The sequence below is a fragment of the Phyllobates terribilis genome, unplaced genomic scaffold (genome assembly GCF_046119375.1).
Source record: "Phyllobates terribilis strain yellow unplaced genomic scaffold, ASM4611937v1 Scaffold_3__8_contigs__length_932513732, whole genome shotgun sequence".
Lineage (NCBI taxonomy): Eukaryota > Metazoa > Chordata > Amphibia > Anura > Dendrobatidae > Phyllobates > Phyllobates terribilis.
Genome location: NW_027362763.1, coordinates 923,957,968 through 925,111,400, shown reverse-complemented (window position 1 = coordinate 925,111,400; position 1,153,433 = coordinate 923,957,968). Strand labels below are relative to the sequence as shown.

At 44.3% G+C, this 1,153,433-nt stretch overlaps 2 protein-coding genes across 2 annotated transcripts in view; both read left to right on the top strand.

Annotated features, from left to right (window-relative positions):
* Window positions 1-86,236, top strand: part of GALNT2 (polypeptide N-acetylgalactosaminyltransferase 2) — a 184,807-nt gene extending 98,571 nt beyond the window's left edge. Inside the window, exons 9-16 of the mRNA XM_073672816.1 lie at window positions 14,764-14,851; window positions 30,125-30,228; window positions 34,549-34,675; window positions 41,494-41,586; window positions 54,337-54,420; window positions 56,204-56,330; window positions 68,064-68,183; window positions 83,385-86,236. Of these exons, the coding sequence (XP_073528917.1) occupies window positions 14,764-14,851; window positions 30,125-30,228; window positions 34,549-34,675; window positions 41,494-41,586; window positions 54,337-54,420; window positions 56,204-56,330; window positions 68,064-68,183; window positions 83,385-83,540 (899 nt within the window). The 3' untranslated portion in view covers window positions 83,541-86,236. The remainder of the gene's footprint in view (window positions 1-14,763; window positions 14,852-30,124; window positions 30,229-34,548; window positions 34,676-41,493; window positions 41,587-54,336; window positions 54,421-56,203; window positions 56,331-68,063; window positions 68,184-83,384) is intronic.
* Window positions 86,237-208,271: 122,035 nt separating this feature from the next.
* SMOC2 (SPARC related modular calcium binding 2) lies at window positions 208,272-956,548 on the top strand. Its single transcript, XM_073672815.1, has 13 exons — window positions 208,272-208,891; window positions 309,345-309,513; window positions 329,039-329,145; window positions 365,403-365,502; window positions 451,110-451,157; window positions 475,443-475,493; window positions 481,262-481,336; window positions 606,166-606,352; window positions 680,827-680,909; window positions 842,999-843,101; window positions 886,255-886,502; window positions 915,716-915,762; window positions 954,551-956,548. The coding sequence occupies exons 1-13, from the start codon at window positions 208,811-208,813 to the stop codon at window positions 954,569-954,571; spliced, it is 1,320 nt and encodes a 439-aa protein (XP_073528916.1). The 5' UTR covers window positions 208,272-208,810; the 3' UTR covers window positions 954,572-956,548.
* The last annotated feature ends 196,885 nt before the right edge of the window (window positions 956,549-1,153,433 follow it).

Genomic DNA, 1,153,433 nt, shown 5'->3' with positions numbered 1-1,153,433 from the left:
CAATAAATGACATCACACTTTCCCCTGTACCGGCAACCCGCTGCCTCGGAGTAACCCTTGACTCTGCCCTGTCCTTCAAACCCCACATCCAAGCTCTCGCCACCTCCTGTCGCCTCCAGCTCAAAAATATTTCCAGAATCCGTGCTTTCCTCAACCCTCAATCTACCAAACTGCTTGTGCATGCCCTCATCTCCCGCCTCGACTACTGCAACATCCTCCTCTGTGGCCTACCTGCTGACACTCTTGCACTCCTCCAGTCCATCCTTAACTCTGCTGCACAAATGGTCCATCTCTCGCCTCGCTACACCTCTGCTATCCCCCTTTGCAAATCCCTTCACTGGCTCCCATTTGACCAGCGTATCCAGTTCAAACTACTAACACTGACCTAAAAAGCCATCCATAACCTCTCTCCTCCGTACATCTCTGAACTAATCTCCCGATACATTACCTTACGTAATATCCGGTACTCCCAAGACCTCCTTCTCTCCTCCACACTTATTCGTTCCTCGCCCAATCGCCTCCAAGATTTCTCCCAAATATCCCCCATCCTATGGAATTCTGTGCCTCAACACATCCGATTATCCGCCACACTTGGATCCGTCCGAAGGAACCTGAAAACCCATCTCTTAAAACAAGCTTACAGCCTGCCAAGTCCTTGCTTGCTACCACCTCAACAACACCAGAGCTACAGCAACCCCCCCAACCTACTGTCTTGTTCCTGTAGAATGCAAGCCTGCAAGGGCTGGGTCCTCTTCCCTCTGTACCAATCTATCATTGTTAGTGTGATTACTGTAAGTAATATCTGTATTTTGTATGTAACCCATCCTCATGTACAGCACCATGGAATCAATGGCGCTATATAAATAAATAATAATAATTTCATGTGTCAGATATTGAGAAAAACAAGCATATATGTCTTTTTATATAAAGTATGTAAACTTCTGGTTTCAACTGTATGAGGGTTGTGAAATGGTCCTATTAATCAGCTGTGAGTGCCGACTTAAATGTGAAAGTTGCTTGTTTGAATTTGTTCGTCATCTTGTGAATGTTTTCTTCCAACGCTGCTTAGCCACCCTGGACACTTGCCAAAGCTTTTTAGTGAGTTACAGGTCTATGTGTGAGAGGTTTCTGTGGGGGTGTGCTAGTTGCTGGACATGGGGGGGGGGGCAGAAAAGAAAGACTGAGATGAGAAATGGAGTAGATGGTGGTTAGATAGGGAGCATAGGCGGATAAAGGTCTAATGTATGTCCATCTGTAAGGTTGGCTGTGGACGACCACTGATAAAGACCAAAAGATGAAGTGAGTGACAGGAGTTTGAAGGCTGCCAACTGGTGGGTGTAAGTGGGGATGTTGAAGTCACCCATGATGATGGTGGGAATGTCAGCAGAAAGAAAATGTAGAAGCCAGGTGGAGAACTGGTCAATAAAGGCAGTGACCGAGCCCGGGGGTCGGTATATGATGGCCACTCGGAGGGAGTCCAAATACGGACAGAGCACACGTCAAAATAAGGGAGGGTGGAGGTGAAATTTGGCTGAAGGTGCAGTTGTTAGAAAGGAGAAGACCCACTCCTCCACCATGTCTATTGCCAGGGAGGGAGGAGTGTGGGTGAAGTGAAGGCCAACTTAGCACAGCAGAGGAGGCTGTGTCAAGGGGTGTTGGACATGTTTCGGTGAGGCCCAGGAAGGATTGGTTGCAAAACATAGAGGTCGTGGAGCTTATTGAGATGGAATGGCTTTCCAAAGTGATGGGTTTTATGTTGGAGAGATTGCGGTAGTTTCTAGCAAGTGCAGAGTGATAGGAGTCATGGGGGGTTATCAGCTGTGGGGGTCAAGGATTGGGAGATCTATCACCAGCTGTGAGGAGAACCAAAACGAGAGCAAACAGTACGAGAAAATGAGGTCTGCTGGGTAGGTAAAATGGAAGTTGAGATAATTATTTGTTTGGAGAGTGCTGGAGTTTATGTGATGGCAAAGGCCCGTAAGGATTAGTGGAGCATAAACTGTAAGGGCATATGTAAGCATGGTGAAAGTATTTGTGTCAAAATGAAGAGATGGGGTCACTCCGTAAAACGTAGCTCTTACCTTCTGGTACATCTCTTGTCTATTTATAATTTGCACTTAATAGCTGCACGCAAAGACCAGAGTTGGCAAAGGTCTAAGCCTCCAAATTTATACACCTTTAACCCCTTCATGACCTTTGACGTATCCATACGTCCAGGTTGCCTGGTACTAACCGACCTTGGACTTATGGATACGTCATGGTGATTGCCCACTCACAGGAGCTGTGCGCTTTCGATCGCCACCAGGTGGCAGCTGACAACTGACACCCGGTACTCAGTGCTAGGAGCAGTGCCGCACCTCTCCCGGCACTTTAACCCCTAAATGCTACGATCCAAATCGATCGCAGCATTTAGCCAGCCAGCAGGCAGAGGGAGGAAGCCCCTTCTGCCCTTTGATCGGCGCCCCCGTCGTCATAGTCCCCCACGTCATCGCGGGGGCTCGATCGTTGCTATTGCGACCCGATGACGACATCCAGGTCACCAGAGCTAGCAAAGTTGCTTGATCATGCTCAGTGCATGATGTAGCAAGTTCGCTTGTCAGTGCAGCGCTGGCAGTTTGTACAGCATAGGAATACTCTTGCATCCCTATGCTATACAAGCGATCAACCTGTAATAAGTGAAAGTCCCAAAGTGGGACAAAGTTTAAAAAAAAAAAAAAAAAAAGGTGAAAAAAAATGTAGAAGTATTTAAAAAATATATCTAAAACATATATATATATATATATATATATATATATATCTCGTACCCATAAATATTTTTATGAATAAAATATATATAAAAAGTACACATATTTGGTATCTCTATGTCCCAATTGACCTGACCTATAAAACTGTCCCTCTAGTTAACCTCTCTAGTGAATATGGTAAAAAAATAAATAAATAAAATGATGCTTTATCATACCACCTATAAATTAATTTTTATTGCATAAAAGCACCAAAACATAAAAAAGATATAAATATGGTAGCGCTGTAATCGTACTGAACCAAAGAATAAAGCTGCCTCATCAATTTTACCACACACGGAACGTCTTTAAAAAAAAAACTATTTCTGAATTTCTGTTCTTTGTTCTTTGGAATAGAAAGTGATCAATAAATGTCATGTGCCCGAAAATGGTACTAATATAAAAACGTCAACTCGTCCCGCAAAAAAAAGCCCTCTCATGACTCTTCCGAAGTATGGAAAATTATAGCTCTCAAAATATGCTCTCAAATAGCTCTCAAAACTAGTTTTTGCAACAACAAAAAAGCATCTTTTAGTGTGTGACCGCTTCCAAACATAAAAACCCTTAAAAATCTGGTATCGCTGTTATTGCACTGACCCGAAGAATAAAGTCGTCTAATCACTTATACAGCATGAGGAACGGCGTAAAAAAATAAATAAAACAAATTCTTCACCTGCTGCTATTTTTTTTTTACTTCTGCCTCTCAAAGATCGCAGTAAGGCTCGGCGCATATTTATCCTGTGCTCTGTGCTGAGCGCTTACATCGGGGTTTCCGTGTAAATCTCTGAAATACATGATTCAGACAGAACCCCCGGGAAAAGATTCCCTATAATGAGGCAGATGGAGTTACTGTGGATGCTGTCTGACTTGTGATCCCATGGTGTCAGTCTTTTCAGGCGTGCATAAAAGCGCCGTTGGCCACACCGCTGAACAGAGGCCATATGGAGTTCAGAGTAACTCTGCTGCCTCATTATAGTGATTGGATCCAACGGGGGTTTCCTCATTTCATTCGGCGATTTAGATGGAAAGGCCAATGTAAGAGCTCAGCGTAGAGTGCCGTGTATATGTGATCCAAAATGTTATGTAAAATGTTCATAACAAAAGCTTCAACTCAATCCATAGAAAAAGACCCCACTCAGGTCCGTCATCTGTTCTCGGTAATATAGGGGTCTTCCATGTTATTGGTAGCATAAAGGCACTGGAAAAGCGAAATGGCTCCTCGCCTCCTAAAAGAAATTCTGCGCTCAAAAATCCAAATGCCCCCTTCCTTCTGAGCCCTAATGTGTCTAAACCACATTTAGTGTCCACATGTTTGGCATCTCTGTAGTGATGAGAGCCCGCCTAATCTATGGGTGCGTGTCTCCAGAAGCATGTGCTGGGCACAACGTACTGAGCAATACAGCGTACTGGTCACTGCAACGTACTAGTCACTGCAACAGCATGTGTAATGTGTCACACATTACACCACTTCTCCCAAAGAAGTGGATGGAGCGAGGTCACCCATTACACTACTGCTCCCATAGAAGTGGACGGAGCGGTGTCACACATTACACCACGGCTCCCTTAGAAATATGTGACCCTGCTCCATCCACTTCTATATAAGCAGTGGTTAAGCAGTGCGCATTGTCACACATTAAACCACTGTTTATATAGAAGTGGATGGAGCAGTGGTGTAATGTGTGACCATGCTCCGTCCACTTCTATAGCTGCTATAGGAGCAGTGGTGTAATGTATGACCCCGATTTGTCTACTTTTATGGGAGCAGTAATATAGTGGACAGAGCAGGGTCATGCATTACACCACTGCTCCTATAGAAGTGGACGGAGCAGGGTCACACATTATACCACTGCTCCCACAGAAATATGTAACTCTGCTCTGTCCACTTCTATGGGAGAAATTGTGTAATAGAATAAAAACGTCCTGTAGATATATAATTTCATAACCCCTACATATAATAAAGTTGCACCCTTTAGTGCCTTTCATGTGGCACTAAAGTGTGTTTACCCTAATAAGTGAAAAAAAACACGTATGGTTCCCCACTATTTTTGGTAGCCAGGCAAGGTAAAGCAGACAGCTGCCGGCTTATATTATCAGGCTGGGAAGGTCCCTGGTTTTTGGGCCCTTTCCAGCATAAAAATACCAGCCCACAGCCACCCCAGAATTGGCACATCACATTAGATGCGTCAATTCTGGCGCTTTGTCTCTTCCCGATTGCTTTTGTGCTGTGGCAATCGGGGTAATGGTAGTTGGGGTTGATGACAGCTGTGAATTGTCAAAAATCACATCTGGCATCAAGCCCTGTGGTTAGTAATGGAGAGGGGTCTATCAGACACCCCCATTACTAACCTACTAACGGGGAAAAAAATACACAGACAGAAAAATACATTGTATTTGAATAAATACTCCCAGACACTTTCCCTGGTTCACCAATTTATTTTTGAAAAAAAACAAACAAAAAAACCCCATGCAGGTCCACCATAGTCCATGGTGTTCCCACGGCGATTCCCGAATCCGATGTCCAAAGGCTATGGAGCATTGTTCAGAGGATGATGCTTCATAGGCTGTAGCAGCAGCCATTCCGGATGCCACTGCGCTCCATGAGCCAAGGCGGGTCTGATGAGCAGTGACGTAACTACAACGCTCATCAGAGTCGCCGAACCCTCAGTCTAATGGCCCGTGGAGTGCCCCACCCTCAGTCTAATGGCCCCGTGCAGTGCCCCACCCTCAATCTAATGGCCCCGTGCAGTGCCCCACCCTCAATCTAATGGCCCCGTGGAGTGCCCCACCCTCAGTCTAATGGCCCCGTGGAGTGCCCCACAGTCTAATGGCCCCACGACGTGCCCCATGGAGTGCCCCACAGCCTAATGGCCCCATGGAGTGCCCCACAGTCTAAAGGCCCCAATCCTGGTATATGCTGCCCTGCATCCTGGTATATATGGCCCCCATATATTCACTGCAAAAAACAAAGAAGCAATAACGCCTCTACTTACATTCCACATGCTCCCACAAAGAGCTGTGTCTTCTGTGAGCGGTGATCACAGCTGACAGGCTGAGATCACCATTCCCAGCCCCAGATACTCACCCCGGACCTCCACTCCTGGCGCCTTGTCTTCCCGGCAGCTCCTGTCATGGCACGCACTGACTGAGCAGTGCGTACGATGACAGGGGAATGTGCAGCTCGCAGCTTAAAATGCAAGCTCCACAAACGATTTCCTCCGACTGCTGTGACCTAGACAGCCTCAGGGGGCATGCCCAGGTCGCAGCTAAGAGGCAGGAGGAACGGGCTCAATGTTACAGATGCGGTCAGACGGCGACCTTAGTCTCTTATGCCCAGGACTTCCATAAGTGAGGTGTGTAACTGTCTTGCTCGGACATTTACACACCCCCAAATGAAAATGGCAGCCCCCAGTGGCTAATGTAAAAATTAATCAATAAAAAACTAGTGGTACATTTAATTTTGTATTAAAAGTAATTGATTATATAATCAATAATTTATAATACAAAATTAAAAATCGTAGCAACTTCCCTTTAACTACTTTACCCCCAAAGGTGGTTTGTACGTTAATGACCAGGCCAATTTTTACAATTCTGACCACTGTCATTTTATGAGGTAATAACTCTGGAATGCTTCAACGGATCCCTCTGATTCTGAGATTGTTTTTTCGTGACATAGTACATCATGGTAGTAGTAAAATTTCTTCGATATGACTTGCGTTACTTTGTGAAAAAATCGGAAATTTGGTGAAAATTTTGAAAATTTTTGCAATTTTCAAGCTTTGAATTTTCATGCTCTTAAATCAGAGAGAGATGTCACATAAATTATTAATAAATAACATTTCCCACATGTCTACTTTAAGTCAGCACAATTTTGGAACAAAAACTTTTTTTCTCTAATAACCCCCCACGACAGCACACAGGAGGATGTAACCCCACCCTAATAGGGACAGGAAATACGAAGAGGTTTAAATAGCCCTTCCCACATCCTCCCTCCAGTGTTATTTCCTGTCCCTATCAGGGATGAAGAGATCATCCCCAGTGTGCTGGGCTGGCTACAGGCACTGGGGGAAAGCTACTAGCTGTGCAGCAGAGGATCGAGCGGTCTTTACCTCTCCTCCTCAGGCCGCTGCTCCTCTCTCCTCCGGATTCGGGACCCCTTCCTGCAGTCCGCGCTCTCGGGTAAGGTCTGCAGGATCTCTCTGAGCTCTCCGGTCCATCTCCTCCCCCTCTGGATGCGCGGGCGATGCCGTCTCCCGGATGTGGAGCGCACGCCACGGCGCCGGAAGTAACGTCGGATGCTGGGCAGTGGATGATGACGTCACTTCCGGCAGTTGCGTTCCACTGCGAACCGCATCAAAAAACTATGGGGGAAGAAGAGCGGAATACCGCCGTTGATAAGAAATCTTCACCTGGACACCGGGGGAGGAGCCATCTAAACAGAGGGAGGCGCTGGTCCTGTTGCCCATAAAAGGAGCCCTGGACAGGAAGACATCTACAGGTAGGACAAAACCATGTCTGTTGAAGCTTCTCGCTCTGTATCTGTAGAGCCCAGCGCCGATCCGGTCCCAGGAAGTATGGCATTGGTAGTCCATCTCCCAGATGCAGGAAATAGTGATTATAGCTCCCCTCCCCTTTTCCCCTCTCTTGTAGGGGGACAAGGAACCTGCATCTGGAGAAAAAGTTAAACCGTCACGCAGATGTCCCATCTGTACAAAAAACTATCGTCCTCCCATAGAAAGCCCCTATGCAAGGACTGTACGGAGAAGATTATCAGGCAGGAACAACCTTCCTTAATGGAGGAGATAAAGGGGATTGTACGCCAGGCGATCAAATTCTCCTTAGCCTCGGTCACTCTCCCTACGCCCTCACTTAGTCAGGGTTCTACATCTACTCCCTCAGCAGCCAAAAAAGAGGAAGATTGGCCCGCCAGAGGGAGGGGAGGAAGACTCTCAAGAGGAGATATATATCTCGGAAGATCTTCCAGAGAAAGGTGAACTAAGTCCAACTCCTGATAACTCCCAATGAGAGAGAGATTATTTTCCATCAGATAGTTTGGAGGAACTCCTCATGGCAGTAAGGAGAACTATGGAGGTCGAGGAAGAAAAAGTGCCCCAAACAGCACAGGATCAGATGTCTCGGGGGGCACGTTCCAGGAAAAAATTGGTGTTCCCTATACACCAGAGTATTAGGGACTTAGTCTTAGAGGAGTGGGAATCTCCAGAAAAGAGATTAAATACCCCTACAGAGTTAAGGGATAGATTTCCTGTAGACCATGAGACGGCAGAATGCTGGTCTGAAGTCCCAAGAGTGGATATCCAAATTGCACGAGTAGCAAAGAAAACCACACTGCCCTTTGAAGATTCCTCTCCATTAAAAGACCCCTTGGATTGCAAAATGGAGGGACTACTCAGGAAATCCTGGGAGACCTCGGCAACACTTTTAAGCACCAACGCAGTCTCTACTGGCATAGCTCGATCAATGGCTCGTTTGCTAGATCAACTGGAGGAACACCTAGTTTCCGGCACCCCCAGAGAAGACATCTTGGCATCCCTACCACTTCTACAGAAGGCTACGGGGTTTTTAGCCGACGCCTCTGCAGAATCCGTGAGAGTGGCGGCAAGAGCATCTGGGCTATCAAACTCTGTAACAAGGGCCCTATGGTTGAAATCCTGGAATGGCGACGTGGCATCAAAAATGAAGTTGTGTTCCATCCCCTTTAAGGGGAAATACATGTGCGGGCCAGCCCTAGATGATCTTCTAGAGAAGGCCTCAGACAAGAAGGCGGCCCTCCCGGAACATAGGAATGTGAGGAAGAGGCCTTTTTTTTTCCCTCCCAAGAACAGACCCCTCAATATAGGGGTAAAGGCAAAGCAGGACAATGGAGCTACCCAAAAGGTGGAGGAGGCAAAAATCCTTTTTCTCTCCCAAAACCAACGTCAGAACAGTCCTTGACGTCAGGACAGTCGGGGGCCGCATCTCGAATTTTCTCCCTCTGTGGAAAGAAATCTGCTCAGACCCATGGGTCCTGAGGGTTGTCGAGTTCAGAGTATAAATACATTTCTCCTCCTATCCTCCAGAGAGGATAAGGTTAACACCGCTCTCCTCTGAGTCGTCAGGCCACCCTGATATCCAGTCTTACAGACCTATTGTGCTCAGGGGTGATATCCCTGGTTCCTACAAGAGAGTTAGGCACAGGACATTATTCCAGGCTCTTCCTAATAAAAAAAAAACAAATGGCTCACACAGAGTTATCAATCTAAGGCCACTGAATCAGTATATCCACTACCAACGATTCAAGATGGAATCCATCAGGTCGACGGTCCCTCTGATAGGACAGGACCATGTCATGGCCACAATCGACCTCCAGGATGCATATTACAACATCCCCATACATCCACTTCACAGGAGGTTCCTAAGATTCGCAGTGGCTCAAGGGGTTCAAATAGTCTTCTATCAATTCAATGTTCTCCCATTTGGAATTTCATCAGCCCCGCAAATATTTACAAAAGTCATGGCTTATATCAGGGGTCAGAATATTTCAATAGTACCATACCTCGACGACCTGTTATTAATCGGGCCCTCAGTGCCAGTACTCCGAGAACGTCTACAGTTGACAACTCAGATCCTATCATCTCTGGGCTGGTTAGTGAACCAGGGAAAATCAGAGATGGTTCCCTCCATGACAAAAACATTTCTAGGAGTACTATTGGATTCCCACAGCCAGATGTCATTCCTGCCCAAACAAAAACAGGTCATGATAAAAGCAAAAATCAATGTCCTGAGGAGCAGAAGATCAGTATCATTAAGAAACGCCATGTCGGTCCTCGGGTCTATAACTTCCTGTATTCAGATGGTGGCCTGGGCTCAGGCGCACACTCGAACAATACAGACCCACATCCTTACAAATTGGGACGGATCTCCACGGTCTCTGAACAGGAGAATCCCTATACCACCATGAGTAAGGATTTCTCTATTCTGGTGGCTGAACGGAAAAAATCTGAACAGAGGAGTACCATGGATCCATAATCCGCTGGTAACCATAAAGGTGGATGCCAGCGAAAAGGGATGGGGAGCCATGGTCTCCCAAGAGCTATTCCAGGGTATATGGACCAAAGAGGTGAGCCAATGCTCATCGAATTTCAGAGAACTAAAGGCCGTAGAGGAAGTCCTCAGAGCAGCAGAGCCTCTGGTCCAGAAATCTCACATTCAGATATTTTCAGACAATATCACCACGGTAGCCCACCTTTGTCATCAAGGGGGCACAAGATACGAAAGCTTAAAAGCAATCTCGGCAAGAATATTCTCCTGGGCTGAAGAACATCTTCTATCCTTGTTGGCTCTTCATATCAAAGGTTCAGTCAATATCCAGGCCGTCTTCTTAAGCAGAACAAAGATTCATTCAGGAGAGTGGAGTCTAAACCCAAACGTCTTCCAGATGTTAGTCGAGAGATGGGGCTATCCAGAGGTAGATCTCTTCGCCGGACACCAGAACGCAAAAGTACCTCAATATTTCTCCCTGGATCCAAACGGCCCTTGCCTGGACGTGGACGCATTCACTTACAAATGGGAGTTTAAACTAGCATATGCCTTTCCCCCACTACCTATCCTTTCAAAAACCTTACAGAAGATAAGGACCGAAGGGACCAGAGTAATCCTAGTGGCCCCTCGCTGGCCAAAAAGCAGTTGGTTTGGAACGTTAACCAGTCTGAGTGTGGAGAGCCCTCTAATCCTTCCTCCCATCAAGGATCTCCTTCTCCAGGGACCGATTCACCATCCGGATCCCGAGAGACTACACCTAACTGCCTGGCTTCTGAATTCCTGATATTAAAGACAAGAGGCCTCTCAGAGAAAGTCATCAAAACTCTCCAGAAGAGCAGGAAACCTGTAACGAACACCATTTACCATAAGATCTGGAAAACCTTCTTAAGGTGGTGTGCACCCACTCGCCCTGACCCTCATAGGGCTGATGTGGCTCAGATTCTAGACTTTTTAAAAGAAGGCCTGGACAAAGGTCTCAGACCTAGTACTCTTAAGGTCCAGGTAGCGGCGTTAAGTTCTTCGATCAAAGACTAGCGAAACATCAGTGGGTGAGAAGATTTATGACAGAAGCCACCCGCATCCACCCTAGAGTAACAGACCTGGTTCCCCCCTGGGACCTTAACATTGTTCTGAAAGGGTTAACCCTTCCACCCTTTGAGCGCATATCAACCATAAGACTGGACAGGCTGACCTGCAAAACGGCATTCCTGGTGGCAATAACTACAGCCAGAAGAGTGTGTGAACTACAGGCCCTTTCGATCAATGAACCCTACCTGAGAATCCTGGAAGATCATCTAATTTTCCAACTTGACTCTTCATTTCTATCTAAGGTTGTCTCAAATTTCCACAGATCTCAGGAGATAATCCTTCCATCTTTTTGTGACAACCCAAAAGGCAAAAAAGAGATGGAATTCCACACTCTGGACGTTCGGAAAATAGTACTGCACTATCTTCAGGAAACAGAAGAAGGAAGGAAAGACAAGAACCTATTTGTCCATATACAAGGTCCATACAGAGGAAAAAAAGCAGCAAAATCCACAATAGCCAACTGGATTAAGAGGGTGATTACGGAGGTTTACCAGATCCAGGGTCTACCTCCTCCAGCAAAGCTCAAGGCCCATTCTACAAGGGCGATATCGGTCTCCTGGGCTGAAAAAAACAGCGCATCCATCGAACAGATTTGCAGAGCTGCCACATGGTCCTCAATTCATACTTTCTCCAAACACTTCAGACTAAACCTAATGTCTGTTGGAGATTTAGCCTTCGGAAGGAAGGTCCTTCAGGCTATTGTCCCTCCCTAGTATATCTTTGGTATACCTCCTTTGTATACCTCCTAGTATACCTTTGGTATATATTAGAGAAAATAGAATTAGACTTAACGGTAATTAGGTTTCTAATAACCCACCACGACAGCACACGTAATTCCCTGCCCCTCGCTTATTGTTTCTACGACAGCTTGATCAGTAGAAATAAAAATTAATTTGAAGCATCTATACTCTTGTGGTCCTTTGTAATAACACTGGAGGGAGGATGTGGGAGGGGCTATTTAAACCTCTTCGTATTTCCTGTCCCTATTAGGGTGGGGTTACATCCTCCAGTCTGCTGTCGTGGTGGTTTATTAGAAACCGATTTACCGGTAAGTCTAATTCTATTTTTTATTAGAGTTAAAAGTTGACCAGCGATTTTTCATTTTTCCAACAAAATTTACAAAACCATTTTTTTTTTTAGGGACCACATCACATTTGAAGTGACTTTGAGGGGCCTTTATGACAGAAAATACCCAAAAGTGACACCATTCCAAAAACTGAACCCCTCTAGGTGCTCAAATCCACATTCAAAAAGTTTTATTAACCTTTCAGGTGCTTCACAGGAATTTTTGGAATGTGGAAGCAAACAATGAACATTTAACTTTTTTTCACGAAAATTTTATTTTAGCCCCAAATTTTTTTTTTATTTTTGCAGGGGTAACAGGAAAAAATGGACCCGAAAATTTGTTGGGCAGTTCTCCTGAGCACGTCGATACCTCATATGTGGGGGTAAACCACTGTTTGGGCTCTCAGAAGGGAAGGAGCGCATTTTGGCTTTTTGAATGTAAAATTTGCTTGAATAATTAGTGGATGCCATGTCGCGTTTGGAGAGCCCCTGATGTGCCTAAACAGTGGAAACCGCCCACCACTGACCCCATTTTGAAAACTAGACCCCTCAAGGAACTTCTCTAGATGTATGGTGAGCACCCTGAACCCCCAGGTGCTTCACAGGAGTTTATAACGTAGAGCTGTGAAAATAAAAAAAATCAAACTTTTTCCACAAAAATGATCTTTTAGCTCCAAATTTTTCATTTTTTATAAGGGTAAGAGGAGAAATGGACCCCAAAAACTGTTGTGTAATTTCTCTCGAGTACGCCAGTACCCCATATGTGGGGAAAACACACTGTTTGGGTGCACGGCAGTGTTCAGAAGGGAAGGAGCACTATGTGACTTTTTGAACACAAAATTGGCTGTAATCGAGAGCGAAAGCCATGTCGCGTTTGGAGAGTCCCTGATGCGCCTAAACAGTGGAAACCCCCCACAAGTGACTCCATTTTGGAAAGTAAACCACTCACGGATTTTATAAAGGGGTATGACCCTGGCACAGCCCCCTAACCCTGGCCCAACCCCTAACCTTAGAGTGTATTTTTTACACTGTTCCTCGTGCGGTATAAGTGATTAGACTATTTTATTCTTCGGGTCGATGCGATTACAGCGATACCAGATTCATATCGGGTTTTTATGTTTGACAGCTTTCACACAATAAAACTTTTTTTTTTTTTTGCAAAGACTAGTTTTTGCATCGCCGTATTTTGAGAGCTATACTTTTTCCATATTTCTGCAGACAGAGTCATGTGATGGCTTGTTTTTTTGCGGGACAAGTTGACTTTTTTATTGGTACCATTTTCGGGCAAGTGACATTTTTTGATGGCTTTCTATTCCAATTTTTGAGAGGCAGAATGAACAAAAAACAACAATTCAGGAATTGCTTTTTTTTTTTTTTTTAATGCCATTCCGCGTGTGGTAAAATTGATATGGCAGTGTTATTTTTCGGGTCAGTACGTTTGCGACGGTACCACATTTATATTTTTTTTTATGTTTTGGCGCATTTACGCAATAAATACTATTTTCTAGAAAAATTTTTTTTTTTTTTTGCATCGCTTAATTCTGAGAGCTATAACTTTTTTTCATTTTTCGGCTAATGGAGCTGTATGGAGGCTTGTTTTTGCAGGACAAGATGACGTTTTCAGCGGTACCCTTTTTATTTACATTTGTATTTTTGATCGCTTTTTATTCTATTTTTTGTTTGGCTGTATGATCATAAAGCATCGTTTTTTTGCTTCTTTTTTTTTTTTTTTTTTTTAGGGGGGTTGGGGTGGGACTATTTTTACATTTTTTTTACATTTATCTGATGTTTTTACACTTTGTCCCACTATGGGACTTTCATTTTTTGCAGGCTGATCGCTTGCATAGCATAGAGATGCAGCAGCATCTCTATGTTATGCAGGCTGTCAGCCTGCAGACACTAGTAATTGTGATCAAAGTAACTTCCTGGTGACCCGGATGTTGTCATGACGACATCGGGTCAGCATGGCAACGATCGGGACCTCGCGCACACAGCGCGGGGTCCCGATTCAAGGTAAGAGGGTCTCTCTTACCTCTCCTTGCTCCCGGAATGCTGCAATCGACTTAGATCGCAGCATTTCGGGGGTAATGTTCCGGGAGCGGTGCGGGACCGCTCCTGGCACATATCACTGGGTGTCAGCTGTGAAAATCAGCCAACACCCGGCGGCGATGGCTCCGCACAGCTTCTGTGCGGGCGCGATGGCATTATGCATAATAATAGGTACCTGGTCCATAGGGCACAGGGACGTACTATTACTGACAGTATCAGTAAGGGGTTAAAGACTGTATTTTCACATGTAGGTTAAAACAATCATTATCACTTGTTCGGTATAATTTGTAACTCGTACACCTGATTGTAATTCTGCGAACTCTGTGACTTTGTGCAAGTGTACCTAGAAGAATTAAATTTGTTTTGATGCTGTTTTGGATGCAGAGTGGTCACACCAAATACTGGTTTGATTTACATCTCTTTTTGTTCATTCACTTTGCATTTTGGTAATTAATAAAAATAAACTATTAACGTTTCTATTTTTAAAAGCATTCTTACTCTATAATTTTTTCCACCCCTGCCTAAAATTTTTACACAGTATTGTGTGCATTCCATGTGGAGATTTATGAATTCAGAAGTTATGATCTGTAGGGTTCTTTGAAAAAAGAAGTTAACACAAAGTTTGCAGTTATTGCTAAGCTCATTTTACATTTTATTAAGATTTTAGCAAATGCATGATGTAATTGCAAAGCAAAAAGTAAAGTACTTCTTAATACAGTGTTTTTTTTTCTTTCTTCATTTCTAGGTTTTGATTGGAACTTAGTTTTTAAATGGGACTATATGACACCAGAGCAAAGGCGGGCACGTCAAGGAAACCCAGTAGCACCAATTAAGTTGGTATTTCTTTTGACCTAATCTCTTAACTGATACATTTGGAAGCAACATTTTAAAGAAAATTCTATTAATTTCTTTAAAGAGAACCTGTCATTGGGGTTATGCTTATTAAACGAAAGGTATGGCCATAATGGCGCTGTTACACTGATTTAATACAGACATTCAGTGAAGAGGTCCGCAGCCCAGTTGTTCTAAAATCATCATTAGAAGTTTTGGTCTTCGTGCATTTTGGCAGGAATGTGGGCAGGGTCTTCGGCTCAGCCCCGGCCCCTCTGCTACCTCTGGTATCTTTATCCTCTTCCTTGTTTAAATATTTTGCTTGCGTTGTCCTAGCCACGGGGGGGCGCTTGCGCAGATTGATCTGACTATATGAGTTTCAGTGAAATGGCACTGGTAGCGGCGCATGTACAAATTAACCTTTGGCGGTCTTCAGTAAAATGGTGGCAGCGCATGCGCAGATCGCAATTTTGTTTAGTCATTGAGCCGAGATCAGGCACTGGTGCCTTTTTCCTGAGGACTGCAGGAGATCAATCTGTCGTTGCGTCGCTCAGCGCGTCATTTTACTGAACCAATCGTAAGATTAATCTGCGCAAGCGCTGCCTGCGCCTAGGACGGTGCAGGCACAACATTTTATTAAGAATGCGGATAAAGACACCAGAGGCAGTAGAGGGGGCCGTAGCAGAGCCGGAGACCCTCCCCACATTCCCGCCCCAATGCACGAAGATCAAAACTAATGATTGCAAAACAACCGGGCTGCGAATTTCTTCACTGAATGTCTGTATTAAATAAGTATAACAGCTCCATTATGGCCATACCTTTAGGTTAGTATTCATAATCCTGAAGACAGGTTCTCTTTAAATTGATTTAAGGGGCCTATATATTAGATTCCTCATTTTAATAAATTTGTTAACCCTTTTGCCTGTTTCAAAGAATTAAAAGGAACCTGTTCACCATGTTTTCACAATATAAACTAAAGTCACCACTTATAACTGGTTTATTACTGCAATGCATCAACCTATATAAAGCCGCCTTTTATGGTTTGGTCCGGTGGGCATTGGTGGTCTGGAGTCTGCTCATCTTCTGTCAGCAGAATCATTATCCTCCTGTCTTGACTGAAGTGGATGACTCGTCCTACGTCATCCACAGGTCCCTGTGAGTTTTGCACATGCTCAGTTGAAGTTCTGGCACACTTTGCTTTGTCTTTTAAGTTCATGTATGTGGTTCACATCCTTGTGGTCACATGTCGACTAGTCTTATTCATCCTTTCTCAATTCTATTCAGAGAAGCTGGGTGAATCGGAAGGATGTGAATCTCGTACATGCAATCACATGGCTGCACACCCACACATGTGAATGGCTTACTCACCACAGTCATATATTTATAGAGGCTGTCTCATCTTGCAAACATTGTAAAATAGGTTGAAGAAAGACACAGATCCATCAAGTTCAACCTTTCTCCACCTGTTATATATTCTCTACCGCTCGATTATATATAACCCATAATGCCATTTGTTGTGAGAACAGCACCCAGCTCTTTTTTTTAAATACTGTTATATTGTCTGCCATTACCAGCTCTTGTGGTCGGGCATCCCACAGTCTGAATGCTCTAACTGTAAAGATCCCTTTCCTATTTAGCTGTTGGAATCTCCTTTTTTTCATATGTAATGAATGCCTCCTGCTCCTTTTGTAAGGTCCTTAGATGTAATAAGTCATGTGCCAGTCCTTGGAATTGACCACACATGTTTTTATACATGTAAATGAGATGTCCTCTAAAGTGTCTTCTTTTTTTCTAATCTAAACTAGCCAATTTTTCTAATCTCTCATTATAAGAAAGGCCTTCCATCCCATGTAATAATCTAGTTGCCCGCCTTGGAACTGACTCTAAGTTCCCCATATCCTTTTTAAATTCTGGAGCCCAAAACTGGATCCCATATTCTACGTGTGGCATTAAAAGTGATTTTGAGGGGTAATATATTTGGGTCATGGGATTTTATCTCTTTTTTTTACACCTTAAAATCTTGTTTGCTTTTGCGGCTGCTGCTTGACATTGAGTACTGCTGCTCAGCTTATTTGTAACAAGAATACCCAAGTACTTCTCCTGTTCTGAGTACACTCCCATTTAATGTACACTGTTCAAAAAAATAAAGGGAACATTAGAATATGACATCCTAGATATCTCTGAAGGAAATACTCCAGTTGCAAATCTTTATTTATTACATAGTGTAATTCGCTGAGAGCAAGCCTCAAGATAAGGAAATGATTGTGCGTGTGTCCTCCATGTTCCTGTATGACCTCCCTACAATGCCTGGGCATGCTCCTGATGAGATGGCGCATGTTCTCCTGAGGGATCTCCTCCCAGACATGGATTAAAGCATCAGTCAACTGGACAGTCTGTGGTGCAACCTGGCGTTGGTGAACGGAACAAGACCTGATGTTTTCGATTTTATTCAGGTCTTGGGAACGGGCTGGCCAGTCCAAAGCATCAATGCCTTCATCATGCAGGAACTGCTAACACACTTCAGCCACATGATGCCTAGCATTGTCATGCATCAGAAGGAACCCAGGACCCATTGCACCTGCATATGGTCTCACAATAAAGGCAGTCCGGGTGCCTCTGGCTAGCACAGGGAGGGCTGTGCGGCCCTCCAAAGGAATGCCTCCCCACACCATTACTAACCCACTGCCAAACCGGTCATGCTGGAGGATGTTGCAGGCAGCAGAACGTTCTCCACGACGTCTCAAGACTCTGTCACGTCTGTCACATGTGCTCAGTGTAAACGTACTCTCATCCATGAAGAGTATAGGGCGCCAACATCGAATCTACTAATCTTTATGTTCTCTAGCTAATGCCAATCGCCTGCAAGATGTTGGGCTGTAAGCGCAACACCCACTTGTGGATGTTGGGCTATCATACCACCCTCATAGAGTCTGTTTCTGACAGTTTGAGCAGACACATGGATGTTAGTGGCGTGCTGGAGGTCATTTTGCAGGGCTCTGGCACTGCTCCTCCTGTTCCTCCTTGCACAAACGAGGATGTAGCGGTCCTGCTGCTGGGTTGTTGCCCTCCCACGGTCTTCTCCACGTCTCCTGGTGTACTGGCCTGTCTCCTGGTATCTGCTCCATGCTCTGGACACTGTGCTGACAGACACAGCTACCCTTCTTGCCACAGCTCACATTAATGTGCCATCCTGGATGAGCTGCACTACCTGAGCAACTTCTGTGGGTAGTACTGTAGACACCGCCCCATGCTACGGTACCTCTAGGGGTCAGAGCAATGACAAAATGCAAAAGTAACCAAAGCAACAGCCAGAAAGGATGAGAACAGAGAAATGGTCTGTGGTCACCACTTACAGAACTAATCCTTTATAGGGGGTATCTTGGTAATTGCTGATCATTTCTACCAGTTGTCTGTTCCATTTGCAAAACAGCAGGAGAAATTGATTCACAATCAGTGTTGCTTCATATCTGGACAGGTAGATTTCACAGAAGTGTGATTAACTTGAAGTTACATTGTGTTGTTTGTGTTCCCTTTATATTTTTTTTGAGCAGTGTATATGCAGCAGTAGGATTACTCCATCCTAGGTGCATTGCTGTACACTTATCTACATTATACTCCATCCCCAAGTGTTTGCCCATTTTAGACATCTTATCCAGATCATTTTGTAATATTATGCTGTCAAGCTCACTTTGTTTTTTATTATCCAACATAGTTTTGTGTAATCAGCAAAGAATGCCACTTTGCTCTCAATTCCATCCGCAGTCATTAACCTCTTCTTGACAAAGCCATTTTCCATTTTTAGTTTTCGTTTATGCCTCCTCTTCCAAGAGCCATAACTTAATTATATTTTTCTGTCCTCATAACCATTTGAGGGCTTTTTTTTTTTGCAGGACAAATTGTACTTTTGGATGACACCATTCATTTTATCAAGTGATGCACGGAAAAGCGGGAAAAAATCCAAGTGCAATTCCACAATTTTTTTTTTTACCATGTTCACTATACAGTAAAAATGACCTGGCAGTATGATTCTCCAGATCTGTACAATTGCGCAGGTACCAAACATGTATAGTTATTGTGGGGGGGTTTTGTAAATTTTTTTTTTTTGTTATTTTTTAAGTGGTGAAAAAAAAACGGAAATTTGTAAAAAAACAAAACAAAAAAAAAACCCTGCTTTTGTCACCATTTTGCGAGATCCGTAACATTTTCAATTTTTGGGATATGGGGCTGTGCCAATGGCTTATTTCTGTGCACGCCAAGCTGACGTTTTTTCCAATCTCATTTTGGGGTAGATACGATATTTTGATCACCACTTATTGCATTTTATTGCAATGTTGCGGCGGCCCAAAATAAACCCCCGGTAATTGTTTAAATTTTATTTGTTATGCCGTTTACCGATCTGATTTATTTATTTTAACTTTTTATAGATCTGATTGCAGCAATAACAAATGTGTATTTATTTTTTGTTTTTTTTAATGGGGCAAAAGGGGGGTATTTGAACGTTTGTATTTTTTTCAATTGTTACTGTATTTATTGCACCCACCCCGTACCTTAAGGGACCTGAAGCTACAATAGCGATCACAGGCTTTACAAGGATAGGAGAGGGTTCCCTCTCCCACCCAATCGGCACCTCCGCAATGTGATCTTGGGCTGCCGATGGTAGTCATGGCAACCAGAGTCAAGAAATAAACTTCCAAGGTTTCCGTGTAAATCTCTGAAATACGTGACTCACGTGAAATCCCCAACAGAACATTCCCTATAATGAGGCAAATGGAGTCATTTTGAACTCTGTATGGCCTATGTCCGTCAGTGTCCATATTTTTATGCATTTTTTTTTTTACCATGTAAAAAAACGTGATCAATTACTGTTTTGTGCATTTCTGAAACGACCGACATCGCTGAACAGAGGCCAGATGGAGTTCAGAGTAAATCTGCTGCCTCATTATAGTGATTGGATCCCTGAATCATGTCACTCAGAGATTTAGATGGAAACCTCGAAATCAGTGCTCAGCGTAGAGCGCCGGATAAATGTGAACTGATCCACAATGTTCTGTAACTCAAAATGCCACCAATAAAAGCTCTACTCAACCCACAAAAACAAGCCCCCATTCAAGTCCCTCATCTGTTAACAGAAATATAGGGGGTGTGCCAATTACTGGTTGCACAAAGGCTTTGGAAAAGTGACATGGCTCCCTCCAGAAAAAAATCCTGTGATATGTGTTTCCAAATCCCTCTCACTTCAGAGCCCCATTGTGTGACTAAACAGCAGTTAGCATTCACATGTTTGGCATTTCTGTAGCGAGGAGAGCCCACCTAATTTATGGGTATGTTGTTCCAGAAGCACAAGCTGGGCACAATGTATGGGGCATTGGGGCACTACAATGGCATATTGCATTTTCACTATGAAGCTTCCACTGTGTGTTTGTTTCTGGAAATCACCATCAAAGTCAAAATTGTCACTCCACGCATAGATGGATTCCCAGAGGGGTCTAAATTCCAAAAATTGGTCACTTGAGGGTATTTCTGCTGTTCTAGCACTTAAGGGCTCTGTATATGGAGTCCGCAAACTATTCTAGGAAAATCTGGTTTGCAAAAGTCAAATAGCGCTCCTTCCTCTCGAGCCTCGCCATGTGGCCAAACAGTACTGTGTAGTCACATATGGGATATTGTCACATTCAGGAGAAAATGTAACAAATTATAGGGCCTTTTTTTTTTTTACCTATTTCCCCTTGTGAAAATGAAAACTCTGGGGCTAAAATAACAGTATTAAAAATGTAATTATGATTTTGTCATCACCCAATGTTATAATATTCTGTGACACACCTGTGCTGTCAATATGCTCTCTGCATCACTAGATGTATTCACTGAGGGAAGCAGTTTGTAAAATGTGGTCACTTATGGGGGTTCTGCTGTTGTGGCATCTCAGGGGCTCTGCCAATGTGACATGGCACCTGCAAACCATTCCTGCAAAATCTGTATTTTAATATGGCGCTCCTTCCCTTCTGAGCTTTGCACTGGGCATGAAAACTAGTTTCCGACCACAAATAGAGGGTATTAGCGAACTCAGGAAAAATTTTGTATCAAAGTATGTGGTCCATTTTCTCCTAATAGCCCTTTTGAAAATTAGAAAACTGGAGGCTAAAACATTTTAGTTGAACATTTTTTTTCATTTCCACAGCCCAATGTTATACTATTCTGTGAAACAGATGTGAGTTTAAAATGCTCAATACACTCCTAAAAGGGGTCTCTTGTGGTGGGTTTCTGCTTTGTCATTTCAGCAGCTCTTCAAATAAGATATGGTGCCCACCTGATAAATCTATGCTCAAAAAGTTAATTTGCGATCCTTCTCTACTGAGCCCTGCCATGCGCTCAAACAGTAGTTTTCCCCCACATATGGGGCATCGGCATACTCAGGAGAACTTGAACAACAAATCGGGTGGTCCATTTTATCCTGTTAACATTTTGCAAATTAAATCTTTAAGGCTAAAGCAACATTTTTGTGGAAAATTTTTTTTAATTTTTATTTTCCAATGTTTTCAAATTCCATGAAGCACCTGTGGGTTCAAAATGTTCACCATACCCTTAGATAAATTCTTTGAGGGGTATAGTTTCTAAAATGGCCTCATTTGTGGGGGGGTTGGCACCTTGGGGATTCTTCAAATGTGACATAGCATCCAAAGCCTATTCAGGCCAAATCTTCACTATAAAAGTCATATGGCACTCCTTTCCTTCTGAGCCCTGCCGTGTTCCCAAACTATAAATTCTGACCACATGTGGGATATCTGCATACTCAGGGAAAATTACACAACAAATTGGGTGATCCATTTTCTCCTGATACCCTTGTGAAAATGAAAACTTTGGGGCAAAAACAGTGTTTTTCTGGGGGGAGGTGGGGTCATAATATTTTTTATTTTTACAGTCCAACCATTAAAACTTTGTGAAGCACCTGTTGGGTAAATAGGCTTACAAAGCCCTTAGATCCCTTTTGGGGTGTAGTTTCCAAAATTGGGTTACTTTTGGGGGTTTTCGGCTGTTTTGGCACCAGAGCGGCTCTTTAAGTGCAACATGGCATCCATAATCTGTTCCAACCAAATCTGCGCTCTAGAATTCAGATAGTGCTCCTTCATTTTACGTTTGCCCAAACAGTAGTTTTCACCTACATATGGTGTTTGAAAAAATTAAAAATGTCTGCAAATTTTTTAACCCTTTTAACTTTAAAAAAAAAAAAATTGATGCTGACCTAAAGTAGACGTGGAACTCAAAAAAGTTAAAAAATTGCGAACTTTTCAACATTTTTGTCCTATTTTTGAGATTTCCAGAAAAAAAAAACAATCATATCACTAAATTTTACCACTATCATGAAGTACAGTGTGTCACGAACAAACAGTCTCAGAATCAGCGGGTTTTTGCAGGAAGTCTAACATTTGTATTGGTTTGGGGGTTTGTGGTACATAATACTTTTGACCTCTTCCTGAAATACAAAAAAACCTCATATAATTGTGTAAAGAAAATTTAAGGAGAAAAATTTAAACATATGGCTCTAAGAACGTGGATATAAATAAATAAAATAATAAGCTACAACACAATGGCTAATGGGAATTACGTTTTTATACAAACCTCCAAAAATGCACAGTCACATTTAGAGTATTCCCAAACCTACAATTATTACATTCACAATATGTATAATACAATAATATGTATTAGTTACATAATCAGCATAAAACATTTACTATCAAGAGTTAACAGAAGATATTCTCATATTCCCCACAAAAGATGTTGCAGGAAATGCGCAGTACAAGGTATTACAATTCATATACAGTTGTGCTCAAAAGTTTACATACCCCGGCAGAATTTTTCCTTTCTTGGCCTTGTTTCAGAGAATATGAATGATGATAAAAAAAAAACTACTGTGTTTTCTCTTTTTAAATCTGAATGACGACCAAAAACATCCAAATGACCCTGATCAAAAGTTCACATACCCCAGTTCTTAATACAGTTTATTGCCCCCTCTAACATCAATGACAGCTTGAAGTCTTTTGTGGTAGTTGTGGATGAGGTTCTTTATTTTCTCAGATGGTAAAGCTGCCCATTCTTCTTGGCAAAAAGCCTCCAGTTCCTGTAAATTCCTGGGCTATCGAGCATGAACTGCGCGCTTGAGATCTCCCCAGAGTGGCTCAATGATATTGGCCTTGTGTTTTGGATCGTCATGTTAGAACGTCCAAATACGTCCCATGCGCACCTTCCGGGCTGATGAGTGCAAATTTGCCTCCAGTATGTGTGTGTGTGTAGATATATATACACCGCATGCAGAATTATTAGGCAAATGAGTATTTTGATCACATGATACTTTTTATACATGTTGTCCTACTCCAAGCTGCATAGGCTTGAGAACCAACTACCAATTAAGTAAATCTGGTGATGTGCATCTCTGTAATGAGGAGGGGTGTTGACTAATGACATCAACACCCTATATAAGGTGTGCTTAATTATTAGGCAACTTCCTTTCCTTTGGCAAAATGGGTCAGAAGAGAGATTTGACGGGTTCTGAAAAGTCCAAAATTGTGAGATGTCTTGCAGAGGGATGCAGCAGCCTTGAAATTTCCAAACTTTTGAAGCGTGATCACCGAACAATCAAGTGTTTCATTGCAAATAGACAACAGGGTCGCAAGAAGCGTGTTGGCCAAAAAAGGCTCAAAGTAACTGCCCATGAATTGAGGAAAATCAAGCGTGAAGATGCCATTCGCCACCAGTTTTGCCATATTTCAGAGCTGCAACGTTACTGGAGTATCAAAAAGCACAAGGTGTGCGATACTCAGGGACATGTCCAAGGTAAGGAAGGCTGAAAAACGACCACCTTTGAATAAGAAACATAAGATAAAACGTCAAGAATGGGACAAGAAATATCTTAAGACTGATTTTTCAAAGGTTTTATGGACTGATGAAATGAGAGTGACTCTTGATGGGCCAGATGGATGGGCCAGAGGCTGGATCAGTAAAGGGCAGAGAGCTCCACTCCGACTCAGACGCCAGCAAGGTGGAGGTGGGGTACTGGTATGGGCTGGTATCATCAAAGATGAACTTGTGGGACCTTTTCGGGTTGAGGATGGAGTGAAGCTCAACTCCCAGACCTACTGCCAGCTTCTGGAAGACAACTTCTTCAAGCAGTGGTACAGGAAGAAGTCGGTATCGTTCAAGAAAAACATGATTTTCATGCAGGACAATGCTCCTTCACATGCATCCAACTACTCCACAGCGTGGCTGGCCAGTAAAGGTCTAAAAGAAGAAAAAATAATGACATGGCCCCCTTGTTCACCTGATCTGAACCCCATAGAGAACCTGTGGTCCATCATAAAATGTGAGATCTACAGGGAGGGAAAACAGTACACCTCTCGGAACAGTGTCTGGGAGGCTGTGGTGGCTGCTGCACGCAATGTTGATTGAAAATAGATCAAGCAACTGACAGAATCTATAGATGGAAGGCTGTTGAGTGTCATCATAAAGAAAGGTGGCTATATTGATCACTAATTTTTTTGTTTTTGCATGTCAGAAATGTTTATTTCTAAATTTTGTGCACTGATATTGGTTTACCTGGTGAAAATAAACAAGTGAGATGGGATTATATTTGGTTTTTATTAAGTTGCCTAATAATTCTGCACAGTAATAGTTACCTGCACAAACAGATATCCTCCTAAGATAGCCAAATCGAAAAAAAGCCCACTCCAACTTCCAAAAATATTAAGCTTGGATATTTATGAGTCTTTTGGGTTGATTGAGAACATAGTTGTTGATCAATAATAAAAATAATCCTCTAAAATACAACTTGCCTAATAATTCTGCACACAGTGTGTATATGTGTGTGTGTGTGTGTGTGTGTATATATAGATATATATATCTATATATATATCTATCGTGCTGCATTCATCTTTCCTTCAACTTTTACCAAGTTTCCTGTGCCTTTGTAACTCACACATCCCCAAAACATCAGCAATCCACATCTGTGCTTTACTGTAGGAATGGTGTTCCTTTCATCATAGACCTTGTTGACCTCTCTCCAAATGTAACGTTTATGGTTGTGGCCAAAAAGTTCAATTTTGGTCTCATCACTCCAAATTACCTTGCTCCAGAAGTTTTAAGGCTTGTTTCTGTGCTGTTTGGCGCATTGTAGGCTATATACTTTGTGGCATTTGCGCAGTAATGGCTTTCTTCTGGCAACTCGACCATGCAGCCCATTTTTCTTCAAGTGCCTCCTTATTGTGCATCTTGAAACACCCACACCGCTAGTTTTCAGAGAGTCCTGAATTTCAGCTGATGTTATTTGTGGGTTTTTCTTTGCAATTTTCCTGGCAGTTGTGGCCAAAATTTTTGTTGACCGTGGTTTTGTTTTTACAGAGCCACTGATTTTCTATTTGTTAATCACAATTTGAATGCTGCTGACTGGCATTACCAATTCCTTGGATATTTTTTTGTATCCCTTTCCTGTGTTATACAGTTCAACTAACTTTTCCCGTAGATCCATTGACAATTCTTTTGCTTTCCCCATGACTCACAATCCAGAAATGTCAGTGGCTGGATGAAAAATGCAAGAGTCTGTCTAGATCCCAGAAACTCACTCAGCTTTTATGCACACACACTGATTACAAGCAAACAGGTCACAGGTGAGGATGTTACCTTTAGCAGTCATTCAAACCCATTTGTGTCAAATTCTCTGCATGTTATCAGGCCAAAATCACCAGGGTATGTGAACTTTTGATCAGGGTCATTTGGATGTTTTTGGTTGTCATTAAGATTTAAAAAGCGAAAACACAGTAGTTTGACAATAAATGGCTTCACCCAACTAATAACCACGAGTGGAGAAAAAGGTTTTTTGTTATCATTCATATTCTCTGAAACCAGGCCAAGAAAGCAAAAATTCTGCCTGGGTATGTAAACTTTTGAGCACAACTGTATCAACATATTCTACCTAGAGCAGTCTCGGTAGAAAAATGCTAATAAAGTGCTGGAGTAAGACAGATCTAAGTATACAGTGAGAAGACAAAGGTACTTAAAGACACACTCCTCTCATTAAAGTTTTCATTCTCTTAATATATTGCAATCATCATATTATATAGCACTGTGTACTTAAAATTGCTCATTTTGCCTTTCTACCCAGCTAAATCTTCTTTTCCATTAGGTCTATAACATAGTTACATAGTTTATAAGGCCGAAAAAAGACAAGCGTCCATCCAGTTCAGCCTATTTCTTGAGCGCTGCAGCTATTCCGCAGCGTTGATCCAGGGGAAGGCAAAAAAAAAACAAAAAAACATGCGGTATAGGCCAATTTACATCATTGAGGAAAAATTCACTTCCCGACGCCAATCTGGCAGTCAGATTAAATCCCTGGATTAATTAACTAAGCATAAGATGTAATTTTATTGTTCTCTCTTGAACTCATTAAGTGAGTTGGACATCACCACTTCCTCTCCCAGAGAGTTCCAGAGTCTCACGGCTCTGACCGTAAAGAATCCCCTTCTATGCTGGTGCAGGAACCTCCTTTCCTCCAGACGCATAGTGTGCCCCCTCGTCTTTGTCACCATCCTTGGTATAAACAGGTCATGGGAGAGATCTCTGTACTGCCCCCTGATGTATTTATACATGTTTATGAGGTCTCCCCTAAGCCTTCTCTTTTCCAACGTAAATAGGCCTAATTTTGACAACCTCTCTGGGTATTCTAGTCCCTCCATTCCCTTTATTACCTTAGTCGCCCTCCTTTGTACCCTCTCTAGCTCCAATATGTCTTTCCTGAGCACCGGAGCCCAGAACTGTGCACAATATTCTAAGTGCGGCCTTACCAGCGCTTTATACAGAGGAAGAACAATGTTCTCATCTTATGCCCCTATTCCTCTTCTGATGCATGCCATGACTCTATTTGCCTTCGCAGCTGCTGCCTGACACTGGGCACTCCAATTTAATTTGCTATTAACCAAGACGCCCAGGTCCTTCTCCATGTCAGATTTCCCCAACGGTTTCCCATTTAATATGTATGGGTGACTGCTGTTTTTCTTTCCCATGTGCATGACCTTACATTTATCGGCATTGAACCCCATTTGCCATTTTTTGGCCCAACTCCCCAATTTATCTAAATCCTCCTGTAGCTGTGCCCTATCCTCATCTGTATTAACTACTTTACAAAGTTTAGTATCATCTGCAAATATTGCTATTTTACTATGCATCCCTTCCACTAGATCATTAATAAATATATTAAATAATATAGGGCCCAAGACAGACCCTTGAGGCAGCCCGCTAGTAACCCTGACACACCCTGCGCTTACTCCATTGATAACCACCCTCTGCTTTCTATCCCTCAGCCAGCTATTTACCCACTTGCACACATTATCCCCCAGACCAAGCATTCTCATTTTATATACCAACCTTTTGTGTGGCACGGTATCAAACGCTTTGGAGAATTCCAGGTATACAACATCCACTGACTAACCCCTTCACGCCGCGACCCTTCTCTGTTTTTGCGCTTTCGTTTTTTGCTTCTCTTCTTCCTGGATCCATAACTCTATTTTTTCTGAACAATATGGCCATGTGGGACTTGTTTTTTTATGGGAAGAGTTGTGCTTTTGAACGACACCATTGGTTTTACCGTATCATGTACTGGAAAACGGGAAAAAAATTCCAAGTGCGGTGAAATTACAAAAAAAGTGCAATTCCACAGTGGAATTTTTTGGGGGTTTTTACCATGTTCACTAAATGCTAAAACTGACCTGCCATTATGATTCTCCAGGTCATTACGAGTTCATAGATGCCAAACGTGTAAAAAAAAATATATAGTTAAGAAAAATGTCGCCATTTTCCAAGACCCGCAGGAGTCTCCATTTTTCGGGATCTGGGGCTGGAAGAGGCTTATTTTTTTGTGCTCAGAGCTGACCTTTTTATTACCATTTTTGGGGTAGATAAGATGTTTTAATCACCCGTTATTACATTTTAGTGCAATGTTGTGGGGACGAAAATATGTGTGTGTGATTTTTTATTTTTTTTGTTTTATTTTGAATAGGGCAATAGGGGGGTGATTTGAACTTTTATATTTATAAAACTTTTTTTTTTTTTTTTACTATTTTCACATTCTTCAAAAGTCTGAATGGGAGACTAGAAGCTGTGATTCTCTGATCGCCACTGCTACACATAGGTGTGTGTAGCAGAATTGCTCACTTGCTATGAGCGCCGACCGCTGGGCGACGCTCGTAGCATCCTGGCAATGACAACCTCAGGGGTCTCCTGCACACCCCAGGTTGTCATGCCAACCCATTGGCGACCTGCGGTCATGTGGCAGGGTCGCCGATGGGTGGGCTTAGTGACGCGCTTCCGGTGCGGCCATGCTACATGCACCTGTCGGATATTGACAGCAGCATTTAACATGTTAACAGCAGCGGGCGGATCGCTGTTAGGGGCACATTACGGCTGATCATGTACGGCGCATGTCGTGAAAGGGTTAAAAAACTGACTAGGTGCATCCTTCTACCTCTATGTAGAAACAGGAGGTTAATTTCCCATGTAGGAGTCATGAGTCACTGCAAAAGTCCTTGGCTGAGGGAGGAGGAGCAGCCTGTCAGGAGTTGAAGATGGGAATTAGTCATACAGGGACAAGAAACTTTCTGTTAATACATAGAGCAGAGAAAAGAGAAGAATTAGCTGGGTAGAAGGGCAAAATGAGCAACTGTAAGTACACAGTGCTGTATGCAATATATTAAGAGGCTATAAACTTTGATGGGAGGAGTGCTTCTTTAATTATCCAGAAGGACAGTAAATAAGATATTAGCTCTTACCATAATAAAGTCATAATAGCTGAACTTGAGCTTTGTAATCATTGAAACTAATTGTGAGGTGTCAGTTGTACACTCGTATAATAAATGTCAAAGGATATAAAGTTCTTAAAGGGAATCTGTCAACCGTCCTAAGCCGTCTATATGGGCACGCAGGTCATAGAAAGTTAAATAAAATGATACCTTCATATTTGCAATCCGATGTCTTATTCCAGAAAATCCACATTTTTCTTTTATATATAAATGTTAAGTTAAAACACAAGCTAAATGTTGTTGGACTATATTACATTTATTTATTTTGTTAACCCCTCCGTCATTATGGTGAAGCCTTCTCCATACAGAGTAAGTGCTGGCTGTGTTATATGGTAAAATATGAAATGATGATGGATGTTTGGGGAGGGGACAATTTAGGTGGTAGTTACCGTATTCTTTGGACAATAAGACGAACTTTTTTTCCCACAAATTTGGGAGGAAAATGGGGAGTGCGTCTTATGGTCCAAACGTAGCTGACCGGGGAGTTGTGGTGGTGGTGGAGCGGGATCACAGGAAGCAGGGCCCCACCGTTCCCTCACTCAGGAACCCGGCAGCAGAAGTGGTGAGATGCTGCGGGGCCGGTGTCGGCGGTGAAGTAGAGTGGCGTGCGTTGCTTCTCCAGTGACCGCGGCCATCTTCCTAAAACCCGGATTTACAGGGAAATGGTTGTCCAAGCTGGCGCATGTGCAGACTGGGATTTCGGCAACCATTTCCCTAAGGCCCACGGCTTCAGGAAGATGGGCGCCGAGATCCAAGTCTGCATATGCGCTGGCTCGGACGGCCATTTCCCTGCTGAAATAATAAATGAATGATAATGGATAATAGGATAATGATCCTAAACACACGTCAAAATCCACAATAGACTACCTCAAAAGGTGCAAGCTAAAGATTTTACAATGGCCCTCCTAGAGGCCCTCCTACAGTCTCCTAATCTGAACATCATTGAAAATCTGTGGCTAGACCTCAAAATATCAGTGCATGCAAGACGACCCAGGGAACTCACAGAACTGAAAGAGTTTTCCAAGGAAGAATGGATGTAAATCCATCCAACAAAAATTGAAAGACCCTTGGCTGGCTACAAAAAGCGTTTACAAGATGTGATACTTTTCTTTAAAAAAAAAAATTAGCATCCGCCCATTTTCCTTTTTGTATTTTTTAAAATGTAAAAGGTGAAAATGTATTTATTGTTTTGCCTAATATAGAAAGGAATATGTCATCTTTAACTTTAGGTCTTTTAGAGATCATTTCATCTTCTACTTGCTTAACTGTTCACAATAACAGTAATTTTGACAAGGGTTGCTCAAACTTTTACATGCCACTATATGTCACTTTTTAGCAGTCGTCTCATTATTATGGGTATATTGTTTTGGTTTATATTATTATGGTACTTCTGTACAGTAATTAGTGGGTTTTTATAAAACTTTCTATTGTCCATTGTAGAACGCCAATGATTGCTGGAGGGCTCTTTGTGATGGACAAATCCTACTTTGAAGAATTGGGAAAATACGATATGATGATGGATGTTTGGGGAGGAGAAAATTTAGGTAGGTATAAGTAGTGGACTTGCTCTAAAAACATGAACGCTATTTTATTTTCTGTTTAATGTTCTAAAATGTCAGATATCTTAAATATGATGCATCAACTGTAATCTTACACATGTATGAGGAAGACAGATTCCTGATACTGCATTTACACAACTTCTCACGTATTGCAATCATTCTGGTGATAAAACTTTTAGAAAATTAATTTTGTGAACTGCTATAATTCAGAGTGAAAGTATATAGATTTTCTTAAAAAAAAAAAAAAAAAAGCTATAACATACATTTTAAGGTAATCTTAAATCAAAGTTTCTGATGTATGGAAATGGACACACTAAGGCTGTGCTTCCCCAAAAAAATTGTCTTTACCGAAAACTACTTATCAGGAAGTGCATTTTATCCCTGATGAAGAGCCTTGTCTTCATCTGGTCGCTCAAGGTATTGTAGAACTTATATCCCTATATCATCTTCAAGTTACCATTGCTAATTGATTCTCATCTCAACCCCTTCATGATCATATAATATAAATTTGCATAATAAATAATGAGCTTGAAAAATCTATCAAAATACTAAATATAAGTCATACTTTGAATACTAAAAAAGAAAAAACAATGAGATGCCAGTGTGAAGAAATGGCACCAGAGAGACCCCCCACATCCCCACTATTACGTCAGACGGATCACGTGGTACGAATCTGCCCTTGGCACCAACGTGATATTCCGCACCCCCTCAAGGACGCGTAAGGTCAGATTGGTGCAGTTCTACACAGACACCCCCTGTCCACACGGGTACAGGAAGGCAGCAGGGAGTAAGATGATGTGGCCCACTCAGTCACTGACGTGGCACCGCACTCGCTTACATCCCTGACAGGCTCAGAGGCTCCTTCACTAGCTCCAGGGAAGCAGAGCCTGGTCGGCCTGGGAGAGATGCCACCAGTTTCTATTAGATATAACGGATTGATATCGGGCTAGAATCCAGCTTGGTAGCATGTTCTTTGAACCGAACAATGGACGTGAAAGTTCGTGGATCGAGATAAAGAGCAGCCCAAGGTTAAATTATTTATTTAATCACCGTAGGGACGCACTAGACTTCACACTATATACATAAGGATTATACATACACAATGGTCAGAGTTGCAAGCACAATGGTAGGGGTACAAAAGATATAAAGCGGTTATTACTAGTTAGTTACCGATCAGATGGACGACCTGGCTTTCAGGGAAGGGCTGCCACATGGGAGGCTTGCGGGACCTGTCTTTGTTGTTGCCGGACTTTTCCCCCCATGACGTGACGTCACAACCTCCCAAGAAAAAAGACACTGGGCTCTGGCAGCAGGGTCTGTTAAACTCTCTGGGTCACTCCCACTACTGCGTCCTGGTTGAGCCCAAGTCTCCACCCCTGGTCTAAACTCCCAAAAAGTACAATGGGCTATACCTCCTTACTGTACCCTTCCATTGAGCCGATTCTGGTGTCATCGGACCTAGCCGGGCCCCTGCTACGCGTGGATACCATGCACCAGGGTCCTAGGGGCCCCGCAAGGCTGTACCGGGTATCTCCCTTTCCGTACGCGCTGGACTGTGTGGAAATCTAGGGTGACATTCCCCTTTCTCTTAGTTTTCCAAAGATCTAGTTGGTTTGTTACCGGGATGGATCGTATTCCCATAACTCGATGTTGAATTATGGTATCTTACAGAAAAGAGCATATGGCCTGGGGGAAGGGTCGTGCTGTGAGGGGATGTTACTCCCTGCTTCTCAGCCCCCTCCCTTCTGCTTGTTGCAAAAGGTGTCGAATTACACTGTGCATTAGAGTTCTCTATAAAACCCGCCAGACAGTGCACAGTGATTGTCAGGGGATTATCTTGAATATTCTTCACAGCCAGAATTGCTGTTTTTCAGTCATCACACTTCTCCCAAGAAGGGCAAATAAAAAGCAAACAAAACATCATGCACCCTAAAATGGTACCAATAAAAATATTAGATCGGTATGCTAAAAACAAACCCTTATACAAGTCTGTCAATGGAAAAATAAAAAAAAGTTGCAGGTCACAAGCATATGGCAATGCCAGTTATTTTTTAAACAAAGTTCTCAATTTTTTTATTGACTAAAGTATAAAAAAAGCCGTTTAAATTTGGTATAGCCACACTGACCTGAAGAATCATATTGCTGGGTCATTTTTATACCAAGATGAATCCCTTAAAGACAAATCCCAAAAATAAGTGGTGGAGTTGTTTTTTCACCGTTTTTATCAGTCATATTTTAAAGTGAAAGGTGTAATTCAAAACTCCAGTTCGGCCCTTAAAAACAAGCCCTCGTACAGACATGTCCCCGAAAAAATAAAAAATGTATTATTCTTGGAAAAGGGGGAGGAAAACAACAAAAGCGTAAAAATAGGAAATTACCTAGTCAAAAAGGGTTAATAAAATATAAAATACTTTGAAAAGCTTTTTCGACTAGGTTTTAGTACACATGGTAATCTTTACATCATATACATCTGTGTTGTGATTAACTTGTTATTAACCAATCTGTCATTAATAGTGGTGCGCAAACGTGCTCAGATAAGGTGTTATCAGAGCACGCTCGAGTCCTAACCTAGTATCTTCGGCGTGCTCACAAAATATGTTCGCAACGCCACGGCTGCATGTCTCGCGGCTGTTAGACAGCCACAACACATTGTTTGGGAGGCAATCCCTGCATGTCTCGCGGAAGTCCAACATCTGCGGTGACGCGAACATATGGGGTTATCTGTGCACGTTCGCGCATCACTAGTCATTAACCAAAGTAAAATATTTTGTTCAATTTTGGGTTATTTAGTCAGGGTTTGGATGTGCTTCCCTAAAGGAGTTATACCTCCAAGCTATTTCTTTTAAGAATATACTGGATTTTAACACAGCTGTAGATATGTCCCATACTGCAAATAATACAGATAATTATCAGATTGCCTCAAGGCTACACAATCCTCTTTGTTCTGGATGCCTTTCTCTTGCTCTCTGCATCCTTGCCTTTAGACGTGCTTGCAAGGGTCAGATCTTCAAATATTTGCTACCTATGAGGCTTCAATGTATAGTGGGATGTAGGCAGCAATGCTTCTGATGAATTGGATCTTGAGCACTAAACTAAAAATGTTGGGACAAAAAGGAAAAGAGAAACTGCTTATCTTTGTTTTAATGTTGCACATATAATTAAAAAATTTTAGTAAATGCACATCACAAATTGGAGAACATTTCATGGAAACCAATGAAACGCAACCAGTTTCGCCTTCCCAGCTTTGTCTGGAGTTACCATTCTAGGTTCCTTTCCTTAAGTAACAAATGTCAAAACAGAAGCAGATGTGATAAAATAACAAAATGAACTATGCACTTCTTTTTTTTTTTCTTCCCCGTTGACCTAGAGCAGAGGGCCAAACTCTCACAGTGGCTGCAATTTCATGTTAACGAAGACTGGGAACAATCAGTGGCCCCTAACTAGCATAGTCAAGCCATTGGCTGCGAACTTAAAGCAACAGCACTCAGCAAACATTTAACACATTAATTGCTGTATTTATAAACTCCTAAAACTTCCACTGCTAAGAATTACAGGCAGAAACATATCCATTATTGAATACCATCAAGAAGCCATTTATTCTGCAGCAGGACAGAATATTGAATATTTATTTTGCAGCAGGACAACAATCCCAACCATACACCCAATGTCATTAAAGGGAATCTGTTCGCAGGTCTTTGCTACCTCATCTGAGAGCAGTGTAATGTAGTAAAGCATTATGGGCCACAACAGAAAACAAAGATTAAAAACCAGTAGGAAAGTGACCATGGGTCCTATGATGTGATCATGATAAAGTCTGGATGTCCTCACCAAGATACCCTATGTCAATTACTACCTTGCCGCTGAGGTTGGCACTGTAAAAATTTGACTATAAATGGCGCCCCGCTCAGCGGTGGCTGTCCCTGAAAGAACCTAGTCATCCCATATAGCATAATTGTCCAGGTGGGTCCAATGGTATACTGTCACTACAGAGAGCAAGAGACAGAACAGGTAAAAAAGCCTATACTGTAGGTAGCAATGCAATAATTCCTCCATTAATTCAAAACCGAATAGATCATGGTTTACTTATCATTTCACCAGTATGTCGCAATGCTTTTCCCCATTAAGGTTCATCAGGAGTCTAATTGATAGATGGGGGAACAGATGAAATGTCCAGCAATCAAATATAGAACACAATATGTTAAGGAATTACGAAAACAAAAGTATTTTCTTCATCTCTTTATGCACCAGGTATTACTGTATTAGTCTGTCTTCTAATTTATAGTTTGTTTTTTATCTCATTGTTAGAAATTTCATTCCGTGTGTGGCAATGTGGTGGAAGTCTGGAAATCATTCCCTGCAGTAGAGTAGGCCATGTGTTTCGTAAACAGCATCCATACACATTTCCCGGTGGAAGTGGAACCGTTTTTGCGAGGTAAGAAGACCTGTTGATAAATAGATTTAAGTTTCAGGTTACTAAAACATAGATTTCTACTGGAAAGTTTATAGTCTTGGGGTATGTGTACTCAATGCTTTTATTCCTCCAGCGGAGCTGCAAATTTCTTCCTTGAAAAAACACTCCTGGAAAATGCTGGTGTCTTTTTCCTGAAGCAGCTTTTCTGGCAGATTTTTGCGTCTGCTCTGCCGACAGCAACTTCTCTCGGTTTTACACTATTGTGGCAGGTAGCTTCGCCCAAAGAATGAGCATGTTGCTTGGTTTATCTGCTTCATGGTTTCTGAACTTTGAAATGATTAAAAGAAGTAGAAAAATGACAGAACATATGGACAGCAATGTCATTTTTACATTTCCGTGCACTATGTTGGTATTTAATAGCAGTTTTGCTGCGCTGTTTAAGGCGTCTTCAAGGTGAAATCCGCCTGAATAAGTTGTGTGTGCACACACCCCAAGTGGGAAATTTAAAGCTCAATTTTAACAGTTGGGACACAAACTTAAAAAGGTATTCTCAATTTGTCTCATGAGCAGCTCAGGGCTGTGCCGTCTCCTAACTTCATGGTTTCTAGTGGTGCCCAGCACCATTTTACACATGCTGCTAACACAGTGAGTGGACTGATGGAATCTGGTGTTGCTGTGCTGGCTTCCCCATCATTTCCTGCTGTAATCTGATCACATGGTGTAGCACAGCCAATCGGGGGCTGACGCAGGCTGTATAAAGCATAGAGGCTGGCCAAATAATGCAGATTTATGCCCGTTTTGTGTAGGGATAGGCGCGCTCAGAGCACAGAGGACAGGGAAAGAAAAAGGCCTAATGTGATTGTAGAGGACTACTTCAGTGCCGATGTACCAGACTGGAAACGTGAGCTGATTTTTTTGTCTATTTTTACACAGTGGCAGCAAGCATGGGTAGTATCAATCCACACATTGTTGATTGTGAAGTGTGCACGTTGTTTAAACTAATTTGTTGAGTCCTCTTCACACATGTACACACGCCACATAAGTCCAGCAGCCAGTTGCTTGTGCTTACTTGTTCTTCAATACAAAAAGTGAAACTCATATATTATATAGCGTCATTACAAACAGAGTGATCTATTTCAAGTGTTTATTTCTGTTAATATTGATGATTATGGCTTACAGCCAATCATCGACATTAACAGAAATAAACACGTGAAACATTTATACATATATATATATATATATATATATATATATATATATATATATATATTATGAGTTTCACGTTTTGCATTGAAGAACTGAAATAAATTTAACTTTTTGATGATATTCTAATTTAGTGAGATACACCTGTATCTTTCTGTCAGCCAAGCCGCACCCTTAGGAAGCATTGTGATCCAACTCTACTACCTGTCACATACTAAGTACACCTACTCCTCCATCAAAATGACAAAAATCGATCAACGAAGGTGTGGTGAGGAAACAAGCCTATTCTCCCAGTCATCCATTGGTTTGCTAACTAAAGTGTTTTATGAAGTTGCTGGCAGTGCACTGCCTTACCAGCTTGTAGATTCTGCTGCCTTTTGAGAAATGATTGGCATGCTCTTAGCCTTGCTAGAAGATACAAAGCTGCCATTTTTTCTCGCCGAAAGAGATGCCCGCTCTCTGTTTTCACGTGCAGGAGAACATACTTCACTCTCTCGACTTGGCTTTGAGCTTCAAAGTGCAGTGCATTATAGATACCTGGAGCAGCCACTATGGCCAGGGACATGACATGAGTTTCACAGCACTGGGTGAAAGTTTTCAGCAGCAGCAATAAATCACCACATCTGGGTCAGGTAGTGAGACCTATGCAGCTGGGAGCGAAGTCTGTTTCCATCGCTAGGTGGCATTTATCATCCTTGTTATACATCTCCTCTGGATCCTGCTTAAATGACGTGACCTCACCCCCAACAAGAATAATGCACATAGTTAATTCCATGCAGCACTCTCATTCTTTGTGCTCATGCAAGGCAAAACGCTGACAAGCATTTATACAGCTTGAAAGCTTAGGGGGGAAAAGCCACACGGCGAAAGAGTTGCTGCAGTGCATCAAGAGACAACTCACCCGCTGGCTAGCTCCCTGTGAACTGCAATTTGAAATTTTCATTAGCGACAATTCCTGGAAGGTTCTGGCTGCCTTCGGACAGACAAAATAACCCATGTCCTGTGAATGGCCCTCTTCCTGAATTTAATAGTGCAAGATTTATTTTGCAAATATACACCCTTGAGAAAGGTGGTGGCTATGTTCAGAAAAATTGTCAACCTATTTCAATAACTATTATGTGACAAAGCATGCCTTCCTGGCTTTGCAAAAAATGAAAACTGGCTTCCAAAGCACCACCAGGTTTGCAACATCTCACACCACTAAAATTCAACTCTGTATATGTTGCAGTTTTTGTACTGTGTAAACCGGTGACTGACTACATCATGCGGAAGTCAAACTGGAGCATAGGTTACTTTGAGACTTGAAATTGGCAGCTAATGGGCAGTTCATGTCGCCCACTGAAACCCTTTGAATGGTTGACAAAAATTTATCATGGACATATATGGATCCCAAGCTTTGAACATCTCACAGAGCACTGGTCAATCTATCATCCAAAAATGGAAGGGGTATGGCACAACTGCAAACCTACCAAGACATGGCTGTCCACCTAAACTAACATCCCAAGCAAGGAGAGCACTAGTTAGAGAAGCAACCAAGGTTCCCATGGTCACTCTGGAGGACCTGCAGAGATCCACAGCTTGGGTGAGAGAATCTATCCAAAGAACAACTATTAGTTGTATGTGCCACAAATCTGGCTTTCATAGAAGAGTGGCAAGATGAAAGCCATTTTTGAAAGCAAAGCCATAAGAAGTTCGCCGTTAGCAAAAAATAAAATAAAATAATGAAGGGGACACTGACAACATGTGTAAAAAGGTTTTCTGGGCAGATGAGACCAAAGTAGAACTTTTTGAGCTCAATGCAAAATGCTCTGCTTAGTGGAAAACGAACACTGCACATCACCCTGAAAACATCCTCCCTGGAGTCAAACGTGGCGGCAGCAATCATGCTGTGGGAATGCTTTTTTTTCCAGCAGGAGCAGAGAAGCTGACCATGGTTGATGAGAAGATGGATGGAGCTAAATACAGGGAGATTCTGGAGGAAAACCTGTTCGAGGTTGCAAAAGACGTGAGAGAGGAGCGTAGATTTACCTTACAGCAGAACAATGACACTAAACTTACTGCCAGACCTACAATGGAATGATTTGGAGCACAGCATAATCATGTGTGTGAATGGCCCAGTCACAGTCCAGACTTAAATCCCATTGAGAACCTGTGGCTGAACAGGAAAATTGCTGTTCAGACATTCTCCATCCAATCTCACTGAGCTAGAGTTAGTTTGCAAAGAAGAATGGGCAAAAATGTAAGTCTCTAGATGTATAAAACTGGTAGAAACATGCGTCAAAAGATTTCCAACAGTAATTGCCGCCAAAGAGGGTCCTACAAAGTATTGACTCACGGGGGCTGAATACAAATGCACATCAGCATTTTCATACTTTTATATTTTTAAAATAAATAGAAAACCATGTATCATTTCCTTTACACTTCACCAATACTTGCTACTTTGTGTTGGTATGTCACATAAAATCCCAATAAAATCATTTGTGTATATGGGTGTAACATGAAGAAATGTGGAAATGTTCACGGTGTATGGCATTGTAATCCCGCTGAGATTTATTCTGGAAAAAAAAAAAAAAACACGATGCATGCAATTCCACCATGATTTTTGGGGTTTTATTTTTTGTAGTTAAAATTGCCCTGAAATATGATTCTACATGTCGTTAAGATTATTGCAACACTGAATTTGAATAGATTTTTTTTTTATTTAAAGGGGTTTTCCCACAAACGAAAGTTCATTTTAATCAATAGATCCTCGAATAATAATAACTTCCACAATTGGATGTGTTTAAATAAAATGTTCCTGTGCTGAGATAATCTTATAAATGTGCCCCTGCTGTGTACTGTGTAATGGCTGTGTCTGACCGTACAGGGACCTGGTCTGATCATTCCATAGCTCCTGGGCAGGAGAGGAAACGGACAATCCAGACATTCACAGCTGATTCTTTTTGTGAATCAAAGAATCCGTGTTTTACTACAAAGAATGAATCCTCTGTGATCTCCTGCTGTAATGTCTGTATACTCTTTTCCTTCCTCCCCTGCCCAGGAGATGTGGTATGTTCCATATACAGTCCGACACAGCCATCTATTAAAATGAACTTTTGTTTGTGGGAAAACCCCTTTAAGTAGAGATGAAAAAAAATACAGAAGTTTGTAAAAGAAATAAAAATCTGGTTTGTGTCACCATTTTCCAAAACCCGTAACATTTTTATTTTTCCAATGCTTGATGCCTGTAAGTGCTTGTTGTTTGCACGATGAAATGATGGTTTTATTGATAATAATTAAGGGTACATACCACATTTTGATCAGTTTTTGTGTTTTTCTAGTGAGGAGTTTTAGCTGCAATTCTGAAATTTTACATTTTTGTTTTCTTATAGTGGTTACCGATTTCCTTTTTTTTTAATTTTTATATTTACATTACTGTTCAAAAGTTTAAGGCACACTTTAAAGGGGTATTCTCATCTCTAAGGTCCTATCCCAATATGTAGCAGGTGTAGTAATAATAATAATAATATTAGCAAATACCTACTATTAGAAATGTAGTATAGTATTTGTGATTCATGATGTCTCTTTCCTCATGTGCAGGACCTTAGGTATCCATGGTTACGACCATTAGCAGCTAGCTAACTATCTGACACTTTATCAGTGGCCGTAACCATAGATACCTAAGGTCCTGTATTGCCTGCATATGAGGAAAGAGACATAGCGAATCAAAAATACTATACTACATTTCTAATTGGAGGTATTTGCTAATATTATTATTACACCGACTACATATTGGGATAGGATCTTGGAGATGGGAATACCCTTTAAGGTAAAAATGCTGCAAAGTAGGAATGTTTTCAAAAATAGCAGTGCTAATAGTTTGTATTTTGTTAAGTGATAAAAGTAAAGCGCATGAAAATAGGAGAAATCGAAAACAAATCAGTTCTCGGTGTGACCATCATCCATCAAAGCATGAGTTCTTCCAGGTATTTTAAGCAACTCTGCACTGCGGTTCTTCCTCACATCTTGGAGAATTAACCACATCTAACCACAGAACTTGCCACATCCGTGTTAAAGGTGTGGCTTTTGGTTAAAATTATTCCATGAAGATAACTTCTAGCCAGAAAAAAGTCAGGTGCAGCCGGATCCCACTGGTTGCTGTCAGTTCTGAGCTGATGGCACTGCTGGACGTCTCCCGATTTCTAAGGGAATTCAGCATGATGTGTCTATCATATGCTTCACTAAGTTTCCTTGGCTGACCACTTTGTCTACAGTACTCAAGGTCCTTTGCTTGGTGCCCTCATTGGTAAGAATAAAGTCATATTTACCCATCCTATAGTACCGTCAAGGAGGCATCTGATTGGCTCCCAATTTCTTCTGCCGCAGTACAACAGCCCCAAACATACAGCCATTGTCATTAAGAACTATTTTCAGTGTAAAGAACATGGAGTCCTGGAAGTATTGATATGGCCCACAAACAGCCTTGATCTTAACTTCATTGAGTCTGTCTTAGATTATATGGGGAGACAGAAGGATTTTCCCAATCCTGTAACCAAAGAAAATCTGTGGTTAGTTCTCTTCCAAGCTCCTTGTAACTATAAGAACTGATGCTTTAAATGCAAAGGGTAGTCACACCAAATAATGATTTCATTTAGATTTCTCTTTTGTTCATTCACTTAGTTGTTTTTTAAATCAGTTAAGAAAATACAATTAACACTTCTTGCTTTGCAGCACTTTTTTTCTTCATCTGCCTAAACATTTTGCACAGCACTGTTTATTTTATTTTTATTTTTCTATATTTTTAAAATATATTTTTTTAGTCCCCTTGGGACCGTGAACCTGAGACCATTGTCACTTATACCTTGAGCTACAATAGCATAGCATTGCAGAATATAGTGTAAATATTAGCCTCCTATGGGTGAGCTGCAAAGGAGTACCAAGATTGTAGTTACAGGGGTCTTCAACATCGCATTCCATCAGTGTCCTGCAATCGTCTCACTGAGTGCCAGTGGGAGCCTGTCCTTGCGAGCTGGTGAGCTTTTCATCTAAGTGGTTAATAACAATCATAGATCGGCTCTGGCCGTGGCTGCTAGAAACTGATGGCGGCTATGTAATCTACCTTTCTCCACATACAGACACCCCTGCAATCGTGTACATAATTTTTTTGTTAAGGGATAACCACATGGACAACTATATGGTCAATCATGCTGAGCCAAGTGGGGGAAAGTCAGGGAGCTGCTGTGCTGAGGACTGTTAACCACGTTTCTACCTTGTTTTTAAAGTGTGTTTTCTATGATACCTCACTACGTTTAACCCTTTTTGCTGTGAGGATTTCTCGACATCTTGGGACAATTTTAACACTTTTGATGTGTACATATAATACCGAAGTTACTAAATAATAAATTGATTTTAACCCCTAATACTTGTATATTTTCTGAAAGTTGACACCTGCGCAATGCCCCTCAGCACTTTATAAATGCAGATACCTTTATGCAAATTTGAGTCGAAATTTTTTTTAAATGGACAGAAGTGGTGGTCAGCTTGTGGCTAAAGTTGCACTAACTAGGGAAGGTGGCAAATCCATTTAACATGTGATTTATCATGGATATGTATGCATTCTTTTATTTCTTAATTTTTTGCTTTCTATCCTCATAAAGAAACACTAGAAGAGCTGCGGAGGTGTGGATGGATGAATACAAAAATTTCTATTATGCAGCTGTGCCTTCAGCCAGAAATGTACCATATGGAAAGTAAGTCATTTTGTAAATCCCATCTTACTTAAAGTTTACTGATTTCATATTTTAAGCTTGTACTTTTACTTTACATCAGCACAATTTGTGAAACAATTTTTTTTTTTGTTCGGAGGTTATAAGGGTTAAACTTTGACCAGTGATTTCTCGTTTTTCCAACAAAATTTACAAAACCATTTTTTTTAGGTACCTCATCACATTTGAAGTGACTCTGAGGGGGTCTATATGACAGAAAATACTCAAAAGTGACACCATTCTAAAAACTGCACCCCACAAGGTGCTCAAAACCAAATTCAAGAAGCTTATTAACCCTTCAAGTGCTTCACAGGAATTAATGGAATGTGAAAGGAAAAAAATAACCTTTAACTTTCATTCACAAAAATTTTACTTTAGACCACAATTTTTTTTATTTTCACACTGGTAACAGGAAAAAGTGGTCCCTAAAATTTGTAGTGCAATTTCTCCTGAACATGCCGATACCCCATATATGGGGGAAAACCACTGTTTAGGCGCAGGGAAGGAACGCCATTTAACTTTCTGAATGCAAAATTTGCTGGAATATTTAGCCGACTCCATGTTGCATTTGGAGATGTGCCTAAACGTCCACAAGTGACCCCATTTTGGAAACTAGACCCCTTGAGGAACTTATCTAGACATATGGTGAGCACCTTGAACCCCCAGGTGCTTCACAGAAGTTTGTAAAGTAGAGCCTTGAAAATAAAAAATCACTTTTTTTCCACAAAAATGATCTTTTAGCTCCAAATTTTTCCTTTTCACAATGGTAACAGGAGAAATTGTACCCGAAAAGTTGTTGTGCAATTTCTCTAGAGTACGCTGATACCTCATATATGGGGGAAAACCACTGTTTGGGCGCACGGCAGGGAAGGCGCACCGTTTGACTTTTTGAGCCCAAAATTGGCTGGAATTGAAAGCAGACACTGTCGCATTTAATTCACAAACAAGACTCTCAAAAATAAGAGAGCTTATACGACCAGAGTTTTTCAGAAAAAATAATACTTTATTTAGACATTACATATTAAAATATTATGGTGCTGCAAAAAGAGGGTACAGCTAACTCACATATTATTCAACAGGAGTATATGTCAGAGATATAATAGTCCAGCGTCATTGAAGTGCATACGAAGTATATCAAAAGTGAGTGTTGGGCTATGGATAATATATGTCCTTCAACCATAATATAGAATCCAATCAATATTGTAATATAGCAGGTTAAAGTGAACAGTGCATAGTGCATAATAAGTCATGTAAACATTCACAACCTTGTTGGACTCATAGATAGCCCGTCGATTTATAACAGCACATTCATGTGCCTATAGATCTTTTAATCACTCTGACATTAGGACTATGCCTGGCATTCAGACCCTAATATAAGGTTCCACCTCTGTCAAAAATTCATCTGGCTAATAGCCATACCTCCACATATTAATCAAGAGTACCTACCTGTGGAGGTGAATGAGTGTCGCTCGTGCCCTCGCGCCCCTACGCACGTTTCGCCCTCGCTTCGTCGGGGGGCGGGTATCTTAGATATGAGTTCATATTGCCTTAAATAGCAGCTTGTGGTGTCGCGGTTTGATGTGGAAGATTATTTCCGGGTAGTCTCCCTGATGACTGCGCATGCGCCGCCGCGTGTCACTTCCTGTAGGGCACTTCCGCCGGCCGACAGTGAGACGCAAGCGTGCCACCGCTGCTAAGCAGCGGCGCCCACGCTCACGTATCTGGTGTCAGCAAGCGGAAGGCCCGAAGCGGCCGTGGCGCGCATGCGCACCAGGGATGATAGCGGAGATCAAGTGGTCATAGATAAGTATAAGATCTATTTAGCGTTATAGAAGTATAGCTATATGAATATACTTTAATCCATGCATATTTGTGAAACAGAAATGAAGACACAAATTCCTATATCCCATTGATTCCTCTCACATATCCCCACAATCCACCCAGTAATTGGAAAGGGGGTTTAATGGTATACTGAGTATATTAAGTTTTTTTGCATATGAGGTTACCGTTCAGTTTTAAAGACCCCTTATGCATCTATAAATCTTATATTAGCTATACCCGAGATCACAAGCTCCAACTATCATATACTGAGCTTGATCTACAGCGGAAAAAATATCCATGGGGGAGAAAAAACGCAGGGAAAAAGGGGAATTGACATTCCATTCCATTTATCATTATCGCCGTTTCGGAATACATAATTCTCCCCTGTAATAAGCCTCGAATGGAAAATCTAATATCATTGTAACCCAAAAGCAATATGCTCAGGAATAATCCGAAGGCTAATCTAAGGAAAGGGGAGGAGAGAGAATTGGTAAAGAGGGGGATTAAATATTTTTATCTAGTGGCCTTGTTATAATTTCAAGGTAGATTTAGTGGATGATATTCACCAATACATGCATACATATCCTATCCCCCCCAGCGAAAAACAGTGGAACATCACCCTTATATATTGATAATAATTCAATGGCTTCCCCAATCTTATATATATCAAACATTGATCCATCCATAACATTGCAAATCAAAAGAGTGTAATTTCTCTATATATTCAGAATAAAGTCCATTGCAGACCATTCTCGTAAGGTTCTGACAAGTCACTCGTGGCTTCACTTGTTTTCCGAATCACACAGGAAACTGAATCTTGAGCGAACACACAAGTTCAACATCGAATGATCTAAAACTAAAAGAAAATTAATTAAAATCAAAAGATTAAAAGAATCAACACCCATATCCCAAACACCAGGGAACTCCAAGGAAATCAAAAAGAGGAAAAGGGGAAAAAGATGAAAAAAGTGAAGAAAAAATGATGGAGAAGGAGTAGGAAGGGGAGGAAAAATGATGGAGGAGTAGAAAGGGGAGGAAAAGGATGGCAAGGGGGAAGAGGGAGAGAAGGATATATAGGGATACCGAGCAAAAGAGGGGCTAAAAGAGAAAGGGAGGAGGGCTCATAGGGTACAGAGGGGATAGGTCCCTTGTCGTTTCAGAGGAAGGAGCTAAATCCAAAGTTCTCATTGAGTCCCGATGGAGTTACAGTTTTTAATCTGTAGATCCACCGGCTCTCTACCTGGGATAAGATCTTAAATATGTCTCCTCCCCTTGGGCCCAGGACTACCTGGTCGATTGCTCTTATCCTTAGACATCTTGCATCGCTATTATGCATGGCTTTGAAGTGCCTGGGTAAGGTTTTTAATTCACTTATATCTTCGATATTTTTAGATTTTTCAATATCCCTTATGTGCTCTCGCACTCTGATTTGAGTTCCCGGGTAGTCATGCCAACATATAGTTTTGCACATGGACATTCTGCCAGATAAATCACACCTTTCGAAGAGCATGTCAAGTAGGTGTCAATTTTGAATTCTCTATTTTTTGCAGAATTGGAGAAAGTTTTACTTTTCATTAAGTTGGAACATGCCTTACAGTGTCCGCACTGGAAGAAACCTTTGATGTAATTTCTATAGGAGTTTTTATGTATTCGTTCCCTGGAATAATGACTCCGGACCAAGAGGTCCTTTAGATTTTTGGATCTCTTGGCCGTAATACTAGGCTTTTCCCCGATTTACTCGTGACAGAATCGGATCCGTTTTCAAAACTCTCCAATGTTTGTGGATAATTTTATTGAATTCTTTCCATTGCCTATTGAAAGGTGTGATTAATCTAGCCTGATCAGAAGATTCTCCCTCCTTTACTGGGTTATTGTACAGTAATCTGTCCCTAGGGGTATCCTTAGCTCTCTTGTATCCACGCTTGATGGTTCGATGTACGTATCCTCTCTCCCTAAATCTCAGATAGAGATCAGCAGCCTGATTTTCAAATTTTTCTTCTGTAGAGCAAATTATTTTTGCTCTAAGGTACTGACTGGTTGGAATACTCCTGATAGTGGAGGGAAGGTGCGAGGAGCCGGCATGCAGGATGGAGTTGGTTGAAGTCGGTTTTCGATAAATATCGGTAATAATCATTCCATCAGTGGATACTCGTAAATCCACATCAAGGAAATTAACATGTAGACCGCTGTTATACGTTAATCTGATATTAATGTCATTTTTATTCAACTCCACCATGAATGCGTCCAGCTCCTCGCACGTTCCCCCCCAGACAAACAGTATATCGTCTATATATCTCATCCAGTTGAGGACCTTGTTTGACCCCTCAACTGGATTACATTGTAAAACCTCCCTTTCCCAGGCCCCCATGAATAAATTTGCATACGAGGGGGCACATGCTGCCCCCATAGCTGTTCCTTGTGTCTGAACATAGATCTGCTCATTAAATATAAAGCAGTTATGCTCCAGCACAAATTCTAGCAGGGTCATAATAAGCTCTATCAGCAGTCTGTCCAGATTACTGTTTTCAAGAAACCAATGTATCGCCTTTAACCCATCCCGATGTTTTATCGCTGTATACAGGGCTTCAACATCGGCCACGACTAGGATCATTCCATCTTCCAAATGTATTTGATCCAGTCGTCTTAAGGCCGATGTTGTATCCTGTATATAGGATGGTAATGTTGAGACGATTGGCTTTAGATAGTAATCTATCATTCTACAGACCGCTTCGCATAGGTCATCGTTACCCGAGACTATGGGGCGTCCAGGGGGGTCCATCATGTTTTTGTGCAACTTTGGGATCAAGTAAAATGTTGGAAGTCTTGGTTTCATTTTATCTATCATGTCCAGAAATTTTTTGGGAATGACGCTGTCTTCAAAGGCCTAAAATTTGTAGTGCAATTTCTCCTGAACATGCCGATACCCCATATATGGGGGAAAACCACTGTTTAGGCGCAGGGAAGGAACGCCATTTGACTTTCTGAATGCAAAATTTGCTGGAATATTTAGCCGACTCCATGTTGCATTTGGAGATGTGCCTAAACGTCCACAAGTGACCCCATTTTGGAAACTAGACCCCTTGAGGAACTTATCTAGACATATGGTGAGCACCTTGAACCCCCAGGTGCTTCACAGAAGTTTGTAAAGTAGAGCCTTGAAAATAAAAAATCACTTTTTTTCCACAAAAATGATCTTTTAGCTCCAAATTTTTCCTTTTCACAATGGTAACAGGAGAAATTGTACCCGAAAAGTTGTTGTGCAATTTCTCTAGAGTACGCTGATACCTCATATATGGGGGAAAACCACTGTTTGGGCGCACGGCAGGGAAGGCGCACCGTTTGACTTTTTGAGCCCAAAATTGGCTGGAATGGAGAGCAGACACTATGTCGCATTTGCAGACACCCTGATATGCCTAAACAGTGGAAACCTCCTACAAGTGGCCCCTATATTGGAATTGATCTAGTGTGTCTTTAAGTGTGAATTGTATAATGTAGTGGCATACGTAAATTGTCTAGAGGGCATCTGGTTGGCATACGGGAGTTGTGTAGTTTACATCAGGTTGGCATAAGTCAGTTGTGTAGTGTAAGTCAGAAATGAATTTAGTCCATTGATGTGGGGTACAGTCTGAAGCATTCTTTTATTTATTGGCCAGGTACTCTCACATAGTTTGTAGAGCTTAATTCTTTACCTGTTCCTCTTACTGGGCAGGTACTGTCAGAATTTGAGCCTCCCCTTGAAATGGATTAGGGACTTATCCAAACAGATGTCCCTTTAGGGCACCTACACTTCAGCAAATTTGTTGCTGAAGTGCTCTAGTGACCGGCCAAACTTTGAAAAGATGGTCAAAGCTGGGTATCTTAGGGAGGACATTGTGCATTATCGTTATAATGCAAGAATTTGTGGATGGCCTCAAAACGTTTACGGGTCATGGCCATTCGGAGCACAGGAGTGTTATACAAAACGTCAACACTCCAATATTGCTGAAGCTCTGGCTTCTTCACTAGCCCCATGTAAGGGACCAGGTCCTAAAAGGTCATCATTTCTACTGGGTCTACAAGGGTCCAGTTAGAAAATGATGAAGAACGGTTTTGTGACAAAAATTGTTGGGTGTACAGATTTGTCTGAGCCACCATGAGGTTTACAAAATCCTCAGAGAAAAAGACGTTGAAAAAGTAAATTTCTGTGAGGTCGGTGTTGTCAAATTTGATTCCTGATTGCACCACAAAATCAGGAGTCAGTGTCTCATAATCCACAGGGGGCGAGGTACATACAGGGTCCGTAAAGGTGGGCGCTGGTTCAGTTTCTGTTCTGGGGCGTCTGCGTGGCAGTCTGGTATCACTTGAGGAAGAGGAGGAAGATGAAAAATAAAGGAAGGTGGGATCCTTGCCGTCAGTGTCGGAGGCAAGGAAAGCGTATACCTCCTCCGCTGAATACCAGGTTTGGGACGAGTGGGGCGACATTTTTCACGTATGCGGTGTGTACCAAACTTTATTCTGGTGTTTGGTGTAAACTAACTCAATTCAGTAAAAACTTCTGTAGTAGATGACAATTACTACAGTGTGTTTTTACTGTCCCTAATCTAATCCAATCCAATCAATTAATTTAAAACATTTTTTTATTCATTTTTCACAGAAAAAAAAAAAACAGGTTGATCGCTGATGTACGTGAGTAATCAGCTCTCGACGGCTGTACTATGGACACACGGATGTGATTTTTTTTCAGCGCTATCTGACACTAGCATTAACTCAATTAAGTAAAAAATACCGTAGTAAATGACCGTTACGAAGATATATTTTTACTCTAAACTAACTAATCAATTTAGTAAAAAAAATACTGTAATCAATGATGATTACTATGGCATATTTTTACTGTCCCTAATCTAGTCCTATCAACTAATCTAAATGATTTTTTACTTTATTCTTTTTTGACAAAAAAAACAGCAACCGGAGGCTTGTCAGTGACATTAGTCACCGACTAGAGCTTAATGGCTGTAGGACACACCGAGGTTGTGCAAAAATGGAAGAAAAAAGAGTCCTTGCCAAAAGCAAGCGCTCGGTGGCTGCCGGAAACGCACACGGAGTGGTGCAAAGGACCGGGGGGGGGGGGAATAAACAGCGAGCACGAGTGCGGATCAGTGATTTGCATCACTGATCAGCGCTCGGCGGCTGCAGGACACACAAAAAAGAAAAAACCTGCCAAAAATAGAGCGATCAAGTACTGGTCAGCACTTGGCGGCAGATGGAGGGGAATGGGTGGGAATGGGTGGGAAAGGAGGGGGATAAGGTGTTCGGGTGGATTAGGAGGGATCAAGGACTTTTCTTTCTTCACCAGCAGCAGCAACACTACCAGTAGTGGCACATGCTTTAAAAAGTCTGTGGCACAGCATGAAGCAGCACAGAGGTGTCTCTAAGTGACTGCTCTCCTCACATCTGGAACCTGGAATGAGAAAGCACAGAGCAGTCACTGAGAGTTCAGACTGCGTCTGTGTGTTCTGATTGGTGCGATCGATGTTATCGTCAATCGCACCAATCAGAGCTGGCCTGGTGACTCTGGCGTTTGTAGGCACCAGACTATGATCAGTGCTCTTACAGCTGGACATCAGTGTTTCAGGCAATCTGATTGCCTGAAACACTGTGATTGACTGTTGAGAATTGAACAGCCAATCACAGCGATCGTAGTCGGGTTGGGGGAGGGGGAGTGGGAGCAGTGCCACCCACCCGGAATGACAATTCCCGGGTCCCTGCTGCAAGATGACACCGAAATTTTAATGCAATCACCGTGACTGTAGTTGGCGACTTACCAACCTGGACATATACGTATAACCATGGATATGTCTAAGGTCATGAAGGGGTTAAGAATGAATGAAGTGGAGCTCCGCATCATCGACCACCACTCTATTAACATTGGGATGTGTAAATTAAAAAAAAAAAAAAAAGTGTGTGTATATATATATATATTTACATACTGTTATTTATCTTTAGTTAATAAAATTGGATTAACTTTAAATCTGGAGTCTTCATACAGTACCAGTCAAAAGTTTGCACTCGCTTGTTTATGCAATGTTTTTTTTTTATTTATTGCAATGTGCACTTTGTAGTTTCAGTCTGAAGAAAACAAAACCTCGCATATGGAAACAAGGAGTAAAGAAACAAACCAGAATGTGCTTTAAACCTTACATTCCTCAGTTACGCCTCTCTCTTTTTACTCTGACGGCAACTTTACACCAGGGCTGTGGAGTCAGTCGTGGAGTCGGAGCTCATTATGGTGGAGTTGGAGTCGGTATAAAACGGACCGACTCCTAAAATATATAATAAATTGGGTACAGTAGTTCAATCTAGTTTGTAGGGAATATTTTTTCATAAGAATTTGGGAAAGTTATGAAATGTCCTATAAATGTCTGTCCTATTCCTGATCTATGCGTATAGACTTTTATCTGAGATTAATCTGTGCTACAGTAAATTTATCACTTAAACATGAGCCATGTATGAGGGAGTCGGACTCTTGGAGTTGGAGTCGGTGTCATGGAAATTGAGGAGTCTGAGTTGAAGGTTTGGCTTACCCACTTCCACAGCCCTGCTTTACACCCCATTGGCATTCTCTCATGCAGTTTCATCACGTTGTCTCCAGGAATGGCTTTCCAACAGTCTTGAAGGCATTCCCAGAGGTGCTGAGCACTTTTTGGCTGCTTTGCCTTCACCCTGTTGTTAACTCATCCCAAACCATCTCAATGGGTTGAGGTCACGTGATTGTGGAAGCCATGTCTTCTGACACAGCACTCCATCCCTCTCCTTCCTGGTTTCAAGTCCTTACATAGACTGGAGGTGTGTTTTAGGTCGTTGACCTTTTGCAACAAGATTGATGGTTCCACTGGTTGCAAACAGATAGAATTTCTTGTTGTTGCAGAATGTTATAGTCGTCCTGTTTGGATAACTGTGCCTTGAATTTTAAATAAATCATCATTTATGTCACCAGCAAAGCGCCTTCACACCTCCTCATCCATGCTTCATGATTTACACTACACATGTTTAAACCGTCTGCTCACCTTTTCTACATCTCAAAGACATGGCAGTTAGAATAAAAAAAACTTATTTTAACTCATTTGACCACAGAAGAGATTTCCACTGATCTAATGTTCATTCGTTGTGTTGCTTGAACCAAACAAGTCTCTTCTTGCCTTCCTTAGTAATTCTCTTCACAGCAGTTTGACCATAAAGGCTTTCATTCCGTAGTCTCCCCTGGGCAACAGATGTTGAGATGAGTCTACTACAACCCCTGGCAAAAATTATGGAATCACCGGGCTCGGAGGATGTTCATTCAGTCGTTTAATGTTGTTGTAAAAAAGCAGATCACAGACATGGCACAAAACTAAAGTCATTTCAAATGGCAACTTTATGGCTTTAAGAAATACTAAAAGAAATCAAGAAAAAAATGTAGTACTCAGTAAGGGTAATTTTTTTTCAGACCAAGCAGAGGGAAAGAAATATGGAATCACTCAATTCTGAGGAATCAATTATGGAATCATGAAAAACAAACACACAAAAGAACACTCCAATACATCACTAGTATTTTGTTGCACCACCTCTGGCTTTAATAACAGCTTGCAGTCTCTGAGGCATGGACTTAATGAGTGACAATCAGTACTCTTAATCAATCTGGCTCCAACTTTCTCTGATTGCTGTTGCCAGATCAGCTTTGCAGGTTGGAGCCTTGTCATGGACCATTTTCTTCAACTTCCACCAAAGATTTTCAATTGGATTGAGATCCGGACTATTGGCAGGCCATGACATTGACCTTATGTGTCTTCTTTCAAGGAATGTTTTCACAGTTTTTGCTCTATGGCAGGATGCATTATCATCTTGAAAAATGATGTCATCATCCCCAAACATGCTTTCAATTGATGGGATAAGAAAACTGTCCAAAATATCAATGTAAACTTGGGCATTTATTGAAGATGTAATGACAGCCATCTCCCCAGTGCCTTTACCTCACATGCAGCCCCATATCATCAATGACTGTAGAAATTTGCATGTTCTCTTCATGCAGTCCTCTTTATAAAACTAATTGGAACGGCACCAAACAAAAGTTCCAGCATCATCACCTTGCCCAATGCAGATTCGCGATTCATCACTGAATATGACTTTCATCCAGTCATCCACAGTCCACGATTGCTTTTCCTTAGCCCATTATAACCTTGTTTTTTTCTGTTTAGGTGTTAATGATGTCTTTTATATTTAGCTTTTCTGTATGTAAATGCCATTTCCTTTAGGCGGTTTCTTACAGTTTGGTCACAGACGTTGACTCCAGTTTCCTCCCATTCGTTCCTCATTTGTTTTGTTGTGCATTTCCTGTTTTGGAGACATATTGCTTTAAGTTTCCGGTCTTGACACTTTGATGTCTTCCTTGGTCTACCAGTATGTTTGCCTTTAACAACCTTCTCATGTTGTTTGTATTTGGTCCAGATTTTAGATACAGCTGACTGTGAACAACCAACATCTTTTGCAACATTGCATGATGATTTACCTTCTTTTAAGAGTTTGATATTCCTCTCCTTTGTTTCAATTGACATCTCTCCTGTTGGAGCCATGATTCTTGTCAGTCCACTTGGTGCAACAGCTCTCCAAGGTGTGATCACTCCTTTTTAGATGCAGACTAATGAGCAGATCTAATTTGATGCAGGTGTTAGTTTTGGAAATGAAAATTTACAGGGTGATTCCATCATTTTTTCCTCAGAATTGAGTGATTCCATCATTTTTTCCCTCTGCTTGGTCTGAAAAAAATTACCCTTACTGAGTACCACATTTTTAATCTTGATTTCTTTTAGTGTTTCTTAAAGCCCTAAAGTTGCCATTTGAAATTACTTTAGTTTTGTGCCATGTCTGTGATCTGCTTTTTTTCAACAACATTAAACAACTGAATGAACATCCTCCCAGCCCGGTGATTCCATAAGGTTGTAGTTGATAGCTGTAGATCTTTTTGGAGATGCAGCCTTTTTTTGATGCTGCTAAATCTGATGAACTTATTCTCTTCAACAGAGGTTGTTCTTGGTCTTCACTTCCCTGAGGCAGTCCTCATTAGAGCCAATTTCATCACAGTGGTTGAAGGTTTTCATGACTGCATTTAAAGATACCTTCAATGTTCCAGGATTTTTTCGGATTGACTGACCTTGATGTCTGAAAGTTTTGGTGGGCTGTTGTTTCTCTTCACATAGTCGAGTGGTTCTTGTCATATTCTGGCTTAAAACAGTTTTTGGTTAGGGTTCAGTTCTGTATGGAATTGAGTAAAAACCTCCTCTGCAAAACACACCTGATCATCGTGAACACTTTATGAAGGTCTATGATTCCACAAATGAACTTTTGACAATGCATGTCTAGTCATTGGAAGCCAAACCAGATGAAGCTGCTTGAGAGAATGCCAAGGGTGTGTAAACTGTCATCAGAATAAAAGGAGATATGCATTGAGGAATTTAAGGTTTAACTCGTATTTTGGTTTGTTTCTTTACTGCTTTTTTTCTCATCTGTCTTCATAATCTCATATGTCAGCATATTTTCTGTACTTATTTCCTCTTTTTGTGCTTTCCTCTTTTTCTATAGCCTGGTTTCTCTTCTCACTCTGAGCCTGTATGTACAAACCCACTCCCTACTTCTGCTATCTATAACACTGTAGGAAGCTGTAGGGAGTGGGAGAGCAGAGAGCGCTGTTAGAGCTTTAACTTAGATTAAAGCCTTACTAACACTAAGCAGTATTTATTTTGTATTTTTTCCATAAACTAATAGTGCACATGAAAACATGAAACTTTGTAATATGTTCTGCTTCTTTCTCCTCCTGGACTGATCTTTTATTCTCAATTCACAGGCAAAATCTGTCTTCAGTGAATATAGAATACTGAGATAAGAGATAGCAGTTGGTGCTCAAACGGTTCTATGGAGGGGGGAGGAACTAGAGGCTGATATAGACAAACCGCTGCAAGTTCACCTGAATCGACAGTTAGGCTATGTTCACATAGCAGCAAAACCTGATCACTTGGCAGTAAAAAAAAAAAGCTTTGTCAAAAACACAGGTTTTGCTGCTTTTTTTCAGAATCCCAAAGTTCAGCTTGGCTTCCAACACAGAAACGTGAACACGGGTCACCAATGCTAGACATTTGAAGCCATATTAACTAGAATTACAAATGTAACAGTGGGGGTAGGCGAATTGTTCAGGAATAGTTTTCCTAAGACATTGGCAGTTCACTGAGTTTGTAGGACATTATTTTCACACTATGATCTGCCATTGAGTTGCTCAGAGTTTGTTAAATTTCACACCTCCGTGGGCCACAGGTATTGTTCAATCTCACACCTAGGTCAGCCAATGTTTAAATTTTACACATAACTAATTTAATTAAACTGTTCTAATCCAAACTGCCATCTCAGGTGACCAAGACAAGATGGTAAAATCACAAAAATAAATGAGTTTCACATACTGCTGTACTTTTTTTCACTAAAAACACAGCACAACCTGATAACTATGTTCACACTAGGCAGTTTTTCACCACCCATTACTTTCAATGGGTGAAAAACTCAGAAAAACTGCTGAAAGTGACATGCTCTATTGTGCAAAAAAGCATGCAAAGCACAAAATACGGATGACACAAAAATCAAAGTGTGCAAATAGGTGGCGCTATAGAGTACAAGTCCTCTTTTTCTTTGAAGAGGCAATTTGCACATGAGATTTCTGAAATCTCAAAGACTTTGCTGGTACTGTAAAACGCAGCTGAAAATTTCCATTAAAAAACTGAGAAAAAAAACGCCTAGTGTGAACATAGCCTAACTGTATTGTATATCTCCTGTTTGAAAATAAAACTTCTGATTTTTAATAAAAAGACTGTGATGGTTTAGTTTTTTTTCACTTAACATCTTTCTTTTTCTTGTCTCCAGTATTCAGAGCCGTACAGAGTTAAAGAAAAAACTGGGCTGCAAACCTTTTAAGTGGTATTTGGAAAATGTTTATCCTGAGCTAAGGTGACGTTTTTAATGCTGGGTTTATAATAGCTTTCTTTAATTTTGTTAACTCAATGAAAGCAAGTAAAAGTAATGCAGATTATAAGAACAATAATGTTCAGATATTACCTTGCCTGTTTCATGGCATAAATAAGGTGGGGAATACATGTTCCACTTGGCCTATATAAAACTAACTTTAAGATCTTAAAAAAAAAAAAAAAAATTTAAGGCCTCATTCAAACATCCATGCCATTTAGTCCGAGCACTGACCGCTAATGCATGGACTGGTTGCAGCTCTCGCGAATCAAGCATGATAGTTTCATATATTTCTATGAAGCTGTCACGTCCTGGTCAGGAGCCCCGGTGGCCGGTCTTAGGCCTTGTTAAGACCCACAAGGTTGTTCCTGTTAGAAAGTGTTCACACACAGTTTCATTTTTGCTGAGTTTTCAAAACAGATATTCTCCAATCCAAACGCATGGTTTTGGAGCACTTATGCTTCAATAGCTCAGCCAAAAAGCTTGAATGTGAGCACACACACAGGGCACATCTGAGGGTCTAACACTTGCCTGTACATTGTACATGCACAAACAGTTATGCTCTGGAATACATGGCTATAATGCATTATAATAAAAAATAAATAAGGTCAACTTTGTGGTACCCAAAGAAGTGTTGAATAAAGTTTAAAGGGAACTTGCCCCCAGAACCACCAGCAGTTGTGTCTACTTAGCTAAATACCCTGCCTAACAGTCCTTTTATTGCATTAAAGAGATAAACAGATCTTTAGCAAAAGTATTTCTAAAATCTGTTTATGATATGTAAATGAAGCCTTTGACTTGTCAATGGGGCGTTAGTGTCCCTAGTCTATTCGATCTACTTAGCATGTTATCACACCCCTGTGGGGCTTGATAACATGACTTACAAACACTGGCGCCATCGCCAACTCTATACTAACCTTGTGCATGTGCGACTTCTTTCCTGCACTACTTTGAGCCTCTGAAGCCTGGACGCGGCACACTGCTCATGATCAGAAGACTTCTGCACCTCCGATCATGCACAGTGCGCCTCTCTGAAGATGGGACGTATACACCCGGCTTCAGAGGCTCAATGTAATGCGGGAAAAAAGCCATGCGCGAGGTTTGTGTATATATACAATCTGATGTTATAATAGAGTACTTTTTACTACTAATGGAGTCTTAGCATTTTAATGTATGTCTGATTTATTATATTTATGTAGGGTATTGCATGTAATTTCCATTATACACCATTGCCTCGATTCATCATTGTTGTTTCTCCAGTTTTCTTAAGTTATTCCTTTTTAGTAGCTTTAGTTTTCCTGCATTCTGTACTTTTTAGGTGGTTCTTACCTCAAGTCTTTTTTTTTTTTATTATTATTATTTTTCTTCAACAACTTTGCTTATCGAGATATTATAGACAGATTCTTTTGATTGCAACTTTTACCAAGTATCATCACAGTTTTTGGTACATCACATTCGAGTCCACAAGTTTCTGAAGGAGTTTTCAATCTGGCACATTTTTATCACTCTTAAAAGGATTTGCAACTTTTGGCGCTAAAGTCACATAAACTGATTAAAGACAAAAAAAAGGAGCATTTTTGCATTTGCACCAAATTCATAAACCGCATGCCCTACTTTGAAGAATTTAGCGCCAAAAATGTAAAATGCAAATACCATAAGCCAAAAAAAGAAAAGTGACTTCAATAAATCACAAATGATGAATCGGGCCCCTGTGCTATCAATTATAATTTTAAAACTCTTTACAAAGTGTATTTTGTTTCTTTTCCAGAGTTCCTGACCATCAAGATATTGCATTTGGAGCTTTACAGCAAGGATCAAACTGCTTGGATACACTTGGTCATTTTGCGGATGGAGTCGTTGGTGTTTATGAATGCCATAACGCTGGAGGCAACCAGGTTGGTGGAAAAATGATCATTCAGGTGTGATTTTCAGTTGGGTAAATTCTCTTCTATACATTGAATGTATAAATTATGACTTTTATAATGTATTTAGTAAGTATACTTATTGTATGATTTTATGTGCACAAATATTAATATGCAAAAATCAATAAGCCCTAAATGAGTGTAATGGAGAAATCGGTCACAATAGCAAATACTTTTTAACCCCTTTCTGACGTGTGACCTATTAGTACGTCATGGTGACATGGGCCGATTGGACCAATGACGTACTATTAGGTCATATGGTGATCGCGTCCGCACACAAGCGGTGCGGGGCGATCGCCGCCGGGTGTCAGCTGATAGTACCGGGTGTCATCTGTGACTGTGCAGGGAGCGGTCCTGCACCGCTTTCTGCACATCAACCCCCTCAATGCTGCGATCGAAGTCGATTGCAGCATTCCGGGGGCAAGGGGAGGTGATCTCAATACTCATCTCCTCTCCCGGCCTCCAGCACTGTCTGCCACGGCTTCCCGGATGTTGCCATGACGACCCGATGTCATCATGACAACATACGGGTCACCAGACAGCAGGAAGATACTTTGGTCATGTGCAGTGCATGACCAAAGTATATTCTGCATCTGCAGCGCTGACAGCCTATATAGCACAGGGATGGTGCTCCATCCCTATGCTATACAAGCGATCAGAATGTAAAAAGTGAAAGTCCCATAGTGGGACAAAGTATAAAAGTCCAAAAAGTGTTAAAAAATGAAAAAAAAAATAATATAAATATATATATATATAAAAAATAATCCACCAGAAATAAAAATATAATTTACCCATCAATAAATATTATTATGAAAAAAAAAAAAACAATAAAAGTACACATATTTGGTACCGCTGCGTCCGGAACGACCTGACCTATAAAACTGTCCCACCAGTTAACCCCTTTAGTGAACACGGTAAAAAAAAAAAAAAAACTAAGCAAAAAGCAATGCTTTATCATCATACTGCCAAACAAAAAATGGAATAACACGCGATCAAAAAGACGAATATAAATAAAAATGGTACCGCTGAAAACGTACTCTTGTCCCGCAAAAAACAAGCCGCCATACAGCTCCATCAGCTGAAAAATAAAGTTATAGCTCTCAGAATAAAGCGATGCAAAAAATATTTTTTCTATAAAATGGCTTTTATTGTGTAAAAGCGCCAAAACATAGAAAAACGATATAAATGTGGTACCGCTGTAAACGTACTGACCCAAAAAATAAAGTTACCTTATCAGTTTTACCACACGCGGAACAGCATAAAAAAAAACCTCCATAAAAACAATTCCGGAATTGCTGGTTTTTGTCTATTCTGCCTCCCAAAAATCGGAATAGAAAGCGATCAAAAAATGTCACGTGCATGAAAATGGTACCAATAAAAACATCAACTCATCCCGCAAAAAACAAGCCGTCACATGACTCTGTCAGCCAAAATATGGAAAAATTATAGCTCTCAAAATATGGCGATGCTGAAACTAGATTTTACAAAAAAAATGCTTCTTTTAGTGTGAGACAGCTGTCAATCATAAAAACCCGATATCATTCTGGTATTGCTGTAATCACACCGACCCGAAGAATAAAGTCGTCTAATCACTTATTCCGCACGAGGAACGGCTTAAAAAATAAACTGTGGGGTGGGGTTGGGGTTGGAGGTGGGGTTGGGCTAGGGTTGGGGTTAGGCTAGGGTTGGGGTTGGGCTAGGGTTAGGGTTAGGGTTGGGCTAGGGTTAGGGTTGGGCTAGGGATAGGGTTGGGGTTAGGGTTGGGCTAGGGTAGGGTTGGGGTTAGGGTTGGGGTAGGGTTGGGGTTAGGGTTAGGGTTGGGGTTGGGGTTAGCAGCAGCTGAAGTGTGTATTATGAGGCTCTGCAGCACCTGGGGGATGTGTATTATGAGGTTCTGCAGCAGCTGAGGTGTGTATTATGAGGTTATTATGAGTTATATATGTAGATATACACATACACACACATATACTTACACTCTTGCACACACACATCACTATAGACTTCACTTCACAGTACTCATATGTCAGGGGTGATGTGGAGACGTGAAGCTCTATCACCCCTGTGGATGTGCTGTGGAGTGCAGTGATTTCTGCTTTCTCTAGATGAGGACACAGGACACTGCCCTGTTATTTCCAGTTCTGGAGTGATGCTGCTGGGGCAGATACTGACAGCCAATGAGTGTGCAGTGGGCTGGCAGAGGGTGGTGCTGGACACTGAGGCAGAGGGCAGTGTCCGCTCTGGTTGCGACGTTAGATAGTACAGCACGATTTTCTGTCAAGTTTGGTAGAGCCGCAGGGAATGAAATGAAATTCAGGAGGAACGAAAGGCAGAAACAAAAATTTTTTTATAGGGGTGTTGTATATTAAAATACAGCACAGATTACCTTAAAAAAAATTGTGATTTTTGTGGTCGGACAACTTCTTTAACTTGTTTTTAGTCTACAGCAATGCGCTCTGAGAATTGATCAGTCACAGAAATTACCGCCTCTCTTGTGGTAGAGTTCTGTTGAATGAATGAATATTTTATTGTGTGCAGTATGTCATTATATATTATTCAGGTTTTTTTATACTCCCTCATATCATTCCTTGTGTTTTTCTTCAACTTATACATTCATTGACATATATGAAGTTTAAAGATGTATATTATATTTTACAGTTAATTTATGGCTTTTAATTCTGAATTTTCTATCATTCTTTGCTCCGTGGGTACAAATAATTGGGGGAATCTTTAGTCCAATCTTACATTGGCACTGTACAGAAATGTTATGTAGGGGAAGCAATCCATTTACATTACTAGAGCTTAGCCGATAGTGATGTTTGACCTCAAGTGTGCCAAATGTTAGCAGTGATGAGCGAAGATGTAATTGATTTATGCAAGATACGTAGATTAAGATTACAGAAATCATTTTACATTGCATTAGATTCATAGTGACTAAATGTGAGGTGTAAGTTCACCTCATACACATTGGCTATACACAAGTGTTCAAATATAATGGACAAATACATAAAGTGTATACAAAGACTAAATATTTACAGTATTAAAAACGGAAATCATGAATAAGGGAATAGTGCCCTCCAGAGTCCGAAAATCTCTTGGGTCTCAGCTATGCCCGGTAGAAACACGATCAGGGCCCTTTTTTCCAGTCACCGATCATGTGATCACCGTTATTCAATAAGTAACGGCGATCACGTAAAAGAAAAGGTGTGCTCACTATTTAAAATCGTTTCTTTCTCTTCTGACATGATATACAGTACAGACCAAAAGTTTGGACACACCTTCTCATTTAAAGATTTTTCTGTATTTTCAAAACTATGAAAATTATACATTCACACTGAAGGCATCAAAACTATGAATTAACACATGTGGAATTATATACTTAACAAAAAAGTGTGAAACAACTGAAAATATGTCTTATATTCTAGGTTCTTCAAAGTAGCCACCTTTTGCTTTGGTCTGTACTGTACATGTCAAAGGAGAGAGAAATGTTGTCCCCAAGCCCCTCTCTGTACGTCCTCCATTCCCCAGGCCCTACTGCTCTGTTCCCTGGCCCTCTGCTTCCTCTTCCTGGAAAAAAAAAGGCATGCGCAACGCGCTCCCGGTGAGATCTACCGGCGAGCACCCGGCAACAGCAGGGAATTTCCCTATTGGTTCCTGACTTTTGATCACTGTGATAGGGTTCACAGTGATCAAAAGCTCAATAATTAGTAAATCATCCTCTTTGTTAGATACGTTTTTTTTATTTTATAATTTTTCATTTCTTCCTGTGATTGCCATTGGGTTTGGGCTAAGGGTTGAGTGTCGGCCTTGGGGCCGAGCATCGGGGTTAGGGTTTAGGTTGGTGTTACAGTTTTTTCAAAAGTTAAAAAAAAAAAATGATGGTGATATGATGACTAGTGTTGAGCACAAGTGCTCGCTACTCGTTTTTTTCATCGTGTGCTCCTTTTTGCTGTTTTCTTTTGAGAGCAATGATTCCCCAAATGTATTCAAAAAGTTCTGTTTGGGCAAATGGCAGGACTCGAAACGGAAGGAGCACCATTTGAATTTTCGAACACAACTTGGCTGAAATAGATTGCGGGCAATATGTCTCATTTGTAGGGACACAAAGGTACAACACAGAATTAGGTCATTATGTTGAATTTGTCATTGTTGAGTAGTTAGCACTTGTGCTTGACACTGAGTTTGCATCGAGTACTCTACTTTGTATCAGGTGCTCGGGTATGCACAGAGTATCGCGGGTACTCCAGTAAAATTCTCAAGTCCCCTACTCACATCTTTCGTGGCTGTTAGACAGCCAAAGAAAATATGCAGGGCGGGCACTCAGGCACCCATGATACTCTGTGCGTACCCGAGCACCCGATACAAGCTCGAGTAGCGATGATGACATATTCAATATGACGACCTAATGTTATCAAATTCTGTGTTGTACCTTTGGATTCAAAATCCTCACTATAACCCTGGATAAAATCCTTTGGTGTAGTTTCCAAAATGAGGACACTTGTGGGGGGTGCTTCTGCTCCTTAGGCACCTTTGGGGCCCTGCAAATGAGACATGTCTCCAGCAATATATTTCAGCCAAGTTGTGTTCCAGTATTCACATGGTGCTCCTTCTGCTCCGAGCTCTGCCGTTTGTCCAAACAGACCTTTTTGGATACATGTGGGTAACTGTGCAGTCCACGTTTTGGTGTTACCGCTTGCAAAAGTGAAAAAATTGGAGCTTAAGCAACGTTTTAGAGGTAAAAATTTTTTTTTAAAAAAGTCATTACACTTTGCATTAATTCCCGTGTAGCACTTGAAGGGTTAAAAAAAATCCTAAGTTTTGAAGTATTTGAGGGGATGCGGTTTTTAAAGTGGTATCACCTTTGGGGAGTTTCCAATACATAGGCCCCTCAAGGTTCATTTAACTCTGAATAGGTTCCTTAGAAAACAGGTTTTGTAAATTTGTTAAAAAAATGTAGAAATTGCTACTAAATTTTAATCTTTCTAACATCCTAGCAAAATAATATGACTTTTTAAAAATGATGCAGATGTAAAGTAGACATATGGAAAATATTATTTATTAATTCTTTTGTACAGCGTGACTAACTGGTTTAAGGATATAATGATTGACATTTTGAAAATTAAAACTAAAAGCATAAGTCAACTCTCATCAGACCTATATTCACAGATGTACACCACCGAAAAAAACATAGCAAAATGTGGGGAAGGGGAAAGAAAGAAGGTGTGAATATATAAAAAAATAATCTTTATTAGAAAAAACGATTAAAATTGATATAGTAAAATTTATTCTCATGCATCTACAGATGCATACAAGGTCATACATGGTATTTAGACAGTAACCCACAAATATTCCCGGTTACGTAGTGTGCTGAGATTGTTTGTTTGTTTTGATTTATTGGGAATCCCTAAACCAGTCCCTTGAATGAATGGGTTATGGCTGTATATTATACACAATATTGCCCAGTTGGTAGATAGGGAGGGCTATCCTTTTTATTATTATTGCATATCAAAAATTAATATATTTGCTTGTGGGTGTCATGGGACAACAAAATGTACCATGTATATCCCAAAATATGGCAGACCTAAATTTCAATAATGAATTGTCATCAAAATAATTCCCAATTAGCACTTATATGATCAATGTGCCCTGGCTGGGGACTGACCAATATGAATAGTGACTTTAGTTAGTCAACTATTATAAGTATTATATTTGTGGGTATTATTTTGACGATGGACAATTCATTATTGCCATTTATGTCTGCCATATTTTGAGATATACATGGTACGTTTTGTTGTCCTACCCACAAGCAAATATATTAAATTTTGATATGCAATAATTATAATAGGGATAGCCCTCACTATCTACCACCTAGGCAATATTGTATATAATATATAGCCATAACCCATTTATTCAAGGGACTGGGTTAGGCATTACCAATAAATCAAAACAATCTCAACACATTGCGTAACTGGGAATATTTGTGGGTTGCTGTCTAAATAGCATTAAAATTTTGAAAATTGCAATTTGTTTTTCAAAATTTTTCGCCAAAAGTCCAATATTTTCACAAATAAGCTCAAGTCATATCAAACAAATTTTACCACTATCATGAAGTACAATGTGTCACAAAAAAACAATCTCAGAATCACTAGGATCCATTGAAGCGTTCCACACTTGCTACCACATAAAGTGACACTGGTCATATTTAAAAAATTTGGCCTTGTCATGAAGGTCAACATTAGCTCGGTTAGTAAGCTGTTAATTAAGGCTTGGAGTTTATCACAATTTTGGTGTTTTTGTTTGTCTACCCACTTTTGGAGGATTGAGCAAAAGTGCTTTGTACACCGAGCCACTTAGTTATCCCTCTTGCCTTGTAACGAGGCGCACCATCATGTTGGAAAAAACATGGTTTTTCACCAAAATGCTCCTGTATCATTGGAAGAAGTTGTTCTTGGAGGATGTTTAACTCCTTTCCGACATGTGCCGTACATTTGTACGGCAGATGTCATTTCTCTCCCTTCAGCGCAGTCTATAGTGCTGAGCCTGCAGCTTTCCGGGGACATGACAGCTGATCTGATCAGCTGTCATGTGCCCCTAACAATCGTGGGTGGTCATAAGTCTCACACATCGGCGCCCGTGTGACATGACCGTGGGTCGCCGATGGGTTGGCATGACAACCTGGGGTCTGCAGGAGATCCCTGTGGTTATCATTGCCAGGATGCTATGAGCGCCACCCAGCAGTCGGCACTCATAGCAAGTACGCAATCCTGCTACACACAGGCAATCAGAACATCACAGCTTCCAATCTCCCATAGAGACTATTGAAGCATCTAAAAAGTAAAAAAATTACGTTTTTTAAAAAATATAAAAGTTTAAATTACCCCTTTTTCGTCCCCCTTCAAAATTAAAATAATAAATAATAATAATAACTTTTTATAGCGCCAACATATTCCGCAGCACTTTACAAATTTTAAGGGGGACTTATACGGACAATACAGAATAAGCATATCTCATCGAAAGGAGTGAGGGCCCTGCTCGCAAGCTTACAGTCTGAGGAAATGAGGGAGACACAAGGTAGAATGTACATATATTGTATAATGCAGCCTTGATATACTAAATAGGATAAATAATAATACATGGACTGGTCGCCTGCCAATATGTGCACTGTCCTGACCGAGGCTATTAAGTGCATGGTTGGTATGAACCTGAAATTGAAGAAGATTTTAATATGGGGGAAAACTGGGATGGACAGATAGTGTGTGGAGGTGATACGCCAGTTTAAAGAAATGGGTTTTTAGGGTCCGCTTGAAACTGTGGGTATTGAGAATTAATCGAACTGTCCTGGGTAGTGCATTCCAAAGAATTGGCGCAGCACGCGAGAAATCTTGGAGACGGGAGTGGGAAGTTCGGATTATGGAGGATTTTAGTTTTGTCATTGGCAGAACGGAGGGCACGTGTAGGGTGGTAGACTGAGACAAGGGAGGAGATGTAGGGGGGTACTGACGCATGGAGCGCTTTGTGGGTAAGCATGATAAGTTTAAATTGAACTCTATATTGGATGGGCAACCAATGCAATGACTGGCATCGGTGTAGCGGTTAACGAATAATAAAAAAATCAAACACACATTCCGTTTTTTTGGTCGCCACAACATTGTAAAAATATGCAATAATGGGCAATAAAACATTGTTTCTACCCCAAAAAGGGTCTTAATAAAAACTTCAGCTCGGCACGCAAAAAATAAGCCCTCACCCGGCCCCAGATCCTGAAAAATGGAGACGCTACGGGTCTCGGAAAATGGCAACTTTTTTTTTTTTTTTTTTTTTTTTTACAAACTTTGGATTTTTTTTTCACCACTTAAATAAAAAAGAGCCTACACATGTTTGGTGTCTAGAAACTCATAATGACCTGGAAAATCATAATGGCAGGTCATTTTTAGCATTTAGTGAGTTTGGTAAAAAGAAAAACAAATGTGGAATTGCACTTTTTTTGCAATTTCACCGTAGTTGGAATTTTTTTTCCCGTTTACTAGTACACGTCCTCGTAAAACCAATGGAGTCTTTTAAAAGTGCAACTTGTCCCACAAAACATAAGCCCTCACATGACCATATTGACGGAAATATTAAAAAGTTGTGGCTCTGGGAAGAAGGGGAGCAAAAAAACAAAAACGGAAAATGGCCCGAGGGTGAAGATGTTAAAGCGTAAACTTTGTTTTAATTTTCATGTCATAGATCATTAGTACACATGAAAATAAGCAACTTTATAATATCTTATCACATATATTTGCTTCTTTCTCTGCCAAAATTGATCAGTCATTATCAAAATTCTCAATTCTGAGGTAAAATCTATATTCAGTGAAGACAGACTTTCCCATTATTGAGATAGGAGATGGCAGCTGCTACTGATAAGATTCTATTTAGATGAAAGGGGGAGGAGGAGGGTGGAGCTCGGTCTCTAGCTCCTGCCACCTCCCATCTACACAGTAGCAGCTGCCATCTCCTATCTCAGTAACGGGGAAGTCGGTCTTCACTGAATACAGATTTTTACCTCAGAATTGAGAATTTTGATAATGACTGATCTAAGGGGTAAGGTTTCTCCTTGTGGAGAGTGGCAAGCCAGTATGAGGAGACTTAAATGCCTTGCATTTATGCAAATTGTCTCTTCAGAGAGGAAGAGGACTAAAAACTCTATCAATCAATTTTGGCAGAAATAGAAGCCGATTTCTATTATAAAGTTGCTTATTTTCATGTTTACTTTTGATTTATGAAATAAAAATTTAAACAACGGGTACTCTTCAGCTTTCATTCTTTGTTATTATTCATGGCAGTGTTTTAGACAAAACTGTGAGTGAGCTTACTCTCTTGGATTAAAAGCAACCCCACATTTGAATGATCTCAGGATGCGTTACTGTTTGCATGACACCGGACTCATAATAGTGTTCACATTATCTGCTCTGGACAACAATTATTCCGGATGTCACAAACCATCTGAAGGGGGCTTCATCAGAAAAAAATAACTTTGCAGGATTGTACTGCAGATGACTGTAGTAAAGTTATTAGTTCTAGAATTCCCTCCTAGAGCACATCAGTCTCCCTTCCATTAAGGTGCAGTTAATCTTAATACTTATTGTACTCTAAAGAAAAGTCAGTTCTCTAAGAGCAACAATCTTACTGCTCTGCACGAAGACTTCGAGAGCCTGTCAGCTGCATTTTACTAAGTAAAGTACAGACAGGGCCATATAGGCGCTGTCATACTGCTTAAAGTGATACATCATGTGCAGAAATCCATTTTGTAGATTTTTTTTAATCTGTGTTTTGAAGTTTCCTTGTGTTCATATCTATGTGCATCGGGGTGGGATTGTGGGTACGGTCTTTAGCATTGTTCTTTCACCTCTGCTGTGTCTGGGTGTATTTTCTTCTAATTTATTTAAAAATTCGTGCCAACGCCATCTGAGCTGCGGGCGACTATTGAAATCTTGGAGGTCTTCAGGAAAATGGCACCGGCGGCTGTGCATGCATTGATTGCTCAGTGCCACAGGAGACATTTTACTGAAGCCACCATTAGATCAATCTGCGCAAGCGTTGCCTGCGGCTAGAACTAATGGTGGGCTTCAGTAAAATGCTCAATGCTACCGGTGCCAATCTACACATGTGCAGCCTCTGATGTAACTTTCCTGAAAACTTCCAAGAGCTCAATCTGGGCAAGCGTAGCCCGTGGATCGGCCGGGGCCGTCGCAGAATTTTAAATAAATTAGATGAAAATAAACCCAGACACAACGGACGGGACGAAACAAAGCTGAAGACCCTAGCCACAGTTTTGCCCAGATGCACAAAGATATGAATACAAGGAAACTTCAAAGATTAAAGAAAATCACAAAACTGATTTCTGCACCTGAGGTATCATTTTAATCAGTATGACAGCGCCTATATGGCCTTGTTACTTAGTAAAATTCTGCTGACAGGTTCTCTTTAAGCCATGCAATTAACACCATAAGTTCCAGCAGTCTCTCCTGTGCCATAGGCAGTATTCTAGAGAATACTAGCTTGGAGGTATTTCCCTTCAGCTTGCAGCCTAATTCTTTAAAATTATTCTTAAGGATCCACCATGTGCCACTTATTCTGTCATTGGTTCCCATGTGGATCGCAATTGGATCATCACCAGACAGTGAGTTCTTTTCTCAAAGTCATCACTTCCTCTTTAGAATACTTTTCTCCCTTCTTACTACAATTCGCATCCTTCCTTCTGCTGGGCTGCAAGCCAGCAGGGAGCACAGACCTCTTAACTCCACCCAAAGCCCTCCCTCTTCTCCACCAGCGTCACTCACAGCCTGAGCATAACGTCCTGTCCAGAATACGGTTACAGGGAATAGAAGCAGTGCATAAAGCACCTGCCCTGCCAATAAAGATGATCCCTACTCCTCTGGATGGATGAAAAGATAACGGATAGAAAGATGGATAACTGATATAGAGATGAATAATGGATAAAGAGATGGATAGAGATATAATTAATAGATACATTGATAGAATGAATGCAGATAGATTGGGAACTGATGGAGATTTTGACGTGACATCACAGGAAGCCAGGAGATTCTCGGCCAGAGATCATGTGACCAGAAGAGCATTTTAGCCTATAGAAGGGTTTGCAAAAGGAAACTATTTAGTAAAGTGCTTATCTATGGCAGTTCGTTCACATGAAAGGGATATGGTCATCCCCTTTAAGTACCTATAGGCCTTGAACTCCTTTCAACTACAGTTTAACTCTTCGTTCCAAAGCCATTTATTGTTCAAGACTCAGAATGAGCAAACCAAGACCAACTGACTCAACTATGAATGAAAACACAAAAACTGGGGTGCAGAAAAACGGCAGCTGGGTGCGCTAGACTGGTGAGTCAAAATTTGAAATTTTGGCTACAACAGAAGGCAGTTTGTTCACCAATGGGCTAAAAATTATATTTTGTTTTATTTCATCCTTTGTTGTTTTCATCCCTAGCTGCACCAATTTGACTTTTAATTATCTGGTTGTCTCCCAAATCATTATAGTTTAAAACTGTTTGTCTAAAACATGATTACAAGACGCCTTTAGAGCTGGTAAAGGATTTTAAAAAATAAAAGTCCCTCCAAATTTAGCAGATTTTGGATGAAAGAGGGATCATGCATGTTAGATTTCAACATGGCTGATCCTTAGTTCCTGCAGTAGTGAGTTCTGGCAACTGCATGTTTTCCTAAAGGAAATATACTTGCATGCTGTGCCAAATCAGAAGATATAGCTGTGGAAAATCAGACCATTGGCCTACAATTGCTTTTACATGTGTTGTCAGCCTAACGTTTTCTCTTTTTCATGGCTTTAGACTTTCTAAACATACTGCATAGGCAGGAACCACCTTTACATAACACTATTCAAGGCTCATTAGTGTGGATATGGAGGCATGTTAACGACAGCAGATGTTGAGATTAAGCAGGTAGCTACGTTATTGACTGATAGAAGAACCTGGCATAGTAAAAGTCAATGATCTCCCTCTTCCTACAGAATATACGTGCACTATACAAATGGTTATGTGACTGATTTAAAGTTACTCAAATTTTTATGTAGACTAAACTGTAAATGACTCTGAAAGTCACACTTTTGCATAGAAAATTTAATAAAATTAAATAGAAAAGTATTATGGAAAATATTTTTTTTCTTACATTGTCGTTTCATTTCCCCTCTAATTTTAGGAATGGGCTTTAACGAAGGACAAATCAGTCAAGCATATGGATCTTTGTCTTACTGTTGTGGATAGAGCACCAGGTTCCCTTTTAAAACTTCAGGGCTGCAGGGAAAATGACACTAGACAAGTAAGATTATTTTTCTACCACAGAAAATGTTAATGTCTATTGAATGTTTCAAAATGCAAGTGAGGTATAGATCTTTTTTGTATTTTAGTGGCATTTTGCATATATTGTGCACCTTACATAGTGAGATGCTTGACATTTAATCCCTTTTACGATGTGACATAACATTACGTCACACATGGAGTGCCAGTGTGTGGAGTGGGCTCAGAAACTGAACTTGCACCATTCCTAGGTGATGCCGGCTGTGATGCACAGTCAGTATCTTCCTGTAACAGCAGTAATAGGATCGGTGCTGTTTAACCGTTTAAATGTGGTGCTGAATAACTGTCATGGCAGCTGGGGGCCTGCTGTAGGCCACCTAAGGCTGCCATCCATATTGGACCCCCTGTGAAGCCCAGCCTGCTACTGGGTTCCGCAAAAGAATGTCATTTTTACTATGTACTGTAATACAGCAGTATATAAAGGAAGTGATCAAAGGGACAAAAAAATTAATAAAAGTATAAATTGAAATCATGTATGTACTGACTTTAAAAGGTGGTCCAAAGGCAAAGCATTTTTCTCTTAACTCGCAATCTATTTAGTACCATGATCAAAGCTATTTTCTAATATACGCTCTTTTTAAATTCCCTACCGTTCCCTAACTGCCCTGTCTAGCGGCTTTTGTATTTTTTCCCTACTTCCTGTCTGATGATTCTGTGTTTGAGAATCTCAGTGCATGCTGGGATAGTCATTGACACAAAGCATTATCGGTGAGGGGTGAGGGGGACTGCAGTCACTGTCACAGCCTTTGCCCCCTCCCTGAAATGAAGCCTCATCAGGGACACTCATTTCAGGGGCTAGGCTAGTCCCTGCTGTGTCCCCGAGTGTCTCCCTTGCCCCCGAGTGTCTCCCTTGCCCCCGAGTGTCTCCCTTGCCCCCGAGTGTCTCCCTTGCCCCCGAGTGTCTCCCTTTCCCCTTGTGCAGTGTCTTCCCCAGTCCCCTGTGCAATGAGTGCAGCGTCCGTTCTGTGGTCTGTATAGATGAATAGTAATAAGCCGGCAGCAGAGCAGTGTCAAAAGCAGTTAGTGTAGTTAGGGAATAGTAGCACATTTTTAAAGCAAGTATATTAGAAAGTAGCTTATATTATGGGAGTAAATAGATAAGGAGTTAGGAGAAAAATGCTGTGCCTTTGGACCACCCCTTTAAGTCAGTGCATTTGGAACTGGCTGCTCCTGTGTTTGCTACATGTCTTGGAGTGTTGATCTTATATTGGAGGCAAACAAGGGTTAAGGACATTGCATATGGCAAAATATGAAATTACTATTAAAATTGTAACTAAATTAAATAAATTGCATACAGTAAAGTTTTTTTTTTTTTTACACATTTATGCTGTTAGGTGTGCCTTTTTTAAATTTTGCTACTTTTTATGGATACAAAGAATCCATATGTGCCCTCATATCCTTGACTACATTGAATTACCTTTCAAAAAGCTTGGTTTTAAACATATTGTTTTTGGTTGCTGCCCTTCTCTGAAAAAAATGCAATAAAAAAGGGTCAAAACTTCGTATGTTGCCCAAAAGGGTATGAATAAAAAACGTTCGCTTCCCACACAAAAACCCAGTCATCACACAAGTCTAATGACGGGGAAAAAAAAGTTATGGGTCTAGCAAAATGGTAACACAAACCAAATTTTTTTTTAGTTTTTTATTTTTATCTTTTTCAAAACATAAAGGGGTTGTCCCTTTAAAAAAAAAAATAAATAAATTTTCCAGTTTATTGTAAAAAAAAAATAAATAATTTAAGGCTATGTGCACACAAAGCGTTTTTACTGAGTTTCCGTGGCGGTTTTTGTGTCGCGAAAACGCTTGTTAATAGGTCTGCCAGCTATAGCAATGGCAATCCTGATGTGCTGTGCACATGATGCGTAAATTTCCGCTCAGGATTACCATTGCGGTAAAAACCGCAGTGTGACCATTGTGTGGGCGTTTCCACCACAAATTCGCACCCATTGACTTGAATTGAACCGTAGCAAATCCGCAGGTATAGTATTTATACCGGCGGATTTGCTGCTTTTCAATTAAAGCCAATAGCCACGAATTTGCTGCGGAAACGAGGTGCTCCCTCTGATAATAGCGAGAGTGGGTCGGCTGGGGGGGGGCAGTAGTCTGCTCTGCCAAGCTGGCTACCACGCGCTGTAAAAAAAAAAAAAAAAAAACACTGGTCCCCAGCGATGTTCTCCTCCCGGCAGTGCAGTGCGAGGAGCGCGCTAGCTCGCGCTATCAGCTGATTGCTCACATATCCTCACCATGGGAACTTTTGAAGAATGTTCCCATGGTGGTGAGCTCACCAGGGCTGATCAGCTGATCTTCAGCTGATGAACCCCAGTGGCCTCCTGCAGCGGCAATGTATACTGACAGGAGTGATTTTACACCCATGTCAGTGTACATGCTGTCTTCTAGAGAAGTGACTCGGATCGCTGAGGGACAATCGTTGGCGTAATCGTGGACAAAAATTGTTGACAAAAAGCGGCGACCACTTTACTACGCAGTTAGTATTGGGGGCGTTTTATAGACTCTCTCCATTACTAACCTGGGCTTCACGTCAGCCGCCAATACAAGGCTGACGTGAGCCCCAACCCCATTACCCCACTCGCTACTGCTACAGGGCAGTGGGAAAAGCAGAGGACAAGCACCAGATTTGGCGCATCTTATGGATGCACTATTTTCTGGCACAGCTGAGGGGTGGTATTAATAGCCGCGGAGGGGGCACGTATTCATGGCCCCTTCTCTGGCTATTAATATCAGCCCGCAGCTGTCTGTTTAGCCTTTTCTGGTTATATTTTATAGGGGGACCCCACATCAATTTTTTTCTGGGGTCCCCCTGTAATCTAGCCAGTAAAGGCTAAACAAACAGCTGCTGGCTGATTTTAATGGCCAGGGAACATTGTTGGCTAATGGCGCCTTCCCCGTCTACTAATATCAGCCCCCAGCGGTTGACTTTCCCTCTGCTGGTTTTGGACGCATATTTTTTGCTGTCTCCAAAACGTTGCATTCTATTGAACGCAGGTAAATCCACATGTGATCTCTGAACCATGCAGATTTAGCGCATTCAATACATTCTAGTGGTCAAGTTTATGTTGCGAATACTGCCTGTCTACAAGATAGAAAACTTGCTTATCGATGAAGACCCAATTTTCAGCACTGCTGGAGAAATGCAGCATTTCCTTTTGCCAAAGAAGTTAGTATTAGTATGCATGGCGCCCCTCATCCTGGTATGCATGGCGCCCCTCATCCTTGTGTGCATGGCACCTCCATCCCCATCACGCTGCACACAAAAAATGGATTCTACTCTCCTTCCTTCCCTCTTCTCCAGTGCTGCGTCCTGTCCTGCTGCCAGCAGCTGATCTCACCACGTTCCATGCATGACATCACTGCCATGCATCCTCACACAATGAGATGAACTGCCGGAGGATTCACTGCTCTCCACGCCGAGACTATGGGCGTTGGGAGTAGTGACTTTATTCTCCTTAATAGCGGGCGCACACTGTAGCCGCAGCTGCGGCTCCTGCAGCGGCTGAGTGATCGCATGTGCCCGCTATTAAAGAGCATGAATAGTCACTCCTCCCCGTGCCCATGGGAGTGGGGAGTAGTGAATATTCATGCTCTTTAATAGCGGACACACATGACCGTCGACTGCAGGAGCCGTGGCTGCTGCTACAGTGTGCACCTGCTATTGCTGAGAATGAATTTTCAGTGCTGCACATGCCCATGGGCGTAGGGAGCAGTGAATATTAATTTTATTTAGCACCGGGCACGGTGTGGGCTGCAGCAGGCAGCTCCTGCCTACTGTGCCCTGCTCTGCCGCTGCTGCAGCTCCCCCTCATCCACAGCAACAGTGCAGCAATAGTACACCCCCCCCCCACACTTTCCTCCAAAATTGGAGGGAAAAAGTGCGTCTTATATTCCGAAAAATACACTATATATGTAGCCTCTCTACACGTTTCCCCCACCATGAGGAGAGATCATCAGGAGAGTATGACAATTATAGGGGTACACAAAATGCAGAATATCAATAAAACTGCAGTGTCACAGAGCTGAGTGTTGGGTCTGACAAGTTGTGTCAGTACCCATATGAGAATAGTGGTCTATTAGTGCACCCTGTTCAGTGCCAATTTATGGCTGAATGTGCTCTCTCCATGTAGCCGGCGTCCTACGTCATTTCTGGTCACTGGAACGCAGAACCCTGACAATAAAACTTTCACAGTCCTTATCTATGAACTGCTAAAATATTTACAGCCAGAAATTTATCTCTCTCCCATAGTAATAGCTCTGCTTTTCATCACCTGTCTCATCTGTTGCATTATTTCTGTGCCCTATTGTATATAAATATGTGACTCTTCAGATTTTGGGTTATACTAGCCTGATGAAGAGACCTGAGTAGTCTCGAAAGCTTGCAATCTGTTACCATCTTTTCAATTAGCCACTAAAAGGTATCAACCACTGAGGACTCTCAAATCTAAATATTTTTCTATCTACTGGCTAACACGGTACAAAAATATACAAAACCGTTCAAAAGTTTGGGGTCACCCAGACAATTTTGTGTTTTCCATGAAAACTCATACTTTTATTTATCAAATGAGTTGCAAAATGATTAGAAAATGTAGTCCAGACATTGACAAGGTTAGAAATAATGATTTTTATTAGAAAGAATAATTTTCTCCTTCAAACTTTGCTTTCGTCAAAGAATGCTCCCTTTGCAGCAATTACAGCATTGCAGACCTTTGGCATTCTAGTTGTTAATTTGCTGAGGTAATCTTGAGAAACTTCACCCCATGCTTCCTGAAGCCCCTCCACAAGTTGGATTGGCTTGATGGGCACTTTTTGCGTACCATACGGTCAAGCTGCTCCCACAACAGCTCAATGGGGTTGAGATCTGGTGACTGCGCTGGCCACTCCATTACAGATAGAATACCAGCTGCCTGCTTCTTCCCTAAATAGTTCATGCATAATTTGGAGCTGTGCTTTGGGTCATTGTCCTGTTGTAGGATGAAATTGGCTCCAATCATGCGCTGTCTACAGGGTATGGCATGGCATTGCAAAATGGAGTGGTCGCCTTCCTTAATCAAAATCCCATTTACCTTGTACAAATCTCCCACTTTACCAGCACCAAAGCTACCCCAGACCATCAGATTACCTCCACCATGCTTGACAGATAGCATCAGGCACTCTTCCTGCATCTTTTCAGTTGTTCTGCGTCTCACAAATGTTCTTCTGTGTGATCCAAACACCTGGATCTTGGATTTTACGCCTAAATACCAAGCATCCCTCAGATATGAACTTTAAGAAATACCTTTTTATATTTATTAATTTAAAAATGATTTATTCTGTACATATTCATGTTTTACAGTATTTTGTTTTTCTTTCCCTCATCCAGGTCTGTCATATTTTGACAATTGTTATATTATTTGTTTTTTCTTCATTTCTTGTCTTATTATATATTCATACACAGAGGGACTTATCCTAGGTGATTTTTCATCTCGCCTTGTGACCTTCAAAATTTATATTTCATATCTTATTTTTCATTTCTCCTTTTAATAACATACACTTTATTCAGACATATCTGATCCTGTGGACACATGGGGCTAGCCCAATTCAAATTCATTTTCTTACAATATGTGTTCCCTGTGATTTTATGGATACAAACCAATTTTTGTTACCAGTATATTACTGGTTTCATGTTAAATCTATGACTTTCTACGTTCATGTTAGTAGATGGGAATTACATTGTCATAGTTTTCTTTTGCAACATGATTTTCCATGCACGTCTCCTTTAATGCAACTATATGGTATTGCTCCATGCTCAATGTTCCTGGTTTGATTTTTATTTATGTAATGATTATATTTGGCATTACCAATGTATGCAATTTTGTAATTATTGATGTGTACTTCATTGCACTTCTAATTGTACTCTGCGTTGCATACCGTATATACTCGAGTATAAGCCGACTTTTTCAGCTCATTTTTTAGGCTGAAAAAGCCCCCCTCGGCTTATACTCTTGTATATACTCGAGTATATACATAGTCTGGTGGTAGAGGGGGGTTGTGGAGGCGGAGGAGCGGGGCACACGCAGTAGCTGGCTGTTGCAGCTACCATGTGTGCCCGCTGCTAAAGGGAAATGAATATTCACCCTTCTCCACACCCATGGGAGTGGAGAGGGGTGAATATTCATTTCTTTAATAGCGTGCGCACAGTGTCAACAGCACCGCAGCTACCGCTGCGGCTCAGTGATCCTCTGTGCCCACTACTAAAGAGGGCGTGGAGAAGGGTGAATATGCATTCTCTTTCGTAGCAGGCACACAAGACAGGCGCTGCTGACACTGTGCGCATGCCATTAAAGAACAGGGATATTCACTCTTCTCCATGCACACAGTCTTGGCGGGGAGAGGAGTGAATATCTCCGCAGCTCACCTCGGCGTCTGAGAGCGCATGGCAGTGACGTCATGCGCTGCTCAGATGCGGAGGTGAGCTGGTGCTAGCAGAACTGGAGCAGAGGGGGGAAAGTAAGTATTAGTGTTTATTTTTTTTAATGTGTGCAGTGATGGGGGGGCGATGCATATCAGGATTGAGTCTGAGGGGGCCATGCATATCAGGATTGGGGATTAGGGGGCCATGCATACCAGGATTGGAGATGAGGGGTGCCATACATAACCGGATTGGGGATGATGGGGGCCATGCATAGCAGGATTGGAGATGAGAGGTGCCATGCATAGCAGGATTGGGGATGAGGGGTGCTATGCATAGCAGGATTGGGGATGAAGGGTGCCATGCATAGCAAGATTGGGGATGATGGGGCCATGCATACCAGGATTGGGTATGAGGGGTGCCATGCATACCAGTATTGGAGATGATTAGGTCATGCATACCAGCATTTGGGATGAGGGGTGCCATGCATAGCAGGATTGGGGATGATGGGGCCATGCATACCAGGATTGGGGATGAGGGGTGCCATGCATACCAGTATTGGAGATGATTAGGTCATGCATACCGGGATAGGGATGAGGGTTGCCATGCATACCAGCATTTGGGATGAGGGGTGCCATGCATAGCAGGATTGGGGATGATGGGGCCATGCATACCAGGATTGGGGATGAGGGGTGCCATGCATACCAGTATTGGAGATGATTAGGTCATGCATACCGGGATAGGGATGAGGGTTGCCATGCATACCAGCATTTGGGATGAGGGGTGCCATGCATAGCAGGATTGGGGATGATGGGGCCATGCATACCAGGATTGGGGATGAGGGGTGCCATGCATACCGGAATAGGGGTGGGGGGTGCCATGCATACCGGAATAGGGGTGGGGGGTGCCATGCATACCAGCATTTGGGATGAGGGGTGCCATGCATACCAGCATTTGGGATGAGGGGTGCCATGCATACCAGCATTTGGGATGAGGGGTGCCAAGCATACCAGCATTTGGGATGAGGGGTGCCATGCATACCAGCATTTGGGATGAGGGGTGCCATGCATACCAGCATTTGGGATGAGGGGTGCCATGCATACCAGCATTTGGGATGAGGGGTGCCATGCATACCAGGATTGGGAATGATGGGGCCATGCATACCAGGATTGGGGATGATGGGGCCAGAGTAATGTCCTTAATACTGTCAACAACAAAAAAGTCAGTAATAGGTATAAACTTAAGTCCTTTGCCGAGTACCGACATCTCTATCTCACTAAGAGGCCTCTTAGATTTACCACTTGAAGTTCTAATCCCTGTTGAAGGGGTTGCTGCTCCGTAGGGGGTGTGCCCGTTCTAAATAAAACAGACCTAGATGATGAGAGGATATAACTGTCTCCCCTGGTATAGCCCCTGTTTCTACCTCTTTGTCACCCTATAGATGTTTTTTGTTGGGTATCTGTGTCATACTGTTCAGTCTCAGTAGATGATAGGTCTGTTTCCCTCTCACCTTGCTTAGAGTGATCTCCCAAAAAACAAAATACCAAACCAGATATACCCTGTGGCACCCTGCATTCCATTGACCGGAAACCACATTATTAGAGGTCGGTGCGTACCGCCTGAATGCAGCAACCGCGGTCAGGTGCTCCATCCATGGACCGGAAGTGACGCGGCACTATGATGCATGCGTTCCACCGTCGGGGTTCTGCGGTCCTGTGACAGGAAATGATGCAGGACGCCGGCTACACGGTGTCACGCCAGGAGCGAGTGCAGCACAGAGGGGAAAGGGATCCCAGACACTAGGGAAAGTGGGAAGAGGTGACCTACTAATCTGGACTAGCGTCACCCTGTCTCCCCCTAACGTCCCTATACAGTCTCCGCAGCTGTTGCGGATCACGTGCCTCACCCTACTATCCCTGGCATAAGGCTATAGCTGGGGGTGGAAGGAGATGAGCACTAGTCAACCTCCGCTAGCACTCTAAAGACAAAAGGGGAAAAAAACACAGGGGAACAACAACTCAGCTTTAGAAGTACTCCAACAGGGCACACGGCCTCAAGACTCCAGAGAGGACGTGATGCTTTTTCAGCCAAGTTCTAAGTAGAAATGAGTATAACCGGCGACGACCACCTAGACACACCAGGTATATATAACACCCAGACTAAAGGAAGGTAGTCGCTGAGTCCTAAACACAGCCTCCTATCTAGGCAGCTGTCTGCATTGCCAAATGTGGAGATCTCCTGCAAACCACTTCTGGGCGGCTGTCAGTCACCTCTGACACACCCGTGACAGTACCCCCCCCTCCTCGAGTGGCCTCCGGACACTCAGGACCGGGTTTCTCAGGAAAAGAGGTGTGAGAAGAGCGAACCAATCTGGGAGCATTCAACTCTGACGCTGAAACCCACGTCCTTTCCTCTGGACCATAGCCTTTCCAGTGCACCAGGTATTGTAGAGTACGACGTTGGAGACAAGAATCTACAATCCTCAAAATCTCGAACTCTAGGTTACCATCAACCATTACTGGGGGCGGTGATAGAGGTGAGGGCTCAAGAGGCTCTACGTACTTTTTGAGTAAGGACCTGTGGAACACATTATGGACCTTAAGGGCCCGAGGAAGTTCAAGACGAAATGCTGCTGGGTTAATGATGGCGGTTATAGGGACCAATAAACCTAGGTCCCAGCTACCAAGAAGGAACTTTCAATCTTATATTCTTGGTAGATAACCACACAAAGTCATTCACATTCAGGTCCGGACCTGGCAAGCGTTTTCTGTCAGCCATGCGTTTATACCTGTCACCCATGGTCTTTAAATTACACAGAACACCCTGCCATACCAAGGAGAGCAACGAACCAAACCGTTCCTCCTCAAGAACTCCTGAAGCACCACCCCCACTGAAGGTACCAAACTGTGGATGATAACCATATGCACCAAAGAATGGTGACCTGCCAGTGGTTTCTTGACGATGATTATTGATGGCAAATTCTGCCAGCGGTAAGTAGGATGCCCAATCCTCCTGATTTTCAGAGACGAAACACCTGAGGTATGTCTCCAAGTTCTGATTGACACGCTCGGTCTGACCATTTGACTGAGGGTGGAAGGCAGAGGAAATTGACAGCTGCACCCCGAGTCGAGAACAGAATGTCTTCCAGAGCTTGGAAACAATCTGGGCCCCCCGAAAAGACACCACATCGGAGGGAACCCCATGAAGCTTCACAATCTCACTTATGAACACCTGGGCAAGTGTCTTAGCATTCGGAAGTGCAGGTAAAGCGACGAAGTGAACCATTTTACTGAACCTATCTACTATTACCAAAACCACCGTTTTGCCTGCAGAAATCGGTAGGTCAGTAATAAAATCCATGGACAAGTGTGTTCATGGCCTGCTAGGGACAGGTAGCGGAAGAAGAGTACCCGACGGACGGGTGTGCGAAACCTTAGAACGTGTGCAAATACTACAAGCAGCTATGTGTTCAATTACATCCCGATGTAACCCCGTCCACCAAAAACGACGAGAGAGGATGTCCGCGGTTGCCTTACCACCTGGATGCCCAGCAAGCACAGAGTTATGATGTTCCCTGATTACTTTACGGCGCAGATCAGGTGATACAAATAACTTTCCTGAAAGGCAAGAGGCAGGGGCGTCCCCCTGAGCCTTCAGCACCTCACCCTCCAGTTCAGGAAAAAGCGCCAAAATAACTACCCCTTTCTGTAATATCGGGGCAGGGTTCTCATAGTCATCACCACCAGGGAAGCTCCGGGACAAAGCATCAGCCTTGACGTTTTTGACCCCTGGACGAAAAGTGACAACAAAATTGAACCTAGTAAAAAACAGGGACCATCTGGCTTGCCTAGGGTTGAGATGTTTAGCTGACTGGAAATATGACAGGTTCTTATGGTCAGTAATAACAGTAATAGGATGGACTGCCCCCTCCAACCAGAGTTGCCATTCCTCGAACGCCAATTTGATCGCCAAAAGTTCCCTATTACCCACGTCATAATTTCTCTCAGCCGAAGACCATTTTTTAGAAAAGAAGGCGCATGGACGCCATTTACCAGAGGACGGACCCTAAGACAAAACAGCCCCAACCCCGACCTCTGAAGCATCGTCTTCCACAATAAAGGGTTGATAAACATCGGTTTGACTGAGTATAGGTGCAGTGGCAAAGTGATTCTTTAAGGAAGAAAAAGCCTGGAGGGAAGCCTCTGACCATTTGGAAAAATCAGACCCCTTCTTAGTCATGTCAATAAGGGGTTTCACTACCACTGAGTAATTTTGGATGAATTTACTGTAAAAATTAGTAAAGCCCAGAAAACGTTGTAGGGCCTTCGGGTTCTCGGGACGTTCCCAGTCAAGGACTGCACGGATCTTCTCCGGATCCATCCGGAAACCTGAAGATGACAACAATTACCCCAAAAACTGCACCTCCTGAACAGCGAAAACACATTTCTCTAGTTTGGTATGAAGTTTGTTTTCCCTTAATATCTGGAGCACCGGCTTAACATGCCCCCGATGGGTGTCAAAATCAGGTGAATAAACCAAAATATCATCCATATAGACCACCACAAACCTCCCCACCAAATGATGAAAAATATCATTTATGAAATACTGGAATACCGCAGGTGCATTGGTCAAGCCAAAAGGCATACCCAGACTCTCGAAATGATCTTCCGGGGTATTGAACGCTGTCTTCCATTCGTCCCCTTCTCTGATTCTATCCAGATTGTAGGCTCACCTTAAATCCAACTTGGAGAATACCTTAGCTCCCACAACCTGGCTGAACAAATCATGAATCAGAGGAATAGGGCATGGATCACGGATGGTAATTTGATTTAATTCCTGTAAATCTAAACAGGGACGTAGACCGCCATCTTTTTTCTTCACAAAGAAGAACCCTGTCACCACGGGCGAAGATGAGGGTCTGATATGTCCCTTCTCCAGACTTTCCGCAATGAAATCCTTCATGGCTTGTCTCTCAGGGACAGAAAGATTATACAGTCTGGTCTTGGGTAGTTTAGCCCCGGGGGTCAGGTTAATAGGACAGTCATAAGCACGATGAGGAGGCAAATCCTGACACCCCTTCTCTGAAAAAAACTTCCTCAAAACCAGACAGAAAAGCAGGGAGTATCTCTGCAGAGACAGCAGCAATGGAAACATTCAAACACTTCTCGTGGCAGTAATCTCCCCATTCAGTAATCCCCGGCTTGCCAATCCACCAATGGATTATGTTTAACAACCCAGAGAATGCCTAAAACAATCGGAGTATGGAGATTCTCCAAAACATAGCGAGGAATGATTTCACAATGAACTGACCCCACCCTCCGTTTCACATTATGTACAATCTGAGTAAATGCTTTCTGTGCAAGTGGCGCCGAGTCAGTGGCAAAGATGGAAATAGGTTCAGCTAAAGCACAGCAAGCAAGACCATGAGTTTTCACAAACTCTGCGTCAACCATGCCGACCCCTGCTCCACTGTCAAAAAACAGACATTTTTTCGATTTTGCTCTCCAGCACCACCTCTGCAGTTTGGCCTCAAATGCAACCTTGTTTATCCAACTCCAGACTACCGAGAGTTAATAGTCTCTTTTTGTTTAGGAGTTGAAGGACCGGTCCCAACAAAGTGTCCCTTTTCCCCACAAAATAAACATACGCTTTTTTTCTTGCAAATCTCCGGGGAGATGTATGATGTAGAGACACACCCTAACTGCATAGGTTCCTCCACCGCCCCCAGTACTGGTTCACCCCCAGACCGCTCCCTTGGCAAAGGTACACAACCCCGACAAGAAGACCCCGGAGAAGGAGGTCGCACCAGTTTATCCCGAAGGCACCTATCCAGACATATGGCCAAAGACATGGTAGCCTCCAAGGACTGAGGGGTGTCATATACAGCCAAGGCATCTTTCAACCTTTCCGTTAGCTCCTCACAAAATTGACTTTTAAGGGCTGAGTCATTCCATTTGGAATGCGTTGCACATCTAAGGAATTCTCATCTAAGGAATTCCGAACTGTATGTTTCCACTGACCGAATCCCCTGCTGAAGGCGAAGTAGCTTAGACTCAGTCAAGGCGACTCGGTCAGGGTCATCATAGATGAGGGCAAGAGCTCCATAAAACCCCTCCACAGATTGGAGACAAACCGAATCCTGCTGTAACGAAAACGCCCAACGACTGAGGATCTCCCTGCAGTAGAGAGATTGCAATGCCAACCCGTTGCTCCTCATTACCGGAGGAGTAGGGACGAAGCTTGAAATACAATTTGCGTGCCTCTTTAAAACACAAAAAACCTGTCCCTACCTCCTGAAAACCTGTCCGGGAGGGCAACCTTGAGTTCAGGCTGCAGAGACCCCCACATTGGCAGCCTGTAACCGCTGATACTGCTGCTGAACCTCCCAGCGGAGGTCATTCACCTCCAGAGATAGACAGCGGAACTGCTCTGCAACTGATCCCATACTAAAGGGAGTAAGGCAAAACAAAAAAGGTGCACGCCCAAAAACACAGAGAAAAAAAAGTCAATCTTGTGTCGTGTTTTTTTTTTTTTTTTCTTTCCCAAAGCGTGCTCGGCCAGTTATGTCGTGCCAGGTGTGAGTGCAACACCGAAGGGAAAGGGAGCCCATACACTAGGGAAAGGGGGAAGAGGTGACCTCCTAATCTGGACTAGCGTCACCCTGTCTCCCCCTAACGTCCCTATACAGCCTCCGCAGCTGTCGCCGATCACGTGCCTCGCCCTACTATATCTGGCGTAAGGCTATAGCTGAGGGTGGAAGGAGATGAGCACTAGTCAACCTCCGCTAGCACTCTAAAGACAAAAGGGGAAAACAACACAGGAACAACAACTCCGCATTAGAAGAGCTCCAACAGGGCACACGGCCTCAATACTCCAGAGAGGGCGTGATGCTGCTTCAGCCAAGTTCCAAGTAGAAATGAGTATAACCGGCAACGCCCACCTAGACTAAAGGGAGGTAGTCGCTGGGTCCTTAACACAGCCTCCTATCTAGGCAGCTGTCTGCATTGTCAAATGTGGAGATCTCCTGAAAACCACTGCAGGGCGACTGTCTGTCACCTCTGACACACCCGTGACACACGGAGATTGAGCACATTCAGCCATAAATTGACACTGAACAGGGTGCACTAATAGACCACTATTCTCATATGCCACTGCAGGAGCTTTATTTATAGTCTGTATTTTGTGTACTCCTATAATTTTCATACTCCACCGATTATCTCTCCACATGGAGGGGAAATGCGTAGGGAGGCTACATATATTTTTATGGGTTACTAATATTAGGCCACACTTGGGGACTACCTTGTGAGGGCGGTAGCAATACAGGGGCATGACAGGCTATTGTAAAAAGAAATCCCCCCTTATATCATATATTTCCTTTGCTCCTGCCTGATAAACCTGAGAATGAGAGAGTGAACCTGAAAAAATTGGTGAGACCAAACCGTTTTTACCTTGAGCACTTTTTAAACTGAGCACTTGCACTTTATATGGTTGTCATTAGTTGTTTTGTCAATTGGCCTCATGTCCTAGGTCTGTTTTAAAAAATATTATTAAAAGTTCTACTTTAATTTAGAGTTTACCTTCTCCCTGCTGTATTCTACTGGACAACCTCTTAACCCTTTCCCGACATATGACGTACCGTTACATAACATCTTGGGACCCTGACTTGATGCGGGCTCGCGAGACAAGCCTGCATCTTTCTGAACAGATGATGGCTATTTTATTCAGTCATCATCTGCCTCTAACAGCTGTTAACATATTAAATGCCGTTGTCAATCTCTGACTGACATTTAACACGCGCCGGCAAGGGGCACATCATTTCACATGCGGGGCACCTGTTGCAATGACAGCTGGGGATCTGCTGAAGACCTTTTGTGTTTGTCATGACCTTTCTCCTATGAAAGCCAGTGTTTATCTGGCGTTCATAGGAGACCGTGATTTTTGCTATACATAGCAGTATTGATGCACTGCTATATATAGTACATGCAATCAAACGTTCGCCGGTACAAGTCCCCTAAGGGGACAAATAGAGTAAAAGTTGAAAAAACTGTTTTAAAAAATATTTAAAAAAATACAAAAGTTCAATTCACCCCTCTTATACCACTTTAAAAATAAAGCAGTTAAAAAAAATACACACATTCGATATCGCTTCACTTGTAAAAGTCTGATCTATCAAAATATAAAATAATTATTCTGATCGGTAAACCGTGTAATGAAAAATGTAGTTGAAACGTCAGAATTATGCTGCAGCATTCCAATGAAATGCAATAAGAGGTTATTAAAATATTGTATCTACCCCAATACGGTATCAGCAAAAATGTCCTCTTGGGGTGAAAAAAAGAAGCCCTCACACAACTACATGTTTGGTATCTGCGTAATCATACTAACCTGGAGAATCATATTGCCAGGTCAGCTTTCCTTATAGTGAACATAATAAAAAAAAAAAGTGGAATTGCACTTTTTTTTGCAATTTCAATATACTTGGAATTTTTTTCTCGCTTTCCAGTGCATTATATGATAAAATAAATGGTGTCATTCAAAAGTACAACTTGTCCCACAAAAAACAAGCCCTCAACAATTATGTGAACTGAAAAATTGAAAAGTTATGGCTCTTGGAAGAAGGGGAAGAAAAAACGCAAAATATCCAAGGTGGATTTAAAAAAAACCTACCATAAACACAGCGTGCAGAATAGTGTGTAGTGATAATTGGATGCTTGTTACTTGTCATATTTTCTAACGTCTTCATGTTTTTTTTTCTTATTTTAGAAATGGGAGCAAATTGAAAACAACTCCAAATTAAGACATGTTGGAAGTAACTTTTGCTTAGACAGTCGAAATGCCAAAACCGGCGGTCTAACAGTTGAAGCTTGCAGCCCTTCGTTATCACAGCAATGGAAATTTTCACTCAATTTACAACAGTAGAAGTCTTAAGTATTGGGATAAAGGGTGGGGGGAATGACCGTCATTTCATGGACATCACTTATGAATGCATTGCAGATGTATATGTTAAACATTCTGCGGATTTATATACCTCAGTATTCCATCTTGACTTGGATTTTAGAAATACAATGGGTCATGGGAGATAGTTGGGCCAGAGAGAAAACAAATCAAAGGCCTTCTACAATTCTTTGTTTTTAAAAAATGATTTAAGTTGCACAGAGGCGAAGGCCCTCGAAGAGTATGAACTGCAAGACTTTCTACTTCCGAATGTGCAGGAATGGAGGTATACACTTGAAAAGATAATGGAATGGAACATCATATCTAGCCATGTGTGTAAGAAATAACTTCCCATGAAGACAAGTTGTTTGGTTTCTCTTGCTTGTATTCCCTCATTTCTGTATTTTAATGCAAAAACTGTAAAAATGTATGTGCAATGTTAATTCTCTTAATGTGTGTATCCCTTGATATGAGTGGAGTACCTAGACACAAACAAGAACCATTACGAGACTAAAACAATGCAATAGTTGAGCTGTAAGGAAAACTTGGGTTGGCGATCTGAACATTTAAGAATTTTTTTACATTATGTAAGTGGTAGACTCATTTTATTGAAATAAGATCTAAACAATGGTTTTGTGTTGCTGCCAGAAGATGTTTTATTCAGTTGAGGTTTGAATGTACGTGCATTCATTTCTGCTAACAAGTTTATTTCTTTTAGTTTTATTTTTCTTAATTTGCATTAACCATATAACTTTTGAAAAAAAACGTATTTTTTTTTTAACTAGTGTAAAGAACAAAACAACCAGTCTGTTGAATGGTAAAATTCCGTTCTGTGAATGAGACCTTTTCTTATTCCCCCCTCCCTCTCCTCTTCTAATCAGAAAATAATTTAGAAGGCTATTTTCTGTAATAATATATAAGAATGAGTCAGTAATTTATTGGGGGTGCTGTGGCGTGGATTGCCAGTCATGAGTGCAGCCATTTTTCTTCTGTACATATCGTGCTCTTTTGTACTCATTTGCCATATTCATTGTTTGTTACTAGTGTCATACTTTCTAACTAGGTCAACACAAAGTAAGAGTTTGCGGTTTATACAGGCCAGCTAGAAACATGAAGTGTAACAGGAGACGATTTTTCACACTTTCTTACATGGTGCCTGTTTTAAGCACTTTACATGAACATCGCTGGTGTTTCAGGTGGGAGAATGGAGGGGGCAGAATTTTTTTTTATTATTGGAAAAAAGCAACAGACACTTGCTGAGCCTTGCTTCTAATTGAGTTTCAAGTCTTCATCTCAGAATCTGGAGAAATCCGTTACATCTCCTAAGGTTACACCTCTTAAATTGGTCAAAGTTCATTCACAGACTATTGGTGAATGAACTATGGTTGTCATTTCTTGCGTCTACCTGCCAGCGCTGTTAAGGTGTGCATAAACATCATATCGCTGTGCTTGCTCATTATTTTGAAAGCTGGCTCTTCAAACTTTCATTTAAATATGCATGCTCAGAAAAGCCTAGCATGCATGTTTCCTGCCACATAGATGGGGAATAAGCCACTGCTAGAAACCTGCCATTTTTCTTTACAGAAGATATAAAGAATGGGCGTTTTTGAAATCCAACATGCTGAATCCTTTGTTTCCCTTAGTGGCAAATGTCGGGAACAGGCAAGCTGTTGATTCCATCAACGTTCAAGCAACGTTAATGTCCAGCTTTCACTAGTTCATCCACAGATTAGCTGTAAATCCTTGATCTATATGCTCCCGACAGTATTTTGTGGTGCGACATTAGCCACATTTTATCAACTATACCTTGATGATGACGCATATTTGATATGACGAGTAAATTATGCCCAAACCTATAATTTTGTAATAATCTCTAGTGAATGTGATTTACAAGGCCAGTGTGTAATTTTGTTCAGCCATTCTGTTTGAGGCGGAAAAAAAAACAGTCAGTTTATCATAGGCAGCCCCAAAACTTCCATTTATACATAGAGCTATGTTGTCTGCCTCAGACACACTACATTTTCTGATTTTGATATACTAATGCAGCTGAATAACATGTTCTAAGGTTTAGTATTTGTACTTTCAGCATACTGTTTTTAATACACATGGTTCTCTTGATCTACCTGTGGGTGGCAATAACCTTTATGAATGAACTCTAATCTTCAGGAGCCTACAACTAGTAGGCAGTTTACGGGCTGATGGCACGCCACAGTATTTTACTGTATCCGCCTAAATCCTGAAACCTCTATCAGAAAGTTTGAATGTTCCATCTTTCAAAAGCATTCAATTGTATGAAGTCTGTATCATTAATATACACTATTAGAGATGATTTTTTTTGATGTCTCGGTATGTTTACATGATATCATGTGCCAAAGTCATTTTCTTGTGCGTTTCTAGTCCCAGTCCAATAAGGAAACGGCAAACCAGACCCCCACTGCCAAGGGCAGATTCTTCGAATGTCTGTTGTAATGCATTCTCATTACCATGGACATAACAATAATGTAATAACATGTTTTTGTTTTTTACACAAAGCTATAGTTTGGTAACTGTTCTTTTAAATGGCTATAGTGATACAACGGTGTCTGTTGTACAGGGCCTGTGTGTGCTCATTTTATAAATTCAAAGCATCATTGAAAATTGTTTAACTTAAAAGAAAATAAATACTTTATAGATAACAAAAATATTGTGTTCACTTTTTTACTAATCTGCTGAGATTATATTCTTGTGATTTTTCTAAATATTAAACCTGTGTAAAACTGATTGCCCACCCCTAAGGTATTGGACTTTATTAACCCCCTTGGTGTCCGAGGCAAATTTTTCTAATCATCATTTCACTTTACATGGTAATAACTGGAATGTTTCAACATATCCCAGAGATTGTGTTGTTGTTTTTTTCATAACACGTTGTACTTTGTACTTTAGTGGTAAATTTAGGTCAGTATGATTTTTGCTGATTTATGAAAATATTGTAAATTTGACAAATTTAAAAATACATACCTTAAATGCTTATACCCTTAAATCAGATAGTTCTACTACACAGATAATTAATAAATAACATTTACCATGTGTTTACTTTATGTCAGCGTCATTTTTCACAAGTCCTTATATTTTGTTAGGATGTTAGAAGGTGTAAAAGTTTAGCAGCTATTTTTTTTTTTGTTTGTTTGTTTTTAAGGAAATTTACTAGTTACATTTTTTCAAGACCTATTCAGATTTGAAGTTACTTGGAGGCGCTTACATAGTCATGGTCGAAAGTGTTGGCACCCTTGAAATTGTTCCAGAAAATTATTGCAATTACACATGTATTGTTATACACATGTTTATTTCCTTTGTGTATATTGGAACAATACAAAAATCAGAGAGAAAACAGACAAATAGGACATAAGTTAATACAAAACCCCACAAATGGACCGGACAAAATTGTTGGTACCCTCAACTTAATATTTGGTTGCACACCATTTGGAATAAATAACTGCAATCAATCACTTCCTGTAACCATCAATAAGCTTTTTACACCTCGCAACTGGAATTTTGGAGCACTCTTCTTTTGCAAACTCCAGGTCTCTCATATTTGAAGGATGTCTTCTACCAACAGCAATTTTAAGTTCTCTCCATAGGTGTTCAATGGGATTTAAATCCTGACTCATTGCTGGCCACTAAAGAACTCTCTAGCGCTTTGTATCCTTACATTTCTGGGTTCTTCTTGAAGTATAGAAACGTATCATGATCCACAAAAAAATCTCAATCTCTTCATTCAACAGTAATATAGAACCTACAGAGTAAGAGAAGAAACAATGGGATCCTAAATCTCAAAAAAGTATTCAAGTTTATTTAAATGCAAAATCCATAAATACGATAAAAATAGTGAACCTATGAGGGCCACCACAAAATATGCAGAAAAATAATAATGTACGGAGATACAAAAGCTCAAGAAAAAACTATGCATCCTAGAATGGATGTTCAAGGATGGAAGATCACTAAAACATATAGAGGTCATATAAGAAATACCTGTTTGGTCCACACAGTATATTGTGTAATGTGTAATATGAATCAACAGGTTAATTAACCATATAGGAAACGCCTGTGTGTTCAAAACAGTATATATCATATAGACCAAACAGACATATAAATGTAGGAACTGTTATACAAGAGAATATATAGATACAGAGGTAGGAAATGATTTTAACTATAAGTCTTCAAAACCTATATATACTTTTTCAAACCCATGGATATATCACAGATATCTTTGCAAGACGCTCCATACTAGTAAATTATAGCATTAGAATGTCTGTTAGAAAAGGGCACAATATTACAGCCACATATGATGGCAACCCATATCAGAAGCATATAGCTAAAATTACCAAGATCTATCATATTGTTCAGCCCCTGGACTTATACATATAGACCAATCATCACTATATAACTACAAAAGGAGGAGCTCAAGAGCAAAAAAGACGATCTATAGGTCATTTGTAATATATAAAATTATAAATCTTTATTTAAGCAGGATAATTGAAGCGAGGTGAAAAAACAGACGTGTATATTTAAAAACAACACAAAATCGCGTGCCACATGTGTATGGACCACATATTATATAAATCCGGTTCTCACATAAATAGAGAGCAGGGTAACTGGCACACCAAAGGAAGAGGAATCAGTGTTACCAATTCCACGGTATATATCAGTATATAAGCACATAATGTGTTACCAAATCAAAAAGGTGGCCCCAATAGGGTCCTGCACATGGGCGTCCCGACGCGCGTTTCGGTGCTAGCCTTTTTCAAGGGATACGTCGGGACGCCCATGTGCAGGACCCTATTGGGGCCACCTTTTTGATTTGGTAGCACATTATATGCTTATATACTGATATATACCATGGAATTGGTAACACTGATTCCTCTATATAATATGTGGTCCATACACATGTGGCACGCGATTTGGTGTTGTTTTTAAATATACACGTCTGTTTTTTCACCTCTCTTCAATTATCCTGCTCAAATAAAGATTTATAATTTTATATATTACAAATGACCTATAGATCGTCTTTTTTGCTCTTGAGCTCCTTTTGTAGTAAATTATAGATAGTGATTACATGCGACCATGGTTTGAGGAGAGGACTTCTGCACACCTCGACCCACGTTTCACTGCCTACCTGCAGTTTCATCAGGTCGAAATCGAGATGTGAAGCAGTCCTCTCCTCCAACCATGGGCACAAGTAATCACTATCTATAATTTACTAGTATGGCGTGGCATGCACATACAGTGCTGCTCAGCATTATTTGCACCCTTTCATTTGTTTCATAGCCTGTACAATATCTTCAGAAATAAACTGAAATGTACCAACGTTATATTCTCTGGATTTTTTAATTAGTGGTCCAAAGTAATACAACAATAAAACCTTGTTTTGCAACTTCCATGTTGTAATTTCAAAGAAGAAACTGAGTAAACCGCATGTGCAGTAATAAAGGCACCCTTAAATGATACTTGGTTGCACACCCTTTGGCATTGATGACAGCCTCCAAACCTTTCTTGTAGCCATCTATAAGCTTCCTGCACTTCTCAGCTTGAATTTTCTCCCACTCTTCCTTTGCAGTTGTTCAAGCTCTTTTTGCAGGGTTCTTTTTCACAATGGCTGACTTCAGCTCACCCTAAAGATTTTCAATGGGATTGAGGTCAGGACTCATTATTGGCCATTTTAAACCAGTCCATTTTTTCTTTTTTGAAACATTCCTGTGTACTTTTGGATATGTGCTTTGGGTTATTGTCTTGATGGAGGACCCATGATCTTGAACTCAAACCAAGTTTTCTTACACTGGGTAGGACATTTAGCTCTAAAATCTCTTGATAATTCTCTACTTTCCGTATTCCTGTGAGATGGTCAAGGCCTCCAGTACCAGACCCAGCAAAGCAACCCCACAGCATTATGGATTCTCTACCATGCTTAACTGTTAAGGTGTTCTTTTCCTTATAAGCTTCATTGCACCGTTTGTAAACAAACTGTTGCTTTGCATTGCCAAAAAGCTCTATTTTTGTGTTATCTGTCCACAGAAAATTTTCCCAGAAGTATTGTGGTTTGTCAAGGTACTCTTTGGCAAAGATCAGTCGTTCCTGTTTGTTTTTTCTGCAGCAATGGTTTCTTCCTTGATCTTCGCCCATAAAGCTCTGCTTGGTTTAGTGTGTGGCGTATGGTACTTGTTGAAACTATGACCCCAGACTGTTCCAGGTTGGCCTTCAGGTCTTTGGATGTTTGACGTGGTGTTTTTTCCACCATTCGCACCAACCTTTGAATCTTGTCAATTTTCCTTTTTCCCCACGTCAAGCGAGGTTCTCGATGGTTCCATGTTTGGCAAACTTAATGACATTGTGCACTGTTGAAACCGGGGTACCAAGCTCTTTGGGGATGGCCTTATACCCTTTGGAAGTCTTTTGTTTGCTATTAATAGCAGTTATGATGTCCTCAGACAGCTAGTTTGTCATCACCATTATGACATAGGATCAGGGCCTACGATGTGGCTTTTTAAAACAGTGAAGTAATCATTCATTGGCTAATTCATGTAACATGGGCACCGACAATCACAGATGAATCTCTTTTGTGATTTACCGCAGGCAAGCCAAAATGTGTTTCCATACTAAATTAATGTATGGGTGCCAATACCAGTGTCACAGCAAGCTTTAGGTTTTTCTATTTTTCCCTCCCATTGTTTGATTTTAAATTATTGTTTATCATTTTCTCTTTTGTATTTAACACGAGTGCTATATGCAAAAATCCTGTTTCACTTGATTCATTTTTTTCAGGAGATATTCCACATGGACCGTGAGGCAGTGAGGGGAATTATATGCGAGGGACGATATGTATCCTATAGGATGTGCATAGAAGCATATTGAACCCGCTGGAGTGCATTGCAGTGCAGCTGTGGTTGCAGTGCAAAATAAGAGTAAGTTTGAACTTGGTCAAACTATTTGACCAAGGTAGATTTAAGAAAACCCGGCATGGGCTTTTATTTTTGGAGTGAATTACAGAATGGAAATGGGGAGGTTCACTCCCTCCAGCCGTGGTTCATGTCCACAGTTACATTTAAAAGCCTGCAGCATAGGTTTTGGGTGTGTCAGTGTTATGTTTGCTAGTAGCAGAGCAGGAAGCTCTGCATGGCAAGCCTGTGTGAAGGCAACATAACTGATGCACCTTAAGTGACATGGCGGTGCAATCGCCCACTGCAAGTGGGTTGTGTTATATATATTGTATTGGAGGTTCTGGCTGCTATCCGGACCATAAAGCTGCTTTTACTGTGTGAGTTTTTTGGACAATAAAAACTTTAAGTTGGACATTCTTGGGTCTCTGCCTGTTAAATCTCACTGTGTGAACACTGCCGCACTACAATACTTAAACTTCATGGGTGCCAATAACGATGAGCAGAACTGTACATTATCTGTGATATATCCATAGGTTTGAGGGAGTATACTTAGGTTTTGTAGACTATTATAATTAAAATCATCTCCTACCTCTGTATCTATATGTTCTCTTATCTAACAGTTCCTACATTTATATGGCCGTTTGATCTATATGATATATACTGTTTTGAACACACAGGTGTTTTCTATAGGGTTAATTAACTTGTTGATTTATATTACACAATATTCTGTGTGAACTAAACGGGTATTTCTTATATGGCCTCTATATATATTTTAGTGAACTTACATCCTTGAACATCCATTCTAGAATGCACAGTTTTTTCTTGTGCTTCTGTATCTCTAAACATTATTATTTTTCTGTACATTTTGTGGTGGCACTGAGGTTTACTATTTTTATCATATTGATGTATTTTGCTTCTTGAAGTATGGTTGAGTTCATTGTCCTGTTGTAAGACCCATGACCTAGGACGCAAACCCAGCTTTCTGACACTGGGCAATACTTTGCAACCAAAAATCCATTGGTAATATTCAGATTTCATGATGCCTAGCACACAGTCAAGGCACCCAGAGGCAGCAAAACAACTCCAAAACATCTTTTAAACCTCCACCATATTTGACTGTAGGTACTGTGTTCTTCTCTTTGTAAGCCTCATTCTGGTCTTTAGTAGAATGATGTGCTTTGCCAAAAAGTTCTATCATGCTCTCATCTGCCCACAAGACCCTTTCCCAAAAGCATTTTCGCTTGCTCACGTACATTTTGGCAAACTGAAATCTAGATTGTTTTTATGTCTGTTAAAAAAAAACAAATTCACTATTGATATGCCACTATCCAACACCGATGCAGCAGGGTGTCCGGTATAGTATACAGCTGGCACCAGCTGATTTTTCACTTGTATATGGGATGTTATTCTCCTATTGCTCAGGCTAGTAAGAACTCATATTGGTGGTCATTAATTAACCAAAGTAGTCTGTCAAAATCTGTTTTCCTAATGCCAAGTTGTCCCTGATATTGTGGTTTTCCTCTCAAGACAGCACGACAGAAGGTTGCCCTCTTAACTTTTGCTGGAACAGGAGCACAGAGTATAAATAACTCCTTCCACCACTACCCTTGTATTCTTACAGTCCCTACAGGAGTCAGTTGTAGAGAGGTATAGTTTTAGATTTTTATTAAAGGTTTTTTTCCTTTTTTATGTGGATTTGACCCCTATCTGTTTTTTAGCCTGAGCATGTTTGGGGGTGAGTGAGGAGATTAAGGTGGGAGGATTTAATACCTCTCCTGCCTCCCTGATGGTCATGCTAGCACCTTCCATGGTAGGAGGTCCACTGGCGCACTCTGCCCCAACGTACCAGTGCCTATTTTTACCATCGGTGTCAGTGTGTTTCATGCATGGTTAAAAATCTAAATAAGTAACAAAGCTTCTTCTATCCTTTACAATGTTGAATACGGACAGCTCATGAATGCCATCTGTATGCCGTATGCGTTTTTCTCGGATCCGTAGACTTGTATTGGCCCTTTTTATCTGTGATACTGGAGAAAAACCATGGATTATAATGAGTAACTGTTTTACCTATGGAAAAAACTGTCAGAACACATACATGCAACATGGACGTCGGATTGAGGCCTAAGCATTAATAGAATGTTCGTGGCAGTGACAGGTTCGACCAAGTTGCTGTCCTTACACTTCAGCTCTATTCATTCCCTCCATACTCCCTGCCCAACATAGTGTGATCTAGCTGTTTGGCAGAAAATCTCCTTAGCAGCTCTAGTTCAGATTCATCATTTGCAGTTTTTTTTATTTTTAACTTGTCAATGAATATCACAAGTCATTTTTTTGCACCAAAGTCTTCTAAGTGGTGCACATGGTTGATAAATTTAGCGTAAAATTAAAAAGGCCTTTTATGTTTTTAACCCCTTCACGACATGCGCCATTTATGTACAGCGCTGCGGCAAGTGCATTTCTGCAAAGCGAAGAACATATACGGCGCCACTCTTTCTGGCCACCACGCTGCATCGCGCGGTGACCGAATTAAATGACTGCTGTCACTGACAACAGGCCATCCCTGCACGTCGCCCCGGGGCTTGTACTACCCCCCGCATCGAGGATCACTGTGATTGGTTGATCAATTCTGAATAAGGTTTAAGAAAAAAATAAATCCATCTGACATGTCTGAGACCGCACCAATCACAGCAGGCACAATGGATGGGGTGATCGCGACGTCACCTCGGCTGATTAACCCTTTTGGCGCTGATTGGCTGAGCAATAGTTGACGTGCAGAGCAGTTGTATATCCCCTCTGTGTACCTGAGAGAGAAAACCATTGGTGGCCAGTGCGATCCTCATGCGATCTGCCTTCTGTGATCACAGCAGCAGTTCCTATATCCTTGTTCCAGCCCCCCCATCACTCCACCCCCCAATTTTTGGCACACTTTTGTGCCTTTTCTGTGTGTGCGTCATTCATGCCCTTCCTGTGGCTGCAGCACTCTGATCAGTATCACTGCTGGTCAGAGTCTACACCAAGGGACTTTTTCATTTTTTAGATATAGTTAGAGTGGCGGATGTTGCAGTGTGAGTAATGTCCGATTTTTAATTTTTTTTTTAAGAAGAGAAAAAAATACTAGTTTGTACAGAGTAGCTTTATAGGTAGGGAGGTAGCGTTTTTCTTTTGCAAAAAAAATCCTGATTATTTTGGAGGAAAGCAATATAATACACAATGCTTACTGCTCCATTTGCTTGTTAGCAGCATACAGACAGATTTGGTTGATTTTAATAGTGCCGTATTGTGGTAGCAGATAAACTTGTCCATCATCTCAGGTGGTCAAATATTACTGCAGTAATAATCCTGACATTTATTGGAACGTGAAAAATATTCTACTCCATGTAAATTCTGCCAGTTGTGTGTTTAAATCGATTCACACTTGGTCGTTGACCAATAGCATATGTATTAGGCCACTACCTAAAACCATGGTCATCAGACGTGATCCTATATTACTGTGGTAATAATCCTGACATTTTTGGGATTGTGACAAATATTCTACTTCATTTAAAATGGGCAAGGCGCGTGGCAAGGGACAAGGAAGTGGACGTGATGGTGATGGTGCATGCAGAGACCGAGGCCATGGGCAAGCTGAAATTGTGCCTGCTGAGGGAGCACAACAAGCACCCACATCATGTCTCCCTACCTTCCTGTCCCACTTTCTAGGGGGTTGCAGAACACCACTCTTGAAGCCAGAGCAGTGTTGGTTGGATAGCAGATAATGGTTCCAGTCACTTAGCCACCACCACCCTGTCTTCCACACGGTCCAGGCTCCGTAGCCGTGACTCTGGACCACATATTCCCCACCCTGATCCTCCCACCATGCTGAGTGCCCGGAGACAAGTGATCCCACACTTGGACACTCCGAAGAGCTGTTCACATTTCCATTTATAAATTCTGGCCTCTCGCTCGGTCCGCTTCAAGCTGGGCAAGAGGAGATTGCATGTGGCGATGCCAAAAGATTTTAGCAACCGCGATCACACGAAGGCGATGGTTGGAAAGTGCAATTACTGTTGCAAGAGGTGGATGATGATGATGAGACACAATTGCACCAAGTCAGGAGGAGACCCAGGGTGCGTACGTGAAAGACGAGGTGGTGGATGATGAAGTCACTGATCCAACCTGGCAAGGTGACATGCATAGCGAGGACAGAAGCACAGAGGGAGACGGAGGCATAGCATCACAACAGGCGGGAATAAGCAGTGGGGTGGCCACAGACACAAGGCGAGCAACTGTGCCCCAGAGCACTAACACGAGGGAAGTTGCCAGTCCAACTGTTATGTCTTCCCGAGTGTGGCTGTTTTTTAAAGACTGACCAGTTAACCCCAAAAAGGCCATTTGCTACATCTGCCATGCCAGCATCAGCAGGAGCAGCAAAATTACCAGCCTGACCACCACCAGCATGCTCAGGTACATGACAGTAAACACCCGACTAGTTGGGCCGAACGCCAGGATCCAGAAACAGTATCCGCAGGTGACACCACTGCCTGTTCCGTTGTTGTGTGTGCACGCCAATCACCTGTCCATGGCACAAACGAAGATGTCTCCCACCCTGCACCTATCATTGCAAAATTGCAACCACCACCATCAGCGTCCACGTCCTTGTCACAGCACAGCGTTTGGCCCTACCCCAGTCCTTTAAACGCAAGCGCAAATACACAACCAACCACCCACAGTCCACAATACTAAACTGCCACATTTCTCCACTGCTTGTACTGGAAATGTTGCCTTTTGGGCTCTTGGAGACGGAAGCTCTCTGCAACCTCATCGCGGCGGCCATTCCTCGGTTTTAGGTCCTCAGCCACCACTTTTTCTCCCAGTGTGTTGTCCCCGCCTTACACAAGCACGTGTCCCAGAACATTAGCCGTGCCCTCACCAACGCAGTTACTCGGAAGGTCCACTTAACCACAGACATGTGGACAAGTGCTTGTGGCCAGGGATGGTACATCTCACTGACAGCATTTTGGGTTAATATTGTGGAAGCTGGAACCCAGTCGGACCCTGGGATGGAACACATCCTCCCGATGCCGAGGATTGCGGGCCCTGAGTCAATGAGGCCTCCACATTCTACACCTCGTCCTCCTCCTCTTTAGCCTCCATCTCCGAAATTACCACATCAGTTGGAAGCTGGAAGCACTGCCTCGGCAAAGCGGCAACAGGCTGTTCTGAAGCTAATATGCTTAGGTGACAAACCGCACACTGCTGCAGAGTTGTTCAAAGCTGTAACAGAGCAGGCAGATCTGTAGCTGTCAATGCTGAGCCTACAGCCAGGCACGGTCGTGTGTGACAATGGCCAGAACCTGGTGGCGGCTCTGAAGCTTGGCAACCTTGCACACGTACCATGCCTGATACATGTGCTCAACCTTGTGATTCAGCGGTTTCTCAAAACCTACCCGAATCTGCCTGAACTGCTTGTGAAAGTAGGCCACATGTGTGCCCATTTCAGAAAGTCAGCTACAGCTTCCGCCACCCTCATTGTGCTTCAGCTGCGTTTGCAGCTTTTAGCTCACCGACTGGTGTGTGTAACATCCCTGGCGGCGTGCTTGCATAGTGCACCACCTCCCACCATGCAAGACCGCAATCTTACCCATCAGTCCAGCCTGCAAACCTTGCTCCAGTTCATGCTGTGTGCATGTCTCTTGTCTGACTGCTTAGGGTGGCGGCTCAGTTACTTCCTGATTCTTATATCTGGTGGGCGCACCCCTAATGTGTCTCCAGCCTATTGCTGTGAGTCACTGGATATTTAAACCCCCTCCACCCAGAAGGAGGTGCCTGAGCAACACTAACTATCAGTGTGCTCCTTGCCTCTGATTTGCCAGGTCTTGTCCTGTATCTTGTCTGTTTCTGCCACCCTGGGGGCTGCATACCCAGGCCTGTTATCTCTGACTTCTAGTCTGTTTCTGCCACCCTGGGGGCTGCATACCCAGGCCTGTTATCTGTGACTTCTAGTCCATTTCCGCCACCCTGGGGGCTGTATACCCAGGCTCCTTCCTGTATCTCGTTGCAGTATCAGTTCCTGTCTGAACTGTCTCCTAGCCTGTTACCTGTTTGTCTCTATGTCCGTGCCCTCCCTTTTCCTGCAGTGTCTGAACCTGCACTTAACTCCAACTCGTCTCTGTACTTCTGTTTGTGAGTTTTGTGTCCACTCGCTACTTCATTGTAAGTACCTTGTGTGTATCTGGTTCTGTTTGTCCCTTTTCTCTTCCTCCCTATCTACCTCCTGTGTTCTAGCCGTCTTCCTGTATTTTCCTATCTGTTCCATGTGAACAGAGCCCTGTCCTCTCTGCCTGCACTGTCAGCCCTGTTCTGCTCTGCTTGCTCACCGCTCCGGTGGTTTCTCTCTGCTCTGCCTTGTCCACCGCTCCGGCAGTTTCGCTCTGCTCTGCCTTGTCCACCGCACCTGCGGTTTCGTTCTGCTCTGCTTGCTCACCGCGCCAGCGGTTTCTCTCTGCTCTGCCTTGCCCACCGCTCCGGCGGTTCCTCTCTGCTCTGCCTTGTCCACCGCTCCGGCGGTTTCGCTCTGCTCTGCCTTGTCCACCGCACCTGCGGTTCCGCTCTGCTCTGCCTTGTCCTCCGCTCCGGCGGTTTCGCTTTACTCTGCTTGTCTATCGCATCTGCAGCTGTGTTCCTGTCTCCCAGTCTGTACTGGTCCCTATCCAGCCTGCGCTCCAACCTGCAAGTACCTACCTGTCTGCACTCCAGCCGTGCTTGCCAGTATCTCCCTGTCTGCACTCCAGCCGTGCTTGTAAGTACCCACCTGTCTGCATACCAGCCGTTCTTGTCAGTACCCACCTGTCTGCATACCAGCCGTGCTTGCCAGTACCCACCTGTCTTCATACCAGCCGTGCCTGCCAATACCCACCTGTCAGTATGCCAGTCTAACCTGCCAGTATGCCAGTCTAACCTGCCTGTTCCTGCATTCCACGGTGTGGATCAACAGCTGTGACCGGGGTCTGACCAGGAGTAGCACCTGGTCCCTCTGCTCGGTTCCTCCTTGGTTCACGGAGTCGACTGAGCCGCCGTGCGACCTTGATCATATCGAGTTGATACTTAGTTACGCCCCTCCAGGCACTCCTCGGTTCATGGTACAGTGGGATCACTAATCACGCTCATGCCAGTCAGTCCGGGCGCGAGCGTAACAGTGTGCGATGTCTCCACGCATTGGAACTCAATGTTGCATATGTTGCGAAGGATTTGTGAGCAGCAGAGGGCAGTTGTTGAGGAGCAGCTTCAACACGCCCATTGGTATTCAGGTCAGCCTCCATTCATAAGAGCTGATGAGTAGGCATGGATGTCTGACATCTGTGCCGTCCTCCACAACTTTGAGGACTCCACCAAGATGGTGAGCGGCTATGATGCCATAATTAGCGTCACCATCCCGCTTCTCTGTCTACTGAAAGGCACACTGTTCACAATTAAAGAGGAGGCATTGCAAGCGACGCACGACTAGATGGAGTAAGGAACTATACAGGGTGATGCTACAAAGCCCAGCCTCATCTCAATGCAGATTGGGTGATAAAGAGGAGGAGGAACATGAGCTGGTTTCCTGCACTAAAGACGGTACTACCCACACAACATTCATACCGTCTGTTCAGCGTGGATGGCCTGAGGAGAACCAGGAGGAGGAGAGTGTGGACAATCGTCCTCTTGGTCAGGACAGGGAAGTCTTGGCTGTTGGCAGTCTGGCACACATGGCTGACTTTATGTTCCGCTGCCTTTCCCGTGACCCTCGTACGCATTTTGGCCAACATTAATTACTGGTTGGTCACACTTCTAAATCCATGCTACAAAGAGAACTTTCTATCTCTCCTTTCCATGGCGCAGAGGTGTAATAAAATGTTGCAGTACCAGAAGGCCCTCGTTAAAGAATTATTAAAAAGATTCACATATGAAAACGCTGCCAGCAGAGGTCACAGTTTGTTGGACAACCAAGGAGTACAGACGAGGGAGACTCAAATACACTACAGCAGAGGCAAGGGAACACTGTAAAAGGTGTGGGACAGTTTTCTCAGACCCTCCTAGCGCCCAGGCCCTGATGCATGGGGTACTCTGACAAGGAGGGAAAATTTTTGGAAGATGCTGTAGGAGTACCTTGCCGACCATACCAGCGTCCTCCGTGATTCATCTGTGCCTTATAACTATTGGGGATGCAAGCTAGACACGTGGCATGAACTGGCGCTCTACATCCTGGAGGTCCTGGCCCCTAGCGTTTTGACAGAGATGGTTTTTAGTGCCACTGGGGGTATTATAACATATACGCAATAACAGTATAGGAGAGCCACTCCTTAATAATGGGAAGGCCATTTCAAATTGATTCAATATTCTACAATGTTACCTCTCATCTGAAATTCATTTACAGGTGAGCTATCACAATATGGATAGTGTATTACACCAATCCAGCGAGGTATTATTGCCTTATACTGCGTACTGTCGCTGCTGCAAAAAAAAATGTTTAAATCTATTATTTTCCCTGTTGATACCGCTGTTACCTTACACCTGTCCCTATTATAAATGCAGCTATCATCAGCTGGAGATGTGTTGTTCATTGTCGTCGAATACATCTCTTCCAAAGTGCATTACTTGATATTTTCCATGCACTCGTTGACAGATTCATATTTTTTAACGGTGATCTGAAATTAGAAATAGATGAAAGCAGAGAGGGTTGCTTGTGTTCCTTCACAGTTTGGTGGTGCAACGTACCAAAAAAAACCTCTTTCGAGACGGTCAAATTTTATTTTCTATTGTACTCTCTCATCTGAGATTCGTGTACAGGTGACCTATAGCAGTTGGGATAGCATCTTATAGGCATCTAGTCTGGGATTATTGTATTATAATCCGTGCTGAAAAAAAAAATCTATTCCCTATTGATAACGCTGTTAGATGCTTTAAAATTGGGACAGGTGCTAGATGGTATTATCAGCTGGAAATGAGTGTTCATTCTGGATGTGTCTGATCGTGTCTAACACACCACATGGCCAGATAAGGTAGTAAAATGTTAAGATTACATTTACTGGTGAATGTATTTTTCACCATTGAAAAAAATGCAAAAGTGCAAAAACGCATCAAAAACGCTACGTGTGAACATAGTCCAAGGTGTGGAGGAGCATTTTTGGTTATTTATTTTGCCTTATATACTGTATGTCATTACCATGGAAGGAATCTTTCTTAAAAAATTTTCCAGGTAAATCCATTTTTGCTTCATTTTTGTATGGCGTAATACTCTGACAACATTGTTCACAGCAGTGACCTGGGAGTCAGAGATGCTTCCAGGGGTCTTCCCATTCTGTTCCCATGTCATTTGAGCACTGTTTCCATCAATTTAACCAATTTTTAGGGGGGGAGCCGGAAAATGCTTGAGTTTCCCATTGTCTTACATTGGGCTTGTTACTCGGGTTGAGCCCCCGAGCATTATGATTTGCTTGACCTGAGCAATGAGCACCAGAGCATTTAATGGTCGCTCATCATTACAGGAGTACTGATATTCTCTACAGCACACAGGTATTCCGTATGGCCATGACAAGGACACGATTTGAAGAGACCCAAAAATGTTTGCATTATAGTGATAATGTGGTGTTCTCCCCGAGACAATCCTAATTTTGATTGTCTATAAAATTCGGCCAGTAGTTGAACATTTAAACAGAAAATTTGCTGAGGTGTACAACCCCCAAAGGGACATCTTATAGATGAATCTCTGGTTCATTTCAAAGGGGAGGCTAAAATACTGACAATAACTGCCCAGTAAGAGGGCAAGGTACAGAATTAAACTGTACATGCTGTGCGAGAGTACATCAGGGTACACCCACAGGTTTAGGGTCTGTGAAGGGAAGGACACCCAGATTGACCCCCTGAATGCCCTCTGTCCTGGGGGTGGGTGGGAAAATTGTATGGGAATTGTTTCACCCACTGCTGGATAAGGGTTATCACCTCTACTTAGATAACTTTTACACCAGCATCCCCATCTTCAAGACGTGCTCTCTCAGAGGTACAGTTGCATGCAGCACCATGTGAAAAAATCAGAGAGGCCTCCCTAAGCTGCTAATTGGACAACTGCTGAGAAAGGGTGACAGCAGTGCCCAATGCAGTGACAACATGCAGGTGGTCAAGCATAAGGACAAGAATAATGTCCTTATCTTGACCACAATACACCGTGACAACAGCTCCCTTGTCACTGTCTGAGGTACCACAAGTCCCAAAGCCAGATTGTATCCTGGATTATAATAAATTCATGGGGGATGTTGATCTCTCAGATTAGGTACTCAAACCATACAGTAGCATGCAAAAAGCTAAAGTATGGTACAAAATGTTGGCCATAAACATTGTACAGATGGCACTGTACAATACTTTTGTGCTGTTTCGATCTGCAGGCAATACGGGGACCTCCCTTCAGTTTCAGGAGGTAGTCATCAAGGCCCTAATGTTTGGCACTCAGGAAGGTGAGGGTCCCAGTACTTCTGAAACCGATGGTGCCCGTATCGTACCAGGTCAACGTTTTCCCGGGGAGGTTCCCCAAACATCAAAGATGGGAAGATCACAAAAAAAGGTGCAGAGTATGCTCCAAGAGGGGAATATGAAAACACACAATTTATCATTGTGAAACCTGCCCTGAGAAATCTGGCCTTTGCATTAAAGACTGCTTCAAAGCATACCACACGTCCATAAATTAATACAATTTGGTTTGCCCTGTTGACACAACACACTTTTATAATCTGATGTACTACACACAGCTTACACATACCACTACATTATAAATTCATACACCAGTAAAACCAAAAGCATTATAATCATTACTATAACTATGCCTCTAGATAAATTCCTTGAGGGGTGTAGTTTCCAAAATAGTGTCACTTGTGGGGGATTTCCACTTTTTAGGCACATCAGGGACTCTCCAAACAGGACATGGCACGCACAGACCATTCCATTAAAGTCTGCATTCCAAACTGTCACTCCTTCCCTTCCGATCCCTGCCGTGCACACAAACAGTAATTTTTCACCACATATGGGGTATTGGTGTAAAATTGGGGCTAAAAGAACGTTTTTGTGGAAAAAATGTGATTTTTTTTTTTTTTTTTTTTCACAGCTCAACGTTATAAATTTCTGTGAAGCACCTGGTGGTTCAAGGTGTTCACCACACATCTAGATAATTTCCTTGGGGCATCTAGTTTCACTTGTGGGGGATTTCCACTGTTTAGGCGCATCAGGGGCTTTCCAAAAGTGACATTGTGTCCGCTCTCAATTCCATCCAATTTTGCTTTCAAAAACTCAAACTGTGCTCCTTCCCTTCTGGGCCCTGCCGTGCTCCCAAACAGTAGCTTTCCCCTATATTTGGGACTTTGGTGTACTCAGGAGAAATTGCATAACATATTTTGGGGTCCACTTTCTCCTGTTACGGTTGTGAAAATAAAAAAAAATTGAGACTAAAGTAAAATTTTTGTGAAAAAAAGTAAAATGTTAATTTTTTCCTTCCACATTCCATTAATTGTTGTGAAGCACCTGAAGGGTTAATAAACTTCTTGAATGTGGTTTTGAGGACTTTGATGGGTGCAGTTTTTAGAATGGTGTCACTTTTGGGTATTTTCTACTAACTGCCTAACAAAAAAATTCTCCTTCAAAAATTCTGCTGATGTAAAGTAGACATGTGGGAAATGTTATTAGTTAACTATTTTGTGTGACATAACTCTCTGATTTAAGGGCATAAAAATGAAATATTGAAAATTACGAAATTTTCTCTAAATTTCCGATATTTTCACAAATAAACGCAAGTCGTATTGAACAAATTTTACCACTGTCATGAATTACAATATGTCATTAGAAAACAGCCTCAGAATTACTAGGATCCGTTGAAGCGTTCCAGAGTTATTACCTCATAAAGTGACACTGGTCAGAATTGAAAAAAATGACCTGGTCAGGAAGGTGAAAACAGGCTTTTGGGTAAAAGATTAACCTGTTTCGCAACTTTTTGGCAAAAAAATGCATGTTCCATCAAATTGTCACGAAACTTGCGTCAAAATATCTGTTGTGCAAAAAAATCACTCCAGTGTGGACTGGAGTATATTTGCGCGAAAAAGTGACTTTTTATTAAAAAAAAAAAAAAAAAAAGGTTCCTTTATTCGACCAATATCATTTAGAAACCTCACACTCATTGGCCAACATGAAAATAAAATGGACAAACACAGAATTTCTGTGAAATATATGAAAAAACATCAAAATGTAGACAAGGCACAAATGTAAAAATGATTCAGGCCCTTTAAAGTTCCTAGCAGAGTATGTGCAACAGCACTGACAACTACTGAAATAATGTATTAAAGTTCTCTCACTGTATTTGAGTTTGAGCTTTCCCTCTCACTGTATTTGAGTTTGAGCTTTCCCTATGCCTCATGTTTTTACAATCAGCTGCCTACCGCTAGTGCCTTACAGTCTGCTATTCTGCAGAAGCCTTGCTCTTTCTTTTCAGGACCATACCTCAAGTGGCAGCTCATATACAGTGGGTACAGAAAGTATTCAGACCTCTTTAAATTTTTCACCCTTTGTTTCATTGCACCCATTTGGTAAATTCTAAAAAGTTCATTTTTTTTCTTATTAAAGTACACTCTGCACCCCATCTTGACTGAAAAAAAACAGAAACAGACTCATGGCTGTACTAGCTCAAAAGGGTGCTTCTAGTCAATACTGAGCAAAGGGTCTGAATACTTATGACCATGTGATATTTCAGTTTTTCTTTTTTAATAAATTTGCAAAAATTTCTACATTTCTATTTTTTTCAGTCAAGATGGGGTGCAGAGTGTACTTTAATGAGAAAAAAATGAACTTTTTAGAATTTACCAAATGGCTGCAATGAAACAGAGTGAAAAATTTAAAGGGGTCTGAATACTTTCCGTACCCACTGTATATAAGCTGCCACTTGAGGTATGGTCCTGAAAAGAAAGAGCAAGGGTTCTGCAGAATAGCAGACTGGAAGGCACTATCGGTAGGTAGCTTTACCAAATAGCTGCAATGAAACAAATTTAAAGGGGTCTGAATACTTTCCGAACCCACTGTACGTAGAAAAGAGGTGAAATGAAAAGAAAGATATTTACTTAAATACTGACTTTCAAATCAGTCGGTATCTATCAAAAACAAGTAAACATATACAAATAAATAAGTTAAATATTAGCAGAAAGATAAATTTGGTGAAATTTGGTTTATCAGTTTTGTGGAAACGCTTTGCATTGGACTGCATTAAAAAAAAATCTGAATGTGTCACATGGTATCCAGCACTGAGACATTAGCAGCAGATTCTTTAAATTAGTGGTTCCCAATCTTTTTTTTACCTTGAGGGCTCATACTCATCTGCATGAAAAACAGACGAGTGCAGTCCGATAAAAAATCTGATTGCACTCTGACCAATATTAATCTATGAGTCTCTGCTCATCTGCGTTTTTTTTCTCAGCTGAAATCAGACTGAGAAGAAAATCGCAGCATGCTGCGATTGTCCTCGTATATCAGACAAGACTCTTCAATGCAATTCAATGGGTGAGATTAAAAAATCGGACAGCACTCGGACCAGGCGTGTGCCGTCCGATTGCAATGCGATTTTAACATGGGCTTTTACATAGTGGAATTCTCCATCATTTACACATAGTTGTCTAAGGAAATATTCTTCATCACATATATATCTATCTAGATAGATAGATTCAAAAAGTAAAGGTGCAGCACTAGCAAAGGTAATTTCAATTAGGTCCAAAAAACGCCTTTCAGGCTAAACCAAACCTCATAATATCCAAAAAGGAAAAAAGCAGCACTACATAGTCCAAAAAGTGAAACATTGCCCTGACATGATGGGTCAATAAATTGTCACTTTTTGGACTATGGAGTGCTGCCTTTTTCCTTTATGGATAAATAGATCGATAGATATAAATATGTGATTGAGTTATATAATCAGTGCTTTGCGCGTGTAGCTTACTGTACATGTATTTTAGTACAAAATAAATTATTTTCTGAAAAAAATGGCTTGGGATTCCCCTAAATTTTAACAACCTGCAGAGGGAAAGCGGACATCTGGGGGTTGATGTTTATAGCCTGGGAAGAGGGTAATACCCATGTTGCTTCCCAGGCTATTAATATCAGCTCACAGCTATATACTTGGCCTTTACTGGTTATTAAAATGGGGGTGTGACGAAACAGCTTCTTATCTTAATCAGCCGGACATCTAGATTTGTTAAGCCAAGAGAAATACACTGTTATGTTTGTGTTTTTCTTTGGCTGGTCAAGAAGGACAGTGACTCAGTATTTGGGAGCAATGGTGTTTGTTACTATGCTAATTGCATATTCTACTAAGCCAGCTAGTTTATTTACAAGTGTAGGGGGATTAGCTCAAACAATGAGACCTGAACACTACACCTTTTCCCCTCCGACCTGTGACTGATGACCCTAGCCACATATGTAAAAATAAAAAGAGTTTTCCATCTTGCTGCAAAGAGATTGAGATAGAGACTTTACAAGGAGAATCAAAGATCAGAGTGACTCGTCAGAACATCAGCTTGGTAGCATGTCTCAAGCTAGAGAGGTACAGATTTGGATTCTACATGATTCTGGCCTAAGGGTACACGGCCCTGACTGAAAGGATACAGATCTGCTCCATTGACCATCAGAGTCAATGTATCTCCCCATGGATACATTTGGGGAGACTAGGTTGAGATGATGAAATCACCTTGCCCCATGGATATGTTGTTTGGGGTTGCCAGGTAGGACCCTCCAGTTGCCTGGAACCCATGAAGACATTCGGAGAAGCCAGATTTGAACCAGCCAGTCATCTGACCCCATGGAAACTCACGGAGAGGCCAGGGGGGGGACCCTCGGGTCTCCTGGCCTTGTACCTCGATGGACCATCAGCTTCCTAAGCTTGCCGCTACCTTCTCTATGTGGGGGCCCGCCAAAAATGGGAGGCCGCTGGTTGAAGTAGTTGGCCCTGGAAGTCCCCAAGTCACAACTTTTCTATTCTCAGGTGGACCAGCGCAAGGGTGAGACTGTATAATGTTGTACTATCTTGTACCATAACGTTTGGTGGTTCAATAAAGTGTTGGCACACTGTTTTACCCTCACCCTGTGTTGTCTGAGTAGCATTACTCCCACGGAAGACCCCGGGTCTTCACAGGAGGACCCCCGAAAAAATGACTTGGAGCCCCCCTATAATTAATAACTAGCAAAGGCTAGGCAGACAGTCGGGGCTGATATTAGTAGCCAAAAGGAAGGGGCTATGGATATTGGCCCCCTCCCAGACTAAAAACATCAGCTCTCAGCCGCCCGAGAAAAGGCGCCTTTGCTCTTTTCACTTGCCCTGGTGCGGTGGCAAGTGGGGTAATATGGGTGGGGTTGATGTCAGCTTTTTATTGGCAGCTGACATCAAGTCCAGGGATTAGTAATGGAAAGGCTTCTATAAGACGCTCCCATTACTAACCGCATATTCAAATTGTTAAATAAAATACAAACACTCAGAATAAAGTCTTTTATTTGAAATAATGACACAGACTCCTTTTTTGAATCTACATTTACCAAAAAACCTTACACTCACGTTTACGCCCAATCCATTGAAGCCCATGTCACCTGTAAAATAAAATAATAAAGCAACATAATCCTCACCTGTCCCCGACGAGAAGATAATAATTCATTTGTCCGTAGACGACTCTAGCTCTGCTACATCTACTTGGCATCCTGAACACTGGCATCATGCGAGCATTCAGCATGTCAGGCAGCCAAGACACTGAGCTGATCTCCATCATGCAGCAGGGACAGGGAAAATGGTCTGAGTTGAGGGGAAGATGGATTGTGCAAAATACAGGAATATTCTTGAGCAAAACTTGTTTAAATTTGTCAGTGAGTTGAGACTGAGACGTAGGTTCACCTTACAACAATACAAAAGCATACTGCAAAAGCAAGACTTGAGTGGTTTAAGGGAAAACATGTAAATGTTTTGGAGTGGCCTGGTCAAAGCCCAGACCTTGATCCAATTGAAAATCTGTGGTCAGACTTGAAGATTGCTGTTCACCAGAGGAAACTATCTAACTTAAAGGAGCTGGAGCAGTTTTGCCTTGAGGAATGGGTAAAAATCCCAGTGGCAAGATGTGGAAAGCTCATAGAGACTTATCCAAAGTAACTTGCAGCTGTAATTGCAGCAAAATAAGGCTGTACAAAATACTGACTTTAAGGGGTGAATAGTAATGCACGCTGAAGTTTTCAGTAATTTTTGTTGTTTAATTCACAATAAAAAAAAAAAAAATGTTCACAGTTGTAGGCATGTTTTTTACATGAACTGCTACAAATCTTCAAAAAAAAAACTGTGAAATTCCAGGTTGCGAGGTAGCAAAAGACGAAAAATGCCAATGTTGTGAATACTTTCACAAGCCACTGTAATAAATGCATTTGAAATTTATATGAGACATGAGACTTTGAGAAACGCTATTTACCTGCAGATATAGTAAATAATGTTTAAATCCTGGAGAAACTGCTAAAGTGAGAAAGTAAATTGATATGCTCCCTGCAGTTGCTCACTTCCAGTTATTGGGCGGCACAGTTAGTTGTTACAGTCATCCCTCACGATACTAGCACATTGATTAAGATCATATGAAAAAATGCATGTATGTACGAACCCTCTCTAGTAACATCAAAATATCAACACAAAAACTGCAGTAAATTATTACACTTCATCTTTATTGAAAAAAATTAAAAACAACACACAGTTAAAAAAATGGGAGAAACCACCAAATGGCACCATGATCCACATAAGCATAAATACCCCATATTATCCCAGCAATAACTCACAATATAATAAAGCCCATTGAACTTGGGCCCTAATGCTACACATATGGGAGTATAACCTTGCCAAAATTACCATAGGCTTATTATATATGTGTATTGAACTTTTGAACTGTCCATGTGTATTCCAGGCATTTGTGGTTATTCCCGTATGTAGATTCAAATATGCTGTGTGAGTGGATGTGTTTAATAGCACATTGATTGACAGCCTACTCTGCAGCATACGTGTGCAGAGCAGGGCCGGTACAAGCAGGGCCGGCTCCAGTTTTTTCTGGTCCCCGGGCGAAAGAGTCTCACTGGGCCCCTTTAACAAATACCACGATTCATAATGCACAGATACCCCAGAGAAATATATATATAGTACAATGCCAAAGATTTCACTTCTTACATTACATGAGCGATATCTATTGTAAATTCTACAATAGCTCAGAAACCGGCGAATTCTCTCAACGCACAGTGCCGACCAGACAGTATAGTCCTCCATACAGTATTATGGGCCCCATATATTGCTCCATGCAGAATACTGGTCCCCATATAACGCTCCATACAGTATTATGGGCCCCATATATTGCTCCATGCAGAATACTGGTCCCCATATAACGCTCCATACAGGATACTGGTCCCCATATAACGCTCCATACAGGATACTGGTCCCCATATAACGCTCCATACAGGATACTGGTCCCCATATAATGCTCCATACAGGATACTGGCCCCCATATAATGCTCCATAGAGGATACTGGCCCCTTATAACGCTCCATACAGAATACTGGCCCCCACATAATGCCCCTTGCAGGATGTCACCCCCCCTTATAATGCCTCATGCAGGGTGTCACCCCTCCCCCCCATATAATGCCCCATGCAGGATGTCACCTCTCCCCCCATATAATGCCCCATGCAGGATGTCACCTCTCCCCCCCATATAATGCCCCATGCAGGATGTCACCTCTCCCCCATATAATGCCCCATGCAGAATGTCACCTCTCCCCCCCATATAATGCCCCATGCAGGATGTCACCTCCCCCCCATATAATGCCCCATGCAGGATGTCACCTCTCCCCCCCTTATAATGCCCCATGCAGGATGTCACCTCTCCCCCCATATGATGCCCTATGCAGGATGTCACCTCTCCCATATAATGCCCCCCATGCAGGATGTCACCTCTCCTCCCATATAATGCCCCATGCAGGATGTCACCTCCCCCCCATATAATGCCCCATGCAGGATGTCACCTCTCCCCCCCATATAATGCCCCATGCAGGATGTCATCTCCCCCCCATATAATGCCCCATGCAGGAGGTCACTTGTTTCCCCACCCATATAATGCCCCATGCAAGATGTCACTTGTTCCCCCCCATATAATGCCCCGTGCAGGATGTCACTTGTCCCCCCCCCCATATAATGCCCCATGCCTCCATACATATAAAAAAAAAATCAAATACCTCACTTCTCACCTGCTGCTGCTGCTCCGGACCCCTCACCCGCGCCGGCGTCTTCCCGCTCTGCACTGCCTGTGACGTTTCAGGAGAGTGCGTGGTGTAAAGACCTGAGATGTCAGTGCAACACCCGCGGAAGAGAGCAGAGCTGCTGCGGAGGCACGGGGAGAGGTAAGTATTGTGCCGGGGCCCTGAGCAAGCGGGAGGGGGGCGCTAGCACCGCTCACGGGTCCCATAGCGCGCCGGGGGTGCCCGACGGTGAGTGGGCCCCCCCGCCTGCTCGGGGCCCAGGCTCTTGCCCGGGTGCTGGCGCAGGTCCTGCGTACAAGATACACTGACGAGCAAAAGTGTAACAATGTTTTGAACTTTTGACTTTCACGCTCCATACAGTGGGGAAAATAAGCATTTGTTACACTGACAATTTTGCAAGTTTTAACACCAACAAAGAATGGAGAAGACTGTAATTTTTATGGTAGGTACACTTCAACTGTGAGAGACAGAATCAAAAAATAAAAAACAGAAGATCACATTGTATGATTTTTACATAATTAAATTGCATTTTATTGCATGAAATAAGTATTTGATCAGCTACCAACCTGCCAGAATTCTGGCTCACACAGACCTGTTTTTTTTTTTTTTTTAAGGAGCCCTCCTGCTTTGCAATCATTACCTGTATTAATTGCACCTGTTTGAACTCGTTACCTGTATAAAATACACCAGTCCACACACTCAATTAATCACACTCCAACTTTTCCACCATGGCCAAGACCAAAGAGCTGTCTAAAGACACTAGGAACAAAATTGTAAAAATTGTAGACCTGCACAAGGCTGGGATGGGCTACAGAACAATAGGCAAGCAGCTTGTTGAGAAGGCAATAACTGTTGGCACAATTATTAGAAAATGGAAGAAACACAAGATGACTGTCAATCTTCCTTGGTCTGGGACTTCATACAAGGTCTCGCCTCGTGGTGTAAGGATCATTCTGAGAAAGGTCAGGAATCAGCCCAGAACAACACAGGAGGACCTGGTCAATGACCTGAAGAGAACTGGGACCACAGTCTCAAACATTACCGTTAGTAACATGCTATGCCGTCATGGATTAAAATCATGCAGGGCACGCAATGTCTCCCTGCTCATGCCAGCACATCTCCATGCCCGTTTGAAGTTCACCAATGACCATCTAGATGATCCAGATGAGGCATGGGGGAAAGATCATGTGGTCAGATGAAACCAAAATAGAACTTTTTGGTATCAACTCCACTTGCCATGTTTGGAGGAAGAAGAAGGATGAGTACAACCCCAAGAACACCGTCCCAACCCGTGAAGCATGGTGGTGGAAATGTCATACTTTGGAGATGCCTTTCTGTAAAGGGGACAGGACGAATGCAACATATTGAAGGGAGGATGGATTGGGTCATGTATTGCAAGATTTTGGACAACAACCTCCTTCCCTTAGTAAGACTATTGAAGATGGGTCGTGGCTGAGTCTTCCAGCATGATAATGACCCAAAACACACAGCCAGGGCTACTAAGGAGTGTCTCCGTAAAAAGCATTTCAAGGTCCTGGAGTGGCCTAACCAGTCTCCAGACCTGAACCCAACAGAAAATCTTTGGAGGAAACTGAAACTCAGTGTTGCTAAGCGACAGCCCCAAAACCTGAAAGATATGGAGAAGATCTGTATGGAGGAGTGGACCAAAATTCCTGTAGCAGTATGTGCAAACTTGGTCAAGAATTATAGGAAATTTCTGACCTGTAATTGCAAACAAGGATTTCTGTACCAAATATTAAGTTCTGATTTTCTATTATATCAAATAATAAAATTTCATGCAATAAAATGGAATTTAATTATGTAAAAATCATACAATATGCTTTTTGGATTTTTTTAGACTGTCTCTCACAGTTTAAGTATACTTATGATAACAATTACAGACCTCTCCATTCTTTGTAGGTGGGATTACTTGCAAAATTGGCAGTGTATCAAATACTTATTTTCCCCACTGTATGTCACCATCCACTACTGCCTTAAATGTGAGACTACCATCATTTTATAGACATTCATCTTGGCTATATCATACATAAATTTGACTTGCAACTATTTTGCATATGATTAGTTATGCAGATTCTTGTCATGTCACAGCTTGCCTCTGCGGACTTCGTTCTTCTTCGGTGTTATGCAGCACATACCACCGACATGGCACCCTTAAAACATGAGTGTTATGCCCTCTGCATAAAAATATCTGCCCATACTATGCCTTAAATAAGCTTCCTATGATATATGGCCTCCACACTGTCTACACTTGTGAACTACACCCGCCACACTGTCCACCCTAATAAGCTATAACCTCCACACTGTCTGTCATTATCATTTACAACCACCACACTGTTCGCCCTTATGAATCACAGCTTATACCATGGCTGTCCCCTTTCCACTGTTTTCCCTTACACTCACTATATCACTACACTGTCTCCCCGCCATGCTAACATCTCTCAATACTGTGCCATTTCACGCTGCTCCTCACCATATCTATTCTGTACCCCCTCTTCACACTCTGCCTTCATGCTGCCAACACACTGCACTCTCCAAACTGTACTCCCGCTTCACACTGTCCCGCTACACAGTATTATAGTCACCACAGCCACCCATACAGTATGCTATCCACAACAGCCCCCCAATATGCAGTATGATGTCCACCACAGCCACCCAGACAGTATGGTGTCCATCACAGCCCCCCAATATTCAGCAAAATATCCACTACAGCCCACCAATATACAGTATGATTTCCATCACAGCCCCCTATACATATGGTCACCACAGCCCAGTATAATCTACCCATAGTACCTTATACAGTATGGTCACTACACCCCCCAATATAAGGTCCCCAACAACCCCAAATACAGTATGGCCACCACAGCCCCCAGTATAATGCCCCCCAGAGCACCCCAAACAGTTTGATGTCCCCACAGCCCTTTATGCGGTATAATATCTCCACAGCTTCCAGTATAACGTACCCCACAGCCCCCATCCAGTATGATGTCCCCACAGCCCTCCATATATTATGATGTCCCCACAGGCCCTCATATACTATGATGTTCCCACAGCCACCAGGATAATGTCCCATCAACATCCCATATAATATGATGTCCCCATAGCCACCAGTATAATGTCTCTTCAACATCCCATGCAATATGATGTTCCTACAGCCCCCCCATTCACTGGACAAATATTTTAAGAAACATTAAGAAAGGCTTATGCTCACCTAATTCCACCGGGGCCACCATGTCCTCTTCAATGTGATACAGTAGTGCGCGCTGCCCTGGCTGACGCCTCTTGCATGGTGCGTCCTCTAACGGGCCACAGGCCAGAGGTAACCTGCATCTTGATGGAGTTACTGGCCGAGCAGGGAGCTGATTAGAGCTCCTCTGCCCCTTTCCCCAGCGGCGCTCACATCAATTGTATTTGCATCTTAAGGACAAAAATACAATTGAGTGCAGAGAGGGAATGCCAGCCAGGCAGAAAGCGGTGAGTGGTGTTAGTGACTCACTGACACTGGTCTGCTGTGTACCTGCGTCCTGTCCGTCAGTGTGCTAAATGCCTATGGCCGGTGGAAGGTGCAGGAGTCCTGCAGGCACTTCATTGTCAGGTTTTTTTTTTTAAAACTGCGCCCCCCTCAGCGAGGCAAGAGGTAGCACCTTAGGTGGTTGCCTACCCCTCATTCAGGCTCTGGTGCAGAGCTTGCTATAAAGAAAGAAAGAGGATGGGCACCACAAATAGCAAGTGAATGAAGAGGTGCTTCAGACCATGCGGTAAGGTATTAAACCATGTGGTATATTTAATGAAGGAGAGGACAAAAACACATAGATCAAAACCTGCGCACACCCCAAATTTCAAAAATCCAAATATAATTATATTGAATAGTATATAACAATTTCAAAACATTTTAAAATTCCTAAAACCTCTCCCTGTAATAAAATAACTAAAATAACTAAATGAAATAGCTCTCTGTTGTAATACAAGTATGAAAATCACCATATAATGTTAAGTCAGTGCACAATATTCATAATATAAAATAGGGATTCGAAAAAAGCCAAGCAATATCACATTATGAATCAATAATAAGTGAACATATTCTTAAAGGGAACCTGTCATGTCCCATCTACTATGTAAACTGCCCCCATAGCGTTGTTAGTGATGCAATGTGCATCACTAACACTCTTTTTTCATCAAAATTGGTGCAAATATAATAAGTATATAACATTTTATATACTTATAATCCTACCTGCTCGTTCAGTCTTAGGAGTGTGATCCTCGTATTCAGTCATGGGCGGGCGCCACCCACGTATTTGAATTTTGTTCTCGGCGAGCGCTGATATTTGTGGGGTTCATGCGCTGTATGACACGGCCAGGCAGTAAAGCTTCCAGTGCTGGGAGCCATGCAGGCGCTATGAGGCTGTGTAGTTTCCATCTTGACTGCGCATGCGCTTTGACCAGCGGCCCCGGCTGCACACAGTGAGGCTGGGAACTTCATTGCCCATGCGCCGGGAGCCGCTCATCATAGCGTAAATTTAGATTGTGAGCCCCAATGAAGACATTGCCACTAATGTTTGTAAGTGTCTGTAAAGTGCTGTGAAATTAATGGCGGCAGAAGTTTTGTCATGGGAGGCAGCCAGCGTTCTCTCAGAACGTGTCTTCAGTGCTACTGGTGTCTTTATGGATAAGCGCATCTAGCTGTCCCCTGAAAGTGTAGACCACCTAACTTTCATTAAGATGAACAAGTCATGGATCTCCAATGACATTTACTCCCCAGTTGCAGACTGGGAAAACTAATCGATGGCATAGTTTTTAGTGTGCTGCATTGATCTTGCATTATTGCAGCTGTGATATTTTTGTCATTGCTTCTGTGCCTGTTGTTACTAAAAAATTTTCGAAATGTGGAGACTCCAAGTTTGGTCTCCATCTGGTGAATTGCCTGTAGTGGAAGGGGTATCAGAGCCTCATTATACTATTTTCACTATGGGAAAATTGATAATGTCTGTAAAGCATTGTAGGATTATTTGCACTATATAAGTGAGTAAAATAAATAGAAATTGATGCCACTTCAGTGGTATCTGCAGATAATTATTGGAAATGTTTGGTCTCCAAGTTGAGAATCCTTCATGTGTGTTGCCTGAATTTGGCAGAGCTCTCAGAGCACCAGGCCTACACCTATCACTCATCCACCTATTACTGATCAAAGTTTAAGCTAGAAATGCTGCTCCAAGCCCTGTCCAATGCTGAAATGTGGCATGGTTTCAGGACTACGCTATTTGCACAATAAATTTAGATTCTGAAATTTTGACTCCTGGCTGGAGCACAATACTAGCACAAAATAATTAAAAGCTGAAATGTGGCCTAGTTTCTGTAGCACGGTAGTAAGACAACAAACTTAGATTTTATAATGTGAATCCCTGTGTGGAGCAGAATATCAGCACCAAAGAATTAAAAGCTGAAATGTGGCATGGTTTCTGTAGTATATGTTGTCTTTATGTAGTAAGACGACAAATTTAGATTTTTTTCATGGGAACCCCTGTATGGAGAACAATATCAGCACCAAAGAATTTAAAGCTAAAATGTGGCCGCCTTTATGTAGCACAGTAATAAGACAACAAATTTAGATTTTGTTATGTGAACCTCTGTATGGAGAACAATATCAGGACCAAAAAATTTAAAGCTAAAATGTGGCCTGCTTTATGTAGCACGGTAGTAAGACAACAAATTTAGAATTTTTCATGTGAACGCCTGTATGGAGAACAATATCAGCACCAAAAAAATTTAAAGCTGAGATGTGGCCTGCTGTATGTATTACGTTAGTAACAGAAGAAATTAAGTTTTTTACTGCGGACGAGCTCTGGATACAGCTGAATTTCAATGCAGAAAAATTGCAAGCTGAGATGTGGCCTGCTGTATATATAACGTTAGTAACAGAAGAAATTCGATTTTTTACTGTGGATGAGCTCTGGATTCAGTATAATATATGCGCCTGTGAAGATCTGAGGTTGTAGGTTGTAAGTAATCACCTAGGCAGGTTAACGATGCAGCAATATTTTATCAATCACATCCATGATGATACAGCAATGGCCAAAATACAGTTCTCTCATTCCTTAAGTTTCCAACCTGGGATCAGTAGTTCCACTGGCTTTGTATCAGGCCATACTCACTGTCTCCCAACTCTTGGTTTGCCCACAGATTTCGTATCTCCAGCCAGTATAGTCTGTAGCCACAGTCCACGATCATCCAGAAGATAGATAAAACGATGAAAGCACAAGTATCCAGTAGCAATATTACTTTAAGAAAGTTTAAATCCAAATGATATATCCACAACTGTAGCACGTTTTTCAAGCTCAGTCGGTAACTGATCTCCAAAACTCTGTAAGCCATCCATCCATCGGTTCCACATCCACTGCCATAGATTCTATCCCTTCCGCGTTCTTCTCCCAACTCCTCACTAAAACATGTCACTTCTCTCTCTCTCGGGGCTCAGCCTCCTCAAAGGTCAGAAGTGATGACACCCTCCCCCTTAAGCATTTACTTTTTCTGAAACAATGAAGAATATTTCAGGAGCCTTCACCTGAGACTGCATGTAAGACGCCCTGTGGTGACGGCTCCACTGTGTCCACAATTAACTCTCACACAATGGGCTTAGACGCTGTTTGGACAATGATTCAATGCTCCTGAGATACTGATGAGATTATAGGAATTCTGGACAATTTACAAGTAAAATTAGTGTACATAAACTGATGAGCAAGCAGAGCATTAATAAAACACAGCCAACAAATCTCTAATAAAACACAATAATCATATCGACGGAACCGGTGCTCCGTGCTGGAAAAGTCTCTTAGTATTTAGTAAGTGGGCAGCTCCTCACAGTCCTCCCCCTCTTTTTCAGAACGGACACGAATGTAAGAGGTCTCACCTTTATGAGAACAAAACTTTGTATCATCCAGTTTCCTCAAAGTATATTCCATGTCGCCCTTACGAATATACTCCACAGTCCCCATTCCACCCTGGTATATATAAGTGTAATAGACATCTCCAGCTTCTCTCATATGATCTTTCAGATCCTGCCAACTCCTCAATGGGGGAAGCTCTGAGATGAGGACTCTGTATTTAGTTCGCTGGATCAGGGGTCTGTCCCTTCCGCGGGGTCCTCCATATCCTCCCTCTGATCCCCGGTTTGTCCTGGGAAACTCCACATGTATCCAATGAGAATCAAACATGTATCCATTGTGACTGGGCTGACAAGGGTGAAGGTAGAACCAGTGGTTGGAAATTCCTGGGCCTCCTCCCTGATGTAATTTACCTCCCCCAGGTCACATTCCTTCATGGTAGCAGTCATTGTAATTTGTGTATTACTCACCACAGGTGGGGGGTTAGTCTGCAGATAGCGCCGCTCCCTCTCGGCTGAAGCAGTGGGAACTGGTCCTTGGCTTTGGGCTACGACATTGGCCCAGTGGCGCACCAATCCTGCTCCTAGGTTGTGATGTGGACTAGAACGTTCCTGGCATTCCCTGGCAAAATGTCCCATGCATCCACACTTATGGCATTTTAGCCCTCCTCGCCCCAACACAGGCCATACTTGGGGGCTTGGGAAACCTACTCTTCTTTGTGAAATACAAAATCTCTTCAGTTCCTCCTCTGGCCAGTCCATGGGTCTCACTGGCCTTCCTGTAAGCTCCTGTTCCCGACTCGTTGGGGCTGTACTTCCATGTAGCCTTGGTTGATTAGCAGATGAATCATCAGCCAATCTTGCAGCCTCATCCAATCTAAGTGGTTTTCTATCCGCCACCCATTGTTTTAAGTCACCTGGGAGTTTGGACATAAATTGTTCCAGCATTAATATATCCACGACATTTTCTGCTTCCCGAGCCCTCAGTCTTTCTATCCACTGAGTGCATGCCATACATAGTGTCTTGGCGAACTCCCAATGCATGTGTGCAGCAGGCTTGTCAGTCTCCCGAAACTTCCAATGGTAGGTTTCAGGCGTGACTGCATAAATCTCTAGTAATACACTGCAAATGGTATAGTAACATCTCTGATTCCCAGAAGACAAGTTATTAACAGCTTCTCTTGCTTTTCCGGTCACGCCCACGCTCAAAAATCTAGGCCAGTCACTGACTGACACCTCATGCAGCATGCAGAGGTTCTGAAATAACCGGAGATATTCATCAATATCCGGGGTGTCCTCATTAAACTGTGGTATATCCCGGTACCTTAAAGATGTGGGCCCCTCTCTCCTGTTATCCACTGTCCTCTGCACTGGGGCGGTGGGGGTACCGCTACGTGCACACCCAGATATTTGCTTAACACTGCTGCCAGCTCTATATCCGTGGCCCGCTCTACTAGCACGTCCAGCATCCGCCTCAACTCAGTTGGTCGATCCTCCACCATCTGGATGACAGCCCTGGGCTGCTGTCCCTCATCCACGTCTGAATTGACCTCCTCATGTGGTTGTTCACAGTCCCAATCATCCAAGTGTTGCATTAGGGTAGCATGATTGTCCTCTGGCAACCACTCTAGTTCTCTCTTAGAGCAAAGGGCTCTCAGCTCCTCCTTCTTGAGCCTCTTGTAGATGGAGTCTGCCATCTCTTCTGTCAAGTCACCGCTCAGTAGCTTTCCCTGGTATGTTGTCCAGAGATAGGTGATCCCACTGTTGCCACCACTTGTGAAGATCCGAGGTTGTGGGTTGTAAGTAATCACCTAGGCAGATTAACGATGCAACAATATTTTATTAATCACATCCATGGTAATACAGCAATTCCAGGTAAATGGCCAAATTACAATTTGATTTTTTACTGTGGATGAGGCCTGGATACAGTAGAATATATGCGCCAAAAAATTACAAGCTGGATATGGCCTGCTGTATGCATCATGTTAGTAATGTATGTATCACGTTATAATAGAAGAAATTCGATTTTTTACTGTAGACGAGGCCTGTATTCAGCAGAATATATGTGCATAAAAAATTACAAGCTAACATGTGGTCTGCTGTATGTATCATGGTAATAACAGAAGAAATTAGATTTTTTTAGATTTTTTACTATGGACGAGGCCTGTATACAGCAAAATATATGCGCCAAAAAATTACAAGCTGACATGTGGCCTGCAGTATGTATCACGGTAATAACAGAAGAAATTCGATTTTTTACTTGGACGAGGCCTGTATACAGCAGAATATATGCGCCAAAAAATTACTCGCTGAGATGTGGCCTGCTGTATGTATCACAGTAGTAACAGAAAAAATTAGTTTCAAAGGTGTACTCCTGCATGGAGCACAATATCAGCAGTGCACAACAGAGTTCTATGCTGAAATGTGGCCTGCTGTCTGTCTGGACCACACTAATGGCAAAAACAATTGATCTGCTGGAAGGTCAAATTCCCAGTCACACAGGATCTTATCTATCTAAACTATCTGACTTAGAAGCAATCGCCTAGCTAACTATCTCAAATATCTCAGTATCCAGGACCAGCATCAGGAGCAGCCTCTCTGTGCTATTAGACTGACAAAATGGCACTAAAACAACATGTCTGCTATTTATATGGAGAGGGACATGTGACTTCAGCAGCCAATGACAGAAGCCCTTGTGTCTGGACATTGTGAATGGTTCCTGCGCCCTGATTGGCTTGCCAGAATCTGCGCACATTAAGTTAAGAGAAAAAAAATATGATTAACAGCTGCTACAATGGTCTCTCCTGAATCCCCACCCCCTCCCCTCATCAAACACGTCCCCCCTGCTCACTATACAGCACCACTACCTTAGCCAAAGTTTTAAAAAATACAGTAGTGGAAATGCAATCATTTCTCGCACTTTTGCCGAATTGGGTAGATTTTCAGCAAAAACGCTCAGTTGTCCGATCACGAATCTGAATGTGAATGTTTGTGCCGAATTTGAAAAAAACACATTTTTTCCGAACATGTTTGCTCATCTCTACATACGACCACATTAAGCCATACACTCTGTAGATGTGGTCTTTATGGAAGAGTGGCCAGAAAAAAGTCTTTACTTACACACAAAAAATTGTAAGGCTCGTTTTGAGTTTGCCAAAAGACATGTGGCATGTGGGAGACTCCTCAAATGAATAGATGAAGGTGCTGTGGTCAGATGAGACCAAAATTGAACTTTTTGGCCACCAAGGTAAATGCTATGTCTAATGCCAAACCAACACAGCTCATCACCCCAAGAACACCATCCCCATAGTGAAACATGGTGGTGGGCAGCTGGATGTTTTTCAGAAGCAGGGACAGGGAAAATGGTCCATGTTGAAGGGAAGATGGATGGTGCAAAATACAGGGATATTCTTGAGAAAAACCTGTTTCAGTCTGTCAGTGATTTGAGACTGGGACGGAGGTTCACCTTCCAACAAGACAATGACCAAAAGCACACTGCTAAAGCAACATTCAAGTGGTTTAAGGGGAAATGTTTAAATGTTTTGGAGTGGTCTAGTCAAAGTCCAGACCTTAATCCAATTGAGAATCTGTGGTCAGACTTGAAGATTGTTGTTCACCAGAGGAAACCATTTAACTTGAAGGAGCTGAAGCAGTTTTGCCTTGAGGAATGGGCAAAAATCCCAGTGGTCAGATGTGGAAAGCTCATAGAGACTTATCCAAAGCGACTTGCGGCTGTGATTGCCAGAAAATGAGGCTCTATGAAGTACTGACATTTGCTTCACAAAAAAAAGAAAACCAAATGTTCACAGGTGTAGGTATGTTCTTTTCATGAACTGATGCAAACTCTCAAAAAAATGAAATTCCAGGTTGTGAGGTAGCAAATCACAAAAAATGGCGAGGGGTTGAATACTTTCGCAAGTCATTGTATTTGTGTTGATCTCATAATAATGATCTTTTTGTTATGTATTGGGGGTGCAGCATTTCAATTTTCATCTCCGGCAGCAATAAAGCCGGAATCGGTCCTGGTCGAAATATAACTTATGCCAGTCCCGATGATCCATTGTGCATGGAAAATAAAAATAAAATACTTCAAAATTGTAGTTTGTAATTACCAAGAACTGTTTGGGCAAGCCACATGCATTCATTTATTCCGAATAATATCATTAATATTTTTTTAAATCATATGTTCGTATCAATCAATTTTAATTTAATTGGATTTCAATGTATGTAAGAGATCTGATGGAAAGAATATGATGAACAGAATAGAATGGAAATTAACTTAGCGTGTGCCTAGGGCAACTGTAATATAGGCTAGGTAATGTTCTAATTGTCAGATGGTAATTTATAATGGGTCAGTAAATTTGCAAATTTGTTGCAAGTTATCCACCTGTGTATAGGTCACTACTTTCTTTGTAGGGAATTGTACCTAAAAAAATGATGATTATTGTTGCAGTTCAGTGTATTTGCATTTGCACCATTGCACTGTACTGTTAAAACCTGCTACTACAATGGTTTGCTTTTGAAACGATTAATTATGAAAGCTGAACTTTTGATATTGTAACAGTAGTCAAAGATCATTGACTGGCGTTATACTGTGTACTAATGCATTGTAATATTAAATTGTCTCTCTAGATGGCTCCATAAGACAAAGAATATAAAATTTATATAAAATCAGAGATTGAAGCATACTTTTTGCTTTGTGCAAAAAGTTGTTTGTTTGCTATCCTACAAAATGTTTAATGTGCCTTTAAGTCTTTGCGACCATGTCCTCTTGCTATAGATGGTATGTCATAGCAGAGAAAGAGGCACAGATTGTGGGTTCATCCTATTTTAGAGCAACGTTGCCACCAATGCCTCTTCCATAACCTTTATACTGACCTACCTGGCCAATTTCCCTAACTTTTGTCACTTTGCAGACATTTCACCAGTTGTTGGAGGTCCTTCATCCGGGATTTTTGTTTGAGGCGACAAATATGCATCGCTGTATTTTCCCCAAGGAACTGAAGCTTCTATGGTGCTCCACACTTTCCTAACTATCTTTGCTAGGGTTGAGCGAGTATGTTCTGTCCGAGTATGCTCAGGCTGAGCTCCGAGTATTTATAACTGCTCGGTGATAAGGTTAAATCGCTCCCGTGTGCATGATTTGCAACTGTTTGACAGCTTTATTACATGTGAGGAATGTGTAAGAAATAGACATTCCTCACATGTAGTAAAACTGTCAAACAGTTGCAAATCATGCACACGGGAGCGATTCAACCATATCACCGAGCAGCTGTAAATACTCGGAGCTCGGCCCGAGCATACTCGGCGAAAGGGTTAATAGAACATACTCGCTCAACACTAATCTTTGCTCTTGATGGCAAACACATCAACATGAAGAAAACACAGAATGCAGGGTTCTAATACTACAATTATAAACAGTACTTTTCAGTAGTCCTATTGGATTTTTCAGCCTTGCTCTTCAGGCTCGCCCAACCCATTTGTAATAGTTGACAATGAAGCCTTTAGCCTATCTTAAAATTTGTTGTGTCCAATTACTAGATATGGCATGACTGATTACCAACATATTTTTAACTATCATCTGGCCAGAAGATATGTTGAATGTGCCTCTGGTATTCTCTGCTCAAAATGGCTGGTGTTTATGACATCATATGAGTTTATATGTAGGCACTGTAGCTTAGCTATCGGGGGATCAGAGGGGTCCCACCATTCTTAACTGTGTAAAGTTAAAGTCTGTGGTATGGTCTCCCTGCACTTTGGCTCTCTGATATATAGGCAGTAGGATGATTTAGGCCTGTGGCCTGCAGAATGGCAGGTTGACACACTGAATGAACAAGGTGATGATGAGCAGAGATTTGTGTGTGTTTTTTCATTTTCAGCAGATGTCCGCACCAAACTACACAATAACAATCTTCTCCCCCTTAGTTCCCCCTGCGTTTCTGGTGCAGATGTGAAGCTGCATTTTTAATGCGCTTTTTATAGTACAGAAAAGCTTTGTTTCTGCACTAAATAAAGTATCTGCATTTTTTTAGGTTCCACATAGAAGCATCTAGAGAAAAAAAAGCACCAAAATCGAACAGTTCAGCCACGTCCTTCGGCTCACAGCGGGCAGCTTTTTTGTTAAAGTAGTTTTTATTAAGGATTTTTTTACATAAATGGGGTAAAGAAAAAGGGGGGAGACATATTATAGATACACAGTAATATAGAAAAAGGGGGCAGACATATAAATACAGTAATATAGAAAAAGGGGGAAGGCATATATATACACAGTAATATAGAAAAAGGGGGAGACATATTATAAATATACAGTAATATAGAAAAAGGGAGGAGACATATTATAAATACACAGTAATATAGAAGAAGGGGGAGACATTTTATAAATGCACAGTAATATAGAAGAAGGGGGAGACATATTATAAATACACAGTAATATAGAAAAAGGGAGGAGACGTATTATAAATACACAGTGATATAGAAGAAGGGAGGAGACATATTATAAATACACAGTGATATAGAAGAAGGGAGGAGACATATTATAAATACACAGTAATATAGAAGAAGGGGAGACATATTATAAATACACAGTAATATAGAAGAAGGGGACACATATTATAAACACACAGTAATATTGAAGAAGGGGGAGGCATATTATAAAGACACAGTAATATAGGAGAAGGGGGAGACATATTATAAATACACAGTAATATAGAAGAAGGGGAGAGACATATTATAAATACACAGGAATATAGAAAAAGGGGGGAGACATTATAAATACACAGTAATATAGAAAAAGGGAGGAGACATATAAATACACAGTAATATAGAAGAAGGGGGAGACGTTATAAATACACAGTAATATAGAAGAAGGGGAGACATATTATAAATACACAGTAATATAGAAGAAGGGGGAGACATATTATAAATATACAATAATATAGAAGAAGGGGGAGACATTAAAAATACACAATAATATAGAAGAAGGGGGAGACATATTATAAATATACAGTAATATAGAAGAAGGGGGAGACATATTATAAATACACAGTAATATAGAAAAAGGGGGAGACATATTATAAATACACAATAATATAAAAGAAGGGGGGAGACATTAAAAATACACAATAATATAGAAGAAGGGGAAGACATATTATAAATATACAGTAATATAGAAAAGGGAGGAGACATTATAAATACACAGTAATATAGAAAAAGGGAGGAGACATAATAATACACAGTAATATACAAAAGGGAGGAGACATATTATGAATACACAGTAATATAGAAGAAGGGGAGACATATTATAAATACAGAGTAATATAGAAGAAGGGGACACATATTATAAACACACAGTAATATAGAAGAAGGGGGAGGCATATTATAAATACACAGTAATATAGAAGAAGGGGGAGACATATTATAAATGCACAGTAATATAGAAGAAGGGGAGAGACATATTATAAATACACAGGAATATAGAAAAAGGGGGGAGACATTATAAATACACAGTAATATAGAAAAAGGAAGGAGACATGTAAATACACAGTAATATAGAAGAAGGGGAGACATATTATAAATACACAGTAATATAGAAGAAGGGGGGAGACATTAAAAATACACAATAATATAGAAGAAGGGGGAGACATATTATAAATATACAGTAATATAGAAGAAGGGGGAGACATATTATAAATACACAGTAATATAGAAGAAGGGGGGAGACATATAAATACACAGTAATATAGAAAAAGGGGGAGACATATTATAAATACACAATAATATAGAAAAAGGGGGGAGACATTAAAAATACACAATAATATAGAAGAAGGCGGAGACATATTATAAATATACAGTAATATAGAAAAGGGGGGAGACATTATAAATACACAGTAATATAGAAAAAGGGAGGAGACATAAAAATACACAGTAATATAGAAAATGGGGGAGACATATTATAAATGCACAGTAATATAGAAAAAGGGGGTAGACATTATAAATACACAGTAATACAGAAGAAGGGGGGGACATATTATAAATACACAGTAATATAGAGAAAGGGGGGAGACATGTTATAAATATACAGTAATATAGAAGAAGGGGGAGACATATTATAAATACACAGTAATATAGAAGAAGGGGGGAGACATATTATAAATACACCGTAATATAGAGAAAGGGGGGAGACATGTTATAAATACACAGTAATATAGAAGAAGGGGAGACATATTATAAATACACAGTAATATAGAAGAAGGGGGAGACATATTATAAATACACAGTAATATAGAAAAAGGTAGGAGACATATTAAAAATACACAGTAATATAGAAGAAGGGGGGAGACATATTATAAATACACAGTAATATAGAAGAAGGGGGGAGACATATTATAAATACACAGTAATATAGAAAAAGGGGGGAGACATATTATAAATATATAGTAATATAGAAAAAGGGGGGAGACATTATAAATACACAGTAATATAGACACAAACAAGAACAAAATAACGGCAAAAAAGTGAAATTTAAACGGATGAAAGCTACAGTCAAAATAATGGGTGGAAGAAGTGGGAAGGAAAAATATGGTTTATTAAGGAAAATGGGAAAGGAAAAAATAAAAATTAAAGGGATAGAAGGAAAATGAAAAAAGATTGGTATGTACAGGATAGGCGAGGGAAAGGGGTTATGATACACATATAAGATACCTTATATATAAAACATTTAAGAGGTAGGAGGGGAAGAAAAGGAACAGGAAGGATATCTGTAAAAATAGCTGGAGAGACAAGAATATAGGTAAATACTAACTTCTAAATAATGTAAAATACTGTTTGCTCAATTCTAATAGCGGGCGCAGTTCTCATGAAATCACATCCACTTTGCGTCGACAATTAAACACAGCAGAATTTTTGTGCAAAAAAAGCATCAGAAAACACACAGCATTTACTCTTCATGTGAACACGGTCTAGATTTTCAAGCAAAGTGGATGTGATTCCATAAAATCTCTGAACCCTGTGGTCTGAAGATGCTGCTGAACTCTGCAGTTTTGGTGCACTTTTTCTCTATAGACTTCTGAAAAAAACGCATGAAGAAAAAAAACGCCACTGCATTTTTAAGTGCAAAATCAAAGCTTTTCTGTACTATTAAAAAGCATTAAAACCTCTGCCCCAAAATCGCATCAAATAAGCGGGAAAACGCATAAAATAAACACAGCAAACACCAGAGAAGATTGTTATTGTGGTGTTTAGTGCAGACACCTGCAGAAAAAAGCAGCAGTAAGAAAGCAACATTTACAGTACGTGAGAACATGGCCTCTTGGTTACTGTTTTATTAAATTTTTATGGGCTTAATAGAGCAAAAATATCAATCACGCCATGTTTTTTACGCCATTTATCGATCCCCGTAAATATTCTGATAGCTATGTTGTGTGGGTCGTTACGATTACAGGGACACCAAATATGTCCGTGTTATTTTTTGATTTGTGATGTTCATTATTTTTTACAAAATGCATTAAAAATTACAATATTTTTTTCATTATCAAATGTTTTTCATTATTATTTTTTCGCAATTTTATAGGCTGAAAAAATCTCTTATTCTCCATGTAGAATAAAAATCCATATATTGTACATAGCTGTGTATTTCTATCAGTACATTCAGCCTAGTGAGATCCTGCAGTACAGATCAAGTAGACAGAATTCTCCTACTGACATCACTAGAGCTTGTGGTTCTGCAGCTTAAGTGTCTGTGTCAATAATGATTTGTGGGTTCAAGACCAGGGACTTGCAGAAGAAAAAAAACATTTTTGTAATTGCTCATAAGTTTACTACTTTTATAGGACCAAAAAAATCATTTTTTTTCACCTCATTATACAGGCACCATAAAAATACATTGTTATACACAATGTATTTCTATGGACTTGTATGAGCTGCTTCTGCCTGCAATGTAGAGTCAAGATAACCAATTCTCCTATGCTTATCATTGAGAGCTGTAGCTCAGTGGTTTGAGCAACAGCCTCTGGACACTGAGATTCCAGTTGCTAGTAAATTTGAGTCCCGAGGAGATGCGATCACAGGAGAAAGAAGAGTTGAGTAATTTAATTTATTCACTGACCAGCGAGCGTCCCCACCCCCTGGGGAGGAGGAGCTACGGAGCGATGAAAACATCGGAGAGGTAAGTATAAATAGAACCCGGGAGAACAGCTGAGCCATGACAGGACAGTCCCGAATATGGGACGGCTGGGAGCTGTGGTCACAGTATGTCACACACCAGTCACATACTATCCTGTATAGTGAATGTAATATACTTGTATGCACAGATATCAGATGTTATATGCAGGATAATATGTGATGGTGTAATATCTGATGTCTGTACTCAGTATAGTATATAACAGTCATATATTATGCTGTACATGATATCGGGTGTCTATAGTCAGTATATTATATACCGGTCATGTATTATCCTATATAATTTACGTGCTGTACTATGCACAGATATCAGATGTTATATACATGATATATCACTGTTATGACCTATCTTATGACCTTTTTCCATTGTGGAGTTCGTGTACACTGGTGATTTGGTTGAGCAAGTATGTTTTTTTTTTTTTTTTTTAAAAAAGGTCTTTAGTGGTGCAGTAATTATGTAGTCCCCCCATAATTCTGTGTAAAAACCTCCACTCCAGGTACCATATTTTCCGCACTATAAGACGCAGTTTTTTCCCCCAAATTTAGGAGGAAAATGGTGGGTGCATCTCATAGTCTGAATGTAGCTTACAGGAGAGGGCGGCGGTGGTGGAGCAGAATCACAGGAGGCAGTGTCCCTTCCTCAGGAAGCCGGCGGCGGCATAAGTTGGGTGATGCTGTGGGCTCGGTGTCAGCAATGAGCAGAGCGGAGTGCATTGCTTTCCCGGCGGCCATTTTCCTGAAGCCGTGGACTCCCGGAGATCTCAATCTGCGCATTATATTATGCTTTAAAGAAGCAGATATGTTTTTCCCCCTAAAACTGTGTATTTGTATACTGTATATATTTATATATGTATGTAGTGTAGTGTCAGTATGATAGTATAATCATCTATCACTGTCTTCTCTGGTATCCAGCGCCGCTCCGCTCCTCTTTAGTCACGTGACGGCGATTCAGACCATCCATATCACACGGCGGCCTATGTGTGAGCCAGAAGCTTCTTTTACAATGTGAGGATATGGGGCCTCGTACTGACGTCGGGAACAACGGCACACTATGGGGCCTGTGGGTTGGGAGAGCTCGGTGCCAGCACCTGCGAATGGGCCCACCCACTTGCTCAGGGCCCCGGAATTTGCAATACTTAACTCTCCCTGGTCCTCCACAGCTCTGGCGTCTTTCGCGTCTTTTGACTCTGTGACGTCACTAAAGCGCTCCCTCTGTGCTGAGAAGTGCAGAGAGCCAGAAGACGCTGAGAAGTCCGGAGCAGCTGCCAGCGAGGAGAGGTGAGTATTTTATTTATTTATTTTAATGTATGGAGCAATATTAGGTTCCCATACTGTATGGGCACATACTGTATGGATCATTACTGTTTATGGGCCTATACTGTATGGGACATTATATGGGGCCCATACTGTATGGAGCAAAATATGGGGCCCATTATATATGGAGCATTATATGGGGCCCATACTGTATGGAGCATTTTATGGGGCCCATTATATATGGAGCATTATATGGGGGTCCATTATTCTGTATGGAGCATTATAAGGAGCCCATTCTGTATGGAGCATTATATGGAGCCCATTTTGTGTGAAGCATTATATGGGGCCCATTCTGTATGGAGCCCATACTGTATGGATCATTATATGGGGCCAATACTGTATGGAGCAATATATGGGGTCCATTCTGTATGGCACATTATATGGAGCCAATTTTGTATGGAGCATTATATGAGGCCATTCTGTATGGAGCATTATATGGGGCCCATTATTCTCTATGGAGCATTATATGGGGCCCATTATTCTGTGTGGAGCATTATATGGAGCCATTATTCTATATGGAGCATTATGTGGGGCCAATTATTCTGTATGGAGGATTATATGGGGCCCATTATTCTGTATGGAGCATTATATGGGGCCCATTATTCTGTATGAAGCAATATATGGGGCTCATTATTCTGAATGGAGCATTATATGGGGCACATTATTCTGTATGGAGCATTATATGGGGCACATTATTCTGTATGGAGCATTATATGGAGCCCATTATTCTGTATGGAGCATTATATGGAGCCCATTATACTGTATGGAGTATTATATAGGGTGCATTATTCTGTATGGAGTATTTCATGGGGCCCATTATTCTGTATGGAGCATTCTGTGGGCCCATTATTCTGTAGGGAGAATTATATGAGCCCCATTATTCTGTATGAAGCAATATATGGGGCTCATTATTCTGTATGGAGCACTATATGGTGCTCTTTATTCTGTATGGAGCATTATATGGGGCCTATTATTCTGTATGGAGCATGATATGGGGTCCATTATTCTGTATGAAGCATTATATGGAGTCCATTATTCTGTATGGAGCATTATATGGGGCCCAGTATTCTGTATGGAGCATTATATGGGACCCATTATTCTGTATGGAGCATTGTATGAGGCCCATTATTCTGCATGACGCAATATATGTGGCTCATTAGTCTGTATGAAGCAATATATGGGGCTTATTATACTGTATGGAGGACTATGTGGTTTCCATAATACTGTATGGAGTGCTATGTGATGTCCATAATACTGTATGGAGGACTATGTGATGCACTTAATACTGTATGGAGGACTGTGTGGTGTCCATAATACTGTATGGAGGACTATGTGATGCCCATAATACTGTATGGAGAACTATGTGGTGCCCGTAATACTTTATGGAGGACTATGTGGTGTCCATAATACTGTATGTAGGACTATGTGGTGCCCGTAATACTGTATGGAGGAATATACTGTCTGGTTTAAAATGAAAATTTTTGAATCCCCCCAGGTCAATGAGTGCGAGAAATTTACACAGATGAGTGCGAGCCCTGACACCACACTACATACACAGATTTAGGGAAAAAAATTAATGGGAGGATTCCTAAAGTGGACTGTTTTGTCTATTTTACAATGGATAATGAAATGGTATATAGGAATGAATTCTATGAGGACAACAAACCACAAACTTTTTTTTTCCCAAACTCTTCAAGTAATTTTGCAGTATTGTTGCTTCAGTTACAATACTAGGCCTCACTCACATGGGCGTATAACACAGCCGAGTGCTATCCAATGTTTTATGAGATAGCACTAGGCACAGTGTTACACTGTGGGGCAGTGGAGATCTGTGATTATTTTCTTATGCAGATTCAGCAGCATGCTGCGATTGGCAGCGAGACTTGGCTCACACACAACCATTCAAGTCTATGGGTGCGTGTGAAACATTAGACTGCACTCAGATATACTTATTATTTTCTCCAGCAGAGTTGGAGCCGAGTGTCATTAGCATATCGCATCTGATGCGATATGCTAGTGTAACTTCGGCCTTAGAGATCGTATAGTACTGTCCCGATTTAGGTACACCTTGTCACAGTAGGATGGCTTTTATGCTTGTTTGATCAAGAACAGTGTTTACTAAGTACCCAGTGTTATTTATATGCACTATTATGTTTTACTTACTTACAGCAGGGTATTTGCTCATTTTGTTTCTATCTTAGGTTTTGTCTGTTTAATGGCCTTCGTGAACATGCTCCTATACGTTGCATGCATAGGCGGATTATAATGAGGGCAATCTGGGCTACCGCCCAGGGCCCCGGGGCTCGGGGGGCCCGGGGCCCGGGGCTCCGGGGGGTCCATGGCCAGATTTTTTCAGAGCTAGATGCAGATAAAAATTATTTTGGTTTGTAGCAGTGTGTGGGACTTGTTCTATTAGTCCATCTATACTAACCTCCAGCAGGTTGCAAATTCAAAATAATTTTTTTCTGCGTCTAGCTCTGAAATTTTTTTTCGGCTTGTAGCAGTGTGTGAGACTTGTTCTATTAGTCCATCTATACTAACCTCCACCAGGTTGCAAATTCAATCTAATTTTTTTCTGCATCTAGCTCTGAAAAAATATTTCGGCTTGCAGCAGTGTGTGGGACTTGTTCTATTACTCCATCTATACTAACCTCCACCAGGTTGCAAATTCAATATAATTTTTATCTGCATCTAACCCAGCCAATACTTTTGGGCTAATACCACAGTTTGGACACTCAGCTCTGCTCGATTCCCATCCATTGTTTTTTGTGCAAACAACTCCAGAGTTGTGAATTAGTTAACCACCAAAATGAGTGGAAAAAGGCCTGCTGCTGGTGGAAAGGGGAATAGGCATGTTGGGAAGGGAAAAAAAGGTTGTGTCCGTGGGGTAGGTGTTAAAGCAACAGTAACATCTGCAGAAGAAAGACCATCTTCCAGCCAAACTAAGATGTCTACTTCTTTTTGCGGACAATGTGATAAGATCCCTTTCTTACGGCCACGCCAATCGCTACAAATTCCAGATGAGGCACAAAAACAGCTGGTGCTTCAATGGATATCAAGTGCACCTTTAAATGGGCTCTCCTCCACCTCAACTTCAACATCACAAATACTCCAGTCCTCAGAGGTGTCACCCCAATCGCACTTGCTTCCTCACAGCTCCCAAGTCTCCAGCTGCCCGTCTGAGTATGGGGTAGAACAGATGGTTGAGTCTGCAGAGCTGTTTACTCATACTATAGCCTGGGAATCAGAGATCGGCTCCAGAGCTTCTGTGAATCCAGACGAGGAAATGATCTGCACTGATGCCGAGAATCTTTATGAGTCGGATCCAGGACCAGACGCAGAAGGTTCTGACCATAATGTAGACCCTCATTGCCAAACTGTAACTCCTGTTGGTGGAGACAATGAGGAAGATGATGATGAGACTCAAATACCTGATTGGAGTGACAACTTTAGTTTTTTGTCAGGGCAGGAAGAGGTTGGCTCTGCGGACGACCGGTGTGATAACACACAGGGTGATGATGACGAGGTGGGAGATCCCACTTACTGTCAACCCACAGTCAGCCAAGAGATGAGGTCAGCAGAGGAGGTGTAAGAGGATGCTAGTGACGACGATGTCAGGTTGCGCCTTCCTGGACAGAGACGTAGTACTGGAAGCACGTCAACAACTGCATCCTCAAACACAACTCTGCCTCTGACCACAAGTCGTGGTGGCTCTTCAGGTCGCATGGGTGCTAAGCCTTGCATAGCCTGGGCATTTTTTCAGATCGATAAAGATGACCCAACTCGAGTTATCTGTAACATTTGTCAGCAAAAGCTAAGTAGAGGCCAAAAAATACATAGTTTGAGTACTTCATGCATGAACCGGCACATGGATATGAAGCATAAGTTGCAGTGGGAAACTCACTGTGCTATAATGCGGCCTAGCCGGCCGGGCCAACCACCGTCTACCACATCTTGTGCATCCGCGGCCTCTTCATCCTCTGTGACTGGGGGGACAGCAGTCACACCTGTTTTGGGACGCAGACCTGCCACCTCTTTACCCGCAACAGCCAGTGTGATTGGCAGGTCATCATTTTCTTTGGAGGTGGGTACACCAGCTGGTGTTCAGCGCTGTCCGACATCGATAGCACCACCTTTGGATCAAGGCAACCTAACATGTCAGCCTGCATCTTCCTCACAGACCGGCAGTTTGCCGGGGACACCCTTCTCAACCCCGTCTAAGCACAACAGCCAGCCCTCGGTCCCTCAGATGTGGACAAGTAAAAGACCATTTCCTTCTAGCCATAAGAAAGCTAAGAGGTTGAATTTCACCATCTGCAAGCTCTTGGCTACAGAAATGCTTCCTTTCCGCCTGGTGGACACAGAGGATTTTCGAGACCTTATGTCCATCGCAGTGCCCCAGTACCAGATGCCCAGTCGGCACTACTTCTCAAAGAAAGGTGTGCCTGCGCTCCACCAGCATGTCGCACACAACATCACCGCTTCTTTGAGAAATTCTGTGTGTGACAGGGTGCATTTCACCACAGACACTTGGACGAGTAGGCATGGACAGGGGCGTTACATGTCTCTGACTGGGCACAGGGTAACTATGGTGACAGCAGGACAAGGGGCTGCTGTCCAAGTCTTGCCGTCCCCACGAGTTGTGCGTCAATCCTCTTTATCTCAAAGTTCCTCCACTGCTTCTGCCTCCTCAACCTCCTCTCGGTCCTCCACCTGCACCCAAAGCCTGTCTGGTCATGCCACAAGCTTTCTAACTGCGCAGAAGGGATCCTGCACACCTCCTTACTATGCTGGCAGCAGGGCTCAACGTCATCAGGCGGTTTTTACTTTGAACTGTCTGGGAAATGTGAGTCACACAGCTGAGGAGTTGTGGTCAGCTCTGGAGAACCAGTTTCATGAATGGTTGTCTCCACTGGACCTGAAATAAAGGAAGGCCGTGTGCGACAATGCTGCAAACCTCGGTGAGGCCCTTCGCCGGGGCAATGTCACACACGTGCCTTGTATGGCTCACGTGTTGAACCTGGTTGTCCAGCAATTTTTAGCCCACTGTCCCGGACTAGATGGCCTTCTGCAGAGGGCACGGTCGCTGTGTGCTCACTTCCGCGGTTCGCATCCCGCAGCTCAGCGACTTACATCTCTAAAGAAGTCGTTGGGCCTGCCACTTCACCGGCTAAAATGCGATGTGCCTACCCGGTGGAATTCAACTCTGCACATGTTGCAGCGACTGTGGCAGCACCGACAAGCCCTGGTGCAATACGTTGTGACGTATAGCCTGGGCCAACGAGATCCAGAGGCTGGGCAAATCACGCTGGAGGAGTGGTCTCAGATCAGGGACCTATGCACCCTTCTGCACAGTTTTGAAATGGCGATGAAGATGTTTAGTGCTGACGATGCCATTATCAGCATGACTATTCCGGTGATTTACATGCTGGAGCACATGTTAAACAGAATTCGGAGTCAGGTGGTGGCACAAGAGGAGGTGGAGGAAGTAGAGGAGGAGGAGTTGTATGCGGAAGGGCTAACATCTGCAAGGTCCAGACGGTCGGCAGCACCAAGGCGGCAGGCATGTGAGGGTGGGGGAGATGGTTTTACCAGGGCGCATGGTAGCAGCCAAACTAGTGAGGAAGGTGCAGGAGCCCAGGAAGAAGTGGAGGACGAACTGATGGAAGACTCATCAGATGAAGGAGACCTTGATCACATTTCTGTTGTGCGAGGTTGGGGGGAGAGGGCAGAGGAAGGAAGCATGATTGTTACCTCGCCACCAACACAACAGGGACTTGGTGCTCCTGGATGCGCAAGACACATGAGTGCCTTCTTGCTGCACTACCTGCAACATGACCCTCGAATTGTGAGAATTAGAAATAATCCTGACTAAAGGGTTGCCACACTGTTAGATCCCCGGTACAAAAGTAAATTTGCAGAAATTATTCCTGCCATAGAAAGAGATGCACGCATGCAGGAGTATCAGCAGAGACTGTTGCAGAATCTTACATGTGCTTTTCCCCAAAACACTAGAGGTGCACGTAGTGAATCTCACAGTTCTAACTTGCCAACCGTGGGAGCGTCGAGTGTTCAGCACTCAAAACGTAACAGAAACACAGTATCTGCTGGTAACATCAATTTTGCGGAATCATTTCACCACTTTTTTAGCCCATCCTTTGCAAGGCCACAGGAGACAAGAAGTCTGACACATAGTTAACGCCTAGAGACGATGGTACAGGAGTGTCTCCAAGTAAACATTGAAGCCATGACTGTGTCACTGGACCCTTGCTCTTTTTGGGCTTCCAATCTGGATAAATGGCCGGAGCTCGCCACTTACGCCATGGAGATCTTGTCATGTCCCGCAGCCAGCGTTCTGTCTGAACGTGTGTTCAGCGCTGCTGGTGGTGTGCTGATAGATAAGCGCTCGCGGCTCTCCACTGATAATGTAGACAGACTCACGTTCATAAAGATGAACAAATCATGGATCCGAAACGACTTTTCTACCCCTGTGTCATCCTGGGGAGAGTAAAAGCTTGATGACTTGTTAAAATCACCTCACCAACCGTTTTAAGCTTTCAAATTACTAATCATGTTTATCTGTTTCTTGGCTGGAAAATGATTTGGGCCTTGTAGCAGTGTGCAGTGCTGATTCTATTAGGCCATCTATACTAAACTCCACCAGATTTAAAATTACTAATCATGTTTATCTGTATCTTGGCTGGAAAATAATTTGAGCCTTGTAGCAGTGTGCAGTACTGATTCTATTAGGCCATCTATACTAAACTCCACCAGATTTAAAATTACTAATCATGTTTATCTGTATCTTGGCTGGAAAATAATTTGGGCTTTGCAGCAGTTTACAGTACTGATTCTATTAGGCCATCTATACTAAGCTCCACCAGCTTTCAAATTAATAATAATTTTTAGCTGCATCTAGCCCGGAAAATAATTTTGGGGCTCCTAGATGCGCAAGACACATGAGTGCCTTCTTGCTGCACGACACATGAGTGCATTCTTGCTGCACTACCTGCAACATGACCCTCATATTGTCAGAATTCGAAGTAATCCTGACTACTGGGTTGGCACGCTCTTAGATCCCCCACACTCTTTGATCAACCTTTTCATTTTAATAAAGACCAAAAAAATTGTCATTTTTGAAATTATAAGCATTAGCAGGTTATTAGAAATTGAAATCAAACAGTTTTCAACTCAAAACTTTATTCTAGGTGATGTTACATTTTCACATAGGACCCCTTGTTCGAAAGGAGCTTCTGAACTCTCTCGTCCATTGAATTTGTCAGGTTTTGGATGGTTTCTGCTTCAATTGTTTTGCATGAGGACAGAATACCCTCCCAGAGCTGTTGCTTAGATGTGAACTGCCTCCCGCCATCATAGACACTCCTTTTGATGATGCTTCAGAGGTTCTGAATGGGGTTGAGGTCAGGGGAGCATGGGGGTCACACCATAAGTTTGTCCCCTTTTATGTCCATATCATCCAGAGATGCAGATGTGTTATGCGCAGCATGAGACGGTGCATTATCATGCATGAAAATGATCTTGCTGCGGAATACACGGTTCTTCTTCTTGAACCATGGCAGGAAGTGCTGTTTGAGAAACTCCACATACATTATGGAGTTCATCTTTACCCCTTCAGGGATCCTAAAGGGGCCGACAATCTCTCTCCCCATGATTCCAGCCCAAAACATTACTCCACCTCCTTCTTGTTGGCGCCGTAGCCGTGTTTGCATGGGGTGTCCATCAACCAGCCAACCTCCACTCCATCCATCCATCTGGACCATCGAGCGTTGCAGTGCACTCATCGGTGAACAAAACAGTTTTGAAGTCAGTCTTCATAAATTGTTTGGCCCACTGGAGCCGTTTCTGCTTGTGTGCAGTGGATAGAGGAGGTCGACAGGATGGCTTACGCACAGCTGCAAACCTCTGAAGGACTCTGCATCTTGTTGTTCAGGGGACGTTGGAGGCACCAGCAGCTTCAAAAACTTGTCTGCTGCTATGTCAAGGCTTTTTTGCCGCTGCTCTTTTAACCTGACGTAATTGCCTGTAGGAAAGAGTCCTCAATTTTCCCTTATCAGCACGCACACGTGTGTACTGTGAATCAGCTACATACTTCTTGATTGTGTTATGATCAGGATGAAGTGTCTTGGCAATGTTGATTGTAGTCATGCCTTGACCTAAACACTCCACAATTTGTTGCTTCTCAGCAGCCGACACATCCTTTCTCTTTCCCATTTTGGCAGAAAATGTAGGCTGCTTAATAATGTGGGACAGCTTTCTTAAGTAGTCTTGCCTTTCATTGGACACACCTGCCAAACTAATTAGCACAGGTGTCTGCAATTGCTTACAGTGATATAAAGAGCCCTGACACACATCACCATCAATGAGTTTAACTGACAAACAAAAAAATTCTTACCTTATCACTCCTAAACACTTTTTGCATAATAATTTGGAACACAGTGTACATGTGCTTTTCCACAAAACACCAGTGGTTCACGTAGTGAATCTTACAGTTCTAACTTGCCAACCGTGGTCTGTATGGAGTTGTTCAATAAAGGGCCCAAAATTAAGATAACATAGACGGGAGAGGTCTCTATGAATACGAATTCCTAAGTGTTTGATACCCTGTGAGGGCCAGGCAAAGGGAAAGTTGGACTGGATGGAATCCTGTATGGATTTGGGGAGGGAGACATCGAGGGCCTCAGACTTCGCTGCATTGATTTTAAAATTTGACCATGTAACAAAGTGATCTATTTCAGCCATAACAGCAGGGATGGATATATGTGATTGAGTGATATATACTAGGACATCATCAGCAAATGCAGAGCACTTGTACTCGGTGCCTCCCACCTCAATCCACCTAATATTGGGGTTATGGCGAATTGATGAGAGCAGGTGCTCCGTCACTAGGATGTATAAGAGAGGGGACAGAGGACATCCCTGCCTTGTCCCATTGGTGATTATGAAAGGTGATGAAAATGTTCCATTTATCTTCAGCCTAGGTGACGCATTGCGATACAGGGCCGTGATTTTGGCTATAAAAGGGTCCCCTAGACCCCTACCCCAAGCTTTTTAAGAGAATAATATATGGCGTGCCAGGATACTCTATGGAATGCTTTCTCAGCATCCAACGAGAGTATCTAATTACAAATTTTTAACAACATCTAGCCCAGGAAATACTTTGTGCCTAGTAGCAGTGTCTGCTAGTCAGCTGATTATCCCAGCTGTTAAGCAAGCTACACCACCTGTAGTTTGGACACTTAATTTTTTCAAAGGAAATGGTTCGGGCCCCCGGGACACTCAGTGAAGAGCATCGGGGAGGCACCCCAAGGCACGGGGGCTATGACTGGCGGTAGGACGCCTTGCGGTGGACCGCCGAGCTCGATCCTTATAAAAGCTTTTTAACTGCAGCAGCTTTAGCGGACGCTACTGGAGCTGGAATTACGCGGCTGCTGGCATGAGACTTGCCCTCCAATAGATCCTTGTAAAAGGATTTAAAGTGTACTCATTCAAATTAGAGTGACAATTTAAATTAAAAAGATTAGACCTGCCTCCACCGCAGGGGGGCTCGCTCGACCCACCAGCGGACAGGCACCAGTATTGGGAGAGGGGGGCTGGTCGTCAGGGTCCACTGCGGCTCTGGCACAAAGCCAGTGACATGGAGGTCGCACGGGCAGGAACGGACTGGCCGTGTCGGCTTCGCACTTTTTTGGTTTTAGAAGGGCATGACATGCCTATATCTGTGTCTCCCCCTCCTTTTACTCCTCCACCTCTTTTCTTTTCGCATGACTATATATACTTGTCACTTTTCCATGTGTTAGTTGTGTCTTCTGAGCAGTTTGTCAGCTTTTGGACACCTTTGAAGGTGTTTTCTATGTGTTTCTATGTGTTTTTGTTTGCCTGCCATTGGTTTTAACGGTGTTCGAAGGTGTTCTATGAACACTTCGACGAACAGTTCGGCGAACATATGGGTGTTCGATGAACCGAACCGAACTTGAAAACTATGGGGGTGGCTCAACACTAGTCATGAGTAAGGCCTCAAACAAACTGCTGTCAGCCAAGAGGTGCCACCAAGCTACTTGAAATGCGAGCATCTTGTCCCTGGCAGACACACTAATTTGCATGCAACTGGGAAAGCTTGTTTCCTGAGCTTCAAAAATGTAATATACCTGGCGGCGTTCTTGCATAGGGCACCATCTCCCACTATGCAAGATCGCAAACTTGATCATCAGTCTAGTCTGCTAGCCTGGCTTCTTTCCATGCTGTCTGCTTGCCTCTGTTCTGGCTGCTTAGGGCGGCAGCCCGATCACTTCCTGTTTCTTGTAGCTGCTGTGGGCAAACCCCTAATGCGTCCTCAGCCTATTGCTGTCAGTCACTGGATATTTAAACCAGCTTCAACTGGAAGCTGGGGCCTGAGTAACTTTTACATTCAGTGTGCTCCTTGACTCTGAATGTGCCAGGTCCTGTTCTGTTTTTCCCTGCCTGTCCGCCTTCCTGGAGGCTGTTTTCCCAGGCCTGTCTGAACACGCTCCTAGCCTGTTCGTTTCTGCCTCTGGGGGCCGTATACCCAGGCTCGTTCCTGTATTTCACTGCAGTAACAGTTCTTGTCTGAACCGTCTCCTAACCTGTGACTTGTTTTGTTTCTATGTCCGTTTCCTCCCTTTTGCTGCAGTGTCTGAACCAGCTCTTGGCTATACCTAGGCTCGTTCCTGTATTTCGTTGCAGTACAGTTCCTGTCTGAACTGTCTCCTAACCTGTTACTTGTTTTGTTTCTATGTCCGTTTCCTCCCTTTTGCTGCAGTGTCTGAAGCAGCTCTTGGCTATACCTAGGCTCGTTCCTGTATTTCATTGCAGTACAGTTCCTGTCTGATCTGTCTCCTAACCTGTTACCTGTTTTGTCTCTTTGTCTGTTTCCTCTCTTTTTCTGCAGAGTCTGAATCTGCACCTAACTCCTACTCGTTGTCGCTGTACTTCTGTTTGTGAGTTTGGAGTCCACTCGCTACTCCTTTGCAAGTACCTTGTGTGCATCTGGTTCTGCCTTTCTCTTCCAGTCTGTTCCGTGTGAGCAGAGCCCTGTCCCCTCTGCTCTGTCCTTGCTCACCGCTTTGGCGGTTTATCTCTGCTCTGCCTTACTTACCGCTCTGGCGGTTTCTGCCTGCTCTGCTCTGCTTTGTCTACCGCACTTACGGTTTCGCTCTGCTCAGCCTTGTCCACCGCATCTGCGGTTTCGCTCTGCTCAGCCTTGTCCATCGCACTTGCAGTTTCGCTCTGCTCTGCCCTGTCCACCGCACTTGCGATTTCGCTCTGCCCAGCCTAGTCCACCGCACCTGCGGTTTCGACCTGCTCAGCCTTGTCCACCGCACCTGCGGTTTCGCTTTACTCTGCTTGATTACCGTATCTGCGGCTCTGAACCCATCTCCTAGTCTGTACTGGACCCTACCCAGCCTGTGCTCTAACCTGCCTGTTCCTGTATTCCCCGGTGTGGGTCAACAGCCGTGTCCGGGGTCTGACCTGGAGTCGCACCTGGTCCCTTTGCTCGGTTCCTCCCTGGTGCACAGGCGTCGTTAGCTGTCATGCGACCTTGGTCGGATCGGGTAGATACTTAGTTAAGCCCCTCCAGGCACTCTCCAGTTCATGGTCCAGTGGGATCACTAAACACACACACGCCAGTCAGTCCGGGCGTGTGCATAACAAAAAAGAAATCTATAGACACTTCGACTCCGAAACAAAATATGAAATATTGTCAGTTCCACACGTCCAACAATAACGGGACCTATATTTTTAGTAGCAGAATCAGTCAAGTAACGTATACATAGTTTCTCATTGCTGCAAGCAAAATCAGGGAGCTGTAGCACAAAAACACCAGAATAGCAGACTGCAACTATGCGATGTGTGGTCTCTAAATGCAGGTAAAATCATAACGGAAAAAATGTCACCGTTTGCAAGCCTCTGCAATCAACGACCGATGACTTATCTCCTAGCCTGTTCGTTTCTGCCTCTGGAGCCGCATACTCAGGCTCATTCCTGTATTTCGCTGCAGTAACAGTTCCTGTCTGAACTGTCTCCTAACCTGTTACTTGTTTTGTTTCTATGTCCGCTTCCTCCCTTTTGCTGCAGTGTCTGAAGCAGCTCTTGGCTATACCTAGGCTCGTTCCTGTATTTCATTGCAGTACAGTTCCTGTCTGAACTGTCTCCTAACCTGTTACCTGTTTTGTCTCTTTGTCTGTTTCCTCTCTTTTTCTGCAGAGTCTGAATCTGCACCTAACTCCTACTCGTTGTCGCTGTACTTCTGTTTGTGAGTCTGGAGTCCACTCGCTACTTCTTTGCAAGTACCTTGTGTGTATCTGGTTCTGCCTTTCTCTTCCAGTCTGTTCCGTGTGAACAGAGCCCTGTCCCCTCTGCTCTGTCCTTGCTCACCGCTTTGGCGGTTTATCTCTGCTCTGCCTTACTTACCGCTCTGGCGGTTTCTGCCTGCTCTGCTCTGCTTTGTCTACCGCACTTGCGGTTTCGCTCTGTTCAGCCTTGTCCACCGTGCCTGCGGTTTCGCTCTGCTCAGCCTTGTCCACCGCACCTGTGGTTTCGCTCTGCTCAGCCTTGTCTACCGCATCTGCGGTTTTGCTCTGCTCTGCCCTGTCCACCGCATCTGCGGTTTCGCTCTGCTCAGCCTTGTCCACCGCACTTGCGATTTCGCTCTGCTCAGCCTTGTCCACCGCACCTGCGGTTTCGCTCTGCTCAGCCTTGTTCACCGCATCTGCGGTTTCGCTCTGCTCAGCCCTGTCCACCGCACCTGCGGTTTCGCTATGCTCAGCCTTGTCCACCGCACTTGCGGTTTCGCTCTGCTCAGCCTTGTCCACCGCACCTGCGGTTTCGCTCTGCTCTGCCTTGTCCACCGCATCTGCAGTTTCGCTCTGCTCAGAACTGTCCACCGCATCTGCGGTTTCGCTCTGCTCAGCCCTGTCCACCGCATCTGTGGTTTCGCTCTGCTCATGTTATGATCTGCTACAAGCATTAAGGAAAGAAAGGAGATCTGTCCCTACAATAGAACTAAGCTAGATCCCTACAATGTAACGGGGAACCTGATCCTGCGATCAGACCCGCTAAAGTCCTCGGCTAGTCTGTACGAAGACCTATAGATGCAAGGGAGGGATCCCTACAAGAACTAGGGACTGGGATAAAGTTGGGCACCTCCTAGCAGAAATTGTAGCAGTAAAAGACAAACACACAACATAGAACATAAAGGTCCGAAGACCAAGCTAAACAGACTGAGAAAGGTAACTAAGCACCAGGCTAACTTAAGAGTAGAAATTACAATGAAGTCCAGCAAGGCCAGGAGGGCGGAGCAGGATTAAATAGGCAAACAAGGTCATGTGACCAGCAAGATAGAAAAAACCTAACAGGAGAGTTCTAACAGTACCCCCTCTTCTATGAGGATCCTCCGGATCCCCGAGGCCCAGGCTTATCAGGAAACCTCTTGTGAAACGCTCTGACAAGTCTGGAAGCAGAAACATCATCCGCCCTCACCCATGAGTTATCCTCGGGTCCGAAACCTTTCCAAGCGACGAGATACTGCAAACTCCCTCTATACCGTCTAGAATTTAGGATGCGGGAAATTTCGTATTCCCCGTCCTCCACCACCGGAGGAACAGTGGCAGAGACGTCTCCATCCGACACACAAGCTCTTTTCAACAGAGAAACATGAAACACCGGATTAATCTTCCAGGAGGTAGGAACCTCCAACCTAACAGCAGATTGGTTAACTACCTGAAGCACCTTAAAGGGCCCTACAAACTTGGGACCCAATTTTTTAGAAGGAATCCTCAACCGCAGATTCTTAGAGGACAACCAAACCATGTCACCAATAGCAAACAAAACCTCTTGCCGTTTCCTATCAAAGTACCTCTTAGATTTTTTGTTAGCCTCCTGAAGATTACCACGCACATCCGTCCAAACTCTCTCCAAGTCACCGGAAAAACTCTCCTCCTCAGGCACAGCCGATACCAATTTGGAGAATGACCCAAAAGACGGATGTCTCCCAGAACAACAAAAAAAAGGCGAATACCCAGCAGAAGAGGATGTATGGTTGTTAAGAGCAAACTTAGCAAGTGGCAGAAACTCAGACCACCCCTCCTGATTGTCTGCCACAAAACAACGCAAGAACTGCTCAACATCCTGATTCTTCCTTTCTGTCTGGCCATTAGACTCAGGATGATATCCGGATGAAAACGACAAATGAACTCCCAACCTGTCACAAAAAGCACGCCAAAAACGAGCCACGAACTGAGGTCCCCTATCCGAAACAATGTCAGTAGGAACGCCATGTAGTCTGACAATTTCCTTGACAAAGGCCTTAGCGAGTGTCTTAGCGCAGGGCAGTTTGATGAAAGGAACCAAGTGACACATCTTGCTAAAACGGTCCACGACCACCCAGATGACTGTGAAACCCTCAGAGGGGGGAAGGTCAGTAATAAAGTCCATAGCCAGATGTGTCCAAGGTGCACTAGGAACCTCCAGAGGGCAAAGCAACCCCGCTGCAGGAGTATGTGAAGACTTAGATCTAGCACACACCGTACATTGACGCACCCACTTAATGACTTCCTTCTGCCATCCAGGCCACCAAAAACTGCGACCCACAAGTCTCTTGGTCTCAGAAATTCCTGGATGACCTGCCAACCGAGACTCATGACACTCAACAAACAAATCTCTCCTAAAGGTCCTAGGCACAAACAACCTCCCATGGGGAGTGTTAGATGGGGCATTCTCCTGTGCTTTAAGAATCTCATCTTCCAAATGCAGCAATCACAACACCTTCTTGTAAAATGCTCCCCTCCTCCTCAGCACCGACCATGGGAGAAAAGCTGTGAGACAAAGCATCAGCTTTAACATTCTTGGTACCCGGGATGTAAGTAACGGAAAAATTAAACCGCGAGAAAAAAAGTGCCCACCTAGCCTGACGGGCATTCAAGCGCTTGGCAGCATCAAGATAGATCAGATTTTTATGATCAGTGAAAACCTGAATGGGAAATTCAGCACCTTCCAAGAAATGACGCCAGTATTCAAATGCGAGTTTAATAGCCAGCAATTCCCGATTACCAATATCGTAATTAAGTTCAGTCTCAGAAAATTTTTTTGAAAAAAAGCACAGGGATGTACTCCATCCTTGTTTTTCTGAGACAACACCGCACCGACCCCCACCGAAGAAGCATCAACCTCAACCAAAAACGGCTTAGTCACATCAGGCTGCATAAGGATGGGAACAGAGCTGAACCTCTCCTTTAGAAACACAAAAGCTTCAATGGCCTCAGTAGTCCACAGAACCGCATTAGCACCTTTCCTGGTGAGATCGGTCAGTGGTTTGACAATAATAGAACATTTTTTAATGAATTTTCTGTAATAATTGGCGAAACCCAAAAACCTCTGTATCGATTTCAAACCAATAGGCCTAGGCCACTCCTGAACCGCCTGAACCTTCACAAGGTCCATCTCAAAGCCTTCGCTGGAGATAATGTAGACCAAAAAACTAATTCTCTGTACAGCAAACTCACATTTCTCCAGCTTAGCAAAAAGCGAATTGTCAATTAATAACTGTGATACCTCATGTACGCTCCACCAATGAGACTCCAGATCAGGCGAATAAATCAAAATGTCATCCAAATACACAACCACATTTTTGCCGATCAAAGGTCTAAGGATGTCATTAATAAGATTCTGAAAAAATGCTGGAGCATTGGTAAGACCAAAAGGCATAACCAGGTTCTCAAAATGACCCACAGGAGTGTTAAAAGCAGTCTTCCATTCATCACCCTCCTTCATGCGCAACAAATTGTATGCCCCCCGGAGATCAATTTTAGAGAACCACTTGGCCCCCACTAACTGGTTAAACAAATCAGGAATCAATGGCAGTGGGTAAGGATTGCGTACAGTAATTTTATTAATCTCACGAATATCCAGACAAGGACGTAAACCGCCGTCCTTTTTTTTAACAAAAAAAAATCCAACAGCCACAGGAGACTTGGAAGGCCTAATGTGGCCGGCGGCCAAGCTTGTCTGTATGTATTCCTCCAAAGCCTTTCTCTCAGGAATAGTAAGATTAAATAAACGACTTTTAGGAAGAATCGCTCCAGGGACAAATTCAATGGTACAATCATAATCTCTATGGGGAGGCAATATTTGTGACTCCTCCTCAGAAAAAACTCTCCAAAAATCCTGAATAGGTACAGGTAATTCCCCTTTTTCCACCGCAGCAATACGTCCGTTACAACACTTGTCATAACACTTAAGACTCCAGGACTTAATTTCATTGGTAGACCAATCCAGTACAGGATTGTGCAATTTTAACTAGGGTAACCCCAAAATTACTGGAGAAGGCAAATTATTTAATACCACCAAATCCAAATTTTCTTGGTGAACACCATTAATAGTGAGGGGAAATTCACAGACCTTGTGAGTAACACTCTTCAAGGGGGAGCCATCGACAGAAACCACGGCAGTAGGGGATGACAGAGGTTTGGGTTTTAATTTAAGTTTTTCCAAGAATCCCCCATCAATCACATTCAGAGTAGAACCACAATCCACAAATATCCGAAATTCAATTAATTCTTCCTGAGCAGCAGTAGTAGCAGAAAGAAATACCCCCTTAGAATTTAAACAGGCAATACGGGCGTAACTGACCTTTTTTTTTTCTTTGTTCATACGAAGTACACAGTTCTTAATAAAATGGTCAGATTTCCCGCAATAAAAGCACAAACCTTCAGAAGATCTGCGGTCTTTTTCCTGAGAGCGGGGTGCCATCGCCCCGATCTCCATTGGCTCTCCAATGTCAGTACAAACCCTCTCAAGACTCGGAGCTGACATGGCAGAGGATTTACTTTCATTAACCCTTGCACGCAGTCTCCTGTCCACCCGTATAGCTAATTGCATAGCCTCCTGCAAGTTTCCAGGTGTGGGATAAGCAATCAGCAAATCCTTAACCCTTTCACCTTGCCCCGCAAGAAACAAACTTTTCAAAGCTGAATCGATCCACCCCACCTGGGCAGACCACCGATGGAAGTGAGAACAATATTTTTCCACATTACCTGATCCCTGCCTCAAATGTCTTAATTCAGTCTCAGCTGATGAGACACGATCAGGATCATCAAACAACAAACCCAAAGCAGAAAAAAAACTATCCCCTCATCTAAAGCATTGATCACTAGGTTGGAAAGAAAAGGCCCATCCCTGAGGTTCTTTGCGCAAAAGTGACATTATGAACCCTATGCGCTGTGATTCATCACCAGAGGATCTGGGTCTCAAATGAAAATACAATAAACAAGCATTTTTAAAGGAAAAAAATTCCTGTTGATCACCAAAGAATAAATCAGGCAAACGTACCTTTGGCTCCACAAAATGTGCTCCAGAACAGCTACTCACGTGTTGATGGAGCTCGGCCACCTCCAGAGAGAGTCCCTGCAGGCGTTGAGCCAAATCCTGAACCAATACCATGATGAAAACTGGAAGTCTTTCCTTAGAGATATTTTTGGGCTGGACTTACTGTTATGATCTGCTACAAGCACTAAGGAAAGAAAGGAGATCTGTCCCTACAATAGAACTAAGCTAGATCGCTACGATGTCACGGGGACCCTGATCCTGCGATCAGACCCGCTAAAGTCTTCGGCTAGTCTGTACGAAGACCTATAGATGCAAGGGAGGGATCCGTACAAGAACTAGGGACTGGGATAAAGTTGGGCATCTCCTAGCAGAAATTGTAGCAGTAAAAGACAAACACGCAACATAGAACATAAAGGTCCGAAGACCAAGCTAAACAGACTGAGAAAGGTAACTAAGCACCAGGCTAACTTAAGAGTAGAAATTACAATGAAGTCCAGCAAGGCCAGGAGGGCAGAGCAGGATTAAATAGGCAAACAAGGTCATGTGACCAGCAAGATAGAAAAAACCTAACAGGAGAGTTCTAACAGCTCAGCCTTGTCCACCGCACTTGCGGTTTCGCTCTGCTCAGCCTTGTCCACCGCATCTGCGGTTTCGCTCTGCTCAGCCTTGTCCACCATATCTGCGGTTTCGCTCTGCTCAGCCTTGTCCACCGCATCTGCGGTTTCGCTCTGCTCAGCCTTGTCCACCGCACCTGCGGTTTCGCTCTGCTCAGCCCTGTCCACCGCACCTGCGGTTTCGCTCTGCTCAGCCCTGTCCACCGCACTTGCAGTTTTGCTCTGCTCAGCCCAGTCCACCGCACTTGCGGTTTCGCTCTGCCCAGCCTAGTCCACCGCACCTGCGGTTTCGCTCTGCTCAGCTCTGTCCACCGCACCTGCGGTTTCGCTTTACTCTGCTTGATTACCGCATCTGCGGCTCTGAACCCGTCTCCTAGTCTGTACTGGACCCTACCCAGCCTGTGCTCTAACCTGCCTGTTCCTGAATTCCCCGGTGTGGGTCAACAGCCGTGTCCGGGGTCTGACCTGGAGTCGCACCTGGTCCCTCTGCTCGGTTCCTCCCTGGTGCACAGGCGTCGTTAGCCGTCGTGCGACCTTGGTCGGATCGGGTAGATACTTAGTTACGCCCCTCCAGGCACTCTCCGGTTCATGGTCCAGTGGGATCACTAAACACGCACACGCCAGTCAGTCCGGGCGTGTGCATAACAAAAAAGAAATCTATAGACACTTCGACTCCGAAACGAAATATGAAATATTGTCAGTTCCACACGTCCAATAATAGCGGGACCTACAGTGCCTACAAGTAGTATTCAACCCCCTGCAGAGTTAGCTGGTTTGATAAGATGCAAATAAGTTAGAGCCTTCAAACTGCAAACGAGAGTAGGTTTTATGAACAGAAGCATAAATCTTACAAACCAAAAAGTTATGTTGCTCAGTTGAATTTTATTAAATTTTAAACATAAAAGTGTGGGTCAATTATTATACAACCCCTATGTTTAATATTTTGTGGAATAACCCTTGTTTGCAATTACAGCTAATAATCGTCTTTTATAAGACCTGATCAGGCCGGCACAGGTCTGTGGAGTTATCTTGGCCCACTCCTCCATGCAGATCTTCTCCAAGTTATCTAGGTTCTTTGGGTGTCTCATGTGGACTTTATTCTTGAGCTCCTTCCACAAGTTTTCAATTGGGTTAAGGTCAGGAGACTGACTAGGCCACTCCAACACCTTGACTTTTTCCCTATTGAACCAGGCCTTGGTTTTCTTGGCTGTGTGCTTTGGGTCGTTGTCTTGTTGGAAGATGAAATTACGACCCATCTTAAGATCCTTGATGGAGGAGCGGAGGTTCTTGGCCAAAATCTCCAGGTAGGCCGTGCTATCTATCTTCCCATGGATGCGGACCAGATGGCCAGGCCCCTTGGCAGAGAAACAGCCCCACAGCATGATACTGCCACCACCATGCTTGACTGTAGGGATGGTATTCTTGGGGTCGTATGCAGTGCCATCCAGTCTCCAAACGACACGTGTGTGGTTGGCACCAAAGATCTCGATCTTGGTCTCATCAAACCATAGAACCTTGAACCAGTCTGTCTCAGAGTCCTCCAAGTGATCATGAGCAAACTGTAGACGAGCCTTGACATGACGCTTTGAAAGTAAAGGTACCTTACGGGCTCATCTGGAACGGAGACCATTGCGGTGGAGTACGTTACTTATGGTATTGACTGAAACCAATGTCCCCACTGCCATGAGATCTTCCCGGAGCTCCTTCCTTGTTGTCCTTGGGTTAGCCTTGACTCTTCGGACAAGCCTGGCCTCGGCACGGGAGGACACTTTCAAAGTCTGTCCTGGCCGTGGAAGGCTAACAGTAGTTCCATAAGCCTTCCACTTACGGATGATGCTCCCAACAGTGGAGACAGGTAGGCCCAACTCCTTGGAAAGGGTTTTGTACCCCTTGCCAGCCTTGTGACCCTCCACGATCTTGTCTCTGATGGCCTTGGAATGCTCCTTTGTCTTTCCCATGTTGACCATGTCTGAGTGCTGTTCACAAGTTTGGGGAGGGTCTTAAATAGTCAGAAAAGGCTGGCAAAATAGATCTTTAATCCACACATGTGAAGCTCATTATTCTTGGTGCCTGAACTACTTCTTAATACTTTAGGGGGACCAAACAGAATTCTTGTGGTTTGAGGGGTTGAATAATAAATGACACTCTGAATTAACTTTTTACGTTTAAAAAAAAAAAAAAATTTGCTGCAGTGCATTTCCCACTTCCAAGGCTGATCTACAGTACAAATGTCACAATGCCAAGTTAATTCCGCATGTGTCAACCAGCTAAATCTGCAGGGGGTTGAATACTACTTGTAGGCACTGTATATTTTTAGTAGCAGAGTCAGTCAAGTAATGTATACATAGTTTCTCATTGCTGCAAGCAAAATCAGGGAGCTGTAGCACAAAAACACCAGAATAGCAGACTGCAACTATGCGATGTGTGGTCTCTAAATGCAGGTAAAATCATAACGGAAAAAATGTCACCGTTTGCAAGCCTCTGCAACCAACGACCGATGAGTTATCTCAGAAGTTAGCGTTTTTAATAAAAATGTGCAGGCTGGACAGATCTCCCCTTAGGTATAAGAGAACCCATGGAGAATACAGGAGAACTCATTTCCAGGGGGATATAAGTAGTGTTGAGCCACCCCCGTAGTGTTCGAGTTCGGTTCGGTTCGTCGAACACCCGTGTGTTCGCCGAACTGTTCGTCGAACTGTTCGTCGAACACCTTCGAACACCGTTAAAACCAATGGCAGGCAAACAAAAACACATAGAAACACATAGAAAACACCTTCAAAGGTGTCCAAAAGCTGACAAACTGCTCAGAAGACATAACTAACACATGGAAAAGTGACAAGTACATATAGTCATGCGAAAATAAAAGAGGTGGAGGAGTAAAAGGAGGGGGAGACACAGATATAGGCATGTCATGCCCTTCTAAAATCCAAAAAGTGAGAAGCCGACACGGCCAGTCCGCTCCTGCCCGTGCCACCTCCGTGTCGCCGGGTTTGTGCCAGAGCTGCGGTGAACCCTGACGGCCAGCCCCCCTCTCCCAATACTGGTGCCTGTCCGCTGGTGGGTCGAGCGAGCCCCCCTGTGGTGGAGGCAGCTCTAAGCTTTTTAATTTAAATTGTCTCTCTAATTTGAATGAATACACTTTAAATCCATTTACAAGGATCTATTGGAGGGCAAGTCTCATGCCAGCAGCCGCGGTAATTCCAGCTCCAGTAGCGTCCACTAAAGCTGCTGCAGTTAAAAAGCTTTTATAAGAATCGAGCTCGGCTGTCCACCGCAAGTCATCCTACTGCCAGTCCCAGCCCCTATGCCTTGGGGTGCCTCCTGATGCTCTTCACTAAGTATCCCATGGTCCCGAAGCATTTCCTTTGAAAAAATTAAGTGTCTAAACTACAGGTGGTGCAGCTTGCTTAACAGCCGGGATAATCCGCTCACTAGCAGACACTGCTACTAGGCACAAAGTATTTCCTGGGCTAGATGCAGTTAAAAATTTGTAATTAGATACTCTCGTTGGATGCTGAGAAAGCATTCCATAGTGTCTCCTGGCAGGCCATATATGATTCTCTTAAAAAGCTTGGGGTAGGGGTCTAGGGGACCCTTTTATAGCCAAAATCACGGCCCTGTATCGCAATACGTCACCTAGGCTGAAGATAAATGGAACTGTAGCACCCTGAGGGCTCGGTTGCTACAGACGTATTGCACCTCACCCAGAGGTGTGATATCTCACTCTCAGGTAAGGATGGAGTGTGGATCAGGACCCGACACCTGCATGCATTACACCACATTGCCGTGGGGCAGGGCGACCAATATGCCCCTGAGATGGGCACGACAGTCCCTGTCCCTGGCTGGAGTGGGGGGAGGGAACACTGAGGAAGGGGAACCCTGTAGTGCAGGAGCAGGGAGGAAGCAGTTCCTGGGTGCATTGAGAAGGGAGTATAAAAGGTGGGCACCATCTTAGTTCAGTGCAGAGAAGTCTGAGCAGAAGTGGCAGGGAGCAGGGGCTCTGCATGAGCTCTGCTCCGGAGGCGGGCCTAGTAACAGAGGCCCAGGCCTGGAAGAGGGAGAAGGAAGGAAGAGGAGCGGAGAAGGCTCCAGGAACGAGGAATGAAGGGATCCCAGGGGTGCGGACGGGCGAGTCGCCACCGCACGCCCGAATCCACCTGCGTGGAGGGGTCAGGCCAAAGGGGGAGACCGGTCCCCGAACTAGTGGAGGCAGGAAACGACCCTCAGCTAGAAACCGGAGGCTCTGACATTTTATGTGGCGCAGCCCCTCGCTACACCCGCTAGGAAGGCACCACATAGGGTCAGGGAAACTGGCGCCAAGTTTACCAAGAGGAGGCCCGAGGCAGCCGGACAGAAGTGTTGGTAAGAAAGGCCAGACAAAGGACACACAAAGGGGGTCCTGTGAAGTGCTCCAAAGTTATCTGGGAGTTGTCTGAGCCCCTCACCTGGTGAGCACAGTACGACGTGGGCAGCCGTTACCTGCAGATGTGGTCTGGATAATAAGAACTGTGAGTAAAGGCCCTGAACTGCATCACTGACTCCGTGTCGTTACTGCTGCTGCCCTGCACCATCACCCCCATCCTCCGCATACACTGCCCTGAGGCTATACTCCTCCCGTGGGGAGTTATGCTACGCTCTGCTGCACCCACAACACCAGCCTCAGTGGTCTGCCCTGTAGCGGCGGTTCACTCTGACCGCAATCCACGGGTGGCGTAGTCGGACATTTAAACATGAAAACCACATAAATAGTTCCGCCACTGGTTTGACCGCCCTGAGCCACGGAACTGGGTCGCCGCCAAGAAGACTACAACCACCAGCATCCACCAAAAAGGGTCCGGCTCCGGGTGTCCCAAGGCCCAGGGGGTGCGTCAGAACATTTTCATCACCTTTCACAATCACCAATGGGACAAGGCAGTGATGTCCTCTGTCCCCTCTCTTATACATCCTAGTGACGGAGCACCTGCTCTCATCAATTGGCCATAACCCCAATATTAGGTGGATTGAGGTGGGAGGCACCAAGTACAAGTGCTCTCTATTTGCTGATGATGTCCTAGTATATATCACTCAATCACATATATCCATCCATGCTGTTATGGCTGAAATAGATCACTTTGTTACATGGTAAAATTTTAAAATCAATGCAGCGAAGTCTGAGGCCCTCGATGTCTCCCTCCCCAAATCCATATAGGATTCCATCCAGTCCAACTTTCCCTTTGCCTGGCCCTCACAGGGTATCAAATACTTAGGAATTCCTATTCATAGAGACCTCTCCCATCTATGTTATCTTAATTTTGGGCCCTTTATTGAACAACTCCATACAGACCACGGTTGGCAAGTTAGAACTGTAAGATTCACTACGTGAACCACTGGTGTTTTGTGGAAAAGCACATGTACACTGCGTTCCAAATTATTATACAAAAAGTGTTTAGGAGTGATAAGGGAAGAATTTGTTTGTTTGTCAGTTAAACTCATTGATGGTGATGTGTGTCAGGGCTCTTTATATCACTGTAAGCAATTGCAGACACCTGTGCTAATTAGTTTGGCAGGTGTGTCCAATGAAAGGCAAGACTACTTAAGAAGGCTCTCTCACATTATTAAGCAGCCTACATTTTCTGCCAAAATGGGAAAGAAAAAGGATGTGTCGGCTGCTGAGAAGCAACAAATTGTGGAGTGTTTAGGTCAAGGCATGACTACAATCAACATTGTGCGATGATCAGGATGAAGTGTCTTGGTAATCAAGAAGTATGTAGCTGATTCACAGTACACACGTGTGCGTGCTGATAAGGGCAAATTGAGGACTCTTTCCTACAGGCAATTACGTCAGGTTGAAAGAGCAGCGGCAAAAAAGCCTTGTCATAGCAGCAGACAAGTTTTTGAAGCTGCTTGTGCCTCCAACATCCCCCGAACAACAAGATGCAGGGTCCTTCAGAGGTTTGCAGCTGTGCATGCGCCATCCTGTCGACCTCCTCTATCCACTTCACACAAGCAGAAACGGCTCCAGTGGGCCAAACATTACATGAAGACTGATTTCAAAACTGTTTTGTTCACGGATGAGTGCCGTGCAGCGCTCGATGGTCCAGATGGATGGAGTGGAGGATGGCTGGTTGATGGACACCCCACGCAAACACGGCTACAGCGCCAACAAGGAGGAGGTGGAGTAATGTTTTGGGCTGGAATCATGGGGAGAGAGATTGTCGGCCCCTTTAGGATCCCTGAAGGCGCTAAAGATGAACTCCATAATGTATGTGGATTTTCTCAAACAGCACTTCCTGCCATGGTTCAAGAAGAAGAACCGTGTATTTCACAGCAAGATCATTTTTCTGCATGATAATGCACCATCTCATGCTGCACATAAAACATCTGCATCTCTGGCTGATATGGGCATAAAAGGGGACAAACTTATGGTGTGACCCCCATGCTCCCCTGACCTCTACCCCATTCAGAACCTTTGGAGCATCATTAAAAGGAGTGTCTATGATGGCGGGAGGCAGTTCACATCTAAGCAACAGCTCTGGGAGGGTATTCTGTCCTCATGCAAAACAATTGAAGCAGAAACCATCCAAAACCTGACAAATTCAATGGACGAGAGAGTTCAGAAGCTCCTTTCGAACAAGGGGTCCTATGTGAAAATGTAACATCACCTAGAATAAAGTTTTGAGTTGAAAACTGTTTGATTTCAGTTTCTAACAACCTGCTAATGCTTATAATTTCAAAAATGACCATTTTTTTGGTCTTTATTAAAATGAAAAGGTTGATCGAAAAGTTTGGGGGATCTAAGAGTGTGGCAACCCAGTAGTCATGATTACTTCGAATTCTGACAATATGAGGGTCATGCTGCAGGTAGTGCAGCAAGAAGGCACTTATGTGCCTTGCGCATCTCGGAGCCCCAAAATTATTTTCCGGGCTAGATGCAGCTAAAAATTATTTTTAATTTTAAATCTGGTGAAGCTTTAGTATAGATGGCCTAATAGGATCAGTGCTGCACACTGCTACAAAGCCCAAATTATTTTCCAGTCAAGATACAGATAAACATGATTAGTAATTTGAAAGCTTAAAACGGTTGGTAGGGTGATTTTAACCAATCATCAAGCTTTTACTCTCCCCAGGATGACACAGGGGTAGAAAAGTCGTTTCGGATCCATGATTTGTTCATCTTTATGAACGTGAGTCTGTCTACATTATCAGTGGAGAGCCGCGTGCACTTATCTGTCAGCACACCACCAGCAGCGCTGAACACACGTTCAGACAGAACGCTGGCTGCGGGGCATGACAAGATCTCCAAGGCGTAAGTGGCTAGCTCCGGCCATTTATCCAGATTGGAAGCCCAAAAAGAGCAAGGGTCCAGTGACACAGTCGTGGCTTCAATGTTTACTTGGAGATACTCCTGTACCATCGTCTCTAGGCGTTGACTATGTGTCAGACTTCTTGTCTCCTGTGGCCTTGCAAAGGATGGGCTAAAAAAGTGGTGAAATGATTCCGCAAAATTGATGTTACCAGCAGATACTGTGGTTCTGTTACGGTTTGAGTGCTGAACACTTGACGGTCCCACGGTTGGCAAGTTGGAACTGTGAGATTCACTACGTGCACCACTGGTATTTTGTGGAAAAGCACATGTAAGATTCTGCAACAGTCTCTGCTGATACTCCTGCATGCGTGCATCCCTTTCTATGGCAGGAATAATTTCTGCAAATTTACTTTTGTACCGGGGATCTAACAGTGTGGCAACCCAGTAGTCAGGATTATTTCTAATTCTCACAATTCGAGGGTCATGTTGCAGGTAGTGCAGCAAGAAGGCACTCATGTGTGTTGCGCATCCAGGAGCACCAAGTCCCTGTTGTGTTGGTGGCGAGGTAACAATCATGCTTCCTTCCTCTGTCCTCTCCCCCCAACCTGGCACAACAGAAATGTGATCAAGGTCTCCCTCATCTGATGAGTCTTCCATCAGTTCGTCCTCCACTTCTTCCTGGGCTCCTGCACCTTCCTCACTAGTTTGGCTGCTACCATGCACCCTGGTAAAACCATCTCCCCCACCCTCACATGCCTGCCGCCTTGGTGCTGCCGACCGTCTGGACCTTGCAGATGTTAGCCCTTCCGCATACAACTCCTCCTCCTCTACTTCCTCCACCTCCTCTTGTGCCACCACCTGACTCCGAATTCTGTTTAACATGTGCTCCAGCATGTAAATCACCGGAATAGTCATGCTGATAATGGCATCGTCAGCACTAAACATCTTCGTCGCCATTTCAAAACTGTGCAGAAGGGTGCATAGGTCCCTGATCTGAGACCACTCCTCCAGCGTGATTTGCCCCACCTCTGGATCTCGTTGGCCCAGTCAGCGACATGTAACGCCCCTGTCCATGCCTACTCGTCCAAGTGTCTGTGGTGAAATGCACCCTGTCACACACAGAGTTTCTCAAAGAAGCGGTGATGTTGTGTGCGACATGCTGGTGGAGCGCAGGCACACCTTTCTTTGAGAAGTAGTGCCGACTGGGCATCTGGTACTGGGGCACTGCGACGGACATAAGGTCTCGAAAATCCTCTGTGTCCACCAGGCGGAAAGGCAGCATTTCTGTAGCCAAGAGCTTGCAGATGGTGAAATTCAACCTCTTAGCTTTCTCATGGCTAGGAGGAAATGGTCTTTTACTTGTCCACATCTGAGGGACCGAGGGCTGGCTATTGTGCTTAGACGGGGTTGATAAGGGTGTCCCCGGCAAACTGCCGGTCTGTGAGGAAGATGCAGGCGGACATCTTAGGTTGCCTTGATCCAAAGGTGGTGCTATCGATGTCGGACAGCGCTCAACACCAGCTGGTGTTACCACCTCCAAAGAAAATGATGACCTGCCAATCACGCTGGCTGTTGCGGGTAAAGAGGTGGCAGGTCTGCGCCCCAAAACAGGTGTGACTGCTGTCCCCCCAGTCACAGAGGATGAAGAGGCCGCGGATGCACAAGATATGGCAGACGGTGGTTGGCCCGGCTGGCTAGGCCGCATTGTAGCACACTGAGCTTCCCACTGCAACTTATGCTTCATGTCCATGTGCCGGTTCATGCATGAAGTACTCAAACTATGTATTTTTTGGCCTCTACTTAGCTTTTGCTGACAAATGTTACAGATAACACGAGTTGGGTCATCTTTATCGATCTGAAAAAATGCCCAGGCTATGCAAGGCTTAGCACCCATGCGACCTGAAGAGCCACCACGACTTGTGGTGAGAGGCAGAGTTGTGTTTGAGGATGCAGTTGTTGACGTGCTTCCAGTACTACGTCTCTGTCCAGGAAGGCGCAACCTGACCTCGTCGTCACTAGCATCTTCCTCCACCTCCTCTGCTGACCTCATCTCTTGGCTGACTGTGGGTTGACAGTAAGTGGGATCTCCAACCTCATCATCATCACCCTGTGCGTTATCACACCCGTCGTCCTCAGAGCCAACCTGTTCCTGCCCTGACAAAAAAGTTGTCGCTCCAATCAGGTATTTGAGTCTTATCATCGTCTTCCTCATTGTCTCCACCAACAGGAGCTACAGTTTGGGAATGAGGGTCTACATTATGGTCAGAACCTTCTGCGTCTGGTCCTGGATCCGACTCATAAAGATTCTGGGCATCAGTGCAGATCATTTCCTCGTCTGGATTCACAGAAGCGCTGGAGTCGACCTCTGATTCCCAGGCTATAGTATGAGTAAACAGCTCTGCAGACTCAACCATCTGTTCTACCTCATACTCAGACGGGCAGCTGGAGATTTGGGAGCTGTGAGGAAGCAAGTGCGATTGGGGTGACACCTTTGAGGACTGGAGTATTTGTGATGTTGAAGTTGATGTGGAGGAGAGCCCACTTAAAGGAGCACTTGATATCCGTTGAAGCACCTGCTGTTTTTGTGCCTCATCTGGAATTTGTAGCGATTGGCGTGGCCGTAAGAAAGGGATCTTATCACATTGTCCGCTAAAAGAAGTAGACATTTTAGTTTGGCTGGAAGATGGTCTTTCTTCTGCAGATGTTACTGTTGCTTTAACACCTACCCCACGGACACAACCTTTTTTCCCCTTCCCAACACGCCTATTCCCCTTTCCACCAGCAGCAGGCCTTTTTCCACTCATTTTGGTGGTTAACTAATTCACAACTCTGGAGTTGTTTGCACAAAAAAAACAATGGATGGGAACCGAGCAGAGCTGAGTGGCCAAACTGTGGTATTAGGCCAAAACTATTGGCTGGGTTAGATGCAGAAAAAAATTATATTCAATTTGCAACCTGATGGAGGTCAGTATAGATGGACTAATAGAACAAGTCCCACACACAGCTAGAAGCCCAAATATTTTTTCAGAGGTAGATGCAGAAATTTTTTTTATTCAGTTTGCAACCTGATGGAGGTCTGTATAGATGGATTAATAGAACAAGTCCCACAAACAGCTACAAGCCCAATATTTTTTCAGAGGTAGATGCAGAAAAAAAATATATTCAGTTTGCAACCTGATGGAGGTCAGTATAGATGGACTAATAGAGAAAGTCCCACACACTGCTAGAAGGCCAAATATTTTTTCAGAGCTAGATGCAGACAAAAAATTATTTTGAATTTGCAACCTGATGGAGGTCAGTATAGGTGGACTAATAGAACAAGTCCCACACACTGCTAGAAGGCCAAATATTTTTTCAGAGCTAGATGCAGAAAAAAATTATATTCAGTTTGCAACCTGATGGAGGTCTGTATAGATGGATTAATAGAACAAGTCCCACACACAGCTAGAAGCCCAAATATTTTTTCAAAGGTAGATGCAGATAAAAATTATTTTTAATTTGCAACCTGATGGAGGTCAGTATAGATGGACTAATAGAGAAAGTCCCACACACTGCTAGAAGGCCAAATATTTTTTCAGAGCTAGATGAAGATAAAAATTATTTTTAATTTGCAACCTGATGGAGGTCAATATAGATGGACTAATAGAGAAAGTCCCACACACTGCTAGAAGGCCAAATATTTTTTCAGAGTTAGATGCAGATAAAAATTATATTCAATTTGCAACCTGATGGAGGTCAGTATAGATGGACTAATAGAACAGTCCCACACACAGCTAGAAGCCCAAATATTTTTTCAGAGGTACTGTAAATGCAGATAAAAATTATTTTTAATTTGCAACCTGATGGAGGTCAGTATAGATGGACTAATACAACAAGTCCCACACACAGCTAGAAGCCCAAATATTTTTTCAGAGGTACTGTAGATGCAGATAAAAATTATTTTTAATTTGCAACCTGATGGAGGTCAGTATAGATGGACTAATAGAGAAAGTCCCACACACTGCTAGAAGGCCAAATATTTTTTCAGAGCTAGATGCAGATAAAAATTATATTCAATTTGCAACCTGATGGAGGTCAGTATAGATGGACTAATAGAACAAGTCCCACACACAGCTAGAAGCCCAAATATTTTTTCAGAGGTACTGTAGATGCAGATAAAAATTATTTTTAATTTGCAACCTGATGGAGGTCACTATAGATGGACTAATACAACAAGTCCCACACACAGCTAGAAGCCCAATATTTATTCAGAGGTAGATGCAGAAAAAAATATATTCAGTTTGCAACCTGATGGAGGTCTGTATAGATGGATTAATAGAACAAGTCCCACACACAGCTAGAAGCCCAATATTTTTTCAGAGGTAGATGCAGAAAAAAATATATTCAGTTTGCAACCTGATGGAGGTCAGTATAGATGGACTAATACAACAAGTCCCACACACAGCTAGAAGCCCAATATTTTTTCAGAGGTAGATGCAGAAAAAAATATATTCAGTTTGCAACCTGATGGAGGTCTGTATAGATGGATTAATAGAACAAGTCCCACACACAGCTAGAAGCCCAATATTTTTTCAGAGGTAGATGCAGAAAAAAATATATTCAGTTTGCAACCTGATGGAGGTCAGTATAGATGGACTAATACAACAAGTCCCACACACAGCTAGAAGCCCAATATTTTTTCAGAGGTTGATGCAGAAAAAAATATATTCAGTTTGCAACCTGATGGAGGTCTGTATAGATGGATTAATAGAACAAGTCCCACACACAGCTAGAAGCCCAATATTTTTTCAGAGGTAGATGCAGAAAAAAATATATTCAGTTTGCAACCTGATGGAGGTCAGTATAGATGGACTAATACAACAAGTCCCACACACAGCTAGAAGCCCAATATTTTTTCAGAGGTAGATGCAGAAAAAAATATATTCAGTTTGCAACCTGATGGAGGTCTGTATAGATGGATTAATAGAACAAGTTCCACACACAGCTAGAAGCCCAATATTTTTTGAGAGGTAGATGCAGAAAAAAATATATTCAGTTTGCAACCTGATGGAGGTCAGTATAGATGGACTAATACAACAAGTCCCACACACAGCTAGAAGCCCAATATTTTTTCAGAGGTAGATGCAGAAAAAAATATATTCAGTTTGCAACCTGATGGAGGTCTGTATAGATGGATTAATAGAACAAGTCCCACACACAGCTAGAAGCCCAATATTTTTTCAGAGGTAGATGCAGAAAAAAATCTATTCAGTTTGCAACCTGATGGAGGTCAGTATAGATGGACTAATACAACAAGTCCCACACACAGCTAAAAGCCCAATATTTTTTCAGAGCTAGATGCAGAAAAAAATTATATTCAATTTGCAACCTGATGGAGGTCAGTATAGATGGACTAATAGAATGATGCTATGCCCAAAAGATTTTACTTCACTAGGTGCAGTAAAAAAATTGGTATTCTATACACAGGTGGTATATCTTGCAACACAGATAGGCTACTCCACTGACTAACACACTCTGCAATAGGCCAAAAAGGATTAGCTTTGCTAGATTCAGCCAAATGCTGTGAAAAAAACTTGCACAGCACTGGCACAGACCTGCCTGGCAAAAACTGATAGGAACTGATGTAACCTAGTCCTGAAAAGGACTCCAATTACAATTAGTCTTTACTTCCACAATCTATCTATTTAAGAGCACAGACCTGCCTGATAAAAGTCGTAGGAAATGCTGTAACCTAGTCCTTAAAAGGACTGCAATCACAACTATTCCCTACTCCCAAGCTATCTGTAGATTTGTGCGAAAATTGGCTTGAAATTAACAAGGTATAGCGCACACAGCAACAGCGGTGCCGTCTAACACGCAGCTGCAGCAGTGAGAAAATGGTGGCGACGGGGAAAATGGCTTGGTCTTATAGGGCAAGGACATGTGACATACACTGCCAATGACACATGCCCTTGCTTGTGTGAAAAAAAGCACTTCGCTCCGTGTGTGCGCTGCTGATAGGCTGACAGATTGCACCTCCCCACTGTAAATGCGGGAAAGAGAAAAAAAAAATGGAGATCTTCATTGTTCCTGCAGAGATCCATCCCCTGCCCCTCCCCCCACCCCGCTGTACACTCAAACTGCGTATTAACATTAATTTTCATCATTACTGAGAAAAAATCCAGTTATGATTTTGGTGCACGAACAGTTATCGAACATAACCTCGAACAGCCGAATTTTCTCAAATTGTTCGTGTTCGCCGAACGGCTCGAACACCACCCAAACACAGCTCGAATTTGAGATTGGCGAACAGTTCGAGTAGAACAACGCTCATCTCTACTAAACACATTTTGAATTATAAGATCAGCAGATTTAGCAGATGGTAAACCAGTGCAGGGTACAAAATGTGCTGCTTTGGTGACTCCGTCCACCACCACTATGATTGAAATCTTTCGCTCTGAAACTGCTAGTTCCACAATAAAGTCCATATATAAAGAGCCCCAAGGACTAGATGGAATTTTCAGAGGCTTCAAAAATCCCATTGGTCATGTGCGGGGAGTTTTATACATGGCACAGGTGTTACAGGAAGATACATATTGTTTAACATCTTTTTGGCAATTGGGCCACCAAAAGAAACGAGACAGAAGTTCTTGTGTTTTTTTAATTCCTTTGTGTCCTGCTAAAGTGGAGTCATGGATTAGTTTTAATATTTAAGTCTTGCAGTTTCTGGAACATAGGTGCAATGATTATGAGTCCATACTTTATTTTGAAAGGTAAGAGATATATCATCTGGTGGATGCAGAAGATTTGGGTCTGTCTCATATGCTTCCCATACATCTTCCAGCAAGTCTTTGTTGTAGATCACCCCCAGGAAGTTGGACTCAGGCAGAATGGTTGTTGTTGTTGCTGCTGTAAAAGGATTTTTGGAGAAGATCCTAGTGAAAGCATCAGCCTTACCGTGAGCCAGATCTGTAAGATAACAAAGTTGAATCGGTTAAGAAAGAGACTCAATTGAGCCTGACGGGGAGACAAACATTTGGCAGACCTGATAAATTCAAGGTAACGATGGTCAGTTAGAACAACAATTTGTTGAGCTGTTCCTTCTAGATGATGTCTCCATTCCTTGAAAGCAGCAATGATAGCTAAGAGATCTTTGGTCCCCACATCATAATTCTTCTCTGACATGGTGAAACTTCTGGAGAAATAGACACAAGGATGTAGCAAATCTTTTGTTCCTGTTCTTTGTGATAGAATGGCCCCTACTGCACTGTCTGAAGCATCCACTTCCACAATAAAGGCATGTGCTGGATTGGGATGAATTGGCATAGGAGCTGTGGTGAACTTCATCTTCAGGCAAGAAAAAGCATCTCGTGCTTGAGGAGACCAAACAAACTACATGCCTTTCTTTGTTAATTCAGTTATTGGTGCAATTATACCTGAAAATTCTTAATGAAACATCTGTAAAAATTGGCAAACCCCACAAATTGTTGGACTTCTTTCATGTCTTTTGGCGTTGGCCACTCAGTGATAACGTGAATCTTGCTAGCGTCCATTTGCAATCCTTGAGTAGAGATTATATAGCCCAAGAACTGGATCTCTGTTTGATGAAACTCATATTTTTTCAGCTTAATATAAAGATGGTGGGTTCTTAGAAGCTCTAGCAAAGTTTTCACATGATTCTGCTGTTCTTCTGCAGAATTAGAAAAGATTAGTAGGTCATCCAGATAAATGACTACAAATTGATCAAGCAAGTCTCTGAAAATGTCATTAACAAAATGCTGAAACATTGCAGGAGCATTGCACAGTCCAAATGACATGACTAAGCACTTATAGTGTCCATAGCGTGATCTGAATACCGTTTTCCATTCATCACCTGGTCTAACACGAACCAAGTTGTATGCCCCTCGAAGATCCAGTTTTGTAAACAACTTTGCATGACAAACTCTGTCCAGCAATTCGGGGATCAGAAGCAGAGGGTATTGATTCTTTACAGCAATTTTGTTCAATTCTCCGCAATCAATGCAGGGTCTCAAGAAGCAGTCATCACCTGCTGGTGATGAAGATGGACGAATAAAGACTTTAGCTACATTTTTATCGATGTATTGCTTGAGTGTTTTTAATTTTTGCTCGGCCAGTGGGTAAATGCTTCCAAACGGTATCACTGCTCCAAGTAGTGGATCAATCGGACAATGGCCGATGAGGAGGGAGTTTGTCGGCAATTTTTCTTGTCACATACATCATCAAATTCCTTATATATATGATGGTAGTTTAGAAGATTGTTCAGGATCCTCTACAACCTCTTCATTTGCTGAAGCCTGTGGGGCGTGAACAATAGATGGAAAAGACACTTGTTTGGTTTCCCAATTGATTGTGGGATTTTGAGTCTGTAGCCATGGCAACCCCAGGATTATTGGAAAATGTGGAGATGAGATTAGTAAGAAGAATAAGACCTCATAGTAATTAGGTTCCATAACTATCTCTAGGGGTTCAGTCTCTAGATTCACTGGTCCCTAATTTAGTGGCGATCCGTCAACAGTTTCCATGATAATAGATGAAAGGCTGTTTTGAATTTGTACCCAGTGTTCTTTTGCGAAAGAGATGCCCAGAAAATTTCCATTTGCTCCTGAATCAATCATGGAAGATGTGGAAATCCATTGAGCATCAACTTGAAACTTGATAGAAAGGAATCAATGAGAGTCCTTGTTTTCCTTTTTAATGTTGGGTGCAATAGAAGAAATTGAATGGATGACAGCATTCACTGGAAACGCTGGTTCAGACAAGACTGATTCTTCGTCGGAAAAGTTAGGATCCGCTACCACTGCCACTATTTTACGTAGTCGAGAAGCACAATTAATGAGAAAGTGGTCAGTCTTGCCACAATAAAAACACTGATTTTCCTGAAGTCTCCGTTTTTTTCTCTCATGTCATGGGTGTGTCGCCACGAAGATCGTCGCGACTACACAGCCTGACTTCTCGCAGCTGAGTTTTTGGTGCTTTGTGTTTTTTGGTTGTGAGGGAGTTAATTCTCTCTCTCTGTGCTTGACGAGGCTTAGCCTCGCCCAGCTGCAGTTAATGCTGCAGTATTGGGATTCCTTCAAATACCTGCTGGTCTGATAGGGAAGTTGTCGGTGAAAGCATTTCTTGCAGACCTTCAGAGCGGATCGTTGTTTGGTGGAGTTCGGAGCGAGGAGTATGCGGTGTGGTTTCTTCCCTTCCTCCCTTTATCATTTATCTCCTAACCTGTTGTTGTTCCCTCTGTAATTGTGGTGTTAGTTTTTGTATGCAAGGTGGTTTTTGGTTTTCCCCTTGTACTGTCTCGTTTGTCTAGTACTGTGTTTTGGGCATTTTCTATCCTGTTCCCCATTGTTGTGATCGGGGTCCTTCTCAGGACTAGATTACTGAGGTTCAGGGATATTCAGGAGTTTAGGGTTACGCTGGCGGCCTGGACCTCTGTACCATTAACAGTACCTCCAGGTTGAGGGATTAGTCATGGCCCCCGCTTAGGGTCAGCTCAGGCCCCTGACCCCCTGTACGCTGAGACAGCGTGACATTTTCACCGACCGACAAAAAAAAATAAAAATTTTTTTTCCAACCACCATGGATCCAGTAGCCAGTCTAGCTCGGCAGTTGCAGAGTTTGTCCATGGAGTTGGCGGACGTTAAGTCCAAGGTTTTGTGTCCCCTGGAGCAAGCCGGATCAGAACCTAAAGTAGCTCTCCCTGACAGGTTCACTGGGGGGCGGGACAAGTTTTTTGTTTTCCGGGAGGCATGCAAGTTGTACTTTCAGCTGCGGCCTCGGTCATCGGGGAGTGAGGAGCAAAGGGTGGGAATTGTCATCTCGCTCCTACAAGGGGACCCACAATCTTGGGCGTTCTCTCTTCCCCCGGGCTCCCCAGCTCTCCAGTCAGTGGATAGGCTTTTCGCTGCTCTGGGACTCGTATATGATGACCCGGATCGGATCTCCCTTGCTGAATCTAAGTTACGTAGGATCCACCAGGGAGACCGTCCGGCGGAGGAATTCTGTTCGGAGTTCCGTAGGTGGGCCACGGACACCCAGTGGAATGACCCGGCTCTTAGGAGCCAGTTTTGTCAAGGGTTATCTGACAAATTAAAGGATGTGTTGGCACAGTATGACCCTCCCGCCTCATTGGAAGCCGCTATGGCCCTTGCTATTCGCACTGACAGACGGCTTCGGGAGAGGTGCGGGATAACTCTGCCCCCTGGGATGACTCCACCTCCTACAAGGTCCCCTCATATGGAGGTTCCCCTGGTCAGTCCAGAGGAGCCTATGCAGTTAGGAGGGACATCTTTCCGGGGGAGGGGACCGGCGGTGCACCACAAGACTGGAAGGGGCTTCTTCTGCGGGAGAAAGGGACATTTTATTGGGGGGTATCCATCCCGTCCTTTGCAGAGTAAAGAGTCGTCGGAAAACTATTGATCCCAGGTTGTGTGGTGGACGGCAATCTGGGAGTAGGTATTTCGTCCCTAGGTTCGTCTCAGTTTCTCGTACCGGCGGAGGTGGTGGTGGGTACGAGAACTGAGAGGATATCTGTTCTTCTAGATAGTGGGGCCGGGGCTAATCTGGTGGACGCTCGGTTTGCCCGGGTTCAAGGTATGCTATTGAATATGTTGGCTAAACCCATCCCCATATTTTCGATCGACGCCAGGCCTCTCGGTCAGGGAAGTTTTTTGCAAGTCGTGCATAACGTAAATCTTCAAGTGGGGGCGATACATAAAGAACTGTTGTCTTGCTACGTGTTGGAGGGTCTTCCCACTCCTATTGTGTTGGGCCTTCCTTGGTTAACTAAGCATAATCCGGTTATTAATTGGCAATCCAGGGAGATAAGCCAATGGAGTGAATTCTGTAATAAAAACTGCATGAATACGGTCATCAGTGCTGTCACTCCTAGGGTCTTACCTCCATTTCTGACGGACTTTGAGGATGTATTCTCGGAGAAAGGGTGTCAGGAACTACCTCCTCATCGCGTGTATGACTGTTCTGTAAAATTGCTCCCTGGGGCCAAGTTACCTAAATCTAGGTTGTATAACCTATCTGGTCCGGAGAGGCAGGCCATGAAGGATTATATTTCTGAGAGTCTGGCTAAGGGGCATATTAGACCTTCATCTTCCCCGGTGGCCGCGGGGTTCTTCTTTGTGAAGAAGAAAGATGGAGGCCTACGCCCTTGCCTGGATTTCCATGAACTTAATCGGATTACGGTCCGAGATCCGTATCCACTCCCACTTATCCCCGATCTCTTTAATCAGATCGTGGGCGCCAAATGGTTCTCTAAGTTGGATCTCAGGGGGACGTACAATCTGATTAGGATAAAGGAGGGGGATGAGTGGAAGACGGCGTTTTACACTCCGGAGGGGCATTATGAGAACCTTGTCATGCCATTCGGTCTGACTAATGCCCCGGCGGTGTTCCAACACTTTGTTAATGACATTTTTCGCCGCCTGGTGGGTCAGTTTGTGGTCATATATCTGGATGACATCTTAATTTACTCGCCTGATCTTGTGTCTCATCAGGAGCATGTTAGGCAGGTGTTACAGATTTTGCGGGATAATAAACTGTACGCCAAATGGGAGAAGTGTGTGCTCGCCGTACAGGAACTCCAGTTTTTAGGTTTCCTGGTGTCAGCGTCCGGTTTTCGTATGGACCCAGGGAAAGTGCGGGCAGTTCTTGAGTGGGATCTGCCAGAGAATCTTAAGGCACTACAACGTTTCCTGGGGTTTGCTAATTATTACCGGAAATTCATTCGTAATTTCTCATCCATGGTTAAACCTCTCACAGACATGACAAAAAAGGGTATGGATTTTTCTAGGTGATCTGACAAGGCTTGTCAAGCATTCTCCTCCTTGAAAAAATGCTTTGCCTCAGCACCCATACTCATTCAACCTGATGCGTCACAGCCGTTCATTGTAGAGGTAGACGCTTCTGAGGTAGGGGTGGGAGCAGTATTGTCACAAGGTTCGTCCCCTGGTAAGTGGCGTCCGTGCGCTTTTTTCTCCAAAAAATTGTCGTCCGCTGAGAGGAATTACGATATCGGCAATAGGGAACTCTTGGCTATTAAGTTAGCTTTTGAGGAGTGGTACCATTTTTTGGAGGGGGCAGTCCATCCGGTCACCGTCATCACCGATCACAAGAACCTGCTTTATCTGGAGTCCGCAAAACGTCTGAATCCCAGACAAGCCAGGTGGTCGTTGTTTTTTACCAGGTTTAATTTTGTCGTTACATATCGTCCTGGGTCAAAAAATGTGAAGGCGGATGCCTTATCTCGTAGTTTCCCTGGGGCCGGGAATACGAATGATCTGGTTCCTATCCTTCAAGAGGGGGTGGTGGTGTCGGCAGTATGCTCTGAGCTTGAGGAGGAGGTATTGGAGGCTCAGGGGGACGCCCCTGTTGGACCTCCAGGGAGACTGTTTGTTCCAGATCAGCTACGACAAAAGGTGATCGAGGCACACCATAACTCAGCTTTGGCAGGACACCCAGGGAGTAAAGCAACTGTGGATCTCCTCTCGCGTCGGTTTTGGTGGCCTAACTTACATAAGGAGGTGGTAACTTTTGTTGCGTCCTGTGGGGTTTGTGCGTGCTCTAAGACCCCACATACCCGTCCGTCTGGGGCCCTCTTACCTTTGAAGTTCCCGGAGCGTCCTTGGACTCATCTGTCTATGGACTTTATTACGGACCTCCCGCCGTCCTTGGGTAAAACGGTCATACTCGTTGTAGTAGACAGGTTCAGCAAGATGGCACATTTTATCGCTCTTCCTGCTCTTCCTAATGCTAAAACTCTTGCGTAGGTGTTCATTGGAGAGATTGTGAGGCTTCACGGGGTACCCTCCGATGTGGTGTCGGATCGGGGGTCTCAGTTTGTGTCCAAATTCTGGAAGGCTTTTTGTACTCGGCGGGGGATGCATTTATCGTTCTCATCGGCTTTTCATCCTCAGACCAATGGTCAGACGGAACGTCTGAACCAGAGTTTGGAGACATATCTCCGGTGTTTTATGTCAGAGAACCAGGAGGACTGGGCCTCTTTCTTACCTCTGGCGGAGTTTGCTCTTAATAATAGGCGGAGCGAATCCACTGGTAAGTCCCCGTTTTTTGGGGCATATGGTTTTCACCCCCAGTTTTGTACTTTCAGTAGAGGGGACTCTTCGGGGTTTCCTGAGGAGGAACGATTTTCGTCATCACTCGCTTCTGTATGGAGAGGGGTACTGAATAATCTGAGTACTATGGGGAACCGATACAAACGTATGGCTGATAGGAGGAGAGTGTCTGGTCCGGACCTAAGTGTGAACGATCGGGTATGGTTGTCTACCAAGAATATAAAACTCAAGGTTCCCTCCTGGAAACTGGGTCCCAGGTTCATCGGGCCGTACAGGATCAGTTCTATAATTAATCCGGTGCATTCCGTCTTGACCTCCCCCCTACGTTTAAAATTCATAACGTGTTCCACAGATCTTTGCTTAAGAGGTATGTGGCGCCAATGATACCGTCACCTTTACCTCCTCCTCCAGTGGTGGTCAATGGAAATTTGGAGTTTCAGGTATCGAAAGTCATCGATTCACGTTTTAGTCGCCAGTCCCTTCAGTACCTGGTTCATTGGAAAGGGTATGGTCCTGAGGAGAGAATGTGGGTTCCTGCGTCAGATATTAACGCAGACCGGTTAATTCGGGCCTTCCACATGACTCACCTAGATAAACCTGGCCCTGAGGGTCCGGAGGCCCCTCGTAGAAGGGGGGGTACTGTCATGGGTGTGTCGCCACGAAGATCGTCGCGACTACACAGCCTGACTTCTCGCAGCTGAGTTTTTGGTGCTTTGTGTTTTTTGGTTGTGAGGGAGTTAATTCTCTCTCTCTGTGCTTGACGAGGCTCAGCCTCGCCCAGCTGCAGTTAATGCTGCAGTATTGGGATTCCTTCAAATACCTGCTGGTCTGATAGGGAAGTTGTCGGTGAAAGCATTTCTTGCAGACCTTCAGAGCGGATCGTTGTTTGGTGGAGTTCGGAGCGAGGAGTATGCGGTGTGGTTTCTTCCCTTCCTCCCTTTATCATTTATCTCCTAACCTGTTGTTGTTCCCTCTGTAATTGTGGTGTTAGTTTTTGTATGCAAGGTGGTTTTTGGTTTTCCCCTTGTACTGTCTCGTTTGTCTAGTACTGTGTTTTGGGCATTTTCTATCCTGCTCCCCATTGTTGTGATCGGGGTCCTTCTCAGGACTAGATTACTGAGGTTCAGGGATATTCAGGAGTTTAGGGTTACGCTGGCGGCCTGGACCTCTGTACCATTAACAGTACCTCCAGGTTGAGGGATTAGTCAGGGCCCCCGTTTAGGGTCAGCTCAGGCCCCTGACCCCCTGTACGCTGAGACAGCGTGATATCTCAGCACTTTCACATTTTAACAGGCTGTCGACCAGCTTGGATTCAACTTCAGATATGTGAGCACTGTTTTCCTCAAAGTCTCTGGAACTGGTGGTTGAAGCAGGTGAACAACAATTACTGTTGCAGGACCAGTCTGAATTCCACTTTTCCAATCTTCCCTCTGATAATCGGTTGTCTATACAAATACAATGGTGAATGAAGCCATCAAAATTTGTGAGAGCATCAGCGCGAGCTAGTTCATCTTTGAATGTGCAGGAGAGTCCATTCTTAAAAAGAGATAATTTTGCACCATTATTCTATTTGGTATCAATCACCCACTGTCTGAATTCTGGGGTGTAGTCTGCAACAGAGCGTTTACCCTAACGTAGCGCCATCAGTGTAGCTGAAGCTGTTGCACAAAGATTAGGGTCATCAAACACCTGACTCATGGCTGCTAGGAAAGCCTCCAGATCATTAAGTTGATCATCATGAGTTTCAATGAGGGGGCTGGCCCAGGCCAATGCTTTATGTGTCAGTAGCATAATGATACACAATACTTTTGATCTGTCAGTATGAAAGTGAGCAGGGTGTGCACCAAAATTCAATCTTCACTGGTTGGTGAATCCACAAAATTTGTCATGGTCTCCACCAAACCTGAAAGGTGGCAGTGGAAGAGTGGGTGGAGGGGCCAAAGCTATAAGTTGATTTTGTAATTGAAGAATCTGCTCCGACTGCTGTGCAATCTTATTGCTTGCATCTTGCACAATATTCTGTAGATCCTGTGTAGCTTGTCCAAAAATTTGAATGTTATGAGTTGTCTGATTTTCAAATACCGTGTATTTTGTTTTTAGTGTTTGCATATCTGCATAGCTGTTGGTAAGCAAACAGTTCATCTTAGTTACGAGAACCTCCAATTTTCCTCCCTCTGCGGTGTCCATGATGAGGGCTTTAGTATCCTGTTATGATACTGGCGTAGTACTTCTGGAAACCAGTGGCCGAAGGAGTACGAGCAGGAACAGCAAGCGGTAGTAGAAGTTCTTGAAGTTAGCAACGAGTTGTAAGAAACAATCCGTAGATGAATTTAGAACAGTCTGCATAAGAATGTTCAGGAGCTGAGTTTTGAGACACAATACTCAAGCAATGAGTGAGAGGTCCATGTGGCTTTAATTAAGTCAAACAGAAAACAAGATGGATTCCATAGATTCAGAACTTGTCATCTTGTTAAAGGGCAATTGCTTAACATAACAGCAGCCTCCAGCGGTAAGGAGTGAAACAGCAGCACAATTATCAAAGTGAACAGTAGCGGCCACTAGTGGTCAAACTGTAGAAATCAACAGAAATCCTGACATACACCTCCAATCCGTGAGCGATATGGACAATGTTACGGGTCCGGGTGGTGGAACCTCTGTGTCGAGGTGCAAGGAGGGACCCAGAGGGGCATGACTAAGTATCAACCCGAACCGACCCTGGTCAGACGGCAGCAAACGACACCGTGACCAGGGAGGATCCGGGCTGAGGGACCAGGTGCTACTCTGGGGACGACCTTGTAAGAGAGCAGGTGGCTCCCACGGGTCAGATGGCTGGGACTGACCGGTTTGACGGATGGACACGGCAAGCAGGCAGAAGTCTCTGGTAGCTGACAGGTGGTCACGGTACGTGACAGCAGAGCAGGTAGTAGTCTCTAGGTTTACCAGGCAGGTGGTCACAGCAAGTGACGGCAGAGCCTCCAGGCAGGCTGGCAGGAAACAGGTGGGCGCTCCCAGGTGAGCGGGCAGACGGATAAGGCAGGTAACAGGCAGGTAACAGGTGGGCGCTCCCAGGTGAGCGGGCTGACGGACACAGCAGGTAACAGGCGGGTGCTCCCAGGTGAGCGGTATGACAGACACAGCAGGTAACAGGTGAGCGCTCCCAGGTGAGCGGGCTGACGGACTCTGCAGGTAACAGAAGGATGCTCCCAGGTGAGCGGACAGACAGACAGTGCAGGTAACAGGCGGATGCTCCCAGGTGAGCGGACTGGCAGACAGGGCAGGTAACAGGCAGGTAAGAGGCAGGTAACAGGGGAGCGATCCAGGTGAGCAGGCTGGCAGGCTCAGCAGGTAACGGCAGATAACAGGCTGGCAGGCAGGACGAGGAGTCAGGCTAGCAGCGGGACCTGAGGGTTGAAGCAGAGATCAGAAACTGTGCAACAACTTTGCTCGGGCACCTCCATTTTGGAGGAGGTGCCCTATATATGGGAGGACCCTCGGCTATTGGCCGGGGACTCCTTAGGACGGCGCGCGCGGCCCCTTTAAGAGGGGGGGAGCACGCGCGCGTCCTAAGCACAGTGCCCGGGGGACTGCGCGTGCAGACAGCAGGCTGAGAAGGAGAGCAGGGAGCGTGGTGAGAGGGACAGCGTCTCTGCCCGGCAGGAGGCAGAGACGCCGAAGCTACAGGGCTGCGCGTGCCGACAGCAGGCTGGGAAGAAGAGCGGGGAGCGAGGAGGTGAGAGGGACGGCGTCTCTGCCTGGAAGAAGGCAGAGACGCCGATGCTACAGACAAATTCCCCCTAACCTGTACAAGGAAGTAAAAGCCATGCTATCACACATGCTGAGTAGTGGAGAGGGCAGGAGAGTCAGAGTCAATAGGTCTCACCGATAGTGTTCATCCGAAAGAAGGACGGAAGCTTGAGATTCTATGTCGACTATCGCAAGGTGAATAGTGGAATAGAGTGGAAGAGTCCCTGATGGTGCTTCGACAGGCCAAATATTTCTTCACCTTAGATCTGGCAAGTGGCTACTGGCAGGTACCAGTGGCTGAAAGAAACAAGCTCAAGACAGCTTTCATTTCACCAATGGGCCTGTATGAGTTCAATAGAATACCTTTTGGACTCACCAATGCACCTGGGATGTTTCAGCGGTTAATGGAACACAGTTTTTGAGAGCTGAATTTTGAATCCATCTTGATCTACAGTACAGACCAAAGGTTTGGACACAACTTCTCATTTAAAGATTTTTCTGTATTTTCATGAATATGAAAATTGTACATTCACACTGAATGCATCAAAACTATGAATTAACACATGTGGAATTATATACTTAACAAAAAAGTGTGAAACAACTGAAAATATGTCTTATATTCTAGGTTCTTCAAAGTAGCCACCTTTTGCTGTGATGACTGCTTTGCACACTCTTGGCATTCTCTTGATGAGCTTCAAGAGGTAGTCACTGGAAATGGTCTTCCAACAATCTTGAAGGAGTTCCCAGAGATGCTTAGCACTTGTTGGCCCTTTTGCCTTCACTCTGCGGTCCAGCTCACCCCAAACCATCTCAATATGGTTCAGGTCTGGTGACTGTGGAGGCCAGGTCATCTGGCGTAGCACCCCATCACTCTCCTTCTTGGTCAAATAGCCCTTACACAGCCTGGAGGTGTGTTTGAGGTCATTGTCCTGTTGAAAAATAAATGATGGTCCAACTAAACGCAAACCGAATGGAATAGCATGCCGCTGCAAGATGCTGTGGTAGCCATGCTGGTTCAGTATGCCTTCAATTTTGAATAAGTCCCCAACAGAGTCACCAGCAAAGCACCCCCACACCATCACACCTCCTCCTCCATGCTTCATGGTGGGAACCAGGCATGTAGAGTCCATCCGTTCACCTTTTCTGCGTCTCACAAAGACATGGTGGTTGGAACCAAAGATCTCAAATTTGGACTCATCAGACCAAAGCACAGATTTCCACTGGTCTAATGTCCATTCCTTGTGTTCATTAGCCCAAAAGAGTCTCTTCTGCTTGTTGCCTGTCCTTATCAGTGGTTTCCTAGCAGCTATTTTACCATGAAGGCCTGCTGCACAAAGTCTCCTCTTAACAGTTGTTGTAGAGATGTGTCTGCTGCTAGAACTCTGTGTGGCATTGACCTGGTCTCTAATCTGAGCTGCTGTTAACCTGCAATTTCTGAGGCTGGTGACTCGGATAAACTTATCCTCAGATACAGAGGTGACTCTTGGTCTTCCTTTCCTGGGGCGGTCCTCATGTGAGCCAGTTTCTTTGTATCGCTTGATGTATTTTGCAACTGCACTTGGGGACACTTTCAAAGTTTCCCAATTTTTCGGACTGACTGACCTTCATTTCTTAAAGTAATGATGGCCACTCATTTTTCTTTACTTAGCTGCTTTTTACTTGCCATAATACAAATTCTAACAGTCTATTCAGTAGGACTATCAGCTGTGTATCTACCAGACTTCTGCACAACACAACTGATGGTCTCAACCCCATTTATAAGGCAAGAAATTCCACTTATTAAACCTGACAGGGCACACCTGTGAAGTGAAAACCATTTCCGGTGACTACCACTTGAAGCTCATCAAGAGAATGCCAAGAGCGTGCAAAGCAGTCATCAAAGCAAAAGGTGGCTACTTAGAAGAACCTAGAATATAAGACATATTTTCAGTTGTTTCACGCTTTTTTGTTAAGTATATAATTCCACATGTGTTAATTCATAGTTTTGATCCCTTCAGTGTGAATGTACAATTTTAATAGTCATGAAAATACAGAAAAATCTTTAAATGAGAAGGTGTATCCAAACTTTTGGTCTGTACTGTATCTAGATGACATCATTCATGCACCCACCTTCAAGCAACATCTACGAAGACTAAGACAAGTGCTGACCCATCTACAGGCCTACAATCTGAAGTTAAAGCCCCCGAAAGTGTAATTTGTTTCAGACAGAAATCGAATATCTAGGACACGTGGTGTCCCTGGGTGGAGTCAGCCCGGCTGGAAGCAAAGTGGAAGCTGTAAGGAACTGGCCTCTGCCATGGACTCTTCAAGAGCTGCGAGACTTCCTGGGACTAAAAGGATATTATCGACGTTTCATCTTGAACTTCGCTAAGATAGCCGAGCCTCTTGACAAGTTACTGAAGGGGACAACAAAAGACCGAAAGAATCGGCCCTTTGCCTGAAGACCCTTGCAACGACAAGCCCTGGATCAGCTGAAAGAAGCCTTGACCAATACCCTGATGTTGGCATACGCTCATTATGATTGTCCATTCATTCTTTATACGGATGGAAGTCTTCACAGATTGGAAGCGGTGCTGGCCCAGGAGCAGGTGGGCCAGGAATGAGTAATAGCGTACGGCAGTCAGTCTTTGAGAAACTACAAACAAAACCCAGTTAACTACAGTTCCTATAAGCTGGAGCTGTTGGCGCTTATCTGGGTCATGATCGAGAAGATCACCGAATACCTCACTGGAGCACAGGTCTTGGTCTGGACTGACAATAATCCATTGGCTCATCTACAAAGTGTGGAGCTCGGGGCCCTGGAACAGAGGTGGGTCACCTGAATGGCGAAGCTTAATTACTCCATCAAGTACCATTCTGGCAAACAGAATGCTAATGTTAACGCTTTGTCTCGAATCACCCTTCCTGTTCCCTCCAGAGAGATGGATGAAGAAGAGACGGAGATACTGGACTTAGGGGGAGTGAAATTCGTGGCCTCCGTAGCCAAGACTAATGGAGTTACAGCAAGCCAGGTGGTGTTGCTCAGCAGGATACCGACCTAATAGGCCCAGACCCAAGATGATGACCCTGTAATCCGGATGATCAAGCACTGGCTACTAGAAGGGAAATGGCTTTCAATGATAGCTCGGGCCGAATTTTCCTCAGGTGGCTGGAAGATTCTTTATCAGTGGGAAAGACTCCCTGTTAAAGATGGTGTAATGTACCGGACAGTGTATTTGCCATCAGAGAGAGAAAAGAAGTGGCAAGTCGTGATTCCTATCAGCCTAGTTCGGAGTGTGGCTGAGGAGGGCCATGAGAAAAGTACCCATTTCGGTCCAAAGAAAACTTACAAATGGATTCAACAATTTGTGTACTATCCTCAGCTGGAGCAGATCGTCAGAGAAGTCTGCCAGCAATGCAGAGCTTGCAAGCTGGCGAAGACACCGGAGCAGAGGGTGCTGACTCAAATCATCCAGTCAACTGCATCCCTGGAGATCTTGATGATCGATTATGTACTAGGCGGGCCTGCTGCAGGAGGGCTACAGTACTGTTTAGTAATGATGGATCACTTTAAAAAATTTGCAGTGGCCATACTGACCCGCGACCAAACTGCTGAGATGGCAATGTGTATATGTAGCACCCTGAGGACTCGGCTGCTACAGGGGTATTGCACCTCAAGCCAGAGGTGTGGTATTCCACTCCCGGGTAAGGATGGAGTGTGGAACTGAGCTCAGAAGGCTGCATGCACTACATACATCCCATTTCCGGGGGACAGAACTACGGTACTCCCACCAGTTTATGTGCAGGTACGACAGCGTCTGTCCCTGGCTGGAGTGGGAGGGGGGTGGAACATCCCAGTAGTGTAGGGGCAGATAGGGGGAGTAGTCTGGGTAAAGATAGGAGCTCATTGGGTGCTGGTCACCTGAGCTCACACATAGAGGGAGTATATAAGGTGGGCACCATCTTAGAACAGGGTCAGTCAGTGAGAGTCTTTAGCCTGAGGAGCAGAGCAGAGGAGCACAGCCAGGAGGGCTGACAGGGAGCTGTGGCTCCGGCTGGGCCCAGCTCCAGAGCAAGGCCTGCTGAGAGAGAGAGAGAGAGGAGTCAGAAGGACCCAGAGAGGAAAGAAGAAAGAACCCCAAGACCCCAGAATACAGACAGAAGGGTGAAGGGTTGGCGGACCAGGGTACCGGAACCCAAGCTGGCAGAGGCCAAAGCACACCTTAGCCAGGAACCGGAGGTCGTGGTCAGGATCTGCCACGACCCTCACCAAATCCACTAGAAAGGCACACCGAGCATAGGGTCAGGGAGCCCAGAGGAGGCTTGACCACCAAGAGACCCGAGGGAGCCGGCCAAAAGTGGATCCCTGGTGGGAACGGCCAGAGGAAGGGAGAGTCAGAAAGGAGCTCAGGACCACGCTTCAGAACTGCCTGGGGGTTAGCCGAGTCCAGGACCTGGTGGACGCAGCACGGCTCGGGTGGTCACTCAAGGCCAGAGTGACCAAAAGAACACCAGTAAGTAAAAGCCCTGAACTGCATCTCCTGACTCTGAGTCTCCTTGCTGCACCTTCACAACCACCATCCTCCACGTCTGACCCCCTGAGGCTATACCCCTCCCGTTGGGGGTTATACTACCACAGCTGCACACACACCACCAGCCTCAGCGGACCATCCTGCAGCGGCGGCCTTTTGACCGCAAATCAACGGGTGGCGTAGTCGACACTAATAACATCTGCAAGGACTGCCGCACACTGAGTTTGACACCCTGGGCACAGACCGGGTCACAGCCACTCGGAGACTACAACCCCCATCTGATCCGGCTCCGGGTATCCCTAACAACATGGCCCAGGGGGAGCGTCAACTTTGGCGTAGTCGGCAGGATCACGTGCCCGCAACAACCGGGTACTGCGTGCCTGAAGAAAAATTCTCATTTACCTCAAAACGAAGTCTCCCGCCAATTCCAGAGGGTCCCCGCCATCGGACGCCATCTCGGATCAGTTCCCGCCATTTGCCCATCATCTGCAGTCTTTTCCCGCCATCTGCAGTGTTTCCCGCCACTGGGAAGCGGTTCCCGCCATCTGAAAAGATTTCCCGCCTTGGCAGAGCGGACGCCATTATGGGCGTGCCAGAGGATGGCAAGAGGCCACCTCCCATCGTGGGCCAGGATCGGAAATGGCGCCAAAAGTGGAAACCGCCCCCACCAGCAGAGACTGTGATGATTGATATGTCCATCAGCGTGAGGGAACTGCCCCTGGAACTGGCAATCACAAAGTTGCCCCAGGACGACCCCCAATGTGGGCGGAGACAGAACAAAAGGAAGAAGATGGGAGCAGCTTGGGGAAGTCCAGAGAGAACGCACCCGGAGATGGAGGGAGAGTCAGGCAGCACCGACCCTGTGGTCAGGAGCCTGTTGCAAGCCGCCACTCCGGAGGGCCTGCTGGAGATCCTGGCGCAGCTCCCCGGAGATCGGGAGCGTGCACAGACCGCGCTGGAGGGCCTCGCACGAAGGATGGCCCGGGTGCAGCAGGAAACACTGGCGGAGTGGACCCGAGAGATGGCCCTGCAGGCTGGAGCCCGCCAGCGAAGCATGCCACCCGCAGCGAGGAGCAAGTCCACCTCTGAGGACGGCGAAGGAGGGACGACGGCCGGAGACGACGCTGCGGAGGGAGCCGAAGAGATGAAGGCAGGTAATGGGGACGACAATATCCCGTGCCCAGAAGCCGTAAACCTGCCCCAGCTCCCCGTCGCAGACCCCGAAGCCCCACTCACCGTTCCCGTAGCCGCTGCGTCATCGCTCCAAGCTAGGCCTCAAGCGGCCGGAGCCGCGGCCACGCCCCCTGTGACGTCACGCGCCTCGATCCAGAGCACGGCCAAGCAGGAGACGCCACCGGCCTGGTCGCAAGGCCGAGTGCCCCCGGGCGCCGCAGTGCCAACAGCGCCCTCTACCTCCACTGAGCCACCGGCCTGGTCACTGGGCCAAGTAACCCCGGGCGCCGCCGTCTTCACGGTGCCCTTTACATTCAGGGTGCCCCAGGCCTGGTCGCAAGGCCTGGTGAACCCGGGCGCCGCCACCACAACAGCGCCCTCAACGTCCACAGCGCCACACCTGGGTGAAGACCTATTTGCCCAGCACACATGCCCGGATGGGCAGCCCTTTGTGTGGCCACCGGAGTATCACCATCCCCGACTCCGGAAGGAAAGACCCCTGGATGAGCCCCTGATCCCGGCTCCGGCGCCCGCCAAGATCACCCCACTCTCGTTGGAGGAAGCGCAGTTTGCGTGGGACCCCACCGGAGAAGACCTCATCGGGTTCACCGAGGAGACCCGGGCAGCCGGAGCCCAGCGTGCGGAGTGCTGCCAGCAACAATTGGAGGTTTTTGCTAGAGAGCGACGAGAGAGGCGGGTCCGCGAGGAGCGGCTCCAAGTGAAGAGCGCCGAGCAGAAGAGCCGAGCCGGCAGAAACCCCCGTGCTGCCCACGGTCCCCGTGCCAGCGGGACTGTAATAAAATTCCAGTTGGAGCACGGGTGGGGTTTCATCCGGGACCACAAGACCCCCGGCGACGTCTTTGTCACCCGCAGAGACGTTGAAAGTCATCTGCCGGAGGGACACAGAGGTCGTGACCTATACCTGGGTGATGAGGTCACCTTCACCTGGCATCAGTGCGCCAAGGGCCCGTATGCCCTGCACGTGCATAGACTTACTGAGAAGGAGCTACGGGGTGAGGAGGATCAAGAGGACCCGGACGGGTCTAAAGATTACCCTCAGCCAAGAGCACGCCGCCACTGATGAACTGTAAATAGAATATGTAAATAGTTACCCGTGTGGGTACAAAAACTGTTGCTACCAAAGTGTAGTCCCCGTCGGGACCAGCAAGTGAATACCCGTGTGTCCCTATCCCTTAACAGGCTGAGGACTGTGAACAGCCATTCCTTTTCCCCACTGGCCGAGGACTGAGAGCGGCCATATTCCCCTTTGTATATAGTTGCGCTTTCTAAGGCGCCCCCTACCGGTTTTATAGGAAACTGTGTTTTTTTCTACAAGAGACTGTTGCACTTTACCCGGTCACAAGTAGCACCGTGGCCGGAGGAACAAGAATGTTTACTATGAAAAGTTTGATATGAAAAGTTTTATGATATATATAGTGTTTATTATGTTTATGATGTTTTTGGAAAAAAAAAAATTGTATGTTTGTGGATGTTTTTATTCTTTTACAGCCCGAGGACGTGCTGTGATTTACCAGGGGGGAATGTAGCACCCTGAGGACTCGGCTGCTACAGGGGTATTGCACCTCAAGCCAGAGGTGTGGTATTCCACTCCCGCGTAAGGATGGAGTGTGGAACTGAGCTCAGAAGGCTGCATGCACTACATACATCCCATTTCCGGGGGACAGAACTACGGTACTCCCACCAGTTTATGTGCAGGTACGACAGCGTCTGTCCCTGGCTGGAGTGGGAGGGGGGTGGAACATCCCAGTAGTGTAGGGGCAGATAGGGGGAGTAGTCTGGGTAAAGATAGGAGCTCATTGGGTGCTGGTCACCTGAGCTCACACATAGAGGGAGTATATAAGGTGGGCACCATCTTAGAACAGGGTCAGTCAGTGAGAGTCTTTAGCCTGAGGAGCAGAGCAGAGGAGCTCAGCCAGGAGGGCTGACAGGGAGCTGTGGCTCCAGCTGGGCCCAGCTCCAGAGCAAGGCCTGCTGAGAGAGAGAGAGGAGTCAGAAGGACCCAGAGAGGAAAGAAGAAAGAACCCCAAGACCCCAGAATACAGACAGAAGGGTGAAGGGTTGGCGGACCAGGGTACCGGAACCCAAGCTGGCAGAGGCCAAAGCACACCTTAGCCAGGAACCGGAGGTCGTGGTCAGGATCTGCCACGACCCTCACCAAATCCACTAGAAAGGCACACCGAGCATAGGGTCAGGGAGCCCAGAGGAGGCTTGACCACCAAGAGACCCGAGGGAGCCGGCCAAAAGTGGATCCCTGGTGGGAACGGCCAGAGGAAGGGAGAGTCAGAAAGGAGCTCAGGACCATGCTTCAGAACTGCCTGGGGGTTAGCCGAGTCCAGGACCTGGTGGACGCAGCACGGCTCGGGTGGTCACTCAAGGCCAGAGTGACCAAAAGAACACCAGTAAGTAAAAGCCCTGAACTGCATCTCCTGACTCTGAGTCTCCTTGCTGCACCTTCACAACCACCATCCTCCACGTCTGACCCCCTGAGGCTATACCCCTCCCGTTGGGGGTTATACTACCACAGCTGCACACACACCACCAGCCTCAGCGGACCATCCTGCAGCGGCGGCCTTTTGACCGCAAATCAACGGGTGGCGTAGTCAACACTAAGAACATCTGCAAGGACTGCCGCACACTGAGTTTGACACCCTGGGCATGGACCGGGTCACAGCCACTCGGAGACTACAACCCCCATCTGATCCGGCTCCGGGTATCCCTAACAACATGGCCCAGGGGGCGCGTCATATACGGATGTCTGAAGATGATTCACTCTGACCAGGGAGCATGCTTTCTAGGTAAAGTCATGGAAAATCTCTAGGAGGTCCTGAACTACACCCTATCACAAACAAGGAAATGGCACCTGTGAGCGATTTAATATAATACTGCTGCAGATGCTTCGAACCCTGGAGGGAGACAACAAACTGCGGTGTCCTGATTATTTGCCTGAACTGGTCTGGGCCTACAATAACCAAGTGCAAAGCACTACTGGTTACACTTCCTGCATGTCACTATTAGGACAGTCAGAAAGAAAAGTGTCCGAACTTAACTTGAGTACTCCAACTGTAAAAAAAACACTGCACTCCAGAGTCATGGGTTCAGGAGCAGCGAATTAGACAGAAAACTATTCACAAGTTGGTAGGAGGCAAGCAACAAAATCAGTTACCCTGAAACCGTGGTTCAGTCCAAACTGAACCGTTCACACCTGGGGACAGAGTGCTGGCCCGTGTAAAGACTACCATTGAAAAGTTGGATGTTCGCTGGGAGCCAGAGCCCTACAAGGTGTTGAAGCAGGTAATTCCGAATGGACCAGTGTACGATGTGAAGCGAGAAGATGGATCCGGTCTGGTACACCGACTACATCAGAACATGCTTTGCCCCTGTCATTCCATCGACCCCCCCAAGACAACCTCGGCCTGAGTACAGCAGGAACAACAGATCCCTAGTGGAAGATTACGATGATGACTAATTGTGGACTGTACCAGTCACGCCGAACTTAACAGACAGTACAGCTCTGGCACCCGAACCAGAGCCGCAACTACAGAGAAAGAGTGAAGCTGAGGGCCCTATAGAGTCCTTGGACCCTGCTGGCTTGCGTAGGTTGAAGCATCCCAAAGTGGGCGTCCCTCCACAAAGGTACCTCCAAAATGACTTAGAGTGGGACTAGATCTCGGCTTGTGCTGTTTTTTCCGAGACGTCAAAATGTTAGTGGGGTGGAATGTAAGGGTAAATCACAGTTTACTGTATTGTTGGAAATTTCTGATGTAACATATGATCTGACCAGTAGAGGGGAATAGAGAGGCCAGAGTTGCAGCGCGGGGGTTTGGCAGTTGGAGACAGTTTCTAGGGGAGTTGAAGGTGAAAGTGAAGCTGTGCATCGTTGGAAAAAGGACTGGATAGAGCGGTGCAATTCGGGTTCTGGTTTATGTGACTTTGGGACGCGTTGTTCAGCTTGACATGAGCCGACTCGGTGAGGACAACCAAGTACACAGCATCTTGGGCTAGGTAACCTGAGGCCTTATTTCTAAGGACTTACAGAAGCCCTGCATTGGAGAAATCGGCATTCTCTAAGAGATTCAAGTCAACGTTTCTGATTATTCGGGACTCAGCCCAACAAGGACCCTTCTGCTTCAGTCTCAGGACGTACCAGTACCATGTTACAACTGAATATATATGCGCATATATAAATAACTTTATAGAGGGCTAGTTAGTTTGGAGAAAAGGACTTTTCTGTAAGAAACACTTTAAAAAAAACTGCTCCAAGTAGGCGATTACTAAAGTGCTGGCACAACACTGTCGTTTTGTGGATTCATGCATTGAAAGGTTAATCGTGTGTATTTTTCTTGCATAGAACTGTTAAGTGTACCTGTGAATACTCTTACTACTCCTGTCATCCTTTGTTTTATAAACTAGTTAGTACATATTCATCTTATATTATCTAATCTTTGTGCATGTCTGCTGATTGTTGCTGTACCCCTCGTTCTGCAGCCGTCCCTCGTCCACGTTTCATGTGTGCATAGCGATGTCCATTATACATTCCTGTGCATTTTGTTCATTTTTTGTGGCTATTTTGCTGCTCTTTTTCAGGCGGAATTCATCTGAAAAAGATGTTGTACATCTACCCTAAGCTTGGTTTTGATACCATATCTGTGTAATAGGTTTGGGTCTTTCACTGCTTCTATGTAGCCCACTCAATGGTGAATTTCATACTGTAAACACAATAAGGAAGGGCCGCAGTTCATAGGCAACTGCTGTCTGCTTGCCCCCCCCAACCAAAATTTGCCAGCCAGCCTCTGTGCATCCCTGATGCTGCTGTTTACACTGCAGACATCACCCCCTATATAATTAACTTGTGTCTGCAGCCAGTCACTGGCCCACACATCATACTACTGCCATCATGGCTCCCTTCGCTGAGCAATGAAGCCAGTAGTTGATCACGTGACAACTCCGGGGACTGAATGACTGCAACGGTCAACGTGATGTAGGCATGTAAACAAAGACCTGTAGGACTGCTAGAGAATCAGAGCTGGATCATTGGGGACAAATAAAGCTGCTAATGTTGTAGAATCATAAATGCAATGCTACTGACCTATTTTTTTTTTACAAAGTCGTATTTCCCCTATAAAGGGAACTTGTCATCTGATTCATGCAGGCCAAACCACGGCAGTATGAAGCAGAATCCTGCTGAGTTATTACAGCCAAGTACACTGTAGCATTTCAGATAAAAATTATTTTGAAACCCCTACTAGGAAATATGCATCTCGGATGACCAGTCTAAGACAGGTCCCCACTGGCTTCTCCCCTCCCCCAATCCCCTTGACTGTTGGGTCTCTGCTTCACCTTCCTTTCACTAATATAGGGAGAAACCCATCTAAATGTTCTTAAACTCAAGTTCTAGAGTAAAAAAAACATTCATTTTTATTAAACTGGAGTCTCTCTGTTCCTGAAGTATGCAAAGATTCCCAAGTTCAGTGTTACTTAGGATTATATGGATGCATGGGAAAGTGTTTGGAAGATGTAATATCACACACGGATATATAAGAACCATGTATAATGGTGTCTGGGGGTGATGTAACAGACCTTGGCCCCAACGCCCCTTACAAATTCATCAAGACTGAGTAGTTAAGCCAGATAACCAATTTAAAGGTAACCTGTCATCTGTGTTATTAGCCATGTGTGTTTTAATCTGAAATACTATTGTGTTTTAGGGGAAATACACTTTGAAAACCTCAAGCAGCATGAATCAGAGCCTGACCGATTGCAGCTGAGTAGGTTTTACTCTGAAATGCTATGCTGTTTCAAGGAAAACATAGTTTTAAAGGCGGCTGGGCACTAAAGATGACACTTGTCAATCAACTGGAGCGGGGGAGAAGCCACATCGGACTAGTCAGGTCACTCCCTTTAGTCCCCTGCTGGCTATTCAAAATATGTTTTCTCTGAAGTACTGCAACGTTTTAGAGCAAAATACAGTGTTTTAAAGTTTGTGAACCTGTTATCATTTTCCATATTTTTGCATAAATTTGACTTAGCCCCTCATAGAGGTCATAGGTCACCTCCCTCTCTTTGATGAGGGCCCGCTTATTTTCAGGCACATGACAGCTGATTTAATCAGCTGTCATGTGCCTCTAACAGCCAAGGGTGGAATCGTGATCCACCCGTGGCTGTTGACATGTTAAATGCTGCTGTCAATCTTTGACAGCGGGATTTAAGTCACGTTTACCGGAAGCGCATCACAAACCCTGCCCATTGGTGCTCATCACATGATACCGGGGTGACGATAGGTTGGCATGAGAGCCGATTGTCTACACAAGACCCCCATGCCTGTCATTGCAGATCTCCTAAGGACGCCGGCCCGTGGCCAGCACTCATTGGAGATGATCATTTCTGCTATACATAGCAGGGCTACAGCGCACTCATTGGAGATGATCATTTCTGCTATACATAGCAGGGCTACAGCCCTGCTATATGTAGCACAAGCTATTGGATGGTTGCAACTTCAAGTCTCCTAAGGAGACTATTGAAGCCAGTAAAAAGTAGAATTTTGTATTTAAAAAAATATAAAAAAAATATAAAAGTTCAAATCACCCTCCTTTTACCCCATTCAAAATAAAACAATAATAAAAAAAATACACGTTTGGTATCACTGAGTTCAGAAACGCCCAATCTATCAAAATATAAAGTAAATTAATCTGAGTGGTAAATGGCGTAACAAGAAAAAAGATCAAAACGCCAGAATTACGTTTTTTGGTCTCCGCAACATTGCAATAAAATGCAATAACGGGTGATCAAAACATCATCTCTACCCCAAAATGGTATCAATACAAAAGCGTCATCTCGGAGCAAAAAAAATAAGCCCTTTCCCAGCCCCAGATCCCAAAAAATGGAGACGCTTCAGGTCTCGGAAAATGGTGCCATGTTTTTTGTTTTTTTTTTACAAACTTTGGAATTTTTTTCACCACTTAAATAAAAAAGAACCTATACATGTTTGGTATTTACGAACCACCCAAAAAACAATTGTGGAATTGCACTTTTTTTGCAATTTTACCACACTTGGAATTTTTTTCCCATTTTCCAGTACTGTGCTGTCCAGCTCCTTGTTTGAAAAGACTTTCAGCCATTTTGGGCATTACCTAATGTTATATGATTATTGTATTGTTGTACTTTGCTGCCATCTACTGGCCGTTGTTATAATGCTGTATGTTATAACATGTATTATTCCTGTGTTTTACCCACAACACCCTTCGGTCTGTAACTCCTCCTATCTCCTGCTCCTCACTTCCTTCTTCTTCATCACATCCATCTTGACTACACATGCTGCAGGACTGGAGAAAGGATTCTTTTGTTACCACTTTACCTGGCGCTTCTAATACCTACAATTCCTACCCTTTCCTCATCTTTCACCATCCCTCATCTCACCTCATCAAGAACTGTAAATAAATCTGTTGAATTCATCATCACTGCGTCATCATTCCGGATTACCATGTGCAGTTCATGAGGAACAGGAGCGCAGGTCAGTGAGTCGACGCTATATGCCATTGCTTATACAGAGATCCGTGTCACATCCCTCAGACACATCTCGCCCCACGTACATCGGTGGCAGAATACTAACAAGAGACCTAAGTCTTCAGTATCTGTGTGCATATGACTCTCCCCCTGGGCCGAGGGGCACCCGGAACCGGGCTTCTGTGGGTTGTAGTATCCGTGGCGGTGACCCGGTCCCATGGCTCAGGGTGGTCAGGCCAATGGCGGTATTTTGTGGGGGTTTTAGGTGAATTGTCCGACTACGCCACCCGTGGATTTGCGGTCATTAGGAACCGCCGCTGCAGGGCAGACCGCTGGGGCTGATGGTGGGTGCAGCTGAGGTGGTGTGACTCCCCACGGGAAGAGTGCAGCCCCAGGGCAGAGAATGTGGAAGATGGGAGTGATGGTGCGCGGGCGTCCCAGTACTAGTAGTGCTGATGCGGTGAGAAAGCACAGAGACAAGGTGTTGCAGTTCAAATGCTTTACTCACAGTTCTTTATGTTCCAAGTCATTCCGTGGGCAATGACTGCCCAAGCCGTGCTGCGTCCACCAGGTGCAAGGGCTCGGTCAACCCCCAGGCAATTCCAGAGTGTGTCACAGGACTCCCTTCTATTCCTTTCTCTGGCCGTGCCCCACCAGTGACACTACGTCTGTCCAGCTGCCTCGGGCCTTCTCTTGGGAGGGCTTCGTGCTCACTTCCCTGACCCTATGTGGTATGCCTTTCTAGTAGGTGTAGTGAGGGGTCGCACCAAGATGTGATCACGACCGCCGGTCCTTGGCTGAGGATTAGTCGCCTCCACCAACTTGGGATCCGGTACCCTGTTCTGCCAACCCGTCACCCGCAATCTCCTGGGCCTTTGGGGTTCCTTTTGCCTTAGTGTCTCTGGGCCTTTCTTGGTGTTCTGTTCCTTTCTTCCTTTTCTGTTCCCCTCTGTTTCTGTCCTCTCTGCTGGTTCTGGCCTCCTCTCCAGGCCTGCCTCGTGGAGCTGGGCCCAGACTGAGCCACAGCTCCCAGTCAGCCCTCCTGGCTGAACTCCTTCTTCCCTTTCAGTGCTGGCTGGGCCTCACAGGCTAGGCCCGCCTCCGGAGCAGAGCTCCACAGAGGCCCTGCTCTGTCACTTCCTCTCTCAGACTGAACTGAACACTGTTCTAAGATGGTGCCCACCTTTTATACCTCCCTCTCTGTGTATGAGCCCAGGTGACTTGCAACCAATGGGCTCCTACCTATGCCCAGAAACCCAACCCCTATCTGCTCCTACATCACTGGGTTTTCCTCCCCCCTCCCCACTCCAGCCAGGGACAGATGCTGTCATGCCTGCACTTCTGTCTAGTGGGAGCACCGTTGAGCTGTCCCTCGGAAATGGGGTGTGTGTGATGCATGCAGCCTACTGAGTCTTGGTCCACACTCCATCCTTACCCGGGAGTGGGATATCACACCTCTGGTTTGAGGTGCAATACCCCTGTAGTGGCCGAACCCTCGGGGCGCTACACATATGCATGTCTGCTAGCAAGTCTATGACCATTCACCATCTTAGCTAAAGCATGTCTACAAAGGGCACAGTGGATCCCTCTGTGGGAGAAGCACATCATGTTCCTGACACCACAGATGCTCCAGGAGCAGAGTCCACACTTACTGCAGAGCAGGATGTATGACCCAAACGTGTAACCAAGCCAACACAAAAGGTCAGAGAGAACCTGCAGACAACGAGAGATGACCTCCATGATAACATAGATCATTTATGGGGCAGAGTTGAGCACTATTTAGCAGCTCTTCCACGTGCTAACAATGACGCAGCAGATTTAACCGCCAAATTGAAGAGTTTATCTGCCGCCTATGATCGCTACCAGAGACTGTCTGTTAAGTACATTGCATTCCTGAGTAACTGTGATATGGATGATGCCCCAGCAGAGTTGCCTGAAAGGGAGACTCTTCTCCAAGAAAAGACCATATTAGTGCGAGATGCCCAGGATAAGGCAGAACTCCGCATCGTGCACCTCCAAGAGGTTAGGTCACATCGTACAACCTCGACCAAAATCACATCTCGGTCTTCCAGATCATCTCAGTCCAGGAAGTCAACAAGATACTGGAAATCCGTGCATCTGCAGAGGAAGCTAGAGTAAGAAGCTCATTTGCTAGGAAGGAGGCTGAAGTAGAAGCTCAAAGAAACAAGATGGAAGCCCAATTAAAAAAGCAGGAAGCTGAGATGGAAACTCAAAAATACACCAAGCAGAAAGGGAAGAAGCAGCAGCCCTTGCTAAACTGAAGGTCCTTGAACGAGCACTAGGTCAAGATGCTGATATGGACTGCTTTATTCCAGGAGAAATGGAGGACCCAGGTGATCGCACAACAGACTATGTGCTAAAACATTTACCATCTGTACCAGCGCCATCTCCAATCCACCACACGGACGCACCCGTAAGCCAAGAAATGTCGCCACCTACTGCTGACAAGGTAATTTCCAGCACTAACTCAGAATTTAGGCCGCAGCCAGCAGACCCTATAGAGACTAAACCACAACTTAACCCTCATGCCACAACATTCTGTCCTGATCCGTCTCAGTCATATAAACCAGAGAACTTACATTCCCCAGGGATACCAGAAGTTAATCCTGCAACTATGACCGGGAGGTTGGACATGTCTGAATTCGCCAGATATATGATTCGCAGGGAGTTAATAAACATCAGTCTCTCAAAGTTTGATGATTGTGCCGAAAATTATAGAGCCTGGAAATCGACCTTTCAAGCAGTAATCCAAGACCTTAATCTCACCGGCAAGGAACAACTAGATTTGCTTGTCAACTGGTTAGGTCCTGAATCAGCGGAGCGCATCAAGACAATAAGGGCAGTTCATGTGGACTATTCAGATGCAGGTCTTATTGCAGCATAGGAGAGACTGGAGCAAACCTACGGCAGCTCAGAAGCCATAGAGTCTGCCTTATTTAAGAAACTGCAAGCCTTCCCAAAAATAACTAACAAGGACAATCGAAAACTACAAGACCTGAGTGACCTACTAAAGGAAATAGAATTGGCAAAATTAGACCCACGTCTTTCAGGACTGAGCTACCTTGATACTGCTCATGGCGTGACTCCAGTAGTTCTCAAGTTGCCAAAAGGCATGCAGGATAAATGGGCAGACCACGGCTCACGGTATAAAGGACAGCATATTGTGTCTTTTCCTCCTTTTTCCTATTTTTCCAGGTTCGTCAGTGATCAAGCTCGGAAGAAGAATGATCCCAGCTTTGACTTCACTGAACCTACTCCACCAGCTTTATCATCATCATCATCTACAAGGTATGATAACAATATCACCAAACGTAGAGAGTTAAGGAGCACAGTATCCGTTAGAAAGCCTGACGTTCCACTTACTGCACCCTCTTTTAACAAAACAAACGCTGTTGCTCCTAAAGCTATGGACAGTAACCGTATGTGCCCTATTCACAAAAGACCTCACCCACTTAAGGAATGCCGTGGATTCAGGGCAAAGACTTTGCAGGAACGCAGAGATACTCTCAAGGAACTAGGAATATGTTACAAGTGTTGCGCCTCCTCAGACCACCTTGCTAAGGACTATAAGGCTGTCATTAAGTGCACCGAGTGCAGTAGTGACAAACACGTTACATCTATGCATCCCACACCAGCTCCACACAATTCACAACCTTCTGCAGCACCCAATCCTGCTCAAAAGCATGGCGGGGAGTCACAAGTTCCTGATCCAGCTGCAACTTCTGTTTCCTCCTCATGTATGGAAGTATGTGGAGAAGGGACTGGTCCTAAATGCTGCGCTAAAGTATGTCTGGTCAAGGTCTATCCAGAAGGACAACCCAACAAGGCCTCCAAAATGTATGCCATAATAGATGAGCAAAGTAACAGGTCTCTAGCAAAGCCAAAACTCTTTGAGATCTTCAATATAAAAGGATAAACGGCTCCGTACACCCTCAACACCTGTTCTGGTCGTATTGAGACTTCTGGTAGGAGAGCCTCTGGGTACATTATCTCTTCAATCAAGGGAAACGTGCATATACCCTTGCCAACTTTAATTGAATGTGACCAGATACCTGATAACAAGGAAGAAATTCCCAATCCGGAAGCCACGCTTCATCATCCCCACTTGAGGCACCTAACTAACGAAATTCCTCCTCTGGACACGAATGCTGATATTCTAATCCTACTGGGGAAAGACATTCTAAGGGTCCACAAGGTGCGCCGACAATGCAATGGCCCAGATGATGCTCCACATGCCCAAAGACTTGATCTAGGCTGGGTAATCGTGGGCAATGTATGTCTGGATAAGATTCACAAGGCATCCGAAGTCAACTCCTTTAAAACGTATGTACTTCAAAATGGTCGTACAACTCACTTCAAACCATGCTCTCATCACTACGAAGTGAAAGAAAGGTTCTCTGACTTCATCCAAGAGCCTGACATCATTCCCACTCCCTATGGTGATGACTTAGGGAGAACAGTGTTTCGCACAACACAAGATGACAACAAGGTCGCCTTATCCATAGAAGACAAGAATTTATTAAAATAATGGACAGTGGATTCTTCAAGAACGAATCTGACTGTTGGGTCGCTCCCTTACCCTTCAAGGGTACAAGGGCCATGCTTCCTAACAACTGAGAACAGGCCTTATCAAGGTTCACCTCACTGCAGAAAACATTGAGAAATAAGCCTGAAATGAAGGACCGTTTTGAAGCCTTTATGAGAAGATATTGCGCAGTGACCACGCAGAGTCAGCTCCACCCTTGCAAGCCAATGAAGAATGCTGGTATCTACCTTCCTTTGGAGTATATCATCCAAGAAAGCCTAAACAAATCAGAGTGGTGTTCGATTCAAGCGCCAAACATGATGGTGTATCTCTGAACGACGTTCTCCTCACTGGTCCCAACCTGACTAATAACCTGGTGGGAGTGCTCATGAGATTCAGAAAAGAGCCAGTCACCATTACTGATGACATTGAACAAATGTTCCATTGTTTCATCGTGCGACAAGATCACAGAAACTATCTCCGTTTTCTATGGCACCGAGACAACGACACTAACAAGGAAATGGTTGAATACCGCATTAAGGTGCACGTGTTCGGAAACAGCCCTTCTCCTGCAGTTGCTACATATGGCCTACATAGGACCGCCTCTGATGGTGAAGCAGAATTCGGGAAGGACGCCCAACAGTTCGTTGAAAAGGACTTCTACGTGGATGATGGTCTCAAATCCCTGCCCACAGCGGAAGAAGCCATAGATCTGCCCAAACGGACACAAGGTATGCTTTCTAAAGCTCATTTAAGATTGCATAAAATTGCCTCCTATAGTGCTGTTGTCATGAAGGCTTTTCACTCTAATGATCATGCTTCAGAATTCAGAGACTTGAATCTAGGTTCAGACAACCCACCAGTACAGAGAAGTCTGGGCTTGAGATGGAACTTGCTAAAGGCCTCCTTCAGCTTTCAGGTTAGTGGTACAGAAAAACAATTTACTAAGCGTGGGGTTCTGTCAGTGGTGAACAGTCTATACGATCCACTCGGGTTTGTTGCACCCCTGACTATACAAGGCAAGCCTCTGTTAAGGCAACTCTCAGAGTCTATTAAGGACTGGGATGCACCACTCCCTGCTGACAAACAACTAAAGTTGAAGTCATGGAGGGAATCTCTTTGTGCCTTAGATAAAATCCACATACCACGTTGTTACACTCCAGCATCTCTTGCTGCGAGTCAAAAGAAAGAGATCGATATATTCTCTGATGCCTCTATTGGAGCCACTGCAGCTGTTGCCCATTTGAAGGTTATAGACTCTAACAATGAAGCCCATGTTGGATTTCTATTTGGAAAGGCTAAATTGGCTCCTAAACCCGAGCACACCATACCCAGACTTGAGCTCTGTGGGGCTGTACTAGCCATCGAGATTGCAGACTTCATACAGAATGAACTAGCTATTCACGTGGATGACACAAGATTCTACACAGACAGCAAGGTTGTTCTGGGCTACATATACAATCAGACAAAACGCTTCTATGTCTATGTCAGTAACCGCATTCAAAGGATCAGGAAATCCTCTAAACCTGAGCAATGGCAGTATGTTCCATCACATCTTAACCCTGCTGACCTTGCTGCTAGGCCAGTGTCTGTTGGTGCCTTCGCAAACTCTTCTTGGTTAACAGGACCGGAGTTCCTTTGCGGCCAGTGTGAAGAGACTGCCGTTGAAGACAGCTTCAGTCTTCAGGATCCAGACGTTGACCCAGAGATCCATCCTGACGTCAGCACCCTCATCACCAATTCCAAGGAAAGGGATGGCTTGGACTGTCGGCGATTTGATCGCTTCTCCAGATGGACAAGGGTTGTTTGTGCTATTGCAAGGTTAGTCCACATCACACAATGCTACTGCAATAAGGACAGTAACGCTGAGTGTCGCGGTGGGCACATCTGTCATAAGTCTCTCTCTGCAGAAGACATTGCTCCGAGTGAACTGTTTGTGATACGTAATGTGCAGCAGAATGCTTTTCACAAGGAAATGGAATGTATACTTAAAAAACAAGATGTTCCTAAAAACAGCTCCATTGTCGACTTAAATCCAGTAATTGACAAGAAGGGTTTACTGAGAGTCGGTGGTCGTTTAAACAAGGCCAAGTTGGAGGAGGCAGAAAAGAATCCTCTAATCATTCCTGGCCATCACCACATCACCACTCTGCTAATACGACATTACCATGAAAAGGTCAAACATCAAGGCAGACACTTCACTGAAGGTGCCTTAAGAGTTGCAGGCCTCTGGATTGTGGGAGCAAAGAGACAAGTTTCCCATTTAATTCATCTTTGTGTTCAGTGTCGCAAGGCAAGAGGAAAACTGCAACAACAACAGATGTCTGATTTGCCTGCTGATAGGACAAGCACAGAGCCACCGTTTACCTATATTGGTTTGGACGTTTTTGGCCCGTGGGAAGTCACTGCACGTAGGACCGGAGGCGGACACGCACAAAGTAAACGTTGGGCAGTGTTGTTCACATGCATGAGTGTACGAGCAATACACAGAGAAGTAACAGAATCAATGGATTCCTCCAGTTTTATCAATGCCTTAAGACGATTCCTCGCCATACGAGGACCAGTCAAGCAAATAAGGTCTGATTGTGGAACAAACTTTGTAGGTGCCTGTCGAGAACTACAATTAGATTCAACAGCAGTCCAGGATTTCTTGGCAAACAATGGCTGTTCGTGGGTCTTCAATCCTCCTCACGCTTCCCATATGGGCAGATCAAGGGAAAGAATGATAGGCATCACTTGTCGGATACTGGAGTCTATGCTGATGGACTCAAACCTCTAGAGACTCACTCATGAGACCTTAACCACTTTCTTAGCAGAAGTATCTGCTATTGTAAACTCAAGACCACTTGTTCCCATATCTACGGATTCAGAATCTCCTGCTATTCTTACACCAGCAACTCTCCTCACTCAGAAACTTGGAACCGTTCCTAACCCACCTGAAGACTCTGTGTCCGGTAACAAATATCAGAGACTTTGGAAACACGTGCAACATCTGGCTAACTGTTTCTGGAGTAGATGGAAGAGGGATTACCTTAATCTTCTTCAAGGACGGAGAAAATGGCAACAAGTTAAACCTAGCTTACAAGTAGGAGACCTTGTTCTCATGAGAGACCAGAAAGCGGAAAAAAATGCATGGCTTATGGGACTTATATCGAAAACCTTTCCAAGTGAAGATGGCAAGGTGCACAAAGTGGAAGTAACAGTCACGAAGCAAGGTGACCCCAAATCTTTCATTAGGCCTATATCAGAGGTCATCTTACTTATGTCAGTTGAGAATTAAGGACTATCCATTCAACCACAAGGAACTTTCCAGGAACTGTAACCACTGGATTATAATTGGGTTGGAGGCAGTTTGACCTAGTGTGGCTTCTCCAATCCGAAGATGGGCATCCTTTGGATTGCTTCAGGAACTGTTATAGACATTCGTCTACCTCGTTTGTTATTGTTGCATTGCATGCATTGTTTGTCTTTCAGGTTGAGGTATCCCTCAGTACTTCAGGAAAACACCTCCACCTCAAGACTGTTAATATAGTGAAATCCAGGGATTTCAGACGGGGAGTGTGCTGTCCAGCTCTTTGTTTGAAAAGACTTTCAGCCATTTTGGGCATTATCTAATGTTATATGATTATTGTATTGTTGTACTTTGCTGCCATCTACTGGCCATTGTTATAATGCTGTATGTTATAACATGTATTATTCCTGTGTTTTACCCACAACACCATTCGGTCTGTAACTCCTCCTATCTCCTGCTCCTCACTTTCTTCTTCTTCATCACATCCATCTTGACTACACATGCTGCAGGAGTGAGAAAGGATTCTCTTGTTACCACTTTACCTGGCGCTTCTAATACCTACAATTCCTACCCTTTCCTCATCCTTCACCTTCCCTCATCTCGCCTCATCAAGAACTGTAAATAAATCTGTTGAATTCATCATCACTGCATCATTATTCCAGATTACCACGTGCAGTTCACGAGGAACAGGAGCACAGGTCAGTGAGTTGACGCTATATGCCATTGCTTATACAGAGATCCGTGTTACATCCCTCAGACATATCTCGCCCCACGTACATCGGTGGCAGAATAAGTACACTGTATGATAAAATCAATTGTGTCGATCAAAAGTACAACTTATCTGGCAAAAAACAAGCCCTCATATGACTATATTGACGGAAAAATAAAAAAGTTATGGCTCTGGGAAGAAGGGGAGAAAATAACGAAAGCGCAAAAATGGAAAATCCCAAGGTCATGAAGGGGTTAAAACTGCATCAGACTTTTGCACAAGTTCTAAAAGAAGATATAGAGAATCAAATCAAACAAATGAATCAAAAATATTAGGTTTTGTAATTTTTTATTGGTAAAAATGATCCAATATCACATGTCTGTGAGTGGTAAAAGTATGTGAACCTTTGCTTTTAGTATCTGGTGTTAACCCTTTGTGCATCTAAGCGTTTCCATACATTTTTGATTTATCCGGCACATCTAAGCAACTTTTGAGCACAACAGACATAAGTGTGAATCCTGACACAGCTCTGGACAGGCAGTGTGGGTGAAGGGTCAGTACAGCAGAGGTGACAGTGCTATGAGGGGAGAAGAGCTGATAGAGGGGTTTGTAATGTGACACAGCTAAACACAGCTATGTTGCCCCTCCCTTCACAGGGATCTTATATAAAGCTGAAGTCATCTTGTGCTTTACTCCCAGCCCTTTCTAATGCAGGAGGTTAGACCAGGGGATCAGAGCTGTATCACTACAGAGGCATATAAAAGTTTGGGTACCTCTGGTTAAAATTACTGTAATTGTGAACAGTTAAGCAAGTTGAAGATGAAATGATCTCTAAAAGACCTAAAGTTAAAGATGACAAATTCCTTTGTATTTTAGGCAAAGAAATATATACATGGTGGCTCAGTGGTTAGCACTGCAGCCTTGCAGTGCTGGGGTCCTGGGTTCAAATCCAGCCAAGGACAACATCTGCAAGGAGTTTGTATGTTCTCCCCATGCTTGCATGGGTTTCCTCCGGTTTCCTCCCACACTTCAAAGACATGCTGATAGGGAATTTAGATTGTGGGCCCCATTGAGGACAGTGCCAATGATGTCTGTAAAGTGCTCTGGAATTAATGGCACTTTATAAATGAGCAAAATAAATATATATTGTCATTTTTTACATTTAAAAATTGCTAAAAGGAAAATGGGCCGATGCAAAAGTTTGGGCACCCTTGGAGATTTGTGTGCTCAGATAACTTTGACCAAGGTTTCAGACCTTAATTAGCCTGTTATGATTATGGCTTGTTCACTATCATCATTAAGAAAGGCCAGATGATGCAAATATCCCAGCTTTATAAAAGTCCAGCCTCATCTATCCTTGTGCCAAAAATCAGCAGCCATGGGTTCTTCTAAGCAGCTGCCTATCACTCTGAAAATTAAAATGATGGAGGCCCACAAAGCAGGAGAAGGCTATAAGAAGATAGCAAAGCATTTTCAAGTTGTCCTTTCCTCAATTTGAAAAGTAATTAAATGGTAGTTAACAGGAACAGTGGAGGTCAAGGTGAGGTCTGGAATACCAAGCAAAATTTCAGTGAGAGCTGCTTGTAGGATTGCTAGAGAGGCAAACCCCAGCTTGACTGCAAAAGACCTTCAGAAAGATTTAGCAGACTCTGGAGTTATGGTACATTGTTCTACTGTTCAGAGACATCTGCACAAATATGGCCTTTATGAAAGAGAAATCAGAAGAAAACCTCTCCTGCATCCTCACCATAAAATTCAGCATCAGAAGTATGCAAAAGAACATCTAAACAAGCCTGATGCATTTTGGAAATGACGCGCCCCCTGGGCCGTGGGGAACTCGGTGCCAGGCTGATCGTTGCTGAGGGAGATGTCACAGTGGCGGTGACCCGGTCCGTGACCCGGTCCGTGACCCAGGGCGGTCAGTAAAAAGGGGATTTTATAGTTTTTATGTACAAAGTTCGTGACGCCACCTGTGGTATGCGGCTAAAGGAAGCCGCCGCTGCGGAGCAGGTCCTCTGGAGCTGATGTTACTGCAGCAGGGATGGTGTGGCTCTCCACAGGTAGAGCTTAGCTCCAGGGCAGTGTAGATGTTATAGGTAATGCTGGGCGTTGTAGTGCAGGGTTTGATGGCGCAGCAATAATCAGTCCACAACTTAATGGCGGTTTCCTCTTATCTTTACTGGCGGTGATTAGGCAAACCGGGACTAGGGTACTGGCTAGAAGTGGAAGCCCGGGCAGCCTGGAAGCAAGTAAGGAATCCACCTCACCAGGTGAAGTTGGAGGCCTTCCCTTTCCACTAATCTCTTTGGCCCTGCTGCTTGTAGCTGTGCGGTGGCCCTCGTCCCTGAGTGTAACGTCTTTGTGCTCACCCGTATGGCAGGCAGCTCGGGCCTTGGTGATGCGTCGCTCCCACGTGGCGGTGCTGGGCCCTGCAGTGCTGCTGAGCCTCCGGGCGTCTGCTGGGGCCAGGTGACCTGCAGTCTCCTACCCTCCGGTTTCTGCTGCTGGGCCTTCAGTGCCCCACATCCTCGAACTCCCGTGTCTAGTTCCTCTGTGTTGGTTCCTTCTGGGGTGAACTGCTGCACAGCTCCACTCCCCAGCTCCTCTCTCGTCGACGTCCTCACTTCAAATCCTCACGCTAAGTCTAACTAACCCCGCCTCCAGATCCCAGTTGCTAAGGGGACGAGCTCCCCTTGCTGGTCTGGAGCCAGGACAGTGTTGCATGCTTAGCAAAACCTGATTAGGGGACCCCTGCTTGCTTCCAGGCATGGCATCACCTCTTGTGAGGGAGGCAATGCCACTGTGGCAACCGGACTCCTGGGGTGCCACAGAAACAAGTCCTGTGGACCGATGAAGTTAAAACAGAACTCTTTGGCTACAATGATCAATGGTATGTGTGGAGAAAAAAAGTATCTAGGGGTAATATTTCTCCTTGCGGAGAGTGACGTGTTAAGCACGTCAGGTGAGGAGACTTTTAAAGCAGCAATGCTCCTCTGGGAAATATGCAAATTGTCTCTTCAGAGAGGAAGAGGACTGGAGCGCTAGTGCCACCTACAGGAAGTAGCAATCCTAGAAGTCAACAGTGACCCTTTAACGAGCCTTATCACGACTTAGGATAAAAAGCCAAGACAAAAAACTCTGGATGAGAGGCGTCAGACCGGTATCTAGGGGTAATATTTCTCCTTGCGGAGCCAAACTAGAACTCACACTTTGCACTAACGAGGGGCAGTACCCCGAAACATAGTGTCTGCAAATTGAGTTTCTGGTCTTGGCTTTTTATCCTAAGTAGTGTTGAGCCACCCCCGTAGTGTTCGAGTTCGGTTCGGTTCGTCGAACACCCGTGTGTTCGCCGAACTGTTCGTCGAACACCTTCGAACACCGTTAAAACCAATGGCAGACAAACAAAAACACATAGAAACACATAGAAAACACCTTCAAAGGTGTCCAAAAGCTGACAAACTGCTCAGAAGACACAACTAACACATGGAAAAGTGACAAGTACATATAGTCATGCGAAAAGAAAAGAGGTGGAGGAGTAAAAGGAGGGGGAGACACAGATATAGGCATGTCATGCCCTTCTAAAATCCAAAAAGTGAGAAGTCGACACGGCCAGTCCGTTCCTGCCTGTGCCACCTCTGTGTCGCCGGGTTTGTGCCAGAGCCGCGGTGGACCCTGACGGCCAGCCCCCCTATCCCAATACTGGTGCCTGTCCGCCGGTGGGTCGAGGCCCCCCACGGTGGGGGGGGGGAGTAACATCTGCAGAAGAAAGACCATCTTCCAGCCAAACTAAGATGTCGACTTCTTTTCGTGGACAATGTGATACGATCCCATTCTTACGGACACGCCCATCGCTACAAATTCTAGATGAGGCACAAAAACAGCAGGTGCTTCAACGGATATCAAGTGCTCCTTCAAGTGGGCTCTCCATCACCTCAATTTCAACATCACAAATACTCCAGTCCTCAGAGGTGTCACCCCAATCGCACTTGCTTCCTCACAGCTCCCAAGTCTCCAGCTGCCTGTCTGAGTATGGGGTAACACAGATGGCTGAGTCTGCCCTGCTGTTTACTCATACTATAGCCTGGGAAACGGAGGTCTGCTCCAGAGCTTCTGTTAATCCAGATGAGGAAATGATCTGATCCGATGCCCAGAATCTTTATAAGTTGGATCCAGGACCAGATGAAGAAGGTTCTGAGCATAATGTAGACCCTTGTTCCCAAACTGTAACTCCTGTTGGTGGAGACAATGATGAAGACGATGATGAGACTCAAATACCTGATTGGAGCGACAACTTGACTTTTCGGTCAGGGCAGGAAGAGGTTGGCTCTGAGGGCGACGGGTGTGATAACACACAGGGTGATGATGACGAGGTTGGAGATCCCACTTACTGTCAACCCACAGTCAGACAGTCGATGAGGTCAGCAGAGGAGGTGGAGGAGGATGTGACTAGCCCTGGGGATGGGGATGACTCGGTACCCGGGCATTTGCCTGACCTTGGGGATGTCGTGGTGGTCGGCTCCCTGGCCCGTACCCTGGGGTCTCTCTTTAAAAGGGTGGATAATTGTTAATTTTATAAGAGTTCATGACGCCACCTGTGGTATCTGGTGAAAAGCACCAGCGCTGCAGCAGTCCACTGAGGCCGGTGATAAGGCAGCTCGATGGTATAGCTCCCCACAGGTGGAGCTAGGTCTCAGGGCAGCGTATGCAGGGGGAATGCAGGACAGGCGAGACCCAGCTGGGTCAGAGCAAGAACGGGAACGGACACGGTAGTCACTTCAGTACCTTTTACTGGTGGAAATTCAGGCACATCCCGGAGCACTGTAGGGTGAAGGGTGCATATCAGGATCCTCCCCAATGAGCGGGTGTAGGGCCTCCTGTTTCTTGCCTCTGCGTAGTAAGTTTCTGACCTGCCTGGAGCTAGGCCTAACTTTGTCTCTGTCCTGCGCTGGCTGACCTTGTGGTAGGGCCTTCTCTTGGAGTTCATGCTCCCAGTATGCGGGGCCTAAGCGTCTCCTGGCTCTGTTACATATCAGCACCTTAGCGATCCTGGGACTTGTAGTTCTCCAGGGATTCCGGTTATGCCTTACTGGGTCATAGAGATACCGGTAAGCTCGGATCCTGTGTCCGGTAAATGCTTTGGGGTGAGCTGGTTAAGCTCCTCTGCCCCTTATGTACTAACTCGCCACTCGCCTTCGGCCTACTCGGGCCCTCACTAGGCTATACACACTAACGGCAGCTTGCCGCGCTTCACTGATCTTACGGCACCGGCACACCTTAAGCTCTATCTGGGCTCCCTGAATCTAGCAAGCAGGAGCCTCGTGCTCCACTGCTGAACTATTAACTGCGTTCTCTAGACTAGACTGAGCTCCACTGCAGACTGACCTCTCTTAGGCTTCTCTACTGCAGGAACTCTTCAGAGGAACTGAACTGCCTAGCTCCACCTTCCCTATTTATATCCCTAACGGGCTCCCTCTGCTGGTCTGAGGTGGAAGGTGGAGATGTGTGAATGTTTATGGGGGCCTCTTGTGGAGGATTCCGTCAATGCACTCTTGTAGGATCTGTGATACCAAGCGCAGCGGGGCATCACAGATGCTATTGATGACAAGGTTAGGTTGCGCCTTCCTGAACAGAGACGGAGTACTGGAAGCACGTCAACAACTGCATCCTCAACCACAACTCTGCCTCTCACCACAAGTCGTAGTGGCTCTTCAGGTCACATGGGCTCTAAGCCTTGCAAAGCCTGGGCATTTATTCAGATCGATAAGGATTACCCAACTCGTGTTATCTGTAATATTTGTCAGCAAAAGCTAAGAAGAGGCCAAAAAATACATAGTTTGAGTACTTCATGCATGTACCGTCACATGGATATGAAGCATAAGTTGCAGTGGGAAGCTCACTGTGCTACAATGCGGCCTAGCCGGCTGGGCCAACCACCGTCTGCCCCATCTTGTGCATCCGCAGCCTCTTCATCCTCTGTGACTGGGGGGACAGCAGTCACACATGTTTTTGGACGCAGACCTGCCACCTCTTTACCCGCAACAGCCAGTGTGATTGGCAGGTCGTCAGTTCATTGGGAAGTGGAAACACCTGCTAGTGTTGAGCGCTCTCCGACATCGAGAGCACCACCTTTGGATCAAGGCAACCTAACATGTCCGCCTGCATCTTCCTCACAGACCGGCAGTTGCCGGGGACACCCTACTCAACACCGTCTAAGCACAACAGCCAGCCCTCGGTCCCTCAGATGTGGAAAAGTAAAAGACAATTTCCTCCTAGCCATGAGAAAGCTAAGAGGTTGAATTTCACCATCTGCAAGCTGTTGGCTACAGAAATGCTGCCTTTCCACCTGGAGGACACAGAGGATTTTCAAGACCTTATGTCCGTCACAGTGCCCCAGTACCAGATGCCCAGTCGGCACTACTTCTCAAAGAAAGGTGTGCCTGCGCTCCACTAGCATGTCGCACACAACATCACCGCTTCTTTGAGAAACTCTGTGTGTGACAGGGTGCACTTCACCACAGACACTTGGACGAGAAGGCATGGACAGGGGCGTTACATGTCGCTGACTGGGCACTGGGTAACTATGGTGACAGCAGGACAAGGGGCTGCTGTCCAAGTCTTACCGTCCCCACGAGTTGTGTGTTAATCCTCCTTATCTCGAACTTCCTCCACTGCTTCTGCCTCCTCAACCTCCTCTCGGTCCTCCACCTGCACCCAAAGCCTGTCTGGTAATGCCACCTGCTTTCTAACTGCGCAGAAGGAATCCTGCACACCTCCTTACTATGCTGGCAGCAGGGCTCAACGCATCAGTGTTTACTTTGAAATGTCTGGGAAATGTGAGTCACACAGCTGAGGAGTTTTGGTCAGCTCTGGAGACCCAGCTTCATGAAAGGTTGTCTCCACTGGACCTGCAACCAGGGAAGGCCATGTGCGACAATGCTGCAAACCTGGGTGCGGCACTTCGCCGGGGCAATGTCACACACGTGCCTTGTATGGCTCACGTGTTGAACCTGGTTGTCCAGCAATTTTTAGCCCACTATCCCGGACTAGATGGCCTTCTGCAGAGTGCACGGTCGCTGTGTGCTCACTTCCGCCGTTCGCATCCCGCAGTTCAACGACTTACATCTCTACAGAAGTCGTTGGGCCTGCCAGTTCACCGGCTGAAATGCGATGTGCCGACTCGGTGGAATTCAACTCTGCACATGTTTCAGCGACTGTGGCAGCACCGACAAGCCCTGGTGCAATACGTTCTGACGTATAGCCTGGGCCAACGAGATCCAGAGGTGGGGCAAATCACGCTGGAGGAGTGGTCTCAGATCAGGGACCTATGCACCCTTCTGCACAGTCTTGAAATAGCGACGAAGATGTTTAGTGCTGACGATGCCATTATCAGCATGACTATTACGGTGATTTACATGCTGGAGCACATGTTAAACAGAATTCGGAGTCAGGTGGTGGGACAAGAGGAGGTGGAGGAAGTAGAGGAGGAGTCGTATGCGGAAGGGATAACATCTCCAAGGTCCAGACGGTTGGCAGCACCAAGGCGGCAGGCATGGGAGGGTGGGGGAGAGGGATTAACCGGGGCGCATGGTAGCAGCCAAACTGTTGAGGAAGGTGCAGGAGCCGAGGAAGAAGTGGAGGACGAACTGGCAATGGGCATGGAAGACTCATCAGATGAGGGAGACCTTGATCACATTTCTGTTGTGCGAGGTTGGAGGGAGAGGGCAGAGGAAGGAAGCATGATTCTTACCTCGCTACCAACACAACAAGGACTTGGTCCTTCTGGATGTGCAAGACACATGAGTGCCTTCTTGCTGCACTACCTGCAACATGACCCCCGGATTGTCAGAATTCGAAGTAATCCCGTCTACTGGGTTGCCACACTCTTAGATCCCCGGTACAAAAGTATATTTGCCGAAATAATTCCTGCCATAAAAAGGTATTGACGAATGCAGGAGTATCTGTTGCAGAATCTTACATGTGCTTTTCCACAAAACACCAGTGGTGCACGTAGTGAATCTCACAGTTCTAACTTGCCAACGGTGGGACTGTCGAGTCTTCATCACTCAAACAGTAACAGTAACACAGTATCTGCTGGTAACAGCAATTTTGTGGAATCGTTTCACCACTTTTTTAGACCATCCTTTGCAAGGCCACAGGAGACAAGAAGTCTGACACATAGTCAATGCCTAGAGAGGATGGTACAGGAGAATCTCCAAGTGAACATCGAAGCCATGACTGTGTCACTGGACCCTTGCTCATTTTGGTATTCCAATCTTGAAAAATCGCCGGAGCTCGCCACTCACGCCTTAGAGATCTTGTCATGCCATGCAGCCAGCGTTCTCTCTGAACGTGTGTTCAGCGCTGCTGGTGGTGTGCTGACAGATAAGCGCACGCGGCTGTCCACTGAGAATGTAGACAGACTCACGTTCATAAAGATGATCAAATCATGGATTCGCAAGGACATTTCTACCCCTGTGTCATCCTTGGGAGACTAAAAGCTTGGGGATTTGGTAAAATCACCTCACCAACCGTTTTAAGCAACAGTGGGGCAATTGATGCCACTTAACCCTAGAACGCATGACCATAAAAATCTACACTTTCACATACCTGGGGCCCTTTAGGCCCGTGTGCAAATAACATGGAATAACTCAAACTCAAATGACAAACAACTATATACATGAAGAATACCTAGAGTTTCAAAATTCTAACTAAAGCAATCTTGCAGAAAATAGAAAACAATTAACTGGGCGGGCCTGCAAGGCCACAGGTATGCGTTCTAGGGTTAAGTGGTGTCTGTGCCACAATTTTGGGAGTCCCCTTGCTGTGTCTTACGTGACGTTGGCATCGTCAATTCCAGGTGGGTTGGGTCGCACCCCCCCCCTTTTAACTGTAAGAAACTACATACACTATGGCTTGGGGTAACACAGATGGTTGAGTCTGAAGAGCTGTTTACTCAGAGGTCTGCTCCAAATCTTCAGTGTCTGCTAGTCAGTGTAGAATTTTTAACTGCATCTAGCCTAGGCAATACTTTGGGCGTAGTAGCCCAGCTGCGAAGCAAGCTGCACCGCCTGTGTATCTAATAAGAATTTTTAAATTAATCTAGCCTAGGCAGACAGTGGGGACCCCCAACCAAACCCAGATGCTCAGCCCCCCTACTGCCCCCCTTTCATGGACAACCCAATAATGTAACTCTTACAACTGGATGGGTGAGGATCGGTCACAGCTTTATTAACTCTTTATACTCATTCCATTAGAAAGGCATTTTATTTCTAAAATAATTCAGCTTGTTGCAGCATGCCCTGGGTCCCCACTCCGGCAAGTTGGCCAACAAGTGTAACTCTCCAACATGTCCTTTCTATTTCCAGGCCACGGAGGATCCAGCGTACTCGTATGCAGGACTCTGACCCCCACCCATCACTCTTAACGCTTGTTCCACTCCGTCCTGGAGTCCTGACAGGAATATGTCCAGTCCAATATCTATTAAGTGAACACCCTCGGGCCGTATGAGGCCTGCTTTATCTCCTTCCAGTTGTCGGTGTCGTATCACTACACCGCCTCTGTCTCTTCTAAATTTTGCCATCCGAATATTTATTACCCGCCTTGTCCATTCGATGGCCGTGATGTCTCGCGCACCTTGCCATACCGCTATCGGCACAATCTCTGACCTTACTATAGCTAATTTTGTGAAAAATTCTCTGAAGCGCTCAGTGTCTAGTTTCATTATTGCCATTAGTTATGCGCTCTTGTGATGACCTAGGTTGTTTCCCCCGGCCTGTATAACTAAGATGACCGGACCTCTTGCCTCTCTCCCTACCTTGATTACCTCCATTAGTACCTGTGGCCATAGCAGGCCTCTAATACCTCTCCAGTTGAAATATGTGTTATGAAACTCTAATTTCCTCCCGCCTGGGCGGACTTTCACCCTTTTTTGTGCCCAATATATATACGAGTGGCCTATCACTCACACTGTTGGCTTAGCGTCACCTGTAAAAGAAACAAACCACGTTAGGATAACAAGTCCGGTCTTATGTATCTCGCCAAACACGTGGATCGCCATCTCCCTATCCTCTGAACTTCCGTTTCTGACAGTCCTGCTCTTGCTGCTTCTGTGGCCGCACCTATGCGGAATGAGTGTGTCCCGTAATATTTGGGGTGGTTCCCTGCCGATGTTATGCATTTATTAAATATAGCTTGGAACAGGTATCTTGATAATGGAGTTCCATCAATGTGTGATACGAAGAAATTACTTTGTGATCTGATGGTTAGATATGTTTTTACTATTGTTACCCGACTCAGTGTACCGTTTGTGGGTTGTAGAAGTACCCAAGTACCCCTGCCCGCTGGAACCGTTTTCGATTGGTGTATGCGTACACGTATTGCATTATTGGCTATGACTACTTCCTGGTGTAATAAGCGTCCACTGGTGGTAATTTTGGATTGAGGGACTAATTCGCTTATACATAGCGCCCCGAAGAAGGCGATCACAAATGCAGTAGACATTAGTGTTGCTTCAAATTGTGAGTGTCATGTTAATGGTGTTAGGGATAAGATGTGAGAAATCAGTTTTAGTGACACGGGACGGGACGTCTACATTCCTGACTTGGCTGACCCCTTTTCCACCCTTTTATGGATTGTCTGATTATGAATCTTTGTCACATCTCCCCAATTCAGTAGTTGGAAGTGAAATGCTACTCCGGTCAGACACCGCTGCGCTGACACCCCTGATATGCCCCTCATCATTAGCTGGTGAAGAAATTCTATGGTGACTTGTGATCTGGCTTGTTCACATTGGTCAACCCGTCTGCCTGCTACTAGTCGTGTCCACTCTTCCCATGCCTCACCGTATGCTTGCCACGTTGACGGGGCAACTGACGCTCTGATTAATGGCATCAACTATTCGCCACTAGATCCCATAGGGAGGGTGGGCAACTGTTGCCCGATGGGTGGGCGTTGTGGAAGAGCTCTGTGAAAATCTGCCAATTGAATTGTTATAAAGCGTTTAGCAGCAGCTTTATACCCCTCAGCATAGTGGCTAGCGCGGACCCATACATTGTGTTTTAGGCACAGGAATACTAGCCTGCGTAGTAGGCCTAGCACTGGGAGAGACGATGATGCCATCTTATTAATGCAGTGCGCTAGGCTGGTGTTTTGTGTTATGAAGCGTATATTTTTGTTAGCCAGGCGCGCGCCCCATATTTCTATTGCTACCACTATTGGGAAAAATTATTTTCAGGGCTAGATGCAGCTAAAAATTATTATTAATTTCAAAGCTGGTGGAGCTTGGTATAGATGGCCTAATACAATGAGTCTCACACACTGCTAGAAGCCCAAATATTTTTTCAGAGGTAGATGCAGATAAAAATTATTTTTAATTTGCAACCTGATGGAGGTCAGTATAGATGGACTAATAGAGAAAGTCCCACACACTGCTAGAAGGCCAAATATTTTTTCAGAGCTAGATGCAGATAAAAATTATATTCAATTTGCAACCTGATGGAGGTCAGTATAGATGGACTAATAGAGAAAGTCCCACACACTGCTAGAAGCCCAAATATTTTTTCAGAGCTAGATGCAGATAAAAATTATATTCAATTTGCAACCTGATGGAGGTCAGTATAGATGGACTAATAGAACAAGTCCCACACACAGCTAGAAGCCCAAATATTTTTTCAGAGGTACTGTAGATGCAGATAAAAATTATTTTCAATTTGCAACCTGATGGAGGTCAGTATAGATGGACTAATACAACAAGTCCCACACACCGCTAGAAGCCCAACTATTTTTTCAGAGCTAGATGCAGAAAAAAATTATATTCAATTTGCAACCTGCTGGAGGTCAGTATAGAAGGACTAATAGAACAAGTCCCACACACTGCTAGAAGCCCAATATTTTTTCAGAGCTAGATGCAGACAAAAAATTATTTTGAATTTGCAACCTGATGGAGGTCAGTATAGATGGACTAATAGAGAAAGTCCCACACACTGCTAGAAGGCCCCATATTTTTTCAGAGGTAGATGCAGAAAAAAATATATTCAGTTTGCAACCTGATGGAGGTCAGTATAGATGGACTAATACAACAAGTCCCACACACAGCTAGAAGCCCAATATTTTTTCAGAGGTAGATGCAGAAAAAAATATATTCAGTTTGCAACCTGATGGAGGTCTGTATAGATGGATTAATAGAACAAGTCCCACACACAGCTAGAAGCCCAATATTTTTTCAGAGGTAGATGCAGAAAAAAATATATTCAGTTTGCAACCTGATGGAGGTCTGTATAGATGGATTAATAGAACAAGTCCCACACACAGCTAGAAGCCCAATATTTTTTCAGAGGTAGATGCAGAAAAAAATATATTCAGTTTGCAACCTGATGGAGGTCTGTATAGATGGATTAATAGAACAAGTCCCACACACAGCTAGAAGCCTAATATTTTTTCAGAGGTAGATGCAGAAAAAAATATATTCAGTTTGCAACCTGATGGAGGTCAGTATAGATGGACTAATACAACAAGTCACACACACAGCTAGAAGCCCAATATTTTTTCAGAGCTAGATGCAGACAAAAAATTATTTTGAATTTGCAACCTGATGGAGGTCAGTATAGATGGACTAATAGAGAAAGTCCCACACACTGCTAGAAGGCCACATATTTTTTCAGAGGTAGATGCAGAAAAAAATATATTCAGTTTGCAACCTGATGGAGGTCTGTATAGATGGATTAATAGAACAAGTCCCACACACAGCTAGAAGCCCAATATTTTTTCAGAGGTAGATGCAGAAAAAAATATATTCAGTTTGCAACCTGATGGAGGTCAGTATAGATGGACTAATACAACAAGTCCCACACACAGCTAGAAGCCCAATATTTTTTCAGAGGTAGATGCAGAAAAAAATATATTCAGTTTGCAACCTGATGGAGGTCTGTATAGATGGATTAATAGAACAAGTCCCACACACAGCTAGAAGCCCAATATTTTTTCAGAGGTAGATGCAGAAAAACATATATTCAGTTTGCAACCTGATGGAGGTCTGTATAGATGGATTAATAGAACAAGTCCCACACACAGCTAGAAGCCCAATATTTTTTCAGAGGTAGATGCAGATAAAAATTATTTTTAATTTGCAACCTGATGGAGGTCAGTATAGATGGACTAATAGAGAAAGTCCCACACACTGCTAGAAGGCCAAATATTTTTTCAGAGCTAAATGCAGATAAAAATTATATTCAATTTGCAACCTGATGGAGGTCAGTATAGATGGACTAATAGAACAAGTCCCACACACAGCTAGAAGCCCAAATATTTTTTCAGAGGTACTGTAGATGCAGATAAAAATTATTTTTAATTTGCAACCTGATGGAGGTCAGTATAGATGGACTAATACAACAAGTCCCACACACAGCTAGAAGCCCAATATTTTTTCAGAGCTAGATGCAGACAAAAAATTATTTTGAATTTGCAACCTGATGGAGGTCAGTATAGATGGACTAATAGAGAAAGTCCCATACACTGCTAGAAGGCCAAATATTTTTTCAGAGGTAGATGCAGAAAAAAATATATTCAGTTTGCAACCTGATGGAGGTCAGTATAGATGGACTAATACAACAAGTCCCACACACAGCTAGAAGCCCAATATTTTTTCAGAGGTAGATGCAGAAAAAAATATATTCAGTTTGCAACCTGATGGAGGTCTGTATAGATGGATTAATAGAACAAGTCCCACACACAGCTAGAAGCCCAAATATTTTTTCAGAGGTAGATGCAGATAAAAATTATTTTTAATTTGCAACCTGATGGAGGTCAGTATAGATGGACTAATAGAGAAAGTCCCACACACTGCTAGAAGGCCAAATATTTTTTCAGAGCTAGATGCAGATAAAAATTATATTCAATTTGCAACCTGATGGAGGTCAGTATAGATGGACTAATAGAACAAGTCCCACACACAGCTAGAAGCCCAAATATTTTTTCAGAGGTACTGTAGATGCAGATAAAAATTATTTTTAATTTGCAACCTGATGAAGGTCAGTATAGATGGACTAATACAACAAGTCCCACACACAACTAGAAGCCCAATATTTTTTCAGAGGTAGATGCAGAAAAAAATATATTCAGTTTGCAACCTGATGGAGGTCTGTATAGATGGATTAATAGAACAAATCCCACACACAGCTAGAAGCCCAATATTTTTTCAGAGGTAGATGCAGAAAAAAATATATTCAGTTTGCAACCTGATGGAGGTCAGTATAGATGGACTAATACAACAAGTCCCACACACAGCTAGAAGCCCAATATTTTTTCAGAGCTAGATGCAGAAAAAAATTATATTCAATTTGCAACCTGATGGAGGTCAGTATAGATGGACTAATAGAATGATGCTATGCCCAAAAGATTTTACTTCACTAGGTGCAGTAAAAAAATTGGTATTCTATACACAGGTGGTATATCTTGCAACACAGATAGGCTACTCCACTGACTAACACACTCTGCAATAGGCCAAAAAGGATTAGCTTTGCTAGATTCAGCCAAATGCTGTGAAAAAAACTTGCACAGCACTGGCACAGACCTGCCTGGCAAAAACTGATAGGAACTGATGTAACCTAGTCCTGAAAAGGACTCCAATTACAATTAGTCTTTACTCCCACAACCTATCTATTTAAGAGCACAGACCTGCCTGATAAAAGTCGTAGGAAATGCTGTAACCTAGTCCTTAAAAGGACTGCAATCACAACTATTCCCTACTCCCAAGCTATCTGTAGATTTGTGCGAAAATTGGCTTGAAATTAACAAGGTATAGCGCACACAGCAACAGCGGTGCCGTCTAACACGCAGCTGCAGCAGTGAGAAAATGGTGGCGACGGGGAAAATGGCTTGGTCTTATAGGGCAAGGACATGTGACATACACTGCCAATGACACATGCCCTTGCTTGTGTGAAAAAAAGCACTTCGCTCCGTGTGTGCGCTGCTGATAGGCTGACAGATTGCACCTCCCCACTGTAAATGCGGGAAAGAGAAAAAAAAAATGGAGATCTTCATTGTTCCTGCAGAGATCCATCCCCTGCCCCTCCCCCCACCCCGCTGTACATTCAAACTGCGTATTAACATTAATTTTCATCATTACTGAGAAAAAATCCAGTTATGATTTTGAACAGTTATCGAACATAACCTCGAACAGCCGAATTTTTCTCAAATTGTTCGTGTTCGCCGAACGGCTCGAACACCGCCCAAAACAGCTCGAATTTGAGATTAGCGAACAGTTCGAGTAGAACAACGCTCATCTCTAATCCTAAATCATGTGATAAGGCTCGTTAAAGGGTCACTATTGACTTTTAGGATTGCTACTTCATGTACGTGGCACTAGAGTTCTAGTCCTCTTCCTCTCTGAAAAGACAATTTGGAAAAAAAAGGGCACAGAATTTCAGGAAAAGAACATCTCGCCAACCATTAGCATTGGGGGTGGATCAATCATGCTTTGGGGTTGTGTTGTAGCCATTGGCACGTGAAACATTTCACGGGTAGAGGAAAGAATAAATTCAATGAAATTTCAACAAATTCTTGATGCAAACATAACACCATCTGTAAAAAAGCTGAAGTTGAAAAGAGGATGGCTTCTACAAATGAATAATGATCCTAAACACACATCAAAATCCACAATAGACTGCCTCAAATGGTGCAAGCTGAAGATTTTACAATGGCCCTCACAGTCCCTTGATCTGAACATCATTGAAAATCTGTGGCTAGACCTCAAAATAGCAGTGCATGCAAGACGACTCAGGAATCTCACAGAACTGGAAGAATTTTTCCAGGAAGAATGGATGAAAATCCCTCAAACAAGAATTTAAAGACTCTTAGCTGGCTGCAAAAAGCGTTTACAAGCTGTGGTACTTGCAAAAGGGTGTGCTACTAGGTGCCCAAACTTTTGCATTGGCAAATTTTTGAAATATTTTGTAATTTTTAAAATGCAAAAGATGAAAAATATATATTTGTTGTGCCTAAAATACAAAGGAAATGTGTCATCTTTAACTTTAGGCCTTTTAGCGATCATTTCATCTTCAACTTGTTTAACTGTTCACAATAACAGTATCTTTGATCAGGGGTGCTCAAACTTTTACATGCCACTGTACATCTCACACACTGAGAGAAACCTAAGCTATTGTGGGGACTTGTTGTTCTTCTACTGTGTTGTTTATGATTGGTTTGTATCATACAGGAAGAAGTATATGCCCCCAGTGAAAAATATCTGATAACACCCAGTTAGACTTAACAAAAGTTAAGTTATAAGATGCCAAACACTTTGATTGCTAATTAGTGATGAGCGAGTATGTTCTGTTAACCATTTCGGCGAGCATGCTCGGTTGCTTGCCGAGTATCTTCAGCGTGCTCGGTCGTTATGCTTGAGTCACGCAGTGCACATGATTTGCGACTGTTTGACAGCTTTAATACATGTGAGGAATGCCTAAGAAACAGGCATTCCTCACATGTATTAAAGCTGTCAAACAGTCGCAAATCATGTGCACGGCGTGACTCAAGCATAACGACCGAGCACGCTGAAGATACTTGGAAAACACCCGAGCATGCTCGCCGAAATGGTTAGCAGAACATACTTGCTCATCACTATTGCTAATATCTCCTCAAAGTCGAGACGAAATAAAAAAAAGAAGAATGTTTCATTCCGCTGTGCAGCGACTATTACATTGAAAGTTTCTCTACCCACTCCATTTGTTTTTTTTATTTTCAGCTTTGGAGTGGCACTTTAAATCTAAGCCTCTTGTCCCCTGGTCACATTCTAACCCCACAGTGTCTCATAGATTTTCAGTGCCGCACCTGTCCGGCGGTGCCATCTTGAGAGCGCAGCTTAAAACTGGCCTGAAGTCAGAAGCTACCTTTAACAAAAAAAAACAATGGAGTGGGTAGAGAAACTTTCAATGCAATAGTCGCTGCACAGCGAAATTCACTTTTTTTGGAGTGATATTTGTCCTATGCCATGTTATATGGTGGTGCTGCTTAACCAAGAATATATAAACTAATATATAAACCTTTATTATAAATTAGAATATGCATGAAAAGAAGTGATTGGCGCTTTATATCCTACAATTGAGCAATTTCAGCAAGAGGAACCCCTGTAATCTTTAGACATGGTGGGGACAATCCAGAATACCAGCTCCCTGGAGCTCATTTCCTTACATGCCTGGTTACAGTATGGTGCACACTTGTTAGACTGCAGAAGGAGCTCTTAGCACAGGATCTCCCAGATTCCCAGTGGTGGGGCAGTCTAACTGTGGTGATCTTTCCCTTTCTTATTTCTAGGTGTCAGGGGGTTAATTAATCAGCAGGTCTGGGAGGAGAAAGAATGAAGGCTGGACTCAGCAGCCTCAGGAGAACACAGGGGCTTTGCCATCATCTGGTCACTTTAAGTGACTTGGAGCAGCACCTTCCCTGAGAAGGAGGCAGCCCGCACCTCCTGCCGCAGCCCCTGCCGCACCTCTTGCCGCACCTCCAGCCACACAGGCGTTAGGTTGCTCTTAACTCTCCTTGGCAAGAAGCAATCCTAAGATGACAGATCTCCTGAAGGAGAGGGGGGAAACCGACATCGCTGAGAGAAGATAGCCAGGATCAGATAAGGAAGGAGGCTGCAGGAGGCTGAGCTCTGGAGTCCCGAGCTGCAGACGATCCATCTGTCACAAGGTAAAGGCTGACAAGTGACACTGCAGGCTCATCCCCGAGCTGCTCTGCAAAGTGACTGCACACCCACCCGGGCTGGGGAAGAGCTTCATCATCCTTATTACAGACACTTCTACATAATAACCTGAGGAGGAGGAGGAGGAGGAGGATGCTGCCTTCTAACTTCATTCTGCTGGCGATCGTCTTTGTGGGGCCGCTCAGCCGCGCGCAGAAGTTCTCAGCCCTCACGGTAAGATGGCATTTCTCTCCGATCGGACTTTTCTCTCCGATCGGACTTTTCTCTCCGATCTGACTTGTATTAGTTTGGTGGCATTGATGATATCACATGGCACAGGACTCGGCATTGCGATCTGCCCTCCCCCACAGCTTTGTGGAGCTGATCTGCTGTACACGACTCAGATTTCAGTGCAGATTCTGCCATTAACAATAGTGGAAACCTGCTGTACCTGTGTGAGCACAGCCCCTGGAAAACATGCAGCTATTGGGGGAATATGTGGTGCCTTAGGTTATGGCTGGGGGTCCCAGAGATACTGTAACTTATCCAGCTCCTTCATTGCCTCAAGTACCAATGTGCTTCACTTCTAGTCTAAATTCATTCCTGAAACACAACTGCCAAATAAATTGCACAACCCTATGTGTCCTATTGTTTCATTGTTCTCCTTCTTGGCAATAGCTCTTTTATTTTCCAACCAAAACCAGGAGAGATATTTCAATATATTTGGAAAAATAAATATACATTTCTACAGAAGAAAAGTATATTAATGGGAATAAAACACACATGATGTGCATTAATAGAAATAGAACACACAGCAAATGTATAGTAATAGAAATAACACACAGGATGTGCATTAATAGAGATAGAACACACAACAAATGTATAGTAATAGAAATAACACACAGGATGTGCAATAATAGAGATAGAACACACAACAAATGTATAGTAATAGAAATAACACACAGGATGTGCAATAATAGAGATAGAACACACAACAAATGTATAGCAATAGAAATAACACACAGGATGTGCAATAATAGAGATAGAGCACACAACAAATGTATAGTAATAGAAATAACACACAGGATGTGCAATAATAGAGATAGAACACACAACAAATGTATAGTAATAGAAATAACACAGGATGGGCAATAATAGAGATAGAATATACAACAAATATATAGTAATAGAAATAACACACAGGATGTGCAATAATAGAGATAGAACACACATCAAATGTATAGTAATAGAAATAACACACAGGATGTGCAATAATAGAAATAGAACACACAACAAATGTATAGTAATAGTAATAACACACAGGATGTGCATTAATCGAGACAGAACACACAACAAATGTATAGTAATAGAAATAACACACAGGATGTGCATCAATAGAAATAGAACACACAACAAATGTATAGTAATAGAAATAACACACAGGATGTGCATTAATCGAGACAGAGCACACAACAAATATATAGTAATAGAAATAACACACAGGATGTGCAATAATAGAGATAGAGCACACAACAAATGTATAGTAATAGAAATAACACACAGGATGTGCATTAATCGAGACAGAGCACACAACAAATGTATTGTAATAGAAATAACACACAGGATGTGCATTAATCGAGACAGAACACGCAACAAATGTATAGTAATAGAAATAACACACAGGATGTGCATTAATAGAGATAGAACACACAACAAATGTATAGTAATAGAAATAACACACAGGATGTGCAATAATAGAGATAGAACACACAACAAATGTATAGTAATAGAAATAACACACAGGATGTGCATTAATCGAGACAGAGCACACAACAAATGTATAGTAATAGAAATAACACACGATGTGCATTAATAAAGATCTCACTTGGTAATATAAACAGATGTTTCTTTATACATTAATACATAAAATCTAAAAATATTAATTGTCGCCTTTAAACTGTAAATAAAATGGGAGATCCATCAAAATGGTCTTGACTGCAGCAGAAGTTAGCAATCTGTATATTGTAATGGTTGGACAATTTCTATTCATCTGTCTATTCGTCTGTCTGACCTCTAGTTATCATATGCTGTGCCATAGTTCAGAATACACTGGTGAGAGTTTATAGAGAAACTGGAAGAGTCATAGAACGATATATTATCCATGGCAAATTTCCCATGAGCACAGGGAGCAGAGTATGAGAAATTCTTGGGTCTTTTATAATGTTAAGCAACGTCTCCTTTCTTATGAGTGCCTCCAATTTTATAATATGCAGAAATGCTGGAATGATCCTCCTTAATAGTTGCCTATGAAGGTTCCTGGCATGTCACAGCGTTGTGGTAGTTCATACTTTCCTCTGTACGGCACAGTTTAATATGAATGGAAAGAACATCCTAAGTGGCCATTATATTTATAAACTAGTACTATATGGTGATAGTTTAGTTCTTCCGTGGTTGGTTATAACTACGTAATCACTTAATATCGGATCATTTATTTCGTTTTCCTTTCAAAGTATTTGCAAATCCATAATTATTACAATACGTCATCTTAAAAACGTTGAACTGTAACTTGTACAAGTATTATTGAAATCGAACTGCCTCGTCGCTTCCCTACGTTGTAGTTTTCTCCTGTACACTAGAAAATCTTTTAACTATATTTCATATATTTGTGATCTACACGTGCAGTAGAAATAGTCTTCTTTCTCCCCACACCGTGATCAGACAAGCTTTGACGTCTTATAGCTCGCACAGAAAAGTGTTATAGTGCAGAAGCAGCTTGTGTCTAACCTTTTATAGGTCCTATTTATTCCCCCCCCCCAAAAAAAAGAATTCCATGCAAATTTCTTCCTGAAAAATTCAAATTCTTCCCAATTCCATGTGGTGAGAAAAGGTAGAGATGTCTCTATTCATACCTGGAATTCTTCTGATGGGGCGGGGTGTTCTGTTTTGCTTCATAGGCTGCTATCTCCATGTGGGATGTATGCGTCAAATTGCAATGTCAGCTCTTGTGGAAATATTTTAAGCCGCTACATTTATCTGTTTACCATAAATACCTCACAATTATTGTCAGCTCCATCACATTGACCTCAAAGGAAAAGAAAGTATGTGTGCTTTAAGTATTACAGTGCTGTGGAGCTGTGCTCTCCGTACCACCCTGGTCTTATGCCTAGGGCTGTATGGGTCATGAAGCCCCACTAGTTCTTAGAAAACTCTAAAAACTTTAAAAAAAAGTTTTCTGGCAGCTTTCTCTGCTGACTATGGTTCTCTATACTCCTAAGAGTTTATGAAACACAGTTCCAAGAAGCCTTGGCCACTGTTTTCTCCAGAATACTTTCTGATTGTGAAATTTTTGGCTGCAGAATCTTACAAATTGTCTTTATTTCAGTTCTGCATTTGTCAAAGGAAACATAGCATAGTCTGTGCTTTCATGCATCTATAGTGGATATAAAAAGTCTACACACCACTGATAAAATGCCAGTTTTTTTTGTAATGTAAAAAAATCATACCCAAGAAGAATCATTTTATAACATTTTCTCCTTTTAATGTCACACAAAAAAAGCGGGAAATTCTATTGAGAAACAAACTGAAATCATTTTGAGTGGGTAAATATAAAAGTAAAATAATGTGGTTGCATATGTTTGAACACCTGGAGATGTGGTTGTGCTCAGAATTAGCCAATCACTCTGTAAATCATGTTAAGTTAGTACACAGCTGCCATGATGTAAAATGATTCTGATTAACCCCATAAAAAGTTTAGCTGATGTTTTTTCCTGATATTTTCCTGACAGTTTGATTTTATAGCAAGAATCATGGTATGTAAGCAGCCTACAACACAGCAAAGGGATCTCATTGTTGAAAGTTATCAGCCAGGAGAAGAGTACAACATTTTTTCCAAGGCATTAGATATACCATGGAACGTTGTGAAGATGTTAATCAATGAGTGGCTTGAATTTGGCACATCAATGACATTATCTAGAACTGTATATCCCTCAAAAATTGATGAAAATACAAGAAACAAATTGGTTTAGGAGGCTCCCAAGAAGCCCACAGCAACATTAAAGGAGCTGCATGAATTTCTGACAAGAAATAGTTGTGTCCTGCATGTGACAACAGTCTCCCATGTTCTTCTTATGTTTGTCCTGTGGGGGGAGGGTGGCAAGACAGAAACCATTTTTCTTTTGCAAAGAAATACATCCGAGCCTGGCTATGTTTTGGCAAAACTTACATCAAGTGTGCCAAAAGCCTGTGGGAAAACATGTTATGGTCTGATGAGACCAAGGTTGAACTTGGTCTCATCGGAGGAAATGCAGAGTGATAAAGTAAACCCTCCGCTAAATATCACCCACCTAACCCAGGAGGAAGTTCAGAAACGCCTAAATAATATCAAAATAGACAAGTCACCAGGCCCAGATGACATACACCCCCGGGTACTAAAAGATTTAAGTAATGTGATAGACAGGCCACTGTATCTTATATTCAAGCACTCTTTATGGACAGGGACTGTCCCACTAGACTGGCGCCAAGCAAATGTGGTACCAATATTCAAAAAGGGGTCTAAAAGTGACCCTGGGAACTATAGACCAGTAAGCTTAACGTCTGTTGTGGGTAAATTGTTTGAAGGATTTCTTAGAGATGCTATTGTAGAATATCTTAATGATAATAACTGTCTAACTCCATATCAACATGGATTCATGAGGGATCGCTCCTGCCAAACAAACCTGATCGCCTTCTACGAGGAGGTGAGCTCACAGCTGGACCGGGGAGAGTCAGTGGATGTTGTATACCTTGACTTCTCCAAAGCGTTTGATACCGTGCCACACAAAAGGTTGGTATATAAAATGAGAATGCTTGGTCTGGGGGATAATGTGTGCAAGTGGGTAAATAGCTGGCTGAGTGATAGAAAGCAGAGGGTGGTTATCAATGGAGTAAGCTCAGGGTGTGTCAGGGTTACTAGCAGGGTGCCTCAAGGGTCTGTCTTGGGCCCTATATTATTTAATATATTTATTAATGATCTAGTGGAAGGGTTGCATAGTAAAATAGCAATATTTGCAGATGATACTAAACTTTGTAAAGTAGTTAATACAGATGAGGATAGGGCACAGCTACAGGAGGATTTAGATAAATTGGGGAGTTGGGCCAAGAAATGGCAAATGGGGTTCAATGCCGATAAATGTAAGGTCATGCACATGGGAAAGAAAAACAGCAGTCACCCATACATATTAAATGGGAAACCGTTGGGGAAATCTGACATGGAGAAGGACCTGGGCGTCTTGGTTAACAACAAATTAAATTGGAGTGCCCAGTGTCAGGCAGCTGCTGCGAAGGCAAATAGAGTCATGGCATGCATCAGAAGAGGAATAGGGGCATATGATGAGAACATTGTTCTTCCTCTGTATAAAGCGCTGGTAAGGCCGCACTTAGAATATTGTGCACAGTTCTGGGCTCCGGTGCTCAGGAAAGACATATTGGAGCTAGAGAGGGTACAAAGGAGGGCGACTAAGGTAATAAAGGGAATGGAGGGACTAGAATACCCAGAGAGGTTGTCAAAATTAGGCCTATTTACGTTGGAAAAGAGAAGGCTTAGGGGAGACCTCATAAACATGTATAAATACATCAGGGGGCAGTACAGAGATCTCTCCCATGACATGTTTATACCAAGGATGGTGACAAAGACGAGGGGGCACACTATGCGTCTGGAGGAAAGGAGGTTCCTGCACCAGCATAGAAGGGGATTCTTTACAGTCTGAGCCGTGAGTCTCTGGAACTCTGGGAGAGGAAGTGGTGATGTCCAACTCACTTAATGAGTTCAAGAGAGGCCTGGACGCCTTTCTTGAGAACAATAAAATTACATCTTATGCTTAGTGATAGTTAATTATTCCAGGGATTTAATCTGACTGCCAGATTGGAGTCGGGAAGTGAATTTTTCCTCAATGAAGTAAATTGGCCTATACCGCATGGGTTTTTTTTGCCTTCCCCTGGATCAACACTGCGGAATAGCAGCAGTGCACAAGAAATAGGCTGAACTGGATCGCTTGTCTTTTTTCGGCCTCATAAACTATGTAACTATGTAACTTTTTAATCAAAATAAATGTTTAGCAGAAAGCCAACACTGAACATCATCAAAAGGACACCATTTACACAGTGAAGCATGGTGGAGGCAACATTATGCTTTGGGGTTTTTCAGCAGCTGGAACAGGGGCTTTAGTAAAGCTGGAGGAAAATATGAAGAGCTCAAAATATCAGTCAATTTTGCATCAAAATTTCGGTCAATTTTGCATCAAAATTTAACCTTTTAGCAGAACAATGATCCTAAGCATACCTCCAAATCAACAAAAGAATGGCTTCGCCAGATGAAAATCCAGATTTTGGAGTGGCCCAGCTGGAGCCCACACCTGAATCCAATTAAAAGTCTGTGGTTTAACCTGTAGAAAGCTGTACACTGGAGATATTCTTGCAATCTGACAGAATTTGGAGCACTACTGCAAGGAAGAGTGGGTACAGATTGACAATTCTAGATGTGCTGATTGACTCCTACTCAAAAAGACTGAATGTTGTGATAAATTCAACGGATACTTCAACCAAGTATTAGTTTAAAGCTGTGTGTGTATTTATGCAACCACATTATTTTAGTTCTTTTTTTTTCTTTTTCCATCAAAAATATTTCAGTTTATTTTTCAATTGAATTATGGGTGACATTAAAGATGGAAGAAGTTCTGAAATGATTCTTCTTGGTATTTTTTCTAAAATATATAATGTATTTGAACTGAAGAAGAATCAGCTAACATATAGCCTCAAAAAGCAACAACATTTTATTAAAAATAATTAAAAGCGGACATAACAAATACCCAAGGTGGGAACATCCCCAGGACACTTATGGACCACCTAATACCTAAATAGGGTGATCAACAAGGTCCAGGCTTGGAATTATGCCTGTATCACTCCTGTTGACCAACTCCGTTTAGAGCCCTTTCTCCCTCTTACTTATATTGCACAAACTATCGTTTTAGGCAGAGTCCTATACATTCAAATATCTTTAGTGTCCTGAGCTAATAAAAGTGACAAATGTGCATAAAGTGATAAAAGTGCATACATAAAAACAAACCAGATAAGTATCCCACTAGTCTCTGTGATAAAGACTAGATATAGCATATATATAAATTGCTGAAAAAAATAAAGGGAACACTCAAATAACGCATCCTAGATCTGAATGAATGAAATATTCTGATTGAATACTTTGTTCTGTACAAAGTTGAATGTGCTGACAACAAAATCACACAGAAATCATCAATGGAAATCAAATTTATTAACCAATGGAGGCCTGGATTTGGAGTCACCCCCAAAATTAAAGTGGAAAAACACACTACAGGCTGATCCAACTTTGATGTAATGTTCTTAAAACAAGTCAAAATGAGGCTCAGTATTGTGTGTGGCCTCCACGTCCCTGTATGACATCCCTACAATGCCTGGGCATGCTCCTGATGAGGTTGCGGATGGTCTCCTGTGGGATCTCCTCCCAGACCTGTACTAAAGCATCCGCCAACTCCTGGACAGTCTGTGGTGCAACGTGACGTTGGTGAATGGAGCGAGACATGATGTCCCAGATGTGCTCAATCGGATTCAGGTCTGGGGAATGAGCGGGCCAGTCCATAGCTTCAGTGCCTTTATCTTTCAGGAACTGCTGACACACTCCAGCCACATGAGGTCTGGCATTGTCCTGCATTAGGAGGAACCCAGGGCAAACCGCACCAGCATATGGTCTCACAAGGGGTCTGAGGATCTAATCTCTGTACCTAATGGCAGTCAGGCTACCTCTGGCGAGCACATGGAGGGCTGTGCAGCCCTCCAAAAAAATGCCACCCCACACCATTACTGACCCACTGCCAAACCGGTCATACTGAAGGTTGTTGCAGGCAGCAGATCATTCTCCACGGCGTCTCCAGACTCTGTCACGTCTGTCACATGTGCTCAGTGTGAACCTGCTTTCATCTGTGAAGAGCACAGGGCGCCAGTGGCAATTTTGCCAATCCTGGTGTTCTGTGGCAAATGCCAAGCGTCCTGCACGGTGTTGGGCTGTGAGCACAATCCCTTTCTGTGGACGTCGGGCCCTCATACCACCCTCATGGAGTCGGTTTCTAACCATTTGTGCAGACAGATGCACAGTTGTGGCCTGCTGGAGGTCATTTTGCCAGGCTCTGGCAGTGCTCCTCCTGTTCCTCCTTCCACAAAGGCGGAGGTAGCGGTCCTGCTGCTGGGTTGTTGCCCTCTTACAGCCATCTCCACGTCTCCTGGTGTACTGGCCTGTCTCCTGGTAGCGCATCCATCTTCTGGACACTACACTGACAGACACCGCAAACCTTCTTGCCACAGCTCGCATTGATGTGCCATCCTGGATGAGCTGCACTACCTGAGCAACTTCTGTGCGTTGTAGAGTCCGTCTCATGCTACCATGAGTGTGAAAGCACAACCAACATTCAAAAGTGACCAAAACATCAGCCAGAAAGCATTGGTACTGAGATGTGGTCTGTGGTCCCCACCTGCAGAAACACTCCTTTATTGAGTGTGTCTTGATAATTGCCAATAATTTCCATCTATTGTCTATTCCATTTGCACAACAGCATGTGAAATTGATTGTCAATCAGTTTTGCTTCCTAAGTGGACAGTTTGATTTCACAGAAGTTTGATTTACTTGGAGTTATATTCTGCTGTTTAAGTGTTCCCTTTATTTTATATATATATATATATATATATATATATATATATATATACAGTGCCTACAAGTAGTATTCAACCCCCTGCAGATTTAGCTGGTTGACACATGCGGAATTAACTTGGCATTGTGACATTTGTACTGTAGATCAGCCTGGAAGTGGGAAATGCACTGCAGCAATTTTTTTTTTTTTTTTTTTAAACGTAAAAAGTTAATTCAGAGTGGCATTTATTATTCAACCCCTCAAACCACAAGAATTCTGTTTGGTCCCCCTAAAGTATTAAGAAGTAGTTCAGGCACCAAGAATAATGAGCTTCACATGTGTGGATTAAAGATCTCTTTTGCCAGCCTTTTCTGACTATTTAAGACCCTCCCCAAACTTGTGAACAGCACTCAGACATGGTCAACATGGGAAAGACAAAGGAGCATTCCAAGGCCATCAGAGACAAGATCATGGAGGGTCACAAGGCTGGCAAGGGGTACAAAACCCTTTCCAAGGAGTTGGGCCTACCTGTCTCCACTGTTGGGAGCATCATCCGTAAGTGGAAGGCTTATGGAACTACTGTTAGCCTTCCACGGCCAGGACAGCCTTTGAAAGTGTCCTCCCGTGCCGAGGCCAGGCTTGTCTGAAGAGTCAAGGCTAACCCAAGGACAACAAGGAAGGAGCTCCGGGAAGATCTCATGGCAGTGGGGACATTGGTTTCAGTCAATACCATAAGTAACGTACTCTACCGCAATGGTCTCCGTTCCAGACGAGCCCGTAAGGTACCTTTACTTTCAAAGCGTCATGTCAAGGCTCGTCTACAGTTTGCTCATGATCACTTGGAGGACTCTGAGACAGACTGGTTCAAGGTTCTATGGTCTGATGAGACCAAGATCGAGATCTTTGGTGCCAACCACACACGTGACGTTTGGAGACTGGATGGCACTGCATACGACCCCAAGAATACCATCCCTACAGTCAAGCATGGTGGTGGCAGCATCATGCTGTGGGGCTGTTTCTCTGCCAAGGGGCCTGGCCATCTGGTCCGCATCCATGGGAAGATGGATAGCACGGCCTACCTGGAGATTTTGGCCAAGAACCTCCGCTCCTCCATCAAGGATCTTAAGATGGGTCGTAATTTCATCTTCCAACAAGACAATGACCCAAAGCACACAGCCAAGAAAACCAAGGCATGGTTCAATAGGGAAAAAGTCAAGGTGTTGGAGTGGCCTAGTCAGTCTCCTGACCTTAACCCAATTGAAAACTTGTGGAAGGAGCTCAAGAATAAAGTCCACATGAGACACCCAAAGAACCTAGATAACTTGGAGAAGATCTGCATGGAGGAGTGGGCCAAGATAACTCCACAGACCTGTGCCGGCCTGATCAGGTCTTATAAAAGACGATTATTAGCTGTAATTGCAAACAAGGGTTATTCCACAAAATATTAAACATAGGGGTTGTATAATAATTGACCCACACTTTTATGTTTAAAATTTAATAAAATTCAACTGAGCAACATAACTTTTTGGTTTGTAAGATTTATGCTTCTGTTCATAAAACCTACTCTCGTTTGCAGTTTGAAGGCTCTAACTTATTTGCATCTTATCAAACCAGCTAAATCTGCAGGGGGTTGAATACTACTTGTAGGCACTGTATATATATATATATATATATATATATATATATATATATATATATATATATATAGACTATCCAGGGCCTGCATCAACAAGCCTATCCACTGATACCTGCCTAGCAGTTTGGCACCCTGGTTAAAGCTGGCGATATGGCGCCCCCACTCCATGGCGGCTATCCCTTGCTCGCCCTGGATCGCCCTACTACTATACAGTTTATTGCATAACAATCAAATGCAACCAATAACAAATACGCTTAATAAATATAACAATAATGTTGATATTGCATTCCCTGGAAGACTTATCTTAGAAAAACCAGATGATGGTAAGATAGATGCCCCATTTTTGCCTCAACGTATTTCCCCATTTTTGGTTCCTCGGGAGGCCAATATAGAAATGATGTTCCGACAGGAATATCTGTTCAGAACGGATAAATGAGCCCGCAATGATGTGTATCCAAATAGACAATGGAGACTAGGATGGATGACCTTTTAAAAAAATTTTTTTTTCCAATGACAAAAATCTGGCATTTTAACAGGAGTGTGTAGACTTTTTATATTCATTGCATACCTGGCCTCGTCATCCATGCTTTATGCAATCCTATATACAGGGTGGGCCATTTATATGGATACACCTAAATTAAATGGGAATGGTTGGTGATATCAACTTCCTGTTTATGGCACAATAGTATATGGGAGGGGGAAAACTTTTCCAGATGGGTGGTGAACATGGCGGCCATTTTGAAGTTGGCCATTTTGGATCCAAGTTTATTTTTTTCAATGGGAAGAGGGTCATGTGACAAATCAAACGTATTGAGAATTTCATAAGAAAAACAATGGCGTGCTTGGTTTTAACATAGCTTTATTCTTTCATGAGTTTTTTACAAGTTTATGACCACTTATAAAATGTGTTCATAGTGCTGCCCATTGTGTTGGATTGTTAATGCAACCCTCTTCTCCCACTCTTGACACACTGATAGCAACACCGCAGAAGAAATGCTAGCACAGGCTTCCAGTATCCGTTGTTTCAGATGCTGCACATCTCGTATCTTGATGGTATGGTGTGGTATATGGGATAGTGGGGGCATTCTTCATCAGTGGAAACCTCAATGCCACTGGATATCTGAAATTGCTACATGATGATGTGTTGCCCTCTTTATGCACTGAAGATGGCACGTTCCCTGAGTTTTTCCAACAAGATGGTGTACCACCACATTATGGGTGTCAGGTCCGAGCATTCCTACATGAACAGTTTCCTGGAAAGTGGATTGGTCATCATGGGCCAGTTGAATGGCCACCAAGGTCTCCTGATCTGACTCCCTTAGACTTTTATCTTTGGGGTCATCTGAAGGCAATTGTCTATGCTGTGAAGATACGAGATGTGCAGCATCTGAAACAACGGATACTGGAAGCCTGTGCTAGCATTTCTTCTGCAGTGTTGCTATCAGTGTGTCAAGAGTGGGAGAAGAGTGTTGCATTAACAATCCAAGACAATGGGCAGCACTTTGAACACGTTTTATAAGTGGTCATAAACTTTTAATAAACTCATGAAAGAATAAAGTTATATTAAAACCAAGCACACCATTGTTTTTCTTATGAAATTCTCAATAAGTCTGATGTGTCACATGACCCTCTTCCCATTGAAAAACATAAACTTGGATCCAAAATGTCCGACTTCAAAATGGCCACCATGATCACTACCCATCTGGAAAAGTTTTCCCCCTCCCATATACTAATGTGCCACAAACAGGAAGTTGATAACACCAACCATTCCCATTTAATTTAGGTGTATCCATATAAATGGCCCACCCAGTACATTATATAATATTTTCATTTAGATAGTAAAATAGTTCCATCTTGAATAATGACATCATTCTACATTGAAAAGAACCCTTTGTAACTCCGTATAATGTAGCTGACCTTCTTTTCTTATGGAAATACTTATTGCAATGTGCCTTTAATGGATACCTGTCATGAGATTAATGCTACCTAAACCACGGGCAGCATGAATCAGACACTGGCTGTGCAGTTGCAGCCAGGCATGCTTTATGGCTCTTTCAGATGTCAGTTTTTTGCGTATCAGTTCTATCCGTGTTTTCCCAGATAACACTCATACCTATTATAGTCTACTGGATTGTTCACATGTCCGCGCAGAAACAGAGACGTCTGATTTTGATCCCAGTCATGGATCAAACTCAATAATACAGGTCTATGGAACTATGAAAAAATTTGCTAGCACTACGATGTCACCTGTGTGGCATCTGATTTTCATTGTTTGTTTGCTAGGAGAAGCTTAAGAAAACTTTTAATATGCAAAAAACAAAATAATGACACTCTGATTGTAAAACCTGATACACAGGCAAAACAATGATGAAAATCTGATCTAAAACACTGATGAAAATTGGATCGTTTTTGGCATATGAGAAAAATCACTGACGCCAGAATGAGCCCTTAACACCTTCACGATGCGGCCAATTTCTGTTTTTGTGTTTTTTCCTCTTCTTCTTCTTCCCAGAGCCATAACTTTTTTATTTTTATGTTCATATAGACATGACGGCTCGTTTTTTGAATGACATCATTAATTTTACCATATAGTTTAGTGGAAAACAGCAAAAAAAATTCAAATCCGGAGAAAATGTAAAACCCCCCACAATTCTAACATTGTTTTTTGTGATAACCTTGCAAAATGATTCTGCTCATCATTATGGCTATGGCAATACCAAACATTTTTTTTTATTATTTTAGTGTTTAAAAAACTTTTTTTTTACTTTTGCCTCTTCTTAATAGTCCCCTTAGGGGACTTGAAGCTGAGATCGTCTGATCGCTTGTGCTGTTACCAGCAATGCCACAGCATTGTTATATATTGTAAAAATCATGGCCTCATTTGAAGCCCAGCCGCAGGCTGGGTTTTAAAGGAGCTACGTAATGACAAGCACGGAGATCTTCGGCTGTCATACCAACCCATCGAAGACCAGTGATCACATAAGTGGAGCGCCGAGGGGCGCATGGACTAACGCACCCTCTTGCTGGCTTGTGTAAAATGCCACTTTCAGGGTTTAACAGTGGCCTTTAACAGGTTAACAATCACATATGGAGCTACGCTCCATCCGAGATTCTTAGAGGCAGGTCCTGGCTGTAGCACTCAGCCATCACCTGCCTAGTATGGGGCAGGCTCACCTCATGAACCCGTTCCATACACCCGCTTCTGACTTGCACGGTACATGTATGGCGGATGTTGGGAAGGGTTTAATGCTGCAGTGTTTCAGAGGAAATATACTTTAAATGCCTTTTTGGTTGACATAGAGAGAGACTTACCAGTCAAATGGATGGGGGTGTGAAGTATTCATGCATTTAGTCTCTGATTCATGTTGTCTATGGTTCCAGTTGAGTGCAGACAGAGTGTATTTACATCAGTCGATTTTCGGGTAGCAGCGTTCCAACAGGTACAGGCTCACAGTCACACAAGAGAGTAAAATACTTTTTTGTAGGGTGACATTATTTTACATTTTTAGGCACGCTTAAAAATCATCATTCTTGGCAGCACATTGTTTTCAGCAGCACATTTCCTGTTTACAACAGTGACACACTATGCATAGAGAACAATCATCTTAACGATCGATCCGGGTGCATGAAAATCTAAATAGAATATTAAAATACCACTAGTGTTGAGCGAGCACTAAAATGCTCGGGTGCTCGAAGCTCGGGCCGAGCTCACCGTGATACTCGGGTGCTCGACCCGAGCAACGAGCCCAATGTTAGTCTATGGGAGACTCGAGCATTTTTGCGGCGGCTCCCCCGGCAGTCTTTTAAAAGCCTAACAAGTGCCCAAAACGATAGTGACAGTGCTCAAATGACATGGGGACAGCATGGGGATCGCCCCAGGAAGCATTTCTGACCCCCAGGTCACTGCTGTCAACAACGTGGTCAGAGGTATTAATACACTTTTACAGGCTCAAAATAAAACGTTCAAAAACGAAAGTGAAAGTGCTTTCCTGTGAAATATGTTAAGGATAGTGTTGAGCGATACCTTCCGATATCAGGAAATATCGTATCGGATTGGATCGGACCGTTACCCAAAAAGTATCGGATATCGCCGATTCCGATACAGGAAACCAATGCAAGTCAATGGGACACTAATATCGGAATGAAAATAAACCCTTTCTTTCCTTGTAGGTTAATTCTACATGAAGTAAAACAACTAAGAATAATGTAGAATGTATTACGCGAAAAGCCGGCAATTCATCAGCGGCATACACCGGTACCCGACAATTTACAACAGAAACACTAGAGCTTCACACATAGATTAGATAGATAGAAACATGTCAGTCACATATATATGAAGTACAGTGACAGTGTTGCTTACTGTACTTGTCATTTAGTGTAAAGGATTTATTTAAAAATATAATAGTGTTTTCATGCACCGTCTCTTTAAAAAAGCCGGCCGGCAATTCAGCATCTGTACCCGACAATTTAGAATAGAAGGAATAGAGAATCACACATAGATTATATAGATAGAAACATGTCAGTCACATATATATGAAGTACAGTGACAGTGTTGATTACTGTACTTGTCATTTAGTGTTAAAATAAAGGATTTATTTAAAAAAAAAATGGCATGGGGTTCCCCTTAATTTTAATCTCTAGCGGAGGTTAAGCAGATGGCTGGGGCAGATGTTTGAAGCCTGGGAAGGGGGTAATACCCACGGAGCTTCCCAGGCTACTAATATCAGCCCCCAGCTGAATACCTAGCCTTTACTAGCTATTAAAATGGGGGACCCCCCCCAAAAAAATGACGTGGGGCCCCCCCTAATTTAATAGCTAGCAAAGGCTAGGCAGACAGCTGGGGGCTGATATTAATAGCCCAGGAAGGGTACCATGAATATTGGCCCCCTCCCAGGCTAGAAACACCAGCCGTCAGCCGCCCCAGAAATGGCGCATCCATAGGATGCGCCAATTCTGGCACTTAGCCTCGCTCTTCCCACTGCCCTGTAGCGGTGGCAGTTGGGGTTGATGTCAGCTTATAATGCCAGCTGACATCAAGCCCAGGTTAGTAATGGAGAGGCGTCTATAAGACACCCCCATTACTAACCCCATAGTCAAAGTGAAAAAAAACAAACACAAACACCCAGAATAAAGTCCTTTAATTGAAATAAACACACAATTCTTTATTGTTCTAAATTAAACTATACTTACCATCACGCCCATTCCAGCTGAAGCCAACGATCTCCTGCAATAAAAGAAAAATAATAAAGCAACCTCATCCTTACCTTTCCATGGTTCCCAGGACAGCTCCAGCTCTGCTACATCGAGATGACAGGCTGGACCGCAGCAGAACGCTGCCATCCAGCCTGTCATCGCGCAGACACTGAGAAGCGCAGGCTTGCTTGCGCTCCTCAGTGTCTCTCTGTGACGGCATACAGATGAGCCGAGTTCATGTCCAATGAACTCGGCTCACCTCATGCACGTCACTGACAGCGTGGGAAAATTCTCCTGCACTCAGCGCTTCAGCGTGAGAATTTTCTCACGCTGTCAGTGACGTGCATGAGGTGAGCTGAGTTCATTGGACATGACCTCACCTCATTCACGTCACTGACAGCGTGGGAAAATTCTCACGCTGAAGCGCTGAGTGCAGGAGAATTTTCCCACGCTGTCAGTGACGTGCATGAGGTGAGCCGAGTTCATTGGACATGACCTCGGCTCATCTTTATGCCGTCACAGAGAGACACTGAGGAGCACAAGCAAGCCTGCGCTTCTCAGTGTCTGCGGGATGACAGGCTGGATGGCAGCGTTCTGCTGCGGTCCAGCCTGTCATCTCAATGTAGCAGAGCTGAAGCTGTCGTGGGAACCATGGAAAGGTAAGGATGAGGTTGCTTTATTATTTTTCTTTTATTGCAGGAGATCGTTGGCTTCAGCTGGAATGGGCGTGATGGTAAGTATAGTTTAATTTAGAACAATAAAGAATTGTGTGTTTATTTCAATTAAAGGACTTTTTTCTGGGTGTTGTGTTTTTTTTAAATACTTTACTAGAAATTCATGGTGGTCATGTCTAATATTGGCGTGACCCCATGAATTTCGGGCTTAGGGCCAGCTGATAATGCCAAGCTGGCCTTAACCCCTTTATTACCCAGTGAGCCACCGCACCAGGGCCCTGGATGAGTTGGGTACAGCGCCAGAAGATGGCGCTTCTATGAACGCGCCATTTTCCGGGGTGGCAGCGGACTGCAATTTGCAGCGGGTGGGGCCCAGAAAGCTTGGGCCTCCCTGCGCTGCGGATTCCAGCCCCCAGCTGCCTAGTTGTACCTGGCTGGACACAAAAATAGGGCGAAGCCCCACGTATTTTTTTTTTAAATAATTTCATGAAATTCATGAAATAATTAAGAAAAAAAGGCCATCCCTATATTGTTGTGTCCGGCCAGGTACAAATAGGCAGCTGGTGGTTGGGGGCAGCCCGTTCCTGCCTGCTGTACCTGGCTGGACACAAATATAGTGCGAAGCCCCACGTCAATTTTTTTTTAATTATTTCATGAAATAATTTTTTAAAAAAAGGGCTTCCCTATATTGTTGTGTTCGGCCAGGTACAAATAGGCAGCTGGTGGTTGGGCGCAGCCCGTTCCTGCCTGCTGTACCTGGCTGGACACAAATATAGGGTGAAGCCCCACATCAATTTTTTTTTAATTATTTCATGAATTTCCTGAAATAATTAAAATAAAATTGACTTGGGGCTTCGCACTATATTTGTGTCCAGCCAGGTACAGCAGGCAGGAACGGGCTGCCCCCAACCACCAGCTGCCTATTTGTACCTGGCCAGACACAACAATATAGGGAAGCCCTTTTTTTCTTTATTATTTCATGAATTTCATGAAATAATTTAAAAAAAAAATACGTGGGGCTTCTCCCTATTTGTGTGTCCAGCCAGGTACAACTAGGCAGCTGGGGGCTGGAATCTGCAGCGCAGGGAGGCCCAAGCTTTCTGCCCCCCCCCCCCCCGGTGCAAATTGCAGTCCGCCGCCACCCCGGAAAATGGCGCGTTCATAGAAGCTGGATGCTGTACCTGGCTGGCATACAAAAATATGGCAAAGCCCACGTCAAAATTTTTGGGAAAAATTTATTAAAAAATAAATAATAATTTAGGGACTGCATCTTTATTAACTCCTCAAATGTCATTTAGTGTTAAAATAAAGGATTTATTTAAAAAAAAATTGGCGTGGGGATCCCCCATAATTTTAGGCTCTAGCGGAGGTTAAGCAGACGGCTGGGGTAGATGTTTGAAGCCTGGGAAGTGGGTAATACCCACGGAGCTTCCCAGACTACTAATATGAGCCCCCAGCTGAATACCTAGCCTTTACTAGCTATTAAAATGGGGGACCCCCCCAAAAAAATGACGTGGGGTACCCCCTATTTAATAGCTAGCAAAGGCTAGGCAGACAGCTGGGGGCTGATATTAATAGCCCAGGAAGGGTGCCATGAATATTGGCCCCCTCCCAGGCTAGAAACACCAGCCGTCAGCCGCCCCAGAAATGGCGCATCCATAGGATGCGCCAACTCTGGCACTTAGCCTCGCTCTTCCACGCTGCCCTGGTGCGGTGGCAGGGGGTAATAGGGTTGGGGTTCATGTCAGCGCCAGCTGCTATGAAGCCCAGGTTAGTAATGATGGGCGTCTATAAGACACCCCCATTACTAACCTACAAAGTGTTAAAAAGAAAAAACACACACTACACCCAGAAAAAAATAATTTATTTGAAATAAAACACACAATTTTATTTAATTCTTAGTTTACTAAAAAAAAATAGTTACCTGTCCACGTTCCTGCGCTGATCTCGCATGCACAGCTGTCACATCTGGAGATGGTGACAGCTGTGCATGGCTGCTGTAAGCTCCCGCTGCCGGGAACACGTCCGTTCCCGGCAGCGGGAGCCACTGACTGAGGTCACCGGAGTGCATTCAGGCAGCGCAGCTCCGGATACCTCCTTTACGGCACTGCTGTACCGTGGGAATTTCTCACGATACAGCAGGGCCGTAAAGGAGCTAACCGGAGCAGCGCTGCCTGAACTCCGGCGAACCCTTACGGTCCCGTCATTCTAGCGGCGGCAGCGGTTCAGAGCGGTCACATTCTATGTGGCTGCTCTAAACTGGAGAACATCGTGGGACACTCGTGGACTACTACGGAGGGGTAAGGATAAGGTTGTGGTTTATTATTTTATATTTTATTACAGGAGATCGATGGCTTCGGGGAATTAGGTGTCTAGGTGAATATAGGTGTAGTTTTTTATTTTTTACTTTATTTTAGGTGGCGATCGGCGGGGACAGGTAATGTATGAACTAATTTATTGTAGGTAACCACTGGCCACCAATGACATGTATTTAAAATTTATTGGGGACACAGTAGGGCAATTTATATAGCAGGATCAGGCTGATGGGAACTACTGCTCCCATCGAGCTGATCCTGCTGGCACGAGTGGACCGGGGACAGACATAGGCCGATGGGAGTAGTAGTGTCACATCGGCCTATGTCTGCCTGCACGCACACACCCGCACACATCCCGCACACATCGCACAGACACCGCACACACTCGCAGACATCGCACAGACACCGCACACACTCGCAGACATCGCACAGACACCGCACACACTCGCAGACATCGCACAGACACCGCGCACACCCGCACACACCCGCAGACATCGCACACACTCGCAGACACACGCACAGACACCCACACACACCAATCATGACGGGCTGATCGTCTGGGAGGTGACGCTGTGCGGCCAGCCAATCACTGTAATGCCCACAAACAACATGGCTGCGGCATTACAGTGACTGGCTGGCAATCCCTGCATGTTCATTGGCTCTGTAAAGAGCACCAAATATGCAGGGCGGAGACCAGAGCTCCCGCCCGAGTAACCCGGAAATGCCCGGTGCTCGCCGAACATCCCGAGTAGCGTGATGCTCGGGCGAGTACCGAGCAGTGTCGAGCATGTTCGCTCAACACTACTGGCCACCAATGACATGTATTTAAAATTTATTGGGGACACACTAGGGCAATTTATATAGCAGGATCAGGCTGATGGGAACTACTGCTCCCATCGAGCTGATCCTGCTGGCACGAGTGGACCGGGGACAGACATAGGCCGATGGGAGTAGTAGTGTCACATCGGCCTATGTCTGCCTGCACGCACACACCCGCACACATCCCGCACACATCGCACAGACACCGCACACACTCGCAGACATCGCACAGACACCGCACACACTCGCTGACATCGCACAGACACCGCGCACACCCGCACACACCCGCAGACATCGCACACACTCGCAGACACACGCACAGACACCCACACACATCAATCATGATGGGCTGATCGTCTGGGAGGTGACGCTGTGCGGCCAGCCAATCATTGTAATGCCCACAAACAACATGGCTGCGGCATTACAGTGACTGGCTGGCAATCCCTGCATGTTCATTGGCTCTGTAAAGAGCACCAAACATGCAGGGCGAGACCCGAGCTCCCGCCCGAGTAACCCAGAAATGCTCGGTGCTCGCCGAACATCCCGAGTAGCGTGATGCTCGGGCGAGTACCGAGCAGTGTCGAGCATGTTTGCTCAACACTAAATACCACTGATCGACTTCCATGGAGCTGATCGGCGATCATTTAACAGTCATGATTGTTCAGTGAAAATGCTAACTTGGCTTACTTAATAGAGTTCCTAAATAATATTGCTGATCTAGTATCCAGTGCTTTGCAGTGTCTAAATATAGTCTCAATAGTTACATTATAATATCGTATATAGTGACTGCATGATACAAGGATTTATGCCAAAATGCCAGCCCTGCTTCTACTAAGGCAACCACACAGTGCATAAATAATAGCACCCAGAAGAAGCGAGGCGAAACTGCGTTGGGGTGGAAGGACACAGAACCTCCAAGAAGGCACATTTGCTACTCGTAATATATTATTTACAAATAACTTACATGTATGCTACCCTGAGGCAACACAACATATTTGGTCACTGCATGGTTAGCAAGTTAGGTGGGAGCAATTTACCCTACTTTAAAAGTACAGCACTGGCACTTTTAGGTATCCATACCCTTGGCTCTTCTATGTATATGGACCTTTCTATTGGTTTTTCTACTTTTATGGAAATCTCTGTGTCCATCTTTTGCAGTTTTTTTCTTTCCCTGTCATTTTATTTTGTATTTGTTTTTATGTATTTACTAGCGATGAGCGAGCATGCTCGCCACTATTCGTTACTCACCCGAGCATCACAGTGCTCGAGATGCTCAGTGCTCGGCGAGTAATTTTGAAATGCTCGGGTGGGAGCTCAAGTCCCCGCCCCCATGTATTTTAGGCAGCCAATTACTATGCAGGTATTGCGTGACAGTCACTGTAATGCCATAGCCATGTTGGTTGTGGCATTACAGTGATTGGCTGACCGCATAGCGTCATCAGGTCTATATAAGTCACAGTCTACCGGTCAAAGACACGTAGAGTTGCAGTTGAGCGAGGGACATAATTGGTGGTTATTTTAAAAAGGGTTTCCACACCACTATTAGAAATCTACTCTAACAGTCCTTCTAAGGACTAATTCTGAAATATTGGGCTAAAATATTAATCCTACTGATAGCACAAGTTAGGCAGAGTTTGTGGAGAGCTAGTATAGTAAAGAATAGGGTCCATTGCACATTCTTTCTGCTGCTAGAACTCCTATCAATAGCTCTAGATATCAGGGCTGATAATATTATTTTTGCTCTTAATCCTGCTAATTTTGGTGAAAAGAAATATAATACACCATTTTTACTGCTCCATTTGCTTGTTAGCAACATACAGCCAGATTTGGTTGATTTGACTAGCATTGCTGTATTGTGGAAGCAGAGAAATGTGTCCATCATCTCAGTTGTTCAAATATTACTGCAGTATTAGTCCTATTTTATTTTGCAATCTACAAAAGATTATACTCCATTTGAAGTCTGCTACTTGTGTGTCAAAAATATATTCACACTTGTTCACTGACCAATAGCATCGGTATACCCTAATTGGGCAAAAGAATTGGTCATCAGACATGATTAAATATTGCGGTATTAATCCGATTTTTTTTGCAAGCTGGAAAATATTATACTCCATTTAAAGACTGCTACTTGTGTGTCAAAAATATATTCACACTCGTTCGCTGACCAATAGCATCAGTATACCCTCGCTGGGCAAAATAATTGGTCATCAGACATGATCAAATAGTGTGGTATTAATCCTGATTTTTTTTTTGCAAGCTGCAAAAGATTATTCTCCATTTAAAATCTACTACTTGTGTCTTAAAAATATATTCACACTTGTTCGATGACCAATAGCATCGGTATACCCTCACTGGGCAAAAGAATTGGTCATCAGACTTGATCAAATACTGTGGTGTGAATCCTGATTTTTTTGCAAGCTGCAAAATATTATAGTCTATTTAAAGTCTGCTACTTGCATGTCAAAAATATATTAACACTTGTTCGCTGACCAATAGCATTGGTATACCCTCACTGGGCAAAAAAATTGGTAATCAGACGTGATAAAATACTGTGGTATTGATTTTTTTTGTAAGTTGCAAAATATTATAGTCCATTTAAAATGGGCTAGGCGCGTGGCAAGGGACGGAGAATTGGACTTGATGCTGATGGCGCACACAGAGGCTGAGGCCATGGACAAGATGAAACTGTGCCTGCTGAGGGAGCACAACATACACCCACATCATGTCGACCTACCTTCCTGTCCCAATTTCTAGGGGGCCACTGGAACACCACTCTTGAAGCCAGAGCAGTGTGAAAAGGTTATTGGATGGATAGCAAATAATGCTTCCAGTCAGTTTGCCACCACCACCACCCTGTTTCACCCCCTTGGCCCAGTCTCAGTAGCTGTGAGTCGGGACCACATATTCCTCACCCTGATCCTCCTTCCTCCCACCATGCCGAGCGCTTGGAGACAAGTGAACCCACACTTGGACACTCTGAAGACCTGTTCACATTTCCATTTATTGATTCTGGCCTCTCGGTTGGTCCGCTTCAAGCAGGGCAAGAGGAGATTGCATGTAGTGATGCCCAAATATTTGAGCAGCTACAGTCACACGAAGACGACGGTGGGAAAGTTCAACTACTGTTGCAAGAGGTGGATGATGATGATGCAACACAATTGCCAGGAAGTCAGGAGGAGGTCCAGGATGCGTACATGGAAGAAAAGGTGGTGGACGATGAAGTCATTGATCCAACTTGGCAAGGTGACATGCATAGCGAGGACAGCAGTGCAGAGGTTGGGGAGGCATAGCACCACAACAGGCAGGCAGGCAGGAACAAGCAGTTGGGTGGCCACAGACACAAGGCGGGCAACTGTTCTCCAAAACACCAATACCAGGGAAGTTGTCAGTCCAACTGTTAGGTCTTCCCGAGTCTGGATCTTTTTTAAAGACTGTCCAGTTAACCCAAGAAAGGCCATTTGCAACATCTGCCATGCCATCTTCAGAAGGGGCAGCAAAACTACCAGCCTGACCACCACCAGCATGCTCAGGCACATGACAGCAAAGCACCAAACTAGTTGGACTGAATGCCAGGGCCTAGAAACAGTGTCTGCGGGTGACATCACTGCCTCTTCCCGTGTTGTACATGCACGCCTCCCACCCTGCACCTGTCATTGCACACTTGCAACCATCACCATCAACAACCACGTCGACGTCCTTGTCCCAGCACAGCGTTCAGTTGTTCCTACCCAAGTCCTTGGAACGCAAGCGCAAATACTCAGCCAACCACCCACAGTTCACAACACTAAACTGCCACATTTCTCAACTGCTTGCACTGGAAATGTTGCCTTTTAGGCTCGTGAAGACGAAAGCTTTCTGCAACTTCATGGCAGCAGCTGTCCCTCGGTACTCGGTCCCCAGCCACCACTATTTCTCCCGGTGTGCCGTTCCCGCCTTACTCAAGCACGTGTCCCAGAACATTACCCGTGCCCTCAACAACGCAGTTACTAGGAAGGTCCACTTAACCACGGACAAGTGAACAAATGCTTGTGACCAGGAACGGTACATCTCAGTGACGGCACACTGGGTTAATATTGTGGAAGCCGGGACCCAGTCGGACCCTGGGACCGAACACGTCCGCCCGGCGCCGAGGATTGTGGGCCCTGGGTCAATCAGGATTGCCACCACATTATACTCCGTGCTGAAAAAAAAATTCCCTATTGATAATGCTGTTAGCTGCTTTTAAAATAGGGACAGGTGCTAGATTGTATTATCAGCTGGAAATGAGTGTTCATTCTGGATGTGTCTGATCATGTCTCACACACCACATGACCAGATAAGGTAGTAAAATGTTAAAATTACATTTACTGGTGAATGTATTTTTCACCGTTGAAAGCAATGCAAAAGTGCAAAAACGTATCAATAACGCTAGGTGTGAACATAGCCCAAGGTGTGGAGGAGCATTTTTGTTTTTGGTTATTTTTTTGCCTTATATACAAGTCATTACCCTGGAAAGAATGTTCCTTAACATTTTTTCTAGGAAAATCCATTTTGGCTTAGTTTTTGTATGTTTTATTGGCAGTCTGTAAAAGTGACCTAATACTCTGACAAGATTGTTAACAGCAGTGACCTGCTTCCAGGGGTCTTCCCCATGCTGTTTCCATGTCATTTGAGCACTGTTTCTATTTGACCAACTTTTAGGCCCCGTCCAGATCTCCGGGGGGGGGGGGGTGGAGGGGAGCCGCCAGAAAAATGCTTGAGTTTCCCATTGACTTGCATTGGGCTTATTACTCGGGTTGAGCACCCTAGCGAGCACCCGAACATTTTAGTGCTCGCTCATCACTAGTATTTACTCAATAAAAACATTTTTTACCCTTGCTGCTGGAATCTCTTCATACACCTAAAGTACATTTGTATTATCCCTTGGTGTTTTGGTGATATATTTATAATTATTTTATAATTGTTATTTTGGACTATTGTGATAAATAATAGCCATCAGACTGTACTAACATAAAAGTGCTGTACAGTCTCCAAAGAATAGAACCAATCATTTTCAGTGCACAAAGCCAGCATTAGCTATGCATGCTATAGCAATAACCATGTAGTAATGCCCAAGTGACTGTAATATTTATAGCCAAAGCACCCTTAAATATTACCAGCTATGGTGGCCCTGGGCAGCACGGTGGCTCGGTAGTTAGCACTGCAGCCTTGCAGCTCTGGGGTTCTATTATTCTTTAAAAGGAACCTGTCACCACTATTCTTTAAAGGGAACCTGTCACCAGAAGTAACTCTATTAACCTGCAGATATGCAGCTAATCTGTAAGTTAACAGCATCCACTGGCTCATACGTTTATTGTCGGGGTGTTGACTGGCATTCGAACGTTTTTAACTCTGAATAAAATAGACAGGTTGTGTGTACTATTGTTCCATTAATGTGAACTATAAAAAATAAAGTAGTAAAGAGTGGAGAAATAATAATTTGCATATTTAAATTCACTTATTTAGATAATTGTGCCATAGCTTCCTTTATGGTGCCATACTCCTGTTTGCGTATTTGCTAACTAGTCTGTAAAAAAATGATGAGTGACTCATACATTGAAATCCCCAGATTTTGTTATGCCAAGTTTACAGGTCAAACCTAATCTCCAAAAATCTCCCTTGACAGTCTATCCTTTACAACCACTGATAAATGTACTGCAGTGTCTCTCATCACCTCCTCTAATTCTGTATACAGTACAAGATGTCTCTTGTATTGTACCCTACAATTGGAATGTTGTACATCACCCCATTGCAATTCCATCTTGCCTTAGGGGTTTTGTACTAGCTTAAAAAAGGTGGTACTCTGCAAAAGTTTTAGGCAGGTGTGCGACAAATACTGAAAAGTGTGAATATTATAAAAAGTAGAAGTGTTAAGAGTGTATTTTTAAAATTAAAAAAAATGAAGAGCGAACAAAAAGAATATCTAAATCAAATCAATATTTGGTGTGCCTACCCTTTGAATCAGTTCTTCTGAGTACACTTAAACGTTTTTGAAGTAACTTAGCAGGGAGGTTGTTCCAAACATCTTGGAGAACAAACCACAGATCTTCTGTGATTAAAATAATAATAATCTGTTTATTTATATAGCACCAACATATTCTGCAGCGCTTTACAATTCAGACAATATTAAAGAGATTATTGACACTGTCCACATTGGGGCAATCTACATTTCCTATCAGTATGTCTTTGGAGTGTGGGAGGAAACAGGAGAACTCGGAGGAAACCCACGCAAACATACAAACTCCTTGGTGGGATTTGAACCTAGGATGCCAGTGCTGCAAGGCTGCAGTGCTAACCACTGAGCCACCATGCCGCCTATGTGATTGCATAGTAGTCTGCATTTCAGCAAATGGAATTGGGGATTTTGTTAGGATTAATGGTGTGCTGAATGCAGAGAATTACAGGTAGATGCAGATGGATACTTAAATGCAATACCATCAGGGAAATGTCTGCAATTGGTTATCCACACATAGGACTTAATGATATTGACTGTAAATTTGGGGTAGTTGTCGTAAACTATTAATGCTTCTACTTTTGAAAGTATTCTTATGTTGAAGCACCTTTTCCACTCCTGCCGTACATATATTTGTGTGTATATATATATGCAGTGGTGTGAAAAAGTGTTTGACCCCCTTCCTGATTTCTTATTATTTTGCATGTTTGTCACACTTAAATGTTTCAGATCATAAATCAAATTTAAATATTAGACACAGATAACACAAGTAAACACAAAATGCAGTTTTTAAATTTAAAAATGAAGGTCTTTATTATTAAGGGAATAAGAAATCCAAACCTACAGGTCCCTGTGTGAAAAAGTGATGGCACCCCTCCACCCCCTTAAAACATAAATTAACTGTGGTTTATCATATCTTTAGGAAGCTGAGTTCAATTTCCCTAGCCACACACAGGCCTGATTACTGCCACATCTGCTCTCAATCAAGAAATCACTTAAATATGACCAGCCTGACAAAGTGAAGTAGACCAAAAGATCCTCAAAAGCTAGACATCATGCTGCAATCAAAAGAAATTCAGGAACAAATGAGAAACAAAGTAATTGAGATCTATCAGTTTGGAAAAGGTTATAAAGCCATTTCTAAAGCTTTGGGACTCCAGCGAACCACAGTGAGAGCCATTATCCACAAATGGCAAAAACATGGAACACTGGTGAACCTTCCCAGGAGTGGTCGGTCGACCAAAATTACTCCAAGAGCGCAGCGACAACTCATTCAAGAGGTCACAAAAAAAACCTCAACAACATACAAAAAACTTCAGGCCTCAGTTAAGGTCAGTGTTCATTGTTCAGTGTTCAGAGTTCCAAGACGAAAACCACTGTTGAACAAAAATAACATAAAGGCTCATCTCAGTTTTGCCAGAAAACATCTTGATGATCGCCAAGACTTTTGGAAGAATACTCTGTGGACTGACGAGACAAAAGTTGAACTTTTTGGAAGGTTTATGTCCCATTACATCTGGCGTAGAAGTAACCCAGCATTTCAGAAAAGGAATATCATACCAACAGTAAAACATGGTGGTGGTAGTGTGATGGTCTGGCGCTGTTTTGCAGCTTCAAGACCTGGAAGACTTACTGGGGTAAATGTAACCATGAATGCTGCTGTCTACCAAAAAATCCTGAAGAAGAATGTCCGGCCATCTGTTTGTGTCCTCAAGCTGAAACACACTTGAGTTATGCAGCAGGACAATGATCCAAAACACACCAGCTCGTCCACCTCTGAATGGCGTAAGAAAAACAAAAATTAAGACTTTGGAGTGGCCTAGTCAAAGTTCTGACCTTAATCCGATTGAGATGCTGTGGCATGACCTTAAAAAGGCGGTTCATGCTCGGAAACCCTCCAATGTGGCTGAATTACAACAATTTGGCAAAAATTAGTGTCCCAAAATTCCTCCAGAGCGTTGTAAAAGACTTATTGCCAGTTATCGCAAACGCTTGAATGCAGTTGTTGCTGTTAAGGGTGGCCCAACCAGTTAATAGGTTTAGGGGGCAATCACTTTTTCACACAGGGCCCTGTAGGTTTGGATTTCTTTTTCCCTTAATAATAAGGACCTTCATTTAAAAACTGCATTTTGTGTTTACTTGTGCTACCTTTGTCTTATATTTAAATTTGTTTCATGATACATTTAAGTGTGACAAAGATGCAATAGAATAAGAAATCAGGAAGGGGGCAAACACTTCACACCACTGTATATATATATATATATATATATATATATATATATATATATATATATATACACACACACTACCGTTCAAAAGTTTGGGGTCACCCAGACAATTTTGTGTTTTCCATGAAAACTCATACTTTTATTTATCAAATGATTTATCAAGTTGCAAAATGATTAGAAAATATAGTCCAGACATTGACAAGGTTATAAAGAATAATTTTCTCCTTCAAACTTTGCTTTAGTCAAAGAATGCTCCCTTTGCAGCAATTACAGCATTGCATTCTAGCTGTTAATTTCCTGAGGTAATCTTGAGAAATTTCACCCCATGCTTCCTGAAGCCCCTCCCACAAGTTGGATTGGCTTGATGGGCACTTTTTGAGTACTATACGGTCAAGCTGCTCCAACAACAGCTCAATGGGGTTGAGATCTGGTGACTGCACTGGCCACTCCATTACAGATAGAATACCAGCTGCCTGCTTCTTCCCTAAATAGTTCATGCATAATTTGGAGGTGTGCTTTGGGTCATTGTCCTGTTGTAGGATGAAATTGGCTCCAATCAAGCGCTGTCCACAGGGTATGGCATGGCATTGCGAAATGGAGTGACACCATTCCTTATTCAAAATCCAATTTACCTTGTACAAATCTCCCACTTTACCAGCACCAAAGTAACCCCAGACCATCACATTACCTCCACCATGCTTGACAGATGGCGTCAGGCACTCTTCCAGCATCTTTTCAGTTCTGCGTCTCACAAATGTTCTTCTGTGTGATCCAAACACCTCAAACTTTGATTTGTCTGTCCATAAAACTTTTTTCCAATCTTCCTCTGTCCAATGTTTGTGTTCTTTTGCCCATATTAATCTTTTCCTTTTATTAGCCAGTCTCAGATATGGCTTTTTCTTTGCCACTTTGCCCTGAAGGCCAGCATCCCTGAGTCGCCTCTTCACTGTAGACGTTGACACTGGCGTTTTGCGGGGCCTCCCACTTCTCTTTCTACTCTGGTTAGAGCCAGTTTGTGCTCTCCTCTGAAGGGAGTAGTACACACCGTTGTAGGAAGTCTTCAGTTTCTTGGCAATTTCTCGCATGGAAAAGCCTTCATTTCTAAGAACAAGAATAGACTGTCGAGTTTCACATGAAAGTTCTCTTTTTCTGGCCATTTTGAGAGTTTCGTAGAACAAACAAATGTAATGCTCCAGATTCTCAACTAGCTCAAAGGAAGTCAGTTTTATAGCTTCTCAAATCAGCCAAACCGTTTTCCACTGGGCTAACATACTTATGCAAGTGTTTTCTAGGGTTTTCTAAACATCCATTAGCCTTTTTACACAGTTAGCAAACACAATGTACCATTAAAACACTGGAGTGGTGGTTGTTGGAAATGGGCCTCTATACACCTATATAGATATTGCAATGAAAACAAGATGTTTGCAGCTATAATAGTCATTTCCCACATTAACAATGTATAGTGTATTTCTGATTCATTCAATGTTAGAATCATTAAAAAAAAAGTGTTTTTCTTTCAAAAATAATGAAATTTCTAAATGACCCCAAACTTTTGAACGGCAGTATATATATAAATATATATATATATATATATATATATATATATATATATATATATACACACACACACAAACACGTACACATACAAGTGCTTCTCACTTAATTAGAATATCATCAAAAAGTAAATTTATTTCAGTTCTTCAGTTCAAAAAGTGAAACTTATATATTATATAGAGTCATTACAAACAGAGTGATCTATTTCAAGTGTTTATTTCTGTTAATGTTGATGATTATGGCTTACAGCCAATGAAAACACAAAAGTCATTATCTCAGTAAAGGCTTCAGAAGCGTTTAAAAAGGTCCCATAGTCTGTTTCAGTAGGCTCCACAATCATGGGGAAGAATGCTGACTTGACAGATGTCCAGAAGGCAGTTATTGACACACTCCACAAGGAGGGTAAGCCACACAAGGTCATTGCTAAAGAAGCTGGCTGTTCACAGAGTGCTGTATGCAAGCATATTAATGGAAAGTTGAGTGGAAGGAAAAAGAGTGGTAGAAAAAGGTGCACAAAGCAACCAGGATAACCACAGCCTTGAAAGGATTGTTAAGATAAGGCCATTCAAAAATTTGGGGGGGATTCACAAGGAGTGGACTGCTGCTGGAGTCATTGCTTCAAGAGCCACCACACACAGACGTATCCAGGACATGGGCTACAAGTGTCACATTCCTTGCGTCAAGCCACTCATGACCAATAGACAACACCCGAAGCGTCATACCTGGGCCAACAAGAAAAAGACCTGGACTGTTGCTCAGTGGTCCAAGGTGTTGTTTTCAGATTAAAGTAAATATTGCATTTTATTTGGAAATCAAGGTCCCAAAGTCTGGAGGAAGAGTGGAGAGGCACATAATCCAAGATGCTTGCGGTCTAGTGTGAAGTTTCCACAATCAGTGATGGTTTGGGGAGCCATGTCATCTGCTGGTGTAGGTCCACTGTGTTTTATCAAGACCAAAATCAGCGCAGCCGTCTACCAGGGAATTTTAGAGCACTTCATGCTTCCCTCTGCCGACAAGATTTTTGGAGATGGAAATTTCATTCTCCAGCAGGACTTGGCACCTGTCCACACTGCCAAAAGTACCGATACCTGGTTTAAAAACAACAGTATTACTGTGCTTGATTGGCCAGCAAACTCACCTGACCTTAATCCCATAGAGAATCTATGGAGTATTGACAAGAGGAAGATGAGAGACACCAGACCCAACAATGCAGACGAGCTGAAGGATGCTATCAAAGCAACCTGGGCTTCCATAGCACCTCAGCAGTGCCACAGGCTGATTGCCTCCATGCCACGTCGCATTGGTGGAGTAATTAATGCAAAAGGAGCCCCGACCAAGTATTGAGTGCATTTACTGAACATACATTTCAGTAGGCCAACATTTCAGATTTTAAAAAACATTTTTCAAGCTGTTGTTATAAAGTATTCTAATTTATTGAGATAATGACTTTTGTGTTTTCATTGGCTGTAAGCCATAATCATCAACATTAACAGAAATAAACACTTGAAATAGATCACTCTGTTTGTAATGACTCTATATAATATATGAGTTTCACGTTTTGTATTGAAGAACTGAAATAAATTAACTTTTTGATGATATTCCAATTTAGTGAGAAGCACCTGTATATACAGTAGAAACCAGAAGTTTACATACACTATATAAAAAGACACATATGCATGTTTTTCTCAATATCTGCCATGAAATCAGATTAAAACTTTCTCGTTTTAGGTCAATTTGGATTACCATAATTTTTAATATTTGCCAAATGCCAGAAAAATGAAAGAGAGAATGTTTTAAGGCATTTTTATTACTTACTGCAAAGTAAAAGGTTTACGTACACTAAGATTACTGTGCTTTTAAACAATTCTGGACTGCCCATATGGTTGGTATGTAAATACACCAACCAGACAAACAAGGAAGGACATACAGGGATGAAATAAAATACCAAACACACAAAATATGCACTCACAGACAACAGACGGAGACACCGAAAGTATGAGGAAGGTAAACAAAAATAGAAGAGGATGGCACTATGCACACAACAAAATCACCAAGCAACAGTCACAGGACAATTCTCCTTAAACACCTTTACAGAATACCGAATCCTCTACTCCTAACCAGGCAGTACAAGACTTAACACTGGCAATACAGATTGCCAGAGCAGAGACTATATAGGAGAGGGGAGTGGTTTATACTGCTCAGCAGAGAACTTCCAAGAAGGAAGCTACAGAGACTCAAGGCTGAGCAGATTAACCCCTGCATTGCTGAAAGAAACTAGCACCATTTAATAAGAGGGAGTAGTGCTTCTACTCTATGCAGGAGTACATAAACTCAGACGCTACAGTCTTCTGGTTACTCTTGTTCGTGGTAAACCCGTGACACCAAGACATTTGACACAATTGTATCTTTCCAACTTTGTGGGAACAGTCAGACAGTTCGGAAATTGCACTTTTCTATTCTAGCATGACTGTGCCCCAGTGCACAGAAAATTTCCATGAAGGCATGGTTGAGAGAATTTAATGTGGAAAAACTTGACTGTCTCACACAGAGCCATGAACTCAACCCCATTGAACACGTTTGTGATGAACTAGAGCAAAGATTGCAAACCTGGATCTCTCGTCGAATATCAGTGTGTGACCTCACAAATGGTCTTTATGGTGTGAGGGCAAAAATTCCCTTAGGCTAAGTGCCCACGAAGCAGAAATGCTCCGGATTTTTCTGCCTCTCCCTTGCAGGAAAAACGCATGATGATTTTACATGCGTTTTTCCTGCCAGGTAGAAGCATTTATCAAGCGTTTTTCACATGCATTTCCGCATACGGGTTATCAAGCGCTTTTCCAAGCGATTTTAGCATCACTTGGAAAAGTGCTTGACAACTTGTTCACACTATATAAATCCATGCAACCGGCATGGATTTATATAGTGTGACCAAGTTAATAGTTAAAAAAAGAATAAAAATGTTAAAAAAAACATTTTACTCACCTTCCGATGGCCCCCGGTCTCCTTCTCTGGTGCGTCCGGTGTCATGTCACATGACTAAATGACGTTATGGAAGGTCCTTTTACACCACCGCGAGCCGCCCAAGACACCGGACGCACCGTATAGGAGACAGGGGGCCATCAGAAGGTGAGTATAATGTTTTTTTTTTATTTTAATTATTTTTTAACTACAGGTACTATAGTACCCGGGTCTGGAGGAGAGTCTCCTCTTTTCCAGACCCGGGTACCATTCGCACATTGAATCGCTTAATATCCGTGTGTGCACATGTAATCATGAGGATATTGTGTGATTCAATGCAAGTCAATGGCGGCGATTATGCCGCTTTTCTGCAAAATTAATGGACATGCTGCGGATGTTTCCGGAATGATAATCCGCAGCGGAAATTTCCGCAGCATGTGCATAGCAATACGGATTATCATTGGGGACCATGGGGCACGTATTACCAAGCATTTTTTAAGAGTTTTCGCTGCGGAAATTCAGTGGCAAAAACGCTTGAAAAACGCATAGTGGGCACGCAGCCTTAGACACATTCCAAAATCTTATTAAAAGCTTTCTCAGAGAAGTGAAAGCTGTTATAGTTGTATAAGGGCCTAAACATCCCAGTTGGCATTTAGTGATTATTAATCTCCAAAGGATAGAAATGTATGATTGCTGTGGTCTGACCTTTAGGACCACCACTGATACCAAGAATGGAGTCCTAATGTCTCCTGTGTGAATGGAACAGTAGAGATCACGCCTGACCATCACTCTATTAACCTCTATGTGATTGACAGTGATAACAGTTCTGTTAGTTCCACAGTGGTCAAAGGCGCGCTACTGTTCCATCTGCACAGGGGGAAACTTTGTGACCAATATTCTTGAGATCATGAGATTCCAGAAGTCATAATATTATATATTTATAGATTTATTTCCTTTTTATTTGTTTTGTGTGAATAAGAACACTTCATTCAGAAAACACTGTATCTCTTCAAAGTCTTGTCTACAACATCGGGTACAAGTGTGTGACCTGAATTTTAGTATTTTATAATAGACTGGATGTATTCTTAACTTTTTATCACTAGGTAAAATGTCATGGAATGTTTTACTTTGCTTTAGGTCACTTTGCATCGTGACTGTACAGTAGACATACACATTTGTAGGCAATGGCGTGACTTTAGAACTAGATTAGCAAATCCCCTCCAGCTAAGAAAAGGATACACCTCATTTCCTAAGTAGTTGTTGCAGTTAATTACCTTATTGCTTAAAATAATCTCTCCTTTGTTTGTTAGTGCTTACATTCTTGAGGCATGTTTACACCCAGCAAGCTTTCAAAGATTTGACAGCTAATGTCAGGTTGTGGTATTAATCAAGAGATTAGGACAAATAATAGTGTAAACTTACCTCACATGGTTGTTTAATGTTTTAAGAAATCGTTTGTCTTTTCTGCATGGCGATGTATAATCACACTTGACTTTACCTCATTAAAAAAAATTACAACTGTTAATTGTGGGAAAACACATGTAATGGAAATAAGTAAATGGTAATTCTACATGGTGAATATTTCATGAATTTATCAAACAAGTTAAATAGTATGAAACTACTTGTGGCAAAAATAATTGGGCCCTTATATAGTAGCAAAACGGTAAGATAATGTATCAATAGACTTGAACTAAAATTCCATTATTAAAGGGGTTGCCCACTTAATTTTTAAAAAATGATGGGAATCATGATTTTGTGGCACTTACAAATATTTAAAGGTGAACCAAAGAAATGAGCTGGAACATATGTTGGTATAAGTGCAATGTGTAGGCGCATATTCACATTGTGGCCATATAACAGACAGAGCCTAGGATAAAAACAAAATGGGCAAATGCTCTACAGTAAATAAATAAATAGTAATAGTACATGTAAATAACATAGGGCACTTAATTGACACTGTTTTGATTTTGATTAAAAGAGTGTAAAAGCCATCCAAGGGTCACAAGGTGTACCCAATCAGAATGGACCCTAACCCTTGTAATTCACCTAGTTATTTGTCAGCAGAACTCAAACTAGATGGGGGGCAGAGCAGGACCCAAACTTAAATGTTTTGCCCCTGTCTGTGGAAAGCTATATAGACAAGATGCCCATCCCAAAGAGGGGGAGCCTTGTTCCTGTATGTACAAAGTACAAAAAAGTAATGCAAAACTAAATAAATGAGCTGTAACATATGTTGATAACATATGTTGATATAAGTGCAGTGTGTAAGTGTACATTCACACTGTGGTCATTTAACAGGAAAAAAAAAAAGATAAAAACAAAATGATCATATACCCTGCAGTAAGTAAATATATAGTAATAGTACATGCAAGTAGAAAAAATACACTGGCGCTTTACTTAGAGCTAATGTAGTGAAGCTGCTGGTATTGAGACAGGCTATGTGTGTTAGCCTGTTAGCAAGCGAATAATTGAAGATATTAGTGTATACTACCGCGCTAACACTTATATATAGTACAGATATTGCAGCCCAATACTTGATAGGTACTAGTGATGAGCGAGCATGCTCGTTACTCGAGATTTACAAGCATGCTCGTGTGTTTCCCGAGTATCTTCAGCGTGCTCGGGTGTTATGTTTGAGTCACACCGTGCACATGCTTTGCGACTGTTTGACAACTTTAATATATGTGAGGAATGCCTGTTTCTTAGGCATTCCTCACATGTATTATAGCTGTCAAACAGTCGCAAATCATGCACACAGCGTGAATAAAACATAACACCCGAGCACGCTGAACATACTCGGCGAGCACCCGAGCATGCTCGTCGAAAGGGTTAACAGAACATACTCGCTCATCACTAATAGGTACCTTCTCCAACAGTGAAAAGTGACTTGTGCCCACAATGTGATATAGTGGGAGTAATGCTGGATTCAGGGATTAATAGATCGATAGTCACAGAGTATCCCCTGATCCACCACAGGGAGACTAGCTGAGTTCAGTTGTACTAGCTATGTACAGCACCTTTAGTTCAAGTAGTCAGATGAATAAAACACTATTCAAGGAATTTTGTTAGCAGTCCTCCAGCTCCCATTCTATGGTAGTAACTATGGCTGGGTCCTCTGGCAAGGTGGAAACGTTGCGGGAGCATCCTCCCGAATCTGCCCCCGTCTTATGTCCTCATCTGGTAAACAGTGGAGCACTCCGGCTGGAAGCGCTGTAGCGGAGTCGCGGCACGAGCAGGGGGTGTGAACAATGTGATGTCACTAAGAGCAAAGCTGCGAGACCTAGATGCGGCCACAAAACCAACATGTTTCGAAGGAGACACAGTCCTTCTTCCTCAGAGTGTAGCACAGGTCACTGTTGGGGAAGGTACCTATTAACTATTGCAATATCTGTACTATATATAAGTGTTAGCGCGGTAGAATACACTGATATCATCTAGTAATAGTACATGTAAATAACATAGGGTGCTTAGTTGACAATATTTTGATCAAAAGAGAATAAAAGCCGTCCCACCGCGAATAGGTTTTACCCAATCAGAATGGCTTACCGTATAAATCAGGTTTCTATGCAAAAAGTTTTTTTTTTTATCATTCTCTCAATTTTGTATATCATTATTTATATGCAGTAAAGAAGCAGAAATCTTATACTTTTTCCAATGCCACTATGTGACTAATGCTAGCTTCATACTTCTTGTTCTATACACCTGAATTTTCAGCAGAAGCTAAATATTAAATGTCACAAGTTGTTGCTCTTAATGCCGGCAAGATACTTTCATGCATAAAAATGAGTATAGACTCAAAAAAGAGCCAGAAGAAATCTAAAATCCATGTGTGAGAATATTAGGGCTCTGCAATGTTACTGAAAATCCTAAAATACAAAACCTACCAAAAGTTATTGGGGACTGAGAAAGAGTTGGGAAAATTCCAGTTTGGAGTTTATAGTTCTTTGAGTAGATTTGAGATATATGATCCTGATACATTATCTTCATTAGGGCTTAATATTGATTTTAATTTGTAAGTTGTCCTTAAAGGGGTTGTACCAAGTTTAGAAGTTATCCCCTATAAACAGGTATTAACTTTCCGATCACCCAATCATAGTGTGAATGGAGCGGTGGTCAATCATGCGCACCTCCACTCCATTCATTCGATATGCGCCGCTGGAGAAAGCCGAGCAGTGGTGCGCATGATGGACAACTGCTCCATTCTGGGATCTTTAGCCCTCCAGTTCTCAGGATCACTGGGAGTTCCAGCAGTCGGACTCCCAGTGATTGGGTATGACCAAAAATTCTCTTTAAAATAACCAAAAATAATCTAACTTTAGCTTTAGATGCCCAAATTATCTGTATCAATGTATTGCCTTGTCAACATTAATATTGACACTATATTACATTTCTTTGTACAATGCTAAAAATATCCCCTGGCCAGATAGGGTAGGCTCTTACTGTCCAGCTATGTAGAAAGTTGTTTTCACACAAATAACTAGTTATCCAATAATTATGTCTTCAATTTTTTTTTGCTGCAAATTGCTCCCATCATGCATGAAAAAGAAAACCTTTTTTTGACAGCTATTAAATTGGTGTCAAATGAATTCCATGGTCAATTCTCCAAGGTAAATTGTGTAACCAGATCCACGAATAACAAGTGATTGGGCAGATGGATTTGAAAATGGAGCATTGTTGTCAAAAACATCAGAGAATTTGGGGTCAAAGTTCACTTTCAACAGATATTCAATGACAAGCAGGATGTGTTCCCAGGAAAATGGCCTTGAGCAGTGTCCTCTTAAAAGGAAAAGCAGGTGTGCATATGTGAGAGCCTGCCCTTTGTTGCTCAGGGTTTATAGCTGATTTATGTTTTAATCAGCTGTAAAAGTTCTTACTGGCCGTAAAGACACATTTTTGTAGCAAAGTTGTATAGCACATGCCTTCACTCAAATCTTTATTTTTGTTAACAGGGCTAATGTAAGTTTCCATGTTTCTTATGAGACTAGCTACTAGTCATAGTGTAATTGTATGGAAGTTTACAAATTTTCTCCTTAAGACTTTACTGAAGTCGTCAGATAATGAAGGATAATTTTATCTGCTATAGGTAGTCACTATTTCTCTGCTTTTATAGGGCGGCAGAAAGCCCTCTAGCGCCCTCTATTCACGGAATTGAGATCTACATCAACATATTTCTCCTCTTTGGTGGGCCAAAGGCACCAATTTTCTTGCGAAAAATCATCCTGTTATATCTTAACAATGTCACCTAAACATTAGTTCTAGGTTAAAATCAAGGTAAATAATCTTAACATACCATAACTTCATAGTGGTCTGGTGTTTATATAAATAACAGCTAGAGATGAGCAAATAAATTACTGTGAAATAAAATTCTACTCAAATTTTACAAACATGCACACTCGAAAAAAAATGCAGTTTTAGTAATTCACTTCTACGAGGATTCAGCAAAATGGCGGCCACCAGTTACCATTTTTGTGATCCTTAACTCCTTCGCAACCCTGGGATTTTTCGTTTTTGGATTTCTGTTTTTTGCTCCCCTTGTTCCCAGAGCCATAACGTTTTTATTTTTTGGTCAATATGGCCATGTGATGGCTTATTTTTTGCGGGATGAGTTGTACTTTTGAGCGACATTACTGGTTTTACCATATCGTGTACGGGAAAACGGGAAAAAAATTCCAAATGCGGTGAAATTGCAAAAGAAGTGCAATACCACAAATGTTTTTTTCTTATTTTTTTTACCACGTTCACTAAATGCTAAAAGTGACCTGCCATTCTTATTCTCCCGTAGACACCAAACATGTATAGGTTCTTTTTTATTTAAGTGCTGAAAAAAAATTCCAAAGTTTGCTAAAGAAAAAAAAAAAAAAGACGCAATTTTCCAAGATCCATAGCGTCTCCATTTTTTGGGATCTGGGGCCGGGTGAGGGCTTATTTTTTGCACGCCAGGCTGACGTTTTTATTGATACCATTTTGGGGTAGATCTGATGTTTTAATCGCTATTGCATTTTATTGCAATGTTGCGGCGACCAAAAAAGTAATTCTGGCGTTTTGAATTTTTTTCTCGTTAACGCCGTTTACCGATCGGATTAATTCTTTTTTTATATTGATAGATCGGGTGATTTTGAACGTGGCAACACCAAATATGTGCATGTGAGGTTTTTTTTTTTATTATTTTATTTTGAATGGTGCGTGATTTAAACTTTTATATTTTTTAAATTTTTTTCATATTTTTAAAAACTTTTTTTTTTCACTTTTTGCATGCTTCTATAGTCTCCATAGGAGACTAGAAGCAGCACTTGTCTGATCACCTCTGCCACATAGAGGTGATGAGCAGATCACCTCTATGTAGCAGAAATGGTCCTGTGCTATGAGCGCCGACCTCTAGGTGGCGCTCATAGCGATCAGCACATGACAACCACTGGGGTCTGCTGCAGACCCAGGGTTGTCATGCCCACGCATCGTTGACCCACAATCGCGATCGGGGTCACCGATGGGCGGGGTAAGTGACGCACTTCCGGCGCAGCGATGTTAAATGCCGCTGTCAGAGATTGACAGCGGCATTTAACATGTTAACAGCCGCTGGTGGATCGCAATTCCACCCGCGGCTGTTGCGGGCACATGTCAGCTCTAATAATCAGCTGACATCTGCCCGGATCAGTATGGGCTCAGCGCCGGAGCCCGCGCTGAACAGGGGGTGACAGCCTGGTGCGTACTAATATGCCACAGGCTGTAAAGGGGTTAAAGGTTCATTAAAAGGTTAAAAAAATCCTTACAGTCACTGCTCACATAAATTGAGCCTCTGTTCCTAACCTTAAACTGTCCAATTTTTGGTGCTGTCAGAATTCCTGTTGTCCTTCTACAGTTTGACCACTAGTGGCTGGTGTTGTTCACCTTAATAATTGTGCTGCAATCCCACTCCTTACCACGAGAGGCTGCTGTTGTGTTCTGCAATTGCCCTTTACTAAGATGGCAGATTCTGAACCTGCGGAATCCATCTTGTTTCCTGATTAGTATATATGTAGCTTACCACGGGCCTAGGTGGTCTGGAGTTGGGACCCGGTCCTATTTGTCTACCCTTTTATATGCATTACTTCAACTTTGATATACAGTAAGGTTTTTAATATAGGCAGTATAGGTACCGTCCCAATTTAGGGTCACCTTGCCGCTGGTGGGACGGCTTGTATACTTTTTTTGATCAAAAATAGTTCACTAAGTACCCTATATTTATTATGCAACTTTGCTTTACATTTATATATTATGATGGTAGGGTATGAGATATATTTTTGTCTTTTGTAGGTTTTGTTTCCTGTTTGGGCCTACTTAAACCACATAGACCTCTCACTCATTGCTTGAGTATTGTGTCTAGCTGTTAGCCTAGTTCCAGTCTCCGGCTTCTGAACTGTCTTACCCAGACTGTTCTCATTTATCTGCGGATTATTTTTCAACAACGTCTTTGCTTTATCCAAGAACATCTATAACCGCTTGCTGTTCCTGCTTGGTCTCCTTCGGCCACTGGTTTCCAGCAGTACTACGCCAGCATCATAACAGGATACTCAAGCCTTCATCATAGATGCCAGAGAGGGACATTTGGAAGTTAGTTTAAATAAGATGAACTGTTTGCTTACCAACAACTATGCAGATATGCAAACACTAAAAACAAAATACACAGTATTTGAAAATCAGACAACTCATAACGTTCAAATTTGAAACTCATACATCTCTTAACATTCACATTTTTGGACAAGCCAGACGGGATCTACAGAATATTGTGCAAGATCTAAGCAATAAGATTGCACTGCAGTCTGAACAGATCCTTCAATTATAAAATCAACATATTGCACCGGCCTCTTCACCTACCCTTCCACTGTCACCTCTCAGGTTTGGTGGAGACCGTGACAAATTTTGTGGATTCATCAACCAGTGCAGATTGTACTTTGGTGCGCACCCTGATCACTTCCATACTGACATATCAAAAGTATTGTGTATCATTATGCTACAGACACATAAAGCTTAAGCCTGGGCCAGCTCCCTTATTGAAACTCATGATGATCAACTTAATGATCTGGAGGCTTTCCTAGCAGCCATGAGTCAGGTGTTTGATGACCCTAATCTTTGTGCAACAGCTTCAGCTACACTGATTGCACTACTTCATGGTAAGCGCTCTGTTGCAGAGTACCCAACAGAATTCAGACGGTGGATGATTGATACCAAATGGAATAATGCTACAAAAATATTATTTTTTTAAGAACGGACTCTCCAGTGCACTCAAAGATGAACTAGCCATGGTTAATTCAGGAGCAAACGGAAATTTTATGGCCATCTGTTTCGCAAAGGAACATGGGGAAAAAAATTCAAAACAGACTTTCATCTATTATCATGGAAACTGTTGACGAATCTCCACTAAATTCGAGACCAGTGAATCAAAAGACTGAATCCCTAGAGATAGTTATGGAACCTAATCACCATGAGGTTTTCTCCTTCTTACTATTTTCATGTCCACATTTTGCAATAATCTTTGGGTTGCCATGGCTACAGAATTTAAATCCCACAATCAATTGGGAAACCAAAGAAGTGTCTTTTCCATCTTCTGTACAGTTCCTACAGGCTTCAACAAATGAAGAGGTTGTAGAGGATCCTGAACAATCTTCTAAATTACGATCTATGTATAAGGAATTTGATGATTCATGTGACAAGAAAAATTCCGACAAACTCCCTCCTCATAGGCCATGTGATAGTCCAATGTATCTATTGCCTGGAGCAGCAATACCCTTTGGAAGCATTTACCCACTGGCAGAGCAGGCATTAAAACACTCAAGGAATGCATAGATGAAAATTTAGCTAAAGGATTTATTCGTCCATCTTCATCACCAGCAAGTGCACCTATATTTTTTTGTTAAAAAGAAAGACTGTTCCTTGAGACCCTGCATTGATTACAGAGAATTTAATAAAATTACTGTAAAGAATTGTTACCCTCTGCCTTTGATCCCTGAATTGCTGGACAGAGTTTGTCATGCAAAGTTGTTCACAAAACAAGAGCTTCGAGGGGCATACAACTTGGTTCGTGTTAAACCAGGTGATGAATGGAAAATGGCATTCAGATCACGTTATGGACATTATGAGTACTTAGTCATGTTGTTTGGACTGTGCAATGCTCCTGCAACGTTTCAGCATTTCGTTAATGACAATTTCAGAGACTTGTTTGATCAATTTGTAGTCATTTATCTGGATGATATAGTAATCTTTTCTAATTCTGCAGAAGAGCATCAGAATCATGTGAAAACTGCTAGACCGTCAAAGAACCCACCATCTTTTTATTAAGCTGGAAAAATATGAGTTCCATCAAACAGAGATCCAGTTCTTGGGCTATATAATCTCTACTCAAGGATTGCAAATGGACTTTAGCAAGATTCAAGCTATCACTGAGTGTCCAACGCCAAAAAACATGAAAGAAGTCCAACAATTTGTGGGCTTTGCCTGTTTTTACAGACGTTTCATTAAGAATTTTTCAGGTATAATTGCCCCAATCACCAAATTAACAAAGAAAGGCATATAGTTTGTTTGGTCTACTCAAGCACAAGATGCTTTTTCTTGCCTGAAGAGGAAGTTCACCACAGCTCCTATACTGATTCATCCCAATCCTGAATATGCCTTTATTGTAGAAGTAGATGCTTCAGACGGTGCAGTAGGGGCCATTCTATTACAAAGAACAGGAACAAAAGATTTGCTACATCCTTGTGTCTTTTTCTCCAGAAGTTTGACTGTGTCAGAGAAGAAATATGATGTGGGGAACAAAGAGATCTTTGTGGAGAATAACTTCTGGACGAATCGAATTTCTTGGAAAAATAACGCGCAAACAGGCAAATTCGAATTTTGCCTAATCCACTAATCTCTAAAAACAGAGAATGTGCAGTGTTCAATAGCGAGAGACCTGTCAATCACATGTAGGGGTGCAGGGAGAAGCTGATCATGGGTGGAGCCAGTTTAGTCTTGTCCCCAGCTAGATCTTTAAAGTATATCTTCTCTGAAAGGCTGGAGCTTTTCAGAGAAAAATATACCATGCTGCAATCAAGCAGCTTTGATCTGATTCATGCTGCCCATGGTTTGGGCAGCATTAATCATGTGACAGTTTCCCTTTAAGCTAAGAGTGAGAGGGAGATAGGAGATTGGTTCAAACTACCTTAGACATCTTTTGCAGCTTGCACTGCTATTGAGAGAAGGTCATCATAGTGGCCACTTTCTTAGAGACACCCACAAGGAGTTTGTATGTTCTCCCTGTGTTTGCGTGGGTTTCCTCCGGGTTCTCTGGTTTCCTCCCACATTCCAAAGACATACTAATAGGGAATTTAGATGGTGAGCCCCAATGGGGACAGCAATGATAATGTATGTAAAGCGCTGCGGAATATGTTTGCGCTATATAAAAATAAAGATTATTATTATTAGTAGTGCATTTGACCTTCAGAACCAAAGCAAATTGTTGTGGTATAGGGTGTTAAAATTGTTCTGCAGGAATATTAGCCCATCCGTAAAGTATAGATTTTGCTTTTGCTTCAATTTAGATGGAAACACTGACATGCTCTGAGCAGCCTTTTATAACTTATCCCAGAGATGCTTAATAGGATTAAAATCTAGAGACTCTGATGGCCAAGGAAGCAAGAAACACTTGCTCTCATATTCCAGGAACAAATCAAGAAGATACGACTTTTGTAGGATAGTGCATGTGCTTCTGAACATGTCTGCCATTGGGTAAATAGTTGTCATGAGGGGATGATCTCGATTGACTACAATGATTAGATAAGCTAAAATGTCTAAACTTCCACCCAAAGGTATCAGAGGACCCATGGTGTGCCAAGAAAACACTTCCCATAACATTATTCAACCTGAACCACTATTATTGAACCGTTGACATCTGATAGGAAGGGTTCATCAATTCTTCTTGCACTATATTCTGACCCCCTCATCAGCATCATTCAATAAAAATCTGGATTCATCTGAATAGACTTGTTTTTTCCTTGATCCATTTTTTGCACTCTTTTGCACACTGAAGTCTTGTCGTTCTGTTCCCTTTGATAGCAATGGCACTCAAACTAATGTTTGTTAATACTACCTATTCTAGCAAGTACTGATTGTATACTGTATGTGAATAAAATCTCCCATATTCTTCAAATGTCTGGTCTGTGGGCTATGGTGTCAAGATGGAAGTCATTTTTGTTTTTTAATAAGAAAAAAGCATCTAAGCTCGGCTATGGTGTTCTAAAACTTATATCCAGTCTGCCAAAAGCATGTGGGTAAGCAAGCAAAAGGTGGTACTATTTCATCATAATTGTATTAAATATGTTTGGCAAAAAAGCCATCACTGAACATCACCAAAAGAATCCCATATCCACAGTAAAGCATGGTAGATGTAGCATTGTTTTGAGGCTGTTTTTCAACAACTGGAACTGGGGCTTTAGTCAAGTCAAATATCAGTAAATTTTGCATCAAAACAGCACAACTGCCTTATGCATACTTCCAAATTAACAAAAGAATGGCTTCGCCAGAAGAAGACCAAAGTTTTGGAATGGCCGAGCCAGAGCTCAGACCTGAATCCAATTGAAAATCTGTGGGTTGACCTGAAGAGGGCGCTGTACACAGGAGATGTCATTGCAATCTGACAGATCTGGAGATGTGTCATTCTGATAGACAGTTACCCAAAATGACTGAATGCTGTCATAATTTCAAAGGATACTAAAGTATCAGTTTAAAGGTGTGCATATTTATTCAACTGCATTAGTTTAGTTCTTTATTTTTCTTTTTCCAACTAAAAAGATTTCTGTATTTTAATTGAATTGTACAGATAATAGGTGACAATAAAAGTGGAAAAAGTTCTGAAATGATATTTTTTGATATTTTTTTTTAAAAAGTATGCATTGGGAATTTTTTCGTACTGGCTAATTTAATGATTGCTAGTGGATAACGGCTCTCGAGAAAAGCTGTACAATGGTACTTCATTAATGAAGTAATCTATTATATGGTTTAAGAGTTGTTTTACTGAATTTAAGTTTTTTTTATTTCCCTGCTGGCTCATCACCAATGACTATGTTTGAAGCAGTGCAGATGAATCGATTTTCTCATTCTTAAGTGAATGCACACTGAAACTGATCCATAGAAAATTCTCTCACTGTCCTGATTTTGTGCTGCACTTTGAGGTCACTGGTCTAATTACAGAAGTTCCATTCCTGAGAGGTCTGGTGTCTCTAATAAAGTGGTCATTCAATGTTAAATATGTCCTTCTGTAGTTAGTGCTTGGTCAGTTAAGTTGTTAATTTTGATTAGAAGGGTTATGAATACCATGGTTGTTTAGGTTACCAGTTTGAAAAAAAACATTCCTTATTAAATTATCTTTAAAACAGGATCTTGTGTGGATGTCAAAAATTTCCAGTTGTTCAGTTTTGCTTTTTTTCTTCCAGTCTTATTTTCTACTCGTAATAAAAGTTAGGTCTCGTCAGCTTGAAATCAACTCAACACTTTACATCTTTACTTTTTTCATTTTGCAATGTGTTTCTTATAAAGCATAAATCTAGTTCATCTGAAATATTTCTATCATAAAGCAAAATATGACAAGTCCATCTTTCATGAACTCATCATACCCAGAGGGCAGAATTTATAAAAGCATACATGGTTTGATAGTCAGTGCTTTACAGAACTTTCTCAGTTCAACATTCCCATGTCACTAGATATGCCATATGACTACCCTTAAACGATAAAAGCTTTGACATTTTTATGGAAATGAGCAAAAAAAATGACTTACTATACTGTGTGCAGAATTATTAGACACATGAGTATTTTGACCATATTATAATTTTTTATGAAGATCTTTCAACTCCAAGCTGTATAAACTCGAACTCTTATTGTATGAAGCAGATCAGGTGATGTGTATTTGTGTAGTGAGTGAGGGTGAGGTCTAAGGAGACAACACCCTTTATCAAGGTGTGCAGAATTATTAGGCAGCTTATTTCCTCAGGCAAAATGAGCCAAAAAATTGAATTTAATTGACTTTGAACAGTCAAAAATTGTTAAAAATTATTAAGGTTTTGGGGTGTCATCACAGAACCATCAAAAGATTTGTTGGAAATAGTCAACAGGGTTGTAACAAACGTGTTGAGAAAAAAAGATGCACATTAACTGCCAAAGATTTGAGAAGAATCAAACGTGAAGCTACCAAGAACCCATTATCCTCCAGTGCTGTCATATTCCAGAACTGCAACCTCCCTGGAGAGCCCAGAAGTACAAGGTGTTCAGTGCTCAGACACATGGCCAAGGTAGGGAAGGCTGAAACCTGACCACCACTGAACAAGACACAAAAGTAAAAAAGTCAAGACTGGGCCAAGAAATATCTAAAAACAGACTTTTCAAATGTTTTATGGACTGATGAGATGAGAGTTTTTCTTGACCAACTAGATGGATGGGCATGTGGCTGGATCAGTAAAGAGCACAGACCTTCACTTTGATACAGATGCCAGAAAGGTGGAGGTAGGGTACTGCTATGTGCTGGTATTATTAAAGATGAGCTGGTTGAACCTTTTCAGGTTGAATATGGATTCAAATTCTACTCTCAGATATACTGCCAGTTTTTAGAAGACATTTTCTTCAAGATATGGTACAAGGAAAGTCTGTATCTTTCAAGAAAACCATGATTTTTATGCTGGTAAATGCTCCATTGCATGCATCAAAGTGCTCCATTACTTGGCTAGCCAGTAAAGGTCTGAAATATGAAAGAATAATGACATATTCCCCTTCCTGACCTGATCTAAACCCCATTGAGGACGTATGGGTATTTTTTAAACGGGAGATTTATGGTAAAGGAAAACAGTACACTTCTCTGAACAGTGTCTGGGCAGCTGTGTTTGGTGATGCCTAAAAAGTTGATCATCAACAGATTAAGATGGAAGGCTTGTGACTGTTATTGATAAGAACGGAGGATATATTGGTCACTGATATGTTTTTGAAATGTCAGAAATGTATTTTTCTACATTGTGAGTTTGGTTATTATTCTCACTTTATCAGATGAAAATAAACAATTGAGATGGGAAAATTTACGTTTTTTCATTTAGTTGCATAATAATTCTGCACACTAATAGTTGCCCAATAATGATGCGCACACAGATATTTTCTTAAAAAAGGCAAAACCTCACTTTTACTTTAAATATTCAGGTTTATTAACCTTTTGGTTAATTATTAATAATTCTTTAATAATTTAATGATATTTAATTCTATTATAATGATAATTTAATGATATATATATATTATATATTTGTATATATATATATATATATAGATGCCACTTTCTGGTATTAATGTAATTACTTTGTAGTCCCTTTCACGCTCATGTTACTGTAGTTAGAAACACATATGTTTTTCATTTTATTTCTTTTGAGCAGCTGTTTCAGATAGATTTACATAGAATTACATCCAAATGTTCTCAAAAAATGTTACATTGGTGGTCCACAGCTGAAGGTATGAGATGACCCAGTAACGTGATGATTAACATGATTCAGTTACTGATTATAGTCCTGTCATTGTACATGTAGTACTAATAAGTGATTCACAGGTTATGTTACATATACGGAGCAAATAGCAGAAATCTATTGGAGAGTAGCATACGTAGCAAATCCTTAATATATTAGTGCTTGAAATCTTGAAATGCATGATTTAGCTGATAAATGTCCTTTTTTTTCATTTCATGATTGCTTTTCTAGTTTTGTTCTTAATACATCTTAATAGTGAGGAAACAATCCATTAGTCCAGGGTCTCAAACTCGAGTAAGTGGGCCGCACATAGAAATTTTTTGAATATGAAGGGCCACTTTCTTTGGAGGAGAAGATGACATTTTCCGTGATACTAGTGTTGAGCGAGTATGTTCTATTAACCCTTTCGGCGAGTACGCTCGGGCCGAGCTCCGAGTATTTACAGCTGCTCGGTGATATGGTTGAATCGCTCCCGTGTGCATGATTTGCGACTGTTTGACAGCTTTATTACATGGGAGGAATGTCTATTTCTTACATATTCCTAACATGTAATAAAGCTGTCAAACAGTTGCAAATCATGCACACGGGAGCGATTCAAACATATCACCGAGCAGCTATAAATACTCGGAGCTCGGCCCGAGCATACTCGGACAGAACATACTCGCTCAACCCTAATCATCACCTTTTTTTGGAGTGTTTTTTTGTTCTTTTTAATGGTATTTATCATATGGGTTATGGTACAGGTCTTCTCTTTTACTTAATTTTTCACATAAAACAGCATTTTTATTGGCAAAATATTATTGCATTATTTTTTCATTCTTTATTTCACATTTTTTTTAAATTTAATCCTTTTTTTGATCCCCAATTGGCCTCATACAGTAATATAGATTTACAATTAGCCCCATATAGTAATTCTGGCCCCCATCCTGTAATAATGTCTCCAATCCTGTTATAATGTCCCCTGTACTATAATAATGTCTCCAATCCGGTAATAATGTCCTTCAGGCTGTAATAGTGTCCCCTGTCCTGTAGTAAAGTCTCCATCCTGGTCCCATCTTATAGAAATGTCCCCATCCTTGTCCCCTTCTTGTATCAATGTTCCCCATTCTGCTGCTCTTTATATACACATAAAAAAAATTCTTCTCACCTCACCTCGCTCCCTCAGCGAACAGCGTCTTCTTCCTCCTCCACAGCCAGGGTGCTTAGCAATGACATCATGTGCGGCTGCGCTGGGATGCCGACCACAGCTGCTGGTCTCTGATTGGCTGGCGACTGCCATTGGTATTGCAGTGCAGAGAGCTGGTCTCTGCGCCACCTTTCATTTCAATTAAATGTGTGTTCGAGGATGTCGGCAGGCCCCTGGCTCACTGGACGTGATGGTCTCAGGGGCCCAAGGGCCGCACAATGGAGCCTCAGGGGCCGCCATTGCCATTTTACTCTGCAGCATAATAGAATTAGAGAGCTATGGCGTGAGAGCAATGGAATGCCTTTAAAGCGAATCTGTGAGCAGGATTTTGCTAAGTAAACTACAGGCAGTGTCATGTTGGGGTTGCTACTCTGATTAATATGATACCTGAAGTGAAAAAAGTCTTGTGGTTCTTGTGTAATCAGTGTTGGTAGTTTTGAGTTAATGATATGTTCGTGCTTCAAGGCGGGACTGTAGACAGTGTCTTTCCTTGGTGCTCTATGCCAGATCAGCAAGATAAGACCTGCCCACAGGCCGACCCGGAGCACAAGTATGTTACTCATCATAGAGACAGCCAGACTGAGAGACAGATAGGGACAGGCCTGTGGGCAGGTCTTTTCTTACTGATCTGGCCTACAGCACCTGTATAGGACCCAGCCTACAGTCCCGTCCCGAAGCACGGGCATCTTAGGGGTCTCTCCTCTATAAGGCTATTTATATATGTGCATATATATTCAGATGTAAGATGGTGTTGGTAAATCAGCAAGATAAGACCTGCCCACAGGCCGCCCCGAAGCACAAGTATGTTCCTCATCATAGAGACAGCCAGACAGAGAGACAGATAGGGGCAGGCCTGTGGGCAGGTCTTTTCTTACTGATCTGGCCTACAGCACCAGTATAAGACCCTGCCTACAGTCCTGCCCCGAAGCACGGGCATCTTAGGGGTCTATCCTCTATAAGGCTATTTATATATGTGTATATATATTCAGATGTAAGATGGTGCCAATACATCCTGAGACTGAAGTAGAAGGGGCCTTGCTAGGCTGAATCCCGAATAATCAGAAACGACGTCTTGAAGGTCTTAGGAAATGCCGACCTCTCCAACGCAGGGCCTCCCTACGTCTTTAGAGATGAGGCCTCACGTGGCCTAGCCCAAGATGCTGTGTACGTGGTTGTCTCCACCGAGTCAGCTCAGGTCAAGCGGAACCTTGTGTCCCACAGTCACCAACAACAGATCCCAAGTCACACCTCCAATTGCTTATGGTCTCTTCTTTGCCTCCCTGTTACCGCTCACCAACTGCCAAAAATCCCTGTGCTCTAACTCAGGCCTTGCGCCGCTGCCCTCTACTGGTCAGTTCATTAATTTCATCACAAATCTGTAACAATACAGTAAACTATGATTAACACTTACATTAATAATGATTATACTACTATGCTTCTAATAATAACTAAGTTGCTCCTTCCTTTCGGAGCCCTGCTGAGCGCCCAAAAATAGTTTTCACCACATATGGGGTATTGGTGTACTCAGGAGAAATTGCACAACAAATTATATGGTCCATTTTCTCCTGTTAACCCCTTTATAGCCTGTGCCGTATTTGTATGCACAAGGCTGTAACCCCCATTTTCTCCTGTTACCCTTGTGAAAATGAAAATTTGGGGTAATATCAACATTTTTGCAGGAAAAATGTATTTTTTCATTTTCATGGCTCAACGTTATAAAATTCTGTCAAGCATCTGTAGGTTCAAGGTACTCACCACACCTCTAGATAAGTTCCTTGAGGGGTGTAGTTTTCAAAATGGAGTCACTTGTGGGGGGTTTCCACTGTTTAGGCAGATCAAGGGCTCTTCAAACACAACATGGCGTCAGCTGTCTATTCCAGCCAATTTTGTTTTCCAAAAGTCAAATGTTGCTCCTTCCCTTCCGAGCCCTGCCGTGCCCCCAATCAGTAGTTTTCCACCACATATGGGGTATCAGCGTACTCAGGAGAAATTGCACAACAAATTATATGGTCCATTTTCTCCTGTTAACCCCTTTACAGCCTGTGCCGTAATTGTACGCACAAGCCTGTAACGCCAGGTTCAGTGAGGGCTCCGGCGCTGAGCCCGCACTGAACCGGGCACATGTCAACTGACTCTTACAGCTGACATGTGCCCGCAACAGCCGCAGGTGGAATTTAACATGTTAAATGCCGTTGTCAATCTCTGACAGCTGCATTTAACATCGCCGCGCCGGAAGTGCGTCACTTACCCCGACCATTGGTGACCCCGTCACGTGATCGTGGGTCACCGATGCGTGGGCATGACAACCCTGGGTCTGCAGCAGACTCCAGTGGTTGTCATGAGCTGATCGCTATGAACGCCACCTAGTGGTCAGCGCTCATAGCACAGGACCATTTCTGCTGCATAGAGGTGATCTGCTGATCATCTCTATGTAGCAGAGGCGATCAGACAAGTGCTGCTTCTAGTCTCTATGGAGACTATAGAAGCAAACAAACAGTGAAAAAAAGAATTAATCCGATCGGTAAATGGCGTAACGAGAAAAAATTCTAACCCCAGAATTACGTTTTTTGGTCGGTGCAACATTGCAATAAAATGCAATAACGGGCGATCAAAACATCGGATCCATTCCAAAATGGTATCAATAAAAACTTCAGCTCGGCACACAAAAAAATAAGCCCTCACCCAGCCCAAGATCCCGAAAAATGGAGACGCTACGGGTCTTGGAAAATGGCACCATTTTTTTTTTTTTTTTTTAGCAAACTTTGGATTTGTTTTTTCACCACTTAAATAAAAAATAACCTATACATGTTTGGTGTCTACGAACTCGTACTGACCGGGAGAATAATAATGGCAGGTCAGTTTTAGCATTCAGTGAACGTTGTAAAAAAATTAAAAAAAAACATCTGTGGTATTGCACTTTTTTTGCAATTTCACCGCACTTGGAATTTTTTTCCAGTTTTACCATACACGATATGGTAACACTAGTAATGGTTTTGAAAAGTACAACTCATCCCGCAAAAAATAAGCCCTCACATTGCCATATTGACCAAAAAATAAAAACGCTATGGCTCTGGGAACAACGGGAGCAAAAAACGAAAATGCTAAAACAGAAAATCCCAGGATTGCGAAAGGGTTAATCTTGTGAAAATGCAAAATTTGGGGTTACATCAACATTTTTGTGGGAAAAAGTTACATTTTCATTTTTTCCTTCCACGTTCCTTTAATACTTGTGTAGCACCTGAAGGGTTAATAAACTTCTTGAATGTGGTTTTGAGCACTTTGATGGGTGCAGTTTTTAGAATGGTGTCCCTTCTGGGTATTTTCTATCATATAGGCCCCTCAAAGTCACTTCAAATGTTATGTGGTCCCTAAAAATATTGGTTTTGTAAATTTTGTTGGAAAACTGAGAAATTGCTGATCAGCTTTTAACCCTTCTAACAAAAAAAAATATGTTTCAAAAATAATGCTGATGTAAAGTAGACATGTGGTAAATGTTATTTATTAACTATTTTATATGATATAACTATCTAGTTTAACCCCTTAAGCCCCGCGGTTGGTTTGCACGTTAATGACCGGGCCAATTTTTACAATTCTGACCACTGTCACTTTATGAGGTAATTACTCTGGAACGCTTCAACGGATCCCCCTGATTTTGAGATTGTTTTTTCGTGACATATTGTACTTCATGATTTTGGAAAAATTTCTTCGATATCACTTGCGTTTATTTGTGAAAAAAACAGAAATTTGGCGAAAATTTTGAAAATTTTGCAATTTTCAAAATTTGAATTTTTAAGCCCTGAAATCAGAGCGATATGTCACACAAAAGAGTTAATAAATAACATTTCCCACATGTCTACTTTACATCAGCACAATTTTGGAACCAAAATTTTTTTTTGTTAGGGAGCTATAAGGGTTAAAAGTTGACCAGCGATTTCTCATTTTTCCAACAAAATTTACAAAACCATTTTTTTAGGGACCACATCACATTTGAAGTCACTTGGAGAGGTCTTTTTGACAGAAAATACCCAAAAGTGACACCATTCTAAAAACTGCACCCCTCAAGGTGCTCAAAACCACATTCAAGAACTTTATTAACCCTTCAGGTGCTTCACAGGAATTTTTTGAATGTGGAAGAAAAAAATTAACATTTAACTTTTTTCACAAAAATGTTACTTTAGACCCAATTTTTTTTATTTTCACAGGGGTAACAAGAAAAAATGGACCCCAAAATTTGTTGTGCAATTTCCCCTGGGCACGCAGATACCCAATATTTGGGGAAAAAACACTGTTTGGGCGCACGGCAGGGCTCGGAAGGGAAAGAGCGCCATTTGACTTTTTGATTGTAAAATTTGCTTGAATAATTAGCGGACGCCATGTTGTGTTTGGAGAGCCCCTGTGTGCCCAAACTTTGGAGCTCCCCCACAAGTGACCCCATTTTGGAAACTAGACCCCCCAAGGCACCTTTATAGATGCATAGTGAGCACTTGGAACCCCCAGGTGCTTCATAAATTGATTTGTAAAAATGAAAAAGTGAAAAAAAAAAACACTTTTTCATTTTTACGAATCAATTTGTGAAGCACCTAGGGGTTCCAAGTGCTCACTATGCATCTAGATAGGTGCCTTGGGGGGTCTAGTTTCCAAAATGAGGTCACTTGTGGGGGAGCTCCAATGTTTGGGCACACAGGGACTCTCTAAATGCAACATGGTATCCGCTAACAAATTGAATGGAAAATCGGCTCAAATTGTTAGCGGACACCACATTGCGTTTGGAGAGCCCCTCTGTGCCCAAACTTTGGAGCTCCCCCACAAGTGACCCCATTTTGGAAACTAGACCCCCCAAGGCACCTTTCTAGATGCATAGTGAGCACTTGGAACCCCCAGGTGCTTCACAAATTGATTCGTAAAAATGAAAAAGTGAAAAAAAAAACACTTTTTCATTTTTATGAATCAATTTGTGAAACACCTGGGGTTCCAAGTGCTCACTATGCATCTAGATAGGTGCCTTGGGGGGTCTAGTTTCCAAAATGGGGTCACTTGTGGGGGAGCTCCAATGTTTGGGCACACAGGGACTCTCCAAATGCAACATGATATCCGCTAACAAATTGAGCCGACAAAATTTTGGAGGAAAGTAGGGGGTGTGTCTTATAGTCCGTATAACACATTCTGACTGTGGAGGGTGGTGGGGGGAAGGAGTGGCGGCGGAGGAGCGGGGCACAGGCTGTAGCCGTAGCCGGCTGCTGCAGCTATGACAGGTGCCCGCTACTAAAGAGAATTAATATTCACTCCTCTCCACGCCCATGTGGAGCACTGAATATTCATTCTCCTTAATAGCGCACACTGTCAGGTGCAGCCGCCGGCTCCTGCAGTGGCTCAGTGATCCTGTATGCCCGCTATTAGAGAATATGAATATTCACTCCTCCCCACTCCCATGGGCGTGGAGAGGAATAAATATTCATTCTCTTTAGTAGCGGGCACACATGATCGTCGAGCCACAGCAGGAAGCCACGGCGGGATTGACAGTGTGCGCTATTAAAGAAAATGAATATTCACTCCTCTCCACGCACATAGTCCCGGCATGGAAAGGAGTGAATATCCTGGCAGCTGATATCAGAGTGTGAAGGCTCATGGCAGTGACATCATGCGCTGCTCGCACGCTGAGATCAGCTGCTGGCAGAATAGGACGCAGCGCTAGAGCAAATGGAAGGAAGGTGAGTAGAATTGTTTATTTATTTTCATGTGTGCAGTGATGGGGTGCCTTTCATACCAGAATAGGGATGAGGGGCCATGAATACCAGGATTGGGGATGAGGGGGCCATGCATATAAGGATTGGTGATGAGGAGGCCATGCATACCAGGATAGGGATGGGTAGCCATGTATACCAGGGTGGGGGCCATTCTTAACAAGATGGGGATGAAGCGCCATGGATACCAGGATGGGGATGGGGGGGCAATGCATACCAGGATGGGGATAAGGGGTGCCATGCATAACAGGATGGTGATGGGGGGCCATGTATATCAGGATGGGGATGGGGGGGGCCATGTATACCAGGATGGGAAAGGGGGCCTTTCTTACCAGGATGAGGATGGGGGCCGTGGATACAAGTATGGGGATGGGGGGCCATGCATACCAGGATGGGGATGGGGTGCCATTCTTACCAGAATGGCAATAGGGGCCATGTATACCAGGATGGGGTTGGGGGCCATTCTTACCAGAATGGCAATGGGGGCCATGGCTACCAGGATGGGGATAGGGGGCCATGCATACCAGGATGGGGATGGGGGGCCATTCATACCAGGATGGGGATTAAGGGACCATGCATACCAGGATTAGAATGGGGGCCATATATACCAGGATGGGGACATATATATACCAGGATGGGGGGATATTAGTACAGAATTGGGGGACATTACCCCTATAATAGTGTCAGCAGCCGACCCCCGCCCCCATAACAATGCATCATTTTACTTTTTTTTCCCCCTATTTTCCTCCTCTAAAACCTAGGTGCGTCGTATGGTCCGGTGCGTCTTACACTGTGTTCCAAATTATTATGCAAATAATATTTTCTCAGATTTTCCCAAATTACCTATATGAATTGCAGTCATTGTAATTTTCCAGTCAAATAACTATTAGAGTACAACTGAAAGGTTTTTGTACAAACTGCCTATGATAACAGTATATTTTTTAAAAAAATAAAAATCTCAAACTGCACTCAAAATGCATGTTCCAAATTATTATGCACAGCAGAGTTTTCAACCTTTTCATTTTAATAAAGATCAAAAAAATGGTCATTTTTGAAATTATAAGCATTAGCAGGTTATTACAAGCTGAAATCAAACAGTTTTCAACTCAAAACTTTATTCTAGGTGATGTTACATTTGCACATAGGACCGCTTGTTCGAAAGGAGCTTCTGAACTCTCTCGTCCATTGAATTTGTCAGGTTTTGGATGGTTTCTGCTTCCAATTGTTTTGCATGAGGACAGAATACCCTCCCAGAGCTGTTGCTTAGATGTGAACTGCCTCCCGCCATCATAGACACTCCTTTTGATGATGCTCCAGAGGTTCTCAATGGGGTTGAGGTCAGGGGAGCATGGGTGCCACACCATAAGTTTGTCCCCTTTTATGCCCATAGCAGCCAGAGATGCAGATGTGTTATGTGCAGCATGAGACGGGGCATTATCATGCATGAAAATGATCTTGCTGCGGAATGCACGGTTCTTCTTTTTGAACCATGGAAGGAAGTGCTGTTTGAGAAACTCAACATACATTATGGAGTTCATCTTTACCCCTTCAGGGATCCTAAAAGGGCCGACAATCTCTCTCCCCATGATTCCAGCCCAAAACATTACTCCACCTCCCCCTTGTTAGCGCCGTAGCCGTGTTTGCATGGGGTGTCCATCAACCAGCCATCCTCCACTCCATGCATCTGGATCATTTCATGCATGATAATGCCCCATCTCATGCTGCACATAACACATCTGCATCTCTGGCTGCTATGGGCATAAAAGGGGACAAACTTATGGTGTGGCACCCATGCTCCCCTGACCTCAACCCCATTGAGAACCTCTGGAGCATCATCAAAAGGAGTGTCTATGATGGCGGGAGGCAGTTCACATCTAAGCAACAGCTCTAGGAGGGTATTCTGTCCTCATGCAAAACAATTAAAGCAGAAACCATCCAAAACCTGACAAATTCAATGAATGAGAAAGTTCAGAAGCTCCTTTCGAACAAGGGGTCCTATGTGCAAATGTAGCATCACCTAGAATAAAGTTTTGAGTTGAAAACTGTTTGATTTCAGTTTGTAATAACCTACTAATGCTTATAATTTCAAAAATGACCATTTTTTTGTTCTTTATTAAAATGAAAAGGTTGAAAACTCTGCTGTGCATAATAATTTGGAACATGCATTTTGAGTGCAGTTTGAGTTTTTTATTTTTTTTAAAAATATACTGTTATAATAGGCAGTTTGTACAAAAACCTTTCAATTGTACTCTAATAGTTATTTGACTGGAAAATTACAATGACTGCAATTCATATAGGTAATTTGGGAAAATCTGAGAAAATAATATTTGCATAATAATTTGGAACAGAGTGTATAGTCCGAAAAATACTGTAAGTGTTTTTAGATCTTTTAGTCAGATGCTTCTATGGTTACTGAAGTACAATTTAAAATCATTTTAGAATTTAAACTTTTATTGAGAAATGCATCAGGTTTATGCAAAGACTCAATAATTACGTGTTGTTGACTCTTTCTTTTCAAAACTTCTGCAATTCGCCCTGGCACCCTGGTTATCAGTTTCTGGTCCAAATCCTGATTCATGACAACCCATTCTTGCCTAATCAATGCTTGGAGTTTATCACAATTTTTGTGTTTTTGTTTGTCTGGATTTTCATAGCACTCTAAAAAGGGCTTTTTCAGAAAGAATACCTTTACCCCAGTACTCTGCAGTCCAATCTCTGTATTTCCTGCATATTTATTTTCTCTGATGAAGACCCCTTCAGACTGGGTCATCACTAAGAATGAGAGGGATAAGAAAATGTAAATGCTACCATGATTCCTATGTCATGCCATTCCGTAGTCTTGCTTTTAATATTAATGTAGGGACTCCCAAGTATGAGTATGAGTACCCTTGACGCGGGTTGCGAGATTGTATATTTTGGCCAAAATATCAACCAATATCTCATCTTTATTAAATAGATTTTTTTTTGATTGTTATATTTTTATTCAGGGTTCAGCCAAACTCATCAATATTGGCCTTGTAAACTAAGGTCTCTGTCCTGGTGGGGTGCACTTACAGTACAGACCAAAAGTTTGGACACACCTTCTCATTTAAATATTTTTCTGTATTTTCATAACTATGAAAATTGTACATTCACACTGAAGGCATCAAAACTATGAATTAACACATGTGGAATTATATACTTAACAAAAAAGTGTGAAACAACTGAAAATATGTCTTATATTCTAGGTTCTTCAAAGTAGCCACCTTCTGCTTTGATGACTGCTTTGCACACTGTTGGCATTCTCTTGATGAGCTTCAAGAGGTAGTCACCAGAAATGGTCTTCCAACAATCTTGAAGGAGTTCCCAGAGATGCTTAGCACTTGTTGGCCCTTTTGCCTTCACTCTGCGGTCCAGCTCACCCCAAACCATCTCAATTGGGTTCAGGTCTGGTGACTGTGGAGGCCAGGTCATCTGGCGTAGCACCCCATCACTCTTCCTCTTGGTCAAATAGCCCTTACACAGCCTGTAGGTGTGTTTGGGGTCATTGTCCTGTTGAAAAATAAATGATGGTCCAACTAAATGCAAACCGGATGGAATAGCATGCCGCTGCAAGATGCTGTGGTAGCCATGCTGGTGCAGTATGCCTTCAATTTTGAATAAATCCCCAACAGTGTCACCAGCAAAGCACCCCCACACCATCACACCTCCTCCTCCATGCTTCACGGTGGGAACCAGGCATGTAGAGTCCATCCGTTCACCTTTTCTGCATCGCACAAAGACACGGTGGTTGGAACCAAAGATCTCAAATTTGGACTCATCAGACCAAAGCACAGATTTCCACTGGTCTAATGTCCATTCCTTGTGTTCTTCAGCCCAAGCAAGTCTCTTCTGCTTGTTGCCTGTTCTTAGCAGTGGTTTCCTAGCAGCTATTTTACCATGAAGGCCTGCTGCACAAAGTCTCCTCTTAACAGTTGTTGAAGAGATGTGTCTGCTGCTAGAACTCTGTGTGGCATTGACCTGGTCTCTAATCTGAGCTGCTGTTAACCTGCGATTTCTGAGGCTGGTGACTCGGATAAACTTATCCTCAGAAGCAGAGGTGACTCTTGGTCTTCCTTTCCTGGGGCGGTCCTCATGTGAGCCAGTTTCTTTGTAGCGCTTGATGGTTCTTGCAACTGCACTTGGGGACACTTTCAAAGTTTGCCCAATTTTTCCCACTGACTGACCTTCATTTCTTAACGTAGTGATGGCCACTCGTTTTTCTTTACTTAGCTGCTTTTTTCTTGCCATAATACAAATTCTAACAGTCTATTCAGTAGGACTATCAGCTGTGTATCCACCAGACTTCTGCACAACACAACTGATGGTCCCAACCCCATTAATAAGGCAAGAAATCCCACTTATTAAACGTGACAGGGCACACCTGTGAAGTGAAAACCATTTCCGGTGACTACCTCTTGAAGCTCATCAGGAGAATGCCAAGAGTGTGCAAAGCAGTCATCAAAGCAAAAGCTGGCTACTTTGAAGAACCTAGAATATAAGACATATTTTCAGTTGTTTCACACTTTTTTGTTAAGTATATAATTCCACGTGTTAATTCATAGTTTTGATGCCTTCAGTGTGAATGTACAATTTTCATAGTCATGAAAATACAGAAAAATCTTTAAATGAGAAGGTGTGTCCAAACTTTTAGTCTGTACTGTATATAGTGCTTGGCAGCCTGCCTAATCAAATGGCAGGGGCATCACTAATAGGCTATAAGCCAGACACTGTGCGCTACCTGTGTGTGACCAGCACCCTATTTATGTGCAATTTTAATACTAAGCAATCGCCCCCTCCATGGATTGGTAGGTTGTGAATGGTTGTCTCATCAGTATTTTTCAGCTGTGTTGCCTCCATCTTTAATACATGGGTTTACTGCATCCTGATAATGCATTAGTTCTGTAACCAGGGCAGGTAAATACTGTTGCCCTTTTTTGCTGTGTTAATTCTCAGAAATGAGAACTCCCACATGCTAAATATGCAAGTCTGATACTGATAAGCTGTGTTGGGTGAAAAAAGTGATCAGATGAACGGAGACACTTTTAAAGTAGGATCTGGTGGGAGGGAGGGTAGTTGTTCAAAAAATGGGGTAGATGGAGTAAACAGAAAGTGGGAGACTGTAAGGGCCAATGAGAGTAGCAAGGGAGGTATGGAAGTGATTAGGAGTAATAAATGTGCTAATTGTATTAAGGGTCTGCAGTTCAGTGCAAGAAATCTTTCAAAAAAAAAGAATGAATTGGAGACTCTTATGGCAGCCACAGATTACAATGTGATGGGTATTATAGGAAATTGGCTAGATGAAAGCCAAAACTGGGTGACAAACATTGATGGTTACATCACAGAAAGGACAGGAAAGACAAAAAAGGATGAGGGGTTTGTATTTTGATAAAATTCAACTTAAGATCTGTGCTCAATGAAGACATTGGAGGGCGCTGCGACAATGTAGAGTCAGTGTGAGTAGATATACATGGGGATGGCAATAATGGAAAACCTCTAATTGGAGTTTGTTATAAGCCTCCTAATATAGCTGAACAGTTAGAGGATGAAATGCTGCAACAAATGGAAAAGGCAGCAGATAATTATATTGTCCTTATCATGGGGGATTTTAACTATCCAGATATCATTGTTCTGGATATTTTCAAAAGTTCTCAGGTTTAGTTATGAAATGAGCCATTTTGTAATGATTTTGACCTCCTGAATTCAAATCTGACAATGAAAATTTTAGTTGGCTCTTGTTTCTATGATATCAAAGAGTTTTCCTTTACTGCTACATATAATTAATGCACAAAAGTTTCAGTACTTTGAAACATTATTATTTTTGCAAATATAAAGACGCAGAATATTTTGTTATGCTAATTTTCTGATATTTATTTAGAGGAAATATAGCAACAATTCAAATAACTAAAACACATCTAAACTCTATTGCAAACTATAAACAGTTACAGAACTTGCACTACAAAATTTGGTCCTTATTCAGTGACAACTCTTTTTTGCTTGTGTCTTGTACTCAGGACTACCCAGGACAATTTGATTAATTCGAAATACTCATAGTTTTAAGCGTGCCCTAAAAACCCATTTCTTTAGACTGGCCTATCACCTCAACACACTTATCTAACTGTCCCAGTTTGGCCCATATTAAAATTTTCATCAAAAAAATGATCATACTGTCCACGCACTGATTAGCCTCTGTCTGTACTGTAGTGTTATGTACTTACCCTATTTAGTATATTAAGAGTGTACTATACAATATATGTACATTTTACCTTTTGTGTCCCCCCATTTCCTTATATGTTGTAGGCTTGCGAGCAGGGCCCACACTCCTATTAATATCTGAGTTATCCTTATTCTGTAACTTCTTTTTTGTCTGTTCAAGCCCCCCCTAAAATTGTAAAGTGCTGCAGAATATGTTGGCGCTATAAAAATAAAAAAAATATTATTATTATTACTCCTGCATCAGATCATCTCTTACAATTGTCCAACAGTAATCTGCAAGCATTGATGTATTCCATTTTCCTTAATATAATTTCTACATAGCTGCAATATCTTGGTGAAATCCCTCACTGTTCTTGTTGCTCACTGCTTCGCAGTTTGGTGGAAAAAGGTCTAGATGCGAATGTAAGAAATTAATTTTTAAGGACCACCAAGATTCTTGTATGATTTAAGATTTTCCACAAATCTCTTCATAGTTATCTGCTCTTGAGTTTCCCCCAAAAAATTGTTACCACTAATGTGAATGCTACCCATGCAGCCTTTTCCTAGCCCTGCAACAAACAGAGAAACACCTCATCTTGAAGAAGTTTGCGAATCTGAGGTCTAATAAAGACTCATTCCTTTAGCTTTGATCCTCTCAACCTTGGAATTTTATCAATGAGATACTTGAATGCTTTTGCACTTTTATCCAGTGCCTTTACAAAGTTCTTCATTAGGCCCAATTTGATATGCAATGGTGGTAACAAAATCGTATATGTGTGAACAAGTGCTGGATACAGGACATTTTTACTCCCTGGCTGAAGTGAATGTCAGAGAGCCCAGTCGCTTTTATTGTAGTGATATTCTCTTGCACGACTATCCCACTCTCACAGAAAGCAGCAGTACTTTTGTGTATCCACTCTGGAGACCAAGTAAGAGGACAACCACCTTTAACTCACCACAGAAGGGCCACAAATGTTGGTCATAGTTCAGGCACCTCAACAGCTGTGTCATGTGGTCATAGGTTTCTTTCCTGTGGACTGCATTAGTAATTGGAATTGAAGGTAGCACATTGCCATTATGCAGCAAGACGGCTTTTAAGCTTGTTTTGGACAAATCAATGAAGAGCCTCCATTCCTCTAGATTATGAATTATCTTCAGAGCTTCTATTAAACTGTTGATTTTGTTGCATGCCTCAAGATTGCCCTCCATGAGAAAGTATTTTCACAAGATCTTTATCAGGATTGCAGAACAAAGAAATCCAAACCTCATCCGCTAGAAGATTCCACTGCTGAAGCCTGGAACCTAAGAGCTCAGCCTTACTATTGGGCCGATCCAAATCTGATGCCAGATCATTCAGTTCACTTTGTGTTATAAGATGTGGTTCAGTTGAGGTTGCTGACAGAAAGTCTGGGTCATGAGAAGATGCGTCATGATACCAATTGCCCTCTTTTTCCTCACTTGACTCGACTGAAAATGTTTCTGGTGCTTTGGAAACTGGCAGTTCTTCTGTATGTGGTACTGGGAGTATTCCAGAGGGAATATTTGGATACGGTAAAGTACACTTCTTCCTTGAAACTCCTTTCCTAATGGGGGGTACCGTGCAGAAATAACAATTGGTAGTATGATCAGTTGGCTCTCTCCAGATTATTGGGACTGCAAAATGCATAGATTGCCTCCTCCCATGCAACCACTGGGTAAGATGTGATGCACATCTATTGCAGCATATGTGTGGAGCCCAACTCCTGTCCTGATCTCTTATTCTGCAGCCAGAATACAGGTTGCAGGCTTTCCCTATCATGGTAGTCAAGTTTCGCCTTTGTGATGCAAAAAGTGGCTTATCTGCAAATGTAGCAAAAGCTATCCGCTTTGTTAATACAGGAATGAGGCATATCTGAAAAAATATTAGAATCATGTCAATATGGTATGAAACTAAGCGAAGAAATCCTAAAACTGTATACCTTACACAGAGAGCATTTATAAAAGTAGGTGATGCAACTGTAATTAGGATTACGTCATTGGAGCTGAGTTGGCGTGTTTTGATTGGTCAACCTAAGATGATAGAATACTGAAGGTTCAATAGACTAAATACAATAGATGATGTAATAGATCTATGAAAGGTGTCATAAGTAATTACAACCTCCTCTGGATCTTTAAAATTAGAGCCAATCAGCAAATTTAAGCCTCATATTCGTTAAGTTCAACTGATTTAGTCTGAACCAATTTGTCTGTAGAACAGTGTATTCAGTGGGACCTAGAATTGCTGGTTGTTCTCCACAATTCAAGACAGCTATCTGTGAGTTGGTTGATGCTGCAACCCAAGTAGATAATTTGTTGGTGGATCTGCTCCTGTCAAATAGACCAGCTACAGTTTCAGATCTACTGGTCCGTGAGCACTTGGGCAGTGCAACCATAATATCGTAAGTTTCAGAGTAATTTTCAACAAAACATTACAAAAGGGAAATACAAAAACCTGAAACTTTAGGAAAGCTAAATTCACTTGATTAAGGGAAGAGCTTAGTCTTGTAGACTAGGGCCATGTCATGATAACTGGGAACACTGAACATAAATGGGGAATGTTTAAAGATATACTTCTAGAATCCTGTAAAGAGCTTATACCCTCTGGTAATAAATGATAAAGGAATAAAAAGAAACCATTATGTTTAAACTAGATGGAGGCCCGATGCTATCGCATCGGCAGGGCAGTAATGTCACGATGGGGCAGGCTTTGCAGCGTTGAGAATCTCCCCTCCATGTGCTCACCCACCTATGTACTCTCTCTTAACCCCATGTGCTGACTTCTCCCGTCTGTGCTCTCTTCTTTGATCTGTCTACCCCAAGTGCTATCCCCCCTGTCTTCTGTCTCTCTCCTTCCTGTGCTGTGTTCTCCCCTCATGTGTGCTCTGTCTCTCTCCCCCCTGTGCGCTTTCTCTCTCCCCATCTGCTGTCTTCTCCTCTCATGTGATCTCTTCTTTGACATGTGTACCCCATGTGCTCTCCCCCCTTGTCTGCTCTCTCTATTTACCCCTGTGCTGTCTTCTTCCTTCATGTGTTCTCTCATTTGAGCTGTCTCCCCCCTGTGTGTCCTCTGTTTCCTATGTGCACTCACCCCAGACCGCCGCCATCTTTGTGCAGGCAGAGAGCGGCGGTCACATTAAAACTGCACATGCGCGCCTCCTGTACAAAGATGACGGCGGTCAGTGAATCATTCGCTGATCCTGGCGGCAGCGTGTGCAGCGTGTTCGCGATGGGGTTCCGCTGGTGGTACCGCGCAAGAGGCTGGAACCGCCAGCAGTTTCCATATTGAGACACCCATCATTTGGGTGTCCCAATATGGCGGTCGACGAACTTTCGCCGCTTGGAATTCTGGGATCCAGACACATCTGGACGGAACAGGATGTGAAGACATTACAAGGCAAGTATATATTAAGATGGGTAGTATAAAGTACAATAAGACAAAAAAAGGGGTGGACATACAGTTAGGTCCATATATATTTGGACAGAGACAACATTTTTCTAATTTTGGTTATAGACATTACCACAATGAATTTTAAACAAAATAATTCAGATGCAGTTGAAGTACAGACTTTCAGCTTTCATTTGAGGGTATCCACATTAAAATTGGATGAAGGGTTTAGGAGTTTCAGCTCCTTAACATGTGCCACCCTGTTTTTAAAGGGACCAAAAGTAATTGGACAGATTAAATAATTGTAAATAAAATGTTCATTTCTAGTACTTGGTTGAAAACTCTTTGTTGGCAATGACTGCCTGAAGACTTGAACTCATGGACATCACCAGACGCTGTGTTTCCTCCTTTTTGATGCTCTGCCAGGCCTTCACTGCGGTGGTTTTCAGTTGCTGTTTGCTTGTGGGTCTTTCTGTCTAAAGTTTAGTCTTTAACAAGTGAAATGCATGCTCAATTGGGTTGAGATCAGGTGACTGACTTGGCCATTCAAGAATATTCCACTTCTTTGCTTTAATAAACTCCTGGGTTGCTTTGACTTTATGTTTTGGGTCATTGTCCATCTGTAGTACGAAACGATGACCAATCAGTTTGGCTGCATTTGGCTGGATCTGAGCACACAGTAGGGCTCTGAATACATCAGAATTCATTCGGCTGCTTCTGTCCTGTGTCACATCAGCAATAAACACTGGTGACCCAGTGCCACTGGCAGCCATGCATGCCCAAGCCATCACACTGCCTCCGCCGTGTTTTACAGATGATGTGGTATGCTTTGGATCATGAGCTGTACCACGCCTTCGCCACACTTTTCTCTTTCCATCATTCTGGTAGAGGTTAATCTTGGTTTCATCTGTCCAAAGAATGTTCTTCCAGAACTGTGCTGGCTTATTTAGATGTTTTTTAGCAAAGTCCAGTCTAGCCTTTTTATTCTTGATGCTTATGAGTGGCTTGCACCGTGCAGTGAACCCTCTGTATTTACTTTCATGCAGTCTTCTCTTTATGGTAAATTTGGATATTGATATGCCCACCTCCTGGAGAGTGTTGTTCACTTGGTTGGCTGTTGTGAAGGGGTTTCTCTTCACCATGGAGATTATTCTGCGATCATCCACCACTGTTGTCTTCCGTGGGCGCCCAGGTCTTTTTGCATTGATGAGTTCACCAGTGCTTTCTTTCTTTCTCAGGATGTACCAAACTGTAGATTTTGCCACTTCTAATATTGTAGCAATTTCTCGGATGGGTTTTTTCTGTTTTTGCAGCTTAAGGATGGCTTGTTTCACCTGCATGGAGAGCTCCTTTGACCGCATGTTTGCTTCACAGCAAAACCTTCCAAATGCAAGCACCACACCTCAAATCAACTCCAGGCCTTTTATCTGCTTAATTGAGAATGACGAAGGGATTGCCCACACCTGTCCATGAAATAGCCTTGGAGTCAATTGTCCAATTACTTTTGGTCCCTTTAAAAACAGGGTGGCACATGTTAAGGAGCGGAGACTCCTAAACCCTTCATCCAATTTTAATGTGGATACCCTCAAATGAAAGCTGAAAGTCTGAACTTCAACTGCATCTGAATTGTTTTGTTTAAAATTCATTGTGGTAATGTCTAGAACCCAAATTAGAAAAATGTTGTCTCTGTCCAAATACATATGGACCTAACTGTACCATTGGTACAGCAGGGGCCAGAGAGGTAAGAGGGCCCATTTCCACCCCCAAAGCTGCAAGTATCTTCTGATACAGAGACATAAATGGTTGCATTATGCTGAATTATTTGACTGCTTGAGGCCCATATAATGTCCTTGCACAGGACCCTCTTCTGTCTGTGTCTGCCCTTGGACAATAAGAAAGGGCCTTTAAAACCTTCAAAGCTGAGAAGAAAAAAACAGAAATAAACACTTGAAATAGATCACTCTGTTTGTAATGACTCTATATAATATACAAGTTTCACTTTTTGTATTGAAGAACTGAAATATATTAACTTTTTGATGATATTCTAATTTAGTGAGATGCACCTGAACATACTGCCTGATCCACAGGCATCATGTATCAGGCACTGATCTCAGCCAGGTATGTTTGACTCTGAAACGCTGTGGCGTTTCAGCGAGAAAAATACTTTAAAAGTCGGATGAGACCGAGCCGCGTTGGCAATTAGTAGGACAGGTGGGTCCCTGGTCTCTTCCTATACTCACAACTAAGGAGAAATCTGTCAATCCAGTGTAGCGGAGAGAAGCTGCCAGGGACACTGTTGTTCGGCTAGGCTCGGTACCAGCGGCTTTAACGGTACGCTTACACTGCCGTATAATACCGCAGAGTGCTATCTGATCTGTTATCAGATAGCACTTGGCCCAATATTATACTATAGGGCAGTGCAGACCTGCGATTATTTTCTCATGCTGATTTGGCGTGAGCAAACAACCTCAGCATATTGCGAGTGCCTCCGATATTCGGATCACGCACACCGATACAAATCTATGGGTGCGTGTGAAACATCGGACTGCACTCAGATGTCATCCAAGTAAAGTCTAATGTACACTTACAGAGACAATGGAGAAGATGGAGAAATTTAGTTATCCATCTTCTCCACACCGGTGGTGCGATTTTCTCATCTTAGCGAATAAGATCACACACAGATGACACTCGGATCAATCTCTGAAATAGTTGAAAACTAGTGTCATTAGCATAATCAGCCCGATTCTCTCGCATGAGACGATATACGCCAGTGTGAGCATAACCTTAAGGTATGCTTCTCTCTGAGAGGCCTCAGCATTTTCAAAATACGTTAAACACTGAAAACTTAAAAAAGCAAAACATTTTAATTTATTTTTTCTTCAAATTTCAGAATATTTTTCACTTTTAAAATATACAAAAACCTATACAAGTTTAGTATTAATATAATTGTACAGACCTGGAGAGTTATTATGCCAGGTCATTTTTATTGCACAATGAATGCTGTAAAAACAGAACCCGAAAAAATATAGTGGAATTACAGCTTTTTTTTCACAGTTTCACCCATTTTGAATTTTGTTACTCCTTTTCAGTATACAGTACAGACCAAAAGTTTGGACACACCTCATTTAAAGATTTTTCTGTATTTTCATGACTATGAAAATTGTACATTCACACTGAAGGCATCAAAACTATGAATTAACACATGTGAATTATATACTTAACAAAGAAGTGTGAAACAACTGAAAATATGTCTTATATTCTAGGTTCTTCAAAGTAGCCACCTTTTGCTTTGATGACTGCTTTGCACACTCTTGGCATTCTCTTGATGAGCTTCAAGAGGTAGTCACCGGAAATTGTCTTCCAACAATCTTGATGGAGTTCCCAGTGATGCTTAGCACTTGTTGTCCCTTTTGCCTTCACTCTGCGGTCCAGTTCACCCCAAACCATCTCAATTGGGTTCAGGTCTGGTGACTGTAGAGGCCAGGTCATCTGGCATAGCACCCCATCACTCTCCTTCTTGGTCAAATAGCTCTTACACAGCCTGGAGGTGTGTTTGGGGTCATTGTCCTGTTGAAAAATAAATGATGGTCCAACTAAACGCAAACCGGATGGAATAGCATGCCGCTGCTAGATGCTGTGGTAGCCATGCTTATTCAGTATGCCTTCAATTTTGAATAAATCCCCAACAGTGTCACCAGCAAAGCACCCCCACACCATCACACCTCCTCCTCCATGCTTCACGGTGGGAACCAGGCATGTAGAGTCCATCTGTTCACCTTTTCTGCGTCGCACAATGACATGGTGGTTGGAACCAAAGATCTCAAATTTGGACTCATCAGACCAAAGCACAGATTTCCACTCGTCTAATGTCCATTCCTTGTGTTCTTTAGCCCAAACAAGTCTCTTCTGCTTGTTGTCTGTCCTTAGCAGTGGTTTCCTAGCAGCTATTTTACCATGAAGGCCTGCAGCACAAAGTCTCCTCTTAACAGTTGTTGAAGAGATGTGTTTGCTGCTAGAACTCTGTGTGGCATTGACCTGGTCTCTAATCTGAGCTGCTGTTAACCTGCGATTTCTGAGGCTGGTGACTCGGATGAACTTATCCTCAGAAGCAGAGGTGACTCTTGGTCTTCCTTTCCTGGGGCGGTCCTCATGTGAGCCAGTTTCTTTGTAGCGCTTGATGGTTTTTGCACCCGCACTTGGGGACGCTTTCAAAGTTTGCCCAATTTTTTGGACAGACTGACCTTCATTTCTTAAAGTAATGATGGCCACTCGTTTTTCTTTACTTAGCTGCTTTTTTCTTGCCATAATACAAATTCTAACAGTCTATTCAGTAGGACTATCAGCTGTGTATCCACCAGACTTCTGCACAACACAACTGATGGTCCCAACCCCATTTATAAGGCAAAAAATCCCACTTATTAAACCTGACAGGGCACACTTGTGAAGTGAAAACCATTTCCGGTGACTACCTCTCATCAAGAGAATGCCAAGAGTGTGCAGAGCAGTCATCAAAGCAAAAGGTGGCTACTTTTAAGAACCTAGAATATAAGACATATTTTCAGTTGTTTCACACTTTTTTATTAAGTATATAATTCAACATGTGTTAATTCATAGTTGTGATGCCTTCAGTGTGAATGTACAATTTTCATAGTTATGAAAATACAGAAAAATCTTTAAATGAGAAGGTGTGTCCAAACTTTTGGTCTCTACTGTATGATCTGATAAAATTACAACTCATCTTGTAAAAAACAAGCCATTATATACTGTATATCAATATGTAGTTATAGCTTTCGAAAGAACATGAAACCACAAAAACACAGAAAAAAACCCCATCCGGTCCGGAAAAGGTTAATGTCATAAAAATGAAACCCAAAAAACAATGGTGTGCTGTTGTTGTTTTTTTTAACCATTTCACCTCATTTGCAATTTTCGTCTCTTATTTCAGTACAATATATAGTAAAGTGAATGGTGTCATTCAAAACTGCAACTGATCCAGTAAGATACAAACTATTATACAATAATGTTAATAGAATGGGGATTGAGAAATTATTATGGGCCAAGGGATTTATTTAGTCTTCATATGTCTTATATGTTGAAGAAAAACGAAAGGCAATAAAATGGATCTGATTCAAAATAAGAAAATCTAAGCAATTTGAGTCTTATACAGAAACCAGAGCTATGTAAAATTCTATGTACAAAAGGCAATACAACTTAATGTACACTGCTCAAAAAAATCCAGGATGGCACATCAATTCGAGCTGTGGCAAGAAGGTTTGCTGTGTCTGTCAGCGTAGTGTCCAGAGGCACTACCAGGAGACAGGCCAGTACACCAGGAGACGTGGAAGGGCCGTAGGAGTGCAACAACCCAGCAGCAGGACCGCTACCTCCGCCTTTGTGCAAGGAGGAACAGGAGGAGCACTGCCAGAGCCCTGCAAAATGACCTCCAGCAGGCCACAAATGTGCATGTGTCTGCACAAACGGTAAGAAAACGACTCCATGAGGGTGGCATGAGGGCCCGCCATCCACAGATGGGGGTTGTGCTCACAGCCCAATACCGTGCAGGACGCTTGGCATTTGCCACAGAACACCAGGATTGGCAAAGTCGCCACTGGCGCCCTGTGCTCTTCACATATGAAAGCAGGTTCACACTGAGCACATGTGACAGATGTGACAGAGTCTGGAGATGCCGTGGAGAGCGATCTGCTGCCTGCAACATCTTTCAGCATGACCGGTTTGGCAGTGGGTCAGTAATGGTGTGGGGTGGCATTTCATTGGATGGCCGCACAACCCTCCATGTGCTCACCACAGGTAGCTTGACTGCCATTAGGTACCGAGATGAGATCCTCAGACCCCTTGTGAGATCATATGCTGGTGCGGTTGGCCCCGGGTTCCACCTAATGCAGGACAATGCCAGACCTCATGTGGCTAGAGTGTGTCAGCAGTTCCTGCAAGATGAAGGCATTGAAGCTATGGACTGGACTGGTCTGCCCGTTTCCCAGACCTGAATCCGATTGAGCACATCTGGGACATCATGTCTCGCTCCATCCACCAACGTCACGTTGCACCACAGACTGTCCAGGAGTTGGCGGATGCTTTAGTCCAGGTCTGGGAGGAGATCCCACAGGAGACCATCCGCAACCACATCAGGAGCATGCCCAGGCGTTGTAGGGAGGTCATACAGGCACGTGGAGGCCACGCACAATACTGAGCCTCATTTTGACTTGTTTTAAGGACATTACATCAAAGTTGGATCAGCCTGTAGTGTGTTTTTCCACTTTAATTTTGGGAGTGACTCCAAATCCAGGCCTCCATTAGTTAATAAATTTCATTTCCATTGATGATTTTTGTGTGATTTTGTCAGCACATTCAAGTTTGTACAGAACAAAGTATTCAATGAGAATATTTTATTCATTCAGATCTATGATGTGTTATTTGAGTGTTCCCTTTATTTTTTTGAGCAGTATATTAACCTGCAGTGTGGATCCAGTGACAAAATAGTAACAACCCTGACAATTTTCTTCTAGTAGATAGTTCCTTACTCTAACTGCTAATTACATAATTACTTCTGGACTACCCATAGACTATAAACCTTCAGGTGGTCCACACTTTAGTCTGCACTGACATTCTAAAATATCAGTGCAGAGTAAGCAGCCTGCATGAAATTATATAGCATTGCGGGCAGTTAGTGGGCTTTCAGACACAGCCAAAGTCCCCACAGAAAAGGCAAACATTTCTTATTACCATGTCTGCCTTCTGGATCACTGTATATATAATGCTGACCCAGAACTTGTTAATACAGAATAGGAAGCAGTGCCAATGCTTCCTCTTCCAATGTCAATGATCACATGAGAACTAGTCAGATTTGCTGAGCAGGCACAAGGCTCAGTTTCCTCATTAACTATGGCTAATATACCAGCTCCAACTACATGGAGAAATAAGCAATAAAAGTAAAGAATTAATATGTTAATATGACCCCCAATGGTCTTTTAAGAATTTATGAGGTGGCAAAGTATGTGAAATGAATGAAGGAAAAAAAAAATAAAACAAAATAATCACTGGTCTGAATCGCGGTTTCTAGCTCTACCTCAGTCGAAAAAAATATGTCCATTATATAAAAATGATTTCTAGGGAAAGGTGAAAGCAGTAAATGTAAATGTTTTTAGCACTCCTCTGTAGTCATAAAAAGTTTAAAAAAAGTTAAATATATTTCTTTACAGTTCCCCCCAATATAAGCAAAAAAATGAATGTAAAAATGAAGCAAAAATTATATAATTTTTTTTTTTCAATTTAAAATAATTTTCCACCACTTAAATAATAAAAAAAAAAAACTTGACAAATTTAGTATCACTGTAATCCTGCTGACCAGGTAAATCATGGTGGCAGGTCATTTTTGCTACACAAACAATTTTGATAAAACAGTGTCAGAACTGCAGTTTCACCAGTTTTTTTCCCCATGCTCCAGTATAGTATGTGGTAAAATTAATTGTGTCACCATATGTTTACGTGGACCAGAAAAAAAAATGATGGCTTTTGGAAGAACGGGGCCAAATAACGAAGATGCAATAATGGAAATTGGACATGTCAGGAAGATATTACCGTATTTTCCGGACTATATGACACAGCTGACCACATTTTGGGGTGGACAATAGGAAAAAAACTATTTTTATAAGATGGGAGTTCATCTTATAGTCTGAATAGGTATCTTACCTGGTGGACGGTGGAACGGGGGTCACAGGAGGTATGGTCCCTCAGGAAGCTAGCGGTGGTAGAAGTAGGGCGGGAGAAGGGGTGCTTCAGCAGCGGGGGGTTGTGATGTTGGTTGAGCGGGATGGCAGGAAGCAGGGTTACTCCCTCAGGAACCCGGTGTGGGCAGAAGCGGTGAGATGCTGCGGGGTCAGCGTCAAGCAAAGCGGATTGCATTGCTTTTCTGGTGGCTGCAGCCATTGTACTGAAGCTGTGATCTATAGGGGAATGGCCACTTAAGCCGGCGCATACACAGCCTGTAATCTCGGTGGCCATCCTCCTGTAGCTGAGGGCCTCAAGGAAAAGGCCACCGAGAGCCCAGTCTGCACATGCGCTGGCTGGGGTGGCCATTTCCCTGTAGATCACAGCTTCAGTTAGATGGTCGCGGCCGCCGGAAAAATAATGCACTCCGCTCTGCCTGACCACTGACACCGCCCCCTCTGCATCTTACCGCCTCTGCCACCGCTGGGTTCCTGAGGAAGGGACCCAGCTTCCTGTGATCCCGCTCCACCACCATCGCAACTCTCCGGTAAGCTACATTCGGACCATAAGACGCACACACCATTTTCCTCCTAAATTTTGGGGAAAAAAGTGCATCTTATGGTCCGAAAAATATGGTAATCTTTTAAACCTCTACTCTTTCTACGATTTTGGGGCCAGTGGGTGGTACTGTTAGTGATTGCCAGCTACCTCTATATGGACACATATAAGAAGACAGGTGTCTGTCACTGATGGGATCGCTTAGTGAACCAAAAATCCCAGAAAGAGCAGAGGTTTAAAAGATTAAAACACAGGTTATACTGAATCTTTTCTCACAAAACTATATACAAATTTACTCAGTTTCCCCTGCTCTATAACATGGTGCCTGCAGATTGGTGACAGGTTTCCTTTATACTACAATTTTGCTAATATGTGTAATACAGCTCAACCAATCTGGTAATAAGTCTATTTTCTTCTGGTCTGATATGTCTTTCTTGTACATTGTTCATGTACACAATATCTTGTATGTTGTTATTTTGTATTGCGTTAGAACTAGAGATGAGTGGATCAGGCAAAATTCGATCTCGACTGTTAGCACGGATTTTTGGGGGAAATTCGATTCTCCATAAGTTTAATGTCCCTTATTATGTTCTGCTGTCTTTCTAGAACCCAGAGCATATTAAAGTGGTTGTCCACTACTTTAGAATTGATGACCTATCCCTAGGATAGGTCATCAATGTCTGATTGGTCGGGGTCCGACACCCAATACCCCCACCGATCAACTGCTAACAATGCGAGCGGCGGCAGCCGCCGGCAGGAAATAATTAAATGTGGAACTGGTCATCTTCTTATAGTATTGATTTGAATAGGAGGCGGATGTGTAGTACCCTGCCTCCGCCACTAACTGAAGATGACCAGCTCCGCAAGTATTTCCAGTCAGTGGCTACTGCCATCGATAACAGCTGAATGGCAGGGGTGCTGGGTGTCGGACCCCAACTGATCAGACATTGATGACCTATCCTAAGGACATCAATGCTAAAGTAGGGGACAACCTACTTTACAAAAAATAAATACTTTACCTCTCTGACCACTCCTGCTGTTCTCATCCCACTGTGGTTATACTGAATCTTTTCTCATAAAACTATATACAAATTTACTCAGTTTCCCCTGCTCTATAACATGGTGCCTGCAGATTGGTGACAGGTTTCCTTTATACTACAATTTTGCTAATATGTGTAATACAGCTCAACCAATCTGGTAATAAGTCTATTTTCTTCCGGTCTGATATGTCTTTCTTGTACATTGTTCATGTACACAATATCTTGCATGTTGTTATTTTGTATTGCGTTAGAACTAGAGATGAGTGGATCAGGCAAAATTCGATCTCGACTGTTAGCACGGATTTTTTTGGGAAATTCGATTCTCCACAAGTTTAATGTCCCTTATTATGTTCTGCTGTCTTTCTAGAACCCAGAGCATATTAAAGTGGTTGTCCACTACTTTAGAATTGATGACCTATCCCTAGGATAGGTCATCAATGTCTGATTGGTCGGGGTCCGACACCCAATACCCCCACCGATCATGCTTCCGTCGTATCTCCGGCCCAGTACTCACTCTAGGCTAAGGCCCTGGATTTAAAGGAGCATGCGCAGTGAACTCCAGATCCTTTTCTTGCTCAAAAGCCCCAGTCTAGAGTGAACACTGGGCTGGAGATGCAGTGCAAAAGAGGCACAGATGACCAGACAGCGAGCAGAGACTAATGGGAATGGCTGGAGAGGAAAGCGGATGGCAAAAGGTTAAAAAGAAAAGAAAAATTACCTCTCTGCTTATCTTTCCGCTTGTGCCCACTGCTCACTGCCTGCTGTTCAGTCCTCCGCGCCCATCACATCTCCTGCCCAGTCTTCACTCTAGGCCAAGGCCTCTGGCTGCAAGTAGGTCCCAGAGCATGCGCAGTGAACTCTAGGGGCCTGCTTGCAGCTGAAAGCCCTGGCCTAGAGTGAACTGAGGACCAGACAGCGGGCAGGAATCTTCAGGTGTGGCCGGGGAGGTGAGCAGTGAGGTAAGGTTTTTTTCTTTTTAACCTTTTGCCAGTTGTGTACTGCTCAGCAAGATTGTAGCCTCAGCCTGCCGCCATTTTTCTGAATTCGCGTAGAGTGAATTACAAAAAATTTGTACCGTTTGTTTTTGGATTATAAAACACCCCCCCCCCCCAAATTTGGGGGGAAATGGGGGGGGGTGTCTCATAATCCGAATGTAGCCTACCGGCTGCAGTAGAGCAGGCTTGCTACTGCAGGAAGCTTTTGGCGGCAGCAGAGTAGGGCGATGCTGCGGGTCCCAGGCTGGTAGGAAGGGGTGTTCGGTACTGTGGAGGCTTCGCTGACATTTTATGAAAGCCCAGAGCCCCCACATTTTCCATGCTTTTCAATGTGGTGGATTCCAGGAAAATGGCCGCTGGAGATGGAGCTTGCGCTGATTGAGATCTCAGCACAGAGATCTTGTCTCCCAAGATCTCAATTGTGCATGCGCCGCCTCCGGCAACCATTTTCCCAGAGTCTACCGCTTTGAAAAGCATGGAAGGTACGGGAGCTCTGGGCTTTCACAAAATTTCGGTCGAAACCCTGCACCATCGAACACCACCTCCCACCAGCCTAGGGCCCGCAGCATTGCCCCACACATACCTCCGCCGAACACCATCTCCTGCTAGCCTGGGGCCCGCAGCATGTCCTACCTCCAAGGATTGCTCCACTCCTTGCAAAAGCAGGATCTTGTGAACACCCCTTTAAAAGAAATGGTACCATGTGGCTTTGAATGCAGTGTACACAATTTCTATGAGAAAATTGCTGCAGAAATTAAAGCAATACTTTGGTTGCTGAGGGCAAGGCAATTTAATTTTTTTTTATTTTATAGACTTTTTAAATAAATTCTTTGGATATAGAAAGTTGAAAAACTTGGAGCGTGTTGAGTAATTACAGCTACTGCACAAAGCCAGCTGTTTTTGTTAAACTTACAGCAAATGATTTGGCATGCTGATTTTCTTGGCACATCTTATTCACAAGAAAAATATGCATGGACGAGATGAAGCAAAACCCAATAACATGCCATATTAATTCACAGTCTCTTTACCTTCACATTGAAGTTGAAAAATTACATTTAAATCTCATATACAGTATATGTGCAAAAGTTTTAGGCAGGTGTGGAAACAATTCTGTAAACTAAGAAAGAAGTGTTAACTGATCCCTGATAACAGTTATATGAGTCAGGGATGATAATGATAATCCAAGGCCGTAATGACCATGATTGCAAAGGTCGCAACCGGAACCAGGCTCGTGCGGGTGGCAGCCCGCCGACGCCAGCACAGTCTTCAACTGGATATGCGTCCTCGGACGCACATTCAGCTGAGGTGTATTGCGGCGTACAGACCCGTCGGGTCCTTGCGTGGCAATACATGCTGCTGGTCATTCAGAGACCAGCAGCTGACGTAGGCATGCATATGACTGGGGTCGCATGGCAGTGATGTCATGCGACCCCGTCACTTGCACGCTGAAGTCAGCTGCCGGCTGCAGGAGAGTACCCCACTCGGCAGGGGAGCGGAGGGAAAGTGAGTATAATGGGACATATATCAGGATGGAAGATGTATACCAGGATGGGGAGCATAAATACCAGGATGGGGGATATGTATACCAGTATGGGGGATAAATATATATAATACCAGGATGGGGGATATATATATAATACCAGGATGGGGGATATCAGGGCCGGCTCCAGGTTTTTGTGGGCCCTGGGCGAAAGAGTCTCAGTGGGCCCCTTTAACACATACATCGATTCATCATGCACAGATACCGCAGAGAAATATATATATATATTTATATATATATATATATATATACTACAATGTCGAAGATTTCACTTCTTACATTGCATGAGCGATATCTATTGTAAATTCTACAATAGCTCAGAAACCGGTGAATTCTCGCAGCGAACAGTGCAGACTGGACAGTTTGTCCTCCATACAGTATTATGGGCCCCATATATTGCTCCATGCAGAATACTGGTCTCCACATAACGCTTCATACAGGATACTGGTCCCCCATATAACGCTCCATACAGGATACTGGTCCCCATATAACGCTCCATACAGGATACTGGTCCCCATATAATGCTCCATACAGGATACTGGCCCCCATATAAGACTCCATAGAAGATATTGGCCCCCTTATAACGCTCCATACAGAATACTGGCCCCCACATAATGCCCCGTGCAGGATGTCACCCCCCCTTATAATGCCCCATGCAGGATGTCACCTCTCCCCCCCATATAATGCCCCATGCAGGATGTCACCTCTCCCCCCCATATAATGCCCCAAGCAGGATTTCAGCCCCCCCCATATAATGTCCCATGCAGGATGTCAGCCCACCTATATAATGCCCCACGTAGGATGTCACCCTCCCATATAATGCCCCATGCAGGATGTCACCTCCCCCCCATATAATGCCCCATGCAGGATGTCACTTGTTCCCCCCATATAATGCCTCAGGCCTCCATACATATATATAAAAAAAAAATCAAACACTCACCTCACCTGCTGCCTTTGCTTTGGACCTCTCACCTGCGTCGGCGTCTTCCCACTCTGCGCTGCATGTGACAGCTCAGGAGAGATCGCCCTCTGACCTGAGATGTCACAATGCAGCAGCCGCAGAAGAGAGGGGTAAGTATTGTGCTGGGGCACAGAGCAAGCTGGAGGGAGCGGGCGCTGACACCGGCACTGCACCGCTCACGGGTCTCATAGCGCGCAGGGGTGCACGATGGTGAGTGAGCCCCCCCGCCTGCCCGGGTGCACCGGGTGCTGATGCCGGCCCAGGGGGATATATATATACAGTACAGACCAAAAGTTTGGACACACCTCATTTAAAGATTTTTCTGTATTTTCATGACTATGGAAATTGTACATCCACATCAAAGGCATCAAAACTATGAATTAACACATGTGGAATTATATGCTTAACAAAAAAGTGTGAAACAACTGAAAATATGTCTTATATTCTAGGTTCTTCAAAGTAGCCACCTTTTGCTCTGATGACTGCTTTGCACACTCTTGGCATTCTCTTGATGAGTTTCAAGAGGTAGTCACCGGAAATGGTCTTCAACAATCTTGAAGGAGTTCCCAGAGATGCTTAGCACTTGTTGGCCCTTTTGCCTTCACTCTGCGGTCCAGCTCACCCCAAAATATCTCAATTGGGTTCAGGTCTGGTGACTGTGGAGGCCCGGTCATCTGGCGTAGCACCCCATCACTCTCCTTGGTCAAATAGCCCTTACACAGCCTGGAGGTGTGTTTGGGGTCATTGTCCTGTTGAAAAATAAATGATGGTCCAACTAAACGCAAACCAGATGGAATAGCATGCCGCTGCAAGATGCTGTGGTAGCCATGCTGGTTCAGTATGCCTTCAATTTTGAATAAATGACCAACAGTGTCACCAGCAAAGCACCCCCACACCATCACACCTCCTCCTCCATGCTTCACGGTGGGAACCAGGCATGTAGAGTCCATCCGTTCACCTTTTCTGCGTCACACAAAGACACGGTGGTTGGAACCAAAGATCTCAAATTTGGACTCATCAGACCAAAGCACAGATTTCCACTCGTCTAATGTTCATTCCTTGTGTTCTTTAGCCCAAACAAGTCTCTTCTGCTTGTTGTCTGTCCTTAGCAGTGGTTTCCTAGCAGCTATTTTACCATGAAGGCCTGCTGCACAAAGTCTCCTCTTACCAGTTATTGTAGAGATGTGTCTGCTGCTAGAACTCTGTGTGGCATTGACCTGGTCTCTAATCTGAGCTGCTGTGAACCTGCAATTTCTGAGGCTGGTGACTCAGATAAACTTATCCTCAGAAGCAGAGGTGACTCTTGTTCTTCCTTTCCTGGGTCGGTCCTCATGTGAGCCAGTTTCTTTGTAGCGCTTGATGGTTTTTGCAACTGCACTTGGGGACACTTTCAAACTTTGCCCAATTTTTCAGACTGACTGACCTTCATTTCTTAAAGTAATGATGGCCACTCTTTTTTCTTTACTTAGCTGCTTTTTTCTTGCCATAATACAAATTCTAACAGTCTATTCAGTAGGACTATCAGCTGTGTATCCACCTGACTTCTGCACAACACAACTGATGGTCCCAACCCCATTTATAAGGCAAGAAATCCCACTTATTAAACCTGACAGGGCACTCCTGTGAAGTGAAAACCATTTCCGGTGACTACCTCTTGAAGCTCATCAAGAGAATGCCAAGAGTGTGCAAAGCAGTCATCAAAGCAGAAGGTGGCTACTTTGAAGAACCTAGAATATAAGACATATTTTCAGTTGTTTCACACTTTTTTGTTAAGTATATAATTCCACATGTGTTAATTCATAGTTTTGATGCCTTCAGTGTGAATGTACAATTTTCATAGTCATGAAAATACAGAAAAATCTTCAAATGAGAAGGTGTGTCCAAACTTTTGGTCTGTACTGTATATAATACCAGGATGGGAGTTATATATAAAATACCAGGATTGGGGATATATATACCAGAATGGGGCCCAGTATAAGGGATATATATACCAGGAGGAGGATATATATCCCAGTATCAGGGGGATATATATATTTATATATATATATTGCCAGGGCATATATATATATGTTGAGGATTATGGCTTACAGCCAATGAAAACACAAAAGTCATTATCTCAGTAAATTAGAATACTTTATAACAACAGCTTGAAAAATGTTTTTAAAATCTGAAATGTTGGCCTACTGAAATGTATGTTCAGCAACTCCCACGATCTGTGCTAGCACCTATCACAAGCGTTTAACCCCTCTAATGCCGCTGCCAATATTGAAACCAAGAGAACTACCGAACATGAAGTCCAATAATAGATAAGACATAAATTAGTATAAAAATAAAAAACCTTTATTATAATACTGGTTACAGTGATACAACAAGCACGAAAGTGCCCGCATTCAAATAATTAAAACAGTGTTAGGTGGACCATATAAATGTGCATAAGAGCAATGTCAGTACAAAATATATGAAAATATATTTCGAAAATATGGATCAGATATGCTACAATCAGGAACCTCCAACCTATGTGAAAGCATGTAAATGATGTGTGAAAACCAATCACCACAGGAGGATTGGTAGTGCCAGATGATGGTGTGTAGCAAATAAGGTGTCAAATCATAGATTGGTATATCAAATGATGGATGTATATAAGTAGGTGTGTACAGCCCGTCAGTTACCCAAAATAATGTCAAATAATATTATACAATGATAGTACAGGTAGTAAGGTAACCAACGGTACTATTATACCAATTGGCACAGAGACAAAGAAGAGGAAGCAAACAACTGTAGGGCATACCTGAGAGCGGTCCAACGACTGAATGCGGAGCAACCCCGACGCGCGTTTCGGACACAAAGGTCCTTCGTCAGGGGGTAGAGATTCTAAGAACTGACAGGGTTTAAAAAGAATTATATGACCAATCAGGTGCAGGAACCGAGTGAGAAGTAATAGTGGATGGCTGACCGCCAAACGGAATGAACCGGAAGACCAACACAATGTGAACCGGAAGGGGCGGGTGCCTAAATTGATGGACGCATCACCAATATATGTTAACCAAAAAATGGTCGCTGGTGGACTGCGCATGTGCGGTCCAAGAAGATAGAAGCCACGGGCATCTGTATCATGTGACAGATGACATCAAGACCGGAAAAACAGTACTATATGGGCCAGAAAAAGGGCAAATGCCTAAGTAGATGAAAGTGTGTTAGCCATTATAAAGTGGACACTGATAGATCACACATGCGAAAGCCGGGAAAGCCGGACACAACAAGCATCTGCGTCATGTGATGGATGACGTCAGAGCTGGAAAATAAATGAAAAATAAATAATAGAAAATAAATAAGCAAATTAACGTTATATGGGCAAGAGAAAAGAATGTGTGATTAGAACACTAACGATGTGTGTAATTAACCAATGCGGATTGGTCGGGGCTGGAAGTCGCGCATGCGCCGTTAGGAGGGACCGGAGACCGCGGACATCCGCGTCATGTGACAGGCGACGTCGGGACAAAAACCCGAGTCACCTGACACATAAAGACACAGAGCCCGCGGTCACCCGGAGCACAGACGGCGCATGCGTCGATCCCCGACCAAGGTGCATGGATTTAAAAAATAAAACAACAGAACAAATTTTATGGCATGTTGTGATGAATAATGTAAGAAAGGACAATATCTCATGTGTAGTGCAACGAAGTACAAAAACCACATCCACAAAAAACAAATACTACAAGCTAACAATGAGATAGAAATGAAAAAAAGGATAATAAAACGTGCAAAAATATAGTCCACGTATATGATGCATACATTAATATTCAGAAAAGGAAGGGAAAGAGGAGAGGAAGGAAGGAAGAAAGAGGGGGAAGGGGAAAGGGAGAAAAAGAGAGAAGGGAAAAGGAGGTGTGAATGTGCCAGGATGATGTGATATGTATATGACTAATATATGGCTAAATAGCTAAATGGTGTAAGGGTGAAAAATATCTCGAATAAGTGATAAACAATATTTATATATATAAATATATAAAGTGAAACAAGAGACAAATCAGTGTGACAAACTCCAATGTATGTGACACAGTGATTATATAAATGTGTAAAAAACATACATAGCCCCCCCATAATAAAATGTATGATCAGATGTACATGCAAGTCTTAAACCACACTAAAAAATAATAAAATAATGGATGATGAATAATTAATAATAAGATTATTAATAAAATTATAATCATCAGTCCACATATAGAGGCAAGAAAACCCCTAATACAGTATAGGTGTTAAAGACAGTACGCCTCCAGTGACGAAAAAATGCAAAAAAATGCAAAAAGATGCAAAAGAGAAAAAGGAGGGCTTCAGGGACCGAAGGTTGAGAATTGTCCATGTCCACCGTAGCTGAGCATCAAAACAGCCATCCAGAAGTAGTCTCACATAGGGACAAACACCATCTTGAAAAATAGAATCAGGAAAAATACTAAAATTAAAATTATTAATAAAACCAAGTAAAACAAGATAAAAACAGTTCCAGAACTACCACTGGTTTACAAGAAGGGAACAAAGCTGAGATTTTCATTCAAACCTAGGGGACAGACTGTTTTAAGCGTCCAAATCCACCTTGATTCGATTCTTGCCAGCAATTTACTAATCTTGCCACCTCTGATGTTGGGTGGAATGTGGTCAATTCCAATAACCCGCAATAAAGAGGCATCGCAATCATGGTGTTGCTTAAAATGTCGTGGTAATGTTTTCAAAAGAGAAGCATCACTGACTTCCTTTGCCGCAATAATACCCAAAATGTGTTCACGTACCCTAACCTTGAGCTGGCGAGTAGTCAAACCCACATAAATCAATGAACATGGGCAAGTGGCATAATAGATCACTGCCGATGTTGTACAAGTGATTTGATGTTGAATGTGGAATGTCATATATCCGTCAGAGCTACAGAACATTTGAGCCCGTGCAATGTTAGGACACGCCACACACTTGTCACAGGGCTTACAACCAACAGTTTGCTTGGAATTGGAAAGAAAGGTGGTCAAATCATTGGTGTAATGACTACTTACCAAACTGTCAGGTAAATTACGAGACCTCCTGAACGTGATGTTAGATTTTGAGTCCAAATAGTTGGAAAGAATCGGATCGGATAGAAAAATTGGCCAAGATTTTTCCAAAAATTGTCTCATTAATTGCGTTTGGCCATGGTACTGTGTAATAAATCGCATACACTTATTGGAAGATGGTGTCCTATGGGAGTATAAGGCTACATGTCTGGAAGTATGTTTAGCCCTGTTATATGCTCTTTTTATGAAGCGATGACTATATCCCCTGGTAAAAAATCTGTTTTTGAGGTCGTCCGCTTGTTGTTCAAAATCACTGTCATTAGAACAAATCCGAAGTAACCTCAAAAATTGGCCTGTAGGTATGGATATTATCATTGCAGGAGGGTGTGAAGATGAAGCTAGCAAAAGGGAATTCACTGCTGTCGTGTTACGAAATAAATCAGTTTGAAGGCAGTTATGATTGTCCCTTTTGACTTTAACATCCAGGAAATCAATGGAGTCCCTGTCAAAATGGTAAGTCAGATGAATATTAAGGGAGTTTTGATTGAGGTTAGTCATGAAATTTTTAAGATCGATCTCAGAACCCTGCCAGATCAGGAATACATCGTTGATGTACCGTGCCCAAAAGAGGACACGGTCCATCGACGCGCACCGATCTGATAGGAAGAGGTCCCTCTCCCACAGCCCCAGGAATAGGTTGGCATAAGATGGCGTGAAAGATGCCCCCATGGCGGTTCCCTGGAGCTGTAGGTAGAAGGACCCCTTGAACAAAAAGAAATTATGGGATAACGTAAACTGTAATAATTGGATAACAAAATTACCAATTATGGGTGATGTGGGAGACGCAGATAGAAAGAATATATATACCAGGAGGAGGATATATATCCCAGTATCAGGCCCAGGATAGGGGGATATATATATTTATATATATATTTCAAGGGCATGTATATATATATATATATATGTATATATATATATATATATATATATATATATATACACACACCAGTATGGGGCCAGGATGGGTGAGATATATACGAGGATGGGGCCAGGAAGTGGATCATATATACCAGCATGGAGGACATACTGTATACAAGTGCTTCTCACTAAATTAGAATATCATCAAAAAGTTAATTTATTTCAGTTCTTCAATACAAAAAATAAAACTCATAGATTATATAGAGTCAATACAAACAGAGTGATCTATTTCAGGTGTTTATTTCTGTTAATGTTGATGATTATGGCTTACAGCCAATGAAAACACAAAAGTAATTATCTCAGTAAATTAGAATACTTTATAACAACAGCTTGAAAAATGTTTTTAAAATCTGAAATGTTGGCCTACTGAAATGTATGTTCAGCAATGCCCACGATCTGTGCTAGCACCTATCACAAGCGTTTAACCCCTCTAATGCCGCTGCCAATATTGGCGATATGCTGATGGTCTTCATGTTGACCCAAGGCTGAAAGATGGGTGTTGGGTCATCCAGGTATGGTGGCCTGTAAGTTCTTGCTCAGAGCAGAAGCTGACATTCCTCTTCCTTGTGTGCGATGCCCACTAGACTGGCGCCAAGCAAATGTGGTACCAATATTCAAAAAGGGGTCTAAAAGTGACCCTGGGAACTATAGACCAGTCAGCTTAACGTCTGTTGTGGGTAAATTGTTTGAAGGATTTCTTAGAGATGCTATTGTAGAATATCTTAATGATAATAACTATCTAACTCCATATCAACATGGATTCATGAATGATCGCTCCTGCCAAACAAACCTGATCGCCTTCTACGAGGAGGTGAGCTCACAGCTGGACCGGGGAGAGTCAGTGGATGTTGTATACCTTGACTTCTCCAAAGGGTTTGATACCGTGCCACACAAAAGGTTGGTATATAAAATGAGAATGCTTGGTCTGGGGGATAATGTGTGCAAGTGGGTAAATAGCTGGCTGAGTGATAGAAAGCAGAGGGTGGTTATCAATGGAGTAAGCTCAGGGTGTGTCAGGGTTACTAGCGGGCTGCCTCAAGGGTCTGTCTTGGGCCCTATATTATTTAATATATTTATTAATGATCTAGTGGAAGGGTTGCATAGTAAAATAGCAATATTTGCAGATGATACTAAACTTTGTAAAGTAGCTAATACAGATGAGGATAGGGCACAGCTACAGGAGGATTTAGATAAATTGGGGAGTTGGGCCAAAAAATGGCAAATGGGGTTCAATGCCGATAAATGTAAGGTCATGCACATGGGAAAGAAAAACAGCAGTCACCCATACATATTAAATGGGAAACCGTTGGGGAAATCTGACATGGAGAAGGACCTGGGCGTCTTGGTTAATAGCAAATTAAATTGGAGTGCCCAGTGTCAGGCAGCAGCTGCGAAGGCAAATAGAGTCATGGCATGCATCAGAAGAGGAATAGGGGCATATGATGAGAACATTGTTCTTCCTCTGTATAAAGCGCTGGTAAGGCCGCACTTAGAATATTGTGCACAGTTCTGGGCTCCGGTGCTCAGGAAAGACATATTGGAGCTAGAGAGGGTACAAAGGAGGGCGACTAAGGTAATAAAGGGAATGGAGGGACTAGAATACCCAGAGAGGTTGTCAAAATTAGGCCTATTTACGTTGGAAAAGAGAAGGCTTAGTGGTGACCTCATAAACATGTATAAATACATCAGGGGGCAGTACAGAGATCTCTCCCATGACCTGTTTATACCAAGGATGGTGACAAAGACGAGGGGCACACTATGCGTCTGGAGGAAAGGAGGTTCCTTCACCAGCATAGAAGGGGATTCTTTACGGTCAGAGCCGTGAGACTCTGGAACTCTCTGGGAGAGGAAGTGGTGATGTTCAACTCACTTAAAGAGTTCAAGAGAAGCCTGGACGCCTTTCTTGAGAACAATAAAATTACATCTTATGCTTAGTTAATTAATCCAGGGATTTAATCTGACTGCCAGATTGGTGTCGGGAAGTGAATTTTTCCTCAATGATGTAAATTGGCCTATACCGCATGGTTTTTGTTGCCTTCCCCTGGATCAACGCTGCGGAATAGCTGCAGTGCACAAGAAATAGGCTGAACTGGATGGACGCTTGTCTTTTTTCGGCCTTATAAACTATGTAACTATGTAACTATGATGCACAGATCTAATTCACTGCAATGCAAAAGCATTGCAGAGCATTAGATCAGCGATTAGGGTAGGGAAATTTGATGTCCCATTCTGGGACAAGGTAAAAAAGTAAAAAAAAAAATTTAAAAATTGTAAAAATATGAAAAATAAATCACAATTTAAAGAGCATTTTTTTTTAAAATATTGATCAAATAAATATACATATTTATTTAAAAACAAAAACAAACAAATAAAGCACACATATTTGGTATCGCCGCATCCAGAACAACACAACCTATAAAACGGCCATACTAGTAAACCCCTTCAGTGGCAAAAAACAAAGCTTTTTCATCATACTGCTGAGCAAAAAATGAAATAAAATGCTATCAAAAAGTGGAATGTAACTAAAAATGGTATCGCTAAAAGCATCATCTTGTCCCGCAAAAACAAGCCGCCACACAGCTCCATCAGCAGAAAAATAAAAGCTATATCTCTCAAAATATAGCGATGCAAAAACAATTCTTTTTTTTTTTTTTTTAAATAAAATTGTTTTTATTGTGTAAAAGTGCTAAAACATTAAAAAAATTATATAAATCTGGTATAGCCATCTACGGACAGCATGTATCAGCTGTAGGATCAAATTAGAATCAAATTTACTAAAATTTGTGGTTCTATGCGAAATTGAACAATCTGTGATTCAATTAACGAGGAAAGGTAAGAAAAAAAATCCTGGTGCCATTTCACACATGCTGCACACTCATTGAGCTTGCTAATGGTGTCAGGTGCGGCAGTGCGGGTCTCCCCATAATGCCCTAAAAAAATCCAATCACATGGTATAGCTCAGCCAATCAGGGGGGCAATCACAGACAATATTAAACATAGTTGCTGGCCAATAAGCACCATTTTATGTCTGTCCTGTGTAGGGATAGGAGCACTCAGAGCACACAACATAGTTATAGAAAAAGGCATAATGCAGTTGTAGTGGACTACTTCAGAGCCAATGTATCAGATTGAAAATAGGAGTGATAGTCTCAGTCTATGAAGAGTAATCCAACATTTAAGTGATATACAGAGAACTTTTGTAGCAGTCTCATCACCACCACCATTCAGTGTGTGACTGATTTATTACACCTGTGATATACTTCAGCAATGGCTCTTTAATAGCTTCTTTTTCTTTGTTTCAGCGTTCCAACAAGCAATGGTAGTATTAAACCATTAATTACAGATTTTGCAACTAAATCAAAATTCTGAATTCAAGACTTGTTTTTGCTTGTAAATGAAAGTGTGATCAATACATTTAGACATGAGCCATGTGTTTATAAAAAAAATAATTCTGAAACTTAAACAGAAGTATTTACCTACCAAAGTTTGGTCAGTTTAAAATAAAGTTTGAGCCTGCATCATTGCTCCAATAGTCTTATATTATACATGACGTACACACATCACCTGAATACAATGGCCAGTTGCACGTGCTTGCTATTGAGACATGATTCTATGTAGGTTCTCTGTTACTATCCCATTTTGAAAAAGCACATGGTGTTTTTTTGTAAGAGAAAATTACATATTCCTGAAATTGAAACAGAAGTGTTTACCTATTAAAGTGTGCTCACTGTTTTAAATAATTTTTGAGCCCTCATCATTCCTCCAATTAGTCAAATGTTAGAAGTACACAGTGGCCAGTTGCAGATGCTTGTTTGTGGGAAGTGATTCTACTTAAACATAGATAAGTCTACCTATATATAGTCATGGCCAAAAGTGTTGGCACCCTTGAAATTGTTCCAGAAAATGCAGTATTTCTCCTATAAATTTTTGTTTTGTTATACACGTTTATTTCCTTTGTGTGTATTATCACAACACAAAAAATCAGCGAAAAAAAGGAAAATTGGACATAATTTCACACAAGTCCCCAAAAATGGCCCAGAGAAAATTGTTGGCACCCTCAACTATATATTTGGTTGCACACCCTTTGAAATAAATAACTGCAATCAATCACTTCCTTTAACCATTAACAAGCTTCTTACAACTTTCAACTGGAATTTTGGACCACTCTTGTTTTGCAAACTGCTCCAGGTCTCTCATATTTGAAGGGTGCCTTCTCCCAATTGCAATTTTAAGATCTCTCCACAGGTGTTCAATGGGATTTAGATCCGGTGTAGGTGCTTCTTGAAGTATGTTTGAGGTCAATATCCTGCTGGAAGACCCATGACATAAGATGCAAACCCAACTTTCTAGCACTGGGCCCTACATTGCGACCCAAAATCATTTGTTAATTTGCACCCAACTGTGTGAGAACGGCACAGCTTCTTTTGTTTGCAACGCATATCTATAAATAACAGCAATGTATGCTTCTGTCCCCACTCTCCAGAAAGGATAATTTTTAGACCATTTATACAATATAGGTAGCCTAAAAAGTCTGATATTGTAGTGTTTTGTTAAGTATGCTAATGGTTTCCTCTGGTTACCATCCATTCTCCCATAGCGATATAGGTTGAAGTCATTTGGACATTAAAAAAACTGTGTTTTCATTACAGAGCTCAAATCATTTTCAATTGAGAAGAACTCATGGTGTTCTACAGTTAATCTCTAGACAATTATAGGCTTTTTAATTAATTATGCAATTCGTTTGAAATTTATTTGTTGCACATAACATTTTTTGGGAAAATTTGGCAAAGTTGGTGAATTTGGATTTCAAATGATCTGTTAATATCTAGTTGCTATAATAACCACAGAAAGTAACATACAAAGTTGATAGTGAAGAGAGTGACACACAAATGGATGGTTGCAATACCCTTGCCCTGAGTTCATGGTTTATATAATACATGGCCGGAACAACATACCAAGGCAGATGAATTATGCTGGTAGATCTCTGCACAGGAAATTACAAATGTTCTCCTGGATTTACCTGGCAGCAGCCCGAACACAAAAATAGGATCATTTTTAGACAATTTTTTATTATTAAAAAAGCATACAAAATTCTATCAGTGCAGTGACTGATAGAAGGGGAGAGTCGAAAAACAGTATTTTTGTTAAAATTGGTGGCATGATTACCCATAGCTATATATGTTGAGGAGACTCACTTTGACATTACTAAAAGTTTGTTTACATGAGTAGATAATTATTGTAACTTATGACCCACAATGTTAGAAAAGTGTTTATGTAGGACAGCAATTGTGAATGAAATGGTTGAATAGTGATTGTTGCATTGTAGCATTGAACATCGTGCATTGTGTTCATACTGACAGATAACACAGGTCTACAAAAAATTTTTTTTTCAAGTGCCAAGGTTTTTTGAATGGATTTAGGGTATTTTGAGGGTTGTGAATAAAAAAATCCCATTACTTTTGCTGGATTGGTTCTAGTTTTTGAGATAATTCATCCATGAAAATAATGCATTCCCCCAATTCAACTTGTATGTGATCTTAGGTAGTAACTTAGGTAATGAAATATCCCATATAATTATCTTGTATTTCTATTTGTAGGCTTACAATGCTATAAAGCGACTTTTGGAAGCCAGAATTCTACTGTAATTAATTAACTATTAAATATCTAAGAAACTAAAGCCAATCTGGTAAAACCAAAGTCGTATTCTTAATCAGTCCCATAAGCTTAATATAAAAACGTTTAGACATAACTTGGTTTTTATACCTTGAGAAAGGCGCCGGTCCGGCGCAGAATGCGTTGGTATTAATAGAAACCATTTTGGAATCCCAAGGCTCTTCATTCGCGCAGCACAGCCCACCTAAACGTGCCATCTTCCATTTTACCATAGATATCTATATAGGGCAGTTGGAGGTTTTGGATTACTCTAGAATTGCTGTGAATCAATTTTCCGTAAATCTAATTTTCTGGGAAAATTCAGCTATGCTGGCAAATTTGAATTTCAAAAGATTTGCTCGTTGCTAATTCACATATATTCAGCCAAATGAACAATACTCACACCACCTCAAAATTGAATGTACTGCTATTTGGAACAGGTCATTTTTATACCTCAAATAATACCTACATAGAAAATCTAGGAGTAAAAAACTGTGTATAATTTCAATCAATTTTATTAACCCCTTTACAGCCTGGGGCGTAATAATACGCACCAGGCTGTCACCCCCTGTTCAGTGCTTGCTCCAGCACTGAGCCCACACTGAACCGGGCACATGTCAGCTGATTATTACAGCTGACATGTGCCCGCAACAGCCGTTAAGGGTGTTGCGGGCACATGTTAAATGCCGCTGTCAATCTCTGGAATGGAAGCGCGTCACTTACCCCGCTCATGGGTAAACCCGTCACGTGATCATGGGTCACTGATGGGTGGGCATGACAACCCTGGGTCTGCAGCAGACTCCAGTGGTTGTCATGTACTGCTCGCTATGAGCGCCACCTAGTGGTCGGCGCTCATAGCACAGGAGCATTTCTGCTACATAGAGGTGATCTGTTCATCACTTCTATTTAGCAAAGGTGATCGGACAGCTGCTGCTTCTAGTCTCCTATGGAGACTATAGAAGCATGCAAAAAGTGTAAAAAAATGTTTTTAAAAATATTAAAAAAATTAAAACAATATAAAAGTTTAAATCACCCCCCTTTCACCCTATTCAAAATATAATAATAATAAAAAAAAACCCACATATACATATTTAGTATCGCCGCGTTCAGAATCGCCCGATCTATCAATCTAAAAAAATAATTAATCCGAACGGTAAACGGCGTAACGAGAAAAAAATTATAAATGCCAGAATTAAGTTTTTTGGTCGCCGCAACATTGCAATAAAATGCAATAACGGGCGATCAAAACATCGGATCTACCCCAAAATGGTATCAATAAAAACTTCAGCTCGGCGCGCAAAAAATAAGCCCTCATCCGGCCCCAGATCCTGAAAAATGGAGACGCTACGGGTCTTGGAAAATGGTGCCATTTTTTTTTTTTTTTTATCAAATTTTGGATTTTTTTTTCACCACATAAATAAAAAAGAACCTATACATGTTTGGTATCTGCGAACTTGTAATGACCTGGAGAATAAGAATGGCAGGTCAGTTTTAGCATTCAGTGAACGTGGTAAAAAAAATAAGAAAAAAACCTTTGTGGTATTGCACTTCTTTTGCAATTTCACCGTACTTGGAATTTATTTCCCATTTTACTGTACACGATATGGTAAACCAGTAATGTCGTTCAAAAGTACAACTTGTCCCACAAAAAATAAGCCCTCACACGGCCATATTGACCAAAAAATAAAAACACTCTGGCTCTGGGAACAAGGGGAGCAAAAAACAAAAATGTAAAAACGGAAAATCCCAGGGTCCTTAAGGGCTTAAATAAATAAACAACAAATCACATATGATATAAAAATGGGGGGCAAAATGGGGGGAGATGTTATAAAATAATACATTTGACCAAGAGTATAAGTGTCTAGATGGCAAAAAGATATATTCAAATTGATTCACCAAAATACAGTATATATTTAGATTTCATACCATCAACACATGAAAAAAAGTATACAATCAATGCTATGTATGTGCATATAATACGCAAAGAATATTTAAAAAAGGTTTCCACTGGGCAGGAAAAAGTATAAGAGACAAAGAAATAAGCATTTAGTCAGACACATATGTCAGTGTGGATAGAGCAATCATAACATTTTTTTTCAAATAGTAGAAGATTAAATCTAAATTATTACATCTATATGCTGTTCATCAAAAATACATATCAGAGCCCAGATTGGGTATCAGTATTCACATGTATGTTTTTCATGATCCTCCTCAAAGTATACAGAGATCAACCTCTAAATAGTTCCAGAGTAGCATATTTACCCAGGGTCTGGACTGGTATCAAAAGAACACCCCTAGCCCGCGTTTCGCGTCTGGCTTCTTTGGAGTAGTGACGTTAGGGTAAAGACATCGGCTATTTATATTTCCACTCACCAATAGTGACATGGTATGGCGCTCATGTCGTTCACCCAGCCACTGGAAACCCGGGGGTCAGCGTCAGATGTCATCCGGCCGCCCCTCACTTGTGACGGTTGTGTCAGATATAACAGACAGTCACTCTGGATCTGGCTGAAGAAGGTCACTGCATTTGGCATTGCAGACACCTTCTTAATACACTTTTGGACCCAGCAGCAACCCCCCTCTTGCTCTGATAGACACACCCTGGTCTGGGTGTTTATAAACTCTCAGTCTGCTTCAGGAAGTTGCCGGTGATATTTCACTTGTGAAGGCTTGGAGCAATAGCAATTGGCTAGCTTCCTCTCTGGTGCCCTTGGAGGACGTTGGGCATAAGACATATTTTCAGTTGTTTCACACTTTTTTGTTAAGTATATAATTCCATATGTGTTAATTCATAGTTGTGATGCCTTCAGTGTGAATGTACAATTTTCAAAGTCATGAAAATACAGAAAAATCTTTAAATGAGAAGGTGTGTCCAAACTTTTGGTCTGTACTGTATATAAAGCAATGTCACAAGCAATACATAAGACTATAGATGGACCAATTCTTTCCCCTATTGGTGTATGGGTATGGATAATATGTAATTATAATATTACAAAAAATTACATTTTTTTTATAAAAAATTAATTAACCCATTTCATTTGCATCACTACTTGGACCACTGCTTGGACCAATTTCGCATTACTCAACTCATAACTTGTAATTGACTCGCCCCCTGGGCCGTGGGGCACTCGGAGCCGGGCAATAGGGAGACAATGGGGGTAGTGGTGGCAACCCGGTTCCGTGGCTCAGGGTGGTCAGACCATTGGTAGTCTGCCATGCGCTGTTGGTAACGTCCGACTACGCCACCCGTGGATTGCGGTTATTAGGAACCGCCGCTGCAAGGCAGTCCCCTGAGGTTGATGGTATTCGCAGCTGAGATTGTATAACTCCCCACGGGAAGAGTGTAACCTCAGGGCAGTGCAGTGGATGGTGGGGGTGAAGGTGCAGGGAGTCCCAGTACCGTTAGTGCTGGAGGAGCGAAAGAGTACACAGACAACGTACTACAGTCCAATGCCTTTTACTCACAGTTCAGATTCTCCGGGTCACTTCTGTACAGGTAGTGACCACCCAAGCCGTGCGGTGTCCACCAGGTGAGGGGCTCGGTCAACCCCCAGGCAGTTCAGGAGCATGGCACAGGACCCCCTTCTATCCTTTCTCTGGCCTGCCTCACCAGTGACCCACTTTTGTCCAGCTGCCGCGAACTTGTGCGGGTAAACATGGATCCCGTTCCCCGCTGTTCTATATGGTGCCTTCCTAGCAGGTTTAATGAGGTGTGGCACCAATAAATGATCATGACCTCCGGTCTTTGGCTGAGGGTTGTTTCTCCACCACCAACTTGGGATCCGGTACCCTTAATCTGCCTGACCCTTCACCCTGTATTCTCGTGGGTTCTTAGGGTTCCTTCTGCCTTCTTGTTCCTGAGCCCTTCTGTTCTTCTCTCTCTCTTTCCCTGCTGTTCCTTGCTGTTTCTGTTCCTTTCTGTTCTTGTTCCTTTCTGTTCTTGTTCCTCTCTGTTCTTGTTCCTTTCTGTTCCTGGCCTTTTCTCTAGGCCTGCCTCTGAGCAGAGCTCCTACAGAGCCTCTGCTCCCTGTCCTCTCTCACTGAACAGAACGAACGAACGAACCTAGATCTAAGATGGTGCCCACCTTTTATACCTTCCCTTAGAACATGAGCCCAGGTGACCAGCAACCAATGGGCTCATACCTACGCTCAGGAACCGTCCCCTATCTGCTCATACATCACTGGGTATTCCTCCCCCCTCCCCACTCCAGCCAGGGACATGGTCTGTCGTGCCTGCATTTCTGTCTAATGGGAGCACCGTTGAACTGTCCCTCGGAAATGGGGTGAGTGTGCTGTATGCAGCTAACTGAGCCCTGGTCCATACTCCATCCTTACCTGGGAGTGGAATATCACACCTCTGGTCTGAGGTGCAATACCCCTGTAGCGGCCGAACCCTCGGGGCGCTACATAATACTATTGGCGTAGTTTACTACGCAACATGCCCATGTGAATTGATCTATATTGGACTGACATCAAGACAGCTGAAAGTCCAGAACATCTGCGAGACAGAAACAATGAATCTTTGACTGAAGACTTTTCACAATTAAAATCATTGCCAAAACATTTTAACCTACATCATAATTGTGATGGGAACCTCCTGAAAGCATTTCGTATTGACCAAGTTCGAATCAATCAACGAGGGGAAACTGAAAAAGAAATTTCACTCAACTAGAAGCAAGATGGATAATGAAAGTAGATAGTGTTCACCCCAAAGGTCTTAACGAAGTGATTCGTTTAGCCCCTTTCCTGTAAGATAGTTTTTTTTCGTTTAGGGTTTTAATCTGTATGTATATTGTTTTTATTGTGTTTTTAATCTATCTATTTTTTGTCCTCCCCTTTTTAGGCATCGCAAGGATATATATATATTTCTGATGAGGTTTTAAATGAAAACCTTTTTGTGTCTCCAGCGCTCCCAGTAGTGATGCGCATTAAATTGGTTATTTTTTTATAATTTTTTTTTTGAATTTTTTGTAATATTATAATTACATATTATCCATACCCATACACCAATAGGGGAAAGAATTGGTCCATCTATAGTCTTATGTATTGCTTGTGATATTGCTTTATATACTCTCTAATAAGAATTTTCCTTATGAGAACAATTATGGGAATAATTACTTACACATGCACCCCACCATATACCATATTTTTCGGACCATAAGACGCACTTTCCCCCCCAAATTTGGGAGGAGAATGAGGGGTGCGTGTTATGTCCGAACGTAAGCTTATCGGATAGTTGCAGTGGTGGTGGAGCAGGACTTCAGGGCCCTCCGTTCCCTCCCTCAAGAACCTGGCGGCGGCATAAGAGGTGAGTTGCTGTGGGGCCGATATCTGGCTGTCGGCGGTGAGGTAGAGCGGCGTGCGCTGCTTTCCGGTGGCCGCGGCCATCTTCCTGAAGCGAAATGTACAGGAAAATAGCCACTCAAGCCCGTGCATGCACAGACTGAGATCTCAGCGGCCATTTTCCTGTAGATCACAGCTTCAGGAAGATGGCCGCGGCCACCGAAAAGCAGCACATGTCACTCTGCCTCACAGCCAGACAGTCTGACAGCCAGCCAGACACTGGCCCTGCAGCATCTCACGTCTTCCGCTCCCAGGTTTCTGAGGGAGGTAATGGAGGGCCCTGTGATCCTCCTCCACCACCATCGCAACTCCCCGCTGCTGGAGCACCGACTTCTCGCACCCAGGGTCCGCAGAATTCCTCCACTTCCCTGGCTTCCTGAAGGACCCTGCCTCCTGTGCCCCCCTCTCCATCGCCCCCTAGGTAACATACAGTACCTATTCAGACTATAAGACGGACCTACATCTTATGAAAAATATTTTTTTTCCTATTTTCAACCCCAAAATTTAGGGTGCGTCTTATGGTCCGGTGTGTTATAGTCCGAAAAATACGGTATATCTTTATACATATATATTTTTTTCTCAAATAAATGTATTATTATTCTTTTCAATAAATTCTTTTATAATATTAAAAAGGAAATAATTTAATATACTTTTTTTCACACCTCTAAGTACTTGTACACATGTGCATGCATGTGCTTTATATATGTGTGCATATGTGTGTTTTATTATCATTCCTCTTTATCTTTAAGAGCGTGGGCGCGACTAATCAGCACAGTGGTTTTTACATTTGGCGCCAATATCGCTGATAGGTTGTGGCCAGCGGCCGTGACCAATCAGCACAGCGGTTTTTAAATTTGGCGCCAATATCGCTGATTGGTCGCGACCACTCAGCACAGCAGTTTTTAAATTTGGCGCCAACATCGCTGATTGGTCGTGGCCGGTGGCCGCGACCAATCAGCACAACGGTTTAAATTTGGCGCCAATATCGCTGATTGGTCGCGGACGGCGGCCGCAACCAATCAGCGAACCGTGTTACTGAGGGACGGAGAGCCTGTTTAAATTTGGCGCCAATATCGCTGATTGGTCGCGGCCGGCGGGCGCGACCAATCAGCACAGCGGTTTTTACATTTGGCGCCAATATCGCTGATTGGATGCTGTCGGCGGGTGCGACCAATCAGCACAGCGGTTTTTAAATTTGGCGCCAATATTGCTGATCGGTCGTGGACTGCGGCCGGGACCAATCAGCACAGCGGTTTTTAAATTTGGCGCCAATATCGCTGATCGGTCGTGGCCGGCGGCCGGGACCAATCAGCACAGTGGTTTTCAAATTTGGCGCCAATATCGCTGATTGGTCGTGGCCGGCGGCCGCAACCAATCAGCACAGCGGTTTTTAAATTTGGCGGCAATATCGCTGATTGGTCGTGGCCGGCGGGCACGACCAATCAGCAAAACAGTGTTTAAATTTGGCGCCAATATAGCTGACTGGTTGCGGCCGTCGGCAGCGACCAATCAGCGTCGTATTAGTGTGGGCCCGGGAGCGGCGCTGCTTGTGCGGGTACTTCTGCTGCGAGCAGCTGGGAGATGACCGGCTGCTCGCAGCAGAAGCATCCCGACAGGCGGCGCCGCTCCACGGTCCTCCCTTCACACATACCGTTGGGAGATTAGCGGTCCTAGCAGCTGATCTCCCGACGGTAGCCGCATGGAGGTCAGCGGCGCCGCCGGTCGGGGTCCTTCTGGTGCTAGCAGCCGGGAGATGAGCGGCTGGCGCCGGTCATCTGCTGGCTGCATCGCCGCTGACCTCCGTGCAGCAGATGAGCTGCTAACATCCGCCATCTTTTTTCTGAAATCCCGCGTCGCTGATTGGCCGCGGCCGGACCAATCAGCGACGCGGGATTTCCTGGACAGATAGACAGACAGACAGATGGGATAAGACAATTATATATACAGTTATATGAAAAAGTTTGGGCACCCCTATTAATCTTAAGCTTAATGTTTTATAAAAATTGCTGTTTTTGCAACAGCTATTTCAGTTTGATATATGCAATAACTGTTGGACACAGTAATGTTTCTGCCTTGAAATGAGGTTTATTGTACTAACAGAAAATGTGCAATCTGCATTCAAACAAAATTTGACAGGTGCATAAGTATGGGCACCCTTATCATTTTCTTGTTTAAAATACTCCTACCTACTATTTACTGACTTACTAAAGCACTTTGTTTGGTTTTGTAACCTCATTGAGCTTTGAACTTCATAGCCTGGTGTATGCAATCATGAGAAAATCTACTTAAAGTGGCCACTTGCAAGTTGTTCTCCTGTTTGAATCTCCTCTGAAGAGTGGCATCATGGGCTCCTCAAAACAACTGTCAAATGATCTGAAAACAAAGATTATTCAACATAGTTGTTCAGGGGAAGGATACAAAAAGCTGTCTCAGAGATTTAACCTGTCAGTTTCCACTGTGAGGAACATAGTAAGGAAATGGAAGAACACAGGGACAGTTCTTATTAAGGCCAGAAGTGGCAGGCCAAGAAAAACATCAGAAAAGCAGAGAAGAAGAATGGTGAGATCAGTCAAGGACAATCCTCAGACCACCTCCAGAGAGCTGCAGCATCAACTTGCTTCAGATGGTGTCACTGTGCATCGGTCAACTATACAATGCACTTTGCACAAGGAGAAGCTGTATGGGAGAGTGATGCGAAAGAAGCCGTTTCTGCAAGCACGCCACAAACAGAGTCGGCTGAGGTATGCAAAAGCACATTTGGAGAAGCCAATTTCTTTTTGGAAGAAGGTCCTGTGGACTGATGAAACCAAGATTGAGTTGTTTGGTCATACAAAAAGGCATTATGCATGGCAGCAAAAAAACACAACATTCCAAGAAAAACACTTGCTACCCACAGTAAAATTTGGTTGAGGTTCCATCATGCTTTGGGGCTGTGTGGCCAATGCCGGCACCGGGAATCTTGTTAAAGTTGAGGGACGCATGGATTCCACTCAGTATCAGCAGATTCTTGACAATAATGTTCAAGAATCAGTGACAAAGTTGAATTTATGCAGGGGATGGATCTTTCAGCAAGACAATGATCCAAAACACCGCTCCAAATCTACTCAGGCATTCATGCAGAGGAACAATTACAATGTTCTGGAATGGCCATCCCAGTCCCCAGACCTGAATATCATTGAACATCTGTGGGATCATTTGAAGAGGGCTGTCCATGCTCGGCGACCATCAAACTTAACTGAACTGGAATTGTTTTGTAAAGAGGAATGGTCAAAAATACCTTCATCCAGGATCCAGGAAATCATTAAAAGCTACAGGAAGCGACTAGAGGCTGTTATTTTTGCAAAAGGAGGATCTACTAAATATTAATGTCACTTTTCTGGTGAGGTGCCCATACTTATGCACCTGTCAAATTTTGTTTGAATGCAGATTGCACATTTTCTGTTAGTACAATAAACCTCATTTCAAGGCAGAAACATTACTGTGTCCAACAGTTATTACATATATCAAACTGAAATAGCTGTTGCAAAAACACCAATTTTTATAAAACATTAAGCTTAAGATTAATAGGGGTGCCCAAACTTTTTCATATAACTGTATTAGATTGTTAGGTCTCCTTCACATGTCCTGATATTTCCCCTGTTGGAATAAATAGTACTGGTGCTATCCGTGTGTACCTGTTTGTCATCCGTGTGGCATCTGTGTGCACCATCCGTTTTACATGTACTGGAATAGAATGCAGAATAGAAATGACAAATTTTTAGATGCTACATGTGCAGAGATAGAGATAGATAGGTATCCGTGAGCTATATAATCAGTGCTATGTGTATGTACTTTCCTGTACATATATTTAGCTAATAAATAAATTTAAAAAATAAAGTGGGGTCCCCCACCGCACCATTTTTCTTCAAATTATTTATTTATTTAATAGGTTAAATAAAACTAAACACCCTTTAATGCCACATGAAAGGCACTAAAGGGTGCTAGTTTATTATATGTAGGGGACTTGTAACATATATCTACAGGATATCTAGTCTATCTATTCTATTTATATTTACTGTATCTATTATCTAGCTATTATATATCTAATATCTATCTATATCTGTATATTTGTTTGTAAACTAGCTTTAAATTACATAGAGAATAACAGTATGTAAATGATGTTAAAAACGCATTGCATACGAATACTAGGTGAGAAAAATCACATTGTTCTAGCCTATTAGGGCTCGTGGACACGACCAGTTTTCTCGTATTTTTCACGGATAGCACTTGTACCTATGCTATTCTCTGGGGCTGTGCACATGTCCGATTTTTATCTGAGTGTCAGATCAAAATCTACATTGAAAGTCTATAGGTCCGTAATAAAAAATTGGACCACACTCTGGTGACATCTGTGTGCGGTTTGAGTTTCTCAGACTGATAGACTAGAGAAGGAGGAGAGCATTTTTTTTCTCCTCCGCGTCCGAGAAAAAACAATGCCACTCTGATCAAACTCTGATCACAGCATGATCAGAATAACCACACCGTTATTCTCAGATGTTGAGAAAATAGTCATGTGACCCTACCCTTACCTGAATTCAGATGTCCCTGTATCATAGTCCAGGCACAAACTGCAAAGCATGGGCTGGCCACCCTTAAGGATCCAGTGGGACTGTCCTGAAATTGGAGAGCTGTCTCACTGGAGGTTAAGGGTATGTCCTGACAGTTGTGTCTGTTGACGTGCCCAGGGGATGGGGACGACTCGGCGCCCGGGCCTTGTTGTTAGTTTTGGGGGGATGCTGCGGTGGCCGGCTCCCGGGCCCGTACCCTGGGGTCACTCTTAAAAGCAAGGGAATCATGGGGGAAAGGTGTATGGGATAGGAAAAGTTCGTGATGCCACCCGTGGTGTCTGGTGAGGATCACCAGCGCTGCTACAGTCCTCTGAGGCCGGTGGTCAGGCAGCTTAGTTGGTGCGGCTCCCCACAGGTGGAGCGGGGCCTCAGGGCAGCGTAGGAGAAGGGATGCAGGACAGAGGGGACCCAGCCGGGTCAGAAGAAGAATAGGCATACTCACAACAGTTCACTTCAGTACCTTTACTGGTGGTGTTTCAGGCACAATCCAGGGCACTGTAGGGTGAAGGGTGCATTTCAGGACTCTCCCCAGTGAGCGGGTGTGGGGCCTCCTGTTTCTTGCCTTTTCCTGATAAGTTTATGACCTGCCTGGAGCTAGGCCTAACTTGGTCTCTGTCTTGCACCGGCTGACCTGGTGGTAGGGCCTTCTGTTGGAGATCACACTTCCTGGTCTCTTGGGCCTCAGTGACTCCTGACCCTGGTATATCAGTCAGCTTTTGGTGGTCCTGGGACATATAGTTCGCCAGGGGTTCCGGTTGTTTCTGCTGGTCCTAGAGATCCTTGCAGACATGGACCCGGTGTCCGGTAAATGATCTTGGGGTGAGCTGGCTAAGCTCCTCTGACCCCTATGTAGCTCGCTTACTCCACTTGCCTTCAACCACGCTCGGGGCCCTCACTAGGCTTCACACTGGCAGTAGGCCTCGCTACTCTTTACCGCTCTTATGGCGTCGGCACGCCTTAGGCTCACTAACCTGAGCTCCCTGAGTCTGAGCTGGACTGACAACCTCTTTGGCTGCAGCAGACTGACTTTAGACTGTGTCTCCAGGCTGTAGATTCCAGGCTGACTGGACTCTATCCCAGACTGCTTACAGACTGCAGACTTCAGATCAGACTGACTGTAGATTCCAGACTGAACAGCCTAGCTCCACCTTCCCTATTTATATCCCTATCCGGGCTCCCTCTGGTGGTCTGAGGTGGAAGGTGGAGGTGTGTGTATGCTGTGAGGGCCTCTTGTGGTGGAATCCGTCCATGCACCCCTCTAGGATCTGTGGTACCAATGCACAGCAGGGCGCCACACTGTCTTCTCAGGTCACAGATACAGGTCACAGATACTGTTGAAAAATGGTGGAGCAGGGAACCATCAGATCCCCCTCCACCATTCAGCCTATGCAGTGGCTGGAGATCCGGCCAACACCCTGTGGTGCTTTGAGCCCAATATGAGAAAACTGCAGTACGAATGTTTTGTTGTTTGTTGTCACGTGACATTCTCAAATGATCTATAGGTCCTGGCAGGATATTTAGTCTCTACACAGACTGAACATCCAATGGCTAGTCAGCAAAGATGTGGATCAGGACACATGCAAGGTGCGTGTGTTGATGTAGCAGAGCTGTGTGTACACTGTGGAGACATCATACTGTATGTGGGGGTCATTGTGGAGACTATAAAAATGGTACCCTATGTGTGTAATCACTAACTGGCTTCACTAGGAGCAATATTTCAGTGTGGACGCATATAAAGGAGAGTGAGGTTAGGTTACTGACTTAGCGTAAAAAAATAAAAATAACCACGCCACACTAAGTGTCCCTCATTCTTATCTTTCATAGTTGGTAGGTTTACATATGCCTATGAAACTGTCGAGTATGGAAGACCCACAGTTACTCTGTGCATCACATCCGTGCTCAGACTGTAAAACACGGATGGCTGAATTCGGCCTTAAGCCTTATTCACACAGTGATATATCACGGTCTGAAACTGCGATTTAATCACTGACTGTGGGTCTCTTCTCCCAAACTTAACATTTTCATGAGGATGTTGAATTTTCTATCAGGCCGTTGAGTTCAGGCCAGGAGTCCAGTAGTCAGTCCGAAAAATCACGGATCACGGTCCGTGCTGGAACTGTGATATACGGATGTCTTAATTCAGCCTTAAAGGGAACATGTCCTGTGAGAAAAAGTTATTAAATTGCAGGTGAGGAGTTAATCTGCAAGTTAATAGCATTCTGACGCCGTGCGGTAGCTGCACTGAAATCGTTGCTGCTGAAAAAATTAACTTTTTCATAGATGCGTTGCCAGTGTGGCTTCAGTGACTGCTCAGTACACTGGCCCGGGCACTGACTGACAGCCGGTTTTGTACCGATGCACTGCAGAGCCGACAGTCAGTATTGGGACGTGGTTGAAGACGCCGCTCACTGTGTCCTGATCGGTGACTGAAGCTGCGCCTCTGAGACTGAAAGCCTGAGGCTGCTGGGAAGAATAAAGTTCATTTCTTCCCTGTAGCTGGGCTTTCAGTACGGCAGCCTCACGATGCCCGAATGCTTTTAACCTGCAGTTTAACCTAATATCTGCAGTTTATTAGCATCTTTTTTCACTCGACATGTTTTCTTAAAGGTACATTCAAACAAACGTATTTTAGGCTACGTACTGTGAAATGTCAGCCTATGTGCTCTGAAAAAAATTGCAGCATTCTGTAGTCTGGTCCGTTTTACGGGCCAGACTAGTTCATATAAATAGCAGAGAGGGCCAAGAACAGGGAGCTGCACACAGAGCCAGTCAATTTCTAAATTTAGGGCCGTGACTTGCATAAGTTTTACAATGGTTATATAAATATATCTTAAAAAGAATTGTAGATAGACTTGCCCTCTGACCCACAATAACTAGAATAACCCTCTAACGACCAGTGATAACCCTTTAATAACTAGCTAGAAATTAATGTTGTCAATTAACTTTATCTGCATTTATCTTTTAGTATCTTCATTTAAGTGTACCTATTCTGTAGGTGCTGATGAGTGATGGGAGAATTGCTTTGCAGCATTCAGGTCCATCGGCCAGGTCAGTTAACTGTCGGTGTGGACGGGAAGCTTAAAAACCTCCTTACCTGATGAATCAGAGTTCTGCAAATCAATTTTCCCATCTCTAGTGCTGATCATTCATTTTAACTTTTTCTTCTCTTTTTGTAGTTTCTAAGAGTGGATCAAGACAAAGACAAGGAATGTAATTTGGAATGTGCAGGCACTCCTAAACTTCTGTGTGCTTCTGATGGAAGAACATTCCTTTCAAGGTGCGAATTTCAACGAGCTAAGTGTAAAGATTCTCAGCTGGAGATTGCATATAGAGGAAACTGTAAAGGTAAAAATAATCTTTAAAATCAATAAATTTACGCCACTTTTACATACCAGTATTTCACTCATTAGTATACATTAATATTTACATATATTCAGTCAAGAATCCAGAAGAGGTGAGAATCCATTCTACTTTATCTGTGCATTTTCCATTCATGGTTTTAGTGAACAATGACATAAATTATGCCGTGTGAATACTGCCTAATTTTTTATGTTTTATTTGTACAAATTGTATATTTGGTTGAAATAAGGTTCTCATAGTTAGTTGTCTTATTGCTAATTACTACAGTCACAATAAAATTCCTTGCTAAATGTTAATTTAGAAATCCTCTGAATGTTAAAAAAATAAGTGAAATCTAATCTAATCCAGAAGCATAAGGTTTATGTAAGACTTCTGCTTCTGAACTAGACTAAGGTTTAATTTCTTTTTTTTTAACATTCAGAGGATTTCTTAATAACATTTAGCAAGGATTTCATTGTGAATGTACAGTAGTAATTAGTCACTTCGATACAGAAAACTGGACAAAGTCTGGTAGTCAGAAATTTGATAACTCATTTTTTATACTAATATTTGTCTGCTCTTTTAATTAAAGCTCCTCTTCCATTCATCATACACTTGGTCGGTTAGTGTAGTGTGACCGGTCAGAGTCAGGGCAGGAGGAGTTCTCTCACAACAGTGGATGGGCAGAAGGGCAGGGCAGCTGGTAGACAGCAGTTCTTTAAGAATAACATTGCTTGCTCCAAACAAATCTGATTTTAATTGTGTACCTTTCCCTCTTAAGTGCCTTGGTTTTATTTAAAAGGGTTTGCCCCTTTATACAGTGCTCAGCATAAATGAGTACACCCTCATTGAAAAGTAAGATTATAATCATTATCTCACTGAACAGAAGAACAATTTCCACATTTTGACAAGACCTAGTTTCATAGAACATTTTTTTAACCAATAACTTGAAAGTAAGGTTAATAATCTAACGTTCATTAAAATCTTCAACTTTACTAAAATTAGTTGATTCAGAAATTAATACACCCCACATAAAAAACTACTAAAGCTAGTACTTTGTATGACCACCATGATTTTTAAATGACAGCACCAAGTCTTCTAGGTATGGAATGAACAAGTTGGCAACATATTGCAACATCTTTTTCCATCCTTCAAGAATAACTTCTTTTAAAGCCTGAATGCTGGATGGAGAGTGATGTTTAACTTGTTTCTTCAAAACTCCCCATAGGTGTATTGGTTGGGTTCAGATCAGGAGACATACTTAGCTGCTGAATCGTTTTCAGCCTGTTCTTCTTCTTCACAAAAACAACATATATGAATCTTTATCATGTTGGAAAAGTCACCTCTATCAAAGCATGGGGTGATGGTAGCATCTTCTCTTTTAATATAAAGCAGTACATCTGTGAATTCATGATATCCTCAATAAGATGTAGCTCCATGACACCAGCAGCACTCATGCAGCCCCACATACAGTGCTGCTTACCATTATTGGCATCCCTTCATTTGTTTCATAGACTGTACAATATCTTCAGAAATAAATGGAAATGTACCAACGTTATATCCTCAGGATTTTGTAATTAGTGGTCTAAAGTAATAAAACAATAAAACATTGTTTTTCAACTTCTATGTTGCAATTTCAAAGAAGAAACATAATAAACAGCATGTGCAGCAATAAAGGCACCCCTAATTAATGCTTGGTTGCACACCCTTTGGCATTGCTGACAGCCTCCAAACGTTTCTTGTAGCCATCTATAAGCTTCTTGCACTTCTCAGGTGGAATTTTCTCCCACTATTCCTTTGCAGTTGGCTCAAGAAACTCTTGAATGTTTGCAGTGTTCTTTTTCCCAATGACAGATTTCAGCTCACCCAAAAGATTTTCAATGGGATTGAGGTCAGACTCATTGCTGGCCATTTTAAAACAGTCCATTTTTTCTTTTTCAACCATTCCTGTGTACTATTGGATGTGTGCTTTGAGTCATTATATTGCTGGAGGACCCACGATCTTTGACTCAAACCAAGTTTTCTTACACTGGGTAGGACATTTCGCTCTAAAATCTCTTGACAATTCTCTGATTTCATGATTCCTGTGATACAGTCAAGGCCTCCAGTACCAGACGCAGCAAAGCAGCCCCACAGCATTATGGATCCTCCACCATGCTTTACTGTTAGTAAGGTGTTATTTTCCTTATAAGCTTCCCTTTATTTTTTTGAGCAGTGTATATATCGACATACACACACCCTGCTGTATTCATATTACATACATACAGATACAAGGGAGTGCTGTGTCTACAGGAAGAGTTGTGTCTGTAGCAGCAACATGAACAGAAGCAGTGTGAGCTCTGCTGAATGGAGCCCCACCCACCCACAAAGCAAGCAGCGCCAACCCGTTTCCAGAGCCCATAACTAGGGCACATTTTAACATAGAATCACAGAAAGCTGCTCAGGTTAGAGATAGGTTTGTAAAAGAAAAGCATTTCGTAAAGTGCTTATCTATGGCAGTTCCCTCACTTGTAAAGTATGGGACATCCCACTTAAATGAGGAAGACGACTAGAACTGTAGTCCACCCATACTGGATGAGAGTACAGGGGCTCTTTCGCTTTGGATCTGTGCTGTGTTAAACAAGCAGTGTCAGCAGCGTTCCGAACGGTCACGCTTGCTCAGACACTTGTTTGAAAAAGAAAACTGCCGCCCTATGCACCTGTGACATCACTAGCTATGGGCTCTTTTCAAGGCAAAGAGATGAGTGCTGATTATCCAATGCTTTTCTGAGGCGCTGTCCTCCTACGTCCAAATGTTAATTGATAATTTTCTAAAAAGCAAACAGTTCTATTTTGCTATTAAGACCTGCTGGTCTCATTGTGTTTAATGTGAATATCCATTTAGCCCATAACAAAATCCCAAAAGTGACATGGAAGATCCGGAAAGTGTCAAAGACTGGAACCTCATGTGTCACAATTTTTCAAAACAAGAGGTTCACTTTATAATACATAGAAGACAGCAAACATTAAAGAGATAAAATAATGAGATTATTGAACATTTTGAAGCAATAAAAGACCACAAAAAACATCCACAAGTAAATGCATTATCCATCAACATGCAATAGCGGCTACATGAGAAAAAGGAAGAGATTAAGGAAAATAAGTTATCAAAATTCTCTAAAGACGAAATTCTCTATACTGTATAAATAAACCATCTCGGCTCCCGAGAGCTCAATCTGCGCATGCACCACCTCTGGCAGCCATTTTCCCGAAATCCACTGCAGTGAAAAGGATGGGAGGTGCGGGAACTCCTGACATATTCTAAAAGTTCGGAGCCCGCTGCAGCCTCGCACCGCGGAACACCCCGGAACACCCCCTCCTCTCAGCCCAGGGCCCACATCATTACCCTGCTCCTGCCACCGCCAGCTTCCTGCAACACCGACACTGCCTCCTGGGACCCCGCTCCATCGCAGCCTCCACCACCCCCTCCCCGGTAAGCTACCGTAAAGGCTGGCTATTAAGACGCACCATTTTGGTAAAAATAATTTTCATATTTTCCTCCCCAAAATTTGGAGTGCGTCTTATGATCCGGTGCGTCTTACAGTCCGCAAAATACGGTATGTTTATTGCTATCATTTTTCTTATTATTATTTTTTTAATATGGAAAAAAATCAATTGATTCAAATTTCTATTTCTACATTTTTAAAAGGCTTTTTTTAGTTTTTTTGCCCCGCTTAGGGAACTTGAACCCATGATCATCTGATCGCTTTTACTATAAACTGCAATACCATTATAGTATAGTAAAAATAGCAGTTTGTTATGAACATCAGCCACAAGGTGGTCTTCACAGGAGTACTGCAATGGCAGACACAGAAGTCTTCAACAGACAATTGTGTGACATAGCAAACCATTGGCAAGCAGTATGTGCCAGTAATGATGCAAGCTCAACTCCTGAGCTTGCATCACAGAAGAGAACCAGACATATGAGTTCAACATATCTTGGGAAAAGGTTATTACAATTAAATCTGGGTTCACATAAATCAGTTGCACGAGGCTCAATTTTTGACCAAAAAAATTATCACAGCTGATGCAAAAATATGTCAGTTATAAGCAGACTTTTTTTTGCCGGGCACCAGTTCAGGGGTGGATCACAACATTGCAATAAACTTTGTGATTCAGGACTGGAACAAGCATCTGGACTGTTTGGTACAACAATTGATGCGATGGATATTTGGGAACAACTGTTTGGCTAACAATGGCTTAAGTTTCTTTCCTGAGTTTTAGTTAAACGCTGGATGCAAACTAGAGTCCAACACTGGAGACAGTGGGGAGAATAAGTATTTGATACACTGCTGATTTTGCAAGTTATCCCACCTATAAAGAATGGAGAGGTCTGTAATTTTTATCGTAGGTACACTTCACTTGGGAGAGACAGACACTAAAAATAAAAAACAGAAAATCACATTGTATGATTTTTAAATAATTAAATTGCATTTTATTGCATGAAATAAGTATTTGATCACCTACCAACCAGCAAGAATTCTGTATCTCACAGACCTGTTAATTTTTCTTTAAGAAGCCCTCCTACTCTGCACTCATTACCTGTATTAATTGCACCTATTTGAACTCCTTATCTGTATAAAAGACACCTGTCATCACACTCAATCACACTCAAACCTTTCCACCATGGTCAAGACCAAAGAGCTGTCTAAGGGCACCAGGGACAAAATTTTAGACCCGCACAAGGCTAGGATGGGTTATAGGATAATAGGCAAGCAGCCTGGTGAGAAGGCAACAACTGTTGGCACAATTATTAGAAAATGGAAGAAACACAAGATAACTGTTAAACTTCCTCAGTCTGGGGCTCCATGCAAGATCTCATCTCATGGAGTAAGGATGATTCTAAGAAAGGTCAGGAATCAGCCAAGAACTACACAGGAGGACCTGGTCAATGACCTAAAGAGAGCTGGGACCACAGTCTCAAACATTACCGTTAGTAACACACAACGCCGTCATGGATTGAAATCCTGCTGGGCTTGTAAGGTCCCCGTGCTCATGACAGCACATGTACAGGCCAGTTTGAAGTTTGCCAATGACCATATGGATGATCTAGAGGAGGCATGGGACAAGATCATTTGGTCAGATGAGACCAAAATAGAACTTTTTGATATCAACTCCACTCGTCGTGTTTGAAGGAAGAAGAAGGATGAGTACTACCCCAAGAACACTATCCCAACCGTGAATTTGATGAGAGAAACATCATACTTTGGGAATGCTTTTCTGCAAAGGGTACAGGGCAGGGCAGGTGTCCCTGCACCATATTGAAGGGAGGATGGAAGGGGTCATGTTTATTGTGAGATTTTGGCAAATAACCTCCTTCCCTCAGTAAGAGCTTTGAAGATGGGTCGTGGCTGGGTCTTCCAGCATGACAATGACCCAAAACACACAGCCAGGGCAACTAAGGAGTGGCTCCGTAAGAGGCATTTCAAGGTCCTGGAGTGACCTAGCCAGTCTCCAGACCTGAATCCAATAGAAAATCTTTGAAGGGAGCTGAATCTCAATGTTGCCCAGCGACAGCCCTGGAACCTGAAAGATCTGGAGAAGATCTGTATGGAGGAGTGGGCCAAAATCCCTGCTGCAGTGTGTGAAAACTTGGTCAAGAACTAGAGGAAACGTCTGACCTCTGCAATTGCAAACAAAGGTTTCTGTACCAAATATTAAGTTCTGTTTTTCTATTGTATTAAATACTTATTTCATGCAACAAAATGCAAATTAATTAGCGTAGGCAAAAATCATACAATGTGATTTTCTGGATTTTATTTTTAGAGTCTGTCTCTCACAGGTGAAGTGTATCTACAACAAAAATTACAGACCTTTCCATTCTTTGTAGGTGGGGAAATTTGCAAAATTGGCAGTGTATCAAATACTTATTTTCCTCACTGTATATATACTGGGTGAATTAGCCCCTGCTTATTTCTGTGCAAGTTTTTATGTCTATCTCGTCCACACCTCAGTGCTATGGTTCAGATCTGAGTTAGGGTACGTGTACATGGTCAGGAATCTATGCGGATTGGACACAACACACTTGCGCTGGGTGCAATCTGCAGCTTCCAGATGTTACAGCATAGTGGATGGGATTTCAAGAAATCCCATGGTCACTATGCGTCTCCGTGCACCTGCGAATCACCCGTGAAGACGGACATACGGCACGTCTTTCCAGACCGCAGCATGTCAATATCTCTCTGCGGAGACGCTAGTCTCCACAAGAGAAATTCTATCAGTGCAATGTATAGGATGCGGTGAATCCGCAAGTGTTCAATGAACACATGCGAATTTACCTGCGTGCAGCGCTTTGGACGCAGCATTATTATGCTGTGCTCAAAACGCTGCCAGAAAGGATCGCGTGCACACACACTTACAATAAAAATAGAGGATTGTATTTCAATTAATGGAGCAAAAGGGACAGCAGTATTCCTTCTATAATGACATGAGTCATTGAAAGGAAAATTGCTGTACTGGTCTCTGCAATCTGGAACACTCTTAATTTTTTCTGCTGGATACTCAAGGTATTTGTTTCTCACACAATTATTATCAGTAGAGATGATCAAACCTTTCGAACTCACCAGGTTTGGCGCCTATTTCTTCAAAATTTGATTAGGTGCAAATTGCAAGTAGTCTAATTGTCCTGAAGTGATGTGGCTTACACTTTGAGGTTTCCTAGTAGTGGATGCTACTTACTTTAATGTGTTTAACAGGCCTCAGTAAATTGGGAGATGAGAGAGTGCGACCGTCCATACATGTAAAGCTGGTCAGGCAATTACACATGTGTGGAACGGATAAAGGGGAGAAAAATGGGGAACAACTGGAATTAAAATTATGGATTGGTAGGGAAATTATGTGGAGTAAATGATCAAAATCCCCAGATTATTTATTTTCATTGAATACATTACAATGTTTATTCCATTTAGGATTAGGGATCAGCGGACCCGTGGCAGTTCGGGTTCTGGTACCTGACCAAAGTTTAGTCCAAAGTTCTGTTCGGGGACCAGAACTGTACATTTCTCTCTCTCACTGAATATGTTGCAAACCTGTTGAACACAATGCTTACTTGGTGTCATTTGGTAACTACTGGGAAAACCATCACTAGCAAAGTCAACAAAGTCCATACTATGCTGAGTGTCATTTGAGAACAATGGGAAGTTTTTACACCTTGCTTTTGCAAGTGACAAATGAGATATTTCATAGAGGCTTCATTAGCTTATCGTATTCTGTTATTAATTTGCATTTCCAGAGTACATTGCAAATGTTAAAGTTAGACTTGCACTTCAATCAGTTAGAACCATTGAAAATGTTTTTTTTTCACAAGTAGTTTGTAATATATGATGATGTCTTAGGACGTTTTTTTCCAACAACATTACGACATTTTAAACCTTTTTAAGTATCATGTAGGAAATTGTCTTTCACTTTGCCTTATCAAAGCTGTATGTTTAATTATGGCATTCTTTTACTTAAAAAGATAGACATAACAATGATGATATCTTCAGTCTCAGGTTCACAGAGCAAAGACAAACATATGTACAAAACTATGCAAGCTATTTCACATAAAAGGCATTCTATATAAAACTTGACAGATTAATGTACATGATTGAAAGGTTGGGATTTAGGATAAGAATGCCAAAAAGTTCTTCACTGTCCATTTCCAGCATTAATATCCTATGTATCAAAACACTACCTACTACATGTCCAGTAGTAGATATAAAAATTACATTTTGGTCTCATCTGACCACAGCACCTTCCTTCATACATTTCGGGAGTCTCTCACTTGTCTTTTGGCAAACGCAAAATGAGTCTACCACTGTATGGTCCCCATATGGCCATAATATCTGTTACAGATACGGTTGGTGTAACCTCTGTGCTGAGATGCAGGGAGGGACCAGAGGGGCGTAACTAAATGCCTACCCAGACCAACCCTGGCCACACGGCAGCTTAGTCGACTCCGTAAAGCAAGGAGAGACCGGGAAGGTGAACCAGGTGCCACTCTGGGACCGACCTTGTGTGGGAGCAGGCGACTCCCACTGGTCAGATAGCTGAAGCTGACAGGTACAGGAGATGAGCACGGCAGGTGGTCTGACAGGTGATCCAGGTAGGCAAGCCGGCGGGCACGGCAGGTAGACAGGCTGGCGGGCATGGCTGATAGACAGGCAGGTGGGCACGGCTGATAGACAGGCTGGCGGGCACTGGAACCTGAGGGCTGAGGAGAGTGTTAGCACACAAACAACAACCTTGCACAGGCACCTCCATTTTGGAGGAGGTACTTTAAAACGGAGTGGTCCTTTAAGAGGGAGGGAGCACGCTCCCTAAGCACAGTGCCCAGGAAGCTGCGTACGGTGCGCGTACCCCGGGCAGCAGCAGGAGAGCTGGAGGACGCCAGACCGGGACCGCAGCGGTGAGGGGAACGGCGTCTCTGCCCGGCAGGAGGCAGAGACGCCGATGCTACAGTACTCCCCCTTTATGCCCCCTCTTCTTTAGGCCCGCAAGAAATTTTTCTAGAAGATGAGGGGCATGAATGTTCTCAATGGGCTCCCAAGACCTCTCCTCAGGACCAAACCCCTTCCAATACACAAGAAAGAAAGTCTTTCATTTTACCCTCCTGATGGCCAAAATGTTCTCTTCCTCAAAGACGTCCTCAGCGGAGACGGGAGCTGGAGTGGTACCTGGATCGTCAGAGAAAGAATTAAGGACAACCGGCTTGAGGAGGGACATGTGAAAGGAGCTGGGAATCCGTAAGGAGGCTGGGAGTTTCAGCTTGTATGCCACTGGATTTATTTGGTTCAGAATCTCGAACGGATCGATGAACTTGTATGATGGTATCTTGAGACGGACATATTTGGATTAAAACCAAACCTTATCTCCCGGACAGAATTGAGGCGGATCCAGATGTCTCTTATCAGCATGCTTCTTCATCCTCTCGGAGGACTGAAGGAGCGGAGATCTAGAGTCTTCTCAAATCGCAGAAAATTTACTGACGAAAGACTCCGTGGCAGGATTGTCCACTGAAGAGGAGACGGGAAATGGAATCCGGGGGTGTCGACCGTAAACCACAAAAAACGGAGACTTAGCAGAAGACTCACTCACATGGTTGTGTTATAGGAAAACTCAGCCCAGGGCAGGAGCTCTACCCAATCGCTATGGTCAGCGTTGAGAAAGTGCTGAATAAAACTGGTAAGGGTCTGATTGATACGTTCCACTTGACCATTAGACTAAGGATGATAGGCCGAAGAAAAATCCAAGGAGACATCCAGCAGCTTGCACGTGGCTCTCCAGAAGCGAGAAGTGAACTGAACTCCTCGGTCGGAGACAATGTGAAGGGGTAAGCCATGGAGATGGAACATGTGACGGATGAAGTCCTTAGCCAGCACAGGTGCAGACGAAAGACCAGGCAGAGGGATGAAGTGAACCATCTTGGAGAAGTGTTCAGCAACCACCCAAATGACAGTATAACCGGCCGATACAGGAAGATCTGTGATAAAATCCATTGCAATATGTTGCCACGGAGCGGAAGGCACGGGAAGAGGAAGAAGATAACCGGCTGGAAGGTGTCTAGGTATCTTGTTAAGGGCACAAGAGGAACAAGCTGCGACAAAATCCGCAACATCCTTGTGCAGGGTGGGCCACCAATAATGCCGGGCAAGGAGCAGAAGCATCTTCCTCTGGCCGGCATGGTCAGCCAGTTTGGACGAATGACCCCAGAGTAAGACCCTCTTCCGATCCTGAGCCGCTACGAAGGTCTTATCAGAAGGTAGACGAGACAGGTCGAACGGAGCAACAGTCATTATTCTGGAGGGGTCAATGATGTGTAGAGGCTCCTCCTCTTGGTCGGCAGACAGAAATGAGTGGGAAAGAGCGTTGGCCTTAATGTTCTTGTCTGCCGGGCGGTAATGAAGGGTGAAGCAGAATCGTACAAAGAACAAAGACCATCTGGCCTGACGTGGGTTTAGTCTTTGGGTGGTCTGCAAATAAGCGAGATTTTTATGGTCAGTGTACATGACCACTGAGTGCAGGGCCCCCTCAAGCAAGTAGCACCACTCCTCCAGCGCTAATTTGATGGCCAGCGGTTCTCGATCCCCTATGGAGTAATTGCGCTTGGACGGAGAGAAGAGTTTGGAGAAGAAACCGCAGGTCACCATTCGCCCGGACGAGGATTTCTGGGTGAGCAGTGCTGCGGCCCCGGAGGAAGAGGCATCAACCTCCAGGAAGAACTGTTTATTGCAATCTGGACAGTGTAGCACTGGAGCGGAGGAGAAGGCTTGCTTAAGAGAGACAAAAGCATTCTCCGCCTCGGAAGTCCACTCCCTGGGATTTGCTCCCTTACGGGTGAGATCAGAGATGGGAGCTGTCCGGGAGGAGAACTGAGGAATGAAGAGGCGGTAATAGTTAGCGAATCCCAGAAACCGCTGAATAGCCTTCAACCCCTCAGGTTGGGGCCACTTTAAGATGGCAGACACCTTCTCGGGATCCATCCGCAGTCCGGTTTCAGAGATGATATACCCCAGAAATGGTAGGGAGGTCTGCTCAAAGAGGCATTTCTCGTACTTGGCATACAGGTGATTCTTCCGGAGCCTCAGCAGGACCTGACGAACATCCCTCCAGTGAGAGGGCAGATCAGGGGAGAACACCAAGATATCGTCCGGGTACACCACCACACAGGAATATAGGAGATCTCGGAAGATGTCGTTCACTAACTCCTGGAAGACTGCTGGAGCATTACAGAGACCGAAGGGCATCACGCGGTATTCGTAGTGACCATCCAGAGTGTTGAATGCCGTCTTCCACTCGTCTCCCAGGCGAATCCGGACCAGATTGTACGCCCCACGAAGATCGAGCTTAGTGAAGATCTTTGCGCCTTTTAGGCGGTCAAACAGCTCCGAGATGAGAGGCAGGGGTACTTATTTTTGATGGTAATCTGGTTTAGGCTCCTGTAGTCGATACAAGGACAAAGAGAGCCGTCTTTCTTTCTGACGAAGAATCCTGCTCCAGCCGGAGAGGTGGATTTCTGGATAATTCCCCTAGCAAGATTTTCTTCAATGTATTCAGACATTCAGACAGGGTCTCGGCCAGTGACAAGGGGTATATTTGCCCGCGAGGAGGTGAAGCACCAGGTATTAGGTTGATGGGGCAATCATACGGCCTATGAGGTGGTAGTGTCTCTGCCTCCTTTTTATCAAAGACGTCTGCATAGGACCAGTAGGGTGCTGGCAGGCAAGGTAGGTTAGCTGGAGTAGACAGGGGTCGAGCAGGACAAACCGGAACCAGACAGGTCTTATGGCATTCCTGACCCCAACGGAGCACCTCACCCGAGCTCCAATTCAGGACGGGCTCATGTCTCTGTAACCAAGGTAGACCAAGCAAGAGGGGATGAGAGAGACCGGACAGTACATAAAAGGAGATCTTCTCTGAGTGCAGCATTCCCACCTGAAGAGTTACCGGCTCAGTGACCAACAAGATGGTTTCAGGGAGATGCTTTCCATCCACAGAGGAAACCGCTAAAGGATCCCCCAGACGTATGGTAGGAATCTGAAAACGCTCCACAACGGCCTGTTGAATGAGATTCCCAGCGGTTCCGGAATCCAGATGGGCAGTCTCGAAGAAGCGGGTCTCACCACTGGTAACAGAAACAGACAGAGTCAAGGGCGGAGAGGAAGAACTCTTGCCTAGTACGACCTCTCCAAGCGGTCCAAGACACTGGAGTTTCCCGGTCTCTCACCGGGCAGGAGCGGATCTAATGTTCTATATTGCCACAGTAGAAGCAACTCCCCTATATTGCCACGGCCCTGTCCTTTACACGCACCATCACCAGAACGTCCAGTTCCACGTCCCTTGCCACGCGCCTTGCCCATTGTAAATAAAGTAAAATAGGTTACACTCGCACTATCAATGGTAAAAGGGTAATAAAAAGGTGATTAGAACCGTTGAAGAGGAAAACCACAGTTTTATTTTTCTGGCCTACACCAGAATCTTTCAAACAGATATATTTGTGTCTGAACAATCAGGGAGACACTGTTACTGTGTTTCTTTACGGAAAAATACCAAAAGCTGGATGATACAGAGATTTGACCCGTGGAACTGCAAAACCACAGTTATATTTTTCTGGCCTACACCTGAATCTTTCAAACAGATATATTTGTGTCTGAACAGTCACGGAGACACTATTATTGTTTTTTTTACGGCAAAAAATGCCTCAAAAAGGATAATACAGAGATTTGACCTGTGGAACTGCAAAACCACAGTTATACTTTTCTGGCCTACACCAGAATCTTTCAAACAGATATATTTGTGTCTGAACATTCCTGAACAATCAGGGAGACACTATTACTGTTTTTTTTTACGGCAAAAAATGCCAAAAAAAAGGATAATACAGAGATTTGACCCGTGGAACTGCAAAACCACAGTTATATGTTTCTGGCCTACACCAGAATCTTTCAAACAGATATATTTGTGTGTGAACAATCAGGGAGACACTATTACTGTTTTTTTTACGGCAAAAAATGCCCAAAACAGGATAATACAGAGATTTAACTCGTGGAACTGCAAAACCACAGTTCTATTTTTCTGGCCTACACCAGACTCTTTTAAACAGATATATTGGTGTCTGAACAGTCACAGACACACTCAATTTTTTTTTTGGGGGGGGGAATACCAAAAGGTTAATAAGACGCGTATTTGGACAGTCTGACTGAGGAAAAAAAAATACAGGATTTAGATGAAAAAAAAAAGGATTTTTCCTGGCCCCTGAGACCGGGGAATAAGCCTAGCAATTTGACCAGCAGGAGCACACAGGACTGTAATGCAGCGCTTGCTGGTATAACCACTGCGTCTCCTATACAGCCTGCCTGCCTGATATCTGGGATGGATATTAGTCCTGAGAAGGACTGTTTGTTTGATTTGGCAGGCTTTAGAGACCCTACACTACCTATTTCGCAGTATAAATCTCTCCCTAGGTCAGCAGCGCTGACCCTACACTGTGATCCGGAGCGACTGTGTCCAAGATGGCAGCGCCCGGTGTTAAATACTCGAGGTGACCCTGTGCGGCCAGCCAATCACTGTAATTCCCACAAACAACATGGCTGCGGCATTACAGTGACTGGCTGGCAATCCCTGCATGTTCATTGGCTCTTTAAAGAGCGCCAAACGTGCAGGGCGGAGACCCGAGCTCCCGCCCGAGTAACCCGGAAATGCTCGGTGCTCGCCAAACATCCCGAGTACTGAAATGCTCGGGCGAGTACTGAGCAGTGTCGAGCATGCTCGCTCAACACTAAATATAAGCAAAGCAACAATTCTACCAATATTTTGTTTGCATTTTAAATTTTATACGCACTATTCACCATACTGAACAAATATAGTGCTAACTTTATCTGTGGGTCAGTACGAATATGGCAATACAAAATTTCTATAGTTTTATTTGTTTCGTTGTTTTGTACTGAGGGTTTTGTTTTGTGTGAGGACTTTCATCTTTAAGGCCAGTACTTGGAGCCAAAAAGTGGAGTACTTCAGTACATGCGATAGAGCATTGTCCTGCATAAAAATCATGGTTTTCTTGAGAGATGCAGACTGTTTCCTCTACCACTGCTTGAAGAAAGTTTCTTTTAAAAACTGGTAGTATGTTTGGCAGTTGATTTTGAGTTAATCTACAAGACGAAAAGGTTCAATTAGCTCATTTTTATTAATCCTGCCCATAGCAGTACCCATCTCCACCTTGATGGTGTCTGAGTCGAAGTGAAGGTCTTTGCCCATTACTTATCCAGCTATGGGCACATCCATCTGGTCACTCTTATCTCATCAGTCTATACAACTTTTTTGAAAAATTTGTCCTCAGAGATTTCTTGGTCCAATCTTGTCGTTTGAACTTCGATGTCTTGTTCACTGGTGGTCGGTTTCAGCCTCTCTTGGCCATGTCTCTGGGCACTGAACACCTTGTACTTCTGGGCTCTCCAGAGAGGTTTCAGTTCTGGAATATGACCGCACTGGAGGATAATGGGTTCCTGGTGCTTTACGTTTTATTCTTCTCAAATCATTGACATTTAATGTGCGTCTTTTTTTTCTCAGTACATTTTTTTGCGACTCTTAACTATTTTGCAACTAAACTTTTGATAGTTCTATGTTTCAAACATTCAAGTTTTTACAGCCTGGTGATGGAAAATATGCATAAAGATGATTATGTGCTCAAAATACTCACTTGCCTAATAATTTTGCACTCAGTGAGATTTATATGGGACTCTTTCCTTCATGAATCCTGGTACCTATGGGAGTAATGTAATTTGTCTAATACACATGTATCTTAAATTCCACCCTGTGGATTAACAAGTGTTACTAATTATTACCATATCTATATTGGATTTGCACGCGACTCTTGTTTGTATGAAACCTGCTATACATGGGAGTAATGTAATCTGTCTTATACATACCTCTTTAATTGTAACTTGTGGATTAACAAATGTTACTATACATCAACATGTCTAGGTTACTATATATTAAACACCTAAACAAAATATCCCATGAGGGGCCTAATAAATAGAGACAACCAGCAGACACATAGCCCCCCTAAAAAATACCTTTTATTAATTATCTCTAAAAAGGACTCGAAAGTCTATAAACAACCAACAATAATACTCCTAATGGTAGGACATAAAGAATCAGGTAATACACCGACCGGGAGGGAATACAAATTAAAGCTGTCCCTGTTCTGTCCCTAAATCCTCTCCCTTCCTGACAGCGGAGGTTGGCACCCTAATTTGTACTTCGTGGCGCCCCCACTCAACGTCGGTGTCCCTTACGTCCCTACAAGGACCCTTATCTTAAATTAAGCAAAACCACAATGGTGAGAAAGGGTAGAAAAAGTGAACGTACAAGTGAAGAAGCCGATAATGAATTAGTAGTAATAGATGGCCAAAATCATTTGGTAGGGTACATATAAATACTCTAGGGTAAAAGAGCACAATGTTCGTTTTGCCACAGCCAGATCAAATCGGATAGCAGCCAGAGCAGTCAATCAATATATGGACACATGCTCCACTTTGATAATCCAGCTATGAACCCCAAGGGGCTCCAAAAATCAAAATCCCACCCGGACAAATGTCTCCCCACACATCAGCTGGGATTCTGATACTGGTATCTGAAAAAGCATAACATCTATAGCATAGTATCAGGTCCAGATTTTATCAATTATTGATGTACAAAATAGTAGACAGAAAGAAAGACGCTTATCATTAATAGTCCCTATTCCTTTTCAAATGACTAGAAAATGGCAATCAGAATATAAATTTTCATTGGTAAGTAAAAAATAACACTTATCCTTAATGGTCTCTAGTCCCAGCAGTCAAAAGGACAAATTTTCATTAGTAAGTAAAAAATGACACTTATCTTAGTAGTCCCAACGCGTTTCCCCCTAATTTCCACCAGGGTTCATGCATGAAAATGATCTTGCTGCGGAATGCACGGTTCTTCTTCTTGAACCATGGAAGGAAGTACTGTTTGAGAAACTCAACATACATTATGGAGTTCATCTTTACCCCTTCAGGGATCTTAAAAGGGCCGACAATCTCTCTCCCCATGATTCCAGCCCAAAACATTACTCCACCTCCTCCTTGTTAGCGCCGTAGCTGTGTTTGCATGGGGTGTCCATCAACCAGCCATCCTCCACTCCATCCATCTGGACCATCGAGATCATTTCATGCATGATAATGCCCCGTCTCATGCTGCACATAACACACCTGCATCTCTGGCTGCTGTGGGCATAAAAGGGGACAAGCTTATGGTGTAGCACCCATGCTCCCCTGACCTCAACCCCATTGAGAACCTCTGGAGCATCATCAAAAGGAGTGTCTATGATGGCGGGAGGCAGTTCACATCTAAGCAACAGCTCTGAGAGGGTATTCTGTCCTCATGCAAAACAATTGAAGCAGAAACCATCCAAAACCTGACAAATTCAATGGACGAGAGAGTTCAGAAGCTCCTTTCGAACAAGCGGTCCTGGGAACCATCGAAAGGTAAGGATGATGTTGCTTTATTATTTTACTTTTATTGCAGGAGATCGTTGGCTTCAGCTGGAATGGGCGTGATGGTAAGTATGGTTTAATTTAGAACAATAAAGAATTGTGTCTTTATTTCAATTAAAGGACTTTATTCTGAATGTTTGTGTTTTTTTTTAACTTTGACTATGGGGTTAGTAATGGGGGTGTCTTATAGACGCCTCTCCATTGCTAACCTGGGCTTGATGTCAGCTGGCATTATAAGCTGACATCAACCCCAGCCCTATTACCCCACTGCCACTGCTACAGGGCAGTGGGAAGAGTGAGGCTAAGTGCCAGAATTGGCACATCCTATGGATGCGCCATTTCTGGGGTGGCTGACAGCTGGTGTTTCTAGCCTGGGAGGGGGCCAATATTTATGGCACCCTTCCTGGGCTATTAATATCAGCCCCCAGCTGTCTGCCTAGCCTTTGCTAGCTATTAAAATAGGGGGGACCACACGTCATTTTTTTGGGGGGGTCCCCCATTTTAATAGCTAGTAAAGGCTAGGTATTCAGCCGGGGGCTGATATTAGTAGCCTGGGAAGCTCCGTGGGTATTACCCTCTTCCCAGGCTTCAAACATCTGCCCCAGCTGTCTGCTTAACCTCCGCTAGAGACTAAAATTACAGGGAACCAGACACCAAATTTTTTTTTTTAATAAATCCTTTATTTTAACACTAAATGACAAGTACAGTAACCAACACTATCACTGTACTTATTATATATGTGACTGACTTGTTTCTATCTATCTAATTTATGTGTGATGCTCTATCTTTCTGTTATAAATTGTCGGGTACCGCTGCTGAATTGCCGGCCGGCTTTTTTAAAGAGACGGTGCATGAAAACACTAATATTTTTTTAAATAAATCCTTTACACTAAATGACAAGTACAGTAAGCAACACTATCACTGTACTTCATATATATGTGACTGACATGTTTCTATCTATCTAATCTATGTGTGAAGCTCTATTCTTTCTGTTCTAAATTGTCGGGTACCGGTGTATGCCGCTGCTGAATTGCCGGCTTTTCATGTTTCACTGTGAGCACTGTTCCCATCGATTTGGGCAACCACCTCCCCCAATACATTCTACATTATTGTTAGTTGTTTTCCTTCATGTAGAATTAACCTACAAGGAAAGAAAGGGTTTATTTTCATTCCGATATTTGTGTCCCATTGACTTGCATTGGTTTCCGGTATCAGAATCGGCGATATCCGATACTTTTTGGGTATAGGCCCGATCCAATCCGATCCGATATTTCCTGATATCGGAAGGTATCGCTCAACACTAGTCAAGAATCATCAGACGGGGGACTGTAAAGCAGCAAGAATGGCCATTTTGCTAAAATCACAATGAGCAAAATTCGAATACGGAAAAATCTGTATTCTCCAGTATACAGATTTTTGAAGAATTTGAGTAGGAATCAAATTCATCCACCTGAATGGGAGGCAGATGTGCAGTAACAAGCATCGGCCACTACAACTTGACGGCCAAGCACCGCAGGTAAGGATTTCCAGCCAGCTGCCGCTGCCTCCTGCACCGATAAAAGCTGATCGGTGGGGGTGCCACGTGTGGGACCCAGGCCGATCATACATTGATGCCTTATCCTATGGATAGGGTATCAATGTCAAAGTAGTGGACAACTTCTTTAAGGTGTATTTACATGAAAAGAATATCGTGAACAAGTGTTCCTATGAATGTTCTATTCACAATAATATTGTCAATAACCTGATGAATGAGCAAAACACCTCGTTCATCGAGTAAAATGATTTTTTAGTAGGCTTAAAGGAAATCTGTCAGTAGGATCAACCATCTATATGGGCATGTAGGGCATAGGAAGCTGAATAAATTGATACCTTGATATCTGCAACCTGATGTCTTATTCCAGAGAAATCCACGTTTTTCTAATATGTAAATGAGCTGTTCAGGACCATGGGCTAGACATAGATCTGCATGAGAATCTGAATCCAGAGCTTATTTTAAATGAAAGAAGGTGTTACCAGTGTGAGACATGTAACTAACACAGAAAAGTTAAACTGAACTATGTCTCATAACAAACACGTCAGAAGCTGCAGCTCTCACAGCTCTGCTATATTGCAACAATATTGTAACTCTGTCTTCCTGTGAGATGGAAACTGAAGCCGAGAGGATGTGTAGATGTGTCAGGTATAATCACACACAACTCTGCAGTGAGATCATTAGAGCAGAGAACGGCCATTAGATATTACACAATTTTGGGGGAAAATTGGCCAAAACCAGTAAATTTGAAAAGATCCGCTCATCCTTAGTATATAACAATTTTATGTTTTAAATGTACTGATTGTGACAAAGTCACTGGTAGTGTGTCGGAAGGGAGATATGTGTCGCTGAGACTCTTAGCCTCAGTGATGTGAAAACATGCAAGTTTCTCCTGCACATTAAGTGCCGAGAGAGTTAATAGGACCACATTTACAAGGGAATGTTTTCAGTGGATAACGAAGTGCAGGGAGGGACGTTATCCACCCTATCTCCAATCAGCGGAGTACTTTGGGCTTTAAATAGCCAGCCCTGACACTCAGGTGTGTTCAGTACCTGAGGAAATCTTGCACTAGAGAGGAGCTAGCACTGGCTGTGCTGAACCTGTGTGTGGCTAATTGTGAGTGACCAGACCTTGGCCAAGATGCTACAAGTTTTGTATTTCATTTTGTGTCTCTTTGGCCGAATGGGCTGTGTTTGTTTTTTTTTTCTTTATGGACTATCGGGTAGATTATGCCTGCTAAATAAACTAACCCGAAAATTTAAAGAGACAGTATCCCGTGTTTACCTCCGCATACAGCCGAGCTTGTCGCTTTACCACATGATATATACATTTACTTGACTCACATACCTAACATTGACATCATAAAATCTATTCATAACTTCATGCAATGGCCCAGAAGTCTAAGACCGGTACATTTTGTAGCAATGTTTAGTACTCATATCATTAGAGTAAATTAATGAATAACTTCTCGAAAATTAATCTATGTGTAAAATTTGAATAAGGTTAATTTTTGTCACTCTTGAATTCTACATTATGATGCTTGGGCACAATGTTAAATACTGCAGATCTTAGGATCATACTGGACCTCCAGAGAACCAGAGGGCTCAGGTTTTAAGAGACCTTACTGATAATATAGTATGGGCTTTTTCGAAAATGATAAGAAAGTTTACAATGGAAATATTAGGGTATAACTGTATATATTCCATATATTTGGAGGATGGACCTTCATAATCTTTTCCTCTAGTGTGCTCAGAGTATATTAATAGGAGGCTGCATGGGCTTTTTATACTTTATTTTCCCTCTATTATTTTTTGTGATGTATATAAAAATCATTTATACTATAGTTAAATAGTTACGTGTACAGGACAATCTCGTGGCTACGTTTGATGACTTAAGATGGTAAACCTTTAGAGATGAGGATTTTTGTATTCCATAATAAGGCTAACTTTCCCTATTATTTATTTTAAGATGTTTCCAGATGTGTTGCAGAGAGGAAATATACTCAAGAGCAAGCCCGCAAAGAATTTAAGCAAGTGTTTATCCCAGAGTGCAATGATGATGGCACATACAGTGAGGTTGGTCATTTTGATTTATTTTTCAAATGAATGTGTGCTCTTTTATAATTAGTCTACAATTGTTAAGAGTTGAGTCTTGCCATGATTCAAAATAAATACATTACAAATCACTCCTGCAGGCACTTTGAATTATTTGTAATCATAGTCTTGGTAGAGAGAGTAAATGTTTTAGCAATCTGAGCATTTAATAGCTAGACTAAATGCCTCTGAGCCTGGAACACATTCCCTAGATGCAAACGTTTTTCAGCACATTTTGCTAAAGATATGCTTCTGACTAGTGACTGGTATTCATTTGTTTTGGCTTCATAACTTTCTTTTGATATTATGAAATGAGGGAAAATGCTCACAAAAATAAAACTATATTTTCCCCACTGTTTTTGATGGGGGAAAATAAGTGTTTTAGCAATTAGAGCATTAAATTGGACAAATCGAAAGGCTCCTGAGGACGTTGCAGATTTCCATGCAACATTTTTCAGAAAACTGTATCTTACTTTTATACTTTTATGCTTTTTTTTTTTCTAAAATGTGACAATTTAGCCTTAGTCTTTATGGTGAAGTAAACATTTTAGAATGTGCCAAGTGAGATTAGCCTGCTCTCCTACTATGTTTATTTTGTAATAGGAACTTGCCATAAAAGCTTTCACAAGAAAATGCTCATATGTTAAAAAATATTGGAGAAACCCCCATATTCATAATTCTCCCTATATCAAATTTTTTGAGAAATGGATAAATGTTTTGGAAAAAATGGGCAGGCCTTAAAATATTCATGCCCAGCCCAACTCATTTCTGAAAGATAAGTTTTTCTTGTTTCAATATTACTTCAGATTAACCATTAAGTACCAGGTCCAATTTGGCCTTTTTAGGGGTTAATAAAATGAAAATTTCATGTATGACTTGCAGCTGTCATTCGATGACGAGCTGTTGAAGTCACTTGAATGCTGCAGCCCATCACAGGTCACAGCGATCCTGTTACTGGTGGAACAGTTATGTCTCCCTTCTTGTGTAGACACAGTCCCCGGAGCAGTCTGCGTGAATCTAGGTAGGTTCCAGTAGTTGAGTATAACTTAGGCTTGTGCTACATGGCGACATGTGTCGTGCGACACTGAAATCGCAGTTGTTATGATCTGCAACAAGAACTAAGGAAATATAGGGGAAAGCTGTCCCTACAGTAAGACTAAGCTGAATCCCTACGATGTAGCGGGCTGCCTGTTCCTTGTGAACAGACCCGCCTTCGTCCTCGGCTAGTCTGAATGAAGACCTATTGAATTAAGGGAGGGGTCCCTAAAAGAACTAAGGACTGGGACAAAAATGGGACACCTCCTAAACAGAAATTGTTGTAGAACACAAAAGACAAACTGACAAAAAGTACTAGAGGTCCAAGAGGACCAAGCAAACTGACAGAGATAGGCACCGAAGCACCTGGCTAGAGAAACAGTCAAACAACACTGAAGTCCAGCACAGCCAGAAGGGCAGAGCTGGAATATATAAGCAGATGGTCACGTGACCGCAAAACACAAGATAGCAAAAACTAACAGGAGGGTTCTAACAGCAGTGACACGTTGCAACATTGGATGTAATGATTTCCTATGGTGTACCCTGCGACATGCTGCAGTGACGACAGAGTCATAAATGTTTCCAGTTTTTTGACATTGTAAATTCAGCACTTTTCATTTGCCAAATAAATAAAGTTCATACTTTATTCTGTTGGTTCGCATGATACTAAATTTATGTAGTTTTATATCTGTTTTATTTCTTTTAGGGTTCGCTCACCTGGCCATATATTCTCTCATGTGAGAAAATCGGGCCGATTATGCTAATGACACTCGGCTCCAATTCTGTCAGAGTTTGAGCCGAGTGCCATCTTAGTGCGATCCGATTTGCAGCACAGGTGCGGAGAAGACGGAGAACTTTTTTTTGTAACACATTTGAATCATGTATGTGTGGGAGCAGGAGGGAAAGAGGGATTGTTAAATAATTCTTATTGCGAAATGAGGGGAACAGAAGGACTTTTTCCTCTAATGTAAAGCATTTTTCAACAACCTCATAGCAATTTGTGACTTCTTGTCAAACAGTGTAGGATTAGGTTAGCCTTGATTTACCTTCCCCAACTTTTCTGTTAAGATGACATATCTTGAGATGTATGGAGCGACATCTTAAATAAACAGGAAAAAAGAAAATGCACACAGCTGACGGATGCCGTCCATCAGCCATGGGCGCCTGTGTAAAAAAAAATGTACACATTAACAAATAATGTTTTTTACTGGATAACACAGGACTTAACACAATTCAAACACGTTATGGGAGTACACATCTGTATGTCAGATTTTCATAGTATGTGCACAAAAAGTCAAAGACAAATATAATCTCATTCGCATCAACCAATGGAGAGTTGGACACAGATACAGGCATTGTGAATCTAAGAATGAAAAAAGAAAATATGTCAGTAAGCTCATTTTACTTCTATGTCACCAGCAATACATTTGTTAGGTAGTATCTGGCTATTTAGCTGATTTGTCTTCCATATCACTAGATTTGTTGTACCTTTTAGGACTAGGGCCTTTTTTGCTGTCCCTTTCCCCTACTCTATTGGTTTTTCTTAATGCGTAATTGTTTTTCAATAAAGATAAAATATTTATTAACATATATTGGGCATATTGTTTGTTTTTATTTGTCATCAAATATAATGTATGAGATCAGCCAGCTATGAAAATAGAGGTTTTTTTAGCTTAAAAATATATCAGTTGCTTCATTTAAGATACAATGACACATTACTGTATATTATTAACCGGAATACCAAGTTAATTATACAGAGAGGAAATGACCAACTAAACTTAATGTTTTCAGTACAATACATATATACAGTACAGACCAAAAGTTTGGATACACCTTCTCATTTAAAGATTTTTCTGTATATTCATGACTATGAAACTTGTCCATTCACACTGAAGGCATCAAAGCTATGAATTAACACGTGTGGAATTATATACTTAACAAAAAGTGTGAAACAACCGAAAATATGTCTTATATTCTAGGTTCTTCAAAGTAGCCACCTTTTGCTTTGATGACTGCTTTGAACACTCTTGGCATTCTCTTGATGAGCTTCAAGAGGTAGTCACCGGAAATGGTCTTCCAACAATCTTGAAGGAGTTCCCAGAGATGCTTAGCACTTGTTGGCCCTGTTGCCTTCACTCTGCGGTCCAGCTCACCCCAATCCATCTCGATTGGGTTCAGGTCTGGTGACTGTGGAGGCCAGGTCATCTGGCGTAGCACCCCATCACTCTCTTTCTTGGTCAAATAGCCCTTGCACAGCCTGGAGGTGTGTTTGGGGTCATTGTCCTGTTGAAAAATAAATGATGGCCCAACTAAACGCAAACCGGATGGAATAGCATGCCACTGCAAGATGCTGTGGTAGCCATGCTGGTTCAGTATGCCTTCAATTTTGAATAAATCCCCAACAGTGTCACCAGCACAGCACCCCCACACCATCACACCTCATCCTCCATGCTTCACGGTGGGAACCAGGCATGTAGAGTCCATCCGTTCACCTTTTCTGCGTCGCACAAAGACACGGTGGTTGGAACCAAAGATCTCAAATTTGGACTCATCAGACCAAAGCACAGATTTCCACTGGTCTAATGTCCATTCCTTGTGTTCTTTAGCCCAAACAAGTCTCTTCTGCTTGTTGCCTGTCCTTAGCAGTGGTTTCCTAGCAGCTATTTTACCATGAAGGCCTGCTGCACAAAGTCTCCTCTTAACAGTAGAGATGAGCGTTGCTCGACTCGAACTGTTCGCCAATCTCAAATTCGAGCTGTTTTGGGCGGTGTTCGAGCCGTTCGGCGAACACGAACGATTTGAGAAAAATTCGGCTGTTCGAGCTTATGTTCGATAACTGTTCGTGCACCAAAATCATAACTGGATTTTTTCTCAGTAATGATGAAAATTAATGTTAATACGCAGTTTGAGTGTACAGCGGGGTGGGGGGAGGGGCAGGGGATGGATCTCTGCAATAATGAAGATCTCCATTTTTTTTTCTCTTTCCCGCATTTACAGTGGGGAGGTGCAATCTGTCAGCCTATCAGCAGCGCACACACGGAGCGAAGTAATTTTTTTCACACAAGCAAGGGCATGTGTCATTGGCAGTGTATGTCACATGTCCTTGCCCTATAAGACCAAGCCATTTTCCCCGTCGCCACCATTTTCTCACTGCTGCAGCTGCGTGTTAGACGGCACCGCTGTTGCTGTGTGCGCTATACCTTGTTAATTTCAAGCCAATTTTCGCAAAAATATACAGATAGCTTTGGAGTAGGGAATAGTTGTGATTGCAGTCCTTTTAAGGACTAGGTTACAGCATTTCCTATGACTTTTATCAGGCAGGTCTGTGCTCTTAAATAGATAGGTTGTGGGAGTAAAGACTAATTGTAATTGCAGTCCTTTTCAGGACTAGGTTACATCAGTTCCTATCAGTTTTTGCCAGGCAGGTCTGTGCCAGTGCTGTGCAAGTTTTTTTCACAGCATTTGGCTGAATCTAGCAAAGCTAATCCTTTTTGGCCTATTGCAGAGAGTGTTAGTCAGTGGAGTAGCCTAGCTATGTTGCAAGATATACCACCTGTGTATAGAATACCAATTTTTTTACTGCACCCAGTGAAGTAAAATCTTTTGGGCATAGCATCATCCTATTAGTCCATCTATGCTGACCTCCATCAGGTTGCAAATTAAATATAATTTTTTTCTGCATCTAGCTCTGAAAAAATATTTGGGCTTCTAGCAGTGTGTGGGACTTGTTCTATCAGTCCATCTATACTGACCTCCATCAGGTTGCAAACTGAATATAATTTTTTTCTGCATCTAGCTCTGAAAAAATATTTGGGCTTCTAGCTGTGTGTGGGACTTGTTCTATTAGTCCATCTATACTGACCTCCATCACGTTGCAAATTCAAAATAATTTTTTTCTGCATCTAGCTCTGAAAAAATATTTGGCCTTCTAGCAGTGTGTGGGACTTTCTCTATTAGTCCATCTATACTGACCTCCATCAGGATGCAAACTGAATATATTTTTTTTCTGCATCTACCTCTGAAAAAATATTTGGGCTTCTAGCTGTGTGTGGGACTTGTTCTATTAGTCCATCTATACTGACCTCCATCAGGTTGCAAACTGAATATAATTTTTTTCTGCATCTAGCTCTAAAGAAATATTTGGCCTTCTAGCAGTGTGTGGGACTTGTTCTATTAGTCCACCTATACTGACCTCCATCAGGTTGCAAATTCAAAATAATTTTTTGTCTGCATCTAGCTCTGAAAAAATATTTGGCCTTCTAGCAGTGTGTGGGACTTTCTCTATTAGTCCATCTATACTGACCTCCATCAGGTTGCAAATTGAATATAATTTTTTTCTGCATCTAGCTCTGAAAAAATATTTGGGCTTCTAGCAGTGTGTGGGACTTGTTCTATTAGTCCATCTATACTGACCTCCATCACGTTGCAAATTCAAAATAATTTTTTGTCTGCATCTAGCTCTGAAAAAATATTTGGCCTTCTAGCAGTGTGTGGGACTTTCTCTATTAGTCCATCTATACTGACCTCCATCAGGTTGCAAATTAAAAATAATTTTTATCTGCATCTAGCTCTGAAAAAATATTTGGGCTTCTAGCTGTGTGTGGGACTTGTTCTATTAGTCTATCTATACTGACCTCCATCAGGTTGCAAACTGAATATAATTTTTTTCTGCATCTAGCTCTGAAAAAATATTTGGCCTTCTAGCAGTGTGTGGGACTTTCTCTATTAGTCCATCTATACTGACCTCCATCAGGTTGCAAATTAAAAATAATTTTTATCTGCATCTAGCTCTGAAAAAATATTTGGCCTTCTAGCAGTGTGTGGGACTTTCTCTATTAGTCCATCTATACTGACCTCCATCAGGTTGCAAATTAAAAATAATTTTTATCTGCATCTACCTCTGAAAAAATATTTGGGCTTCTAGCTGTGTGTGGGACTTGTTCTATTAATCCATATATACTGACCTCCATCAGGTTGCAAACTGAATATATTTTTTTCTGCATCTACCTCTGAAAAAATATTTGGGCTTCTAGCTGTGTGTGGGACTTGTTCTATTAGTCCATCTATACTGACCTCCATCAGGTTGCAAATTGAATATAATTTTTTTCTGCATCTAACCCAGCCAATAGTTTTGGCCTAATACCACAGTTTGGCCACTCAGCTCTGCTCGGTTCCCATCCATTGTTTTTTTGTGCAAACAACTCCAGAGTTGTGAATTAGTTAACCACCAAAATGAGTGGAAAAAGGCCTGCTGCTGGTGGAAAGGGGAATAGGCGTGTTGGGAAGGGGAAAAAAGGTTGTGTCCGTGGGGTAGGTGTTAAAGCAACAGTAACATCTGCAGAAGAAAGACCATCTTCCAGCCAAACTAAAATGTCTACTTCTTTTAGCGAACAATGTGATAAGATCCCTTTCTTACGGCCACGCCAATCGCTACAAATTCCAGATGAGGCACAAAAACAGTAGGTGCTTCAACGGATATCAAGTGTTCCTTTAAGTGGGCTCTCCTCCACATCAACTTCAACATTACAAATACTCCAGTCCTCAAAGGTGTCACCCCAATCGCACTTGCTTCCTCACAGCTCCCAAATCTCCAGCTGCCCGTCTGAGTATGAGGTAGAACAGATGGTTGAGTCTGCAGAGCTGTTTACTCATACTATAGCCTGGGAATCAGAGGTCGACTCCAGCGCTTCTGTGAATCCAGACGAGGAAATGATCTGCACTGATGCCCAGAATCTTTATGAGTCGGATCCAGGACCAGACGCAGAAGGTTCTGACCATAATGTAGACCCTCATTCCCAAACTGTAACTCCTGTTGGTGGAGACAATGAGGAAGACGATGATGAGACTCAAATACCTGATAGGAGCGACAGCATTAGTTTTTTGTCAGGGCAGGAACAGGTTGGCTCTGAGGACGACGGGTGTGATAACGCACAGGGTGATGATGATGAGGTTGGAGATCCCACTTACTGTCAACCCACAGTCAGCCAAGAGATGAGGTCAGCAGAGGAGGTGTAGGAGGATGCTAGTGACGACGAGGTCAGGTTGCGCCTTCCTGGACAGAGACGTAGTACTGGAAGCACGTCAACAACTGCATCCTCAAACACAACTCTGCCTCTCACCACAAGTCGTGGTGGCTCTTCAGGTCGCATGGGTGCTAAGCCTTGCATAGCCTGGGCATTTTTTCAGATCGATAAAGATGACCCAACTCGTGTTATCTGTAACATTTGTCAGCAAAAGCTAAGTAGAGGCCAAAAAATACATAGTTTCAGTACTTCATGCATGAACCGGCACATGGACATGAAGCATAAGTTGCAGTGGGAAGCTCACTGTGCTACAATGTGGCCTAGCCGGTCGGGCCAACCACCGTCTGCCATATCTTGTGCATCCGCGGCCTCTTCATCCTCTGTGACTGGGGGGACAGCAGTCACACCTGTTTTGGGGCGCAGACCTGCCACCTCTTTACCTGCAACAGCCAGAGTGATTGGCAGGTCATCATTTTCTTTGGAGGTGGTAACACCAGCTGGTGTTGAGCGCTGTCCGACATCGATAGCACCACCTTTGGATCAAAGCAACCTAACATGTCCGCCTGCATCTTCCTCTCAGACCGGCAGTTTGCCGGGGACACCCTTATCAACCCCGTCTAAGCACAATAGCCAGCCCTCGGTCCTTCAGATGTGGACAAGTAAAAGACCATTTCCTCCTAGCCATGAGAAAGCTAAGAGGTTGAATTTCACCATCTGCAAGCTCTTGGCTACAGAAATGCTGCCTTTCTGCCTGGTGGACACAGAGGATTTTCGAGACCTTATGTCTGTCGCAGTGCCCCAGTACCAGATGCCCAGTCGGCACTACTTCTCAAAGAAAGGTGTGCCTGCACTCCACCAGCATGTCGCACACAACATCACCGCTTCTTTGAGAAACTCTGTGTGTGACAGGGTGCATTTCACGACAGACACTTGGACGAGTAGGCATGGACAGGGGCGTTACATGTCGCTGACTGGGCACTGGGTAACTATGGTGACAGCAGGACAAGGGGCTGCTGTCCAAGTCTTGCCGTCCCCACGAGTTGTGCGTGAATCCTCTTTATCTCAAAGTTCCTCCACTGCTTCTGCCTCCTCAACCTCCTCTCGGTCCTCCACCTGCACCCAAAGCCTGTCTGGTCATGCCACAAGCTTTCTAACTGCATAGAAGGGATCCTGCACACCTCCTTACTATGCTGGCAGTAGGGCTCAACGTCATCAGGCGGTTTTTACTTTGAAATGTCTGGGAAATGTGAGTCACACAGCTGAGGAGTTGTGGTCAGCTCTGGAGAACCAATTTCATGAATGGTTGGCTCCACTGGACCTGAAACCAGGGAAGGCCGTGTGCGACAATGCTGCAAACCTGGGTGCGGCCCTTAGCCGGGGCAATGTCACACACGTGCCTTGTATGGCTCACGTGTTGAACCTGGTTGTCCAGAAATTTTTAGCCCACTATCCCGGACTAGATGGCCGTCTGCAGAGGGCACAGTCGCTGTGTGCTCACTTCCGCCGTTCGCATCCCGCAGCTCAGCGACTTACTTCTCTACAGAAGTCGTTGGGCCTGCCACTTCACCGGCTAAAATGCGATGTGCCTACCCGGTGGAATTCAACTCTGCACATGTTGCAGTGACTGTGGCAGCACCGACAAGCCCTGGTGCAATACGTTCTAATGTATAGCCTGGGCCAACGAGATCCAGAGGTGGTTTACATGCTGGAGCACATGTTAAACAGAATTCGGAATCAGGTGGTGGCACAAGAGGAGGTGGAGGAAGTAGAGGAGGAGGAGTTGTATGCGGAAGGGCTAACATCTGCAAGGTCCAGACGGTCAGCAGCACCAAGGCGGCAGGCATGTGAGGGTGGGGGAGATGGTTTTACCAGGGCGCATGGTAGCAGCCAAACTAGTGAGGAAGGTGCAGGAGCCCAGGAAGAAGTGGAGGACGAACTGATGGAAGACTCATCAGATGAGGGAGACCTTGATCACATTTCTGTTGTGCGAGGTTGGGGGGAGAGGACAGAGGAAGGAAGCATGATTGTTACCTCGCCACCAACACAACAGGGACTTGGTGCTCCTGGATGCGCAACACACATGAGTGCCTTCTTGCTGCACTACCTGCAACATGACCCTCGAATTGTGAGAATTAGAAATAATCCTGACTACTGGGTTGCCACACTGTTAGATCCCCGGTACAAAAGTAAATTTGCAGAAATTATTCCTGCCATAGAAAGGGATGCACGCATGCAGGAGTATCAGCAGAGACTGTTGCAGAATCTTACATGTGCTTTTCCACAAGAACACCAGTGGTGCACGTAGTGAATCTCACAGTTCCAACTTGCCAACCGTGGGACCGTCGAGTGTTCAGCACTCAAACCGTAACAGAACCACAGTATCTGCTGGTAACATCAATTTTGCGGAATCATTTCACCACTTTTTTAGCCCATCCTTTGCAAGGCCACAGGAGACAAGAAGTCTGACACATAGTCAACGCCTAGAGACGATGGTACAGGAGTATCTCCAAGTAAACATTGAAGCCATGACTGTGTCACTGGACCCTTGCTCTTTTTGGGCTTCCAATCTGGATAAATGGCCGGAGCTAGCCACTTACGCCTTAGAGATCTTGTCATGCCCCGCAGCCAGCGTTCTGTCTGAACGTGTGTTCAGCGCTGCTGGTGGTGTGCTGACAGATAAGCGCACGCGGCTCTCCACTGATAATGTAGACAGACTCACGTTCATAAAGATGAACAAATCATGGATCCGAAACGACTTTTCTACCCCTGTGTCATCCTGGGGAGAGTAAAAGCTTGATGATTGGTTAAAATCACCTCAACAACCGTTTTAAGCTTTCAAATTACTAATCATGTTTGTCTGTATCTTGGCTGGAAAATAATTTGGGCTTTGTAGCAGTGTGCAGCACTGATTCTATTAGGCCATCTATAATAAGCTCCACCAGATTTAAAATTACTAATCATGTTTATCTGTATCTTGGCTGGAAAATAATTTGGGCTTTGTAGCAGTGTGCAGCACTGATTCTATTAGGCCATCTATACTAAGCTCCACCAGATTTAAAATTAATAATAATTTTTAGCTGCATCTAGCCCGGAAAATAATTTTGGGGCTCCAAGATGCGCAAGACACATAAGTGCCTTCTTGCTGCACTACCTGCAACATGACCCTCATATTGTCAGAATTCAAAGTAATCCTGACTACTGGGTTGCCACACTCTTAGATCCCCTAAACTTTTCGATCAACCTTTTCATTTTAATAAAGACCAAAAAAATGGTTATTTTTGAAATCATAAGCATTAGCAGGTTATTAGAAACTGAAATCAAACAGTTTTCAACTCAAAACTTTATTCTAGGTGATGTTACATTTTCACATAGGACCCCTTGTTCGAAAGGAGCTTCTGAACTCTCTCGTCCATTGAATTTGTCAGGTTTTGGATGGTTTCTGCTTCAATTGTTTTGCATGAGGACAGAATACCCTCCCAGAGCTGTTGCTTAGATGTGAACTGCCTCCCGCCATCATAGACACTCCTTTTGATGATGCTCCAGAGGTTCTGAATGGGGTAGAGGTCAGGGGAGCATGGGGGTCACACCATAAGTTTGTCCCCTTTTATGCCCATATCAGCCAGAGATGCAGATGTTTTATGTGCAGCATGAGATGGTGCATTATCATGCATAAAAATGATCTTGCTGTGGAATACACGGTTCTTCTTCTTGAACCATGGCAGGAAGTGCTGTTTGAGAAACTCCACATACATTATGGAGTTCATCTTTACCCCTTCAGGGATCCTAAAGGGGCCGACAATCTCTCTCCCCATGATTCCAGCCCAAAACATTACTCCACCTCCTCCTTGTTGGCGCTGTAGCCGTGTTTGCGTGGGGTGTCCATCAACCAGCCATCCTCCACTCCATCCATTTGGACCATCGAGCATTGCATGGCACTCATCCGTGAACAAAACAGTTTTGAAATCAGTCTTCATGTAATGTTTGGCCCACTGGAGCCGTTTCTGCTTGTGTGAAGTGGATAGAGGAGGTCGACAGGATGGCGTATGCAAAGCTGCAAACCTCTGAAGGACCCTGCATCTTGTTGTTCGGGGGATGTTGGAGGCACCAGTAGCTTCAAAAACTTGTCTGCTGCTATGACAAGGCTTTTTTGCCGCTGCTCTTTTAACCTGACGTAATTGCCTGTAGGAAAGAGTCCTCAATTTGCCCTTATCAGCACGCACACGTGTGTACTGTGAATCAGCTACATACTTCTTGATTGCCAAGACACTTCATCCTGATCATCGCACAATGTTGTTTGTAGTCATGCCTTGACCTAAACACTCCACAATTTGTTGCTTCTCAGCAGCCGACACATCCTTTTTCTTTCCCATTTTGGCAGAAAATGTAGGCTGCTTAATAATGTGGGACAGCCTTCTTAAGTAGTCTTGCCTTTCATTGGACACACCTGCCAAACTAATTAGCACAGGTGTCTGCAATTGCTTACAGTGATATAAAGAGCCCTGACACACATCACCATCAATGAGTTTAACTGACAAATAAACAAATTCTTCCCTTATCACTCCTAAACACTTTCTGCATAATAATTTGGAACACAGTGTACATGTGCTTTTCCACAAAACACCAGTGGTTCACAAAGTGAATCTTACAGTTCTAACTTGCCAACCGTGGTCTGTATGGAGTTGTTCAATAAAGGGCCCAAAATTAAGATAACATAGATGGGAGAGGTCTCTATGAATAGGAATTCCTAAGTATTTGATACCCTGTGAGGGCCAGGCAAAGGGAAAGTTGGACTGGATGGAATCCTGTATGGATTTGGGGAGGGAGACATCGAGGGCCTCAGACTTCGCTGCATTGATTTTAAAATTTGACCATGTAACAAAGTGATCTATTTCAGCCATAACAGCATGGATGGATATATGTGATTGAGTGATATATACTAGGACATCATCAGCAAATAGAGAGCACTTGTACTTGGTGCCTCCCACCTCAATCCACCTAATATTGGGGTTATGGCGAATTGATAAGAGCAGGTGCTCCGTCACTAGGATGTATAAGAGAGGGGACAGAGGACATCCCTGCCTTGTCCCATTGGTGATTGTGAAAGGTGATGAAAATGTTCTGATGCACCCCCTGGGCCTTGGGACTCCCGGAGCCGGACCCTTTTTGGTGGATGCTGGTGGTTGTAGTCTCCGTGGCAGCGACCCGGTTCCGTGGCTCAGGGCGGTCAAACCAGTGGCGGAACTATTTATGTGGTTTTGATGTTTAAATGTCCGACTACGCCACCCGTGGATTGCGGTCAGAGTGAACCGCCGCTGCAGGGCAGACCGCTGAGACTGTTGTGGGTGCAGCAGAGCGTAGCATAACTCCCCACGGGAGGAGTATAGCCTCAGGGCAGTGTATGCGGAGGATGGGGGTGATGGTGCAGGGCAGCAGCAGTAACGACACGGAGTCAGTGATGCAGTCCAGGGCCTTTACTCACAGTTCTTATTATCCAGACCACGTCTGCAGGTAACGGCTGCCCACGTCGTACTGTGCTCAACAGGTGAGGGGCTCAGACAACTCCCAGATAACTTTGGAGCGCTTCACAGGACCCCCTTTGTGTGTCCTTTGTCTGGCCTTTCTTACCAACCCTTCTGTCCGGCTGCCTCGGGCCTCCTCTTGGTAAACTTGGCGCTAGTTTCCCTGACCCTATGTGGTGCCTTCCTAGCGGGTGTAGCGAGGGGCTGCGCCACATAAAATGTCACAGCCTCCGGTTTCTAGCTGAGGGTCGTTTCCTGCCTCCACTAGTTTCGGGGACCGGTCTCCCCCTTTGGCCTGACCCCTCCACGCAGGTGGATTCGGGCGTGCGGTGGCAACTCGCCCGTCTGCACCCCTGGGATCCCTTCGTTCCTCGCTCCTGGAGCCTTCTCCGCTCCTCTTCCTTCCTTCTCCCTCTTCCAGGCCTGGGCCTCTGTTACTAGGCCCGCCTCCGGAGCAGAGCTCATGCAGAGCCCCTGCTCCCTGTCACTTCTGCTCAGACTTCTCTGCACTGAACTAAGATGGTGCCCACCTTTTATACTCCCTTCTCAATGCACCCAGGAACTGCTTCCTCCCTGCTCCTGCACTACAGGGTTCCCCTTCCTCAGTGTTCCCTCCAGCCAGGGACAGGGACTGTCGTGCCCATCTCAGGGGCATATTGGTCGCCCTGCCCCACCGCAATGTGGTGTAATGCATGCAGGTGTCGGGTCCTGATCCACACTCCATCCTTACCTGAGAGTGAGATATCACACCTCTGGGTGAGGTGCAATACCTCTGTAGCAACCGAGCCCTCAGGGTGCTACAGTTCCATTTATCTTCAGCCTAGGTGACGTATTGTGATACAGGGCCGTGATTTTGGCTATAAAAGGGTCCCCTAGACCCCTACCCCAAGCTTTTTAAGAGAATCATATATGGCGTGCCAGGAGACTCTATGGAATGCTTTCTCAGCATCCAACGAGAGTATCTAATTACAAATTTTTAACTGCATCTAGCCCAGGAAATACTTTGTGCCTAGTAGCAGTGTCTGCTAGTCAGCGGATTATCCCAGCTGTTAAGCAAGCTACACCACCTGTAGTTTGGACACTTAATTTTTTCAAAGGAAATGCTTCGGGACCACGGGATACTCAGTGAAGAGCATCAGGAGGCACCCCAAGGCATAGGGGCTGGGACTGGCAGTAGGATGCCTTGCGGTGGACAGCCGAGCTCGATCCTTATAAAAGCTTTTTAACTGCAGCAGCTTTAGTGGACGCTACTGGAGCTGGAATTACGCGGCTGCTGGCATGAGACTTGCCCTCCAATAGATCCTTGTAAATGGATTTAAAGTGTATTCATTCAAATTAGAGAGACAATTTAAATTAAAAAGCTTAGAGCTGCCTCCACCACAGGGGGGCTCGCTCGACCCACCAGCGGACAGGCACCAGTATTGGGAGAGGGAGGCTGGCCGTCAGGGTTCACTGCGGCTCTGGCACAAACCCGGCGACACGGAGGTGGCACGGGCAGGAGCGGACTGGCCGTGTCGGCTTCTCACTTTTTGGATTTTATAAGGGCATGACATGCCTATATCTGTGTCTCCCCCTCCTTTTACTCCTCCACCTCTTTTCTTTTCGCATGACTATATGTACTTGTCACTTTTCCATGTGTTAGTTGTGTCTTCTGAGCAGTTTGTCAGCTTTTGGACACCTTTGAAGGTGTTTTCTATGTGTTTCTATGTGTTTTTGTTTGCCTGCCATTGGTTTTAATGGTGTTCGAAGGTGTTCGACGAACAGTTCGACGAACAGTTCGGCGAACATACGGGTGTTCGACGAACCGAACCGAACTCGAACACTACGGGGGTGGCTCAACACTACTTAACAGTTGTTGTAGAGATGTGTCTGCTGCTAGAACTCTGTGTGGCATTGACCTGGTCTCTAATCTGAGCTGCTGTTAACCTGCGATTTCTGAGGCTGGTGACTCGGATAAACTTATCCTCAGAAGCAGAGGTGACTCTTGGTCTTCCTTTCCTGGGGCGGTCCTCATGTGAGCCTGTTTCTTTGTAGCGCTTGATGGTTTTTGCAACTGCACTGGGGGACACTTTCAAAGTTTTTCCAATTTTTTGGACTGACTGACCTTCACTTCTTAAAGTAATGATGGCCACTCGCTTTTCTTTACTTAGAATTTGTATTATGGCAGGAAAAAATCAGCTAACAGTCTATTCAGTAGGACTATCAGCTGTGTATCCACCAGACTTCTGCACAACACAACTGATGGTCCCAACCCCATTTATAAGGCAATAAATCCCACTTATTAAACCTGACAGGGCACACCTGTGAAGTGAAAACCATTTCTGGTGACTACCTCTTGAAGCTCATCAAGAGAATGCCAAGAGTGTGCAAAGCAGTCATCAAAGCAAAAGGTGGCTACTTTGAAGACCTTATAATATAAGACATATTTTCAGTTGTTTCACACTTTTCTGGTAAGTATATAATTCCACATGTGTTAATTCATAGTTTTGATGCCTTCAGTGTGAATGTACAATTTTCAAAGTCATGAAAATACAGAAAAATCTTTAAATGAGAAGGTGTGTCCAAACTTTTGGTCTGTACTGTTTGTTTATTATAATTTCTTTTGTATCACCATAATATTCTGCAGTGCTTTACAGACACTGTCATCCCTGGTGGGATTTTAACCTAGGGCCACATCCAGCTAGCAAATCATGTATATCTATGAAATATTTGTATCTATATACTCAATTAGAAATAATGAAAGAAGCACCCCCATTAAAGTTTTTATCTTCTTAATATATTGCAATAATCATATTATATAGCACAGTGTATTTACAATTACTCATTTTCCCTTTCTACCCAGCTAATTCTTCTCTTTTCCATTAAGTCTATGACATCACGTGATTAAAAACTGACTAACTGAATCCTTCTAAGCTATATGTAGAAACAGGAAGTCTTTTTTCTGTGCATGAGTCATCCGCGTCTTCAACTCCTGACCCAGCTGCTCAGTCCTTTCCCTGCCAGGAACTTTTGCAGTGATGACTCACTCAGAGAAAAGACTTCAGGAATCTCATTTACTTTGCTGGCACAAGGTAATACTTTTTTTGTGACAAACCTGTTCAGAAAAAAATTCAGCAGTTGTTTAACATGTGCATATACATTACATGTCAACCATAAACTGTGCAATTCAATAGAAACATAAACTGAAATATTTTTGAGTGGGAAAAAATAACAAATAACAAAATTCCCCTTGAGCGTTGTAAAAGACTCCTTGCCATTTATCGGAAACGCTTGATTGCAGTTGTTGCTGCTAAGGATGACCCAACCAGTTATTATGTTTAGGGGCAATCACTTTTTCACACAGGGCCCTATAGGTTTGGATTTCTTTTTCCCTTATAATAAAGACCTTCATTTAAAAAACTGCATTTGTGTTTACTTGTGTTATCTGTCTAATATTTACATTTGTTTTGTTATTTGAAACATTTAAGTGTGACAAACATGCAAAAGAATAAGAAATCAGGAAGGGGGTGTTAGGAGAGCGGTTGCAGACAACTTTAATTAAATGGAACGCAACCGACCCCGGGGTCCGCAATGCAGCCTAATGGACTGCTGCCGAACACTTTCCGGGTGGAAAGGAAAAGCGACAACTAAACAGATAACCCGTCCGTGTTAACAGCACACCGGACCGGGTAAAGCTCTATCTCCATTAACTGCACGGAGGAGAGAGCGACCGGCGACGCACCTAACAATTATCTTAACCCTTCGTGTTAAGGCACACAGAAGGGTAAGACGGTTCGCACAATCTCCAAGAACCGCAGGGAGACGTGCGACCGTGGGAACAGCAGTAGCCCTGTCTTTGATACAGGCGCTACTCTATGGGGATTGGCGCTAAAGCGGTTCACACAATCTCCAAGAACCGCGGGGAGACGTGTGACCGGACTAGGAGCAGTAGCCCTGTCTTCGGTACAGGCACTACGCTATAGCAGTCGGCGCTAGTATGTGGGTGTGATACCCGCCGGGTATTCGTGCACTCAGCCGGTGAGCTATCGGACTGAGCAGACCCGCTCTATATGGCTACCTGCCTGCATAAAGCTATGGCTCTTAGAGGAGCCCAAGAGTTTCAGCGTGCACACCACAAACTACCAGCTCAAATGATCTGAGCACATCGCCATCTTTATGGGCAGGCCTTTTAAAGACTAAGCCCTGCCCACCGACGCGCTATTGGTGACGTTACCCGTGAACCAATCAGGGGGTGCCAGTTCACCGGGTCAGGTGGGTGCCAACCCACCAATCATGAGCTGCCAGGTCACTGACATGCTCAGTGCGGCAAAACCTGGACTTAGATTCCACAAGCCCTGTCTCACTCTGCAACCCAGGCTTAACATTGCTAGGCACAACTACCTGGGAGACAAACAGGGCTCGCGGACCAGCTAGGCGTTGGGGCTGATGGTGATTCTGAGCAGCATCAGCCCTGGCTGGACTGGAATCGGAGATGACAGAAGGTCCGGGACCCATTTCGAATCCAGCACCAGACCGCCGCCTAACATTATCCCCCCCATTAACATCCCCCTCCACTTGACGCTTATTTTCCTCCATGAGCCGGGGGGGCAAGAATGTGGTCCACCGGGTCAGAGAAAGGATTCACGGAACTGTGACCCCTCCGGTGTACAGGGTACCCTTTTTTGGGGCGGGAAGCAGGATGGCAAGAAATGACAACTAGTTCTCCATGTGTGGGATCCCTCACGGGTGACAGAGGGACAGGACCCGCCGGTCTCTGGCAGAAAGATTTATCTCTCGCACAGACGGGACACGCGTTTACAAAGTCCTTGACGTCCTGGCGCCACCGGGGCCACCAATAGGATCGTTGAAAGGACTTAGTGGTACGTTTGATCCCCAGGTGAGCTCCGATCTCAGGGGCATGAGCCCAGGAGAGCACCATATTCTGTAGATTAGGTGAAACAAATGTCCCCCCCGACGGAACCGGGTTAGAGGACACTGCTGCCACCCTCTCTTCCTGAGAGTTCTTTACGACGCAATCTGACAAGACCCGGGTCCTGGGGACAGACAAAGAATCTGTACCGGATGCCACAACGGTAGGAGAATCAGAGACTACCCTCCGGGTGACTTTGACCATACACTGTGATGCACAATTCTCACTTCAGGGAGAAATTCTCCCCGTATTCCAGTCAATGTGTGGAGTATGACAACGTAGCCAGGGGAGACCCAATAACACCTCGTCTAAACCACCGGGAATAATAAGAAATGAGATGACCTCCCGGTGGCCCTGAGAGAATGACATGGTGAGGGGAATCGACTGGTGGGTGATTTGCGCGTCCAGGAGTGAACCATTGACAACACTAATGTTCATTGGTCTGGAGAGTAACTCAATAGGGATGGCGTGCCTCTGGGCAAATGTAGATGATAAAAAATTGCCCTCAGCACCAGAGTCCACCCACGCCTTGGCAGCAGATTTACCAAGGGACAATGTCACATTAAAGGATAATTTGGAGGAAGAAGTCCCGGACTTTAATACACCTCCTCCAACGGTGGTAAGACCTACTCGTTTTACCGACTGCCTGGAACCCTTATTTACGGGGTGCTCCAAGAGATGTGCGGGTCAGGAACAAGAGGAACTAGACTCAGTTCAGGATATATCCATAGCCTCAGGCTCCGGGTCGAGAGTCTTGGGTTAAAAGACACCTGGTGCCAACAGATGTTGAGGTCTGGCAACCTCCAGCTCTAACTTATGTTCCGCATGACGCAAGTCAATACGGTCAGCGAGAGATATTAACTCCTCCAGAGAGGTTGGAATCTCTCTGGTAGATAAGGCATCCTTAATATGCCCAGCCAGACCCCTCCAGAACACCGGAATAAGAGACCACTCTGACCAATCCAGTTCAGTTGCTAGGGTTCTGAACTGGACGGCATAGTGACTGGCGGTGGCCGAACCCTGGACCAACGCAAGGAGCTTGAGAGCCGTATCATGCCTGACCTGAGGACCCAGGAAAACACTTTTTAGGGTCTTAAGGAAAAGACCCGCGTTTACTTCCACCGGGTCGTTCCGCTCCCAGAGAGGAGTAGCCCACTCCAGAGCCCTGTGGGAAAGCAATGAGATGATATATCCCACTTTGGCTCTTTCGGAGGGGAACCGTGCCTCCATCATCTCCAAATGAATGGAGCATACGTTAATAAACCCCCTACAGAGTTTACTGTCCCCAGAAAATTTCTCCGGGAGAGCAAACCGGGGTAATGGGGCACTTGCAGTGGTTGCAGTATTCACCGCAGCCGAGTTTATAATGTTGGCTGCTAGAGTAGCCACCTGGAAAGCTACTACAGTGATATCAGCGACCGGAGCAGTTTGTTCCAGAGTTCTAAGTCTGGCCTCCAGTTGCTGAATATACCGCTGCAGTTGCTGGTTGTCGGTCATGTTCGGCAAGACCCTGGCGCTCAGATACTGTTAGGAGGGCGGTTGCAGACAACTTTAATTAAATGGAACGCAACCGACCCCGGTGTCTGCAATGCAGCCTAATGGACTGCTGCCGAACACTTTCCGGGTGGAAAGGAAAAGCGACAACTAAACAGATAACCCGTCCGTGTTAACAGCACGCCGGACCGGGTAAAGCGGTACGCTCTATCTCCATTAACTGCACGGAGGAGAGAGCGACCGGCGACGCACCTAACAATTATCTTAACCCTTCATGTTAAGGCACACGGAAGGGTAAGACGGTTCGCACAATCTCCAAGAACCGCAGGGAGACGTGCGACGTGTGACGTGAATCCAGCACCAGACTGACGCCTAACAGGGGGCAATCACTTTTTCACACCACTGCCAAAAAGTTTAAGCTTAGTCTCATCAAACCATATCATGTTTTCTTACATCTTTTTAGATTGATGTATATTTTGGAAAAACATAGCCAGGCCTGGATGATTTTCTTTGTAAGAAAAGTCTTCTCTCTTGCTCTCCTAACCCACAGGCCAGATATATGAAGAATATGAAAGATTGTTGTCACTTGCAATACACATCCAGTACTTACTAGAAATTTCTGCTGCTCCTATAATGTCGCTGTAGGCCTCTTGGCAGCCCCCCAGACAAATCTTGTCTTTTCATCAAGTTTTTAGGGATGTACAGGTCTAGGTAATGTCCTTTTTGTACCAAATTTAAATGACCATCTTCACAGTGATGCATTTCTTCTTTGGAAACTTTATTTTTAGTGTACACGTCTCATTATTGAGAACATTTGTCAAAAATCAGGAAAAGATAGCACTCACCACAGGGCATCAGTCTAAAGTCCTTTATCCAGGTCATGTGTACATATGAGCGGTGGCAGTAGCCCTTCTATGGGTCCAATGAAGCGCAACTTTCAGCCCAAAACAGCTGTGTCCTCCTTCATTCCCACTTAACCTAGTCCAGCCAATCAGAGACGCTATCATAAGCAGATAAAAGATAGGGGCTAGCCAAGAAATGCCATTTTATGCCTGTACTGTGTAGTGATAGGAGCTGAGAGCACACAGGATTGGGAAAGAAGAAGGCCTAATGCAGTTGTGATGTACTACCTTAGTTTTGATTAAGCAGATTGAACATGTGAGTAATAGTCTCAGTCTGTGAATATTAACCCAAAGATTCAAGTACTTCTACGGGTCCAATGAAGTGCAACTTTCAGCGCAAAACGGCTGTCGTACTCGTTCATTCCCGCACCCCCCGTGCCCACCGCTCACATGTACTCATGACCTGGAATAAAGGACTTTAGACCAATGCCCTGTGGGAGTGCTTTTCCTGATTTTTGACAAATGTCTATATTAGTGCTATTGTGGAAGCACCAACAAACACAGGTGCAGCATGGCTATTTCTCTGTAAAAGGACAAGTGTCGCTTGGCGAATATTGAGACTGGTGCCGCAGTAGCTTCATCTATATATTTTGGTCATTATTGAGAACCATGGCTTTTGCTGTATAATGCAACTAAAAAAAGTCAGGAAAATCCTACTATAACAGCTAAACTTTATATGAAGTTAATCAGAATCACTTAATTGATAGCAGCTGTGTTCTTACTACTATTTAACCCCTTAAGGACCCTGGGATTTTCCGTTTTTACATTTTTGTTTTTTGCTCCCCTTGTTCCCAAAGCCATAGCATTTTTATTTTTTGATCAATATGGCCGTGTGAAGGCATATTTTTTGCGGGACGAGTTGTACTTTTGAACGACATTACTGGTTTTACCATATCGTGTACTGGAAATCGGGAAAAAAATTCCAAGTGCGTTGAAATTGCAAAAAAAGTGCAATACCACAGATGTTTTTTTTTTTAGTTTTTTTTACCACATTCACTGAATGCTAAAACTGACCTTCTATTCTTATTCTCCACGTCATTATGAGTTCATAGACACCAAACATGTATAGGTTCTTTTTTATTTAAGTGATGAAAAAAAAATCCAAAGTTTGCTAAAAAATTTTTTTTTAAAAAAATGGCGCCATTTTCTAAGACCCCGTAGCATCTCCATTTTTCGGGATCTGGGGCCGGGTGAGGGCTTATTTTTTTGCACCGAGCTGAAGTTTTTATTGATACCATTTTGGGGTGGATCCGATGTTTTGATCACCCGTTATTGCATTTTATTTCAATGTTGCTGCAACCAAAAAACGTAATTCTGGCATTTAGAATTTTTTTCTCATTACGCCGTTTACCGTTCGGATTAATTCTTTTTTTATATTGATTGATCGGGCAATTCTGAATGCGGTGATACCAAATATGTGTATGTGTTTTTTTTTATTATTATTTTATTTTTATTTGGGGCGATTTAAACTTTTATATTGTTTTAATTTTTTTATATTTTTTAAAACATTTTTTTTTACACTTTTTTCTTGCTTCTATAGTCTCCATAGGAGACTAGAAGCATCAACTGTCCAATTGCCTCTGCTACATAGAGGTGATGAGCAGATCACCTCTATGTAGCAGAAATGCTCCTGTGCTATGAGCGCCGACCACTAGGTGGCGCTCATAGCGATCAGTACATGACAACCACTGGGGTCTGCTGCAGACCCAGGGTTGTCATTCCCACCCATCAGTGACCCGCGATCACATGACGGGGTCACTGCTGGGCGAGGTAAGTGACGTTCTTCCGGCGCGGCACTGTTAAATGCTGCTGTCAGAGATTGAGAGCGGCATTTAACATGTTAACAGCCGCGGGTGGATCATGATTCCACCCGCGGCTGTTGCGGGCACATGTCAGCTGTAAGAATCAGCTGATATGTGCCCGGTTCAGTGTGGGCTCAGCGTCGGAGCCCGCACTGAACAGGGGGTGACAGCCTGGTGCGTACTATTACGCCCCAGGCTTTAAAGGGGTTAACATTAGATTAAATGTAATTGGCTAATTATGAATATAACCATATCACAAATTACAAGAATTATATTAGTTTTGTCATTTTTGTTTTCCCCTCAAAATGATTACAGTTTGTTTCTCAGTATATTTGTACAGACTATGGGTGACATTGAAGGTGGAAAAAATTCTGAAATGATTCTGTGTATGATTTTTTACATGACAAAAACTTGACATTTTGACAGCGGTGTGTACACTTTTTATGTGTGTATTCTTTTTAGCATTTATTTCGTAATTTTTTTTAGGCGATTGTCAGACCCGCCATAAAAAGATGTCTTGTGCACATACCCTAAGGCCACGGTCACACGACCATAGATTCTCTCATCCGAGAGAATCGGGTCGATTATGCTAATGACACTCCGATCAAATACTGATCCAAGTTTGCTCAGAGTGTCAGCGTAGTGTGATCCGATTCTCTTGGATGAGAGAACTGTAGCACACCGTAGCACATTTTGTGAGTCCGTGGAAATCGGACTGCACTCAGATGTCATCCGAGTACAGTCCGATATTTTCCACGCACACATTGAATGCTTGAGTGTCTTCAGCTTTCAGAGTGGAATCACAGCATGCTGCAATTTTTTTCACAGACTGATTCTGTTAGTGAAAAAAAATTCATCATCAGCACTGCCCCATTGAACACCTTTGGTCCAAATGCTATCCGATAAAAAATTGTATAGCACATGACCGACTTATACAGTCGTGTGACCCTGGCCTAACAGCATTCAATTACAACTGCTAGCAGAGATATAGTTGAGGGAACTGAGTGCTGTCAGTTTTTGCAGTGTTCAATCAATTCTGTATATACCAAGGTTAATAGCAACTGCCAGATGTAGAGAGTGTGGGATCGCACCCTTTGTCACTCCATCGCTCCCCACAGCTTGATAATAGAGAGCCGAAGGTTGCTAAGGCAAACAGAGGCCTAACAATGGCTGTCTGGTCTGCCATCGCTCAAACTCTAATAGATAGTGCTATGAAGACAGTTTGTTAAATTGCCTGACATAACACAGACAGGCTTGAAAATGCTCTGGGTTACTTAAGTAGTGCAGGGTATCTTTGCAGAAAAATAACTTATCTTGCATCACTGTGTTCCTAACGATCAGTGCATTAAAAATGCCTAATTATTTATTCACCCTATAAAAGCCACAAAAAATAGATAATTGACATTTTTGTTCATTTATGCCTCACATAAGATCAAATTTAAAGTTATACCAAAATGGTACCAATAAAAAGCACAGCTCATTATGCAAAAAACAAAATCTCATAGTGATATGTACTCATCAAAATGAAAAGTTATAACTAGAGATGAGTGGATTGATCATCAGATAATCAAGTTTGAGTCAAATTTCCTGAAATTTGAAGTTCCACACAAATTCAAGCAATCTGCAATTTGCTTTGCAAGGCTCAGCAAAAAAAATGCCATTTCACACAGTGCTAAAGCCTCAGTGAGTGTGCCAGTGGTTTCTGGTGTGGCTGTGCGGGCTGCTCCATAATGTCTTGCAGCAGTGACATCACTTAACCTAGTCCAGCCTATCAGAGACGCTATCATAGCCAGATAAAAGATAGGGGCCAGCAAAGAAATGCCATTTTATGCCTGTAATGTGTAGTGATAGGAGCTCAGAGTACACAGGATAGGGAAAGAAGAAGGCCTAATGCGGTTGTGATGTACTACCCTAGTTCTGATTAAGTAGATTGAAAATGTGAGTCCTAGTCTCAGTCTGTGAAAACTAACCCAAAGATTAAAGTACTCTAGGGACCTGCTGTAGCTGTACAGTCAGTGTGACTGTGAATGGTTTGATCTGTGACTGCGGTAACAACACCTTAATAGCTGCATTTTTTTCACAGAGTGCAAGCAAGGAGGGTCAGTATTAAACCCCTCAGTGCTTATTTTGAAATTCACACCAAAATCTGAATTAAAAGTTTATTGTGTGTCACAGAAAGACTGATTCCTGTATTGTGAGACACACAAGACATATATATTTTTAAAAGAGTTATTTATTTATTCTACTCACTTACAGTTGAAACCAGAAGTTTACATACACTGTATAAAAAGACACATATGCATTTTTTCCTCAATATCTGACATGAAATCAGAATAAACCTTTTAGGTCAATTAGGATTACCATAATTTTTAATATTTGCCAAATGCCAGAATAATGAGAAAGAGAATGTTTTAAGGCATTTTTATTACTTACTGCAAAGTCAAAAGTTTGCATACATTTCATTAGTATTTGGTGCTATTGCCCTTAAACTGAATGACTTGAGTCAAACGTTTGGGATATCCTTCCACAAGCTTCTCACAATAGTTGGTCGGAATTTGTGCCCATTCCTCCTGATAAAACTGGTGTAACTGATCCAGGTTTGTAGGTCGCCTTGCTCGCACCTGCCTTTTCAGCTTTGCCCATAAATTTTCAATAGGATTGAGATCAGGGCTTTGTGATGGCCCCTCTAAAACATTGACTTTGTTATCCTTAAGTCACTTTGTTACCATTTTGGCATTATGCTTCAGGTCATTGTCCATTTGGAAGACCCATTTCTGCCCAAGCTTTAGCTTCCTAGCTGATGTCTTGACATGTTGCTTCAGTATTGCCACATAATCTTCTTTTCTCATGATGCCATCTATTTTGTGAAGTGTACCAGTCCCACCTGCAGCAAAACAACCCCACAACATGATGCTGCCAACCCAGTGTTTCACAGTTTGGATGGTGTTTTTAGGCTTCCAAGTTTCTCCCTTTTTCCTCCAAATGTAACGATTGTCATTATGCCCAAAAAGTTCAATTTTAGTTTCATCAGACCACAGGACATGTCTCCAAAAATTAAGGCCTTTGTTCCTGTGTGCATTTGCAAACATTAATTTGACTTTTTTATGTTTCTTTTGGATTAATGTCTTCTTCCTGGCAGAGTGGCCTTTCAACACAAGTTGATACACTACTGGTTTCAATGTGGACATTGACGCAATCTTACCAGCTTCCACCATCATCTTCACAAGGTCTTTTGCTTTTGTCCTTGGGTTGATATGCACATGTCAGACCAAAGCACGTTCATCTCTGGGACACAGAACCCATCTCCTTCCTGAGCGGTATGATGGCTGGACATTTCCATCTTGTTTGTACTTGCGTATAATTGTTTGTACAGATGAACGAGGCATCTTCAGGTATCTTGAAATTGTAGCCAAGGATGAGCCAGACTTGTGCAAGTCCACAATTCTCTTCCTGATATCTTGGCTGATTTCTTTAGACTTTCCCATGATGCTACACAAAGAAGCAGTGTGTTTCAGGTGTGCATTATAATACATCCACAGGTATGTCTCTAACTCAGATGTTGCCCAAAAAACTATCTGAAGTTTCCAAACACATGATATCATATAGGCAGTCCAGAATTATTTAAAGGCATAGTAACCTGTTTCAGGGGAGTTCTATATGCATTTTTCATTCACGGATTAATTGGCAACAGCACTTTATAATAGGGTTAGTGCAATATTGGATCTATGAATCAAAATGGATGGGCTAATTTTCATGTACTAATATAGCTATGTTGGAGGTTTGGTTGTTGTAATATTTGAAGGCACCTGTTTTTTATATAAAAAAATATATTTTAAAACTATTGAAATAAATTATATTGATTTTATATGTGTCTATTTATCTTCCTTTAAACTTGGCCTATACAGCTTGAGGTTTTTTTGTTTGTTTAAAATTACTCTGGGAGTGATAACCTTGATCTTGTTGAGCTATACTAATCTTAGTGTATGTAAACTTTCGACTTTGCAGTAAGTAATAAAAATGCCTTAAAACATTCTCTCTCTCTCTCATTATTCTGGCATTTGGCAAATATTATAAATTATGGTAATCCTAATTGACCTAAAACGGTAAAGGTTTATTCTGATTTCACGTCAGATATTGAGAAAAACATGCATATGAGTCTTTTTATATAGTTCATGTAAACTTCTGGTTTCAACTGTATATAGGGTCATTAATTCTACAGCACTTTCCAAACATCATCTTACAGAATTCTCTATAATCCTGAAAGTTAAACATTACTGTTTACCTACCAAAGTGTGTGCTGTGCATTAGTTAAAATATTTTTAAGCCTACTTCACTGATCTAAAAGCTGTAATATAATAATATTAAATGGCTACACAGGCTACCTGAATACTGTAGCTAATTACAGGTGCTTGCTGTTGGAATATGATTCTACCTAGATTTTCGGGTTCCACCCTATTTTGTAAAGGCTGACTGTGTTTTCCTAATTAATTTTTTGAATGCTAGTTTTAATTGTTTGCACCTCAAGAGCATACTGCCCGCTGTTGTCGCATGTTCGTTTCTGGTTGTGAACTTACGTGTAGCAACTTTGTAGCGTAGCATTTTTGGTTTCCTTAAATTACATTTCAGTTTGGTTGAAGGAGAGAGTATCATCAATATTTAAATAAATGCATTTTTAGACATATATATGTATACTAGCTATTGAACCCGTTCTACGCCCGGGTGGCGAGCATTTTTATTGGTATGTGCTGCCCCCATCCTGGTATTTGTGTTGCCCTGGTATCCTGGTATGCATAGCACCCCTCATCCCCAATCCTGGTACGCATGGCACCCCTCATCCCCAATCCTGGTACGCATGGCACCCCTCATTCCAAATCTGGTATACATGGCACCCCTCATCCCAATCCTGGTATGCATGGCACCCCATCCCTCATCCTGGTATGCATGGCCCCTCATCCGAATCCTGGTATGCATGCCCCCCCACATCCCAATCCTGGTTTACATGGCACCCTGATCCCAATCCTGGTATGCATGGTACCCAATCCCTCATCCTGGTATGCATGGCTTCCTCATCCCCCAATCTTGGTATGCATATCACCAAATCCCTTATCCTGGTATGCATGGCTTCCTCATCCCCCATCCTGGTATACATGGCACTCTTCATCCCCCAGTCCTGGTATGCATGGCACACCATCCCTCATCCTGGTATGTATGGTACCACTCATCCCTATCCTGGTAGGTATGGTTCCACTCATCCTGGTATGCATAGCACCCATCCCTCATCCTGGTATGCATGGAGCCCCGCATCCCTATTCTGGAATGTATGGTACTCCTCATCCCCCAGTCCTGGTATGTATGGCCTCCTCATCCCCAAATCCTGCTATGCATGGCACCCCATACCTCATCCTGGTATGCATGGTACCCCACATTCCTGTCCTGGTTTGCATGGTAGCCCTCATCCTTATTCTGGTATGCATGGTACCCCTCATCCTGGTATGCATGGCACCCCATCCCTCATCCTGTTATGTATGGTACCCCTCATCCCTATCCTGGTATGTATGGTACCCCTCATCCTGGTATGCATGGTACCCAGCATCCCCCAATCCTGGTATTTATGGCCTCCTCATCCACCAATCCTGGTATGCATGGCACTCCATCCCTCATCCTGGTATGCATGGTACCCCACATCCCTATTCTGGTATGTATGGTACCCCTCATCCTGGTATACATGGCACCCCTCATCCCAATTCTAGTATGTATGGCACCCCTCATCCCCCAATCCTGCTATGTATGGTCCCTTCACCCCCCAATCCTGGTATGCATGGTCCCCTCACCCCCAATTCTGGTATGTATGGCACCCCTCATCCCTATCACGCTGCACACATACAAAAAAATAAACACTTATACTCATCTTTCTTCCCTGTGCACCAGCGCCGTATCCCGTTCTGCCGGAGGCCGGGGGATTAGTGAAGCACCGGAGTACCCGCGTGCCCACACCGCGCTGTCCGGCGCCATTTTGCTGAAGACACACTGCAAATGTGTCTTCAGTAAAATGGCACCGGATAGCGCTATGCGTATGCACCGATTCCGGCGCCTCACTCCTGCCCCGGTCTCTGGCGAGAAGAGTGGCACCGCGGCAATGCTCCTCCCAGTCAGGTAAGTATGTAAATATGACGCCGGAGATTGCGGTATGCGTTCAATGTCTACGCATACCGTAAATCTCAGGCGCCATACACACTCCTCTTACCTGTAACGGCTCCATGCCTTCTTCTATCTGGAGCCAGACTGCGCAGGCATGTCGCGCTTGCGCAGTCTATAAAGGCTTCAGACAGAGGAAAGCATCTCTGGTTATATTATAGATACTGTAGGGGTTTTATTCACTTGGGTGCGTCGGGAGGAAAACAGAGAGCATGTTCCTTTAAGAGTCCATGTCGGTTTATTGCTTCCTAAACTAACAAGCAAGAAAAATAACAGCAAACAGCCTTTAGTTCAGGCAAACAAAGTAAAGTGTCCTTTAAGCAGGTCTCTGCTTAATCAGCGCTGTGGGCACACAGGCTACTTAACTTCCAGTATCCTGGCTCGGTCTGGAGCCAATCACACGCAGGAGGCCTTCTCCCTCCAAACACACAGACCATGTGCCAAACAATAGCCTCCATTTTATAGGCTGTTAACCACACCCAGAGGTGAGGTATGTGGGTAGCTAGACCCGCCCATCTCTCTAAACTACCCGTAACCCAGTCCCAGGTACACCAAACTATCCTCTTAGTGCTTACGTGCACTAGAGAAACACTCTAGGTTACATCACAGAGGACAGCCAGCTTTGTGACACATACTTCCCATCGACTATGCGACGATTAGCCACCTTATACACCTCCCCCCTCTGCCTAAACCTGTGGGGCTTGGCACTTTCTACTACCAGACCGGGGATTCTTGAGAGGGCATCGGCATTACCATGTAGCTTCCCTGCTCTATGCTCTACATGAAAGTTAAAATCTTGTAGGGCTAAGAGCCAGCGGGTGACCCTAGCATTCTTACCCTTTGTTTCCCTTATCCAGTTGAGTGGGGCATGGTCGGATACCAATCTAAACTTACGTCCTAATAGATTGTACCTTAACGTGTCCATCGCCCACTTCATGGCCAAGCACTCCTTCTCTATGACCGAATAATTCCTCCCACATGAGGACAGCTTCCTACTCAGGTAGAGAACAGGGTGCTCCTCTCCGTGAATCTCCTGGGAAAGGACTGCACCCAAACCGACATCTGAGGCGTCCGTTTGGAGTACAAATTCTTCCTTGAAGTTGGGGGCAACCAGATTCAGTTGCTTACACAGAGCCCCTTTCATTTTGTCCCATTAAGGAGGTCAGCCAGGGGTGAGGCCATCATGACGAAGTTTGGTATGAACCTCCTGTAGTATCCCACGGTCACTAGGAAGGCTCTACCTTGTTTTTTTTAAAGGGGTCTCGGCCAGGTTTGGATTGCCTCCACTTTACTGATTTGGGATTTGATCTCGCCTCTACCCACTACATATCCCAGGTATTTGGCTTCTTCTTTCCCCATTGCACATTTCTTTGGATTTATTGAAAACCCTGCCTTCCTTAGAGCATCAAACACTGCCTGGACCTTTTCCAGATGACTTTCCCAGCCTGGGTTGAAGATAATTTCATCCAGGAATGCCGTGGCGTATTTCTTTTGGGGTGCAAGGATTCGATCCATGGCTCTCTGGAAGGTTGCAGGGGCCCCCTGCAGTCCAAACGGCATCGGGACATACTGGAAGCATCGGTCCTGCTTAGAAAACAAAGTATTTTCCTTGGCTCTCTGTGCCATGGGGATCTGCCAATATCCCTTTGTCAAATCCAAGGTGGTTATGTGCCTTGCTGGCCCAAGCCTCTTGATCAGCTCATCGACGCGTGGCATGGGATATGCGTCGAATTTGGAGACCTCATTCAACTTCCGATAGTCGTTGCTGAATCTCCACTCACCATTGGGTTTTTGGCTCAAGACAATCGGGCTCAACTAAACCACTCTTGGATTCTTCAATGTCACTGAGCTTCAGCATATGAATCACCTCTTTGGAGATCAACTCTCGTCAGGCCTCAGGTATTCGATAGGGCTTCAAGTTCACCCGCACATGTGGCTCCATCAGAACTTCGTGTTCTATGATCCTTGTCCAGCCCGGTAATTCCAAGAACAGATCCTTGTTCTTCTGCAGCAACTCCCGACACTGTTGTTTTTGGGCCTTCGTTAGCATCTCCGCTATTGCGACTCCTCCAACCTCGCCTTCTGGTTTGACCAGCAATCATGGAACTTCCACAGTCTCTCTGTCTTGCCACGGCTTGAAGAGGTTGACGTGGTATATCTGGTATGGCTTACGTTGTCCTGGTTGATGAACCTTGTAGTTCACTTCACCAACTTTTTCCACCACCTCATACAGCCCTTGCCATTTGGCCAAGAACTTACTCTCCACCCTAGGAATTAGCTTGAGGACTCGGTCTCCCGGATTGAAATGCCTCACTCTGGCTGACCGGTGGTAGACCCTGGCCTGAGCTTCTTATGCCTTGAGAAGATGTCCTTTTATGATGGGCATCACTTTCGCAATCCTTTGCTGCATCAGTACTACATGCTCGATGACGCTTCTGTGGGGCGTGACTTGGCTTCCCAGGTTTCCTTTGCTATGTCAAGGAGACCCCGTGGATGTCGGCCATACAAATTTCAAATGGCGAGAATCCTGTAGAGGCCTGTGGAACCTCACGGATAGAGAACAGCAGATACAGTAGAAGACAGTCCCAGTATCTACCGTCCTTTTCTATTGCCTTCCTCAGCATACTCTTCAGTGTTTTATTAAACCTTTCCACAAGGCCCTCTGTCTGAGGATGGTACACTGAAGTCTTCAGTTGGGAGATTTGCATGACATTGCCTAACTTCCTCCTCACCTTACTCATAAAAGGTATTCCTTGGTCGGGCTATACTCTTTGCGGAGGAGTTTCTCAGGGGAATCACTTCAGGATAGCGTGTGGCATAGTCCAGAATAACCAATATATATTGATTCCCACGAGCAGATTTAACCAGGGGACCGACCAAGTCCATGGCAATTCTCTCGAATGGCACTTCAATAATGGGCAATGGCACGAAGGGACTTCGGAAGTGAGAGGTAAGGGCGGTTAACTGACACGTAGGGCAGGACCTGCAATACTTTAATATTTCCCAGTGACACCTGAACCAATAGAACCTCTGCATGATCCGTTCCTGTGTTTTTTCCACCCCCAGATGTCCCCTCAAGATATGTGAATGGGCAATGGCCAACCCCTTCCATCTATAGGGACCCGGTACTATTAACTGTTCCACCAGCTCCTCCCTCACTTTTGTGACCCAGTACAACAATTCCCCACTTATCATAAAATAGGGAAACCTTGTGTCAGCCCCCGGCTCCTGTGCAACCCCATTTATGGCTGTGACATTATTGAAGGACTCCTTCAGAGTTAGGTCCCTACTTTGGGCAGACCCAAAATTCTCGCTGGTCAGACTCAGGGGACACTACCTCCTCATTCCGCACAAGGACACAAAAGGGAAACCTGTCTAACTCTGGGTGTGGTGGTACCTCATCAGGGTTAACTGGTTTCCTATCTGAGCCAGCGAACCCGGAACCCGTCCCCCACATCTCCCAAAATAAACAAAAGTCCTGGCCTATAATAATAGGGTGCTGCAAGTCTTGAACGTGGGACTCCGTACCATGGGTGGTTTCAAGGTCCACTCTGGCCATGGGGTTTTAGCTGTAAAAATTTTAGCTGCAGTGAGGGGTCTAGTTCCTGAAATGGGGCTTGTTATGGAGGTTTCTGCTGCTTTTCATCTCAGGGGCTTTTTAAATGCAATATGGTGTCCATTATCTACTTGAGCCAAAATTATGCTCCAAAAGCCAAATACTGCTCCTTTCCTTCTGAGCCCTGTTGTGTGCCAAAACAGTTGCTTCTGGCTATATATAGGGTATTGGCATACTCAAGAGAAATTGTACAACAAATTTTGGAGTCCTTTATCCCGTTACTCTTGTGAGAATGAAAAACGTAATGTGAATGCAACATTTTAATGAAGAAAACATTATTTTTTATTTCTACAGCACATTGTTTTACAATTTTGTGAAGCACCTGTGGGTTGAATTCCTTGAGGATGTAGCTTTCAAATTTTTTTCATTGGTGTTGGGTGGAATTTCTGCTGTTTTGGCATATCTGGGGCATTGCAAATGCAACATGGTGTTCATAATCTATTTGAGCCAAAATTGTGCTCCAAATGTCAAATATTGCTCCTTTCCTTCTCAGCCCTGCTATATGTCAAAACACACCATTAATTCTTGCAAAAGCACTTGTGTGTCATGTTTATCTGTTTTAATGGCATAAAAATTTAAAGTTTGAATAGTGCTCATTTTTTCAAATTTTCAGAAATGAATGCATGTTTTATCAACCTAAATTTGCCGGTGAAATAAAGTACAATGTGTCATGAAAAAATAATCTTATAATCATTATGATATGTACAAGCATTTCAAAGTCATTAGCATATAAATTGACAAGTCAAATTTAAAAAAAATTGGTCTTGTCCTAAAGGTGAAAACTAGCTTTGTTTACAAGATATGAAAGCATTTCTGAAGATCAATATTAAAGAGTACACTGCCTCTGTTGGCCGGGAAGCTTTGTGCTCTAGAAGTTTGACATTTCGGACATGTGGCATGGATTTAGCCGTTATTCCAAACTGATGGGAAAGCTGGAAAACAATAGGTCAAAATAGGGTCTTACCTGCATAGAGTGTGGGAGAACAGTAGGTGCAGGGATATGCTCACCTGGCAGGTTTGTGGGACCACAACACCATAAAAAGCTCAGAAAACTGGCTACTGCAGATCCAAGGAAGCATTCAGAGAGAAGTATAAAATGGAGGATGGATCTTTTCTGCACTGCTGAAGACACCAATATTGGTTTCCAGAAATGATGAAGAAAGGAATCCAGGAGGCAATGTATAAAGAACTGCGGTTTTTAATCCTCCATTTTATCCTTCTGTATGAGTTATTCCAAACTGCACACGCTCCAATTCTTCTATCACAGACAGATTTGCCTCTAAAACATTGGAGATCATGGGGACACTGAATTTGGCCAAGTCCCATGATCCAGCCAGCTTCAGAGCAGCACTAGCTAGTGATGCCCTCCTTGCTTAATTGACTGAGTACATCTGATGGACTATAGAGGTGGCTGGTCGTAGGGATCAAGCAGTAATCTATACAATTAAAAATCTCTTTGTTCTTGAGAATGGAGTAGATTTTCAATAAGAAGTAAACTGCAATGTGGATTGTTTTGACAAGCAATTTGCAATTCTAAAGAAGTTGTCCAGGACTTTAAGATTGATTGTTTATCCTTAAGATAAGGTCATCAATATCCGATCGGTGGGGGTGTGACACCCGCCACCAGTGCTGATCAGCTGTGTCAGTAGCAAAGTAGCACAAGTTCACCAACTGTATAGTTGACTCAGCCGGGAACTTCATATCCCCTATTAGAATCAATAGGTGGCAGATTAGCACTACCCAGTTGCAGCCACTAATCCACTCAGGCAGGGCTGGCTCCAGGTTTTTATTGACCCCTGGCGAAAGAGTCTCATTGGTCCCCTTTAACACATACATTCATGATGCATAGATACGACAGAGAAATATAGGTATACAACACAGGGCAGACATACACACACACCATATGCAGACACACACACAGTACGCAGACATGCACACACAGTACGCAGACGTGCACACGCACATGGTACGCAGACATGCAGGCATGCATACACACATGCACATGATACATAGATATTCACACATGCAATACGCAGACCAGGGCCGGCTCCAGGTTTTTCTGGGCCCCGGGCGAAAGAGTCTCAGTGGGCATCTTTAACACATACCACGCAGAGATACGGCGGAGAAATATATATATATATATATATATATATATATATATAGTACAATGCAAAGATTTCACTTCTTACATTACATGAGTGATATCTATTGTAAATTCCACAATAGCTCAGAAACCGGTGAATCGCTCCACACAGAATACTGGCCCCCATATAAGACTCCATACGGAATAATGGCCCCCATATAAGGCTCCATACGGAATACTGGCCCCCATATAAGGCTCCATACGGAATATTGGCCCCCATATAAGGCCCCATACGGAATATTGGCCCCCATATAAGGCTCCATACGGAATACTGGCCCCCCATATAAGGCTCCATACGGAATACTGGCCCCCATATAAGGCTCCATATGGAATACTGGCCCCCATATAAGGCTCCATACGGAATACTGGCCCCCATATAAGGCTCCATACGGAATACTGGCCCCCATATAAGGCTCCATACGGAATACTGGCTCCCATATAAGGCCCCATACGGAATACTGGCCCCCATATAAGGCTCCATACGGAATACTGGCCTCCATATAAGGCTCCATACGGAATACTGGCCCCCATATAAGGCTCCATACAGAATACTGGCCCCCATATAACGCTCCATACAGGATACTGGTCCCCTTATAAAGCTCCATACAGGATACTGGCCCCCATATAACGCTCGATACAGGATACTGGTCCCTTTATAAAACTCCATACAGGATACCGGCCCCCATATAACGCTCCATACAGTATACCGGTCCCCTTATAACGCTCCATACAGGATACCGGTCCCCTTATAACGCTCCATACAGGATACTGGCCCCCATATAATGCTGCATGCAGGCTGTTACCCCCCACATAATGCCCCATACAGGCTGTCCCCCCCTTATAATGCTCCATGCAGGCTGTTACCCCCCACATAATGCCCTATACAGGCTGCCCCCCCCCTTATAATGCTCCATGCAGGCTGTTCCCCCCCCACATAATGCACTATGCAGGCTGCCCCCCCCCTTTATAATGCCCCATGCAGGCTGTTCCCCACCTTATAATGCCCCATGCAGGATGTCACCCCTCCCTCTTTATAATGCCCCATGCAGGATGTCACCCCCCCTCTTTATAATGCCCCATGCAGGATGTCCCCCCCTTCTCTTTATACTGTCCCATGCCTCCATACATTAAAAAAAAAAAAAATCAAATACTCACCTCCCTTCTCCTCACCTGCTGCCCGCTGCTCGCTGCTTGCTGTCCGGGTCCGGACTCCAGCGTTATCGGCGTCTTCCCGCTCAGCGCTCCCTGTGACGGCTCAGGGGAGGGCGCGGTGTTAAGGCGTCACCGCGCCCTCTGACCTGAGACGTCACAGGGAGCGCAGAGCAGGAAGACAGCTGATCTGCGGAGGCGCGGGGAGAGGTAAGTATCCAGCTGCCGGGGCCCTGAGCAAGCGGCGGAGAAGGGCGGGCGCTGACACCGCTCTCCTCCGCCCATAGCCCAGCGGGGTGCGCGACCGCCAGTGGGCCCCTCTGCATGCTCAGGGCCCCGGCATTTGCCCGGGTGCGCTGGGTGCTGACGCCGGCCCTGACGCAGACACGCACATACACAAACATATACACAAATACGTGAACATACACGCATACTTGCATATTTGAACACAAATTCTTAAAAACATATAAAACAGACATATTATATACGGTATATATATTATATATATATAAATACACATACAGTCATACACTTTGACATACACAGACATTCATATGATACATGCGCGCACACACACATACACACACACACTAGAAATATATTAATATGGGGATTGGGGAATCCGGCAACAAGCCTTGCTCACCTGCCCCCCGGCCTGTGTCCGGTCCAGCTCCTCAGGTATGTGGCAGTGCAGGGCCACCGGCGTGTGTGTCACAGACATGGCCCTGGACCGTCAGGGGGGCCCACTCAGCTCCCCCAGCATCTGTACAGGACCATTGGCGATGTTTGATTGGCGGAACTTCACCAAACATGGCCGCGCATAGTGCACTTTGCGGCTGTGTCGGCTAGTAATGACGCGGCAAGGGTGACACACAAGCACAATTAAAGATTCAGAGTCGCCGCTGCCGCGTCATTACTACCAGACACAGCCACCCGACGGCTAGTGGTCCCCCTGAAGGTCCAGGGAACCAGCACTTGCCCGGGTGCTGATGCCGGCCATCACTCAGGCCATCAATGTTAAAGTCCTGGACAACCCCTTTAGCCATATATCATGTTAAGAATAACCTTTTAAATAGTTTTGTTGTTTGAGGTAGTACATACAGTATTTTACCTTCTCATCAGTTTTCTTCTTAGTTGGGAAGTTTTAAAATTGTAGTATTGACTCATATAATGCAGTATATTGATAAAAATAATGGCGGAAGACCATTTTTCTATACATCTCTGTAAAACCCTTCTAATATTTCTGCTAATACTCCAGTATCTTCTACCAGTAAGCATTTGTAACATGTTTTTTGAAATATGGGCATAATAACATAAATATGCAAACATTTTAAAATATTTTGTTACAGTTATTTTATTTTAATAATCTTAGTTCACAGTCAGTAAATCATTTTTGCTTACATTTGTACTATAAAATGTAATAACCAATGTAATCATTTGACTTGTTTACAGATCCAGTGTCACAGTTACACAGGATACTGTTGGTGTGTATCTTCCAATGGACGACCTCTTAGCGGAACAGCAGTCGTACATAAAACTCCCCGGTGCCCAGGTAAGCTAATGCTATAAATATTAAGGTTATGTCAATTGGGAAAGCACCAAGCACCTGGGCCAGTGGTTTATACCATGAAAGATACAAAATTGTGCCTCCTGGAATCTGTCATGGCAGATCTTTCTTCCTCCTGACATCTACCATTGGAGAAACGACATACACTATGTGGCTCATTCAGAAATCCCAGGATCCTTCAGAAAGAAGAGTTCATTCTCTGTCTGTACATTGGCCGCGATATACTGGAACTGGCTTGGCTGATAAAATGAGCACTCAGCCCGCTCTATCACACACAGCACTGACAGTGTCCTATGTTGAGCACAGGCCCTAAAATAAAGCCACTATGGCCACGGCCCCACTATCAGTATTCGGTCAGTATTTTTTCTCAGGAGTGGGAGCCAAAACCAGGTGATGAACAATCAGAGAAAAGGTATAATAGAAACAAGTCACCAATTCTGCATTTATCACCACTCCTGGTTTTGGCTCCCACACCTGAGAAAAAATACTGACCGAATATTGACCAAATACTGATAGTGGGGCCCTGGCCTAAACCTGAATATCTGGAGATCGGGAAACCTGTGATAATAGAAGAATATTGGAAAGTTGTATGCTTGACTATTTTGTTTAGCTAGACAACCCTATTAAAGTAAAAAGAAAAAACATTTTTTTCTAACATGTAAGAACCTGTAGAACACACAACTGTGAGATCCAAAATTTAGAAGAGCTGCTTTACATTCAACACGCAGTAATTCTGCTACCTTACATTTTTCTCAACCCTTAAAGGGTTGTTCTCAAGTTTGGACATTTTTCCCTATGGATGGGATGAAAGATAACTTCCTGATTGCTGGGGTCTGACAGCTGAGTCCCCTACCAATCCTGAGAACAGTGGTAAATCATGCACACTACCACTCCATTCATTATTATGGCAGTGCTGAAGACCAGCTAAGCGCATCATTCAGCTATCTCAAGCAGTCCCATTACTAATGACTGAAGAAGTGTGTTAGACCACCACTTCATTAAAATGGGGGTCTCCAAATGCCTGGTTCAGTAGGTGGCCCAGAGGTCGACTTCCAGTGATCGGGACGATATCCCCTATTCAATGAATAGGGGATAACTTTCAAACCTGAGAATGCTCCTTTAAATACTTAAAATATCTCATGGTATTTTATTTGAACCATTAGGCTGTGAGCTGTTACCCACTAAGGTGATTAGATTTTGCATCAGTGTGAAGGTAAAAATGACAAAGCCAAAAAGGTAACATACAACAGGAATATATTTATTTGGGTGCTGCTTCCACATTTTTATTCTGTATAAAAAGAATTGACAGGTCTTAGAATTCAGTAGCTCTTAGTAACTAGTAAAAATTACAATAAATGGCAAGCTTTCCAGACTGCTTACATCTCCCTGATTGATATTAATCTTGAAAGCTTGCAATCTGTCATCGTCATTTAAGTTATCCTTTAAACAGTATCATCTACTAAAGACTTTCAGTTTTTCTTTGTCTTAACTTATATTTTTGTACTGTGGAAGAATCTTTTTAAGAAAAATGTTTATCATATCTTGATAATGTTCATCTCATTCTTCAGCATTACTGGTGTACAAATTAAATCATAGAAATTGGGTGAGAAAAACTTCTACTGCATAATAACATATTATTAATATGTTCAGGAGTTGAACCTGCTCTACCCAGGGTAGGTGCTGGCTGTGTTATACAGGCAGTTGCTGGCTCTAAGGCCACGGCCCCACTATCAGTATTTGGTCAGTATTCGGTCAGTATTGTAAAAGGCTCATTGCGATTTTATTGCAAATGCAAGATTGCTGTTAGTGCCAATGGTGGCCCAACCAGTTATTCAATCTAGGTATCACTTTTTCACAAATATATATATATAGAGAGAGAGAGAGAGAGAGAGAGAGAGATATACACTGCTCAAAAAAATAAAGGGAACACTTAAACAACAGATTATAAGTCCAAGTGAATCCAACTTCTGTGAAATCAAACTGTCCACTTAGGAAGCAACACTGATTGACAATCAATTTCACATGTTGTTGTGCAAATGGAATAGACAATAGATGGAAATTATTGGCAATTATCAAGACACCCTCAATATAGGAGTGGTTCTGCAGGTGGGGACCACAGACCACATCTCAGTACCAATGCTTTCTAGCTGATGTTTTGGTCACTTTTGAATGTTGGTTGTTCTTTCACGCTCGTGGTAGCATGAGACGGACTCTACAACCCACAGAAGTTGCTCAGGTAGAGCGGCTCATCCAGGATGGCACATCAATGCGTGCTGTGGCAAGAAGGTTTGCTGTGTCTGTCAGTGTAGTGTCCAGAGGCTGGAGGCGCTACCAGGAGACAGGCCAGTACACCAGAAGACATGGAGGGGGCCGTAGGAGGGCAACAACCCAGCAGATGGACCGCTACCTCCGCCTTTGTGCAAGGAGAAACAGGAGGAGCACTGCCAGAGCCCTGCAAAATGACCTCCAGCAGGCCACAAATGTGCATGTGTCTGCACAAACGGTTAGAAAACGACTCCATGAGAATGGTATGAGGGCCCGACGTCCACAGATGGGGGTTGTGCTCACAGCCCAACACCGTGCAGGACGCTTGGCATTTGCCACAGAACACCAGGATTGGCAAAGTCGCCACTGGCGCCCTGTGCTCTTCACAGATGAAAGCAGTTTCACACTGAGCACATGTGACAGACGTGACAAAGTCTGGAGATGCCGTGGAGAGCGATCTGCTGCCTGCAACATCCTTCAGCATGACCAGTTTGGCAGTGGGTCAGTAATGGTGTGGGGTGGCATTTCTTTGGAGGGCCGCACAGCCCTCTATGTGCTCGCCAGAGGTAGCCTAACTGCTATTAGGTACCGAGATGAGATCCTCAGACCCCTTGTGAGACCATATGCTGGTGCGGTTGGCCCTGGGTTCCTCCTAATGCAGGACAATTTTGTTGCCAGCACATTCAACTTTGTACAGAACAAAGTATTCAATGAGAATATTTCATTTATTCAGATCTAGGATGTGTTATTTGAGTGTTCCCTTTATTTTTTTGAGCAGTGTATATATATTGTAAGCTTGCAGCCGGACAGGTTGTCGATGGGAGATATGTGTCGGCGATGTGAAAACCCGAAAAAAATGTAGGCTCCAGCACAGTTAGTGATGAGTGGGTTTATAGGGCGTAGCAAGCATTCGGTTTTTTAGGAGCGGTCAGAAAGAGGTGAGCGAGTCTGTCTGCTCTCATATCTCCAATTAGAAATCAGAAGGCCCTATTTATATATGGCCCTGTAGCAGAAGGCCCTATATCAGAATTTCATTGCTGTCTGTGTGTGCATGGTGAAAAGACTTTGTGTGTGCTGCTCAGACCCTCCTAGAGTCTGAGAGTGGGAACATAACCTGGAAAGGCTGAACCGCTCTGTATGTTGTACTGCGGTATGAATTCTTTTTTGTTTTGTTTTACTTTGCTGGAGGCTTATAAACATTTAATAAACCTTCCTGTTGCAGGGTGCAACATCCAATAGAGAAAGCAGAAAAAGCCAGATGAAGTCCAAAAAAGTGCATTTTATTTTCCAAGGTATATGAAGCAAAGATTAAAATTGTGTGTTCACAAAAAAGAGAATACAGGCATCTTTTATGAACACACAATTTTAATCTTTGCTTCATGTACCTTGGAAAATAAAATGCACTTTTTTGGACTTCATCTGTGAGCTGGATTTTTCGGCGTGCTCCTATTATGCATACCATGTCTGCAGTAGTATTCCTCAACTTGGCAAGGGGCCTCAGGCATGCCAGGTAACTGTGAACAGTGTCAAGGTGTTGGGACTCCTATACTTAGGGAGTTTGGTGACCCTGATAACGGCCACATTTCCACATGTGCCAGTCCATGGAAAGTTAGAGGATGTAAGGTGTATCTATGGTGACACTAAGAAATATCCTCTGGCGTGGGTCAATTTATGCACAGACTGTGATACCGTGTCCCATGAAGTCGTAGTGGTCAAAGGCTTGTTGCATGATGTGATTGTCGGAAGTGACTTTCCATTATTTTGAGACTTGTGAGGAAGAGCTGTGGTGCTTGTCTGAAAACCAGGTTGTGGCTAAAACAACCATGGCACATGGTGCAGTTGATGAGTTTTCATTTTCTGTACTAGCTGGCAGTGGGGAGGAGGAAGCTTCCCTTGAGGCTAATGTCCTGACTTGGAGGTGTCCAAGGAAAACTTTGGAACCACCCAGCTCAGGAACTTATCTAGAATTGTGGTGAACACTAGTGATGAGCGAGCATGTTCGCCTCTGCTCGGTACTCGCCCGAGCATCTCAGTACTCGAGATGCTCGGAGCTCGCCGAGTACTTGCACGATGCTTGGGCGGGAGCTCAGATCTCCGTCCTGCATGTTTGGCACTATTTAGAGCACCAATCATGCAGGGATTGTCTGCCACTCACTGTAATGTCACAGCCATGGTGGTTGTGGCATTACAGTGATTGCCTAAATCGATGGGAACAGTGCTCACAGTGAAACATGAAAAGACGGCAATTCAGCAGCGGCATACACCAGTACCGACAATTTAGAACAGAAAGAATAGAGCATCACACATAGATTAGATAGATAGAAACATGTCAGTCATATATATAATAAGTACAGTGACAGTGTTGATTACTGTACTTGTTATTTAGTGTTAAAATAAAGGATTTATTAAAAAAATAGTAATAGTGTTTTCATGCATAGTAACATAGTAACATAGTAACATAGTTTGTAAAGCCGAATAAAGACTTGCGTCCATCAAGTTCGACCTGTTAGTTCTGTAATTGCTAAAGTTGATCCAGAGGAGGGCAAAAACCCCAAATGATTTAGCCAATCTTCACCTGAGGAAAAATTCCCTCCCGACTCTGAAACCAGCAGTCAGAATAAATCCCTGTATCAACCTACTATTTTATTTTATTTTTAAGTATATGCTGAAATCTGCCTTGTATCTAGAAATGCATCCAGTCCCCGCTTGAACTGGTGTAGTGAATCTGACATTACCGTCTCCTCACTCAGTGAATTCCGTATTCTCACTGCTCTTACCGTAAAGAACCCCTTCCTATGCTGGTGCTGAAACCTTTTCTCTTCCAGTCTTAGTGAATGCCCTCTTGTTACCGTAATATCCCTCCTTTTGAACAAATCCCAGGCAAGATCTCTATACTGTCCCCTAACATATTTGTACACATTTATTATGTCCCCCCCTCAACCTTCTCTTTTCCAGGCTGAATAATCCTAGTTTATGCACCCGTCTCTTTAAAAAAGCCGGCTGGCAATTCATCAGCGGCATACATCGGAACCCGACAATTTAGAACAGAAAGCATAGAACATCACACATAGATTAGATAGAAACATGTCAGTCACATATATAATAAGTAGAGTGACAGTGTTGGTTACTGTACTTGTCATTTAGTGTTAAAATAAAGGATTTATTTAAAAAAAAAATGGCGTAGAGTTCCCCGTAATTTTAGTCTCTAGCGGAGGTTAAGCAGACGGCTGGGGCAGATGTTTGAAGCCTGGGAAGGGGGTAATACCCACAGAGCTTCCCAGGCTACTAATATCAGCCCCCAGCTGAATACCTAGCCTTTACCAGCTATTAAAATGGGGGACCCCCCCAAAAAAATGACATGGGTCCCCCCCTATTTTCATAGCTAGCAAAGGCTAGGCAGACAGCTGGGGGCTGATATTAATAGCCCAGGAAGGGTGCCATGAATATTGACCCCCTCCCAGGCTAGAAACACCAGCCGTCAGCCGCCCCAGAAATGGCGCATCCATAGGATGCGCCAATTCTGGCACTTAGCCTCGCTCTTCCCACTGCCCTGTAGCGGTGGCAGTGGGGTAATAGGGTTGGGGTTGATGTCAGCTTATAATGCCAGCTGACATCAAGCCCAGGTTAGTAATGGAGAGGCATCTACAAGACACCCCCATTACTAACCCCATAGTCAAAGTTAAAAAAAACCACAAACACCCAGAATAAAGTCCTTTAATTGAAATAAACAATTTCCTGCGATCCAGCCTGTCATCTCAATGCCATCCCAGCGTGGGAAAATTCTCTCACGCTCACCGCATGCGCAGGAGAATTCTCCCACGCTGTCAGTGACGTGCATGAGGTGAGCTGAGTTCATTGGACATGAACTCGGCTCATCTGGATGCCGTCACAGCGAGACACTGAGGAGCGCAAGCATGCCTGCGCTTCTCAGTGTCTGGGTCATGGCAAGCTGGATGGCAGCTTTTGGCTGCGATCCAGCCTGTCATGTGAATATAGCAGAGCTGGAGCCGTCCTGGGAACCATGGGAAGGTAAGGATGAGGTTGGTTTATTTTTTTATTTTTATTGCAGGAGATCGTTGGCTTCAGCTGGAATGGGCGTGATGGTAAGTATGGTTTAATTTAGAACATTAAAGAATTGTGTGTTTATTTCAATTAAAGGACTTTATTCTGGGCGTTTGTGTTTTTTTTTTTAACTTTGACTATGGGGTTAGTAATGGGGGTGTCTTGTAGATGCCTCTCCATTACTAACCTGGGCTTGATGTCAGCTGGCATTATAAGCTGACATCAACCTCAACCCTATTACCCCACTGCCACCGCTACAGGGCAGTGGGAAGAGCGAGGCTAAGTGCCAGAATTGGCGCATCCTATGGATGCGCCATTTCTGGGGCTGCTGACGGCTGGTGTTTCTAGCCTGGGAGGGGGCCAATATTCATGGCACCCATCATGGGCTATTAATATCAGCCCCCAGCTGTCTGCCTAGCCTTTGCTAGCTATGAAAATAGGGGGGACCCCACGTCATTTTTTTTTGGGGGGGCCCCCATTTTAATAGCTGGTAAAGGCTAGGTATTCAGCTTGGGGCTGATATTAGTAGCCTGGGAAGCTCCGTGGGTATTATCCCCTTTCCAGGCTTCAAACATCTGCCCCAGCCGTCTGCTTAACCTCTGTTAGAGACTAAAATTACGGGGAACCCCACGCCAATTTTTTTTTTAATAAATCCTTTATTTTAACACTAAATGACAAGTACAGTAATCAACACTATCACTGTACTTATTATATATGTGACTGACATGTTTCTGTCTATCTAATCTATGTGTGATGCTCTATTCTTTCTGTTCTAAATTGTCTGGTACCGGTGTATGCTGCTGATGAATTGCCGGCCGGCTTTTTTAAAGAGACAAAAACACTATTATTTTTATTTAATAAATCCTTTATTTTAACACTAAATAACAAGTACAGTAACCAATGTGCTCGACCCGAGCTTCGAGCACCCAAGCATTTTAGTGCTCGCTCATCACTAGTGAGCACTAGTGTTGAGCGATACCTTCCGATATCGGGAAATATCGGATCGGATTGGATCGGACCGATACCGAAAAAGTATCGGATATCGCCGATTCCGATACCGGAAACCAATGCAAGTCAATGGGACATAAATATCGGAATTAAAATAAACCCTTTCTTTCCTTGTAGGTTATTTCTACATGAAGGAAAACAACTAAGAATAATGTAGAATGTATTGGGGGAGGTGGGGGAGACAATAAAGGCATAGAGGTTTAGCCCAGTCAAATGGAATAGCAGGAATTACTATTTTTTTATTATGTTCTGAGTTACGGAAATATTAACTATGTTAAGTATTTTTATATTTTGTCAGATATTTATGTTTCACTACTTCCATGCTCTTCACCTTCTTTTTTACTTCTCCCACACTTTCTCCTTCATCATCCTCAGCATCTTTTTCATCCACTTCTTCTTCACCTTCTTCGTATTATTCTTTTTTTTACATTCTTCATATTCTACTTCTTCATCTTCTTCATATTCTTCTTCTTCATCATATTCTTATTTGTGACAGGCATTCCTGTAGTTGTTATCTATAAAAGGTTGGACATTACACCTTTCGTTCTGCCCGTCACAAAAGATTTACAACAGGATTTGTCCGCGTTCAGTTTGGCCTGCAGCAGCAGGTCTTTTCCAGGGGCACCACGAGGAGGAACGGACTCACCCCCATACACTGCTTAGTCATCTTCTGCTTATAATTTAGATATTATCTTTTGCTCTGATTTTTAGTCTTATGCTTAATGTTCTTCCGCTTTTTGTTCTGCAGCTTCTTGTATTTCTGCTTCTTGGTTTTCTGTCTCTTGTTCTTCTGTATCTTGGTGCTTGTCTTCTCTTCTTTGTCTTCTTGGTCAACTTCTTCAGGGTCATCTTCTTGGTCTTCTTTGGGGTGGTCTTCAGGGTCGTCGTCTTCGGGGGTCCTCGTCTTCGGGGTCCTCGTCTTCTTCGGGTTGGTCTTCTGGGTCCTCGTCTTCGGGGTCCTCGTCTTCTTCGGGGTGGTCTTCAGGGTCCTCGTCTTCTTCGGGGTGGTCTTCAGGGTCCTCGTCTTCAGGGTCATTGTCTTCGGGGTCCTCGTCTTCTTAGGGTTGGTCTTCAGGGTCCTCGTCTTCAGGGTCCTCGTCAGGGAGATCCAGAGTGATTACCAAGAACCATTTCAAAAAGCTTGAACTTGGAAATGTAGCAGAAGGTACAAGAAAGCTGAGGAACTACCGAGGACCAGCTGACGGTACTGGAACCCGGATGGGTAGCAGAAGGTACAAGAGCCAATGGAACTACCGAGGACCAGCTGATGTTACTGGAACTCGGTTACTAAGCAGGAGGTACCTGTGCCAGAAAGCACTACCAAGGACCAGCAGACGTTGGTGGAACTTGGATACCGAGAAGGAGGCACCTAATCCAAAGGCACTGCCGAGAACCAGCTGACGGTACTGGAACCCGGATGGGTAGCAGAAGGTACCCATGTAAAAAAAAGTTCAAGGCCGCGAGCCGGCCGCAGTTACCAAAACCCACAGTCCTACAGGGGGTGCTTGTCCTATTGGCACTATGGAACCAGCCTTCATTGCCAGATCCCGCAGCCCACATAGGAGTCACCTAAACTGCAGGCACCATAGAGTCGGCTAACCCGACCGCAACACGACAGGACAACGCATTGGAGGCAAAGTGACGTTGACACTACCCGGAAACAGCTGGCGTGCTGGAACCAGGCTGGGCAGGAGGGAGTACCCGTGCCAAAGACACTGCCGAGAACCAGCTGACGGTACTGGAACCCGGATGGGTAGCAGAAGGTACAAGAGCCAATGGAACTACCGAGGACCAGCTGATGTTACTGGAACTCGGTTACTAAGCAGGAGGTACTTGTGCCAGAAAGCACTACCAAGGACCAGCAGACGTTGGTGGAACTTGGATACCGAGAAGGAGGCACCTAATCCAAAGGCACTGCCGAGAACCAGCTGACGGTACTGGAACCCGGATGGGTAGCAGAAGGTACCCATGTAAAAAAAAGTTCAAGGCCGCGAGCCGGCCGCAGTTACCAAAACCCACAGTCCTACAGGGGGTGCTTGTCCTATTGGCACTATGGAACCAGCCTTCATTGCCAGATCCCGCAGCCCACATAGGAGTCACCTAAACTGCAGGCACCATAGAGTCGGCTAACCCGACCGCAACACGACAGGACAACGCATTGGAGGCAAAGTGACGTTGACACTACCCGGAAACAGCTGGCGTGCTGGAACTAGGCTGGGCAGGAGGGAGTACCCATGCCAAAGACACTGCCGAGAACCAGCTGACGGTACTGGAACCCGGATGGGTAGCAGAAGATACAAGAGCAAATGGAACTACCGAGGACCAGCTGATGGTACTGGAACCCGGATGGGTAGCAGAAGGTACAAGAGCCAATGGAACTACCGAGGACCAGCTGATGTTACTGGAACTCGGTTACTAAGCAGGAGGTACCTGTGCCAGAAAGCACTACCAAGGACCAGCAGACGTTGGTGGAACTTGGATACCGAGAAGGAGGCACCTAATCCAAAGGCACTGCTGAGAACCAGCTGACGGTACTGGAACCCGGATGGGTAGCAGAAGGTACCCATGTAAAAAAAAGTTCAAGGCCGCGAGCCGGCCGCAGTTACCAAAACCCACAGTCCTACAGGGGGTGCTTGTCCTATTGGCACTATGGAACCAGCCTTCATTGCCAGATCCCGCAGCCCACATAGGAGTCACCTAAACTGCAGGCACCATAGAGTGGGCTAACCCGACCGCAACACGACAGGACAACGCATTGGAGGCAAAGTGACGTTGACACTACCCGGAAACAGCTGGCGTGCTGGAACCAGGCTGGGCAGGAGGGAGTACCCGTGCCAAAGACACTGCCGAGAACCAGCTGACGGTACTGGAACCCGGATGGGTAGCAGAAGATACAAGAGCAAATGGAACTACCGAGGACCAGCTGACGGTACTGGAACCCGGATGGGTAGCAGAAGGTACAAGAGCCAATGGAACTACCGAGGACCAGCTGATGTTACTGGAACTCGGTTACTAAGCAGGAGGTACCTGTGCCAGAAAGCACTACCAAGGACCAGCAGACGTTGGTGGAACTTGGATACCGAGAAGGAGGCACCTAATCCAAAGGCACTGCCGAGAACCAGCTGACGGTACTGGAACCCGGATGGGTAGCAGAAGGTACCCATGTAAAAAAAAGTTCAAGGCCGCGAGCCGGCCGCAGTTACCAAAACCCACAGTCCTACAGGGGGTGCTTGTCCTATTGGCACTATGGAACCAGCCTTCATTGCCAGATCCCGCAGCCCACATAGGAGTCACCTAAACTGCAGGCACCATAGAGTCGGCTAACCCGACCGCAACACGACAGGACAACGCATTGGAGGCAAAGTGACGTTGACACTACCCGGAAACAGCTGGCGTGCTGGAACCAGGCTGGGCAGGAGGGAGTACCCGTGCCAAAGACACTGCCGAGAACCAGCTGACGGTACTGGAACCCGGATGGGTAGCAGAAGGTACAAGAGCCAATGGAACTACCGAGGACCAGCTGATGTTACTGGAACTCGGTTACTAAGCAGGAGGTACCTGTGCCAGAAAGCACTACCAAGGACCAGCAGACGTTGGTGGAACTTGGATACCGAGAAGGAGGCACCTAATCCAAAGGCACTGCCGAGAACCAGCTGACGGTACTGGAACCCGGATGGGTAGCAGAAGGTACCCATGTAAAAAAAAGTTCAAGGCCGCGAGCCGGCCGCAGTTACCAAAACCCACAGTCCTACAGGGGGTGCTTGTCCTATTGGCACTATGGAACCAGCCTTCATTGCCAGATCCCGCAGCCCACATAGGAGTCACCTAAACTGCAGGCACCATAGAGTCGGCTAACCCGACCGCAACACGACAGGACAACGCATTGGAGGCAAAGTGACGTTGACACTACCCGGAAACAGCTGGCGTGCTGGAACTAGGCTGGGCAGGAGGGAGTACCCATGCCAAAGACACTGCCGAGAACCAGCTGACGGTACTGGAACCCGGATGGGTAGCAGAAGATACAAGAGCAAATGGAACTACCGAGGACCAGCTGATGGTACTGGAACCCGGATGGGTAGCAGAAGGTACAAGAGCCAATGGAACTACCGAGGACCAGCTGATGTTACTGGAACTCGGTTACTAAGCAGGAGGTACCTGTGCCAGAAAGCACTACCAAGGACCAGCAGACGTTGGTGGAACTTGGATACCGAGAAGGAGGCACCTAATCCAAAGGCACTGCTGAGAACCAGCTGACGGTACTGGAACCCGGATGGGTAGCAGAAGGTACCCATGTAAAAAAAAGTTCAAGGCCGCGAGCCGGCCGCAGTTACCAAAACCCACAGTCCTACAGGGGGTGCTTGTCCTATTGGCACTATGGAACCAGCCTTCATTGCCAGATCCCGCAGCCCACATAGGAGTCACCTAAACTGCAGGCACCATAGAGTGGGCTAACCCGACCGCAACACGACAGGACAACGCATTGGAGGCAAAGTGACGTTGACACTACCCGGAAACAGCTGGCGTGCTGGAACCAGGCTGGGCAGGAGGGAGTACCCATGCCAAAGACACTGCCGAGAACCAGCTGACGGTACTGGAACCCGGATGGGTAGCAGAAGATACAAGAGCAAATGGAACTACCGAGGACCAGCTGACGGTACTGGAACCCGGATGGGTAGCAGAAGGTACAAGAGCCAATGGAACTACCGAGGACCAGCTGATGTTACTGGAACTCGGTTACTAAGCAGGAGGTACCTGTGCCAGAAAGCACTACCAAGGACCAGCAGACGTTGGTGGAACTTGGATACCGAGAAGGAGGCACCTAATCCAAAGGCACTGCCGAGAACCAGCTGACGGTACTGGAACCTGGATGGGTAGCAGAAGGTACCCATGTAAAAAAAAGTTCAAGGCCGCGAGCCGGCCGCAGTTACCAAAACCCACAGTCCTACAGGGGGTGCTTGTCCTATTGGCACTATGGAACCAGCCTTCATTGCCAGATCCCGCAGCCCACATAGGAGTCACCTAAACTGCAGGCACCATAGAGTCGGCTAACCCGACCGCAACACGACAGGACAACGCATTGGAGGCAAAGTGACGTTGACACTACCCGGAAACAGCTGGCGTGCTGGAACCAGGCTGGGCAGGAGGGAGTACCCGTGCCAAAGACACTGCCGAGAACCAGCTGACGGTACTGGAACCCGGATGGGTAGCAGAAGATACAAGAGCAAATGGAACTACCGAGGACCAGCTGACGGTACTGGAACCCGGATGGGTAGCAGAAGGTACAAGAGCCAATGGAACTGCCGAGAACCAGCTGGCGGTGCTGGAGCCCAGGGTAAATACTAAAAACAGAGGAGCCAGAGGTGTATTTGGAGGAGGTTTTAAATCCGTAGTACAGTGGATGTGGACAAAGCAGGAGAATTTGCCGGACACACAGCTGGGGATCAGCTGACGTTACTGAACCCCAATAACACTGGAGCAAGCGTTGACTGTGCAGACGGCACTTCTGAGCAGCAACTAGCGGTATTGGAGCCCAGGGTAAATACTAAAAACGGAGGAGCCAGAGGTGTAATTGGAGCAAGTTTTAAATAAGTAGCACAGTGAATATGGACAGAGCAGGAGAAATTGCCGTGAACACAGCAGGGGAACAGCTGACGTTACCGAACCCCAATAACACCGCAGCAAGTGTTGACTGTGCAGACGGCACTTCCGAGCGCCAACTGGCGGTGCTGGAGCCCAGGGATAAGAATGAAAACAGAGGAGCCAGAGGTGTAATTGGAGCAACTTTAAAATGTGTAGTACAGTGGATGTGGACAAAGCAGGAGAAATTGCCGTCCGTACAGCAGGGGAACTGCTGACGTTACCGAACCCCAATAACACGGCAGCAAGTGTTGACTGTGCAGATGGCACTTCCGTGCGCCAACTGGCGGTGTTGGAGCTCAGGGATAATACTGAAAACAGAGGAGCCAGAGGTGTAATTGGAGCAACTTTAAAATCTGTAGTAGTGAGAATGTGGACAGAGCAGGAGAAATTGCCGTCCGCACAGCAGGGGAACAGCTGACGTTACTGAACCCCAATAACATGGTAGCAAGTGTTGACTGTGCAGACGGCACTTCCGAGCGCCAACTGGCGGTGTTGGAGCTCAGGGATAATACTGAAAACAGAGGAGCCAGAGGTGTATTTGGAGGAGGTTTTAAATCAGTAGTACAGTGGATGTGGACAGAGCAGGAGAAATTGCCGTCCGCACAGCAGGGGAACAGCTGACGTTACTGAACCCCAATAACACGGCAGCAAGTGTTGACTGTGCAGATGGCACTTCCGAGCGCCAACTGGCGGTGTTGGAGCTCAGGGATAATACTGAAAACAGAGGAGCCAGAGGTGTAATTGGAGCAACTTTAAAATCTGTAGTAGTGAGAATGTGGACAGAGCAGGAGAAATTGCCATCCGCACAGCAGGGGAACAGCTGACGTTACTGAACCCCAATAACATGGTAGCAAGTGTTGACTGTGCAGACGGCACTTCCGAGCGCCAACTGGCGGTGTTGGAGCTCAGGGATAATACTGAAAACAGAGGAGCCAGAGGTGTATTTGGAGGAGGTTTTAAATCAGTAGTACAGTGGATGTGGACAGAGCAGGAGAAATTGCCGTCCGCACAGCAGGGGAACAACTGACGTTACTGAACCCCAATAACACGGCAGCAAGTGTTGACTGTGCAGACGGCACTTCCGAGCGCCAACTGGCGGTGTTGGAGCTCAGGGATTACAGTTCAGGTGGTAGAAACATGAACAGAACAGGAGACCTGGATACTGTTGCCAACCAGTTATTTATTCTGGAAGAGGACTGGCAAATTCATGAGAGATCCAGGCCTTGTTCATTTTGAGAAAAGTAAGCCGGTCAACGTTATCGGAGGATAGTCGCATGCGACGGTCTGTTAGTACACCACCTGCGGCACTAAAGACGCGTTCCGATAATACACTAGCAGCAGGGCAAGCTAGCACCTCCAGTGCATACTGACTAAGCTCTGGCCATGTATCCAGCTTACAGACCCAAAACTTGAAGGGAGAAGAGCCGTCTGGGAGTACACTAAGAGGGCAAGACATGTAGTCTGTCACCATCTGACGGAAACGTTGCCTCCTGCTGACTGGAGCCGTCTGTGATGGTGTAGACATTTGTGGCGGCGGGGACACAAAACTTTGCCACATTTCGGCCATACTGGTCTTGCCTTGTGCTGAGGCGCTGCTTCTGCTCCCTCTTTGTGCAGAGCTTCCTCCACTGCCTCGACGCACTGAGCTGCTTTGTAAAGCACTAGCAGCACTGCTCTCGGTTGGAATGGAGAACATGATGGAATGCACCAGTGCGTCTTGGTACTCCCGCATTTTACGCTCCCGGTTCAACGGTGTTATGAGGCTTTGTAAGTTGTCCCGGTAGCGAGGATCTAGGAGGGTGGACACCCAATAATCAGCCGTGTTGAGAATGTGGGCGATGCGGCGGTCGTTTCTCAGGCACTGCAGCATGAAATCAACCATGTGCTGCAGACTGCCAACTGGCCAAGAAACGCTGTCCCCTGCTTGAGGCGTGATCTCTGCCTGCTCTGCATCACCCCACCCTCGCTCTAGATACTGACTACTAGAGCATTGTGTACCTCCCTCCTCTGGACAGATGTCTTCCTCATCCATTGACTCCTCCTCATCCTCCTCACAAAGTGTCCCCTGCCTAGGCCTTTGTGAGGAACCACGTTGCGCAGACTGTAGAGAAGCAGATGGCATTTGTGACTCCTCATCCTCCACCTCTTCCAAAACCTCGTCCCTTAGTGCTTGCAGTGTTTTTTCAAGCAGGCAGATAAGGGGGATAGTCATGCTGACTAGTGCATCATCTGCACTCGCCATCCGCGTGGAATAATCGAAGGCACGCAAAACGTGGCAAATGTCCTTCATAGAGGCCCACTCAGTGGTGGTGAAGTGTGAACGGCGCGCACTGCGACTTGTTTGCGCCTGCTGCAGCTGGTACTCCATTACTGCTGCCTGCTGCTCACACAACCTCTCCAACATATGTAACGTTGAATTCCACCTGGTGGGTAGGTCACATATGATGCGATGTTCCGGAAGACATAATCGGCGCTGCAGAGCTGCAATGCGTGATCTTGCATTGCTGGAACGCCGCAAGTGAGCGCACTCTATGCGGACCTTGTGAAGCAGTGCATCAAGATCCGGATAGTCCCTCAAAAAACTCTGCACGACCAAGTTGAGCACATGTGCCAGACATGGGATGTGAGTGAGGTTGCCTAGGCCCAGAGCTGCCACCAGATTTCGGCCATTGTCACACACTACCATGCCTGGCTGGAGATTCGCTGGCACAAACCACACGTCACTCTGCTGCTTGATGGCATTCCAGAGCTCCTGCGCTGTGTGGCTTCGATTCCCCAAAGAAATTAATTTTAATACGGCCTGTTGACGTTTGGCCACGGCTGTGCTCATATCGGTCATCATAACAGGTAACCAACCGTTCACGGGTCGATGTGGAGGTAGACCGTGACGGCTCCTGCAGCGCTGATTCAGAGGAACTGGAGTATGAGGAGGAGTCAATGTGTACAGACTGGATTCCTGCAATCCTTGGAGTTGGCAGAACACGTACAGCGCCACTCTCAAGATCTGTACCCGGCTCCACAACATTTACCCAATGGGCAGTGAGGGAAAGGTATCGTCCCTGTCCATGCTTACTGGTCCACGCATCAGTGGTCAGGTGGACCTTGCTACTGACGGCGTTTTGTAGCGCATGTTTAATTTTTCCCTCCACATGATGTTGCAGGGCAGGGACGGCTTGCCTGCTGAAATAAAAGCGGCTGGGCACGTTGTATTGTGGGACTGCCAATGCCATAAAGTTACGGAATGTGTCAGTCTCCACCAGCCTGAATGATAGCATTTCAAGGGCCAGTAGTTTAGCAATGCCAGCATTCAGAGCCTGTGCTCGGGGGTGGTTTGCCGAGTATGGGCGCCTTTTCTCCCATGCCTGTGCTAACGATGGCTGTAGACTGGCCTGGGAGTGTGAGGATGACTGGGAAAGTGGTGCTGTGGGTGGAATTACACTGTGTCTCTGTACAACAGTGCCAGAGATTCTTCCATGGCGATCCTGTGAGGAAGCCGAACCAGCTGTGTGTGAGCTGGAGGAAGAGGCTACAACACGAGCTGAAGAGGTGGTAGGTGGCGCTGTAGGTTGGCCTAGGTCTTCAGTGTGTTTGTGTAACTCCACCACGTGCTTGGTCCGCACATGTTTCCACATATTTGTGGTATTGAGGCTGCTGACACTTTTCCCTCTTTTCACCTTCTGATTACACAGCTTGCATTTGACAAAGCAAATGTCATCTGCAACTGTGTCAAAAAAGGACCAGGCACTGCAAGTCTTGGGAGCGCCCGCTTTGGATTTTGGAAGAGCCATGCTCCTAATGGGTGCCGAAGTGGAGGCTACAGGCAACCAAGTCTGCCCCCTCCCTCTCCCTCCTTTTTGGGCCGTTCGGGGAATCTCTTCCTCAGAGCTGCTCCCACCACCTTCCTGTCCCTCACGCCATGATGGGTCAAGGACCTCATCATCTACACCACCCTCTTCAAACAACTGCTTCTCCTGGGTAGTCTCGACAGCACAGTACGCACCAGAAAGTGGCACCTGAGTCTCATCATCAGATGCGTACTGAGGTGTGCTGCTGACCATAGGCACTGGCCCACCCGCCTCTTCAGATTCAGAGAGACAAAACGGTTGCGCATCACTGCATACTACCTCTTCTTCAAATTCTCGAATTCTGCTTGGCTGGCCCCCTCTTTCCAAGCCAAGAGATTCAGAGAACAGAAGTAGAGATGGCTCCTGTCCAGGGCTCTCTGACTGCCTGGGCAATTTGGCAGGTGGTGAAGAGACAGATGGGTGCTCTTCAGTGCTCAGGACCTGAGAGGATCTGGAACTAATTGAAGTCGATGCGTTAGCTGCCATCCATCCGACAACGGCTTCAATTTGGTCCTCGCGCAGCAGTGGGGTACGGCTAGCTCCTACAAAGCTGCGCATAAAGGACTGTTCCCTGGTAAAACTGGGGGATGCTGAGTCACTGGTGCCCGCAGCAGGCACAGAATCCCCACGTCCTCTCCCTGCAGGCACAGAATCCTCACGTCCTCTCCCTGCAGAAACTCCACGCCCACGCCCACGCCCACATGCCTTACTCCCTGCCTTCTTCATCTTGGTAGACTGATAAAGATAGGCAGAAAAGTACTAAGGGCTTAGTGTGCTTATTCCTGAACAGCTGCTAACAGGTATAAGAAACACTAATTTTATAAAGTGTGGACTAGACTTTAATATGAGCTAATGTGGCCTACACAACTGTAAAGTGGAGTGTTTGGTGAACTTTATTTAGGTTTTTTTTTGTCACAAAAAGACACTGGATGTGCCTAAAGATGTAATAACGATAGTATCACAAACTTTTTGTAGCTATTACAATGTAGGAAGGTAACCTACAATGCAATAGATGAGGCTGCAAAAAATAGGCTAATACTAATCTGGCTGGGGCTGCAGGGCCCAAGGCTGCAGAAAGGCTCCTCTATCTACTCCTATATAGTGTGTTTGGAATCAATTTAGCTGAATACGGATGGAACCACCACACTAATAGGAGATATCAGGAAAAATTATGAATTGGCAATAAAGGACAATGTATGAGGCAGTGACACACACTGAGTGCACTACAACCAGACGGGGTTGAAGCACACACTACAGGGTGAGCTGCACTCACACACCAGACCTTGCAGACAGCGGTGAACAGTACAGATGCAGAGCACTGTGCACTAGCGCTGCAAGACCAAAAAAATTTCTCTATCTACTCCTATATAGTGTGTTTGGAACCAATTTAGCTGAATACGGATGGAACCACCACACTAATAGGAGATATCAGGAAAAATTATGAATTGGCAAAAAAGGACAATGTATGAGGCAGTGACACACACTGAGTGCACTACAACCAGACGGGGTTGAAGCACACACTACAGGGTGAGCTGCACTCACACACCAGACCTTGCAGACAGCGGTGAACAGTACAGATGCAGAGCACTGTGCACTAGCGCTGCAAGACGGAAAAAAAATTCTCTATCTACTCCTATATAGTGTGTTTGGAACCAATTTAGCTGAATACAGATGGAACACCACACTATTAGGAGATATCAGGAAAAATTATGAATTGGCAAAAAACGACAATGTATGAGGCAGTGACACACACTGAGTGCACTACAACCAGACGGGGTTGAAGCACACACTACAGGGTGAGCTGCACTCACACACCAGACCTTGCAGACAGCGGTGAACAGTACAGATGCAGAGCACTGTGCACTAGCGCTGCAAGACCAAAAAAATTTCTCTATCTACTCCTATATAGTGTGTTTGGAACCAATTTAGCTGAATACGGATGGAACCACCACACTAATAGGAGATATCAGGAAAAATTATGAATTGGCAAAAAAGGACAATGTATGAGGCAGTGACACACACTGAGTGCACTACAACCAGACGGGGTTGAAGCACACACTACAGGGTGAGCTGCACTCACACACCAGACCTTGCAGACAGCGGTGAACAGTACAGATGCAGAGCACTGTGCACTAGTGCTGCAAGACGGAAAAAAATGTCTCTATCTACTCCTATATAGTGTGTTTGGAACCAATTTAGCTGAATACAGATGGAACCACCACACTAATAGGAGATATCAGGAAAAATTATGAATTGGCAAAAAAGGACAATGTATGAGGCAGTGACACACACTGAGTGCACTACAACCAGACTTGGCTGAAGCACACACTACAGGGTGAGCTGCACTCACACACACAGACCTTGCAGACAGCGGTGAACAGCACAGGGAACTGTGCACTAGCACTGCAAGGCACAGTGATTTAGAAAGTAGCTTGGGTAAAGCAGTATAGAGCAAATAGGTAGCTAAAACTGTCCCTCAGAACAACAGCGTCCTATCCCTAACTGAATTCACAGCAGAGTGAGCTCAAAATGGCGGCGGTGGCTTTTATAGTGCATCATGACATCATTTCAGCAGCCAATCACAGCCATGCCATTAGTTAAGATGCCTACATGCCTAACAGGATGTGCCCACACTTCTTAGGATCCTCATTGGCTGAATAAAATGAAAATGTCTCATTGCATTATGGGAACTTCCGATTCCGGTATACGATATTGCAAAAGTATCGGAATTAAGTATCGGAATTCCGATACCGCGAATATCGGCCGATACCCGATATTTCAGTATCGGAATGCTCAACACTAGTGAGCACCTTAAACCCCCAGGTGCTTCACAGAAGTTTATAACATTGAGCCGTAAAAATAAAATTTTTACATTTTTCCCACAAAAATGTTTTTCAGCCCCCAATTTAGCAATTTCATAAGGGTAACAGGAGAAATTGCACCATACCATTTGTGTTAAGGGGAGCGGTTGCAGACAACTTTATTTAATGGAACGCAACCGACCCCGGGGTCCGCGATGTAGCCTAGAGGACTGCTGCCGAACACTTTCCGGGTGGAAAGGCAAACGACAACTAAATGATAAACCCTTCCGTGTTAACTTCACACCGGACAGGGTATAGCGGTACGCTCTATCTCCGTTTACAGCATGGAGGAGAGAGCGACCGGCGATGCACCTAACAATTATCTTAGCCCTTCATGTTAACGCACACGGAAGGGTAAGACGGTTCGCACAATCTCCAAGAACTGCAGGGAGATGTGCGACCGTGGGAACACCAGTAGCCTTGTCTTTGATACAGGCGCTACGCTATGGGGATTGGCGCTAAAGCGGTTCACACAATCTCCAAGAAACGCAGGGAGGCGTGTGACCGGACTATGAGCAGTAGCCCTGTCTACGGTACAGGCGCTACGCTATAGGAGACGGCGCTAGCGTGCGGGTGTGATTCCCGCCGGGTATTCGAGCACTCAGCCGGCGTGCTACCGGACTGAGCAAACCCGCTCTAATTAGCTCACAGGAGGCTCGGGGTGTAAGGCGAACCCCCTAGTTAGAGCCAGTCAGCGAGGCGAAGCTACCTGCCTACTTTTTCTACCTGCTTAGCTAAAGCTATGGCTCTTCGAGGAGCCCAGAGTAAGCGTGCACACCACAAACAGCTAGCTCAAATGATCTGAGCGCGCTGCCATGTTTGTGAGCGGGCCTTTTAAAGATTAAGCCCTGCCCCACTGTCGCACCATTGGTGACGACACCCGTGACCAATCAGTCGGTGCCAGGTCACCGGGTCAGGTGGGTGCCAACCCACCAATCATGATCCGCCAGGTCACGGACATGCTCAGTGCGGCAAATCCTGGACTTAGATTCTGCAAGCCCTGTCTCCCTCTGCAACCCAGGCTTAACATTGCTAGGCACAACTAACTGGGAGACAAACAGTGCTCGCAGACCAGCTAGGCATTGGGGCTGATGGTGATGCTGAGCAGCATCTGCTCTGGCTGGACTGAAATGGGAGACCACAGAAAGTCCTGGACCCATATCAAATCCAGCACCAGACTGATGCCTAACACCATTTGTTGTGCAATTTTTCCTGAGTAAGCTGATACCCCATATGTGGGAGAAAACCACTGTTTGGGTGCACCGTAGGGTTTGGAAGGGAAGGAGCGCCATTTGACTTTTTAGAATGTAAAATTTGCTTGAATAATTAATGAACGCCATATTGCATTTGCAGAGCCACTGATTTGTCTAAACAGTGGAAACCCCCCACAAGTGACCCCATTTTTAAAAACTAGACCCTCAATGATTTTATCAAGGGGTATAGTGAACATTTTGAACCCAGAGGTACGACACAGAAATTGATAACATCAGGTCATCATATTGAATAAGTTGTCATTAGTCTTGAGCGCAAGTGCTCGCTACTTGAGTTTGCATCGGGTACTCTGGTATGCACCATGTATCGCGGGGGCTTGAGTGGCATGCTCAAGTCCCCACCCCACATGTTTCACGGTTGTTAGACACCCAAAAATAAACATGCAGGGATCGCTTGTGCATGGCAGGCAATCCCCACAAGTTTTTTTTGGCTGCAAAGCATGTGGGGCGGAGACTTGAGCATGTCACACTCAAGTAGCGAGCACTTGCGCTTAACACTAGTCATCATATCGTCATCATTTTTTTCTTTACTTTTGAAAAAATCCCAACCTTAACCCTAGCACAACCTTAACCTTAGCACAACCCTAACCCAACCCTAAACCTAGCACAATCCTAGCACAGCCCTAACCCTAGCACAGCCCTAACCCTAGCACAGCCCTAACCCTAGCACAGCCCTAACCCTAGCACAGCCCTAACCCTAGCACAACCCTAACCCTAGCACAACGCTAACCCTAGCTAGCACAACCCTAACCCTAGCACAGCCCTATCCCTAACCCTAGAGTTTATTTTTTACGCCTTTCCTCATGCGGTATAAGTGATTAGACAACTTTATTCTTCAGGTCTGTGCGATTACAGCGATGCCAGATTCATATTGGGTTTTTATGATTGACAGCTGGCACACACTAATAGATGCTTTTTTTTGCAAAGACTAGTTTTTGCATTGCTATATTTTGAGAGCTATAATTTTTTCATATTTCGGCAGACAGAGTTATGTGATGGTTTGTTTTTTTGCGGGACGAGTTGATGTTTTTATTGGTACCATTTTCAGGCATGTGACATTTTTTGATCGCTTTCTATTCCAATTTTTGGGAGGCAGAATAAACAAAAACAACAATTCATCAATTTATTTTTTTTATGCTATTCCGCGTGTGGTAAAATTGAAAAGACAGCTTTATTCTTCGGGTCAGTACGTTTACAGCAGTGCCACATTTATAATTTTTTTATGTTTTGGCGCTTTTACACAATAAAAACTATTCTATAGAAAAAATAATTTTTTTGCATCGCTTTATTCTGAGAGCTATAACTTTGTTACTTTTCGGCTGATGAAGCTGTATGGTGGTTTGTTTTTTGCGGGACAAGATGATGTTTTCAGTGGTTCCATTTTTATTAAACATTCGTCTTTTTGATCGCATTTTATCCCATTTTTTGTTTGGCGGTATGATGATAAAGCATCATTTTTTGCTTCGTTTTTTATTTATTGTTTTTACCGTGTTCACTAAAGGGGTTAACTAGTGAAACCGTTTTATAGATCAGGTCGTTCCGGACGCGGCAATACCAAATGTGTGTACTTTTATTGTTTTTTTTTTTTTCTGAATAATATTTATTCATGGGTACAATATATTTTTATTTTTTGGGGATTATTTTTTTTTCATTTATTTTTTTGTATTTTTACAATTTTTTTATTTTATTTTTTTCACTTTCTGGTTCTTTTTTAACTTTTATACTTTGTCCCACTATGGGACTTTCATTTTTTTCACCCAGATCGCCTGTATAGCATAGAAATGCTGCAGCAGCATCTTTATGCTATGCAGGCTGCCCCCATGCGCGCACAAGTTAGTTAGACAGCGCACTGAGCACGGTCTACCTAACTTCCTGCTGTGTAGTGACCCAGATGTCATCATGACAACATCGGGTCACCATGACAAGCATCGGGAGCCCGCACAGACAGCGCCGAACGAGGAGGTGAATACCGGCGTTTACTTCCCCTTTCTACCGGAATGCTGCGATTGACTTCGATCGCAGCATTTCTGGGGTCAATGTGCCGGGAGCGGTGCAGGACTGTTTCTGGCACATAGTACCGGGTGTCAGCTGTGACAATCAGCTGACACCCGGCGGCGATCGCCCCGCACCGCTTGTGTGCGGGCGTGATCACATTCTGCATAATATTACGTCCCTTGCCCAATAGGCCTAGGACACCGGGATGTACTATTATTGACCATGTCAGAAAGGGGTTAAATATGCCTGCAACTGACGCACCTCCTGGGCCGTGGGGTACTCGGCAGCCAGGCCTATGGATGCCGGTAAAGGGGATATCACGGTGGCTGGCCCGGTCCGTGACCCAGGGCGGTCAGTAAAAAGGGGAAGATTATATAGGGGATTTGTAAAGTTTGTGACGCCACCTGTGGAATGCGGCTAAGGGGTGCCGCCGCTGCGGAGCAGTCCTCTGGAGCTGGTGTTATGGCAGCAGGGATGGTATGGCTCTCCACAGGTAGAGCTAGATCCAGGGCAGCATGGGGTGTAATGGATGGTGGTGCAGGGGAGAGATGGCAGGACGGTCCCGGAGGAAAGACGGACACTCACACGGGGGTAAGCTTCAGTACCTTTACTGGTGATGTTACAGGCATGGTCCAGGGTACTCTGGGCGAAGGGCACACTTTTGGACTCTACCCAGTGAGCGGGTATAGGGCCTCCTGATCCGTGGCTTTACTCTCTAAGCTTCTGGCCTGCCTGGAATTAGGCCTAGCTTGGTTACTGTCTCTCCTTGCACCTGCTGACCTGGTGGTAGGGCCTTCTCTTTGGAGATCACTCTCCCTGGACGCTGGGGCCTCTGTGACTCCTAGCCCTGGTACTGCAATCAGTATTTGGTGAACCTGGGACCTGTAGTCCTCCAGGGGTTCCGGTGGTTCCTACTGGGCATTAAGGGTCCCTGTAGGTGCGGACCCGGTGTCCGATATATATATCGGCGTGAGCCTGGTATGCTCCTCTACCCCCTTGTTACTTCTTCCTTCTCCTCTCACCTTCGGCCACACTCGGGCTCTCATTAGGCCTTCACACGTGCTGTAGGCCTTGGCTCTCCTAAGCAAGCAGCCAGCGCGCTGCCTCTTCGCTGCTCTCTGAGCGTCAGCACGCTCCCTGCTCAACTCTGAGCTCTGTCCCTCTCTGTGTCTGAACACTAAACTTCTCACTGACTGAGCTGCCTGTCTCTACCCTCCCTATATATATCCCTAACGGGCTCCCTCCGCTGGTCTGAGGTGGTAGGGTGGAGGTGTGTGAATGTGCGAGGGCCTCTTGTGGAGAATTCCATCCGTGCATCCTTCTGGGTTCTGTGGCACCAATGCGCAGCAGGGCGCCACATTGCCCCCTAGTAAAACTCAGTACTCCTGGACTGAAGCATTTTTCTCAAAACAGGTTAACAATGACATTTCTTCCCTTTATGGGAGGCACTCTTCTTGAACGTTACAGGTAACATTATAATACAATAATTATAATAATATTAAAGTTACAGCAAGTCCCGTAACCTGGTGTCCATTTCACCGATAAAGGAACATGAGGGACCCACCTGAAAACCCTCAATGTAGGCCCTGGGCGTGGCTACAGGGCATAGGTGATCCAGGAGCTGGACCACGTCTTCGGCCACGCCAAACGGGTTTTTGTTCAGTGGTCACTTAAGGGGCACTCCAGGGAGTGCAACTATGTACATGAACAGTTTTTGGGCTGCTCACAGTCCTCAGCCTACGAGTCCTTGTACCCTAACAGGTAACTAAATAAACACATATATTTAATTTCAGTTTATACAATAAACATTATGCAATACCCTACTGAGTAACTATTTATACTGCAGGTATTTCTCTATTTACTCCCTATACCTGACAGGGGTCTGGCCTTTTGTGCTATGTGATGACCTACGTAGTACTGGAATGCATGTAGTGTGGATGTTTGCGCTATTTTCTGCTCTATGTGTTTGTGGACTGCAAGACTGCCTTAACCTCTCTACGGGACTGGCAAGTACACTGGTTACTGGGCCTATTGGCTCTGCTCCTACCGGTGATCCTTCTTCCGGGGATTCTTCCCGAGCAGGCTCTTCTGGGGCACTTACAGGTCTTACTTGCAGTGGAGAGTCTTCTGGCTGTTGGTAGAAGTGTAGCACAGGTATTATTACCGCTCCATCCAGTTGAGGCCAATCTGCCGGGAAATCTCCTAAGACAGTATGGAGTACTTCTTCTTTAGGCTCCTCTGGTACGGTGAAAGGCACTTCCTGCTGGGGCTTCAGCGGATTTGGGCTCAACTTCAGATGGTCTCTTGATACCGTTGCAGTTGTTCTTCCTCTGTCTTTGCTAATTAGACAGGTTTTCCTATTGTCGAATCTGGAATTCAACACAGTGTAAGGTTCCCTTTCCCACTGGTCGTCAAGCTTGTGGCTTCTTCTTTTTCGTTTCAGCACAACTTCTCCAGGTGTCAAGGGTTCAGCTGGTGCACTCTTGTTGTACTGTGCTTCCTGCTTATCTCTCACCCTATTTAGACTGTCTTCGACACAGGCCTGTACTCTCTTGTACTGTTCCTGTCGGGTCACATCCCAGTCTTCAGTGGACATATCTGTTTCTGGCTCTACCACTCCAAACTCCAGGTCCATGGGCAACTTTCCGGGTCTTGCTCTCATGAGGTACGCTGGAGTACAATTGGTGGAACTCACAGGTATGTGATTGTACAGATCTACCAGGTCAGGTAGTTTGTCTGGCCACTGGTTTCTTTCCTCTAGAGGTAAGGTCTTCAACAGGTCGATGACTATGTTATTCATCTTTTCACATAACCCATTGGTTTGGGTGTGGTACGGTGTAGTCCGGATCTTCTTACACCCGTACAGATGGCAAAACTCTTTGAACAGCTCGGCTTCAAAGGCAGGGCCTTGATCCGTCAGCACCTTATCCGGGTATCCATGGGGCCTGCAGAAGTAGGCTTGAAACGTCCTTGCTGCAGTCTCTGCCGTCAGATCCTTGACGGGGGCTACCACCAGGAACCGGGAGTAGTGATCCACCATGGTCAGGGCATACGAGTAGCCTGACCTGCTGGGTGACAGCTTGACGTGGTCTAGAGCGATGATCTCCAGGGGCTGTATTGTCTTGATGGACTGCAGGGGTGCCTTATGGCTGCTGTAGTCCTTTCTTCTGAGACTACAGGGTCCACAATCCCGACACCACCTCTCTGTGGAACTCCGCATTCCAACCCAATAAAACCGATTCTTCAGGAGGGTTTCCAGCTTCTTCCAGCCAAAGTGCCCTGCTTGATCGTGGTAGGCCTCCAATACCATCTGGATGTCTGTCCTGGGAACTACGATCTGCCATACCATCTCATGGGTCCTAGGGTTGAACAGCCGGCTTCTCTCACTCCACAGTTGCTTGGCTTGTGGAGAAGCGTCCTTCTCCAGGGAGGAACCTTCCTGGGTTATCAGTTCTTTGATACGGCTGACAACCGGGTCGCTGTCCTGCGTCTCCTTCCAACTGTGATGAGATAGCGGGTTTAGTGTCTTACCACGATACCTCCTGGAGGTGCGCTGCTCGTGGACCATCCCATTTCTATGGAAGGCAGGTAGCTCAATCTCCTCCAGGTCATCCACTTCTTCTTCCGTGTCTGACTGGTGAGGCATTCTGGATAGGGCATCGGCGTTGGTGTTCTTGTGGCCTGCCCGGTACTTGATGGTGAATTGATAGTTTGACAGCCGGGCCATCCAACGCTGTTCCATGGCTCCCTACTTGGCTGTCTCTAGATGTGTCAGGGGGTTGTTGTCAGTGTAAGCCATGAACTTACTGGAGGCCAGGTAGTGCTTGAATTGTTCAGTGATTGCCTTGGCCAAGGCCAGGAGCTCCAACTTGAAGGAGCTATAGTTTTCGGGATTCCTCTCGGTTGGATGAAGCTTCCTGCTAGCATAGGCGATCACCTTCTCTTTGCCATACTGCTTCTGACTCAACACAGCTCCTAATCCCTCATTGCTGGCATCAGTGTACAGCAGGAAAGGTTGGCTGTAGTCAGGGTAGGCCAGGATTTCTTCGCCAGTCAGGATCTCTTTCATCACTGCAAAGGACTCAGCCTGCTCTTTACCCCACTGGAAGGGGGGATTCTTGCCTCTGTTGGACTGTCTTACCAGGAGATCTTGCAAAGGCACTGCCTTCTTGGTGTAGTCCTTCACAAACCTCCGGTAATACCCAACCAGTCCCAGGAACTGACGTACCTCCTTGAGTTTCTTTGGCTCCAGCCATTTCTGGATGGCTGTGACCTTCTCCGTGTCTGGTGCTACTCCTTCTGGACTGATGATGTGCCCCAGGTACTGAACCTTCCGTTTGAGCAGGTGGCACTTGGAAGGCTTCAATTTCATCCCATACCGGGACAACGACTCAAATACCTCCGCCAGGTGCTTCAAATGGTCCTCATACATCTTGGAGTACACTATCACGTCATCCAGGTATAGCAGCACGGTCTCGAAGTTACAGTGTCCCAAACAGCACTCCATCAATCTCTGGAACGTTCCAGGGGCATTGCAGAGTCCGAACGGCATACTGTTGAATTCGCAGAGTCCCATCGGGGTAGTGAAGGCGTCTTCTCCCGGTCCTCCTCAGCAACTGCTACTTGCCAGTACCCACTAGTGAGGTCAAGGGTAGAGAAGTAATTTGCAGACTTTAATGCAGCCAGGGATTCCTCTATACGGGGCAAAGGGTATGCATCTTTATGTGTTATGCGATTTACCTATCTGTAATCTACACATATCCTCATGCTTCCATCCTTTTTCCTGACCAGGACCAGGGGAGCTGCCCAGGGGCTACAGCTATCTCTTATTACCCCTGCCTTCCTCATGTCATGCAACATTTCCTTCGCTTTCTGGTAGTGTGCTAGTGGTATGGGCCTTTAACGTTCTTTGATGGGTGGATGGTCACCTGTGGGTATATGGTGTTGTACCCCTTTAATCGTCCCGAAATCAAGTGGATGTTTGCTGAATACCTGTTCGTATTCCTGGACCACCCTGTATACACCTTGGAGTGGCGTCAGTCCCAACATGGAGCTGTTGACACCAATCCTCCAACTGAGCTTCGGACTCATTGTCCTCCACTGTATCTGGTGGGGTCAAGGATTCCACTGTGTGTATGGCGTTGTTATCCACAGTATATAACCTGGCAACAGTGGCGTATCTTGGTAATTTAACTTCATCCTCCCCACAGTTTAGGAGGCGTACGGGTACCCTCCCATTGCGTACATCAACCACCCCCCTGGCAGTTAAGAGTGTAGGTCTGTGCTCTCAGCTAATGGGCTCTACTACCGCCTGGTAGTTCTGTCCTCTTAGACCTATTGCTGCTCTACACCAAATCAACATTTCACTCATCCGGGGAATCACAATGGGTATCGGGTCTGACACCCGTACATTACCAATTTCACCACCTGATAGCTTTACCTGTTGCTGGTACATAAGGACTCGGATCTCTTTCTGGAGCACCCTCCTCTGCCCTGGCTTGGCAGTATCAAGTGCCCTGGTTGGTCTACTCCTGGGTGTCGGCCCTCGGCCCTAGGGTTTGCTCGTTAAAAGGACAGTTCCACGCTGTGTGGCCTGCCTTCTGGTAGCGGTAGCAGATGAATTCTCCAGGAGGGTGACATTGGTCGTTGGTCCTCCCACGGGGCGGCGTTGTCCTCCTTTTTCTCCTCATCCAGGGGACATCCTCAGGGCTGTCGGTGAGTAGGATCCTTCCTTCCAGCTCAGGCTCCGGCTGTAGCTGCAGGATGCTCAGGACAGTGGCCAGGGTTTTAATTAACTGGCGCACTTCAGAACACAGGCTGTCCAGCTCAATAGGAGGTACTGTTTGCATCTTTGTTTCAGCCGTTAATGAAGGAGCAGTGGGTGCTGCGGGCACTGGGGTGGCCCCACCCTGGTAACGTTGGATAGCAGTATCTGATGTTTCCAGGGGCTGCAGACCCTTTATGGCCATGTCCTTAAGGGTGTCAAAGGTGGCATCTGGATGGTCTAAGGCCCACCACCGTACAGTTCTGCTCTCCTCCTGGGACCTCAACCCCCGGATGAACTGTTCCATCAGCATTTTATTTTCATTTTGTATGCTGGCTGGACTAACCTGTTTCAGGGCCGGTAGGGCTTCCTGTAAGCGCCAGGTGTAGTCCAGGACACTGTCCTCAGGTTTCTGGACACAGTGGTAGAACCTCATCCGGAGATCCGTCTCAGTGCGGTTTTCAAACACAGTTTACAGTCTCTTAAAGATGATGGATACCGATTCCTGGTCTGCGGCTGGCCAGGTTTCAACTTCCCGCTCTGCGGCACCAGTCAATTGTCCCAGCACAACAGCAGCTCTCTGTTTACCGGTCATAGGACACACGTCTAGCATACCGCATATTTTTTTCTTGAATCCGGACAGGGTGTCCGCTTTGCCATTATACTGGGATATACGTCAGGGCCATGGGTATCAACGGAGTCATGACCCCTGCTGGTGGAGCGACTGCTCCGGCCTGTGCAGCGCCGGGCACAGGTTGGGCATCAGGAGCGTTAACCGATGCTCCGGCGGCTTGCTGGTCGTCGGCCATGGTTGCGCCCCCCTAGTGAACCGGAGCCTACCTTCTTTACTTTCTTTATCAGGTAGGCCGCAGCTCCGCGGGCGACGGTCTTCTTCCCGGACCTTGCGTTGCTCGCGTCTGACGTCAGAGCGCTATCTGGGTTCCTTCCAGGACCTGACGCTTCCTGGTTCGACGTCAGGGGCAGGGTGTGTGCTGGGCTTCGCGCGCTTCCAGCGGTTACACCTCTCTGATTCCCGCGGTTACGCCCCTCTTCTTCCCACGCGGCGACAGGAAGATGGCAGACAATGGCGGAAAATCTCGGGAATGGCGGTAAACCTTCACCACAGTGAGTATTACAGTCTTTTAAGGCGCACAGTACCCGGTGGCAACAGGCACGGAATCCTGTTCGTGACGCCAAGTTCTGACGCGCCCCCTGGGCCGTGGGGTACTCGGCAGCCGGCCCTATGGATGCCTGTATAGGGGATATCATGGTGGCTGGCCCGGTCCGTGACCCAGGGCGGTCAGTAAAAACGGAAAGATTATATAGGGGATTTGGGAAGTTTGTGACGCCACCTGTGGAATGAGGCTAAGGGGTGCCGCTGCTGCGGAGCCATCCTCTGGAGCTGGTGTTACGGCAGCAGGGATGGTGTGGCTCTCCACAGGTAGAGCTAGCTCCAGGGCAACATGGGGTGTAATGGATGGTGGTGCAGGGGAGAGATGGCAGGACGGTCCCGGAGGAAAGACGGACACTCACACGGGGGTAAGCTTCAGTACCTTTACTGGTGATGTTACAGGCACGTTCCAGGGTACTCCGGGCGAAGGGGCATACTTTTGGACTCTCCCCGGTGAGCGGGTATAGGGCCTCCTGATCCGTGGCTTTACTCTCTAAGCTTCTGGCCTGCCTGGAGCTAGGCCTAGCTTGGTTACTGTCTCTCCTTGCACATGCTGACCTGGTGGTAGGGCCTTCTCTTTGGAGATCACTCTCCCTGGACGCTGGGGCCTCCGTGACTCCTAGCCCTGGTACTGCAATCAGCATTTGGTGAACCTGGGACCTGTAGTCCTCCTGGGGTTCCGGTGGTTCCTACTGGGTATTAAGGGTCCCTGTAGGCGCGGACCCGGTGTCCGGTATATATATCGGGGTGAGCCTGGTATGCTCCTCTACCCCCTTGTTACTTCTTCCTTCTCCTCTCGCCTTCGGCCACACTCGGGCCCTCACTAGGCCTTCACACGTGCTGTAGGCCTTGGCTCTCCTAAGCACAGCAGCCAGCGCGCTGCCTCTTCGCTGCTATCTGAGCGTCAGCACGCTCCCTGCTCAACTCTGAGCTCTGTCCCTCTCTGTGTCTGAACACTAAACTTCTCACTGACTGAGCTGCCTGTCTCCACCCTCCCTATATATATCCCTAACGGGCTCCCTCTGCTGGTCTGAGGTGGTAGGGTGGAGGTGTGTGAATGTGTGAGGGCCTCTTGTGGAGAAGTCCATCCATGCACCCTTCTGCGTTCTGTGGCACCAATGCGCAGCAAGGTGCCACACAACCATAATGTTTGTCCTTACACTGTTAACTGCTTCCCATTGGCGCTTGCTGGGCTCTGTGCAGCGCCAATGTAGCACCCCGAGGACTCGGCTGCTACAGGGGTATTGCACCTCGATCCAGAGGTGTGGTATTCCACTCCCGGGTAAGGATGGAGTGTGGGACTGAGCTCAGCTAGCTGCATGCACTACACTCATCCCATTTCCGGGGGACAGAACAACGGTACTCCCACCAGATAGATGTGCAGGTACGACAGCGTCTGTCCCTGGCTGGAGTGGGGGGGGGAGGAACATCCCAGTAGTGTAGGGGCAGATAGGGGAGGGACTCTGGGCATAGAGGTAGGAGCCCATTGGGTGCTAGTCACCTGGGCTCACACATAGAGGGAGTATATATGGTGGGCACCATCTTGAGCAGGGAGAGAGAGAAAGAGAAGAAGAGGAGTCCCAGACAGAGACACAGTCTGGTCTGGAGTGGAGCAGATACAGGGAGAGCAAGATCAGGAGCTCTGTGGGAGCAGTGATAGAAGGGGTCAGAGACTGGAAGCTGTAGAGCTCGTCCTGACTGAAGAGATCTCACCGGACACGGACTTCGAGGCTGTGGGGACTGATCCATACCCAGCAGCAGAAACCGACCGGCAGGGGATTTCAGGTCCTCTGGCCAAGAAACCCGAAGGCACGGTCACACGCAAGGGACCAGCACCGCCGGCGTGGAGCGGAGGCTACCAGAAGGCCCCGAGTCACCGGCCATACGGGTGAGCACCAGACGGTACACTCAGGGACGTGGGCTACTTCTACCCGCTTCTAGCAAGGTAGCCAGGAAGAGTACAATAGTTGGGGAGGCCTACAACTCCGCCTGGCCAGGGGAGATCCTATCTGCTCACAGACTGACCAGGCCCCGATCGCTAGCCAGTACTCCCGGGAGGGTCTACCTTTGCCACCAGTAAAGACCCTGAATTACACCGCACCGTCTCTGAGTGGTTCCTGGTGCCCGCGTGCAATTCTGCTATCCCCATCATCCACGTCCGCTGCCCTGAGGCCATACCCCTCCCGTTGGGGGTTATACTATCCACGCTGCACAACCGTACCACCGGCCTCAGCGGTCTGCCCTGCAGCGGCGGTTTCATAACCGCATTCAACGGGTGGCGTAGTCGAACTCTATAACATCTTATTCTAAGTTCTGCCACTTGGTTTGACACCCTGGGCACGGACCGGGTCACCGCCACGAGGACTACTACCCCTATCAGATCCGGCTCCGGGTATTCCCCGCATGCTCAACGCTGCACAACATGGCCCAGGGGGCGCGTCACCAACATATATCAATGGTCGGCAGTCTCGCAGCGCCCAGGACCCCCTGCAAGCGCTGCGGTTCCAGTGCAGAGCGATAGCTTTGACAGATGACATCATCAGGACCTGATTGAATCTTCTAGATGCCATGATCCATAGCGATCGCGGCATTTAGAAGATAGTGAGAGGGGTCTTTAACTCACCTCTCTGACAACCCCTGTGATGACATATGATCACATTACGGGGAAATCCAAGCATTGTTATGTCAGCCGGAGGTCACATGATGACTTCTGGTCTACCAGCTACAATGGCCTGTAAGACTCTGCCAGAAGCTAAGTCTAACAGGAGATCTGCCAGTGTAAAACTGACAGGTCTCATGCAATGCAATACATGTTTAATACAATGCATGAGACCAGTGATCAGAAAGATATAAATTAAAATCCCATACAGGGACTAAGTAAAAAAGTAAAAAAAAAAGTTTAAAAATGTCTTCAAACAAAAATCACAAAATAAATAAATAATAATAATAAAAAAATATTAGATCAATAAATCTGTAGATTTATGTGAAAACAAAAAAAGTACACATATTTGGTATTGCCACGTTCGGAACAGCCCAATCTATAAAACTGTTACACTAGTTAACCCCTTCTGCGTACATGGTAAAAAAAATAAATTAAAAAAACGGAGCAAAAAACTATGCTTTTTCATCACACCGCTGAACAAAAAGTGGAATAAAACACGATCAAAAAGTCTTGATGGTGTGCAATGGTACGGATGAAAACGTCATTTTGTCACGCAAAAACCAAGCTCAGAGGAAAAATATAAAAATTATAGCTCTCAGGATAAAATGATGCAAAAACAATTCTTATTTCTATAGAATTGTTTTTATTGTGTAAAAGCGCCAAAACATAAAATAAATAATATAAATGTAATATCGCTGTAATCGTACTGACCTGGAGAATAAAGCTGCCTTATCAATTTTACCACATGCAGAATGGCATTAAATAAAACATCAAAGAACAAAGCCTGAATTGCTGAATCTCTGAAATCTCTGAAATACGTGATTTAGATGGAACCCCCAGCGGAAGATTCCCTATAATGAGGCAGATGGAGGCACTGTGGACGCTGTCTGGCCTGTGATCCAGCGGTGTCCGTCTTTTTAGGAGTGCATAAAAGTGCCATCGGCCACAGTTTTGTGCACCTCTGAAAAAAAATGACAACGCTGAACAGAGACCAAGTCAAGTCCAGAGTAAGTCTGCTGCCTCATTATAGTGAATGGATCATTCGGGGGTTTCATCTGAATCACATCACTGTGAGATTTAGATGGAAACCCCGATGTAAGTGCTTAGCGTAGAGCGGAGGATAAATGTGATCCAAAATGTTACCTAAAATGTTCCTAGCAAAGCTTCAAATCAATCAAAAAAAAAACCCCCACTCAGGCCCGTCATCTGTTATCAGAAATATAGGGGGCTTCCATGTTACTAGTAGTACATAGGCTCTAGAAAAGCGCAATGGCTCCTTGCCCCACAAAAGAAATCCAGCGAATACTGCACTTTCAAATTCAAATGCCCCCTCCCTTTCTAAGCCCCAGTGTGCCTAAACCGTAGTTAGCATCTACATGTTTGGCATTTCTGTAACGATAAGAGACTGCCTAATTTACAGATGCATGTCTCCAGAAGCACAAGCTGGGCACAACGTACTGGGCACTACAATTTACGAGCACTACAACGTCGGGCACAACAACGGCAGTTTGTAATTTTCACCCAGCAACATCCATTACTGCTTGATTCTGGAAAACACCCATGGAGTCCAAATTGTCACTACACCTGTAGATAAATTCCCAGAGGGGTGTAATTTTGAGGTGGGATTCTGCTCTTCTGGCACGTATGGGGCTCTGCATATGGAGTCTGCAAACTATTTTACAATAATTTGTTCTCCAGGAGTTAAATAGCGCTCCGTCCTTCCCGAGTCACCCTGTGTGGCTAAGCAGTATTGTACAGCCACATATGGGGTATTGCCACATTCAGAAGAAATTATGTGACACATTTTGGCACCATTTTTACCCATTTCCCCTTTTTTTGTGGTAAAAATGTAATTATTTTTTCTTCCTTGCCAAATGGTATAAAATTCTGTGACACATCTGTGGTGTCAATATGATCACTGCACCCCTAGATGAATTCATTGAGAGTTGTAGTTTGTAAAATGGGGTCACTTATAGGGGTTTCTGCTGTTCTGGGACCTCAGGGTCTCTGCCAATGTGTCAAACCATAACAGCAAAATCTGCAAGGTAATATGGAGCTCATTCCCTTCTTAGCTTTGCGCTGTGCGTCAAAAGTAGTTTTCAACCACTTATGAGGTATTTATGTATTCAGGAGAAATTGCATACAAATTGTACTGTTTGTTATCTCCTATTATCCCTTCGGAAAATTGCAAACTTGGGGTCAAAGCAACATTTTAGTGGAAAAAATATTTGATTTACTCAGCCCCAAGTTTGTGAATCGCCTGAGGGTTAAAAATATTCACTAATCCCCTACATAAATTCCTTGAGAGGTGTAGTTTACAAAATAGGGTCACTTGTGGGGGTTTCTGCTGTTTTGGCATGTCAGGGACTCTTCAATTGTGACATGGTGTCCGCAACCTATTCCAGCCAAAATAGCACTCCGTCCCTTCTGAGCCCTGCCGTGCACCCAATCAGTAGTTTTCTACCACATATGGGGTATGAGCTTACTCAAGAGAAATTGCACAACAAATTTTGGGGTCCATTTTTCCTGTTACCCGTGTGAAAAGGAAACAATTAGGGCTAAAATAATTATTTTGTGGAAAAATGTGTTTTTTAATTTTTACAGCTCATCATTATAAAATTCTGTAAAGCCCCTGAGGGTTTAAGGTGCTCACCACACATCTAGATAAATTTGAGGAGGGGTCTAGTTTTCAAAATGGGGTCACTAATGGAGGGTTTCCACTGTTTAGGCACCTCAGGGGCCCTCAAAACACGACATGGCCTGCGCTATCGATTCCTGCCAATTTTGCATTCCAAGACTCAAATGGTGCTTCTTCCCTTCCGAGCTCTGTCGTGTGCCCAAACAGTAGTTTTCCCACCACATATTGGGTATCGGCATATTCAGCAAAAATCGCACAACAAATATGGTGCATTTTTTCTTGTTACCCTTCTGAAAATTAAAAATTTGGGGTTAAAGTAACATTTTTGTGGGAAAAAGGAAAACTTTCATTTTTCCTTCCACATTTCATTAATTCCTGTGAAGCACCTGAGGGATTAATACACTTCTTGAATGTGGTTTTGAGCACCTTGAGGGGTGCAGTTTTTAGAATGGTGTCTCTTTTGGGTATTTTCTGTCATATAGACCCCTTAAGGTCACTTCAAATGTGATGTGGTCCCTAAAAAAATGGTTTTGTAAATTTTGTTGGAAAAATTAGAAATCGCTGGTCAACTTTTAACTCTTTTATCTTCCTCGCAAAAAAAAAATTATGCTTGAAAAATTGTGCTGATGTAAAGTAGACATGTGGGAAATGTTATTTATTAACTATTTTGTGTGATATATCTCTCTGATTTACGGGCATAAAAATTAAAAGTTTGAAAATTGCTAAATTTTCTAACTTTTTGCTAAGTTTATGATTTTTTCACAAATAAACGCAAGTCGTATCGAATAAATTTTAACACTATCATGAAGTACAATATGTCATGAAAAAACATTCTCAGAATCACTGGGATCCGTTGAAGCATTCCAGAGTTATTACCACATGAAGTGACACTGGTCAGAATTGAAAAAATTGGTCTGGTCACGAAGGGGAAAACAGGCTCTGGTGCGAAAAGGTTAATAGAAAATACCAATTCCCTCTGTTACTTGGCGGTAGCCACACTATTGATTCTTTCATTAACTGTGATTCGCATCATGTGGTATATTGTACTGAATGTGCTGTCTGTAACATGTGATATGTCAGATGCACTACTCCCAAGCTCAAAAGACACATTGTGGAGCATTTTGCTAATATTAATAACAAAAACTGTTCTTACTCAGACATTTCGTTACTGTACATAATACTGACACATCCCATTTATCTTTTTATGCATTGAGAAAGTAAGGTATCCAAAAGGAGGAAACAGCCCAAAACAACTAATGGTGCAGGAGGCTTTTTGGATTCTTACTTTGGACACTAAATTTCCAAATGGAATAAACTTTAAAAATTATTTATTTTATATTTATTAGTTTACATACAGGTGCATCTCACTAAATTAGAATTAAAGTTAATTTATTTAAGTTCTTCAATACAAAAAGTGAAACTCATATATTATATAGAGTCATTACTTAGTGATCTATTTCAAGCGTCTATTTCTGTTTATGTTGATGAAAACAGAAAAGTCATTATCTCAGTAAATTAGAATACTTTATAACAACAGCTTGAAAAATGTTTTTAAAATCTGAAATGTTGGCCTACTGAAATGTATGTTCAGTAAATGCACTCAATACTTGATCGGGGCTCCTTTTGCATCAGTTACTGTATCAATGCGGCGTGTCATGGAGGCGATCAGCCTGTGGCACTGCTGAGGTGTTATGGAAGTCCAGGTTGCTTTGAAAGCAGCCTTCAGCTCGTCTGCATTGTTGGGTCTGGTGTCTCTCATCTTCCTCTTGGTTAAGGTCAGACGGGTTTGCTGGCCATTGAAGAACAGTGATACTGTTTTTTTAAACCAGGTATTGGTACTTTTGGCAGTGTGGACAGGTGCCAAGTCCTGCTGAAGAATGAAATTTCCATCTCCAAAAAGCTTGTTGGCAGAGGGAAGCATGAAGTGCTCTAAAATGTCCTGGTAGACGGCTGCACTGACTTTGGTCTTGATAAAACACAGTGGACCTACACCAACAGATGTCATGGCTCCCCAACCATCATTTATTGTGTGAAACTTCACACTAGACCTCAAACAGCTTGGCTTGTGTGCCTCTGCACTCTTCCTCCAGACTCTGGGACCTTGATTTCCAAATGAAAATTGGAACTCTGGAATTCTGGGACCCTTTGGAGTGTGTCAATGACTGCCTTCTGGACATTTGTCAAGTGAGAAAAAGACCCAAGTTCATACTTCGAAAATTCTGCACAATAGGCAATCTCAGTCAAGAATATCTTCATGACACCAAATCAACAAAAGATCCATGATGATAGAGCTGGCCAAAAGAGACATCGAGAAAACACTATGATCTTGTCTAATTTAAAGGGGTTTTACCCATGTGGGCGATGTTTTGACTGCAAACACATCGCCATTAGGAAAAAAGACAATTAAAGAGATCATTAACTCTGAGGGGACAAAAATTTTCCCTAATAAGATCACATTATGTGTAATATCAAAGAGTTCCTATATGTATTAAAATGCCCTTGCCATAAGATTTACATAGGCATGAACAAAAGAATCCTTTAAGATGGAATTAGAGAGCATTTTTATAATATCTAAAATAGATTTATGTGAACATCTGCTGTCTTGTCACTTTCTGGAAAAACATAATAAAACTTTTAAAGGAGTGACCTTCACTAGATTGGAAAAAATTCAGCACGATGGAGGGGAGGAAATTAAATAGTGAAAATATCGCAAGCCAAATTCTAATGGATTTTTAATTTGAATATTTTTATACTGTGAGATCCCAATCATGATAAAAGCTTTTTTTTGCTTTTTAATGTCCAAAATAGAATAGTGTCTCGCAGTCACTATAATAGGACATCCTATTGAGTATGCATGTATTGTACCCTCGTATGAATGATGTACCACTGAAGATAGCTTCTAATATGTAACATCCAATTTTCTCTTTTTTATAATTCACTAATTAATTATGTGTTTATTATTCACTCTATTCCTATATGTTTTAATACAGTATTAGAAAAGTTTTTCTTTACCTATGATTAGAATCTTTAATACAGTAGCATGTAAAAGTTTGGGCACCCCTGGTCAAAATTACTGTTATTGTTAACAGAAAATGATTGCAATCATATAATATATGTTTTGTTATACACATGTTTATTTCCTTTGTGTGTATTGGAACAACACAAGGAAGCAGAGAAAAAAAAGGCTAGTTGGACATCATTTACGGAAAACCCCAAAAATGGTGCGGACAAAATTGTTGTCACCTTTCCAAAATTGTTTGCAAACAACTTTGTTTCAAGCATGTGATGCTCGTTCAAACTCACCTGTGGCAAGTAACAGGTGTGGACAATATGAAAATTATACCTGAAACCAAATAAAAAGGGGTGAAGTTGACTCAGTCTTTGCATTGGTTGTCTGTGCATGCCCATCTAAGCATGGAGACCAGAAATAGGAGAAGAGAACTGTCTGAGAACGAAAATTGTTGAATAATATGAACAATCTCAAGGTTGCAAGTCCATCTCCAGAGATCTTGATGTTCATTTGTCCACGATGAGCAACATAATCAAGAACTTTGCAACCTATGGTACTGTAGTTAATCTCCCTGGATGTGAACAGCAGAAAAAAATTGATGAAAGGTTGCAATGCAGCAAAGTCTGGATGTGGATAAGCAGCCCCAATCAAGTTCCAAAGAAAATCAAGCTATCCTGCAGGCTCAGGGTGCATCAGTGTCAACAAGTACTATTCATTGACATTTGAATGAAATGAAACGCTATGGCACGAGACCCCGGAGGACCCCACTTCTGACACAGAGATATAAAAAAGCTAGACTGTAGTTTGCCAAAATGTATGTGAGTAAGCCAAAATCCTTCTGGGAAAGCGTCCTTCTGGAAAATGAGGCCTACAAAGAAAAGAACAGTACCTACAGTCAAATATGGTGGAGGTTCAAAGATGTTCTGGGGCGGTTTTGCTGCCTCTGGCACTGGGTGCCTTGACTGTGTGCAAGGCATTATGAAATCTGAAGATTATCAATTAATTTGGGGTCTCAATATATTGCCTAGTGTCAGAAAGCTTGGTTTGCGTCTTAGGTCATGAGCCTTCCAGCGGGACAATGACCACAAACATTTTTCAACAAGCACCCAGAAATGAATGGAAACAAAGTGATGGAGTGTTCTTAAGTGGCTAGCAATAATTCCAGATCTATATCCCATATACAAATCCCAGATCTTAAAATTGCTGTTGGGAGAAGACACCCTTCAAATATCAGAGACCTGGAGCAGCTTGCAAAAGAGTGGTCCAAAATTGCAGGTGAGAAGTATAAGAAGCTTGTTGATGGTAATAAGAAGCAATTAATTACAGTTATTTATTCCAAATGGTGTGCAACCAAATATTAAGCTGAGGTTGCCAACAATTTTTTCTGGTCCATTTTTGGGGTTTTGTATGAAATGATGTCCAATTTGCCATTTTTCTCTGTTTTTTTTCTGTCGTCCCAATACACACAAAGGAAATAAACATGTGTATAACAACATGTATAATTGCAATAATTTTGTGGGAGAAATACTTCATTTTCTGTAACAATTTCAAGGGTGCCAACACTTTTGGCAATGACTGTATATACAGCTCTGGTAAAAATTAAGAGACCACTGCATAGTTTTCTAAAAATCATCATCTCTACATGTCTGACAGCCATTCCATTCCAGTGTCAGTTGAATTCCAACCAAAGTCCACCTCATTCTACTTAATGTGCTAGGTGATCACCTGAACCAAATCTTATGTAATGAGGGAAAGTGTAAAAAACACTGCTCTGGTCTTCACAATCCTCTTGCAATAGGACAAGCTGAATGACAGAACAAGTGCTAGGAATAGCCCAAAAGTAATTTCAATGAAAAACTAACTTTTAACCATGCCAAAGGAGTTGAAAAGAAAAGTCTCCAGTGAGGAAAAGAAGGGCTCAATTCTGGCTTTACTAGCAGAGGGATACAGTGAGCGTCATGTAGCCTCCATCCTTAAAATTTTGAAGACCGCAGTCCATTATAACAAGGTCAAGCAGCAGACATTGGGGACAACAAAGCTATAGACCGGCAGAGGGCGAAAGCGACTCTCCACTGACTGGGATGACCGTCATCTTATTCGAATGTCACTCAGCAACCGCAGGATGACATCAAGTGACCTACAAAAGGAATGGCAAATGGCAGCTGGGGTGAAGTGCACGGCAAGAAGAGATCGTAACAGGCTCCTAGATGCAGGCCTCTGTAACATACCTGGCGGCGTTCTTGCATAGGGCACCATCTCCCACTATGCAAGATTGCAAACTTGTTCATCAGTGCAGTCTGCTAGCCTGGCTTCTTTCCATGCTGTCTGTTTGTCTCTGTTCTGACTGCTTAGGGCGGCGGCCCGGTCACTTCCTGTTTCTTGTAGCTGCTGTGGGCACACCCCTAATGCGTCCTCAGCCTATTGCTGTCAGTCACTGGATATTTAAACCAGGTTCACCTGGTAGCTGATGCCTAAGCAACGCTTTCATTCTGTGTGCTGCCTTACTCTGAATGTGCCAGGTCCTGTTTCTGTTATTGTCTGTTTCCACCACTCTGGGGACTGTATTCCCAGACTGGCTCCTGTATCTCCTTCAGTAGCATTTCCTGTCTGAACTGTATCCTAGCCTGTTAGTCCCGCCTTCTAGGGGCCGCATACCTAGACCTGTTGTCTGTGTTTTCTTGCCTGTCTGTCCGCCTTCCTGGAGGCTGTATTTCCAGGCCAGTCTGAACACGCTCCTAGCCTGTTCATTCCGCCTTTTCTGGGGGCCGCATACCCAGACTCGCTCCTGTATCTCGCTGCAGTGTCAGTTTCTGTCTGAACACTCAGTTCCTGTCTGAATACTCTCCTAGCCTGTTTCCTGTTTTTCTCTATGTCCGTACCGTCCCTTTTTCTGCAGAGTCTGAACCTGCACCTAACTCCTACTCGTTGTCGCTGTACTTCCGTTTGTGAGTTTAGAGTCCACTCGCTACTTCATTGCAAGTATCTTGTGTGTATCTGGTTCTGCCTTTCCCTTCCAGTCTGTTCCGTGTGAACAGAGCCCTGTCCCCTCTGCTCTGCCTTGCTCACCGCTCCGGCGGTTCTTGCCTGCTCTGCCTTGCTCACCGCTCCGGCGGTTCTTGCCTGCTCTGCCTTTGCTCACCGCTCCAGGCGGCCTCGCTCTGCTCTGCCTTTGCTCACTGCTCCAGGTGGCCTCGCTCTGCTCTGCCTTTGCTCACCGCTCCAGGCGACCTCGCTCTGCTCTGCCTTTGCTCACCGCTCCAGGCGGCCTCGCTCTGCTCTGCCTTTGCTCACCGCTCCAGGCGGCCTCGCTCTGCTCTGCCTTAGCTCACCGCTCCAGGCGGCCTCGCTCTGCTCTGCCTTTGCTCATCGCTCCAGGCAGCCTCGCTCTGCTCTGCCTTTGCTCACCGCTCCAGGTGGCCTCGCTCTGCTCTGCCTTTGCTCACCGCTCCAGACGGTCTCGCTCTGCTTTGCCTTTGCTCACTGCTCCAGTTGGTCTCGCTCTGCTCTGCCTTTGCTCACCGCTCCAGGCAGTCTCGCTCTGCTCTGCCTTTGCTCACCGCTCCAGGCGGTCTCGCTCTGCCCTGCCTTTGTTCACCGCTCCAGGCGGTCTCGCTCTGCCCTGCCTTTGCTCACCGCTCCAGGCGGTCTCGCTCTGCTCTGCTTGTCTACTGCATCTGCAGTTCTGTTCCTGAGTCCCAGTCTGTACTGGACCTTATCCAGTCTGTGCTCCAACCTGCTAGTGCCTCCCTGTCGGCACTCCAGCCATGCCTGCCAGTACTCCCTGCCTGCATACCAGTCATGCTTACCAGTGCCCGCCTGTCTGCATACCTGCCGTGCCTGCCTATACCCACCAGTCAGTGTGCCAGCCTAACCTGCCTGTTCCTGTATTCTCCGGTGTGGGTCAACAGCCGTGTCCGGGGTCTGACCTGGTGTAGCACCTGGTCCCTCTGCTCGGTTCCTCCCTGGTGCACTGGCGTCGTTAGCCGTCGTGCGACCTTGGTCGGATCGGGTAGATACTTAGTTACGCCCCTCCAGGCACTCTCCGGTTCATGGTCCAGTGGGATCACTAAACACGCACACGCCAGTCAGTCCGGGCGTGTGCATAACAGCTTCAAGTCATGTAAAGCTAGAAAAAAGCCTTTCATCAATGAGAATCAAAGGAGAGCCAGGCTGAAGTTTGCCAAATACCATAAGGATTGGACCGTAGAGGACTGAAGTAAGGTAATCTTCTCTGATGAGTCTAATTTTCAGCTTTGCCCAACACCTGGTCGTCTAATGGTTAGACAGAAACCTGGAGAGGCATACAAGCCACAGTGTCTTGCACCCACTGTGAAATTTGGTGGAGGATTGGTGATGATCTGTGGATGCTTCAGCAAGGCTGGAATTGGGCAGGTTAATCTTTGCGAAGGACGTATGAATCAAGCCACATACAAGGTTATCCTTGAAAAACACTTGCTTCCTTCTGCTCAGGCAATGTTCCCCAACTCTGAGGACTGTTTTTTCCAGCAGGACAATGCCCCATGCCACACAGCTAGGTCAATCAATGAGTGGATGAAGGATCACCACATCAAGACCCTATCATGGCCAACCCAATCTCCAGACCTAGACACCATTGAAAACCTCTGGAATGTAATCAAGAGGAAGATGGATAGTTACAAGCCATCAAACAAAGAAGAACTGCTTAAATTTTGTGGCAGGAGTGGCAAAAGGTCACCCAAAAGCAGTGTGAAAGACTGGTGGAAAGCAGCCAAGACGCATGAAAGCTGTGATTAAAAATCATGGTTATTCCACCAAATATTGATTTCTGAACTCTTCCTGAGTTAAAACATGAGTATTGTTGTTTCTAAATGAGTAAGAACTTGCTTTCTTTGCATTATTTGAGGTCTGAAAGCACTGTTTCTTTTTTATTTTTTTGACGATTTCTACAAATAAATACAAAATTTTTAGCTTTGAATTTCGGAGACATGTTGTCAGCAGTTTATAGAATAAACCAACAACGTACATTTTACTCAAAAATATACCTATAAAGAAAAAAATCTGAGAAAATGAAAATTTTGCAGTTCTCTCTTAATTTTTGTCAGAGCTGTATATATATATATATACGGTTAGGTCCTTAAATATTTGGACAATGACTGAATCTTTGTGATTTGAACTCTGCATGTGTGGGAATGGCCCACTGTGCCACGGGCCGGGCTTACACTGGAGGGGCATGATTAAGCGACTACCTGGTTTTCGCTAGAGCTTTTGGTGGTGAGGATAGGCTTGGGTGCAATTAGGTGCCTGGTTTCACTCCAGTACAGATATGCAAAGTACAGGAGGATGAGACAGAAGTGTAGTCAGATGTTCCGAGGTCAGGGCAGGCAGCATAGGGTCAGAATACGCAGCCAGGGTCAGGAGCAGAGAGATCAGACAGATCAGGAAAACAAGCCAGGTCTGTAACAGGACAGAAAAATCAAACATGCACCAATACGGATACCTACAGACATACAGCAACTAGTAACCTAAGCCCAGGCAAATGTGAGGAAGGAGGAGCTGCCTAATATATCCCTTGCCTGGCAGGGGATAGGCTTGGAAAGGCAAACCCTGCAAGACATGACAGGGTTAAATTCCTGCAGGATCTGGCCACTCCTCTCTATAGCCAGGTGGAGACAGCATGGATATGCAGCTCAGTTGGAAGTGCTGCATGAGGACTCAGTGCAGCAGCCTGACACAAGGAGGAGTAGAGCCAATATGCTATGTGATAGTATGCTACTATTTTTATATAAAATGACAACAGAGAGAGAAAAATCTTGAAATTCAATTTGATAAGCATGTTCAAGTCTTTTCACAATAAGACTCAACTTAACACCTGGATTTATGACTCACTATATGGACACACTTCCCACCTCCACCAGACCAACTCCAGATCACTAAGCCATCACTCCTACCACCTCTTTATTTGTAACAAAAAAAAAAATGTATTTGATTTCCTTGGCTTATCTTTAGGAGGCATCACCCCATCCACTCCATGCACAAATGTCCTGTTGTAACATCTCTTAAATGTTGTTCTGTTGTCTCAGTAATTCATTTGTTAAGCCGCCTGAAGAAGGAGCCTCCGTGCTCTAAAATTGGCTAACCATAATTCTTCTGGTTAGCCAATAAAGGTATCACTCCTAGAATAATTTGTTATTTTTGGGCATAAAAGTATTTACAACCATTTTGCTACAAAGGCTCATTTTTCAATGGCTCAAAAGTAATTGGACAAACTAACTTTCTAACTTTACCGTAAATAAAATGTTCATTTTTAATATGTTGTAGAGAATCCTATGCAGGCAATGACTGCCGGAAGTCTGGAAGCAATGGACATCACCAAATGCTGGATTTGTCCCTTTGTGACGCTTTGGCAGGCATTTACTGCCGCTGACTTAAGTTGTTGCTTGTTTGTAGGTTTTTCTGCCTTAATTTTGTCTTAAGCATGTGAAATGCATACTCAAAGGGGTTGAGATTAGTGTTGAGCCACCCCCGTAGTGTTCGAGTTCGGTTCGGTTCGTCGAACACCCGTGTGTTTGCCGAACTGTTCGTCGAACTGTTCGTCGAGCAGCTTCGAACACCGTTAAAACCAATGGCAGGCAAACAAAAACACATAGAAACACATAGAAAACACCTTCAAAGGTGTCCAAAAGCTGACAAACTGCTCAGAAGACATAACTAACACATGGAAAAGTGACAAGTACATATAGTCATGCGAAAAGAAAAGAGGTGGAGGAGTAAAAGGAGGGGGAGACACAGATATAGGCATGTCATGCCCTTCTAAAATCCAAAAAGTGAGAAGCCGACACGGCCAGTTCGTTCCTGCCCGTGCCACCTCCGTGTCGCCGGGTTTGTGCCAGAGCCGCGGTGGACCCTGACGGCCAGCCCCCCCTCCCAATACTGGTGCCTGTCCGCTGGTGGGTCGAGCCCCCCCGCGGTGGGGGGTAACATCTGCAGAAGAAAGACCATCTTCCAGCCAAACTAAGATGTCGACTTCTTTTCGTGGACAATGTGATACGATCCCTTTCTTACGGACACGCCCATCGCTACAAATTCCAGATGAGGCACAAAAACAGCAGGTGCTTCAGCGGATATCAAGTGCTCCTTCAAGTGGGCTCTCCTCCACCTCAATTTCAACATCACAAATACTCCAGTCCTCAGAGGTGTCACCCCAATCGCACTTGCTTCCTCACAGCTCCCAAGTCTCCAGCTGCCCGTCTGAGTATGGGATAACACAGATGGTTGAGTCTGCAGAGCTGTTTACTCATACTATAGCCTGGGAAACGGAGGTCTGCTCCAGAGCTTCTGTTAATCCAGACGAGGAAATGATCTGCACTGATGCCCAGAATCTTTATAAGTCGGATCCAGGACCAGATGAAGAAGGTTCTGAGCATAATGTAGACCCTCGTTCCCAAACTGTCACTCCTGTTGGTGGAGACAATGATGAAAACGATGATGAGACTCAAGTACCTGATTGGAGTGACAACTTGACTTTTCGGTCAGGGCAGGAAGAGGTTGGCTTTGAGGACGACGGGTGTGATAACACACAGGGTGATGATGACGAGGTTGGAGATCCCACTTACTGTCAACCCACAGTCAGCCAGTCGATGAGGTCAACGGAGGAGGTGGAGGAGGATGTGACTAGCCCAGGGGATGGGGATGACTCGGTACCCGGGCATTTGCCTGGCCTTGGGGATGTCGCGGTGGTCGGCTCCCTGGCCCGTACCCTGGGGTCACTCTTTAAAAGAGTGGATAATTGTTAATTTTATAAGAGTTCGTGACGCCACCTGTGGTATCTGGTGAGAAGCACCAGCGCTGCAGCAGTCCACTGAGACCCGTGATAAGGCAGCTCGATAGTATAGCTCCCCACAGGTGGAGCTAGGTCTCAGGGCAGCGTATGCAGGGGGAATACAGGACAGGCGAGACCCAGCTGGGTCAGAGCAAGAACGGGAACGGACACGGTAGTCACTTCAGTACCTTTTACTGGAGGAAATTCAGGCACATCCCGGAGCACTGTAGGGTGAAGGGTGAATATCAGGATCCTCCCCAATGAGCGGGTGTAGGGCCTCCTGTTTCTTGCCTCTGTGTAGTAAGTTTCTGACCTGCCTGGAGCTAGGCCTAACTTTGTCTCTGTCCTGCGCTGGCTGACCTTGTGGTAGGGCCTTCTCTTGGAGTTTACGCTCCCACTATGCGGGGCCTAAGCGTCTCCTGGCTCTGTTACGTATCAGCACCTTAGCGATCCTGGGACTTGTAGTTCTCCAGGGATTCTGGTTATGCCTTACTGAATCTAGCTAGCAGGAGCCTCGTGCTCCACTGCTGAACTATTAACTGAGTTCTCTAGACTAGACTGAGCTCCACTGCAGACTGACCTCTCTTAGGCTTCTCTACTGCAGGAACTCTTCAGAGGAACTGAACTGCCTAGCTCCACCTTCCCTATTTAGATCCCTAACGGGCTCCCTCTGCTGGTCTGAGGTGGAAGGTGGAGATGTGTGAATGTTTATGGGGGCCTCTTGTGGAGGATTCCATCAATACACTCTTCTAGGATCTGTGATACCAAGCACAGCGGGGCGTCACAGATGCTATTGACGACGAGGTTAGGTTGCGCCTTCCTGGACAGAGACGGAGTACTGGAAGCACGTCAACAACTGCACCCTCAACCACAACTCTGCCTCTGAGCACAAGTCGTGGTGGCTCTTCAGGTCGCATGGCCTTGCATAGCCTGGGCATTTATTCAGAATGATAAGGATGACCCAACTCGTGTTTAGTGTTGAGCCACCCCCGTAGTGTTCGAGTTCGGTTCGGTTCGTCGAACACCCGTGTGTTCGCCGAACTGTTCGTCGAACTGTTCGTCGAACACCTTCGAACACCGTTAAAACCAATGGCAGGCAAACAAAAACACATAGAAACACATAGAAAACACCTTCAAAGGTGTCCAAAAGCTGACAAACTGCTCAGAAGACATAACTAACACATGGAAAAGTGACAAGTACATATAGTCATGCGAAAATAAAAGAGGTGGAGGAGTAAAAGGAGGGGGAGACACAGATATAGGCATGTCATGCCCTTCTAAAATCCAAAAAGTGAGAAGCCGACACGGCCAGTCCGCTCCTGCCCGTGCCACCTCCGTGTCGCCGGGTTTGTGCCAGAGCCGCGGTGAACCCTGACGGCCAGCCCCCCTCTCCCAATACTGGTGCCTGTCCGCTGGTGGGTCGAGCGAGCCCCCCTGTGGTGGAGGCAGCTCTAAGCTTTTTAATTTAAATTGTCTCTCTAATTTGAATGAATACACTTTAAATCCATTTACAAGGATCTATTGGAGGGCAAGTCTCATGCCAGCAGCCGCGGTAATTCCAGCTCCAGTAGCGTCCACTAAAGCTGCTGCAGTTAAAAAGCTTTTATAAGGATCGAGCTCGGCTGTCCACCGCAAGGCATCCTACTGCCAGTCCCAGCCCCTATGCCTTGGGGTGCCTCCTGATGCTCTTCACTAAGTATTCCATGGTCCCGAAGCATTTCCTTTGAAAAAATTAAGTGTCTAAACTACAGGTGGTGTAGCTTGCTTAACAGCCGGGATAATCCGCTGACTAGCAGACACTGCTACTAGGCACAAAGTATTTCCTGGGCTAGATGCAGTTAAAAATTTGTAATTAGATACTCTCGTTGGATGCTGAGAAAGCATTCCATAGAGTCTCCTGGCACGCCATATATGATTCTCTTAAAAAGCTTGTGGTAGGGGTCTAGGGTAGAGATGAGCGGTGTTCGACTAGAACTGTTCGCCAATCTCAAATTCGAGCTGTTTTGGGCGGTGTTCGAGTTGTTCGACGAACCCGAACGATTTGCAAAAAATTCGGCTGTTCGAGGTTATGTTCGATAACTGTTCGTGCACCAAAAGCGTGTCCTGCATGTCTGGCGCTATTTAGAGCACCAATCATGCAGGGATTGTCTGCCACTCACTGTAATGCCACAGCCATGGTGGTTGTGGCATTACAGTGATTGCCCAAATCGATGGGAACAGTGCCAACAGTGAAACATGAAAAGCCGGCAATTCAGCTGCGGCATACACCTGTACCCGACAATTTAGAACCGAAAGAATAGAGCTTCACACATAGATTAGATAGATATAAACATGTCAGCCACATATATACGAAGTACAGTGAAAGTGCTGCTTACTGTACTTGTCATTTAGCGTAAAGGATTTATCAAAAAAAATAATAGTGTTTTCATGCACCGTCTCTTTAAAAAAGCCGGCCGGCAATTCAGCAGCGGACATGAACTCGGCTCATCTGGATGTCGTCACAGAGAGACGCTGAGCAGCGCAAGCAAGCCTGCGCTTCTCAGTGTCTGCGGGATGAGAGGCTGGATGGCAGCGTTCTGCTGCGGTCCAGCCTGTCATCTCGATGTAGCAGAGCTGAAGCTGTCGTGGGAACCATGGAAAGGTAAGGATGAGGTTGCTTTATTATTTTTCTTTTATTGCAGGAGATCGTTGGCTTCAGCTGGAATGGGCGTGATGGTAAGTATGGTTTAATTTAGAACAATAAAGGATTGTGTCTTTATTTCAATTAAAGGACTTTATTCTGGGTGTTTGTGTTTTTTTTAACTTTGACTATGGGGTTAGTAATGGGGGTGTCTTATAGACGCCTCTCCATTACTAACCTGGGCTTGATGTCAGCTGGCATTATAAGCTGACATCAACCCCAACCCTATTACCCCCTGCCACCGCACCAGGGCAGCGTGGAAGAGCGAGGCTAAGTGCCAGAATTGGCGCATCCTATGAATGCGCCATTTCTGGGGCGGCTGACGGCTGGTGTTTCTAGCCTGGGAGGGGGCTAATATTCATGGCTCCCTTCCTGGGCTATTAATATCAGCCCCCAGCTGTCTGCCTAGCCTTTGCTAGCTATTAAATTAGGGGGGACCCCACGTCATTTTTTTGGGGGGGTCCCCCATTTTAATAGCTAGTAAAGGCTATGTATTCAGCTGGGGGCTGATATTAGTAGCCTGGGAAGCTCCGTGGGTATTACCCCCTTCCCAGGCTTCAAACATCTGCCCCAGCCGTCTGCTTAACCTCCGCTAGAGCCTAAAATTAAGGGGAACCCCACGCCAATTTTTTTAATAATAAATCCTTTATTTTAATACTAAATGACAAGTACAGTAACCAACACTATCACTGTACTTCATATATATGTGACTGACATGTTTCTATCTATCTAATCTATGTGTGATGCTCTATCTTTCTGTTCTAAATTGTCGGGTACCGCTGCTGAATTGCCGGCCGGCTTTTTTAAAGAGACAGTGTATGAAAACACTATTATTTTTTTAAATAAATCCTTTACACTAAATGACAAGTACAGTAAGCAACACTATCACTGTACTTATTATATATGTGACTGACATGTTTCTATCTATCTAATCTATGTGTGAAGCTCTATTCTTTCTGTTCTAAATTGTCGGGTACAGATGCTGAATTGCCGGCCGGCTTTTTTAAAGAGACGGTGCATGAAAACACTAATATTTTTTTTAATAAATCCTTTACACTAAATGACAAGTGCAGTAACCAACACTGTCACTGTGCTTCTTATATGTGTGACTGACATGTTTCTATCTATCTAATCTATGTGTGATGCTCTATTCCTTCTTGTCTAAATTGTCGGGTACCGGTGTATGCCGCTGCTGAATTTGCCGGCCGGCTTTTTTAAAGAGAGTGTCTTCTGAGCAGTTTGTCAGCTTTTGGACACCTTTGCAGGTGTTTTCTATGTGTTTCTATGTGTTTTTGTTTGCCTGCCATTGGTTTTAACGGTGTTCGACGGTGTTCTAAGGTGTTCGACGAACAGTTCGACGAACAGTTCCTCGAACATCCCGGTGTTCGACGAACCGAACCGAACCCGAACACTACGGGGGTGGCTCAACACTAGTCTAGGGGACCCTTTTATAGCCAAAATCACGGCCCTGTATCGCAATACGTCACCTAGGCTTAAGATAAATGGAACTGTAGCACCCTGAGGGCTCGGTTGCTACAGACGTATTGCACCTCACCCAGAGGTGTGATATCTCACTCTCAGGTAAGGATGGAGTGTGGATCAGGACCCGACACCTGCATGCATTACACCACATTGCCGTGGGGCAGGGCGACCAATATGCCCCTGAGATGGGCACGACAGTCCCTGTCCCTGGCTGGAGTGGGGGGAGGGAACACTGAGGAAGGGGAACCCTGTAGTGCAGGAGCAGGGAGGAAGCAGTTCCTGGGTGCATTGAGAAGGGAGTATAAAAGGTGGGCACCATCTTAGTTCAGTGCAGAGAAGTCTGAGCAGAAGTGGCAGGGAGCAGGGGCTCTGCATGAGCTCTGCTCCGGAGGCGGGCCTAGTAACAGAGACCCAGGCCTGGAAGAGGGAGAAGGAAGGAAGAGGAGCGGAGAAGGCTCCAGGAACGAGGAATGAAGGGATCCCAGGGGTGCGGACGGGCGAGTCGCCACCGCACGCCCGAATCCACCTGCGTGGAGGGGTCAGGCCAAAGGGGGAGACCGGTCCCCGAACTAGTGGAGGCAGGAAACGACCCTCAGCTAGAAACCAGAGGCTCTGACATTTTATGTGGCGCAACTCCTCGCTACACCCGCTAGGAAGGCACCACATAGGGTCAGGGAAACTGGCGCCAAGTTTACCAAGAGGAGGCCCGAGGCAGCCGGACAGAAGTGTTGGTAAGAAAGGCCAGACAAAGGACACACAAAGGGGGTCCTGTGAAGTGCTCCAAAGTTATCTGGGAGTTGTCTGAGCCCCTCACCTGGTGAGCACAGTACGACGTGGGCAGCCGTTACCTGCAGACGTGGTCTGGATAATAAGAACTGTGAGTAAAGGCCCTGGACTGCATCACTGACTCCGTGTCGTTACTGCTGCTGCCCTGCACCATCACCCCCATCCTCCGCATACACTGCCCTGAGGCTATACTCCTCCCGTGGGGAGTTATGCTACGCTCTGCTGCACCCACAACACCAGCCTCAGCGGTCTGCCCTGTAGCGGCGGTTCACTCTGACCGCAATCCACGGGTGGCGTAGTCGGACATTTAAACATCAAAACCACATAAATAGTTCCGCCACTGGTTTGACCGCCCTGAGCCACGGAACCGGGTCGCCGCCACGAAGACTACAACCACCAGCATCCACCAAAAAGGGTCCGGCTCCGGGTGTCCCAAGGCCCAGGGGGTGCGTCAGAACATTTTCATCACCTTTCACAATCACCAATGGGACAAGGCAGGGATGTCCTCTGTCCCCTCTCTTATACATCCTAGTGACGGAGCACCTGCTCTCATCAATTCGCCATAACCCCAATATTAGGTGGATTGAGGTGGGAGGCACCGAGTACAAGTGCTCTCTATTTGCTGATGATGTCCTAGTATATATCACTCAATCACATATATCCATCCCTGCTGTTATGGCTGAAATAGATCACTTTGTTACATGGTAAAATTTTAAAATCAATGCAGCGAAGTCTGAGGCCCTCGATGTCTCCCTCCCCAAATCCATATAGGATTCCATCCAGTCCAACTTTCCCTTTGCCTGGCCCTCACAGGGTATCAAATACTTAGGAATTCCTATTCATAGAGACCTCTCCCATCTATGTTATCTTAATTTTGGGCCCTTTATTGAACAATTCCATACAGACCACGGTTGGCAAGTTAGAACTGTAAGATTCACTACGTGAACCACTGGTGTTTTGTGGAAAAGCACATGTACACTGCGTTCCAAATTATTATGCAAAAAGTGTTTAGGAGTGATAAGGGAAGAATTTGTTTATTTGTCAGTTAAACTCATTGATGGTGATGTGTGTCAGGGCTCTTTATATCACTGTAAGCAATTGCAGACACCTGTGCTAATTAGTTTGGCAGGTGTGTCCAATGAAAGGCAAGACTACTTAAGAAGGCTCTCTCACATTATTAAGCAGCCTACATTTTCTGCCAAAATGGGAAAGAAAAAGGATGTGTCGGCTGCTGAGAAGCAACAAATTGTGGAGTGTTTAGGTCAAGGCATGACTACAATCAACATTGTGCGATGATCAGGATGAAGTGTCTTGGCAATCAAGAAGTATGTAGCTGATTCACAGTACACACGTGTGCGTGCTGATAAGGGCAAATTGAGGACTCTTTCCTACAGGCAATTACGTCAGGTTAAAAGAGCAGCGGCAAGAAAGCCTTGTCATAGCAGCAGACAAGTTTTTGAAGCTGCTGGTGCCTCCAACATCCCCCGAACAACAAGATGCAGGGTCCTTCAGAGGTTTGCAGCTGTGCATACGCCATCCTGTCGACCTCCTCTATCCACTTCACACAAGCAGAAACGGCTCCAGTGGGCCAAGCATTACATGAAGACTGATTTCAAAACTGTTTTGTTCACGGATGAGTGCCGTGCAGCGCTCGATGGTCCAGATGGATGGAGTGGAGGATGGCTGGTTGATGGACACCCCACGCAAACACGGCTACAGCGCCAACAAGGAGGAGGTGGAGTAATGTTTTGGGCTGGAATCATGGGGAGAGAGATTGTCGGCCCCTTTAGGATCCCTGAAGGCGCTAAAGATGAACTCCATAATGTATGTGGATTTTCTCAAACAGCACTTCCTGCCATGGTTCAAGAAGAAGAACCGTGTATTTCACAGCAAGATCATTTTTCTGCATGATAATGCACCATCTCATGCTGCACATAAAACATCTGCATCTCTGGCTGATATGGGCATAAAAGGGGACAAACTTATGGTGTGACCCCCATGCTCCCCTGACCTCTACCCCATTCAGAACCTTTGGAGCATCATTAAAAGGAGTGTCTATGATGGCGGGAGGCAGTTCACATCTAAGCAACAGCTCTGGGAGGGTATTCTGTCCTCATGCAAAACAATTGAAGCAGAAACCATCCAAAACCTGACAAATTCAATGGACGAGAGAGTTCAGAAGCTCCTTTCGAACAAGGGGTCCTATGTGAAAATGTAACATCACCTACAACAAAGTTTTGAGTTGAAAACTGTTTGATTTCAGTTTCTAACAACCTGCTAATGCTTATAATTTCAAAAATGACCATTTTTTTGGTCTTTATTAAAATGAAAAGGTTGATCGAAAAGTTTGGGGGATCTAAGAGTGTGGCAACCCAGTAGTCATGATTACTTCGAATTCTGACAATATGAGGGTCATGCTGCAGGTAGTGCAGCAAGAAGGCACTTATGTGTCTTGCGCATCTCGGAGCCCCAAAATTATTTTCCGGGCTAGATGCAGCTAAAAATTATTTTTAATTTTAAATCTGGTGGAGCTTATTATAGATGGCCTAATAGGATCAGTGCTGCACACTGCTACAAAGCCCAAATTATTTTCCAGTCAAGATACAGATAAACATGATTAGTAATTTGAAAGCTTAAAACGGTTGGTAGGGTGATTTTAACCAATCATCAAGCTTTTACTCTCCCCAGGATGACACACGGGTAGAAAAGTCGTTTCGGATCCATGATTTGTTCATCTTTATGAACGTGAGTCTGTCTACATTATCAGTGGAGAGCCGCGTGCGCTTATCTGTCAGCACACCACCAGCAGCGCTGAACACACGTTCAGACAGAACGCTGGCTGCGGGGCATGACAAGATCTCCAAGGCGTAAGTGGCTAGCTCCGGCCATTTATCCAGATTGGAAGCCCAAAAAGAGCAAGGGTCCAGTGACACAGTCGTGGCTTCAATGTTTACTTGGAGATACTCCTGTACCATCGTCTCTAGGCGTTGACTATGTGTCAGACTTCTTGTCTCCTGTGGCCTTGCAAAGGATGGGCTAAAAAAGTGGTGAAATGATTCCGCAAAATTGATGTTACCAGCAGATACTGTGGTTCTGTTACGGTTTGAGTGCTGAACACTTGACGGTCCCACGGTTGGCAAGTTGGAACTGTGAGATTCACTACGTGCACCACTGGTATTTTGTGGAAAAGCACATGTAAGATTCTGCAACAGTCTCTGCTGATACTCCTGCATGCGTGCATCCCTTTCTATGGCAGGAATAATTTCTGCAAATTTACTTTTGTACCCGGGATCTAACAGTGTGGCAACCCAGTAGTCAGGATTATTTCTAATTCTCACAATTCGAGGATCATGTTGCAGGTAGTGCAGCAAGAAGGCACTCATGTGTGTTGCGCATCCAGGAGCACCAAGTCCCTGTTGTGTTGGTGGCGAGGTAACAATCATGCTTCCTTCCTCTGTCCTCTCCCCCCAACCTCGCACAACAGAAATGTGATCAAGGTCTCCCTCATCTGATGAGTCTTCCATCAGTTCGTCCTCCACTTCTTCCTGGGCTCCTGCACCTTCCTCACTAGTTTGGCTGCTACCATGCGCCCTGGTAAAACCATCTCCCCCACCCTCACATGCCTGCCGCCTTGGTGCTGCCGACCGTCTGGACCTTGCAGATGTTAGCCCTTCCGCATACAACTCCTCCTCCTCTACTTCCTCCACCTCCTCTTGTGCCACCACCTGACTCCGAATTCTGTTTAACATGTGCTCCAGCATGTAAATCACCGGAATAGTCATGCTGATAATGGCATCGTCAGCACTAAACATCTTCGTCGCCATTTCAAAACTGTGCAGAAGGGTGCATAGGTCCTTGATCTGAGACCACTCCTCCAGCGTGATTTGCCCCACCTCTGAATCTCGTTGGCCCAGGCTATACGTCAGAACGTATTGCACCAGGGCTTGTCGGTGCTGCCACAGTCGCTGCAACATGTGCAGAGTTGAATTCCACCGGGTAGGCACATCGCATTTTAGCCGGTGAAGTGGCAGGCCCAACGACTTCTGTAGAGATGTAAGTCGCTGAGCTGCGGGATGCGAACGGCGGAAGTGAGCACACAGCGACCGTGCCCTCTGCAGAAGGCCATCTAGTCTGGGATAGTGGGCTAAAAATTGCTGGACAACCAGGTTCAACACGTGAGCCATACAAGGCACGTGTGTGACATTGCCCCGGCGAAGGGCCGCACCCAGGTTTGCAGCATTGTCGCACACGGCCTTCCCTGGTTTCAGGTCCAGTGGAGACAACCATTCATGAAATTGGTTCTCCAGAGCTGACCACAACTCCTCAGCTGTGTGACTCACATTTCCCAGACATTTCAAAGTAAAAACCGCCTGATGACGTTGAGCCCTACTGCCAGCATAGTAGGGAGGTGTGCAGGATCCCTTCTGCGCAGTTAGAAAGCTTGTGGCATGACCAGACAGGCTTTGTGTGCAGGTGGAAGACCGAGAGGAGGTTGAGGAGGCAGAAGCAGTGGAGGAACTTTGACATAAAGAGGATTGACGCACAACTCGTGGGGACGGCAAGACTTGGACAGCAGCCCCTTGTCCTGCTGTCACCATAGTTACCCAGTGCCCAGTCAGCGACATGTAACGCCCCTGTCCATGCCTACTCGTCCAAGTGTCTGTGGTGAAATGCACCCTGTCACACACAGAGTTTCTCAAAGAAGCGGTGATGTTGTGTGCGACATGCTGGTGGAGCGCAGGCACACCTTTCTTTGAGAAGTAGTGCCGACTGGGCATCTGGTACTGGGGCACTGCGACGGACATAAGGTCTCGAAAATCCTCTGTGTCCACCAGGCGGAAAGGCAGCATTTCTGTAGCCAAGAGCTTGCAGATGGTGAAATTCAACCTCTTAGCTTTCTCATGGCTAGGAGGAAATGGTCTTTTACTTGTCCACATCTGAGGGACCGAGGGCTGGCTATTGTGCTTAGACGGGGTTGATAAGGGTGTCCCCGGCAAACTGCCGGTCTGTGAGGAAGATGCAGGCGGACATGTTAGGTTGCCTTGATCCAAAGGTGGTGCTATCGATGTCGGACAGCGCTCAACACCAGCTGGTGTTACCACCTCCAAAGAAAATGATGACCTGCCAATCACGCTGGCTGTTGCGGGTAAAGAAGTGGCAGGTCTGCGCCCCAAAACAGGTGTGACTGCTGTCCCCCCAGTCACAGAGGATGAAGAGGCCGCGGATGCACAAGATATGGCAGACGGTGGTTGGCCCGGCCGGCTAGACCGCATTGTAGCACACTGAGCTTCCCACTGCAACTTATGCTTCATGTCCATGTGCCGGTTCATGCATGAAGTACTCAAACTATGTATTTTTTGGCCTCTACTTAGCTTTTGCTGACAAGTGTTACAGATAACACGAGTTGGGTCATCTTTATCGATCTGAAAAAATGCCCAGGCTATGCAAGGCTTAGCACCCATGCGACCTGAAGAGCCACCACGACTTGTGGTGAGAGGCAGAGTTGTGTTTGAGGATGCAGTTGTTGACGTGCTTCCAGTACTACGTCTCTGTCCAGGAAGGCGCAACCTGACCTCGTCGTCACTAGCATCTTCCTCCACCTCCTCTGCTGACCTCATCTCCTGGCTGACTGTGGGTTGACAGTAAGTGGGATCTCCAACCTCATCATCATCACCCTGTGTGTTATCACACCCGTCGTCCTCAGAGCCAACCTGTTCCTGCCCTGACAAAAAACTAAAGTTGTCGCTCCAATCAGGTATTTGAGTCTTATCATCGTCTTCCTCATTGTCTCCACCAACAGGAGTTACAGTTTGGGAATGAGGGTCTACATTATGGTCAGAACCTTCTGCGTCTGGTCCTGGATCCGACTCATAAAGATTCTGGGCATCAGTGCAGATCATTTCCTCGTCTGGATTCACAGAAGCGCTGGAGTCGACCTCTGATTCCCAGGCTATAGTATGAGTAAACAGCTCTGCAGACTCAACCATCTGTTCTACCTCATACTCAGACGGGCAGCTGGAGATTTGGGAGCTGTGAGGAAGCAAGTGCGATTTGGGTGACACCTTTGAGGACTGGAGTATTTGTGATGTTGAAGTTGATGTGGAGGAGAGCCCACTTAAAGGAGCACTTGATATCCGTTGAAGCACCTGCTGTTTTTGTGCCTCATCTGGAATTTGTAGCGATTGGCGTGGCCGTAAGAAAGGGATCTTATCACATTGTCCGCTAAGAGAAGTAGACATTTTAGTTTGGCTGGAAGATGGTCTTTCTTCTGCAGATGTTACTGTTGCTTTAACAATTACCCCACGGACACAACCTTTTTTCCCCTTCCCAACACGCCTATTCCCCTTTCCACCAGCAGCAGGCCTTTTTCCACTCATTTTGGTGGTTAACTAATTCACAACTCTGGAGTTGTTTGCACAAAAAAACAATGGATGGTAACCGAGCAGAGCTGAGTGGCCAAACTGTGGTATTAGGCCAAAACTATTGGCTGGGTTAGATGCAGAAAAAAATTATATTCAATTTGCAACCTGATGGAGGTCAGTATAGATGGACTAATACAACAAGTCCCACACACAGCTAGAAGGCCAAATATTTTTTCAGAGCTAGATGCAGAAAAAAATTATATTCAGTTTGCAACCTGATGGAGGTCTGTATAGATCGATTAATAGAACAAGACCCACACACAGCTAGAAGCCCAATATTTTTTCAGAGGTAGATGCAGAAAAAAATATATTCAGTTTGCAACCTGATGGAGGTCAGTATAGATGGACTAATACAACAAGTCCCACACACAGCTAGAAGCCCAAATATTTTTTCAGAGGTACTGTAGATGCAGATAAAAATTATTTTGAATTTGCAACCTGATGGAGGTCAGTATAGATGGACTAATAGAGAAAGTCCGACACACTGCTAGAAGGCCAAATATTTTTTCAGAGGTACTGTAGATGCAGATAAAAATTATTTTTAATTTGCAACCTGATGGAGGTCAGTATAGATGGACTAATAGAGAAAGTCCGACACACTACTAGAAGGCCAAATCTTTTTTCAGAGCTAGATGCAGAAAAAAATTATATTCAGTTTGCAACCTGATGGAGGTCAGTATAGATGGACTAATACAACAAGTCCCACACACAGCTAGAAGCCCAATATTTTTTCAGAGGTAGATGCAGAAAAAAATATATTCAGTTTGCAACCTGATGGAGGTCAGTATAGATGGACTAATACAACAAGTCCCACACACAGCTAGAAGCCCAATATTTTTTCAGAGGTAGATGCAGAAAAAAATATATTCAGTTTGCAACCTGATGGAGGTCAGTATAGATGGACTAATACAACAAGTCCCACACACAGCTAGAAGCCCAAATATTTTTTCAGAGGTACTGTAGATGCAGATAAAAATTATTTTGAATTTGCAACCTGATGGAGGTCAGTATAGATGGACTAATAGAGAAAGTCTGACACACTGCTAGAAGGCCAAATATTTTTTCAGAGGTACTGTAGATGCAGATAAAAATTATTTTTAATTTGCAACCTGATGGAGGTCAGTATAGATGGACTAATAGAGAAAGTCCGACACACTACTAGAAGGCCAAATCTTTTTCAGAGCTAGATGCAGAAAAAAATTATATTCAGTTTGCAACCTGATGGAGGTCAGTATAGATGGACTAATACAACAAGTCCCACACACAGCTAGAAGCCCAATATTTTTTCAGAGGTAGATGCAGAAAAAAATATATTCAGTTTGCAACCTGATGGAGGTCAGTATAGATGGACTAATACAACAAGTCCCACACACAGCTAGAAGCCCAATATTTTTTCAGAGGTAGATGCAGAAAAAAATTATATTCAGTTTGCAACCTGATGGAGGTCAGTATAGATGGACTAATACAACAAGTCCCACACACAGCTAGAAGCCCAATATTTTTTCAGAGGTAGATGCAGAAAAGAATATATTCAGTTTGCAACCTGATGGAGGTCAGTATAGATGGACTAATACAACAAGTCCCACACACAGCTAGAAGCCCAAATATTTTTTCAGAGGTACTGTAGATGCAGATAAAAATTATTTTGAATTTGCAACCTGATGGAGGTCAGTATAGATGGACTAATAGAGAAAGTCCGACACACTGCTAGAAGCCCAAATATTTTTTCAGAGCTAGATGCAGAAAAAAATTATATTCAGTTTGCAACCTGATGGAGGTCTGTATAGATGGATTAATAGAACAAGACCCACACACAGCTAGAAGCCCAATATTTTTTCAGAGGTAGATGCAGAAAAAAATATATTCAGTTTGCAATCTGATGGAGGTCAGTATAGATGGACTAATACAACAAGTCCCACACACAGCTAGAAGCCCAAATATTTTTTCAGAGGTACTGTAGATGCAGATAAAAATTATTTTGAATTTGCAACCTGATGGAGGTCAGTATAGATGGTCTAATAGAGAAAGTCCGACACACTGCTAGAAGGCCAAATATTTTTTCAGAGGTACTGTAGATGCAGATAAAAATTATTTTTAATTTGCAACCTGATGGAGGTCAGTATAGATGGACTAATAGAGAAAGTCCGACACACTACTAGAAGGCCAAATCTTTTTTCAGAGCTAGATGCAGAAAAAAATTACATTCAGTTTGCAACCTGATGGAGGTCAGTATAGATGGACTAATACAACAAGTCCCACACACAGCTAGAAGCCCAATATTTTTTCAGAGGTAGATGCAGAAAAAAATATATTCAGTTTGCAACCTGATGGAGGTCAGTATAGATGGACTAATACAACAAGTCCCACACACAGCTAGAAGCCCAATATTTTTTCAGAGGTAGATGCAGAAAAAAATATATTCAGTTTGCAACCTGATGGAGGTCAGTATAGATGGACTAATACAACAAGTCCCACACACAGCTAGAAGCCCAAATATTTTTTCAGAGGTACTGTAGATGCAGATAAAAATTATTTTGAATTTGCAACCTGATGGAGGTCAGTATAGATGGACTAATAGAGAAAGTCCGACACACTGCTAGAAGGCCAAATATTTTTTCAGAGCTAGATGCAGAAAAAAATTAGATTCAGTTTGCAACCTGATGGAGGTCAGTATAGATGGACGACTAGAATAATGCTATGCCCAAAAGATTTTACTTCACTAGGTGCGTAAAAAAATTGGTATTCTATACACAGGTGGTATATCTTGCAACACAGATAGGCTACTCCACTGACTAACACACTCTGCAATAGGCCAAAAAGGATTAGCTTTGCTAGATTCAGCCAAATGCTGTGAAAAAAACTTGCACAGCACTGGCACAGACCTGCCTGGCAAAAACTGATAGGAACTGATGTAACCTAGTCCTGAAAAGGACTCCAATTACAATTAGTCTTTACTCCCACAACCTATCTATTTAAGAGCACAGACCTGCCTGATAAAAGTCGTAGGAAATGCTGTAACCTAGTCCTTAAAAGGACTGCAATCACAACTATTCCCTACTCCCAAGCTATCTGTATATTTGTGCGAAAATTGGCTTGAAATTAACAAGGTATAGCGCACACAGCAACAGCGGTGCCGTCTAACACGCAGCTGCAGCAGTGAGAAAATGGTGGCGACGGGGAAAATGGCTTGGTCTTATAGGGCAAGGACATGTGACATACACTGCCAATGACACATGCCCTTGCTTGTGTGAAAAAAAGCACTTCGCTCCGTGTGTGCGCTGCTGATAGGCTGACAGATTGCACCTCCCCACTGTAAATGCGGGAAAGAGAAAAAAAAATGGAGATCTTCATTGTTCCTGCAGAGATCCATCCCCTGCCCCTCCCCCCACCCCGCTGTACACTCAAACTGCGTATTAACATTAATTTTCATCATTACTGAGAAAAAATCCAGTTATGATTTTGGTGCACGAACAGTTATCGAACATAACCTCGAACAGCCGAATTTTTCTCAAATTGTTCGTGTTCGCCGAACGGCTCGAACACCGCCCAAAACAGCTCGAATTTGAGATTGGCGAACAGTTCGAGTAGAACAACGCTCATCTCTACTCGTGTTATCTGTAATATTTGTCACCAAAGGCTAAGTAGAGGCCAAAAAATCCATAGTTTGAGTACTTCATGCATGTACCGTCACATGGATATGAAGCATAAATTGCAGTGGGAAGCTCACTGTGCTACAATGCGGCCTAGCAGGCTGGACCAACCACCGTCTGCCCCATCTTGTGCATCCGCGGCCTCTTCATCCTCTGTGACTGGGGGGACAGCAGTCACACATGTTTTTGGACGCAGACCTGCCACATCTTTACCTGCAACAGCCAGTGTGATTGGCAGGTCGTCAGTTCATTGGGAAGTGGAAACACCTGCTGGTGTTGAGCGCTCTCTGACATCGAGAGCACCACCTTTGGATCAAGGCAACCTAACATGTCCGCCTGCATCTTCCTCACAGACCGGCAGTTTGCCGGGGACACCCTACTCAACCCCGTCTAAGCACAACAGCCAGCCCTCGGTCCCTCAGATGTGGAAAAGTAAAAGACCATTTCCTCCTAGCCATGAGAAAGCTAAGAGGTTGAATCTCACCATCTGCAAGCTCTTGGCTACAGAAATGCTGTCTTTCCGCCTGGAGGACACAGTGGATTTTCGAGACCTTATGTCCGTCGCAGTGCCCCAGTACCAGATGCCCAGTCGGCACTGCTTCTCAAAGAAAGGTGTGCCTGCGCTCCACCAGCATGTCGCACAGAACATCACCGCTTCTGTGTGTGACAGGGTGCATTTCACCACAGACACTTGGACGAGTAGGCATGGACAGGGGCATTACATGTCGCTGACTGGGCACTGGGTAACTATGGTGCCAGCAGGACAAGGGGCTGCTGTCCAAGTCTTACCGTCCCCACGAGTTGTGCGTCAATCCTCTTTATCTCGAAGTTCCTCCACTGCTTCTGCCTCCTCAACCTCCTCTCGGTCCTCCACCTGCACCCAAAGCCTGTCTGGTAATGCCACCTGCTTTCTAACTGCGCAGAAGGAATCCTGCACACCTCCTTACTATGCTGGCAGCAGGGCTCAAGGCATCAGTGTTTACTTTGAAATGTCTGGGAAATGTGAGTCACACAGCTGAGGAGTTGTGGTCAGCTCTGGAGACCCAGTTTCATGAATGGTTGTCTCCACTGGACCTGCAACCAGGGAAGGCCGCGTGCGGCAATGCTGCAAACCTGGGTGCGGCCCTTCGCCGGGGCAATGTCACACACGTGCCTTGTATGGCTCACGTGTTGAACCTGGTTGTCCATAAATTGTTAGCCCACTATCCCGGACTAGATGGCCTTCTGCAGAGGGCACGGTCGCTGTGTGCTCACTTCCGCCGTTCGCATCCCGCAGCTCAACGACTTACATCTCTACAGAAGTCGTTGGGCCTGCCAGTTCACCGGCTGAAATGAGATGTGCCGACATGGTGGAATTCAACTCTGACCATGTTGCAGTGACTGTGGCAGCACCGACAAGCCCTGGTGCAATACGTTCTGACGTATAGCCTGGGCCAACGAGATCCAGAGGTGGGGCAAATCACGCTGCAGGAGTGGTCTCAGATCAGGGACCTATGAAGTTGACTCGCCCCCTGGGCCGTGGGGTACCCTGAGCCGGGCCGGTAGACACTGGGGGTTGTAGTCACTGTGGCGGTGACCCGGTCCGTGATCCAGGGCGGTCAATCCAAGGGTAATTTGTATATATGGGTTTTATAATGTCTGACTACGCCACCTCTGGAGTGGGGCAAAAGGGGCCGCCGCTGCAGAACAGTCCTCTGAAGCTGGTGGTTTTGCAGCAATGGTATTATTACTCACCACAGGAAGAGTGTAGCTTCAGGGCAGTGTGGGTGAATGATGGTAGTTGTAGTGCAGGGAGTCAGTAATGAACACAGAGTCCGTGTGATGCAGTCCCAAAATCTTTGCTCACAGTTGTTGAAGTCCAGATTACAGGTACCAGAGCAATCTCACCCGTCGTGCTGTACGTACTCAGTGAGGGGCTCAGTCCACCCCCAGATAGCTCCGGAATACTTAGCAGGACCCCCTTCTGTGTGTCCTTTCTCTGGCCTTCTCCCTGCACCTCACACCCAGTGATACTTCTATCCGGTATCCTCTGGCCTTGGCGGACGACTTGTGTTCCGTCCCCTGGGTCCTATGTGGCTACCTTCTTAGTGAGACTGGTGTGGACTTTTACCTGCAGTACATGAAATGCTGCAGCCTCCAGTTTCTAGTTGAGCCTTGCTGTTTCTCCGCTAGTTGAGGGACCGGTTCCCCTTATCTGGCCTGACCCCTCTACCTCCTGGTAGCAGCAGGAGTACGGGTGGCCTTCTGCACGGCCCATAGCCCTAGGGTCCCTTCGGTTCCTGAAGCCTTCCTGCTCCCACTCCTCTCTTCTCTCCTTCAGTCCTGGGCCTCCCAGGCTAGGCCCGCCTCTGGAGCAGAGCTCATGCCGAGCCTCTGCTCCTGTCACTTTTCCTCCTCTGACTGGCTTGCTCTTTCTAAGATGGCTTCATATTTATACTCTCCCTGTCATGTGCTCCGCTAAGCTGCTCCCCTAAGCACCCACTACATAGGACCCTCCCACCATCTAGGGACCTGGGACTGTGCTCTCCCTTAGGAGCAATCTCGCCCTACCCCCACTGCGGGTATGTGTTGGATGCAGGTGTTAGGGTCCCGAGCCATATGTATTCCTTACCTGAGAGTGAGATACCACACCTCTGGGTGAGATGCAGTAACTCTGCGGCGACTGAACCCTCAGGGGCGCCACACACCCTTCTGCACAGTTTTGAAATGGCGACGAAGATGTTTAGTGCTGACGACGATGCCATTATCAGCATGACTATTCCGGTGATTTACATGCTGGAGCACACATTAAACAGAATTCAGAGTCAGGTGGTGGGACAAGAGGAGGTGGAGGAAGTAGAGGAGGAGTCGTATGCGGAAGGGATAACATCTCCAAGGTCCAAACGGTTGGCAGCACCAAGGCGGCAGGCATGGGAGGGTGGGGGAGAGGGATTAACTAGGGCACATGGTAGCAGCCAAACTGTTGAGGAAGGTGCAGAAGCTGAGGAAGAAGTGGAGGACGAACTGTCGATGGGCATGGAAGACTCATCAGATGAGGGAGACCTTGATCACATTTCTGTTGTGCGAGGTTGGGGGGAGAGGGCAGAGGAAGGAAGCATGATTCTTACCTCGCTACCAACACAACAAGGACTTGGTCCTCCTGGATGCGCAAGACACATGAGTGCCTTCTTGCTGCACTACCTGCAACATGACCCTCAGATTGTCAGAATTCGAAGTAATCCCGACTACTGGGTTGCCACACTCTTAGATCCCCGGTACAAAAGTAAATTTGCCGAAATAATTCCTGCCATAAAAAGGGATTGACTCATGCAGGAGTATCTGCAGACTCTGTTGCAGAATCTTACATGTGCTTTTCCACAAAACACCAGTGGTGCACGTAGTGAATCTCACAGTTCTAACTTGCCAACCGTGGGACTGTCGAGTCTTCATCACTCAAACCGTAACAGTAACACAGTATCTGCTGGTAACAGCAATTTTGTGGAATCGTTTCACCACTTTTTTAGACCATCCTTTGCAAGGCCACAGGAGACAAGAAGTCTGACACATAGTCAATGCCTAGAGAGGATGGTGCAGGAGTATCTCCAAGTGAACATCGAAGCCATGACTGTGTCACTGGACCCTTGCTCATTTTGGTATTCCAATTTGGAAAAATGGCTGGAGCTCGCCACTCACGCCTTGGAGATCTTGTCATGCCCTGCAGCCAGTGTTCTCTCTGAACGTGTGTTCAGCGCTGCTGGTGGTGTGCTGACAGATAAGCGCACGCGTCTGTCCACTGAGAATGTACACAGACTAACGTTAATAAAGATGAACAAATCATGGATTCGCAAGGACTTTTCTACCCCTGTGTTATCCTTGGGAGACTAAAACCTTGAGGATTTCGTAAAATCACCTCACCAACCGTTTTAAGCAACTGTGGGGCAATTGATGCCACTTAACCCTAGAACGCATGACCATAAAAATCTACACTTTCATATACCTGGGGCCTTTTAGGCCCGTGTGCAAATAACATTGAATAACTCAAACTCAAATGACAAACAACTATATACATGAAGAATACCTAGAGCTTCAAAATTCTAACTAAAGTAATCTTGCAGAAAATAGAAAACAATTAACAGGGCGGGACTGCGGGGCCCCAGGTATGCGTTCTAGGGTTAAGTGGTGTCTGTGCCACAATTTTGGGAAAAAATGGAGACTCTTTTTGGAGTCCCCTTGCTGTGTCTTACGTGACGTTGGCATCGTCAATTCCAGGTGGGTTGGGTCGCTCCCCCCCCCCCTTTTAACTGTAAGAAACTACATACACTATGGCTTGGGGTAACACAGATGGTTGAGTCTGAAGAGCTGTTTACTCAGAGGTCTGCTCCAAATCTTCAGTGTCTGCTAGTCAGCGTAGAATTTTTAACTGCATCTAGCCTAGGCAATACTTTGGGCGTAGTAGCCCAGCTGCGAAGCAAGCTGCACCGCCTGTGTATCTAATAAGAATTTTTAAATGCATCTAGCCTAGGCAGGCTGTGGGGACCCCAACCAAACCCAGACGCTCAGCCCCCCTACCGCCCCCCTTTCCTTGACAATACAATAATGTAACTCTTACAACTGGATGGGTGAGGATCAGTCACAGCTTTATTAACTCTTTATACTCATTCCATTAGAAAGGCATTTTATTTCTAAAATAATTCAGCTTGTTGCAGCATGCCCTGGGTCTCCACTCCGGCAACTTGGCCAACAAGTGTAACTCTCCAACATGTCCTTTCTATTTCCAGGCCACGGAGGATCCTGCGTACTCGTATGCAGGACTCTGACCCCCACCCATCACTCTTAACGCTTGTTCCACTCCGTCCTGGAGTCGTGACAGGAATATGTCCAGTACAATATCCATTAAGTGAACAACGTCGGGCCGTATGAGGCCTGCTTTATCTCCTTCCAGTTGTCGGTGTCGTACCACTACACCGCCTCTGTCTCTTCTAAATTTTGCCATCCGAATATTTATTACCCACCTTGTCCGTTCGATGGCCGTGATGTCTCACGCACCTTGCCATACCGCTATCGACACAATCTCTGACCATACTATAGCTAGTTTTGTGAAAAAATCTCTGAAGCGCTCAGTGTCTAGTTTCATTATTGCCATTAGTTATGCGCTGTTGTGATGACCTAGGTTGTTTCCCCTGGCCTGTATAACTAAGATGACCGGACATCTTGCCTCTCTTCCTACCTTGATTACCTCCATTAGTACCTGTGGCCATAGCAGGCCTCTAATACCTCTCTAGTTGAAATATGTGTTATGAAACTCTAATTTCCTCCCGCCTGGGCAGACTTTCGCCCTTTTTTCTGCCCAATACATATACGAGTGGCCTATCACCCACACTGTTGGCTTAGCGTCACCTGTAAAAGAAACAAACCACGTTAGGATAACAAGTCCGGTCTTATGTATCTTGCCAAACACGTGGATTGCCATCTCCCTATCCTCTGAACTTCCGTTTCTGACAGTCCTGCTCTTGCTGCTTCCGTGGCCGCGTCTATGCGGAAAGAGTGTGTCCCGTAATCTTTGGGGTGGTTCCCTGCCGATGTTATGCATTTATTAAATATAGCTTGGAACTGGTATCTTGATAATGGCATTCCATCAATGTGTGATAGGAAGAAATTACTTTGTGATCTGATGGTTAGATATGTTTTTACTATTGTTACCCAACTCAGTGTACCGTTTGTGGGTTGTAGAAGTACCCAAGTGCCCCTGCCCACTGGAACCGTTTTCGATTTGTGTATGCGTAGACGTATTGCATTATTGGCTATGACTACGTCCTGGTGTAATAAGCCTCCACTGGTGGTAATTTTGGATTGAGGGACTAATTCGCTTATGCATAGCGCCCCGAAGAAGGCGATCACAAATGCAGTAGACAGTAGTGTTGCTTCAAATTGTGAGTGTCATGTTAATGGTGTTAGGGATATGATGTGAGAAATCAGTTTTAGTGACATGGGACGGGACTTCTACACTCCTGACTTGGCTGACCCCTTTTCCACCCTTTTATGGATTGTCTGATGATGACCCTCTGTCACATCTCCCCAATTCAGTAGTTGGAAGTGAAATGCTACTCCGGTCAGACACCGCTGCGCTGACGCCCCTGATATGCCCCTCATAATTAGCTGGTGGAGAAATTCTATGGTGACTTGTGATCTGGCTTGTTCACATTGGTCAACCCGTCTGCCTGCTACTAGTCATGTCCACTCTTCCCATGCCTTACCGTATGCTTGCCACGTCGACGGGGCAACTGACGCTCTGATTAATGGCATCAACTATTCGCCACTAGATCCCATAGGGAAGATGGGCAAGTGTTGCCCGATGGGTGGGAGTTGTGGAAGAGCTCTGTGAAAATCTGCCAATTGAATTGTTATAAAGCGTTAGCAGCAGCTTTAGACCCCTCAGCATAGTGGCTAGCGCGGACCCATACATTGTGTTTTAGGCACAGGAATGCTAGCCTGGGTAGCAGGCCTAGCACTGGGAGAGACGATGATGCCATCTTATTAATGCAGTGCGCTAGGCTGGTGTTTTTTGTTATGAAGCGTATATTTTTGTAAGCCAGGCGCGCTCCCCATATTTCTATTGCTACCACTATTGGGAAGAAAAATTATTTTCAGGGCTAGATGCAGCTAAAAATTATTATTAATTTAAAAGCTGGTGGAGCTTGGTATAGATGGCCTAATACAATGAGTCCCACACACTGCTAGAAGGCCAAATATTTTTTCAGAGCTAGATGCAGATAAAAATTATTTTTAATTTGCAACCTGATGGTGGTCAGTATAGATCGACTAATAGAGAAAGTCCCACACACTGCTAGAAGGCCAAATATTTTTTCAGAGCTAGATGCAGACAAAAAATTTTTTTTTATTTTGCAACCTGATGGAGGTCAGTATAGATGGACTAATAGAGAAAGTCCCACACACTGCTAGAAGGCCAAATATTTTTTCAGAGCTAGATGCAGATAAAAATTATTTTTCATTAGCAGCCTGATGGAGGTCAGTATAGATGGACTAATAGAGAAAGTCCCACACACTGCTAGAAGGCCAAATATTTTTTCAGAGCTAGATGCAGACAAAAAATTATTTTGAATTTGCAACCTGATGGAGGTCACTATAGATGGATTAATAGAGAAAGTCCCACACACTGCTAGAAGGCCAAATATTTTTTCAGAGCTAGATGCAGATAAAAATTATTTTTCATTTGCAACCTGATGGAGTTCAGTATAGATGGACTAATAGAGAAAGTCCCACACACTGCTAGAAGGCCAAATATTTTTTCAGAGCTAGACGCAGACAAAAAATTATTTTGAATTTGCAACCTGATGGAGGTCAGTATAGATGGACTAATAGAGAAAGTCCCACACACTGCTAGAAGGCCAAATATTTTTTCAGAGCTAGATGCAGATAAAAATTATTTTTCATTTGCAACCTGATGGAGGTCAGTATAGATGGACTAATAGAGAAAGTCCCACACACTGCTAGAAGGCCAAATATTTTTTCAGAGCTAGATGCAGACAAAAAATTATTTTGAATTTGCAACCTGATGGAGGTCAGTATAGATGGACTAATAGAGAAAGTCCCACACACTGCTAGAAGGCCAAATGTTTTTTCAGAGCTAGATGCAGATAAAAATTATTTTTCATTTGCAACTTGATGGAGGTCAGTATAGATGGACTAATAGAGAAAGTCCCACACACTGCTAGAAGGAAAAATATTTTTTCAGAGCTAGACGCAGACAAAAAATTATTTTGAATTTGCAACCTGATGGAGGTCAGTATAGATGGACTAATAGAGAAAGTCCCACACACTGCTAGAAGGCCAAATATTTTTTCAGAGCTAGATGCAGATAAAAATTATTTTTCATTTGCAGTCTGATGGAGGTCAGTATAGATGGACTAATAGAGAAAGTCCCACACACTGCTAGAAGGCCAAATATTTTTTCAGAGCTAGATGCAGACAAAAAATTATTTTGAATTTGCAACCTGATGGAGGTCAGTATAGATGGACTAATAGAGAAAGTCCACACACACTGCTAGAAGGCCAAATATTTTTTCAGAGCTAGATGCAGATAAAAATTATTTTTAATTTGCAACCTGATGGAGGTCAGTATAGATGGACTAATAGAGAAAGTCCCACACACTGCTAGAAGGCCAAATATTTTTTCTGAGCTAGATGCAGATAAAATTTATTTTTAATTTGCAACCTGATGGAGGTCAGTATAGATGGACTAATAGAACAAGTCCCACACACTGCCAGAAGGTCAAATATTTTTTCAGAGCTAGATGCAGATAAAAATTATTTTTAATTTGCAACCTGATGGAGGTCAGTATAGATGGACTAATAGATAAAGTCCCACACACTGCTAGAAGGCCAAATATTTTTTCAGAGCTAGATGCAGACAAAAAATTATTTTGAATTTGCAACCTGATGGAGGTCAGTATAGATGGACTAATAGAGAAAGTCCCACACACTGCTAGAAGGCCAAATATTTTTTCAGAGCTAGATGCGGATAAAAAATATTTTTCATTTGCAATCTGATGGAGGTAAGTATAGATGGACTAATAGAGAAAGTCCCACACACTGCTAGAAGGCCAAATATTTTTTCAGAGCTAGATGCAGACAAAAAATTATTTTGAATTTGCAACCTGATGGAGGTCAGTATAGATGGACTAATAGAGAAAGTCCCACACACTGCTAGAAGGCCAAATATTTTTTCAGAGCTAGATGCAGATAAATATTATTTTTAATTTGCAACCTGATGGAGGTCAGTATAGATGGACTAATAGAACAAGTCCCACACACTGCTAGAAGGCCAAATATTTTTTTAGAGCTAGATGCAGATAAAAATTATTTTTCATTTGCAACCTGATGGAGGTCAGTATAGATGGACTAATAGAGAAAGTCCCACACACTGCTAGAAGGCCAAATATTTTTTCAGAGCTAGATGCAGACAAAAAATTATTTTGAATTTGCAACCTGATGGAGGTCAGTATAGATGGACTAATAGAGAAAGTCCCACACACTGCTAGAAGGCCAAATATTTTTTCAGAGCTAGATGCAGATAAAAATTATTTTTAATTTGCAACCTGATGGAGGTCAGTATAGATGGACTAATAGAGAAAGTCCCACACACTGCTAGAAGGCCAAATATTTTTTCAGAGCTAGATGCAGAAAAAAATTATATTCAATTTGCAACGTGATGGAGGTCAGTATAGATGGACTAATAGAACAAGTCCCACACACAGCTAGAAGCCCAAATATTTTTTCAGAGGTAGATGCAGAAAAAAATTATATTCAGTTTGCAACCTGATGGAGGTCAGTATAGATGGACTAATAGAACAAGTCCCACACACTGCTAGAAGGCCAAATATTTTTTCAGAGCTAGATGCAGAAAAAAATTATATTCAATTTGCAACCTTATGGAGGTCAGTATAGATGGACTAATAGAATGATGCTATGCCCAAAAGGTTTTACTTCACTAGGTGCAGTAAAAAAATTGGTATTCTATACACAGGTAGTGTATCTTGCAACACAGATAGGCTACTCCACTGATTAACACACTCTGCAATAGGCCAAAAAGGATTAGCTTTGCTAGATTCAGCCAAATGCTGTGAAAAAAACTTGCACAGCACTGGCACAGACCTGCCTGGCAAAAAGTGATAGGAACTGATGTAACCTAGCCCTGAAAAGGACTGCAATTACAATTAGTTTTTACTCCCAACCTATCTATTTAAGAGCACAGTCCTGCCTGATAAAAGTCGTATGAAATGATGTAACCTAGTCCTTAAAAGGACTGCAATCACAACTATTCCCTACTCCCAAGCTATCTGTAGATTTGTGCGAAAATTGGCTTGAAATTAACAAGGTATAGCGCACACAGCAACAGCGGTGCTATCTAACACGCAGCTGCAGCAGTGAGAAAATGGTGGCGACGGGGAAAATGGCTGGGTCTTATAGGGCAAGGACATGTGACATACACTGCCAATGACACATGCCCTTGCTTGTGTGAAAAAAAGCACTTCGCTCCGTGTGTGCGCTGCTGATAGGCTGACAGATTGCACCTCCCCACTGTAAATGCGGGAAAGAGAAAAAAAATGGAGATCTTCATTATTCCTGCAGAGATCCATCCCCTGCCCCTCCCCCCGCCCCGCTGTACACTCAAACTGCGTATTAACATTAATTTTCATCATTACTGAGAAAAAATCCAGTTATGATTTTGGTGCACGAACAGTTATCGAACATAACCTCGAACAGCCGAATTTTTCTCAAATCGTTCGTGTTCGCTGAACGGCTCGAACACCGCCCAAAACAGCTCGAATTTGAGATTGGCGAACAGTTCGAGTCGAAGAATGCTCATCTCTAGTTGAGATCAGATAATTGACGCTGCTATTGCTAAATATTCCACTTCTTTGCCTTAACCCCTCGCATTTGCGAGCAGGCAAAAATCCCACGGGAGACAGCTGTTTATGATAAAAACCGATCAAAAAATGTTATATGCCCTACAATGGTGCCAAAAAAATCTTCAACTCGTCACGCAAAAAATAAACCCTAATACAGCTTTGATAGCCAAAAAATAAAAAGTTACAGCTCTCAGAATATGGTGATGAAAAAAATATTTTTTATAAAAAAGCATTTGTACTGTGTAGCAAAACTTAAAGAAAACCCTATATATATTTGGTATCTCTGTAATCGCACTGCTCTAAAGAATAAAGCCGTCTTAACACTTATACCGCACGGTGACTCATGCAAAAATAAAAATAAGAACTATTCTTGTGCTTCTGTCTATTTGTTCATTCTACCTCCCAAAAATCTGAATAAGGCTCTGTTCACATTTATCTTGCACTTTCTGCTGAGCTCTTACATTGGGGCTTCCGCGTAAATCCCAAAACCTGCGGTTCAGCCAAAACCCTCGATGGATCCAGTCACAATAATGAGGCAAATGGAGACATTTTGGACTTCATCTGGTCTCTGTTCTGGCAATGTCCCATCATTTTAGGCATCTTTTTAGCACATAAGTGTGGACGACCATAGATCTGTGCATGCCTAAAAAGATGGATACCACAGGAACAGATGCCAAACAGAGTCCAAAGTATCTCCATCTGCCTCATTATAATAAGTGGTTCCGTTGGGAGTTTCATCTGAATTTCATTTTTGTGGGATTGATACGGAACCCTGATGTAAATGCTCAGCAAAGAACACAAAAATGTGATCCCAGCCTTATACTGAAAGCGATCATAAAGCATTATGTACCCCAAAATGTTACCAATAAAAACCCTAACTTATCCCGCATAAAATCAGCCTCCGCTCAGGTCCGTCTTCTGTCACTGGAAATATAGGGGTTCCCACGTTACTGGTAGAATAAAATCTCTGGAAAAGCGACACGACTCCCACTCCCTCAAGTAAAATCCAGTGAAATTTGCACTCCCAAACCAAATATCCCCCTTATTGTGAGCCACACTGTGCCTAAACCTCAGTAAACAGCCACATGTTTGGTATAACTGTAACGGGACAGTCCAATTAATAACACAAGTCTGCAAAGGGTAAAATTGTTTGAAAAATAAGAGGTGATTTTTATATACTTTCGATAGCTGCACTCAGTGAAATATTGAAAAAATTTCATCATGTACAGTTTATTTACAAACAGTGACTCCATAGGTCTTTTCTTAATCCATTCTTTGACCCCTTTGTGTGACCTTTTGTGGATGATTTTGGTGTTATTAGATTGGTTAGAAAAGAATTGACGCTTTGCTGCTATTGGCTGCTGTGGGCCGAGAAGATTTTCTTAACCCAGCTTCCAAAGAGTGTGGTAGTGTCAAATAGCATCCAATCATTGCATATCTTTCATTTTACCTCAGCAGTAGGAAGAACTGAAAGCTGAGCTATAATTGGTTGCAATGAGGAGCAAAGGCATATTTTCTTTAAGACAGCGTTCATAAGAGTGTGGTGGTGTGCTTACCACAATTCCTTTCAGTGTTTAGTGGTATTAGTGGATTAAGATTCTGTTTCTAACAACGTGATAGAAATGGCTACAAAGGAGTGTTGTAATTCACCCGACAACTTTTGTTATATTTTCGGTTGTTTTGTACTGAAGTAAAAACAAAAGAACATTAAGGACTTCGTTGGAAAAGTATATTATGCATACTTTGTTGTAAAACTAGGTGATCAGGAAAAGTCGTGGGCTCCACATGTATTGTGTTGTTTGTGTAGAAGGACTACAATAGTGGTCTAAAAGGAAGAAAGAAAGCTTTCATTTTGGCGTGCCTATGATCTGGAGGGAACCGCAAAAGCATAGTGTTGACTGCTACTTTTGTACGGGCAACGTGAAGGGATCCAACGTTTAAAATAAGAAGGAAATTAAATATTCGGACCTCCCATCAGCGATTCACCCTGTGCCTCATGCTCCAGGAATACCTGACCCTTCACATCCGTAGAAACTTGAAGATAGACCTGATTAAGAAGATTTACAACATGAAGAGCAGGATTCTGACGAAGACTTTCACGCTAGTCCCAACGCGCCACGGCATTTTTCACAACTCAAATTAAATGATTTAGTCAGGGACTTGGACTTTCCTAAACATTATGCAGGACTTTTAGGCTCTAGACTAAAGGAAAAAAATCTGCTAGCTCCTGGTACCTGTTTTTCATGGTTCAGGAGCAGAGAAAAGGAATTCTTCCATATTTTTCTCAAGACGGTGCTTTAGTGTATTACTGTGATACTGAATCCTATCCCAGCTGTCCCATTCACACAAAAGTATGGGTATTTCATGTATCCTCCTTGCTGCCCAAATTATGGGGTCTGTGTTCTCCTATTACATATTGTGAAAATTACAAATTTGGGGCTAAAACAACATATTAGCAGAAAAAAATTTAATTTTCGTTTTCACATTCTGTGAAGCACCTTTGCTTCAACATGCTCAAAACACCCCTAGATGAATTCCTTGATGGGTCTAGTTTCCAAAATGGGGCTACTTGGGATTTCAGCTGTTTTGGTAGCTCTGGGATTCTGCAAATGAGACACTGCATCTGCAATCTATTCTAGACAAATTTATACTCCAAATACCAAATGTCACTTCATCCCTTTGGAGCCCTGCCATATGTCGAAGCAGAACTTTTTGACTACATATAGGGTATGGCAGCACTCTGAATAAACTGTGGGGTTCACTTTTACATGTTACCTCTTGCAAATGAAAAAAATATGTGGCTATAGCAACATTTTCATGAAAAAATTTTAAATTTTTCAATATGACAAGCTAATGTTATCAACTTCTGAATATTACCTATGGATTCAAAAAGGCTCACTATATCCCTGAATAAAATCCTTGAGTTTCCAAATTGGGGTCAGTTGTAGGGGGTTTCTGCTTTTTGGGCACCTCAGAAGCCCTGCATATGCAAGATGACATCTGCAATCTATTTCAGCTAAATTTGTGTTCCAAAATTCAAATGGAGCTCCTTCCCTTCCGAACCCTGCTATTTGTCCAAACAGATGTTTCTGACCGCATTTGGGATATCAATCCACTCAGCATTAACTGTGTGACCAATTATAGGGTCCATTTTCTTGTGCTATCCATACGGAGAAACTTGAAGATACTCCTGATTCAGAAGATTCAGAACATGAATAGTAGGATTCTGATGAAGACTTTCAGGCTAGTTCCAATGAGCCACAGCTTTTTTCACAGCTCAAATTAAATGATTTAGTCAGTGACTTGGACCTTTCTAAACATATGAGATAGGGAAAGGGGAAAGTTGGAAAAGTGTGGATATAGATCCAACTTTCCCCTTTCCCTATCTCATATGACTACTTTGGTGGTGTACACCTGTGGATATAGATCTGATGAGAATAGACTATTCTTTTGACCTTTCTAAACATTCTGCAGGACTTTTAGGCTCTAGACTAAAGGCAAAGTATCTGCTAGCTCCTGGTACCTGTTTTTCATGGTAAATAAGCAGAGAAAAGGAATTCCTTCCATACTTTTCTCAAGACGATGCTTTAGTATAGGCAGTGATATTCCTGGGCTGAAGGAAAAATCTAACATTGAGCACAATGAGAGAGAGTGGAGACTCTTTACTGATTCATTCAAAAAAAGTCTGAAAGCTGTGCTACTGCACAGTGAAAGGAAGTAAGCTTCAATGCCAGTAGGACATTATGCGCACTTCAAGGAAAGCTATGAGAATTTAGGCTTTATTCTCAAGAAACTTAACTACAAGGATCAAGGATGGTCAATATTTGGTGATCTGAAAGTTCTCTCTTTGAGTCTAGGGCAGCAAGTAGGATACCCAAATTAACCATTCTTTTTGTGTGAATGGGACAGCCAGGATAAGACTCATCACTGGAGCCAAAAAAGTTGGCCACCGGAAACATCTTTGCAACCTAGACTCATGAAAATACTTGCGGAAAGTTTAGTTGATCCCACTAAAGGTCTGTTGGGAAAAGGGCTTTGGATTCTTTTAAAGAAGTTGTGAAGAAATTTCTAAGTAACAACAGATATCCAAAATTTAAGTTCATCGTGGAGAACATGCTGAAATGTTTCAAAGCCTTGGGTTGTCTGATGTATTTGAAGTTACATTTTTTAAATTCGCATTTGGACTACTTTCCTTGGTGCTGTTAGCGAAGAGCAAGGAGAAAGATTTCATCAGGATATCAAAGAGTTGGAACAACAATACAAAGGTAGATAGAACGTGAACATGATGGAGGACTACTGCTGAATGCTTCACATAGAAGATCCGCAGGCCTTCTATAAGAGAAAAAGTATCATAAGAAGCTTTGAAGAGAAAAGGAAATGGTTCAAAAATTTATTTCCAATAAAGTTGCAGAATGAATGTTCAGTAATTTTTTATTTATAATATAAAATGATGGTAGTCTCACATTCAAAGCAGTAGTGAATGGTGAGATATGGAGCCAGAAAGTCAAAAGTTCAAAACATTGTTAACCTTTTGCTCATCGCTGTATCTTGCTTGAATGTAATTTCATGCACGTTTTGTGCAAAATTCACATGTGATGGTTAAAAATTAAAGTGTTTTTTTTACATCAAGGCATAAGAAAACAAAAGAATTAGTCATTGGATTTGAAACAATTTTCATAAACCCAAATTTTGCATACCTGTGTAATTAATAGGGTGCGTGTCTCCGGAAGTACAATGTATGGGTTTAAACTGGCATATTTGATATTCTCCAGAATAAAGCATGGCATGATGTTACAAAATAGTCACTGCAGCCGAAGATTAATTCATTGAGAGGTGCAATTTCTACAATGGTGTCACTTTTGCAGTTTTTCTGCTGTTCTGGCACCTTAGGAGCTTTGCAAATGGTGCCTGCAAACTATTCCAGCAAAATCTGTGCTCCAAAAGCCAAATAGCACTCCTTCCTTCTTTGCCTTGGTGTTTGGCAAACAGTATTTTCTGATGATATATAGGGCATCACTGCTTTTTGGAGAAATTGCACAATAATTTGTGTAACTGACAAATTTGCAAAAAAATACAATTTTTACCACATTCATTGCTATAAATTTCTGTGAGGCCCCAGTAGGTTCAAAATACTCACTACGGGGCATGGTTTGCCAAGCAACGAGAGCAGCTGCACTGGTAAGTGGACTTTTTTTTGGATTATAGTTTGGAGAAACCATCCAGGACCATACTTGAGAAGATTATTTGCGTCCCGAATTATGGACATTGCCAAGCAGCGCACTGCGAGGAGAATGAATGCTGCAGTAAGAAGCTCTGTGACTCCGGCACTGACACCATCTGATATGCAGGAACTTCCTCTCTGTTCTGCTAAACCTGCTCCTCTGTCAGTGAATGGTGCCCTGTCACAGGAGACAGGTTACAAAGACAAAGCAGCAGTGATTTCCCCGAGGTCCTTCCCAAGGATTACACTACAGCAAACACCGGAGCTTCGAGGGAGAAGCAAGGCTCCTTGCTTCTCAGCCGGGGCATCCCTCTCACTCGCTCCAGTCTAAAGGCCGGTGTCTGTGCAGCCCAGCAAACATCAATGGTGACAGCTTCAAGGAACAGGCACATTGGTCTGATAATTGGGAGGGGCATCCCTCCCAACAAAAACTTGAAGCCAGCAAGCAGAAGAATTTCTTCACAAGCATTAAAGAATAGTTCAGTCCCGTTAAAAGGCAAGGAGGAGCAGAAGACCTTGCCTAGAGACCCCAAACAACGATCTGAGTCCTTTACAGCGGAGCATAGGGGTAGTAGTTCTCTTCCCTACTCCGAATTGATTTCCCCCGCAGCAGCAATTTCCTCACCCCCCCAGCTGCCACTTTATGTCATCTAAGGGCAGCTGAAGTAAGCAACATGGATTGTCAGAGAGATACTGATTTTACCTCAGATGAGTCCTCCACAGTGGAACAAATAAGGGAAAATTATGTCCTTTGCTTTTTATATACCAACTCTACACCTGTCAGCATGGACCTGAGCAGGGAAAGCCTATGGTCCGGCGATGATCAGGATTTGCATGCTGTTGCTTCCGACAATATACAGTATGAATGTACGGGGAAGCAGTGCTCTCAAGGTTCCAGTTCATGACAAGAATCATTATCCTCACATTACCATACCAATGGGATTATAATTGGAAGTTCACTAGAGAAAATCCCAGCATCAGATGCTCCTACATTTGAAGAATACTGTATATGTGATCTATGTGATGCCTTTTTAAAATCATTTACCGTATTTTTTGGACTATAGGACACACCGGACCATAAGACGCAGCTAGGTTTTAGAGGAGGAAAATAAAAAAAAAATGTAAGCAAAAATTGTGGTCGTGATGCACTGTTACAGGGGAGGGGGTCTTCTGCTGACACTGTTATAGGGGTAATGTCCCCCAATTCTGTTAATATCCCCCATCTGCCGGTTGCATGGATTTACATAGTGTGACCACGTTGTCAAGCACTTTTCCAAGTGATGCTAAAATCGCTTGGAAAAGCGCTTGATAACCCGCATGCAGAAATGCATGCAAAAACGCTTGACAAACGCTTCTACCTGGCAGGAAAAACGCATGTAAAATCCACATGTGTTTTTCCTGCCAGGGAGAAGCGGAAAAAATATGCAGCATTTCTGCATCATGGGCACTTAGCCCAAGAGAAACAAACTGACACATCGGACGCATGACTGCTCAACTCATTCCTGATTAAACAAGGAGAAAACAATAATTAAAGTGTATAGAATGCATAAACCATATCATATCCAGGCTGAGACTCCAAGGGACATCATCACAACTTTTGAATCATTTCATGTAAGAAATAAGCTCCTAGCTTTGACACGGGACTCCAAAGCATTACCTGCTCCTTATGACGCAATCCATATGTTCAAGGACTTATCCAAAACCACTATGCAATCGAGGAAAAAGTTCCTCAACATGACAAGAGAATTAATGCAGGCAGGCCTCAAGTTTAAAAAAAGGCATATTCTGCAACACTTCAAGTCAATATAGGAGCCAAAACCTTCTCCATTTCATCACCAGAAGCAGGATTGAGACTGTTAAACTACCTCAATCAACTATTCTTTGTAAAGAGACAGAGCTTTTCACCTACTTAAACATCAAGAATGATTCAAATTTTTAACTGGATGGTTCATTATCATTATCACTAGACTTTTGGAATATAATATCTAACTTTCAACTCTATTATGGGTTTCCCTCTAAATCTGGTATTCAAAGAGTTACAACAATTTCAGAATTACCTGACGACATACGATTACAGTAACTTTCCAATCTGATTACAATTTAAGTTTTATACCATAGGACTAAAATGGTCCATGTCAAGTCTTCTCAACCGTTTGATTACTTGCATTGTATTCTCTGGGCAATACTACAATTATACAACAATCTTACTCGGTACTCTTTAAATCCTACTTTCGAGGAACTTTAATCTTCTGCTCTGAACCGAACTTTCTCTTCCACAAGGTCATGTATTTCAATCTGACCCCAGCAAGGATACAAACGCAGCAACTAATAAAGACTCTTATTGTACTTCTTTCCCTCACCTGTTCTTTTCTATTTCTCTATTTATCAAGCAGATAAAGTCTTGTAAAATTGTTCAAACTATGTTCTTACTGTGACATACAGCTGCATATAGAAAAAAAACAAGATCAAAAAATCCCAATCACAACATAAAAATATCATCTTTATTGAAAATAAAGTTAAAAATTACACGTAGTGTAAAAGAACTCGTGGCAACAACATATGCAAATAGAAGCAACACACAATGGACGTGCTACACAACCTAGGGTGCGGCAAGGGAGATACTTTAAACAATCTTGAACCCTCCCTCATAAAACTAATAGGTCGATAATTACTATATGACTACAAAAAACCCCAGTGGCCCAGAAGCTTACAGCAAAAATCAAGTGCAGTAATATTAACAGTAATATGTAAGATACCTACTGGGACACAACTGGAGATAGACACACACCGCAGGAGGTCGCACGTCCACCCCTATGTGCATTTCGGCGTACCTTTGTCAGGGGTCGGTGTTAGAGAAGGTTGTCCAGCTATTTACATAGTAATCCACCAATCAGCTTGGCATACAGCTGTATTTATACTGTATTGTTCTTTCACTTGTTAAAAAACGACTTGTAAAAATTTTTTTATTTTCACAAGGGTAACAGGAAAAAATGGACCCCAAAATTTGTTGTTCAATTTCTCCTGAGTAAGCCGATACCCCATATGGGAGGGAAAACCACTGTTTTTGCGCATGGCAGGGCTCAGAAGGGAAGGAGCACCATTTGACTTTTTGAATGTAAAATTTGCTTGAATAATTTGCGGACGCCATATCACATTTGGGGAGCCTCTGATGTGCCTAAACAGTGGAAACCCCAAACAAATGACACCATTTTGGAAACTAGACCAATTAAGGAACTTATCTAAATGTGTGTGAGTTTATAACGCAGAGCAGTGAAAATAAAAAATCACTTTTTTTCCACAAAAATGATCTTTTAGCCCCATTTTTTTTATTTTCACAAGGGTGACAGGAGAAATAGGACCCAAAGAGTTGTTGTGCAATTTCTCCTGAGTATGATGATGCCCCATATGTGGGGGAAAAACATTATTTGGGCGCACGGCAGGGCTCGGAAGGGAAGGAGCACCGTTTGACTTTTTCAACGCAAAACTCACTAGAATTGAGTAGTGTTGTGCCCCCTTTTTGGAAACTGGACCCCCCAATGAATTTATCTAGATGTGTGGTGAGCACCTTGAACCCCCAGGTGCTTCACAGAAAATTATAATGTTGACTTGTGAAAATTCAAAAATTTTTTCCACAAAAATGTTATTTTAGCCAAAAAAAAATTATTTTCACAAGGATAGCAGGTGAAAGTGGACCCCAAAATTTGTTGTGCAATTTCTCGTAAGCACGCAGATACCCCATATGTGGTCAAAAACTACTTTTGAGTCACAGTGCAAAGCTCTGAAGGGAAGAAGCGCCATTTTCGAGTTCATATTTTGCTGGGCTGCTTTGACGGTGCCATGTCACATTGGCAGAGCCCCTAAGGTGCCAGCACAGCAGAACTCCCCATAAGAGACCCCATTTTACAAACTACACCTCTCAATGAATTCAACTAGAGGTGCAGTGAGCATGTTGACACCACTTGTGCCTCACAGAATTTTACACCATTGGGTGGTGAAGAAAGAATAATTACATTTTTACCACCAAAGTTTTGTTTTAGCCCCAGATTTGACATTTTCACACTGGTAAATGGGCACAAATGGCACCAAAATTTGTCACCCAATTTTTGCTGAATGTACTAATATCCCTTATGTGGCTGTAGAGTACTGCTTAGCCACACAGCGAGACTCAGAAGGGACGGAGCGCTATTTGCTTCCGGGAGCGCAGATATTCCTAGAATAGTATGCAGACTCCATATACACAGCTTGTAAGTGCTAGACGAGGAGAATCCCCCATCTAGTGACCCAGTTTTGGAAATTATACCCCTTTTGGGATTGTGATGTGGTGAGGATTTTAACTACATGGGTGTTTTCCGGAGACAAGCAACAGTGGATGCTACTGAGTGAAAAATTGCAAACTGCTGTTGTAGTGACCAGTATGTTTATTCCCAGCTCATGCTGCTGGAGACATGCACCCGTAAATTAGGAGGGCTCTCATCGCTACAGAAATGTCAAACATGTGGACGATAACTGCAGTTTAGGCACACTGTGGGGCTCAGAAGGGAGGGGGCATTTATATTTGGGAGAACAGAATTTGCTGAATTTCTTTTGGGGGCAAGGGCCATTTTGCTTTTCCAGAGCCTTTGTGCTGCTAGTAACGTGGAAGCCCCTATATTTCCATTAACACATGACAGACCTGAGTGGGGACTTTTATTGTGATCCAAAATGTTATGTAAAATGTTCCCATTTATCCAGTGCTCTGCGCTGAGCACTGATATTGGGGTCTCCATTTAAATCTCCAAGTGACGTAGTTCAGATGAAACCCCTGAGGGATCTATTCACTACAATGAGGCAGTAAAGTTAGGCCTCTTTCATATGTCAGTGTATCCGGTACATGTGGTGAAGTTTCCACACGTACCGGACACACATACAAACGCAGACACATTCAAATGAATGGGTCTGTGGATATGTCAGTGTGTTTACACGGACAGTGTGTCTGTGGCCAAAACACGTTGACATGTTCGTTTTTTTTGCACTGCATGGGCCGCAAAACATCCCACACTGATGACACACGGCTGGCATCCATGTGTCATCAGTGGGACACGTAATGGTGCCTGGAATCAGTATACATTTAGCGCTGTTCCCAAGTGCCGGATTCTGAACGCTGCCCTCATCATTGTCCCCTGTTTGCGCTGTGATCAGTGCGAGCAAGGGACAATAATGAGAGTAGTATTCTGCTCCCGCTGTGACCTTGTGTAAAAATAAGAATAAAATAAAAAATACCTTATACTCACTTGTCCGAAGATGACTCCATCTGGCCTCTGTTTAGCGGTGTCCTTTTTTTCAGAGAACTTTTCCACTTTTATGCACGCCTAATAAAAATACTAACACTGTGGGATCACAGGCCAGATGGCGTCCACGGTGCCTCCATCTGCCTCATTACAGGGAATCTTCTGCTGGGGGTTCCTTCTGAATCACGTATTTCAGAGATTTACATGGAAATCCTGATGTAAGAATGAACAAATCAGCAGCAGGTGAAGAATTGGTTTTATTTATTTTTTACGCCGTTCCTCATGCGGTATAAGTGATTAGACAACTTTATTCTTCGGGTTGGTGCGATTACAGCAATACCAGATTTGTATTGGGTTTTTATATTTGGCAGCTGTCGCACACTAGTTTTTGCATCGCCATATTTTGAGAGCTATAATTTTTCCATATTTCGGCCGACAGAGTCATATGACGGCTTGTTTTTTTGCGGGACAAGTTGAAGTTTTTATTGGTACCATTTCTGGGCACTTAACATTTTTTGATCACTTTCTATTCCGATTTTTGGGAGGCAGAATAAACAAAACCAATTCAGGAATTGTTTCTTTGTTTTTTTTATGCCATTCTGCGTGTGGTAAAATTGATAAGGCAGTTTTATTCTTCTAGTCAGTACATTTACAGCGATACTACATTATTTTTTTTTATGTTTTGACACTTTGACACAATAAAAACTTTTATAGAAAAATATTTTTTTTGCATCGCTTTATTCTGAGAGCTATAAGTTTTTTAATTTTTGGCTGATGAAGTTGTATAGTGGCTTGTTTTTGTGGGACAAGATGACGTTTTCAGCTGTACCATTTTTATTTACATTCTTCTTTTTGATCACGTTTTATTCCACATGTCGTTCGGCGGTATGATGATAAAGCATCATTGTTTGCTATATTTTTATTTTTATTTTTTTTACCGTGTTCACTAAAGGGGTAAAGGGGTTAACTAGTGGGACAGTTTTATAGGTCAGGTCATCTCTGAAACCAAATATGTGTACTTTTATTGTTCATTCTTTTTTGTTCATAATAATATTTATTTATGGGTACTACACATATATCTATATATATAATTAAAATTATATTATTTTGTGATTTTTTTTTTTATATTTTTCAACTTTTTTTTTTACTTTTATTAACTTTTTTACTTAGTCCCACTATGGATTTCTCACTTTCTGCAGAATGTACCAAACTATTGATTTGGCAACTTCTAACATTTCTGCTCTCTGATGGATTTCTTTTTTTTTTCAGCCTAATGATGGTCTTTTTCTCTTCCATTGAGAGCTCCTTTGACTGCATGTTGTAGGTTCACAGCATCAGCTTCCAAATGCAAATGCCACACTTGGAGTCATTTCCAGACCTTTTACCTGCTTAAATGATGATGGATTAGCAAGGAAATAGCTCATGCAGCCCATTAAAGGGATTTTGACATAATTGTTCAATTATTTTTGGTCCCTTGAAAAAGGGGCAGCTACATATTATTAATGAGCTGTAATTCCTAAACCCTTACTCCAATTAGGATGTGAATACCCTCAAATTAAAGCTGAAAGTCTGCATTTTAAGTCCATATTGATTATACAACAGTATCTAAAATATGGTTTGGTAAACAACGAAAATGACAAAACTTGTGTCACTGTCCAAATATTATAATATTAGAGTATTTAAGACTGCAAGATAGCCGGTCTGAATCCATACCCTGATGAAGAAAACAATGAATTTCTTAAGCGCTTAAAGGGAATCTGGCAGCAGGTTTTTGCTATGTAATCTGAAGACAGCAGGAGATAAAGGCTGAAACACAGAATTCAGGGATGTGTCACTTGTCAAGTGCTGTTGTTTACTAAGTGTGAAGGATTTATCACTAAGAGATTAACATTACTGGACTAGTCCGGCAGCTAAACACATCACTGACTATGGACTTTATATACAGAGAGCCTGGTGCGGGCAGGGTTTCTTTCTCAGCTCTGCTTCATTCTAAATCTAAAAACTTTGTGTCAGAATGAATGCACCCTGTAATCTAAGTGATACATCGTTGGATTCAGTTTCTATTTACCTACATAATGCTGCTCAGATGTGGTAGCAAAAAACTTGCTGACAGATTTCCTTTAATTAAGACTTTTGGACAGGCTAGGCTTCCTTAGCTCAAGTTGTATGAAATAACATGCCAACTTTCAACCTCTGAAACGTGTATAACATGGACACAACTGGATGGAGTGCCCTGAGTTATTCCACAATTCACGTTCAAGTAAAGACCTCTGCCCTCTATCTGGATTAAAACAGACATCAAATCATCAGAACCTTGGACGTGCAAAAAGCAATGCATGTAGCTACTTTTTTTGGCTGTATCATTCTATGTGAGGAGGACTACATGCATGGGCAGATTGGAGGACATCTATCATCACTATGAGTTGTGCGTTGTTTTCTTAGTACACACCCCCATTTAGTATAGACATACCTCCATAATTGTCTTTTGTATAACCTCCGTCATATCATTTTGTTATCGTGAAATTTGTTTTATCTGAGTGATACCTGCTTGCGTAAGAACACATTATTCTCTTTGCCATGTGTTTGCAATGGACATCTCTTGAACTTTGCTTTTTTTATCCATAGTATATCTAATTATTCTATATTGTATTAATTATTTTTCCCTGTCCTGGAGCATGATAAAAATGTAATATTTATTAAAATATAAAATGATTTAATCTATAACTTAAAGGCCATAAATAGAAACAAGTGAAACACCAAAATTGCTTTTTGGTTGATACACCACACTTAAAAAATGCAACTAAAACTAGTAAAATATTTTATGCACCCCAAATTAGAACCATTAAAAACTGTAGCCCAACATGCAGAAAAAAACAAGCCTTTAAACATCTCCATCAACAGAACAAAAAAATAAAAACGTTACATGCTCAGAAAATGGCAACACAGACCAGGTTTTTTCTATTTTTCGATGCCAATAAATTAGTAAAAATCATTTGGCATCACTGTGATTGTACGGTCCTTAAATATCATGTTACAGGCCATGATTACAATGAATATCGTAAAAACAAAATCCATGAAACAGTGGCAGAATTTACGTTTTTCTTTCACTATTTTACCTGAATTGTCATTTTATCCCATTTTTCATGGTACATGGTGTCATTCAAAACATTAAAGTAATAAATTTAGGTAAATAATGTAAACTACATGTCTTGTAGAAAACAAGCCATCATTTGTTTATGATAAATGACAATTAAAAAAGTTATGGCTCTTACAAGAAGGGGAGAAAAATTAAATAGCATAAACACAAAAAATGCCAATGTTCTAAAATCTGTAATGTTCCTATTCTTATAGTGAAGAATCTACTAATTTCAAAGTGAGATGTTCTGCTGGAGGCACTGGCCATTACCTCTGCTTACTGTTCATGACATCTTCACTTTTTGCCTGTTTTGATTATGTAATGTGTAGAATCTATTTAAAATAGTATTGTCGGAAGCAGTTTTATAGTGGAATGAATATTGCAAACTGTCCTATTTTTTGTGTGGTATAACTGTTTGTTTTTTTAATCTCACTTCACTCAAGAAAATTCAGTTTTTTGTTAATATATGTTTAGCAAAGATGTATTACAGTTTGTCGAAATTGTAGTTTTAAATAAATCTATTAAAAAAAGAAAATGTTTCTTTTTTAGGATCAATAACAGAAAGGCTTCCCCAGAAAGAAGGAACAGGAAAATCAGGTATTGTGTTTATCTGAAAGACATTCAGCAGAGCTAGGGCATAAAGAAGTAAACTTTACCTTGTAATTCATTGTAAATGTGGAAGTTCCTCCTGGTTTCTAATACATTATTTTTACGTATGTAGTGAGTTTACTAGTCCTATAATGGGTTTGTATTTATTCAGACTGTAAGTATGCTTGTAATATGGACTCCTCATCTGTAAAAGACTATAAATGTGGTTGCCCATAAATAGAGATGAGCGAACCTGAACTGTAAAGTTTGGAGATTTGTACCGGATACTAGGTGTCCAGTGCTGAACGTTGAACTCGGACTTCTCCTGGAAGTCTGTTTTACAGTTTGGGAGTCTGGAGGAGAGAGAGATTTTCCAACTCCAAAGTTTGGGTCATCAATGATTTATATGGGATTCGAGTTCAGGTTCAAGATCAGGTAGAGTTCTGGTAGCCGAACTAGACTTTGGACTGAAGTTTGGTTGAACCCAAACTTCCATAGGTTCGCTCATCCATGCACATAAAGAGTTAGTTTCACTCTGTTTGCTGTACATGCCAAATCTATGCTGGCAAACATAACCCACACTGAGAAGGCAATGACTCCCCAATTTTCTCAAACTGTCCACACCTTGCTCTGCCTCCGTAGCAGGTCCTTCAGGCTAGAGATCCAATCATTCCATGCTTAATGCTTCTTCCTCTCTAACATTGATGTCTCTCGGTGGTGATATCACAGCACAACATTTTGCACCATCACATTTCCCCTAATGTCAGCATCAAACTCTTCATAGAACTGAGATAACATTGGAAAACTCATTTTGTAAGCTAGTCCTACTTGGCCATTTCTCCTGGTGACCAGTGATAGAGGGTAAGGAGGGTCTGGTGGTGCCACTTTGAATAGCGGCCCATGAGCTACTAATATGAAAAACTATGGTCAGCACACAGGAGTAACAGTAGGGACACTCAACATGGCATGAACAAATGTAAATGAGGGCACACACAAATACTGTACTTAGTGATATGAGTGTAACAAGCCCCATGCACAATGGACTATAGAAATAGTGATGATTAGAGATGATCGGTGTTCGACTTGAACTGTTCGCCAATCTCAAATTCGAGCTGTTTTGGGCGGTGTTCGAGCCGTTCGGCGAACACGAACGATTTGAAAAAAATTTGGCTGTTCGAGGTTATGTTTGATAACTGTTCATGCACCAAAATCATAACTGGATTTTTTCTCAGTAATGATGAAAATTAATGTTAATACGCAGTTTGAGTGTACAGCGGGGCGGGGGGAGGGGCAGGGGATGGATCTCTGCAGGAATAATGAAGATCTCCATTTTTTTTCTCTTTCCCGCATTTACAGTGGGGAGGTGCAATCTGTCAGCCTATCAGCAGCGCACACACGGAGCGAAGTGCTTTTTTTCACACAAGCAAGTGTATGTGTCATTGGCAGTGTCATTGCCCTATAAGACCCAGCCATTTTCCCCGTCGCCACCATTTTCTCACTGCTGCAGCTGCGTGTTAGACGGCACCGCTGTTGCTGTGTGCGCTATACCTTGTTAATTTCAAGCCAAATTTCGCACAAATCTACAGATAGTTAGGGAGTAGGGAATAGTTGTGATTGCAGTCCTTTTAAGGACTAGGTTACAGCATTTCCTACGACTTTTATCAGGCAGGTCTGTGCTCTTAAATAGATAGGTTGGGAGTAAAGACTAATTGTAATTGCAGTCCTTTTCAGGACTAAGTTAGATCATTTCCTATCAGTTTTTGCCAGGCAGGTCTGTGCCAGTGCTGTGCAAGTTTTTTTCACAGCATTTGGCTAAATCTAGCAAAGCTAATCCTTTTTGGCCTATTGCAGAGTGTGTTAGTCAGTGGAGTAGCCTATCTGTGTTGCAAGCTACACCACCTGTGTATAGAATACCAATTTTTTTACTGCACCTAGTGAAGTAAAACCTTTTGGGCATAGCATCATTCTATTAGTCCATCTATACTGACCTCCATCAGTTTGCAAATTGAATATAATTTTTTTCTGCATCTAGCTCTGAAAAAATATTTGGCCTTCTAGCAGTGTGTGGGACTTGTTCTATTAGTCCATCTATACTGACCTCCATCAGGTTGCAAATTCAAAATAATTTTTTGTCTGCATCTAGCTCTGAAAAAATATTTGGCCTTCTAGCAGTGTGTGGGACTTGTTCTATTAGTCCATCTATACTGACCTCCATCAGGTTGCAAATGAAAAATAATTTTTATCTGCATCTAGCTCTGAAAAAATATTTGGCCTTCTAGCAGTGTGTGGGACTTGTTCTATTAGTCCATCTTTACTGACCTCCATCAGGTTGCAAATTCAAAATAATTTTTATCTGCATCTAGCTCTGAAAAAATATTTGGGCTTCTAGCAGTGTGTGGGACTTGGTCTATTAGTCCATCTATACTGACCTCCATCAGGTTGCAAATTAAAAATAATTTTTATCTGCATCTAGCTCTGAAAAAATATTTGGCCTTCTAGCAGTGTGTGGGACTTGGTCTATTAGTCCATCTATACTGACCTCCATCAGGTTGCAAATTCAAAATAATTTTTTGTCTGCATCTAGCTCTGAAAAAATATTTGGCCTTCTAGCAGTGTGTGGGACTTGTTCTATTAGTCCATCTATACTGACCTCCATCAGGTTGCAAATTCAAAATAATTTTTTGTCTGCATCTAGCTCTGAAAAAATATTTGGCCTTCTAGCAGTGTGTGGGACTTGTTCTATTAGTCCATCTATACTGACCTCCATCAGGTTGCAAATTAAAAATAATTTTTATCTGCATCTAGCTCTGAAAAAATATTTGGCCTTCTAGCAGTGTGTGGGACTTGTTCTATTAGTCCATCTATACTGACCTCCATCAGGTTGCAAATTCAAAATATTTTTTTGTCTGCATCTAGCTCTGAAAAAATATTTGGCCTTCTAGCAGTGTGTGGGACTTGTTCTATTAGTCCATCTATACTGACCTCCATCAGGTTGCAAATTCAAAATAATTTTTATCTGCATCTAGCTCTGAAAAAATATTTGGCCTTCTAGCAGTGTGTGGGACTCATTGTATTAGGCCATCTATACCAAGCTCCACCAGCTTTTAAATTAAAAATAATTTTTAGCTGCATCTAGCCCTGAAAATAATTTTTCTTCCCAATAGTGGTAGCAATATAAATATGGGGCGCGCTCCTGGCTTACAAAAATATACGCTTCATAACAAAAAACACCAGCCTAGCGCACTGCATTAATAAGATGGCATCATCGTCTCTCCCAGTGCTAGGCCTACTACCCAGGCTAGCATTCCTGTGCCTAAAACACAATGTATGGGTCCGCGCTAGCCACTATGCTGAGGGGTCTAAAGCTGCTGCTAACGCTTTATAACAATTCAATTGGCAGATTTTCACAGAGCTCTTCCACAACGCCCACCCATCGGGCAACAGTTGCCCACCTTCCCTATGGGATCTAGTGGCGAATAGTTGATGCCATTAATCAGAGCGTCAGTTGCCCCGTCGACGTGGCAAGCATACGGTAAGGCATGGGAAGAGTGGACACGACTAGTAGCAGGCAGACGGGTTGACCAATGTGAACAAGCCAGATCACAAGTCACCATAGAATTTCTCCACCAGCTAATGATGAGGGGCATATCAGGGGCGTCAGCGCTGCGGTGTCTGACCGGAGTAGCATTTCACTTCCAACTACTGAATTGGGGAGATGTGACAAAGATTCATCATCAGACAATCCATAAAAGGGTGGAAAAGGGGTCAGTCAAGTCAGGAGTGTAGACGTCCCGTCCCGTGTCACTAAAACTGATTTCTCACATCATATCCCTAACACCATTAACATGACACTCACAATTTGAAGCAACACTACTGTCTACTGCATTTGTGATCGCCTTCTTCGGGGCGCTATGCATAAGCAAATTAGTCCCTCAATCCAAAATTACCACCAGTGGAGGCTTATTACACCAGGACGTAGTCATAGCCAATAATGCAATACGTCTACGCATACACAAATCGAAAACGGTTCCAGCGGGCAGGGGCACTTGGGTACTTCTACAACCTACAAATGGTACACTGAGTCTGGTAACAATAGTAAAAACATATCTAACCATCAGATCACAAAGTAATTTCTTCCTATCACACATTGATGGAACGCCATTATCAAGATACCAGTTCCAAGCTATATTTAATAAATGCATAACATCGGCAGGGAACCACCCCAAAGATTACGGGACACACTCATTCCGCATAGGCGCGGCCACGGAAGCAGCAAGAACAGGACTGTCAGAAACGGAAGTTCAGAGGATAGGGAGATGGCGATCCACGTGTTTGGCATGATACATAAGACCGGACTTGTTATCCTAACGTGGTTTGTTTCTTTTACAGGTGACGCTAAGCCAACAGTGTGGGTGATAGGCCACTCGTATATATATTGGGCAGATAAAAGGGCGAAAGTCCGCCCAAGCGGGAGGAAATTAGAGTTTCATAACACATATTTCAACTGCAGAGGTATTAGAGGCCTGCTATGTCCACAGGTACTAATGGAGGTAATCAAGGTAGGGAGAGAGGCAAGATGTCCGGTCATCTTAGTTATACAGGCCGGGGGAAACAACCTAGGTCATCACAAGAGCGCATAACTAATGGCAATAATGAAACTAGACACTGAGCGCTTCAGAGAATTTTTCACAAAACTAGCTATAGTATGGTCAGAGATTGTGCCGATAGCGGTATGGCAAGGTGCGCGAGACATCACGGCCATCGAACGGACAAGGCAGGTAATAAATATTCGGATGGCAAAATTTAGAAGAGACAGAGGCGGTGTAGTGGTACGACACCGACAACTGGAAGGAGATAAAGCAGGCCTCATACGGCCCGACAGTGTTCACTTAATGGATATTGGACTGGACATATTCCTGTCAGGACTCCAAGACGGAGTGGAACAAACGTTAAGAGTGATGGGTGGGGGTCAGAGTCCTGCATACGAGTACGCAGGATCCTCCGTGGCCTGGAAATAGAAAGAACATGTTGGAGAGTTACACTTGTTGGCCAAGTTGCCGGAGTGGAGACCCAGGGCATGCTGCAACAAGCTGAATTATTTTAGAAATAAAATGCCTTTCTAATGTAATGAGTATAAAGAATTAATAAAGCTGTGACCGATCCTCACCCATCCAGTTGTAAGAGTTACATTATTGTATTGTCAAGGAAAGGGGGGCGGTAGGGGGGCTGAGCGTCTGGGTTTGGTTGGGGTCCCCACAGCCTGCCTAGGCTAGATGCATTTAAAAATTCTTATTAGATACACAGGCGGTGCAGCTTGCTTCGCAGCTGGGCTACTACGCCCAAAGTATTGAATAAGCTAGATGCAGTTAAAAATTCTACGCTGACTAGCAGACATTGAAGATTTGGAGCAGACCTCTGAGTAAACAGCTCTTCAGACTCAACCATCTGTGTTACCCCAAGCCATAGTGTATGTAGTTTCTTACAGTTAAAAGGGGGGGGGGGAGCGACCCAACCCACCTGGAATTGACGATGCCAACGTCACGTAAGACACAGCAAGGGGACTCCAAAAAGAGTCTCCATTTTTTCCCAAAATTGTGGCACAGACACCACTTTACCCTAGAATGCATACCTGGGGCCTCACAGTCCCGCCCTGTTAATTGTTTTCTATTTTCTGCAAGATTACTTTAGTTAGAATTTTGAAACTCTAGGTATACTTCATGTATATAGTTGTTTGTCATTTGAGTTTGAGTTATTCCATGTTAATTGCACACGGGCCTAAAAGGCCCCAGGTATATGAAAGTGTAGATTTTTATGGTCATGCGTTCTAGGGTTAAGTGGCATCAATTGCCCCACAGTTGCTTAAAATGGTTGGTGAGGTGATATTACCAAATCCTCAAGCTTTTAGTCTCCCAAGGATAACACAGGGGTAGAAAAGTCCTTGCGAATCCATGATTTGTTCATCTTTATGAACGTGAGTCTGTCTACATTCTCAGTGGACAGCCGCGTGCACTTATCTGTCAGCACACCATCAGCAGCGCTGAACACACGTTCAGAGAGAACACTAGCTGCAGGGCGTGACAAGATCTCCAAGGCGTGAGTGGCGAGCTCCGGCCATTTTTCCAGATTGGAATACCAAAATGAGCAAGGGTCCAGTGACACAGTCATGGCTTCGATGTTCACTTGGAGATACTCCTGCACCATCCTCTCTAGGCATTGACTATGTGTCAGACTTCTTGTCTCCTGTGGCCTTGCAAAGGATGGTCTAAAAAAGTGGTGAAATGATTCCACAAAATTGCTGTTACCAGCAGATACTGTGTTACTGTTACGGTTTGAGTGATAAAGAGTCGACAGTCCCACGGTTGGCAAGTTAGAACTGTGAGATTCACTTCGTGCACCACTGGGGTTTTGTGGAAAAGCACATGTAAGATTCTGCAACAGCGTCTGCAGATACTCCAGCATGCGTCAATCCCTTTTTATGGCAGGAATTATTTCGGCAAATTTACTTTTGTACCGGGGATCTAAGAGTGTGGCAACCCAGTAGTCGGGATTACTTCGAATTCTGCAATCTGAGGGTCATGTTGCAGGTAGTGCAGCAAGAAGGCACTCATGTGTCTTGCGCATCCAGGAGCACCAAGTCCTTGTTGTGTTGGTAGCGAGGTAAGAATCATGCTTCCTTCCTCTGCCCTCTCCCCCCAACCTCGCACAACAGAAATGTGATCAAAGTCTCCCTCATCTGATGAGTCTTCCATGCCCATCGCCAGTTCATCCTCCACTTCTTACTCGGCTCCTGCACCTTCCTCAACAGTTTGGTGGCTACCATGCGCCCTGGTTAATCCCTCTCCCCCACCCTCCCATGCCTGCCGCCTTGGTGCTGCCAACCATCTGGACCTTGGAGATGTTATCCCTTCCGCATACGACTCCTCCTCTACTTCCTCCACCTCCTCTTGTCCCACCACCTGACTCTGAATTCTGTTTAATGTGTGCTCCAGCATGTAAATCACCGGAATAGTCATGCTGATAATGGCATCGTCGTCAGCACTAAACATCTTTGTCGCCATTTCAAAACTGTGCAGAAGGGTGTGTAGCGCCCCTGAGGGTTCAGTCGCCACAGAGTTACTGCATCTCACCCAGAGGTGTGGTATCTCACCCTCTGGTAATGAAGGAGTATGGCTCGGGACCCTAACACCTGCATCCAACACATACCCGCAGTCGGGGTAGGGCGAGATTGCTCCTAAGGGAGAGCACAGTCCCAGGTCCCTAGCTGGTGGGAGGGTCCTATGTAGTAGGTGCTTAGGGGAGCAGCTTAGGGAAGAACATGACAGGGAGAGTATAAATAGGAAGCCATCTTAGAAAGAGCAAGCCAGTCAGAGGAGGAAAAGTAACAGGAGCAGAGGCTCGGCATGAGCTCTGCTCCGGAGGCGGGCCTAGCCTGGGAGGCCCAGGACTGAAGGAGAGAAGAGAGGAGTGGGAGCAGGAAGGCTCCAGGAACTGAAGGGACCCTAGGGCTACGGGCCGTGCAGAAGGCCACCCGTACTCCCGCTGCTACCAGGAGGTAGAGGGGTCAGGCCAGATAAGGGGAACCGGTCCCTCAACTAGAGGAGAAACAGCAAGGCTCAGCTAGAAACCGGAGGCTGCAGCATTTCATGTACTGCAGGCAAAAGTCCACACCAGTCTCACTAAGAAGGTAGCCACATAGGACCCAGGGGACGGAACACAAGTCGTCCGCCAAGGCCCGAGGATACCGGATAGAAGTGTCACTGGGTGTGAGGTGCAGGGAGAAGGCCAGAGAAAGGACACACAGAAGGGGGTCCTGCTAAGTACTCCGGAGCTATCTGGGGGTGGACTGAGCCCCTCACTGAGTCCGCACAGCACGATGGGTGAGATTGCTCTGGTACCTGTAATCTGGACTGCAACAACTGTGAGTAAAGATCTTGGGACTGCATCACACGGACTCTGTGTTCATTACTGACTCCCTGCACTACAACCACCATCATCCACCCACACTGCCCTGAAGCTACACTCTTCCTGTGGTGAGTAATAATACCATTGCTGCAAAACCACCAGCTTCAGAGGACTGTTCCGCAGCGGCGGCCCCTTTGGCCGCACTCCACAGGTGGCGTAGTCGGACATGATAAAATCCATATATACAAATTACCGTTGGATTGACCGCCCTGGGTCACAGACCGGGTCACCGCCACAGTGACTACAACCCCCAGCGTCTACCGGCCCGGCTCAGGGTACCCCACGGCCCAGGGGGCTCGTCAACTTCATAGGTCCCTGATCTGAGACCACTCCTGCAGCGTGATTTGCCCCACCTCTGGATCTTGTTGGCCCAGGCTATATGTCAGAACGTATTGCACCAGGGCTTGTCGGTGCTGCCACAGTCGCTGCAACATGTGCAGAGTTGAATTCCACCGTGTCGGCACATCGCATTTCAGCCGGTGAAATGGCAGGCCCAACGACTTCTGTAGAGATGTAAGTCGTTGAGCTGCGGGATGCGAACGGCGGAAGTGAGCACACAGCGACCGTGCCCTCTGCAGAAGGCCATCTAGTCCGGGATAGTGGGCTAAAAATTTATGGACAACCAGGTTCAACACGTGAGCCATACAAGGCACGTGTGTGACATTGCCCCGGCGAAGGGCCGCACCCAGGTTTACAGCACTGTCGTACACGGCCTTTCCTGGTTGCAGGTCCAGTGGAGACAACCATTCATGAAACTGGGTCTCCAGAGCTGACCACAAGTCCTCAGCTGTGTGACTCACATTTCCCAGACATTTCAAAGTAAACACTGATGCCGTTGAGCCCTGCTGCCAGCATAGTAAGGAGGTGTGCAGGATTCCTTCTGCGCAGTTAGAAAGCAGGTGGCATTACCAGACAGGCTTTGGGTGCAGGTGGAGGTCCGAGAGGAGGTTGAGGAGGCAGAAGCAGTGGAGGAACTTCGAAATAAAGAGGATTGACGCAAAACTCGTGGGGACGGTAAGACTTGGACAGCAGCCCCTTGTCCTGCTGTCACCATAGTTACCCAGTGCCCAGTCAGCGACATGTAACGCCCCTGTCCATGCCTACTCGTCCAAGTCTCTGTGGTGAAATGCACCCTGTCACACACAGAGTTTCTCAAAGAAGCGGTGATGTTGTGTGCGACATGCTGGTGGAGCGCAGGCACACCTTTCTTTGAGAAGTAGTGCCGACTGGGCATCTGGTACTGGGGCACTGCAACGGACATAAGGTCTCGAAAATCCACTGTGTCCTCCAAGCGGAAAGGCAGCATTTCTGTAGCCAACAGCTTGCAGATGGTGAAATTCAACCTCTTAGCTTTCTCATGGCTAGGAGGAAATGGTCTTTTACTTTTCCACATCTGAGGGACAGAGGGCTGGCTGTTGTGCTTTGACGGGGTTGAGTAGGGTGTCCCTGGCAAACTGCCGGTCTGTGAGGAAGATGCAGGCGGACATGTTGGGTTGCCTTGATCCAAAGGTGGTGCTCTCGATGTCAGAGAGCGCTCAACACCAGCAGGTGTTTCCACTTCCCAATGAACTGACGACCTGCCAATCACACTGGCTGTTGCAGGTAAAGAGGTGGCAGGTCTGCGTCCAAAAACATGTGTGACTGCTCTCCCCCCAGTCACAGAGGATGAAGAGGCCGCGGATGCACAAGATGGGGCAGACGGTGGTTGGCCCAGCCTGCTAGGCCGCATTGTAGCACAGTGAGCTTCCCACTGCAACTTATGCTTCATATCCATGTGACGGTACATGCATGAAGTACTCAAACTATGGATTTTTTGGCCTCTACTTAGCTGTTGGTGACAAATATTACAGATAACACGAGTTAGTCATCCTTATCGATCTGAATAAATGCCCAGGCTATGCAAGGCTTAGAGCCCATGCGACCTGAAGAGCCACTACATCCAGTACTCCGTCTCTGTCCAGGAAGGCGCAACCTAACCTCGTTGGCAATAGCATCTGTGACGCCCCGCTGCGCTTGGTATCACAGATCCTAGAAGAGTGTATTGATGGAATCCTCCACAAGAGGCCCCCATAAACATTCACACATCTCCACCTTCCACCTCAGACCAGCAGAGGGAGCCCGTTAGGGATCTAAATAGGGAAGGTGGAGCTAGGCAGTTCAGTTCCTCTGAAGAGTTCCTGCAGTAGAGAAGCCTAAGAGAGGTCAGTCTGCAGTGGAGCTCAGTCTAGTCTAGAGAACTCAGTTAATAGTTCAGCAGTGGAGCACGAGGCTCCTGCTAGCTAGATTCAGGGAGCCCAGATAGAGCTTAAGGTGTGCCGGCGCCATAAGATCGGTGAAGCGCGGCAAGCTGCCGTTAGTGTGTATAGCCTAGTGAGGGCCCGAGTAGGCCGAAGGCGAGTGGCGAGTTAGTACATAAGGGGCAGAGGAGCTTAACCAGCTCACCCCGAAGCATTTACCAGACACCGGATCCGAGCTTACCGGGAACTCTATGACCCAGTAAGGCATAACCGGAATCCCTGGAGAACTACAAGTCCCAGGATCGCTAAGGTGCTGATACGTAACAGAGCCAGGAGACGCTTAGGCCCCGCATACTGGGAGCGTGAACTCCAAGAGAAGGCCCTACCACAAGGTCAGCCAGCGCAGGACAGAGACAAAGTTAGGCCTAGCTCCAGGCAGGTCAAAAACTTACTACACTGAGGCAAGAAACAGGAGGCCCTACACCCGCTCATTGGGGAGGATCCTGATATGCACCCTTCACCCTACAGTGCTCCGGGATGTGTCTGAATTTCCTCCAGTAAAAGGTACTGAAGTGACTACCGTGTCCGTTCCCGTTCTTGCTCTGACCCTGCTGGGTCTCGCCTGTCCTGCATTCCCCCTGCATACGCTGCCCTGAGACCTAGCTCCACCTGTGGGGAGCTATACCATCGAGCTGCCTTATCATGGGCCTCAGTGGACTGCTGCAGCGCTGGTGCTTCTCACCAGATACCACAGGTGGCGTCACGAACTCTTATAAAATTAACAATTATCCACCCTTTTTAAGAGTTACCCCAGGGTACGGGCCAGGGAGCCGACCACCGCGACATCCCCAAGGCCAGGCAAAGGCCCGGGTGACCTCATCGACTGGCTGACTGTGGGTTGACAGTAAGTGGGATCTCCAACCTTGTCATCATCACCCTGTGTGTTATCACACCCGTCGTCCTCAAAGCCAACCTCTTCCTGCCCTGATCGAAAAGTCAAGTTGTCTCTCCAATCAGGTATTTGAGTCTCATCATCGTCTTCATCATTGTCTCCATCAACAGGAGTTACAGTTTGGGAACGAGGGTCTACATTATGCTCAGAACCTTCTTCATCTGGTCCTGGATCCGACTTATAAAGATTCTGGGCATCAGTGCAGATCATTTCCTCATCTGGATTAACAGAAGCTCTGGAGCAGACCTCCGTTTCCCAGGCTATAGTATGAGTAAACAGCTCTGCAGACTCAACCATCTGTGTTACCCCATACTCAGACGGGCAGCTGGAGACTTGGGAGCTGTGAGGAAGCAAGTGCGATTGGGGTGACACCTCTGAGGACTGGAGTATTTGTGATGTTGAAGTTGAGGTGGAGGAGAGCCCACTTGAAGGAGCACTTGATATCCGCTGAAGCACCTGCTGTTTTTGTGCCTCATCTGGAATTTGTAGCGATGGGCGTGTCCGTAACAAAGGGATTGTATCACATTGTCCACGAAAAGAAGTCGACATGGGGAGGAGTCCTGAGGAGATAATTTGCATATTCCCACTGCATTTTGGGCTAAGTGAAGAGTCTCCGCGAGCTCAAAGAACACTGGATTTGGGCTGTTGGAGCTGAAAAGAGGACATCGGTAAACCAGGGGAGGAGTCCTGAGGAGATAATTTGCATATTCCCACTGCATTTTGGGGTAAGTGAAGAGTCTCCGCGAGCTCAAAGAACACTGGATTTTGGCTGTTGGAGCTGAAAAGAGGACATCGGCAAACCAGGGGAGGAGTCCTGAGGAGATAATTTGCATATTCCCACTGCATTTTGGGGTAAGTGAAGAGTCTCCGCGAGCTCAAAGAACACTGGATTTTGGCTGTTGGAGCTGAAAAGAGGACATCGGTAAACCAGGGGAGGAGTCCTGAGGAGATAATTTGCATATTCCCACTGCATTTTGGGGTAAGTGAAGAGTCTCCGCGAGCTCAAAGAACACTGGATTTTGGCTGTTGGAGCTGAAAAGAGGACATCGGTAAACCAGGGGAGGAGTCCTGAGGAGATAATTTGCATATTCCCACTGCATTTTGGGGTAAGTGAAGAGTCTCCGCGAGCTCAAAGAACACTGGATTTTGGCTGTTGGAGCTGAAAAGAGGACATCGGTAAACCAGGGGAGGAGTCCTGAGGAGATAATTTGCATATTCCCACTGCATTTTGGGGTAAGTGAAGAGTCTCTGCGAGCTCAAAGAACACTGGATTTTGGCTGTTGGAGCTGAAAAGAGGACATCGGTAAACCGCGCGCCTACCGGCACGCACATTTTGAAGCTTTTTTTTTAAGCTTTTTTTCACTGTTTTCAGAACATTAACAGTAAGAACATGGAAGAGTCCAGGAGCCATTTGGTGAGCTGCATATCCTGCTACATGTTCACAGACTTGCCAGTGGAAAAGCCAAACTTCACATGCCAGAAATGCAAGCTTGTGTCCATGTTGGAGGAAAAGTTGCGAAATCTAGAAGAGAGGTTAACTACCTTGAAAATCATTAAGGAAGGTGAAGAGTTCTTAGACAGAGCAGAATTATCTCTTCATGATTCAGAAAGAGAAGAAATTCGAACTGCACCTGACGAAACAGAGGAATGGAAGCATGTGACCCACAGAAGCAGGAGGATCGAGAGGCAGTCAGCACCCATACTGCTCAGGAACCAGTACCAGGCTCTCACGCAGGAGAACCATGAAGAAATACAGCAAAATAAGACTTTGCCAGCAATGAATAACCTTGTAAGCCCTCAGAATCCTCCTGGATGGAGAAAGAAGAATGTTGTGAAGAAAAAACGGAGAGTGGTGGTCATGGGGGATTCCCTGTTAAGAGGAACAGAGGCCGCTATCTGCAGACCAGACATAACCTCAAGAGAAATGTGCTGTCTTCCAGGAGCAAAAATTAAAGATGTGTCTGACAGGATATCAAGACTCTTCAGACCTACAGATCACTACCCATTCCTGCTAATACATGTGGGGACAAATGACACCGCAAGAAAGGACCTGGAAACCATCTGCAGTGACTTTGAAGACTTAGGCAAGAAAGTGAAAGAATTGGGAGCGCAGGTGGTCTTCTCATCCATCCTCCCAGTGGATGGCCATGGAACAATGAGGTGGAATAAGATTCTAAAGGTGAACAACTGGCTACGTCGATGGTGCCGTCAACAAGGATTTGGATTTCTGGATCACGGAATGAATTACCTATACGATGGACTACTTGCTAGAGATGGGGTGCACCTTACGAAGACTGGAAAACATGTATTTGGAAGTCGCCTTGCTACACTCATCAGAAGAGCTTTAAACTAGAACAATGTGGGAAGGGAAGCAAAAGGCCAGAAAAAGCCATACAGCTGACAAATACTATTGAGATCTCTGCTACTGGAAGTGGAAAGGAAGAACAAAGACAAAACAATTTAAATAATAAAAATATGGGAGGAAGAGAAACCAATCACAAACTAAAATGTTTTTATACAAATGCACAAAGCATGGGCAACAAACAAGGAGAATTGGAACTACTAATGCAGGAAAAGGAATATGATGTCATTGGAATCACTGAAACTTGGTGGGACGATACACATGATTGGAATAAAAGGCTAAAAGGATACAACTTATTTGCAAGAAACAGACTTGATAAACGAGGAGGAGGTGTTGCATTGTATGTTAGAAAAGCGTATATCTGCACAGAGATTGAAGCTTCAGAGACTGGGAGTTCTGTGGAAACTGTTTGGGTAAGAATACAAGGAGAGAACAACGGAAAGGACACCATTGTAGGCATTTACTACAGGCCACCTGGGCAAGCTGAAGATATGGATGAACTCTTTATGTATCAAATGACCAAGTTCTCAAAAAAATATGACGTAGTGGTCATGGGAGATTTCAACTATCCAGACATTTGTTGGGAATCTCTCTCAAGTAAAACTAACAGGTCAAGCAAATTCTTATCCTCTCTTGCTGACAACTTTATCTTCCAAAAGGTAGGGGAGAAAACAAGGGGATCTGCTACTTTGGATCTAATCCTTATAAACAGGGAGGAAATGGTTGAGGAGGTAAAGGTGGCTGGGACCCTAGGAGGCAGCGATCATGCTATTATAGAATTTTGGATAACTAGAGGAGGAAGACATGTGAAGACTCAGACTTCAAGGTTAGATTTTAGAAAGGCAGATTTTAAGAGACTCAGAAAGAGAATAGGAGGGATCCAATGGCTGGATGTCCTTAAGGACAAAAATGTCCAGGAAGGATGGGAAATTTTTAAAAATGAGATTCTCAAAGCACAATCGTTAACAATCCCGAAAAGTAAGAAGAATGGGAAGCATTTAAGGAAACCAGGATGGATGAACACAGAACTTAAACACATGCTAAAAAGAAAGAAAGAAATGTTTATTAAATGGAAAGAGGGAGGCATATCTAAAGAAGATTATAATGCAGTCTACAGATCCTGCAGGGCACGTATCAGGTTAGCTAAAGCTGACAATGAATTAAGGCTTGCAAGAGATGTCAAAAGCAATAAAAAAGGATTTTGGGGGTATGTCAAAAGTAAAAGAAAAGTCAAAGATGCTATAGGATTTTTACAGGATGAAAATGGAGAAATGGTAAGAGAGGATGTTGAGAAGGCCGAACTTTTTAATTCCTATTTTGCATCTGTTTTCTCTCAGAAAGAAAATGTAACATCAACTGATCTTCACTGTCCTTTTAAAGGAATAGAGGAATCCAAGTTATCTGTAAACAGAAAGATTGTGAGGGAATATTTAGCTAACATAAATGAGTTCAAGTCTCCAGGTCCAGATGAATTACACCCCAGAGTACTGAAGGAGATCGTAGAAGAAATTTTAGAACCACTCTCCATAATCTTTGAAAATTCTTGGAGAACAGGAGAAGTCCCAGAAGACTGGAGAAGAGCAAATGTTGTTCCTATCTTCAAAAAGGGGAAGAAGGTGGACCCAGGGAACTATAGGCCGGTGAGTCTGACTTCTATACCAGGAAAGATCTTTGAACAAATTATTAAACAACATGTATGTAAGTACATGGATAAGAATGAAGTGATTAACCAGAGTCAGCATGGGTTTGTAACTAACAAGTCATGTCAGACTAACTTAATTTCCTTCTATGACAGAATCACTGACTGGGTGGATCAGGGAAATGCTGTAGATATAGTATATCTTGACTTCAGCAAAGCATTTGACAAAGTATCTCACACCATCCTTATTGAAAAAATGACCAAGTATGCAATGGACCAGGCAACTGTTAGGTGGATTCATAACTGGCTTAGTGATCGGACTCAAAGGGTGGTTGTAAATGGCTTCACATCCAGCTGGATGAATGTCTCAAGTGGAGTACCACAGGGCTCCGTCCTGGGACCTGTATTGTTCAACATCTTTATCAATGATTTAGATGAAGGAATTGAGGGTAAACTGATTAAATTTGCTGATGACACAAAGCTAGGAGGGATAGCTAATACTAGAGAAGAGAAAGAGAGGATTCAAAAAGACCTAAATAAACTGGAGCAGTGGGCAGCAACCAACAGAATGGTTTTTAACAGGGAAAAATGCAAAGTACTACATCTGGGCAATAAAAATGAAAAAAGCATATACAGAATGGGAGGAATAGAGCTAAGCAACAGTACATGTGAAAAAGACTTAGGTATACTAATAGATCATAGACTGAACATGAGTCAACAGTGTGATGCAGCAGCAAAAAAGGCAAATACAATTCTGGGATGTATTAACAGAAGCATACAGTCTAGATCACGTGAAGTCATTATCGGTCTTTACTCCTCTTTGGTCAGACCTCATCTGGAATACTGTGTACAGTTTTGGGCACCACATTTTAAAAAAGACATAGACAAACTGGAGCAAGTTCAGAGAAGAGCGACCAGAATGGTGACTGGTCTGCAAACCATGTCCTATGAGGAACGGTTGCAGGATTTGGGAATGTTTAGCTTGCAAAAAAGAAGACTGAGAGGAGACTTAATAGCTGTCTACAAATATGTCAAGGGCTGTCACATTGTAGAAGGATCATCTTTATTCTCATTTGCACAAGGAAAGAATAGAAGCAATGGGATGAAACTAAATGGGAGAAGACACAGATTAGATATTAGAAAAAACTTTTTGACAGTTAGGGTGATTAATGAGTGGAACAGGCTGCCACGAGAGGTGGTTAGTTCCCCTTCAATGGACGTCTTCAAACAGAGGCTGGACAGACATCTGTCTGAGATGATCTAGTGAATCCTGCTTTGAGCAGGGGGTTGGACCAGATGACCCAGGAGGTCCCTTCCAACTCTACCATTCTATGATTCTATGATTCTATGATTCTATGTTAGTTTGGCTGGAAGATGGTCTTTCTTCTGCAGATGTTACTCCCCCCCCCCACCGCGGGGGGGCTCGACCCACCAGCGGACAGGCACCAGTATTGGGAGAGGGGGGCTGGCCGTCAGGGTCCACCGTGGCTCTGGCACAAACCCGGCGACACGGAGGTGGCACGGGCAGGAACGGACTGGCCGTGTCGGCTTCTCACTTTTTGGATTTTAGAAGGGCATGACATGCCTATATCTGTGTCTCCCCCTCCTTTTACTCCTTCACCTCTTTTCTTTTCGCATGACTATATGTACTTGTCACTTTTCCATGTGTTAGTTATGTCTTCTGAGCAGTTTGTCAGCTTTTGGACACATTTGAAGGTGTTTTCTATGTGTTTCTATGTGTTTTTGCTTGCCTGCCATTGGTTTTAACAGTGTTCGAAGGTGTTCGACGAACAGTTCGACGAACACAAGGGTGTTCGACGAACCGAACCGAACTCGAACACTACGGGGGTGGCTCAACACTAGTGATGATGGAATAATGCTGGGTTCTCTGGCGCAGCTGTGGTTTAATACAAGTCACTGAGATTATATTTCTCTTTCAGAGTTTTCATAAAGACACATACTGATAGTTGTCTTCACATATCCATAAAAAGCCGAGTCAGTGCCAGAAAAGCAAAAATGGATAGGAAAACTGGAAAGCTAATCATTAGCGCACTCATTTGCATATTATGCATACACATAAGCATTTGTCAATAAGTCAACAAATAGTGTGCTAGCAGTCATACTGCATTAAAAATATTCTTTACTGGAGACTGTAAATGTAAGTGAACATATATTCCCTTAAAACTATATTGTTTATTAAATATGATTAAAATTCCAACAACGAAAAGAAAAACCCATATGTGCAAAACAAATTTAAATAGCTAAACTGTTTCCGTTGTCTAATAAAAAAAGAAATCAATATGGACCTCAAGGTGTCCCTAGTCTGTACCTATTGCTGCTCCTGTTTGTCAGCGGAGGTTGGCACCCTTAATCACGAGAATGGCGCCCCCGCTCCTCAGTGGCTGTTCCTTTTGTCCTTGTTACAACTCTACTTCTGATATAAGAGATAGAGATGAAGTTAAGAATAGAATAAGTGTACCTCAAGTCTGAACCCCCGTTATAGATTGTAGATATATTTGTTGATCCCTTTTTTATCTTTTTTGATAGCTGCTTTATGCCATTCACTACGATTGTGGCAGTTTGTATGACAAAGCCAACTTTATATCGTTCTGTCATAGAAAATATTAAGAGTCTATCCCTTCCTCCAAACCCCTCTTTCCCCCTCTCCTATAGTATTTTTCAAAGGAGCAAGAGCTTATGCTCTACAGAGGTGGCTTCTAGGCAAATAGCAGGAGCCACCAAGTGTCCATGTTAATTAACATACGAATGTAGTTCCTAGTAGCATAGGCTTGTGATAAATAGACACCAGGCTAAAAGAGGAAACAGCTCCTTTATACTTCAAAGGAATGCTATCACACTCAACACAATAGCAGGGTCACCCTCATTTGCAAAGTCCCTTTACTCATCAGAAATCTGCAGTCTCGCTGGCACCGAAATGAAATATGGAATATCGGAGTTTCTATAACTCCGATTGTGATGGGACACATATTTTTAGTGGCGGGGTTAGACAAGGAATGATACACATATTTTTCCTTATCTGAGGGCCCTATGGGAGGGCTATAACACCAGAGGGCAGAAATAACAGAACGCAGCTATGCCATGTGTAGTCTCTAAAGAAAGGTAAATTCGAAATAAAAAATATGGTATCATTTGCAAGCTTCTACAATCAACCAGCGAGGAGTTATCGCAGAAGTTAGAATTTTTATAAAAAGGTACCATATTTTTCGGACTATAAGATGCACCTAGGTTTCAGAGGAGGAAAATAGAAAAAAATGTAAGCAAAAAATGTGTAAACGATGCCCTGTTAATGGGGAGGGGGTCTGCTGCTGACACTGGAATAGGGGTAATGTCCCCCAATTCTGATAATATCCCCCATCCTGGTAGATATGCCCCCCTTTCCTATTATACGTGGCTCCCATCCCCATCCTGATATGCATGGCACCCCTCCATTCTGATATGCATGGCACCCCTCATCCCTATCCTGATATGCATGGCACCCCTCATCCTTATCCTGGTATGCATGGCCCCGTCATCCCTATACTAGTATGCATGGCACCCCTCATCCCTATCCTGGTATGCATGGCACCCCTCATCCCTATCCTGGTATGCATGCCACGCCTCATCCATATCCTGGTATGCATGGCACCCCTCATCCCTATCCTGGTATGCATGGCACCCCTCATCCCTATCCTGGTATGCATGGCACCCCTCATCCTTATCCTGGTATGCATGGCACCCCTCATACCTATCCTGGTATGCATGGCACCCCTCATCCCTATCCTGGTATGCATGGCACCCCTTATCCCTATCCTGGTATGCATGGCACCCCTCATCCTTATCCTGGTATGCATGGCCCCCTCATCCTTATCCTGGTATGCATGGCACCCCTCATCCTTACCCTGGTATGTATGGCCCTCTCATCCTTATCCTAGTATGCATGGTCCCCCTAATCCCCATCAGGCTGCACATAAAAAAATAAACACTCCTACTCACCTTTCTTCTCTCTCCTCCAGCGCTGCATCCTGTCTGCCCGCACTGATCTCTACATGTGAGCCGCGCATGACGTCACTGCCATGCGCGACTCACAAGGAGAGATCATCTGCCGGAAGTCACTGCTCCCCACGCCAGGACTGTGTGCGCGGGGAGCAGTGACTTCATGCTCCTTAATAGCCGGCACACAGCATAGCCGCAGCGCAGCTCCTGCTGCTGCCGGGCGATCACGTGTGCCCGCTGTTAAAGTGCATGAATATTCACCCCCTCCCCATGCCCATGGGCGTGGATAGGGGGTGAATATTCATGCCCTTTAATTGCGGGCACACGCGATCGCTCGGCAGCAGCAGGAGCCGTGCTGCTGATACACTGTGTGCCGCTATTAAGGTGCATGAATATTCAGTGCTCCCCACGCCTATGGGCGTGGGGAGCAGTGAATATTCATTTTCTTTAGCAGCGGGGACAGTGTAGGCTGCAGCAGGTGGCTGCTGCCTCCTGTGCCCCGCTCCTCCGCCGTAACCGCTCCCCCCAGCGCAGTATATATATATACCCCCAGAAACATTCGGACTATAAGACGTACCCCCCATTTTCCTCCAAAATTTTGGAGGAAAAAAGTGCATCTTATAGTCCGAAAAATACCGTATATATTCTATAAGCATGGGTCCTGCTGGATAACGGCCAAATCAATTGGCGCTCCTCCCCTCCAGCTAAACTGAATCGTCTCTGCGATCTGTCTAGTAAGTTTTTTGTTAATGCCTTTTAATTTGTGTAACTGCATTCTCTGTATTGTATTGTCCCCCTTTGTAAAATCGTTGTATATTTTTATTAATAAACACTACCTTACTTTTGCATTAAATATAAAATTGAATAGTCCTGTTTCTTTTGCTCTGTAATCGTTCCTTCCCCGAAGCCATACGATACCAGAAAGCAGGCGTCTGATCAGGCCTGTATTATATCTTAAAACTGATTGGTGGTGGCAGCGAATAATCGTAATTGGGTTATCGTGAAGCTGGCACTGACCGTACGAGGGCATATACACATATTCCATGCATTGGAACTTGGCGGTGTGTATGCTATACGCTCACTGATCGCTTGCCAATAGCTACGTAGTGAGTAATCGGGATTGTGTGTGCGCGAATCTTTGACAATTCTGACGTTCCTGACACGTTCCTATTACCACTTCTCCCCCCATGCCCTTTCTTGATAGTATGAAAACAACAGGGTGTAAAGGTATATATGATAGATCAGTCAGTCCAGATAAAGGATGTTATCTACAGCATGGTGGTGACTCTATATATGTATATATATATACAGTACAGACCAAAAGTTTGGACACACCTTCTCATTTGAAGATTTTTCTGTATTTTCTTGACTATGAAAATTGTACATTCACACTGAAGGCATAAAAACTATGAATTAACACATGTGGAATTATTTACTTAACAGAAAAGTGTGAAACAACTGAAAATATGTCTTATATTCTAGGTTCTTCAAAGTAGCCACCTTTTGCTTTGATGACTGCTTTGCACACTCTTGGCATTCTCTTGATGAGCTTCAAGAGGTAGTCACCAGAAATGGTCTTCCAACAATCTTGAAGGAGTTCCCAGAGATGCTTAGCACTAGTTGGCCCTTTTGCCTTCACTCTGCGGTCCAGCTCACCCCAAACCATCTCGATTGGGTTCAGGTCTGGTGACTGTGGAGGCCAGGTCATCTGGCGTAGCACCCCATCACTCCCCTTCTTGATCAAATAGCCCTTACACAGCCTGGAAGTGTGTTTGGGGTCATTGTCCTGTTGAAAAATAAATGCTTGTCAAACTAAACGCAAACCGGATGGAATAGCATGCCGCTGCAAGATGCTGTGGTAGCCATGCTGGTTCAGTATGCCTTCAATTTTGAATAAATCCCCAACAGTGTCACCAGCAAGGCACCCTCACACCATCACACCTCCTCCACCATGCTTCACGGTGGGAACCAGGCATGTAGAGTCCATCCGTTCACCTTTTCTGCGTCGCACAAAGACACGGTGGTTGGAACCAAAGATCTCAAATTTGGACTCATCAGACCAAAGCACAGATTTCCACTGGTCTAATGTCCATTCCTTGTGTTCTTTAGCCCAAACAAGTCTCTTCTGCTTGTTGCCTGTCTTTAGCAGTGGTTTCCTAGCAGCTATTTTACCATGAAGGCCTGCTACACAAAGTCTCCTCTTAACAGTTGTTGAAGAGATGTGTCTGCTGCTAGAACTCTGTGTGGCATTGACCTGGTCTCTAATCTGAGCTGCTGTTAACCTGCGATTTCTGAGGCTGGTGACTCGGATAAACTTATCCTCAGAAGCAGAGTTGACTCTTGGTCTTCCTTTCCTGGTGCGGTCCTCATGTGAGCCAGTTTCTTTGTAGCGCTTGATGGTTTTTGCAACTGCACTGGGGGACACTTTCAAAGTTTTCCCAATTTTTCGCACTGACTGACCTTCATTTCTTAAAGTAATGATGGCCACTCGTTTTTCTTTACTTAGCTGCTTTTACAGTCTATTCAGTAGGACTATCAGCTGTGTATCCACCAGACTTCTGCACAACACAACTGATGGTCCCAACCCCATTTATAAGGCAAGAAATCCCACTTATTAAACCTGACAGGGCACACCTGTGAAGTGAAAACCATTTCCGGTGACTACCTCTTGAAGCTCATCAAGAGAATGCCAAGAGTGTGCAAAGCAGTCATCAAAGCAAAAGGTGGCTACTTTGAAGAACCTAGACTATAAGACATATTTTCAGTTGTTTCACACTTTTTTGTTAAGTATATAATTCCACATGTGTTAATTCATAGTTTTTATGCCTTTATACAGAAAAATCTTTAAATAAGAAGGTGTGTCCAAACTTTTGGTCTGTACTATATATATATATATATATATATATATATATACATATATATATATATATTCTTGAGAAGCAAATCTAGTTCAGAAATGTATGAGTGGTACAGACCAAAACATTATCAAATCACAAGGCTCCTATAGAATGAATATAACACTTATCGTGTTTCTGAAGTAGACTAACATATGGTGACTGAATAATTCCACCATATCATAATGAAATAACAGTGCCATAATAACTGAATGCCACCATACAATGCCTAAGTAACACTACTATACTGTGACTGTACAACAGCTTCATTCTGTCACTGAATAGCATGGCCATAGTATGTCTGAAGAACACCATACCATAACTAAACATCACAACACCACCATATAGTGACTGAAGAGCAGCAAAATTCAGTCACTGAATAACCCAACTGAAAAATATCTGAATAATATCATACAATAACTAAATAGCATCACTATACTGTAAGCGGATAACCTCAACATACTGGGACTGAATACTTCTGCCATACATAAATGGAAATGTACCATCATAATGCTGCTAAGCAATACAGCATAGGAAACACAATATTACCACATGGCACTCGGAAGAGTAACATCAAACTTGTTAAATGAAAATAGTAATGTTCAGAGTCATTCAATGGTCATGTAAACTCCAATCATATTCAATAACTCACAGGTGACATCTTTAATTGCAGTCATGTCCTCTACCAACAAATCTATCTGTCACCAGGTGTTTGCTCCCCCATCTGAGAGCAGCATGATGTAGGGGCAGAAACCCAGATTCCAGTGATGAATCACTTACTGGGCTGCCTACTGTCATTTTGATAAAATCAGTTTTATCTGCTGCAGACCTAGCAGTTCTCTGAATATTGAGCTCTCTATAACCCTGACCACACCACTGATTGTCAGTTTTTTGTGTCCAAGTAGAAAGCTACCAATCAGTGGTGGGGGTGGGGGTGGGGTTATACAGAGCTCATGAATGTGGAGGACTACCTGGCAGCAGGTTTACTAGTCCTCTAGTGATAATCTCCTGTTGATAAAATAGTGATTTCATCAAAACTACAGCAAGCATCTCAGTAAGTGACACATTGCTTGAATCAGGGTCTCTGCTCCTACATTATGCTGCTCTCAGATTAGGTAGAAAAAACATGATGACAGATTCCCTTTAGGCCATGCATGTCAAATTCCGGCCCGGGGGCCAAATCTGGCCCGCAAGGTGGTTATATTGGGCCTGCGACACCAGAACCTCCACCCCTATGTGGGGCCCATTATTCTGTATGGAGGACTAAGTGGGGCCTTTATTCTGTATGGAGGGCTATGTGGGGCCAATTATTCTGTACGGAGGACCGAATACTGACAAAATACTGATAGTGGGGCCGTGGCCGAAGACTAATTACCTTGCTGCCATGTAGTCCTCCATACTCATGTGCTTAGTATAACCCCACCCCTACTACTGATTAGCAGCTTTCTGCATATGAACGGAATTTACAGAAAGCTGACAATCAGTGGTGTGGGCGGGGTTATAGCTAAGTATTCAGAGAACTGCTAGATCTGCAGCAGGTAGAACTCTGAGCTTTTCAAAATTGCAGCAAGCAGCCCAGTAAGCCCAGAAGGGTTTATGCCCCTACATTATACTGTTTGCGGATGGGGTAACAAAAACCTGGTGACAAATTCCCTTTAAGATGTTGGTAAAGAACATTCCTGAACAAATCAGTAACAATACACTGCAGGAAAGAAAGATCATCAGCGGATATTAGCAGTGCTTATCTGAGTGCTGAAGTATTGTTCCCTTTTTAATCTGCATTAGGTTGTAAGCCCCAAGTAAATTTACCTTACGAAAGTAAGGGGTTCTCTTTATGCACTCCAGCAACTCAGCAGAAGTTGGTGCTGGTTCTTTACAAAGATATTTTCTAGCCAGCAGTAGTCAATACTAATTATCAAAGATCTGTTCTTCTTTTAATCTCCTAAATACTGACTGATATTACTATATTGTTAAGGGCATTGCAAATCAGAACCCCATAGATCTAATATTAATGGCCTGTGTTAAGGCTTGATACAATCAAGAAAACGGCTAAGACCTTGGTGGACCTATCTAGGCTTGAACAAGATCGATCTTCCTACAGAGCGTTCATCCATCAGATCGCCATGGCTCAAGATCGAGACGAAGGCCGTTAAATTATAATAATAATAATAATAGCTAAGGATAGACCATCAATTTAATAGAATTTATAAAAACCTCCTTTTGAACTGACTTCACAATATGTCTTTTTATTGTAGATGATGTTTCTGTTCCATCATTAGAAACACAACCTCAAGGGGATGAAGAAGGTAAAATATTACTTTATTTTTTGTATCACTCATTATTTTTTTTGCCTGTTTATGATGGATCATATCCTGTACATACACATTGTTGACTTTACTCAAGGAGGACTTGCTAGCTCAAAAATATCCCTCATTTAACATTTTCTTTTTAACCTTTAATGGGGTTGTCCCATGAACAAAAGTTGATTTTAATCAATAGATCTTGGAATAATAATAAGTTCCACAATTGGATGTGTTTAAATAAAATGTTCCTGTGATGAGATAATCTTATAAATGTGCCCCTGCTGTGTACTGTGTAATGGCTGTGTCTGACCGTGCAGGAACATGGTCTGATCATACCACATCTCCTGGGCAGGGGAGGAAGCAAAAGAGAGGATACAGATATTACAGCATTGAATTACAGCTGATTCTTTCTGTGAGGTAAAACATTTCACTGCCTGTTTTTAAACAATGTGTTACTTCAAAGAAAGAATAATTTGTGACCCCCCTGCTGTAATGTCTGTATACTTTCTTTTACTTCCGCCCCTGCCCAGGAGCTGTGGTATGATCAGACCTTGTTCCTGCACGGTCAGACACAACCATTACACAGTACACAGCAGGGGCACATTTATAAGATTATCTCAGAACAGGAACATTTTATTTAAACACATCCAATTGTGGAAATTATTATTATTCCAAAATCTATTGATTAAAATTAACTTTTGTTCGTAGGAAAACCCCCTTTAGGAGCATGCTGTCATATTCCTTTTTCATCATTTTGTGAAAGCCGTAACTTTTTCTTTTTTTCTTTGACGTAGCCATTTCAGGACTCGTTTTTGTGGCACAAGTTGTATTTTACATTAACCTCATTTTTGGGTATACCCACTTATTGATTACATTTTATTAACCCTATATGGGGGAAATTGAAGCAAAGCACTTTTGCCATGCAACATTTAAGTAAATAAGTAATGCCTTACCCTTAAACTGTGACTCATGGTGATATTATAATGATATATTTGTAGATATTTTTTTAATTTTCTTTTAATTTTGCACAGTAAATACATGTTCATTAAATAATAATTTGTTTTTCTATCACTATCGTCGAAGAGCCATACTAGTTTTTGGGTTTTTACAAATCTCTGTAAGGGCTTGTTTAGATTATCTTGGGGTACATATAGTTTTTTCCTTCATTTTGATGGAAAGAATCAACAAAAAGAAACATTTTATAGCTTTCATTAAGTGGCATAGGTTTGTCCAGTGAGAATATATTGATGACCTATTAATACTATACAGATAGGTCATCAGTGTGTAACACCCCTTTAAGCCACCACTGTGGGCAGGGTGTCCGATAGTTCTCACCTCAATATAATGCAGTGCCTCTACTCGAAACTTGCTAGGAGCTCTAGGGGAATGCTGAGGAGTCTTGTGCCAGAGGTCGAGTCGTGAAACCCCTGTACACACTGCATACACAATCACAAGAGATGATTGTCACAATTTAAAAGGTTTATTTACAGGGGGATAATAGCAAAACAAGGAACAGGAAAAAGAAATAATACCTCATTAAGAGAAAATGATATTCTGAGTTTAAGGTCTAGGATGTGCTTTTTAGCAGGCCTGGATGTTAAGGATGACACTTTGTCATTAAGTGACAGCAGACACATTCCTAGCTTTAACACTTAACCCACAAATGACTGAAGCAAGGCAAGAATTACAGTTCAACGTTGTGGCCTGGTTGCCGCGAATGTTGAAACGCTTACATGAACTGTTGCACTTAATAACCCAATGAGTAAAAATCCTCCTCATTGATGGCTCTAATGTAAACTCTTGGGAAAGTGGAACCACGAGTCCCAGCAATGCTCCCTTAACAAATAACGTATTTTTCGGACTATAAGACGCACCGGACCATAAGACGCACCCAGAGGTGGAAAATAGGGGAAAAAAACTTTTGAAGGAAATAATGTGGTAAAATATTTAACAACATAAACAACATAATACACGTGGCTGAAGTCATACAGCCAGCACCTAATGCATGATGCACGATCTACAGGCAGCGTGTATCAGATACTGGCTGTATGACTTCAGCCACGTACAGTATGTCCTTTTTAAGAGTCCATAGGTACCATTTATGTCAAGTGGTTGCCCTGAAAACTATAACTCCCAGCATGTCCTGCAGATTCCATGGCATGCTGGGAGTTATAGTTCACCACAGTGGTACAGTGTTTTACTGTATGTGCTGTAACTTAAACTGCAATATAATGCTTGCCTCACTGTTTGCCTCGACTAGGCAGGGAGCGGGGTCGCACAGCAGGGTGAAGGACGCCACTGCTGCACGTGATCTGGACCGGAGACCGCCCCCTTCCTCCTGTCTAACACGGCCATAGTGCATTAATGGGGTCGCCGCTGATCCCTGCTGTGTGATCCCTCGTCCTGCTGTGCGACTCCGCTACCTGCAGCGCGACCACGCTTCATCGCCTCCGCTTCCGCACCACACCACAGTAAGCACTAGAACAACTGTATTTGTGCTACATTCGGACCATAAGACGCACCCCTTTTTTCCCCCCAAATTTGGAGGAAAAAAAGTTGGTCTTATGGTCCGAAAAATACGGTAGTTCTATTATAAGTTCTTTAACAGTGGAACTGAAAGCCCCTGATGTGCCTAAACATTGAAACATCCACCACAAGTGACCCCATTTTGGTAACTAGACCCTTTAAGGAATGTATCTAGATGTGCTTCACAGAAGCTTATAAGCAGTGAAAATAAAAAAATCTAATTTTTCCCACTAAAATTTTATTTTTATTTTCACAAGGATAACAGGAGAATAAAGACCCCAAAAATCTGTTGTGCAATTTCTTCTGAGTACGCCGATACCTCATAGGTGGGTGAAAACTACTGCTTGGGAGCATGGCAGGGCAAAAATGAATGCAAAAATGGCTGGAAATGAACCTGCCCACATTGAACTGGGGTAACCTTCTTAAGGTCACCGCTAGCACCATGAGAATTTTTTCACGGTGCTAGTGGTGATCTCACTGAGATCACCCCATTTCATTGGCCCGCTCGCAGCAGCTCATTCTTCTCTGCTTTACAACATGAACAGTCGCATCATGCCACTGTTCATTTTCAAAAACACATGTCGCACAGATGGATTACGGCATAGGAAAATATGGGTTATCTTCATGTCGACATTTAACCCCTTACCGACATCCGCTGTTCATGCACAGTGCAAGTGAGTAGCTAATGTATGGAGTGGGCTCACGTGTGGCCGGGCTTCAAAGGAGAATTACTATATGCAACAATACTGTGATATTGCTCTACAAGCGATCAGACAATTTCTAGTCCCCTAATTGAATTAATAGATACAATGAAAAGTAAATAAAATAAAGTTTTAAAAAATATCAATAACATAAAACATAAGTTCAATTCACTTACCTTTTCCCCCATTAAAAATAAAGAGAACTGATTTTTTAAAATAAAAATATGTGATATTGCTGCGTCAACACTTCATAATATAAAAATAATTAACCAGATCTGTAAACAAAATGCCAAAATTGTGTGGTTTGGGGTCAGGTCATCAAAATATTGCAAAAAATGCTGTAACAATCAATAAAAATGTCATATTTATCCCAAAATGGTATTAAAAGGGTCAAGTGAGACGTGACTCAGCGCTCGGGTCCCCACAGTGGCTGCTGAGTTGTGGGCGGGGTTACCCTGTGCATCACACCCAGCATCCACCGCGCGCTTTCCCAATGAATGGGGAGAGGGAGAGCGTGCAGTGGATGCTGGGTGTGATGCGGGGGGTAACCCTGCCCACAACCAAGCAGCCACGGTGGAACGCAGAAGAGACCCCCGGCTGCATCCGTAACCATGACGTGACATCAGCGGATGTCAGAGCCGGCTGCAGCTGGCGGTCATGTGATGCCTGTGCGCTGCCAGTGATTGCGCCGCTCACAGGCAGAAACAGCAGCGGAAGGTAATTAGAAAGAAGCTTCTTTTCATCATAAAAACACAGTGGGCTATTTTGAATAGTATTGGACAACCCCTTTAATAAAACTGTTGCCTCACCCCACAAAAAATCGGCCCTTACATAGCTCCATCTACCGAAAGAAAGGTTACAGGCTTTGGAAAATGGCGACACAATTAAAAAAAAGTTTTTTTTTTCAAAATTCTGTTTTTTTTTTCACCACTAAAAAAATCAAAAAACTGTACAAATTTGGTATCACTGTAATCGTACTGATGAGGAGAATCACATTTGCAGGTAATTTTTACTACAAAATGTATTCCATAAAAACAATTCCCAAAATACAATTTCATAATTGCATTTTTTTGCAATTTCACACACTTCAATTGTTTCCCCATTTTCCAGTGCACTATGTGGCAAAATGAATGGTATCATTCAAAAGTACAATTGGAAGAATTTGAGGAGAAAACAAAAAAGAAAAAATGGAAATTGGCCACGGCAGGAAGGAGTTTGACAGAGTGAAGAGCTCCCTTCATTATCCGATCAATTACCGTCTCTCCAATTGTCAAATGCCAATACAATGCTAGGATAAATGGAAGCCCAATAAAAATATTAGGCTAAAAATACAAAAATCACTTTTTACATCAAAACATGCTTTATTATAAAAGAACATGGGCAAAAAATCAAATCATAACTGTTTTTGCTCCATCCATTATGACACAACCTATACAAATATAAATTTTGTATTAATGATCAATTAATTAACACAATAAAAACATTACCAAAATGGAGCAAATGAAAAGTATGTCTCTTCCCTCAAAAAAGCCTCTGTACAGTCTCAACAGCAGATAATAAACTATACCTTTCAGAAGATGACAAAACTAAAAAGTTTTATTAAGTTATTTCATGGTGTAAATATAAACAATTTGTAAATGAATTGTACTGATCCAAAGAATGAAAGGGGCTTTCCCAATGCGACATGGCTTCCGCTCTAAATTCCAGTCATTTTTGCGTTCAAAAAGTCAAATGGTGCTCCTTCTCTTCCAAGCCCTGCCATGCGCCTAAACAGTAGTTTTTAACCCACATATGGGGTGTCGGCTTACTCAAGAGAAAATGCACAACAAATTTTGGTGTTTATTTTCTCCTGTTACTCTTGTGAAAATAAAAAATTTGGGGCTTAAGTAACATTTTTGTGGAAAAAATGTAAATGTTAATTTTTCCTCCATATTCCATTAATTTCTGTGAAGCACCTGTAGGGCTAATAAATTTCTTGAATGTGGTTTTGAAGATCAACTTTTAACACTTGTAACTTCCTAACAAAAAAAATTATGGTTCAAAAATTGTGATGATGTAAAGTAGACATGTGGGAAATGTTATTTATTAACTATTTTGTGTGACATAACTCTCTGATTTAAGGGCATGAGAATTTAAATTTTGAATGTTGTGAAATTTTCAAAATCTTCGCCAAATTACCGATATTTTCACAAATAAATGCAAGTCATATCGAACAAATTTTACCACTATCATGAAATACAATATGTCACTAAAAACAATCTCAGAATCAGTGGGATCTCTTGAAGCGTTCCAGAGTTATTACCTCAAAAAGTGACACTGGTCACATTTAAAAAATGTGGCTTGGTCATTAATGTACAAAGTGGCCCATTCCTTAAGTGGTTAAAGAGATTGTGATTTAAAAAAAAATGATAAACAAAAACATCACCGTTTTTGAACAAGGTTCTGTCTAATTTTGTAGCACATTCCCAGACTGTACAATTATTCATACAACTGTTTTTTTATAATACCTGTAACTGTACAAAATATAAATTTGTTCTTGTTTAGATTTTGCGTCTCGCTATCCTACTTTATGGACAGAGCAAGTGAAAAGTAGACAAAATAGAACTCACAGAAATTCAGGTAAGGCAAATTTATATTTAAAAATAAGTGGTAAATTATAGTTGTATTAAGTTCTTTGAAAAGACCGGCAAAAACATAAAATTGCACATCACTATCCCAAGAGGACCCACCATTGAAAGACTCTCAAGTGTGCACGCTATCTGCAAAAATATTAACGCAAGCTCAAATTGATGTACTAGCCAGAGGCTTGTCATTTTCAGCCTCATGTAATTTCTATTTCTACCAGACCTTTTCAGAGGATTCGAATGTGATATCCCATAATGATACAAGGGTATCTCAGTCTAATACTAATCCTATATTTTTTGAAGCAGGCACTTTTTTTCCAGAGATCCAGGTTCCACAGTTTACGGTGTAACAAGTGTATGGTAGTGTTGAGCGAGTGTGCATAGATTGTTTTTTAGGCAATCCATGCATGTGTCACAGCTGTCTAACAGCTGTGACACATGCAGCCGCAGCGGATCACATAGAGAAGCCAAACACGCCGAGAGTACTCGGCGAGTACCTGAGCACGCCAAAAGTACTCGGTGAGTACCCGAGCGTGCTCATTTAAAGGGTGAAACGAGCATGCTCGCTCAACACTAGAATATATAAATTAGATTATTGTTTCTACATTGCAAAATAATTATGCTAATACTTGAGACAGGGGATATTAATCATTCATCTTCCTTTACTCTTAAAACCCATAATTTCTGCCACCTGAGTGTGTCTGAGCAGAAAAGCAGCTTGATCTGCTGCGTGTGGTATAAGGGCTTCCAGTACAGCAGGCGTACACCGATCCCTCGCCCACCTCATCTTAATTTGATGTTAAATTCAAAGCTGTAAGTTCTGGCCCAGACCCTGATACCTCATGCATGGCATATGGCTGACTGCTGCTGCGCCATTATAAAACTTGTACTGTGGGTCAACTGATGGCGCTTTTCCTGGTGTCTGCCTCTAATTTGAGCAGTTTTGGCAGCTTTTGGCCCCGTTTGAAGGTGTTGTGTATGCGTTTGGTTATGCCCTTCATTGAATCCAATGGCGTTCGGCTATGTTTGGCCAATATTCAACTAATAAATTGGCGAATATTGCAAAATTGGCAATCGTAATCTGAACCGAACATTGAAATATTCACTCATCTCTACTAGCAACTCCGCAAGAGAAATTAACATGCTTGAAAGATGCGCTACATGTCTGAGTCCACGGATGATTCACAGGCACAGATGAACGCATAGTGGGCATGGGATTTCTACAAATCCCATCCACTATGCTGTAACATCTGGCTGCTGCGGGTTTGACACTGCATAGACACACAGCATCAAACCCGCAGCGGCTCCTGATCGTGTGCACATACCCTTAAAGCGATGTCCCACATTTCTTTTTTCAAATATCTTTAATTAGCTTCAAAAAAGCATTCAATGCTGTACAAAAACGCATCACGTTGAGTATTTTTTGACTTGAAGATTTGGTGCAGAAAATAATCTTCAGCAAGTCAATTCTCTGTGCATTTTTGTCGCTATTTTGCCTGCTTTTTTTTCAGTGCATTCAGTGGGTGAAAAACGCAGGCAAAACGCACCAAAAGCGAAAATAGAAAATAATATTTAGCATGTCAATTTTCTGTACATTTTTTCCTGTGCTTTTCACCCATTGAATGCACTGAAAAAAAGCAGGCAAAATAGCGACAAAATTGCGGCAAAAATGGAGGCAATAAAACGCATCAAAATAGCAGTAAAATCGCTGCAAAAACGCCGGCAATAACACACATCAATATCGCGGTAAAATTGTCGCTAAAACGCAGGAAATAAGGCTAAGTTCACACATTGCGTTTTTTTCAGCGTTTTTTATGTGTTTTGTTATGCAAATTTTCTGCTGCATTTTACAGTACCAGCAAAGTCTATGAGATTACAGAAATCTGATGCACACATCTTGTTTTTTTTTTATCAGGATTTTGTGCTTTGCATGTTTTTTTGCTATGGGCTATGTTCACACATTGAATTTTTGCTGCATCTTTTTTCTGCAGCAAATCCTGATGTCTTGCAGGAAGGTTTGTTCAGGATTTTTCTTCCTTTTTTTTGGTGCGTTTTTTCTGCGTTTTTTGCTGTATTTTTTTCACTGTCCTTGCATGTTCAGTGAAAAAAAAAAATCTCAGCAGGTTTTGGCACAAAAAAAGAGCTGAAAAAACTGACACCTGCGTTTTTTTCAGCGTTTTTTCACCACATATTATTTCCAATGGGTGAAAAATGCTAAAAAAACGATGAAAGAAGTGACATGCTTTATTCTGCAAAAAAACATGCAAAGCACAAAATACTGATTAAAAAAAACAAGATGTGTGCATGAGATTTCTGGATTCTCATAGACTTTGCTGGTACTGTAAAACGCAGCAGAAAATTTGCATAAAAAAACACAAAAAAAAAAACGATGAAAAAACGCAATGTGTGAACATGTGACTTCTTTGGCTATGTTCACACATAATGTTTTTTCAGCATTTTTTGATACTTTTTTATGCAAATGTTCAACTGCGTTTTACAATACTAGCAAAGTCTATGGGATTCCAAAAATGTCATGCCTATATCTTGTTTTTTTTTTTGTTCAGGATTTTGTGCTTTTCATGTTTTTTTTGCAAAATAAAGCATGTCTCTTCTTTCAGCGTTTTTTCAGCCTTTTTTCCTAGTTTTTTCACCCATTGGAAGTAATGGGTGGTGAAAAAAATGCAGAAAAAACGTACCAAAAACACAGGTGTCAGGTTTTTCAGCATTTTTTCACCGTTTTTGGTGCCAAAACCAGAATGAGATTTTTTTTTCCACTGAACTTTATGTGCATGTATATATATAACAATGGCTTTTTAGCAGTTTTTCAGTGTTTTTTCAGCGTTTTTCAGCCATTGGAAATAATGGGTGGTTAAAAAACGCACCAAAAACGCAGGTGTCAGTTTTTTCAGCTTTTTTTGTGCCAAAAACTGATGAGATTTTTTTTTTTTCACTGAACTTCATGTACATTCATAAAGAGACAAAAGGACAGTGAAAAAACGCAGCAAAAAAGTAAGAAAAATCCTTAACAAACCTTCCTGGCAAGACATCAGGATTTGCTGCATAAAAAAACGCAGCAAAAATGCAGTGAGAGAACATAGTCTAAGGCCTAAAGCTATGTTCACACATTACGTTTTTTCGATGCTTTTTTATGCAAATTTGCAGCTGCGTTTTACAGTACCAGCAAAGTCTATGAGATTGCAGAAATCTGATGCACACACCTTGTTTTTTTTTATTCAGGATTTTGTTCTTTGAATGTTTTTTTGCAGCATAGGGCTATGTTCACACATTGCGTTTTTTGCCGCGATTTTACCGCAATTTTGATGCATGTTATTGCCTGCGTTTTTGTCATGATTATACCCTGATTTTGATGCGTTTTAGCCGTGATTTTGCCGCACTTTTACCGCAATATTGATGCGTTTTATTCCCTCTGTTTTTGCCACAATTTTTCTGCGATATTTACACGTTTCATTGCCTGCATTTTGCCACGATTTTACTGCGACACTGATGCATTTTATTGTCTGTGTTTTTGCCGTGATTTTACCGTGCTTTTGATGTGTTTTATTGCCTGCGTTTTTTGCAGCGATTTTACCCCAATTTTGATGTGTGTTATTGCCTGTGTTTTTGCCACGATTTTGCCTCAATTTTACTGCGATTTTGATACGTGTTATTGCCTGCATTTTCAGGCTTTGTTCACACATCTTGTTTTTTTCACCGTTTTTTGATGCATTTTTTTATGCAAATTTGCAGCTGCGTTTAACAGTACCAGCAAAGTCTATGAGATTCCAAAAATCTGATGCACACATCTTGTTTTTTTTGTATTAGGATTTTGTGCTTTGCATGTTTTTTTTGCAAAATAGAGCATAGTGAAAGTTAAATAGTGAAAAAAAAACACCCACACCCAGAATAAAATAATTTATTTGAAATAACCACACAGACTCCTTTTAACCCTTTCGCAACCTTGGGTTTTGTCGTTTTTGCTTTTTCGTATTTTGCTCCCCTTGTTCCCAGAGCCATAGCGATTTTATTTTTTCGACAATATGGCCGTGTGAGGGCTTACTTTTAGCGGGACAAGTTGCACTTTTCAACGCCATTACTAGTTTTACCATATCGTGTACAGGAAAACGGTAAAAAAATTCCAAGTGCAGTAAAATTGCAAAAAAAGTGCAATACCACAGTTGTTGTTTTTTTTTTTTTTACTACGTTCACTGAATGCTAAAACTGACCTGACATTATTATTCTCCAGGTCATTACGAGTTCATAGACACCAAACATGTATAGGTTATTTTATATTTAAGTGGTGAAAAAAAATTCCAAAATTTGGTAAAAAAAAAATAAAAAAAATAGTGCCATTTTCCGAGACCTGTAGCGTCTCCATTTTTCGTGATCTCGGGCTGGGTGAGGGCTTATTTTTTGCACGCCGGGCTGACGTTTTTATTGATAACATTTTGGGGTAGATCCGATGTTTTGATTGCCCGTTATTGCATTTTATTACAATTTTGCGGCGACCAAAAAACATAATTCTGGCGTTTAGAATTTTTTTTCTCGTTACACCGTTTACCAATCGGATTAATTCTTTTTTTATATGGATAGATCGGGCGATTCTGAACGCGGCGATACCAAATATGTCTATGTAGGGTTTTTTTTTTTATATTTTATTTTGAATGGGGCGAAAGGGGGGTGATTTAAACTTTTATACTTTTTTATTTTTTTATATTTTTAAAAACTTTTTTTTTTCATTGACTGCATGCTTCAATAGTCTCCATAGGAGACTAGAAGCAGCAGTTGTCTGATCGGCTCTGCTACATACAGGGGACCAGCAGATCCCCTGCATGCAGCAGAAATGGTCCTGTGCTATGAGCGCCGACCACTAGGTGGCGCTCATAGCGACCAGATCATGACAACCACAGGCGTCTGCTGCAGACCCTGGGTTGTCATTCCCACCCATCGGTGACCCGCGATCACGTGACGGGGTCGCAGATGGGCGGGGCTTATGACGCGCGTTAAATGCCGCTGTCGGAGATTGACAGCGGCATTTAACATGTTAACAGCTGCGGGTGGATCGCGATTCCACCCGCGGCTGTTGCGGGCACATGTCAGCTGTAATAATCAGCTGACATGTGCTCGGTTCAGTGAGGGCTCAGCGCAGCAGCCCTCACTGAACCGGGGGTACGCAAATGTGCGTACTAATACGGCATGGGCTGTAAAGGGGTTTTAATAGTTCTAAATTAAACCCAGCTTACCATTACGCCCATTCCACTGAATCCATTGTCAGCTGCAATAAAAATAAAATAATAATAATAATTTGTCCCACGACGGGTCCAGCTCTGCCATATCTAGATGGCAGGCTGCATAGTAGCTTGATGCGACTATACAGACTGCCATCCTGCAGAGACACTGAGGACCGTATGCTTGCTCACCTCGGTGACTCACAGTACCGAGATCAAGTTGAGCGGGGTTTATACCATATGAACTCCGTTCACCTCACTGACGTCACCGCGAGTGATTTTACTGTATGTAGCTGATGAATTGTCTGGTTTCAAGGAGGTGGGTGCGTAAAAATCAGACGGCACTCACATGGTCCGAGTGCCGTGAGATTTTGTTCACACACTCATTGATTTGCATTGGCGAGTTTCATCTGAGATACGCGGCAATAAGAAGCATGCTGCGACTTTTTTTCTCAGTCCGATTTCAGCTGAGAAAAAAAAAATTGCAGATGAGATGTGCCTTATAGATTTAGTGACGTAGGGTCCCCCTAAAAAAATCTAATTAGCAAAGGCTAAACAGACAGCTGTGAGCTGATATTCATAGCCAAGGAAGGGGCCATGGACCCTGGCCCCCTCCGAGGCTAATAATATCAGCTCTCAGCCGCCCCAGAAATCCTTAAGATGCTCCCACTGCAGTATAGCGGTGGCGAGTGGGATAATAAGGTTGGGGTTTATGTCAGCCTTGTATTGGTGGCTGACATGAGTCCAGGTTAGTAATGGAGAGACGTCATTACTAACTCCGTAGTAAGGTTTTTGATGTTTTTTAAAGATGGCCAGAATAAAGTCTTATTTAAATAAAATTCCACACAGTTTTAAGAATTTATTTAAGAATAAAAAATACTGTAGCTCTCGTCTCCTCTAAGAAACCCAAAATAAGAAACAAAAATATCCCTCACTTGTCTGCCGTCATGATGTAATCCAGTGTCCCACGGCAATCTAGGTCACTTATACAGCAGCCACACCAGCAACCACTGATGTGACTGCTGTAGAGGACAGCACTGTATACACTAACAGGAGTGTAATCACTCCTGTCAGGTGTAACAAAATCACTGGCAGAATACTGGAGGGGAGATATGTTTCACTGAGGCTGTTAAACTTCAGTGGTATGAAACGTTGAAGTCTTCTCCTGCATTGTAGATGCAGAGAGGGTTAATCAACCAGATTTAAAAGGGCATGTTTTATAGGTGAATGGCCATAGTGCGGTCAGGAGGCCATTCACCATATCTCCACCCCAGGGTGTGGTCTGGGCTTTAAAAAGCCAGCCTTGTCACTCAGGTATGGGTCAGTGTGTTTTGCTAAATCCTGAGTAGCCATTACCTGGCAGATACAAGGACTATGCTGGACATTTTCTTTGTTTTGCTATTATGCCAGAAGAGCCGTGTTTATTTTTATGAACTCTATATTGGTTTATGCTGTTTGATAAACCAACAAGAAATTTAAAGAGACAGTGTTCCGTGTATACCTCCATGTGCAGCCGAGTGAGTCGATCTACCACAGGTGGTGTCAGATGTGCGGGCAGCGTCCCCAGTGAACACGTGTGACTGCTACAAGAGGGACTGCATGTCCTGGGTATAGGCGGCAGTGAGCCAGGAAGCGGAGTCAGACAGCATAGAGGACCTGATTAAGCACCTTGTAAAAGCCCAACAGCAGCAACAGCAAGCCCAACAGCAGCAACAGCCCAACAGCAGCAACAACTGGCACATCAGGAGATGAGTACGGTGCTAATGCAACAGATACAACAACAGCAGCTGCATCAACAAGATCAGCACTGAAAACAATAGCCACAGATTGAGTTACTCACAGAGGCGATTCGTTGGAGGCTGTCAGCCCCTCCCCCACATCCAGTTGATGACACATACGTCTGGAAGGCGGTAAGATGAGCAATGCAAAAATGACCCCGGAGATGATGTGGAAGCCTTTTTGACTGTGTTTGAAAAGGGTAGTAGAGTGGGAGAAGCTGCCAGCGGAGCAGTGGGCAGAGGTTCTGGCCCCCTATTTAACTGGCGAGCCCCAGAAGGCTTATTATGACCTGGCCTTGCAAGATGCCCATGAATATTGCAAACTAAAAACTGAAATACTTGCACGTTCAGGGGGGACTATGTTTGTCCGAGCTCAAAGGGTCCACCATTGGGCTTATTGCAGTGATAAACCCTCTTGCTCACAAATGTTTGATCTGCTTCATCTAGCACAGAAGCAGTTGCAGCCGGAGTCCTCCACCCCAGCCCAGATGGTAGAGTGGGTCGTAATGGACAGATTTATCCACTCCCTTCCCAGACTGGTGCAGACCTGGGTTGCCCAGGGTGACACCCGAAATGCAGATGACCTAGTGGGACTAGTGGAAAGGTACCAGGTGGTCTTGGGGTCCCTGAGGAAGCCGGGCGTTGTTGCATCCCATACTGGGGTACCAAGAAGGAGCCTGAATCTCAAAAGAGGGATAGTAGAGTCACCACTGGGGGGAGTTTGAGGTCCCAAGGGGTCGATGAGGGGTTGCCAGAAGTCGCTGGTAAGGACTTGACCTGTTGGAGATGTCACGGTCCTGGACACATAGCCGCCTGTTGTCCTATGTCCTCCGAACAGATGGACTGCAGCGTGGGGAGGCGCTGTTCATATTATGCCCATCCAGCCTGCAGCGTGGATTGTCAGCCTGGTGAGGCATGTCCAGTAACAATAAATTGGATACTGGTGACGGGGCCACACTCCCCCAGGAAAAACGGAGGCATCCACTGTTTTCACGGGGATGCCAAAGACTACCCTGTTGCCAGAGTGACTATAAAAATGAACTGCGGCACTAAGTCCCTTGAGGTGGGAGTAGTTAAGGACCTGTTACACCCAGTAATAATAGGGCGGGACTTTAGCCTGTTCTGGGCCTTATGGCAGAAAGCAGGCATACCACGTGACTCAGGAAGGGGCTAGTTCCACCATGTTGAATCCCCAACGCAGTTTGAGATGGATGAATTCCCCCTTTGTGTCCTTGCCATTGATGAGGATGAGACGGTGACCCTAGAGGCTGAGATTCCTGAGTTGGGGATTTCTGGGGGGAATTTTGGTACTGCTGAGATGCAGGATCTCACATTGAAAAATGCATTTGTAATAAATGGTTGCTCAAGAGCCGGGGGCTGGCACCAGTTTCCCATATTTCTCACTAAATGAGGAACTACTTAATCGGGTCACTAAACCAAGAGGGGAAGTGGTGGAGCAGTTGGTGGTGCCGGGTCCCTATAGGGGTAGGGTGTTAGACCTGGCCCATTCTCATAACTTGTGTGGGCATCTGAGAGTAGAAAAAAAAAACAAGAGCGGGTCCTGCAGAGGTTCTACTGGCCTGGATGTCACAGAGAGATTGTTAATTACTGCCGATCCTGACCCACCTGTCAGCTAACTGCTCCCGTGTCCCACTTCCGAATGCCTCTAGTTCCATTACCTATTATAGAGGTCCCATTTGTCCGTATTGCCATGGACCTTGTTGGGCCATTGTTTAAGTCTGCCAGGGGACACCAATACATCCTGGTAGTACTGCACTATGCCACTCAGTATCCGGAGGCGGTACCACTGAGAAACTCTTCCACCAGGAGTATAGCCGGAGAACTAGTACATATTTTCTCCCGGACAGGCCTGCCAAAGCAGATCCTGACTAACCAGGGAACTTCTTTTATGTCCAAGGTAATGAGGTAATTGTGTAAGGCTCTCCAGATCACACATCTCCGGATGTCGGTATACCATCCACAGATGGACGGCCTGGTGGAGAGATTCAACAAGACCTTGAAGTCTATGCTGAAGAAAGTAGTGGAGAAGGATGGGCAAGACTGAGATTGCCTACTGCTGTACCTGCTTATTTCTGTCAGGGAAGTTCCCCAGAGCTCTACGGGATTCTCACCGTTTGAGCTGCTATACGGACGGCACCCTCAGATTGTGAAGGTGATACCGATTGTGAAGGAGAGCCTCCTTCAAGCACAAGAAGCCCAGGCAAGGGTCTACAATTGGGCCACAAAGCTGAGACAATTCAGTCCTGGAGACCGAGTATTGGTGTTAGTACCCACGGTCGAAAAAGTAGATTTCTGACCAAGTGGCAAGAGCCATATGAGGTGGTCGAGAAGTTGCGTGATGTCAACTTTAAAGTCCACCAACCAGGAAGAAGAAAGCTGTACCAGATATACCACATCAACCTGCTTACACCATTGCGAGACAGAGAACCGATGGAAGTTACCTGTCTGGGTGGCAATCCTGAAGTCAGGGTCGAAGATGTCACAGTGGCAGAGACACTGTCACCGGACAAAAAGCAACAGTGCCGAGAACTGCTTCAGCGAAACCGAGATCTGTTTTCGGAGTTGCCAGGATGTACGCAGGTTGTGGAGCATGAGATCTTGACAGAACTGCATGTACGGGTGAACCAGAGGCCATATCCAATCCCCGAAGCCTGCCGCCAGGTGATCTCCAAGGAGGTGCGGAGAATGTTGAACCTGTGCGTTATCGAGGAGTCAAAGAGCAGCTGATTCATCCTGCCCATTGTTCCTGTGCCGAAGCCACACAGAGAATGGCGCTTCTGTAATGACTACAGAAAACTAAATGAAGTGTCTAAATTTGACGCATACCCGATGCCCCGGGTCGATGAACTTATTGAAAGGCTCGGGCCAGCCGTATACATCACTACCCTAGATCTTACAAAAGGGTATTGGCAAATCCTCCTGTCTCCAAGTGCCAAGGAGAAAACTTCTTTCTCTACACCTGTCACGCTAGGTGTGGGGAAGACTAAGTGCAACACATAGGGATGAGGGGTAAGAGAGCCCAGACACTAGGGAAAGGGGGAGTGGAGACCTCCTAGGCTGATCTGATATTACCCTATCTCCCCTATCGTCCCTATATTGGTTCCTCACCAATCGCCGCACAGGAACCTAAGACCCTGTATTTCCCTTGAGCTAGCCCCTGACTAGGGAAGGGGTGATGAGCACTAGTCAGTCCCCACTAACAACTAAAGACAACAAGGTAGACAGACACGGGGGAAGATGACTTAGCTTGAGCCGACTTCAGAGAATTTACACACGCGTCCTCTTTGCACCAGAGAGGAAGTAACCAGACTGCACTCCCTCCAAGCTTTCACAAGGAAACATGTGAATATCAGGCGCCTCCCTATTGCACATTGAAAGTATTTAAACATCCAGGCCAGCGTGCTAATTAGCAAGAGGAAGGTAGCTGCTGGGTCTTAGAGTGAGGCAGATCTAAGAAGGTGCCTGTAATGCTAAATGAAGAGATCTCCTGCAACCAACTGCAGGGCGACTGTGTCACATCTGACACACCCATGAAAACACCCTACGGATGCTTTCAGCACACTAGGTTGCCGTTCGGTCTGCAGGGTGCCCCAGCTACCTTCAAGAGGGCCATGGACCGGGTCCCAGCCTCACACAAGTAGTACTCCACCGCTTACCTGGACAACATCGCGATCTTCAGCCCAGATTGGGGAAGTCACCTACAGAAGGTCAAGGTGGTACTGGGTGCGCTGAAGAAGGCCGGCTTTACCATAAACCCGAAGAAATGCGCTGTGGGAAAAGAAGAGGCAAAATACTTGGGCTACATCTTTGGAAGGAGTGAAATAAAGCCGCAAGTGAAGTAGGTGGAAGTAATCCAAAAGATACCCCAACCGGCCTCCAAGAAACAGGTTCGGGTTTTTCTAGGAATTGTGGGATACCATTGCCGATTTATCCTGAATTTCGCCATGATAGCCGCACCCCTGACCGACCTGCTTAAAGGGACGAAGACAGCGATGGCCAAATGGTCTGAGGAAGCTGAGGGAGCATTCCAGCAATTGAAATTCTCCCTGTGTAAGCAGCAGGTCTCGAATGCTCCTGACTTCAATAAGGAGTTTGTGGTCCAGATGGATGCCTGGTGAACGGGGAGGAACATCCCATCCTGTATTTGAGCTGAAAACTGTCTGCCTGTGATAAAAACTACGCCATCGTAGAAAAAGAGTGCCAGGCCGTCAAGTGAGCAGTTGACACCCCGAGGTATTACCTTTTAGGCCGGAAGTTTAGGTTAGTGTCAGACCATGCACCCCTTAGATGGATGAGGGAAAGGATGGCGAAGAATTCCTCAGTTACTAGGTGGTTTCTAGCGCTCCAGGACGTTTTTCATGTAGAGCAAAGGCCCGGGAAACTACACAGTAACACAGATGCCCTGTCCAGACGTCCCTGGTTAGCAAGTGAAGGTCAAAGTCACTGGCAGAATACTGGAGCAAAGATAAGTTTCACTGAGACTGTTAGTTTCAATGATGTGAAACATAGAAGTGTTCTCCTGCATAGTAGGTGCAGAGAGGGTTAATCAGACAGATTTAAAAGGGCATGTTTTATAGGTGAATGGCCATAGTGCTTGCAGGAGTCCATTCACCATAGCTCTACCCCAGGGTGTGGTCTGGGCTTTAACCCCTTAGTGACCGGACCAATTTTTTTGAAATCTGACAAGTGTCACTTTATGTAGCAATAAATCGGTAATGCTTCAACATATCAAATTGATTTTGATTTTTTTTTGTGACACATGATACTTTATAATAATGGTAAATTTAGGTTGATTTGTTTTGCATTTATTTATAAAAATGTCTTAAATTTTACAAAAATGTTTTAAACATTGCAATTTTCAAACTTTGAATGATTATCCCTTTAATTCCGTTTGTCATACCACACAAAAACATTAATGAATAACATTTCCCTCATGTCTGCTTTACATCAGCACCATTTGTAAAATGTTGTTTTATTTTGTTAACATTTTAGAAGGTTTAAAAATGTAGCAGTAATTTTTCATTTTTTAAGAAAATTTACAAAACTTATTTTATAGGGACCTGTTCAGTTTTGAAGTGACTTTGGGGGTCCTATATCTTGGAAACCACACAAAAGTGATATCATTTTACAAACAGCACCCCTCAACGTATTTAAAATTGTTTTCATGTAGTTCATTAACCCTTCAGGTGCTTTTCAGGAAGTAATGGAAAGTGGCATGACAAGAATGAATAAGTTTATTTTTACCACATAAATTTTGATAACTTCTGAACAGGCCGCTATAGCCGGCAGACCCTTTGGACATGAACTGCCAAGGCAAACATCAGGACCACACAATTAAAATCTCAGAGTGCCGATGAGGTTAAAGAGGAAGACACCACATTATGTTAACTATTTAGAGTTTGTAGTCACTATTGACAGAAGAATCTAAGGTCGGTGCCAACACTGATTGTGGCTGATGCAGCAAGTTGTCATCTATAGTGTACAGGTCACAGTTACAGGATTGTCACCTGTCGGGGAATGCTAGTCTCTTATATTGCAGGTCAGTAAAAAGATGTTTATTGGTCACTAAAGGGTTAAATAGCCAGTCTTGTGACTCAGGTGTGGGTCAGTATCTGGAAAGGCTTGCTCCAGAGAGGAGCTTGCATGTGTGGTGCTGAACCATGTGTTTTGCTAAACCCTGAGTGGCCGTACCCTGGCAGGTACAAAGACTATGCTGGACATTTTCTTTTGTTTTGTTATTTTGCTAGAAGGGCCGTGTTTATTTTTATGAGCTTTATATTGGTTTATGCCGTTTAATAAACCAACAAGAAATTTAAAGAGACAGTGTTCCGTGTCTACCTCTGTGTGCAGCCAAGTGAGCCAATCTACCACAGAGTGTATAGTTCTGTGCTGCAGGAGTGAGGTCACTGGAGTTCAAACAGCTGAAGATCAGCTGAGAGCTCCGGTGATCTCACTTACCGCATCAGTGTTGTATGGAAAAATTCTCACACAGCATCGGTGCTGTAAGTGAGAGCACCGAAGCTCTCTGCTGATCTTCAGCTGATGAACTCCAGTGACCTAAGTGCTGTAAGCTCCTTGCGATACACTGTGGGAGCGATCGCGCTCCTGTCAGTGTATCTCTGGCTGCCAGATAACACAGTCACATCTCCGGATGTGGCTGTGTTATCAGTGACATCGACGTGGGAAACTCGCTATTATATGGACTGCGGCAGACAGGTGAGAATTATGGTGGTTTATTTTATCTTTCTTACAGGCGATTTTGGCTTTGGGGATTAGGTGTAAGGGGTGTAAGGTGAGTATATGGTGTTTTTTTATTTTTTACAGGGGACGAGGGCATTGGGGATAAGGAGTAGATGAGTATAATGTGTTTATTATTTTTATTTAAATATTTATTTTTTCTATTTTTTTTTTATTTTCACTTTCAGTGCACGAGCGCTGCTGATGAAAGATTACTCCTCCCATTAGCGGCGCTTGTATACAGTGACAGAAGTTGCCGGATGATGGGTGTAGTAGTCCAATCAATCGGCACCTATGACCCGCGGTAAGCTTTTTACCGTGGGTCACTGTCACAGCTGCAGAAACATGCTGATACCTGACAGCATGATCCCGCAGTGCTGTGACCGTTAGTAAAGATCTTACCGCCGCTCACTGCCCCTGTTTCTCTCGCTGTCATGCAGATGACAGCTTGGGAAACCAGGGATGTTCGGGACCCCGTTCGGGTTCGTGTTCTGGACCAAGTGCCGAACACGAACATTTTTTTAATGCTCAGGTTTAGTCGACGAACTCGAACATCAAAACATTCACTCATCTCTAGTTTTAACTCCTTAATAGAGATGAGCGTTGTTCTACTCGAACTGTTCGCCAATCTCAAATTCGAGCTGTTTTGGGCGGTGTTCGAGCCGGTCGGCGAACACGAACAATTTGAGAAAAATTCGGCTGTTCGAGGTTATGTTCGATAACTGTTCGTGCACCAAAATCATAACTGGATTTTTTCTCAGTAATGATGAAAATTAATGTTAATACGCAGTTTGAGTGTACAGCGGGGCGGGGGGAGGGGCAGGGGATGGATCTCTGCAGGAACAATGAAGATCTCCATTTTTTTTTCTTCAGCCTATCAGCAGCGCACACACGGAGCGAAGTGCTTTTTTTCACACAAGCAAGGGCATGTGTGATTGGCAGTGTATGTCACATGTCCTTGCCCTATAAGACCAAGCCATTTTCCCCGTCGCCACCATTTTCTCACTGCTGCAGCTGCGTGTTAGACGGCACCGCTGTTGCTGTGTGCGCTATACCTTGTTAATTTCAAGCCAATTTTCGCACAAATATACAGATAGCTTGGGAGTAGGGAATAGTTGTGATTGCAGTCCTTTTAAGGACTAGGTTACAGCATTTCCTACGACTTTTATCAGGCAGGTCTGTGCTCTTAAATAGATAGATTGTGGGAGTAAAGACTAATTGTAATTGGAGTCCTTTTCAGGACTAGGTTACATCAGTTCCTATCAGTTTTTGCCAGGCAGGTCTGTGCCAGTGCTGTTCAAGTTTTTTTCACAGCATTTGGCTGAATCTAGCAAAGCTAATCCTTTTTGGCCTATTGCAGAGTGTGTTAGTCAGTGGAGTAGCCTATCTGTGTTGCAAGATATACCACCTGTGTATAGAATACCAATTTTTTTACTGCACCTAGTGAAGTAAAATCTTTTGGGCATAGCATCATTCTATTAGTCCATCTATACTGACCTCCATCAGGTTGCAAACTGAATATAATTTTTTTCTGCATCTAGCTCTGAAAAAATATTTGGGCTTCTAGCAGTGTGTGGGACTTGGTCTATTAGTCCATCTATACTGACCTCCATCAGGTTGCAAATTAAAAATAATTTTTTTCTTCATTTAGCTCTGAAAAAATATTTGGGCTTCTAGCAGCGTGTGGGACTTGTTCTATTAGTCCATCTATACTGACCTCCAACAGGTTGCAAATTAAAAATAATTTTTTTCTGCATCTAGCTCTGAAAAAATATTTGGGCTTCTAGCATTGTGTGGGACTTGGTCTATTAGTCCATCTATACTGACCTCCATCAGGTTGCAAATTAAAAATAATTTTTTTCTGCATCTAGCTCTGAAAAAATATTTGGGCTTCTAGCAGTGTGTGGGACTTGGTCTATTAGTCCATCTATACTGACCTCCATCAGGTTGCAAATTGAATAAAAAAATTTTCTGCATCTAGCTCTGAAAAAATATTTGGGCTTCTAGCGGTGTGTGGGACTTGGTCTATTAGTCCATCTATACTGACCTCCATCAGGTTGCAAATTAAAAATAATTTTTTTCTTCATTTAGCTCTGAAAAAATATTTGGGCTTCTAGCAGTGTGTGGGACTTGTTCTATTAGTCCTTCTATACTGACCTCCAGCAGGGTGCAAATTGAATATAATTTTTTTCTGCATCTAGCTCTGAAAAAATATTTGGGCTTCTAGCGGTGTGTGGGACTTGGTCTATTAGTCCATCTATACTGACCTCCATCAGGTTGCAAATTAAAAATATTTTTTTTCTGCATCTAGCTCTGAAAAAATATTTGGGCTTCTAGCAGTGTGTGGGACTTGGTCTATTAGTCCATCTATACTGACCTCCATCAGGTTGCAAATTGAATAAAAAAATTTTCTGCATCTAGCTCCGAAAAAATATTTGGGCTTCTAGCGGTGTGTGGGACTTGGTCTATTAGTCCATCTATACTGACCTCCATCAGGTTGCAAATTAAAAATAATTTTTTTCTGCATCTAACCCAGCCAATAGTTTTGGCCTAATACCACAGTTTGGCCACTCAGCTCTGCTCGGTTACCATCCATTGTTTTTTTGTGCAAACAACTCCAGAGTTGTGAATTAGTTAACCACCAAAATGAGTGGAAAAAGGCCTGCTGCTGGTGGAAAGGGGAATAGGCGTGTTGGGAAGGGGAAAAAAGGTTGTGTCCGTGGGGTAGGTGCAGAAGAAAGACCATCTTCCAGCCAAACTAAAATGTCTACTTCTTTTAGCGGACAATGTGATAAGATCCCTTTCTTACGGCCACGCCAATCGCTACAAATTCCAGATGAGGCACAAAAACAGCAGGAGCTTCAACGGATATCAAGTGCTCCTTTAAGTGGGCTCTCCTCCACATCAACTTCAACATCACAAATACTCCAGTCCTCAAAGGTGTCACCCAAATCGCACTTGCTTCCTCACAGCTCCCAAATCTCCAGCTGCCCGTCTGAGTATGAGGTAGAACAGATGGTTGAGTCTGCAGAGCTGTTTACTCATACTATAGCCTGGGAATCAGAGGTCGACTCCAGCGCTTCTGTGAATCCAGACGAGGAAATGATCTGCACTGATGCCCAGAATCTTTATGAGTCGGATCCAGGACCAGACGCAGAAGGTTCTGACCATAATGTAGACCCTCATTCCCAAACTGTAACTCCTGTTGGTGGAGACAATGAGGAAGACGATGATAAGACTCAAATACCTGATTGGAGCGACAACTTTAGTTTTTTGTCAGGGCAGGAACAGGTTGGCTCTGAGGACGACGGGTGTGATAACGCACAGGGTGATGATGATGAGGTCGGAGATCCCACTTACTGTCAACCCACAGTCAGCCAAGAGATGAGGTCAGCAGAGGAGGTGGAGGAAGATGCTAGTGACGACGAGGTCAGGTTGCGCCTTCCTGGACAGAGACGTAGTACTGGAAGCACGTCAACAACTGCATCCTCAAACACAACTCTGCCACTCACCACAAGTCGTGGTGGCTCTTCAGGTCGCATGGGTGCTAAGCCTTGCATAGCCTGGGCATTTTTTCAGATCGATAAAGATGACCCAACTCGTGTTATCTGTAACATTTGTCAGCAAAAGCTAAGTAGAGGCCAAAAAATACATAGTTTGAGTACTTCATGCATGAACCGGCACATGGACATGAAGCATAAGTTGCAGTGGGAAGCTCAGTGTGCTACAATGCGGTCTAGCCGGCCGGGCCAACCACCGTCTGCCATATCTTGTGCATCCGCGGCCTCTTCATCCTCTGTGACTGGGGGGACAGCAGTCACACCTGTTTTGGGGCGCAGACCTGCCACCTCTTTACCCGCAACAGCCAGCGTGATTGGCAGGTCATCATTTTCTTTGGATGTGGTAACACCAGCTGGTCTTGAGCGCTGTCCGACATCGATAGCACCACCTTTGGATCAAGGCAACCTAACATGTCCGCCTGCATCTTCCTCACAGACCGGCAGTTTGCCGGGGACACCCTTATCAACCCCGTCTAAGCACAATAGCCAGCCCTCGGTCCCTCAGATGTGGACAAGTAAAAGACCATTTCCTCCTAGCCATGAGAAAGCTAAGAGGTTGAATTTCACCATCTGCAAGCTCTTGGCTACAGAAATGCTGCCTTTCCGCCTGGTGGACACAGAGGATTTTCGAGACCTTATGTCCGTCGCAGTGCCCCAGTACCAGATGCCCAGTCGGCACTACTTCTCAAAGAAAGGTGTGCCTGCGCTCCACCAGCATGTCGCACACAACATCACCGCTTCTTTGAGAAACTCTGTGTGTGACAGGGTGCATTTCACCACAGACACTTGGACGAGTAGGCATGGACAGGGGCGTTACATGTCGCTGACTGGGCACTGGGTAACTATGGTGACAGCAGGACAAGGGGCTGCTGTCCAAGTCTTGCCGTCCCCACGAGTTGTGCGTCAATCCTCTTTATGTCATTTTTCCTCCACTGCTTCTGCCTCCTCAACCTCCTCTCGGTCTTCCACCTGCACCCAAAGCCTGTCTGGTCATGCCACAAGCTTTCTAACTGCGCAGAAGGGATCCTGCACACCTCCTTACTATGCTGGCAGTAGGGCTCAACGTCATCAGGCGGTTTTTACATTGAAATGTCTGGGAAATGTGAGTCACACAGCTGAGGAGTTGTGGTCAGCTCTGGAGAACCAATTTCATGAATGGTTGTCTCCACTGGACCTGAAACCAGGGAAGGCCGTGTGCGACAATGCTGCAAACCTGGGTGCGGCCCTTCGCCGGGGCAATGTCACACACGTGCCTTGTATGGCTCACGTGTTGAACCTGGTTGTCCAGCAATTTTTAGCCCACTATCCCAGACTAGATGGCCTTCTGCAGAGGGCACGGTCGCTGTGTGCTCACTTCCGCCGTTCGCATCCCGCAGCTCAGCGACTTACATCTCTACAGAAGTCGTTGGGCCTGCCACTTCACCGGCTAAAATGCGATGTGCCTACCCGGTGGAATTCAACTCTGCACATGTTGCAGCGACTGTGGCAGCACCGACAAGCCCTGGTGCAATACGTTCTGACGTATAGCCTGGGCCAACGAGATTCAGAGGTGGGGCAAATCACGCTGGAGGAGTGGTCTCAGATCAGGGACCTATGCACCCTTCTGCACAGTTTTGAAATGGCGACGAAGATGTTTAGTGCTGACGATGCCATTATCAGCATGACTATTCCGGTGATTTACATGCTGGAGCACATGTTAAACAGAATTCGGAGTCAGGTGGTGGCACAAGAGGAGGTGGAGGAAGTAGAGGAGGAGGAGTTGTATGCGGAAGGGCTAACATCTGCAAGGTCCAGACGGTCGGCAGCACCAAGGCGGCAGGCATGTGAGGGTGGGGGAGATGATTTTACCAGGGCGCATGGTAGCAGCCAAACTAGTGAGGAAGGTGCAGGAGCCCAGGAAGAAGTGGAGGACGAACTGATGGAAGACTCATCAGATGAGGGAGACCTTGATCACATTTCTGTTGTGCGAGGTTGGGGGGAGAGGACAGAGGAAGGAAGCATGATTGCTACCTCGCCACCAACACAACAGGGACTTGGTGCTCCTGGATGCGCAACACACATGAGTGCCTTCTTGCTGCACTACCTGCAACATGACCCTCGAATTGTGAGAATTAGAAATAATCCTGACTACTGGGTTGCCACACTGTTAGATCCCCGGTACAAAAGTAAATTTGCAGAAATTATTCCTGCCATAGAAAGGGATGCACGCATGCAGGAGTATCAGCAGAGACTGTTGCAGAATCTTACATGTGCTTTTCCACAAAATACCAGTGGTGCACGTAGTGAATCTCACAGTTCCAACTTGCCAACCGTGGGACCGTCAAGTGTTCAGCACTCAAACCGTAACAGAACCACAGTATCTGCTGGTAACATCAATTTTGCGGAATCATTTCACCACTTTTTTAGCCCATCCTTTGCAAGGCCACAGGAGACAAGAAGTCTGACACATAGTCAACGCCTAGAGACGATGGTACAGGAGTATCTCCAAGTAAACATTGAAGCCACGACTGTGTCACTGGACCCTTGCTCTTTTTGGGCTTCCAATCTGGATAAATGGCCGGAGCTAGCCACTTACGCCTTGGAGATCTTGTCATGCCCCGCAGCCAGCGTTCTGTCTGAACGTGTGTTCAGCGCTGCTGGTGGTGTGCTGACAGATAAGCGCACGCGGCTCTCCACTGATAATGTAGACAGACTCACGTTCATAAAGATGAACAAATCATGGATCCGAAACGACTTTTCTACCCCTGTGTCATCCTGGGGAGAGTAAAAGCTTGATGATTGGTTAAAATCACCCTACCAACCGTTTTAAGCTTTCAAATTACTAATCATGTTTATCTGTATCTTGACTGGAAAATAATTTGGGCTTTGTAGCAGTGTGCAGCACTGATCCTATTAGGCCATCTATAATAAGCTTCACCAGATTTAAAATTAAAAATAATTTTTAGCTGCATCTAGCCCGGAAAATAATTTTGGGGCTCCGAGATGCGCAAGACACATAAGTGCCTTCTTGCTGCACTACCTGCAGCATGACCCTCATATTGTCAGAATTCGAAGTAATCATGACTACTGGGTTGCCACACTCTTAGATCCCCCAAACTTTTCGATCAACCTTTTCATTTTAATAAAGACCAAAAAAATGGTCATTTTTGAAATTATAAGCATTAGCAGGTTGTTAGAAACTGAAATCAAACAGTTTTCAACTCAAAACTTTATTCTAGGTGATGTTACATTTTCACATAGGACCCCTTGTTCGAAAGGAGCTTCTGAACTCTCTCGTCCATTGAATTTGTCAGGTTTTGGATGGTTTCTGCTTCAATTGTTTTGCATGAGGACAGAATACCCTCCCAGAGCTGTTGCTTAGATGTGAACTGCCTCCCGCCATCATAGACACTCCTTTTAATGATGCTCCAAAGGTTCTGAATGGGGTAGAGGTCAGGGGAGCATGGGGGTCACACCATAAGTTTGTCCCCTTTTATGCCCATATCAGCCAGAGATGCAGATGTTTTATGTGCAGCATGAGATGGTGCATTATCATGCAGAAAAATGATCTTGCTGTGAAATACACGGTTCTTCTTCTTGAACCATGGCAGGAAGTGCTGTTTGAGAAAATCCACATACATTATGGAGTTCATCTTTAGCGCCTTCAGGGATCCTAAAGGGGCCGACAATCTCTCTCCCCATGATTCCAGCCCAAAACATTACTCCACCTCCTCCTTGTTGGCGCTGTAGCCGTGTTTGCGTGGGGTGTCCATCAACCAGCCATCCTCCACTCCATTCATCTGGACCATCGAGCGCTGCACGGCACTCATCCGTGAACAAAACAGTTTTGAAATCAGTCTTCATGTAATGTTTGGCCCACTGGAGCCGTTTCTGCTTGTGTGAAGTGAATAGAGGAGGTCGACAGGATGGCATATGCACAGCTGCAAACCTCTGAAGGACCCTGCATCTTGTTGTTCGGGGGACGTTGGAGGCACAAGCAGCTTCAAAAACTTGTCTGCTGCTATGACAAGGCTTTTTTGCCGCTGCTGTTTCAACCTGACGTAATTGCCTGTAGGAAAGAGTCCTCAATTTGCCCTTATCAGCACGCACACGTGTGTACTGTGAATCAGCTACATACTTCTTGATTGCCAAGACACTTCATCCTGATCATCGCACAATGTTGATTGTAGTCATGCCTTGACCTAAACACTCCACAATTTGTTGCTTCTCAGCAGCCGACACATCCTTTTTCTTTCCCATTTTGGCAGAAAATGTAGGCTGCTTAATAATGTGAGAGAGCCTTCTTAAGTAGTCTTGCCTTTCATTGGACACACCTGCCAAACTAATTAGCACAGGTGTCTGCAATTGCTTACAGTGATATAAAGAGCCCTGACACACATCACCATCAATGAGTTTAACTGACAAACAAACAAATTCTTCCCTTATCACTCCTAAACACTTTTTGCATAATAATTTGGAACGCGGTGTACATGTGCTTTTCCACAAAACACCAGTGGTTCACGTAGTGAATCTCACAGTTCTAACTTGCCAACCGTGGTCTGTATGGAATTGTTCAATAAAGGGCCCAAAATTAAGATAACATAGATGGGAGAGGTCTCTATGAATAGGAATTCCTAAGTATTTGATACCCTGTGAGGGCCAGGCAAAGGGAAAGTTGGACTGGATGGAATCCTATATGGATTTAGGGAGGGAGACATCGAGGGCCTCAGACTTCGCTGCATTGATTTTAAAATTTTACCATGTAACAAAGTGATCTATTTCAGCCATAACAGCAGGGATGGATATATGTGATTGAGTGATATATACTAGGACATCATCAGCAAATAGAGAGCACTTGTACTCGGTGCCTCCCACCTCAATCCACCTAATATTGGGGTTATGGCGAATTGATGAGAGCAGGTGCTCCGTCACTAGGATGTATAAGAGAGGGCACAGAGGACATCCCTGCCTTGTCCCATTGGTGATTGTGAAAGGTGATGAAAATGTTCTGACGCACCCCCTGTGCCTTGGGACACCCGGAGCCGGACACTTTTTGGTGGATGCTGGTGGTTGTAGTCTTCGTGGCGGCGATCCGGTTCCGTGGCTCAGGGCGGTCAAACCAGTGGCGGAACTATTTATGTGGTTTTGATGTTTAAATGTCCGACTACGCCACCCGTGGATTGCGGTCAGAGTGAACCGCCGCTACAGGGCAGACCGCTAAGGCTGGTGTTGTGGGTGCAGCAGAGCGTAGCATAACTCCCCACGGGAGGAGTATAGCCTCAGGGCAGTGTATGCGGAGGATGGGGGTGATGGTGCAGGGCAGCAGCAGTAACGACACGGAGTCAGTGATGCAGTTCAGGGCCTTTACTCACAGTTCTTATTATTCAGACCACGTCTGCAGGTAACGGCTGCCCACGTCGTACTGTGCTCACCAGGTGAGGGGCTCAGACAACTCCCAGATAACTTTGGAGCGCTTCACAGGACCCCCTTTGTGTGTCCTTTGTCTGGCCTTTCTTACCAACACTTCTGTCCGGCTGCCTCGGGCCTCCTCTTGGTAAACTTGGCGCCAGTTTCCCTGACCCTATGTGGTGCCTTCCTAGCGGGTGGAGCAAGGGGCTGCGCCACATAAAATGTCAGAGCCTCCGGTTTCTAGCTGAGGGTCGTTTCCTGCCTCCACTAGTTCGGGGACCGGTCTCCCCCTTTGGCCTGACCCCTCCACGCAGGTGGATTCGGGCGTGCGGTGGCGACTCGCCCGTCCGCACCCCTGGGATCCCTTCATTCCTCGTTCCTGGAGCCTTCTCCGCTCCTCTTCCTTCCTTCTCCCTCTTGCAGGCCTGGGCCTCTGTTACTAGGCCCGCCTCCGGAGCAGAGCTCATGCAGAGCCCCTGCTCCCTGCCACTTCTGCTCAGACTTCTCTGCACTGAACTAAGATGGTGCCCACCTTTTATACTCCCTTCTCAATGCACCCAGGAACTGCTTCCTCCCTGCTCCTGCACTGCAGGGTTCCCCTTCCTCAGTGTTCCCTCCCCCCACTCCAGCCAGGGACAGGGACTGTCGTGCCCATCTCAGGGGCATATTGGTCGCCCTGCCCCACGGCAATGTGGTGTAATGCATGCAGGTGTCGGGTCCTGATCCACACTCCATCCTTATCTGAGAGTGAGATATCACACCTCTGGGTGAGGTGCAATACGTCTGTAGCAACCGAGCCCTCGGTGCTACAGTTCCATTTATCTTCAGCCTAGGTGACGTATTGTGATACAGGGCCGTGATTTTGGCTATAAAAGGGTCCCCTAGACCCCTACCCCAAGCTTTTTAAGAGAATCATATATGGCGTGCCAGGAGACTCTATGGAATGCTTTCTCAGCATCCAACGAGAGTATCTACTTACAAATTTTTAACTGCATCTAGCCCAGGAAATACTTTGTGCCTAGTAGCAGTGTCTGCTAGTCAGCGGATTATCCCGGCTGTTAAGCAAGCTACACCACCTGTAGTTTGGACACTTAATTTTTTCAAAGGAAATGCTTCGGGACCACGGGATACTTAGTGAAGAGCATCAGGAGGCACCCCAAGGCATAGGGGCTGGGACTGGCACTAGGATGCCTTGCGGTGGACAGCCGAGCTCGATCCTTATAAAAGCTTTTTAACTGCAGCAGCTTTAGTGGACGCTACTGGAGCTGGAATTACGCGGCTGCTGGCATGAGACTTGCCCTCCAATAGATCCTTGTAAATGATTTAAAGTGTATTCATTCAAATTAGAGGGACAATTTAAATTAAAAAGCTTAGAGCTGCCTCCACCACAGGGGGGCTCTCTCGACCCACCAGCGGACAGGCACCAGTATTGGGAGAGGGGGGCTGGCCGTCAGGGTTCACCGCGGCTCTGGCACAAACCCGGCGACACGGAGGTGGCACGGGCAGGAGCGGACTGGCCGTCTCGGCTTCTCACTTTTTGGATTTTAGAAGGGCATGACATGCCTATATCTGTGTCTCCCCCTCCTTTTACTCCTCCACCTCTTTTCTTTTCGCATGACTATATGTACTTGTCACTTTTCCATGTGTTAGTTGTGTCTTCTGAGCAGTTTGTCAGCTTTTGGACACCTTTGAAGGTGTTTTCTATGTGTTTCTATGTGTTTTTGTTTGCCTGCCATTGGTTTTAACGGTGTTCGAAGGTGTTCGACGAACAGTTCGACGAACCGAACCGAACTCGAACACTACGGGGGTGGCTCAACACTACTCCTTAACACTGAAGCCTGTTTTCACCTTCCTCGCAGAGCCCTAATTTTCAAATCTGACATGTGTCACCTTATGGTAATAACTTTGGGATGCTTTTAGTGATTTTGAGATTGTTTTCTTATGATACATTGTACTTCTTCACAGTTGTGAATTTAGGTTGATAAAATTAGCATTTTATTATGAAAATAGCAGAAATTTGGCAAAAATTAAAAAATTTTGCAGTTTTCAAACTTTTAATTTTTATGTTCTCATAACAGATCACACCACACAAAAAGTTCTTAAATAATTTTGCCCATATGTATAGCTTATATCAGCATCATTTTTGAAACACCCTTTTATTTTATTAGCAATTTAATTTTTTTTAACAAAATTGATGAAAACCTATTTTTTTTACAAACCTATTAAGTTTTGAAGTAATTTTAATGGGCTGATATGTTAGAAAACACACAAAAGTGATACCATTTTAAAACTTACACATTCTCAGGATATTCCAAACTGCATTTAGTATTAACCCTGCAGGTGTTTCACAGGAATATATGCAACGTGGAATGAAAAAAATTTTTTTTTCATTTTTTCAACTAAATTTTTTTATATTCTCAAATCTTTAATTTTCACAAGTTGTAATGAGAGAGAATGCACTTAAAATGTGTTAATGAATTTCCACTGAATGCTCCAATACACCATAGATGAGCAGAATTTATTGTTTGGGCACATGGTACGGCACAAAAAAGAAGGAACGCTATATAACCTTTGAAGCTCAATTTTGGCTGCAATTGACTCTGGACGCCATGACCCATTTAAAGAGCTGCCAAGGTGATGAAACTGTAGATACCCCACACAAGAGACCCCATATTGAAAACTACACTCCTCAAGGAATTCATCTTGGAGGTGAGCTTCTTGGACTCACATATGCTTCACGAAAATATATAACATTGAGACGTTAAAATGAAAACAAATTTTTTTTTTCAACATAAATGTAGTTTAGCCCCAAATTTTTGCTTTTTACAAGGATAACGGGAGAAATTGCTTTACAAATTGTGTGGTCCATTTTTTCCTGATTACATCAATATTCCATATTGAGAAGGAAAAGAATGCCGACTCTTAAGACAGGATACAGACTAGCAATGTAAAATATATGCTTTATTGGAACAATACACACACAATTTCAGTCATATTTTATGTACAGTGAGAATGTAATCAAGTGATGTAAGCTGTACATACTGCAATGAAAAGGTGAAAAGGTAGAGAGACCCCCAGCTGTGAAGCGCCCACCCCGACGTGCGTTTCAGTGTTGATCTTCCTGAGTACGCCGATGCCCCATATGTGGTTGGTAACTACTGGTTGGGCACAAGACATGGTTCAGAGGGCAAGGTGCGCTGTTTGAGTTTTGGAGTGTAAGTTTGGCTGGAATAAGTCGTGGATGCCATGTCATAGGACGCATCATACACACAAAGCAGAGAAGGGGGACAGCATCGCAAGAAGAGAGGAGGTGCCGGATCAAGACCAGTAATGCCCAGCAGATCGGACCATCCCCCATAGGTGAGTATAATAAAAGGTCTTTTTCTTGTCTTGCAGGCTGGATTGGGGCATAAATATAGTATACCAAAATGCTATATATCAGGGCTTAGAGGTAATGGCCTTTCCTCACATGGGAAAAACCCGGAAACAGGTTCCCTTTAAAAGGGTTGTTTCAAAATGTTAAATGGTTACAATTACAAAGTGCTTGTAGAAACAAGTACTTTGAAATTAGCCTCTTATTAAAAATCCTCTCCATTCTCAAATGGACAGATTTAATAATTTAGTCTATTTATCATTAGGAAAATAGCATCTAAAGGTGTGATCTCATCCTGGAGTTTACAAGTAGTATAATAAAAACAAGCTATAAAAATAATCATATTTAATGAATAAGCTATTGTAAAGCCAGGAATAGAGTATAAATAAGACCTTATCCTTCCAAGTAAACATTACCTAATCTTTGTGGTCAACAACTATGCCTTTTTGAAGAAATGTTGTTTCACCTCGTGTATGTGGATTTAATTTTAGTCTTGAAAATATGTTGCAACATAAGTGTTTCTACTATATAAATATAAAAATATAAATAAATGCACAAATATTGCATGCTTCATTGTGCAAAAGGTTGGTTGCAAAAGTTATGGAATAGATAAAGATTAAATACTGTACCTTGATTTAAGAATTTTTAATGAATATTGAAATAAAGAATAAATTAAGGAATTACATAGCAACATTATATTTATTATATTATTATAATAGTATTATAATGTTATTTTTGTTGCTCTATTTAGTCTCTGGAGCAATCCCCTCATTAATATGTATAGCTTGGGAAGACCTGAGAAAACTGAGGCTTGAGTGCCAAATCTGGCCCTTTAGATGTCTCTGTCCTGTCACCAGTCTGATACAGCCAAAGGACTGGAAAGAGTGGTGTACCATCTGTGAGTTGGGGGAACCTGGTGATGTGATCTTCGCCCAATGTCTCAATTTGAACAGAGGTGAAATAGGGAGCAATCCGCTTCTTGTTCCATCAATCACCCTGGGCATCTGAGTTTGAGGGCAGCAATGGCGATTGCGACACTAGATTTTATCTGCTGTGCAGAACCTGAGTCTGACCACAGACTGGTGTAGCGTGGCAGTGGAGCGAGCTAGGTAGTATTTGTCAGATTGCAAGGGCAACTCCTGTGTACAGCCTTCTCTTTGTCAACTCACAGATTTTCAATTTTATTCAGGTCTAGGCTATGGCTGGGCCATTACAAAACTATGATATTCTTGCAAAGCCATTCTTTTTTTGATTTGGGATTGTTGTCGTGTTGAAAGGCGAAATTCCTCTTCACCTTCAGCTTTTTAGCAGACGCTGAAGGTTCTTTTGTTAAATTGACTGATATTTGGAGCTATTCAATATTCCCACCACCTTGATTGAAGCCCTAGTTCTAGCTGCCAAAAAACAGCGCCAAAGCATAATGTAGCCTCCACCATGGTCATTGTGTGTATGGTGTTCTTTTGGTGATGCACAGTGTTGGCTTTGCACCAAACATACCTTTTGGAATTATAGCCAAAAGATTCAACCTTGGTCTCAGACTATTTCCCACATACTTTTGACAGACTTGATTTAGGCTTTGGCAAAATATCGCCAGGTCTGGATATTTTTCTTTCTAAGAAAAGGCTTCTGTCTTGCCATCCTCCTCTACAAGCCAGATAAATGAAGGATACAGGAGAGTGCAGATACACAACCATTATTGGCCAGAAACACTTGCAGCGCCTTTCATGTTGCTGTAGGCTTCTTGGCAGCATCCTGAACCAATTTTCAAAATTCTATTTTTATTGAAAGGTTAAATAATTTTCAATTACAAAAAAAAAGAATAACCAGGACAATATCAGCATCAATATATCATAGAATATAAGTATAACGCCCAACTGAACCAATTTTCTTTTCATCTTTTCATCATTTTTTCAGGAACACCCAGCTTTAGGTAATATCATTGCCCAATTTAGAGTACTTTTCACAGTCTTCACAGTGTTGGTATATCTAATGCCTCATGATATCTCCTGACTGATAACTTTCAACAATGAGATCCCTTTGTTGTGTTGTAAGCTATTTATGGACCATGGCTTTTGCTATAAAATGCAACTAAGAAAATGTTGGGAAAAATCCTTACAAGAGCAGCTAAACTTTATATGGAGTTCATCAGAATCATTTTAAATTATGGCTACTGTCTACTGAAACCTATTTAACTAGAGTTTAAATGTGATTGGCTAGTTCTGAATACAACAACATCCCCAATTATAAGATGGTATTCACACTTATGCAACCACATTATTTTAGTTTTGTTATTTATCTTTTCCCACTCAAAATGATCCTTGATTGTTTTTCAATCTATTTGTACAGTTTATAGGAGACATTACAGGTGGAAAAAGTTCTTGGCATCATTTTTCTACATGACAAAAACTTATTAGCATGAGAATGAAGCTATAATAAATGAGACATTTTGGAGGAGGAGGTAGCAGAGGTGACATTATCAAATTAACTGGCATAATTGGTAATTGATTATTTAAAAAACCCTTTGGCTCAATATATGTGACTATGCTAGAAAGAGTTTTAAAACTGGGCAATTTTGATAAACACACCAGACTTAATGCAAAAATACTAGTGACATTGTAGAGACATTTTCACTACAGCATATATTTTTTGTATAATGCTTTTATATTTATGCTATAACTATATTGTCCTGCAATGTCTATCGGTTCCTGTAAACATGTAGTCAGTCAATTTTACTGTGAAGTTTACTATTTTGTCATTTATTTTGGAGTTTGCTAACTCTGCTATTTTGAATTTAAGTAATATTGTTTATACGGCTGGGATAATGATACGTTGTATTTGTTTGCCTTTCTGAAACACAATAGTTACAGTTAAGAGATGTACTTTTAATTTTCTTCTCTGGGTAAAAAAGTAGAAAAAAGGGCAAATAGGAATGTAAACAATGACCGTACTAAACTTACTACATCAATACAAACAGAGCAGCAGCACTCAGCAACCAATGAATTTAATATTGCTACATATAAATTTGATTAAAAATGCACACTGTGAACCTTAATTGTGTAATTCATGTATTCATTGTTTGATTGTGGTTGTATTTATAGTATGTTAGTAGTGCAGCTCCAGCATATGTGTTCCTGAGTATTAATTTGATCTTATAGAATGTTCTCACTAGCGATGAGCTGATCGATCTACTTCAAATAAAATTTCCTGAAATTCACAGGTCCCTATGAATTCAAAAGGTCTGTGATAGGATTTGTGAGGATTAAAGCGGAGTTGCTCTTTTAAAATTTGAATATGCCAGCTTCTCCAAATTTTACCATATGTTATGATTCATGGCAATAAAAATTGGCGTGCAATGCATAATTACAAAGCCTGGAAAAATATGTGTAGAACACTATGAGTTCCCTTTGAAGTCAATTGAACATGTTTTGAGCTCTGTCATGCAAACACAGCCTATTTAATGTCTAAATGACTTCAGCCTATCTAGCCATGGGAAAACGGATGGTAACCAAAGGTACCCAAAAGCATATTTAATAACACACTGTAGTATCAGACTTTACGCTAACTAAATTAAATTAAACTATGTAAAAATCATTCCTTTTGGGAAGGGGGGATGTTTGCATTGATGTTGATTCTAGACTGCTGTTGATTCTAGATTCAGAAACTGTGGCATTGTTCACATAGTTGGGTGAAACAATTATCCCTGTTTGGGGAGTATAGAGAACATTGTACTTTGCTAAATGAAGAAACGATATCTTTTTCATAAACCATCCAAAAATAATCACTTTACTTAGGGAGACAAAACAGGTACTCTTTTGAACGTGAAGAAGTAATGGACTCCCAATTAGTAGTGAAAAAGTGATTCATTTTTTGTGATCCGCAACTAGTTTGCTTATCACAAAATGATTTAACAATTACAAAGGGTTTTTATTAAGCCGTCCAAAAATTATCCCCTTTTTCTGGAAACAAAACAGTTACATGGCTTTGAATGTGAAGAAAGATATGGTTCTCAGCCAGGAATGAGAAGTTTACATTTTGGGGGGTCTGTAATTGGTTTCCTAATCACATAATGACTAGGCAGTAGTGTTGAGCGAGCACTAAAATGCTCGGGTGCTCGAAGCTCGGGCCAAGCTCACCCGAGCAACGAGCCCAATGTTAGTCTATGGGAGACCCGAGCATTTTTGTGGCGGCACCCCTGGCAGTCTGTAGATAGCCTAAAAAGTACCCAAAACTATAGTGACAGTGGTCAAAAGACATGGGGACAGCATGGGCATCACCCCAGGAATCATTTCTGACCCCCAGGTCACTGATGTCAACAACGTGGTCAGAGATATTAAGCCACTTTTACGGGCTCACAATAAAACGTTCAAAAATGAAACTGAAATGGTTTTCCTGTGAAATATGTTAAGGAATATCCTTTCCAGGGTAAAGACTTGTGTATAAGGTAAAATAAATAACCAAAAGCAAAAATACTCCTCCACACCTTGGGCTATGTTCACAAGTAGCATTTTTTATGCGTTTTTGCACTTTTGTATTGCTTTCAACCGTGACAAATGCATTCACCGGGAAATGTCATTTTAACATTTTACAATTTTATCTGGCCATGTGCTGTGTGACACATGCATACAGTGCTGAAAAGACATGGGAACAGCATGGGGAAGACCCCTGGAAGCATCTCTGACACCCAGGTCACTGCCTAAAAGTGTGCCCATCAGAAGTGATCCTTGCCGCATCAGAAGATGCAGACTTGCAACTATCCCCGTGCATGTCCTTGTCCCAGGGCAGTGTTCAATTATACCTCCCCCATTCCTTGCAATGCAAGCGCAAGTATGCGGCCTACCACCCACCCACCCCCAGGCTGCAATACCATACTGCTAGCTTGCACTTGAAATTGGGCCTTTTAGTTTGGAGGAGGCCGAAGCTGGCCACTACCTCATGGCTGCATTGGCAGCGAGGTATCCATACTCAGTCCCCAGCCACCCAGCGGCCGGGTGTCCACGCTCGGTCCCCAGCCGCCAGGGGGCAGCCGGGTGTCCATACTCGGTCACCAGCCGCCCCGCGGCCGGGTGTCCATAAACGGTCCCCAGCCGCCCCTATTTCTCCTTGGAACTTCCCCCACACTTTTCTTAGCCTGGCCTGCTTTAGGGCAGCATTGGACGAGCCCACCAGAGAACCAGACTCCTCCAGTGGGCCCTGACTTCTCCATCAGGGGAGTTGAGAGTGCCAAGGTGAGGAGCATGATGATGATGATAGAAGTTAGCATCTGCTTTGTTTTCTTGGAATACAAACGCATGTATGGAGTAGCGGCTAGGCCTGAGGTGGTCAGCGTTTTGGCGCATATCCTACCTCTTCCGAGGATTGCTGGATGTTTTCCTGCTACTTTCCCAGTTCTATGACTCCCGTTAAAACAAAGCTTTAGGTGATGAATTATGGATGAGGTGGTGGCAAAGGAGAAAGAGCAGGAGGAACAGGGACCATTCACATAAATATCAGACCAGTCAACCACACATGTCTTGTAGGATATGTTTCTGTACCAAAAGGAGCGGTTCGGCTACACAGTTATAGGGAATGCAGTGAGTGCAATGCCTACCAAAAATTTCGAGGCACTCCAATGCCTCTTGGAAGCGACATGGAGGTCAGAGGGCCTTAACTAAACCGTTTTTTCCATTTAGAGCAACTGGGTCTCCTGTGCACTGTTGGCCTAAGCAGTGAATGGAAGGCTTTCCAAAAATTATGAGGAACTGTAATGCCCCTTGTAACAGACGTGGATTACAGCATACTAAAAACCTTCTACCCATTATTGGGGAGTGGGTCTCCCTTAGTGTTCACCAATGCATTGAAAAGCAAAAGCTGACTAAAATTAGGAGGAGATGCAATGCCCGTTGGAAGAATGGTGGAGTTTGCAGTGGAATAAAAAGACAATATCAATGCCCCTTGAAAAAGTGATGCAGGTCGCAGTAGCTTAACAAGACGGTTTTAATACCCCTTGGAAGAGATGTGGAGGTCGCAGTGGAATAAAAAGACAATATCAATGCCCCTGGGAAAAGTGGTGGAGGACGCAGTAGCTTAACAAGATGGTTTTAATGCCCCTGGGAAAAGTGATGGAGGTCGCAGTAGCTTAACAAGACGGTTTTAATGCCCCTTGGAAGAATGGAGGAGGTTGCAGTGGAATAAAAAGACAATATCAATGCCCCTTGAAAAAGTGGTGGAGGTCGCAGTTGCTTAACAAGATGGTTTTAATGCCCCTTGGAAGAATGGTGGAGGTCGCAGTAGCTTAACAAGACGGTTTTCATGCCCTTACAAGAGCCATGCAGTACAGCATATTAAAAACATTATTCCCTTTATTGGGGAGTGGGTCTCCCATAGTCTTTGCCTATGCCTTCCAAGCAAAAGCTGCCAAAAATTAGGACGAAGGAACTTGCAATGCTGGCAACACGGACCACGGTCACCCTGGTGGTATAGTGGTGGTGGAGGCTGAGTATAAGGAGAAGAGCAAAATACAGCCGAAATGAGGCAGCGTATACCCATGTGTGGGTGTTTGAAGCGGTGCATGGGAATACACCTCCCGAAATAACACAGTGGATTTGACTTTATGTTGCTCTGCTGTCATTTGGTGGTGATGAGAAGTCTGGCCCAATCCAGCCATTGTTCATTTTGATAAGGGTCAGCTTGTCAGCATTGTCAGTTGACTGTCACCCAACTGTGACCTCTGCCGCTAGCGTGTTCAGATGGGAACTTTTTTAACAGTTCTGCAGCAAGGGCCTTCTGGTACTGCCCCATTTTTGTAGACCTCTCCACCTCCGGAATAAGAGAGTGAAAGTTCTCCTTGTAGCGGGGGTCTACAAGTGTCACCAACCAGTAATGACTGTCACCCAACATTTTGACAACGCGAGGGTCACGGTAAAGGCAGCGTAACATAAAGTAAGCCATGCGTGCCAGACTGGTAACGGGCAAGACTTCCGTGTCCTCACCAAGATGACGACTGACAATGCTCTCCTCCTCCTCCTCTTCCTCCTCTTCTTCTTCTTCCTCCTCTTGTTCTTCCTCTTCCTCCTCTTCTTCTTCCTCCTCTTCTTCCTCTTCCTCCTCTTCTTCTTCCTCCTCTTCTTCCTCCTACTCCTCTTCTTCTTCCCTCTCTTCTTCTTCCTCCTCCTCCTCTTCTTCTTCCTCCTCTTCTTCTTCGTCCTCCTCTTCCTCCTCCTCTTCTTCTTCCTCCTCCTCTTCTTCTTCCTCCTCTTCTTCTTCCTCCTCTTCTTGTTCTTCCTTCTCTTCTTCTTCTTCCTCCTCCTCCTCTTCTTCCTCCTCATCTTCTTCTTCCTCCTTCTCCTCCTCCTCCTCTTCCTCTTCTTTCTCCTCATCTTCTTCTTCCTCCTCATCTTATTCCTCCTCCTCTTCTTCTTCCTCCTCTTCTTCTTCCTCCTCATCATGTTCTTCTTCCTCCTCATCTTCTTCTTCTTCCTCCTCATCTTCTTCTTCTTCCTCCTCATCTTCTTCCTCCTCCTCATCTTCTTCTTCTTCCTCCTCTTCTTCCTCCTCCTCTTCTTCTTCCTCCTCTTCTTCTTCCTCCTTATCATCTTCTTCTTCCTCCTCATCTTCTTCTTCCTCCTCATCTTCTTCTTCCTCCTCTTCTTCTTCTTCCTCTTCTTCCTCCTCTTCTTCTTCTTCCTCCTCTTCTTCTTCTTCTTCTTCCTCTTCTACCTCCTCTTCTTCTTCTTCCTCTTCTTCCTCCACTTCTTCTTCTTCCTCTTCTTCTTCCTCTTCTTCTTCTTCCTCCTCTTCTTCTTCCTCCTCCTCTTATTCTTCCTCCTCTTCTTCCTCCTCATCTTCTTCTTCTTCCTCCTCATCTTCTTCTTCTTCCTCCTCCTCTTCTTCTTCTTCCTCCTCCTCTTCTTCTTCTTCCTCCTCATCTTCTTCTTCTTCCTCCTCATCTTCTTCTTCTTCCTCCTCATCTTCTTCTTCCTCCTCCTCCTCTTCTTCTTCTTCCTCCTCCTCTTCTTCTTCCTCCTCCTCTTCTTCTTCCTCCTCTTCTTCTTCCTCCTCATCATCTTCTTCTTCCTCCTCATCATCTTCTTCTTCCTCCCCATCTTCTTCTTCTTCCTCCCCATCTTCTTCTTCTTCCTCCTCATCTTCTTCTTCCTCCTCATCTTCTTCTTCTTCTTCCTCCTCCTCTTCTTCTTCCTCTTCTTCCTTCTCTTCTTCTTCTTCCTCTTCCTCCTCTTCTTCTTCTTCCTCTTCTTCCTCCTCTTCTTCTTCTTCCTCTTCTTCCTCCTCTTCTTCTTCTTCCTCTTCTTCCTCCTATTCTTCTTCTTCTTCTTCCTCCTCTTCTTCTTCTTCATCTTCTTCTTCCTCCTCTTCTTCTTCTTCGTCCTCTTCTTCCTCCTCTTCTTCTTCTTCTTCCTCCTCTTCTTCCTCCTCTTCTTCTTCTTCTTCCTCCTCTTCTTCCTCCTCTTCTTCTTCTTCTTCCTCCTCTTCTTCTTCTTCTTCCTCCTCTTCTTCTTCTTCTTCCTCCTCTTCTTCTTCTTCCTCCTCTTCCTCTTCTTCCTCCTCTTCCTCATTGTCCCCCAATGCACGTTGGGATGAGATGAGGCTGGGCTGTGTGTAATCGCCCATTACGGGTTCTTGATCCATCTCATCATACTCTGGCTGCAATGCCTCCTTTTTAATTCTCTGCAGAGAGCGTTGCAAAAGACAGACAAGTGGGATGCTGACGCTAATGATGGCGTCATCGCCACTCACCATCTTGGTGGACTCCTCAAAGTTTTTCAGGATGGTACATATGTCAGACATCCAGGTCCACTCCTGAGGTCTTATGTGTGGAGTCTGACCTGACTATCGGCGGCCTTGTTGCAGCTGGTACTCCACAACTGCTCTCTTCTGCTCACAAATCCTTTGCAACATGTGGAGGGTAGAGTTCCAACGTGTGGGGACATCACACACCAGTCGGTGTGCCGGAAGTTGCAAGGGCGGCGGAAGCTGTAGCCGACTTGCGAAAATGAGCTGACAGGCGGCGTACTTTGATGAGCAAATCTGGCAACTCGGCGTACGATTTAAGAAACCGCTGAACCACGAGGTTAAGCACATGAGCCAGGCATGGTACGTGTGTGATCTCGCCTCGCCTCATAGCCGCCACCAGGTTACGGCCATTGTCACACACGACCATGCCTGGATGTAGATTCAGCGGTCTCAGCCACAGATCTGCCTGCTCTTTCACAGCTGTCCACAACTCACAAGCAGTGTGAGGTTTATCACCTAAGCTTAAGAGTTTCAGCACAGCCTGTTGCCGCTTGGCTGAGGCAGTACTGCAGTGCTTCCAGCTTGTAACTGATGTGGTGATATCTGAGATGGAGGCTGAACATGAGGAGGAGGAGGAGGAGGATGATGCGCAGGAGCTGTACACTGGGGGGACAACTCTTACTGACATAGGGCCCGCAATCCTCGGTGTGGGGGGGATGTGTTCCGTCCCAAGGTCCGACTGGGTCCCTGCTTCCACTATGTTTACCCAGTGTGCTGTCAGGGAGATGTACCATCCCTGGCCACAAGCACTTGTCCACGTGTCCGTTGTCAGGTGGACTCTGCCAGTAACTGCATTGTTGAGGGCACGGCAGATGTTTTGGGACACATGCTTGTGTAGTGCGGGGATGGCACACTGGGCAAAATAGTGTCGGTTGGGGACCGAGAACCGAGGGACGGCCACCGCCGTAAGGTTGCGGAAGGATTCCGTCTCCACCAGCCTAAAAGGCAGCATTTCCAACGCAAGCAGTCGTGAAATGTGCGAATTTTGGACTGTGGCCTGTGGGGTGTTGGCTGCGAATTTGTGCTTTCGTTCAGAGCTCTGGGATAAGGACAATTGAACGCTGCGGTGGGACGTGGACGTTGATGTTGTTTCTTGAGAAACTGCCATAGCAAGTGAAGACTGAGAGGAGGGGGCATCTTTGCATGCAGTATGGACAGGGGATTGCCTTGCACGCACAACAGATGGTTCTATTACACGCACAACAGCGGAAGAAGCAGTGGTTACATCCGCTGACACTGGTCGTGGACCCTGGGGTTCGGCCCACAAAGTCAGGTGCTTTGCTGCCATGTACCTGATCATGCTGGTGGTGGTCAGGCTGGTAGTTTTGTCACCCCTGCTGATGCTGACATGGCAGGTGGTACAAATCGCCTTTTTGGGGTTATCAGTAGAGTCTTTAAAAAAATTCCAGACTCTGGAAGACCTACCGGTAGTACTGGCATCGTCCCTCGTGTTGGTGTTACGGGGAACTGTTGCCCGCCTTCTGTATGCGTCCACCACACTGCTTCTTCCTGCCTGTTGGGGTACTCTGCCTCCCTCCCCCTGTGTGCTGCTGGCCTCGCTCTGCATGTCCTCCTGCCACGTTGGGTCAGTTACTAGATCATCCACCAACTCCTCCTCTTCCGCTTGCTCACCACGATCCTCCTCCTCACTTCGTGGCAATTGTGTCTCATCATCGTCCACCTCTTGTGACAAATTGCCAGCGTCGACTTCCTCTGGCCGTGGCTGTTCAAATATTTGGGCATCGCTACATGGGATCTCCTCTTCCACCACTTCAAGTGGAGCAGGCGAGGGGCACAAATCTGGAAATGGACCAGTGAACAGCTCGGCATGACGGGAGGAAGGCGCATCAGGGTGAGGAGGAGTATGCGGTCGAGACTCACGGCTACTAAAACTTGACTGTGTGGAAGACAGACCAGAGGTGGTGGTGCCCAGGTAACTTGAAGTACTATCTTCTATCCAATTAATAACCTGTTCACACTGATCAGTTCGCAATACTGATGTTGTAGTGTGCTTCCCTAGTAATTCGGTCAAGAAGTGGGAGCTAGAAGATGTGGCTGTTGGTTGTGGCACATTTTCACCTTGGCCACGGCCCCGTCCTCTGCACGCACCATCACCAGAACGTCCAGTTTCACGTCCCTTGCCACGCACCTTGCCCATTGTAAATGAGGTAAAATAGCTTACACTCACACTATCAATGGAAAAAGGGTAATAAAAAGGAGATTAGAACTGTGGAAGAGGAAAACCACAGTTCTATTTTTCTGGCCTACACCAGACTCTTTTAAACAGATATATTGGTGTCTGAACAGTCACAGACACACTCAATTGTTTTTTTTTGGGGAGGGGAATACCAAAAGGTTAATAAGACGCGTATTTGTACAGTCTGACTGAGGAAAAAAAAAAATACAGGATTTAGATGGAAAAAAAAAAAAGGATTTTTCCTGGCCCCTGAGACCGGGGGATAAGTCTAGCAATTTGACCAACAGGAGCACACAGGACTGTAATGCAGCGTTTGCTGGTATAACCACTGCATCTCCTATACAACCTGCCTGCCTACCTGATATCTGGGATGGATATTAGTCCTGAGAAGGACTGTTTGTTTGATTTGGCAGGCTTTAGAGACCCTACACTACCTACAGAATTTCCCACTATATATCTCTCCCTAACTCAGCAGCACCCTCTCTACACTGTCTGATCCGGAGCGACTGTGTCCAAGATGGCGGCACCCGGTTTTAAATTCTTGAGGTGACGCTGTGCGGCCAGCCAATCACTGCAATGCCCACAAACAACATGGCTGCGGCATTACCGTGACTGGCTGGCAATCCCTGTATGTTCATTGGCTCTGTAAAGAGAGCCAAACGTGCAGGGCGGAGACCTGAGCTCCCGCCCGAGTAACCCGGAAATGCTCGGTGCTCGCCGAACATCCCGAGTAGTGAGATGCTCAGGCGAGTAACGAGCTGTGTTGAGCATGCTCGCTCAACACTACTAGGCAATTATGAAACATTTTTATTAAGCTGGCCAAAAATTATCCTTTTTTTCTGGAGACAAAACAAGAGTACTGTTATAAATTATGGCTTGTTTTCACCAAGACTTTTAAAAAATTAGCCCTACTTTTGAGAGTTGTTCCTTGAGGGCACCAAAACATGAGAGTACTTATACCAGCATCAGTAGTACTGTATAGAATTATAAAGCACAGTGAGATGAAAGGAGATGTGTTACTAGCATGGCTCTGCAGTGGCAATAGCAGGTGCGGCATGCTAGAGAGTTAGGATAGGGCAAACAAGGAGATGCTTGGCAGATAAGGGTCAGCAATGGTAGCCCTGGCAGCAGCAGTATAGTCTTGCACTGTAAAAATAGTGGGCAGCCAGAAGGTGTATAGTTGACATGGCTACAGTGGCTGTGGCGGGAGCAGCATAGTAAAGAGTTAAGATGAGACTGGCAAGGAGCTGCTTTGCAGTTCAGTGCCAGCTGACTGGATGTAACAAGCGGGCCAAGTAAGTATACTTGCATACTTACTTGGCCCGCTTGTCACATCCAGTCAGCTGGATGCTCTGCCACATGGCTCCAGCACTGTGTTCATCGGGGTAACGCGTCCTCCTGGCTGCATGCTGGCTCCTCCTACTCTCTGTGTGCCGTGATCCCCCACAGTGAGGGTGGGCATGCTTGCATGTGACCTGGGCGCTGCACCTGCTCATCATCACGTGATAGCGATGAGTGGAGCACAAAACATACAGCTGCTTGACTGGTGAATGCAGCCCATTGGCTGTGACTATGTATATAACCCACCTGATCTACAACTAGTTTATACGCCCTTTCTGAGGAAGCAAGACACGCGAAACGTACGTTAGAGGGCTATGTCTGGTAACTATAGTGTGGACTTTTTTCATATGTATACATATATCTGTTTTATTAGGAACATTCCATGTTTGCCTTTGAGGATATTGACGCATGCACTTGCACTTTTCTAGTATATTGACTGACTGGGCAGACTGTACAAAGGTTCTATTTTTTTTTTTAGAATAGTTATTATTATAATATATATGCCATTTTCGATTTAATTCTGTCCCATATTTATCTATTTATATCTATTTGTATTTATTAGGGGGACATGTATATATATCTCTCTGCATATAAGTGAACTTATGTACAGTACAGACCAAAAGTTTGGACACACCTTCTCATTTAAAGATTGTTCTGTATTTTCTTGACTATGAAAATTGTACATTCACACTGAAGGCATCAAAACTATGAATTAACACATGTGGAATTATATACTTAACAAAAAAGTGTGAAACAACTGAAAATATGTCTTATATTCTAGGATCTTCAAAGTAGCCACCTTTTGCTTTGATGACTGCTTTGCACACTCTTGGCATTCTCTTGATGAGCTTCAAGAGGTAGTCACCGGAAATGGTTTTCACTTCACAGGTGTGCCTTGTCAGGTTTAATAAGTGGGATTTCTTGCCTTATAAATGGGGTTGGGACCATCAGTTGTGTTGTGCAGAAGTCTGGTGGATACACAGCTGATAGTCCTACTGAATAGACTGTTAGCTGCTTTTTTTTCTTGCCATAAAACAAATTCTAAGTAAAGAAAAACGAGTGGCCATCATTACTTTAAGAAATGAAGGTCAGTCCGTGCGAAAAATTGGGCAAACTTTGAAAGTGTCCCCAAGTGCAGTTGCAAAAACCATCAAGCGCTACAAAGAAACTGGCTCACATGAGGACCGCCCCAGGAAACGAAGACCAAGAGTCACCTCTGCTTCTGAGGATAAGTTTATCCGAGTCACCAGCCTCAGAAATCCCAGGTTAATAGCAGCTCAGATTAGAGACCAGGTCAATGCCACACAGAGTTCTAGCAGCAGACACATCTCTTCAACAACTGTTAAGAGGAGACTTTGTGCAGCAGGCCTTCATGGTAAAATAGCTGCTAGGAAACCACTGTTAAGAACAGGCAACAAGCAGAAGAGACTAAAGAACACAAGGAATGGACATTAGAGACCAGTGGAAATCTGTGCTTTGGTCTGATGAGTCCAAATTTGAGATCTTTGGTTCCAACCACCGTGTCTTTGTGCGACGCAGAAAAGGTGAACGGATGGACTCTACATGCCTGGTTCCCACCGTGAAGCATGGAGGAGGAGGTGTGATGGTGTGGGGGTGCTTTGCTGGTGACTCTGTTGGGGATTTATTCAAAATCGAAGGCATACTGACCCAGCATGGCTACCACAGCATCTTGCAGCGGCATGCTATTCCATCCGGTTTGTGTTTAGTTGGACCATCGAGATGGTTTGGGGTGAGCTGGACCGCAGAGTGAAGGCAAAAGGGCCAACAAGTGCTAAGCATCTCTGGGAACTCCTTCAAGATTGTTGGAAGACCATTTCCAGTGACTACCTCTTGAAGCTCATCAAGAAAATGCCAAGAGTGTGCAACGCAGTCATCAAAGCAAAATGTGGCTACTTTGAAGAACCTAGAATATAAGACATATTTTCAGTTGTTTCACACTTTTTTGTTAACTATATAATTCCACATGTGTTAATTCATAGTTTTGATGCCTTCAGTGTGAATGTACAATTTTCATAGTCATGAAAATACAGAAAAATCTTTAAATGAGAAGGTGTGTCCAAACTTTTGGTCTGTACTGTATATGTTATAGAATCTGGATTTATTTTATGCATGTGACGCACATAGGTTTCGTATACCAGCTGTTTCACTCTGCAGTATATCTCTTTTTATCTGTTTTTATATTCTTCATGATTACAAATAAAGATTAATTGGTTAACTATTTTAGCAAAATAGTGTAGACTACAGTTAATGGACAGTGTAAGGCAGCGCTATTCATCATGCTAAAGGGCACTCGCTTCACCGGGTCAATTAAAGCACACATGCAACGTCTTTCCGGTATTTCACAATCCAACAGTTTATTACACCTCATAAACTGCACATAACATAGTCCACCTCAGTGGCACGCCGACATATTACACATATAATGTCCAAGAGCCTTTCCAGTGTCAGATATGTCCACTTGGCTCCAGATACAGCCTTCAGCAAGGTAACAATATCAGTGTCCACATCAAGCAGAGTTTTTACCTTTGCCGGGTTTTAGCTGATTCTCTCAGCTCGGTTCTGCCCCCGCTGTGGCTTTACGGCTTCCCAGACGTGGTCTCCAGGCCGCGTACCTTTCAAGGCTACTGGTATGTTTACACACATAACATCTAGCCTCTGCCTTCCAGGACTCTTGCCTTCCAAGCCTCTCGCCTTCCAAAGCTACTGGGATCCCCCACACACCCAGGGATCCAGCCTCTGCCTTTCAGGCTTCACCAGGCTTCACCAGGCCTCTCTAGGCCTCACTCTCTCTAGCCTCTCCAGGCTAACGGTATCCCACACACAGGGAACAGGCCTCATGCCTTTTTCCACTGTTTCAAAAGCACCAAGATTTATATATCCTTCAGTGCACACAGGACCTATGATGATGTCACAGTCATGTGATCAGTCACCTGAGGGAGAGGTACGTGGTCAGCCAGAACACACCCTGGACCATTACAGTAATGCCGCAAGCCGCTGCATTACAATAGTCAGGCAGGCAGAGCTATGACTGACTTGAACTTTGGCATCAGCTGTCAGTGCACAAAAATCTGCACTGATGCATGCCTGATTTATTTTGACAAATGTTAGGTTTTACACACTTGTGGCAGATATCCTGGTCAACTTTGGTGTGATACCTCCCCCAGTCGCATTGAATACATGCTCTGACATGACACTGAAGGCTGGGCACAACATTACTCCCATAGCAAACTGGGGTAATTCTTGCCACTGGTCCAATTTATAGACTTAGATATCCATGAGATTCAGGGTATCTGCCTGAGAAAGGACATAGTCTAGGTGCAAGTAAAAATGGCTGTTCAGATGGTGCATCTGTGTTTCATAGTTTTTAAGATTGAAGGTAGACTTAAGTTCATCATGTTCAACCTAAAGCCCAGCATGTTGATCCAGAAGAAACTAAAACCCCATGAGGCAGACACTAATAGCTCCATATTAGGGGCAACATTTCTTCTTCATTCCACATACAGCAATCATCAGACTAGTTCCCTGGATCAACTTCAAGTCACAGAATTTAGTACCCATAACCTATAACTTTATATTTTTCAAGAAAAGCATACAGGCACCCCTTGAACTTTTGTATTGAATCAACCATTGAAACATCATGTGGCAGAGAGTTCTATAGTCCTGCTGCTATTACAGTAAAGAATCTGCATCTATGATTAAACCCTCACAAGTCACACAGTTAACGGGAACTTTTCAGGTTAAAACACTATTAACCTGCAGATATGGGGTTATCTGCAGGTTAATAACATTCTGAAGCTGCCCATCACTCCAAATGAAAGCCAAGCTACCAGGAAGAAATTAACTTTATCCTTATAGGCATCCTCGGGTTTCAGTCATAAAGGCTTGGTCCTCACGGTATCAGTCACCGCTTAGTGGATAGTGCAACTGAAATACGCCCCAGCACTGACTAACAGACGTCTCTGCAGTCCATCAGTACAGAGCCAGCTGTCAGTCAGTGCTGGGGCATGGTTTCAGCTGCCACTCAATATGTACTGAGCGGTGACGGAATCTGTGCGTGCCACTCTTCTATGACTGAAAGTCCAAGGAATTAAGTTCATCCATGTAGCTAGGCTTTCAGTGCGGATGCCGGGCTGCTTCAGAACGCTACTAACTTGCAGATTAATCCCATATCTGCTGGTTAATGGCATTTTTTCACATGACACGTTCCCTTTAAGCTAAATCATACTTAAAAATAAATCACTTCCTTGCTCTTTCTCTTGTTATATAAGATAATTTAAATACAGTTTCTTTTTTCTTAGCTGCAATACAACCTGCAGCTCATTGCAATATCTGGAAGCCCCAAGTAGCTGGTACTTATAAAACCTTAATTAGGTACTCCCACCTGTAATTAAGTAGCTATTCAGTACTCCTGAAACTGCTCCCTCTAGTAACCCTTTGTGAGTATACCCATCCTCAAAATGTTTCTCTTAAGCACTTTGTGATAAACAAATACAGATATATACATGTATGTACATATATACAGTACAGACCAAAAGTTTGGACACACCTTCTCATTTAAAGATTTTTCTGTATTTTCATGACTATCAAAATTGTACATTCACACTTAAGGCATCAAAACTATGAATTAACACATGTGGAATTATACACTTAACAAAAAAGTGTGAAACAACTGAAAATATGTCTTATATTCTAGGTTCTTCAAAGTAGCCACCTTTTGCTTTGATGACTGCTTTGCACACTCTTGGCATTCTCTTGATGAGCTTCAAGAGGTAGTCACCGGAAATGGTTTTCACTTCACAGGTGTGCCCTGTCAGGTTTAATAAGTGGGATTTCTTGCCTTATAAATGGGGTTGGGACCATCAGTTGTGTTGTGCAGAAGTCAGGTGGATACACAGCTGATAGTCCTACTGAATAGGCTGTTAGCTGCTTTTTTTTTTTGCCATAAAACAAATTCTAAGTAAAGAAAAACGAGTGGCCATCATTACTTTAAGAAATGAAGGTCAGTCCATGCGAAAAATTGGGCAAACTTTGAAAGTGTCCCCAAGTGCAGTTGCAAAAACCATCAAGCGCTGCAAAGAAACTGGCTCACATGAGGACTGCCCCAGGAAAGGAAGACCAAGAGTCTCCTCTGCTTCTGAGGATAAGTTTATCCGAGTCACCAGCCTCAGAAATCGCAGGTTAACAGCAGCTCAGATTAGAGACCAGGTCAATGCCACACCGAGTTCTAGCAGCAGACACATCTCTTCAACAACTGTTAAGAGGAGACTTTGTGCAGCAGGCCTTCATGGTAAAATAGCTGCTAGGAAACCACTGCTAAGAACAGGCAACAAGCAGAAGAGACTAAAGAACACAAGGAATGGACATTAGACCAGTGGAAATCTGTGCTTTGGTCTGATGAGTCCAAATTTGAGATCTTTGGTTCCAACCACCGTGTCTTTGTGCGACGCAGAAAAGGTGAACGGATGGACTTTACATGTCTGGTTCCCACCGTGAAGCATGGAGGAGGAGGTGTGATGGTGTGGGGGTACTTTGCTGGTGACACTGTTGGGGATTTATTCAAAATTGAAGGCATACTGAACCAGCATGGCTACCACAGCATCTTGCAGCGGCATGCTATTCCATCCGGTTTGCGTTTAGTTGGACCATCATTTATTTTTCAACAGGACAATGACCCCAAACACACCTCCAGGCTGTATAAGGGCTATTTGACCAAGAGAGAGAGTGATGGGGTGCTACGCCAGATGACCTGGCCTCCACAGTCACCAGACCTGAACCCAATCGAGATGGTTTGGGGTGAGCTGGACCGCAGAGTGAAGGCAAAAGGGCCAACAAGTGTTAAGCATCTGTGGGAACTCCTTCAAGATTGTTGGAAGACCATTTCCGGTGACTACCTCTTGAAGCTCATCAAGAGAATGCCAAGAGTGTGCAAAGCAGTCATCAAAGCAAAAGGTGGCTACTTTGAAGAACCTAGAATATAAGACATATTTTCAGCTGTTTCACACTTTTTTGTTAAGTATATAATTCCACGTGTTAATTCATAGTTTTGATGCCTTCAGTGTGAATGTTTGATAGTCATGAAAATACAGAAAAATCTTTAAAGGAGAAGGTGTGTCTAAACTTTTGGTCTGTACTGTATGTATACAGTAAGGCAGGGCCGGCGTCAGCACCCAGCGCACCTGGGCAAGTGCCGGGGCCCTGAGCAGGCAGGGGGGCCCACTCATCGTCGGGCAACGCGTCGCGCTATGGAACCCGTGAGCGGAGGAGAGCGGTGTCAGTGCCCGCTCCCCCCCGCTTGCTCAGGGCCCTGGCAGCCAGCACAATACTTACCACTCCCCGTGCCTCCGCAGCAGCTCCGGTCTCTTCCGTGGCTGCTGCACAGTGACGTCTCAGGTCAGAGGGTGCGGTGACGTCTTTACACCGCGCTATCTCCTTAGCCGTCACAGCGCAGAGCGGGAAGACGCCAGCCACGCTGGAGTCCGGAGCAGCGGCAGCAGGTGAGAAGTAAGATGAGTATTTGATTTTTTTTTTTTTCATGTATGGAGGCATGGGGCATTATAAGGGAGGGGGTGTAGGGGTTGTGACATCCTGCATGGGGCGTTATAAGGGGGGGAGTGACATCCTGCATGGGGCATTATAAGGGGGGGGAGTGACATCCTGCATGGGGCATTATAAGGGGGGAGGGAGTGACATCCTGCATGGGGCATTATAAGGGAGGGGGGGAGAGGTGACATCCTGCATGGGGCATTATAAGGGGGGAGGGAGAGGTGAATTCCTGCATGGGGCATTATAAGGGGGAAGGGAGAGGTGACATCCTGCATGGGCATTATAAGGGGGGAGGGATAGGTTACATCCTGCATGGGGCATTATAAGGGGGAAGGGAGAGGTGACATCCTGCATGGGGCATTATAAGGGAGGGGGGAGAGGTGATATCCTGCATGGGGCATTATATGGGGGGGAGTGACATCCTGCGTGGGGCATTATGTGGGGGGAACAGCCTGCGTGGGGCATTATGTGGGGGAAGCAGCCTGCATGAGGCATTATGTGGGGGAAACAGCCTGCATGAGGCATTATGTGGGGGAGCAGCCTGCATGGAGCATTATGTGGGGGCACAGCCTGCATGGAGCGTTATAAGGGGGCCAGTATTCTGTATGGTGGATTATAAGGGGGCTATTATCCTGTGTGGAGCATTATATGAGGGCTAGTATCCTGTATGGAGCATTATATTGGGCCCAGTATCCTGTATGAAGCGTTGTATGGGGGCCAGTATTCTGTATGGAGCGATTCGCCGGTTTCTGAGCTATTGTGGAATTTACAATAGATATCGGTATTGTAATATATATATATATATATATATATATATATATATATATATATTATGATTTCTCTGCAGTATCTGTGCATCATGAATTGTGGTATGTGTTAAAGGGGCCCACTGAGACTCTTTTGCCCAGGGCCCACAAAAACCTGGAGCCGGCCCTGCAGTAAGGTAAAAGACATGTCACCTGTAGGAAAAAATAAATACAGAATTAAGTAAGAAAGTACATTTAAATTAGAGTTAGGTAGAAATGCACCCAGCAATGCGCAGACGTATTTGTTGCAAGATTCCTAAATAACTCTTCACTGATTCACAAGTCACACACTTATGCCACATCACACTTAAAAACAAATCACTCATTAGCATTTTAACTCGCTGTATCAGATTATTTTTATACAGTTCCTTCTTCCTTAGTTGCAAAACAACATGCAGCTCACTGCAATGTCTGCAATAAAAGGTTGTCGCAGTGGCACAAAAAAACATCTGATCCATCATGTCAAGTATTCTGTCAGTTTTGCTGCTGTTGTCTTGGCTACTTGTTACAGCCCTAATGCTGACACAGGCGGGGGACATTGTGCTCATGGATTTCCGAGAGGTTTGCTGTTCAGTAATGTGGGCGACAGGCATTTACTTGCAACAGGTTTGCAAAGCAGATAACATAGCTTAAACTCAAAGTAAACGAATTTGAACTCCTTTTTGGAAGCTGGAAATAAGTCCCCCAAGGGTCCTTTCTTCATGTTAACAATACGCTTGTCCTCCAACAGGCATTGCAGCATACAGCTTGCCATGCCCACCATCATGACTGAGGGCCCCATTGTTTCATTGTTGTAACCCCACTGCGAGCATTGTTTGTCATGGCCAGCATCGTAATCATCACAATTTTCCCTCTCGCTTCATCCCATGACTATGACAAATCCATATGCTCCTCTACTTCTACTTGCTGCTGCTCTTCCTCGTCTAAATCCTGAAGCATGTGACATGGACCTTGAGGGTCCCCAAAGGACACAAGGTGGTGCTGAACAGGTGTGAATTGCTGCTCATTCTCCATACCCTCTTTCATGCTTGTGAGTGTTTTTTCAAGAATAACTATTAGCGTGATTACATTGCTGATTCCACACTTGTCCCTACTGACAATTTTTTTTGCCTCTTCAAAGGACTTTAGTAGGCAACAAATATCCCTCATTAGCTTCCAATGTCAGATTTCAAAGTAACCCAAGCTAAAGTTTGACTACATTTGCAAAACAAGCACTACTTTACAATGTTGGGCAGAAGTGGAAGAGAGCTCACCACCTAATACAAATAAAGAGTAATGTGAACAGAGTCCTTGGTTTCCAAGTAATTAGTCCAGTTGAAAATCCTTTTTGAAACTGCAGGTATCCATGTAAACATTATGACTCTGATGAAGTAAAGTGGATAAATCCAGGTGAGAAGGTACCTAAACTGATAAAACGGAATATAATATAGATCCACTTTGCTGGATAAGCAGTACTCACAAAAGTAATTAAAACAGCACTTAAAAACAAATGCATGGAGCAGTCCACCTTTTGGCAGATGCCAAATATGTTGCCAAATCCCAAGTTTTACCACACGAATGACAGCTTCTTCCTGGGCTCTTAACTGCAGCATGATATAGTCCTTCACTCCTTTACGATGTTCATACAAATGATTCAATATATACAGTATATAGCATTGAATCCCAATGGGTTGCGACATCGCAAACCAGGTGGTGCTTTGAAATACTGATTTTTCATTTTTGCAAAGCAGAAAGGGCATGCTTTGCCACACAAGATTTATTGAATTTGGCTGAGACTTTTGTGGCTATAGCCACCACATTTCTCAGGGGTGTCTATTTGTGAACAAAATCTTTCATTATCAGAATGTGGCCTATGCATGGAGTGAGGGTTATTTTGCCGGACCATAAGGCAGCCAGAATGTTCCAGTCATTGTAGCTCATGACAATTCCAAGTTGTAGTTCACAGGGAACCTTTAAGCAGGTAAGTTGCCTCTTGGTGCACAGCAGCAATTTCACTGAGTGGCTTACACCCAACCCTCCTCCCTGCTTTCAAGCTGTACCTTGTCTTCCATGAGCGAAAAGGATGAGGATGCTGTGGGGCATTAACAATTTGCCAAGTGCTTTAGGGATGAGGTCATGTCAGTTGAGAAGGATATTTACCATTTCGATGTAGAAGGTGGAGGGGTACTTGGAGAATCACACACAGTAAAGGAAAATGACAATGATGGTGGTGATGATGACATCAAAGAGGTGCTATCCAAGGGTGTGGCTTGGTCTGGTTGCTGGACAGCATGACATTGCCAAATAAGCAGGTGAGTTTGCTTCAAGTGCTGATGGAGAGGTTTAGCTCCTTGTCTATGAGAGTCGGAATGACCACGGTTGATTTTCCTCTTGAGGAGCCCTCAGTATGCCAAAGAATCACCTGCCAGCAACATGCAAAAACTCCCACATATGAGAAGTCCTCAAGTACGACTCACCACCACCGCAACCAGACTTTTCAGACGCTGTACAGTCTCCTCCACTAACAGTGCTTGTGGCTCTAACTATTCCAGAGATGACTGCAGGAAAAGCTGATTTGTCCCCAGTGGATGTTTTTGACGTATGTTGCCTGTGCTGTGTATCAATAATGCGAGCACTATACCTCACTTCCTCGTCACACCTGTCTAATTCCCAGATTATATTCAACACATCATCATCCATGCCTCAGATGACAGGTGCCTTTGTATGTAAAATGGCCAGCATTTCTTGTCACCATCTTCTCACCTGATTCCCACCCTAAGGTTTCCCCTGACTTAGAGTGTTATTACCACAGACCATGTCCTTACAACTTCAGCTCGCAGACCCTTAAAAAAAGTTTGATATTAGAATAGTTTTGTCCTTCTCCTCCGGCACCATGTCTTCCGATAACAAAGCCGACTGTCTTCCTAAATATCAACTGGAATAATTTTTCTGGTGTAATATGATTTTTAGCCTCCAGGGTGCAGTGGATTAAGGGAATTTGGGGCAGAATAGGAACAGGTGTCATTGACAGATTGGAAATTCCATTATGTACAACATTAACTATTATGGTTGCGGAATAAGTGCACTGAGCAGGGCGCTGACTCCAGCTGATTGTATTGCCTACATCATCCTGCTGTGATTGAGATACTAATGCACTTACCAGAGGCAAGTGAGGCCAAATGTGACTTGCGTTTGCCAAGATAATGTTGGCTAGCAGCAAACACATTCTTATCCGTGATATAATTTTTTTTTTTTGTCACCCTTCCACATCCATCGCCCGTGCCATGTTTGGGTTTAACTTGCATTTTGGACAAAAGAATAATGTTTAATTTGTTTATAAACTATACATATCTATTTTTTATTTAATTCTTTTTTAAGCAATGATATTAAACCAAAATGAAATGTAATTTAATGAAACTTAAAATGCTAGGTTTGCGAAATTGATACACTTAGGTTCATAACCGTTAACTAACATGCAGCAACAATAGCGATGTGATCTTGGGATGTATGGTATCTAGAGTTAACAATTAAAATAGGTATTCCAAAAATTCCACCTTTTTTTTATTAAAGGTGCCTTTAAAAATTGAATGGGACCTGAAAATCTAGATAGAATCATGTCCCAATATCAAGCACTTCCAACTGGCTGATGTGGCATATGTACACTAGAGATGAGCGTTGTTCTACTCGAACTGTTCGCCAATCTCAAATTCGAGCTGTTTTGGGCGGTGTTCGAGCCGTTCGGCGAACACGAACGATTTGAGAAAAATTCGGCTGTTCGAGGTTATGTTCGATAACTGTTCGTGCATCAAAATCATAACTGGATTTTTTCTCAGTAATGATGAAAATTAATGTTAATACGCAGTTTGAGTGTACAGCGGGGTGGGGGGAGGGGCAGGGGATGGATCTCTGCAGGAATAATGAAGATCTCCATTTTTTTTTCTCTTTCCCGCATTTGCAGTGGGGAGGTGCAATCTGTCAGCCTATCAGCAGCGCACACACGGAGCGAACTGCTGTTTTTCACACAAGCAAGGGCATGTGTCATTGGCAGTGTATGTCACATGTCCTTGCCCTATAAGACCAAGCCATTTTCCCCGTCGCCACCATTTTCTCACTGCTGCAGCTGCGTGTTAGACGGCACCGCTGTTGCTGTGTGCGCTATACCTTGTTAATTTCAAGCCAATTTTCGCACAAATCTACAGATAGCTTGGGAGTAGGGAATAGTTGTGATTGCAGTCCTTTTAAGGACTAGGTTACAGCATTTCCTACAACTTTTATCAGGCAGGTCTGTGCTCTTAAATAGATAGATTGTGGGAGTAAAGACTAATTGTAATTGCAGTCCTTTTCAGGACTAGGTTACATCAGTTCCTATCAGTTTTTGCCAGGCAGGTCTGTGCCAGTGCTGTGCAAGTTTTTTTCACAGCATTTGGCTGAATCTCGCAAAGCTAATCCTTTTTGGCCTATTGCAGAGTGTGTTAGTCAGTGGAGTAGCCTATCTGTGTTGCAAGATATACCACCTGTGTATAGAATACCAATTTTTTTACTGCACCTAGTGAAGTAAAATCTTTTGGACATAGCATCATTCTATTAGTCCATCTATACTGACCTCCATCAGGTTGCAAATTGAATATAATTTTTTTCTGCATCTAGCTCTGAAAAAATATTTGGCCTTCTAGCAGTGTGTGGGACTTTCTCTATTAGTCCATCTATACTGACCTCCATCAGGTTGCAAATTAAAAATAATTTTTATCTGCATCTACCTCTGAAAAAATATTTGGGCTTCTAGCTGTGTGTGGGACTTGTTCTATTAGTCCATCTATACTGACCTCCATCAGGTTGCAAACTGAATATAATTTTTTTCTGCATCTAGCTCTGAAAAAATATTTGGCCTTCTAGCAGTGTGTGGGACTTTCTCTATTAGTCCATCTATACTGACCTCCATCAGGTTGCAAACTGAATATATATTTTTTCTGCATCTACCTCTGAAAAAATATTGGGCTTCTAGCTGTGTGTGGGACTTGTTCTATTAATCCATCTATACAGACCTCCATCAGGTTGCAAACTGAATATATTTTTTTTCTGCATCTAGCTCTGAAAAAATATTGGGCTTCTAGCTGTGTGTGGGACTTGTTCTATTAATCCATCTATACAGACCTCCATCAGGTTGCAAGCTGAATATAATTTTTTTCTGCATCTAGCTCTGAAAAAATATTTGGCCTTCTAGCAGTGTGTGGGACTTTCTCTATTAGTCCATCTATACTGACCTCCATCAGGTTGCAAATTAAAAATAATTTTTATCTGCATCTAGCTCTGAAAAAATATTTGGCCTTCTAGCAGTGTGTGGGACTTTCTCTATTAGTCCATCTATACTGACCTCCATCAAGTTGCAAATTAAAAATAATTTTTATCTGCATCTACCTCTGAAAAAATATTTGGGCTTCTAGCAGTTTGTGGGACTTGTTCTATTAGTCCATCTATACTGACCTCCATCAGGTTGCAAACTGAATATATTTTTTTTCTGCATCTAGCTCTGAAAAAATATTTGGCCTTCTAGTAGTGTGTGGGACTTTCTCTATTAGTCCATCTATACTGACCTCCATCAGGTTGCAAACTGAATATAATTTTTTTCTGCATCTAGCTCTGAAAAAATATTTGGGCTTCTAGCAGTGTGTGGGACTTTCTCTATTAGTCCATCTATACTGACCTCCATCAGGTTGCAAACTGAATATAATTTTTTTCTGCATCTACCTCTGAAAAAATATTGGGCTTCTAGCTGTGTGTGGGACTTGTTCTATTATTCCATCTATACAGACCTCCATCAGGTTGCAAACTGAATATATATTTTTTCTGCATCTACCTCTGAAAAAATATTGGGCTTCTAGCTGTGTGTGGGACTTGTTCTATTAATCCATCTATACAGACCTCCATCAGGTTGCAAACTGAATATAATTTTTTTCTGCATCTAGCTCTGAAAAAATATTTGGCCTTCTAGCAGTGTGTGGGACTTTCTCTATTAGTCCATCTATACTGACCTCCATCAAGTTGCAAATTAAAAATAATTTTTATCTGCATCTAGCTCTGAAAAAATATTTGGCCTTCTAGCAGTGTGTGGGACTTTCTCTATTAGTCCATCTATACTGACCTCCATCAAGTTGCAAATTAAAAATAATTTTTATCTGCATCTACCTCTGAAAAAATATTTGGGCTTCTAGCAGTGTGTGGGACTTGTTCTATTAGTCCATCTATACTGACCTCCATCAGGTTGCAAACTGAATATAATTTTTTTCTGCATCTAGCTCTGAAAAAATATTTGGCCTTCTAGTAGTGTGTGGGACTTTCTCTATTAGTCCATCTATACTGACCTCCATCAGGTTGCAAACTGAATATAATTTTTTTCTGCATCTAGCTCTGAAAAAATATTTGGCCTTCTAGCAGTGTGTGGGACTTTCTCTATTAGTCCATCTATACTGACCTCCATCAGGTTGCAAATTAAAAATAATTTTTATCTGCATCTAGCTCTGAAAAAATATTTGGCCTTCTAGCAGTGTGTGGGACTTTCTCTATTAGTCCATCTATACTGACCTCCATCAGGTTGCAAATTAAAAATAATTTTTATCTGCATCTACCTCTGAAAAAATATTTGGGCTTCTAGCAGTGTGTGGGACTTGTTCTATTAGTCCATCTATACTGACCTCCATCAGGTTGCAAACTGAATATAATTTTTTTCTGCATCTAGCTATGAAAAAATATTTGGCCTTCTAGTAGTGTGTGGGACTTTCTCTATTAGTCCATCTATACTGACCTCCATCAGGTTGCAAATTAAAAATAAATTTTATCTGCATCTACCTCTGAAAAAATATTTGGGCTTCTAGCTGTGTGTGGGACTTGTTCTATTAGTCCATCTATACTGACCTCCATCAGGTTGCAAACTGAATATAATTTTTTTCTGCATCTAGCTCTGAAAAAATATTTGGCCTTCTAGCAGTGTGTGGGACTTTCTCTATTAGTCCATCTATACTGACCTCCATCAGGTTGCAAATTAAAAATAATTTTTATCTGCATCTAGCTCTGAAAAAATATTTGGGCTTCTAGCTGTGTATGGGACTTGTTCTATTAGTCCATCTATACTGACCTCCATCAGGTTGCAAACTGAATATAATTTTTTTCTGCATCTAGCTCTGAAAAAATATTTGGCCTTCTAGCAGTGTGTGGGACTTTATCTATTAGTCCATCTATACTGACCTCCATCAGGTTGCAAATTAAAAATAATTTTTTTCTGCATCTACCTCTGAAAAAATATTGGGCTTCTAGCTGTGTGTGGGACTTGTTCTATTAATCCATCTATACAGACCTCCATCAGGTTGCAAACTGAATATAATTTTTTTCTGCATCTACCTCTGAAAAAATATTTGGGCTTCTAGCTGTGTGTGGGACTTGTTCTATTAGTCCATCTATACTGACCTCCATCAGGTTGCAAACTGAATATAATTTTTTTCTGCATCTAGCTCTGAAAAAATATTTGGCCTTCTAGTAGTGTGTGGGACTTTCTCTATTAGTCCATCTATACTGACCTCCATCAGGTTGCAAATTAAAAATAATTTTTATCTGCATCTATCTCTGAAAAAATATTTGGCCTTCTAGCAGTGTGTGGGACTTTCTCTATTAGTCCATCTATACTGACCTCCATCAGGTTGCAAATTAAAAATAATTTTTATCTGCATCTACCTCTGAAAAAATATTTGGGCTTCTAGCTGTGTGTGGGACTTGTTCTATTAGTCCATCTATACTTACCTCTATCAGGTTGCAAACTGAATATAATTTTTTTCTGCATCTAGCTCTGAAAAAATATTTGGCCTTCTAGCAGTGTGTGGGACTTTCTCTATTAGTCCATCTATACTGACCTCCATCAGGTTGCAAATTAAAAATAATTTTTATCTGCATCTAGCTCTGAAAAAATATTTGGCCTTCTAGCAGTGTGTGGGACTTTCTCTATTAGTCCATCTATACTGACCTCCATCAGGTTGCAAATTAAAAATAATTTTTATCTGCATCTAGCTCTGAAAAAATATTTGGCCTTCTAGCAGTGTGTGGGCCTTTCTCTATTAGTCCATCTATACTGACCTCCATCAGGTTGCAAATTAAAAATAATTTTTATCTGCATCTACCTCTGAAAAAATATTTGGGCTTCTAGCTGTGTGTGGGACTTGTTCTATTAGTCCATCTATACTGACCTCCATCAGGTTGCAAACTGAATATAATTTTTTTCTGCATCCAGCTCTGAAAAAATATTTGGCCTTCTAGCAGTGTGTGGGACTTTCTCTATTAGTCCATCTATACTGACCTCCATCAGGTTGCAAACTGAATATATATTTTTTCTGCATCTACCTCTGAAAAAATATTGGGCTTCTAGCTGTGTGTGGGACTTGTTCTATTAATCCATCTATACAGACCTCCATCAGGTTGCAAACTGAATATAATTTTTTTCTGCATCTAGCTCTGAAAAAATATTTGGCCTTCTAGCAGTGTGTGGGACTTTCTCTATTAGTCCATCTATACTGACCTCCATCAGGTTGCAAATTAAAAATAATTTTTATCTGCATCTAGCTCTGAAAAAATATTTGGCCTTCTAGCAGTGTGTGGGACTTTCTCTATTAGTCCATCTATACTGACCTCCATCAAGTTGCAAATTAAAAATAATTTTTATCTGCATCTACCTCTGAAAAAATATTTGGGCTTCTAGCAGTGTGTGGGACTTGTTCTATTAGTCCATCTATACTGACCTCCATCAGGTTGCAAACTGAATATAATTTTTTTCTGCATCTAGCTCTGAAAAAATATTTGGCCTTCTAGTAGTGTGTGGGACTTTCTCTATTAGTCCATCTATACTGACCTCCATCAGGTTGCAAACTGAATATAATTTTTTTCTGCATCTAGCTCTGAAAAAATATTTGGCCTTCTAGCAGTGTGTGGGACTTTCTCTATTAGTCCATCTATACTGACCTCCATCAGGTTGCAAATTAAAAATAATTTTTATCTGCATCTAGCTCTGAAAAAATATTTGGCCTTCTAGCAGTGTGTGGGACTTTCTCTATTAGTCCATCTATACTGACCTCCATCAGGTTGCAAATTAAAAATAATTTTTATCTGCATCTACCTCTGAAAAAATATTTGGGCTTCTAGCAGTGTGTGGGACTTGTTCTATTAGTCCATCTATACTGACCTCCATCAGGTTGCAAACTGAATATAATTTTTTTCTGCATCTAGCTATGAAAAAATATTTGGCCTTCTAGTAGTGTGTGGGACTTTCTCTATTAGTCCATCTATACTGACCTCCATCAGGTTGCAAATTAAAAATAAATTTTATCTGCATCTACCTCTGAAAAAATATTTGGGCTTCTAGCTGTGTGTGGGACTTGTTCTATTAGTCCATCTATACTGACCTCCATCAGGTTGCAAACTGAATATAATTTTTTTCTGCATCTAGCTCTGAAAAAATATTTGGCCTTCTAGCAGTGTGTGGGACTTTCTCTATTAGTCCATCTATACTGACCTCCATCAGGTTGCAAATTAAAAATAATTTTTATCTGCATCTAGCTCTGAAAAAATATTTGGGCTTCTAGCTGTGTATGGGACTTGTTCTATTAGTCCATCTATACTGACCTCCATCAGGTTGCAAACTGAATATAATTTTTTTCTGCATCTAGCTCTGAAAAAATATTTGGCCTTCTAGCAGTGTGTGGGACTTTATCTATTAGTCCATCTATACTGACCTCCATCAGGTTGCAAATTAAAAATAATTTTTTTCTGCATCTACCTCTGAAAAAATATTGGGCTTCTAGCTGTGTGTGGGACTTGTTCTATTAATCCATCTATACAGACCTCCATCAGGTTGCAAACTGAATATAATTTTTTTCTGCATCTACCTCTGAAAAAATATTTGGGCTTCTAGCTGTGTGTGGGACTTGTTCTATTAGTCCATCTATACTGACCTCCATCAGGTTGCAAACTGAATATAATTTTTTTCTGCATCTAGCTCTGAAAAAATATTTGGCCTTCTAGTAGTGTGTGGGACTTTCTCTATTAGTCCATCTATACTGACCTCCATCAGGTTGCAAATTAAAAATAATTTTTATCTGCATCTATCTCTGAAAAAATATTTGGCCTTCTAGCAGTGTGTGGGACTTTCTCTATTAGTCCATCTATACTGACCTCCATCAGGTTGCAAATTAAAAATAATTTTTATCTGCATCTACCTCTGAAAAAATATTTGGGCTTCTAGCTGTGTGTGGGACTTGTTCTATTAGTCCATCTATACTTACCTCTATCAGGTTGCAAACTGAATATAATTTTTTTCTGCATCTAGCTCTGAAAAAATATTTGGCCTTCTAGCAGTGTGTGGGACTTTCTCTATTAGTCCATCTATACTGACCTCCATCAGGTTGCAAATTAAAAATAATTTTTATCTGCATCTAGCTCTGAAAAAATATTTGGCCTTCTAGCAGTGTGTGGGACTTTCTCTATTAGTCCATCTATACTGACCTCCATCAGGTTGCAAATTAAAAATAATTTTTATCTGCATCTAGCTCTGAAAAAATATTTGGCCTTCTAGCAGTGTGTGGGCCTTTCTCTATTAGTCCATCTATACTGACCTCCATCAGGTTGCAAATTAAAAATAATTTTTATCTGCATCTACCTCTGAAAAAATATTTGGGCTTCTAGCTGTGTGTGGGACTTGTTCTATTAGTCCATCTATACTGACCTCCATCAGGTTGCAAACTGAATATAATTTTTTTCTGCATCCAGCTCTGAAAAAATATTTGGTCTTCTAGCAGTGTGTGGGACTTTCTCTATTAGTCCATCTATACTGACCTCCATCAGGTTGCAAACTGAATATATTTTTTTTCTGCACCTACCTCTGAAAAAATATTGGGCTTCTAGCTGTGTGTGGGACTTGTTCTATTAATCCATCTATACAGACCTCCATCAGGTTGCAAACTGAATATATTTTTTTTCTGCATCTACCTCTGAAAAAATATTGGGCTTCTAGCTGTGTGTGGGACTTGTTCTATTAATCCATCTATACAGACCTCCATCAGGTTGCAAACTGAATATAATTTTTTTCTGCATCTAGCTCTGAAAAAATATTTGGCCTTCTAGCAGTGTGTGGGACTTTCTCCATTAGTCCATCTATACTAACCTCCATCAAGTTGCAAATTAAAAATAATTTTTATCTGCATCTAGCTCTGAAAAAATATTTGGCCTTCTAGCAGTGTGTGGGACTTTCTCTATTAGTCCATCTATACTGACCTCCATCAGGTTGCAAATTAAAAATAATTTTTATCTGCATCTACCTCTGAAAAAATATTTGGGCTTCTAGCTGTGTATGGGACTTGTTCTATTAGTCCATCTATACTGACCTCCATCAGGTTGCAAACTGAATATAATTTTTTTCTGCATCTAGCTCTGAAAAAATATTTGGCCTTCTCGCAGTGTGTGGGACTTTCTCTATTAATCCATCTATACTGACCTCCATCAGGTTGCAAATTAAAAATAATTTTTTTTCTGCATCTACCTCTGAAAAAATATTGGGCTTCTAGCTGTGTGTTGGACTTGTTCTATTAATCCATCTATACAGACCTCCATCAGGTTGCAAACTGAATATAATTTTTTTCTGCATCTACCTCTGAAAAAATATTTGGGCTTCTAGCTGTGTGTGGGACTTGTTCTATTAGTCCATCTATACTGACCTCCATCAGGTTGCAAACTGAATATAATTTTTTTCTGCATCTAGCTCTGAAAAAATATTTGGCCTTCTAGCAGTGTGTGGGACTTTCTCTATTAGTCCATCTATACTGACCTCCATCAGGTTGCAAATTAAAAATAATTTTTATCTGCATCTAGCTCTGAAAAAATATTTGGCCTTCTAGCAGTGTCTGGGACTTTCTCTATTAGTCCATCTATACTGACCTCCATCAGGTTGCAAATTAAAAATAATTTTTATCTGCATCTAGCTCTGAAAAAATATTTGGCCTTCTAGCAGTGTGTGGGACTTTCTCTATTAGTCCATCTATACTGACCTCCATCAGGTTGCAAATTAAAAATAATTTTTATCTGCATCTACCTCTGAAAAAATATTTGGGCTTCTAGCTGTGTGTGGGACTTGTTCTATTAGTCCATCTATACTGACCTCCATCAGGTTGCAAACTGAATATAATTTTTTTCTGCATCCAGCTCTGAAAAAATATTTGGCCTTCTAGCAGTGTGTGGGACTTTCTCTATTAGTCCATCTATACTGACCTCCATCAGGTTGCAAACTGAATATATTTTTTTTCTGCATCTACCTCTGAAAAAATATTGGGCTTCTAGCTGTGTGTGGGACTTGTTCTATTAATCCATCTATACAGACCTCCATCAGGTTGCAAACTGAATATATTTTTTTTCTGCATCTACCTCTGAAAAAATATTGGGCTTCTAGCTGTGTGTGGGACTTGTTCTATTAATCCATATATACAGACCTCCATCAGGTTGCAAACTGAATATAATTTTTTTCTGCATCTAGCTCTGAAAAAATATTTGGCCTTCTAGCAGTGTGTGGGACTTTTTCTATTAGTCCATCTATACTAACCTCCATCAGGTTGCAAATTAAAAATAATTTTTATCTGCATCTAGCTCTGAAAAAATATTTGGCCTTCTAGCAGTGTGTGGGACTTTCTCTATTAGTCCATCTATACTGACCTCCATCAGGTTGCAAATTAAAAATAATTTTTATCTGCATCTACCTCTGAAAAAATATTTGGGCTTCTAGCTGTGTGTGGGACTTGTTCTATTAGTCCATCTATACTGACCTCCATCAGGTTGCAAACTGAATATAATTTTTTTCTGCATCTAGCTCTGAAAAAATATTTGGCCTTCTAGTAGTGTGTGGGACTTTCTCTATTAGTCCATCTATACTGACCTCCATCATGTTGCAAATTAAAAATAATTTTTATCTGCATCTAGCTCTGAAAAAATATTTGGCCTTCTAGCAGTGTGTGGGACTTTCTCTATTAGTCCATCTATACTGACCTCCATCAGGTTGCAAATTAAAAATAATTTTTATCTGCATCTACCTCTGAAAAAATATTTGGGCTTCTAGCTGTGTGTGGGACTTGTTCTATTAGTCCATCTATACTGACCTCCATCAGGTTGCAAACTGAATATAATTTTTTTCTGCATCTAGCTCTGAAAAAATATTTGGCCTTCTAGCAGTGTGTGGGACTTTCTCTATTAGTCCATCTATACTGACCTCCATCAGGTTGCAAATTAAAAATAATTTTTATCTGCATCTAGCTCTGAAAAAATATTTGGCCTTCTAGCAGTGTGTGGGACTTTCTCTATTAGTCCATCTATACTGACCTCCATCAGGTTGCAAATTAAAAATAATTTTTATCTGCATATAGCTCTGAAAAAATATTTGGGCTTCTAGCTGTGTGTGTGACTTGTTCTATTAGTCCATCTATACTGACCTCCATCAGGTTGCAAACTGAATATAATTTTTTTCTGCATCTAGCTCTGAAAAAATATTTGGCCTTCTAGCAGTGTGTGGGACTTTCTCTATTAGTCCATCTATACTGACCTCCATCAGGTTGCAAACTGAATATATTTTTTTTCTGCATCTACCTCTGAAAAAATATTGGGCTTCTAGCTGTGTGTGGGACTTGTTCTATTAATCCATCTATACAGACCTCCATCAGGTTGCAAACTGAATATTTTTTTTTCTGCATCTACCTCTGAAAAAATATTGGGCTTCTAGCTGTGTGTGGGACTTGTTCTATTAATCCATCTATACAGACCTCCATCAGGTTGCAAACTGAATATAATTTTTTTCTGCATCTAGCTCTGAAAAAATATTTGACCTTCTAGCAGTGTGTGGGACTTTCTCTATTAGTCCATCTATACTGACCTCCATCAGGTTGCAAATTAAAAATAATTTTTATCTGCATCTAGCTCTGAAAAAATATTTGGCCTTCTAGCAGTGTGTGGGACTTTCTCTATTAGTCCATCTATACTGACCTCCATCAGGTTGCCAATTAAAAATAATTTTTATCTGCATCTACCTCTGAAAAAATATTTGGGCTTCTAGCTGTGTGTGGGACTTGTTCTATTAGTCCATCTATACTGACCTCCATCAGGTTGCAAACTGAATATAATTTTTTTCTGCATCTAGCTCTGAAAAAATATTTGGCCTTCTAGTAGTGTGTGGGACTTTCTCTATTAGTCCATCTATACTGACCTCCATCAGGTTGCAAATTAAAAATAATTTTTATCTGCATCTAGCTCTGAAAAAATATTTGGCCTTCTAGCAGTGTGTGGGACTTTCTCTATTAGTCCATCTATACTGACCTCCATCAGTTTGCAAATTAAAAATAATTTTTATCTGCATCTACCTCTGAAAAAATATTTGGGCTTCTAGCTGTGTGTGGGACTTGTTCTATTAGTCCATCTATACTGACCTCCATCAGGTTGCAAACTGAATATAATTTTTTTTCTGCATCTAGCTCTGAAAAAATATTTGGCCTTCTAGTAGTGTGTGGGACTTTCTCTATTAGTCCATGTATACTGACCTCCATCAGGTTGCAAATTAAAAATAATTTTTATCTGCATCTAGCTCTGAAAAAATATTTGGCCTTCTAGCTGTGTGTGGGACTTGTTCTATTAGTCCATCTATACTGACCTCCATCAGGTTGCAAACTGAATATAATTTTTTTCTGCATCTAGCTCTGAAAAAATATTTGGCCTTCTAGCAGTGTGTGGGACTTTCTCTATTAGTCCATCTATACTGACCTCCATCAGGTTGCAAACTGAATATATTTTTTTTCTGCATCTACCTCTGAAAATATATTGGGCTTCTAGCTGTGTGTGGGACTTGTTCTATTAATCCATCTATACAGACCTCCATCAGGTTGCAAACTGAATATTTTTTTTCTGCATCTACCTCTGAAAAAATATTGGGCTTCTAGCTGTGTGTGGGACTTGTTCTATTAATCCATCTATACAGACCTCCATCAGGTTGCAAACTGAATATAATTTTTTTCTGCATCTAGCTCTGAAAAAATATTTGACCTTCTAGCAGTGTGTGGGACTTTCTCTATTAGTCCATCTATACTGACCTCCATCAGGTTGCAAATTAAAAATAATTTTTATCTGCATCTAGCTCTGAAAAAATATTTGGCCTTCTAGCAGTGTGTGGGACTTTCTCTATTAGTCCATCTATACTGACCTCCATCAGGTTGCAAATTAAAAATAATTTTTATCTGCATCTACCTCTGAAAAAATATTTGGGCTTCTAGCTGTGTGTTGGACTTGTTCTATTAGTCCATCTATACTGACCTCCATCAGGTTGCAAACTGAATATAATTTTTTTCTGCATCTAGCTCTGAAAAAATATTTGGCCTTCTAGTAGTGTGTGGGACTTTCTCTATTAGTCCATCTATACTGACCTCCATCAGGTTGCAAATTAAAAATAATTTTTATCTGCATCTAGCTCTGAAAAAATATTTGGCCTTCTAGCAGTGTGTGGGACTTTCTCTATTAGTCCATCTATACTGACCTCCATCAGGTTGCAAATTAAAAATAATTTTTATCTGCATCTACCTCTGAAAAAATATTTGGGCTTCTAGCTGTGTGTGGGACTTGTTCTATTAGTCCATCTATACTGACCTCCATCAGGTTGCAAACTGAATATAATTTTTTTCTGCATCTAGCTCTGAAAAAATATTTGGCCTTCTAGTAGTGTGTGGGACTTTCTCTATTAGTCCATCTATACTGACCTCCATCAGGTTGCAAATTAAAAATAATTTTTATCTGCATCTAGCTCTGAAAAAATATTGGCCTTCTAGCAGTGTGTGGGACTTTCTCTATTAGTCCATCTATACTGACCTCCATCCGGTTGCAAATTAAAAATAATTTTTATCTGCATCCACCTCTGAAAAAATATTTGGGCTTCTAGCTGTGTGTGGGACTTGTTCTATTAGTCCATCTATACTGACCTCCATCAGGTTGCAAACTGAATATAATTTTTTTCTGCATCTAGCTCTGAAAAAATATTTGGCCTTCTAGCAGTGTGTGGGACTTTCTCTATTAGTCCATCTATACTGACCTCCATCAGGTTGCAAACTGAATATATTTTTTTTCTGCATCTACCTCTGAAAAAATATTGGGCGTCTAGCTGTGTGTGGGACTTGTTCTATTAATCCATCCATACAGACCTCCATCAGGTTGCAAACTGAATATTTTTTTTTCTGCATCTACCTCTGAAAAAATATTGGGCTTCTAGCTGTGTGTGGGACTTGTTCTATTAATCCATCTATACAGACCTCCATCAGGTTGCAAACTGAATATAATTTTTTTCTGCATCTAGCTCTGAAAAAATATTTGACCTTCTAGCAGTGTGTGGGACTTTCTCTATTAGTCCATCTATACTGACCTCCATCAGGTTGCAAATTAAAAATAATTTTTATCTGCATCTAGCTCTGAAAAAATATTTGGCCTTCTAGCTGTGTGTGGGACTTGTTCTATTAGTCCATCTATACTGACCTCCATCAGGTTGCAAACTGAATATAATTTTTTTCTGCATCTAGCTCTGAAAAAATATTTGGCCTTCTAGTAGTGTGTGGGACTTTCTCTATTAGTCTATCTATACTGACCTCCATCAGGTTGCAAATTAAAAATAATTTTTATCTGCATCTAGCTCTGAAAAAATATTTGGCCTTCTAGCAGTGTGTGGGACTTTCTCTATTAGTCCATCTATACTGACCTACATCAGGTTGCAAATTAAAAATAATTTTTGTCTGCATCTACCTCTGAAAAAATATTTGGGCTTCTAGCTGTGTGTGGGACTTGTTCTATTAGTCAATTTTACTGACCTCCATCAGGTTGCAAACTGAATATAATTTTTTTCTGCATCTAGCTCTGAAAAAATATTTGGCCTTCTAGTAGTGTGTGGGACTTTCTCTATTAGTCCATCTATACTGACCTCCATCAGGTTGCAAATTAAAAATAATTTTTATCTGCATCTAGCTCTGAAAAAATATTTGGCCTTCTAGCAGTGTGTGGGACTTTCTCTATTAGTCCATCTATACTGACCTCCATCAGGTTGCAAATTAAAAATAATTTTTATCTGCATCTACCTCTGAAAAAATATTTGGGCTTCTAGCTGTGTGTGGGACTTGTTCTATTAGTCCATCTATACTGACCTCCATCAGGTTGCAAACTGAATATAATTTTTTTCTGCATCTACCTCTGAAAAAGTGTTTGGCCTTCTAGCAGTGTGTGGGACTTTCTCTATTAGTCCATCTATACTGACCTCCATCAGGTTGCAAATTAAAAATAATTTTTATCTGCATCTAGCTCTGAAAAAATATTTGGCCTTCTAGCAGTGTGTGGGACTTTCTCTATTAGTCCATCTATACTGACCTCCATCAGGTTGCAAATTGAAAATAATTTTTATCTGCATCTAGCTCTGAAAAAATATTTGGGCTTCTAGCTGTGTGTGGGACTTGTTCTATTAGTCCATCTATACTGACCTCCATCAGGTTGCAAACTGAATATAATTTTTTTCTGCATCTAGCTCTGAAAAAATATTTGGCCTTCTAGCAGTGTGTGGGACTTTCTCTATTAGTCCATCTACACTGACCTCCATCAGGTTGCAAATTAAAAATAATTTTTTTTCTGCATCTACCTCTGAAAAAATATTGGGCTTCTAGCTGTGTGTGGGACTTGTTCTATTAGTCCATCTATACAGACCTCCATCAGGTTGCAAACTGAATCTAATTTTTTTCTGCATCTACCTCTGAAAAAATATTTGGGCTTCTAGCTGTGTGTGGGACTTGTTCTATTAGTCCATCTATACTGACCTCCATCAGGTTGCAAACTGAATATAATTTTTTTCTGCATCTAGCTCTGAAAAAATATTTGGCCTTCTAGTAGTGTGTGGGACTTTCTCTATTAGTCCATCTATACTGACCTCCATCAGGTTGCAAATTAAAAATAATTTTTATCTGCATCTAGCTCTGAAAAAATATTTGGCCTTCTAGCAGTGTGTGGGACTTTCTCTATTAGTCCATCTATACTGACCTCCATCAGGTTGCAAATTAAAAATAATTTTTATCTGCATCTACCTCTGAAAAAATATTTGGGCTTCTAGCTGTCTGTGGGACTTGTTCTATTAGTCCATCTATACTGACCTCCATCAGGTTGCAAACTGAATATAATTTTTTTCTGCATCTAGCTCTGAAAAAATATTTGGCCTTCTAGCAGTGTGTGGGACTTTCTCTATTAGTCCATCTATACTGACCTCCATCAGGTTGCAAATTAAAAATAATTTTTATCTGCATCTAGCTCTGAAAAAATATTTGGCCTTCTAGCAGTTTGTGGGACTTTCTCTATTAGTCCATCTATACTGACCTCCATCAGGTTGCAAATTAAAAATAATTTTTATCTGCATCTAGCTCTGAAAAAATATTTGGGCTTCTAGCTGTGTGTGGGACTTGTTCTATTAGTCCATCTATACTGACCTCCATCAGGTTGCAAACTGAATATAATTTTTTTCTGCATCTAGCTCTGAAAAAATATTTGGCCTTCTAGCAGTGTGTGGGACTTTCTCTATTAGTCCATCTATACTGACCTCCATCAGGTTGCAAATTAAAAATAATTTTTTTTCTGTATCTACCTCTGAAAAAATATTGGGCTACTAGCTGTGTGTGGGACTTGTTCTATTAATCCATCTATACTGACCTCCATCAGGTTGCAAACTGAATATAATTTTTTTCTGCATCTAGCTCTGAAAAAATATTTGGCCTTCTAGCAGTGTGTGGGACTTTCTCTATTAGTCCATCTATACTGACCTCCATCAGGTTGCAAATTAAAAATAATTTTTATCTGCATCTAGCTCTGAAAAAATATTTGGCCTTCTAGCAGTGTGTGGGACTTTCTCTATTAGTCCATCTATACTGACCTCCATCAGGTTGCAAATTAAAAATAATTTTTATCTGCATCTAGCTCTGAAAAAATATTTGGCCTTCTAGCAGTGTGTGGGACTTTCTCTATTAGTCCATCTATACTGACCTCCATCAGGTTGCAAATTAAAAATAATTTTTATCTGCATCTACCTCTGAAAAAATATTTGGGCTTCTAGCTGTGTGTGGGACTTGTTCTATTAGTCCATCTATACTGACCTCCATCAGGTTGCAAACTGAATATAATTTTTTTCTGCATCCAGCTCTGAAAAAATATTTGGCCTTCTAGCAGTGTGTGGGACTTTCTCTATTAGTCCATCTATACTGACCTCCATCAGGTTGCAAACTGAATATATTTTTTTTCTGCATCTACCTCTGAAAAAATATTGGGCTTCTAGCTGTGTGTGGGAGTTGTTCTATTAATCCATCTATACAGACCTCCATCAGGTTGCAAACTGAATATATTTTTTTTCTGCATCTACCTCTGAAAAAATATTGGGCTTCTAGCTGTGTGTGGGACTTGTTCTATTAATCCATCTATACAGACCTCCATCAGGTTGCAAACTGAATATAATTTTTTTCTGCATCTAGCTCTGAAAAAATATTTGGCCTTCTAGCAGTGTGTGGGACTTTCTCTATTAGTCCATCTATACTAACCTCCATCAGGTTGCAAATTAAAAATAATTTTTATCTGCATCTAGCTCTGAAAAAATATTTGGCCTTCTAGCAGTGTGTGGGACTTTCTCTATTAGTCCATCTATACTGACCTCCATCAGGTTGCAAATTAAAAATAATTTTTATCTGCATCTACCTCTGAAAAAATATTTGGGCTTCTAGCTGTGTGTGGGACTTGTTCTATTAGTCCATCTATACTGACCTCCATCAGGTTGCAAACTGAATATAATTTTTTTCTGCATCTAGCTCTGAAAAAATATTTGGCCTTCTAGTAGTGTGTGGGACTTTCTCTATTAGTCCATCTATACTGACCTCCATCATGTTGCAAATTAAAAATAATTTTTATCTGCATCTAGCTCTGAAAAAATATTTGGCCTTCTAGCAGTGTGTGGGACTTTCTCTATTAGTCCATCTATACTGACCTCCATCAGGTTGCAAATTAAAAATAATTTTTATCTGCATCTACCTCTGAAAAAATATTTGGGCTTCTAGCTGTGTGTGGGACTTGTTCTATTAGTCCATCTATACTGACCTCCATCAGGTTGCAAACTGAATATAATTTTTTTCTGCATCTAGCTCTGAAAAAATATTTGGCCTTCTAGCAGTGTGTGGGACTTTCTCTATTAGTCCATCTATACTGACCTCCATCAGGTTGCAAATTAAAAATAATTTTTATCTGCATCTAGCTCTGAAAAAATATTTGGCCTTCTAGCAGTGTGTGGGACTTTCTCTATTAGTCCATCTATACTGACCTCCATCAGGTTGCAAATTAAAAATAATTTTTATCTGCATATAGCTCTGAAAAAATATTTGGGCTTCTAGCTGTGTGTGTGACTTGTTCTATTAGTCCATCTATACTGACCTCCATCAGGTTGCAAACTGAATATAATTTTTTTCTGCATCTAGCTCTGAAAAAATATTTGGCCTTCTAGCAGTGTGTGGGACTTTCTCTATTAGTCCATCTATACTGACCTCCATCAGGTTGCAAATTAAAAATAATTTTTTTTCTGCATCTACCTCTGAAAAAATATTTGGGCTTCTAGCTGTGTGTGGGACTTGTTCTATTAGTCCATCTATACTGACCTCCATCAGGTTGCAAACTGAATATAATTTTTTTCTGCATCTAGCTCTGAAAAAATATTTGGCCTTCTAGCAGTGTGTGGGACTTTCTCTATTAGTCCATCTATACTGACCTCCATCAGGTTGCAAACTGAATATATTTTTTTTCTGCATCTACCTCTGAAAAAATATTGGGCTTCTAGCTGTGTGTGGGACTTGTTCTATTAATCCATCTATACAGACCTCCATCAGGTTGCAAACTGAATATTTTTTTTTCTGCATCTACCTCTGAAAAAATATTGGGCTTCTAGCTGTGTGTGGGACTTGTTCTATTAATCCATCTATACAGACCTCCATCAGGTTGCAAACTGAATATAATTTTTTTCTGCATCTAGCTCTGAAAAAATATTTGACCTTCTAGCAGTGTGTGGGACTTTCTCTATTAGTCCATCTATACTGACCTCCATCAGGTTGCAAATTAAAAATAATTTTTATCTGCATCTAGCTCTGAAAAAATATTTGGCCTTCTAGCAGTGTGTGGGACTTTCTCTATTAGTCCATCTATACTGACCTCCATCAGGTTGCAAATTAAAAATAATTTTTATCTGCATCTACCTCTGAAAAAATATTTGGGCTTCTAGCTGTGTGTGGGACTTGTTCTATTAGTCCATCTATACTGACCTCCATCAGGTTGCAAACTGAATATAATTTTTTTCTGCATCTAGCTCTGAAAAAATATTTGGCCTTCTAGTAGTGTGTGGGACTTTCTCTATTAGTCCATCTATACTGACCTCCATCAGGTTGCAAATTAAAAATAATTTTTATCTGCATCTAGCTCTGAAAAAATATTTGGCCTTCTAGCAGTGTGTGGGACTTTCTCTATTAGTCCATCTATACTGACCTCCATCAGTTTGCAAATTAAAAATAATTTTTATCTGCATCTACCTCTGAAAAAATATTTGGGCTTCTAGCTGTGTGTGGGACTTGTTCTATTAGTCCATCTATACTGACCTCCATCAGGTTGCAAACTGAATATAATTTTTTTCTGCATCTAGCTCTGAAAAAATATTTGGCCTTCTAGTAGTGTGTGGGACTTTCTCTATTAGTCCATCTATACTGACCTCCATCAGGTTGCAAATTAAAAATAATTTTTATCTGCATCTAGCTCTGAAAAAATATTTGGCCTTCTAGCTGTGTGTGGGACTTGTTCTATTAGTCCATCTATACTGACCTCCATCAGGTTGCAAACTGAATATAATTTTTTTCTGCATCTAGCTCTGAAAAAATATTTGGCCTTCTAGCAGTGTGTGGGACTTTCTCTATTAGTCCATCTATACTGACCTCCATCAGGTTGCAAACTGAATATATTTTTTTTCTGCATCTACCTCTGAAAAAATATTGGGCTTCTAGCTGTGTGTGGGACTTGTTCTATTAATCCATCTATACAGACCTCCATCAGGTTGCAAACTGAATATTTTTTTTCTGCATCTAGCTCTGAAAAAATATTTGACCTTCTAGCAGTGTGTGGGACTTTCTCTATTAGTCCATCTATACTGACCTCCATCAGGTTGCAAATTAAAAATAATTTTTATCTGCATCTAGCTCTGAAAAAATATTTGGCCTTCTAGCAGTGTGTGGGACTTTCTCTATTAGTCCATCTATACTGACCTCCATCAGGTTGCAAATTAAAAATAATTTTTATCTGCATCTACCTCTGAAAAAATATTTGGGCTTCTAGCTGTGTGTTGGACTTGTTCTATTAGTCCATCTATACTGACCTCCATCAGGTTGCAAACTGAATATAATTTTTTTCTGCATCTAGCTCTGAAAAAATATTTGGCCTTCTAGTAGTGTGTGGGACTTTCTCTATTAGTCCATCTATACTGACCTCCATCAGGTTGCAAATTAAAAATAATTTTTATCTGCATCTAGCTCTGAAAAAATATTTGGCCTTCTAGCAGTGTGTGGGACTTTCTCTATTAGTCCATCTATACTGACCTCCATCAGGTTGCAAATTAAAAATAATTTTTATCTGCATCTACCTCTGAAAAAATATTTGGGCTTCTAGCTGTGTGTGGGACTTGTTCTATTAGTCCATCTATACTGACCTCCATCAGGTTGAAAACTGAATATAATTTTTTTCTGCATCTAGCTCTGAAAAAATATTTGGCCTTCTAGTAGTGTGTGGGACTTTCTCTATTAGTCCATCTATACTGACCTCCATCAGGTTGCAAATTAAAAATAATTTTTATCTGCATCTAGCTCTGAAAAAATATTTGGCCTTCTAGCAGTGTGTGGGACTTTCTCTATTAGTCCATCTATACTGACCTCCATCCGGTTGCAAATTAAAAATAATTTTTATCTGCATCTACCTCTGAAAAAATATTTGGGCTTCTAGCTGTGTGTGGGACTTGTTCTATTAGTCCATCTATACTGACCTCCATAAGGTTGCAAACTGAATATAATTTTTTTCTGCATCTAGCTCTGAAAAAATATTTGGCCTTCTAGCAGTGTGTGGGACTTTCTCTATTAGTCCATCTATACTGACCTCCATCAGGTTGCAAACTGAATATATTTTTTTTCTGCATCTACCTCTGAAAAAATATTGGGCTTCTAGCTGTGTGTGGGACTTATTCTATTAATCCATCCATACAGACCTCCATCAGGTTGCAAACTGAATATTTTTTTTTCTGCATCTACCTCTGAAAAAATATTGGGCTTCTAGCTGTGTGTGGGACTTGTTCTATTAATCCATCTATACAGACCTCCATCAGGTTGCAAACTGAATATAATTTTTTTCTGCATCTAGCTCTGAAAAAATATTTGACCTTCTAGCAGTGTGTGGGACTTTCTCTATTAGTCCATCTATACTGACCTCCATCAGGTTGCAAATTAAAAATAATTTTTATCTGCATCTAGCTCTGAAAAAATATTTGGCCTTCTAGCAGTGTGTGGGACTTTCTCTATTAGTCCATCTATACTGACCTCCATCAGGTTGCAAATTAAAAATAATTTTTATCTGCATCTACCTCTGAAAAAATATTTGGGCTTCTAGCTGTGTGTGGGACTTGTTCTATTAGTCCATCTATACTGACCTCCATCAGGTTGCAAACTGAATATAATTTTTTTCTGCATCTAGCTCTGAAAAAATATTTAGCCTTCTACTAGTGTGTGGGACTTTCTCTATTAGTCTATCTATACTGACCTCCATCAGGTTGCAAATTAAAAATAATTTTTATCTGCATCTAGCTCTGAAAAAATATTTGGCCTTCTAGCAGTGTGTGGGACTTTCTCTATTAGTCCATCTATACTGACCTACATCAGGTTGCAAATTAAAAATAATTTTTGTCTGCATCTACCTCTGAAAAAATATTTGGGCTTCTAGCTGTGTGTGGGACTTGTTCTATTAGTCCATTTTACTGATCTCCATCAGGTTGCAAACTGAATATAATTTTTTTCTGCATCTAGCTCTGAAAAAATATTTGGCCTTCTAGTAGTGTGTGGGACTTTCTCTATTAGTCCATCTATACTGACCTCCATCAGGTTGCAAATTAAAAATAATTTTTATCTGCATCTAGCTCTGAAAAAATATTTGGCCTTCTAGCAGTGTGTGGGACTTTCTCTATTAGTCCATCTATACTGACCTCCATCAGGTTGCAAATTAAAAATAATTTTTATCTGCATCTACCTCTGTAAAAATATTTGGGCTTCTAGCTGTGTGTGGGACTTGTTCTATTAGTCCATCTATACTGACCTCCATCAGGTTGCAAACTGAATATAATTTTTTTCTGCATCTACCTCTGAAAAAGTGTTTGGCCTTCTAGCAGTGTGTGGGACTTTCTCTATTAGTCCATCTATACTGACCTCCATCAGGTTGCAAATTAAAAATAATTTTTATCTGCATCTAGCTCTGAAAAAATATTTGGCCTTCTAGCAGTGTGTGGGACTTTCTCTATTAGTCCATCTATACTGACCTCCATCAGGTTGCAAATTGAAAATAATTTTTATCTGCATCTAGCTCTGAAAAAATATTTGGGCTTCTAGCTGTGTGTGGGACTTGTTCTATTAGTCCATCTATACTGACCTCCATCAGGTTGAAACTGAATATAATTTTTTTCTGCATCTAGCTCTGAAAAAATATTTGGCCTTCTAGCAGTGTGTGGGACTTTCTCTATTAGTCCATCTATACTGACCTCCATCAGGTTGCAAATTAAAAATAATTTTTTTTCTGCATCTACCTCTGAAAAAATATTTTACCTTCTAGCTGTGTGTGGGACTTGTTCTATTAGTCCATCTATACTGACCTCCATCAGGTTGCAAACTGAATATAATTTTTTTCTGCATCTAGCTCTGAAAAAATATTTGGCCTTCTAGCAGTGTCTGGGACTTTCTCTATTAGTCCATCTATACTGACCTCCATCAGGTAGCAAATTAAAAATAATTTTTATCTGCATCTACCTCTGAAAAAATATTTGGGCTTCTAGCTGTGTGTGGGACTTGTTCTATTAGTCCATCTATACTGACCTCCATCAGGTTGCAAACTGAATATATTTTTTTCTGCATCTAGCTCTGAAAAAATATTTGGCCTTCTAGTAGTGTGTGGGACTTTCTCTATTAGTCCATCTATACTGACCTCCATCAGGTTGCAAATTAAAAATATTTTTTATCTGCATCTAGCTCTGAAAAAATATTTGGCCTTCTAGCAGTGTGTGGGACTTTCTCTATTAGTCCATCTATACTGAACTCCATCAGGTTGCAAATTAAAAATAATTTTTATCTGCATCTACCTCTGAAAAAATATTTGGGCTTCTAGCTGTGTGTGGGACTTGTTCTATTAGTCCATCTATACTGACCTCCATCAGGTTGCAAACTGAATATAATTTTTTTCTGCATCTAGCTCTGAAAAAATATTTGGCCTTCTAGTAGTGTGTGGGACTTTCTCTATTAGTCCATCTATACTGACCTCCATCAGGTTGCAAACTGAATATATTTTTTTTCTGCATCTACCTCTGAAAAAATATTGGGCTTCTAGCTGTGTGTGGGACTTGTTCTATTAATCCATCTATACAGACCTCCATCAGGTTGCAAACTGAATATATTTTTTTTCTGCATCTACCTCTGAAAAAATATTGGGCTTCTAGCTGTGTGTGGGACTTGTTCTATTAATCCATCTATACAGACCTCCATCAGGTTGCAAACTGAATATAATTTTTTTCTGCATCTAGCTCTGAAAAAATATTTGACCTTCTAGCAGTGTGTGGGACTTTCTCTATTAGTCCATCTATACTGACCTCCATCATGTTGCAAATTAAAAATAATTTTTATCTGCATCTAGCTCTGAAAAAATATTTGGCCTTCTAGCAGTGTGTGGGACTTTCTCTATTAGTCCATCTATACTGACCTCCATCAGGTTGCAAATTAAAAATAATTTTTATCTGCATCTACCTCTGAAAAAATATTTGGGCTTCTAGCTGTGTGTGGGACTTGTTCTATTAGTCCATCTATACTGACCTCCATCAGGTTGCAAACTGAATATAATTTTTTTCTGCATCTAGCTCTGAAAAAATATTTGGCCTTCTAGTAGTGTGTGGGACTTTCTCTATTAGTCCATCTATACTGACCTCCATCAGGTTGCAAATTAAAAATAATTTTTATCTGCATCTAGCTCTGAAAAAATATTTGGCCTTCTAGCAGTGTGTGGGACTTTCTCTATTAGTCCATCTATACTGACCTCCATCAGGTTGCAAATTAAAAATAATTTTTATCTGCATCTACCTCTGAAAAAATATTTGGGCTTCTAGCTGTGTGTGGGACTTGTTCTATTAGTCCATCTATACTGACCTCCATCAGGTTGCAAACTGAATATAATTTTTTTCTGCATCTAGCTCTGAAAAAATATTTGGCCTTCTAGCAGTGTGTGGGACTTTCTCTATTAGTCCATCTATACTGACCTCCATCAGGTTGCAAATTAAAAATAATTTTTATCTGCATCTAGCTCTGAAAAAATATTTGGCCTTCTAGCAGTGTGTGGGACTTTCTCTATTAGTCCATCTATACTGACCTCCATCAGGTTGCAAATTAAAAATAATTTTTATCTGCATCTAGCTCTGAAAAAATATTTGGGCTTCTAGCTGTGTGTGGGACTTGTTCTATTAGTCCATCTATACTGACCTCCATCAGGTTGCAAACTGAATATAATTTTTTTCTGCATCTAGCTCTGAAAAAATATTTGGCCTTCTAGCAGTGTGTGGGACTTTCTCTATTAGTCCATCTATACTGACCTCCATCAGGTTGCAAATTAAAAATATTTTTTTTTCTGCATCTACCTCTGAAAAAATATTGGGCTTCTAGCTGTGTGTGGGACTTGTTCTATTAATCCATCTATACAGACCTCCATCAGGTTGCAAACTGAATATAATTTTTTTCTGCATCTACCTCTGAAAAAATATTTGGGCTTCTAGCTGTGTGTGGGACTTGTTCTATTAGTCCATCTATACTGACCTCCATCAGGTTGCAAACTGAATATAATTTTTTTATGCATCTAGCTCTGAAAAAATATTTGGCCTTCTAGTAGTGTGTGGGACTTTCTCTATTAGTCCATCTATACCGACCTCCATCAGGTTGCAAATTAAAAATAATTTTTATCTGCATCTAGCTCTGAAAAAATATTTGGCCTTCTAGCAGTGTGTGGGACTTTCTCTATTAGTCCATCTATACTGACCTCCATCAGGTTGCAAATTAAAAATAATTTTTATCTGCATCTACCTCTGAAAAAATATTTGGGCTTCTAGCTGTGTGTGGGACTTGTTCTTTTAGTCCATCTATACTGACCTCCATCAGGTTGCAAACTGAATATAATTTTTTTCTGCATCTAGCTCTGAAAAAATATTTGGCCTTCTAGCAGTGTGTGGGACTTTCTCTTTTAGTCCATCTATACTGACCTCCATCAGGTTGCAAATTAAAAATAATTTTTATCTGCATCTAGCTCTGAAAAAATATTTGGCCTTCTAGCAGTGTGTGGGACTTTCTCTATTAGTCCATCTATACTGACCTCCATCAGGTTGCAAATTAAAAATAATTTTTATCTGCATCTAGCTCTGAAAAAATATTTGGCCTTCTAGCAGTGTGTGGGACTTTCTCTATTAGTCCATCTATACTGACCTCCATCAGGTTGCAAATTCAAAATAATTTTTATCTGCATCTACCTCTGAAAAAATATTTGGGCTTCTAGCTGTGTGTGGGACTTGTTCTATTAGTCCATCTATACTGACCTCCATCAGGTTGCAAACTGAATATAATTTTTTTCTGCATCTAGCTCTGAAAAAATATTTGGCCTTCTAGCAGTGTGTGGGACTTTCTCTATTAGTCAATCTATACTGACCTCCATCAGGTTGCAAATTAAAAATATTTTTTTTCTGCATCTACCTCTGAAAAAATATTGGGCTTCTAGCTGTGTGTGGGACTTGTTCTATTAATCCATCTATACAGACCTCCATCAGGTTGCAAACTGAATCTAATTTTTTTCTGCATCTACCTCTGAAAAAATATTTGGGCTTCTAGCTGTGTGTGGGACTTGTTCTATTAGTCCATCTATACTGACCTCCATCAGGTTGCAAACTGAATATAATTTTTTTCTGCATCTAGCTCTGAAAAAATGTTTGGCCTTCTAACAGTGTGTGGGACTTTCTCTATTAGTCCATCTATACTGACCTCCATCAGGTTGCAAACTGAATATATTTTTTTTCTGCATCTAGCTCTGAAAAAATATTTGGCCTTCTAGCAGTGTGTGGGACTTGTTCTATTAGTCCATCTATACAGACCTCCATCAGGTTGCAAACTGAATATATTTTTTTCTGCATCTACCTCTGAAAAAATATTTGGGCTTCTAGCTGTGTGTGGGACTTGTTCTATTAGTCCATCTATACTGACCTCCATCAGGTTGCAAATTGAATATAATTTTTTTATGCATCTAACCAAGCCAATAGTTTTGGCCTAATACCACAGTTTGGCCACTCAGCTCTGCTCGGTTCCCATCCATTGTTTTTTTGTGCAAACAACTCCAGAGTTGTGAATTAGTTAACCACCAAAATGAGTGGAAAAAGGCCTGCTGCTGGTGGAAAGGGGAATAGGCGTGTTGGGAAGGGGAAAAAAGGTTGTGTCCGTGGGGTAGATGTTAAAGCAACAGTAACATCTGCAGAAGAAAGACCATCTTCCAGCCAAACTAAAATGTCTACTTCTTTTAGCGGACAATGTGATAAGATCCCTTTCTTACGGCCACGCCAATCGCTACAAATTCCAGATGAGACACAAAAACAGCAGGTGCTTCAACGGATATTAAGTGCTCCTTTAAGTGGGCTCTCCTCCACATCAACTTCAACATCACAAATACTCCAGTCCTCAAAGGTGTCACCCCAATCGCACTTGCTTCCTCACAGCTCCCAAATCTCCAGCTGCCCGTCTGAGTATGAGGTAGAACAGATGGTTGAGTCTGCAGAGCTGTTTACTCATACTATAGCCTGGGAATCAGAGGTCGACTCCAGCGCTTCTGTGAATCCAGACGAGGAAATGATCTGCACTGATGCCCAGAATCTTTATGAGTCGGATCCAGGACCAGACGCAGAAGGTTCTGACCATAATGTAGACCCTCATTCCCAAACTGTAACTCCTGTTGGTGGAGACAATGAGGAAGACGATGATAAGACTCAAATACCTGATTGGAGCGACAACTTTAGTTTTTTGTCAGGGCAGGAACAGGTTGGCTCTGAGGACGACGGGTGTGATAACGCACAGGGTGATGATGATGAGGTTGGAGATCCCACTTACTGTCAACCCACAGTCAGCCAAGAGATGAGGTCAGCAGAGGAGGTGGAGGAAGATGCTAGTGACGACGAGGTCAGGTTGCGCCTTCCTGGACAGAGACGTAGTACTGGAAGCACGTCAACAACTGCATCCTCAAACACAACTCTGCCTCTCACCACAAGTCGTGGTGGCTCTTCAGGTCGCATGGGTGCTAAGCCTTGCATAGCCTGGGCATTTTTTCAGATCGATAAAGATGACCCAACTCGTGTTATCTGTAACATTTGTCAGCAAAAGCTAAGTAGAGGCCAAAAAATACATAGTTTGAGTACTTCATGCATGAACCGGCACATGGACATGAAGCATAAGTTGCAGTGGGAAGCTCAGTGTGCTACAATGCGGCCTAGCCGGCCGGGCCAACCACCGTCTGCCATATCTTGTGCATCCGCGGCCTCTTCATCCTCTGTGACTGGGGGGACAGCAGTCACACCTGTTTTGGGGCGCAGACCTGCCACCTCTTTACCCGCAACAGCCAGCGTGATTGGCAGGTCATCATTTTCTTTGGAGGTGGTAACACCAGCTGGTGTTGAGCGCTGTCCGACATCGATAGCACCACCTTTGGATCAAGGCAACCTAACATGTCCGCTTGCATCTTCCTCACAGACCGGCAGTTTGCCGGGGACACCCTTATCAACCCCGTTTAAGCACAATAGCCAGCCCTCGGTCCCTCAGATGTGGACAAGTAAAAGACCATTTCTTCCTAGCCATGAGAAAGCTAAGAGGTTGAATTTCACCATCTGCAAGCTCTTGGCTACAGAAATGCTGCCTTTCCGCCTGGTGTACACAGAGGATTTTCGAGACCTTATGTCCGTCGCAGTGCCCCAGTACCAGATGCCCAGTCGGCACTACTTCTCAAAGAAAGGTGTGCCTGCGCTCCACCAGCATGTCGCACACAACATCACCGCTTCTTTGAGAAACTCTGTGTGTGACAGGATGCATTTCACCACAGACACTTGGACGAGTAGGCATGGACAGGGGCGTTACATGTCGCTGACTGGGCACTGGGTAACTATGGTGACAGCAGGACAAGGGGCTGCTGTCCAAGTCTTGCCGTCCCCACGAGTTGTGCGTCAATCCTCTTTATGTCAAAGTTCCTCCACTGCTTCTGCCTCCTCAACCTCCTCTCGGTCTTCCACCTGCACCCAAAGCCTGTCTGGTCATGCCACAAGCTTTCTAACTGCGCAGAAGGGATCCTGCACACCTCCTTACTATGCTGGCAGTAGGGCTGAACGTCATCAGGCGGTTTTTACTTTGAAATGTCTGGGAAATGTGAGTCACACAGCTGAGGAGTTGTGGTCAGCTCTGGAGAACCAATTTCATGAATGGTTGTCTCCACTGGACCTGAAACCAGGGAAGGCCGTGTGCGACAATTCTGCAAACCTGGGTGCGGCCCTTCGCCGGGGCAATGTCACACATGTGCCTTGTATGGCTCACGTGTTGAACCTGGTTGTCCAGCAATTTTTAGCCCACTATCCCAGGCCTTCTGCAGAGGGCACGGTCGCTGTGTGCTCACTTCCGCCGTTCGCATCCCGCAGCTCAGCGACTTACATCTCTACAAAAGTCGTTGGGCCTGCCACTTCACCGGCTAAAATGCGATGTGCCTACCCGGTGGAATTCAACTCTGCACAGGTTGCAGCGACTGTGGCAGCACCGACAAGCCCTGGTGCAATACGTTCTGACGTATAGCCTGGGCCAACGAGATCCAGAGGTGGGGCAAATCACGCTGGAGGAGTGGTCTCAGATCAGGGACCTATGCACCCTTCTGCACAGTTTTGAAATGGCGACGAAGATGTTTAGTGCTGACGATGCCATTATCAGCATGACTATTCCGGTGATTTACATGCTGGAGCACATGTTAAACAGAATTCGGAGTCAGGTGGTGGCACAAGAGGAGGTGGAGGAAGTAGAGGAGGAGGAGTTGTATGCGGAAGGGCTAACATCTGCAAGGTCCAGACAGTCGGCAGCACCAAGGCGGCAGGCATGTGAGGGTGGGGGAGATGGTTTTACCAGGGTTCATGGTAGCAGCCAATCTAGTGAGGAAGGTGCAGGAGCCCAGGAAGACGTGGAGGACGAACTGATGGAAGATTCATCAGATGAGGGAGACCTTGATCACATTTCTGTTGTGCGAGGTTGGGGGGAGAGGACAGAGGAAGGAAGCATTATTGTTACCTCGCCACCAACACAACAGGGACTTGGTGCTCCTGGATGCGCAACACACATGAGTGCCTTCTTGCTGCACTACCTGCAACATGACCCTCGAATTGTGAGAATTAGAAATAATCCTGACTACTGGGTTGCCACACTGTTAGATCCCCGATACAAAAGTAAATTTGCAGAAATTATTCCTGCCATAGAAAGGGATGCACGCATGCAGGAGTATCAGCAGAGACTGTTGCAGAATCTTACATGTGCTTTTCCACAAAACACCAGTAGTGCACGTAGTGAATCTCACAGTTCCAACTTGCCAACCGTGGGACCGTCAAGTGTTCAGCACTCAAACCGTAACAGAACCACAGTATCTGCTGGTAACATCAATTTTGCGGAATCATTTCACCACTTTTTTAGCCCATCCTTTGCAAGGCCACAGGAGACAAGAAGTCTGACACATAGTCAACGCCTAGAGACGATGGTACAGGAGTATCTCCAAGTAAACATTGAAGCCATGACTGTGTCACTGGACCCTTGCTCTTTTTGGGCTTCCAATCTGGATAAATGGCCGGAGCTAGCCACTTACGCCTTGGAGATCTTGTCATGCCCCGCAGCCAGCGTTCTGTCTGAACATGTGTTCAGCGCTGCTGGTGGTGTGCTGACAGATAAGCGCACACGGCTCTCCACTGATAATGTAGACAGACTCACGTTCATAAAGATGAACAAATCATGGATCCGAAACGACTTTTCTACCCCTGTGTCATCCTGGGGAGAGTAAAAGCTTGATGATTGGTTAAAATCACCCTACCAACCGTTTTAAGCTTTCAAATTACTAATCATGTTTATCTGTATCTTGGCTGGAAAATAATTTGGGCTTTGTAGCAGTGTGCAGCTCTGATTCTATTAGGGCATCTATAATAAGCTCCACCAGATTTAAAATTACTAATCATGTTTATCTGTATCTTGGCTGGAAAATAATTTGGGCTTTGTAGCAGTGTGCAGCACTGATCCTATTAGGCCATCTATACTAAGCTCCACCAGATTTAAAATTAATAATAATTTTTAGCTGCATCTAGCCCGGAAAATAATTTTGGGGCTCCGAGATGCGCAAGACACATAAGTGCCTTCTTGCTGCACTACCTGCAACATGACCCTCATATTGTCAGAATTCGAAGTAATCATGACTACTGGGTTGCCACACTCTTAGATCCCCCAAACTTTTCGATCAACCTTTTCATTTTAATAAAGACCAAAAAAATTGTCATTTTTGAAATTATAAGCATTAGCAGGTTATTAGAAACTGAAATCAAACAGTTTTCAACTCAAAACTTTATTCTAGGTGATGTTACATTTTCACATAGGACCCCTTGTTCGAAAGGAGCTTCTGAACTCTCTCGTCCATTGAATTTGTCAGGTTTTGGATGGTTTCTGCTTCAATTGTTTTGCATGAGGACAGAATACCCTCCCAGAGCTGTTGCTTAGATGTGAACTGCCTCCCGCCATCATAGACACTCCTTTTGATGATGCTCCAGAGGTTCTGAATGGGGTAGAGGTGATGGGAGCATGGGGGTCACACCATAAGTTTTTCCCCTTTTATGCCCATATCAGCCAGAGATGCAGATGTTTTATGTGCAGCATGAGATGGTGCATTATCATGCAAAAAAATGATCTTGCTGTGAAATACACGGTTCTTCTTCTTGAACCATGGCAGGAAGTGCTGTTTGAGAAAATCCACATACATTATGGAGTTCATCTTTAGCGCCTTCAGGGATCCTAAAGGGGCCGACAATCTCTCTCCCCATGATTCCAGCCTAAAACATTACTCCACCTCCTCCTTGTTGGCGCTGTAGCCGTGTTTGCGTGGGGTGTCCATCAACCAGCCATCCTCCACTCCATCCATCTGGACCATCGAGCACTGCACGGCACTCATCCGTGAACAAAACAGTTTTGAAATCAGTCTTCATGTAATGTTTAGCCCACTGGAGCCATTTCTGCTTGTGTGAAGTGGATAGAGGAGGTCGACAGGATGGCGTATGCACAGCTGCAAACCTCTGAAGGACCCTGCATCTTGTTGTTCAGGGGACGTTGGATGCACCAGCAGCTTCAAAAACTTGTCTGCTGCTATGACAAGGCTTTTTTGCCGCTGCTCTTTTAACCTGACGTAATTGCCTGTAGGAAAGAGTCCTCAACTTGCCCTTATCAGCACGCACACGTGTGTACTGTGAATCAGCTACATACTTCTTGATTGCCAAGACACTTCATCCTGATCATCGCACAATGTTGATTGTAGTCATGCCTTGACCTAAACACTCCACAATTTGTTGCTTCTCAGCAGCCGACACATCCTTTTTCTTTCCCATTTTGGCAGAAAATGTAGGCTGCTTAATAATGTGAGACAGCCTTCTTAAGTAGTCTTGCCTTTCATTGGACACACCTGCCAAACTAATTAGCACAGGTGTCTGCAATTGCTTACAGTGATATAAAGAGCCCTGACACACATCACCATCAATGAGTTTAACTGACAAACAAACAAATTCTTCCCTTATCACTCCTAAACACTTTTTGCATAATAATTTGGAACACAGTGTACATGTGCTTTTCCACAAAACACCAGTGGTTCACGTAGTGAATCTTACAGTTCTAACTTGCCAACCGTGGTCTGTATGGAGTTGTTCAATAAAGGGCCCAAAATTAAGATAACATAGATGGGAGAGGTCTCTATGAATAGGAATTCCTAAGTATTTGATACCCTGTGAGGGCCAGGCAAAGGGAAAGTTGGACTGGATGGAATCCTATATGAATTTGGGGAGGGAGACATCGAGGGCCTCAGACTTCGCTGCATTGATTTTAAAATTTGACCATGTAACAAAGTGATCTATTTCAGCCATAACAGCATGGATGGATATATGTGATTGAGTTATATATACTAGGACATCATCAGCAAATAGAGAGCACTTGTACTCGGTGCCTCCCACCTCAATCCACCTAATATTGGGGTTATGGCGAATTGATGAGAGCAGGTGCTCCGTCACTAGGATGTATAAGAGAGGGGACAGAGGACATCCCTGCCTTGTCCCATTGGTGATTGTGAAAGGTGATGAAAATGTTCTGATGCACCCCCTGGGCCTTGGGACACCCGGAGCCGGACCCTTTTTGGTGGATGCTGGTGGTTGTAGTCTTCGTGGCGGCGACCCGGTTCCGTGGCTCAGGGTGGTCAAACCAGTGGCGGAATTATTTATGTGGTTTTGATGTTTAAATGTCCGACTACGCCACCCGTGGATTGCGGTCAGAGTGAACCGCCGCTGCAGGGCAGACCGCTGAGGCTGGTGTTGTGGGTGCAGCAGAGCGTAGCATAACTCCCCACGGGAGGAGTATAGCCTCAGGGCAGTGTATGCGGAGGATGGGGGTGATGGTGCAGGGCAGCAGCAGTAACGACACGGAGTCAGTGATGCAGCCCAGGGCCTTTACTCACAGTTCTTATTATCCAGACCACGTCTGCAGGTAACGGCTGCCCACGTCGTACTGTGCTCACCAGGTGAGGGGCTCACAAAACTCCCAGATAACTTTGGAGCGCTTCACAGGACCCCCTTTGTGTGTCCTTTGTCTGGCCTTTCTTACCAACCCTTCTGTCCGGCTGCCTCGGGCCTCCTCTTGGTAAACTTGGTGCCAGTTTCCCTAACCCTATGTGGTGCCTTCCTAGCGGGTGTAGCGAGGGGCTGCGCCACATAAAATGTAACAGCCTCCGGTTTCTAGCTGAGGGTCGTTTCCTGCCTCCACTAGTTTCGGGGACCGGTCTCCCCCTTTGGCCTGACCCCTCCACGCAGGTGGATTCGGGCGTGCGGTGGCGACTCGCCTGTCCGCACCCCTGGGATCCCTTCATTCCTCGTTCCTGGAGCCTTCTCCGCTCCTCTTCCTTCCTTCTCCCTCTTCCAGGCCTGGGCCTCTGTTACTAGGCCCGCCTCCGGAGCAGAGCTCATGCAGAGCCCCTGCTCCCTGCCACTTCTGCTCAGACTTCTCTGCACTGAACTAAGATGGTGCCCACCTTTTATACTCCCTTCTCAATGCACCCAGGAACTGCTTCCTCCCTGCTCCTGCACTACAGGGTTCCCCTTCCTCAGTGTTCCCTCCCCCCACTCCAGCCAGGGACAGGGACTGTCGTGCCCATCTCAGAGGCATATTGGTCGCCCTGCCCCACGGCAATGTGGTGTAATGCATGCAGGTGTCGGGTCCTGATCCACACTCCATCCTTACCTGAGAGTGAGATATCACACCTCTGGGTGAGGTGCAATACCTCTGTAGCAACCGAGCCCTCAGGGTGCTACAGTTCCATTTATCTTCAGCCTAGGTGACGTATTGTGATACAGGGCCGTGATTTTGGCTATAAAAGGGTCCCCTAGACCCCTACCCCAAGCTTTTTAAGAGAATCATATATGGCGTGCCAGGAGACTCTATGGAATGCTTTCTCAGCATCCAACGAGAGTATCTAATTACAAATTTTTAACTGCATCTAGCCCAGGAAATACTTTGTGCCTAGTAGCAGTGTCTGCTAGTCAGCGGATTATCCCGGCTGTTAAGCAAGCTACACCACCTGTAGTTTGGACACTTAATTTTTTCAAAGGAAATGCTTCGGGACCACGGGATACTCAGTGAAGAGCATCAGGAGGCACCCCAAGGCATAGGGGCTGGGACTGGCAGTAGGATGCCTTGCGGTGGACAGCCGAGCTCGATCCTTATAAAAGCTTTTTAACTGCAGCAGCTTTAGTGGACGCTACTGGAGCTGGAATTACGCGGCTGCTGGCATGAGACTTGCCCTCCAATAGATCCTTGTAAATGGATTTAAAGTGTATTCATTCAAATTAGAGAGACAATTTAAATTAAAAAGCTTAGAGCTGCCTCCACCACAGGGGGGCTCGCTCGACCCACCAGCGGACAGGCACCAGTATTGGGAGAGGGGGGCTGGCCGTCAGGGTTCACCGCGGCTCTGGCACAAACCCGGCGACACGGAGGTGGCACGGGCAGGAGCGGACTGAACGTGTCGTCTTCTCACTTTTTGGATTTTAGAAGGGCATGACATGCCTATATCTGTGTCTCCCCCTCCTTTTACTCCTCCACCTCTTTTCTTTTCGCATGACTATATGTACTTGTCACTTTTCCATGTGTTAGTTGTGTCTTCTGAGCAGTTTGTCAGCTTTTGGACACCTTTGAAGGTGCTTTCTATGTGTTTCTATGTGTTTTTGTTTGCCTGCCATTGGTTTTAACGGTGTTCGAAGGTGTTCAACGAACAGTTCGACGAACAGTTCGGCGAACACACGGGTGTTCGACGAACCGAACCGAACTCGAACACTACGGGGGTGGCTCAACACTAATGTACACGTCTAATATTAGACTATTTGTGTAATGAAGTCGCTCTAAAAATTATTTTAATCCACATCCAACCTTTCATAGGTAAGCACTTGTGGTTAAGTTTTAGAATTAGGGAGATTTCTCTGTAAAAAATGGCATGTCTCAAAACATAGAAAAACACATTTTTATTTACACACAGAAACAAGCCTTAAATTCAGAATTTGGATTTAGTTGCAAAATCTGCAATGAGTGGTTTAATTCTACCCTTAGCTTATGATTGTGTAGCAGCAACTAACTCAGGAAAAATAGGTAACACACTAGAAACTGCCACTGACCCTGCCGGTTCCTGTAAAGACTAGAGATCCTGACCCTGCAGTTCCTAGTGGTTCCTGCGTGACCTGAGATAACCCTAACCACAGTTTAAATTATGGCAACTGAGACCTATGCTGCCTGAAAGGCCGTGGAGCGCATCACATTCCTAGAGGGCAAAGCAGTGTGAAAATTACCTACAAAAGGGAAAGTGTGCTGAAAAAGAGAGAGATCCAAGAGTGAGTAAAACAACCCATGTAATGCAAAATAAATGAATAAGTACGTACTGAAAATATGCCACATACTTCATACAAATAAACAGAAGATAGGTGCAGGGTAAAGTGCAAAAACAGGAAAGAAATAAATCCTAGATGGTCTTTCACTGACTGGCTTAAACTGCAGCAGTATGGCTGGACATCCAACTGAGACTTTCACCAGCAGGAAATACCAGCAGGGAGAAGGTATATAAAGCCATACCCAAAAGTTGATAGGGCAGAACAAATGAGTAAATGGAAACACCTGTTATCCAAAAAGACTGAAGTAAGAGTAACAGAAACTAAACACCCAGAGAAAAGGTGTATCTTCTGGCTCAGTGGACAGAGAAGCTGACCAGAAAGCACAGGATCAAGGGTTGGAACCCAGGCGCATGACACCTTGCTTGTGGGTACTGTATGAAAAAAGCAGCTACTAAGTAGTGTTGAGCCACCCCCGTAGTGTTCGAGTTCGGTTCGGTTCGTCGAACACCCGTGTGTTCGCCGAACTGTTTGTCGAACTGTTCGTCGAACACCTTCGAACACCGTTAAAACCAATGGCAGGCAAACAAAAACACATAGAAACACATAGAAAACACCTTCAAAGGTGTCCAAAAGCTGACAAACTGCTCAGAAGACATAACTAACACATGGAAAAGTGACAAGTACATATAGTCATGCGAAAATAAAAGAGGTGGAGGAGTAAAAGGAGGGGGAGACACAGATATAGGCATGTCATGCCCTTCTAAAATCCAAAAAGTGAGAAGCCGACACGGCCAGTCCGCTCCTGCCCGTGCCACCTCCGTGTCGCCGGGTTTGTGCCAGAGCCGCGGTGAACCCTGATGGCCAGCCCCCCTCTCCCAATACTGGTGCCTGTCCGCTGGTGGGTCGAGCGAGCCCCCCTGTGGTGGAGGCAGCTCTAAGCTTTTTAATTTAAATTGTCTCTCTAATTTGAATGAATACACTTTAAATCCATTTACAAGGATCTATTGGAGGGCAAGTCTCATGCCAGCAGCCGCGTAATTCCAGCTCCAGTAGCGTCCACTAAAGCTGCTGCAGTTAAAAAGCTTTTATAAGGATCGAGCTCGGCTGTCCACCGCAAGGCATCCTACTGCCAGTCCCAGCCCCTATGCCTTGGGGTGCCTCCTGATGCTCTTCACTGAGTATCCCATGGTCCCGAAGCATTTCCTTTGAAAAAATTAAGTGTCTAAACTACAGGTGGTGTAGATTGCTTAACAGCCGGGATAATCCGCTGACTAGCAGACACTGCTACTAGGCACAAAGTATTTCCTGGGCTAGATGCAGTTAAAAATTTGTAATTAGATACTCTCGTTGGATGCTGAGAAAGCATTCCATAGAGTCTCCTGGCACGCCATATATGATTCTCTTAAAAAGCTTGGGGTAGGGGTCTAGGGGACCCTTTTATAGCCAAAATCATGGCCCTGTATCACAATACGTCACCTAGGCTGAAGATAAATGGAACTGTAGCACCCTGAGGGCTCGGTTGCTACAGAGGTATTGCACCTCACCCAGAGGTGTGATATCTCACTCTCAGGTAAGGATGGAGTGTGGATCAGGACCCGACACCTGCATGCATTACACCACATTGCCGTGGGGCAGGGCGACCAATATGCCTCTGAGATGGGCATGACAGTCCCTGTCCCTGGCTGGAGTGGGGGGAGGGAACACTGAGGAAGGGGAACCCTGTAGTGCAGAAGCAGGGAGGAAGCAGTTCCTGGGTGCATTGAGAAGGGAGTATAAAAGGTGGGCACCATCTTAGTTCAGTGCAGAGAAGTCTGAGCAGAAGTGGCAGGGAGCAGGGGCTCTGCATGAGCTCTGCTCCGGAGGCGGGCCTAGTAACAGAGGCCCAGGCCTGGAAGAGGAAGAAGGAAGGAAGAGGAGCGGAGAAGGCTCCAGGAACGAGGAATGAAGGGATCCCAGGGGTGCGGACGGGCGAGTCGCCACCGCACGCCCGAATCCACCTGCGTGGAGGGGTCAGGCCAAAGGGGGAGACCGGTCCCCGAAACTAGTGGAGGCAGGAAACGACCCTCAGCTAGAAACCGGAGGCTGTGACATTTTATGTGGCGCAGCCCCTCGCTACACCCACTAGGAAGGCACCACATAGGGTCAGGGAAACTGGCGCCAAGTTTACCAAGAGGAGGCCCGAGGCAGCCGGACAGAAGGGTTGGTAAGAAAGGCCAGACAAAGGACACACAAAGGGGGTCCTGTGAAGCGCTCCAAAGTTATCTGGGAGTTGTCTGAGCCCCTCACCTGGTGAGCACAGTACGACGTGGGCAGCCTTTACCTGCAGACGTGGTCTGGATAATAAGAACTGTGAGTAAAGGCCCTGGACTGCATTACTGACTCCGTGTCGTTACTGCTGCTGCCCTGCACCATCACCCCCATCCTCCGCATACACTGCCCTGAGGCTATACTCCTCCCGTGGGGAGTTATGCTACGCTCTGCTGCACCCACAACACCAGCCTCAGCGGTCTGCCCTGCAGCGGCGGTTCACTCTGACCGCAATCCACGGGTGGCGTAGTCGGACATTTAAACATCAAAACCACATAAATAATTCCGCCACTGGTTTGACCACCCTGAGCCACGGAACCGGGTCGCCGCCACGAAGACTACAACCACCAGCATCCACCAAAAAGGGTCCGGCTCCGGGTGTCCCAAGGCCCAGGGGGTGCATCAGAACATTTTCATCACCTTTCACAATCACCAATGGGACAAGGCAGGGATGTCCTCTGTCCCCTCTCTTATACATCCTAGTGATGGAGCACCTGCTCTCATCAATTCGCCATAACCCCAATATTAGGTGGATTGAGGTGGGAGGCACCGAGTACAAGTGCTCTCTATTTGCTGATGATGTCCTAGTATATATCACTCAATCACATATATCCATCCATGCTGTTATGGCTGAAATAGATCACTTTGTTACATGGTCAAATTTTAAAATCAATGCAGCGAAGTCTGAGGCCCTCGATGTCTCCCTCCCCAAATCCATATAGGATTCCATCCAGTCCAACTTTCCCTTTGCCTGGCCCTCACAGGGTATCAAATACTTAGGAATTCCTATTCATAGAGACCTCTCCCATCTATGTTATCTTAATTTTGGGCCCTTTATTGAACAACTCCATACAGACCACGGTTGGCAAGTTAGAACTGTAAGATTCACTACGTGAACCACTGGTGTTTTGTGGAAAAGCACATGTACACTGCGTTCCAAATTATTATGCAAAAAGTGTTTAGGAGTGATAAGGGAAGAATTTGTTTGTTTGTCAGTTAAACTCATTGATGGTGATGTGTGTCAGGGCTCTTTATATCACTGTAAGCAATTGCAGACACCTGTGCTAATTAGTTTGGCAGGTGTGTCCAATGAAAGGCAAGACTACTTAAGAAGGCTGTCTCACATTATTAAGCAGCCTACATTTTCTGCCAAAATGGGAAAGAAAAAGGATGTGTCGGCTGCTGAGAAGCAACAAATTGTGGAGTGTTTAGGTCAAGGCATGACTACAATCAACATTGTGCGATGATCAGGATGAAGTGTCTTGGCAATCAAGAAGTATGTAGCTGATTCACAGTACACACGTGTGCGTGCTGATAAGGGCAAATTGAGGACTCTTTCCTACAGGCAATTACGTCAGGTTGAAAGAGCAGCGGCAAAAAAGCCTTGTCATAGCAGCAGACAAGTTTTTGAAGCTGCTTGTGCCTCCAACGTCCCCCGAACAACAAGATGCAGGGTCCTTCAGAGGTTTGCAGCTGTGCATACGCCATCCTGTCGACCTCCTCTATCCACTTCACACAAGCAGAAACGGCTCCAGTGGGCCAAACATTACATGAAGACTGATTTCAAAACTGTTTTGTTCACGGATGAGTGCCGTGCAGCGCTCGATGGTCCAGATGGATGGAGTGGAGGATGGCTGGTTGATGGACACCCCACGCAAACATGGCTACAGCGCCAACAAGGAGGAGGTGGAGTAATGTTTTGGGCTGGAATCATGGGGAGAGAGATTGTCGGCCCCTTTAGGATCCCTGAAGGCGCTAAAGATGAACTCCATAATGTATGTGGATTTTCTCAAACAGCACTTCCTGCCATGGTTCAAGAAGAAGAACCGTGTATTTCACAGCAAGATCATTTTTATGCATGATAATGCACCATCTCATGCTGCACATAAAACATCTGCATCTCTGGCTGATATGGGCATAAAAGGGGACAAACTTATGGTGTGACCCCCATGCTCCCCTGACCTGTACCCCATTCAGAACCTTTGGAGCATCATTAAAAGGAGTGTCTATGATGGCGGGAGGCAGTTCACATCTAAGCAACAGCTCTGGGAGGGTATTCTGTCCTCATGCAAAACAATTGAAGCAGAAACCATCCAAAACCTGACAAATTCAATGGACGAGAGAGTTCAGAAGCTCCTTTCGAACAAGGGGTCCTATGTGAAAATGTAACATCACCTAGAATAAAGTTTTGAGTTGAAAACTGTTTGATTTCAGTTTCTAACAACCTGCTAATGCTTATAATTTCAAAAATGACCATTTTTTTGGTCTTTATTAAAATGAAAAGGTTGATCGAAAAGTTTGGGGGATCTAAGAGTGTGGCAACCCAGTAGTCATGATTACTTCGAATTCTGACAATATGAGGGTCATGCTGCAGGTAGTGCAGCAAGAAGGCACTTATGTGTCTTGCGCATCTCGGAGCCCCAAAATTATTTTCCGGGCTAGATGCAGCTAAAAATTATTATTAATTTTAAATCTGGTGAAGCTTTAGTATAGATGGCCTAATAGGATCAGTGCTGCACACTGCTACAAAGCCCAAATTATTTTCCAGCCAAGATACAGATAAACATGATTAGTAATTTGAAAGCTTAAAACGGTTGGTAGGGTGATTTTAACCAATCATCAAGCTTTTACTCTCCCCAGGATGACACAGGGGTAGAAAAGTCATTTCGGATCCATGATTTGTTCATCTTTATGAACGTGAGTCTGTCTACATTATCAGTGGAGAGCCGCGTGCACTTATCTGTCAGCACACCACCAGCAGCGCTGAACACACGTTCAGACAGAACGCTGGCTGCGGGGCATGACAAGATCTCCAAGGCGTAAGTGGCTAGCTCCGGCCATTTATCCAGATTGGAAGCCCAAAAAGAGCAAGGGTCCAGTGACACAGTCGTGGCTTCAATGTTTACTTGGAGATACTCCTGTACCATCGTCTCTAGGCGTTGACTATGTGTCAGACTTCTTGTCTCCTGTGGCCTTGCAAAGGATGGGCTAAAAAAGTGGTGAAATGATTCCGCAAAATTGATGTTACCAGCAGATACTGTGGTTCTGTTACGGTTTGAGTGCTGAACACTTGACGGTCCCACGGTTGGCAAGTTGGAACTGTGAGATTCACTACGTGTACCACTGGTATTTTGTGGAAAAGCACATGTAAGATTTTGCAACAGTCTCTGCTGATACTCCTGCATGCGTGCATCCCTTTCTATGGCAGGAATAATTTCTGCAAATTTACTTTTGTACCGGGGATCCAACAGTGTGGCAACCCAGTAGTCAGGATTATTTCTAATTCTCACAATTCGAGGGTCATGTTGCAGGTAGTGCAGCAAGAAGGCACTCATGTGTGTTGCGCATCCAGGAGCACCAAGTCCCTGTTGTGTTGGTGGCGAGGTAGCAATCATGCTTCCTTCCTCTGTCCTCTCCCCCCAACCTCGCACAACAGAAATGTGATCAAGGTCTCCCTCATCTGATGAGTCTTCCATCAGTTCGTCCTCCACTTCTTCCTGGGCTCCTGCACCTTCCTCACTAGTTTGGCTGCTACCATGCGCCCTGGTAAAACCATCTCCCCCACCCTCACATGCCTGCCGCCTTGGTGCTGCCGACCGTCTGGACCTTGCAGATGTTAGCCCTTCCGCATACAACTCCTCCTCCTCTACTTCCTCCACCTCCTCTTGTGCCACCACTTGACTCCGAATTCTGTTTAACATGTGCTCCAGCATGTAAATCACCGGAATAGTCATGCTGATAATGGCATCGTCAGCACTAAACATCTTCGTCGCCATTTCAAAACTGTGCAGAAGGGTGCATAGGTCCCTGATCTGAGACCACTCCTCCAGTGTGATTTGCCCCACCTCTGAATCTCGTTGGCCCAGGCTATACGTCAGAACGTATTGCACCAGGGCTTGTCGGTGCTGCCACAGTCGCTGCAACATGTGCAGAGTTGAATTCCACCGGGTAGGCACATCGCATTTTAGCCGGTGAAGTGGCAGGCCCAACGACTTCTGTAGAGATGTAAGTCGCTGAGCTGCGGGATGCGAACGGCGGAAGTGAGCACACAGCGACCGTGCCCTCTGCAGAAGGCCATCTAGTCTGGGATAGTGGGCTAAAAATTGCTGGACAACCAGGTTCAACACGTGAGCCATACAAGGCACGTGTGTGACATTGCCCCGGCGAAGGGCCGCACCCAGGTTTGCAGCATTGTCGCACATGGCCTTCCCTGGTTTCAGGTCCAGTGGAGACAACCATTCATGAAATTGGTTCTCCAGAGCTGACCACAACTCCTCAGCTGTGTGACTCACATTTCCCAGACATTTCAATGTAAAAACCGCCTGATGACGTTGAGCCCTACTGCCAGCATAGTAAGGAGGTGTGCAGGATCCCTTCTGCGCAGTTAGAAAGCTTGTGGCATGACCAGACAGGCTTTGGGTGCAGGTGGAAGACCGAGAGGAGGTTGAGGAGGCAGAAGCAGTGGAGGAACTTTGACATAAAGAGGATTGACGCACAACTCGTGGGGACGGCAAGACTTGGACAGCAGCCCCTTGTCCTGCTGTCACCATAGTTACCCAGTTCCCAGTCAGCGACATGTAACGCCCCTGTCCATGCCTACTCGTCCAAGTGTCTGTGGTGAAATGCACCCTGTCACACACAGAGTTTCTCAAAGAAGCGGTGATGTTGTGTGCGACATGCTGGTGGAGCGCAGGCACACCTTTCTTTGAGAAGTAGTGCCGACTGGGCATCTGGTACTGGGGCACTGCGACGGACATAAGGTCTCGAAAATCCTCTGTGTCCACCAGGCGGAAAGGCAGCATTTCTGTAGCCAAGAGCTTGCAGATGGTGAAATTCAACCTCTTAGCTTTCTCATGGCTAGGAGGAAATGGTCTTTTACTTGTCCACATCTGAGGGACCAAGGGCTGGCTATTGTGCTTAGACGGGGTTGATAAGGGTGTCCCCGGCAAACTGCCGGTCTGTGAGGAAGATGCAGGCGGACATGTTAGGTTGCCTTGATCCAAAGGTGGTGCTATCGATGTCGGACAGCGCTCAACACCAGCTGGTGTTACCACCTCCAAAGAAAATGATGACCTGCCAATCACGCTGGCTGTTGCGGGTAAAGAGGTGGCAGGTCTGCGCCCCAAAACAGGTGTGACTGCTGTCCCCCCAGTCACAGAGGATGAAGAGGCCGTGGATGCACAAGATATGGCAGACGGTGGTTGGCCCGGCCGGCTAGGCCGCATTGTAGCACACTGAGCTTCCCACTGCAACTTATGCTTCATGTCCATGTGCCGGTTCATGCATGAAGTACTCAAACTATGTATTTTTTGGCCTCTACTTAGCTTTTGCTGACAAATGTTACAGATAACACGAGTTGGGTCATCTTTATCGATCTGAAAAAATGCCCAGGCTATGCAAGGCTTAGCACCCATGCGACCTGAAGAGCCACCACGACTTGTGGTGAGAGGCAGAGTTGTGTTTGAGGATGCAGTTGTTGACGTGCTTCCAGTACTACGTCTCTGTCCAGGAAGGCGCAACCTGACCTCGTCGTCACTAGCATCTTCCTCCACCTCCTCTGCTGACCTCATCTCTTGGCTGACTGTGGGTTGACAGTAAGTGGGATCTCCAACCTCATCATCATCACCCTGTGCGTTATCACACCCGTCGTCCTCAGAGCCAACCTGTTCCTGCCCTGACAAAAAACTAAAGTTGTCGCTCCAATCAGGTATTTGAGTCTTATCATCGTCTTCCTCATTGTCTCCACCAACAGGAGTTACAGTTTGGGAATGAGGGTCTACATTATGGTCAGAACCTTCTGCGTCTGGTCCTGGATCCGACTCATAAAGATTCTGGGCATCAGTGCAGATCATTTCCTCGTCTGGATTCACAGAAGCGCTGGAGTCGACCTCTGATTCCCAGGCTATAGTATGAGTAAACAGCTCTGCAGACTCAACCATCTGTTCTACCTCATACTCAGACGGGCAGCTGGAGATTTGGGAGCTGTGAGGAAGCAAGTGCGATTGGGGTGACACCTTTGAGGACTGGAGTATTTGTGATGTTGAAGTTGATGTGGAGGAGAGCCCACTTAAAGGAGCACTTGATATCCGTTGAAGCACCTGCTGTTTTTGTGCCTCATCTGGAATTTGTAGCGATTGGCGTGGCCGTAAGAAAGGGATCTTATCACATTGTCCGCTAAAAGAAGTAGACATTTTAGTTTGGCTGGAAGATGGTCTTTCTTCTGCAGATGTTACTGTTGCTTCAACACCTACCCCACGGACACAACCTTTTTTCCCCTTCCCAACACGCCTATTCCCCTTTCCACCAGCAGCAGGCCTTTTTCCACTCATTTTGGTGGTCAACTAATTCACAACTCTGGAGTTGTTTGCACAAAAAAACAATGGATGGGAACCGAGCAGAGCTGAGTGGCCAAACTGTGGTATTAGGCCAAAACTATTGGCTGGGTTAGATGCAGAAAAAAATTATATTCAATTTGCAACCTGATGGAGGTCTGCATAGATGGATTAATAGAAGAAGTCCCACACACAGCTAGAAGCCCAATATTTTTTCAGAGGTAGATGCAGAAAAAAATATATTCAGTTTGCAACCTGATGGAGGTCTGTATAGATGGATTAATAGAACAAGTCCCACACACAGCTAGAAGCCCAATATTTTTTCAGAGGTAGATGCAGAAAAAAATATATTCAGTTTGCAACCTGATGGAGGTCTGTACAGATGGATTAATAGAACAAGTCCCACACACAGCTAGAAGCCCAATATTTTTTCAGAGGTAGATGCAGAAAAAAATATATTCAGTTTGCAACCTGATGGAGGTCTGTATAGATGGATTAATAGAACAAGTCCCACACACAGCTAGAAGCCCAATATTTTTTCAGAGGTAGATGCAGAAAAAAATATATTCAGTTTGCAACCTGATGGAGGTCTGTATAGATGGATAAATAGAACAAGTCCCACACACAGCTAGAAGCCCAATATTTTTTCAGAGGTAGATGCAGAAAAAAATATATTCAGTTTGCAACCTGATGGAGGTCTGTATAGAAGGATTAATAGAACAAGTCCCACACACAGCTAGAAGCCCAATATTTTTTCAGAGGTAGATGCAGAAAAAAATATATTCAGTTTGCAACCTGATGGAGGTCAGTATAGATGGACTAATACAACAAGTCCCACACACAGCTAGAAGCCCAATATGTTTTCAGAGGTAGATGCAGAAAAAAATATATTCAGTTTGCAACCTGATGGAGGTCAGTATAGATGGACTAATACAACAAGTCCCACACACAGCTAGAAGCCCAATATTTTTTCAGAGGTAGATGCAGAAAAAAATATATTCAGTTTGCAACCTGATGGAGGTCTGTATAGATGGATTAATAGAACAAGTCCCACACACAGCTAGAAGCCCAATATTTTTTCAGAGGTAGATGCAGAAAAAAATATATTCAGTTTGCAACCTGATGGAGGTCTGTATAGATGGATTAATAGAACAAGTCCCACACACAGCTAGAAGCCCAATATTTTTTCAGAGGTAGATGCAGAAAAAAATATATTCAGTTTGCAACCTGATGGAGGTCATTATAGATGGACTAATACAACAAGTCCCACACACAGCTAGAAGCCCAATATTTTTTCAGAGGTAGATGCAGAAAAAAATATATTCACTTTGCAACCTGATGGAGGTCTGTATAGATGGATTAATAGAACAAGTCCCACACACTTCTAGAAGCCCAATATTTTTTCAGAGGTAGATGCAGAAAAAAATATATTCAGTTTGCAACCTGATGGAGGTCTGTATAGATGGATTAATAGAACAAGTCCCACACACAGCTAGAAGCCCAATATTTTTTCAGAGGTAGATGCAGAAAAAAATATATTCAGTTTGCAACCTGATGGAGGTCTGTATAGATGGATTAATAGAACAAGTCCCACACACAGCTAGAAGACAATATTTTTTCAGAGCTAGATGCAGAAAAAAATTATATTCAATTTGCAACCTGATGGAGGTCAGTATAGATGGACTAATAGAATGATGCTATGCCCAAAAGATTTTACTTCACTAGGTGCAGTAAAAAAATTGGTATTCTATACACAGGTGGTATATCTTGCAACACAGATAGGCTACTCCACTGACTAACACACTCTGCAATAGGCCAAAAAGGATTAGCTTTGCTAGATTCAGCCAAATGCTGTGAAAAAAAACTTGCACAGCACTGGCACAGACCTGCCTGGCAAAAACTGATAGGAACTGATGTAACCTAGTCCTGAAAAGGACTCCAATTACAATTAGCCTTTACTCCCACAATCTATCTATTTAAGAGCACAGACCTGCCTGATAAAAGTCGTAGGAAATGCTGTAACCTAGTCCTTAAAAGGACTGCAATCACAACTATTCCCTACTCCCAAGCTATCTGTAGATTTGTGCGAAAATTGGCTTGAAATTAACAAGGTATAGCGGACACAGCAACAGCGGTGTCGTCTAACACGCAGCTGCAGCAGTGAGAAAATGGTGGCGACGGGGAAAATGGCTTGGTCTTATAGGGCAAGGACATGTGACATACACTGCCAATGACACATGCCCTTGCTTGTGTGAAAAAAAGCACTTCGCTCCGTGTGTGCGCTGCTGATAGGCTGACAGATTGCACCTCCCCACTGTAAATGCGGGAAAGAGAAAAAAAAATGGAGATCTTCATTATTCCTGCAGAGATCCATCCCCTGCCCCTCCCCCCACCCCGCTGTACACTCAAACTGCGTATTAACATTAATTTTCATCATTACTGAGAAAAAATCCAGTTATGATTTTGGTGCACGAACAGTTATCGAACATAACCTCGAACAGCCGAATTTTTCTCAAATTGTTCGTGTTCGCCGAACGGCTCGAACACCGCCCAAAACAGCTCGAATTTGAGATTGGCGAACAGTTCGAGTAGAACAACGCTCATCTCTACTACTAAGCTGCTATTGATGCTGTATGTCACAGATTTATTAACTCCCACTCACACACTAAGTGGTGATGATGAGACTGCTACAACAGTTCACTTTATATCACGTGAGTTCTGGAATTCTATTCACTGACTGAGACTGTCACTCTTTCTTTCAATCTGGTACATGAGCATTGAAGTAGTGCACCAAAATCACATTAGGTCTTTTTCCATCCATATCTTGTGTATTCTGAATTCCTATCCTTACACTTTACAAGCGTGAAATAACATTCCTTGGCCTGCCCTTATGTTTTATATAGTTTGTGGTAGGACCCCTGGTTGGTTGTGCTGCACCATGTGATTGGATTGCTTAAGGGATTATGGGGAAGCCTGTGCTATTGTGCCTGACACCATTAGCGCAGTCACTGAATGTGCAGCATTTGTGAAATGGTGTTGTTTTTTTTTTTTGTAAATCCTTACTAATTGAATCGCAAAAAATGCCCGTCACCATTTCACACACTGCTGAGAATCAGTGTGCAGCCTAATGACATTAAGCGTGGCCATATGGGCTTAACCATAATGCCCTGCATCTCTAACATGACATGGACTAGTCCAGCCAATCAGAATTGACTATTACAGTCAGTATAAAAGTTGGAGGACAGCCAAGTAGCGCCATTTTTGACTTTTTAAATGTATGATTAGGAGATCAGAGAGCACAGCTCATTCCCCATAGGTATAGAAAATGACCTAATCTGAGTGTGTTGTACTGTAGTGCTGAATAATATTGAAAATTAGAGTGATAATCTGAGTCTTATTTTCACAGTATATAGATATAAAAATGTCCCCAACTATTTTTAATCTTCACTGTCAAATCCCCATCCTGGTCCCCACCTTGTAGTAATGCGCCCCATCCTTGTGGTCCCCATCTTGTTGTAATATGCCCCATCCTGGTGGTCCCCATCTTGCAGTAATGTGCCCCATCCTGGTCCTCGTCTTGGAGTAATGTGCTCCATCCTGGTGGTCCCCATCTTGCAGTAATGTGCCCCATCCTGGTCCTCATCTTGCAGTAATGTGCCCCATCCTGGTGGTCCCCATCTTGCAGTAATGTGCCCCATACTGGTGGTACCTATCTTGTAGTAATGTGCCCCATCCTGGTGGTCCCTATCTTGTAGTAATGTGCCCCATCCTGGTCCCCACCTTGTAGTAATGTGCCCCATCCTAGTGGTCCCCATCTTGTAGTAATGTGCCCCATCCTGGTGGTCCCTATCTTGTAGTAATGTGCCCCATCCTGGTCCCCACCTTGTAGTAATGTGCACCTTCCTAGTGCTCCCCATCTTGTAGTAATGTGCCCCATCCTGGTTGTCTCCATCTAGCAGTAATGTGCCCCATCCTGGTGGTCTCCATCTTGCAGTAATGCGCCCCATCCTGGTGGTCTCCATGTTGTAGTAATGAGCCCCATCCTGGTGGTCCCCATCTTGCGGTAATGTGCCCCATCCAAGTGGCCCCCATCTTGCAGTAATGTGCCCCATCCTGGTGGTCCCTATCTTGCAGTAATGTGCCCCATCCTGGTGGTCCCTACCTTGTTGTAATATGCCCCATCCTGGTGGTCCCCATCTTGCAGTAATGTGCCCCATCCTGGTCCTCATCTTGGAGTAATGTGCCCCATCCTGGTCCTCATCTTGCTGTAATGTGACCCATCCTGGTGGTCCCCATCTTGCAGTAATGTGCCCCATACTGGTGGTACCTATCTTGTAGTAATGTGCCCCATCCTGGTGGTCTCTATCTTGTAGTAATGTGCCCCATCCTGGTCCCCACCTTGTAGTAATGTGCCCCATCCTAGTGGTCCCCATCTTGTAGTAATGTGCCCCATCCTGGTGGTCCCTATCTTGTAGTAATGTGCCCCATCCTGGTCCCCACCTTGTAGTAATGTGCACCTTCCTAGTGCTCCCCATCTTGTAGTAATGTGCCCCATCCTGGTGGTCTCCATCTTGTAGTAATGTGCCCCATCCTGGTGGTCTCCATCTTGCAGTAATGTGCCCCATCCTGGTGGTCTCCATCTTGCAGTAATGCGCCCCATCCTGGTGGTCTCCATGTTGTAGTAATGTGCCCCATCCTGGTGGTCCCCATCTTGCGGTAATGTGCCCCATCCAAGTGGTCCCCATCTTGCAGTAATGTGCCCCATCCTGGTGGTCCCTATCTTGCAGTAATGTGCCCCATCCTGGTGGTCCCTACCTTGTAGTAATGTGCCCCATCCTGGTCCCCACCTTGTAGTAATATTCCCCATCTTGGTGGTCCCCATCTTGCAGTAATGTGCCCCATCCTGGTGGTCCCCCATCTTGCAGTAATGTGCCCCATCCTGGTCCTCGTCTTGGAGTAATGTCCCCCATCCGGTAGTAATGCCCCATCCAGGTCCTCATCTGGTAGAATTGTCCCCTGCACTGTTTTTCACGCACATAAAAAAGAAAAAAAAAAGATTCTTCTCACCTGTTCTCCGTTCCCTCTACGTCCTTTGTGCACATGCGGCCCGCAGGCACAGACCCCTTGACGATCCCGACCTGGCCCAGGAGGAGCTGCCGACAGCAGCACTGCATTGCTGCGCCGAGATCGGCTCTCTGCACAGCATTTCCAATGACAGCCGCAAGCCAATCAGAGGCCAGCAGCTGACATCTGCACATGGCAGTGACGTCATATGCCGCTGCGCTGGGACGAAGATATCAGCTGCTGGCTTCTGATTGGCCGGCGGCTGGCATTGGAAATGCTGTGCTGGGAGACTGTCTCTGCGCAGCAATGCAGCGCTGCTGTCGGCATCTCCTCCTGCACCAGGTCGGGATCGTCAAGGGGTCTGTGCCTGTGGGCCGCATAAAGCAGCCTCAGGGGCCGCATGCGGCCCGTGGGCTGCTTGTTTGAGACCTCTGATCTAGAATATTGTACCCCTATTGTGCCAATCTGAATATGTGTATAATAAAGATGAGGTTCTTGCTATTATGATTGTTTATTAACTTATATAGGAGATATGATTTAAATTGCCACTATTGAGTTTCTAATGATTACATTGATACAAAAACAATAAAAGTATGGTCTGGTTTACAAGATTTCAAAGTTTGAGGCCGTTCATTAAGAGTATCAACTCTCCTTCTCTCCAGACCCCAAAGCATAATACACTGTGTTCCAAATTATTATGCAAATAATATTTTCTCAGATTTTCACAAATTACCTATATGAATTGCAGTCATTGTAATTTTCCAGTCAAATAACTATTAGAGTACAATTGAAAGGTTTTTGTACAAACTGCCTATGATAACAGTATATTTTTAAAAAAATAAAAAACTCAAACTGCACTCAAAATGCATGTTCCAAATTATTATGCACAGCAGAGTTTTCAACCTTTTCATTTTAATAAAGAACAAAAAATGGTCATTTTTTAAATAATAAGCATTAGTAGGTTATTACAAACTGAAATCAAACAGTTTTCAACTCAAAACTTTATTCTAGGTGATGTTACATTTGCACATAGGAGCTTCTGAACTCTCTCGTCCATTGAATTTGTCAGGTTTTGCTTAGATGTGAACTGCCTCCCGCCATCATAGACACTCCTTTTGATGATGCTCCAGAGGTTCTCAATGGGGTTGAGGTCAGGGGAGCATGGGTGCCACACCATAAGTTTGTCTCCTTTTATGCCCATAGCAGCCAGAGATGCAGATGTGTTATGTGCAGCAAGAGACGGGGCATTATCATGCATGAAATGATCTCGATGGTCCAGATGGATGGAGTGGAGGATGGCTGGTTGATGGACACCCCATGCAAACACGGCTACGGCGCTAACAAGGAGGAGGTGGAGTAATGTTTTGGGCTGGAATCATGGGGAGAGAGATTGTCGGCCCTTTTAGGATCCCTGAAGGGGTAAAGATGAAATCCATAATGTATGTTGAGTTTCTCAAACAGCACTTCCTTCCATGGTTCAAGATGAAGAACCGTGTATTCCGCAGCAAGATCATTTTCATGCATGATAATGCCCTGTCTCATGCTGCACATAACACATTTGCATCTCTGGCTGCTATGGGCATAAAAGGGGACAAACTTATGGTGTGACCCCCATGCTCCCCTGACCTGTACCCCATTCAGAACCTCTGGAGCATCATCAAAATGAGTGTCTATGATGGCGGGAGGCAGTTCACATCTAAGCAACAGCTCTGGGAGTGTATTCTGTCCTCATGCAAAACAATTGAAGCAGAAACCATTCAAAACCTGACAAATTCAAAGAACGAGAGAGTTCAGAAGCTCCTTTCGAACAAGGGGTCCTATGTGCAAATGTAACATCACCTAAAATAAAGTTTTGAGTTGAAAACTGTTTGATTTCAGTTTGTAATAACCTGCTAATGCTTATAATTTCAAAAATGACCATTTTTTTGTTCTTTATTAAAATGAAAAGGTTGAAAACTCTGCTGTGCATAATAATTTGGAACATGCATTTTGAGTGCAGTTTGAGTTTTTTATTTTTTTAATTATCATAGACAGTTTGTACAAAAACCTGTCAATTGTACTCTAATAGTTATTTGACTGGAAAATTACAATGACTGCAATTCATATAGGTAATTTGAGAAAATCTGAGAAAATATTATTTGCATAATAATTTGGAACACAGTGTAAATTTAGGATGTAAAGAAAAAAAAAATAAGACTCACTTCACTGCTCACCTCTCCTGCCTCCCCTGCAGCCTGCTATCTGGTCCTTCCCGACTCTTCTTTTTCCCTACCCTAGTCATGTGCATCCTCTTTGGCTTCCTCACTCTTGGTCAGGACTTCTGGCTAGTGTTGAGCCACCCCCGTAGTGTTCGGGTTCGGTTCGGTTCGTCGAACACCGGGATGTTCGAGGAACTGTTCGTCGAACTGTTCGTCGAACACCTTAGAACACCGATAAAACCAATGGCAGGCAAACAAAAACACATAGAAACACATAGAAAACACCTTCAAAGGTGTCCAAAAGCTGACAAACTGCTCAGAAGACGCTCTCTTTAAAAAAGCCGGCCGGCAATTCAGCAGCGGCATACACCGGTACCCGACAATTTAGACAAGAAGGAATAGAGCATCACACATAGATTAGATAGATAGAAACATGTCAGTCACACATATAAGAAGCACAGTGACAGTGTTGCTTACTGTACTTGTCATTTAGTGTAAAGGATTTATTTAAAAAAATAATAGTGTTTTCGTGCACCGTCTCTTTAAAAAAGCCGGCCGGCAATTCAGCAGCGGTACCCGACAATTTATAACAGAAAGAATAGAGCTTCACACATAGATAGATATAAACATGCCAATCACATATATAATAAGTACAGTGATAGTGTTGGTTACTGTACTTGTCATTTAGTGTAAAGGATTTATTTAAAAAAATAATAGTGTTTTCATGCACCGTCTCTTTAAAAAAGCCGGCTGGCAATTCAGCATCTGTGCCTGACAATTTAGAATAGAAAGAATAAAGAATCACACATAGATTAGATAGATAGAAACATGTCAGTCACATATATATGAAGTACAGTGACAGTGTTGCTTACTGTACTTGTCATTTAGTGTAAAGGATTTATTTAAAAAAATAATAGTGTTTTCATGCACTGTCTCTTTAAAAAAGTCAGCCATTCAGCATCTGTACCCGACAATTTAGAACAGAAAGATAGAGCATCACACATAGATTAGATAGATAGAAACATGTCAGTCACATATATAAGAAGTACAGTGACAGTGTTGATTACTGTACTTGTCATTTAGTGTTAAAATAAAGGATTTATTAAAAAAAAAATTGGCGTGGCGGTCCCCGTAATTTTAGGCTCTAGCGGAGGTTAAGCAGACGGCTGTGGCAGATGTTTGAAGCCTGGGAAGGGGGTAATACCCACGAAGCTTCCCAGGCTACTAATATCAGCCCCCAGCTGAATACCTAGCCTTTACTAGCTATTAAAATGGGGGACCCCCCAAAAAAAATGACGTGGGGTCCCCCCTATTTTAATAGCTAGCAAAGGCTAGGCATACAGCTGGGGGCTGATATTAATAGCCCAGGAAGGGAGCCATGAATATTGGCCCCCTCCCAGGCTAGAAACACCAGCCGTCAGCCGCCCCAGAAATGGCGCATCCATAGAATGCGCCAATTCTGGCACTTGGCCTCGCTCTTCCACGCTGCCCTGTAGCGGTGGCAGTGGGGTAATAGGGCTGGGGTTGATGTCAGCTTATAATGCCAGCTGACATCAAGCCCAGGTTAGTAATGGAGAGGCGTCTATAAGACACCCCCATTACTAACCCCATAGTCAAAGTTACAAAAAAACACAAACACCCAGAATAAAGTCCTTTAATTGAAATAAACACACAATTCTTTATTGTTCTAAATTAAACTATACTTACCACCACGCCCATTCCAGCTGAAGCCAACGATCTCCTGCAATAAAAATAAAATAATAAACCAACCTCATCCTTACCTTTCCATGGTTCCCACGACAGCTTCAGCTCTGCTACATCGAGATGACAGGCTGGACCGCAGCAGAATGCTGCCATCCAGCCTGTCATCCCGCAGACACTGAGAAGCGCAGGCTTGCTTGCGCTCCTCAGTGTCTCGCTGTGACGGCATAAAGATGAGCCGAGTTCATGTCCAATGAACTCGGAGCATCTCATGCACGTCACTGACAGCGTGGGAGAATTCTCCTGCACTCAGCGCTTCAGCGTGAGAATTTTCCCACGCTGTCAGTGACGTGCATGAGGTGAGGTCATGTCCAATGAACTCAGCTCACCTCATGTACGTCACTGACAGCGTGGGAGAATTCTCACGCTGAAGCGCTGAGTGCAGGAGAATTTTCCCACGCTGTCAGTGACGTGCATGAGGCTGATATTTAAATTTGGCGCACAAATCGGTGATTGGTCGCGGGCAGCGTCCGCGACCAATCAGCACGGTAGTGTTTAACTTTGGCGGCAAGATCAGTGATTGGTCGCGCGCCAAGACCGCGACCAATCACCGATTTGGGCGCCACATTTAAATATCGGCCGCGACCAATCAGCACAGCGTTGTTTAAATGTGGATCCAAGATCGGTGATTGGTCGCGGCCGATATTTAAATTTGGCGCACAAATCTGTGATTGGTCGCAGGCAGCGTCCGCGACCAATCAGCACAGTAGTGTTTAACTTTGGCGGCAAGATCAGTGATTGGTCGCGGTCAAGACGGCGACCAATCACCGATTTGTGCGGCACATTTAAATAGCGGCCGCGACCAATTGGATGTCAGCGCCGCTCCCTGGTCCTCCCTTCACACCCTAGCCGCATGGATGTCAGCGGCGCTGCCTGTGCGGATACTTCCGCTGCGAGAACCCGGGACATGAGCGGGCGCTCGCAGCAGAAGTATCCCGACCCGCAGCGCCGCTCCCCGGTCCTCCCTTCACACCCTAGCCTCTGATGTCCCCACAGTATCCGCATGGTGTTACAAAGGTCCGGACATTTGTGTTAAAAATCGCTGATTGGTCGCTGGCGCTGCCCGCGGCCAATCACCGATTTGGGCGCCAAATTTAAATATCAGCCGCGACCAATCACCGATTTGGGCGCCAAATTTAAATATCCTCCGCGACCAATCACCCATCTTGGCTCCACATTTAAACACCGCTGTACTGATTGGTCGCGGACGCTATTTAAATGTGGCGCCAAAATCGGTGATTGGTCGCGCCCAGCGTCGGCGACCAATCAGCACAGCGGTGTTTAAATGTGGAGCCAAGATTGGTGATTGGTTGCGGCCGATATTTAAATTTGCCGCCCAAATCGGTGATTGGTCGCGGGCAGCGCCAGCGACCAATCAGCGATTTTTAACACAAATGTCCGGATCTTTGTAACACCATGCGGATACTGTGGGGACATCAGCGGCTAGGGTGTCAAGGGAGGACCGGGGAGCGGCGCTGCGGGTCGGGATACTTCTGCTGCGAGCAGTCGCTCATCTCCCGGCTTCTCGCAACGGAAGTATCCAACCAGGCAGCGGCGCTCCCCGGTCCTCACCAATACGATTAGCTGATTGGTCGCGCTCTCCGCACGCGACCAATCAGTGATCTTGGCGCTAAAGTTAAACACCGCTCTGCTGATTGATCGCGGACGCTGCCCGCGACCAATCACCGATTTGGGCGCCACATTTAAATAGCGGCCGCGACCAATCAGCGAGCTTGGCGCCAAATTTAAACAACGCTCTGCTGATTGGTCGCGGATGCCAGACGCGTCCAATCAGTGAGATTGGCGCCAAATTTAAACAACGCTCTGCTGATTGGTCGCGGACTCCAGCCGCGACCAATCAGCGAGATTGGCGCCAAATTTAAACCCCGCTCTGCTAATTGGTCGCGGATGCCGGCCGCGACTGATCAGCATTATTGGCGCCAAATTTAAACACCGCTCTGCTGATTGATCGCGGTCGCCGTCCGCGACCAATCATTAGTATTGGCGCCAAATTTAAACCCTGCTCGGCTGATTGGTCACAGTTGCCTTCTGCGACCAATCAGCGATTTTAACGCCAAATTTAAACACCGCTCTGCTGATTGGTCGCGGCCGGCGATTGCGACCAATCAGCATTATTGGTGCCAAATTTAAACCCCGCTCTGCTGATTGGTCGCGGCCGCGACTAATCAACATTGTTGCCACCAAATTTAAACACCGCTCTGCTGAATGGTCGAGGTCGTGACCAATCACCATTATTGGCGCCAAATTTAAACACCGCTTTGCTGATTGGTCGCGACCACAACCTATCAGCATTATTGGCGCAAAATTTAAACCCCGCTCTGCTGATTAGTCGCGACCGCCGGCCGTGACCAATCAGTGATATAGTGGCCAAATTTCAACACCGCTTTGCTGATTGGTCGCGGTTGCTGGCCGCGACCAGTCAGCGATTTTGGCGCCAAATTTAAACACCGCTCTGCTGATTGCGCCGGGTCTGCCGCATACATATTCTAGAATACCCGATGCGTTAGAATCGGGCCACCATCTAGTTTCATGAAATAATTTTAAAAAAAATTGACGTGGGGCTTCGCACTATATTTGTGTCCAGCCAGGTACAGCAGGCAGGAACGGGCTGCCCCCAACCACCAGCTGCCTATTTGTACCTGGCCGGACACAACAATATAGGGAAGCCCTTTTTTCCTTAATTATTTCATGAATTTCATGAAATAATTTAAAAAAAAGATACGTGGGGCATCGCCCTATTTTTGTGTCCAGCCAGGTACAACTAGGCAGCTGGGGGCTGGAATCTGCAGCGCAGGGAGGCCCAAGCTTTCTGGGCCCCACCCGCTGCAAATTGCAGTCCGCAGCCACCCCGGAAAATGGCGCGTTCATAGAAGCGCCATCTTCTGGTGCTGTACCCAACTCATCCAGGGCCCTGGTGCGGTGGCTCACTGGGTAATAAAGGGGTTAGGGCCAGCTTGGCATTATCAGCTGGCCGTAAGCCCGAAATTCATGGGGTCACGCCAATATTAGACATGACCACTATGAATTTCTAGTAAAGTATTTAAAAAAAACACAACACCCAGAAAAAAGTCCTTTAATTGAAATAAACACACAATTCTTTATTGTTCTAAATTAAACCATACTTACCATCACGCCCATTCCAGCTGAAGCCAACGATCTCCTGCAATAAAAGTAAAATAATAAAGCAACCTCATCCTTACCTTTCCATGGTTCCCACGACAGCTTCAGCTCTGCTACATCGAGATGACAGGCTGGACCGCAGGAGAACGCTGCCATCCAGCCTGTCATCCCGCAGACACTGAGAAGCGCAGGCTTGCTTGCGCTCCTCAGTGTCTGGCTGTGACGGCATCCAGATGAGCCGAGGTCATGTCCAATGAACTCAGCTCACCTCATGTACGTCACTGACAGCGTGGAAGAATTCTCCTGCACTCAGCGCTTCAGCGTGAGAATTTTCCCACGCTGTCAGTGACGTACATGAGGTCAGCTGAGTTCAATGGACATGAATGAGCTCACCTCATGCACGTCACTGACAGCGTGGGAAAATTCTCCTGCACTCAGCGCTTCAGCGTGAGAATTTTCCCACGCTGTCAGTGACGTGCATGAGGTGAGCTCATTCATGTCCAATGAACTCGGCTCACCTCATGCACGTCACTGACAGCGTGGGAAAATTCTCACGCTGAAGCGCTGAGTGCAGGAGAATTCTACCACGCTGTCAGTGACGTGCATGAGGTGAGCCGAGTTCATTGTCGGCTCATCTGGATGCCGTCACAGCGAGACACTGAGGAGCGAAAGCATGCCTGCGCTTCTCAGTGTCTGCGGGATGACAGGCTGGATGGCAGCGTTCTGCTGCGGTCCAGCCTGTCATCTCAATGTAGCAGAGCTGAAGCTGTCGTGGGAACCATGGAAAGGTAAGGATGAGGTTGCTTTATTATTTTACTTTTATTGCAGGAGATCGTTGGCTTCAGCTGGAATGGGCGTGACGGTAAGTATGGTTTAATTTAGAACAATAAAGGATTGTGTCTTTATTTCAATTAAAGGACTTTATTCTGGGTGTTTGTGTTTTCTTTTAACTTTGACTATGGGGTTAGTAATGGGGGTGTCTTATAGACGCCTCTCCATTACTAACCTGGGCTTGATGTCAGCTGACATTATAAGCTGACATCAACCCCAGCCCTATTACCCCACAGCCACCGCTACAGGGCAGTGGGAAGAGCGAGGCTAAGTGCCAGAATTGGCGCATCCTATGGATGCGCCATTTCTGGGGCGGCTGACGGCTGGTGTTTCTAGCCTGGGAGGGGGCCAATATTCATGGCACCCTTCCTGGGCTATTAATATCAGCCCCCAGCTGTCTGCCTAGCCTTTGCTAGCTATTAAAATAGGGGGGACCCCACGTCATTTTTTTGGGGGGGGTCCCCCATTTTAATAGCTAGTAAAGGCTAGGTATTCCGCTGGGGGCTGATATTAGTAGCCTGGGAAGCTCCGTGGGTATTACCCCCTTCCCAGGCTTCAAACATCTGCCCCAGCCATCTGCTTAACCTCCGCTAGAGCCTAAAATTACGGGGAACCCCACGCCAATTTTTTTTTAAATAAATCCTTTATTTTAACACTAAATGACAAGTACAGTAATCAACACTGTCACTGTACTTCTTATATATGTGACTGACATGTTTCTATCTATCTAATCTACGTGTGATGCTCTATTCCTTCTATTCTAAATTGTCGGGTACAGATGCTGAAATGCCGGCCGGCTTTTTTAAAGAGACAGTGCATGAAAACACTATTATTTTTTTTAATAAATCCTTTACACTAAATGACAAGTACAGTAAACAACACTGTCACTGTACTTCATATATATGTGACTGACATGTTTCTATCTATCTAATCTATGTGTGATTCTCTATTCTTTCTATTCTTAATTGTCGGGTACCGCTGCTGAAATGCCGGCCGGCTTTTTTAAAGAGACAGTGCATGAAAACACTATTATTTTTTTTAATAATCCTTTACACTAAATGACAAGTACAGTAAGCAACACTGTCACTGTACTTCATATATATGTGACTGACATGTTTCTATCTATCTAATCTATGTGTGATTCTCTATTCTTTCTATTCCAAATTGTCGGGTACCGCTGCTGAATTGCCGGCCGGCTTTTTTAAAGAGACGGTGCATGAAAACACTATTATTTTTTTTGATAAATCCTTTACACTAAATGACAAGTACAGTAAGCAACACTGTCACTGTACTTCATATATATGTGGCTGACATGTTTCTATCTATCTAATCTATGTGTGAAGCTCTATTCTTTCGGTTCTAAATTGTCGGGTACCGGTGTATGCCGCTGCTGAATTGCCGGCTTTTCATGTTTCACTGTTGGCACTGTTCCCATCGATTTGGGCAATCACTGTAATGCCACAACCACCATGGCTGTGCATTACAGTGAGTGGCAGACAATCCCTGCATGATTGGTGCTCTAAATAGCGCCAGACATGCAGGACAAGCTTTTGGTGCACGAACAGTTATCGAACATAACCTCGAACAGCCGAATTTTTTGCAAATCGTTCGGGTTCGTCGAACAACTCGAACACAGCCCAATACAGCTCGAATTTGAGATTGGCAAACAGTTCTAGTCGAACACCGCTCATCTCTACTTCTGGCATAACTATGTCCCCGACGTCCTTAGCTCCTTGCGGTAACAGCTCATCTACGTATTTCTTTTTTTCGTTTTGTATTATCTATATATATAATCGTCTTATCCCATCTGTCTGTCTGTCTTTCTGTCTGTCTGTCTGTCCAGGAAATCCCGCGTCGCTCATTGGTCCGGCAGCGGCCAATCAGCGACACGGGATTTCAGAAAAAAGATGGCGGCCATTAGCGACTCATCTGCGAGACGGAGATGCAGCCGGGAGATGACCGGCGCGAGGCGATCATCTCCCGGCCGGTAGCAGCAGAAGGACCTCGATCCCGCCGGCGCCGCTGACCTCCATGCGGCTAGGGTGTCAAGGGAGGACCGGAGAGCGGTGCTGCGGTTCGGGATACTTCTGCTGCAAGCAGCCGCTCATCTCCCAGCTTCTCGCAGTGGAAGTAGCCACACAGGCAGCGGCGCTGACATCCATGCGGCTAGGGTGTCAAGGGAGGACCGGGGAGCGGCGCTGCGGGTCGGGATACTTCTGCTGCGAGCAGTTGCTCATCTCCCGGCTTCTCGCAGCGGAAGTAGCCGCACAGGCAGCGGCGCTGACCTCCATTGCGGCTAGGGTGTCAATCTGAAGACCAGGGAGCGGCGCTGCGTGTCGGGATACTTCTGCTGCGAGCAGTCGCTCATCTCCCGGCTTCTCGCAGCGGAAGTAGCCGCACAGGCAGCGACGCTCCCCGGTCCTCACCAATATGATTCCGCTCCCCGGTCTTCACCAATACGATTCCGCTCCCCGGTCCTCACCAATACATTTCGATGATTGCTCGCGATCTCTGGCCCCGACCAATCAGTGATCTTGGCAAAAAAAGTTAAATATCGCTGTGCTGATTGGTCGCGGACGCTGCCCGCGACCAATCACCGATTTGGGCGCCACATTTAAATAGCGGCCGCGAACAATCACCGATCTTGGCGCCACATTTAAACACTGCTGTGCTGATTGGTCGCGGACGCTGCCCGCCACCAATCAGCGATTTTGGCGCCACATTTAAACACTGCTGTGCTGATTGGTCGCAGCAGCCAGACGCGAACAATCAGCGGTTTTGGCGCCAAATTTAAACAACGCTCTGCTGATTGGTCGCGGACGCTGCCCGCCACCAATCAGCGATTTTGGCGCCACATTTAAACACTGCTGTGCTGATTGGTCGCAGCAGCCAGACGCGAACAATCAGCGGTTTTTGCGCCAAATTTAAACAACGCTCTGCTGATTGGTCGTGGCCGCCGGCCGACCGTGACCAATCAGTGATTTTGGCGCCAATTTTAAACACCGCTCTGCTGATTGGTCGCGGACACCAGCCGACCGCGACCAATCAGCGATATTGACGCCAAATTTAAACACCGCTCTGCTGAATGGTCGCGACTGCCAGCTGCGACCAATCAGCGATTTTGGCGGCAAATTTAAACACCGCTCTGCTAATTGCGCCCGGTCGCCCGCATACATATTCTAGAATACCCGATGCGTTAGAATTGGGTCACCATCTAGTATATAATTAATTGTCTTTTTTTTTCTAAAAGTTTATGCCTATGATCATATTATGTTTCCTGCAACTGGAGTTATATAATTTTCATTTGAAGATCAGCTATGCCCGGCTTCCTGATGACTTTGTAGAGAGCTTTTGTTTTTACCAACATGTTGTTCAGAATATACAAAGCTACAGTGTAAAACACTTAGATTAAACAGAGCAGCATTTTGACCTCTGATGAACTCAGAGATAGATTTCAAACTGTCTAAGCCTACCATTGATTAAAATATTCCCCAAATCATAATGTGATCTGTTTACTGTACATATACAGTGGCATGTAAAAGTTTGGGCACCCCTGGTCAAAATTACTGTTATTGTGAACAGTTAAGCAAGTTGAAGATTAAATAATCTCTAAAAGACCTAAAGATCACACATTTTCTTTGTATTTAAGGCAAAAAATATATACATTTTCATCTTTTACATTTTCAAAATTACAAAAAGGAAAATGATCCGATGCAAAAGTTTGGGCACCCTGCATTTGAAAGTACCACAACTTGTAAATGCTTTTTGTAGCCAGCCAAGAGTCTTTCAATTCTTGTTTGAGGGATTTTCATCCATTCTTCCTTGGAAAATTCTTCCAGTTCTGTGAGATTCCTGGGCCGTCTTGCATGCACTGCTTTTCTGAGATCTAGCCACAGATTTTCAATGATGTTCAGATCAGGGGACTGTAAGCGCCTTTGTAAAACCTTCAGCTTGCGCCTTTTGAGGTAGTCTATTGTGGATTTTGACATGTGTTTAGGATCATTATCCATGTGTAAAAGCCATCCTCTTTTCAACTTCAGCTTTTTTATAGATGGTCATATTTTTGCATCAATAATTTGTTGAAATTTCATTGAATCCATTCTTCCCCCTACCTTTTAAATGTTCCCATTACCATTGGCTGCAAAGCAACCCCAAAGCATGATTGATCCACTCCCATGCCTAATGGTTGGCGAGATGTTCTTTTTCTGAAATTCTGTGCCCTTTTATCTCCACACATACCTTTGATCAATTTAGCCAAAGAGTTCTATTTTAACCTCATCGGTCCACAGGACTTGTTTCCAAGATGCATCAGGCTTGTTTAGATGTTCTTTTGCATAATTCTGATGCTGAATTTTATGGTGAGGATGCAGGAGAGGTTTTTTTCTGATGACTCTTCCATGAAGGCCATATTTATGCAGGTGTCTCTAAACAGTAGAACAATGTACCACAGCTCCAGAGTCTGCTAAATCTTTCTGAAGGTCTTTTGCAGTCAAGTGGGGGTTCTGATTTGCCTCTCTAATCCTACAAGCTGCTCTCACTGAAATTTTGCTTGGTCTTCCAGATGTTATCTTGACCTCCACTGTTCCTGTTAACTGCCATTTTTTAATTACACTTTGAACTGAGGAAAGGGAAACTTGAAAATTATTTGCTATCTTCTTATAGCCTTCTGCTTTGTGGGCCTCCACAATTTTCATTTTTAGAAGAATCCATGGCTGTTGTTTTTTGGCACAAGGTTAGAGGAGGCCGGGTTTTTATAAAGTTGGGCAATTTGAATTACCTGGCCTGTCCTAATGATGAAAGTGAAAAAAAACCATAAGGCTATGTGCCCACGATGCAGAAATGCTCCGGATTTTTCCTGAGCGCTTCTGCATCTCCCTGGCTGAAAAAATGCATGTGGATTGTACATGTGGATTGTATATGTGGATTGTACATGCGGATTGTACATGCGTTTTTCCTGCCAGGGACATGCGGATGTGAATCGTTCTTCACATGAATTTGCGCATGCGGGTTGACAAGTGCTTTCCAGGCGATTTTAGCATCACTTGGAAAGTGCTTCTCAACTTGGTCACACTATATAAATACATGCAAACGGCATGGATTTATATAGCGTGACCTTAAAAAATGGTTAAAAATAAAAAATAAATCTATACTTACCTTCCGATGGCCCCCGGAGTCTTGCTTCGCTCCGTCCTGGCTGCCGGCAGATCGCGGTACACTACACTGAAGGACCTGCCGTCACATGACTATGACGTCAGCGCAGGTCCTTCAGTCCATTGCGATCTGCCGGCATGGGAGGACGAGCGCAGCGGGGGCCATCAGAAGGTAAATATAATATTTATTTTTTATTTTATTCTTTTTTTCACAGGTTCTATGGTACCCGGGTCCGGAGGAGAGTCTCCTGTCCTCCACACCCGGGTACCATCCACACATTGAAACGCATGTAATCCGCATGTACAGATGCAGTGATGCGTAATCCATGCGTTTCAATGCAAGTCAATGGCGGCGAAAATGCAGCACTTCCGCAAAATAATTGGTAGTGCTGCGTTTTTTTCCGCAATGATAATCCGCAGCGGAAATTTCCGCAGCATGTGTACAGCACATGCGGATTATCATTGGGGAACATGGCAGGCCTTCTACCATGCGTTTTTTAAGCATTTCTGCAGCGTTTTTGTGTGGGCACACAGCCTTACACTGACAGGCTATTTAAGGTCTGAAGCCTTGGCCAAAGTTATCTGAGCACACAAATCTCCAAGGGTGCTTAAAATTTTGCATTGGCCCATTTTTCTTTTTGTAATTTTCAAAGTGTAAAAGATGAACATGTCTATCTATCTATTTATCTATATAGATAGTTACATATATATTAACATATATATACAGTACAGACCAAAAGTTTGGACACACCTTCTCATTTAAAGATTTTTCTGTATTTTCATGACTATGAAAATTGTACATTCACAATGAAGGCATCAAAACTATGAATTAACACATGTGGAATTATATGCTTAACAAAAAAAGTGTGAAACCATTGACAATATGTCTTATATTCTAGGTTCTTCAAAGTAGCCACCTTTTGCTTTGATGACTGCTTTCAACACTCCTGCCATTCTCTTGATGAGCTTCAAGAGGTAGTCACCGGAAATGGTTTTCACTTCACAGGTGTGCCCTGTCAGGTTTAATTAGTGGGATTTCTTGCCTTGTAAATCTGGTTGGGACCATCAGTTGTGTTGTGCAGAAGTCAGGTGGATACACAGCTGATAGACTGATAGACTGTTAGAATTTGTATTATGGCAAGAAAAAAGCAGCTAAGTAAAGAAAAACGAGTGGCCATCATTACTTTAAGAAATGAACTTCAGTCAGTCCGAAAAATTGGGCAAACTTTGAAAGTGTCCCCAAGTACAGTTGCAAAAACCATCAAGTGCTACAAAGAAACTGGCTCACATGAGGACCGCCCCAGGAAAGGAAGACCAATAGTCACCTCTGCTTCTGAGGATAAGTTTATCCGAGTCACCAGCCTCAGAAGTCGCAGGTTAACAGCAGCTCAGATTAGAGACCAGGTCAATGCCACACAGAGTTCTAGCAGCAGACACATCTCTTCAACAACTGTTAAGAGGAGACTTTGTGCAGCAGGCCTTCATGGTAAAATAGCTGCTAGGAAACCACTGCTAAGGACAGGCAACAAGCAGAAGAGACTTTTTTGGGCTAAAGAACACAAGGAATGGACATTAGACCAGTGGAAATCTGTGCTTTGGTCTGATGAATCCATATTTGAGATCCAAACACCGTGTCTTTGTGCGACGCAGAAAAGGTGAACAGATGGACTCTACATGCCTGGTTCCCACCGTGAAGCATGGAGGAGGAGGTGTGATGGTGTGAGGGTGATTTGCTGGTGACACTGTTGTGGATTTATTCAAAATTGAAGGCATACTGAACCAGCATGGCTACCACAGCATCTTGCAGCGGCATGCTATTCCATCCAGTTTGCGTTTAGTTGGACCATCATATATTTTTCAACAGGACATTGACCCCAAACACACCTCCAGGCTGTGTAAGGGCTATTTGACCAAGAAAGAGAGTGATGGAGTGCTACGCCAGATGACCTGGCCTCCACAGTCACCAGACCTGAACCCAATCGAGATGGTTTGGGGTGAGCTGGACCGCAGAGTGAAGGCAAAAGGGCCAACAAGTGCTAAGCATCTCTGGGAACTCCTTCAAGATTGTTGGAAGACCATTTCCGGTGACTACCTCTTGAAGCTCATCAAGAGAATGCCAAAAGTGTGCAAAGCAGTCATCAAAGCAAAAGGTGGCTACTTTGAAGAACCTAGAATATAAGACATATTTTCAGTTGTTTCACACTTTTTTGTTAACTATATAATTCCACATGTGTTAATTCATAGATTTGATGCCTTCATTGTGAATGTTCAATTTTCATAGTCATGAAAATACAGAAAAATCTTTAAATGAGAAGGTGTGTCCAAACTTTTGGTCTATACTGTATTTATAGATATTTTTTGGGCTAAAATACAAACGAAATGTGACATCTTTAAGTTTATGCCTTTTAAAGATAATTTTATCTTTATCTTGCTTAGCTGTTCACAACAACAGTAATTTTGACCAGGGGTCCCCAAACTTTTACATGCCACTGTATAATTAATCATGTATTTTTAAATCTTCACTAATTTGGATTCCAGCTGCCACCTCCCTTAATGACGATCCCCAATTATTTCTTTACTCTCCATTGCCACTTGATCCATTCTCTTAAGTTTAATGTTGTTGGTTGAGCATACGCAGATGCACCTATTGATACTGTGTAATAAAACATCTGACAGGCAGGTTGTAGCTTAGCTCGGCTATGCTATGCTAAAGATCCCACTGATATTAGCTGAATTTGCTCCTAATGACCCTATTTCATGAAAAAAAGCAGTTATGACCATGTTTAATAAAACGTCCCCCAAACTCTCTAATGGCATCCTTATTGCCCCGACAGATGGATGGTAGCATAGCTCATTTCTGCTATGCATGCACGGGACAGCATGATTAAGCGCTGAAGATACCCATGAACCATCAATGAAGTGGTCACTATATTCAGCAGCTATCAATGCTCACCTCATCTATATAAATAAAAAATTCCCATATCAACATCTATCTTTCTCTGTCAGGAAGCACACAGGAGAACATTTAGAGGAATTATACTTATATTTTTGTCTGGAGTCAGTATACTTATTGGTATAACTCAACTATACATATAACACTAGGTTCCAAAAGCAATTATTTTTGGAAAACATATGAGTATTAATTGAATTAGATCACTCTGTAATGACTCTATATAATATATGAGTTTCACTTTTTGTATTGAAGAACTGAAATAAATTAACTCTTTGTTGATATTCTAATTTAGTGAGATGGACCTGTATGTAAATTGGATAACCCTGTGACTAGAGATAACTGTGTCCAAACTTGCCTTGTAGAATTTATGATATCAAGCAGGTCCTTTCCTTCACTTTCATGCAAGCACTACATTTAATGTACTGTATATGTTTTAATAGTGTTTTTTAATATTCATATGTTTTCCAAGAATAATTGCTTTTGTAACCTATGAACATTTAGAGGAGCCTGCAGCACTGATAAGGAGTATGCTGCTGGAAAATGTAGCTTTAGCAAATGAAATTAGTATTGCCCATTCAGCTCTGTGAAGCTGGATGTGACGCGCCCCTGGGCCTGTGTCGCGCTGCGTTGCGCACGCGGGAGCTTACCCGGAGCCGGATCTCTTGAGGGTTGTAGTCTCGTGGCGGTGACCCGGTCCGTGCCCAGGGAGTCAAACTGAGCGGCGATGTATCAGCGGTAGATGTTGTACGACTACGCCACCCGTTGAATGCAGCTATGGAGCTGCCGCTGCAGGACAGTCCGCTGAGGCCGGTGGATGGATGGTGCAGCGTAGATGGTATAACCCCCAACGGGAGGGGTATGGCCTCAGGGCAGCAGATGTGGATGATGGGGGTAGCAGGAACCACTCGGAGACGGTACGGTGTAGTTCAGGGTCTTTACTGGTGACAACGATAGACCCTCCCGGAGTACTGGCTAGTGATTGGGGCCTGGTCAGTCCTTGAGCAGATGGGATCTCCCCTGGCCAGGCGGAGTTGTAGGCCTCCCAAACTGACTGTACTCTTCTGGCTACCTTGCTAGAAGCGGGTATAAGTAGCCCACGTCCCTGAGTGTACCGTGTGGTGCTCACCCGTATGGCCGGTGACTCGGGGCCTTCTAATGGCTTCCGCTCCACGATGGCGGTGCTGGTCCCACGCGTGTGACCGTGCCTTCGGGCTTCTTGGCCAGAGGACCTGAAATCCCCTGCCTGACGGATTCTGCTGCTGGGTAAGAGTTAGTCCCCACAGCCTCGGACTCCGGGTCCGGTAAGAAATCTTCTCAGTCAGGGCGAGCTCTGCAGCTGCCAGCCCCTGACTCGTAGTAATATTGCTCCCACTGAGCTTCTGCTGTTTCTTCCTATGCTGCTTCTCTGTCTCTACTCTCCTTGACTGCTAACCCTGCTTCAGCCCCGGGTTTATATAGGGGAAGTTCTTCCCCTCCCAAGACTGGGCAGGAGGTGTGGCATGCACAGGATCCCTGACCAAAGGACCTCCCACCTGCTCTCAGACATAACATTACATTACTGTGGAAACCAGACCCCTGGGGTGCCACATTCCCCCCTAGTAAAATTTAGTACTCCGGGACTAAACACATTTTAGAAAAAACATAACAAGATATAACAATAACAATACAATAAGCAACACATAAAGGTGGTCACGGCATGTCCGTAACCGGGTGCAGTCTTTGAAGAAAGCAAGGTGTCCATTTCACCAAAACAGGGAGACGTAACCAGGTAGGGGTCTGTCCTACCCCGAGTCCTTAACAGTCTCTAGTCCATCCTGGGTTACGCTCCAACTATGTACAAGGATTCCCGGTAAATCCACCAAGGATTCCTAAAAATAACTGGAAACACAAAATTATACACAAGCAACAATACACAGATAAACATAAATAAAACAATTTATACACTTCAAATCCTCCAGCGTGCGGGTAACTGGCCTCTAGTGGCTCTAGTAGACCTACGGAGCTGACTGTCTGGCCCCGAACTACAGGGTGTAGGAGCTGTCAAGGGTAAACTGGGCAGCTGTCTACGAGTTCCCTGGCTCACTAGGGATATGGCAGGCTCACTGCAAGCAGAGGGTTGACCCTCCTGGTCTGCGGGTGCGGGGTCTTCTGCCTCCTGGACCGGCTGTTCTTCCAGCTCTACCTGTTGCTCCGTAGGTGCTTGGGATGCTGGTTGGAGGAAGGTGAGTACGGGTACCACAACTGCACCATTGACTTGAGTCCAAGACCGAGGGAAGTCCCCGAGCACAGTACTAACCATATCTTCCCTTTCCTCTACGGGTCGATGGTCTTCTTGTTCCTCTTCAGGGTTCCTCAGTTGTTCGGGACACTTCTTCAGGTGGTCCCGGGATACGATGGCTGTGGTTTCCCCTCCGTCTTTACTGATGGTACAAACCTTCGGGTTCTCGTGGCTTGAGGGCAGTACGGTGTACGGGTCCTTCTCCCACTGGTCGTCCAACTTGTGGAGCCGTCTCTTCCTCTTCAAGACCTGCTCTCCGGGTACCAGGGGAACAGCGGGAGCATACTCGTTGTAAGTTTTCTCTTGTCTTTCCCTAGCCTGACAGAGACTTCGCTCCACGCTCTCCTGTACTCTCCGGTACTGCTGCTGCCTCTCTGTGTCCCATTCTGTTTCTGGTGAAGTGTCCTCGGGTGTCAGGACTCCCATTTCCAGGTCAACAGGTAACTTACCAGGTCTTGCCCTCATTAGGTAAGCCGGGGTACAGTTGGTGGAACCTACCGGGATGTGGTTGTATAGGTCCACCAGATCGGGCAACTTCTCAGGCCACAGACTGCGTTCTTCCAGGGGCAACGTTTTTAGAAGATCCATTACCACCTGGTTCATTTTCTCACAAAGTCCATTAGTTTGCGGATGGTAGGGTGTCGTCCTTATCTTCCGGCAGCCATACAGATTGCAGAATTCCTGGAAGACCTCCGCTTCAAAGGCAGGTCCCTGGTCCGTCAGCACTTGGTCCGGGTACCCGTGTGGACGGCAAAAGTGCTGCTGGAAGGCTCTAGCTGCTGTTTGAGCCGTTAAGTCCTTGACGGGGACGACAACCAGAAACCGGGAGTAATGATCCACGATGGTTAACGCGTAGACGTAGCCACTTCTGCTTGGGGTCAGTTTTACATGATCCAAGGCTACCAGTTCCAACGGTTGCCGGGTGACGATGGACTGCAGGGGAGTCTTCTGGCTGGCACGGTCCTTCCTTCTCAGGTTGCACGGGCCACAGTCTCTGCACCACTTCTCAATGGTTCCCCTCATGCCTACCCAGTGGAACCGCTCGCGCAGCAGGAACTCCAGCTTCTTCCACCCGAAGTGCCCAGCTCCGTCGTGGTATGCCTCCATCACCATGGCTGCGTCCCTTCGTGGCACCACTACTTGCCAGAGTAATTCATGCGTCCGGGAGTTAACCATTCTGCGGCACAACTTCCCTTTGTAAAGGAATAGTCGACTCTTCTCTGCCCATAGTTGTTTGGCTTCCTCCGGAGCGTCTGGTTCAAGGCGAGCCTCCGGCCGAGTCAGCATCTCCTTCACCAGTCGGACGGCAGGGTCGCTGTCTTGCGTTTCCGCCCAGTTGTAGTGGGGTAAGGGGTTCAACGTAGCAGTCTGCTTACTCCCTACCTGGTGGGAATACTGAATAGTCCCATGACGGTGGAACGCAGGGAGTTCAACTTCTTCCAGTCCCTCCGGATCTTCTCCTCCGTCCGGCAGGTTGGGCATCCTGGACAGGGCGTCCGCGTTGGTATTGGAGCGTCCTGCCCGATATTTGATTGTGAACTCGTAGTTGGACAGACGGGCCATCCACCTCTGCTCCAGGGCACCGAGTCCTGCCGTGTCCAGGTGTGTCAGCGGGTTGTTATCCGTGTACACGGTGAACCGGGAAGAAGCGAGGTAATGCTTAAAGCGCTCGGTGACTGCCCATACCACGGCCAGGAACTCTAGCTTAAATGAGCTGTAATTCTCGGGGTTCCTTTTGGTGGGTATTACAATACAGTCCCTCTATAAACTGTTCGGTCAACAGCCTGTCCTCGTTTCCTACTCCATCAGGGTCGGTCTGCTTAATGGCCCTCAGGGCCTCTTGTAGGTTTAGTGCATAGTCCCTTATACTCTCATGCGCTCGCTGCTTGCACCCGTAGAATCTAAGCTTAATCTCGGCTGAGGTGCGGGTATCAAAGGTGTCCTTCAGCCGGGTTAGTATCCCTGCGACAGTCTTCCTCCCAGGTGGCCAGGATTTTACTTCCCTTTTGGCTGCCCCGGTTAGTTGGGCCACCAGGATGCTCACTTTTTGCTCTTCTGTGAGGGGGTACACCTGGAAGAGGCTATCCAGCTTTTCTCTAAAGTCATGCAGGGTATGTGACTCCCCTGAGTACTGGGGTAGCCAAGCTGCTCCCGGGATATAGGGCATGGTGAAGGGCATAACTGCAGCAGCGGTAGCGCTGGCGGGGGTTGAGGCAGTGAAGCTCTCCTCCGTATCCGACATCTTCCTCCCCCCTAGTGGACCGTGGCCTACCTTGCGATGATCCTCTTCCGTAGGCCGCGGCTCCGCAGTGGATCGTCAGGGTTGAGGACCTTCCGTCGCGCTCCTGTGACATCGGCGTCTGCTGGGCTCCTTCCAGGACCTTACGCAACGTCCGGACGTGAGGCGGGGCTTCAGTTCTCGCGCGCTTTCGGAGTCCACGCCCCTCTTCTTCCCGCGCGGCGTCCTCAAGATGGCGTCCAATGGCGGGAAAACTCCACGGATGGTGGGAAGAAGGCAGAAGATGGCGCCGGATGGCGGGAAACTTCACCGATGGCGGGAAGAAGGCTGAAGATGGCGCCGGATGGCGGGAATCTTCACCACAGGTAAGTTTGAAAAGTCTCTTTTTCAGGCACGCAGTACCCGGTGGTTGCGGGCACGAAATCCTGCCGACTACGCCAAAAGTTGACGCGCCCCTGGGCCTGTGTCGCGCTGCGTTGCGCACGCGGGAGCTTACCCGGAGCCGGATCTCTTGAGGGTTGTAGTCTCGTGGCGGTGACCCGGTCCGTGCCCAGGGAGTCAAACTGAGCGGCGATGTATCAGCGGTAGATGTTGTACGACTACGCTACCCGTTGAATGCAGCTATGGAGCTGCCGCTGCAGGACAGTCCGCTGAGGCCGGTGGATGGATGGTGCAGCGTAGATGGTATAACCCCCAACGGGAGGGGTATGGCCTCAGGGCAGCAGATGTGGATGATGGGGGTAGCAGGAACCACTCGGAGACGGTACGGTGTAGTTCAGGGTCTTTACTGGTGACAACGATAGACCCTCCCGGAGTACTGGCTAGTGATTGGGGCCTGGTCAGTCCTTGAGCAGATGGGATCTCCCCTGGCCAGGCGGAGTTGTAGGCCTCCCAAACTGACTGTACTCTTCTGGCTACCTTGCTAGAAGCGGGTATAAGTAGCCCACGTCCCTGAGTGTACCGTGTGGTGCTCACCCGTATGGCCGGTGACTCGGGGCCTTCTAATGGCTTCCGCTCCACGATGGTGGTGCTGGTCCCACGCGTGTGACCGTGCCTTCGGGCTTCTTGGCCAGAGGACCTGAAATCCCCTGCCTGACGGATTCTGCTGCTGGGTAAGAGTTAGTCCCCACAGCCTCGGACTCAGTCAGGGCGAGCTCTGCAGCTGCCAGCCCCTGACTCGTAGTAATATTGCTCCCACTGAGCTTCTGCTGTTTCTTCCTATGCTGCTTCTCTGTCTCTACTCTCCTTGACTGCTAACCCTGCTTCAGCCCCGGGTTTATATAGGGGAAGTTCTTCCCCTCCCAAGACTGGGCAGGAGGTGTGGCATGCACAGGATCCCTGACCAAAGGACCTCCCACCTGCTCTCAGACATAACATTACATTACTGTGGAAACCAGACCCCTGGGGTGCCACAGATGCACATTGGGGCAGGAGGAGAGGAAAAAAGACACAAGAAAGACACTTTATGTTGAGCTTCTACTGTATATTAAAGCACCACGCCAGCATTTTTTTATTGCAGTGCTGGAGTGGTGCTACCAAGTTCCCTGCCCCAAGTCTTATACTTACCAGCTGCCATCTTTTTCTGTTCTTGGCGCCACTTTGGTGGATCTCCCACAGTTTGTGACCTGCGAATCGCTCCAGTGTTTGCTGGAGCGATACAGAAGTCACATCTCATTGTAAGTTTTTGAGAGCCAGAAGAGCTTAAGACCTCGAGTGGTGAATATAATTCTAGGAGCAGGGTCCTGATGTTAGTGGCACTACTCCAGTGCTGCAGTAAAAAAAAATGCTGGAGTGGTGCTTTAACAATACTCATGCAGATAGCATGCTTTGTAAAAAATATTGCCATGGTGGGATGAACCTTTTAATTTAGCCATATGTATGTATATCACCAAATGTTAGTGACTTACATAAAAAATGTAAATGGTTACTATTATTTCAAGAAACTTTGCATAAATCAATAGAGGAAGCGAATATACAATTCTCTGTAATATATCTTGTCAGAGAAATATGCTTCTTTCTCCATTTATGAGCCACTTCTCCTCCTCTTTCCTCTTAAACTAACCAGCTCATATCAGTCTTGGTCAACGTAAGACAGACAGCCAGATCACTAAAGTATCAGGTTATTGCTTCTATTAAAAGCTGAGGAGAGGGAAGCTGGTAAGGATTAGAGGGAGGAATAGGGAGAGGCACTTACACAGGTTACCAGCAAATGAATTATCTCACGGTGCTAGTTTCACAGCTACACTGCTAAGTGCAGCACTACTGATCTGTGGATGTAGGTTTGCTCAAATCCTTCTGTCTCTTCATGTAAGCCCAATCATATTCAATGAGATTAGATCTGTGGGGGCCATATCATTACTTCTGGGATTCCTTATTCTTTTTTATACTAAAGATAGTTCTTAAAGGGAATCTGTCACCCCCTGGGAGATATCAGACCTTTACTATGGGCATACAGGTTATAGAAAAGTTAATCTATACTTACCTGTATGGCCCATGCTAGAGGTCTGATTGCAGAGAAAAGTAGTTTTATCTTTTTTGTTTTCAACAGGCTTGGTGTCCGGGGGACGCCAGGCAATGCCCACCTATATGATTATTATTCCCCTAAATCACCACTTATCAGCCTAGTTACCATTTTCCCTCCCTCTCCCGCATGTCACAGGGCTCTGTGAAGTGTGCTTTTCTTCCTCACCTCCCGGCGCATGCGCAAAGCGCGTCTCTTGTGGACCACTCTTTGTTTCCTCCTGGCCGGGTTTGTATGAGCACAGTGCCACAGAAAACCTTCTTGTTATGCGCCGGGAGTCACTGGAGCGGAAGTCACAGTGACTCCCCGGTGTCTGCGCAATAGAGCACTGCGACACTGTGCTCATACAAACCCGGAAGGAAAGAGCACATCACAGCGCACTGTGACCTGCGGGGTAGGGAAGGAAAATGGTGACTAGGCTAATAAGTGGCAATTTAGGGGAATAATAATCAGATATGCGGGCTTTGCTTGGCGTCCCCCAGACGCCAAGCCTGTTGAAAACCATAAAGGTAAAACTACTTTTCTCTGCAATTAGACCTCTACCATGGGCCATACAGGTATGTATAGATTTACTTTTCTATACCCTGTATGCCCATTGTAGCGGTCTGACTGTATGCTTGAGTTCTTTGTACCTCGGAAGAATACATTTGGATCCAATCAGATGAATGTCTTATGGTATTGCATAATTAATAAGTATCTGCCTGCTTTTCATGTTCGGGACACCATTAATCCAAACCAAATCTCCAACTCCATTTGCTTAAATGCTACTCTAAGCTTGTAAGGAACCTCCACCATGCTTTGCTGCTGCCTGTAGACACTCATTATTGTATGAGATCATGGGGACATTAGAGCAACAAAGAACAAACTTATTATATTTTATATTTCATATACAAAAAGAAGTACAGTGCTTAAAAAGGTTACAAAAGTATAGTAACAAAAAGACATACATAAATCAAGCAGTCAAATAAAAAAGATTAATAAACCCTACACAATTGGACTGTGAGACATCTTTGCGACGAAGATGCCACCGAAAAGGTTGTGGTACAGAACAACCACACCCATGTGGTTCTTCTGGATCTGGCCTTTATATTCGGTAGATGAGATATTAAGAAAGGTATTAACCCTTCACTCCTCTCCCAGCCATGGTAAGAGGGGGGCAGCTGATTAGATTTGATTCTAATTGACTTTTAGCCCTCATTGCTACTTTGGATCAGCAACCTCCTAGAGAAATAATATGGCCGTCATCTTACCGAACGTCCTTCATTCATCAATATAATATATTACTAATTCAGGGAGATATTGCACTATTGTATAATGAGTATTAGTGTACAGTATGTAGTAATATGTGTTGTATAGTTGGATTTATGAAACCCCTTCCAGGTTAGGTTGTTCTATTTAAGAGCAAACAGACCATTTCCAGATATTTCATTGCTTCTTTTTCCAGTGTATTATTGAGTCTAAAACTATTATTTGCTTGTGTGCAAAATTAATCAGAGAACTGGGCGTCTCCATTCCTTCAGTTTATATGCCATGCACAGCTAATGATGGATCATAAGAGTCATAAAGAGACTTTAACCACAGGTGAAATAAACATCAGCACTGTGTAACTCACTTTGAAAGCAGAGGCCTGTTGATTCTTTTACTGGATGCAAACCATATTCCACACTTCGTGACCCTCAACCACTTCACAATTAATAGTTCCAGAAGAGAGAACCAAGTTGGATTTACCCTTTTCCTTTTTTTTATTATTAGATTAGGCATAACTTTGAATATGTTTTAAAAAAATATTCTTTATTTTCATTTTTTTTCTCTGTTTTTACACTAACTGCTAACAACTAGAAGAGTCACCATAGGATTAGTTATCCTATTTTTTATTGCTAATGTTTCAGCAGTGCTGTACAGACTAAGACATGTTTAGTTAATTGTTGAAGATTTATGCATTATACATAGAACAGAGTGTACAGGAAAAAATGTGTTCTTCTTTATGAAATGAACATATAAAAGAAAAAAAAGAGAGAACGCACTTCACAGGGCATCACTATTGAATAAAATTAGAATGAAATAGAGTCAAAAACTCTCACCTAGCATATTTATGCTGGGAGCATAACATCCAAAATCGCATGCAAGGAATAAGGCAGCAGCCAGACCTCTCCCTGTCTAGATCTCATGTTTGGGATCTGTGAACAGATCATTTTATTTTTTTTCGTACTGTCTGTCAATTAAAGGCAAACATCTTGATTCGTTGTTAGTGCCTCTGAAAGCTGGCTTGTATAATACTTTTTGGAAATATTTTTTCTATGAATCTATGTTTAAATATATTAGCTTCATTTTTGAAGTCATTATCTATAGTGCAGAACCACTAGTTTGATCAGCACTAAAAGACAGTCATCTGGATTTCCCAGTCATTCGAATTGAGATAGCAGCAGAAAGCTCCAGCTTCATAATCCCTACTTTCCCTATAAAGAAATAATCTATATACGTGCCTATAACATACAAGTTACCTTTATATACACCAATTACCAATATAAAGATATTTTCAAATCTGCCCATAAAATGAGTGACGAGTGATGGGGCTACTTTCGTGCCCATCGCTACTCCAGATATCTGATGAAATGTTTAGCCCTCAGAAGTAATTGTTGGTTAAAATGAATATGAGGCCATCTAAAATAAATACCCTCATGGTTATGGAGATGGCGAAATCCTCTCTATGATAGAATTCGGCACATTTAATGCCCAGATGTTGAGAAACATTAGAATATATCCATTGAAATGAGGCCATAACCCTGATCCCATCTCATAGTTTTAACCCCTTCTCGATTATGATGCAGCCAATTTCCGTTTTTGTGTTTTTGCTTTTTCTTCCCTTTCTTCCCATAGCCATAACTTTCTTATTTTTCTGTCCACATAGACATATGAGGCCTTGTTTTTTTCAGGATGAGTTGTTATTTTGAGTGACATCATTCATTTTACCACATAATTTACTGAAAAATGGGAAAAACAAATTCCAAGTGCTGAGAAATTGCAATTTTGACATTGTTTTTTAGGAATTGTTTTTACCATGTACATTGTGATACAAATTACCTTGCAATATGATTCTTTTCATCAGTATGATTAAGGCAATACCAAACATGTCCAGTTTTTTTTATTATTTTTATGGTCAAAAAAAAAATTGAATATTTAAAAAAAAAAAAAAATTTGGGGGTTCTATCGCCATTTTCCGAGACCTGTAACATTTAAATTTTTTCGACTGATGGAGCTGTGTGATGGTTACTTATGTTTATATTTTGATAGATTGGACTTTTAATAGGGGAAAAAGGTGGTGATTTGAACTTTTATGTTTTTTTTTCCATATCTTTTTAAAACTTTTTTTTTTACTTTTCACTGTACTTGTTAGTCCCTTTAGGGGACTTGAGCATGCAATCACCTGATCACTTGTGCTATATACAGCAATACCACAATATTGCTGCATATAGTGAAAAATCACGGTCTCCTTTTGAGGTCCAGCCACAGGCAAGGTTTCAAATGAGCTCCGTAATGATAGGCACTGAGGTCTTCAGCAGATTCCTGGCTATCATAGCGATCAAGTAACGGGCACACCAATGGGTGTATGGAGTGTAGCACCCACCTGTCGGGGCATTGTTAATGCTACTGTCAGAGTTTGACAGCAGCATTTAACAGGTTAACAAGCGCCGCCCACAATTATTAGAGGCCGGTCCTGGCTGTAATACTCAGCCATTTCTTGCTGAGTATGGCACCCCATGAGCTTGTCTTGTGAGCTCATCATTCTGACCCCCGCTACATCTACAGCAGAGAAAATAGGGATTCTATCAAACCTGCACCAAGCAGCCCAGTAAGTGATACATTTCTGGAATCAGGCTCACTTGGCCTATATTATTCTGCTCTCAGATTATATAGCAAAAACCTGCTGATAGATTATTTTCTGTGGGAATTTACTTGCCTCCCTCTGTGTGACTTTTTTTCAATTATAAGAAAGCATAGCCAAAGAGTGGGGAAAAAAGAAAATGCCCACACTTAAAGTCAATGTGTCTCAGTTGACTATGCTGAGAACTATTGACTCCCTTCACTTCTTGCCATTATAGTTCCAGGAGAGATGAGAGCTGCAGAGTGGGAGCATCTGATGCACTGAAGATCAAAGTGAGACAGTATCAGTTTTTATCACTTACAGCACTCTGGATCTACTATAGGTGTCAGGCTATAAGGAGATTAATGGTATACCCCGACACCTGTAGTAATTCCAGAGTATTGTAGGTGACAATGGCTGCTCCCACGATGATTTTCACTGTGCCAGGTGCTCTCACTCTGCAGCTCTCCTCTCCTGGCTCTGCTCAGTAATGACGGGAATGAGAAGTTCTCAAAGTGATCAAGTGAGACATATCAAGTCTCACCAGATTTGATGAAAATGCCTGTGTTTGACCTTCTGTATGGGAATTTGCTTCTTTTTCCCCTCTATAGCGCTGCCTTCTCTTTATTGGGCTATTATTTAGTTTCAAAGAAAGGAAAAAGTAAATGCCCACCTTTCTGTTAAGACTGCCTTGGTTGAGGGGGAAATTTACATATTGAGTGCTCTTAATTTCAATTGCCAATATCAAGGCAAAAGACTGTAAAAAAAAAATTTTAAACAGTTTCTCGGACCATTGTTAGTGAAGTATACAGTTTAAAATAAAAATGTTAAGTTCTCTTAAACACCTTCTTGTCTTAAGGCATTAAAACATGACACCAGGGACGGACATATCATTGGTGCAACCTGTGTGACCGCACAGGTGCCCAAGAGGTAAGGTGGCCCTTTTATACCTCCAAAGCAGGTGCAATTTTGCATTTTTAGTAGGTCCTTGGCTGCACAGGGCCCAAATATTGTTCTTGCACAGGGTCCCTTTTCTATCTTTGTTCACCAGAGCATGACATTGTGATATATCCAAAAGTATTCTTTACAATCTATTTAGTGTTATAAAAACCATAACCTTGTTTTTTCCCTTCTTTTTTTTCTGATTGTTAGTTACAACTGTATTCTGTATATTTTATTGGATTATTTTCCGGTTGACTGTTATGGAAACTTATTACTGTTTTTTTAGTCTGCACTGTTATTTATACTTAAGGTCATTAGTATTAAGAAGGCAATATTTCTAAAATTGTTACTGTTACTGTTTTGCACAGCATCATCCTGTGATCAGGAGCTCCAGTCTGCCCTTGAGGAAGCCAGACAACCAAAGAATGACAATGTAGTCATTCCTGAGTGTGCAAATGGAGGGCTATACAAGCCTGTACAATGTCACCCATCCACGGGATACTGCTGGTGTGTCCTTGTAGACACGGGTCGACCCATACCTGGGACATCCACAAGGTAAAATTATTTAGAATTTCTTAATACATGAATGGCACTGAAGTGCAAATTTCCTGATTAAATAAGATATAACACCTTTAACTTTTTATTTGCTAATACATGGCAGATATTAAAGGAGTTATGCACACTTGGAGAGAGTCAAGGCATTTTGTGGTATAACTACAGTATGTGAAAGCGGCCATCTTCATCTTATGGTTTGCCACGTTCAGTGTCTACACACTGGAAAAATGGGCAGTCATCAGCCTTTATTTACAGAGTGGGGGGATATATTCTGGTTAGTTTTACTTTTTCTTGTACTAACTCACAATTTCATGCAATTACTGATTTTCATCCATAGAGTAGAAAATTATTTTAAGTTACAGTTAGAAATAATATATAAAGATGTGATGGGCAAATGTTTTACATATACGTATTGCGGTCTGTCTACTCTCCCTTGTATTATTACATTTTTGCTTACCTTTACTATATTGCTACGCACGTTGATTTACAACACCTTTGGGCAAAGTGGTATAAATATATTTAATAGCTAGCGCCATTATATTAAGCACAGAATACTACAAATAATAGATAGATTCAGCATTCCAAATGGTCAAATATAAGGTGCTTTTATTGACCCATGGCAAAAAATGACAACGTTTCGTCCCTAGTGAGGGACTTTCTCAAGCCCAGGTGTTATTAAACCTTTTTTCACCATATTCACATTTTTAAAAACATGAAAAAGAATACATATTAAGTATATTTGAAACTTTACTCTTTGACCTAAACTATTTTTTTGGGGGTGGGGGGAGGGGTTTGTTATATTTCCATATGTAAAAATATGCTTATAGGTTTCCTTTTTATAAGTGCTACATCTGTACATACATCTGTGTATTACACATAATGACTGATTATCTCCCTAGAACAGAGGTGGGTAATTAATTTTCCCAATGGGCCACATGAGAGACCGTCACTGTTGTGGAGGGACAAACCAATAGGCTGAAAATAATTCTACTCAATATTATTTTTAACATATTAATTATAATTATTTTATATTAATATTAATTATATCACTTAATATTGAGCATAATTAAGTGTGCTGCTGACATTCCCCTGTATACCATATGAGCCCACACCAAGACCCCTATATACCATAAGAGCCCACACACAGCCCCCTATATCCCGTAAGAGCACACACACAGCTCCCTATATACAATATGAGCCCCCACATAGCCTTCGATACACAGCATAAGGCCCCACATAGCCTCCTATATACAGCATTAGCCCCGCGTAGCCACCTATATACATCATGAACCCCTACATAGCCTTCTATATACAGCATGAACATAGCCTCCCATATATAGCATGAGTCACCACATAGACTGCTATATACAGTATGAGTTCCCACATAACCTCCCATATGCAGCATGATCCCCCACATAGCCTCCCATATATAACATGAGTCCCACATAGCTTCCTATATTTAGTATGAGCCTCACATAGCCTCCTATATAAAGTATGAGCCTCACATAGCCTCCTATATACAGTTTGAGCCTCACATAGCATTCTATCTATATACAAACATCCCATACACATGAAAATAAAAACATCACATACAGTTAGGTCCATATATATTTGGACAGAGACAACATTTTTCTAATTTTGGTTCTAGACATTACCACAATGAATTTTAAACAAAACAATTCAGATGCAGTTGAAGTTCAGACTTTCAGCTTTCATTTGAGGGTATCCACATTAAAATTGGATGAAGGGTTTAGGAGTTTCAGCTACTTAACATGTGCCACTCTGTTTTTAAAGGGACCAAAAGTAATTGGACAGATTAAATAATTATAAATAAAATGTTCATTTCTAGTACTTGGTTGAAAACCCTTTGTTGGCAATGACTGCCTGAAGTCTTGAACTCATGGACATCACCAGACGCTTTGTTTCCTCCTTTTTGATGCTCTGCCAGGCCTTCACTGCTGTGGTTTTCAGTTGCTGTTTGTTTGTGGGCCTTTCTGTCTGAAGTTTAGTCTTTAACAAGTGAAATACATGCTCAATTGGGTTGAGATCAGGTGACTGACTTGGCCATTCAAGAATATTCCACTTCTTTGCTTTAATAAACTCCTGGGTTGCTTTGGCTTAATGTTTTGGGTCATTGTCCATCTGTAGTATGAAACGGGCTTACATTCTACAGGGTATGCACAGATAAGGTATACTGCCTGATAAAAGGGAGTTCAGGGGCTGCTCATTTTGTTGAAAGGAGATTCTCTAGTTTGTGTCAATGAACTGGACTTGACTGTTGTGCTGCCATTGGTCTGCACTTAGAAGTATACCATCACTGGGTTAAGTGAACCCAGCTGATATGTTTCTGTCTTGCGCCATGTGCAGGCACACTAATGATTCAGCGATTCAGATACATTGAAACATACATTAATACCATATTTTTCTGCCACTTTTCTATTTTAGATACATTTTATGAATAGCACAATGGTGCTCTTGTTTAGGGTACTAGCTAGCAGCAACTAAGGCAAAAACCAACATTTGTCTATTATACACTGCTCAAAAAAATAATGGGAACACTTAAACAACAGAATATAACTCCAAGTAAATCAAACTTCTGTGAAATCAAACTGTCCACTTGGGAAGCAAAACTGATTGACTATCAATTTCACATGCTATTTGTTATGATCTGCAACATGTACTAAGGAAAGAAAAGGGAAAACTGTCCCTACAGTAAAACTAAGCTGAATCCCTACGATGTAGCAGGCTGCCTGTTCCTAGCGAACAGACCTGCCTTAGTCCTCGGCTAGTCTGAACGAAGACCTATAGCATTAGGGGAGGGGTCCCTAAAAGAACTAAGGACTTGAACATAAAATGGGACACCTCCTAAACAGAGAAGTTGTTGCAGAACACAAAAAGACAAACAGACAAAAAGGTGCTAAAGGTCCAAGAAGGACCAAATGAACTGACAGAGAAAGGCACAGAAGCACCTGGCAAGAGAAACAGTCAAACACTGAAGTCCAGCACAGCCAAAAGGGCAGAGCAGGAATATAAAGGCAGATGGTCACGTGACCACAAAACACAAGATGGAAAAAACAAACAGGAGGGTTCTAAAACTATTCTGCAAATGTAAAATACAATAGATGGAAATTATTGGCAATTATCAAGACACCCTCAATAAAGGAGTGGTTCTGCAGGTGGGATCCACAGACCATATCTCAGTACCAATGCTTTCTGGCTGATGTTTTGGTCACTTTTGATTGTTGGTTGTGCTTTCACACTCGTGGTAGCATGATACGGACTCTACAACCCACAGATGTTGCTCAGGTAGTGCAGCTCATCCAGGATGGCACATCAATGCGAGCTGTGGCAAGGTTTGCTGTGTCTGTCAGTGTAGTGTCCAGAGGCTGGAGGCGCTACCAGGAGACAGGCCAGTACTCCAGGAGACGTGGAGGGGGCCGTATGAGGGCAACAATCCAGCAGCAGGACCGCTTCCTCCGCCTTTGTGCAAGGAGGAGCTCTTCCAGAGCCCTGCAAAATGACCTCCAGCAGGCCACAAATGTGCATGTGTCTGCACAAACGGTTAGAACCTGACTCCATTATGGTGGTATGAGGGCCTGATGTCCACAGATGGGGGTTGTGCTCACAGCCGAACACCATGCAGGATGCTTGGCATTTGCAACAGGACACCAGGATTGGCAAAGTTGCTACTGGCGCCCTGTGCTCTTAACAGATGAAAGCTGGTTCATACTGAGCACATATGACAGACGTGCCTGAGTCTGGAGATGCCGTGGAGAGCGATCTGCTGCCTGCAACATCCTTCAGCATGACCGGTTTGGCAGTGGGTCAGTAATGGTGTGGGGTGGCATTTTTTTGGACGGCCGCACAGTCATCCATGTGCTCGCAGAGGTAGCCTGACTGCCATTAGATACCGGGATGAGATCCTCAGACCCCTTGTGAGACCATATACTGGTGCTGTTGGCCCTGGGTTCCTCCTAATGCAGGACAATGCCAGACCTCATGTGGCTGGAGTGTGTCAGCAGTTCCTCAAGATTAAGACATTGAAGCTATGGACTGGCCCGCCCGTTCCCCAGACCTGAATCCGATTGAGCACATCTGGGACATCATGTGTCGCTCCATCCACCAACGTCACGCTGCACCACAGACTGTCCAGGAGTTGGCGGATGCTTTAGTCCAGGTCTGGGAGGAGATCCCACAGGAGACCATCCGCAACCTCATCAGGAGCATGCCCAGGTGTTGTAGGGAGGTCATACAGGGACGTGGAGGCCACACACAATACTGAGCCTCATTTCACTTGTTTTAAGGACATTACATCAAAGTTGGATTAGCCTGTAGTGTGTTTTTCCACTTTAATTTTGGGGGTGACTCCAAATCCAGACCTTCATTGGTTAATAAATTTGATTTCCATTGATGATTTTTGTGTGATTTTGTTGTCAGCACATTCAACTTTGTACAGAACAAAGTATTCAATGAGAATATTTCATTCATTCAGATCTAGGATGTGTTATTTGAGTGTTCCCTTTATTTTTTTGAGCAGTGTAGTTATATAAAAAATGTATATTTGTGTTTTGCTAGAAGCAAAAAAATGAGGCAGATGAGGAGCGTTGCAGTAATATATATAATTTTTGCAATTTGCACTACTCCTATATAACTGTGGATAGTCTTACTCTAGGAGTAGTGCAAATTGCAGCAATTATAAATATTACTGCAACGCTCCACATATGCCCCCTTTTTTTGCTTCTAGCTAAACGCGAATATACATTTTTTGATAAACTTTTCCATTTTAATTCAACTTTGAATTGTTTTTATAATATGCCAGATGCACCAATAGGACATGATCAAATTTTGTTGGCAGCAGATGGAATCCCATAAAAATAATAGACACAGAAAATAATTCCTTTTTTGTGTAATAAAATGTCATGAAGAAATAAATGCAAGGTAAGTAGAGAATTTTTATAAATTAGTCACACAGAATTGGCATTAATAAGTATGATATTCATAATGTACATCATATGACTTTTGTGCAGTTACGTCAGCAAACTGACATAGTAGTTGTTTTTTTAAATCTCCATCAATTTTTTTTCACAGATGACACATTTTTAATAAAAAGTGTTTTAACATGCTATAAAGGCCCCATTTACTGAAAGTGTCTGGTAATAAAAAACTAAACCTTTCCTTGTTGCCCCTGGTGACCAAAGTTTATATTTTATTTTATAAATTAAACTGAAAAAAAATGAACAAGGCACTGTGATTGGTTTCTGTTGGTAATAAAGTTACTGGTTTTGTTATATAGCATCGAAAATTGAGGTCCATATGAGTTAGGCAGCAGATAAATACAAGACAGCTAAAATCAGTCTTATAAATAGTATAGTGATTTTTCAGAATCCTCTATACAGGACACATTTCTTGAGCCAAAGTAAAGAACCAACAAATGTGTTCAGTCCATGCGATATTATATGCAGTGGATATAAAAAGTCTACACACCCATGTTAAAATCCAAGGTTTCTGTCATATAAAAAAAAAATGATACTAAGAAAAATAATTTCTGAACTTTTTCCACCTCTAATGTCACTGGAAAACTGTCCAGTTCAATTGAAAAACAAACCGAAGTCTTTTTGAGTGGAAAAAGAAAAATAAAGAACTAAAATAATGTGGTTGCATAAATATGCACACCCTTAAACTCACCTCAGTCTCTGGGTAGGAGTCATGGCACATCTGGTATTGGCAGTCTTTGCTCGCTCTTCCTTGAAGTAGCACTCCAAATCTGTCATATTGTGAGGGTGTCTCCTGTCAACAGCCCTCTTCAGGTCAACCCACAGATTTTCAGTTGGATTCATGTTTGGGCTTTGGCTAGGCCATTCCAAAATGTTAATCTTTTTCTGGAGAAGCCTTTCTTTTCTTCATTTTGAGGTATGCTTAGAGTTGTTTTGAAAGGTGAAATTCATCTTCAGATTTTTAGCAGAAGCCTTAAGTTTTTGTTGCAAAATTTACTAATATTTGTAACTGTTCAGAATTCCCTCAACCTAGACTAAAGTCCTAGTTCCAGCTGTCTAAACAAAGCCCCAAAACATAATGTTACCTCTACCATGCTTCATTGTGGGAATGGTGTTCTTTTGGTGATGTGCAGTGTTGCCTTTTTTGGAATTATGTTCACAAATGTTCATCCTTGGTTTCATCTGACCATAACATGTTTCCCCACATGCTTTCTGCAAACTTGATGCAGTTTTTCCCATAGCTATATTTGGATGTTTTTTTGTGTAAGAAAAGCCTTCTGTCTTGCTACACTACCCCACAGGCCAGACATGAAGAATACAGGCTATTGTTGTCACATGCAGTTCCCAAACTGTACTTGTCAGAAATACCTGCAGCTCCTTTAACCCCTTTAACAGCAAAAAAAGTATAGTGGGCACCACAGTATAAAAAATATACTAAGGGGTGCTACATAACCATGCAAAAGAAAATAATTGTAGTAGCAAGATAAAAGCCATGCAAGCTTTTCTCTTCCTTTAACCCCTTTCTGACGTGAGATGTATCCATACATCCTTGTGGCCTGGGCCTTATTGACCAAGGACGTATGGATGGCTGCAGTAAGCTTCCACATGTTTGGCATTTCTGTAGCGATGAGAGCCCGTCTAATTTACGGATGCATGTCTCCAGAAGCATGAGCTGGGCACAATGTACTGGTCACTGCAATGTATTGGTCACTACAATGTATTGGTCACTGCAATGTACTGGTCACTGCAATGTACTGGTCACTGCAACGGCAGTTTGCAATTTTCACTCAGCAACATCCGCTGCTGCTTGTTTTTGGAAAAGACCCATGGAGTCAAAATTGTCACTACACCTGTAGATAAATTCCCAAAGGGGTATAATTTTCAAAATGGGGTCATTTGAGGGGGCATTCTACAGTTCTAGCACTTAGGGGCTGTGTACATAGAGTCCGCATAATATTCAAGAAAAATCTACACTCTAGGAGGCAAATAGCGCTACATCCCTCCCGAGTCTCGACGTATGGCTAAGCATTACTGTACAGCCATATATGGGGTATTTCTATATTTAGTAGAAATTGTGGGACAAATTTTGGTGCCATTTTTACCCATTTCCCAGTGTGAAAATGTAAAATCTGGGGCTAAAACAAAATTTTCGTGGTAAAAATAGACTAAAAACAATATTTTACAAAAATGAATTTGTTTTTGCATCATCAGATTCTGAGAGCTGTAACTGTTTAATTTTTTGTCAAATGAGCCATATTGGGGCTTGTTTTTTTGCGGGACAGTTTGGCGTTTTCATTTGTACCATTTTTTTACATACTTTTTGATCAATTTTTATTACCTTTTTTGTGTCAGTATAATGAAAAAGCGACATTTTTGTTGTTCTATTTTATTTTTTACAGCGTTCGCCTAACGGAATAAATAACGTGCCAGTTTTATAGAGCGGGTCATTCTGGACGCGGCGATACCAATTATGTGTACTTTTTTTTTGGTTTATTTTTGTTTTATCACAAATGCGTTTTGAGTGACAAAGCGGCTTTTAGTGATTTGTGTGCACTTTTTGGTGAGTTTTTTTTTAACTTTTTTACATTTTTTATTTCATTTTTTTCACTTTTACACTTAGTCCCACTAAGGGACATGTATAATTTTTATTTTGATCTCTGGTCTCATACACTTACTCGTGTACTGCAGTGCATGAGACCTATCAGTGAGTCACTGACTCAGCCTGACTCAACCTGTGAGACCCAGAGTACCATGGTAACCATCGGGACCCGCAATTCTCATCGCGGGGTTCCAATGGTTACTAAGGGGGTCTTGTGACACCCTTGTAACAACTTAAATACCGCTGTCGCAATTGACAGCGTTATTTAAGGAGTTAATCGGCACCGATCGGTCGCAAAACTGGCCTGGGCCGATACTGCAGGGTGTCAGCTGTGACATACAGCTGACACCCTAGGAATTGCCGCCTCCAGGTGACGCTATTTACTTATTCCTGATTGTCGTTTTAAGATGGTAATTAGGCAATGAGACCCCTTAACGATCGCCGTTTTAATGCGTATAGGTGATTGTAAAGGGGTTAAAGAGGAATTCTCCAGTTGTTAAGCTGTCATAGTTAGAATCTTAAAAAAATAAAAAGCAGGTGATGTCTGCTTACCTGTGCTGGTCCCAGGCTCTCCCCCTCCTTCAGCTGCAGGTCACACTCCTGTCACCTCTGCTTCCTCCCACTCCCTTTCTCTTGGTTTTCCTTAGACTTTCCCCCTCCCTACACCTACAGAGGGAGACCTCAGATTAAAATGTCCTTTGTTCTCAAGCCTTCCTCACTAATTTGAAAATCTAAGGATAAATAGATCAGGATAAATAGCTCAGATAGAGTGATAGACCTATCTCTATCTATCTTTCTCTCTATTGGATCAAAGTGATAGATGAGATAGGTTAATCTGTCTGATATATCGATCAGATAGATTGATTCGAATCAACTGAGAAAGTGTCAGAATCCTACTAGAACAGCTAAAGTTTATATTGGGTTAATTAGAATCGCTTTAAATGATGGCAGCTGTGTACTGACTATTGTTTAACCCTAGAACGCATGATCATAAATATCTACTTTTTCACATACCTGGGGCCTTTTAGGCCCGTGTGCAAATAACATGGAATAACTCAAACAAAAATGACAAACAACTATATACCTGAGGAATATCTAGAGTTTCAAAATTCTAACTAAAGTAATCTTGCAGAAAATAGAAAACAATTAACAGGGCGGGCCTGCGAGGCCCCAGGTATGCTTTCTAGGGTTAACATAAGTTTGCATTTGATTGGCTAATTCTCAACACAACCGCATCTCAATTATGATCACACTTATGTAACCACATTATTTTAGTTTTGATATTTTTATTTTCTCCCTCAAAATAATTTCAGTTTGTTTCTCAAGGAATTTGTACATTTTATGGGTGACATTAAAGGTGGAAAAATTCTGAAATTATTTTTTTGGGTATAATTTTTTTTTTGTGCCAAAAACTGGCATATCAACAGGGGTGTATAGACTTTTTATATACACTAATGTCATGCATTAAAATGAGCATTTATGAATATGACTGCTGTAAATGTTGCACATTTGGCTTTTAAAGTGAAAAGTATTGTTTTTTTGCTTGAATATTTTTAGCTTTATTAAACAGTTTTTAATACTGGCAAATAATGACCGGACTAAACATGAAAAGCAGAAGACTGTCATAAATCCTAAACCATCATCCTACTGAAATTCCAGAATGACTAATTTAAATCACATATGTTGTAGGCGCATTTATTCACTGGAACCTGGAAAGATTATCAGCAGAAAATATATTTTTTCACTTTTTCTTTTGTTTCCTTTTGTGTGTGTGAAATTAGTAAGCAATCCATTTTAATGCTTTTATTTCTGAGATTTGCAAACACGAATGCTTTTATACCAACATATTCAGGAGAAGATGCATGGTTAAAGCATTCCAAGACCACGAGTCAGAAGGAAGAATCTTTGTTTTTTGTTCATGGTCAAATTATGTGGCAAAACGTAAAATGTCATAACAAGCCAAGTCTTTACTGTGGAATGTGTGATTTGATGATGGCTAAATGTAAAAGGATATATAAAATATTGCAAAGGAGGAATGCAATTTTATAAAAGGAACTAATCTCCAGTTCTAATGTATTATTTATTTAAAACTGATAGCATGTTTTTTTTAATAATTTGTATTTAGCATTTTCAATATAACTGTGTGAAAAAAAAACAGTAACAATCCAGGAGGGTAATTTTAAAACATTTTATATGCAAAGCAGTTTAGTTGACCAAAGTCCTATTCGGGTACCTTCACCTGTGGCACATGTGCTAACCAATTTGGCAGAGACCCTGTTGCTGTGGGATGCAGCCAATTGGAGTTGGGCACTAGGACTGAGCAACTACACAAATCTGTGTCTTTTCATTATACTTTATGTGTGGGAAAGAATTCACTTGTTAAAAACATATTCAGCCACTGGAAGAAGGACATGGGCAGCACGGTGGATCAGTGGTTAGCACTGCAGCCTTGCAGCGCTGGGGTCCTAGGTTCAAATCCAACGAAGGACAACATCTGCAAGGAGTTTGTATGTTCTCCCCGTGCTTGTGTGGGTTTCCCTCAGGTTCTCCGGTTTCCTCCCACACTCCAAAGACACACTGATAGTGAATCTAGATTGTGAGCCCCAATGGTGACAGTGACAATAGTGTCTGTAAATTGTCTGAATTGTAAAGCACTGCAGAATATGTTGGCGCTATATAAATAAAAACATTATTATTATTATCCTGAAACAGGAGGATCACCATGCAGAGTAGATCCTCTGTAATTAGTGCCAGGGTACAACTTATACTGAAATTGCTTCATAAGTTTTATAAGTAACTCAGGCTAAGCAATTCATGTACAAAAAGTTATCCAGATTTATGTAAATGATGATGCTTAGTCATTGGTTAGTGAATTATTTTTCAACTTTCTTTTACCCTATGTGTTTCAGTCACTCACTCACCATTTTCAATGTTTCTGTTTATTGTCATTGAATGGAAACATTGTTACTTATTCTGACATGAACATGCTGCTGCAACCCCTGCCCTGGTCACTGGGCAGGGATAGTTTCCCCTTTGTTACTCATTTTTGTATCTGCAGTAAGCTGGTGTGTAAGTAGCTCTCTACTAGTGTTGAGCCACCCCCGTAGTGTTCGGGTTCGGTTCGGTTCGTCGAACACCGGGATGTTCGAGGAACTGTTCGTCGAACTGTTCGTCGAACACCTTAGAACACCGTCGAACACCGTTAAAACCAATGGCAGGCAAACAAAAACACATAGAAACACATAGAAAACACCTTCAAAGGTGTCCAAAAGCTGACAAACTGCTCAGAAGACGCTTTCTTTAAAAAAGCCGGCCGGCAATTCAGCAGCGGCATACACCGGTACCCGACAATTTAGACATGAAGGAATAGAGCATCACACATAGATTAGATAGATAGAAACATGTCAGTCACATATATATGAAGTACAGTGACAGTGTTGCTTACTGTACTTGTCATTTAGTGTAAAGGATTTATTAAAAAATATAATAGTGTTTTCGTGCACCGTCTCTTTAAAAAAGCCGGCCGGCAATTCAGCAGCGGTACCCGACAATTTATAACAGACAGAATAGAGCTTCACACATAGATTAGATAGATAGAAACATGTCAGTCACATATATATGAAGTACTGTGACAGTGTTGCTTACTGTACTTGTCATTTGCTGCAAAGGATTTATTAAAAAAAATAATAGTGTTTTCATGCACCATCTCTTTAAAAAAGCCGGCTGGCAATTCAGCATCTGTACCCGACAGTTTAGAATAGAAGGAATAGAGCTTCACACATAGATTAGATAGATAGAAACATGTCAGTCACATATATATGAAGTACAGTGACAGTGTTGCTTACTGTACTTGTCATTTAGTGTAAAGGATTTATTAAAAAATATAATAGTGTTTTCGTGCACCGTCTCTTTAAAAAAGCCGGCCGGCAATTCAGCATCTGTACCCGACAATTTATAACAGACAGAATAGAGCTTCACACATAAATTAGATAGATAGAAACATGTCAGTCACATATATAATAAGTACAGTGACAGTGTTGGTTACTGTACTTGTCATTTAGTATTAAAATAAAGGATTTATTATTAAAAAAAATTGGCGTGGGGTTCCCCGTAATTTTAGTCTCTAGCGGAGGTTAAGCAGACAGCTGGGGCAGATGTTTGAAGCCTGGGAAGGGGGTAATACCCACGGAGCTTCCCAGGCTACTAATATCAGCCCCCAGCTGAATACCTAGCCTTTACTAGCTATTAAAATGGAGGACCCCCCCAAAAAAAATGACGTGGGGTCCCCCCTAATTTAATAGCTAGCAAAGGCTAGGCAGACAGCTGGGGGCTGATATTAATAGCCCAGGAAGGGAGCCATGAATATTGGCCCCCTCCCAGGCTAGAAACACCAGCCGTCAGCCGCCCCAGAAATGGCGCATCCATAGGATGCGCCAATTCTGGCACTTAGCCTCGCTCTTCCACGCTGCCCTGGTGCGGTGGCAGGGGGTAATAGGGTTGGAGTTGATGTCAGCTTATAATGCCAGCTGACATCAAGCCCAGGTTAGTAATGGAGAGGCGTCTATAAGACACCCCCATTACTAACCCCATAGTCAAAGTTAAAAGAAAACACAAACACCCAGAATAAAGTCCTTTAATTGAAATAAAGACACATTCCTTTATTGTTCTAAATTAAACCATACTTACCGTCACGCCCATTCCAGCTGAAGCCAACGATCTCCTGCAATAAAAGTAAAATAATAAAGCAACATCATCCTTACCTTTCCATGGTTCCCACCACAGCTTCAGCTCTGCTACATTCACATGACTGGTTGGACCGCAGCAGAACGCTGCCATCCAGCCTGTCATCCCGCAGACACTGAGAAGCGCAGGCATGCTTGCGCTCTGCAGTGTCTGGCTGTGACGGCATAAAGATGAGACGAGTTCATGTCCAATGAACTCGGCGCACCTCATGCACGTCACTGACAGCGTGGGAGAATTCTCCTGCACTCAGCACTTCAGCGTGAGAATTCTCCCACGCTGTCAGTGACGTACATGAGGTCAGCTGAGTTCATTGGACATGAATGAGCTCACCTCATGCACGTCACTGACAGCGTGGGAAAATTCTCACGCTGAAGCGCTGAGTGCAGGAGAATTTTCCCACGCTGTCTGCTTAACCTCCGCTAGAGACTAAAATTACGGGGAACCCCACGCCAATTTTTTTTAATAATAAATCCTTTATTTTAATACTAAATGACAAGTACAGTAACCAACACTGTCACTGTACTTATTATATATGTGACTGACATGTTTCTATCTATCTAATCTATGTGTGAAGCTCTATTCTGTCTGTTATAAATTGTCGGGTACCGCTGCTGAATTGCCGGCCGGCTTTTTTAAAGAGACGGTGCACGAAAACACTATTATTTTTTTTAATAAATCCTTTGCAGTAAATGACAAGTACAGTAAGCAACACTGTCACAGTACTTCATTTATATGTGACTGACATGTTTCTATCTACCTAATCTATGTGTGATTCTCTATTCTTTCTGTTATAAATTGTCGGGTACAGATGCTGAATTGCCGGCCGGCTTTTTTAAAGAGTCGGTGCATGAAAACACTATTATTTTTTTTAATAAATCCTTTGCAGTAAATGACAAGTACAGTAAGCAACACTGTCACAGTACTTCATATATATGTGACTGACATGTTTCTATCTATCTAATCTATGTGTGAAGCTCTATTCTGTCTGTTATAAATTGTCGGGTACCGCTGCTGAATTGCCGGCCGGCTTTTTTAAAGAGACGGTGCACGAAAACACTATTATATTTTTTAATAAATCCTTTACACTAAATGACAAGTACAGTAAGCAACACTGTCACTGTACTTCATATATATGTGGCTGACATGTTTCTATCTATCTAATCTATGTGTGATTCTCTATTCCTTCTATTCTAAATTGTCGGGTACAGATGCTGAATTGCCGGCCGGCATTTTTAAAGAGACAGTGCATGAAAACACTATTATTTTTTTTGATAAATTCTTTACACTAAATGACAAGTACAGTAACCAACACTATCACTGTACTTCATATATATGTGACTGACATGTTTCTATCTATCTAATCTATGTGTGAAGCTCTATTCTGTCTGTTATAAATTGTCGGGTACCGGTGTATGCAGCTGCTGAATTGCCGGCTTTACATGTTTCACTGTGAGCACTGTTCCCATCGATTTGGGCAATCACTGTAATGCCACAACCACCATGGCTGTGGCATTACAGTGAGTGGCAGACAATCCCTGCATGATTGGTGCTCTAAATAGCGCCAGACATGCAGGACACGCTTTTGGTGCAAGAACAGTTATCGAACATAACCTCGAACAGCCGAATTTTTTGCAAATCGTTCGGGTTCGTCGAACAACTCGAACACCACCCAAAACAGCTCGAATTTGAGATTGGCGAACAGTTCTAGTCGAACACCGCTCATCTCTACTCTCTACTGGGAGCCATGAATGGGTTTCCTTCTATATAAATCCAGCAGACAGTCTCTAGCTGCCATTTATTAGCTAGATTGTGTTCAGCTAGTGGCATAGGCTCAGACCTGGCTCTGACTTGGCTCTAGTTATCTCTTTTGTCTTTCCCTTGTTCTGACTCCGGCTTGTAATCTGACTACCCACTCGCCTCCTGACTTTGTTCTTGACGCAACTTCTCTGATTGACCCTGCTTGGAGACCATTTCCCCTTCTGGATGGCATCCCCTCTGTGGTAGCAATCCACTGGGTCCCGCTGTAAAACCAGATCCCTGTATCAGGGTTAAAGGATGTTGGGTTTCTCTGGAGTCTGCCAGATGGAGTGGCTTGTGCCAAGTCTGTCCGAGGTAGCATTTTGAGCCTGCGGCCTCTGACAGATGGAGCACTTATACAGTATTTTGAGCTAGTACTACGTTACTGACACCTTCCTACAGATTAGCAGCCATTTATAAATAAGAAATTGTTGATCCTGCTGTGTAAGACCACATAATCAATTTACAGAATTAGCTTGAAGCGTTTAGATGTATACCATAAGGTTTTTACCTATTGATAACAAGCAAACGTCTTAAAATAGTATTTTTCTTATTTAATGCTAACTTTATGTATTTATGTATTAGACTTCATAGTAAGTAGTGCCATCAAACATCAGAAAATGTATCACATCCCATTATTAGATAAAAAAGTTTTTATTTAATATTAACCTCCAGTAATGTATAAAAATGAACCATGGCAGTAACCGATCATTGCAGAGCTCAGTCAATCCCTCTATTTTAACAAGAGGGTACATCGATAAGATTGCCACATGAATGCAAAGCAGCCTTGAACAGTTCCTTTATATCCATTCTGTGCCTATCAATGTATCATCTTGTTAAATTAAAGAGTTGGATTAAGTTCTGCAGTGATCAGTTTTCTGCGGATGGAACTTTTGCATACACTTTTAACTGTTGCTCTGAGCACTGCTGTATATCAGGACTATAACATTCACCCATGTCTGGGACTTGGATGCAGGACATAAGGAAATGAGTTGTGCCAATTATTACGCTTTTTATGTTTAGATGAGCTAAAATAAGTAAGGTGTTGGACAGTGGTAAATAATATCTTTATATATAATTTAAATTCTCATATGCAAAGAACAATTCAGTAAAAAATGGAATATCAATCCACATATTTATCATCACATAATTACATATAGTATATATCTATATATTCATTTATTGAAGAAAATTGAGTTATAATAAATGTATATATAAAAATATCCAATGAAAATTGTTACTTTAAAGATGTATAATGTTGTAGTATTTTCTTAAAAATATATATTTTTTTGTAAAGATAATATATAATATACAGTACAGACCAAAAGCTTGGACACACCTTCTCATTTAAAGATTTTTCTGTATTTTCATGACTATGAAAATTGTACATTCACACTGAAGGCATCAAAACTATAAATTAACACATGTGGAATTATATACTTAACTAAAAAAGTGTGAAACAACTGAAAATATGTCTTATATTCTAGGTTCTTCAAAGTAGCCACCTTTTGCTTTGATGACTGCTTTGCACACTCTGGGCATTCTCTTGATGAGCTTCAAGAGGTAGTCACTGGAAATGGTTTTCACTTCACAGGTGTGCCCTGTCAGGTTTAATAAGTGGGATTTCTTGCCTTATAAATGGGGTTGGGACCATCAGTTGTGTTGTGCAGAAGTCTGGTGGATACACAGCTGATAGTCCTACTGAATAGACTGTTAGAATTTGTATTATGGCAAGAAAAAAGCAGCTAAGTAAAGAAAAATGAGTGGCCATCATTACTTTAAGAAATGAAGGTCAGTCAGTCCGAAAAATTGGGCAAACTTTGAAAGTGTCCCCAAGTGCAGTTGCAAAAACCATGAAGCGCTACAAAGAAACTGGCTCACATGAGGACCACCCCAGGAAAGGAAGACCAAGAGTCACCTCTGCTTCTGAGGATAAGTTTATCCGAGTCACCAGCCTCAGAAATCGTAGGTTAACAGCAGCTCAGATTAGAGACCAGGTCAATGCCACACAGAGTTCTAGCAGCAGACACATCTCTTCAACCACTGTTAAGAGGAGACTTTGTGCAGCAGGCCTTCATGGTAAAATAGCTGCTAGGAAACCACTGCTAAGGACAAGCAACAAGCAGAAGAGACTTGTTTGGGCTAAAGAACACAAGGAATGGACATTAGACCATTGGAAATCTGTGCTTTGGTCTGATGAGTCCAAATTTGAGATCTTAGGTTCCAACCACCGTGTCTTTGTGCGACGCAGAAAAGGTGAACAGATGGACTCTACATGCCTGTTTCCCACCGTGAAGCATGGAGGAGGAGGTGTGTTGGTGTGGGGGTGCTTTGCTGGTGACACTGTTGGGGAATTATTCAAAATTGAAGGCATACTGAACCAGCGTGGCTACCACAGCATCTTGCAGCGGCATGCTATTCCATCCGGTTTGCGTTTAGTTGGACCATCATTTATTTTTCAACAGGACAATGACCCCAAACACACCTCCAGGCTGTGTAAGGGCTATTTGACCAAGATGGAGAGTGATGGGGTGCTACGCCAGATGACCTGGCCTCCACAGTCACCAGACCTCAACCCAATCGAGATGGTTTGGGGTGAGCATGACCACAGAGTGAAGGCAAAAGGGCCAACAAGTGCTAAGCATCTCTGGGAACTCCTTCAAGATTGTTGGAAGACATTTCCGGTGACTACCTCTTGAAGCGCATCAAGAGAATGCCAAGAGTGTGCAAAGCAGTCATCAAAGCTAAAGGTGGCTACTTTGAAGAACCTAGAATATAAGACATATTTTCAGTTGTTTCACACTTTTTTGTTAAGTATATAATTCCACATGTGTTAATTCATAGTTTTGATGCCTTCAGTGTGAATGTACAGTTTTCATAGTCATGAAAATACAGAAAAATCTTTAAATGAGAAGGTGTATCCAAACTTTTGGTCTGTACTGTATATAGATATGAATTTGTCATACATTTTTCAGTACTCAGAGCTACATTTTGTAAAAAAAATAGGATAAAGGCAATATGTAAATCACATGATTAATTACTACTAGCTTCTGAGATTCTCAACAAAATACAAACTTCCAAACCTTTCTAACTTATTTTTCTTTCAATCTTTGTCTATCTGTAGACTGTAGAGTCTGAGTGTCATAATTGTCAAAAGAAGGCAGAGGTAGATGCAAATAAGTGCTCCGTGTACCCTTGATGTGGCTGAGCATGTCAGTGCACCTTTCAGCTACTTGTTTTGAAATTATCTTCGCCCTCACCTTTCTTGCTAACAACTCAGATATGCGGTATAATTCATTTTTGTTGTTTCCGCTTCCATCTTTGTTCTGTCTGCGGTGTCCTTTTAAAACCACCAACCTTTCATAACTGCAGGGCATTTTATCCACATCAGTCCATCTCTTGTCTCATCTAATTTCTGTTAGGAACTGTGGTTCTGTGTTCCCACCTGGGAATGGATCGGGTCCGGTGCTACGCTACTCTGGTCTCAAGTACCGCGATTGTCCTGCTGGCCCCAATAGGGTACACTGTCAGCCTTCCCTGGTTATCAGGAAGGGGTCTGTTCACCATGGAGGCGGAGCTACCACGTTTGCAGGGAAACCGTCCCAATCTTATGGAGTGTTGTGTTCAGGAGTAGTAGGATGTGTGAGGATACAGGACCCTGTATCTCTCACAGATTTCACTGCGCAGGGAACATCGGACACTGTGTTCCTCAGTTGCCAGGCAATGCAGGCCGCTGCTGCGTTTGGTACTAGGCAGTGTTGTGTCCATTCTGCTGTGCAAGTTAGCAGGGAGTGGTTGCCTGGGGGTGATTGGGAGGTATTCAACACCTGATCATTTCCTTTAGCATCAGGTGGGCTATTTAACTCTGCTCCCAGCTCAGGTCTTTGCTGTTTACTGCAGTTCCTATGTGTTGTGGTGGTGAGTGGTGCTTGCAGTATTGGTTGCACTCTTTCAGGGTTGGTCTTAGGTTTTTTTTCCCTTTCTCTTTGCGCTACGCTCACAGGGTTTCACACAGAGGTAACTACCTGTTCTCGACCAGGCTCCAGCCGCATCACCAGACGCCAGCTGCCCGGCGACAGCGGGCTTGGGAAGGGTTCTGATAAAGTCCCTCTCCCATTTACTGAAAGCTGGGTGAAAAGTATTCCAGCCCTCTAAGGCTTGCTTAGCTGGGGCAGCTTGCGCTAAGTGCATGTGTGGTTGTACCTTTGCTGGTTTGGCGCCAGACTTGCTGGGTATCTCTGCGATTGCGCATATCAATTTCCTCTCCTCTACCCTCCTCTCATCTCCTTTATGTGCCACTCTTATGCTTTATTTACATTCTTAAAACATCCATTATTATCTTTTCCCGCTGTTCAGATTCTATTCTCCTGCTCCTAGATGCATGATACATCACTCCTAACCCTGGCCCACCTTGTACTGCTAGATCTGACTTTTTGTCTTCCACATACTGGAACCCTGCTAATTTTATTAGTGTTGACTAACATTCATTATGTCTTCTCCTGTTTTCTTTATCTGTATTTTCTGAAACGTTTGATCAGGGTAAAACTAATTTTCATGTATTGATTAGTTTTTCCTTTAATATAAACAAAAGCTAAGGAAAAGAAAAGAAAGGACAGAAACATAGTATGTAATAGATACAGATTCAAATGAGCCAAAGTAAAATCAAAACTATCATCTACTACATAGGGCAAAACTCTATAATGTGTTTAGGAAAGAAAGAGTAAGGATGCTTTGTCGTGGTGAAGCAAACCTGATCAGCTGCAGGCGTCTCCTCACAGAAGTGTTTCAGCAGAAAACAATAGTAAGGGGATAAAATAGACCTTTCATATAGTTTTGTGAACTGGTATTGTGACATTACTTGGTGTATTTTATCCCCTTAATATTACTTTTTTCCTTTGAAATCTCTTTAATCTGTTGGCTCCCACTGAAATTTGGATTCAACAGTCAGATACGACCTCTACTGCTGCTCTTTTTTATAGTGGGCTAAATTTTTCTCCTACCCATAGATCCGAGTTCAGATATGGAAGGTTCTGGCCTGTTTCTTTCTTCAAAATGTACTTTTCAAGTCACTTCCCACTTACTGCCTTTACTTGCATTCTCCTCAAAATGCGAGACTCAGACCACTTCAACTAGCAAGCAGCAATTGTATACTTCACTCCTAACCCAACAGTTCCTGGGTCAATTTGCAGCTTGGCATCCCCACTTTCTGTACTGACATACTGACTCTCATCATAGTTAACATTTGCTTTCATAACCCAGCCTCCACATTTCTCTCTCATTTTGTATCTCTAACCTCTTCTTAACACCTTTCATAATTTACTAATTCTTCAAGACATGAAGAAGAGTATGCACAAGATTGTCTTCTTTTGCTTAGTTTCTAAGTTTACTAAGTCTCCTGCACTCTAACTATAACATTCTTTCCTTTTCACATAGGAATCCTCATGCTATTAACACAACCAGCGTAGAAAGGATTTACAGTCAGCATTGCCTACAATCTTTGTCCTCTCCTGTCCTAACATTGTAATAAGACACTCAAAAGAGCCCCAGATGAAGAGGCATCACCTACACCCAAAATTTTTGGACACAATTGACAGTAACCCTGGCAAACACTGAAAACGAAAACATGTTCAATGGTGCTCTAGATGTGCTAAATGTTTGTGTAGAAAATGTCCTCTGTCAGCAGATTTCCTCCACCACTATTTTATGTTTAAGAAGACATATAACTTTGCCTTTCTCCTTGCCAAACAAGCTTCGTTCACCATCCTCATCTCCTCACTATTCAATTATCCAAAGCTAATCTATCGCTGATCTCAGTAATGAATATCTGGCCACTTCAAAATCCTACAGGAAATTATCTCCTAATCCTCCAAATTGCATTGGTCCCTTCCCTTCCATAATTCATTTTGTTCAATTTCTGCCTTTAACCCTAAAACAGAAGGAGTCTACAAACTCCTCTCTTCTTGTCCTACTATCTGCACTAGTGACTATATTCCCTCACACCTTTTCCAGTCCCTCTTGCCAGCAGTAACTAAAATATTTAATTTAATATTTAATTTATTTTATTAGCTGTCCTTCCTCTTTCAAACATGCTATCAAAACTTTTAAATCTCTTGACCTGTCCTGTTCTACTAATACTGACCTCTAATCTCCCCTTCATCTCTAAATTCCTAGAATGCCTGGTCTGCTCTTGTCTAATCTGAAATCTTCCTGGTAATGCTTTACTTGACCCTTTTCAATCTGTTTTCCACACTTTACACTCTACAGGAACTGTCCTCATTACTATTGTCCCAAATTATTTAGTAATAGCTTAATCAAATGGCAGCTACTCCCTTCTAAAGGGACATTTACACTTTGAGATATTTATGAACAAGCATTGTGAAAAATCACAATGCCGATCACCTATGAACTAGCAAAACACTTCTTCATTTGGAGAAATGATCTGTTCAGCACCGCTACAGATCATTGTTCTCGGTGGTACATTGTCTTGTGTAACAGGACTTGGGCTGCCGAGATCCATGGAACCTATGATTTGGTATTATCATTTAGTTTGGTCCGCTTGTGTAAACAGTCAAAGCAGTCACACAACCACCGATTGGTAAAAGTTTACCGATAGGCGGTCGTATTGTGCTGCCGGTCGGTTCACGTAAACAGACTTTACTTCACTGGATCTCTCTGCAGCTTATGATACTGTAGATCACCTCAGCATGCTGTGCTCTATTGGTCTTAAGGAAGCTACTCTCTTCTGCTTCTTCTCTCCGAGTGCTTTTTCATTGTTTCGTTTGCTGACACTTTCTCCTTTTCTTTTTCATCTTTTCTCTCCATACAACCAACATTAGACAAAAAAGATTAACATTCAGCTTCATCTCTACGTTGGTGGCACCCAATTTTGCACATCTTTCTCATACATCAAATCACCAAAAATACAAAACAGCAGTGATTGACTGACCTTAATAGGGTGATGACACCTAGTGCTGTGCTTTGTTTTAACAGACGCTTTGTGCTGACAAACTCCCTTTAACTTCTTAAATGTGACTGTCACTATATGGTAAAATAAATAGTGTCATTAAAAACAGAAACATATTCTGTAAAAAAAACTCTCCTACAGCTCAGTAGAAAAAATAAAATTTATAGCTCTTGGAAACAAAATGGAAAAGACGAAAGTGAAAAAAATGAAAAATGTCTGCATCTCCATGGGATTAAAGGAGTTGTCCACTACTTTCACATTGATGCCCTATCCTTAGAATAGGGCATCAATGTATGATCGGCCTGGGTCCTGCACGCAGCACCCCCCGACGATCAGCTGTAATCGGTGCCAGCGGGGGCAGCCTCCAGCCGGAAGTCCTTACCTGCAGTGCTTAGCCGTCAAGTTGTAGTGGCCGGCGCTTGTTACTGCATATCCGCCTCCTATTCAAATGAATGGGAGGCGGATGTGTAGCACCCGCTGTGACCACTACAGATAGACGGCCAAGCATCGCAGGTAAGGACTTCCGGCCGGTGGCCGCTACCGCCAGCACCGATAACAGCTGATCGGTGGGGGTGCCGATCATACATTAATGCCCTATCCTATGGATAGGGCATCAATGTTAAAGTAGTGGACATCTCCTTTAAGTGTGTTGACTAGTGTTGAGCGAGCACTAAAATGCTCGGGTGCTCGAAGCTCGGGCCGAGCTCACCGTGATACTCGGGTGCTCGACCCGAGCAACGAGCCCAATGTTAGTCTATGGGAGACCCGAGCATGTTTGCGGCGGCACCCCCGGCAGTCTGTAGAATGCCTAAAAAGTGCCCAAAACGATAGTAACAGTACTCAAATGACATGGGGACTGCATGGGGATCGCCCCAGGAAGCATTTCTGACCCCCAGGTCACTGCTGTCGACAACATGGTCAGAGGTATTAAGCCACTTTTACGGGCTCACAATAAAACGTTCAAAAACGAAACTGAAACTGCTTTCCTGTGAAATATGTTAAGGAATAGCCTTTCCAGGGTAAAGACTTGTGTATAAGGTAAAATAAATAACCAAAAACAAAAATACTCCTCCACACCTTGGGCTATGTTCACAAGTAGCATTTTTTATGCGTTTTTGCACTTTTATATTGCTTTCAACTGTGACCAATGCATTCACCGGGAAATGTCATTTTAACATTTTACAACCTTATCTGGCCATGTGCTGTGTGACACATGCATACAGTGCTGAAAAGACATGGGAAGACCCCTGGAAGCATCTCTGACACCCAGGTCACTGCCTAAAAGTGTGCCCATCAGAAGTGATCCTTGCCGCATCAGAGGATGCAGACTTGCAACTATCCCCGTGCAAGTCCTTGTCCCAGGGCAGTGTTCAATTGTACCTCCCCCATTCCTTGCAATGCAAGCGCAAGTATGCAGCCTGCCACCCACCCACCCCCAGGCTGCAATACCATACTGCTTGCTTGCACTTGAAATTGGGCCTTTTAGGCATGTGGAGGCGGAATCTGGCCACCACGTCATGGCTGCGTCGGCGGCCTGGTATCCATACTCAGTCCCCAGCCGCCCCTATTTGTCCAGGTAACCTTCCTCATACTTTTCTTAGCCTGGCTTGCTTTAGGGCAGCATTGGCCGAGCCCACCAGACAACCAGACTCCTCCGGTGGGCCCTGGCTTCTCCATCAGGGGAGTTGAGAGTGCCAAGGTGAGGAACATGATGATGATGATAGAAGTTAGCATCTGCTTTGTTTTCTTGGAATGCAAGCGTAAGTGTGCAGCCTGCCACCCACCCACCCCCAGGCTGCAATACCATACTGCTAGCTTGCTTGCACTTGAAATGAGGCCTTTTAGGCTTGTGGAGGCCGCCATGTCATGGCTGCGTCGGCGGCCTGGTATCCATACTCAGTCCCCAGCTGCCCGGCGGCTGGGTGTCCACACTCGGTCCCAAACTACCAGGGGGCGGCCGGGTGTCCATAAATGGTCCCCAGCCACCCCTATTTGTCCCGGTGCGCCTTATACACAAGCGCGCATACCAAAACATTACCTGTGCCCTCCCCAATGCATTTAGTGGGAAGGACAGCCTAATCACAAACACGTGGACAAGTGAATGTGGCCAGGGATCATAGAATCATAGAATCATAGAATGGTAGAGTTGGAAGGGACCTCCTGGGTCATCTGGTCCAACCCTCTGCTCAAAGCAGGATTCACTAAATCATCTCAGATTGAAGACGTCCATTGAAGGAGAACTCACCACCTCTCGTGGCAGCCTGTGATCTAGACTGTATGCTTCTGTTAATACATCCCAGAATTGTATTTGCCTTTTTTGCTGCTGTATCGCACTGTTGACTCATGTTCAGTCTATGATCTATTAGTATGCCTAAGTCTTTTTCACATGTACTGCTTTTTTAATTTTTATTGCCCAGATGTAGTACTTTGCTTTTTTCCCTGTTAAAAACCATTCTATTAGCTGCTGCCCACTGCTCCAGTTTATTTAGGTCTTTTTGAAGCCTCTCTCTCTCCTCTCTAGTGTTAGCTATCCCTCCTAGCTTTGTGTCATCAGCAAATTTAATCAGTTTACCCTCAATTCCTTCTCACTGACGCCTTCACACTGGGTTAATATTGTGGAAACTGGGACACAGTTGGACACTGGGATGCAACACGTCCTCCAGACATAGAGGATTGCGGGTCCTGGGTCAATCATGCTTCAACACAAAGTTCAGAAGATAGCAGCAGTGGTCGGCCTCCTACACAACGAGTAAATTATTCATGATCATGAGGCCAACAATCTCCTTAGCTTTCTGTTCCTTGGAATGCAAGCGCATGTATGTAGTAGCGGCAAGGCCTGAGGTGGTAAGCGTTTTGGCGCATATCCTACCTCCTCCGAGGATTGCTGGATGTTTTCCTGCTACTTTCCCAGTTCTATGACTCCCATTAAAACAAAGCTTCAGGTGATGAATGATGGATGAGGTGGTGGCAAAGGAGAAAGAGCAGGAGGAACAGGGACTATTCACATCAATATCAGGCCAGTCAACCACCCATGTCTTGTAGGATATGTTTCTGTACTAAAAAGAGCGGTTCGGTTACACAATTATAGGGCATACAGTGAGTGCAATGCCTCCCAAAAATTTCGAAGCACTCCAATGCCCCTTGGAAGTGACATGGAGGTCAGAGGGCCTTAACTAAACCGTTTTTTCCATTTATAGCAACTGGGTCTCCTGTACACTGTTGGCCTAAGCAGTGAATGGAAGGCTTTCCAAAAATTATGAGGAACTGCAATGCCCCTTGAAACAGACGTGGATTACAGCGTACTAAAAACCTTCTACCCATTATTGGGGAGTGGGTCTCCCTTAGTGTTCGCCTATGCATTGAAAAGAAAAAGCTGACTAAAATTAGGAGGAAATGCAATGCCCGTTGGAAGAGTCGTGGAGGTTAGAGGTAATTAAAAACAACATTTCAATGCCCCTTGGAAGAGCTGTGGAGTTCAGAGTGGTTTAACAAGATGGCTTTAATGCCCCTTGGAAGAGACGTGAAGGTCACAGTAGCTTAACGAGACGGTTTTAATGCCCCTTGGAAAAGATGTGGAGGTCCCAGTGAAATAAAAAGATAATATCAATGCCCCTTGGAAGAGTGGTGAAGGTGCCAGTGGAATAAAAAGACAATATCAATGCCCCTTGGAAGAGTGGTGGAGGTCACAGTGGAATAAAAAGACAATATCAATGCCCCTTGGAAGAGTGGTGGAGGTCGCAGTGGAATAAAAAGACAATATCAATGCCCCTTGGAAGAGTAGTGGAGGTCACAGTGGAATATAAAGACAATATCAATGCCCCTTGGAAGAGTGGTGGAGGTCACAGTAGCTTAACAAGAGAGTTTTAATGCCCCTTGGAAGAGACGTGGACGTCACAGTAGCTTAACAAGACGGTTTTAATGCCCCTTGGAAGAGATGTGGAGGTAACAGTAGCTTAACAAGACGGTTTTGATGCCCCTTCGAAGAGACGTGGAGGTCAGAGTGGTTTAACAAGACTGTTTTAATGCCCCTTGGAAGAGACGTGGAGGTCAGAGTGGTTTAACAAGACAGTTTTAATGCCCCTTGGAAGAGACATGGAGGTCAGAGTGGTTTAAAAGATGGTTTTAATGCCCCTTGGAAGAGACGTTGAGGTCACAGTAGCTTAACAAGACGGTTTTAATGCCCCTTGCAAGAGACGTGGAGGTCACAGTAGCTTAACAAGACGGTTTTAATGCCCCTTGGAAGAGTGGTGAAGGTCGCAGTGGAATAAAAAGACATTATCAATGCCCCGTGGAAGAGACATGGAGGTCACAGTAGCTTAACAAGACGATTTTAATGCCCCTTACAAGAGCCATGCAGTACAGCATATTAAAAACATTATTTCCATTATTGGGGAGTGGGTCTTCCTTAGTCTTTGCCTATGCCTTCCAAGAAAATGCTGCCAAAAATTAGGACGGAGGAACTTGCAATGCTGGAACACGGACCACAGTCACCCTGGTGGAATAGTGGTGGTGGAGGCTGAGGATAAGGAGAAGAGCCAAAAACAGCCGAAATGAGGAAGCGTATAACCATGTGTGGGTGTGAAGTGGTGCATGGGAATACACCTCCCGAAACAACCCAGTGGATTTGACTTTATGTTACTCTGCTGTCATTTTGTGGTTATGAGAAGTTTGGCCTAATCCAGCCCTTGTTCATTTTGATAAGGGTCAGCTTGTCAGCATTGTCAGTTGACAGGCGAGTGCGCTTATCAGTTATAATTCCCCCAGCGGCACTAAAAACACGCTCCGATGACACGCTAGCGGCAGGGCAGGCCAGGACCTCCAAGGCATATAGAGCGAGTTCATTCCAAGTGTCCAGCTTGGATACCCAATAATTAAAAGGCACAGAGGAATCACGGAGGACGTTGGTACGGTCAGCAAGGTACTCCCTCACCATCTTTTGAAACTTTCCACTCCTTGTGAGAGTACCCTACGCCTCAGGGCCTGTAAGCTGGGCGGGTCTCAGAAAACTGTCCCAGAACGTTGAGAGTGTTCCCCTGCCTCTGCTGGATTGGAGTTGTGTCTCTCTCGCCTGTACGCCTTGGTTGGTCAATGAACTGTGACCTCTGCCGCTAGCGTGTTCAGATGGGAATTTTTTTAACAGTTCTGCAGCAAGGGCCTTCTGGTACTGCCCCATTTTTGTAGACCTCTCCACCTCAGGAATAAGAGAGTGAAAGTTCTCCTTGTAGCGAGGGTCTAAAAGTGTCACCAACCAGTAATGACTGTCACCCAACATTTTGACAACGCGAGGGTCCCGGTTAAGGCAGCGTAACATAAAGTCAGACATGCGTGCCAGACTGGTAATGGGCAAGACTTCCGTGTCCTCATCAAGATGACGACTGACCATGCTCTCCTCCTCCTCCTTCTCCTCCTCCTCCCCCCTGTCCTCAGGCCACACACGCTGAACCGACGGTATGACAGTTGTACAGGTACTACCATCTACAGCGCATGATACCAGCTCCTGTTCTTCCTCCTCCTCGTCTCCCTCATTGTCCCCAAATACACGTTGGGATGAGATGAGGCTAGGCTGTGTGTAATCGCCCGCTACGGCTTCTTGATCCGTCTCATCATACTCTGGCTGCAATGCCTCCTCTTTAATTCTCTACAGAGAGCAATGCAAAAGACAGACAAGTGGGATGCTGACGCTAATGACGGCGTCATCGCCACTCACCATCTTGGTGGACTCCTCAAAGTTTGTCAGGATGGTACATATGTCAGACATCCAGGTCCACTCCTGAGGTCTTATGTGTGGAGTCTGACCTGAATATCGATGGCCTTGTTGCAGCTGGTACTCCACAGCTGCTCTCTTCTGCTCACAAATCCTTTGCAACATGTGGAGGGTAGAGTTCCAACGTGTAGGGACATCACACACCAGTCGGTGTGCCGGAAGCTGCAAATGCTGCTGCAACACAGCAAGGGCGGCGGAAGCTGTAGCCGACTTCCGAAAATGAGGTGACAGGCGGCGTACTTTGACGAGCATATCTGGCAACTCAGCGTATGATTTAAGAAACCGCTGAACCACGAGGTTAAGCACATGAGCCAGGCATGGTATGTGTGTGATCTCGCCTCGCCTCCCCTCAGAGCCGCCACCAGGTTACGGCCATTGTCACACACGACCATGCCTGGATGTAGGTTCAGTGGTCTCAGCCACAGATCTGCCTGCTCTTTCACAGCTGTCCACAACTTACAAGCAGTGTGAGGTTTATCACCTAAGCTTATGAGTTTCAGCACAGCCTGTTGCCGCTTGGCTGAGGCAGTACTTCAGTGCTTCCAGCTTGTAACTGATGTGGTGATATCTGAGATGGAGGCAGAACTTGAGGAGGAGGAGGAGGAGGATGATGTGCAGGAGCTGTACGCTGTGGGGGCAACTCTGACTAACATAGGGCCCGCAATCCTTGGTGTGGGGAGGATGTGTTCCGTCCCAAGGTCCGACTGGGTCCCGGCTTCCACTATGTTTACCCAGTGTGCCGTCAGGGAGATGTACCGTCCCTGGCCACGAGCACTTGTCCACGTGTCCGTTGTCAGGTGGACTCTCCCAGTAACTGCGTTGTTGAGGGCACGGCAGATGTTTTGGGACACGTGCTTGTGTAGTGCGGGGATGGCACACCGGGCAAAGTAGTGTCGGCTGGGGACCGAGTACCGAGGGACGGCCACCGCCATAAGGTTGCGGAAGGATTCTGTCTCCACCAGCCTAAAAGGCAGCATTTCCAACGCAAGCAGTCGTGAAATGTGCGAATTTAGGACTGTGGCCTGTGGGGCGTTGGCTGCGAATTTGTGCTTTTGTTCAAAGGTCTGGGATATGGACAATTGAACGCTGCGGTGGGACGTGGACGTGGACGTTGATGCTGTTTCTTGAGAAACTGCCATAGCAAGTGAAGACTGAGAGGAGGGGTCATCTTTGCATGCAGTATGGACAGGGGATTGCCTTGCACGCACAACAGGGGGTTCTCTTACACGCACAACAGCAGAAGAAGCAGTGGTGACACCCGCTGACACTGGTCGTGGACCCCCACAAAGTCGCCCCTCAAAGTCGGGTGCATTGCTGACATGTGCCTGATCATGCTTGTGGTGGTCAGGCTGGTAGTTTTGTCACCCCTGCTGATGCTGGCCTGGCAGGTGGTACAAATGGCCTTTTTGGGGTTATCAGCAGAGTCTTTAAAAAAATTCCAGACTCTGGAAGACCTACCGGTTGTACTGGCAACGTCCCTCGTGTTGGTGTTATGGGGAACGGTTGCTCGCCTTCTGTCTGTGGCCACCACACTGCTTCTTCCTGCCTGTTGGGGTACTCTGCCTCCCTCCCCCTGTGTGCTGCTGGCCTCGCTCTGCGTGTCCTCCTGCCACGTTGGGTCAGTTACTAGATCATCCACCACCTCCTCCTCTTCCACTTCCGCACCACGTTCCTCCTCCTCACTTCGTGGCAATTGTGTCTCGTCATCATCCACCTCTTGTGACAAATTGCCAGCGTCGCCTTTCTGTGGCCGTGGCTGTTCAAATATTTTGCCATCGCTACATGGGATCTCCTCTTCCACCACTTCAAGTGGAGCAGGCGAGGGGCCCAAATATGGAAATGGACCAGTGAACAGCTCTTCAGAGTGTCTAACTGTGGGATCAGTTGCTGTCTGACGACACTCAACATGGTGGAAGGAAGGAGCATCAGGGTGAGGAGAAGTATGCGGTCAAGACTCACGGCTACTAACACTTGACCGTGTGGAAGACAGACCAGAGGTGGTGGTGCCCAGGTGGCTGGAAGTATTATCTGCTATCCAATTAATAACCTGTTCACACTGATCAGTTCGCAATAGTGGTCTTGTTGTTGTGTGCTTCCCTAGTAATTCGGTCAAGAACTGGGAGCGAGAAGATGTGGCTGTTGGTTGTGGCACATTTTCACCTTGGCCACGGCCAAGTCCTCTGCACGCACCGTCACCAGAATGTCCAGTTCCACGTCCATTGCCACGCACCTTGCCCATTGTAAATGAAGTAAAATGGCTTACACTCGCACTATCAATGGCAAAAGGGTAATAAAAAGGAGATTAGAACCGTGGAAGAGGAAAACCACAGTTCTATTTCTCTGGCCTACACCAGACTCTATTAAACAGATATATTGGTGTCTGAACAGTCAGTGAGACACTGAAAATGTTTTTTTTTTATGGAAAAAAGACAAAAAAGTGGATAATACAGAGATTTGAACCGTGGAACTGCAAAACCACAGTTATAATTTCCTGGTTTATACCAGACTTGTTAAAATAGATATATTTGTGTCTGAACAGTCAGCGACACACTCAAACAGTTTTTTTTTTATGGAAAAAAGGCAAGCAGGTTGATAACACCCAGATTTGAACCGTGGAAGAGGAAAAACACAGTTCTAGTTCTCTTGCCTACACCAGAAACAGATATATTTGTGACTGAACACTCACAGACACACTCAATTTTTATTTTTGGGGGGAAGCAAAAGGTTAATAAGACGGTTATTTGTATAGTCTGACTGAGGAAAAAAAGCAAAACAGGATTTAGATGAAAAAAAAAGGATTTTTCCTGGCCCCTGAGACCTGGGGATAAGTCTAGCAATTTGACCAGCAGGAGCAGCACACAGGACTGTAATGCAGTGTTTGTTGGTATAGCCACTGCGTCTCCTATACAGCCTGCCTGCCTGATATCTGGGATGGATATTAGTCCTGAAAAGGACTGTTTGTTTGATTTGGCAGGCTTTAGAGACCCTACACTAACTATTTCGGAGTATAAATCTCTCCCTATCTCTTCAGCACTGACCCTACACTGTCTGATCCGGAGCGACTGTGTCCAAGATGGCGGCGCCCAGTTTTCAATACTCAAGGTGACGCTGTGCTGCCAGCCAATCACTGTAATGCCCACAAACAACATGGCTGCGGCATTACAGTGACTGGCTGGCAATCCCTGCATGTTCATTGGCTCTGTAAAGAGCTCCAAACACGCAAGGCGGAAACCCAAGCTCCCGCCCGAGTAACCCGGAAATGCTCGGTGCTCGCCGAACATCCCGAGTAGTGAGATGCTCAGTTGAGTACCGAGCAGTGTCGAGCATGCTCGTTCAACACTAGTGTTAACACATGTTTTTAGACAGGCCTAACACAACACCTCACTAATCTTACTTTTCAATACTCCCATCCTACATTTTTTCTCTGTATCTGACCCCTTTATCTGTCTGACACACACTGCATTCATTCAAAACCTGTTCATATCTCTACATTTATACACACTGGTGACCGTCTCATGCATCTCGACCATAAAACTCAAGCACTTTTTGCCTCTTGTGTCACTCTTGTTATCTCATAGATTGTAAGCTTGGGAGCTTATTCCTTTTTTAATGTGTTTTTTTAATGTTTAATTAACTGTTACTCTGTAATGTCTAATATGGTTTGTAGATGTACCCTCTGAATTTTAAAGTGCCGCAGAATATGTAGGTGTTATATAACTAAAAATTATAAAAAAATTATAATCTGAAAATCTGTTCTGACAATTGTTGACTGAGAGTGATGGTTAACCTTGAGAGTGTGACATGTCCAGGTTAGATGTCATGTTATTGCAGGTACGAAAAGTGGAAAAAAAATTGGGTGATTTGCGCTGCTGGTTTTGTGCTCACAATCAATATCCAATATGCGGTACCAAGCAAAAAAATACAGCAGCGTTCTCTAAGCACTAAGATGTAACATTGAATACATGACATTGGAACTTCATTACTGCTATATAGAATATACTTATAAAAATGAATATACTTAGCACATAAATTGGCCTATACATGAGAGCCCATCATCTACAGCTAGGTAACCTTTCTTTGACAGGACCCTAAACCTAATATGTATCAAACATGCCTCTCCCGTGCTAAAAGCCTACAAATTTCAAGATCAGGTAGGATCCAGCACTAGTTGCAAAATGTCTTAGGCTGATTGGAGGAGTATTCTGTCAGAAAGGGAGGCATTCAACACCTCCAATAGTATACTACAGTGTGGTCCAAAAGTAGGTGGACAGAAAGTGTAATAAGGTTATGCTTAACGAAATTGAAGAAAATCCAGTAATTTTACATAACATTATGTGGAGTGATGAAGCTTCTTTCAAATTATCCGGCCATATTAACAGACATAATTGTATTTACTGGTATAATGAGAACATGCATTTAACATTAGAGCAACAACTAAATGAGCCTGGTGTCAATGTTTGGGGTGGTATTTCAAGTTTTGGTGTTTTATGACCAATATTTTTTGATGGAACAGTCACAGGAGATAAGTATCTCAAAATTCTAATGACTCAAGGTGTTTCCCAGTTACAGCAACAGCCTAATTCAAATGACCTTTATTTCCAACAAGATGGGGCCCCTCCACATTATTCAAGAGTAGTCCGCGAGTATCTTGATGAAACATTTCCTAATAAATGGATTGGCCGAAGAGGCCCACTTGATTGGCCGGCACGTTCACCAGACTTGATCCCAATGGATTTTTTTCTTTTGGGGAGTACTCAAGGACAAAGTTTATAGTCGAAAACCAAAAAGTGTCAGTCATTTGAAAAATTACATAAGAGATGCATTTCAAGAAATTAATACCCAAATAGACTTATGCAAAAAAGTTTGTCGAAGCATAAGAAAGAGGCAGACTTTAAAGCTGTGAAAATTGTAATGGAAAACAGTTTGAGCACCTGCGTTGATAAAATTTAAGGGCTTTTGTATTATTGTTCAGAATAAAATGTAATTGTCAATGTTATGCTTGTGTTAGTAAATATAATTTTATATATAAATCAAAATAAATGTTATTATTTTCTGGCCACCTACTTTTGGACCACCCTGTATATAATAGTGTCCAATATACGGTATCAAAATGTCTGTGCAGTTTTATTCTTAATGTGTTTCGAAGTTGGCTAACTTTTCCTTCAGGAGAACCACAACCATTTTGATATTGTATATTGGATGTTTATTGTGGACACAAAACCAGCAATGCAAATCATCTACTTTTTTCCACTATTCGTATATCACATTGGACTCTCCAACCTGTTGGTGGTGCAGCAGCTGGAACATCTCCTTTCCAAAGTTTAAACTTGTCTAATGGGTCACACAACCCCACAAAGAAAGCAGTCACAGTTTTTTCATTACATTCCAGTTTATCGGCTAAGAACCTATTGCGTTTGGATTGTCCCCCTAGTCTCTTCAGCATGTTCTTGCAGATGACAGCTTTGACTAGCATAGGTATGGCAAGGCCGGGCAAATATAACCTTCATTTCTAAATCTATAACTAGGCAGGAAGCCATATCAGTGAGAAATAACCAATGAGTTATGGCTGTCAGTTATGGCTCTAATTGCTGCTAGAAATAAAAAAAGAGACACGGCGCCTTCTAGCTCAATTATCCAATATGAGGTACAGATATAAGTAGATTGGTGGAGATTGCACTAACCTTCTGATGTTGTGCAACAGTAGGCACAGCCCCGTTCAATGCTTTTAGAATTCTGGTCTGTTAGCCGCTGCTCCTTTTCTGAGCGATGATGTACAAACACTAGAGGTCACATACCAATATAGAAAAACATAGGACATGGGCTTTGTAGGTAATTCCAGTCCAAGGAGTAGAAGATGTACAGTCATGGCCAAAAGTTTTGAGAATGACACCAAAATTATATTTTCACATGATCTGCTGGCCTTTGGTTTTTATTAGTGTTGGTCTGATGTTTATATCACATACAGTAATATAATTGCGATCATATTATGAGTACCAATAGGTTATATTAACAGTTAGAATGAGTTAATGCAGCAAGTCAATATTTGCAGTGTTGTCCCTTCTTCTTCAAGACCTCTGTAATTCTCCCTGGCATGCTCTCAATCAACTTTTGGACCAAATCCTGACTGATAGCAGTCCATTCTTGCATAATCAATGCTTGCATTTTGCCAGAATTTGTTGGTTTTTGTTTGTCCACCCGTCTCTTGATGATTGACCACAAGTTCTCAATGGGATTAAGATCTGGGGAGTTTCCAGGCCATGGACCCAAAATCTCTGTTTTGTTCCATGAGCCATTTAGTTATCACCTTTGCTTTATGGCAAGGTGCTCCATCATGCTGGAAAAGGCATTGTTGGGCGTAAAACTGCTCTTGGACGGTTGGGAGAAGTTGCTCTTGGAGGACATTCTGGTACCATTCTTTATTCATGGCTGTGTTTTTAGGCAAGACTGTGAGTGAGCCGATTCCCTTGGCATGAGACAAGACTGGTGGTAGCGCTCACCTCTTCTTCTCCGAATAAGCTGTTTTCCAGATGTCCCAAACAATCGAAAAGGGGATTCATCAGAGAAAATGACTTTGCCCCAGTCCTCAGCCGAACACTCCCTGTACCTTTAGCAGAATATCAGTCGGTCCCTGATGTTTTTTCTGGAGAGAAGTGGCTTCTTTGCTGCCCTCCTTGAAACCAGCCCTTGCTCAAAGAGTCTCCGCCTCACAGTGCGTGCAGAAGCACTCACACCAGCCTGCTGCCATTCCTGAGCAAGCTCGGCACTGCTGGTAGTCCGATCCCACAGCTGAAACAGTTTTAAGATACGGTCCTGGCGCTTGCTGGTCTTTCTTAGGCGCCCTGGAGCCTTTTTGACAACAATGGAAGCTCTCTCCTTGAAGTTCTTGATGATGCGATAGATTGTTGACTGAGGTAATCTTTGTAGCTGCGATACTCTTCCCTGTTAGGCCATTTTTGTGCAGTGCAATGATGGCTGCACGTGTTTCTTTAGAGATAACCATGGTTAACTGAAGAGAAACAATGATACCAAGAACCAGCCTCCTTTTAAAGTGTCCAGTGATGTCATTCTTACTTAATCATGACTGATTGATCGCCAGCCCTGTCCTCATCAACACCCACACCTGTGTTAATGGATCAATCACTAAAACGATGTTAGCTGCTCCTTTTAAGGCAGGACTGCAATGATGTTGAAATGTGTTTTGGGGGTTAAAGTTCATTTTCTGGGCAAATATTGACTTTGCAAGTACAGTAATTGCTGTTAAGCTGATCACTCTTTGACATTCAGGAGTATATGCAAATTGCCATTACAAAAAATGCAGCAGTAAACTTTGGAAAAATTACTATTTGTCTCATTCTCAATACTTTTGGCCATGACTGTAGTCAAGATTCCGTTATTGGCAAGAGATTCAGACTATGTATTTCCATGCTGAATTGGTATCTTCATCAGGCCAAATACAGTAAGACTGTACATGCATGTCATATAAATATTAAAAAAGGCTACACATGTTCCCTTTGACCTAATTATGTAGAAAAAAATTGTGATAAAAATAACAGAAATACAACAAATGTACATAAAAGTTCATATGATAAGAACAATGAAATTGTACAGGGTGAATCACTCTCTTCTTTAAACGGAAAAATTGCTGTATGTTCTAAAAGATGGTCCACCGTATTGAAATTTGGACTTTGGTTAATGAAAGCGAGAGTGCAATGAACCTCAGCAAAAGCGACGAGAAACATCGTCGCACCAAGTGGTCTCGCCAATTTGCCTCCACTATCGGTTGTCTCCACTACGCGATAGACTTTCTGCGTGCAGTAGTTTATATGTGGTGCTTGCATTTCACTCATGCTGAATTCCTTCTTCATTTGTTAACTATGTACAGATACAGCTTGGAGGAGCGTGTTTTTATTGTGAAAACTTATTGGAAAACTGAGTCCTTAGCCCCTTTACCCCCGAAGGGTGTTTGCACGTTATTGACCAGGCCAATTTTTACAATTCTGACCAGTGTCAATTTATGAGGTAATAACTCTGAAACGCTTCAATCGATCACACTGATTCTGAGATTGTTTTTTCGTGATATATTGTAAATCATGCTAGTGGTAAAATTTATTTGATATGGCTGGCGCATATTTCTGAAAAAATCGGAAATTTGACAAAGATTTTGAAAATTTTGCAATTTTCAAAGTTGAATTTTCATGCCCTTAAATCAGAGAGATATATCACACATAACATTTCCCACATGGAATCAACATTTTTTTTGTTAGGAAGTTATAAGGGTTAAAAATTAGCGATTTCTAATTTTTTCAACAAAATTTGCAAAACCATTTTTTAGGGACCACATAATATTTGAGGTGACTTTGAGGGGCCTTCATGACAGAAAATACCAAAAGTGACACCATTCTAAAAATTGCACCCCCCAAGGTGCTCAAAACCACATTTAAGAAGTATATTAACCCTTCAGGTGCTTCACAGGAATTTTTGGAATGTGGAAGAAAACAATGGACATTTAACTTTTTTTCACAAATGTTTTACTTTAGACCAAATTTTTTTTTATTTTTTCATTGTTTTATTTGTTGTGAAATTTCTCCTGAGCACGCCACTACCCCATATGTCGAGGAAAACCACTGTTTGGGAACAAGGCAGAACTCGGAAGGGAAGGAGCGCCATTTGACTTTTTGAATGTAAAATTTGCTTGAATAATTAGCGGATGCCATGTCGTGTTTGGAGAGCCCCTGATGTGCCTAAACAGTACAAACCCCCCATAAGTGACAACAGTACGACGTTGTAGTGGCCAGTACGTTGTGCTCACAGGCCAGACGACATCCACAGTGGCTCCATCTGCCTCATTATAGTACATATTCTGCTGGGGGTTCCGTCTGAATCATGTATTTCAGAGATTTACACGGAAACTCTGGTATAAGCGCTCAGTGCAGAGAGAAAGATAAATGTGAGCCGAGCCTTACTGCGATCTTTGGGAGGCAGAATGAACAAATCAGCAACAGGTGAAGAATTGGTTTATTTATTTCTTACGTCATTCCTCGTGAGGTATAAGTGATTAGATAACTTTATTCTTTAGGTCGGTGCGATTACAGCCATACCAGATTTATAGCGGGTCTTTATGTTTGGCTGCAGTCACACACCAAAAAACTATTTTTTTTTGCAAAAACTAGTTTTTGCATCGCCATATTTTGAGAGCTATAATTTTTTCGTCCGACAGTCATGTAAGGGCTTGTTTTTTGCTTGACAAGTTGACGTTTTTATTGGTACCATTTTCGGGCACATGATGTTTTTTGATCGCTTTCTATTCCGATTTTTGGGAGGCAGAATAAACAAAAACTAACAATTCAAGAATTGTTTTATGGATATTATTTCATGCCGTTCCGCGTGTGGTAAAATTGATAAGGCAGCTTTATTCTCCGGGTCAGTATGTTTACAGCTGTACTATATTTATATAGATTTTAATGTTTTGGCGATTTTACACAATAAAAACTATTTTCTATAAAAAAAATATTTTTTGCATCGCTTTATTCTGAGAGCTATAACTTTTTTATTTTTCAGCTAATGGAGCTGTATGGCTACTTGTTTTTTTTGCGGGACAAGATGACATTTCAGTGGTACCATTTTTATTTACATTCGTCTTTTTGATCTTGCTTTATTCCACTTTTTGTTCGGCGGTAGGATGATGCCGGGTGTCAGATGTCAGAATGAGACGTAAAAATATCAGTTTCTTATGAGCCAGGGTATGTGCAGTCCAAATTTCAGTATATTCGATCATCTCTTCTAGACGTTATAGCAATTGTTCCGGGTAAAGTAGTGAGTGAGTCATATAGTAATAGTACAGTGAAGGAAATAATTATTTGATCCCTTGCTGTTTTTGTTAGTTTGCCCACTGACAAAGACATAAACAGTCTATAATTTTAAGGGTAGGTTAATTTTAACATTGAGAGATAGAATATCCAAAACAATCAAGAAAATCACATTGTATAAATTAGATAAATATATTTGTATTTTGCAGTGTGAAATAAGTATTTGATTCCTCTGGCAAACAACACTTAATACTTGGTGGCAAAACCCTTGTTGGCAAGCACAGCAGTCAGATGTTTTTTGTAGTTGATGATGAGTGTTGCGCACATGTCAGGAGGAATTTTGGTCCACTTCTCTTTGCAGATCATCTCTAAATCATTCAGATTTCGAGGCTGTCGCTTGCCAACTCGGAGCTTCAACTCCCTCCATAAGTTTTCTATGGGATTAAGGTCTGGAGACTGGCTAGGCCACTCCATGACCTTACTGTGCTTCTTTTTGAGCCACTCCTTTATTACCTTGGCTGTACAGTACAGACCAAAAGTTTGGACACACCTTCTCATTTAAAGATTTTTCTGTATTTTCATGACTTTGAAAATTGTACATTCCCACTGAAGGCATCAAAACTATTAATGTGGAATTCTATACTTAGCAAAAAAAGTGTGAAACAACTGAAAATATGGCTTATATTCTAGGTTCTTCAAAGTAGCCACCTTTTACTTTGATGACTGCTTTGCACACTCTTGGCATTCTCTTGATGAGCTTCAAGAGGTAGTCACTGGAAATGGTCTTCCAACAATCTTGAAGGAGTTCCCAGAGAAGCTTAGCACTTGTTGGCCCTTTTGCCTTCACTCTGCGGTCCAGCTCACCCCAAACCATCTCGATTGGGTTCAAGTCTGGTGACTGTGGAGGCCAGGTCATCTGGCGTAGCACCCCATCACTCTCCCTCTTGGTCAAATAGCCCTTACACAGCCTGGAGGTGTGTTTGGGGTCATTGTCCTGTTGAAAAATAAATGATGGTCCAACTAAACACAAACCGGATGGAATAGCATGCCGCTGCAAGATGCTGTGGTAGCCATGCTGGTTCAGTATGCCTTCAATTTTGAATAAATCCCCAACAGTGTCACTAGCAAAGCACCCCCACACCATCACACCTCCTCCTTCATGCTTCACGGTGGGAACCAGGCACGTAGAGTCCATCCGTTCACCTTTTCTGCGTCGCACAAAGACACGGTGGTTGGAACCAAAGATCTCAAATTTGGACTCATCAGACCAAAGCACAGATTTAAACTGGTCTAATGTCCATTCCTTGTGTTCTTTAGGCCAAACAAGTCTCTTCTGCATGTTGCCTGTCCTTAGCAGTGGTTTCCTAGCAGCTATTTTACCATGAAGGCTTCTGCACAAAGTCTCCTCTTAACAGTGGTTGAAGAGATGTGTCTGCTGCTAGAACTCTGTGTGGCATTGACCTGGTGTCTAATCTGAGCTGCTGTTAACCTGCGATTTCTGAGGCTGGTGACTCGAATAAACTTATCCTCAGAAGCAGAGGTGACTCTTGGTCTTCCTTTCCTGGGGCGGTCCTCATGTGAGCCAGTTTCTTTGTAGCGCTTGATGGTTTTTGCAACTGCACTTGGGGACACTTTCAAAGTTTGCCTAATTTTTCGGACTGACTGACCTTCATTTCTTAAAGTAATGAAGGCCACTCGTTTTTCTTTACTTAGCTGCTTTTTTCTTGCCATAATACAAATTCTAACAGTCTATTCAGTAGGACTATCAGCTGTGTATCCACCAGACTTCTGCACAACACAACTGATGGTCCTAACCCCATTTATAAGACAAGAAATCCCACTTATTAAACCTGACAGGGCACACCTGTGAAGTGAAAACCATTTGCGGTGACTACCTCTTGAAGATCATCAAGAGAATGCCAAGAGTGTGCAAAGCAGTCATCAAAGCAAAAGGTGGCTACTTTGAAGAACCTAGAATATAAGACATATTTTCAGTTGTTTCACACTTTTTTGTTAAGTATATAATTCCACATGTGTTAATTCATAGTTTTGATGCCTTCAGTGTGAATGTACAATTTTCAAAGTCATGAAAATACAGAAAAATCTTTAAATGAGAAGGTGTGTCCAAACTTTTGGTCTGTACTGTATGTTTTGGGTCATTGTCTTGCTGGAAGACCCAGCCATGACCCATTTTTAATGTCATGGCGGAGGGAAGGAGGTTGTCACTTAGGATTTTACGGTGCGTGGCTCCATCCATTCTCCCATTGATGCGGTGAAGTAGTCCTGTGCCCTTAGCAGAGAAACACCCCCAAAACATAATGTTTCCACCTCCATGCTTGACAGTGGGGACGGTGTTCTTTGGGTCAAAGGCAGTATTTCTCTTCCTCCAAACATGGCCAGTTGAGTTAATGCCAAAGAGCTAAATTTTTGTCTCATCTGACCACAATACCTTCCCCCAATAACTCACAGAATCATCCAGGTGTTCATTGGCGAACTTCAGACGGGCCTGCACATGTGCCTTCTTCAGCAGGGGGACCTTGCGGGCACTGCAGGATTCTTAAGGCGTAATGTGTTACCAATGGTTTTCTTGGTAACTGGTCCCAGCTGCCTTGAGATCATTAACAAGTTCCCCCCATGTAATTTTAGGCTGATCTTTCACCTTCCCCATGATCAAGGACACCCCACGAGGTGAGATTTTGCATGGTGCCCCAGATCGATGTTGATTGACAGTCATTTTGTATTTCTTCCATTTTCTTACTATTGCATCAACAGTTGTCTCCTTCTCACCCAGCGTCTTGCTTATGGTTTTGTAACCCATTCCAGCTTTGTGCAGGTCTATAATCTTGTCCCTGACATCCTTAGAAAGCTCTTTGGTCTTGCCCAAGTTGTAGAGGTTAGTGTTAGAACCTTGCTCTTAGTTTTTGTTTTCCTTTGCTGGTCACATGACCTTGTTGGCCTATTTAATCCTGCTCCGCCCTTCTGGCTTTGCTGGACTTCATTGTATATCTACTTTCTAGCTAGCCTGTGCTCTGTGTCTTGCTCTGTTAGTTTGCTTGGTCTACTGACCTCTATGTTTTATATATTTTGTTTGTTCATCTGTCTGCTACTATTTCTGTTAGGAGGTGTCCCATATTCCTCCCAGTCCTTAGTACTTGTAGGGATTCCTTCCCCACATCTATAGGTCTGCGTACAGACTAGCTTAGGACTTTAGCATGTCTGATCAAAGGATCAGGTTCCCTGTTACATCGTAGGGATTAAGCTGAGTTCTATCGTAGGGACAGATCTCCTCTCTTTCCTTAGCTCTGGTAGCAGAACATAACAGTAAGTCCAGCCAGCAAATTCTCTAAGGAAAGATTTTTCTGTTCCATCATGGTGTCGGTTCAGGATTTGGTTCATCGCCTGCAGGGACTATCTCTGGAGGTGGCCGAGCTCCGTCAGCACGTGAGTAACTGTCCTGGAGCACATTTCTTGGAGCCTAAGGTATGTTTGCCGGATTTATTTTTTGGTGAACACCGAGAATTTTTTTCATTCAAAAATGCTTGCTTATTGTATTTTCGTTTGAGACCTAAGTCCTCTGGGGATGAATCCCAGCGCGTAGGGTTCATAATGTCACTTTTGCGCAAAGAGCCTCAGGAGTGGGCCTTTTCTTTGCAACCTAGTGATACATGCTTCAGATCAGTGGATAGTTTTTTTTCTGCTTTGGGACTATTATATGATGATCCTGACCGTGTCGCATCAGCTGAGACTGAGTTGAGACGTTTAAAACAAGGATCAGGTAATGTGGAAAAATATTGTACTCATTTCCGTCGTTGGTCTACTCAAACAGAGTGGAACGATTCTGCTCTGAAAAGTCTATTTCTTGCTGGGCTCAGTGAAAGGGTTAAAGACCTGCTAATTGCTTATCCTACACCTGAAGATTTGCAACAGGCTATGCAATTAGCTATACGGGTGGATAGGAGACTGCGTGCTAGGGTTAATGAGAGCAAATCCTCTGCTATGTCAGTTTCTGGTTATGAGAATTTATGTACTAACAGTGGTGAACCGATGGAGATTGGATCGGTGGCACCTCGCTCTCAAGAAAAAGACCGTCGATTTTTTGAAGGCATGTGTTTCTATTGCGGAAAATCTGGTCATTTGATTAAAGGCTGTGAGCTTCGTATGAAGAAAGAAAAAAAAATGGTCAGTCATGCCCGTATTGCCTGTTTAAATTCCAAGGGTGTATTTTTAGCTGCTTCCACGATTGCTCAGGAAAAATTAATGGAATTTCGGGTGTTTGTCGATTGTGGGTCTACTCTGAATGTTATTGATGGGGGATTCGTGGAAAGACTCAATTTAAAACCTGAACCTTTATCATCCCCCATTGCTGTGGTTTCTGTGGATGGTTCCCCTTTGAAGAATATTACTCTCAAGGTCTGTGAATTTCCTCTCACTATTAATGGTGTTCACCATGAGAAATTGGATTTGGTAGTGTTGAATAACTTGCCTTCTCCAGTAATATTGGGATTGCCCTGGTTAAAATTTCACAATCCTGTACTGGATTGGTCTACCAGTGAAATTAAATCCTGGAGCCATAAATGTTATGACAAGTGTTGTAATGGGCGTATTGCAGCTTTGGATAGGGGAGAATTGCCTGTTCCTATTCAGGATTTTTGGAGAGTTTTTTCTGAGAAGGAATCGCAGGTTTTGCCTCCCCATAGAGACTATGATTGTTCTATTGAATTTGTCCCTGGAGCGACTCTTCCTAAAAGTCGTTTATTTAACCTTACTATTCCTGAGAGGAAGGCTTTGGAGGAATACATACAGACAAGTTTGGCCGCCGGTCACATTAGGCCCTCTAAGTCTCCTGTGGCGGTTGGATTTTTTTTTGTAAAAAAAAAGGACGGCGGTTTACGTCCTTGTCTGGATTTTCGTGAGATTAACAAAATTACTGTACGCAATCCTTACCCACTGCCATTGATTCCTGATCTGTTTAACCAGTTAATGGGGGCCAAGTGGTTCTCTAAAATTGACCTTAAGGGGGCATACAATCTGTTGCGCATGAAGGAGGGTGACGAATGGAAGACTGCTTTTAACACTCCTGTGGGTCATTTTGAGAATCTGGTTATGCCTTTTGGTCTTACTAATGCTCCTGCATTTTTTCAGAATCTGATTAATGACATCCTTAGACTTTTGATCGGTAAAAATGTGGTTGTGTATTTGGATGACATTTTGATTTATTCGCCAGATCTGGAGTCTCATTGGCGGAGCGTGCGTGAGGTATTACAGTTATTAATGGACAATTCGCTTTTTGCTAAGCTGGAGAAATGTGAGTTCGCTGTACAGAGAATTAGTTTTTTGGGCTACATTATCTCCAGCAAAGGTTTTGAGATGGATCCGGTTAAGGTTCAGGCTGTGCAGGAATGGCCTAGGCCTATTGGTTTGAAATCGATACAGAGGTTTTTGGGTTTCGCCAATTACTATAGAAAATTCATAAAAAATTTTTCTAGTATTGTCAAACCTCTGACTGATCTCACCAGGAAAGGTGCTGATGCGGTTCAGTGGTCTTCTGAGGCCATTGAAGCTTTTGTTTATCTCAAGGAGAAGTTCACCTCTGCTCCCATCCTTATGCAGCCTGATGTTACCAGGCCGTTTTTGGTTGAGGTTGATGCTTCCTCTGTGGGGGTTGGCGCAGTATTGTCTCAGGATAACGGGGATGGATTACATCCCTGTGCCTTTTTTTCAAAAAATTTTTCGGAGACTGAACTGAATTACGATATTGGTAATCGGGAATTATTGGCTATTAAACTCGCATTTGAACACTGGTGCCACTTCTTGGAAGGTGCGGAATTTCCCGTTCAGGTTCTTACGGATCATAAAAATCTGATATATCTTGATGCTGCCAAGCGCCTGAATGCCCGTCAGGCTAGGTGGGCACTGTTTTTCTCGCGGTTTAATTTCTCCGTTACTTACATCCCTGGTACTAAGAATGTTAAGGCGGATGCCTTGTCTCGCAGTTTTTCTCCCATAGTCGGTGCTGAGAAAGAGGAGAACATTTTACAAGAAGGTGTTGTGATAGCTGCTTTGGACTCCGTTTTGGAAAATGAGATTCTTAAAGCACAGGAGAATGCCCCTTCTAATACTCCTCATGGGAGGTTGTTTGTGCCTGGGACCTTTAGGAGAGATTTGTTTGTTGAGTGTCACGAATCTCGGTTGGCAGGTCATCCCGGAATCTCTGAGACCAAGAGACTGGTGGGTCGCAGTTTTTGGTGGCCTGGATGGCAGAAGGAAGTCATTAAGTGGGTGCGTCAATGTACTATATGTGCTAGATCTAAGTCCTCACATACTCCTGCTGCGGGGTTGCTTTGTCCTTTGGAGGTTCCCAGTGCTCCTTGGACACATTTGGCTATGGACTTTATAACTGACCTTCCCCCCTCTGAGGGTTTTACTGTCATCTGGGTGGTCGTGGACCGTTTTAGCAAGATGTGTCACTTGGTTCCTTTCGTCAAACTGCCCTGCGCTAAAACTCTCGCTAAGGCCTTTGTCAAGGAAATTGTCAGACTTCATGGCGTTCCTACTGACATTGTTTCTGATAGGGGTCCTCAGTTCGTGGCTCGTTTTTGGCGTGCCTTTTGTGATAGGTTGGGAGTTCATTTGTCGTTCTCATCCGGATATCATCCTGAATCTAATGGCCAGACAGAAAGGAAAAACCAGGATGTTGAGCAGTTCTTGCGTTGTTTTGTGGCAGACAATCAAGAGGGGTGGTCTGAGTTTCTGCCACTTGCTGAATTTGCTCTGAACAATCATACATCTTCTTCTGCTGGTTGTTCGCCTTTTTTTTGTTGTTCTGGGAGACATCCGTCGTTTGGGTCGTTCTCCAAGTTGGGATCTGCCGTGCCTGAGGAGGAGAATTTTTCCGGTGATTTGGAGAGAGTTTGGACGGATGTGCGTGGTAATCTTCAGGAGGCCAACAGAAAATCTAAAGACTACTTTGATAGGAAACGACAGGAGGTTTTGTTCGCTGTTGGTGACATGGTTTGGTTGTCCTCTAGGAATCTGCGGTTGAGGATTCCTTCAAAGAAATTGGGTCCCAAGTTTGTAGGGCCCTTTAAGGTGCTTCAGGTTGTCAACCAATCTGCTGTTAGGTTGGAGGTTCCTACCTCCTGGAGAATTAATCCGGTATTTCATGTCTCTCTGTTGAAAAAATCTGTTGTATCGGATTGTGACGCCTCTGCCTCTGTTCCTCCGGTGGTGGAGGACGGGGAATATGAAATTTCTCGCATCCTTAACTCTAGACGGTATAGAGGTAGTTTGCAGTATCTTGTGGCCTGGAAAGGTTTCGGTCCCGAGGATAACTCTTGGGTGAGGTCGGATGATGTTTCCGCGTCCAGACTTATCAGAGCGTTTCACAGGAGATTTCCTGATAAGCCTGGTCCTAGGGGATCCGGAGGATCCTCTTAGAAGGGGGGGTACTGTTAGAACCTTGCTCTTAGTTTTTGTTTTCCTTTGCTGGTCACATGACCTTGTTGGCCTATTTAATCCTGCTCCGCCCTTCTGGCTTTGCTGGACTTCATTGTATATCTACTTTCTAGCTAGCCTGTGCTCTGTGTCTTGCTCTGTTAGTTTGCTTGGTCTACTGACCTCTATGTTTTATATATTTTGTTTGTTCGTCTGTCTGCTACTATTTCTGTTAGGAGGTGTCCCATATTCCTCCCAGTCCTTAGTACTTGTAGGGATTCCTTCCCCACATCTATAGGTCTGCGTACAGACTAGCTTAGGACTTTAGCAGGTCTGATCACAGGATCAGGTTCCCTGTTACATCGTAGGGATTAAGCTGAGTTCTATCGTAGGGACAGATCTCCTCTCTTTCCTTAGCTCTGGTAGCAGAACATAACAGTTAGAGTCTGACTGATTAATTGAGTCTGTGGACAGGAGTCTTTTATACAGGTGACTATCTAATTTATACAATGTGATTTTCTTGTTTGTTCTTTTGGATATTCTATCTCTCAATGTTAAAATTAACCTACCCTAAAATTATAGACTGTTCATGTCTTTGTCAGTGAGCAAACTTACAAAAACAGCAAAGGATCAAATAATTATTACCTTCACTGAATATCTGTAGTAATGATAAGCAAAAAGAGAAGCTATATATAGTTTAAAACCATATGGGGTAAAGCAAACAAGAACATGTGGGACTGATTTGGCTTGGCATACACTGCTAGGAGCCTGAATATTGCACAGAGTGGGGGAGCATCAAAAGGCCTTGCAAGGGCCATTTGGTAACTTTTTCTTTAGGTAAGGCTCATTCAGTAGTATCATAGTAACATAGTTTTAAGGTTGAAGGAAGACTAAGTCCATTTAGTTCAACCCATACCCTAACATGTTGATCCAGAGGAAGGCAAAAAAAAAACATGTGGCAAACACTAAGCTCCACATTGGGAAAAAAAATTCCTTCCCGACTCCATACGACAATCAGACTAGTTCCCTGGATCAACGCCCTATGATAGAATTTAGTTTTTATAACCTGTAATATTATACTTTTCAAGAAAGGCATCCATGCCCTTCTTACATTTTAACAGTGAATCACTCATTACAACATCATGCGGCAGAGGATTCCATAGTCTCACTGCTCTTACAGTAAAGAATCCCCGTCTGTGGTTATGATTAAACCTTCTTTCCTCAAGATGTAGAAGATGCCCCCTTGTCCCCGTCTCAGGCCTCAGAGTAAAAAGATCAGTAGAAAGGTCTTTGTACTGTCCCCTCATATACTTGTACATAGTAATAAGATCACCCCTAAGCCTTCTTTTTTCCACAGTAAATAACCCCAAGTGTAATAACCTGTCTTGGTATTGCAGACCCCCCAGTCCTCTAATAACCTTGGTCTCTCTTCTCTGCACCCGCTCTAGTCCAGCTATGTCTTTCTTATGCACCGGAGACCAGAACTGTACACAGTATTCTAAGTGTGGTCGCACTAATGACTTGTATAGAGGTAAAATTATGTTCTCCTCATGAACATCTATGCCTCTTTTAATGCATCCCATTATTTTATTTGCCTTTGCAGCAGCTGCCTGACACTGGCCACTAAACGTGAGCTTGTCATCCACCAATACACCAAGGTCTTTTTCAGTTAGTTTTGCCCAGTGTTTTACAATTAAGCATATAATTATACATTTTATTTCCTCTGCCCAAGTGCATTACCTTACATTTATCCCCATTAAAGCTCATTTGCCATTTATCAGCCCACACTTCTAGTTTACATAGATCCACCTGTAATATAAAATTGTCCTCCTCTGTATTGATTACCCTGCAGAGTTTAGTGTCATCTGCAAATATTAGAATATTACTCTGTATGCCCCCTACAAGGTCATTAATAAATATGTTAAAAAGAAGGGGGCCCAATACTGACCCCTGTGGTACCCCACTGTTAACGGAGACCCAGTCTGAGTTATTTCCATTAATAACCACCCTTTGTTTCCTATCACTGAGCCAATTCTTAACCCACATACATATATTTTCCCCTATCCCCATTGTTCTCATTTTATGTATCAACCTTTTGTGTGGAACCGTATCAAAAGCTTTTGAAAAGTCCATATACACAACATCCACTGCATTTCCTTGGTCCAGTCCAGAACTTGCCTCCTCATAAAAACTGATCAGATTAGTCTGACAGGAACGGTCCCTTGTAAACCCATGTTGATATTGGGTCATGAGGTTATTCTTCTTCAGATACTCTATTATAGCATCTCTTAGGAAACCCTCCAGGATTTTACCCACAGCAGAGGTTAAGCTTACCGGCCTATAATTTCCAAGTTCAGTTTTTGTCCTCTTTTTGAATATTGGCACCACATTTGCTATACGCCAGTCCTGTGGTACAGACCCTGTTATTATGGAATCTTTAAAGATTAAAAATAATGGTCTATCTATGACGTTACTTAATTCCTGCACTACTCGCGGGTGTATCCCATCCGGGCCTGAGGATTTGTCAACTTTAGTGATTTTTAGACGCCGCCGTACTTCCTGCTGGGTTAAGCAAGTGACATTTAATGGAGAATTTTTGTTATCACCAATCATGTTTTCTGTCATGCTATTTTCTTGTGTAAATACGGTTGAAAAAAAATCATTTAGCATATTGTCTTTTTCCTCATTCTCATCCACCATTTCACCCAGACTATTTTTAAGTGGGCCAACACTATCATTTTTTCGTTTTTTACTATTTATGTAGTTAAAGAATATTTTGGGGTTATTTTTACTTTCTCTGGCAATGATTCTCTCTGCCTCAATCTTTGCTGCCTTGATTTGTTTTTTACATAATTTATTTAATTTTCTATATTTATTTAATGCCTCATCACTACCTACTTGCTTTAGTTCTCTAAATGCTTTCTTTTTGTCACTTATTGCGCCCCTTACAGCTCTATTTAGCCATTGTGGTTTCCTCCTATTTCTAGCATGTTTATTCCCAAAGGGTATATATTGTGCACAGGTCCTATTCAAGATGTTAATAAATGTCTCCCATTTGCTTTGTGTAGCTGTAGTGTCGGCGTCCCTGCCTCCTGCTAGGCAGGGACGCTGTTCCCCTCACCTCTCCGCTCCGTGCCCGGCATCTTCCTCCCGCTCTGCTGGCAGCGCGCGCTGCTTCCCGGCCACTGTGCTTAGGGCGGAGGACCTCACCATATATAAGGCACCTCCTCCAAAATGGAGGTGCCCGAGCAATGTTGTTGCATAGCCTATCACTCTGCTTCAGCCCTCAGGTCCCGTAACCAGATACCTGCCAGTTACCTGCCAGTTACCTGCCAGAATCCTGCTTGATACCTGCCTGATACTTGTCTTTCTGCTTACATTCCTGGGGTCCGACAGTCTGCCTACCAGCCCTGCCAGTCTGTCTATGGATCTGTTTGCCCGCTCACCTGGGACCGCTCATCTGCTACCTGCCCGCTAGCCTACCTGGAGGCTCTGCTGTCACGTGCTGTTACCACCTGCCTGTCCAGAGACTCTTATCCGCTCACCAGGGAGCGTCCGTCTGCTACCTGCCTGCTAGCCTACCTGGAGGCTCTGCCGTCACGTGCTGTGACCACCTGCCTGTCCAGAGACTCTTACCCGCTCACCTGGGAGCGTCTGCCTGCTACCTGCCTGCTAGCCTACCTGGAGGCTCTGCCGTCACGTGCTGTGACCACCTGCCTGTCCAGAGACTCTTACCCGCTCACCTGGGAGCGTCCACCTGCTATCTGCCTGCTAGCCTACCTGGAGGCTCAGCCGTCACTTGCTGTGACCACCTGCCTGTTCAGAGACTCTTGCTCGCTCACCTGGGAGCGTCCACCTGCTACCTGCCTGCTAGCCTATCTGAAGGCTTAGCCGTCACTTGCTGTGACCACCTGCCTGTCCAGAGACTCTTGCCCGCTCACCTGGGAGCGTCCACCTGCTACCCACCTGCTAGCCTGTCTGGAGGCTTAGCTGTCACTTGCCGTGACCACCCGCCTGTCAAGAGACTGTCCCCGTCACTTGCCGTGACCTCCTGCCCTTCTACCCAGAGACTGTCCCCGTCACTAGCCGTGACTACCTGCCCGCCTACCCTGGGAGCCACCCGCTTCCTTACAAGGGCTGCCCCTTTGTATAGTTGCTCAGAGGTTCCACCTCCCAGACCCGTTACAGTAGCTTTATGTCTCAGGATATCGTCCCAGTTTATTGCACTAAGATCATCTCTCAACGGTTGGAAATTAGCCTTCCTGAAGTTTAGTGTCCTTGTAACTCCTCTACTACACATCTTATTAAAGGTTACATGAAAACGTATTATTTTGTGATCACTATTACCCAAGTGACCCCCAACTCGTATATTTGATATGCGGTCTGGCCTATTGGTTAATATTAGGTCTAGCAGTGCCCCCCTTCTTGTTGGGTCCTGAACCAGTTGTGAAAGGTAATTGTCTCTCATAGTTGTCAAAAACATATTACCTTTGCTTGAACTACATGTTTCTGTCCCCCAATGTATTTCAGGGTAGTTGAAGTCTCCCATAATAATGACTTCTCCTTGAGTCGCTGCTTCATCTATTTGCTTTACGAGGATATTCTCCGCTACTTCCATTATTTTTGGAGACTTATAGCAAGCCCCTATCAGTAATTTATTATTTTTTCCCCCTCCCCTTATCTCCACCCACAGGGACTCTATATTTTCATTATATTCACATATATCCTCCAGCACGACAGGTTTTAAGGATATATAGCCCTGTAAATTAACTGCCCAGTCATGGCTCTCGTCCAGCCACGTCTCAGATATCCCTACCATGTCATAATTATTTTCCAACAAAATTAATTCTAATTCCTCCATTTTGTTGGTGAGGCTTCTGGCATTAGTGTACATGCATTTTATGTATCTCTCTGTACCTCTATTCCGTCTTACTTTATTGACTATTCTAACCCCACCCCCAATTTCTTTATTTGTGCCCTAGGTCACTATCTGCACTATCTTCCCCACCTATAAAATGAATACCCTCCCCCCCAATCCCTAGTTTAAACACTCCTCCAACCTTCTAGCCATTTTCTCCCCCAGCACAGCTGCACCCTCCCCATTAAGGTGCAGCTGGTCCCTAGCGTAGAGTCTGTAGCCAACTGAGAAGTCAGCCCAGTTCTCCAGGAACCCAAATCCCTCCTTCCTACACCAGTACTTGAGCCACTTATTTATCTCCCTAATCTCCCGTTGCCTCTCTGGCGTGGCACGTGGTACCGGTAGTATTTCAGAGAATACCACCTTGGAGGTCCTTGCTTTCAGCTTGCAGTCTAATTCCCTGAAATCATCTTTAAGGACCTTCCACCTACCTTTAACTTTGTCATTTGTGCCAATGTGCACCATAACCACTGGGTCCTCACCAGCCCCTCCCAGTAATCTGTCAACCCGATCAGCGATGTGCCGGACTCGAGCGGCAGGTAGGCAGCACACTGTTCGACGATCCCTGTCTTTGTGACAGATTGCCCTATCTGTTCCCATAATAATTGAGTCCCCCACTACCAGCACCTGCCTTGCCTGCCCTACTCTCCTATTTCCCTCTTTGCTGGAGCTGACACTCCTCCGGCTTTCAGGGGACATGCCATGCTGCAGCAGTGCTACCCCTGTACCATCACTCCCCTCATCTGACAACTTTGCAAACTTATTGGGGTGTGCCAGATCAGGACTAGCCTCCCTGGCACTCTTCCCTCTACCCCCCCTTCTAACTGTCACCCAACTAGCGGCCTCACTGTCCTGCAGCTCCCGACTACCACCCTCACCCAAATCTACCCCAGTGAGTTGCTGCTCAGTGAGCAGCAGACTCCTTTCCATGTTGTCAATGGATCTCAGTGTTGCCAGCTGCTCATTTAGATCCAGTATCTGGGCTTCCAAATGCACAACATGCACACGTCTCGCGCAGCAGTAAGCAACCCCGACTGGCTGTTCAAGGAATGCATACATGTGGCAAGATGTACACTGGATAGCATTGTCAATAATGGAGCTCATTTCCGAATGGGGATTGCAATAGACAGAATGTTAAGTAAAAAGAAAAGTAAAGCATTAATGAAATACAGACAGCAATTCAGTCCAAAGTCCTCCCTTCCAAACTCCCTGAATCACAAGTCACTGAAAAACAAGTCACACACTTACTTTCATTCGCACTTGCGCTCCGGTCACACTCAGCTCGTTCACACTCGCAAATTAAGAGATTTAAAGAGTTTTCTTTTTTTTTCTCTTTTCCCGCAATGCACCCTTCACCTCAATGCACTTCCACATGCCAATGGCATTGCAGGGTCCTTCTGATGTCTGAATTTCCAGCATTGAAATTGGTGACAAAATTAAATTTACAATGATTTTTCGTGTTACGTTTAATTTTATTTGCAAGACAGTCCTGCTATGTATGGGAGGCCGTTTTTTTGTGGGCCCCCGAGAGGCTCTTGGTGTGATGTTTGTCAGGAAAAAATTTTTTCAGGATTCTGGCTTGATTGGAAATGGTTTTGTTGTCTGAACCATTCATTCTGATACATTTGTATTGACTAAATTGAATATATTTTAACTAGAAAATACAATGTGCACTGTGAAAGTCCAAATAACTGACATCAAAGGATTTAACGTGGGTTTTGGTGAGTTGTTTGCCATCATAATCTTTGGATATAACGTTATCTAGAAAGTCAATGAAGTTTTCTAATAAATAGTGTGTGAAAGAGGGCAAAGAGTTGCAGTTTAGGAAATTAATAAACAGCTTGGCCTCCGTAAAGGTCCCATCCCCTATAATGAACAATATATCAATATATCTTATGTACATCAGAATGTGGTCACTGTATGGGTATTTGTGTAGTATGTATAATGCTTCAAACCACACCGTGTAGAGATTAGCATAAGCCGGTTCAAAACTGAACCCCATCGCACTGCCCCTAACTTGTTTGTACATTTTAGTATTGAAACTGAAAATGTTATGTTCAAGTATAAAATTGATAGAAATTATAGTTGTGCAGATGGCCTATTAATGTCCATTGACAGGTAATGCTTTATTTCCTTTAGGCCATTTTATAGATTTTGTTAAAGTATAAGGAGGCAGAGTGGAAGAAAACTTGGTTGAAATTGATAGTTTCATTCAGTTATTGCAAATCAAGTTGGGTGGAATCCTTGAGGTATAATGGTAGGAAGATGTCAAATTTCTGGAGATGCAGATCAATGAAGTGAGACATTAAGTGAATTAATGTCTAATGTTATGGCACAGCCTGGGGGAGGAGGGGTCAAGAAGGGATTTGTGAACTTTTGGTACTGTATGTGATAAAAGAAGTGTAGGGTGTAGGGGGCAGGTTCACTAATGTCAAGAAACTTTCTACCTCGTAAGCAGGTGATTTTGTTAACCAGGGTTTTGATAACTCTTCTTTCTGCATATGTGAAGTTATTTTTTTGGTTTCTGGACCCCTAAGGATTAAAATTTTAGTTTTTTGGGATGTAATAGAAAAAAGGCGTTTGGGGTGGACATTAACAGCAATAGATAGTGGTTTGATATTATAAATGGACCCAGAAGGATTACTAAATGTACATGATGGTATGTCAATCGAAGTGATGGTGAAATGTTGAGAGAGAGTCAGTTTATATACAAATGTAATTAAGTCCAAAAATAACTGTAAACCATCGGGGTTGGTAGTGGGACAGAATGACACACCCTTAGAAAGGGCATGTATCTCCTCCTTAGTAATTTCACATAGGTATAGGTTGAATACTTTTACTGTCCTGTTTTTGCAGGGGTAACTAACTTGATTCGACTTCCTACCCCTACCCGATCTTCAGTGGGAGAGAAAACAGGATCATTATAAGCTACTGTAAATGCACGGGCGGAGGGGGCCTTTTTGCTGCATGTAAATTTCAGATTTGGAACACAATTACACAGGCAGTATTTAAAATAGTAGGCAGGTCACTGAAGGCACAGTGACCTATCAGAAGGCAGACATAGGAATACATAAGCAGAGCACCAGTTAAAACCCCTCCTCAAAGGCCGCCCTAAAGCACTAGCATATCATTATGTCAGAAATGAAAATAAATATTCTAAAAGAACCACTGGGTGGATTTCATCAGCAAAAGTATCATTTTACTCAGTGTAACGGCCCCAACCTGACAGTGTATATTGACAGGTGCGCTTTAAACATGCAACAAACTAATTACCTGATTCTTTCCCACACGTAATCTCCAATACTCGCAAGACCTCATTCTCTCATCCGCTCTCACACATCCCTCACCCAATCACTTCCAAGATTTTTTCCTGGGCAACCCCGTTCCTCTGAAATTCAGTGCCTCAGCACTTCCAATTGTCTCTCACATTTGTAACCTTTTAAATTAATTTGTATCCATTATATGAAACTTGCTGGAGTCATGACGCATGGAAGTCAGCGTGTCTTTGAACGTGTCAGCTCAGTCTTTGAGTTTCCCGATGAACCAGTACCAATAACAGGGAAACACATCAAGGTTGCAGTGGATTGGTAGTTGTGTTGAGTACCCTTTGTTTTGAATAGTGATATCCCTGTTTGTGCCTTTCTCACAAGTGTTCTTGTTTGATTTTTGCATGGATGGCACTTTAGGTTGCATTGCTGTATCTGCAACATTTTGAGATTATCACGTTGTTGTTCTATATTTTATGGATGTTCTGTCTTACTGACATCAGAGAAGTTTATCCATATTAGGGCAAGTTTCTATCAGGGCTCTCTAGGATCTCCTAGGGTGAGATGACGGTGAGCAGAGGCGCCTATCTTGTTTTTAGGGTGCCAACCTTGGTGGCCAGATAGGGTCAGGTAGCGTGTTTTATAGTGAGAGTAAATAGTGATTTGGTTGTCTGGTATCTCCCTGTCTTCTGACCTTTATCCCCTGTCACATTCGCCTTATTATTTTGATTTGGCAAAGCGGAGGATGTTCATTGTGAAAACTTTTGCCAACAATTATTGTATCGCTCTGGGAATATTGCAGTGGTTTCTTATTTTTAATCATTAATAATAAAGTATACCTTTTATTTTTTTTGCTGTTTTTTTTTCTATATTTTACACTTATTATGCATATGCAGCAAAAAAGATGCAACCAAGATGTCAAAGCTCACTTTTTCATATTGAGAGCTTTGTTTTCTCAGTTGCTTATGCACCGTGCAGCAGTTGAGATTAGTTTGTCATTAACTGCTGTTCTCTGCAGCAACCAAAATGACAAAGCTCACTTATTCATACTGAGATCTTTGTTATCTTGGTCTATGCAGAGCATAGCAGCTGTTGACAAACTCAACTCTACTGCAAGGAGAAGCCTGCCACTATAACCAAGTCTGAACTGCTTTAAGGTTTTGTAGGGGTAATTGAAAGTGAAAAAAAGAAAATGAGTGCTTTAATTAAAGATTTATTTTTTTATTTTTTTTGTAAAACCTTAAAGTAATGGATTTTTTAAGTGGAACAGTTCTTCTTCAATTTTACATATACAGTGCTGGCCAAAAGTATTGGCACCCCTGCAATTCTGTCAGATAATACTCAGTTTCTTCCTGAAAATGATTGCAATCACAAATTCTTTAGTATTATTCTCTTCATTTAATTTGTCTTCAATGAAAAAAACACAAAAAGAATTGTCCTAAAGCCAAATTGGATATAATTCCACACCAAACCTAAAAAAGGGGGTGGACAAAAGTATTGGCACCCTTTGAAAAATCATGTGATGCTTCTCTAATTCATGTAATTAACAGCACCTGTAACTTACCTGTGGCACCTAACAGGTGTTGGCAATAACTAAATCACACTTGCAGCCAGTTAACATGGATTAAAGTTGACTCAACCTCTGTCCTGTGTCCTTGTGTGTACCACATTGAGCATGGAGAAAAGAAAGAAGACCAAAGAACTGTCCGAGGACTTGAGAAACCAAGTTGTGAGGAAGCATGAGCAATCTCAAGGCTACAAGTCCATCTCCAAAGACCTGAATGTTCCTGTGTCTTCCGTGCGCAGTGTCCTCAAGAAGTTTAAAGCCCATGGCACTGTGGCTAACCTCCGTAGATGTGGACGGAAAAGAAAAATTGACGAGAGATTTCAACGCAAGATTGTGCGGATGGTGGATAAAGAACCTCGACTAACATCCAAACAAGTTCAAGCTGCCCTGCAGTCCGAGGGTACAACAGTGTCAACCCGTACTATCCGTCAAAGTCTAAATGAAAAGGGACTGTATGGTAGGATATCCAGGAAGACTCCACTTCTTACCCCGAGACATAAAAAAGCCAGGCTGGAGTTTGCCAAAACTTACCTGAGAAAGCCTAAAACGTTTTGGAAGAATGTTCTCTGGTCAGATGAGACAAAAGTAGAACTTTTTGGGAAAAAGCATCAACATAGAGTGTACAGGAAAAAAAAAGAGGCATTCAAAGAAAAGAACACGGTCCCTACAGTCAAACATGGCGGAGGTTCCCTGATGTTTTGGGGTTGATTTGCTGTCTCTGGCACTGGACTGCTTGACCGTGTGCATGGCATTATGAAGTCTGAAGACTACCAACAAATTTTGCAGCATAATGTAGGGCCCAGTGTGAGAAAGCTGGGTCTCCCTCAGAGGTCATGGGTCTTCCAGCAGGACAATGACCCAAAACACACTTCCAAAAGCACTATAAAATGGTTTGAGAGAAAGCACTGGAGACTTCTAAGGTGGCCAGCAATGAGTCCAGACCTAAATCCCATAGAACACCTGTGGAGAGATCTCAAAATGGCTGTTTGGAGAAGGCACCCTTCAAATATCAGGGACCTGGAGCAGTTTGCCAAAGAAGAATGGTCTACAATTCCAGCAGAGCATTGTAAGAAACTCATTGATGGTTACCGGAAGCGGTTGTTCGCAGTTATTTTGGCTAAAGGTTGTGCAACCAAGTATTAGGCTGAGGGTGCCAATACATTTGTCTGACAGTTTTTTGGAGTTTTGTGTGAAATGATCAATGATTTGATTTTTGCTTCATTCTCTTTTGTGTTTTTTCCTTGCAAGCAAATTAAATGAAGAGAATAATACCAAAGAATTTGTGATTGCAATCATTTTCAGGAAGAAACTGAGTATTATCTGACAGAATTGCATGGGTGCCAATACTTTTGGCCAGCACTGTACAATGCACTGATGTATGGTTTATTTTCTGTTTCCAAGTTGAATATCAACTAAATGCCTGGGTAAGTGCATTGGCAACCGAAATATTTACAACTAATACCTGTATACCTTTTATTCATACTTTAAGTGTTTTCTCTTTTTTTCTTTATATAGTGTAGGTAGTAGCTTTTAGTAGGTGTAGGTCATATGTAAAGTGAAATCTCTGCCTCTAGAAGTTCTGAGTGAAAAAACGCCATACAACTTCTGGCCATTTTATTTGCGTTCAGGCAAAAAAAAGCACCTATGAAAACAAAGTATAAGTACTAAAACAAAGCATTTCCAATGCAACGTGTGTGAGCTCTGAACTCGCAGGCTTACAGTTTAAGCATTGATTCAGTTATATAAGTTTGGGAGAGGGAAAAACAGCACCTTTCACAATAATGAAAATAAAGGTCGCTTTTATTACAGCTGTGCTAGGTTTGTATTCTGATACCTAACGGATGACCTCTTTGTTTAAGAAAATAATGAAAGAGAAATCTCTAAGTTGAGTGCTAATGTAGCTACTGGCAGATTGCCGAGTACCTGCCTAATCTGATATCTTCACTCCATTTTTCTCCTGTGTACCGTGACTTTCTTTGCTTAGCACTGTACTCTGTATAGTGCTCTTGGAAACAAAGTTAAAAACTAGTCATTAGAAAAGAAACCTACTATACAGTGATAACTGGCTAAGTACAGTTAGGTCTAGAAATATTTGGACAGTGACCAAATCTTCATGATTTGGCCTCTGCATGTCACTATTTTTGATTTAAAATGAAACAACTGAGATACAATTGAAGGGTAGACTTTCAGGTTTAATTAAAGGGGTTGAACAAAAATATCCTGTGAAAAGTTTAGGAATTGCAACCATTTTTCTACAAAGCATCCTCATTTCAGGGGCTCAAAAGTATTTGTACAATTTAACTTTAATTTTACATGAATAAAATGTTTACATTTTTAATACTTTGTAGAGAATTCTTTGCAGGTAATGACTGAAGTCTGGATACCATGGATGTTAGCAAACACTGGGTTTTCTCCTTTGTGATGCTTTGCCGGGCTTTTACTGCAACTGACTTCAGTTGTTGCTTGTTTGTGGGTCTTTCTGCTTTAAGTTTTGTCTTAAGCATGTGAACTGCATGCTTGTTGGGGTTGAGATCTGGTAACTCGGCCATTGCAGAATATTCCACTTCTTTGTCTTAAAAAATTCTTGGGTTGCTTTCGCAGTATGTTTTGGGCCATTGTCCATCTGTACTGTGAAACGCCGTCCAATCAGCCTGGCTGCTTTTGGTTGACTCTGAGAAGAAAGTCTAGCCCAGTACACTTCAGATTTCATACGGCTGCTTTTGTCTTCATTCACATCATCAATTTACACTAGTGACCCAGTGCCATTGGAAGCCATGGATGCCCATGCCATCACTCTGCCTCCATCATATTTTACAGAGGAAGAGGTGTGCTTTAGATCATGAGCTGTTCCAAGCCTTCTCCATGCATTATTTTTCTTATTAATATTATTTTATGTGTTACTGTCTGTGACTCTGATCTGTATGATATGATATGTTTAATTCTTTTATGACTATTATTATCTGGTGACAGATATTGGTTGACCATTTGTCAAATCACTGGTATATACTATATACTTTACTGTGTTTATTTCTTTGTTCATTATGCATATATATGTAGTCCGATGAGTGTGACTTTTTCTGGGGTTCCTACAGTCACTCTCCCACCAATTTGTCCTTGTGACTGTATTTTTGATTTTATTATATATATATTCAGTGGGGAAAGTAAATATTTGATACACTGCCTATTTTTGCAAGTTTTCCCACCTATAAAAAATAGAGAGGTCTGTAATTTTTATTGTAGGTACACTTCAACTGTGAGAGAGAGAATCTAAAAAAAGTCCAGAAAATCACATTATATGATTTTTACATACACTGCTCAAAAAAATAAAGGGAACACTTAAACAACAGAATATAACTTCAAGTAAATCAAACTTCTGTGAAATCAAACTGTCCACTTAGGAAGCAACACTGATTGACAACCAATTTCACATGCTGTTGTGCAAATGGAATAGACAATAGATGGAAATTATTGGCAATTATCAAGACACCCTCAATAAAGGAGTGGTTCTGCAGGTGGGGACCACAGACCACATCTCAGTACCAATGCTTTCTGGCTGATGTTTTGGTCACATTTGAATGTTGGTTGTGCTTTCACAATCGTGGTAGCATGAGACAGACTCCAGAACCCACAGAAGTTGCTCAGGTAGTGCAGCTCATCCAGGATGGCACATCAATTTGAGCTGTGGCAAGAAGGTTTGCTGTGTCTGTTAGCATAGTGTCCAGAGGCTGGAGGTGCTACCAGGAGACAGGCCAGTACACCAGGAGACGTGGAGGGAGCCGTAGGGGGGCAACAATTCAGCAGCAGTACCGCTACCTCCGCCTTTGTGCAAGGAGGAACAGGAGGAGCAATGCCAGAGCCCTGCAAAATGACCTCCAGCAGGCCACAAATGTGCATGTGTCTGCACAAACGGTTAGAAACCGACTCCAAGAGGGTGGTATGAGGGCCCGACTTCCACAGATGGAAGTTGTGCTCACAGTCCAACACCGTGTAGGACGCCTGGCATTTGCCACAGAGCACCAGGATTGGCAAAGTCGCCACTGGCGCCCTGTGCTCTTCACAGATGAAAGCAGGTTCACACTGAGCACATGTGACAGAGTCTGGAGACGCCGTGGAGAGCAATCTGCTGCCTGCAACATCCTTCAGCATGACCGGTTTGGCAGTGGGTCAGTAATGGTGTGTGGTGGCATTTCATTGGAGGGCCGCACAGCCCTCCATGTGCTCGCCAGAGGTAGCCTGACTGCCATTAGGTACCGAGATGAAATCCTCAGACCCCTTGTGAGACTATATGCTGGTGCGGTTGGTCCTGGGTTCCTCCTAATGCAGGACAATGCCAGACCTCATGTGGCTGGAGTGTGTCAGCAGTTCCTGCAAGATGAAGGCATTGAAGCTATGGACTGGCCCGCCCGTTCCCCAGACCTGAAGCTGATTGAAAACATCTGGGACATCATGTCTCGCTCCATCCACCAACGTCACGCTGCACCACAGGAGTTGGCAGATGCTTTAGTCCAGGTCTGGGAGGAGATCCCAGAGGAGACCATCCGCAACCTCATCAGGAGCATGCCCAGGCATTGTAGGGAGGTCATACAGGCACGTGGAGGCCACACATAATACTGAGCCTCATTTTGACTTGTTTTAAGGACATTACATCAAAATTGGATCAGCCTGTAGTGTGTTTTTCCACTTTAATTTTGGGGGTTACTCCAAATCCAAGCCTCCATTGGTTAATAAATTTGATTTCCATTGATGATTTTTGTGTGATTTTGTTGTCAGCACATTCAACTTTGTACAGAACAAAGTAGTCAATGAGAATATTTCATTCATTCAGATCTAGGATGTGTTATTTGAGTGTTCCCTTTATTTTTTTGAGCAGTGTAATTAATTTTCATTCTATTGCATGAGATAAGTATTTGATACAATAGAAAAACAGAACTTTTGTGTTCAGTTTAAAAGATCAGACGTTTCCTGTAGTTCCTGACCAAGTTTGCACACACAGCAGCAGGAATTTTGGCCCATTCCTCCATAGAGATCTTTTCCAGATCTTACAGGTTTCGGGGCTGCCACTGAGCAACATTGAATTTCAGCTCCCTCCAAAGATTTTCTATTTTGTTCAGATCTGGAGACTGGCTAGGCCACTCTAGGACATTAAAATGCTTCTTATGGAGCCACTTCTTAGTTGCTCTGGCTGTGTGTTTCGGGTCATTGTCATGCTGGAAAACCTAGCCACAACCCATCTTCAATGCTCTTACTGAGGGAAGGAGGTTATTGGCCAAAATCTTGAAATACTTGACCCCATCCATCCTCTCTTCAATGTTTCCCCCACCATGCTTCACTTTTGGGACAGTTTACTTGGGGTTGTTCTCATCCTTCTTCTTCCTACAAAAACAGCGAGTGGCGTTGATACCAAAAAGTTCTATTTTGGTCTTATCTGACCACATAACCTTCTTCCATGCCTCCTCTGGGTCATCCAGTTGGCCATTGGTGAACTTCAAATGGGCCTGGACATGTGCTGGCATGAGCAAGGGGACCTTTTCAGGTCATTGACCACATCCTCCCGTGTAGTTCTGGGCTGATTTTTGACCTTTCTCAGATTCATCATTATGTTACAGGTCCGGGTGGCGGAACCTCTGTGCTGCGGTGCAAGGAGGGACCCAGAGGGGCGTAACTAAGTATCAACTCAGACCGACCTAGGTCGTATGGCGGCTAACGACTCTGTGACCAGGGAGGGACCGAGCAGAGGGACCAGGTGCTACTCTGGGGATGACCTTGTAAGAGAGCAGGTAACTCCCACTGGTCAGATGGCTGAGACTGACCGATACTGCAGATGGGCACAGCAGGCAGGCTGACGAGAGATCCGGGTAGGCTGTCAGGTGGTCACGGCAAGTGACAGGCGGGAGCCTCTAGGTAGGCTGTCAGGTGGTCACGGCAAGTGACAGGCGGAAGCCTCTAGGTAGGCTGTCAGGTGGTCACGGCAAGTGACGGGCTGGAGCCTCCATGTAGGCAGACAGGTGGTCACGGCAAGTGACGGTCAGGAGCCTCCAGGTAGGCTGGCACGTAACAGGCAGGTGCTTCTGTAGCGCCCCGAGGGTTCGGTTGCTACAGGGGTATTGCACCTCAACCAGAGGTGTGATATTCCACTCCCAGGTAAGGATGGAGTATGGACCAGGGCTCAGTTAGCTGCATACACCACACACACACCATTTCCGGGGGACAGCTCGACGATGCTCCCATTGATATATATGCTGGCTCAACTGACTATGTCCCTGGCTGGAGTGGGGAGGGGGGAGAGAACCCAGTGATGTAGGAGCAGAAGGGGACGGTTTCTGGAGCATAGGAAGGAGCTCATTGGTTGCAGGTCACCTGAGCTCAGACACAGTGAAGCAGATAAAAGGTGGGGCCATCTTAGGAGGGGGTTCAGTTCAGTGTTCTGTGAGAAGAGAAGGCAGGGAGCAGAGCTGCTGCATGGGCTCTGCTCCCTGGGTAGGCCTAGCACAGAGGCCGGAGTCAGAAGGGAGAAGAGGAGAAGGAGAAGGAAGAAAGGTGGAGAGAAAGAGGAGTAGAAAGGCTCCAGAAACAAGAAGGCAGAAGGGACCCTAAGAACCCACGAGATAACGGGTGAAGGGTCGGGCAGAATAAGGGTACCGGATTCCCAAGTTGGTGGAGGTAAATTATCCCTCAGCCAAAGACCGGAGGTCCTGATCACCTATTAGTGCGACCCCCTGCTACACCCACTAGGAAGGCACCACATAGGGTCAGGGAAACCGGCGACAGGTTTCACCAAGAGAAGGCCCGAGGCAGCTGGACAGAAGTGTGGTCACTGGTGGGGCACGAGAGGCCAGAGAAAGGACAGAAGGGGGTCCTGTGCCATACTCCTGAATTGCGTGGGGGTTGACCGAGCGCCTCACCTGGTGGACGCAGCACGGCTTGGGCAGTCATTCCCTGCAGAAGTGACACGGATAACAACTGTGAGTAAAAGACTCTGAACTGCATCACTGACTCTGTGTTTCTTACCGCGCCAGCACTAACGGTACTGGGACGCCCTGCACCACAACCCCCAACATCTATGCTCACTGCCCTGAGGCTACTCTCCTCCCGTGGGGAGTTATACTATTCTCTGCTGCACCCACAACACCAGCCTCAGCGGTGGTTCACTCTGACCGCAATCCACAGGTGGCGTAGTTGGACATTGCAAACCATATAAATACACTGCCACTGGTCTGACCACCCTGAGCCACGGGATCGGGTTGCCACTACTACACCCAGCATTCCCCTAAAGGCCCGGTTCCGAGTACCCCACGGCCCAGGGGGCGAGTCACTTCCAGGTAAGCAGGCGGGCAAAGCCCATAGACAGACTGGTGGACTGAACGGAAGACAGACTGTCGGGCTGGGGAGTAGTCAGGCTGGTGGACTGGACTGATAGTCAGGCTGGCGGGCAGGACTAGTAATCAGGCTAGCAGCAGGACCTGAGGGCTGAAGCAGAGGTAAGTACAATGTGCATCAACTATTGCTCGGGCACCTCCATATTGGAGGAGGTGCTTTTTATATGGGAGGACCTCCGGCAATTGTCCGGGGACTCCTTAGGGCAGCGTGTGTGGCCCCTTTAAGAGGGAGGGAGCACGCCCTAAGCACAGTGCCCGGGAAGCTGCGCGCGCCGGCAGAAGCAAGAGGAGGAGCGCAGGAGGACGCTGAGTAGGGAGCGCGGCGGTGAGAGGGATGGTGTCTCTGCCTAGCAGGGGGCAGAGACGCCGATACTACACATTACACCACAAGGTGAGACCTTCCATGGAGCCCCAGACTGAGGAAGATTGACAGTCATCTTGTGTTTCTTCCATTTTCTAATAATTGCACCAACAGTTGTTGCTTTCTCACCAACCTGCTTGCCTATTGTCCTGTAGCCCATCCCAGCCTTGTGCAGGTCAACAATATTGTCCCTTGTGTCCTTAGACTGCTCTTTGGTCTTGGCCATGGTGGAGAGGCTAGAATGTGATTGATTGAGTGTGTGGACACGTGTTTTTTATACAGATAACAAGTTCAAACAGGTGCAATTAATACAGGTAATGAGTGCAGAGTAGGAGGGCTTCTTAGGTTTGTGCGAGTCAGAATTATTGCTGGTTGGTAGGTGATCAAATATTTATTTCGTGCAATAAAATGCAATTTAATTATTTAAAAATCATACAATGTGATTTTCTTGTTTTTATTTTTAGATTCTGTCTCTCACAGTTGAAGTGTACCTATAAAAATTACACACCTCTCCATTCCTTGTAGATGGGAAAACTTGCAAAATCGGCAGTGTATCAAATACTTATTTTCCCCACTGTGTGTATATATACATATATATTTATATTATACTTTGTTTTTAATAAAGTTTGAATTTATTTTTCATTTACTAATGTTGTGACCTTAGTCCTGGCACATTTTTTGTTTGGGTTTATACAGGTTGCTCTTAGCTTCATTTGTAGAGAGAATGCGTTTCCAGAGCTGGGCTGGCTTCTTTAAATTTTTTTGGCAAAGTCCATTGTAGCTTTTTTATTTTTAAGGCTTATTAATAGTTTGCAACTTGTGGTCAACCCTCTGCATTTGCTCTCATGAAGTCTTCTCTTTATGCTAGACTTAGATACTGAAAAATCTACTTTTTGGATGGATTTCTATTTTTTTTTTGGCCTAATGATGGTCTGTTTCTCTTCCACTGGGCCTCCACCATTTTCATTTTCAGATTGCTATGAAGCTGCTTAGAAGAACCCATGGCTGCTGTTTTTTGCCACAAGGTTAGAGGAGGCTGGGTTTTTATAAAGCTGGGAAATTTGTATCACATGGCCTTTCATAACGATGATAGTGAACAAGCCATGACCCTAACAGGCTAATTAAGGTCTAAAACCTTGGTCAAAGTTATGTGAGAACACAAATCTCCAAGGGGGCCCAAATGTTTACATCGGCCCATTTCCTTTTTGTAATTTATAAAATGTAAAAAATGACAATATTTTTTTTTCTGCCAAAATACAAAGGAATGTGTCATCTTTAACTTTAGCCCTTTTAGAGATCATTTTATCTTCAACTTGCTTAGCTGTTCACAATAACAGTAATTTTGACCTTGGGTGCCCAAACTTTTACATTCCACTGTAGGTTTGAAACCTGTGGGCTCATGAGGCTACTTTTTTACACTTCAATATTTAGGTGTTTTTTTTAATCATATTGGATTTTAATCTTAAAGAGGTTGTAATGTTTTAAGCTACAAATCTGCAGTCACTCCATGACTCTGCTGCTGGGAGTGGAAGGCACGTGACTGTAAGTATATGATTTGCATACATGCGGTCACATGCTGACTATATGGGCGGGCCTTGCTCAATGTAAGTGTGTTGAGCAAGGCCAGATAAAGTCTAGTTGGAATGTGGCTGGAAGTATGCAAATCTAATACTTGTGGTCAAAATGACCGCCCTCTCCTGATGCCAGCAGTGGAGAATCCGTATAGTGCACATGCTGTGAGGATTCCAAAGTATGCAGTCACATAGAGTGACTGCAGACTTGTAGCTTAAGACCAGACAACTCCTTTAAAGAAAAAAGGGATTCAGATTTTTTACCTTTGCAGACGAATGCTGGCAGTTCCTTTTCTGCTAACCATATAACTATATTGTGGTATCCATTAACCGGCTGGGATCCATTACTGTGCACTTTCTACCAGACCAGCACGTGACATTAACTATTTAGCATATTTTATTCTTAGTAGGTTAGCTGGAAAAATATTCCTTTTTTTAACATGTTGAAGAGTTTTCACTGGTGATCAGAGTCCGAACTGGCCATCTGGCAATTGCCAGATGGGTTGGGACCTGCACTGGTCCGCTCTGTCACTTGATCTCTCCTGATCTCTTCCTCTGTGATCAACACCACACCAGTTCTCCCATGTGACCTCCTTTTCTTCCCATTCACGGTAGGCATCTGAAGGATGAAAGAGGAGATGACGCTGACTTAGCCAATCAGCATGTTCATTATCTCCTAGAAGGAGCAGGCTGAGGTTCGCAGCATCCACAGACTGAAGAGCAGCAGCATGTTTACTACCTTTACTACAGGCCCCACTCCCAGTCCAGCTGGTGAGAGGGACTGTCCGCCTGTCCTGTGTTTGGTCAAGCTGCTCCTGTCTCCATGCTGCTCCCATATCTGCATAATCTTATCACCCTCCTGTATTTATAAAAGCTGTTTGTACAAAATGGGGTGGGGGGTAACCCTATCATTGCCTACCTGGAGCTGACTGAGCACAGTGTTAAGGTAGGCAATGATAAGGTTAAATCGTGTAACTTGTGTATATAGCTTTTATAATCCTAAAACAGTGATTGCAGATGATATGTCCTGACAATTTGGCACAAAGTGTAAAATAAATGAAAAATAACAGGTAAAAAATTAATAAATTAAAAAAATAATAAGACTGCCATTGTCAATCCAAATTGCTGTTACTAGCCTGTCCCCATAAAAAAAAAATATTCCGATATATAAAAATATTTGTTACAGAATAGGGAACAAATTTTTAAATGTATTTTGATAGTTTTGTGGTCTTAAAAAAACATGAACTGGAAAAATAGACACTTATTTCCTTTACTTTTCTACCTATATCAGAAAAAAAATATGACAATGACAAAAAAATGAATACCCATGTATCACAAAAAAGAAAGATGCAAAAATTAATTGAGTATGCGAATGGGAATATTTTTTACAGCTCTTTGAACTGCATGTCGGAAAACCGACGAAAATGTGCCTGGTCAGGAGTGACGGTCAATGGCCCAGTCTTTAAAGGGAACCTGTCACCTCGTTTTTAGCTATTAAACTGGCCCGAGTGTGTTGTTAGTCATGCAATGAGCATCAGTAACATGTTTTTATCAAAGAAAAGCTCCAAGTATTAGGTTTAAAAAACACTTTATATCATTAGGTGATTCCTTTCAGTGTACTTTTGAAATTATGCACGCGCACAGAGTGCTCACATCTGATATGAAGCTGGGGCTGTACACCCAGAGTCAGTGCGCTTGCCCGGTGAGCGGATGGGCAGTGTACACTTGCGGGATTTGCTACATGGTTGCTGTGACTTCAGGCCAGTCACGGCAATCAAACATGGTGCTGTGGAGTGCATAGTTTCCAAAGTCTGTGACTGAAAAGATAAAGTCGCCACCCCTATGTGAGGGAAACAGCTCAAATTAGGGGAAGACACCAGGAAGAGTGGCATCAATTGACCTGGAGTACAAATAGGATAATTATTATTTATTATTATAGTGCCATTTATTCATGGTGCTTTGCATGTGACAAGGGGTATACATAGCAAACAACAAGTACAATAATTGTGAACAAAAATGAGTCATGGACTGGTACAGGAGGAAAGAGGACCCTGCCCGCAAGGGCTCACAATCTACAAGAGATGGGTGAGGATACAGTAGGTGAGGGTAGAGCTGGTCGTGCAGTGGTATGGTGGAGCAAGGGTTACTGCAGGTTGTACGCTTGTCGAAGAGGTAGGTCTTCAGGTTCATTTTGAAGGTTTCCATGGCAGGTGAGAGTCTGATATGTTGGGGTAGGGAGTTCCAGAGTAGGGGAAATGCACAGGACAAATCTTGTATGTGATTGTGGGAAGAGGAGATAAGAAGGGAGTAGCGAAAGAGATTTTGTGAGGATCGGGTGTTGCATGCAGTTAAGTACCAGGAGACTAGGTCACAGATGTATGGAGGAGACAGGTTTTGGATGTCTTTGTATGCCAAAGTTAGGGTTTTGAACTGGAGTTTCTGGGCAATGGGGAGCCAGTTTAGGGATGGACAGAGGGTAGAAGCCGGGGAAGAGTGGGGAGACAGGTAGATTATTCAGCCAGCACAGTTTAGGATAGATTGGAGGGATGCGAGAGTGTTAGAAGGGAGGCCACAGACCAGGAGGTTGCAGTAGTTGAGGAAATGATGACGGCGTGCACTAGTGTTTTTGCAGATTCTTAATTAAGGAATTTGTGGATACCGGAAATATTATTGAGTTGGAGTTGGCAGGAAATGGAAAGGGCTTGGATCTCATGTTTGAAGGAGAGATCAGAGTGAAGCTTGCGGGACTGGGGAGAGTTGGCAGCCATTGAGTTTGATGGATAGGTCAGTTGGGGGGGGTTAAATGAGATAGTGGAAAGATGATGAATTTGTTTCTATCCATGTATTTATCCATAGAGGTGATAGTGAAAGCCATGAGACTCTATGAGCTGTCGCAGGCTGAAGGTGTAGATGGAAAAAAGCAAGGGTCCTAGAACTGAACCTTGGGGGACACCGACAGATAGGGGACGAGATGAGGAGGTAGTATGTGAGTGGGAGACACTGAATGTCCTGTCTGTTAGGTATGAGGAGATCCAAGATAGGGCCAAGTCTGTGATGGCCAGACATGAGAGAGCATGTAGTAAGAGGGAATGGTTCACTATGTCGAAGGCAAATGACAGGTGCTCCAGGAGGAGGGGAGAAGTGATATGGGGCGATAGGTAGACAAAGAGGATGGGTCAAGGTAGGATTTTTTGAGAATGGTTGTGATCAAGGTATGTTTGAAGCACAAGGTAAGGTTTGGAATGAGGTGGGATGGGATTAGGTCAAGTTCACAGGTGGTGAGTTATGATTTGGAGTAGTAATGAGGAGGGGCTGTGGGGACTTTAGGGAAAAGCTTTGCCTTATGTTGTCAATCTTCTGCTTGAAGAATGAGGCAAAGTCTTCAGCTGAGGTGAGAGGAGAGAGAGGAGGAGCTGGGGGACGGAGGAGAGAATTGAAAGTACTGAATAACTGTTTAGGATTGTGAGACAGGGATGATATGAGAGATGAGAAGTAGGTTTATTTTGCTGCAGTGAGTAGTAGCACAGCATTTTGACAACTTCTGTTACTGGACAGGCTATTCGCTTCCCTTTCATTGGCAGCTGCATAGCGGTACGCCACTTAGATGAGGGCCAGAAAGAGCATGTGCTCCAGTGGATGTCAAGGGCTGCATAACGTGGCTTCTCCTCCTCTTTCTCCACCTTAACATCACACACAGTACAGTCCTCAGAGGTGGCAGCCAATTACCCTTGTTTCCCCCCATGTCCCAACTCTCCAACAGCCCAACTGACTGTGGGGAACCACGGATGGGTGAGTCTACAGAGCTGTTCACACATTATATTCCAATGGCATCAGAGGTCTGCCATTCACAAAACATTCACAAACACAATAGGAGGAAAGCACCTGCACCGATGCCCAATATTTTTTTCAGTTGAATCCATGGCCGGACAAAGTATGGTCCGAGCAGAATCCAGACCTTCCTCTCCAAACCTTAACCCCCGGGGATGGAGGTGATCATGATGAGACTCAGATACCTGAGGTGCACGCGGACTGTACTGTGCTGTCACGTGGTGGAGGAGGAGGAAGACTAGGAGGTTACATTGCTGCTTCCTGCACAGACATGGAGTGATGCAACCACAACAAGCACTGCATCCTCAGCCGCAACTCTGGCTGTGGCCAGCAGCAGTCAAGGGTCTGCAGTACGCAGGGGCGGCAAGAGTTGCCTACTTGGTCCTTTTGACTACTACATGCATCAACATGCGTTTGTCTGAGAATCTCACTGCGCTAAAATGCGGACGAGCGGGCCTCGCCAACTACCAGCCGTCCCATCAACCACATCTGCTGCTTCTTCCTCATCCGTCACCGTAGCAGAAAAAATTGAGATTTTCTAATGTAGACCCCTGGATGGAGCAAAATATCAGCAAAAAAAGAATTAAAAGCTCAGATGTGGCCTGGTTTAGGTAGCACGGTAATACCAGACACAAATTTAGATTTCGTAATGTGAACTCCTGGATGGAGCAGAATATCAGCAAAAAAGAATTAAGAGCTCAAATGTGGCCTGGTTAATGTAGCACAGTAGTACCAGACACAAATTTCGATTTCCTAATGTCAACTCCTGGATGGAGCAGAATATCCGCAAAAAAAAATTAAAAGCTCAAATGTGGCCTGGTTTCTGCAGCACAGTAGTAGCAGAAAAAAAAAATTCTAATTTGAACTCCTGCCTGGCCCAAAAAATTACCAGCACCAAATCTTTCTATGCACAAATGTGTCCTTGTTTCAGGACCATGTTATTAGCAGAAAGAATTTAGTTTCAAAGGTGAACTCCTGCATGGGGCAAAAATATCAGCACCACAGAGTTATATGCTGAAATTTTTCCTGGTGTCTCTGTCTGGACCACACTATTAGCAAAAACGATTGATCTGCTGGAAGGTCGATTTCACAGTCACACATCCTATCTATCTAAACAAGCTGATTGACAAGCAACCACCTAGCTAAGTATCTCACTATCCAATAGCAGCAGCAGGAGCAGCCTCTGTGCTGTTACACTGAAAAAATGGCGCCAAAACAATATTTTATATGGAGAGGAACATGTGATTTTGGCAGCCAATGACACAAGCTCTTGTGTCTGGATGTTGTGGATGGTTTCTGTGTCCTGATTGGCTGCTGGAATCTGCACACATTGAGTTAAGAAAAAAAAATTAAAAATAACAGTCCATCGCTCCTCTGACCTCTCCCCACCCCCTCCCCTCATCAAACACGTCTCCCCCACGCATCATACAGCACCACTATCCTAGGCAAAGTCCTAAAAAAACACTAGTGGAAACGTGATCATTTACCGCACTTTGGCCAAATTTTGCAGATTTTGAAACCGAATGTGCAATGTTCTTGCTGAATTTGAAATTGGCAAATGTTTTCTGAACATGTTCGCTCAACTCTATTGAAGTGTACCTACGAAAAAAATTGCAGACCTCTAAATTCTTTGTAGGTGGGAAAACTTGCGAAATCAGCATTGTATCAAATACTTATTTTCTCCACTGTACGTGTGTGTATATATATATATATATATATATATATATATATATATATATACAGTACAGACCAAAAATTTGGACACACCTTCTCATTTAAAGATTTTTCTGTATTTTCATGACTTTGAAAATTGTACATTCACACTGAAGGCATCAAAACTATGAATTAACACATGTGGAATTATATACTTAAAAAAAAGTGTGAAACAACTGAAAATATGTCTTATATTCTAGGTTCTTCAAAGTAGCCACCTTTTGCTTTCATGACTGCTTTGCACACTCTTGGCATTCTCTTGATGAGCTTCAAGAGATAGTCACCGGAACTGGTTTTCACTTCACAGGTGTGCCCTGTCAGGTTTAATAAGTGGGACTTCTTGCCTTATAAATGGGGTTGGGACCATCAGTTGTGTTGTGCAGAAGTCAGGTGGATACACAGCTGATAGTCCTACGGAATAGACTGTTAGAATTTGTATTATGGCAAGAAAAAAGCAGCTAAGTAAAGAAAAATGAGTAGCCATCATTACTTTAAGAAATGAGGGTCAGTCGGTCCGAAAAATTGGGCAAACTTTGAAATTGTCCCCAAGTGCAGTTGCAAAAACCATCAAGCGCTACAAAGAAACTGACTCACATGAGGACCACCCCAGGAAAGGAAGACCACGAGTCACCTCTGCTTCTGAGGATAAGTTTATCCGAGTCACCAGCCTCAGAAATCGCAGGTTAACAGCAAATCAGATTAGAGACCAGGTCAATGCTACACAGAGTTCTAGCAGCAGACACATGTCTACAACAACTGTTAAGAGGAGACTTTGTGCAGCAGGTCTTCATGGTAAAATAGCTGTTGGGAAACCACTGCTAAGGACAGGCAACAAGCAGAAGAGACTTGTTTGGGCTAAATAACACAAGGAATGGACATTAGACCAGTGGAAATCTGTGCTTTGGTCTGATGAGTCCAAATTTGAGATCTTTGATTCCAACCACCGTGTCTTTGTGCGACGCAGAAAAGGTGAACGGATGGACTCTACATGCCTGGTTCCCACCCTGAGGCATGGTGGAGGAGGTGTGATGGTGTGGGGGTGCTTTGCTGGTGACACTGTTGGGGATTTATTCAAAATTGAAGGCATACTGAACCAGCATGGCTACCACAGCATCTTGCAGCGGCATGCTATTCCATCCGGTTTGCGTTTAGTTGGCCATCATTTATTTTTCAACAGGACAATGACCTCAAACACACCTCCAGGCTGTGTAAGGGCTATTTGACCAAGAAGGAGAGTGATGGGGTGCTACGCCAGATGACCTGGCCTCCACAGTCACCAGACCTGAACCCAATTGAAATGGTTTGGGGTGAGCTGGACCGCAGAGTGAAGGTAACAGGGCCAACAAGTGCTAAGCATCTCTGGGAACTCCTTCAAGATTGTTGGAAGACCATTTCCGGTGACTATCTCTTGAAGCTCATCAAGAGAATGCCAAGAGTGTGCAAAGCAGTCATCAAAGCAAAAGGTGGCTACTTTAAAGAACCTAGAATATAAGACATATTTTCATTTGTTTCACACTTTTTTGTTAAGTATATAATTCCACATGTGTTAATTCATAGTTTTGATGCCTTCAGTGTGAATGTACAATTTTCAAAGTCATGAAAATACAGAAAAATCTTTAAATGAGAAGGTGTGTCCAAACTTTTGGTCTGTACTGTATATAGACAGCAATGCCAAGGCTGACCATGGGTCTCCCAACTCGATCTTACAGCTTCATTTACACATATGAGGCTGGAAGTTCAAGTCAGGAGTCCTGCTGTCAAATCGGGCATAGCAGTTTGTACATGGACCGTATAATACGCTTGTGTGAACCCAGCCACAATACTTTTATTCTCCAGGAGATAACTGATTTCAGAAGAGTTTAGCAGGATTTTGCTCCACTCAACCCATAAAGAATAAGTGTGCTCAGCTAAGCTGAGTGTTCCAGTATAGGGTGCCATTGGAGAGATGGTTGTTGAGCAAGTGATAATCCGACAGCTATTTCTCTTGTATAGGCAGCTTAACGCCATTGCATAAAATTCACAGCCACCTGGTATGAGCAGTTCCTCTATTACAGTGGCTGACATGTAATACTACATTTCATTGGTAGTACATCTTTAACCCCTTTACCCCCAAGGCTGTTTGCACCTTAATGACCAGGCCAATTTTTATAATTCTGACCAGTGTCACTTTATGAGGTAATAGCTCTGGAACACTTCAACAGATCCCACTAATTCTGAGACTATTCTTTCATGACATATTGTACTTCATGAAAGTGGTACAATTTCTTTGATATGACTTGCGTTTATTTGTAAAAAACAGAAATTTGGCAGAAATTTAGAAAATGTAGCAATTTTCAAACTTTGAATTCTTATGTCCTTAAATTAGAGAGATATGAAACACAAAATAGTTAATAAATAACATTTCCCAAATGTTTACTTTACATCACCCTGATGTTTGAACCAAATTTTTTTGTTAGGAAGTTGTAAGGGTTAAAAGTTGACCAGCGATTTCTCATTTTTCCAACAAAATTTACAAAACCACTTTTTTAGGGACCACATCATATTTGAAGTCACTTTGAGGGGCCTATATGACAGAAAATACTCAAAAGTGACATACATCATTCTAAAAACTGCACCCCACAAGGTGCTCAAAATCACATTGAAGAAGTTTATTAATCCTTCAGGTGCTGTACAGGAATTTTTGGAACGTGGAAGAAAAAAATTAACATTTAACTTTTTTTTACAAAAATTTTACTTTAGACCCAAATTTTTTTATTTTTGCAAGGGTACCATGAAAAAAATTGACTGCAAAATCTGTTGTGCAATTTCTCCTGCATATGCTGCTACCCCATATGTGGGGGAAAATCACTGTTTGGGTGCACTGCAGGGCTCGGAAGGGAAGGAACGCCATTTGACTTTTTTGAATGCAAAATTGAATGGAATAAATAGCGGAAGCCATGTTGCGTTTGGAGAGCCCCTGATGTGCCTAATCAGTGAACCCCCCCCACAAGTGATACCATTTTGGAAACTAGACCCCTCAAGGAACTTATCTGAAATGAAAATAAAAATTTCACTTATTTCCCACAAAAATGTTGCATAAGGGTTAAAGGAGAAATTGCACTACCCAATCTGCTATTTCTCCTGAGTACGCTGATACCCAATATGTGGAGGAAAACTACTATTTGGACGCACAGCAAGGCTTGGTAGGGAAGGAGCACCATTTGACTCTTTGAATGCAAAATTTGCTGGAATAATTAGCAGACACCATGTTGAGTTTGGAGAGCCCCTGATGTGTCTAAACAGTGGAAACCCCCCATAAGTAACACTATTTTGGAAAATAGACCCCTCATGGAACTTATCTAGATGTGTGGTGAGCACCTTGAATCCCCAGTTACTTCACAGAAATTTATAACATTGAGCCATGAAAATAAAAAATTTCACATATTTCCCCTAAAAATGTTTTTCAGCCCCAAATTTTGCATTTTTTCTAAGGGAAACAGGAGAAATTTCACCATACAATTTGTTGTGCAATTTATCCTGACTTATTTGATACCCAATATGTGGTGGAAAACTACTATTTGGGTGCACAGCAGGGCTCGGAAGGAAAGGAGCACCATTTGACTTTGAATGCAAAATTTGCTGGAATAATTAGTGGATGCCATGTTGCGTTTGGAGAGCCCCTGACGTGCCTAAACAGTGGAAACCTCCCACAAGTGACACCATTTTGGAAACTAGACCTCTCAAGGAATTTATCTAGATATGTGGTGATTACCTTGAACCCCCAGGTGCTTGACAGAAGTTTGTAACATTGAACCGTTAAAATAAAAATGTCATTTCTTTGCTCAAAAATGTTCTTTTAGCACCATTTTTTTTTATTTTCACAAGGGTAACTAGTGAAAATAGAACCCAAAAGTTGTTGAGCAATTTCTCCTGAGTATGCAGATACCCCATATGTGGTTGTAAACTACTGTGTGGGCGCACGGCAGAGCTCCGAAAAGGAGTGGCGGTTTGGAACGCAGACTTTGATGGAATGGTCTGCTAGTGTCATGTTGCATTTGGAGAACCCCTAATGTGCCTAAACAGTGGAAAAGCTCCACAAGTGACCCCATTTTGGAAACTAGACCCCTCAATGAATTTAACTAGGGGTGCAGTGAGCATGTTGACACCACATGTGGCTCTCAGAATTGTACACCATTGGTCGATGAAGAAAGAATAATTACATTTTTACCACCAAAGTTTTGTTTCATATTTTATGTTATCCTGATATAATGTACCATATTTTATATGCCTGGCTATAAGACAAATAGTTGTTGGATGACTCCATTTATTTAATTTACGTATGATGTATTTCTTTTTGTAATCCTGTATAGATTGCTTTGACAAAGGCCTAGTGTAGGTCGAAACGTCAGCACATGAATCTGTCTCACAGGCCGGCACAATAAAATTACTTAAGTTTAATTACTGCACAGTGCCAAAGTTTTATTTATTCATTTATTGTGGACTTTGGATTGTCCTTTTAGGCACTTGGACTCCCTGGAGTGCGGATTCTTTCTCTTATTTTAGTATGGATACGCCTAAGGTCAGAAAGGGGTTAAAGAGAACCTGTCATCACGATTTTGCAAGTGAAAGTAAATATTTGGCTGTAATAGCGCTGTTTTACAGATTAAATTGATACCTTTGGAAATCTGCTTTGTTGTTCTTTAATCAGCATTTGAAGTTTTCTGGTAATTAGATTTTAGTACCCAGTGCACAGGGGCTGGTCTTCTCCTCCTACCCAGGCCCCTCCACCTGCCTCTGGTGTTTGAATGTTAGGCCATTGCTTTATCAATCAACTGCCTCCTGTTTGAAAATTTGTGCCGCTGCCGTTATTGCCTTGGGCAGCGCATGCACAGATTGAGATCTCGGCTTAATGATGTCTTTAAGAGACATATGCATGCGCCGCCACTGGTGCCATTTTATTGAGGACCAGGCGGAAAACCAATCTTCTCACTTGCCTCCCAAGCCAATGCTGGCGCGAAATTTCAAACAGGAGGCAGGTCACTGACACATTGCACAGTCCGGCCCCTTTGCACCCAAATCTCATTACCAGAAAACGTCAAACTCTGATTACAGAAAAACCACAAAGCAGATTTCTTCACCAAAGGTATCAATATAATCAGTATTACAGCTCAACTACAGCCATGGCTTTACTTTACATTACAAAATTGTGCTGACAAGTTCTCTTTAAGGTGCATTTATCATAGCCGACTGCTGCTGTTAAGGGGCTTTTTTACCCCAAAGGAAACTTTTTTTATGGTTTTGCCATGTTGAATCTAAATTTACAATGTGCATACCCCAATAAACATAAGGAAAACTATTGCATGAACAGGCGTGTCCAAACCTTTTGACTGGTATTTTTCTCTTTGAAAATGGGGAAAAGAGTAACTAAGCATCACTAGTAAAAATAAACAGTATCAGAAGCTGGGCTGTAATCACGGTTGATTACTTTACAAAGTTGGTGACAGCGATACAGCAGATGTAGAATGGAAGGTGTCACTGACGACAAAAATCAAAGGAGTGATGGATACAATTGGAAGAAGTGGGCTGGCAATGGGGCACTTTAAAGTACTTGTGGGTCTAGGATTCTTGTCACTAAATAAATCTAAGACTCTGTTTAGCTGTCACAAATTAGCAATAAAAAATATTTTTCGGGGGGGTGTGGGAGATCATTCAGAAATTCATATTTAAAAGAAGTCAAGAGTAATGATGTAATATTAATGAAGAAAGCCAAAGATAATTATTTTTGCTATTCTAGATATGAACAACCAAAGTGTGATAATGGAGCAAGAGCCCATCCAGGCAAAACAAAAGATATGTATAGAGGAAGACAACTTCAAGGTAAAAATTTCTTAAAGGCATCTATGTTCTACATCTTACTAACATACTTAGGGTTTGGTGTTATATATGTATCTAACTGTAATATTGCAGAATTGATTGGGTCTATGTACTTTTTACATAACCAAGCTTAGAACTATTGCAAATGTCGGTGGTCAGTGAAGAAAGAAGAATTATGTTTTTACTGCTAACATGTTGTTTTAGCCCCAAATTTTTATAAAGCCTAATAGGAAAAAATGGACCTCTCAGTTAGTTGTGCAATTTCACCTGAGTGCGTCAATACCCTACGTGTAATTGGGATCCATTTTTGAGGCACATTGCAAAGCTCAGAAGGGATGGAGCGCCATAATTTAGTGCAGATTTTACTGTTTGTGGTTGCCATGACTCACTGGAAGAGCCCGTGAGGTTGCCATGACCCACTGGGAGAGTGGACTTTGAGGGGCCTACACTACCGTTCAAAAGTTTGGGGTCACCCAGACAATTTTGTGTTTTCGATGAAAACTCATACTTTTATTTATCAAATGAGTTGCAAAATGATTAGAAAATATAGTCTAGACATTGAAAAGGTTAGAAATAATGATTTTTATTGGAAAGAATAATTTTCTCCTTCAAACTTTGCTTTCGTCAAAGAATGCTCCCTTTGCAGCAATTACAGCATTGCAGACCTTTGGCATTCTAGCTGTTAATTTGCTGAGGTAATCTTGAGAAATTTCACCCCATACTTCCTGAAGCCCCTCCCACAAGTTGGATTGGCTTGATGGGCACTTTTTGCGTACCATGCGGTCAAGCTGCTCCCACAACAGCTCAATGGGGTTGAGATCTGGTGACTGCGCTGGCCACTCCATTACAGATAGAATACCAGCTACCAGCTTCTTCCCTAAATAGTTCATGCATAATTTGGAGGTGTGCTTTGGGTCATTGTCCTGTTGTAGGATGAAATTGGCTCAAATCAAGCTCTGTCCACAGGGTATGGCATGTGTTAGAACTCTCCTGTTAGGTTTTTTCTATCTTGCTGGTCACATGACCTTTTTTGCCTATTTAGTCCTGCTCCGCCCTCCTGGCCTTGCTGGACTTCATTGTAATTTCTACTCTTAAGCTAGCTTGGTGCTTAGTTACCTTTCTCAGTCAGTTTTGCTAGGTCTTCGGACCTTTATGTTCTATGTTGTGTGTTTGTCTTTTACTGCTACAATTTCTGCTAGGAGGTGTCCAACTTTATCCCAGTCCCTAGTTCTTGTAGGGATCCCTCCCTTGCATCTATAGGTCTTCGTATAGACTAGCCGAGGACTTTAGCGGGTCTGATCGCAGGATCAGGTTCCCCGTTACATCGTAGGGATCTAGCTTAGTTCTATTGTAGGGATAGATCTCCTTTCTTTCCTTAGTGCTTGTAGCAGATCATAACAGTAAGTCCAGCCCAAAAATATCTCTAAGGAAAGACTTCCAGTTTCCATCATGGTGTCGATTCAGGATTTGGCTCAACGCCTGCAGGGACTCTCTCTGGAGGTGGCCGAGCTCCAACAACACGTGAGTAGCTGTTCTGGAGCACATTTTGTGGAGCCAAAGGTACGTTTGCCTGATTTATTTTTTGGTGATCAACAAGAATTTTTTTCCTTTAAAAATGCTTGTTTGTTGTATTTTCGTTTGAGACCCAGATCCTCTGGTGATGAATCACAGCGCATAGGGTTCATAATGTCACTTTTGCGCAAAGAACCTCAGGGATGGGCCTTTTCTCTCCAACCTAGTGATCCATGCTTTAGATCAGTGGATAGTTTTTTTTCTGCTTTGGGTTTGTTGTATGATGATCCTGATCGTGTCTCATCAGCTTAGACTGAATTGAGACGTTTGAGGCAGGGATCAGGTAATGTGGAAAATCATTGTTCTCACTTCCGTCGGTGGTCTGCCCAGGTGGGGTGGAACGATTCAGCTTTGAAAAGTTTGTTTCTTGCGGGGCTAGGTGAAAGGGTTAAGGATTTGCTGATTGCTTATCCCACACCTGGAACCTTGCAGAAGGCAATGCAATTAGCTATACGGGTGGACAGGAGACTGCGTGCAAGGGTTAATGAGAGTAAATCCTCTGCCATGTCAGCTCCGAGTCTTGAGAGGGTCTGTACTGACATTAGAGAGCCGACGGAGATTGGGGCGATGGCACCCCGCTCTCAGGAAAAAGACCGCAGGTCTTCTGAAGGTTTGTGCTTTTATTGCGGGAAATCTGACCATTTTATTAAGAACTGTGTGCTTCGTATGAACAAAGGGAAAAAAAAAGGTCAGTTACGCCCGTATAGCCTGTTTAAATACTAAGGGTGTATTTCTTTCTGCTACTACTGCTGCTCAGGAAGAATTAATTGAATTTCGGGTATTTGTGGATTGTGGTTCTACTCTGAATGTGATTGATGGGGGATTCTTGGAAAAACGTAAATTAAAACCCAAACCTTTGTCATCCCCTATTGCTGTAGTTTCTGTCGATGGCTCTCCCTTGAAGAGTGTTACTCACAAGGTCTGTGAATTTCCCATCACTATTAATGGTGTTCACCAAGAGAATTTGGATTTGGTAGTATTAAATAATTTGCCTTCTCCAGTAGTTTTGGGATTGCCCTGGTTAAAATTGCACAATCCTGTACTGGATTGGTCTACCAATGAAATTAAGTCCTGGAGCCCTAAGTGTTATGACTAGAGATGAGCGATGTTCGACTCGAACTGTTCGCCAATCTCAAATTCGAGCTGTTTTGGGGGGTGTTCGAGCCGTTCGGCGAACACGAACGATTTGAAAAAAATTCGGCTGTTCGAGGTTATGTTCGATAACTGTTCGTGCACCAAAATCATAACTGGATTTTTTCTCAGTAATGATGAAAATTAATGTTAATACGCAGTTTGAGTGTACAGCGGAGCGGGGGGAGGGGCAGGGGATGGACCTCTGCAGGAATAATGAAGATCTCCATTTTTTTTTCTCTTTCCCGCATTTACAGTGGGGAGGTGCAATCTGTCAGCCTATCAGGAGCGCACACACGGAGCGAAGTGCTTTTTTTCACACAAGCAAGGGCATGTGTCATTGGCAGTGTATGTCGCATGTCCTTGCCCTATAAGACCCAGCCATTTTCCCCGTCGCCACCATTTTCTCACTGCTGCAGCTGCGTGTTAGACGGCACCGCTGTTGCTGTGTGCGCTATACCTTGTTAATTTCAAGCCAATTTTCGCACAAATCTACAGATAGCTTTGGAGTAGGGAATAGTTGTGATTGCAGTCCTTTTAAGGACTAGGTTACAGCATTTCCTATGACTTTTATCAGGCAGGTCTGTGCTCTTAAATAGATAGGTTGGGAGTAAAGACTAATTGTAATTGCAGTCCTTTTCAGGACTAAGTTACATCAGTTCCTATCAGTTTTTGCCAGGCAGGTCTGTGCCAGTGCTGTGCAAGTTTTTTTCACAGCATTTGGCTAAATCTAGTAAAGCTAATCCTTTTTGGCCTATTGCAGAGTGTGTTAGTCAGTGGAGTAGCCTATCTGTGTTGCAAGCTACACCACCTGTGTATAGAATACCAATTTTTTTACTGCACCTAGTGAAGTAAAACCTTTTGGGCATAGCATCATTCTATTAGTCCATCTATAGTGACCTCCACGAGGTTGCAAATTGAATATAAATTTTTTTCTGCATCTAGCTCTGAAAAAATATTTGGGCTTCTAGCAGTGTGTGCGACTTGTTCTATTAGTCCATCCATACTGAACTCCATCAGGTTGCAAATTGAATATAATTTTTTTCTGCATCAGGCTCTGAAAAAATATTTGGGCTTCTAGCAGTGTGTGGGACTTGTTCTATTAGTCCATCTATACTGACCTCCATCAGGTTGCAAATTGAATATAATTTTTTTCTGCATCTATCTCTGAAAAAATATTTGGGCTTCTAGCAGTGTGTGGAACTTGGTCTATTAGTCCATCTATACTGACCTCCATCGGGTTGCAAATTAAAATTAATTTTTTCTGCATCTAGCTCTGAAAAAATATTTGGGCTTCTAGCAGTGTGTGGGACTTGGTCTATTAGTCCATCTATACTGACCCCATCAGGTTGCAAATTAAAAATAATTTTTTTCTGCATCTAGCTCTGAAAAAATATTTGGGCTTCTAGCAGTGTGTGCGACTTGTTCTATTAGTCCATCTATACTGACCTCCATCAGGTTGCAAATTGAATATAATTTTTTTCAGCATCTAGCTCTGAAAAAATATTTGGGCTTCTAACAGTGTGTGGGACTTGTTCTATTAGTCCATCTATACTGACCTCCATTCGGTTGCAAATTGAATATAATTTTTTTCTGCATCTAGCTCTGAAAAGATATTTGGGCTTCTAGCAGTGTGTGGGACTTGGTCTATTAGTCCATCTATACTGACCTCCATCAGGTTGCAAATTGAATATAATTTTTTTCTGCATTTAGCTCTGAAAAAATATTTGGGCTTCTAGCAGTGTGTGGAACTTGGTCTATTAGTCCATCTATACTGACCTCCATCAGGTTGCAAATTAAAAATAATTTTTTTCTGCATCTAGCTCTGAAAAAATATTTGGGCTTCTAGCAGTGTGTGGGACTTGGTCTATTAGTCCATCTATACTGACCTCCATCAGGTTGCAAATTGAATATAATTTTTTTCTGCATCTAACCCAGCCAATAGTTTTGGCCTAATACCACAGTTTGGCCACTCAGCTCTGCTCGGTTCCCATCCATTGTTTTTTTTGTGCAAACAACTCCAGAGTTGTGAATTAGTTAACCACCAAAATGAGTGGAAAAAGGCCTGCTGCTGGTGGAAAGGGGAATAGGCGTGTTGGGAAGGGGAAAAAAGGTTGTGTCCGTGGGGTAGGTATTAAAGCAACAGTAACATCTGCAGAAGAAAGACCATCTTCCAGCCAAACTAAAATGTCTACTTCTTTTAGCGGACAATGTGATAAGATCCCTTTCTTACGGCCACGCCAATCGCTACAAATTCCAGATGAGGCACAAAAACAGCAGGTGCTTCAACGGATATCAAGTGCTCCTTTAAGTGGGCTCTCCTCCACATCAACTTCAACATCACAAATACTCCAGTCCTCAAAGGTGTCACCCCAATCGCACTTGCTTCCTCACAGCTCCCAAATCTCCAGCTGCCTGTCTGAGTATGAGGTAGAACAGATGGTTGAGTCTGCAGAGCTGTTTACTCATACTATAGCCTGGGAATCAGAGGTCGGCTCCAGCGCTTCTGTGAATCCAGATGAGGAAATGATCTGCACTGATGCCCATAATCTTTATGAGTCGGATCCAGGACCAGACGCTGAAGGTTCTGACCATAATGTAGACCCTCATTCCCAAACTGTAACTCCTGTTTGTGGAGACAATGAGGAAGACGATGATGAGACTCAAATACCTGATTGGAACGACAACTTTAGTTTTTTGTCAGGGCAGGAACAGGTTGGCTCTGAGGACGACGGGTGTGATAACGCACAGGGTGATGATGATGAGGTTGGAGATCCCACTTACTGTCAACCCACAGTCAGCCAAGAGATGAGGTCAGCAGAGGAGGTGGAGGAGAATGCTTGTGATGACGAGGTCAGGTTGCGCCTTCCTGGACAGAGACGTAGTACTGGAAGCACATCAACAACTGCATCCTCAAACACAACTCTGCCTCTCACCACAAGTCGTGGTGGCTCTTCAGGTCGCATGGGTGCTAAGCCTTGCATAGCCTGGGCATTTTTTCAGATCGATAAAGATGACCCAACTCTTGTTATCTGTAACATTTGTCAGCAAAAGCTAAGTAGAGGCCAAAAAATACATAGTTTGAGTACTTCATGCATGAACCGGCACATGGACATGAAGCATAAGTTGCAGTGGGAAGCTCACTGTGCTACAATGCGGCCTAGCCGGCCGGGCCAACCACCGTCTGCCATATCTTGTGCATCCGCGGCCTCTTCATCCTCTGTGACTGGGGGGACAGCAGTCACACCTGTTTTGGGACGCAGACCTGCCACCTCTTTACCCGCAACAGCCAGCGTGATTGGCAGGTCATCATTTTCTTTGGAGTTGGTAACCCCAGCTGGTGTTGAGCGCTGTCTGACATCGATAGCACCACCTTTGGATCAAGGCAACCTATCATGTCCGCCTGCATCTTCCTCACAGACCGGCAGTTTGCCGGGGACACCCTTATCAACCCCGTCTAAGCACAATAGCCAGCCCTCGGTCCCTCAGATGTGGACAAGTAAAAGACCATTTCCTCCTAGCCATGAGAAAGCTAAGAGATGGAATTTCACCATCTGCAAGCTCTTGGCTACAGAAATGCTGCCTTTCCACCTGGTGGACACAGAGGATTTTCGAGACCTTATGTCCGTCGCAGTGCCCCAGTATCAGATGCCCAGTCGGCACTACTTCTCAAAGAAAGGTGTGCCTGCGCTCCACCAGCATGTCGCACACAACATCACCGCTTCTTTGAGAAACTCTGTGTGTGACAGGGTGCATTTCACCACAGACACTTGGACGAGTAGGCATGGACAGTGGCGTTACATGTCGGTGACTGGGCACTGGGTAACTATGGTGACAGCAGGACAAGGGGCTGCTGTCCAAGTCTTGCCGTCCCCACGAGTTGTGCGTCAGTCCTCTTTATCTCAAAGTTCCTCCACTTCTTCTGCCTCCTCAACCTCCTCTCGGTCCTCCACCTGCACCCAAAGCCTGTCTGGTCATGCCACAAGCTTTCTAACTGTGCAGAAGGGATCCTGCACACCTCCTTACTATGCTGGCAGTAGGGCTCAATGTCATCAGGTGATTTTTACTTTGAAATGTCTGGGAAATGTGAGTCACACAGCTGAGGAGTTGTGGTCAGCTCTGGAGAACCAATTTCATGAATGGTTGTCTCTACTGGACCTGAAACCAGGGAAGGCCGTGTGCGACAATGCTGCAAACCTGGGTGCGGCCCTTCGCCGGGGCAATGTCACACACGTGCCTTGTATGGCTCACGTGTTGAACCTGGTTGTCCAGCAATTTTTAGCCCACTATTCCGGACTAGATGGCCTTCTCCAGAGGGCACGGTCGCTGTGTGCTCACTTCCGCCGTTCGCATCCCGCAGCTCAGCGACTTACATCTCTACAGAAGTCGTTGGGCCTGCCACTTAACCGGCTAAAATGCGATGTGCCTACCCGGTGGAATTCAACTCTGCACATGTTGCAGTGACTGTGGCAGCACCGACAAGCCTTGGTGCAATACGTTCTGACGTATAGCCTGGGCCAACGAGATCCAGAGGTGGGGCAAATCACGCTGGAGGAGTGGTCTCAGATCAGGGACCTATGCACCCTTCTGCACAGTTTTGAAATGGCGACGAAGATGTTTAGTGCTGACGATTCCATTATCAGCATGACTATTCCGGTGATTTACATGCTGGAGCACATGTTAAACAGAATTCGCAGTCAGGTGGTGGCACAAGAGGAGGTGGAGGAAGTAGAGGAGGAGGAGTTGTATGCGGAAGGGCTAACATCTGCAAGGTCCAGACGGTCGGCAGCACCAAGGCGGCAGGCATGTGAGGGTGGGGGAGATGGTTTTACCAGGGCGCATGGTAGCAGCCAAACTAGTGAGGAAGGTGCAGGAGCCCAGGAAGAAGTGGAGGACCAACTGATGGAAGACTCATCAGATGAGGGAGACCTTGATCACATTTCTGTTGTGCGAGGTTGGGGGGAGAGGACAGAGGAAGGAAGCATGATTGTTACCTCGCCACCAACACAACAGGGACTTGGTGCTCCTGGATGCGCAAGACACATGAGTGCCTTCTTGCTGCACTACCTGCAACATGACCCTCGAATTGTGAGAATTAGAAATAATCCTGACTACTGGGTTGCCACACTGTTAGATCCCCGGTACAAAAGTAAATTTGCAGAAATTATTCCTGCCATAGAAAAGGATGCACGCATGCAGGAGTATCAGCAGAGACTGTTGCAGAATCTTACATGTGCTTTTCCACAAAACACCAGTGGTGCACATAGTGAATCTCACAGTTCCAACTTGCCAACCGTGGGACCGTCGAGTGTTCAGCACTCAAACCGTAACAGAAACACAGTATCTGCTGGTAACATCAATTTTGCGGAATCATTTCACCACTTTTTTAGCCCATCCTTTGCAAGGCCACAGGAGACAAGAAGTCTGACACATAGTCAACGCCTAGAGACGATGGTACAGGAGTATCTCCAAGTAAACATTGAAGCCATGACTGTGTCACTGGACCCTTGCTCTTTTTGGGCTTCCAATCTGGATAAATGGCCAGAGCTAGCCACGTACGCCTTGGAGATCTTGTCATGACCCGCAGCCAGCGTTCTGTCTGAACGTGTGTTCAGCGCTGCTGGTGGTGTGCTGACAGATAAGCGCACGCGGCTCTCCACTTATAATGTAGACAGACTCACGTTCATAAAGATGAACAAATCATGGATCCGAAAAGACTTTTCTACCCCTGTGTCATCCTGGGGAGAGTAAAAGCTTGATGATTGGTTAAAATCACCTCACCAACCGTTTTAAGCTTTCAAATTACTAATCATGTTTATCTGTATCTTGGCTGGAAAATAATTTGGGCTTTGTAGCAGTGTGCAGCACTGATTCTAATAGGCCATCTATACTAAGCTCCACCAGATTTAAAATTACTAATCATGTTTATCTGTATCTTGGCTGGAAAATAATTTGGGCTTTGTAGCAGTGTGCAGTACTGATTCTATTAGGCCATCTATACTAAGCTCCACCAGATTTAAAATTAATATTAATAACTACTGGGTTGCCACACTCTTAGATCCCCCACACTCTTCGATCAACCTTTTCATTTTAATAAAGACCAAAAAAATGGTCATTTTTGAAATTATAAGCATTAGCAGGTTATTAGAAACTGAAATCAAACAGTTTTCAACTCAAAACTTTATTCTAAATGATGTTACATTTGCACATAGGACCCCTTGTTCGAAAGGAGCTTCTGAACTCTCTCGTCCATTGAATTTGTCAGGTTTTGGATGGTTTCTGCTTCAATTGTTTTGCATGAGGACAGAATACCCTCCCAGAGCTGTTGCTTAGATGTGAACTGCCTCCCGCCATCATAGACACTCCTTTTGATGATGCTCCAGAGGTTCTGAATAGGGTAGAGGTCAGGGGAGCATGGGGGTCACACCATAAGTTTGTCCCCTTGTATGCCCATATCAGCCAGAGATGCAGATGTGTTATGTGCAGCATGAGACGGTGCATTATCATGCATAAAAATGATCTTGCTGTGGAATACACGGTTCTTCTTCTTGAACCATGGCAGGAAGTGCTGTTGGAGAAACTCCACATACATTATGGAGTTCATCTTTACCCCTTCAGGGATCCTAAAGGGGCCGGCAATTTCTCTCCCCATGATTCCAGCCCAAAACTTTACTCCACCTCCTCCTTGTTGGCGCTGTAGCCGTGTTTGCGTGGGGTGTCCATCAACCAGCCATCCTCCACTCCATCCATCTGGACCATCGAGCATTGCACAGCACTCATCCGTGAACAAAACAGTTTTTAAATCAGTCTTCATGTAATGTTTGGCCCACTGGAGCCGTTTCTGCTTGTGTGAAGTGGATAGAGGAGGTCGACAGGATGCCGTACACACAGCTGCAAACCTCTGAAGGACCCTGCATCTTGTTGTTCGGGGGACGTTGGAGGCATCAGTAGCTTCAAAAACTTGTCTGCTGCTATGACAAGGCTTTTTTGCCACTGTTCTCTTAACCTGACGTAATTACCTGTGGGAAAGAGTCCTCAATTTGCCCTTATCAGCACGCACACTTGTGTACTGTGAATCAGCTACATACTTCTTGATTGCCAAGACACTTCATCCTGATCATCGCACAATGTTGATTGTAGTCATGCCTTGACCTAAACACTCCACAATTTGTTGCTTCTCAGCAGCCGACACATCCTTTTTCTTTCCCATTTTGGCAGAAAATGTAGGCTGCTTAATAATGTGGGACAGCCTTCTTAAGTAGTCTTGCCTTTCATTGGACACACCTGTCAAACTAATTAGCACAGGTGTCTGCAATTGCTTACAGTGATATAAAGAGCCCTGACACACATCACCATCAATGAGATTAACTGACAAACAAACAAATTCTTCCCTTATCACTCCTAAACACTTTTTGCATAATAATTTGGAACACAGTGTACATGTGCTTTTCCACAAAACACCAGTGGTTCACATAGTGAATCTTACAGTTCTAACTTGCCAACCGTGGTCTGTATGGAGTTGTTCAATAAAGGGCCCAAAATTAAGACAACATAGACGGGAGAGGTCTCTATGAATAGGAATTTCTAATTATTTGATACCCTGTGAGGGCCAGGCAAAGGGAAAGTTGGACTGGATGGAATCCTGTATGGATTTGGGGAGGGAGACATCGAGGGCCTCAGACTTCGCTGCATTGATTTTAAAATTTGACCATGTAACAAAGTGATCTATTTCAGCCATAACAGCAGGGATGGATATATGTGATTGAGTGATATATACTAGGACATCATCAGCAAATAGAGAGCACTTGTACTCGGTGCCTCCCACCTCAATTCACCTAATATTGGGGTTATGGCGAATTGATGAGAGCAGGTGCTCCGTCACTAGGATGTATAAGAGAGGGGACAGAGGACATCCCTGCCTTGTCCCATTGGTGATTATGAAAGGTGATGAAAATGTTCTGACGCGCCCCCTGGGCCTTGGGACACCCGGAGCTGGACCCTTTTTGGTGTATGCTGGTGGTTGTAGTTTCCGTGGCGGCAACCCGGTTCCGTGGCTCAGGGCGGTCAAACCAGTGGCGGAACTATTTATGTGGTTTTGATGTTTAAATGTCCGACTACGCCACCCGTGGATTGCGGTCAGAGTGAACCGCCGCTGCAGGGCAGACCGCTGAGGCTGGTGTTGTGGGTGCAGCAGAGCGTAGCATAACTCCCCACGGGAGGAGTATAGCCTCAGGGCAGTGTATGCGGAGGATGGGGGTGATGGTGCAGGGCAGCAGCAGTAATGACACGGAGTCAGTGATGCAGTCCAGAGCCTTTACTCACAGTTCTTATTATCCAGACCACTTCTGCAGGTAATGGCTGCCCACGTCGTACTGTGCTCACCAGGTGAGGGTCTCAGACAACTCCCAGATAACTTTGGAGCGCTTCACAGGACCCCCTTTGTGTGTCCTTTGTCTGGCCTTTCTTACCAACCCTTCTGTCCGGCTGCCTCGGGCCTCCTCTTGGTAAACTTGGCGCCAGTTTCCCTGACCCTATGTGGTGCCTTCCTAGCGGGTGTAGCGAGGGGCTGCGCCACATAAAATGTCACAGCCTCCGGTTTCTAGCTGAGGGTCGTTTCCCGCCTCCACTAGTTTCGGGGACCGATCTCCCCCTTTGGCCTGACCCCTCCACGCAGGTGGATTCGGGCGTGCGGTGGCGACTCGCCCGTCCGCACCCCTGGGATCCCTTCGTTCCTCGTTCCTGGAGCCTTCTCCGCTCCTCTTCCTTCCTTCTCCCTCTTCCAGGCCTGGGCCTCTGTTACTAGGCCCGCCTCCGGAGCAGAGCTCATGCAGAGCCCCTGCTCCCTGTCACTTCTGCTCAGACTTCTCTGCACTGAACTAAGATGGTGCCCACCTTTTATACTCCCTTCTCAATGCACCCAGGAACTGCTTCCTCCCTGCTCCTGCACTACAGGGTTCCCCTTCCTCAGTGTTCCCTCCCCCCACTCCAGCCAGGGACAGGGACTGTCGTACCCATCTCAGGGGCATATTGGTCGCCCTGCCCCACGGCAATGTGGTGTAATGCATGCAGGTGTCGGGTCCTGATCCACACTCCATCCTTACCTGAGAGTGAGATATCACACCTCTGGGTGAGGTGCAATACCTCTGTAGCAACCGAGCCCTCAGGGTGCTACAGTTCCATTTATCTTCAGCCTAGGTGACGTATTGCGATACAGGGCCGTGATTTTGGCTATAAAAGGGTCCCCTAGATCCCTACCCCAAGCTTTTTAAGAGAATAATATATGGCATGCCAGGAGACTTTATAGAATGTTTTCTCAGCATCCAACGAGAGTATCTAATTACAAATTTTTAACTGCATCTAGCCCAGGAAATACTTTGTGCCTAGTAGCAGTGTCTGCTAGTCAGCGGATTATCCCGGCTGTTAAGCAAGCTACACCACCTGTAGTTTGGACACTTAATTTTTTCAAAGGAAATGCTTTGGGACCACGGGATACTCAGTGAAGAGCATCAGGAGGCACTCCAAGGCATAGGGGCTGGGACTGGCGGTAGGATGCCTTGCGGTGGACAGCCGAGCTCGATCCTTATAAAAGCTTTTTAACTGCAGCAGCTTTAGTGGACGCTACTGGAGCTGGAATTACGCGGCTGCTGGCATGAGACTTGCCCTCCAATAGATCCTTGTAAAAGGATTTAAAGTGTATTCATTCAAATTAGAGAGACAATTTAAATTAAAAAGCTTAGAGCTGACTCCAACACAGGGGGGCTCGCTCGACCCACCAGCGGACAGGCACCAGTATTGGGAGAGGGGGGCTGGCCGTCAGGGTCCACCGCGGCTCTGGCACAAACCCGGCGACACGGAGGTGGCACATGCAGGAACGGACTGGCCGTGTCGGCTTCTCACTTTTTGGATTTTAGAAGGGCATGACATGCCTATATCTGTGTCTCCCCCTCCTTTTACTCCTCCACCTCTTTTCTTTTCGCATGACTACATGTACTTGGCACTTTTCCATGTGTTAGTTATGTCTTCTGAGCAGTTTGTCAGCTTTTGGACACCTTTGAAGGTGTTTTCTATGTGTTTCTATGTGTTTTTGTTTGCCTGCCATTGGTTTTAACGGTGTTCGAAGGTGTTCGACGAACAGTTCGACGAACAGTTCGGCGAACACACGGGTGTTCAACGAACCGAACCGAACTCGAACACTACGGTGGTGGCTCAACACTAGTTATGACAAGTGTTGTAACGGACGTATTGCTGCGGTAGAAAAAGGGGAATTACCTGTACCTATTCAGGATTTTTGGAGAGTTTTTTCTGAGGAGGAGTCACAAAGTTTGCCTCCCCATAGAGACTATGATTGTACCATTGAATTTGTCCCTGGAGCGACTCTTCCTAAAAGTCGTTTATTTAATCTTACTATTCCTGAGAGAAAGGCTTTGGAGGAATACATAGAGACAAGCTTGGCCGCCGGTCACATTTGGCCTTCCAAGTCTCCTGTTGCTGTTGGATTTTTTTTTTGTTAAAAAAAAGGACGGCGGTTTACGTCCTTGTCTGGATTTTGGTGAGATTAATAAAATTACTGTACGCAATCCTTACCCACTGCCATTGATTCCTGGTTTGTTTAACCAGTTAGTGGGGGCCAAGTGGTTCTCTAAAATTGATCTCCGGGGGGCATACAATTTGTTGCGCATGAAGGAGGGTGATGAATGGAAGGCTGCTTTTAACACTCCTGTGGGTCATTTTGAGAATCTGGTTATGCCTTTTGGTCTTACCAATGCTCCAGCATTTTTTCAGAATCTTATTAATGACATCCTTAGACCTTTGATCGTCAAAAATGTGGTTGTGTATTTGGATGACATTTTGATTTATTCACCGGATCTGGAGTCTCATTGGCGGAGCGTACGTGAGGTATTACAGTTATTAATTGACAATTCGCTTTTTGCTAAGCTGGAGTAATGTGAGTTCGCTGTACAGAGAATTAGTTTTTTGGGCTACATTATCTCCAGCGAGGGCTTTGAGATGGACCTGGTCAAAGTTCAAGCTGTGCAGGAATGGCCTAGGCCTATTGGTTTGAAATCGATACAGAGGTTTTTGGGTTTCGCCAATTATTACAGAAAATTCATTAAAAATTTTTCTATTATTGTCAAACCACTGACCGATCTCACCAGGAAAGGTGCTAATGCGGTTCAGTGGACTACTGAGGCCATTGAAGCTTTTGTGTTTCTAAAGGAGAGGTTCAGCTCTGCTCCCATCCTTATGCAGCCTGATGTGACTAAGCCGTTTTTGGTTGAGGTTGATGCTTCTTCGGTGGGGGTCGGGTCGGTGCGGTGTTGTCTCAGAAAAACAAGGATGGAGTACATTCCTGTGCTTTTTTATCAAAAAAATTTTCTGAGACTGAACTTAATTACGATATTGGTAATCGGGAATTACTGGCTATTAAACTCGCATTTGAACACTAGCGTCATCTCTTGGAAGGTGCTGAATTTCCCATTCAGGTTTTCACTGATCATAAAAATCTGATCTATCTTGATGCTGCCAAGCGCTTGAATGCCCGTCAGGCTAGGTGGGCACTTTTTTTCTCGCGGTTTAATTTTTCCGTTACTTACATCCCGGGCACCAAGAATGTTAAAGCTGATGCTTTGTCTCGCAGCTTTTCTCCCATGGTCGGTGCTGAGGAGGAGGGGAGCATTTTACAAGAAGGTGTTGTGATTGCTGCATTGGACTCTGTTTTGGAAGATGAGATTCTTAAAGCACAGGAGAATGCCCCATCTAACACTCCCCATGGGAGGTTGTTTGTGCCTAGGACCTTTAGGAGAGATTTGTTTGTCGAGTGTCATGAGTCTCGGTTGGCAGGTCATCCAGGAATTTCTGAGACCAAGAGACTTGTGGGTCGCAGTTTTTGGTGGCCTGGATGGCAGAAGGAAGTCATTAAGTGGGTGCGTCAATGTACGGTGTGTGCTAGATCTAAGTCTTCACATACTCCTGCAGTGGGGTTGCTTTGCCCTCTGGAGGTTCCTAGTGCACCTTGGACACATCTGGCTATGGACTTTATTACTGACCTTCCCCCCTCTGAGGGTTTCACAGTCATCTGGGTGGTCGTGGACCGTTTTAGCAAGATGTGTCACTTGGTTCCTTTCATCAAACTGCCCTGCGCTAAGACACTCGCTAAGGCCTTTGTCAAGGAAATTGTCAGACTACATGGCGTTCCTACTGACATTGTTTTGGACAGGGGACCTCAGTTCATGGCTCGTTTTTGGCGTGCTTTTTGTGACAGGCTGGGAGTTCATTTGTCGTTTTCATCCGGATATCATCCTGAGTCTAATGGCCAGACAGAAAGGAAGAATCAGGATGTTGATCAGTTCTTGCGTTGTTTTGTGGCAGACAATCAGGAGGGGTGGTCTGAGTTTCTGCCACTTGCTGAGTTTGCTCTTAACAACCATACATCCTCTTCTGCTGGTTGTTCGCCTTTTTGTTGTTGTTCTGGGAGACATCCGTCTTTTGGGTCATTCTCCAAATTGGTATCGGCTGTGCCTGAGGAGGAGAGTTTTTCCGGTGATTTGGAGAGAGTTTGGACGGATGTGCGTGGTAATCTTCAGGAGGCTAACAAAAAATCTAAGAGGTACTTTGATAGGAAACGGCAAGAGGTTTTGTTTGCTATTGGTGACATGGTTTGATTGTCCTCTAAGAATCTGCAGTTGAGGATTCCTTGTAAAAAATTGGGTCCCAAGTTTGTAGGGCCCTTTAAGGTGCTTCAGGTAGTTAACCAATCTGCTGTTAGGTTGGAGGTTCCTACCTCCTGGAAGATTAATCCGGTGTTTCATGTTTCTCTGTTGAAAAAAGCTGATGTATCAGATAGAGACGCCACTGTTCCTCCGGTGGTGGAGGACGGGGAATACGAAATTTCCCGCATCCTAAATTCTAGACGGTATAGAGGGAGTTTGCAGTATCTCGTCGCTTGGAAGGGTTTCGGACCCAAGGATAACTCATGGGTGAGGGCGGATGATGTTTCTGCTTCCAGACTTGTCAGAGCGTTTTACAAGAGGTTTCCTGATAAGCCTGGGCCTAGAGGATCCGGAGGATCCTCATAGAAGAGGGGGTACTGTTAGAACTCTCCTGTTAGGTTTTTTCTATCTTGCTGGTCACATGACCTTTTTTGCTTATTTAGTTCTGCTCCGCCCTCCTGGCCTTGCTGGACTTCATTGTAATTTCTACTCTTAAGCTAGCTTGGTGCTTAGTTACGTTTCTCAGTCAGTTTTGCTAGGTCTTCGGACCTTTATGTTCTATGTTGTGTGTTTGTCTTTTACTGCTACAATTTCTGCTAGGAGGTGTCCAACTTTATCCCAGTCCCTAGTTCTTGTAGGGATCCCTCCCTTGCATCTATAGGTCTTCGTACAGACTAGCCGAGGACTTTAGCGGGTCTGATCGCAGGATCAGGTTCCCCGTTACATCGTAGGGATCTAGCTTAGTTCTATTGTAGGGACAGATCTCCTTTCTTTCCTTAATGCTTGTAGCAGATCATAACAGCATGGCATTGCAAAATGGAGTGATAGCCTTCCTTATTCAAAATCCCTTTTACCTTGTACAAATCTCCCACTTTACTAGCACAAAAGCAACCCCAGACCATCACATTACCTCCACCATGCTTGACAGATGGTGTCAGGCACTCTTCCAGCATCTTTTCAATTGTTCTGCGTCTCACAAATGTTCTTCTGTGTGATCCAAACACCTCAAACTTTGATTTGTCCGTCCATAAAACTTTTTTCCAATCTTCCTCTGTTCAATGTCTGTCTTCTTTTGCCAATATTAATCTTTACCTTTTATTAGCCAGTCTCAGATATGGCTTTTTCTATGCCACTTTGCCCTGAAGGCCAGCATCCCGGATTTGCCACTTCACTGTAGACGTTGACACTGGCGTTTTGCATGTACTATTTAATGAAGCTGTCAGTTGAGGAGCTGTGAGACGTCGATTTCTCAAACTAGGGACTCTAATATACTTGTCTTGTTGCTTAGTTGAGCAGCGGGGCCTCCCACTTCTCTTTCTACTCTGGTTAGAGCCTGTTTGTGCTCTCCTCTGAAGGGAGTAGTACACACCGTTGAAGGAAATCTTCAGTTTCTTGGCAACTTCTCGCATGGAATAGCCTTCATTTTTAAGAACAAGAATAGACTGTCGAGTTTCACATGAAAGTTCTCTTTTTCTGGCCATTTTGAGAGTTTCATAGAACAAACAAATGTAATGCTCCAGACTCTCAACTAGATCAAAGGAAGGTCAATTTTATAGCTTCTCAAATCAGCCAAACCGTTTTCAGCTGGGCTAACATACTTGTGCAAGGGTTTTCTAAACATCCATTAGCCTTCTTACACAGTTAGCAAACAAAATGTACCATTAAAACACTGGAGTGGTGGTTGTTGGAAATGGGCCTTTATACACCTATGTAGATATTGCAACAAGAACAAGATGTTTGCAGCTAGAATAGTCATTTACCACATTAACAATATATAGAGTGTATTTCTGATTCACTTAATGTTAGCTTCATTGAAAAAAAATGTGCTTTTCTTTCAAAAATAATGAAATTTCTAAATGACCCCAAACTTTTGAACGGTAGTGTATATATTGGAAACTCCCCAAAAGTGATACCATTTTAAAAACCGCACACCTCAAATACTTTAGAACTGTTGAGAAATTTATAACCCTTCAGTTGCTACGCAGGAATTAATGCAAAGTGGATTGAAAAAAAAATACATCTCAATTTTACCTCTAAAATCTTGCTTTAGCCCCAAAATTCTCAACACCAAAATGTGGACCCCACAGTTCGTTACTCACTTTCTTACAAGTGCAGCGATACCCCACATGTAGTCAAAGTTCTGTTTGGACAAACGGCAGGTCTCGGAGCGGAAGGAGCAATATTTGAATTTTGGAACACAAATTTGGCTGAAACAGATGGCAGGCACCATGTCACAAACGCATGGCCCCTAAGGTGCCTAAACAGCAGAAACCTCTCACAACTGACCCCATTTTGGAAACTACACCCCTCAAGACTTTTATCCAAGGGTATAGTGAGCATTTTGAACCCAGAGTTACGACGCAGAACTTGATAACATTAGGTTGTCATATTGAATATGTCGTCATTAGTGTTGAGCGCAATTTCTTACTGCTCGGTTATGCACGGAGTGTCGCGGGTGCTTGAGTGACGGGCTTTGGCCTCCGCCCTGCATGTTTTGCGGCTGTTGGACACACAAAAAGAATCATGCCTGGTGTTAGGAGGGCGGTTGCAGACAACTTTATTTAAATGGAACGCAACCAACCCCGGGGTCTGCGATGCAGCTAGGTGGGCTGCTGCCGAACACTTTCCGGGTGAAAAGGTACGCAACCAACTTAAACGATAAGCCCTTCCGTGTTACAGCACACAGGAATGGGTATAGCGGTTCGCACTATCTCCGTTAGTTTTCCGGTCGCTCATCTCCCGTGCTGCTATCTGTAGCCCTGTTACTGCACAGGGACTACTCTGGCGGCGCTAGGATGCGTGTGTGACTACGTTATGGGTACACGTGCCTCCAGCCGGCATGCCACCGGACTGAAGGGTACTACTCCACGTGGCTGAGAGGCGATAGCCGTGGACAGGGCGTCTGCAGGCTGCTCGAGGTGTTAGGCGACCCCCTTGGCTGAGCCAGGTTGCAAGACGTAGCTACCTGCCTAAGCAAATCTAAGCCTGCCTGAGTGACCTGTGCTAATCAGCCGAGCGAACTCTGGCATCGGCAGGTCACAGAGAGAGCAGCTAAGGAACACGTGGAATACACTCGTCCACACAACAGCAACACTTGCAAAAATGATCAGAGCGCGCCGCCATGTTTGTGGGCGGGCCTTTTAAAGACTAAGCCCGGCCCACCGTCGCACCATTGGTGACGCCACCCATGGACCCATCAGGCGGTGCCAGGTCACCGGGTCAGGTGGTTGCCAAACCACCAATCACGGTCCGCCAGGTCACGGGCATGCTCAGTGCGGCGCCTCTCGGACTTAGGCTGCAGTAGCCTAGCCTCTCTCCACAACCTGTGCTTCATGTTGCTAGGCACAAATACACAAGATACCACTTGTACATTTTGTGCATTGGCTAGGCGTTGGGACTGACGGCGATGCTGTGCAGCATCAGCCCTGGCTGGACCAGAATAGGAGACCACAGAATCCACTGATAATCCAGCAAGCGCCCGGCACCTAAGACCTTGGTTGCCCAAGTATGGCAGGCAATCCCTGCATGTTTTTTGTCTGTCAGCCGCAAAGCATGAAGGGCGCAGACTCGAGCATGTCACTGGGGCACCTGCGATACCCGGTGCATACCCGAGCACCCGATGCAAACTAGAGTAGTGAGCACTTGTGCTCAACACTAGTTGTCACATCGTCATCATTTTTATTTATTGTTTTTTACTTTTGAAAAAACACTAACTGCAAAGAATGAAAGAAATATAAATTTTAAAATAAAAATAAATTAATTGACTAAGGGGATGACATACTAATTATTGGCTTCTGAACACTGTGATAGGATCTATCACAGAGATTAAAAGGAACCAATAGGAGAAATACCTGCTTGTGCCAGCTGGCAGATCTTGGTGCTCTGCGCATGCGTCCGCCATTTTTTTTTCAGGAAGAGGAGGCAGAGGGCCAGGGAATGGAGCAGGAGAGCCCAGGGAATGGCGAAGTACCAGCGGTAACTTGGGGACATAGCATATTTTTCGGACTATAAGATGCACCGGACCATAAGATGCACCTAGGTTTTAGAGGAGGAAAATAGAAAAAAAAATGTAAGCAAAAAATGTAGTCATGATGCACTGTTAAGGGGGAGGGGGTCTGCTGCTGACACTGGTATTGGGGTAATGTCCCCCAATTCTGTTAATATCCTCCATCCTGGTATGTGGGGCAGCACATTGGATCAGTGGTTAGCACTGCAGCCTTGCAGCACCGGGGTCCTGGGTTCAAATTGCACCAAGGACAACATCTGCAAGGAGTTTGTATGTTCTCCCCGTGTTTGCATGGGTTTCCTCCGGGTTCTCCAGTTTCCTCCCACACGCCAAAGACATACAGATAGGAAATCTAGATTTTGAACCCCAATGGGGACAGTGCCCATGATGTGTGAATTGTAAAGAGCTGTAGAATATGTTGGCGCTATATAAATAAAAGATTATTATTTATTATGTCACTTATACGCCTGTCAAATGCCATACATGTTGGAATATTGTGCTGTCTGTTTGAAACTTGGCCATATGATTTCAGCCTAAAAATCATTATTGATAAATAAACATGTACTAACCCTGGAAATGGGTCTGATTTATCCAAATAGAACAGAATTCTGGTGTTAAGTGTTAGACACTTTTGTGACTCACTCGATAAGGAGCGCATCTAAGCAGAAAAGAAAGGTGTAACTTTCACAAAAAAACTAGAGTAAAGAAGGCGGACCAGAAGGTTGTGTATGTTAAATGTATTATGGCCTTATCTAGCACTCCAGAAATTCTGATCAAGAGTCCACAGAATGAAATGCAAAACATGCCTTGAGCAGAATGTCCTCAGCCATCTAGTCACTGCAGGTCTATAACGTATCTCAACTCTTTGCAATAATTCCTTTGCCCTTGCACTTACAGCTGGGATGTCAAACACAAAGAAAGACATAGAGGGCAAAAATGAAAAACTTGGACAAAGTCGCAGACCAACCAGTATATAGTATAATGGGCCCTACACAATCCTCCATACAGAATAATGTGGCACACATAGTCCTTCATACAGAATAATTGGCCCAACACAGTCCTCCATGCAGAATAATGGGTCCCACATAGTCCTCCATACAGAATAATGGGCCCCAAATAGTACTCCATACAGAATAATGGGCTTTACATAGCCATCCATACAGAATAAAGGCCCCACATAGGCCTCCATACAGAATAATGGGTCCCACATAGGGGTGGCGGTTCTGGTGTTGCAAGCCAAATATGATAACCCTGGGGGCCAGATTTGTCGCACAGGCCAGAGTTTGACATGTATGACTTACTGTTATCCAGTGGGTTCAAAGAATTGACTCCTTTGCTGTGGAACTCAAATGTTCACTATGGTGCCAAACTAGATTTTGTAATGACATAACTTTCATAGAGTCCCAGAGACCCCTCATTCTTGTCAATTCTTTTATTTTAAGTTATCAAATGTTACACAATTGGGATCCCAATTATTAAAAGTGGAGATCCCCTTTGTCTGCTAGACTGGCAGAAGGAACTTTTTAACAACTTTTATTGTTTTTAAATTTCTTTATTTATTACAGATGACTTCACAGTATCTCCCTCCCACTTTTTTCAAGAAAGCTTTTTAGTTTCTTATGAACTCTCATCCTTGTGTTGCAAAATAAAACTATTCTAAAGTAAACTTTTTTTTTCACAAAAATGATTTTATGTAAAAGACATAACTTTAAGCTTTATTTTATCCCTATCATTCTTTTAACTACCCTCCCATCCTTTACTTCAGGGAGAAATAAAAACCGGACCTCCTTATCACTTCTACTCACTTAACCAATTCTCTCAATATTTTCTCTCTTTATAACTTTACCACCTCCCTTAAAGAGTTTGTCCAAGGCAATTTTTTTACTATGGGCTTAAGGGCAGGTCGATGCCCTTCTATCCAGAATTTCTATATTTTTCCACAGCACCATCAGACATATCATAGATTCACATTATCTATAGCACATCTCTTACAATTTCCTCGTTCTCCTATCTTTTTCAGAAAACTGGGTGCAATATTTAACCTGTGTAAATTAAAATTGTGTTAACTTGTCAGATACTGAAGTGATGTACTTAGATGCATTTAATTTTACCCATACTCCTTTTTAAGTTTAAAATTTTTGTTACCCAATAATCTATCCCATTTCTTAACATTTTTTTTTATGTACTCGGTGACCTCCAACATTAGTGCCTTAAAGGGCCGCCACCAGTAATTTCAGGGCCCCATACTGGCAAAATTTTTGGCCTCCGCCCAGGCTCCACCTCCATCCCTTAAACCTTCCACAGTCTCACCGCCCACTCTTAGAAAAATTTCCACTTCTGCACCACGTCCTCACCAATCACACATTAACAGTTCCCAGTGAACACCAGATCTCATACATAGCTTTCAGCTTTTGTTTTGGCCAAAGATTTTTAAAGCCGCCACCACAATAAGGTAAACTCTTCTGGCCGGATCCTACTCTACTCTAACTTATTAAACATTCTTAAAATATCCAATACTCTTTTTAGGTAGATTTTTATTTATTTTTCTTTAAGGAAATGTGTCATATACATTTTTTAAAATGACCAATAATATCACATTCAAGAATCAAATGCCACCACACCATGACCAGACCACATATTACCACCACAATGACTGAATAATACCACATAGAAGGGACAAAAATCACCACACCATGAACAGACCACATATTACCACCACATAGTGACCGAATAATACCACATAGAAGGGACAGAAACCGCCACACCATGACCAGACCACATTTTACCACCATATAGTGACCCAATAATACCACATACAAGGGACAAAAACTGCCACACCATGACCAGACCACATTTTACCACCACATAGTGACCAAATAATACCACATAGAAGGGACAGAAACCGCCACACCATGACCAGACCACATTTTACCACCATATAGTGACCGAATAATACCACATACAAGGGACAAAAACTGCCACACCATGACCAGACCACATTTTACCACCACATAGTGACCGAATAATACCACATACAAAGGACAAAAAACGTCACACCATGACTGGACCACATATTACCACCACATAGTGACCGAATACTACAATTCTGATCATTAATAAAAAAAACACAATACTAATATTACCATAAGTGCCATTATACATGGGAGCTCTGTACATAGTATACAGTGTATAATGTAAGTGTACAGGTAATACAGTGATCATCAGTGGCATTATACACAGGAGCTCTGTATATAGTGTACAGATAATACAGTGACATTATACACAGGAGCTCTGTACATAGCATATAGAGTATAGTGTCAATGTACAGGTAACACACTGACTCACCAGTGACGCCCACTAGGTGAAGTCCTTCATTTTCGCTTTTCTCCTTTGAGCAGCACAGACCACCATCACTTCTTCCAGCAGGACTCGTCTCTGCATAAAATAACACAGTTATCTAGAGCACATTCTCCAACTTTTACATTACACAGCTGAATACAGATGTACACCCACCATTAATATATTGTTAGTTATTATGCAACCCACCATTCCAAATATAAATTGTAATCCACCACTGTTCCCACACTAACTGTAAATAGCCACTTCCCCGCCTAATATATAAATTAATTAGAACCTGTTCTCTTTCCCCCCAATTTATTACCAGTCACATTCCTGCATCCTTAACTCCCCCTACTCTGTACTTCCTGCTCCCCCGATTCATTATATTTACATGCCCCCTCTGCCCCAATTCATTATGTCATGTCTGTGCTCACCCCAGCCCCACCCTCTATTCATCATCATTTACCCCCCCTCTCCCAACTCATCATGGGCTCTCCCCACCCTCAATTCACCATTTGCTCTTCCCACCCTTCACTCCCAATTCTCCACATGCTCTCCCCATCCTCCACTCCCAGTTCCCCAAGTGCTGTTCCCATCCTCCACTTCCAATTCACCATACGCTCTTCCCACCCTCCACTCTAAATTCCCCATGTGCTCTTCCCACCCTCCATGTGCTCATCCCCAAGAAATTTAATTATTTCTGTAAAAAAAACAAATTAATAAAGTTGTCATACTTACCTCTCATACAATCCCTGCAGCTGTGCTGGCATCCTGGCGCAGCTCCCGCTCTCTGCGCCTTCACCAGTGTGTCACAGGGGAGGAGGGACCCCCTTGGAGCTGCTGCACAGCCGTTCAATGTTGAAGGCTGTGAGCGCTCCTAGGGCCCCTGCGCCAGGAGAGTTATACCGCAGGGTTCTCCTGACTTTTTCTGTCAGGTGATGGCGCATACGCGCTGTCTCCTGACCACAAGTCAGGAGAAGTTGTAGGGAGCTGCTGGAGCTGCTTGGCTGCGCAGCTCGAGCAAGGCACATAGTGCCGAGGTGTGCGGCGCCGAAGGCGGCACCCTGGTGCTTGGCGCTTTGCTACTGACTCACCCCCTGGGCCGTGGGGCACTCTGGACCGGGCTTCAGGGCAATGCTGGGAGTAGTAGTGGTGACCCGGTCCCGTGGCTCAGGGTGGTCAGACCAGTGGCAGTCTATGATGTGCTGTAGGTAATGTCCGACTACGCCACCCGTGGATTGCGGTCAGGGCTAACCGCCGCTGCAGTGCAGACCGCTGGGGCTGATATAAATGTGCAGCACTGAATAGTTCAACTCCCCACGGGAGGAGTATGGCCCCAGGGCAGTATATATAATGGATGATGGAGGGGATGATTCCGACCGCGATAGCCAGTAAACGGAGGCCTCTTAAACAGTTCAGGGTCTTTATTAGAACAGGTAAAATGACCCAGAAACAGGCCCTGCTAGGAGGGGGCCTGGATGTCTGAGAACAAGTGGGAAGCTGACCCTGGTCAGGGTGAGGGTGTAGGCCTACCATGCTCTCTGTGCTCCTTCTGGCTATTTCCCTCCTTGTAGTGTAACAGCCCATGTTCCCGAGCTCACCGTGTCCTCTCGCCCGTATGGCTTGCAACTTGGGTCCCTTTCTACTCCCGGCCTGGGACAGCTTTGCTGGTCCCTTCTGCTGTGGCGGAGCCTTCAGGCTTCTTAGGCCAAGGAACATACAGTCCCCTGCGGACTGGTTATCTTCTGTAGGACTTGGAATCCTCCCAGCCTCAGACACCAAAGTCTGGTAGATTAGTTTCTTTGTCTGCCAGGACAGGCTCCCTTCGCCTCTTGTCCCTGGCTCGTGGCTCTCCTACTGCCACACGGCCTCTTAGGCTGCAACACAACTGTCTGTCCCTGCTCTGGGACACCTCTCAATCCAGAGACAGGTTGTCCAGTTCTCCCTAACCCTGCCCCCAGCTCCAGCTTTTATAGGGGCAGCCTGCTCCCCCTACTGGTCTGGAACAGGAGGTGCTGCATGCTAATGGTCCTTGACTAGAGGACCTCCCCCTTGCTCTCAGACACAGCTTTATTATATTTGTTGCATCCTGGCCAGGGTGACACACTACAGCATGGGGCCCAGTGAGCAGAAGCACAAGAGGGGGGGGCCCCGAATGGGCCTGGGCCCCCCCCTCTGTACTACTGCTCAAGGGGGCCCATACAGCAGTAAGGGCAGTAATGCCCTGATGGCAGCCTTGGTGCCTTGTAAACGTAGTTTTTTCCCCCATTTGTCAAGTGCAGTTATCTTATTCATCAAACAAGATTGTCCTGCCTTCACCCTAGTCCTATCTTGAAAAACACTTCGTGCATATCTTTACTGTACATATCTAATAGAGACAATTTGTCCTCCTGTTTCATTTTTTAATTGACTCAAAACGTTTTAGTTCCTGAACTGTACTATTTTATTTAGGCCGTTAATTAACCAATACTTAAAGAGGATGTCCAAGTAAAGTAACAACTTTACTAATGTACTTATATATAAATTTCCTACTGTTCCCTATCAACTTTAAATACCTACCTGTGTTTTTTTTTTGTTAATTCTGAGACATTTAATCTGAGTCTCCCAGCATGCACTGGGTATACTCAATTGGGGCATCATTTGGGGGTTGGCGTTGTGGTCACTTCTGCAACTGTTGTCACCACCCTGAAAGGAACATCATCAGGTAAGTACAGGGACTGAGCATTGTCTCTTCTATACTAGTCTCTTCTATGCTGAGCATGCGCCGGTTGTCAATTTTGATGCCTGCTCATTTTACGCTCCCTGCTCTTAATTAGTGTTGAGCCACCCCGGTAGTGTTCGGGTTCGGTTCGGTTCGTCGAACACCGGGATGTTCATGGAACTGTTCGTCGAACACCGTCGAACATCGTTAAAACCAATGGCAGGCAAACAAAAACACATAGAAACACATAGAAAACACCTTCAAAGGTGTTCAAAAGCTAACAAACTGCTCAGAAGACACTCTCTTTAAAAAAGGCCGGCAATTCAGCAGCGGCATACACCGGTACCCGACAATTTAGAACAGAAAGAATAGAGCATCACACATAGATTAGATAGATAGAAACATATCAGTCACATATATAATAAGTACAGTGATAGTGTTGATTACTGTACTTGTCATTTAGTGATAAAATAAAGGATTTATTAAAAAAAAAATTGGCATGGGGTTCCCCGTAATTTTAGTCTCTAGCGGAGGTTAAGCAGATGGCTGGGGCAGATGTTTGAAGCCTGGGAAGGGGGTAAAACCCACGGAGCTTCCCAGGCTACTAATATCAGCCCCCAGCTGAATACCTAGCCTTTACTAGCTATTAAAATGGGAGACCCCCCCCAAAAAGTGACGTGGGGTCCCCACTATTTTAATAGCTAGCAAAGGCTAGGCAGACAGCTGGGGGCTGATATTAATAGCCCAGGAAGGGTGCCATGAATATTGGCCCCCTCCCAGGCTAGAAACACCAGCCGTCAGCCGCCCCAGAAATGGCGCATCCATAGGATGTGCCAATTCTGGCACTTAGCCTCGCTCTTCCCACTGCCTTGTAGCGGTGGCAGTGGGGAAATAGGGCTGGGGTTGATAATGCCAGCTGACAATTTTCCCACGCTGTCAGTGACGTGCATGAGGTGTGCTGAGTTCATTGGACATGACCTCGGCTCATCTTTATGCCATCACAGCCAGACACTGAGGAGCGCAAGCATGCCTGCGCTTCTCAGTGTCTGCCACATGGCAAGCTGGATGGCAGCGTTCTACTGCGATCCAGCCTGTCATGTGAATGTAGCAGAGCTGAAGCTGTCGTGGGAACCATGGAAAGGTAAGGATGATGTTGCTTTATTATTTTACTTTTATTGCAGGAGATCGTTGGCTTCAGCTGGAATGGGCGTGATCGTAAGTATGGTTTAATTTAGAACAATAAAGAATTGTGTCTTTATTTCAATTAAAGGACTTTATTCTGGGTGTTTGTGTTTTTTTTTTAACTTTGACTATGGGGTTAGTAATGGGGGTGTCTTATAGACGCCTCTCCATTACTAACCTGGACTTGATGTCAGCTGGCATTATCAGCTGACATCAACCCCAGCCCTATTACCCCACTGCCACCGCTACAAGGCAGTGGGAAGAGCGAGGCTAAGCGCCAGAATTGGCACATCCTATGGATGCGTCATTTCTGGGGCGACTGACAGCTGGTGTTTCTAGCCTGGGAGGGGGCCAATATTCATGGCACCCTTCCTGGGCTATTAATATCAGCCCCCAGCGGTCTGCCTAGCCTTTGCTAGCTATTAAAATAGGAGGGACACCACGTCATTTTTTTGGGGGTCCCCCATTTTAATAGCTAGTAAAGGCTAGGTATTCAGCTGGGGGCTGATATTAGTAGCCTGAGAAGCTCTGTGGGTATTACCCCCTTCCCAGGCTTCAAACATCTGCCCCAGCAGTCTGCTTAACCTCCGCTAGAGACTAAAATTACGGGGAACCCCACGCCATTTTTTTTTAATAAATCCTTTATTTTAACACTAAATGACAAGTACAGTAATCAACACTATCACTGTACTTCTTATATATGTGACTGACATGTTTCTATCTATCTAATCTAAGTGTGATGCTCTATTCTTTGCTATAAATTGTCGGGTACCGATGCTGAATTGCCGGCCGGCTTTTTTAAAGAGACGGTGCATGAAAACACTAATATTTTTTTTAATAAATCCTTTAACACTAAATGACAAGTACAGTAACCAACACTATCACTGTACTTCTTATATATGTGACTGACATGTTTCTATCTATCTAATCTTTGTGTGATACTCTATTCTTTCTGTTCTAAATTGTCGGGTACCGGTGTATGCCGCTGCTGAATTGCCGGCTTTTCATGTTTCACTGTGAGCACTGTTCCCATCGATTTGGGCAACCACTGTAATGCCACAACCACCATGGCTGTGGCATTACAGTGAGTGGCAGACAATCCCTGCATGATTGGTGCTCTAAATAGCGCCAGACATGCAGGACACGCTTTTGGTGCACGAACAGTTATCGAACATAACCTCGAACAGCCGAATTTTTCGCAAATCGTTCGCGTTCGTCGAACAACTCGAACACCGCCCAAAACAGCTCGAATTTGAGATTGGCGAACAGTTCTAGTTGAACACCGCTCATCTCTACTCTTAATTACTCTTTTCAATGTGCACCAACAGTTCGCTCCCCTGCCTGCTGTAAAGACAAGGGACAAGCCTGCTCACTACATTAGTAAACTTGTTAGTTTCTTAAAATGAAATAGTTAGACGTTACTATTAAATTCACTATTAGTTTTTGGACAACCTTCTTAACCCCTTACCTCTGAAACCTATTTTCACCTTCCTGATAAAGCACTATTTGTCAAATCTAATAACTTTGGAATCATTTTACATATCTCAGTGGTTTGAGATTGTTTTTTCAAGACACATTGTATTTCATGATACTGGTAAATTTAGGTCAATAATATTTGTGGTTATTTATAAAAATATTGGAAATTTGGCAAAAATTTGGTAAAATTCAGCGTTTATCCATATGATGAAAGATCGTCTGACCGGGGAAGTCACTACTGCAGGTTCGATGGTCAGAGGAGACAAAAAAAAAGTGGTGACGACCCTTTAAGTGGTACACCATTATACATGTAATTGCTGTGAACGCTGCTGGCCAGGGCGCCATAGCATGGAGAAGTTTTTCCTCTACAAATCCATGATATACTTCATCTAATCTTACAAGTGGGATTAAATCTACTTGCTATATCCAAGTACTAAGCAACTTTCATCATATAGACACACGCTGAACATTTGTAACACACTTGGTAGGGGCAATTTATACGAATTTACAGTAACATAGTGGATTTTCTGTGCTGTTGATCACTGATGCAGATCCAGTTCACATGATGAAAGGCTTGCAATTTTTATTGGTTTAAAAGTCAATGCGTTTCGAAGTTATTCCAAACCTCTTCATCAGGACAATAACCACATGTGTAAACAGCAAGAAGGTATAGCTTTCAAAAGATAGCCAGGAAAAAACGAAAGTGCAAAAACAGCAAAAAATTGCTGCCGAAAGAGCTTAAAGAGCCTTTCACCAGCTTGAGCATGTTTAACAGGCCACCTCAAGCTGAAGCACACTTGCGTTATGCAGCAGGAAAATGATCCAAAATAAATGGCTTCACCCAACCAATAACCATGAGTGGAGAAAAGATTTTTTTGTTATCATTCATATTCTCTGAAACAAGGCCAAAAAAGGAAAAATTCTGCCGGGGTATGTAAACTTTTGAGCACAACTATATGATTTGCATTCTTTTTATGAAAATATCTAAAATTTGACAAATTGAAAAATTTTCAGTTTTCAAACTTTGAATTTATATGCCCTCAAACCAGTTAGTTTTACCACACAATGATATTAATAACATTTAGCACATGTCTAATTTATATCAGCATCATTTTTGAAAAATATTTTTTTATTAGGAACATAAAAAAGGCTTAAAAGTTTATCAGCAATTGTTCATTTTTCCAACAAAATATGTAACCAATTTTTTTAGGGACCACATTACATCCAAAATGACTTTGAGGGGCCTATGTGACAGAAAATGACCAAAAATGACACCACTTTAAAAACTGCACCCTTCAAAGTGTTCAAAACCACATTCAAGGAGTTTATTACCCAAGAATTTAAGCAATGTGAAAGGAAAAAAATGAAAAAATTGTTTTTTTTCTTACAAAATTGTTGCTTTAATCCCACATTTTTCATTTCCACAAGGGTAACAGGAGAAAATGGACCCCAAAATTTATTGTGCAATTTGTCTTGGTACATATGTGGTGGAAAAATACTTTTTAGGCGCACGGCAGAGCTTGGATGGAATTAAGCACCATTTAACTTTTGGAGCACAGAATTCGCTGAATTAGATAGCGGACGCCATGTCATGTTTGCAGAACCAGTGACCAGTTACAAGTGACCCTATTTTGGAAACTACACACCTCAAGGAATTTATCTAGGGGTATAATAATAATAATGCATTTGATTTTACTGGTATATGAATTTATAATGTGGTGGTATGTGTAAGTTGTGCAGAGTACATTAGATATAAAAGGGTGTTGTATCAACAGGGTAAAACCAGATTTTATTAATTTATGGATGTGTGGTACACTTTGAAACAATCTTTAATGCAAATCCAGGTTTCTTAGAGCAGATTTCATAATGTTAAATTGTGTCCTTTTGTATACTCTGCATCTTTCCTGTGATCTTCCCTTCCTCGCAGTTTGAGGAATCTCACTTGGAAAATGTTGCTATGGTAAAATACAGGCACCATCAGTTTCACAAGGACAGGACCCTCACCTTCCTGACTTCCAAACATTAGGGTCTTGATAACTGCCTCCTGAAACTGCCTTCCGGTCACCGTATTGCCTGCACATCGAAACAGTACTAAAGCATTGTACAGTGCCATCTGTACGATGTGCATCGCCAGTTTTTGTACAATACTTTTGCTTTTCGCATGGCACTCTTTGGTTTCAAGGCATGATATGAGTGATCTACACCCCCCCCCCATAAATTTGTTACAATCTAGGATACAATCTGGCTTTGAAATCTCTATTGTGGTGCCTCGGATAGTGACAGAGGAGCTGTTGTCACTGTGTATTGTGGTCAAGATAAGGACATCCCTGTGTTGTCGCTACATTGGGCTCTGCGCTCACTCTGAGAAGTTGCCCAATTTGCCGCTTAGGTAGGTCTCTCTGATTTTTTTTGCATGGTGCCACATGCAACAGTACCTCTAGGAGAGCGGAATGTGAAGAAAGGGATACTGGTGTAGAAATTATCCATGTAGAGGTGATAGCCATGATCCAGCAGTGAGTGCGCTAATTCACACACAATTTTCCAACAGACCCCCAGGACAAGGGGCGTTCAGTGGGGTCAATCCAAGTGTCCCTCCCTTCATAAACCCTAAGTCTATGGATGTACCCTGAGATATTCTCGCACAGCTTGTACATTTTAACTCCATACCTGCCCTTTAACTGGGCAAGTATTGATGGAATTTTAGCCACCCTTGAAAGTGAATTAGAGATTCATCTATACAGAGGAAAAGGAAAAACAGACGTTATGAACACTGCAACGTCCATTCGCCTAATGCCCTACCTATAACACTGCCAAGTTCTAACTACTGTCATGGTTTCTTTTGTCTTGGTTTTCGTTTCTTGGTTGGCTTCTCTCCAGGTGTTTTCCATTTGACCTTTTTTCTCTGTCCTATCACATTTTGGGATGGGCTTTATATGTTCACCTTTTACTTACATCACTTGCTGGCTATAATTCCATATTGTTTGATGTTCCAGTTCCTCATCTAGGGGTTTACCTTGTTCGGTAAGCTCCAGATGTTTTTTCTGCTGTGAATCGGTGAGTTTTCCTCCCTAGCACCTTTCCCTTATTATTCACGTTTGGGAGTCTGGGTGGTTTCACTTATTCTGTTTGTTTTTTAATTCTCTTTAGTTATCCCTGTCTATCCTTTGTGAACATGTTTTAGCTTCTCACCCTGAGTTTTCATATCTACCTGCATGCTTTTCTCTTCCTTTTGTTGGATATGTGTTGTTGCCTCCCCACTGATTCCCGAGGAGGTATGAGAAAACCCTCAATGGCCTTTTAGGGAGCCAGGTCTGAGGAACTGTAATTAGTTGTGCGGCTAGGGCCTTTTCTATTCTGTACAGGGACCAGTTGGGTACAGGTGCGGCTTTTCTCTTTAGTAGATTTGAGTGTGTGAGCACGATCATAACTGCTATTTTTGTTCTGAAAAAGAAAAAACAGATGTCACTGACACTGTGACGTCCTCTCTCCTAATACCCTACCTATAAAGCTACTAGGTACTAACTACTATTAATATTATTTTTTTTCTGCAAAAAAATTGGAAGTCACTATCACTGCGACGTCCGCTATTCTACTTCTAGAAAGAGAAGATTGGGGGAGGGAGAACGTTGGATGGGAGGGAGCTGGAACAGGCATTGGGAACTCGATCAGAGATGAGTCACACAGAGCAGACAGCACAGGAGAAGATCAGATGAAATTGAACAAGGAGAGTAGCAGTCACTGGCCACCAAATTATCTTTCACTCACAGGTACACAAGGGCTATACAACCGCTTTGCAGGCCAGATCCGAGGAAGATATGATGTGCAGAGCGGCGATCGTTATTGTAAATTAACCTTTTTGCCGCCAATTGGTCAGTAACTATTGATTGACCAATCGGGGACAAAAGAGTTAATAAATAAAGGTGACGCCAAGATCACCCTATCCCTTTACCTTGATATGATTGATGCTGGCTCAGACAGCACCAATTACCACTTGCCACGTTTGATTTTTTTTTTTCTTACTTTTTAATTGATTGGCCAATCACAGAGATCGCTGATGCAGGGGAGGGAGGCACAGCCCCCCTTGACGTCATGCATGGAAGGTTTCAAAGACAGCACCCATCTTTAGTCTGTCACCTGGCGAATTTAGGACCATGACTGAGTCTTGCGTATGTATGGCAGATTGCGGGAATGCACCTCCCACAGTGTCATGCATGTATGTTACATGTCATGAAGGGGTTAAATGTAAGAGCTCCTAACATGTTACTGAGGTTTGTTTTAACACTCCTAACCAAATACCTTAAAATTGCTCCGGGATGTGGAGTAGGTGAAGGTAGGCCCCTGCCTATCATGCCCTCTTGCACAATTCTGGAAGTTAAAAACAGGGACATTTTTATTATAGGGACTTATGGAAGCCCTCCTTGGACAATGAGAGTGTTTATCAATCTGAGTGAGAAATTAAATACTCATTTGAACAGGACACTGGGAAGTAGTAAGACTGACATAATTCTCTGCTCCTCAATCCTCTTACTGCAGGGCAGGCACAGCACACACCCCGTTCTTACACGCGGCCCTGCTATTCATAGTGCGCCCACTGTATCCTCCTGTGGCTCCATACCCAGTCATACTGCCTCCGCCCCACACATTATACCAGCGGTCTCATGGGGGTCTGTAGTCTGCACACTACTGCACATCAAGAAGAGGTAAAACTTTAGATAACAGTGATTAAGTGATGAGAAGTAGGAGACAGTAAAGAAATAAACACCGGAAGATTGCAGGAAATTGAGATAAGGAGAAATTAGAGAGCTATAGTGATTAGGGGTTATAGGAAGATGAGGGCAGAGGGAGGAAGGAGCTGACAATGCAGTGATGTTACTAAAGTGACAAGCAAAAAAATCTCATTTAGACATGTAGCAGAGTTGGATTTGTCAAATGCTGTACTGACAAACACAGACCTGCTACATATAGAAAGTCCTCTTTATGATATATTAAATGTCAGACAAGATCAGCTCTGCTACATCTAAACAGCTTAACTGTACAAACAGTTACGAGTATACTGCTCTGTTACCTTAAAGAGTAACCATCGTTTTATTTTATTTTTTCATTGATCAATAGTACATGTGAAAATAAGTAACTTTTTAATATATCTTATTGGAGGAATTCACTTCTCTTCATTCTCAAAATTCTCAATTCATGGGTAACATTTGTCTCCAGTGATTACAGATTTTGTCATTACTGAAACAGGAGATGACAGTTGGTGCTCATAAAATTCTATGAACTGTGTTTAACCAAACTTGCAGTAGAAGGAATGTGCTTGTCTCTAGCTCCTCCTCTCTCCATAGAATTTTAAAAGCACCAACTGTCATCTATCTCCATAATGGGAATATCTGTCATCACTGAATACAGATTTTACATTTGCACCTTTTTTTAAGTCTATTTTTTTTCTTTTTTTTCACCACTGTGTGCTCGACTTTGGGTTGCAAGACATTTTTGATTGATTTATCATTTGCAACTTTTTAAAAAGTCACCCAATTTGTCAGATGTGCACTCCACTCTCCCCCAGGTGTAATTTTCTATGTGGCAAAAAAAACATGCAATTTTGCAAATTGTGCACCTTTTCATACTTAAAATTTAGCTGCATTCACATATTGAGACCATGTTGCATTCTTTTGCTGCAGCAGTTTCTATTTTTTTTTAAACCACAGAATTTTTTTCCACATTTTGGGAAAAAAAGTAACTTTTGAACTCAGCTTTATATTAGTTATTTAATGACCAACCTGCCTTAGACACCAAAATACATTGTTTCAGGGCTCATTCAGACAAGCGCATTACATGGACATTTGCTGTCCCAGTAAAAATCTTAACAGCACACTGAACAATGTAATTCAATAGGGCTACGGTGAAAGTCGCAGCCTATAATATTCTCTTACGAGTCTTCGATGACACTCACCTATACAAGTCTATTGGTGTGCAAAAAAAATTTGGTTCTCATACGGATTGTCTGTAGCATTTGATTTTTATTGATATATTATCATTAATAACTTAACCTTGCAAACTGCATTTCGTCATGTACATTTTTAAAATGTTAATGTATAAAAATGGATGTCGCCCTGATGTTGATGAAACTCAGACTACTTTTCATATATTTGTCTGAACCTGGCCTCAGGCAGATGCAAATCAGAAGGAAACAATTGGTAACTTTTCATTTAACATGCTGAGTAAGGCCAAGTTCCCACAATGAGCTTTTGGTGAATTTTTGATGCTTCGTATTTTTTTGTATTAAAATATTACAATTTATTAATTAAACATTAAAATAACCAACAACTAAAAAGAGATCTTTATCAAAAGCCTGGAAAAATATCCAAACAATAGTCATAATAAAGCAAAACCTGAATATTTGTCTCAGTGGGAAGTTACACAGATAATGCGATCATGTAGATGATAGTATTGCCTAATCATATAGTTATGCTTTCACCAGAAGAAAGAAACACAATAGAAATACCTAGGGACATAGAGTAGACCAATAAATCAACAGGGATAGAGTCAAATCACAATATATCCAGACCCTATATAAACCCCTACTTAATTTATGTCAGATATCTCGTTAATGCAATCTTAAAGGGAACCTGTCACGTCCTAGTTGCCATGTACACTGCCCCCATTGCTTTGTTAGTGATGCAATGTGCTTCACTAACAAACTTTTTTCATTAAAATCTGTGGTAGTATAATCTATAATATAACCGGAGATCCGTGTCTCTACCTGAAGCCTTTATAGACTGCGCAAGCGCGACACGCCTGCACAGTCTGGCTCCAGACAGAAGCACGCCTGGAGCCGTTATACAAGTAAGAGGAGTGTAGACACCGAACGCATACCACGATCTACGGCGCCATACTTACATACTTATCTGACTGGGAGGAGCTTTGCCGTGGCGCCTCTCTTCTCGCCGGAGGCGTCGGAATCGGCGCATGCGCATAGCGCTGTACGGCGCCATTTTACTGAAGACACATTCCTTCCTGGCCGGCGCCACACTCCTCCCCCAGCCTGCGGCAGAACAGGACACCGCAGCGCTGGAGCACAGGGAAGAAAGGTGAGTATAAGTGTTTATTTTTTTTTTGTATGTGTGCAGTGTGAAAGGGATGAGGGGTATCATGCGTACCAGGATTGGGGGATGAGGGAGCCACACAAACCAGGATTGGGGGATAATGGGTACCATGCATACCAGGATTGGGGGTGAGGGGTACCATGCATACCAGGATTGGGGGATGAGGGGTACCACGCATACCAGGATTGGGGGATGAGGGGACCACACATACCTGGATTGAGGGATGAGGGGTACCATGCATACCAGGATTGGGGGATGATGGGTGCCAAGCATGCCAGGATTGGGGGATGAGGGGTACCTTGCATACCAGGATTGGGGGATGAGTGGTACCATGCATACGTGGATTGGGGGGATGAGGGGTACCGTGCATACCAGGATAGGGATCTGTGGGGGGGCATGCATACCAGGATTCGGATGAGGGGCCATGCATACCAGGATAGGGATGAAGGGTACCATGTATACCAGGATAGGGATGAGGGGTACCATGCATACCAGGATGAGGGATGGGGTGCCATGCATACCAGGATAGGGATGAGGGGTGCCATGCATACCAGGATGAGGGGTACCATACATACCAGCATAGGGATGAGGGAGGGGGGTACCATGCATACCAGGATTGGGTATGATGGAGCCATGCATACCAGGATTGGGGGTGAGGGTGCCATGCATACCAGGATAGGGATGAGGGGTACCATGCATACCAGGATGAGGGGTACCATACATACCAGCATAGGAATGAGGGAGGGGGGTACCATGCATACCAGGATTGGGTATGAGGGAGCCATGCATACCAGGATTGGGGGTGAGGGGTGCCATGCATACCAGGATAGGGATGAGGGGTACCATGCATACCAGGATAGGGATGAGGGGTACCATGCATACCAGGATAGGGATTAGGGGTACCATACATACCAGGATAGGGATGAGGGATGGGGTACCATGCACACCAGGATTGGGGATGAGGGGTGCCATGCATACCAGGATTGGGGGTGAGGGGTGCCGTGCATACCAGGATAGGGATGAGGGCTACCATGTACACCAGGATAGGGATGAGGGCTACCATGTATACCAGGATAGGGATGAGGGCTACCATGTATACCAGGATAGGGATGAGGAGTACCATGTATACCAGGATTGGGATGAGGGGAACCATGCATGCCAGGATTGGGGGTGAGGGGTACCATGCATGCCAGGATTAGGGGTGAGGGGTGCCATGCATACCAGGATTGGAGGTGAGGGGTGCCATGCATACCTGGATAAGAATGAGGCGTGCCATGCATACCAGGATAGGGATGAGGGGTGCCATACATACCAGCATTGGGGGTGAAGGGTGCCATGCATACAAGGATAGGTATGGGGGCAGCACAAATACCAGGATGGGGGCAGCACAAATACCAGCATGAGAGATCATATACCAATAAAAATGCTTGCCACCCGGGTGTAGAACGGGCTCAATAGCTAGTGATTTTATAACATTATATACACTTTGTCCTACCTGCTTGTATTCAGTCATAGGGGAGTGAGTCTCTCATTCACTCACTGCTGGTATCTCCCACGTGTTTGAATATTGCTCCCGGCAAGGGAGCCACTCTGATCTATATGCTTCACTGCTGAGCAGACTAGACCATAGTTGCTGGAATGAGGGCCTCAAAAAATCCCCTCCGATGTAGACAGTTCAGCACTGACACCACTAGATCGGAACTGATTCCAGGATCCTAATACTCACTGCTGTCTAGTTGCCTCTTCTGACTTTTTATTGTTTTTCTTATGCTTATTTATGCAATTGCTCATGTCTTTAACCCCTTTACAACCCAAGGTGGTTTGCACGTTAATGACTAGGCCAATTTTTACAATTCTGACCACGGTCACTTTATGAGGTAATTACTCTGGAACGCTTCAACGGATTCCCCTAATTCTGAGAATGTTTTTTTGTGACATATTGTACTTCATGATTGTGGTAAAATTTCTTCGATATCACTTGCGTTTATCTGTGAAAAAAACAGAAAATGTTGAACATTTTGCAATTTTCAAAATTTGAATTTTTATGCCCGTAAATCAGAGAGATATATCACACAAAATAGTTAATAAATAACTTTTCCCACATGTCTACTTTACATCAGCACAATTTTGGAACCAAAATTTTTTTTTATTGGGGAGCTATAAGGGTTAAAAGTTGACCAGCTATTTCTCATTTTTCCAACAAAATTTACAAAACCATTTTTTTAGGGACCACATCATATTTAAAGTCACTTTGAGGTGTCTTTATGACAGAAAATACCCAAAAGTGACACCATTCTAAAAACTGCACCCCTCAAGGTGCTCAAAACCACATTCAAGAACTTTATTAACCCTTCAGGTGCTTCACAGGAATTTTTGGAATGTGGAAGAAAAAAATGAACATTTAACTTTTTTCACAAAAATGTTACTTTAGACCCATTTTTTTTTTTCTCAGGGGTAACAGGAACAAATGGACCCCAAAATTTGTTGAGCAAATTTCTCCTGAGTAAGCAGATGCCCCATATGTGGGGCAAAACCACTGTTTGGGCGCACGGCAGGGTTTGGAAGGGAAGGAGCGCCATTTGACTTTTTGAATGTAAAATTTGCTTGAATAATTAGCAGACGCCATGTTGCATTTGGGGAGCCCCTGATGTGCCTAAACAGTGGAAACCCCCACAAGTGACACCATTTTGGACACTAGACCCCTCAGGGAACTTATCTAGATGTGTGGTGAGCACCTTGAACCCCCAGGTGCTTCACAGAAGTTTATAACATTGAGCCATAAAAATAAAATTTGCACATTTTTCCCACAAAAATGTTTTTCAGTCCCTCCTTTTGCATTTTCATAAGGGTAACAGAAGAAATTGCACTATGAGTTAGCAGATACGGGGGAAAACCACTGTTTGGGCGCGCGACAGGGTTCGGAAGGGAAGGAGCGCCATTTGACTTTTTGATTGTAAAATTTGCTTTAATAATTAGCGGATGTGCCCCTGATGTACCTAAACAGCAGAAACCCCCCACAAGTGACACCATTTTGGAAACTAGACCCCTCAGGGATTTTATCAAGGGGTATAGTGAACATTTTGAACCCAGAGGTGCGACACAGAATTTTATGACATTAGGTCATCATATTGAATAAGTTGTCATTAGTCTTGAGTGCAAGTGCTCGCTACTTGCGTTCAACACTAGTTGCCATATCGTCATCTTTTTTTTTTTTTTTTTTTTTTTTTTACTCTTGAAAAAAAAAACAACCCTAACCCCAACCCTAACATTAGCACAACCCTAACCCCAACCCCAGCCCTAGCGTTTATTTTTTACGTCGTTCCTAGTGCGGTATAAGTGATTAGACGACCTTAGTCTTCGGGTCGGTGCGACTACAGAGTTACCAGAATGATATCGGGTTTTTATGATTGACAGCTGCTGTCACACACTAAAAGACACATATTTTGTAAAATCTAGTTTTTGCATTGCCATATTTTGAGAGCTATAATTTGCCATATTTTGGCCGACAGAGTCATGTGATGGCTTGTTTTTTGCGGGATGAGTTGACGTTTTTATTGGTGCCATTTTCAGGCACGTGACATTTTTTGATCACTTTCTATTCCAGCTTTTGGGAGGAAGAATAAACAAAAACCAACAATTCAAGACATTTTTATAGGTCAGGTTGTTACGGACACGGCGATACCAAATATGTGTACTTTTATTGTTTTTTTTTTTTTCATAATAACATTTATTGATGGGTACATTATATTTTTATTTTTGGTGGATTCTTTTTTTTTCATTTTTTTAAATATTTTTACAATTTTTTTTTTATTTTTTTTTTCACTTTCTGAGAGTTTTTTTTACTTTTTTACTTTGTCCCACTCTGGGACTTTCACTTTTTTTATTCTGATTGCCTGCATAGCATAGGGATGGAGCACATCTCTGTGCCATGCAGGCAGTCAGCGCTGCACACTGAGAAGACTGTTTGGTCATGCACTGCGCATGACCAAAAAATCTTCCTGCTCTCTGTTGACCCGGATGTTGTCATGACGATATCGAGTCGTCATGGCAACACCCGGGAAGCCGCGGCAGACAGCGCTGGAGGCCGGAAGAGGAGGTGAGTATTGCGATCACCTCCCCTTAGCCACCGCAATGCTGCGATCGACTTAGATTGCAGCATTGCGGGGGTTAATGTGCCAGGAGTGGTGCGGGACCTCTCCCTGCACATAGTACCGGGTGTCAGCTGTGACAATCAGCTGACACCCGGCGGCGATCGTGCCCGCACAGCCTGTGTGTGCACGCGATCGCCATGTTGTACTAATACGGGTCAGGCTCTTAAGTCCCAGGTCACAGACGCGTATTAGTACGTCATGGGCTTTAAATGGGTTAATGGCGCAAACATCCAAAGTCAAAAATGATTTTTTTACACTGTTATATAATATATATATATACATGCAACCGGCATGGATTTATATAGTGTGACCAAAAGAATGGTAAAAAATAAAAAATAAATATTATACTTACCTTCTGATGGCCCCCGGTTTCCTTGTCCTGTCACATGACTAAATTATGTCACTGCAGGTCCTTTAGTCTACCGAAAACTGCCGGCAAGCCAGGACAAGGACACCGGGGGTCATCAGAAGGTAAGTATAATTTATATTTTTTATTTTATTCTTTTTTTTTACAGGTACTATGGCACCCGAGTCTGGAGGAGAGTCTCCTCTTCTCCAAACCCGGGTACCATCCACACATTGAAACGTATGTTATCCGCATGATATTCGCATATACAGATGCAGTGATGCGGATGACATGCGGTCCAATGCAAGTCAATGGCGGCAAAAACGCCACGATTACGCAAAATAATTGGTAGTGCTGCGGATTTTTCTGCAATGATAATCTGCAGCGGAAATTTCCGCAGCATGTGCACAGGAAAAACAATGTCCAAGGAAAAACAATGTCCAAGGAAAAACACTGATATTGAATAAAAAAAATCCCAGAAAAAAAAAAAATTACATTGACACATGTGCTTGTAACATTCTAAAAAGAAAACCAGCAGCAAAGAAAAAAAAAATAGCCGGCGGCTGCGACCAATCAGCGATATTAGCGCCAAATTTAAACACCAATCAGCGATTTTGTCGCCAAATTTAAGCACGCTCTCCGGCCAATTGGCGCCGGATTTCAAATAAGTACGCCACCGTCAGGAGATAGCAGGGCTAACTCCGCCCATGTGGTCATGTGACTCACCAACTGCCCATAACGTACTGAACATGTTTTGTGAGTCAGTGTGTGATATACTTCGGTCACGTTTACTGAACACGTTCTGCCAGTCCTAGCGTGCTGAACAGATACTTCTTTACGCTTCCTGTCTTCCAATGGGTCGTAAGCGAAAATACCCCACTGAAGATGACAGAAAAGCAGCAGAAGCAGCAAGAAAACGACACCGTCGAGAACAACAGACACCACAACACACTGCCGCCAGACAAGCCCAGGATGCGTAATCTCACAGAAAACGGCGGGAACATGACACACCACATCACACTGCCGCCAGACAAGCCCAGGATGCGGAAGCTCACAGAAAACGGCGGGAACAGGAGACACCGCATCACACTGCCGCCTGACAAGCCCAGGATGCGGAATCTCACTGAAAACGTCGACAACAGGACACACCACAACACACTGCCGCCAAACAAGCCCAGGATGTGGAAGCTCACACAAAACATCGGCAACAGGAAACACCACAACACACTGCCGCCAGACAAGCCCAGGATGCGGAATCTCACAGAAAACGTCGACAACAGGACACACCACAACACAGTGCCACCAGACAAGCCCAGGATGCGGAATCGCACAAACAACGTTGGGAACAGGAGACACCACAACACACTGCCGCCAGACAAGCCCAGGATGCGGAATCTCACAGACAACGTTGGGAACGGGAGACACTGCAACACACTGCCGCTAGGCAGGAACACGATGCGGAATCCCATAGACAATGTCGGATGAATGAATCTCCAGAATCCAGGGCACACAGAGAACAACATGATCGCCAAATTTATCAAAAACGAATGATCTACCAGCTAAGGCAAACCCAGCTGAATATTCAACAACTTGCACGTTAGGTAACAGACAATGAAACTATAATTATTCAACACTACTGTGGGAATATGAATGTAGTTTGTTCTAAATGCGACCCTGAATTTCATAGACTAAAAACCATCTGACAATCAGTTTACTCAATGCTGCCAAAAAGGAAAAGTTATGCTACTGAGATGTCACTACTCAGATCTATTTGAGCAGTTGATGAAAGGAACGCATGAACACAGTAGAAATTTTATGAAAAATATCAGAAGTATCAACAGTTCTCATGCTTTTGCTTCATTTGGTGCCAACATTGCACGGCCCCCTGGATTCGGACCGTATTGTTTTAAAATTCATGGCCAGATCTACCACCGCACTGGAACACTTCACCCAGAAATAGGACAACCACCAAAATTTGCACAATTATACATCTTTGATCCAAATGAGGCTACAGAACAAAGGATGAACCTGAAAGCAAATGAAAAGTGTAATACTGAACTGATGAACTTAATTGCCGTACATTTACAAACAATCAGCCCATTTACTGCCGCATATCGCATGCTAAAAGACGTCGAAGCTGAGGAAGAACAGAGAGCTATACAAAATGGGACAGAAATGCCTTCTGTTATCATGGTCAACAAGATCCCCGATGTTACAACAAACCACGTGTAAGTGAGGTCGCAGTTGTTTTTCAAAACGATGATGGAGAGCCTCCTTTTCAAAGGGATATATTAGTCCATCTTAAGCCAGACCAAAACAACCCTTTCGTTCCTAAAACACAACGAATTAGCATTTTCCACAGCAACCTTGATGCTCTTCTGTATCCGCTATTCTTTCCAAGCAGTGATCAAGGGTGGCATGAAAACCTACACCAGCAAGGAACTTCAAGAAGAATTACACAACTGCAGTACTACAATTTTCTTCTGTCTGTCCGAAATTACTTCAATCCTATTTTAAACAGTGGGAAACTGACACAACAGTACTTAGTCGACGCATATGTTAAAATTGAAGCTAATCGGCTCAATTTCATATGAATGAACCAAAAACAACTTAAAGTTGAAGACTACAGCGTTCTTCAAGAACATTTGCAAAAAAAATCCATTCAAAAAGGTATTCCAATTGGAAAAACAGTAATTCTCCTGTCATTGTTTGAAGGTAGCCCCCGCAACATGCAACAGCGTTATCAAGATGCAATGGCAATAGTAACAAAGTATGGAAGACCTGACATTTTTGTAACAATGACCTGTAATCCTAAATGGCCGGAAATTACCGAAAATCTACAACCCTGGCAGCAAGTTGAACACAGGCCGGACTTAGTTGCACGCGTATTTTGACTAAAACTAAGCAGCCTTTTTAAAGATATCAAAAATGGGCTTTTTGGAACAGTCGTAGCAATGGTATACGTCATTTAGTGTTAAAGGATTTATTTAAAAAAATATTAGTGTTTTCATGCACCGTCTCTTTAAAAAAGCCGGCCGGCAATTCAGCATCGGTACCCGACAATTTATAACAGAAAGAATAGAGCATCACACATAGATTAGATAGATAGAAACATGTCAGTCACATTTATAAGAAGTACAGTGATAGTGTTGATTACTGTACTTGTCATTTAGTGTTAAAATAAAGGATTTATTAAAAAAAAAATTGGCGTGGGGTTCCCCGTAATTTTAGTCTCTAGCGGAGTTTAAGCAGACGGCTGGGGCAGATGTTTGAAGCCTGGGAAGGGGGTAATACCCATGGAGCTTCCCAGGCTACTAATATCAGCCCAGAGCTGAATACCTAGCCTTTACTAGCTATTAAAATGGGGGACCGCAAAAAAAATGACGTGGGGTCCCCCCTATTTTAATAGCTAGCAAAGGCTAGGCAGACAGCTGGGGGCTGATATTAATAGCCCAGGAAGGGTGCCATGAATTTTGGCCCCCTCCCAGGCTAGAAACACCAGCAGTCAGCCGCCCCAGAAATGGCGCATCCATAGGATGCGCCAATTCTGGCACTTAGCCTCGCTCTTCCCACTGCCCTGTAGTGGTGGCAGTGGGGTAATAGGGTTGGGGTTGATGTCAGCTTATAATGCCAGCTGACATCAAGCCCAGGTTAGTAATGGAGAGGCGTCTATAAGACACCCCCAGTACTAACCCCATAGTCAGAGTTACAAAAAAACACAAACACCCAGAATAAAGTCCTTTAATTGAAATAAAGACACAATTCTTTATTGTTCTAAATTAAACCATACTTACCATCACGCCCATTCCAGCTGAAGCCAACGATCTCCTGCAATAAAAGTAAAATAATAAAGCAACATCATCCTTACCTTTCCATGGTTCCCACCACAGCTTCAGCTCTGCTACATTCACATGACTGGTTGGACCGTAGCAGAATGCTGCCATCCAGCTTGCCATGTGGCAGACACTGAGAAACGCAGGCATGCTTGCGCTCCTCAGTGTCTGGCTGTGACAGCATCCAGATGAGCCGAGTTCATGTCCAATGAACTCAGCTCACCTCATGCACCTCACTGACAGCGTGGGAAAATTCTCAGCGCTCAGCGCTTGAGCAGGAGAATTCTCCCACGCTGGGATGGCATTGAGATGACAGGCTGGATCACAGCTGAGCGCTGCCATCCAGCTTGTCATCCTTCAGAGACACTGCAGAGTGCAAGCATGCCTGCGCTCTGCAGTGTCTATGAATTATTTTACTTTTATTGCAGGAGATCGTTGGCTTCAGCTGGAATGGGCGTGATGGTAAGTATGGTTTAATTTAGAACAATAAAGAATTGTGTCTTTATTTCAATTAAAGGACTTTATTCTGGGTGTTTGTGTTTTTTTGTAACTTTGACTATGGGGTTAGTAATGGGGGTGTCTTATAGACGCCTCTCCATTACTAACCTGGGCTTGATGTCAGCTGGTATTATAAGCTGACATCAACCCCAACCCTATTACCCCACTGCCACCGCTACAGGGCAGTGGGAAGAGCGAGGCTAAGTGCCAGAATTGGCGCATCCTATGGATGCGCCATTTCTGGGGCGGCTGACGGCTGGTGTTTCTAGACTGGGAGGGGGCCAATATTCATGGCACCCTTCCTGGGCTATTAATATCAGCCCCCAGCTGTCTGCCTAGCCTTTGCTAGCTATTAAAATAGGGGGGACCCCATGTCATTTTTTTGGGGGTCCCCCATTTTAATAGCTAGTAAAGGCTAGGTATTCAGCTGGGGGCTGATATTAGTAGCCTGGGAAGCTCCGTGGGTATTACCCCCTTCCCAGGCTTCAAACATCTGCCCCTGCCGTCTGCTTAACCCCCGCTAGAGACTAAAATTACGGGGAACCCCACGCCAATTTTTTTTAAATAAATCCTTTATTTTAACACTAAATGACAAGTACAGTAATCAACACTATCACTGTACTTCTTATATATGTGACTGACATATTTCTATCTATCTAATCTATGTGTGATGCTCTATTCTTTCCGTTATAAATTGTCGGGTACCGATGCTGAATTGCCGGCCGGCTTTTTTAAAGAGACGGTGCATGAAAACACTAATATTTTTTTAAATAAATCCTTTACACTAAATGACAAGTACAGTAACCAACACTGGCACTGTACTTCTTATATATGTGACTGACATGTTTCTATCTATCTAATCTATGTGTGATACTCTATTCTTTCGGTTCTAAATTGTTGGGTACCGGTGTATGCCGCTGCTGAATTGCCGGCTTTTCATGTTTCACTGTGAGCACTGTTCCCATCGATTTGGGCAATCACTGTAATGCCACAACCACCATGGCTGTGGCATTACAGTGAGTGGCAGACAATCCCTGCATGATTGGTGCTCTAACTAGCGCCCGACATGCAGGACACGCTTTTGGTGCACGAACAGTTATCGAACATAACCTCGAACAGCCGAATTTTTTGCAAATCGTTCGCGTTCGTCGAACGACTCGAACAACGCCCAAAACAGCTCGAATTTGAGATTGGCGAACAGTTCTAGTCGAACACTGCTCATCTCTACTCAAGATATGTGAGTGCTCCAGAAGCTGCTTGGAGGATATTTGCGTTTCCAATGCATTCACAGTCCCAAGCCATTATACGTTTAGCTATTCATTTACCAAATCAACAGCAGCTTTATTTCTTTGAAAATGCTCAAGTCGAAGATGTACTCAAAAACTTTAAGCACGACATCAGCATTAATGGAATGGTTTTTGCTGAACCAACGTGACGAAAACGCAAGGCAGTATTTGTATCGAGAGATTCCAGAGCATTACGTTTGGAATAAAACTTGGAATCCAAGACAACGAGGACTTAGCAAAATAATTGGACGCATGTATACTGTAAGTGTCAAGGATCAAGAAAGATATTGCCTTCGGTTGTTAGTACTGCATGTCAAAGGAGCTAGAAATTACGACGATTTGAAAACAGTTAACGGAGTATTGCACGATACATTTAAAGCTGCAGCTTTGGCTTTAGGACTTCTATTGGATGATACTGTGTGGACACTTACTTTAGAAGATGCAGTTACCCTACATATGCCTAAGAAACTTCACGAATTGTTTGCCTACATTAGTGTTTTTGGACCGCCTACAAATCCGGCACAACTTTGGACAAATTTCAAAGAACATATAATTGAGGATTACTGCTTACGTCTTCACAACAGAAGTGGAAATTGTCAAAATTGCGAATCTTATGCCATGCAAGATGTCCAAAACGTCCTACTACTGCATGGAAAAATGTTTTCAGACTTTAATTTGCCACAGCCTGCAAGTCAAGTTCCACAAATTCAAGAGTATGACGAAGCTTATGAATTATTGTTGGCAACAGAGAAAAAAAAGTCCTTAAATGAACAACAACGGATTGCATATGACACTATTGTGAGCGCTGTAGAAAAACAAGCAGATCCAACGCCAAAATGTTTCTTTATTGACGGTCCTGGAGGCAGCGGTAAAACATACCTCTATGAAGTTTTAATGCATCACGTTAGAGGGTTGGGAAAAGTCGTATTGCCATCGGCTACAACAGGTATTGCAGCAAACCTTTTACGAGGAGGTCGCACTATTCATTCACTCTTTGGGATTCCAGTTCCAGTCAATGAAATCTCCTTTTCCAGAATCAAACAAGACATATTTGCAGGAAGACAGCTAAACAGTGCAAATCTTTTGATACTTGATGAGTGCACCATGGCACCCAAATATGCTTTGAGCTTAATTGACAGACTTCTGCGTGAAGTTATGACTACAAATGTTGCTGAAAAAAATGAAATTCCTTTTGGAGGTAAAGTTTTTGTCATTGGCTGAGATTTTAGGCAATGCCTTCCAGTTATACCAAATGGATCAAGAACAAATATTATCGAGTCTACCTTAAAAATGTCTGACCTTTGGAAAGAGTTTAATAAACTCCAACTAATTAACAACATGCGATCTTCTGACCCAGAGTACAGCAACTGGCTTCTTAAACTTGGTAATGGTGAACTTAGCAATGAATATAACCTTGGAGAAGATATTATTGAAATACCAGAAGACATGTTGTGCACTGACTGTATCGTAAGTGATGTTTTTGGCCAACGTGTTGAAATTGATGTGAACGACCAAAGCAGTGTTGAGAGGGCCTCTTCCTATGCAATTCTCTGTCCCAAGAACGATGACGTAGCTCTGCTAAATTCCCGTGTGATGGATAGAATGCCTGGAGACTATAAATTGTACAAAAGTGATGATTTGGTGGGTGTAGACAATGAAGATGAACAAGAGCATTATCCAGTTGAATTTTTAAATAGTGTTACGCCATCAGGAATGCCATCCCATAGACTACAACTTAAAGTTGGAGCAATCGTAATGTTGCTGCGGAATCTAAATACACGAAATGGTCTAAGTAATGGAACTCGCCTTATTGTTACTGGACTCCATTCCCACATAATTCAATCAAGAGTGATCACTGGATCAGCGAAAGGAGGCAAAGTGTTCATTCCACGCATTGATTTATGTCCTTCGGATACCGGTCTTCCATTAAGGCTTCGGCGTCGACAGTTTCCAATAAAACCAGCATTTGCCATGACAATAAACAAGTCACAAGGTCAAACTCTACACCGTGTTTGCATATATTTACCGGAGCCCGTTTTTGGACATGGACAACTCTATGTTGCATTTTCAAGAGTTAAAATGAGATCCAACGTCAAGGTGCAAGTTTTGGATACCCATTTACAAGGAAAGTTGCTTCGAGATAGTCCAAAAGTATTTACAAAAAATGTAGTGTACAAAAATATTTTAGCTTGATATTGTTAAGAAATATATTCTAGCGTCGTACTTCTTTTGTCCGATGATTTATTTACAAATATAGTTAGATATTCCTGGAATAGTTTATATATTTAGATCATCTGTTTAATAATTTTGTTCAGTTGTATTAAGTTCTATAAGCAATAATATTTAATGATAAAGTATTATTTAACCCAGAAAATCCTGAGTATTCATTGTCTTATTCTTAAATCTTCATAGCGGCATCTTACATACCAAAATATGGAAATTTAACAGTAGCTGCTGCATTTCCCACCCTATGCTTATACTCGAGTCAATAAATTTTCCCTTTTTTTGGTTGAAAAATTATAGGTCTGGGTTTATACTCGGGTGACCGAGCACACGCAGCATGTGACCCCCGGATGCAGCCGGCTCTTGGTTCCGCTTATGTCACGACTATTTGCGGCCGCAGCCAAGGGGACTCCTGTTTTGCGTTCCACGGTGAGTGATGGGCTGTAGGCGGGTTTATCCCTCATCCCATGACAAACGGCATTCACCACACGCGCATTCATTGACAGAGAGCGCGCGGTGGATGCTGGGTGTGACACGATGGGGGATGAGCTCGCCCACAGCCTGTCATTCACCGTGGTACGCAGAACAGGAGACCCCTGGCTGCAGCCGCAAATAGTCGTGATGTAAGCGGAAGCAAGAGCCGGCTGCAGCCGGAGGAATTACGTGCTGGCTGTGCGTGGTCAGCTATGTTGTCACAAGCAGTATTCACAACATGATGTAATTACAAAATTCATTGGGGGCCCCGGGGGAATACATTGGGGGGTTAATTTAAAGTAGTGCACAACCCATTTAAACACTGCTTCGCTGATTAGTCGCGCCCGGTCGGCCGCATACATATTCTAGAATACCCGATGCGTTAGAATCGGGCCACCATCTAGTTTTTAATATTTAGTTTGTGAGAGAAAAAAAATAAATAAGGTTTATAAATGTATACATAAATATGATAATAATATAAAGATAATAAGATGCTAAAAAATTATATTAATTATTTCTACCATTTTGAAGCATAGTTGTACAACTGATATCCTGGCTAATTGATGATTCTTTGTTACAGACAAAAAATGTTTCCCTCATTCTTCCTCTTAACACCATACTGACTGCCAATATACCTTTTCACTGACCAGAGGAATAAGACAATAGCAACAGCTGAAATGTAAATGAAAATGTAAACTGTATCTGACGCTCTGCTGACACTGCTGCATTGGTCACCATCAGCACCAGTCTTGGCTGTTTACCCCTATAGATGCTTCTGTAAAAGGTGACAGTAAAATTTAGATGGTTAACAGAAGGGCACTCCCTCTTCAACCCCATTGGCACCCCTTGATTGTGATACTATAGTCCCAATGATTGCCATGATCTGGGGGTCTGTCAGCTATCAAGGCCTGTTAACAATGTTTAACTGGAAAAAAATGGATGAATAAAAAAAGGGAAAAGGAAAAAAGAAAGGGGGGCGCAGATCTAAGTGTAATATTTTAACAATATCGAATTAGAATTAAAAATTGCTCTCACCTTTGTGGTGTCTTGTTATCCAGCATGTATCCCTGTCTTTAGGGAGTGGAGTAGTTGTCTGGATCTGCTGGCCTGCAGCTCAAAAACAGGTAAAACGAGCTCCTTTGCAGGAGACTCGTCAGAAAGTGCAAGAAAAAGTTTCCAGTTTGTCAGGGAGCGCTTCCAGGTGATTCATTACTTACTCCAAATCTTTCAGGAATAATCCAGTTTATTTTTATATAAACAACGCGTTTCGGCTATACATAACATTAGCCTTCATCAGGTAAAATCATAGTTGTCTTTAAAGAATACATTTATATAGCATAAAAAGAGGAGGAGGAACTAATCCAACCCCTCAATCAATTTTCATCAATTTAAAACACATGTGCACTTCTAAAAGGTATTAAGCAGTTAATTAAAAGTGAACTCTATATGGATTTAGAAAGGGGGGAGGGGGAAACAAAAACAAAAACAAAAAAAATAATTAAAAAAAATAAATAAATAAAATAAAAATAAAAAACACCACTATATATTGTTTTTTGAATGAATAGGAAAAAACAATATATAGTGGTGTTTTTTATTTATTTATTTTTTTTATTTTTTTATTTTTAAATTTTTTTTTTGTTTTTGTTTTTGTTTCCCCCTCCCCCTTTCTCCCTGCTTAATACCTTTTAGAAGTGCACATGTGTTTTAAATTGATGAAAATTGATTGAGGGGTTGGATTAGTTCCTCCTCCTCTTTTTATGCTATATAAATGTATTCTTTAAAGACAACTATGATTTTACCTGATGAAGGCTAATGTTATGTATAGCCGAAACGCGTTGTTTATATAAAAATAAACTGGATTATTCCTGAAAGATTTGGAGTAAGTAATGAATCACCTGGAAGCGCTCCCTGACAAACTGGAAACTTTTTCTTGCACTAACTGGAAAAAAAAAAAGTTATCATTCCGCTTTGTGTTAATTCTTGAGAAGCCCATTAAGGGTCAACAAAATTCCTGACAGCAATTTAGAATATTTTGCGTGGTGTACTTTTGGGGGACCAGGATTTTACTTCTCTCTGGGCTGCACCAATCAACTGGCCTACGAGGATGCTCACTTTCTGCTCCTCGGACAGGGGGTATACTTTAAATAAACTGCTTAGTCTCTCCTTGAAGTCACTCAGGGTGTGCGACTCTCCTGAGTACTGGGGCAACCACGTCGCCCCCGGTATATATGGCATGGAGAATGGCATTACCGCGGCAGCTGCCGCGCCGGTGGTTGAAGTTCCCTCCATATCGGGCGTCTTCCTCCCCCCTAGTGAACCGTGGCCTACCTTCCTTCTCTTTTCTTCCATAGGCCGCAGTTCCGCAGGCGATGGTCTCTGTCGAGGACCTGGCGTCGCACGCGTTTGACGTCAGCGTTCGCTGTGGCTCCTTCCAGGACCTGGCGCTGCGTCCGTTCGTGGGGCAGGGCTTTGGACTTTGCGCGTTTCCAGCGATCACGCCCCTCTTTCACGCCGCGGACAACGGCGGGAAAACAGCGACAAATGGCGGGAAATCTTCACCACGGTATGCGATACAGTCTGTGAAGGTGCGCAGTACTCGGTGGTAGTGGGCACGCAATCCTGCCGACTACGCCAAAGTTGACGCGCCCCCTGGGCCTTGGGGTACCCGGAGCTGGGCCTGTAGATGCTGGGGGTTGTAGTCACCATGGCGGTGACCCGGTCCGTGACCCAGGTGGTCAATCTTAGGGTAGTTTATGTATATCTGTTATGTATAGTCCGACTACGCCACCTGTGGAATGCGGTTATTGGGAACCGCCGCTGCGGAGCAGTCCGCTGAAGCTGGTGGTATGTGCAGCAAAGTGATGTAACTCCCCACAGGAAGAGTGGAGCTTCAGGGCAGCGTGTATGTATGATGATGGTGGTAGTGCAAGGTATCAGTAATGACAACACAGAGTCTTTGCAGTGCAGTCCCAGGGTCTTTACTGTTGGCAATTATATGGGCCGCAATGGGAGTACCGGCTAGTAATGAGGGCCTGATCAGTCTGGGAACAATCCTAGAGTCCTCCTGGCCAGGTGAAGTTGTAGGCTTGCCGTTCTGACTATACTCTTTGGCTATCCCGCTTATAGTCGTGTTGCAGCCCACGTCCCTGAGTGTAACGTGCTGCGCTCACCCGTATGACTGGCGACTCGGACCTTGTGTATTCCTCGCTCCTCTGTGGCGGTACGGGTCCTTTCGTGTGGCTGAGCCTCCGGGCTTCTGTTGGGCCAGGAGACCTGCAATCTCCTGCCCTGCGGTATCTGCTGCTGGGTATGCAATCTCCACAGCCTCGGACTCCGGCGTCCGGTCCTCTGTGGATACTATCCAGGACGAGCTAACTCCAGCTCCAGTCCCTGGCTCTTTACTCTTCCGTGTCCTTCTTGACTCCACACACAGTACTCCAGACTCAGACTCAGACTGACTAACCCCGCCTCCAGATCCAGTTATATAGGTCAGGATCCTCCCCTTTCTGGTCTGGGGCAGGAGGTGTTGCTTGTAATGTGTTCCTGACCAGGAAACTCCTGTTTTGCCCCCAGACATGGTATTACTACCACTATGGCAACCAGACCCTCTGGGGTGCCACACTAGTCTGTTAGATCCACAGTACAAGAGTATATTTTCACAGAAGCTTATCCCCCTGGAAAGGGACACGCGCATGCTGGAGTATTGAAATACGCTTATAGACTATCTTAACAGTGGTTTTCCCTAAGACAGCAGTGAGGCACACAGTGTGCATCACAGTTCTAGACTTTCAACCCCGGAAACGTTGAGTCATCAAAGCAAGAACATTAGCAAAAGCAATTTCTGTGAGTCATTTCACACATTTTTCAGACCAGCCCGTGCACCAGCAGAACAAAGTACAAGTCTGATACGACTGGAGAGGATGGTGCAGGAGTATCTCAAGCTAAATATCAATGCCATCAGGGGGGACTTTGGACCCTTTTGCATTTTGGTCATCAAAAATGTCAATAGGGGGGTTTTGAACCCTTTAGAATTTTGGTCTAGAAAAATAAGAGTGGCCTGAGCTCAACTGTCACGCCTTGGAGCTTTTGTCATGCCCGGCACCCATTGTTCTCTCAGAATGTGTCTTCAGCACTGTTGCTGTTGTCCTAACAGATAAACGCATCCGACTGTCCCCTGGAAGTGTAGACCGCCTAACTTTCATTAAGATGAACAAGTCATGGATCTCCAATGACTTTTGCACCCCAGTCGCAGGTGTAGATTTTAGTGTGCTGCATTGATCTTGCTTTATTGCAGTTTGTTACACCTTTGTCATGGCTTCCGTGCCTGCTGTTGCTACTGCGCCTGTTGTTGCTACTGCTGCTGATGTTACTAAGAAGTTTTTGAAATGTGGAGAATCCTAGCTGGGTCTCCATCTGGTGGGTTGTCTGTAGTGGAAGGGGTGTCAGAGCCCCATTATACTATTTCTACAGTGGGGAAATTGATGCCACTTTAGTGGTGTCTGCCCTGAATTTTTGGAAATGTTTGGACTCCAGGTTGGGTCTCCTTCATGTATGTTGCCTCTAGCAGTAGGGCTCCCAGATCGGCAGGCCTGCAGTTATTTTCAGTCAACTACCTGTGTTATTATCCTTAAATTTTTCTAACAATAGTAGTCTACGAAGCTGATATTTGTGCCACCTGAGTATGGCTGAGCAGAAAAGCAGTTTGAGCTGTTACATGAGGTATCAGGGCTCCCAGTACAGCAGGCCTACACCCGTCCCTCACCCACCTCTTAATTTGAACTTATATTCAAAGCTGTCAATGCTGGCCCAGACCCTGATACCTCATGCATGGCCCATGCCTGACTGCTGCTGTGCCATTATAAAATTTCTACTGTGGGTGAATTGATGCAACTTTTCCTGGTGTCTGCCCCTAATTTTTAGAAACGTCTGGACTCGAAGTTGGGTCTCCTGTGTGTTACCTGAATTTGGCAGGGCTCTCAGAGCACCAGGCCTACACTTGTCACTCATCCACCTGTTACTGATCAATGTTTAAGCTAGAAATGCTGGTCCAAGCCTTGACCCAAGCCCTGTGCCATGCTGAAATGTGGACTCATGTCTGGACCACACAATTAGCACAAATAATTTAGATTCACAAATGTGGACTCCTGGCTCGAACAAAGCTAGTACCACAAAATATTTATATACTGAAATGTGGGCTGCTTTCTGGAGCACGCCATTAGTGCAAAGAATTTAGATTTTGAAATGTGGATTCCTTGCTGGAGCAAAAATAGCACAAAATATTTATATACTGAAATGTGGCCTACTTTCTGGACCACTTTGCACAAAGAATTTATATTTTCAAATGTAGACTCCTGGCTGGATGAAAATATTACCAGCACAAAATATTTATATGCAGAAATGTGGCCTGGTTTAAGGATCACGCTATTAGTACAAATAATTTAGATTCAGAAATGTGAACTCCTGGCTGGAGCAAAACAACACTCCTGTGAAAAATTAAAGCATCAAACACAGGTGCAGACGTGAAAAAGAGTTGAAAGGGGTGGTTTCTTCTTTCGTACAATAATGGAGTTTTGGGAGGATGGAGAGCAGGCTTGCACCACCTTTTGACCCAAATTTTGAAATTTTCCCTCCATTACGAAAAGTCATTTCATGGGGTTGAAATTTGAGGTCCTTTTTGTGTTTCCCCCCTCAAAATGAGGCTTGGGGTGCCAGTAGTGCCATAAACATGTGGGGCATGCCTTACTACAGCATTACACACCACAATCCATGCTGACTGTGTCCTAAATGCCCCAATTCCCCCACTTTTACGAGGGGGGGGTGTTAAGGGTATTTTTACCCCTTTGTGGCTTTTGACAGGTAATCTGATGATGAAAATTGATTAGAATGATCAGTAGATGTGTGGAGATGAACATAATGTTTGCCTCTTTGCATAATATGACGTTTTAGGGGTTAATAAAGGGGTGCACATGCAAACGCCCTGAAAATGGGGATAAACATTACAATTTCTTGACAAGCTTCCAGATATTTTTGGGCGCCTTTGAAAGCATACTGATTCAACCAAGGTTGTCATTATCGCCCCATTTTCAACCCTTTGGGGAGGATTTGAGTTTAGGGGTGCACCAGAGGGGTAGTTTTTATCGTTGGTGGTTGAACTTGACAGGATCACAAATGATAGGCAATCAACCATCACTGATGAGATTTTCAAACCAATCCATTTGACAGTTTCAGAGGAAAGTCGACTTCTTTGGAATTGCTCTAGCCACTTTCCAACTTGGGGTGTTTAGAGGGTTGCAGCCCCTAGAATTGAATTGAAAACAGCAAAACAATTTCCGTATCATGAAATTCAGGGTCTGGCCTACAGCCATGCAAAATTTTGTTTCAAGCCGACCATTGTTTCCATTTCAAAATGAATTTGGAAATATTGATGCTTTAATTTTTACACAGGAATATAGTATCACAAAATATTTATATACTGAAATGTTGGCTGTAGTGAAGAGCGAGCATGTTCACTACTGCTTGGTGCTCACCCAAGCATCTCACTGCTCGAGATGCTCGGCGCTCGCCGAGTATTTCCGGGTTGCTTGGCGGGAGCTCGGGTCTCCTCCCTGCATGTTTGGCGCTCTTTTGAGCGCTAATGAACATGCAGGGATTGCCTGCCACTCACTGTAATGCCGTAGACATGTTGGTTGTGGCATTACAGTGATTGGCTGGCCGCACAGCATCATCAGGTCTATATCAGACCTGGCGCCGCCATGCTCGTCACAGTCACTCCGGAATCAGACAGTGTAGGGAGAGGTGCTGCTGAGCTAGGGAGAGATTTGCTTGTTTCTAGCTAGTGTAGGTGTACCAAACTATATTAGAGACGCATATCCATCTCAACAAACAGTCCTTCTGAGGACTAATCCATCTGCAGAGATATTCAGGCAGGCAATGTATATAGGAAGGCAGGCAGGGTATATAGCAGACTGCAGTGCATATAGCACAAGAGGCTCCATTCCAGTTCTGTCTGCTGCTGCTGTTAGATATTTGTAGAAATAGGCCCAGGTCTCAGGGGCCAGGAATAATTTTTTTTTGGATCTTAATCCTCATTTGCTTAAAAAGCAATTCAGAGAACACAGTTTTTCTGCGCCATTTGCATGGTGGCACTGCAGAATACAGCCAGGTCCTTTCCATATTACAGCGCTAGAAATCCAGCTATTTAAAACTGTGTTTTGTTCGTCACATGGATCACATATAATTGCACTGAAAATACTGCCATTTCTTGCCTCCATTATATTTTTTTTTCACTGTGTCAGTGATGCAATTGACACCAGTTTGATTTTCAAAATGGTTACCTACAGGCCAGGTATTTAAAACTGTGTTTTCTGTCACACGGATCACATATATGTTTTCAGAAAATACTGCCATTTCTGACCTCCATTAAAAATTTGTTTCAATGTGTCAGTGAAGCAGTTGACACCAGATTGCTGTTCAAAATAGTTACCTACAGGCCAGATATTTAAAACTGTGTTTTCTCCGTCACACGGATCACATATACGTTTTCAGAAAATACTGCCATTTGTGACCTCCATTAAAAAAAATTTCAGTGTGTCAGTGAAGCAATTGACACCAGTTTGCTGATCAAAATAGTTACCTACAGGCCAGGTATTTAAAACTGTGGTTTGTCCGTCACACGGATCACATATAAGTTCGCTCCAAATTCAGTCATTTGTAGTGAGCGTCGAAGATATTGTCCTCCATTTAAAATGAGCAAGGCACGTAGCAAGGGACCGGGAATTGGACGTGATGGTGATGATGGTGCATGCAGAGGCCGAGGCCGTGGGCAAGCTGAAATTGTGCCACAACAAACACCCACAACTTCTCGCTCGACCTTCATGTCCCAATTAATAGGGGACCGCAGAACATCACTATTGAACACAGAGCAGTGTCAAAAGGTTATTGGTTGGATAGCAGATAATGTTTCCAGTCACTTAGCCACCACCACCACCTTGTCTTCCACACAGTCAAGTCTCAGTAGTAACATAGTAACAGTTTGTAAAGCCGAATAAAGACTTGCGTCCATCAAGTTCGACCTGTTAGTTCTGTAATTGCTAAAGTTGATCCAGAGGAGGGCAAAAACCCCAAATGATTTGGCCAATCTTCACCTGAGGAAAAATTCCCTCCCGACTCTGAAACCAGCAGTCATAATAAATCCCTGTATCAACCTACTATTTTATTTTATTTTTAAGTATACGCTGAAATCTGCCTGGTATCTAGAAATGCATCCAGTCCCCGCTTGAACTGGTGTAGTGAATCCGACATTACCGTCTCCTCACTCAGTGAATTCCATATTCTCACTGCTCTTACTGTAAAGAACCCCTTCCTATGCTGGTGCTGAAACCTTTTCTCTTCCAGTCTTAGTGAATGCCCTCTTGTTACCGTAATATCCCTCCTTTTGAACAAATCCCCGGCAAGATGTCTATACTGTCCCCTAACATATTTGTATACATTTATTATGTCCCCCCTCAACCTTCTCTTTTCCAGGCTGAATAGTCCTAGTTTTGCCAACCTCTCTGGGTATTGCAGTCCCTCCATTCCCTTTATTAATTTTGCTGCCCTCCTTTGTACCTTTTCAAGCTCATTTATATCCTTTCTATATATTGGGGCCCATAACTGAGCACAGTATTCCAAGTGTGGTCTGACCAGTGCTTTGTACAGTGGAAGAACAATGTTCTCATCCTTTGCAGCTATACCTCTTCTGATACATCCCATTACCCTGTTTGCCCTTACAGCAGCGGCCTGACTTTGGGCACTCCAATTTAGTTTGCTATCAATCAAGATGCCCAAGTCCTTCTCCATCTCTGAATTCCCCAATGATTTCCCATTCAGTGAGTACTGGTGACTTCCATTTTTCCTTCCCATATGTATGACCTTACATTTCTCCTCATTAAACCTCATTTGCCATTTAATGCTCCACCTACCCAGCTTATCCAAATCCCTCTGTAGGTCTACACTGTCCTCTTTTGTATTAATTGTTTTACATAACTTTGTGTCATCTGCAAATATTGATATTTTACTATTTATCCCGTTGACTATGTCTTTAATAAAGATATTAATTAACATTGGGCCTAGTACAGACCCCTGTGGTACCCCACTAGTGACGCTTACCCAATCTGAGTATATTCCATTTATAACCACCCTCTGCCTTCTATCCCTTAGCCAGTTTGCTACCCACTTGCAAACATTTTCCCACAGCCCCATCATTCTCATTTTGTATACCAACCTATTATGTAGCACGCTATCGAACACTTTTGAGAAGTCGAGATACACGACATCCACTGGTTCCCCCTGATCTACTCGAGAGCTAACCTCCTCGTAGAAGTCAATCAGGTTTGTTTGGCAGGAGCGATTCCTCATGAATCCATGTTGGTTCGGGATTAAAAGATTATTAGCATCAAGATGCTCCGTAATTGCCTCTTTAATGAAGCTTTCAAAAATTTTGCCCACAACGGACGTCAGACTCACCGGCCGATAGTTTCCGGCGTCACTTTTTGCTCCCTTTTTGAATATTGGCACTACATTCGCCTGTCGCCAATCAAGTGGTACAGACCCAGTCTCAACAGAGTCCTTAAATATAAGATATAACGGTCTGTCTATCACATTACTTAGTTCCCTTAGTACCCGTGGGTGTATGCCATCAGGTCCTGGTGATTTGTTTATTTTAATGTTACTGAGGCGTTTCTGTACCCCAGCTTGGGTTAGATTTGTCATACTTAGTGGAGGATTAAGCTTGTCACTTCTCATTTCTCCTGTTAGTTCTATTTCCTTTGTGAAAGTTGTCGAAAAAAAAATTATTTAATAGATTAGCTTTATCCTCATCTTTCTCTATGATTTTGCCTTCCTCACTTTTTATCGGTCCAATATTATCCGATTTAATCCTTTTACTATTTATATACGTAAAGAACAGTTTGGGATTTGATCTACTTTCCCTAGCAATACGTTTCTCTGTTTCCTCCTTCGCTATTTTTATTTGTTTTTTACAGGTTCTCGTTTTTTCCTTGTAACACATTAGTGCCTCCTTACTGTTTTCCTGTTTTAATCTCTTGAATGCCTCTTTTTTGCTATTTAACGCCCCATTTACGTTCTTGTTCAACCATATTGGTTTCCTCTTATTTCGGGCCCTTTTATTCCCATACGGTATATATCTCTCGCACTGAGTATTCAGAATTATTTTGAAGGTTTCCCATTTACTATTCGTATTCCTTTGATTAAGAACTTTGTCCCAGTCAATAAGTTGAAGGTTTTCTATCAGCTGATCAAACTTCGCCCTCCTAAAGTTTAATGTTTTTGTTGTTCCCTTATTGATAACCCTACTGAAGGGCATTTTGAAGTCGATAATATTATAATCGCTATTACCTAGGTGCCCCCCTATCTGTACCTCAGTTATTCTATCAGGCCTATTAGTCAATATTAAGTCCAACACGGCCTTCCCTCTCATTGGTTCCTGCACTAGTTGGGAGAGATAATTATCCTTAATATTTGTCAAGAACCTTTTTCCTTTCTGAGATCTACAGGTTTCTGTTTCCCAGTCAATATCCGGGTAGTTGAAATCCCCCATTACAATCACTTCATTATTTTTTGCTACTTTGTCTATTTGTCCTAATAGCAGATTCTCATTCTCCTCTGTTATATTTGGTGGATTATAGCAGACCCCCAGTAATATTTTATTTTTTTTTTTTGCACCCTCTATCTCTACCCACCTGGACTCGACCCCCTCTTCTCCCTCTCCTATATCTTCCCTTAGTCTGGGCTTTAGACATGACTTTACATATAAGCAGACTCCTCCGCCTTTCCCCTGTTTCCGGTCCCTTCTAAATAAACTATAATCTAATAAATTTACCGCCCAGTCGTAGCTATCGTCTAGCCAAGTCTCTGTTATACCTACGATGTCATACCTCTTTCCCCGATATAAGCGCCCGCAGCTCATCCGCCTTATTGGCCAGGCTTCTTGCGTTGGTCAGCATGCAAGATAAAACTTTGGGGTTATTTAGCATCCTATTCTTCTCTAACGATCTAACTGTACTATCCCCACCCCCCTCTCCACCCTCATTATATTCACTTCTCCCCTTCCCCCATGCTTGCCTCACATCCCACCTATCTCCTTGGTTCCCCCCCCTGTCTCTAATTTAAAAACTCCTCCAACCTATTAGCCATCTTCTTCCCCAGCACCGCTGCACCCTCCCCATTGAGGTGCAGCCCGTCCCTACGGTAGAGCCTGTAGCCGACCACGAAGTCGGCCCAGTTCTCCATGAACCCAAACCCTTCTGCCTTGCACCAACTCTTTAGCCACTTATTCACCTCCCTAACTTCCCGTTGGCGCTCCTGTGTGGCTCGCGGGATTGGTAGTATTTCTGAGAAAACTACCTTGGAGGTCCTTGCCCTAAGCTTCCTACCTAGGTCCCTGAAATCATTTTTAAGGACCCTCCATCTACCACTCACTTTGTCATTGGTGCCGATGTGGACCATGACCGCTGGGTCTTCGCCAGCCCCACCCAGTAACCTGTCAACCCAATCCGCGATGTGCCGGACTCGAGCGCCAGGGAGGCAGCACACCGTTCGGCGATCCCGGTCTTTGTGACAGATTGCCCTGTCTGTCCCCCTAATAATAGAGTCACCCACTACCAGAACCTGTCTTGCCTGCCCTACACTTCCCCCCTCCCCTTCATTACTGGAGCATACACTCCCCCGGCGGTCAGAGGATCTGTCGTGCTCCAATAATGCCGGTTCTGAACCAGCCTTCCTATACTTCTTCCCTCTATCCCTCCTAACTGTTATCCAGCTCCCTGCCTGTTCACCCTGCACTTCCCCTCTATGCTCCACCCCCAGTATTGACCCATTGAGTGTCTGCTCGGTGAGCAGCAAACTCCGTTCCATGTTGTCGATGCTCCTCAGTATTGCTATCTGAGCACTTAGATCCAGAATTTGGGCTTCCAAGTGCACGATATGCTCACATCTCTCGCAGCAGTATGGATCCTCGAGCGGTTGCTCACGGAATGCATACATTGCGCAAGATGTACACTGCACGGCACCGGCCAACATGGACGTCATTCTAAATATGGGGATACAGTCAGTATATATATACAAGTCCAAAACACAATTATTTATATATAGGTGTATGGACGGGGATCAATTAGGGATGTGCAAGTGTATCAATTAGATATCGGCGGGGGATCAGTTAAGTATGGACGGGGAATCAATTAAGTATCAAGTATGGACGGGGGAATCAGCTAAGTAGGTCAGGTGGATTAATTAAGTATGGACGGTGTGTCAATTAACTATGGACTGGGGATCAATAAATATGGACTGGGGAAATAATTAATTGTGGACTGGGGAATCAATCAATTAATTATGGACAGGGGGTTAATTAAATATGGATGGGGATAAGGCAAATACATAGGGACTGGGGATCAGTAAAAGTGGACAGGGGGAATCTATTAAATATGGACAAGGGGGATCAATTTATTATGGGCTGGGGGGGGTCGATCAGTTAAATGTGGTCGGGGGGATCAATTTAATATGGATGGGGGTGGTTGGGGGATCAATTAAATGAGGACGGGGGGTCAATTTAAATGTGGTCAGGGGGATCAGTTAAATATGGACAGGGGGGATCAGGGGATCAATTTAAATATGGACGGGGGGTGATCAATTAAATATGGACTGGGGGATCACTAAAGATGGCCGGGGGAGTTGTATTAAATATGGATAGGGGGGAGATCGATCAAGTATGGACAGGGGATTAATTTAAATAAGGCCGGGGGGGAGCACTTAAATATAATACAATTACAATAAAAATACAAATACAATACAGTACAGTACAGTACACACTCGGGTTCAGTAGGGCCGCTTATCGCGGCCTCCTGCCCTCACTCACCTCCTCTAGGGACGCTGCACGCTATCACAGCGTGCTCGCCCCTCCGGTCGCCTCTTACCGGTCCTCCTGGTCACCTCCTGGTCATCACCACCTGGCGCCCTCCACCGGCCGGCGCTGCACGCTATCACAGCGCTCTCTTGCACTCGTCCCTCCGGTCGCCTCCTACCGGTCCACCCGGTCCACTCGGTCACCTCCGCCTGGCTCCCTCGCCGGAGGGCCGCGAGCCGAGTCGGACCTCGCCGCACGCCGCTCACCACAGCCACACCACGTGCTCACACCCCACGCACGCTCTCACTTCCGGTCACGTGCTCTCTCTGTAGCTGGGAAGGGGTAGCTGTGAGTTTGGACCACATATTCCTCACCCTGAACCTCCTTCCTCCCATCACGCGTAACAACAACACAAAGGAAGTTGCCGTGCAACTGTAAGGTCTTCCCGAGTCTGGTTGTATTTTAAAGACTCTGCCGATAACCCCAAAAAGGCCATTTGCACCAACTGCCAGGCCAGCATCAGCAGGAGTGGTAAAACGACCAGCCTAACCACCACCAGCATGATCAGGCACATGGCAGTAAAGCACCTGACTTTGTGGGCCGAACCCCAGGGTCCAGGAACAGTGTCTGCAGGTGGTACCATTGCTTCTAATGCTGTTGTGCATGCAAGCCAATCCCCTGTCCATGGTGCATTCGAAGATGCCTCCTGCCCTGCACCTGTCATTGCACACTCTCAAGTAGCAGCATCAGGAAGCATGTCCACGTCCTTGTCCCAGCGCAGCGTTCAGTTGTTCATACCCCAGTCCTTGGAACCCAAGCGCAAATACGCAGCCAACGCCCCACAGTACTAAATTCCCACATTTCACAACTGCTTGCGCTCGAAATGTTGCCTTTTAGGCTTGTAGAGACGGAAGCATTCCGCAACCTGTTGTCGGCGGCCGTCCCTCGGCATTAGGTCCCCAGTCACCACTATTTCTCCTGGTGTGCCGTCCCCGCATTACACATGCACGTGTCCCAAAACATTAGCCGTGCCCTCAACATCGCAGTTACCGGGAAAGTCCACCTAACCACAGACACGTAGACAAGTGCTTGTGGGCAGGGACGGTTCATCTCGCTGATGGCACACTGGGTTAACATAGTGGAAGCTGGGACCCAGTTGGACCTTGGGACGGAACACGTCCTCCCAACGCCAAGGATTGCGGGCTCTAGGTCAATCAGAGTTGCCCTCAAAGTCTACAGCTCCTGCACCTTATCCTCCTCAGCCTCCTCCTTCTCTTCAGCCTCCATCTCCGAAATGACCACATCAGTCACAAGCTGGAAGCACTGCAGCACTGCCTCGGCCAAGCGGCAACAGGCTGTGCTGAAGCTAATATGCTTAAGTGACAAACCACACAATGCTGAAGAGTTGTGGACAGCTCTGAAAGAGCAGGCAGATCTGTGGCTCACACCACTGAACCTACAGCCAGGCATGGTCGTATGTGACAATGGCCGGAACCTGGTGGTGGGTCTGAGGCGAGGCGAGCTCACACACGTACCATGCCTGGCCCATGTGCTTAACCTCGTGCTTCAGCAGTTTCTCAAATCCTACCCAGAACTGCCGTATCTGCTTGTTAAAGTACGCCGCCTGTGTGCCCATTTTAGAAAGTCATCTACAGCTTCCGCCGCCTTTGCCGTGTTTCAGCAGCGCTTGCAGCTTCTAGCTCACAGACTGGTATGTGATGTCCCCACACGTTGGAACTCTACACTGCAGATGTTGGGAAGGATTTGTGAGCAGAAGAGGGCAGTTGTTGACTACCAGCATCAACAAGGCCGTCAGTATTGAGCTCAGACGCCACACATAAGACCTCAGGAGTGGACATGGATATCAGACATATGTACCATCCTCCAAAACTTTGAGGACTCCACCAAGATGGTGAGCGGCGATGATGCCATAATTAGCTTCACCATCCCACTTCTCTGTCTTCTGAAACGCTCTCTGCTCACAATCCAAGAGGATGCATTGCAGGCAGAACACGATGAGATGGAGCAAGGAACCATACAGGGTGATTACACACAGCCCAGCCTCATCTCATCCCAACATGGATTGGGTGACAATGAGGAAGAGGAGGAGGAGGAGGAAGAAGAGGAGCTAGTTTCATGCACTATAGACGGTACTACCTGCAAAACTGTCATACCGTCTGTTCAGCGTGGATGGCCAGAGGACAGAGAGGAGGAGGAGGAGAGCATGGTCAGTCATCCTCTTGGTGAGGACACGGAAGTCTTGTCTGTTAGCAGTCTGGCACTCATGGCTGATTTTATATTACGCTCCCTTTCCCATCACCCTTGCATTCTCAAAATTTTGGGTGACAGTCATTACTGGTTGGTGACACTTCTAGACCCATGCTACAAGGAGAACTTTATATCTCTTATTCCTGAGGCGGACAGGTCTACAATAATGGGGCAGTACCAGAAGGCCCTTGTTGTGGAAATATGTAAAAAAATTCCCATCTGAAAATGCTGGCGGCAGAGGGCACAGTTCGTTGGACAACCAAGGAGTACAGGCGAGAGAAGCACAAATGCAATCCAGCAGGGGCAGGGGAACCCTGTCAAAGTTCTGGGATAGTTTTCTCAGACCTTCCCATTGCACAGGCCCTGAGTTGCGGGGTACTCTCACAAGGAGTTCAAAGTTTGGGAAGATGCTGAGAGAGTACCTTGCCGACCGTACCAACGTCCTCCGTGATTCCTCTGTGCCTTATAATTATTGGGTATCCAAGCTGGATATGTGGAATGAACTGGCTCTCTACGCCTTGGAGGTCCTGGGCTGTCCTGCCGCTAGCGTTTTATCAGAGCGGGTTTTTAGTGCCGCTGGTGGAATTATAACTGATAAGCGCATCTGCCTGTCAACTGAAAATGCTGACAGGCTGACTCTTATAAAAATGAACAAGGGCTGGATTGGGCCAGACTTCTCAACACCACCGAATGATAGCAGCGTAACATAAACTCAAATCCAGTGTCTTTTCTTGGGAGGTGTATTCCCATGCACCTCTTCACACCCACACATGGGTATATGCTTCCTGATTTTGGATATTTGCTCTTGTCCTCCTCCTTCTCCTCATCCTCCACCAGCATATCACCAGGGTGACCGTGGTCCATGATGCAACACCCACATAATTTTTTTAAAGGGTGTTTATGATGCCCGTAAAAAAAAAAAAATGTACAGTTTGTTCATGTATAACCCCCAGGGGTAAATGTCTGTCAGCCCATACACTTAGTGCATGGGCATTACTAGTATAGGAGACCTGCTCCTTTCTAATGGGAACATTTTTTATGAGGCCCTCTAAGTTTCTTCCAAGGGGCATTGGAGTGCCTCCCAATTTTTGGCAGCCCTTGCATTCACTGCAAAGGCTAACACTATGGGAGACCCTCTCCTTTCTAATGAGAATTTGTCATTACTGTAGCCCTGCTCTATGTGTCCTTAAATTGTTAGTGATGTTTTTCCCAAATTTGGTCAGCCGTTGGACTTACTGCATACCCTATAACTGTATAGCAGACCTTCTCCTTTCTAATAGTAACATGTCGCACTCGTTACTGTGGCCCTGCTCTGTGTCTTTAAATTGTTAGTGGGGTTTTTCCCAAATTTTGGCAGCCCTTGCAGTCACAACATGGGCATTACCACTATAGGAGACTCGCTCCTTTATGATGTGAACATTTTTGTTACTGAGACCCTCTATGTCTCTTCAAAGGGTTATGGGGTTGCATCTGAATTTTTGGCAGCCCTTACAGTCACGGCTTATGCAATTACAGTATTGGAGATCCACTCGTTAATAATGGGAACAACAAACCATAGCCAGCTGATGGCTCTCTAACAATAGCGAGGGCCGACTGCTGGCCTTTTAAGAACAGTATGGGCCGCCTAATGGACCTATAAAAATAGACTTTGTGACTTTCAGAGTCCCTCCATCATAAATAAAACCGGATGTGTCTGATTATGTGTCACACACCACATTGCCAGATAAGGTTGTAAAATGTTAAAATTACATTTCCCGGTGAATGCATTGGTCTTAAAAAAATAACGTAAAAAAAACAAAACAATAGGATCTTTCTTTAGTATAAAAAACAGAGTCGCCGATGTAACCTCAATGTAATCACATTGTTCAGCTCCTGCACCTCCTCCTCTATCTCCGAAATGGCCACATTAGTCAAAAGCTGAAAGCACTGCAGCACTGCCTTGGCCAAGCGGCAACAGGCTGAGCTGAAGATAACATGCTTAATGCTTAGGTGACAAACTGCCCAGCACTGCAGAGTTGTTGAAAGCTATAACACAGCAGCCTGATCTGTGGTTCCCACCACTGAACATACAGCCAGGCATGGTCGTGTGTGACAATGGGTGGAACCTGGTGACGGAGAAATGACAGCCGGAGTAGATACTGTTTCCCTCTATACCAGACCTTTCACCGAGCAAAAGAATATGGCTGTGGTGAAATACAACTCCCACTGAGAAGCTGTTTCAGATTGAAAAACATTGTGCCCACCAGAGGATTTGATTCTGAGGGCTCACCTTTCTCCCCCGCTCAAGAGCCCCATAACAGCTGAAAAGTTAGCGCTATCATGAACTCTCCTGATGTAGAAGCCAGGGCACACCATAGGATTCTCTGGTGGGACCGTCCAACCCTGCCGAGAAGCAGTCCTGGCTAAAGAAGTGTGTGGGAAGGTTCCTGGTCACTCTATGGCTGCTTCTTTACTGAGGTAGAAACCCACGCAAACATACAAAGTCCTTGCAGATGTTGTCCTTGCTGGGATTTGAACCCAGGATCCCAGCGCTGCAAGGCTTCAGTGCTAACCACTGATCCAATGTGCTTCCATTCACCCTCTGATATCTAACAGGCTGGAGAAACTTGCACCTACTGCCACTCTATGTTCAGCTCCTTTGTGAGAAACTAATGTATTTGGGCAGCCAAATAAAATTCATGAGAAGGAAATTGGGGATGGCTTCGCTACTGGTACTGGGGGCAGTGCTAATACCATGGCATCGTACCATAGTTTACTGGAAATATTCCAGGCTGGTAGGAGGCAAGCAATTTCCCTTAGAACAGTACCAGCAGTAATGTTCAGGGACCCGCGCTTGTAGAAGGCGGAGACAACATCGGGAGAAATAGTGACGGCTGGGGACCGAGTATAGACACGGGGCATGAGGCATGAAATTGTGAAAATCTTCCACCTCCACGAGCCTAAAAGGCCACATTTCAAGTGCAAGCAGTGGCCCAGAAATCTGGCAGTTAAGTATTGCGGCCTGTGGGTGGGTGGGTGGCTGGCTGCATATTTGCGCTTGCATTCCAAGTAACCGAAAACTAAGCAGATGGTGGCCTCTATCATCATCATGGCCTCACCTCGGCACTATGAACTCTCCTGAAGGAGAAGCCAGGGCCCACCAGAGGAATCTCCGGTTTTCTGGTGGGTCAGTCCAACCCTACCGAGAAGCAGCCCTGTCTAAGAAAAGTGTGGGGGAAGGTTCCCGGACACTCTATGGCTGCTTTCTTAATGTGGATCGTACATGTTTATGCATGTTATTTCTCAAACCGCATTGCAGATCAGGCCATTGCTCAACTCTGTAGTCATGAAATTAAATGCTCAAAGAAAGATGTTTGTGTGTCAAAGCACCACCGACAAGTGCGAGTTGATGTTGGATGGGCTGCCATTGCTTCTGCAACAAGCTGCATTAGAGGACTTCCTGAGAGAAATGACACCCAGAGTAGATACGGTTTTCCTCTATGCCAGTCCTTTCACCGAGCTAAAGAATATGGCTGTGGTGAAATACAACTCTCAGCAAAAAAAAGCTGTGGACTGGCTCCGTACTGTCCCTGGCCACATTCACCTGTCCACTTGTTTGTGGTTAGGCGGTCCTTCCCAGTAAGTGCACTGGGGAGGGCACAGGTAATGTTGTGGGACCCGTGCTTGTGGAAGGCGGAGACGATGCTGGGAGAAATAGTGGCGACTGGAGACCAAGTATGGACACCCGGTCGCCGCCGGCATGAGGTTATGAAAAGCTTCTACCTCCACGAGCCTAAAAGGCCACATTTCAAGTGAAAGCAGCTTTAGAGGACTTCCTGGGCGAAATGACAGCTGGGTAGATATGGTTTCCCAAGTCCTTTCACCAGCTAAAGAATATGGCTGTGGTGAAATACAACTCTGCAAACTGGGGAGGGCATGCGTAATGTTGTGGGACCCGTGCTTGTGGAAGGCGGAGACGACACCGAGACAAATAGTGGCGGCTGGGGACCGAGTATGGATACCCGGTCACCGCCGCCATGAGATTGTGGACAGCTTCCACCTCCACGAGCCTAAAAGGTCACATTTCAAGTGCAAGCAGCTGTCAAAAATTTGCCACTATAGTATTGCAGCCTGTGGGTGGGTGCGTGGCTGGCTACATACTTGTGCTTGCATTCCAAGAAATGGGGTAGGGACAACTGTACGCTGCACTCGGACAAGGAAGTGGATGGTGATTATTGCAAGTCTGCAACGACAGATGCATGGCGGGAGGCATCTTCGCATGCACCAACGATCACTAATGATGTGCACAGTTTTATGCAGTGACCTGGGAGTCGGAGATGCTTCCAGGGGTCTTCCCCATGCTGTTCCCATGTCTTTTCAGCACTGTATGCATGTGTCTGATGATGTGTCACACACCACATGGCCAGATAAGGTTGTAAAATGTTAAAATGACATTTCTCAGTGAATGCATTTGTGTTGGTTAAAAGCAATGCAAAAGTGCAAAAACACATCAAAAACGCTACGTGTGAACATAACCCAAGGTGTGGAGGAGTATTTTTGTTTTTGGTTATTTATTTTGCCTTATATACAAGTCATTACCCTGGAAAGGATGTTCCTTAACATATTTCCCAGGAAAATCCCATATGGTTTTGTTTTTGTATGTTATATTGTGAGTCCGTAAAAGAGGCGTAATACTCTGACAACGTTGTTGACAGCAGTGACCTGGGAGTCAGAAATGCTTCCAGTCGTCTTCCCCATCCTGTTCCCATGTCATTTGAACACTGTTCCCATCAATTTGGGCAATTTTTAGGCCCTCTGCAGACAGCTGGGGGGAGACGCCTGAAAAATGCTAGAGTTTCCCATAGACTTACATTGGGCTCATTGCTCGGGTCAAGCACCCGAGTATTCCAATTTACTCAACCCGAGCAACGAGTACCCGAGCATTTTAGTGCTCGCTCATCACTAGTGGGCTGCTTTCTGGAGCATGCTATTATCACAAAGAATTTAGACTTTGAAATCTGCACTCCTGACTGGAGCAAAAATAGTAGCATAACATATTTATATACTGAAATGTGACCTACTTTCTGGAGCATGCAATTAGCACAAAGAATTTAGATTCAGAAATGTGGACACTTGGCTCGACAAAAATAGTAGCAGAAAATATTTATATGCAGAAATGTGGTCTGGTTTCAGGACCACGCTATTAGCATAAAGAATTTTAGATTCAGAAATTTGGACTCATGGCTGGTGCAAAACTAGTAGCACAAAACATTTATATACTGAAATGTGGCCTGCTTTCTGGAACACGCTATTAGCACAAATAATTTAGATTCAGAAATGTGGACTGCTGGCTGGAGCAAAACTTGCAGCACAAAATATTTTTATACTGAAAACTGGCCTGCTTTCTGGAGCACACTATTAGGACAAAGAATTTAGATTTTAAAATGTGGACTCTTGGCTGGATTAAAATATTACCAGCACAAAATATTTATGTACTGAAATGTGGTCTGCTTTAAAGGGCATGCTATTAGCACAAATAATTTGGATTTTCATATGTGGACTCTTGACTGGACAAAAATATTAGTAGCACAAAATATGTATATACTAAAATGTGGCCTACTTTCTGGAGCACGCTATTAGCACAAAAAATTTAGATTCAGAAATGTGGGCTCCTAGCTGAAGCTAAACTAGTAGCACGAAATATTTATATACTGAAATTTGGCCTGCTTTCTGGAGCACGCTATTAGCACAAAGAATTTAGATTTTCAAATGTGTACTCCTGGCAGGACAATAATATTAGCAGCACAAAAGAGTTAAATGCTGAAATGTGTCTTGGTGTCTCTGGACCACACAGTTAGTGAAAAGGATTAATCTGCTCGAAGGTCGATTTCACAGCCATACAGGATCCTATTTATCTGAACTAGCTGACTTATAATCAACGGCCTAGATAACTATCTGCCTATCCTCTAGCAGTATCAGGAGCAGCCTCTCTGTGCTGTTACATTAACAAAATGGCGCCAAAACAATGTGTCCGCGCTTTATATGGAGAGGGGCATGAGACTTTGGCAGCCAGTGACAGAAACCCTTGTGTCTCGACATTGTGGATGGTTTCTGCGCCCTGATTGGCTGCCGGAATCTGCACACATTAAGTTAAGAAAAAAAAAATTAAGAATAACAGTCCGCCGCTCCTCTGACCTCTTCCTAACCCCTCCCCTCGTCCAACACATTTTTCCCCCTCTTCATATAGCACTACTATCCTAGCCAAAGTCCTAATAAAAGCATTAGTGGAAACGTGATAATTTACCGAAATTTCCAAACACTAATCCGAATGTGCAATGTTCTCACCGACTTTCAGTTTGGCGAACAAGTTCGCTCATCTCTAGACTCAAGCAAGCACTAATCTTTCCAAGGACTTCATAGCATGCAATTTTAAGGCTACAGGGCGATAGTCGTTTAGTGATGCTGGAAAAGTAGTCTTGGGAAATGAAGCTAGACAGGAAGTCTTTCATAACACCGGTAGCTTCTGTGATTGTAGGCTCAAGGTAAACAGGTACTGAAAGATAGTACACAGCTGGTTTGCACACACTTTAACCGGTTCCCGACCGCCCACTGTAGATAAACGTCGGCGCTTGCCGGGCTCTGTGCAGCGCCGACGTTTAAAAACGGTGGGTGGTCTCGCAGTGCTCAGGACCCCCAGGGTCCTGCAAGCACTGCGATTCCGGTGCAGAGCTTTAGCTCTGACAGGGTACATCATCGGGACCTGATTAGATCAGGTCCCAGTGATGTTAACCCTTTGCTGTCTTCTATATGCTGTGATCTATAGTGATCGCGGCATATAGGAGACAGCAGGAAGAGAGGGGGTCGTCTTACTTACCTCCGAAGACCTCCGTTTCGTTTGAGGACCTGGGGTTGCTATGGCAGCTGGAGGTCACATGACCGCCTCCAGCTCTGCCATATATGGTGTCCTTCCTGTCTGGCTTCAGCCTGTATGTAGCTGATACCAGACAGGAGACTCTGACTGAAACAGTCAGGGAAGATCTCATGTAATGTAATATATGTCTATTACATTACATGAGATCAGTGATCAGAAAAATAAAAATTAATGTCCCATACAGGGACTAAGTAAAAATGTAAAAAAAAGTAAAAAAAAAGTTTTTAAACTATTAAAAAAAAAAAATCACAAAATAAATAAAAATAAATAAAATATTAAACCAATAAATCCGTAAATTATTACAAAACCAAAAAAAGTACACATATTTGGTATCGCCGCGTCCGAAACAACCCGAGCTATAAAACTGTCACACTAATTAACTCCTTCTGTGCACACCGTAATAAAAATAAATAAAAAACGGAGCAAAAAAATATGCTTTTTCATCATATCGCCAAACAAAAAGTGGAAAAAAATGCGATCAAAAAGCAGAATAGAAATAAAAATGGTACCGCTGAAAACGTCATCTTGTTCCGCAAAAAACAAGCCATCACATGACTCTATCGGCCGAAATATGGAAAAATTATAGCTCTCAAAATATGGTGATGCAAAAACTAGATTTTGCAAAAAAAGCGTATTTTAGTGTGTGACAGCTGTCAGTCATAAAAACCCGATATAAATCTGGTATCTCTGTAATCGCACCGACCCGAAGAATAAAGTAATCTAATCAGTTATATCACACGAGGAACGGCATAAAAAATAAATAAAACAAATATTATTCACCTGCTACTGATTTGTTTATTATGTCTCCCAAAGATCCCAGTAAGGCTCTGCTCACATTTATCCTGTGCTCTGCGCTGAGCACTTACACCAGAGTTTCCGTGTAAATCTCTGAAATACGTGATTCAGCCAGAACCCATGATGGAAGATTCCCTGTAATGAGGCAGATATAGGCCACTGTGGATGCCGTCTAGCCTGGGATCCCACGGTGTCATTTGTTTTAGGCGTGCATAAAAGTGCGGTTGGCCACAGTTTTGTGCACTTCTGAAAAAAAGGACACCACTAAACAGAGGCCAGACGGAGTCCAGAGTAACTCTGCTGCCTCATTACAGTGAATGGATCCCGCAGGTGTTTCATCTGAATTACATCACTTGGAAAATTAGATGTAAACCCCGATGTAAGTGCTCAGCCTAGAGCGCCGGATAAATGTTACGTAAAATGTTCCCAATAAAAGCTTCAACTCAGTCCTCAAAAAAAGCTAGTCCCCACTCAGGTCCATCATCTGTTAAAAATATAAGGGACTTCCAAGTTACTGGTAGCAGAAAGGCTCTGGAAAAGCAAAATGGTCCTTGCCCCCCAAAAGAAATTCAGAAAATTTTGTGCTCCCAAATCCAAATGCCTATTCTACAATAATTTGTTCTCCGATTGTCAAATAGCGCTCCTTCCCCCTCAAATCTCACCGTATGGCTAAGTGGTACGATACAGCCACATATGGGGTATTGACACTTTTAGAAGAAATTGTGTGACACATTTCGGCACCATTTTTACCCATTGCCCTGTGTGAAAATGTAAAATCTGAGGGTAAAACATTTTTTTGTGGTAAAAATATAATTATGCTTTTTTCACTGCCCAATGGTATAAATTTAAAAATTAAAAAATGCTCACTACTTCCCTAGATGAATTCCTTGAGAGGTGTAGTTTACAAAATGGGGTCACTTGTGGGGGTTTCTGCTGTTTTGGCATGTCAGGGGCTCTCAAATGTGACATGGTGTCTGCTGCCTATCCCAGCCAACATAGCGCTTCTTTCTCTTCCGAACCCTGCCGTACACCAAAGCAGTGGTTTTCCCCCACATATGGGGTATCGGCGTACTCAGGAGAAATTGTACAACAAATTTCATGGTGCAATTTATCCTGTTACCCTTATGATAATGCAAAATTAGGGAATGAAAAACATTTTTTATGGGAAAAATGTGAAAATTTTATTTTTACAGCTCAATATTATAAACTTCTGTGAAGCAGCTGGGGGTGCAAGGTGCTCACCACACATCTAGATAAGTTCCCTAAGGGGTCTAGTTTCCAAAATGGTGGCACTTGTGGGGGGTTTCCGCTGTTTAGGCACATTAGGGGCTCCCCAAATGTGACATGGCGTCCGCTAATTATTCAAACAAATTTTACATTCAAAAAGTCAAATGGCGCTCCTTCCCTTTCTGATGATGTGTCACACACCACATGGCCAGATAAGGTTGTAAAATGTTAAAATGACATTTCTCAGTGAATGCATTTGTGTTGGTTGAAAGCAATGCAAAAGTGCAAAAACACATCAAAAACGCTACGTGTGAACATAACCCAAGGTGTGGAGGAGTATTTTTGTTTTTGGTTATTTATTTTGCCTTATATACAAGTCATTACCCTGGAAAGGATGTTCCTTAACATATTTCCCAGGAAAATCCCATATGGTTTCGTTTTTGTATGTTATATTGTGAGTCCGTAAAAGTGGCGTAATACTCTGACAACGTTGTTGACAGCAGTGACCTGGGAGTCAGAAATGCTTCCAGTCGTCTTCCCCATCCTGTTCCCATGTCATTTGAACACTGTTCCCATCAATTTGGGCAATTTTTAGGCCCTCTGCAGACAGCCGGGGGGAGCCGCCTGAAAAATGCTAGAGTTTCCCATAGACTTACATTGGGCTCATTGCTCGGGTCAAGCACCCGAGTATTCCAATTTACTCAACCCGAGCAACGAGTACCCGAGCATTTTAGTGCTCGCTCATCACTAGTGGGCTGCTTTCTGGAACATGCTATTATCACAAAGAATTTAGACTTTGAAATCTGCACTCCTGACTGGAGCAAAAATAGTAGCATAACATATTTATATACTGAAATGTGACCTACTTTCTGGAGCATGCAATTAGCACAAAGAATTTAGATTCAGAAATGTGGACACTTGGCTGGACAAAAATAGTAGCAGAAAATATTTATATACTGGAATGTGGCCTGCTTTCTGGAACACGCTATTAGCACAAATAATTTAGATTCAGAAATGTGGACTGCTGGCTGGAGCAAAATTTGCAGCACAAAATATTTTTATACTGAAAACTTGCCTGCTTTCTGGAGCACACTATTAGGACAAAGAATTTAGATTTTAAAATGTGGACTCTTGGCTGGATAAAAATATTACCAGCACAAAATATTTATGTACTGAAATGTGGTCTGCTTTAAAGGGCATGCTATTAGCACAAATAATTTGGATTTTCATATGTGGACTCTTGACTGGACAAAAATATTAGTAGCACAAAATATGTATATACTAAAATGTGGCCTACTTTCTGGAGCACGCTATTAGCACAAAAAATTTAGATTCAGAAATGTGGGCTCCTAGCTGAAGCTAAACTAGTAGCACGAAATATTTATATACTGAAATTTGGCCTGCTTTCTGGAGCACGCTATTAGCACAAAGAATTTAGATTTTCAAATGTGTACTCCTGGCAGGACAATAATATTAGCAGCACAAAAGAGTTAAATGCTGAAATGTGTCTTGGTGTCTCTGGACCACACAGTTAGTGAAAAGGATTAATCTGCTCGAAGGTCGATTTCACAGCCATACAGGATCCTATTTATCTGAACTAGCTGACTTATAATCAACGGCCTAGATAACTATCTGCCTATCCTCTAGCAGTATCAGGAGCAGCCTCTCTGTGCTGTTACATTAACAAAATGGCGCCAAAACAATGTGTCCGCGCTTTATATGGAGAGGGGCATGAGACTTTGGCAGCCAGTGACAGAAACCCTTGTGTCTCGACATTGTGGATGGTTTCTGCGCCCTGATTGGCTGCCGGAATCTGCACACATTAAGTTAAGAAAAAAAAATTAAGAATAACAGTCCGCCGCTCCTCTGACCTCTTCCTAACCCCTCCCCTCGTCCAACACATTTTTCCCCCTCTTCATATAGCACTACTATCCTAGCCAAAGTCCTAATAAAAGCATTAGTGGAAACGTGATAATTTACCAAATTTTCCAAACACTAATCCGAATGTGCAATGTTCTCACCGACTTTCAGTTTGGCGAACAAGTTCGCTCATCTCTAGACTCAAGCAAGCACTAATCTTTCCAAGGACTTCATAGCATGCAATTTTAAGGCTACAGGGCGATAGTCGTTTAGTGATGCTGGAAAAGTAGTCTTGGGAAATGAAGCTAGACAGGAAGTCTTCCATAACACCGGTAGCTTCTGTGATTGTAGGCTCAAGGTAAACAGGTACTGAAAGATAGTACACAGCTGGTTTGCACACACTTTAACCGGTTCCCGACCGCCCACTGTAGATAAACGTCGGCGCTTGCCGGGCTCTGTGCAGCGCCGACGTTTAAAAACGGTGGGTGGTCTCGCAGTGCTCAGGACCCCCAGGGTCCTGCAAGCACTGCGATTCCGGTGCAGAGCGTTAGCTCTGACAGGGTACATCATCGGGACCTGATTAGATCAGGTCCCAGTGATGTTAACCCTTTGCTGTCTTCTATATGCTGTGATCTATAGTGATCGCGGCATATAGGAGACAGCAGGAAGAGAGGGGGTCGTCTTACTTACCTCCGAAGACCTCCGTTTCGTTTGAGGACCTGGGGTTGCTATGGCAGCTGGAGGTCACATGACCGCCTCCAGCTCTGCCATATATGGTGTCCTTCCTGTCTGGCTTCAGCCTGTATGTAGCTGATACCAGACAGGAGACTCTGACTGAAACAGTCAGGGAAGATCTCATGTAATGTAATATATGTCTATTACATTACATGAGATCAGTGATCAGAAAAATAAAAATTAATGTCCCATACAGGGACTAAGTAAAAATGTAAAAAAAAGTAAAAAAAAAGTTTTTAAACTATTAAAAAAAAAAATCACAAAATAAATAAAAATAAATAAAATATTAAACCAATAAATCCGTAAATTATTACAAAACCAAAAAAAGTACACATATTTGGTATCGCCGCGTCCGAAACAACCCGAGCTATAAAACTGTCACACTAATTAACTCCTTCTGTGCACACCGTAATAAAAATAAATAAAAAACGGAGCAAAAAAATATGCTTTTTCATCATATCGCCAAACAAAAAGTGGAAAAAAATGCGATCAAAAAGCAGAATAGAAATAAAAATGGTACTGCTGAAAACGTCATCTTGTTCCGCAAAAAACAAGCCGTCACATGACTCTATCGGCCGAAATATGGAAAAATTATAGCTCTCAAAATATGGTGATGCAAAAACTAGATTTTGCAAAAAAAGCGTATTTTAGTGTGTGACAGCTGTCAGTCATAAAAACCCGATATAAATCTGGTATCTCTGTAATCGCACCGACCCGAAGAATAAAGTAATCTAATCAGTTATATCACACGAGGAACGGCATAAAAAATAAATAAAACAAATATTCACCTGCTACTGATTTGTTTATTATGTCTCCCAAAGATCCCAGTAAGGCTCTGCTCACATTTATCCTGTGCTCTGCGCTGAGCACTTACACCAGAGTTTCCGTGTAAATCTCTGAAATACGTGATTCAGCCAGAACCCATGGTGGAAGATTCCCTGTAATGAGGCAGATATAGGCCACTGTGGATGCCGTCTAGCCTGGGATCCCACGGTGTCATTTGTTTTAGGCGTGCATAAAAGTGCGGTTGGCCACAGTTTTGTGCACTTCTGAAAAAAAGGACACCACTAAACAGAGGCCAGACGGAGTCCAGAGTAACTCTGCTGCCTCATTACAGTGAATGGATCCCGCAGGTGTTTCATCTGAATTACATCACTTGGAAAATTAGATGGAAACCCCGATGTAAGTGCTCAGCCTAGAGCGCCGGATAAATGTTACGTAAAATGTTCCCAATAAAAGCTTCAACTCAGTCCTCAAAAAAAGCTAGTCCCCACTCAGGTCCATCATCTGTTAAAAATATAAGGGACTTCCAAGTTACTGGTAGCAGAAAGGCTCTGGAAAAGCAAAATGGTCCTTGCCCCCCAAAAGAAATTCAGAAAATTTTGTGCTCCCAAATCCAAATGCCTATTCTACAATAATTTGTTCTCCAATTGTCAAATAGCGCTCCTTCCCCCTCAAATCTCACCGTATGGCTAAGTGGTACGATACAGCCACATATGGGGTATTGACACTTGTAGAAGAAATTGTATGACACATTTCGGCACCATTTTTACCCATTGCCCTGTGTGAAAATGTAAAATCTGAGGGTAAAACATTTTTTTGTGGTAAAAATATAATTATGCTTTTTTCACTGCCCAATGGTATAAATTTAAAAATTAAAAAATGCTCACTACTTCCCTAGATGAATTCCTTGAGAGGTGTAGTTTACAAAATGGGGTCACTTGTGGGGGTTTCTGCTGTTTTGGCATGTCAGGGGCTCTCAAATGTGACATGGTGTCTGCTGCCTATCCCAGCCAACATAGCGCTTCTTTCTCTTCCGAACCCTGCCGTACACCAAAGCAGTGGTTTTCCCCCACATATGGGGTATCGGCGTACTCAGGAGAAATTGTACAACAAATTTCATGGTGCAATTTATCCTGTTACCCTTATGATAATGCAAAATTAGGGAATGAAAAACATTTTTTATGGGAAAAATGTGAAAATTTTATTTTTACGGCTCAATATTATAAACTTCTGTGAAGCAGCTGGGGGTGCAAGGTGCTCACCACACATCTAGATAAGTTCCCTAAGGGGTCTAGTTTCCAAAATGGTGGCACTTGTGGGGGGTTTCCGCTGTTTAGGCACATTAGGGGCTCCCCAAATGTGACATGGCGTCCGCTAATTATTCAAACAAATTTTACATTCAAAAAGTCAAATGGCGCTCCTTCCCTTTCAAACCTTGCCATGTGCCCAAACAGTAATTTGCCTCCACATATGGGGTATCGGTGTGTTCAGGAGAAATTGCACAACAAATTTCGTGGTGCAATTTATCCTGTTACCCTTATGATAATACAAAATTAGGGAATGAAAAACATTTTTTGAGGGAAAAATGTGAAAATTTTATTTTTACGGCTCAATATTATAAACTTCTGTGAAGCAGCTGGGGGTGCAAGGTGCTCACCACACATCTAGATAAGTTCCCTAAGGGGTCTAGTTTCCAAAATGGAGGCACTTGTGGGGGGTTTCCACTGTTTAGGCACATTAGGGGCTCCCCAAATGTGACATGGCATCCGCTAATTATTCAAACAAATTTTACATTCAAAAAGTCAAATGGCGCTCCTTCCCTTTCAAACCCTGCCATGTGCCCAAACAGTAATTTGCCTCCACATATGGGGTATCAGCGTGTTCAGGAGAAATTGCATAACAAATTTCATGGTGCAATTTATCCTATTACCCTTATGATAATGCAAAATTAAGGGATGAAAAACGGTTTTGTGGGAAAAATGTGAAAATTTTATTTTTACAGCTCAATATTATAAACTTCTGTGAAGCACCTTGGGGTTCAAGGTGCTCACCACACATCTAGATAAGTTCCCTAAGGGGTCTAGTTTCCAAAATGGTGTCACTTGTGGGGGGTTTCCATTGTTTAGGCACATCAGGAGCTCTCCAAACGCAACATGGCGTCCGCTAATTATTCAGACAAATTTTACATTCAAAAAGTCAAATGGCGCTCCTTCCCTTCCGAACCCTGCCGTGCGCCCAAACAGTGGTTTTCCCTCACATGTTGGGTATCAGCACGCTCAAGAGAAATTGCACAAAAAAATTTGGGGTCCATTTTTTCATGTTACCCCTGTGAAAATAAAAAAAATGGGTCTAAAGTAACATTTTTGTGAAAAAAGTTAAATGTTAATTTTTTTCTTCCACATTCCAAAAATTCCTGTGAAGCACCTGAAGGGTTAATAAAGTTCTTGAATGTGGTTTTGAGCACCTTGAGGGGTGCAGTTTTTAGAATGGTGTCACTTTTGGGTATTTTCTGTCATAAAGACCCCTCAAAGTGACTTCAAATATGATGTGGTCCCTAAAAAAATGTTTTTGTAAATTTTGTTGGAAAAATGAGAAATCGCTGGTCAACTTTTAACCCTTATAGCTCCCTAACAAAAAAAAATTTGGGTTCCAAAATTGTGCTGATGTAAAGTAGACATGTGGGAAATGTTATTTATTAACTATTTTGTGTGACATATCTCTCTGATTTAAGGGCATGAAAATTCAAAGTTTGAAAATTCCAAAATTTTCAAAATTTTCGCCAAATTTCTGATTTTTTCACAAATAAACGCAAGTGATATCGAAGAAATTTTACCACTATCATAAAGTACAATATGTCATGAAAAAACAGTCTCAGAATCAGGGGAATACGTTGAAGCGTTCCAGGGTAATTACTTCATAAACTGGCAGTGGTCAGAATTGAAAAAATTGTCCCGGTCACGAAGGCAAAAACAGGCTCTGGCGCGAAGTGGTTAAGGACACGTTGACTGAGACCATCTGGCCCTGCTGCTTTGCCCATGTCTAGTTTCCTAAACTGTTCTTCCCCCAATATCAAGTTGCACTACTACTTCTACCACTTCTCTGGCTGATGCAATCTTCTACTTTGAATAAAATGGTGAAGGGCATTTTTTTGACAATTCGCATAAATAAAATTGCAATTGTTTTAAATTTTGACACAAATTAGATTCACATAGAATCAATCTGGTCATCTTATTTCAAAATACATTTTATGTAGTGTAATGCAGCGGCTTGCGGCATTACTGTAATGGTCCAGGGTGTGTTCTGGCTGACCATGTACCTCTCCCTCAGGTGACTGATCACATGACTGTGACATCATTACAGGTCCTGTGTGCACTGAAGGATATAGAAATCCTGGTGCTTTTGAAACAGGGTGTAAAGGCGTGAGGCCTGTTCCCCGTGTGTGGGACACCATGAGAGTGTGAAGCCTGGTGAAGCCTGAAAGGCAGAGCCTGGATCCCCATGTGTGGGGGATGCCAGTAGCCTTGGACGGCAAGAGTCCTGAAAGGCAGAGGCTGGATCCTTGTGTGTAAGAGATGCCAGTAGCCTTGGAAGGTACGAGGGCTGGATACCCCCATCTGGGAAGCAGTAAAGCCACAGCTGTGGCAGAACAAATCTGATGGAAACCGCTAGACCCGGCAAAAGGTAAAAGCGGTGTGTTATATGGACATTGATATAGTTACTTTGCTGAAGGCTGTAACTGGAGCCAAGTGGGCCTGTCTGCCACTTGAAAGGCTCTTGGATGTTATGTGTGTAAACATGCCGGTGAGCCACTGAGATGGACTGTGTGATAGGCAGTTATGAAGTGTAATAAACTGCTGGATTTCATGTTACTGGAAAACGTTGCATGTGTGCTTTAATTGACCCGGTGAAGTGAGTGTCTCCCAGCATGATGACTAGCGCTGGCTTACATGTGGTTGGAGAATGCGGGCAACTGCAGCCTTGTTGCTAGGGGCAACTACAGCCTGGTTGCTAGGGGGCAACTGCAGCCTGGTTTGCTGTGGCTCGGCGGGGTCACAAAGATTAAAGCATCTTGCTGTAACTCGGCGGGGTTACGAAAATTGTCCTCGCACTCAAACCTAGTTTGCTGTGGCTCGGTGGGGTCACGAAGATTAAAGCATCTTGCCGTAACTCGGCGGGGTTACGAAAATTGTCCTCGCACTCAAACCTGGTTTGCTGTGGCTCGGCGGGGCCACGAAAATTTTCCGGGGAGAGCGGTGTGAAGTGTCTAGTGTGAACAGTGTCCCCAGATGGAATGGAGAAGGGGTTAGATGACCTGCTGCAAGCGGTTTGCAGCGAAATGGTGTGTCCTGAAGAAATGCAGTAGCTGATAAAGATGGCAGTGAAGGGAGCAGCAAATGAGACTGAAGCTATTGAGCAATTAAAGTGCCTGTTAAAATCGCAGCAGCAGGCATTTGAGAAACGACAATAGGTCGTGGTGCAGGAAGGGCAGGAGCTGTTGGCCCTTTACAGAAAGGCGGCGGCGGACCATGCTGTGAGATCTCCTGTGGCGCCGGTACTATTCCAGAGTGCCCAGGGAGGTGGTAAGATATGTTGTGAACTGGGTCCTAAGACTATTGCTGATTTTTTTGTAAAAATCCCCCTACAGGTGTGGATGTCCAAATGGGGGCAGATTTTCAAAAGAGCATGGAGTATAGAAAACTAAAATTTGTTACTGGTTGTGGGTTGGTACCGCCTAAAAATGACAATTTGACCGTTGATAACGGGGTAGCTCCAGTAGAAGGGGTTGACGTCAAGGTGGGAGGTGACTTGTTGGTCCACGACACCATGGGGAGTGACACAGACCCCACAACTGATGGTGACACTATGAAAGTAGAAAGAGAGTTCAGTCAGAACGATCAGGATCCGATAGCCCTGAAAGAGGAGGCGGCCAGTCATGACCAAGAGCTGGAGCCTATCAGGCAGCAGTATCAGAGCGACGTGCAGCAACGAAGGGAAAACCTGGAGAACGGGTCCCCAGACCAGACAAGCCTGGAGTCTGAAAATTAAACCAGGCTGTAAGGAACTTGCAGCGAGAACTGGAAGAAAGCAGCGAGGAAATCAACAAATGGAAAGAAATGTTCCAGAGAAATAAAGAGTAGTGTTGAGCCACCCCCCGTAGTGTTCTGGTTCGGTTCGTCGAACACCGGGATGTTCGTGGAACTGTTCGTCCAACACCGTCGAACACCGTTAAAACCAATGGCAGCAAACAAAAACACATAGAAACACGTAGAAAACACATAGAAAACACCTTCAAAGGTGTCCGAAAGCTTACAAACTGCTCAGAAGACACTCTCTTTAAAAAAGCTGGCCGGCAATTCAGCAGCGGCATACACCGGTACCCGACAATTTAGAACAGAAAGAATACAGCATCACACATAGATAAGATAGATAGAAACATGTCAGTCACATATATAAGAAGTACAGTGACAGTGTTGCTTACTGTACTTGTCATTTAGTGTTAAAGGATTTATTAAAAAAATAATAGTGTTTTCATGCACCGTCTCTTTAAAAAAGCCTGCCGGCAATTCAGCATCTGTACCCGACAATTTAGAATAGAAAGAATAGAGCATGACACATAGATTAAATAGATAGAAACATGTCAGTCACATAAATAATAAGTACAGTGACAGTGTTGATTACTGTACTTGTCATTTAGTACTTTATTCTGGGTGTTTGTGGGTTTTTTTTAACTTTGACTATGGGGTTAGTAATGGGGGTGTCTTATAGACGCCTGTCCATTACTAACCTGGGCTCGATGTCAGCTGGCATTATAAGCTGACATCAACTCCGGCCCTATGGATGCGCCATTTCTGGGGCGGCTGACGGCTGGTGTTTCTAGCCTGGGAGGGGGCCAATATTCATGGCACCCTTCCTGGGCTATTAATATCAGCCCCCAGCTGTCTGCCTAGCCTTTGCTAGCTATTAAAATAGGGGGGACCCCACGTCATTTTTTTTGGGGTCCCCCATTTTAATAGCTAGTAAAGGCTAGGTATTCAGCTGGGGGCTGATATTAGTAGCCTGGGAAGCTCCGTGGGTATTACCCCCTTCCCAGGCTTCAAACATCTGCCCCAGCCATCTGCTTAACCTCCGCTAGAGACTAAAATTACGGGGAACCCCACGCCAATTTTTTTTTTTAATAAATCCTTTATTTTAACACTAAATGACAAGTACAGTAACCAACACTGTCTCTGTACTTCTTATATATGTGACTGACATGTTTCTATCTATCTAATCTATGTGTGATGCTCTATTTTTTCTGTTCTAAATTGTCGGGTACTGGTGTATGCCGCTGCTGAATTGCCGGCTTTTCATGTTTCACTGTGAGCACTGTTCCCATCGATTTGGGCAACCACTGTAATGCCACAACCACCATGGCTGTGGCATTACAGTGAGTGGCAGACAATCCCTGCATGATTGGTGCTCTAAATAGCGCCAGACATGCAGGACACGCAATTGGTGCATGAACAGTTATCGAACATAACCTTGAACAGCCAAATTTTTTGCAAATCGTTCGCGTTCGTCGAACGACTCGAACACTGCCCAAAACAGCTCGAATTTTCGATTGGCGAACAGTTTTAGTTGACCACCGCTCATCTCTAATAAAGAGGAGGTTTCTCAATTGGAGCTTGACAAAGCGGAGTGTGAAGATGAGTTGTGGGAGGTGAAAGATCGCTTCTCCCTGGTACGGTTAGAGCTGAGGCAAGTGAAGCAAAAGCTGGATGAGGGTCTACACCAGAGGGATAGAGAGCTGTCTGCCCTAAAAGAGGCGCTGCAGGATGATGTTTCTGGACGTGATCAAAACCTAGAATGACTACGCGAACAGTTCAACCAGGAGCTGCGTGAATCCAAGACGGAGTGTGGTGTACTCAGTAAGGAACTGCAACAAATTAAGAGCGATTATGAGGATCTCCTCAAGGGTAAGGAAAAACTAGAGGAGGATAAGGCTGATGCAGAGCACATGCGCCAAGTGGTTGAGACCACTCTGCTGGACACCCGTGATGAAAATGGTGATCTCCGCAGAAAGACCCTAGGTCTGGAAGCTCAGGTGAAGGAGCTGCAGACGTTCTGTGATAATCTCCAGAGGGCAGAGACGTGCCTTAAGGAAAGAATCAGCAAGATGGAATCTGAGCGGAAAAAGATTGAGGAGTCTATCAGAGAAGCCACAGACCAGGGCCAGGAGTTGGCCACTGGAGATGGGAGGTATGAAGCAAATACCTCCTCGAATAATATGAGCTTGGATGATTCGGTGGATGTAAGAGCCGAGATCAAGGAGCTCAAGGAGTCGCTACAAGCCCATATGAAGCAGGAAGGGCTTCAGAGATGGGCTGCTGAGAGGCGAGTAGCTGAGCTAGAAGAAGAAGTTTTCGAGCTCAAAGGTCGCCTGGCAAAGTATCACTCAGTGAATGAGGCCTCCTTGGAGAAGGAAAAGGGCAGACAAGTTGCACTTACTCCTTTATACCATGAGAAGGTGGACCTGAGGAGAGCTAAGAGAGTGTTAACAGAAGATAAGTATGAAATGGAAGAGGTCAAGATGAAAATTCTTGAATTTGTAGCTGGGAGTCAGCTCAGGGGAAGCATACAGGGTGAAGAAGCTAAAAGTCAGTTGCCCCTGAAACCTGAGCCAGATGATCGTCTGGAAACCACTGGTGAGACAGAAACGTCTCAGTACAAGTGCCTCATAGATGTACCAGAGGATTTGAGAGAAGAATGCACCAGTGAGTCCATGCATGAAGAGTTTAAGAAGGCCGTGGGAGCCTGTAAGGTGTACTCGACCTCAGAAGCTAAACAGCTGGTGGTCCTGTCCACAACCGAAGTCACAGTGAAGAGAGTGGCTATCCTAAGTGACATGCACTGGTGATGTATTCGCACAAAGCGGTTTGACCGGTTGAAGACGGAACAAGCCATTAGACAACTGGAGCTTATGAGAAAAGCTCAAAGTCTGCGTGAAGAGGTCATCCAGGTGCCTCATGCTCTGGTAAGAAAGCTCATTGGGAGAAATGGTCGAGCCATGCAGATAATGGTGAAGAAGTCTGGTGTGATGAAAGTAAGCAGTCCACGTGATCGACAGGACTGGATACCAGATGAAGACGGCATGGTGTCATTCTCCGCTGTAGGAACAGAAGAAAGTCTTGCATATATATGCATGCTGATGGGGTACCGAGTGACCTACCTGCGAGAGGTAGAACAGTTGAATCTCGCTAGAGTGGAAAGATAGAATAGCATGAGCAGCAGAAGATGGCAGCCGTCTAGAAATTGTGAGACCAGACAGAGAAAGGGCCCTTCAAATAATAGAACAGCTACAGTAGAAGTTAGAGACTTTCCAAGAGGAAAGTGGGCGTGAGTTTAGAGGTAGTGAGACCTCCAGTAACACAGGTCTGAGTGGCCCATACAAACGACCCAATAGAGTACGGGACAGTACGGAGTCGAACCAGACCTTAGATACCAGGGCATGTGAGTCACACTGCTGTATTGACCGCTGGGAGCGGGGAAGGTCTGACAAGGTTTCGACTGACCGCTGGGAGTGGGGGAAGTCTGACAAGGATACGACTGACCGCTGGGAGCGGGGGAGGTCTGACAAGGTTACGACCCGGAAATGTGACTTGACGAAGTCAGTGACAATGGCAGATGGTAGGTCCCTAAGGAATGGGCTAATGTCGATGACTAATGATCCAGGGGCTGAGCAGCGCAATTGTCAAGTACATGGTCTCTGTGTGAACTGTGGGTTATAATGTGATTGTGTATATTATGTGTTCAACCCCACAAGTTTGAACAGAGGGGGGGATATGTAATGCAGCGGCTTGCGGCATTACTGTAATGGTCCAGGGTGTGTTCTGGCTGACCATGTACCTCTCACTCAGGTGACTGATCACATGACTGTGACATCATTACAGGACCTGTGTGCACTGAAGGACTGATGACATGACTGTGACATCATTACAGGTCCTGTGTGCACTGAAGGATGCATAAATCCTGGTGCTTTTGAAACAGGGTGAAAAGGCGTGAGGCCTGTTCCCCGTGTGTGGGACACCATGAGAGTGTGAAGCCTGGTGAAGCCTGAAAGGCAGAGGCTGGATCCTTGTATGTAAGAGATGCCAGTAGTCTTGGAGGGCAAGAGGCTTGGAAGACAAAAGTCCTGAAAGGCAGAGGCTGGATCCCTGTATGTGTAAGAGATGCCAGTAGCCTTGGAAGGTACGAGGGCTGGAGACCTCCATCTGGGAAGCTGTAAAGCCGCAGCTGTGGCAGAACAAATCTGATGGAAACCGCTAGACCCGGAAAAAGGTAAAAGCGGTGCGTTATATGGACATTGATATAGTTACTTTGCTGAAGGCTGTAACTGGAGCCAAGTGGGCCTGTCTGCCACTTGAAAGGCTCTTGGATGTTATGTGTGTAAACATGCTGGTGAGCCACTGAGATGGACTGTGTGATAAGCAGTTATGAAGTGTAATAAACTGCTGGATTTCATGTTACTGGAAAACGTTGCATGTGTGCTTTAATTGACCTGGTGAAGCGAGTGTCCCCCAGCATGATGACTAGTGCTGCCTTACAGTAGTTATCTTTATTAGTTAGCAGAAAATGGCATAGGCGGATTAAATTATTAATCAGAATCTAAATTGCCCAATCTCTACCAAAATAGGAAGCTGTAATTGATATATCAGCAAAAAGTTGGAGAGCAGGAAAATAATTCACCTTGCACATATGTAAGTATCTGTATGTCTGCACTGGGGAGACCAGATGTGGAGGAGGCTCAGTAGCTGAGCCTCTTAAATTTGCAGCTGGTGCTATTAAATACACCAGCATTCAGGTCTGGCTGCCACTGTTAACCATGTGGGTGCTACTGTCAATCTATGACACCAGCATATATATGTAAGAGCTGGTGCAAGTGTACTTCAGCTCACATCGGTCGCCCACAATGAGATCATGGGGCATTAATTAGATCTGCTGCCATTTTTGCCGTCCTCTAAAGCTCAGCTATATGCTTCAAAGGAGATCTTACTTTTACTACATAAGCTCAAAAACAGACAGCATAGCCAGAACAATAGACAGAATTTTTAGAAAATAGCAAAAGGCAATGGTACTCACCAGTCAAGGTTTCAAGAAAAAATGCACACCAGGACACGGCCGGCCCCCTTTTGTTAGAAGGAGGTAACACAGGTGCAGAATGCTAATGAACAATCGCCCTCACTCACTCTCACTGGAAGGGCGACTACCCAGCATTAAAACTGCACACAGATGAAACCTGCAGTAGGGTGCAATTCACACACTCGCGGCACCGTGCCTAGCCAGCATCCTATTACACGCCCCTACTATTCGACTAGGCGGGATGCCCGGCACCCTATCCGTGCATCGCAGAGTTGTGAAGCCCCCACTTACAAGGTCACCATTACTGGGCCTGGCCGTGCCCTGGCAGATAAAAAAAGTGCAAAAAATATCATATGAGGTATTAGTTGATATTTTGGCCAAAATAAGTAAGCTCGCAACCCATCGTCAAGGGTCCTCACGGTTTTGCGAGTCCCTACTCTAATATTAAAAACAGACAGCATAGCCAGAACAATAGACAGAATTTTTAGAAAATAGCAAAAGGCAATGGTACTCACCAGCCAAGGTTTCAAGAAAAAATGCACACCAGGACACGGCCGGCCCCCTTTTGTTAGAAGGAGGTAACACAGGTGCAGAATGCTAATGAACAATCGCCCTCACTCACTCTCACTGGAGGGGCGACTACCCAGCATTAAAACTGCACCCTGCCCGGCACCCTGTGAATTGCACCCTACTGCAGGGGTGTGCATTTTTTCTTGAAACCTTGGCTGGTGAGTACCATTGCCTTTTGCTATTTTCTACTACATAAGCTCCTTTAATAGAATAATAAAAATGTTCCGTGTTTCAGAAAATGACAACAATTTTTTTTTTCAATTTAAACAAACTTCTACAATTTTTTTCTTCGTTTAATTAAAACGAAAGGTTTGTTATTGCCGTCATCATGCTGATTAGTTTTCCAGGTCATTTTTACTGCACAATGAAAGCCGTGAAAACAAAATCCAAAAATCAATGGAGCAATGGCCTATGTTTCACCATTTCACTGCATTTAGATTTTTTTTCTTGTTGTTCAGTACATTGTACATGTCATTCATAATTCATCCCACAAAAAAAAACACTCATACCGCTATTTTGATGGAAAAATAAAAAAAAAAGTTATGGATTTTGGAAGAAGGATGAATCCATGAAAGTGCAAAAATTAAAAATTGCCCTAGAGTGAAGGATTTAATCGTTTAACGACATATGATGGGCTATGTGTGTCATATGTCATCTCCCTGCTGAGCCCACATCTTTTCTGGCAGATGATGGCTGTAATAATCAGCCATCATCTGCTTCAAACAGCTGTAGATGGAATGAAGCTCCACCTCAGCTGTTAACCTGCTAAACACTGCTGTCAATCTGGTACAGGGGCATTTAATGTGCACCAGCAGGTGGGTGATCCATTCTAACCCCACATCGGCGCTCCTGTGACTCCATCACAAGATGCCAATCTGCTCCTGCTGAAGACCCCTGTCTGTCATCACAGTACTCCTGTGAAAACCAGCCCGTTATTGGCTTTCATAGGAGACCGTGATTTCTACTATATACAGCAATACTATGGCATTGCTGTAGCACAAGCGATTAGATGACTGCAGGTTCAAGTCCCCTAAGGGGACTAACAAATACAGTGAAAAGTAAAGAAAAATGTTTTAAAGAGTATGAAAAAAATAAAATAAATATAAGAGTTAAAAATCACCCCTGTTTTGCCACATTAAAAAAAATACACATATTTGATATCACTCCGTTCATAAAAGTCCGATCTATCAAAATTAGTGTTGAGCGATACCTTCCGATATCGGGAAATATCGGATTGGATCGGACCGATACCCAAAAAGTATCAGATATCGCCGATTCCGATACCGGAACCCAATACAAGTCAATGGGACAGAAATATCAGAATAAAAATAAACCCTTTCTTTCCTTGTAGGTTAATTCTACATGAAGGAAAACAACTAAGAATAATGTAGAATGTATTGGGGGAGGTGGGGGAGACAATAAAGGCATAGATGTTTAGCCCAATCAAATGGAATAGCAGGAATTAATATTTTTTTTAAGACGTTCTGAGTTACGAAAATATTGACTGTTAAGTTTTTTTATATTTTGTCAGATATTTATGTTTCACTACTTCCATGCTCTTCACCTTCTTTTTTACTTCTCCCACACTTTCTGCTTCATCATCCTCAGCATCAGCATCTTTTTCATCAACTTCTTCTTCACCTTCTTCATCTTCTTCTTCTTCACCTTCTTCGTATTATTCTTTTTTTTTACATTCTTCATATTCTTCTTATTCAACTATTATTCTTCTTCATATTCTACTTCTTCATCTTCTTCATATTCTTCTTCTTCATCATATTCTTATTTGTGACAGGCATTCCTGTAGTTGTTATCTATAAAAGTTTGAACATTACACCTTTCGTTCTGCCCGTCACAAAAGATTTACAACAGGATTTGTCCGCGTTCAGTTTGGCCTGCAGCAGCAGGTCTTTTCCAGGGGCACCACGAGGAGGAACGGACTCACCCCCATACACTGCTTAGTCATCTTCTGCTTATAATTTAGATAATATCTTTTGCTCTTATTTTTAGTCGTATGCGTAATGTTCTTCCGATTTTTGTTCTGCAGCTTCTTGTACTTCTGCTTCTTGGTTTTCTGTCTCTCGTTCTTCTGTATCTTGGTGGTTGCCTTCTTGTTCTTTGTCCTCTTGGTCATCATCTTCAGGGTAATCTTCTTGGTCTTCTTCGGGGTGGTCTTCAGGGTCGTCGTCTTCAGGGTCGTCGTCTTCGGGGTCCTCGTCTTCTTCGGGGTGGTCTTCAGGGTCCTCATCTTCAGGTTCCTCGTCTTCGGTGTCCTCGTCTTCTTCGGGGTGATCTTCAAGGTCCTCGTCTTCGGTGTCCTCGTCTTCGGGGTGGTCTTCAGGGTCGTCGTCTTCAGGGTCATTGTCTTCGGGGTCCTCGTCTTCTTCGGGTTGGTCTTCAGGGTCGTCGTCTTCAGGGTCGTTGTCTTCGGGGTCCTCGTATTCTTCGGGGTGGTCTTCAGGGTCTTCAGGGTCCTCGTCTTCAGGGTCCACATCTTCGGGGTCCTCGTCTTCGGGGTCCTCATCTTCTTCGGGGTGGTCTTCAGGGTCCTCGTCAGGGAGATCCAGAGTGATTACCAAGAACCATTTCAAAAAGCTTGAACTTGGAAATGTAGCAGAAGGTACAAGAAGGCTGAGGAACTGCCGAGAACCAGCTGATGGTACTGGAACCCGGATGGGTAGCAGAAGGTACCCATGAAAAAAAAAGTTGCAAGACCGCGAGCCGGCCGCAGTTACCGAAACCCACAGTCCTACAGGGGGTGCTTGTCTTATTGGCACTATGGAACCAGCCTTCATTGCCAGATCCCGCAGCCCACATAGGAGTCACCTAAACTGCAGGCTAACCCGACCGCAACATGACAGGACAACGCATTGGAGGCAAAGTGACGTTGACACTACCCGGAAACAGCTGGCGTGCTGGAACCAGGCTGGGCAGGAGGGAGTATCCGTGCCAAAGACACTGCTGGGAAACAGCTGGCGGTGCTGGAACCCAGGGTAAATACTAAAAACAGAGTGGAGCCAGAGGCCTAATTGGAGCAAGTTTAAAATCTATAGTAGTGTGAATGTGGACAGGGCAGGAGAAATTGCCGTACACACAGCAGGGGAACAGCTGACGTTACTGAACCCCAATAACACGGCAGCAAGTGTTGACTGTGCAGACGGCACTTCTGAGCACCAACTGGTGGTGTTGGAGCTCAGGGATAATACTGAAAACAGAGGAGCCAGAGGTGTAATTAGAGCAAGTTTTAAATCTGTAGTACAGTGGATGTGGACAGAGCAGGAGAATTTGCCGGACACACAGCTGGGGATCAGCTGACGTTACTGAACCCCAATAACACTGGAGCAAGCATTGACTGTGCAGACGGCACTTCTGAGCAGCAACTTGCGGTGTTGGAGCCCAGGGTAAATACTAAAAGCAGAGGAGCCAGAGGTGTAATTGGAGCAAGTTTTAAATCTGTAGTACAGTGGATGTGGACAGAGCAGGAGAATTTGTCGGACACACAGCTGGGGATCAGCTGATGTTACTGAACCCCAATAACATGGCAGCAAGCATTGACTGTGCAGACAGCACTTCTGAGCAGCAACTGGCAGTGTTGGAGCTCAGGGATTAGAGTTCAGGTGGTAGAAACATGAACACAACAGGAGACCTTGATACTTTTGCCAACCAATTATTTATTCTGGAAGAGGACTGGCAAATTCATGCGAGATCCAGGCCTTGTTCATTTTCAGAAAAGTAAGCCGGTCAACGTTATCGGAGGATACTCGCATGCGACGGTCTGTTAGTACACCACCTGCGGCACTAAAGACTCGTTCCGATAATACACTAGCAGCAGGGCAAGCTAGCACCTCCAATGCATACTGGCTAAGCTCTGGCCATGTATCCAGCTTAGAGACCCAAAACTTGAAGGGGGAAGAGCCGTCTGGGAGTACACTGAGAGGGCAAGACATGTAGTCTGTCACCATCTAACGGAAACGTTGCCTCCTGCTGACTGGAGCCGTCTATGATGGTGTAGACATTTGTGGCAACGGGGACACAAAACTTTGCCACATTTGGGCCATACTGGTCTTGACTTGTGCTGAGGCACTGCTTCTGCTCCCTCTTTGTGCAGAGCTTCCTCCACTGCCTCAACGCACTTAGCTGCTTTGTAAAGCACTAGCAGCACTGCTCTCGGTTGGAATGGAGAACATGATGGAATGCACCAGTGCGTCTTGGTACTCCCGCATTTTACGCTCCCGGTTCAACGGTGTTATGAGGCTTTGTAAGTTGTCCCGGTAGCGAGGATCTAGGAGGGTGGACACCCAATAATCAGCCGTGTTGAGAATGTGGGCGATGCGGCGGTCGTTTCTCAGGCACTGCAGCATGAAATCAACCATGTGCTGCAGACTGCCAACTGGCCAAGAAACTGTCCCCTGCTTGAGGCGTGATCTCTGCCTGCTCTGCATCACCCCACCCTCGCTCTTGATACTGACTACTAGAGCATTGTGTACCTCCCTCCTCTGGACAGATGTCTTCCTCCTCCTCATCCTCCTCACAAACTGTCCCCTGCCTAGGCCTTTGTGAGGAACCACATTGTGCAGACTACAGAAGCAGATGGCATTTGTGACTCCTCATCCTCCACCTCTTCCAAAACCTCGTCCCTTAGCGCTTGCAGTGTTTTTTCAAGCAGGCAGATAAGGGGGATAGTCATGCTGACTCGCCATCCGCGTGGAATAATCGAAGGCACGCAAAACTTGGCAAATGTCCTTCATAGAGGCCCACTCAGTGGTGGTGAAGTGTGACTTGTTTGCGCCTGCTGCAGCTGGTACTCCATTACTGCTGCCTGCTGCTCACACAACCTCTCCAACATATGTAACGTTGAATTCCACCTGGTGGGTAGGTCACATATGATGCGATGTTCTGGAAGACTTAATCGGCGCTGCAGAGCTGCAATGCGCGATCTTGCATTGCTGGAACACCGCAAGTGAGCGCACTCTATGCGGACCTTGTGAAGCAGTGCATCAAGATCCGGATAGTCCCTCAAAAAACTCTGCACGACCAAGTTGAGCACATGTGCCAGACATGGGATGTGAGTGAGGTTGCCTAGGCCCAGAGCTGCCACCAGATTTCGGCCATTGTCACACACTACCATGCCTGGCTGGAGATTCGCTTGCACTAACCACACGTTGCTCTGCTGCTTGATGGCATTCCAGAGCTCCTGCGCTGTGTGGCTTCGATTCCCCAAAGAAATTAATTTTAATACGGCCTGTTGACGTTTGGCCACGGCTGTGCTCATATCGGTCATCATAACAGGTAACCGTTCACGGGTCGATGTGGAGGTAGACCGTGACGGCTCCTGCAGCGTTGATTCAGAGGAACTGGAGTATGAGGAGGAGTCATTGTGTACAGACTGGATTCCTGCAATCTTTGGAGTTGGCAGAACACGTACAGCGCCACTCTCAAGATCTGTACCCGGCTCCACAACATTTACCCATTGGGCAGTGAGGGAAAGGTATCATCCCTGTCCATGCTTACTGGTCCACGCATCGGTGGTCAGGTGGACCTTGCTACTGACGGCGTTTTGTAACGCATGTTTAATTTTTCCCTCCACATGCTGTTGCAGGGCAGGGACGGCTTGCCTGCTGAAATAAAAGCGGCTGGGCACGTTGTATTGTGGGACTGCCAATGCCATAAAGTTACGGAAGGTGTCAGTCTCCACCAGCCTGAATGATAGCATTTCAAGGGCCAGTAGTTTAGCAATGCCAGCATTCAGAGCCTGTGCTCGGGGGGGGTTTGCCGAGTATGGGTGCCTTTTCTCCCATGCCTGTGCTAATGATGGCTGTAGACTGGCCTGGGAGTGTGAGGATGACAGGGAAAGTGGTGCTGTGGGTGGAATTACACTGTGTCTCTGTACAGCAGTGCCAGAGGTTCTTCCATGGCGATACTGTGTGGAAGCTGAACCAGCTGTGTGTGAGCTGGAGGAAGAGGCTACAACACGAGCTGAAGAGGTGGTAGGTGGCGCTGTAGGTTGGCAAGGTCTTCAGTGTGTTTTTGTAAATCCACCACATGCTTGGTCCGCACATGTTTCCACATATTTGTGGTATTGAGGTTGCTGACACTTTTCCCTCTTTTCACCTTCTGATTACACAGCTTGCATTTGACAACGCAAATGTCATCTGCAACTGTGTCAAAAAAGGACCAGGCACTGCAAGTCTTGGGAGCGCCCACTTTGGATTTTGGAAGAGCCATGCTCCTAATGGGTGCCGAAGTGGAGGCTACAGGCAACCAAGTCTGCCCCCTCCCTCTCCCTCCTTTTTGGGCCGTTCGGGGAATCTCTTCCTCCGAGCTGCTCCCACCACCTTCCTGTCCCTCACGCCATGATGGGTCAAGGACCTTGTGATGAACCTGTAGCCGCCATCTTGGTAATGATAAATCATATCCAGGGATGGCCACACTTCAGCAGCCCCCACCCTTGGGACCTTCTGTTAAAACGTCAACTAGATAGTTTCCCCCCATCCAGGCTCCTGTAAGATAAGAAGCCTACTTAACACTTGAATGCTAGGAGCTTCAAAGACTTCGAGAGGAAACACAGCCAGCAGGGGGGGGTGCTTCGTCTATCTGTACCTGACCATTTGTCCCATAGGACTAGTTTCTTTGTCTGTCACAAGCATGGAGGCATAAGATATAGAAACATGAATAGTACACGCATGTTGCGTGGGATGGGCCAATAAAAAAATATCACGGCGTCCCGGAGCCATTGCGCACACAAGCCTCCGCGGTAGACGTTTGTACGTGCTCTGGAAGCCAAGATATAGCGCGGAGCCATTCCTGAGGACCGTATGGTATCATAATTGATATCAAAAGGTCGGTTACGGCGGCCCGAATCCATGGGAACCCCTGGGGGTATCATGAGACCATCCCAGAAGAAGTTATTGGGTTCCATAGAATTTGGGCTTCTGATCGAAGTTAGACCTGAGGGTGGAGACTGAGCCAGCTGACCTCACCAGCAGTGGGCGGGACGGGGCAGGTAAGATAGCAGGACAGACAAGAGACAAGTCAGTTTTTGACCCAAGAGTGGTGTGCTGAACATCTGAGCACCAGCTGAGGCCACCAAGGGGAGGAGCAGTTTGACCATGCGGTGGTAGGCCTCAGCCTGTAACAAAGAACCGTGCCTGCGACCGCAGAATCCTCTCCCTGCGTCACAAGAAAATCAAGAAACCGGTAACTGATATGCTGTGGTGATTCTGTGTGTTGTATTCCATTGTTGTATAGTTTAGCCTGACCTTATACCTGTGTATATTTAGTTGTATATCGTGTATCTAATGTATTATTATAATCAATTACCTCAAGTAATTGTGGGCCTGCCTTTTATTCTGCATAACGAACGCACGTCCGTGTGAGCTCGGCTCAAGCCAAAAACGCTACCCAGGGTTGGTTCCTGACCCGATATAGGCCCATTCACGGACTGGGCGTATATCTAAAATAGGGACTGGTGGCAGCATACCAACTGGGGATTGGGGAAGGCTGGTAGTGACGGTCGGAGGTTCAGATATATATATTCCTGGCGCGGCCAAGGAAGATATATATACCGCCCTCACTACAGAGGGCCCCGATACCCAGTAGGTTACAGGACAGTCTCCCTGGCGACCGCTTATCCTAGGTGCAGTTCCTTGACTGACCTGAGGCTAAGAGGGCGCTAGCGAGTTGTGCTGTGTAGTGACGTTACGGTTTAGTGACGTTGAAGGGATAACACACTACCGTGTTCCCTGCGCTGGTTGCAGCTTCCTGGCACTACTTTCTCTAGGTGCAGTACCTTGACTGACCTGAGAGGTAAGGGGGCGCCAGAGAGCTGCACCCACCGGCCGGCTTTCATCACATTGGTGGCAGAGCGGTGGGATTGCAGAATAATAGTGTTGTGGGACCCCTACTCCCAGGCACTAAAGACTGCCAGTGGTAACTTCCACTGCTGGAGTCTTAAGGTCAGCCCAACGTTAGACGGTCAGGCTAAAAGTATAACAAGGTGTGTGCAAACTCAGGGTTGCAGCGGTGTCGGTTACCAAGATGGCAGACGGCACCAGGAGCAAGACCCTGCAAGAGGCTAATGCTACGGTCCGTGTGGCAGGAGGGGAGGACATTGTTACTCATGGCGAGGAGGAGTCCAGCCCGGGCACCTCAGGGAGCCAGTCCCCAGTATACGGTCCCGCAGTGGGCTGCCCACCACCTACCCAGCCCAGCCTGTCCAGATCACAAGCCCTTTTACAAGCGGCTATGGCAAGTCTCCAGTCTCATGGCGATGCCGTCTACAAAACCCTCCTGGCAGCATCAGAGAAGGCAGCGGAGGAGGAGCGTGCAGAGCGGGCTGCGGAGCGGGCTGCGGAGCGGGCTGCGGAGCGTGAAGCTGCAGAGCGCCGGGAGGCTGCGGAGCGTGAAGCTGCAGAGCGCCGGGAGGCTGCGGAGCGTGCAGAGCGAGCTGCGGAGCGCCAGCACCAACTGGACCTGGCCCAGCGGGGGCTTCCGCTAGAGCAACCAATCCATCAGGAGACCAAGTCGTCCAAAGTCCGAGCTGAGGACTTCCCTCTACTGGAGAAGGATGGGGACCTGGACTCCTTTCTGGTGGCATTTGAACGGACCTGTCTTCAGCACCATCTGGCCCGGGATCAGTGGGCCAGATACCTGACCCCCCGTTTGAGGGGTAAGTCCCTGGATGCCTTGGGGGACTTACCTGCCGGGGAGGTACAGAACTACGACTGCATCAAGCGGGCCCTGATCCGGCAGTACAACCTCACTCCCGAGTCGTACCGCCAGAAGTTCCGGAGCCTGCTGCGTGGCCCCAAGGACACCTGGACCGATCATATGCGGGCGCTGTTGAGAGCCGCAGAGCACTGGACCTCGGGTCTAGCGCTTACTACCCGCCAGGAGGTCCAGGAACTGTTCGTCACGGAGCAGTTCTTGTGGAACTGCCCAGAGGACCTCCGACAGTTCCTCCGTGACCGAAAACCAACAGGGGCTTCTGCTACAGCCGCCCTGGCAGACGAGTATGCCAATAACAGGGCGCCTGAGCTGAAGAAGTCTGCCAGCAGCACCTGGAGAGGGGGTAAGCCCAGTCATGCCCCTGTTTCCCCGGCCCCTAGAACACAAGGGGTGTATCCCCCTGTTGCCCTCTCCAGGCAAGGACCAGACGTAAGACGTTGTCATCTATGCAACAAACCAGGACACTTTAGGGCTGAGTGTCCCCAGCGCCAAAAGACCCCATCCCAGTCCCAGAGAGCGCCCAATGTTTTGTGTGTGGGAGGGGGTGGTGGTAGGTCCCTGGACAACATCCAACCCGTCACCATAGGCCGTTCTGCGGTCATGGGACTGCGGGACACGGGCGCTGAACGAACACTGGTACGGCCTGAGGTGGTGTCCCCCCAGGACTTGGTACCAGGAAAGACTCTTTCCGTCTCCGGGGTTGGAGGCGTGGAGCCGGCACTTCCCGTTGCCATGGTGTATTTGGACTGGGGTGCCGGAAGGGGGATGCGGGAGGTGGGAGTAACGCCAAATATTCCCGCAAATGTTTTATTAGGGACCGACTTGGGGCGTCTAGTATCGCAGTATGTACCCTCTGAACCCCCAAGTTCGGCCCCCCAAGAGTGTATTGATTTGTCTGCTGCTAATGCCAACCATGTTGTATGTAGTGTGTGTCCTGCTGAGGAGGAGGGAGTGAAACCTGAGGGTAACACCTGCACAGACACAACACAAACAGGGTTAGTGAAAGCAGGTGGGGAGTGTGGGGATGCCCGCAGAGGTGCTCAGCCGGCGTGCCGTGACCTCTTGTCCTCCGGTGAGGGAGGGGGCGGGCAGGATTCTGTAGAGGGAAGCTCAGGGATGGAGAGGGGGGCAGCTACCGGCAGTGTAGGGCTCCCAGGGGTATCCAGGCTGCTGAGTATAGGCCCACTGCAGGGGGAGGAACAGGCCATGGGAGGTGGGGGTGTCCCAAGAGAGGAGCCGCCAGGTAAGACCCCAGGGCAGGAGTTCCCCACATCCGAGATGTCCAAAGGCCTAGGAAGCCTGCCTGATCGGGCGGCTTGGTCAGAAACAGAGGGGAAGCAGGCACTACCCACGGTCACAGCGGTCATAGCCGCTGTCACCAGGAGTGGGAGCGTCGGAGCCCAAGGAGCCTTGCAGAGGTCCGACGGCTTCCCCACTTCTGACCAAGTGTCTGCCGGGTCAGACAGCGGCCAGGTGACATGCCCGGAGGGGCTGACGGAGGATGTGGCAGTTTCGTCGATTCTGGCCACATCAAGTCAGGAATTTCAGGCTGCGTTGGAAGCAGACGACAGCCTGAAAGCTCTCAAGGAACAGGCGGCACAGCCTCCCATGGAGTCAGACTGCGAGCGTGTGGTCTGGGACCAGGGACGGCTGTACCGGGTAACGGTCCAGCAGGGTTCACCGGAGGCGTGGCCCAGGGACCGACAGTTAGTGGTACCCTATCCGTTCAGGGCGGAATTGTTGCGGATCGCACACGAGATTCCGATGGCCGGACACCTAGGGATCGCTAAAACCAAGGCCAGGATAGCTCAGCATTTCTACTGGCCTGGGATGGGAGCCGCGGTGGGTGCCTACTGCCGTTCGTGTGACACCTGTCAGAGGGTGGGGAAGGCGGGGCCGCGCCCCAAAGCCCCACTGGTAACTCTGCCAATCATCGAAGAGCCTTTCTCGAGGGTCGCTGTGGATCTTATTGGACCTCTGTCCACTCCCAGCCACTCCGGGAAATGCTTCATACTCACGGTAGTGGACTATGCCACCCGGTACCCGGAAGCGGTAGCTTTGTCGTCCATTCGGGCCGACAAGGTGGCTACCGCCTTACTGGAGATCTTCTCCAGAGTGGGTTTCCCCCAAGAAATGCTCACCGACCGAGGGACCCAGTTCATGTCGCGGCTGATGGAGTCCCTCTGTAAGCAAATGCAGGTGCAACATCTGGTGGCCAGCCCGTATCACCCACAGACTAATGGCCTGTGTGAGCGGTTCAATGGCACCTTAAAGCAGATGCTTAAGATGTTGGTCGACTCCCACGGGAGAGACTGGGAGCGTTACCTCCCACACCTCCTATTTGCTTACCGGGAGGTTCCGCAGGCCTCAACGGGGTTCTCCCCCTTTGAGCTCCTGTACGGGCGACGGGTACGGGGCCCCCTGGCTCTGGTGAAGGAAGCATGGGAAGGGGATTTGGCCACCCCCGAGGTGTCGGTCATCGAGTATGTCGTGCGCCACCGGGACAGGATGATGGCCTTGGCAAAGCTGGTGCAGGACAATATGGCCCAGGCCCAGGCCGACCAGAAGCGGTGGTACGACCAGAATGCTTGTGAGAGGACCTACCAGGTGGGTCAAAAGGTGGGGGTACTGGTCCCCGTACCACAGAACAAGCTTCAGGCAGCCTGGGAAGGTCCCTACTTCGTGCACCAGAAACTCAATGCCGTCACCTATCTGGTCACCCTGGATCACGCCCGTGGAAGGAGGAAGGCCTTCCACGTGAACATGATGAAGGCTCATCATGAGCGGGAAGCGACTGCCCACCCAGTGTGCAACCTTCCCGAGGAAGGAGAGGTAGAAACCCTCCTGGATCTGCTCACCCAAGCCAAGGCGGGTGGGTCCATCGAGGATGTGGGGGTTGGCCACCAGCTCACGGAGGACCAACGGTCCCAGCTGGGGACCACCCTGCACCCCTTCCGGGGGCTGTTCAGCAGCCTGCCCGGAAGGACTGAGATGGCTGTCCACGACGTGGACACTGGCGATCACCCGCCGATCCGGCGTTCAGCATATCGGGTCTCTTTCGAGGTGCAGGGAAACATGCGCCAAGAGATAGACGAGATGCTGAAGCTGGGGGGGATCCAGGCATCCAGCAGCGCGTGGGCCTCGCCTGTAGTCCTCGTACCAAAGAAGGACCGAACTACACGGTTCTGCGTGGACTACCGGGGGCTCAACGCTGTAACGGCCACCGATGCGTTCCCCATACCACGCATCGATGACCTGCTCGATCGGATGGCCGGGGCTAAGTACCTGACCATCATGGATCTGAGCCGGGGGTACTGGCAGATTCCTCTGACCCCCGCGGCAAGGGAACGCTCTGCCTTTATCACCCCTTTTGGACTGTACGAGTCCACAGTGATGCCATTCGGCATGAAGAATGCCCCTGCCACTTTTCAGCGGATGGTCAATACGCTGCTTGAGGGACTTGAAGGGTACGCGGCTGCGTACTTGGACGATATTGCAGTCTTCAGTCCCACTTGGGAGGATCACCTAGAGCACCTGCGGCAGGTGCTCGGTCGGATCCACCGGGCAGGCTTGACCATCAAGCCGGAAAAGTGCCAGCTGGGCATGAGTGAGGTCCTCTACCTGGGTCACCGGGTAGGCGGGGGGGTTCTGAAGCCAGAACCGGGGAAAGTGGATGCCATCGCATCCTGGCCCACTCCTAGGACCAAAAAGCAGGTGATGTCCTTCTTGGGGACCGCCGGGTACTATAGGAGGTTCGTCCCACACTATAGCACCCTGGCCAAGCCCCTGACGGACCTCACCAAGAAGAAGCTGCCCGTCGCAGTCGACTGGACAGTCGCCTGCGAGACAGCTTTCGGGGCACTCAAGGCCGCCCTAAGTAGCTCCCCTGTACTGCAAGCTGCCGACTTCGACCGGCCGTTTGTGGTACAGACCGACGCCAGTGACTTTGGCCTCGGTGCTGTGCTAAGTCAGGTCAACACGACAGGCCAGGAACATCCTGTCTTGTACCTGAGCAGGAAGCTACTGCCCCGGGAGGTGGCTTACTCCACGGTGGAAAAAGAATGCCTGGCAATTGTATGGGCCCTGCAGCGTCTGCAGCCCTACTTGTACGGGAGCCATTTCACCGTGGAGACGGACCACAACCCCCTCAGCTGGTTACACACGGTCTCTGGGTCGAATGGCAGGTTGCTACGCTGGAGCCTCGCTCTCCAGCAGTACCACTTCTCCATTCGCCACAGAAGAGGCCGTGACCACGGTAACGCTGACGGGTTATCCCGGCAAGGGGAGGGTGCAGAAGGACGCACGGGGGAACACAGGAATGTGCTACCCCCTCGCGCCCTCGTATAGGGGGAGGTGTGATGAACCTGTAGCCGCCATCTTGGTAATGATAAATCATATCCAGGGATGGCCACACTTCAGCAGCCCCCACCCTTGGGACCTTCTGTTAAAACGTCAACTAGATAGTTTCCCCCCATCCAGGCTCCTGTAAGATAAGAAGCCTACTTAACACTTGAATGCTAGGAGCTTCAAAGACTTCGAGAGGAAACACAGCCAGCAGGGGGGGGTGCTTCGTCTATCTGTACCTGACCATTTGTCCCATAGGACTAGTTTCTTTGTCTGTCACAAGCATGGAGGCATAAGATATAGAAACATGAATAGTACACGCATGTTGCGTGGGATGGGCCAATAAAAAAATATCACGGCGTCCCGGAGCCATTGCGCACACAAGCCTCCGCGGTAGACGTTTGTACGTGCTCTGGAAGCCAAGATATAGCGCGGAGCCATTCCTGAGGACCGTATGGTATCATAATTGATATCAAAAGGTCGGTTACGGCGGCCCGAATCCATGGGAACCCCTGGGGGTATCATGAGACCATCCCAGAAGAAGTTATTGGGTTCCATAGAATTTGGGCTTCTGATCGAAGTTAGACCTGAGGGTGGAGACTGAGCCAGCTGACCTCACCAGCAGTGGGCGGGACGGGGCAGGTAAGATAGCAGGACAGACAAGAGACAAGTCAGTTTTTGACCCAAGAGTGGTGTGCTGAACATCTGAGCACCAGCTGAGGCCACCAAGGGGAGGAGCAGTTTGACCATGCGGTGGTAGGCCTCAGCCTGTAACAAAGAACCGTGCCTGCGACCGCAGAATCCTCTCCCTGCGTCACAAGAAAATCAAGAAACCGGTAACTGATATGCTGTGGTGATTCTGTGTGTTGTATTCCATTGTTGTATAGTTTAGCCTGACCTTATACCTGTGTATATTTAGTTGTATATCGTGTATCTAATGTATTATTATAATCAATTACCTCAAGTAATTGTGGGCCTGCCTTTTATTCTGCATAACGAACGCACGTCCGTGTGAGCTCGGCTCAAGCCAAAAACGCTACCCAGGGTTGGTTCCTGACCCGATATAGGCCCATTCACGGACTGGGCGTATATCTAAAATAGGGACTGGTGGCAGCATACCAACTGGGGATTGGGGAAGGCTGGTAGTGACGGTCGGAGGTTCAGATATATATATTCCTGGCGCGGCCAAGGAAGATATATATACCGCCCTCACTACAGAGGGCCCCGATACCCAGTAGGTTACAGGACAGTCTCCCTGGCGACCGCTTATCCTAGGTGCAGTTCCTTGACTGACCTGAGGCTAAGAGGGCGCTAGCGAGTTGTGCTGTGTAGTGACGTTACGGTTTAGTGACGTTGAAGGGATAACACACTACCGTGTTCCCTGCGCTGGTTGCAGCTTCCTGGCACTACTTTCTCTAGGTGCAGTACCTTGACTGACCTGAGAGGTAAGGGGGCGCCAGAGAGCTGCACCCACCGGCCGGCTTTCATCACAGACCTCATCATCTACACCACCCTCTTCAAACAACTGCTTCTCCTGGGTAGTCTCGACAGCACAGTACGCACCAGAAAGTGGCACCTGAGTCTCATCATCAGATGCGTACTGAGGTGTGCTGCTGACCATAGGCACTGGCCCACCCGCCTCTTCAGATTCAGAGAGACAAAACGGTTGCGCATCACTGCATACTACCTCTTCTTCAAATTCTAGAATTCTGCTTGGCTGGCACCCTCTTTCCAAGCCAAGAGATTCAGAGAACAGAAGTAGAGATGGCTCCTGTCCCGGGCTCTCTGACTGCCTGGGCAATTTGGCAGGTGGTGAAGAGACAGATGGGTGCTCTACAGTGCTCAGGACCTGAGAGGATCTGGAACTAATTGAAGTCGATGCGTTAGCTGCCATCCATCCGACAACGGCTTCAATTTGGTCCTCCTGCAGCAGTGGGGTACGGCTAGCTCCTACAAAGCTGCGCATAAAGGACTGTTCCCTGGTAAAACTGGGGGATGCTGAGTCACTGGTGCCCGCAGCAGGCACAGAATCCCCACGCCCTCTCCCTGCAGGCACAGAATCCTCACGTCCTCTCCCTGCAGAAACTCCACGCCAACGACCACGACCACATGCCTTACTCCCTGCCTTCTTCATCTTGGTATACTGATAAAGATAGGCAGAAAAGCACTAAGGGCTTAGTGTGCTTATTCCTGAACAGCTGCTAACAGTTATAAGAAACACCAATTTTATAAAGTGTGGACTAGACTTTAATATGAGCTAATGTGGCCTACACAACTGTAAAGTGGAGTGTTTGGTGAACTTTATTTAGTATTTTTTTGTCACAAAAAGACACTGGATGTGCCCAAAGATGTAATACCGATAGTATCACAAACTTTTTGTAGCTATTACAATGCAGGAAGGTAACCTACAATGCAATAGATGAGGCTACAAAAATAGGCTAATACTAATCTGGCTGGGGCTGCAGGGCACAATGCTGCAGAAAGGCTCCTCTATCGACTCTTATATAGTGTGTTTGGAACCAATGTAGCTGAATACGGATGGAACCACCACACTAATAGGAGAAATCAGGAAAAATTATCAATTAGCAAAAAAGGACAATGTATGAGGCAGTGACACACACTGAGTGCACTACAACCTGACGTGGCTGAAGCACACACTACATCGTGAGCTGCACTCACACACACAGACCTTGCAGACAGGCGTGAACAGTGCAGATGCAGAGCACTGTGCACTAGCGCTGCAAGACAAAAAATAAAATTCTCTATCTACTCCTATATAGTGTGTTTGGAACCAATTTAGCTGAATACGGATGGAACCACCACACTAATAGGAGATATCAGGAAAAATTATGAATTGGCAAAAAAGGACAATGTATGAGGCAGTGACACACACTGAGCGCACTACAACCAGACTTGGCTGAAGCACACACTACAGGGTGAGCTGCACTCACACACAGAGACCTTGCAGACAGCGGTGAACAGCACAGAGAACTGTGCACTAGCACTGCAAGGCACAGCGATTTATAAAGTAGCTTGGGTAAAGCAGAATAGACCAAATAGGTATCTAAAACTGTCCCTCAGAACAACAGCGTCCTGTCCCTAACTGAATTCACAGCAGAGTGAGCTCAAAATGGCGGCGGCGGTTTTTATAGTGCATCATGACATCATTTCAGCAGCCAATCACAGCCATGCCATTAGTTAAGATGCCTACATGCCTAACAGGATGTGCCCACACTTCTTAGGATCCTCATTGGCTGAATAAAATGAAAATGGCTTATTGCATTATGGGAACTTCCGATTCCGGTATACGATATTGCAAAAGTATTGGAATTAAGTATCGGAATTCCGATACCGCGAATATCAGCCGATGCCCGATATTTCAGTATTGAAATGCTCAACACTAATCAAAATATAAAAGAAATTAATCGAATCAGTAAACAGCATAACAAAAAAAAACAATTAAAACAACAGGATTGCGATTTTTTTAGCTGCCGCAACATCAGAGAAAAACGTACTAGAAGGCGATCAAAAAGATTGTGTGTACATTAAATTGGTATAAATAAAAATGTTGTCTCGAGGCTCAAAAAAATTTAAAACGTTACGAAAATGGTGACACAAGCAAAAATAAATAAATAAGACAAAAGCTATACATTTATGATATCTCCATAATCGTACTGAGCTGGAGAATCAAATTGGCAGGTCATTTTTATGATAAAATAAATGCTGTGAAGAAAAAAAACAATTACAGAATTGAACTTGTTTTGCAATTTCGCCACACTGGGAATTTTTTTCCTGCTTTCCAGTACATCATATGATAAAATGGATGGAGTCATTCAAAAGTACAACTCATCACACTGCTATGTCAACGCAAGAAGAAAAAAGTTATGGCTCTCGCAATAAGGGAAGGAAAAAACAAAAGTGCAAAAACAAAAAGGATCCCCTCCAGCAGTCCCAGTTTTAAACATCCCTTTTGAAGAACATACTCAATGGAAAAGGATTGTCACACAAGTGGACCCAAGCAGAAGAGGCCCCCTGTGCTTGGATATATGGGCTCTTTGCAATGCAATAGCTCATCATAATGCACAATTACACTTGGTTTGGTGACAGAAGTTGGCCCCCCTTGCCTCCTGAACCCCTGTGTCCCTGCACAGGTTGCACCAATGTCCACCCCTGGATTGTCATTTCTTTTATTTCCTGTTGTAATTTATCTTGAATACTAGCATTTATTTTACTGTCAACCCCATATACACAACTAAATAAAAAACAGCTGCTTCTAACAATACAGTTTTTAAGCTTCATATTTTATGCAACTTATTTTGGGAAAATGTTGAATACCTCATTAAACGCCTGTGTGTAATAATGATACAATATAAGTGAAGAATATTATTTTTTTACCTATTACCATGTACTGGCTTTGTTGCTGTAAAAGTAAACCAGATGTCAGCTAATTCTTGTCTTTCTAGAGAAAAAGCACCTTTTACTGATTTGTTTTAACGGAGCCTAGGTGGCTAAATTACCCTACAAGAAGGGTATAAATAAAAATCCAGCTGCAAGATGTTAGAGGGACCTTTGCAATATTTATGACTTTTGTTTATGGTTTCTTTAAAAGACCATGTGCCAATATATTTTAGTTGTCAGTAAAACAGAACACATTGGTGCTCTGGTGTACACCTGCAATACCAAAATATTAGCTATTATGGTAAATGCTACCTTCACACTACATGAAATATGAAACAACAAGTAACCATACCATAAAACAGGATTTTCAATGAGTGTTAAGTAGTTAAAGTTCACTTATATTATTAAGAAATTTGTAATGCTGGGCTATATAAAATGCTATGTACACAAAGAAGCATAATCCCATGTGGAGCATGCTGTTTTATACTTACTATCATGACTCCATCTTGTACTCCAAAATTATTTTCCGATTGTCCTACCTCTTCTATTGGTAAATTTACTTCCAAGGTTCAGGAATTGATACTTAAGATCAGTACTGCTAATTAGCTTAATCCACCTATGCCAGTCTACAACCCCTGGCAAAAATTATGGAATCACCGGGCTCGGAGGATGTTCATTCAGTTGTTTAATGTTGTTGAAGAAAAGCAGATCATAGACATGGCACAAAACTAAAGTCATTTCAAATGGCAACTTTATGGCTTTAAGAAACACTAAAAGAAATGAAGATAAAAAATGTGGTACTCAGTAAGGGTAATTTTTTCAGACCTAGCAGAGGGAAAAAATTATGTAATCACCCTGTAAATTTTCATTTCCAAAACTAACACCTGCATCAAATTAGATCTGCTCATTAGTCTGTATCTAAAAAGGAGTGATCACACCTTGGAGAGCTGTTGCACCAAGTGGACTGACATGAATCATGGCTCTAACACGAGAGATGTCAATTGAAACAAAGGAGAGGTTTATCAAACTCTTAAAAGAAGGTAAATCATCACGCAATGTTGCAAAAGATGTTGGTTGTTCACAGTCAGCTGTGTCTAAATCTGGACCAAATACAAACAACATGGGAAGGTTGTTAAAGGCAAACATACTGGTAGTCCAAGGAAGACAACAAAGCGTCAAGACCAGAAACTTAAAGCAATATGTCTCCAAAGCAGGAAATGCACAACAAAACAAATGAGGACCGAATGGGAGGAAACTGGAGTCAATGTCTGTGACCAAACTGTAAGAAACCACCTAAAAGAAATGGGATTTACATACAAAAAAGCTAAACATAAGCCATCATTAACACCTAAACAGAAAAAAACAGGGTTACAATGGGCTAAGGAAAAGCAATCGTGGACTGTGGATGACTGGGACTGGATGAAAGTCATATTCAGTGATGAATCACGAATCTGCATTGGGCAAGGTGATGATGCTGGAACTTTTGTTTGGTGCCGTTCCAATGAGATTTATAAAGATGACTGCATGAAGAGAACATGCAAATTTCCACAGTCATTGATGATATGGGGCTGCAAATCAGGTAAAGGCACTGGGGATATGGCTGTCATTACATGTTCAATAAATGCCCAATTTTCATTATGATATAGGGAAAATATATATTCTTGTACCGTGTTAGCCAGTAGATAGAAAAATATTTAGATTTGAGAGTCCTCAGTGGTTGATACCTTTTAATGGCTAACTGAAAAGATGGTAACAAATTGCAAGCTTTCGAGACTACTCAGGTCTCTTCATCAGGCATAGTATACCACAAAATCTGAAGAGTCACATATTTATACATAATAAGACACACAAAAAATGCAATAGGTAAGACAGGTGATGAAAAGCAGAGTTATAATGGAAGAGATAAACAGTTCTGGCTATAAATATTTTAGCAGTTAATAGATAAGGAGTGTGAAAGTTTTATTGTCCTGTGACTAGGTCCAGTGTTGTGATGGCCTCACAGGTCTGAGAGTCCGAGGAGCACATTCCTTAGTTGATGTAGAATGACATAAATCCATGTGACACATTCATTCCTGCTCTGAAAGTGTTAAAGATCACCATCAGTTTATATTCTGAGATTCTTCTTTCTCTTTGAGATTTGAAATCACCTTTTAACACCAGTAATTTCATGTCTTTTTTGCTGTGATCAGGGGAACAAAAATGCTTGGCTACAGGCAGATCTATTCTTTTTTCTTTTATTGTGTGGCGATGATGATTCATCCTTGTTCTAAGTTTTTGCCCTGTCTCCCCTACATAAAGACCCCCAGCTGGACATTTGGTACATATAATTAAGTACACTACATTAGATGTGATACAGCAGAACGTACCTGGGATCTTATAGTCCTGATGTGAATTGGGAATCTTCATCTTGTCTACGGTCATTATAAACGGACAGGTTTTACATTTTTTCTGGTTGCAAGGAAAGGTACCTGTAGCTGGTGGAGATGACAGGGAACTTCTGACAATGATGCTTCTTAGATTTGGGGGCTGCCTGAAACACAGAAGTGGGGGGTCTGGAAATATGGATTGTAATCGGGCATCTTTTTGTAGTAAGAGTTGTAGTTTCCGTGCAGCTCTTCTTAGCGCCTCCAGATTTGGATTGTAGGTGACTACTAGAGGCACCTGGTTGTTTTCTTGTTTGGTTTTGTAATGTAGGAGATGATTCCTTGATATTCTGGTGGCTCTTGTAATCTGGTTCTCAATTGTTCTTGGATGGTAGCCCTGTTTCAAAAAGGTCTTTCTGAGGCCATCAAGGTGTTTGTCTCTATCCATCTGGTTGGAACATATCCGATTATATCTGATGGCTTGGCTGTAAACAATAGAGTTTTTTATGTGTTTTGGATGGAAGCTGTCCCATTTAAGGTATGTAGGACGGTCGATTGGTTTTCGGTACAAGGATGTCTCTATTTCATTGTTCTGTAGCTTGATGATGGTGTCCGAAAAGTTAAATTTAGTACAGGAGTAGTTGAGTGTTAGGTTGATGGTGGGATCAAATCGATTAAAGTGTTCGTGAAACGTCTTCAGCTGTTGCTCAGACCCCGTCCAGATGATTAAAATATCATCAATGAAACGATAGTAGGCCAGAGGCCTGATGGGACATGGGGACAAAAAGTCACTTTCAAGCTTGGCCATGAAAAGATTTGCGTACTGTAGAGCCATTTTACTTTCCATCGCTGTACCAGTTTCCTGTAGATATATGTTGTTATCAAATTCAAAGTAATTGTGGGTGAGGATGAATTCTGTAAGTTTGACCACAGAATCAGCAACAATTCCTGTCTTTTCTATGAAGATTTTGCAGGCATTTAATCCATCCTTGTGTGGGATAGTAGAATACAAAGATTCCACATCCTTCTGGCCAGGATGGTTCCTTCTGGTAGAGGACCTATTGCTGCTAATTTATTCAGTAGGTCTGTCGTGTCCTGAATGTAGCTGGGTGTACTCTTTACCAGTGGTTTAAGAACACACTCTACCCATCTAGAAACTTGTTCATTAAGGGTGCCCACACATGAAATAATTTGTCTTCCTGGATTTCCAGATTTGTGGATTTTGGGAAGCATATAGAATGTGCCTATTCTTGGACTCTCTGGTATCAGGTCATCGGCTCTTATGGATTCGTCAGGCATTTTATTCTTTTTTTAACAGGTACTATGGTACCCGAGTCTGGAGGAGAGTCTCCTCTTTTCCAAACCCGGGTACCATCCGCACATTGAAACGCATGTTATCCGCATGTACAGATGCAGTGATGCTGATGACATGCGGTCCAATGCAAGTCAATGGCGGTGAAAACGCTGTGATTCTGTAAAATAATTGGTAGTGCTGCGGATTTTTCTGCAATGATAATCCGCAGCGTAAATTTCTGCAGCATTTGCACAGCACATGCGGATTATCATTGGAGAACATGGCAGACCTTCTACCAAGCATTTTTTAAGCATTTCTGCAGTGGAATTGCCGCTGCGGAAATGCTTAAAAAACGCATAGTGAGCACACAGCCTAATGGGACAAACTTGTTCTCTTGAATTATTAGTTGATGGTTTGCAGCCAATCACACAGGCTGGAGGTGGGCACTATGCACTTGGATGGCTGACAAACTGCACAATTTTTTTTACGATTTCTGCATTATACTGGGTAGCAGCCTGTGATAGGAAGCATCATAATTAGAGATAAGGAGATTATTTGATATGCGAATTCACTGGCTTTGCCGAACTTTCCGCAAAAATTTGATTCATGGAAAAACTTTTTTTGCAAATTGCATAATTAAAGGGAATCTGGCAGCAGGTTTTTGCTAATTAATTTGAACACAGCAGGAGATAGAGGCTGAAACACAGAATTCAGGGATGTGTCACTTGTCAAGTGCTGTTGTTTACTGACTGTGAAGGATTTATCACTAAGAGATTAACATTGTCAGACTACATTTGTGCTACATCGCACCCTCCTGTAATAAGCAGCTGACTGTCTATAGACTTTTTACATAGAGAGCATGGTGTGGGCGAGGTTAGCTTTCTCAGCTCTCCTTCATTCTAAATCTAAAAGCTCTGATTGTGTCAGAACGGCTGCACCCAGTAAACTAAGTGGTACATCGTTCTATTCAGGGTTTCTTTGCCTACATCATGCTGCTCTGAGGAGGTAGTAAAAACCTTCTGGCAGATTCCCTTTCCCCACTGTACATACAGTTATATGAAAAAGTTTGTGCATCCCCATTAATCTTAAGCTTAATGTTTTATAAAAATTGGTGTTTTTGCAACAGCTATTTCAGTTTGATATATGTAATAACTGTTGGACACAGTAATGTTTCTGCCTTGAAATGAGGTTTATTGTACTAAAAATGTGCAATCTGCATTCAAACAAAATTTGACAGGTGCATAAGTATGGGCACCCTTATAATTTTCTTGTTTTAAATACTCCTGCCTACTTTTTACTGACTTACTAAAGCACTTTTTTTGGTTTTGTAACCTCATTGAGCTTTGGACTTCATAGCCAGGTGTATGCAATCATGAGAAAAGCTACTTAAAGTGGCCACTTGCAAGTTGCTCTCCTGTTTGAATCTCCTCTGAAGAGTGGCATCATGGGCTCCTCAAAACAACTGTCAAATGATCTGAAAACAAAGATTATTCAACATAGTTGTTCAGAGGAAGGATACAAAAAGCTGTCTCAGAGATTTAACCTGTCAGTTTCCACTGTGAGGAACATAGTAAGGAAATGGAAGAACACAGGGACAGTTCTTGTTAAGGCCAGAAGTGGCAGGCCAAGAAAAACAGCAGAAAGGCAGAGAAGAAGAATGGTGAGATCAGTCAAGGACAATCCTCAGACCACCTCCAGCGAGCTGCAGCATCAACTTGCTGCAGATGGTGTCACTGTGCATCAGTCAACTATACAACACACTTTGCACAAGGAGAAGCTGTATGGGAGAGTGATGCGAAAGAAGCCGTTTCTGCAAGCACGCCACAAACAGAGTCGGCTGAGGTATGCAAAAGCACATTTGGAGAAGCCAGTCTCTTTTTGGAAGAAGGTCCCGTGGACTGATGAAACCAAGATTGAGTTGTTTGGTCATACAAAAAGGCATTATGCATGGTGGCAAAAAAAACACAGCATTCCAAGAAAAACACTTGCTACCCACAGTAAAATTTGGTGGAGGTTCCATCATGCTTTGGGGCTGTGTGGCCAATGCCGGCACCGGGAATCTTGTTAAAGTTGAGGGACGCATGGATTCCACTCAGTATCAGCAGATTCTTGACAATAAAGTTCAAGAATCAGTGACAAAGTTGAAGTTACGCAGGGGATGGATCTTTCAGCAAGACAATGATCCAAAACACCGCTCCAAATCTACTCAGGCATTCATGCAGAGGAACAATTACAATGCTCTGGAATGGCCATCCCAGTCCCCAGACCTGAATATCATTGAACATATGTGGGATCATTTGAAGAGGGCTGTCCATGCTCGGCGACCATCAAACTTAGCTGAACTGGAATTGTCTTGTAAAGAGGAATGGTCAAAAATACCTTCATCCAGGATCCAGGAAATCATTAAAAGCTACATGAAGTGACTAGAGGCTGTTATTTTTGCAAAAGGAGGATCTACTAAATATTAATGTCACTTTTCTGGTGAGGTGCCCATACTTATGCACCTGTCAAATTTTGTTTGAATGCAGATTGCACATTTTCTGTTAGTACAATAAACCTCATTTCAAGGCAGAAACATTACTGTGCCCAACAGTTATTACATATATCAAGCTGAAATAGCTGTTGCAAAAACACCAATTTTTATAAAACATTAAGCTTAAGATTAATAGAGGTGCCCAAACTTTTTCATATAACTGTAGATATCCACAAAATAGAGGCAGCACTCCAAGGTCAAAAAGTATAAATGGTTTATTGACCCATCACAATGGGTCAATAAACCATTTATACTTTTTGACCTAGGAGTGCTGCCTCTATTTTTTTTTATATTATTGAGGCTTGGTCTTGCCTGGGGGACTTTGCAACCATTATCTTAATTTTGCTGCTGCTAGTGCTGCACCTGTTTTCCCATTATAGATAGATAGATTGATAGATAAATAGATCATTAGATAGAAAATGAAAAAAGGAGGCAGCACACCAGTTTGAAAAAAATGCAACAACTTGTGTTATTTAATAGCCCATTATGGCAATGTTTGAGTTCTACTAAGACAGGCTCTGCTTGAGGAAGGTTCTCAGTAGAACCAAGACATCCCTATTAAGGGCTATTAAATGCACAAGTTTTTGCATATTTTTCAAAATGGTGTGCTGCCTTTTTTTTCATTTTATATTGAAGGTTTGGTCTTTGCCTGTGAGGCTTAGCACCCTGACACTTTTGCTGGTGCTGCTCCTGTTGTTTTTTTATTTCTTGATAGATAGATAGATAGATAGATAGATAGATAGATAGATAGATTTAAATGAGAGAGTTAGATCTCGCTCTCTATCTACGGGTCTTACACACGTGGTCAAAATTGTTGGTACCCCTCGTTTAATGAAAGAAAAACCCACAATGGTCACAGAAATAACTTGAATCTGACAAAAGTAATAATAAATTAAAAATCTATGAAAATGAACAAATGAAAGTCAGACATTACTTTTCAACCCTGCTTCAACAGAATTTTTAAAAGAATTAAACACATGAAATAGGCCTGGACAGAAATGATGGTACTCTTAACTTAATATTTTGTTGAACAACCTTTTGAGGCAATCACTGCAATCAAACTATTCTTGTAATTGTCAATGAGACTTCTGCACCTCTGAACAGGTATTTTGGCCCACTCCTCATGAGCAAACTGCTCCAGTTGTCTCGTGTTTGAAGGTTGCCTTTTCCACATGGCATGTTTCAGCTCTTTCCAAAGATGCTCAATAGGATTTAGGTCAGGGCTCATAGAAGGCCACTTCAGAATAGTCCAATGTTTTCCTCTTAGCCATTCTTGGGTGTTTTTAGCTGTGCGTTTTTGGTCATTATCCTGTTGCAAGACCAATGACCTGCGACAGAGACCAAGCTTTCTGAAACTGGGCAGCATATTTTTCTCTAGAATCCCTTGATAGTCTTGAGATTTCATTGTACCCTGCACAGATTCAAGACACCCTGTGCCAGATGCAGCAAAGCAGCCCCAGAACATAACATAGCCTCCTCTATGTTTCACAGCAGGGACAGTGTTCTTTTCTTGATATGCTTCATTTTTCCGTCTGTGAACATAGAGCTGATGTGCCTTGCCAAAAACTTCCATTTTTGTCTCATCTGTCCATAGGACATTCTCCCAGAAGCTTTGTGGCTTGTCAACATGTAGTGATTTTTTTTCAACAATGGTGTTCTCCTTGGTCGTCTCCCATAAAGTCCACTTTGGATCAAACAACGACAGATGGTGCAATCTGACACTGAAGTTCCTTGAGCATGACGTTCACCTTGTATCTCTTTAGAAGTTATCCTGGGCTCTTTTGTTACCATTCTTATTATCCGTCTCTTTGATTTGTCATCAGTTTTCCTCCTGCGGCCACGTCCAGGGAGGTTGGCTACAGTCACATGGATTATAAATTTCTGAATAATATGTGCAACTGTAGTCACAGGAACATCAAGCTGCTTGGAGATGGTCTTGTAACCTTTACCTTTAACATGCTTGTCTATAATTTTCTTTCTAATCTGCTGAGATAACTCTTTCCTTTGCTTCCTCTGGTCCATTTTGAGTGTGGCACACATCATGTCACCAAACAGCACAGTGAGTATCTGTAGCCCTATATACAGGCCCACTGACTGATTACAAGATTGTAGACACTTGTGATGCTAATTAGTGGACACAATGTGATTTATCATGTTCCTTTTGTCGCATTATTTTCAGGGGTACCATCATTTCTGTCCAGGCCTATTTCATGAGTTTAATTTTTTAAACATTTCTGTGGAAGCAGGGTTGAAAAGCAATGTCTGACTTTCATTTGTTCATTTTCATAGATTTTTTATTTATTATTACTTTTGACAGATTCAAGTTATTTCTGTGACCATGGTGGATTTTTCTTCCATTAAACGAGGGGTACCAACAATTTTGACCACATGTGTAAGGAATCAGTAGCACCTTATGAGTGGTTTGCATATTAGTGATAAGCGAGCACTAAAGTGCTTGTTGCTCGGGTCGAGCAAATTGTAATGCTCGGGTTCCTGACCTGAGCAACGAGCCCGATGTAAGTCAATTGGAAACTCAAGCATTTTTCTGGCAGCATCCCTAGGAGGTCTGGAGGGGGCCTAAAAATTGGTCAAATCTATATAAACAGTGCTCAAATGACATGGGAACAGCATGGGGAAGGCCTCTGGAAGCATCTCTGACTCCCAGGTCACTGCTGTGAACAATGTTGTCAGAGTATTACACCACTTTTACGGACTCACAATAAAACATACAAAAGCGAAGCCAAAATGGATTTTCCTGGAAAAAATGTAAAGAAACATCTTTTCCAGGGTAATGACTTGTATATAAGGCAAAATAAATAACAAAAAACAAAAATTCTCCTCCACACCTTGGCCTATGTTCACACATGGAGTTTTTGATGTGTTTTTACACTTTTGCATTGCTTTCAACAGTGACAAATACATTCACCGGTAAATGTAATTTTAATATTTTACTACCTTATCTGGCCATGTGGTGTGTGAGATATGATCAGACACATCCTGTTTCATTTATGAAGGAGGGACTGTGAAAGTCACGAAGCCTATTTTTACAAGACCATCAGGTGGTTCTTACTATTGTTAGATGGCCAGCAGTCGTCCCTCACTATTGTTAGAGGGCCATCAGCCGGCTATGCTTTGTTGTTCTCATTATTAAGGAGTGGGCCTCCTTTACAGTTATTGCGTATGCAGTGACTGCAAGGGCTGCCAAAAATTTGGATGCACTCCAATACCCCTTTGAAGAGACATAGAGAAGGGCCTCAGTAAAAAAAAAATTTCTCATTATAAAGGAGTGGGTCTCCTATACTGTTATTGCATATGCAGTGACTGTAAGGGCTGCAAAAAGTTTGATGCACACTAATACCCCTTTGAAGAGACATAGAGAAGGGCCTCATTAGAAAAAATGTTCCCATTATTAAGGAGTGGGTCTTCTATAGTGGTAATGCCTATACAGTGACTGCAAGGGCTGGCAAAAAGTTGGAGGCACTCCAATACCCCTTTGAAGAGACATAGAGGAGGGCCTCATTAAAAAAAATGTTCCCATTATTAAGGAGTGGGTCTCCTATAATGGTAATGCCCATTCAGTGACTGCAAGGGCTGCTAAAAAGTTGAACGCACTCCAATACCCCTTTGTAGAAACGTAGAGGAGGGCCTCATTAAAAAAATTGTTCTCATTATTAAGGAGTGGGTCTCCTATACTGGTAATGCCCATTCACTAAGTACATGGGCTGAAAAACATTTACCCCTGGAGGGTATGCATGAACATACTGTATAACATACGGAATGCTAGAAGTAGGCCTCTAAAAATATTTCCTACGGGCATCATAAACACCCTTAAAACAAATTATGTGGCTATTGCATCACAGTCACCCTGGTGTTATGGTGGTGGAGGATGAGGAAAAGGAGGAGGACAGCATAAAACAGACAAAATCCTATACCCATGTCTGGGTGCGAAGAGGTGCATGGGAATAGAATCCACCCCCCCCAAAAAAAAAAAACACTGGAATTGACTTTATGTTCCGCTGCTATCTGGTGGTGTTGAGAAGTCTGGCCCAATCTATCCCTTGTTCATTTTCATAAGTCAGCTAGTCAGCATTTTCAGTTGACAGGCGGATGCGTCTATCAGTTATAATGCCCCCAGCGGCACTAAAAACCCGCTCTGACAAAACACCAGTGGCAGGGCAGGCAAGGACCTCCAAGATGTAGAGACCCAGTTCATGCCACATGTCCAGCTTGGATACCCAATAGTTATAAGGCACAGAGGAATCACATAGTACATTGGTATGGTCAGCAAGGTGCTCCTTCATCATGTTCCAAAACTTTTCCCTCCTTGTCAGAGTACCCCGCGCACCAGGGCCTGGGCGCTGGGAGGGTCTGAGAAAACTGTCCCAGACCTTTGATAGTGTTCCCCTGCCTCTGCTGCCTTGTATTTGTGTATCCCTCGCCTGTACTCCTTGGTTGTCCAACAAACTGTGCCCTCTGTAATTCTACAACAAAGGCAGTCTGGTACTGCAACATTTTATTAGACCTCTCCGCCATGGGAAGGAGAGGTAGAAAGTTCTCCTTGTTGTGCGGGTCTAGAAGTGTGACCAACCTGTAATTAGAATTGCCCAAAATGCGTACAACACGAGGATCACGGGAAAGGCAACGGAACATAAAGTCAGCCATGTGTGCCAGACTCCCAACAGCCAAGACTTCCCTGTCCAAGAGAATGACTGTCCATGCTCTCCTCCTCTTCATGGTCCTCCTCTTTGTTCTCGCTCTCCTCAGGCCATCCACACTGAACAGACGGTATAACTCTTGTGTGGATACATCTGTAGCGCAGGAAAACAGCTCCTGTTCATCCTCCTCCTCCTCTTCTTCCTCCTCCTCATTATCACCCAATCCGTGTTGAGATTAGATGAGTCTCAGCTGTGTGGCATCACCCTGTATAGTTCATTGCTCCATCTCATCATGCTCTGCCTGCAATGCCTCCTCTTTAATTGTGAGGAGCGAGCATTTCAGTAGTCAGAGAAGCGGGATGATGACGCTAATTATGGCGTCATTGCCACTCAATGGAGTTCTCAAACTTTTGGAGGATGGCACAGATGTCAGACATCCATGCCCACTCATCAGCTCTTATGTGCGGAGGCTGACCTGAATACTGATGGGCATGTTGAAGCTGGTACTAAAAAACTGCCATCTGCTCCTCACAAATCCTTCCCAATATCTGCAATGTTGAGTTCCAATGCGTGGTGACATTGCCCACCAGTCCGTGAGCTGGTAGCTGCAAATGCTGCTGAAGCATGGCGAGGGCAACGGAAGCTGTAAGTGATTTTCTGAAATGGGCACGCACATGACGTACTTTCACAAGCAGCTTAGACCGATCTGGGTAGGTTTTGAGAAACCACTGAACCACTAGGTTGAGCACATGAGCCAGGCATGGTACATGTGCGAGTCTGCCAAGCCTCAGAGCCACCACCAGGTTTCGGCCATTGTCACACATGACCATGCCTGGTTGTAGGTACAGCGGTGACAGCCATAGATCTGCCTGCTATGCTACAGCTGTCAACAACTCTGCAGCAGTGTGCAGTTTGTCACCTAAGTACATTAGCTTCAGCACAGCCTGTTGCCACTTGGCCGAGGCAGTGCTGCAGTTCTTTCAGCTTCCGACGGATGTGGTCATTTCAGAGATGGAGGCTGAAGAGGAGGTGGTGCAGGAGCTGTAGAATGTGGGGGCTACCCTGATTGACCCAGGGCCTGCAATCCTCGGCATCGGGAGGACGTTTTCCATCTAAGGATCCGTCTGGGTCCCGGTTTCCACTATATTAACCCTGTGTGCCGTCAGTGAGATGTACCGTCCCTGGCCGCAAGCACTTGTCCACGTGTCCGTGGTTAGGTAGACCTTCCCAGTAACTGCGTTGTTGAGTGCAAAGGCACAGTAAAAAGCAGTGGTGTCACCCGCAGACACTGTTTTTGGACCCTGGTGAACGGCCCAACTTTGCTTTGCTGTCATGTGCCTGAGCATTCTGGTGTTTGTCAGGCTGGTAGTTTTGCTGTCCCTACTGATGCTGGTATGGCAGATGTTGCAAATGGCCTTTTTGGGGTTAACTTGACAGTCTTTAAAAAAGAGCCTGACTCTGGAAGACCTAACAGTTAGACTGGCAACTTCCTTTGTGTTGGTGTTCTGGAGAACAGTTGCCCGCTTGTGTCTGTGGCCACCCCACTGCTTCTTCCTGCCTGTTGTGGTGCTACGGCTCCCTCCCCCTCTTCACTTCTGTCCTCACTATGCACGTCACCCTGCCTGGTTGGGTCAGTGACTTCATCGCCCACCACTTCGTCTTCCACGTACTCACCCTGGGCCTCCTCCTGACTTGCTCGCAATTGTCTCATCATCATCATCCACCTCTTGCGACAGTAATTGCACTTTCCCACTGTCACCTTCATGTGACCGTGGCTGCTCAAATATTTGGACATCGCTGCATGCAATCTCATCTTGCCCCGCTTGAAGCTTTAGGTCCGAATCTATAAATGGAAAAGTGAACAGCTCTTCAGAGTGTCCAAGTGTGGGATCATTTGTCTCCAGGCACTCGACGTGGTGGGAGGAAGGAGTATCAGGGTGGTCCAGACTCATGGCTACTGAGAGTGGACTGTGTGGAAGACATGGTGGTGGTGGTGGCAGACTGACTGGAAGCATTATCTGCTATCCAACCAGCAATCTTTTAACACTGCTCTGGCTTCAAGAGTAGTGTTCCACGGCCCACTAGAAAGTGGGACAGGAAGGTAAAGTGACATGATGTGGGTGCTTGTTCTGCTCCCTCGGCAGGCACAATTTCATCTTGCCCCATGGCCTCTGCCTCTGCATGCACCATCACTTCCACTTCCCAGTCCCTTGCCACTCGCCTTGCCCATTTTAAATGGAGTATAATATTTGTCACGTTCCCAAAAATGTCAGGATTATTACCGCAGTAATATCGGATCACATCTGATGACCACGGTTTTAGGCAGTGACCTTATAGTATGGTATTGTTCAGCCAACAAGTTTGAATAGGTTTGAACAACACACAACTGGCAGACTTTAAATGGAGTATATTATTTGGCGCACTCCCAAAAATGTCAGGATTATTACTGCAGTAATATCGGATCACGTCTGATGACCACAGTTTTAGGAAGTGGCCTTATAGTATGGTATTGTTCAGCTACCGAGTGTGAATAGGTTTGAACAACACACAACTGGCAGACTTTAAATGGAGTATAATATTTGGTACGCTCCCAAAAATGTCAGGATTATTACCGCAGTAATATCGGATCACCTGAGATGATGTACAAGTTTCTATGCTTCCACAATACAGCAATGCTATTAAAATCAAACAAATCTGGATGTATGATGCTAACAAGCAAATGGAGCAGTAAAAATGGTGTACTATATTGCTTTTTAAGCAAATAATCAGGATTAAGAGCAAAAAGATTAATAGCCCTAATATCTATGCCTATGGATATCAGTGACAGCAGCATACAAAACGTGCAATGGACCCTATTCTGCTCTATACATGACTCGCCCAGGGGAATGGGGACGATTCGGTACCCGGGCCTTTGCCTTGGGGATGTCGCGGTGGTCGGCTCCCGGGCCCGTACTCTTGGGTCAGCTTTTAAAAGGAGATTGTTTGTTAATTTTATGAAACTTTGTGACGCCACCTGTGGTTTCTGGTGAGAATCACCAGCGCTGCGGCAGTCCACTGAGGCCGGTGATAAGGCAGCTCGATGGTATAGATCCCCACAGGTGGAGCTAGGCCTCAGGGCAGCGTACGGAGAGGGGGATGCAGGACAGGCGTGACCCAGCCGGGTCAGAGCAAGAACAGGGACAGACACGATAGTCACTTCAGTACCTTTTACTGATGGAAATTCAGGCACGTCCCGGAGCACTGTAGGGTGAAGTGTGCATATCAGGATCCTCCCCAATGAGCGGGTGTAGGGCCTCCTGTTACTTGCCTCTGCGTAGTAAGTTTCTGACCTGCCTAGAGCTAGGCCTAACTTTATCTCTGTCCTGCACCGGCTGACGTTGTGGCAGGGCCTTCTCTTGGAGTGCACGCTCCCAGCTTACGGGGCCTATGTGTCTCCTGGCTCTGTTACGTATCAGCTCTCTGGTGAACCTGGGTCCTGTAGTTCTCCAGGGATTCCGGTTATGCCTTACTGGGTCGTAGAGAGCCCGGTAAGCTCAGACCCGGTGTCCGGGATATGTTTCGGGGTGAGCTGGGTAAGCTCCTCTGCCCCCACTGCTACTCACTTTCCACTCGCCTTCAGCCACGCTCGGGCCCTCACTAGGCTACTCACACTAACGGCAGCTTGCCGCGCTTCACCGATCTTATGGCGCCGGCACACCTTGAGCTCTAACTGAGCTACAACTGCGTCTGGACTAGGCTCCACTACTGGCTGACCTCTCCAAACTATACTAAGCTCGACTCTGTATTCAGATCTATACTTGCTGAACTCTCCAGAGGAACTGAACTGCCTAGCTCCACCTTCCCTATTTATATCCCTAACGGGCTCCCTCTGCTGGTCTGAAGTGGAAGGTGGAGATGTGTGAATGTTTATGGGGGCCTCTTGTGGAGGAATCCGATAATACACCCTTCTAGGATCTGTGGTACCAAGCGCAGCTGGGCGCCACATACACTCTCCACAAACTATTCCTGCCTAACTCCTGCTATCACCAGGATTGATATGCTTCTGGATTAGTCCTTAGAAGGATTGTTAGTTGAGATGTATTTTGCTCTGGAATACCTAACTAAATAAACTGCCAATTCTCTCCCTAGCTCAGCAGCAGCTCTCCCTACTCTGCCTGTCTAAAGGGAAGATTGTGATCAGCATAGGGTCAAGTCATTGTAATGCCACAACCAATATGGCTGCGGCAGTTCAGTAACTGGTAGGCAATCCCCTCAGGTTTATTCGCTGTCTAAACAGCACCAAACATGCGGTGCGGGGACTCTGCTCCCACCCAAACATGCCGAGCATCTCCATGAGATGTCCGGACAATTACCGAGCAGTAGCGAGCACGCTCACTCATCACTATTGCACATATGAGACCCTCGTCACAAATCTTAGTTTAGTCACTGGAGTAAGTATTCTGGCTTAAGAAACACCAAATTGTGAATCAGACAAGCTGTGTCATCGTACCCCTCAGCGCTGTCCCTCCCCATTTTGATGGAGCTGAACGAAACTGGCAATGAGAACACTAAAAATCTCAACATTTTTGCTAAAGTCTAAGTAGCATATGCATTTTATGCCTTTTTTATTGGATTCTCCATTTCTACAGCAAATCTATGTGGAAAATCCGCACATGAAACTCCGCGTTCCCGCAAGAGAAGTTGACATGTTGCATATTTCAATCACATACTGCAGGTCAGTTTACACAGCATTAAAAAAATAAATAATGAAAAAAGCACAGTGGAAATGAATATTCTATGAATCCCTTTTACTGCTGGAACTGTAAGACTCTGTAAAACACATTGTGGGAACTTAATTTAAAAGATTTATGGACAGGTTGGCTACTAAAAGCTTAATTGCAGGTATTGTAATATTTTAATAGCTGAAAACTGTATTGTGATATTGTAATGGCTAAAAACTGTATTGTAATATTGTAATAGCGGAAAACTGTATTGTAATATTGTAATAGCTGAAAGCTGTATTGTGATAGCTGAAAACTGGCAAAGGTCCATCCGGTAAATCCTGTTAAAGGGAAAGCTATGAGGGCAGAATCAGACTACTAGCAGGACTATTTCTTTGTGATCTGCAATCATGGAAATCGGTGGGTTTAATTAGGAGCTGTATGAAGAAAATGAAGATTTCTTTTTCAACCAAGTCTTATTGTATAACTGCTTTATTTTGCATTTTATATGGATTAAATCAATGTAAAATATGTTGCATACGTGTACATATTCCTTTAGTTTTGGCTACTGACGAGATTGATTGTTCAAGAAGAACATAATAGCTAGTGATTTTTTATTTGCATGGCTCTACGTTATAAACTTTTGTGAAAAACTTGGGGGTTCAAAGTGCTCATCACACATCTAGGTAAGTTCCTTAAGGGGTCTGTTTTCCAAAATGAGGTCACATGTGGAGGGTTTCCACTGTTTAGGAACATCAGGGACTCTCCAAACGTGACATGGGGTCCGCTCTCAATTCCAGCAAGTTTGGCTTTGAAAAAGTCAAACAGTGCTCCTTTCCTTCCGAGCCCTGTCGTGCGCCCAAACAATGGTTTTCCCCAACATATGTGGTATCGTCTTACTCAGGAGAAATTGCACAACAACGTTTGGGGTCCAATTTCTCCTCTTGTGAAAATAAAAAAATTGGGGCTAAAAGATCATTTTTGTGGAAAAAAAGTGATTCTTTATTTTCATGTCTCTACGTTATAAACTTTTGTGAAACACTTGGGGTTTCAAAGTGCTCACCACACATCTAGATAAGTTCCTTAAGGGTTCTAGTTTCCAAAATGGTGTCACTTTTGGGGGGTTTCCACTGTTTAGGCACTTCAGGGGCTCCCCAAATGCTACATGGCGTCCGGTAATTACTCACGCAAATTTTACATTCAAGAAGTCAAATGGTGCTCCTTTCCTTCCGAGCCATGCCGTGTGCCAAAACAGTGTTTTTTCCCCACATATGGGGTATTCGGCTTACTCAGGAGAAATTGCAAAACAAATTTTGGGGTCCATTTTTTCCTGTTACCCTTGCAAAAATAAAAAAAATTGGGTCTAAAGTAAAATTTTTGTGAAAAAAAGTCAAATGTTCATTGTTTTCTTCTATATTCCAAAAATTCATGTGAAGCATGTGAAGGGTTAATAAACTTCTTGAATGTGGTTTTGAGCACTTTGAGGGGTGCAGTTTTTAGAATGGCGTCACTTGTGTGTATTTTCTGTAATAAAGTCACTTCAAATGTGATGTGGTCCCTAAAAAATGGTTCTGTAAATTTTGTTGGAAAAATTAGAAATCACTGGTCAACTTTTAATCCTTCTCTTCCTAACAAAAAAAAAATTTCATTCCAAAATTGTGCTGATGTAAAGTAGACATGTGGGAAATGTTATTTATTAACTACTTTCTGTGACATATCTCTCTGATTTGAGGGCATGAAAATTGAAAGTTTGAAAATTGCTACATTTTTTAAATTTTCGACAAATTTCCAATTTTTTTTACAAATAAACGTAAGTCATGTCGAAGAAATTTTACCACTATCATGAAGTACAATATGTCACAAAAAACAATCTCAGAATCAGTGGGATCCGTTGAAATGTTCCCGAGTTAATACCTCATAAAGTGACACAAAGGTCAGAATTGTAAAAATTGGCCTGGTCATTAACGTGCAAACTGCCTTGGAGGGTAAAGGGGTTAAAGTCTGAAAATATAGAACATGATTATTTACACAAATGCTAAAAAATATTCGCTGTTGATTTGCAGGAAAGGTTATAAAAGTGAATCCACTAATAAAACAATCAGAACTCCATCTAGTCTTGTTTAGTAATGATTATTTTAGCTTAATTTCTACATTCCAGTTTCTACAATGGAATGCCTGCCTTGAATGCCAAGATTGACAACCAATTCCTCCAACCTGTTGTGTGGTCTTCCTATCTTCGCTTGTTTGTGTTCCATGTAATATAGACAACTGTATCCTTTCCTTATATACAAATCATAGATATTGTATGTCAAATTATAAATTATGATTAAACTGAGTATTCTTATAATAAAAAAGGTATTTACTTGCTGGAATAAATTTTAGACACTTGTGGCTCATGTCTAAATAGTCCTAAAACTATCAAAAATCATTTGAAATTGCAATTCTTAGAATAGAGAGAAATACAAGAATACAAAAATAAAGAATGCAAAAATAAATAAACCTAAAATATAAAGTGACTGTAATCTTTAACCTATTTCCAGAAAAAAAGTATAGGGCCCCATAGTGGAAGGGATGTGGACGAGTGTGACCCAACAAGTTTATCAGAAATTATGCCTCAAAAGTAGCATAAATTAGGACAAAAATGTGCTCCAGTCAATAAGTACATTTCTGGAATACATTTCTGATGATGTCAAAAGGCAGTTGAAAGCTGCTTTAAATTTGTTAAAGAGAACCTTTCAGGTCCCCCATGCCCTCCAACCCAGCAGCATTCACATATGTATTACTTCTTAACCAGCACTTTATAATGTTATTCACTTAAATCCATGTTTTAAACGTATTTATGAGCTCCATTTTTCTTCTGCTAATAAAGGCTTTTGACTCGTCAATGAGTCATTATTTTCCCCAAACTAGTCTGGACTCTTTGTGCCTCTGTGGGCGTGATAACATGATTTGCAAGGGCCGGCGTCATTGCCAGCTCTCTGCAAACCTCCCACATGCGTGCTGCTCAATTTGGCAGTGTCATTGAGCTTGCCTCTGAAGCTGAACGTATGCTTCCCGGCTTCAAGGGCACACTGTGCATGACCGAAAGTGCAGAAGGCGGTTCACATACATCTTCTGAACTTTTGAACATATGCAGTTTGCCTCTGAAGCCAGACGTATGCTTCCTGGCTTCAGAGGCTCCGTGACACTGCCATATAGAGCCTAGCGCATGCGTGAGATTTGCAAGGATCTTGCAATGATGCTGGCTCTTGCAAATCATGTTATCATGCCCACAGAGGCGCAAAGAGCGCATACTAGTCTGGGGAAAATAAAGACTCATCGCCGAGTCAAAAGCCTAATTAGCAGAAGAAAAAGAGAGCTTATAAATACTTCTTTTACACATGGATTTAAGTTTATAACATTATAAACAGCTGGTTAGGCAGGGAAGTTAGTAATTCATATGTAAATGTTGCTGGATTGGAGGTCATGGGGAACATGACAGGTTCCCTTTAAGGGGTGCACAACTTTTATTGAATTTCCTGCATCTAACTCCAGCACACCCTGGATCAGGACTGGCATTCAAAATGACATTTCTTGATGAATCGACCCATTTCTGTGCATTATACTGCTCTCAATTTAGGTGGCAAAAAATGGAGACAGATTCCCTTTAAAACATTACTAACTTTATAAGTTAGAGATAAAGGCAAAAACTCTATTTCAACACAACATCCCAAATGCTTTGTTTTTGAGGAAGATAATTTGCTGTCAGATATTTCTTGAAGTTAATTTTTTATCTGCACATCGGAAAGAGCATACATACTTAACTAATATTTATCAAGTTTATGGTAAAGTCGTGAGACATACATGTAGCTATGAGATGAATTAACATTTTGCTGACAGCTGTTTCATGACCAGCTTATGTGATGAATTCAATGGGTTGTCTGCAAAATGTAAACAAATAAACACTAAATAGTGCAGTGGAACCTTCAGTATTTGAAGAATGTTTGTGTGGAAGAATGGGCCAAAATCTCACCTGAGCAATGCATGCAACTAGTTTCTCAATAAAGAAGGCATCTTCAAGCTGTCATCACCAACAAAGGCTTTTGTAAGAAGTATTAATTACATTTCAGTAAGCGTGTGCAATACTTTTTCCCTGTGACATTTCTCATTGTTACACATAACTTTATTTATGGACATCTATGGTCTGATTTCTTTACTTGTGTGGATTGGATGGGTTGTTACTGACATCTGGTGAGAATGTCATGTCAATAATACCTTTAGAAATATATTTACTTAGAATACTTATTTCACTCACTGTATGAAAGTGCAGAAAGAACAGAGTAATAGTAATAGTAGATGTAGATTTAGTCTATGGTGGTAGTCATACTAATGAAAACAAATATATAGTGAAACCATACACATACTGTATATAATACATAGTCAGATATAATAATACCAACCAACGATATGGGGGAAGTCAAGATGCCCAGCCAGCCCAACTTGCAATTCACACAACGTGCTTCATCAGCGGTGTCACAGGAGGCAGGGTCACTGCTGCAGGAAGCTGGTGGCGGCGGGAGTGGGTTCATGCTGCGGGACCTGGGCTGGAAGGTGTTCGGCAGTACGAGGCTCCGGTGGGCCCCGGGCTTTCACAAAATGTTGGCAGAGTCCCCGAACTTCCCATTGTTTTCACAGTGGTGGACTTTGGAATATTGGCCACCGTAGGCAGTGCATGCGCAGATTAAGATCTCATCTCCCGAGACAAACCTAAAAGTGGATGACCACGGAAAACTTCCTCCAAAGTTGATTACATTATTAAGAAAAAGTCAGTATCTGATGTCCATACAAGTGCTGTACAGATTTTGCACGAAATGAACAAAGAATATGGGGTCAAAGTGAATCGACAAACTGTGGTGCGACAGCTAATAGTAGTAGGACAGAATGAACACGTTCCAGTCAAGAAGACTTTCATCTCTGCAAAGAACCGGAAGGTCCGACTTGAGTTTTCTAAAGAACACAGCCAATAGAAGAGACAGATTGGTCTAAGGTGTTGTGGTCGGATGAATACAAGTTCAATCTGTTTGGTAGTGATGGCAAGCACTATATATACTACCCAATTGGAAAACGCAATGATGTAAGATACCAAACACCTACAGTGAAACATGGTGGTGGCAATTTCATGGTTAGGGCTGCTTTTCTGCATCTGCCATTGGCCCTCTGCATAGAATTGATGGAAATATTAATTCTACCATGTACAAGGATATACTGGAGAGTGTAATGCCACCACATGGTAAAAACAAAGTAGGCAGAGGATGGAAATTCCACCAAGACAACGATCCTAAGTACACATCCAATTTAGTAAAAAATTGGAAGGCAGAGAAAAATGTTCACCTGTTGCAATGGCCAAGACAATCACCTGATTTAAACCGTATAGAGAACCTTTGGGATGAGTTTGGGTGATGAGTTGGGGCCCATACCCATAGCAATAAAGATTAATTGTTTTCAGATTTGCAAATGGAATGGAGCAGGATCCCTCAAGATGTCTTGAATACCCTAGTGGCTTCAATGCCCTGTCAATGTGGTGCAGTTATTAAAGCAAGAGGTTATGCTACAGAATACTAAGTTATGGCATTGTAAATAATGATTGACTCTATGTTGTGATCAATAAATAGTATATGCAAAACTTTTGGCAGTCAGTTTTCTTTAATTAAATGATCATACCTATATTCAAAAGCATTTTGGTTAAAATTAAGGTCTTGCATGATGACAACTTCATGCACTTTCAATTCATTACCAGGGAAATGGCATCACAACAACCAGACAGAAGTAATCACACTTTAGAAAAAAATGCAAAACTTTGGTTCACTACTTTACATGTGTGTGTGTATATATATATATATATATACATATATATATATATATATATATATATATATATATATATATATATATATATATATATAGTACAGACCAAAAGTTTGGACACACCTTCTTATTTAAAGATTTTTCTGTATTTTCATGACTTTGAAAATTGTACATTCACACTAAAGGCATCAAAACTATGAATTAACACATGTGGAATTATATACTTAACAAAAAAGTGTGAAACAACTGAAAATATGTCTTATATTCTAGGTTCTTCAAAGTAGCCACCTTTTGCTTTGATGACTGTGACTCGCCCCCTGGGCCGTGGGGCACCCGGAGCCGGGCTTCTATGCGATGCTGGGGGTAGTAGTGACAACCCGATCCCGTGGCTCAGGGTGGTCAGACAAAATTGTGGCAGTCTATTTATCAGTGTTTTGAATGTCCGACTACGCCACCCGTGGATTGCGGTCAGGGGTGATCGCCGCTGCAAGGCAGACCGCTGAGGCTGGTGTTGGTGTACATCACAGGGATAGAATAACTCCCCACGGGAAGAGTATAGCCTCAGGGCAATGTAGGTGGATGCTGGGGGTGATGGTGCAGGCGCAGCATAAATCACACAGAGTCCAATGGTGCAGTTCAGGCCTTTTACTCTCAGTTGATATCCAAGTCACCTCTGTCAGCAATGACTGCCCAAGCCGTGCTGCGTCCACCAGGTGAGGGGCTCGGTCAACCCCCAGGCAACTCAGGAGTGTGGCACAGGACCCCCTTCTATCCTTTCTCTGGCCTCTCGTGCCCCACCAGTGACCACGCTTCTGTCCGGCTGCCTCGGGCCTTCTCTGGTAAAACTTGGCGCCAGTTTCCCTGACCCTATGTGGTGCCTTCTTAGCGGGTGTAGCAAGGGGTCACACCAATAAATGATCACGACCTCCGGTTCTTGGCTGAGGGATGATTTACCTCCACCAACTTGGGAATCTGATACCCTTCCACGGCCTGACCCTTCACCCGATATAATGCGGGCTTGCAACGGTTGCTGTCTGTTCTGCTCTCTTAGGGTCCCTTCTGCCTTCTTGTTTCTGGAGCCTTTCTACTCCTCTTTCTCTCCTCTTTCCTTCCTTCTCCTTCTCCTCTTCTCCTCTCTGGCCCCGGCCTTCTTTATAGGCCTGCCTCTTGGAGCTGAGCTCAGGCTGAGCCTCGGCTCCCTGTCAGCTCTCTACCCCTTCACTCTGCTCTGCTTCTTCCCTTTTTCCTCCCTCTCTGACTTAAGATGGCTCCCGCCTTTTATCTACCTCTCTGTGTCTGAGCTGAGGTGACCTGCACCCAATGAGCTCCTTCCTGTGCTCCAGAAATCATCCCTTTCTGCTCCTACATCACTGGTTTCTCTCCCCCCTCCCCACTCCAGCCAGGGACATGGTCAGTTGTGCCTGCATAAGATGGGAGCACTGTCGAGCTGTCCCCCGGAAATGGAGTGAGTCTGTGTATGCAGCTAACTGAGCCCTGGGCCACACTCCATCCTTACCTGGGAGTAGAATATCACACCTCTGGTTGAGGTGCAATACCCCTGTAGCAACCGAACCCTCGGGGCGCTACAACTGCTTTGCACACTCTTGGCATTCTCTTGATGAGCTTCAAGAGGTAGTCACCGGAAATGGTCTTCCAACAAACTTGAAGGAGTTCCCAGAGATGCTTAGCACTTGTTGGCCCTTTTGCCTTCACTCTGCGGTCCAGCTCACCCCAAACCATCTCGATTGGGTTCAGGTCTGGTGACTGTGGAGGCCAGGTCATCTGGCGTATCACCCCATCACTCTCCTTCTTGGTCAAATAGCCCTTACACAGCCTGGAGGTGTGTTTGGGGTCATTGTTCTGTTGAAAAATAAATGATGGTCCAACTAAACGCAAACCGGATGGAATAGCATGCCGCTGCAAGATGCTGTGGTAGCCATGCTGGTTCAGTATGCCTGCAATTTTGAATAAATCCCCAACAGTGTCACCAGCAAAGCACCCCCACACCATCACACCTCCTCATCCATGCTTCATGGTGGGAACCAGGCATGTAGAGTCCATCCGTTCACATTTTCTGCGTCGCACAAAGACAAGGTGGTTGGAACCAAAGTTCTCAAATTTAGACTCATAAGATGAAAGCACAGATTTCCACTGGTCTAATGTCCATTCCTTGTGTTCTTTAGCCCAAACAAGTCTCTTCTGCTTGTTGCCTGTCCTTAGTAGTGTTGAGCCACCCCCGTAGTGTTCGGGTTCGGTTCGGTTCGTCGAACACCGGGATGTTCGAGGAACTGTTCGTCGAACTGTTCGTCGAACACCTTAGAACACCATCGAACACCGTTAAAACCAATGGCAGGCAAACAAAAACACATAGAAACACATAGAAAACACCTGCAAAGGTGTCCAAAAGCTGACAAACTGCTCAGAAGACACTCTCTTTAAAAAAGCCGGCCGGCAAATTCAGCAGCGGCATACACCGGTACCCGACAATTTAGACAAGAAGGAATAGAGCATCACACATAGATTAGATAGATAGAAACATGTCAGTCACACATATAAGAAGCACAGTGACAGTGTTGGTTACTGCACTTGTCATTTAGTGTAAAGGATTTATTAAAAAAAATATTAGTGTTTTCATGCACCGTCTCTTTAAAAAAGCCGGCCGGCAATTCAGCATCTGTACCCGACAATTTAGAACAGAAAGAATAGAGCTTCACACATAGATTAGATAGATAGAAACATGTCAGTCACATATATAATAAGTACAGTGACAGTGTTGCTTACTGTACTTGTCATTTAGTGTAAAGGATTTATTTAAAAAAATAATAGTGTTTTCATGCACTGTCTCTTTAAAAAAGCCGGCCGGCAATTCAGCAGCGGTACCCGACAATTTAGAACAGAAAGATAGAGCATCACACATAGATTAGATAGATAGAAACATGTCAGTCACATATATATGAAGTACAGTGATAGTGTTGGTTACTGTACTTGTCATTTAGTATTAAAATAAAGGATTTATTATTAAAAAAATTGGCGTGGGGTTCCCCTTAATTTTAGGCTCTAGCGGAGGTTAAGCAGACGGCTGGGGCAGATGTTTGAAGCCTGGGAAGGGGGTAATACCCACGGAGCTTCCCAGGCTACTAATATCAGCCCCCAGCTGAATACATAGCCTTTACTAGCTATTAAAATGGGGGACCCCCCCAAAAAAATGACGTGGGGTCCCCCCTAATTTAATAGCTAGCAAAGGCTAGGCAGACAGCTGGGGGCTGATATTAATAGCCCAGGAAGGGAGCCATGAATATTGGCCCCCTCCCAGGCTAGAAACACCAGCCGTCAGCCGCCCCAGAAATGGCGCATTCATAGGATGCGCCAATTCTGGCACTTAGCCTCGCTCTTCCACGCTGCCCTGGTGCGGTGGCAGGGGGTAATAGGGTTGGGGTTGATGTCAGCTTATAATGCCAGCTGACATCAAGCCCAGGTTAGTAATGGAGAGGCATCTATAAGACACCCCCATTACTAACCCCATAGTCAAAGTTAAAAAAAACACAAACACCCAGAATAAAGTCCTTTAATTGAAATAAAGACACAGTCCTTTATTGTTCTAAATTAAACCATACTTACCGTCACGCCCATTCCAGCTGAAGCCAACGATCTCCTGCAATAAAAGAAAAATAATAAAGCAACCTCATCCTTACCTTTCCATGGTTCCCACGACAGCTTCAGCTCTGCTACATCGAGATGACAGGCTGGACCGCAGCAGAACGCTGCCATCCAGCCTGTCATCCCGCAGACACTGAGAAGCGCAGGCTTGCTTGCGCTGCTCAGCGTCTCTCTGTGACGACATCCAGATGAGCCGAGTTCATGTCCAATGAACTCGGCTCACCTCATTCACGTCACTGACAGCGTGGGAAAATTCTCACGCTGAAGCGCTGATTGCAGGAGAATTTTCCCACGCTGTCAGTGACGTGCAGGAGGTGAGCTGAGTTCATTGGACATGAGCTCACCTCATGCACATCACTGACAGCGTGGGAGAATTCTCCTGCACTCAGCACTTCAGCGTGAGAATTTTCCCACGCTGTCAGTGACGTGCATGAGGTGAGCCGAGTTCATTGGACATGACCTCGGCTCATCTGGATGCCGTCACAGCGAGACAGTGAGGAGCGCAAGCATGCCTGCGCTTCTCAGTGTCTGCGGGATGACAGACTGGATGGCAGCGTTCTGCTGCGGTCCAGCCAGTCATCTCGATGTAGCAGAGCTGAAGCTGTCGTGGGAACCATGGAAAGGTAAGGATGAGGTTGGTTTATTATTTTTCTTTTATTGCAGGAGATCGTTGGCTTCAGCTGGAATGGGTGTGATGGTAAGTATGGTTTAATTTAGAACAATAAAGAATTGTGTCTTTATTTCAATTAAAGGACTTTATTCTGGGTGTTGTGTTTTTTTTAAATACTTTACTAGAAATTCATGGCGGTCATGTCTAATACTGGCGTGACCCCATGAATTTTGGGCTTGGGGCCAGCTGATAATACCAAGCTGGCCCTAACCCCTTTATTACCCAGTGAGCCACCGCACCAGGGCCCTGGATGAGTTGGGTACAGCGCCAGAAGATGGCGCTTCTATGAACGCGCCATTTTCCGGGGTGGCTGCGGACTGCAATTTGTAGCGGGGGGGGGGCCCAGAAAGCTTGGGCCTCCCTGCGCTGCAGATTCCAGCCCCCAGCTGCCTAGTTGTACCTGGCTGGACACAAAAATAGGGCGAAGCCCCACGTACTTTTTTTTTAATTATTTCATGAAATTCATGAAATAATTAAGAAAAAAAGGCCTTCCCTATATTGTTGTGTCCGGCCAGGTACAAATAGGCAGCTGGTGGTTGGGGGCAGCCCGTTCCTGCCTGCTGTACCTGGCTGGACACAAATATTGTGCGAAGCCCCACTTCAATTTTTTTTAATTATTTCATGAAATTCATGAAATAATTAAGAAAAAAAGGGCTTCCCTATATTGTTGTGTCCGGCCAGGTACAAATAGGCAGCTGGTGGATGGGGGCAGCCCGTTCCTGCCTGCTGTACCTGGCTGGACACAAATATAGTGCGAAGCCCCACTTAAATTTTTTTAAATTATTTCAGGAAATTCATGAAATAATTTTAAAAAAATTGATGTGGGGCTTCGCACTATATTTGTGTCCAGCCAGGTACAGCAGGCAGGAACGGGCTGCCCCCAACCACCAGCTGCCTATTTGTACCTGGCCGGACACAACAATATAGGGAAGCCCTTTTTTCTTAATTATTTCATGAAATAATTTAAAGAAAATTGACGTGGGGCTTCGCCCTGTTTTTGTGTCCAGCCAGGTACAACTAGGCAGCTGGGGGCTGGAATCCGCAGCGCAGGGAGGCCCAAGCTTTCTGGGCCACCCCCGCTGCAAATTGCAGTCCGCAGCCACCCCGGAAAATGGCGCGTTCATAGAAGCGCCATCTTCTGGCGCTGTACCCAACTCATCCAGGGCCCTGATGCGGTGGCTCACTGGGTAATAAAGGGGTTAGGGCCAGCTTGGCATTATCAGCTGGCCCTAAGCCCGAAATTCATGGGGTCACGCCAATATTAGACATGACCACCATGAATTTCTAGTAAAGAATTTAAAAAAAACACAACACCCAGAAAAAAGTCCTTTAATTGAAATAAACACACAATTCTTTATTGTTCTAAATTAAACCATACTTACCATCACGCCCATTCCAGCTGAAGCCAACGATCTCCTGAAATAAAAGAAAAATAATAAAGCAACATCATCCTTACCTTTCCATGGTTCCCATGACAGCTTCAGCTCTGCTACATCGAGATGACAGGCTGGACCGCAGCAGAACGCTGCCATCCAGTCTGTCATCCCGCAGACACTGAGAAGCGCAGGCTTGCTTGCGCTCCACAGTGTCTCTCTGTGAGGGCATCCAGATGAGCCGAGTTAATGTCCAATGAACTCGGCTCACCTCATGCACGTCACTGACAGCGTGGGAAAATTCTCCTGCACTCAGCGCTTCAGCGTGGGAGAATTCTCACACTGAAGCGCTGAGTGCAGGAGAATTCTCCCACGCTGTCAGTGACGTGCAGGAGGTGAGCTGAGTTCATTGGACATGAGCTCACCTTATGCACGTCACTGACATCGTGGGAAAATTCTCCTGCACTCAGCGCTTCAGCTTGAGAATTTTCCCACGCTGTCAGTGACGTGCATGAGGTGAGCCGAGTTCATTGGACATGAACTCGGCTCATCTGGATGTCGTCACAGAGAGACGCTGAGCAGCGCAAGCAAGCCTGCGCTTCTCAGTGTCTGCGGGATGAGAGGCTGGATGGCAGCGTTCTGCTGCGGTCCAGCCTGTCATCTCGATGTAGCAGAGCTGAAGCTGTCGTGGGAACCATGGAAAGGTAAGGATGAGGTTGCTTTATTATTTTTCTTTTATTGCAGGAGATCGTTGGCTTCAGCTGGAATGGGCGTGACGGTAAGTATGGTTTAATTTAGAACAATAAAGGACTGTGTCTTTATTTCAATTAAAGGACTTTATTCTGGGTGTTTGTGTTTTTTTTAACTTTGACTATGGGGTTAGTAATGGGGGTGTCTTATAGACGCCTCTCCATTACTAACCTGGGCTTGATGTCAGCTGGCATTATAAGCTGACATCAACCCCAACCCTATTACCCCCTGCCACCGCACCAGGGCAGCGTGGAAGAGCGAGGCTAAGTGCCAGAATTGGCGCATCCTATGAATGCGCCATTTCTGGGGCGGCTGACGGCTGGTGTTTCTAGCCTGGGAGGGGGCCAATATTCATGGCTCCCTTCCTGGGCTATTAATATCAGCCCCCAGCTGTCTGCCTAGCCTTTGCTAGCTATTAAATTAGGGGGGACCCCACGTCATTTTTTTTGGGGGGTCCCCCATTTTAATAGCTAGTAAAGGCTATGTATTCAGCTGGGGGCTGATATTAGTAGCCTGGGAAGCTCCGTGGGTATTACCCCCTTCCCAGGCTTCAAACATCTGCCCCAGCCGTCTGCTTAACCTCCGCTAGAGCCTAAAATTAAGGGGAACCCCACGCCAATTTTTTTAATAATAAATCCTTTATTTTAATACTAAATGACAAGTACAGTAACCAACACTATCACTGTACTTCATATATATGTGACTGACCTGTTTCTATCTATCTAATCTATGTGTGAAGCTCTATTCTGTCTGTTATAAATTGTCGGGTACAGATGCTGAATTGCCGGCCGGCTTTCTTAAAGAGACGGTGCATGAAAACACTATTATTTTTTTTGATAAATCCTTTACGCTAAATGACAAGTACAGTAAGCAACACTGTCACTGTACTTCATATATATGTGGCTGACATGTTTCTATCTATCTAATCTATGTGTGAAGCTCTATTCTTTCGGTTCTAAATTGTCGGGTACAGGTGTATGCCGCTGCTGAATTGCCGGCTTTTCATGTTTCACTGTTGGCACTGTTCCCATCGATTTGGGCAATCACTGTAATGCCACAACCACCATGGCTGTGGCATTACAGTGAGTGGCAGACAATCCATGCAGGACACGCTTTTGGTGCACGAACAGTTATCGAACATAACCTCGAACAGCCGAATTTTTTGCAAATCGTTCGGGTTCGTCGAACAACTCGAACACCGCCCAAAACAGCTCGAATTTGAGATTGGCGAACAGTTCTAGTCGAACACCGCTCATCTCTAGTCCTTAGCAGAGGTTTCATAGCAGCTATTTTACCATGAAGGCCTGCTGCACAAAGTCTCCTCTTAACAGTTGTTGAAGAGATGTGTCTGCTACTAGAACTCTGTGTGGCATTGACCTGGTCTCTAATCTGGGCTGCTGTTAACCTGCGATTTCTGAGTCTGGTAACTCGGATAAACTTATCCTCAGAAGCAGAGGTGGCTTTTGGTCTTCCTTTCCTGGGGCGGTCCTCATGTGAGCCAGTTTCTTTGTAGCGCTTGATGGTTTTTGCAACTGCATTTGGGGACACTTTCAAAGTTTGCCCATTTTTTTGGGCTGACTGACCTTCATTTCTTAAAGTAATGATGGCCACTCGTTTTTCTTTACTTAGCTGCTTTTTTCTTGCCATAATACAAATTCTAAAAGTGTATTCAGTAGGACTATCAGCTGTGTATCCACCAGACTTCTGCACAACACAACTGATGGTCCCAACCCCATTTATAAGGCAAGAAATCCCACTTCTTAAACCTGACAGGGCACAACTGTGAAGTGAAAACCATTTCCGGTGACTACCTCTTGAAGCCCATCAAGAGAATGCCAAGAGTGTGCAAAGCAGTCATCAAACCAAAAGGTGGCTACTTTGAAGAACCTAGAATATAAGACATATTTTCAGTTGTTTCACACTTTTTTGTTAACTATTTAATTCCACATGTGTTAATTCATAGTTTTGATGCCTTCAGTGTGAATGTACAATTTTCATAGTCATGAAAATACAGAAAAATCTTTAAATGAGAAGGTGTGTCCAAACTTTTGCTCTGTACAGTATATATATATATATATATATATATATATATATGTGTATATATATATATATATATATATATATATATATATATATATAGCATTCCATATAGTAACATAAGTATTTTTTGTTGTTGTATATTCTAGGGTTCTTGATGATTTTTCCCTGCAACTTAAAAGCCCTTTTTTCCATATTTTTATATTTTTTTTCTATATCTTTTTATTACTGTGTACTGATAAAGCTTATTATGTTTTTTAGTGATATTTGGACACAGTCTGCTTTATTTAGTGGGTTATTTGTTTCCCATTTTTGCATGAGACCCTGTAGGATTGTTTTCTGGACTGCATTGGTGTTATAAATAAAATTGAAGTCAAGTAATGCTGTAAAATATCAAATTTTACTGCTTCTCATTGGCATTTGGTTACATGTCTATAGTGGTGATTTGCTGTCAACAGCACATGACTGCTTCAGCCAATCGCTGGCTTGATGATGCCAAGACAAATGGCATGATGCTTCTGAGAGCAGAGTGATTGTATGCCATGGTCATGTGTTGTGGTAAACGAAGCCCGGGAGGAATTGTGAAGAGGAAAAACTTAAAGGGGTTGTCCCACGAACAAAAGTTCTTTTTAATCAATAGATTTTGGAATAATAATAGCTTCCACAATTGGATGTATTTAAATAAAATGTTCCTGTGGTGAGATAATCTTATAAATGTGCCCCTGCTGTGTACTGTGTAATGTCTGTGTCTGACCGTACAGGAACATGGTCTGATCATACCACATCTCCTGGGCAGGGGAGGAAATAGAAGAAAGTGTAGCACCCTGAGGATTCGGCTGCTACAGGGGTATTGCACCTCAACCCAGAGGTGTGATATTCCACTCCCGGGTAAGGATGGAGTGTGGAACTGAGCTCAGTTAGCTGCATGCACTACACACATCCCATTTCCGGGGAACAGACCGATGGTACTCCCACTAGAGAAATGTGCAGGTACGACAGTGTCTGTTCCTGGCTGGAGTGGGAGGGGGGTGGAACATCCCAGTAGTGTAGGGGCAGATAGGGGGAGCAGTCTGGGTAATGCTAGGAGCTCATTGGGTGCTGGTCACCTGAGCTCACACATAGAGGGAGTATATAAGGTGGGCACCATCTTAGGACAGGGTCTTTTGCAGAGTGAGGTCAGTCTGTCAGAGCAGAGGAGAAGAGCAGCTCCAAGGCCAAGAGAGAGGGAGAGGAGAAAGAAAGACCCAGAGGGGGAGAAAGAAGGAACTCCAAGAGCCCAAATTAGACCAGAGGGTGAAGAGTTGGCAACAGGGTACCGGATCCCAAGCTGGCAGAGGCTACAGCACACCTTAGCCAGGAACCGGAGGTCGTGGGCAGGATCTGCCACGATCACCCACTAAATCCACCCGGAAGGCAGACCAAGAATAGGGTCAGGGAACCCAGAGACAAGGGTTTACCACCAAGAGGCCCGAGGGAGCCGGACATAGGTGGATCCCTGGTGGGGAAGGCCAGAGAAGAGGACAGGACAGAAAGGGAGCTCAGGACCACGCTCCAGAATCACCTGGGGGTTGGCCGAGTCCAGGACCTGGTGGACGCAGCACGGCTCGGGTGGTCACTTAAGGCCGGAGTGACCAGAACAACTGCAGTAAGTAAACAAACCCTGAACTGCACAGCCCGACTCTGCGTCTCATTTCCATCCTCGCTGCACCACCACAACTCCCATCCTCTGCAACTGACCCCCTGAGGCTATATCCCTCCCGTTGGGGGTTATACTACCTAAGCTGCACTCACATCATCAGCCTCAGCGGACCCTGCTGCAGCGGCGGCCGTATTGACCGCAATTCAACGGGTGGCGTAGTCGACACAAAAGAACATCTAGTAACATCATAAGGACTGCCACTCACTGAGCTTGACACCCTGGGCACGGACCGGGTCAAAGCCACTCGGAGACTACAACCCCCATCTGATCCGGCTCCGGGTATCCCTAACAACACTGGCCCAGGGGGCGCGTCAACTTTGGCGTAGTCGGCAGGATTACGTGCCCACAACCACCGGGTACTGCGTGCCTGAAGAAAAGTTCACCGTTACCTTAAAAGGAAGTCTCCCGCCGGTTCCGGAGGGTCCCCGCAAACGGACCCCATCACAGGTCGTTTCCCGCCGGTTGTCCGCCATTTGCAGCTTTTTCCCGCCATCCATGGAGTTTCCCGCCACTGGGAGACGATTCCCGCCATTTCCAAAGATTTCCCGCCTTGGAAGAGCGGACGCCATTATGGGCGTGCCAGAGGGTGGCAAGAGGCCACCTCCCATCGTGGGCCAGGTCGAAGAATGGCGCCAAAAGCGGAAACCACGCCCACCAACAGAGACTGTGATGCTGGAAGTGTCCATCAGCATGAGAGAACTGCCCCTGGAACTGACAATCACTAAGTTGCCCCGGGACCACCCTCAATGTGGGCGGAGACAGAAGAAGAGAACAAAGATGGGTGTCGCCTGGAGCAGTCTGGAGAGAGCGCACCCGGAGACAAGACATCTGGAAGAGAGTCCAGAGAGAGCCTACCCGGAGATGGAGGGAGAGTCAGGCAGCACCGACCCAGTGGTCAGGAGCCTGTTGCAGGTCGCCACTCCAGAAGGCCTGCTGGAGATCCTAGCACAGCTCCCCCGAGACCGGGAGTGTGCACAGACCGCGCTGGAGGGCCTCGCACGGAGGATGGCCCGGGTGCAGCGAGAGACGTTGGCGGAGTGGAGCCGAGAGATGGCCCAGCAGACCGAAATCCGTCAGCGGAGCACGCCACCCGAGACGAGGAGACAGACCGCCTCTGAGGATGGCGCAGGAGGAATGAAGGCAGGAGACGGCGCCGAGAAGGGAGCTGAACGGACGGAGGCAGGTAAAGGGGACGTCTCTACCCCGAGCCGGGAAACCGCGTGCCTGCCCCAGCTCCCCGTCGCAGAGCCCGAAATTCCCCCTGCCGTGCCCGTCGCTGCATCGTCACCGCCGCCGACTAGGCCTCAACCGGAAACCGCGGCCGCGACCCCTGTGACGTCACACGCCTCGACCTCGAGCGTGGCAAAGCAGGAAATACCACCGGCCTGGTCGCAAGGCCTAGTACCTCCGGGCGCCGCAATACCAACAGCGCCCCCTACCTCCGCGGAGCCACCGGCCTGGCCGCAGGGCCAAGTAACCACGGGCGCCGCCGTTCTTACGGTGCCCTTTGCCTTTAGGGTGCCCCAAGCCTGGTCGCAAGGCCTGGTTAACCCGGGCGCCGCTACCATCAACGCGCCCTCAGCATCTAGAGTGCCGCACCTGGGTGAAGATCTATTCGCCCAGCATACGTGCCCGGATGGGCAGCCCTTCATATGGCCCCAGGAGTACATTCAGCTGGAACTCCAGAGAGCAAGGCCCATGTGCGAGCCCCTGATCCCGGCTCCGAAGCCTGTAAAGAGGACCTCGCCCCCGCTGGAGGAGGCACAGTTCGAGTGGGACCCCACCGGAGAAGACCTCATGGGGTTCACTCAGGAGACTCGGGCGGCCGCAGCGGAGCGTGCAGAGTGCTGCCGGCAGCAGCTCGAGGTCTTCGAGAGGGAGCGGAGAGAGAGGTGGGTCCGGGAACAGCAAGCGCAGATAAGGAGCGCGGAGCAGAAGAGCCGGACCAGGAGGAATCCCCGTGCAGCACATGGTCCCCCTTCCACCGGGACTGTGATAAAATTCAACATGCAGCACGGATGGGGCTTTATTAGAGACCATCATACCCCCGGCGACGTCTTTGTGACCCGCAGAGACGTAGAAAGCCATCTGCCGGAGGGACACAGAGGTCGTGACCTGTATGTAGGGGACGAGGTCACCTTCACCCGGCACAAGTGTGCCAAAGGACCCTACGCCCTCCATGTGCATCGCCTGACGGAGGAGGAGCTGCGGTGTGAGGAGGAGCAAGAGGACCCGGACGGGTCTGAAGAATCTAAAGAAGGAGCAGGAGGACGCCGTCGTTGAAGTACGGTAGAGAGAGACTGTATAAAGTTACCCGTCAGGGTATAAGAACTGTTCTAGTTAAAATATAGTCCCCGTTGGGACCAGCCAAGAGTGAACTGTTAACCCCATGTGTCCCTATTCCCACTGACCGAGGACTGAGAGCGGTCAATCCTCCCTAATACCTGGCCGAGGACTGAGAGCGGCCATATCCCCATGTATATAGTTGCGCTTCCTAAAACGCCCCCTACCGGTTTTATAGGAAACCGTGTTTCTTCAAGAGACTGTCGCACTTTACCCGGTCACAAGTTGCACCGTGACCGGAGGAGCCAGAGACAGGAATGTTTACAAAAATGTTATTTATATGAAAAGTTTATTGCTGATAATACATGTGATGTTTTATATGTTTATATGTTGATGTTTTATGAAAAAAATTGTATGTTTTGGATGTTTTTATATCTTACAGCCCGAGGACGTGCTGTGATTTACCAGGGGGGAATGTAGCACCCTGAGGATTCGGCTGCTACAGGGGTATTGCACCTCAACCCAGAGGTGTGATATTCCACTCCCGGGTAAGGATGGAGTGTGGAACTGAGCTCAGTTAGCTGCATGCACTACACACATCCCATTTCCGGGGAACAGACCGACGGTACTCCCACTAGAGAAATGTGCAGGTACGACAGTGTCTGTTCCTGGCTGGAGTGGGAGGGGGGTGGAACATCCCAGTAGTGTAGGGGCAGATAGGGGGAGCAGTCTGGGTAATGCTAGGAGCTCATTGGGTGCTGGTCACCTGAGCTCACACATAGAGGGAGTATATAAGGTGGGCACCATCTTAGGACAGGGTCTTTTGCAGAGTGAGGTCAGTCTGTCAGAGCAGAGGAGAAGAGCAGCTCCAAGGCCAAGAGAGAGGGAGAGGAGAAAGAAAGACCCAGAGGGGGAGAAAGAAGGAACTCCAAGAGCCCAAATTAGACCAGAGGGTGAAGAGTTGGCAACAGGGTACCGGATCCCAAGCTGGCAGAGGCTACAGCACACCTTAGCCAGGAACCGGAGGTCGTGGGCAGGATCTGCCACGATCACCCACTAAATCCACCCGGAAGGCAGACCAAGAATAGGGTCAGGGAACCCAGAGACAAGGGTTTACCACCAAGAGGCCCGAGGGAGCCGGACATAGGTGGATCCCTGGTGGGGAAGGCCAGAGAAGAGGACAGGACAGAAAGGGAGCTCAGGACCACGCTCCAGAATCACCTGGGGGTTGGCCGAGTCCAGGACCTGGTGGACGCAGCACGGCTCGGGTGGTCACTTAAGGCCGGAGTGACCAGAACAACTGCAGTAAGTAAACAAACCCTGAACTGCACAGCCCGACTCTGCGTCTCATTTCCATCCTCGCTGCACCACCACAACCCCCATCCTCTGCAACTGACCCCCTGAGGCTATATCCCTCCCGTTGGGGGTTATACTACCTAAGCTGCACTCACATCATCAGCCTCAGCGGACCCTGCTGCAGCGGCGGCCGTATTGACCGCAATTCAACGGGTGGCGTAGTCGACACAAAAGAACATCTAGTAACATCATAAGGACTGCCACACACTGAGCTTGACACCCTGGGCACGGACCGGGTCAAAGCCACTCGGAGACTACAACCCCCATCTGGTCCGGCTCCGGGTATCCCTAACAACACTGGCCCAGGGGGCGCGTCAAAAGTATACAGACATTTCAGCAGGGGATCACAGCTGATTCTTTCTTTGAAGTAAAACATTGTTTAAAAACAGGTAGTGACATGTTTTACCTCACAGAAAGAATCAGCTGTGATCCCCTGTAATATCTGTATTGTCTGTTGTTTTCTCCCCTGCCCAGAAGATATGGTATAATCAGACCATGTTCCTGCATGGTCAGACACAGTCATTACAAGATTTATAAGATTTTCTCAGCACAGGAACATTTTATTTAAAAACATCCAATTGTGGAAGTTATTTTTATTCCAAGACCTATTGATTAAAATGAACTTTTGTTCGTGGGAAAACCCCTTTAAGCCGCTGATTCAACAGGCAAGAAAAATGCTTATTTAATATTTTACTGTGTCCACTGCCTTCCCACAATTTTTTCAAATCTCAGACAACCTCTTTCTTAGCCCATTCAACCATATATTTTTGTTATGAGAAATTCGGAGCAGAAAAAAAACGTAGGCTAGTTCCGGGGCGAACACATGCAGTAGAAATAGGCAGGTAATCCAGCATCCACAATTTCAAAATAAAGCTTAACATTTAAGGAAACAAATATAATCAATAAGAATATGAAATATGATTGAATACAGCATATTTGAAGACACCGGGTATGTGCATTTCCAGCCAAACATGAAGTTCTTAATCATGAAAATGTATCAAATAAAAACACAAACTTAGAAGGTAAAAATACCCTGGATATAGGTGGGGGATATGCAGACCCGCCATAGAATCCCAAGGGATAAGTCATATACTACACAGTGTAATGAAACAATTAAAAAGAATAAAAACTTGACAAGACTTAATGTATCTTATCTAGTGATTTAATAGAGATACATGAGATCATTCTTTTAAATTAAGACTAGTGATGAGCGAGCATGCTCGCCACTACTCGTTACTCGCCCGAGCATCACAGTGCTTGCGAGTATTTTTTGAATGTTTGGGTGGAAGCTCAGGTCCCCACCCCACATGTTTGGCGCATATTAGGCAGCCAATTACAATGCAAAAATTGCCTGAAAGTCACTGTAATGCCGTAGCCATGTCATCGGGTCTATATAAGACCTGGTGCCCCTATGCTCGTCACAGTCTAACCCGGAAACAGGCAGAGTAGGGAGAGCTGCAGCTGAGCAAGGGAGAGAATTGGCGGTTATTTTAACCAGAGATTCCACACCACAATTATTAATCTACACTAACAGTCCTTGTAAGGGATCATTCTGATGAATATTAATCCTGCTGATAGCACTAGTTAGTCAGAGATTGTTGAGACCTAGTATAGTATAGAATAGGGTCCATTGTACGTTCTTTCTGCTGCTTGAATTCCTATCAATAGCCCTAGATATCAGGGCTAATAATATTCTTTTTGCTCTTAATCCTGCTAATTTTGGTGAAAAGCAATATAATACACTTTACTGCTCCATTTACTTGTTAGCAGCATACTGCCAGATTTGGTTTATTTGAATAGCATTGCAGTATTGTGCAAGAAGAGAAACTTGTTCATCATCTCAGGTGGTCAAATATTACTGCACTATTAATCCTGAATTTTTTTGGAAGCTGACAAATATTATACTACTTTTTAAAATGTGGCAGTTGTGTGTTCAAAACCTATCCACACTTGTTTGCTGACCAATTTCATCGCTATACCAGCACTGCCAAAAAAAATTGTTATCAGACGTGATTAAATATTACTGCGGTAATAACCGTGATATTTTTTGCAAGCTGCAAAATATTATACTCCATTTAAAGTCTGCTAGTTGTGTGTCCAAAATACATCCACACTTGTTTGCTGACCAATAGCATTGCTATATTGGCACTGACAAAAAAAAATGGTCATTAGCCAATTAGCTAGACGTGATCAAATGTTACATCGATAATAACAATGACATTTTTTGCAAGCTGCAAAATATTATACTCCATTTAAAATGGGCAAGACGCGTGGTAAGGGACGGGGAAGTGGACGTGATGCTGATGGTGCACACATAGGCCGAGGCCATGGGCAAGATGAAACTGTGCCTGCTGAGGGAGCACAATAAGCACCCACATCTTGTCGACCTAGCTTCCTGTCCCACTTTCTAGGGGGCCGCGGAACACCACTCTTGAAGCCAGAGCAGTGTGAAAAGGTTGTTTGTTGAATAGCAGATAATGCTTCCAGTCAGTTTGCCACCAACACCACCGTCTTCCACATGGTCCAGTCTCAGAAGCCGTGAGTCTGGACCACATATTCCTCACCCTTGATCCTCCTTCCTTCCACCATGCTGAGTGCCTGGATACAAGTGATCCCACACTTGGACAGTCTGAAGGGCTGTTCACATTTCCATTATAGATTCTGGCCTCTTGCTCAATCCGCTCCAAGCGGGGCAAGAGGTGATCTCATGTAGCAATGCCCAAATATTTGAGCAAGCACGGTCACACAAAGGCGACAATGGGAAAGTGTAATTACTGTGGCAAGAGGTGGATGATGAGACACAATTGCCAGCAAGTCAGGAGTAGGCCCTGGGTGCATACATGGAAGAAGAGGTGCTGGACGATGAAGTTACTGACCCAACCTGGCAAGGTGCCATGCATAGCAATTACAGCAGTGCAGAGGGGGAGGGAGACGTAGCACCACAACAGGCAGGAAGAAGCAGTGGAGTGGCCACAGACACAAGGCGGGCAACTGATCCCCAAAACCCCAATACAATTGAAGTAGTCCGGCTCTTTTTTAAAGACTGTCCAGTTAACCCAAAAATGGCCATTTGCAACATATGCCATGCCAGCATCAGCAGGGGCAGCAAAACTACCAGGCTGATCACCAGCATGCTCAGGCACATGATAGCGAAGCACCTGACTAGTTTGCCCGAATGCCAAGGTCCAGAGACAGTGTCTTTGGGTGACACCACTGCTTGTTCTGCAGTTGTGCGTGCACGCCAATCCACTGTCCATGACGCAGGCAAAGATGCCTCCCACCCTGCATCTGTTGTTACACACTTGCAACCATTACCATCAGCATCCACGTCCTTGTCCCAGCGCAGTATTCAGTTGTCCTTACCCCAGTCCTTGGAAAGCGAGCGCAAACACGCAGCTTCCCACCCACAGGCCGCAATACTAAACTGACACATTTCTGGACTGCTTTCACTAGAAATGACGCCTTTTAGGCTCATGGAGACGGAATATTTCCACAAACTCATGGTGGCTGTCCCTCAGTACTTGGTTTCCAGCCCCCACTATTTCTCCCAGTGTGGCACCCCCATCTTACACAAGCTCTCCAAGTCTCTCTGTCAATGATGCAGACGAAGATGCTACCCACCCTGCACCTGTCGTTGCACACTTGCAACCATCACCATCAGCAACCACGCCCATGTCCTTGTCCCAGCGCAGCGTTCAGTTGTCCCTACCCCAGTGCTTGGAACGCAAGCACAAATATGCAGCCAGCCACCCACACACAGGCCACAATACTAAACTGCCACATTTCTCGACTGCTTGCAGTAGAAATTTTGCCTTTTAGGCTCATGGCAGTAACTGTCCCTCAGTCCCCAGCCGCCACTGTTTCTCCTGGTGTGGCATCCCCACTTTACACAAGCACATGTCCCAAAACATTTTTCGTTCCCTCACCAACGCAGTTACTGGGAAGGACCACCTAACCTTTTGCTGAAGCTTTTCTGCTTAGGCGACAAACCGAACACTGCTGCAGAGTTGTTGAAAGCTGTAACAGAGCAGGCAGGTCTGTCGCTCTCACCGCTGATCCTACAACCAGGCATGATCGTGTATGACAATGGCCGGAACCTGGTGGTGGTTCTGAAGCTTGGGAACCTCACACACGTACCATGCCTGGCCCATAATCTCAACCTAATGGTTCAGCATTTTCTCAAAACCTACCCAGATCAGCCTGAGCTGCTTGTGAAAGTACCCCACGTGTGTGCCCATTTCCGAAAGTCAGCTACAGCATCTGCTGCCTTGGCAGTGCTTCAACAGCATTTGTAGCTTCTAGCTCACCGACTGGTGTGCGATGTCACCACTCTTTGGAACTTAACGTTGCATATGTTGGGAAGGATTTGTGAGCAGCAGAGGGCAGTTGTTGAGTACCAGTTTCAACATGCCTGTTGGTATTACGGTCAGCCTCCGCACATAAGAGCTGATAAGTGGGCATGGATGTCTGACAACTATGCCGTTCTCCAAAACTTTGAGGACTCGACCAGTGAGCGGCAATAATTAGCCATAATTAGCATCACCATCCCGCTTCTCTGTCTATTGAAACGCTCACTGCTCACAATTAAAGAAGAGGCAATGCAGGCGGAGCATGATGAGATAGAGCAAGGAACTATACAGGGTGATGCTACATAGTCCAGCCTCATCTCATCTCAACGCGGATTGGGTGAAAATGAGGAGGAGGAGGAGGAACAGGAGCTGGTTTCTTGTGCTACAGATGGTACTACCCACACCAGATTCATACCGTCTGTTCAGTGTGAATGGCCTGAAGAGGGGGAGGACCAGGAGGAGGAATAGAAGAAGAATATGGACAGTTGTCCTCTTGGTGGGGACAGGGAAGTCTTGACTGTTGGCAGTCTGGCACACATGACTGAGCTTATGTCCTGTGACCCCCGCGTTGTACGCATTTTGGGCAACAGTATTTACTGGTTGGTCACACTTCTTGACTCGTGCTACAAGGAGAACTTTTTATCTCTTCTTTCCGTGGCCGACAGGTCTAATAAAATGTTGCAGGAACAGAAGGCCCTTGTTGAAGAATTATTAAAAAAATTCCCAGCTGACAACTCTGGCGGCAGAGGTAAAAGTTCCTTGGACAAGGAGTACAGGCGATGGTGACACAAACCAGATGCAGCAGAGGCAGGGGAACACTGTCAAAGGTCTGGGACAATTTTCTCAGACCCTCCCAGTGGCCAGGCCCTGATTCATAGGGTACTCTGACAAGAAGGGAAAGTTTTGGAAGATGCTGAAGGAGTACCTTGCTTGCCGTACCAGCGTCCTACGTGATTCCTCTGTGCCTTATAACTATTGGGTATCCAAGCTGTACACATGGCTTGAACAGTTTCTCTACGCCTTGGAGGTCCTGGATTGCCCTGCTGCTAACGATTTGTCAGAGAGGGTTTTTAGTGCCGCCAGGGATATTATAACTGATGGGCGCATCTGCCTGCCAGCTGAAAATTCTGACAGTCTGACTGTTGTCACCAGTTGATAGCAGCGGAACATAAGCTCAAATCCATTGGTTTTTTTTGGAAGTTCTATTCCCATGCACCCCTTCACATCCAGACATGAGTATACACTTCAGGATTTTGTCTATTTTATGCCATCTTCCTCCTTATCCTTCTCCTCATCCTCCGCCACCATATCACCAGGGTGACCATCATGACACGCCCACATAATTTTTTTAAGGGTGTTTATGTTACCAGTCTAAGAGATTCACTCCTTAATAATGGAAAATACATTTTTTACTGAGGCCCTCCACTACATCTCTTCAAATTGGTATTGGAGTGCGTCCTAATTTTTGGCAGACCTTGCACTTACTGCATACACAATAACAATATAGGAGACCCACTCCTAAATAATTGGAAGGCCAATTCAAATTGATTCCATATTCTACAATATTAACTCTTATCTGAAATTTGTGTACGGGTGAGCTATCACACTATGGATAGCATATTACACGCATCCAGACTGGGATTATTACCTTATATTCTTGCTGCTGCATGCAAACAAAAAAAAAATCTGTTCCCTATTGATAATGCTGTTACCTGGTTGCATACATCTATTATACTGTCTAATAACTTGATTGCTTGTTTCCAAAAATCATTGACAGATTCATGTTTTTTAATATAATCTACACTCAGAAATTCATCAAATCAGGCAGGGTTGCTTGAATTCCTACACAGTTTGGTGCTGCCACGTACCAAAAAAAAAACTCTTCGGAGCCGGTTAAAATCTATTTTTTATTGTACAATATTACCTCTCTTATCTGAAATTCGTGTACAGGTGAGCTATCGCAGTATGGATAGCTTATTACATGGATCCAGCCAGGGATTATTGCCATATACTGCATGCTGCTGCAAAAAAAAATCTATTCTATTCCCTATTGATACTGCTGTTTGCTGCTTTCAGAATAGGGACAGGTGCTAGATGGTATCATCAGCTGGAAATTAGTTTTTATTCTGGTCGCATACTTCCGTAGAGCAATCCATAACTTGATTGATTTTTTCCATGCACTCATTGACTGATTCATAATTTTTAACAGTAATCTTTACTCACAAATTCATGAAAGCAGGCAGGGTTGCTTGCATTCCTTCACAGTTTGGTGCTACAACGTACCAAAGAAACCTCTTTGGAGCCGGCTAAATTCTATTTTTTTATTGTACAATATTAACTCTCTTATCTGAGATTCATGTGCAGGTGAGCTATAGCAGTTGGGATAGCGTCTAACAGGTATCTAGTCAGGGATTATTGTATTATACTCCATGCCGAAAAAAAAAAATTCTATTCCTTATTGATACTGCTGTTAGCTGCTTTTAGAATAGGGACAGGTGCTAGATGGTATCATCAGCTGGAAATGAGTGTTCATATGCTGGTCACATACACATCTTTCACAGTGCATAACTTGATTGATGCTTTCCATGCAGTCATTGACTGATTCATAATTTTTGCGATGATCTGTACTCAGAAATTAATCAAGGTTAAGAGAAATTTATCATAATTGACAGAAATTCATCAAAGTTGTCAGAAATGTTCCACATTTGACAGAAATTAATAAAAGTTAACAAAGTTTACTGATTTAATGTGTCCATTCACAGTTTCTCTGTAGCTTTGGTATGTAACAGGTAGTAGTGGTGGGAGACTTGACGTTACTGGAGCTGGAATTAGCACTTCAGAACTCTCCAGTTCTTTGTTTCCATCCATTTCTGGGTGTTTCTTGAAGTATGTTTGGGGTCATTGTCCTGCTGGAAGATCCATGACCTAGGGTTCAAACCCAGCTTTATGACACTGGGCACTACATTGCAAGCCAAAACCTTTTGGGAATTTTCACATTTCATGATGCCTTGCACACAGTCAAGGCACCCTATGCCAGAGTCAGCAAAACAACCCCTAAATATCTTTGAACCTCCACCATATTTGACTAGAAGTACTGTGTTCTTTTATTTGTAGGCATCATTCCATTTACAGTAAACAGTTGAATGATGTGCCTTACCAAAAAGCTCTATCTTGGTCTCGTCTGTCCCCAAGACTCCTGCTAGCCTTCTAAAAATAGTGGTGGCTGCCTGCTGGCACTCTATAAGTTGTGAGGGCCGCCTGCTGGACATCCATAAATTGTGAGGGCTGCCTGCTCAACATCCAAATTTCAAACTTTACAGAATATATAGCGAAAAAGAAAATTTTACCACCTCAGATGGATATGTTATATTGCAGTAGCAATATACGACTATGCAAAGTGAGGGCCGACTGCTGGCTCTTTAACCCCTTTACAAACTCGTCAGTAATAGTACGTAGCTGTGCCCTGAGCCTTATGGACCAGCTACGTACTATTATGCGAGCGGCGATGGCGCCCGCACACAAGCGGTGCGGGGCGATCGCTGCCGGGTGTCAGCTGATTGTTACAGCTGACACCCAGTGCTATGTACAAGGAGTGGTCCCGCACTGCTCCTGGCACATTAACCCTCACAATGCTGCAATCAAAGTCGATCGCAGCATTGTGGAGGTAAGCGCGATACTCACCTACTCCTCTGGCGTTTCGCGGCGTCTGAGTCAGATCCCAGGTGTTGTCATGACGACCCGATGTCGTCATGACAACATCCTGGTCACCAGGAGGCAGGAAGTTACTTTGGTCATGAGCAGTGCATAACCAAAGTAACTTCTCCCTGTGTAGCTGTGACAGCCTGTATAGCACAGGGATGGGGCTGCCTTCCTGTGCTATACAGGCGATCTGAAAGTTAAAAGTGAAAGTCCCATAGTGGGACATAGTGTAAAAGTAAAAAAAGAATCAGAAAGTGAAAAAAATATATATTTTTTTAAAAAATATAAAAAAAATGAAAAAAATAATCCCCAAAAAATAAAAATATAATGTACCCATCAATAAATATTATTATGAAAATAAACAAACAAAATAATAAAAGTACACATATTTGGTATCGCCGCATCCAAAACAACCTGACCTATAAAACTGTCCCATTAGTTAACCCATTTAGTGAACACGGTAAAAAAACAAAACAAAGCAAAAACTATGCTTTATCATCATACAGCCAAAAAAAAAATGGTATAAAATGCGATCAAAAAAACGAATGTAAATAAAAATGGTACCGCTAAAAATGTCATCTTGTCCCGCAAAAAAAAAGCCGCTATACAGCTCCGTCAGCCAAAAAATAAAAAAGTTATAGCTCTCAGAATAAAGAGATGCAAAAACAATTCTGTTTTTTATAAAATAGTTTTTATTGATTAAAAGCGCCAAAACATAAAAAAACAATATAAATGTGGTACCGCTGTAAACGCACTGACCCGAAGAATAACACTGCCTTATCAATTTCAACACACGCGGAACGGCATAACCCCTCCCCCCCAAAAAAAACAATTCCTGACTTGCTGGTTTTTGTTTATTCTGCCTCCCAAAAATCGGAATAGAAAGCGATCAAAAAATGTCACGTGCCTGAAAATGGTACCAATGAAAACGTTAAGTTGTCCCACAAAAAACAAGCCATCACATGCCTATGTCGGCTGAAATATGGAAAAATTATAGCTCTCAAAATATGACAATGCAAAAACTAGTCTTTACAAAAAAATGCGCCTTTTAGTGTGTGACAGCTGTCAATCATAAAAACCCGATATGAATCTGCTATCACTGTAATCGCACAGACTCGAAGAATAAAGTCGTCTAATCACTTATGCCGCACGAGGAACGGCGTAAAAAATAAACTCTAGGGTTAGGGTTGTGCTAGGGTTAGGGTTGTGCTAAGGTTAGGGTTGTGTTAGGGTTAGGGTTGCGCTAGGGTTAGGGTTGTGCTAGGGTTGGGATTTTTTCAAAAGTAAAAAAAAATGATGACGATATAGGGACTAGTGTTGAGCGCAAGTGCTCGATACTTGAGATTGCATTGGGTGCTTGGGTATGCACAAAGTATTGCAGGTGCTCAAGTGACATGCTCGAGTCTCTGCCCTATATGCTTTGCTGGCAAACAAAACTCACGGGGATTGCCTGCCATGCACGAGCGATCCCCGCATGTTTTTATTTGGGTGTCTAATAATCATGAAACATGCGGGGCGGGGACTCGAGTATGTCACTCAAGCAGCCGCGATACATGGTGCATTCCTGAGTACCCAATGCAAACTCAAATAGCGAGGACTTGAGCTGAAGACTAATGACAACTTATTCAATATGATGACCTAATTGTTAGAACCTTGCTCTTAGGTTTTTTTTCCTTTGCTGGTCACATGACCTTGTTGGCCTATTTAAGCCTGCTCCGCCCTTCTGGCTTTGCTGGACTTCATTGTTTAACTACTTTCTAGCTAGCCTGTGCTCTGTATCTAACTCTGTTAGTTTGCTTGGTCTACGGACCTCTTTGTTCTATATATTTTGTTTGTTCGTCTGTCTGCTACTATTTCTGTTAGGAGGTGTCCCATTTTCCTCCCAGTCCTTAGTACTTGTAGGGATTCCTTCCCCACATCTATAGGTCTCCGTACAGACTAGCTTAGGACTTTAGCAGGTCTGATCGCAGGATCAGGTCCCCTGTTACATCGTAGGGATTAAGCTGAGTTCTATCGTAGGGACAGATCTCCTCTCTTTCCTTAGCTCTGGTAGCAGAACATAACAGTAAGTCCAGCCCAGCAAATGCTCTAAGGAAAGGTTTTTTCTGTTCCATCATGGTGTCGGTTCTGGATTTGGCTAAACACCTGCAGGGACTCTCTTTGGAGGTGACTGAGCTCCGTCAACACGTGAGTAACTGTCCTGGAGCACATTTCTTGGAGCCTAAGGTACGTTTGCCGGATTTATTTTTTGGTGAACACCGAGAATTTTTTTCATTTAAAAATGCTTGCTTATTGTATTTTCGTTTGAGACCCAAGTTCTCTGGGGATGATTCCTAGCGCATAGGGTTTATAATGTCACTTTTGCGCAAAGAGCCTCAGGAGTGGGCCTTTTCTTTGCAACCTAGTGATACATGCTTCAGTTCAGTGGATAGTTTTTTTTCTGCTTTGGGACTATCATATGATGATCCTGATCGTGTCTCATCAGCTGAGACTGAGTTAAGACGTTTGAGACAGGGATCAGGTAATGTGGAAAAATATTGTACTCATTTCCGTCGATGGTCTACTCAAACAGGGTGGAACGATTCTGCTCTGAAAAGTCTATTTCTTGCTGGGCTCAGTGAAAGGGTTAAAGACCTGCTAATTGCTTATCCTACACCTGAAGATTTGCAACAGGCTATGCAATTAGCTATACGGGTGGATAGGAGACTGCGTGCAAGGGTTAATGAGAGCAAATCCTCTGCTATGTCAGTTTCTGGTTATGAGAATGTGTGTACTAACAGTGGTGAACCGATGGAGATTGGAGCGATGGCACCTCGCTCTCAAGAAAAAGATCGCAGATTTTCTGAAGGCTTGTGTTTCCATTGCGGAAAATCAGGTCATTTAATTAAAGACTGTGAGCTTCGTATCAAGAAAGAAAAAAAAATGGTCAGTCATGCCCATATTGCCTGTTTAAATTCCAAGGGTGTATTTTTAGCTGCTTCCACGATTGCTCAGGAAAAATTAATGGAATTTCGGGTGTTTGTTGTTTGTGGGTCTACTCTGAATGTTATTGATGGGGGATTCTTGGAAAGACTCAATTTAAAACCCGAACCTTTATCATCCCCCATTGCTGTGGTTTCGGTGGATGGTTCCCCTTTGAAGAATATTACTCTCAAGGTCTGTGAATTTCCTCTCACTATTAATGGTGTTCACCACGAGAAATTGGATTTGGTAGTTTTGAATAACTTGCCTTCTCCAGTAATATTGGGATTGCCCTGGTTAAAATTTCACAATCCTGTACTGGATTGGTCTACCAATGAAATTAAATCCTGGAGCCATAAATGTTATGACAAGTGTTGTAACGGGCGTATTGCAGCTTTGGATAGGGGAGAATTGCCTGTTCCTATTCAGGATTTTTGGAGAGTTTTTTCTGAGAAGGAATCGCAGGTTTTGCCTCCCCATAGAGACTATGATTGTTCTATTGAATTTGTCCCTGGAGCGACTCTTCCTAAAAGTCGTTTATTTAACCTTACTCTTCCTGAGAGGAAGGCTTTGGAGGAATACATACAGACAAGTTTGGCCGCCGGTCACATTAGGCCCTCTAAGTCTCCTGTGGCGGTTGGATTTTTTTTTGTAAAAAAAAAGGACGGCGGTTTATGTCCTTGTCTGGATTTTCGTGTGATTAACAAAATTACTGTACGCAATCCTTACCCACTGCCATTGATTCCTGATCTGTTTAACCAGTTAATGGGGGCCAAGTGGTTCTCTAAAATTGACCTTAAGGGGGCATACAATCTGTTGCGCATGAAGGAGGGTGACGAATGGAAGACTGCTTTTAACACTCCTGTGGGTCATTTTGAGAATCTGGTTATGCCTTTTGGTCTTACTAATGCTCCTGCATTTTTTCAGAATCTTATTAATGACATCCTTAGACCTTTGATCGGCAAAAATGTGGTTGTGTATTTGGATGACATTTTGATTTATTCGCCGAATCTGGAGTCTCATTGGCGGAGCGTACGTGAGGTATTACAGTTATTAATGGACAATTCGCTTTTTGCTAAGCTGGAGAAATGTGAGTTCGCTGTACAGAGAATTAGTTTTTTGGGTTACATTATCTCCAGCGAAGGTTTTGAGATGGACCCGGTTAAAGTTCAAGCTGTACAGGAATGGCCTAGGCCTATTGGTTTGAAATCGATACAGAGGTTTTTAGGTTTCGCCAATTATTACAGAAAATTCATAAAAAATTTTTCTAGTATTGTCAAACCTCTGACCGATCTCACCAGGAAAGGTGCTGATGCGGTTCAGTGGTCTTCTGAGGCCATTGAAGCTTTTGTGTATCTCAAGGAGAGGTTCACCTCTGCTCCCATCCTTATGCAGCCTGATGTGAATAAGCAGTTTTTGGTTGAGGTTGATGCTTCCTCTGTGGGGGTTGGCGCAGTATTGTCTCAGGATAACGGGGATGGATTACATCCCTGTGCCTTTTTTTCAAAAAAATATTCGGAGACTGAACTGAATTATGATATTGGTAATCGGGAATTATTGGCTATTAAACTCGCATTTGAACACTGGCGTCACTTCTTGGAAGGTGCGGAATTTCCCATTCAGGTTCTTACGGATCATAAAAATCTGATATATCTTGATGCTGCCAAGCGCCTGAATGCCCGTCAGGCTAGGTGGGCACTGTTTTTCTCGCGGTTTAATTTCTCCGTTACTTACATCCCTGGTACTAAGAATGTTAAGGCGGATGCCTTGTCTCGCAGTTTTTCTCCCATAGTCGGTGCTGAGAAAGAGGAGAACATTTTACAAGAAGGTGTTGTGATAGCTGCTTTGGACTCCGTTTTGGAAGATGAGATTCTTAATGTTAGAACCTTGCTGTTAGGTTTTTTTTCCTTTGCTGGTCACATGACCTTGTTGGCCTATTTATCCTGCTCCGCCCTTCTGGCTTTGCTGGACTTCATTGTATTTCTACTTTCTAGCTAGCCTGTGCTCTGTGTCTTGCTCTGTTAGTTTGCTTGGTTTACTGACCTCTATGTTCTTTATATTTTGTTTGTTCGTCTGTCTGCTACTATTTCAGTTAGGAGGTGTCCCATATTCCTCCCAGTCCTTAGTACTTGTAGGGATTCCTCCCCCACATCTATAGGTCTTCGTACAGACTAGCTTAGGACTTTAGCAGGTCTGATCGCAGGATCAGGTTCCCTGTTACATCGTAGGGATTCAGCTGAGTTCTATCGTAGGGACAGATCTCCTCTCTTTCCTTAGCTCTGGTAGCAGAACATAACAGTAAGTCCAGCCAGCAAATTCTCTAAGGAAAGATTTTTCTGTTCCATCATGGTGTCGGTTCAGGATTTGGCTCACCGCCTGCAGGGACTCTCTCTGGAAGTGACCGAGCTCCGTCAGCACGTGAGTAACTGTTCTGGAGCACATTTCTTGGAGCCTAAGGTATGTTTGCCGGATTTATTTTTTGGTGAACATCGAGAATTTTTTTCATTTAAAAATGCTTGCTTATTGTATTTTCGTTTGAGACCCAAGTCCTCTGGGGATGAATCCCAGCGCGTAGGGTTTATAATGTCACTTTTGCGCAAAGAGCCTCAGGAGTGGGCCTTTTCTTTGCAACCTAGTGATTCATGCTTCAGATCAGTGGATAGTTTTTTTACTGCTTTAGGACTATTATATGATGATCCTGACCGTGTCGCATCAGCTGAGACTGAGTTGAGACGTTTAAAACAAGGATCAGGTAATGTCGAAAAATATTGTACACATTTTCGTCGTTGGTCCACTCAAACAGGGTGGAACGATTCTGCTCTGAAAAGTCTATTTCTTGCTGGGCTCAGTGAAAGGGTTAAAGACCTGCTAATTGCTTATCCTACACCTGAGGATTTGCAACAGGCTATGCAATTAGCTATACGGGTGGATAGAAGACTGCGTGCTAGGGTTAATGAGAGCAAATCCTCTGCTATGTCAGTTTCTGGTTATGATAATGTGTGTACTAACAGTGGTGAACCGATGGAGATTGGATCGGTGGCACCTCGCTCTCAAGAAAAAGACCGTCGTTTTTCGAAAGGCTTGTGCTTCTATTGCGGAAAATCTGGTCATTTGATTAAAGGCTGTGAGCTTCGTATGAAGAAAGAAAAAAAAATGGTCAGTCATGCCCGTATTGCCTGTTTAAATTCCAAGGGTATATTTTTAGCTGCTTCCACGATTGCTCAGGAAAAATTAATGGAATTTCGGGTGTTTGTTGATTGCGGGTCTACACTGAATGTAATTGATGGGGGATTCGTGGAAAAACTCAATTTAAAACCTGAACCTTTATCATCCCCCATTGCTGTGGTTTCTGTGGATGGTTCCCCTTTGAAGAATATTACTCTCAAGGTCTGTGAATTTCCTCTCACTATTAATGGTGTTCACCATGAGAAATTGGATTTGGTAGTGTTGAATAACTTGCCTTCTCCAGTAATATTGGGATTGCCTTGGTTAAAATGTCACAATCCTGTACTGGATTGGTCTACCAGTGAAATTAAATCCTGGAGCCATAAATGTTATGACAAGTGTTGTAACGGGCGTATTGCAGCTTTGGATAGGGGAGAATTGCCTGTTCCTATTCAGGATTTTTGGAGAGTTTTTTCTGAGAAGGAATCGCAGGTTTTGCCTCCCCATAGAGACTATGATTGTTCTATTGAATTTGTCCCTGGAGCGACTCTTCCTAAAAGTCGTTTATTTAACCTTACTATTCCTGAGAGGAAGGCTTTGGAGGAATACATACAGACAAGTTTGGCCGCCGGTCACATTAGGCCCTCTAAGTCTCCTGTGGCGGTTGGATTTTTTTTTGTAAAAAAAAAGGACGGCGGTTTACGTCCTTGTCTGGATTTTCGTGAGATTAACAAAATTACGGTACGCAATCCTTACCCACTGCCATTGATTCCTGATCTGTTTAACCAGTTATTGGGGGCCAAGTGGTTCTCTAAAATTGACCTTAAGGGGGCATACAATCTGTTGCGCATGAAGGAGGGTGATGAATGGAAGACTGCTTTTAACACTCCTGTGGGTCATTTTGAGAATCTGGTTATGCCTTTTGGTCTTACTAATGCTCCTGCATTTTTTCAGAATCTGATTAATGACATCCTTAGACCTTTGATCGGTAAAAATGTGGTTGTGTATTTGGATGACATTTTGATTTATTCGCCAGATCTGGAGTCTCATTGGCGGAGCGTGCGTGAGGTATTACAGTTATTAATGGACAATTCGCTTTTTGCTAAGCTGGAGAAATGTGAGTTCGCTGTGCAGAGAATTAGTTTTTTGGGTTACATTATCTCCAGCAAAGGTTTTGAGATGGATCCGGTTAAGGTTCAGGCTGTGCAGGAATGGCCTAGGCCTATTGGTTTGAAATCGATACAGAGGTTTTTGGGTTTCGCCAATTACTATAGAAAATTCATAAAAAATTTTTCTAGTATTGTCAAACCTCTGACTGATCTCACCAGGAAAGGTGCTGATGCGGTTCAGTGGTCTTCTGAGGCCATTGAAGCTTTTGTGTATCTCAAGGAGAGGTTCACCTCTGCTCCCATCCTTATGCAGCCTGATGTTACTAGGCCGTTTTTGGTTGAGGTTGATGCTTCCTCTGTGGGGGTTGGCGCAGTATTGTCTCAGGATAACGGGGATGGATTACATCCCTGTGCCTTTTTTTCAAAAAAATTTTCGGAGACTGAATTGAATTACGATATTGGTAATCGGGAATTATTGGCTATTAAACTCGCATTTGAACACTGGCGCCACTTCTTGGAAGGTGCGGAATTTCCCGTTCAGGTTCTTACGGATCATAAAAATCTGATATATCTTGACGCTGCCAAGCGCCTGAATGCCCGTCAGGCTAGGTGGGCACTGTTTTTCTCGCGGTTTAATTTCTCCGTTACTTACATCCCTGGTACTAAGAATGTTAAGGCGGATGCCTTGTCTCGCAGTTTTTCTCCCATAGTCGGTGCTGAGAAAGAGGAAAACATTTTACAAGAAGGTGTTGTGATAGCTGCTTTAGACTCCGTTTTGGAAGATGAGATTCTTAAAGCTCAGGAGAATGCCCCATCTAACACTCCTCATGGGAGGTTGTTTGTGCCTGGGACCTTTAGGAGAGATTTGTTTGTTGAGTGTCACGAATCTCGGTTGGCAGGTCATCCCGGAATCTCTGAGACCAAGAGACTGGTGGGTCGCAGTTTTTGGTGGCCTGGATGGCAGAAGGAAGTCATTAAGTGGGTACGCCAATGTACTGTATGTGCTAGATCTAAGTCCTCACATACTCCTGCTGCGGGGTTGCTTTGTCCTTTGGAGGTCCCCAGTGCTCCTTGGACACATTTGGCTATGGACTTTATAACTGACCTTCCCCCCTCTGAGGGTTTTACTGTCATCTGGGTGGTCGTGGACCGTTTTAGTAAGATGTGTCACTTGGTTCCCTTCATCAAACTGCCCTGCGCTAAAACTCTCGCTAAGGCCTTTGTCAAGGAAATTGTCAGACTTCATGGCGTTCCTACTGACATTGTTTCTGATAGGGGTCCTCAGTTCGTGGCTCGTTTTTGGCGTGCCTTTTGTGACAGGTTGGGAATTCATTTGTCGTTTTCGTCCGGATATCATCCTGAATCTAATGGCCAGACAGAAAGGAAAAACCAGGATGTTGAGCAGTTCTTGCGTTGTTTTGTGGCAGACAATCAAGAGGGGTGGTCTGAGTTTCTGCCACTTGCCGAATTTGCTCTGAACAATCATACATCTTCTTCTGCTGGTTGTTCGCCTTTTTTTTGTTGTTCTGGGAGACATCCGTCGTTTGGGTCGTTCTCCAAGTTGGGATCTGCCGTGCCTGAGGAGGAGAATTTTTCCGGTGATTTGGAAAGAGTTTGGACGGATGTGCGTGGTAATCTTCAGGAGGCCAACAGAAAATCTAAAGACTACTTTGATAGGAAACGACAGGAGGTTTTGTTCGCTGTTGGTGACATGGTTTGGTTGTCCTCTAGGAATCTGCGGTTGAGGATTCCTTCTAAGAAATTGGGTCCCAAGTTTGTAGGGCCCTTTAAGGTGCTTCAGGTTGTCAACCAATCTGCTGTTAGGTTGGAGGTTCCTACCTCCTGGAGAATTAATCCGGTCTTTCATGTCTCTCTGTTAAAAAAAGCTGTTGTGTCGGATGGTGACGCCTCTGCCTCTTTTCCTCCGGTGGTGGAGGACGGGGAATATGAAATTTCTCGCATCCTTGACTCTAGACGGTATAGAGGTAGTTTGCAGTATCTTGTGGCCTGGAAAGGTTTCGGACCCGAGGATAACTCTTGGGTGAGGTCTGATGATGTTTCCGCGTCCAGACTTATCAGAGCGTTTCACAGGAGATTTCCTGATAAGCCTGGTCCTAGGGGATCCGGAGGATCCTCTTAGAAGGGGGGGTACTGTTAGAACCTTGCTGTTAGGTTTTTTTTCCTTTGCTGGTCACATGACCTTGTTGGCCTATTTATCCTGCTCCGCCCTTCTGGCTTTGCTGGACTTCATTGTATTTCTACTTTCTAGCTAGCCTGTGCTCTGTGTCTTGCTCTGTTAGTTTGCTTGGTTTACTGACCTCTATGTTCTTTATATTTTGTTTGTTCGTCTGTCTGCTACTATTTCAGTTAGGAGGTGTCCCATATTCCTCCCAGTCCTTAGTACTTGTAGGGATTCCTCCCCCACATCTATAGGTCTTCGTACAGACTAGCTTAGGACTTTAGCAGGTCTGATCGCAGGATCAGGTTCCCTGTTACATCGTAGGGATTCAGCTGAGTTCTATCGTAGGGACAGATCTCCTCTCTTTCCTTAGCTCTGGTAGCAGAACATAACACTTAAAGCACAGGAGAATGCCCCATCTAACACTCCTCATGGGAGGTTGTTTGTGCCTGGGACCTTTAGGAGAGATTTGTTTGTTGAGTGTCACGAATCTCGGTTGGCAGGTCATCCTGGAATCTCTGAGACCAAGAGACTGGTGGGTCGCAGTTTTTGGTGGCCTGGATGGCAGAAGGAAGTCATTAAGTGGGTGCGTCAATGTACTATATGTGCTAGATCTAAGTCCTCACATACTCCTGCTGCAGGGTTGCTTTGTCCTTTGGAGGTTCCCAGTGCTCCTTGGACACATTTGGCTATGGACTTTATAACTGACCTTCCCCCCTCTGAGGGTTTTACCGTCATCTGGGTGGTCGTGGACCGTTTTAGCAAGATGTGTCACTTGGTTCCCTGCGTCAAACTGCCCTGCGCTAAAACTCTCGCTAAGGCCTTTGTCAAGGAAATTGTCAGACTTCATGGCGTTCCTACTGACATTGTTTCTGATAGGGGTCCTCAGTTCGTGGCTCGTTTTTGGCGTGCCTTTTGTGACAGGTTGGGAGTTCATTTATCGTTCTCGTCCGGATATCATCCTGAATCTAATGGCCAGACAGAAAGGAAAAACCATGATGTTGAGCAGTTCTTGCGTTGTTTTGTGGCAGACAATCAAGAGGGGTGGTCTGAGTTTCTGCCACTTGCTGAATTTGCTCTGAACAATCATACATCTTCTTCTGCTGGTTGTTCGCCTTTTTTTTGTTGTTCTGGGAGACATTCGTCGTTTGGGTCGTTCTCCAAGTTGGGATCTGCCGTGCCTGAGGAGGAGAATTTTTCCGGTGATTTGGAGAGAGTTTGGACGGATGTGCGTGGTAATCTTCAGGAGGCCAACAGAAAATCTAAGGACTACTTTGATAGGAAACGACAGGAGGTTTTGTTCGCTGTTGGTGACATGGTTTGGTTGTCCTCTAGGAATCTGCGGTTGAGGATTCCTTCTAAGAAACTGGGTCCCAAGTTTGTAGGGCCCTTTAAGGTGCTTCAGGTTGTCAACCAATCTGCTGTTAGGTTGGAGGTTCCTACCTCCTGGAGAATTAATCCGGTATTTCATGTCTCTCTGTTGAAAAAAGCTGTTGTATCGGATTGTGACGCCTCTGCCTCTGTTCCTCCGGTGGTGGAGGATGGGGAATATGAAATTTCTCGCATCCTTAACTCTAGACTGTATAGAGGTAGTTTGCAGTATCTTGTGGCCTGGAAAGGTTTCGGACCCGAGGATAACTCTTGGGTGAGGTCGGATGATGTTTCCGCGTCCAGACTTATCAGAGCGTTTCACAGGAGATTTCCTGATAAGCCTGGTCCTAGGGGATCCGGAGGATCCTCTTAGAAGGGGGGGTACTGTTAGAACCTTGCTCTTTGGTTTTTTTTCCTTTGCTGGTCACATGACCTTGTTGGCCTATTTAAGCCTGCTCCGCCCTTCTGGCTTTGCTGGACTTCATTGTTTAACTACTTTCTTGCTAGCCTGTGCTCTGTATCTAACTCTGTTAGTTTGCTTTGTCTACGGACCTCTTTGTTCTATATATTTTGTTTGTTCGTCTGTCTGCTACTATTTCTGTTAGGAGGTGTCCCATTTTCCTCCCAGTCCTTAGTACTTGTAGGGATTCCTTCCCCACATCTATAGGTCTCCGTACAGACTAGCTTAGGACTTTAGCAGGTCTGATCGCAGGATCAGGTCCCCTGTTACATCGTAGGGATTAAGCTGAGTTCTATCGTAGGGACAGATCTCCTCTCTTTCCTTAGCTCTGGTAGCAGAACATAACACTAATGTTCTCAATTTCTGTGTCGTACCTCTGTGTTCAAAATGTTCACTATACCCCTTGATAAAATCTTTGAGAGATGTAGTTTTCAAAATGAGGTCACTTGTGGGGGGTTTCCACTATTTAGGCACATCAGGGACTCTCCAAACGCATCATGGCATCCGCTCTCAATTCCAGCCAATTTTGCATTCAAAAAGTCACACAGTGCTCTTTCCCTTCTGAACCCTGCCGTGCACCCAAACACTGTATTTTCCCCACATATGGGGTATCGGCGTACTCAGGATAAATTGCACAAAAGTTTTTGGGGTCCATTTTCTCCTCTTACCGTTCTGAAAAAAAAAAATTTGGGGCTAAAACATAGATTTTTGTAGAAAAAGTTAGATTTTTTTATTTTAAGGGCCCCATGTTATAAACTTCTGTGAAACACTTGGGGGTTCAGGGTGCTCACCACACATCAAGATAAGTTCCCTGAGGGGTCTAGTTTACAAAATGGTGTCACTTGTGTTTTTTTTTCACTGTTTAGGCACATCAGAGGCTCCCCAAACGCAACATGGCATCCGCTAATTATTCAAGCAAATTTTACAATCAAAAAGTCAAATGGCATTCCTTCCCTTCCAAACCCTGCCGTGCGCTCAAACAGTGGTTTTCTCCCACATATGGGGTGTTGGCTTACACAGGAGAAATGGCACAACAAATGGTATGGTGCAATTTCTCCTGTTACCCTTATTAAAATGCAAAATTGGGGGCTGAAAAACATTTGTCGGAAAAATTTGAAAATTTTATTTTTACGGCTCAATGTTATAAACTTCTGTGAAGCACCTGGGGGTTCAAGGTGCTCACCACACATCTAGATAAGTTCTCTGAGGGGTCTAGCTTCAAAAATGTTGTCACTTGTTGGGGGTTTCTACTGTTTAGGCACATCAGGAGCTCCCCAAATGCAACATGACGTCCGCTAATTACTCAAGCAAATTTTACATTTAAAAAGTCAAATGGTGCTCCTTCCCTTCCGAACCCTGCCATGCGCCCAGTGTTTTTTCCCAACATATGGGGTATCTGCGTGCTCAGGGGAAATTGCATAACACATTTTGGGGTCCATTTTTCCCTGTTACTCCTGCGAAAATAAAAAAATTGGGTCTAAATTAACATTTTTGTGAAAAAAGTTAAATGTTCATTTTTTTCTTCCACATTCCAAAAATTACTGTGAAGCACCTGAAGGGTTAATAAACTTCTTGAATGTGGTTTTGAGCACCTTGAGGGGTGCAGCTTTTAGAAGGGTGTCACTTTTGGGTATTTTCTGTCATAAAGGCCCCTCAAAGTCACTTCAAATGTGATGTGGTCCCTAAAAAAATGGTTTTGTAAATTTTGTTAGAAAAATGAGAAATTGCTGATCAACTTTTGCTGATCAACTTTTAACCCTTATAGCTCACTAATAAAAAAAAAAATTTGGTTCCAAAATTGTGCTGATTTAAAGTAGACATATGGGAAATGTTATTTATTAACTATTTTGTGTAACATATCTCTCTGATTTAAGGACATAAAAATTCAAATTTTGAAAATTATAAAATTTTCAAAAGTTTCTCCAAATTTTCTATTTTTTTCACAAATAAACAAAAGTGATATCAAAGAAATTTTACCACTATCATGAAGTACAATATGTCATGAAAAAACATTCTCAGAATCAGCGGGATCTGTTGAAGCATTTCAGAGTAATTACCCCAAAAACTGACACTGGTCAGAATTGTAAAAATTGGCCTGGTCATTAACGTGCAAAAGACCCTGGGGGGTAAAGGGGTTAACAATAGTAAGGGCACCATCGATTCGACCAATTTTTAGACCCCCTCCAGACCTCCGGGGGAGGGGGAATGCTGGAAAAATGCTTGGGTTTCCCATTGACTTACATTGTACTCGTTACTCGGGTTGAGCACCCAAGCATTACGATTTCCACCACCCAAGTAACAAGTATCCGAGCATTTTAGTGCTCACTCATCACTAAATAAGATCTTTTGGGGAATGGAAATCGAGGCATAAGATCCAATAAGCTTTTAGGACTAACAGTAATTGGGTCCAGTTTTCACCCCTCACAGGACGGTTAATCCTTTCAATGCTGTGTCTAATTAACAATGATGTATTATCTTAGTGCTTTTCAAGGAAATGTCATGAAACATCTGAAATACACTTTATTTTTAGAGAATTAGCTATTGCACCACTGATATTTTTTGCAATACTAGTTTTAAACTTATATGTAGTATATCTCATGTATCGTAATAAGCAAGTTTCACATTTCACAACATATACAACTTGGGTTGTGTTACAATTGATCAAAGATTTAATATTGTAGATAAAACTATTTTCTATACACAAAAAATGTATATTTTTTGGGTGTGATTACAAAGATTACACCTTGATATTCCACATTTAAAAGAGCCTTTCATGGATAGCTGAGTTGAGAAAACCTTCATGCCATGGCCAATAACCTGGCTTGTTGACTGGAGGTTGCCCACAGTCATGGCCCTATGGGCATTGCATCTGATCCCAAGAGACAAATCTTTGGCCAAAGTTTCATCTTGATATAAGAGGGTAAGTTTCTTTGTCAGAGTTTGATCAGAGTGGGATCCGATTTTCTTGGAGGTGGAGAGAGAAAAAAAAAAGTTTCTTCTCTATTATGTCTGTCTGTGAAAATTGCACCTCACTTGGATGTCACTCTAGTGTGGTTACATTTTTTTTCACAAACTCATACACTTGAATGGATCGAATGCCATCCAACGATTCTCGGAGGCAAATTGTGCATGCTACGATTTTTTTTTCTTCGGAATACTCAGTCAAAGGAAAGAATCAGACATGTGCACAGCCCCATAGAATAACATGGACATGAGTGCAATCCATAAAAACCATGGATAAGCACTTGTCCGATTGAAACAGTCGTCTGCACGAGCCCTTATAGTCAGTGCTATAGGTTGTAGAAAATGTCATTTTATTGAACATGGTAACAGTAAAATTTGTATTTTTAATGGTCATAGATGGAGACAGCTAATGAAAGCGTGATCTAGCTTGGGCAATAAACTGTGGTCTATTAAGTATAAAGTCATTGTACACACATAATTTGAGTCTGTGATAACATTCCTTATCATATGAAATATCAAGCTTTTCGTGCTCTGATGAATTCCTCTACGGGGAGATTTTTGATTACATAATATGGGTGACAACTGGTAGCATATAACAATGAATTGCCACAAGTAGGCTTGTGATAAAGTTTGGTATTAATTTTGTTGTGAATATTGCTTAAGGCTATAAGATTTATTGTGAGTAATGCTGGAATATAGCGATGTAGGAATATAACGATGTAACATCGCAAGTAACCCAAATAAGATCGGCTGACCATATAGGCTTTATGATTTGTAGCAATTGTTTAGTGTTACCTATATGATATTTTTGAAATTAAGACCATTTGGGGAACGGGTATTGAACCATAAAATCCAATAAGTTTCATTTTTTTTAAGTTCAAGAATACACATTTAGTAATGTCATATATGCTATAACAGCACAATTAAAGGTGGTAATGCAATATTTCATCATATTTCTCTAGGTTGTCCTGGACCCAAAAAAATTGAATTCCTTACAAGTGTATTGGATGCATTAACCACTGATATGGTACATGCGGTTTCTGACTTAACATCCTCTTCCAGCAGGTAAGTTTCTTTTTCACGAATAGGAAAATCTAAAACCTTTTATCCAAACTTGCCTAACAGAATATTCTCTTTAATTCAGAGGACCATAAAAAATAGAAAAGAACATTAGCTGCAATAGGGTTAAATGAATGTCAAGATTTTCTTGCTTTTCTCCACACTAAGTGACTAAAAATACTGTGTTAAAAATGCTGCATGTTATAAACATGGACAAATAAATCTCTCATTCGAAGTGTTTGTTTATTAAGTAAATATTTTAACAGTGCCATACACTGTCATAAGTAATGTGCTGGTGCAAAAGTAAACCTGTAACACCTCACTAAGACGCACAGATAAACAAGGCTAAAGCGTTTGGCTTGAGAAGTCTATCTTAAGAGTAATCCTGACAGAATGGAAAAATACAGACTTAGTGCCAGAAGGCTTTTTATATTCCAGCTAAACACAGAATCATTCTATCAAACCTCTCAAGAGCGAGTGTTTATGTGTCAAGGTAGAAAACATGTGCAGGCCAGCTGGCTTATTATTCAAAAATGGCAGCCAGTGGAAAGGTGAGAGAGAAATCTACTAAATATAAAGTTGTCAAGCTCGAAAATGTAAGTTATATTAATGGTTTCAGTTAACTGCTATGTCAGGAAAAAAAACAAACAAAAAATTAAATTCAGCATGCTTGCCAGTTGTGTAGCAAATATTGATGTATTTCCTTAAGGATTAACTGTGTTGTATACTAATGGAGCAGTAATCATGATGTCGTAGTAGCAGTATGTGTCCATTCTGTTCATTCATTTCTGCTATTACTGGGAAGAAAATGTTATGAAACACTTCTTTAATAGCTTATAGCTACCGAGCACCCGCAAACAAGGAGGGAAAACTTTAAGTGCTGGGTGAATTTAGCCGTGAAAGACACTATTATTTCTCAATTATTATATAAAACATTCCCAATGTAACATTACTATAATACTAATACTTATAATTACATAAAATAATAATACATAAATGATAAAACTTAGAAATAATTGTAATAACTTGTACTCAACACTTAGGTGTTGAAATAATATCAGTAACAAAATTCCAACCCTCTTTAATTTTTGTTAAAGGGAATCTATCAGCAAGATGTCATACCCCAAACTTTTTTTATGTGTATGTAACTCTTTCAAAGACAAGTCCAGCAATACTTTTACATGGCCAGTCCGTTCTTCCGTAACTGAGAAATCAGTGTTTGAAATGTAATGCAAATGAGGCTGAAGAGCTATTTGTAGATTTGAAGTCTATGTCACTCCAGCTCTAGTTCCCACCTAGCATTACCGCCTCTTACTTGCTGACGACTCCCCTGCCTGAAGTCACAAATAGTAGAGGCTGTCCATCAAGCAAGAGGCGGTGATGCTGGGCAGGTAATAGAGCTGGAGTAACAGAGGCTTCAGATCTACAATAGTCCTTTAGCCTCATTTCCATTTACAGTGACGAGCAAAAGGGTAACAATTAGTGATGAGCGAGCACTAAAATGCTCGGTATTTGTTGCTCGGGTCGAGCAAATTGGAATACTCGGGTGCTCAGTCTGAGTACAGAGCCCAATGTTTTTCCGGTGGCCTCCCCCCCTCCTGCATCCGGTGGTCTGCAGAGGGCCTAAAAATTGCCCCAATCGATGGGAACAGTGCTCAAATTACATGAAAACAGCATGGGGAAGACCCCTGGAAGCATTGTTGTCAGAGTATTACGCCACAAAAAAATGACAGTGGAGAACAGGACCTCATAAGTAATAAGGGGTATACCACTAAATATCAATTGAACACAAAAAAGAGAACCATAAGTGTTTAAAACACCCCAAATAAAATATGGTTAAGCGCAATGTGATGATTCAAAAGAGTTCATAAGTTTATTAAATATATTTAGAAAAACACATTGCATAAATTCCATGTAATATAAGACATAACATGGGCAGACAAGGCAAAAGAGGGTAGATAGAGACACAGTTGGCATCAGATCTTAAACCAACACTATAACACATAAGGTCATATGGCATATCCAATAGAATTCGTTATTAACAACAAAATGTGTGTTGATAGAGTCACAACAGAATTGTCATATAGTAAAGCATATATAAGGCCAACTCAGAAATCAGCCGCAGGTAATACACAACATCACAAATGTATAAATATCCCATGGATTAAGCCTAATATAACATAATTAGTGAAAAGGATGGAGGCAACCAATGGTGTCTGAAGAAGCCCCGACACATGTTTCCGTACTTCCTCAGGGGGCAGTGGTCTTGTATATAAGGCAAAATAAATAACCAAAAACAAAAATGCTCCTCCACACCTTGGGCTATTTTCACACGTAGCGTTTTTGATGCGTGTTTGTACTTTTGCATTGGTCACTGTTCACTGCATTGTTACTATTTTGCTCCTAAAAATCTAAATTTTAATTTTTATTATTTTGTTAAAGAGTTGATTGTGACTTGTAGGATTGCTGCTTCCAATAGGTGGCGCCATAGAGTTCAAGTCCTCTTTTTCTCTGAAGAGGCAATTTGCATATTATTTTGTTAGTATTTTATAAATCCACCTTTTGGCTTTCAACACTGCCTGAATCCTTTTGGACATCAGATTCAAACATGTCTCAACCAAAATCTGAACCTAGATCTCTTATACAAGTTCCCAAAGTTGGTGCATACTGGTCAAATTACTTGTGTATGTATACAGATTTTTCTTCATTGCTACCCACAAGTGTTCGATTGGGTTGAGGTCTGGGGCTTGTGGGGGCCAATCCAGCACCTCTACTTCATTGTCATTGAACCATTTCTTCGCCAATCTCGACATATGCTTTGGGTCATTGTCATGCTGGAACACTATGTCATCCTTTTCATACCCATAGTAACTCATCTTATACGATACTCGCATATAGCTCAGCAATGAGACCACCATCGATCCTGGTCAAGTATCCAATGCCATTGGCTGTGAAACAGCCCCATATCTTCAGGCTTCCTCTACCGAACTTGACAGTTCCTTCAATTTCTCGATCCATTAGCCCCTTTTTTCCTTGCTTCTTCCAGACCCATTTGCACCCTTCAGAGCCTAGTCTATTGACTTTCCTCTCATTGCTCCAAATAACCCACTTCCAATCTTCTACGGTCCACTTTTCGTACTTTTTTTTAAAACTTGAGCACACGCTTCTCATGATGGTATTGAAGTCGAGGCTTCTTCACCTTTTTTCGGGCCACCATTCCAGACTTGTGTAACTTGCATTGCACGGTGCTTGCATGGATGTCTTTGATCTCACTAGTGCGAAGCATACAAGACTCCTACACTGTCATGTTTGTCGCGCCAGAACTGATAGACCTTGTGATGAGCCACTTGTTGACTCCAGTATTTTGCCTAGACGTATACCTTTTGGTTTTTGAATGGGTGGACGGACTTCATTTTGTATTCTCCCAAATCTCATGGCACTCACATGATGCCGTTTGCCAAATTTATTGGCCGAGAGACCGCTATTGTTCAGCTGGATGACGTTGTTTCTCTTTTCTTAGGAAATCTACTTCATGGCTGCTCCGTAATTCAAATCAGTGATTTTCACTTGGGAATCAACCTAATAACATTCTGAGCTATTAGAGAATGTGAAAACTAATGATGAGCGAGCACTAAAATGCTCGGGTACTCGTTGCTTGGGTCGAGCAAATTGGAATACTCAGGTGCTCGACCCGAGCAACGAGCCCAATGTAAGTCTATGGGAAACTCGAGCATTTTTCAGTCGGCTCCCCCCGGCGGTCTGCAGAGGGCCTAAAAATTGCCCAAATCGATGTGCTAAAATGACATGGGGACAGCATGGGGAAGACTCCTGGAAGCATTTCTGACTCCCAGGTCACTGCTGTCAACAACGTTGTCAGAGGTATTACTCCACTTTTACGGACTCACAATAAAACATACCAAAACTAAACCAAAATGGATTTTCCTTTGAAATATGTTAAGGAACATCCTTTCCATGACATGTACAATGTATATAAAGAAAAATAAATAACAAAAAACAAAAATACTCCTCCACACCTTGGGCTATGTTCATACTTAGTGTTTTTGATGCGTTTTTGCACTTTTTCATTGCTTTCAACAAAGACAAATGCATTCACTGGGAAATCTCATTTTAACATTTTACAACCTTATCTGGCCATGTGGTGTGTGACACATCATCAGACACATGCATACAGTGCTGAAAAGACATGGAAACAGCATGGGGAAGACCTCTGGAAGCATTTCTGACTCCCAGGTCACTGCCTAAAAGTGTGCCCATCAAAAGTGATCCTTGGTGCATGCGAAGATGCCTCCCGCCATGCACCTGTCGTTGCAGACTTGCAACAATCACCGTCCACGTCCTTGTCCCAGTGCAGCTTTCAGTTGTCCCTATCCCATATCTTGGAATACAAGCGCAAGTATTCAGCCACCCACCCACCCACAGGCTGCAATACTATACTGCCAAATTTTTGACAGCTGCTTGCACTTGAAATGTGGCCTTTTAGGCTCGTGGAGGCGGAAGCTTTTCATAACCTCATGCCGGCGGCGGCCGGGTGTTCATACTCGGTCCCCAGCTGCCACTATTTCTCCCGGTGTCGCCTCCGCCTTTCACAAGCACGAGTCCCACAACATTACCCGTGCCCTCCCCGCCTAACCATAAACACGTGGACATGTGAATGTGGCCAGGGACGGTATGGAGCCATTCCACAACTTTTTTTGTTGAGAGTTGTATTTAGCTCGGTGAAAGGACTGGCATAGAGGGAAACCGTATCTACCCTGGGTGTCATTTCTCCCAGGAAGTCCTCTAATGCAGCTTGTTGCAGAAGCAATGGTAGCCCGTCCAACATCAACTCACACTTGTTGGTGATGCTTTGACACACACACACACATCTTTCTTTGCGTATTTAATTTCATGAATACAGAGTTGGACAATGGCCTGATCTGCCATGCAGTTTAAGAAATTACATGCATTAGCATGTCGATCCACATTAAAAAAGCAGCCATAGAGTGTCCGGAAACCTTCCCCCACACTTTTCTTAGCCAGGGCTGCTTCTCGGCAGGGTTGGACGGGCCCACCAGAGAACCGGAGACTCCTCCGGCGGGCCCTGGCTTCTCCTTCAGGAGAGTTCATAGTGCCGAGGTGAGGCCATGATGATGATAGAGGCCACCATCTGCTTAGTTTTCTGTTACTTGGAATGCAAGTGCAAGTTTGCAGCCAGCCACCCACCCACCCACAGGCCGCAACACTAAACTGCCAGATTTCTGGGCAGCTGCTTGCACTTGAAATATGGCCTTTTAAGCTCGTGGAGGCGGAAGCTTTTCACAACCTCATGCCGGCGGCTGCCGGGTGTCCATACTCGGTCCCCAGCCGCCACTATTTCTCCTGGTATCGTCTCCGCCTTCCACAAGCACGGGTCCCACAACATTACCCGTGCGCTCCCCAGTGCACTTACTGGGAAGGACCGCCTAACCTCAAACACGTGGACAGGTGAATGTGGCCAGGGACGGTATGGAGCCAGTCCGCAACTTTTTTGCTGAGAGTTGAATTTAGCTCGGTGAAAGGACTGGAATAGAGGGAAACCGTATCTACCCTGGGTGTCATTTCTCGCAGGAAGTCATCTACTGCAGCTTGTTGCAGAAGCAATGGCAGCCCGTCCAACATCAACTCGCTCTTGTCGGTGGTGCTTTGACACACACACATCTTTCTTTGCGCATTTAATTTCATGAATACAGAGTTGGACAATGGCCTGATCTGCAATGCGTTTTAATAAATAACATGCATTAGCATGTCCGATCCACATTAAAAAAGCAGCCATGAAGTGTCCAGGAACCTTCCGCCACAGTTTTATAAGCCAGGGATGCTTCTCGGCAAGGATGGACGGGCCCACCAGAGGACTTGCATAGAGGGAAACCATATCTACTCCAGCTGTCATTTCTCCGTGACCAGGTTCCACCCATTGTCACACACGACCATGCCTGCATTAAGCATGATATCTTCAGCACAGCCTGTTGTCTCTTGGCCAAGGCAGTGCTGCAGTGCTGTCAGCTTGTGACTGATGTGGTCATTTCGGAGATGGAGGAGGAGGTGCATGAGCTGAACAATGTGATTACATTGAGGTTAAAATGGCGACGCTGTTTTTTATGCTAAAGAAAGATCCTATTGTTTTGGTTTTTTTACGTTATTTTTTAAGAAAAATGCATTCACCGGGAAATGTCATTTTAACATTTTTCAACCTTATCTGTGGTGTGTGACACATTATCAGACACATCCTGTTTTATTTATGATGGAGGGACTCTGAAAGTCATAAAGCCTATTTTTATAGGGACATCAGACGGCCCTTATTATTCTTAAAAGGCCAGCAGTCGGCCCTCACTGTTGTTAGAGAGCCATCAGCCGGCTATGCTTTGTTGTTCCCATTATTAACAAGTGGGTCTCCTATACTGTTATTGCGTATCCAGTGACTGCAAGGGCTGCCAAAAATTTGGACACAACCCAATACCCCCTTGAAGAGACATAGAGGAGGGTCTCAGTAAAAAAAATGTTCCCATTATAAAGGAGCGGGTCTCCTATAGTGGTAATGCCCATGCTGTGACTGCAAGGGCTGCCAAAATTTGGGAAAAACCCCACTAAGAATTTAGACACACAGAGCAAGGCCATAGTAACAAGTATGAAATGTTCTCATTAGAAAGGAGAGGGTCTGCTATACAGTTAAAGGGAATGCAGTGAGTCCAATGGATGACCAATTTTAGGAAAAACCCCACTAAGGATTTAAAGACACTCGGAGCAGGGCCACAGTAGCAATGTACGACATGTTCCCATTAGAAAGGAGAGGGTCTGCTATACAGTTATAGGGTATGCAGTGAGTCCAATGGCTGACCAATTTTAGGAAAAACCCCACTAAGAATTTAAAGACACTTAGAGCAGGGCCACAGGAACGACAAATTCCCATTAGAATGGAGAGAGTCTCCCATAGTGTTGGCCTATGCAGTGAATGCAATAGCTGCCAAAAATTTGGAGGCACTTCAATGCCCCTTGGAAGAGACGTGGAGGAGGGCCTCATAAAAAAATGTTCCCATTAGAAAGGAGCAGGCCTCCTATACTTGTAATGCCCTTGCACTAAGTGTATGGGCTGACAAACATTTACCCCTGGGGGGTATACATGAACATACTGTATAAAAAATTTTTTTTACGGGCATCATAAACACCCTTTAAAAAAATTATGTGGGTGTTGCATCACAGACCACGGTCATCTTGGTGATATGGTGGTGAAGAATGAGGAGAAGGAGGAGGACAAGAGCAAATAGCCAAAATCAGGAAACGTATACCCATGTGTGGGTGTGACAAGGTGCATGGGAATAATACACCTCCCAAGAAAAGACACTGGATTTAAGTTTATGTTACGCTGCTATCATTCGGTGGTGTTGAGAAGCCTGGCCCAATCCAGCCCTTGTTCATTTTTATAAGAGTCAGCCTGTCAGCATTGTCAGTTGACAGGCGGATGTGCTTATCAGTTATAATTCCAAAAGCAGCACTAAAAACCCACTCTGATAAAACGCTGGCGGCAGGGCAGAACAGGACCTCCAAGGCATAGAGAGCCAGATCATTCCACGTATCCAGCTTGGATACCCAATAATTATAAGGCACAGCGGAATAACGGAGGACGTTGGTACGGTCGGCAAGGCACTCCCTCAGCATCTTCCCAAACTTTGCACTCCTTGTGACAGTACCCCGCGCCTCAGGGCCTGTGCGTTGGGAGGGTCTGAGAAAACTGTCCCAGAACTTTGACTGTGTTCCCCTGCCTCTGCTGGATTGAAGTTGCGTCTCTCTCGCCTGTACTCCTTGGTTGTCCAACGAAGTGTGCCCTCTGCCGCCAGCGTTTTCAGATGGGAATTTATTTTTTTAATAGTTCCGCAACAAGGGCCTTCTGGTACAGCCCCATATTTGTAGACCTGTCCGCCTCAGGAAAAAGAGATATAAAGTTCTCTTTGTAGCGTGGGTCTAGAAGTGTCACCAACCAGTAATGAGTGTCACCCAAAATTTTGAGAATGCGAGGGTCATGGGAAAGGCAGCGTAACAAACTCAGCCATGCGTGCCAGACTACTAACAGGCAAGACTTCCGTGTCCTTACCAAGAGGATGACTGACCATGCTCTCCTCCTCCTCCTCTCTGTCCTCTGGCCATCCACGCTGAACAGACGGTATGACAGCTGTGCAGTTAGTACCATCTATACTGCATGAAACTGGCTCCTGTCCTTCCTCCTCCTCCTCTTCCTCATTGTCACCCAATCCACATTGGGATGAGATGAGGCTTGGCTGTGTGTAATCACCCTTGTATGGTTCCTTGCTCCATCTCATCGTGCTCCGCCTGCAATGCATCCTCTTTGATTGTGAGCAGAGATCGTTTCAGAAGACAGAGAAGCGGGATGGTGACACTAATTATGGCGTCATCGCCGCTCACCATCTTGATGGAGTCCTCAAAGTTTTGGAGGATGGTACAGATGTCTGACATCCATGTCCACTCCTGAGGTCTTATGTGTGGAGTCTGAACTGAATACCAACAGCCTTGTTGATGCTGGTACTAAACAACTGCCCTCTTCTGCTCACAAATCCTTCCCAACATCTGCAGTGTAGAGTTCCAACGCGTGGGGACATCACACACCAGTCTGTGAGCCGGAAGCTGCAAACACTGCAAGGGCAGCAGAAGCTGTAGCTGACTTTCTAAAATGGGCACACAGGCGGCGTACTTTAACAAGCAGATGCAGCAGCTCCGGGTAGGATTTGAGAAACCGCTGAACCACGAGGTTAAGCATATGGGCCAGGCATGGTACATGTGTGCTCGCCTCAGAGCCGCCACCAAGTTCCGGCCATTGTCACACATGACCATGCCTGGCTGTAGGTTCAGCGGTGTGAGCCACAGATCTGTCTGCTCTTTCAGAGCTGTCCAAAACTCTTCAGCATTGTGCGGTTTTTCACCTAAGCATATTAGCTTCAGCACAGCATGTTGCTGCTTGGCCGAGGCAGTGCTACAGTGCTTCCAGCGTGTGACTGATGTGGTCATTTCGGAGATCAAGGCTGCAAAGGAGGAGGAGGCTGAGGAGGATGAGGTGCAGGAGCTGTAGACCGTGGGGGCATCCCTGATTGACCTAGGGCCCTCAATCCTTGGCGTCAGGAGGACGTGTTCCGTCCCAAGGTCCAACTGCGTCCCGGCTTCCACTATGTTAACCCAGTGTGCCGTCAGCGAGATGTACCATCTCTGCCCACAAGCACCTGTCCATGTGTCCGTGGTTAGGTGGACTTTCCCGGTTACTGCGTTGTTGAGGGCACGGCTGATGTTTTGGGACACGTGCTTGGGACGGCACACCGGGAGATATAGTGGCGGCTGGGGACCAAGTACCGAGCGATGGCCGCTGCCATCAGGTTGCGGAATGTTTCCGTCTCCACGAGCCTAAAAGGCAACATTTTGAGCGCAAGCAGTCGTGAAATGTGAGAATTTAGTAGTGTGGCCTGTGGGGCGTTGGCTGCATATTTGCGCTTGCATTCCAAGGACTGGGGTATGGACAACTGAACGCTGCGCTGGGACAAGGACATGGATGTGCTTCCTGATGCTGCTACTTGAGATTGTGCAATGACAGTTGCAGGGCAGGAGGCATCTTCGCATGCACCATGGACAGGGGATTGGCTTGCATGCACAACAGCGGAAGAAGCAATGGTGCCACTCACAGACACTGTTCCTGGACCCTGGGGTTCGGCCCACAAAGTCGGCTGCTTTGCTGCCATGTGCGTGATCATGCTGGTGGTGGTCAGGCTGGTCGTTTTGCCACCCCTGCTGATGCTGGCCTGGCAGATGGTGCAAATGGCCTTTTTGGGGTTATCGGCAGAATCTTTAAAAAACAACCAGACTCGGGAAGACCTAACAGTTGTACCGGCAACTTCCTTTGTGTTGGTTTTACGGGGAACGGTTGCCTGTCTTCTGTCTGTGGCCACCACACCGCTTCTTCCTGCCTGTTGGGGTGCTCTGCCTCCCTCCCCCTTTATGCTGCTGTCCTCGCTATGCATGTCCTCCTGCCAGGTTGGGTCAGTTACTATATCATCCACCACCTCGTCTTCCACTTCCGCACCCTGGTCCTCCTCCTGACTTTCTGGCAATTGTGTCTCATCATCGTCCACCTCTTGTGACACTTTCCCACCGTCGCCTTCGTGTGGCCGTGGCTGCTCAAATATTTGGGCATCGCTACACGCGATCTCCTCTTGTCCCGCTTCAAGTGGACTGGGCGAGAGACCCGAATCTATAAATGGAAAAGTGAACAGCTCTTCAGAGTGTCCAAGTGTGGGATCAGTTATCTCTGGGTACTCAGCATGGTGGGAGGAAGGAGGATCAGGGTGAGGAATATGCGGTCCAGACTCACGGCTACTGAGACTTGACCGTGTGGAAGACAGGGTGGTGGTGGCGGCTAAGTGACTGGAAGCATTATCCGCTCTCCAACCAACAACCTTTTGACATTGCTCTGGGTTCAATAGTGGTGTGCTGCGGTCCCCTAGAAATTGGGACAGGAAGGTCAGGCGAGAAGATGTGGGTGTTTGTTGTGGCACAATTTCAGCTTGCCCAGGGCCTTGTCCTCGGCCTCTGCATGCACCTTTACCATCACATCAAGTTCCCCATCCCTTGCCACGTGCCTTGCCCATTTTAAAAGGAGGACAGTATCTTCCACGCTCACTACAAATGACTGAGTTTGGAACGAACTTATATGTGATCCGTGTGACGGAGAAAACAGAGCTTTAAATACCTGGCCTGTAGGTAAGTAGTTTGAACAGCAAACTGCTGTGAATTGCTTCACTGACACACTAAAGGAAATTTTTAATAGAGGCCTGAAATGGCAGTATTTTCTGACAACGTATATGTGATCCGTGTGATGGAGAAAACAGAGTTTTAAATAGCTGGATTTCTAGCGCTGTAATATGGAAAGGACCTGGCTGTATTCTGCAGTGCCAACAAGCAAATGGCGCAGAAAAACTGTGTTCTCTGGATTTTTAAGCAAATAATGAGGATTAAGCTCCAAAGAAAAAGTATTCCTGGCCCCTGAGACCTGGGCCTATAGAAATATCTAACAGCAGCAGAATTGGAATGGAGCCTCTTGTGCTATATGCACTGCAGTCTGCTATATACCCTGCCTGCCTATATACACTGCCTGCCTGATATCTCTGCAGATGGATTAGTTAGTCCTCAAAAGGACTGTTTGTTAAGATGGATTTGTGTGATGTACGGTTTTTCTCCCTACACTACCGAATACACAAGGCAATCTCTCCCTGACGACGCAGCACCTCTCCCTACACTGTCTGATTGAGTGACTGTGACGAGCATGGCGACCTGATAGCACTGTGCGGGCCAGCCAATCACTGTAATGCCCACAACCAACTTGGCTACGGCATTACAGTGCATGGCAGGCGATCCCTGCATGTTCATTGGCTCTCTAAAGAGCGGCAAACATGCAGGGAGGGGACCCAAGCACCGAGCAGTAGCGAGCATGCTCACTCATCACTAGTGAAAACACGTTTTTTGTAGTATACAAGAATAAAAAGATTTTTGCACCACTAGGAGCAACATCGTGACAATACAGTGAAATGACAAAATCTGCATAACTAATCATATGCAAAATAGTTGCAAGTTAAATTTATGTATGAGATAGCCAAGATGATTGTCTACAAAATTATGGTATCTCATGTCCAAAGCAGTAGTGGATGGTGAGATATAGAGCCTGAAAGTCAAAAGCTCAAAACATTGTTACCTTTTTGCTCGTCACTGTAAATGCAAACTCTGATTTCTCAGTAACGGAGGAAGGGACTGACCATGTAAAGGTATTGCTGGAGTTGTCTCTGAAAGAGTTACATGCACATAGTTTGTATATCCTTCTGTCAGATTCCTTTTAGAGGGAACCTACCAGGTCCCCCATGCCCTCCAATCCAGCAGCATTCAGCTATATGCGATTAAACCCCCTCTCTAACCAGCCCTGTATAACATAATTCAGTTAAATAAAGCGAGAGCTCTCATACCACCGGTAGGGCAGGCAGCAACCGTCAGTCAGCGTTTTGTTCAGTCCTTCTCCTCCGCCATTAAGCTAAGAAACATAAGACATCATAAACTTTTTCCAGTTGATATTTTTGAAAACATAAGCAGTCAGCCTTTGTTCTCAGAAGACATGGTGCTAGAAGATATGGACAACACGATTCTAGTGCCAACCTGTTGTAGACTCTGCGAGCCAAGGTGGTAGGGACACATGTTCATGGCAGTAGCACTCTGAGCCACGGCAAACCACAGCGTTGGAATCAGGTGTGGAGAGGGTAAGAATCGCTGGTTCTTTCACACACTGGCATCTGTCAGACGAATCATGGATGATGATGAAAATGATGTTGATGATTCTTTGTTGGAAAAAACCTGGAAACCAGACAGGGTGTGACGATGAATTGAGGTCATCAGTGGAAGAGTTTGCTGGCTTCAGTGATTCACAGAGCAGGTGAAGTGCCTCAAAAAAAGCCTCTGGAGGCAAATCAGCTTGTCCTGTGATCCACTCTGGAACAGGTAACGCCACACATTGATGGAGCTGGACTGTAAGGTCTGGTCTTGGTGGTGGCAAGTCATAAGTGCGGGCTTCTTGAGTGTGGGAATTCTTTTCCACAATGCTGGAGGACTATTCTATAACATTGTACAGGCTGTTCTGTGGGAAAATAAGCTAGGTACATCCTGGTACACATGGAATAGTCCAAATTTACCACAAATTATTCCCAGCCACCTGGATTGCACTGCGTTTTGTAAAAGAATTACATGCTCTCAGGCTTAGGCCACGGCCCCACTATCAGTATTTAGTCAGTATTCGGTCAGTTTTTTTTTCAGGAGTGAGTGATAAAGGCAGAATTGGTGCCCTTGTGTCTATTAATACTTTTTAAGTGATTGTTCTTCACCTGGTTTTGTCTCCCACTCCTGAGAAAAAATAGTGACTGTATACTGACCAAATACTGATAGTGGGGCCATAGCCTTAATGGAAGAACCTGTGTTACCTAATCAGTGAAGCTTTTGCTAAGTGGACAACAAGGTAATATTATAGGTTTCCTGCAGAGTCAACCCTTCCCAGCATGTGCAGTACTTGTGCAAGTCAGGTCAGAAAGGGCTAAAATTTTTAAAATTATCAAATCAAAAATCATTTCACTTCCATGAGTGCAATTTTCTTTCACAAAATTACCAATTTTACAAATAACCAAGACAGCAGCACAAATTACAATACAGTATATGACATAATGGACCAGACTGATTATCTGCCAGTGCAACGGATTGATGCACCTCAGCAAACAGAGTTTCACAGCTTAAACAGCCAGGATCTTACCTGCAGTTTCCTTCCTTCTGTAGATATGCTATGGTCCAATCCCATGGACTTCTGGGTCAACAGATTGGATCAATAGATCAGTGGCAAGAACTGGCTCAGTTTGCTTTTAGAGCCCAGTGGTGTAATATCAGAGAAGGCTTTTAGCATGTCAAGTTGATTTGTCATACTCAAGCGGAGCAGTTCATCAACCACATGCTTAGAAAACCTAACATTTGTCAAAATTAATCAGGAATGGTTCAGCTTCGACTTTCATTCACCTATAGCTGATGCCAATGATTAAACCGGTCTTATCACCTGCTTGACTGTCCATTTTCTGTCTTCTACACCATTCTACTGCCATTGCTGAAGGGCCATGCCCACCATCTACTCATGTCATGTCTACTGAAGGACTGCTGCTGCCAGGCTGCTCATCCTAAACTGCTACACGTCATCTTGCCTGCCCCATCCTAACTCTCTACCATGTTGATCCAGCCACAACCACTTCATAGCCATGCTAGCCACACATAGCCTAGCTGCCCACTTTGTTTCCCAATGCTATACATTAAGGGCTCATACTCGTATTTGCCACGTATCTCAAATGAGACTTGCCAATGCAAGTCAATGGGTGTGTGAAAAAAAAAAAAAAAAAATCACACGGCACTCGGACCATACAAGTGCCGTCCGATTTTCACGCACCCGTCTCTTTAAAAGCTGAAAATTCATCAGCCAGTGTACTGTAAAATCACAGCGATACCTGACAATTTAGATTAGAAAGAATAGAACAACACACATAGAATAGATACAGTGCAGACCAAAAGTTTGGACACACCTTCTCATTTAAAGATTTTTCTGTATTTTCATGACTTTGAAAATTGTACATTCACATTGAAGGCATCAAAACTATGAATTAACACATGTGGAATTATATACTTAACAAAAAAGTGTGAAACAACTAAAAATATGTCTTATATTCATGGTTCTTCAAAGTAGCCACCTTTTGCTTTGATGACTGCTTTGCACACTCTTGGCATTCTCTTGATGAGCTTCAAGAGCTGAAGCGCTGAGTGCAGGAGAATTTTCCCACGCTGTCAGTGATGTGCATGAGGTGAGCTGAGTTCATTGGACATGAACTCGGCTCATCTGGATGCCGTCACAGCGAGACAGTGAGGAGCGCAAGCATGCCTGCGCTTCTCAGTGTGTGCGGCATGGCAAGCTGGATGGCAGCGTTCTGCTGCGATCCAGCCTGTCATGTGAATGTAGCAGAGCTGGAGCCGTTGTGGGAACCATGGAAAGGTAAGGATGATGTTGCTTTATTATTTTACTTTTATTGCAGGAGATCGTTGGCTTCAGCTGGAATGGGCGTGATGGCAAGTATGGTTTAATTTAGAACAATAAAGAATTGTGTGTTTATTTCAATTAAAGGACTTTATTTTGGGTGTTTGTGTTTTTTTTTTAACTTTGCCTATGGGGTTAGTAATGGGGGTGTCTTATGGATTCGCCATTTCTGGGGCGGCTGACGGCTGGTGTTTCTAGCCTGGGAGGGGGGCAATATTCATGGCACCCTTCCTGGGCTATTAATATCAGCCCCCAGCTGTCTGCCTAGCCTTTGCTAGCTATTAAAATAGGGTGGACCCCACGTCATTTTTTTTGGGGGGGGTCCCCCATTTTAATAGCTAGTAAAGGCTAGGTATTCAGCTGGGGGCTGATATTAGTAGCCTGGGAAGCTCCGTGGGTATTACCCCCTTCCCAGGCTTCAAACATCTGCCCCAGCTGTCTGCTTAACCTCCGCTAGAGCCTAAAATTACGGGGAACCCCACGCCAATTTTTTTTTTTAATAAATCCTTTATTTTAACACTAAATGACAAGTACAGTAAGCAACACTGTCACTGTATTTCTTATATATGTGTCTGACATGTTTCTATCCAGCTAATCTATGTGTGATGCTCTATTCTATCCGTTGTAAATTGTCGGGTACCGCTGCTGAATTGCTGGCCGGCTTTTTTAAAGAGACTGTGCATGAAAACACTATTATTTTTTTTAATAAATCCTTTACACTAAATGACAAGTACAGTAACCAACACTATCACTGTACTTCATATATATGTGACTGACATGTTTCTATCTATCTAATCTATGTGTGATGCTCTATTCTTTCAGTTGTAAATTGTCGGGTACCGCTCCTGAATTGCCGGCCGGCTTTTTTAAAGAGAGGTGCATGAAAACACTATTATTTTTTTAAATAAATCCTTTAACACTAAATGACAAGTACAGTAAGCTGAGCGCTGCCATCCAGCTTTTCATCCTTCAGAGACACTGCAGAGCGCAGGCATTATGGGAACTTCCGATTCCGGTATTCGATATTCTAAAAGTATCGGAACTCAGTATCGGAACTCCGATACCGCGAATATCGGTCGATACCCGATATTTCAGTATCGGAATGCTCAACACTAGTGCTGATATTTTTTTCCATACAGGTGTACACATGATAAAATCAAAATTGGTTTTCTTACTATCGTGCTACCTAAAGCAGGCTACATTTCATCTTTTAATTCTTTGGTGCTGATATTCTTCTCCATACAGGAGTTGACATGATAAAATATAATTTTGTTCTGTTACTACCATGCTACAAAAAGGCCACATCTGAGGTTGCAATTCTTTTGCGCTAAGATTTTGCTTTATCCAAGGCTCATCCTCAGTAAAAAAAATCTATATTTTTTTCTGTTACTACCATGCTACATAAAGCAGGCCACATTTTATCTTTTAATTATTTTGTGCTGGTATTGTGCTCCAGCCAGGAGTCCACATTTCACAATATAAATTCTTGGTGCTAATAGCTTGGTCCTGCCACATTTAAGCATTGGAGAGGGCTTGGAGCAGTATTTCTAGCTTAAAGTTTGATCAGTAACTGGTGTATGAGTGAAATTTTGGTTTTGCACATTCTGGGTGCATTTTTAGATAGTATTCTCTGTACTTCCTTGCTGGCTATATTTCCTGGTGGATGTATATTTAGGAGTTCCAGCTCTTTAAATTGGGGTTTACCTTGCTGGGTAAACTTCAGTTGTCTTCCTGCAGTAAGTAGGTTTTCTTTACCTCCCATCACATTTTCCTTTTACAACTGTTAGGGTCTTGGGAGATCATACTTGTTCCTTTTCTTTTTAAATAAGGTACTCCTTAACCTACATCCCTCCATCTTATATAAATGTGTCTTAGTTTATCACCTTGGGTTCTCGTATCTCTCCTCACACTCTCCTTTCCCCTTGTTGGTAGTGTGTTACAGCCTTCCCTCTGGTTCCTCAGGGAGTACGAGAAACCCCTCAATTACCTTTTTTTCGGAGTCAAGTCTGAGGTTGTATTTTTAGTTGTGCAGCTGGGGTCTTTCTGTACAGGGACCAGTTGGGTGTAGGTGTGGCGTTTCTCTGTTGTGAGTGTGAACACATTCATACCAACCTTATTCCATATTTCACACTTTTTATAGTGTCTTTCCTCTGCCTGAGGATATTTCTCAATAATCTAAGAGGGTAATTCATCAAAACTGGCGATTCTGTCTTAATGAGGGGGCATGTTGGACCTGAAGCTCCTAATTCATTAAGATGTGCATGCCTCTTAATGAACCAAGGGAGGCGCGTAGTGGCGTGTACTGCTACGAACACCTTTTCTGGAGCGAGATTTGTGGAGTAGCGAATACCGCCGCTCATGAATTTGACTAGCAGGGGTTGCCAACAGGTCCGCCATCAGGATATTACTATTCTTACTGTTGTATGGGACCCCATGATCAGGAGTAAAGAGAGGGGCCCGGACTCAGTCCTGGCCCCCCCTCTTGTGATTCTTCTCACCAGGCCCCAGGGTATAATAATGTAGTATGTGCTGGGACACCGCCGCCCATCTCGGCGCAGGGTGCCTTCCTTGGAGCTCCACCGAACAGCTGTGCAGCTCCAAGGGAGTCCCTCCACCTCTTCTGTGACACGCTGGTGACGGCATGTACGCGCACCACTCGCCAGGACACTAGAAATGGAGCTGCACTTGCTGGGGATGGTATGAGAGGTAAGTATGAAAAACTTTTTTTTTTTTTTTTTTTTAATAAAATTAATTAAATGGGCTTGGGGGGATCAAATGATAATGAATTGAAGGTGTGATATGGGGCGGTGAATGATGATGTATTGAGGTGGGGGAGCAAATAATGATGATTTGGGGGTGGGGGACAGCAAATTATGAATTTAGCGTGGTGGATGGGGGACAGCAAATGATGAATTGAGCTTGGGGAACGGGGGACAGCAAATAATGATTGAGGGTGGGGGAGTGGGGAGAGCAAATGATAATGAATTGAGGGATTGGGGAGAACAAATGTTAATCAATTGAGGGTGGGAGGACAGCAAATGATAATCAATTGAGGGTGGGGATAGGGGACAGCAAATGATAATGAACATGGCATAATGAATTGGGATGGAGGGAGGCATGTAAATATAATGAATCGGGAGAGTGGGAGGTACAGAGTGGGAGCATTGAGCATTGAGGATGCAGGAGTGTGATTGGTAATAAATTGTGGGAAAGAGTACAGGTTCTAATTAATTTATATATTTATTAGGTGAAGAAAGTGGCTATTTATAGTCAGTGGGGGGCACAGTGGTGGATTACAATTTATATTTGGAATGGTGGGTTGCATAATAACTAATTATATATTAATTTTTCAGTGCATGTCTGTATTCAACTGCGTATTGTAGAAGTTGGGGAAAGAGTGTGAAATGTGCTCTGGAAGCGGTGCTCTAGATATTTGTGTTATTTTATGCAGAGTCAAGTCCTGGCTGGAAGAAATGATGGCGGTATGCACTGGATGAAGAAGAAAAGCAAATATGAAGGACTTCAACTAGAGACGTCACCTGTGAGTTAGGATATTACCTGTACACTGACCCTACACACTGTATACAGTATACAGAGCTCCTGTGTATAATATCACTGGTGATCACTGTATTACCTTACACTTACACTATATACAGCGATCCTATGTATAATGTCACTGGTGATCACTACTACCTGTACACTATACGCTACATACAGAGTTCCTGTGTATAATATCACTGGTGATCACTGTATTACGTGTACACTAACACTATATAAAGAGCTCCTGTGTATAATGGTACTTATGGTAATATTAGTATTGTGTTTTTTTATTAATGATCAGTATTGTAGTATTTGATTACTATGTGGTTGTAATATGTGGTCTGGTCATGATGTGGCGGTATTTGTTCTTTGTATGTGGTATTATTCATTTACTATGTGGTGGTAATATGTGGTCTGGTCCTGGTGTGGCAGTATTTGTTCCTTGTATATGGTATTATTCGTATGTGGTGGTAATATGTGGTCCGACCATGGTGTGACGGTATTTGTCCCTTGTATGTGGTACTATTGGTAATTTTAAAAAAATGTATGTGACACATTACCTTAAAGAAAAATAAATAAAAATATGACTAAAAAGAGTATTGGATATTTTACAAAATTTTAAAAAGGTTAGAGTTGAGTAGGGCCTGGCCAAAAGAGTCTGCCTTGTCTGTGTGCCAGGCTTCAAAAATCTTTTGGCCAAGACAAAAGCGGATGGCTATGTATGTGATATGGTGTTCGATGGGAACCGTTAATGTGTGATTGGTGAGGATGTGGTGCTGAAGTGGAGTTTTTCCAAGAGTGGGCGGTGGTACTGTGGAAGGTTCGAGGGGTGGAAGCAGGGCTTGGGTGGAGCCTGGGCAGAGTCTCAAGGGGGCCCTAAAATGTTGCCAGTATGGGGCCCTGAAATTCCTGGTGGAAGCCCTGGTTGCCACATCCAGTCTCGCTCCTTTTCCACACACTTTATCAGAGCTCAGACAAGAATGAACCTCACGTCTGTAAAAAAATGTACTTTTAAAAGCATTTTTGTATCAGAAATCTGGCGAAAAAGCTTTCATAAATCTCCCCTATAAGAATCCTAAAATGTGCCAGTTTCATCACAAAGTTTTATGTTGCTTGATAAAAGTTGTGAATTGTCCGACTGTCTAATTTCAGTTTGTACCATCTATTCCTTATAGCTTACTTTGTGCTACATATCTGCACTAAAATTTTGGAGCATTTTTGGGGCCCAGTGTCACATTTTAAATACTAACAGACTTGTTAAAAATTAAATTCTTATAAAGTTCATAAAAATAATTATTATTATATGCACAAGAAATGCATTGATGTTTCCTATATACACACTACTTGGATGTTTATCAAGATTTTAAAATGATCCAATGAAAATTCAAGATTTTAACTCAGTGGAGCCAGATCTACTCTTTATTTTTCTGTGTTGCTCTCAACACTGGTAGTGGCGCTGCTCTGTGCTCTGGAGGACTGCAGGCTGTGATGATAAGTTGGCTATTTCCTTTTCACTTTATAAACATCCCCTACAGTGCATCTAGTATTATGGGATGCAAATGTACCATAATGAGCAATACAAAAGTGAAATAATTGAGGCCAGTGTGTGGTAGTACAAATGGGAGGTTTTTCCTCTTTGAAAAGTGTTGTAACACTAAAAAAGTACTTTTTAGTCAATAGATCTTGGATAAAAATAACCCATTTAACCCATTCACCCCAAGCCTGGTTTAACTTCCTGATCAGGACAATTTGTTAAATTCTGACTAGCGTCACTTTATGTTGTAATAAATCTGGAATGCTTCAATATATTCCAGTGATTCTGAGACTATTTTCTGTGACATGTTGTCCTTCATGTTAGCAGTAAATTTTGGTTGATATGATTCGCGTTTATTTATTAAAATATTGAAAATGTGACAATTTTAAAATGTCACAATTTTCAAATTTTTCATTTTTATACCCTTAAACCAGATGGTTACACCACACAAAATAGATAATAAATATCACCACATCTTTTTTTTATATTTTTAAATATAACCACATGTCTACTATACATCAACATCATTTTTTATATTATTTTTTTGCTAGGAAGTTAGAAATGCTAAAAGTTTATCAGCAATTTTAAAATTTTCCAACAAGATTTACAAAACCAATTTTTTAGGGACACATCACATTTGAAGTGACGTTGAGGGGCCTATGGGACAGAAAATACCAAAAACAGACACCATTTTAAAAATTACACCTCTCAAGGAATTTATCTAGAGGAACGGTGAGCACTTTGAATCCAGAGGTGCTTCACAGAAATATATAATGTTGAGCCATGAAAATAAAAAATCTAATTTGTCTCACAAAAATGTTTCTTCAGCCCCAGATTTTACATTTTCACAAGGGCAACAGGTGGAACTAGACAGTATAATTTGTTGTGCAATTTCTCCTGAGTACAATGATGCAGCATATGTAGTAGAAAACTTCTGTTTGGGTGTCCGGCAGGGCTTGGAAGGGAAGGAGCACCATTTGACTTTTGGATCGCAAAATTGGCTGTAATAGATAGCGGATGCCATGTCAGATTTGCAGAGCCCCTGATGTGCCTAAACAGTAAAAACCTCACACAAGTGATGCCATTTTCATTTTACAAACTACAACCCTTAATGAATTAATTTACTTGCGCAGTAAGTATATTAACATTGTAAGTGTGTCACAACGTTTTATACCATTGGGAGGTGAAGAAATAATTATATTTTTAACCACTAAAATGTGGTTTTAGCCTCAAGTTTTAAATTTTTTATAACGGCTAATAGGATAAATTGGACCTCACAGTTTGTTGTGCAATTTCTCCTGAGTACGCCAATACACTCCATGTGATCAGAAAATAGTTTTAGGGCACAATGGAAAGCTCAGAAGAGAAAGAGCGCCATATTATAGTGCAGATTTTGCTGTTATGGTTTACGGGTGCTGTGTCACATTGGCAGAGCCCCTAAGGTGCCAGAAAAGCCTAAATCCCCCATAAGTGACACCATTTTACAAACTACATATCTCAATGAATTAATCTAAGGGTGCAGTGAACATATTGAAGCCAAAGATGTGTCAGAGAATTTTATACCATTGGGCTGTCCAAAAAAAAATTACATTTTTATCACAGAAAGTCAAGAGCTCACGCTTGTTCAAGACAATTTGTAGGACTACTAAATATTTTGGTGATAAAATGGAATTAATAGAATTTTAATTTCATTCAACACGCCTCACATACAATGAAATTAAAAAATAATCAAAAAGTTTACGAGCTGAGACCGCACAATACCCCGGAGATGCTAGTTGTGTTAAACAGCCAGCATTTACATGTAACAACAGTGCTTAAAGGCTCCCATACTCACCAAGCTGAAGGCCCCCATGCTTGCCATATCAGTCCGGCTCAGGCAGTTATATATTTCAGCTGTATTGTGATATATAGATCAAACAATCAGACAATTATAGGTTCAAGTCCTACATAAAGAGGAAATTGTAAAAAAGACAAAAATATTTTATTTAACAATATTATTTAAATATATTATATTAAAAATGTAAAATTTGGTTTCAAAAGCAAGCAAAACATTTTAGCTAGCGTTAAATGGTAACATAAAAATGTCAGCTTACTACACACATAAAAAATACATATAGCACCATTGATAGAACAATAAAAAAGTAAAAACTTATGAGTCTCAGAAAAAAGAGACAAATTATTTTTTTTCTTTTTACAAATTTCAGAATTTTTCTTCACCATTGTAGAAAAAAATAAACTATATAATTTTGGTATTGCTATAATACTGACTAGTGATGAGCGAACGTGCTCACCACTGCTTGGTACTCACCCGAGCATCATGGTGCTCGACAAGCTTGGCGCTCGGCGAGTATTTTCGGGGTGCTCGAGCAGAAACTCTCTTTAGAGAGCCAATAAACATGCAGGAATTGCTTGCCACGCACTGTAATGCCGTAGCCATGTTGGTTGTGGGCATTACAGTGATTGTCTGGCCGCACAGCATCATCAGGTCTATGTAAGACCTGGCGCCGCTATGCTCATCACGGTCTACCCTGGAAACAGGCAGAGTAGGGAGAGCTGCTGCTGAGTCAGGGAGAGATTTGCTTGTTTATAATTAGTAAAAGTATTCCACAACATATATATATCCATCTGAACTAACAGTCCTTCTGAGGACTAATCCAAGTGCATATATTCAGTGGTGATAGCAGGAGTTAGGCAGGCAGTGTATGTGGCAGACTGCAGTGCATATAGTGCAAGAGGGTCCATTACACGTTCCTGCTGATGCTGTTCTTACAGATATTTGTAGACATAGCCCCAGGTATCAGAGGCCAGGGCAATTTTTTTTTATCCTAATCCTGATTATTTGCTGAAAAACCAAGGCAGGCAGGGTATGTGACAGACTGCAGTGCATGATACAGCACAAGAGTGTCCATTGCATGTTCAACTTCTGAGTGATCCTGCTGTGAGACATATTTGTAGACATAGCCCCAGGTATCAGGGGCCATTTGCTTGTTAGCACTGCAGAATATAGCCAGATCGTTTCCATATTACAGGGATAAAAATCCAGAAATATGAACTAAACGTGGAAAATATTGGCCTCCTTTTCCATTTTGTTGCAGTGTGTTCACACTAGGTCTGTGTGAAGAATAGTATTAGTAAACTACAGGCCTGCTATTTAAAACTGTGGTTCTCTGTCAGACATATCACATATAACAGCGTTCCAAAATCAGACATTTCTGCCTTCCATTTCCATTTCATAGCAATGTGTCGGTCAAGCTATTCACACTAGGTCTCTGTGAAGAATAGTATCAGTAAACTACAGGCCTGCTATTTAAAACCGTGGTTCTCTGTCAAACGTATCACATATAACAGCGTTCCAAAATCAGCCATTTCTGGCTTCCATTTCCATTTTGTTGCAGTGTGTCGGTCAAGCTATTCACACTAGATCTCTGTAAAGAATAGTATCAGTAAACTACAGGCCCGCTATTTAAAACTGTGGTTCTCTGTCAGATGTATCACATATAACAGCGTTCCAAAATTAGCCATTTCTAGTGAACGTGGAAAATATTGTCCTCCATTTAAAATGGGTATGGTGCGTAGCAAGGGATGGGGAAGAGGACGTGATGGTGCATGCAGAGGCCGAGGACGTGGCCGTGGGCAAGCTGAAATAGTGGCACAGCAAACACCCACATCTTGTCGCTCGACCTTCCTGTATCAATTGCTAGGGGACCACAGTACAGCACTATGGAACCCAGAGCAATGTCAAAAGGTTGTTGGTTGGATAGTAGATAATGCTTCCAGTCACTTTGCCACCACCGATACCACCATGTCTTCAACACGGTCAAGTCTCAGTAGCCGTGAGTCTGGACCGCATATTCCTCACCATGATCCTCCTTCCTCCCACTATGCTGAGTGCCCGGAGACAACTGATCCCACACTTGGACACACAGAAAAGCTGTTCACTTTGCCATTTGTAGATTCAGGCTTCTCGCCTGGCCAACTTCAAGCAAGTCAAGAGGAGAATGGCGCATGTAGCAATGCCCAAATACTTGAGCAGCCACGGTCACACGAAGGCAATGATGGGAAAGTGCAATTACTGTTGCAAGAGGTGGATGATGATGATGAGACACAATTGCCAGAAAGTCAGGAGTAAAACCAGAGTGCGGAAGTGGAACTTGAGGTGGTGGATGAGATAGTAACTAGCCTAACCTGGCAGGGAGACATGCAGAGCAAGGACAGCAGCACACAGGGAGAGCCAGGCATAGCACCACAACAGGCAGGAAGAAGCAGTGTGATGGCCGCAGACACAAGGCGGGAAAGGGTTCCCTGTAACGGCAACTCAATGGATGTTGCCAGTACAACTGTTAGGTTTTGCCGAGACTGGTTGTTTTTGAAAGACTCTGCAGATAACCCCAAAAAGGCCATTTGCACCACCTGCCAGGCCAGCTTCAGCAGGGATAGCAAAGCTAGCAGCCTGACCACCACTAGCATGGTCAGGCACATGGCAGCAAAGCACCCAACTAAGTGGGCCGAACCCCAGGGTCCAGAAACAGTGACTGCGGGTGATGCCACTGCTTTTTCCGCTGTTGTGCATGCATGCCAATCCCCAGTCCATGGCGCATGCGAAGATGTCTCCCGACCTGCATGTGGCGTTGCACACTTTCAACAAGCATTATCAGCAAGCACGTCCATGTCCTTATCCCAGCGCAGCTTTGAGTTGTCCCTACCCCAGTCCTTGGAACGCAAGTACATATACGCAACCAACGCCCCACAGGCCACACTACTAAATTCACACATTTAGCTAATGCTTGCGCTCGAAATGTTGCCTTTCAGGCTCATGGAGACGGAAGCTTTCTGCAACCTGACGGTGACGGCCACCCCTCGGTACTCGGTCACCCGCGCCACTATTTCTCCCGGTGTGTCATCCCCGCATTACACGAGCACATGTCCCACAACATTAGCCATGTCCTCAACAACGCAGTTACTGGGAAAGTCAACTTAACTACGGACACGTGGACAAGTGCTTGTAGGCAGGGGCGGTGCACCTCGCTGATGGCACACTGGGTTAATATAGTGGAAGCCGGTACCCAGTTGAACCTTGGTGCGGAACATGTCCTCCCGATGCCGAGGATTGCGGGCCCTGGGTCAATCAGGGTTGCCCCCACGTTCTACACATCCTCCTCCTCTTTAGCCTCCATCTCCATAATTGACCATATCAGTCAGAAGGTAGAAGCACTGCAGCACTGCCTCTCGGCCAAGCAGCAACAGGCTGTGCTGAAGTTAATATGCTTAGGTGACAAACCGCATAACGCTGAAGAGTTGTGGACAGCTCTGAAAGAGCAAGCAGATCTGTGGCTGACACCGCTGACCCTACAGCCAGGCATGGTCATGTGTGACAATGGCTGGAACCTGGTGACAGCTCTGAGGTGAGGCGAGCTCACACACGTACCATGCCTGGCCCATGTGCTTAACCTCCTGGTTCAGCGGTTTGTCAAAACCTACCCGGATCTGCTTGTTCAAGTACGCTGTGTGTGTGCCCATTTTAGAAAGTCAGCTACAGCTTTGACCTTGCCGTGCTTCAGCAGCGTTTGCAGCTTCCAGCTCACCGACTGGTGTGCAATGTCACCACACATTGGAACTCAATGTTGCAGATGTTGGAAAGGATTTGTGAGCAGAAGAGGGCAGTTGTTGACTACCAGCAACAACAAGGCCGTGGGTATTAAGGTCAGACTACACACATAAGACCTCAGGAGTGGATATGGATGTCAGACTACTGTACCATCCTCCAAAACTTTAAGGACTCCACCAAGATGGTGAGCGGCAATAACACCATAATTAGCATCACCATACTGCTTCTCTGTCTTCTGAAATGCTATCTGCTCACAAATAAAGAGGATGCATTGCAGGCGGATCACAATGTGATGGAGCAAGGAACCATACAGAGTGATTCCACACAGTCCAGCCTCATCTCATCCCAATGTGGATTGGGTGACAATGAGGAAGAGGAGGAGCAGGAAGAACAGGAGCTAGTTTTCTGCGCTATAGATGGTACTACCTGCACAACTTTCATACCGTCTGTTCAGCATGGATGGCCTGAGTACAGGGAGGAGGATGAGGAGGAGAGCACGGTCAGTTGTCCTCTTGGTGAGGACACGGAAGTCTTGCCTGTTAGCAGTCTGGCACACATGGCTGAGTTACTGGTTGGTGACACTTCTAGACCAAGCTACAAATGGGGCAGTACAAGAAGGCCCTTGTTGCGGAATTATTAAAAAAATTCCCATCTGAAAATGCTGGCTGCAGAGGTCACAGTTCGTTGGACAACCAAGGAGTACAAGCAAGAGAAGCACAAATGCAATCCAGCAGAGGCAGGGGAACACTGTCAAAGTTCTGGGACAATTTTCTCACACCCTCCCATCGCACAGGCCCTTAGGCGCGGGGTACTCTCCCAAGGAGGGAAAAGTTTCAGGAAATGCTGAGGGAGTACCTTGCTGACCGTACCAACGTCCTCCATGATTCCTCTGTGCCTTTTAATTATTGGGTATCCAAGCTGGACATGTGGCATGAACTGGCTCTCTACGCCTTGGAGGTCCTGGCCTGCCCTGCTGCTAGCATTTTATCAGAGTGGGTTTTTAGTGCCGCTGGTGGAATTACAACTGATAGACGCATCCGCCTGTCAACTGAAAATTCTGACAGGCTGACTCTTATTAAAATGAACAAGGGCTAGATTGTACCAGACTTCTCAACACCACCGAATGATAGCAGCATAACATAAACTCAAATACAGCGGGTTTTTTTGAGAGGTCTAACTCTATTCCCATGCACCTCTGTCTTCACACCCAGACATGGGTATATGCTTCCTGATTTTGTCTATTTGCTCTTGTCCTCCTCCATCACCATATCACCACAATATCTACCATATCACCATATCTACGTCTCTTGTAAGGGGCATTGGAGTTCCTCCAAATTTTTGGCATCTGTTGTAGTCACTGCATATTCAAACAGTATGGGAGACTCACTTCCTAATAATGGGAACATTGTTTTTAGGAGGCCCTCTGACCTATACGTCTCTTGCAAGGGGCATTGGAGTTCCTCCAAATTTTTGTCAGCCGTTGCATTTAATGCATAGGCAAGCAGTATAAAATACAAAGAGAGAGAGCGCAAAGCCCAATAGGGTTACACCTGTAGACATAGGGAATAATAGTAAAATGGTGGTTCTCACCTGGTTGGGTTGTGTGAGGACACAACTACCATAACATATAAAATGCAGCAGCAGTGGATCTCCAATAGGTGTCCCACAGGACCAGAATAAATCCAAAGGCGGTGAAGGTAGAGATATACGTCCGCGCCACTGAAAAATCCTCAAATCAGGAACATATAATAAAATCCTTGTTTATTGGTAAATGCCTACACGTTTCTGGGTGTTCCACACCCCTTCATCAGGGCACCAACAGATATATCAATGTATGCACTGAAACACTCCATTTATATACAGACATAAAGTGAAAAAAAAAAAAAAAAGTGTGTTCAAAAAGGAAGAGCACAAAAAAACAACATAACCTTTGCACCTGAGGCCGTGTGCAAAAAACTTTCAACAACTTTATCAATGAGTGTCACCAATATAAAAAGTGAGTATAAAAAACATGTATTAAGACACGTATTACAAATAATGTAGTGTAGAGATGTATAAATAATCAATATACAGAATAGTCAAATGTATCAGTCAAATGGAGTAAATACATGAAAGGAATATTACTTACTAATAAGTAAGAGTTCACATTAGGTAAGAACAATATAAATATATATATATAACATTAAAATCTCTAATGAGAATTCACCCATCAGCTGTCGTTCCATAAAGGGAGATAGAAAACGAAGGAACAAAATAAAAATAAAAAGTACCCCCATGTAAAAAATAGCCCGTAATAACCTCTATCAACTGAGGAATGGTACAAGGAACAGGTTATCTGACCTATATCATGTAGTGACATAGAGACCTAGTGTGTAGTAATAGGACCCAAAGAAAACACCGCAATGTAGTGCAAAGGCTGTGGCACAGATAAAGGAGATACACAGACACGTAGTGAATCACCTGACGTGCGGTGGCGTAGAAGGAAAGAGGTGTGTGATTGTAGCAACCAGCAGAGTGCTACAATGTGGGTTCGAGTTGTACTGGTCCAAAAAGGAAACTATAAAAGTGGGAATATTTATAATAGTGTGCTGGATTTTAGAGGAACACAATATGTGTGTCAGTAAAAACTATGATAAATGTAAAAACACAGATTTATGTGTGTATATATAAAAAACAATATTAACTATAAAAAAACTTCAGAGACATCATTCAGACCTATGGGCTTAAGGTCTTTCCTTCTGTCCGACTAATACTCCCAAAGACTTTGATTTATTTTTAGACACTCAAGTTTTTCTAAGGAAATTAACCCTAAAAAGACACTTTGCGATAAAAACTGCAATAGCTTCTGATAAAAATATGAATTTAAAAAAGGAAAGTGAAATTGAAGAAGGCTTACATCTAGATTTGAGAGGAAAATCACATTTTTATCCTCTAGAGAGTAAAACACACCATCTAAGTACATTTAGTGATCTTTTGATTAGTCAGTTCAAAAGGATTAATGATAAACCTTTTGTTCTAAAAAGCGATAAAGTAAACATTTCAAAAAAAGAAAAAATGGCTATTAAATCTCTCAGGGAGAATAAGGACATCATTATTCGTTCAGCAGACAAAGGGAGGGGTATTGTTATACAGGATTACGATGATTATGTCAAAGAAGCCCACAATATTTTGTCAGATACTAAATACTATAAAAATATTTATATTGATCCCTCTTTTGATTTAATTAAGGAATATACTAAAAGAATCAACCAGGCCTTTGCTAACAAGAGCATTAATGAAACAGAGAAGAAATTCCTGACTATTAGGAGTCCCAATGCGCCCTTTTTTTACCATCTACCCAAATTACATAAGAATCAAAAAAATCCCCCTGGTAGACCCATTATTTCAAGTATTGGCTCGCTAACGAGTAAATTGTCTGAATACATTGATAAAATTATGAAAATACATGTATTGCATTTGGATAGCTTCCTTAGGGACTCCGCACATTTGATTAATTTAATAAAAGAGATCAAATGGAAAAATACTTATACTTTCATCACTTTAGATGTAGCAGCTTTATATTCCAATATAGAACACACAATTGGTCTGGCGGCTTTTAGGCACTTCTTAGATTTAGATAATAGGCTTACGGTTACACAAAGGGATTTTTTATCTGAAGGGTTGTCGTTTATATTGAACAATAATTATTTCACCTTTAGAGATAAAATGTATCATCAGGTATAGGGTACAGCGATGGGGTCAAAAATAGCACCTACATACGCTAATATTTTTATGGGTCTCTTCAAAAAAATATATATCTATAACTCCCCTTTTTTTGAGAACATCATATTTTATAAACGGTACATTGATGACTTGATCATTATTTGGGATGCTGAACTTGTTGGTCCGGCTGAGTTTCTAAATCATTTGAATGGAAACGTTTGGGGTCTCTCTTTTACACCCTTTGTTAATCCTGATACTATTAATTTTTTGGATCTCACATTATTTTTAATAGGAGAGAATATCTGCACAAAAACATACTTTAAAGATGTTGACACAAATAGCTACATTAATTTTAAAAGTGGCCATTACTCTAAATGGCTAAAAAATATTCCTAGAAACCAATTCTATAGGATTAGAAAGAATTGTACTCACAAAGACGACTTTATAGCACAATCTAGCACTCTTGCTAACAGGTTTAAAAACCAGGGATACCCCGGTAATCTTATTAAAAAAGCATATCTGGAGGCTTTAAATATAGATAATAGGGATAGTCTATTGATAGGTAAAGAAATAACTAAAAATACCAAGGAGAGTAATTATTCCTTGAATTTCATTACTTCCTACAACAAATCTCATGGACAAATACGAAAAATACTAGAAAATAATTGGAAAATTCTTCTAGATGATCCCATACTGAAAAAGATCTTGCCTAAAAAAACGGGTATTACTTTTAGGCGTGCCCCCACACTAAGAAATATCATAGCTCCGAGTAGGATAAGGAATACGACAAAGAACAACTGTATGACTCCTATAACATCTTGTAAAGAGGTCTTTAAATGTGGCAACAAAAATTGTCTATGTTGTAAAAGTATTACACATGGTCAAACTCACTTTCAATCAAAGACTAATATGGAGATTTTTGAGATCAATAAATATCTCACCTGCAATTCTACTTTTGTTATCTATCTAATAGAATGTAGCTGTAATAAACAATATGTGGGGAGAACGATGCAGCCTCTCCACCTAAGCCTCAACTCCCATAGGCATAATGTTCTTAAAGGGTTTCTTAAACAAGGTCTTTCAAGACATTGCACAATGGTGCATAATAAAGATTTTTTAAGTCTAAAGATCAGCCCTATTGATCAAATTCCCGAGAATTATCCTAATAGACTCCAAGAACTAAACAGAAAGGAAATTTATTGGATTTACAGACTGAATACTCTTAAGCCCTTTGGTCTGAATGATGTCTCTGGAGTTTTTTTATAGTTAATATTGTTTTTTATATATACACACATAAATCTGTGTTTTTACATTTATCATAGTTTTTACTGACACACATATTGTGTTTCTCTAAAATCCAGCACGCTATTATAAATATTCCCTCTTTTATGGTTTCCTTTTTGGACCAGTACAACTCGAACCCACATTGTAGCACTCTGCTGGTTGCTACAATCACACACCTCTTTCCTTCTACGCCACCGCACGTCAGGTGATTCACTACGTGTCTGTGTATCTCCTTTATCTGTGCCACAGCCTTTGCACTACATTGCGGCGTTTTCTTTGGGTCCTATTACTACACACTAGGTTTCGATGTGACTACATGATATAGGTCAGATAACCGGTTCCTTGTACCATTCCTCCGTTGATAGAGGTTATTACGGGCTATTTTTTACATGGGGGTACTTTTTATTTTTATTTTGTTCCTTCGTTTTCTATCTCCCTTTATGGAATGACAGCTGATGGGTGAATTCTCATTAGAGATTTTAATGTTATATATATATTTATATTGTTCTTACCTAATGTGAACGCTTACTTATTAGTAAGTAATATTCTTTCATGTGTTTACTCCATTTGACTGATACATTTGACTATTCTGTATATTGATTATTTATACATCTCTACACTACATTATTTGTAATACGTGTCTTAATACATGTTTTTTATACTCACTTTTCATATTGGTGACACTCATTGATAAAGTTTTGTTGAAAATTTTTTGCACACGGCCTCAGGTGCAAAGGTTATGTTGTTTTTTTCTGCTCTTCTTTTTGAACACACTTTTTTTTTTCACTTTATGTCTGTATATAAATGGAGTGTTTCAGTGCATACATTGATTTATCTGTTGGTGCCCTGATGAAGGGGTGTGGAACACCCAGAAACGCGTAAGCATTTACCAATAAACAAGGATTTTATTATATGTTCCTGATTTGAGGATTTTTCAGCGGCGCGGACGTATATCTCTACCTTCACCGCCTTTGGATTTAGGCAAACTGTATGGGATACCCACTTCCTAATAATGGGAACATGTCGTTACTGTGGCCCAGCTCTATGTGTCTTTAAATTGTTATTGTGGTGTTTCCTAAATTTTGGTAGCCGTTGGACTCACTGCATACCCTATAACTGTATAGCAGACCCACTCCTTTCTAATTGGAACATGTCGTTACTGTGGCCCAGCTCTATGTGTCTTTAAATTGGTATTGAGGTTTTTCCTAAATTTTGACAGCCTTTGGACTCACTGCATACCCTAAAACTGTATGGCAGACCTGCTCCTTTCTAATGGGAACATGTCGTTACTGAGGCCCATCTCTATGTGTCTTTAAATTGTTATTGGGGTTTTCCCAAATTTTGGCAGCCCTTGCAGTCACTGCATTGGCATTACCACTAAAGGAGACCCACTCCTTTCTAATGGGAACATTTGTTTTACTGAGGCCTTCCTATATGTCTCTTCAAAGGGGTATTGGGTGCGTCTAAATTTTTTGCAGCCCTTGCAGTCACTGCATACCCAATAACAGTATAGGAGACCCACTCTTTAATAATGGGAACAACAAAGCATAGCCGACTGCTGGCCTTTTAAGAATAGTTAGGGCCATCTGGTGGCCCTATAAAAATAGTGTTTGTGACTTTCAAAGTCCCTCCTTCATAAATGAAACAGGTTGTGTCTGATCATGTCTCACACACCACATGGCCAGATAAGGTAGTAAAATGTTAAAATGACATTTACTGGTAAATGTATTTTTCACCATTGAAAGCAATGCAAAAGTGCAAAAACGCATGAAAAACACTATGTGTGAACATAGCCCCAGGTGTGGAGGGACATTTTTGTTTTGTATATTTATTTTGCCTTATATACAAGTCATTACCCTGGTAAGGATGTTCCTTAACATTTTTCCCAGGAAAATCCATTTTGGTTTTGTTTTTGTATGTTTTATTGTGAGACCGTAAAAGTGGCATAATACGTCTGACAACATTGTTGACAGCAGTGACCTGGGAGTCTGTGATGCTTCCAGGGGTCTTCCCCATGCTGTTCCCATGTCATTTGAGCACTGTTCCCATCGATTTGGGCAATTTTTAGGCCCTCTGCAGACCACCGGGGGGGGGGGGCACCGGAAAAATGCTCGAGTTTCCCATAGACTTACATTGGGCTCGTTACACGGACCGAGCACTCGAGCATTCCAATTTGCTCGACCCGAGCAACGAGTACCCAAGGATTTTAGTGCTCACTCATCACTAATACTGACCTTTCTGATTATATTACCCAGTAATTTTTACCACAAAATGAATGCTTTAAAATACAACAGCAAAAACATAGTCGTTAATGACAATTAGTTTTTTATTGGTGTGTAATGTGTCAATTTTCTCCTCCTCCTTCATTCTCTCCAGAGGCATTTTAAAATAGTTTGGTTTGTCTTATGGTTAGTTTAGGAGTTCACCATGAATAAAAAAAAACATATATTATACTAATGTCTGCCGAACCTTCCGATATCGATGGGTACAAGGCATTACTAATTTTCGAATGCCGATCGTATTGTTCTTCCAGAAATAAGCCACCAGTCGACATGTCTGTTGGCAGCTTTCTTATAGTGATCACTCGGCAGAACAAGCTAAAGCTATTCTATGCATGGGAGAGCTGGCTGAGATGGCTGTCGGTTGAACGATCAGTTGAAGCCAGACAACTAATGTGTATAGTGGAACAAATCGCTGATTCAGCAACAGGTCCTGTATAGGTGACTAATTTTGAGAATCCAATCACTGATAAAACTGGCAAAAAATATTTTTGAAAATATTACATTTTATTAATCTAATTAAAATATTGAAGCTGTATTCCACTGTAGTAGAAAGTTTTGTGCTCTATAGTCTATTACAGTCTAATATCCCTCCAAATTAAGGACAGAGTGTAAGAGATGGTTTGACAGAAGAAAAATACAAAGAAACGGAAACTTTCCCTCACGTAGCATTAACCACGCTACTACTAGCATGTAATATGATACAGTAGGTTAATATATCCATCTTTACTTACATAATAGATTGTATAAGGTCTCGCCCACATGAGGGTATAACAAGGCCAAGTGCTATCCAATGTTTTATCAGATAGCACTTAGCCCAGGGTTATACTATGGGGCAGTGGAGATCTGGATTTTTTCAATAAAATGTAAAAAAATATATATATTAAGCACAAAAACCTAATTTAAAGAATAGGTCATTTTCTGATGATAGCTTCCCTTTAAGAAAAAAAAAATAGCCACATAAAAGTTTAATTTAAAAATATCTCTAGTTAAAAAAAAACAAAACTGCCTCTAAAGAACCCTGTTTTTCTAACAAAAATTGGGACTGAACTTCCAGGTTATGGAATTCCAACATGCTGAGCGGTACTCCAAAATCTTCCATAACAATATCTGCAGTCAGACGGCAAGTTATCATGAGATCTCAGTGTTCTTACTAAACAAGAGCTGTTTGCACTTTAAAATCACTGTTATTGATTTCCAACTGCTACAGTAACATGAATGGAAGAAAAACTGCAGTACAGATATGTCATCATCAATATGTAAGTCCCAGACAACCCCTCTGTCCAGTATAGTGCAACCCTTTCTTCAGTACTATAGTCTACAAAAAAAGAGTGGAAGCTCTCTCCTCCAGTGCTCACATGACTTTGCTATGCCATGTGTGCGCTACATCCTATAAGCAGCCATTTATGGGCTGCAGCCTTCACAGACCTGTGAGACTAAGTTCTTGTTATTGATTCTATTTGGCCTTTGTCTTTCAAGGCGTATCTAGGGGGGAGGGGGGCATGTGAAGCATCTGCTCCTGGTGCATCCGGCAGGAGGGCGCCGTCGGGCCACCTAATGCAACGGTCTGATGTGTCTTCCCCAGTGGCTGCATTCTGCCATCTATCACGCAGGCATTTGGCCATTCTCTGAGCCTGCTGTCAAGCTGACAGTCGGCTCAGAGGAGCTGCAGCACACCGGCACCCAGTGTTCAATTTTACTCACATCTTATAGACACGAGTACAAATGAAGCTTTGACTGTCAGAGGGACATCAGTTGCGTGATCAGGTTATGTAATCACATTGCTGACATCACTCGCCAACGCCCAGAAGAGCATCAGTGGTAAGTGCTCCTGTGGCTGTGGATCTGAAGACACCGAAGATACTGCATGGGAGAGATTTAATCTATGTGGAGGAAAGAGTTTAATCTGTGTGGAGTGGGGAGATTTAATCTGTGTGGAGTGGGGAGATTTAATCTGTGTGGAGGGGGGAGATTTAATCTGTGTGGAGGAGATTTAGTGGGGGAGCAGAGGTGGGGGAGATTTAGTGTGGGGGCAGAGGTGGGGGAAATTTAGTGTAATGGGGATGAGAAAGATTTAGGCTAATCAGGAAGATTTGAGGACATAGGTTTGGGGAGCAAAGGAGGGACAGGTGCAGACACCGTACGGGGAGTGGGGGGTGGGTGCGGACACAGTGTGGTGAGTGGGGGGGAATGTATGAGCAGGGATGGGTGCAGAAACCGAATCGGGAGAATGAGTGCGAACGCAGTATGGGGGGAATGTATGGGGAGCGAGTGGGGGGAAAGGTGCAGACACAGTATGGTGAGTGGGGGGATGGTTGCGGACACAGTATGAGTAGCAAGAGAAAAAATGTATGCTGACACAGTATGGGGAGTGAGGGTAATGGGATGTGTGCAGACACAGTATGGGGAGTCAGAGGGTGTGTGAGGAGGAAGTATGGAGAGCGAGGGGTGAATATGTGAGGAGACAGTATGATTAGCGGGGGACGTGAGAGGAGGCAGCATGAGGAGGGAGGGGGAAATGTGTGAGGAGAATATTGAGGGGAATAGTGTGAGGAGACAGTATGGGGGGAGAAAGTGTGAGAGGGCACTTAATAGAGACTAAGTAGTGTGGGGGAAATAGCATGGGGGGACAGTGTAAGGGCACAGCCAGAAAGGAACAGTAAGCCAAGGAAGGGGAGTGTGATGAGGGGGCACAGTATAGAGACTGGGCCCTAAAGGGGGGACACAGTGTGAGAGGGCAGTGTGGAGAGCATTTACCATAAAAGGGAGAGTTTGGGGTCATATTTTGTGCAGGGAATATAGTGAGGGGCAATTATTTATTAGGGGGCTCAGCATAGGGCAGACATTTTTAATCAGGAGCATTATAATGACACTACTGTTTTTAAGGCCATCGTGTCGGGATGTGCTGCAGATGACCGGAGAAGATGGGAGTCTGCAGAGATGGGCTGTGGATGAGAAAAATCCTCATGGAGTCTGGACAGGATAAAGAAAAGAAAGAGAGAGTGACTACAGAGACAACATCATCTATCAGGTACCTGGACATAAATGTTTTTTGTGATACTGACTAATTCTCATGTTTTTATTTATGTTAGGAGCATTAACCCCTTAGTGACCAATAGACGTCTTTTTACTGACCTGAGATATAAGAGACTAGCGTTTCCCGACAGGTGACTATCCTGTAACTGTCACCTGTACACTATAGCTGACAACTTGCTGCATCAGCCACAATCAGTGTTGGCACCGACCATGGACATTTAACCCCCTAGATTCTGCTGTCAATAGTGACTACAGAATCTAAATAGTTAACAGAGTGTGGGGGCTCCCTCTTTAACCTCATCAGGACCCTGAGATCTTGATTGTGTGGTCCTGATGTTTGCCTTGGCATTTCATGGTCAAATAACAGCCTTAGAGTCTGCCGGGTACAGCGGCCTGTTCAGAAGTTATCAAAATTTAGGAGGTAAAAATAAACATTTTCATTCCTGTCAGTAACGACAAATTCCCATTAGAAAGGAGAGAGTCTGCTATACAGTTATAGGGTATGCAGTGAATCTAACGGCTGACCAAATTTAGGAAAAACCCCACTAAGAATTTAAAGACACATAGAGCAGGGCCACAGTAACAAGTACGACATGTTCCCATTAGAAAGGAGAGGGTCTGCTATATAGTTATAGGGTATGGAGTGAGTCCAACGGCTGACCATATTTAGTAAAAACCCCACTAAGAAATTAAAGACACATAGAGCAGGGCCACAGTAACACATACGAGATGTTCCCATTAGAAAGGAGAGGGTCTGCTACACAGTTATAGGGTATGCATTGAGTCCAATGGCAGACCAATTTTAGGAAAAACCCCACTAAGAATTTAAAGACACATAGAGCAGGGCCACAGTAATGACAAATTCCCATTAGAACGGAGAGAGTCTGCTATACAGTTATAGGGTATGCAGTGAGTTCAACGGCTGATCAAATTTGGGAAAAACCCCACTAAGAAATTAAAGACACATAGAGTCATAGAGCAGGGCCACAGTAACGACAAATTCCCATTAGAAAGGAGAGAGTCTGCTATACAGTTATAGGGTATGCAGTGAGTCCAATGGATGACCAATTTTAGGAAAAACCCCACTAAGAATTTAAAGACACACGGAGCAGGGCCACAGTAGCAATGTACGACATGTTCCCATTAGAAAGGAGAGGGTCTGCTATACAGTTATAGGGTATGCAGTGAGTCTAACGGCTAACCAAATTTAGGAAAAACCCCACTAAGAATTTAAAGACACATAGAGCAGGGCCACAGTAACAAGTACGACATGTTCCCATTAGAAAGGAGAAGGTCTGCTGTACAGTTATAGGGTATGCAGTGAGTCCAAAGGATGACCAAATTTAGTAAAAACCCCACTAAGAAATTAAAGACACATAGAGCAGGGCCAAAGTAACGACAAATTCCCAATAGAAAGGAGAGAGTCTCCCATAGTGTTGGCCTATGCAGAGAATGCAAGGACTGCCAAAAATTTGTGGGCACTTCAATGCCCCTCGAAAGAGACGTGGAGGAGTGCCTCATAAAAAAATGTTTCCATTAGAAAGGAGCGGGCCTCCCATACTTGTGATGCCCATGCACTAAGTGTATGGGCTGACAAACATTTACCCATGGAGGGTGTACATAAACATACTGTATAAAATATTTTTTTTACGGGCATCATAAACACCCTTTAAAAAAATAATGTGGGTGTTGCATCACGGACCACGGTCACTCTGGTGATATGGTGGTGGAGGATGAGGAGAAGGAGGAGGACAAGAGCAAATAGCCAAAATCAGGAAGCGTATACCCATGTGTGGGTGTGAAAAGGTGCATGGGAATACACCTCCCAAGAAAAGACACTGAATTTGAGTTTATGTTACGCTGCTATCATTCGGTGGTGTTGAGAAGTCTGGCCCAATCCAGCCCTTGTTCATTTTTATAAGAGTCAGCCTGTCAGCATTTTCAGTTGACAGGCGGATGCGCTTATCAGTTATAATTCCACCAGCAGCACTAAGAACCCGCTCTGATAAAACGCTGGCGGCAGGGCAGGCCAGGACCTCCAAGGCATAGAGAGCCAGTTCATTCCACGCATCCAGCTTGGATACCCAATAAATCACGGAGGACGTTGGTACGGTCGTCATGATACTCCCTCAGCATCTGCCCAAACTTTGCACTCCTTGTGAGAGTACCCCGCGCCTCAGGGCCTGTGCGATGGGAGAGTCTGAGAAAACTCTCCCAGAACTTTGACAGTGTTCCCCTACTTCTGCTTGATTGAAGTTGTGTCTCTCTCACCTGTATTCCTTGGTTGTCCAACGAAGTGTGCCCTCTGCCTCCAGCGTATTCAGATGGGAATTTTTTTAATAGTTCCGCAACAAGGGCCTTCTGGTACAGACCCATTTTTGTAGACCTGTCTGCCTCAGGAATAAGAGATATAAAGTTCTCCTTGCAGCGTGGGTCTAGAAGTGTCACCAACCATTATTGACTGTCACACAAAATTTTGAGAACGCGAGAGTCATGGGAAAGGCAGCGTAACAGAAACTCAGCCATGCGTGCCAACCTTCTAACAGGCAAGACTTCTGTGTCCTCACCAAGAGGATGACTGACCATGCTCTCCTCCTCCTCCTCTCTGTCCTCTGGCCATCCACGCTGAACAGACGGTATGACAGCTGTGCAGGTAGTACCGTCTATAGTGCATGAAAATAGCTCCTGTCCTTCCTCCTCCTCCTCTTCCTCATTGTCACCCAATCCACGTTGGGATGAGATGAGGCTTGGCTGTGTGTTATCACCCTGTATGGTTCCTTGCTCCATCTCATCGTGCTCTGCCTACAATGCATCCTCTTTGATTGTGAGCAGAGAATGTTTCAGAAGACAGAGAAGCGGGATGGTGATGCTAATTATGGCGCCATCGCCGCTCATCATCTTGGTAGAGTCCTCAAAGTTTTGGAGGATGGCACATATGTCTGACATCCATGTCCACTCCTGAGGTCTTATGTGTGGAGTCTGAACTGAATACCGACGGCCTTGTTGATGCTGGTACTCAACAACTACCCTCTTCTGCTCACAAATCCTTCCCAACATCTGCAGTGTAGAGTTCCAACGCGTGAGGACATCACACACCAGTCTGTGAGCAGGAAGCTGCAAACGCTGCTGAAACACAGCAAGGGCGGCGGAGGCTGTAGGTGACTTTCTAAAATGGGCACACAGGTGGCGTACTTTCACAAGCAGATCCGGCAGCTCCGGGTAGGATTTGTGAAACTGCTGAACCACGAGGTTAAGCATATGGGCCAGGCATGTTACATGTGTGAGCTCGCCTCGCCTCAGAGCCGCCACCAGGTTCCGGCCATTGTCACACACGACAATGCCTGGCTGTAGGTTCAGCGGTGTGAGCCACAGATCTGCCTGCTCTTTCAGAGCTTCAGCACAGCCTGTTGCCGCTGGGCCGAGGCTGTGCTGCAGTGCTTCCAGCTTGTGACTGATGTGGTAATTTCAGAGATAGAGGCTGAAGAGGAGGAGGAGGCTGAGGAGGATGAGGTACAGAAGCTGTAGACCGTGGGGGCAACCCTGATTGACCTAGGGCCCGGAATCCTTGGCGTCGGGAGGACGTGTTCCGTCCCAAGGTCCGACTGGGTCCCGGCTTCCACTATGTTAACCCAGTGTGCCGGCAGCGAGATTTACCCTCCCTGCCCGCAAGCACTTGTCCACGTGTCCGTGGTTAGGTGGACTTTCCCGGTAACTGCATTGTTCAGGGCACGGCTAATGTTTTGGGACATGTGCTTGTGTAATGCGGGGACGGCAGACCGGGAGAAATAGTGACGGTTGGGGACCGAGTACTGAGAGATGGCCACCGCAATCAGGTTGCAGAATGCTTCCGTCTCCACGAGCCTAAAAGGCAACATTTCGAGCGCAAGCAGTCGTGAAATGTGAGAATTTAGTAGTGTAGCCTGTGGGGCGTTGGCTGCATATTTTCGCTTGCGTTCCTAGGACTGGGGTATGGACAACTGAACGCCGCGCTGGGACAAGGACATGGACGTGCTTCTTGATGCTGCTACTTGCGAGTGTGCAATGACAGGTGCAGGGCAGGAGGCATCTTCACATGCACCATGGACAGGGGATTGACCTGCATGCACAACAGCGGAAGAAGCAATGGTGCCACCTGGAGACACTGTTCCTGGACCCTGGGGTTCGGCCCACAAAGTCGGGTGCTTTGCTGCCATGTGCCTGATCATGCTGGTGGTGGTCAGGCTGCTCGTTTTGCCACCCATGCTGATGCTGGCCTGGCAGGTGGTGCAAATGGCCTGTTTGGGGTTATCAGCAGAGTCTTTCAAAAACAACCAGACTCGGGAAGACCTAACAGTTGTACTGGCAACTTCCTTCGTGTTGGTGTTACGGGGAACGGTTGCCTGCCTTCTGTCTGCGGCCACCACACTGCTTCTTCCTGCCTGTTGGGGTGCTCTGCCTCCCTCCCCTTGTGTGCTGCTGTCCTCGCTCTGCATGTCCTCCTGCCAGTTTAGGTCAGTTACTATATTATCCACCACCTTGTCTTCCACTTCTGCACTCTGGTCCTCCTTCAGACTTTCTGGCAATTGTGTCTCATCATCGTCCACCTCTTGTGACACTTTTCCACCCTCACTTTCGTGTGACCGTGTTTGCTCAAATATTTGGGCATCACTACACGCGATCTCCTCTTGCCCAGCTTCAAGTGGAGCGGGCGAGAGGCCCGAATCTATAAATGGAAAAGTGAACAGCTCTTCAGAGTGTCCAAGTGTGGGATCAGTTGTCTCCAGGTACTCGGCATGGTGGGAGGAAGTAGGATCAGGGTGAGGAATATGCGGTCCAGACTCACGGCTACTGAGACTTGACCGTGTGGAAGACAGAGTGGTGTTGGTGGCTAAGTGACTGGAAGCATTATTCGCTGTCCAACCAACAACCTTTTGACACTGCTCTAGGTTCAATAGTGGTGTGCTGCATTCCCTTAGGAATTGGGACAGGAAGGTCAGGCGAGAAGATGTGGGTGTTTGTTGTGGCACAATTTCAGCTTGCCCACGGCCTTGTCCTTGGCCTCTGCATGCACCATCACCATCACGTCCCGTTCCCCGTTCCTTGCCACGTGCCTTGCCCATTTTAAATGGAGGACAGTATCTTCCACGCTCACTACAAATGACTGAGTTTGGAGCGAACTTATATGTGATCCGTGTGACGGAGAAAACAGAGTTTTAAATACCTGGCCTGTAGGTAAGTAGTTTGAACAGCAAACTGGTGGGAATTGCTTCACTGACACACTGAAAGAAATTTTTAATGGAGGCCAGAAATGGCAGTATTTTCTGACAACGTATATGTGATCTGTGTAACGGAGAAAACAAGAGTTTTAAATACCTGGCCTGTAGGTAAGTAGTTTGAACAGCAAACTGCTGTGAATTGCTTTACTGACACACTGAAGGAAATTTTTAATAGAAGCCAGAAATGGCAGTATTTTTTGACAATGTATATGTGATCTGAGTGATGAAGAAAACAGAGTTTTAAATACCTGGCCTGTTGATAAGTAGTTTGAACAGCAAACCGGTGTAAAAAATGTCACTGACACAGTGAAAAAAATTGGAATGGAGGCCAAAAATTGCAGTGTTTTCTGAAAATGTATATGTGATCCTTGTGACGGCGAAAACACAGTTTTAAATAGCTGGATTTCTAGCGCTGTAATATGGAAAGGACCTTGCTGTATTCTGCAGTGCCAACAAGCAAATGTCGCAGAAAAACGGTGTTCTCTGGATTGGTTTTTAAGCAAATAATGAGGATTAAGATGCAAAAAAAGTAATCTTGGCCCCTGAGACCTGGGCCTTTGTATAGAAATAGCTAACAGCAGCAGAAGGCAGAATTGGAATGGAGCCTGTTGTGCTATATGCACTGCAATCTGCTATATACCCTGCCTGCCTGCCTATATACACTACCTGCCTGATCTCTGCAGATGGATTAGTTAGTCCTCAAAAGGACTGTTTGTTAAAATGGATATGTGTAATGTATGGTTTTTCTCCCTACACTACCTAATACACAAGCAAATCTCTCCCTGACGCAGCAGCACCTCTCCCTACACTGTCTGATTCCGGAGTGACTGTGACGAGCATGGTGGCGCCAGGTCTGATATAGACCTGATGACGCTGTGCGGCCATCCAATCACTGTAATGCCACAACGACAATGGCTGTGGCATTACAATGAGTGGCAGGCAATCCCTGCATGTTGATTGGCGCTCTAAAGAGCGCCAAACATGCAGGGAGGGGACCCGAGCTTCCGCAGAGCAATCCCGGAAATACTCGGCAAGCGCTGAGCATCTCGAGCAGTGAGATGCTCGGGAGAGCACCGAGCACTAGCGAGCATGCTTGCTCATCACTAGTGCTGATGTAAAGCAGACATGAGGAAAATGTTATTTATTAATATTTTTGTGTGGTATGACTATTGGGATTAAATGGATAATCATTCAAAGTATGAAAATTGCCATTTTTAAAACATTTTTGTCAAATTTCAGATATTTTTTATAAATAAACGCAAAACATATTAACCTAAATTTACCATTATTATAAAGTATCATGTGTCACAAAAAAAAAACAATCTCAAAATCAATGGGATATGATGAAGCATTCCAGAGTTATTACTACTTAAAGTGAAACTTGTCAGATTTTAAAAAGTTGGTCCGGTCACCAGGGGATTAAAGGGGTTGTGCAAGTTTGTGATGAGTCTGCAGTCATTCTATGTGACTGCAAACTTCTGAATTCTGCACGCTGTCAGGATTCTCTTGTGCCGGCATTTTGCATACATGTAGTCACATGCTGACTAGACATGCATGGCCTCACTCAATAAAAATGAATTGAGGGAGGCTGGCCAAGCCTAGTCGGAATGTGGCCAGAAATAACCATCCACTCTTGCCACAGGCAAGGGAGAATCCTAAAAGTGTGCAGTGCATGCGCTGTGAGAATTCAGAAGCCTGCAGTCACACAGAGTGACTGCAGACTTTGATCTCAAATCTGGACAAGGCCTTTAAGTATAAAATGAATCCGTGTAGTATGCCAATCCTAACAGTGTGTAATATACTCACTGTCAGGATTCAGCTTTGCTTGCAGGTTCCAGCAGTCATCACATGATCACTTCACTCATATGCAATTTTCATACTCACGGTTATGTGACAAAGAGCTTCTCTTCCTGCTTCTGTTTTTCACTGAACATTGAGAGAATTAGGGAGAGCAGCTAGATGGCAAGTGACTCAGTGTACAAATCGCATATGTGCTTGGGGTAGGTGAGTGGGGCGCCAAACTGAATTCTTGCCCCGGGTGCCAGAAAACCTACATACACCTTTGCTTGGAATGATAACATCTAGCACAAGGGTTGTATTATTACTTACTATTTTACAACCAGTCCATGTAACAGGTCAACTATACCTAGGTACACCATTAGGTCTGACATTACCATGTATGGCAAAACACCACTAAATCAAAATAGATTGCCTGAATTCTGTGTTCTTCATTTATACTAGGGTATCAGAACCGGATCCAAATCATACTTTGGAAGAAAGAGTTGTTCATTGGTACTTCAAGCAATTGGATAAAAATTCAAATGGGGACATTGGAAAGAAGGAAATCAAGCCATTCAAGAGATTGTTGCGAAAAAAATCAAAGCCAAAAAAATGCGTGAAAAAGTTTGTTGAGTACTGTGATGTGAATAATGACAAGTCTTTATCTGTCCATGAATTAATGGGATGTCTTGGTGTAACGCAAGATGAAGGTAAGATTTTTTTTTTTAAGATGACCAAGCAACCTTTCTTAAGTAGAAAAAGCATATCCTATTTTATTATCTTACTTAATAATGTTAAGTTGATATTGCCTTTCATCTCTTTGTTAACATAATTGTTTGTGGTGCTCATCATTGAGAGCAATAGATGATGGAAATTGATGTCATCAGATTTTAAACAGTTTATAGAGCAACTGATGTAAACTCAGCCTGAGCTTTCCGAGGCTTTTCTGAGGATCATGCTTCAGAATCATAGATGGGATTGAATCCAGTCTTGCGGGATTAAGGAAATCTGTTTCCAAAGCACATTTCAGGAAAGGCTTTCCTGGTCTAAAATGGTAGGACCCTCTCCATCCTTGATCCTAAATAAATAACACCTGCAATGAACTGTAAAGTAGCTATGTGCATGGAACCTAAGGCTAGTCATACACATTAGATGTCTGTCGATGAAATTATGGTTTGGCCGGTCGTTCATCTGACAGCCATCTCAGCGAGCTCTCCTGTGTTCTAAATGAAAAAAACGCCGACTGACACATCAGCAAGCAGCTTATCTCAGGGAGGACAATACAAAATCAGACATGCCCGATCAACATTTTCCTAGCTGTTGCCCCCATACACATCAGACCATCAGCCGAACCGGTCGATATCGTCTAGTTCAGATGGCATTAGTCTAATGTGTATGGAGGTCTTAAGGGTCCTTTAATATTCATTGTATATAAACATGCTTCAATCTAGGATTTAGGAAGTCAATTAATGCTACTTTATTTAATTTTAATGATGCTATCATCATGAGGGTTTCATACTAATGATCGATCATTCGAGACATCGTTTGTATGAAACCCTGTTCATTGTTATCGGTAGCAAATCCTTTGTTTACTCCAGTAGTTGTACTGCTGATAATGATTTTTAGGTCATAAAGACATATATGAGTGATTAATGAACAAATTATGTCATTAGCATGGTGATCAGGTTTAGATGGAGCAATGAATGGAAATGATTATTTGTGCAATCAACCTACCATGTAAAAAACCTCCTTCACACTGTTTTTTTATTGTGTTTAAAGTGGGGGAAGTATTTGGTGATGGGAGATCAAGCTGAATATGGAGTCTTACATACAATGCTCCATGGGAAAAAATATGCATATTCATTTTTTTGTACCACCTTAGAGAGTTAGCAACCCAATTTAAAAAAAGTTGGGACCCTGTGCAAAATGTTAAGAAAACATGATTGCAAGGATTTGGAAATCTATTTTAGCCATATTTTATTCACAACAGAACATAGAAAAACGATCAGAAGTTCAAAGTTACACATTTTTCCATTTCATTTGAAAAAATAGTCAATTTAGAATTTAACTTAGCAACGTGTCTCAAGAAAATTGGAACGGTTAACAAAATGCTGAAAAAGTATGTAGTACTGATGAAAATCAGCTGGATGGTCAATTTAGTCAAATGACTGTGTAAAAGATCATGTTAGAGAAGCAGAGTCGCTCAGAAGGAAAGATGGTCTCAGGTTCACCAGTCTGTGAACAACTGAATTTAAAATGTGCGGAACAATTGCAGAAATGTATCTCACTTACCAGACCTTTGTAGATTCAAACGTCTAGTAACTGAGTACATTTTTTCAAGTGGAATAGAAAAATGTCTAACTTTCAATTATTTCTGTTGTGGTTAAAATATGACTATAAGAGATTTCCAAACCATTGCATTATTATTTTCTTTACATTTTACACAGCGTTCCAACTTATTTAGAATTGGGGTTGTAGATTCTTTAATTATTCTTGCTACACGACCAACCATAAATGCCAGGACAGAAACTCATCTATAGACAGCCAGTTTGTGGGTATTGGTCACTCATTAGTGTGGTTTAGGGCTTGGTTCCCTCTTTACCCAGTCATGTTATATGGCTTGTTAAAAACATTGAGCATTGATTTACAAAGTAGATACTTTGACTAGAAATATCACTCACTAAATGGCAAAAAAAAACAAAACAGTATGAAGACATTCAACATGGTGGACCATACAGTTATATGAAAAAGTTTGGGCACCCCTATTAATCTTAAGCTTAATGTTTTATAAAAATTGGTGTTTTTGCAACAGCTATTTCAGCTTGATATATGTAATAACTGTTGGACACAGTAATGTTTCTGCCTTGAAATGAGGTTTATTGTATTAACAGAAAATTTGCAATCTGCATTCCAAACAAAATTTGACAGGTGCATAAGTATGGGCACCTCACCAGAAAAGTGACATTAATATTTAGTAGATCCTCCTTTTGCAAAAATAACAGCCTCTAGTCGCTTCCTGTAGCTTTTAATGATTTCCTGGATCCTGGATGAAGGTATTTTTGACCATTCCTCTTTACAAAACAATTCCAGTTCAGTTAAGTTTGATGGTCGCCGAGCATGGACAGCCCTCTTCAAATGATCCCACAGATCTTCAATGATATTCTGGTCTGGGGACTGGGATGGCCATTCCAGAACATTGTAATTGTTCCTCTGCATGAATGCCTGAGTAGATTTGGAGCGGTGTTTTGGATCACTGTCTTGCTGAAAGATCCATCCCCTGCGTAACTTCAACTTTGTCACTGATTCTTGAACATTATTGTCAAGAATCTGCTGATACTGAGTGGAATCCATGCGTCCCTCAACTTTAACAAGATTCCCGGTGCCGGCATTTGCCACACAGCCCCAAAGCATGATGGAACCTCCACCAAATTTTACTGTGGGTAGCAAGTGTTTTTCTTGGAATGGTGTGTTTTTTTGCCGCCATGCATAACGCCTTTTTGTATGACCAAACAACTCAATCTTGGTTTCATCAGTCCACAGGACCTTCTTCCAAAAAGAAATTGGCTTCTCCAAATGTGCTTTTGCATACCTCAGCCGACTCTGTTTGTGGCGTGCTTGCAGAAACGGCTTCTTTTGCATCACTCTCCCATACAGCTTCTCCTTGTGCAAAGTGCGTTGTATAGTTGACCGATGCACAGAGACACCATCTGCAGCAAGTTGATGCTGCAGCTCTCTGGAGGTGGTCTGAGGATTGTCCTTGACTGATCTCACCATTCTTCTTCTCTGCCTTTCTGATGTTTTTCTTGGCCTGCCACTTCTGGCCTTAACAAGAACTGTCCCTGTGTTCTTCCATTTCCTTACTATGTTCCTCACAGTGGAAACTGACAGGTTAAATCTCTGAGACAGCTTTTTGTATCCTTCCTCTGAACAACTATGTTGAATAATCTTTGTTTTCAGATCATTTGACAGTTGTTTTGAGGAGCCCATGATGCCACTCTTCAGAGGAGATTCAAACAGGAGAACAACTTGCAAGTTGCCACTTTAAGTAGCTTTTCTCATGATTGCATACACCTGGCTATGAAGTTCAAAGCTCAATGAGGTTACAAAACCAAAACAAGTGCTTTAGTAAGTCAGTAAAAAGTAGGTAGGAGTATTTAAAACAAGAAAATGATAAGGGTGCCCATACTTATGCACCTGTCAAATTTAGTTTGAATGCAGATTGCACATTTTCTGTTAGTACAATAAATCTCATTTCAAGGCAGAAACATTACTGTGTCCAACAGTTATTACATATATCAAACTGAAATAGCTGTTGCAAAAACACCAATTTTTATAAAACATTAAACTTAAGATTAATAGGGGTGCCCAAACGTTTTCATATAACTGTAAGAAACAGAACTTTTACATTTTAAAAATTACAAAAAGTAAAAATGGGCCGATGCAAAAGTTTTGGCACCCTTGAAGATTTGTGTGCTCAGATAACTTTGACCAAGGTTTTAGAGCTTAATTAATCCTACAAAACAGAAGGAAATACCAATAGTAAACAACCAACCAGTCCAAAATACCAAAATGCAAATAATGCATTCAAAAACTTGATATTAAAGAGGACACAATCAATACTGTAAATATACTTTATTCATCAATCAATTCATATATTAAAGACACAAAACAAGGAAATATTAAAATACATAAAACAATACATGCATAAAAAGTAGCTCAGGAGGGGGGAGGGGTATGCCCACTATAGAGAAGTAGTGTATACACCAAATAAAGGGAGAAATATACTGGTGTTACAATTTAACCAATTATATCAGAGTTATCCAAATATGCCCACATATATCTGCTTCCCAATGATCAGTGTATTTAATCAAGTAATCTATGTAAATCAATACCTATAGGGATATTATCAATAGAATCTATATATTTAAGGTGCAAGTGCAATCAAAAAGAATTTATGTAATTGTAATCCCTAGAAGCATGATTTAAAAAGACATTAATTGATACATTAAAGGTGCTAGTGCAACAGGGGTGGATTAAAAGTAGTCAGGGCCCCGGGCTGTTTAAAAGGCATGGCCCCCCCGATACCCAATGTTTCACGTGATATGTCACATGATCCCCTTTGATAGATCATGTGATAGGACATGCGAGTAACACACACATGGAAAAAGACAGATATCGCTGCTCTGTACGCTCCTCGCACATTTTTCCTTATGTACAGCACTACACATAACATAACGCTATACATAATAGAGCAGGGGTGGAAGATTCATTTTCCCAAGGGGCCAAATGAGAGACGGTGACTGTTGTGGAGGCCGAAGCAATAGGCTGAAATTAATTCTGCTCAATATTAATACTCATGAGTAGTGTTGAGCATTCCGATACTGAAATATCGGGTATCGGCCGATATGCGCGGTATCGGAATTCCGATACTTAATTCCGATACTTTTACAATATCGAATACCGGAATCGAAAGTTCCCATAATGCCTGCGCTCTGCAGTGTCTCTGAAGGATGACAAGCTGGATGGCAGCGCTCAGCTGCGATCCAGCCTGTCATCAGAATGCCATCCCAGCGTGGGAGAATTCTCCTGATCGTTTAAAAGCCGGCGGGCGGTAAAAAGCCGCCGGCTTTTAAACAATCACACAGCCCCATACTGCTTCCCCGCAGCCTCCCACCCCGATCCTCCGCTCCCCTCGCCACCTCCCATCCCGATCGTAAGTTAGGAACGGGCGGGGAGCGCAGCACCAAGGAGCGGGGAGCGAAGGACCCGGGCGGGGAAGCCGGCAGTGAAAATACTTCACCGCCGGCTTTCCCGTTCTGTGCTGTGCTTTCCCGCCGGTTATTTCAAATGAACAGCTGAGGTATCAGGTGATGCTGATCAGCTGTTCATTTGAAGTAGCCGCGGTGCCATCAGAGGGTTCACGTGAGTTCATGCTTGACTGCATTGCATGAACTCACATGAACTTTCCCACGGCCGCACAGATCAGCCTCAACTCCCAGACGATCAGCCCGTCATGATTGGTGTGTGGGTGTCTGTGCGTGTGTCTGCGAGTGTGTGTGGGGTGTCTGTGCGTGTGTCTGCGAGTGTGTGCGGGGTGTCTGTGCGATGTCTGTGCGATGTGTGCGGGTGTGCGCTGTGTCTGTGCGATGTCTGCGAGTGTGTGCGGTGTCTGTGCGATGTCTGCGGGTGTGTGCGGTGTCTGTGCGATGTCTGCGAGTGTGTGCGGGTGTGTGCGTGCAGGCAGACATAGGCCGATGTGACACTACTACTCCCATCGGCCTATGTCTGTCCCCCGTCCACTCGTGCCAGCAGGATCAGCTCGATGGGAGCAGTAGTTCCCATCAGCCTGATCCTGTTATTTAAATTGCCCTACTGTTTCCCCAATAAATTTTAAATACATGTCATTGGTGGCCAGTGGTTACCTACAATAAATTAGTTCATACATTACCTGTCCCCGCCGATCGCCACCTAAAATAAAGTAAAAAATAAAAAACTACACCTATACTCACCTAGACACCTAATTCCCCGAAGCCATCGTTCTCCTGTAATAAAATATAAAATAATAAACCACAACCTTATCCTTAACCCTCCGTAGTAGTCCACGAGTGTCCCACGATGATCTCCAGTTTAGAGCAGCCACATAGAATGTGACCGCTCTGAACCGCTGCTGCCACTAGAATGATGGGGCCGTAAAGCAGCCCCGTCATTGCATAAGCGGGTTCGCCGGAGTTCAGGCAGCGCTGCTCCGGTTAGCTCCTTTACGGCACTGCTGTACCATGAGAAATTCCCACGGTACAGCAGTGCCGTAAAGGAGGTCTCCGGAGCTGCGCTGCCTGAATGCACTCCGGTGACCTCAGTCAGTGGCTCCCGCTGCCGGGAGCGGACGTGTTCCCGGCAGTGTGAGTTTACAGCAGCCATGCACAGCTGTCACCATCTCCAGATGTGACAGCTGTGCATGGGAGATCAGCGCTGGAACGTGGACAGGTAACTATTTTTTTTTAGTAAACTAAGAATTAAATAAAATTGTGTGTTTTATTTCAAATAAATTATTTTTTTCTGGGTGTAGTGTGTTTTTTCTTTTTAACACTTTGTAGGTTAGTAATGGGGGTGTCTTATAGACGCCCATCATTACTAACCTGGGCTTCATGGCAGCTGGCGCTGACATGAACCCCAACCCTATTACCCCCTGCCACCGCACCAGGGCAGCGTGGAAGAACGAGGCTAAGTGCCAGAGTTGGCGCATCCTATGGATGCGCCATTTCTGGGGCGGCTGATGACTGGTGTTTCTAGCCTGGGAGGGGGCCAATATTCATGGCACCCTTCCTGGGCTATTAATATCAGCCCCCAGCTGTCTGCCTAGCCTTTGATAGCTATTAAATAGGGGGTACCCCACGTCATTTTTTTGGGGGGGTCCCCCATTTTAATAGCTAGTAAAGGCTAGGTATTCAGCTGGGGGCTGATATTAGTAGTCTGGGAAGCTCCGTGGGTATTACCCACTTCCCAGGCTTCAAACATCTGCCCCAGCCGTCTGCTTAACCTCCTCTAGAGCCTAAAATTATGGGGGATCCCACGCCAATTTTTTTTTAAATAAATCCTTTATTTTAACACTAAATGACATTTGAGGAGTTAATAAAGATGCAGTCCCTAAATTATTATTTATTTTTTAATAAATTTTTCCCAAAAATTTTGACGTGGGCTTTGCCATATTTTTGTATGCCAGCCAGGTACAGCATCCAGCTTCTATGAATGCGCCATTTTCCGGGGTGGCTGCGGACTGCAATTTGCACCGGGGGGGGGCAGAAAGCTTGGGCCTCCCTGCGCTGCAGATACCATCCCCCAGCTGCCTAGTTGTACCTGGCTGGACACACAAATAGGGAGAAGCCCCACGTATTTTTTTTTTAAATTATTTCATGAAATTCATGAAATAATAAAGAAAAAAAGGGCTTCCCTATATTGTTGTGTCCGGCCAGGTACAAATAGGCAGCTGGTGGTTGGGCGCAGCCCGTTCCTGCCTGCTATACCTGGCTGGACACAAATATAGTGCGAAGTCCCACGTCAATTTTTTTTTAATTATTTCAGGAAATTCATGAAATAATTAAAAAAAAATTGATGTGGGGCTTCGCACTATATTTGCGTCCAGCCAGGTACAGCAGGCAGGAACGGGCTGCGCCCAACCACCAGCTGCCTATTTGTACCTGGCCGGACACAACAATATAGGGAAACCCTTTTTTAAAAAAATTATTTCATGAAATAATTTTAAAAAAATTGACGTGGGGCATCGCACTATATTTGTGTCCTGCCAGGTACAGCAGGCAGGAAAGGGCTGCCCCCAACCACCAGCTGCCTATTTGTACCTGGTTGGACACAACAATATAGGGAAGCCCTTATTTTCTTAATTATTTCATGAATTTCATGAAATAATTTAAAAAAAAAATACGTGGGGCTTCGCCCTATTTTTGTGTCCAGCCAGGTACAACTAGGCAGCTGGGGTCTGGAATCCTCAGCGTAGGGAGGCCCAAGCTTTCTGGGCCCCACCCGCTGCAAATTGCAGTCCGCAGCCACCCCGGAAAATGGCGCGTTCATAGAAGCGCCATCTTCTGGCGCTGTACCCAACTCATCCAGGGCCCTGGTGCGGTGGCTCACTGGGTAATAAAGGGGTTAGGGCCAGCTTGGTATTATCAGCTGGCCCTAAGCCCGAAATTCATGGGGTCACGCCAATATTAGACATGACCACCATGAATTTCTAGTAAAGTATTTAAAAAAAACACAACACCCAGACAAAAGTCCTTTAATTGAAATAAACACACAATTCTTTATTGTTCTAAATTAAACTATACTTACCATCACGCCCATTCCAGCTGAAGCCAACGATCTCCTGCAATAAAAGAAAAATAATAAAGCAACCTCATCCTTACCTTTCCATGGTTCCCACGACAGCTTCAGCTCTGCTACATCGAGATGACAGGCTGGACCGCAGCAGAACGCTGCCATCCAGCCTGTCATCCTGCAGACACTGAGAAGCGCAGGCTTGCTTGCGCTCCTCAGTGTCTCTCTGTGACGGCATAAAGATGAGCCGAGGTCATGTCCAATGAACTCGGCTCACCTCATGCACGTCACTGACAGCGTGGGAAAATTCTCCTGCACTCAGCGCTTCAGCGTGAGAATTTTCCCACGCTGTCAGTGACGTGAATGAGGTGAGGTCATGTCCAATGAACTCAGCTCACCTCATGCACGTCACTGACAGCGTGGGAAAATTCTCACGCTGAAGCGCTGAGTGCAGGAGAATTCTCCCACGCTGTCAGTGACGTGCATGAGGTGAGCTGAGTTCATTGGACATGAACTCGGCTCATCTGGATGCCGTCATAGAGAGACACTGAGGAGCGCAAGCATGCCTGCGCTTCTCAGTGTCTGCGGGATGACAGGCTGGATGGCAGCGTTCTGCTGCGGTCCAGGCTGTCATCTCGATGTAGCAGAACTGAAGCTGTCCTGGGAACCATGGAAAGGTAAGGATGAGGTTGCTTTATTATTTTTCTTTTATTGCAGGAGATCGTTGGCTTCAGCTGGAATGGGCGTGATGGTAAGTAGAGTTTAATTTAGAACAATAAAGAATTGTGTGTTTATTTCAATTAAAGGACTTTATTCTGGGTGTTTGTGTTTTTTTTTTTAACTTTGACTGTGGGGTTAGTAATGGGGGTGTCTTATAGACGCCTCTCCATTACTAACCTGGGCTTGATGTCAGCTGGCATTATAAGCTGACATCAACCTCAACCCTATTACCCCACTGCCACCGCTACAGGGCAGTGGGAAGAGCGAGGCTAAGTGCCAGAATTGGCGCATCCTATGGATGCGCCATTTCTGGGGCGGCTGACGGCTGGTGTTTCTAGCCTGGGAGGGGGCCAATATTCATGGCACCATTCCTGGGCTATTAATATCAGCCCCCAGCTGTCTGCCTAGCCTTTGCTAGCTATTAAATTAGGGGGGACCCCATGTCATTTTTTTGAGGGGGTCCCCCATTTTAATAGCTAGTAAAGGCTAGGTATTCAGCTGGGGGCTCATATTAGTAGCCTGGGAAGCTCCGTGGGTATTACACCCTTCCCAGGCTTCAAACATCTGCCCCAGCCGTCTGCTTAACCTCCGCTAGAGCCTAAAATTAAGGGGAACCCCACGCCAATTTTTTTTAAAATAAATCCTTTATTTTAACACTAAATGACAAGTACAGTAATCAACACTGTCACTGTACTTCATATATATGTGACTGACATGTTTCTATCTATCTAATCTATGTTTGATTCTCTATTCCTTCTATTCTAAATTGTCGGGTACAGATGCTGAATTGCCGGCCGGCTTTTTTAAAGAGACGGTGCATGAAAACACTATTATATTTTTAAATAAATCCTTTACACTAAATGACAAGTACAGTAACCAACACTATCACTGTACTTATTATATATGTGACTGACATGTTTCTATCTATCTAATCTATGTGTGATACTCTATTCTTTCTGTTGTAAATTGTCGGGTACCGGTGTATGCCGCTGATGAATTGCCGGCTTTTCGCGTAATACATTCTACATTATTCTTAGTTGTTTTACTTCATGTAGAATTAACCTACAAGGAAAGAAAGGGTTTATTTTCATTCCGATATTTGTGTCCCATTGACTTGCATTGGTTTCCGGTATCGGAATCGGCGATATCCGATACTTTTTGGGTATCGGTCCGATCCAATCCGATACGATATTTCCTGATATCGGAAGGTATCGCTCAATACTACTCATGAGAGGTTGGAAGGATCCAGCTTCCAATCCAAGAATATTGGCAAAAGGTTAAAAATATTTTACAAAGAGATGAACAAATGCATACCAACAATCTAAGATGGGGAGGGGGAAACTTGGGGGTCTCATCATCTGCTACCTGCGCTCTTAGACTTAGTTTGAATAAAACATGTACAGATTTATTAACACTTTAAGAACAGGACTTTTTTGTTGTTGTTTTTTTCGTTTTTGCAATGCCTTATTTCAAGATCCATAACATTTAAAATTTTTCTGTTCACATAGATGTGTGAGAACTTGTTTTTTGCGGGACGAGTTGTATTTTTGAATGACACCATTCATTTTATCATGTGACGTATTGGAAAGATGGGAAAACAATCCAAGTGTGACGAAATGGCAAAGAACACCACAATACCGCAGTTGTTTTTTGGGTTTTTTATTTACTAAGTTCATTGAATTTTAAAAATTATCTGGCAATATAATTCTCCAGGTCAGTGCGATTACAGAGATACCAAACATGTATAGGTTTTATTTTATTTAAGTGGTAAAAACAAATTTTGAAATTTGTTAAAAAAAATGTTTTTCTTGTGACGCCATTCTTTATGAGCCGTAACGTTTTCATGTTTTCAATTTTAAAGATATGGAGTTGTGTGAGGGCTTGTTGTTTTACCGATTTCATTTTGGGTAAGATATGATGTTTTGATCAGTTCTTATTACATTTTTTGTGTTGATGTGATGACCAAAACAACGCAATTCTGGCATTTTGATTTTATTTTTTTCGTTATGCTGTTTACCAGTCAATTTATTTAATATTTTGATAGATCAGACTTTTACAAATGCAGCGATATCAAATGTGTATTTGTATTTTTTTTTTCATGTTATGGCTCCATGGAAAGACATGCAGATCTATTACATGATCACAATATGCTTTCCACTAATACTTTTTTCTCTGTCCATTGGCTAGTTCCTCATTTTGTTATTTTATGCAGAGTTTCATTCGCTTTCTGAGCACCCATTAGGCTGGGTGAAGGACCATTCAGTGACGCCTCAGCACGTTCACATCATTGCCTACCATGTACTTGCCATCAGTTTCTTTTCTAGTTTTTATTCACAATTGGTGCGGGGGGAGCGGCAAACTGCAGGTACGCACAAGCGTGCAATGCAGCCTGTGCACCTGACCTGTGTCTCAGAGTCAGACCTATGCAAGTTAGGTGTGCACTGCGTCCTAGAACCGACTCAGCACCGCTACTTATTACATTTGATTTCCAGACCTCTGGCCATCCCAGTCAGCAGACCAGTCATAGACAGAAAAACATGGAGACAGGCAGATGCAGCCACGCATAGTGTGGTGCATGATGTGGCTGTGTCTGTTATACCATAATGCCGGAGGCGGGGCACAGCAGCACGCAGAAGTACAGTGCCGGCCGGCGGCTGCTAAGACTGCAGGCCCCTCAACAGCTGATTGGGGACCGGTACAGCCCTCCTCTGGTCGGTGTCATGTGGACGCTGACACTGTTAAGTGCGATAGTAACAGGAGATCATCAGGGAGTAGCTGATGAAGCAGTGGTGAAACGGCATTGGAGTGGTGAGAGGGGGTAGTGGTATGTCCGCATTCATTTGGCTTGTTATCTGATGTGTTATTATGCTCTGTAATCATGAATGATGTTTACCATTATGCCTGATCTATTACAGTCTATTTGATTCATGTTTCTGGGGATTATAATTAGAGATGAGCGGTGTTCGACTAGAACTGTTCGCCAATCTCAAATTCGAGCTGTTTTGGGCGGTGTTCGAGTTGTTCGACGAACCCGAACGATTTGCAAAAAATTCGGCTGTTCGAGGTTATGTTCGATAACTGTTCGTGCACCAAAAGCGTGTCCTGCATGTCTGGAGCTATTTAGAGCACCAATCATGCAGGGATTGTCTGCCACTCACTGTAATGCCACAGCCATGGTGGTTGTGGCATTACAGTGATTGCCCAAATCGATGGGAACAGTGCCAACAGTGAAACATGAAAAGCCGGCAATTCATCAGCGGCATACACCGGTACCCGACAATTTAGAACCGAAAGAATAGAGCTTTACACATAGATTAGATAGATAGAAACATGTCAGTCACACATATAAGAAGCACAGTGACAGTGTTGCTTACTGTACTTGTCATTTAGTGTAAAGGATTTATCAAAAAAAATAATAGTGTTTTCATGCACCCTCTCTTTAAAAAAGCCGGCCGGCAATTCAGCAGCGGTACCCGACAATTTATAACAGACAGAATAGAGCTTCACACATAGATTAGATAGATAGAAACATGTCAGTCACATATATATGAAGTACAGTGACAGTGTTGATTACTGTACTTGTCATTTAGTGTAAAGGATTTATTAAAAAAAATAATAGTGTTTTCATGCACTGTCTCTTTAAAAAAGCCAGCCGGCAATTCAGCATCTGTACCCAACAATTTAGAATAGAAGGAATAGAGAATCACACATAGATTAGGTAGATAGAAACATGTCAGTCACATATATATGAAGTACAGTGACAGTGTTGCTTACTGTACTTGTCATTTAGTATAAAGGATTTATTAAAAAAAATAATAGTGTTTTCATGCACTGTCTCTTTAAAAAAGCCGGCCGGCAATTCAGCATCTGTACCCAACAATTTATAACAGAAAGATAGAGCATCACACATAGATTAGATAGATAGAAACATGTCAGTCACATATATATGAAGTACAGTGACAGTGTTGCTTACTGTACTTGTCATTTAGTATAAAGGATTTATTAAAAAAAATAATAGTGTTTTCATGCACCGTCTCTTTAAAAAAGCCGGCCGGCAATTCAGCATCTGTACCCGACAATTTAGAATAGAAGGAATAGAGAATCACACATAGATTAGATAGATAGAAACAGGTCAGTCACATATATATGAAGTACAGTGACAGTGTTGCTTACTGTACTTGTCATTTAGTGTAAAGGATTTATTTAAAAAAATAATAGTGTTTTCATGCACCGTCTCTTTAAAAAAACCGGCAGGCAATTCAGCATCTGTACCCGACAATTTAGAATAGAAGGAATAGAGAATCACACATAGATTAGATAGATAGAAACATGTCAGTCACATATATATGAAGTACAGTGACAGTGTTGCTTACTGTACTTGTCATTTAGTGTAAAGGATTTATTTAAAAAAATAATAGTGTTTTCATGCACCGTCTCTTTAAAAAAGCCGGCCGGCAATTCAGCATCTGTACCCGACAATTTAGAATAGAAGGAATAGAGAATCACACATAGATTAGATAGATAGAAACATGTCAGTCACATATATATGAAGTACAGTGACAGTGTTGATTACTGTACTTGTCATTTAGTGTTAAAATAAAGGATTTATTTAAAAAAAATTGGCGTGGGGATCCCCATAATTTTAGGCTCTAGCGGAGGTTAACCAGACGGCTGGGGCAGATGTTTGAAGCCTGGGAAGGGGGTAATACCCACGGAGCTTCCCAGGCTACTAATATCAGCCCCCAGCGGAATACCTAGCCTTTACTAGCTATTAAAATGGGGGACCCCCCAAAAAAATGACGTGGGGTCCCCCCTATTTTAATAGCTAGCAAAGGCTAGGCAGACAGCTGGGGGCTGATATTAATAGCCCAGGAAGGGTTCCATGAATATTGGCCCCCTCCCAGGCTAGAAACACCAGCCGTCAGCCGCCCCAGAAATGGCGCATCCTTAGGATGCGCCAATTCTGGCACTTAGCCTCGCTCTTCCCACTGCCCTGTAGCGGTGGCAGTGGGGTAATAGGGCTGGGGTTGATGTCAGCTTATAATGCCAGCTGACATCAAGCCCAGGTTAGTAATGGAGAGGCGTCTATAAGACACCCCCATTACTAACCCCATAGTCAAAGTTAAAAGAAAACACAAACACCCAGAATAAAGTCCTTTAATTGAAATAAAGACACATTCCTTTATTGTTCTAAATTAAACCATACTTACCATCACGCCCATTCCAGCTGAAGCCAACGATCTCCTGCAATAAAAGAAAAATAATAAAGCAACCTCATCCTTACCTTTCCATGGTTCCCAGGACAGCTTCAGCTCTGCTACATCGAGATGACAGGCGGGACCGCAGCAGAACGCTGCCATCCAGCCTGTCATCCCGCAGACACTGAGAAGCGCAGGCTTGCTTGCGCTACTCAGTGTCTGGCTGTGACGGCATCCAGATGAGCCGAGGTCATGTCCAATGAACTCGGCGCACCTCATGCACGTCACTGACAGCGTGGGAAAATTCTCACGCTGAAGCGCTGAGTGCAGGAGAATTTTCCCACGCTGTCAGTGACGTACATGAGGTGAGCCGAGTTCATTGTCGGCTCATCTGGATGCCGTCACAGTCAGACACTGAGGAGCGCAAGCATGCCTGCGCTTCTCAGTGTCTGCGGGATGACAGGCTGGATGGCAGCGTTCTGCTGCGGTCCAGCCTGTCATCTCGATGTAGCAGAGCTGAAGCTGTCCTGGGAACCATGGAAAGGTAAGGATGAGGTTGCTTTATTATTTTTATTTTATTGCAGGAGATCGTTGGCTTCAGCTGGAATGGGCGTGATGGTAAGTATGGTTTAATTTAGAACAATAAAGAATTGTGTCTTTATTTCAATTAAAGGACTTTATTCTGGGTGTTTGTGTTTTTTTTTTAACTTTGACTATGGGGTTAGTAATGGGGGTGTCTTATAGACGCCTCTCCATTACTAACCTGGGCTTGATGTCAGCTGGCATTATAAGCTGACATCAACCCCAACCCTATTACCCCCTGCCACCGCACCAGGGCAGCGTGGAAGAGCGAGGCTAAGTGCCAGAATTGGCGCATCCTATGGATGCGCCATTTCTGGGGCGGCTGACGGCTGGTGTTTCTAGCCTGGGAGGGGGCCAATATTCATGGCTCCCTTCCTGGGCTATTAATATCAGCCCCCAGCAGACTGCCTAGCCTTTGCTAGCTATTAAATTAGGGGGGACCCCACGTCATTTTTTTGGGGGGTCCTCCATTTTAATAGCTAGTAAAGGCTAGGTATTCAGCTGGGGGCTGATATTAGTAGCCTGGGAAGCTCCGTGGGTATTACCCCCTTCCCAGGCTTCAAACATCTACCCCAGCTGTCTGCTTAACCTCCGCTAGAGACTAAAATTACGGGGAACCCCACGCCAATTTTTTTTAATAATAAATCCTTTATTTTCATACTAAATGACAAGTACAGTAACCAACACTATCACTGTACTTATTATATATGTGACTGACATGTTTCTATCTATCTAATCTATGTGTGAAGCTCTATTCTGTCTGTTATAAATTGTCGAGTACAGATGCTGAATTGCCGGCCGGCTTTCTTAAAGAGACGGTGCATGAAAACACTATTATTTTTTTTGATAAATCCTTTACACTAAATGACAATTACAGTAAGCAACACTGTCACTGTACTTCATATATATGTGGCTGACATGTTTCTATCTATCTAATCTATGTGTGATTCTCTATTCCTTCTATTCTAAATTGTCGGGTACAGATGCTGAATTGCCGGCCGGCTTTTTTAAAGAGACGGTGCATGAAAACACTATTATTTTTTTTAATAAATCCTTTGCAGTAAATGACAAGTACAGTAAGCAGCACTTTCACTGTACTTCATATATATGTGACTGACATGTTTCTATCTATCTAATCTATGTGTGAAGCTCTATTCTGTCTGTTATAAATTGTCGGGTACCGCTGCTGAATTGCCGGCCGGCTTTTTTAAAGAGACGGTGCACGAAAACACTATTATATTTTTTAATAAATCCTTTACACTAAATGACAAGTACAGTAAGCAACACTGTCACTGTACTTCATATATATGTGACTGACATGTTTCTATCTATCTAATCTATGTGTGATGCTCTATTCCTTCATGTCTAAATTGTCGGTTACCGGTGTATGCCGCTGCTGAATTGCCGGCCGGCTTTTTTAAAGAAAGCGTCTTCTGAGCAGTTTGTGAGCTTTTGGACACCTTTGAAGGTGTTTTCTATGTGTTCCTATGTGTTTTTGTTTGCCTCCCATTGGTTTTAACGGTGTTCGACGGTGTTCTAAGGTGTTCGACGAACAGTTCGACGAACAGTTCCTCGAACATCCCGGTTTTCGACGAACCGAACCGAACCCGAACACTACGGGGGTGGCTCAACACTAATTATAATCTTATATATTGAACTGCACTAGCACCTTAGGCTATGTGCACACAAAGCGTTTTTGCAGCGGGTTTTCCGCCGCAGAATCGCATAAAAAGCACTTGTAATTGGTCTGCCATGCATTGCAATGCAAATCTGCATGTGCTGTGCACATGATGCGGAAATTCCCGCTCCGGATTGGCATTGCATTAAAATATGCAGCACTACCATTGTTTGGGCGTTTCCGCCTCGAATTTGCACCCATTAACTTGAATTGAAACGCAGCAAAACCACACGTAACCTGTGGATTTGCTGCATTTCAATTAAAGTCAATGGCCACAAATTCACGGCGGAGACACGCTGCGTGTGGTACCTAGGTCGGGAGAGGAGGCTACTACGCCTTTCATCCAATCGTCGCTCTCCCTGATAACAGCAAGAGCAGCGTGGCTAGAAGGAGCAGTAGTCTTCTCTGCCCAGCACGCATGCCCACAGTGTAAAAAAAAAATAAAAATAAAGTAGAAATAAAAAAAAACCTTTCATACTCACCTGTCCGGCACCCCCCGGTGTCCTCCTGGTCCCCGGCGGCGATCCTCTCCTCCCGGCAGCTGGCGGTACACTGAATACACAAGAATGCTCCCATGGTGGTTAGCTCACCGGGGCTCATCAATTGATGAACCCCAGTGACCTCCTGCAGCAATGTATACTGACAGGAGTGATTTTACACTCCTGTCAGTATACATTGCTGGCTTCTACAGCAGTAACATAAGTGATTGCTGATGTCATTGCTGTAGAAGTGACACGGATCGTCGAGGGACAATCGGGGGTGATCGTGGACTGCGTCATTGATGGCGGACAGGTGAGGGATATGGTTGTTTGCTTTTTTACTTTTTTTTTTCAAAAGATCGATGGCTTCACGGAGGCGTACAATAAAGTTTTTTTTTTTTAAAGTAAAAACATGTGTTTTTTATTTCATTAAAATACTTTATTCTGGACGTGTTTTTATTGAAAAGGCAGCGACTATTTGACCACGCGGTTAGTAATGGGGGCATCTTATAGACGCCCTCCATTACTAATCTGGGCTTCACATCAGCCGCCAATATAAGGCTGACGTGAACCCCAACCCCATTACCCCACTGCCACCGCTACAGGGCAGTGGGAAGAGCGAGGCTAAGCGCCAGATTTGGATCCTCCATTTCTGGGACTGCTGAGGATTGATATTAATAGCCGACGAGGGGGCTAGTATTCATGGCCCCTTCCATGGCTATTAATATCAGCCCGCAGCTGTCTAGGTTAGCCTTTGCTGGTTAGATTTTATAGGGGGAGCCCACATCAATTTTTTTCTGGGGTCCCCCTGTAATCTAGCCAGTAAAGGCTAAACAAAACAGCTGTGGGCTGATATTAATAGCCAGGGAACATTGTTGGCTAATGTCCCCTTCCCCGGCTACTAACATCAGCCCCCAGCCATCAGCTTTCCCTCTGCTGGTTATAAAAATGACGCGGGAGCCCATGCCACTTTTTTTTAATTTTAGGCTCTGTGCCTACAATCCGGACATAGCAGCACTTTGGACGCAAAATTTTGCTGCATCCAAAATGTTGTATTCTATTGAACGCAGGTAAATCCACATGTGTTCACTGAACCATGCGGATTTACCGCATTCAATACTTTCTAGTGGTCAAATTTCTGTTGCGCAGACTAGCGACTCCTCAAAAGAATTTGACATGCTGCGGTCCTGAAAGGCGCGCTGCATGTCAGTGTCCACGGGAGATCCGCAGCCTCAGATGCACGCATAGTGGATATGGGATTTCTAGAGATCCCATCCACTATGCTGTAACATCTGGACGCTGCAGGTTTGACGCTGTATAAACACGCAGCGTCAGACCTGCAGCGGTTCCTGACCTTGGTCACATACCCAAACTCACCCGCAGCATGTCAATTTCTGTAGACACGCTAGTCTTCGCTGCAGATTTTGACCGATTGAAGTGTCATTATATGCGGTGGATTCACACGTACCAACAACAAAAGTGCGGCATTAGAGCACCGCGTTTTGGAAGCAACGTAAATGCGTTGTGTCCAAATCGCTGCTGAGTGCTGATCCGGGGGACATAGCATAACGAACCAGCTGTGAGATGTTAATTATGGCCATGGAAAATGTTTGCCTAATGGCACCTTCCCGGGCTAAAATTTGCAGCTCACAGCTGCCGCATAAATTACAATGCTAATGAAGAAATCCTAATGAAGATTGGGTGAATGGGACTAGCTGACACCCAACTCTTTTGTTTGGTGATGACAAGGTGTCAATCAGACCTTTTCATGACCAAACTTAATTAAAGTAAAGTAAAGAGTTAAATAAACACACATACACAGAGCAAACACTTTATTTGAAATACAACAGACCAATTTTTAAATTATTTAAATGAACCAATAAACTCACCACAGTTCTTAATCCAAGGGTTTAAGCAATGTCCCACCAAATAACTTTATTTCGCTCCAAGAAGCATTCATTGATGTACAAAAACGGTTAACAAAACGCATGTAAAAACGCGTCAGAAACGCGTCAAAAACACATGTAAATCCACATGCATTTTTTCTGCCAGGGAGAGGCAAAAACACTCAGGAAATTTCTGCTTCAAATCCGCATGGTGCGCACATAGCCTAAATCATGCTTCTAGGGATTACAATTACATAAATTCTTTTTGATTGCATTTGCACCTTAAATATCTAGATTATATTGATACTATACCTGTAGTTATTGGTTTACATAGATTACTTGATTAAATACACTGATCATTACTTGATTATATACACTGATCATTGGGAAGCAGATATATATGGGCATATTTGGATAACTAATATAAATGGTTAAACTGTAACACCAGTTTATTTCTCCCTTTATTTGGTGTATACACTACTTCTCTATAGTGGACATACCCCTCACCCCTGCTGAGCTACTTTTTATATATTTTTTATATTTTTGCATGTACTGTTTTCTGTATTTTAATATGTCCTCGTTTTGTGTTTTAAATATATGAATTGATTGATGAATAAAGTATATTTACAGTATTGATTGTGTCCTCTTTAATATCAAGTTTTGGTTGCTTTAGAGCTTAATTAACCTGTTAGCATCATTGTTTGTTCACGATCATCATTAGGAAAGGCCAGGTAATGCAAATTTCCCAGCTTTATAAAAGCCCAGCCTCCTCTAACCTTGTGCCAAAAAACAGCAGCCATGGGTTCTTCTAAGCACTCTGAAAATGGTGGAGGCCCATAAAGCAGGAGAAGGCTATAATATAGCAAAGCGTTTTCAAGTTGCCCTTTCCTTAGTTCAAAATGTAATTAAGAAATGGCAGCTATCAGGAAAATGGAGGTCAAGATAAGGTCTGAAAGACCAAGCAAAATTTCAGTGAGAGCTGCTTGTAGGATTGCCAGAGAATAAAATCAGAACCCCTGCTTGACTGCTAAAGACCTTCAGGAAGATTTAGTATACTCTGGAGTTGTGGTGCATTGGTCTACCGTTCAGAGACACCTGCATAAATATGGGCTTCATGGAAGAGTCATCAGAAGAAAACTTCTCCTGCATCCTCACCATAAAATTCAGCTTCAGAAGTATGCAAAAAAACATTTAAACAAGCCTGATGCATTTTGGAAACAAGTCTTGTGGGCTGATGAGGTTAAAATAGAACTCTTTGGCCACAATGGTCAAAGGTATGTGTGGAGAAAAAAGGGCAAAGATTTTCAGGAGAAGAACATCTTGCCAACAATTAAGCATGGGAGTGGATCAATCATGATTTGGGGTTGTGTTGCAGCCAATGGCATTGGGAACATTTCAGGAGTAGAGGGAAGAATGGATTACATGAAATTTCAACAAATTCTTGATGCAAGCATAACACCGGCTGTAAAATAGCTGAAGTTGAAAAGAGGACGGCTTCTATAAATGGATATTGATCCTAAACACACATCAAAATCCACAATAGACTACCTTAAAAGGCGCAAGTGGAAAGTTTTACAATTGCCCTCACAGTCCCTTGATCTGAATTCATTGAAAATCTGTGGCTAGACCTCAAATAGCAGTGCATGCAAGATGACCCAGGAATCTCACAGAACTGGAAGAATTTTCTAAGGAAGAATGGATGAAAATCCCTCAAACAAGAATTGAAAAACTCTTGGCTACTAGGTACTAACCATGCAGGGTGGCCAAAATTGAGCATCAGCCAATTTTCCTTTTTGTAATTTTTAAAATGTAAAAGATGAAAATAATTTCTTTTGACTAAAATACAAAGGAAATTTGTCATCTTTAACTTTAGGCCTTTTAGAGATCATTTTATCTTCAACTTGCTTAACTGTTCACAATAACAATAATTTTGACCAGGGGTGCCCAAACTTTTACATGCCACTGTATGACCAAAGCATTATATGCTCACTATATGTACTTCTATAAATTTTGCATGGACTTAACAGAGAAACATACTACTGTATGTATGGCAGTTCACCCCATCGGACTGAAAGAACCGAAACTGATACTCGTGCTCAGTGAATTGTTCCTAGAATTGCTCAACGATGTCCATATGCATGGCTGTAGTCACATTCTGATTTTACAATATTGGACCCATAAAATGCATACTCATAGCCGTGATCCAAAATTTTTTAGTGTTGCCTGTGTTAATTTCCTGTGTGCCAAGATCCATTGTTCGGTTAATTATCACACCCACCCAGTTAGATGGAACGCTGCTTCATGAGACATGATGTTTTTCTAATGCATCCGAATGGCCACCTCTGATCATATCCAGTGTCTAATAACAGTACTCCAGGCACTCATGTTAATATCCCTTTCACTGGTGCCCAATTGATATTCAGTATGTCTTCAGGTGAAGTGAAGAATAAATGTCATTTTGCAGATGTGCGCCTCTAGGAATACATTTTACAATGATTATCTCATAATCCTCTCCTAGCTGTCTGCAGCAAAGACAGGTGTCCAAACACGTGGATTTCTGTATATTTTTGTGTATTGACCACTGCAGAGTGAAAACATTTATATTACTTTTTTTGGAACACGAGGGACTAAAAATGAACCAGCAAAACAATCCTGTGTTTCTCTGAATAAGTTTTTACATATATTGAACTCAACTATAGTGTTTATTTGTTGAATCGCCTGTAGAATGCTGTAAATACACACCACATTACTGATCTCGGTAAAGAGCACTGAAGAGGAAGAATGCAATGAGCGTCATTCATTTCTTAAAGCGAAGTTATCATTGGAAAATGACCTATTTTTAAATTAGTTTTTGGTGTTACATGTGCTTAAAAATAGCACTACTTGTTTTCAATACTCAGATTTTTATTAAAAAACAAACAAACAAACAAAAAAATTAAAATTAGTAATCTTGCAATTTTCACACTGGCCACTGGGACTTTTTGAAAATTGATACTTCCAGTTCTTTCATGAAATATTTTCAGCAGGTTCCTTATCATCAAGGACAGGATTATGACAGGTAACATCTGTATACACAGCTGATGACACAGGAACCACCATTTACGATAGGTGATTTCATTGATTACCCTGCGCCCCTCCCTTCACAAAGAAATTTACACAGGCTCATTAGACACTACAATACATAAGATAGGGTCGAGGTCTGACCATTGTAGCCAGTGTCGGACTGGGGTGCCAAGGGCCCACCAGTAACCAACTCCAATGCCCAACTTTTCAGCTCCATGCAAATGTGACATTATCCTCAATCACAAATTTATATAACAATGAACTGGGTAGATTGTTAAATGAATAAGATGCTGCCTTTGTCTGTACATAGTGATTCAAGTATATAGTTCCAAGTGCTGCTCATATAAGAGGGTGATGGCCCACTCCTGCACAGGGGCCCACCAGAGGATTCTCCTATTCTCCTGTGGGCCAGTCCATGCCTGATTGTAGAAATATACATTTCCAAAAACAATAGTCTGAAGAAGCCCCAGTAGCCACTGTCAAAATTGCAGGATTTCTATTTTTTTATTTATTAATTTGACACAAAAAACACTTTTAACCAATATGTAATTTGCTTATGATAGCTCCTCTTTAAACTGCTCTGGTACAATGAAAGCTGAGCATTGTTTGGCAGTTTTAGGCTATGCTGCAGATTTTTAGATGGATTACATTACTTGCCTTTTATTCATTGCGTTTTTCACCATGTATTTATAAACATTTTATCATATTTTTAACACTGCGGGTTTTTGTCTCTTTTTGGCATGTCATGTTTTAATTTAAGCAGCTTTGTTTTTAATAGTTCCTAATATTTGGTTTTGAAAAAACGTTATTGATACAGTCATGTGGGGATTACATGCGATTTTAATTTGTTGTTGCACTGGAAATGCACTAAAAATGCATATGCGTTTTTCTACCTGTGGATTTTCTGCCTTGTAATGCAATTGTACGGTGTAATTGCACATATGAAACTCAGCACACCTGCAAGAGAAATTGAGATGTTGTAGCTTTCCAAAATCCACCACAGTTTACATTGTGTAAAAACGGGGCTCTTTCTGACGCACACGGCACTCTGGCACTTTATGGGTGAGCATTTTACACTTTTACAAACATTATCTTCTGACTCATGACAATTTGTATTTCATGCGCAATATTAGTCTCATAATTAGATATCGATCCATTACTGCCATAGCATGTGGGTCATATGACGTCTCTTTGGTGTGCAAAATTTGTTTTATATATGGGAAAAAAACTCATCGTGGGCACTTAACACTTTTATTGTGAATAAGCCCCTATCGTCATTCCCACTAAAGGGTCATCCCCAACCCTGATGTATTTTACTTTACACTGTTTTTTAAAAGATTCTGGAAAATACAAGAAAAATATTTAAAAAGAACTAAAAGACAAACATAAGACAACTTATTTTCCTTTTCTAAAAGTTTTCTTGAGGTAATTAACAGTATATTGAAATCCGCTATTAACTGTAGAAGTAGGATATATGTTTCTCAGTGTGCTGGGTGCTCACATAGGACACCACTCCATACATGAAGTACAAATGTTACGCTCACGCCCGGACTGACTGGCATGAGCGTGGTTAGTGGTCCCACTGGGCCACAAACCGAGGAGTGCCTGGAGGGGCGTGACTAGGGGCCTCGCCAGATCCGACCATGAACACACGGTGGCTCAATTCACTCCGTGGTCTGAGGAGGGACGTGGGAGGTAGCCCAGGTGCTACTCCAGGTCAGACCCCGGTCACAGCTGTTGACTCACACCGGGGAATGCAGGAACGGGCAGGCACAGCTGGTATGCAGACAGGTGGATACTGGCAGGCACGGCTGGTATGCAGACAGGCGGGTACTGGCAGGCACGGCTGGTATGCAGACTGGCAGATACTGGCAGGTTGGAACGCAGGTTGGATAGGGACCAGTACAGACTGGGATACAGGAAGAGAGCCGCGGGTGTGGTGGATTAGCAGAGCAGAACCGCAGGCGCGAAGGACAAGTGGAGCAGAGCGAAACCGCAGGTGCGGTGGACAAGCAGAACAGAGCGAAACCGAAATGCAGGCAGTTCAAGTAAATGTGAGCGCACCTCTACAGGGCTGTATTCCATTTACTTGTGCTGCCCTCAATTTCACTCACTGTTCTCTTGATCGCTTTGCAATCTGGTCTTTATCCTGTGCGTCCCTCTGGTATTCCTTTCAGTCTGAGGAAAGTCTTATTGTTAGACCGAAACATTATATTTATCTGGATTGCGGTTCCAATAAAGTGAAGTTCTTTTTCATTGCACAACTGGAGTGCCAGATTTCTTTTTAGACTTGTCTGCTATTAACCTTATTCTTTAATGAATATTTACACCATCCACTGTTATATAACACTATTTATTACACCTTCAATGAAGATTATATCACACACCACAAATATAAATGCATATGCATTTGTGTTTGCTGTTAAATACCTACTGTACTTTATATTTATCTTGACAATATTAAAGTAAGGCAAAAGCAGACACTTTCACAAAACCATATTCTGTTTTCTAGTTATTTTGCTAAATGTGAGACCCATACGTGCATAGCATGAGCAGAATGGTTATGTAGACATGCACTTAGAGGCATTGTTTACATTCAAAAGGTAAAACCAGATGGTCATTTTATCTTAATGCCTTTTATTTCTAGAAGGGATTAGAAATTTAACACTGGGCACAAATAAATGAGTTTCTAACAGTAATTGAGTGGATGAAAACATTCTCCAGGCAACGTTGGAATATTGAGTTGGAAAAATTCCAGCTCTTCAAAGTGTCTTTTTTTTTTTGCTTTCTTTTCAGAAATCTTTCAGGAATGGAGAGCAAAGCAGACACTAAGACCTTTATTAAGATGAAATTCTGAGTCACTTAATCTTACATCTATGACAGTACATGAACTTTTCTGAGGCATTTCACAGCTTACATATACTTCACATCAAATGTATATAAACTGTCTAATTGCAGTAAAATAGAGTACATACTATGGCAGCACTTTATTACGCTAAAAATCTGAAGCATGAAAAATTCAATAACTTAGACAGCTATTGTATTACATTTTCAGTTTAGGGTATATTCTCACGTAGTGATTGTGCCACAGTTTTTGATTGTGTTTTACAGCTAATTGCCATGATTTTGATGCCATTTAATAAATTCAGCACATTTTGCAACTAGCGTTCTTCTCCACGTACCACCACTAGAAATGTTACTGTAGTCAAGGATTGGGGTAACATTTTGGGCATAAGTTACATCACCACTTTTGATGAATTTTTCTGACTTTTGATGAATTTTTCCGACAGGCTTCATCACGCCCCATTCCACCCCTACTCCTCCCACTTTGGCCAAAACTGGCACGAGAACACCAAAAGTCACATTTTTTGTGCAAAACTTCATCTTCTGCTAAAATTATTTTGCAACATTTGAAGGTGCTTTATGAAAACACCTCCATGATTTAGTTCATTGTTTTTGTGCGAGTCACTGGTAATTGTCACAAAAAATGTTGCAATTTGCAGTAAACTACATGCAGTTTTTACCACACAGTTTTTAGTTATGAGGCAAAAACTGTAGCACAACTTCTATGTGTACATATAATCTAAGTGTAAAGGACTTATATAAAACCCATTATCTTAATCTTAAAGTCCAAGAAAATGCATCTTGGAAAATTGTTAATCTTTTAGAATATGTGAAAATGTCAATTTTCTCATGAAGCTGAAAGCCCCAGCTTTAGGGCTTATACTCATCTGCGAGAAAAACGGACGACTGCAATCCGATAAAAAATTGGATTGCACTCTGACCAATGTTATTTAATGGATTACATCTCATCTGCGATTTTTTTCTCAGCTGAAATCGGACTGAGAAAAAAATCGCAGCATGCTGGGATTTGCTGCGTTTCTCAGACGAGACTCGCCAATGCAAGTCAATGGGTGCGAGAAAAAAATGGAAAAACGTACGGACCATCCGATTTTTACGGATACATTACCATTCTGTAGCATAGAACTCTGTAAATGGTTTTGAAAATGATTATAGAATAATAGTTGCATAGAAAAAAAACGCATTGCATACGGATGTCATACAGATGCTAGGTGTGAAAAATTGCATAGCAATCGCATCACACTCGAATGGCACTTGTCCCTTTTTTTCGGTCCAGAAATGGGACCATTTTTTTTCTCACAAATGGGTATGAGCCCTTAACCTGACTCTGCTCAGCTGCACAATTCTCTGAGACCTTTACATTGTGGAGTGGTTAGAAGTGAGATTGGAACACTCAGGTTCAGAGAAAATGCAAAGTAGGACAGCTGTAATGGTTGCTTGCTGAAATGTTCAATATTTTAAAATTTATTTCAGACTATTTTAATAGGTTATAATGGTGTAAAGTGAAAAGTGCATGCTTATAAGAGATCCTTAAAGGTGTTTTCTCATCTTGGTAAATGGGGAAATTGAAAAGTTCTTGTGAAAGAAAACAAGCAATTTTGCAATTTAACTCAAATTAAAGAAAACATGTCAGCAGGGTTTTGCTATTTAATCTGAGCACAGAATGAGGTAGGGGTTAAAACACTGAATTCAATGATGTGTCACTTATCAAGCTGTGTGCTGTGTTTACTTAAACTGAAGGTTTTATCTATGCTATGATAAATCTTAAAAGGTATAAGTTTATTAGGAAAAACATTAAAAAGAATTATAAATTACAAGAGGTGCCTCACTCTAAAAGACATGAAGTGTTTCTAATATCAAAAAACTGACCATCACTTCCGAAACAGAAAACAGGTATGAACAGGTGCTTACTAAGAGTAGCCATCTCCATATACAGTCATATGAAAAAGTTTGGGCACCCCTATTATTCTTAAGCTTAATGTTTTATAAAAATTGGTGTTTTTGCAACAGCTATTTCAGTTTGATATATGTAATAACTGTTGGACACAGTAATGTTTCTGCCTTGAAATGAGGTTTATTGTACTAACAGAAAATGTGCAATCTGCATTCAAACAAAATTTGACAGGTGCATAAGTATGGGCACCCTTATCATTTTCTTGTTTTAAATACTCGTACCTACTTTTTACTGACTTACTAAAGCACTTTTTTTGGTTTTGTAACCTCATTGAGCTTTGAACTTCATAGCCAGGTGTATGCAATCATGAGAAAAGCTACTTAAAGTGGCCACTTACAAGTTGTTCTCCTGATTGAAGCTCCACTGAAGAGTGCCATCATGGGCTCCTCAAAACAACTGTCAAATGATCTGAAAACAAAGATTATTCAACATAGTTGTTCAGGGGAAGGATACAAAAAGCTGTCTCAGAGATTTAACCTGTCAGTTTCCACTGTGAGGAACATAGTAAGGAAATGGAAGAACACAGGGACAGTTCTTGTTAAGGCCAGAAGTGGCAGGCCAAGAAAAACTTCAGAAAGGCAGAGAAGAAGAATGGTGAGATCAGTCAAGGACAATTCTCAGATCACCTCCAGAGAGCTGCAGCATCAACTTGCTGCAGATGGTGTCACTGTGCATCGGTCAACTATACAACGCACTTTGCACAAGGAGAAGCTGTATGGGAGAGTGATGCGAAAGAAGCCGTTTCTGCAAGCACGCCACAAACAGAGTCGGCTGAGGTATGCAAAAGCACATTTGGAGAAGCCAATTTCTTTTTGGAAGAAGGTCCTATGGACTGATGAAACCAAGATTGAGTTGTTTGGTCATACAAAAAGGCGTTATGCATGGTGGCAAAGAAACACAGCATTCCAAGAAAAACACTTGCTACCCACAGTAAAATTTGGTGGAGGTTCCATCATGCTTTGGGGCTGTGTGGCCAATGCCGGCACCGGGAATCTTGTTAAAGTTGAGGGACGCATGGATTCCACTCAGTATCAGCAGATTCTTGACAATAATTTTCAAGAATCAGTGATAAAGTTGAAGTTACGCAGGGGATGGATCTTTCAGCAAGACAATGATCCAAAACACCGCTCCAAATCTACTCAGGCATTCATGCAGAGGAACAATTACAATGTTCTGGAATGGCCATCCCAGTCCCCAGACCTGAATATCATTGAACATCTGTGGGATCATTTGAAGAGGGCTGTCCATGCTCGGCGACCATCAAACTTAACTGAACTGGAATTGTTTTGTAAAGAGGAATGGTCAAAAATACCTTCATCCAGGATCCAGGAACTCATTAAATGCTACAGGAAGCGACTAGAGGCTGTTATTTTTGCAAAAGGAGGATCTACTAAATATTAATGTCACTTTTCTGGTGAGGTGCCCATACTTATGCACCTGTCAAATTTTGTTTGAATACAGATTGCACATTTTATGTTAGTACAATAAACCTCATTTCAAGGCAGAAACATTACTGTGTCCAACAGTTATTACATATATCAAACTGAAATAGCTGTTGCAAAAACACCAATTTTTATAAAACATTAAGCTTAAGATTAATAGGGATGCCCAAACTTTTTCATATGACTGTATAACTAAGAAATAAAGTATCACTCTGTAATGCTAAGTATGCAAACATGAAATATATGAAATTTGAATTGCATTACTGCTCTAGAAAATAGAAATAACTGAGAAAACGTAGAGCATAAATTGGCCACTTCATGTGTACCCGGAAGCCACGGTAAGCCGACTCTCGTTACCAGGAACCTACCTAATGTGAATCCTCTCTTAGAGACTAAAGTCTGCATGTGTATGGGAAGGTAAGATCCTGCTGTAATTAAAACCACCTGAGGCTTAGGAGCGGAGTGCTCAGTCAGAAAGCCTATGTATACAAATAGTAAAAACCTGACCGTCACATCCAAAACAGAAAACGGGTGTGTACAGGTGCTTACTAAGAGTAGCCATCTCCATATATCACTAACAAATAAAGTAGCACTCTGCAGTGCTAAGTATGCGAACATGAAATATATGAAATTTGAATTGCATCACTGCTCTAGAGAATAGAAATAACTGAGAAAGTTTTCTGTTTTGGAAGTGTCTTTGGATGTTTGTCTTGGTGTTTTTTCCACCATTTCCAATCTTCGAAGAAATCTCTTGGCAATTTTCCTCTTTCCCTCACGTTCAGGGAGGTTCTTGATGGTTCCATGTTTGGCAAACTTCTTAATAACATTGCACACTGTTGAAACTGAAGTCATCAGTCATTGACTAATTCATGTCACATGGGCACTGACAATTAATCACAGGTGAATCTCTTTTGTAATATATTGCAGGTTTGTCAAAATGTTTTTCCATACTAAATTAATGTAAAGGGTACCAATACCAGTGTCACAGCAAGTTTTAGATTTTTCTATTTTCCCTCCCATTGTTTTTGCTTTAAATTATTGTTTATCATTTTCTCTTTTGTATTTAACACAGTGCTCTATTCAAAAGAAAATGTTTCACTTGTTTCATTTTTTCAGGAGATATTCCACATTATGTACTTAAACTGCATGGGTGCCAATAACAATGAGCAGGACTGTATATAGATGTGTTTCTGTGTCTATTTTCTAAAATAATGTGCTTCTTTTATCGTTTAGGCACAGCTCCGAAAAGCAATGGAGAGCGTCTATTATCTAGTAGACAGGTAAGTGTAATACCAGTCTATTGTTTTGTTTAGCAATAAGTAATTTTAATCAACATGTTAATCAATAGATCTTTGAATAATAATAAGTTTATTAATTGGATGTGTTTAAAAATTAGTTCCTGTGCTGAGATAATCTTATAAATGTGCCCCTGCTGTGTACTGTGTAATGGCTGTGCCTGACTGTGCAGGAACATGGTCTGACCATACCACATCTCCTGTGCAGGGGAGGAAGCAAAAGAGTATTACAGCAGGGGATCACAGCTGATTCTTTCTTTGAGGTAAAAAACCTCTTTATGTCTTGGTACAGAGCAGAAAAATTTGGGCTCATGGCACACTGCGCTAACTTTTCATCAGGGTACAATTTGTATTCTGCAGATCATTTGCACCTTAATGGAAGATGGTATGGGGGAAAAAATTCTAGCAGGGGTGGATGAGTATTTATTTAAACTGGGGATGATAGGGAAGGTCAAGGCACAAAATAAATGTGTAGGTAAGTCAGATTTTATTAGAGGATGAAGAAGTGAACTGTGATGGGAAGATTAGGTCAGAGAATAAGGAAATCCATTTTTATGAACAAGCATTGATGACAAATATACCACTATATTTCAGGAATTATCATTTCAGAAAGTAAATGTGGGAAAATGGATGGTAACCTACAGTGGATGTTCAGAAATGCTAGAAGGCTAGCAAACAAAATATGAAAGTTTTGTACTAGAGGAACACAATGATGTAACTTGTGTTGCTGAGACACTGTTGGACTCTTCACATGATTGGGCTGTAAGTCTTCCTGACTTTATAGAGTCTTTCAGAAAGACACAAGGCAAATAGGAAAGAAGCAGAAATATGTCTGTATGTTTGGCGTAATATGAACATCAGTGTGACAAAGATAATAAAAGGTGATAAGGTTTGTGAGAAAGTTGAAACCCTATGGGTGAAATTACCTAGGGAGATAGACACTGAAAGAGTAATATTTTGTGTGATCTATAGGTCCCCCAACATCAGTGAGGCATTTTAGGGCCGGCTGCATAATCAGATGGTGCAAGCTGCACAGGATAATGCAGTAGTGATTAACTACCCATATATTGACTGTTACGGATCCGGGTGGTGGAACCTCTGTGCTGCGATGCAAGGAGGGTGTAACGGGTCTGGGAGGTGGAACCTCAGAGCAACTATACAAAGGGGCAGTCCTTGTCAGGAAGCGGGTGGCTCCCAGGGAAGGCGGGCAGGTAGTCATGGCAAGTGACAGGGACAGTCTCTGGGTAGAAGGGCTGGAGGTCACGGCAAGTGACGGGGACAGTCTCTTGACAGGCGGATGGTCACGGCAAGTGACAGCAGGGTAAGAGTCTCTAGACAGGCAGGTGGTCACGGTAAGTGACAGCAGGATAATAGTCTCTAGACAGGCAGGTGGTCACGGCAAGTGACAGCAGGGAAAGAGTCTCTAGATAAGCTAGCAGGCAGGTAGCAGGTGAGCGCTCCCAGGTGAGCGGGCAAGAGTCTCTGGACAGGCAGGTGGTCACGGCAAGCGACGGCAGAGCCTCCAGATAGGCTAGCAGGCAGGTAGCAGGTGAGTGCTCCCAGGTGAGCAAGCAAGAGTCTCTGGACAGGCAGGTGGTCACGGCAAGTAACGGCAGAGCCTCCAGGTAGGCTAGCAGGCAGGTAGCAGGTGAGTGCTCCCAGGTGAGCGGGCAGGAGTCTCTGGACAGGCAAGTGGTCACGGCAAGTGACGGCAGAGCCTCCAGGTAGGCTAGCAGGCAGGTAGCAGGTGAGCGCTCCCTGTTGAGCGGGCGGGCAGATCTATAGACAGACTGACAGGTGTTGGAAGGCAGACTGTCGGACCGCAGGAATGCAAGCAGATAGACAGGAATCAGGTAGGTATCAAGCAGAGATCTGGCAGGTAACTGGCAGGTATCTGGTAACGGGACCTGAGGGCTGAAGCAGAGTTGAAAGGTTTTGCAACAACATTGCTCGGGCACCTCCATTTTGGAGGAGGTGCCTTATATATGGTGAGGTCCTCCGGCCATTGGCCGGGGACTCCTTAGGACGGCGCACGCGGCCCCTTTAAGAGAGGGGGAGCGCGCGCGCCCTAAGCACAGAGGCCGGGAAGCAGCGCGCGCTGCCAGCAGAGCGGGAGGAAGCCGCCGGGCACGGAGCGGAGAGGTGAGGGGAACGGCGTCCCTGCCTAGCAGGAGGCAGGGACGCCGACGCTACAGTACCCCCCCTTTAGGCCCCCCCTTTTTTAGGCCAGAGAGAAATTTATCAAGGATGAGAGGGGCCTGGATGTTCTCCCGGGGCTCCCATGTTCTCTCCTCAGGACCAAACCCCTTCCAATCCACTAGAAAAAAGGACTTTCCTCTTACCCTTTTGGTGGCCAGAATGTTCTCTACCTCAAACTCGTTTTCAGCGGAAACCGGAGCAGGAGGCATACCTGTAGACTTGGAAAAAGAGTTAAGTACCACGGGTTTGAGTAGAGATACATGGAAGGAGTTAGGAATCCGCAAATTGGCCGGGAGTTTCAATTTATAGGCCACCGGGTTGATTTGTTTGATAACTTCCAGTGGACCGATGAACCGAGGCCCTAACTTGTAGGAAGGAATCGTGAGGCGGACATATTTGGACGAGAGCCAGATCTTATCTCCAGGACGGAATTGTGGTGGATCCAGACGTCTTTTGTCAGCCTGTTTTTTCATCCGCTCGGAAGACTGAAGGAGTGCGGATCTGGTACTTTCCCAAATGGAGGAAAATTCGTTAACGAGAGATTCCGCAGCCGGATTGTCCACCGAGGTGGAGACGGGAAACGGGATCCGAGGATGCTGACCGAAGACTACAAAAAACGGGGATTTGGAGGAAGATTCGCTCTCGTGAGTATTGTAGGAAAATTCGGCCCACGGTAAAAGATCCACCCAGTCGGAATGGTGAGCATTAAAAAAGTGCCGAAGGAAACTGGTTAAAATTTGGTTGATCCGTTCTACTTGGCCATTGGACTGTGGGTGATAAGCAGAAGAAAAGTCCAAGGTGACCCCCAGCAGTTTACACATGGCTCGCCAAAAGCGAGAGGTGAACTGAACCCCTCGGTCGGATACGATGTGGAGAGGAAGACCATGAAGACGGAAGACATGATGGATAAAGTCTTTAGCTAACTCTGATGCAGACGGGAGACCCGGCAGGGGAATAAAGTGAGCCATTTTGGAAAAGCGGTCAGCGACCACCCAAATGACCGTACAACTGGCAGAGACAGGGAGGTCCGTTATAAAGTCCATAGCTATATGCTGCCATGGGGCAGCAGGTACAGCAAGAGGAAGGAGACGGCCGGCTGGCAGATGTCTCGGAACCTTGTTGCGGGCGCAGGACACACAGGCTGAAACAAAGTCTATTACGTCCTTGTGCAGGGTAGGCCACCAGTAATGCCGGGTAATAAGCAGGAGGGTCTTTTTCTGACCAGCGTGGCCAGCTAGCTTGGACAAGTGTCCCCAGTGTAGAACCTTCTCACGATCAGGTACAGTTACGAACGTCTTACCGGGTGGAAGACGATTTAGATTCACAGGGGCCACATGCATTACTTTGGCGGGGTCGATGATGTGTTTAGGCTCCTTCTCAAGATCAGAGACCAAAAAGGATCGGGACAAGGCATCAGCTTTGATGTTTTTGTCAGCCGGGCGAAAATGAAGAATGAAATTAAAGCGGGCGAAGAACAAGGACCACCGGGCTTGGCGCGGGTTAAGTCTCTGGGCACTCTGGAGGTAAGCTAAGTTCTTGTGGTCCGTGTAAATTATTACCGGGTGAAGAGCCCCCTCGAGCCGGTAACGCCACTCCTCCAGTGCCAGCTTAATGGCCAACAATTCTCGGTCTCCTATAGAATAATTGCGCTCAGAAGAGGAGAAGAGTTTGGAGAAGAAGCCGCAGGTTACCATTCTTCCGGAAGACGACTTTTGGGTAAGTACCGCTCCGGCTCCGGAGGAGGAAGCGTCGACTTCTAGGAAGAATTGTTTGTTGCCGTCCGGACGATGCAGCACAGGGGCGGAGGAAAAAGCTTGTTTTAAGGAAAGGAAGGCCTCCTCTGCTTTGGGCGGCCATTCTCTGGGATTAGCGCCCTTACGGGTGAGCGCCGAGATAGGGGCAGTCCGGGAAGAGAAGTGCGGAATGAAGAGGCGGTAGTAGTTGGCGAAGCCCAGGAACCGCTCAATAGCCTTCAACCCCTCTGGCCGGGGCCACTTCTGGATGGCAGACAGTTTCTCTGGATCCATTCGTAGGCCGGTCTGAGAGATTATGTAGCCCAGAAACGGAAGCGAGGTCTGCTCAAAGAGGCACTTCTCATATTTAGCGTAGAGGTGGTTCTGCCTGAGCCTGAGCAGGACCTGACGAATGTCCCTCCGGTGAGTGAGAAGATCCGGAGAGAAGACCAAGATGTCGTCCAGGTACACCACCACGCAGGAGTAGAGAAGGTCACGAAAGATGTCATTGACCAACTCTTGAAAGACGGCGGGAGCGTTACAGAGACCGAAGGGCATTACAAGGTATTCATAGTGGCCGTCCCGGGTGTTGAATTCCGTCTTCCATTCATCCCCCTGACGGATACGGACCAGATTATACGCCCCACGGAGGTCCAGCTTGGTGAAGATTCTAGCCCCCCTCAGACGGTCAAATAATTCAGGAATGAGCGGAAGGGGGTATTTATTTTTCACTGTGATCTGGTTAAGGCCTCTATAGTCTATACAGGGACGGAGTGAGCCGTCCTTCTTTTTGACGAAGAAGAAGCCTGCTCCCGCCGGGGAGGTAGATTTCCGGATAAATCCCCAGGCCAGATTCTCCTCAATATATTCAGACATGGACCGGGTCTCAGCAGCGGACAAAGGGTAAATATGCCCACATGGAGGAGTAGCGCCGGGCATCAGGTCAATTGGGCAGTCGTATGGTCTATGAGGGGGTAATGTCTCTGCTTCTCTTTTATTAAAGACGTCCGCAAAAGACCAATAGGAAACCGGTAGGCCGGGTAGATTGGCTGGGGTAGGAGAAGGACGAGCAGGATGAACGGGAACTAAACAAGTCTTATGGCAGTCCTGTCCCCAGCGAAGAACTTCTCCGGTCTGCCAATCAAGCACGGGTGCATGTCTCTGGAGCCAAGGTAGGCCTAGCAAGAGGGCGCGAGAGAGTCCAGGCAGAACATGGAAGAAGATGCTCTCAGAGTGCAGCATTCCCACCTGCAGAGTTATGGATTCGGTGATGAGTTGGATGGGATGCGGTAAGAGACCCCCATCCACGGCGGCGACAGATAAGGGTACAGCCAGAGGTTTGGTGGGAATGCGGTATTTCTCTACCAGGGACTGAGAAATGAGATTTCCGGCAGCTCCAGAGTCAAGTTGAGCCAGTTCAAAATAACGGTTCTCCCCGCAGATGATAGAGACCGACAGCATTAGAGATGGAGAGGGTTTATTCCTGTCTAGAGCGACCTCTCTGAGCGATCCTAGACACAGGCGTTTCCCGACCTCTCCGGGCAGGAACGGATCCGGTGCTCCTTACTGCCACAGTAGAAGCAGCTCCCCTCGGCACGGCGTAATTCTTGACGGGTCTTGACCATCTTGGTCTGGTCGACCTGCATAGGCTCGGGTGAGTCCGCCGGGGGAGTAACGGAGGAAGTGACGGGTCTCTGGAAGGTAGGGGCAAGGCGTGGAAACCTCCTCTCACGGGTGGCCTCTTTGGTGCGCTCCTGGAACCGGATGTCAATCTGGGTGGCAAGTGTAATTAAGTCGTCGAGAGTGGTAGGAATATCCTGACCGGCGAGTTCATCTTTAATATGGCCGGACAGACCCTCCCAGAAGACGGACACCAGGGCGTCGTTATCCCAGGCAAGCTCCGAAGCAAGGGTACGGAACCGTATGGCATATTGGCCCACGGTGAGACTTCCTTGGCGGAGGCGTAGCAGAGATGAGGCGGATGAGGTCCTCCGTCCTGGTTCGTTGAAGACCTTCCGGAAAGCCGTGAGAAAGGCTGGCAGGTTGGACACCAGGGGGTCTTCTCTCTCCCATAGAGGATTTAGCCAAGCCAGCGCCTCCCCCGTGAGATGGGACATGATGAAGGCTACTTTGGCTCGGTCGGTGGGAAACTGGTGTGCCAACAGTTCGAAGTGCAGAGTGCACAGGTTAATGAAGCCCCGTGCCTGACCGGGATCTCCGCCAAAACGAGGCGGGGCGGAGAGGCGGGGACCGGGAAGAGATGCCATGCAATTGATGGGCAGCGACGCTGCCGGGGTAGGAGTCGTGCGACTGGAAGCAGGTCCCGAAGAGGTAGTCAGTGTGTCCAGGCGGGAGTTAACACTACGCAGATGGCTCAGGATGGACTCCTGTTGGGACCTTTGACGGGAAAGTTCATGACATAGGTCCGAGAGCGAGGGAGCTTGGGTGCCACTGGGTTCCAGGGCCCCAGCAAACTGTAACGGGTCTGGGAGGTGGAACCTCAGAGCAACTATACAAAGGGGCAGTCCTTGTAAGTAAGCGGGTGGCTCCCAGGGAAGGCGGGCAGGTAGTCACGGCAAGTGACAGGGACAGTCTCTGGGTAGAAGGGCAGGAGGTCACGGCAAGTGACGGGGACAGTCTCTTGACAGGCGGATGGTCACGGCAAGTGACAGCAGGGTAAAAGTCTCTAGAAAGGCAGGTGGTCACGGCAAGTGACAGCAGGATAAGAGTCTCTAGACAGGCAGGTGGTCACGGCAAGTGACAGCAGGGAAAGAGTCTCTAGATAGGCTAGCAGGCAGGTAGCAGGTGAGCGCTCCCAGGTGAGCGGGCAAGAGTCTCTGGACAGGCAGGTGGTCACGGCAAGTGACGGCAGAGCCTCCAGATAGGCTAGCAGGCAGGTAGCAGGTGAGCGCTCCTAGGTGAGCGGGCAAGAGTCTCTGGACAGGCAGGTGGTCACGGCAAGTAACGGCAGAGCCTCCAGGTAGGCTAGCAGGCAGGTAGCAGGTGAGTGCTCCCAGGTGAGCGGGCTGGAGTCTCTGGACAGGCAGGTGGTCACGGCAAGTGACGGCAGAGCCTCCAGGTAGGCTAGCAGGCAGGTAGCAGGTGAGCGCTCCCAGGTGAGCGGGCGGGCAGATCCATAGACAGACTGACAGGTGTTGGAAGGCAGTCTGTCGGACCGCAGGAATGCAAGCAGATAGACAGGAATCAGGTAGGTATCAAGCAGAGATCTGGCAGGTAACTGGCAGGTATCTGGTAACGGGACCTGAGGGCTGAAGCAGAGTTGAAAGGCTTTGCAACAACATTGCTCGGGCACCTCCATTTTGGAGGAGGTGCCTTATATATGGTGAGGTCCTCCGGCCATTGGCCGGGGACTCCTTAGGACGGCGCGCGCGGCCCCTTTAAGAGAGGGGGAGCGCGCGCGCGCGCCCTAAGCACAGAGGCCGGGAAGCAGCACGCGCTGCCAGCAGAGCGGGAGGAAGCCGCCGGGCACGGAGCGGAGAGGTGAGGGGAACGGCGTCCCTGTCTAGCAGGAGGCAGGGACGCCGACGCTACAGAGGGACCCAGAGGGGCGTAACTAGGTATCAAATTGGACCGACCTAGGTCGTACGGCGGCTAACAACTCCGTGACCAGGGAGGGACCGAGCAGAGGGACCAGGTGCTACTCTGAGGACAACCTTGTAAGAGAGCAGATGACTCCCACGGGTCAGATGGCGGAGACTGACCGATACTGCAGATGGCACAGCAGGCAGGCTGACGAGAGGTCCGGGTAGATGAACTGGTAGAGACAGCAGGCGAAAGGCGGGTGCCTCTAGGTAGGCTGTCAGGTGGTCACGGCAAGTGACGGGAAGGAGCCTCCAGTTAGGCTGACAGGTGGTCACGGCAAGTGACAGGCAGGAGCCTCTAGGTAGGCTGTCAGATGGTCACGGCAAGTGACGGGCAGGAGCCTCCAGGTAGGCTGACAGGTAACAGGCAGGTGCTTCCAGGTAAGCAGGCGGGCAAAGCCCATAGACAGACTGGCGGACTGAATGGAAGACAGACTGTCAGGCTGGAGAGTAGTCAGGCTGGCGGACTGAACTGATAGTCAGGCTGGCGGGCAGAACTAGTAGTCAGGCTAGCAGCGGGACCTGAGGGCTGAAGCAGTGGTAAGTACACTGTGCATCAACTAAGAGGAAGAGGAGCGCTGGAGGATGCCGGGCAGGGAGCGCGGCGGTGAGAGGGACGGCCTCTCTACCTGGCAGGGGGCAGAGACGCCGATGTTACATTGACTGGGGTCATGGTTCTGCTTCAACTACAAAGGAGAGAAAATGTCTCATCGTGTTGCAGGATAATTTTATAAACCAATTTATGACCTGACAAGAGGCAATACTCTATTACATCTGGTCATTTCTAACAATTTGGTAGAAATGTCGCTGTTCGCAAAAAAAATTTTGGAGCAAGTAACTGCAATATCATTTCATTCTATTTGCACTATAAAAAACATACTGGAGTGAAGATGAAAAATCACCTGCTTAATTTCAACAGGTTGCACTTCTGGAGATTGACTGGAAGCAGCAAATATCAGATAGTGATACTAATGAAAAATCTGAGCGCTTCAAATCTATACAGGTCAATCAGACTGCAATTTTTTTTCCTATAGGTAACAAGTATTGATGATAAAAATTAAACCCCAACTGGCTTACACCTACTGTTAGAAAGGTCATTAAAGGGTTTTCCCACAAACAAAAGTTGATTTTAATCAATAGATCTTGGAAGTGTTGAGCTTCAGAAGCATCCAGCAACAGTCACAGGAGACAGGGAGTGTTTTAGCAGAGCCCCAGGGGGATTGTGGGGAACTTGTTATTATAGTCTGGCTGAAGCCAAAGAGAAAGGTAGTGTGTTATCGGTATCTGACAGAAGGCAACTGAACAGGATTCAGATCAGGAGAGAAGCTGCAGCCTACGGTCGCCCTGAGTAACAGTTCTCCTAGGATTCCAAAGAATTCATGAAACCCGTCTCGCCCCATCTGAACCTAGCGGTGTGCGTGTAACATTGGTGGCCCATACGGGGAATCCTGAGTGGGAATTAGCGCGTAGAGGGAGAAGAGTAAATGTGTCTGGAAAAACACAGCAGCACAGCACCTCAATTCAACTCTGCTACAAAAGTTAAAGGGGACCAGTGAGAAAACTCACTATCAGCAATGGATATGGAAATACAAATGGACAGTAATAGTGAGCTGCTTCTTCAGTTAACCTGCGAAGAATTGAGAACAGTAGCAGAACATATAAAGATGTCAGAAGAACAGATTTCTAAAGCACACAACCGCAGTCAACTGTTAGCTGCCATTAATGCAAAAATGGATGAGCTGGGGGAGAAAGAAGCTGAAAACGTCATGGGGACATTCCTCCAGAAGCTAACACAGTTTCTAACCAGGTTGAAGTTGGAGGATGGAGGGGCGGCACCAATTACCAAAAGTGGGAATCTCCGTCCGCAGACAGAACTGCAGTAATTGAAATAACAATTCAAAACCCTAACAACAGCCCTGACGGAATCTACCAAAACCTCTGAATGAGTGACAGACTCAGACAGAACCTTTACCCTGCTCAGGTTAGATAAATCAGGAAGACAGTCCTCTCTAACACCACAAATAACCATAAGGAAAGAATTCAAGATCCTGGGACAAATTGGAGAGTGTGAACAGAAAGAGAAACTGTCTTATATGAACATGTTGCACCAGATTGATGCAGGCTTACAGAAAGGCTACCAGCCAGATGAGATCGTTGAGGGGCTGGTGAAAGCGATCAGCCCAGGACTGAACCTCTGTAGTATGCTAGAAATGAAGAGTCAATTGACCTTGCAACAGCTGAAGATGATTTTTAAAAGGGCACTATAAAGAAGAGAGTACTTCAGAATTGTTGCATCGACTCATTAACCTCTCACAGAAAAATAATGAATCACCCCAAAGTTTCTTGTCCAGAGCAGTTGAACTGAAGGATAGACTGTTTGCATCCAGAGATGTAGAAGCGGAGGAGAAGTTTCATGCTGGACTAGTCCAGAAGAAGTTCTTGAGATCATTGGGAACGGGGTTAATCAGCAAAGACATCAAGTTGCAGCTGAAACAGTACCGAGAAGATCCTGGCATTCTGGACAAAGTCCTAATTGAAAATATTAATGAGGCAGCTAGTTTGGAGTCAGAGAGTGAACAGAAGTTAAAGAAAGGCTCTGCTCCTAAAATCACTAAAATGAGTCAGCTGAAGTTGGAGACCCCCAGTGGCCAGTCCGAAGATCATCATGGAGACCCTCCAGTGCCACCTCCTACAGGGAATCTTAAATCACCAACAAAAGAGAGGACCGCCAGCGCTGACTGGGAGGAAGTAATCAGAGAACTGCAAGCCGAGTTGATTGAGGTGAAAAAGTTGATTCGTTCCAGGCTAGAACCGGTATCCCTCAGACCCAGGAGTGGGTTACAAAACATAAGATACCCGGCTGGTGAAGCGTGCCGTTCATCAAATCAGAGTACGATGTGTGTCCACTGTCTAAGATGTGGTGAGGAAGGACATTATGCCATGGAATGCCAATGGTCACGGTCGTTTGGGTTAAAAGACAGGATGTTGCCAGTGCGGGGCTACTGATATCCGCGACACGAAGGAGGCCCCAGAAGCAAATCCAAAGCTCACCAAACCCCAGAATGGCGCATGAGGTAAAATGGCTGCGTCAGTACTATCCCTAAGTGTGTTCCTGTCTACAACAGCTGCAAGAGAGACAGGGGCATCAGTTACATAATGCCTAGTGTGGAGATCAAATGATGTAATCCTGGGAGGAGGATTCCTAGGTCGGTATAGATAGCCTCATCAACCTAATCGGTGAAAGGTGCTTTATACAGTGCCAGCTAGATGGACTCCTGGTAAAAGCACTGTGGGACACAGGAGCCCAAGCGAGCCATTTAAATGAAGAATGGAGAAGGCGCTACCTACCACATCCCTGCCTTCAGTCACTAAAAGAACTCTTAGGACCAGTGGAACTCCATGGCAAAGCGGTCAACCAGACAGAAATCCCTTTCATAGACTGGGTGGAAGTGATTTTCTAACTGAGGGCCATGAAGCACAGCAACACCATTGAGTTTTTGGTACCTTTTCTCGTGACCAGTGATCAGAACGTAACAAAGGATCCCATCCTGGGTTATAATGTAATAAGTGAAGTCAACCATCCATGGGCTGGCGCCCAACCATCATCCCTGCAAACCAAATGGTGGGGGTGAGGTGTGGAGTCTGGGTAGAACCGTGAAGAAAAGTCCAGAAAAGACTGTTTGTGCCAAAAGGCTCCTCAAAGCTTCCGGAAGGCCTAGTTCAAGGTGAGACTGTGCTTACAATTCCTACTGGTGGGTTTGCTCTAGTGACAGTACTGGTGATGAATACTATGAAACACGAAATTAGACTGGATCCAAAGACTGTGTTAGGTCACATTGAAACCATTAAAATGGTATATCCAGCCAGTGTGAGACCCGCCCAGGGGTCTACCATGAATTCAGTCTCCCCATCTGGGATCCCCCAGTATCCCTGGAACACTTGTGTGCTGAAGATATAGCGATAGCAAAACAGATGCTGAGAGAAGAGTGTCACACATTCTCTAAAGATGACTCTGATATAGGCTGTATCCCGTCTTTGCAATTGAAAATCAATTTGAAAGACACAACCCCAGTAACCAGAAGTTACATGTCTGTGCCAAAACCATTACACCATGAAGTGAAAGAGTATTTACAAGATCTAATCAACAGAGGTTGGGTCCAAAAGTCAAAGTCGTCTTATTCCTCTCCTATTGTTTGTGTTAGGAAAAAACCCGATACCAAAGATTTAAGATATGCTGGATAGTAGGAAGTATCTGGTTCTCTGTCCTCGATCAGGGTAAAGCATACCATCAAGGGTTTGTTGAAGAGTCCAGTAGACCCTTGACAGCATTCATCACACCATGGGGGTTATATGAGTGGATCCGCATACCGTTTGGGCTATGTTCAGCTCCAGCAGAATTTCAGAGGAGCATGGAGACCTGTTTGGAAGGATTGAGAGACGATATCTGCCAGCCGTACTTGGATGACAATGTGGTACACAGCAAAACCTTCCGGGAGCATGTTGAACACATGAGAACCGTATTACAGCGGTATCAACAACACAAAGTTAAGTTGACCCCAAAGAAGTGTGAACTGTTCAAAAAGGAAGTCTGATTTCTAGGGAAAATTGTGTCCGGAGAAGGATATAACATGGATCTAGCAGAAATCACTCCGGTACTGGCTTTAAAAGACAAGCGGCCCTCTACTGCCGGGGAGTTGAGGCAGATCTTAGGATTCCTCTCCTACTATCGTACTCAGGTGCTTAACTTCTCCAGGATTGCCACCCAGCTATACCTCCTCTTCGGGCTGATGACAACAACCACGGAGAAAAAGAACGCAGGTAGGACCGGGCTTAAAAGAAACAACTCCGTTTCATCCCATCAGCCCATTCTCTGACAGTAGACGACCAGGAGGTATCGGAACAACTAGTAGACTACCTGGTAAAACCACCATCTTGGGATATCCTGATTTCAACATACCATTTGTTCTTCATTGTGACGCTTCTCAAGTTGGACTGGGAGCTGCCCTGTATCAGCAGCAAGATGGAAAATTGAGTCATTGGTTACGGTTCTAGAATGTTAACAGACGCTGAGAAGAATTACCATCTACATTCTGGAAAATTGGAGTTCCTGGCATTGAAATGGGCTATCTGTGAACGATTTAGAGATTATCTCTACTACAGCAAAGAGCTTGAGGTATACACTGACAAAAACCCTTTGACCTATGTCCTCACTACAGCCAAACTGAATGCAACGGGTGAGAGATGGGTCGCTGAACTAGCTGACTTCAATTTCAGTATCAAGTACCGGCCAGGAAAATCCAATGCGGATGCTGACAGATTGTCGAGAATGCCTTCATGCAAGAATGCTCGGAGGAAGTCAGCCTGGAAGCAATTGAGAGCACTACCCAAGCAGTGCAAGCTTATCAAGAAAAAGACACACCATTGTGGTGTCTGTTGACGGTGGAAACCACCATAAAAGCGAGAGAACAAGATCACCCCCTGTCCATTCAACAACTACCAAAAGGAAAAATCCATAGAGCACAACGGGAAGATCAGATAATTGGTAGAATACTTCTTTATGTGGCCCAAAATCGGTTTCCAAGTAAACGGGAGAGAAATAATGAGTAGTGTTGAGTGAATTTGTTTGCCATTTCAAATTCGGTTTCGTGTTTGGGGTTCCGGCTTGTTCGCACCAAAAAATCGGCTTCGCCCATGAACATCCCTGATTTGCCACACTATCACGCAGAAGGTGGAATCGTTCACCTTGCTCTTCACTCACAGCTCCCAAATTTTCAAGAAAGGTGGGAATGGAGGAAATGCACTTTCAAACTCATCAGGCAACCTAAAACTTGAAATGCTTTCAGTATTTGTCCGACGATCTTTTTGTAGTCAGGATCTTTTTTATTGCCTAAAAAATTCACTATTTTTTTTTTATTATTATTTATTTAAATAGCACCATTGATTCCATGGTGCTGTACATAAGAAGGGGTTACATACAAAATACAGATATCACTTACAGTATATGAACTAACAATGATAGACTGGTACAGAGGGAAGAGGACCCTACCCTTGCTGGCTTACATTCTACAGGATGATGGGGAAGGAGACAGTAGGTTGGGGGGTTGCAGCAGATCTGGTGATGGTGATTAGTGTTGAGCCACCCCCGTAGTGTTCGAGTTCGGTTCGTCGAACACCCTTGTGTTCGCCGAACTGTTCGTCAAACTGTTCGCCGAACACCTTCGAACACCGTTAAAACCAATGGCAGGCAAACAAAAACACATAGAAACACATAGAAAACACCGTCAAAGGTGTCCAAAAGCTGACAAACTGCTCAGAAGACATAACTAACACATGGAAAAGTGACAAGTACATATAGTCATGTGAAAAGAAAAGAGGTGGAGGAGTAAAAGGAGGGGGAGACACAGATATAGGCATGTCATGCCCTTCTAAAATCCAAAAAGTGAGAAGCCGACAGGGCCAGTCCGTTCCTGCTCGTGCCACCTCCGTTTGTGCCAGAGCCGCGGTGGACCCTGATGGCCAGCCCCCCTCTCTCAATACTGGTGCCTGTCCGCTGGTGGGTCCAGCGAGCCCCCCTGTTGTGGAGGCAGCTCTAAGCTTTTTAATTTAAATTGTCTCTCTAATTTGAATGAATACACTTTAAATCCTTTTACAAGGATATATTGAAGGGCAAGTCTCATGCCAGCAGCCGCGTAATTCCAGCTCCAGTAGCGTCCACTAAAGCTGCTGCAGTTAAAAAGCTTTTATAAGGATCGAGCTCGGCTGTCCACCGCAAGGCGTCCTACCGCCAGTCCCAGCCCCTATGCCTTGGGGTGCCTCCTGATGCTCTTCACTGAGTATCCCGTGGTCCCGAAGCATTTCCTTTGAAAAAATTAAGTGTCCAAACTACAGGTGGTGTAGCTTGCTTAACAGCCGATATAATCCGCTGACTAGCAGACACTGCTACTAGGCACAAAGTGTTTCCTGGGCTAGATGCAGTTAAAAATTTGTAATTAGATACTCTCGTTGGATGCTGACAAAGCATTCCATAGAGTCTCCTGGCACGCCATATATTATTCTCTTAAAAAGCTTGGGGTAGGGGTCTAGGGGACCCTTTTATAGCCAAAATCACGGCCCTGTATCGCAATGCGTCACCTAGGCTGAAGATAAATGGAACTGTAGCACCCCGAGGGCTCGGTTGCTGCAGAGGTATTGCACCTCACCCAGAGGTGTGTTATCTCACTCTCAGGTAAGGATGGAGTGTGGATCTGGACCCCGAAACCTGCATGCATTACACCACATTGCCGTGAGGCAGGGCGACCAATATGCCCCTGAGATGGGCACGACAGTCCCTGTCCCTGGCTGGAGTGGGGGGAGGAAGGGGAACCCTGTAGTGCAGGAGCAGGGAGGAAGCAGTTCCTGGGTGCATTGAGAAGGGAGTATAAAAGGTGGGCACCATCTTAGTTCAGTGCAGAGAAGTCTGAGCAGAAGGGACAGGGAGCAGGGGCTCTGCATGAGCTCTGCTCCAGAGGCGGGCCTAGTAACAGAGGCCCAGGCCTGGAAGAGGGAGAAGGAAGGAAGAGGAGCGGAGAAGGCTCCAGGAACGAGGAATGAAGGGATCCCAGGGGTGTGGACGGGCGAGTCGCCACCGCATGCCCGAATCCACCTGCGTGGAGGGGTCAGGCCAAAGGGGGAGACTGGTCCCCGAAACTAGTGGAGGCGGGAAACGACCCTCAGCTAGAAACCGGAGTCTGTGACATTTTATGTGGCGCAGCCCCTCGCTACACCCGCTAGGAGGGCAGCACATAGGGTCAGGGAAACTGGCGCCAAGTTTACCAAGAGGAGGCCCGAGGCAGCCGGACAGAAGGGTTGGTAAGAAAGGCCAGACAAAGGACACACAAAGGGGGTCCTGTGAAGCGCTCCAAAGTTATCTGGGAGTTGTCTGAGCCCCTCACCTGGTAAGCACAGTACGACGTGGGCAGCCGTTACCTGCAGAAGTGGTCTGGATAATAAGAACTGTGAGAAAAGGCCCTGGACTGTATCACTGACTCCGTGTCGTTACTGCTGCTGCCCTGCACCATCACCCCCATCCTCCGCGTACACTGCCCTGAGGCTATACTCCTCCCGTGGGGAGTTATGCTACGCTCTACTGCACCCACAACACCAGCCTCAGCGGTCTGCCCTGCAGCAGCGGTTCACTCTGACCGCAATCCACGGGTGGCGTAGTCGGACATTTAAACATCAAAACCACATAAACAGTTTCGCCACTGGTTTGACCGCCCTGAGCCACGGAACCGTGTCGCCGCCACGGAGACTACAACCACCAGCATCCACCAAAAAGGGTCCGGCTCCGGATGTCCCAAGGCCCAGGGGGCACGTCAGAACATTTTCATCACCTTTCATAATCACCAATGGGACAAGGCAGGGATGTCCTCTGTCCCCTCTCTTATACATCCTAGTGACAGAGCACCTGCTCTCATCAATTCGCCATAACCCCAATATTAGGTGGATTGAGGTGGGAGGCACCGAGTACAAGTGCTCTGCATTTGCTGATGATGTCAATCACATATATCCATCAGCAGGCTGTTATGGCTGAAATAGATCACTTTGCTACATGGTCAAATTTTAAAATCAATACAGCGAAGTCTGAGGCCCTCGATGTTTCCCTCTCCAAATCCATATAGGATTCCATCCAGTCCAACTTTCCCTTTGCCTGGCCCTCACAGGGTATCAAATTCTTAGGAATTCCTATTCATAGAGACCTCTCCCGTCTATGTTATCTTAATTTTGGGCCCTTTATTGAACAACTCCATACAGACCACGGTTGGCAAGTTAGAACTGTAAGATTCACTACGTGAACCACTGGTGTTTTGTGGAAAAGCACATGTACACTGTGTTCCAAATTATTATGCAAAAAGTGTTTAGGAGTGATAAGGGAAGAATTTGTTTGTTTGTCAGTTAATCTCATTGATGGTGATGTGTGTCAGGGCTCTTTATATCACTGTAAGCAATTGCAGACACCTGTGCTAATTAGTTTGGCAGGTGTGTCCAATGAACGGCAAGACTACTTAAGAAGGCTGTCCCACATTATTAAGCAGCCTACATTTTCTGCCAAAATGGGAAAGAAAAAGGATGTGTCGGCTGCTGAGAAGCAACAAATTGTGGAGTGTTTAGGTCAAGGCATGACTACAATCAACATTGTGCGATGATCAGGATGAAGTGTCTTGGCAATCAAGAAGTATGTAGCTGATTCACAGTACACATGTGTGCGTGCTGATAAGGGCAAATTGAGGACTCTTTCCTACAGGCAATTACGTCAGGTTAAAAGAGCAGCGGCAAAAAAGCCTTGTCATAGCAGCAGACAAGTTTTTGAAGCTGCTGGTGCCTCCAACGTCCCCCGAACAACAAGATGCAGGGTCCTTCAGAGGTTTGCAGCTGTGCGTACGCCATCCTGTCGACCTCCTCTATCCACTGCACACAAGCAGAAACGGCTCCAGTGGGCCAAAAATTACATGAAGACTGATTTCAAAACTGTTTTGTTCACGGATGAGTGCCATGCAACGCTCGATGGTCCAGATGGATGGAGTGGAGGATGGCTGGTTGATGGACACCCCACGCAAACACGGCTACAGCGCCAACAAGGAAGAGGTGGAGTATTGTTTTGGGCTGGAATCATGGGGAGAGAGATTGTCAGCCCCTTTAGGATCCCTGAAGGGGTAAAGATGAACTCCATAATGTATGTGGAGTTTCTCAAACAGCACTTCCTGCCATGGTTCAAGAAGAAGAACCGTGTATTCCGCAGCAAGATCATTTTCATGCATGATAATGCACCGTCTCATGCTGCACATAACACATCTGCATCTCTGGCTGATATGGGCATAAAAGGGGACAAACTTATGGTGTGACCCCCATGCTCCCCTTACCTCTACCCCTTCAGAACCTCTGGAGCATCATCAAAAGGAGTGTCTATGATGGCGGGAGGCAGTTCACATCTAAGCAACAGCTCTGGGAGGATATTCTGTCCTCATGCAAAACAATTGAAGCAGAAACCATCCAAAACCTGACAAATTCAATGGATGAGAGAGTTCAGAAGCTCCTTTCAAACAAGGGGTCCTATTTGCAAATGTAACATCACCTAGAATAAAGTTTTGAGTTGAAAACTGTTTGATTTCAGTTTCTAATAACCTGCTAATGCTTATAATTTCAAAAATGACCATTTTTTTGGTCTTTATTAAAATGAAAAGGTTGATCGAAGAGTGTGGGGGATCTGAGAGTGTGGCAACCCAGTAGTCAGGATTACTTCGAATTCTGACATTCTGAGGGTCATGTTGCAGGTAGTGCAGCAAGAAGGCACTTATGTGTCTTGCGCATCTCGGAGCCCCAAAATTATTTTCTGGGCTAGATGCAGCTAAAAATTATTATTAATTTTAAATCTGGTGGAGCTTAGTATAGATGGCCTAATAGAATCAGTACTGCACACTGCTACAAAGCCCAAATTATTTTCCAGCCAAGATACAGATAAACATGATTAGTAATTTTAAATCTGGTGGAGCTTAGTATAGATAGCCTAATAGAATCATTACTGCACACTGCTACAAAGCCCAAATAATTTTCCAGCCAAGATACAGATAAACATGATTAGTAATTTGAAAGCTTAAAACGGTTGGTGAGGTGATTTTAACCAATCATCAAGCTTTTACTCTCCCCAGGATGACACAGGGGTAGAAAAGTGGTTTCGGATCCATGATTTGTTCATCTTTATGAACGTGAGTCTGTCTACATTATCAGTGGAGAGCCGCATGCGCTTATCTGTCAGCACACCACAAGCAGCGCTGAACACACGTTCAAACAGAACGCTGGCTGCGGGGCATGACAAGATCTCCAAGGCGTAAGTGGCGAGCTCCGGCCATTTATCCAGATTGGAAGCCCAAAAAGAGCAAGGGTCCAGTGACACAGTCATGGCTTCAATGTTTACTTGGAGATACTCCTGTACCATCGTCTCTAGGTGTCGACTATGTGTCAGACTTCTTGTCTCCTGTGGCCTTGCAAAGGATGAGCTAAAAAAGTGGTGAAATGATTCCGCAAAATTGATGTTACCAGCAGATACTGTGTTTCTGTTACGGTTTGAGTGCTGAACACTCGACGGTCCCACGGTTGGCAAGTTGGAACTGTGAGATTCACTACGTGCACCACTGGTGTTTTGTGGAAAAGCACATGTAAGATTCTGCAACAGTCTCTGCTGATACTCCTGCATGCGTGCATCCCTTTCTATGGCAGGAATTATTTCTGCAAATTTACTTTTGTACCGGGGATCTAACAGTGTGGCAACCCAGTAGTCAGGATTATTTCTAATTCTCACAATTCGAGGGTCATGTTGCAGGTAGTGCAGCAAGAAGGCACTCATGTGTCTTGCGCATCCAGGAGCACCAAGTCCCTGTTGTGTTGGTGGCGAGGTAACAATCATGCTTCCTTCCTCTGTCCTCTCCCCCCAACCTCGCACAACAGAAATGGGATCAAGGTCTCCCTCATCTGATGAGTCTTCCATCAGTTCGTCCTCCACTTCTTCCTGGGCTCCTGCCCCTTCCTCACTAGTTTGGCTGCTACCATGCTCCCTGGTAAAACCATCTCCCCCACCCTCACAAGCCTGCCGCCTTGGTGCTGCCGACCATCTGGACCCTGCAGATGTTAGCCCTTCCGCATACAACTCCTCCTCCTCTACTTCCTCCACCTCCTCTTGTGCCACCACCTGACTCCGAATTCTGTTTAACATGTGCTCCAGCATGTAAATCACCGGAATAGTCATGCTGATAATGGCATCGTCAGCACTAAACATCTTCGTCGCCATTTCAAAACTGTTCAGAAGGGTGCATAGGTCCCTGATCTGAGACCACTCCTCCAGCGTGATTTGCCCCACCTCTGGATCTCGTTGGCCCAGGCTATACGTCAGAACGTATTGCACCAGGGCTTGTCGTTGCTGCCACAGTCACTGCAACATGTGCAGAGTTGAATTCCACCGGGTAGGCACATCGCATTTTAGCCAGTGAAGTGGCAGGCCCAACGACTTCTGTAGAGATATAAGTCGCTGAGCTGCGGGATGCGAACGGCGGAAGTGAGCACACAGCGACTGTGCCCTCTGCAGAAGGTCATCTAGTCCGGGAAAGTGGGCTAAAAATTGCTGGACAACCAGGTTCAACACGTGAGCCATACAAGGCACGTGTGTGACATTGCCCCGGCGAAGGGCCGCACCCAGGTTTGCAGCATTGTCGCACACGGCCTTCCCTGGTTTCAGGTCCAGTGGAGACAACCATTCATGAAATTGGTTATCCAGAGCTGACCACAACTCCTCAGCTGTGTGACTCACATTTCCCAGACATTTCAAAGTAAAAACCGCCTGATGACGTTGAGCCCTACTGCCAGCATAGTAAAGAGGTGTGCAGGATCCCTTCTGCGCAGTTAGAAAGCTTGTGGCATGACCAGACAGGCTTTGGGTGCAGGTGGAGGACCGAGAGGAGGTTGAGGAGGCAGAAGCAGTGGAGGAACTTTGACATAAAGAGGATTGACGCACAACTCGTGGGGACGGCAAGACTTGGACAGCAGCCCCTTGTCCTGCTGTCACGATAGTAACATGTAACGCCCCTGTCCATGCCTACTCGTCCAAGTGTCTGTGGTGAAATGCACCCTGTCACACACAGAGTTTCTCAAAGAAGCGGTGATGTTGTGTGCGACATGCTGGTGGAGCGCAGGCACACCTTTCTTTGAGAAGTAGTGCCGACTGGGCATCTGGTACTGGGGCACTGCGACGGACATAAGGTCTCGAAAATCCTCTGTGTCCACCAGGCGGAAAGGCAGCATTTCTGTAGCCAAGAGCTTGCAGATGGTGAAATTCAACCTCTTAGCTTTCTCATGGCTAGGAGGAAATGGTCTTTTACTTATCCACATCTGAGGGACTGAGGGCTGGCTGTTGTGCTTAGATGGGGTTGATAAGGGTGTCCCCGGCAAACTGCCGGTCTGTGAGGAAGATGCAGGCGGACATGTTAGGTTGCCTTGATCCAAAGGTGGTGCTATTGATGTCGGACAGCGCTCAACACCAGCTGGTGTTACCACCTCCAAAGAAAATGATGACCTGCCAATCACGCTGACTGTTGCGGGTAAAGAGGTGGCAGGTCTGCGTCCCAAAATAGGTGTGACTGCTGTCCCCCCAGTCACAGAGGATGAAGAGGCCGCAGATGCACAAGATGGGGCAGACGGTGGTTGGCCCGGCCGGCTAGGCCGCATTGTAGCACAGTGAGCTTCCCACTGCAACTTATGCTTCATGTCCATGTGCCGGTTCATGCATGAAGTACTCAAACTATGTATTTTTTGGCCTCTACTTAGCTTTTGTTGACAAATGTTACAGATAACACGAGTTGGGTCATCTTTATCGATCTGAAAAAATGCCCAGGCTATGCAAGGTTTAGCACCCATGCGACCTGAAGAGCCACCACGACTTGTGGTCAGAGGCAGAGTTGTGTTTGAGGATGCAGTTGTTGACCTGCTTCCAGTACTACATCTCTGTCCAGGAAGGCGCAACCTGACCTCGTCGTCACTAGCATCCTCCTCCACCTCCTCTGCTGACGTCATCTCTTGGCTGACTGTGGGTTGACAGTAAGTGGGATCTCCAACCTCATCATCATCACCCTGTGTGTTATCACACCCGTCGTCCTCAGAGCCAACCTTTTCCTGCCCTGACAAAAAACTAAAGTTGTCGCTCCAATCAGGTATTTGAGTCTCATCATCGTCTTCCTCATTGTCTCCACCAACAGGAGTTACAGTTTGGGAATGAGGGTCTACATTATGGTCAGAACCTTCTGCGTCTGGTCCGGGATCCGACTCATAAAGATTCTGGGCATCAGTGCAGATCATTTCCTCGTCTGGATTCACAGAAGCGCTGGAGCCGACCTCTGATTCCCAGGCTATAGTATGAGTAAACAGCTCTGCAGACTCAACCATCTGTTCTACCTCATACTCAGACGGGCAGCTGGAGATTTGGGAGCTGTGAAGAAGCAAGTGCGATTGGGGTGACACCTCTGAGGACTGGAGTATTTGTGATGTTGAAGTTGATGTGGAGGAGAGCCCACTTAAAGGAGCACTTGATATCCGTTGAAGCACCTGCTGTTTTTGTGCCTCATCTGGAATTTGTAGCGATTGGCGTGGCCGTAAGAAAGGGATCTTATCACATTGTCCGCTAAAAGAAGTAGACATTTTAGTTTTCCTGGAAGATGGTCTTTCTTCTGCAGATGTTACTGTTGCTTTAACACCTACTCCACGGACACAACCTTTTTTCCCCTTCCCAACATGCCTATTCCCCTTTCCACCAGCAGCAGGCCTTTTTCCACTCATTTTGGTGGTTAACTAATTCACAACTCTGGAGTTGTTTGCACAAAAAAACAATGGATGGGAACCGAGCAGAGCTGAGTGGCCAAACTGTGGTATGAGGCCAAAACTATTGTCTGGGTTAGATGCAGAAAAAAATTATATTCAGTTTGCAACCTGATGGAGGTCAGTATAGAAGGACTAATAGAACAAGTCCCACACACAGCAAGAAGGCCAAATATTTTTTCAGAGCTAGATGCAGAAAAAAATTATATTCAATTTGCAACCTGATGGAGGTCAGTATAGATGGACTAATAGAACAAGTCCGACACACTGCTAGAAGGCCAAATATTTTTTCAGAGCTAGATGCAGAAAAAATTATATTCAATTTGCAACCTGATGGAGGTCAGTATAGATGGACTAATAGAACAAGTCCCACACACTGCTAGAAGACCAAGTATTTTTTCAGAGCTAGATGCAGAAAAAAATTATATTCAATTTTGCAACCTAATGGAGGTCAGTATAGATGGACTAATAGAACAAGTCCCACACACTGCTAGAAGGCCAAATATTTTTTCAGAGCTAGATGCAGAAAAAAATTATATTCAATTTGCAACCTGATGGAGGTCAGTATAGATGGACTAATTGAACAAGTCCCACACACAGCTAGAAGCCCAAATATTTTTTCAGAGGTAGATGCAGAAAAAAATTATATTCAGTTTGCAACCTGATGGAGGTCAGTATAGATGGACTAATAGAACAAGTCCCACACTCTGCTAGAAGCCCAAATATTTTTTCAGAGCTAGATGCAGAAAAAAATTATATTCAATTTGCAACCTGATGGAGGTCAGTATAGATGGACTAATAGAACAAGTCCCACACACTGCTAGAAGGCCAAATATTTTTTCAGAGCTAGATGCAGATAAAAATTATTTTGAATTTGCAACCTAATGGAGGTCAGTATAGATGGACTAATAGAACAAGTCCCACACACTGCTAGAAGGCCAAATATTTTTTCAGAGCTAGATGCAGAAAAAAATTATATTCAGTTTGCAACCTGATGGAGGTCAGTATAGATAGACTAATAGAACAAGTCCCACACACTGCTAGAAGGCCAAATATTTTTTCAGAGCTAGATGCAGAAAAAAATGATATTCAATTTGCAACCTTATGGAGGTCAGTATAGATGGACTTATAGAATGATGCTATGCCCAAAAGGTTTTACTTCACTAGGTGCAGTAAAACAATTGGTATTCTATACACAGGTGGTGTAGCTTGCAACACAGATAGGCTACTCCACTGACTAACACACTCTGCAATAGGCCAAAAAGGATTAGCTTTGCTAGATTTAGCCAAATGCTGTGAAAAAAACTTGCACAGCACTGGCACAGACCTGCCTGGAAAAAACTGATAGGAACTGATGTAACTTAGTCCTGAAAAGGACTGCAATTACAGTTAGTCTTTACTCCCACAACCTATCTATTTAAGAGCACAGACCTGCCTGATAAAAGTCGTAGGAAATGCTGTAACCTAGTCCTTAAAACGAATGCAATCACAACTATTCCCTACTCCCAAGCTATCTGTAGATTTGTGCGAAAATTGGCTTGAAATTAACAAGGTATAGCGCACACAGCAACAGCGGTGCCGTCTAACTCGCAGCTGCAGCAGTGAGAAAATGGTGGCGACGGGGAAAATGGCTGGGTCTTATAGGGCAAGGACATGTGACATACACTGCCAATGACACATGCCCTTGCTTGTGTGAAAAAAAGCACTTCGCTCCGTGTGTGCGCTGCTGATAGGCTGACAGATTGCACCTCCCCACTGTAAATGCGGGAAGGAGAAAAAGAAAATGGAGATCTTCATTATTCCTGCAGAGATCCATCCCCTGCCCCTCCCCCGCCCCGCTGTACACTCAAACTGCGTATTAACATTAATTTTCATCATTACTGAGAAAAAATCCTGTTATGATTTTGGTGCACGAACAGTTATCGAACATAACCTCGAACAGCCGAATTTTATTCAAATCGTTCGTGTTCGCCGAACGGCTCGAACACCGCCCAAAACAGTTCGAATTTGAGATTGGCGAACAGTTCGAGTCAAACAACGCTCATCTCTAGTGGTGATGCGACAGGGTGGTCATTGTAGGTTGTAAGCTTTCTTGAAGAGATGGGTTTTCAGGTTCCGTCTGAAGGATCCGAATGTGGCAGATAATCGGATGTGTTGAGGCACAGAATTCCAGAGGATGGGGGATATTCGGGAGAAGTCTTGGAGGTGGTTAGGTGAGGAACAAATAAGTGTGGAGGAGAGAAGGTGGTCTTGGGAGGACTGGAGATTACGTGCGGGAATATATCTGGAGATTAGTTCCGAGATGTATGGAGGAGAAAGGTTATGGATGGCTTTGTAGGTCAGTGTTAGTAGTTTGAACTGGATACGCTGGGCAATTGGGAGCCAGTGAAGAGATTTGCAAAGGGGGTTGGCAGAGGAGTAGCAAAAAGAGAGAGATGGACTAGTCGCAGCAGAGTTAAGGACAGATGGAGAGGTGCAAGAGTGTTAGCTGGTAGGCCACAGAGGAGGATGTTGCAGTAGTCAAGGCAGGAGATGATGAGGGCATGCACAAGCAGTTTAGTAGATGGAAGGTTGAGGAAAGGACGAATCCTGGAAATATTTTGGAGCTGAAGGCGACAGGAAGTGGCAGGGCTTGGATGTGTGGTATGAAGGACAGAGCAGAGACGAGGGTTATGCCGAGGCAGCGGATTTCTGGTACAGGAGAAAGAGTGATGTCATTTATTGTGATAGATAGATCAGATGGGGAAGATACACGAGATGGAGGGAAGATGATGAGTTCAGATTTGTCCAGATTGAGTTTGAGGAAGCGAGAGGAGAAGAAGGAGGATATGGCTGATAGACACGCTGGGATTCTGGACAGCAGAGAGGTGGCATCTGGGCCAGAGAGGTAGATCTGAGTGTCGTCAGCGTACAGGTGATATTGGAAACCATGGGACTTTATGATCTGTCCCAAGCCAAGGGTATAGATGGAGGAGAGTAGGGGTCCTAGGACGGAGCCTTGAGGGACTCCAACAGAGAGAGGGCAGGATGAGGAGGTAGTGTGGGAATGGGAGATGCTAAATGTGCAGTTGGAAAGGTATGAGGAGATCCAGGATAGGGGAAGGTCTTTGACACCAAAGGAAGAGATAATCTGTAGTAGGACGCAGTGGTCAAATGTGCCGAAGGCAGAGGACAGGTCTAGAGGAGGAGTATGGAAAATTATCTGTTAGCTTTGGCTGTAAGTAGGTCCTTAGTTTTTGTAAGGGCAGTTTCGGTGGAATGGTAGGGACGGAAGCCAGATTGTAGGTTGTCGAAGAGAGAGTTAGATGAGAGGTGAGAGGAAAGTTCAGCGTGAACATGTTGCTCAAAGAGTTGCACACTATGACATCTTTAAATGCAATCCACCCTTTTTTTGAGGATCCGTCATGGTATTGACAAGCTCTTTATAAGCTAAAAGCCTTCTAATGTCTGGTCCGACGAACACACCTTCCTTCAATTTTGCCTCCAAGAGGCTTGGAAACTTCATGACTTTTTGATTTTGCAAATTGCTTCATCAAGCCCAATTTTATGTGGAGAGGTGGTAGAAGAACTTTATAGGAAGGTACCAAAGTTTCTCGGAGAACATTTTTTTCACTGACTGTGAGCTGCCAACTCTTCTTGGTCTAGTAATTTTGTCGGTCTCGACTGTCCCACAGATAAAGAAAACAAGAGTATTTGGTATATGCAGCTTGTTGCCCAAGCAGCATGCACAAGACCTTCAAATCCCCACACACTTGCCAATGGTGGTCTTCATATTTAAGTTTACGAAGAACCAATTCAAAATTCTCGTAGGTTTCCTTCAAGTGTACAGAATGAGCTACAGAGATGAAAGTGTAGAAACCACCATTGTGGAGTAAAACTGCTTTGAGACTTCTTTTTGAAGAATCTATAAAAAGAAGTCAATGCACTGAAACATATTGGGTTTTTAATTGACCCATCAAACCTTCGACATCGATACAATCAACCAACTTGTCTTCCTGGTCAAAGTAAGGAACAAACACCTTTTCACGATGTCTGAACCATGAAAAAGACACTACTGGTAACAATAAATTCCTGCTCTTGAGCCTTGATCCGAGTAACCCAGCGGGGTATTTGGGAAGGTTCAAGTCTCTTACTAAATCCTTCATCTCCTCCCGGGAAAATAATTTTGGTCTTGTATCATCTTCAAAGTCAGAACTTTTTTCGCTATCTGGTTCAGGTATGATTCCACCTTCATAGGAGCTAGGTATCTCTTCCAAGGTAGCAGGGGCCTTGGGTACTGGTATATCTTTGCCATGCGGGATGGGACGAATTGCTGAGTGAAGATTGGGGTATGAAATGGAATGCTTCGATTTGGAATTATACCCTTTCACATTGTATGAACAAAATTAACAGTTGGCACTAAGGTTCTTTTGCTCTCCCCATACCATAGGAATCCTATAACGGAAAGCTTTTTTCTTACCCTTAAACCAATTTCGGAGGTTCTCAACACACCATTTGCACACTTTATGAGGCGCCCAAACTTTATCTTGATCTCCAAGTTTTAGTCCGAAGTATGCGAAGTATATTTTTTTCACAAAGTCTGTAATATTCAGTTGTTGATTCAACACTGTATATTCACCACAAATGAAACAGAAATGGTCAAGCAAATTAATACACTTCCGCAAAGCCATAGCGCTAATTTGGGGAAACACGGTTGATGAATGAAATTCCAATGCAAGTTTCTTGAAAGCATAAGGACCTTTCATTATGTCACTAACCACCTGACTGCCACCAGTCAATCACGCAGTTCCTATTGATGTTAATGGGAAGAAAATAAGCTGCCTGCTGATGATTCACACCAGTTTGCAGAAGAACCTATAGGTTTTTGGCAAGTCCTGACGTTTAGGATTTTTTTCCATATTTTTTTCGTTATCAAAACACCAAAATACATGGAAATTATATGAAAATAATCAAACAGCTTTTTAGTCGCAGACCTGTGTAATTTGCAATTAGAAAAAATACATATTTGAGCAAATTTATCAAATGCATTATGCCACTTTTTTGCTTTAATAAATAATGTATAAGCGTGATTTGCAACTTTTCACACCTCTTTGAAAAGGGGGAAAGAAAATTAGTGGGTCTCATCAGGGTTGGGTCTGCTATAGACCAACAGCAGAATTATTGTTTACAGAAGAATTTGGTTCAAATCATAGTATAAATCTAATCCTGCATTGATTTCACATTCTTGCTCAAAGACAACCAAAGATGCACCAATTTCTTCAATTTCTTTAGAGATGCTGTATATGAAATGCCAGTCTTAATATAATAAATTTCCAAGTTTGTGTTTTATGGTTTTCCTCTTATAAAAAAAAATCTTTAAAATGGTCATTTATGCATGTTCTAATAGGAAACAGGAAGCAATAACAAATGACATTAAAGGGGATACATTTTACATGTAGCAGCATAAAAATATGTAAAATATAATATCTAGCACTCTGAGACTGATCAAAACTAAAGTACCATAAAAACTGGGTACGTTCAAGGGTAACTTAAGGTCCCCATACACCTTAGACTTACAGTATGTTTGCAGGACCCAATGGATTCAACTGATAGTCTAATGTGTATGGGGCTCACAACTCCCCTGACAGACTAGGTGGGTAGACATAAGGATACTGTGTATTTGTTTTCTGATTGAGAATCCTTCTATTCTTCAGGAGATAAGCCACTCTCAGAGGAGTCTGGCAGTGTCACTCCCACAGAAAACATGAGATCACAGGAGGGCTCGGTAGAGTGTATGGGTGTTATGGTATCTTCCATGGCTTCAATGGACAGAATTTGCAGTAGCCACTTTGTGTAAGGCTATGTGCCCACGTTGCATTTATGAAGCAGAAAATTTCTGCTGCATAAATGCAAGTCCTCTCCCGGAAAAACGCATGCGGAATTCCGCACGCGTTTATCGCGCTTTTTTCGCGCGTTTATCACGCGTTTTCCACATGCGGAAATGCCTTGCGTTTTTTATGCATTGAACAAAGGCAATTCTGCTTGCGGAAACGCAAAATTAAATGACATGCTGCGGATTTTTGAACGCAGCATAAACGCTGCGGAAAAATCCGCAGCATGTGCATAGAACTTGCGGAATCCCATTGGGGACCATGGGGTGCGTGTTACCAAGCGTTTTTCAAGCGTTTACGCTGCGGAAATTCCGCATCAAAAACGCTTGAAAAATGCTACGTGGGCACACAGCCTAACAGATCCAATGGGATGACCCTTTTGACCCCATGAAGTGGCTGTGGGCTGACAAAATAGGCTGGAATAGAGTGGTCAGCCAGCGAATTAGACAGAGAGAACAATAGCTGAATAACAGGAGTTAACCTAAGCATAAACTATGACTGGCAGCACCCAAAATTATATTGGGAGTGTAAGTAGATTTCGGTGCTGTTACATTAACCACAACAGGGAGCTGATTACTCCTGCCGGACAGCACACACATACTGATAGCCTGGACAGTGTTAAGGGTCCCAGTCACACTAGTATGTCTGGCTCTGCAGAGCCTGCACTTCCCAGAGCATATGGTCATGACATCTCCTTCATCACCAACTTCGCTCACAGAATTAAAGGGAACCTGTCAGCTGATACCTGCTGGACAAACTGTGGGCAGTATGTATCAGCCACTAGCTGCAGTGCTCCCGCCACTTATGTTTGTCACTGAAATGCTGCAACATTTCAGAGAGAAACATTCTTTTATATAAAATAGCAATTTGTGGGATAATTAAAATATAACTTTTAATCTTTTCAATTAAAAAGGACAAAATACATAACAAACAGCAAACACAGCATCCTCATTGACGCAAATATCAGAAAAAAAACAGTTGAGAAAACACCTTAAGGCTGACAAGCTGGAATGGGATCTATGTCCTCTATCCTTCCACAAGATAACTGATCTTATAACGGCAATCAAATAGAGAATTAATCGCTACTGTCTTGGGATAACAGTGTCCCTTGAGTCTAGCAGCATGGGGAGCGCCTTACTAAATGGTAAGAGCCATCAAATGAATGCATCCATAATTATGATTATGTATTAGAGATGCAACAATCTCACCAATATCCAGTATTGTGGAGCAACTCCCAAGCCTGGTACATTGGGTAGAAGTAATGCTGAATCATTTCTCATTTGGTCTGACAGGTTCTGATAAATGGGGCACCCAACGCATTTCCTCTATTTGATTCATCAGGGGAGGTTAGTAGTATTAGTCGACTCCTTTACCACCATTTAAAAGTAATGCTGCAGTAATCAATGTAGTCAAGTATATAACATACAAATCGGGTAGTAAAAGATACAATGCAGAAGAATTCATACTAATGAAAAACATGATGTAGGAACTCAAAACATAATTTAGAAACTAAACCGCATAATAAACATGATTCAAATTCCCCTGAATTGAGGATAAACCACTCAATGAGAGTTCCTAGCAATATCCAGCAACACAGAAGCAACAGTACCCATCGCATTACAAGAGCCCTTAAACTCTGCTTTGTAACTATAGCTTATTCCTTGACTACATAGTGTCACAGCACCTGTGCATCGTCTGCCACTGATGCAGCCAATATTGTCTTTAGTACTTTCTGTGTTAAACTAACATCTAAATATTTAAACACCAACATTGTTCAGTCAGTGACATGTTAGTGTGTCATAGCATGCCTTTTTGTTGCACGCGTGAAGTGTGTGCGACTGCCTCAGCCAATATTGCTATTTATATTCTCTGCAACAAACTAGCTTTTAAACCCATTGTAATTCATAGTGAAAAGTTAGTGTCACGACACGCATGTTTTTGTATCCATGCAGTGTCTGCACCTGCCAGACTCAATATTGCAGTTTATATCTTCTGCGCTAAACTAGCATTTAAATACGGCCATTAATTATAGTTCAGTATGTGACAATTTGGTGAGTCACGGCACTCAATAACCTCATTAGATGTTGTCACATCTGCAGGAAGCTGGATGTAAATAGTGTGCAGAGCAAAACTCCATAGCTCTGTACGCTGTCTAGTGGCTGCCCAAAAGATCAACTTCTATTTTTTTCAATAAGCCACGGCCCCACTATCAGTATTTGGTCAGTATTCGGTCAGTATTTTTTCTCAGGAGTGGGGGCCAAAACCAGGTGAGGAACAATCAGAGAAAAGGTATAATAGAAACAAGTCACCAATTCTGCATTTATCACCCACTCCTGGTTTTGGCTCCTACTCCTGAGAAAATGCCATGTTGTCAGACCAGGGCCAGCTTCAGGTTTTCTTTGGCCCTGGGCGAAAAAGTCTCAGTGGGCCCCTTTAACACATACATGATTCATGATGCATAGATACCGCAGAGAAATATAGATATATAGCATAATGCCAAAGATTTCACTTACTTATTACATTACATGAGTGATATCTATTGTAAATTGTACAATATCTCAGAAACCATTTCATTTTAGACCAGATAATATAGTCCTCCATACAGTATTATGGGCACCACATAGTCCTCCATACAGAATTATGAACATCACATAGTCCTCCATACAGAATTATGAACATCACATAGCCCTCCATACAGTATTATGGACACCACATAGTCCTCCATATAGTATTATGGACACCACATAGCCCTCCATACAGTATTATGGACATCACATAGTCCTCCATACAGTAGTATGGACACCACATAGCCCTCCATACAGTATTATGGACACCACATAGCCCTCCATACAGTATTATGGACATCACATAGCCCTCCATACAGTATTATGGACACCACATAGCCCTCCATACAGTATTATGGACACCACATAGCCCTCCATACAGTATTATGGACATCACATAGTCCTCCATACAGTATTGTGGACACCACATAGTCCTCCATACAGTATTATGGACACCACATAGCCTTCCACACAGTATTATGGACACCACATAGCCCTCCATAAAGTATTATGGACATCACATAGCCCTCCATACAGTATTATGGACACCACATAGCCCTCCATACAGTATTATGGACACCACATAGTCCTCCATACAGTATTATGGACACCACATAGCCCTCCATACAGTATTATGGACACCACATAGTCCTTCATACAGTATTAGGGACATCACATAGCCCTCCATACAGTATTATGGACACCACATAGCCCTCCATACAGTATTATGGACATCACATAGTCCTCCATACAGTATTGTGGACACCACATAGTCCTCCATAAAGTATTGTGGACAGCACATAGTCCTTCATACAGTATTATGGGCTCCACATAGTCCTCCATACAGTATTACGGACACCACAATAGTCTTCCATACAGAATAATGGACCCCATATATTGCGTCATACGAATAATAGACCCCATATAATGTTCCATACAGAATGGGCCCCATATAATGCTCAATGCAGAATACTGGGCCCCATATATTGCTCCATACAGAATAATGGCTCCCATATAATGTGCCATACAAAATGGGCCCCATATAATGCTCCATACAGAATAATGAACCCCATATAATGTTTCATACAGAATAATGGACCCCATATAATGCTCCATACAGAATGGGCCCCATATCGTGCTCCATACAGAATGGACCCCATATAATGCTTTAAGCAGTGTGGGCCCCATATAATGCTTTATGCAGTATGGGCCCATATATTGCTGCATACAGTATGGGCCCCATATATTGCTCCATACAGTATGGGCCCCATATATTGCTCCATGCATAAAAAAAAATAAAATAAAAACCAAATACTCACCTCTGTTCACTGGCCGCTGCTCTTCTCTGGACTCCTCAGCATCGCAGTCTACCCACTCTCTGCACTGTGACACTATAGCAGAGGGCGCACTTTAGTCACATCATCGCGCCCTCTAACCTGAGACTTCAGAGTGTCAGAAGACGGCAGAGCTGTGGAGGAACAGGGAGAGATAAGTATTGCAAGTGCCGGGGCCCTGAACAAGTGGGGTACCTACTCGCAGGTGCTGGCACTGGGCTCCCCCAGCTCACGAGCACCATAGCGTGCCATGGTCCACGATGGTGAGTGGGCCTCCCTGCTTGCTCAGGGCCCCGGCACTTGCCCGGGTGCGCCGGGTGCTAATGCTGGACCTATGTCAGACACTTGATAATTGCTTATCTGAGCGTCTTTTTTATGGCAAGACAGTTTTACCAAAATTTGTGGTGGAAATAACAAACTCCCCATGAATGTAAATTACCAAATTAAGTTTTGAGCAGACATTGAGCAAATAAATCATACCGAGAGATGGACTAAAAATGAAAAAGTTACAAAACAAAATTGTAAATTAGGATAAGTACAATACAAGTAATGCAAAAGTAATAGGAATTTTTGGGGGCTTAATATTAAAGGGGTTGTCCGGTACTTTTTTTTAAGTTGCCCAATGTTTTCAGCATGTGGGCATAAGTATCTCTGTAAATACCTTGTGTTGCAGATAATGCCTGTGAGCGGCGCTATCACTGGCCTCTCACAGGCATCACGTGACCCCTGGCTGCAGCCGGCGCTGACATCCGCTGACTTCACGACAAGTCCACGCTGCAGCCGAGGGTCCCTCTTCCATGTTACACCGGTGGCTGCTGGGTTGTGGGCGGGGATATTCCCCGGCGTCACACCCGGCATCCACCGTGCGCTCTCCCTCTCCCCATTCATTGGGAAAGCACACGGTGGATGCTGGGTGTGACGCAGGGAATAACCCCACCCACAACCCAGCAGCCACCGCGGGGACCCCAGGGCACGCTTCACTTGTCGTGACGTCAGCGCGGGGTCACGTGATGCCTGTGAGCGGCCAGCGATAGCGCCGCTCCTAGGCATCATCAGCAACACAAGGTATTTACAAATATACTTATGCCCACATGCTGAATACATTGGGCAATTTTAAAAAAGTACCAGACACCTTCTTTAATGGCCTAGCTTTAAGTCCCCAGTGTACTTTGTATATCAGCTATTTCCCTCGAATCCTCCATTCTGATAGGTCTGTCAGATGACACTACATGGGACACACTTGACGTAAGCCACTCCCTCTGGCAGATCCCAGAGGAACCCCGACCTTTACCCTTTTTCCCCTTGTGAAGGAACTTGGTCTTACAACGGGGTCCACTGGATTGCTTCCACAGAAAGGCTGCTGTTCGAAGGAGAGAACCAAAGGCAAGAGAATGGTCTGTTAACCAGATCAGAACCAGAAGGTCGGTGTAGGGACAACACCGTAAAGAAGGAGAATAGTCAAAAAACAAGCCAAGGTAAAAATCAGGACTGTCCACTGGGAATAAAGCAAGGCAAACAAGTTTGCAGAAGTCTGAATAGCTGGCAGTGGACAGCAGGATTTCAGGAGCTTAGATAGCTTGCAGTCCCATCCAGGCCACACAGCAGGGAGCAAGAACTTCCAGCCTGGATAGAACTACTAGTGCCAGAGGATACTTAACTAGAGCTGTCACCCTGTGTCAACAGATGTTGAGACAGGAAGGGCAGACACTGTTACAGATGTCACTCATACACATAAATCCTAAATTCTCTGCTATCAGTCTCATTTGCTTATCTCAAAGTGAACAAAAGGATTTGTCTTTGGAAATCCAACATTTCCTCAGGCTTTAGCCTAAAGGCCCCGTCACACATAACGGGATCGCTAGCGAGATCGTTATTACGTCACGGTTTTGGGATCGCTGGAGAGTCGTTTCGTGATCGCTGGGGAGCTGTCAAACATGCAGAACTTCCCAACGATTTCGGCCGCCCCAGCGATCTAACTAACGAACTCGGCGGTCGTTGGGACGCTTTCACACAGCAGCTATTTCAACGATCCACACCTTGATAGGGACTGTACTGTGTCACAAAGGCGTGCATAACATTTACTTTTCCGTGCCCCCTCATCTCCGCAAAATAAGGACTCAGTCGAATGAACGGATATCAACAGCCCGGAGAATTCTGCTAGGATCTGCAATCCAGCACGAGGTCAGAAGCAAAGGATGGAATCGCTATTCTGTTGCCTTCTTTATACACAGCGGAAAATGAGAACGCTGTAACGACCACCAATCGGGGACGAGGGGCGCGGAAAAGTCCAGTTTATGCACGCCTACGTGTCTCAGTTCTGAATCGCTAACGAGGTCGTTGATAAGGTGTCAAATACAGCGATGCACACTGCCCAGCAGGAGCGCAACGACCCAGGAATGGTCCAGGAAGCTTTGTAACGATCAGCGATCTCACAGCGGGGGCCTGATCGTTGCTACTTGTCAGACATAACGAGATCGCTAGCGAGATCGCTATTGCGTCACAAATACCGTGACGTATCAACTATCTCGCTAGCGATCTCGTTATGTGTGACGGGGCCTTAATATGTATGAGGGGCCTTTGGATCAAATTGGTGGGGTGATGTCTGACTCGTGGAATAATCACTCATTAGCTGATGCAGCACTAGCCTTCTTCATTGTTATTAGCCAAATAGTAAGAATTATGTCTGGTAAAGAGGTTTTCGCTAGGATATGTCATTACTTATTGAATGCTGGGGGTCTCTGATCATATGTATTTCCCTACATGGCAGCACTTCCACACACCATAGTTTTGCCATAATTGGATAAAAACACCTAATGGGCACATGTGAATACATTCTGATACCAATCATTATTTTAGAATTCCTTACATGTAACCAACTCTTAGAATGGCAGTGTCGGGAACAGGTGAGTGACTGTTTACTATTTCAGACCAACTGACCTTGCTGCTAATTCAGTCATTATGTTCGTAGAAATAGTATGTATGCTATCTGTTCCACTTGCCAAAATCAAATTTTTATTATTCTGTCAATATAGACGTACAATGGCTTGCTTTTGTGGGATGAGTTGTTCTTTTGAATGACACCCATTCATTTTACCATATACTGGAAAATGGGAAAGAAATTCCAAGTGTGGTGAAATTACAAAAAAAGTGCAATTCCACAATGGTCTTTTGTTTGTTTTTTATTGATCATGTTTGCTATATGGTAAAACTGACCTGGCAATGATTCCCCAGGTCAGTACGAGTTCGCAGATACCAAACATGTATATATATTTTTTTTATTTAAGCGCTGAAAAAAAAATTAGAAAGTTTGAAAGAAAAAATTTTTGCTTTTGTCGCCATTTTCCGAGACTCGTATTTTGAATGGGGCAAAATGAACTTTTCTGTTTTTTTTTTTTTCATATTTTTAAAAACTTTTTTTTTTACCTTTCACTGTTTAGAATTGTCTTTTTAGGGGTCTTGAAGCTGCAATCATCTAATCGCTTGTACTGTGCATAGCAAAAATCACTGCCACGTGCTGGCGTTCACAGGAGGATCGTAGTGACAAGCACAGGGGTCATCAGCAGACCCCTGGCTGTCATGACAACCCATTGGCGCCCCGCAATCTCATCACAAGTGCTCCGATGGGAGCGTGGAATGAGGCGCTCCCTGTCGGCATGTGTGAAATCCTGCTGTCAGTGATTGACAGCAAGATTTAACAGGTTAACAGTTGCGGTTGCCTGTTACACATGTGTGGCTTTATTAAACCTTTTTTAGGGGTGGCCAAAGCTAAAAGTTTCCGCCTTATATTTGTTAGATGTCTTTAGCAAAATGTTAAGTTGTTTACATATAGCACACATACCTTTTTCTAATAAAATGTTTTTTTTTTTGGCATTTTCTTTATAGGCTTTTCAATAAACTGTAACTTAAAAACATCTGGAGAAAATGATTGTACACTAATAAATAAAAAATGTCACTAAAGTCATTTGAACTGCAAGCATTTTACCATGCATTATAAAAAGCATGTGTACGTGGCAGTATGTGCAGTTGTACTGAAAAGCGTAGATATCAGCTACTTTTCAGATAGTTGGGTCTGCAGAATCCCTGTGTATACTCGCTAAATACACTGCTCAAAAAAATAAAGGGAACACTCAAATAACACATCCTAGATCTGAATGAATGAAATATTCTCATTGAATACTTTGTTCTGTACAAAGTTGAATGTGCTGACAACAAAATCACACAAAAATCATCAATGGAAATTAAATTTATTAACCAATGGAGGCCTGGATTTGGAGTCACCCCCAAAATTAAAGTGGAAAAACACACTACAGGCTGATCCAACTATGATGTAATGTCCTTAAAACAAGTCAAAATTAGTCTCAGTATTGTGTGTGGCCTCCACGTGCCTGTATGACCTCCCTACAACGCCTGGGCATGCTCCTGATGAGGTTGCGGATGGTCTCCTGTGGGATTTCCTCCCAGACCTGGACTAAAGCATCCCTCAACTCCTGGACAGTCTGTGGTGCAACGTGACGTTGGTGGATGGAGCGAGACATGATGTCCCAGATGTGCTCAATCGGATTCAGGTCTGGGGAACGGTAGGGCCAGTCCATAGCTTCAATGCCTTCATCTTGCTGGAACTGCTGAAACACTCCAGCCACATGATGTCTGGCATTGTCCTGCATTAGGAGGAACCCAGGGCCATCCGCACCAGCATATGGTCTCACAAGGGGTCTGAGGATCTCATCTCGGTACCTAATGGCAGTCGGGCTACTTTGGCGAGCACATGGAGGTCTGTGCAGCCCTCCAAAGAAATGCCACAGAACACCAGGATTGGCAAAGTCGCTACTGGCGCCCTGTGCTCTTCACAGTTGAAAGCAGGTTCACATGTGACAGACGTGACAGAGTCTGGAGACGCCGTGGAGAACAATCTGCTGCCTGAAACATCCTTCAGCATGACCGGTTTGGCAGTGGGTCAGTAATGGTGTGGGGTGGCATTTCTTTGGAGGGCCGCACAGCCCTTTATGTGCTCGCCAGAGGTAGCCTGACTGCCATTAGGTACTGAGATGAGGTCCTCAGACCCCTTGTGAGACCATATGCTGGTGTGGTTGGCCCTGGGTTCCTCCTAATGCAGGACAATGCCAGACCTCATGTGGCTGGAGTGTGTCAGCAGTTCCTGCAAGATGAAGGCTTTGAAGTTATGTATTGGCCTGCCCATTCCCCAGACCTGAATCCGATTGAGCACATCTGGGACATCATGTCTCGTGATTTTGTTGTCAGCACATTCAACTTTGTACAGAACAAAGTGTTCAATGAGAATATTTCATTCATTCAGATCTAGGATGTGTTATTTGAGTGTTCCCTTTATTTTTTTGAGCAGTGTATATGACGCGCCCCCTGGGCCGTGTGTGGGGGATTACCCGGAGCCGGGTCTCTGAGAAATGCTGGGGGTTTGTAGTCTCCGTGGCAGCGACCCGGTCCCATGGCTCAGGGTGGTCAAACCAGTGGCGGATCTGTTTACTTGGTTTTTAATGTTGAAATGTCCGACTACGCCACCCGTGGATTGCGGTCACTGAGAACTGCCGCTGCGGGGCAGACCGCTGAGGCTGATGTTGTGTTTGCAGCAGAGGGTAGTATAACTCCCCACGGGAGGAGTATAGCCTCAGGGCAGTGAGTGCAGATGGTGGGGGTGATGGTGCGTGGGAGCAACAGTAATGACTCAGAGTCCAGTGATGCAGTCCAGGGTCTTTACTCACAGTTTTACACTCCAAGTCACTTCTGCAGGTAATGGCTGCCCACGTCGTACCGTGCTCACCAGGTGAGGGTCTCGGCCAACTCCCAGGTACCTTTGGAATGCTTTTCAGGACCCCCTTCGTGTGTCCTTTTGCTGGCCCGTCATACCCCACAATTGACCACGTTTCTGTCCAGCTGCCTCGGGCCTTGGCGGGCAAACGTATGTTCCGTTTCCCTGGGCCCTATATGGTGCCTTCCTAACGGGTGTAGTGAGGGGCCGTAACACGTGCAATGCCACCGCCTCCGGTTACTAGCTGAGGGTAGTTGCTCTCCTCCACTAGATGAGGGATCCGGTTCCCTTTCTTGGCCTGACCCCCCTACTCGGGTAGCGGCGGGCGTACGGTGGCGACTGGCCGGTCCGCGCCACTGGGGTCCCTTCACTCCACTCCTGGAGCCTCCTCCATTCCTCTCCTCTCCTTTCTTCTCCTCCAGGCCCAGGCCTTGTGACTTGGCCTGCCCGCGGAGCAGAGCTCGTACAGAGCCCCTGCTCCCTGTCTTCTTCTCTCTCTTCTTCTTTCTCCCTTCTCTCCCTGGCTCTAAGATGGTGCCCACCTTATATATTCCTACCCAGTGCACCCAGGATCTACTCTCCCCACCCACATACTACCGGGTACCCCCTTTCTAGGTGTTCCCTCCCCCCCACTCCAGCCAGGGACAGGGGCAGTTGTGCTCACTCTTGGGAGCATTGTCGCCCTGCCCCCCGGAAATGTGGTGTAGTGCATGTGGGTGTTACGGTCCTGAGCCACACTCCATCCTTACCTGGAAGTGAGATATCGCACCTCTGGGTGAGATGCAATACCTCTGTAGCGACTGAACCCTCGGGGCGCTACATATATGTCAAAATAACCTTTTTTTTTTACATACAGTGTTTTGCTATTAAAATGAATGGGCGCATTGTGAGATTTTCACAGCGTTTGCACTAACTATGCAATGTGTGACCTTAACCTACGTTATGTTCTGAAAATAGAACCAAGCCCAAAGAATCATGTGAAAGACGGAGAGAAACCAATAGGAAAAAGTGTCAATATTGCTAATATTAAAGGGGGTTTCCGGTTCCAGTAAACTATTGTAGTGTTAAAAATGCTGCAGACAAACAACAGAGACCAAGGCAGTGGTGGGCACACAGTGCTGGACCCAGGCAGGGTAAGTAATGCGCAGTTTGCATTTTACACTGGACTGCACCTGGGAACAATAGTTTACTGAAACTGGAAAACCCCTTTAATAGTGTTTCAGTGTATAAATGATAGTACATGTGATATTTTAACTATTAAATTACTTACACGGGCCTCCTCTTCTTTCCTGCAGATCTCCCGGAAACAAGGATGAATGCGTTTTAAGACTATCAAGAATCACAATTGAGAAGCTGATGCTCAAAGCCACATAGGCAGTGATACAGAAATAGTATTTGCACTTTGTACTTTAAATGTAAATTCACTTTGTAGAATTGTGATATTTAAGCAGACTTTTGAATCTGTGAAACATGAGGGACTTGTCGAAATTTACACATACAATGTATGTGCCTTGCTCTGTGTAGCTATTATAGATGTATTAGTTTGCCATTTTCTCTGTATTCTTTCTTTCATTTTGATTGTAGGTAGATGCAATGTAGATGGATTTTCATGTATTTTAATGGAATTTTTTTCAGCTCATTGTATAAGTCAGCCGCTTTCTGTTATATGCTTATGTTCAATGTCCTTGAGTGCAGTTTTTTTTATAGATGTCTTTTTATATGTTTGCATTTTGCATATTTTCTAATTGTTGTGCTGAATGAAGCTCTATGGGGCTGATTAATCAAAGCCACAAAAGTGGCATAAATGCTTTGAAATGTTGCAAAAACCTGTGGCTTTTGGTGTTTACATGTCACTTTGGATCAGCCCAGGCAAAATGGGTGAAGCAAGAGAGGAGCCGGGATGGGACAGAGCGTGGTCATGGTCATGATAAGTGGTGACGGTTTTTCCGCCAGAAATGCCAGTCCACTCTCTGACTGAAGTAGCATTTCTGGCTAGGCGCATGTCACCCAGAAGGGGCGCCAAATTTATTAAGTGGTGTGTGAATCTTAATGAATTTGGCACCTCTTGTACTTAATCAAGATTTGGGGTAGTGCGAGTGGACTCTATACCAGCCTTGATGAATCGGCCCCTTTGTTTTTCTGTCGATGTTATGACGGCTTTTCAATCACAAATTAGTCAGCTTATATTTTACATTTCCTGTAGCCTCTGTTTCATTTGTTTATAGTAATAGTAACACAAATATCAGCTTTCCAATATCTGACAGATTCATCCAAGCCCCAGGGCACACAGTCTTTGTCATATAATCACAAAAAGGTTTGTTTTTCTGTTGTGAGACTAATCAGTCCAAAAGAAGAATGTCAAAACAAAATCTTTTCATTACACCTGGCTAAGATTTCATGCACCCATTCATCCCTCCTCCTCCCAGTGCCTGGGGGCCAACATGTAGCAAAAGCTATCACCTGAATAAGTTATAAACATTTGCCTTCAGGAGGAGCAGAGAGTGTGCAACCATCGCCTTGAGCTTTCTTCTTGCCATCTGGGAGATGTTTGAACAGGCATTAATGCATTCCCCTTAATTCCTTTTGAGGAGCCTTAGGGAACAAAGTATTTGCAGATGTGAACTTTATAGCTCAAGTGCATAATACACTTTTCAAGATTTTGTAGTTTAATAAATTATATTCATCTGTTGCAATAACCAATAATCCCTCACCTCAGAACACACAAAATGACAGACATTGAAATACTGCAGCTTTTCTTTTTTAGATTTCATTTTACTATGGTGAAAACGCTGAAGTAGACTCGCATATGGTTTTCGACAGACAATAAATAGCAAGGCAAGCTTTTTTTATATATATAAATTACACGGATCCCAGAAACAGGCTTGTTTTCTACAGCATTTTTTAGCTTTCTACAGCACATTGTATCAGTAGCAAATCACAAATGCTGACATGTAATGGAACAAAGACACACTTCTCTGCATCACATGGCACAGTGAATGCTCTGATGATATGCTGTATGTTATGTGCTGCTTTGTCATTCATACAACTAGGCTTATCCAGAAATACATGTGAACACTGAAGATGTATTCTATTTGATCGCAGATAGATTGAAAAATATTGAACCCTTGCACAGGGGCATACATAGAAATCATGGGGCTCCATAGCAGAAGTTCTATCCCCACCCCCTCAAAAAAAAAGAAAAACAAAATTTAAATAATTGTTGGGTCACAGAAGAGCATAGTAATATTTCCTCCTGCTGAAGTCTTAGATTCCGCTTTAACTACCCCCATAAAGTATGATGCCAACAAAAGTGGCCCCCAAACACAGTATGATGCTCCCGTGCTGAATTCCTCCACATTAGCCTTCATATACACACGATAATGACCCTACTGTACCCCACCTCAACTCCCAAGCAAAGTGTGGTGACCCCAATACAGTATGATCTCCCAACTCTGACCCCCACACAGCCCTCCATGCACTATAATGGGCCTACATACAGTATAATAGCCCTCTGAACAGTAAGATGGACCGCACACAAATCTTCACACTGTATAATTGCTTGCATACAATATAATGGCCACACGTAACCCTCCAGATATTATAATGACCCCACATAACCTTCCATGTAGTATAATGCGCCCCCCATGGTCATCCAATGCAATATAATGCACCCCCCATGGTCTGGTCCTCCATGCAACGTAATGCACCTCCCATGGTCCTCCATTCAATATAATGCACCCCTCATGGTCCTCCATGCAATATAATGCACCCACCATGGTCCTCCATTCAATATAATGCACCCCCCATGGTCCTCCAAACAATATAATGTACTCCCCATGGTCCTCCATACAATATAATGCACACCCATGGTCCTCCAAGCAATATAATGCACCCCCATGGTCCTCCATGCAATATAATGCACCCCCATGGTCCTTCATGCAATATAATGCACCCAACGTGCTCCTCCATACAATATAATGCAGCCCCTATGGTCTTCCATTCAATATAATGCAGCCCCTATGGTCCTCCATACAATATAATGCAGCCCCCATAGGGCATAGTGCAGCCACAGGACTCCACTAATATGGGTACCTCATACTCACTGATTTAAAAAAAAAATACACGCTTACCGCTCCTTCATTCCCCCGCTGCTTCGGTGTCTTTAGTGCATCTCTCTCATCACCTCAGCAGCTCCACTGTCTGACCCAGCTTGGCACGGTGAAGTAACGTTATCGTGCTGCTGCATCAGATGCTGAGGGGGAATGATGGGAGAGGGAGTGTCACATGATGCTCCTTCCTCCATCATTGCCTGTAACTGTTGAATGCAGGTCCGGACTCCATAGCAGTCACGTGGCCTGCCGCCATTGGCGGTACGCCACTGCCCTTGCATTTATTAATGAAGATTTGTACTTTTTAAGTAGTGCTTACATTTTTACATTTGCAATATTTAATAAATACTGTATATCCAAAATTGCTATGACAGCAAAAGACTTTCTGAACACTAGACTGGTACAGATTAGTAGTTCATTTGATGCATTGCAATAACACCTCTGTCTACCATTGTTCATGCACTAAGGCCAAAAGAAATCAGTTACGAATAGCTTTATGACCTTTAGAATACATTATGGATTTTCTGTGCCTATTCAATGGATTGCAGTTTAACCCTCCACATGGCAAAATTAAAAAAAAATGTCAGAATTCCCTATATGCTGCAAATGTATTGTGGATATTTTCCGTCTATTTCATCCACAGCATAAGTGCATAAATCTTGCATAATTTTTTGCTATTTTGAAGTATTGTGGATTTGTGGACAAATCCAAGTAAAAAAAAAATCCTCTTTAGGCTGTGTGCACACAATTAGTTTTTGGTGAGTTTTTGATGCTTTATATGTTCGCTGCATCAAAAATGTAGCATTAAGGCCACATGCACACATTGAGTATTTGGTGAGTTTTTACCTCAGTATTTGTAAGCTAAAACCAGGAGTGGGTGATAAATACAGAAGTGGTGACGTGTTTCTAATATACTTTTCCTCTGATTGTTCCTCTCCGGATTTTGACTTACAAATACTGAGGTAAAATAGTGGCCAAATACTCAGCGTGTGCATGTGGCCTTAGGTTACATTCCCATGATGAGCTTTAGATGCATTTTTGATGCTACATATTTTTGCTTCATCAAAAACGCAGCGTCTTAGGCCAAGTGTACACGTTGTATATTTGGTGAGTTTTTTTACCTCAGTATTTATGCAAATTATTCATGCAAAGCACAATACAACACGGCTTCTCCATCTTCTTTAGGAGTCCAGAAGTTGAATGCAAACAATCACTTGCACACTCTGTTCTTTTTATATAAAAACAACTTTACTCAACTTTTGTTCTGTTCTGGTCACAGATACAGCAGTCACAGTTTCAATAGCAGATACAGTACAGCACATGTTCTGTTGCTCATCCTGAGCTCTCCCGGCATTCCCTGTTACCTCAGGCTCTGCAATGCCTTCCTCTTCCAATACAGTTTTCATGCTTCCTGAGTCACTATTCTGCTGAACAAAGTGGCGGATGTCTGCATACTGTATATACTACCCTTTAGTGTGCTCCTCGTACTTCCTAAGGCTCCACGCTTAGTCTGTTTCTCCTGTGTCCTCTCTTCTCGCTGCATGTTTCCTGACCTTCAGCCCACTGGCCCTGAACTTCTCCTTAGTCTTCCTCCAGCACCTACTTAAACGTTACCACTAACTACGACATCTCTGACAGAACTGATTGTAACATACCTGGCGGCGTCCTTGCATGGTGGTCCATCTCCCACTGTGCAAGAGGGCGCACTTGATCTCCTGTCCAGAATGTCTCTCTGGCTTCCCTCCATGCTGTCTGTTTGTGTCTGTTTCTGCTGCTTAAGGGCGGCGCCCGATCACTTCCTGCCTTTTGTACCTGCTGTGGGTCACACCCCTTGTGCGTCCTCAGCCTATTGCTGTCTGTCACTTGGTATATAGCTCAGCAGCTCCCTTCTATCCCTGCCTGTGCATAGTGTTTCCTTCAGTGTGTGCTTGCACTCTGAAGGTGCCAGGTCCCGTCTCTTGTCTCCTGCTTTTTGTATCAGTTCCCGTGTCTGAACTGAGTCCTGTATGTCTCCTGCTTTGCGGTATCAGCTCCCGTGTCTGAACTGTGTCCTGTATGTCTCCTGCTTTGCGGTATCAGCTCCCGTGTCTGAACTGAGTCCTGTATGTCTCCTGCTTTGCGGTATCAGCTCCCGTGTCTGAACTGAGTCCTGTATGTCTCCTGCTTTGCGGTATCAGCTCCCGTGTCTGAACTGACTCCTTTCTGTGTTCTCTTGTCTGTCCTGTCTGAACACGCTCCTAGCCTGTTCCTCTCGCCTTCTAGTGGCCGATTTCCTAGACCCGCTCCTGTGTCTGGTCTGTCCTGTCTGAACACGCTCCTTGCCTGTTCGTTCCGCCTTCTAGTGGCCGATTTCCTAGACCCGCTCCTGCGTCTGGTCTGTCCTGTCTGAACACGCTCCTTGCCTGTTCGTTCCGCCTCTCTGGGGGCCGTATTCCCAGACCCGCTCCTGTATCCCTCTGCAGTGTCGGTCTCCTCCGTACACTCAGTTCCAGTCTGAACTCTCTCCTGTCCTTTACCTGTTTTGCCTCTATGTCCGTTCCCTTCCTTTTTCTGCAGAGTCTGAACTCGTACCTAACTCCTGCTTGTTGTCTCTGCAAGTACTGTGTGAGTATCTGGCTCTGTCTTTCCCTTCCTGTCTGTTCCGTGTGAACAGAGCCCTGTCCTCCCTGCTCAGCCTTGTCTGCACTCTAGCTCTGCCTGTATTGTTCCTGAGTCCCGGTGTGTACTGGGTCCTATCCCGCCTGTGTTCCTACCTGCTAGTGCCTCCCTGTCTGCACTCTAGCTGTGCTTGCCTTTACCCCCCTGCCTGCATACCCGCCTGCCTGCATACCAGTCGTGCCTGCCTATACCCTCCAGTCTGTGTGCCAGCCTACCAGCCTGTTCCTGTATTCCCCTGTGTGGGTCAACAGCCGTGTCCGGGGTCTGTCCTGGAGTAGCACCTGGTCCCTCTGCTCGGTTCCTCCTTGGTGCACTGGCGTCGTATGCCGTCGTGCGACCCTGGTCGGATCGGGTGAATACTTAGTCACGCCCCTCCAGGCATTCACTCTCCGGTACGGTCCAGTGGAATCACTACCAATCACACGCACACGCCGCTTAGCCCGGGCGTGTGCATAACACTGATTCCTGACAGGTATAACTGTTTTTCTCCCTTGGTCCATACTCCTCCCCCTTTTTAACTGGACCAATCAGCAACCGACTCCGCTGGTCGCTGGGAAAACTTCTTCCTTCACCAATGAGCTGCTGTATTCACCCACTAATAACCTACACTAAACTTCCTATACTCTAGACTCTGCCTTATCTTCTATATAGTCCCACCACTGCCTATCAGCCCCAATGTTTCTATCTATCACTAACTAAACCCTAGGCAGTGTCCTATGCTTTCCCTATATACCACATGCAAATAACATTATACAATAATCACAATACATTACATTAACTGTGTACATTAATGCCTATAAAACAATGCAGATTTATATATTAGTATAGTCACCAAAATATAATAAAAATATACACTTGGTACAAACACTGTTTAGAGAGGGAGAGGCATATTACAGCCCCTGTCACACCCTTACATACCTTCCTCCTAAAATATGGTCGTCCCCGACCATATAGTACCAGTAGAATACCAACATGTTCATTAGCATATAAAACTACTTTTAAAGTATCTATTAAACATTCTCACACATATAATTATAACACTCTTTGTTAGAGTCCTTCTCCTCTTCAACCCGGGACACACATCGGGTTGTCCATTTTTCACATGGGTCCACATGACCCCGGTCCCACATCTCCGGGGACCTCAAGACAGAGTGTCCAAGTTCCTTTTTAAACATGGGTCTGACTGACCCAGGCCTGTTGGCCAACAAATCCTGTTCCGGGTTCACCAAACACAGGAATTCTTTCCATGAACACAATGGCCCACTGGCCAACTTGCATCAGCTCTGACAGCCCTGGGCAGTGACCCGGCACGATCCTTGGGTCATCCAGACAGTTCCCCCTCCCTCCTTTTTGCTGGCTATGGCCCATTTAAAGCAAGTGTGCTGCTCATCAGCTCCTGTAGGGAGAGTCCAAGGTAAGAGTAAAGGCAGTTCAAGGGAAGAAAGGGCAAAGTCCTCAGAGCAGCTACACACACAGTCCATTTCTGTTACAAAAGGGGTAATTAACCCTGAAGGGGTTTCAGTCACGTAATCCAGCAGGGGAATGTCAACAGGCGCAATATAACAGGGATCGGGGAAAACACACAAAAGCAAACTTTTTTTCTTTAACTGTGGCCATGCTGGCCAGTACTGGACACTTCTGGTCTTTTCTACAGGGCTCCTGTCCTCAGGGATGCAGAAAAATCCCTTGCTTCATTTTCTCAGTGCAACAAGCACAGCTGGGGCATTACAGGGCAAACCCTTCACATCTGGCCACCATGCTTTATACTGCGGCGGGTATCTCTCTAGTCACTTCACACCGCTCCATGACTTGCTGCTCCTTTTTTATCATTCTCACCAGCAATATCGCCAGCCCGCTCTGCTTCAAGCGCACTCGTCTACCGCTCTGCCTCATATCCGGTGGGTATTCTTCCTTCTCACCGGCCCGTTTCTTAGGAGTCCCTTCCCATTCTCCATTGGCAGAAATCGGTGGGGTTTCCCTAGATACCATATGTAAATAACATTATACAATAATCACAATACATTACATTAACTGTGTACATTAATGCCTAGAAAACAATGCAGATTTATATATTAATATAGTCACCAAAATATAATAAAACCATACACTTGGTACAAACACTGTTTAGAGAGGAAGAGGCATATGACAGCCCCTGTCACACCCTTACATCCCCACTTCTGCATTTTTTACCCACTCTTGGTTTTAGCTTTCAAATACTGAGGTAAAAACTCACCAAATACTTAACGTGTGCATGTGTTCTAACTTCATATGTGTAGAAGTGGTTCAGAAAATCTGCAACATCAAAAACTCACCAAAAGCTCATAATGGGAACTTATCCTAAGGGTACAAACAGACGGCTGTATTATTCGTGCGAGGATCGCATCGCGATCCTTGGACTAACTGTTGGCTCTCCTGACTTAAGCATGATAGCTGCATAATAATACATCACGCTGTCACGCTCAGGCCAGGAGAGGTGCGGGCCAGTCCACGCACTGTAATGCGATCTCCTCATACAAGAAATACTTCCGTCTGTCTGCGCTCTAAGAGGTCTTTTAGATGTCCGTGTTTTGAGTATGTGTGGTGTCACACGTACACGAGTCACTGTGTCCGTGGGCAAAACACACTGACATGTCCGTTTTTACCCACAGCATATGCCACAAAACGTCCCAGACACTGATGACACACGGATGACATCCATGTGTCATCATCGTCACACGTACCGGCGCCTGGGAATCAGCAATACAGTTTGCGCTGTTCCCAAGCGCCGGGTGTTGAACGCTGCCCTCATCATTGTCCCATGTTTTCACTGCGATCAGCGCTAGCAAGGGACAATGATCAATGATGAGAGTAGTATTCTGCTCCTGCTGTGTCCTGGTGTAAAAATAAGAATAAAAGAAAAAAATCCTTGTACTCACCTGTCCGAAGATGTCCCCCAGTGTAAGCCGCTCACTTCGAGGAGCCGGGGAGAATGACTCGCTGCAGCGAGCAGGCCCCGGACCTCCAGTGACAGGACACCGCTCATGAGCTCAGCGGAGGTCCGAGGGCCCGCTCGAGTCGTTCTCCCCGGCTCCTTGACGTAAGAAGTCAGGTGGATTACATTGTGGGACATGTTCGGACAGGTGATTATAAGGCTTTTTTTTAATTTTATTCTCATTTTTTCCACCAGGACACAGCAGGAGCAGAATATTACTTTCATCATTGTCCCTTGCTAGCGCTGATTGCAGTGCAAGCAGGGGACAATGATGAGGCCAGCGTTCAGCACCCAGTGCTTGGGAACAGTGCAAACTGTACTGCATTATGTTTTTGAGTGTGTTTTTTTACATGAATTTTTATCGCATTTTGATGTTGTGGTATTTGTGTTTTTTTGCTATGTCATGTTTTAAATAAAGCTGCTTTGTCTTTGATACTTCCTGGTATTTGGCTTTGACAAAGCTTTATTGATACATTAATGTGCGGAATATGTACATTTTAGTGTGTTTCCTCTGCGTTTTTTAAATCTACATAATATCAATTCCTGTTGCGGCTACGTTGACTTATGCAGATTTTCCAAAAAGAATTGCATTAGATACGGAAAATCCACAGTGAAAAAATGCATTTGCATTTTTAGTGCATTTTTGCTGCGGAAATGCAATAAAAACACATATATACCACACAAATGGTATGTAAACCACACATGACGGTATCAATAAAGTTTTCTCTAAGCCAAATGTTTCTACAGCAGCATTATTTAAAACTTCACATAACAAATAGAGACAAAAACTGCATAATTAAAAACGTGATGAAAACAGTGCAGAAATGCTACCGAAAATTTTCAACATCAAAAACTCACCAAATACTCATTGTGGTTACATAGCCTAAAAAAACAAAAATGCTATGTACATGGCTATACAGTGGGGGCCTTCTTTGGCACAGTTGGGTACTTATGACGGTACTTTTCATTTTTCTCAGCACAACATAAGGGCAAATTCAGATGTCCACGAAACATGGTCCATGATGTGAGATATTCCTATCTGGCTGCCAAGTTTGAGTCAGAAGACCCATGGCTAGTGCGTGCATCATGGTCTGTACACGGACCATGTTTCATAGATGATTGAATTTGGTCTATGTTGTGTTCCTGTGATACTACAATTTCCCTCGGGATCAATAAAGTGTATCATATCGTATCATATATTGCCTTTTCAGATTTGGATAAGTAATATATATAGTAGCTAAATGGTTAGCAGTGCACTTTAACCTAAAGTCTAATCTCATTGCACAGGTCCACTATGTTCTTAAGCAAATACATACATAAAGCATCTCTTGAGCTCATGTGAATCAGACCTTTGGCTCTATCTAAGGCGCCTTTCAGACGTCAGTGTTTCGAGTACATGTGGTTCCAGTTTCCACACGTACTGGAGACACTGACACACGCAGACCATTGAATTCAATGGGACTGTGCACATGTCAGCGTGTCTGCACGGACCATGTGTTCGTGGGCAAAACACGCTGACATTTCAGTTTTTTTCTCGCAACATGGGCCACAAAATGTCCCGCCCACATGCACACTGATGACACACGGATGACATCCATGTGTTATCAGTATGACATGTACCGGCACCTGAGTATCAACAGTACAGTTAGCACTGTTCCCAAGCGCCGGGTGCTGAATGCTGCCCTCATCATTGTCGCCTACTTACGCTGTGATCATCACCAGCAGGGGACAATGTTGAGAGTAGTAGTCTGCTCCCGCTGTGTCCTGCTGTAAAAAAAAGAATAAAATTAAAAAATCCTTATACTCACCTGTCCGAAGATGTCCCCCGCTGTAATCCATCTGATCGCTCATGCTGAGGAGCCGGGGAGAATGATTCGCTCCAGTGAGCAGGCCCTCTGCACTGAGCTCAGTGAGTAACAGGACGCCGCTCGCTGGAGTGAGTCGTTCTCCCTGGCGTGAGCGGTCAGATGGATTACAGACACAGGTGCACACGGACACGGAAATATCCGGACGTCTGAAAGACGCCTAAAGATCAATACTATAACTTCATATGACTGTTTACCTTGCCTAAGGACGGCAGCAACAACTCTAATCATGCAGCATTCAACTTGAATATTATATCATTCATGTGTTTGGATATGTGACCTATTGTGTTATACCTAATGTATATATCTTCTTGGTTACCTATTTTTTTAAATATTTTTTTGAACTTTTAATTGGTGTGATTGGTGTCTGTCAGCAGCAGTGATTAAGTGCCTTAAAATGCTGTGCCATTACTATCAATTTGGGAGGAATAAATATAGTTGTAATCCTAAACTCTGGTTTAAAAGAATCATGTTTGTATTTTATAAAAAAAAAGAAATGTAGTAGATGCATTCCAGCATAATGATGTGTTATTTCTTCTTTATAGGCTTTTACATTTAGTATTTGTGAAATTTTATTAAACTTATTTGATACAAACTGGCTACCCTGAAGCACATACAAAATTCTCTTATTTTCAGCAACCTAAATTTATTTTTTTAAACTAAACTAATACAAGTATGCAAAAAATCATAGTTTAAGGTGTATCGGAGCCACTTTCTATTTTTTTCTCTGTTAAGGATGTTTTTTTGTGCTTAACTGGCTCCTTTTAAGGTCTCATTGAGTTAATGATTTATCTGGTACTCAAAAAGCAATCCAATTTTCGACAATGTTTTGGATTCTCTTTTCAATAGTACAGTGTCTACAAGTAGTATTCAACCACCTGCAGATTTAGCTGGTTGACACATGCGGAATTAACTTGGCATTGTGACATTTGTACTGTAGATCAGCCTGGAAGTGGGAAATGCACTGCAGCAAATTTTTTTTTTTTTTTTTTTTAAACATTAAAAGTTAATTCAGAGTGTCATTTATTATTCAACCCCTCAAACCACAAGAATTCTGTTTGGTCCCCCTAAAGTATTAAGAAGTAGTTCAGGCACCAAGAATAATGAGCTTCACATGTGTGGATTAAAGATCTCTTTTGCCAGCCTTTTCTGACTATTTAAGACCCTCCCCAAACTTGTGAACAGCACTCAGACATGGTCAACATGGGAAAGACAAAGGAGCATTCCAAGGCCATCAGAGACAAGATCGTGGAGGGTCACAAGGCTGGCAAGGGGTACAAAACCCTTTCCAAGGAGTTGGGCCTTCCTGTCTCCACTGTTGGGAGCATCATCCGTAAGTGGAAGGCTTATGGAACTACTGTTAGCCTTCCACGGCCAGGACAGCCTTTGAAAGTGTCCTCCCGTGCCAAGGCCAGGCTTGTCCGAAGAGTCAAGGCTAACCCAAGGACAACAAGGAAGGAGCTCCGGGACGATCTCATGGCAGTGGGGACATTGGTTTCAGTCAATACCATAAGTAACGTACTCCACCGCAATGGTCTCCGTTCCAGACGAGCCCGTAAGGTACCTTTACTTTCAAAGCGTCATGTCAAGGCTCGTCTACAGTTTGCTCATGATCACTTGGAGGACTCTGAGACAGACTGGTTCAAGGTTCTATGGTCTGATGAGACCAAGATCGAGATCTTTGGTGCCAACCACACACGTGACGTTTGGAGACTGGATGGCACTGCATACGACCCCAAGAATACCATCCCTACAGTCAAGCATGGTGGTGGCAGCATCATGCTGTGGGGCTGTTTCTCTGCCAAGGGGCCTGGCCATCTGGTCCGCATCCATGGGAAGATGGATAGCATGGCCTACCTGGAGATTTTGGCCATGAACCTCCGCTCCTCCATCAAGGATCTTAAGATGGGTCGTAATTTCATCTTCCAACAAGACAACGACCCAAAGCACACAGCCAAGAAAACCAAGGCCTGGTTCAATAGGGAAAAAGTCAGGGTGTTGGAGTGGCCTAGTCAGTCTCCTGACCTTAACCCAATTGAAAACTTGTGGAAGGAGCTCAAGAATAAAGTCCACATGAGACACCCAAAGAACCTAGATAACTTGGAGAAGATCTGCATGGAGGAGTGGGCCAAGATAACTCCACAGACCTGTGCCGTCCTGATCAGGTCTTATAAAAGACGATTATTAGCTGTAATTGCAAACAAGGGTTATTCCACAAAATATTAAACATAGGGGTTGTATAATAATTGACCCACACTTTTATGTTTAAAATTTAATAAAATTCAACTGAGCAACATAACTTTTTGGTTTGTAAGATTTATGCTTCTGTTCATAAAACCTACTCTCGTTTGCAGTTTGAAGGCTCTAACTTATTTGCATCTTATCAAACCAGCTAAATCTGCAGGGGGTTGAATACTACTTGTAGTCACTGTATATGGTAAGTTTTTCAGTTTTTCACGTCAGTGATTTTCTTGCATGAAAAAATAAATAAATAAATTGAAAAGCTGCACACGAAAGGCAATGTGCTGTCTGTGGTTTTCATAGACATGTATGGGTAATTTTGAATTGTGACTGAGATAAAAAACAAACATGTCTCCATAATTTTTTTGCGGACACACAGGCCACAAAAAAATTACAGACATGTAAAGAGTGCCATAGATTATAATAGGTATGTGTTCTATACATGAAAAACACAATGTATATGTATATGTGATTCACAGGTGATTGAATGATTTCTCAGGTAATACACTGTTTGCTTTATTGCACTTTACTCCTGCTGAAGTGCGGCTACTCAATCTGTAGTCTTAGTGACCAGTATCGAGAGGGATTTTGCAAATATTTTGTATACTATATATACGGTAACTCTTCATAATACTACAGCGTATGATAGAACATAGCAATTTTAATTTAAGGAATCCAAAAGAAAACAGTTACAGCAAGCAAATATCTGTCTTTACAGTTTAGGATATGTGGACTAAATCTTCTATATGTGTTACAGGAAAAGAGTTGTGCCTGAAATAGATATTCATTTTCTCAGTTAATTCATGCAAATTGGAATTGGAATTATTTAACAAAAATGCTCCTGTGTTTAGTGGCGTTACTAAAGTCCAATGGGAACCACAAGTGCAAAATTTGGACCTGGGCCCCAATCTACATGTTGGTCAGATGTCTTGGCCCTTATAGCATTCTAAATCTTATAAAACGTACATGTCCCTACTCCCCATAATGTAATAATGTTCACACACTTGACTAATGTCACCCACCCTGGGACGTTTCTTTGTATAATGTTTTCTATCATGCACCCCTTCCAGTAATGGTATTCCTCATCCTGTTCCCCTTCCACTAATAATGTCCCCCATCCTGGGCCTCTTCCAGTAATAATGTCCAACATCCTGGGTCCCTTGTAGTAATAATGTCCAACATCCTGTGTCTCTTCTAGTAAGAGTGTTTCTCATTCTGGGCCCCTTCCAGTAAAAATGTTCCCCATTCTGGGCCCCTCCCAGTAATAATGTCCGATATACTGGCCCTCTTCCTGCTATAACATTCCCCATCATGAGCCCCTTCCTGTAATAATGTCCCCCTTCCTGGGCCCCTTCCAGTAATAATGTCCGCCATCCTCGTGTAGAGCCCCCATCCTAGCCCCTTCCAGTAATATATGTCTCTCATATGTCTCTCATATTGGGACCCTTCCTGATATAATACCCCCCATACTTGGCCCCTTCCTTGTATAATGTTCCCATCCTAGGCCCCTTCTTGGTATAATTTTCCCCCATCCTGGTGCAATGTTCCCCCTCCCCATCCAGTAATAATGTCCCCATTACCCATCCAGTAATAATGTTCCCCCTTCTGGGCCAACCCTGTAATAATATTACAAGTTCTGCTGCTGTTAAACATTCTTACCTTCCCCGGCTCCCACGATGCACAGCATCCTCTTCTGTAGCCAGTGCAGGAGCCGGCAGCTGGATGACACATAACATCACTGCTATGTGTCACCTGTGGCTGACATACCGACGTCCATTGCCTGCCTCTGACTGGCTGGTGTCTTGCATCTCATCGCAGGGACCCTATCCAACTCTGCGCTTCAATATATTTCAGCTTACTTGAAATAGGTGCTCGCATCTGCTGGCCCCTTTTCCTCAAGAGTCTGGTCATGGCCGCATCCTCTGCAATAGTGATTGTTGCGCCCCTGCCTGTGTCTATTATTGCAGTGGGTGAAATAAGTATTGAACATGTCACCAATTTTGTAAGTAAATATACATGAAATTCTCACCAGATGTCAATAACAACCCATCCAATCCACACAGGCAAAGAAATCAAACCATAGATGCTCATAAATTAAGTTATGTGTAGTAATTAGTGATGTGCGAGCACTAAATTGCTCGGTTATTCATTGCTCGGGTCGAGCAAATTGGAATACTAGGGTGCTCGACCCGAGCAACTAGCCCAATGTAAGTCTATGGGAAACTCGAGCATATGTCAAGCAGCTCCCCCCGGCGGTCTGCAGAGGGCCTAAAAATTGCCCAAATCGATGGGAACAGTGCTCAAATGACATGGGAACAGCATAGGGAAGACCCCTGGAAGCATTTCTGACTCCCAGGTCACTGCTGTCAACAACGTTGTCAGAGTATTACGCCACTTTTACGGATTCACAATAAAACATACAAAAACAAAAACAAAATGGATTTTCCTGGGAAATATATTAAGGAACATCCTATCCAGGGTAATGACTTGCATATAAGGCAAAATAAATAACCAAAAACAAAAATACTCCTCCACACCTTGGGCTATGTTCACACATAGCGTTTTTGATGCGTTTTTGCACTTTTACATTGCTTTCAACAAAGACAAATGCATTCACTGGGAAATGTAATTTTAACATTTTACAACCTTATCTGGCTATGTGGTGTGTGACACATCATCACACTCATGCATACAGTGATGAAAATACATGGGAACAGCATGGGGAAGACCTCTGGAAACATTTCTGACTCCCAGGTCACTGCCTAAAAGTATGCCCATCATAAGTGATCGTTGGCGCATGTGAAGATGCCTCCTGCCATGCACCTGTTGTTGCAGTCTTGCAACAATCACCGTCCACGTCCTCGTCCCATTGCAGCGTTCAGTTGTCCCTACCCCATTCCTTGGAATGCAAGCGCAAGTATGCAGCCACCCTCCCACCCACAGGCTGCAATACTATACTGCCAATTTTCTGACAGCTGCTTGCACTTGAAATGTGGCCTTTTAGGCTCGTGGAGGCGGAAGCTTTTCATAACCTCATGCCGGCGGCGGCCGGGTGTCCATACTCGGTCCCCAGCCGCCACTGTTTCTCCCGGTGTCGTGTCCACCTTCCACAAGCATGGGTCCCACAACATTACCCGTGCCCTTCCCAGTGCACTTACTGGGAAGAACCGCCTAACCACAAACACGTTGGCAGGTGAATGTGGCCAGGGACGGTACGGAGACAGTCCACAGCATTTTTTGCTGAGTTGTATTTCACCACAGCCATATTCTTAAGCTTGGTGAAAGGACTTGGGAAACCATATCTACCCAGCTGTCATTTCTCCCAGGAAGTCCTCTAAAGCTGCTTTCACTTGAAATATGGCCTTTTAGGCTCATAGAGGCGGAAGCTTTTCATAACCTCATGCCGGCAGCGGCCGGGTGTCCATACTTGGTCCCCAGCCGCCACTATTTGTCCCGGTATCATCTCCGCCTTCCATAAGCACTGGTCCCACAACATTACCCGTGCCCTCCCCAGTGCACTTACTGGGAAGGACCGCCTAACCACAAACATGTGGACAGGTGAATGTGGCCAGGGATGGAAACGGAGCCAGTCCACAGCTTTTTTTGCTGACAGTTGTATTTAGCTCGGTGAAAGGACTGGCATAGAGGAAAACCGTATCTACCCTGGGTGTCATTTCTCCCAGGAAGTCCTCTAATGCATCTTGTTGCAGAAGCAATGGCAGCCCTTCCAACATCAAATCACACTTGTTGGTGGTGCTTTGACACACAAACATCTTTCTTTGCACATTTAATTTCATGAATACAAAGTTGGACAATGGCCTGATCTGCAATGCAATTTAAGCAATAACATGCTTAAGCATGTCCGATCCACATTAAAAAAGCAGCCATAGAGTGTCCTGGAACCTTCCCCCACACTTTTCTTAGCCAGGGCTGCTTCTCGGCAGGGTTGGACGGGCCCACCAGAGAACCGGAGACTCCTCCGGTGGGCCCTGGCTTCTACTTCAGGAGAGTTCATAGTGCCGAGGTGAGGCTATGATGATGATAGAGGCCACCATCTGATTAGTTTTCTGTTACTTGGAATGCAAGCGCAAGTATACAGCCAGCCACCCACCCACCCACAGGCCGCAACACTAAACTGCCAGATTTCAGGGCAGCTGCCTGCACTTGAAATATGGCCTTATAGGCGGAAGCTTTTCACAACCTCATGCTGGCGGCGGGTGTCCATATTTGGTCCCCAGCCGCCACTGTTTCTCCCGGTGTCATCTCCGCCTTCCACAAGCATGGGTCCCACAACATTACTCATGCCCTCCCCAGTGCACTTACTGGGAAGGACCGCCTAACCATAAACACGTGGACAGGTGAATGTGTCCAGGGACGGTACGGAGCCAATCCACAGCTTTTTTTGCTGAGAGTTGTATTTAGCTCGGTGAAAGGACTGGCATAGAGGGAAACCGTATCTACTCTGGGTGTCATTTCTCCGTCACCAGGTTCTGCCCATTGTCACACACGACCATGCCTGGCTGTATGTTCAGCGGTGAGAGCCACAGATCATGCAACTGTGTTACAGTTTTCAACAACTCTGCAGTGCTGGGCAGATTGTCAATTAAGCATTAAACATGTTATCTTCAGCACAGCCTGTTGCCGCTTGGCCAAGGCAGTGCTGCAGTGCTGTCAGCTTGTGACTGATGTGGTCATTTCGGAGATGGAGGAGGAGGTGCAGGAGCTGAATAATGCGATTACATTGAGGTTAAATTGGTGACGTTGTTTTTTATACTAAGGAAACATCCTATTGTTTTGTTTTTTTTACGTTATTTTTTAAGAAAAAATGCATTCACCGGGAAATGTCATTTTAACATTTTACAACCTCATCTGGCAATGTGGTGTGTGACACATAATCAGACACATCCTGTTTTATTTATGAAGGAGGGACTCTGAAAGTCATAAAGCCTATTTTTATAGGGCCATCAGGTGGCCCTCACTATTCTTAAAAGGCCAGCAGTCGACCCTCGCTATTGTTAGAGAGCTATCAGCCGGCTATGCTTTGTTGTTCTCATTATTAACAAGTGGGTCTCCTATACTGTTATTGCATATCCTGTGACAGCAAGGGCTGCCAAAAATTTGGACGCAACCCAATACCCCTTTGAAGAGACATAGAGGAGGGTCTCAGTAAAAAAAAATATTAACATTATAAAGGAGCGGGTCTCCTATAATGGTAATGCCCATGCTGTGACTGCAAGGGCTGCCAAAATTTGGGAAAAACCCCACTAAGAATTTAATGACACATAGAGCAGGGCCACAGTAACGACAAATTCCCAAAAGAAAGGAGAGAGTCTGCTATACAGTTGTAGGGTATGCAGTGAGTCCAACGGCTGACCAATTTTAGGAAAAACCCACTAAGAATTTAAAGACACATAGAGCAGGGCCACAGTAACGACAAATTCCCATAAGAAAGGAGAGAGTCTGCTATACAGTTGTAGGGTATGCAGTGAGTCCAACGGCTGACCAATTTTAGGAAAAACCCCACTAAGAATTTAAAGACACATACAGCAGGGCCACAGTAACGACAAATTCCCATAAGAAAGGAGAGAGTCTACTATACAGTTATAGGGTGTGCAGTGAATCCAACGGCTGACAAATTTTAGGAAAAACCCCACTAAGAATTTAAAGACACATAGAGCAGGGCCACAGTAGCGATAAATTCCCATATGAAAGGAGAGAGTCTGCTATACAGTTATAGGGTATGCAGTGAGTCCAACGGCTGACCAATTTTAGGAAAAACCCCACTAAGAATTTAAAGACACATAGAGCAGGGTGACAGTAATGACAAATTCCCATCAGAAAGGAGAGAATCTGATATACAGTTATAGGGTATGCAGTGAGTCCAACTGCTGAACAATTTTAGGAAAAACCCCATTAAGAATTTAAAGACACATAGAGCAGGGCCACAGTAATGACAAATTCCCATAAGAAAGGAGAGGGTCTGCTATACAGTTATAGGGTATGCAGTGAGTCCAACAGCTGACCAATTTTAGGAAAAGCCCCACTAAGAATTTAAAGACTCATAGAGCAGTGCCACAGTAACGGCAAATTCCCATTAGAAAGGAGAGAGTCTGCTATACAGTGGTAGTGGAGGATGAGGAGAAGGAGGAGGACAAGAGCAAATAGCCAAAATCAGGAAGCGTATACCCATGTGTGGGTGTGAAAAGGTGCATGGGAATACACCTCCCAAGAAAAGACACTGGATTTGAGTTTATGTTACGCTGCTATCATTTGGTGGTGTTGAGAAGTCTGGCCCAATCCAGCCCTTGTTCATTTTTATAAGAGTTAGCCTGTCAGCATTTTCAGTTGACAGCCGGACGCGCTTATCAGTTATAATTCCACCAGCGGCACTAAAAACCTGCTCTGATAAAACGCTGGCGGCAGGGCAGGCCAGGACCTCCAAGGCATAGAAAGACAGTTCATTCCACGTATCCAGCTTGGATACCCAATAATTATAAGGCACAGCGGAATCACGGAGGACGTTGGTACGGTCGGCAAGATACTCCCTCAGCATCTTCCCAAACTTTGCACTCCTTGTGAGAGTACCCCGTGCCTCAGGGCCTGTGCGATGGGAGGGTCTGAGAAAACTCCCCCAGAACTTTGACAGTGTTCCTCTGCCGCTGCTGGATTGAAGTTGTGTCTCTCTCGCCTGTACTCCTTGGTTGTCCAACAAAGTGTGCCCTCTGCCACCAGCGTTTTCAGATGGGATTTTTTTTAACTGTTCCGCAACACGGGCCTTCTGGTACAGACCCATTTTTGTAGACCTGTCTGCCTCAGGAATAAGAGATATAAAGTTCTCCTTGTAGCATGGGTCTGGAAGTGTCACCAACCAGTAATTACTGTCACCCAAAATTCTGAGAACGCGAGGGTCATGGGAAAGGCAGCGTAACATAAACTCAGCCATGCGTGCCAGACTACTAACAGGCAAGACTTCCGTGTCCTCACCAAGAGAATGACTGACCATGCTCTCCTCCTCCTCCTCTCTGTCCTCTGGCCATCCATGCTGAACAGACGGTATGACAGCTGTGCAGGTAGTACCGTCTATAGTGCATGAAACTAGCTCCTGTCCTTCCTCCTCCTCCTCCTCCTGTTCCTCATTGTCACCCAATTCACGTTGGGATGAGATGAGGCTTGGCTGTGTGTTGATGCTGGTTCTCAACAACTGCCCTCTTCTGCGCACAAATCCTTCCCAACATCTGTAGTGTAGAGTTCCAATGCGTGGGGACATCACACACCAGTCTGTGAGCCGGAAGCTGCAAATGCTGCTGAAACACTGCAAGGGCGGCGAAAGCTGTAGCTGACTTTCTAAAACGGGCACACAGGCGGCATACTTTAACAAGCAGATCTGGCAGCTCCGGGTAGGATTTGAGAAACCGCTGAACCACGAGGTTAAGCACATGGGCCAGGCATAGTACGTGTGTGAGCTCGCCTCGCCTTAGAGCCGCCACCAGGTTCCGGCCATTGTCACACACGACCATGCCTGGCTGTAGGTTCAGCGGTGTGAGCCACAGATCTGCATGCTCTTTCAGAGCTGTCCACAACTCTTCAGCATTGTGCGGTTTGTCACCTAAGCATATTAGCTTCAGCACAGCCTGTTGCCGCTTGACCCAGGCAGTGCTGCAGTGCTTCCAGCTTGTGACTGATGTGGTCATTTCGGAGATAGAGGCTGAAGAGGAGGAGGAGGATAAGGAGGATGAGGTGCAGGAGCTGAAGACTGTGGGGGCAACCCTGATTGACCTAGGGCCCGCAATCCTTGGCTTCGGGAGGACGTGTGCCATCCCAAGGTCCGATTGGGTCTCGGCTTCAACTATGTTAACCCAGTGTGCCGTCAGCAAGATGTACCGTCCCTGCCGACAAGCACTTGTCCACGTGTCCGTGGTGAGGTGGACTTTCCCGGTAACAGCGTTGTTGAGAACACGGCTAATGTTTTGGGACACGTGCTTGTGTAATGCGGGGATGGAACACCGGGAGAAATAGTGGCGGCTGGGGACCGAGTACCGAGGGATGGCCGCCGCCATCAGGTTGCGGAATGCTTCCGTCTCCACGAGTCTAAAAGGCAACATTTTGACTGCAAGCAGTCGTGAAATGTGAGAATTTAGTAGTGTGGCCTATGGGGCGTTGGCTGCATATTTGAGCTTGCGTTCCAAGGACTGGGGTATGGACAACTGAACGCTGCGCTGGGTCAAGGACATGGACGTGCTTCCTGATGCTGCTACTTGAGAGTGTGCAACGACAGGTGCAAGGCAGGAGGCATCTTCGCATGCACTATGAACAGGGAATTGGCTGGCATGCACAACAGCGGAAGAAGCAATGGTGCCACCTGCAGACACTGTTCCTGGACCCTGGGGTTTGGCCCACAAACTCGGGTGCTTTGCTGCCATGTGCCTGATCATGCTGGTGGTGGTCAGGCTGGTCGTTTTGCCACCCCTGCTGATGCTGGCCTGGCAGTTGGTGTAAATGGCCTTTTTGGGGCTATCGGCAGAGTCTTTAAAAAACAGCCAGACTCGGGAAGACCTAATATTTGTACTGGCAACTTCCTTCGTGTTGGTGTTATGGGGAACGGTTGCCTGCCTTCTGTCTGCGGCCACCACACAGCTTCTTCCTACCTGTTGGGGTACTCTGCCTCCCTCCCCCTGTGTGCTGCTGTCCTCACTCTGCATGTTCTCCTGCCAGGTTGGGTCAGTTACTATATCATACACAACCTCGTCTTCCACTTCCGCACCCTGGTCCTCCTCCTGACTTTCTGGCAATTGTGTCTCATCATCATCCACCTCTTGTGGCTGCTCAAATATTTGGGCATCGCTACACGCGATCTCCTCTTGCCCCGCTTCAAGTGGACTGGGCGAGAGGCCCGAATCTATAAATGGAAAAGTGAACAGCTCTTCAGAGTGTCCAAGTGTGGGATCAGTTGTCTCTGGGTACTCGGCATGGTGGCAGGAAGGAGGATCAGGGTGAGGAATATGCGGTCCAGATTCACGGCTACTGAGACTTGACCATGTGGTAGACAGGGTGGTGGTGGTGGCTAAGTGACTGGAAGCATTATCCACTATCCAACCAACAACCGTTTGACACTGCTCTGGTTTCAATAGTGGTGTGCTGCGGTCCCCTAGAAATTAGGACAGGAAGGTCAGGCGAGAAAATGTGGATGTTTGTTGTGGCACAATTTCAGCTTGCCCACGGCCTTGTCCTCGGCCTCTGCATGCACCATTACCATCAGCTCCAGTTCCCCGTCCCTTGCCACATGCCTTGCCCATTTTAAATGGAGGACAGTATCTTCCATGCTCACTACAAATGAGTTTGGAGCGAACTTATATGTGATTCGTATGACTGAGAAAACAGAGTTTCAAATAGCTGGCCTGTAGGTAAGTAGTTTTAACAGTAAACTGCTGTAAATTGCTTCACTAACACACTGAAAGAAATTTTTAATGGAGGCCAGAAATGACAGTATTTTCTGACAACGTATATGTGATCTGTGTGACGGAGAAGATAGAGTTTTAAATACCTGGCATGTAGGTAAGTAGTTTGAACAGCAAACTGGTGTGAATTGCTTCACTGAGACACTGAAAGAAATTTTTAATGGAGGCCAGAAATGGCAGTATTTTCTGACAACGTATATGTGATCCGTGCGACGGAGAAAACAGAGTTTTAAATACCTGGCCTGTAAGTAAGTAGTTTGAACAGCAAACTGGTGTGAATTGCTTCACTGGCACACTAAAGGAAATTTTTAATGGAGGCCAGAAATGGTAGTATTTTCTGATAACGTATATGTGATCCGTTATAGCTGGATTTCTAGCGCTGTAATATGAAAAGCACCTGGCTGTATTCTGCAGTGCCAACAAGCAAATGGCGCAGAAAAACAGTGTTCTCTGGATTGCTTTTTAAGCAAATAATGAGGACTAAGATCCAAAGAAAAGTATTCCTGGCCCCTGAGACCTGGGCCTTTGTATTGAAATATCTAACAGCAGCAGAAGGCAGAATTGGAATGGAGCCTCTTGTGCTATATGCACTGCAGTCTGCCATATACCCTGCCTGCCTATATACACTGCCTGCCTGATATCTCTGCAGATGGATTAGTTAGTCCTCAAAAGGACTGTTTGTTAAGATGGATATGTGTAATGTTTTTCTCCCTATACTACCTAATACACAAGCAAATCTCTCCCTGACGCAGCAGCACCTCTCCCTTATTCTGGAGTGACTGTGACGAACATGGCGGCGCCAGGTCTGATATAGACCCGATGACGCTCGAGTAGTGAGATGCTCGGGCGAGCACCGAGCAGTAGCAAGCATGCTCGCTCATCACTAGTAGTAATGAAAAATGACACAAGAAAAAAGTACTGAAAATGCTTCTGAAATTTAATACTTAGTACAAAAGCCTTTGTTGATGATGACAGCTTCAAGATGCCTTGCATATGGAGAAACTAGTCGCATGCATTGGTCATGTGTGATTTTGGCATATTTTTTCACACCCTCTTCAAATCTTGAAGGTTCCATGGGCTCCTTCTATGAACTCTGAGCTTTAGTCATTCTAGAAGCTTTATTTTCTTTCTCTGAAACCAATTGAGAGTTTCTTTGGCTGTGTGTTTCTTGCAGAAATGACCACCTACTTTCATCATCATCCTGTTAGATGGCAGCAGATTTTTTTCAAGAATGTCTCGGTACATTTGTCCATTTATCCTTCCTTCAATTATATGAAGTTTGCCACTACCATTTGCTGAAAAGCAGCCCCATACCATCATGTTCCCATCTCCACACTTAACTGTTGGTATGGTGTTTTTGGGGTTATATGCAGTGCATTTTGGCCTCCAAACATTGTGTGTATTATGGCATCCAAAGAGATAAATTTTGATTGTGTCTAAATAGACTATATTCTTCCAGTATTTCACAGGCTTGTGTAAATGTTGTTGAACAAACTTTAAATGCTCTTGATCATGCTTTTTTTTCAGGAATGGAGTTTTGCATGGTGAGCATACATACAGGTCATGGAGGTTGAGTGCACTACTTATAGTTTTGTTTGAAACAATTGTACTTGCTGATTCCAGGTCTTTCTGTAGCTCTCCACACATGGTCTTTGGTTCTTGGACAACTATTCTGATAATTCTTTTCACTCTGAAATCTTGAGGGGTGCACCTGGTCGTGGCCGGTTTTTGGTGAAATGATGTTCTTTCCACTTCCGTATTATGGCCCCGACAGTGCTCACTAGAGCCTTGAGTAGTTTAAAAATTCTTCTGTAACCAATGATTTCAGTATGTTTTGCAACAATAAGGTTGTGAAGGTCTTGCGCACTGGTTTTACCCATCATAAGATGTTTCTTGTGTGGCACCATGGCAATGAGACACCTTTTTATAGGCCGTCAGTAAGTAGTGGGATTGCTTTCTAGTTACTGATAGATTTCAGCTGATGTCATGACTTTCCATGGCTTTTTGCACCTCACTTTCTTCATGTGTTCAATACTTTTTCCCTGAGTCATTTCTCATTATTACACATAACTTAATGTATGGACATCTATGGTTTGATTTCTTTGTCTGTGTAGATTGGATGAGTTACTCCCATCTGGTGAGAATTTCATGTCAATTGCACCTTTAGAAATATATTAGCTTAGAATATTGGTGCCATGTTAAATACTTATTTCACCTACTGTGTGTTGCATACATGTCATGGCACCCCCTGGTGTTCTTTTAATTTCCTCTAACAAGTGTGTCCATTGTTGGTACTCAGTATCTTAGTCCGACAATCTGGATCCTCTTAAACCAGAGTAATAGAGTGATTCTTGCAATTATGGAAGGCTGTCAATAAGGACCAACGCACTATGAGCTGCTTCTTTATCTGGCACTGAATTTATTAAGTAGACATTCTGTGATTGAGATATGCATCAGCAATATCTAAACACAGCAGCATTTAAAGAAAAATTTGAATTGAAAACAGAAAAATCAATAAAGGACAACCACTTTAGGGCATGATCACATAAAGCATCTTTCACAACTTCAACATTGGACCCAGGGTGGTGTAATGAAAAACAAAAAACCTTACTCCCCTTCCGGACAGATGCTGCTCCTCCATTTATGCAGTTTGGTCCTCCACCAGACTATTAGCAACAACACCAGGCTAGAGGGGAATGGTCTTTGTGCTGTAGCTGTGTAACACAGGTGCCAGAATGCAACGCACAGAGACCATGAGGCGGGAACAGTCAGGGGTCGATATAACCACTTTAAATATATAACAATTTTTTTTAAGGGGTTAGTAACAAGGGAAATCAACAGTAACTTTAAATAGCAAAAATGAATATTTCAGCAAGTAACAGTAAAGTTATTTTAATAATAATATAATAATAATTTTTATTTTTATAGCGCCAACATATTCAGCAGCACTTTACAATTTTAGGGGGGGTTTGAACAGACAAAAAGACATTACCAAATAAGCATAACTCAGATAATAAAAAGGAGTGAGGGCCCTGCTCATAAGCTTGCAGTCTGAGTATATTTTCTGTGGGAGTCACCACATAAGTTCTCTTTCTCTCTATATGTCCCTAGCGGGGATCACCGGTTTTTCCCTGTAGGCTGCAAGTCTCTTTCGGATATAGTCAATGAAATCCCGTTGAGCCTCCCATGCACCAACTGGCCCCCTCCCAACCTAAAGTCCTAATCCCAACTGTCCCTGGTACAATAGGTGAAAATTGGAAGTGACGACCCTGCCCACTCACGCTGTTCCTCCACTACTGCTGGCGTGCCTCTCTTGTTGCAGTCTTCTCTCAGCTCTTCTCTGCTTGACAGTCGACGGTAGTCTCTCTGGTTTGGGGCAGGGTCCCAAACCTCGGCTCTTGACAGGCGATACCGGGTTCAGGCTTATCAATCAATAAGGAGCGCGAGTCCTGTACCTAATCAGCATATGCAGAACTCGGGGCTCTTCTGTGAGGGGTCCGGACCTTGTCAAGTGATGTCCGACACTTAGGTGGAGCAGGCATCCTCCTGAGGCCTGTCACGCTCGGCTCTGCAGAACCTCTACAGCACATCTGCTCTGATCTCCTGCTTGGCGCCAAATCTGCCTGCGGTTTGGAGCACAGGGCTTTAATATCCAAGAAATCCTTCCTGTGGGTCACCTGATCAGATCCGACATCTGAATTTACTCCCCCGTCAAATTTTCTAGCACAACTTGGTTCCGCTTGATTTCACCTGGTCAGCAGATGGCAGTCTTTCCTCACTAAAGGCACATCTTTCAAGAGTTCTTCTGATGTTTTACTGCCTTCTACTACACCTGCGGCCATCCAGTGACCACTGATATGCTGCACCCTTCTTATTTTGAATTTTCTGCTTTTCTGTTTATATGGATTGAGAAGGCTGCAGCTGCTGGTTGGCTGCAGCCATCATGTAATGCACATCAACCTATGGGGGATGCAACTGCAAGACTGGAGGAGTTTTGTCCGTTAAGATAGTAAGTACAGAGGTTTTTTTAATTACATCCCCCTGGTCCCATGAAGCTTCACTCGTAATATGGCAGAATCCCCCGTTAAACACAAGATGAAAAAATGCACTAATGCAATTTAATATTCATGAATATACAGTCAATTCCATAATGATTTTACTCTAGAATAAAAAAAACTGCATACAAAAAACATCTCATGATCACTGTAAAATTTGATGGATAAGTGATGTTTTGGAGTTATTTCTTCTAGTTGTCTAGAATTAAACTAAATAACTGGAGATTTTGCTTAAAAGGCTGAAAGTTGAGTGTGATTTGAAATTTCAGCTAGAGAATGAACCCAAGCTAAGAATCCGCACAGAAAGGTTTATAAGTAGGGATGAGCTGACCCATTGATGTTCGGGTTCGTTGGGTTCAGCCAAACTAGAGTTTAAAGTTTGGTTCGGTATACGAACTTGACTCCGAACTTGACCCCGAATCTGAACCCAATAGAAGTCAATGAGAATCTGAACTTTGGTGCGTTAAAATGGTCATAGTAAGGGCTAGGGGGCTACAAAAGGAAGCTAATTGGGGATCAGAGCATGACAATTGCCTGCAAACAAATGTGGATAGGGAAATTATTTAAAATAACATAGAATAAAAAAAGAAAAAGAATTATAATCTTAAACCAGAAAGCGGGAGTCCAAGTGGAGGAGGAGGTTGAGGAGGTAGCGTAGGTGGAAGAGGAGTAGGAGGAAGAGGCATCCAACACTGTTTTTGTGTTTTGTTTTTTTTACTGATTTTTTGGGGGATACTCGAAAAACAGGCAATGTAATAATCTGCTGGTTATTCTCTCTATACACGTCGTGTAATACTCTGCCATTTTTTGGGTTGAAAACAATGAGAAGAGCATCAGATAGGGGACATGGCCATGTTGCTGGTGGTGGTGTAGGTGCTGCAGGGAGAGAGAGGCCATGGTCAATCTGTGTCTGCTACTTTCCCAAATGAAACACCTTCCTCTGGTGCAAGCAGATGACAGGACTTTCTGTCTAATTTCGTAGGCCCGAGTACCACTGCGCTGCATGAATGGTGAGGCCAGAACAAGTAGAGGCGGTTTTAGATTGGATCGCTAAGAGTGTCTCCAGTTTCTTCCACTCAGTCCTCTGTTGAAAGCGCAGAGTATGCCCATGGCATCTGTCTTCCATCTCACCCCCTTGCAAATCAAGCAAGCCGTCTGAGCCTCAAGTCATGCAGCAGTCACTTCTGCTTTTTGATGACTGATGGCTTTGGTTCCATGGGCCATCCACTTGGCCCTGGCTAACAATTGGAAGAGATTGAGTGCACTGATACTCATACTCCAACAGAACAAGTGGTTGGGTAAGTGGGAGGGGTAGTGCAAACGGTCAGCAGACCACCGCATCACATCTCTGATGATGAAACACATGTGCCAACTGCTGCAGCTTTCTGCTGTGTGTAGTCTGGCAAGGAGAGCACGGGGGAGGACTGGGTGGAACATCATGTAGATGATTATTATTATTATTACTATTATTATTTATTATTTTTTAGAGCACCATTGATTCCATGGTGTTGCACATGAGGAGGGGTTACATACAAAACCGAAATAGAAATTACAATGAACAAACTAATAGTGAAAGACAGGTAAAGAGTAGAGATGAGCGTTGTTCTACTCGAACTGTTCGCCAATCTCAAATTCGAGCTGTTTTGGGCGGTGTTCGAGCCGTTCGGCGAACACGAACAATTTGAGAAAAATTCGGCTGTTCGAGGTTATGTTCGATAACTGTTCGTGCACCAAAATCATAACTGGATGTTTTCTCAGTAATGATGAAAATTAATGTTAATACGCAGTTTGAGTGTACAGCGGGGCGGGGGGAGGGGCAGGGGATGGATCTCTGCAGGAACAATGAAGATCTCCATTTTTTTTTTCTCTTTCCCGCATTTACAGTGGGGAGGTGCAATCTGTCAGCCTATCAGCAGCGCACACACGGAGCGAAGTGCTTTTTTTCACACAAGCAAGGGCATGTGTCATTGGCAGTGTATGTCACATGTCCTTGCCCTATAAGACCAAGCCATTTTCCCCGTCGCCACCATTTTCTCACTGCTGCAGCTGCGTGTTAGACGGCACCGCTGTTGCTGTGTGTGCTATACCTTGTTAATTTCAAGCCAATTTTCGCACAAATCTACAGATAGCTTGGGAGTAAAGACTAATTGTAATTGGAGTCCTTTTCAGGACTAGGTTACATCAGTTCCTATCAGTTTTTGCCAGGCAGGTCTGTGCCAGTGCTGTGCAAGTTTTTTTCACAGCATTTGGCTGAATCTAGCAAAGCTAATCCTTTTTGGCCTATTGCAGAGTGTGTTAGTCAGTGGAGTAGCCTATCTGTGTTGCAAGATATACCACCTGTGTATAGAATACCAATTTTTTTACTGCACCTAGTGAAGTAAAATCTTTTGGGCATAGCATCATTCTATTAGTCCATCTATACTGACCTCCATCAGGTTGCAAATTGAATATAATTTTTTTCTGCATCTAGCTCTGAAAAAATATTGGGCTTCTAGCTGTGTGTGGGACTTGTTGTATTAGTCCATCTATACAGACCTCCATCAGGTTGCAAACTGAATATATTTTTTTCTGCATCTACCTCTGAAAAAATATTGGGCTTCTAGCTGTGTGTGGGACTTGTTGTATTAGTCCATCTATACTGACCTCCATCAGGTTGCAAACTGAATATTTTTTTTTCTGCATCTACCTCTGAAAAAATATTGGGCTTCTAGCTGTGTGTGGGACTTGTTGTATTAGTCCATCTATACTGACCTCCATCAGGTTGCAAACTGAATATATTTTTTTCTGCATCTACCTCTGAAAAAATATTGGGCTTCTAGCTGTGTGTGGGACTTGTTGTATTAGTCCATCTATACAGACCTCCATCAGGTTGCAAACTGAATATATTTTTTTCTGCATCTACCTCTGAAAAAATATTGGGCTTCTAGCTGTGTGTGGGACTTGTTGTATTAGTCCATCTATACTGACCTCCATCAGGTTGCAAACTGAATATATTTTTTTCTGCATCTACCTCTGAAAAAATATTGGGCTTCTAGCTGTGTGTGGGACTTGTTCTATTAATCCATCTATACAGACCTCCATCAGGTTGCAAACTGAATATATTTTTTTCTGCATCTACCTCTGAAAAAATTTTGGGCTTCTAGCTGTGTGTGGGACTTGTTGTATTAGTCCATCTATACTGACCTCCATCAGGTTGCAAACTGAATATATTTTTTTCTGCATCTACCTCTGAAAAAATATTGGGCTTCTAGCTGTGTGTGGGACTTGTTGTATTTGTCCATCTATGCTGACCTCCATCAGGTTGCAAACTGAATATATTTTTTTCTGCATCTACCTCTGAAAAAATATTGGGCTTCTAGCTGTGTGTGGGACTTGTTCTATTAATCCATCTATACAGACCTCCATCAGGTTGCAAACTGAATATATTTTTTTCTGCATCTACCTCTGAAAAAATATTTTGCCTTCTAGCAGTGTGTGGGACTTTCTCTATTAGTCCATCTATACTGACCTCCATCAGGTTGCAAATTAAAAATAATTTTTATCTGCATCTAGCTCTGAAAAAATATTTGGCCTTCCAGCAGTGTGTGGGACTTTCTCTATTAGTCCATCTTTACTGACCTCCATCAGGTTGCAAATTAAAAATAATTTTTATCTGCATCTAGCTCTGAAAAAATATTTGGCCTTCTAGCAGTGTGTGGGACTTTCTCTATTAGTCCATCTATACTGACCTCCATCAGGTTGCAAATTGAATATAATTTTTTTCTGCATCTAACCCAGCCAATAGTTTTGGCCTAATACCACAGTTTGGCCACTCAGCTCTGCTCGGTTCCCATCCATTGTTTTTTTGTGCAAACAACTCCAGAGTTGTTAATTAGTTAACCACCAAAATGAGTGGAAAAAGGCCTGCTGCTGGTGTAAAGGGGAATAGGCGTGTTGGGAAGGGGAAAAAAGGTTGTGTCCGTGGGGTAGGTGTTAAAGCAACAGTAACATCTGCAGAAGAAAGACCATCTTCCAGCCAAACTAAAATGTCTACTTCTTTTAGCGGACAATGTGATAAGATCCCTTTCTTACGGCCACGCCAATCGCTACAAATTCCAGATGAGGCACAAAAACAGCAGGTGCTTCAACGGATATCAAGTGCTCCTTTAAGTGGGCTCTCCTCCACATCAACTTCAACATCACAAATACTCCAGTCCTCAAAGGTGTCACCCCAATCGCACTTGCTTCCTCACAGCTCCCAAATCTCCAGCTGCCCGTCTGAGTATGAGGTAGAACAGATGGTTGAGTCTGCAGAGCTGTTTACTCATACTATAGCCTGGGAATCAGAGGTCGACTCCAGCGCTTCTGTGAATCCAGACGAGGAAATGATCTGCACTGATGCCCAGAATCTTTATGAGTCGGATCCAGGACCAGACGCAGAAGGTTCTGACCATAATGTAGACCCTCATTCCCAAACTGTAACTCCTGTTGGTGGAGACAATGAGGAAGACGATGATAAGACTCAAATACCTGATTGGAGCGACAACTTTAGTTTTTTGTCAGGGCAGGAACAGGTTGGCTCTGAGGACGACGGGTGTGATAACGCACAGGGTGATGATGATGAGGTTGGAGATCCCACTTACTGTCAACCCACAGTCAGCCAAGAGATGAGGTCAGCAGAGGAGGTGGAGGAAGATGCTAGTGACGACGAGGTCAGGTTGCGCCTTCCTGGACAGAGACGTAGTACTGGAAGCACGTCAACAACTGCATCCTCAAACACAACTCTGCCTCTCACCACAAGTCGTGGTGGCTCTTCAGGTCGCATGGGTGCTAAGCCTTGCATAGCCTGGGCATTTTTTCAGATCGATAAAGATGACCCAACTCGTGTTATCTGTAACATTTGTCAGCAAAAGCTAAGTAGAGGCCAAAAAATACATAGTTTGAGTACTTCATGCATGAACCGGCACATGGACATGAAGCATAAGTTGCAGTGGGAAGCTCAGTGTGCTACAATGCGGCTTAGCCGGCCGGGCCAACCACCGTCTGCCATATCTTGTGCATCCGCGGCCTCTTCATCCTCTGTGACTGGGGGGACAGCAGTCACACCTGTTTTGGGGCGCAGAGCTGCCACCTCTTTACCCGCAACAGCCAGCGTGATTGGCAGGTCATCATTTTCTTTGGAGGTGGTAACACCAGCTGGTGTTGAGCGCTGTCCGACATCGATAGCACCACCTTTGGATCAAGGCAACCTAACATGTCCGCCTGCATCTTCCTCACAGACCGGCAGTTTGCCGGGGACACCCTTATCAACCCCGTCTAAGCACAATAGCCAGCCCTCGGTCCCTCAGATGTGGACAAGTAAAAGACCATTTCCTCCTAGCCATGAGAAAGCTAAGAGGTTGAATTTCACCATCTGCAAGTTCTTGGCTACAGAAATGCTGCCTTTCCGCCTGGTGGACACAGAGGATTTTCGAGACCTTATGTCCGTCGCAGTGCCCCAGTACCAGATGCCCAGTCGGCACTACTTCTCAAAGAAAGGTGTGCCTGCGCTCCACCAGCATGTCGCACACAACATCACCGCTTCTTTGAGAAACTCTGTGTGTGACAGGGTGCATTTCACCACAGACACTTGGACGAGTAGGCATGGACAGGGGCGTTACATGTCGCTGACTGGGCACTGGGTAACTATGGTGACAGCAGGACAAGGGGCTGCTGTCCAAGTCTTGCCGTCCCCACGAGTTGTGCGTCAATCCTCTTTATGTCAAAGTTCCTCCACTGCTTCTGCCTCCTCAACCTCCTCTCGGTCTTCCACCTGCACCCAAAGCCTGTCTGGTCATGCCACAAGCTTTCTAACTGCGCAGAAGGGATCCTGCACACCTCCTTACTATGCTGGCAGTAGGGTTCAACGTCATCAGGCGGTTTTTACATTGAAATGTCTGGGAAATGTGAGTCACACAGCTGAGGAGTTGTGGTCAGCTCTGGAGGACCAATTTCATGAATGGTTGTCTCCACTGGACCTGAAACCAGGGAAGGCCGTGTGCGACAATGCTGCAAACCTGGGTGCGGCCCTTCGCTGGGGCAATGTCACACACGTGCCTTGTATGGCTCACGTGTTGAACCTGGTTGTCCAGCAATTTTTAGCCCACTATCCCAGACTAGATGGCCTTCTGCAGAGGGCACGGTCGCTGTGTGCTCACTTTCGCCGTTCGCATCCCGCAGCTCAGCGACTTACATCTCTACAGAAGTCGTTGGGCCTGCCACTTCACCAGCTAAAATGCGATGTGCCTACCCAGTGGAATTCAACTCTGCACATGTTGCAGCGACTGTGGCAGCACCAACAAGCCCTGGTGTAATACGTTCTGACGTATAGCCTGGGCCAACGAGATCCAGAGGTGGGGCAAATCACGCTGGAGGAGTGGTCTCAGATCAGGGACCTATGCACCCTTCTGCACAGTTTTGAAATGGCGACGAAGATGTTTAGTGCTGACGATGCCATTATCAGCATGACTATTCCGGTGATTTACATGCTGGAGCACATGTTAAACAGAATTCGGAGTCAGGTGGTGGCACAAGAGGAGGTGGAGGAAGTAGAGGAGGAGGAGTTGTATGCGGAAGGGCTAACATCTGCAAGGTCCAGACGGTCGGCAGCACCAAGGCGGCAGGCATGTGAGGGTGGGGGAGATGGTTTTACCAGGGCGCATGGTAGCAGCCCAACTAGTGAGGAAGGTGCAGGAGCCCAGGAAGAAGTGGAGGACGAACTGATGGAAGACTCATCAGATGAGGGAGACCTTGATCACATTTCTGTTGTGCGAGGTTGGGGGGAGAGGACAGAGGAAGGAAGCATGATTGTTACCTCACCACCAACACAACAGGGACTTGGTGCTCCTGGATGCGCAACACACATGAGTGCCTTCTTGCTGCACTACCTGCAACATGACCCTCGAATTGTGAGAATTAGAAATAATCCTGACTACTGGGTTGCCACACTGTTAGATCCCCGGTACAAAAGTAAATTTGCAGAAATTATTCCTGCCATAGAAAGGGATGCACGCACGCAGGAGTATCAGCAGAGACTGTTGCAGAAACTTACATGTGCTTTTCCACAAAATAGCAGTGGTGCACGTAGTGAATCTCACAGTTCCAACTTGCCAACCGTGGGACCGTCAAGTGTTCAGCACTCAAACCGTAACAGAACCACAGTATCTGCTGGTAACATCAATTTTGCGGAATCATTTCACCACTTTTTTAGCCCATCCTTTGCAAGGCCACAGGAGACAAGAAGTCTGACACATAGTCAACGCCTAGAGACGATGGTACAGGAGTATCTCCAAGTAAACATTGAAGCCACGACTGTGTCACTGGACCCTTGCTCTTTTTGGGCTTCCAATCTGGATAAATGGCCGGAGCTAGCCACTTACGCCTTGGAGATCTTGTCATGCCCCGCAGCCAGCGTTCTGTCTGAACGTGTGTTCAGCGCTGCTGGTGGTGTGCTGACAGATAAGCGCACGCGGCTCTCCACTGATAATGTAGACAGACTCACATTCATAAAGATGAACAAATCATGGATCCGAAACCACTTTTCTACCCCTGTGTCATCCTGGGGAGAGTAAAAGCTTGATGATTGGTTAAAATCACCCTACCAACCGTTTTAAGCTTTCAAATTACTAATCATGTTTATCTGTATCTTGGCTGGAAAATAATTTGGGCTTTGTAGCAGTGTGCAGCACTGATTCTATTAGGCCATCTATAATAAGCTCCACCAGATTTAAAATTACTAATCATGTTTATCTGTATCTTGACTGGAAAATAATTTGGGCTTTGTAGCAGTGTGCAGCACTGATCCTATTAGGCCATCTATACTAAAGCTTCACCAGATTTAAAATTAATAATAATTTTTAGCTGCATCTAGCCCGGAAAATAATTTTGGGGCTCCGAGATGCGCAAGACACATAAGTGCCTTCTTGCTGCACTACCTGCAGCATGACCCTCATATTGTCAGAATACGAAGTAATCATGACTACTGGGTTGCCACACTCTTAGATCCCCCAAACTTTTCGATCAACCTTTTCATTTTAATAAAGACCAAAAAAATGGTCATTTTTGAAATTATAAGCATTAGCAGGTTGCTAGAAACTGAAATCAAACAGTTTTCAACTCAAAACTTTATTCTAGGTGATGTTACATTTTCACATAGGACCCCTTGTTCGAAAGGAGCTTCTGAACTCTCTCGTCCATTGAATTTGTCAGGTTTTGGATGGTTTCTGCTTCAATTGTTTTGCATGAGGACAGAATACCCTCCCAGAGCTGTTGCTTAGATGTGAACTGCCTCCCGCCATCATAGACACTCCTTTAATGATGCTCCAAAGGTTCTGAATGGGGTAGAGGTCAGGGGAGCATGGGGGTCACACCATAAGTTTGTCCCTTTTATGCCCATATCAGCCAGAGATGCAGATGTTTTATGTGCAGCATGAGATGGTGCATTATCATGCAGAAAAATGATCTTGCTGTGAAATACACGGTTCTTCTTCTTGAACCATGGCAGGAAGTGCTGTTTGAGAAAATCCACATACATTATGGAGTTCATCTTTAGTGCCTTCAGGGATCCTAAAGGGGCCGACAATCTCTCTCCCCATGATTCCAGCCCAAAACATTACTCCACCTCCTCCTTGTTGGCGCTGTAGCCGTGTTTGCGTGGGGTGTCCATCAACCAGCCATCCTCCACTCCATCCATCTGGACCATCGAGCGCTGCATGGCACTCATCCGTGAACAAAACAGTTTTGAAATCAGTCTTCATGTAATGTTTGGCCCACTGGAGCCGTTTCTGCTTGTGTGAAGTGGATAGAGGAGGTCGACAGGATGGCGTATGCACAGCTGCAAACCTCTGAAGGACCCTGCATCTTGTTGCTCGGGGGACGTTGGAGGCACAAGCAGCTTCAAAAACTTGTCTGCTGCTATGACAAGGCTTTTTTGCCGCTGCTCTTTCAACCTGACGTAATTGCCTGTAGGAAAGAGTCCTCAATTTGCCCTTATCAGCACGCACACGTGTGTACTGTGAATCAGCTACATACTTCTTGATTGCCAAGACACTTCATCCTGATCATCGCACAATGTTGATTGTAGTCATGCCTTGACCTAAACACTGCACAATTTGTTGCTTCTCAGCAGCCGACACATCATTTTTCTTTCCCATTTTGGCAGAAAATGTAGGCTGCTTAATAATGTGAGACAGCCTTCTTAAGTAGTCTTGCCTTTCATTGGACACACCTGCCAAACTAATTAGCACAGGTGTCTGCAATTGCTTACAGTGATATAAAGAGCCCTGACACACATCACCATCAATGAGTTTAACTGACAAACAAACAAATTCTTCCCTTATCACTCCTAAACACTTTTTGCATAATAATTTGGAACACAGTGTACATGTGATTTTCCACAAAACACCAGTGGTTCACGTAGTGAATCTTACAGTTCTAACTTGCCAACCGTGGTCTGTATGGAGTTGTTCAATAAAGGGCCCAAAATTAAGATAACATAGATGGGAGAGGTCTCTATGAATAGGAATTCCTAAGTATTTGATACCCTGTGAGGGCCAGGCAAAGGGAAAGTTGGACTGGATGGAATCCTATATGGATTTGGGGAGGGAGACATCGAGGGCCTCAGACTTCGCTGCATTGATTTTAAAATTTGACCATGTAACAAAGTGATCTATTTCAGCCATAACAGCATGGATGGATATATGTGATTGAGTGATATATACTAGGACATCATCAGCAAATAGAGAGCACTTGTACTCGGTGCCTCCCACCTCAATCCACCTAATATTGGGGTTATGGCGAATTGTGAGAGCAGGTGCTCCGTCACTAGGATGTATAAGAGAGGGGACAGAGAACATCCCTGCCTTGTCCCATTGGTGATTGTGAAAGGTGATGAAAATGTTCTGATGCGCCCCCTGGGCCTTGGGACACCCGGAGCCGGACCCTTTTTGGTGGATGCTGGTGGTTGTAGACTCCGTGGCGGCAACCCGGTTCCGTGGCTCAGGGCGGTCAAACCAGTGGCAGAACTATTTATGTGGTTTTGATGTTTAAATGTCCGACTACGCCACCCGTGGATTGCGGTCAGAGTGAACCGCCGCTCCAGGGCAGACCGCTGAGGCTGGTGTTGTGGGTGCAGCAGAGCGTAGCATAACTCCCCACGGGAGGAGTATAGCCTCAGGGCAGTGTATGCGGAGGATGGGGGTGATGGTGCAGGGCAGCAGCAGTAATGACACGGAGTCAGTGATGCAGTCCAGGGCCTTTACTCACAGTTCTTATTATCCAGACCACGTCTGCAGGTAACGGCTGCCCACGTCGTACTGTGCTCACCAGGTGAGGGGCTCAGACAACTCCCAGATAACTTTGGAGCGCTTCACAGGACCCCCTTTGTGTGTCCTTTGTCTGGCCTTTCTTACCAACCCTTCTGTCCGGCTGCCTCGGGCCTCCTCTTGGTAAACTTGGCGCCAGTTTCCCTGACCCTATGTGGTGCCTTCCTAGCGGGTGTAGCGAGGGGCTGCGCCACATAAAATGTCACAGCCTCCTGTTTCTAGCTGAGGGTCGTTTCCTGCCTCCACTAGTTTCGGGGACCGGTCTCCCCCTTTGGCCTGACCCCTCCACGCAGGTGGATTTGGGCGTGCAGTGGCGACTCGCCCGTCCGCACCCCTGAGATCCCTTCGTTCCTCGTTGCTGGAGCCTTCTCCGCTCCTCTTCCTTCCTTCTCCCTCTTCCAGGCCTGGGCCTCTGTTACTAGGCCCGACTCCGGAGCAGAGCTCATGCAGAGCCCCTGCTCCCTGCCACTTCTGCTCAGACTTCTCTGCACTGAACTAAGATGGTGCCCACCTTTTTTACTCCCTTCTCAATGCACCCAGGAACTGCTTCCTCCCTGCTCCTGCACTACAGGGTTCTCCTTCCTCAGTGTTCCCTCCCCCCACTCCAGCCAGGGACAGGGACTGTCGTGCCCATCTCAGGGGCATATTGGTCGCCCTGCCCCACGGCAATGTGGTGTAATGCATGCAGGTGTCGGGTCCTGATCCACACTACATCCTTACCTGAGAGTGAGATATCACACCTCTGGGTGAGGTGCAATACCTCTGTAGCAACCGAGCCCTCAGGGTGCTACAGTTCCATTTATCTTCAGCCTAGGTGACGTATTGCGATACAGGGCCGTGATTTTGGCTATAAAAGGGTCCCCTAGACCCCTACCCCAAGCTTTTTAAGAGAATCATATATGGCGTGCCAGGAGACTCTATGGAATGCTTTCTCAGCATCCAACGAGAGTATCTAATTACAAATTTTTAACTGCATCTAGCCCAGGAAATACTTTGTGCCTAGTAGCAGGGTCTGCTAGTCAGCGGATTATCCCGGCTGTTAAGCAAGCTACACCACCTGTAGTTTGGACACTTAATTTTTTCAAAGGAAATGCTTCGGGACCACGGGATACTCAGTGAAGAGCATCAGGAGGCACCCCAAGGCATAGGGGCTCGGACTGGCAGTAGGATGCCTTGCGGTGGACAGCCGAGCTCGATCCTTATAAAAGCTTTTTAACTGCAGCAGCTTTAGTGGATGCTACTGGAGCTGGAATTACGCGGCTGCTGGCATGAGACTTGCCCTCCAATAGATCCTTGTAAATGGATTTAAAGTGTATTTATTCAAATTAGAGAGACAATTTAAATTAAAAAGCTTAGAGCTGCCTCCACCACAGGGGGGCTCGCTCGACCCACCTGCGGACAGGCACCAGTATTGGGAGAGCGGGGCTGGTCGTCAGGGTTCACCGCGGCTCTGGCACAAACCCGGCGACACAGAGGTGGCACGGGCAGGAGCGGACTGAACGTGTCGGCTTCTCACTTTTTGGATTTTAGAAGGGCATGACATGCCTATATCTGTGTCTCCCCCTCCTTTTACTCCTCCACCTCTTTTATTTTCGCATGACTATATGTACTTGTCACTTTTCCATGTGTTAGTTGTGTATTCTGAGCAGTTTGTCAGCTTTTGGACACCTTTGAAGGTGTTTTCTATGTGTTTCTATGTGTTTTTGTTTGCCTGCCATTGGTTTTAACGTTGTACGAAGGTGTTCGACGAACAGTTCGACGAACAGTTCGGCGAACACACGGGTGTTCGACGAACCGAACCGAACTCGAACACTACGGGGGTGGCTCAACACTAGTAAAGAGGGGAAAGGACCCTACCCCTTGGCCTTATATTCTACAGGATAATGGGGAAGGAGACTTTAGGTTTGGGGGTTGCTGCAGCTCTGGTGTTGGTGAGGCGGCAGCGGGGTCTGTAAGTTGTTCTGAAGACATGAGTTTTCAAGTTCCACTTGAAATTTCCGAATGTAGGGGATAATCGGATGTGTTGGGCCACAGAATTGTACGGGATGGGGGATACTCGAGAGAAGTCTTGCAGGCGATTGTATGAGGAATGTATGTTTGTGCAGGAGAGAAGGAGGTCTTGGGAGGACCAGTGATTACGTGGTTGGAGATATTGGGAAATTAGTTCAGAGATACAGATGTGCTCAAAAGTTTACATACCCCGGCAGAATTTTTCCTTTCTTGGCCTTGTTCAGAGGATATGAATGATAACAAAAATACTTTTTCTACACTCATGATTATTGGTTGGGTGAAGCCATTTATTGTCAAACTACTGTGTTTTCTCTTTTTAAATCTGTATATGAGGGAGACAGATTACGGACAGCTTTGTTGGTCTGTCTTAGTAGCTTGAAGTGGATATGTTGTGGAATTGGGAAACAATGAAGAAATTTGCAGTGGGAAGAAGCAGAGGAGTAGCGAGGCCAAAACTGAATTAGTAAAGCAGCAGAGTTATGGACAGACTGGAGAGGTGTGATGATGTGATGGGGATGATGAGGTCCTAGACCCCACATGGAATCAAGGCCATCCAAGTGCCGTGGGCAGTTTGGAGGAAGAGGTGGTGGTCACGCTGCCCCAGCTGCACAGCAAACAAGGGAGTATGTTGCAAAAGTGCAGAGGCCGGCCCCTAGCCATAAAATTTGCTGCTACTGTACACTGCGGCTTGCTCCTAGCTTTTTCTCTGTCCATGTTGCCTCCCCCTATTATTCCGCTTCCGCCACAATATCTTCATCCAGTCAGAAAGTGGGGGCCGTCTGTGTGTGCTTTTGGTGTTCTCACCCTGCTACCGCTCGCCTGTCTGCGATGCAGCATCACTTCTGTCTTCCTGTTCCCGGCCTCATATGCGACGTACCAACAAGGTGGAACTCCACATTTCACATGCTGGAGAAACTGTGTGAGCAGCAGCAGTCGCTCTGCGGAACAACACCACTTCACGACCAATGAGTGGGCCTCCATGTGGGATGTGTGTCCCGTGTTGCACTGTTTAGAGTACATGAACATGGTCAGCGCTGATGATGTCATCATCAGCAGCGTTACTATCCCACTTGTATGCCTCCTAGAAAAAAAAGCTTCAGGTGATGATGGATGAGGTGGTGGCTCAGGAGGAAGAGTAGGAGGAACAGAGAACATTCACAACCATTATCAGGCCAGGCGTCCACACATGTCTTGGAGGATACATTCCTGTACTAACAGCGGCCAGGTACACAAATGTCCAGCCAGGGGACAGTTTTGGAAGATGACGAGGAGGAGTAGGAGGATGAATTACAATCGCTTTCACAATAGGTTGCCACTCATAGCAGTTCACGGGCTTCACTGGAGGGATAGAGATGAAATAGAGGACCCAGACAACACACCTCCCATCAACTACAGCTTGTCGTTGCCTCTGGGCAGCCTGGAATGCATGAGGCAATACATGCTGCTGTGCTTGTGCAATGATCGCCAAGTTGCCCGGATTGTTACAAGTGTTGATTACTGGGTGGCCACTGGCCACCCTGCTGGATCCTTTCTACAAGCACAATGTGCCATCCTTACTTCCATCACTAGAGCGAGATCGGAAAATGCTGGCATACAAGTGCACGGTTGTAGACGCACTACTGACGGCATCTTCACCTGGCATTGGGGGCTCATTTGGAGCACAAGACAGAGGAGGATGAAGGCGCAATGCAGCTGGGGCACTTGGCACCACTTTGGAAGGGATGGTTATCATGCCAGAAATGTGGAAAACCTTACTCAGCATGTCGCAAAATACAGAATGACCATCTGATACGGTCCCTATTTTTGTACAGATGTTTTGTTGTACAGCACAAACAGAGGCTTTTTGGCATAGTACTCGAAGAGGCTTTTTGGTACAGTACAAACAAAGGCTTTTTGGCACAGTATTCCCAGAAGCTTTTTGGTAAAGTAGAAACAGAGGCTTTTTGGCACAGTACTCCCAGAGGCTTTTTGGTACAGTTAAAACAGAGGCTTTTTGGCCCACAGTTGGGAAAGAGACGGCAGCAGAGTAGAATTTTATTTTTTTAGAAAACCTACTCGTATACACACAGTTGTAGAATAAAATAATTTTTTCGCCACACAAATTGAAAAAAGGCAGCTAAATGTTTTTTAAAAACACAATTCACAAAAAGACAACTGCAGAGTAGAATATTTTTTTTAGAAACACTACTCGTATAGACACAGCAGTAGAACAAAAGATTTTTTTCGGGCCTAAAAATGGGAGAGAGACTGCTGCATAGTAGAATATTTTTTTAGAAAAACTACTTGTATAGACACCGCGGTAGAATAAAAGAATTTGTTCAGTCCACAAATGGGAAAGAGACTGCTGCATAGTAGAAATATTAATTAGAAACACTATTTACAAAACACAGCTGCAGAGCAGAAATATTTGTTAGAAACACTACTCAAATAGACACAAAAGATTTTTTTTCGATCTAAAAGTGGGAAAGAGACTGCTGCATAGTAGAATATTTTTTTAGAAATACTACTTGTATAGACACAGCAATAGAATAAAAAAAAATTTGGCTCACAAATGTGAAAGAAATGGCTGCATAGTAGAACAATTTTTTTAGAAATCTACTCGTATAGACACAGCGGTAGAATAAACTAATTTTTTCGGCCCACAAATGGGAAAGAGACGGCTGCAGAGTAGAATTTTTTTTGGGCAAACTACTTGTACTGACATGGCTGCAGAGTACACAGAGTCTTTTTGAACAATACTCCCACAGACGGGGTAGCAGAATACATACAGAGGCTCAAAGGCACAGTACTCCCACAGACGGGGTTGCAGGGTACACACAAAGGCTTTTAGGCACAGTACTCCCACAGGCGGGGTTGCAGGGTACACACAGAGGCTTTTTGGCACAGTACTCCCACAGATATAGGTGCCGAGTAGAAACAGCGGCTTTTTGGCACAGTACTATCATTCACAACAACAAAATTAGCTATAACAGCAAATGGGTAACATTTGTGTGTCTCTCAAAAATCAAAACCTAGAAAAGGACACATTATTAACTGCATAATTAGATGCTAAAAAGTTAAAATTTATTGAATCATAGAATTAAAAACAAAATAGAGAGAATAGAGGGAGGAGGGGATCCAAAAGAAAAGAGGGGGCACACATAGGGGGTACAAATATAGAATCAATAGCAGTAGTAAATGGTTCAATATGACCACACAACAATTGTAGTTACAACAGGGGAGAAAAAATTTGCTAATTGCAGATCATCATGATTATAATAGGGGCAAATAAAGTGCACATTGCCATAATAATAACACCCCTGTCTGAATACTCAGGAGATCTGTAAACAACAAAGTATACTCTTGTTGAATGCATAATATGGGAATGGTAATAGAGCAGACATAAGCTTAAAGTGCAATGAGTGAAGCGTGATAGTAACTCCTTGGACGCCACACCTGGCATCTGACGCGCGTTTTGCCAATGCTTTATCAAGAATGTAGGTAAGTATGGTAGTCAGTGTATATATAGGACCAGTAATCAGTTTGTGAAGTATGGACAGGTGACACAGAAGCAGGAACGCCATGCATGGCAATCCCGGCGTCACATCCTGCCCGGCAGACGCGAAGCCCTTTGTAAACTTATTTACTATACGTTGCGACCCATGGTAGAAACTTTACCTTCTTATTTGAAGGATAATTCTGATCTTTAAAAAAACTGGATGAAATTCAGGTAGATGAGAGCTTGATTATGGTCACATGCGATGTGGAATCTCTTTACACGTCAATACAACACGAAGATGGGATTAGGGCAGTGACGTCTTTCTTGAAGATGTCCAACATCAGTGGTGAGTTTGTTGATTTGGTCATTACATTATTGGATTTTGACTTGAAACATAATTTTTTTCTTTTCAAAGACTCCTTCTTCCTACAGCTCCGGGGCACGGCTATGGGGACGGTTTGCGCCCTCTCATACGCCAATTTGTTCCTAGGGCTAAGGGAGAGGGAGGTATTTATGACTAATCCAATTGCCCAGATCAATAAAGTTCTGTACTGGGGTTCTTTATTGATAATGTGTTTTTCTTATGGCAGGGTTCCGAGAATGACTTTGCATCATTCATGACCGTTTTGAATGATAGTGACCTTAACATCAAACTCACCTTTAAGTACGGACAACATCAAATTGATTTTTTGGGTGTCTTATTGGACATTGACCAGGACGGATTCATTCAAACAGATGTCTATCGTAAACCAACCTCAGTAAACTCTCTCTTATATGCTGCATCTTCACACCCCAGAAGTCTTATTGACAGCATTCCAACGGGACAATTTCTCAGGATGAGTTGCATCTGTTCTAGTGATACAAAATTCGAAATCCAGGCAAATCTACTGAAAGATAGGTTTCTTGACGGGGCAATAGTGACAAGGTGATCCAACATAGTTATCAGAGGGCTAAGTTCTCCAAGATTAATGATCTACTATATACAGTAGGACACAGAAACCGGAGACTTCAGATCTAGTGAGATTCATCTCCACCTTTAACGCTAGGAGTGGGGATATATGGGCAGCTTTCAAGAAGCACTGGCGAATTTTGCAACTGGATCAATCACTGGCACCCTATATCCTACAAAATTCAACAATCACTTATCGACGATCACAGAATTTATGAGATCTATTGGTCAATAGTCATCTAGCCTGTCCAAAAAAGAACTTACTGTTTGGGTCTAAACGTCCACAATGGGGATGTCGCCTTTGTGGCAGATGTGTAGCCTGCCCAAATATTCCATTATATTGAATATTCCAAATATTGAATCAACAAAGACATTCACTAATGCGGATAACTCAAGGAATTTTAAGATCACTCACACCATGTCATGTGACACACATGTGTTATTTATAGCACTAGGTGCCCTTGTACTAAAATTTACATTGGAATGACAATAAGGGAACTTCGAAGAAGGGCACGGGAACACGTCCTGGACATAAAGGCAGCTAGAGAGAGTGATACATATGAAGAATTGAAGACTATTCCACATCATTTCAAAAAGTTTCATGACTGTGACTCTTCAGTACTCAAGGTAAGTGGTATTGATATGGTATATCCTGGTATCCGGGGTGGGGGGGATTGGAAAAAGTTATTAGCACAAAAGGAGGTACGATGGATAACCATTTTGAACACCATATTCCCCCATGGTTTAAATTAATCTAATAGTTTTGCACCTTTTCTCTGAGTATCTCTTTGTCCCAATGCGCTTCATTCTTGGTCCCCACTTTTGTTTTTAACGCCTGTTTTGAACATTTGTTTTTATTGGATTTTAATTTGTTTTCTTATTTTCCCTAGTTTTTTCGCCTATTGATCTTCACCCATTTTGTGACTGGTCATCTCTTTTCAATGGACTTCGAGCTGTAATTATGGAACGCCTAATTCTACCCATGGCTACTGATTATTTATGTCTAGAGGAAGAATTCTGTTGATGCACATGGCACTTTATCTATGCACTGGTCTATGTACACGTATACATTCACGTATTCGGATGTGGTTGGTTCTAGTGTCACATTTTTATTTGTATATGTTTTATAACTATTTTCTGTGTGCATGTGCGGGCCCGTCCCCTGGTTTGGTGATGAACACATATGCACACATATTTATTTATACATAGATCACATTTATTTATTTGTTGCTATATTGGGGATTTATTGTAATGCTATTTATGTGCACATTTTTTAAATATATATTATATCAGTTTTTATTTCTCATATATATAGATTTTACTAAGTTTGCACATAGGGTACTATTTACGTTATTTATATGTCACATGGAGACGAGTCTGCCGGGCAGGATGTGATGCCGGGATTGCCATGCATGGCGTTCCTGCTTTTGTGTCACCTGTCCACACTTCACAAACTGACTACCGGTCCTATGCATACACTGACTACCATACTTACCTACATTCTTGATAAAGCATTGGCGAAATGCGAGTCGGATGCGAGGTGTAGCGTCCAGGGGGTTAGTATCACGCTTCACTCATTGCACTTTCAGCTTATGTCTGCTCTATTACCATTCCCACCCTATGCATTCAACAGGAGTATACTTGGCACAGTGCACTTTATTTGACCCTATTATAATCATAATGATCTGCAATTAGTATATTTTTTTCTCCCTTGTTGTAGCTGCAATTGTTGTGTGGTCATATTGAACAATTTATTACTGCTATTGATTCTATTTTTGTACCCCCTATGTGTGCCCCCTCTTTTCTTTTGGATCCACCTTCCCCCTATTCTCTCTATTTTGTTTTTAATTCTATGATTCAATAAATTTTGAGATTTTAGCATCTAATTATGTAGTTGATGTGTCCTTTTCTAGGTTTTGACAGTACTATCATAGACACAGTTGCAGATTAGAAAAAAATGTTTTTACTTTTTTTTTTTGTCAGTGTTTTTTCATTTATTTATGTTTTTTTTTTAATGGAACTGACTTTAAACAACTTAGAATTAACAAAACTAGCAGTCTAGAACTTGGAGTCGTATTTCTAAGTGAAGAGGAGGACATAGCGGTATAGGTGGAAGAGGTAAGGGAGGAGCAATCCAACATGGTTTCGTTTTTTTTTTATAGGGAACTGACTTAAAAGAACATAGAGTGAACCCAAAAATTAACTAACAAAATTCAACCAGAGGGCAGAGGTCCAACTGGAGTAGGAGGTGAAGTAGCTGGACGTGGCGGTGTAGGTGGAAGATGCGGAGGAGGAGGTAGCCAACACAGTTTTTTGGGTCTTTTATTTGGGGAAGAGTCACCTTATTGAAACAAATGGCAAAATAAAGTTGAAGATTGGCTGGGTGCACTTGGTATAGTTTTCTAGTCATCCAAAAGTATGTACACGTCCTGTCAGATCCACGCCTGGCTCATTTTAAGGAATGCTAGCTTCCCCAAGTTGGATGTGGACAGATGGATGCCTGTCTGTGACCACACCCGCTGCCATACTAAACACACATTCCAAGAAAAAAACTAGGAGGAGAAAAACAGAGAAATAGGGTTTTATCTGGGGGAGAAAAAAGGTGTTAAAAATGGTTATGCTAACCTGATTTAGTTGGTATACTCTACATTTCAATGACATATAAATTAAGCTGCTGCAGGTCCAACAGGTCATCAGACTGGGAAATCACAGATAAGGAGGATTTGTAGATAATCTGCACTGCTGGTATACCATATAATAGATTCAAGTCCAGACAGGAGGTATTAGTGATTTTTCACTGATGAAGAAGACTGTAGTACTTCGAAATGCGTCAACTGAATAAAGAGAAAATGCTAATACCTTCTATATGGACTTGGATCTATTATAAGGGTATACCAGCAGCGCAGATTATATACAAATCTTCTTTATCTGAATCATACATTCCAACAGCACACTTGCCTCAAGGCAGGCCAACACCTACAAGGCATAAAGGGCAAGCTCTGGCCATGTGTCCAATTTGAATATCCAGAAGTCAAATGGGACAGACGCATCAGATATTACGTTGAGATGTGTGGACAGGTAATCTTCCACCATTTTGTAGTAATGCTGCCTCCTGCTAATACAGACCGTATCAGATGCTGGTGCCAGATGTTGTGGCATGCTCACAAAGTTTTGCCACATTTTGGCCATGCTTACCCTGCCTTCCAACGTGCTGCCGGTGCCCCAGCTGCGTTGGTGACTTCCTCTTCTGCCTCTGCCTTTTTATTCCACTAAGCCTCCACTATCAGATGGGAAAGTCATCAGTAGTTTCTCTAACAACGTGTACCTGTATTCACGCATTTTGCGATCCCGCTTCAGAGACAGAAGTAATAATGGTATGTTGTCCTTGTAGTGGGGATCCAGCAGGGTGGCCACCCAGTAATCTGCACTGGTAACAATACGGGCAACTCGGCAGTCGTTGCACAGGCACAGCAGCATGTATTGGTATGTGTGTAGGCTGCCTAGAGGCAATGACAAGCTGTACTTGATGGGACGTGTATCGTCTGTGTACTCTGTATCCCCTCAGCCAAGCTTCAGTGATGCCTGAGAGCTGCTCTGAATGTCACCCTTCTGTGAACATGGTTGTACCATGTGAAGATCTCAGATTGTGGGTTTTAATAATCACCTAGGTAGGTTAACAATGTAACAATATTTTATTCCTTACATCAAAGGTAATACAGCAATTCCAGGTAAATGTCCAAAATATAATTGTCTCAGTCCACAATCCTCCATACAACAGATAAAATGATGGAAGGAATCCATTAGCACAGTCCTTTAAGAAAGTTTAAATCCCCAAGTCATATCCCCCAACTGTAGCACGTTTATCCAGCCCAGTCGGTACTGATCTCCATGTGCCATCGATACATCCATGGTGCAGGTCACCCGTGCGTACTGCAGCTAAAACTCCACTATTGCCTGCTGCTGCTCGCCCAGTCTCTCCATATGCAAGGTGGAGTTCCACCTTGTTGAACATCACATATCAGATGATGAGCGCAAAGACAGAAGTGGCGCAGCAGCAAAGACAGGTGAGCAGCAGCAGGGTGAGAATGCCGAAAATTTGTGCACACTGCCCACACATTCAGCAGTAGCTCAGTCATATGTAGGTAGTTTTTCAGGAAGCTCTGCATCACCAAGTTCAGCAAATGCACCACGCAATGGATGTGCGTCAAACCGGCTATGCCCAGAGCTGCTACGAGATTTCGCCCATTATCACATACCACAAGGCCGGGTTTGAGGTTCACCGACACCAACCACTCATCTGTCTGCTGTTTGATTCCCGTCCACAGATTTTGCACAGTATGCGATATGTCCCTGTCAGAAAGCCTTAGGGGATTTGTGGCAGTTCTGGGTATGCTGAAATTTAAATGTAGTTTTTTTCCTTTGGTCCAGAAAGAGTTAATGTCAGTCTCTTGCTGGCAAGTTTCTTTTGGTTCGATCAGCTGATGTTGGGTGGTAACCACTCCCATTTCCCTTTAAATAGTCACATGATCCATCAACTGATCGTAGGTTATACAGTTCATTCTATTGCAGACCAGCTAGGTGTGTGGAGCCGCTGTAGGAGTTCTGTAACCTGGTGCTGCTGTTGGATCTTTGCTGCTGATTCTAAGTTTAGTTGTTTTTCTTGCTACCCATCCCTTGTTTGTCATCTGACCCTGTGTAACAGTACCATAAGGCTAGTGTCCTTGTCGGCCAGTTCACTTGATAGGGTAAGTTGAGGTGACAGTCAGGGATTAGGCATATAACGGTGGCCGGGGGAAGGGCCTGCATAGGGTTTTAGGGGAGCTGAGGGAGAGACACAGGTTGGTGTCAGGAGGTGTCCCAAACCTCGCTCCCTACCGTTAAGGCCTTCCTCCCCCCTTTTATCATCACGTTGTTACAGTGTGTTGTGCCATCCTTCGGACATACTGTTACGCACACGCCCGGACTGACTGGCGTGAGCATGATTAGTGATCCCACTGGACCATGAACCGAGGAGTGCCTGGAGGGGTGTAACTAAGTATCAACTCGGTCCGACGGCGGCTCAGTCAACTCCATGAACCAGGGAGGAACTGAGCAGAGGGACCAGGTGCTACTCCAGGTCAGACCCCGGTCACAGCTGTTGATCCACAACGGGGAATGCAGGAACAATCAGGTTAGGCTGGCATACAGACAGGTGGGTACTGGCGGGCACGGCTGGTATGCAGACAGGTGGGTATTGGCAGGCACGGCTGGTATGCAGACAGGTGTACACTGGCAGGCACGGCTGACATGCAGAAGGGTGGGCACTGGCAGGCACGGCTGGCATGCAGACAGGCGGGCACTGGCAGGTAGGAACACAGGCAGGATGGGGACCACTACAGACTGGGACACAGGAGCAGAGCAAAACCCGCAGGTGCGGTAGACAAGCAGAGCAGAGCAAAACCCGCAGGTGCGGTAGACAAGCAGAGCAGAGCAAAACCCGCAGGTGCGGTAGACAAGCAGAGCAGAGCAAAACCCGCAGGTGCGGTAGACAAGTAGAGCAGAGCAAAACCCGCAGATGCAGTAGACAAGCAGAGCAGAGCAAAACCCGCAGATGCGGTAGACAAGCAGAGCAGAGCAAAATCCACAGATGCGGTAGACAAGCAGAGCAGAGTAAAACCTGCAGGTGCGGTAGACAAGCAGAGCAGAGCAAAGACCGCAGCTGCGGTAAACAAGCAGAGCAGAGCAAAACCAGCAGTTTTGGTAGACAAGCAGAGCAGAGCAAAACCCGCAGGTGCGGTGAACAAGCTGAGCAGAGCGAAACCGCAGGTGCGGTGAACAAGCTGAGCAGAGCAAAACCGTAGGTGCGGTGAACAAGCAGAGCAGAGCGAAACCGCAGGTGTGGTAAACAAGCAGAGCAGAGAGAAACTGCAGGTGCGGTGAACAAGCAGGGCAGAGCAACACCGCAGGTGCGGTGAACAAGCAGAACCAGATACACACAAGGTACTTACAATGAAGTAGCGAGTGTACACAAAACTCACAAACAGAAGTTCAGAGACAACGAGTTGGAGTTAGGTGTAGGTTCAGACACTGCAGGAAAAGTGAAGGTTCGGACATAGAGAGAAACAGGTAACGGGCTAGGACACAGTTCAGACAGGAACTGAACCAGGAATAAGATACAGGAACGGGCCTGGGAACTCAGTCCCCAGGGTGGCGGAGACAAACTAGAAGTCACAGATACAGGTAACAGGCCAGGGTATACAGCCCCCAGGGGCGGAAACAGACAAGATACAGGACAGGACCTGGCAACTCAGTTGCACAGAACACACTGAATGAAAGTGTTGCTCAGGCACCCCCTACTCGGTGGAGGGGGTTTAAGTATCCAGTGAGTCACAGCAATAGGCTGGGGAGGCATTAGGAGTGCGCACACAGTAACTATAAGAATCAGGCATTAGCCGCGCCGCCGCCCTAAGCAATCAGACAAGAGACACAGCAGGTACTGGAGCAAAGTGTGCAGCCTGGATTGATAGGTAAAATGGCGGTTTTGCATGGTGGGAGGTAGTAAGCCATGCCAGAACGCCGCCAGGTATGTTACACATACTTTTGGCCGGCTGTGACAGTCCTCAAAACAGAGGGGTTTAAGAACAGTCTGCTGTCATTTCCCCCTGGCTGTGCTGAAGTTGGTGGTGCAGGCCTTACTGTGACTGGATGAGGAGGCAGTGGACGAAGTGGAGTAGGAGGAGGAAGAAACCTGGACAGAGAAACGTCCATCAATCCTCAGTGGCGGTAGGACATAAGCTAGAACGCTTTCTGCCTCTGTCCCGGCTGCCACTACATTTATCCAGTAGGCAGTTAGGGAGATGTAATATCCCTGACCGTGCTTACTGGTTCATGTATTGGTGGTTATGAGGACCTTGCCACTGATGGCGTTGTTCAGTGCAGCATTTCAAAGGCGGAATGGCAGCATTTCAAAGGCCAGTAATTTGAAAATGCTGTCATTCAGGACCATGGCTCATGGGTGGGTAGGGGAAGTATCTCCTCTTTTTCTTGAGGATTTGGGGGATGGAAAGCCGAACACTTCCATGGGACGGTGTGGAGATGCTCAGTGACACTGATGATGGTAGTGCTGTCACATTCTCTCTTTGCGGGGAGGCAGTTGTGCCTGTTAATGAGTGGGAGGAAGAGGCCCAGACCATAGCAGAAGAGTGAGCAGGAGGAGGCCCAGATCTGTCATGCTGTTTAAGGTGTGTACTCCACATCGAATTCTGATGCCTTGTTATGTACGTGGTGCTCAGGTTCAGAAGTTTTATGCCTTGCTTCAGGCTCTGAAGGCACAGCGTGCAAACCATCCATCGCTTGTCGTCAGCACATTCCCGTCACCAGGGAGCTCTTTGACCTGGCTTTGGTGTGCTGATTTCAGTGATGCAGTGGGCAATAGCAGCAAATGTACTGCCTTTGCAATCTGCTCCCTCTTTTGCTGTGCTGCTGGGGCAGGGTGGCCACCTCCTTTTCCTCCGAACTGCGCACGTCACTAGGATGGCCTCTGCTCCATCTGGGGTCTAGGACCTCATCATCCCCCGCATCTGCTTCCACCCACTCCTCACCCCTGCCTTCCTAAGACGCTGCATTTGGCAACTGTGTTTCGTCATCCTCTAACATGTGCTGCTGTGGTCCACTGCCCGTGTGCACTAGCCCCCCAATGTACTCACCCTCCAACCTAAAAAGTAGTTCGGCATCAGTGCATTCAGTCTCTTTCACTTCTGAGGCAGGGCCAGGTGGATGGATCATGGAATCCCAGCCAGAGGAGTCATCAAAAAGCATAAGAGACTGCTGCATGACTTGGGGCTCAGACTGCCTGGCTGATTTGCAATGGGGTGAGGTAGAAGCCAGATAACCATGGTCTTCAGGCGCCAACTCCTCTGCACTTTCTGCAGTGGACTGGGTGGAAGACAATGCGAAGGAACTTGAGGCACTCTCAGCCATGCAATCTAACACTTTTTCAACATCTTGTGGCTTCACCATTTGACTAGCGGTACTCGGCCCTACGAAAGGACGCATAACATCATGTCACCTTCATGGACCAGAGGAAGGTGTTGTATTTGGGCACGTAGCAAACATAGAACAGCCACATCCTCTCCAGCTACACCACCATCAGCAGCTATACCAGCACCACCACGTCCCCTATTTGATGCTTTCCTCATTTTTGGAAGTGTTTTTTCTGCACACTACTTGCTCAGAGATGGCGGAAGAGTAGATTTATTTTTTGCAACACTACTCGTATAGACACAGCAGTACAGTTAAAAAATGGTTTTGGCCTACAAACGGCAAAGAGAGGCCAGCAGAGTATAATAACTTTTATGTACTAAAAATGGCAAAGACGCGACTTCAGAGTAGAACTATTTTTTTTGCCACACTAGTACAGAGTACAAACAGTGCCTTTTTGGCACAATACTCCCACACACAGCTGCTTAAAGGCACCGTACTCTCACAGGCGGGGGTGCAGAGTTCACACAGCATTTTTTTGGGCACAGTACTCTCAGTGGTGGGGTTGCAGAGTACACACAGCGGCTTAAAGGCACACTACTCCCACAGGCGGGGGGTGCAGAGTTCACACAATGTTTTTTTGACACAGTACTCCCACAGATATATGTGCAGAGTATACACATAAGCTTTTTGGTACAATACTCTCACAGGCAGGGTTGCAGAGTACACACATTGGCTTAAAGGCACAGTACTCTCACAGGCAGGGGTGCAGAGTACACACAGCAGCTTGTTGGCATAGTACTCCCACAGATATGGGTGCAGAGTACACACAGCGGCTTTTTGGCACAGTTCTCCCACTGAGACATGTGCAGAGTACACACAGCAGTTTTCTTTGCAGACTGCGCAACCTAACACTGTCCCTCACTCCAGCTGCATCCTGTCCTTACACTATTCAGAGCAGTATGGCAACGGCACTCATGATCCGGCTTTTATATAGGCTGGGTCACGTGGTGCGCCAGCCAATCAATCACAGCCATGCCAGTACTTGTGCACACAGCCTAAAAACTTGTTGATTGGCTGCGCTGCAGCCTTTCAACGAACTTTATTAAGCATCCAAACCATCCAGGGTTTGGTACCAGAACAAGCTTTACAGTTCGGGCTCGCTCATCCTTATTTATAAGAACAGAAAAGGAAAAATTATCTATACACAGCATATTTTAAAAGTAAGTAACAGTACTGTGCCCAGTTATAAAACATTATTTTGTGTGTAATCAGATCATCCATGATGCTTCTCTTCATAAGTGCATGAATTGTGGGATTGTTCAGGGAGATGCATGGACTGCTTAGTGGACTCATGAAGGCAATATCCTATGGAGATTTGATTTCAGCACCAAAAAATAAATCTAAACACATTACTTAATTTGCTTAATTCAAAAATTACTGTTGCGATGAAACATGACACATTTCAAGCATACGGGTAGTTTGGATATAGCGGATGACCTGCACTGCTGGTGTATATCTGATCAAGGAGTCAGAATCAAGCAAAAGTATTAGTAGTGCGATTTATTCTCTACATGTTTTGAAGTATTCCAACTTCTTCTTCAGGAGAACCATAGAGATTCTTCTCCTGAAGAAGAAGTTTGAATACTTTGAAATAAAAAGAAAATACATAGCACTGCTAATATTTTTGCATAATTCTGACTCCTTGATAGGATACACACCAGCAGTGCAGGTCTTCCGCTATCTCCAAACTACCCACTTTACCACGTTGGATTTGTCAACCTGTGGAGCTGCAGCAGCTGAATCCCTGTTTGATACTCTTTACGTGTGTGGTTAGGAGCTTTGAGACATTTGTCAAGCTATGATGTCTGACATACAGTAATGGTATCTGTGGATGGGAGTCTTAAATGTAAGTCTACATTAGGGACATCACACAGGATGGAAGAGTCTGGTCAGAATGTGTTTTTGTATAGTCTCAGCATGATTATATACACCAGACTACTGGGAATGTACTCCTCCACCACATAACAATCACAACATCATGTGTGAAAAATTCCTTGGCAATTTCTACCTTCAACCACAATGATGTTCTATCACAGGGATAAGTGACTGCTGCAGTCACTTTTCGAATCCACCCGGGTCTGTAAAGTTAAATGCCGCTGTCAATCTCATGAGTTATGCTACTCATAGCAGGGCTGAAGCCCTGTTATGTGTAGCACAGGCGATTGGATGATCGCAGCTTCAAGTCTCCTAAGGGGACTATTGAAGAAAGTAAAAAAATATATATATATATACAGTACAGACCAAAAGTTTGGACACACCTTCTCATTTAAATATTTTTCTGTATTTTCCTGACTATGAAAATTGTACATTCACACTGAAGGCATCAAAACTATGAATTAAAACATGTGGAATTATATACTTAACAAAAAAGTGTGAAACAACTGAAAATATGTCTTATATTCTAGGTTCTTCAAAGTAGCCACCTTTTGCTTTGATGACTGCTTTGCACACTCTTGGCATTCTCTTGATGAGCTTCAAGAGGTAGTCACCGGAAATGGTCTTCCAACAATCTTGAAGGAGTTCCCAGAAATGCTAAGCACTTGTTGGCCCTTTTGCCTTCACTCTGCGGTCCAGCTCACCCCAAACCATCTCAATTGGGTTCAGGTCTGGTGACTGTGGAGGCCAGGTCATCTGGCGTAGCACCCCATCACTCTCCTTCTTGGTCAAATAGCCCTTACACAGCCTGGAGGTGTGTTTGAGATCATTGTCCTGTTGAAAAATAAATGATGGTCCAACTAAACGCAAGCCGGAGGGAATAGCATGCCGCTGCAAGATGCTGTGGTAGCCATGCTGGTTCAGTATGCCTTCAATTTTGAATAAATCCCCAACAGTATCATCAACGAAGCACCATCACACCTCCTCCTCCATGCTTCACGGTGGGAACCAGGTATGTAGAGTCCATCCATTCACCTTTCCTCGTCGCACAAAGACACGGTGGTTGGAACCAAAGATCTCAAATTTGGACTCATCAGAACAAAGCACAGATTTCCACTGGTCTAATGTCCATTCCTTGTGTTCTTTAGCCCAAACAAGTCTCTTTTGCTTGTTGCCTGTCCTTAGCAGTGGTTTCCTAGCAGCTATTTTACCATGAAGGCCTGCTGCACAAAGTCTCCTCTTAACAGTTGTTGAAGAGATGTGTCTGCTGCTAGAACTCTGTGTGGCATTGACCTGGTCTCTAATCTGAGCTGCTGTTAACCTGCGATTTTTGAGGCTGGTGACTCGGTTAAACTTATCCTCAGAAGCAGAGGTGACTCTTGGTCTTCCTTTCCTGGGGCGGTCCTCATGTGAGCCAGTTTCTTTGTAGCGCTTGATGGTTTTTGCAACTGCATTTGGGGACACTTTCAAAGTTTGCCCAATTTTTCGCACTGACTGACCTTCATTTCTTAAAGTAATGATGGCCACTCGTTTTTCTTTACTTAGCTGCTTTTTTCTTGCCATAATACAAATTCTAACAGTCTATTCAGTAGGACTATCAGCTGTGTATCCACCTGACTTCTGCACAACACAACTGATGGTCCCAACCCCATTTATAAGGCAAGAAATCCCACTTATTAAACTTGACAGGGCACACCTGTGAAGTGAAAACCATTTCCGGTGACTACCTCTTGAAGCTCATCAAGAGAATGCCAAGAGTGTGCAAAGCAGACATCAAAGCAAAAGGTGGCTACTTTGAAGAACCTAGAATATAAGACATATTTTCAGTTGTCTGAAAATACAGAAAAATATTTAAATGTGATGGTGTGTCCAAACTTTTGGTCTGTACTGTATATATATATATATATATATATATATATATATATATATATATATATATTTTTTTTTTTTTAAAAAGTTAAAATCATCCCCCTTTTGTCCCTTTCAAAATAAAACAATTTCAAAATATAAAGTAAATTAATCAGATCGGTAAACGGCGTAACAAGGAAAAAAATCAAAACCACAGAATTACTTTTTTTGGTCACCGCAACATTGCAATTAACTGTAATAACAAGTGATCAAACATCATATCTAACTCAAAATGGTATCAATAAAACGGTCAGCTCAGGGTGCAAAAAAATGGAGATGTTATAGGTCTCTGAAAGCTACAACATTTTTTTTCCTTAGGGTATGTGCCCACGATCAGGAATAGCAGTGTTTTGCACTCAGCTCACCTACGCTATTTGACCCTGCGTAAACTCACCCACGGAGAGGGTTTATGAACCGGAGCATGTCAACCATCTGTAGCGGAGATGATAGTAGTTTTGACGCGCCCAGGGGATGGGGACGACTCGGTACCCGGGCCTTTGCCTGGTTTGGGGATGTCACGGTGGTCGGCTCCCGGGCCCATACCCTGGGGTCACTCTTGAAAAAGGGGATTGAAACTTGGATAAAAATAAAAATAAAATAAATAGTTTGTGACGCCACCTGTGGTACCTGGTAAGGATTACCAGCGCTGCTGCAGACCTCCGGGGGGTGATGGGATGGCAGCTGGGATGTTTCTGCTCCCCACAGGCGGAGCAGGCCCCCGGGGCAGTGTGGAGTTTGATGGTGGGTGGTGATGCTGGGCTTGTAGTGCAGGCGGGATGGCGCAGCAGGAGTAACTGACAGAGACAGGGGATTCGCTTCAATACCTTTACTGGTGCGGATGTCAGGTACGGTCCAGGGTACTCAGTAGGATGGGTGCACTTCAGGACTTCTCCCCAGCGAGCGGGTATAAGGCCTCCTGGTCCGTGTCTGCCTCTCTGTATGCTCCTGGCCAGCCTACAACTGGGCCTAGCTTATGTGTCGTGCTGTTCCTTCACCGGTCGCTTGGTAGTGGGACCTTCTGCTGGCAACCACTATCCCTGGTCGCCGGGGCCTTCGTGGTTCCTGGTCCTGTATTGGGTCTAGCTTCAGGTCTGCCAGGGACTTGTAGTCCTCCTGGTATGCCGGTGATCCCTACTGGGTATAAAGGGACCCTGTAGGCGTGGACACGGTGTCCGGTTTGTATACTCGGGGGTGAGCCTATGATGCTCCTCTGCCCTCTCAACTCCTCTCTCCTCTCCTCTCTCCTCCTTGCCTTTGGCCACACTCGGGGCCCTCAATACGGCAGCAGACGTTCTGCGTCTTCGCTGCTCTCAGCGTCAGCACACTCTCAGACTCTCTGACTCTGTCTAACTGACTGACCTTCCTGGCTCCACCCTCCATATATATATCCCTAACGGGCTCCCTCTGGTGGTATGAGGTGAAAGGGTGGATGTGTTTGTATGTAGTGAGGGCCTCTTGTGGAGAAGTCCATCCATGCACCCTGGATCCTGTGGTACCTGTGAACAGCAGGGTGCCACATTCCCCCCTAATACAATTCAGTACTCCTGGACTGAAGCATTTTGCAAAACAGGTTAACAACAATTACAACAATAATAATTGTAACAACAATTAAGTTACAGTATGTCCCGTAACTAGGTGTCCATTTCACCGGAGAAACATGAGGGACCTGCCTGAAAACCCTCAACGTAGGCCCTGGGCGTGGCTACAGGGCATAAGTGATCCAGGTGTTGGACCACGTCTTCGGCCATGCCAAACGGGTTTTTGTTCAGTTGTCAAATAAGGGGGCACTTTTGATGAGTGCAACTATTTACAAGGACAGTTTTTGGCTGCTCACAGTCCTCAGCCTACAAGTCTTTGTACCCTGACGGGTAACTAAATGCACACATATTATTGACAGTTTATACAATAAATAATAGGCAATACACTATTTACAATTTAGGCACTTCATGCTTATTCCCTAAACCGGGCAGGGATTTGTCCTTGTGTGCTGCGTGTGGACCTTCGTAGCACTGGGGTGTCACTAGTGTCTGTGCTTACCCTTTCTGTTAATCTAGCATGTGTACGTGCTGGTAGATTATAAAACTGCCTTAATCTCTCTATGGGACTGGCAAGTACACTATCCACTGGGCCTTCAGGCTCTGTTTCAACGGGTGATCCTCCTCTTACTGGGACTCTTCCTGTTCTTGAGCAGGTTCTTCCAGAGCGCTCACAGGTTCTTCTTGTGACTGATAGAAGTGTATTACGGGTATAATCACTGCTCCATCAAGTTGAGGCCAGTCTGCAGGGAAATCTCCTAGAACTGTGTGAAGCACATCTTCCTTGGGTTTTTCCGGTGCTATAGGAGGTACTTCTTCCTCCGTTGTCTTCAGTAGACTTGGACACACCTTCAAGTGGTCTCTTGAGACTGTTGCGGTTGTCTTAGCTCCATCCTTACTAATCAGGCAGGTTTTACTGTTGTCAAATCTGGAGTTTAGCACAGTGTAGGGCTCTCTTTCCCACTGGTCATCGAGTTTGTGACCTCTTCTTTTCCGCTTTAGCACTATCTCTCCAGGTGCCAAGGGTTTTGCTGGTGCATGTTTATTGTACTGTTCTTCTTGTTTTTCCCTTACTCTGTTTAGACTGTCTTCGACACAGGCCTGTACTCTCCTGTAGTGCTCTTGCCAATTTGTATCCCAGTCTTCAGTGGACATATCTGCTGCAGGTTCTACCACACCGAGTTCCAGGTCCATGGGCAACTTTCCGGGTCTTGCTCTCATGAGGTATGCTGGAGTACAATTAGTAGAACTCACAGGTATGTGATTGTACAGATCTACCAGGTCAGGTAGTTTGTCTGGCCACTGGTTCCTTTCTTCCAAGGGTAAGGTTTTCAGCAGGTCTATGACCATGTTGTTCATTTTCTCACACAAACCATTGGTCTGAGGTTGATACGGCGTAGTCCGGATCTTCTTGCACCCATACAGATGACAGAATTCTTTAAACAGCTCAGCTTCAAAGGCAGGGCCTTGATCCATCAGCACTTTGTCCGGATATCAATGGGGCCTGCAGAAGTATGCTTGGAACATTTTTGCTGCAGTTTCTGCTGTCAGATCCTTGACAGGGGCTACCACCAGGAACCGGGAATAATGATCCACCATAGTCAGTGCATAGGAATAGCCTGACCTGCTGGGTGACAGCTTGACATGATCCAGAGCGACAATCTCCAGGGGCTGGGTTGTTTTGATGGACAGCAAGGGTGCTTTCTGGCTGCCGTACTCTTTCCTTCTGAGGCTACAGGGCCCACAATTCCGGCACCACCTCTCTATGGAACTCCGCATTCCAACCCAATAGAACCGGTCCTTCAGCAGGGTTTCCAGCTTCTTCCAGCCAAAGTGACTGATAATTTGACAGTCTGGCCACCCAACGCTGTTCCATGGCTCCCAACCTGGCTGTCTCCAGGTGTGTCAAGGGATTGTTGTCAGTAAAGGCTGTGAATTTTGTTGAGGCTAGGTAATGCTTGAACCTTTCAGTGATAGCCCAGACCAAGGCCAGGAACTCCAGATTGAAGGAACTGTAGTTCTCCGGGTTCCTCTCGGTAGGGCATAGCTTCCTGCTGGCATACGCAATTACCTTCTCTCTTCCATTTTGCTTCTGGGACAACACAGCTCCCAGTCCCTCGTTGCTGGCGTCGGTGTACAGCAGGAAAGGCTGGCTGTAGTCAGGGTAAGCCAGGATTTCTTCACCAGTCAGGATTTCCTTCATTACTGCAAAGGATTCAGCCTGTTCTTTGCCTCACTGAAATGGGGGACTCTTTCCTCTTTTGGACTGTCCTGCCAGGAGGTCTTGTAGAGGTGCTACCTTTTTGGTATAGTCCTTTATGAACCTCCTGTAGTACCCGACCAGTCCAAGGAATTGCCGTACTTCTTTGATGCTTCTCGGCTCAGGCCACTTCTGGATGGCAGTGACCGTTTCCGGGTCTGGTGCTACTCCCTCCGAGCTGACTACATTCCCCAGGTACTGAACCTTCTGCTTGAGCAAGTGGCATTTAGAAGGTTTTAGTTTCATCCAATACCGGGACAATGCTTCAAATACCTCCACCAGGTGCTTCACATGGTCTTCATACGTCCTCGAGTACACGATAACGTCATCCAGGTACAGCAGCACTGTCTCAATGTTCCGGTGTCCTAAGCAACACTCCATCAGCCTCTGGAACGTTCCGGCTGTGTTGCAGAGTCCAAACGGCATGCTGTTGAATTCGCAGAGTCCCATCAGAGTGGTGAAGGCTGTCTTCTCCCGGTCTTCCTCAGCAACAGAGACTTGCCAGTACCCGCTAGTGAGATCCAATGTAGAGAAGTAATTGGCAGATTTTAGTGCAGCAAGGGATTCCTCTATATGGGGCAAAGGGTATGCATCTTTATGTGTTATTCACTTAATTTGTCTATAATTTACACACATCCTCATGCTACCGTCCTTTTTCCTGACCAGGACCAGGGGAGCTGCCCAGGGGCTTCAGCTATCCCTTACTACCCCTTCCTTTTTCATGTCACGCAACATTTCCTTGGCTTTCTGATAATGTGCTGGTGGTATGGGTCGGTAACGCTCCTTAATGGGTGGATGGTTACCGGTGGGTATGTGGTGTTGTACCCCTTTAACCCTTCCAAAGTCAAGTGGTTGTTTACTAAACACTTGTTCATATTCCTGAACCACTCTGTAAACACCGTGTTTCTGATGGACAGGAGTGGCGTCACTCCCAACATGGAGCTGTTGACGCCAATCCTCCAGCTGAGCATCGGAGTCGTTGTCCTCCATCTGGTGGGGTCAAGGATTCCACTGTGTGTATGACATCATCATTCACAGTATACAATCTAGCAACAGTGGCTTACCTTGGCAATTTGACTTCCTCCTCCCCACAATTTAGGAGTTGTACGGGCACCCTCCCATTGCGTACGTCAACTACCCCTCTAGCAGTTAGGACTTTAGGTCTGTGCTCTGAGCTAATGGGCTCCACTACCGCCTGGTAGTTCTGTCCCTTGAGACCTATTGCTGCCCTACACCAAATCAGCATCTCACTCATTGGGGGAATCACAATGGGTATCGGGTCTGTCACCCGTACATTACCAATCTCACCACCTGTTAGCTTTACCTGTTGCTGGTATAGGAGGGCTCGAATCTCTCTCTGGAGCACCTTCCTCTGCCCTGGTTTGGCAGTGTCAGCAATCTGTTGGAGCAAAAACAGCACTTCTCCCAAACAGTTACCAACAATATTTGTACCAAGTATCATATACAAGTCTCTATCACCAGGGTTAGATTCTATGACAATTAGTCCTTGGTCCTTTAGTTCCACTCTCCCCATCTTCAATGTGACGTCCTTAACCCCTACTAGGTTAAGAGGAAGGCCGTTAGAGGCATACACAGAGAGGTTCGGGGCTGGCGGGTGGAGTTCATCTATGGACCAGTACCTTTTGTAGAGGACATCAGGTATGATGGTTACCTGTGAGCCGGGGTGTCCAGTAACGCAGGTGTTGCTATGCCGTCCAGCACAATGGACAGGAAAGGCCTTCCTCCTACGAACCGGTCGTACCAGCTTGATGGGCCTGGTTGATTTACTCCTGGGTGTCGGCCCTCGGCCTCAGGGTTTGCCCGTTTAAAGGACAGTTCTGCGCGGTGTGGCCTGCCTTGTGGCAGCGGTAGCAGATGAAGTCTCCTGGAGGGCGATGTTGGTCGTTGGTTCTCCCACGGGGTGGCGCTGTCCTCCTACGGGGTGATGTCGTCCTCCTACGGGGTGGTGTTGTCCTCCTTCTTCTCCTCATCCAGGGGACATCCTCAGGACTGCCGGCGAGTAGGATCCTTCCTTCCGGCTCGGGCTCCACCTGTAGCTGCAGGGTGCTCAGGACAGTGGCCAGGGTTTTACTCAGCTGACGCACCTCAGAGCGCAGGTTGTCCAGCTCACTAGGGGGCACTGTTTGCATCTTTGTTTCAGCCGTCAATGAAGGAGCAGTGGGTGCTGCGGCCACTAGGGTGGCCCCACCCAGGTAACGCTGGATAGCAGTCCCTAATGTTTCCAGGGGCTGTAGACCCTTAATAGCCATGTCCTTTAGGGTGTCAAAAGTGGCATCGGGATGATCTAAGGCCCACCACCGTACGGTTCTGCTCTCCTCCTAGGACCTCAACCCTCGGATGAATGTTCTGTCAGAATTTTATTCTCATCTTGTATGCTGGCTGGACTAACCTGTTTCAGGGCCCGCAAGGCTTCCTGTAAGCACCAGGCATAGTCCCGGATACTGTCCTCAGGTTTCTGGGTACAGTGGTAGAACCTCATACAGAGATCTGTCTCAGTGCGGTTTTCAAAGACAGTTTGCGGTCTCTTAAAGATAATGGATACTGATTCCTGGTCTGCGGCTGGCCAGGTTTCCACTTCCTGCTCTGCGGCACCAGTCAATTGGCCCAGCACCACAGCGGCTATCTGTTTACCAGTCATTGAGTACATATCCAGTACATCGCATATCTTCCTTTTGAATCCAGACAGGGTGTCTGGTTTGCCATCATACTGGGGAAGCCATTTTGCTCCAGGGATATACGGCAGGGCCATGGGTATCAACGGAGTCATAACCCCTGCTGGTGGGGCGGCTGCTCCGGCCTGAACAGCGCCGGGTGCAAGTAGAGCATCAGGAGCGTTATCCGGTGCTCCGGCGTCTCGTTGGTCATCGGCCATGGTTGCGCCCCCCTAGTGAACCGTAGCCTACCTCCTGTTTCTTTAATCGGGTAAGCCGCAGCTCCGCAGGCGACGGTCTCCTTCCAGGACCTGACGCTTCCTAGTGCTGCATCAAAGCGGGAGGCGGTGCTTGATCTTCGCGCGATTCCAGCAGTCAAGCCTTTCCGATTCCTGCGGTTACGCCCCTCTTCTTCCCGCGCGGCAACTCGAAAATGGAGGACAATGGCGGGAAACAGCAGCAATTGGCGGGAAAACTTCACCACGGTATGCGACACAGTTCTTTAAGGCGTACAGTAGTGGCAATGGGCACGCAATCCTGTTCGTGACGCTAGGAAGAGTATGACGCGCCCAGGGGATGGGGATGACTCGATACCCGGGCCTTTGCCTGGTTTGGGGATGTCGCGTTGGTCAGCTCCCGGGCCCGTACCCTGGGGTCACTCTTGAAAAAGGGGATTGAAACTTGGATAAAAATAAAAATAAAATAAATAGTTTGTGACGCCACCTGTGGTACCTGATAAGGATTACCAGCGCTGCTGCAGACCTCTGGGGGGTGATGGGATGGCAGCTGGGATGTTTCTGCTCCCCACAGGCGGAGCGGGCCCCGGGGCAGTGTAGAGTTTGATGGTGGGTGGTGATGATGGGGCTTGTAGTGCAGGCGGGATGGCGCAGCAGGAGTAACTGACAGAGACAGGGGATTCGCTTCAATACCTTTACTGGTGCTGATGTAAGGTACGGTCCAGGGTACGTGCTGCGTCTTCGCTGCTCTCACTCTCAGACTCTCTGACTCTGTCTAACTGACTGACCTTCCTGGCTCCACCCTCCATATATATATCCCTAACGGGCTCCCTCTGGTGGTATGAGGTGTAAGGGTGGAGGTGTTTGTATGTAGTGAGGGCCTCTTGTGAAGAAGTCCATCCATGCACCCTGGGTCCTGTGGTACCTGTGAACAGCAGGGTGCCACAGTTTCACCCGTAGCCATTCAATACATGCGGTAAATCTGTATGGTTCATGCGGACGACGCTGCTTCAAAAAAAAGTTGCTTTTTCCTGATCGTGGGCACATAGCTTTACAAATTTTGGCATTTTTTTTCACCACTGAAATTAAAAAATAACCTATACATGTTTGGTATTTGCACTGACTTGGAGAATCATATGGGAAGATCAGGTTTAGCATTTAGTGAACACGGTAAAAAAACAAAACAAAAAACATTTGTGGAATTGCATTTTTTTTTGCAATTTCACCACTCCTGGAATATTTTTCCAGTTGTCCAGTACACTATGTGGTTGAATCAACAGTGTAATTTAAAAGTACAACTCATCCTGCAAAAAACAAGATCTGCACTAGTATTTTTGCAGATTTATGGTTGAGGAATGTGCGGATCCGGGAGATATTTTTGAGTTGGAGTCGGCAGGAGATGGAAAAGGTTTTGGATCTCAGAGTTGAAGGAGAGATAAGAGTCAAGCTTGCAGGATTGGGAAGAGTAGGCAGCTATTGACTTTGATGGATAGATCAGTTGGGGGGAGTTGAATGAGATGGTGGAAAGATGATGAATTCGGTTTTATCCATGTTAAGTTTTAAAAATCTAGCAGAGAAGAAAGATGACATAGCGGACAGCCATTGTGGGATTCTCGTTAGTAAATAGGTGATATCAGGTCCAGAGAGGTAGATCTGTGTGTCATCAGCATAGAGGTTATACTGAAAGTTGTGAGACTCTATGAGCTGTCCCAGGCCAAAGGTGTAGATGGAGAAGTGCAGGGGTCCTAGAACTGAACCTTGGGGGACACCGACAGATAGGGGGCAAGATGAGGAAGTGGTGTGTGAGTTGGAGACACTGAATGTCCTGTCTGTTTGGTATGAAGAGTTCCAAGGTCCCTTCCAAGGGGAGGGGGTCGCTCCACAAGTCTTGAAATCCGCAAGGCTTTCCGGGTGCTTGGGGATGGAGAACTAAACCACTAAACACCAGAAGATGGAGAACTAAATTACTAGACAGCAGGGGTTGGAGAACTAAACTACAAAACACCTAGGGTTGGAGAACTAAACCACAACGCACCAGGAGATGGAGAACTAAACTACTAGACAACAGGAGTTAGAGAACTAAACCACTACACACCAAGCAATGGTGAACTAAACCACTAGACATCAAGGTGTCACTAGACACCAAGTCTTGGAATCCCCAAGCCTTGCGTGACAAACCTCCGTATCTAACACTTCCTCTACTGCTCCACCTCCTCTAGGGCCTCCATCTGCCCCCTCAACCTCTCCCTTAATGAGACACATGTTCCAACAGTGCAGATAGAATCCCCCCCACCTCCGTACTGCGCATCCAGTGCTCACTGTAATCAGGCAGTGTTTCAATTAATATGCCTTGGAGAGCATAGTCAAACTGATCAAGAGTTGTGGACAGCTATCCATGCCAAATTTTAGCAATGGCTGTCTCCACTAAACCTGGGGCAAAGGAAGGCCATGTGCGATAACGGTACAGACCTGGTGGCAGCCCTACGCCAGGGCAATCTCACAGGCCAAGCCTGTGATACCAATAGATAGAGTCTGTAGTAAGAGGGAATGGTCCACTGTGTTGAAGGCAGATGACAGGTCCAGGAGGAGGAGGACAAAGTAGTGTCTCTTGCATTTGGCGGTTAGTAGGTCGTTGTTGACTTTACTCAGGGCAGTTTCAGTGGAATGGTGTGGTAGTAAGCCAGACTGTAGGCGGTCAATGAAGAAGCAGGAGGAGAGGTGGGGGGGACATTTCAAAATGGAGGTGCTGCTCCTGTAGTTTTGAGGCTAAGGGGAGAAGTGATATTGGCCGATAGCAAGACAGAGGGAGTCGCTCTCTCTCCCTCTTCCTTGAGGATGGGTCAGGGGAGGGCTTTTGGAGGATGGGTGTGATCAAGGTATGTTTGAAGCATGACGGGAAGACACCAGTTGTTAGTGACAGGTTGAAGAGGTGGGTTAGGGTTGAGATGAAAACTGTGGTAAGGTTTGGAATGAGGTGGGAAGGGATTGGGTCACGTTCACAGATGGTGAGATGACACACCCTTGCCTGGGAGTTAAAAACACTCAGTTTGCTCCAGGGAATCGCCGGTGATATTTCTATGTACCTTTGTGCTGGCTTGGAGCACTAGCAGTCGGCTAGCTTCTTCTCTGGTGCCCTTGAAGGAAAGTTGTTACTCCTCTGGTGTCTGCTCAAGCTAAGTTTATCCCCTTTGTTTGTCTACCTTGTTGTCTTTAGTTTGTAGTGGGGCCTAACTGTTATGATCTGCTACAAGCACTAAGGAAAGAAAGGAGATCTGTCCCTACAATAGAACTAAGCTAGATCCCTACGATGTAACGGGGAACCTGATCCTGCGATCAGACCCGCTAAAGTCCTCGGCTAGTCTGTACGAAGACCTATAGATGCAAGGGAGGGATCCCTACAAGAACTTGGGACTGGGATAAAGTTGGGCACCTCCTAGCAGAAATTGTAGCAGTAAAAGACAAACACACAACATAGAACATAAAGGTCCGAAGACCTAGCTAAACAGACTGAGAAAGGTAACTAAGCACCAGGCTAACTTAAGAGTAGAAATTACAATGAAGTCCAGCAAGGCCAGGAGGGCGGAGCAGGATTAAATAGGCAAACAAGGTCATGTGACCAGCAAGATAGAAAAAACCTAACAGGAGAGTTCTATCAGTACCCCCTCTTCTATGAGGATCCTCCGGATCCCCTAGGCCCAGGCTTATCAGGAAACCTCTTGTGAAACGCTCTGACAACTCTGGAAGCAAAAACATCATCCGCCCTCACCCATGAGTTATCCTCGGGTCCGAAACCTTTCCAAGCGACGAGATACTGCAAACTCCCTCTATACCGTCTAGAATTTAGGATGCGGGAAATTTCGTATTCCCCGTCCTCTACCACCGGAGGAACAGTGGCAGAGACGTCTCCATCCGACACATAAGCTCTTTTCAACAGAGAAACATGAAACGCCGGATTAATCTTCCAGGAGGTAGGAACCTCCAACCTAACAGCAGATTGGTTAACTACCTGAAGCACCTTAAAGGGCCCTACAAACTTGGGACCCAATTTTTTAGAAGGAATCCTCAACCGCAGATTCTTAGCGGACAACCAAACCATGTCACCAATAGCAAACAAAACCTCTTGCCGTTTCCTATCAAAGTACCTCTTAGATTTTTTGTTAGCCTCCTGAAGATTACCACGCACATCCGTCCAAACTCTCTCCAAGTCACCGGAAAATCTCTCCTCCTCAGGCACAGCCGATACCAATTTGGAGAATGACCCAAAAGACGGATGTGTCCCAGAACAACAAAAAAAAGGCGAACAACCAGCAGAAGAGGATGTATGGTTGTTAAGAGCAAACTTAGCAAGTGGCAGAAACTCAGACCACCCCTCCTGATTGTCTGCCACAAAACAACGCAAGACCTGCTCAACATCCTGATTCTTCCTTTCTGTCTGGCCATTAGACTCAAGATGATATCCGGATGAAAACGACAAATGAACTCCCAACCTGTCACAAAAAGCACGCCAAAAACGAGCCACGAACTGAGGTCCCCTATCCGAATCAATGTCAGTAGGAACGCCATGTAGTCTGACAATTTCCTTGACAAAGGCCTTAGCGAGTGTCTTAGCGCAGGGCAGTTTGATGAAAGGAACCAAGTGACACATCTTGCTAAAACGGTCCACGACCACCCAGATGACTGTGAAACCCTCAGAGGGGGGAAGGTCAGTAATAAAGTCCATAGCCAGATGTGTCCAAGGTGCACTAGGAACCTTCAGAGGTCAAAGCAACACCGCTGCAGGAGTATGTGAAGACTTAGATCTAGCACACACCGTACATTGACGCACCCACTTAATGACTTCCTTCTGCCATCAAGGCCACCAAAAACTGCGACCCACAAGTCTCTTGGTCTCAGAAATTCCTGGATGACCTGCCAACCGAGACTCATGACACTCAACAAACAAATCTCTCCTAAAGGTCCTAGGCACAAACAACCTTCCACGGGGAGTGTTAGATGGGGCATTCTCCTGTGCTTTAAGAATATCATCTTCCAAAACGGAGTCCAATGCAGCAATCACAACACCTTCTTGTAAAATGCTCCCTTCCTCCTCAGCACCGACCATGGGAGAAAAGCTGCGAGACAAAGCATCAGCTTTAACATTCTTGGTACCCGGGATGTAAGTAACGGAAAAATTAAACCGCGAGAAAAAATGTGCCCACCTAGCCTGACGGGCATTCAAGCGCTTGGCAGCATCCAGATAGATCAGATTTTTATGATCAGTGAAAACCTGAATGGGAAATTCAGCACCTTCCAAGAAATGAAGCCAGTGTTCAAATGCGAGTTTAATAGCCAGAAATTCCTGATTACCAATATCGTAATTAAGTTCAGTCTCAGAAAAATTTTTTGAAAAGAAAGCACAGGGATGTACTCCATCCTTGTTTTTCTGAGACAACACTGCACCGACCACCACCGAAGAAGCATCAACCTCAACCAAAAACGGCTTAGTCACATCAGGCTGCATAAGGATGGGAGCAGAGCTGAACCTCTCCTTTAGAAACACAAAAGCTTCAATGGCCTCAGTAGTCCACTGAACCGCATTAGCACCTTTCCTGGTGAGATCGGTCAGTGGTTTGACAATAATAGAAAAATTTTTAATGAATTTTCTGTAATAATTGGCGAAACCCCAAAACCTCTGTATCGATTTCAAACCAATAGGCCTAGGCCATTCCTGAACCGCCTGAACCTTCACAGGGTCCATCTCAAAGCCCTCGCTGGAGATAATGTAGCCCAAAAAACTAATTCTCTGTACAGCAAACTCACATTTCTCCAGCTTAGCAAAAAGCGAATTGTCAATTAATAACTGTAAAACCTCACATACGCTCCGCCAATGAGACTCCAGATCAGGCGAATAAATCAAAATGTCATCCAAATACACAACCACATTTTTGCCGATCAAAGGTCTAAGGATGTCATTAGTAAGATTCTGAAAAAATGCTGGAGCATTGGTAAGACCAAAAGGCATAACCAGGTTCTCAAAATGACCCACAGGAGTGTTAAAAGCAGTCTTCCATTCATCACCCTCCTTCATGCGCAACAAATTGTATGCCCCCCGGAGATCAATTTTAGAGAACCACTTGGCCCCCACTAACTGGTTAAACAAATCAGGAATCAATGGCAGTGGGTAAGGATTGCGTACAGTAATTTTATTAATCTGACGAAAATCCAGACAAGGACGTAAACCGCCGTCCTTTTTTTTAACAAAAAAAAATCCAACAGCCACAGGAGACTTGGAAGGCCTAATGTGACCGGCGGCCAAGCTTGTCTGTATGTATTCCTCCAAAGCCTTTCTCTCAGGAATAGTATGATTAAATAAACGACTTTTAGGAAGAGTCGCTCCAGGGACAAATTCAATGGTACAATCATAGTCTCTATGGGGAGGCAATATTTGTGACTCCTCCTCAGAAAAAACTCTCCAAAAATCCTGAATAGGTACAGGTAATTCCCCTTTTTTCACCGCAGCAATACGTCCGTTACAACACTTGTCATAACACTTAGGACTCCAGGACTTAATTTCATTGGTAGACCAATCCAGTACAGGATTGTGCAATTTTAACCAGGGTAACCCCAAAATTACTGGAGAAGGCAAATTATTTAATACCACCAAATCCAAATTTTCTTGGTGAATACCATTAATAGTGAGGGGAAATTCACAGACCTTGTGAGTAACACTCTTCAAGGGGGAGCCATCGACAGAAACCACGGCAATAGGGGATGACAAAGGTTTGGGATTTAATTTAAGTTTTTCCAAGAATCCCCCATCAATCACATTCAGAGTAGAACCACAATCCACAAATATCCGAAATTCAATTAATTCTTCCTGAGCAGCAGTAGTAGCAGAAAGAAATACCCCCTTAGAATTTAAACAGGCAATACGGGCGTAACTGACCTTTTTTTTTTCTTTGTTCATACGAAGCACACAGTTCTTAATAAAATGGTCAGATTTCCCGCAATAAAAGCACAAACCTTCAGAAGATCTGCGGTCTTTTTCCTAAGAGCGGGGTGCCATCGCCCCAATCTCCATCGGCTCTCCAATGTCAGTACAGACCCTCTCAAGACTCGGAGCTGACATGGCATAGGATTTACTTTCATTAACCCTTGCACGCAGTCTCCTGTCCACCCGTATAGCTAATTGCAAAGCCTCCTGCAAGTTTCCAGGTGTGGGATAAGCAATCAGCAAATCCTTAACCCTTTCACATAGCCCCGCAAGAAACAAACTTTTCAATGCTGAATCGTTCCACCCCACCTGGGCAGACCACCGACGGAAGTGAGAACAATATTTTTCCACATTACCTGATCCCTGCCTCAAACGTCTTAATTCAGTCTCAGCTGATGAGACACGATCAGGATCATCATACAACAAACCCAAAGCAGAAAAAAAGCTATCCACTGATCTAAAGCATGGATCACTAGGTTGGAGAGAAAAGGCCCATCCCTGAGGTTCTTTGCGCAAAAGTGACATTATGAACCCTATGCGCTGTGATTCATCACCAGAGGATCTGGGTCTCAAACAAAAATACAATAAACAAGCATTTTTAAAGGAAAAAAAATTCCTGTTGATCACCAAAGAATAAATCAGGCAAACGTACCTTAGGCTCCACAAAATGTGCTCCAGAACAGCTACTCACGTGTTGTTGGAGCTCGGCCACCTCCAGAGAGAGTCCCTGCAGGCGTTGAGCCAAATCCTGAACCGACAGCATGATGGAAACTGGAAGTCTTTCCTTAGAGATATTTTTTTAGGCTGGACTTACTGTTATGATCTGCTACAAGCACTAAGGAAAGAAAGGAGATCTGTCCCTACAATAGAACTAAGCTAGATCCCTACGATGTAACGGGGAACCTGATCCTGCGATCAGACCCGCTAAAGTCCTCGGCTTGTCTGTACGAAGACCTATAGATGCAAGGGAGGGATCCCTACAAGAACTTGGGACTGGGATAAAGTTGGGCACCTCCTAGCAGAAATTGTAGCAGTAAAAGACAAACACACAACATAGAACATAAAGGTCCGAAGACCTAGCTAAACATACTGAGAAAGGTAACTAAGCACCAGGCTAACTTAAGAGTAGAAATTACAATGAAGTCCAGCAAGGCCAGGAGGGCGGAGCAGGATTAAATAGGCAAACAAGGTCATGTGACCATCAAGATAGAAAAAACCTAACAGGAGAGTTCTAACACTAACCAGTGCTCACCAATCCCCCTCTCTATCTAGGGCCAAGCTGTAGGGACAACCAGGGCTTAGGATCCTGCTCGGAGATAGGGATAGTAGGGTAGGCAGGGTGATATTAGATCTGCCTAGGGGTCTCCACTCCCCCTTTCCTTAGTGTTTGGGTTTCCTCTCCCTTCCTTTGAGTTGCAATTAGTCTTTCCCACACTGTGCTTGATACCTGCACAGACATGGAGTGATGCAACCACAACAAGCACTGCATCCTCAGCCACAACGCTGGCTGTAGCTAGCAGCAGTCACAGGTCTGCAGTTTGCAGGGGCTGCAAAGGTTGCTTAGCCCGGGCCTTTTTTGAGACCTCAAAGAATAACACAACTCAGGTTATCTGCCAACTTTTTAAAAAACGACTTACTAGAGTCAAAAAATCCAATAATTGGACAAGTACATGCATAAACCGGCACATGCGCGATCAACATGCATTAGTCTGGGAATCTCACTGCGCTAAAATGCAGACTAGCGAGCCTCATCAAGCACCGGTCTTCACATCACTGTGGCAAGTGTTTACACACAGGTCTCCGGCCGCAGAAGCTCCACTTGTTTTTTCGCTATAGTTATGGAAGTAAACTTGTCTGCTGTTTTTAACCAATCTCAGACACCAAGCACACCACATCTTTCTAAATTCACCATAACATCTCTGCCTGCACCTCACTCACAGTCCAGCAATTTGTTGTGCTCACCCTACTCCAACCTCTCTCAGCACACCAGCCATCCCTCAGTCCCGTAGTTGTGGTCTCGTAAAATATAGTTTCTTCATACACATTCCAAAGCTAAGAGCTTGAACTTCACCATCTCCAAATTATCCACGGAAATGCTGCCTTTCCGCCTGGTAGATACAGACAGTTTCCAAAAGCTGATGGCCGTCACAGTCCCACAGTACCAGTTTCCCAGTCGCCATTACTTCTCTAAGAAAGCTGTGTCTGCACCACACCAGCATGTCGCAGACAAGATCACCCATTCCTTGAAGAAATCAATGTCTGCCAGGGTGCATTTCACCACTGACACCTGGATGAGCAAGCATGGCCTGTGGTGTTACATCTCGCTGACTGGGCGACTCTGCTGCCTATGGGGGCAGGCGGGGAAGGGGCCGCTCCGCAAGTCTTGAAATCCGCAAGGCTTGCCGGGTGCTTGGGGATGGAGAACTAAACCACTAAACACCAGAAGATGGAGAACTAAATTACTAGACAGCAGGGGTTGGAGAACAAAACTACAAAACACCTAGGGTTGGAGAACTAAACCACAATGCACCAGGAGATGGAGAACTAAACTACTAGACAACAGGGGTTAGAGAACTAAACCACTACACACCAAGCAATGGTGAACTAAACCACTAGACATCAAGGTGTCACTAGACACCAAGCCTTGGAATCCCCAAGCCTTGTGTGACAAACCTCCATATCTAACACTTCCTCTACTGCTTCTGACTCCTCCACCTCCTCTAGGGCCTCCATCTGCCCCCTCAACCTCTCGCTTAATGAGACACATGTTCCAACAGTGCAGATAGAATCCCCCCCACCTCCGTACTGCGCATCCAGTGCTCACTGTAATCAGGCAGTGTTTCAATTAATATGCCTTGGAGAGCATAGTCAAACTGATCAAGAGTTGTGGACAGCTATCCATGCCAAATTTGAGCAATGGCTGTCTCCACTGAACCTGGGGCAAAGGAAGGCCATGTGCGATAATGGTACAGACCTGGTGGCAGCCCTACGCCAGGGCAATCTCACACATGTGCCTTGCATGGCTCGCATCCTCAACCTGATAAAACAGCAATTTCTCTGCCACTATTTCGGCCTGGATGTGCTGCTGCAGAAACCACGGTCTCTGTGAGCTCACTTAAAACTATAAAAACACAGCAGAATCTTTAGTATAAAAACCAGACTCGCCAATGTTAACTCTTAGTCCTTGCAAGCTTCAACACAATGTTCAAAAGCTGACTTCTTTATGATGATAGAGGCCACCATCTCCTTAGCTTGCTGGTAATTTTCTGTGGCAATGAGCTTGTCTGCAACCAGCCAGGAATATCCGGTGAATGGCACACCATGGTTTGATATTAGCACCCAGTACCAGAAGCGAAGCCATCCACAATTTCCATATCTCAGAAATTTTATTTGGTAGACTGGCTGTCCAAACATTAGTTTCTCACAAAGGAGGTGAAGAAACTAAGTGGCAGAAGATGGAAGTTTCTCCAACATGACTTGCTTATTAGATATCAGAAGGAGAACAGAATTGGGATTTGCCAAGGTGCCAGATTTCATCTTAAAGGGGTTTTCCCACAAATGAAAGTTCATTTTATTCAATAGATGTTGGAATAATAATAACTTCCACAATTGGATGTGTTTAAATAAAATGTTCCTGTGCTGAGATAATCTTATAAATGTTCCCCTGTGCAATGGCTGTGTCTGACAGTGTATGGAACATGGTCTGATCATACCACAGCTCCTGGGCAGGGGAGGACGCAAAAGAGAGTGAAGAGACATTACAGCCGGGATCACAGCTGATTTTTTTTGTGAGGTAAAACATTTCACTGCCTGTTTTTAAACAATGTTTTACTTCAAAGAAAGAATCAGCGGTAATCCCGTGCTATGATGTCTGTACACTCTTTTTCTCCCTCCCCTGCCCAGAAGATATGATATGATCAGACCATGTTCCTGCACGGTCAGACACGGCCATTACACAGTATACAGCAGGGGCACATTGATAAGATTATCTCAGCACAGGGACATTTTATTTAATTACATTCAACTGTGGAAGTTATTATTATTCCAAGATCTATTCATTAAAATGAACTTTTATTTGTGGGAAAACCACTTTAAGTCTTACAGGTTGCTGGAGCCAGTCCACAGTAAAAAAAAGCAGCAATAGAGTGTCTTGGAAATTTCACACATACTTTTCTTAGCCAGGTCTGCTTCTCGGTGAGAGTTGTATATCACCACAGCCATATTCTTTAGGTCGGCGAAGGCTAGCCCTTTGGTATGTTTTGTAAAAAATGTGGCAAAAATGCACAGAGAATTGATTATCCTGATGATTATTTTATGCACCAAATCTGCAAGTCAAAGAGACTTGTGTCTCCACTACAACAATTGACATGCTGCGGGTGAGTATACACAACGTCAAAAACAAGCACAGTGGGCATGGGATTTCTTCTAAATGAAATAAAATGAAGAATTAAATAAAAAAATGGCGTGGGTTCCCGCGTCATTTTCATAACCAGCAGAGGGAAAGCCGACCGCTGGGGGCTGATCTACTAGCCGGTGAAGGGGCCATAAGTCAAAGATGTTCCCTGGCTATTAATAACAGCTCAAAGCTGTTTGCTCAGCCTTTACTGGCTAGACTACAGGGGGACCCCAGAAAAAAAATGATGTAGGGTCCCCTTATAAAATCTAACCAGTAAAAGCTAAGCAGACAGCTGTGAGCTGATAATAATAGCCCGGGAAGGGGCCCCCTCTGAGGCTAATAATATCAGCTCTCAGCGGCCCCAGAAATGGCACATCCATAAGATGCGCTAATTCTGGTGCTTAGCCTCCGCTCTTCCCACTGTCGTGTAGCGGTGGCGAGTGGGGTAATAGGGTTGGGGTTCATGTTAGCCTTGTATTGGTGGCGGAAATGAAGCCCAGGTTAGTAATCATTACTATCCCCGTAGTAAGGTTTTTAATGTTTTTTAAAGACAGGGCCAGAATAAAGTATATTATTTTAAATAAAATTCCACACGGTTTTAATAATTTATTTCAAAATAAAAAACACTAGATTATGTGTCGGGCGGTTGCTGAACCTGAAAATGGGTCAGAATCATCTGTTGCCTCCCATTCTGGTCCAGCCAGGGCAGATGCTGCTTAGCATTAGCTGTCCATCACAATGCCTAGCCAGTGAACAAGAAGAACAGGCTGTCTCTTTGGTCCTTGTTCCTAGTAGTGTTAAGCATAGGTTGCGTAGGGGAACAAGGGCTGCTACAGCCTAAGTCCAGGATGCACTGCACTGAGCATGCCCGTGACATAGCGGACCGTGATTGGTGCTTTGGTATCAGCTGATCCGGTGACCTGGCACCGCCTGATTGGCCGCGGATGACGTCATCAGTAGTGCAACCAATAATGCGACAGTGGGCAGGGCTTAGTCTTTAAATAGGCCACCCACAAGCATGGCGGCACGCTCTGATCATTGAGCTAAGGTTATGTTAATATGTGGACACTTGTCTGTTGAGCTCCACGTGCTCTCTTGCTGCTCTAGCTTCGGACAGGCAGGTTTAGTTGGGATAGGCAGTCTTAGCTGGAGGGAGGCAGGTAGTTCCGTTTGACAGTCTGGCTCCAACAAGGGGGTCGCTATACACCCCGAGCAGACTGTCGACTCCGTATTCCTGGCACCGCCTGTTAGCCACGTGGAGAGTTACTCCGCAGTCCGGTCGCACACCGGCTGGGAGCATGTATACGCCGGCATGAGTCACACACACTTCTGCGTGGCCTCTGTGCAGTTAACAGGGCTATGGCTACATTATTTGTCGCACATCTCTCGTGCAGTTAACAGAGATAGTGCGAACCCCTTTTCCCGTCTCGGTGTGCAGTAACACTGGAGGGATTTATATATTAGTTGGTTGTTTTACTTTCTTACCCGGAAGGTGTTCGGCCACAGTCTTCTAGGCTGCATCGCAGACCCCGGGTTCGGTTGCTTTCCACTATTAATAAAGTTGTTTGCAACCGTCCCCATAACAGTATCAGAGCGCCAGGGTCTTGCCGAACATGGCTGACAACCAGCAACTGCAGCGCTATATACAGCTACTTGAGGCCAGACTTAGGACTCTGGAACAAGCTGCCCCGGTGGTTGATATCACTGCAGTAGCTACCCAGGCAGCTTCTCAGGCGACCAATCTGGTCAACACGGCTGCGGTGAATGCTGCGGCAGCTGCAATTGCCCCACTACCCCGTTTTGCTCTCCCGTAAATTTTTTCTGGCGACAGCAGATCCTGCAGAGATTTTATTAATCTGTGCTCCATTTAGTTAGAGATGATGGAAGCACGGTTCCCCTCCGAAAGGGCCAAAGTGGGTTTTGTCATCTCGTTACTTTCTCACAGGGCCTTAGAGTGGGCTACCCCTCTGTGGCAGTGGAGTGACCCGGTAGTGGCTAATGCGGGTCTCTTTATTAGAGCCCTAAAGACTGTTTTCCTAGGTCCTCAGGTCACGCATGATACGGCTCTTAAGCTTCTTGCGTTGGTCCAGGGTCCAGCCACAGCCAGCCACTATGCCATCCAGTTCAGAACCTTTGTGGTTGAATTGGATTGGTCTGAGCGGTCGTTAATCCCGGTGTTCTGGAAGGGTCTGGATGGGCATATTAAAGACTCTATCTACCAGAGAGATTCCAACCTCCCTGGAGGAGTTAATCTCTCTCGCTAACCGAATAGATTTGCGTCATGCAGAACACAAGTTAGAACTGGAGGTCTCCAGACCTCAGTTTCGGTTGGCACCTTCATTCTCTAGACCCATTTACAAACCCGCAACTCCCAACCCGGAGCCTGAGGCTATGGATATATCCCGACTGAGTCTTTCTCCTCTCGTTCCCGACCTGCACATCCCTTGGCGTACCCCATTAATAAGGGTTCCAAGCGGTCAGGAAAATGAGTGTGTCTAACCGCCGTTGGAGGAGGTGTGTTAGATTCCGGGGCTTCTTCCTCCAAATTATTGTATAAGGTGACGTTGCTCTTCGGAACAACCAGGGTTACTGCCAAGGCGTGGGTGGATTCTTGCGCCGATGGCAATTTTTTGTCATCTATATTTGCCCAGAAGCATGCCATTCCTATGGAGTTACTGCCAAAACCAATGAACATTAGGGTAGTCAGCGGTTCACTGCTGGACACGCAAATCACTCACCAGTCGATTCCCCTCACCATGTCGTTCCCTCAGGGTCACCGGGAGGTTGTCTCATTTGTTATTATTCCCAGTGGATTGGATGATGTGCTATTGGGTCTTCCATGGTTACGTTGTCACACTCCACACATTGACTGGAATACGGGGAGAATTTCTTCCTGGAGTGAGAATTGTGTGTCTCAGTGTATGGTTACAGCCACCCGGGGGTTAGTCTCTGAGCCTTCTACCGACTTGGCCGCTCTCCCTGTGCTATATCAGACTTTTGCGGATGTCTTTCCCAAAAGGCTGCAGACACTTTACCTCGCCGCCGACCGTATGGCTGTCCTATTGATTTGGTCCCCGGCACGGATCCTCTGTCTGTCCCCGAGACCCAGGTCTTGTCAGATTATATCAAAAAGAACCCTCGGGTAGACCCTTTGTCCCGGTCCATGGATACGGCTGAGGACGATGACGATCCCAGGCTTACCATTCCTTCGGGAAGTATGCGGATGGTGGCTCCAGTGTCCTTAAACCAGGTTCCTTCTGGGAGGACGTTCGTTCCTCCTAATCTACAAAACGAGGTGCTCTCCTGGGCACATGCCTCTAAGATCAGAGGTCATTTTGGGGTCAAACGTACCACAAAGTTTCTCCAACGGTGGTATTGGTGGCCCCGGTGGCGCCAGGACGTTAAGGAATATTTTCTAGCGTTTGTCTCCTGTGCGAGAGATAAATCATCCTGTCAAAGTCTGGCTGGTCTTCTCCATCCGTTACCCGTGGCGGATTCCACAGATCAGACTCCTCTTCTTCTAAATAATGGCCAACATCAGCGCGTTCCGGTTCCTATGCCAGTTCCCTCTGTGGAACCTGGGGTCAGAGATTGGGCTCTGGAGGCGCGGGAGGTTAGGGACCATACCCAGGATGCTATATTGGCCTCCAAGAATCGGATGAGCGAGTCGGCTGACACTCTTCGACGTCCAGCCCCCGTATTCTATCCGGGCGACAGAATGTGGCTCGTGGCTCGCAATATCAAAGTTAGCTAAGTTTTCCCTCCGCTTTATTGGTCCTTTCAAAATTTTGGCCCAAGTAAACCTCATAGTGTACCGTTTACAGTTACCACGGCACCTGAGGAGTCACGACACTTTTCATGTGTCGCTCCTTAAGCCCGTTCGCCTGACAAAATTCGCTGAACCCCAACCTGCTACAGACACCAGGAGTGATGATCTTGAGGTGCAGGCTATTGTGGGGTCTAAGATGGTTTGTGAAAAAAATATTAAATTTCCTGATACACTGGAGGGGTCATGGATCTAAGGATCGCTCCTGGGAACCAGTGGACCACATTCATGCCCCCCTGCTCATTGAGGAATATGAGCATCAAGTGGAGGGTGCTGTTAGAAGGGGGATAATGTTAAGAGTCAGGTGGTTGCTGGACCTGAATTTGTGTCAGAATAACCTGTGGTCTCCCATTCTGGTCCAGTTGGGCAGATGCTGCTTAGCATCACCATCGGTCCCAACGCCTAGCCAGTGCACGAGAAGTACAGGCTGTCTCTTGGGTCCTTGTTCCTAGTAGTGTTAAGCATAGGTTGCTGAGGGGAACAAGGGCTGCTACAGCCTAAGTCCAGGATGCACTGCACTGAGTATGCCCGTGACATGGTGGACCGTGATTGGTGCTTTGGTGTCAGCTGATCCGGTGACCTGGCACCGCCTGATTGGCCGCGGTTGAAGTCATCAGTAGTGCGACCAATAATGCGACAGTGGGCAGGGCTTAGTCTTTAAATAGGCCGCCCACAAGTATGGCGGTGCGCTCTGATCATTGAGCTAAGGTTGTGCTCATGTGTGGACGCTTGTCTGTTTGGGCTCCACGTGCTCTCTTGCTGCTCTAGCTTCGGACAGGCAGGTTTAGCTGGGGATAGGCAGTCTTAGCTGGAGGGAGGCAGGTAGTTCCGTTTGACAGTCTGGCTCCGACAAGGGGGTCGCTATACACCCCGAGCAGACTGCCGACTCCGTATTCCTGGCACCGCCTGTTAGCCACGTGGAGAGTTACTCCGCAGTCCGGTCGCACACCGGCTGAGAGCACGTATACGCCGGCGTGAGTCACACACACTTCTTAGCGTCTGCTGCGTAGCTTTTGTGCAGTTAACAGGGCTACGGCTACGTTATTTGTCGCACATCTCTCGTGCAGTTAACGAAGATAGTGCGAATCCCTTTTCCCATCTCAGTGTGCAGTAACACTGGAGGAATTTATATATTAATTGGTTGTTTTACCTTCTTACCCGGAAGGTGTTCGGCCGCAGTCTTCTAGGCTGCATCGCGGACCCCGGGTTCGATTGCTTTCCACTATTAATAAAGTTGTTTGCAACCGTCCCCATAACACACTATATACCATATCCTACACCTGTCCGCCGTCATGAAGTAATCCACAGTGTCCCACAACAATCTGGGTTACTTCTACAGCAGCCACATCAGCAATCACTAATGTGACTGTTGTAGAAGACAGCACTGTATACACTGACAGGAGTGTAATCACTCCTATCAGTGTATAATGCTGTGCTGCAGGAGTGAGGTCACTGGAGTTCAAACAGCTGAAGATAAGCTGAGAGCTCCGGTGACCTCACTTACTTCATCAGTGTTGCGTTACAAAATTCTCACGCAACACTGGTGCCATAAGTGAGGGCACCGGAATTCTCAGCTGATCTTCAGCTGATGAAATCCATTGACCTCAGTGCCGGCAGCTCCTCGCGAAACACTGAGGGAGCAATCGCGCTCCTGTCAGTGAATCGCCGGCTCCTGGATAGCACGGTCACATCTCCGGATGTGGCTGTGCTATAAGTGAGATCGTCGTGGAACGCTCGATATTATATGAACAGGGGAGGATCATGGTGGTTTATTTTTATTTCAGGAGACAATGGCTTCGGGGATTAGGTGCAAGGTGAGTATATGGTTTTTTTATCTTTTACATGGGACGAGGGCATCAAGGGCAAGGTGTAATTCAGTATAATGTGTTTATTATTTTTATTTAAATATTTATTTATTTATTTTAACTTTTTTTTTTACTTTCACTGCGCAACTGCCACTGGTGAGAGACTACTCCTCCCATCAGCAGCACTTGCGCAGCTTGTTTATTGTGACAGAAGGCGCCTGATGATAAGGGTAGTAGTCTCATCAGCCGGCGCCTATGATCAGCGGTAAACTGATTCCGCAGTGCTGTGACCAGCGGTAGCGATGTTGTCGCCAATCACAACCCCTGTTTCCCGCGCTGTCACGCAGATGACAGCATGGGAAACCAGGGATGTTTGAGCTGACTTTTGCCGATTTTGCGCAAAAGGCACAGGAACCCAAACGTGAATCTGAATGTGCAATGTTCGTGCCGAATTTGAAAAAAAAATGAACGTTTGCCAAATATGTTCACTCATCTCTATTAGGGAGTTTTGTATGACCTCATACATTCAGAAAGTTTTGTCGTTTTGTCCACACCGTGCTTTCAATCCACTGCACCTTGAACTTCACCTTGCCTTCAAAGAACACTTTCACTATCACTTTCACTAACTGACTAAACCAAGAAGTTGTTTTCTTTTTTACTTGCCCTATCCCCCTCCCAATTCTAGGCTAGTCCCAAATATTTGACTGTATCTTGACCTACTTTATTATACAGTCACTATCTATCTCTAACCTAAGCATTAAACTGTATCCTATACTTTCCCTACTCCTGAGCTGAGTGCATGTTATTTACAATAGGCATTACCTTTACAGTATTCACACAGCAGCATCAGTACTCACAACCTACACATTCATTATATTGCATTTCTAAAGCCACATGACACAGTACACATTTTATATGGCACAATAAAATGCAGTAAAACCGCACAACACTATTTTTTATAATTCAAAATTTTCTTTAGGAGCAGGGACAAGAAAGTCCATGCTCTTACACTGCCACCACCATCTTTGACGGTGGGGATGGTATATTCATGGTGATGTGCAGTGTTAGTTTTCCACCACACAAAACATTTTGCATTTAGCCCAAAAAGTTTTACTTTGGGCTCATCTGACCAGAGCACCTTCTTCCATATGCTGGCTACATGGCTATTTGCAAACTGCAAGTGGAATTTCTTATGGGTTTTCTTAAAAAATGGCTTTGATCTTGCCACTCTTTCATAATGGCCAAATTTGTTGAATACCCAACTAATAGTTGTCTAGTGGACATATTCTCCAATCTGAGCTGTGGATCTCTGCAAATTCTCCACAGTGACCATGGGCCTCTTGGTTGCTTCTCTAATTAGTGCTGTCCTTGCCTGGGATGTCAGTTTAGGTGGACAGCCATGTCTTGGTAGGTTTGCAGTTGTGCCATATCCCTCCCATTTTTGGATGATGGATTGAACAGTAATTCGTGAGATGTTCAGAGTTCAGGCTATTTTTATTTTGTAACCTAACCATGTTCTACTCTTCTCCAAAACTTTATCCCTGACCTGTCTGGTATGTTCATTGGTTTTCATGAGGCTGTTTGATTCCTAATTTTCTCAAACAAACCTCTACGGCCTTCACAGAACAGCGGTAGTTATACTGAGAATAAATTACGCACAAGCGGATTCATTTTACTAATAGTGTTGAGCAAGCACTAAAATGCTCGGGTGCTCGAAGCTCGGGCCGAGTTCGCCGTGATACTCGGGTGCTCGACCCGAGCAACGAGCCCAATGTTAGTCTATGGGAGACTCGAGCATTTTTGCGGTGGCACCCCCGGCAGTCTTTTAAAAGCCTAACACTTGCCTAAAACGATACTGACAGTGCTCAAATGACATGGGGACAGCATGGGGATCGCCCCAGGAAGCATTTCTGACCCCCAGGTCACTGCTGTCAACAACGTGGTCAGAGGTATTAAGCCACTTTTACGGGCTCACAATAAAACGTTCAAAAACGAAAGTGAAACTTTTTTCCTGTGAAATATGTTAAGGAACATCCTTTCCAGGGAAAAGACTTGTGTATAAGTTAAAATAAATGACCAAAAACAAAAATACTCCTCCACACCTTCAGCTATGTTCACAAGTAGCATTTTTTATGCGTTTTTGCACTTTTGTATTGCTTTCAACTATGACAAATGCATTCACCGGGAAATGTCATTTTAACATTTTACAACCTTATCTGGCCATGTGCTGTGTGACACAAGCATAAAGTGCTGAAAAGACATGGGAACAGCATGGGGAAGACCCCTGGAAGCATCTCTGACTCCCACGTCACTGTCTAAAAGTGTGCCCATCATAAGTGATCCTTGCCGCATCAGAAGATGCAGACTTGCAACTATCCCCATGCAAGTTCTAGGGCAGTGTTCAATTGTACCTCCCCCATTCCTTGCAATACAAGCGCAAGTATGCAGTCTGCCACCCACCCACCCCCAGGCTGCAATACCATACTGCTTACTTGCTTGAACTTGAAATTGGGCCTTTTAGGCATGTGGAGGCGGAATCTGGCCACCACGTCATGGCTGTGTTGGCGGCCTGGAATCCATACTAAGTCCCCAGACGCCTGGCGGCCGGGTGTCCATACTCGGTCCCCATCCGCCCCGCAGCCAGGTGTCCATAAACGGTCCCCAGCCGCCCCTATTTTTCCTTGGAACATCCCCCCACACACTTTTCTTAGCCCGGCCTGCTTTAGACAGCATTCGACGAGCCCACCAGAGAACCAGACTCCTCCGGTGGGCCCTGACTTCTCCATCGGTGGAGTTGAGAGTGCAAAGTGAGGAGCATGATGATGATGACAGAAGTTAGCATCTTCTATGTTTTCTTTTAATGCCACCCACCCACCCCCAGACTGCAATTCCATACTGCTAGCTTGCACTTAAAATGGGGCCTTTTAGTTTGGAGGAGGCCGAAGCTGGCCACTACCTCATGGCTGCTTCGGCAGCGAGGTATCCATACTCAGTCCCCAGCCACCCCTATTTGTCCTGGTGTGCCTTATACATAAGATTAAGCGCGCATACCAAAACATTACCTGTGCCCTCCCCAGTGCATTTAGTGGGAAGGAGAGCCTATTTCGCTGTACTGTGTACATGCCAAACCCCTGTTCATGGTACATGCGAAGATGCCTCCCACCTTGCACCTGTCGTTGCAGACTTGCAACTATCCCCATTCAATTCCTTGTCCCAGGGCAGTGTTCAATTGTACCTCTCCCATTCCTTGCAATGCAAGCGCAAGTATGCAGCCTGCCACCCACCTACCCCCAGGCTGCAATACCATACTGCTTGCTTGCACTTTAAATTGGGCCTTTTAGGCATGTGGAGGCGGAATTTGGCCACCACGCCATGGCTGTGTCGGCGGCCTGGTATCCATACTCAGTCCCCAGCCGCCTGGTGGCCGGGCGTCCCCGCTTGCTCCCCAGCCTCCAGGGGGTGGCCGGGTGTCCATACTCGGTCCCCAGCCACCCCTATTTGTCCCGGTAACCTTTCACACACTTTTCTTAGCCTGACCTGCTTTAGGGCAGCATTGGCTGAGCCCAACAGACTATCAGACTCCTCCAGTGGGCCCTGGCTTCTCCATCAGGGGAGTTGAGAGTGCCAAGGTGAGGAGCATGATGAGGATGATAAAAGTTAGCATCTGCTTTGTTTTGTTGTAATGCAAGCGCATGTATGTAGTAGCGGCTAGGCCTGAGGTGGTCAGCGTTTTGGCGCATATCCTACCTCCTCCGAGGATTGCTGGATGTTTTCCTGCTACTATCCAAGTTCTAGGACTCCCGTTAAAACAAAGCTTCAGGTGATAAATGATGGATGAGGTAGTGGCAAAGGAGAAAGAGCAGGAGGAACAGGGACCATTCACATCAATATCAGGCCAGTCAACCAGATATGTCTTGTAAGATATGTTTCTGTAACAAAAGGAGCGGTTCGGCTACACAGTTATAGGGCATACAGTGAGTGCAATGCCTACCAAAAATTTCGAGGCACTCCAATGCCCCTTGGAAATGACATGGAGGTAAGAGGGCGTTAACTAAACCTTTTTTTCCACTTATTGCAACTGGGTCTCCTGTGCACTGTTGGCCTAAGCAGTGAATGGAAGGCTTTCCAAAAATTATGAGGAACTGCAATGCCCCTTACAAGAGCCATGTGTGGCACCCCAGGGGTCTGGTCACCACAGTAATAGAGATATTACGTCGGAGAGCAAGTGGGAGGTTTCCTGGTCAGGATCCCTTAAACATGCAACATCCTCCTGCCCCAGTCCTGGGAGGGGAGAATTCTGCCCTTATAAACTGGATCTGGGGCGGGGTTGAGTGAGTCAGAGAACAGAGAACAGTCAGAGTGAGAGCAAGGGAAAGTAACAGCAAGGAGCTCTGTAGGAGCTAGGAGCTAAATACCAGGGGCTGGAAGCTGAGCAGAGCTCGCCCTGGCAGAAAACAATAGGAACCGGACACAGGAGTCCGAGGCTGTGAGGACTTATATATCCAGCAGCAGAAACCAGCCGGCAGGGGATTTCAGGTCCTCTGGCCATAGAAGCCCGGATGCTCAGTCACAAGCAAGGGACCAGCACCGCCGTCATGGAGCGGAGGATAACAGAAGGCCCCAAGTCACCAGCCATACGGGTGAGCACTACACGGTACACTCAGGGACGTGGGCTACTTCTACCCGCTTACAGCAAGGTAGCCAGGAAGAGTGCAGACAGACGGGGAGGCCTACAACTCCACCTGACCAGGGGAACTCCTGCTTGCTCACAGACTGACCAGGCCTCTTATGCTAGCCAGTACTCCCGGGAGGGTCTACCTTATAATCATCAGTAAAGACCCTGAACTGCACTGCAAAGACTCTGAGTCGTTCCTGCTGCGCTCGTGCACCATCACCCCCATCATCCACACTCACTGCACTGAGGCTATACTCCTCCCGTGGGGAGTTATCCCATTCTCTGCTGCGCACACAACACCAGCCTCAGTGGTCTGCCTCGCAGCGGTGGTACTCCCTGACCGCAATCCACGGGTGGCCTAGTCGGACAATTAACCTCAAAACCTAAGAAAGACTGCCACTGGTTTGACCAGTCTGAGCCACGGGACCGAGTCACCGCCACGGAGACTACAGACCCCAGAGACCCGGCACCGGGTATCCCACACACGTGTACACACAGCCCAGGGGGCGCGTCACATGCAGTACAGCATATTACAAACATAAGTCCCATTATTGGGGAGTTGGTCTCCCATAGTATTTGCTTATGCCTTGCAATCAAAATCTGCCAAAAATTAGGACAGAGCAATTTGCAATGCCCCTTACAAGAGCCATGCAGTACAGCATATTACAAACATAAGTCCCATTATTGGGGAGTGGGTCTCCCATAGCATTTGCTTAAGCCTTGCAAGCAAAAGCTGCCAAAAATTAGGACGGAGCAACTTGCAATGCCCCTTGCAAGAGCCATGCAGTACAGCATATTACAAACATAAGCCCCCATTATTGGGGAGTGGGTCTCCCATAGTATTTGCTTATGCCTTGCAAGCAAAAGCTGCCAAAAATTAGGACAGAGCAACTTGCAATGCCCCTTACAAGAGCCATGCAGTACAGCATATTACAAACATAAGTCCCATTATTGGGGAGTGGGTCTCCCATAGTATTTGCTTATGCTTTCCAAGCAAAAGCTTCCAAAAATTAGGACAGAGCAACTTGCAATGCCCCTTACAAGAGCCATGCAGTACAGCATATTACAAACATAAGTCCCATTATTGGGGAGTGGGTGTCCCATAGTATTTGCTTATGCCTTGCAAGCAAAAGCTGCCAAAAATAAGGACGGAGGAACTTGCAATGCTGGCACCCTGGTGGTATAGTGGTGGTGGAGGCTGAGGATAAGGAGAAGAAGATAAAACAGCCGAAACGAGGAAGCGTATACCCATGTGTGGGTGTGAAGCGGTGCATGTGAATACACCTCCCGAAATAACACAGTGGATTTGACTTTATGTTACTCTGCTGTCATTTGGTGGTGATGAGAAGTCTGGCCCAATCCAGCCCTTGTTCATTTTGATAAGGGTCAGCTTGTCAGCATTGTCAGTTGACAGGCGAGTGCGCTTATCAGTTATATTTCCCCAAGCGGCACTAAAAACACGCTCCGATAACACGCTACCGGTAGGGCAGGCCAGGACCTCCAAGGCGTACAGAGCGAGTTCATTCCAAGTGTCCAGCTTGGATACCCAATAATTAAAAGGCACAGAGGAATCACGCTGGTACGGTCGGCAAGGTACTCCCTCACTATCTTTTGAAACTTTCCACTCCTTGTGAGAGTTCCCCGCGCCTCAGAGCCTGTAAGCTGGGCGGGTGTCAGAAAACTGTCCCAGAACGTTGACAGTGTTCCCCTGCCTCTGCTGGATTGGAGTTGCATCTCTCTCGCCTGAACGCCTTGGTTGGGCAACGAACTGTGACCTCTGCCGCTAGCGTGTTCAGATGGGAATTTTTTTAAGAGTTCTGCAGCAAGGGCCTTCTGGTACTGCCCCATTTTTGTAGACCTCTCCACCTCAGGAATAAGAGAGTGAAAGTTCTCCTTGTAGCGGGGGTCTACAAGTGTCACCAACCAGTAATGACTGTCACCCAACATTTTGACAACGCGAGGGTCACAGTTAAGGCAGCGTAACATAAAGTCAGCCATGTGTACCAGACTGGTAACGGGCAAGATTTCCGTGTCCTCACCAAGATGACGACTGACCATGCTCCCCTCCTCCTCCTCCTCTTCCTCCTCCCCCCTGTCCTCAGGCCACCCACGCTGAACCGACGGTATGACACTTGTACAGGTACTACCGTCTACAACGCATGATAGCAGCTCCTGTTCTTCCTCCTCCTCCTCCTCCTCTCCCTCATAGTCCCCCAATGCACGTTGGGATAAGATGAGGCTGGGCTGTGTGTAATCGCCTGCTACGGCTTCTTGATCCATCTCATCATACTCTGGCTGCAATGCCTCCTCTTTAATTCTCTGCAGAGAGCGTTACAAAAGACAGACAAGTGGGATGCTGACACTAATGATGGCGTCATCGCCACTCACCATCTTGGTGGCCTCCTCAAAGTTTGTCAGGATGGTACATATGTCAGACATCCAGGTCCACTCCTGAGGTCTTATGTGTGGAGTCTGACCTGAATATCGAAGGCCTTGTTGCAGCTTTTACTCCACAACTGCTTTCTTCTGCTCACAAATCCTTTGCAACATGTGGAGGGTAGAGTTCCAACGTGTGGGGACATCACACACCAGTCGGTGTGCCGGAAGCTGCAAACGCTGCTGCAACACAGCAAGGGCGGCAGAAGCTGTAGCCGACTTGTGAAAATGAGCTGACAGGCGGCGTACTTTCACGAGCAGATCTGGCAACTCGGGGTACGATTTAAGAAACCGCTGAACCACGAGGTTAAGCACATGAGCCAGGCATGGTACGTGTGTGATCTCACCTCGCCTCAGAGCCATCACCAGGTTTCGGCCATTGTCACACACGACCATGCCGGGATGTAGGTTCAGCGGTCTCAGCCCCAGATCTGCCTGCTCTTTCACAGCTGTCCACAACTCACAAGCAGTGTGAGGTTTATCACCTAAGCTTATGAGTTTCAGCACAGCCTGTTGCCGCTTGGTGGAGGCAGTACTGCAATGCTTCCAGCTTGTAACTGATGTGGTGATATCTGAGATGAAGGCTGAACATGAGGAGGAGGAGGAGGAGGAGGAGGATGCGCAGGAGCTGTACACTGTGGGGGCAACTCTGACTGACATAGGGCCCGCAATCCTCGGTGTGGGGAGGATGTGTTCCGTCCCAAGGTCCGACTGGGTCCCGGCTTCCACTATGTTTACCCAGTGTGCCGTCAGAGAGATGTACCGTCCCTGGCCACAAGCACTTGTCCACGTGTCCGTTGTCAGGTGGACTCTCCCAGTAACTGCGTTGTTGAGGGCACGGCAGATGCTTTGGGACACGGTGCTTGTGTAGTGTGGGGATGGCACACTTTGCAAAATAGTGTCGGCTGGGGACCGAGTACCGAGGGACGGCCACCGCCATAAGATTCCGTCTCCACCAGCCTAAAAGGCAGCATTTCCAACGCAAGCAGTCGTGAAATGTGCGAAATTAAGCCTGTGGCCTGTGGGGCGTTAGCTGCGAATTTCCGCTTTCGTTCAAAGGTCTGGGATATGGACAATTGAACGCTGCGGTGGGACGTGGACGTTGATGCTGCTTCTTGAGAAACTGCCATAACAAGTGAAGACTGAGAGGAGGGGGCATCTATACATGCAGTATAGACAGGGGATTGCCTTGCACACACAACAGGGGGTTCTATTGCATGCACAACAGTGGAAGAAGCAGTGGTGAGACCCGCTGACACTGGTCGTGGACCCTGGGTTTCGCCCCACAAAGTCGGGTGCTTTGCTGCCATGTGCCTGATCATGCTGGTGGTGGTCAGGCTGGTAGTTTTGTCACCCCTGCTGATGCTGGCATGGCAGGTGGTACATATGGCCTTTTTGGGGTTATCAGCAGAGTCTTTAAAAAAATTCCAGACTCTGGAAGACCTACCGCTTGTACTGGCAACGTCCCTCGTGTGGGTGTTACGGGGAACGGTTGCCTGTCTTCTGTCTGCGGCCACCACACTGCTTCTTCCTGCCTGTTGGGGTACTCTGCCTCCCTCCCCCTGTGTGCTGCTGGCCTCACTCTGCATGTCCTCCTTCCACGTTGGGTCAGTTACTAGATTATCCACCACCTCCTCCTCTTCCACTTGCGCACCACGATCCTCCTCCTCACTTCCTGGCAATTGTGTCTCGTCATCGTCCACCTCTTGTGACAGATTGCCAACGTCGACTTCCTGTGGCCGTGGCTGTTCAAATATTTGGGCATCGCAACATGGGATCTCCTCTTCCACCACTTCAAGCGTATCAGGCGAGGGGCCCAAATATGGAAATGGACCAGTGAACAGCTCTTCAGAGTGTCCAAGTGTGGGATCACTTGCTGTCTGACGACACTCGGCATGGTGGGAGGAAGGAGCATCAGGGTGAGGAGGAGTATGCGGTTGAGACTCACGGCTACTAAGAGTTGACCGTGTGGAAGACAGACCGGAGGTGGTGGTGCCCAGGTAACTGGAAGTATTATCTGCTATCCAATTAATAACCTGTTCACACTGATCAGTTCTCAATACTGATGTTGTTCTGTGCTTCCCTAGTATTTCGATCAAGAAGTGGGAGCGAGAAGATGTGGCTGTTGGTTGTGGCACATTTTCACCTTGGACACGGCCCCGTCCTCTGCACGAACAATCACCAGAACGTCCACATCCACGTCCCTTGCCACGCGCCTTGCCCATTGTAAATGAAGTAAAATAGCTTACACTTGCACTATCAATGGAAAAAGGGTAATAAAGAGTAGATTAGAATGGTGGAAGAGGAAAACCACAGTTATTGTTTACTGGGGTATACCACACTTTTTTAAATAGAGATATTTGCGGCTGAACAGTGAGCGACACACTCAAACTGTTTTTTTTTTAGATACCAAAGCCCAAAACTGGATAGTACAGCGATTTGACCCGTGGAACTGCGAAACCACACTGGGATGTCGGGCCTACACAAGACTATTTTCAACAGATATATTTTTGTGTCACAACAGTCAGGAGACACTACTGTTTTTCTTTACGGAAAAAACTACCAAAAGCTGAATAATAGAGATTTTTTACCGTGGAATGGGAAAAGCACAGTTATTGTTTACTGGGGTATACCACACATTTTTAAATAGAGATATTTGCGGCTGAACAGTGAGCGACACACTCAAACTGCTTTTTTTTTTGATACCAAAGGCCCAAAACTGGATAGTACAGCGATTTGACCCGTGAAACTGCGAAACCACACTGGGATGTCGGGCCTACACAAGACTATTTTCAACAGATATATTTTTGTGTCACAACAGTCAGGAGACACTACTGTTTTTCTTTACGGAAAAAACTACCAAAAGCTGAATAATAGAGATTTTTTTACCGTGGGATGGCAAAACCACAGTTATTGTTTACTGGGGTATACCACACTTTTTTAAATAGAGATATTTGCGGCTGAACAGTGAGCGACACACTCAAACTGCTTTTTTTTTAGATACCAAAGGCCCAAAACTGGATAGTACAGCGATTTGACCAATGGAACTGCGAAACCTCACTGGGATGTCGGGCCTACACAAGACTATTTTCAACAGATATATTTTTGTGTCACAACAGTCAGGAGACACTACTGTTTTTCTTTACGGAAAAAACTACCAAAAGCTGAATAATAGAGATTTTTTACCGTGGGATGGCAAAACCACAGTTATTGTTTACTGGGGTATACCACACTTTTTTAAATAGAGATATTTGCGGCTGAACAGTGAGCGACACACTCAAAGTGCTTTTTTTTTAGATACCAAAGGCCCAAAACTGGATAGTACAGCGATTTGACCCGTGGAACTGCGAAACCATACTTGGATGTCGGGCCTACACAAGACTATTTTCAACAGATATATTTTTGCGTCACAACAGTCAGGAGACACTACTGTTTTTCTTTACGGAAAATATACCAAAACCTGCATAATAGAGATTTTTTACCGTGGGATGGCAAAACCACAGTTATTGTTTACTAGGGTATACCACACTTTTTTAAATAAAGATATTTGCGGCTGAACAGTGAGCGACACACTCAAACTGCTTTTTTTTAAGATACCAAAGGCCCAAAACTGGATAGTACAGCGATTTGACCCATGGAACTGCGAAACCACACTGGGATGTCGGGCCTACACAAGACTATTTTCAACAGATATATTTTTGTGTTACAACAGTCAGGAGACACTACTGTTTTTCTTTACGGAAAATATACCAAAACCTGAATAATAGAGATTTTTTACCATGGGATGGCGAAACCACAGTTATTGTTTACTGGGGTATACCACACTTTTTTAAATAGAGATATTTGCGGCTGAACAGTGAGTGACACACTCAAACTGCTTTTTTTTTAGATACCAAAGGCCCAAAACTGGATAGTACAGCGATTTTACCCATGGAACTGCGAAACCACACTGGGATGTCGGGCCTACACAAGACTATTTTCAACAGATATATTTTTGTGTCACAACAGTCAGGAGACATTACTGTTTTTCTTTACGGAAAATATACCAAAACCTGAATAATAGAGATTTTTTACCGTGGGATGGCAAAACCACAGTTATTGTTTACTGGGGTATACCAGACTTTTTTAAATATATAGATTTGTGGCTGAACAGTGAGCGACACACTCAAACTGTATTTTTTTTAGATACAAATGGCCCAAAATGGATAATACAGAGGTTTGAACCGTGGAAGTGCAAAACAACACTTCTGTTTCTCTAGCCTACACCAGACTATTTTCGACAGTTATATTTGTGTCTGAAAAATCAGAGACACGCTTTTTTTTGGGGGGGGGGGACACACCAAAAGGTTAATAAGACGGGTATTTGTACAGTGTGAAGGAGGAAAAAAAAAGGAGGATTTAGATGAAAAAAAAAGGATTTTTCCTGGCCCCTGACACCTGGTGCTAAGTCCATCAATTTCAGCAACAGAAGCACACAGGACTGTAATGCAGCGTTTGCTGGTATAACCACTGTGTCTCCTATACAGCCTGCCTGCCTGGTATCTGGGATGGATATTAGTCCTGAAAAGGACTGTTTGTTTGTTCTGGCAGCCTTTACAGACCCTACACTAACTATTTCGCAGTTTATATCCCTCCCTAAATCAGCAGCGCTGTCCCTACACTGTCTAATCTGGAGCGACTGTGTCCAAGATGGCGGCGCCCGGTTTTAAATACTCGAGGTGACGCTGTGCGGCCAGCCAATCACTGTAATGCCCACAACCAACATGGCTGCAGCATTACAGTGACTGGCTGGCAATCCCTGCATGTTCATTGGCTCTGTAAAGAGCACCAAACATGCAGGGCGGAGACCCGAGCTCCCGCCCGAGTAACCCGGAAATGCTCGGTGCTCGCCGAACATCCCGAGTAGCGTGATGCTTGGGCGAGTACCGAGCAGTGTCGAGCATGTTCGCTCAACACTATTTACTAATTACACTGGTCGACAAAAATATTTTTTCTTTCTTTCACAAAAACAAAATTAACTGGATTTAAATATATATTTTTTCTGAATTCAACTATGATTTCAGATATTTTTTCATCAGGCAGGGTTTTTTTGTGACACACATTTCAAGTTTTATGGAAATATTAAAAAATAATGCTTATGTAGTCAACATTATATGAAATACAAATTACCTAGAACATTTTGGATGAATATATGAGAATATTTTGCACCCGGGATGTCTCTCTTCATGGTCCAGCAATAGTCAGCCAGCACACTGGGGCTTCACTTGCCTTGGTACCTCCGTTCCTTTGTAAAAATCTCCTGATGAAAAAGTTCCCCATGCTGGTCACTAACAGCACCAAGATTTTCTGGAAAGAAGTCCAGGTGGGAGTCCACGAAATTAAGTTTCAAGGACATGTTGCATCCCACAGTTTGGTATAATTTCACAATATCACTCACTATATCAGTGTAGTTTTCTGCTTTATGATTTCCGAGAAAAGTAGACATCTTTGAAGGACAGCGAAGCCGCTTTTTGCAAACGCTTTAATAGTTCCTTAAATTTTTCATCATTCATCACCGATCTGATCCGTGGATCTATAAAAATGCCTTCTTTCAGTTTTGCATCACTAACTTTGGGAAATTTCGATTTGTAATGTAGCACTGCAGCAGAATTTTTATCAAGTGCTTTTACAAATTGTTTCATTAATCCTAGTTGAATATGTAGTGGAGGTAAATATACTTTTTCAGGATTCACTAGAGGTTCATTTGACATAAATTTTTATCCAGGATCAATGCAAATTGTCTCTTCAGAGAGGAAGAGGACTAGAACTCTAGTGCCACCTACAGGAAGTAGCAATCCTAAGTCTCAATAGTGACCCTTTAACGAGCCTTATCAAATGACTTAGGATATAAGCCGGAACCAGAAACTCAATTTGCAGACACTGTTTCGGGGTACTGCCCCTCGTCAGTGCAAAGTGTGAGTGATGGTTTGCCTGGGTGAAAGGCATCAGATCGGTATCTATGGGGTAACATTTATCCTTGCGGAGAGCGACATGTTAAGCATGTCACGGTGAGGTGACTTTTAAAGCCGCAATGCTCCTCTGGGAAATATGCAAATAGTCTCTTCAGAGAGGAACAGGACTAGAACTCTAGTGAATGTCGCTCTCCGCAAGGAGAAATATCCAGGATCAAGAGATTCATGCTTAGGCCAAGGTTTTTGAATCTCCACAGATATTCCAGTTATATTTTTCATACTGTTTTTTTTTTCTAACAGCAGTTTCATATTTTCGTATATGTCTCTTTCATATCAGCAGCATGGCAACAGGTATTGATGGGAAGTTATTACCATTATGCAAAAGAACGGAATTTAAACTAATTTTGATGCATCTATGAACAATCACCACTCATCTGACTGGTGCTGATGTTCAAGGGCATCCATAAAAAAAAACATTATTACAAAAAACTACGCCATTTTCTTCAGAGAAATAGTTTTTTAAAATCACTCTCTCGGATACGATATCTGCATATTCTCATGACTTCATGTAATAGATTCTGTCATTTGAGCCTGGAACTTAGAAGCTCTAATTGTTGTTGAGACAAGTCTAAATCGCGGATAAGCGACATTCCTTAGCAATGCATGTCACAGTTCCTGTAGCGCTGCACAACGCAGTCTATACGGATACAGCATAAGGCAATCAGTTCTGATGAAGGTCCATATTCAGGCCCGAAATGTTAACAACTATAAGGATTGCCAATAAAACTTGTTTCATTCACTGCAACCTTTTGAGTGCCAGGTTCCTCATTTACTTTGACTACAGGTTGTAACCCAACTTGGGCACCTCATCTCTTAACCAGGAGTGCCATATATAGCTCTGGTAAATCACAGATAAGGTCTTTAATACATTTGTTTTGAAAGCAGTGTCAGTACTCGTCCGAGCATCTCACTGCTCGGTGCTCGGCAAGTATTTCCGGGATGCTCGGGCAGGAGCTCGGGTCCCCGCCCTGCATGTTTGGCGCTCTTTAGAGAGCCAATGAACATGATGGGATTGCTTGCCACACACTGTAATGCCGTAGCCATGTTAGTTGTGGCATTACAGTGATTGGCTGGCCACATGGCGTCATCAGGTCTATATAAGACCAGGTGACCCTATGCTCATCACAGTCTAACCAGGAAACAGGCAGAGTAGGGAGAGATGCTGCTGAGCTAGGGAGAGAATTGGTGGTGTAATAGTTAGATATAAGTATTCCACAGCAGGATACATATCCATCTGAACTAACAGTCCTTCTGAGGATTAATCCAGCTGCATATATTCAGTGGTGATAGCGGAGTTAGGCAGGCAGGGTTTGTGGCAGTGTATACAGCACAAGAGGGTCCATTGCATGTTCTGTCTGCTGTTGCTGTTACAGATATCCATATAGCCCTACATATCCGGGATAATTTTTTTTCTGCTCTTAATCCTGATTATTTGCTTAAAAAGCAATCCAGAGTACACCATTTTAATACTTCATTTGCTTGTTAGCAGAATACAGCCTGATTTTTTTTTATTTTATTCGCATTACTGTATTGTGCAAGCAGAGAAACTTTTTTCAATGATCAGACGTGATCCCATATGACTGTCGTAATAATACAGTCCAGAACCTCTCACCTAGTCAAATCAGATCTCATACTTTGCACTGACGAAGGCCAACAGCCCGAAACACCGTGTCTGCAAATTGAGATTCTGATTTGGCTTTTATCCTAAGTCATATTGCACGACTCGTTAAAGTGTTGATTGTGACTTGTAGGATTGCTGCTTCCATTAGGTGGCGCCATAGAGTACAAGTCCTCTTTTTCTCTGAAGAGGCAATTTGCATATTAAGTTTCCCAGGGGAGCATTGCATGGCAAATAAGCCTCCTTACCTTGACGTGCCAGAGCGGGTGCGTCACTCTCCATAAGAAGAAACGTTACCCCTTAGACCTCAGTCCAGAGTCTCTCACCTAGCCAAATCAGATCTCATACTTTGCATTGACGAGGGCCATCAGCCCGAAACACCATGTCTGCAAATTGAGATTCTGATTTGGCTTTTATCCTAAGTCATATTGCACGACTCGTTAAAGGGTTGATTGTGACTTGTAGGATTGCTGCTTCCAATAGGTGGCGCTATAGAGTGCAAGTACTCTTTTTCTCTGAAGAGGCAATTTGCATCATAATAATACAGAAATTTTTGGGAACGTGTCAAATATCACACTACATTTAAAGTATGGCAGTTGTGTGTTCAAACCTATTCACAGTTGGTCGCTGACAAATACCATACCATTAGGCGACTGCGTGAAACTGTGGCCATCAGCCATGATCCCATATGACTGCCGTAATAATACAGAAATTTTGTGGAGCATGCCAAATATTACACTCCTTTTAAAGTAAGCCAGCTGCATTTTGTTGAACCTATTGACACTTGGTCGCTGACAAATACCATGCTATTAGGTGACTGCTTGAAACCGTGGCCATCAGACATGATCCCATATGACTGCCGTAATAATACAGAAATTTTTTGGAACATGTCAGATATCACACTACATTTAAATTATGGCCGTTGTGTGTGCAAACCTATTCACAGTTGGTCGCTGACAAATAGCATATCTGTGAACAATGTTGTCAGAGTATCACGCCCCTTTTACAGACTGACAAAAAAAAATACAAAAAACAAGCTAAAATGGAAAAAATGTTAAAAGACATTTTTTCCAGGGTAATGACTTGTATAAAAGACCAAAGAAATAATAAAAAAAAAGTTATGGACTGTGGAAGACATTTATGGTACCAGAATGAACATTCATCGGGAGCTGATGATACCACCTAGCACCTGTCCCTACTGTAAATGCATCTAACAGCGTTATCGATAGGGAATAGAATAGATTTTAATTTTTTTGGGTGGCACCAGCAGCACACAGTATAAGGCAATAATACCTGGCTGGATCGGTGTAATACGCTATACATACTGCGATACCTCACCCATAAACAAATTTCAGATAAGACAGGTAATATTCTAGAATATAGAATCTATTTAATTTCTCCTTCCCATTATTAAAGAGTGGGTCTCCTATACTGTTAATCTGTATTTGCAGCAATTGGAAGGGCTGGCAAAAATTAGGACGCATTCCAATACGCATTTGAAGAGATGTAAAAACAAAAATATATAAAAACACAGCAGGATCTTTAGTATAAAAACCAGACTCACCAATGTAACCTCAATGTAATCACATTGTAGAGCTTCTGCACCTCCTCCTGTTCGGCGTCCATCTCCGAAATGACAACATCAGTCACAAGCTGGAAGCACTGCAGCACTGCCTCGTCAAAGCGGCAACAGGCTGTGCTAAAGATAATATGCTTATGCTTAGGTGACAAACCGCACACCACTGCAGAGTTGTTAACACAGCAGGCAGATCTGTGGCTCTCACCACTGAACATACAGCCAGGCATGGTCATGTGTGACAATATCCGGAACCTGGTGGTGGAGAAATGACAGCCGGGGTAGATACGGTTTCCCTCTATGCCAGTCCTTTCACCGTACTAAAGAATATGACTCTCACCAAGAAGCAGTGTCAGACTGAAGAACATTTGGCCCACCAGAGGATTTGATTCTGAGGGCCCACCTTTCTCCCCACTCAAGAGCCCCATAGCAGCTGCAAGGTTTGCGCTATGAACTATCCTGAAGGAGAAGCCAGGGCCCACTGGAGGATTCTCGGTTCTCTGGTGGACCCGTCCAACCCTGCCGAGAAGCAGCCCTGACTAAGAATAATCTGTGGGAAAGTTCTCGGACACTCTATGGCTACTTTTTTACTTTATACAAACACAGGGAGAACATACAAACTCCTTGCAGATGTTGTCCTTGGTGGGATTTGAACCCAGGACCCCAACGCTGCAGTGCTAACCACTGATTCACTGTGCTGCCCTCTCTGTTCTTCCTCTGATATCTAACATGCTGGAGAAACTTGCACCTACTGCCACTCAGTATCTTCAGCTCCTTTGTGAGAAACTAATGTATTTGGGCAGCCACTCAGTCAACCAAATAAAATTCCTGAGAAATAAAATGTGGATGGCTTTGTTTCTCGTACTGGGGACACTGCTAATACCATGGCTTCGTGCCATAATTCACTGGAGATATTCCGGGCTGGTTGGACACTAGCTCATTCCCACAGAAAAGTACCAGAAAGCTAATGAGGTGGTGGCCTCTAGCATCATGAATAATTTGCTCGTTGACGAGGAAACCGACTACTGCTGCTGTCTACCTTGTGAACATTGTGTTTAAACTTGATTGACCCAGGGCCCTCAATCCTATGCATCAGAAAGACATGTTCCATCCCTGGGTCCGACTGTTTCCCAGCTTCCACAATATTAACCCAGTGATGCATCAGTGAGATCTACCTTCCCTCCCAACATTAACTTGTCCACGTGTTTGTGGTTAGGCGTTCCTTCCCACTAACTGCGCTGGTGAGTGTATGGGTAATGTTCTAGGACCTGTGCTTGTATAAGGTGGGGATGACACCGAGAGAAATAGTGGCGGATGGGGACCGTGTACCGAGGGCCAGCCACCGTCATGAGGTTGCGGAAAGCTTCCGCCTCCACGAGCCTAAAAGGCAAAATTTCTAGTCCAAGCAGTTTAGTATTGTGGCCTGGTGGTTGGCTGTGTATTTTCGCTTCAAAGGATTGGGGTAGGAACAACTTAATGCTGCGCTGGGACAAGGACGTGGACGTGGTTGCTGATGGTGAAGGTTGCAAGTGTGCAACAACAGGTGCAGGGTGGGAGGAATCTTTCACTGCACCACGAATAATCCAAAATTAATATTGAAATATTCACTCATCTCTAATCATAAACACCCTTAAAAAAATTATTTGGCCATGGCAAGATGGTCACCCTGTTGATATAGTGGTGGAGGCTGAGGAGAAGGAGGAGGGCGACATAAAATAGAACTCCTGAAGCGTATACTCATGTCTGGGTGTGAAGGGTTGCATAGGAATAGATTCCCCCCCAAAAAAACACTGGATTTAAGTTAGTGTTCCGATTCTATCATCCGGTGGTGTTGAGAAGTCTGGCCCAAACCAGCTCTTTTTCATATTGATAAGAGTCAGCCTGTCAGCATTGTCAGTTAACAGGTGGATGCACCTATCAGTTATATCAGTTATAATGCCCTCAGCGGCACTAAAAACCATCTCTGACAAAATGCTAGCGGCCATGACCTCCATGGCGTACAGAGACAGTTCATGCCACATGTCCAGCTTGAATACCCAACAGTTGTAAGACACAGAGAGGAATCATGGAGGACGCTGGTACGGTCGCCAAGGTAGTCCTTCAGCATCTTCCAAAACTTTTCCATCCTTGTCAGAGTTCCTCGTGTATCAGGGCCTGGGCGCTGGGAGAGTCTGAGAAAACTGTCCCAGACCTTTGACAGCGTTCCCCTGCCTCTGACGCATCTGGTTTGGGTTTCCCTCGCCTGTACTCCTTGGTTGTCCAATGAACTGTCTGTGACCTCTGCCGCCATCGTTGTCAGATGGGAATTTTTTTTTTTATAAGGCTGCCCACGATGCGTTTTTTAAGCATTTCCGCAGCGACAAAAACGCTGCAGAAACACTTAAAAAATGCATGGTAGAAGGCCTGCCATGTTCCCCAATGATAATCCACATGTGCTGTGCACATGCTGCGGAAATTTCCGCTGCGGATTATCATTGCGGAAAAAAACGCAGCACTACCAATTATTTTGCGGAAGTGCTGCGTTTTCACCGCCATCGACTTGCATTAGACCGCAAATCTATGTATTATCCTGTTTTTGGCATTTTTTGACATAAAAAAAACCTGTAATAGTGTCTCCCTGACTGGTCAGACACCAAAATATCTGTTTAAAAGAGTCTGGTGTAGGCCAGAAAAATAGAAATGTGGTTTTGCAGTTCCACGGGTCAAATCTCTGTATTATCCTGTTTTTGGCAATTTTTGCCGTAAAAAAAAACAGTAATAGTGTCTCCCTGACTGGTCAGACACCAATATATCTGTTTAAAATAGTCTGGTGTACGCCACATAACTATAACTGTGGTTTTGCAGTTCCCCGGGTCAAATCTCTGTATTATCCTGTTTTGGGCATTTTTTGCCGTTAAAAAAAACAGTAATAGTGTCTCCCTGACTGGTCAGACACTAATATATCTATTAAAAAGAGTCTGGTGTACTCCACATAACTATAACTGTGGTTTTGCAGTTCCACGGGTCAAATCTCTGTATTATCCTGTTTCTAGCATCTTTTGCCATAGAAAAAAACAGTAATAGTGTCTCCTTGACTGGTCAGACACCAATATATCTGTTTAAAAGAGTCTGGTGTAGGCCAGAAAAATAGAACTGTGGTTTTGCAGTTCCACTGGTCAAATCTCTGTATTATCCTGTTTCTAGCATTTTTTGCCATAGAAAAAAACAGTAATAGTGTCTCCCTGACTGGTCAGACACGAATATATCTGTTTACAAGAGTCTGGTGTAGGCCAGAAAAATAGAACTGTGGTTTTCCTCTTCCACGGTTCTAATCTCCTTTTTATTACCCTTTTTCCATTGATAGTGCGAGTGTTAGCTATTTTACTTCATTTACAATGGGCAAGGTGCGTGGCAAGGGACGTGGAACTGGAGGTTCTGGTGATGGTGCGTGTAGAGGACGAGGCCGTGGCCAAGGTGAAAATGTGCCACAACCAACAGCCACATCTTCTCGCTCCCACTTCTTGACCGAATTACTAGGGAAGCACACTACAACACCAGTATTGCGAACTGATCAGTGTGAACAGGTTATTAATTGGATAGCAGATAATACTTCCAGTTACCTGGGCATCACCACCTCTGGTCTGTATTCCACACAGTCAAGTTTTAGCAGCCGTGAGACTCGACCGCATTCTTCTCTTCACCCTGATGCTCCTTCCTCCCACCATGTCGAGTGTCGTCAGACAGCAACTGATCCCACACTTGGACACTCTGAAGAGCTGTTCACTGGTCCATTTCCATATTTGTGCCCCTCGCCTGCTCCGCTTGAAGTGGTGGAAGAGGAGATCCCATGTAGTGATGCCCAAATATTTGATCAGCCACGGCCAGAGGAAGTCGACGCTGGCAATTTGTCACAAGAGGTGGACGATGACGAGACACAATTGCCAGGAAGTGAGGAGGAGGATTGTGGTGCGCAAGTGGAAGAGGAGGAGGTGGTGGATGATCTAGTAACTGACCCAACGTGGCAGGAGGACACGCAGAGCGAGGCCAACAGCACACAGGGGGAGGGAGGCAGAGTACCCCAACAGGCAGGAAGAAGCAGTGTGGTGGCTGCACACAGAAGGCAGGCAACAGTTCCCCGTAACACCAACACAAGGGACGTTGCCAGTACAACTGGTAGGTCTTCCCGAGTCTGGAATTTTTTTAAAGACTCTGCTGATAACCCCAAAAAGGCCATTTGTACCACCTGCCATGCAAGCATCAGCAGGGGTGACAAAACTACCAGCCTGACCACCACCAGCAAGATCAGGCACGTGGCAGCAAAGCACCCGACTTTGTGGGGCGAACCCCAGGGTCCACAACCAGTGTCAGCGTGTGTCAACACTGCTTCTTCCGCTGTTGTTCATGTAATAGAACCCCCTGTTGTGCGTGCAAGGCAATCCCCTGTCCATACTGCATGCAAAGATGCCCCCTCCTCTCAGTCTTCACTTGTTATGGCAATTTCTCAAGAAACAGCATCAACATCCACGTCCACGTCCCATCGCAGCGTTCAATTGTCCATATCCCAGAGCTTTGAACGAAAGCGCAAATTTGCAGCCAATGCCCCACAGGCCAAAGTCCTAAATTCGCACATTTCACGACTGCTTGCGTTGGAAATGCTGCCTTTTAGGCTGGTGGAGAAGGAATCCTTCCGCAACCTTATGGCGCTGGCCGTCCCTCGGTGGCCGTCCATACTACATAAGCATGTGTCCCAAAACATCTGCCGTGCCCTCAACAACGCAGTTACTGGGAGAGTCCACCTGACAATGGACAGGTGGACAAGTGCTTGTGGCCAGGGACGGTACATCTCCCTGACGGCACACTGGGTAAACATAGTAGAAACCGGGACCCAGTTGGACCTTGGGACCGAACACATTCTCCCCACACCGAGGATTGCCTCCATCTCAGATATCACCACATCAGTTACAAGCTGGAAGCAATGCAGTACTGCCTCAGCCAAGCGGCAACAGTCTGTGCTGAAACTCATAAGCTTAGGTGATAAACCTCACACTGCTTGTGAGCTGTGGGCAGCTGTGAAAGAGCAGGCAGATCTGGGGCTGAGACCGCTGAACCTACATCCAGGCATGGTCGTGTGTGACAATGGCTGTAACCTGGAGGTGGCTCTGAGGCGAGGCGAGATCACACACTTACCATGCCTGGCTCATGTGCTTAACCTCGTGGCTCAGCGGTTTCTTAAATTGTACCCCGAGTTGCCAGATCTGCACGTCAAAGTATGCCGCCTGTCAGCTCATTTTCGCAAGTCAGCTACAGCTTCCACCGCCCTTGCTGTGTTGCAGCAGCGTTTGCAGCTTCCGGCACACCGACTGCTGTGTGATGTCCCCACATGTTGGAACTCTACCCTCCACATGTTGCAAAGGATTTGTGAGCAGAAGAGAGCAGTTGTGGAGTACCAGCTGCAACAAGGCCATCGATATTCAGGTCAGACTCCACACATAAGACCTCAGGAGTGGACCTGGATGTCTGACATATGTACCATCCTGACAAACTTTGAGGAGTCCACCAAGATGGTGAGTGGCGATGACTCCATCATTAGCATCAGCATCACACTTGTCTGTCTTTTGCAACGCTCTCTGCAGAGAATTAAAGAGGAGGCATTGCAGCCAGTGTATGATGAGATGGATCAAGAACCCGTAATGGGCGATTACACACAGCCCAGCCTCATATCATCCCAATGTGCATTGGGGGACAATGAGGGAGAGGAGGAGGAGGAGGAGGAAGAACAGGAGCTGGTATCATGCGCTGTAGACGGTAGTACCTGTACATCTGTCATACAGTCGGTTCAGCGTGGGTGGCCTGAGGACAGGGGGGAGGAGGAGAAGGAAGAGGAGGAGGAGAGCATGGTCAGTTGTCTTCTTGGTGAGGACACGGAAGTCTTGCCCTTTACCAGTCTGGCACGCATGGCTGACTTTATGTTATGCTGCCTTAACCGTGACCCTCGCGTTGCCAAAATGATGGGTGACAGTCATTACTGGTTGGTGACACTTTTAGACTCCAGCTACAAGGAGAACTTTCACTCTCTTATTCCTGAGGTGGAGAGGTCTATAAAAATGGGGCAGTACTAGAAGGCCCTTGCTGCAGAGCTGTTAAAAAAATTCCCATCTGAACACGCTAGCAGCAGAGGTCACAGTTCATTGACCAACCAAGGAGTACAGGTGAGAGAGACGCAACTCCAATTCAGCAGAGGCAGGGGAACACTGTCAACATTCTGGGACAGTTTTCTGGGACCCGCCCAGCTTACAGGCCCTGAGGCGCGGGGTACTCTCACAAGGAGTGGAAAGTTTCAAAAGATAGTGAGGGAGTGCCTTCCCGACCGTACCAGTGTCCTCCTTGATTCCTCTGTGCAATTTAATTCTTGGGTATCCAAGCTGGACACTTGGAATGTACTCGCTCTGTACGCCTTGGAGGTCCTGGCCTGCCCCGTCGCTAGCGTGTTATCGGAGCGTGTTTTTAGTGCCGCTGGGGGAATTATAACTGATAAGCGCACTCGCCTGTCAACTGACAATGCTGACAAGCTGACTCTTATCAAAATGAACAAGGGTTGGATTGGGCCAGACTTCTCATCACCACCAAATGATAGCAGAGTAACATAAAGTCAAATACACTGTGTTATTTCGGGAGGTGTATTCCCATGCACCGCTTCACACCTACACATGGGTATACGCTTCCTCAATTTGGCTTTTTTTTGCTCTTCTCCTTATCCTCAGCCTCCACGACCACTATACCACCAGGGTGACCGTGGTCCGTGTTGCCAGAATTGCAAGTTCCTCCATCCTAATTTTTGGCAGATTTTGCTTGGAAGGCATAGGCAAAGAATATGGGAGACCCAGTCCCCAATAATGGGAATAATGTTTTTAATATGCTGTACTGCATGGCTCTTGTAAGGGGCATTAAAACCGTCTTGTTAAACCACTCTGACCTCCACGTCTCTTCCAAGGGGCATTTAAACCGTCTTGTTAAGCTACTGCAACCTCCAAGTCTCTTCCAAGGGGCATTAAAACCGTATTGTTAAGCTAATGTGACCTCCACCACTTTTTCAAGGGGCATTAAAACCGTCTTGTTAAGCTACTGGGACCTCCACGTCTCTTCCAAGGGGCATTTAAACCGTCTTGTTAAGCTACTGCATCCTCCACGTCTCTCCAAGGGGCATTAAAACCATCTTGTTAAGCTATTGCGACCTCCACCACTTTTCCAAGGGGCATTAAAACCGTCTTGTTAAGCTACTGCGACCTCCACCACTTTTCCAATGGGCATTAAATCTGTTTTGTTAAGCTACTGTGACCTCCACCACTTTTCCAAGGGGCAAAAAAGCAGCCTTGTTAAGCTACTGTGACCTCCACCACGTTTCCAGGGGGCATTAAAATCGTCTATTTAAGCCACTGCAACCTCCACTGCTCTACCAAGGGGCATTAAAACCATCTTGTTAAGCTAATGCGACCTCCACCACTTTTCCCAGGGGCATTGATATTGTCTTTTTATCTCGCTGCGACCCCCACGTCTGTGCCAAGGGGCATTAAAACCGTCTTGTTAAGCTAATGTGACCTCCACCACTCTTCCAAGGGGCGTTAAAACCGTCTTGTTAAGCTACTGTGACCTCCACCACTTTTCCAAGGGGCATTAAAGCTGTCTTGTTAGGCTTCTGTGACCTCCACCACTCTTCCAACGGGAATTAAAACTGTCTTGTTAAGCAAATGCGACCTCCACCACTTTTCCAAGAGGCATTAAAACCTTCTTGTTAACATACTGCGACCTCCAAGTCTATTCCAAGGGGCATTAAAAAAATCTTGGTAAGCTAATGCGACCTCCACCACTCTTCCAAGGGGCATAAAAACTGTCTTGTTAAGCGACTGCGACCTCCACGTCTCTTCCAAGGGGCATTAAAACCATCTTGTTAAGCTGCTGCGATCTCCAAGTCTCTTCCAAGGGGCATTAAAACCGTCTTGTTAAGCTAATGCGACCTCCACCACTTTTCCAAGGGGCATTAAAACCGTCTTGTTAAGCTACTGCAACCACCACGTCTCTTCCAAGGGGCATTAAAACCATCCTGTTAAGCTAATGCGACCTCCACCACTTTTCCAAGGCATATTAAAACCGTCTTGCTAAGCTACTGCGACCTCCACCACTTTCCAAGGGGCATTAAAGCTGTCTTGTTAAGCTACTGCGACCTACACCTATTTTCCAAGGGGCATTAAAGCTGTCTTGTTAAGCTACTGTGACCTCCACCACTTTTCCAAAGGGAATTGAAACCGTCTAGTTAAGCTAATGCGACCTCCACAACTTTTCCAAGTGGCATTAAAACCGGCTTGTTAAGCTACTGCGAAATCCACCTCTCTTCCAAGGGGCATTTAAACCGTCTTGTCAAGCTACTGCAACCTCCACGTCTCTTCCAAGGGGCATTAAAACTGTCCTGTTAAGCTAATGCGACCTCCACCACTTTTCCAAGGGGCATTAAAGCTGTCTTGTTATGCTCATGTAACCTCCAGCACTCTTCCAAGGGGCATTTAAACCATCTTGTTAAGCTGCTTCAACCTCCACGTCTCTTCGACGGGGCATTAAAACCGTCTTGTTAAGCTAATGCCACTTCCACCACTTTTCCAAGGGGCATTAAAACCGTCTTGTTAAGCTACTGCAACCTCCACGTTTCTTCCAAGGGGCATTTAAACCGTGTTGTTAAGCTACTGCAACCTCAACGTCTCATCCAAGGGGCATTAAAACCGTCTTGTTAAGCTAATGTGACCTCCACGTCTCTTCCAAGGGTCATTTAAATGGTCTTGTTAAGCTACTGCAACCTCCACGTCTCTTCCAAGGGGCATTAAAACCATCTTGTTAAGCTAATGCGACCTCCACCACTTTTCCAAGGAGCATTAAAGCTGTATTGTTAAGCTACTGCGACCTCCACCACTTTTCCAAGGGGCATCAAAACCGTCTTGTTAAGCTAATGCGACCTCCACGTCTCTTCCAAGGGTCATTTAAATGGTCTTGTTAAGCTACTGCAACCTCCACGTCTCTTCCAAGGGGCATTAAAACCATCTTGTTAAGCTAATGCGACCTCCACCACTTTTCCAAGGAGCATTAAAGCTGTATTGTTAAGCTACTGCGACCTCCACCACTTTTCCAAGGGGCATTAAAGCTGTCTTGTTAAGCTACTGTGATCTCCAACACTGTTCCACAGGGCATTGAGACCATCTTGTTAAGCTAATGCGACCTCCACCACGTTTCCAAGGGGCATTAAAACCATCTAGTTAAGCTACTGCGAACTCCACATCTCTTCAAAGTGGCATTTAAACCATCTAGTTAAGCTTCTGCAACCTCCACATCTCTTCCAAGGGGCATTAAAACCGTCTTGTTAAGCTAATGCGACCTCCAGCACTTTTCCAAGGGGCATAAAAACTATCTTGCTAAGCTATTGCGAACTCCACGTCTCTTCCCAGGGGCATTTAAACCGTCTTGCTAAGATACTGCAACCTCCACGTCTCTTCCAAGGGGCATTAAAACGGTCTTGTTAAGCTATTGCGACCTCCACTACTTTTCCAAGGGGCATTAAAACCATGTTGTTAAGATACTGCGACCTCCAAGTCTCTTCCACGGGACATTTAAACCGTCTTGTTAAGGTACTGCAACCTCCACTTCTCTTCCAAGGGGCATTTAAACCGTCTTGTTAAGCTAATGCGACCTCCATCACTTTTGCAAGGGGCATTAAAACCGTCTCGTTAAGCTACTGCGACCTCCATCACTTTTGCAAGGGGCATTAAAACTGTCTTGTTAAGCAAATGCGAACTCGACAACTTTTCCAACGGGCATTAAAACCATCTTATTAAGCTACTGCGACCTCCACGTCTCCTCCAAGGGGCATTTAAACCATCCAGTTAAGCTACTGTAACCTCCACATCTCTTCCAAGAGCATTAAAACCGTCTTGTTAAGCTAATGCGACCTCCACCACTCTTCCAAGGGGCATTAAGACCGTCTTGTTAAGCTACTGCGACCTCCACCACTTTTCCAAGGGGCATTAAAGCTGTCTTGTTAAGCTACTGTAACGTCCACCACTCTTCCAAGCGGCATTTAAACCATCTTATTAAGCTGCTGCAACCTCCACGTCTCTTCCAAGGGGCATTAAATCCACCTTGTTAAGCTAATGCGACCTCCACCACTTTTCCAAGGGGCATTAAAACCGTCTTGTTAAGCTACTGCGACCTCCACGTCTCTTCCAAGGGGCACTAAAAGCGTCTTGTTAAGCTACTGCGACATCCACCTCTTCTCCAAGGGGCATTAAAACCGACTTGTGAAGCTACTGTAACCTCCACCACTCTTCTAAGGGGCATTAAAACCGTCTTGTTAAGCTAATGCGACCTCCACATCTCTTCCAAGTGTCATTTAAACAGTCTTGCTAAGCTACTGCAACCTCCATGTCTCTTCCAAGGGGCATTAAAACCATCTTGTTAAGCTAATGCGACCTCCAACACATTTCCAAGGGGAATTAAAACCGTCTTGTTAAGCTACTGCGACCTCTACCACTTTTCCAAGGAGCATTAAAACTGTTTTGTTAAGCTACTGTGACCTCCACCACTGTTCCAAGGGGCATTAAAACCGTCTTGTTAAGCTAATGCGACCTCCACCACTTGTGCAAGGGGCATTAAAACAGTGTTGTTAAGCTACTGCGACCTCCACGTCTCTTCCAAGGGGCATTTAAACCGTCTTGTTAAGCTACTGCAACCTCCACGTCTCTTCCAAGGGGCATTTAAACCATCTTGCTAAGCTAATGCGACATGCACCACTTTTGCAAGGGGCATTAAAACCATCTCGTTAAGCTACTGTGACCTCCACCACTTTTCCAACTGGCATTAAAGCTGTCTTGTTAAGTTACTGTAACCTCCACCACTATTCCAAGCGGCATTTAATCTGTCTTGTTAAGCTACTGCAAACTCCACATCTCTTCCAAGGGGCACTAAAACCGTCTTGTTAAGCTAATGCGACCTCCACCACTCTTCCAAGGGTTATTAAAACCGTCTTGTTAAGCTACTGCTACCTCCACCACTTTTCCAAGGGGCATTAAAGCTGTCTTGTAAGCTACTGTAACCTCCACCACTCTTCCAAGCGGCAATTAAACCATCTTGTTAAGCTGCTGTAACCTCCACGTCTCTTCCAAGGGGCATTAAATCCGTCTTGTTAAGCTAATGCGACCTCCACCACTTTTCCAAGGGGCATTAAAACCGTCTTGTTAAGCTACTGCGACCTCCACGTCTCTTTCAAGGGGCATTAAAACCATCTCGTTAAGCGACTGCGACATCCACCTCTTCTACTAGGGGCATTAAAACCATCTTGTTAAGCTACTGTAACCTCCACCACTCTTCCAAGGGGCATTAAAACCGTCTTGTTAAGCTAATGCGACCTCCACCACTTTTCCAAGGGGCATTAAAGCTGTCTTTTTAAGCTACTGTAACCTCCACCACTATTCCAAGCGGCATTTAAACCGTCTTGTTAAGCTACTGCCACCTCCACGTCTCTTCCAAGGGGCATTAAAACCGTCTTGCTAAGCTACTGTGACCTCCACCACTCTTCCAAGGGGCATCAAAACTGTCTTGTTAAGCTACTGCGACCTCCACCACTTTTCCAAGGGGCATTAAAGCTGTCCTGTTAAGCTACTGTAATCTCCACCACTCTTCCAAGCGGCATTTAAACCATCTTGTTAAGCTGCTGCAACCTCCACGTCTCTTCCAAGGGGCATTAAATCCATTTTGTTAAGCTATTGCGACATCCACCTCTTCTCCAAGGGGCATTAAAACCGACTTGTTAAGCTACTGTAACCTCCACCACTCTTCCAAGGGGCATTAAAACCGTCTTGTTAAGCTAATGCGACCTCCACCACTTTTCCAAGGGGCATTAAAACCGTTTTGTTAAGCTACTGCAACATCCACGTCTCTACCAAGGGGCATTGAAAACGCCTTGTTAAGCTAAGGCGACCTCCACCACTTTTCCAAGGGGCATTAAAACCGTCTTGTTAAGCTAATGTGACCTCCACTTCTCTTCCAAGGGTCATTTAAACCGTCTTGTTAAGCTACTGCAACCTCCACGTCTCTTCCAAGGGGCATTAAAACCATCTTGTTAAGCTAATGCGACCTCCAACACTTTTCCAAGAGTCATTAAAACCGTCTTGCTAAGCTAATGCGACCTCCACCACTTTTGCAAGGGGCATTAAAACTGTTTTGTTAAGCTACTGCGACCTCCACGTCTCTTCCACGGTGCATTTAAACCATCTTGTTAAGCTACTGCAACCTCCACGTCTCTTCCAAGGGGCATTTAAACCGTCTTGTTAAGCTAATGCTACCTGCACCACTTTTGCAAGGGGCATTAAAACCATCTCGTTAAGCTACTGCGACCTCCACCACTTTTCCAAGGGGCATTAAATATGTCTTGCTAGGCTACTATAACCTCCACCACTATTCCAAGCGGCATTTAACCGTCTTGTTAAGCTACTGCAACCTCCACGTCTCTTCCAAGAGGCATTAAAACTGTCTTGTTAAGCTAATGCGACCTCCACCACTCTTCCAAGGGGCATTAAAACCATCTTGTTAAGCTACTGCGACCTCCAACACTTTTCCAAGGGGCATTAAAGCTGTCTTGTTAAGTTACTGTAACCTCCACCACTCTTCCAAGCGGCATTTAAACCATCTTGTTAAGCTGCTGCAACCTCCACGTCTCTTCCAAGGGGCATTAAATCCGTCTTGTTAAGCTAATGTGACCTCCACCACTTTTCCAAGGGGCATTAAAACCGTCTTGTTAAGTTACTGCGACCTCCACGTCTCTTCCAAGGGGCATTAAAACCGACTTGTTAAGCAACTGTAACCTCCACCACTCTTCCAAGGGGCATTTAAACCGTCTTGTTAAGCTACTGCAACCTCCACGTCTCTTCCAAGGGTCATTTAAACCGTCTTCTTAAGCTAATGCGACCTCCATCACTTTTGCAAGGGGCATTAAAACTGTCTCGTTAAGCTACTGTGACCTCCAGCACTTTTCCAAGGGGCATTAAAGCTGTCTTGTTAAGCTCCTGTAACCTCCACCACTCTACCAAGCGGCATTTAAACCTTCTTGTTAAGCTACTGCAACCTCCACGTCTCTTCCAAGGGGCATTAAAACCGTCTTGTTAAGCTAATGCGAACTCCACAACTTTTCCAAGGGCCATTAAAACCATCTTGTTAAGCTACTGCGACCTCCACAACTTTTCCAAGGGGCATTAAAGCTATCTTGTTAAGCTACTGTAACCTCCACCACTCTTCCAAGCGGCATTTAAATCATCTTGTTAAGCTGCTGCAACCCCCACGTCTCTTCCAAGGGGCATTAAATCCATCTTGTTAAGCTAATGTGACCTCCACCACTTTTCCAAGGGACATTAAAACCGTCTTCTTAAGCTACTGTGACCTCCATGTCTCTTCCAAGGGGCATTTAAACTGTCTTGTTAAGCTACTGCGACATCCACCACTTCTCCAAGGGGCATTAAAACCGACCTATTAAGCTACTGTATCCTCCATCACTCTTCCAAGGGGCATTAAAACCGTCTTGATAAGCTAATGCGACCACCACTTTTCCAAGGGACATTAAAACCGTTTTGTTAAGCTACTGCAACCTCCACGTCTCTTCCAAGGGGCATTAAAACCGCATTGTTAAGCTAATGCGACCTCCACCACTTTTCCAAGGGGCATTAAAACCGTCTTGTTAAGCTATTGCGACCTCCACTTCTCTTCCAAGGGTCATTTAAACGGTCTTGTTAAGCTACTGCAACCTCCACGTCTCTTCCAAGGGGCATTAAAACGATCTTGTTAAGCTAATACGACCTCCACCACTTTTTCAAGGAGCATTAAAACTGTTTTGTTAAGCCACTGTGACCTCCACCACTGTTCCAAGGGGCATTAAAACCATCTTGTTAAGCTAATGCGACCTCCACCACTTTTGCAAGGGGCATTAAAACCGTGTTGTTAAGCTACTGCGACCTCCACGTCTCTTCCAAGGGGCATTTAAACCGTCTTGTTAAGCTACTGCAACCTTCACGTCTCTTCCAAGGGACATTTAAACCGTCTTGTTAAGCTAATGCGACCTGCACCACTTTTGCAAGGGGCATTAAAACCATCTCGTTAAGCTACTGCGACCTCCACCACTTTTCCAAGGAGCATTAAAGCTGTCTTGTTAAGCTACTGTAACCTCCACCACTATTCCAAGCGCGCATTTAAACCGTTTTGTTAAGCTACTGCAACCTCCACGTCTCTTCCAAGGGGCATTAAAACCGTCTTGTTAAGCTAATGCGAACTCCACCACTTTTCCAAGGGGCATTAAAACCATCTTGTTAAGCTACTGTTACCTCCACTACTCTTCCAAGGGGCATTAAAACCGTCTTGTTAAGCTAATGCGACCTCCACCACTTTTCCAAGGGGCATTAAAACCATTCTCTTAAGCCACTGTAACCTCTACTTCTCTTCCAAGGGGCAGTAAAACTGCCTTGTTAAGCTAATGCGACCTCCACCACTTTTCCAAGGGGCATTCAAACCGTCTTGTTAAGCTAATGCGACCTCCACGTCTCTTCCATGAGTCATTTAAACGGTCATGTTAAGCTACTGCAACCTCCACGTCTCTTCCAAGGGGCATTAAAACCGTCTTTTTAAGCTAATGCGACCTCCAACACTTTTCCAAGGGGCATTTAAACCGTCTTGTTAAGTTACTGCGACCTCCACCACTTTTCCAAGGAGCATTAAAGCTGTCTTTTTAAGCTACTGTGACCTCCACCACTGTTCGAAGGGGCATTAAAACAGTCTTGCTAAGCTAATTCGACCTCCACCACTTTTGCAAGGGGCATTAAAACAGTCTTGTTAAGCTAATGCGACCTCCACGTCTCTTCCAAGGGGCATTTAATCCGTCTTGTTAAGCTACTGCAACCTCCACATCTCTTCAAGGGTCATTAAAACCGTCTTTTTAAGCTAATGCGACCTCCACCACTTTTCCAAAGGGCATTAAAACCATCTTGCTAAGCTATTGCAACCTCCACGTCTCTTCCAAGGGGCATTAAATCCTTCTTGTTAAGCTACTGCGACCTCCACCACTTCTCCAAGAGGCATTAAAACCGTCTTGTTAAGCTACTGTAACCTCCACCACTCTTCCAAGGGGCATTATAACCATCTTGTTAAGCTAATGCGACCTCCACCACTTTTCCAAGGGGCATTAAAACCATTCTGTTAAGCCACTGTAACCTCCACATCTATTCCAAGGGGCATTAAAACTGCCTTGTTAAGCTAATGGAACCTCCACCACTATTCCAAGGGGCATTCAAACCGTCTTGTTAAGCTAATCCGACCTCCACGTCTCTTCCATGGGTCATTTAAATGGTCATGTTAAGCTACTGCAACCTCCACGTCTCTTCCAAGGGGCTTTAAAACCGTCTTTTTAAGCTAATGCGACCTCCAACACTTTTCCAAGGGGCATTTAAACCGTCTTGTTAAGTTACTGCGACCTCCACCACTTTTCCAAGGAGCATTAAAGCTGTCTTTTTAAGCTACTGTGACCTCCACCACTGTTCCATGGGGCATTAAAACAGTCTTGCTAAGCTAATTCGACCTCCACCACTTTTGCAAGGGGCATTAAAACAGTCTTGCTAAGCTAATGCGACCTCCACGTCTCTTCCAAGGGGCATTTAAACTGTCTTGTTAAGCTACTGCAACCTCCACATCTCTTCCAAGGGGCATTAAAACCGTCTTGTTAAGCTAATGCGACCTCCACCACTTTTCGAAGGGGCATTAAAACCGTCTTGTTAAACTACTGCGACCTCCAAGTCTCTTCCAAGGGGCATTAAAACCATCTTGTTAAGCTAATGCAAACTCCACTACTTTTCCAAGGGGCATTAAAACTGTCTTGTTAAGCTACTGACATCCACGTCTCTTCCAAGGGGCATTTAAACCGTCTTGTAAAGCTACTGCAACCTCCACGTCTCTTTCAAGGCGCAGTTAAACGTCTTGTTAAGCTAATGCGACCTCCACCACTTTTGCAAGCGGCATTAAAACCATCTCATTAAGCTACTGCGACCTCCACCACTATTTCAAGGGGCATTAAAGCTGTCTTGTTGAGCTACTGTAACCTCCACCACTCTTCCAAGGGGCATTTAAACCATCTTGTTAAGCTACTGCAACCTCCAAGTCTCTTCCAAGGGGCATTAAAACCGTCTTGTTAAGCTAATGCGACCTCCACCACTTTTCCAAGGGGCATTAAAGCTGTCTTGTTAAGCTCATGTAACCTCCAGCACTCTTCCAAGGGGCATTTAAACCATCTTGTTAAGCTGCTTCAACCTCCACGTCTCTGCGACGGGGCATTAAAACCGTCTTGTTAAGCTAATGCCACTTCCACCACTTTTCCAAGGGGCATTAAAACCGTCTTGTTAAGCTACTGCGACCTCCATGTCTCTTCCCAGGGTCATTTAAACGGTCTTGTTAAGCTACTGCAACCTCCACGTCTCTTCCAAGGGGCATTTAAACCATCTTGTTAACCTACTGAGACCTCCACGTCTCTTCCAAGGGGCATTAAAACCGTCTTGTTTAGCTACTGCGACCTCCACCACTTTTCCAGGGGGCATTAAAGCTGTTTTGTTAAGCTACTGCGACCTCCACCACTTTTCCAAAGGGCATTAAAGCTGTCTTGTTAAGCTACTGTGACCTCCACCACTCTTCCAAGGGGCATTAAAACCATCTTGTTAAGGTACTGCGACCTCCACCGCTATTCCAAGGGATATTAAAACCGTCTTGTAAAGCTAATGCTACCTCCACCACCTTTCCCAGGGGCATTGATATTGTCTTTTTATTCCACTTTGACCTCCACGTCTCTTCCAAGGGGCCATAAAACCGTCTTGTTAAGCTACTGTGACCTCCACCACTCTTCCAAGGGACAATAAAACCGTCTTGTTAAGCTAATGCGACCTCCACGTCTCTTCAAAGGGGCATTTAAGCCGTCTTGTTAAACTACTGCATCCTCCATGTCTCTTCCCAGGGGCATTAAAACCGTATTGCTAAGATACTGCGACCTCCACCCCACTTCCAAGGGGCTTTAAAACCATCTTGTTAAGCTACTGTGACCTCCATTACTTTTCCAAGGGGCATTAAAGCTGTCTTGTTAAGCTACTGCGACATCCACCTCTCTTCCAAGGGGCATTAAAACCATCTTGTTAAGCTAATGCGACCTCCACCACTTTTCCCAGGGGCATTGATATTGTCTTTTTATTCCACTGCGACTTCCACGTCTCTTCCAAGGGGCATTAAAACCGTCTTGTTAAGCTAATGCGATCTCCATCACTTTTCCCAGGGGCATTGATATTGTCTTTTTATTCCACTGCGACCTCCACGTCTCTTCCAAGGGGCATTAAAACCGTATTGTTATGCTACTGTGACCTCCACCACCCTTCCAAGGGGCATTAAAACCGTCTTGTTTATCTACTGCGACCTCCACCACTGTTCCCAGGGGCATTGATATTGTCTTATAATTCCACTGCCACCTCCACCACTTTTCCAAGGGGCATTAAAACCGTCTCGTTAAGCTACTGCGACCTCCACCACTTTTTCAAGGGGCATTGAAATTGTCTTTTTATTCCACTGCGAACTCCACCATTCCTCCTACGGGCATTGCATTTCCTCCTAATTTTAGTCAGCTTTTGCTTTTCAATGCATAATCGAACACTAAGGGAGACCCACTCCCCAATAATGGGTGGAAGGTTTTTAGTATGCTGCAATCCACGTCTGTTTCAAGGGGCATTGCAGTTCCTCATAATTTTTGGAAAGCCTTCCATTCACTGCTTAGGCCCACAGTGCACAGGAGACCCAGTTGCTATAAATGGAATAAACGTTTTAGCTAAGGCCCTCTGACCTCCATGTCACTTCCAAGGGGCATTGGAGTGCCTCAAAATTTTTGGTAGGCATTGCACTCACTGCATGCCCTATAACTGTGTAGCCGAACCTGTACTTTTGGTACAGAAACATATCCTACTAGACATGTGTGGTTGACTGGCCTGATATTGATGTGAATGGTCCCTGTTCCTCCTGCTCTTTCTCCTTTGCCACCACCTCATCCATCATTCATCACCTGAAGCTTTGTTTTAACAGGAGTCATAGAACTGGGATAGTAGCAGGAAAACATCCAGCAATCCTCGGAGGAGGTAGGATATGCGCCAAAACGCTGACCACCTCAAGCCTAGCCACTACTACATACATGCGCTTGCATTCCAAGAAAACAAAGCAGATGCTAACTTCTATCATCATCATCATGCTCCTCCCTTTGGTACTCTCAACTCCCCTGATGGAGAAGTCAGGGCCCACCGGGGGAGTCTGGTTCTCTGGTGGGCTCATCCAATGCTGCCCTAAAGCAGGCTAAGAAATGTGTGTGGGGGGAAGTTCCAAGGAGAAATAGGGGCTGCTGGGGACCGTGTGTGGACACCCGGCCGCGGGGCGGCTGGGGACCCAGTATGGACAGCCAGCCGGCCCCTGGTGGCTGAGGACCGAGCGTTGACACCCGGCCGCTGGGCGGCTGGGCACTGAGTATGGATACCTCGCTGCCAAAGCAGCCATTAGGTAGTGGCCAGCTTCGACCTCCTCCAAACTAAAAGGCCCCATTTCAAGTGGAAGCAAGCTAGCAGTATGGTATTGCAGCCTGGGGGTGGGTGGGTGGCAGGCTGCATACTTGCACTTGCATTGCAAGGAATGGGGGAGGTACAATTGAACACTGCCCTGGGACAAGGACTTGCACGGGGATAGTTGCAAGACTGCATCTTCTGATGCGGAAAGGATCACTTCTGATGGGCACACTTTTAGGCAGTGACCTGGGTGTCAGAGATGCTTCCAGGGTTCTTCCCCATGCTGTTCCCATGTCTTTTCAACACTGTATGCATGTGTCACACAGCACATGGCCAGATAAGATTGTAAAATGTTAAAATGAGATTTTCCGGTGAACAATATTGGAATCTGAGAGTCCTCAGTGGTTGATACCTTTTAATGGCTAACTGAAAAGATAGTAAACATAGCAAGCTTTCGAGACAACTCAGGTCTCTTCTTCAGGCTAGTAATGACAACAAATCTGAAAACACATACATATGTACATAGGCAAAAGAAAGAAAAAAAAGTGAATACATTTGTCACGGTTGAAAGCAATACAAAAGTGCAAAAACGCATAAAAAATGCTACTTGTGAACATAGCCCAAGGTGTGGAGGAGTATTTTTGTTTTTGGTTATTTATTTTACCTTATACACAAGTCTTTACCCTGGAAAGGAAGTTCCTTAACATATTTCACAGGAAAACCGTTTCAGTTTCGTTTTTGAACGTTATATTGTGAGCCCATCAAAGTGGCTTAATACCTCTGACCACGTTGTTGACAGCAGTGACCTGGGGGTCAGAAATGCTTCCTGGGGCGATGCCCATGCTGTTCCCATGTCATTTGAGTACTGTCACTATCGTTTTGGGCACTTTTTAGGCTTTCTACAGACTGCCGGGGGTGCCGCCGCAAAAATGCTCGGTTCTCCCATAGACTAACATTGGGCTCGTTGCTCGGGTGGAGCACCCGAGTATCACGGCGAGCTCGGGCCGAGCTTCGAGCACCCGAGCATTTTAGTGCTCGCTCAACACTAATCTCTATATATAAGATCAATTGTCATTCCTGTTGCATGGTACGATTTGGGAGGCATATAATTGCTAGAAGATCATAATCCCAAAGTATTGATTGAAAGTTCAGAGATATTCTGTGTGGATGCAGAAGACTGATCCATATTAGGTGATAAATAATTCAAAATGTGTCTTTATTTCTAATAGAGTGAAAAAATATATGCTTTTCCTGGTTTAGCAAAAATGTGTTTAAACATAAGGTGGCGGCAAAAGGATAACCTATTCTGCAGTATTTAAAGTTCAATATATAATATAGGTTCCAGAATATCATTCCTAGTTTTCAGTTAGAGGGCTTTTGCCCTATATTTTAACCTGAAAAGACTCAGTTTATACATTTGAAAAACTGAGAACGATGAGTTAGGAATATCATAAAAAAGACCCACCCGGCAAGTTTACACCTTGTGTTCCATTCCATTTTAGGGTGAATATTATCTTTATCGGTGGTGTTTAAGCAGGTTGTTCTAGCCTATACACTGGGTTTCCTTACTGTTTTGCTTCATATTTGACTTTATATGCATGTGATTAAGTACGCAGTATTTAAAGTTCAATGGGAATCAATGTATGGGAGGAGATAATGACAACCAGGTTTTGTTCATTACTTGGGAACGAATCTGTATTCGGTTGGCTCTTCCTCCAACATTTATGTCCCGTCCGTCTTTAATGACATTGTTACGGATCCGGGTGGTTGAACCTCTGTGCTGAGATGCAAGGAGGGACCAGAGTGGCGTAACTAAGTGCCAACCCGGACCAACCCTGGTCACACGGCAGCTTAGTCGACTCCGTGAACCAAGGAGGGACCGGGAAGTTGAACCAGGTGCCACTCTGGGACCGACCTTGTGTGAGAGCAGGCGACTCCCACTAGTCAGATAGCTGAAGCTGACAGGTACAGCAGATGAGCATGGCAGGTGGCCTGACAGGTGATCCGGATAGGCAAGCAGGTGGGCACAGTAGGCAGCCTGACAGGTGATCCGGGTAGGTAAACTGACAGGCGATGCAGGTAGGCAAGCCGGCGGGCACGGCAGGTAGACAGGCTGGCGGGCACGGCTGATAGGCTGGCGGGAACTGCTGATAGACAGGCAAGCAAGGCTGATAGACAGGCTGGAGGGCACTGGAACCTGAGGGCTGAGGAGAGTGTTAGCACACAAACAACAACCTTGCACAGGCACCTCCATTTTGGAGGAGGTGCTTTAAATAGGAGTGGTCCTCGGGCTATAGGCTGGAGACTCTTTAGGACGGTGCGCGCGGCCCCTTTAAGAGGGAGGGAGCGGTCGCCCTACGCATAGTGCCCGGGAAGCTGCGTGCGGTGCAAGCAGCCCAGGCAGCAGCAGAGGAGCTGGGGGACGCCGGATTGGGACCGCGGCGGTGAGGAGGACAGCATTTCTGCCCGGCAGGAGGCAGAGACACAGACGCTACAGACATCAGTGGTAGTGTTGAGCGTATGTGCTCAGATGACGTGTTATCTGAGCATGCTTGGTCTTATCATAATATTTTCGGCGTGCTCTGCTAATATGTTTGTCTCACTGCAGCTGAATGTTTTGCAGCGGTAGACAGACGCAACACATGTAGGGATTGCCGGTTTGTTAGGCAATCCCCGAATGTGTTGCGTCTGTCTACCGCCACAAAACATGCTGCCACATGGAGGCAAACATATTAGCAGATAGTGTTGAGCGAGCACTAAAATGCTCGGGTGCTCGAAGCTCGGCCCGAGCTCGCCGTGATACTCGGGTGCTCGACCCGAGCAACGAGCCCAATGTTAGTCTATGGGAGAACCGAGCATTTTTGCGGCGGCACCCCCGGCAGTCTGTAGAAAGCCTAAAAAGTGCCCAAAACGATAGTGACAGTGCTCAAATGACATGGGGACAGCATGGGATCGCTCCAGGAAGCATTTCTGACCCCCAGGTCACTGTTGTCAACAACGTTTTCAGAGGTATTAAGCCACTTTTACAGGCGCATAATAAAACGTTCAAAAACGAAAGTGAAACATTTTTCCTGTGAAATATGTGAAGGAATTTCTTTTCCAGGGTAAAGACTTGTGTATAAGGTAAAATAAATAACCAAAAACAAAAATACTCCTCCACACCTTGGGCTATGTTCACAAGTAGCATTTTTTATGCGTTTTTGCTCTTTTGTATTGCTTTCAACTGTGGCAAATGCATTCACCGGGAAATGTAATTTTAACATTTTACAACCTTAACTGGCCATGTGCTGTGTGACACATGCATACAGTGCGGAAAAGACATGGGGACAGCATGGGGAAGACCCCTGGAAGCATCTCTGAGACCCAGGTCACTGCCTAAAAGTGTGCCCATCAGAAGTGATCCTTGCCGCATCAGAAGATGCAGACTTGCAACTATTCCCGTGCAAGTCCTTGCCCCAGGGCAGTGTTCAATTGTACCTCCCCCATTCCTTGCAATGCAAGCGCAAATATGCAGCAAACCATCCACCCACCCCCAGGCTGCAATACCATACTGCTAGCTTGCACTTGAAATGGGGCCTTTTGTTTTGAGGAGGCCGAAGCTGGCCACTACCTCATGGCTGCTTCGGCAGCGAGGTATCCATACTCATTCCCCAGCCGCCCGGCGGCCGGGTGTCCGCGCTTGGTCCCCAGCCGCCAGGGTGTCCACAAACGCGGCCGGGTGTTCACACACGGTCCCCAGCCGCCTGGGGGCGGCCGGGTGTCCATAAACGGTCCCCAGACTTTTCTTAGACTGGCCTGCTTTAGGGCAGCATTGGATGAGCCCACCAGAGAATCCGACTCCTCCGGTGGGCCCTGGCTTCTCCATGTCCATTTAGGCATGTGGAGGCAGACGCCGGCCACCATGTCATGGCTGCGTCGGTGGCCCTTTTATCCATACTCAGTCCCCAGCCGCCCGGTGGCCGGGTGTCCACACTCGGTCCCCAGCCGCCAGGGGGCGGCCGGGTGTCCACACTCGGCCCCCAGCCGCCCCGCGGCCAGGTGTCCACACACGGTCCCCAGCCGCCTGGGGGCGGCCAGGTGTCCATAAACGGTCCCCAGCCGCCCCGATTTCTCTGTGGAACATCCCCACACACTTTTCTTAGACTGGCCTGCTTTAGGGCAGCATTGGACGAGCCCACCAGAGAACCCAACTCCTCCGGTGGGCCCTGGCTTCTCCATCAGGGGAGTTGTTTGTGCCAAGGTGAGGAGCATGATGATGATATAAGTTAGCATCTGCTTTGCTTTCTTGGAATGCAAGCGTAAGTGTGCAACCTGCCACCGACTGACCCCCAGGCTGCAATACAATACTGCTAGCTTGCTTGCACTTGAAATTGGGCCTTTTAGGCATGTGGAGGCAGACGCCGGCTACCATGTCATGGCGGCGTCGGCGGCCCTTTTATCCATACTCAGTCCCCAGCCGCCAGGCGGCTGGGTGTCCACGCTCGGCACCCAGCCGCCAGGGGGCGGCCCGGGTGTCCATACTCGGTCCCCAGCCGCCCCGCGGCCGGGTGTCCACACACGGTCCCCAGACGCCCCGATTTCTCCGCGGAACATCCCCACACACTTTTCTTAGTCTGGCCTGCTTTTGGGCAGCATTGGACGAGCCCACCAGAGAACCAGACTCCTCCAGTGGGCCCTGGCTTCTCCATCAGGGGAGTTGTTTGTGCCAAGGTGAGGAGCATGATGAGGATGATAGAGGTTAGCATCTGCTTTGTTTTCAAGGAATTCAAGCGCATGTATGTAGTAGCGGCTAGGCCTGAGGTGGTCAGCGTTTTGGCGCATATCCTACCTCCTCCGAGGATTGCTGGATGTTTTCCTGCTACTATCCAAGTTCTATGACTCCCGTTAAAACAAAGCTTCAGGTGATAAATGATGGATGAGGTTGTGGCAAAGGAGGAAGATCAGGAGGAACAGGGACCATTCACATCAATATCAGGCCAGTCAACCACATATGTCTTGTAGGATATGTTTCTGTAACAAAAGGAGCGGTTCGGCTACACAGTTATAGGACATACAGTGAGTGCAATGCCTACCAAAAATTTTGAGGCACTCCAATGCCCTTTGGAAATGACATGGAGGTCAGAGGGCCTTAACTAAACCTTTTTTTCCACTTATAGCAACTGGATCTCCTGTGCACTGTTGGCCTAAACAGTGATTGGAAGGCTTTCCAAAAATTATGAGGAACTGCAATGCCCCTTGAAACAGACGTGGATTACAGCGTACTAAAAACCTTCTACCCATTATTGGGGAGTGTGTCTCCCTTAGTTTTCAACTTTGCATTGAAAAGCAAAAGCTGACTAAAATTAGAAGGAAATGCAATGCCCGTTGGAAGAGTCGTGGAGATTAGAGGTAAGGTAATTAAAAACAACATTTTAATGCCCCTTGGAAGAGACGTGGAGGTCACAGTAGCTTAACAAGACGGTTTTAATGCCCCTTGGAAGAGTGACGGAAGTTACAGTGGAATAAAAAGACAATATCAATGCCCCTTGGAAGAGATGTGGAGGTCACAGTAGCTTAACAAGACAGTTTTAATGCCCCTTGGAAGAGTGGTGGAAGTTACAGTGGAATAAAAAGACAATATCAATGCCCCGTGGAATAGACGTTGAGGTCACAGTAGCTTAACAAGATGGTTTTAATGCCCCTCGGAAGAGAAGTGGAGGTCACAGTAGCTTAACAAGACATTTTTAATGCCCCTTACAAGAGCCATGCAGTACAGCATATTACAAACAATAGTCCCATTATTGGGGAGTGGGTCTCCCATAGTATTTTCTTATGCCTTCCAAGCAAAAGCATCCAAAAATTAGGACGGAGCAACTTGCAATGCCTCTTACAAGAGCCATGCAGTACAGCATATTACAAACATAAGTCCCATTAATGGGGAGTGGGTCTCCCATAGTATTTGCTTATGCCTTCCAAGCAAAAGCTTTCAAAAATTAGGACGGAGCAACTTGCAATGCCTCAAACAAGAGCCATGCAGTACAGCATATTACAAACAATAGTCCCATTATTGGGGAGTGGGTCTCCCATAGTATTTTCTTATGCCTTCCAAGCAAAAGCATCCAAAAATTAGGACGGAGCAACTTGCAATGCCTCTTACAAGAGCCATGCAGTACAGCATATTACAAACATAAGTCCCATTAATGGGGAGTGGGTCTCCCATAGTATTTGCTTATGCCTTCCAAGCAAAAGCTTTCAAAAATTAGGACGGAGCAACTTGCAATGCCTCAAACAAGAGCCATGCAGTACAGCATATTACAAACATTAGTCCCATTATTGGGGAGTGGGTTTCCCATAGTATTTGCTTATGCCTTCCAAGCAAAAGCTTCCAAAAATTTTGAGGAAATGCAATGCCCGTTCGAAGAGTCGTGGAGGTCCCAGTAGCTTAACAAGACGCTTTTAATGCCCCTTACAAGAGATGTGGAGGTCAGAGTGGTATAACTAGATGCTTTTAATGCCCCTCAGAAGAGACGTGGAGGTCAGAGTGGTATAACAAGACGCTTTTAAAGCCCCTTACAAGAGACGTTGAGGTCAGAGTGGTATAACAAGACGCTTTTAATGCCCCTTTACAAGAGACGTAGAGGTCAGAGTGGTATAACAAGACGCTTTTAATGCCCCTTACAAGAGACGTGGAGGCCAGAGTGGTATAACAAGACGCTTTTAATGCCCCTTACAAGAGACATGGAGGTCAGAGTGGTATAACAAGATGCTTTTAATGCCCTTTAACAAGAGACGTAGAGGTCAGAGTGGTATAACAAGACGCTTTTAATGCCCCTTTACAAGAGACGTAGAGGTCAGAGTGGTATAACAAGACGCTTTTAATGCCCCTCAGAAGAGACGTGGAGGTCAGAGTGGTATAACAAGACGCTTTTAATGCCCCTTACAAGAGACGTGGAGGTCAGAGTGGTATAACAAGACGCTTTTAATGTCCCTCGGAAGAGACGTGGAGGTCAGAGTGGTTTAACAAGACGCTTTTAATGCCCCTTACAAGAGACGTGGAGGTCAGAGTGTTATAACAAGACGCTTTTAATGCCCCTCAGAAGAGACGTGGAGGTCAGTGTGGTATAACAAGACGCTTTTAATGCCCCTTACAAGAGACGTGGAGGTCAGAGTTGTATAACAAGACGCTTTTAGTGCCACTTTACAAGAGACGTAGAGGTCAGAGCGGTATAACAAGACGCTTTTAATGCCCCTTACAAGAGACGTGGAGGTCAGAGTGTTATAACAAGATGCTTTTAATGCCCCTCAGAAGAGACGTGGAGGTCAAAGTGGTATAACAAGACTCTCTTAATGCCCCTTACAAGAGACGTGGAGGTCAGAGTGGTATAACAAGACGCTTTTAATGCCCCTTACAAGAGACGTGGAGGTCAGAGTGGTTCAACCAGACGCTTTTAATGCCCCTTACAAGAGACGTGGAGGTCAGAGTGTTATAACAAGACGCTTTTAATGCCCCTCAGAAGAGACGTGGAGGTCAGTGTGGTATAACAAGACGCTTTTAATGCCCCTTACAAGAGACGTGGAGGTCAGAGTTGTATAACAAGACGCTTTTAATGCCACTTTACAAGAGACGTAGAGGTCAGAGCGGTATAACAAGACGCTTTTAATGCCCCTTACAAGAGACGTGGAGGTCAGAGTGTTATAACAAGATGCTTTTAATGCCCCTCAGAAGAGACGTGGAGGTCAAAGTGGTATAACAAGACTCTCTTAATGCCCCTTACAAGAGACGTGGAGATCAGAGTGGTATAACAAGACGCTTTTAATGCCCCTTACAAGAGACGTGGAGGTCAGAGTGGTTCAACCAGACGCTTTTAATGCCCCTTACAAGAGACGTGGAGGTCAGAGTGTTATAACAAGACGCTTTTAATGCCACTCAGAAAAGACGTGGAGGTCAGAGTGGTATAACAAGACGCTTTTAATGCCCCTTACAAGAGACGTGGAGGTCAGATTGGTATAACAAGACGCTTTTAATGCCCCTTACAAGAGACGTGGAGGTCAGAGTGGTATAACAAGACGCTTTTAATGCCCCTTACAAGAGACGTGGAGGTCAGAGTGGTTCAACCAGACGCTTTTAATGCCCCTTACAAGAGACGTGGAGGTCAGAGTGTTATAACAAGACGCTTTTAATGCCCCTCAGAAGAGACGTGGAGGTCAGTGTGGTATAACAAGACGCTTTTAATGCCCCTTACAAGAGACGTGGAGGTCAGAGTTGTATAACAAGACGCTTTTAATGCCACTTTACAAGAGACGTAGAGGTCAGAGCGGTATAACGAGACGCTTTTAATGCCCCTTACAAGAGACGTGGAGGTCAGAGTGTTATAACAAGACGCTTTTAATGCCCCTCAGAAGAGACGTGGAGGTCAGTGTGGTATAACAAGACGCTTTTAATGCCCCTTACAAGAGACGTGGAGGTCAGAGTTGTATAACAAGACGCTTTTAATGCCACTTTACAAGAGACGTAGAGGTCAGAGCGGTATAACAAGACGCTTTTAATGCCCCTTACAAGAGACGTGGAGGTCAGAGTGTTATAACAAGATGCTTTTAATACCCCTCAGAAGAGACGTGAAGGTCAAAGTGGTATAACAAGACTCTCTTAATGCCCCTTACAAGAGACGTGGAGGTCAGATTGGTATAACAAGACGCTTTTAATGCCCCTTACAAGAGACGTGGAGGTCAGAGTGGTTCAACCAGATGCTTTTAATGCCCCTTACAAGAGACGTGGAGGTCAGAGTGTTATAACAAGACGCTTTTAATGCCCCTCAGAAGAGACGTGGAGGTCAGTGTGGTATAACAAGACGCTTTTAATGCCCCTTACAAGAGACGTGGAGGTCAGAGTTGTATAACAAGACGCTTTTAATGCCACTTTACAAGAGACGTAGAGGTCAGAGCGGTATAACAAGACGCTTTTAATGCCCCTTACAAGAGACGTGGAGGTCAGAGTGTTATAACAAGATGCTTTTAATGCCCCTCAGAAGAGACGTGGAGGTCAAAGTGGTATAACAAGACTCTCTTAATGCCCCTTACAAGAGACGTGGAGGTCAGAGTGGTATAACAAGACGCTTTTAATGCCCCTTACAAGAGACGTGGAGGTCAGAGTGGTTCAACCAGACGCTTTTAATGCCCCTTACAAGAGACGTGGAGGTCAGAGTGTTATAACAAGACGCTTTTAATGCCACTCAGAAAAGACGTGGAGGTCAGAGTGGTATAACAAGACGCTTTTAATGCCCCTTACAAGAGACGTGGAGGTCAGATTGGTATAACAAGACGCTTTTAATGCCCCTTACAAGAGACGTGGAGGTCAGAGTGGTATAACAAGACGCTTTTAATGCCCCTTACAAGAGACGTGGAGGTCAGAGTGGTTCAACCAGACGCTTTTAATGCCCCTTACAAGAGACGTGGAGGTCAGAGTGTTATAACAAGACGCTTTTAATGCCCCTCAGAAGAGACGTGGAGGTCAGTGTGGTATAACAAGACGCTTTTAATGCCCCTTACAAGAGACGTGGAGGTCAGAGTTGTACAACAAGACGCTTTTAATGCCACTTTACAAGAGACGTAGAGGTCAGAGCGGTATAACGAGACGCTTTTAATGCCCCTTACAAGAGACGTGGAGGTCAGAGTGTTATAACAAGACGCTTTTAATGCCCCTCAGAAGAGACGTGGAGGTCAGTGTGGTATAACAAGACGCTTTTAATGCCCCTTACAAGAGACGTGGAGGTCAGAGTTGTATAACAAGACGCTTTTAATGCCACTTTACAAGAGACGTAGAGGTCAGAGCGGTATAACAAGACGCTTTTAATGCCCCTTACAAGAGACGTGGAGGTCAGAGTGTTATAACAAGATGCTTTTAATGCCCCTCAGAAGAGACGTGGAGGTCAAAGTGGTATAACAAGACTCTCTTAATGCCCCTTACAAGAGACGTGGAGGTCAGAGTGGTATAACAAGACGCTTTTAATGCCCCTTACAAGAGACGTGGAGGTCAGAGTGGTTCAACCAGACGCTTTTAATGCCCCTTACAAGAGACGTGGAGGTCAGAGTGTTATAACAAGACGCTTTTAATGCCCCTCAGAAGAGACGTGGAGGTCAGTGTGGTATAACAAGACGCTTTTAATGCCCCTTACAAGAGACGTGGAGGTCAGAGTTGTATAACAAGACGCTTTTAATGCCACTTTACAAGAGACGTAGAGGTCAGAGCGGTATAACAAGACGCTTTTAATGCCCCTTACAAGAGACGTGGAGGTCAGAGTGTTATAACAAGATGCTTTTAATGCCCCTCAGAAGAGACGTGGAGGTCAAAGTGGTATAACAAGACTCTCTTAATGCCCCTTACAAGAGACGTGGAGGTCAGAGTGGTATAACAAGACGCTTTTAATGCCCCTTACAAGAGACGTGGAGGTCAGAGTGGTTCAACCAGACGCTTTTAATGCCCCTTACAAGAGACGTGGAGGTCAGAGTGTTATAACAAGACGCTTTTAATGCCACTCAGAAAAGACGTGGAGGTCAGAGTGGTATAACAAGACGCTTTTAATGCCCCTTACAAGAGACGTGGAGGTCAGAGTGGTATAACAAGACGCTTTTAATGCCCCTTACAAGAGACGTGGAGGTCAGAGTGGTATAACAAGACGCTTTTAATGCCCCTTACAAGAGACGTGGAGGTCAGAGTGGTTCAACCAGACGCTTTTAATGCCCTTACAAGAGACGTGGAGGTCAGAGTGTTATAACAAGACGCTTTTAATGCCCCTCAGAAGAGACGTGGAGGTCAGTGTGGTATAACAAGACGATTTTAATGCCCCTTACAAGAGACGTGGAGGTCAGAGTTGTATAACAAGACGCTTTTAATGCCACTTTACAAGAGACGTAGAGGTCAGAGCGGTATAACAAGACGCTTTTAATGCCCCTTACAAGAGACGTGGAGGTCAGAGTGTTATAACAAGATGCTTGTAATGCCCCTCAGAAGAGACGTGGAGGTCAAAGTGGTATAACAAGACTCTCTTAATGCCCCTTACAAGAGACGTGGAGGTCAGAGTGGTATAACAAGACGCTTTTAATGCCCCTTACAAGAGACGTGGAGGTCAGAGTGGTTCAACCAGACGCTTTTAATGCCCCTTACAAGAGACGTGGAGGTCAGAGTGTTATAACAAGACGCTTTTAATGCCACTCAGAAAAGACGTGGAGGTCAGAGTGGTATAACAAGACGCTTTTAATGCCCCTTACAAGAGACGTGGAGGTCAGAGTGGAATAACAAGACGCTTTTAATGCCCCTTACAAGAGACGTGGAGGTCAGAGTGTTATAACAAGACGCTTTTAATGCCCCTCAGAAGAGACGTGGAGGTCAGAGTGGTATAACAAGATGCTTTTAATGCCCCTTACAAGAGATGTGGAGGTCAGAGTGGTATAGCAAGATGCTTTTAATGCCCCTTACAAGAGACGTGGAGGTCAGAGTGGTATAACAAGATGCTTTTAATGCCCCTTACAAGAGACGTGGAGGTCAGAGTGGTATAACAAGACACTTTTAATGCCCCTCGGAAGAGACAGGGAGGTCAGAGTGGTATAGCAAGACGCTTTTAATGCCCCTTGGAAGAGCCATACAGTACAGCATCTTAAAAATATTGTTCCCATTATTGGGGAGTGGGTCTCCCACAGTCTTTGCTTATGCCTTCCTAGCAAAAGCTGACAAACATCAGGATGGAGGAACTTTCAATAATGGCAACACGGACCACGGTCACCCTGGTGGTATAGTGGTGGTGGAGGCTTAGGATAAGGAGAAGAGCATAAAACAGCCGAAATGAGGAAGCGTATACCCATGTGTGGGTGTGTAGCGGTGCATGTGAATACACCTCCCGAAATAACACAGTGGATTTGACTTTATGTTACTCTGCTGTCATTTGGTGGTGATGAGAAGTCTGGTCCAATCCAGCCCTTGTTCATTTTGATAAGGGTCAGCTTGTCAGCACTGTCAGTTGACAGGCGAGTGCGCTTATCAGTTATAATTCCCCCAGCGGCACTAAAAACACGCTCGGATAACACGCTAGCGGCAGGGCAGGCCAGGACCTCCAAGGCGTACAGAGCGAGTACATTCCAAGTGTCCTGCTTGGATACCCAATAATTAAAAGGCACAGAGGAATCATGGAGGACTCTGGTACGGTGGGCAAGGTACTCCCTCACCATCTTTTGAAACTTTCCACTCCTTGTGAGAGTACCCCACGCCTCAGGGTCTGTTCGAAGGGAGGGTCTGAGAAAACTGCCCCAGAACGTTAACAGTGTTCCCCTGCCTCTGCTGGATTGGAGTTGCGTCTCTCTCGCATGTATGCCTTGGTTGGGAAACAACGAATTGTGACCTCTGCCACTAGCGTGTTCAGATGGGAATTTTTTTAACAGTTCTGCAGCAAGGGCTTCTGGTACTGCCCCATTTTTGTAGACCTCTCCACCTCAGGAAAAAGAGAGTGAAAGTTCTCCTTGTAGCGGGGGTCTACAAGTGTCACCAACCAGTAATGACTGTCACCCAACATTTTGACAACGCGAGGGTCACGGTTAAGGCAGCGTAACATAAAGTCAGCCATGCGTGCCAGACTGGTAACGGGCAAGATTTCCATGTCCTCACCAAGATGACAACTGACCATTCTCTCCTTCTCCTCCTCCCCCCCCCCCCCTGTCCTCAGGCCACCCACGCTGAACCGATGGTATGACAGTTGCAGAGGTACTACCGTCTACAGCACATGATACCAGCTCCTGTTCTTCCTCCTCCTCCTCCTCTTCCTCTCCCTCATTGTCCCCCAATGCACATTGGGATGAGATAACGCTGGGCTGTGTGTAATCGCCCACTACGGCTTCTTGATCCATCTCATCATACTCTGGCTGCAATGCCTCCTCTTTAATTCTCTGTAGAGAGCGTTGCAAAAGACAGACAAGTGGGATGCTGACACTAATGATGGCGTCATCGCCGCTCACCATCTTGGTGGCCTCCTCAAAGTTTATCAGGATGGTACATGTTATGTTCTGCTACCAAAGCTAAGGAAAGAGAGGAGATCTGTCCCTACTATAGGACTCAGCTGAATCCCTACGATGTAACAGGGAACCTGATCCTGCGATCAGACCTGCTAAAGTCCTAATCTAGTCTGTACGGAGACCTATAGATGTGGGGAGGGAATCCCTACAAGTACTAAGGACTGGGAGGAATATGGGACACCTCCTAACAGAAATAGTAGCAGACAGACGAACAAACAAAATAGATAGAACATAGAGGTCCGTAGACCAAGCAAACTAACAGAGTTAGATACAGAGCACAGGCTAGCTAGAAAGTAGATATACAATGAAGTCCAGCAAAGCCAGAAGGGCGGAGCAGGATTAAATAGGCCAACAAGGTCATGTGACCAGCAAAGGAAAAAAAACCTAACAGCAAGGTTCTAACAGTACCCCCCCTTCTAAGAGGATCCTCCGGATCCCCTAGGACCAGGCTTATCAGGAAATCTCCTGTGAAACGCTCTGATAAGTCTGGACGCGGAAACATCATCTGACCTCACCCAAGAGTTATCCTCGGGTCCGAAACCTTTCCAGGCCACAAGATACTGCAAACTACGTCTATACCGTCTAGAGTCAAGGATGCGAGAAATTTCATATTCCCCGTCCTCCACCACCGGAGGAACAGAGGCAGAGGCGTCACCATCCGACACAACAGCTTTTTTTAACAGAGAGACATGAAAGACCGGATTAATTCTCCAGGAGGTAGGAAACTCCAACCTAACAGCAGATTGGTTGACAACCTGAAGCACCTTAAAGGGCCCTACAAACTTGGGACCCAATTTCTTAGAAGGAATCCTCAACCGCAGATTCCTAGAGGACAACCAAACCATGTCACCAACAGCGAACAAAACCTCCTGTCGTTTCCTATCAAAGTAGTCTTTAGATTTTCTGTTGGCCTCCTGAAGATTACCACGCACATCCGTCCAAACTCTTTCCAAATCACCGGAAAAATTCTCCTCCTCAGGCACGGCAGATCCCAACTTGGAGAACGACCCAAACGACGGATGTCTCCCAGAACAACAAAAAAAAGGCGAACAACCAGCAGAAGAAGATGTATGATTGTTCAGAGCAAATTCGGCAAGTGGCAGAAACTCAGACCACCCCTCTTGATTGTCTGCCACAAAACAACGCAAGAACTGCTCAACATCCTGGTTTTTCCTTTCTGTCTGGCCATTAGATTCAGGATGATATCCGGACGAAAACGACAAATGAATTCCCAACCTGTCACAAAAGGCACGCCAAAAACGAGCCACGAACTGAGGACCCCTATCAGAAACAATGTCAGTAGGAATGCCATGAAGTCTGACAATTTCCTTGACAAAGGCCTTAGCGAGAGTTTTAGCGCAGGGCAGTTTGACGAAGGGAACCAAGTGACACATCTTGCTAAAACGGTCCACGACCACCCAGATGACAGTAAAACCCTCAGAGGGGGGAAGGACAGTTATAAAGTCCATAGCCAAATGTGTCCAAGGAGCACTGGGGACCTCCAAAGGACAAAGCAACCCCGCAGCAGGAGTATGTGAGGACTTAGATCTAGCACATATAGTACATTGGCGCACCCACTTAATGACTTCCTTCTGCCATCCAGGCCACCAAAAACTGCGACCCACCAGTCTCTTGGTCTCAGAGATTCCGGGATGACCTGCCAACCGAGATTCGTGACACTCAACAAACAAATCTCTCCTAAAGGTCCCAGGCACAAACAACCTCCCATGAGGAGTGTTAGATGGGGCATTCTCCTGAGCTTTAAGAATCTCATCTTCCAAAACGGAGTCTAAAGCAGCTATCACAACACCTTCTTGTAAAATGTTTTCCTCTTTCTCAGCACCGACTATGGGAGAAAAACTGCGAGACAAGGCATCCGCCTTAACATTCTTAGTACCAGGGATGTAAGTAACGGAGAAATTAAACCGCGAGAAAAACAGTGCCCACCTAGCCTGACGGGCATTCAGGCGCTTGGCAGCATCAAGATATATCAGATTTTTATGATCCGTAAGAACCTGAACGGGAAATTCCGCACCTTCCAAGAAGTGGCGCCAGTGTTCAAATGCGAGTTTAATAGCCAATAATTCCCAATTACCAATATCGTAATTCAATTCAGTCTCCGAAAATTTTTTTGAAAAAAAGGCACAGGGATGTAATCCATCCCCGTTATCCTGAGACAATACTGCGCCAACCCCCACAGAGGAAGCATCAACCTCAACCAAAAACGGCCTAGTAACATCAGGCTGCATAAGGATGGGAGCAGAGGTGAACCTCTCTTTGAGATACACAAAAGCTTCAATGGCCTCAGAAGACCACTGAACCGCATCAGCACCTTTCCTGGTGAGATCAGTCAGAGGTTTGACAATACTAGAAAAATTTTTTATGAATTTTCTATAGTAATTGGCGAAACCCAAAAACCTCTGTATCGATTTCAAACCAATAGGCCTAGGCCATTCCTGCACAGCCTGAACCTTAACCGGATCCATCTCAAAACCTTTGCTGGAGATAATGTAGCCCAAAAAACTAATTCTCTGTACAGCGAACTCACATTTCTCCAGCTTAGCAAAAAACGAATTGTCCATTAATAACTGTAATACCTCACGCACGCTCCGCCAATGAGACTCCAGATCTGGCGAATAAATCAAAATGTCATCCAAATACACAACCACATTTTTACCGATCAAAGGTCTAAGGATGTCATTAATCAGATTCTGAAAAAATGCAGGAGCATTAGTAAGACCAAAAGGCATAACCAGATTCTCAAAATGACCCACAGGAGTGTTAAAAGCAGTCTTCCATTCATCACCCTCCTTCATGCGCAACAGATTGTATGCCCCCTTAAGGTCAATTTTAGAGAACCACTTGGCCCCCAATAACTGGTTAAACAGATCAGGAATCAATGGCAGTGGGTAAGGATTGCGTACCGTAATTTTGTTAATCTCACGAAAATCCAGACAAGGACGTAAACCGCCGTCCTTTTTTTTACAAAAAAAAATCCAACCGCCACAGGAGACTTAGAGGGCCTAATGTGACCGGCGGCCAAGCTTGTCTGTATGTATTCCTCCAAAGCCTTCCTCTCAGGAATAGTAAGGTTAAATAAACGACTCTTAGGAAGAGTCGCTCCAGGGACAAATTCAATAGAACAATCATAGTCTCTATGGGGAGGCAAAACCTGCGATTCTTTCTCAGAAAAAACTCTCCAAAAATCCTGAATAGGAACAGGCAATTCTCCCCTATCCAAAGCTGCAATACGCCCGTTACAACACTTGTCATAACATTTATGGCTCCAAGATTTAATTTCACTGGTAGACCAATCCAGTACAGGATTGTGAAATTTTAACCAGGGCAAACCCAATATTACTGGAGAAGGCAAGTTATTCAACACTACCAAATCCAATTTCTCATGGTGAACACCATTAATAGTGAGAGGAAATTCACTGACCTTGAGAGTAATATTCTTCAAAGGGGAACCATCCACAGAAACCACAGCAATGGGGGATGATAAAGGTTCAGGTTTTAAATTGAGTTTTTCCACGAATCCCCCATCAATTACATTCAGTGTAGACCCGCAATCAACAAACATCCGAAATTCCATTAATTTTTCCTGAGCAATCGTGGAAGCAGCTAAAAATATACCCTTGGAATTTAAACAGGCAATACGGGCGTGACTGACCATTTTTTTTTCTTTCTTCATACGAAGCTCACAGCCTTTAATCAAATGACCAGATTTTCCACAATAGAAACACAAGCCTTCCGAAAAACGACGGTCTTTTTCTTGAGAGCGAGGTGCCACCGATCCAATCTCCATCGGTTCACCACTGTTAGTACACACATTATCATAACCAGAAACTGACATAGCAGAGGATTTGCTCTCATTAACCCTAGCACGCAGTCTTCTATCCACCCGTATAGCTAATTGCATAGCCTGTTGCAAATCCTCAGGTGTAGGATAAGCAATTAGCAGGTCTTTAACCCTTTCACTGAGCCCAGCAAGAAATAGACTTTTCAGAGCAGAATCGTTCCACCCTGTTTGAGTGGACCAACGACGAAAATGTGTACAATATTTTTCCACATTACCTGATCCTTGTTTTAAACGTCTCAACTCAGTCTCAGCTGATGCGACACGGTCAGGATCATCATATAATAGTCCCAAAGCAGAAAAAAAACTATCCACTGATCTGAAGCATGAATCACTAGGTTGCAAAGAAAAGGCCCACTCCTGAGGCTCTTTGCGCAAAAGTGACATTATGAACCCTACGCGCTGGGATTCATCCCCAGAGGACTTAGGTCTCAAACGAAAATACAATAAGCAAGCATTTTTAAATGAAAAAAATTCTCGGTGTTCACCAAAAAATAAATCCGGCAAACATACCTTAGGCTCCAAGAAATGTGCTCCAGGACAGTTACTCACGTGCTGACGGAGCTCGGCCACCTCCAGAGAGAGTCCCTGCAGGCGATGAGCCAAATCCTGAACCGACACCATGATGGAACAGAAAAATCTTTCCTTAGAGAATTTGCTGGCTGGACTTACTGTTATGTTCTGCTACCAAAGCTAAGGAAAGAGAGGAGATCTGTCCCTACTATAGGACTCAGCTGAATCCCTACGATGTAACAGGGAACCTGATCCTGCGATCAGACCTGCTAAAGTCCTAATCTAGTCTGTACGGAGACCTATAGATGTGGGGAGGGAATCCCTACAAGTACTAAGGACTGGGAGGAATATGGGACACCTCCTAACAGAAATAGTAGCAGACAGACGAACAAACAAAATAGATAGAACATAGAGGTCCGTAGACCAAGCAAACTAACAGAGTTAGATACAGAGCACAGGCTAGCTAGAAAGTAGATATACAATGAAGTCCAGCAAAGCCAGAAGGGCGGAGCAGGATTAAATAGGCCAACAAGGTCATGTGACCAGCAAAGGAAAAAAAACCTAACAGCAAGGTTCTAACAGTACATATGTCAGACAACCAGGTCCTCTCCTGAGGTCTTATGTGTGGAGTCTGACCTGAATATCGACGGCCTTGTTGCAGCTGGTACTCAGCAACTGCTCTCTTCTGCTCAAAAATCCTTAGCAACATGTGGAGGGTAGAGTTCCAACGTGTGGGGACATCAAACACCAGTCGGTGTGCCGGAAGCTGCAAACGCTGCTGCAGCACAGCAAGGGCGGCGGAAGCTGTAGCCGACTTGCGAAAATGAGCTGACAGGCGGCGTACTTTCACGAGCAGATCTGGAACTTGGGGTACGATTTAAGAAAACGCTGAACCACGAGGTTAAGCACATGAGCCAGGCATGGTACGTGTGTGATCTCGTCTCGCCTCAGAGCCGCCACCAGGTTACGGCCATTGTCACACACGACCATGCCTGGAAGGAGGTTCAGCGGTCTCAGCCACAGATCTACCTGTTCTTTCACAGCTGTCCACAACTCACAAGCAGTGTGAGGTTTATCACCTAAGCTTATGAGTTTCAGCATAGCCTGTTGCTGCTTGGAGGAGGCAGTACTGCAGTGCTTCCAGCTAGTAACTGATGCGGTGATATCTGAGATGGAGGCTGAGCAATGAGGAGGAGGAGGAGGATGATGCGCAGGAGCTGTACACTGTGGGGGCAACTCTGACTGACATAGGGCCACAATCCTCCGTGTGGGGAGGATATGTTCTGTCCCAAGGTCCGACTGGGTACCGGCTTCCACTATGTTTACCCAGTGTGCCGTCAGGGAGATCTACCGTCCCTGGCCACAAGCATTTGTCCACGTGTCCGTTGTCAGGTGGACTCTCCCAGTAACTGCGTTGTTGAGGGCACGGCAGATGTTTTGGGACACGTTCTTGTGTAGTGCGGGGATGGCACACCGAGCAAAATAGTGTCGGCTGGGGACCGAGTACCGAGGGACGGCCACTGCCATAAGGTTACGGAAGGATTCAGTCTCCACCAGCCTAAAAGGCAGCATTTCCAACGCAAGCAGTCGTGAAATGTGCGAATTTAGGACTGTGGCCTGTGGGGCTTTAGCTGCGAATTTGCGCTTTCGTTCAAAGGTCTGGGATATGGACAATTGAATGCTGCGGTGGGACGTGGACGTGGACGTTGATGCTGTTTCTTGAGAAACTGCCATAACAAGTGAAGCCTGAGAGGAGGGGGCATCTTTACATGCAGTATGGACAGGGGATTGCCTTGCACACACAACAGGGGGTTCTATTGCACGCACAACAGCGGAAGAGGCAGTGATGACACCCGCTGACACTGGTCGTGGACCCTGGGGCTCGCCTCACAAAGTCGGGTGCTTTGCTGCCATGTGCCTGATCATGCTGGTGGTGGTCAGGCTGGTAGTTTTGTCACCCCTGCTGATGCTGGCATGGCAGGTGGTACAAATGGCCTTATTGTGGTTATCAGCAGAGTCTTTAAAAAAATTCCAGACTCGGGAAGACCTACCGCTTGTACTGGCAACGTCCCTCGTGTTGGTGTTACGGGGAACGGTTGCCCGCCTTCTGTCTGCGGCCACCACACTGCTTCTTCCTGCCTGTTGGGGTACTCTGCCTCCCTCCCCCTGTGTGCTGCTGGCCTCACTCTGCATGTCCTCCTGCCTCGTTGGGTCAGTTACTAGATCATCCACCACCTCCTCCTCTTCCACTTGCGCACCACGATCCTCCTCACTTCCTGGCAATTGTGTCTCGTCATCGTCCACCTCTCGTAACAAATTGCCAGCGTCGACTTCCTGTGGCCGTGGCTGTTCATTTATTTGAGCATCGCTACATGGGATCTCCTCTTTCACCACTTCAAGCGGAGCAGGCGAGGGGCACAAATATGGAAATGGACCAGTGAACAGCTCTTCAGAGTGTCCAAGTGTGGGATCACTTGCTGTCTGACGACACTCGGCATGGTGGGAGGAAGGAGCATCATGGTGAGGAGGAGTATGCGGTCAAGACTCACGGCTACTAAAACTTGACTGTGTGGAAGACAGACCGGAGGTGGTGGTGCTCAGGTAACTGGAAGTATTATCTGCTATCCAATTAATAACCTGTTCACACTGATCAGTTCGCAATACTGGTGTTGTTCTGTGCTTCCCTAGTAATTCGGTCAAGAAGTGGGAGCGAGAAGATGTGGCTGTTTGTTGTGGCACATTTTCACCTTGGCCACGGCCCCGTCCTCTGCATGCACCATCACCAGAACGTCCACTTCCACGTCCCTTGCCACGCGCCTTGCCCATTGTAAAGGAAGTAAAATAGCTTACTCTCGCACTATCAATGGAAAACGGGTAATAAAAAGGAGATTAGAACCGTGGAAGAGGAAAACCACAGTTCTATTTCTCTGGCCTACACCCGACTCTTTTAAACAATCAGAACAATCAGGGATAAACTATTACTGTTTTTCTTTACGGAAAAAATACCAAAACCTGAAAAATAGAGATTTTGCCGTGGAATGGCAAAACCACAGTTATTGTTTACTGGGGTATACCATAAAATTTTAAATATATATATTTGCGGAAAAACAGTGAGCGACACACTCAAACTGTTTTTTTTAGATACAAAAGGACCACAACTGGATACTACAGAAATTTGACCCATGGAAATGCAAAACCACACTGGGATTTATTGGGCCTACAACAGACTATTTTCAACAGACATATTTTTGTGTCAGAACAGTCAGGAGACACTAGTGGTTTTTTTTAAGGCAAAAAAGTGAAAAGCAGGATAATAGAGATATTTTACCGTGGAACAGCAAACCCACAGTTATAATTTACTGGTGTATATCAGACTTTTTTAAATATATAGATTTGCGGCTGAACAGTGAGCGACACACTCAAACTGGTTTTTTTTAGATACTGAAGGCCCACAACTGGATACTACAGAGATTTGACCCGTGGAAATGCAAAACCACACTGGGATTTGTCGGGCCTACAACAGACAATTTTGAACAGATATATTTTTGTGTCAGAACAGTCAGGAGACACAACTGTTTTTCTTTACGGCCAAAAAAGCGAAAAGTAGGATAATAGAGATTTTTTACCGTGGAACAGCAAACCCCAGTTATAATTTACTGGTGTATACCAGACTTTTTTAAATATATAGCTTTGCAGCTGAACAGTGAGCGACACACTCAAACTGGTTTTTTTTAGATACAAAAGGTCCACAACTGGATACTACAGAGATTTGACCCATGGAAATGCTAAACTACACTGGGATTTGTTGGGCCTACAACAGACTATTTTCAACAGATATATTTTTTTTTGTCAGAACAGTGAGGAGACACTACTGTTTTTCTTTAAGGCAAAAAAAGCGAAAAGCAGGATAATAGAGATTTTTTACCGTGGAACAGCAAACCCACAGTTATAATTTACTGGTGTATACCAGACTTTTTTAAATATATAGATTTGCGGCTGAACAGTGAGCGACACACTCAAACTGTTTTTTTTTTAGATACAAAAGGCCCACAACTGGATACTACAGAGATTTGACCCGTGGAAATGCAAAACCACACTGGGATTTGTCGGGCCTACAACAGACTATTTTCAACAGATATATTTTTGTGTCAGAACAGTCAGGAGACACTACTGTTTTTTTAAGGCAAAAAAAGCGAAAAGCAGGATAATAGAGATTTTTTACCGTGGAACAGCAAACCCACAGTTATAATTTACTGGTGTATACCAGACTTTTTTAAATGTATATATTTGCGGCTGAACAGTGAGCGACACACTCAAACTGTTTTGTTTTTCGATACAAAAGGCCCAAAAATGGATACTACAGAGATTTGACCCTTGGAAATGCAAAACCACACTTCTGTGTCTGTGGCCTATACCAGACTATTTTCAACAGATATATTTGTGTCTGAAAAATCAGAGACACACTTTTTTTTTGGGGGGGGGGACAGCAATAGGTTAATAAGACGGGTATTTGTACAGTGTGAAGGAGGGAAAAAAAAAGAGGATTTAGATGAAAAAAAAAGGATTTTTACTGGCCCCCGATACCTGCAGCTAAGTCTATCAATTTCAGAAACAGGAGCACCCAGGACTGTAATGCAGCATTTGCTGGTATAACCACTGCGTCTCCTATACAGCCTGCCTGCCTGATCTGGGATGGATATTAGTCCAGAGAAGGACTGTTTGTTTGTTCTGGCAGCCTTTGCAGACCCTACACTAACTATTTCGCATGAAAAATATCTCCCTAGCTCAGCAGCTCTGTCCCTACACAGTCTAATCTGGAGCGACTGTGTCCAAGATGTCGGCGCCCGGTTTTAAATACTCGAGGTGACGCTGTGCGGCCAGCCAATCACTGTAATGCCCACAAACAACATGGCTGCGGCATTACAGTGACTGCCATGACATATTAGTTAATGTGATGAATTTTCTATTAATATCATATACATTTTAGTGACCATTGTTACATGTGATGTAACACGTTTATTTATTTTTCTTTGTTCTTATTATATTTGCCACTTTTTTTTATTTGATACAATAATATAAACTGACTCATTTTTGAATGGTTTCATAGATACATAGGAGAATGTTACAAATGATTGATGTATTTTGAGCTCATGTTCTTTTTTGTTTATCTTTTATAGTGACTATGAGATTAAGGCTCAGGGTGAGTCAAAATGTCATATAATATAAGTCACATTATCTGAAATTCTTTGTGAAACGTCATTGAAAATAAGTACAGTACATTTCTTTTGGACTACCAGCAATTTTTCTTGGATAGTGCGGTCATTTAATATTAATTATTAAGTGAATTCTCTTTACATGCACCTCAATTATAATTCTGACCATAATACTGTGTGATGGGCTGTGGGGGGCCATAAAGACATCACTTTATCTAGCTTCATATGACCCGTGTACTAATATGGACAGCTTTGGAGGGTTGATCCTGTTGATATATTCCCTTTAACTCCTTGTGCTAAACCTATCAGGGCTCATTCAGACATCTGTGAATTTTGGTCCGATCTCAGACTGCAATGAATAGACTGGCCCCGACTCTCTCAACTGAGCATGACAGCTTCATATATTTCTATGAGGTTGTCAAGCTCGGGTTGCGAGAGCCATGGACTGTCCATACCTTAAGAAGTCTGAATCAGCCTTTATGGTACGTGCACACAATGACTTTTTCAGGTGGATTCTCAATAAAGGGATAGGAGTGAAGTAGAAAAAAAGGAGAAAAAGAGAAGGCATCCTTGCCTTGTATAAAGATTATAATATTAAAACATGCTACAATTAAATCAAGCACCCGAAAGAAAATGGAAAGAACATAATTTATTTAATGTGAAAGTTTTGTACCCTATCATTTAGAAAACCTTCACCTTCAATCCAGATCCTTTTAATCTTTCCACACCTATCCGTCAGTTTACTTAAAGTCTGTGGATTAAGAGGCCAACTTTAATAGGGAATGCATTGCTGACAAACTGATACTACCATCTGTTCCTCGACCAGGTGCACATTGTTCCCATGAAACATATCATTGTTGCTTCAAAAGAAATGTAATAAGCAGAAATACGTTCATGCATATTTGACTCACAGATTTCATCAATCTTGGAACTTTTTAGAGGAAAAAATCATAAGATAAAAATACAAAAAATTAAATGCACCAATAAAACAATTTTAGTAGACTGAAATTTAGGATCTTGCATAAAACATATGATTTGCAATAGCTCTTTGCTCGGGTCGAGCACATTGTAATGTTCGGGTGCTCGACCCGAGAAATGAGCCCAATGTAAGTCTATTGGAAACTCGAGCATTTTTCCAGCGCCCCCCCCACCCCCGGAGGTCTGGAGGGGGCCTAAAAATTGTCCAAATCGATGGGAACAGTGCTCTAATGACATGGGAACAGCATGGTAAAGACCCCTGGAAGCATCTCTGACACCCAGGTCACTGCTGTGAACAATGTTGTCAGAGTATTATACCACTTTTACCGACTCACGATAAAACATACAAAACGAATCCAAAATGGATTTTCCGAGGAAAAACATTAAGGAACATTCTTTCCAGGGTAATGACTTGCATATAAGGCAAAATAAATAAACCTCCAAAAAATGCTCTCCACACCTTGGCCTATGTTCACATGTAGTGTTTTCGATGTGTTTTTGCACTTTGGCATTGCTTTCAATGATGAAAAATACCTTCACCGGTAAATGGCATTTTAACATTTTACTACCTTATCTGGCCATGTGGTGTGTGAGACATGATCAGACACATCCTGTTTCTTTCATGAAGGAGGGACTCTGAAAGTCACAAAGCCTATTTTTATAGGGCCATCAGGCAGCCCTTACTATTGTAAACAGGCCAGCAGTCGGCCCTCACTATTGTTAGAGGGCCATCAGCTGGCTATGCTTTGTTGTTCCCATTATTAAGGAGCGGGGCTCCTATAGTGGTAATGCCCATGCAGTGACTGTAAGGTCTGCTCAAAATTTAGAAAAACCCCAATACACCTTTGAAGACACCTAGAGGACCTGATTTAAAAAAATAATTTCCCATTATTAAGGAGCCGGTCTCCTATAGTGGTATAGCGTATGCAGTAACTGTAAGGCCTGCCCATGCATCAGCTAGTTAGGTAGATCGTGCTCAGTGCACCATCCACCTAACTTGTGTGTGCAGGGGCTGCAGCCTGCACAGCATAGGGAATGACAATAGTGGGACAAAGTGTAAAAGTTAAAAAAAAGTCTCAAAGTAAAAAAAAAAATTGTAAAAATATAAAAAAAATGAAAGAATAATCCAAAAAAATAAAAATATACTGTACCCATAAATAAATATTAGAATGAAAAAACAAGCAAAAAAACAATAAAAGTACGCATATTTGGTATTGCCTCATCCATAATGACCTGACCTATAAAACTGTCCCACTAGTTAACCCCTTTAGTGAACACGGTAAAAAAAAGCAAAAAACGATGCTTTATCATCATACTGCCAAACAAAAAATGGAATAAAACGCAATCAAAAAGACGAATGTAGATAAAAATGTTACCGCTGAAAACGTCATCTTGTCCTGCAAAAAACAAGCTGCCACACAGCTCCATCAGCTGAAAAATAAAAAAGTTATAACTCTCAGAATAAAGCGATGCAAAAATTTTTTTTTTTCCATAAAATAGTTTTTATTGTGTAAAAGTGCCAAAACATGAAAAATATATAAATGTGGTACCGCTGTAAACATATCGACCTGAAGATTGACTCTGCCTTATCAATTTTACCACACATGGAACGGTATAAAAAAAAACAACTATTCCTGAATTGTTGGTTTTTGTTTATTCTGCATCCCAAAAATAGGAATAGAAAGCGATCAAAAAATGTCACGTGTCCGAAAATGGTACCAAGAAAAACGTCAACTTGTCCCGCAAAAAACAAGCCCTTACATGACTCTGTCGGCAGAAATATTGAAAAATTATAGCTCTCAAAATATGGCGATGCAAAAACTAGTCTTTGCAAAAAAAAAGGGTTTTTTAGTGTGTGACAGCTGTCAATCATAAACATACGATATAAATCTGGTATCGCTGTAATCGCACCGACCCGAAGAATAAAGTTGTCTAATCACTCATACTGCATGAGGAACGGTGTGAAAAATAAACTCTAGGTTTAGGGTTGGGCTAGGTTTAGGGTTGTGCTAGGGTTGTGTTAGGGTTAGGGTTATGATAGGGCTAGGGTTGTGCTAGGGCTAGGCTTAGGGTTGTGCTGGGGCTAGGGTTCTGCTGGGTTAGGGTTGTGTTAGGGTTAGGGTTGTGCTAGGGTTAGAGTTAGGGTTGTGCTAGGGTTAGGATTGTGCTAGGGTTAGGGTTGTGCTAGGTTTAGAGTCATGTTAGGGTTAGGTTTGTGCTAGGGTTGGAGTTGTGCTAGGGTTAGGGTTGTATTAGGGTTGGGGTTAGGGTTGTGTTAGGGTTGGGATTTTTTCGAAAGTTAAAAAAAATGACGACAATATGACGATTAGTGTTGAGCGCAAGTGCTCGCTACTTGAGTTTGCACCGAGTGCTCGGGTATGCACCGAGTATCGCGGGCACTCGACTTACATGCTTGAGTCTCTGTCCCATATGTTTTGCGGCTGTTATACAGCCAAAAAAAACACGCGGGGATTGCCTGCCATGCACGAGCAATCCCAGCATGTTTATTTTGGGTGTCTAAAAATCGTGAAACATGCGAGGCAGGGACTTGAGCATGTCACTCGAGCACCCGGGATACTTAGTGCATAACCGAGTACCCGATGCAAATTCAAGTAGCGAGCACTTGCGCTCAATGACAACTTATTCAATATGATGACCTAATTTTATAAAATTCACTGTACCCCTTGATAAAATCCTTTAGGGGTCTAGTTTCCAAAATGGGGTCACTTGTGGAGGGTTTCCATTGTTTAGGCGCATCAGGGGCTCTCCAAACGCAATATGGCGTCCGCTCTCGATTCTAACCAATTTTGTGTTAAAAAAAGTCACAGTGCTCCTTCCCTTCTGAACGCTGCCGTGCACCCAAACAGTGATTTTTCCCCCACATATGGAGTATCGGCGTACGCAGGAGAAATTGCACAACAAACTGCATGGTGCAATTTCTCCTCTTCCCCTTGTGAAAATGCAAAATTGGGGGCTGAAAAACATTTTTTGGGGAAAAATGTGAAAATTTAATTTTTACTGCTGAATGTTATAAACTTCTGTGAAGCACCTGGGGGTTCAAGGTGCTCACTACACATCTAGATAAGTTCCCTGAGGGGTCTATTTTTCAAAATAGTGTCACTTGTGGGGGTTACCACTGTTTAGGCACATCAGGGGCTCCCCAAACGCGACATGGCATTCGCTAATTATTCAAGTAAATTTTACATTCAAAAAATCAAATGGCGCTCCTTCCCTTCCGAACCATGCCGTGCGCCCAAACAGTGGTTTTCTCCCACATATGGTGTATCAGCTTACTCAGGAGAAATTGCACAACAAATTTTGGGGTCCATTTTTTCCTGTTATCGTTGCGAAAATAAAAAAAAAATTGGGTTTAAAGTAACATTTTTGTGGAAAAAAAGAAATGTTCGTTTTTTTCAAAAATTCCTGTGGAGTACCTGAAGGGTTAATAAACTTCTTGATTGTGGTTTTAGGCACCTTGAGGGGTGCAGTTTTCAGAATGGTGTCACTTTTGGGTATTTTCTGTCATAAAGGCCATTCAAAATAACTTCAAATGTGATGTGGTCCCTAAAAAAATGGTTTTGTAAATTTTGCTGGAAAAATGAGAAATCGCTGGTCAACTTTTAACCCTTATAACTTCCTAACCCCAAAAAATTTTGATTCCAAAATTGTGATGATGTAAAGTAGACATGTGGAAAATGTTATTTATTATTGCAGTGACTGTAAGGCCTGCCCAAAATTTAGAAAAACCCCAATACACAACGTTGAAGACACATAGAGGGCCTAATTTAAAAAAATAATTTCCCATTATTAAGCAGCGTGTCTCCTATACTGTCATAGCATATGCAGTGACTGCAAAGGCTGCCAAAAATTAGGACGCACTCCAATACCCCTTTGAAGAGATGTAGAGGAGTTCCTCATTAATAAAATTGTTACCATTGTTATGGAATGGGTTTCCTATACTAGTAATGCCCATGAGTATGGGCTGAAAAATATTTACCCCTGGGGGTATACATGAACAGAACATACTGTATAGTATACTGGATGTTAGAGGCAGGCCTCTAAAAAAATTTCCTATGGGCATCATAAATACCCTTACAAAAAATTATGTGGGTGTTGCATCATGGTCACCCTGGTGATATGGTGTTGGAGGATGAGGAGAAGGAGGAGGACAACAGAAAATAGAAAAAATCAGGAAGCGTATACCCATGTCTGGGTGTGAAGAGGTGCATGGGAAGAGACCCCCCCCAAAAAAAAAAACCCACTAGATTTGACTTTATGTTCCGCTGCTATCATCCGGTGGTGTTGAGAAGTCTGGCCCAATGCAACCCTTGTTCTTTTTGATAAGAGTCAGCCTGTCAGCATTTTCAGTTGACAGGCGGATGCACCTATCAGTTATAATGCCCCCGGTGGTACTAAAAACCTGCTCTGAGAAAATGCTAGTGGCAGGCAGGCCAGGAGCTCCAAGAAGTAGAGCGCAAGTTCTTGCCACGTGTCCAGCTTGGATACCCAATAATTATAAGGCATAGAGTAATCACGGAGGACGTTGGTAGGGTCGGCAAGGTAGTCCTTCTGCACTTTTCCTTCCTTGTCAGAATGCATCAGGGCCTGGGCACTGGGAGGGTCTGAGAAAACTGTCCCACACCTTTGACAGTGTTCCCCTGCCTCTGCTGCATCGTATTTGTGTCTCCCTCGCCTGTACTCCTTTGTTGTCAAAGGAACTGTGACCTCTGCCACCAGCGTTTTCAGATGGGAATTTTTTTAATAATTCCGCAACAAGGGCCTTCTGGCATTGCAAAATTTTACTAGACCTGTCCGCCACAGAAAGGAGAGATAGAAAGTTCTCCTTGTAGCGTGGGTCTAGAAGTATGACCAACCAGTTATTACTGTCGGCCAAAATGCATACAACGCGAGGGTCACGGGAAAGACAGCGGAACATAAAGTCAGCCAAGTGTTCCAGACTGCCAACAGCCAAGACTCCCCTGTCCTCAGCAAAAGGATGACTGTCCATGCTCTCCTCCTCATCCTCCTCGTTCTCCCTCTCCTCAGGCCATCCACGCTGAACAGATGGTATGAATGTGATGTGGGTAGTACCGTCTGTAGAGAAGGAATCCAGCTCCTGCTTCTCCTCATCTTCCTGCTCATTAGCATCCAAACCGCATTGGGATGACATGAGTCTAGGTTGTTTGGCATCACCCTGTATTGTTCCTTGCTCCATCTCATCGTGCTCTGCCTGCAATGCCTCCTCTTTAATTGTGAGCAGAGACCGTTTCAGTAGACAGAGAAGCAGAATGTTGACACTAATTATGGCGTCATCGCCGCTCATCATCTTGATGGAATCCTCAAAGTTTTGGAGGACGACACAGATGTCTGACATCCATGCCCACTCCTCAGTTCTTATGTTTGGAGGCTGACCTTAACGCCCATGGGCGTGTTGAAGCTCGCACTCAACAATTGCCCTCTGCTGCTCACAAATCCTTCCCAAAATCTGCAAGGTTGCGTTCCAACGCATGGTGACATTGCACACTGTAAGGCAGCGCTAGTCATCATGCTGGGGGACACTCGCTGCACCGGGTCCATTAAAGCACACCATCCACGTTTTCCAGTATATCACAAACCAGCAGTTTATTATACATCATAACTGCTATAACCGAGTCCAACTCAGTGGCTCGCCGACATATTATATATAATGTCCAGGAGCCTTTCCAGTGGCAGATAGGCTCACTTGGCTCCAGTTACAGCCTCCAGCAAAGTCACTTATATCAATATCCATATAACGCAGTGTTTTACCTTTGCCGGGTTTTGGCTGCTTCAGACTTGTTCTGCCACCTCTGTGGCTTTACTGGTATGTGGTCTAACCTCACATCCAGCTTCTGCCTTCCAGGACTCTTGCCTTCCAAGCCTCTGGCCCTCCAAGGCTTCTGGGATCGCTTACACGTAAGGATCCAGCCTCTGCATTTCAGGCTTCACCAGGCTTCAATAGGCCTCACTAGGCCTCACACTCTAGTGGTGTCCCACACGGGAACAGGCCTCACGCCTTACACACCCTGTCTCAAAACTACCAGGGTTTATATATCTTCCAGTGCACACACAGGACCTGTGCTGATGTCAGTCATGTGATCAGACCTTCTGTGTGCACAGGACCTGTGCTGATGTCACAGTCATGTGACCAGTGACCTGAGGGGGAGGTACATGGTCAGCCAAAACACACCCTGGACCATTACAGTAATACCGCAAGCCGCTGCATTACATATCCCCCCCTCTGTTCAAACTTGTGGGGTTGAACACATAATATACACAATCACCTTATAACCCACAGTTCACACAGAGACCATGTACTTGACAATTGCACTGCTCAGCCCCTGGAACATTAGTCATCGACATTAACCCATTCCTTAGGGACCTACCATCTGTCATTGTCACTGACTTCGTCAAGTCACCTTTCCGGGTCGTAACCTTGTCAGACCTCCCCCGCTCCCAGCGGTCCATACAGCAGTGTGACTCACACGCCCTGGTATCTAAGGTCCGGTTAGACTCCATACTGTCCCGTACTCTATTGGGTTGTTTGTATGGGCCTCTCAAACCTGAGTTACTGGAGGTATCACTACCTCTAAACCCACGCCCACTACTTTCAGGACATCTTGAAAGGTCCCTAACTTCAGCTGTAGCTGTTCTGTTATTTAGGGGGCCCTTTCTCTGTCTGGTCTCACAATTTCTAGACGTCTGCCATCTTCTGCTGCTCAGATGATGCTGTCTTTCCACTCGCAGTCTAGCGAGATTCAACTGTTCTACCTCTCGCAGTTAGGTCACTCGGTACTCCATCAGCATGCGTACATATACAAGACTTTCTTCCGTTCCTACAGCGGAGAATGACAACATGCCGTCTTCATCTGGTATCCAGTCCTGACGATCACGTGGACTGCTTACTTTCACCACACCAGACTTCTTTACCATCATCTGCATGGCTCGGCCATTTCTCCCAATGAGCTTTCTCACGAGAACATGAGGAACCCGGATGACCTCTTCCCGCAGACTGTGAGCTTTTCTCATAAGCTCCAGTTGTCTAACGGCTTGTTCCGTCTTCAACCGGAGGAACCGCTTTGTGCGAATACATCGCCAGTGCATGTCACTTAGGATAGCCACTCTCTTCACTGTGACTTCGGTTGTGGACAGGACCAGCAGCTGTTTAGCTTCTGAGGTCGAGTACACCTTACAGGCTCCCACGGCCTTCTTAAACTCTTCATGCACGGACTCACTGGTGTATTCTTCTCTCAAAACCTCGGGTACATCTATGAGGCACTTGTACCGAGAGGTTTCTGTCTCACCAGTGGTCTCCAAACGATCATCTAGCTCAGGTTTCAGGGGCAACTGACTTTCAGCTTCTTCACCCGGTATGATTCCCCTGAGCTGACTCACAGCTACAAATTCAAGAATTTTCGTCTTGACCACTTCCATCTCATGCTTATCTTCTGTTAACATACTCTTAGCTCTCCTCAGGTCCACCTTCTCATGGTATAAAGGAGTAAGTGCAACTTTTTTTTTTTTCCGTCTCCAAGGAGGCCTCGTTCACTGAGTGATACTCTGCCAGGCGACTTTTGAGCCCGAAAACTTCTTCCTCTAGCTCAGCTACTCGCCTCTTAGCAGCTCACCTCTGAAGCTCTTCCTGCTTCAACTGCTCTTTTAACAGTAGAGTTCTCTCAGACCTCTCTGTCTCCAATGCGCCCACTCGGCTCTCGACAGCCAGTCTCTCAAGCTTCCCTTGCTTCAAATGGGCTTGTAGCGACTCCTTGAGCTCCTTGATCTCGGCTCTTACATCCACCGAAACACCCGAGCTCATATTATTCGAGAAGGTATCTGTTTCATACCTCCCATCTCCAGTGGCCAACTCCTGGCCCTGGTCTGTGGCTTCTCTGATAGACTCCTCCATCTTTTTCCGCTCAGCTTCCATCTTTCTGATTCTTTCCTTAAGGCACGTCTCTGCCCTCTGGAGATTATCACAGAACGTCTGCGGCTCCTTCACCTGAGCTTCCAGACCTAGGGTCTTTCTGCGGAGATCACCATTTTCATCACGAGTGTCCTGCAGAGTGGTCTCAACCACTTGGCGCATGTGCTCTGCATCCGCCTTATCATCCTCTAGTTTTTCTTTAACCCTGAGGAGATCCTCATAGTCTCTCTTAATTTGTTGCAGTTCCCCACTGCTTTCACCATATTCCTTCTTGGATTCACACAGCTCACGTTTGAACTGTTCGCGCAGTCGTTCTAGGTTTTGTTCACACCCAGAAACTTCATCCAGCAGCGCCTCCTTCTCAAGCTTCAACTGCAAAACCTCCTCCTTGGTTTTGCGGCGGTCCTCCTTAATTTCCTGGAACATTTCCTTCCATTGGTAAATTTCCTCGTTGCTTCCCTCCAGGTCTCGCTGTAAATTCCTCACAACCTGGTATATTTTCTGCCGTTCAGACTCCAGGCTCCGCTGGTCTGAAGACACGTTCTCCAGGTTTTCCTATAGTTACTGCACGACACTCTGACACTGCTGCCTGATAGGCTCCAGCTCTTTGTCATGACTGGCCACCTCCTCTTTCAGGGCTGTCAGATCCTGATCATTCTGTCTCAGTACTGTACCGGAGGTTGCTACTGGCAAAGTCACCTCCTCTTCTGCCTCTAAAGGAGGATCCACACTTGAAACAAAGGCACACAGTACTACATTTTCTTTATCTTCACTTTCAGCAAAGACCACAGGAGCAACCTTTTTGTGGCCCTTGCGCCGTCGACGACGAGAGGGGGACTCTCTCCCCTCGTCTAGCCCCTCCTGACTGACCTCTCTTTCTACTTTCATAGTGTCACCATCAGCTACGGGGTCTGTGTCACTCCCCATGGTTTTGTGGACTAACAGGTCACCTCCCACTTTGACGTCAACCCCTTCTACTGGAGCTACCCCGTTATCAACGGTCAAATCGTCATTTTCAGGCGGTACCAACCCACAACCAGTAACAAATTATGGTTTTCTATACTCCATGCTCTTGTGAAAATCCGCCCCTTTTTTAGACTCCGCCCCCTTTTGGACACCCACACCAGTAGGGTGAATTTTACAAAAAAAATCAACAATAGTCTTAGGACTCAGTTCACAATATCTCTTACCACCTCCCCGGGCACTCTGGGATAATACTGGCGCCCCCGGAGAGTTCACAGAATGGTTCACTGCTGCCATTCTATACGGTGCCCACAGCTCCTGCCGTTCCTGCACCATGTCCTGTAGATGTTTCTCAAATACCTGCTGCGGTTTTAACCGGCACTTTAATCGCTCAATAGCTTCATTTTCTTTTGCTGCTCCGTTCACAGCCACCGCAGTATACTATTCACACTAGACACTTCACCGCTTTACCCCAGAAAAATTTTCGTGGCCCTCCGAGCCACAGCAAACCAGGTTTGAGTGCGAAGACAATTTTTGTAACCCCGCCGAGTTACAGCAAACCAGGTTTGAGTGTGAGGACAGTTTTCGTAACCCCGCCGAGTTACAGCCAGATGCTTTAATTTTCGTGACCCCGCCGAGCCACAGCAAACCAGGTTTGAGTGCGATGACAATTTTCGTAACCCCGCCGAGTTACAGCAAGATGCTTTAATCTTCGTGACCCCGCCGAGCCACAGCAAGATGCCTGTATCCACACTCGTCGTCCTGTGCCGTTGCCCCTAGCAACCGGGCTGCAGTTGCCCGCATTCTCCACCACATGTAAGGCAATGCTAGTCATCATGCTGGGGGACACTTGCTGCACCGGGTCAATTAAAGCACACCATCCATGTTTTCCAGTATTTCACAAACCAGCAGTTTATTATACATCATAACTGCTATAACCAAGTCCAACTCAGTGGCTCGCCGACATATTACATATAATGTCCAGGAGCCATTCCAGTGGCAGATAGGCTCACTTGGCTCCAGTTACAGCCTCCAGCAAAGTCACTTATATCAATGTCCATATTACGCAGTGTTTTACCTTTGCCGGGTTTTAGCGGCTTCAGACTTGTTCTGCCACCACTATGGCTTTACGTCTTCCAAGATGGGGGTCTCCAGCCCTCATTCCTTCAAAGGCTACTGGTATGTGGTCTCACCTCACATCCAGCTTCTGCCTTCCAGGACTCTTGCCTTCCAAGCCTCTGGCCCTCCAAGGCTACTGGGATCGCTTACACGTAAGGATCCAGCCTCTGCCTTTCAGGCTTCACCAGGCTTCAATAGGCCTCACTAGGCCTCACACTCTAGTGGTATCCCACACGGGAACAGGCCTCACGCCTTACACACCCTGTCTCAAAACTACCATGGTTTATATATCTTCCAGTGCACACACAGGACCTGTGCTGATGTCAGTCATGTGATTAGACCTTCTGTGTGCACAGGACCTGTGCTGATGTCACAGTCATGTGATCAGTCATCTGAGGGGGAGGTACATGGTCAGCCAAAGCACACCCTGGACCATTACAGTAATGCCGCAAGCCGCTGCATTACAACACCAATCGGTGAGCTGGAAGCTGCAAATGCTGCTGAAGCACAGCGAGGGTGGCGGAAGCTGTAGGTGACTTTCTGAAATTGGCACACACGCGGCGTACATTGACAAGTAGCTCAGACAGATCCGGGTAGGTTTTGAGAAACCACTGAACCACTAGGTTGAGCACATGGGCCAGGAATGGTACTTATGTGAGGTTGCCTAGCTTCAGAGCCGCCACCAGATTCTGGCCTTTGTCACACATGACCATGCCTGGCTGTAGGTTCAGCGGTGACAGCCACAGATCTCCCTGCTTTGTTACAGCTATCAACAATTCTTCAGAGGTATGCGGTTTGTCCCCTAAACATATTAGCTTCAGCAGTGCCTGTTGCCGCTTGGCCGAGGCAGTGCTACAGTGCTTCCAGCTTGTGTCTGATGTGGTCATTTCAGAGATGGAGGCTGAGGAGGAGGAGGTGCATGAGCTGTAGAATGGGGGGCAACCCTGATTGACCCAGGGCCCGCAATCCTCGGCGTCGGGAGTACGTGCTCCGTCACAAGGTCCGACTGGGTACTGGCTTCCACTATATTAACTCAGAGTGCCGTCAGCGAGATGTACCATCCCTGGTCACAAAAACTTGTTCATGTGTCCGTGGTTAGGTGGACCTTGCCAGTAACTGCCTTGTTGAGGGCACGGCTAATATTCTGGGACACGTGCTTGTGTAATGCGGGGACGGCACACCGGGAGAAATAGTGGCGGCTGGGGACAGAGTACCGAGGGACGGCCGCCACCATCAGGTTGCAGAAAGATTCCGTCTCCATGACCCTAAAAGGCGAAATTTAAAGTGCAAGCATTTGAGAAATGTGTGAGCTTAGTATTGTGGTCTGTGGGGAGTTGGCTGCATATTTGCGCTTGCGTTCAAAGGACTGGGGTAGGGACAACTGAACGCTGCACTTGTACAAGGACGTGGACGTGGTTGCTGGTGGTGGTGGTTGCAAGTGTGCAACGACAGGTGCAGGGTGGGAGGCATCTTCGCCTATGTCATAGACAGGGGGGATTGGCCTGCAAGCACAACAGCGCGGAACAGGCAGTGATGTCACCCGCAGACACAGTTTATGGACCCTGGCGTTCAGCCCAACTAGTTGGGTTCTTTCCTGCCATGTGCCTGAGCATGCTGATGATGGTCAGGCAGGTAGTTTTACTGTCCCTGATGATGCTGGCATGGCAGAGATTGCAAATGGGCTTTTTTGGGGTTACCTGGTCAGTCTTTAAAAAAGAGCCAGACTCTGGAAGACCTAACAGTTGGACTGGCAACTTCCCTTATGCTGGTGTTCCGGGGAACTGTTGCCTGCCTTGTGTCTGTGGCCACCCCACTGCTTGCTCCTGTAGTGGTGCTATGCCTCCCTCGGCCTCTATGTGCACCATCACCATCACGTCCACTTCCCCGTCCCTTGCCACTTACCTTGCCAATCCATTTTAAATGGAGTATAATATTTGTCACGCTCCACAAAATGTCTGTATTATTACCGCAGTATTATGTGGTCACATGTGATGACCACGGTTTTAGGCAGTGGCCTTTTAGTGTGGTATTGGTCAGTCGACAAGTGTGAATAGGTTCAACAAAACACAGCTGGCAGACTTGAAATGGAGGAAGAAAGGAGAACCACCGAATGTCCAGTCCAATATTCATGAGACATAGACTAACATATACAGTACAGACCAAAAGTATGGACACACCTTATCATTTAAAGATTTTTCTGTATTTTCTTGACTATGAAAATTGTACATTCACACTGAAGGCATCAAAACTATGAATTACCACATGTGGAATTATATACTTAACAAAAAAGTGTGAAACAACTGAAAATATGTCTTATATTCTAGGTTCTTCAAAGTAGCCACCTTTTGCTTTGATGACTGCTTTGCACACTCTTGGCATTCTCTTGATGAGCTTCAAGAGGTAGTCACCGGAAATGGTCTTCCAACAATCTTGAAGGAGTTCCCAGAGATGCTTAGCACTTGTTGGCCCTTTTGCCTTCACTCTGCGGTCCAGCTCACCCCAAACCATCTCGATTGGGTTCAGGTCTGGTGACTGTGGAGGCCAGGTCATCTGGCGTAGCACCCCATCACTCTCCTTCTTGGTCAAATAGCCCTTACACAGCCTGGAGGTGTGTTTGGGGTCATTGTCCTGTTGAAAAATAAATGATGGTCAAATGCAAACCGGATGGAATAGCATGCCGCTGCAAGATGCTGTGGTAGCCATGCTGGTTCAGTATGCCTTCAATTTTGAGTAAATCCCCAACAGTGTCACCAGCAAAGCACCCCCACACCATCACACCTCCTCCTCCATGCTTCACGGTGGGAACCAGGCATGTAGAGTCCATCCGTTCACCTTTTCTGCGTCGCACAAAGACACGGTGGTTGGAACCAAAGATCTCAAATTTGGACTCATCAGACCAAAGCACAGATTTCCACTGGTCTAATGTCCATTCCTTGTGTTCTTTAGCCCAAAAAAGTCTCTTCTGCTTGTTGCCTGTCCTTAGCAGTGTTTTCCTAGCAGCTATTTTACCATGAAGGCCTGCTGCACAAAGTCTCCTCTTAACAGTTGGTGGAGAGATGTGTCTGCTGCTAGAACTCTGTGTGGCATTGACCTGGTCTCTAATTTGAGCTGCTGTTAACCTGCGATTTCTGAGGCTGGTGACTCAGATAAACTTATCCTCAGAAGCAGAGGTGACTCTTGGTCTTCCTTTCCTGGGGCGGTCCTCATGTGAGCCAATTTCTTTGTAGTGCTTGATGGTTTTTGCAACTGCACTTGGGGACACTTTCAAAGTTTTCAAAATTTTTCACACTGACTGACCTTCATTTCTTAAAGTATTGATGGCCACTCGTTTTTCTTTACTTAGCTCCTTTTTCTTGCCATAATACAAATTCTAACAGTCTATTCAGTAGGACTATCAGCTGTGTATCTACCAGACTTCTGCACAACACAACTGATGGACCCAACCCTATTTATAAGGCAAGAAATCCCACTTATTAAACCTGACAGGGCACACCTATGAAGTGAAGACCATTTCCGGTGACTACCTCTTGAAGCTCATCAAGAGAATGCCAAGAGTGTGCAAAGCAGTCATCAAAGCAAAAGGTGGCTACTTTGAAGAACCTAGAATATAAGACATATTTTCAGTTGTTTCACACTTTTTTGTTAAGTATATAATTCCACATGTGGTAATTCATAGTTTTGATGCCTTCAGTGTGAATGTACAATTTTCATAGTCAGGAAAATATAGAAAAATCTTTAAATATGAAGGTGTGTCCAAACTTTTGGTCTGTACTGTATGTAAAAGACCTTTATTGAAAAAATTGGTCATAGTGGTGCTACAAACACATGAAAATCCACAAACACAAAAAATGTACATGCAACATCTGTGTGACAAATTAAATTATATATCGTCAAATTCAATCACAATGAATATATACCAGTTGCAATGGACATAATCCATTTGAATCCCACAATATATTGATGTGCCAAATTGGTAATAGGTATGTCAGAGACAGCAATTACCCACATAGGTGATAGTGATTAATGCTTAATGATGTAACATAGTTTTTAAGGTTGAAGGAAGACTAAGTCCATCTAGTTCAACCCATAGCCTAACATGTTGATCCAGAGGAAGGCAAAAAAAACCCATGTGGCAAACACTAAGCTCCACATTGGGGAAAAAAATTCCTTCCCGACTCCATACGACAATCAGACTAGTTCCCTGGATCAACGCCCTATCAAGGAATCTAGTATTTATAACCTGTAATATTATACTTTTCAAGAAAGGCATCCATGCCCTTCTTAAATTTTAACAGTGAATCACTCATTACAACATCATGCGGCAGAGAGTTCCATAGTCTCACTGCTCTTACAGTAAAGAATCCCTGTCTGTGATTATGATTAAACCTTCTTTCCTCCAGACGTAGAAGATGCCCCCTTGTCCCCGTCTCAGGCCTCAGAGTAAAAAGATCAGTAGAAAGGTCTTTGTACTCTCCCCTCATATACTTGTACATAGTAATAAGATCACCCCTAAGCCTTCTTTTTTCCACAGTAAATAACCCCAAGTGTAATAACCTGTCTTGGTATTGCAGACCCCCCAGTCCTCTAATAACCTTGGTCGCTCTTCTCTGCACCCGCTCTAGTTCAGCTATGTCTTTCTTATACACCGGAGACCTGAACTGTACACAGTATTCTAAGTGTGGTCGCACTAATGACTTGTATAGAGGTAAAATTTTGTTCTCCTCATGAGCATCTATGCCTCTTTTAATGCATCCCATTATTTTATTTGCCTTTGTAGCAGCAGCCTGACACTGGCCACTAAACGTGAGCTTGTCGTCCACCAATACACCCAGGTCTTTTTCAGTTACAGTTTTGCCCAGTGTTTTACAATTAAGCATATAATTATACATTTTATTTCCTCTGCCCAAGTGCATTACCTTACATTTATCTCCATTAAAGCTCATTTGCCATTTATCAGCCCAAGCTTCTAGTTTACATAGATCCTCCTGTAATATAAAATTGTCCTCCTCTGTATTGATTACCCTGCAGAGTTTAGTGTCATCTGCAAATATTGAAATAATACTCTGTATGCCCCCTACAAGGTCATTAATAAATATGTTAAAAAGAAGGGGGCCCAATACTGACCCCTGTGGTACCCGACTGTTAACTGAGACCCAGTCTGAGTGTTTTCCATTAATAATCACCCTTTGTTTCCTATCACTGAGCCAATTCTTAACCCACAAACATATATTTTCCCCTATCCCCATTGTTCTCATTTTCTCAACATTTTGTGTGGAACCGTATCAAAAGCTTTTGAAAAGTCCATATACACAACATCCACTGCATTTCCTTGGTCCAGTCCAGAACTTGCCTCCTCAAAAAAACTGATCAGATTAGTTTGACAGGAACGGTCCCTCGTAAACCCATGTTGATATTGGGTCATGAGGTTATTCTTCTTCAGATGCTCTATTATAGCAACTCTTAGGAAACCCTCCAGGATTTTACCCACAGTAGAGGTTAAGCTTACTGGCCTATAATTTCCAAGTTCAGTTTTTGTCCCCTTTTTGAATATTGGCACCACATTTGCTATACGACAGTCCTGTGGTACAGACCCTGTTATTATGGAATCTTTAAAGATTAAAAATAATGGTCTATCTATGACATTACTTAATTCCTGCAGTACTCGCGGGTGTATCCCATCCGGGCCCGGGGATTTGTCAACTTTAGTGATTTTTAGACGCCGCCGTACTTCCTGCTGGGTTAAGCAAGTGACATTTATTGGAGAATTTTTGTTATCACTAATCATGTTTTCTATCGTGCGATTTTCTTGTGTAAATACGGTTGAAAAAAAATCATTTAGCATATTGGCTTTTTCCTCATCCTCATCCACCATGTCACCCAGACTATTTTTAAGGGGGCCAACACTATCATTTTTTAGTTTTTACTATTTATGTAGTTAAAGAATATTTTGGGGTTATTTTTACTTTCTCTGGCAATGATTCTCTCTGCCTCAATCTTTTCTGCCTTGATTTGTTTTTTACATCATTTATTTAATTTTCTATATTTATTTAGTGCCTCATCACTACCTACTTGCTTTAGTTCTCTAAATGCTTTCTTTTTGTCCCTTATTGCGCCCCTTACAGCTCTATTTAGCCATAGTGGTTTCCTCCTATTTCTAGCATGTTTATTCCCAAAGGGTATATATTGTGCACAGGTCCTATTCAGGATGTTAATAAATGTCTCCCATTTGCTTTGTGTATCGTCCCAGTTTATTGCACTAAGATCATCTCTTAACCGTTGGAAATTTGCCTTCCTGAAGTTTAGTGTCCTTGTAACCCCTCTACTACACATCTTATTAAAGGTTACATGAAAACGTATTATTTTGTGATCACTATTACCCAAGTGACCCCCAACTCGTATATTTGATATGCGGTCTGGCCTATTGGTTAATATTAGGTCTAGCAGTGCCCCCCTTCTTGTAGGGTCCTGAACCAGTTGTGAAAGGTAATTGCCTCTCATAGTTGTCAAAAACCTATTACCTTTGCTTGAACTACATGTTTCTGTCCCCCAATGTATTTCAGGGTAGTTGAAGTCTCCCATAATAATGACTTCTCCTTGAGTCGCTGCTTCATCTATTTGCTTTACGAGGATATTCTCCGCTACTTCCATTATTTTTGGAGACTTATAGCAAACCCCTATCAGTAATTTATTATTTTTTCCCCCTCCCCTTATCTCCACCCACCGGGACTCTACATTTTCATTAGATTCACATATATCCTCCCGCAAGACAGGTTTTAAGGATGATTTTACATATAAACACCCCCCCCCTCACTTGTTTGTACGGTCATTTCTGAACAGACTCTAGCCCTGTAAATTAACTGCCCTGTCATGGGTCTCGTCCAGCCACGTCTCAGATATCCCTACCATGTCATAATTATTTTCCAACAAAATTAATTCTAATTCCTCCATTTTGTTGGTGAGGCTTCTGGCATTAGTGTACATGCATTTTATGTATCTCTCTGTACCTCTATTCCTTCTTACTTTATTGACTGTTCTAACCCCACCCCCAATTTCTTTATTTGTGCCCAGGTCACTATCTGCACTATCTTCCCTACCTATAAAATGAATACCCTCCCCTCAATCCCTAGTTTAAACACTCCTCCAACCTTCTAGCCATTTTCTCCCCCAGCACAGCTGCACCCTCCCCATTAAGGTGCAGCCGATCCCTAGCGTAGAGTCTGTAGACAACTGAGAAGTCTGCCCAGTTCTCCAGGAACCCAAATCCCTCCTTCCTACACCAGTTCTTGAGCCACTTATTTATCTCCCTAATCTCCCGTTGCCTCTCTGGCGTGGCATGTAGTACCGGTAGTATTTCAGAGAATACCACCTTGGAGGTCCTTGCTTTCAGCTTGCAGCCTAATTCCCTGAAATCATCTTTAAGGACCTTCCACCTACCTCTAACTTTGTCATTTGTGCCAATGTGCACCATGACCGCTGGGTCCTCACCAGCCCCTCCCAGTAATCTGTCAACCCGATCAGCGATGTGCCAGACTCGAGCGCCAGGTAGGCAGCACACTGTTTGACGATCCCTGTCTTTGTGACAGATTGCCCTATCTGTTCCCCTAATAATTGAGTCCCCCACTACCAGCACCTGCCTGGCCTGCCCTACTCTCCTATTTCCCTCTTTACTGGAGCTGACACTCCTCCGGCTTTCAGGGGACATGCCTTGCTGCAGTAGTGCTACCCCTGTACCGTCACTCCCCTCTTCTGCCAACTTTGCAAACTTATTGGGGTGTGCCAGATCAGGACTAGCCTCCCTGGCACTCTTCCCTCTACCACCCCTTCTAACTGTCACCCAACTAGCGACCTCACTGTCCTGCAGCTCCCGACTACCACCCTCCCCCACATCTACCCCAGTGAGCTGCTGCTCAGTGAGCAGCAGACTCCTTTCCATGTTGTCAATGGATCTCAGTGTTGCCAGCTACTCATTTAGATCCAGTATCTGGGCTTCCAAATGCACAACGTGCACACATCTCGTGCAGCAGTAAGCAACCCCAACCGACTGTTCAAGGAATACATACATGTGGCAAGATGTACACTGGATAGCATTGTCAATAATGGAGCTCATTTCCTAATGGGGATTGCATTAGACAGAATGTTAAGTAAAAAGAAAAGTAAATAATTAATGAAATACAGACAGCAATTCAGTCCAAAGTCCTCCCTTCCAGACTCCCTGAATCCAAAGTCACTGAAAAACAAGTCACACACTTACTTTCGTTCGCACTTACGCTCCGGACACACTCAGCTCGTTCACACTCGCAAACTAAGAGATTTAAAGAGTTTTTTTTTTTCCCTTTTCCAGCAATGCACCCTTCACCTCAATGCACTTCCACGCATGCTGTATAAATGGCAAATAGTCCAATAGTGGTTCCATTGTAATATGGAAATTGCTTAGGGCATATTGCTGATGCCAACTGGCATACAAGATATTTAAAATAAATCGGTACCATATACAACCTGCTATGATGTATGTAAATAATTCAAAAAAATGCTCACAAAAACAGGGGGAACCATTAGGCTGACATACCTGAATGTGGGGTACCAATGGAGGGATCGCGGCTGAGCCCCGATGCGCGTTTCGGACTGGAGCGTCCTTCGTCCCCTGTCCTAAACGCACATCGGGGCTCAGCCGCGATCCCTCCATTGGTACCCCACATTCAGGTATGTCAGCCTAATGGTTCCCCCTGTTTTTGTGAGCATTTTTTTGAATTATCTACATACATCATAGCAGGTTGTATATGGTACCGATTTATTTTAAATATCTTGTATGCCAGTTGGCATCAGCAATATGCCCTAAGCAATTTCCATATTACAATGGAACCACTATTGGACTATTTGCCATTTATACAGCATACATCATTAGGCATTAATCACTATCACCTATATGGATAATTGCTGTCCCTGACATACCTATTACCAATTTGGCACATCAATATATTGTGGGATTCAAATGGATTATGTCCATTGCAACTGGTATATATTCATTGTGATTGAATTTGACAATATATAATTTAATTTGTCACACAGATGTTGCATGTACATTATTTGTGTTTGCGGATTTTCATGTGTTTGTAGCACCACTATGACCAATTTTTTCAATAAAGGTCTTTTATACATATGTTAGTTTATGTCTCATGAATATTGGACTGGACATTCGGTGGTTCTCCTTTCTTCCTGTGTTCTCATCCGAATGGTCTGCCATTTATTGTGTCCACAAAGCATATACATCCAAAAAATTTTGGGGGGGTTTTTCATATTGACCGACGTGTCTCTATGATATATTCCCATTTGTGTGGATTTCCCTAAGTGTCTACTATGTTAGACTTGAAATGGAGTGTAATAATGTCATGATTATTACAGCAGTAATATGTGATCATGTGTGATGATGACCACGGTTCTAGGCAGTGGCCTTGTACTGTACTGTGGTATTGGTCAGCGACCAGGTGTGAATAGGTTCAATAACACACAGCGCTCAGACTTGAAATGGAGTGTAATATTTGGCACGCTCAAAAAAATTTCACGATCATTAGGGCAAATGGACAAATTTCTCTGCTTCCACAATACAGCAATGCAAATAAAATCGATCAAATCTTGCTGTATTCTACTAACATGCAAATAGAGCAGTAAAAATGGTGTACTATATTGCTTTTTAAGCAAATAATCAGGATTAAGAGCAAAAAAAAGAATTTGCCTTGATATCTAGGGCTATGGATATCTGTAACAGCAGCAGACAGAACGTGCAATGGACCCTATTCTATTGTTTGTATTCTGTCCACAAACTCTGCCTGCCTAACTCCTACTATCACCAGTAATAATACATAATATATGCGGTTGGATTAGTCCTTAGAAGGACTGTTAGTTTAGATGTATATATATTTTGCTGTGGAATACATATACCTAACTAATAACTGCCAATTCTCTCCCTCACTCAGCTGTAGCTCTCCTTACTCTGCCTGTCTGAAGGTTAGACTGTGACGAGCATAGGGGTCAACATGGCTGATATAGACCTGATAACACTATGCGGCCAGCCAATCACTGTAATGCCACAACCAACATGGCTGTGGCATTACAGTGAGTGGCAGGTAATCCCTGCATGTTTATTTGCTGTTAAAACAGCGCCAAACAAGTGAGGCGGGGCGGGGACTCGAGCTCCCGCCTGAACATCCCGGAAGTATTTGCCGAGCACCGAGCATCTCAAGTAGTGAGGTGCTCGGGCGAGTACAGAGCAGGAGCGAGCATGCTCACTCATCACTAACCATTAGAGATCGTGGCTCAGCACAATAAAGCTCCCATTGATCTGTATTGTGAAGCTTGTGGGTTCAAGAACTGGGTAGATGCCTGATAACAAAAATGATACAACTGCTTATTATTTTTACTACTTTTAGGCTGCGTTCCCACGATCAGGATCTGCAGCGCTTTGGATGCAGCATATTGTCGCTGCATCCAAAATGCTGAGTTCTAATCATGTAGGTTAAACCACATGTGTTCACTGAATCATGTGGCGTTACCGCATTATATACATTCTAATCAGCATCTCCGCAACAGAAATTGATGTGCTGCAGCTCATAAAGACACGCAGCCGGTGAGTTTATGCAGTGTGAAATAGAAGCATAGTGGGCATGGGATTTCTCTAAATCCAATCCACTGTATTTGTATCGTAGAACGCAGCCTTTTGGACACAGCGCAGGTGAGCTGCATCCAAAATGCTGCTAGTATGGATCGTGGGTTCATATCCTTATAGGAACAAAATAAATCTTTTTCTTCACCTCAGTATAATAAAAATAAAATTGTTATGTACAATGTATTTCTATGGAGAGGTAGACTCTGCTTCTGAATTCATTGCCTGCAATATAGAGGTCAAGATTACCAAATTCTCCTATCTCTGTTATTATTGGCTGTAGCTCAGTGGTTAGAGCAACAGCCAATGATCATTGGTATGCATACTGTGATGTGAGTTTGAGTCCCAGGTGAGAGATGAATACATAATTTAATTTATGCACTGATAAGAGATGATCAGCCCTGCCCTCTCGAGGAGGAGCTACAGAGCAATGAAGACGCATCAGAGAGGTGACTATAGAAGCCAGGAGAGCAGCTTTGCCGTGACGGGACATTCCCACCGAATCCGGGACGGTTGAGAGCTCTGGTTACATCTCATAGCAGTGCTGAAGTTAACAGCACTTAATCCCTAGCAATATCATATGACCAGAAGGGTGTAAATGTCCCTGCTGGCTAAAAATATTAACACTGTGATGGGTCAGTGACTCACCCCCTGGGCCATGTTGGGCAGCATTGCGCATGCGGGAAATACCCGGAGCCGGATCCGATGGGGGTAGTAGTCTTTGTGTGGCGGTGACCCGGTCCGCGCCCAGGGTGGTCAAACTAAGTGGCAGTTATTGGTATGATGGTATTAGTGTCTGACTACGCCACCCGTTGATTGCGGCTATGAAGCCGCCGCTGCAGGGCAGACCGCTGAGGCCGGTGGTACGGTGGTGCAGCGTGGATGGTATAACCCCCAACGGGAGGGGTATAGTCTCAGGGCAGCTGGCGAGACAGGGAGGAATGATGGTGGTCGTGGTGGTGTGACAAGGAATCACTGAGACGTGCGGTTGCAGTTTTCACAGCTTTACTCACAGTTCTTTATCAGGTCACTTGTGCGCAGTAAGGACCACCCGAGCCGTGCTGCGCCCACCAGGTGAGGGACTCGGCTAACTCCCAGGCAATTCCGGAGCGTGGTCCAAGGCTCCCCTCTCTTCCTTCCTACTGGCCGTCCCCACTAGGGACCCACCTTTGTCCGGCTCCCTCGGGCCTTCTGGTGGTGAAACCTTTCCCGGTTTCCCTGACCCTATATGGTATGCCTTCCTGGTGGATATGGTGAGGGGTCGCGCCAAGACTTGACCACGACCTCCGGTTCCTGGCTGAGGATAATTGGCCTCCACCAGTTTGGGATCCGGTACCCTGTTCTGCCAACCCTTCACCCGTTAACTCGTGGGATCTCAGGGTTCCCTCTCTTCTTGCGTCTCTGGGCCTTTCCTGGTGTTCCTGTTCCTCCTTATTCTTCTTTCTCTCTCTCTGCCTCAGGCCTCCTCTCCAGGCCTGGCTCTGGAGCTGGGCCCAGACTGAGCCACAGCTCCCTGTCAGCCCTCTCTGGCTGAACTCCCCTCTGAACTGACTGCTGTCCTAAGATGGTGCCCACCTTATATACTCCCTTCTGACACCCGAGCCCAGGTGACTAGCACCCAATGGGCTCCTACCTATGCCCAGAGTCCCTCCCCTCTCTGCTCCTACACCACTGGGATGTTCCTCCCCCCTCCCCACTCCAGCCAGGGACAGAAGCTGTCGTACCTGCACATCTATCTGGTGGGAGTACCGTTGGTCTGTCCCCCGGAAATGGGGTGAGTGTAGTGCATGCAGCTAACTGAGCTATGTTCCACACTCCATCCTTACCCGGGAGTGGAATACCACACCTCTGGTTCGAGGTGCAATACCCCTGTAGCAGCCGAGTCCTCGGGGTGCTACATTCCCCCCTGGTAAATCACAGCACGTCCTCGGGCTGGAATAGAGCAAAACAATTAGACATACAAAAATTTGAAAGTGCACTCACATATAAGATATTAACTATGAACTCATCCCTTTATGGGAGGTACTCTTTTCTTTTTAAACGTTACAGGTATAAAACATTTTCCTATGACATTATAAAATATCTGGCTAATGCCACCGGAACTCTTTTGTAAAACATTATGCAAGATTTTGGCATCACTGTTTTAGCAGCATAATAAACTTTCTATTATAAGACATTTTCACATACAACATTTTCAGAACATACTCTTGATTTCTGGCCACGGTGCAACTTGTGACCAGGTAAAGTGCAACAGTCATCAATTCCGTAGTAGAAAAACAGTTCCTTATAAAACCAGTAGGGGGCACTTTAAGAAGCGCAACTATTTACAGGGCGTTGACCGCTCTCAGTCCTCGGCCAGTGGGGATAGGGAATGGCTGCTCACAGTCCTCAGCCTGATTAGGGATTAGGGGCACACAGGTAACAGTTCTTTAACAGTTCCACTCTAGTCCCAACGGGGACCACACTCCAATTAGCAGCATGACAGGTACCCTTACGGGTAACTATATACAGTTTCAGTTACCGTTCATTAGTAACAATGTCCTCCTGCTCCTTCCTGAGGGTAGTCTTCAGACCCGTCCGGGTCCTCTTGGTCTTCCTCATACTGCATCTCCTCCTCAGTCAGCCGGTGTACGTGAAGGGCGTACGGTCCTTTAGCACACTGATGCCGGGTGAAGGCGACCACATCACCCGGGTAGAGGTCACGTCCGCGGTGTCCCTCCGGCAGGTGGCTCTCGACATCCCTGCGGGTGACAAAGACGTCGCCGGGAGTTCGGTGATCCCGGATAAAGCCCCAGCCATTCTCCAGTTGAAACTTTATTACGGTCCCGGTGGTGCGGGGGCCGTGGGCCGTACGGGGGTTTCGTCGGGCCCGGCGTTTCTGCTCCGCGCTTTGGGCCTGCAGCTGTTCCTCGCGGATTCGCCTCTCTCGCCGTTCTCTCCCAAAGACCTCCAGCTGTTGACGGCAGCACTCCTCACGCCGGGCTGCGTCTGCCCGGGTCTCCTTGGTGAACCCCATGAGGTCCTCACCGGTCGGATCCCATGCAAATTGGGCGTCCTCCAACGGGAGTGGAACAATTTTGGCGGGCGCCGGAGCCGGGATCAGAGGCTCACACAGGGGCCGTTCCCTCCGGAGTCGGGGGTTGATGTACTCCGGTGGCCACACGAAGGGCAGCCCGTCTGGGCTAGTATGCTGCGCGAAGAGATCTTCGCCCAGGGGCAGCACTGTGGAGGTCGAGGGCGCTGTGGGGGCAGCGGTGCCGGAGGTACCCGGCCTTGCGTCCAGGCCGGAGGCATCCTCTTTGGGTCCAGGTATGGCACCTTTGGGGAGGAGGGCGCTGTGGGGGCAGCGGCGCCCGGATGCACCAGGCCTTGCGACCAGGCCGGCGGCACAGTGGAGGTAGAGGGCGCTGTGGAGACCGCGGCAACGGGCGCGGTGAGTATGACTTCGGGCTCTGCGACGGGGAGCTGGGGCAGGCTTACGGCTACTGGGCACGGGGTGATGACGTCCCCATTACCTGCTTCCATCCTTGCAGCTCCCTCCGCGGCGTCGTCTCCGGCCTTCGTCCCTCCTGCACCATCCTCAGGGGCAGACATGCCCCACGTTGCGGGTGGCGTCCTGTGCTGGCGGGTTCCAGCCTGCTGGGCCATCTCCCTCCTCCATTCGGCCAGTGCTTCCTGCTGTACTCGGGCCATCTTCCGGGCCAAGGCCTCCAGCGCGGTCTGTGCACGCTCCCGATCTCTGGGGAGTTGTGCCAGGATCTCCACCAGGCCTTCTGGGGTGGCGGCCTGCAACAGGCTCCGAACCACGGGGTCGGTGCTGCTCGACTCTTCCTCCATCCCCGGGTGCGATCTGTCCAGACTCCTCCAGGCCGCACCCATCTTCTCAGCTTTATTCCCTATCCGCCCCCATTGGGAGTGGTCCCGGGGCATCTTAGTGACAGTCAGTTTCAGGGGCAGACCCCCCACTCTGATGGACATCTCCATTATTGTAGACTCGGCTGGTGGGGGCGGTCTCTTCCTTTGGCGCCACTCTGGGGCCATGCCCACGATGGGAGGTGGTCTCTTGCCACCCTCTGGCACGCCCATAATGGCGTCCGCTCTGCCAGGGCGGGAAACCGTCTCAGATGGCGGGAATCGTCTCCTGATGGCGGGAAACTCCGCGGATGGCGGGTAAAGGCTGCAAATGGCGGGCAAACGGCGGGAAACGACTCCGGACGGCGTCCGATGGCGGGAATCCTCCGGAATTGGCAGGAGACTTCTTTTTGAGGTACATGTTAACTTTTCTTCAGGCACGCAGTACCCGGTGGTTGCGGGCACGTAATCCTGCCGACTACGCCAAAGTTGACTCACCCCCTGGGCCATGTTGGGCAGCATTGCGCATGCGGGAAATACCCGGAGCCGGATCCGATGGGGGTAGTAGTCTTCGTGTGGCGGTGACCCGGTCCGCGCCCAGGGTGGTCAAACTAAGTGGCAGTTATTGGTATGATGGTATTAGTGTCCGACTACGCCACCCGTTGATTGCGGCTATGAAGCCGCCGCTGCAGGGCAGACCGCTGAGGCCGGTGGTACGGTGGTGCAGCGTGGATGGTATAACCCCCAACGGGAGGGGTATAGCCTCAGGGCAGCTGGCGAGACAGGGAGGAATGATGGTGGTCGTGGTGGTGTGACAAGGAATCACTGAGACGTGCGGTTGCAGTTTTCACAGCTTTACTCACAGTTCTTTATCAGGTCACTTGTGCGCAGTAAGGACCACCCGAGCCGTGCTGCGCCCACCAGGTGAGGGACTCGGCTAACTCCCAGGCAATTCCGGAGCGTGGTCCAAGGCTCCCCTCTCTTCCTTCCTACTGGCCGTCCCCACTAGGGACCCACCTTTGTCCTGCTCCCTCGGGCCTTCTGGTGGTGAAACCTTTCCCGGTTTCCCTGACCCTATATGGTATGCCTTCCTGGTGGATATGGTGAGGGGTCGCGCCAAGACTTGACCACGACCTCCGGTTCCTGGCTGAGGATAATTGGCCTCCACCAGTTTGGGATCCGGTACCCTGTTCTGCCAACCCTTCACCCGTTAACTCGTGGGATCTCAGGTTTCCCTCTCTTCTTGCGTCTCTGGGCCTTTCCTGGTGTTCCTGTTCCTCCTTCTTCTTCTTTCTCTCTCTCTGCCTCAGGCCTCCTCTCCAGGCCTGGCTCTGGAGCTGGGCCCAGACTGAGCCACAGCTCCCTGTCAGCCCTCTCTGGCTGAACTCCCCTCTGAACTGACTGCTGTCCTAAGATGGTGCCCACCTTATATACTCCCTTCTGACACCCGAGCCCAGGTGACTAGCACCCAATGGGCTCCTACCTATGCCCAGAGTCCCTCCCCTCTCTGCTCCTACACCACTGGGATGTTCCTCCCCCCTCCCCACTCCAGCCAGGGACAGAAGCTGTCGTACCTGCACATCTATCTGGTGGGAGTACCGTTGGTCTGTCCCCCGGAAATGGGGTGAGTGTAGTGCATGCAGCTAACTGAGCTATGTTCCACACTCCATCCTTACCCGGGAGTGGAATACCACACCTCTGGTTCGAGGTGCAATACCCCTGTAGCAGCCGAGTCCTCGGGGTGCTACATTAGCACTGCCCCAAACATATTTATATATAAACAAAAGACAATGATCAGCACTCCCATCCATCTGGACCCACACAGACCGGAGTGCCCCAAAGAAAGTATCTATATAAAATTAAATAAAAAAAAGAGAGAGTTCCCAACATTACCACTAGTATTGAGCGAGTATGTTTCATTAACCCTTTCGGTGACCATGCTCGGGTGTTCGCCAAGTATTTTGGTGTGCTCGGCCTTTCTTTTAATGATGCCGCGGCTGCAAGTGTCATAGCTGTTAGACAGCTGTGACATATGCAGAGATTGCCTGTCGAACAGGTAGCCGCGGCGAAAGTAAAAGAAATGTCGAGCATGCCAAAATACTCAGCGAGCACCTGAGCGTGCTCACTGAAAGGGTTAATGGAACATACTCATTCAACACTAATTACCACCTGTCCCTTCAGAAATACAGAAGAAAAAAACATGAGGGAAGGAGAGGAACTAGTAGGTGTATATATAGACGGAAGACCAGCTGTAGAATGACAAGGAACTTACGGTATGTTACTGACGCGCCCCCTGGGCCATATTCTTTAGTGGGAATATCCGGAGCCGGATCAGATGGGAGTTGTAGTCTTCCGAGTGGCTGTGACCCGGTCCGTGCCCAGGGTGTCAAACTCAGTTGTAAGTGGCAGTCCTACAGATGTTATTAAGTTCTTAATGTCGACTACGCCACCCGTTGTATTGCGGTCACTATGGCCGCCGCTGCAGCAGGGTCCGCTGAGGCTGATGGTGTAGGTGCAGCTTTTGATGGTATAACCCCCAACGGGTGGGGTATAGCCTCAGGGGGTCAGGTGCAGAGGATGGGGGTTGTGGTGGTGCAGCGTAGATGTAAAATGAAGACAGAGTCGGGTTGTGCAGTTTAGGGTATTTACTCACTGCTGATGTTCCGGTCACTCCAGCTTCAAGTGACCACCCGAGCCGTGCTGCGTCCACCAGGTCCTGGATCCAGCCAACCCCCAAGCAAGTCCGGAGCGTGACCCTGAGCTCTCCTTCTGTCCTTTCCTCTGGCCGTCCCCACTAGTGATCCACCCAGGTCCAGCTCCCTCGGGCCTTCTGTTGGGAGACCCTTGGCCTTGGGTTCCCTGACCCTCCACGTGGTATGCCTTCGGGGTGGATGTGGTGGGTGGCCGTGGCAGACACTGCCCACGGCCTCCGGTCTCTGGCTAGGGTGTGCTTTTGCCCCCACCAGCTTGGGATCCGGTACCCTTTTGCCAACTCTTCACCCGCTGATGGACTTTGGGTTCTCAGAGTTCCTTTTCTGTTTCCCCCTCTGGGTCTTTCTGGCCTTCTCCTCTCTCTCTCTGGGGCTTCTCTGCTCCTCTTCCTCCGACTTCTCTGCAAAGACTGACTGACTGACCCTGTTCTCTGATGGTGCCCACCTTATATACACCCTCTATGTGTGAGCTCAGGCGACCAGCACCCAATGAGCTCCTATCTTTACCCAGGCTGCTCCCCCTATCTGCCCCTACACTACTTGGGATGTACCACCCCCCTCCCACTCCAGCCAGGAACAGACTCGGTCGTACCTGCACATTTCTAAGTGGGAGTACCGTCGGCCTGTTCCTCGGAAATGGGATGTATGTAGTGCATGCAGCCTACCGAGCTCAGTTCCACACTCCATCCTTACCCGGGAGTGGAATATCACACCTCTGGGTTGAGGTGCAATACCCCTGTAGCAGCCGAATCCTCAGGGTGCTACATTACCATGCGGTGTTTTTGCAGTGACAAAATGAATAAGATTTCAAAAATCTCATGCACACGCTTTTTTTTCCCCCAAGTCTGCAGCATGTCAATTCTGTAAATGCTTTTGATGCCCTTTTCACCCATTTAAATTAATGGAGAAGAACGCAAGTAAAAATGCATCAAAAACTTGCAAAAAATGTGGCAAATCGCATGTATTTTATGCAGCATTTCAAAACAGCTTAAAATATTCAACATATGCACATACCCTAAACACTCACATGGATGTTTGAGTAAAGACTTAGGAAAATAAGTTAAGAATGTCTCAGCTCAAATAGACTAAGACCTACGGGTCTCATTCTGCACAAGAAGAGACAGCACCTGCATATGTGGCAAAGAAAGCTGGCCAGCAATTTGAGCAAGGCCCAAGCTGTTCTCCTACCACTTCACCTCTCACTCGCTTTTCTAGTATTCCAGGACAAATCCTTAAGTAGTACTTGGTTAGTGTCATGGTTGTGTATTCAGCCTCTTTGGAAGATACTGAGCTGCCATAATTTCTCACATAAAGGGGTGCACGCTTTGTGCTTTCATATGCAGGAAAAGGAGGGGCACTTTGTAGCCTGGGCAATGAGCTTGAAAGTGAACTGTACCATCAACAAATTATGGACAGAACAAGACTTTCATGCCTATTGGGTCAATGTTTTGAGTGACAGTACTGCACCACCTCAACCAGGACAGGTGGTGAAGCCTTCCTGGTTGGGCTCAAGATCTCTTTCCCTTACTAGGCAGCACATATCCACCTCCTCCAAATCCTCCTCATAACACCATGCACAGCAACAGTAAAAAGGCAGAGTGCTGCATCAACCTCCCGCCCTCAGTCTGTGTAGGAATTGTTTTGAATTTATAATGTTCTATACGTTCTTTTATGTCAAAAGTGGGGAATCTTTTTTCAGCCAGGGGATATTTATACCATCACTCAGGGCTGTACAAAATTATCAAATTGAAATTTATCCTGATATATTTTGTCAAACATTTAAATAACTCACCCCTAATGTGTTGGCTGGAACTGCTTCTCATTTGCGCAACATTGTTAGCTTGTATTGATGATGTAGCTACTTGCAACTACTGTTCCAGATTTGCGTCGGTGTGGTACACAGTTGACTCTTTGCAATAAGTTTTGAAAAGAACTAGCAGCAGTAAGTTCTGAACACAAATTTATACTACACTGCAGGTCTCCTCACAGTGGGAAATTCATCACTGCTCATGTAACATTTATAGAACTCACATAGTGAGGGGGTCTGCAGTCAAATCACATAGGAGACACCGTGGCTGCTCTATATACATAACGCAGAAAACACTGAGGCTGCAGCATATACAGTAACGAACAAAAGGGTGACAATGTTTGGAACTTTTGAATTTTACGCTCCGTATCTCACCAACCACTACTGCTTTGAATGTGAGACTACCATCATTTTATAGACAATCTATCTCATACATAAATTTGACTTGCAACTATTTAGCATATGATTAGTTATGCAGATTCTTGTCATGTCACTGTTACTGTTTTGCTCCTTGCTCCTAAAAATCTAAATTTAATTTTTTATTATTTTGTTAGTATTTTGTAAATCCACCTTTGGCTTTCAACACTGCCTGAATCCTTCTTGGCACGCTCTCAATCAGATTCAAACATGTCTCGACCGATATCTGATCACGGGTTTCTTTTACATGCTCCCAAAGTTGGTACCTAAGTCTACTCACTTAGGTATGTATACAGTTTTTTCTTCAACTCTACCCACAAGTGTTCAATTGGGTCGAGGTCTGGGGACTATGGGGCTAATCCAGCAGCTCTACTTTATTGTGATTGAACCATTTTTTGCCAGTCTCGACTTATGCTTTTGGTCATTGTCCTGCTGGAACACTATGTTGTCCTTTTCATACTCATAGTACGCAAGTGTACAAAGTAATTCGTCTTGTAGGATACTCACAAATAACTCAGCATTGAGACCACCATCGATCCTGGTCAAGTAATTCCTTCAATTTCTCCATTAACCCCATTTTCCCTTGCTTCTTCCACACCAATTTGGACTCATCAGAGCCTAGTCTATTGACTTTTGTCTTATCACCCCAAATCACCTGTTTACAATCTTCTACTGTTCACTTTTCATAATTTTTTGCAAACTCACGTTGACGCTTCTTATGATCATATTGAAGTAAAGGCTTCTTCACCTTGTTTTGAGCTACCATTCAAGACTTGTGTAACATGCATTGTACGGCGCTTGTGTGTCACCCTGGCCTGGATTCCACAAAATGTAATAAAGCTGTGTCTGAGAGCAAGGGGGAGGTTCTCTAGTCAGGGGAATATTAGCATGCAGTACCTCCTGTCTCAGGCCAGTAGGGGGAGCAGGCTGCCCCTATAAAAGCTGGTACTGGGGGCAGGGTTATAGAGAACTTGAAGGCCTGTCTCAGGACTGAGACTTGTCCCAGAGCAGGGACAGAAAGTTGTATTGCACCTAAGAGGAAGTGTGGCAGGAGGAGAGCCACAAGCCAGAGACAAGAGGCGAAGAGAGCCTGTCTTGGCAGATAAAAGACTTACTTTACCAGACTTTGGTGTCTGAGGCTGGGAGGATTCTACATCCTCCAGCAGAGAACCAGTCCGCAGGGGACTGTATATTCCTTGGCCTAAGAAGCCTGGAGGCCCTGCCACAACAGAAGGGACCAGTAAAGCCGTACAAGGCTGGGAGCAGAAAGGAACCCACGTCGCAGGCCATACAGGCGAGAATACACGGAAAGCTCGGAAACGTGGGCTGTTACCCTATAACGAGGAGATAGGCAGAAGGAGCGCAGAAAGCATGGTAGGCCTACACCCTCACCCTGACCAGGGCCAATTTCCCCGTTTCTCTCAGATATCCAGGTCCCCTCCTAGCTGGGACTGTTTGTGGGTCAATTTACCTGTTCTAGTAAAGACCCTGGACTGCAACCTGTTGTCTGCGTGCTCCTTGCTCCTCCAGCACTATCAGCACTGGGACTGTCACTACCATCACTCCCAACATCCACTATACTGCCCTGGGGCCGCACTCTTCCCGTGGGGAGTCACACTACCCTAGCTGCACACCTCATCAGCCCCAGCGGTCTGCATGCAGCGGCGGTTCCTAATAACCGAAATCCACGGGTGGCGTAGTCGGACATAATCAATAGCGCATAACGGACTACCACTGGCCTGACCACCCTGAGCCACGGAACCGGGTTGCCACTACTACTCCCATCGTTCCCCTACTGCCCGGATCCGAGTGCCGCACGGCCCAGGGGGCGAGTCAGCTTTGGCGTAGTCGGCAGGATTTCGTGCCCCCAACCACCGGGTACTGCGTGCCTGAAAAAAAAGAAGACTTTTGTAACTTACCTGTGGCGAAGTTTCCCGCCGTCCGGAGTCGTTTCCCGCCATCCGGAGCCGATTCCCGCCATCAGACGCCATCTTGGACCGTCTCCCGCCGTCTTCTGCCGTCTTCCCGCCATCCGCAGCTGCTTCCCGCCATCGGACGCCATCTTCAGGACGCCGAGCAGGAAGAAGAGGGGCGTGGACGCCGAAAGCGCGCAAGACCCGAAGCTCCGCCCCACGCAACGACGCTGCGCAAGGTCCTGGAAGGGAGAGAGAGCGACGCTGACGTCATCAGGACGCGGCGCAAGGTCCTCGTCCAGAGCAGCAGCAACGGAGCCGCAGCCTACAGAAGAGGATCGTCGGAAGGTAGGCCACACTTAACTAGGGGGGAGGAAGATGTCGGACACAGAGACGCCCACTACCACCAACGCGGCTGCAGCAGCGGTGATGCCCTTTTCCCTGCCCTACATCCCTGGAGCGGCCTGGCTGCCCAAATACTCAGGGGAGCCCCATGCCCTAACTGACTTTAAGGAAAGGCTGTACAGTTTGTTCCAGGTTTACCCCCTGACTGAGGAACAGAAGGTTAGCATACTAACAGGGCAGTTAACTGGCGCAGCCCAAAGGGAGGTAAAGTCATGGCCCACTGAGGAGAAAAGGACTGTAAAGGGTATTCTGGCCCGGCTGCGGGGTACCTTTGACACACGTACCTCCGCTGAAATTAAAATGTGGTTCTATGGATGTAAGCAGCGGGCACAGTACAGCATCAGAGACTATGCCCTAAATTTGCAGGAAGCCCTGAGGGCCATCCAACAAACTGACCCTGGCAGCATGCAGGAAACGGATAAACTACTGACAGAGCAATTCATAGAAGGCCTGCTGTCTAGCGCCCACAGGGCCCAACTGCGCCTCATATTCTTTCAGAACCCTGATCTGACCTTTGCCCAATTTAAGGACAGGGACATAAGGGTGCTCAGTGAACCCGCAACCAGTGGCGCTATAAACCCCCGGCGCCCTGCTCTCACCTACCACCAGGAGGTGGCGCCCTCCTCTATGGACCCCGTGGGGGCTGATGGACAGGCCCTGAACCAAGCCCCGTCGAAAGATCTGCACCACCAAGTCCAGGAGCTGACCAGGAGCGTCGCGGCGTTGACCAGGACCGTCCGGGCTTTGCAAGTGGACCCGTCAAGACCCATCGAGTCGGTTTCAAGTTTGGAGGATGTCCCGTGGCGTCGACAGAGGAGGATCCCGTCGTTCCGAGGGAGGCCCACAGACCGCTACGCAGAGGATGGACAGCCCATTTGCCGTCGATGCAACCAGCCCGGACACATTTCCAGGTACTGTAATTTAAACGGGTCCAACCTGGGGCAGAGGGCCAACCCCCAGGCATAAGATCACAAGGCCCTTATAATTGGCGTGATAAGTACGTTGGGGGGCGCCCGGTTTTACCCGTGGTGCTGGACGGTATCCCCATGAGCGCCTTGCTGGATACTGGGTCGCAAGTAACCACTATCCCTTATGTACTTTTTAAGCAGTATTGGACTGATGCTGATATCACACGGTATCCAGACAGTAACTTGAGCATCATCGCCAGTAATGGCTTACCCGTGCCGCAGATGGGGTTCAAGGAGATGACCATTAAGATTGGTAAAGTTGAACTACCGGCACAGGGAGTGATTATCGTGGACATTGACCGTCGTGAAAGTCACCCTAAAATAACTGTGGGTACTAATGTAATTGAAAATTGTCTTTCAGAGGTAATTGTAATTCTACAACAGGTGGCGGTGAATGCTAGTTCCAGCCAACAAAGAGTCCTCAACAAGGAGATAAAAGCCCTGATGAGACGGCAGCAGGTAGAACTGTCTGGTGGTGAGATCGGTAGCGTAAGACTGAGTGACCCATTCCCCATTTCCATGCCTCCCAAAAGTGAAATGATGATCTGGTGTCGGACTACAATCGGGTTGAGAGGTAGAGACTACCAAGCCATAGTAGAACCCGTGTACTCAGACAGCAGGTCCACCATTTTGACAGCCCGGGGGGTGGTTGATGTCCGTCATGGGAGGGTGCCCGTCCGCATCCTCAACATTGGGGAGAGGGAAGTACACTTACCCAGATACGCTACACTCGCCAAACTGTTTGTTGTCGAACACAAAGCTATCAGGGCTGTGGAACCCTTGCCTCCATCTCCACAGGCGGAGGGTAATGGCTCCCAGAAACAAAAGGAGGACTGGTGCCAGAAACTCCATGTGGGTGCTGACTCCACTCCCCTGCACCAAAAACAAGGAGTCTACCGGGTGGTACAGGAGTATGAGAGAGTCTTTAGTAAGCACCTGCTAGACTTCGGCAGAGTAAAGGGGATAGAACACCATATCCCCACAGGGAGCCACCCACCGATAAAAGAAAGACACAGACCAGTACCCCCAGCACATTATCAGAACGCAAAGGGCATGCTAAAAGAAATGAAAGAAGCTGGGATCATTAGAGACAGCTGTAGCCCCTGGGCTGCCCCCTTGGTTCTGGTGAAAAAGAAAGACGGCACCATGAGAATGTGCGTCGACTATAGACAAATCAACCGTATCACCCACAAAGACGCATATCCGCTGCCTAGAATAGAGGAGTCTTTAGCCGCACTAAAATCAGCTAACTTCTTTTCTACTTTGGACCTTACTAGCGGGTACTGGCAGGTTCCTGTGGCAGAGGCTGACAAGGAGAAGACCGCCTTCACCACCCCTATGGGACTGAGTGAGTTCAACTGTATGCCCTTCGGGCTCTGCAACGCACCAGGGACCTTCCAGCGGCTGATGGAATGCTGTCTAGGGCACCGAAACTTCGAGACGGTCCTCCTTTACCTGGACGACGTGATCGTCTATTCGAAGACCTACGAGGACCATCTCAAGCACCTGGCCGAGGTGTTCGAAGCCCTGGCAGGCTATGGCCTGAAGGTGAAACCATCGAAGTGTCACCTGTTGAAACCAAAGGTCCAGTACCTAGGGCACGTGGTAAGTGCGGAAGGAGTGGCCCCCGACCCTGACAAGGTCACGGCAATCAAGAGCTGGCCAAGCCCCTCGAACATCAAAGAGGTGAGACAGTTTCTCGGGTTGGTAGGCTACTACCGAAGGTTCATCCCCGGGTTCACTAAGATGGCGGCTCCCATGCAGGACCTCCAGATTGGACAGTCAAAGTCCCGAAGTCAAAAGCCACCCTTCAAGTGGGATAAACCGGAAGAGGAGTCCTTCCGCCAGTTGAAGATGGCCCTCATGGGGGATGAGATCCTGGCCTGCCCTGACTATGGCCAGCCTTTTATTCTCCACACAGACGCCAGTAATGTGGGACTGGGAGCCGTACTGTCCCAAAACCAACAGGGCAGAGAAAGGGTGATCGCGTACGCCAGCCGGAAGCTGAGGCCCACCGAGAGGAACCCGGAGAATTACAGCTCCTTCAAGCTAGAATTCTTGGCGGTGGTGTGGGCCGTGACGGAACGCTTCAAGCATTACCTGGCCTCCGCAAATTTCACCGTGTACACGGACAACAACCCATTGACACACCTGGACAATGCAAGACTGGGTGCCCTAGAACAGCGGTGGATGGCCCGTCTCTCCAACTATGACTTCGTGATCAAGTACCGGGCCGGCAAAACCAATGCCAACGCTGACGCCCTATCGAGGATGCCTCACTTACCTGAAGGTGACGAAGACCCAGAAGAGCTGGAGGAGGTAGAACTCCCCGCGTTTCACCGGTATGGAGCCGCTCAATACTCCCACCGCGTGAAGGAGGAGGATCTAACAACCGTGATGATCAATCCCCTACCTCACCACAGCTGGGCCGAGACCCAAGATAGTGACCCTGCCATCCGCCTCGTGAAAGATCTGCTGACCCAGGAAGACGCCCGCATGGATCCGGATGCCCCAGAGGAAGCCAAGCAGCTATGGAAAGAGAAGAGCAAGCTGTTCCTCTACGAAGGCAAGTTGTGCAGAAGGATTGTCAACCACCGGACGCACGAGCTGACCTGGCATGTCGTGGTCCCAAGGCGGGATGCAGCTATGGTCCTGGGGGCTTACCATGACAGAGCGGGGCACTTCGGTTAGAAGAAACTGGAGTTCCTGCTAAGAGGAAGGTTCTTTTGGGTCGGCATGAGAGGAGCAGTAGAAAAATGGTGCAGAGACTGTGGCCCTTGTCACCTAAGGAGGAAGGACCGCACCAGCCAGAAGACACCCTTGAGGCTCATCGTCACCACGCAGCCTCTTGAGCTGGTAGCTCTGGACCACGTCAAATTGGCTCCAAGCCGGTCAGGATACATCTCGTGGTGGTCCTGGTAAAAGACTTGACAGCCCAAACAGCGGCCAGAGCCTTCCAACAATACTTCTGCCGTCCACACGGGTATCCAGAACAGGTCCTGACAGACCAGGGTCCAGCGTTCGAGGCTGAAATCTTCCAAGAGTTCTGCAACCTCTATGGCTGTAAGAAGATTCGAACAATGCCTTACCATCCACAAACCAACGGGATGTGTGAGAAAATAAACAACATAGTCATTGATCTCCTGAAGACGTTGCCCCTGGAGGAACACAGCCTGTGGCCAGAAAAACTGCCGGACCTAATAGACCTATACAACAATATCCCGGTGAATGCTACAAACTGCACCCCAGCTTACCTGATGCGAGCCAGACCAGGTAAGCTGCCCGTAGACCTGGAGATGGGAGTCCTAACACCTGAGGACACCTCCCCGGATGCAGACTGGGATACGGAAAGGCAACTGCAGTACAAGAAGGTACAGGAGAGTGTGGAGAAGAGCCTGGCCCAGGTGAGAGAGAGGCAAGAAAGACTCTTCAACCAACACGCCCCTGCTGGTCCCCTAGAACCTGGTGAGCAGGTCCTGAAGCGGAAGAGAAGGCTACATAAGTTGGACGACCAGTGGGAAAGGGAACCCTACACCGTACTGCAGTCTGACCACGACAACCCAAAGGTGTGCGTAATCACCAAGGACGGAGGAGAAACCACTAGTGTCGTCTCCAGAGACCACCTCAAAAGATGCCCCGAGCAACTCCTTAGTGCAGAAGAAGATCAGAGTGACCTTGAACCCGCAGAGGACAAAGAAGAAATGATCAGCACCGTTCTCGGAGAGTTCCCTCAGTCCTGGACTCGCATAAATGATGCCATAGTGGTACCTGTCCTGCATTTCCTGCAACCAACTGCGCAACAACCTGCACCAGAGCCGGAAGGTGAAAAGGAGCAAGCAGTTCCAGAGGCAGAAGAGCCTGTACCAGCAGCCCAGGAGAGTCTACCCTCTGCTGACAGTGAGCCTGCTATGCCTGCGGTAAGCCAAAGGACCCGCAGACAGCTGCCTGCCCTACCTGTACACCCAGCTGGTAGCTGCACCCCTAACGCTAGTAGGGAAAGCCAAGTCAGTCCACCACCAGACAGTGGGCTACGTAGGTCAACCAGGAGCACAAAGGGGCAGATACCCGCTCGCTGGAGAATATAGAGCGCGCAAAAATTGTAAATAACCCTGTTACCAAATGTTAAAATGTTTGCCAAGTTACAAGCATGTTTGGTAATTCTGTGTTTCAGTTTCTTGCAGCTACTGTAAGGACTCAAAGGTTATGGACTTTTTTATAACCGGGACCTTGTATGGACTGCGTTCGGAGCCTAACCAAGGAATGAACTAAGACTGTAAAGGACTTGTGGTAGGACAGACCCCCACCTGGTTAAGGCTCCCCATTGTATTGGTGATATGGACACCCAGTCACAGACCACACTGTGACCTTAAGAACTCAATCTGTGCGTCGCTTGTATACTAATCTTTTATGGTCATGCATATAATCCTTGTTTACTGTTTAGTCCCGGAGTACTAAATTTTACTAGGGGGGAATGTGTCACCCTGGCCTGGATGCCACAAAATGTAATAAAGCTGTGTCTGAGAGCAAGGGGGAGGTTCTCTAGTCAGGGGAACATTAGCATGCAGTACCTCCTGTCTCAGGCCAGTAGGGGGAGCCGGCTGCCCCTATAAAAGCTGGTACTGGGGGCAGGATTAGAGAGAATTTGAAGGCCTGTCTCAGGACTGAGACTTGTCCCAGAGCAGAGCAGGGACAGAAAGTTGTATTGCACCTAAGAGGAAGTGTGGCAGGAGGAGAGCCACAAGCCAGAGACAAGAGGCGAAGAGAGCCTGTCTTGGCAGATAAAAGACTTACTTTACCAGACTTTGGTGTCTGAGGCTGGGAGGATTCTACATCCTCCAGCAGAGAACCAGTCCACAGGGGACTGTATATTCCTTGGCCTAAGAAGCCTGGAGGCCCTGCCACAACAGAAGGGACCAGTAAAGCCGTACAAGGCTGGGAGCAGAAAGGAACCCACGTCGCAGGCCATACAGGCGAGAATACACGGAAAGCTCGGAAACGTGGGCTGTTACCCTATAACGAGGAGATAGCCAGAAGGAGCGCAGAAAGCACGGTAGGCCTACACCCTCACCCTGACCAGGGCCAATTTCCCCGTTGCTCTCAGACATCCAGGTCCCCTCCTAGCTGGGACTGTTTGTGGGTCAATTTACCTGTTCTAGTAAAGACCCTGGACTGCAACCTGTTGTCTGCGTGCTCCTTGCTGCTCCAGCTCTATCAGCACTGGGACTCTCACTACCATCACTCCCAACATCCACTATACTGCCCTGGGGCCGCACTCTTCCCGTGGGGAGTCACACTAGCCTAGCTGCACACCTCATCAGCCCCAGCGGTCTGCATGCAGCGGCAGTTCCTAATAACCGCAATCCACGGGTGGCGTAGTCGGACATAATCAATAGCGCATAACGGACTACCACTGGCCTGACCACCCTGAGCCATGGAACCGGGTTGCCACTACTACTCCCATCGTTCCCCTACTGCCTGGATCCGAGTGCCCCACGGCCCAGGGGGCGAGTCACTTGCATGGATGTCTGTGATCTCACTATTATGAAGCATATGAGTCACCTCCATTGCTATGTTTGAAGTACCAGAACTAATAGACCTTGTGATGAGCTACTTGTTGACTCTGATATTTTGCCTGGAGGTCCACCTTTTGGCTTTTGAATGGATGGACGTACTTCATTTCATATTCTTCCAACTGTCATGGCACTCACATGATACAGTTTGGCAATTTTCTTGGTCGAGAGACAGCTGTTGATCAGCTTGATGATGCTGTTTCTCTTTTCTTGTGAAATCTTCTTCATCTTTGCACCTGATTCAAACCAGTAACCTTTCCCTTGGGAATCAACCTATTAACACACTGAGCTATTAGGGAATGTGAGAACAGGTTGTATTTTGTAGTATACAAGAATAAAAAGATTTTTCACCACTAGGAACAAAACAGTAACAATGCAGTGACATGACAAGAATCTGCATAACTAATGATATGCTAAATAGTTATAAGTCAAATTTATCTATTAGATAGCCAAGATAATTGTCTATAAAATGATGGTAGTCTCACGTTAAAAGCAGTAGTGGATGGCGAGATATGGATCTCAAAGTCCAAAGTTCAAAACATTGTTACTAGTGATGGGCGAGCGTGCTCGGCCCTCCTCGATCGAGCATCTAGCATTGGGGTGCTTAATCGAGTATCTAGCAGTGACGAGCATTGCGTGGTGCTCGAGTGCTCGGGTCCATGTAATAAGCTTATTTGATTCTGAATCAGCTGAGCTGCCCGTCGCGCTGAATCCGGGAATTCCCCTGCTTGGAGAGCAGAGACTCCTCTGTCAGCCTGCTTCTTTGTGAGTTGCAGCGCTCTGGGGCATGGTCTCTCTCTCTGTTGTAAGAAGCTCATTTGAATCATTTGAACCAAGCGCCGCACTGAAGCCAGGTATATCTATCTCTAGCTCCATATCTATCTATATCTCTCTCTATCGGATGGATGGATGGAGATGGATGGATGGATGGATGGATATGGATGGATGGATATGCATGGATAAGGATGAATGAACGTATGATATGCATGGATGGATGGATATGGATGGATGGATGGATATGGATGGATGGATATAGACAGATGGATGGATGATAGATGGATGGATGGAGATGGATGGATATGGATGGATGGATATGGATGGATGAATGGATATGGATGGATGAATGGATATGGATGAATGGATATACCTGGCTTCAGTGTGGTGCGCGGCTCAGATGATTCAAGTGAGCTTCTTACAGGGAGAGACAGACCCCGCCCCCAGAGCTCTTCCACTCACAAAGAGTCCGGCTGACAGAGGAGTCACGGCTCTCCAAGCAGGGGAATTCCCAGTTTCAGTGCAGCGCGGTACAGCTGATTCAGAATTAAATGAGCTCCCTCTTCACTAATAGAGATCTCTCCCTCTCTCTCATCATCCGCCTACCCAGCCATCGAGTGCAGGTCTCCCGGAAAAATGCTTGAGTCCTTCATTGACTTAAATTATGCTCGGTACTCGAGTCGAGCAGGTTCAAGCTTCCGACCTGCTTGATTCGAGTAACGAGCACTCGAGCAGTTTACTGCTCGCTCATCACTAATTGTTATCCTTGTAAGATAGCTCACGTACACATAGACGATGGGAGGTATGTATCACAGAGATGGCTGTCCTCTGTGACGTAATCCAGGAATGTTGCTCTAGTGCACCTAAGCACTAAGAGGACTGTTTGGTGCATCTGGGACCGGGTTACGGGTAGTTGGAGAGATGGGCGGGTCTGGCTACACACATACCTCACCTCTGGGTGTGATTAAGATTTTATAATGGAGTCCATTGTATGGCACATGGTCTGTGTATTTTAGGGAGAAGGACTCCTATCTGTTGTTGTCTCCAGATTGAGCCTGTGTGCTGGATGCTATCCAGCCTGTGTGCCCACAGGACTGGCTAGCCAGAGACTCTGTTTAAAGGACTGATTACTTTTTTTTGCCTGCACCAAAAGCTGTTTGGTTTCCCTTTGCTTTTGACTGGTTTATGAAACAATAAACCAACATGAATATTTAATTGAAAACACTTCCTGTTTGCCTCCTAATGCAAGTGAGTAGAAACCCCACAATTGGTGTTAGAAGTGCGGGCAGCATTCAAAGCAGATACGTATGACTGCTACAAGACGTACTGCATGTCCTGAGTGAAGTCTACCACAAACGTTTCGTAGGTACAAATTTCAAGCATTTCTTTAGTACTTCTTGGGGAGTTTGATTTATAATGTTGGCTGACAGGTTAATCACTGTAAGATCTTCATCTCTCATTTCCTCAAATCAACACCAGAGTTGATAACTCTGATGAAAACCAAGCTGTCACCTTCTCTACTAGCTATAGTGTTGCTTATTATCAAGTTGTTCATATTGGGAAAAAGAATCTCCCTATTCCATATACAGATGAAGCCCTTAAAACCATGCTTTATAAGGGTTGTAAATTTGTATCTAAATGTAGCATGACAAAAGGTAATTTAATATCCCTTAGTGACCATACTAATACAAGTGGGATAAATCCCCCCAAAAAATGGTTATCTATTAGCGATTCATATAAATGTGGTAAAAAAAAGTGTGGATTATGTCCATATATGTATAATATGAAAAAAATTATTAGTTCAACTAACAACAGAGAGCATTTGATTGAGGATTTTATGAACTACAACAGTAAATATGTTGTATATGTCATTACCTGTGAACAGTGCAAGATTCAATATGTAGATAATAGTGATGAGCGAGCACTAAAATGCTCGGGTGCTCGAAGCTCGGGTTGAGTACATTGGAATACTCGGGTGCTCGACCCGAGCAATGAGCCCAATGTAAGTCTATGGGAAACTCGAGCTTTTTTTCTGGCGGTCCCCCCCCCAGCTGTCTGCAGAAGGTCAAAAATTGCCTAAATCGATGGGAATAGTGCTCAATTAAACATCAGGCAGGCAGAATATATAGGCAGACAGGGTATATAGGAGGGTGCATGAAAAACATAGCAGGGCACTTGGAACACACTAGTGCCCTCCGATTTTCATGCACCCGTCTCTTTAAAAAAGCCGGTCGGCAATTCATCAGCGGCATTCACCGATACCCGACAATTTTGAACAGAAAGAATAGAGCATCACACATAGATTACATAGATAGAAACATGTCAGTCACATATATAAGAAGTACAGTGACAGTGTTGGTTACTGTACTTGTCATTTAGTGTTAAAGGACTTATTAAAAAAAAAAAATAGTGTTTTCATGCACCTGTCTCTTTAAAAAAGCCGGCCAGCAATTAATCAACGGTACCCGACAATTTAGAACAGAAAGAAAAGAGCATCACACATAGATTAGATAGATAGAAACATGTCAGTCACATATATAATAAGTACAGTGATAGTGTTGGTTACTGTACTTGTCATTTAGTGTTAAAATAAAGGATTTATTAAAAAAAAATTGGCGTGGGGTTCCCCGTAATTTTAGTCTCTAGCGGAGGTTAAGCAGACGGCTGGGACAGATGTTTGGGAAGGGGGTAATACCCACAAAGCTTCCCAGGCTACTTATATCAGCCCCCAGCTGAATACCTAGCCTTTACTAGCTATTAAAATGGGGGACCCCCCCAAAAAAATGACGTGGGGTCCCCCCTAATTTAATAGCTAGCAAAGGCTAGGCAGACAGCTGGGGGCTGATATTAATAGCCCAGGAAGGGAGCCATGAATATTGGCCCCCTCCCAGGCTAGAAACACCAGCCGTCAGCCGCCCCAGAAATGGCGCATCCATAGGATGTGCCAATTCTGGCACTTAGCCTCGCTCTTCCCACTGCCCTGTAGTGGTGGCAGTGGGGTAATAGGGTTGGGGTTGATGTCAGCTTATAATGCCAGCTGACATCAAGCCCAGGTTAGTAATGGAGAGGTGTCTATAAGACACTCCCATTACTAACCCCATAGTCAAAGTTAAAAAAAAACTACAAGCACCCAGAATAAAGTCCTTTAATTGAAATAAACACACAATTCTTTAATGTTCTAATTTAAACCCTACTTACCGTCACGCCCATTCCAGCTGAAGCCAATGATCTCCTGCAATAAAAATAAAATAATAAACCAACCTCATCCTTACCTTTCCATGGTTATCAGGACAGCTTCAGCTCTGCTACATCGAGATGACAGGCTGGATCGCAGCAGATCGCTGCCATCCAGCTTGCCATGCCGCAGACACTGAGAAGCTTCTCAGTGAAGCTCCTCAGTGTTTCGCTGTGATGGCATCCAGATGAGCCGAGTTCATGTCCAATGAACTCAGATCACCTCATGCACGTCACTAACAGCGTGGGAGAATTCTCCTGGGCATGCGGTGAGCGCAGGAGAATTCTCCCACGCTGGGATGGAATTGAGATAACAGGCTGGATGGCAGCTGACCGCTGCCATCCAGCATGCCATCCATCATAGACACTGCAGAGCGCAGGCATGCTTGCGCTCTGCAGTGTCTCTGAAGGATGACAAGCTGGATGGCAGCGCTCAGCTGTGACCCAGCCTGTCATCAGAATTCCATCTCAGCGTGGGAGAATTCTCCTGCGCTCACCGCATGCGCATGAGAATTCTCCCATGCTGGGATGCCATTGAGATGACAGGCTGGATTGCAGCTGAGCGCTGCCACCCAGCATGCCATCCTTCATAGACACTGCAGAGCGCAGGCATGCTTGCGCTCTGCAGTGTCTCTGAAGGATGACAAGCTGTTGGCAGCGCTCAGCTGCGATCCAGCCTGTCATCTCAATGCCATCCCAGCGTGGGAGAATTCTCCTGTGCTCACCGCATGCGCATGAGAATTCTCCCATGCTGGGATGCCATTGAGATGACAGGCTGGATTGCAGCTGAGCGCTGCCACCCAGCATGCCATCCTTCATAGACACTGCAGAGCGCAGGCATGCTTGCGCTCTGCAGTGTCTCTGAAGGATGACAAGCTGGATGGCAGCGCTCAGCTGCGATCCAGCCTATCATCTCAATGCCATCCCAGTGTGGGAGAATTCTCCAGCGCTCACCGCATGCGCAGGAGAATTCTCCCACGCTGTCAGTGACGTGCATGAGGTGAGCTGAGTTTGTGGCTCCCTGCTGCGCATTGGTGCCACAGAACCCAGAAGGGGGCATGGATGGACTTCTCCACAAGGGGCCCTCACACATTCACACACCTCCACCCTTCCACCTCAGACCAGCAGAGGGAGCCCGTTAGGGATATATATAGGGAGGGTGGAGCCAGGCTGCTCAGTCTAGTTTAGAGTTTAGTGTGCTCAGTGAGAGAGAGGCACGCAGGCTGCTGTGCAAGGCAAGTTGAGGCCTACAGCACGCACTGAGGCCTAGTGAGGGCCCCGAGTGTGGCCAAAGGCGAGAGGAGAAGGAAAAAGTAGCGAGGGGACAGAGGAGCATACCAGGCTCCCCCCGAGATATATACCGGACACCGGGTCCACGCCTACAGGAACCCTTTACACCCAGTAGAAACCACTGGAACCCCTGGAGGACTACAGGTTCCAGGTTCACCAAATGCTGATTACAGTACCAGGGCTAGGAGTGACGGAGGCCCCAGCGACCAGGGAGAGTGACTTCTAAGGGATGGCCCTACCACAAGGTCAGCAGGTGCAAAGAGAGACAGTAACCAAGCTAGGCCTAGTTCCAGGCAGGCCAGAAGCTTAACGAGTAAAGCCACGGATCAGGAGGCCCTATACCCACTCACTGGGGAGAGTCCAAAAGTACGCCCTTCGTCTGGAGTACCCTGGACCGTGCCTGCATCATCACCAGTAAAGGTACTGAAGCTTACCCACGTGTGAGTGTCCGTCTTTCCTCCGGGACCGTCCTGCAGTCTCTCCGCAGCATCCACCATCTACCTCTACACTGCCCTGGAGATAGCTCTACCTGTGGAGAGCCACACTATCCCTGCTGCTGTAACACCAGCTCCAGAGGCCTGCTCCGCAGCGGCGGCACCCTTTTGCCGCATTCCATTCCGTCACGAACTTTCCAAATCCCCTATAGATTCCCCTTTTTACTGACCGCCCTGGGTCATGGACCGGGCCATCCACCGTGATATCCCCCATACCGGCATCCATCGGCCTGGCACCAGGTGCCCCACGGCCCTGGGGGTGCGTCAGCTTTTGGCGTCACGAACAGGATTGCGTGCCCATTGCAACCGGCTACTGTGCACTTTAAGAGACTGCAATACTCACTGTGGTGAAAGTTTCCCGCCATTCCCGAGATTTCCCGCCATTGTCCGCCATCTTCCTGTCACCGCGCGGGAAGAAAAGGGGCGTAACTGCGAGAATCGGAGAGGCATAACCTCTGGAAGCGGGCGAAGCCCAGGACACACCCCGCCCCTGACGTCGAACCAGGAAGCGTCAGGTCCTGAAAGGAGCCCAGAGGACACTCTGACGTCAGACGCGAGCGATGCAAGGTCCTGGAAGAAGACCATCACCCGCGGAGCTGCGGCCTACCTGAAAAAGAAGTGAAGAAGGTAGGCTCCGGTTCACTAGGGGGGCGCAACCATGGCTGACGACCAGCAAGCCGCCGGAGCACCGCTTAACGCTCCTGATGTCCAACCTGCGCCCGGCGCTGCACAGGCCGGAGCGGCCGCTCCACCAGCAGGGGTTGTGACCCCGTTGATACCCATGGCCCTGCCGTAAATCCCTGGAGCGAAATGGCTTCCCCAGTATAATGGCAAACCAGACACCCTGTACGGATTCAAGAGAAAAATATGCGGTGTGCTAGACATGTATTCTATGACTGGTAAGCAGACAGCCGCTGTTGTGCTGGGACAATTGACTGGTGCCGCAGAACAGGAAGTTGAAACCTGGCCAGCCGCAGACCAGGAATCAGTATCCATCATCTTTAAGAGACTGCAAACTGTATTTGAAAACCGCACTGAGACAGATCTCCGGATGAGGTTCTATCACTGTGTCCAGAAACCTGAGGACAGTATCCGGGACTATGCCTGGCGCTTACAGGAAGCCCTGCGGGCCCTGAAACAGGTTAGTCCAGCCAGCATACAAGATGAAAATAAATTGCTGACGGAACAGTTCATCCGGGGGTTGAGATCCCAGGAGGAGAGCAGAACTGTACGGTGGTGGGCATAAGATCATCCAGATGCCACCTTTGACACCCTTAAGGACATGGCTATAAAGGGTCGGCAGCCCCTGGAAACAACAAATACTGCTGTCCAACGTTACCAGGGTGGGCCACCCCAGAGCCCGCAACACCCACTACTCCTTCATTAACGGCTGAAGAAAAGATGCAAACAGTGCCCCCTAGCGAGCTGGACAGCCCGCGCTCTGAAGTGCGTCAGCTAAGTAAAACCCTGGCCACTGTCCTGAGCACCCTGCAGCTACAGACAGAGCCCGAGCCGGAAGGAAGGATCCTACTCGCTGACAGCCCTGAGGATGTCCCCTGGATGAGGAGAAGAGGGAGGACAACACCACCCCAGAGGAGGACAACGCCACCCCGTGGGAGGACCAACGACCAACGTCACCCTCCTGGAGAATTCATCTGCTACCGCTGCCAGAAGGCAGGCCACACAGCGCGGTACTGTCCTTTAAACGAGCATACCTTTGGGCCGAGGGCCGACACCCAGGAGTAAAGCAGCCAGGCCCATCAAGCTGGTACCATCGGTTCGTAGGAGGAAGGCCTTTCCTGTTCATAGTGCTGGACGGGATAGCAACACCTGCATTACTGGACACCAGCTCACAGGTAACCATCATACCTGAAGTCCTCTACAAAAGGTACTGGTCCGTAGATGAACTCCAGCCCCCAGCCCCGAATCTCTCTGTGTATGCCTCCAATGACCTTACTCTTAACTTGGTAGGGGTTAAGGACGTGACAGTGAAGGTGGGGAGAGCGGAACTAAAGGACCAAGGACTGATTGTAGTGGAGTCTAACCCTGGCGATACAGACTTGTATATGATACTAGGTACAAATATTGTCGGTAATTGTTTGGGAGAAGTGTTGTTTTGCTCCAACAGATTGCTGACACCGCCAAACCAGGGCAGAGGAAGGTGCTCCAGTGCCCTCCTGTACCAGCAACAGGTAAAGCTAACAGGTGGTGAGATTGGTAATGTACGGGTGACAGACCCGATACCCATTGTGATTCCCCCGATGAGTGAAATGCTGATTTGGTGTAGGGCAGCAATAGGTCTCAAAGGACAGAACTACCAGGCGGTAGTGGAGTCCATTAGCTCGGAGCACAGACCTACACTCTTAAACGCCAGGGGGGTGGTTGATGTACGCAAAGGGAGGGTACCCGTACGTCTCCTAAATTGTGGGGAGGATGAAGTTAAATTACCAAGATACGCCACTGTTGCCAGGTTGTATACCGTAAATAATGATGCCATACACACAGTGGAATCCATGACCCCACCAGATATAGTGGAGGACAATGACTCCGAAGCTCAGCTGGAGAATTGGTGTCAACAGCTCCATGTTGGGACTGACGCCACTCCTGTCCATCAAAAGCAAGGTCTATACAGGGTGGTCCAGGAATACGAACAGGTATTCAGCAAACACCCACTTGATTTTGGGAGGATTAAAGGGGTACAACACCATATACCACAGGTGACCATCCACCCATCAAAGAACGTTACAGGCCCATACCACCAGCACACTACCAGAAAGCGAAGGAAATGATGCATGACATGAAGAAACAGGGGTAATAAGAGATAGCTGTAGCCCCTGGGCAGCTCCCCTGGTCCTGGTCAGGAAAAAGGATGGAAGCATGAGAATGTGTGTAGATTACAGACAGGTAAATCGCATAACACATAAAGATGCATACCCTTTGCCCCATATAGAGGAATCCCTGGCTGCATTAAAGTCTGCAAATTACTTCTCTACCCTTGACCTCACTAGTGGGTACTGGCAAGTAGCAGTTGCTGAGGAGGACCGAGAGAAGACAGCCTTCACTACGCCGATGGGATTCTGCGAGTTCAACAGTATGCCGTTCGGACTCTGCAACGCCCCTGGAACGTTCCAGAGATTGATGGAGTGCTGTTTGGGACACCATAACTTCAAGACCGTGCTGCTATACCTGGATGACGTGATAGTGTACTCCAAGACATATGAGGACCATTTGAAGCACCTGGCGGAGGTATTTGAGTCGTTGTCCCGGTATGGGATGAAATTGAAGCCTTCCAAGTGCCACCTGCTCAAACAGAAGGTTCAGTACCTGGGGCACATCATCAGCCCAGAAGGAGTAGCACCAGACCCGGAGAAGGTCACTGCCATCCAGAAATGGCCGGAGCCAAAGAACCTCAAGGAGGTGCATCAGTTCCTGGGACTGGTCGGGTACTACCGGAGATTTGTGAAGGACCACACCAAGAAGGCAGCACCTCTGCAAGATCTCCTGTGGGACAGTCCAACAGAGGCAAGATCCCCCCCCTTCCAGTGGAGTACAGAGCAGGCTGAGCCCTTTGCAGTGATGAAAGAGATCCTGACTGGTGAAGAAATCCTGGCCTAGCCTGACTACAGCCAACCATTCCTGCTGTACACTGATGCCAGCAACGAGGGACTAGGAGCTGTGTTAAGCCAGAAGCAGTATGGCAAAGAGAAGGTGATTGCCTATGCTAGCAGGAAGCTTCGTCCGACCGAGAGGAATCCAGAAAACTATAGCTCCTTCAAGTTGGAGCTCCTGGCCTTGGTCTGGGCCATCACTGAACGATTCAAGCACTACTTGGCCTCCAGTAAGTTCACGGCTTACACTGACAAGAACCCCTTGACACATCTAGAGACAGCCAAGATTGGAGCCATGGCTGTCAAACTATCGATTCACCATCAAGTACCGGGCAGGCCACAAGAACGCCAACGCCGATGCCCTATCCAGAATGCCTCACCAGTCGGACACTGAAGAAGAAGTGGATGACCTGGAGGAGATTGAGCTACCTGCCTTCCACAGAAATGGGATGGTCCACGAGCAGCGTACCTCCAGGAGGTATCGTGGTAAGACACTAAACCCTTTACCTCACCACAATTGGAAGGAGACCCAGGACAGTGACCCGGTTGTCAGCCGTATCAAAGAACTGATAAACATGGAGACGGATGCTCCTCCCCAAGCCAAGCAACTGTGGAGTGAGTAAAGCCGGCTGTTCATCTATAGATAGAAGCTGTGCCAAAGGATGTCAACCCTAGGACCCATGAGATGGTATGGCAGATCGTAGTGCCCAGGACAGACATCCAGATGGTATTGCAGGCCTACCACGATCAAGCAGGGCACTTTGGCTTGAAGAAGCTGGAAACTCTCCTGAAGAGTCGGTTTTATTGTGTTGGAATGCGGAGTTCCATAGAGAGGTGGTGCCAGGTTTGTGGACCCTGTAGCCTCAGAAGGAAAGACTACAGCAGCCAGAAGGCACCCCTGCAGTCCATCAAGACAACCCAGCCCCTGGAGATCGTCGCTCTGGACCACGTCAAGCAGTCACCCAGCATGTCAGGCTACTCGTGTGCCCTGACCATGGTGGATCACTACTCCCGGTTCTTGGTGGTAGCCCCCGTCAAGGATCTGATGGCAGAAACTGCAGCAAGGACTTTTCAAGCCTACTTCTGCAGGCCCCATGGATACCCGGATAAGGTGCTGACGGATCAAGGCCCTGCCTTTGAAGACGAGCTGTTCAAAGAGTTTTGCCATCTGTACGGGTGTAAGAAGATCCGGACTACACCTTACCACTACCAAACCAATGGGTTATGTGAAAAGATGAATAGCAAAGTCATCGACCTGTTGAAGACTTTACCTTTAGAAGAAAGAAACCAGTGGCAGGACAAACTACCTGACCTGGTAGATCTGTACAATCACATACCTGTGAGTTCCACCAATTGTACTCCAGCGTACCTCATGAGAGCAAGACCCGGAAAGTTGCCCATGGACCTGGAGCTTGGAGTGGTAGAGCCAGAAGCACACATGTCCACTGAAGACTGGGATATGACTCGACAGGAGCAGTACAGGAGAGTACAGGCCTGTGTCGAAGACAGTCTAAGTAGGGTGAGAGATAAGCAGGAAGCACAGTACAACAAGAGTGCACCAGCTGAACCCTTGACACCTGGAGAAGTTGTGCTGAAACGAAAGAGAAGAAGCCAGAAGCTTGACGACCAGTGGGAAAATGAACCTTACACTGTGTTGAATTCCAGATTCGACAATAGAAAAACCTGTCTAATTAGCAAAGACGGAGGAAAAACAACTGCAACGGTATCAAGAGACCATCTGAAGTTGTTCCCAAGTCCGCTGAAGCCCCAGGAGGAAGAGCCTCTCACCGTACCGGAGGAGCCTAAAGAAGAAGTACTCCATACTGTCTTAGGAGATTTCCCGGCAGATTGGACTCAACTGGATGGAGCGGTAATAATACCTGTGCTACACTTCTACCAACAGCCAGAAGACTCTCCACTGCCAGTAAGACCTGTAAGTGCCCCGGAAAAGCCTGCTCAGGAAGAATCCCCGGAAGAAGGATCACAGGTAGAAGCAGAGCCAGTAGGCCCAGTAACCAGTGTACTTGCCAGTCCCATAGAGAGGTTAAGGCAGTCTTGCAGTACACCAACACATAGAGCGGAAAATAGCGCAAACATCCATACTACACGCCTCCCAGTACTACGTAGGTCATCGCGTAGCACAAAAGGCCAGAACCCTGTCAGGTATAGAGAGTGAATAGAGAAACACTGACAGTGTAAATAGTTACCCCGTAGGGTATATTCTTCTAATAATTTCATGTATTTATTTATTGATTTATTTTGCCTTGCTAATGGACAAATTATGTGACACGGACACTTCTCATTGTATTTAGTTACCCGTAAGAGTATATATGAAAGGACTCGGTGGCTGGGACTGTGAGAAGCCCAAAAACTGTTCCTATACATAGTTGCACTCCGTGGAGTGCCCCTTAAGTGACCATGGAACAAAAACCCATTTGGCGTGGCGGAAGAGGTGGTCCAGCACTTAGATCACCTATGCCCTGTAGCCACGCCCAGGGCCTACGTTGAAGGTTTTCAGGCGGGTCCCTCATGTTCCTTCTTCGGTGAAATGGACACCAGGTTACGGGACTTGCTGTAACTTTATTGTTATTATTATACTTGTTGTTATTATTGTATTATAATGTTACCAGTAACGTTCAAGAAAAGTGCCTCCCATAAAGGGAAGAAATGTTATTGTTTAACCAGTTTTGAGAAAAATGCTTCAGTCCAGGAGTACTGAGTTTTACTAGGGGGGAATGTGGCGCCCTGCTGCGCATTGGTGCCACAGAACCCAGAAGGGAGCATGGATGCACTTCTCCACAAGGGGCCCTCACACATTCACACACCTTCACCCTAACACCTCAGACCAGCAGAGGGAGCCCATTAGGGATATACAGTACATACCAAAAGTTTGGACACACCTTCTCATTTAAAGATTTTTCTCTATTTTCAAGACTATGAAAATTGTACATTCACACTGAAGGCATCAAAACTATGAATTAACACATGTGGGATTATATACTTAACAAAAAAGTGTGAAACAACTGAAAATATGTCTTATATTCTTGGTTCTTCAAGGTAGCCACCTTTTGCTTTGATGACTGCTTTGCACATTCTTGGCATTCTCTTGATGAGCTTCAAGAGGTAGTCACCGGAAATGGTCTTCACTTCATAGGTGTGCCCTGTCAGGTTTAATAAGTGGGATTTCTTGCCTTATAAATGGGGTTGGGACCATCAGTTGTGTTGTGCAGAAGTCAGATGGATACACAGCTGATAGTCCTACTGAATAGACTGTTAGAATTTGTATTATGGCAAGAAAAAAGCAGCTAAGTAAAGAAAAAGGAATGGTCATCATTACTTTAAGAAATGAAGGTCAGTCAGTTCGAAAAATTGGGCAAACTTTGAAAGTGTCCCCAAGTGCAGTTGCAAAAACCATCAAGCGCTACAAAGAAACTGGCTCACATGAGGACCGCCCCAGGAAAAGAAGACCAAGAGTCACCTCTGCTTCGGAGGATAAGTTTATCCGAGTCACCAGCCTCAGAAATCTCAGGTTAACAGCAGCTCAGATTAGAGACCAGGTCAATGCCACACAGAGTTCTAGCAGCAGACACATCTCTACAACAACTGTTAAGAGGAGACTTTGTGCAGCAGGCCTTCATGGTAAAATAGCTGCTAGGAAACCACTGCTAAGGACAGGCAACAAGCAGAAGAGACTTGTTTGGGCTAAAGAACACAATGAATGGACATTAGACCAGTGGAAATCTGTGCTTTGGTCTGAGACCTGTTATGCACACACCCGGGCTGACTGGCGTGTGCGTGATTTAGTGATTCCAGTGTGCCATGAACCGGAGAGTGCCTGGAGGGGCATAACTAAGTATCAACCCGATCCGACCAAGGTCGCACAATGGCTAACGACGCCGTGCACCAGGGAGGAACTGAGCAGAGGGACCAGGTGCTACTCCAGGCCAGACCCCGGACACGGCTGTTGACCCACACCGGGGAAAACAGGAACAGGCAGGTTAGGCTGCCACACAGACAGGTGGGTATTGGCAAGCACAGCTGGCTTGCAGACAGCTGGGCACTGGCAGGCACGGCTGGAGTGCAGACAGGAGGATACTGGCAGGCACGGCTGGTATGCAGACAGGAGGGTACTGACAAGTATGGCTTGCGTGCAGACGGGGAGGTACTAGCAGGTTGGAGCACAAGCTGGATAGGGTCCAGTACAGACTGGGATTCAGGAACAGAACCACAGATGCGGTAGACAAGCAGAGCAGAGAGGTACGCCGGAGCGGTGAGCAAGCAGAGCAGGGAGAAACCGCCAGAACGGTGAGCAAGGCAGAGCAGGCAGGAACCGCCGGAGCGGTGAGCAAGGCAGAGCAGGCAGGAACCGCCAGAGCGGTGAGCAAGGCAGAGCAGGCAGGAACCGCCGGAGCGGAGAGCAAGGCAGAGCAGGCAGGAACCGCCGGAGCGGTGAGCAAGGCAGAGCAGGCAGGAACCGCTGGAGTGGTGAGCAAGGCAGAACAGGCAGGAACCGCTGGAGCGGTGAGCAAGGCAGGGCAGCCAGGAACCGCTGGAGCGGTGAGCAAGGCAGAGCAGGCAGGAACCGCCAGAGCGGTGAGCAAGGCAGAGCAGGCAGGAACCGCCGGAGCGGTGAGCAAAGGCAGAGCAGATGGGACAGGGCTCTGTTCACACAGAACAGGCTGGAAGGGAAAGGCAGAACCAGATACACACAAGATACTTGAAATGAAGTAGCGAGTGGACTCTAAACTCCCAAACGGAAGTACAGCGACAACGAGTAGTAGTTAGGTGCAGGTTCAGACTCTGCAGAAAAAGGGAAGGTACGGACATAGAGAAAAACAGGTAACAGGCTAGGAGAGTGTTCAGACAGGAACTGAGTGTTCAGACAAGAACTGAAAATGCAGTGAGATACAGAAGCGAGTCTGGGTATGCGGCCCCCAGAATGGCGGACAAACAGGCTAGAAGACACAGATAACAGGTCTGGGTATGCGGCCCCCAGAAGGCGGGACGAACAGGCTAGGAGCATGTTCAGACAGGCCTGGGAATACAGCCTCCAGGAAGGTGGAGAGGCAGGTAAAACAGAACAGGACCTGGCACATCAGAGGCAAGAAGCACTCTGAGGACAAGAGTTGCTCAGGCACCTCCTACTGGGTGGAGGGGGTTTAAATATCCAGTGACTCACAGCAATAGGCTGGAGACGCATAAGGGGTGCGCCCACAGCAGCTATAAGAATCAGAAAGTAACCGGGCCGCCACCCTAAGCAGACAGTCGAGGGACATGCACACAGCATGCACTGGAGCAGGAATAGCAGACTGGACAGACAGGTAAGATTGCAGTCTTGCATAGTGGGAGGTGGTGCACTATGCAAGTACGCCACCAGGGATGTTACAAGGCCAAATTTGTGATCTTTTGTTCCAACCACCGTGTCTTAGTACGACGTAGAAAAGGTGAAAAGATGGACTCTACATGCCTGGTTCCCACCGTGAAGCATGGAGGAGGAGGTGTGATGGCGTGGGGGTGCTTTGCTGGTGACACTGTTGGGGATTTATTCAAAATTGAAGGCATACTGAACCAGCATGGCTACCACAGCATCTTGCAGCCGCATGCTATTCCATCTGGTTGACGTTTAGTTGGACCATCATTTATTTTTCAACAGGACAATGACCCAAACACACCTCCAGGCTGTGTAAGGGCTATTTGACCAAGAGGGAGAGTGATGGGGTGCTATGCCAGATGACCTGGCCTCCACAGTCACCAGACCTGAACCCAATCAAGATGGTTTGGGGTGAGCTGGACCGCAGAGTTAAGGCAAAAGGGCCAACAAGTGCTAAGCATCTCTGGGAACTCCTTCAAGATTTTGGAAGACCATTTCTGGTGACTACCTCTTGAAGCTCATCAAGAGAATGCCAAGAGTGTGCAAAGCAGTCATCAAAGCAAAAGGTGGCTACTTTGAAGAACCTAGAATATAAGACATATTTTCAATTGTTTCACACTTTTTTGTTAAGCATTTAATTCCACATGTGTTAATTCATAGTTTTGATGCCTTCAGTGTGAATGTACAATTTTCATAGTCATGGCCAGCTTGGTATTATCAGCTGACCCTAAGCCCAAAATTCATGGGGTCACGCCAATATTAGACATGATCGCCATGAATTTCTAGTAAAGTATTTTAAAAAAACACAACACCCAGAATAAAGTCCTTTAATTGAAATAAATACACATTCTTTTAATATTCTAAATTAAACTCTACTTACCGTCACGCCAATTCCAGCTGAAGCCAATGTCTTCTGCAATAAAAGTAAAATAATAAACCAACCTCCCTGGCTAGAAACGCTGTTTCCAATGAACTCAGCTCATCTCAATGCCATCCCAGCGTGGGAGAATTCTCCTGCGCTCACCGCATGCGCAGGAGAATTCTCCCACGCTGTCAGTGACATGCATGAGGTGAGCTGAGTTTATTGGACATGAACTCGGCTCATCTGGATGCCGTCACAGCGAGACACTGAGGAGCTTCACTGAGAAGCTTCTCAGTGTCTGCGGCATGGCAAGCTGGATGGCAGCGTTCTGCTGCGGTCCAGCCTGTCATCTCGATGTAGCAGAGCTGAAGCTGTCCTGGGAACCATGGAAAGGTAAGGATGAGGCTGGTTTAGTATTTTCTTTTTATTGCAGGAGATCATTGGCTTCAGCTGGAATGGGCGTGACGGTAAGTAGAGTTTAATTTAGAACATTAAAGAATTGTGTGTTTATTTCAATTAAAGGACTTTATTCTGGGTGTTTGTGTTTTTTTTTAACTTTTACTATGGGATTAGTAATGGAGGTGTCTTATAGACACCTCTCCATTACTAACCTGGGCTTGATGTCAGCTGGCATTATAAGCTGACATCAACCCCAACCCTATTACCCCACTGTCACCGCTACAGGGCAGTGGGAAGAGCAAGGCTAAGTGCCAGAATTGGTGCATCCTATGGATGCGCCATTTCTGGGGCGGCTGATGGCTGGTGTTTCTAGCCTGGGAGGGGGCCAATATTCATGGCACCCTTCCTGGGCTATCAATATCAGCCCCCAGCTGTCTGCCTAGCTATTAAAATAGGGGGGACCCCATGTCATTCTTTTTTGTGTCCCCCATTTTAATAGCTAGTAAAGGCTAGGTATTCAGCTGGGGGCTGATATTAGTAGCCTGGGAATCTCCGTGGGTATTACCCCCTTCCCAGGCTTCAAACATCTGCTCCAGCCGTCTGCTTAACTTCCGCTAGAGACTAAAATTACGGGGGAACCCCACGCCAATTTTTTTTTTAATAAATCCTTTATTTTAACACTAAATGACAAGTACAGTAACCAACACTATCACTGTACTTATTATATATCTGACTGACATGTTTCTATCTATCTAATCTATGTGTGATGCTCTATTCTTTCTGTTCTAAATTGTCGGGTACCGATGAAGAATTGCCGGCCGGCTTTTATAAAGAGGCAGGTGTATGAAAACACTATTATTTAAAAAAAAAAAAAAAATCCTTTAACAGTAAATGACAAGTACAGTAACCAACACTGTCACTGTACTTATTATATATGTGACTGACATGTTTCTCTCTATCTAATCTATGTGTGATGCTCTATTCTTTCTGTTCTAAATTGTTCGGTACCGGTGTATGCCGCTGCTGAATTGCCGGCTTTTCATGTTTCACTGTGAGCACTGTTCCCATCGATTTGGGCAATCACTGTAATGCCACAACAACCATGGCTGTGGCATTACAGTGAGTTGCAGACAATCCCTGCATGATTGGTGCTCTAAATAGCGCCAGACATGCAGGACGGGGACCCGAGCTCCCGCCCGAGCATCGCGCAAGTACTCGGCGAGCTCCGAGCATCTTGAGTACTGAGATGCTCGGGCGAGTACCGAGCAGTTGCGAGCATGCTTGCTCATCACTAGTAGGAAACACTACAAGAAATTTACGGAAAAGAATTTCTGAAAATGTGAATGATGCACAAAATCAAACTACTCAGAGTTTATCAGGTGCCTCACAGCGTTTCCTCAGACTACATAGAGGAGATGTCAGTTACCTTAGGGTTAATGCTATTGAGAAAATTTCTCCTCCTAAGAGAGGTGGGGACAGATTACAAAATTTAAGATATAAGGACTGGACGCTTCATGAATTCTTAAATTAAACTGTAGAATGCCAAATGGCATGAGCATGAAAAATGATTTATTGTTTATTTATTAGTGAATGTGAACGTCCCTTTTCACATGCTCATGCATATTTATGTATTCTAATTGCTTTAATATGTCACATCCTGTTCAGCCAGTATTTATTTGATCTATTGTTATAACACATGTTATACTATGAATAAGAACACACAGTTCGAAACCCTGTTTAGATCATTTTTTAACATTCACTCTTTTTTATCATGTTTAAATAAATTTCAAGTTTATAATTAATTCCCTGGATTTTGTGCTGGCTAAATCTCTCTTTCCTGGATGATATTGTAATCTTCAGCCCAGACTGGGGAAGTCATCTGGAAAAGTTCCAGGCAGTGTTTGATACTCTAAGGAAGGCGGGGTTTTCAACAAACCCCAAAAAATGTGCCATGGGGAAAGAAGCCAAATACCTGGGATATGTAGTGGGTAGAGGCGAGATCAAACCCCAAATCAGTAAAGTGGAGGCAATTCAAACCTGGCCAAGACCATTATTGAAGAAGCAAGTTAGCGCCTTTCTAGGAATCGTGGGATACAACAGGAGGTTCATCCCAAACTTCACCATGATGGCCGCACTCCTGACTCACCTCCTTAACCCCTTTAAAGCCCAAGACGTACTAATACATATCTGCGCCCTGGGCTTTAAGAGCCTGATACGTATTAGTACATCTTTGCGATGGCGCCCGCACACAGGCTGTGCGGGTGCGATCGTCGCCGGGTGTCAGCTGATTGTCACAGTTGACACCCGGTACTATGTGCAGTCGATCGCAGCATTGTGGTGGCAAGGGGAGGTGATCGCAATACTCACCTCCTCTTCCGGCCTCCAGCGCTGTCTGCCATGGCTTCCCAGATGTTGCCATGACGACCTGATGTCGTCATGACAACATCCGGGCCACCAGACAGCAGGAAGATATTTTGGTCATGCGCAGTGCATGACCAAACTATCTTCTCCCTGTGCAGCGCTGACAGCCTGCATAGCACAGTGATGGTGCTCCATTCCTGTGCTATGCAGGCGATCAGAATAAAAAAAGTAAAAGTCCCATAGTGGGAGAAAGTATAAAAGTATAAAAAGTGTTAGAAAGTGTAAAAATATTAAAAAAAAATAAAAAAAATAAGTCACCAAAAATAAAAATATAATGTACCCATCAATAAATATTATTATAAAAAAAAAAAAAAAAAAACAATAAAAGTACACATATTTGGTATCGCCGCATCCGGAACGACCTGACCTATAAAATTTTCCCACTAGTTAACCCCTTCAGTGAACACGGTAAAATAAATAAATAAAAAACGAAGCAAAAAACAATGCTTTATCATCATACTGCCAAACAAAAAATGGAATAACACGCGATCAAAAAGACGAATATAAATAAAATGGTACCGCTGAAAACGTCATCTCGTCCCGCAAAAAACAAGTTGCCATACAGCTCCATCAGCCGAAAAATAAAAAAATTATAGCTCTCAGAATAAAGCGATGCAAAAAATATTTTTTTCTATAAAATTGCTTTTACTATGTAAAAGCGCCAAAGCGGTAAATCAATTTTACCACACGCGGAAGAGAATTAAAAAAAAAAAAAAAAAAAAATTCCTGAATTGTTGGTTTTTGTTTATTCTGCCTCCCAAAAATCAGAGTAGAAAGCGATCCAAAAATGTCACGTGCCTGAAAATGGCACCAATAAAAACATCAACTCATCCAGCAAAAAAGAAGCTGTCACATGACTCTGTCGGCCAAAATATGGAAAAATTAGAGCTCTCAAAATATAGCGATGCAAAAACTAGATTTTACAAAAAATGAGTCTTTTAGTGTGTGACAGCTGTCAATCATAAAAACCCGATATGATTCTGGTATCTCTGTAGTCGCACCGACCCGAAAAATAAAGTCGTCTAATCACTTATACCGCACAAGGAACTGCGTAAAAAAATAAACTCTCAGGTTAGGGTTAGGGTTGTGCTAGGGTTAGGGTTGGGGTTGGGGTTTGGGTCGGGCTATGGTTGGGCTAGGGTTAGGGTTGGGCTAGGGTTAGGGTTGGGCTAGGGTTGGCCTAGGGTTAGGGTTGGGCTAGGGTTGTGCTAGGGTTAGGGTTGGGGTTAGGGTTGAGCTAAGGCTAGGATTGGGCTAGGGTTGGGCTAGGGTTAGGGTTGGGCTAGGGTTAGGGTTGGGTTAGGGTTGTGCTAGGGTTTGGGTTAGGTTTGGGGTTAGGATGGGGTTAGGGTTGGGCTAGGGTTAGGGTAGGGCTAGGGTTGGAGTTAGGGTTGGGCTAGGGTCAGACTAGGGTTAGGGTTGGGGTTGGGGTTAGGGTTAGAGTGGGGTTAGGGCTGGACTAGGGTTAGGGTAGGGCTAGGGTTGGAGTTAGGGTTGGGCTAGAGTCAGACTAGGGTTAGGGTTGGGGTTGGGGTTAGGGTTGGGCTAGGGTTAGGGTTGGGGTTGGGGTTAGGGTTGGGCTAGAGTTAGGGTTGGGATTTTTTTCAAAAGTAAAAAAAAAAAAGATGACGATATGGCAACTAGTTTTGAGCGCAAGTGCTTGGTACTTGAATTTGCATCAGGTGCTCGGGTATGCATTGAGTATTGCGGGTGCTCGAGTCTCCGCCCCATATGCCCAAAAAACCTCGCGGGGATTGCCTGCCATGCACAAGCGATCCCCGCATGTTTTTTCTGGGTGTCTAATAACCGTGAAACATGCGGGCTGGGACTCGAGCATGTCACTCGAGCACCCACGATACACGGTGCATACCTGAGTACCCAATGCAAACTAAAGTAGTGAGCACTTGCGCTCAAGACTAATGACAACTTATTCAATATGATGACCTAATGTTATCAAATTCTGTGTCGTACCTCTGGGTTCAAAATGTTCACTATACCCCTTGATAAAATCCTTGAGGGATGTAGTTTCCAAAATAAGGTCAGCTGTGGGGGGTTTGGACTATTTAGCCAAATCAGGGGCTCTCCAAACGCGACACGGCGTCCGCTCTTGATTCCAGCCAATTTTGCGTTCAAAAAGTCACACAGTGCTCCTTCACTTCTGAACTCTGTCATGCGCCCAAAAACTGTATTTTCTCCACATATGGGGTATTGGCGTACTCAGGAGAAATTGCACAAAATTTTTTGGGGTCCATTTTCTCCTCTTACCCTTGTGAAAATAAAAAAATTGGGGCTAAAAGATCATTTTTGTGGAAAAAGTTTGATTTTTTTTATTTTGACAGCTCAATGTTATAAAGTTCTGTAAAGGACTTGGGGGTTCAGGGTGCTCACCACACATCTAGATAAGTTCCCTGAGGGGTCTAGTTTCCAAAATGGTGTCACTTGTGGGGGGTTTCCACTGTTTAGGCACATCAGGGGCACATCTGCTAATAATTCAAGCAAATTTTACATTCAAAAAGTCAAATGGCTCTCCTTCCCTTCCGAACCCTGCCATTTGCCCAAGTAGTGTTTTTTCCCCACATATGGGGTATCTGCATGCCCAGAGGAAATTGCACAACATATTTTGGGGTCCATTTTTTCCTGTTACCTCTGTGAAAATAAAAAAAATTGGGTCTAAAGTAACATTTTTGTGAAAAAAGTTAAATGTTCATTTTTTTCTTCCACATTCCAAAAATTCCTGTGAAGCACCTGAAGGGTTAGTAAAGTTCTTGAATGTGGTTTTGAGCACCTTGAGGGGTGCAGTTTTTAAAATGGTGTCACTTTGGGGTATTTTCTGTCTTAAAGACCCCTCAAAGTGACTTCAAATGTTATGTGGTCCCTAAAAAAATGGTTTTGTAAATTTTGTTGGAAAAATGAGAAATCAACTTTTAACCCTTATAGCTCCCTAATAAAAAAAATGTTGGTTCCAAAATTGTGCTGATGTAAAGTATACATGTGGGAAATGTTATTTATTAACTATTTTGTGTGACATATCTCTCTGATTTAAGGGCATAAAAATAAAAATTTTGAAAATTGCAAAATTTTCAAAATTTTCACCAAATTTCCATTTTTTTCACAAATAAACGCAAGTGATATCGAAGAAATTTTACCACAATCATGAAGTACAATATATCACGAAAAAACATTCTCAGAATCAGGGGGATCCGTTGAAGCGTTCCAGAGTAATTACCTCATAAAGTGACAGTGGTCAGAATTGTAAAAATTGGCCTGGTCATTAACGTGCAAACCACCTTGGGTTGTAAAGGGGTTAAGGGGAAGAAATCAGTAATGGCCAAAAGGACTGCAGATGCATAGATGGCTTTAAAAGAAATGAAAGGGGCTCTGTGTAAGCAACCGGTTCTGGTTTCCCCCCGACTTCAAGAATGAATTTATACTCCAAACAGATGCCTCAGATGTCAATTTAGAAGTAGTCCTTTCCCAGGTGATACACGGGGAGGAGCACCCTGTTCTCTACCTGAGTAGAAAGCTGCCGTCGTGTGAAAAGAATTATGCTGTCATAGAAAAGGAATGCCTGGCCATAAAGTGGGCGGTGGACAAGCTATGGGACTATCTATTGGGACGAAAGTTTAAATTGGTATCCGACCATGAAGAAAAAGGGGAAGAATGTTAGAGTCACCCCCTGGTTTTTAGCCCTACAGGATTTCAGCTTCCATGTGGAACATAGAGCTGGGCAGCTACATGGTACCAGTACAAGTACTGAAGTAGATTCGTGACCATATATACTGGAGATCCAATAACAAAAGGTTTGGTTAGATCTACCTGTTACTAGTAATTATCCTTATAATGGATCTAGGACCAGAGTTGATTTTGAAACACCAAATAAATGGATTCTGCTGCCTCATACTATCCAAATCCACAAAAAGTGAAAATAAGTAAAGTGCAAGTGCCTGGCAAAAAGATTCAAATATAGAACAATAGTCCCATAAACCCTATTGAAGGCATCAAAGGAATAGGGAACAGGCTCCAGTATAAAAAGGCATATGGAATTGAAGTATTTACAGCAGGAAGGAAAAGTGTCCCTGGACCCTGGAGCTGCACCCCGACGCCGCCATTTCGCCACGCTTCTTCCAAGGGGGCGTTAACTACCTGTCCTGGAAAGCTCATTAAATAGTATCCATAGCCAATGGGAGAATACTCTATATTATCGCAATGTCCGGAATTCACGGGACATGAAGCGCTTGTCGGCATCTCATCAGAAGTATATGACTTCTGGAATGTGGAACGCTCAGCCCTCCTGCATGCACCGAATGGTTACATTAGGCCCTAGGGGGGGACTTGGGTAAAATCCTGGCCCAAACAGAAAGCAGGTGGATCTATAGACTTGGCACACTATCCCCCAGCGATTAAATGAGAATCTTGGCTTTGCTTCATTTTTGTAAGGCCTTTATATTAAGTATTTATAAACCTATTGAGTATAATATTGTTTTTAACTCCGTAATTGTATTGTTTTTCTGTTTACAACTGGTTTTAACTTTATTTATTTTGCTGTAATAGTTACCTTGCCAGCCAGTGCCGTGAGTGTCTCTATCATGAGTGGAATGCTGTGATTTCGGAGACATAGTGTGGATGTACAGTTCCGCTGGTGCTCCTTGGGGGCGGCCGATGCATGGAGTCCTCTGGATACCTGATTGAGATCTGGAGCCCTTAGTGATGTTCTGAAGTGATGCGACTTTTGGAGATGCTTGGATCCGGTCTTGTTCTCTGCTCTCCCTCTTCTGCTTGGACACCTTCAAAAAAGAGAAGACTATAATGGACTAAAAATGAAATACTTACCGGTCTATTGGCTGAATATCATTTTGTTTGGGGACTCCTACTAAGGGACGGTGCATATGGATGTAATCCGTATACAGAAGCTTTAAGAAGAATATCCCATACAGGACAGAAAGTGACCTAATCTTCTTTATCTAGTTAATAAGAAGGCGGTAATGGACTAAGAGGAAATATCTATCTTTCATTTGAATAATTTTTAAATAGAGACGTTAACAAAAGCTGATATTTTCTTTTCTTTTTCTTGGTATACAGTTGTCTTGTGAACAGGCTCAACTTATATCCATAGATTCAGGGGTAGTAGTGATTTACCTCTTTTTAGTATGGCATTAGTGCATGTGGGATAGTGTATTAATATGTTTTGTAATTTTAATTTATTTTTTTCACATTATTTGATAATTCGA

Excerpts from the sequence above, each read along its gene's own strand:
- SMOC2 (XM_073672815.1), top strand. The coding sequence starts at position 208,811 with ATGCTGCCTTCTAACTTCATTCTGCTGGCGATCGTCTTTGTGGGGCCG. Across the intron at positions 208,892-309,344 it reads AGAAGTTCTCAGCCCTCACG|TTTCTAAGAGTGGATCAAGA; the intron begins GTAAGATGGCAT and ends CTCTTTTTGTAG. Across the intron at positions 365,503-451,109 it reads TAAAACTCCCCGGTGCCCAG|GATCAATAACAGAAAGGCTT; the intron begins GTAAGCTAATGC and ends TTTCTTTTTTAG.